The sequence below is a fragment of the Rhipicephalus microplus genome, chromosome 3 (assembly GCF_043290135.1).
Source record: "Rhipicephalus microplus isolate Deutch F79 chromosome 3, USDA_Rmic, whole genome shotgun sequence".
NCBI classification, from domain to species: domain Eukaryota; kingdom Metazoa; phylum Arthropoda; class Arachnida; order Ixodida; family Ixodidae; genus Rhipicephalus; species Rhipicephalus microplus.
Genome location: NC_134702.1, coordinates 228,776,727 through 229,759,582, shown reverse-complemented (window position 1 = coordinate 229,759,582; position 982,856 = coordinate 228,776,727). Strand labels below are relative to the sequence as shown.

Here is a 982,856-nt window from a genome sequence, read left to right as displayed (position 1 = left end):
AGGCGTGTGTACGGGCCAAATTGAACACATCCAAAACTGTGTCAAACATCCTCCCATGCAGTAAATGTTCCTTGGTGAACTTGTCTTCCGGTTTGAACAAATGTGAAAAAGAAAATAGTCATAACCATTGGGAAGGCCTTGAAAAACCACACTGCTAAATAATGACATAAAGTCTGTGATAAACCAGACATTCCACAACATTCCACATAAAAAAAAAAAAAAAAACTAGGAGGAGGGTTTTGCAAGCAGTGTGTATCTATGCTGGCTTAGAGAGGAATTAATAAAATTAAGTTCTACGGTTTCATGTCGCAAAACTAAAATATATTTATGAGATGCACTGCTTCAAGTGAAAGACTAATTTCTCCGAGTGCATGGCACTAGCACATTAGTACATATCGCATCCACTATAATGTGACTGCTGTGATTCGGAATCAATCCCATCATCTCTTGCAGAACTGCACGCAGTGGCGGATCCAAACGGGGATGGTACGGGCGATCCCCATCCCCACCCCCAAAGCCTTTCAGTGCCCGCTCCCCTTCTCTTCAGTGCTTGCCGTCCACCTGCTATCACCAATTGGGACAAATGAGTATGATTGCTTTCAGCACACAATAATAGTAATTATGCTATGATAGAGTTTTTGTGCTAACAAAAAAAACAAAAAAGTAATGACCATGCCTCTCTCTCCGGTGTTACTTTAAGCGACCCCCCCTCCGCCTCAAATGAGTGACTGGATCCACCCCTGACTGCACAGCGCCATTTCTCTCTACCTTAGGGGCAGAATAGAGATGCAGACTTTTTTTTTTTTTAATGCACTACTTCAAATTTAAATAAAGACAGTCGCATTTAAATAAAGACACTGATGATTTTAAAAACTACATGTGTAGACCGAAAAAAGCATTTAAATGCGACCAATGGTATAGCGTCTTGTACGAACAAACAGTATTGCTCATATACTCTACAGTAGAATTGCTGAATAACGTCACTGCCTTAAACAATGGTTTAAAAAGAAACCTAGCTCTTCGTAGTGTATGGGAGATGTGACATATTAATCTGTTTTGGCATCTAGCATCAAACACGATGCTAAGTCGCAGTGAAATATGACAAAGACTGGCAATATTAATATGACTTCTGGGTTCAAATGTCATTGATGATATGCACAGGCATAAAGAACAGGATAAAATGGTGCAACTATATGTACATGCAACAAAGTGGAACCTCAATACTAATTGTTTAAATTCAATTAGTTCTACGACTATGGAGATCACCAGCAATGCTTTTACTGAAAGATATGTTACCCCCTTTATGAGATGCAATAAAATAACACACTGGAATTATACAACTTTACTGTTTACTAAGTTGAGGCATTTGTTATTAGATCAATTGTGATGTGTTTGACCATCTGTGCAAACGTATGGCAATTGAAACAGCAACTGCTCAATCAGAGCAAAAATGTTGTATTCATTACAGTGATGTTCAGGATGTTATGATGCCATCCTGACATGCTGAATAAAATCCGAATAACTTGTGAGAATCTTGACTTCAGAAGTATTTGAATTGCTAGACATTTAACGTTCAGGTACTAACAGTTTGTTAACGGATAGGAAAGAAGCTAAATAAAGAGTAAAAATAACATTGTATAACATTGTATAACTTAGTATAACATTGTTCCGAGGCCAGCAAAAGAGCTTAAGACCTAGAAAAACAGTTCACTTACCTTGGTGTTAGCGAAGGGTGTTGAAACTATACTGCCAAAGACTAGCAAAAACTTTTTTAATCACAATCAAGAGAAGCCATGCCTTGGTTTTTCTGCTAAGAAAGCATTTTCTTTTTGGCTACCAAGGCCTCCTCAGGGGGTGTTATAGCATCTAAAGATTACAAGTACTCTTACCTCTTCAACTAATTTTAACCAGACAAACTTCCTAGTTGAAATATGTGGCTGCAAGAGGTAAATCGAATTCTTTTATTGTGCTCTTAATGGTCAGTAATGTAGGTCCCTTCTCTTCTGCTGTGCATGAGCCTGCAAGTACAAAAACTTATGCAAGTGTTAAAGATCTGTACATTGTGACAGACTCCCAATATTGCTGTGATCAGGCGCTTTCAGTTTTTTTTAACTGCAAATAACTTGCTTGAAGGGCTGCAGCTACAGTTTTGTAACTATTGACCACATATTTTATTTATTTATTTATTTATTTATTTATTTATTCATACTGCAATCCCTATTACAGAGATTTTAGCAGGGTGGTTACAGATATATTTTTCACAATGTTGGCACTCAAGATTGCATAAACCAAACAAACAAACAAAAAAAATAGAACAGCATGATGTAAACAATCAGGTCAAATTTGCTGCAAACAACTCTAAGGACGGCTCCATCACTTGGTTATTAGTTAATCCATTCCACTGAGTTACTGTACGAGGAAAAAAGGAATATTTGAAGCAGTTATTTCGGGACCGGAAAGGGGTTATTGTAAGTTGATGCCTTTGGCGGGTGGCGTACCCAGAAGAAAAGGAAATGATGTTGGAAACATCAAGCTTATAATGCCCTTTAATTATTTGGTAAAGAAATTGTAGTCGTATTAAACGATTTCTTTCGGTAACTGAAGGCTCATTGGCACGATGTAGGAGTTCAGTTATAGAGGTGCGTCCAAAGCTATTAAATATAAAGCGGACTGCCTTCTTCTGTACGTTTTCCAATTTAGTTATGTTAGCTTTAGTGAAGGGGTCCCAAACAATCACTCCATATTCTAACACTGGGCGAATGATAGTCCTGTACGCTAGAGTACGCACCGTGGAATTAGAATGTTTTAGAGCTCTTCGAAGGAAGAATAGTTTTCGGTTAGCGTTTGTAACTACGGAGTCAATATGTTTAGTCCAGCTAAGGTCATTGGTAATCCAAATGCCAAGATACTTAATGTTAGTTACCTCAGAAAGGGTGAAACTTGCGGTGGAATAATTAAATAGTAAGGGTTTTTTCTTGTGAGTTATTCGCATAAATACTGTTTTATCGAAGTTAATTGACATCTGCCATAAATCACGCCACTTCACAATGTTATAAAAGGCACTATTCAGAATGATTTGATCGGTTACATTGGATATTTCAGAATATATGACACAGTCATCTGCATACAACTTGATTTTTACAGGAACTTCATTCACAATATCATTGATAAAAATTAAAAACAAAAGGGGTCCAAGAACCGTACCCTGTGGGACGCCAGAGTCAACGGTTGCCTCTTCTGAACAGCATTCGTTAAAAACAACAAATTGTTTACGGTTTATAAGGTAGTCTGCTATCCATTTTATTAGGCGCGGATTTTTAAGTGTTTTCTCTAATTTAAAAAGTAATTTCTTGTGTGAGACTTTGTCAAACGCTTTTGAAAAGTCCATAAAAATGGCGTCAGTTTGTGTCCAATTGTTAATTGAAGTTGCGAAATCGTGAATTGTCTCGACAAGTTGCGTACAGGTTGAATAGCCTTTTCTGAATCAGTGCTGGTGTTTCGTTAAGATATTATGCTTACTAAGAAACTTAGAGATATGCGTATGTATTATGTGTTCTATAAGTTTACAGGTAGTAGACGTTAATGAAATAGGACGATAATTTGAGATAAGTTGCTTTTTACCCGACCTATAAAGAGGCTTGACTCTGGCGGCCCTCCAATCATCTGGTACTCGACCTTCGTGTAGCGATTTTGAAAATAAAACATACAGATATTTGGCGATCCACCCGGCATAACGCTTTAAATATGCGTTTGGAATGCTATCCGGTCTGGGTGTCTTTTTAACATTGAGTTTAAGTAGCATATTTAGAATGCCATGCTCACTGATAACAACGTCAGGTATAGGTGGATAATCTGCATCGAATGAGGGAAGAACATTATTGTCAATGGTGAAAACCGATTTAAATTGTTGATTAAAGGCATTCGAAATAACCTTGCTATCATGCACATCAACGCCATCAATTACAAAAACATTACATTCAGTAGATGTAGGCTTAATGCTCCGCCAAAATCTCTCAGGACACGTTTTAATGAAGTTTGGTAATGATTCACCATAATACAGCTGTTTGTCAATATGGATTTGGTGTTTTAGTTTAGTTGCAATTTCTGAAATCTCTTCGTTTATACCAGCGATATTCCCAAGACTACGACGCTTTTTTAATTATTTTAGCTTCCTTTTGAGATGCAACGTGTCCCGAGAAATCCAGGGGTTCCTTTCTTTCTTCTTTTTAACAACACATGGAACGAAGCGATCAATACATTCATTCACCAAATCTTTAAATGAGTCCCAGTGGCCTTGCACATCAGCAGTACTGTTTAAAAACGAGTCGAAGTTGAGGGAGAGGAGATCTATAATTGATGTATCGTCAGCTCGCAAAAAATTTCGAAAACATGACGTTTTTTGTTTCCGTGTCATAAAGCCATTTGCCAGGGTCAATAGTACAGCACTGTGGTCACAAATACCAGGAACCACTTCACAGGTGGCCGAAGACTTAATACATCCACTAACAAAAAAGAGATCTAGTACTGACTTCGAACTTCCCTGCACCCTAGTGAAATCGTGAACAACTTGTAACAAATCAAAAGTAAAAGCAACGTCGAGCATTGCTTCTCCTATGATATCGTTATGCTTAGTAGTTGAAAGAGAGGTCCAATCTATATCTGGTAGGTTGAAATCTCCTAATAAAATTATCCGAGCTCCTGACTTTGCATGAGTGCACAGATATTTTTTTAATTCATTGATGACTTCAATGGACGAGGTCGGGGGTCTGTATATGGAAGCTACAATATATTGAATATTATTGTGGTACATTTTGCAGAATAAGCCTTCCACTTGTAGAATATCTGGCATCCTAATTACTTTGACACATTTCTTAAATACAACTGCAATGCCTCCTCCCTTACTTTCGCGATCTTTTCTTAGCATACTATAACCAGGTGGAATTATTTCACTATCGAATATTGTACTATGCAACCATGTTTCTGTAAGTGTTATTAAGTCTGGATCATGAGTAAGAAGCAATAATTCTAATTCAGTTGCTTTGTTTACCACACTTCGGCAATTTACATTTAGGATTCTTAATGGCTCAGATACAGGATCCCGACGTCAGTTTCCCTTCTTCTTTTGAAGTTTAAAGCGCGATTTTTCGGTTTCATTTCAACCATACAGGGTGTCATCAATGCTCAATTTGTCGTATATTAGCTTAACCTTTGCGCCATTTCTCTTTTCTTCAGCCGCGCTCTTCCACAAATTTCTTCGTACTTCCCGTACCCTGTTAGAGAAGTCCTCAGAAATAGACATCGTAGTTCCCTTTAGCTTAAATGCATTCGTTAATACAGAAGTCTTTTCCCGATAATCTAGAAATTTTATGATTACTGGACGTGGCTTATTTCCAACCTTACGGCCAAGCCTATGGCATCGTTCAATGGCGGATGTCGTTACCTCAAGGTTTTTCTGAAAACATTCTGTTATTCATTCAGTAGTTCCTCGTTAGATTCTCTAGCAGGTTCTTCTATTTCATATATAATTAAGTTATTTCTGCGGGATCTGTTTTCGAGATCGTCAACTTTCGATACAAGCATACAAATCTGTTCATCTCGTTGTGACATAGCAATCTCGATACCTTGTACTTTACTTGTCAGGGTAGCTAAAGCAGATAACTGTGCTTCAACCCCTTCTATGCGCTGGGTTAAATCAGAAATTTATTTCTCGATTCCAAGTTGAGAGCACTTTATGGCGTCAAGCGAGGCAGTAATTTGTGCCTGACCATTTAACAGTTCTGACAACATCTGCTCTGTAGGACCTGGGTTTGCCTCTACATCCCCGCATCTCAACAGATCTAGCGGCACAGAACAAATAGCAGAAATTACACCCCTTAAACGAAGTGGGCAGGGCAGCAGCACCAGAAATGGGTCATCACTACGAAAACACTGAATGCATGAATAATTACAAACCTGCAGCACGAAGCGAAAAGGGAAAAAACGCCCTGATTTTAGACAAATACTATAACGCTGTGCCATAATCAGCAGGCATGGAGTATCATTTGGGTGCTATTTAAAAACTAACAGGCCAGCTGTCGTCAATCGTCTGAGCATGTTTTTACAACCAAAAGTTTACATAGGCAATCGATGCAACAATAGAATTTAAAATGCATTAAATATGCCAAGCAGTGGTTTTTGAGTTGCAGTTGAAAATTGCAATATGGTAGTGCATGGCCAAAGTATCAAGGCCACTCCACTGCCCTGGTCCTTTTATTAATGTATGAGATGTGATCTTTTATTAAATATATTGCATTATTAAGTGGGAAAAGGCAAGAAGACCATAACTGATATTTCTTGCCCAAAATAAATTGCTGCTAGATCATGAAAAGAAGATGAGCAAAATACGCAGCACTTTACTGCACTGTAGAATGTACCATAATGTTCACATTATTGCGTGCCATAAACATATCAAACTACACCTTCACATACAACCAACACCTATACATAGCCTTCATAGACTACGAGAAGGCGTTTGACTCAGTCAAGACATCAGCAGTAATGCAGGCACCACGGAATCAGGGCATCCAAAAATAAGAAATTCAATCTCTAAGAAATAGTTATAATGGTGCGAGCAGTCATTTTTTTTTTTAAGGAACTTGCGCCTCTGGACACATGCTTGTTGTTTTGCATTAAAGGTGATTATTGCGCATGTTTTGTCATATATAATGACTTTTTGCACACCATAGGATCACGAAGTATCCGTTCATTTGTTTTCGTGTTGCTCACTTGCCCATAAAATTATTTATTTACATTTTGGTTGCAAAGATACTATTCCAGGCTCGATATAGCAAATGGCCATAGTAATGTGCTTCATGTGCTATAAATGAAACATGCTCGCAGTTCTATGGCTTTTTTTTTACGCCTCTAAATATCCTTTTAAATGAGGTGTCGTCCCTCACACGCTCAAACAATGTTTTTAAATGTATACAAAGTCATGCGCACTCAGCCTACAGTTGTGCAAGATAGCCTTTAAGGCTATGAGTCAGAGTACAACACAACCTATCGGCACTACAGGCTTGCAAGTCTAACATAACAGATATGCCATACCACGCTACTCGTTGCTTGAAAAGCGACTTCAATCTTTTTACGTCCCACAATACCATTATTTGAGTGGTTGTTTTGTTGTATGGGCTTTTTATGCACTCACCTGTTTTAATCAATTTGACAGACAGTTAGCGATGCATATTATTAAATAGAAATATACTATATTGACATATTTCATCACGCAAAGTATGTGTGCATATGTAGACATCATACGTATATTGACATATGACAGCATGTGAACATATGTGTGAGGGATCCTTAAGTGGTCTTGGTAAGTGTACGCACTCGAAAATACTAAATCGAGCTGATCCTGCAAAATATTATTGCGTGTTTCAAAGAATAACCGCACGCTGTGCTCGTATTCCATCTCTCAATGTTCCTCATTTTCGCCCATGTTCACGTCTCACTTTGTTCTCTGAAATTGGTGAAATATCATCTATCTATTCAAAAAAAAAAAAAAATTGAAGAACGCAGTCATTGAACAAACGGCAGCAAAAACGTCACAGAATTGTACGTGTTTTTTCCCCGATTACACTGCACAGCAGGCACCTTGAAGCAGCACAGGGATAGGCCTCGAACTGGAAGTAGCGTAGCAGATGACGCGCCGTTTTGCTATCCACATAATACAAACATCCCGAATCGGCGTGGTCATGCACAAGTGTTACGTGTTTCATGCAGATGTTATTTATCAATGAGATCGTGGTCTCCCACGCACTGCAATGACAATACCGTTGTCACCTGGGTTCTTTTCTGCTATGTTGTCACCTTTTAAATCGCAGCTACACTGACGGCTGCACCGTATTTGGTCATGATTAGTTTGGACCATGTAGCGGTGACTAATACCAGTGTCACTCGAGTACTTTTGATCACGATCAACAAGTCTGTCGCTGCTGCCTAATCCGGATCGAGTTCGGCACTGACGCCCTGATTGCGATCAAAAGTGTCCGTGTGACGCCGGTATGATTACACGCGCGAATGCTTAAAAACTGTTCAGTTCTGTGCGCTCTTGTGGCCTCTACCTCTTTGGCTGGTGATTGCGCCAGTAGATGACCATGCAAGAAAAGCAGTATACTGCATATACAAAGTTATTGTATCGAAATTACGCAGCAAAGGTGCATAATACTGGGTAAGTTAAGAATAATGAGACGTCCGCAATGAAACACATGTACATGTTTGGTCTTGGTAAATCAAGTATCACTAAGAAAATTGAAGGACTCTTCATTCTTGTAGAAGTACAATGTCATTTTGAGTCTTAGAAGTTGTAGAGTTTTCTGTTTGTGTGTTTTTTTAAGCAAAAGTACGTGATGTGTACTTTACTATCAGATTAGAACATTTGTCCATGCTTAGCAGTCACTGCGTATTCCAAGCTTTTGATGGACGTTGGTGTGTGCGCACAATATTAAGTAAGATCAAGCTACATTTCTCTGCTTCTGTATATTATAAATAATTTTACTTCTTGGGGTAGGCACTCTTATAAGGCAATACTTCTCATACAGAACAAAATTTCTGCAAATTTTTCAACATTTTGTTCAGCCTTGAAAAAAAAGTGCATCTGTCAGAACATTGGCTCCTGCACCCACCCGCTGTTTACACATTTTTTGTGGCACCCCACGCGCGGTTTTTATTTATAATTATTATTAAAACTGTATCTACCAAAACCTGGTCTTACGAAGTTCCTAATATAACAAACTAAACAATTTTCATTCACCAACAAATATCCATAGGTATTAATGTTGGCGCCAATCCAAGTTAGGAAACTAATTTGGCACCAAACATGATTTAGAGAAGTTTTTGCTTAAGTGATTTGCTGAAAAGGCAGTGATTTTCTTCTAATGTTGACCACAACAGATTGGAACAGGTGCTCTGACACTACCACAGTAAAACATTTATCTGTTTAGTTGCAGCCCTAGCTTTACTTTTATGGAGCTGCATGTCATACCCATGCACAGAAGAACAATAGATGCAGCCTTTGGTAGTGCTCTTACGTTCCTGATGGTGTGAGAGTTACTTTTGATATTTACTTTTCTCATTTCATGCTTTGTGCGACAAAAGGCACTGATCACTCCTGGCTTCTTTCTAGCTTGGTCTGCTTGCACAATCACTGCATTCATTGTCCTTGTTATTGCATATCTGTATCTTGTCATAGACTCATGTGTGCCTGGCCTGCATCACCCAGACATAGAGTCCCTCGTCTATGTCAAGTTTGCCCTTACGGATATTTAAGACATGCAGGTCAGGCTAGAAGTACTCTTTGCTGGGCTACTCAGTCTATGTTCATGTACACGCTACAAAGTTATGGCTGCCTTGCGTGATGAAATAATGAGGGAATGGTCGAGGAATGGGCAAACTTTCTACCGTTTAGTCATCATAACCTGCATCGATTTTATAGGCACAGACAGGTGCAGTAAGGTAGGCACACACTGAGTGCATACTACCTAAACACAATCTGTGAACTAGCGTTCTACCTGCAAGAGAGACAATAAAGTATCACTGGCACAAATATTTTTTATCCATGGCGTAGAGATAGAAAAATGTTCATTTCAAAAGAATGCCCCCCCCCCTCCAAAAAAAAAATAATAATGGCTACGCCCCTACTGGTACATAATGAACCTCATGATTGTATATGGAATGCCTCCACCGATTCTCGAGCAGTGGTGGCCCTGCTTCTGCCGATAACCTGAGCCTTATCCAGGCACGGCTCGCACTTACGAGAATTGCAATGCATTGGAAAATGTGCCCCATCTTTATCTTTTAACAAAAGTACACGTTTCTGCTTCTGCTCATTCACGTACATTCCGCCCTGGGCCAGCATTTGTCATTTGCGGCAGGATGGCGTAAATTCATAAACGACGCTGTTGGCACATTTTGTGTACGCCTTAGCATGCTTCTTGCTGTACCCACCTGTGTTGCTTTCATCAGATAGATTACTACTATGTTTACAGGGAAAAGCTGAGACGGCTTTTACGGTGCAGAAAAAACAATCGGCATACCATGGCTGTTTGTGATTGCATTTAGGTTGTGTGCAACTCTGTGCATATGTAGTACGACCTTGAGTCTCAATGCTTTCCGTTCTTGCTCTACCCCAGTACCATGTTGGTTTCCCTAGATATTCTGGAAGAGTGGCTCAGCTACAGTGATAAGGAGCACGTGAGGGAACAGATGACAGACAACTAATTCACTTGGTTTTGAAAAGCATTCTGCATAACATGTGAGCATGATCTTCGCGTGCACAGACTCTAGGCATTGTTTAGTTATGGCCATTTTCACAGTCTTGGATTACGCCAACTCGTATGGAAGCAATTCTTTTGCACACCTCGGCAAATGAAGCCAACAGGCATGACAACTCTGCAAGATAATGTGCTAAACTTAAAAGTGAAGAGCCACAAGTTGGCAACTCATGTGTAAACATCAATCCTTTTCCCAGTCTGCCAAAGCTTGCTTAAACACTGTTAGCAATGGTCTTCGACAATAACCGGGAACAAGTACACAATCGAAGGATTCGGGTGAAGAAAGTAGGTGACGCACGAGAAATTATCAGTTTAAAACGGTTCTTTCATGACAACCAAGTTTAGCTGCTTTATTAAAAACTGATTAATCAGATTTTGCCAGATACCTTATTCACTCACAGTCGTCCTGAATGAAACATCCAGCTTATGCATCTTGGCCGTAAAGAACACAGAAAAGGTGTTTTTGCTAGCTGAAATAGACTGTTCTAGTTTTGCAAGTTCCAAGTCATTATTTCGAGCCACTAACTTGCTTCTTAAAACTCTTGTTTTGCTGGCTTTTAACTTGAAATTCTTGTAGACTGCCTGTCCTGCCTTGAAGTTGTATGAAGCTACATCCATTGCAATGAACCCACTGCTTTCATCCACTTGAAGAATGACGCAACGCCTGCCGTAGGCCCCTTCTGACATAAAAATAGGTTTTCGCCGTGTTCTGGCTAGAGCTTCCACACCCTCTTGTAAGCAACAGTCTCCAACTGATACATCGGCTTTTCCAGCAACTCATCGGTTCAATGCCAATAATTAATGAGCCAGCAAAGGAGGTTCGTGGCTAAATTTTGGGCCATTGCCGAGTACACAATGTATATTTTCTGCAATGTGAACATTTCCCAGCTCAGTGAGGCCTTCTTGGGTTGTGCGAGCGGGCTTCTTGGGTATGAAACAATATTCTTGGTAACATTTCAGCACGCACACAGTGGACGGGAAAACGAAAGGCTAGGAGACCAACAAGCGCGAACTCACAACTGAGGTTATTGAAAGAAATACACGAAATATATATCTCAGGAAAGCTCAAGAGCACATGTTCAGTGCAAATGAAAAGCAAAAGAAAGAACGATAACATACCATGGTACTAACTTTTCACGTAAGTGGTATCTACGACATGCAGCAGAATGCGGAAGTCAAGTATGGCTTAAAAAGTTCCTTGTTAGTTAAAAAGTATTCCTTGTTAGTTAGTAACATAGTACAATGGATGGGCTGTTTACGCATTTATCAGCACACCTTCTGAAATAAAACATTTCTACTAATTTCTGAGTTAGCTTGTCTTTGTGATTAAACAAAATGATCATGTCACACCAAACAGGATAACGTCAGCAGCAGCTGCAATGCTCGGCTACGAGGGAGTGAATGCTATTTTTCAATGACTTCAAATGTTTATTGAAGCGAATGTTAATGCTACAGCCAATTTGACATATATATATATATATATATATATATATATATATATATATATATATATATATATATATATATATAGCCTCTTGAAGCTTGAAACGGGCAAGTTGTCGTCTTAGGCGGCTGTTTGGAGCACGCGATAAGCCAGTGAGCCGATCGATGATTGTGCGGCAGTAGGTATCGGCATGTTGGAGCGAGGCGAGATCTGTGGACGAAAGAAGGTCCGCCGAGGCAACTAACTGTTTCGAAGCAGCAGCCGTCTGTTTGGTCACTATATATATATATATATATATATATATATATATATATATATATATATATATATATATATATATATATATATATATATATATATATACATGACCACAAGTTAGGGGCAATAAATAAATTACCCCTATCCTGCACACCACAAATTTTCCACATTTTTTTTGCAAGCCAAACACATTTTGTCAAATTTTTTGTCCACCTTGCGACAAATGCGTTGAACCTAATTAGGTGCACTAAAAGCAATGTCTACACCAAAATGATTGGCTGTATGCTTGAGCTTGTGTTAAAACTGAAGAATGTAAGGTAAAACAGCTAAGCGTTTTTGTTGTGTGTCTTTTCTTGCAGACTCGTGCTCTGGACCACTCTATAAAATCTTAACTTTTTCGATGGCTCTGCTCACAAAATTTTCTGGGTATGCAGCCATTTTTAGACGAATTATTTGACATAAAAATGCTAAATTCATGGTGTGAATGCATGACATCGACAAGGCACTCCTTAGACCAGACACAGCGATTCCATTTTTTACAATTTCGGAATGGCCTGAGCTAGAGTTGAGCTAAAATGTTACTAAGAATGTATTCAAACCAACTCGCCCAGCTTTCCATTTTATTACATGAAACAACGAGCGCCACTCGGCTTCAAGTTCTGCTTTGCCTCAGTGATGTGGGCTGCTGAACGCTTGGAATCGTGAAGCTTCTTCAGTGCCAGCCACTCCAGGTCCAAACTAAACTGCACAAAGCAGGTAAAAAAAAAAAGCATGCCTGCTGCCACAGTTTATGATTTCACATAGATGCTTAACATGACCAAATGAAGGTGTGACTTTCTCAAAAAGGGCACTCACTTCTTGTGGAACATGGCCTTTCGGGGAAGTTGTGCCTTCATTCGGTCGTGTTATCGAGTATGTCAAATCTGAACTGTGGTGGCGGGTGCACTTATTTTTTTACCTTCTTCATGTTCTGTGCTTTAGTTAGGACCTGGAGTGGATGACACTGAAGGAGTGTCACAATGCCAAGAGTATCATACCTGACTAGGCACGATAACAAGTACCTAGTCTGGCATGTGCTGCCATTCGAAACATGTCATCTTTTTCGAATCAACATACTGAAAGCACCCTGAGGGAGCATGCATCTTCAGTGAAACAGGCGCACCTTGCAACATGGTCAAACTTATACAAAGCAGGTCAGCATGTCTATTAGGTTATGCGTTCTCCTGTGCAAACCATGTCGGAGCCTGAAACTGTCGCAAGGTACCGCTATACACAGTCATGGACTTGCCTCTACATCGTTCTGCTAAATGGTCCAGATATGTTTTTATGTTGCTTGAAATCTGTCAAAAAGCTGTTGGTAGTACAACTATAATACGTAAAACTGTAGCACTTGTGATGCGAGTTGATTAACCTTTCTGTATTGAAACCAACATGCGATGTGAAATAGCTTGATAATGCATACTCTTCTCGTATATCAGCCTTTATGACCAATGCTATAAAAAGGCTTGCCCCAGTTACTTCCTATTTGCCCAACCCTGTGCAAGTTTATTTCATCTTATGCATGCAATTTTTTTCAGTTCATCATCTGATGAACTCATCTCTGCCTCTTTCATCTCTGTCTCTCTCAGCTATTTTTCCCGTGCTTTGGTAGGCAATGAATTTTTCTAACTGGTTATTTTTCTCTTCCTCACACTGCTTGAGATGCCAAGGTCCACCTTTTTCTTTTTCTATATGTCAGGTGGAATGTAATCTAGACCTTTTTATTCTGTAATCAAATCTGTTTTTTAGCATCTCTATGTTATGCCAACCATTTTCTGTTTCATCATATTTTACATAGTTCTTAACTTGTTCTGGACATTTTTTTTGCTATTATTCATGTTTCCACACCATGTGTTAGTTCTGGCAGCATACAATAGTTGACCACTTTCTACTCTAGGGACAAATGGAAATTGCCTGTCATAGTATAAGAATGTCTGCCGTTATTGCTCCAGCCCATCCGTATTCTTTGCTGAATTTCCTTTTCATAAGTAGTATGTCCTGTGAATATCTGACTTAAATATACATATTGTAAGGATTCTAGTGTTCTGTTGCCAGTTGCAAACTGTCGCTTTCTTCTTTGGTCTCCAAACATTTTATCTTTGTCGTTTACTTATAACTTAAAGACGTTTTCAGTTTAGACCCTAAGTGTTTGTAGTTCGTTGGCAGCACTGTTGAAAAGCAGGATGTCATGTGCAAAGTGTAAGTACCAAGATATTTGCTGTCAATCTTTATCCTTGTTTCTTATCAACATGGTGGCTCAAATACTTCTGCTAAGCATGCTGTAAATATTGCTCAGACTTGCCAGACTTGTCTCCTTGCCAGATCCACTTCACGAATCAAATTCTTCTGCTCTGTTGTGAACTCTGAGTAGATGTTGGCTAGTGTATTCATGCATTCATTATGCACTAGCTGCTCTAAGACTCCTGGTATCTCTACCGAATCGAAGGCCTTTTTATAGCCTCTGCAAGCCAAGTAAATGGATAAGTTCTGTTTTGCAGATTTTTCGGTTTTGCAGTGCATGGCTATGATCCACAGTGGGGCATCTGTTGATCTGTGAATAATTTTTTAAATCTTTCATGTCTCCTTTTTTGTGTTTTTGTGTGGTATTCATATTTTTGCAACTCGCTAGCACATTTTACTCGCCAGTACATGAGGTATTGTGCACAAAGTGTCACAAGCTTGCTAAACACGAGATCTTCTTCATCGTTAATCAAGTCACGAATTTCACTGGATGGTTTTTCGTGTGTCAAGTTTTGTAGGGCTCTATTTTATTCCCCTTTTCCTTTCGTTCCCTCAGGGTAGTATACCTAGCCGTATTCATTTCTGGTTAGGCTTCTCATTACCATTCTCTTTTTTTCTAACTTTATTGCTATTTACTCATAGTACTTGAGTGTTTTGTTGAACGCTGGCTACTTTGGCTGCTAGATGGCTTATTTGTGAGCTGTAGAGCTCAAATATAGCAGAGTCTTCTGCGACCTTTACTGTGTTGATGAAACTGCTGATAATATTACCCTACTTTTAAAGTGTGCATTCGTCAGCAGTTTCGTGTTGTCCTGCTTCATCCTTTCTGTCAATTCTTTATTTATTTCTTTGGTGCCATAATTCCTTACGTCGCCAATTTTTTTTTTTTTGGTAATCAGCTATTTTAGCTCAGCGAATTCAGTTTTATATGTCGAGTGGGTTGCTTTTGTGGGTTGTCGTTTCCTTTGTAGGTTTTTTTTTTGTGATTTGGGAGAGTTTGCATACCTCTTGCCTTGCGTTTCAGGAATCAGCGTAGTTATTGTTTTGTCCATTTCCGCTGTGTCATAATTTATCTCTTGTTCCAAGGTCTTGCGTACGAGTGTTCCAAGGCAACACTGAGCGTTCGCATGACTGTGACTTTGCTCCATTTTGAGGGGAGCCTTGCAAGTCCTCTGCAAATTCAACGAAAAATGGCATTTTTGGGTATAGTGAGGTTCCGCATTCCATTTTGGCGGGCTTGCTGATGACAATGATTATAGAATGCAAGCGCATGAAGTGGTGAGTTTCGTCTAACATTTAAAATGAAAAGTTAAAGATGAAAAAACATTAAACACTAATTGACGGTCATCGCTGCTGTAGCTAGTGTAGTAGCTGCGGTGAATATTGCTCGCAACAACCTTGCCTTACGTTAGCTTGTTGGCATTGCGTTCCTGTTCCCCGAGTGAAAAAGTAAAGAAAAGTGTCATGGCGGCTTCTGCTTCTGTCGTTGAACCAGCGCGAAGTTTGAGGTACGTATTTATTTGCCGCAAGCACCCTTCCTCGAGATAAATCTACTCTTCAGTGACTGCAGTGAGGAAGACAAATGTTCACAGCTTGATAGTGCATCTTGTATCATCGACAGGTAAGCTGTCAATCTCTAACTAATCTCCAGATGAACGCACTTTTGCACCATAAATATCTTGGCAGTGATTGTAAAACAGTTCCATGTTAAATGTACCACAATTCGAAAACGTTCTCGCTGCGCAAGTTGCTCGGCTTGTACACCAGCCTGGTGAGATTATTGTAGAGGCTAATACAGGTCTTCATTATAAAAGCAGTACTTTTATTGTTTACCGTACTTTCAGTGCGGCGCTAAAATGCCGTACACGTTGTTGTGTTTCTCTTGTGGCGCTACGTGTACTCATGATGTCCAGTTATTACACGTCTAATTTAAACACGTTGCTGGTTATAAGATCACGTGTCACTCTTCTACTGTGGCCGATCTGCAGCGGAAGCATCTCAACCAGGTAAAATCGGCTGCACTGGTGCTGAGTTACAGACGAGTGAACTGCTCAGTGCCGCATAACAAATTAGCGTGAGATACGTCAAATTTGGCCTACTTTTCAAATTGTTGTACTATTTGAATTAATTAACCACTGAGAAAAATTGCAGATAAGCGTCTGAGGGGGACGGGATTTTTCTCACTTTCACCCAGAAATGAACTCTCCATTGTTTGCCTGCAGTCATGCCTCCGGCGCTTGGCATGCTGGTAATAAAATGAAGAGACGCTTTTACTAAATATCCTAATTTCCGTGCTATAATGTACACATAACGATCTTTTTGTTTTTTTCATAATTTCGATTTTAATATAGTATGTAGACCAAGCAAGAGGGCAGAAAATAAAACAATGAAGAGAGATCGTTGCTTCATTAACTCAGTTCAAGTGATTGTTCTATACTTTTAGTGCACATAATAAACCAAGCTCAGTGTGCACATTGAAGATATACAAAAATGTAGACAAAAATGAGCTATTAAAAACAATTACACAAAGCAATAGCATCTTTATTATTATTTTTTAATCAGAAGTTTCGTGTTATGAAACCAAAAAAGACAGAAGTTGAGGCGAAGATGTAAGCTTGAAGAGATGCAAAATTTTTGAACGCTGGTTGTCGCTACAGCCACCGTCTCAACATGCGGACTTCTTGAAGGCTGCAACAACCAACCTTATGTGAAGTGTGTAGGGCAGATTTATCAAGACGAAAGGAACACATGTACACTGATGCCAATGATCAAAAAATGACCCCAAAACATTTCACATATGCTCGAAGTCAGCCCTTGCATACCTTAGTGCGTTTTGTATAAACGATGGAGATGAGGCCACATCGAAAACAGGGGCAGATGAAAAGAAGGAGCTGACATGCTGAATTGGGCTAGTCAAAAGCCCATGAAACAGAAAGGAGGGAGGGGGGGATCGCGTTGAAGGGGAGGAAACGTGTTGCTGAATTATCCTTGCCCCGAAGAAGCACCACTTGACAGTGGGGATAATTAGTGTTAGAAATCCCTAGAAGAATGGCTTGATTTTTACTGGTCTTCGTTGTGTATGTGCCATATCAAATTGATCCGAAAGCCCCCATTGAAGCATTTATGCTTGTTGGCTGGAATGTGTTAAACATGTGAATAAGATGTGGCAATATTTTTTTTGCCAAAAGGCCGACTAGAGTATGTAAGGTTTAAGATAATCTAAGACATGTCCTGTCAATATAAAATGCTGCGCCATCACTTTCATTAATTCATTTGCCGTGTCTGCTTGATGCCCATTTAGTCAAACAATAACGAGCTGTCCTGTTTATGACAATATGTACATTTGATCATGTTGATAATGTTTGAACTAGTGCAGTTAAAACTAGATTTTGTATGATGTACATAATCACTTCTGGTGCTTTTAACTTTAATATAATCTTGAAGGAGCTTGCAGGTCTTGCATCTTAGATGAGAACTAGGTATTTAAAAAATGAGGGTTTACTTTTGCATGCACTAACATTGCTTCCTATTGCAATGATGCATGACCTTTGGCACTTTAGAGAAACGTATTTCTAAGGTGCTCATTGCTTGTTAATGTTAGATTATGCTTACGAAGAATATTTATATTTGGAAGTGCATTTTGGTATTTGATTTTAAAAGCTAGCAGCTGGTTAGGCTGTGCGATGGGGCATCTTCAGGTAGTGCTTATTATCTAATTTTAAAGCTTCATTGTAGACATCGTTCAGAGCGTTGTATGACTTGTTTCTCTTAACAAATGTCTCCTTTGACTTTGAGTTGCTTAACTGGTGAGCATAGCCATCGTTTTCGCTACAGACCCATCCAAAACGCTGCGCCTGTCCGACAAATGTTTTCTGTTTACAGTGTCATAAGTGATGGCTTGTGTAATCTACGTACTGTTGGCTATTCCTTTGCTTTATGTAGAGTATAACCTTGGGTTTCAATGTTTCAATAGATACCGTCATATCTAGGAAGTAATTTCGCTGAAAGTATGGTGCACGGTAAATTTACTGCTAAGGTGAACCTTGTTGCCAATGAATGCATTTAGTGCACTTATGTCATGTTCACATGTCTGCCATGGTGGTGTAGCAGTTAGGTGCACAGGTGCTGAAATGAAGGTGGCAGGTTTGATCCTGGTCGCTGCGATCACAATTTGATGGAGGTGAAATCCTAGATACTCGTGCACTGTGCGATGCCAGGACACCAGATGATCAAAATTTCTGGAGCCCTTCGCTTCTCAGCCCATATAATCACATTGTGGTTTTACGACGTTCAACACCGAATATTGTTATTGCAATATCATCATCATCATCATCAGCCTGACTACGTCCACTGCAGGACAAAGGCCTCTCCCATGTTCCGCCAGTTAACTCGGTCCTGTGCTTGCTGCTGCCAATTTATACCCGCAAACTTCTTAATCTCATCTGCCCACCTAACCTTCTGTCTCCCCCTAACCCGCTTCCCTTCTCTGGGAATCCAGTCAGTTACCCTTAATGACCAGCGGTTATCCTGTCTACGCGCTACATGCCCTGCCCATGTCCATTTCTTCATCTTGATTTCAGCTATGATATCCTTAACCCCCGTTTGTTCCCTAATCCACTCTGCTCTCTTCTTGTCTCTTAAGGTTACACCTACCATTTTTCTTTCCATTGCTCGCTGCGTCGTCCTCAATTTAAGCTGAACCCTCTTTGTAAGTCTCCAGGTTTCTGCTCCGTAGCTAAGTACCGGCAAGATACAGCTGTTATATACCTTCATCTTGAGGGATAGTGGCAATCTACCTGTCATAATTTGAGAGTGCTTGCCGAATGTGCTCCACCCCATTCTTATTCTTCTAGTTACTTCAATCTCGTGGTTCAGCTCTGCGGTTATTACCTGCCCTAAGTAGACATAGTCTTTTACAACTTCAAGTGCACTATTACCTATCTCGAAGCGCTGCTCCTTGCCGAGGTTGTTGTACATTACTTTCGTTTTCTGCAGATTAATTTTAAGACCCACCTTTCTGCTCTCCTTGTCTAACTCCGTAATCATGAGTTGCAATTCGTCCCCCGAGTTACTCAGCAATGCAATGTCATCGGTGAAGCGCAGGTTACTAAGGTATTCTCCATTGACTCTTATCCCTAACTGCTCCCATTCTAGGCTTCTGAAAACCTCCTGTAAGCACGCGGTAAATAGCATTGGCGAAATTGTGTCCCCCTGCCTTACACCCTTCTTGATTGGTATTCTTGCATTTCCGATGGAGGCGGAAATGTTGTAGGCCCGTGTGCTCAGATTTGGGTGCACGTTAAAGAACCCCAGGTGGTCTAAATTTCCGGAGCCCTCCACTACGGCGTCTCTCATAATCATATAGTGGTTTTGGGACGTTAAACCCCACATATCAATCGATTGGTATTCTGTTGCTTTCTTTATGAAGCACTATGGTAGCAGTTGATCCCCTGTAGATTTATTGCAATATGTTTATATATAATAAATATGTCATCTGTGTAGCAGATATAGGTGGAAAGTGTTACTGGAGACTATTTCAAAAGCTCTCAATTCTAATGAACCCATAAAAATGTTGGAGCCAAAGAGGTTCCCATACTTGTGCCAAAATTATGTTGGATGAATACAATTTAAAATAATAAAGTTTGAGGGCTAATTTTAGTAACGAGAGACAAGCTTCAGGATTATATGTTTACTTGCTATGAGTGACTTTACAGCTTCAATTCCTTCAATGATAGGTGTATTGTAAGAGAACGTTCAAGAACCCCAAGACTCCTTCATTATCTCGAGTATGTACCCAACAATACAAACTAGAGTGGTGATGATGAGTATGCACAGATGAGAAGATGGAACACACAAATAATGCTCACAATATTCACAAACAAGAAGCAGTCATTTAATGTTCCTAGGATGGCCTGATTAGAGAGTGTCTGTGTTTTATTAGTAACTGAACCTATTATTCAAAAGAAATAATGTAAATCTTGAGCAAAAAATGGAAGGGTAAGTGATATGTTGGATAAACAGTGATTTGAGGAGTTGTTCTGATAACGGCTCAGTAGGCTTATTGTTGTTGGATAGCAGACGTCTGCAAGGTATTTGTGTATTGAGTAATTCACCTATGTAAACATCATAAATATTCAAGAATATAGAAGCACCCTGCTTGCTTGTTCTTAGGCATCAAGAAGTGGTATTCGGAAGGTGTGATTGATTCCTTGTCTAGAAACTCTTTCATCACCTATTCCAACCAAGTAACCAATGCGGCCAAGTGTTTTGCTTCCGAGGCAACCAACAATGCTAAAGCACCTCTCTGTGGCGTCGACATAAATCCAACGCTTCCTGACGAAAACAAGTGAAGGCTGCATAACCTGTTGCTAGAGTTCCACGCCTGCTTTGCACGTTTGTCGAAAATCCGTCAGACATCGATTACATTTCAGATCTCCTGTAATGTAAAAAGGGGCACTTGCTCAGTATGTTACAGAGCTTACTCTGGATCGAATGGAGGCACTAGCAATTGCTGTTTTCATAGCATCGCCAAGGCTGCACACGAGACCCGATGAATTTGATTGTCCCTTCAACCAAGAAACGCCTGCCACCCATTCAGCTGCTCCACCTGCGAGTGTTCTCTTTGCAAAATCACTTTACTGCAATGCACATTACAGAAATAAAAAGCACACCTGTTTTCATATTTCTATCTTTCAAAAAATTTTGCATGTGTCTCTGTAGCCCGAACAAAGTGGAAACACATCACGGTTTCTTACGAGAGCTTTTGCTTTGGGTTGCTGTGTCAGACTGATGCATTGAAGTTCATGCAGGCACAGCTTACTCGCCTCCACCGCTATTTAGGAGTGGAAAGATAGGCTGCTGGTTGAACTGTACAGAAATAAAGGTGGAGGTGGGGTATTTTGCCATGTTTGTTACAGGTAGGGGTACTTGGGTGCCAGGGGCCTCAAAGGAGGAAGGGTGACAATGGTGTAAATGAATCTGCACTCCATGCAAGAGCACAACGAGCTAAGTCATGAGCATAATTGAAAAGGTGCACGAATCAAGCATTTTAAAAACTGCTATTAAAACATTGTTTTGGCTTCATCATCTAATATCTGGTTATTTTTGTTATTCCTTTATTTTTCCTGCATCATAAAGGTATACTGCCATGGCTAGAATTTAGACTTAAACCTCAAGTGGAGCATTTTATTGGTACTTCCTGCGCATATGTCTACAGCTGCCTATTTTACTGCAATCTTGAATAGCATATTTAGTAAAAGTGCTTAGTGGCATTAACGTTTAATTGCTCCCTCATTTGCATTTATGATTCACCTTTTTTTGGATCTTCACTTGCCTCTAATTGCACAGAACTGATATTGATCCTTGAAGTGAATTGTAAATCTCAAGCAACTTTTTCAAGGAATGCAAACTTTGCGTTCTTCTGCCAGTAACTTCCATTAAACATTTCTATTTGTTTTGAACATTTATTTCTCTTACAGTATAGCTGCATCACTGCTGCACATAAGTTTGCATAATGAAGATGAAGGAATTGTGTGGTTGATTTACAAGGTGCGCAAATATGGGCCAACTTCAACCCATAACAAACTGTTTCGAACATCCTCCCATGCAGTTTAAATTACTTGGCTGCAAATGTTCGCTGGTATACCTGTTTTCTGGATTTTATAAATTTGAAAAAAAGGGGGGGGGGGGGACAGAGCAATTGGGAAGGGCCTGAAAAACAGCACTGTTAAATGCTAGAAAATCTATAAAATCGGTGATGTTAAATCATAAAATCTGCAATGTGATGGGAAATTCCATAAAACCAGTGATGAACCAGACATCCACACGAGCAAGACTTGGAGCAGGGTTTTGCTAGCACTGTGCATCTATGCAAGCATTGAGTACCTATGCTGGTTTAGAGGAGAATTAAAGTCAAGTTCTATGATTTCGTGGTGCAAAACTATAACCTGATAATGAGATGCACAGTAGCAAGTGAATTGGAAAATTTTGACTTCAAATTAAATTACAAATTATTTGACTATTTATTTATGCATTTTTCTTACTCTTCTTTTTTTCCCTACCTCTTTCTTTTCTATCATTCCCCTTTCCTCTCCAAAGTGTAGGGTGGCCAACTGAGCCAAAGCTTGGTTACCTCCCCAGTCTTTCCTCTCCATTTCTCCTCTTCTATTGAAGTGCATAGCCATAGTACATATTGCACCTACTACAATATGACTGCTGTGATTGGGAATCAATCCCGTGATCTCGTGCAGAACTGCACTGTTTCATTTCCCTCTGCCCCTGTGGCAAAATGGAGGTGCAGACTTTTTTTTTATGTCCTGCATTATATTTAAACAAAAACATTTGCATTGACTTTCATGGTTTTTAACACTGCACAGATGTAGACCAAAAAGGCATCTAAATGTGACCGATGGTATAGTGTCCTGTTTAAACAACCAGTATTGATCATATGCTTTAGAGCAGAAAACTGATTCATGCTACTGTCTTCAGCAATGGTTGAAAAAGAAACCTCCTTGTGGTGAATGGGAGGTGTGACCTGTTGAACTGTTTTGGCACCTAGCATAGAACACAATGCAAGTAGGAGTGAAATATGAGGACAGGCACTGTTAATACTTCTGAGTTGTTCGAATGTCACTTATTAAATGCACAGGCATAAGGTGCAGGAAAAATATGGTGCTGTTATATGTACACACCACAAACTAGAACCTTCATACTAATCACTTCAATTAAATGTGTTCTATCACTATGGAGGTCACCAGCAATGGTTTTACTGAATTATGTTGTCGCCTTCATGAAATGCAATTATTTAGGTAAACAAATGTTGTGTACCAAGGTAAGGCTTTTGTCATTATATCATTTGTAATGTGCTTGATAATCTATCCAAATGTGTGGTAATAGAAACAGCAACTGTTCAGCCAGACGACAAATATTCCATTCATTACAGTGAAGTTATATGTTATGACACCATTCTGACACGCCAAAGTAATTCTGAACAAGTTGCGACTTTCTTGATTTCGAAAGTATTTGAATTTACAGACATATAATAATCAGGTATTACTATTAACAGTTTATTATGAACGGATAGAAAAGAAGCTATATGAAGTGTAAAAACAGCACTTAGATTAACACTGGCCAAGGTCAGCAAAAATGTTCGAGACCTAGAAAAACAGTTGACTTTCTTGTGTGTTGGAGAAGGCTATTTGAACTTTACTGCCAAAGACTAGCAAAGCGCTTTTTTTAAATCACAATCAAGAGAAGCCTTGCCTTGGTTTTTCTGCTAAGGAAGCATTTTGTTTTTGGTCATCAAGGCCCTCTCGGGGGATGTTAAAGCATCTAAAGATTACAAGTACTTGTACCTCATCAACTAACTCTAACCAGACAAACTTCCATTTTGTTGGAGGTGCACATAATTTCAAGTTGCAATGCATGGCTGCAGCGAGAGGTACGTCAAATTTTTTTATTATGCTCTTGATGGTTAGCAACATAGTTCCCTAGTACTCTGCTGTGCATGGGCCTGCAAGTACAAGAGATATGCACAGGATGACACTCCCAATAATGCTGTGATCAGGCACTCCCAGAATTGAATAACTGCAAATACCTTGCTTGGAGCACCTCAGCCATAGACAGCATATTTTGGACAAATACTATTAGATCTGCTTTAATCAGTAGGCATAGAATACCATTCGGGTGATTATAAAAACTAATGGACCAGCTGTTGTCGATCATCTGAACATGTTTTCACTAAGAAATGCTTACAAAGACAAATGTTGCAATAATAGAATTGATTATGGGCTAAATATGCCAAGCAATGGTCTTTCATGCACTGGAAAATTGCAATACGGTAGTGCAACATCAAAGTGTGAAGGCCCTCCACTGCCCCGGTCCTGTCATTAATGTATGTGATCTCTTATTAAATAATTTGCATTTTCAAGTGGGAGAAAGCAAAAAGACTAACTGAAATTTCTCGCCCCAAATAAATTACTATTAGATCATGAAAAAAGATGCACCGACTGAAATATGCCGCGCAGTGCACCGTGGAAAGTGTCACGTTATTCACAACATTGGTATGGCATGAACATATCAAACTACACTTTGAGAGTAGGCCGAGCTTTAGATCTAGGTTTTAAGCTAAAATGAGCATGCCAAAGTTGCATTGAAGGCAAAGCACTCGCTTCTTACACAGATTGAAATTTACGGGTAACCATTTGACACATCAGTCATACAACATACGTATAATGCCGTGGCCGACTGTGGCTCATAACAATTGAAGCCCAGCAGCCACATTTGCCAACAGCATGAGGAATAAGCTTGTTTGCAAGACGGAACATGAACAGGTACTCCTTGCAAATATCTCATCATTTTAGAGACTTGCCTAGGTATGATGCACCTTTACTTCATAATTTTGACACAGTGACTTTGTATATGTAGTAGACTGCTTTACTTGCACTGTCATGAACTGATGCAACCAGCAGCCAATGAGCTAGAGGCCACAAATGTGTACAGAACTGAACGGCTCGAGTTGATATAAGCATTCACGTGTGAACTCCGACAGGATATCGCAGTCACAGTTTTTTTTCCCTCTATGCTACTTGGACTAAATGTGCCAGTAGTGGAAACAATACAATATTTATACCATGTCACACAGGCACTTGTGATCGCGATCAGGGCGTCTGAGTCATACTCGATCTGGATTAGGCTGTACAGCGCTGTGCAGCAGGGACGAAGTTGTTGCTCGCGATGTCGAGTGAAATCGGTATTACTCACTGCTACACGGTCCAAACTAATCCGGATCAAGTAGGATGCAGCCGCCAGTCCAATTGCGAACTAATCGCAATGACTGAGGCTATACGCACGACGTCGTGTGGCTCATCCGGAAGTGGCTATACGCACGACGCGACTGTTGTGCCGCCCCGTGGGGAGTTTGCAAAACAAAATGAATTTTTTTTTTGCCCTGTTTTTTTTTTTTCGGCGCTGAATGTTTGTCGCCCATTGTTATTATTGTTATTTTTTTGCATGCGTGATTGCGGCTGTCAGAACAGGGACGCGAGTTCGGCATCGTCCACGAAGTTCGGGCCAACGTTCGGGCAGTGCTTTCGAGCCCTTCGATACGTGATTATGGCCGTCACGAGTGCGACCTCCTCCATATGAAGTTCGGGCAGTGCTCCCAAGTCCTTCGCAGCGGCGGTTGCAGTGGTGGTTTCAGTACCAGATCTAGGTGTGACGCACACCTTGTTGCATTTTAGCGAGTGTTTTACGGGGAAACAATGCACGTTTCGTCTTTGTTTTCGACATCGAAGTGGAGTGACTTCAATCCAAAATACAGTTTCTCTTGTACTCAGGTCTGTACCTTTCTTGAACGATCGACTGAGGCATGCGCAGGAGGCCGAGATTGATGTTCGCCTCCAGACGAACGCGCGGAACGCAAATTTCCTGACACATGGCTCTGCAAAAGTCAATGAGGCACCTTACGAACGATTTTTTCTTGCTAGGGGAGAAAATTAGTGCTGGGGTAATTCTCGAAGTTGGGATTAGTGGAGGGGGTTTCTCCAATGAGAACTGGCTCCCTTCATGTGGGACCCTGAACGCGCTTATGCCAACACACTGTCCTACAAGTGCCAAATTAATACCTGCTGTTTGGAGCTACGTTTGCCCAGCATCAACGTTGCACAAATCTCTACAGTGGGCTCGACTGACACTGAAAGCGTTCTTAATGAATGCAACTATTACCATCAGTACTTATTAAGACTTCCTATTTTCAACGGCGGCCACCAGCTTGACAAAAAGAAAGACGTTGGGGCATACAAGGTTACGTATGCATTCAGATTTTATTGGGACTCATGAGTAAGTTGAAGCTGATTTTACTTGAACTTCCACATTTGCATTGTCTTTTCCATCACGCGGTGCCTGAACACTTGGGGCAAAACCAGTGCCGGCCGAGATCTTCTTGTACTCCTGCGCAAGACCTGCCAAGAAAAAATTTGCTGTAAGCATGACTCAACACATTTGTAAAATCACATGCTTACCAGTGGTACCACTCTAGGCATTGGTCAAAGCAGATCATGTTCAATGCACCATCATACTTGTCCTTGCAATGCCCGCAATACCACAGGCTCCCTTGCTTCTTAGTTGCAACTGTAATTGTCAAGATAGGTGGTGCACAAAATGGTCATTTAAAGCAACAGTTTTAAACGAAAAAAATCTTACTCGCTGATGTTAGTGCAAGCCAGGCATCTGGTGTGAAGTACTTCTTCAGCTTTGGTAATGGTGCTTTGCAGTCAAGTACGCAGCTTGGCAAACGTTCAGGTCGAACCTCTACATGACTTTCCTGCACCTGAAAGTTTCCATCAAGGGCACGACCTGCCACGTCCTCACCAGCAATGGAAGTCAGAATCACTGTAGCGGGCAGAAAAGGAAACATTTATAACTGCCACCAACAGCTATGAGTAGCCTTTCAACAGTTGAAACGTAGAGGTGGAGTTATACTGCCTATTTGACACAATTGTTTTGTTCTGAATCAGTACGACGAAAAATTCATTGCCGAAGAGAGATTTACCAAACGTCCATAGCTGTTTACATATGTGACCATGCATGTTTATGCTATAAAGTTGAAAACTTTAACTAGGATAGCCCATTGGGAAAGTACTGAAACTGTCTCGTGGCATAAGATCTGCACTGCACAAGTAAATGTTATAAAGCTTACAATAGAGTTGTATTATATTCAGCACATGAAATTTTTGAAGCATATGTGAAATTGGAGTGCAGTACACAAAACCTACAGCAATCTAATTCTGTCATAAACCCGCTCGAGTATTATGAGTACTATGATGAATGTTTTTCATTTACTTGCTAGCTGCCTCTGAAAGTTAAGTTCTACTGTTCTAGCAATCAATAATTTTGCTTACATTTTTCTTGTTCTTTTGAAGAGAGCTCCAAGAAAGGCATGGGCTGGCCACCTTTTCTGAGTTTCTTCAGCTTTCGCTGCCGAAGCCTTTTGGTTGGCCGTGCTCTGGTTTTAACCATCGGAAGCTTGATAGGGACGTCATTCTCTTCTACATCCTGCTTCCTCTTATTCTGTGTATGATTAATCAGCGAACCATTCTCTGGGACGTTGTCATGTTGTTCGCTGCTGCACTGATCATGGTCACCGCAGTTGGCTTCAGTAGTGCGTTCTTCGGAGCAGCCTGCTTCTCCCGCATCGTCCCCTTTCAGCCAAACTGCGTTTATGTCTTCAAGCTGCCTGAGGCGTGCCTGAAAGAACTCTGGGCGGCAGTCTGCGGGTGTGTCGGCCAGAGCTTTAAGGGTCTGCATTGCAAAGTTGTACCGCTGATTCCGGTTCATCTTTTTGAAAGAGGGCCCAGACATAGAAACAATTTCGACATTCTCTTGACAGTGGCTTTCTTCCGAATTCACATCTTCACATGGCCCAACAAAGCTCATTTGGTAGTTCTTAAACCAACGCTTGTGGATTGCTTCGTCTAGATCAGGTTTTGTTGACAACTTCACACACACTGCCAAGAAATGCCTGCACAGCAGCCCCATCTTTGAAAATGTTGTACAGCTGCAAGACTGGCTGTCCAGGCAAACCTGATGGCAAGCATCGCCTACTCCAGATGCGACTTCATATTTATCTTCGACTGTTTTTCTGATTGCACGATTGCTTTCCTCCATCTTCATTAGCTGCTTGCTCACTAAACAGCATGCATATGGAGTCAAAACTTTTTCGCACTGCCTCTCGATGTCGTGTGAGGTGTTGTACGAGTAGGAGTTGCAGGTCTTGAGTAGTGTTGCAGCATGGCATGTGTTTTGTCTGCTCATGCCAGCTAACTTCAAAAGATTGGCCAGTGCTTCATGAAGCTTGCTGAAAGACTTGAGCACTTTCTTGATTAGATTGTTGTGCGACTCCACACGATTTGTTGTGTTGTCACCAAACGTGAATTCCCTGTCACAAATATGGCAGACCCACATCTCCGTTATGCTGCCCCAGTTTTCATCGAAGTATGCAACTGCCTCTTTGCTGGCGTAACGGTGAAAGTCTGCTTTCACTTCCTCAAATTTTTCCATGGTGGGAGCATGCAGCATTTCTTTGAAAGTGCAAATCATCTTTTGTTTCTCTTCGAGTGACCTTCCCAAACGGCCAGCTGCCACGCCAAATGCCTTGACCACATGGAACTGGCAAAGCTGTACAGAAGGGGCACTTGTGAATGTGTTGCGGATGGCATTTATCGCTGTGAAATCCTTGTCCACAACTACTACCTGAGTCTCTTGGCTACTGGGGCTCTCCTTAACAAATGTTTACAAAAGTTTGGACAAAACATGGTACTGCTCTGAGGCCACGAAGGCATAGCCAACCACTTGGCTAGCGCCACACCCATCTTGGACAAGAAAAACAAAAAGGGGCATCTTCAGCTTATTTGTCCGATACGTCGCATCGAGCAGAAGCACTTCAGGGAAGGACTCAAACGCACGCTGCATGTGCGCTGTTTGCACGAGTAAGATCTGTAGCTGTTTGGCCTCATCGGTGATGGCAATCACCTTCGCCTTGTGATTGTTTCGGCAGTTATCTATCTCCCGCATTAGCAGCTCAGCTTCATCAGACCCTTCCAGACTCCGCTTCAAATTGCACAAGTCTTTCGATAGGACGGTTTTGCCCGCGGAAGAGAGCATATTTCAAGAAAATTATGTAGTTAACATTTGTTACACCATAAGGAAACTGATTGAGGAGTCCTAATGTGATAAATTAGAATGTATAAGCTAATGCAGTATGTTAAAAGCCATTTAACTCTTGTAGGAACTGATATAAGTGCTCTCCTTGTCGGAACTGATATATCCAACTTTAAGCTTACAGCTGGAGCTGTTGTAGCAGAAGTAAGGCGTGGGTGAGGCGAAGTCACGAGTGGCGTGCATTTTTGTCGAGGGCAGCGGCTCCTCAGCTCGCAAAACGTGGTAAAAATGTCTGTCACCGGAGCGGGAACATTTGAACTGATTCTGAAAGTGCATGCAGTGCCTGTGCTAACTACTGGGGCGGGTATAGGTGCACGAGAAACGACTACAGCATGTCGAGATTGGCAATATAAAACATCAATCCCTGGTGGCATCGATCGAAATTGAATAAGCGTGATAACGAATGCTAACCGGCAAATGCATAAGCTTATATATCTTAGCTAGCTGTTGCGCCCCAAAATGCTAACATCACCTTGTTATTTTTGACTTCACAACAAATCAGCGAAACCTTGAGCAAAAAAAAAAAAAGAAGAACGAATGTTGCCATAGAGTTGAATGTTGCCAAACCGTGCAGTATAAGTTGGCTTTGCCGCATGCATCCTAGCAGGGACTCGGTGAATAATCGAAAGTTTAATCATGAATATCAAATTTCGCAAAATCTATTGACACATATTTAAGGTCTATTTACCGGTCGTCTCGTGAAGTTTGCTCGCAACCACGCTTGGGGGCACGTTCATCTCCATTAGCGGTAGCACATATTCCTGCTCCTCGCTGGTGAGTCGCCGAGTCTCTGGGTAGAAGCTGAAGATCTGGCTGCTGACTTCATGGTTATGATTAAGGTCAGCCTTCGTGATTTCAAGCGTTTGGCTTGCGCGTCGTGCTGCGACTACAATAGTGGCTGGGCATTCCTGTTTCATTGTCCTGCACACAATATGCATTTAGGCACCAATCGATAAAACTGCACAAATAGATGCTGTCATTATTTGCTTACCTTTGACGAGGTCAGATGCCGGTGCCGGAACATCTCTTGACGCCACCATGCTTGCAGATGCAAGTCGCGTTAGCGTACTTAAGTTTAGAGTCGAGCCTCTCTAAGCCAACACTGAGACGCGCGTTCACGACTTCAACTTTCTTGGTCGCCTTGGTGACGAAGAGAACGTTGTTGTTGATTTGAAAATCGCTTAGCGCTTTGCGAAATTCTTCGCCTACTTCAATCGCCATGACATGAAACGCAAGGCGCTCACAGGCGCACCAAGATCTCTTCAATTTCTCTCTGCTAGTGCGCTGAGCGAAACGGGAGCGTCGACGCGGCCGGCTAGGGAAGAAGCGCCGCAAAACACGCTGGCGAGCGGCGTTTGGTTCGCCGGCTGTTCGCCAGTTTCGCGCCGTCGGGAAAGAAAAAAAAAGCTTCACAAACTTGTCACGGGGTGGCACAACAGTCGCGTCGTGCGTATAGTCACTTCCGGATGAGCCACACGACGTCGTGCGTATAGCCTCAGTCAATCGCAATCGGCCCTTATCGTACTTAACGGTGACCACATGCAGCAAGTACCCGTGTGACAGCGATATGTAAAGCACGTCAGTGCGTACCATCTCATTCAGAACTAACGTCTGCACAAATCAGCCAACACTTGGGTGTCATCATGCACTGCAATCATACAAACGCTGCAAACCGCCGCACAATACGCACACACAACCATCACTCGTGTATAATCACATCGACGCAGCTTGTTGGTCATTCAACACTACCGCTTGAACGAAACAGCTAGCGCTCACGCACAAACACGTTTGCAGAGAATAATATCGCAATCATGCAAACCGCCGCACATTAAAATAGAGCAAGCGCTGACTGCACCACACACAACTAACAAAGCAGTCGGCGCAAAGATGGTCGATGTCCATGGATGTCCGCGCACCGCTAGGGACCATTGCGACTAGGGATGCTCGCGCATTTAGGTGCCTAGGTCGCGCGCGGTCTCAAGAAAAAGCACCTAGCGCTCAGGTGCTCGTATTAGTTCGCGCCGCGACTCGCCGTGGCTTTGAAGTCATCGGCTAGAGTTGGGAGCGATTGCGAAGGCGCCCCCGGCGATGGTAACGTAAGTATTCCCAATACTTTGTTGCGGGTTGGAATAGGTTTTTTGTAGTTTGAGAAGAATGCAAAAATTAAGTGCAAGGAATAAACAAGGTTTTATAGTTCAGTTACCGCAGTGCGGTTGCCCAGGCGGAAACGCCAGAAACGACATAAATGGATTGTTTGATAGGATCGTGTCAAAAGTAGATTACGACATGCGAGATTGTTAGTAACTTCACCGACATAATGTGAAAATTTTTGTTTACTGCATTAGAACTAATACACTTGTTACAATGGGAAGTGATCCTTTTATATTCGGCACCTTGGGCACGAATTCGCACAACAACACGCCATACTAACACGGGCTGAGCCATAACGCTGATAGTGGTCACTCACGGGCACGCTCAATAAAACACGGTTCAACATACCCGCCGCATACACCAGCGTCTCCGTTCGTGTTGAACTCACCGAAGACAAGATAAACGACAGCCATGAACCACACTCGTACGGTTCACAACGTCCTCTTCTTTCTCGAAGCAGCTAAGACACGTTTAGCAAGTGTACCACGGTGCGTCATGGACGTACCTAAAGCGCCGCCACGGTAGAACTCTTGGCACTTGCGACGTCAACGCCTTTCGCTGTCATCAGGGTAAGCTTAAGGTGCGAAACTTCGGGGTGCAATGCCCGCACCACAGCCCTCATTACACGAGGAATTCGCACAAGCGCTCAGCGTTCGAACGCCTTTTTGTGCAGCCGGTGGTCGCCGGGTTCTCTGCCTGTTGGGCAGCCGCCTGCCGCGTTTGCCGCCTTCCAACGTCACAACTAATTCGCTCGTATTTTCATCAGTGCGCCCAAAAGCTGGGCGGTGCGACGCCGTAGAGATAGGCTGGTTGTAAAGACTGGGAAGAGAAGGCAGCGTTTGTATCCCGTGAGTCGCTTCGTTGGTGTGAACGCCGTTGACTTTGATGAAACCGTTCGACTGCGGGTTTTCATGCATGGTCTTATGCAGTGACAGCGCGAGTAGAATGGCGAACTGTTGACCACACACGACACATAGGTGCCTCTTCTTCGGACATTCCACGGCAAGGTGAGGTGCCATACCTGCGGTAAATGCGTCTGCGCACTCCTGGCACTGGAAGGTGTCCGGGCGCAGCAGCTCGGCGTTAGCGCAGGAATGAGAAGGTGTCTGCGAAGTTTCTCGAGAGAAATGCATGGCGTGCCCTTGAAGAAGGTTGTGTACTCCTGCAACACCGGTGGTAGCTTGATCGGTTTTCGTTGTAAAGCAGAATGCTCGATGACACAGGTCCCTTTCTCGCCTCGTCAACGATGGTAAAGCTGTGTGTCAGTATATCAGCCAGGGCGAAAGGCCGGTGATTCTGGTCGAGGCGAATCCCGGAAGCAGAGAAACACAGATGTTCTCGGGGCACTGGAATGCCGTCTTCGTTCGTACGCCTCACCACCGCTCTCCAAAAGCAAAACTGGCGAATGTAGCTTCAACACCCGCTGACAGTTTGGGTGCCAAATCGAAACCGAATCTCATCAGTGTTCCTTGTCAAGTACCGGTCGATAACCTTTTGAAAATTCTGACTATGAGGTTCGATGCTCAGCACACAAAACTTATCTGCTAGTACTGTCGGTTTTGAGGATTGAAGCGACGCTTCTTTCTGTACGTAGTTTACAAGGCAGTCGTTTAGAGGAGGAGGTGGAAAGGAAAGTGAAATCAGAGAGAAGAAAGGGTCTTCTCGACCAATAACAACGAGCGCCAGATAGAGGATATCATTTCCCGGTAGAATGGTTTGTAGAACGTAGTCATGCTTGGGTGACTTAACTCAGTGATTTCCTAAGAAATCTTTTTCACTGAAAACTCTCCTTTACAGAGCGCTTTTGCTGCTCTAATTTACAGGGAAAGATGGGCTAGTTGGTTTTGCTGCATACTGAAGCTTTAGCGCGCACACACGAGGACAGACGTGTGTCCCTTTCGTCTGTGTCGCCGTGTGTGTGCGCTAAAGCTTCAGTATGAGCTCTCAGTTGTTCAGCCCTTCACATTCCGGCGAACGCGCATGACCGCCACGAACGCTTTTCAAAAGTTGCTGTTGGAATGTCGCGCTGTGTGGTAAGGATGGAAATGGCGGAGACAACATAATAGCGATGTTGTCTTTCAATGGGGGGCACATTGTACATATGTCGTTATCCTCCAGCACAAATAGGAGGTGCTTCAAACTGTAAATACGTGCATTTCAGATAATTTCTCAAATCTTGACGCCGCTTCCGCACAAAGCTTCGTCGTCGGCCCAAGCCTTCGTGGAATTACTTGGTCGGGAGAAAAGCTGCCGTGACCTTTGTCACTGACACGCCATTTCCAGTGCGGTGGGACCCAAGCAGAGCGTGGTCTTGTCGCTGTTTCGCACCCTAGTTGAAGCTTGTGTAACTTGACGAACTTGTGAGGGTCAGTAATAGAGGAGTGCGCCGAGGGGTCGGCGAGCCGCCGCCGACAGTTTTTGCTACGCCACCGCCAACCAATCAGCGCGCCGCCGCCGCCAAAGTGTTTTGTGGGCGCGCTATTTAAATATAAGTTTTTTTTTGAGCTTGCCTACGTTTATTTTGCACTTTCTGTCACCAGTCGGACCTTAATTCTGTCCACTTCGCAAATGCGTCAATATTGGTTCACCTGACATTTCAAGTTAAATAAGTGGACTATAAAAAAAATCTTTGTTGGCTGCTCCTGATAATGTTGGATTATATTTAAACGTGAATATTAAGATGCTTTTCAGTTGACTATATTTCAGCGAACTCCGTTCAGTGACAGCACCAACGGTGGTGTTTGGCGATGACTGTCGACATATTCTAGCTGACGAGAATATGTAATATGTGAGGTGGGCTTTAAACAATGATCAAGGGTGTGGAATGTCGGTACTGGAATATTCATAATTGTGACTGTGCAAGCGAGTCGAAGAAGAAAGGCAGTTAAAATGTGAAGGGTGGGGGCCAGAACTACGGACGGGCAAGGTAGAAGCGCTATGTGTATTGGAGATATTGTTATAACTGAGGAAGGGCTAGCTGTTTAGGGCATATTTACGAAAAAAAAATCTGCTAAGAAACTGGACCACATGCATGGCTTTTACTGAACAAAGAAAGGTAAAATGAAAATTATACGAATTGCTCTATCAAACAGAAACAATGCCCACTGTATCGGCAGGTTGAGCAAGATCAACAATATTGAACGAAATGGTGATCATAAATTAAGTTTGTGTAAACTGTGGAGTAACCCACAGAAGACGAATGCGGACAAAACACTGAAGCGCGGGCTTGTACTTTCAACGTGCTTTGTCCTGCACACCATGCGGTGCTCCACGCCACGCTATGAAATCAAGTAATCTGCGTTTCCTTCACCAGTTTTTGTCTCGGACTAAATTCAACTAACTATAGATGTCGATTTGTCATAACCTTGCTTAAAGAACGAAACCACATACGTAGCTTGCTCGGCGAATTAGTTTATAATATTTTTGGAAGAGCAAACTAAGGAGTTCAACCTGACAGGGCATCAAGCGAAATGTTTATGGCGGAAAGTCCACAAACCCATGTACCAGAAGCGTATTCATGAAAAATAGACTAAGGCGTTCCACAGCTGCACACCTAACACTACAAAGGCAAGAAGCGTGTCAAAATGGTGCAGTTCAGTAAACGTGTCAAATGGTATCGACTTCAATACTTATCTCGAATTCAACATGTCACGCCCCACCTGGAACAAGCACAACAAAACAATCCTAATGCCTTTCACGAGAACAAACGCTCACCGTCTATCCTTTTTCCCGAGAACGATAGCAGAATGAAAGTTTGCCACGTGACATTACTAACTTAACTAATCAAAATGCTTTTTCAACGGCTATTCCAAAATGTGTATGATTGGAAGTGCTGGTATTGTTGCCCTGTTCTATTGAACTAACGTATTTCACGCGTTATCTTGCTTCCATGCCATTAACGCACACTGCTTTTTTTGTCAATAGTCAATGTGCGTAGTGCTCTTTGTGTGTTTCGCATTAGACTAGCATTGCCGGTTTTATTGTATATTCACGTAGCCATTTGTAACGAGAATTACTGCTGATTTATGAATCGTGGGCCGTGTTACTGATTGCGCGCGCTTGTGTGTCGTGACAATCTGTGACTCGTTGCGTGTAAACTTTGTGTTCAAACTCTGCACTGTACCACTCCTGCCTTGGCTGCCAAAGGGTGGCTGACAGTACTGAATAAATAAATAAATAAATAAATAAATAAATAAATAAATAAATAAATAAATAAATAAATAAATAAATAAATAAAACAGCACACTTCCATGATCAACGCCACGTACATCCGCTATCTAGCAATGTGAATCCCTCATCTAGCTGTAAGAACAACTGAAGGATCACTTATGCATGCGTTGCACATTGGCCTTTTTTGGTTTTTTTAAGTTCTCAAAATCTTCACGTTCAATCTATTTCTTCTTTTGCCGATGACACTGATATATTGGGGACGCAGAGACTAGCGAAGAGGTCAGTTTTGTGCCTGAAGAATGTTCACACCAGGCCTCGACCGGTGTGTTCTCTGTAGACACGGCCGCATGACAGAGGAATTTCTTTCTAAGTATTGAATGTCATTGGCAAAGAAAAAAAATTAAGATTGAACGTGAAACTCGTGAAGCCTTCGTAATAATTACAGAGCAAAGTGTCATGCGTGATTGATCCCCCAGCTTTCCTCACAGATAAACTTGGTGTTGATATTTTGGTGTTTCATCGATATCGGCTGCTTCATACCACCATCTTGAGTCAATTGTTGAAAAAAAAATGTACGGTCAACTGTGCAACTGTGGTTTAGATAGCATTTTAAAGCATGTGCTTCTGGTTAATTTTCGTAGGTGCTTTCTTTATTAACATTTAGTTTTAAGTCCAGCACTTGTCTTTTTTGGTTCCTATGCTGCATTCATGCTTTTCATTGATTTCTTCTTGCGTAGATCGTTAAATATCATCCATATCATCGCCATGTGGGCATAGCAACCACCGTTTCACCCTTCCTCATTCTCCCATATTTCACCATCGTGAACGCACACAAAAGGTCTTCATCAACGCGTGACGTGAACGAGAGATGTGTTCCCATTATAAGCCGTCAAACTCAGAAGATGACGTAGGGCGAGCCCAGTCGGCCAGAGCTACGCTGACGTCGGAGATCGCGAGGGCACAACCGGTCAGCACGGAAAACAGCGAGTGAGTCCCACTGAAAAAAAAAAAACAAATTCCTTCAAACTGTAATGCTGTCGAAGATTTTTGTGACCCCCTGAAAAATTGAGGAGCTTGTAAACATTTTGCCCGCACGCCTGCAGTTCAGGACTCCGTATCGACACCGCATAGCAGCGCCGTTTTTTTATTTAGTATTTTTTTCTTACTCAAACTCCTTTTCATTCACAGTCGGCTTCGACACGCAGTAGCGATTTCGGCGGTTCCTCCCCTGCCATTGTGTTCGCCCAGTCTGTTCTGTGAAAAGCTTCACGACAGGGTCTTTTCCAAGGCTCAAGTTACTCATTCATGAGCTTTTGCGTTCTTTGTACGCTCCCAGAAATGCAGACAGGCTACAAAACGCAGCAACGAGCTCTAATCTCCGGGTGTAGGGCCGCAGCACAGATATCTGTATTATTTCAGAGGTGAGCATTCGGCAGAAGCCTCTACCTGGTTGGGATAACAGAAAAATAAAGAAAACAGAAAACTCCCGTCACTATTTATACTCAGAAACCCGATGTTTTAAAGCCTGATCGGCTTTTCTCTTGAGGGATGAGAAAGCCCGAGATGTTTGCCACTACTCCTTGCAAGCCCTGGGGGAGGGCAGTGTCCCCAGTGGTGCGGTTGTTGTCTCCCACTATCTGCTGACTGTGCCAGGATTCAAAGGGGGGGGGGGGGGCACGGGCAAAGGTTTCTTTCCGTTTAGAAGATCACTGCGGTGTCGGCACTGGTATGGTGGCCAACCCGCTTACAATGTTCTGCCTGTGGGCTCGGTCCATTGTTCATTTGACCGAAGTCATTCCTGTGGTGCCACATTTTTTCAAGCTGTAGGCTGTAGGACCACTTGATGTCTCCTGCAGTGACACACTTCCAAGACTTACGACTTGGTTTGCCCTGCCGTCGGCCCCTATCCGCTTTCTCTCCATCAGCCACGACCACCAGATTCTTTCAAACCTTCTCTTTCTACCTACTTCGAATCTTCTTTCTCCAATCCCCCCCCTCCCCCCCAACGCGCTGAGCTGTGCTCCCGCAAGGGCTTTTTTTAGTTCTGGGTATCCAAGCGGCTTACATACCCAGGACGTTGGGGTGGCGGTATTGCGCCTGCGCGAAACCCCAAACAGATGCGTCGCAAGATCGCTGGGGCGATGGGGCCATCCGTCCGCGCGGCCATAAACAACGCTGCCACCACTGGCCTTCTAGCGGAGATAAGCTGCCCTGGCGCATCGTGTTACCCGTGGCGTCACCCACCTTCACGGTGAACAAAGCCGAGACTGCCCAGAGCCACCACCTTGACTTTTAAGTTTTAAGCACAATTATTATAGTGGCTAGCCACTATACAAATATCATGGCACAAAGGCGCCAAATCTCGAACAGCGTGAATCGGCCGCCTTGTAAGGTCCACATTTGCAGGAACTCTTGGTATCCGCACTGCGGATACTCGAGCCGTCTTAAAGTAAGCCAAAGTGCGAGGACCAATAGCGATTACATTGTTTCAGCCAGATTACCAAAGCTAGAATGACCTGGAACATAGGAACCAAAAATATGCCAGCCCCCAACCAGCTGAATAGGTGGCGCCATCTAGCGCGGCCACAGTGAACCAGGCAATCACAACATTGTTATTGCAGAAACATCGTGACTTGTACGTCTGGTGCGAAAAACCACACAGCGGCGTTATTACAAATGAGTTACCTTTTTAATCATTTTCACCCCAGAAACATTACGCGTAATCCAACATGTTCATGACTGTGGTTGCACGAAGTGTCACAAGATGTCGACATTATTGTTACAATAGCCTTGTATTTTTCATTTTTTGCGTATACCAGGATAAAAAAAAAGTCTTGTGATTTTGCCGCAATGGTGATTCTAAGTAAGTTAAATGCAGTTTAAATGAAGTTAGCATCACCATTTATGGTTCGCGAAAACGTGAAGGCATACGTTTAAGTACGTACGTAAACGTTTAGGTATGACGAGCTCAAAACGTTGGAAGAAGCGCGTTCCAGTAAGACGGTAAACGCAAACTGGTATCCGGTAACACGTTGACGTAAAGAAGTATATGTACAAGCTTAAACTTACACAGAGGTGCACGTTACTATGGTGCACTAGAATATTATAGTACGCTATATTCTTAGCATGTATTCTTAGTCTATATTTAGTACCCCATATTTTAGTACACAATATCGTTACACCGTTCTTCTGTTGTCGCGCTTGTCGGGCTTGCTTGGCATTGGCGGTACCGGCTTCAGTCGCAACTGCAGCACATACGAAAAAAAAGTTTTTCTTTAGTGTTGAAAGCTTGTCAAAATAATTAAAATGATCTAGTGAAAGTAATTCACTTCATTTCACTATGTACGTTAAATTTAACACTTTAAATCGTAAAACTTACTAAAATATACTTACGTGACCCAGCATTGAAACTCTCTATTCATTCAAATTTTTTCATGGAAGTTCTTGGTTTAGTTGGCGCACGCGATCCTGCACACGACGCCTTGCGCTTTCCTCGCAGGTCTTTGGACCAGCGCATGAAACTGCCGATGGTGGTGGAAAGCTTGTGGGAACGACGACTCCTGCCTTTCTAACTTCTCTGCCGCCCACGATGCAAGGGATCGACAGATGGCGTTGTTGCGGCGCGGTGGTGTCACATTTTTCCCGTTTCTCTTACGGAGGCCCATTTATTTACGTCCATTCCCACTTTCATCTGTAGATTACGCCCATCCCCCCCCCCCCTTCTCCCCCATCCCCAACACACTGTGATAGGAGATAAGACTGGTGCGTGTCATAAATAGCCCCTATTTTTTGGACTCTATATATGAACAAAAGGCACTTACGCAAAAAATGTCGCTTTTTTGGCAACGCACGGCTGGAAAGCTCGTTTGCTCGAGCGTGCGATGTTAATAAACCTATCCCTGTTTGTAAACAGTGTGACGTCACTGCGGGCACCCCGCCCACCATACCCTCTCTCGGAGCAGATGCTGATTGGCAAGAAAGTTCCGCCAGCAGCATCTTTCTGCATAGCAGAGTTGCGTGTCCGCATTCCTTCGACAGAAATTTCTACCTTGCTATGTCCCAAGTCACAGCCTTTAAAAGAAAGGGGTCGCGGAAGGGTCACTGCTCCTAGTGTGCAAATCATTCGTCGCAGATGGATGTATGGACGGAGAAACTTTATTTGGAGTACTGAGAGACGCGACTAGCACGCAGTAGGCTGCACCCACGCAAATGGCAGCCATAAAAAAAATGATCTTGTTCGAAAGCGAACGTTTTGAATGTACATGGTGACTGGCACTTGGAGAAATATTTGCATGGCATGAATGTAAACTTATTTTATTTCCATCGTGGCATGTGCACTGCAGTTTTAAACGAGGTACATCATTGGCGGCAGCATGGTTTTGAGCTGCTGAGCGCGACGTCATGGATAAGATTCTCGCTAATTGCGCAAAACTCTGATTGAAGATGAATAAAAAAAGAGAAACACTTCTTGCCGTGTGTAAGGCTTAGGTTAACACATCCTCGTGAAAATTAAAGTGAAATTATGCCGCTGCGTTTCCCCATAACCCAGTGTAATGTAAACCCCGTCAACTAAATAATGTACAACACTTGCAACAATATTATCTGGCACAGTTACCTTGCTGCATTTGACCCGTATAACGTGTTGTCGTACCTATATTGCTTCTTTAGGCCTGATACACGAACTTCTATTGCTGATTGTCTCTTAATAAGGATGGAGCTGTAAAAGTGCAAAATAGATAAGAAACGAAAATCTCCGCTGTTTCCATTAGCACGTACCAGGTATCCAATAATACCAATAATAATAATAAAATAATAATAATACTTTATTCTGGCATGTGTACACGACAGTTACATGCCGTGATGAAGCCGTGGTGAAGCGTATAGCCGTGGTGAAGCGTATATGCACATTCGGCAATGCTGCAACACACTTATACCTAGCTCATGCGTAGTCGTATACATCACCCGGAGATCATGCACTTTTATTTTTCTGCACGCCGCGCATACGTTGAGATGTACCCACTCGCAGATAATCGCGTCAAATGCATTTTTACCTTGACTAAAATGTAAGAACGTAAAGTTCCATCGACAACCGGTTACTGCAACCGGCCCGAAACGAATACCAGTGTTTTCGCAAACAGGACACTTCGCGTTATTCACACCGCACACACCACGCACAATAGTCCCAGTTTCACCGTCCGTAATGGTGAACCAATATTTTCGATGCCTTTCCACACTACACGCCACAGCCAACACTGCAAAATTTCGAGGATGATGCCGCTGTTCCTCGCACAGGCCGCCACGTGTGTTCACTTCTCCGTGATAAACAGCCAGCCAGCGTGGCAAATATTTCATCACGCACTTTACCACATACCTAGATGTTCTCTGACACATACCGCACCTAATGTTGCCACTGTGAGATGAAGATTACGCAAAAAAAAAAAACTTGGCCCAAACACCGAGCGACTGCACCCCACTCAACCAGCGGCGGGGTTGTTTTGCCAACCACCACCGTGCACGTGCACCAGTGACGTCACTCTGTGACTTACCCCCGTAGAGGTCTATTGTTGAAGTATTGGTTCCACAGAGCGCCCAGTGAGGCGAGACCTAGAGGGATGTAAAGGAATCCTGGGTTTTCGTGCAAAGCGAAGTGGCTAGGAGGGCGTGCGAAACCGCGTGCACGTGAATCACCACGTCGACAAGTCTTTTCAACGAAGGTTTTGTGGGCGCTCCTGTGATCTCCTCTCTGACGCTGCAAATATGCGTGACCCGTTCTAAAAACGCCGCTGATGCTCGAACACCAGCCCGTACAAGTCTGCCTCCGTTTCGTTGAAATGGTTCGTCGGAAGCAGCCTACACAAAACTCGTGACGCGGAGGGTGGTTGTTTGTTTACCCGAATGACGAAGGCATAATTAGTATGCCGTTGGGTGACGCGTGATTCAAAATTAATTTTGAATACTTTCTGGGGGACAATGTTTGTTTACATTTCGTAGATGATGCGTGTATCTATACAAATCTATTTGACGGGTTATCTCGCTTTCAAAATTTTGTTTCAGTGCTGCTTTTAAGAGAAAGAAAGGGGAGTATGGGTTGGTTTGTTGATAAAGAGGGGTCTCACAACCAAACGAGACTCAAGCGCCACTCTCCACCCCACCCCCCCACCCGCACTTCCTTGCGTCTTACAAGAATGGAGTCTTTGAAAATGGAAACAAATTAAAAAGCGCATGTAGTCCTATATTCATTTCGCTCTTTTTGTATTCGTTGCGTTGTAGCACTTGCATCATAGGCCGCTGAGCAGTGTCTCCTCATGGTAGACGAATTAGCGCCTTTCTCGTGTGTTTCATGAATATGCCATTGTGACCTACATAAATTCCCCACCTGTCCATTACAAAAAAAAAAAAAGCAGTACATTACACACAAAGAATGCGAACTCCACTTGCCCCTATTTATCCGTTGAAAAGAGGCTCCATCATTGTTCATTTATTTATTAGTAGCCTCAAAGCCGGAAGGCATTACAGAGGCAAGTGGTACATTTGATAATAAATAAAAGATTAACAGTTACTTGCAAGCAAAAACAATATAAAGTGTAAGTTAATTAAGAAAATTACCTGGCACATATAACAGCATCGCTGCGAGAGTAAAAAGAAAAAAAATGAAGTTTTTGTGATACAGTGTTAGCTATGTGAACAAACGGGGCGCACTGAAAGAACATATTCAATATGTATGCTTAAAAACGAAACATTTACGGAACGTTTGCCAGTTCTCTTGCATCTTCAAGCTGTTCTCTCAGGCAATACTGTTAAAAGTGGTGAGTTTCAGCTTAATAAGCAGAAAAAACACAGTAAAGTAGCTTTTTTTTAAAATTGTAGTTTCGGTTTTCACGTCACCGGCACCGCCGCCGCCGATGAAAAGTAGCCGTGCGCCGCCGCCGATCATTCTGCCCGGCGTGCGCTGACGACGACGCCGCCGTCGGTCGAAACCGCCTCGGCACACACATCTAGTCAGTAACGTACCGCGGAGTTTGGAGGCGGAGGGGAAGGGTAGGTTGCAGGTATGGGGGTTGGTGGTGGTAGCGTGCGGTTAGAAGAAGGCAACCCGGTAGAGAGCATGGTGGTTTCTACATAGAGGTGTGCGCGGAGGAGATTTCGACCGGCGGCGGCGTGGGGGTCGCCCGGAGTCAGCGGCGGCGAAACCGAAACTAAAACTTCAAAAGGCTGTTCTGGCACAGGTTACTGAATTAGTTGGAATTCAGAGATGTTCATTACAATAGCACAGAGGACACTACACAGATGTGCCAAAACCACGATGAATGCAAAGCGTTTTGTAAAATTGTTTTGATTTCGCTTTCATAAACAATGACGCACATTTCAATCTATGTCCATGTTCTACCACGAATGTGCAGCACTTCGCTTGTTTTTTTTTTAATTTAGGATGCCGCAGTTTGTTGCTGTTGTTCGCTAAGTCATACTTCATGAAGCCTTCTTTCATTGAACAATGAGCAAGCACCGACGTACGTAACTCAGTTAGGTATACGTTCGCTAGTTCCGAATCAGATCTTACTTTTACAATATATGCTGCACGAAAAAAGAAGCGCCTCTGCTACAAACTTTCTTGTTGCGATTGCATGAAATAGCTTTTTTGAGTATCTGTCGTTCCTTGAATGTAACTTTCTTTCAAACGAATCAAAATACCTACTTTTCATAATGTGAGAATGTTTTATCCAGCGGAAGAAAACAAATCTGCGCATATTTAGTGAACTAGTCATCAGCACAGTGTTCAATAAATGAAGTGTAGACATTTATTTGCACCACCCGCCTCGCCTGTGTTGACAGGCGAGGCGGGTGGAGCAAAAGAGGCACTTGACCCTCTCAAGCCACGCCAGCACTTGCTACTCGCTCTAGCGACACCAACATGACCCCCCCCCCTCTCTCTCAGCCGTGATGCAAGTTGAAAGAAGGGTTTGTGTTTCCCCTCAAGATAAAACACAAAATCCTGTCGACGGTCATTTGTGCAGATGAGAGCGAATGCAATATTTGCTCAGATGCACAGTTATTTCTCAAAAAAAATATTTTTTCATGATGCACAACGTAATTCAACTTCGCTGCAACTTTCTGTGTCAGTCATACCAGATTTATTTTACGTGTAAGTGAGAAAACAAGGACACCATGTTCTGGATAATGTAGAATATTTATTTCGGAACCAAAGAAACCTGGAAAACAGGCATCAAACGAGCAAACAAACCAACTGGGCCGAAAACAATGTTTGTATAAAAATGTCGCTCATAGGCAAGATTTGCAGTGACTGTAGTTATCATGAATAAACAAAAGTTTATCTACAGTTAGCGGGTGCAAATTGGCTTTTCGAGATCGAAGGACAAGACCAGCCACAGAAAAGACTCACTTGGGGTGCTCGTGGCCGGGATGCACAGCATTTTCTTAGCCAGGCACGAGAGCCACGGCAGCTCGTTCTGAGTGTCTTTCCAAAACTTCAGCACGTTGATTACTTGGGCGCAAGGCTTACTTAACAGTGCGTGACATTCTGAGTTGATCTCATTTGTCCAATGCTGTGGCGTATTGGAATGACGCCGGGCTAAGGACGTCAAAGCGTCACTGTTAGGGCACATGCCACGTTCAGTTGTCCTTATGACATCGCATCCTTTGATATGGCGATGCACCTGCTTCGCTAGAAATTAAAGTTTTAATGTGTTCTTCTGTGCTAGGTACTCTGCAACGGCATGTAGGTTTTGGAATCTGGGATCAAGAAGTGATGCCGTGACCATAGCATCGGTAAGGGGAAACCTGTGTTCAAACCTCTGCAACATCTCTCTCTTCATTTCTTGCTCGTCGCTACTTCCTGATGTGTCTTTCAATGAAGTGAGAAGCTCGCTTCTAATGACTATGAGCAAATTAAACGTGCTGGATTTTCGCTGCGAAAACAGCTCCACTGCGCACTTAAATTGGCTCAGAAATTTTACAACTTCTTCAATAAGACACCAGTCTTCAATGTCCGGGAATGGGTGCCCTAGCCTAGCCAGCAACCTTCTAAGCGCAGCCTTATTGGCTTGGAGGCACTCGAACATCGCCAATATGCTATGCCACCTGGTAGGCGTATCAAGCTTCATGGTGACTGCTCTTCCCCGTGCCACTGGAGCGGCATTGTACGAGTGTTCGCTGCTCCTTCGGCTAGCATAGCCTTCGTCAAGTACTGGATCGTTTTCGTCGTGTTCGAGCGTTTCCGCAGTGCTTACAAACGATTGTACCGTGGCATTCAGTTCAGAGTCCGCAATCTCTTGAAGCTCCGAAGCTCGATAATGCACACTCTTCACAATTTCACGACAGTTGATTAACAAGCTGTGAAGTTCTGGGATGCTTCCGAATCCGTCCTTGATGACCAAATTATGCAAGGCATGCTCTATACATAAGTGCTGTTCTGTGCGAGTGAGAGCCGCTGCGCGCCTCATGTTGGAACCAGCGTCAGTAGCTGCGTACACTTCTTTTTCTTCCATACCAAACTGTTCTATGCACCTTTGAAATTCATTCATTATTGCAGTGCCTGTGTGCCTTTCATTCATATGCCTGGTGCTCAGAGTCAACGATACAAGCTCGAAGTTCTCTGAAATAAAAACAGCAACCACAAGTATTAAAAACCTGGTGAAAATAACCTAAATGAGGGTTATCGCAAGAAATATTTTGTTGTCATTTAATCATTCATGGTTCACACCTCTCTCCACAACCAAGTTAGGCACATTTTTTGTGTTCAGTACGTCCAGTATAAATTCTAAATCTCATGCTTGTTTCAAGGCATGGTATGGGCGGAACACAAACACTCAGGCACCAGCTTTCCACTCGTGACGATGCGGCACTACGAAATCTTCAATCGTATATAGAGCAAATTTTTTGCTTTGTTATAGCGCTGAGGTGTACAGCCACATGCGAGTAAATGTTTACACTCTTCGTATTTTATCCTCTCATGCCGCCACGGGTCAGTTTCGTAATAATTAAAATGGAATTGGGTCGTACAAGCCAAAGTAAATGAAACATCAAGGAAAGGTCTTTGTCATGTTGCATTGAAATAGACTGTAGAAGATTAAGTTAAAGAACTAGGAGCTTACTGGAATATTAAAGGATTCGTAACCACAAGAGATAAACGGAAAGATAAAATGGCCATGATCAACGAAACATGGGCAACGTGTTATTCCACGTGAAATGTAACGACCTGGTCATGGCCTGGTCACGACCGGGATGTTAATATACCACGCACAAAAACTGAAGGAAGCATTCAATACTGACAAGGCATTCTTCGACGAAAAAAAATATATATATCAAGGCTGTTCTTGTGAGTTCATATGCAGATGCATTGAATAAGCTGGGACGCGATACCAAAAGCGCTTACAAGAAAAGCGAAGAAAAGTACGACCCATACAGCTTTTACAAACGAAACTACTTTTCTGCACGGCAATATTGTCCTTCATGAACACCTCTCGCACATATGTGTTGATACACGTGCTCATATATATTGCAGCATAAGCAAAAAACTTACGGTTAACAAGGTGACAAGTGAATGTGATGTAGGCTCGCCGCCTGTAGCTGCCGGTCCACAGGTCGTACGTGACGGCACAGAACCTCGGCCCCTGAACCACCGTCTTCTTCACCTGCCCGTGCATTGACCGGTACACGTCATCCAGCGCTGACCTCGACAAGGTGGTCCGGTCAGGAAGCTCTTGGAGCTCCTTTATCACCCCATATTTCATGAAGAATTCCTATAGAGGAGAAATCACTCTTTGTTCACACCTATCACGACATTAAGGAAAACGAAATGCAGCCACGGCGCTATTGTCTATACACCCACCTGTAATCCTTCACCGTTGACCAAGTTAAAAGGCAGCAGGTCTCTGGCAATCAAAAGAACCAGGTCCCTGGCGAGCAAATTCTTCCTAGACGATGATGTCGTGTTACGCCTCGGAACCACTTGGAAGTAATTTTTTACTGTCACCCTAGATGCACCCTTGCTGTCATCCTGCAGTTTGTGTTCATCCACCAAGTGTCTCTGCATGTTCGACGTGCTCACTGTTGACGCGTCGGTCGCGTTTTATCTTGCATCTGCAGCAGAAACAGAAGAATAATGAACTCTCACTATGAAATTATCAAAGGGCTAAGCCCAAACATTTTAGCAAAATAAATAACCAAAGACGCTTAACTCACGATTCGAATGGCTTTGAGTCGTCGTCATTTGATGATTTTGTCAAGCACTTCTCACAATATTAGTTGGTTCCGATTTTCTTCTGCTTTCCTCTGGTGATATACGTCAGGTGCCCGAAATGTTGCCAGACATAGCTAGTCTTCACTTTCGAGTGTAACGGCATTATGCGGAAATTACCAACCGGCATCTTAAACATACTGGGGTCGGCAATTTCCATCTCGTCATTAGCTCCATCTCCTGGGACGGGTGCGGTTTCAGACATATCGGCGTTATTATCCACACAGGCAGTGCTCTCGAGACTGCAGAAATCGCGATTACTCCCACGCTGCGAGTTCACTGTTCTTGCTGTGCCATACTGCGTTTTTAAAGCCTAAGGCCATCGACTGAGAGAGAGAGAGAAAGCTTGTTGAGCCGATTATTACTTTCGATGGTGTCCATTGAGTGAAGCGGATGTTCGTTCGTCTTTCCTCAACCAGCTGATCAGCGCGAACTGGGAGTGACAATAGGGTCTTTTAGCAGTAACACCTGTATGGTATTACTGTACCACTCCTCCTTTCTCACTCACTAGACTTTAGTCGCATCCTTTACCAGTCAGTGGCGTTTCCTCCTCAAAGGCGGATGCACACACGCCTGCACCAATGGGTGTATACTCCAGAGTCAATACTGGTCACGCCCGTTGACCACGCCTGCAGAGAACGCTGACTCCCTGACCCCTTTGTGCTCTGTCAGAGGAGGGGGACAGCCCTTGCAAGTCATCATCATCATCAGCCTGACTACGTCCACTGCAGGACAAAGGCCTCTCCCATGTTCCGCCAGTTAACCCGATCCTGTGCTTGCTGCTGCCAATTTATACCCGCAAACTTCTTAATCTCGTCTGCCCACCTAACCTTCTGTCTCCCCCTAACCCGCTTCCCTTCTCTGGGAATCCAGTTAGTTACCCTTAATGACCAGCGGTTATCCTGTCTACGCGCTACATGCCCGGCCCATGTCCATTTCCTCTTTATTTCAACTATGATATCCTTAACCCCCGTTTGTCCCCTAATCCACTCTGCTCTCTTCTTGTCTCTTAAGGTTACACCTACCAATTTTCTTTCCATTTCTCGCTGCGTCGTCCTCAATTTAAGCTGAACCCTCTTTGTAAGTCTCCAGGTTTCTGCTCCGTAGCTAAGTACCGGCAAGATACAGCTGTTATATACCTTCCTCTTGAGGGATAGTGGAAATCTACCTGTCATAATTTCAGAGTGCTTGCCGAATGTACTCCACCCCATTCTTATTTTTCTAGTTACTTCAATCTCGTGGTTAGGCTCTGCGGTTATTACCTGCCCTAAGTAGACATAGTCTTTTACAACTTCAAGTGCACTATTACCTATCTCGAAGCGCTGCTCCTTTCCGAGGTTGTTGTACATTACTTTCGTTTTCTGCAGATTAATTTTAAAACCACCTTTCTGCTCTCCTTGTCTAACTCCGTAAACATGAGTTGCAATTCGTCCCCTGAGTTACTCAGCAATGCAATGTCATCGGCGAAGCGCAGGTTACTAAGGTATTCTCCATTAACTCTTATCCCTAACTGTTCCCATTCTAGGCTTCTGAAAACCTCCTGTAAGCACGCGGTAAATAGCATTGGGGAGATTTTGTCTTCTGCCTTACACCCTTCTTGATTGGTATTCTGTTGCTTTCTTTATGAAGCACTATAGTAGCAGTTGATCCCCTGTAGATTTCTTCCAGAATGTTTATATATACTTCATCTACGCCCTGATTCCGCAGTGTCTGCATGACGGCTGATATTTCTACTGAATCAAACGCCTTCTCGTAACCTATGAAGGCTATGTATAGTGGTTGGTTATACTCTGAGCATTTCTCTATTACCTGATTGATGGTATAAATGTGGTCAATTGTTGAGTAGCCTGTTCGAAATCCTGCTTGTTCCTTTGGTTGATTGAATTCTAATGTTTTCTTTACTCTGTTAGCAATTACCTTTGTAAAGAGCTTGTATACTACAGAGAGCAAGCTGATCGGCCTGTAACTCTTCAAGTCCTTGTCATCTCCTTTCTTATGTATTAAGATGATGTTAGCGTTATTCCAAGACTCTGGTACCCGTCCCGTCAGGAGACACCTCGTAAACAGGGTGGCTAGTTTTTCTAACACAATCTGTCCTCCATCTTTCAGCAGATCTGATGTTACCTGATCTTCACCAGCAGCTTTGCCTCTTTGCATGCTCTCCAAAGCTTTTCTGACTTCTTCTATTATCACTGGTGGGGTGTCATCTGGGTTACTGCTAGTTCTTATAGTATTAAGGTCGTGGATGTCTCGGCTACTGTACAGATCTCTGCAAAACTCCTCCGCTATTTTAACTATCCTATCCATATTGGTAGTTATTTTGCCTTCTTTGTCCCTTAGTGCATACATCCGACTTTTGCCTATCCCAAGTTTCCTCTTCACTGCTTTGACGCTTGACGCTTCCTCCGTTTTTCAGAGCGTGTTCAATTCTCTCCATGTTATACCTTCTTACATCGCATACTTTACGCCTATTAATCAACTTTGAAAGCTCTGCCAGTTCTATTTTGTCTGTTGTACTTGACACTTTCATGCTTTGACGCTTCTTAATTAGGTTCTTCGTTTCTTGGGAAAGCTTGCCAGTGTCCTGTCTAACTACCCTGCCTCCAACTTCCACTGCACACTCCGTAATGATACTCGTTAGATTATCATTCATTGTATCTACGCTAAGGTTGGTTTCCTCACTAAGAGCCGAGTACCTGTTCTGCAGCGACACTCTGAATTCCTGTAGTTTCCCTCTCAGTGATAGCTCATTGATTGGTTTCTTGCGTATCAGTTTCTGTTGTTCCTTCTTCAAGTCTAGGCGAATTGGAGACCGTATCATTCTATGGTCACTGCATCGTACCTTGCCAACCACTTCCACATCCTGCACGATTCCTGGGTGTGCAGTCATTATAAAGTCTATTTCGTTATTATTCTCGCCATTAGGGCTCCTCCATGTCCACTTGTGGTTTTCTCGTTTTTAGTAGAAAGTATTCAAAATCCGCAAATTATTGCGTTCTGCGAATTCTACTAGTAGCTCTCCTCTGGCGTTTCTAGTGCCGATGCCAAAATCTCCTACTGCCTGATCTCCAGCCTGCTTCTTCCCTACCTTTGCATTAAAGTCGCCCATCACTATAGTATACTGTGTTTTTACCTTACTCATTGCCGATTCCACGTCTTCATAGAAGCTTTCAACTGAAGCGTCATCATGGCTGGATGTAGGCGCGTAAGCCTGTACTACCTTCATCTTGTATCTTTTATTCAGTTTGATTACAATACCTACCACCCTTTCATTATAGCTATAGAATTCCTCTATGTTGCCAGCTATGTTTTTGTGAATTAGGAACCCCACTCCCAGTTCTCTTCTGTCTGCCAAGCCCCGATAGCAAAGGACGTGCCCATTCTGTAGCACAGTATAGGCCTCATCTGTCCTCCTAACCTCACTGAGCCCTATTATTATATCCCATTTAACACCCTCTAGCTCCTCGAATAGTACAGCTATACTTCCCTCACTAGATAAGGTTCTAGCGTTAAACGTTGCCAAGTTTAGGTTCCAAAGGCGGCCTGTAGTCCAGAGATTCTTAGCACCCTCTGCTGCGTTGCAGATCTCACCGCCGCCATGTTCAGTTGCTTCGCAGCTGCTGGGAACTGAGGGCCGTGAGTTATTTGACGTATGCATGTGGGAGGTAGTGGCCAGATACTGCACCAGGGTGGCCAATCCTTCTCTGGTGAGGGAGTGCGTTCCCGGCGGTGGTTACCGGTGAGGCCGCACCTCAGGCCTCTTAATGCAGTTCCATCAACACGCGGATTTTTTTTTCCGGTTGGGAACTGCGCGGCACCGGGATTTGAACCACGGACCTCTTGCATGTGAGGCGGATGCTCTAACCACTATGCCATCGCCGCACCCGGATTCATCATCATCATCATCATCATCATCATCATCATCATCATCATCATCATCATCATCATCAGCCTGACTACGTCTACTGCAGGACAAAGGCCTCTCCCATGTTCCGCCAGTTAACCCGGTCCTGTGCTTGCTGCTGCCAATTTATACCCGCAAACTTCTTAATCTCATCTGCCCACCTAATCTTCTGTCTCCCCCTAACCCGCTTCCTTTCTCTGGGAATCCAGTCAGTTACCCTTAATGACCAGCGGTTATCCTGTCTACGCGCTACATGCCCTGCCCATGTCCATTTCTTCTTCTTGATTTCAGCTATGATATCCTTAACCTCCGTTTGTTCCCTAATCCATTCTGCTCTCTTCTTGTCTCTTAAGGTTACACCTACCATTTTTCTTTCCATTGCTCGCTGCGTCGTCCTAAATTTACGAGGTGTCTCCTGACGGGAAGAGTACCAGAGTCTTGGAAGAACGCTAACATCATCTTAATACATAAGAAAGGAGATGACAAGGACTTGAAGAATTACAGGCCGATCAGCTTGCTCTCTGTAGTATACAAGCTATTTACAAAGGTAATTGCTAACAGAGTAAAGAAAACATTAGAATTCAATCAACCAAAGGAACAAGCAGGATTTCGAACAGGCCACTCAACAATTGACCACATTCATACTATCAATCAGGTAATAGAGAGATGCTCAGAGTATAACCAACCACTATACCTAGCATTCATAGATTACGAGAAGGCGTTTGATTCAGTAGAAATATCAGCCGTCATGCAAACACTGCGGAATCAGGGCGTAGATGAAGTATATATAAACATTCTGGAAGAAATCTACAGGGGATCAACTGCTACCATAGTGCTTCATAAAGAAAGCAACAGAATACCAATCAAGAAGGGTGTAAGGCAGGGGGACACAATTTCCCCAATTCTATTTACCGCGTGCTTACAGGAGGTTTTCAGAAGCCTAGAATGCGAACAGTTAGGGATAAGAATCAATGGAGAATACCTTAGTAACCTGCGCTTCGCCGATGACATTGCATTGCTGAGTAACTCAGGGGACGAATTGCAACTCATGATTACGGAGTTAGACAAGGAGAGCAGAAAGGTGGGTCTTAAAATTAATCTGCAGAAAACGAAAGTAATGTACAACAACCTCGGTAAGGAGCAGCGCTTCGAGATAGGTAATAGTGCACTTGAAGTTGTAAAAGACTATGTCTACTTAGGGCAGGTAATAACCGCAGAGCCGAACCACGAGATTGAAGTAACTAGAAGAATAAGAATGGGGTGGAGCACATTCGGCAAGCACTCTCAAATTATGACAGGTAGATTGCCACTATCCCTCAAGTATATAACAGCTGTATCTTGCCGGTACTTAGCTACGGAGCAGAAACCTGGAGACTTACAAAGAGGGTTCAGCTTAAATTGAGGACGATGCAGCGAGCACCCGGATTGTTATGTTCTAAATGTAGGTTTCAGCGGTGTATCAGTCAAGTTTGGGGTTGTTTTTATAAAAATGTTTTAATGAAATGAGATTTCTGCTGATTATCCCGCTAATTAAGGGTCTAGAGAGTACGGAGTTGGGCCTCCGATTAGCCTATGGGGTGCTGTTTATAAGCAGAAAAAATTTAAATTCGTTTGTGAGGTGATGTTACCAAATTAATCTTTTTTAGTGATTAGGATTAATTTTGGTCACGAAATAGTTCCTGTACTATTACTCCTGTCCTGATGAAACCTGAGCGGCGACAGGTCTACAATTAGGGCTTTGCACTGTATGAGTTAGAAGTTTCCCGGTAGGTTATTAGCAAAAATAAAAGCGATCGTAAGGGGGAAAAAAACAAACACGTGGTTCAAGACTTTGATCTGACGGGCGTACCTTTCTCCCGAGCAGTGAGCCACCCTCCTTTTCTGAGCGAGGGAAGACGCGGGCGCCACACGTTTATTAGCGGTTTTTGTTATATTCTTTCTAACTCTGTATCTTCCGGTTACCTTAAGCTATGAAAATTATTTTTACACGGAAAAAACCGTACTGTTGTGTTCTAAAAGAAGATAGCTATTTTTCGGTGGCGTTTGTAGCTTGCAAGTGCGCTCCCTTAAAATTTCTCTTACAAAACGTCACAAATAAGGATGTTTGACTTTTGAATGTTTTTTTTTGTAGCGTGCACCCGCGCTCAATACCCATCAGCTGTGGGAGACAATTATAATCGCAACTGCTACTCTCGGCTGGTTCCGGAAAAGACTCAATAGAAGAATGCAATTACGTGTGCTGGGAACCTATGTTCGTTTGTTAGTTTGATTTCTAGGCATGATATTAATTTCTATACAAACAAAAAAAACCTGCAACATATTAAAACAAAATGGTTGCTATTGCAAGATGTGTGTCCCCCTTCGTGATTTTTTTAGACTTACGCCTCTGCAAGCCACATCTGGTGTCATAAACTTGCAAGTGTCCCCTCTCCTCCCCACGACATCTCCCGATCTCCCCCCCCCCCTTCAATAAAAAGGCACCAATGTAGGCCTCCGTAGGCCTCCATAATTGCCTACTGGCGCGTGGCGGGCCATTTTGGTGGCTATAGGGCCAACAGTACCGATTTCGACATGCCTTATTTGAGGTGCTGAAGGATTAATAAAAGGCCGATCGTCGTAAATTTCTTCGAAGTTCAGTGATAGTTTATTTGTGGATACCATGGATTATTGAACCTCACTTTGTCTATAATGCTCCAATGAAAAAAGAATGGTTTCACCCTGTGACACTGCAGAGTCAGAAGCCATCACATGTGCAGGCATCATTAAGCTTCTACATAACATTGCTAAGGCTCTGTACATTTGTACAAATATTTGTCGTTAAGTGAACATTTTGAGTATAATCCTTGCTTGGGTTAATATGTGTGAAACATGAGTTTGAGATACAAAAATTCTCATTGTGGGTTTCTGCAGCCAAGATACAGTGATTAAAACTGATGATTCCGGAGTTAGGGCAAAGACAACATACGTTATATTTTTTTCGGTTAATGTAACGGCAATGCGTTACCTTATATATATATATATATATATATATATATATATATATATATATATATATATATATATATATATATATATATATATATATATATATATATATATATATTAACAAGTAACGTATTTAGTTGCTTTTTACTGTAACAAATACAACACTAAATAGACCTACTAGAGTGATGTCAGCCCACACCGTCAGTTGTGGTTGCGGTCTATAGGCTGGCTGTAAACATTACTTGGATATATTCCTTTGACCCAGCACGTTATAGTGAAGGGTTGCTCGACCATTGAGGATCTCTACCTTTGAGGAATACACAACAGCTTCTTTATGCATATTATCCCACCGAAGCGTGCACTTTGTTTCGCTAAAATTTACAGCCAACGTGAGTACTGTCGTCACGCCATATGTTTTAGGTAGAAATTTAGCCTACTGAAATTACCCAAAGACGTCGATCCACCTTGCAACGCGTGGTTATACCCGCTGATTGTTCTGTACGAAAATGGCATCCACAGTGAAAGCTGTTGCACCTGCTGAAATTTTATTGCAACATTATTATACTGCAACGCTCGCTTGTATTTTTATGTCACTGTCTTGTTCAAAGGCACTGCCGTAGTGGTTCAGTAGCTAAGGTACTCGGCTGCTGACCTGCAGGTCGCGGGATCAAGTCCCACCTGCGGCTGCTTTATTTTTGATACAGGCGAAAATGCTGTAGGTACATGTGCTGCGATTTGGGTGCATGTTAAAGAACCCCAGGTTGCCGAAATTTCTGGAGTCCTTCACTATACGGCATCTCTCATAATCATGTGGTGGTGTAGGGACGTTAAACACTACATATTAACAATCGCCTTGCGCAAAGCACGCTCGGCTGTCTGCGAAAATTCTAGATTATTTTATAATCTTCATATAAGCTTGAGACACCTACGATATGGATGATGTTCGATGCCACGTGTATAAATGGCGACGTACCTTCGCGCAGATCATATTACCGACGACCAATGCTCTGATTACCGCTATCTGCGTAAAGCGTGAATTTCTAGTACTTTGTACTTTCCTAGGCACATGTTCCCTCAATAAAAAGTGTCGTCTTGGCAACCCAAGTACCATCTTTTTTGCCGTCGCAACCATGTGGCAATACCGTAAGTGAAATGAGAACGGTGAAATGATTGATACAAAACAGTGAGATGGGGCGTAAGTGCACGCCCAAGTTTTGTTTAAGATGCGTATACCACAAGCTATTTTCTTCTATAGAACCAATATGATGCGGATTCGTTGAAATACTGTGAGGTTGAATGTCAAGAAAGGAAGAATATGAACTTATAAAGAGACAGTGGAGACGAAAAGTGATAGGTATCGACGTAAAGTTTGATCGGTCGTTCCCCGCCAAACGTCCAAAACGTTTTGTCGACTATCTCAGGTGTATTCGAAAAAAAAAAGTTGGGCTGATTTACTCTATTACCAGTCTATCGCGAAAATTCTTTCCAGAGAAAAATATTTTTGGTGACCTATATGTGACTGAAATTTCAGCTATAGGCTGGGCCCTATATTGAGTCCTAAGATAAAAGCATATTTACTGAGAGAGTCTATGTATAGGCTCTCTTTATTTTGCCGACCTATGGTTTCGAATATTTAAAACCTCCCACTATGGCGTGCCTTGGTGTCGTATTGACGTTCTGGCTTGTAAAGCCGAAAATTTTGTTTTTCAAATTATAAACTGTTCATATCTTGCCCCCCTCCCCTCCCCGGCACTCGCTCTAGGGTTGATCCTTTGATAAACACCAGTCACATATCTTTAAAAAATGCTTGGATATCAACTATTCATAACTCTCTTTTAAGGATGTGGAAAGGAAATGACGTCACTAAATTACCGCTGAAGTGAAATATTAATTTTTTTAGCACAGTAAACGTGACTAAAAAGCTAATTCAACGCTAAAACAATGTAACCTGAACTAATAATGTCACCACACTTCTAAAACCTCATGCAATGTATATTGCATACCTGCAAGGAGCAGTTATTCGAGCGCTTTTTCCAGTGAAATTTGGCCATGGAGTTAATCCCGTTCATGGCGGTGCTATTCCTAAATTTGACGTTTGAGTATCTAACGAGGCATTAGGAGTTTCTTTCGGTGAAATCTGTGTTTTTTTTGGCGATGTAATTGAGGATTTTATGCATTGTGCTGGCACGAAGTTAATTGTAGATGATGTGTTTATAGAGTACACCGTTCAACGACTGTGGTGAAATAGAAACAGCAGTTTATCTTAATTCATGCTACACAACTCACGTGACCTGCTACCAGAGAACAGAAAAACGCATAACGAAGTACATTACTGACGAACCGGAAGAATTAAATATTTCTCGGTCTTCTCATGTTGTTTCGGTAGTCCAATTTACAAACGTTCGTATTAAACGAGCATGACGGTACGAAGGCATGGAATTGGGTTCTTCAGCATGTTGTGACACATGTGCCACTCCAGGTCACCTTTATTACATGACATCGGAATCCACACTGAGCTTGATCTATGATTACGTATCTAATCAACGGAGAATAAGAGCTAAGATCCGGATTCATTATTAACGTGGCTTCAAAGACGAGAAAACAGCGCGATTCGTGAGCAATAGAGCGCCCGTTCTCTCTCTCTATTTCGTTGAACTGCTTGTGCCCTGAGATGCCACTTCAATTTCTTTTTCAATAAATGTGGCGATCTGGCGCCAAACAAGGCGCTAACAAGAATGAGAGAGACAGGACGGGTGCTTGTGAACGTCGTGTGGAGGCATTAGTTGGCGCTCGAAATTTCCCGATAGCAATGCGCCATCTGGCAGGATTTCAAGTTTTGTTAAAATGTAGCGATGACACAGATCATGGGTTTTTGTCATGCCATTTGCTACCAATTAAACAGTGACTGCGTAATTTAGGTTACCATGAAAATTGTCACGGCCATATTTCAAGAAGGAAGCAGGCAGAAACGCACCGTTCATGCCATATGTGATCCTTCATCACTCGTGGAAATAAATTTATTCAAGCTGTAACGTGATTAAAGAATTCTGTTACTTGTCGACAATCAGAGAGGCTTTTAATTCTCCAGTCTCTTTATGAGATATTGCTGCCATCTTTTTCCAACAGGCCTGCAGTTCTTTTGTACCGACATAGCAACACCCATGTTTTTCAAGATTTTTTTCTTCATTCCCATTCAAAAACGTTTCCATTCATAGTCATTTCTGGAGCGCATAAGAACTGAATTCCTGTCGTTCGTCACCCGTCGCTGCGTTCGTCCAGTATACACTGTAAAAGGCTTGATGGCAATGTCGTTTTCTATGTTCAAGTTCCTCGTACCCGACCTTTCGCGCTCTTTGTGCACTTCAAGGAATTCAGAAAGACTACAATACAACCCAGCGAGCTGTAAACCGTGCCGTCGGTTCTGGTATGCATGGCGCAAAAATGTTGCGAGTGGTCTCGCAGTGTTCTGCCATTGCGCTCCGTTCGCTGTTCTTTGCGCTCAAGTTGGGTCGACACGCGCCGTCGTTGCGGTGCCATTGGTGTCATGTTTCCCGCGTCTTTGCTTATACACAGTGTTCTGCGAATAAATGCCTCTGTGTAGCTGCTGGCGCCGAGGTCACGAATTACATTTTTCCATCCTTCCCCAGCTGTGGTGACAATTGGTGGTTGGATTATCGGTTATTTCTTTATTTATTTTAGTTTTCTCGTTTGGCTAGTTTTCTGTATTCTTGCCCAAGAAAGGTGATCTAGAACATTTTTTTTTTCGTGGGAATGACCATAGGTATGGGCGTATGTGGTTGCAGCTCCACATTTCGAAGTCGTGCGATTCGGACTGCCCTGCCAACGGCCCCTGTACTCTTTCTGCTCTAGCAGCCATGGCCGTCACGTTCTTCCAAATCTTCTCCTCCTACCTACTTCTAAACTTTTTTCTCCTCCCTTCCCCCCCCCCCCCCCCTCCCTTCAAGGCGCTGAGCAGTGCTTTCGCAAGGAAAGATAGTGTCTTTTTCCTTTTCTTCAACCACACATTCATACATTCAGGGGAAGCTTGCGTGCAGTAACTGGTTTGGAAAGCAGCTAAGGTTCGCGGAAACTCACCTCACCCTGAGCTGCCGAGCACAAAACAAAGCTTAGCCGAGAGTCATGAGAAGGCAAGGACATCCACAGCAAGACAAAAAGAGATGATATTTTGCCTAATGAAGTATTGCGAAAGCCACTACGGCAACCCTTTCCTTTACCACCATCCCCACTTCTAGTCCTACATTAAAGTAATGAGAAAAATCCAGCTAAAATATATTAAAAAAACCGACGTTTTGAAGCCGATCTCTCACCCCTGAGGAAGAAGCCGAACCAGGTTCGAAACATCGGGGTTTTTTCCCCAAAGTATATTTTAGTTGGAGTTCTCATTCCTTCAGTTTCTATCCAAAACAGGCAGACTTATGTCGAACGTTCACCTTTGATTCCAGTCGTACGTTATATCCTCGCTGCTCCGACAAACCTCCTCACACTGAAACATTTAGAGAAAGAATGACAGGTGCACGACCATAAACAGCCCCTATTCCTTCTTGGGCGCTTATAGCTCTGGTGTGCGTGTGTGTGCGGGGGGGGGGGGTAGAAAGAGGAGTACTGACGGAAAAAAAAATGTTGAATCTTGTTTTTTCGTCTCAGCAGGTAGCTAATATTCTAGTCATTATTTTCTTTTTGAGAAAGCAGCACACAATACAACACAATCATGCCCACCTAAAAAGACGCAAACACAGGTGCTATATTGCAACTGACGTGTTATTGTCGCAAGACTAAGCTTATGTAGGATAACGCGTACATGTGCACTAACACCAGTGCATAAAATGAAGATAATTTTTCTTGCAGTGTTTTGCAGGAAGACTTGATGAATAATGAACCATGAATGTACCTTACCTGATTCAAAACTCGGGACGGGTAAGAAACCTATTACAGAATGCAACCCTGTCAAGTCATGGTTCTCAGGTTTTCTCCCCCTCAATTTTCACTCGCCCCCATTGCCCCCCTCAAGAGAGAACATAGTCACAACACAATGGCCAAGTTCCCTGCCTTCCTGCCTACCCTTAAGAAACTCACTTATTATGGGTGAACCTTCGGTAAAATAATCTTGACGCTGCCCCTGATTTATTTCCTTGTGTTGTTGCGCTATGCATGAATACCTGAGTAAGAAAATGCTTGCTCTGGGGAGGGTATATTATGCCTATATTTTTAGAGGACTAAAGTTTTTTTTACTTTTGTGAGAAAAAACACGGGATTAAGAAAATCGTAATTTGGGTCCACAATGAGACGCTATTTACACCACGTGGGGCTCCAAGTGAAAATTAACTTTACACCTCAATCTGGAGCAAACAAACAGCTTTATGTGGCAAGTGTTATCACTGGGCTATTTCATGCCATCTCTCCAAACCTTAGCGCTCGACCATTAGAGATTAGCTTTAAAAAACGAAGGATCATCTATTTATAGAGCAAGGGGTTTTCCCGTGAAATGTCTCTTGACATACATTTTTCAGTACCGTAAGACGCATGCGAACTGTTTTAAGCTTGAAGCTTGACTCGTAAAGTGTATTGCCAAAAAATTCGTTCTACATTCTCAATAAAATTTTTACTAACTCACTCCTATATTAAAATAGAGAAAAGTTTGTCCAATTGCACAGGACACTTTTAACTTGAAATAATTTTCACGAACCCTTTCATGGGTGTTTCTTGCTGCCTCAAGGAAGAGAAATATGGCCCATATTGGAGATTTTTTCCATAGACAGATAATAGTGAAAAGAAATAGATTGTAATAAAGAATTGTCGAGTAGTTTTCCTGTAGGCGAAAAATAATTTTAAACGTACGTAATGCAAAATAGTGAGTACAACTGGCGACAAAATTTGCTAAAAATTTTTTTGCTCATAAGTAACATTGACGTGGTCCAAGTAAAAATATACTGAACAGTTCATTTAGTAGTGATTTTCATTGCGTACTGACTGAAAGCTTTTGTTTACGTTTTGCTTTATGTGAGAAAATTATACACTAGTTATCTTCGGCTTATCTAAGTTATCTGTGTGCTTGCACGTGTTCATACCTTGTAACAATGGATCCTAGCATGAAATACAAGCTGTGTGGAAGCGAGGAGCATTTAGAGAACATATTAAGCTTTGTTCAGGCTAATTGCAGTGATTTATTAGGGAGTATTAGCTGTGGTCCCTATCAAAATGTCGAAAATCAAGACGCCGATTTATTAAAAGGTCGAATGTCAAAAAGCTGAAACATTTAAATGCCATAGAATTGAAACACCTAAAACAACGAATGCTGGAAAATCAAAATGCTGAAAAGACGTATCGCCGAAAATCCTTTGAACCGTGCGCGCGAATACCCCCGATTCCGAGGGAAATGGACGTAGATGTGGCGGGTTGTGTTCCCAAAAAGGAAAACCAATACTTTGTTCAGTTGTAGTTATGTTTATGTGTTTGACAAAAGGGTGTATTCTAGGCACTATTGGAGGTGCGAAAAGTGAGGAGACTGCAACTCCAGAGTGGCTGCCGACCTTCCTGTAGAAGGTACTCGCATGGCAATCTCAAAGAAAGTGATCTACGACAGCCACGCAATTTCGGCTTATTGCTACCATGAAGAGGATGCAAGCCAGACTCGAAGACATCGTCAAGGGAGTGACAATTCCGCCGTTTACAGAGCAAGAATCAAGGGTTACGCAAAATCGCTTGATGCTGCTCTGGGCAACCCGAACAATGACGTTTTCGACAACGAATTGCACATAAGCTGTTTGCGATAAGCAAGAAATCACTATGATGTGCGATTGGAGGTGAAAAAGTATATAGTTTGCTGTTTGTATGAAGGCTTAAGATAAATTTAAAGGGACAACTGGAAATGAGGGCGAAAGAGTGGGCTGGCGTAGCCTCTAATTAAGCTAGATACTTCATCTTCCAGTGTAGCTATAGGTGACGTAGACATTTTGATATTTCGGCTTTTGGATGGTGCGGTGTTTTGATTTTTTGACATTTTACACTTTCGGTGTCTTGCATAATCGGCTTTTTGATTTTTCGGTGTTCTAAATTTTGGCATTTCAATAGTTCGTCCTTTTGATTTTCGGCGTTTCTAGCGCCACATTATCGTAGCTTTAGTCATAAAATTACGAACCCTACCCGGGTGTATTTAAACCACGTGCATCTCTCCGCTTACTGGGAAGTGATACCAACCTGTGCGACAAAAGCAAAGAATCCATGAAAAAAAAGTGTTGCATGGCAGAGAAGCCACAGTTATGAACTAACTCAATAGTATTTGAGTGACCATGTTTAATTACCCAGTAATCATGTGTTGGTTTATAATGGCAACTTATGCGTCGCGAAGCATACCTTTTTTATTTTCGTGGATTCCTTGATTGATCGTTGTGCTCTATCTATTTATAAATCTTCGGGTGTAATTAACGAGGTGCTTGACACGTCGGTATCCTTTCACAGTGCCACGAGAGGTCCACGTGGCGCACTCTAAATGTGTTCGGATTCCTCATTGACTAAAACTAATACTTGCACGAAAATAATTGGAATAAGTACTTAGAGAGCTAGATATGCTGTCTAGATGATTCTCGCGTCCGCTCAGCTTGCACCTAATGCTAGGATGCATTGCTTAAAGTATAAACTAACCCCCTTTATGTAAACACATGCGAGGACGGAGATTAGTAGAACGCCAATTCAAAATTATTTTTCTGACTAAAACAAAAAAAAAGTTTTTTTTTGAAAAACTTACAGTCGGTACACAGGGCAGGTTAATGTGCTGTTAGAATATTTCTGTCTGGACACATCTATGTTAAATGTAGAACCTGATGTGACACGTCATTGGCTCAACACCTTTCTGCAGAACACCACAGTCTAGATGGGGATGGTCTGCACGTCCTTCAATTAGCGCTAAGTGGTCTCTTACAATGTACTTTACTTTTCCAAGTGTGTCGGGTGTATAAATATGCAGTCCCCTAGAAAAGTTTTATTGATGGACTCATCGAAGAAGAGATACAAGAAGGTTTTATTTTTGTACCAGCACCGAATATCAGATTGGCACTACTCAGTGAATAGACAGACGCCATGATGAGAAATCGTGCAGGATGTGGAAGTGATTGGCAAGGTACGATGCAGTGACCATAGAATGGTACGGTCTCGAATTCGCCTAGACTTGAAGAAGGAATGACAGAAACTGATACGCAAGAAGCCAATCAATCAGCTAGCACGGAGAGGAAAAGTACAGGAATTCAGAGTGTCGCTGCAGAACAGGTACTCGGCTCTTAGTGAGGAAACCAACCTTAGCGTAGATACAATGAATGATAATCTGACGAGTATCATTACGGAATGTGCAGTGGAAGTTGGAGGCAGGGTAGTTAGACAGGACACTGGCAAGCTTTCCCAGAAAACGAAGAACCTAATTAAGAAGCGTCAAATCATGAAAGTGTCAAGTACAACAGACAAAATAGAACTGGCAGAGCTTTCGAAGTTGATTAATAGACGTAAGGTATCAAATGTAAGAAGGTATAACACGGAGAGAATTGAACAGGCTCTGAAAAACGGAGGAAGTGTCAAAGCATTGAAGAGGAAACTTGGGATAGGCAAAAGTCGGATGTATGCACTAAGGGACAAAGAAGGCAAAATAACTACCAATATGGATAGGATAGTTAAAATAGCGGAGGAGTTTTACAGAGATATGTACAGTAGCCGAGACAACTACGACCTTAATACTATAAGAACTAGCAGTAACCCAGATTACTCCCCACCAGTAATGATAGAAGAAGTCAGAAAAGCTTTGGAGAGCATGCAAAGGGGCAAAGGTGCTGGTGAGGATCAGGTAACATCAGATCTGCTGAAAGATGGAGGACAGATTGTGTTAGAAAAACTAGCCACCCTGTTTACGAGGTGTCTCCTGACGGGAAGAGTACCAGAGTCTTGGAAGAACGCTAACATCATCTTAATACATAAGAAAGGAGATGACAAGGACTTGAAGAATTACAGGCCGATCAGCTTGCTCTCTGTAGTATACAAGCTATTTACAAAGGTAATTGCGAACAGAGTAAAGAAAACATTAGAATTCAATCAACCAAAGGAACAAGCAGGATTTCGAACAGGCTACTCAACAATTGACCACATTCATACTATCAATCAGGTAATAGAGAAATGCTCAGAGTATAACCAACCCTTATACATAGCCTTCATAGATTACGAGAAGGCGTTTGATTCAGTAGAAATATCAGCCGTCATGCAAACACTGCGGAATCAGGGCGTAGATGAAGTATATATAAACATTCTGGAAGAAATCTACAGGGGATCAACTGCTACCATAGTGCTTCATAAAAAAAGCAACAGAATACCAATCAAGAAGGGTGTAAGGCAGGGGGACACAATTTCCCCAATGCTATTTACCGCACGCTTACAGGAGGTTTTCAGAAGCCTAGAATGGGAACAGTTAGGAATAAGAGTCAATGGAGAATACCTTAGTAACCTGCGCTTCACCGATGACATTGCATTGCTGAGTAACTCGGGGGACGAATTGCAACTCATGATTACGGAGTTAGACAAGGAGAGCAGAAAGGTGGGTCTTAAAATTAATTTGCAGAAAACGAAAGTAATATACAACAACCTCGGCAAGGAGCAGCGCTTCGAGATAGGTAGTAGTGTACTTGAAGTTGTAAAAGACTATGTCTACTTAGGGCAGGTAATAACCGCAGAGCCGAACCACGAGATTGAAGTAACTAGAAGAATAAGAATGGGGTGGAGCATATTCGGCAAGCACTCTCAAATTATGACAGGTAGATTGCCACTATCCCTCAAGAGGAAGGTATATAACAGCTGTATCTTGCCGGTACTTAGCTACGGAGCAGAAACCTGGAGACTTACAAAGAGGGTTCAGCTTAAATTGAGGATGACGCAGCGAGCAATGGAAAGAAAAATGGTAGGTGTAACCTTAAGAGACAAGAAGAGAGCAGAGTGGATTAGGGAACAAACGGGGGTTAAGGATATCATAGCTGAAATCAAGAAGAAGAAATGGACATGGGCAGGGCATGTAGCGCGTAGACAGGATAACCGCTGGTCATTAAGGGTAACTGACTGGATTCCCAGAGAAGGGAAGCGGGTTAGGGGGGACAGAAGGTTAGGTGGGCAGATGAGATTAAGAAGTTTGCGGGTATAAATTGGCAGCAGCAAGCACAGGACCGGGTTAACTGGCGGAACATGGGAGAGGCGTTTGTCCTGCAGTGGATGTAGTCAGGCTGCTGCTGCTGCTGCTGATGATGATGATGAGAAATACCAATGGGCGAAGTGGTTTAACCCAACACCCTCAAAACTAGAGGGTTTCGTTTGACTCACTTTCACGTGACTTGTGTTACTATAGGTGCAGCCAACACCTGCCGTACAGGCAAAAGCATAGAGGCTTTTGGGTGCCGTCTTCGCGCTCGCGATGGTCAAGAGTTATATGCAACATCTGTGCACCGGGCCTTAGTACATAGACCGGGGCTTCAGCAAAACTATGTTGCATATTTTAATCAAAATATGCCGGAGGGAAAATGTCTGGTGATCGAATGCTTGGTAGTCTGTAGGAAATCCTGTCACTGCTTTGATATGGCTTATTGTACGTCATTCTATAGAAGCGGCAGCGGGGCTTAACATTCATGAACCATGGACAAGTACAGACAGAAAACATGTACTCCCAAGTGCGAACTTAGTTTGAAAAATGTTAAAGCGATTTCCTTTTTCTTGGCACATCATTCAGGAGTATCAATTTCAGAAGTCATGCACGGCGAATAAATATTTGTAGTATTTTAACGCAAATATATGCGACTAAAAACCGCCTCATACCTCAGCTATATATTGAAAATATACTAGAATTACAAGACTTTCAAAGAAAACAAGCTATCCCATACACTGCACGCCTTTTTTAGTAGATGCACGTTACGTACGTCATTGTGACCACTTCCATTTCCCTCTAGGAGTGAAACTGTGCGTCCTTGTGTGCGTGTGTCTGTAGAAGATGTTAAGATCAGCCTCTCTGGATCGGCGCCACTTGGACGTGGGAGATGATTGCAGCTAAGCCTACCCTGATTTGTTCTGGGTCAACGCTCTCGAGGTGCGCCAAGACGGTCATATTTCAAATTCTTCAACACAAAACGACAGTCATACTTCGAATTCTTTAGGGCTGTTGGCTCCCCTCGTCAAAAACTTTTTGGACACGCCTGACTGACTGACGGCCTAGGAAGAGCTGTTTGAAATCGAGGCTGCTTGATTTGTTTGACGTGCCAGGAGACGCGCTGAACAATTAGCCGAGAGCTTGAGATCCGTCATGAGGTATGTTTCCCACACTCTGTGCTGCTTTCAAGTCTTCCATTCCCAGAGCCCGTAGCCTGCCTAGCGCTGCAGACCCTATTCTGCACGTGCGATGCAACGTTATTGCACTCTGTTGTGACCTACGTTGTGCTTCTTCCTCGCCATGTGACAAACTGAACGTGCACACTCTCCCTTTCCTGGGTTGAAAAAAGGCAGTGTTCTGATTTCTCTCTCTTTCTCCCTCTCTCGTTTCTTTATCCTTATAGGCTGCGCGGTGCTCCCTGCTGGGCTGCAGAAATTAGGCTCCTTCTTCTAACGACTACCCCCCTTCCCCCCTTTGTGGGACGGAGATGAAGACGACAATTTCTTTGGACTGCTCTCGGCACTGCACCCCGCTTCTGACCATAATGCAGAAATTAGGTGTCTTTCTCCTCTTCTAACCACTACCACCCTCAACACTGTCCTGGACTGAATGGACATGCAGTCTGTCAGTTTACAGTAATCTGCAAGGCGGCTTTCCTGTAAGACTTGTTTCGATCCAAAAACTCTCGTTCACAGACTAATTTTCTCCCTCATTGTGCCTTTACTTCTCCGAATTCCAGCGAATGCACGCGAGCACGCGAGTACAACAAAATGTCACCTCTCCAAATTCCAGCGAAGGCAAGCGAGCACAGCAAGATCTCAAAAAAAAGGAATGGCAGAAACAAAATGAGCGAGAAAAGTAGTGTGTGAACGAGTGATTTTGGTTGAAAAACTAACCTTACAGAAAATCTGCTTTGCAGATTATTGCAAACGGTCCATTGTTTTCTCCTGCAGAGAATTTTAGGAAGACCAGAGCTTAAAACGCGAGCACCTAGACGCTCTGAACTAGCTCTCAGAAGCTCCCATCAAGCTTCCGTGATGCTACCATTAACATATAATGTAACGCTACCTTTAGTGTGTAAATAGTGTATATAAACGTTCCTCTTATCAGCCCCGGCTACTATGCACGAAATTTTCTACCCCAGAGTTGGCTAGCTGCTTCAAATATATCACGAGCAAGCAAAAGGGCACGGAGTTGAACAGGCGAGAATGTGCGACATCACATCGCTTTATTACGTGGCACATTCGTTCTCCGCTGCATTCGCCCACTCGTGTCTGCCAATAACGCTCCAGTTTTTATAGCGACGACACACCGTTGATTGCGGTCATGTCATTGAATATCAATTAAACAGCGGTTGCATTATTTATTTGCAAAATACTTCACCATAACGTATGGTGAAGTAATTTATTACTTGGCCACCTGAGGAGCTTTCTAACTTGACTTACTTTTTTATCAAGACCTGAATATAATGTTAAGATTTGTTTGGTTTATTCTGAGCCTTACCTTCGCAACAAAAGTACATCACCACTGTCTGCGACAATTATTCTTCATCTCTCCCAGTGCCAGTAGGTCCGTTCAAGTGACGTGATGAAAACCTGTTTGCTGGACTATGTTATATATATGACATGTTGCCCAAGTGTCTGTCTCCGTATTAATTGACGAATACAGCCGTCTTTTGTAAACTTTCTACTGGCAAGTTTTTATTAAATTTTTTAAAACTGGTGGTCTCAGACAAGCTTATTACGCCTCTGCTCACCACTAGATGGATGTTACGCGTGGCGCCTGGCCCGACGGGAGACAGCGGCGTTCTTTGTTCATCAAACAAGTCACCGAAGGGCTGCCAGCCTGCTGTCCGCCGTGTATTTTCCTTCTTAGCCGGGAAGTGAGGTGGCATTCCGACACCATTAGACATTCGACTAGACGACCACAATGGTTTCTTGGTGTCACAGGTGCAGTGTGGTGGCCACGCCCTAATCAAAGATCTTGGCTTGAGCGAGTGTGAGCGGGACCGTCAGAAATGGTGTGTGTGTCCCGTGATTCAAAAGCGCATTCTGGACCCATTCCCTGATTTAGTCAAAACGCACACTTTATAATGAGCCACCCAGCTCATTCACAAGAAATCTCTCGCCCTGTCTGTACAGAATGTAATAAATCCTCTGTTAAGTTTGCCATCCTATTCCTGAGTGCACATGCGTTTTCTTTTATCTCTCTCTACACCCCCTTTCTTGCCCCTATTTCCTCATCCCCAGTGTGGGGCAGCAAACCGGATGCCAAGATATGGTTAATCCCTAGCCTTGTTTCTTTTTCTCTCTCTTGCCATCTTACTGCCTTGGCATCTTCATCCCGGATATCTGACGACGGGAAAGGCCGAGACCAACAGAGGTTAAAGAATAAGACACATGATGAATATTCGCTGCAGCATGTTCAGACGCTGCACATGAGTGATTATCCTTGAAATTTATTAACTTTAACACCGCGGACAGGTGATGATATACCCTGAGTAGGTTCAAGCATGTATTATGCCTCGACGCTTTTAATCTTCATTAAACTTCTCCCTTTCGATTCCATCCTTCGGGGCTTTGTGTAGTTCTTCATCTAACGTGCAGCATTCGTGCTGCACTGCTAGTACTTAATTTCTTCTGTATATACGCCCTGTTTCGGGCCCAAACATAGGCTGCCATTTTGGACTGATAATGATGCCGTTTTGCATCCGTATGAATATTCGAATAGTGCTACGGGGAACTCGCACGCATCAAAACGCTGGGCCAGTACATTCAACGTCGTATAACCATAATTATCGCTAATTACAGCATAGAAAACCAGCAAAAATTGATTTTAAGCCTAAGATGGCAGCGTCTATGCTTTACTGTAATTGTTACACTTAATTTTTGTCAATTGTCCAATATGTCATTTCATGCAGTAGCAGCCGAACTTGTGCCGCGGTTCATAGTGGTATTCTCGGTCTCTGAAGCTGAATGAAGATAACTAAGTAGCCTGGTTTTTGCTGGCTACATAAAATGTGAGACGAAGCCATTAATCAAGATGTAAAAGAAAAGACAAATCTGTGAAAAGTCAGTACTGGCGCATAAATGGCGCGCCGATGAAAAACGTCGTCGTCGTCGGCGGCGCGCCGATCAGTTCGCGTCGGCGGCGGCGCGCCGACCAGTCGGCGCACACCTCTATTTCTACAGCCATAGAGTGCCTAGATGCCCGCTCCGCGCATCGAGGCACGATTGCTCGGCGTTTCCACTTCCGCGATGGATGGGGGAAGAAAAAAAAAAAGACTAGAAGTGGCGAGGAGGGAATTGGGAAGAGAGAGCGGAACTTCGTCTTTTCAGTCTCCTCACGCACGTAGCAACGACGATAATTATAGCGCGAGAACAAAACGACGACACAGAGACAAGGAGGACACGAGTGTCCTTCGGTAGGGTGGAGTTTCCTTCACCCTACCGGCCATGAGGATTGCTGCTGCGTTGCGCTTTCGGCCTTACACGCCTTCCTTGAAGATCTGAACCAAATCGCGCGGCATTTTTTTGAAGCCGCTTGCCACGATTAACCAGCGCTTTTGCTCTTCAAGAGTCAATACTTTTTTTTTCGCTGTTTTTCTCCATCCTACCGTCCACGAGGATTGCTGCCGCGTTGCGCTTTCGGCCTTACGTGCCTTCCTTGAAGATTTGAGCCTAATCGCGCGGCTTTCTTAAAAAAAAAAAGCCGCTCGCCACGATGAACCAGCACTTTTGCTCTTCAACAATCAATACCTTTTTCTGTCGCTGTTTTCTTCTTTTGTTGTTCATTTTTTATCCAACCACTTTCTTTACTCTCTCACTGTTTCCTTTATCCCCATTACTCGCGAGTGTTTCGGTACACCATAGGGTACACTTACCAAAAGACAGCTGTCATGCACTCCTCCCCCATTTCCTTACGTTTTCCTTCCGGCATTCTTGTTTTTTTCTTTTTCTCTAATGAATAAAAAACAATCACTAACGAGTAAGTGTTGTTTGCTAGAGCACAAGGGCGTTCACAGAACTTTCTGCAGCGAGCGTCTATTTGTCATACAGAATCTTACCTAGGAAGATACTCTCTGGGGATTTGTCGGTCTAGGGATTTTCGATGGTGGCGTCGTTACGTCGCAGCAGAGCTTTTTCAACCATTGTTTCGCCGGCCGGTGAGGTGTTTTTTCCTCTGGCCTGATTCTCAAGCAAGCGCCTTGATCGAGCGAGTTTGATCGTTTGGCCGTGATTTGGCTCTGCGAGTCGTGCAGTTTTGAGAGAACAACACTGGTGTAATTGTAATGACCCCAAATGCGTGCTTTTCCGCAGCGCACAAACATGGCGGTGAAGCCGAATGTGTAAAAGCCAGTGTTTTTACCGCATGCTTTTTCGCAGCGCACGTGCATAGCAGTGAAGCCAAAAATTTTCATACATTGCATTGTTTGTCTTATTTGCAGGCATAGAGATGAGCGTTCCAAGTTCAAATCAGTACGTATTCTCCTTTACGTTTATCCAACGACTTAAACTTTGAATTATGTGGACGCATTGGTCATGGACTTGCCACCAAAATCCTAAGCTCTCATATTATGGAAGATAATTTCACCAAACCTGCCTTCTACACTCTGCTCTACCAGGGAATGAACATGTTGGCTGTTACTCATGCTAATACATACTGGGTGACAGAAAGGCAAAGGGATGAATTTGTAAGCAACTATTCAGTCGAGCTGACATCCCCTAAACCCAGAGACAGATCATGCATTGTGGCACCACTGCAGACTAACACATACCCAAATTAGGACAAATTCAAAGCTACATTCCTCAGTATACTGAGACGAGCACCCCTGGAGAGTAGTGGTGCTAACACTGACACATATTATGTTCGAGTGTCCTTCAAGTCCATGTGAGGTCAATTCAATACAGGCCAACACAATACCACATCGGTATTAGGAAATACCACATTATTCTCTGAGAAGGCCTTGAAGAGCCTAGTGGTTGACTTGGAGCTGGCCCGGTAAGCTGGTAGTCGGTGAAACCATAAGAGCCCCACCAACCTTCGTTCTGAAAAACACTTCAGCTATATAAATATTCGCTCTATTCTTGCTTCAGCCCAACATGTGCAAGCTTGTTCAGACAACTCGCTTTGCTAACATCTATGGAATCCTCTCCTGGTCCTCTTACGCCGAAGCCTGCAAGAGAAACTAGCAAGCTTTTGCTTATCAAGTTTTGTTTAGTCTCAGCTTGAATCAGATTTTTCAATCTAATCTACTCAGTAAACTGTTATAACTTAAAAAGATCACATCTCATTTGATTTAACTAAACTGCAAGCAAGAATCAAATGGAACAGCTACTCCAATATAGCCTTTCACTATTAAAGTGGCGAGTGGGGCTTATCGGTAGATTATTCTGGTGCACTACAGTGCAGTTTTATGTACTGAAACATGTATTGCGGACAGGATTGTGCTTTTCTAGAGTCTGAGTGGTTTAGCCAGCCGCCATCTTTTGCAAAGGTATGCAGTGTGTGGCACCCAAGTGGTAGCGTACTCAATCATATAGCAAGATGCCAAAATTTGAATGTACCAGAGTTCCGAAAACTCCAATGTTTCACTAGTGCACAATAGTAATTATAATATTATAATTAAGACATGAAACGTACTAGACTGGCCAGTAAGGCTAAGAGCTGGGATAGTTTGTGACTTATCATTATACCATATGGTGAAGTAGCAGACTTTTGACATGGACAAAAGGAACAAGAATGTCGTGCCTTTCTTGTGCCCTTTGTCTATGTCAAAAGTGCACTATTTCACCATATGGCATAATGATTACACTGCTCAGCCTCATTATTGTGCAAAATATTCATGAAAATAATTTCGGATATGATAAGAGGCACACACTTGACTTGAAATGGACATTGAAACTGTGTTTTAAATCTTGTAACAATTTGGGCTACATCATCATTTAATAAGTTGTACCACTAATCAAGCAATATACTGTGTATCAAGGCAGCTCCTTCTTGACACTGCTTTGCCTCTTCAACTTGTCAAACCACCAGCCATTGCTCTGCCACACTGCATGACAAATAAAGTAAGCGATAATAGTGACTACATTCCATTCAGGTAGCCAAGTTTCTTCTGCTGACTTGGCAAATGAGTTTTAATTGGCCTCTTACAAACAAGTGTAAGCAACATTTATGCCTTAATACATGTTAGTTTGATAATAATCAATTTGAATTGAAAATGCTTCACTGCAATGTATAAATAATGCCAGCATCATTAGTTGAGGTACATTTTTGGCATCAGTTATCGCTTCAAAAAACCCGCCAAAATTTTAAAAATTAGCACAAAAGCATGGTGGAGCACCATGTTTCAGTAAAAGCCTCTTAATCCGAATTGAAAGTAAAACTGTTCGAATTAGCGAGCAGGTGCTATAATGAACAGACATCGTGTCACACAGTGCATCGAGAATCCAGAAAGGGCACCTTTGGACTGATTCCCGCTAATTAGGTGATAGTGCATATTTGTGACAGGTCATTTCATAAATAAGGTTCACGCTCTTATAGTGAACAGAATTTATTGATTAGTAAGGGATACGCCACAAACAAGAGACGCATATATGTGATCATTGGCCCTTAGTGCCAAAATATGTGAAGCTATTTGAGTTTCAAAACACAATTACTTACATAAAAGAGCTAATTCAATCAAGATTTATAGTCTTTTTTTCTTAGTTGATTTAGAACAATAGTAATATTCATTCAAAAAATATGGCTTAAGGCAAACATTGCCGGACTATGCCGTTCCACCCATACCGCAGTAGCAGAAGACAAACTACATTTACAACCATAAAATCAAACATGGAAATCAATTATTGCACTCGTTTTATACAGATCAAAGTAACAAGGGATTTAGATGATCATTCTAGGCCGATTTCCGCAAACGTGGATGAAAGCCAAGGGGCTTCCAGTTTGAAGTAACCATTGTTGATAATGTCGTGTTCAAATTATTTGAAGTTTTTCTCCATTGAAATACATTACGCTATGCCGAGACCAGGGCACTAGTTTTAATTAACCCAGTTTCAATGAATGAGCTTTTACTCTACTATGTTCCAGACCAAATTTCAGTGACATAGCATGCTGGGAGAACTAGATGCGGCATCAGGCACAGTCCTCTGCCGAACTTTGTTTACAGATGCCGCCTGGGCATCCTGCTACACAATATTCCTTTAAAAAATTTGGCAGATCCCACGTACATGGGAATCATGCGGAGGGAAGGTGGCCACGTGTTGCAATTATATTATTGAGAGACACATCATGAAATGACGCTAATATATGTGCAAATGTTGCACGCAAAGACATATGTTGAAGAGTTGCAGATGTTCATATAACCAGTTCGAATTTGCGCAACGATGCCAACCGGAACATCCGTTTTAGCAACACCAGAAGCTGATATGAAGCGCTGATACTCGCGAAGATGCTGGCCCTGGACAGTGCTACATAAACAACTTCAGCGCATGGCAGCTATCCACAATTGACGTTAACCCGACGTGACGGCTGTATCAAAGGAGTACATGTGTAATGTTTCAAAATTGGGTAGGCAGCACTGCGACCACTATTGACATGAGATTAGCGTCTATTTGAAAAGTAGTTCCAAGACCTAGCCTAGCTTTGTGGTAAAATACTTCATTGCCACGTAGAATGCTGCGTTTGATTCCAGCCTGGACCCTGACATTTATTCTTTGCATTTGTCGGGTCGACACTACCGATGTCGGGTTGACGCTACCGATGTGAGGTATTTCTTAACACTCGTGCGTAAAAATTGCCCATGTATGTTTTCGTCCTTTCTGGGTGGATACTAAGTGTCAATAACGTGTGGCACATACCCGCATACCAGTGGCACATACCCACCCATGGGTATGTGCCACTGTCTGGCGGGAAGTGTTTGACGACGTAAGCGACGGGATTGTGACATTATTCCTGTCTGGACCAGCACGTCCTTTTCGTCAAACCATCTTAACCTCCCATGCTAATTTTGGTTCATACCCGAGCTAACGGGGGAGTTTCTACTCCCTCCCACGCCTAGCCGTGCGTGGCTTTGCCGGGACCGGGGAAAAGGGGATCCTGGGGGTTGAGCCGACGCTAGGTGATTGGACCTTTAAGGCCCCCCGGCAGAGGCAACACACCCCTTTGGCCCCGGCTTCACGTAGACGGCAACCCTGGGCTGACCCACCCAGGAGAAATCGGCAGTCGCCTTTTCCCATATCTCTCTCCCTACATCTTTGTCTTTATCTCTTACTATTTATCTGTCCTGTCTTCTACTCTCTTCCGTTTACTTCCAAACTTCCTGGCGGCTAGGGTTAACCCTGTGCAAATAGCCTACCTTGGTCTAGGCGCATTGGCTTATAGTGGCGTTGTACGGCTGGCATCTGCAGGTTTCAGCATCCGCAAACTTGTAGCGTCCCCTCGTTGGGCTCCGTGGTGGGTGGCCACCAACGCTGCTGAACAAAAATAAGACAGGCATGCATAGAGCATTCCCACTACTGTCTGATCGTACCGGCTTAAAGCGGGTACGCACCGATGATATAAATTTTTTCAACCAGCCAAAAGAAACATATCCTCACTTTCATGTTATCCACTGTGAAAAAACTGAAAAGCAAGCCAGGACCGTCTCTCCTTTCCTAGTTTCTAGATGTCTTACCGAAACTCTTGGCACAGGATACAAGTTAACCAAAATGGCTAGTGGAGACCTTCTCCTCGAAATCCGTGACAAAGAAAAATTTGAAAAGCTAGACCGTCTTTCAGATTTCGGCGGCATACCAATAACCATAACACCACATAGATCAATGAACACAACTCGCGGAGTGGTATCTGACATGGACTTAATTGACTTGACTGAGACTGAACTTTTGGAGGGGTGGAAGAGCCAAAATGTCACTAATGTACAGAGAATCATCATCAGAAGAGATAATAAGGAAACACCAACAAAAAACGCTTAATACTCACGTTTGCATCCAGTAAACTACCGGAATCTATTCAAACAGGGTACACGAAGACATCTATCAGGCTGTATATACCAAACCCTCGTCGTTGCTTCCAATGCCAGAGGTATGGCCATGGCTTTAAAACCTGTCGTGGTCGCCAGACTTGTGCACAATGTGGAGTCCTAGGCCACGTGTCTGAGAACTGCAAACAACCGCCACACTGTGTAAACTGCGAAGGAAACCATGCCGCATATTCACGCTCCTGCACATACTGGAAAAAAGAAAAAGAAATAATTACGTTGAAGGTGAAGGAGCACATTACATTTAAGGAAGCACGGCGAAGAGTCGCTCCATTCTATGGACCTACATACGCTGATGCGGCGCGTCAGGGGGCACCGCCGCACCAGCCCTCGCCACTCCTTCGGCCCGCGCATACCGAGCCGGTGGTTGTGGCACCTGCCCCCAAGGCGGCTGTAGCCCAGGCTACACCGCCTACTCCCAAACAGAGACCGGAGACTCCAGAGTCCTCCGGTCTCAAGGTCTCACCTCACCAGGCGAGGCCCGAAATTCGAACTAACAGCCCGCACGTGCGGGCATCCAGTGCCTCCGAGGAGGCAATGGATACGTCGGTACCCTTGGTGCCGAAAGAGTGGCGTGGCTCCTTGGAGCGTGCCAAGAAAACAAAAAAGCAGATAACAGGGCCTGGTGACGGCCCTGTTAAGTGAACTCAAACTCCCTGTCTAAACAGCCACTCGCTTTTCGTACACACAGCACTATTTTACATTCACCATGAACACTCAAATTATACAATGGAACGTCAGGGGCCTTCTCAGAAACCTTGACGACATCCACGAACACTCACCAAAAGTGCTGTGTGTACAAGAAACACACCTTAATTCAAAACACACAAATTTTCTTCGTAAATACGTTATTTTCCGAAAGGACCGTGTTGATGCCATGACATCACCCGGAGGTGTTGCCATCATAGTGAATCAAGGAATTGCATGCACACACTTACAACTCCTACCATCCCTTGAGGCAGTGGCTGTTCGAGCAGTTCTTTTTGATAAACTAATCACAATCTGCACTATTTACATTCCTCCTAGCTATCAGCTGCAAAAAAGTGATTTACACTCTCTAATTGATGAACTTCCGGAGCCTTATGTTCTCCTTGGAGACTTTAATGCGCATAGCAGGCTATGGGGTGACTCTCGGTATGACGCGCGAGGTCGACTGATCGAACAGCTCCTTCTCTCGTCGAGCGCGTGTCTCCTAAATCGAAAACAACCAACATATTATAATCTTGCTAATAACACCTACTCCTCCATAGACCTAAGCATAGTATCTCCATCTCTTGTGCCTCTACTCCAGTGGAAAGTCGTCAGTAATCTGTACAGAAGTGACCACTTCCCCGTAGTTTTGAGCACAACTACAGTAACTGAGTGCCCACCACGTGTTTCCAAGTGGCTCATAAATAGAGCCGACTGGGAACAGTTTTATACCATCGCTCGTCTAGGTTGGAATGACATATGTACTTTGAACATTGATGTTGCTGTGAACTACTTCACAGCGTTTTTGATTGATGCTGCAACAAAATGCATCCCACAAACAAATGGACACCCTGGAAAACGGCGTGTGATATGGTGGAACTCAGAATGCCAAAACGCGCGCAAACAGCAAAACAGAGCTTGGAGGCTGCTTCGGAACTCACCGACAGCCGAAAATCTTGACACCTTCAAGAAAATAAAGTCTCAAGGGAGGAGAACGCGTCGGCAGGCCAGAAGAGAATGCTGGCAGAAGTTTTTGTCAGGGATCGATTCATACACACAGGAGGCTAAAGTCTGGAACATGGTCGGTAGGATAGCAGGAAAACAAGTACACGCACTTCCACTCGTAAACACTCAGGGTGATACATTGGAAGATCAGGCAAACTTCCTCGGTGCACACTTCGAACAGGTGTCCAGCTCATCCCACTATACTGACACTTTCCAAAAATACAGAACAAGAATAGAAAAGCAGAAACTCGAACACAAATGCACTAGATATGAGGCATATAACCAAGCTTTCAGTCTAGCTGAGCTGCGAACGTCTCTAAACTCCTGCAGTACTTCTGTCCCAGGTTCTGACCGTGTGGTGTATGAAATGTTAAAAAACCTACCAATCGAAACACGAAAAACCTTACTTTGTTTGTACAATGCTATCTGGTTTTCTGGCAATATCCCTACCTCCTAGAAAGAGGCTATTATTATTCCTATTTTGAAAGAGGGCAAGGACCCTTCTTTACCTTCGAGTTATAGGCCTATTGCACTTACAAGCTGCTTGTGCAAAGTCTTCGAAAAAATGATAAACTGCCGACTTGTACATATCCTTGAAACAAACAATTTGCTCGACCCATTTCAGTGCGGGTTTCAAGAAAGTAGATCCACCACAGACCACCTTGTTCGTTTCGAGGCACAGATTAGGGACGCCTTCGTCCATAAACAATATTTTCTCTCTGTATTCCTCGATATCGAAAAGGCTTATGATACAACATGGCGTTTTGGAATTCTAAGAGACCTGTCCCACCTTGGCGTGCGCGGAAGAATGTTTCACATAATCGAAAATTACCTGTCAAACCGGACATTCCGTGTCCGAGTGGGCACGGTTCTTTCCCAATTATTTGTCCAGGAAACAGGCGTGCCACAAGGTGGTGTACTTAGCTGCACACTTTTTCTCATCAAAATAAATTGCTTGCGCTTGTCCATTCCTCGCAATATGTTTTATTGTACATATGTCGATGACGTCCAGCTTGGCTTTGGATCTTGCAATCTGGCAATGTGTGAGCGGCAGGTTCAGTTAGGTTTAAACAAGGTCTCCAAATGGGCAGATGAAGACGGATTCCGACTGAACCCACAAAAAAGCACGTGTGTCTTGTTCTCCCGAAAGAGATGGCATGCACTCAGAACCCGACATTGAACTGAACGGTCAACGTCTGTCTTTTAATACGGAGCATAAATTCTTAGGATTAATCTTGGACAACAAGTTGACCTTTGTACCGCACATCAAGTATCTAAAAACAATATGTTTAAAAGCCATGAATGTTTTAAAAGTGTTGTCACGTACTAGGTGGGGTAGTGACAGGCAATGTCTCATGAACTTATATAGAAGCCTCATTCGCACCCGCTTAGATTATGGGGCGGTTGTTTATCAGTCTGCGACTCAAAGTGGTTTGAAGATGCTGGACCCCGTGCACCATATAGGCATCCGCCTTTCTACGGGTGCTTTTCGCACCAGCCCCGTAGAAAGCCTTAATGTTGAGTCAAATGAGTGGTCGCTTCATCTGCAGAGAACTTACATATCCTTTGTTTATCTCCTTAAGGTGAAAGCAGACAAGAAGCACCCCTCATACTCCACTATTAATGATTTGTCGAGCTCAATTCTGTTTCAAAACAGGCCTTCGATGAGGCAGCCCTTCTCAGTTTGCCTGAAGAGTCTAGCTGAGGAAACTGGAGTCTCACTTGAACACAGTTTAATGGCTCCTGTAGCATACCCACCACCGTGGCAATGGCAGACTATAGACTGCGATGTGTCTTTTCTAGAAGTTACAAAACATGCGCCTATTGCCCATATCCGAACATACTTCCTGGAACTTCAACACAAATACACACGTCCTGAGTTCTTTACAGATGCCTCCAAGTCTAACTCATCTGTGTCCTTCGCTGCTGTCGGCCCATCTTTTTCGGATGCTGGCCCTCTACATCCAGGCACAAGTATCTTCACAGCGGAAGCTTACGCGATAGTTGTGGCGGCTAAACACATCAAACAATTACAAATACAAAAAGCTGTAATTTATACGGACTCCCTCAGTGTGCTAATGGCTCTGCACACTCTTAAAAAACACAAAAACCCAGTCCTCGTCTCACTTTACTCCATTTTGTGCACACTCTACACATTCAAACAACATGTTGTGGTGTGCTGGGTGCCGGGGCACCGTGAGATTCAGGGCAACGTGAGGGCGGATCGGCTCGCTGCATCCGTCCACAAAAGCACCGCCACTACACCCATATCAATGCCGGCCCTTGATCTTAAGCCGTCTCTCAAACGAAAGCTCAAGGACTACTGGCAGAGCAAGTGGGATAGACACATACAAAACAAACTACACGTTATCAAGCCACACCTTGGCCATTGGCCACCAGTGTCAAAATCGCGTCATACACAGGTAACATTAACGAGACTCAGGATAGGACACACATACACGACACACTCATATCTTTTGTCCGGTAGCGATCCACCATTGTGTGACAGATGTGGTGAAGCACTAACAGTTCTTCACATTTTAATTCAGTGCGAACAATCGGACACTATAAGAGAACAACACTTTCCATTACCCTACCGACAACATATACCTTTGCACCCTGCAATGTTCGTCGGTAGGGAACCGCTTTTTAGTCATAAATCATTGTTAGCGTTTTTAAAAGAAATTCATAGTTTTTATATCATATACCCGGGCATTCCGTAGCACGAGCTCTCCAGAGAGGTTTTCGCTGCGGTGGCTACACAAGAAAGCACTTGCCTCACGGCCCTTGGACGCAAGGGTATGAACGAGTGAGGCACTTGTGCTAATGCCATACATATCCACCATCGTCTTTTATTATCACCAACTTTTGTCATCCATTCACACCACACACACCTTTCACGGCATGGTCATGATTTTATTACTTGTATGTTCTTTCCCGCCTTACCGCGAGGAATTTTATGGCCCTTATGCAGCCGCTGGTCACAATCATTGTCCACATTACTTGTCCCATGAACTGGCGCTCTTTGGCCATCGAATGGCCCTTGCGCCAAAAAACACCATATATCATCGTCATTAAGTTCGATTCACGCCAAGTTAAGGGTGTGACTACGAGAGCACCCAAACCTTAGTGGCTAGATAGATGGATAGATGCGATCAAAGTCGCCAAAGTTCGCTAAGAAATGCTTCGCATTAAAAGAAAACAACTATTTGAATGGCTGTGTATTTCTTGCCATGTTTATATTAAAATACCACAGGCGTAAGCAGCCAGCACCACCTAGAAAACAGCCCAAGAGCACAGCAAGAAAGGTGAATGACGATAGCTTTCGTCGTGGACCCTGCAAATTTGTCTGTCATTGATGCCTGCTATACTCGTAGAACAGGTGAATTGTAACGCTGGCCTTGAGCAGCCACTAAATTCATCGTACTGTTAATGAGTTCACAAGTTGTCCCCGATTCAGGCACTTGTGTTTTGTGTTTACTTTGAAACCATATTTAGATGTGTTTGAGATTACATTCACCAGTAATAATTGGTATAAGATTCCTATGTGTAATAATAAAAGCTCAACATACAATAGTTTAGTGCGATACAGAACGACAACAAAGAAACTAGAAGGACACGAGCGCTTGCATCCTTCTTGTCTCTTTGTCGTCGTTATGTTCCCGTGCTATAACTATTGTCATCTCATACCAACTAGTCCAAACTGCCACACTCAACATTGTCTGAATATCATTAAATAGAAAAACCAAAGCAAATTTTTACATTTTAATTTTTATTGGCATTTCAGGAACAGCATGGCCAGATGACTAAAGAAGTACGTGCCACTTCTAGATGGTTGCAAAAGATGGTTCAAGAATGATTGCGGAATTTAAAAGGAAGATATTGGCATTCTCCTTGCACTATCAGCTGTCCAACATCTGCAAGCTGCAAAGGTGAACACACTGTCATGTAAACAGGGCCATGTGAATGCACTGGTACAAGTTTGTTTGGCTGTGGTAGAGAGCTAGGACAAAAACATTTTAGTTCGCATGCACCAAGAACAGAAATGAAGGCCTAAGATTAGCTACACTAGTTCAAGCATCTTCCTAGGAGCCTGCATGTCAGCACTCAGCCTGTTTTACTCGATCATAATTGCTTATTCCTTTGCTCTATTTTTGTGTGCATTTACCTGCCAGGCAATCATAATCTAAGCAGATTGTAATACTCTGGCGTTCTAGCACTATATAAAAAAGAAGGAATAATTGGGCAGGTAACTAGTGAGGGCAGGGCTCTAGCTTGTGCACGGTTCTCTGTTGAAAAAACAAAAGTGACCTAGCTGGTACCTTGTATGTGTACTTGTATTTGTTGCAAAAGCCTTTGAAAAGGCCATCATTCCAGCTTTCGCTGTGACTGTCTGCTGCGTGTTACACGGAGGTGTCGTGATTTTTTGCTACAGCGGAGCGGAGCTCTTTCAGCGAAAAGTTCTGCAAATTGGATATGTGCGAAGCAGCTCTCATCATAGCTTCGCATAGAGTAAGAGTGGAAAAGGAAAGCGATAGTGAAGAGTGACCTTAGGAGGAGTAGAGGGCATATAGCATAGCATAGTCTATCATAGTATTGGGGGCGAAAAGTCATGGAGTCGCCCCCTAGTGGATGCGCCTCGTTTGTGTACTCGGTAGGACAGCGTCCGCACATTCTTCATAAATTTGCCTATCAGTGCTTCATAAAAACATCACGCGGAAATCCTGATGGTCATTTCTGTGAATAATTTCAGACGAAAGGAGTTGTTACAGTCAAAATATTATTCTTGGATGAAAAAAAAGCAGAAGGTTGTTTACAGGCACTTTCTGTTTACAGAAATTGTACAGAGTGTGCACATTGCGCGTAATTGCTGCTAGAAAATACTATTACCGAACAGGCTTATTTCATAAAATGCCACCAATCCCTGAAAACAACGCTCTTACACTGGTTTGCGTCGATTAATGGATGGCGTGGTGCAGCATAAATAAGCATCTATAACTCTATACACACGTAGCTGTTTTTGCATATCCGATAGGCCTCAGGCCTGCTGTCTTCTCGGCCGCCATGTTGGCCTTCCCAACTATTGCTGTCGTGTGTTGGTCATGACTATCTTGAAGCCAGAGATATACAGTGCGGCGTGGTGACGTGTCCAGACTTGCTCCAGACTTCATGGGTGCAGCGAAACGTAAAAGCAGCAGCCCACGCTCATCCAAGCACCACACACAAGCACCACGTCGTAATTCCTAGATCGTCGAATCCAGGCGGCCGTGGTCGAGCACACAGCAAAAATACGGGGAAAGACTGAGCCAGGAGAGGAAGAGGACGGCTAGTGACCTTGGCAACGCTTTGAGCGCTGCCTGCGATCCCCGGGCGGTTCATGCCTTTAGAGCTTGTTTGGAGACTTAGTGGTTTGCACGCGGCACGATTCCCTCTGTGGTTCCTCCTCAACGGTCTATTCGTTCATCGCGCGCGCCTATTGGGCTCCGTTACTCCTTTTTCGGGTAATTTTGCCATAGAGTGTACAAGTGGAACGAATTCGAGGAAAGGCAAGGGTGAGGAAATTAAAACTTCTTTGATGTGAATCCGACTGGACAGCGGTCAAATCACTCTATATAACCACTCGAAATACCCGAGATCAGCGGAGACCTGCAGTCGCCACCAGACGACCGGTTGCCCAGATCGTGCAGGAACAGGGACTCGAGCTTGCTGACACAGTACCTGACGGCTACTATTTTGGAGTTGGAGTTCAGCTACTTGTAGGGGCTGATCACTACTGAGACATCACAACAGGCCACCACCAGGAGGTGATGTCACTACTAACCCCCTTTAAACTAACATGCCCAGGATGACCAGGCTCCTTTCATAAAGATAGGTCCTCCTATCGAAACGACGGTCAGCCTGTCTGAGGCACTTCCACTGTTCACCCTGATCATCACGCCAGATTTGTTGTGACATAAATGGTTATCTAAAGCAATTGCACTAACCAGTCATTATACTAAAAATGATATTGCATTTAAATCCGTGAGTACTGTACATTGAACTCCACCATCCATAAAACGGGCGAGACACTGATGACGTGAACTCTTAGCCGAAACTTCCACTGTTTGCAGCAAGATTGTCCTATTATTTTCAAGAGGCATGCTTTTGACTTCATGCAGTAATAGATTTTTCTGTACCTTTGCCGGAAAAATGCATGCAGAGTTTGCCTAGTTCAGAAAATTCATGAAAGATTTCGCCGCAATCACTCAACCACTCATTGACCTTCTGAAATAAAACGTGCGTTTTTGATTGGGTTACATTCAAGCTCGTACTTTTCATCATCTCAGTGCTATTTTAATAATATACACCTTTGCAGGCCCGCTGTGAGTCATCTACTTACGCAGAGGTCTAAACTCATGCTTATGTCTACGGATCTGAGCTGTTTTAGCCAAATTCTATCAAGGACACGACCACATTATCACCTACTCTAGCCACCTTAAAATAAGGGTGCAACTATTCAATTTCCGAGTGTAAATGCCCTGCTCTAGTTTTTGCAGTCTACAAGTTGAGCCCATATTTATATGGCATGATTGTATCTGCATTTACGGAGCATCCTTCACTTTGTTTGCTGTTGTTACTAAATGATCCTACGGGCTCGCTAGGCTCTGCAACTTCAATGATATACCCATAGAGTGTCATACAAATTGAGACGCCCTCATCAGGACACAGACTGTCCATCTCTTAGCACAAAAGTGTTGTATGCCCAGGTCTACCAATACTTGAATGACGTATTTCTATCGCAGTGATGGCGGTAAAAAAGTGGACATGATCACATGGCAAAGAAAAAAAAGTTCCACCAGCGAGAATTGATCCCAGGACGCCTAGTTGCACAACAAGAGATGCTGGGCGCGCCATTCATTCCACCACAGTCGCACACTTTGCAGGCTTTACAAATGAGCCTTTTGCATGTATAATTTTCCTCTCACAGTTGCACTTGTTTAGTGGGAAGTTGTCAGCGTGTAAGAGTGGTCAAGTGAAGTAAACGCACCCGTTCAGTGCATTTTCAGCAGGTGAAGTTAATTTTGGCAACGCCGTAACACACCACGTGGTGGCAGCCTTAGCCCAATTGTTGTAAAGCGTTGGCCTCATTCACCGCATCCATTCATATCCAAAGATCTCTGCGACGCACTGTAAAAGCATTCCCCACCCGAAGAAAAAGTTCGGCCGGGCTACAGGAAAGACACAACGCACTTTCAGTTTCCGTCAAGTTCCGCTGGGACGTTCAATAACTCTAACATGCTGTGGGTACGTTACTTTAGCTGAAATTTCGCATTGAATGAGCGACGCTCTTCTCGATGTCACATCACATTCTCTGAATACACTCTCAGCTTTAGCTATTACACTTATCACTCGGGTTTGTTTAATCATTGATCATGGATGTGAGTCGCTGGGAAGGTGTTGTATCACCAAGTGTCAATGTTGGTGCATCTGTGCTGAAGGGCGCTATAGACAGGCGGACAGACACAGAACTTTATTGGGGTTCTGAGAAACACTACCTCAAGAAGGTAGAGCAGTGGGCCGCTCCCACGTCGGAACGGATAGGCCAAGCCTCATCGCCGCCCCGTGGGCCTCTGGACATCCCAGAGTTGATGTGCAAGTACTGAGCTGAGCGCAGAGCTCCATTCCCCTTCGGTCATGTGCTGAGAATCGTGTAATTAGGGGCACAGCCAAAGCATGTGGCTATAGCTGCCAAACAATAACAGACATTCTGCAAGCTATGTTCAATGTACAGTAAACACTCAAGAACTTTTGTCGCGACAGTTCTTACTTTCGTGTTATACCGGTTCCAATGACAGTGGGATAAAGAAATAATTTTTATCCACTTGATGAAAACACCATAAGAAGAAAATGCATTCCCAGAACACCTTCTTGTTAACTTGTATCAATTTCGAACAGATTTGGCATTGTTCATGTGTCCAGGATAGGCACACTTCACCCAGTTTCCTGTGTCCTCTGTTAAATGATAAAGACTTACACAGAATCTGCAAAAAACAGTGATATTGCTATCTGCGAGCCTGTAAAGATCACAGATACAAGTCATAGTGCTGTCACGTGCATAATAAAAAACTGCAAGACTACTTGAGACATTTTCAGAGCTTTGATTCCCTGGTGAAGGGAGTTTGCATAACTCCGCTTAGCATGTTAGCAAATGTTTACTTTATAAAGGTTAAATTGAGTTGACTGTGCTATTACTGTGATTTCATGTTTTCGTGCAAGGCAACATTCGCAGAGTGCATCTGACTAGGTGCCTGGAGTTGCATCGAATTATGTCCGAACACTGCCACTCAGCTCATATTTCTTGTCTTGATAGTGGCTTTGGTTATGGCTCTTTTTATTGCCCCTGCAGAAGCGTATCATCCAAGTGCTCACAGATGTTATGCGATATTTGCAAGAAGTCGGGATCCTGTCTGTTTCCATGTTCTAATGTCAACTACATGATGCTTGCAAATTGCTGTGTGTTACAACGTATTTTCAAATGTGTGTTTACAAATAAAGGAATGTTCAGTACTGTTAAAAGAGAATACAAGTCCAGCACATATTCTTTCACCTAAGCTGATTGTTGACACGGGCATACAGAAGTTCACGTTGAGTGCACTGTTATACTGGTTGCAAGTAACTTTCGAGATGCAGCTAACAAATATACCCTTTATATTTAGGAGTATTTAATAGATTCCCTATTCAGCAACGGGGGTTGGTTGGAATTCTTGTACCCAACCAGCCAATTTTAGCACACTTTAATATTCAGGGTGCTGAAATCCAGTATACTACTCAGAAGGGAAGAAGTCCCTTACTTTGAGAACAACTCAGCTTGGCAGCACCTCACTGTTTCGTTTGCACAGGCGATGCCATACCGTTGGCACAAACTGGCGGTACGCTGTCTACCTGTAGCTTCTGAAAGAGACAAAAAAAAAATTAAAGAAGTTATAGACTGTAGTCAGTATAAGTGCAAAAAAGGACATTTTGGGGGGGGGGCGAATCGGTGCTTACATTATTTCAGTACAGCAGACTGTGGTGCAAAATGCAGTTTACAAAAAGAAAAACGGGGGGGGGGGGGGGTAGGTGCTCCGTTTTTTTAGGAAATGTATTTTGCACAACAGAGTAGTGCGCCTAGGCAATATATGCGCATTTTCGTGGGTGGTAAATATCTGCAGGCAATCTATGGGCATATGAATTCCGACACGGTACGCGTTAAGGCGCCACGAGTAATGCAACTGTACTGCTGAAGCGAATACGCATGCACTTTAGCGAAGTAAAAAAAAAATGAATGAAGAACGTGATAATGTGGGCTGCGCAATCACCTGTATTTCGGGTGCTTCAACCAGTGCCGGCCGATCTTCCATTAAGGCGTAATGGGCCACTGCCAGAACGTTTATATTGAGGCATACATGGGCAAATGCCTCATGGTCGATGATGCATACTCTTTCTCCTAGTAGGCTGTCAATTTTCTGCCCCTAGTGGCAACACACAGATTCGAGAGCCGTGTCCATGGGGTGGCAGTGTCCGCAGTTGCACCTGCGGTAGCAGCGGAACTGCATGAGCATTTGCGCTGCACACCATCAAGTGCAAATGGCCTGCAGTGCTAGGTAGTCGTGTAAAAAAAGAATTTAGCTTTTCCTTTTTAACGTTTGCAGTCGTCTGTGTTAAAATAAACGTGCAGTGACTGTAACTCCTAGCTTCCGCTGATTTCAACAATATTCTAAAGCGTACGTTGTGCTATTGAGCACGATGTCGCCGGAAAAAATGCCGGCCGCAGCAGCTGCGTGTCCTTGGCGGCGACTATATTTATAGCGCAAGAACAGAACGACGACAAAGAAACAAGGAGGACACGAGCATCTACTTCCAACTGTGTCCTTCTTGTCTTTTTGTCTTCGTTTTGTTCTCGCGTTATAACTATCGTCATGTCATACCAACTAGACCAAACTGCCACACTTCTTGGCGGCGAAGTGAGAAATGCCCGTGTGCTTGCCTTGTACAGCCCGTTGTAAGAACTCCAGCTGCTCAATATTGAGCCAGAACCTTTGAATATGGCATGCCTCGTGATTAGAACTGGTTTTCGCTCGTGATTCACGAGAACGTAAGTTATTCAGTGTATTTCTTTTGTACCGAGAACTTCAAGGGCTCCTAGGTGGCAACTGATGAAAAAAAAGCAAACGTGGAAAAGACAAACGTACTTAGGCTAAATGAATTCTATTGTATAGAGTTTGCGCATGAATGTGTCGTGTCTTACCATTCAACGTTTCCTCGTAAATAAGAAGAAAGAAAAGTGGATGAAAAAATGACCAGCCGTGAGCAGGAATAGCACGGCTGGTTATTTTTTCATCCACATTTGTTTCTTCTTATTTACATTTTATTGGTTCTAATAACTTCATATATATATATATATATATATATATATATATATATATATATATATATATATATATATATATATATATATATATATATATATGTAAAGTGCTTCGTTTTCTTTTCGCAACGTGATCAACCTTGTGTGGACAACTGAATGCACCTTGCGAACCGAAAAATTTCTATCGAGCTACCGTAAGGAACAATACCCGGAAATTCTGATTCTGAACTGCCTGTTGAGTTGCTATACACTGGAGTATCTTGCCTTACGCACGAATAATTGTGTGAATAAATGTTTCTTTTCGATAACGCTTATTGCTACTCATCGGCATCGAAAAAAACATGAATGAATAATGTTTATCAGTTGTACGTATATATACAAGGCAGTGTCAGTTATATGCAATAAACGCAACATCATAGTTGTAACTGGACTGGAAGTTGTAACTCATTCTTGTGGTCAGCTGACGATTATGCACAACAGAACCTCATTGTAATTTAATTACTAGAAGTTTCGTTAGTACCGTAAACGAACATGCACAATCAACGAAATGAATAGCTAGGGAATTTTGTGCAGCAACGAGTAGTGCAATTAGTTGGCCAAGAAGTCTGGGCTTTTGGCATGGTCAGTGGCAAAGTACACCCGAAGTTTATTGTAACATGAATTGGAAAATGATGTCGGAAAAGTGCCTCGGTGTGCCTTTGGATCATTACCGCAATGCTACTGAGTATTGGTATGAGGAAAATAAACACATTAGAAATTATACTGATAAGTGGGGTGGCCACAATTTTTCAATGTTCGCCAGAGCGTCCGTGTGCAATGTATTTTTGGTTGCAAAAGAGTTCTATGTATTACATGTGTTAACCATGACGCGTACTTCAGTCCAAAAAATGCACCGAGTATTTGCGTTTTTATATGGGGATCGCAGTGGGAGCGCACGAGCCGGTGCAATCTATTTCATAGGCTAAAATATGGTGATCATTTGTTTTTCAAGCAGTTGGTAAGCAGATTCATGTTTGCTCGAGATCAGACTGATAATTTCTTGAGAACAGTGATCCAAGCAAAACTGCAAACCCCTTACCTGATTTTGTCGTGTCATCCTTTTCTTTCAAAGATTGACCACTCAGTCCTTACTTGCGAGAAGTAGTTACGGCTACACGCCTGCTCAAGGAAAGATTTGCGCACGAATACTTGTCCGGCGTGCCCAAAAAGAAACTGTATCGTGACCTTCTTGATATCTTCTTACCAGTGCACGTCTATCGAGCTCCGTACAGGCTACGTTCTGAGCGTGACGTGTTAAAGCGTGTTAAAAGAATGCCGGTAAGACCCTCTGTCAAAACATTCTCCTTTCAAGTGCATACCGGCACTCTCCCTGTACTGCCATGGCTAAAATCTAAGGGGTTTTTTGCACCGTGGTCCGTCAACTTTCTGATCTGTGGTGAACCGGAAACGATAAATCATATCTTTCTTGATTGCCATGATGCTGTTTTCTTATGGGACGTACAACAACGGACTCTAAAAAAAGGTCTACCTATAAACTCCTTCGGAATTCGTTTTCTTCCGTATGCAGCTGCAGGGGAAGTGCTGAGTGATATGTTAATGTTGCTTTGCATGCATAGTGTGTGGAAGACAGGAATGGATGTTCGACATATCCGTATAGACGCTCATTCAGCGAGAGACTGTTTTGTTGAGAGTATGCTGTATACACGAGACTTGTATGAAGCGCAGCCTGAGCCCCCCGAGCGCGAATATCACCTCAGCGGTGCGTGTTATTGCGTGTTTCCGTCGCGGCAACGCTGTTCACTTCACGTTCGAGGGCACCGCTGTTCCACCCGAACTGTTCCCCTTCAAACAGTGTAGGCTGGTTCGGGTGCGCCTTCCTCGCCCATACAGTGCGCGCGCTGTGGAATCTACGGGCATGCCACGGCGACATGCTCGAGGGGCAAACGCTGCCTGCGCTGCGGCAAGAACCACACCGGAGGCCCATACCCTCTCGAGCACCCAAACTGCCTAAATTGCCGGGGCACTCACACTGCCAACGAGCCGCGCTGTACATCCTGGCAGCTTCAGCGCAAGGCGACGTTCATTCTAGCCTCCTCTAACGGCAAGATCACGCGTTGTTGCGAAGCGCGCCTCCGACGACGTTACGAAGGGCGCCACGAATCTCACCGCTGCAACCACTGTTTACGAAAGACGGTGACGCCAGCACGGTCCCGAAGGCGCCACTGCTCCGATCTCCGCCGACATGGTCACCAGGTGTTTGGTAGCGTAGGTTTCTCAGCTCGCGACTGTTTCTTGATAGACGAGTGGACGAGACGACGGTGAGTTAAACAAGGTTTATGTACAGCATACATACAGAGGCGTTACAAATTCGGCACGGGGCCGACAGCTTAGAGACCCGAAGAGCCGAGCTCTCCTCTCTAACACATAGGTCTGCTTTCAAATGGGTCTGCTACTCGCGACGCGCCGCAGAGTTTCTTTTATATGCACCGGGTGGATTCTTTGAATAACCAAATGTCCAACCAGAAGCGCCGCTGGTCGTGAGGTCAGAATCCTCTAATGGTGTCGCCGCTGGGCCGCGTCATTCTTTCTCATCGAATCTGGAGAGGCTGAGCTGCAGGTGGCTGCACCCAAGGACGAGTGACGTCGCCAGGCATTGCGTCAGACCCGCCAGACAGGAAGGCGCCGGTTGCTTGCTCGACGGGCTCGCTGGCTGAAATGACTCACTGTGCGTGCGCGGCAGAGAGGCACCGCCGCGTGTTGACGTCGTTGAGTTGTTCGCGTCAGGCGGGCTCGCGGGCTGGCCTTGACACAGATTTCCTTTTTTCAGAGACATGGACGTTCGTTGTGGACTCGCAGGCATAACAGCGTCGCGAGGCGCTCCAGCGTGCTCAAGCGTCGGCCCAAACACCGCTGACTGGCGCCCCGGCAACAGCGGCCCCTTGCTCTTTTCGTGATGCCCTTGGGAGCAACCATGCGGTGGTTGCAACACCCACTGCCGCCATGGAGCCATCACCTCTACCAGTCTCCACGGGTGACCAGACGGACGCTGTGATCACGGTACTAAGCACGGGTCTTCGTGCGCTTCTAGCTAGTGTTTTGTGCGACCCGAACACGCGTCGCATGTGCGAAGCGGCCTTGTCCGCACAGCAATCACTCCCCCAACATGGCTAGTGCGTCAAAGAAGCCGCGGTCGCGGATTTCGTAGTGGAACGTGCGTTCGCTCCGCCGCCGTAACTTTGAGTTCGCCCGCTCACTGCCCCAGCGTGACCTCGACGTCCTTGCATTGCAAGAGACGCGAATTCGTGCTGGAGCTCTCAACCTCCCAGGGTATGTGGCGTACCACGGCGCAACGGCCTGTAAGAACAACGCGTGCCTAAGCACGCACAGTTTCGACCCGGCGCGCCCACAGGGCGTGGCAAGGGCCTCTATCTATGTGCGCGCGCGCCTTCCCCAGGTGCTTCTCGACGTTTCGGATATCGTCGGTGCGGGCATCGAGTGCGTTGCAGTGAGGGTGCGTGTTGGCACGACGAACACATGTGTGGTGAGTGGATATGCTCACTCGTCGCGCGAGTGGGACGCCGAGTTTACTGTGTGGCTCGCCAATCACCTCGGGAGGGCTTCCGTCTTGTGCGCGGACTTCAACTCCCATCACACTGCGTGGGGTGCGCGAGTATCAATGCCAGTGGATGGGCCTTGATGGATGCCGCCCTCAGAGCTGGACTTCACATAATCAACGATGGCAGCCACACATTTGTGCGCCCCGGTGCTGAACGCAGTGCACTCGATCTCACCCTCTTGACGGACGAATGCCCCTACTCATGGCGTCGCGCGCCGGACACTGAGGGCTCGGTTCACTATTTGATCCTCTTGGAGCCCTTTTATACCGGCGCTCCGCGCACCAATGTGTACAGTGTTGTGAACTGGCTCCGTTTCCGCGAACTGTGTGATGCAGTGCCAGTCGCAGGCGACTTTCTCCAACACAATGTGCAGTGCGCGAGTGGCGCCACGACGGTGTGTCGAGTGCCGACGGGCACGCCAGTGCCCGGCATTAAGCTCCTCAACCTTCGCGCAGCTCGCCGCCGGGCGCAGCGCAGAGCGGAACGTTCGGACAAGGCAGAAGACTGGACTGTTTACAACCGCATCGACGCGGTTTGTGGATGCCACGCCCACAAACAACGGGATCGTGGCTGGTCCAGCCTCTGCCGCACCTTCGATGACCCCCACTACCAGAGGCGTGCCTGGCGCGTGTTCCGAGCCCTCCTCCACCCCCGTGTGCCCCGGCATCCGGAGCTCTCCATCGTGGTCACGCTCGGAATCAGCACCGTGCAACTCGCCGAACTGCTGGCTGACACTTTCGCGAGTGCGCCCACTACCAGTGCAGTTTCCTGTGCCCGCGCTGCTGCCACATGCACGGCCCGAACTCTTTGCGCCGTTCCGCTTCTTCACCACACCAGCCATCGTAAAAGCGATCGGCGAGCTGTGCACGGCCGACTTCAGCATCCGGGAGCTTCGCGATGTGCTCGACTCACGGGGGCACCGCTCGGCTCCAGGGGGTGATGGCGTCACATATCAGATGCTCCGAAACTTGGATGCCACCCAGCTTCAGAATCTGCTTGATGCTTACAACACCATCTGGCGCACGGGGGCGCTGCCATCCTCGTGGGGAGAAGCCTTAGTGATTCCCGTGCTCAAAGAAGGGGAAGCCGGAGTCCGACCTTTCATCGTACCGACCCGTTTCGCTCACTTTGGCTGCGGGGAAAACGTTCGAAGCTATGGTGCTCCAGCGCCTTCAATGGATCGCTTCTGCTTTTGATTTCGTCGCGGCTGAACAGTCCGGCTTCCGTGCCCATCGAGCGACAGCGGAGTCGATCTCGGACGTCGTTAGCCTTCTTGAGGAAGCCACGCACCGCGGGGAGGCGGGATACCTCATCCTTTTCGACGTCAAGAGTGCTTTTGACTCGCTGCCACACAACACCATCTTCGACGCCTTATGTGAGATGGGTGTGTGCGGGAACATGCTGCGTTACGTCGAGGCTTTCCTCAGTGGCCGGTCTTTTCGTGTGCGCGTCGCCGGTCATCTCAGCGGACCTCGTGTGGTGTCGGCGGGTGGGCCGCAGGCCAGTGTGTTGAGCACCTTTCTCTTCAACGTAGCTCTCGCACGCTTCATCGACCACATCCCGCGAGGCACTGCATATGAGGTGCGTGCTGCTGTTTACGCCGACGACGTGGCGTTCTTCTCCAGTGGCCCCACCCTTCGTGGTCGTCAAGTCCGTAAAGGACTCCAGGCTGCCATCGATGCAGTGGACGGGTTCATCACGGGCATCGGGTGCCAGCTCTCCGCCGCCAAGACAGAGGCCATGCACGTCCATCCGAAGCGCACGGGGCGTTTCGATGTCCCGAAGCTCGTCCTTCGCGGCCACCGGCTGCCGTGGAAGCGCAGAGTGTGGTATACCTTGGTCTTACCATCGACCACCGGCTAAGCTGGAAGCCCACGCTGGCGTCCATTCGCAGCGACTCCCGTAGGATCGGCAGCATGGCCTCCTGCATCCTCGCCAGTGCTCGGAGCTGCTCTCCGGATTTCGCACTGCGGTTTTTCAACGCGATAGCCTCGGCCAGGGTCCTCTATGCGGTACCGCTCGTCGCGCTACGACCCGCGCAATGGGACGCGCTGGACACCCTTCACCACGAAGGAATCCGTGCCCTTCACTGTGGCGTCGTACGCCGCCTGTATGGCCTGCCGCGCTCGTCGCCGATCGGCCCCACCCTGGCGGAGGCTGGCGAAACGTCCCTCTCACTCCGGGCGAGAGGCAGTGCGTTGCGCCACATTCCTCGCATGTACCTTACGCCCGAGGGACGACGCCTGGCTGGACGATTCCTCGATCGTCTCTACTCTGGAATGGGTTAGCGCGCCTTGGAGTACGCTGCGCTCGTGACCGAACCGCCTTACTGCGGCAGGCTCCCGATACCGCCGCACCAGGATCCCAGCCTTGATATCACGACCACAATCCCCGGCATCAGGTCAAAGGGGAACACACTCCAGTCTGCTCTCCACCAGGAGGCTCTCGCGATGATCGAGGAGCGGCTCGCCAGCTGAGTTCTACTCTACACTGACGGCTCGGTCGCAGCGGGTGGGTCGGCAGCAGCCGCTTGTTTTGCCTCATCGCTCGGCCTCGGCGAGAAGTGCCGGCTTCCCATCAGTGCGTCTTCCACTGCTGCTGAACTCGCTGTGATTGATCTCGCAGCAAATCAACTCGCCGCCGACTTCCTTCCGCAGTCGGCAGCAATGGTGTGTGACTCGCGTGCCGCCCTCTTGACCCTTGCGCGTGGACAGCGCGGCGCCCCCGTTGCGCAACGGCTCGCGCGGAAGTTCGCAGTGATTGTGCGGAGTGGGTGTGACATTGTTTTCCAGTGGGTTCCGTCTCATGTGGGGCTACTTGGAAACGAGACAGCGGACGCCCGCGTCAAGGAGGCTCACCACCCAGTCTCAGCGTACATCCGCGCGGGAGATGTTGCGCACCTCCGTATTGCGCGCCATGCGCGCGCTTTACACGCGGACTCACGTGTGGCTACAGGAAACCTCCCACGAACGCTGCCGAAGACCGGCATCAGAAGGCTGCCCGGGCCTTCCTGCTTCGGCTTCGCACCGACTTTTCCCGAACCGCTGGGAGGCGATTTGACTTCACCAACAGCGGAAGCCCTTCGTGTGCCGAATGCCTGGCGGTGGAGACGACCGAGCACATCCTGCTGCAGTACCCCGGCTACACCGAACAACGCCGGCGGCTCTTCGACGCCTACGGTCGTCTGGGACTGCTACATGTGAGCCTCGACCACCTCCGGGTTCCCCAGGCCCACTGCTCGGGGCTCATGCGTGCCTTCGAGGCCCTATTTGAGTTCTTCGGCGACGCCGATCTGATCGTGCGCCTCTAGCGAGGCCCGCATCCACGTGTTGTTGTTCGTTCACGTCTGTGGCCCCGCCAGCCTCCTCCGACGCCGGTCACGTGGTGCTCCCACTCCCCGCCCCGCTCTGGCTTGCCTGACTGCTTTCCCTTTCCCGGTGGCAGCGCGTACCCCGCGCGACACAGTCGAATGCGCCCTTCTTCCTCCTATACTTTTCTCCTCCTTCTTCATCTCCCCCATCCCCGCGTGGAGCAGTGTAGGCGCCTTCGCGTAGAAAGACAATAACAGCTCCGCGCTTTCCTCTTCTCTTTCATTTCAAGAACCTCTACAGCCCCCCAAGTGGTTACCTGTACTCGACCACTTGGCTTCCGTGAAGCCTTTTTTAAACCAAGTGCACTGGCCAAGCTGATGCTGGTGTTTTAATAAGTGTATATATTTTGCGTGTAATCCTTTTGCTTGTGGTTGTTAAAAAGTAATAAAGAAAAAAAACCTCGTAAGCACAGTAGGCAGCGTGTTAGTCTTATAATCAGAAGGTCGTGAGTTCAATCCTCACCTGGCGCAAAGGCGGCGCAGTTTTTTTGTTTGCTTATGATAGTATAATAATGTTGTAAGAGGTGCGCTGTCTGGAGCAGTATTGAATGACTGTTGCTTGGTCTTTTTACTTTTTCAACCTTTCATTTGCGGGAACTAATGATACTGGTTGTGTTTCCCAGTGACACCTGTCTGCCTCAGTAGCGCAGTTTAAAGGAATGCAAGTGAGAGCTACCACAAAAACATTTTTGTTCATGCTACACACGGGCACGCTTCCTGTAAAACAATGGCTAAAATACAAGGGAATATATTTTTGTGTCGTAAACTGCTACATCAGCAAAAAGCCGGAAACAGTTGATCGTAATTTCCTGGATTGCTCGGACTCTGTTTTCCTTTGGTATATTCTGCAAAGGACATTCAAACAGGAGTTCCCATTACTTCAATTCAAAGTCCGGTTTTTACCATTAGAAGATACAGGAGGTGTTCCCTACAACAAGGTGATGCTACTTTGCATGCACAGTGTGTGAAAAACACGAATGGTTTTTGAGAATCTAGATGTAAATATAAGGCCTGCCAGTGAAATTATTAAATGAAGTATTCTGTTCATTAGAGAAGTGCACAAATTCCTTACTGAACCACCAGAGTGGTTACCTGTCTTTAAACAAATGGCTCCGATAAATATTATTATTTTATACAGTCAGCAAGATACACTCACACATTGCACATTTTGATTTTTCGGCTGCAATGATACGATCTGTGCTGTCTAATGTCTGTATCGCTATGAACAGGTTTTAAATAAAGAAAAGCCTCGGTAGCGCAGTAGGCAGCGGGTGAGTCTCATAATCTGGTGCGTGGTTGGCACTCTAAATCGTTCTCGACGTCTTTTCCCCGTTACTGTAAAGCGTCTCTTATATCAGGCTCTTTTCCTAGCCCACTTGAACTACTGCGCTTTTAGTATGGGCAAACACTACGTCAACAAATTTAAATAGGCTAAAAATACTTCAAAAAATAGCAATCAGGGCAATAGAAAACATATCATACTTTGAACACACGGGACAACTCTTTGTTAAACATAAAATTGTTAAAACAAATGACATAAAAATTCAGGTTGTTACAATCCTATATTAGCGCAAACAGAGGGAAACTCGACGCATTCCTGACACTTGCAAATCTTGAACATACACTAACCATTTACTTCCATCGATATAAATCCCCGTGGAAAATTTCGTTATCTCGCACCAATTACGGCACCCAAAGGCTAGGCCACATGCTACCTACTATACTGAACTCATACGAGAAGCAAGACATAAAAATTGACACAATAAACAATATCAATGTGCAAACAATATCCTTCTACACTTGTATTGTTTAAATAGGTCAATCTGTATTGCTTTGCATCATTTATTTTGTACCTTTATATATATATTTTTTCTCTTTATTATTTCTTTTGTGTAACCTCATTGTGTACCTTTCTTATGTACAAAAGCGATGATACATACTCTACGAATGATTGTGCTCATGTGTTTATGGAATATTCCTTTTTGTTTGTATACCTTAGCCTGTCATTTACATTGTCTTCTGTTTGTATTGTTTCTTGCTTTATAATATTTGTTTTTTCAATTTATTGTGTTTCGTTTTTACCCTGTCATTACTGACGTAGGGTGGACGGTGCCTAGTCAAACTGCAACAACTGCAGCTTTTTTGCCGTCTCCCCATTTTTCGCCATTGTATCTGTTTTGGTGAAAATAAAATAAAGTAGAAATAAAAAATAAAATAAATCTGAAGGTCTTGAGTTCAATCCTCACCCGGGCCAATGGCGGTGCAGTTTTTTGTTTGCTTATGAGAGTTTAATTAGTTCGTGAGGGGTGCACTGTCTGGAGCAGTAATGAATGACTGTTGCTCGGTTTTCTTATTTTTTCGACCTTTTTTTGTGGGAACTAATGATAGCGGTTGCGTTTCCCAGTGACCCCTGTCCGCCTCGGTTGCGCAGTAGGCAGCGCGTCAGTCTCATAATCTGAAGGTCGCGAGTTCAATCCTCACCCGGGGCAAAGGTGGTGCAGATTTTTTGGTTTGCTTATGAGAGTTTAATTAGGTCGTGAGGGGTGCGCTGTCTGGAGCAGTAATGAATGTCTGTTGCCGAGTTTTCTTACTTTTTCGACCTTCAACTTGTGGGAACTATTGATACCGGTTGTGTTTCCCAGTGACACCTGTCCGCCTCGATAGCGCAGTAGGCAGCGCGTCAGTCTCATAATCTGAAGATCGTGAGTTCAATCCTCAACCGGGCCAATGACGGTGCAGTTTTTGTGTTTGCTTATGAGAGTTTAATTGGGTCGTGAGGAGGGCGCTGTCTGGAGCAGTAATGAAGGACTGTTGCTCGCTTTTCTTACTTTTTCGACCTTTAATTTGTGGGAACTAATGATCCCGGTTGCGTTTCCCAGTGACACCTGTCCGCCTCGATAGCGCAGTAGGCAGCGCGTCAGTCTCATAATCTGAAGGTCGTGAGTTCAATCCTCACCCGGGCCAATGACGGTGCAGTTTTTCTGTTTGCTTATGAGAGTTTAATTAGGTCGTGAGGGGTGCACTGTCTGGAGCAGTAATGAATGACTCTTGCTCGGTTTTCTTACTTTTTCGATCTTATATTGTGGGAGCTAATGATACCGGTTGCGTTTCCCAGTGACCCCTGTCCGTCTCGGTAGTGTAGTAGGCAGGGCGCCAGTCTTAAATCTGAAGGTCGTGAGTTCAATCTACACCTTGGGCAAAGGCGGTGCAGATTTTTTGTTTGCTTATGAGAGTTTAATTAGGTCGTGAGGGGTGCGCTGTCTGGAGGAGTAATGATTGACTGTTGCTGAGTTTTCTTACTTTTTCGACCTTTAACTTGTGAGAACTATTGATACTGGTTGTGTTTCCCAGTGACACCTGTCCGCCTCGGTAGCGCAGTAGGCAGCGCATCAGTCTCATAATTTGAAGGTCGTGAATTCAATCCTCACCCGGGCCAATGGTGGTGCAGTTTTTTTGTTTGCTTATGAGAGTTTAATTACGTCGTGAAAAGTGCACTGTCTGGAGCAGTAATGAATGACTGTTGCTGAGTTTTCTTACTTTTTCGACCTTTAACTTGTGGGAACTATTGATACCGGTTGTGTTTCCCAGTGACACCTGTCCACCTCGGTAGCGCAGTCATCATTCCACTTCCTGCTTTCGAGCGATACGGTCGCGGAATGTTCGGCTCCGACGGAGCGGTTTGAGCGGCCCGAACGGGCCGCGGTTACAGGGTTTTTGCGCCTAGCGCCGACGATTATCAGGTGATTCTGCCCAATCTGCCTTCCGGACGTATCGTTGCGAACACCGTTTTCATGCATGGTGATCCGAGAGCCCGGCCTTACCGCGTCGAAGATTACCGGGACACTTTGGCCAAGCTTGGTGCGCTCGACGACGTTTTGGCGTTGGGGGCGTATCAAATGAACCACGTATGGGCTGTGACACTGACGAGTTCTGAAGCTGCTCGGAAGTTGCTCTCAGCCGTCGATGTGAAGGTAAAAGATCGCCCATGTTTGCTCATTGGCCCAAATAACCGCGAGGTTCACTTGAAGCTTTACTGGTTGCTGCGTGGCGTGACCAATGAAGACGTGCGTGTTGCCTTGACTCCCTATGGGAAAGTATTCGAAGTGAAGCGGGAGAAGCGGCGAGCACCGGGCATCACTGAAAAGGGCTCAACGACGCGGTCTGTGGGTCTAAAGCTGCACTCCGACGTCAAGGTAGATGACATTCCGCACCAGCTCAAGATTGCCGGAGAGTTGACTCTCGTTGTCGTTCCGGGCCGTGCACCGTTGTGCCTACGGTGCAAGAGTACCGGTCACATACGTCGCGACTGCCGAGTACCCCGCTGCAGTTGTTGTCGCCGCTTCGGCCACGAAGACGACGACTTTGCGAAGACATATGCCAGTGTGACCGGACCAGAGCAGGAAAGTGACGCACTGAAGCACCTCATGGACGAAGCAGACTCGGAAGAAACAGCTGGAGTTAACCCAAACTCTGCAGTGGAAGATGGGTCGTCATGCTGTCAAGAAGAGGGCGTGGGTGAAGCACTAAGTAAGCCTGATGCCGGGCTTCCATACGAAGGCGTAGGAGAAAGCAGTGGAAAGGTGGATGCAAGCAGCACCGGCGACACGTTTCTTGGCTTAGCAGACGAGACCTCCTCCGAGGCGGAACCGATGACTGGGGTCGAAAGCGACAGTAGCACTGTGACGGGGAAGCGTCCTCGTGACGAAAGGAAAAAAAGACAAGGGCACCACTGCTGCCTCGCCGGACGAACCACCCGCCATAACGACTGCCACTCGGCGGCCTCTCATTCGGCCACGGCCAAATATTTCGACGTAGCGCAAGACGGCGGAAACGCCGCCTTCGCCACCTTAAGGACTGTACTGGGACAAGGCGTTCAGCAGGCAATCGCAGTTGTAAGGAAAACGCCATGCCCCTGGGTTTTCCGTAGCCTTACAATGGTGCAAATCAAAAATTCAATCCGTGTGGCCACTTTAAATCTGCGTGGCCTGGCCTCACGGGGAAAACATTGTCAGCTTTATCGACTAGTAAGTGACCTCGACCTTGACATACTGGCAGTCCAAGACACTAAAGTCCATGGCGACGATGAATCTGGGGGCATGGTGCGCCAATTCTTGCCGTGGTATTCTGCTATAGTTAGCCATGCCATAGGGACTTCTTCCGGCTGCGTGTTGTTCGTCAGACAGAGTCTGGGTCTAAAATAGAAGCCTTAACGTCATGTCCGTCTGGTCGGCTCATTGTTTGTGATCTTTTGTTTTCGGGTTTGGAATGGCGCGTAATATGCTTTTACGCACTGACTGTCACTGACGAAAGACGCATATTTTTCGAACAACTAAAGCAGTATACCAAATGTAATAGGCTCCTTATCATTATTGGCGATTTAAACTGCGTCCTTTCAGCCAAAGACAAAACTAGCGAACGACATTACAGGAATGCAAGTACGGCTGTCTTAAGCGATACAGTAAGAGAACATGGTTTGGAGGATGTGGCTGAATGTCTCGTTGGTGGCCGGACTATGCAGTGCACCCACTTTCAGGCAGCCAGCCACGCCCGACTAGATAGGGCGTACGTGAGTGTTGAATTGGTACCGCTTTGCAAGGCATACCGTGTTAACGCCGTTTCATTTAGTGACCACTGCTGCCCCGCCGCGGTGGTCTAGTGGCTAAGGTACTCGGCTGCTGACCCGCAGGTCGCGGGATCGAATCCCGGCTGCGGCGGCTGTATTTCCGATGGAGGCGGAAATGTTGTAGGCTCGTGTACTCAGATTTGGGTGTACGTTAAAGAACCCCAGGTGGTCGAAATTTCCGGAGCCCTCTACTACGGCGTCTCTCATAATCATATGGTGGTTTTGGGACGTTAAACCCCACATATCATAAAATAGTGACCACTGCTTGGTTAGCTTTGTAGTTGCTAGCACTAAAGAAACGAAAAGGGCCTTCGAGTGGCAACTATGGAAATTGAATGCGAATCTGCTGAGTGATGAAAAATTTATGGAGGAAGTAATGACGGAAGTTGAAGAAATGAAAGTTCGCAGTTAAAAGACGTTTATAGAAAAACGGGAGAACTTCAAGCAGGTCGTTATATTGAAGGCTTTGGAGCACTCGAGCGCTATAAGCAAAGAAAAAGGAGCAGAAGAAAAACACATGCACAGAAATTTGGAAAAATTGCTCCTCGAAGAATGTAGAATGCCCGGCATGTTTATTGAAGATATTCGCGCATTGAAATGTAAAATTGCGCGATTTGATGTCGAAAGATACCGCGGAGCTATGGTTCGGGCAAGAGCCGAGTGACTGATAATCGCAGAAGCACCGTCAAAAAGGGCGTTGGGCTCAGAAAAGTGGCATGCGTGACGTAATCAGATAACAGAAATTGAACACTAGGGTGAAGTCAGCGATTTCACAGATGTTGTCGAGCGTGCTTTATTTGAGCACTTCAATGGTTTATTCGCCGCCAGCTCAGTTGATGTCGATCGCTTTAAAAACGATTTTTTTAACGCTGATGCCAAAGCTTGACAATGATACAAAAGAAATATTGGAGGAACCCATTTCGGAAGAGAAAGTTAACAGTGCTATTGAAAGTATGCATCCGGGGAAATCGCCTGGCGCTGATGGTCTGACTTCCGCCTTTTATAAGTGTTTCAAGTTAGAAATAACACCAGTCTTAGCCGACGTTTATAACGAGGCATTCGAGCTGAAAATATTACCCCCGTCCTTTTCATCATCTCACACTGTTCTCATACCAAAATCGGAAGAACCCGTTGCACTGCGCATAGTAACTTCTTACCACCCAATCTGCCTCACTAATGGAGATTACAAGATATTCATGAAAATCTTAGCTAAAAGATTGCAAACAGTCATTACGGAGCTTGTGGGGCCGCATCAGACGTGCGGCAATAAAGGTCGAGCTATCCTCACTAATATACACGCAGCCCGGAGCATCCTCGATTGTTGCGACGCTATTGGTGCGCGAGTGGCAATGCTGCAAATCGACCTCGAGAAGGCTTTCGACAGGGTGCCTCATGAAATTCTGCTGTGCATCCTAGATTATGTGAATTTAGGGAAAATAATCAAAGAGGGGGTTGCCATGGCGTACCGAGACCGCTCAACGCGGTTAATCGTTAACAAGGTGGTGGGGAAGCGCATTCCAGTCAAGCGTTCGGTCCGTCAGGGTTGTTCTCTCTCACCACTATTGTTTTGTTTGTACACAGAGTCCTTTTGTTTGAGTGTCATAGAGAATGACTGTGTCCGTGGGTTTAAGCTGCACGAGGTTGAAGTCCGGCTGTTGGCTTATGCGGACGATATTGCCATTTTTTGCGCGGACTCTGACAGCATAGCAGATGCTGTCGAATTCGATACTAACTTCTGTGCTGCAAGTGGCAGCGCTGTAAACCGGGGAAAATGCCTTGGCTTTTGGCACGGTGACTGGGCAGAAACCCCAGACAGTTTTGCCAGCTTAAGGTTTGTTACGACACCGGTGAAATACTTGGGTGCCCCCCTCGAATGCTACAAAGACAGCGATTCGTACTGGAGGAGCCAAGTGGATAACCTGCGGGAAAGAGTGAACAAGTGGAGTGCCTGGAATTGGTCTATGTTTTCTAAAGCCACAATTTGCAACATATTCTTAGTGAGTAAGATTTGGTATATCTTACAAGTCTTACATTCTTCAAGGGTAAACATCCAAAAATTTCACCGTGTGTTCGCTGTCTTCGTGTGGGAATTGTCTTGGGAATGATCGAGTCGGACCAATTTATTCCTCCGAGTGCGAAATGGAGGGCTGGGCTTGTCGCATTTGTTTTTCAGACAGGTAGTCAATCAATTTTGTTTCTTCAGAAACGTCGACAACCCATTCCTTCGCACTGTCTTTCAACTTCGCCTGGGGCAACACTTGCCTAACATCGTTGTATCAACCTGCAGCGTACCTGGTGGCATTTATGGCTTTCTTCGCGAAGTTGTACTTTCTTGTAGGTTTCTGTCAGTGGGGTTTTCACTTGAATACTTGAGTCAAGTCCGACGTAAAAAGTTGTACAAGGACTATGTGATGTATTTTACCAGTGCCTTCGTATCGGTTCCTTTACATTGTATGCCATGGTCACACTGTACTAAAGCGCGTCAAGGCGATGAAAATACCGCCAGGTGCTAAGAATTTCTTTTTTGAATTACATACCGGTACGCTGACCGTCAAAACCTGGATGGCTGCAAAGGGGTTTTACGTTCCTTGGGGCACGCATTGCATAATATGCAGAAAGGAGGAGACAACTGAGCATGTATTCTTGACTGCTGTGATGCTGTCTTTCTTTGGGACGTGCTCCAGTGCACGATCAAAAAAGATTCCCCCCTTTATGCACATGGCATCCGCTATTTGCAAATACAAAGGGACGACGGTACCCCATATGATATCATAATGCTTATGGCTCTTCATTGCATTTTGAAATCCAGGATGGCAGCCATGCACTTCGATGTAGATGTACGGGCGCCCACCCAGTACTTCAAAGAATATATAAGAAATTTTGTGGATGAACAAAAGTGGCAGGAATTCAACCCAGAGTGGTTGCCGCGCGTCTAATTACTATTGACGATAAAAACATTTTACCAGATGCGTGGCTACATCATTTGAGCCACGGTTTTTACAATGTTTTGGATTGTGTTGTGTAATTATCTGTTAATATGTGTATTGTTTACGTGAGCCGAAGACAGGCAATAAAGAAAAAAAGCCTGGGTATAGCGCAGTACACTGTAATAGCGTGTTGCGCAGTATACGTGCGGATTCAGATCCGCACGTATGCAACTACAGGCAAAAATTTACATAAAAATTGCGCCAGGCCCCCTTTTTTCCTCTTTCTGTTCCCTTGCACGCATAAATACACCCATTTCGTGGGGTGTAGGGGTGTGAGTTATAGACACTATAAAACACCTGTATTTGTGTAATTTGGTTTGCAGTGTAGCGCAGTACACTGTAATAGCGTGTAGCGCAGTACACGTGAGGATTCAGATCCGCACGTATGCAACTACAGGCAAAATTTACATAAAAATTGCGCCAGGCCCCCTTTTTTCCTCTTTCTGTTCCCTTGCACGCCTAGCAACACCCCTGCTGTGCTATATTAGCTTCTTTTAAATAAAACTCTGCCAATCAGCGAAAGCCGGGGGCTCTGTTTTTTTTACCGACAAAGTATTAAGGACGCTTGCTTCTACTTCAAGTCTTAAATTTTGTGTGAGCATACCAACGTGCGATTATCAGTGCATTGTAACGCGACAGTAACAACTGTCAATTACAATGCTGCAATTAGTCAACTACTCTCCATCTTTGTGGCACGGGTACATTGCGCTAGTGTTGTCTAAGATCGTTCGCGTGTATATTATACGACGTGCAAGCGTGCATTTCAAGTAAATATAAAAAGAGCACTAAGTGCCCACAGAGTGGTGCGACCCATTGGAAGAGTTCACCCGTGCTTAGCGTATGTGCGCCAAGCTTGTCCTGCGGCGCAGCATGCGTGCACAGCAGCTGCATCAGAGTAAGCTTAGCCTGTTAATTGCAAACATGCATAATTCCGTGGCAATGCGAATACTACAAACATTCAATTTGAACTGACCCATGTTCATAGATCTAAATATAACTCACTGAATAAATCAATCAGGGACCCGTGTATTGATGCGAAATACTTCAGTGTGAGGAAATATATGGACCCCCATTGTAAAAAATTGGCCCCGTATCTCCATGTTTCTGCAAATGTCGTCAAAAGACGATAGTCTTGCGTGTGGAGAGAGTGAACAGGACATTTATTTGGTGTTCTGCGCAAGAAAGTCGGTGAGTGGTATTTTGTAGGCATTGCGTTTGAGTGCCTCGAGCGTATAGCTAAGGGGAAAAAGAACACCAAATCATGTCGCACGTGAAACATGAGCGCCATCTGGCAGTCTTCCTAGAAAACAAAGCGTGCGGCTTTGATAGGGGTGTGCCCACCCATCTCAGAGGTGATAAGGTGTAGAACGCAAGGCGGCGGGTAGATTCCACCACCTTAGCAAAGCGTTGGAAACACTCCCTGTTCCGTGCAAGCATTGCATGGTCAGCGCAGCGTGATAAGCGCTACGGCCCTTAATATTACTAATGTATGCTTTTTCTAGCAAAAGACGCACATGCAGAATATATAAGTGTTGTTATGGTTCCACAGACATGCGCAATTATGGCTTTTTAATTGACGATTGCACAAGCATGAACGCTCAATCTTGAGCAACACTGGTGGGCGCTGCGGATGAGGATGAAGGCCATTTCAAGTACCAGATGCCGTATAGAGTGGACAAACTGACAAATGTACAGACAGACAGACAGACAGACAGACAGACAGACAGACAGACAGACAGACAGACAGGCAGGCAGGCAGGCAGGCAGGCAGGCAGGCAGGCAGGCAGGCAGGCAGACCAAAATTTTTGCGTTGAAGGTCCCGAAAAAAGACTATCGTCTTTAATAAATCAAGACGTCTGGTACAAAAAACTTAGTGTGATTTCGAATGAGAAAGCGCGCACGATAGCCTGTCGAAAACCGTGTGTAATCGTTTCATGTTATGTTTAAGTGCAACATAATCTCTTTTACTGATGTCTCTGTGAGAATTAGGGAAGAATGGACATAAGCGGCAGCACAATATTTTTAGTAGGAATCCCAAAAAGTTAACCCATGAATTAAGTCATTGAACATGCGAGGAATCTTCTGAATATAATAAATAGGGGGTGGTTTAATAGATATAATACATAGCACGATATATTTTGCCGAATAAATTATGGGAATGAAAACGAATGCTGCAACATCGATCTTTTCACCAGACTTTTGGCCTGCGGTTTGATTGCATTCGCTTAGGTGTGATATGTATTGATGCTCTAAACTATATACATATATGATAGGTGTAACGTTCAAGGAAACACCCTTGGGTGTAATTTGCTAACATATACCTATAATACACCTAAATATGAGAAATGGGCGTACAAAAGGTGGAATTGCAGAACTTACACCCTTGCGGATAAGTTTGGCAGAAATAATAGGTGTAAGATGGGTGATTTTTTCAAAAATGCACCCTTAAGGGTGTGAAATGATTTGCAGTGTAGGCAGCACGTCAGTCTCATAATCTGAAGGTCGTGAGTTCGATCCTCACCCGGGGCGAAGGCGGTGCGGATGTTTTGTTTGCTTATGAGAGTTTAATTAGGTCGTGAGGGGTGCACTGTCTGGAGCAGTAATGAATGACTGTTGCTGAGTTTTCTTAATTTTCGACCTTTAACTTGTGGGAACTATTGATACCGATTGTGTTTCCCAGTGACCCCTGTCCCCCTCGGTAGCGCAGTAGGCAGCGCGTCAGTCTCATAATCTGAAGGTCGTGAGTTCAATTCTCACCCGGGGCAAAGGCAGTGCAGATGTTTTGTTTGCTTAAGAGAGTTTAATTAGGTCGTGAGGCTTGCACTGTCTGGAGCTGTAATGAATGACTGTTGCTCGGTATTCTTACTTTTTCGACCTTTAATTTGTGGGAACTAATGATACCGGTTGCGTTTCCCAGTGACCCCTGTCCGCCTCGGTAGTGCAGTAGGCAGAACGTCAGTCTCATAATCTGAAGGTCGTGAGTTCAATCCTCACCCGGGGCAAAGGTGGTGCAGATTTTTTGTTTGCTTATGAGAGTTTAATTAGGTGGTGAGGGGTGCACTGCCTGGAGCATTAATGAATGACTGATGCTCGGTCTTCTTACTTTTTCGGCCTTTAATTTGAGGGAACTATTGAAGCCGGTTTTGTTTCCCAGTGACACCTGTCCGCCTCGGTAGCGCAGTCAAAATATTCATGCGTGTTTTGGCCAGGCGAATCCAAACAGTGATTACAGAAATAGTCGGACCACATCAGACTTGTGGCATAAAAGGCAAAACAATTATGACGAACATTCATATTGCACGAAATATGTTAGAATGGTGCGATGAGTTTGACTGTAAAGGAGCTATGCTACAAATCGATCTCTAGAAGGCACTTGACCGCGTGAACCATGATGTGCTTTTCAGCATTCTTGACTATGGCAATATAGGGTCTGTGGTGTTGGAGGGGGTCCAAATGGCGTACACGGTATGCACTATGAGAATTGTAATAAACAAACAGCTTAGTGATAATATACAAGTATTATCGAGTGTAAAACAAAGATGCCCTGCATCGGCATGCTTTTTGCTATCTATTTAGAACCTCTATGCCAGAAAGTGATACAAAATGATCAGGTGCGGGGGTTTCATTTGATGTCTGCAGAGGTCAAAATACTTAGTTACGCCGACGATATTGCTGTGTTCTGCGAAGATCGGGAGAGTATTAGAGAAGCGCTAAACGATGTGAAATTCTTCTGTGATTGCACATATAGTAGAGTAAAATGGAGTAAATGTCTTGGAATATGGCACGGAAATTGGCAGAGCACACCATCAATATTTCAAAGCATTACATGGAAGGTTTTACCTGACAAGTACTTAGGGGTACCTCTCCAACACTACAGAGACACAACAGAATATTGGAAACAAGAGACAGAGCAACTAAGGGACAAGACGAAAACGTGGGGTGGGCGCGATTTCTCAATGTTTACGAGGTCAACAGTGAGAAACATATTTCTTATTTCACGACTATGGAATGTTTTACAAGTGCTATTCATGTCACGTGTTGCTGTACAAAAGCTACACAGAGTGATCGCAGTGTTTATCTGGGCGTCCACGTGGGAAAGGACAAGCCGAACAAATCTGTTCCGTTCTGTGAAAAGTGGGGGGCTTGGTCTTGTACAATTGTTCCTGAGACAGATAGTATCTAGGTTTGTTTTTTACGAGATCAAGATGATCGTTTTTTGAGAAAGTTGATACATGTGCGGCTGTTCCATTTTTCGCCTGATTTTATTGTAACCACAGTCAACGGGGTGACAAAAAGACCTAAGGGGTACATGAAAGAAGTGATTGCTGCTTTGGAAATATTGAGAGTGCGATTTTCGATGGAATATCTCTCTGGGGTTTCGCGAAAGAGACTGTACAAGGACCTTGTAGAAACCATGTTGCCAGAGCCTCAGTATAGAACATTGTACCCTAATGGGTCCGGGGACGACGTCTTGAAAAGAGTGAAAAAGATGCCAATTAGACCATCAATGAAGACACTCTTTTTCAAACTTCACAATGGCACACTCCCTACCAATGAAGACATTCTTTTTCAAACTTCACAACGGCACACTCCCTACCAATCCATGGCTTCGAGAAAAAATAATATTCGTCCCGTCAGTTGATTGCATTATCTGCAGAAAACTTGAGACAGTTGACCACATCTTCCTAGACTGTACTGATGCAGTCTTTCTCTGGGACATCCTTCAAAGGACCCTGAAGAAAGAACTGCCAGTTACACAGTATGGCATCCGTTTTTTGCCAGTCATAAATGTAGGCGGTGTGCCCTACGATATGTTCATGGTATTGGTTCTTCACAGTGTGTGGCGAACACAGATGGCAGTGCGAAACGTAGACGTGAATCCGCGGCCCGCTCGAGAGTACTTCATAGAAAGTGTACAGTATTTGATGACTGCATACGAAGCCAAAGATAAGCCAGAGTGGTTGCCATGTTTAGATAAGTTGGTGGGCATAAAGCGTCTGCCTTTTTAACCCCCATGTGCTGGAAGATGTGACAGCACATTTACACGTGACACGGCAGTGTATCCTTATATTGATTCGTACTGGTTGCGAAGCAGGCAATAAAGAAAAAAGCCTCCGTAGCGCTGTAGGCAGCGCGTCAGTCTCATAATCTGAAGGTCGTGAGTTCAATCCTCACCTGGGGCAAAGGTGGTGCAGATTTTTTGTTTGCTTATGAGAGTTTAACTAGGTCATGAGGGGTGCGCTGTCTGGAGCAGTAATGAAAGACTGTTGCTGAGTTTTCCTAATTTTTTGACCTTTAACTTGTGGGAACTATTGATACCGGTTGTGTTTCCCAGTGACACCTGTCCGCCTTGGTAGCGCAGTAGGAAGCGCGTCAGTCTCATAATCTGAATGTCGTGAGTTCAATCCTCACCCGGGGCAAAGGCGGTACGGTTTTTTGTTTGCTCATGCGAGTTTATTTAGGTCGTGAGGGGTGCACTGTCTGGAGCAGTAATGAATGACTGTTCCTGAGTTTTCTTACTTTTTCGATCTTTAACTTGTGGGAACTATTGATACCGGCTGTGTTTCCCAGTGACACCTGTCCGCTTCGGTAGCGCAGTAGGCAGCGCGTCGAAGGTCGTGAGTTCAATTCAAACCCGGGGCAGAGGCGGTGCAGATTTTTTGTTTGCTTATGAGAGTTTATTTAGGTCGTGAGGAGTGCGCTGTCTGGAGCAGTAATGAAGGACTGTAGCTGAGTTTTCTTACTTTTTCGACCTTTAACCCCTGGGAACTATTGATACCGGCTGTGTTTCCCAGTGACACTTGTCCGCCTCGGTAGCGCAGTAGGCAGCGTGTCAGTCTCATAATCTGAAGGTCGTGAGTTCAATCCTCACCTGGGGCAAAGGCGGTGCAGTTTATTTGTTTGCTTATGAGAGTTTAATTAGGTCGGGAGGGGTGCGCTGTCTGGAGCAGTAATGAATGACTGTTGCTCGGTTTTCTCAATTTTTCGACCTTTACTTTGTGGGAACTATTGATACCGGTTGTGTTTCCCAGTGACACCCTTCCGCCTCGGTAGCGCAGTCATCATTCCACTTCCGGCTTTCGAGCGATACGGTCGCGGAATGTTCGGCTCCGACGGAGCGGTTTGAGCGGCCCGAACGGGCCGCGGTAACAGGGTTTTTGCGCCTAGCGCCGACGATTATCAGGTGATTCTGCCCAATATACCTTCCAGACGTATCGCTGCGAACACCGTTTTCATGCATGGTGATCCGAGAGCCTGGCCTTACCGCGTCGAAGATTACCGGGACACTTTGGCCAATCTTGGTGCGCTCGACGACGTTTTGGCGTTGGGGGCGTATCAAGTGAACCACGTATGGGCGTTGACAATGACGAGTTCTGAGGCTGCTCGGAAGCTGCTCTCAGACGTCGATGTGAAGGTAAAAGGCCGCGCCGTGGTGGTCTAGTGGCTAAGGTACTCGGCTGCTGACCCGCAGGTCGCGGGTTCGATTTCCGGCTGCGGCGGCTGCATTTCCGATGGAGGCGGAAATGTTGTAGGCCCGTGTGCTCAGATTTGGGCACACGTTAAAGAACCCCAGGTGGTCGAAATTTCCGGAGCCCTCCACTACGGCGTCTCTCATAATCATATGGTGGTTTTGGGACGTTAAACCTCACAAATCAGTCAATCAAGGTAAAAGATCGCCCATGTTTGCTCATTGACCCGAATAACCGCGAGGTTCGCTTGAAGCTTCACTGGTTGCTGCACGGCGAGACCGATGAAGACGTGCGTGTTGCCTTGACTCCCTATGGGAAAGTATTCGATGTGAAGCGGGAGAAGTGGCGAGCACTGGGCATCACTGAAAAGGGCTCAACGACGCGGTCTGTGGGACTAAAGCTGCACTCCGACGTCAAGGTGGATGACATTCCGCACCAGCTCAAGATTGCCGGAGAGTTGACTCTCGTTGTCGTTCCGGGCCGTGCTCCGTTGTGCCTACGGTGCAAGAGTACCGGTCACATACGTCGCGACTGCCGAGTACCCCGCTGCAGTCGTTGTCGCCGCTTCGGCCACGAAGACGACGACTGTGCGAAGACATATGCCAGTGTGACCGGACCAGCGCAGGAAAGTGACCCACTGGAGCACCTCATGGACGAAGCAGACTCGAAAGAAACAGCAGGAGTTAACCCAAACTCTGCTGTGGAAGATGGGTCGTCATGCTGTCAAGAAGAAGGCGTGGGTGAAGCACTAGGTAAGCCTGACGCCGGGCTTCCATACGAAGGCGTAGGAGAAAGCAGTGAAAAGGTGGATGCAAGCAGCACGGGCGACACGTTTCTTGGCTTAGCAGACGAGACCCCCTCCGAGGCGGAACCGATGACTGGGGTTGAACGTGACAGTAGCACTGTGACGGAGAAGCGTCCTCGTGACGAAAGGAAAAAAGACAAAGGCACCACTGCTGCCTCGCCGGACGAACCAACCGCCATAATGACTGCCGCTCGGCGGCCTCTCATTCGGCCACGGCCAAATATTTCGACGGAGCGCAAGACAGCGGAAACGCCGCCTTCGCCACCTTAAGGACTGTACTGGGACAAGGCGTTCAGCAGGGAATCGCAGTTGTAAGGAAAACGCCATGCCCCTAGGTTTTTCGTAGCCTTACAATGGTGCAAATCAAAAATTCAATCCGTGTGGCCACATTAAATGTGCGTGGCCTTGCCTCACGGAGAAAACAATGTCAGCTTTATCGACAAGGAAGTGACCCCGACCTTGACATACTGGCAGTCCAAGAGACTAAAGTCCATGGCGACGATGAAACTGGGGGCATGGTGCGCCAGTTCTTGCCACGGTATTCTGCTATAGTTAGCCATGCCATAGGGACTTCTTCCGGCTGCGTGTTATTCGTCAGACAGAGTCTGGGTGCTAAAATAGAAGCCTTAACGTCATGTCCGTCTGGTCGGCTCATTGTTTCTGATCTTTTGTTTTCGGGTTTGGAATGGCGCGTAATATGCTTGAACGCACCGACTGTCACTGACGAAAGACGCATATTTTTCGAACAACTAAAGCAGTATACCAAATGTAATAGGCTCCTTATCATTATTGGCGATTTCAACTGCGTCCTTTCAGCCAAAGACAAAACTAGCGAACGACATTACAGGAATGCAAGTACCGCTGTCTTAAGCGATACAGTAAGAGAACATGGTTTGGAGGATGTGGCTGAATGTCTCGGTGGTGGCCGGACTATGCAGTGCACCCACTTTCAGGCAGCCAGCCACGCCCGACTAGATAGGGCGTACGTGAGTGTTGAATTGGTACCGCTTTGCAAGGCATACCGTGTTAACGCCGTTTCATTCAGTGACCACTGCTTGGTTAGCTTTGTAGTAGCTAGCACGAAAGAAACGAAAAGGGCCTTCGAGTTGCAACTATGGAAATTGAATGCGAATCTGCTGAGTGATGAAAAATTTATGGAGGAAGTAATGACGGAAGTTGAAGAAATGAAAGTTCGCAGTTAAAAGACGTTTATAGAAAAATTGGAGAACTTTAAGCAGGTCGTTAAATTGAAGGCTTTGGAGCACTCGAGCGCTATAAGCAAAGAAAAAGAAGCAGAAGAAAAGCACTTGCGCAGGAACCTGGAAAAATTGCCCCTCGAAGATTGTAGAATGCCCGGCATGTTTATTGAAGATATTCGCGCATTGAAATGTAAAATTGAGCGGTTCGATGTCGAAAGACACCGCGGTGCTATGGTTCGGGCAAGAGCCGAGCGACTGATAGTGGAAGAAGCACCATCAAAAAGGGCGTCGGGCTCAGAAAAGTGGCATGCGTGACGTAATCAGATAGCAGAAATTGAACACGAGGGTTAAGTCAGCGATGTCACAGATGTCATCGAGCGTGCTTTTTTTGAGCACTTCAATGGTTTATTCGCCGCCAGCTCAGTTGATGTCTATCGCTTTAAAAAGATTTTTTAACGCTGTTGCCAAAGCTTGACATTTATACAAAAGAAATATTGGAGGAACCCATTTCGGAAAAGAAAGTTAACAGTGCTATTGAAAGTATGCATCCGGGGAAATCGCCTGGCCCTGATGGTCTGACTTCCGCCTTTTATAAGTGTTTCAAGTTAGAAATAACACCAGTCTTAGCCGACGTTTATAGTGAGGCATTCGAGCTGAAAATATTACCCCCGTCTTTATCATCATCTCACACTGTTCTCATACCAAAATCCGAAGACCCCGATGCACTGCGCAGAGTAACTTCTTACCACCCAATCTGCCTCACTAATGAAGATTACAAGATATTCATGAAAATCCTAGCTAAAGGATTGCAAAAAGTCATTACGGAGCTTGTGGGGCCGCATCAGACGTGCGGCATTAAAGGTCAAGCTATCCTCACTAATATACACTAGCCCGGAGCATCCTCGAATGTTGCGACGCTATTGGTGCGCGAAGGGCAATGCTGCAAATCGACCTCGAGAAGGCTTTCGACAGGGTGCCTCGTGAAGTTATGCTGTGCATCCTAGATTATGTGAATTTAGGAAAAATAATCAAAGAGGGGGTTGCCATGGCGCACCGAGGCTGCTCAACGCGGCTAATCGTTAACAAGGTGGTGGGAAAGCGCATCCCAGTCAAGCGTTCGGTCCGTCAGGGTTGTCCTCTCTCACCAGTATTGTTTTGTTTGTACACAGAGTCCTTTGGTTTGAGTGTCATAGAGAATGACTATGTCCGTGGGTTTAAGCTGCACGAGGTTGAAGTCCGGCTGTTGGCTTATGCGGACGATATTGCCATTTTTGGCGCGGACTCTGACAGCATAGCAGATGCTGTCAAATGCGTTACTAACTTCTGTGCTGAAGTGGCAGCGCTGTAAACAGGGGAAAATGCCTTGGCTTTTGGCACGGTGACTGGGCAGAAACCCCAGACAGTTTGGCCAGCATAAGGTTTGTTACGACACCGGTGAAATACTTGGGTGCCCCCCTCGAATGCTACAAAGACAGCGATTCGTACTGGAGGAGCCAAGTGGATAACCTGCGGGAAAGAGTGAACAAGTGGAATGGCTGGAATTGGTCTATGTTTTCTAAAGTCACAATTTGCAACATATTCTTAGTGAGTAAGATTTGGTATATCTTACAAGCCTTACATTCTTCAAGGGTAAACATCCAAAAATTTCACCGTGTGTTCGCTGTCTTCGTGTGGGAATCGTCTAGGGAAAGATCGAGTCGGACCAATTTATTTCTTCGAGTGCGAAATGGAGGACTGGGCTTGTCGCATTTGTTTTTCAGACAGGTAGTCAATCGATTTTGTTTCTTCAGAGACGTCGACAACCCATTCCTTCGCACTGTCTGTCAACTTCGCCTGGGGCAACACTTGCCTAAGATGGTTGTATCAACCTGCAGCGTACCTGGTGGCATTTATGGCTTTCTCCGCGAAGTTGTACTTTCTTGTAGGTTTCTGTCAGTGCGGTTTTCACTTAAATACTTGAGTCAAGTCCGACGTAAAAAGTTGTACGACGACTATGTGGTGTATTTTTACCAGTGCCTTTGTATCGGTCCCTTTACAATGTATGCCATGGCCACACTGTACTAAAGCACGCCAAGGCGATGAAAATACCACCAGGTGCTAAGAATGTCTATTTTAATTTACATACCGGTACAATGACCGTCAAAACCTGGATGGCTGCAAAGGGGTTTTACGTTCCTTGGGGCACGCCTTGCATATTATGCAGAAAGGAGGAGACAATTGAGCATGTATTCCTTGACTGCTGGGATGCTGTCTTTCTTTGGGACGTGCTCCAGTGCACGATCAAAAAAGATTTCCCCCTTGATGCACATGGCATCCGCTATTTGCAAATACATAGTGACGACGGTACCCCATATGGTATGATAATGCTTATGGCTCTTCATAGCATTTGGAAATCTAAGATGGCAGCCATGCACTTCGATGTAGATGTACGGGCGCCCACCCAGTAATTCAAAGAATATATAAGAAATTTTGTGGATGAACAAAAGTTGCAGGAATGCACCCCAGGGTGGTTGGCGCGCGTCGAATTACTATCGACGATAAAAACATTTTAACAGATGCGTGGTCACATCATTTGAGCCACGGTTTTTACAATGTTTTGGATTGTGTTGTGTAATTATCTGTTAATATGTGTATTGTTTACGTGAGCCGAAGACAGGCAATAAAGAAAAAAAAAGCTGGGTAGCGCAGTAGGCAGCGCGTCAGTCAAGGTCGTTAGTTAGATCCTCACCCGGGGCAAAGGCGGTGCAGATGTTTTGTTTGCTTATGAGAGTTTAATTAGGTCGTGAGGGGTGCACGGTCTGGAGCAGTAATGAATGACTGTTGCTCGGTTTTCTTACTTTTTCGACCTTTATGTTTGTGGGAACTGATGATACCGGTTGCGTTTCCCAGTGACCCCCGTCCGCCTCGGTAGTGCAGTAGGCAGTGCGTCAGTCTCATAATCTGAAGGTCGTGAGTTCAATCCTAACCCGGGGCAAAGGTGGTGCAGTTTTTTTGTTTTCTTATGAGAGTTTAATTAGGTCGTGAGGGGTGCGCTGTCTGGAGCAGTAATGAATGACTGTTGCTGAGTTTTCTTACTTTTTCGACCTTTAGGTTGTGGGAACTATTGATACCGGTTGTGTTTCCCAGTGACACCTGTCCGCATCGTTAGCGCAGTAGGTAGCGCGTCAGTCTCATATACTGAAGGTCGTGAGCTCAATCCTCACCCGGGGCAAAGTTGGAGCAGATTTTTTGTTTGCTTATGAGAGTTTAATTAGGTCGTGAGGGGTGCACGGTCTGGAGCAGTAATGAATGACTGTTGCTCGGTTTTCTTACTTTTTCGACCTTTATGTTTGTGGGAACTAATGATACCGGTTGCGTTTCCCAGTGACCCCCGTCCGCCTCGGTAGCGCAGTAGGCAGCGCGTCAGTCAAGGTCGTTAGTTAGATCCTCACCCGGGGCAAACGCGGTGCAGATGTTTTGTTTGCTTATGAGAGTTTAATTAGGTCGTGAGGGGTGCACGGTCTGGAGCAGTAATGAATGACTGTTTCTCGGTTTTCTTACTTTTTCGACCTTTATGTTTGTGGGAACTAATGGTACCGGTTGCGTTTCCCAGTGACCCCCGTCCGCCTCGGTAGTGCAGTAGGCAGCGCGTCAGTCTCATAATCTGAAGGTCGTGAGTTCAATCCTCACCCGGGGCAAAGGCGGTGCAGATGTTTTGTTTGCTTATGAGAGTTTAATTAGGTCGTGAGGGGTGCACGGTCTGGAGCAGTAATGAATGACTGTTGCTCGGTTTTCTTACTTTTTCGACCTTTATGTTTGTGGGAACTAATGATACCGGTTGCGTTTCCCAGTGACCCCCGTCCGCCTCGGTAGCGCAGTAGGCAGCGCGTAAGTCTCATTATCTGAAGGTCGTGAGTTCAGTCCTCACCAGGGGCAAAGGCGGTGCAGTTTATTGTTTGCTTATGAGAGTTTAATTAGGTCGTGAGGGGAGTGCTGTCTGGAGCAGTAATGAATGACTGTTGCTTGGTCTTCTTACTTTTTCGACCTTTATTTTGTGGGAAGTAATGATACCGTTTTCTCCCAGTGACACCTGTCCACCTCGGTAGCGCAGTAGGCAGAGCGTCAGTCTTACAATCTGAAGGTCGTGAGTTCAATCCTAACCCGGGGCAAAGGTGGTGCAGTTTTTTTGTTTGCTTCTGAGAGTTTAATTAGGTCGTGAGGGGTGCGCTGTCTGGAGCAGTAATGAATGACTGTTGCTCGGTTTTCTTTTTCGACCTTTAATTTGTGGGAACTATTGATACCGGTTTTGTTTCCCAGTGACACCTGTCCCCCTCGGTAGCGCAGTAGGCAGCGCGTCAGTCACATAGTCTGAAGGTCGTGAGTTCAATCCTCACCCGTGGCAAAGCTGATGCCATTTTCTTGTTTACTTATGAGAGTTTATTTAGGTCGTGAGGGGTGTGGTGTCTGGAGCAGTAATGAATGACTGTTGCTCGGTTTTCTTACATTTTCGACCTGACACTTCTGGGAACTAATGATACCGGTTGCGTTTCCCGGTGACCCCAATCCGCCTCGGTAGCGCAGTAGGTAGCGCGTCAGTCTCATAACCTGAAGGTCGTGAGTTCAATCCTCACCCGAGGCAAAGGCGGTGCAGTTTTTTTGTTTGCCTATGAGAGTTTAATTAGGTCGTGAGGGGTGCGCTGTCTGGAGCAGTAATGAATGACTGTTGCTCGGTTTTCTTACTTTTTCGATCTTTAATTTTTGGCAGCTAATGATCCTGGTTGCGTTTCCCAGTGACACCTGTCCGCCTCGATAGCACAGTAGGCAGAGCGTCAGTGTCAAAATCTGAAGGTTGCGAGTTCAATCCTCACCCGGGGCAGAAGCGGTGTAGATGTTTTGTTTGCTTATGAGAGTTTAATTAGGTCATGAGGGGTGCACTGTCTGGAGCAGTAATGAATGACTGTTTCTCGGTTTTCTTATTTTTTCCACCCTTAATTTGTGGAAACTATCGATAACGGTTGTGTTTCCCAGTGAAAGCAGTCCGCCTCGGTAGCGCAGTAGGCAGCGCGTCAGTCTCATAATGTGAAGGTCGTGAGTTCAAACCTCACCAGGGGCAAAGGTGGTGCAGTTTTTTGTTTGCTAATGAGAGTTTAATTAGGTCGTGAAGGCTGCGCTGTCTGGAGCAGTAATGAATGACTGTTGCTTGGTTTTCTTATTTTTTCGACCTTCAATTTGTGGGAACTAATGACACCGGTTGCGTCTCCCAGTTACCGCTGGCTGCCTCGGTAGCGCAGTAGGCAGCGCGTCAGTCTCATAATCTGAAGGTCGTGAGTTCAATGCTAACCCGGGACAAAGGCGGTGCAGTTTTTTTGTTTGCTTATGAGAGTTTAATTAGGTCGTGAGGGGTGCGCTGTCTGGAGCAGTATTGAATGACTGTTGCTGAGTTTTCTTACTTTTTCGACCTTTAACTTGTGGGAACTATTGATACCGGTTGTGTTTCCCAGTGACACCTGTCCGCCACGGTAGTGCAGTAGGTAGCGCGTCAGTCTCATATACTGAAGGTCGTGAGTTCAATCCTCACCCGTGGCAAAGGTGGTGCCGTTTTCTTGTTTACTTATGAGAGTTTATTTAGGTCGTGAGGGGTGCGGTGTCTGGAGCAGTAATGAATGACTGTTGCTCGGTTTTCTTACCTTTTCGACCTTACACTTCTGGGAACTAATGATACCGGTTGAGTTTCCCAGTGACACCTGTCCGCCTCGGTAGCGCAGTAGGCAGAGCATCAGTCTTACAATCTGAAGGTCGTGAGTTCAACCCTCACCCGGGGCAAAGTTGGTGCAGTTTCTTTGTTTGCTTCTGAGAGTTTAATTAGGTCGTGAGGGGTGCGCTGTCTGGAGCAGTAATGAATGACTGTTGCTCAGTTTTCTTACTTTTTCGACCTTTATTTGTGGGAACTATTGAAACTGGTTGCGTTTCCCAGTGACACCTGTCCGCCTCGATAGCGCAGTAGGCAGCGCGTCAGTCTGATAATGTGAAGGTCGTGAGTTCAAACCTCACCAGGGGCAAAGGCGGTGTAGTTTTTTTGTTTGCTTATGAGAGTTTAATTAGGTCGTGAGGGGTGCACTGTCGGGAGCAGTAATGAATGACTGTTGCTCGGTTTTCTTACTTTTTCGACCTTTAATTTGTGGGAACTAATGAACCTGGTTGCGTTTCCCAGTGACACCTGTCCGCCTCGATAGCGCAGTAGGCAGCACGTCAGTGTCAAAATCTGAAGGTCGCGAGTTCAATCCTCACCCGGGGCAAAAGCGGTGCAGATGTTTTGTTTGCTTATGAGAGTTTAATTAGGTCATGAGGGGTGCACTGTCTGGAGCAGTAATGAATGACTGTTGCTCGGTTTTCTTATTTTTTCCACCTTTATTTTTTGTGGAAACTATCGATAACGGTTGTGTTTCCCAGTGACCCCGATTCCACTTCCGGTTGCGAAAGCGTGCGGACGTGTGTATCATGGGCTCCGTAGGAGCGGCATCGGCGGCTCAGTTTAGCCGCGGTTCCAGGATTGAAATGCCTCAGGATTATGCTGCTATTTTGCCCCCTCTGCCGACTGGGTATGTGGTTCAGAACACTGTTTTTCTGCATGCGGATGTAAAAGGAAGACCTTATCACGCGGAAGACTTTCGTGAGCCACTTTTTCGACGTGTTCAGCCCACCGAGGTTCTTGCGCTCGGCCCTTATCAAATGAACCACGTGTGGGCAGTGACGTGCCGAAGCACTGAAGGTGTAAAGAAACTTTTAGCTGATCCGCAATTGACTGTGAAAGGCCTCAAATGCATGATAATCGACCGAAGCCACCGCGACGTCCGTCTGAAGCTGCATTGGTTGCTCTACCACGTACGAGAAGAGGACGTACGAAATGCGCTGACCCCCTACGGGACGGTGCTTGACGTAGGAATGGATAAGTGGCGAATTGACGGCTACACCCAGCAGAATACCATGACGAGAACCGTGACGCTACGGCTAAAGGCTAACGTTACGCTGGACGATATACCTCACCAGTTACGAGTTGGAGGAGAGCTCGCACTTATTGTGGCAACCGGAAGAGCGCCGCGGTGTTTGCGCTGCCAGCAGATTGGCCACATTAGGAGGGACTGTCGAGTCCCGCGGTGTGACACTTGCAGGCGTTTTGGACACGCCCCTGGGAACTGCACGAAGACGTATGCAGCTGCTGCACTGAACACCGGGAGCATGGATAAATCCGAGCTCACTATGGACGAGACCGAAGCAGAAGAATCGGTGAAATCGAAAGCGGCTTGTGAAGGAAAAACACCTAGTGCAGCAGGCATGACGCGATTGCAGAAAGAACCGCCAAGGTCAACTGACAGTGGGGGAGTGCAACCTATCGCGGATGCATTGGCGAAATCACAGGTGACTTCTGTGGAAAAAACATTCAGTACAAGAGGCGTGATGGATGTGAAAGAAGCAGAACAAACAAGTGAACCGGCGTGTATGCAAGCGGCCGCAGAATCACTGACGAGCGCAAAGGAGACTGATGTTTTAAACGACGCAACCGCTGCTACAGACGAGAGTGAAACATCTACTCAAACTGTCCAGGAACCTGCCGAGGGTGGTGCCATGGAGTGGCACGACGCCGAGGAACCAGGTGTGGGAGGGAAACGACCACGAGACGCAGCCTCAACAGAACCAAGTGACATGAGCAATCAAGAACCGCCACCGAAAGCAGCTCTCCTTCGGAGGCAACGTCTGGCGGTCAAACATAATATAACAGAAGGGGAAAAGAGGACGGGAAAACTGGCCTCTTGACAACACATTATGTGTCGCCTTCTACCAAGAAAGTGCACCGGACGACTAAATAGGCGGAGTTCGGCTAAGACGGTATGGTGAGCAGCTACTTGTTTAAAAAAAAAATGAGCCTGAAGCTTAAAAGAGCAATGCGTTTTGCCAGCTTAAATGTACGCGGATTATCTTCAAGAAGGCGGCAGTACCAGTTGAGTAGGCTGTTTTCGGAGCATGACTTGGATGTGATTGCTGCGCAGAAAACTAAGATAGCGGCAGAGAAAGATACCAATCATATGACGTTGCCTTTTCGCTCATTGTATAACATCTGTGTATCCTATGCTGATGGCTTATCAGGAGGGTGTGCGCTCTTCATACGACGATCGATAGGCGTTGTGGAAAGGAGTGTAGCAAGCAGCGATAAAGGACGCTTCGTAGTGTGTGATTTTTCTTTCTTGAATTTCGAATGGCGTGTCATATGCGTTTATGCTCCGAACCGAGACAGTGAAAGGAAAGTTTTCTTTGAAGAAATAAGTAACTTACTGGAATGTGACAAATATGTAGTCCTTTTTGGTGATTTTAACTGTGTTTGTAGAAAGGAGGACCGTGCCAAGCCGGCCCAGTCATTTGATAAAAGCGCAGTGTTCTTAAATGAGATGGTTGCAGAAAATGGCCTGGAAGATGTTGGTTTATGTATGTCTAATTGCAGTGTTCAGTTTACGCACTTTCAGGGTCTAAGCCACGCACGTTTAGACAGAGCGTACATATCACTGGACCTTATTATGTGCTGTGATGAATATGTTGTTACACCAGTGTCTTTCAGCGACCACTGTAGGATTAGTTTCACACTTGGCGCTAAAGACAGGACTCCTAAATTTAACTGGCACTTGTGGAAACTAAACAGCCAAATCTTGAAAGATGAATCTTATGGTAAAGATGTAACCGAAGCCCTCACGAAACTTTACGGTAATCAAAAAGATGACTGGGAAACAAAGTGGGAATTTTTCAAACAAGAGGTTAAAATTAATGCAATAGAACAATCTACAAAAAATAAATTCGAGAAGAAACAGGTGGAAAGGAACCTGCGAAGGCAATTACAAGTGTTCTTGCAGGAAGAAACTGTGAAACCCGGCTCCTTTACCAATGAACTAACAGATACTAAAACAAACTGGAGATTTTAGATAAAGAGAAGTATAAAGGCGCTATAATAAGAGCTAGAAGTGAAAAACTTTGTGTAGGTGAGACACCCACAAAACGAGCTTTGGGTGATGAAAAAAAATACGCGCAAAGAAATGAAATCAGAGAAATAGTACGCAATGACATACTGACGAATGAAAAAGATCAGATAATGGAGGCGTTTGTGGACCATTATCGCAATCTGCTCGGAAAACGAGTACCGATGGCCACGGGTTTTTGTGATGTCTTTCTTGATGCGATGCCCAAGCTTGACGACGATACACGAAAAAAATTAGGGGCTCCTATCAGCGTACGGGAAATAAAAAAAGCTATTGATGACCTAAGTACAGGCAAGACGCCCGGCCCTGATGGAATCGGGGCGGAGTTTTATAAAGTTTATAAAGAAGACGTGGCAGTTGCGCTATACGAAGTTATCGTAGAAGCATACAAAAAGAAAAAACTGCCACGCTCTTACACGCAGGCGCATACTGCCTTGATTCCGAAAACAGATGATAGCAGCAAACTTCAATCTGTAACATCATATCGACCTATCAGTCTTTTGAACACTGATTATAAAATATTCATGAAGGTTTTAGCCAGGAGAATTCAGAACATTATTGAAAAGATTGTAGGGACACACCAGACATGCGGCATAAAAGGTCGCAGCATCACCACGAACATACATATAGTAAGAAGTGTACTAGAGATTTGTGACGCCTTTGAAGAACGAATAGCAATCATGCAGATAGATCCACAGAAAGCTTTTGACCGTGTCTCCCATGAAGTATTGTTTAGTGTGTTGAAGCATGTGGGAGTTGGTGACGTAATTTTTGATGGTTTGAAGATGGCATATTCACAGTGTGTAACGCAGTTGATAGTCAATAAGCAGCTCAGTGAAGAAATTGAAATACTAAGTTCTATCAGACAGGGATGCCCGGCCTCAGCATTGTTATTCGCCATCTACCTAGAACCCTTTTGCTTATCAATCATTCAGAACTCAAGTGTGCAAGGCTTTCGGTTACAGAACACGGAGATAAAATTACTCGCATATGCTGACGATGTGGCAGTACTCTGCCAAGATAGACAAAGTATATGTGAAGTCGTTTTAGGCAAATAAATTTTGTGACATGACGGGCAGTGTAATTAACTGGCATAAAACAACTGCCTTTTGGTACGGCAACTGGGATGTGAGGCCTGAGGTATACCTTAACGTAAAATGGGAAAGCAAACCCCTAAAGTACCTCGGTGTACCCTTGGACAGCTATCACGACAACGCGGATTACTGGAAAGGTGAAGCAGAAACCCTCAGGCAAAAAACAAATGCCTGGGGTGGTCGGGATCTGTCTATATTCGCACGTGCAACTGTGTGCAACATGTTTTTGATATCAAAAATCTGGTATGTCATGCAAGTTATCTGTATGTCACGCGTCAATGTACAGAAGTTTCACAAGATTTTTGCTGTGTTTGTGTGCAAATCACCGTGGGAACGTACAAGCCGGTCTAATTTATTCCAGTCCGTTAGTAATGGCGGACTCGGTTTATGTCATTTATTTATTAGACAAGTTGTCTCTCGGTTTATTTTCCTTCGCGATCAAAGAAACAAATTTCTGCAAACAGTGATAAAAGTAAGGCTGTCGTCACGCATCCCAGATTTTGTTGTGTCTACAAACAGTGGTATGTGCCGATATGTGTCTGGTTTTTTGAGAGAAGTTATACAGTCTTTTGAGTTTTTGAAAGTGCGCTTTTCGCTGGAATATCTTGCCACTGTTAAGCGAAAAAATCTGTACAGGGATCTCCGTGATGTCTTGTTACCAACACCTTTGTACAGATCTATGTTCAGTGGAGGACCCGGACAGGATGTTTTGAAAAGGGTCAAAAAGATGAAAGTAAAAGCAGGGGCAAAGACTTTCTTTTTTAAATTGCATTCCGGGACTCTCCCTGTAAAGCAGTGGCTAGCGGACAAGGGAATCGATGTACCATGGACAACCAATTGTTTACTTTGTAAAACACCTGAGACAATAGACCATGTGTTTATTCATTGCTGGGACGCTGTCTTTCATTGGGACATCCTTCAAAGAACATTGAAAAAAGATCTCCCCATTACAAGCCATGGCATTCGTTTTCTCTGTGTGGATGAGGACGACGGCATACCATACGACATGGTTATGTTAATTAGTCTTCACAGCATCTGGCAGACCACTATGGCTTACAGACATCTTGACCAGAACATACGTCCTGTCCGGGAGAACTTCATTGCAAATATGCGGTATATCACTGAGGTGTATAAACAAGAAGAAGAACCTCCCAGCTGGCTAACAATGTTAGAGGAATTGTGCAACCTGAAAAAATTTTAATGTGAGCACTTCGGATCAAATATTGGTCAAAGTGTATTTTATCATTCATGTTTCATTGTGAGCACCTGTACAGAAAAACAGGTAATAAAGAAAAAAAAATTTCCCAGTGACCCCTGTCCGCCTCGGTAGCGCAGTAGGCAGCGCGTCAGTCTCATAATGTGAAGGTCGTGAGTTCAAACCTCACCAGGGGCAAAGGTGGTGCAGTTTTTTGTTTGCTAATGAGAGTTTAATTAGGTCGTGAGGGGTGCGCTGTCTGGAGCAGTAATGAATGACTGTTGCTTGGTTTTCTTATTTTTTCGACCTTCAATTTGTGGGAACTAATGACACCGGTTGCGTCTCCCAGTTACCGCTGTCTGCCTCGGTAGCGCAGTAGGCAGCGCGTCAGTCTCATAATCTGAAGGTCGTGAGTTCAATCCTAACCCGGGGCAAAGGCGGTGCAGTTTTTTTGTTTGCTTATGAGAGTTTAATTAGGTCGTGAGGGGTGCGCTGTCTGGAGCAGTAATGAATGACTGTTGCTCGGTTTTCTTACCTTTTCGACCTTACACTTCTGGGAACTAATGATACCGGTTGCGTTTCCCAGTGACACCTGTCCGCCTCGGTAGCGCAGTAGGCAGCGCGTATGTCTCATAATCTGAAGGTCGTGAGTTCAATCCACAACCGGGGCAAAGGAGGTACAGATTTTTTGTTTGCTTGTGAGAGTTTAATTAGGTCGTTAGGGGTGCGCTGTGTGGAGCAGTAAGGAATGGCTGTTGCTCAATTTTCTTACTTTTTCGACTTATAAATTGTGGGAACTAATGATACCGGTTGCGTTTTCCAGTGACCCCCGTCCGCCTCGGTAGCGCAGTAGGCAGCGCGTCAGTCTACTAATGTGAAGATCGTGAGTTCAAACCTCACCAGGGGCAAAGGTGGTGCAGTTTTTTGTTTGCTAATGAGAGTTTAATTAGGTCGTGAGGGGTGCGCTGTCTGGAGCAGTAATGAATGACTGTTGCTTGGTTTTCTTATTTTTTCGACCTTCAATTTGTGGGAACTAATGACACCGGTTGCGTCTCCCAGTTACCGCTGTCTGCCTCGGTAGCGCAGTAGGCAGCGCGTCAGTCTCATAATCTGAAGGTCGTGAATTCAAACCTCACCAGGGGCAAAGGTGGTGCAGTTTTTTGTTTGCTAATGAGAGTTTAATTAGGTCGTGAGGGGTGCGCTGTCTGGAGCAGTAATGAATGACTGTTGCTTGGTTTTCTTATTTTTTCGACCTTCAATTTGCGGGAACTAATGACACCGGTTGCGTCTCCCAGTTACCGCTGTCTGCCTCGGAAGCGCAGTAGGCAGCGCGTCAGTCTCATAATCTGAAGGTCGTGAGTTCAATCCTAACCCGGGGCAAAGGCGGTGCAGTTTTTTGTTTGCTTATGAAAGTTTAATTAGGTCGTGAATGTGCGCTGTCTGGAGCAGTAATGAATGACTGTTGCTGAGTTTTCTTACTTTTTCGACCTTTGTGTTGTGGGAACTATTGATACCGGTTGTGTTTCCTAGTGACGCCTGTCCGCCTCGGTAGTGCAGTAGGTAGCGCGTCAGTCTCATATACTGAAGGTCGTGAGTTCAATCCTCACCCGTGGCAAAGGTGGTGCCGTTTTCTTGTTTACTTGTGAGAGTTTTTTTAGGTCGTGAGGGGTGCGGTGCCTGGAGCAGTAATGAATGACTGTTGCTCGGTTTTCTTACCTTTTCGACCTTACACTTCTGGAACTAATGATACCGGTTGCGTTTCCAAGTGACACCTGTCCTCCTCGGTAACGCAGTAGGCAGAGCATCAGTCTTACAATCTGAAGGTCGCTAGTTCAACCCTCACCCGGGGCAAAGTTGGTGCAGTTTCTTTGTTTGCTTCTGAGAGTTTAATTAGGTCGTGATGGGCGCGCTGTCTGGAGCAGTAATGAATGACTGTTGCTCAGTTTTCTTAATTTTTCGACCTTTAATTTGTGGGAACTAATGATCCCGGTTGCAATTCCCAGTGACACCTGTCCGCCTAGATAGCACAGTAGGCAGCGCGTCAGTCTCATAATCTGAAGGTCGCTAGTTCAACCCTCACCCGGGGCAAAGTTGGTGCAGTTTCTTTGTTTGCTTCTGAGAGTTTAATCAGGTCGTTAGGGGTGCGCTGTGTGGAGCAGTAATGAATGACTGTTGCTCAGTTTTCTTACTTTTTCGACTTATAATTTGTGGGAACTATTGATACCGGTTGCGTTTCCCAGTGACCCCTGTCCGCCTCGGTAGCGCAGTAGGCAGCGCGTCAGTCTCAAAATGTGAAGGTCGTGAGTTCAATCCTCACCAGGTGCAAAGGTGGTGCAGTTTTTTGTTTGCTAATGAGAGTTTAATTAGGTCGTGAGGGGTGCGCTGTCTGGAGCAGTAATGAATGACTGTTGCTTGGTTTTCTTTTTTTTTCGACCTTCAGTTTGTGGGAACTAATGACACCGGTTGCGTCTCCCAGTTACCGCTGTCTGCCTGGGTAGCGCAGTAGGCAGCGCGTCAGTCTCATAATCTGAAGGTCGTTAGTTCCATCCTAACCCGGGGCAAAGGCGGTGCAGTTTTTTTGTTTGCTTATGAGAGTTTAATTAGGTCGTGAGGGGTGCGCTGTCTGGAGCAGTAATGAATGACTGTTGCTGAGTTTTCTTACTTTTTCGACCTTTAACTTGTGGGAACTATTGATACCGGTTGTGTTTCCCAGTGACACCTGTCCGCCTCGGTAGTGCAGTAGGTAGCACGTCAGTCTCATATACTGAAGGTCGTGAGTTCAATCCTCACCCGTGGCAAAAGTGGTGCCGTTTTCTTGTTAACTTATGAGAGTTTATTTAGGTCGTGAGGGGTGCGGTGTCTGGAGCAGTAATGAATGACTGTTGCTCGGTTTTCTTACCTTTTCGGCCTTACACTTCTGGGAACTAATGATACCGGTTGCGTTTCCCAGTGACACCTGTCCGCCTCGGTAGCACAGTAGGCAGAGCATCAGTCTTACAATCTGAAGGTCGTGAGTTCAACCCTCACACGGGGCAAAGTTGGTGCAGTTTCTTTGTTTGCTTCTGAGAGTTTAATTAGGTCGTGAGGGTTGCGCTGTCTGGAGCAGTAATGAACGGCTGTTGCTCAGTTTTCTTACTTTTTCGATCTTTAATTTGTGGGAACTAATGATCCCGGTTGCGTTTCCCAGTGACACCTGTTCGCCTCGATAACGCAGTAGGCAGCGCGTCAGTCTCATAATCTGAAGGTCGCGAGTTCAATCCTCACCCGGGGCAAAAGCGGTGCAGATGTTTTGTTTGCTTATGAGAATTTAATTAGGTCATGAGGGGTGCACTGTCTGGAGCAGTAATGAATGACTGTTGCTCTGTTTTCTTATTTTTTCCACTATTATTTTTTGTGGAAACTATCGATAACGGTTGTGTTTCCCAGTGACCCCTGTCCGCCTCGGTAGCGCAGTAGGCAGCGCGTCAGTCTCATAATGTGAAGGTCGTGACTTCAAACCTCACCAGGGGCAAAGGTGGTGCAGTTTTTTGTTTGCTAATGAGAGTTTAATTAGGTCGTGAGGGGTGCGCTGTCTGGAGCAGTAATGAATGACTGTTGCTTGGTTTTCTTATTTTTTCGACCTTCAATTTGTGGGAACTAATGACACCGGTTGCGTCTCCCAGTTACCGCTGTCTGCCTCGGTAGCGCAGTAGGCAGCGCGTCAGTCTCATAATCTGAAGGTCGTGAGTTCAATCCTAACCCGGGGCAAAGGCGGTGCAGTTTTTTTGTTTGCTTATGAGAGTTTAATTAGGTCGTGAGGGGTGCGCTGTGTGGAGCAGTAACGAATGACTGTTGCTCGGTTTTCTTACCTTTTCGACCTTACACTTCTGGGAACTAATGATACCGGTTGCGTTTCCCAGTGACACCTGTCCGCCTCGGTAGCGCAGTAGGCAGCGCGTCAGTCTCATATACTGAAGGTCGTGAGTTCAATCTTCACCCGGGGAAGTTGGAGCAGATTTTTTGTTTGCTTATGAGAGTTTCATTGGGTCGTGAGGGTTGCACTGTCTGGAGCAGTAATGATTGACTGTTCTCGGTTTTCTTACTTTTTTGACCTTTAATTTGTGGGAACTAATGATCCCGGTTGCGTTTCCCACTGACAACTGTCCGCCTCGGTAGCGCAGTAGGCAGCGCGTCCGTCTCATAATCTGAAGGTCGTGAGTTCGAACCTCACCCGGGGCAAAGAGGTGCAGTTTTTTGTTTGCTTATGAAAGAATAATTAGGTCATGAGGGGTGCACTGTCTGGAGCAGTAATGAATGACTATTGCTCGGTTTTCTTATTTTTTCCACCTTTATTTGTGGAAACTATCGAAAACGGTTGTGTTTCCCAGTGACCCCTCTCCGCCTCGGTAGCGCAGTGGGCAGCGCGTCAGTCTCATAATGTGAAGGTCGTGAGTTCAAACCTCACCAGGGGCAAAGGTGGTGCAGTTTTTTCTTTGTTAATGAGAGTTTAATTAGGTCGTGAGGTGTGCGCTATCTGGAGCAGTAATGAATGACTCTTGCTTGGTTTTCTTATTTTTTCGACCTTCAATTTGTGGGAACTAATGACACCGGTTGCGTCTCCCAGTTACCGCTGTCTGCCTCGGTAGCGCAGTAGGCAGTGCGTCAGTCTCATATTCTGAAGGTCGTGAGTTAATCCTAACCCGGGGCAAAGGCGGTGCAGGTTTTTTGTTTGCTTATGAGATTTTAAATAAGTCGTGAAGGGTGCGCTGTCTGCAGCAGTAATGAATGACTGTTGCTGAGTTTTCTTACTTTTTCGACCTTTAACTTGTGGGAATATTGATACCGGTTGTGTTTCCCAGTGACACCTGTCCGCCTCAGTAGTGCAGTAGATAGCGCGTCAGTCTCATATACTGAAGGTCGTGAGGTCAATCCTCACCCGTGGCAAGGGTGGTGCCGTTTTCTTGTTTACTTATGAGAGTTTATTGAGGTCGTGAGGGGTGCGGTGTCTGGAGCAGTAATGAATGACTGTTGCTCAATTTTCTTACCTTTTCGACCTTACACTTCTGGGAACTAATGATAGCGGTTGCGTTTCCCAGTGACACCTGTCCGCCTCGGTAGCGCAGTAGGTAGCGCGCAAGTCTCATAACCTGAAGTTCGTGAGTTCAATCCTCACCCGAGGCAAAGGCGGTGCAGTTTTTTTGTTTGCTTATGAGAGTTTAATTAGGTCGTGAGGGGTGCGCTGTCGGGAGCAGTAATGAATGACTGTTGCTCGGTTTTCTTACTTTTTCGACCTTTAATTTGTGGGATATAATGATCCTGGTTGCGTTTTCCAGTGACACCTGTCCGCCTCGATAGCGCAGTAGGCAGCACGCAGTGTCAAAATCTGAAGGTCGCGAGTTCAATCTTCACCCGGGGCAAAAGCGGTGCAGATGTTTTGTTTGCTTATGAGAGTTTATTTAGGTCGTGAGGGGTGCGCTGTCTGGAGCAGTAATGAATGACTGTTGCTTGGTTTTCTTATTTTTTCGACCTTCAATTTGTGGGAACTATTGACACCGGTTGCGTCTCCCAGTTACCGCTGTCTGCCTCGGTAGCGCAGTAGGCAGCGCGTCAGTCTCATAATCTGAAGGTTGTGAGTTCAATCCTAACCCGGGGCAAAGGCGGTGCAGTTTTTTTGTTTGCTCATGAGAGTTTAATTAGGTCGTGAGGGGTGCGCTGTCTGGAGCAGTAATGAATGACTGTTGCTCGGTTTTCTTACCTTTTCGACCTTACACTTCTGGGAACTAATGATACCGGTTGCGTTTCCCAGTGACACCTGTCCGCCTCGGTAGCGCAGTAGGCAGCGCGTCAGTCTCATAATCTGAAGGTCGTGAGTTCAATCCACAACCGGGTCAAAGGAGGTACAGATTTTTTGTTTGCTTGTGAGAGTTTAATTAGGCCGTCAGGGGTGTGCTGTGTGGAGCAGTAATGAATGGCTGTTGCTCAGTTTTCTTACTTTTTCGACTTATAATTTGTGGGAACTAATGATACCGGTTGCGTTTCCAAGTGACCACCGTCTGCCTCGGTAGCGCAGTAGGATGCGCGTCAGTCTCATAATCTGAAGGTCGTGAGTTCAATCCTAACCAGAGGCAAAGGCGGTGCAGTTTTTTGTTTGCTTATGATAGTTTAATTAGGTCGTGGGGGGTGCGCTGTCTGGAGCAGTAATGAATGACTGTTGCTCGGTTTTCTTAGTTTTTCGGCCTTTAATTTGTGGGAACTAATGATCCCGGTTGCGTTTTCCAGTGACACCTGTCCGCCTAGATAGCGCAGTAGGCAGCGTGTCAGTGTCATAATCTGAAGGTCGTGAGTTCAGTCCTCACCCGGGGCAAAGGCGGTGCAGTTTTTTTGTTTGCTTATGATAGTTTAATTAGGTCGTAAGGGGTGCGCTGTGTGGAGCAGTAATGAATGACTGTTGCTCGGTTTTCTTGTTTTTTCGACCTTACACTTCTGGGAAATAATGATACCGGTTGCGTTTCCCAGTGACACCTGTCCGCCTCGGTAGCGCAGTAGGCAGCGCGTCAGTCTCATATACTGAAGGTCGTGAGTTCAATCTTCACCCGGGGAAGTTGGAGCAGATTTTTTGTTTGCTTATGAGAGTTTCATTGGGTCGTGAGGGTTGCACTGTCTGGAGCAGTAATGATTGACTGTTCTCGGTTTTCTTACTTTTTTGACCTTTAATTTGTGGGAACTAATGATCCCGGTTGCGTTTCCCACTGACAACTGTCCGCCTCGGTAGCGCAGTAGGCAGCGCGTCCGTCTCATAATCTGAAGGTCGCTAGTTCAACCCTCACCCGGGGCAAAGTTGGTGCAGTTTCTTTGTTTGCTTCTGAGAGTTTAATCAGGTCGTTAGGGGTGCGCTGTGTGGAGCAGTAATGAATGACTGTTGCTCAGTTTTCTTACTTTTTCGACTTATAATTTGTGGGAACTATTGATACCGGTTGCGTTTCCCAGTGACCCCTGTCCGCCTCGGTAGCGCAGTAGGCAGCGCGTCAGTCTCAAAATGTGAAGGTCGTGAGTTCAATCCTCACCAGGTGCAAAGGTGGTGCAGTTTTTTGTTTGCTAATGAGAGTTTAATTAGGTCGTGAGGGGTGCGCTGTCTGGAGCAGTAATGAATGACTGTTGCTTGGTTTTCTTTTTTTTCGACCTTCAGTTTGTGGGAACTAATGACACCGGTTGCGTCTCCCAGTTACCGCTGTCTGCCTGGGTAGCGCAGTAGGCAGCGCGTCAGTCTCATAATCTGAAGGTTGTGAGTTCAATCCTAACCCGGGGCAAAGGCGGTGCAGTTTTTTTGTTTGCTCATGAGAGTTTAATTAGGTCGTGAGGGGTGCGCTGTCTGGAGCAGTAATGAATGACTGTTGCTCGGTTTTCTTACCTTTTCGACCTTACACTTCTGGGAACTAATGATACCGGTTGCGTTTCCCAGTGACACCTGTCCGCCTCGGTAGCGCAGTAGGCAGCGCGTCAGTCTCATAATCTGAAGGTCGTGAGTTCAATCCACAACCGGGGCAAAGGAGGTACAGATTTTTTGTTTGCTTGTGAGAGTTTAATTAGGCCGTCAGGGGTGCGCTGTGTGGAGCAGTAATGAATGGCTGTTGCTCAGTTTTCTTACTTTTTCGACTTATAATTTGTGGGAACTAATGATACCGGTTGCGTTTCCAAGTGACCCCCGTCTGCCTCGGTAGCGCAGTAGGATGCGCGTCAGTCTCATAATCTGAAGGTCGTGAGTTCAATCCTAACCAGGGGCAAAGGCGGTGCAGTTTTTTTGTTTGCTTATGATAGTTTAATTAGGTCGTGGGGGGTGCGCTGTCTGGAGCAGTAATGAATGACTGTTGCTCGGTTTTCTTAGTTTTTCGGCCTTTAATTTGTGGGAACTAATGATCCCGGTTGCGTTTTCCAGTGACACCTGTCCGCCTAGATAGCGCAGTAGGCAGCGTGTCAGTGTCATAATCTGAAGGTCGTGAGTTCAGTCCTCACCCGGGGCAAAGGCGGTGCAGTTTTTTTGTTTGCTTATGATAGTTTAATTAGGTCGTGAGGGGTGCGCTGTGTGGAGCAGTAATGAATGACTGTTGCTCGGTTTTCTTGTTTTTTCGACCTTGAATTTGTGGGAACTATCGATACAGGTTGTGTTTCCCAGTGACATCTGTCCACCTTGGTAGCGAAGTAGGTAGCGCATCAGTCTCATATACTGAAGGTCGTGAGTTCAATCTTCACCCGGGGAAGTTGGAGCAGATTTTTTGTTTGCTTATGAGAGTTTAATTTGGTCGTGAGGGTTGCGCCGTCTGGAGCAGTAATGATTGACTGTTCTCGGTTTTCTTACTTTTTTGACCTTTAATTTGTGGGAACTAATGATCCCGGTTGCGTTTCCCAGTGACAACTGTCCGCCTCGGTAACGCAGTAGGCAGCGCGTTCGTCTCATAATCTGAAGGTCGTGAGTTCGAACCTCACCCGGGGCAAAGAGGTGCAGTTTTTTGTTTGCTTATGAAAGAATAATTAGGTCATGAGGGGTGCACTGTCTGGAGCAGTAATGAATGACTATTGCTCGGTTTTCTTATTTTTTCCACCTTTATTTGTGGAAACTATCGAAAACGGTTGTGTTTCCCAGTGACCCCTCTCCGCCTCGGTAGCGCAGTGGGCAGCGCGTCAGTCTCATAATGTGAAGGTCGTGAATTCAAACCTCACCAGCGACAAAGGTGGTGCAGTTTTTTGTTTGCTAATGAGAGTTCAATTAGGTCGTGAGGTGTGCGCTGTCTGGAGCAGTAATGAATGACTGTTGCTTGGTTTTCTTATTTTTTCGACCTTCAATTTGTGGGAACTAATGACACCGGTTGCGTCTCCCAGTTACCGCAGTCTGCCTCGGTAGCGCAGTAGGCAGTGCGTCAGTCTCATAATCTGAAGGTCGTGAGTTAATCCTAACCCGGGGCAAAGGCGGTGCAGTTTTTTTGTTTGCTTATGAGAGTTTAAATAAGTCGTGAAGGGTGCGCTGTCTGCAGCAGTAATGAATGACTGTTGCTGAGTTTTCTTACTTTTTCGACCTTTAACTTGTGGGAATATTGATACCGGTTGTGTTTCCCAGTGACACCTGTCCGCCTCGGTAGTGCAGTAGATAGCGCGTCAGTCTAACAGACTGAAGGTCGTGAGGTCAATCCTCACCCGTGGCAAAGGTGGTGCCATTTTCTTGTTTACTTATGAGAGTTTATTTAGGTCGTGAGGGGTGCGGTGTCTGGAGCAGTAATGAATGACTGTTGCTCAATTTTCTTACCTTTTCGACCTTACACTTCTGGGAACTAATGATAGCGGTTGCGTTTCCCAGTGACACCTGTCCACCTCGGTAGCGCAGTAGGTAGCGCGCAAGTCTCATAACCTGAAGGTCGTGAGTTCAATCTTCACCCGAGGCAAAGGCGGTGCAGTTTTTTTGTTTGCTTATGAGAGTTTAATTAGGTCGTGAGGGGTGCGCTGTCGGGAGCAGTAATGAATGACTGTTGCTCGGTTTTCTTACTTTTTCGACCTTTAATTTGTGGGAACTAATGATCCTGGTTGCGTTTCCCAGTGACACCTGTCCGCCTCGATAGTGCAGTAGGCCGCACGTCAGTGTCGAAATCTGAAGGTCGCGAGTTCAATCCTCACCCGGGGCAAAAGCGGTGCAGATGTTTTGTTTGCTAATGAGAGTTTAATTAGGTCGTGAGGGGTGCGCTGTCTGGAGCAGTAATGAATGACTGTTGCTTGGTTTTCTTATATTTCGACCTTCAATTTGTGGGAACTAATGACACCGGTTGCGTCTCCCAGTTACCGCTGTCTGCCTCGGTAGCGCAGTAGGCAGCGCGTCAGTCTCATAATCTGAAGGTCGTGAGTTCAATCCACAACCGGGGCAAAGGAGGTACAGATTTTTTGTTTGCTTGTGAGAGTTTAATTAGGCCGTTAGGGGTGCGCTGTGTGCAGCAGTAATGAATGGCTGTTGCTCAGTTTTCTTACTTTTTCGACTTATAATTTGTGGGAACTAATGATACCGGTTGCGTTTCCCAGTGACCCCCGTCTGCCTCGGTAGCGCAGTAGGCAGCGCGTCAGTCTCATAATCTGAAGGTCGTGAGTTCAATCCTAACCCGGGGCAAAGGCGGTGCAGTTTTTTTTGTTTGCTTAGGATAGTTTAATTAGGTCGTGAGGGGTGCGCTGTCTGGAACAGTAATGAATGACTGTTGCTCGGTTTTCTTAGTTTTTCGGCCTTTAAATTGTGGGAACTAATGATCCCGGTTGCGTTTTCCAGTGACACCTGTCCGCCTAGATAGCGCAGTAGGCAGCGTGTCAGTGTCATAATCTGAAGGTCGTGAGTTCAATCCTCACCCGGGGCAAAGGCGGTGCAGTTTTTTGTGTTTGCTTATGATAGTTTAATTAGGTAGCGAGGGGTGGGCTGTCTGGAGCAGTGATGAATGACTGTTGCTCGGTTTTCTTACTTTTTCGGCCTTTAGTTTGTGGGAACTAATGATCCCGGTTGCGTTTTCTAGTGACACCTGTCCGCCTAGATAGCGCAGTAGGCAGCGCGTCAGTCTCATAATCTGAAGGTCGTGAGTTCAATCCACACCCGGGGCAAAGAAGGTACAGATTTTTTGTTTGCTTGTGAGAGTTTAATTAGGTCGTTAGGGGTGCGCTGTGTGGAGCAGTAATGAATGACTGTTGCTCGGTTTTCTTATTTTTTCGACCTTGAATTTGTGGGAACTATCGATACCGGTTGTGTTTCCCAGTGACATCTGTCCGCCTTGGTAGCGAAGTAGGTAGCGCATCAGTCTCATATTCTGAAGGTCGTGAGTTCAATCTTCACCCGGGGAAGTTGGAGCAGATTTTTTGTTTGCTTATGAGAGTTTAATTGGGTCGTGAGGGTTGCGCCGTCTGGAGCAGTAATGATTGACTGTTCTCGGTTTTCTTACTTTTTTGACCTTTAATTTGTGGGAACTAATGATCCCGGTTGCGTTTCCCATTAAACCCTCTCCGCCTCGGTAGCGCAGTGGGCAGCGCGTCAGTCTCATAATGTGAAGGTCGTGAGTTCAAACCTCACCAGGGGCAAAGGTGGTGCAGTTTTTTGTTTGTAATGAGAGTTTAATAAGGTCGTGAGGTGTGCGCTGTCTAGAGCAGTAATGAATGACTGTTGCTTGGTTTTCTTATTTTTTCGACCTTCAATTTGTGGGAACTAATGACACCGGTTGCGTCTCCCAGTTACCGCTGTCTGCCTTGGTAGCGCAGTAGGCAGTGCGTCAGTCTCATAATCTGAAGGTCGTGAGTTAATCCTAACCCGGGGCAAAGGCGGTGCAGTTTTTTTGTTTGCTTATGAGAGTTTAAATAAGTCGTGAAGGGTGCGCTGTCTGCAGCAGTAATGAATGACTGTTGCTGAGTTTTCTTACTTTTTTGACCTTTAACTTGTGGGAACTATTGATACCGGTTGTGTTTCCCAGTGACACCTGTACGCCTCGGTAGTGCAGTAGATAGCGCGTCAGTCTCATATACTGAAGGTCGTGAGTTCAATCCTCACCCGTGGCAAAGGCGGTGCAGTTTTTTTGTTTGCTTATGAGAGTTTAATTAGGTCGTGAGGGGTGCGCTGTCTGGAGCAGTAATGAATGACTGTTGTTCGGTTTTCTTACCTTTTCGACCTTACACTTCTGGGAACTAATGATACCGGTTGCGTTTCCCAGTGACATCTGTCCGCCTCGGTAGCGCAGTAGGCAGCGCGTCAGTATCATAATCTGAAGGTCGTGAGTTCAATCCACAACCGGAACAAAGGAGGTACAGATTTTTTGTTTGCTTGTGAGAGTTTAATTAGGCCGTTAGGGGTGCGCTGTGTGCAGCAGTAATGAATGGCTGTTGCTCAGTTTTCTTACTTTTTCGACTTATAATTTGTGGGAACTAATGATACCGGTTGCGTTTCCCAGTGACCCCCGTCTGCCTCGGTAGCGCAGTAGGCAGCGCGTCAGTCTCATAATCTGAAGGTCGTGAGTTCAATCCTAAGCCGGGGCAAAGGCGGTGCAGTTTTTTTGTTTGCTTATGATAGTTTAATTAGGTCGGGAGGGGTGCGCTGTCTGGAACAGTAATGAATGACTGTTGCTCGGTTTTCTTACTTTTTCGGTCTTTAAATTGTGGGAACTAATGATCCCGGTTGCGTTTTCCAGTGACACCTGTCCGCCTAGATAGCGCAGTAGGCAGCGTGTCAGTGTCATAATCTGCAGGTCGTGAGTTCAATCCTCATTCGGGGCAAAGGCGGTGCAGTTTTTTTGTTTGCTTATGATAGTTTAATTAGGTCGCGAGGGGTGGGCTGTCTGGAGCAGTAATGAATGGCTGTTGCTCGGTTTTCGTACTTTTTCGGCCTTTAGTTTGTGGGAACTAATGATCCCGGTTGCGTTTTCTAGTGACACCTGTCCGCCTAGATAGCGCAGTAGGCAGCGCGTCAGTCTCATAATCTGAAGGTCGTGAGTTCAATCCACACCCGGGGCAAAGAAGGTACAGATTTTTTGTTTGCTTGTGAGAGTTTAAATAGGTCGTTAGGGGTGGGCTGTCTGGAGCAGTGATGAATGACTGTTGCTCGGTTTTCTTACTTTTTCGGCCTTTAGTTTGTGGGAACTAATGATCCCGGTTGCGTTTTCTAGTGACACCTGTCCGCCTAGATAGCGCAGTAGGCAGCGCGTCAGTCTCATAATCTGAAGGTCGTGAGTTCAATCCACACCCGGGGCAAAGAAGGTACAGATTTTTTGTTTGCTTGTGAGAGTTTAATTAGGTCGTTAGGGGTGCGCTGTGTGGAGCAGTAATGAATGACTGTTGCTCGGTTTTCTTATTTTTTCGACCTTGAATTTGTGGGAACTATCGATACCGGTTGTGTTTCCCAGTGACATCTGTCCGCCTTGGTAGCGAAGTAGGTAGCGCATCAGTCTCATATACTGAAGGTCGTGAGTTCAATCTTCACCCGGGGAAGTTGGAGCAGATTTTTTGTTTGCTTATGAGAGTTTAATTTGGTCGTGAGGGTTGCGCCGTCTGGAGCAGTAATGATTGACTGTTCTCGGTTTTCTTACTTTTTTGACCTTTAATTTGTGGGAACTAATGATCCCGGTTGCGTTTCCCATTGACCCCTCTCCGCCTTGGTAGCGCAGTGGGCAGCGCGTCAGTTTCAAAATGTGAAGGTCGTGAGTTCAAACCTCACCAGGGGCAAAGGTGGTGCAGTTTTTTGTTTGTAATGAGAGTTTAATTAGGTCGTGAGGTGTGCGCTGTCTGGAGCAGTAATGAATGACTGTTGCTTGGTTTTCTTATTTTTTCGACCTTCAATTTGTGGGAACTAATGACACCGGTTGCGTCTCCCAGTTACCGCTGTCTGCCTTGGTAGCGCAGTAGGCAGGGCGTCAGTCTCATAATCTGAAGGTCGTGAGTTAATCCTAACCCGGGGCAAAGGCGGTGCAGTTTTTTTGTTTGCTTATGAGAGTTTAAATAAGTCGTGAAGGGTGCGCTGTCTGCAGCAGTAATGAATGACTGTTGCTGAGTTTTCTTACTTTTTCGACCTTTAACTTGTGGGAACTATTGATACCGGTTGTGTTTCCCAGTGACACCTGTCCGCCTCGGTAGTGCAGTAGATAGCGCGTCAGTCTCATATACTGAAGGTCGTGAGTTCAATCCTCACCCGTGGCAAAGGCGGTGCAGTTTTTTTGTTTGCTTATGAGAGTTTAATTAGGTCGTGAGGGGTGCGCTGTCTGGAGCAGTAATGAATGACTGTTGCTCGGTTTTCTTACCTTTTCGACCTTACACTTCTGGGAACTAATGATACCGGTTGCGTTTCCCAGTGACATCTGTCCGCCTCGGTAGCGCAGTAGGCAGCGCGTCAGTATCATAATCTGAATGTCGTGAGTTCAATCCACAACCGGAACAAAGGAGGTACAGATTTTTTGTTTGCTTGTGAGAGTTTAATTAGGCCGTTAGGGGTGCGCTGTGTGCAGCAGTAATGAATGGCTGTTGCTCAGTTTTCTTACTTTTTCGACTTATAATTTGTGGGAACTAATGATACCGGTTGCGTTTCCCAGTGACCCCCGTCTGCCTCGGTAGCGCAGTAGGCAGCGCGTCAGTCTCATAATCTGAAGGTCGTGAGTTCAATCCTAAGCCGGGGCAAAGGCGGTGCAGTTTTTTGTTTGCTTATGATAGTTTAATTAGGTCGGGAGGGGTGCGCTGTCTGGAACAGTAATGAATGACTGTTGCTCGGTTTTCTAACTTTTTCGGCCTTTAAATTGTGGGAACTAATGATCCCGGTTGCGTTTTCCAGTGACACCTGTCCGCCTAGATAGCGCAGTAGGCAGCGTGTCAGTGTCATAATCTGCAGGTCGTGAGTTCAATCCTCATTCGGGGCAAAGACGGTGCAGTTTTTTTGTTTGCTTATGATAGTTTAATTAGGTCGCGAGGGGTGGGCTGTCTGGAGCAGTAATGAATGACTGTTGCTCGGTTTTCGTACTTTTTCGGCCTTTAGTTTGTGGGAACTAATGATCCCGGTTGCGTTTTCTAGTGACACCTGTCCGCCTAGATAGCGCAGTAGGCAGCGCGTCAGTCTCATAATCTGAAGGTCGTGAGTTCAATCCACACCCGGGGCAAAGAAGGTACAGATTTTTTGTTTGCTTGTGAGAGTTTAAATAGGTCGTTAGGGGTGCGCTGTGTGGAGCAGTAATGAATGACTGTTGCTCGGTTTTCTTATTTTTTCGACCTTGAATTTGTGGGAACTATCGATACCGGTTGTGTTTCCCAGTGACATCTGTCCGCCTTGGTAGCGAAGTAGGTAGCGCGTCAGTCTCATATACTGAAGGTCGTGAGTTCAATCTTCACCCGGGGAAGTTGGAGCAGATTTTTTGTTTGCTTATGAGAGTTTAATTGGGTCGTGAGGGTTGCGCCGTCTGGAGCAGCAATGATTGACTGTTCTCGGTTTTCTTACTTTTTTGACCTTTAATTTGTGGGAACTAATGATCCCGGTTGCGTTTCCCATTGACCCCCCTCCGCCTCGGTAGCGCAGTGGGCAGCGCGTCAGTCTCATAATGTGAAGGTCGTGAGTTCAAACCTCCCAAGGGGCAAAGGTGGTGCAGTTTTTTGTTTGCTAATGAGAGTTTAATTAGGTCGTGAGGTGTGCGCTGTCTGGAGCAGTAATGAATGACTGTTGCTTGGTTTTCTTATTTTTTCGACCTTCAATTTGTGGGAACTAATGACACCGGTTGCGTCTCCCAGTTACCGCTGTCTGCCTCGGTAGCGCAGTAGGCAGTGCGTCAGTCTCTTAATTTGAAGGTCGTGAGTTAATCCTAACCCGGGGCAAAGGCGGTGCAGTTTTTTTGTTTGCTTATGAGAGTTTAAATAAGTCGTGAAGGGTGCGCTGTCTGCAGCAGTAATGAATGACTGTTGCTTGGTTTTCTTACATTTTCGACCTTTAACTTGTGGGAACTATTGATACCGGTTGTGTTTCCCAGTGACACCTGTCCGCCTCGGTAGTGCAGTAGATAGCGCGTCAGTCTCATATACTGAAGGTCGTGAGTTCAATCCTCACCCGTGGCAAAGGTGGTGCCGTTTTCTTGTTTACTTATGAGAGTTTAATTAGGTCGTGAGGGGTGCGCTGTCGGGAGCAGTAATGAATGACTGTTGCTCGGTTTTCTTACTTTTTCGACCTTTAATTTGTGGGAACTAATGATCCTGGTTGCGTTTCCCAGTGACACCTGTCCGCCTCGATAGTGCAGTAGGCCGCACGTCAGTGTCGAAATCTGAAGGTCGCGAGTTCAATCCTCACCCGGGGCAAAAGCGGTGCAGATGTTTTGTTTGCTAATGAGAGTTTAATTAGGTCGTGAGGGGTGCGCTGTCTGGAGCAGTAATGAATGACTGTTGCTTGGTTTTCTTATATTTCGACCTTCAATTTGTGGGAACTAATGACACCGGTTGCGTCTCCCAGTTACCGCTGTCTGCCTCTGTAGCGCAGTAGGCAGCGCGTCAGTCTCATAATCTGAAGGTCGTGAGTTCAATCCACAACCGGGGCAAAGGAGGTACAGATTTTTTGTTTGCTTGTGAGAGTTTAATTAGGCCGTTAGGGGTGCGCTGTGTGCAGCAGTAATGAATGGCTGTTGCTCAGTTTTCTTACTTTTTCGACTTATAATTTGTGGGAACTAATGATACCGCTTGCGTTTCCCAGTGACCCCCGTCTGCCTCGGTAGCGCAGTAGGCAGCGCGTCAGTCTCATAATCTGAAGGTCGTGAGTTCAATCCTAACCCGGGGCAAAGGCGGTGCAGTTTTTTTTGTTTGCTTATGATAGTTTAATTAGGTCGTGAGGGGTGCGCTGTCTGGAACAGTAATGAATGACTGTTGCTCGGTTTTCTTAGTTTTTTGGCCTTTAAATTGTGGGAACTAATGATCCCGGTTGCGTTTTCCAGTGACACCTGTCCGCCTAGATAGCGCAGTAGGCAGCGTGTCAGTGTCATAATCTGAAGGTCGTGAGTTCAATCCTCACCCGGGGCAAAGGCGGTGCAGTTTTTTGTGTTTGCTTATGATAGTTTAATTAGGTAGCGAGGGGTGGGCTGTCTGGAGCAGTGATGAATGACTGTTGCTCGGTTTTCTTACTTTTTCGGCCTTTAGTTTGTGGGAACTAATGATCCCGGTTGCGTTTTCTAGTGACACCTGTCCGCCTAGATAGCGCAGTAGGCAGCGCGTCAGTCTCATAATCTGAAGGTCGTGAGTTCAATCCACACCCGGGGCAAAGAAGGTACAGATTTTTTGTTTGCTTGTGAGAGTTTAATTAGGTCGTTAGGGGTGCGCTGTGTGGAGCAGTAATGAATGACTGTTGCTCGGTTTTCTTATTTTTTCGACCTTGAATTTGTGGGAACTATCGATACCGGTTGTGTTTCCCAGTGACATCTGTCCGCCTTGGTAGCGAAGTAGGTAGCGCATCAGTCTCATATACTGAAGGTCGTGAGTTCAATCTTCACCCGGGGAAGTTGGAGCAGATTTTTTGTTTGCTTATGAGAGTTTAATTTGGTCGTGAGGGTTGCGCCGTCTGGAGCAGTAATGATTGACTGTTCTCGGTTTTCTTACTTTTTTGACCTTTAATTTGTGGGAACTAATGATCCCGGTTGCGTTTCCCATTGACCCCTCTCCGCCTCGGTAGCGCAGTGGGCAGCGCGTCAGTTTCATAATGTGAAGGTCGTGAGTTCAAACCTCACCAGGGGCAAAGGTGGTGCAGTTTTTTGTTTGTAATGAGAGTTTAATTAGGTCGTGAGGTGTGCGCTGTCTGGAGCAGTAATGAATGACTGTTGCTTGGTTTTCTTATTTTTTCGACCTTCAATTTGTGGGAACTAATGACACCGGTTGCGTCTCCCAGTTACCGCTGTCTGCCTTGGTAGCGCAGTAGGCAGGGCGTCAGTCTCATAATCTGAAGGTCGTGAGTTAATCCTAACCCGGGGCAAAGGCGGTGCAGTTTTTTTGTTTGCTTATGAGAGTTTAAATAAGTCGTGAAGGGTGCGCTGTCTGCAGCAGTAATGAATGACTGTTGCTGAGTTTTCTTACTTTTTCGACCTTTAACTTGTGGGAACTATTGATACCGGTTGTGTTTCCCAGTGACACCTGTCCGCCTCGGTAGTGCAGTAGAGAGCGCGTCAGTCTCATATACTGAAGGTCGTGAGTTCAATCCTCACCCGTGGCAAAGGCGGTGCAGTTTTTTTGTTTGCTTATGAGAGTTTAATTAGGTCGTGAGGGGTGCGCTGTCTGGAGCAGTAATGAATGACTGTTGCTCGGTTTTCTTACCTTTTCGACCTTACACTTCTGGGAACTAATGATACCGGTTGCGTTTCCCAGTGACATCTGTCCGCCTCGGTAGCGCAGTAGGCAGCGCGTCAGTATCATAATCTGAAGGTCGTGAGTTCAATCCACAACCGGAACAAAGGAGGTACAGATTTTTTGTTTGCTTGTGAGAGTTTAATTAGGCCGTTAGGGGTGCGCTGTGTGCAGCAGTAATGAATGGCTGTTGCTCAGTTTTCTTACTTTTTTGACTTATAATTTGTGGGAACTAATGATACCGGTTGCGTTTCCCAGTGACCCCCGTCTGCCTCGGTAGCGCAGTAGGCAGCGCGTCAGTCTCATATACTGAAGGTCGTGAGTTCAATCTTCACCCGGGGAAGTTGGAGCAGATTTTTTGTTTGCTTATGAGAGTTTATTTGGGTCGTGAGGGTTGCGCTGTCTGGAGCGCTAATGAATGACTGTTCTCGGTTTTCTTACTTTTTCGACCTTTAATTTGTGGGAACTAATGATCCCGGTTGCGTTTCCCGGCGACACCTGTCCGCCTAGATAGCGCAGTAGGCAGCGTGTCAGTGTCATAATCTGCAGGTCGTGAGTTCAATCCTCATTCGGGGCAAAGGCGGTGCAGTTTTTTTGTTTGCTTATGATAGTTTAATTAGGTCGCGAGGGGTGGGCTGTCTGGAGCAGTAATGAATGACTGTTGCTTGGTTTTCTTACATTTTCGACCTTTAACTTGTGGGAACTATTGATACCGGTTGTGTTTCCCAGTGACACCTGTCCGCCTCGGTAGTGCAGTAGATAGCGCGTCAGTCTCATATACTGAAGGTCGTGAGTTCAATCCTCACCCGTGGCAAAGGTGGTGCCGTTTTCTTGTTTACTTATGAGAGTTTATTTAGGTCGTGAGGGGTGCGGTGTCTGGAGCAGTAATGAATGACTGTTGCTCAATTTTCTTACCTTTTCGACCTTACACTTCTGGGAACTAATGATAGCGGTTGCGTTTCCCAGTGACACCTGTCCACCTCGGTAGCGCAGTAGGTAGCGCGCAAGTCTCGTAACCTGAAGGTGGTGAGTTCAATCCTCACCCGAGGCAAAGGCGGTGCAGTTTTTTTGTTTGCTTATGAGAGTTTAATTAGGTCGTGAGGGGTGCGCTGTCGGGAGCAGTAATGAATGACTGTTGCTCGGTTTTCTTACTTTTTCGACCTTTAATTTGTGGGAACTAATGATCCTGGTTGCGTTTCCCAGTGACACCTGTCCGCCTCGATAGCGCAGTAGGCAGCACGTCAGTGTCAAAATCTGAAGGTCGCGAGTTCAATCCTCACCCGGGGCCAAAGCGGTGCAGATGTTTTGTTTGCTTATGAGAGTTTGATTAGGTCATTAGGGGTGCACTGTCTGGAGCAGTATTGACTGACTGTTGCTCGGTTTTCTTATTTTTTTCACCTTTATTTTTTGTGGAAACTATCGATAACGGTTGTGTTTCCCAGTGACCCCTGTCCGCCTCGGCAGCGCAGTAGGCAGCGCGTCAGTCTCATAATGTGAAAGTCGTGAGTTCAAACCTCACCAGGGGCAAAGGTGGTGCAGTTTTTTGTTTGCTAATGAGAGTTTATTTAGGTCGTGAGGGGTGCGCTCTCTGGAGCAGTAATGAATGACTGTTGCTGAGTTTTCTTACTTTTTCGACCTTTAACTTGTGGGAACTATTGATACCGGTTGTGTTTCCCAGTGACACCTGTCCGCCTCGGTAGTGCAGTAGGTAGCACGTCAGTCTCATATACTGAAGGTCGTGAGTTCAATCCTCACCCGTGGCAAAAGTGGTGCCGTTTTCTTGTTAACTTATGAGAGTTTATTTAGGTCGTGAGGGGTGCGGTGTCTGGAGCAGTAATGAATGACTGTTGCTCGGTTTTCTTACCTTTTCGGCCTTACACTTCTGTGAACTAATGATACCGGTTGCGTTTCCCAGTGACACCTGTCCGCCTCGGTAGCACAGTAGGCAGAGCATCAGTCTGATAATCTGAAGGTCGTGAGTTCAACCCTCACACGGGGCAAAGTTGGTGCAGTTTCTTTGTTTGCTTCTGAGAGTTTAATTAGGTCGTGAGGGGTTCGCTGTCTGGAGCAGTAATGAACGACTGTTGCTCAGTTTTCTTACATTTCGACCTTTAATTTGTGGGAACTAATGATCCCGGTTGCGTTTCCCAGTGACACCTGTCCGCCTCGATAGCGCAGTAGGCAGCGCGTCAGTCTCATAATCTGAAGGTCGCGAGTTCAATCCTCACCCGGGGCAAAAGCGGTGCAGATGTTTTGTTTGCTTATGAGAGTTTAATTAGGTCCTGAGGGGGTGCACTGTCTGGAGCAGTAATGAATGACTGTTGCTCTGTTTTCTTATTTTTTCCACCTTTATTTTTTGTGGAAACAATCGATAACGGTTGTGTTTCCCAGTGACCCCTGTCCGCCTCGGTAGCGCAGTAGGCAGCGCGTCAGTCTCATAATGTGAAGGTCGTGAGTTCAAACCTTACCAGGGGCAAAGGTGGGGCAGTTTTTTGTTTGCTAATGAGAGTTTAATTAGGTCGTGAGGGGTGCGCTTTCGGGAGCAGTAATGAATGACTGTTGCTGAGTTTTCTTACTTTTTCGACCTTTACCTTTTGGGAACTATTGATACCGGTTGTGTTTCCCAGTGACACCCTTCCGCCTCGGTAGTGCAGTAGGTAGCACGTCAGTCTCATATACTGAAGGTCGTGAGTTCAATCCTCACCCGTGGCAAAAGTGGTGCCGTTTTCTTGTTAACTTATGAGAGTTTATTTAGGTCGTGAGGGGTGCGGTGTCTGGAGCAGTAATGAATGACTGTTGCTCGGTTTTCTTACCTTTTCGGCCTTACACTTCTGGGAACTAATGATACCGGTTGCGTTTCCCAGTGACACCTGTCCGCCTCGGTAGCACAGTAGGCAGAGCATCAGTCTTACAATCTGAAGGTCGTGAGTTCAACCCTCACACGGGGCAAAGTTGGTGAAGTTTCTTTGTTTGCTTCTGAGAGTTTAATTAGGTCGTGAGGGGTGCGCTGTCTGGAGCAGTAATGAATGACTGTTGCTCGATTTTCTTACTTTTTCGACCTTTAATTTGTGGGAACTAATGATCCTGGTTGCGTTTTCCAGTGACACCTGTCCGCCTCGATAGCACAGTAGGCAGCACGTCAGTGTCAAAATCTGAAGGTCGCGAGTTCAATCTTCACCCGGAGAAAAGCGGTGCAGATGTTTTGTTTGCTTATGAGAGTTTAATTAGGTCATGAGCGGTGCACTGTCTGGAGCAGTAATGAATGACTGTTGCTCGGTTTTCTTATTTTTTCGACCTTTATTTTTTGTGGAAACTATCGATAATGGTTGTGTTTCCCAGTGACACCTGTCCGCCTCGGTAGCGCAGTAGGCAGCGCGTCAGTCTCATAATGTGAAGGTCGTGAGTTCAAACCTCACGAGGGGCAAAGGTGGTGCAGTTTTTTGTTTGCTAATGAGAGTTTAATTAGGTCGTGAGGGGTGCGCTGTCCGGAGCAGTAATGAATGACTGTTGCTTGGTTTTCTTATTTTTTCGACCTTCAATTTGTGGGAACTATTGACACCGGTTGCGTCTCCCAGTTACCGCTGTCTGCCTCGGTAGCGCAGTAGGCAGCGCGTCAGTCTCATAATCTGAAGGTCGTGAGTTCAATCCTAACCCGGGGCAAAGGCGGTGCAGTTTTTTTGTTTGCTTATGAGAGTTTAATTAGGTCGTGAGGGGTGCGCTGTCTGGAGCAGTAATGAATGACTGTTGCTCGGTTTTCTTACCTTTTCGACCTTACACTTCTGGGAACTAATGATACCGGTTGCGTTTCCCAGTGACACCTGTCCGCCTCGGTAGCGCAGTAGGCAGCGCGTCAGTGTCATAACCTGAAGGTCGTGAGTTCAATCCACAACCGGGGCAAAGGAGGTAAAGATTTTTTGTTTGCTTGTGAGAGTTTAATTAGGCCGTTAGGGGTGCGCTGTGTGGAGCAGTAATGAATGGCTGTTGCTCAGTTTTCTTACTTTTTCGACTTATAATTTGTGGGAACTAATGATACCGGTTGCGTTTCCAAGTGACCCCCGTCTGCCTCGGTAGCGCAGTAGGCAGCGCGTCAGTCTCATAATCTGAAGGTCGTGAGTTCAATCCTAACCCGGGGCAAAGGCGGTGCAGTTTTTTTGTTTGCTTATGATAGTTTAATTAGGTCGTGAGGGGTGCGCTGTCTGGAGCAGTAATGAATGACTGTTGCTCGGTTTTCTTAGTTTTTCGGCCTTTAATTTGTGGGAACTAATGATCCCGGTTGCGTTTTCCAGTGACACCTGTCCGCCTAGATAGCGCAGTAGGCAGCGTGTCAGTGTCATAATCTGAAGGTCGTGAGTTCAGTCCTCACCCGGGGCAAAGGCGGTGCAGTTTTTTTGTTTGCTTATGATAGTTTAATTAGGTCGTGAGGGGTGCGCTGTGTGGAGCAGTAATGAATGGCTGTTGCTTGGTTTTCTTGTTTTTTCGACCTTGAATTTGTGGGAACTATCGATACAGGTTGTGTTTCCCAGTGACATCTGTCCGCCTTGGTAGCGAAGTAGGTAGCGCGGGAGTCTCATATACTGAAGGTCGTGAGTTCAATCTTCACCCGGGGAAGTTGGAGCAGATTTTTTGTTTGCTTATGAGAGTTTCATTGGGTCGTGAGGGTTGCGCTGTCTGGAGCAGTAATGATTGACTGTTCTCGGTTTTCTTACTTTTTTGACCTTTAAATTGTGGGAACTAATGATCCCGGTTGCGTTTCCCAGTGACAACTGTCCGCCTCGGTAGCGCAGTAGGCAGCGCGGCCGTCTCATAATCTGAAGGTCGTGAGTTCGAACCTCACCCGGGGCAAAGAGGTGCAGTTTTTTGTTTGCTTATGAAAAAATAATTAGGTCATGAGGGGTGCACTGTCTGGAGCAGTAATGAATGACTATTGCTCGGTTTTCTTATTTTTTCCACCTTTATTTGTGGAAACTATCGAAAACGGTTGTGTTTCCCAGTGACCCCTCTCCGCCGCGGTAGCGCAGTGGGCAGCGCGTCAGTCTCATAATGTGAAGGTCGTGAGTTCAAACCTCACCAGGGGCAAAGGTGGTGCAGTTTTTTGTTTGCTAATGAGAGTTTAATTAGGTCGTGAGGTGTGCGCTGTCTGGAGCAGTAATGAATGACTGTTGCTTGGTTTTCTTCTTTTTTCGACCTTCAATTTGTGGGAACTAATGACACCGGTTGCGTCTCCCAGTTACCGCAGTCTGCCTCGGTAGCGCAGTAGGCAGTGCGTCAGTTTCATAATCTGAAGGTCGTGAGTTAATCCTAACCCGGGGCAAAGGCGGTGCAGTTTTTTTGTTTGCTTATGAGAGTTTAAATAAGTCGTGAAGGGTGCGCTGTCTGCAGCAGTAATGAATGGCTGTTGCTGAGTTTTCTTACTTTTTCGACCTTTAACTTGTGGGAACTATTGATACCGGTTGTGTTTCCCAGTGACACCTGTCCGCCTCGGTAGTGCAGTAGATAGCGCGTCAGTCTCATATACTGAAGGTCGTGAGGTCAATCCTCACCCGTGGCAAAGGTGGTGCCGTTTTCTTGTTTACTTATGAGAGTTTATTTAGGTCGTGAGGGGTGCGCTGTCTGGAACAGTAATGAATGACTGTTGCTCGGTTTTCTTAGTTTTTCGGCCTTTAAATTGTGGGAACTAATGATCCCGGTTGCGTTTTCCAGTGACACCTGTCCGCCTAGATAGCGCAGTAGGCAGCGTGTCAGTGTCATAATCGGAAGGTCGTGAGTTCAATCCTCACCCGGGGCAAAGGCGGTGCAGTTTTTTTGTTTGCTTATGATAGTTTAATTAGGTCGCGAGGGGTTTGCTGTCTGGAGCAGTAATGAATGACTGTTGCTCGGTTTTCTTACTTTTTCGGCCTTTAGTTTGTGGGAACTAAGGATCCCGGTTGCGTTTTCTAGTGATACCTGTCCGCCTAGATAGCGCAGTAGGCAGCGCGTCAGTCTCATAATCTGAAGGTCGTGAGTTCAATCCACACCCGGGGCAAAGAAGGTACAGATTTTTTGTTTGCTTGTGAGAGTCTAATTAGGTCGTTAGGGGTGCGCTGTGTGGAGCAGTAATGAATGACTGTTGCTCGGTTTTCTTATTTTTTCGACCTTGAATTTGTGGGAACTATCGATACCGGTTGTGTTTCCCAGTGACATCTGTCCGCCTTGGTAGCGCAGTAGGTAGCGCCTCAGTCTCATATACTGAAGGTCGTGAGTTCAATCTTCACCCGGGGAATTGGAGCATATTTTTTGTTTGCTTATGAGAGTTTAATTGGGTCGTGAGGGTTGCGCCGTCTTGAGCAGTAATGATTGACTGTTCTCGGTTTTCTTACTTTTTTGACCTTTAATTTGTGGGAACTAATGATCCTGGTTGCGTTTCCCAGTGACACCTGTCCGCTTCGATAGTGCAGTAGGCAGCACGTCAGTGTCAAAATCTGAAGGTCGCGAGTTCAATCCTCACCCGGGGCAAATTTGGTGCAGATGTTTTGTTTGCTAATGAGAGTTTAATTAGGTCGTGAGGGGTGCGCTGTCTGGAGCAGTAATGAATGACTGTTGCTTGGTTTTCTTATTTTTTCGACCTTCAATTTGTGGGAACTAATGACACCGGTTGCGTCTCCCAGTTACCGCTGTCTGCCTCGGTAGCGCAGTAGGCAGCGCGTCAGTCTGATAATCTGAAGGTCGCGAGTTCAATCCTAACCCAGGGCAAAGGCGGTGCAGTTTTTTTGTTTGCTTATGAGAGAATAATTAGGTCGTGAGGGGTGCGCTGTCTGGAGCAGTAATGAATGACTGTTGCTCGGTTTTCTTAGTTTTTCGGCCTTTAATTTGTGGGAACTAATGATCCCGGTTGCGTTTTCCAGTGACACCTGTCCGCCTAGATAGCGCAGTAGGCAGCGTGTCAGTGTCATAATCTGAAGGTCGTGAGTTCAGTCCTCACCCGGGGCAAAGGCGGTGCAGTTTTTTTGTTTGCTTATGATAGTTTAATTAGGTCGTGAGGGGTGCGCTGTGTGGAGCAGTAATGAATGACTGTTGCTCGGTTTTCTTGTTTTTTCGACCTTGAATTTGTGGGAACTATCGATACAGGTTGTGTTTCCCAGTGACATCTGTCCGCCTTGGTAGCGAAGTAGGTAGCGCGTGAGTCTCATATACTGAAGGTCGTGAGTTCAATCTTCACCCGGGGAAGTTGGAGCAGATTTTTTGTTTGCTTATGAGACTTTCATTGGGTCGTGAGGGTTGCGCTGTCTGGAGCAGTAATGATTGACTGTTCTCGGTTTTCTTACTTTTTTGACCTTTAATTTGTGGGAACTAATGATCCCGGTTGCGTTTCCCAGTGACAACTGTCCGCCTCGGTAGCGCAGTAGGCAGCGCGTCCGTCTCATAATCTGAAGGTCGTGAGTTCGAACCTCACCCGGGGCAAAGAGGTGCAGTTTTTTGTTTGCTTATGAAAGAATAATTAGGTCATGAGGGGTGCACTGTCTGGAGCAGTAATGAATGACTATTGCTCGGTTTTCTTATTTTTTCCACCTTTAATTTGTGGAAACTATCGAAAACGATTGTGTTTCCCATTGACCCCTCTCCGCCTCGGTAGCGCAGTGGGCAGCGCGTCAGTCTCATAATGTGAAGGTCGTGAGTTCAAACCTCACCAGGGGCAAAGGTGGTGCCGTTTTTTGTTTGCTAATGAGAGTTTAATTAGGTCGTGAAGGGTGCGCTGTCTGCAGCAGTAATGAATGACTGTTGCTTGGTTTTCTTACATTTTCGACCTTTAACTTGTGGGAACTATTGATACCGGTTGTGTTTCCCAGTGACACCTGTCCGCCTCGGTAGTGCAGTAGATAGCGCGTCAGTCTCATATACTGAAGGTCGTGAGTTCAATCCTCACCCGTGGCAAAGGTGGTGCCGTTTTCTTGTTTACTTATGAGAGTTTATTTAGGTCGTGAGGGGTGCGGTGTCTGGAGCAGTAATGAATGACTGTTGCTCAATTTTCTTACCTTTTCGACCTTACACTTCTGGGAACTAATGATAGCGGTTGCGTTTCCCAGTGACACCTGTCCACCTCGGTAGCGCAGTAGGTAGCGCGCAAGTCTCATAACCTGAAGGTCGTGAGTTCAATCCTCACCCGAGGCAAAGGCGGTGCAGTGTTTTTGTTTGCTTATGAGAGTTTAATTAGGTCGTGAGGGGTGCGCTGTCGGGAGCAGTAATGAATGACTGTTGCTCGGTTTTCTTACTTTTTCGACCTTTAATTTGTGGGAACTAATGATCCTGGTTGCGTTTCCCAGTGACACCTGTCCGCCTCGATAGCGCAGTAGGCAGCACGTCAGTGTCAAAATCTGAAGGTCGCGAGTTCAATCCTCACCCGGGGCCAAAGCGGTGCAGATGTTTTGTTTGCTTATGAGAGTTTGATTAGGTCATTAGGGGTGCACTGTCTGGAGCAGTATTGAATGACTGTTGCTCGGTTTTCTTATTTTTTTCACCTTTATTTTTTGTGGAAACTATCGATAACGGTTGTGTTTCCCAGTGACCCCTGTCCGCCTCGGCAGCGCAGTAGGCAGCGCGTCAGTCTCATAATGTGAAAGTCGTGAGTTCAAACCTCACCAGGGGCAAAGGTGGTGCAGTTTTTTGTTTGCTAATGAGAGTTTAATTAGGTCGTGAGGGGTGCGCTCTCTGGAGCAGTAATGAATGACTGTTGCTGAGTTTTCTTACTTTTTCGACCTTTAACTTGTGGGAACTATTGATACCGGTTGTGTTTCCCAGTGACACCTGTCCGCCTCGGTAGTGCAGTAGGTAGCACGTCAGTCTCATATACTGAAGGTCGTGAGTTCAATCCTCACCCGTGGCAAAAGTGGTGCCGTTTTCTTGTTAACTTATGAGAGTTTATTTAGGTCGTGAGGGGTGCGGTGTCTGGAGCAGTAATGAATGACTGTTGCTCGGTTTTCTTACCTTTTCGGCCTTACACTTCTGGGAACTAATGATACCGGTTGCGTTTCCCAGTGACACCTGTCCGCCTCGGTAGCACAGTAGGCAGAGCATCAGTCTGATAATCTGAAGGTCGTGAGTTCAACCCTCACACGGGGCAAAGTTGGTGCAGTTTCTTTGTTTGCTTCTGAGAGTTTAATTAGGTCGTGAGGGTTGCGCTGTCTGGAGCAGTAATGAACGACTGTTGCTCAGTTTTCTTACATTTCGACCTTTAATTTGTGGGAACTAATGATCCCGGTTGCGTTTCCCAGTGACACCTGTCCGCCTCGATAGCGCAGTAGGCAGCGCGTCAGTCTCATAATCTGAAGGTCGCGAGTTCAATCCTCACCCGGGGCAAAAGCGGTGCAGATGTTTTGTTTGCTTATGAGAGTTTAATTAGGTCCTGAGGGGGTGCACTGTCTGGAGCAGTAATGAATGACTGTTGCTCTGTTTTCTTATTTTTTCCACCTTTATTTTTTGTGGAAACAATCGATAACGGTTGTGTTTCCCAGTGACCCCTGTCCGCCTCGGTAGCGCAGTAGGCAGCGCGTCAGTCTCATAATGTGAAGGTCGTGAGTTCAAACCTTACCAGGGGCAAAGGTGGGGCAGTTTTTTGTTTGCTAATGAGAGTTTAATTAGGTCGTGAGGGGTGCGCTTTCGGGAGCAGTAATGAATGACTGTTGCTGAGTTTTCTTACTTTTTCGACCTTTAACTTGTGGGAACTATTGATACCGGTTGTGTTTCCCAGTGACACCTGTCCGCCTCGGTAGTGCAGTAGATAGCGCGTCAGTCTCATATACTGAAGGTCGTGAGTTCAATCCTCACCCGTGGCAAAGGTGGTGCCGTTTTCTTGTTTACTTATGAGAGTTTATTTAGGTCGTGAGGGGTGCGGTGTCTGGAGCAGTAATGAATGACTGTTGCTCAATTTTCTTACCTTTTCGACCTTACACTTCTGGGAACTAATGATAGCGGTTGCGTTTCCCAGTGACACCTGTCCACCTCGGTAGCGCAGTAGGTAGCGCGCAAGTCTCATAACCTGAAGGTCGTGAGTTCAATCCTCACCCGAGGCAAAGGCGGTGCAGTGTTTTTGTTTGCTTATGAGAGTTTAATTAGGTCGTGAGGGGTGCGCTGTCGGGAGCAGTAATGAATGACTGTTGCTCGGTTTTCTTACTTTTTCGACCTTTAATTTGTGGGAACTAATGATCCTGGTTGCGTTTCCCAGTGACACCTGTCCGCCTCGATAGCGCAGTAGGCAGCACGTCAGTGTCAAAATCTGAAGGTCGCGAGTTCAATCCTCACCCGGGGCCAAAGCGGTGCAGATGTTTTGTTTGCTTATGAGAGTTTGATTAGGTCATTAGGGGTGCACTGTCTGGAGCAGTATTGAATGACTGTTGCTCGGTTTTCTTATTTTTTCACCTTTATTTTTTGTGGAAACTATCGATAACGGTTGTGTTTCCCAGTGACCCCTGTCCGCCTCGGCAGCGCAGTAGGCAGCGCGTCAGTCTCATAATGTGAAAGTCGTGAGTTCAAACCTCACCAGGGGCAAAGGTGGTGCAGTTTTTTGTTTGCTAATGAGAGTTTAATTAGGTCGTGAGGGGTGCGCTCTCTGGAGCAGTAATGAATGACTGTTGCTGAGTTTTCTTACTTTTTCGACCTTTAACTTGTGGGAACTATTGATACCGGTTGTGTTTCCCAGTGACACCTGTCCGCCTCGGTAGTGCAGTAGGTAGCACGTCAGTCTCATATACTGAAGGTCGTGAGTTCAATCCTCACCCGTGGCAAAAGTGGTGCCGTTTTCTTGTTAACTTATGAGAGTTTATTTAGGTCGTGAGGGGTGCGGTGTCTGGAGCAGTAATGAATTACTGTTGCTCGGTTTTCTTACCTTTTCGGCCTTACACTTCTGGGAACTAATGATACCGGTTGCGTTTCCCAGTGACACCTGTCCGCCTCGGTAGCACAGTAGGCAGAGCATCAGTCTGATAATCTGAAGGTCGTGAGTTCAACCCTCACACGGGGCAAAGTTGGTGCAGTTTCTTTGTTTGCTTCTGAGAGTTTAATTAGGTCGTGAGGGTTGCGCTGTCTGGAGCAGTAATGAACGACTGTTGCTCAGTTTTCTTACATTTCGACCTTTAATTTGTGGGAACTAATGATCCCGGTTGCGTTTCCCAGTGACACCTGTCCGCCTCGATAGCGCAGTAGGCAGCGCGTCAGTCTCATAATCTGAAGGTCGCGAGTTCAATCCTCACCCGGGGCAAAAGCGGTGCAGATGTTTTGTTTGCTTATGAGAGTTTCATTAGGTCCTGAGGGGGTGCACTGTCTGGAGCAGTAATGAATGACTGTTGCTCTGTTTTCTTATTTTTTCCACCTTTATTTTTTGTGGAAACAATCGATAACGGTTGTGTTTCCCAGTGACCCCTGTCCGCCTCGGTAGCGCAGTAGGCAGCGCGTCAGTCTCATAATGTGAAGGTCGTGAGTTCAAACCTTACCAGGGGCAAAGGTGGGGCAGTTTTTTGTTTGCTAATGAGAGTTTAATTAGGTCGTGAGGGGTGCGCTTTCGGGAGCAGTAATGAATGACTGTTGCTGAGTTTTCTTACTTTTTCGACCTTTAACTTGTGGGAACTATTGATACCGGTTGTGTTTCCCAGTGACACCCTTCCGCCTCGGTAGTGCAGTAGGTAGCACGTCAGTCTCATATACTGAAGGTCGTGAGTTCAATCCTCACCCGTGGCAAAAGTGGTGCCGTTTTCTTGTTAACTTATGAGAGTTTATTTAGGTCGTGAGGGGTGCGGTGTCTGGAGCAGTAATGAATGACTGTTGCTCGGTTTTCTTACCTTTTCGGCCTTACACTTCTGGGAACTAATGATACCGGTTGCGTTTCCCAGTGACACCTGTCCGCCTCGGTAGCACAGTAGGCAGAGCATCAGTCTTACAATCTGAAGGTCGTGAGTTCAACCCTCACAGGGGGCAAAGTTGGTGCAGTTTCTTTGTTTGCTTCTGAGAGTTTAATTAGGTCGTGAGGGGTGCGCTGTCTGGAGCAGTAATGAATGACTGTTGCTCGATTTTCTTACTTTTTCGACCTTTAATTTGTGGGAACTAATGATCCTGGTTGCGTTTTCCAGTGACACCTGTCCGCCTCGATAGCACAGTAGGCAGCACGTCAGTGTCAAAATCTGAAGGTCGCGAGTTCAATCTTCACCCGGAGAAAAGCGGTGCAGATGTTTTGTTTGCTTATGAGAGTTTAATTAGGTCATGAGCGGTGCACTGTCTGGAGCAGTAATGAATGACTGTTGCTCGGTTTTCTTATTTTTTCGACCTTTATTTTTTGTGGAAACTATCGATAATGGTTGTGTTTCCCAGTGACACCTGTCCGCCTCGGTAGCGCAGTAGGCAGCGCGTCAGTCTCATAATGTGAAGGTCGTGAGTTCAAACCTCACGAGGGGCAAAGGTGGTGCAGTTTTTTGTTTGCTAATGAGAGTTTAATTAGGTCGTGAGGGGTGCGCTGTCTGGAGCAGTAATGAATGACTGTTGCTTGGTTTTCTTATTTTTTCGACCTTCAATTTGTGGGAACTATTGACACCGGTTGCGTGTCCCAGTTACCGCTGTCTGCCTCGGTAGCGCAGTAGGCAGCGCGTCAGTCTCATAATCTGAGGGTCGTGAGTTCAATCCTAACCCGGGGCAAAGGCGGTGCAGTTTTTTTTGTTTGCTTATGAGAGTTTAATTAGGTCGTGAGGGGTGCGCTGTCTGGAGCAGTAATGAATGACTGTTGCTCGGTTTTCTTACCTTTTCGAACTTACACTTCTGGGAACTAATGATACCGGTTGCGTTTCCCAGTGACACCTGTCCGCCTCGGTAGCGCAGTAGGCAGCGCGTCAGTGTCATAACCTGAAGGTCGTGAGTTCAATCCACAACCGGGGCAAAGGAGGTAAAGATTTTTTGTTTGCTTGTGAGAGTTTAATTAGGCCGTTAGGGGTGCGCTGTGTGGAGCAGTAATGAATGGCTGTTGCTCAGTTTTCTTACTTTTTCGACTTATAATTTGTGGGAACTAATGATACCGGTTGCGTTTCCAAGTGACCCCCGTCTGCCTCGGTAGCGCAGTAGGCAGCGCGTCAGTCTCATAATCTGAAGGTCGTGAGTTCAATCCTAACCCGGGGCAAAGGCGGTGCAGTTTTTTTGTTTGCTTATGATAGTTTAATTAGGTCGTGAGGGGTGCGCTGTGTGGAGCAGTAATGAATGACTGTTGCTTGGTTTTCTTGTTTTTTCGACCTTGAATTTGTGGGAACTATCGATACAGGTTGTGTTTCCCAGTGACATCTGTCCGCCTTGGTAGCGAAGTAGGTAGCGCGGGAGTCTCATATACTGAAGGTCGTGAGTTCAATCTTCACCCGGGGAAGTTGGAGCAGATTTTTTGTTTGCTTATGAGAGTTTCATTGGGTCGTGAGGGTTGCGCTGTCTGGAGCAGTAATAATTGACTGTTCTCGGTTTTCTTACTTTTTTGACCTTTAAATTGTGGGAACTAATGATCCCGGTTGCGTTTCCCAGTGACAACTGTCCGCCTCGGTAGCGCAGTAGGCAGCGCGGCCGTCTCATAATCTGAAGGTCGTGAGTTCGAACCTCACCCGGGGCAAAGAGGTGCAGTTTTTTGTTTGCTTATGAAAAAATAATTAGGTCATGAGGGGTGCACTGTCTGGAGCAGTAATGGATGACTATTGCTCGGTTTTCTTATTTTTTCCACCTTTATTTGTGGAAACTATCGAAAATGGTTGTGTTTCCCAGTGACCCCTCTCCGCCTCGGTAGCGCAGTGGGCAGCGCGTCAGTCTCATAATGTGAAGGTCGTGAGTTCAAACCTCACCAGGGGCAAAGGTGGTGCAGTTTTTTGTTTGCTAATGAGAGTTTAATTAGGTCGTGAGGTGTGCGCTGTCTGGAGCAGTAATGAATGACTGTTGCTTGGTTTTCTTCTTTTTTCGACCTTCAATTTGTGGGAACTAATGACACCGGTTGCGTCTCCCAGTTACCGCAGTCTGCCTCGGTAGCGCAGTAGGCAGTGCGTCAGTTTCATAATCTGAAGGTCGTGAGTTAATCCTAACCCGGGGCAAAGGCGGTGCAGTTTTTTTGTTTGCTTATGAGAGTTTAAATAAGTCGTGAAGGGTGCGCTGTCTGCAGCAGTAATGAATGGCTGTTGCTGAGTTTTCTTACTTTTTCGACCTTTAACTTGTGGGAACTATTGATACCGGTTGTGTTTCCCAGTGACACCTGTCCGCCTCGGTAGTGCAGTAGATAGCGCGTCAGTCTCATATACTGAAGGTCGTGAGGTCAATCCTCACCCGTGGCAAAGGTGGTGCCGTTTTCTTGTTTACTTATGAGAGTTTATTTAGGTCGTGAGGGGTGCGCTGTCTGGAACAGTAATGAATGACTGTTGCTCGGTTTTCTCAGTTTTTCGGCCTTTAAATTGTGGGAACTAATGATCCCGGTTGCGTTTTTCAGTGACACCTGTCCGCCTAGATAGCGCAGTAGGCAGCGTGTCAGTGTCATAATCGGAAGGTCGTGAGTTCAATCCTCACCCGGGGCAAAGGCGGTGCAGTTTTTTTGTTTGCTTATGATAGTTTAATTAGGTCGCGAGGGGTTTGCTGTCTGGAGCAGTAATGAATGACTGTTGCTCGGTTTTCTTACTTTTTCGGCCTTTAGTTTGTGGGAACTAAGGATCCCGGTTGCGTTTTCTAGTGATACCTGTCCGCCTAGATAGCGCAGTAGGCAGCGCGTCAGTCTCATAATCTGAAGGTCGTGAGTTCAATCCACACCCGGGGCAAAGAAGGTACAGATTTTTTGTTTGCTTGTGAGAGTCTAATTAGGTCGTTAGGGGTGCGCTGTGTGGAGCAGTAATGAATGACTGTTGCTCGGTTTTCTTATTTTTTCGACCTTGAATTTGTGGGAACTATCGATACCGGTTGTGTTTCCCAGTGACATCTGTCCGCCTTGGTAGCGCAGTAGGTAGCGCCTCAGTCTCATATACTGAAGGTCGTGAGTTCAATCTTCACCCGGGGAAGTTGGAGCATATTTTTTGTTTGCTTATGAGAGTTTAATTGGGTCGTGAGGGTTGCGCCGTCTTGAGCAGTAATGATTGACTGTTCTCGGTTTTCTTACTTTTTTGACCTTTAATTTGTGGGAACTAATGATCCTGGTTGCGTTTCCCAGTGACACCTGTCCGCCTCGATAGTGCAGTAGGCAGCACGTCAGTGTCAAAATCTGAAGGTCGCGAGTTCAATCCTCACCCGGGGCAAAAGCGGTGCAGATGTTTTGTTTGCTAATGAGAGTTTAATTAGGTCGTGAGGGGTGCGCTGTCTGGAGCAGTAATGAATGACTGTTGCTTGGTTTTCTTATTTTTTCGACCTTCAATTTGTGGGAACTAATGACACCGGTTGCGTCTCCCAGTTACCGCTGTCTGCCTCGGTAGCGCAGTAGGCAGCGCGTCAGTCTGATAATCTGAAGGTCGTGAGTTCAATCCTAACCCAGGGCCAAGGCGGTGCAGTTTTTTTGTTTGCTTATGAGAGAATAATTAGGTCGTGAGGGGTGCGCTGTCTGGAGCAGTAATGAATGACTGTTGCTCGGTTTTCTTAGTTTTTCGGCCTTTAATATGTGGGAACTAATGATCCCGGTTGCGTTTTCCAGTGACACCTGTCCGCCTAGATAGCGCAGTAGGCAGCGTGTCAGTGTCATAATCTGAAGGTCGTGAGTTCAGTCCTCACCCGGGGCAAAGGCGGTGCAGTTTTTTTGTTTGCTTATGATAGTTTAATTAGGTCATGAGGGGTGCGCTGTGTGGAGCAGTAATGAATGACTGTTGCTCGGTTTTCTTGTTTTTTCGACCTTGAATTTGTGGGAACTATCGATACAGGTTGTGTTTCCCAGTGACATCTGTCCGCCTTGGTAGCGAAGTAGGTAGCGCGTGAGTCTCATATACTGAAGGTCGTGAGTTCAATCTTCACCCGGGGAAGTTGGAGCAGATTTTTTGTTTGCTTATGAGACTTTCATTGGGTCGTGAGGGTTGCGCTGTCTGGAGCAGTAATGATTGACTGTTCTCGGTTTTCTTACTTTTTTGACCTTTAATTTGTGGGAACTAATGATCCCGGTTGCGTTTCCCAGTGACAACTGTCCGCCTCGGTAGCGCAGTAGGCATCGCGTCCGTCTCATAATCTGAAGGTCGTGAGTTCGAACCTCACCCGGGGCAAAGAGGTGCAGTTTTTTGTTTGCTTATGAAAGAATAATTAGGTCATGAGGGGTGCACTGTCTGGAGCAGTAATGAATGACTATTGCTCGGTTTTCTTATTTTTTCCACCTTTAATTTGTGGAAACTATCGAAAACGATTGTGTTTCCCATTGACCCCTCTCCGCCTCGGTAGCGCAGTGGGCAGCGCGTCAGTCTCATAATGTGAAGGTCGTGAGTTCAAACCTCACCAGGGGCAAAGGTGGTGCCGTTTTTTGTTTGCTAATGAGAGTTTAATTAGGTCGTGAGGTGTGCGCTGTCTGGAGCAGTAATGAATGACTGTTGCTTGGTTTTCTTATTTTTTCGACCTTCAATTTGTGGGAACTAATGACACCGGTTGCGTCTCCCAGTTACCGCTGTCTGCCTCGGTAGCGCAGTAGGCAGTGCGTCAGTCTCATAATCTGAAGGTCGTGAGTTAATCCTAACCCGGGGCAAAGGCGGTGCAGTTTTTTTGTTTGCTTATAAGAGTTTAAATAAGTCGTGAAGGGTGCGCTGTCTGCAGCAGTAATGAATGACTGTTGCTGAGTTTTCTTACTTTTTCGACCTTTAACTTGTGGGAACTATTGATACCGGTTGTGTTTCCCAGTGACACCTGTCCGCCTCGGTAGTGCAGTAGATAGCGCGTCAGTCTCATATACTGAAGGTCGTGAGGTCAATCCTCACCCGAGGCAAAGGCGGTGCAGTTTTTTTGTTTGCTTATGAGAGTTTAATTAGGTCGTGAGGGGTGCGCTGTCGGGAGCAGTAATGAATGACTGTTGCTCGGTTTTCTTACTTTTTCGACCTTTAATTTGTGGGAACTAATGATCCTGGTTGCGTTTCCCAGTGACACCTGTCCGCCTCGGTAGCGCAGTAGGTATCGCGCAAGTCTCATAACCTGAAGGTCGTGAGTTCAATCCTCACCCGAGGCAAAGGCGGTGCAGTTTTTTTGTTTGCTTATGAGAGTTTAATTAGGTCGTGAGGGGTGCGCTGTCGGGAGCAGTAATGAATGACTGTTGCTCGGTTTTCTTACTTTTTCGACCTTTAATTTGTGGGAACTAATGATCCTGGTTGCGTTTCCCAGTGACACCTGTCCGCCTCGATAGTGCAGTAGGCAGCACGTCAGTGTCAAAATCTGAAGGTCGCGAGTTCAATCCTCACCCGGGGCAAAAGCGGTGCAGATGTTTTGTTTGCTAATGAGAGTTTAATTAGGTCGTGAGGGGTGCGCTGTCTGGAGCAGTAATGAATGACTGTTGCTCGGTTTTCTTACCTTTTCGATCTTACACTTCTGGGAACTAATGATACCGGTTGCGTTTCCCAGTGACACCTGTCCGCCTCGGTAGCGCAGTAGGCAGCGCGTCAGTCTCATAATCTGAAGGTCGTGAGTTCAATCCTAACCTGGGGCAAAGGCGGTGCAGTTTTTTTGTTTGCTTATGATAGATTAATTAGGTCGTGAGGGGTGCGCTGTCTGGAACAGTAATGAATGACTGTTGCTCGGTTTTCTTAGTTTTTCGGCCTTTAAATTGTGGGAACTAATGATCCCGGTTGCGTTTTCCAGTGACACCTGTCCGCCTAGATAGCGCAGTAGGCAGCGTGTCAGTGTCATAATCTGAAGGTCGTGAGTTCAATCCTCACCCGGGGCAAAGGCGGTGCAGTTTTTTTGTTTGCTTATGATAGTTTAATTAGGTCGCGAGGGGTGGGCTGTCTGGAGCAGTAATGAATGACTGTTGGTCGGTTTTCTTACTTTTTCGGCCTTTAGTTTGTGGGAACTAATGATCCCGGTTGCGTTTTCTAGTGACACCTCTCCGCCTAGATAGCGCAGTAGGCAGCGCGTCAGTCTCATAATCTGAAGGTCGTGAGTTCAATCCACACCCGGGGCAAAGAAGGTACAGATTTTTTGTTTGCTTGTGAGAGTTTAATTAGGTCGTTAGGGGTGCGCTGTGTGGAGCAGTAATGAATGACTGTTGCTCGGTTTTCTTATTTTTTCGACCTTGAATTTGTGGGAACTATCGATACCGGTTGTGTTTCCCAGTGACATCTGTCCGCCTTGGTAGCGCAGTAGGTAGCGCGTCAGTCTCATATACTGAAGGTCGTGAGTTCAATCTTCACCCGGGGAAGTTGGAGCAGATTTTTTGTTTGCTTATGAGAGTTTAATTGGGTCGTGAGGGTTGCGCCGTCTGGAGCAGTAATGATTGACTGTTCTCGGTTTTCTTACTTTTTTGACCTTTAATTTGTGGGAATTAATGATCCCGGTTGCGTTTCCCATTGACCCCTCTCCGCCTCGGTAGCGCAGTGGGCAGCGCGTCAGTCTCATAAAGTCTCATAATGTGAAAGTCGTGAGTTCAAACCTCACCAGGGGCAAAGGTGGTGCAGTTTTTTGTTTGCTAATGAGAGTTTAATTAGGTCGTGAGGTGTGCGCTGTCTGGAGCAGTAATGAATGACTGTTGCTTGGTTTTCTTATTTTTTCGACCTTCAATTTGTGGGAACTAATGACACCGGTTGCGTCTACCAGTTACCGCTGTCTGCCTCGGTAGCGCAGTAGGCAGTGCGTCAGTCTCATAATCTGAAGGTCGTGAGTTAATCCTGACCCGGGGCAAAGGCGGTGCAGTTTTTTTGTTTGCTTATGAGAGTTTAAATAAGCCGTGAAGGGTGCGCTGTCTGGAGCAGTAATGAATGACTGTTGCTCAATTTTCTTACCTTTTCGAACTTACACTTCTGGGAACTAATGATACCGGTTGCGTTTCCCAGTGACACCTGTCCGCCTCGGTAGCGCAGTAGGCAGCGCGTCAGTGTCATAACCTGAAGGTCGTGAGTTCAATCCACAACCGGGGCAAAGGAGGTAAAGATTTTTTGTTTGCTTGTGAGAGTTTAATTAGGCCGTTAGGGGTGCGCTGTGTGGAGCAGTAATGAATGGCTGTTGCTCAGTTTTCTTACTTTTTCGACTTATAATTTGTGGGAACTAATGATACCGGTTGCGTTTCCAAGTGACCCCCGTCTGCCTCGGTAGCGCAGTAGGCAGCGCGTCAGTCTCATAATCTGAAGGTCGTGAGTTCAATCCTAACCCGGGGCAAAGGCGGTGCAGTTTTTTTGTTTGCTTATGATAGTTTAATTAGGTCGTGAGGGGTGCGCTGTGTGGAGCAGTAATGAATGACTGTTGCTTGGTTTTCTTGTTTTTTCGACCTTGAATTTGTGGGAACTATCGATACAGGTTGTGTTTCCCAGTGACATCTGTCCGCCTTGGTAGCGAAGTAGGTAGCGCGGGAGTCTCATATACTGAAGGTCGTGAGTTCAATCTTCACCCGGGGAAGTTGGAGCAGATTTTTTGTTTGCTTATGAGAGTTTCATTGGGTCGTGAGGGTTGCGCTGTGTGGAGCAGTAATGAATGACTGTTGCTCGGTTTTCTTATTTTTTCGACCTTGAATTTGTGGGAACTATCGATACCGGTTGCGTTTCCCAGTGACAACTGTCCGCCTCGGTAGCGCAGTAGGCATCGCGTCCGTCTCATAATCTGAAGGTCGTGAGTTCGAACCTCACCCGGGGCAAAGAGGTGCAGTTTTTTGTTTGCTTATGAAAGAATAATTAGGTCATGAGGGGTGCACTGTCTGGAGCAGTAATGAATGACTATTGCTCGGTTTTCTTATTTTTTCCACCTTTAATTTGTGGAAACTATCGAAAACGATTGTGTTTCCCATTGACCCCTCTCCGCCTCGGTAGCGCAGTGGGCAGCGCGTCAGTCTCATAATGTGAAGGTCGTGAGTTCAAACCTCACCAGGGGCAAAGGTGGTGCCGTTTTTTGTTTGCTAATGAGAGTTTAATTAGGTCGTGAGGTGTGCGCTGTCTGGAGCAGTAATGAATGACTGTTGCTTGGTTTTCTTATTTTTTCGACCTTCAATTTGTGGGAACTAATGACACCGGTTGCGTCTCCCAGTTACCGCTGTCTGCCTCGGTAGCGCAGTAGGCAGTGCGTCAGTCTCATAATCTGAAGGTCGTGAGTTAATCCTAACCCGGGGCAAAGGCGGTGCAGTTTTTTTGTTTGCTTATAAGAGTTTAAATAAGTCGTGAAGGGTGCGCTGTCTGCAGCAGTAATGAATGACTGTTGCTGAGTTTTCTTACTTTTTCGACCTTTAACTTGTGGGAACTATTGATACCGGTTGTGTTTCCCAGTGACACCTGTCCGCCTCGGTAGTGCAGTAGATAGCGCGTCAGTCTCATATACTGAAGGTCGTGAGGTCAATCCTCACCCGAGGCAAAGGCGGTGCAGTTTTTTTGTTTGCTTATGAGAGTTTAATTAGGTCGTGAGGGGTGCGCTGTCGGGAGCAGTAATGAATGACTGTTGCTCGGTTTTCTTACTTTTTCGACCTTTAATTTGTGGGAACTAATGATCCTGGTTGCGTTTCCCAGTGACACCTGTCCGCCTCGGTAGCGCAGTAGGTATCGCGCAAGTCTCATAACCTGAAGGTCGTGAGTTCAATCCTCACCCGAGGCAAAGGCGGTGCAGTTTTTTTGTTTGCTTATGAGAGTTTAATTAGGTCGTGAGGGGTGCGCTGTCGGGAGCAGTAATGAATGACTGTTGCTCGGTTTTCTTACTTTTTCGACCTTTAATTTGTGGGAACTAATGATCCTGGTTGCGTTTCCCAGTGACACCTGTCCGCCTCGATAGTGCAGTAGGCAGCACGTCAGTGTCAAAATCTGAAGGTCGCGAGTTCAATCCTCACCCGGGGCAAAAGCGGTGCAGATGTTTTGTTTGCTAATGAGAGTTTAATTAGGTCGTGAGGGGTGCGCTGTCTGGAGCAGTAATGAATGACTGTTGCTCGGTTTTCTTACCTTTTCGATCTTACACTTCTGGGAACTAATGATACCGGTTGCGTTTCCCAGTGACACCTGTCCGCCTCGGTAGCGCAGTAGGCAGCGCGTCAGTCTCATAATCTGAAGGTCGTGAGTTCAATCCTAACCTGGGGCAAAGGCGGTGCAGTTTTTTTGTTTGCTTATGATAGATTAATTAGGTCGTGAGGGGTGCGCTGTCTGGAACAGTAATGAATGACTGTTGCTCGGTTTTCTTAGTTTTTCGGCCTTTAAATTGTGGGAACTAATGATCCCGGTTGCGTTTTCCAGTGACACCTGTCCGCCTAGATAGCGCAGTAGGCAGCGTGTCAGTGTCATAATCTGAAGGTCGTGAGTTCAATCCTCACCCGGGGCAAAGGCGGTGCAGTTTTTTTGTTTGCTTATGATAGTTTAATTAGGTCGCGAGGGGTGGGCTGTCTGGAGCAGTAATGAATGACTGTTGGTCGGTTTTCTTACTTTTTCGGCCTTTAGTTTGTGGGAACTAATGATCCCGGTTGCGTTTTCTAGTGACACCTCTCCGCCTAGATAGCGCAGTAGGCAGCGCGTCAGTCTCATAATCTGAAGGTCGTGAGTTCAATCCACACCCGGGGCAAAGAAGGTACAGATTTTTTGTTTGCTTGTGAGAGTTTAATTAGGTCGTTAGGGGTGCGCTGTGTGGAGCAGTAATGAATGACTGTTGCTCGGTTTTCTTATTTTTTCGACCTTGAATTTGTGGGAACTATCGATACCGGTTGTGTTTCCCAGTGACATCTGTCCGCCTTGGTAGCGCAGTAGGTAGCGCGTCAGTCTCATATACTGAAGGTCGTGAGTTCAATCTTCACCCGGGGAAGTTGGAGCAGATTTTTTGTTTGCTTATGAGAGTTTAATTGGGTCGTGAGGGTTGCGCCGTCTGGAGCAGTAATGATTGACTGTTCTCGGTTTTCTTACTTTTTTGACCTTTAATTTGTGGGAATTAATGATCCCGGTTGCGTTTCCCATTGACCCCTCTCCGCCTCGGTAGCGCAGTGGGCAGCGCGTCAGTCTCATAAAGTCTCATAATGTGAAAGTCGTGAGTTCAAACCTCACCAGGGGCAAAGGTGGTGCAGTTTTTTGTTTGCTAATGAGAGTTTAATTAGGTCGTGAGGTGTGCGCTGTCTGGAGCAGTAATGAATGACTGTTGCTTGGTTTTCTTATTTTTTCGACCTTCAATTTGTGGGAACTAATGACACCGGTTGCGTCTACCAGTTACCGCTGTCTGCCTCGGTAGCGCAGTAGGCAGTGCGTCAGTCTCATAATCTGAAGGTCGTGAGTTAATCCTGACCCGGGGCAAAGGCGGTGCAGTTTTTTTGTTTGCTTATGAGAGTTTAAATAAGCCGTGAAGGGTGCGCTGTCTGGAGCAGTAATGAATGACTGTTGCTCAATTTTCTTACCTTTTCGAACTTACACTTCTGGGAACTAATGATACCGGTTGCGTTTCCCAGTGACACCTGTCCGCCTCGGTAGCGCAGTAGGCAGCGCGTCAGTGTCATAACCTGAAGGTCGTGAGTTCAATCCACAACCGGGGCAAAGGAGGTAAAGATTTTTTGTTTGCTTGTGAGAGTTTAATTAGGCCGTTAGGGGTGCGCTGTGTGGAGCAGTAATGAATGGCTGTTGCTCAGTTTTCTTACTTTTTCGACTTATAATTTGTGGGAACTAATGATACCGGTTGCGTTTCCAAGTGACCCCCGTCTGCCTCGGTAGCGCAGTAGGCAGCGCGTCAGTCTCATAATCTGAAGGTCGTGAGTTCAATCCTAACCCGGGGCAAAGGCGGTGCAGTTTTTTTGTTTGCTTATGATAGTTTAATTAGGTCGTGAGGGGTGCGCTGTGTGGAGCAGTAATGAATGACTGTTGCTTGGTTTTCTTGTTTTTTCGACCTTGAATTTGTGGGAACTATCGATACAGGTTGTGTTTCCCAGTGACATCTGTCCGCCTTGGTAGCGAAGTAGGTAGCGCGGGAGTCTCATATACTGAAGGTCGTGAGTTCAATCTTCACCCGGGGAAGTTGGAGCAGATTTTTTGTTTGCTTATGAGAGTTTCATTGGGTCGTGAGGGTTGCGCTGTCTGGAGCAGTAATGATTGACTGTTCTCGGTTTTCTTACTTTTTTGACCTTTAAATTGTGGGAACTAATGATCCTGGTTGCGTTTCCCAGTGACACCTGTCCGCCTCGATAGTGCAGTAGGCAGCACGTCAGTGTCAAAATCTGAAGGTCGCGAGTTCAATCCTCACCCGGGGCAAAAGCGGTGCAGATGTTTTGTTTGCTAATGAGAGTTTAATTAGGTCGTGAGGGGTGCGCTGTCTGGAGCAGTAATGAATGACTGTTGCTCGGTTTTCTTACCTTTTCGACCTTACACTTCTGGGAACTAATGATACCGGTTGCGTTTCCCAGTGACACCTGTCCGCCTCGGTAGCGCAGTAGGCAGCGCGTCAGTCTCATAATCTGAAGGTCGTGAGTTCAATCCTAACCTGGGGCAAAGGCGGTGCAGTTTTTTTGTTTGCTTATGATAGATTAATTAGGTCGTGAGGGGTGCGCTGTCTGGAACAGTAATGAATGACTGTTGCTCGGTTTTCTTAGTTTTTCGGCCTTTAAATTGTGGGAACTAATGATCCCGGTTGCGTTTTCCAGTGACACCTGTCCGCCTAGATAGCGCAGTAGGCAGCGTGTCAGTGTCATAATCTGAAGGTCGTGAGTTCAATCCTCACCCGGGGCAAAGGCGGTGCAGTTTTTTTGTTTGCTTATGATAGTTTAATTAGGTCGCGAGGGGTGGGCTGTCTGGAGCAGTAATGAATGACTGTTGGTCGGTTTTCTTACTTTTTCGGCCTTTAGTTTGTGGGAACTAATGATCCCGGTTGCGTTTTCTAGTGACACCTCTCCGCCTAGATAGCGCAGTAGGCAGCGCGTCAGTCTCATAATCTGAAGGTCGTGAGTTCAATCCACACCCGGGGCAAAGAAGGTACAGATTTTTTGTTTGCTTGTGAGAGTTTAATTAGGTCGTTAGGGGTGCGCTGTGTGGAGCAGTAATGAATGACTGTTGCTCGGTTTTCTTATTTTTTCGACCTTGAATTTGTGGGAACTATCGATACCGGTTGTGTTTCCCAGTGACATCTGTCCGCCTTGGTAGCGCAGTAGGTAGCGCGTCAGTCTCATATACTGAAGGTCGTGAGTTCAATCTTCACCCGGGGAAGTTGGAGCAGATTTTTTGTTTGCTTATGAGAGTTTAATTGGGTCGTGAGGGTTGCGCCGTCTGGAGCAGTAATGATTGACTGTTCTCGGTTTTCTTACTTTTTTGACCTTTAATTTGTGGGAATTAATGATCCCGGTTGCGTTTCCCATTGACCCCTCTCCGCCTCGGTAGCGCAGTGGGCAGCGCGTCAGTCTCATAAAGTCTCATAATGTGAAAGTCGTGAGTTCAAACCTCACCAGGGGCAAAGGTGGTGCAGTTTTTTGTTTGCTAATGAGAGTTTAATTAGGTCGTGAGGTGTGCGCTGTCTGGAGCAGTAATGAATGACTGTTGCTTGGTTTTCTTATTTTTTCGACCTTCAATTTGTGGGAACTAATGACACCGGTTGCGTCTACCAGTTACCGCTGTCTGCCTCGGTAGCGCAGTAGGCAGTGCGTCAGTCTCATAATCTGAAGGTCGTGAGTTAATCCTGACCCGGGGCAAAGGCGGTGCAGTTTTTTTGTTTGCTTATGAGAGTTTAAATAAGCCGTGAAGGGTGCGCTGTCTGGAGCAGTAATGAATGACTGTTGCTCAATTTTCTTACCTTTTCGAACTTACACTTCTGGGAACTAATGATACCGGTTGCGTTTCCCAGTGACACCTGTCCGCCTCGGTAGCGCAGTAGGCAGCGCGTCAGTGTCATAACCTGAAGGTCGTGAGTTCAATCCACAACCGGGGCAAAGGAGGTAAAGATTTTTTGTTTGCTTGTGAGAGTTTAATTAGGCCGTTAGGGGTGCGCTGTGTGGAGCAGTAATGAATGGCTGTTGCTCAGTTTTCTTACTTTTTCGACTTATAATTTGTGGGAACTAATGATACCGGTTGCGTTTCCAAGTGACCCCCGTCTGCCTCGGTAGCGCAGTAGGCAGCGCGTCAGTCTCATAATCTGAAGGTCGTGAGTTCAATCCTAACCCGGGGCAAAGGCGGTGCAGTTTTTTTGTTTGCTTATGATAGTTTAATTAGGTCGTGAGGGGTGCGCTGTGTGGAGCAGTAATGAATGACTGTTGCTTGGTTTTCTTGTTTTTTCGACCTTGAATTTGTGGGAACTATCGATACAGGTTGTGTTTCCCAGTGACATCTGTCCGCCTTGGTAGCGAAGTAGGTAGCGCGGGAGTCTCATATACTGAAGGTCGTGAGTTCAATCTTCACCCGGGGAAGTTGGAGCAGATTTTTTGTTTGCTTATGAGAGTTTCATTGGGTCGTGAGGGTTGCGCTGTCTGGAGCAGTAATGATTGACTGTTCTCGGTTTTCTTACTTTTTTGACCTTTAAATTGTGGGAACTAATCATCCCGGTTGCGTTTCCCAGTGACAACTGTCCGCCTCGGTAGCGCAGTAGGCAGCGCGGCCGTCTCATAATCTGAAGGTCGTGAGTTCGAACCTCACCCGGGGCAAAGAGGTGCAGTTTTTTGTTTGCTTATGAAAAAATAATTAGGTCATGAGGGGTGCACTGTCTGGAGCAGTAATGGATGACTATTGCTCGGTTTTCTTATTTTTTCCACCTTTATTTGTGGAAACTATCGAAAATGGTTGTGTTTCCCAGTGACCCCTCTCCGCCTCGGTAGCGCAGTGGGCAGCGCGTCAGTCTCATAATGTGAAGGTCGTGAGTTCAAACCTCACCAGGGGCAAAGGTGGTGCAGTTTTTTGTTTGCTAATGAGAGTTTAATTAGGTCGTGAGGTGTGCGCTGTCTGGAGCAGTAATGAATGACTGTTGCTTGGTTTTCTTCTTTTTTCGACCTTCAATTTGTGGGAACTAATGACACCGGTTGCGTCTCCCAGTTACCGCAGTCTGCCTCGGTAGCGCAGTAGGCAGTGCGTCAGTTTCATAATCTGAAGGTCGTGAGTTAATCCTAACCCGGGGCAAAGGCGGTGCAGTTTTTTTGTTTGCTTATGAGAGTTTAAATAAGTCGTGAAGGGTGCGCTGTCTGCAGCAGTAATGAATGGCTGTTGCTGAGTTTTCTTACTTTTTCGACCTTTAACTTGTGGGAACTATTGATACCGGTTGTGTTTCCCAGTGACACCTGTCCGCCTCGGTAGTGCAGTAGATAGCGCGTCAGTCTCATATACTGAAGGTCGTGAGGTCAATCCTCACCCGTGGCAAAGGTGGTGCCGTTTTCTTGTTTACTTATGAGAGTTTATTTAGGTCGTGAGGGGTGCGCTGTCTGGAACAGTAATGAATGACTGTTGCTCGGTTTTCTCAGTTTTTCGGCCTTTAAATTGTGGGAACTAATGATCCCGGTTGCGTTTTTCAGTGACACCTGTCCGCCTAGATAGCGCAGTAGGCAGCGTGTCAGTGTCATAATCGGAAGGTCGTGAGTTCAATCCTCACCCGGGGCAAAGGCGGTGCAGTTTTTTTGTTTGCTTATGATAGTTTAATTAGGTCGCGAGGGGTTTGCTGTCTGGAGCAGTAATGAATGACTGTTGCTCGGTTTTCTTACTTTTTCGGCCTTTAGTTTGTGGGAACTAAGGATCCCGGTTGCGTTTTCTAGTGATACCTGTCCGCCTAGATAGCGCAGTAGGCAGCGCGTCAGTCTCATAATCTGAAGGTCGTGAGTTCAATCCACACCCGGGGCAAAGAAGGTACAGATTTTTTGTTTGCTTGTGAGAGTCTAATTAGGTCGTTAGGGGTGCGCTGTGTGGAGCAGTAATGAATGACTGTTGCTCGGTTTTCTTATTTTTTCGACCTTGAATTTGTGGGAACTATCGATACCGGTTGTGTTTCCCAGTGACATCTGTCCGCCTTGGTAGCGCAGTAGGTAGCGCCTCAGTCTCATATACTGAAGGTCGTGAGTTCAATCTTCACCCGGGGAAGTTGGAGCATATTTTTTGTTTGCTTATGAGAGTTTAATTGGGTCGTGAGGGTTGCGCCGTCTTGAGCAGTAATGATTGACTGTTCTCGGTTTTCTTACTTTTTTGACCTTTAATTTGTGTGGAACTAATGATCCTGGTTGCGTTTCCCAGTGACACCTGTCCGCCTCGATAGTGCAGTAGGCAGCACGTCAGTGTCAAAATCTGAAGGTCGCGAGTTCAATCCTCACCCGGGGCAAAAGCGGTGCAGATGTTTTGTTTGCTAATGAGAGTTTAATTAGGTCGTGAGGGGTGCGCTGTCTGGAGCAGTAATGAATGACTGTTGCTTGGTTTTCTTATTTTTTCGACCTTCAATTTGTGGGAACTAATGACACCGGTTGCGTCTCCCAGTTACCGCTGTCTGCCTCGGTAGCGCAGTAGGCAGCGCGTCAGTCTGATAATCTGAAGGTCGTGAGTTCAATCCTAACCCAGGGCCAAGGCGGTGCAGTTTTTTTGTTTGCTTATGAGAGAATAATTAGGTCGTGAGGGGTGCGCTGTCTGGAGCAGTAATGAATGACTGTTGCTCGGTTTTCTTAGTTTTTCGGCCTTTAATTTGTGGGAACTAATGATCCCGGTTGCGTTTTCCAGTGACACCTGTCCGCCTAGATAGCGCAGTAGGCAGCGTGTCAGTGTCATAATCTGAAGGTCGTGAGTTCAGTCCTCACCCGGGGCAAAGGCGGTGCAGTTTTTTTGTTTGCTTATGATAGTTTAATTAGGTCATGAGGGGTGCGCTGTGTGGAGCAGTAATGAATGACTGTTGCTCGGTTTTCTTGTTTTTTCGACCTTGAATTTGTGGGAACTATCGATACAGGTTGTGTTTCCCAGTGACATCTGTCCGCCTTGGTAGCGAAGTAGGTAGCGCGTGAGTCTCATATACTGAAGGTCGTGAGTTCAATCTTCACCCGGGGAAGTTGGAGCAGATTTTTTGTTTGCTTATGAGACTTTCATTGGGTCGTGAGGGTTGCGCTGTCTGGAGCAGTAATGATTGACTGTTCTCGGTTTTCTTACTTTTTTGACCTTTAATTTGTGGGAACTAATGATCCCGGTTGCGTTTCCCAGTGACAACTGTCCGCCTCGGTAGCGCAGTAGGCATCGCGTCCGTCTCATAATCTGAAGGTCGTGAGTTCGAACCTCACCCGGGGCAAAGAGGTGCAGTTTTTTGTTTGCTTATGAAAGAATAATTAGGTCATGAGGGGTGCACTGTCTGGAGCAGTAATGAATGACTATTGCTCGGTTTTCTTATTTTTTCCACCTTTAATTTGTGGAAACTATCGAAAACGATTGTGTTTCCCATTGACCCCTCTCCGCCTCGGTAGCGCAGTGGGCAGCGCGTCAGTCTCATAATGTGAAGGTCGTGAGTTCAAACCTCACCAGGGGCAAAGGTGGTGCCGTTTTTTGTTTGCTAATGAGAGTTTAATTAGGTCGTGAGGTGTGCGCTGTCTGGAGCAGTAATGAATGACTGTTGCTTGGTTTTCTTATTTTTTCGACCTTCAATTTGTGGGAACTAATGACACCGGTTGCGTCTCCCAGTTACCGCTGTCTGCCTCGGTAGCGCAGTAGGCAGTGCGTCAGTCTCATAATCTGAAGGTCGTGAGTTAATCCTAACCCGGGGCAAAGGCGGTGCAGTTTTTTTGTTTGCTTATAAGAGTTTAAATAAGTCGTGAAGGGTGCGCTGTCTGCAGCAGTAATGAATGACTGTTGCTGAGTTTTCTTACTTTTTCGACCTTTAACTTGTGGGAACTATTGATACCGGTTGTGTTTCCCAGTGACACCTGTCCGCCTCGGTAGTGCAGTAGATAGCGCGTCAGTCTCATATACTGAAGGTCGTGAGGTCAATCCTCACCCGAGGCAAAGGCGGTGCAGTTTTTTTGTTTGCTTATGAGAGTTTAATTAGGTCGTGAGGGGTGCGCTGTCGGGAGCAGTAATGAATGACTGTTGCTCGGTTTTCTTACTTTTTCGACCTTTAATTTGTGGGAACTAATGATCCTGGTTGCGTTTCCCAGTGACACCTGTCCGCCTCGGTAGCGCAGTAGGTATCGCGCAAGTCTCATAACCTGAAGGTCGTGAGTTCAATCCTCACCCGAGGCAAAGGCGGTGCAGTTTTTTTGTTTGCTTATGAGAGTTTAATTAGGTCGTGAGGGGTGCGCTGTCGGGAGCAGTAATGAATGACTGTTGCTCGGTTTTCTTACTTTTTCGACCTTTAATTTGTGGGAACTAATGATCCTGGTTGCGTTTCCCAGTGACACCTGTCCGCCTCGATAGTGCAGTAGGCAGCACGTCAGTGTCAAAATCTGAAGGTCGCGAGTTCAATCCTCACCCGGGGCAAAAGCGGTGCAGATGTTTTGTTTGCTAATGAGAGTTTAATTAGGTCGTGAGGGGTGCGCTGTCTGGAGCAGTAATGAATGACTGTTGCTCGGTTTTCTTACCTTTTCGACCTTACACTTCTGGGAACTAATGATACCGGTTGCGTTTCCCAGTGACACCTGTCCGCCTCGGTAGCGCAGTAGGCAGCGCGTCAGTCTCATAATCTGAAGGTCGTGAGTTCAATCCTAACCTGGGGCAAAGGCGGTGCAGTTTTTTTGTTTGCTTATGATAGATTAATTAGGTCGTGAGGGGTGCGCTGTCTGGAACAGTAATGAATGACTGTTGCTCGGTTTTCTTAGTTTTTCGGCCTTTAAATTGTGGGAACTAATGATCCCGGTTGCGTTTTCCAGTGACACCTGTCCGCCTAGATAGCGCAGTAGGCAGCGTGTCAGTGTCATAATCTGAAGGTCGTGAGTTCAATCCTCACCCGGGGCAAAGGCGGTGCAGTTTTTTTGTTTGCTTATGATAGTTTAATTAGGTCGCGAGGGGTGGGCTGTCTGGAGCAGTAATGAATGACTGTTGGTCGGTTTTCTTACTTTTTCGGCCTTTAGTTTGTGGGAACTAATGATCCCGGTTGCGTTTTCTAGTGACACCTCTCCGCCTAGATAGCGCAGTAGGCAGCGCGTCAGTCTCATAATCTGAAGGTCGTGAGTTCAATCCACACCCGGGGCAAAGAAGGTACAGATTTTTTGTTTGCTTGTGAGAGTTTAATTAGGTCGTTAGGGGTGCGCTGTGTGGAGCAGTAATGAATGACTGTTGCTCGGTTTTCTTATTTTTTCGACCTTGAATTTGTGGGAACTATCGATACCGGTTGTGTTTCCCAGTGACATCTGTCCGCCTTGGTAGCGCAGTAGGTAGCGCGTCAGTCTCATATACTGAAGGTCGTGAGTTCAATCTTCACCCGGGGAAGTTGGAGCAGATTTTTTGTTTGCTTATGAGAGTTTAATTGGGTCGTGAGGGTTGCGCCGTCTGGAGCAGTAATGATTGACTGTTCTCGGTTTTCTTACTTTTTTGACCTTTAATTTGTGGGAATTAATGATCCCGGTTGCGTTTCCCATTGACCCCTCTCCGCCTCGGTAGCGCAGTGGGCAGCGCGTCAGTCTCATAAAGTCTCATAATGTGAAAGTCGTGAGTTCAAACCTCACCAGGGGCAAAGGTGGTGCAGTTTTTTGTTTGCTAATGAGAGTTTAATTAGGTCGTGAGGTGTGCGCTGTCTGGAGCAGTAATGAATGACTGTTGCTTGGTTTTCTTATTTTTTCGACCTTCAATTTGTGGGAACTAATGACACCGGTTGCGTCTACCAGTTACCGCTGTCTGCCTCGGTAGCGCAGTAGGCAGTGCGTCAGTCTCATAATCTGAAGGTCGTGAGTTAATCCTGACCCGGGGCAAAGGCGGTGCAGTTTTTTTGTTTGCTTATGAGAGTTTAAATAAGCCGTGAAGGGTGCGCTGTCTGGAGCAGTAATGAATGACTGTTGCTCAATTTTCTTACCTTTTCGACCTTACACTTCTGGGGACTAATGATAGCGGTTGCGTTTCCCAGTGACACCTGTCCACCTCGGTAGCGCAGTAGGTAGCGCGCAAGTCTCATAACCTGAAGGTCGTGAGTTCCATCCTCACCCGAGGCAAAGGCGGTGCAGTTTTTTTGTTTGCTTATGAGAGTTTAATTAGGTCGTGAGGGGTGCGCTGTCGGGAGCAGTAATGAATGACTGTTGCTCGGTTTTCTTACTTTTTCGACCTTTAATTTGTGGGAACTAATGATCCTGGTTGCGTTTCCCAGTGACACCTGTCCGCCTCGATAGCGCAGTAGGCAGCACGTCAGTGTCAAAATCTGAAGGTCGCGAGTTCAATCCTCACCCGGGGCAAAAGCGGTGCAGATGTTTTGTTTGCTTATGAGAGTTTAATTAGGTCATGAGGAGTGCACTGTCTGGAGCAGTATTGAATGACTGTTGCTCGGTTTTCTTACTTTTTTCACCTTTATTTTTTGTGGAAACTATCGATAACGGTTGTTTCCCAGTGACCCCTGTCCGCCTCGGCAGCGCAGTAGGCAGCGCGTCAGTCTCATAATGTGAAGGTCGTGAGTTAAAACCTAACCAGGGGCAAAGGTGGTGCAGTTTTTTGTTTGCTAATGAGAGTTTAATTAGGTCGTGAGGGGTGCGCTGTCTGGAGCAGTAATGAATGACTGTTGCTTGTTTTCTTATTCTTTCGACCTTCAATTTGTGGGAACTAATGACACCGGTTGCGTCTCCCAGTTACCGCTGTCTGCCTCGGTAGCGCAGTAGGCAGCGCGTCAGTCTCATAATCTGAAGGTCGTGAGTTCAATCCTAAGCCGGGGCAAAGGCGGTGCAGTTTTTTTGTTTGCTTATGAGAGTTTAATTAGGTCGTGAGGGGTGCGCTGTCTGGAGCAGTAATGAATGACTGTTGCTGAGTTTTCTTACTTTTTTGACCTTTAACTAGTGGGAACTATTGATACCGGTTGTGTTTCCCAGTGACACCTGTCCGCCTCGGTAGTGCAGTAGGTAGCGCGTCAGTCTCATATACTGAAGGTCGTGAGTTCAATCCTCACCCGTGGCAAAGGTGGCGCCGTTTTCTTGTTTACTTATGAGAGTTTATTTAGGTCGTGAGGGGTGCGGTGTCTGGAGCAGTATTGAATGACTGTTGCTCGGTTTTCTTACCTTTTCGAACTTACACTTCTGGGAACTAATGATACCGGTTGCGTTTCCCAGTGACACCTGTGCGCCTCGGTAGCGCAGTAGGCAGAGCATCAGTCTTACAATCTGAAGGTCGTGAGTTCAACCCTCACCCGGGGCAAAGTTGGTGCAGTTTCTTTGTTTGCTTCTGAGAGTTTAATTTGGTCGTGAGGGGTGCGCTGTCTGGAGCAGTATTGAATGACTGTTGCTCAGTTTTCTTACTTTTTCGACCTTTAATTTGTGGGGACTAATGATTCCAGTTGCGTTTCCCAGTGACACCTGTCTGCCTCGATAGCGCAGTAGGCAGAGCATCAGTCTTACAATCTGAAGGTCGTGAGTTCAACCCTCACCCGGGGCAAAGTTGGTGCAGTTTCTTTGTTTGCTTCTGAGAGTTTAATTAGGTCGTGAGGGGTGAGCTGTGTGGAGCAGTAATGAATGGCTGTTGCTCAGTTTTCTTACTTTTTCGACTTATAATTTGTAGGAACTAATGATACCGGTTGCGTTTCCCAGTGACCCCCGTCTGCCTCGGTAGCGCAGTAGGCCGTGCGTCAGTCTCATAATCTGAAGGTCGTGAGTTCAATCCTAACCCGGGGCGAAGGCGGTGCAGTTTTTTTGTTTGCTTTGATAGTTTAATTAGGTCGTAAGGGGTGCGCTGTCTGGAGCAGTAATGAATGACTGTTGCTTGGTTTTCTTATTTTTTCTCCCTTCAATTTGTGGGAACTAATGACACCGGTTGCGTCTCCCAGTTACCGCTGTCTGCCTCGGTAGCGCAGTAGGCAGCGCGTCAGTCTCATAATCTGAAGGTCGTTAGTTCAATCCTAACCCCGGGGCAAAGGCGGTGCAGTTTTTTGTTTGCTTATGAGAGTTTAATTAGGTCGTGAGGGGTGCGCTGTCTGAAGCAGTAATGAACGACTATTGCTCAGTTTTCTTACTTTTTCGACCTTTTTTTGTGGGAACTAATGATCCCGGTTGCGTTTGCCAGTGACACCTGTCCGCCTCGATAGCGCAGTAGGCAGCGCGTCAGTCTCATAATCTGAAGGTCGTGAGTTCAATCCACAACCGGGGCAAAGGAGGTACAGCTTTTTTGTTTGCTTGTGAGAGTTTAATTAGGTCGTTAGGGGTGAGCTGTGTGGAGCAGTAATGAATGGCTGTTGCTCAGTTTTCTTACTTTTTCGACTTATAATTTGTAGGAAGTAATGATACCGGTTGCGTTTCCCAGTGAACCCCCGTCTGCCTCGGTAGCGCAGTAGGCAGTGCGTCAGTCTCATAATCTGAAGGTCGTGAGTTCAATCCTAACCCGGGGCGAAGGCGGTGCAGTTTTTTTGTTTGCTTTGATAGTTTAATTAGGTCGTGAGGGGTGCGCTGTCTGGAGCAGTAATGAATGACTGTTGCTTGGTTTTCTTCCTTTTTCGACCTTTCATTTGCGGGAACTAATGATCCCGGTTGCGTTTCCCAGTGACACCTTTCCGCCTCGATAGCGCAGTAGGCAGCGCGTCAGTCTCATAATCTGAAGGTCGCGAGTTCAATACACAACCGGGGCAAAGGAGGTACAGATTTTTTGTTTGCTTGTGAGAGTTTAATTAGGTCGTTAGGGGTGCGCTGTGTGGAGCAGTAATGAATGACTGTTGCTCGGTTTTCTTATTTTTTCGACCTTTTTTTTGGGAACTATCGATACCGGTTGTGTTTCCTAGTGACATCTGTCCGCCTCGGTAGCGCAGTAGGTAGCGCGTCAGTCTCATATACTGGAGGTCGTTAGTTCAATCTTCACCCGGGGCAAAGTTGACGCAGATTTTTTGTTTGCTTAGGAGAGTTTATTTGGGTCGTGAGGGTTGCGCTGTCTGGAGCAGTAATGAATGACTGTTCTCGGTTTTCTTACTTTTTCGACCTTTAATTTGTGGGAACTAATGATCCCGGTTGCGTTTCCCGGCGACAACTGTCCGCCTCGGTAGCGCAGTAGGCAGCGCGTCAGTCTCATAATCTGAAGGTCGTGAGTTCGAACCTCACCCGGGGCAAAGCGGTGCTGTTTTTTGTTTGCTTATGAGAAAATAATTAGGTCGTGAGGGGTGCGCTGTCTGGAGCAGTAATGAATGACTGTTGCTTGGTTTTCTTACTTTTTCGACCTTTCATTTGCGGGAACTAATGATACCGGTTGCGTTTCCCAGTGACACCTGTACGCGTCGGTAGCGCAGTAGGCAGTACGTCAGTCTCATAATCTGAAGGTCGTGAGTTCAGTCCTCACCAGGGGCAAAGGTGGTGCAGTTTTTTTGTTTGCTTCTGAGAGTTTAATTAGGTCGTGAGAATTGCGCTGTCTGGAGCAGTAATGAATGACTGTTGCTCGGTTTTCTTTTTCGAAATTTAATTTTTGGGAACTAATGATACCGGTTGTGTTTCCCAGTGACACCTGTCCGCCTCGGTAGCGCAGTAGGCAGCACGTCAGTCTCATAATCTGAAGGTCGTGAGTTCAATCCTCACCCGTGGCAAAGGTGGTGCCGTTTTCTTGTTTACTTATGATAGTTTATTTAGTCGTGAGGGGTGCGGTGTCTGGAGCAGTAATGAATGACTGTTGCTCGGTTTTCTTACCTTTTCCACCTTACACATCTGAGAACTAATGATACCTGTTGCGTTTCGAATTGACACCTGTCCGCCTCGGTAGCGCAGTAGGCCGCACGTCAGTCTCATAATTTGAAGGTCGTGAGTTCAATCCTCACCCGTGGCAAAGGTGGTGCCGTTTTCTTGTTTACTTATGAGAGTTTAATTAGGTCGTGAGGGGTGCGCTGTCTGGAGCAGTAATGAATGACTGTTGCTTGGTTTTCTTATTTTTTCGACCTTCAATTTGTGGGAACTAATGACACCGGTTGCGTCTCCCAGTTACCGCTGTCTGCCTCGATAGTGCAGTAGGCAGCACGTCAGTGTCAAAATCTGAAGGTCGCGAGTTCAATCCTCACCCGGGGCAAAAGCGGTGCAGATGTTTTGTTTGCTAATGAGAGTTTAATTAGGTCGTGAGGGGTGCGCTGTCTGGAGCAGTAATGAATGACTGTTGCTCGGTTTTCTTACCTTTTCGACCTTACACTTCTGGGAACTAATGATACCGGTTGCGTTTCCCAGTGACACCTGTCCGCCTCGGTAGCGCAGTAGGCAGCGCGTCAGTCTCATAATCTGAAGGTCGTGAGTTCAATCCTAAGCCGGGGCAAAGGCGGTGCAGTTTTTTTGTTTGCTTATGAGAGTTTAATTAGGTCGTGAGGGGTGCGCTGTCTGGAGCAGTAATGAATGACTGTTGCTGAGTTTTCTTACTTTTTTGACCTTTAACTAGTGGGAACTATTGATACCGGTTGTGTTTCCCAGTGACACCTGTCCGCCTCGGTAGTGCAGTAGGTAGCGCGTCAGTCTCATATACTGAAGGTCGTGAGTTCAATCCTCACCCGTGGCAAAGGTGGCGCCGTTTTCTTGTTTACTTATGAGAGTTTATTTAGGTCGTGAGGGGTGCGGTGTCTGGAGCAGTATTGAATGACTGTTGCTCGGTTTTCTTACCTTTTCGAACTTACACTTCTGGGAACTAATGATACCGGTTGCGTTTCCCAGTGACACCTGTGCGCCTCGGTAGCGCAGTAGGCAGAGCATCAGTCTTACAATCTGAAGGTCGTGAGTTCAACCCTCACCCGGGGCAAAGTTGGTGCAGTTTCTTTGTTTGCTTCTGAGAGTTTAATTTGGTCGTGAGGGGTGCGCTGTCTGGAGCAGTATTGAATGACTGTTGCTCAGTTTTCTTACTTTTTCGACCTTTAATTTGTGGGGACTAATGATTCCAGTTGCGTTTCCCAGTGACACCTGTCTGCCTCGATAGCGCAGTAGGCAGAGCATCAGTCTTACAATCTGAAGGTCGTGAGTTCAACCCTCACCCGGGGCAAAGTTGGTGCAGTTTCTTTGTTTGCTTCTGAGAGTTTAATTAGGTCGTGAGGGGTGAGCTGTGTGGAGCAGTAATGAATGGCTGTTGCTCAGTTTTCTTACTTTTTCGACTTATAATTTGTAGGAACTAATGATACCGGTTGCGTTTCCCAGTGACCCCCGTCTGCCTCGGTAGCGCAGTAGGCCGTGCGTCAGTCTCATAATCTGAAGGTCGTGAGTTCAATCCTAACCCGGGGCGAAGGCGGTGCAGTTTTTTTGTTTGCTTTGATAGTTTAATTAGGTCGTAAGGGGTGCGCTGTCTGGAGCAGTAATGAATGACTGTTGCTTGGTTTTCTTATTTTTTCTCCCTTCAATTTGTGGGAACTAATGACACCGGTTGCGTCTCCCAGTTACCGCTGTCTGCCTCGGTAGCGCAGTAGGCAGCGCGTCAGTCTCATAATCTGAAGGTCGTTAGTTCAATCCTAACCCCGGGGCAAAGGCGGTGCAGTTTTTTGTTTGCTTATGAGAGTTTAATTAGGTCGTGAGGGGTGCGCTGTCTGAAGCAGTAATGAACGACTATTGCTCAGTTTTCTTACTTTTTCGACCTTTTTTTGTGGGAACTAATGATCCCGGTTGCGTTTGCCAGTGACACCTGTCCGCCTCGATAGCGCAGTAGGCAGCGCGTCAGTCTCATAATCTGAAGGTCGTGAGTTCAATCCACAACCGGGGCAAAGGAGGTACAGCTTTTTTGTTTGCTTGTGAGAGTTTAATTAGGTCGTTAGGGGTGAGCTGTGTGGAGCAGTAATGAATGGCTGTTGCTCAGTTTTCTTACTTTTTCGACTTATAATTTGTAGGAAGTAATGATACCGGTTGCGTTTCCCAGTGAACCCCCGTCTGCCTCGGTAGCGCAGTAGGCAGTGCGTCAGTCTCATAATCTGAAGGTCGTGAGTTCAATCCTAACCCGGGGCGAAGGCGGTGCAGTTTTTTTGTTTGCTTTGATAGTTTAATTAGGTCGTGAGGGGTGCGCTGTCTGGAGCAGTAATGAATGACTGTTGCTTGGTTTTCTTCCTTTTTCGACCTTTCATTTGCGGGAACTAATGATCCCGGTTGCGTTTCCCAGTGACACCTTTCCGCCTCGATAGCGCAGTAGGCAGCGCGTCAGTCTCATAATCTGAAGGTCGCGAGTTCAATACACAACCGGGGCAAAGGAGGTACAGATTTTTTGTTTGCTTGTGAGAGTTTAATTAGGTCGTTAGGGGTGCGCTGTGTGGAGCAGTAATGAATGACTGTTGCTCGGTTTTCTTATTTTTTCGACCTTTTTTTTGGGAACTATCGATACCGGTTGTGTTTCCTAGTGACATCTGTCCGCCTCGGTAGCGCAGTAGGTAGCGCGTCAGTCTCATATACTGGAGGTCGTTAGTTCAATCTTCACCCGGGGCAAAGTTGACGCAGATTTTTTGTTTGCTTAGGAGAGTTTATTTGGGTCGTGAGGGTTGCGCTGTCTGGAGCGCTAATGAATGACTGTTCTCGGTTTTCTTACTTTTTCGACCTTTAATTTGTGGGAACTAATGATCCCGGTTGCGTTTCCCGGCGACAACTGTCCGCCTCGGTAGCGCAGTAGGCAGCGCGTCAGTCTCATAATCTGAAGGTCGTGAGTTCGAACCTCACCCGGGGCAAAGCGGTGCTGTTTTTTGTTTGCTTATGAGAAAATAATTAGGTCGTGAGGGGTGCGCTGTCTGGAGCAGTAATGAATGACTGTTGCTTGGTTTTCTTACTTTTTCGACCTTTCATTTGCGGGAACTAATGATACCGGTTGCGTTTCCCAGTGACACCTGTACGCGTCGGTAGCGCAGTAGGCAGTACGTCAGTCTCATAATCTGAAGGTCGTGAGTTCAGTCCTCACCAGGGGCAAAGGTGGTGCAGTTTTTTTGTTTGCTTCTGAGAGTTTAATTAGGTCGTGAGAATTGCGCTGTCTGGAGCAGTAATGAATGACTGTTGCTCGGTTTTCTTTTTCGAAATTTAATTTTTGGGAACTAATGATACCGGTTGTGTTTCCCAGTGACACCTGTCCGCCTCGGTAGCGCAGTAGGCAGCACGTCAGTCTCATAATCTGAAGGTCGTGAGTTCAATCCTCACCCGTGGCAAAGGTGGTGCCGTTTTCTTGTTTACTTATGATAGTTTATTTAGTCGTGAGGGGTGCGGTGTCTGGAGCAGTAATGAATGACTGTTGCTCGGTTTTCTTACCTTTTCCACCTTACACATCTGAGAACTAATGATACCTGTTGCGTTTCGAATTGACACCTGTCCGCCTCGGTAGCGCAGTAGGCCGCACGTCAGTCTCATAATTTGAAGGTCGTGAGTTCAATCCTCACCCGTGGCAAAGGTGGTGCCGTTTTCTTGTTTACTTATGAGAGTTTAATTAGGTCGTGAGGGGTGCGCTGTCTGGAGCAGTAATGAATGACTGTTGCTTGGTTTTCTTATTTTTTCGACCTTCAATTTGTGGGAACTAATGACACCGGTTGCGTCTCCCAGTTACCGCTGTCTGCCTCGATAGTGCAGTAGGCAGCACGTCAGTGTCAAAATCTGAAGGTCGCGAGTTCAATCCTCACCCGGGGCAAAAGCGGTGCAGATGTTTTGTTTGCTAATGAGAGTTTAATTAGGTCGTGAGGGGTGCGCTGTCTGGAGCAGTAATGAATGACTGTTGCTCGGTTTTCTTACCTTTTCGACCTTACACTTCTGGGAACTAATGATACCGGTTGCGTTTCCCAGTGACACCTGTCCGCCTCGGTAGCGCAGTAGGCAGCGCGTCAGTCTCATAATCTGAAGGTCGTGAGTTCAATCCTAAGCCGGGGCAAAGGCGGTGCAGTTTTTTTGTTTGCTTATGAGAGTTTAATTAGGTCGTGAGGGGTGCGCTGTCTGGAGCAGTAATGAATGACTGTTGCTGAGTTTTCTTACTTTTTTGACCTTTAACTAGTGGGAACTATTGATACCGGTTGTGTTTCCCAGTGACACCTGTCCGCCTCGGTAGTGCAGTAGGTAGCGCGTCAGTCTCATATACTGAAGGTCGTGAGTTCAATCCTCACCCGTGGCAAAGGTGGCGCCGTTTTCTTGTTTACTTATGAGAGTTTATTTAGGTCGTGAGGGGTGCGGTGTCTGGAGCAGTATTGAATGACTGTTGCTCGGTTTTCTTACCTTTTCGAACTTACACTTCTGGGAACTAATGATACCGGTTGCGTTTCCCAGTGACACCTGTGCGCCTCGGTAGCGCAGTAGGCAGAGCATCAGTCTTACAATCTGAAGGTCGTGAGTTCAACCCTCACCCGGGGCAAAGTTGGTGCAGTTTCTTTGTTTGCTTCTGAGAGTTTAATTTGGTCGTGAGGGGTGCGCTGTCTGGAGCAGTATTGAATGACTGTTGCTCAGTTTTCTTACTTTTTCGACCTTTAATTTGTGGGGACTAATGATTCCAGTTGCGTTTCCCAGTGACACCTGTCTGCCTCGATAGCGCAGTAGGCAGAGCATCAGTCTTACAATCTGAAGGTCGTGAGTTCAACCCTCACCCGGGGCAAAGTTGGTGCAGTTTCTTTGTTTGCTTCTGAGAGTTTAATTAGGTCGTGAGGGGTGAGCTGTGTGGAGCAGTAATGAATGGCTGTTGCTCAGTTTTCTTACTTTTTCGACTTATAATTTGTAGGAACTAATGATACCGGTTGCGTTTCCCAGTGACCCCCGTCTGCCTCGGTAGCGCAGTAGGCCGTGCGTCAGTCTCATAATCTGAAGGTCGTGAGTTCAATCCTAACCCGGGGCGAAGGCGGTGCAGTTTTTTTGTTTGCTTTGATAGTTTAATTAGGTCGTAAGGGGTGCGCTGTCTGGAGCAGTAATGAATGACTGTTGCTTGGTTTTCTTATTTTTTCTCCCTTCAATTTGTGGGAACTAATGACACCGGTTGCGTCTCCCAGTTACCGCTGTCTGCCTCGGTAGCGCTGTAGGCAGCGCGTCAGTCTCATAATCTGAAGGTCGTTAGTTCAATCCTAACCCCGGGGCAAAGGCGGTGCAGTTTTTTGTTTGCTTATGAGAGTTTAATTAGGTCGTGAGGGGTGCGCTGTCTGAAGCAGTAATGAACGACTATTGCTCAGTTTTCTTACTTTTTCGACCTTTTTTTGTGGGAACTAATGATCCCGGTTGCGTTTGCCAGTGACACCTGTCCGCCTCGATAGCGCAGTAGGCAGCGCGTCAGTCTCATAATCTGAAGGTCGTGAGTTCAATCCACAACCGGGGCAAAGGAGGTACAGCTTTTTTGTTTGCTTGTGAGAGTTTAATTAGGTCGTTAGGGGTGAGCTGTGTGGAGCAGTATTGAATGGCTGTTGCTCAGTTTTCTTACTTTTTCGACTTATAATTTGTAGGAACTAATGATACCGGTTGCGTTTCCCAGTGACCCCCCGTCTGCCTCGGTAGCGCAGTAGGCAGTGCGTCAGTCTCATAATCTGAAGGTCGTGAGTTCAATCCTAACCCGGGGCGAAGGCGGTGCAGTTTTTTTGTTTGCTTTGATAGTTTAATTAGGTCGTGAGGGGTGCGCTGTCTGGAGCAGTAATGAATGACTGTTGCTTGGTTTTCTTCCTTTTTCGACCTTTCATTTGCGGGAACTAATGATCCCGGTTGCGTTTCCCAGTGACACCTTTCCGCCTCGATAGCGCAGTAGGCAGCGCGTCAGTCTCATAATCTGAAGGTCGCGAGTTCAATACACAACCGGGGCAAAGGAGGTACAGATTTTTTGTTTGCTTGTGAGAGTTTAATTAGGTCGTTAGGGGTGCGCTGTGTGGAGCAGTAATGAATGACTGTTGCTCGGTTTTCTTATTTTTTCGACCTTTTTTTTGGGAACTATCGATACCGGTTGTGTTTCCTAGTGACATCTGTCCGCCTCGGTAGCGCAGTAGGTAGCGCGTCAGTCTCATATACTGGAGGTCGTTAGTTCAATCTTCACCCGGGGCAAAGTTGACGCAGATTTTTTGTTTGCTTAGGAGAGTTTATTTGGGTCGTGAGGGTTGCGCTGTCTGGAGCAGTAATGAATGACTGTTCTCGGTTTTCTTACTTTTTCGACCTTTAATTTGTGGGAACTAATGATCCCGGTTGCGTTTCCCGGCGACAACTGTCCGCCTCGGTAGCGCAGTAGGCAGCGCGTCAGTCTCATAATCTGAAGGTCGTGAGTTCGAACCTCACCCGGGGCAAAGCGGTGCAGTTTTTTGTTTGCTTATGAGAAAATAATTAGGTCGTGAGGGGTGCGCTGTCTGGAGCAGTAATGAATGACTGTTGCTTGGTTTTCTTACTTTTTCGACCTTTCATTTGCGGGAACTAATGATACCGGTTGCGTTTCCCAGTGACACCTGTACGCCTCGGTAGCGCAGTAGGCAGTACGTCAGTCTCATAATCTGAAGGTCGTGAGTTCAGTCCTCACCAGGGGCAAAGGTGGTGCAGTTTTTTTGTTTGCTTCTGAGAGTTTAATTAGGTCGTGAGAATTGCGCTGTCTGGAGCAGTAATGAATGACTGTTGCTCGGTTTTCTTTTTCGAAATTTAATTTGTGGGAACTAATGATACCGGTTGTGTTTCCCAGTGACACCTGTCCGCCTCGGTAGCGCAGTAGGCAGCACGTCAGTCTCATAATCTGAAGGTCGTGAGTTCAATCCTCACCCGTGGCAAAGGTGGTGCCGTTTTCTTGTTTACTTATGATAGTTTATTTAGTCGTGAGGGGTGCGGTGTCTGGAGCAGTAATGAATGACTGTTGCTCGGTTTTCTTACCTTTTCCACCTTACACATCTGAGAACTAATGATACCTGTTGCGTTTCGAATTGACACCTGTCCGCCTCGGTAGCGCAGTAGGCCGCACGTCAGTCTCATAATTTGAAGGTCGTGAGTTCAATCCTCACCCGTGGCAAAGGTGGTGCCGTTTTCTTGTTTACTTATGAGAGTTTAATTAGGTCGTGAGGGGTGCGCTGTCTGGAGCAGTAATGAATGACTGTTGCTTGGTTTTCTTATTTTTTCGACCTTCAATTTGTGGGAACTAATGACACCGGTTGCGTCTCCCAGTTACCGCTGTCTGCCTCGATAGTGCAGTAGGCAGCACGTCAGTGTCAAAATCTGAAGGTCGCGAGTTCAATCCTCACCCGGGGCAAAAGCGGTGCAGATGTTTTGTTTGCTAATGAGAGTTTAATTAGGTCGTGAGGGGTGCGCTGTCTGGAGCAGTAATGAATGACTGTTGCTCGGTTTTCTTACCTTTTCGACCTTACACTTCTGGGAACTAATGATACCGGTTGCGTTTCCCAGTGACACCTGTCCGCCTCGGTAGCGCAGTAGGCAGCGCGTCAGTCTCATAATCTGAAGGTCGTGAGTTCAATCCTAACCTAGGGCAAAGGCGGTGCAGTTTTTTTGTTTGCTTATGATAGATTAATTAGGTCGTGAGGGGTGCGCTGTCTGGAACAGTAATGAATGACTGTTGCTCGGTTTTCTTAGTTTTTCGGCCTTTAAATTGTGGGAACTAATGATCCCGGTTGCGTTTTCCAGTGACACCTGTCCGCCTAGATACCGCAGTAGGCAGCGTGTCAGTGTCATAATCTGAAGGTCGTGAGTTCAATCCTCACCCGGGGCAAAGGCGGTGCAGTTTTTTGTTTGCTTATGATAGTTTAATTAGGTCGCGAGGGGTGGGCTGTCTGGAGCAGTAATGAATGGCTGTTGCTCGGTTTTCTTACTTTTTCGGCCTTTAGTTTGTGGGAACTAATGATCCCGGTTGCGTTTTCTAGTGACACCTGTCCGCCTAGATAGCGCAGTAGGCAGCGCGTCAGTCTCATAATCTGAAGGTCGTGAGTTCAATCCACACCCGGGGCAAAGAAGGTACAGATTTTTTGTTTGCTTGTGAGAGTTTAATTAGGTCCTTAGGGGTGCGCTGTGTGGAGCAGTAATGAATGACTGTTGCTCGGTTTTCTTATTTTTTCGACCTTGAATTTGTGGGAACTATCGATACCGGTTGTGTTTCCCAGTGACATCTGTCCGCCTTGGTAGCGCAGTAGGTAGCGCGTCAGTCTCATATACTGAAGGTCGTGAGTTCAATCTTCACCCGGGGAAGTTGGAGCAGATTTTTTGTTTGCTTATGAGAGTTTAATTGGGTCGTGAGGGTTGCGCCGTCTGGAGCAGTAATGATTGACTGTTCTCGGTTTTCTTACTTTTTTGACCTTTAATTTGTGGGAACTAATGATCCCGGTTGCGTTTCCCATTGACCCCTCTCCGCCTCGGTAGCGCAGTGGGCAGCGCGTCAGTCTCATAAAGTCTCATAATGTGAAAGTCGTGAGTTCAAACCTCACCAGGGGCAAAGGTGGTGCAGTTTTTTGTTTGCTAATGAGAGTTTAATTAGGTCGTGAGGTGTGCGCTGTCTGGAGCAGTAATGAATGACTGTTGCTTGGTTTTCTTATTTTTTCGACCTTCAATTTGTGGGAACTAATGACACCGGTTGCGTCTCCCAGTTACCGCTGTCTACCTCGGTAACGCAGTAGGCAGTGCGTCAGTCTCATAATCTGAAGGTCGTGAGTTAATCCTAACCCGGGGCAAAGGCGGTGCAGTTTTTTTGTTTGCTTATGAGAGTTTAAATAAGCCGTGAAGGGTGCGCTGTCTGGAGCAGTAATGAATGACTGTTGCTCAATTTTCTTACCTTTTCGACCTTACACTTCTGGGAACTAATGATAGCGGTTGCGTTTCCCAGTGACACCTGTCCACCTCGGTAGCGCAGTAGGTAGCGCGCAAGTCTCATAACCTGAAGGTCGTGAGTTCAATCCTCACCCGAGGCAAAGGCGGTGCAGTTTTTTTGTTTGCTTATGAGAGTTTAATTAGGTCGTGAGGGGTGCGCTGTCGGGAGCAGTAATGAATGACTGTTGCTCGGTTTTCTTACTTTTTCGACCTTTAATTTGTGGGAACTAATGATCCTGGTTGCGTTTCCCAGTGACACCTGTCCGCCTCGATAGCGCAGAAGCAAGCACGTCAGTGTCAAAATCTGAAGGTCGCGAGTTCAATCCTCACCCGGGGCAAAAGCGGTGCAGATGTTTTGTTTGCTTATGAGAGTTTAATTAGGTCATGAGGGGTGCACTGTCTGGAGCAGTATTGAATGACTGTTGCTCGGTTTTCTTACTTTTTTCACCTTTATTTTTTGTGGAAACTATCGATAACGGTTGTTTCCCAGTGACCCCTGTCCGCCTCGGCAGCGCAGTAGGCAGCGCGTCAGTCTCATAATGTGAAGGTCGTGAGTTCAAACCTCACCAGGGGCAAAGGTGGTGCAGTTTTTTGTTTGCTAATGAGAGTTTAATTAGGTCGTGAGGGGTGCGCTGTCTGGAGCAGTAATGAATGACTGTTGCTTGTTTTCTTATTTTTTCGACCTTCAATTTGTGGGAACTAATGATACCGGTTGCGTCTCCCAGTTACCGCTGTCTGCCTCGGTAGCGCAGTAGGCAGCGCGTCAGTCTCATAATCTGAAGGTCGTGAGTTCAATCCTAACCCGGGGCAAAGGCGGTGCAGTTTTTTTGTTTGCTTATGAGAGTTTAATTAGGTCGTGAGGGGTGCGCTGTCTGGAGCAGTAATGAATGACTGTTGCTGAGTTTTCTTACTTTTTTGACCTTTAACTAGTGGGAACTATTGATACCGGTTGTGTTTCCCAGTGACACCTGTCCGCCTCGGTAGTGCAGTAGGTAGCGCGTCAGTCTCATATACTGAAGGTCGTGAGTTCAATCCTCACCCGTGGCAAAGGTGGTGCCGTTTTCTTGTTTACTTATGAGAGTTTATTTAGGTCGTGAGGGGTGCGGTGTCTGGAGCAGTAATGAATGACTGTTGCTCGGTTTTCTTACCTTTTCGACCTTACACTTCTGGGAACTAATGATACCGGTTGCGTTTCCCAGTGACACCTGTGCGCCTCGGTAGCGCAGTAGGCAGAGCATCAGTCTTACAATCTGAAGGTCGTGAGTTCAACCCTCACCCGGGGCAAAGTTGGTGCAGTTTCTTTGTTTGCTTCTGAGAGTTTAATTTGGTCGTGAGGGGTGCGCTGTTTGGAGCAGTATTGAATGACTGTTGCTCAGTTTTCTTACTTTTTCGACCTTTAATTTGTGGGGACTAATGATTCCGGTTGCGTTTCCCAGTGACACCTGTCTGCCTCGATAGCGCAGTAGGCAGAGCATCAGTCTTACAATCTGAAGGTCGTGAGTTCAAACCTCACCCGGGGCAAAGTTGGTGCAGTTTCTTTGTTTGCTTCTGAGAGTTTAATTAGGTCGTGAGGGGTAAGCTGTGTGGAGCAGTAATGAATGGCTGTTGCTCAGTTTTCTTACTTTTTCGACTTATAATTTGTAGGAACTAATGATACCGGTTGCGTTTCCCAGTGACCCCCGTGTGCCTCGGTAGCGCAGTAGGCCGTGCGTCAGTCTCATAATCTGAAGGTCGTGAGTTCAATCCCAACCCGGGGCGAAGGCGGTGCAGTTTTTTTGTTTGCTTTGATAGTTTAATTAGGTCGTGAGGGGTGCGCTGTCTGGAGCAGTAATGAATGACTGTTGCTTGGTTTTCTTATTTTTTCTCCCTTCAATTTGTGGGAACTAATGACACCGGTTGCGTCTCCCAGTTACCGCTGTCTGCCTCGGTAGCGCAGTAGGCAGTGCGTCAGTCTCATAATCTGAAGGTCGTTAGTTCAATCCTAACCCCGGGGCAAAGGCGGTGCAGTTTTTTGTTTGCTTATGAGAGTTTAATTAGGTCGTGAGGGGTGCGCTGTCTGAAGCAGTAATGAACGACTGTTGCTCAGTTTTCTTACTTTTTCGACCTTTTTTTGTGGGAACTAATGATCCCGAATGCGTTTGCCAGTGACACCTGTCCGCCTCGATAGCGCAGTAGGCAGCGCGTCAGTCTCATAATCTGAAGGTCGTGAGTTCAATCCACAACCGGGGCAAAGGAGGTACAGCTTTTTTGTTTGCTTGTGAGAGTTTAATTAGGTCGTTAGGGGTGAGCTGTGTGGAGCAGTAATGAATGGCTGTTGCTCAGTTTTCTTACTTTTTCGACTTATAATTTGTAGGAACTAATGATACCGGTTGCGTTTCCCAGTGACCCCCCGTCTGCCTCGGTAGCGCAGTAGGCAGTGCGTCAGTCTCATAATCTGAAGGTCGTGAGTTCAATCCTAACCCGGGGCGAAGGCGGTGCAGTTTTTTTGTTTGCTTTGATAGTTTAATTAGGTCGTGAGGGGTGCGCTGTCTGGAGCAGTAATGAATGACTGTTGCTTGGTTTTCTTCCTTTTTCGACCGTTATTTGCGGGAACTAATGATCCCGGTTGCGTTTCCCAGTGACACCTTTCCGCCTCGATAGCGCAGTAGGCAGCGCGTCAGTCTCATAATCTGAAGGTCGCGAGTTCAATACACAACCGGGGCAAAGGAGGTACAGATTTTTTGTTTGCTTGTGAGAGTTTAATTAGGTCGTTAGGGGTGCGCTGTGTGGAGCAGTAATGAATGACTGTTGCTCGGTTTTCTTATTTTTTCGACCTTTTTTTGGGAACTATCGATACCGGTTGTGTTTCCTAGTGACATCTGTCCGCCTCGGTAGCGCAGTAGGTAGCGCGTCAGTCTCATATACTGGAGGTCGTTAGTTCAATCTTCACCCGGGGCAAAGTTGACGCAGACTTTTTGTTTCCTTAGGAGAGTTTATTTGGGTCGTGAGGGTTGCGCTGTCTGGGGCAGTAATGAATGACTGTTCTCGGTTTTCTTACTTTTTCGACCTTTAATTTGTGGGAACTAATGATCCCGGTTGCGTTTCCCGGCGACAACTGTCCGCCTCGGTAGCGCAGTAGGCAGCGCGTCAGTCTCATAATCTGAAGGTCGTGAGTTCGAACCTCACCCGGGGCAAATCGATGCAGTTTTTTGTTTGCTTATGAGAGAATAATTAGGTCGTGAGGGGTGCGCTGTCTGGAGCAGTAATGAATGACTGTTGCTTGGTTTTCTTACTTTTTCGACCTTTCATTTGCGGGAACTAATGATACCGGTTGCGTTTCCCAGTGACACCTGTACGCCTCGGTAGCGCAGTAGGCAGTACGTCAGTCTCATAATCTGAAGGTCGTGAGTTCAGTCCTCACCAGGGGCAAAGGTAGTGCAGTTTTTTCTGTGCCTTTGAGAGTTTAATTAGGTCGTGAGGGGTGCGCTGTCTGGAGCAGCAATGAATGACTGTTGCTTGGTTTTCTTACATTTTCGACCTTTATTTTGTGGCAATTAATGATACCGTTTTTTTCCCAGTGACACCTGTCCGCGTCGGTAGCGCGGTAGGCAGAGCGTCAGCCTTAAAATCTGAAGGTCGTGAGTTCAATCCTCACCCGGGGCAAAGGTGGTGCAGTTTTTTTGTTTGCTTCTGAGAGTTTAATTAGGTCGTGAGAATTGCGCTGTCTGGAGCAGTAATGAATGACTGTTGCTCGGTTTTCTTTTTCGAAATTTAATTTGTGGGAACTAATGATACCGGTTGTGTTTCCCAGTGACACCTGTCCGCTTTGGTAGCGCAGTAGGCAGCACGTCAGTCTCATAATCTGAAGGTCGTGAGTTCAATCCTCACCCGTGGCAAAGGTGGTGCCGTTTTCTTGTTTACTTATGATAGTTTATTTAGTCGTGAGGGGTGCGGTGTCTGGAGCAGTAATGAATGACTGTTGCTCGGTTTTCTTACCTTTTCCACCTTACACATCTGAGAACTAATGATACCTGTTGCGTTTCGAATTGACACCTGTCCGCCTCGGTAGCGCAGTAGGCCACACGTCAGTCTCATAATTTGAAGGTCGTGAGTTCAATCCTCACCCGTGGCAAAGGTGGTGCCGTTTTCTTGTTTACTTATGAGAGTTTAATTAGGTCGTGAGGGGTGCGCTGTCTGGAGCAGTAATGAATGACTGTTGCTTGGTTTTCTTATTTTTTCGACCTTCAATTTGTGGGAAAGAATGACACCGGTTGCGTCTCCCAGTTACCGCTGTCTGCCTCGGTAGCGCAGTAGGCAGCGCGTCAGTCTCATAATCTGAAGGTCGTTAGTTCAATCCTAACCCCGTGGCAAAGGCGGTGCAGTTTTTTTGTTTGCTTATGAGAGTTTAATTAGGTCGTGAGGGGTGCGCTGTCTGGAGCAGTAATGAATGACTGTTGCTCGGTTTTCTTACTTTTTCGACCTTACACTTCTGGGAACTAATGATAGCGGTTGCGTTTCCCAGTGACACCTGTCCGCCTCGGTAGCGCAGTAGGTAGCGCGTCAGTCTCATAACCTGAAGGTCGTGAGTTCAATCCTCACCCGAGGCAAAGGTGGTGCAGTTTTTTTGTTTGCTTATGAGAGTTTAATTAGGTCGTGAGGGGTGCGCTGTCTGGAGCAGTAATGAATGACTGTTGCTGAGTTTTCTTACTTTTTCGACCTTTAACTTGTGGGAACTATTGATACCGGTTGTGTTTCCCAGTGACACCTGTACGCCTCGGTAGTGCAGTAGGTAGCGCGTCAGTCTCATATACTGAAGGTCGTGAGTTCAATCCTCACCCGTGGCAAAGGTGGTGCCGTTTTCTTGTTTACTTATGAGAGTTTATTTAGGTCGTGAGGGGTGCGGTGTCTGGAGCAGTAATGAATGACTGTTGCTCGGTTTTCTTACTTTTTCGACCTTACACTTCTGGGAACTAATGATACTGGTTGCGTTTCCCAGTGACACCTGTCCGCCTCGATAGCGCAGTAGGCAGCGCGTCAGTGTCAAAATCTGAAGGTCGCGAGTTCAATCCTCACCCGGGGCAAAAGCGGTGCAGATGTTTTGATTGCTTATGAGAGTTTAATTAGGTCATGAGGGGTGCACTGTCTGGAGCAGTAATAAATGACTGTTGCTCGGTTTTCCTATTTTTTCCACCTTTAATTTGTGGAAACTATCGATAACGGTTGTGTTTTCCAGGGACCCCTGTCCGCCTCGGTAGCGCAGTAGGCAGCGCGTCAGTCTCATAATCTGAAGGTCGTTAGTTCAATCCTAACCCGGGGCAAAGGCGATGCAGTTTTTTTGTTTGCTTGTGAGAGTTTAATTAGGTCGTGAGGGGTGCGCTGTCTGGAGCAGTAATGAATGACTGTTGCTGAGTTTTCTTACTTTTTCGACCTTTAACTTGTGGAAACTATTGATACCGGTTGTGTTTCCCAGTGACACCTGTCCGCCTCGGTAGTGCAGTAGGTAGCACGTCAGTCTCATGATCTGAAGGTCGTGAGTTCAATCCCCACCCGGGCCAATGGTGTTGCAGTTTTTTGTTTGCTTATGAGAGTTTATTTAGGTCGTGAGGGGTGCACTGTCTGGAGCAGTATTGAATGACTGTTGCTCGGTTTTCTTACCTTTTCGACCTTACACTTCTGGGAACTAATGATACCGGTTGCGTTTCCCAGTGACACCTGTCCACCTCGGTAGCACAGTAGGCAGAGCATCAGTCTTACAATCTGAAGGTCGTGAGTTCAACCCTCACCCGGGGCAAAGTTGGTGCAGTTTCTTTGTTTGCTTCTGAGAGTTTAATTAGGTCGTGAGGGGTGCGCTGTCTGGAGCAGTAATGAACGACTGTTGCTCAGTTTTCTTACTTTTTCGACCTTTTTTTGTGGGAACTAATGATCCCGGTAGCGTTTCCCAGTGACACCTGTCCACCTCAATAGCGCAGTAGGCAGCGCGTCAGTCTCATAATCTGAAGGTCGTGAGTTCAATCCACAACCGGTGCAAAGGAGGTACAGATTTTTTGTTTGCTTGTGAGAGTTTAATTAGGTCGTTAGGGGTGAGCTGTGTGGAGCAGTAATGAATGGCTGTTGCTCAGTTTTCTTACTTTTTCGACTTATAATTTGTAGGAACTAATGATACCGGTTGCGTTTCCCAGTGACCCCCGTCTGCCTCGGTAGCGCAGTAGGCAGCGCGTCAGTCTCATAATCTGAAGGTCGTGAGTTCAATCCTAACCCGGGGCGAAGGCGGTGCAGTTTTTTTGTTTGCTTTGATAGTTCAATTAGGTCGTGAGGGGTGCGCTGTCTGGAGCAGTAATGAATGACTGGTGCTTGGTTTTCTTCCCTTTTCGACCTTTCATTTGCGGGAACTAATGATCCCGGTTGCGTTTCCCAGTGACACCTGTCCGCCTCAATAGCGCAGTAGGCAGCGCGTAAGTCTCATAATCTGAAGGTCACTAGTTCAATCCACAACCGGGGCAAAGGAGGTACAGATTTTTTGTTTGCTTGTGAGAGTTTAATTAGGTCGTTAGGGGTGCGCTGTGTGGAGCAGTAATGAATGACTGTTCCTCGGTTTTCTTATTTTTTCGACCTTTAATTTGTGGGAACTATCGATACCGGTTGTGTTCCCAGTGACATCTGTCCACCTCGGTAGCGCAGTAGGTAGCGCGTCAGTCTCATATACTGAAGGTCGTGAGTTCAATCTTCACCCGGGGCAAAGTTGGAGCAGATTTTTTGTTTGCTTAGGAGAGTTTAATTGGGTCGCGAGGGGTGCGCTGTCTGGAGCAGTAATGAATGACTGTTGCTCGGTTTTCTTAGTTTTTCGGCCTTTAATTTGTGGGAACTAATGATCCCGGTTGCGTTTTCCAGTGACACCTGTCCGCCTAGATAGCGCAGTAGGCAGGGTGTCAGTGTCATAATCTGAAGGTCGTGAGTTCAGTCCTCACCCGGGGCAAAGGCGGTGCAGTTTTTTTGTTTGCTTATGATAGTTTAATTAGGTCGTGAGGGGTGCGCTGTGTGGAGCAGTAATGAATGACTGTTGCTTGGTTTTCTTGTTTTTTCGACCTTGAACTTGTGGGAACTATCGATACAGGTTGTGTTTCCCAGTGGCATCTGTCCGCCTTGGTAGCGAAGTAGGTAGCGCGTGAGTCTCATATACTGAAGGTCGTGAGTTCAATCTTCACCCGGGGAAGTTGGAGAAGATTTTTTGTTTGCTTATGAGAGTTTCATTGGGTCGTGAGGGTTGCGCTGTCTGGAGCAGTAATGATTGACTGTTCTCGGTTTTCTTACTTTTTTGACCTTTAATTTGTGGGAACTAATCATCCCGGTTGCGTTTCCCAGTGACAACTGTCCGCCTCGGTAGCGCAGTAGGCAGCGCGGCCGTCTCATAATCTGAAGGTCGTGAGTTCGAACCTCACCCGGGGCAAAGAGGTGCAGTTTTTTGTTTGCTTATGAAAGAATAATAAGGTAATGAGGGGTGCACTGTCTGGAGCAGTAATGAATGACTATTGCTCGGTTTTCTTATTTTTTCCACCTTTAATTTGTGGAAACTATCGAAAACGGTTGTGTTTCCCAGTGACCCCTCTCCGCCTCGGTAGCGCAGTGGGCAGCGCGTCAGTCTCATAATTTGAAGGTCGTGAGTTCAAGCCTCACCAGGGGCAAAGGTGGTGCAGTTTTTTGTTTGCTAATGAGAGTTTAATTAGGTCGTGAGGTGTGCGCTGTCTGGAGCAGTAATGAATGACTGTTGCTTGGTTTTCTTATTTTTTCGACCTTCAATTTGTGGGAACTAATGACACCGGTTGCGTCTCCCAGTTACCGCTGTCTGCCTCGGTAGCGCAGTAGGCAGTGCGTCAGTCTCATAATCTGAAGGTCGTGAGTTAATCCTAACCCGGGGCAAAGGCGGTGCAGTTTTTTTGTTTGCTTATGAGAGTTTAAATAAGTCGTGAAGGGTGCGCTGTCTGCAGCAGTAATGAATGACTGTTGCTGAGTTTTCTTACTTTTCCGACCTTTAACTTGTGGGAACTATTGATACCGGTTGTGTTTCCCAGTGACACCTGTCCGCCTCGGTAGTGCAGTAGATAACGCGTCAGTCTCATATACTGAAGGTCGTGAGGTCAATCCTCACCCATGGCAAAGGTGGTGCCGTTTTCTTGTTTACTTATGAGAGTTTATTTAGGTCGTGAGGGGTGCGCTGTCTGGAACAGTAATGAATGACTGTTGCTCGGTTTTCTTAGTTTTTCGGCCTTTAAATTGTGGGAACTAATGATCCCGGTTGCGTTTTCCAGTGACACCTGTCCGCCTAGATAGCGCAGTAGGCAGCGTGTCAGTGTCATAATCGGAAGGTCGTGAGTTCAATCCTCACCCGGGGCAAAGGCGGTGCAGTTTTTTTGTTTGCTTATGATAGTTTAATTAGGTCGCGAGGGGTTTGCTGTCTGGAGCAGTAATGAATGACTGTTGCTCGGTTTTCTTACTTTTTCGGCCTTTAGTTTGTGGGAACTAAGGATCCCGGTTGCGTTTTCTAGTGACACCTGTCCGCCTAGATAGCGCATTAGGCAGCGCGTCAGTCTCATAATCTGAAGGTCGTGAGTTCAATCCACACCCGGGGCAAAGAAGGTACAAATTTTTTGTTTGCTTGTGAGAGTCTAATTAGGTCGTTAGGGGTGCGCTGTGTGGAGCAGTAATGAATGACTGTTGCTCGGTTTTCTTATTTTTTCGACCTTGAATTTGTGGGAACTATCGATACCGGTTGTGTTTCCCAGTGACATCTGTCCGCCTTGGTAGCGCAGTAGGTAGCGCCTCAGTCTCATATACTGAAGGTCGTGAGTTCAATCTTCACCCGGGGAAGTTGGAGCATATTTTTTGTTTGCTTATGAGAGTTTAATTGGGTCGTGAGGGTTGCGCCGTCTTGAGCAGTAATGATTGACTGTTCTCGGTTTTCTTACTTTTTTGACCTTTAATTTGTGGGAACTAATGATCCTGGTTGCGTTTCCCAGTGACACCTGTCCGCCTCGATAGTGCAGTAGGCAGCACGTCAGTGTCAAAATCTGAAGGTCGCGAGTTCAATCCTCACCCGGGGCAAAAGCGGTGCAGATGTTTTGTTTGCTAATGAGAGTTTAATTAGGTCGTGAGGGGTGCGCTGCCTGGAGCAGTAATGAATGACTGTTGCTTGGTTTTCTTATTTTTTCGACCTTCAATTTGTGGGAACTAATGACACAGGTTGCGTCTCCCAGTTACCGCTGTCTGCCTCGGTAGCGCAGTAGGCAGCGCGTCAGTCTCATAATCTGAAGGTCGTGAGTTCAATCCTAACCCAGGGCAAAGGCGGTGCAGTTTTTTTGTTTGCTTATGAGAGTTTAATTAGGTCGTGAGGGGTGCGCTGTCTGGAGCAGTAATGAATGACTGTTGCTCGGTTTTCTTACCTTTTCGACCTTACACTTCTGGGAACTAATGATACCGGTTGCGTTTCCCAGTGACACCTGTCCGCCTCGGTAGCGCAGTAGGCAGCGCGTCAGTCTCATAATCTGAAGGTCGTGAGTTAAATCCTAACCTGGGGCAAAGGAGGTACAGATTTTTTGTTTGCTTGTGAGAGTTTAATTAGGCCGTTAGGGGTGCGCTGTGTGGAGCAGTAATGAATGGCTGTTGCTCAGTTTTCCTACTTTTTCGACTTATAATTTGTGGGAACTAATGATACCGGTTGCGTTTCCAAGTGACCCCCGTCTGCCTCGGTAGCGCAGTAGGCAGCGCGTCAGTCTCATAATCTGAAGGTCGTGAGTTCAATCCTAACCCGGGGCAAAGGCGGTGCAGTTTTTTTGTTTGCTTATGATAGTTTAATTACGTCGTGAGGGGTGCGCTGTCTGGAGCAGTAATGAATGACTGTTGCTCGGTTTTCTTAGTTTTTCGGCCTTTAATTTGTGGGAACTAATGATCCCGGTTGCGTTTTCCAGTGACACCTGTCCGCCTAGATAGCGCAGTAGGCAGCGTGTCAGTGTCATAATCTGAAGGTCCTGAGTTCAGTCCTCACCCGGGGCAAAGGCGGTGCAGTTTTTTTGTTTGCTTATGATAGTTTAATTAGGTCGTGAGGGGTGCGCTGTGTGGAGCAGTAATGAATGACTGTTGCTCGGTGTTCTTGTTTTTTCGACCTTGAATTTGTGGGAACTATCGATACAGGTTGTGTTTCCCAGTGACATCTGTCCGCCTTGGTAGCGAAGTAGGTAGCGCGTGAGTCTCATATACTGAAGGTCTTGAGTTCAATCTTCACCCGGGGAAGTTGGAGCAGATTTTTTGTTTGCTTATGAGAGTTTCATTGGGTCGTGAGGGTTGCGCTGTCTGGTGCAGTAATGATTGACTGTTCTCGGTTTTCTTACTTTTTTGACCTTTAATTTGTGGGAACTAATGATCCCGGTTGCGTTTCCCAGTGACAACTGTCCGCCTCGGTAGCGCGGTAGGCAGCGCGTCCGTCTCATAATCTGAAGGTCGTGAGTTCGAACCTCACCCGGTGCAAAGAGGTGCAGTTTTTTGTTTGCTTATGAAAGAATAATTAGGTCATGAGGGGTGCACTGTCTGGAGCAGTAATGAATGACTATTGCTCGGTTTTCTTATTTTTTCCACCTTTAATTTGTGGAAACTATCGAAAACGGTTGTGTTTCCCATTGACCCCTCTCCGCCTCGGTAGCGCAGTGGGCAGCGCGTCAGTCTCATAATGTGAAGGTCGTGAGTTCAAACCTCACCAGGGGCAAAGGTGGTGCAGTTTTTTGTTTGCTAATGAGAGTTTAATTAGGTCGTGAGGTGTGCGCTGTCTGGAGCAGTAATGAATGACTGTTGCTTGGTTTTCTTATTTTTTCGACCTTCAATTTGTGGGAACTAATGACACCGGTTGCGTCTCCCAGTTACCGCTGTCTGCCTCGGTAGCGCAGTAGGCAGTGCGTCAGTCTCATAATCTGAAGGTCGTGAGTTAATCCTAACCCGGGGCAAAGGCGGTGCAGTTTTTTTGTTTGCTTATGAGAGTTTAAATAAGCCGTGAAGGGTGCGCTGTCTGCAGCAGTAATGAATGACTGTTGCTGAGTTTTCTTACTTTTTCGACCTTTAACTTGTGGGAACTATTGATACCGGTTGTGTTTCCCAGTGACACCTGTCCGCCTCGGTAGTGCAGTAGATAGCGCGTCAGTCTCATATACTGAAGGTCGTGAGTTCAATCCTCACCCGTGGCAAAGGTGGTGCCGTTTTCTTGTTTACTTATGAGAGTTTATTTAGGTCGTGAGGGGTGCGGTGTCTGGAGCAGTAATGAATGACTGTTGCTCAATTTTCTTACCTTTTCGACCTTACACTTCTGGGAACTAATGATAGCGGTTGCGTTTCCCAGTGACACCTGTCCACCTCGGTAACGCAGTAGGTAGCGCGCAAGTCTCATCACCTGAAGGTCGTGAGTTCAATCCTCACCCGAGGCAAAGGCGGTGCAGTTTTTTTGTTTGCTTATGAGAGTTTAATTAGGTCGTGAGGGGTGCGCTGTCGGGAGCTGTAATGAATGACTGTTGCTCGGTTTTCTTACTTTTTCGACCTTTAATTTGTGGGAACTAATGATCCTGGTTGCGTTTCCCAGTGACACCTGTCCGCCTCGATAGCGCAGTAGGCAGCACGTCAGTGTCAAAATCTGAAGGTCGCGAGTTCAATCCTCACCCGGGGCAAAAGCGGTGCAGATGTTTTGTTTGCTTATGAGAGTTTAATTAGGTCATGAGGGGTGCACTGTCTGGAGCAGTATTGAATGACTGTTGCTCGGTTTTCTTACTTTTTTCACCTTTATTTTTTGTGGAAACTATCGATAACGGTTGTTTCCCAGTGACCCCTGTCCGCCTCGGCAGCGCAGTAGGCAGCGCGTCAGTCTCATAATGTGAAGGTCGTGAGTTCAAACCTCACCAGGGGCAAAGGTGGTGCAGTTTTTTGTTTGCTAATGAGAGTTTAATTAGGTCGTGAGGGGTGCGCTGTCTGGAACAGTAATGAATGACTGTTGCTTGTTTTCTTATTTTTTCGACCTTCAATTTGTGGGAACTAATGACACCGGTTGCGTCTCCAAGTTACCGCTGTCTGCCTCGGTAGCGCAGTAGGCAGCGCGTCAGTCTCATAATCTGAAGGTCGTGAGTTCAATCCTAACCCGGGGCAAAGGCGGTGCAGTTTTTTTGTTTGCTTATGAGAGTTTAATTAGGTCGTGAGGGGTGCGCTGTCTGGAGCAGTAATGAATGACTGTTGCTGAGTTTTCTTACTTTTTTGACCTTTAACTAGTGGGAACTATTGATACCGGTTGTGTTTCCCAGTGACACCTGTCCGCCTCGGTAGTGCAGTAGGTAGCGCGTCAGTCTCATATACTGAAGGTCGTGAGTTCAATCCTCACCCGTGGCAAAGGTGGTGCCGTTTTCTTGTTTACTTATGAGAGTTTATTTAGGTCGTGAGGGGTGCGGTGTCTGGAGCAGTAATGAATGACTGTTGCTCGGTTTTCTTACCTTTTCGACCTTACACTTCTGGGAACTAATGATACCGGTTGCGTTTCCCAGTGACACCTGTCCGCCTCGGTGGCGCAGTAGGCAGAGCATCAGTCTTACAATCTGAAGGTCGTGAGTTCAACCCTTACCCGGGGCAAAGTTGGTGCAGTTTCTTTGTTTGCTTCTGAGAGTTTAATTTGGTCGTGAGGGGTGCGCTGTCTGGAGCAGTATTGAATGACTGTTGCTCAGTTTTCTTACTTTTTCGACCTTTTTTTGTGGGGACTAATGATTCCGGTTGCGTTTCCCAGTGACACCTGTCTGCCTCGATAGCGCAGTAGGCAGAGCATCAGTCTTACAATCTGAAGGTCGTGAGTTCAACCCTCACCCGGGGCAAAGTTGGTGCAGTTTCTTTGTTTGCTTCTGAGAGTTTAATTAGGTCGTGAGGGGTGAGCTGTGTGGAGCAGTAGTGAATGGCTGTTGCTCAGTTTTCTTACTTTTTCGACTTATAATTTGTAGGAACTAATGATACCGGTTGCGTTTCCCAGTGACCCCCGTCTGCCTCGGTAGCGCAGTAGGCCGTGCGTCAGTCTCATAATCTGAAGGTCGTGAGTTCAATCCTAACCCGGGGCGAAGGCGGTGCAGTTTTTTGTTTGCTTTGATAGTTTAATTAGGTCGTGAGGGGTGCGCTGTCTGGAGCAGTAATGAATGACTGTTGCTTGGTTTTCTTATTTTTTCTCCCTTCAATTTGTGGGAACTAATGACACCGGTTGCGTCTCCCAGTTACTGCTGTCTGCCTCGGTATCGCAGTAGGCAGCGCGTCAGTCTCATAATCTGAAGGTCGTGAGTTCAATCCTAACCAGGGGCAAAGGCGGTGCAGTTTTTTTGTTTGCTTATGATAGTTAAATTAGGTCGTGGGGGGTGCGCTGTCTGGAGCAGTAATGAATGACTGTTGCTCGGTTTTCTTAGTTTTTCGGCCTTTAATTTGTGGGAACTAATGATCCCGGTTGCGTTTTCCAGTGACACCTGTCCGCCTAGATAGCGCAGTAGGCAGCGTGTCAGTGTCATAATCTGAAGGTCGTGAGTTCAGTCCTCACCCGGGGCAAAGGCGGTGCAGTTTTTTTGTTTGCTTATGATAGTTTAATTAGGTCGTGAGGGGTGCGCTGTGTGGAGCAGTAATGAATGACTGTTGCTCGGTTTTCTTGTTTTTTCGACCTTACACTTCTGGGAAATAATGATACCGGTTGCGTTTCCCAGTGACACCTGTCCGCCTCGGTAGCGCAGTAGGCAGCGCGTCAGTCTCATATACTGAAGGTCGTGAGTTCAATCTTCACCCGGGGAAGTTGGAGCAGATTTTTTGTTTGCTTATGAGAGTTTCATTGGGTCGTGAGGGTTGCACTGTCTGGAGCAGTAATGATTGACTGTTCTCGGTTTTCTTACTTTTTTGACCTTTAATTTGTGGGAACTAATGATCCCGGTTGCGTTTCCCACTGACAACTGTCCGCCTCGGTAGCGCAGTAGGCAGCGCGTCCGTCTCATAATCTGAAGGTCGCTAGTTCAACCCTCACCCGGGGCAAAGTTGGTGCAGTTTCTTTGTTTGCTTCTGAGAGTTTAATCAGGTCGTTAGGGGTGCGCTGTGTGGAGCAGTAATGAATGACTGTTGCTCAGTTTTCTTACTTTTTCGACTTATAATTTGTGGGAACTATTGATACCGGTTGCGTTTCCCAGTGACCCCTGTCCGCCTCGGTAGCGCAGTAGGCAGCGCGTCAGTCTCAAAATGTGAAGGTCGTGAGTTCAATCCTCACCAGGTGCAAAGGTGGTGCAGTTTTTTGTTTGCTAATGAGAGTTTAATTAGGTCGTGAGGGGTGCGCTGTCTGGAGCAGTAATGAATGACTGTTGCTTGGTTTTCTTTTTTTTTCGACCTTCAGTTTGTGGGAACTAATGACACCGGTTGCGTCTCCCAGTTACCGCTGTCTGCCTCGGTAGCGCAGTAGGCAGTGCGTCAGTCTCATAATCTGAAGGTCGTGAGTTAATCCTAACCCGGGGCAAAGGCGGTGCAGTTTTTTTGTTTGCTTATAAGAGTTTAAATAAGTCGTGAAGGGTGCGCTGTCTGCAGCAGTAATGAATGACTGTTGCTGAGTTTTCTTACTTTTTCGACCTTTAACTTGTGGGAACTATTGATACCGGTTGTGTTTCCCAGTGACACCTGTCCGCCTCGGTAGTGCAGTAGATAGCGCGTCAGTCTCATATACTGAAGGTCGTGAGGTCAATCCTCACCCGAGGCAAAGGCGGTGCAGTTTTTTTGTTTGCTTATGAGAGTTTAATTAGGTCGTGAGGGGTGCGCTGTCGGGAGCAGTAATGAATGACTGTTGCTCGGTTTTCTTACTTTTTCGACCTTTAATTTGTGGGAACTAATGATCCTGGTTGCGTTTCCCAGTGACACCTGTCCGCCTCGGTAGCGCAGTAGGTATCGCGCAAGTCTCATAACCTGAAGGTCGTGAGTTCAATCCTCACCCGAGGCAAAGGCGGTGCAGTTTTTTTGTTTGCTTATGAGAGTTTAATTAGGTCGTGAGGGGTGCGCTGTCGGGAGCAGTAATGAATGACTGTTGCTCGGTTTTCTTACTTTTTCGACCTTTAATTTGTGGGAACTAATGATCCTGGTTGCGTTTCCCAGTGACACCTGTCCGCCTCGATAGTGCAGTAGGCAGCACGTCAGTGTCAAAATCTGAAGGTCGCGAGTTCAATCCTCACCCGGGGCAAAAGCGGTGCAGATGTTTTGTTTGCTAATGAGAGTTTAATTAGGTCGTGAGGGGTGCGCTGTCTGGAGCAGTAATGAATGACTGTTGCTCGGTTTTCTTACCTTTTCGACCTTACACTTCTGGAAACTAATGATACCGGTTGCGTTTCCCAGTGACACCTGTCCGCCTCGGTAGCGCAGTAGGCAGCGCGTCAGTCTCATAATCTGAAGGTCGTGAGTTCAATCCTAACCTGGGGCAAAGGCGGTGCAGTTTTTTTGTTTGCTTATGATAGATTAATTAGGTCGTGAGGGGTGCGCTGTCTGGAACAGTAATGAATGACTGTTGCTCGGTTTTCTTAGTTTTTCGGCCTTTAAATTGTGGGAACTAATGATCCCGGTTGCGTTTTCCAGTGACACCTGTCCGCCTAGATAGCGCAGTAGGCAGCGTGTCAGTGTCATAATCTGAAGGTCGTGAGTTCAATCCTCACCCGGGGCAAAGGCGGTGCAGTTTTTTTGTTTGCTTATGATAGTTTAATTAGGTCGCGAGGGGTGGGCTGTCTGGAGCAGTAATGAATGACTGTTGGTCGGTTTTCTTACTTTTTCGGCCTTTAGTTTGTGGGAACTAATGATCCCGGTTGCGTTTTCTAGTGACACCTCTCCGCCTAGATAGCGCAGTAGGCAGCGCGTCAGTCTCATAATCTGAAGGTCGTGAGTTCAATCCACACCCGGGGCAAAGAAGGTACAGATTTTTTGTTTGCTTGTGAGAGTTTAATTAGGTCGTTAGGGGTGCGCTGTGTGGAGCAGTAATGAATGACTGTTGCTCGGTTTTCTTATTTTTTCGACCTTGAATTTGTGGGAACTATCGATACCGGTTGTGTTTCCCAGTGACATCTGTCCGCCTTGATAGCGCAGTAGGTAGCGCGTCAGTCTCATATACTGAAGGTCGTGAGTTCAATCTTCACCCGGGGAAGTTGGAGCAGATTTTTTGTTTGCTTATGAGAGTTTAATTGGGTCGTGAGGGTTGCGCCGTCTGGAGCAGTAATGATTGACTGTTCTCGGTTTTCTTACTTTTTTGACCTTTAATTTGTGGGAACTAATGATCCCGGTTGCGTTTCCCATTGACCCCTCTCCGCCTCGGTAGCGCAGTGGGCAGCGCGTCAGTCTCATAAAGTCTCATAATGTGAAAGTCGTGAGTTCGAACCTCACCAGGGGCAAAGGTGGTGCAGTTTTTTGTTTGCTAATGAGAGTTTAATTAGGTCGTGAGGTGTGCGCTGTCTGGAGCAGTAATGAATGAATGTTGCTTGGTTTTCTTATTTTTTCGACCTTCAATTTGTGGGAACTAATGACACCGGTTGCGTCTCTCAGTTACCGCTGTCTGCCTCGGTAGCGCAGTAGGCAGTGCGTCAGTCTCATAATCTGAAGGTCGTGAGTTAATCCTGACCCGGGGCAAAGGCGGTGCAGTTTTTTTGTTTGCTTATGAGAGTTTAAATAAGCCGTGAAGGGTGCGCTGTCTGGAGCAGTAATGAATGACTGTTGCTCAATTTTCTTACCTTTTCGACCTTACACTTCTGGGGACTAATGATAGCGGTTGCGTTTCCCAGTGACACCTGTCCACCTCGGTAGCGCAGTAGGTAGCGCGCAAGTCTCATAACCTGAAGGTCGTGAGTTCAATCCTCACCCGAGGCAAAGGCGGTGCAGTTTTTTTGTTTGCTTATGAGAGTTTAATTAGGTCGTGAGGGGTGCGCTGTCGGGAGCAGTAATGAATGACTGTTGCTCGGTTTTCTTACCTTTTCGACCTTACACTTCTGGGAACTAATGATACCGGTTGCGTTTCCCAGTGACACCTGTGCGCCTCGGTAGCGCAGTAGGCAGAGCATCAGTCTTACAATCTGAAGGTCGTGAGTTCAACCCTCACCCGGGGCAAAGTTGGTGCAGTTTCTTTGTTTGCTTCTGAGAGTTTAATTTGGTCGTGAGGGGTGCGCTGTCTGGAGCAGTATTGAATGACTGTTGCTCAGATTTCTTACTTTTTCGACCTTTAATTTGTGGGGACTAATGATTCCGGTTGCGTTTCCCAGTGACACCTGTCTGCCTCGATAGCGCAGTAGGCAGAGCATCAGTCTTACAATCTGAAGGTCGTGAGTTCAACCCTCACCCGGGGCAAAGTTGGTGTAGTTTCTTTGTTTGCTTCTGAGAGTTTAATTAGGTCGTGAGGGGTAAGCTGTGTGGAGCAGTAATGAATGGCTGTTGCTCAGTTTTCTTACTTTTTCGACTTATAATTTGTAGGAACTAATGATACCGGTTGCGTTTCCCAGTGACCCCCGTCTGCCTCGGTAGCGCAGTAGGCCGTGCGTCAGTCTCATAATCTGAAGGTCGTGAGTTCAATCCTAACCCGGGGCGAAGGCGGTGCAGTTTTTTTGTTTGCTTTGATAGTTTAATTAGGTCGTGAGGGGTGCGCTGTCTGGAGCAGTAATGAATGACTGTTGCTTGGTTTTCTTATTTTTTCTCCCTTCAATTTGTGGGAACTAATGACACCGGTTGCGTCTCCCAGTTACCGTTGTCTGCCTCGGTAGCGCAGTAGGCAGCGCGTCAGTCTCATAATCTGAAGGTCGTTAGTTCAATCCTAACCCCGGGGCAAAGGCGGTGCAGTTTTTTGTTTGCTTATGAGAGTTTAATTAGGTCGTGAGGGGTGCGCTGTCTGAAGCAGTAATGAACGACTGTTGCTCAGTTTTCTTACTTTTTCGACCTTTTTTTGTGGGAACTAATGATCCCGGTTGCGTTTGCCAGTGACACCTGTCCGCCTCGATAGCGCAGTAGGCAGCGCGTCAGTCTCATAATCTGAAGGTCGTGAGTTCAATCCACAACCGGGGCAAAGGAGGTACAGCTTTTTTGTTTGCTTGTGAGAGTTTAATTAGGTCGTTAGGGGTGAGCTGTGTGGAGCAGTAATGAATGGCTGTTGCTCAGTTTTCTTACTTTTTCGACTTATAATTTGTAGGAACTAATGATACCGGTTGCGTTTCCCAGTGACCCCCCGTCTGCCTCGGTAGCGCAGTAGGCAGTGCGTCAGTCTCATAATCTGATAGTCGTGAGTTCAATCCTAACCCGGGGCGAAGGCGGTGCAGTTTTTTTGTTTGCTTTGATAGTTTAATTAGGTCGTGAGGGGTGCGCTGTCTGGAGCAGTAATGAATGACTGTTGCTTGGTTTTCTTCCTTTTTCGACCGTTATTTGCGGGAACTAATGATCCCGGTTGCGTTTCCCAGTGACACCTTTCCGCCTCGATAGCGCAGTAGGCAGCGCGTCAGTCTCATAATCTGAAGGTCGCGAGTTCAATACACAACCGGGGCAAAGGTGGTGCCGTTTTCTTGTTTACTTATGATAGTTTATTTAGTCGTGAGGGGTGCGGTGTCTGGAGCAGTAATGAATGACTGTTGCTCGGTTTTCTTACCTTTTCCACCTTACACATCTGAGAACTAATGATACCTGTTGCGTTTCGAATTGACACCTGTCCGCCTCGGTAGCGCAGTAGGCCGCACGTCAGTCTCATAATTTGAAGGTCGTGAGTTCAATCCTCACCCGTGGCAAAGGTGGTGCCGTTTTCTTGTTTACTTATGAGAGTTTAATTAGGTCGTGAGGGGTGCGCTGTCTGGAGCAGTAATGAATGACTGTTGCTTGGTTTTCTTATTTTTTCGACCTTCAATTTGTGGGAACTAATGACACCGGTTGCGTCTCCCAGTTACCGCTGTCTGCCTCGGTAGCGCAGTAGGCAGCGCGTCAGTCTCATAATCTGAAGGTCGTTAGTTCAATCCTAACCCCGTGGCAAAGGCGGTGCAGTTTTTTTGTTTGCTTATGAGAGTTTAATTAGGTCGTGAGGGGTGCGCTGTCTGGAGCAGTAATGAATGACTGTTGCTCGGTTTTCTTACTTTTTCGACCTTACACTTCTGGGAACTAATGATAGCGGTTGCGTTTCCCAGTGACACCTGTCCGCCTCGGTAGCGCAGTAGGTAGCGCGTCAGTCTCATAACCTGAAGGTCGTGAGTTCAATCCTCACCCGAGGCAAAGGTGGTGCAGTTTTTTTGTTTGCTTATGAGAGTTTAATTAGGTCGTGAGGGGTGCGCTGTCTGGAGCAGTAATGAATGACTGTTGCTGAGTTTTCTTACTTTTTCGACCTTTAACTTGTGGGAACTATTGATACCGGTTGTGTTTCCCAGTGACACCTGTACGCCTCGGTAGTGCAGTAGGTAGCGCGTCAGTCTCATATACTGAAGGTCGTGAGTTCAATCCTCACCCGTGGCAAAGGTGGTGCCGTTTTCTTGTTTACTTATGAGAGTTTATTTAGGTCGTGAGGGGTGCGGTGTCTGGAGCAGTAATGAATGACTGTTGCTCGGTTTTCTTACTTTTTCGACCTCACACTTCTGGGAACTAATGATACTGGTTGTGTTTCCCAGTGACACCTGTCCGCCTCGATAGCGCAGTAGGCAGCGCGTCAGTGTCAAAATCTGAAGGTCGCGAGTTCAATCCTCACCCGGGGCAAAAGCGGTGCAGTTGTTTTGATTGCTTATGAGAGTTTAATTAGGTCATGAGGAGTGCACTGTCTGGAGCAATAATAAATGACTGTTGCTCGGTTTTCTTATTTTTTCCACCTTTAATTTGTGGAAACTATCGATAACGGTTGTGTTTTCCAGGGACCCCTGTCCGCCTCGGTAGCGCAGTAGGCAGCGCGTCAGTCTCATAATCTGAAGGTCGTTAGTTCAATCCTAACCCGGGGCAAAGGCGGTGCAGTTTTTTTGTTTGCTTGTGAGAGTTTAATTAGGTCGTGAGGGGTGCGCTGTCTGGAGCAGTAATGAATGACTGTTGCTGAGTTTTCTTACTTTTTCGACCTTTAACTTGTGGAAACTATTGATACCGGTTGTGTTTCCCAGTGACACCTGTCCGCCTCGGTAGTGCAGTAGGTAGCACGTCAGTCTCATGATCTGAAGGTCGTGAGTTCAATCCCCACCCGGGCCAATGGTGGTGCAGTTTTTTGTTTGCTTATGAGAGTTTATTTAGGTCGTGAGGGGTGCACTGTCTGGAGCAGTATTGAATGACTGTTGCTCGGTTTTCTTACCTTTTCGACCTTACACTTCTGGGAACTAATGATACCGGTTGCGTTTCCCAGTGACACCTGTCCGCCTCGGTAGCACAGTAGGCAGAGCATCAGTCTTACAATCTGAAGGTCGTGAGTTCAACCCTCACCCGGGGCAAAGTTGGTGCAGTTTCTTTGTTTGCTTCTGAGAGTTTAATTAGGTCGTGAGGGGTGCGCTGTCTGGAGCAGTAATGAACGACTGTTGCTCAGTTTTCTTACTTTTTCGACCTTTTTTTGTGGGAACTAATGATCCCGGTTGCGTTTCCCAGTGACACCTGTCCACCTCAATAGCGCAGTAGGCAGCGCGTCAGTCTCATATTCTGAAGGTCGTGAGTTCAATCCACAACCGGTGCAAAGGAGGTACAGATTTTTTGTTTGCTTGTGAGAGTTTAATTAGGTCGTTAGGGGTGAGCTGTGTGGAGCAGTAATGAATGGCTGTTGCTCAGTTTTCTTACTTTTTCGACTTATAATTTGTAGGAACTAATGATACCGGTTGCGTTTCCCAGTGACCCCCGTCTGCCTCGGTAGCGCAGTAGGCAGCGCGTCAGTCTCATAATCTGAAGGTCGTGAGTTCAATCCTAACCCGGGGCGAAGGCGGTGCAGTTTTTTTGTTTGCTTTGATAGTTCAATTAGGTCGTGAGGGGTGCGCTGTCTGGAGCAGTAATGAATCACTGGTGCTTGGTTTTCTTCCCTTTTCGACCTTTCATTTGCGGGAACTAATGATCCCGGTTGCGTTTCCCAGTGACACCTGTCCGCCTCAATAGCGCAGTAGGCAGCGCGTAAGTCTCATAATCTGAAGGTCACTAGTTTAATCCACAACCGGGGCAAAGGAGGTACAGATTTTTTGTTTGCTTGTGAGAGTTTAATTAGGTCGTTAGGGGTGCGCTGTGTGGAGCAGTAATGAATGACTGTTCCTCGGTTTTCTTATTTTTTCGACCTTTAATTTGTGGGAACTATCGACACCGGTTGTGTTCCCAGTGACATCTGTCCACCTCGGTAGCGCAGTAGGTAGCGCGTCAGTCTCATATACTGAAGGTCGTGAGTTCAATCTTCACCCGGGGCAAAGTTGGAGAAGATTTTTTGTTTGCTTATGAGAGTTTCATTGGGTCGTGAGGGTTGCGCTGTCTGGAGCAGTAATGATTGACTGTTCTCGGTTTTCTTACTTTTTTGACCTTTAATTTGTGGGAACTAATGATCCCGGTTGCGTTTCCCAGTGACAACTGTCCGCCTCGGTAGCGCAGTAGGCAGCGCGGCCGTCTCATAATCTGAAGGTCGTGAGTTCGAACCTCACCCGGGGCAAAGAGGTGCAGTTTTTTGTTTGCTTATGAAAGAATAATAAGGTAATGAGGGGTGCACTGTCTGGAGCAGTAATGAATGACTATTGCTCGGTTTTCTTATTTTTTCCACCTTTAATTTGTGGAAACTATCGAAAATGGTTGTGTTTCCCAGTGACCCCTCTCCGCCTCGGTAGCGCAGTGGGCAGCGCGTCAGTCTCATAATTTGAAGGTCGTGAGTTCAAGCCTCACCAGGGGCAAAGGTGGTGCAGTTTCTTGTTTGCTAATGAGAGTTTAATTAGGTCGTGAGGTGTGCGCTGTCTGGAGCAGTAATGAATGACTGTTGCTTGGTTTTCTTATTTTTTCGACCTTCAATTTGTGGGAACTAATGACACCGGTTGCGTCTCCCAGTTACCGCTGTCTGCCCCGGTAGCGCAGTAGGCAGTGCGTCAGTCTCATAATCTGAAGGTCGTGAGTTAATCCTAACCCGGGGCAAAGGCGGTGCAGTTTTTTTGTTTGCTTATGAGAGTTTAAATAAGTCGTGAAGGGTGCGCTGTCTGCAGCAGTAATGAATGACTGTTGCTGAGTTTTCTTACTTTTCCGACCTTTAACTTGTGGGAACTATTGATACCGGTTGTGTTTCCCAGTGACACCTGTCCGCCTCGGTAGTGCAGTAGATAACGCGTCAGTCTCATATACTGAAGGTCGTGAGGTCAATCCTCACCCGTGGCAAAGGTGGTGCCGTTTTCTTGTTTACTTATGAGAGTTTATTTAGGTCGTGAGGGGTGCGCTGTCTGGAACAGTAATGAATGACTGTTGCTCGGTTTTCTTAGTTTTTCGGCCTTTAAATTGTGGGAACTAATGATCCCGGTTGCGTTTTCCAGTGACACCTGTCCGCTTAGATAGCGCAGTAGGCAGCGTGTCAGTGTCATAATCGGAAGGTCGTGAGTTCAATCCTCACCCGGGGCAAAGGCGGTGCAGTTTTTTTGTTTGCTTATGATAGTTTAATTAGGTCGCGAGGGGTTTGCTGTCTGGAGCAGTAATGAATGACTGTTGCTCGGTTTTCTTACTTTTTCGGCCTTTAGTTTGTGGGAACTAAGGATCCCGGTTGCGTTTTCTAGTGACACCTGTCCGCCTAGATAGCGCAGTAGGCAGCGCGTCAGTCTCATAATCTGAAGGTCGTGAGTTCAATCCACACCCGGGGCAAAGAAGGTACAGATTTTTTGTTTGCTTGTGAGAGTCTAATTAGGTCGTTAGGGGTGCGCTGTGTGGAGCAGTAATGAATGACTGTTGCTCGGTTTTCTTATTTTTTCGACCTTGAATTTGTGGGAACTATCGATACCGGTTGTGTTTCCCAGTGACATCTGTCCGCCTTGGTAGCGCAGTAGGTAGCGCCTCAGTCTCATATACTGAAGGTCGTGAGTTCAATCTTCACCCGGGGAAGTTGGAGCATATTTTTTGTTTGCTTATGAGAGTTTAATTGGGTCGTGAGGGTTGCGCCGTCTTGAGCAGTAATGATTGACTGTTCTCGGTTTTCTTACTTTTTTGACCTTTAATTTGTGGGAACTAATGATCCTGGTTGCGTTTCCCAGTGACACCTGTCCGCCTCGATAGTGCAGTAGGCAGCACGTCAGTGTCAAAATCTGAAGGTCGCGAGTTCAATCCTCACCCGGGGCAAAAGCGGTGCAGATGTTTTGTTTGCTAATGAGAGTTTAATTAGGTCGTGAGGGGTGCGCTGTCTGGAGCAGTAATGATTGACTGTTCTCGGTTTTCTTACTTTTTTGACCTTTAATTTGTGGGAACTAATGATCCCGGTTGCGTTTCCCAGTGACAACTGTCCGCCTCGGTAGCGCAGTAGGCAGCGCGGCCGTCTCATAATCTGAAGGTCGTGAGTTCGAACCTCACCCGGGGCAAAGAGGTGCAGTTTTTTGTTTGCTTATGAAAGAATAATAAGGTAATGAGGGGTGCACTGTCTGGAGCAGTAATGAATGACTATTGCTCGGTTTTCTTATTTTTTCCACCTTTAATTTGTGGAAACTATCGAAAATGGTTGTGTTTCCCAGTGACCCCTCTCCGCCTCGGTAGCGCAGTGGGCAGCGCGTCAGTCTCATAATTTGATGGTCGTGAGTTCAAGCCTCACCAGGGGCAAAGGTGGTGCAGTTTCTTGTTTGCTAATGAGAGTTTAATTAGGTCGTGAGGTGTGCGCTGTCTGGAGCAGTAATGAATGACTGTTGCTTGGTTTTCTTATTTTTTCGACCTTCAATTTGTGGGAACTAATGACACCGGTTGCGTCTCCCAGTTACCGCTGTCTGCCCCGGTAGCGCAGTAGGCAGTGCGTCAGTCTCATAATCTGAAGGTCGTGAGTTAATCCTAACCCGGGGCAAAGGCGGTGCAGTTTTTTTGTTTGCTTATGAGAGTTTAAATAAGTCGTGAAGGGTGCGCTGTCTGCAGCAGAAATGAATGACTGTTGCTGAGTTTTCTTACTTTTCCGACCTTTAACTTGTGGGAACTATTGATACCGGTTGTGTTTCCCAGTGACACCTGTCCGCCTCGGTAGTGCAGTAGATAACGCGTCAGTCTCATATACTGAAGGTCGTGAGGTCAATCCTCACCCGTGGCAAAGGTGGTGCCGTTTTCTTGTTTACTTATGAGAGTTTATTTAGGTCGTGAGGGGTGCGCTGTCTGGAACAGTAATGAATGACTGTTGCTCGGTTTTCTTAGTTTTTCGGCCTTTAAATTGTGGGAACTAATGATCCCGGTTGCGTTTTCCAGTGACACCTGTCCGCCTAGATAGCGCAGTAGGCAGCGTGTCAGTGTCATAATCGGAAGGTCGTGAGTTCAATCCTCACCCGGGGCAAAGGCGGTGCAGTTTTTTTGTTTGCTTATGATAGTTTAATTAGGTCGCGAGGGGTTTGCTGTCTGGAGCAGTAATGAATGACTGTTGCTCGGTTTTCTTACTTTTTCGGCCTTTAGTTTGTGGGAACTAAGGATCCCGGTTGCGTTTTCTAGTGACACCTGTCCGCCTAGATAGCGCAGTAGGCAGCGCGTCAGTCTCATAATCTGAAGGTCGTGAGTTCAATCCACACCCGGGGCAAAGAAGGTACAGATTTTTTGTTTGCTTGTGAGAGTCTAATTAGGTCGTTAGGGGTGCGCTGTGTGGAGCAGTAATGAATGACTGTTGCTCGGTTTTCTTATTTTTTCGACCTTGAATTTGTGGGAACTATCGATACCGGTTGTGTTTCCCAGTGACATCTGTCCGCCTTGGTAGCGCAGTAGGTAGCGCCTCAGTCTCATATACTGAAGGTCGTGAGTTCAATCTTCACCCGGGGAAGTTGGAGCATATTTTTTGTTTGCTTATGAGAGTTTAATTGGGTCGTGAGGGTTGCGCCGTCTTGAGCAGTAATGATTGACTGTTCTCGGTTTTCTTACTTTTTTGACCTTTAATTTGTGGGAACTAATGATCCTGGTTGCGTTTCCCAGTGACACCTGTCCGCCTCGATAGTGCAGTAGGCAGCACGTCAGTGTCAAAATCTGAAGGTCGCGAGTTCAATCCTCACCCGGGGCAAAAGCGGTGCAGATGTTTTGTTTGCTAATGAGAGTTTAATTAGGTCGTGAGGGGTGCGCTGCCTGGAGCAGTAATGAATGACTGTTGCTTGGTTTTCTTATTTTTTCGACCTTCAATTTGTGGGAACTAATGACACCGGTTGCGTCTCCCAGTTACCGCTATCTGCCTCGGTAGCGCAGTAGGCAGCGCGTCAGTCTCATAATCTGAAGGTCGTGAGTTCAATCCTAACCCAGGGCAAAGGCGGTGCAGTTTTTTTGTTTGCTTATGAGAGTTTAATTAGGTCGTGAGGGGTGCGCTGTCTGGAGCAGTAATGAATGACTGTTGCTCGGTTTTCTTACCTTTTCGACCTTACACTTCTGGGAACTAATGATACCGGTTGCGTTTCCCAGTGACACCTGTCCGCCTCGGTAGCGCAGTAGGCAGCGCGTCAGTCTCATAATCTGAAGGTCGTGAGTTAAATCCTAACCTGGGGCAAAGGAGGTACAGATTTTTTGTTTGCTTGTGAGAGTTTAATTAGGCCGTTAGGGGTGCGCTGTGTGGAGCAGTAATGAATGGCTGTTGCTCAGTTTTCCTACTTTTTCGACTTATAATTTGTGGGAACTAATGATACCGGTTGCGTTTCCTAGTGACCCCCGTCTGCCTCGGTAGCGCAGTAGGCAGCGCGTCAGTCTCATAATCTGAAGGTCGTGAGTTCAATCCTAACCCGCGGCAAAGGCGGTGCAGTTTTTTTGTTTGCTTATGATAGTTTAATTAGGTCGTGAGGGGTGCGCTGTCTGGAGCCGTAATGAATGACTGTTGCTCGGTTTTCTTAGTTTTTCGGCCTTTAATTTGTGGGAACTAATGATCCCGGTTGCGTTTTCCAGTGACACCTGTCCGCCTAGATAGCGCAGTAGGCAGCGTGTCAGTGTCATAATCTGAAGGTCCTGAGTTCAGTCCTCACCCGGGGCAAAGGCGGTGCAGTTTTTTTGTTTGCTTATGATAGTTTAATTAGGTCGTGAGGTGTGCGCTGTGTGGAGCAGTAATGAATGACTGTTGCTCGGTGTTCTTGTTTTTTCGACCTTGAATTTGTGGGAACTATCGATACAGGTTGTGTTTCCCAGTGACATCTGACCGCCTTGGTAGCGAAGTAGGTAGCGCGTGAGTCTCATATACTGAAGGTCGTGAGTTCAATCTTCACCCGGGGAAGTTGGAGCAGATTTTTTGTTTGCTTATGAGAGTTTCATTGGGTCGTGAGGGTTGCGCTGTCTGGAGCAGTAATGATTGACTGTTCTCGGTTTTCTTACTTTTTTGACCTTTAATTTGTGGGAACTAATGATCCCGGTTGCGTTTCCCAGTGACAACTGTCCGCCTCGGTAGCGCGGTAGGCAGCGCGTCCGTCTCATAATCTGAAGGTCGTGAGTTCGAACCTCACCCGGTGCAAAGAGGTGCAGTTTTTTGTTTGCTTATGAAAGAATAATTAGGTCATGAGGGGTGCACTGTCTGGAGCAGTAATGAATGACTATTGCTCGGTTTTCTTATTTTTTCCACCTTTAATTTGTGGAAACTATCGAAAACGGTTGTGTTTCCCATTGACCCCTCTCCGCCTCGGTAGCGCAGTGGGCAGCGCGTCAGTCTCATAATGTGAAGGTCGTGAGTTCAAACCTCACCAGGGGCAAAGGTGGTGCCGTTTTTTGTTTGCTAATGAGAGTTTAATTAGGTCGTGAGGTGTGCGCTGTCTGGAGCAGTAATGAATGACTGTTGCTTGGTTTTCTTATTTTTTCGACCTTCAATTTGTGGGAACTAATGACACCGGTTGCGTCTCCCAGTTACCGCTGTCTGCCTCGGTAGCGCAGTAGGCAGTGCGTCAGTCTCATAATCTGAAGGTCGTGAGTTAATCCTAACCCGGGGCAAAGGCGGTGCAGTTTTTTTGTTTGCTTATAAGAGTTTAAATAAGTCGTGAAGGGTGCGCTGTCTGCAGCAGTAATGAATGACTGTTGCTGAGTTTTCTTACTTTTTCGACCTTTAACTTGTGGGAACTATTGATACCGGTTGTGTTTCCCAGTGACACCTGTCCGCCTCGGTAGTGCAGTAGATAGCGCGTCAGTCTCATATACTGAAGGTCGTGAGGTCAATCCTCACCCGAGGCAAAGGCGGTGCAGTTTTTTTGTTTGCTTATGAGAGTTTAATTAGGTCGTGAGGGGTGCGCTGTCGGGAGCAGTAATGAATGACTGTTGCTTGGTTTTCTTACTTTTTCGACCTTTAATTTGTGGGAACTAATGATCCTGGTTGCGTTTCCCAGTGACACCTGTCCGCCTCGGTAGCGCAGTAGGTATCGCGCAAGTCTCATAACCTGAAGGTCGTGAGTTCAATCCTCACCCGAGGCAAAGGCGGTGCAGTTTTTTTGTTTGCTTATGAGAGTTTAATTAGGTCGTGAGGGGTGCGCTGTCGGGAGCAGTAATGAATGACTGTTGCTCGGTTTTCTTAATTTTTCGACCTTTAATTTGTGGGAACTAATGATCCTGGTTGCGTTTCCCAGTGACACCTGTCCGCCTCGATAGTGCAGTAGGCAGCACGTCAGTGTCAAAATCTGAAGGTCGCGAGTTCAATCCTCACCCGGGGCAAAAGCGGTGCAGATGTTTTGTTTGCTAATGAGAGTTTAATTAGGTCGTGAGGGGTGCGCTGTCTGGAGCAGTAATGAATGACTGTTGCTCGGTTTTCTTACCTTTTCGACCTTACACTTCTGGGAACTAATGATACCGGTTGCGTTTCCCAGTGACACCTGTCCGCCTCGGTAGCGCAGTAGGCAGCGCATCAGTCTCATAATCTGAAGGTCGTGAGTTCAATCCTAACCTGGGGCAAAGGCGGTGCAGTTTTTTTGTTTGCTTATGATAGATTAATTAGGTCGTGAGGGGTGCGCTGTCTGGAACAGTAATGAATGACTGTTGCTCGGTTTTCTTAGTTTTTCGGCCTTTAAATTGTGGGAACTAATGATCCCGGTTGCGTTTTTCAGTGACACCTGTCCGCCTAGATAGCGCAGTAGGCAGCGTGTCAGTGTCATAATCTGAAGGTCGTGAGTTCAATCCTCACCCGGGGCAAAGGCGGTGCAGTTTTTTTGTTTGCTTATGATAGTTTAATTAGGTCGCGAGGGGTGGGCTGTCTGGAGCAGTAATGAATGACTGTTGCTCGGTTTTCCTTCTTTTTCGGCCTTTAGTTTGTGGGAACTAATGATCCCGGTTGCGTTTTCTAGTGACACCTGTCCGCCTAGATAGCGCAGTAGGCAGCGCGTCAGTCTCATAATCTGAAGGTCGTGAGTTCAATCCACACCCGGGGCAAAGAAGGTACAGATTTTTTGTTTGCTTGTGAGAGTTTAATTAGGTCGTTAGGGGTGCGCTGTGTGGAGCAGTAATGAATGACTGTTGCTCGGTTTTCTTATTTTTTCGACCTTGAATTTGTGGGAACTATCGATACCGGTTGTGTTTCCCAGTGACATCTGTCCACCTTGGTAGCGCAGTAGGTAGCGCGTCAGTCTCATATACTGAAGGTCGTGAGTTCAATCTTCACCCGGGGAAGTTGGAGCAGATTTTTTGTTTGCTTATGAGAGTTTAATTGGGTCGTGAGGGTTGCGCCGTCTGGAGCAGTAATGATTGACTGTTCTCGGTTTTCTTACTTTTTTGACCTTTAATTTGTGGGAACTAATGATCCCGGTTGCGTTTCCCATTGACCCCTCTCCGCCTCGGTAGCGCAGTGGGCAGCGCGTCAGTCTCATAAAGTCTCATAATGTGAAAGTCGTGAGTTCAAACCTCACCAGGGGCAAAGGTGGTGCAGTTTTTTGTTTGCTAATGAGAGTTTAATTAGGTCGTGAGGGGTGCGCTGTCTGGAACAGTAATGAATGACTGTTGCTTGTTTTCTTATTTTTTCGACCTTCAATTTGTGGGAACTAATGACACCGGTTGCGTCTCCCAGTTACCGCTGTCTGCCTCGGTAGCGCAGTAGGCAGCGCGTCAGTCTCATAATCTGAAGGTCGTGAGTTCAATCCTAACCCGGGGCAAAGGCGGTGCAGTTTTTTTGTTTGCTTATGAGAGTTTAATTAGGTCGTGAGGGGTGCGCTGTCTGGAGCAGTAATGAATGTCTGTTGCTGAGTTTTCTTACTTTTTTGACCTTTAACTAGTGGGAACTATTGATACCGGTTGGGTTTCCCAGTGACACCTGTCCGCCTCGATAGTGCAGTAGGTAGCGCGTCAGTCTCATATACTGAAGGTCGTGAGTTCAATCCTCACCCGTGGCAAAGGTGGTGCCGTTTTCTTGTTTACTTATGAGAGTTTATTTAGGTCGTGAGGGGTGCGGTGTCTTGAGCAGTAATGAATGACTGTTGCTCGGTTTTCTTACCTTTTCGAACTTACACTTCTGGGAACTAATGATACCGGTTGCGTTTCCCAGTGACACCTGTCCGCCTCGGTGGCGCAGTAGGCAGAGCATCAGTCTTACAATCTGAAGGTCGTGAGTTCAACCCTTACCCGGGGCAAAGTTGGTGCAGTTTCTTTGTTTGCTTCTGAGAGTTTAATTTGGTCGTGAGGGGTGCGCTGTCTGGAGCAGTATTGAATGACTGTTGCTCAGTTTTCTTACTTTTTCGACCTTTTTTTGTGGGGACTAATGATTCCGGTTGAGTTTCCCAGTGACACCTGTCTGCTTCGATAGCGCAGTAGGCAGAGCATCAGTCTTACAATCTGAAGGTCGTGAGTTCAACCCTCACCCGGGGCAAAGTTGGTGCAGTTTCTTTGTTTGCTTCTGAGAGTTTAATTAGGTCGTTAGGGGTGCGCTGTGTGGAGCAGTAATGAATGACTGTTGCTCGGTTTTCTTATTTTTTCGACCTTGAATTTGTGGGAACTATCGATACCGGTTGTGTTTCCCAGTGACATCTGTCCGCCTTGGTAGCGCAGTAGGTAGCGCCTCAGTCTCATATACTGAAGGTCGTGAGTTCAATCTTCACCCGGGGAAGTTGGAGCATATTTTTTGTTTGCTTATGAGAGTTTAATTGGGTCGTGAGGGTTGCGCCGTCTTGAGCAGTAATGATTGACTGTTCTCGGTTTTCTTACTTTTTTGACCTTTAATTTGTGGGAACTAATGATCCTGGTTGCGTTTCCCAGTGACACCTGTCCGCCTCGATAGTGCAGTAGGCAGCACGTCAGTGTCAAAATCTGAAGGTCGCGAGTTCAATCCTCACCCGGGGCAAAAGCGGTGCAGATGTTTTGTTTGCTAATGAGAGTTTAATTAGGTCGTGAGGGGTGCGCTGTCTGGAGCAGTAATGATTGACTGTTCTCGGTTTTCTTACTTTTTTGACCTTTAATTTGTGGGAACTAATGATCCCGGTTGCGTTTCCCAGTGACAACTGTCCGCCTCGGTAGCGCAGTAGGCAGCGCGGCCGTCTCATAATCTGAAGGTCGTGAGTTCGAACCTCACCCGGGGCAAAGAGGTGCAGTTTTTTGTTTGCTTATGAAAGAATAATAAGGTAATGAGGGGTGCACTGTCTGGAGCAGTAATGAATGACTATTGCTCGGTTTTCTTATTTTTTCCACCTTTAATTTGTGGAAACTATCGAAAATGGTTGTGTTTCCCAGTGACCCCTCTCCGCCTCGGTAGCGCAGTGGGCAGCGCGTCAGTCTCATAATTTGAAGGTCGTGAGTTCAAGCCTCACCAGGGGCAAAGGTGGTGCAGTTTCTTGTTTGCTAATGAGAGTTTAATTAGGTCGTGAGGTGTGCGCTGTCTGGAGCAGTAATGAATGACTGTTGCTTGGTTTTCTTATTTTTTCGACCTTCAATTTGTGGGAACTAATGACACCGGTTGCGTCTCCCAGTTACCGCTGTCTGCCCCGGTAGCGCAGTAGGCAGTGCGTCAGTCTCATAATCTGAAGGTCGTGAGTTAATCCTAACCCGGGGCAAAGGCGGTGCAGTTTTTTTGTTTGCTTATGAGAGTTTAAATAAGTCGTGAAGGGTGCGCTGTCTGCAGCAGAAATGAATGACTGTTGCTGAGTTTTCTTACTTTTCCGACCTTTAACTTGTGGGAACTATTGATACCGGTTGTGTTTCCCAGTGACACCTGTCCGCCTCGGTAGTGCAGTAGATAACGCGTCAGTCTCATATACTGAAGGTCGTGAGGTCAATCCTCACCCGTGGCAAAGGTGGTGCCGTTTTCTTGTTTACTTATGAGAGTTTATTTAGGTCGTGAGGGGTGCGCTGTCTGGAACAGTAATGAATGACTGTTGCTCGGTTTTCTTAGTTTTTCGGCCTTTAAATTGTGGGAACTAATGATCCCGGTTGCGTTTTCCAGTGACACCTGTCCGCCTAGATAGCGCAGTAGGCAGCGTGTCAGTGTCATAATCGGAAGGTCGTGAGTTCAATCCTCACCCGGGGCAAAGGCGGTGCAGTTTTTTTGTTTGCTTATGATAGTTTAATTAGGTCGCGAGGGGTTTGCTGTCTGGAGCAGTAATGAATGACTGTTGCTCGGTTTTCTTACTTTTTCGGCCTTTAGTTTGTGGGAACTAAGGATCCCGGTTGCGTTTTCTAGTGACACCTGTCCGCCTAGATAGCGCAGTAGGCAGCGCGTCAGTCTCATAATCTGAAGGTCGTGAGTTCAATCCACACCCGGGGCAAAGAAGGTACAGATTTTTTGTTTGCTTGTGAGAGTCTAATTAGGTCGTTAGGGGTGCGCTGTGTGGAGCAGTAATGAATGACTGTTGCTCGGTTTTCTTATTTTTTCGACCTTGAATTTGTGGGAACTATCGATACCGGTTGTGTTTCCCAGTGACATCTGTCCGCCTTGGTAGCGCAGTAGGTAGCGCCTCAGTCTCATATACTGAAGGTCGTGAGTTCAATCTTCACCCGGGGAAGTTGGAGCATATTTTTTGTTTGCTTATGAGAGTTTAATTGGGTCGTGAGGGTTGCGCCGTCTTGAGCAGTAATGATTGACTGTTCTCGGTTTTCTTACTTTTTTGACCTTTAATTTGTGGGAACTAATGATCCTGGTTGCGTTTCCCAGTGACACCTGTCCGCCTCGATAGTGCAGTAGGCAGCACGTCAGTGTCAAAATCTGAAGGTCGCGAGTTCAATCCTCACCCGGGGCAAAAGCGGTGCAGATGTTTTGTTTGCTAATGAGAGTTTAATTAGGTCGTGAGGGGTGCGCTGCCTGGAGCAGTAATGAATGACTGTTGCTTGGTTTTCTTATTTTTTCGACCTTCAATTTGTGGGAACTAATGACACCGGTTGCGTCTCCCAGTTACCGCTATCTGCCTCGGTAGCGCAGTAGGCAGCGCGTCAGTCTCATAATCTGAAGGTCGTGAGTTCAATCCTAACCCAGGGCAAAGGCGGTGCAGTTTTTTTGTTTGCTTATGAGAGTTTAATTAGGTCGTGAGGGGTGCGCTGTCTGGAGCAGTAATGAATGACTGTTGCTCGGTTTTCTTACCTTTTCGACCTTACACTTCTGGGAACTAATGATACCGGTTGCGTTTCCCAGTGACACCTGTCCGCCTCGGTAGCGCAGTAGGCAGCGCGTCAGTCTCATAATCTGAAGGTCGTGAGTTAAATCCTAACCTGGGGCAAAGGAGGTACAGATTTTTTGTTTGCTTGTGAGAGTTTAATTAGGCCGTTAGGGGTGCGCTGTGTGGAGCAGTAATGAATGGCTGTTGCTCAGTTTTCCTACTTTTTCGACTTATAATTTGTGGGAACTAATGATACCGGTTGCGTTTCCTAGTGACCCCCGTCTGCCTCGGTAGCGCAGTAGGCAGCGCGTCAGTCTCATAATCTGAAGGTCGTGAGTTCAATCCTAACCCGCGGCAAAGGCGGTGCAGTTTTTTTGTTTGCTTATGATAGTTTAATTAGGTCGTGAGGGGTGCGCTGTCTGGAGCCGTAATGAATGACTGTTGCTCGGTTTTCTTAGTTTTTCGGCCTTTAATTTGTGGGAACTAATGATCCCGGTTGCGTTTTCCAGTGACACCTGTCCGCCTAGATAGCGCAGTAGGCAGCGTGTCAGTGTCATAATCTGAAGGTCCTGAGTTCAGTCCTCACCCGGGGCAAAGGCGGTGCAGTTTTTTTGTTTGCTTATGATAGTTTAATTAGGTCGTGAGGTGTGCGCTGTGTGGAGCAGTAATGAATGACTGTTGCTCGGTGTTCTTGTTTTTTCGACCTTGAATTTGTGGGAACTATCGATACAGGTTGTGTTTCCCAGTGACATCTGACCGCCTTGGTAGCGAAGTAGGTAGCGCGTGAGTCTCATATACTGAAGGTCGTGAGTTCAATCTTCACCCGGGGAAGTTGGAGCAGATTTTTTGTTTGCTTATGAGAGTTTCATTGGGTCGTGAGGGTTGCGCTGTCTGGAGCAGTAATGATTGACTGTTCTCGGTTTTCTTACTTTTTTGACCTTTAATTTGTGGGAACTAATGATCCCGGTTGCGTTTCCCAGTGACAACTGTCCGCCTCGGTAGCGCGGTAGGCAGCGCGTCCGTCTCATAATCTGAAGGTCGTGAGTTCGAACCTCACCCGGTGCAAAGAGGTGCAGTTTTTTGTTTGCTTATGAAAGAATAATTAGGTCATGAGGGGTGCACTGTCTGGAGCAGTAATGAATGACTATTGCTCGGTTTTCTTATTTTTTCCACCTTTAATTTGTGGAAACTATCGAAAACGGTTGTGTTTCCCATTGACCCCTCTCCGCCTCGGTAGCGCAGTGGGCAGCGCGTCAGTCTCATAATGTGAAGGTCGTGAGTTCAAACCTCACCAGGGGCAAAGGTGGTGCCGTTTTTTGTTTGCTAATGAGAGTTTAATTAGGTCGTGAGGTGTGCGCTGTCTGGAGCAGTAATGAATGACTGTTGCTTGGTTTTCTTATTTTTTCGACCTTCAATTTGTGGGAACTAATGACACCGGTTGCGTCTCCCAGTTACCGCTGTCTGCCTCGGTAGCGCAGTAGGCAGTGCGTCAGTCTCATAATCTGAAGGTCGTGAGTTAATCCTAACCCGGGGCAAAGGCGGTGCAGTTTTTTTGTTTGCTTATAAGAGTTTAAATAAGTCGTGAAGGGTGCGCTGTCTGCAGCAGTAATGAATGACTGTTGCTGAGTTTTCTTACTTTTTCGACCTTTAACTTGTGGGAACTATTGATACCGGTTGTGTTTCCCAGTGACACCTGTCCGCCTCGGTAGTGCAGTAGATAGCGCGTCAGTCTCATATACTGAAGGTCGTGAGGTCAATCCTCACCCGAGGCAAAGGCGGTGCAGTTTTTTTGTTTGCTTATGAGAGTTTAATTAGGTCGTGAGGGGTGCGCTGTCGGGAGCAGTAATGAATGACTGTTGCTTGGTTTTCTTACTTTTTCGACCTTTAATTTGTGGGAACTAATGATCCTGGTTGCGTTTCCCAGTGACACCTGTCCGCCTCGGTAGCGCAGTAGGTATCGCGCAAGTCTCATAACCTGAAGGTCGTGAGTTCAATCCTCACCCGAGGCAAAGGCGGTGCAGTTTTTTTGTTTGCTTATGAGAGTTTAATTAGGTCGTGAGGGGTGCGCTGTCGGGAGCAGTAATGAATGACTGTTGCTCGGTTTTCTTAATTTTTCGACCTTTAATTTGTGGGAACTAATGATCCTGGTTGCGTTTCCCAGTGACACCTGTCCGCCTCGATAGTGCAGTAGGCAGCACGTCAGTGTCAAAATCTGAAGGTCGCGAGTTCAATCCTCACCCGGGGCAAAAGCGGTGCAGATGTTTTGTTTGCTAATGAGAGTTTAATTAGGTCGTGAGGGGTGCGCTGTCTGGAGCAGTAATGAATGACTGTTGCTCGGTTTTCTTACCTTTTCGACCTTACACTTCTGGGAACTAATGATACCGGTTGCGTTTCCCAGTGACACCTGTCCGCCTCGGTAGCGCAGTAGGCAGCGCATCAGTCTCATAATCTGAAGGTCGTGAGTTCAATCCTAACCTGGGGCAAAGGCGGTGCAGTTTTTTTGTTTGCTTATGATAGATTAATTAGGTCGTGAGGGGTGCGCTGTCTGGAACAGTAATGAATGACTGTTGCTCGGTTTTCTTAGTTTTTCGGCCTTTAAATTGTGGGAACTAATGATCCCGGTTGCGTTTTTCAGTGACACCTGTCCGCCTAGATAGCGCAGTAGGCAGCGTGTCAGTGTCATAATCTGAAGGTCGTGAGTTCAATCCTCACCCGGGGCAAAGGCGGTGCAGTTTTTTTGTTTGCTTATGATAGTTTAATTAGGTCGCGAGGGGTGGGCTGTCTGGAGCAGTAATGAATGACTGTTGCTCGGTTTTCCTTCTTTTTCGGCCTTTAGTTTGTGGGAACTAATGATCCCGGTTGCGTTTTCTAGTGACACCTGTCCGCCTAGATAGCGCAGTAGGCAGCGCGTCAGTCTCATAATCTGAAGGTCGTGAGTTCAATCCACACCCGGGGCAAAGAAGGTACAGATTTTTTGTTTGCTTGTGAGAGTTTAATTAGGTCGTTAGGGGTGCGCTGTGTGGAGCAGTAATGAATGACTGTTGCTCGGTTTTCTTATTTTTTCGACCTTGAATTTGTGGGAACTATCGATACCGGTTGTGTTTCCCAGTGACATCTGTCCACCTTGGTAGCGCAGTAGGTAGCGCGTCAGTCTCATATACTGAAGGTCGTGAGTTCAATCTTCACCCGGGGAAGTTGGAGCAGATTTTTTGTTTGCTTATGAGAGTTTAATTGGGTCGTGAGGGTTGCGCCGTCTGGAGCAGTAATGATTGACTGTTCTCGGTTTTCTTACTTTTTTGACCTTTAATTTGTGGGAACTAATGATCCCGGTTGCGTTTCCCATTGACCCCTCTCCGCCTCGGTAGCGCAGTGGGCAGCGCGTCAGTCTCATAAAGTCTCATAATGTGAAAGTCGTGAGTTCAAACCTCACCAGGGGCAAAGGTGGTGCAGTTTTTTGTTTGCTAATGAGAGTTTAATTAGGTCGTGAGGGGTGCGCTGTCTGGAACAGTAATGAATGACTGTTGCTTGTTTTCTTATTTTTTCGACCTTCAATTTGTGGGAACTAATGACACCGGTTGCGTCTCCCAGTTACCGCTGTCTGCCTCGGTAGCGCAGTAGGCAGCGCGTCAGTCTCATAATCTGAAGGTCGTGAGTTCAATCCTAACCCGGGGCAAAGGCGGTGCAGTTTTTTTGTTTGCTTATGAGAGTTTAATTAGGTCGTGAGGGGTGCGCTGTCTGGAGCAGTAATGAATGTCTGTTGCTGAGTTTTCTTACTTTTTTGACCTTTAACTAGTGGGAACTATTGATACCGGTTGGGTTTCCCAGTGACACCTGTCCGCCTCGATAGTGCAGTAGGTAGCGCGTCAGTCTCATATACTGAAGGTCGTGAGTTCAATCCTCACCCGTGGCAAAGGTGGTGCCGTTTTCTTGTTTACTTATGAGAGTTTATTTAGGTCGTGAGGGGTGCGGTGTCTTGAGCAGTAATGAATGACTGTTGCTCGGTTTTCTTACCTTTTCGAACTTACACTTCTGGGAACTAATGATACCGGTTGCGTTTCCCAGTGACACCTGTCCGCCTCGGTGGCGCAGTAGGCAGAGCATCAGTCTTACAATCTGAAGGTCGTGAGTTCAACCCTTACCCGGGGCAAAGTTGGTGCAGTTTCTTTGTTTGCTTCTGAGAGTTTAATTTGGTCGTGAGGGGTGCGCTGTCTGGAGCAGTATTGAATGACTGTTGCTCAGTTTTCTTACTTTTTCGACCTTTTTTTGTGGGGACTAATGATTCCGGTTGAGTTTCCCAGTGACACCTGTCTGCTTCGATAGCGCAGTAGGCAGAGCATCAGTCTTACAATCTGAAGGTCGTGAGTTCAACCCTCACCCGGGGCAAAGTTGGTGCAGTTTCTTTGTTTGCTTCTGAGAGTTTAATTAGGTCGTGAGGGGTGAGCTGTGTGGAGCAGTAGTGATTGGCTGTTGCTCAGTTTTCTTACTTTTTCGACTTATAATTTGTAGGAACTAATGATACCGGTTGCGTTTCCCAGTGACCCCCGTCTGCCTCGGTAGCGCAGTAGGCCGTGCGTCAGTCTCATAATCTGAAGGTCGTGAGTTCAATCCTAACCCGGGGCGAAGGCGGTGCAGTTTTTTGTTTGCTTTGATAGTTTAATTAGGTCGTGAGGGGTGCGCTGTCTGGAGCAGTAATAAATGACTGTTGCTTGGTTTTCTTATTTTTTCTCCCTTCAATTTGTGGGAACTAATGACACCGGTTGCGTCTCCCAGTTACTGCTGTCTGCCTCGGTAGCGCAGTAGGCAGCGCGTCAGTCTCATAATCTGAAGGTCGTTAGTTCAATCCTAACCCCGAGGCAAAGGCGGTGCAGTTTTTTGTTTGCTTATGAGAGTTTAATTAGGTCGTGAGGGGTGCGCTGTCTGGAGCAGTAATGAACGACTGTTGCTCAGTTTTCTTACTTTTTCGACCTTTTTTTGTGGGAACTAATGATCCCGGTTGCGTTTGCCAGTGACACCTGTCCGCCTCGATAGCGCAGTAGGCAGCGCGTCAGTCTCATAATCTGAAGGTCGTGAGTTCAATCCACAACCGGGACAAAGGAGGTACAGCTTTTTTGTTTGCTTGTGAGAGTTTAATTAGGTCGTTAGGGGTGAGCTGTGTGGAGCAGTAATGAATGGCTGTTGCTCAGTTTTCTTACTTTTTCGACTTATAATTTGTAGGAACTAATGATACCGGTTGCGTTTCCCAGTGACCCCCCGTCTGCCTCGGTAGCGCAGTAGGCAGTGCGTCAGTCTCATAATCTGAAGGTCGTGAGTTCAATCCTAACCCGGGGCGAAGGCGGTGCAGTTTTTTTGTTTGCTTTGATAGTTTAATTAGGTCGTGAGGGGTGCGCTGTCTGGAGCAGTAATGAATGACTGTTGCTTGGTTTTCTTCCTTTTTCGACCTTTCATTTGCGGGAACTAATGATCCCGGTTGCGTTTCCCAGTGACACCTGTCCGCCTCGATAGCGCAGTAGGCAGCGCGTCAGTCTCATAATCTGAAGGTCGCGAGTTCAATACACAACCGGGGCAAAGGAGGTACAGATTTTTTGTTTGCTTGTGAGAGTTTAATTAGGTCGTTAGGGGTACGCTGTGTGGAGCAGTAATGAATGACTGTTGCTCGGTTTTATTATTTTTTCGACCTTTTTTTTGGGAACTATCGATACCGGTTGTGTTTCCTAGTGACATCTGTCCGCCTCGGTAGCGCAGTAGGTAGCGCGTCAGTCTCATATACTGGAGGTCGTTAGTTCAATCTTCACCCGGGGCAAAGTTGGAGCAGAATTTTTGTTTGCTTAGGAGAGTTTATTTGGGTCGTGAGGGTTGCGCTGTCTGGAGCAGTAATGAATGACTGTTCTCGGTTTTCTTACTTTTTCGACCTTTAATTTGTGGGAACTAATGATCCCGGTTGCGTTTCCCGGCGACAACTGTCCGCCTCGGTAGCGCAGTAGGCAGCGCGTCAGTCTCATAATCTGAAGGTCGTGAGTTCGAACCTCACCCGGGGCAAAGCGGTGCAGTTTTTTGTTTGCTTATGAGAGAATAATTAGGTCGTGAGGGGTGCGCTGTCTGGAGCAGTAATGAATGACTGTTGCTTGGTTTTCTTACTTTTTCGACCTTTCATTTGCGGGAACTAATGATACCGGTTGCGTTTCCCAGTGACACCTGTACGCCTCGGTAGCGCAGTAGGCAGTACGTCAGTCTCATAATCTGAAGGTCGTGAGTTCAGTCCTCACCAGGGGCAAAGGTAGTGCAGTTTTTTCTGTGCCTTTGAGAGTTTAATTAGGTCGTGAGGGGTGCGCTGTCTGGAGCAGCAATGAATGACTGTTGCTTGGTTTTCTTACATTTTCGACCTTTATTTTGTGGGAATTAATGATACCGTTTTTTTCCCAGTGACACCTGTCCGCGTCGGTAGCGCGGTAGGCAGAGCGTCAGCCTTAAAATCTGAAGGTCATGAGTTCAATCCTCACCCGGGGCAAAGGTGGTGCAGTTTTTTTGTTTGCTTCTGAGAGTTTAATTAGGTCGTGAGAAGTGCGCTGTCTGGAGCAGTAATGAATGACTGTTGCTCGGTTTTCTTTTTCGAAATTTAATTTGTGGGAACTAATGATACCGGTTGTGTTTCCCAGTGACACCTGTCCGCCTCGGTAGCGCAGTAGGCAGCACGTCAGTCTCATAATCTGAAGGTCGTGAGTTCAATCCTCACCCGTGGCAAAGGTGGTGCCGTTTTCTTGTTTACTTATGATAGTTTATTTAGTCGTGAGGGGTGCGGTGTCTGGAGCAGTAATGAATGACTGTTGCTCGGTTTTCTTACCTTTTCCACCTTACACATCTGAGAACTAATGATACCTGTTGCGTTTCGAATTGACACCTGTCCGCCTCGTAGCGCAGTAGGCCGCACGTCAGTCTCATAATTTGAAGGTCGTGAGTTCAATCCTCACCCGTGGCAAAGGTGGTGCCGTTTTCTTGTTTACTTATGAGAGTTTAATTAGGTCGTGAGGGGTGCGCTGTCGGGAGCAGTAATGAATGACTGTTGCTCGGTTTTCTTACTTTTTCGACCTTCAATTTGTGGGAACTATTGATACCGGTTGTGTTTCCCAGTTACACCTGTCCGCCTCGGTAGCGCAGTAGGCAGCGCGTCAGTCTCATAATCTGAAGGTCGTTAGTTCAATCCTAACCCCGTGGCAAAGGCGGTGCAGTTTTTTTGTTTGCTTATGAGAGTTTAATTAGGTCGTGAGGGGTGCGCTGTCTGGAGCAGTAATGAATGACTGTTGCTGAGTTTTCTTACTTTTTCAACCTTTAACTGGTGGGAACTATTGATACCGGTTGTGTTTCCCAGTTACACCTGTCCGCTTCGGTAGTGCAGAAGGTAGCGCGTCAGTCTCATATACTGAAGGTCGTGAGTTCAATCCTCACCCGTGGCAAAGGTGGTGCCGTTTTCTTGTTCACTTATGAGAGTTTATTTAGGTCGTGAGGGGTGCGGTGTCTGGAGCAGTAATGAATTACTGTTGCTCAATTTTCTTACCTTTTCGACCTTACACTTCTGGGAACTAATGATAGCGGTTGCGTTTCCCAGTGACACCTGTCCGCCTCGGTAGCGCAGTTGGTAGCGCGTCAGTCTCATAACCTGAAGGTCGTGAGTTCAATCCTCACCCGAGGCAAAGGTGGTGCAGTTTTTTTTTGCTTATGAGAGTTTAATTAGGTCGTGAGGGGTGCGCTGTCGGGAGCAGTAATGAATGACTGTTGCTCGGTTTTCTTACTTTTTCGACCTTCAATTTGTGGGAACTATTGATACCGGTTGTGTTTCCCAGTTACACCTGTCCGCCTCGGTAGTGCAGTAGGTAGCGCGTCAGTCTCATATACTGAAGGTCGTGAGTTCAATCCTCACCCGTGGCAAAGGTGGGGCCGTTTTCTTGTTTACTTATGAGAGTTTATTTAGGTCGTGAGGGGTGTGGTGTCTGGAGCAGTAATGAATTACTGTTGCTCAATTTTCTTACCTTTTCGACCTTACACTTCTGGGAAATAATGATACCTGTTGCGTTTCGAATTGACACCTGTCCGCCTCGGTAGCGCAGTAGGCCGCACGTCAGTCTCATAATTTGAAGGTCGTGAGTTCCATCCTCACCCGTGGCAAAGGTGGTGCCATTTTCTTGTTTACTTATGAGAGTTTAATTAGGTCGTGAGGGGTGCGCTGTCTGGAGCAGTAATGAATGACTGTTGCTTGGTTTTCTTATTTTTCCGACCTTCAATTTGTGGGAACTAATGACACCGGTTGCGTCTCCCAGTTACCGCTGTCTGCCTCGGTAGCGCAGTAGGCAGCGCGTCAGTCTCATAATCTGAAGGTCGTTAGTTCAATCCTAACCCCGTGGCAAAGGCGGTGCAGTTTTTTTGTTTTCTTATGAGAGTTTATTTAGGTCGTGAGGGGTGCGGTGTCTGGAGCAGTAATGAATTACTGTTGCTCAATTTTCTTACCTTTTCGACCTTACACTTCTGGAAACTAATGATAGCGGTTGCGTTTCCCAGTGACACCTGTCCGCCTCGGTAGCGCAGTAGGTAGCGCGTCAGTCTCATAACCTGAAGGTCGTGAGTTCAATCCTCACCCGAGGCAAAGGTGGTGCAGTTTTTTTGTTTGCTTATGAGAGTTTAATTAGGTCGTGAGGGGTGCGCTGTCTGGAGCAGTAATGAATGACTGTTGCTGAGTTTTCTTACTTTTTCGACCTTTAACTTGTGGGAACTATTGATACCGGTTGTGTTTCCCAGTGACACCTGTACGCCTCGGTAGTGCAGTAGGTAGCGCGTCAGTCTCATATACTGAAGGTCGTGAGTTCAATCCTCACCCATGGCAAAGGTGGTGCCGTTTTCTTGTTTACTTATGAGAGTTTATTTAGGTCGTGAGGGGTGCGGTGTCTGGAGCAGTAATGAATGACTGTTGCTCGGTTTTCTTACTTTTTCGACCTTACACTTCTGGGAACTATTGATACTGGTTGCGTTTCCCAGTGACACCTGTCCGCCTCGATAGCGCAGTAGGCAGCGCGTCAGTGTCAAAATCTGAAGGTCGCGAGTTCAATCCTCACCCGGGGCAAAAGCGGTGCAGATGTTTTGATTGCTTATGAGAGTTTAATTAGGTCATGAGGGGTGCACTGTCTGGAGCAGTAATAAATGACTGTTGCTCGGTTTTCCTATTTTTTCCACCTTTAATTTGTGGAAACTATCGATAACGGTTGTGTTTTCCAGGGACCCCTGTCCGCCTCGGTAGCGCAGTAGGCAACGCGCGTCAGTCTTATAATGTGAAGGTCGTGAGTTCAAACCTCACCAGGGGCAAAGGTGGTGCAGTTTTTTGTTTGCCAATGAGAGTTTAATTAGGTCGTGAGGGGTGCGCTGTCTGGAGCAAATATGAATGACTGCTGCTTGGTTTTCTTATATTTTCGACCTTCAATTTGTGGGAACTAATGACACCGGTTGCGTCTCCCAGTTACCGCTGTCTGCCTCGGTAGCGCAGTACGCAGCGCGTCAGTCTCACAATCTGAAGGTCGTGAGTTCAATCCTAACTCGGGGCAAAGGCGGTGCAGTTTTTTTGTTTGCTTATGAGAGTTTAATTAGGTCGTGAGGGGTGCGCTGTCTGGAGCAGTAATGAGTGACTGTTGCTTGGTTTTCTTATTTTTTCGACCTTCACTTGTGGGAACTAATGACACCGGTTGCGTCTCTAGTTACCGCTGACTGCCTCGGTAGCGCAGTAGGCAGCGCGTCAGTCTCATAATCTGAAGGTCGTTAGTTCAATCCTAACCCGGGGCAAAGGCGGTGCAGTTTTTTTGTTTGCTTGTGAGAGTTTAATTAGGTCGTGAGGGGTGCGCTGTCTGGAGCAGTAATGAATGACTGTTGCTGAGTTTTCTTACTTTTTCGACCTTTAACTTGTGGAAACTATTGATACCGGTTGTGTTTCCCAGTGACACCTGTCCGCCTCGGTAGTGCAGTAGGTAGCACGTCAGTCTCATGATCTGAAGGTCGTGAGTTCAATCCCCACCCGGGCCAATGGTGGTGCAGTTTTTTGTTTGCTTATGAGAGTTTATTTAGGTCGTGAGGGGTGCACTGTCTGGAGCAGTATTGAATGACTGTTGCTCGGTTTTCTTACCTTTTCGACCTTACACTTCTGGGAACTAATGATACCGGTTGCGTTTCCCTGTGACACCTGTCCGCCTCGGTAGCACAGTAGGCAGAGCATCAGTCTTACAATCTGAAGGTCGTGAGTTCAACCCTCACCCGGGGCAAAGTTGGTGCAGTTTCTTTGTTTGCTTCTGAGAGTTTAATTAGGTCGTGAGGGGTGCGCTGTCTGGAGCAGTAATGAACGACTGTTGCTCAGTTTTCTTACTTTTTCGACATTTTTTTTGTGGGAACTAATGATCCCGGTTGCGTTTCCCAGTGACACCTGTCCACCTCAATAGCGCAGTAGGCAGCGCGTCAGTCTCATAATCTGAAGGTCGTGAGTTCAATCCACAACCGGTGCAAAGGAGGTACAGATTTTTTGTTTGCTTGTGAGAGTTTAATTAGGTCGTTAGGGGTGAGCTGTGTGGAGCAGTAATGAATGGCTGTTGCTCAGTATTCTTACATTTTCGACTTATAATTTGTAGGAACTAATGATACCGGTTGCGTTTCCCAGTGACCCCCGTCGCCTCGGTAGCGCAGTAGGCAGCGCGTCAGTCTCATAATCTGAAGGTCGTGAGTTCAATCCTAACCCGGGGCGAAGGCGGTGCAGTTTTTTTGTTTGCTTTGATAGTTTAATTAGGTCGTGAGGGGTGCGCTGTCTGGAGCAGTAATGAATGACTGGTGCTTGGTTTTCTTCCCTTTTCGACCTTTCATTTGCGGGAACTAATGATCCCGGTTGCGTTTCCCAGTGACACCTGTCCGCCTCAATAGTGCAGTAGGCAGCGCGTAAGTCTCATAATCTGAAGGTCACGAGTTCAATCCACAACCGGGGCAAAGGTGGTACAGATTTTTTGTTTGCTTGTGAGAGTTTAATTAGGTCGTTAGGGGTGCGCTGTGTGGAGCAGTAATGAATGACTGTTCCTCGGTTTTCTTATTTTTTCGACCTTTAATTTGTGGGAACTATCGATACCGGTTGTGTTCCCAGTGACATCTGTCCACATCGGTAGCGCAGTAGGTAGCGCGTCAGTCTCATATACTGAAGGTCGTGAGTTCAATCTTCACCCGGGGCAAAGTTGGAGCAGATTTTTTGTTTGCTTAGGAGAGTTTAATTGGGTCGCGAGGGTTGCGCTGTCTGGAGCAGTAATGAATGACTGTTCTCGGTTTTCTTACTTTTTCGACCTTTAATTTGTGGGAACTAATGATCCCGGTTGCGTTTCCCAGTGGCAACTGTCCGCCTCGGTAGCGTCGTAGGCAGCGCGTCAGTCTCATAATCTGAAGGTCGTGAGTTCGAACCTCACCCGGGGCAAAGCGGTGCAGTTTTTTGTTTGCTTATGAGAGAATAATTAGGTCGTGAGGGGTGCGCTGTCTGGAGCAGTAATGAATGACTGTTGCTTGGTTTTCTTACTTTTTCGACCTTTCATCTGCGGGAACTAATGATACCGATTGCGTTTCCCAGTGACACCTGTACGCCTCGGTAGCGCAGTAGGCAGTACGTAAGTCTCATAATCTGAAGGTCGTGAGTTCAGTCCTCACCAGGGGCAAAGGTAGTGCAGTTTATTGTTTGCTTTTGAGAGTTTAATTAGGTCGTGAGGGGTGTGCTGTCTGGAGCAGTAATGAATGACTGTGGCTTGGTTTTCTTACATTTTCGACCTTTATTTTGTGGGAATTATTGATACCGGTTGTGTTCCCAGTGACATCTGTCCGCCTCGGTAGCGCAGTAGGTAGCGCGTCAGTCTCATATAATGAAGGTCGTGAGTTCAATCTTCACCCGGGGCAAAGTTGGAGCAGATTTTTTGTTTGCTTAGGAGAGTTTAATTGGGTCGTGAGGGTTGCGCTGTCTGGAGCAGTAATGAATGACTGTTTTCGGTTTTCTTACTTTTTCGACCTTTAATTTGTGGGAACTAATGATCCCGGTTGCGTTTCCCAGTGACACCTGTCTGCGTCGGTGAGCGGTAGGCAGAGCGTCAGCCTTAAAATCTGAAGGTCGTGAGTTCAATCCTCACCCGGGGCAAAGGTGGTGCAGTTTTTTTGTTTGCTTCTGAGAGTTTAATTTGGTCGTGAGAAGTGCGCTGTCTGGAGCAGTAATGAATGACTGTTGCTCGGTTTTCTTTTTAGAACTTTAACTTGTGGGAACTAATGATACCGGTTGTGTTTCCCAGTGACACCTGTCCGCCTCGGTAGCGCAGTAGGCAGCACGTAAGTCTCATAATCTGAAGGTCGTGAGTTCAATCCTCACCCGTGGCAAAGGTGGTGCCGTTTTCTTGTTTACTTATGATAGTTTATTTAGTCGTGAAGGGTGCGGTGTCTGGAGCAGTAATGAATGACTGTTGCTCGGTTTTCTTACCTTTTCCACCTTACACATCTGAGAACTAATGATACCTGTTGCGTTTCGAATTGACACCTGTCCGCCTCGGTAGCGCAGTAGGCAGCGCGTCAGTCTCATAATTTGAAGGTCGTGAGTTCAATCCTCACCCGTGGCAAAGGTGGTGCCGTTTTCTTGTTTACTTATGAGAGTTTATTTAGGTCGTGAGGGGTGCGGTGTCTGGAGCAGTAATGAATGACTGTTGCTCGGTTTTCTTACTTTTTCGACCTTACACTTCTGGGAACTAATGATACTGGTTGCGTTTCCCAGTGACACCTGTCCGCCTCGATAGCGCAGTAGGCAGCACGTCAGTGTCAAAATCTGAAGGTCGCGAGTTCAATCCTCACCCGGGGCAAAAGCGGTGCAGATGTTTTGATTGCTTATGAGAGTTTAATTAGGTCATGAGGGGTGCACTGTCTGGAGCAGTAATAAATGACTGTTGCTCGGTTTTCTTATTTTTTCCACCTTTAATTTGTGGAAACTATCGATAACGGTTGTGTTTTCCAGGGACCCCTGTCCGCCTCGGTAGCGCAGTAGGCAACGCGCGTCAGTCTCATAATGTGAAGGTCGTGAGTTCAAACCTCACCAGGGGCAAAGGTGGTGCAGTTTTTTGTTTGCCAATGAGAGTTTAATTAGGTCGTGAGGGGTGCGCTGTCTGGAGCAAATATGAATGACTGTTGCTTGGTTTTCTTATATTTTCGACCTTCAATTTGTGGGAACTAATGACACCGGTTGCGTCTTCCAGTTACCGCTGTCTGCCTCGGTAGCGCAGTACGCAGCGCGTCAGTCTCATAATCTGAAGGTCGTGAGTTCAATCCTAACTCGGGGCAAAGGCGGTGCAGTTTTTTTGTTTGCTTATGAGAGTTTAATTAGGTCGTGAGGGGTGCGCTGTCTGGAGCAGTAATGAGTGACTGTTGCTTGGTTTTCTTATTTTTTCGACCTTCACTTTGTGGGAACTAATGACACCGGTTGCGTCTCTAGTTACCGCTGTCTGCCTCGGTAGCGTCGTAGGCAGCGCGTCAGTCTCATAATCTGAAGGTCGTGAGTTCGAACCTCACCCGGGGCAAAGCGGTGCAGTTTTTTGTTTGCTTATGAGAGAATAATTAGGTCGTGAGGGGTGCGCTGTCTGGTGCAGTAATGAATGACTGTTGCTTGGTTTTCTTACTTTTTCGACCTTTCATCTGCGGGAACTAATGATACCGATTGCGTTTCCCAGTGACACCTGTACGCCTCGGTAGCGCAGTAGGCAGTACGTAGGTCTCATAATCTGAAGGTCGTGAGTTCAGTCCTCACCAGGGGCAAAGGTAGTGCAGTTTTTTGTTTGCTTTTGAGAGTTTAATTAGGTCGTGAGGGGTGCGCTGTCTGGAGCAGTAATGAATGACTGTTGCTTGGTTTTCTTACATTTTCGACCTTTATTTTGTGGGAATTAATGATACCGGTTGTGTTCCCAGTGACATCTGTCCGCCTCGGTAGCGCAGTAGGTAGCGCGTCAGTCTCATATACTGAAGGTCGTGAGTTCAATCTTCACCCGGGGCAAAGTTGGAGCAGATTTTTTGTTTGCTTAGGAGAGTTTAATTGGGTCGTGAGGGTTGCGCTGTCTGGAGCAGTAATGAATGACTGTTTTCGGTTTTCTTACTTTTTCGACCTTTAATTTGTGGGAACTAATGATCCCGGTTGCGTTTCCCAGTGACACCTGTCTGCGTCGGTAGCGCGGTAGGCAGAGCGTCAGCCTTAAAATCTGAAGGTCGTGAGTTCAATCCTCACCCGGGGCAAAGGTGGTGCAGTTTTTTTGTTTGCTTCTGAGAGTTTAATTTGGTCGTGAGAAGTGCGCTGTCTGGAGCAGTAATGAATGACTGTTGCTCGGTTTTCTTTTTCGAACTTCAACTTGTGGGAACTAATGATACCGGTTGTGTTTCCCAGTGACACCTGTCCGCCTCGGTAGCGCAGTAGGCAGCTCGTAAGTCTCATAATCTGAAGGTCGTGAGTTCAATCCTCACCCGTGGCAAAGGTGGTGCCGTTTTCTTGTTTACTTATGATAGTTTATTTAGTCGTGAAGGGTGCGGTGTCTGGAGCAGTAATGAATGACTGTTGCTCGGTTTTCTTACCTTTTCCACCTTACACATCTGAGAACTAATGATACCTGTTGCGTTTCGAATTGACACCTGTCCGCCTCGGTAGCGCAGTAGGCAGCGCGTCAGTCTCATAATTTGAAGGTCGTGAGTTCAATCCTCACCCGTGGCAAAGGTGGTGCCGTTTTCTTGTTTACTTATGAGAGTTTATTTAGGTCGTGAGGGGTGCGGTGTCTGGAGCAGTAATGAATGACTGTTGCTCGGTTTTCTTACCTTTTCGACCTTACACTTCTGGGAACTAATGATACCGGTTGCGTTTCCCAGTGACACCTGTCCGCCTCGGTAGCGCAGTAGGCAGAGAATCAGTCTTACAATCTGAAGGTTGTGAGTTCAACCCTCACCCGGGGCAAAGCTGGTGCAGTTTCTTTGTTTGCTTCTGAGAGTTTAATTAGGTCGTGAGGGGTGCGCTGTCTGGAGCAGTAATGAATGACTGTGTCTCAGTTTTCTTACTTTTTTGACCTTTAATTTGTGGGAACTAATGATCCCGGTTGTGTTTCCCAGTGACACCTGTCCGCCTCGGTAGTGCAGTAGGTAGCGCGTCAGTCTCATATACTGAAGGTCGTGAGTTCAATCCTCACCCGAGGCAAAGGTGGTGCAGTTTTTTTGTTTGCTTATGAGAGCTTAGGTAGGTCGTGAGGGGTGCGCTGTCGGGAGCAGTAATGAATGACTGTTGCTCGGTTTTCTTACTTTTTCGACCTTCAATTTGTGGGAAATAATGATCCTGGTTGCGTTTCCCAGTGACACCTGTCCGCCTCGATAGCGCAGTAGGCAGCACGTCAGTGTCAAAATCTGAAGGTCGCGAGTTCAATCCTCACCCGGGGCAAAAGCGGTGCAGATGTTTTGTTTGCTTATGAGAGTTTAATTAGGTCTTGAGGGGTGCACTGTCTGGAGCAGTAATGAATGACTTTTGCTCAGTTTTATTATTTTTTCCACCTTTATTTCTTGTGGAAACTATCGATAACGGTTGTGTTTCCCAGTGACCCCTGTCCGCCTCGGCAGCGCAGTAGGCAGCGCGTCAGTCTCATAATGTGAAGGTCGTGAGTTCAAACCTCACCAGGGGCAAAGGTGGTGCAGTTTTTTTGTTTGCTTATGAGAGTTTAATTAGGTCGTGAGGGGTGCGCTGTCTGGAGCAGTAATGAATGACTGTTGCTGAGTTTTCTTACTTTTTCGACCTTTAACTTGTGCGAACTATTGATACCGGTTGTGTTTCCCAGTGACACCTGTACGCCTCGGTAGTGCAGTAGGTAGCGCGTCAGTCTCATATACTGAAAGTCGTGAGTTCAGTCCTCACCCGTGGCAAAGGTGGTGCCGTTTTCTTGTTTACTTATGAGAGTTTATTTAGGTCGTGAGGGGTGCGGTGTCTGGAGCAGTAATGAATGACTGTTGCTCAGTTTTCTTACCTTTTCGACCTTACACTTATGGGAACTAATGATACCGGTTGCGTTTCCCAGTGACACCTGTCCGCCTCGATAGCGCAGTAGGCAGCGCGTCAGTGTCAAAATCTGAAGGTCGCGAGTTCAATCCTAACCCGGGGCAAAAGCGGTGCAGATGTTTTGTTTGCTTATGAAAGTTTAATTAGGTCATGAGGGGTGCACTGTCTGGAGCAGTAATGAATGACTGTTGCTCGGTTTTCTTATTTTTTCCACCTTTAATTTGTGGACACTATTGATAACGGTTGTGTTTTCCAGGGACCCCTGTCCGCCTCGGTAGCGCAGTAGGCAACGCGCGTCAGTCTCATAATGTGAAGGTCGTGAGTTCAAACCTCACCAGGGGCAAAGGTGGTGCAGTTTTTTGTTTGCTAATGAGAGTTTAATTAGGTCGTGAGGGGTGCGCTGTCTGGAGCAGTAATGAATGACTGTTGCTTGGTTTTCTCATTTTTTCGACCTTCAATTTGTGGAACTAATGACACCGGTTGCATCTCTCAGTTACCGCTGTCTGCCTCGGTAGCGCAGTAGGCAGCGCGTCAGTCTCATAATCTGAAGGTCGTGTGTTCAATACTAACCCGGGGCAAAGGCGGTGCAGTTTTTTTGTTTGCTTATGAGAGTTTAATTAGGTCGTGAGGGGTGCGATGTCTGGAGCAGTAATGAGTGACTGTTGCTTGGTTTTCTTATTTTTTCGACCTTCAATTTGTGGGAACTAATGACACCGGTTGCGTCTTCCAGTTACCGCTGTCTGCCTCGGTAGCGCAAGAGGTAGCGCGTCAGTCTCATATACTGAAGGTCGTGAGTTCGAACCTCACCCGGTGAAAAGCGGTGCAGTTTTTGTTTGCTTATGAGAGAATAATTAGGTCGTGAGGGGTGCGCTGTCTGGAGCAGTAATGAATGACTGTTGCTTGGTTTTCTTACTTTTTCGACCTTTCATTTGCGGGAACTAATGATACCGGTTGCGTTTCCCAGTGACACCTGTACGCCTCGGTAGCGCAGTAGGCAGTACGTCAGTCTCATAATCTGAAGGTCGTGAGTTCAGTCCTCACCAGGGGCAAAGGTAGTGCAGTTTTTTGTTTGCTTTTGAGAGTTTAATTAGGTCGTGAGGGGTGCGCTGTTTGTAGCAGTAATGAATGACTGTTGCTTGGTTTTCTTACATTTTCGACCTTTATTTTGTGGGAAATAATGATACCGTTTTTTTCCCAGTGACACCTGTCTGCGTCGGTAGCGCGGTAGGCAGAGCGTCAGCCTTAAAATCTGAAGGTCGTGAGTCTAATCCTCACCCGGGGCAAAGGTGGTGCAGTTTTTTTGTTTGCTTCTGAGAGTTTAATTAGGTCGTGAGAAGTTCGCTGTCTGGAGCAGTAATGAATGACTGTTGCTCGGTTTTCTTTTTTGAACTTTAACTTGTGGGAACTAATGATACCGGTTGTGTTTCCCAGCGACACCTGTCCGCCTCGGTAGCGCAGTAGGCAGCACGTCAGTCTCATAATCTGAAGGTCGTGAGTTCAATCCTCACCCGTGGCAAAGGTGGTGCCGTTTTCTTGTTTACTTATGATAGTTTATTTAGTCGTGAGGGGTGCGGTGTCTGGAGCAGTAATGAATGACTGTTGCTCGGTTTTCTTACCTTTTCCACCTTACACATCTGAGAACTAATGATACCTGTTGCGTTTCGAATTGACACCTGTCCGCCTCGGTAGCGCAGTGGGCAGCGCGTCAGTCTCATAATTTGAAGGTCGTGAGTCCAATCCTCACCCGTGGCAAAGGTGGTGCCGTTTTCTTGTTTACTTATGAGAGTTTATTTAGGTCGTGAGGGGTGCGGTGTCTGGAGCAGTAATGAATGACTGTTGCTCGGTTTTCTTACCTTTTCGACCTTACACTTCTGGGAACTAATGATACCGGTTGCGTTTCCCAGTGACACCTGTCCACCTCGGTAGCGCAGTAGGCAGAGCATCAGTCTTACAATCTGAAGGTTGTGAGTTCAACCCTCACCTGGGGCAAAGTTGGTGCAGTTTCTTTGTTTGCTTCTGAGAGTTTAATTAGGTCGTGAGGGGTGCGTTGTCTGGAGCAGTAATTAATGACTGTGTCTCAGTTTTCTTACTTTTTTGACCTTCAATTTGTGGGAACTATTGATACCGGTTGTGTTTCCCAGTGACACCTGTCCGCCTCGGTAGTGCAGTAGGTAGCGCGTCAGTCTCATATACTGAAGGTCGTGAGTTCAATCCTCAACCGTGGCAAAGGTGGTGCCGTTTTCTTGTTTACTTATGAGAGTTTATTTAGGTCGTGAGGGGTGCGGTGTCTGGAGCAGTAATGAATGACTGTTGCTCAATTTTCTTACCTTTTCGACCTTACACTTCTGGGAACTAATGATAGCGGTTGCGTTTCCCAGTGGCACCTGTCCGCCTCGGTAGCGCAGTAGGTAGCGCGTTAGTCTCATAACCTGAAGATCGTGAGTTCAATCCTCACCCGAGGCAAAGGTGGTGCAGTTTTTTTGTTTGCTTATGAGAGTTTAGGTAGGTCGTGAGGGGTGCGCTGTCTGGAGCAGTAATGAATGACTGTTGCTTGGTTTTCTTATTTTTTCGACCTTCAATTTGTGGGAACTAATGACACCGGTTGCGTCTCCCAGTTACCGCTGTCTGCCTCGGTAGCGCAGTAGGCAGCGCGTCAGTCTCATAATCTGAAGGTCTTGAGTTCAATCCTAACCCGGGGCAAAGGCGGTGCAGTTTTTTTGTTTGCTTATGAGAGTTTAATTAGGTCGTGAGGGGTGCGCTGTCTGGAGCAGTAATGAATGACTGTTGCTGAGTTTTCTTACTTTTTCAACCTTTAACTTTTGGGAACTATTGATACCGGTTGTGTTTCCCAGTGACACCTGTACGCCTCGGTAGTGCAGTAGGTAGCGCGTCAGTCTCATATACTGAAAGTCGTAGGTTCAATCCTCACCCGTGGCAAAGGTGGTGCCGTTTTCTTGTTTACTTATGAGAGTTTATTTAGGTCGTGAGGGGTGCGGTGCCTGGAGCAGTAATGAATGACTGTTGCTCGGTTTTCTTACCTTTTCGACCTTACACTTCTGGGAACTAATGATACCGGTTGCGTTTCCCAGTGACACCTGTCCGCCTCGTTAGCGCAGTAGGCAGCGCGTCAGTGTAAAAATCTGAAGGTCGCAAGTTCAATCCTCACCCGGGGCAAAAGCGGTGCAGATGTTTTGTTTGCTTATGAAAAATTAATTAGGTCATGAGGGGTGCACTGTCTGGAGCAGTAATGAATGACTGTTGCTCGGTTTTCTTATTTTTTCCACCTTTAATTTGTGGAAACTATTGATAACGGTTGTGTTTTCCAGGGTCCCCTGTCCGCCTCGGTAGCGCAGTAGGCAACGCGCGTCAGTCTCACAATGTGAAGGTCGTGAGTTCAAACCTCACCAGGGGCAAAGGTGGTGCAGTTTTTTGTTTGCTAATGAGAGTTTAATTAGGTCGTGAGGGGTGCGCTGTCTGGAGCAGTAATGAATGACTGTTGCTTGGTTTTCTTATTTTTTCGACCTTCAATTTGTGGGAACTAATGACACCGGTTGCGTCTCCCAGTTACCGCTGTCTGCCTCGGTAGCGCTGTAGGCAGCGCGTCAGTCTCATAATCTGAAGGTCGTGAGTTCAATCCTAACCCGGGGCAAAGGCGGTGCAGTTTTTTTGTTTGCTTATGAGAGTTTAATTAGGTCGTGAGGGGTGCGCTGTATGGAGCAGTAATGAGTGACTGTTGCTTAGTTTTCTTATTTTTTCGACCTTCAATTTGTGGGAACTAATGACACCGGTTGCGTCTCCCAGTTACCGCTGTCTGCCTCGGTAGCGCAGTAGGCAGCGCGTCAGTCTCATAATCTGAAGGTCGTTAGTTCAATCCTAACCCGGGGCAAAGGCGGTGCAGTTTTTTTGTTTGCTTGTGAGAGTTTAATTAGGTCGTGTGGGGTGCGCTGTCTGGAGCAGTAATGAATGACTGTTGCTGAGTTTTCTTACTTTTTCGACCTTTACCTTGTGGGAACTATTGATACCGGTTGTGTTTCCCGGTGACACCTGTCCGCCTCGGTAGTGCAGTAGGTAGCACGTCAGTCTCATATACTGAAGGTCGTGAGTTCAATCCTCACCCGTGGCAAAGGTGGTGCCGTTTTCTTGTTTACTTATGAGAGTTTATTTAGGTCGTGAGGGGTGCGGTGTCTGGAGCAGTAATGAATGACTGTTCCTCGGTTTTCTTACCTTTTCGACCTTACACTTCTGGGAACTAATGATACCGGTTGCGTTTCCCAGTGACACCTTTCCGCCTCGGTAGCATAGTAGGCAGAGCATCAGTCTTACAATCTGAAGGACGTGAGTTCAACCCTCACCCGGGGCAAAGTTGGTGCAGTTTCTTTGTTTGCTTCTGAGAGTTTAATTAGGTGGTGAGGGGTGCGCTGTCTGGAGCAGTAATGAACGACTGTTGCTCAGTTTTCTTACTTTTTCGACCTTTTTTTTTGTGGGAACTAATGATCCCGGTTGCGTTTCCCAGTGACACCTGTCCGCCTCGATAGCGCAGTAGGCAGCGCGTCAGTCTCATAATCTGAAGGTCGTGAGTTCAATCCACAACCGGTGCAAAGGAGGTACAGATTTTTTGTTTGCTTGTGAGAGTTTAATTAGGTCGTTAGGGGTGAGCTGTGTGGAGCAGTAATGAATGGCTGTTGCTCAGTTTTCTTACTTTTTCGACTTATAATTTGTAGGAACTAATGACACCGGTTGCGTCTCCCAGTGACACCTGTCCACCTCGATAGCGCAGTAGGCAGCGCGTCAGTCTCATAATCTGAAGGTCGTGAGTTCAATCCACAACCGGGGCAAAGGAGGCACAGATTTTTTGTTTGCTTGTGAGAGTTTAGTTAGGTCGTTAGGGGTGCGCTGTGTGGAGCAGTAATGAATGGCTGTTGCTCAGTTTTCTTACTTTTTCGACTTATAATTTGTTGGAACTAATGATCCCGGTTGCGATTCCCAGTGACACCTGTCCGCCTCGATAGCGCAGTAGGCAGCGCGTCTGTCTCATAATCTGAAGGTCGCGAGTTCAATCCACAACCGGGGCAAAGGAGGTACAGATTTTTTGTTTGCTTGTGAGAGTTTAATTAGGTCGTTAGGGGTGCGCTTTGTGGAGCAGTAATGAATGACTGTTGCTCGGTTTTCTTATTCTTTCGACCTGTTATTTGTGGGAACTATCGATACCGGTTGTGTTTCCCAGTGACATCTGTCCGCCTCGGTAGCGCAGTAGGTAGCGCGTCAGTCTCATATACTGAAGGTCGTCAGTTCAATCTTCACCCGGGGCAAAGTTGGAGCAGATTTTTTGTTTGCTTATGAGACTTTACTTGGGTCGTGAGGGTGTCGCTGTCTGGAGCAGTAATGAATGAATGTTCTCGGTTTTCTTCCTTTTTCGACCTTTCATTTGCGGGAAACAATGATACCGGTTGCGTTTCCTAGTGACACCTGTACGCCTCGATAGCGCAGTAGGCAGTACGTCAGTCTCTTAATCTTAAGGTCGTGAGTTCAGTCCTCACCAGGGGCAAAGGTAGTGCAGTTTTTTGTTTGCTTTTGAGAGTTTAATTAGGTCGTGAGGGGTGCGCTGTCTGGAGCAGTAATGAATGACTGTTGCTTGGTTTTCTTACTTTTTCGACCTTTATTTTCTGGGAACTAATGATACCGTTTTTTTCCCAGTGACACCTGTCCGCGTCGGTAACGCGGTAGCGGTAGGCCGAACGTCAGCCTTAAAATCTGAAGGTCGTGAGTTGAATCCTCACCCGGGGCAAAGGTGGTGCAGTTTTTTTGTTTGCTTTTGAAAGTTTAATTAGGTCGTGAGAAGTGCGCTGTCTGGAGCAGTTGTGAATGACTGTTGCTCGGTTTTCTTTTTCGAACTTTAATTTGTGGGAACTAATGATACCGGTTGTGTTTCCCAGTGACACCTGTCCGCCTCGGTAGCGCAGTAGGCAGCACGTCAGTCTCATAATCTGAAGGTCGTGAGTTCAATCCTCACCCGTGGCAAAGGTGGTGCCGTTTTCTTGTTTACTTATGATAGTTTATTTAGTCGTGAGGGGTGCGGTGTATGGAGCAGTAATGAATGACTGTTGCTCGGTTTTCTTACCTTTTCCACCTTACACTTCTGGGAACTAATGATACCGGTTGCGTTTCCCAGTGACCCCAATCCGCCTCGGTAGCGCAGTAGGTAGCGCGTCAGTCTCATAATCTGAAGGTCGTGAGTTGAATCCTCACCCGGGGCAAAGGCGGTGCAGTTTTTTTGTTTGCTTGTGAGAGTTTAATTAGTTCTTGAGGGGTGCGCTGTCTGGAGCAGTAATGAATGACTGTTGCTCGGTTTTCTTACTTTTTCGACCTTTAATTGGTGGGAACTAATGATCCTGGTTGCGTTTCCCAGTGACACCTGTCCGCCTCGATAGCGCAGTAGGCAGCGCATCAGTGTCATAATCTGTAGGTCGCGAGTTCAATCCTCACCCGGGGCAAAGGCGGTGCAGGTGTTTTGTTTGCTTATGAGAGTTTAATTAGGTCATGAGGGGTGCACTGTCTGGAGCAGTAATGAATGACTCTTGCTCGGTTTTCTTACTTTTTCGACCTTTAGTTTGTGGGAACTAAAAATCCCGGTTGCGTTTCCCAGTAACACCTGTACGCCTCGGTAGCGCAGTAGGCAGTACGTCAGTCTCATAATCTGAAGGTCGTGAGTTCAATCCACAACCGGGGCAAAGGAGGTACAGATTTTTTGTTTGCTTGTGAGAGTTTAGTTAGGTCGTTAGGGGTGCGCTGTGTTGAGCAGTAATGAATGGCTGTTGCTCAGTTTTCTTACTTTTACGACTTATAGTTTGTGGGAACTAATGATCCCGGTTGCGTTTCCCAGTGACACCTGTCCGCCTCGATAGCGCAGTAGGCAGCGCATCAGTGTCATAATCTGAAGGTCGCGAGTTCAATCCTCACCCGGGGCAAAGGCGGTGCAGATGTTTTGTTTGCTTATGAGAGTTTATATAGGTCATGAGGAGTGCACTGTCTGGAGCAGTAATGAATGACTGTTGCTCGGTTTTTTCATTTTTTCCACCTTTAATTTGTGGAAACTATCGATAACTGTTGTGTTTCCCAGTGACCCCTGTCCGCCTCGGTAGCGCAGTAGGCTGCGCGTCAGTCTTATAATGTGAAGGTCGTGAGTTCAATCCTCACCAGGGCCAAAGGTGCTGCAGTTTTTTGTTTGCTAAAGAGAGTTTAATTAGGTCGTGAGGGGTGCGCTGTCTGGAGCAGTAATGAATGACTGTTGCTCGGTTTTCTTACCTTTTCGACCTTACACTTCTGGGAACTAATGATACCGGTTGCGTTTCCCAGTGACACCTGTCCGCCTCGTTAGCGCAGTAGGCAGCGCGTCAGTGTAAAAATCTGAAGGTCGCAAGTTCAATCCTCACCCGGGGCAAAAGCGGTGCAGATGTTTAGTTTGCTTATGAAAGTTTAATTAGGTCATGAGGGGTGCACTGTCTGGAGCAGTAATGAATGACTGTTGCTCGGTTTTCTTATTTTTTCCACCTTTAATTTGTGGAAACTATTTATAACGGTTGTGTTTTCCAGGGTCCCCTGTCCGCCTCGGTAGCGCAGTAGGCAACGCGCGTCAGTCTCATAATGTGAAGGTCGTGAGTTCAAACCTCACCAGGGGCAAAGGTGGTGCAGTTTTTTGTTTGCTAATGAGAGTTTAATTAGGTCGTGAGGAGTGCGCTGTCTGGAGCAGTAATGAATGACTGTTGCTTGGTTTTCTTATTTTTTCGACCTTCAATTTGTGGGAACTAATGACACCGGTTGCGTCTCCCAGTTACCGCTGTCTGCCTCGGTAGCGCTGTAGGCAGCGCGTCAGTCTCATAATCTGAAGGTCGTGAGTTCAATCCTAACCCGGGGCAAAGGCGGTGCAGTTTTTTTGTTTGCTTATGAGAGTTTAATTAGGTCGTGAGGGGTGCGCTGTCTGGAGCAGTAATGAGTGACTGTTGCTTGGTTTTCTTATTTTTTCGACCTTCAATTTGTGGGAACTAATGACACCGGTTGCGTCTCCCAGTTACCGCTGTCCGCCTCGATAGCGCAGTAGATAGCGCGTCAGTCTCATAATCTGAAGGTCGTGAGTTCAATCCTCACCCGTGGCAAAGGTGGTGCCGTTTTCTTGTTTACTTATGAGAGTTTATTTAGGTCGTGAGGGGTGCGCTGTCTGGAGCAGTAATAAATGACTGTTGCTCGGTTTTCTTACTTTTTCGACCTTTAATTTGTGGGAACTAATGATCCTGGTTGCGTTTCCCGGTGACACCTGTCCGACTCGATAGCGCAGTAAGCAGCGCGTCAGTCTCATAATCTGAAAGTCGCGAGTTCAATCCACAACCGGGGCAAAGGCGGTGCAGATGTTTTGTTTGCTTATGAGAGTTTAATTAGGTCATGAGGAGTGCACTGTCTGGAGCAGTAATGAATGACTGTTGCTCGGTTTTCTCATTTTTTCCACCTTTAATTTGTGGAAACTATCGATAATGGTTGTGTTTCCCAGTGACCCCTGTCCGCCTCGGTAGCGCAGTAGGCAGCGCGTCAGTCTCATAATGTGAAGGTCGTGAGTTCAATCCTCACCCGGGGCAACGGTGGTGCAGTTTTTTTGTTTGCTTTTGAAAGTTTAATTAGGTCGTGAGAAGCGCGCTGTCTGGAGCAGTTGTGAATGACTGTTGCTCGGTTTTCTTTTTCGAACTTTAATTTGTGGGAACTAATGATACCAGTTGTGTTTCTCAGTGACACCTGTCCGCCTCGGTAGCGCAGTAGGCAGCACGTCAGTCTCATATACTGAAGGTCGTGAGTTCAATCCTCACCCGTGGCAAAGGTGGTGCCGTTTTCTTGTTTACTTATGAGAGTTTATTTAGGTCGTGAGGGGTGCGGTGTCTGGAGCAGTAATGAATGACTGTTGCTCGGTTTTCTTACCTTTTCGACCTTACACTTCTGGGAACTAATGATACCGGTTGCGTTTCCCAGTGACACCTTTCCGCCTCGGTAGCACAGTAGGCAGAGCATCAGTCTTACAATCTCAAGGACGTGAGTTCAACCCTCACCCGGGGCAAAGTTGGTGCAGTTTCTTTGTTTGCTTCTGAGAGTTTAATTAGGTGGTGAGGGGTGCGTTGTCTGGAGCAGTAATTAATGACTGTGTCTCAGTTTTCTTACTTTTTTGACCTTCAATTTGTGGGAACTATTGATACCGGTTGTGTTTCCCAGTGACACCGGTCCGCCTCGGTAGTGCAGTAGGTAGCGCGTCAGTCTCATATACTGAAGGTCGTGAGTTCAATCCTCAACCGTGGCAAAGGTGGTGCCGTTTTCTTGTTTACTTATGAGAGTTTATTTAGGTCGTGAGGGGTGCGGTGTCTGGAGCAGTAATGAATGACTGTTGCTCAATTTTTTTACCTTTTCGACCTTACACTTCTGGGAACTAATGATAGCGGTTGCGTTTCCCAGTGGCACCTGTCCGCCTCGGTAGCGCAGTAGGTAGCGCGTTAGTCTCATAACCTGAAGATCGTGAGTTCAATCCTCACCCGAGGCAAAGGTGGTGCAGTTTTTTTGTTTGCTTATGAGAGTTTAGGTAGGTCGTGAGGGGTGCGCTGTCTGGAGCAGTAATGAATGACTGTTGCTTGGTTTTCTTATTTTTTCGACCTTCAATTTGTGGGAACTAATGACACCGGTTGCGTCTCCCAGTTACCGCTGTCTGCCTCGGTAGCGCAGTAGGCAGCGCGTCAGTCTCATAATCTGAAGGTCGTGAGTTCAATCCTAACCCGGGGCAAAGGCGGTGCAGTTTTTTTGTTTGCTTATGAGAGTTTAATTAGGTCGTGAGGGGTGCGCTGTCTGGAGCAGTAATGAATGACTGTTGCTGAGTTTTCTTACTTTTTCAACCTTTAACTTTTGGGAACTATTGATACCGGTTGCGTTTCCCAGTGACACCTGTCCACCTCAATAGCGCAGTAGGCAGCGCGTCAGTCTCATAATCTGAAGGTCGTGAGTTCAATCCACAACCGGTGCAAAGGAGGTACAGATTTTTTGTTTGCTTGTGAGAGTTTAATTAGGTCGTTAGGGGTGAGCTGTGTGGAGCAGTAATGAATGGCTGTTGCTCAGTTTTCTTACTTTTTCGACTTATAATTTGTAGGAACTAATGATACCGGTTGCGTTTCCCAGTGACCCCCGTCTGCCTCGGTAGCGCAGTAGGCAGCGCGTCAGTCTCATAATCTGAAGGTCGTGAGTTCAATCCTAACCCGGGGCGAAGGCGGTGCAGTTTTTTTGTTTGCTTTGATAGTTTAATTAGGTCGTGAGGGGTGCGCTGTCTGGAGCAGTAATGAATGACTGGTGCTTGGTTTTCTTCCCTTTTCGACCTTTCATTTGCGGGAACTAATGATCGCGGTTGCGTTTCCCAGTGACACCTGTCCGCCTCAATAGCGCAGTAGGCAGCGCGTAAGTCTCATAATCTGAAGGTCACGAGTTCAATCCACAACCGGGGCAAAGGAGGTACAGATTTTTTGTTTGCTTGTGAGAGTTTAATTAGGTCGTTAGGGGTGCGCTGTGTGGAGCAGTAATGAATGACTGTTCCTCGGTTTTCTTATTTTTTCGACCTTTAATTTGTGGGAACTATCGATACCGGTTGTGTTCCCAGTGACATCTGTCCACCTCGGTAGCGCAGTAGGTAGCGCGTCAGTCTCATATACTGAAGGTCGTGAGTTCAATCTTCACCCGGGGCAAAGTTGGAGCAGATTTTTTGTTTGCTTAGGAGAGTTTAATTGGGTCGCAAGGGTTGCGCTGTCTGGAGCAGTAATGAATGACTGTTCTCGGTTTTCTTACTTTTTCGACCTTTAATTTGTGGGAACTAATGATCCCGGTTGCGTTTCCCAGTGACAACTGTCCGCCTCGGTAGCGTCGTAGGCAGCGCGTCAGTCTCATAATCTGAAGGTCGTGAGTTCGAACCTCACCCGGGGCAAAGCGGTGCAGTTTTTTGTTTGCTTATGAGAGAATAATTAGGTCGTGAGGGGTGCGCTGTCTGGTGCAGTAATGAATGACTGTTGCTTGGTTTTCTTACTTTTTCGACCTTTCATCTGCGGGAACTAATGATACCGATTGCGTTTCCCAGTGACACCTGTACGCCTCGGTAGCGCAGTAGGCAGTACGTAGGTCTCATAATCTGAAGGTCGTGAGTTCAGTCCTCACCAGGGGCAAAGGTAGTGCAGTTTTTTGTTTGCTTTTGAGAGTTTAATTAGGTCGTGAGGGGTGCGCTGTCTGGAGCAGTAATGAATGACTGTTGCTTGGTTTTCTTACATTTTCGACCTTTATTTTGTGGGAATTAATGATACCGGTTGTGTTCCCAGTGACATCTGTCCGCCTCGGTAGCGCAGTAGGTAGCGCGTCAGTCTCATATACTGAAGGTCGTGAGTTCAATCTTCACCCGGGGCAAAGTTGGAGCAGATTTTTTGTTTGCTTAGGAGAGTTTAATTGGGTCGTGAGGGTTGCGCTGTCTGGAGCAGTAATGAATGACTGTTTTCGGTTTTCTTACTTTTTCGACCTTTAATTTGTGGGAACTAATGATCCCGGTTGCATTTCCCAGTGACACCTGTCTGCGTCGGTAGCGCGGTAGGCAGAGCGTCAGCCTTAAAATCTGAAGGTCGTGAGTTCAATCCTCACCCGGGGCAAAGGTGGTGCAGTTTTTTTGTTTGCTTCTGAGAGTTTAATTTGGTCGTGAGAAGTGCGCTGTCTGGAGCAGTAATGAATGACTGTTGCTCGGTTTTCTTTTTCGAACTTCAACTTGTGGGAACTAATGATACCGGTTGTGTTTCCCAGTGACACCTGTCCGCCTCGGTAGCGCAGTAGGCAGCTCGTAAGTCTCATAATCTGAAGGTCGTGAGTTCAATCCTCACCCGTGGCAAAGGTGGTGCCGTTTTCTTGTTTACTTATGATAGTTTATTTAGTCGTGAAGGGTGCGGTGTCTGGAGCAGTAATGAATGACTGTTGCTCGGTTTTCTTACCTTTTCCACCTTACACATCTGAGAACTAATGATACCTGTTGCGTTTCGAATTGACACCTGTCCGCCTCGGTAGCCCAGTAGGCAGCGCGTCAGTCTCATAATTTGAAGGTCGTGAGTTCAATCCTCACCCGTGGCAAAGGTGGTGCCGTTTTCTTGTTTACTTATGAGAGTTTATTTAGGTCGTGAGGGGTGCGGTGTCTGGAGCAGTAATGAATGACTGTTGCTCGGTTTTCTTACCTTTTCGACCTTACACTTCTGGGAACTAATGATACCGGTTGCGTTTCCCAGTGACACCTGTCCGCCTCGGTAGCGCAGTAGGCAGAGAATCAGTCTTACAATCTGAAGGTTGTGAGTTCAACCCTCACCCGGGGCAAAGCTGGTGCAGTTTCTTTGTTTGCTTCTGAGAGTTTAATTAGGTCGTGAGGGGTGCGCTGTCTGGAGCAGTAATGAATGACTTTTGCTCAGTTTTATTATTTTTTCCACCTTTATTTCTTGTGGAAACTATCGATAACGGTTGTGTTTCCCAGTGACCCCTGTCCGCCTCGGCAGCGCAGTAGGCAGCGCGTCAGTCTCATAATGTGAAGGTCGGGAGTTCAAACCTCACCAGGGGCAAAGGTGGTGCAGTTTTTTTGTTTGCTTATGAGAGTTTAATTAGGTCGTGAGGGGTGCGCTGTCTGGAGCAGTAATGAATGACTGTTGCTGAGTTTTCTTACTTTTTCGACCTTTAACTTGTGGGAACTATTGATACCGGTTGTGTTTCCCAGTGACACCTGTACGCCTCGGTAGTGCAGTAGGTAGCGCGTCAGTCTCATATACTGAAAGTCGTGAGTTCAGTCCTCACCCGTGGCAAAGGTGGTGCCGTTTTCTTGTTTACTTATGAGAGTTTATTTAGGTCGTGAGGGGTGCGGTGTCTGGAGCAGTAATGAATGACTGTTGCTCAGTTTTCTTACCTTTTCGACCTTACACTTCTGGGAACTAATGATACCGGTTGCGTTTCCCAGTGACACCTGTCCGCCTCGATAGCGCAGTAGGCAGCGCGTCAGTGTCAAAATCTGAAGGTCGCGAGTTCAATCCTAACCCGGGGCAAAAGCGGTGCAGATGTTTTGTTTGCTTATGAAAGTTTAATTAGGTCATGAGGGGTGCACTGTCTGGAGCAGTAATGAATGACTGTTGCTCGGTTTTCTTATTTTTTCCACCTTTAATTTGTGGACACTATTGATAACGGTTGTGTTTTCCAGGGACCCCTGTCCGCCTCGGTAGCGCAGTAGGCAACGCGCGTCAGTCTCATAATGTGAAGGTCGTGAGTTCAAACCTCACCAGGGGCAAAGGTGGTGCAGTTTTTTGTTTGCTAATGAGAGTTTAATTAGGTCGTGAGGGGTGCGCTGTCTGGAGCAGTAATGAATGACTGTTGCTTGGTTTTCTCATTTTTTCGACCTTCAATTTGTGGAACTAATGACACCGGTTGCATCTCTCAGTTACCGCTGTCTGCCTCGGTAGCGCAGTAGGCAGCGCGTCAGTCTCATAATCTGAAGGTCGTGTGTTCAATACTAACCCGGGGCAAAGGCGGTGCAGTTTTTTTGTTTGCTTATGAGAGTTTAATTAGGTCGTGAGGGGTGCGATGTCTGGAGCAGTAATGAGTGACTGTTGCTTGGTTTTCTTATTTTTTCGACCTTCAATTTGTGGGAACTAATGACACCGGTTGCGTCTTCCAGTTACCGCTGTCTGCCTCGGTAGCGCAGGAGGTAGCGCGTCAGTCTCATATACTGAAGGTCGTGAGTTCGAACCTCACCCGGTGAAAAGCGGTGCAGTTTTTGTTTGCTTATGAGAGAATAATTAGGTCGTGAGGGGTGCGCTGTCTGGAGCAGTAATGAATGACTGTTGCTTGGTTTTCTTACTTTTTCGACCTTTCATTTGCGGGAACTAATGATACCGGTTGCGTTTCCCAGTGACACCTGTACGCCTCGGTAGCGCAGTAGGCAGTACGTCAGTCTCATAATCTGAAGGTCGTGAGTTCAGTCCTCACCAGGGGCAAAGGTAGTGCAGTTTTTCGTTTGCTTTTGAGAGTTTAATTAGGTCGTGAGGGGTGCGCTGTTTGTAGCAGTAATGAATGACTGTTGCTTGGTTTTCTTACATTTTCGACCTTTATTTTGTGGGAAATAATGATACCGTTTTTTTCCCAGTGACACCTGTCTGCGTCGGTAGCGCGGTAGGCAGAGCGTCAGCCTTGAAATCTGAAGGTCGTGAGTCTAATCCTCACCCGGGGCAAAGGTGGTGCAGTTTTTTTGTTTGCTTCTGAGAGTTTAATTAGGTCGTGAGAAGTTCGCTGTCTGGAGCAGTAATGAATGACTGTTGCTCGGTTTTCTTTTTTGAACTTTAACTTGTGGGAACTAATGATACCGGTTGTGTTTCCCAGCGACACCTGTCCGCCTCGGTAGCGCAGTAGGCAGCACGTCAGTCTCATAATCTGAAGGTCGTGAGTTCAATCCTCACCCGTGGCAAAGGTGGTGCCGTTTTCTTGTTTACTTATGATAGTTTATTTAGTCGTGAGGGGTGCGGTGTCTGGAGCAGTAATGAATGACTGTTGCTCGGTTTTCTTACCTTTTCCACCTTACACATCTGAGAACTAATGATACCTGTTGCGTTTCGAATTGACACCTGTCCGCCTCGGTAGCGCAGTGGGCAGCGCGTCAGTCTCATAATTTGAAGGTCGTGAGTCCAATCCTCACCCGTGGCAAAGGTGGTGCCGTTTTCTTGTTTACTTATGAGAGTGTATTTAGGTCGTGAGGGGTGCGGTGTCTGGAGCAGTAATGAATGACTGTTGCTCGGTTTTCTTACCTTTTCGACCTTACACTTCTGGGATCTAATGATACCGGTTGCGTTTCCCAGTGACACCTGTCCACCTCGGTAGCGCAGTAGGCAGAGCATCAGTCTTACAATCTGAAGGTTGTGAGTTCAACCCTCACCTGGGGCAAAGTTGGTGCAGTTTCTTTGTTTGCTTCTGAGAGTTTAATTAGGTCGTGAGGGGTGCGTTGTCTGGAGCAGTAATTAATGACTGTGTCTCAGTTTTCTTACTTTTTTGACCTTCAATTTGTGGGAACTATTGATACCGGTTGTGTTTCCCAGTGACACCTGTCCGCCTCGGTAGTGCAGTAGGTAGCGCGTCAGTCTCATATAGTGAAGGTCGTGAGTTCAATCCTCAACCGTGGCAAAGGTGGTGCCGTTTTCTTGTTTACTTATGAGAGTTTATTTAGGTCGTGAGGGGTGCGGTGTCTGGAGCAGTAATGAATGACTGTTGCTCAATTTTCTTACCTTTTCGACCTTACACTTCTGGGAACTAATGATAGCGGTTGCGTTTCCCAGTGGCACCTGTCCGCCTCGGTAGCGCAGTAGGTAGCGCGTTAGTCTCATAACCTGAAGATCGTGAGTTCAATCCTCACCCGAGGCAAAGGTGGTGCAGTTTTTTTGTTTGCTTATGAGAGTTTAGGTAGGTCGTGAGGGGTGCGCTGTCTGGAGCAGTAATGAATGACTGTTGCTTGGTTTTCTTATTTTTTCGACCTTCAATTTGTGGGAACTAATGACACCGGTTGCGTCTCCCAGTTACCGCTGTCTGCCTCGGTAGCGCAGTAGGCAGCGCGTCAGTCTCATAATCTGAAGGTCTTGAGTTCAATCCTAACCCGGGGCAAAGGCGGTGCAGTTTTTTTGTTTGCTTATGAGAGTTTAATTAGGTCGTGAGGGGTGCGCTGTCTGGAGCAGTAATGAATGACTGTTGCTGAGTTTTCTTACTTTTTCAACCTTTAACTTTTGGGAACTATTGATACCGGTTGTGTTTCCCAGTGACACCTGTACGCCTCGGTAGTGCAGTAGGTAGCGCGTCAGTCTCATATACTGAAAGTCGTAGGTTCAATCCTCACCCGTGGCAAAGGTGGTGCCGTTTTCTTGTTTACTTATGAGAGTTTATTTAGGTCGTGAGGGGTGCGGTGCCTGGAGCAGTAATGAATGACTGTTGCTCGGTTTTCTTACCTTTTCGACCTTACACTTCTGGGAACTAATGATACCGGTTGCGTTTCCCAGTGACACCTGTCCGCCTCGTTAGCGCAGTAGGCAGCGCGTCAGTGTAAAAATCTGAAGGTCGCAAGTTCAATCCTCACCCGGGGCAAAAGCGGTGCAGATGTTTTGTTTGCTTATGAAAAATTAATTAGGTCATGAGGGGTGCACTGTCTGGAGCAGTAATGAATGACTGTTGCTCGGTTTTCTTATTTTTTCCACCTTTAATTTGTGGAAACTATTGATAACGGTTGTGTTTTCCAGGGTCCCCTGTCCGCCTCGGTAGCGCAGTAGGCAACGCGCGTCAGTCTCACAATGTGAAGGTCGTGAGTTCAAACCTCACCAGGGGCAAAGGTGGTGCAGTTTTTTGTTTGCTAATGAGAGTTTAATTAGGTCGTGAGGGGTGCGCTGTCTGGAGCAGTAATGAATGACAGTTGCTTGGTTTTCTTATTTTTTCGACCTTCAATTTGTGGGAACTAATGACACCGGTTGCGTCTCCCAGTTACCGCTGTCTGCCTCGGTAGCGCTGTAGGCAGCGCGTCAGTCTCATAATCTGAAGGTCGTGAGTTCAATCCTAACCCGGGGCAAAGGCGGTGCAGTTTTTTTGTTTGCTTATGAGAGTTTAATTAGGTCGTGAGGGGTGCGCTGTATGGAGCAGTAATGAGTGACTGTTGCTTAGTTTTCTTATTTTTTCGACCTTCAAATTGTGGGAACTAATGACACCGGTTGCGTCTCCCAGTTACCGCTGTCTGCCTCGGTAGCGCAGTAGGCAGCGCGTCAGTCTCATAATCTGAAGGTCGTTAGTTCAATCCTAACCCGGGGCAAAGGCGGTGCAGTTTTTTTGTTTGCTTGTGAGAGTTTAATTAGGTCGTGTGGGGTGCGCTGTCTGGAGCAGTAATGAATGACTGTTGCTGAGTTTTCTTACTTTTTCGACCTTTACCTTGTGGGAACTATTGATACCGGTTGTGTTTCCCGGTGACACCTGTCCGCCTCGGTAGTGCAGTAGGTAGCACGTCAGTCTCATATACTGAAGGTCGTGAGTTCAATCCTCACCCGTGGCAAAGGTGGTGCCGTTTTCTTGTTTACTTATGAGAGTTTATTTAGGTCGTGAGGGGTGCGGTGTCTGGAGCAGTAATGAATGACTGTTCCTCGGTTTTCTTACCTTTTCGACCTTACACTTCTGGGAACTAATGATACCGGTTGCGTTTCCCAGTGACACCTTTCCGCCTCGGTAGCATAGTAGGCAGAGCATCAGTCTTACAATCTGAAGGACGTGAGTTCAACCCTCACCCGGGGCAAAGTTGGTGCAGTTTCTTTGTTTGCTTCTGAGAGTTTAATTAGGTGGTGAGGGGTGCGCTGTCTGGAGCAGTAATGAACGACTGTTGCTCAGTTTTCTTACTTTTTCGACCTTTTTTTTTGTGGGAACTAATGATCCCGGTTGCGTTTCCCAGTGACACCTGTCCGCCTCGATAGCGCAGTAGGCAGCGCGTCAGTCTCATAATCTGAAGGTCGTGAGTTCAATCCACAACCGGTGCAAAGGAGGTACAGATTTTTTGTTTGCTTGTGAGAGTTTAATTAGGTCGTTAGGGGTGAGCTGTGTGGAGCAGTAATGAATGGCTGTTGCTCAGTTTTCTTACTTTTTCGACTTATAATTTGTAGGAACTAATGACACCGGTTGCGTCTCCCAGTGACACCTGTCCACCTCGATAGCGCAGTAGGCAGCGCGTCAGTCTCATAATCTGAAGGTCGTGAGTTCAATCCACAACCGGGGCAAAGGAGGCACAGATTTTTTGTTTGCTTGTGAGAGTTTAGTTAGGTCGTTAGGGGTGCGCTGTGTGGAGCAGTAATGAATGGCTGTTGCTCAGTTTTCTTACTTTTTCGACTTATAATTTGTTGGAACTAATGATCCCGGTTGCGATTCCCAGTGACACCTGTCCGCCTCGATAGCGCAGTAGGCAGCGCGTCTGTCTCATAATCTGAAGGTCGCGAGTTCAATCCACAACCGGGGCAAAGGAGGTACAGATTTTTTGTTTGCTTGTGAGAGTTTAATTAGGTCGTTAGGGGTGCGCTTTGTGGAGCAGTAATGAATGACTGTTGCTCGGTTTTCTTATTCTTTCGACCTGTTATTTGTGGGAACTATCGATACCGGTTGTGTTTCCCAGTGACATCTGTCCGCCTCGGTAGCGCAGTAGGTAGCGCGTCAGTCTCATATACTGAAGGTCGTCAGTTCAATCTTCACCCGGGGCAAAGTTGGAGCAGATTTTTTGTTTGCTTATGAGACTTTAATTGGGTCGTGAGGGTGTCGCTGTCTGGAGCAGTAATGAATGAATGTTCTCGGTTTTCTTCCTTTTTCGACCTTTCATTTGCGGGAAACAATGATACCGGTTGCGTTTCCTAGTGACACCTGTACGCCTCGATAGCGCAGTAGGCAGTACGTCAGTCTCTTAATCTTAAGGTCGTGAGTTCAGTCCTCACCAGGGGCAAAGGTAGTGCAGTTTTTTGTTTGCTTTTGAGAGTTTAATTAGGTCGTGAGGGGTGCGCTGTCTGGAGCAGTAATGAATGACTGTTGCTTGGTTTTCTTACTTTTTCGACCTTTATTTTCTGGGAACTAATGATACCGTTTTTTTCCCAGTGACACCTGTCCGCGTCGGTAACGCGGTAGCGGTAGGCCGAACGTCAGCCTTAAAATCTGAAGGTCGTGAGTTGAATCCTCACCCGGGGCAAAGGTGGTGCAGTTTTTTGTTTGCTTTTGAAAGTTTAATTAGGTCGTGAGAAGTGCGCTGTCTGGAGCAGTTGTGAATGACTGTTGCTCGGTTTTCTTTTTCGAACTTTAATTTGTGGGAACTAATGATACCGGTTGTGTTTCCCAGTGACACCTGTCCGCCTCGGTAGCGCAGTAGGCAGCACGTCAGTCTCATAATCTGAAGGTCGTGAGTTCAATCCTCACCCGTGGCAAAGGTGGTGCCGTTTTCTTGTTTACTTATGATAGTTTATTTAGTCGTGAGGGGTGCGGTGTATGGAGCAGTAATGAATGACTGTTGCTCGGTTTTCTTACCTTTTCCACCTTACACTTCTGGGAACTAATGATACCGGTTGCGTTTCCCAGTGACCCCAATCCGCCTCGGTAGCGCAGTAGGTAGCGCGTCAGTCTCATAATCTGAAGGTCGTGAGTTGAATCCTCACCCGGGGCAAAGGCGGTGCAGTTTTTTTGTTTGCTTGTGAGAGTTTAATTAGTTCTTGAGGGGTGCGCTGTCTGGAGCAGTAATGAATGACTGTTGCTCGGTTTTCTTACTTTTTCGACCTTTAATTGGTGGGAACTAATGATCCTGGTTGCGTTTCCCAGTGACACCTGTCCGCCTCGATAGCGCAGTAGGCAGCGCATCAGTGTCATAATCTGTAGGTCGCGAGTTCAATCCTCACCCGGGGCAAAGGCGGTGCAGGTGTTTTGTTTGCTTATGAGAGTTTAATTAGGTCATGAGGGGTGCACTGTCTGGAGCAGTAATGAATGACTCTTGCTCGGTTTTCTTACTTTTTCGACCTTTAGTTTGTGGGAACTAAAAATCCCGGTTGCGTTTCCCAGTAACACCTGTACGCCTCGGTAGCGCAGTAGGCAGTACGTCAGTCTCATAATCTGAAGGTCGTGAGTTCAATCCACAACCGGGGCAAAGGAGGTACAGATTTTTTGTTTGCTTGTGAGAGTTTAGTTAGGTCGTTAGGGGTGCGCTGTGTTGAGCAGTAATGAATGGCTGTTGCTCAGTTTTCTTACTTTTACGACTTATAGTTTGTGGGAACTAATGATCCCGGTTGCGTTTCCCAGTGACACCTGTCCGCCTCGATAGCGCAGTAGGCAGCGCATCAGTGTCATAATCTGAAGGTCGCGAGTTCAATCCTCACCCGGGGCAAAGGCGGTGCAGATGTTTTGTTTGCTTATGAGAGTTTATATAGGTCATGAGGAGTGCACTGTCTGGAGCAGTAATGAATGACTGTTGCTCGGTTTTTTCATTTTTTCCACCTTTAATTTGTGGAAACTATCGATAACTGTTGTGTTTCCCAGTGACCCCTGTCCGCCTCGGTAGCGCAGTAGGCTGCGCGTCAGTCTTATAATGTGAAGGTCGTGAGTTCAATCCTCACCAGGGCCAAAGGTGCTGCAGTTTTTTGTTTGCTAAAGAGAGTTTAATTAGGTCGTGAGGGGTGCGCTGTCTGGAGCAGTAATGAATGACTGTTGCTCGGTTTTCTTACCTTTTCGACCTTACACTTCTGGGAACTAATGATACCGGTTGCGTTTCCCAGTGACACCTGTCCGCCTCGTTAGCGCAGTAGGCAGCGCGTCAGTGTAAAAATCTGAAGGTCGCAAGTTCAATCCTCACCCGGGGCAAAAGCGGTGCAGATGTTTAGTTTGCTTATGAAAGTTTAATTAGGTCATGAGGGGTGCACTGTCTGGAGCAGTAATGAATGACTGTTGCTCGGTTTTCTTATTTTTTCCACCTTTAATTTGTGGAAACTATTTATAACGGTTGTGTTTTCCAGGGTCCCCTGTCCGCCTCGGTAGCGCAGTAGGCAACGCGCGTCAGTCTCATAATGTGAAGGTCGTGAGTTCAAACCTCACCAGGGGCAAAGGTGGTGCAGTTTTTTGTTTGCTAATGAGAGTTTAATTAGGTCGTGAGGAGTGCGCTGTCTGGAGCAGTAATGAATGACTGTTGCTTGGTTTTCTTATTTTTTCGACCTTCAATTTGTGGGAACTAATGACACCGGTTGCGTCTCCCAGTTACCGCCGTCTGCCTCGGTAGCGCTGTAGGCAGCGCGTCAGTCTCATAATCTGAAGGTCGTGAGTTCAATCCTAACCCGGGGCAAAGGCGGTGCAGTTTTTTTGTTTGCTTATGAGAGTTTAATTAGGTCGTGAGGGGTGCGCTGTCTGGAGCAGTAATGAGTGACTGTTGCTTGGTTTTCTTATTTTTTCGACCTTCAATTTGTGGGAACTAATGACACCGGTTGCGTCTCCCAGTTACCGCTGTCCGCCTCGATAGCGCAGTAGATAGCGCGTCAGTCTCATAATCTGAAGGTCGTGAGTTCAATCCTCACCCGTGGCAAAGGTGGTGCCGTTTTCTTGTTTACTTATGAGAGTTTATTTAGGTCGTGAGGGGTGCGCTGTCTGGAGCAGTAATAAATGACTGTTGCTCGGTTTTCTTACTTTTTCGACCTTTAATTTGTGGGAACTAATGATCCTGGTTGCGTTTCCCGGTGACACCTGTCCGACTCGATAGCGCAGTAAGCAGCGCGTCAGTCTCATAATCTGAAAGTCGCGAGTTCAATCCACAACCGGGGCAAAGGCGGTGCAGATGTTTTGTTTGCTTATGAGAGTTTAATTAGGTCATGAGGAGTGCACTGTCTGGAGCAGTAATGAATGACTGTTGCTCGGTTTTCTCATTTTTTCCACCTTTAATTTGTGGAAACTATCGATAATGGTTGTGTTTCCCAGTGACCCCTGTCCGCCTCGGTAGCGCAGTAGGCAGCGCGTCAGTCTCATAATGTGAAGGTCGTGAGTTCAATCCTCACCCGGGGCAACGGTGGTGCAGTTTTTTTGTTTGCTTTTGAAAGTTTAATTAGGTCGTGAGAAGCGCGCTGTCTGGAGCAGTTGTGAATGACTGTTGCTCGGTTTTCTTTTTCGAACTTTAATTTGTGGGAACTAATGATACCGGTTGTGTTTCTCAGTGACACCTGTCCGCCTCGGTAGCGCAGTAGGCAGCACGTCAGTCTCATATACTGAAGGTCGTGAGTTCAATCCTCACCCGTGGCAAAGGTGGTGCCGTTTTCTTGTTTACTTATGAGAGTTTATTTAGGTCGTGAGGGGTGCGGTGTCTGGAGCAGTAATGAATGACTGTTGCTCGGTTTTCTTACCTTTTCGACCTTACACTTCTGGGAACTAATGATACCGGTTGCGTTTCCCAGTGACACCTTTCCGCCTCGGTAGCACAGTAGGCAGAGCATCAGTCTTACAATCTCAAGGACGTGAGTTCAACCCTCACCCGGGGCAAAGTTGGTGCAGTTTCTTTGTTTGCTTCTGAGAGTTTAATTAGGTGGTGAGGGGTGCGTTGTCTGGAGCAGTAATTAATGACTGTGTCTCAGTTTTCTTACTTTTTTGACCTTCAATTTGTGGGAACTATTGATACCGGTTGTGTTTCCCAGTGACACCTGTCCGCCTCGGTAGTGCAGTAGGTAGCGCGTCAGTCTCATATACTGAAGGTCGTGAGTTCAATCCTCAACCGTGGCAAAGGTGGTGCCGTTTTCTTGTTTACTTATGAGAGTTTATTTAGGTCGTGAGGGGTGCGGTGTCTGGAGCAGTAATGAATGACTGTTGCTCAATTTTTTTACCTTTTCGACCTTACACTTCTGGGAACTAATGATAGCGGTTGCGTTTCCCAGTGGCACCTGTCCGCCTCGGTAGCGCAGTAGGTAGCGCGTTAGTCTCATAACCTGAAGATCGTGAGTTCAATCCTCACCCGAGGCAAAGGTGGTGCAGTTTTTTTGTTTGCTTATGAGAGTTTAGGTAGGTCGTGAGGGGTGCGCTGTCTGGAGCAGTAATGAATGACTGTTGCTTGGTTTTCTTATTTTTTCGACCTTCAATTTGTGGGAACTAATGACACCGGTTGCGTCTCCCAGTTACCGCTGTCTGCCTCGGTAGCGCAGTAGGCAGCGCGTCAGTCTCATAATCTGAAGGTCGTGAGTTCAATCCTAACCCGGGGCAAAGGCGGTGCAGTTTTTTTGTTTGCTTATGAGAGTTTAATTAGGTCGTGAGGGGTGCGCTGTCTGGAGCAGTAATGAATGACTGTTGCTGAGTTTTCTTACTTTTTCAACCTTTAACTTTTGGGAACTATTGATACCGGTTGTGTTTCCCAGTGACACCTGTACGCCTCGGTAGTGCAGTAGGTAGCGCGTCAGTCTCATATACTGAAAGTCGTAGGTTCAATCCTCACCCGTGGCAAAGGTGGTGCCGTTTTCTTGTTTACTTATGAGAGTTTATTTAGGTCGTGAGGGGTGCGGTGCCTGGAGCAGTAATGAATGACTGTTGCTCGGTTTTCTTACCTTTTCGACCTTACACTTCTGGGAACTAATGATACCGGTTGCGTTTCCCAGTGACACCTGTCCGCCTCGTTAGCGCAGTAGGCAGCGCGTCAGTGTAAAAATCTGAAGGTCGCAAGTTCAATCCTCACCCGGGGCAAAAGCGGTGCAGATGTTTAGTTTGCTTATGAAAGTTTAATTAGGTCACGAGGGGTGCACTGTCTGGAGCAGTAATGAATGACTGTTGCTCGGTTTTCTTATTTTTTCCACCTTTAATATGTGGAAACTATTTATAACGGTTGTGTTTTCCAGGGTCCCCTGTCCGCCTCGGTAGCGCAGTAGGCAACGCGCGTCAGTCTCATAATGTAAAGGTCGTGAGTTCAAACCTCACCAGGGGCAAAGGTGGTGCAGTTTTTTGTTTGCTAATGAGAGTTTAATTAGGTCGTGAGGAGTGCGCTGTCTGGAGCAGTAATGAATGACTGTTGCTTGGTTTTCTTATTTTTTCGACCTTCAATTTGTGGGAACTAATGACACCGGTTGCGTCTCCCAGTTACCGCTGTCTGCCTCGGTAGCGCTGTAGGCAGCGCGTCAGTCTCATAATCTGAAGGTCGTGAGTTCAATCCTAACCCGGGGCAAAGGCGGTGCAGTTTTTTTGTTTGCTTATGAGAGTTTAATTAGGTCGTGAGGGGTGCGCTGTCTGGAGCAGTAATGAGTGACTGTTGCTTGGTTTTCTTATTTTTTCGACCTTCAATTTGTGGGAACTAATGACACCGGTTGCGTCTCCCAGTTACCGCTGTCCGCCTCGATAGCGCAGTAGATAGCGCGTCAGTCTCATAATCTGAAGGTCGTGAGTTCAATCCTCACCCGTGGCAAAGGTGGTGCCGTTTTCTTGTTTACTTATGAGAGTTTATTTAGGTCGTGAGGGGTGCGCTGTCTGGAGCAGTAATAAATGACTGTTGCTCGGTTTTCTTACTTTTTCGACCTTTAATTTGTGGGAACTAATGATCCTGGTTGCGTTTCCCGGTGACACCTGTCCGACTCGATAGCGCAGTAAGCAGCGCGTCAGTCTCATAATCTGAAAGTCGCGAGTTCAATCCACAACCGGGGCAAAGGCGGTGCAGATGTTTTGTTTGCTTATGAGAGTTTAATTAGGTCATGAGGAGTGCACTGTCTGGAGCAGTAATGAATGACTGTTGCTCGGTTTTCTCATTTTTTCCACCTTTAATTTGTGGAAACTATCGATAATGGTTGTGTTTCCCAGTGACCCCTGTCCGCCTCGGTAGCGCAGTAGGCAGCGCGTCAGTCTCATAATGTGAAGGTCGTGAGTTCAATCCTCACCCGGGGCAACGGTGGTGCAGTTTTTTTGTTTGCTTTTGAAAGTTTAATTAGGTCGTGAGAAGCGCGCTGTCTGGAGCAGTTGTGAATGACTGTTGCTCGGTTTTCTTTTTCGAACTTTAATTTGTGGGAACTAATGATACCGGTTGTGTTTCTCAGTGACACCTGTCCGCCTCGGTAGCGCAGTAGGCAGCACGTCAGTCTCATATACTGAAGGTCGTGAGTTCAATCCTCACCCGTGGCAAAGGTGGTGCCGTTTTCTTGTTTACTTATGAGAGTTTATTTAGGTCGTGAGGGGTGCGGTGTCTGGAGCAGTAATGAATGACTGTTGCTCGGTTTTCTTACCTTTTCGACCTTACACTTCTGGGAACTAATGATACCGGTTGCGTTTCCCAGTGACACCTTTCCGCCTCGGTAGCACAGTAGGCAGAGCATCAGTCTTACAATCTCAAGGACGTGAGTTCAACCCTCACCCGGGGCAAAGTTGGTGCAGTTTCTTTGTTTGCTTCTGAGAGTTTAATTAGGTGGTGAGGGGTGCGTTGTCTGGAGCAGTAATTAATGACTGTGTCTCAGTTTTCTTACTTTTTTGACCTTCAATTTGTGGGAACTATTGATACCGGTTGTGTTTCCCAGTGACACCTGTCCGCCTCGGTAGTGCAGTAGGTAGCGCGTCAGTCTCATATACTGAAGGTCGTGAGTTCAATCCTCAACCGTGGCAAAGGTGGTGCCGTTTTCTTGTTTACTTATGAGAGTTTATTTAGGTCGTGAGGGGTGCGGTGTCTGGAGCAGTAATGAATGACTGTTGCTCAATTTTTTTACCTTTTCGACCTTACACTTCTGGGAACTAATGATAGCGGTTGCGTTTCCCAGTGGCACCTGTCCGCCTCGGTAGCGCAGTAGGTAGCGCGTTAGTCTCATAACCTGAAGATCGTGAGTTCAATCCTCACCCGAGGCAAAGGTGGTGCAGTTTTTTTGTTTGCTTATGAGAGTTTAGGTAGGTCGTGAGGGGTGCGCTGTCTGGAGCAGTAATGAATGACTGTTGCTTGGTTTTCTTATTTTTTCGACCTTCAATTTGTGGGAACTAATGACACCGGTTGCGTCTCCCAGTTACCGCTGTCTGCCTCGGTAGCGCAGTAGGCAGCGCGTCAGTCTCATAATCTGAAGGTCGTGAGTTCAATCCTAACCCGGGGCAAAGGCGGTGCAGTTTTTTTGTTTGCTTATGAGAGTTTAATTAGGTCGTGAGGGGTGCGCTGTCTGGAGCAGTAATGAATGACTGTTGCTGAGTTTTCTTACTTTTTCAACCTTTAACTTTTGGGAACTATTGATACCGGTTGTGTTTCCCAGTGACACCTGTACGCCTCGGTAGTGCAGTAGGTAGCGCGTCAGTCTCATATACTGAAAGTCGTAGGTTCAATCCTCACCCGTGGCAAAGGTGGTGCCGTTTTCTTGTTTACTTATGAGAGTTTATTTAGGTCGTGAGGGGTGCGGTGCCTGGAGCAGTAATGAATGACTGTTGCTCGGTTTTCTTACCTTTTCGACCTTACACTTCTGGGAACTAATGATACCGGTTGCGTTTCCCAGTGACACCTGTCCGCCTCGTTAGCGCAGTAGGCAGCGCGTAAGTGTAAAAATCTGAAGGTCGCAAGTTCAATCCTCACCCGGGGCAAAAGCGGTGCAGATGTTTTGTTTGCTTATGAAAGTTTAATTAGGTCATGAGGGGTGCACTGTCTGGAGCAGTAATGAATGACTGTTGCTCGGTTTTCTTATTTTTTCCACCTTTAATTTGTGGAAACTATTGATAACGGTTGTGTTTTCCAGGGTCCCCTGTCCGCCTCGGTAGCGCAGTAGGTGACATGTCGCCTTAGAAGACGACATTAACGAAGTGCGCGCGGGGCACTGGCGCTGTGGCACGAGCGCGAGCCTGGCGTCGAACGCTGGCCAGGAGTGACTCCAACGCCTGGGCTACGCTTTTGAACTTGTTCACGTTTCCTGTCCTTTAATAAATCGTCTACAGTCACAAGCGGCTGTACAGACGTAACAGTTGGCGACGAGGATGGCTGTACAGACGTAACAGTTGGCGACGAGGAAGACTGGATCGACTCATCGGCACTCCACCGACGTCAAGGAAATAACATGGCGACGCCCGACTTCGGTCGGCTACCCGAATTCAGCGGCAGCCCCAGCTCCTGGAGATCCTGGTATGGGAGGCTACAGTTCTTCTTCGAGGCTAACGAGATTACGGACGCATCGAAGAAACGTGCTCATCTGCTAACGCTGTGCGGGGAACAGACTTATGACATCGTCTGCGCCCTCGTTCAACCCAAGCAGCCCAACCAAGTGAGCTACGAGGACATAGTCAAGATGCTCAAGGCTCACTTCGATCCACAACCGTCTGAGGTCTTCTGCAGGGCACGATTCCAGCGACGTGACCAAAAGCACGACGAAACGGTCAGTGATTACGTCACGGCGCTCAAGAAGCTAGCAGCAGATTGCAATTTCGGGACAAGCGCAGACACTGCAGCGAATCCGACAATGCTGCCTATGGACGTCATGCTGCGTGATCGTTTCGTTTGCGGTCTTCGGAACGAGCAGGTCCAGCAACGGCTCTTCGCAGAAAAGGACTTGACGTTCAAGAAAGCTTTCGACCTTGCACTGCGAGCTGAAAACGCCATCGAAGACCAGAAACGCGTGAAAACCGAATTTAAAGAGTTTCACGAATCCTGCATAAGCACATGCAAGATAGACAACCAAGGTCACTCTAGTGCCTCTGCCCAAAAGAAGAAACAACGCTGTTGGCGTTGTAACGCGCTACATAATCCGGACACTTGCAAGTTCCAGACAGCCTCCTGCAACTACTGCAAGAAACGCGGACACATTGAAAAAGCCTGTCTGAAAAAGCGGAAAGAAGCAAAAACGAGCAACAGCATCGAATATCCCCAACAAGGAACTTCGACAGCTGCCTCAGCACCAGTGTCGACTCAGCAGGACTCATCAGACGTGGCCCTTTACGAGCTCAACACCGTAACCAACGCGTTCAGCACACAGAAGGTCATGACTCGGCTACGCGTACATGGCAAGTTCTTGGATTTTGAAGTCGACTCGGGTGCAGCCTGCACACTCATCAGTGAGGTCACGTTCAAAGCTACGTGGACAGATGATCGACCACGGCTTCAGACCGACAACATGCTCCTACGCACATGGTCAGGACAGTCTCTTCGAGTTCTCGGATGTGCAACGGTGATTGTTACGCACGGAAACAAAACCATGACACTACCACTTGTTGTCATCAAGGGAGCAGGTTGTAACCTCCTTGGACGAAACTGGTTTCCTCACCTGGGTATACAGATCACGGGCATCAATGATGTATCCGGCGATGAACTTGTTTCGAAGCTTCTCGACAAGTACCAATCTGTATTCGACGAGGACATATCAGGACACATCGGTCCAGCGGTACAACTAGACCTCGTGGAAGGAGCGAAACCAAAGTTCCTAAAAGCACGGCCGGTTCCTTTCGCGCTCCGGTCAGCTGTAGAAGCAGAATTGGATCGACTGCAAAGTCAAGGCATAATCGAGCCAGCACAGCATTCGGATTGGGCAACGCCTCTCGTACTGGTTCGAAAGAAGAATGGCTCGTTGCGAATATGCGGCGACTACCGTTGCACAGTGAACCAGGTATCAAAGAAGGCAGACTACCCACTTCCCTCAACTGATGAAGTGCTCAGCCACTTGAGGGGAGGCAAGGTCTTCAGCACCCTGGATTTAGCACAAGCGTACCAGCAACTTCACGTGACGCCAGAGACAGCAGAGATATTGACCCTGAACACGCTGAAGGGACTATACAGGGTCAAGAGATTGCCTTTCGGAATTTCTGCAGCCCCAGCCATTTTTCAACGTTTTATGGAGACAATGCTGTCAGGCATCACAGGCGTGTGCGCATACCTAGATGACGTGATCATCAGTGGGAAAGACGCCACGGAACACGCCGAGAGACTGGAAGAAGTGCTGAAGAGGCTACGAAACTACAATCTGCGCCTCGGAAAAAACAAGTGCTGCTTTGCGGTGCGACAAGTTTTCTTTCTGGGACACCGAATCGACGAGACAGGCGTCCACACAAACGAAGAGAAAGTTCGAGCCATAACGGACGCTCCAGCACCAAACTGCAAACAAGCGCTTCAATCATTTCTCGGAATGCTGGCTTTCTACGACAGATTCTTGAAGAACAGGGCAACAGTTGCCAGCTGCCTATACCAGCTTCTTCAGAAGGACGCCACGTGGAGATGGGAGACAAAGCATCAAGAAGCCTTTGACAAGCTTAAGGCATTGCTGCTCAGTCAGACCGTACTGGCACACTACGACGAACAGAAGGAGCTTCTTGTCTCTTGTGATGCTTCACCATATGGCATAGGAGCTGTTCTGTCTCAACGTGATGACCAGAATAGAGAGGCGCCAATCGCTTTTGCATCTCGGACGCTAGGGCCGGCAGAACGCAAATATGCTCAATTGGACAGAGAAGGCCTTGCTGTGGTGTTTGCAGCCCACAAGTTCCACAAGTATATTGCGGGAAGAAAGGTGACTTTCGTCACTGACCACCAACCACTGCTCGGCATACTGGGTCCACAAAAGCCAACGGCTCAAGTCCTTTCTCCACGGATGACCAGATGGTGCATCAAGTTATCGGCGTATGACTACAGCATAATCTACAGGCGTGGCAAGAACCATCAAAACGCGGATGCGTTGAGCCGTTTGCCATTACAAGAACGTCTCGATGAACCCTGGCCTCCAGGTGACGTACTATTGTTCGAAGCGTTATCGAGACCTCCGTTGACTGCTGCCGAGATAGCACGCCTGACACAACAAGACAGCATCATGCAGAGGTTGTACAAGGCAGTGCAGGATGGTACAGTGGAGAAACTCACTGGAGATGAGTTTGCTCCTTACCGACGACGAGCGACCGCACTAGCACTACAGCGCGAGTGCATCACACTTGGATCCCGAGTGATCATACCGAGCTCAGCACGATCCCGTGTTCTGGCACTTCTGCATGCGGGTCACAGAGGCATGGTAGCCATGAAGAAGTGCGCAAGGAGCTACGTATGGTGGCCCGGAATGGACAAGGTGATCGAGGAAACGGTGCGACAGTGCCGTGAATGCCAAGCAACGCAAAAGAGCCCACCCAAAGCTCCTATTCCTACGTGGGACCGTCCCCAGACAGCATGGAACACGGTGCACGTTGACTTCGCGGGGCCACTACTCGGACGCACCTACTTAGTTGTTGTGGACGCATACACAAAGTGGGTGGAAGTCCGGCACGTGACACAAGCAACATCCGCGGCTGTAATCGACGTGCTCCGAAGCCTCTTTGCAACGTTCGGCATTCCCCGAAAGGTCATCTCCGACAACGGAAAAGCATTCATCTCCAACGAGATCAAGCAGTTCTATGCGTCGAACGGCATACAGGCTGCAACCTCACCAGCATATCATCCGGCAACAAACGGTCAGGCAGAACGCTATGTGGCGGAGCTGAAAAGAGCGCTGTTGAAAGATGCAGACAAGTCCATACAGTGCCGACTTGCAAGATTTCTGTATCGGCAGCACACGACAATACACACTACCACAGGTATGACACCGGCGAGAGCGATGTTCGGACGAGAATTGCTCTGCCCTCTCGATCTTCTTAAGCGGGAGACGGATAAGCGAAGTCCTGAGAGCCAGGAGGCATTGCAAAAATCACGCCGCTTCGCTATAGGGGATAGAGTGCTTATCCGGCAGTTTTTGAAAAAGCCAGATTGGATTGAAGGCGAAATACTGCGCCGCGTCGGACCACGATCCTGGCTTGTAAAAAGCGACCAAGGAAAGGTTCGGCGTCACCTCAATCACATGAGGAAAACGAGTCAGACCAGACAAACAACCCAATCGCGGACAGATTGGAGCGCAGCTGACGATCTCTTGGACGCAACGCCAGAAGAGACGCCATCGAGCTCAGCTGCTCAACCGCCTGAATCGCCCGAGATGCAAGATCACACTTCCTCGCAACCGTCGACGTCACAGGCAGTGGCCACTCGGCAACTGCGACCACCAGAGGTTAGGCGACCTCCAGACCGCTATGGAGACTTCGTCTAAGGGAGGAAGAGTGACATGTCGCCTTAGAAGACGACATTAACGAAGTGCGCGCGGGGCACTGGCGCTGTGGCACGAGCGCGAGCCTGGCGTCGAACGCTGGCCAGGAGTGACTCCAACGCCTGGGCTACGCTTTTGAACTTGTTCACGTTTCCTGTCCTTTAATAAATCGTCTACAGTCACAAGCGGCTGTACAGACGTAACAGTAGGCAACGCGCGTCAGTCTCATAATGTGAAGGTCGTGAGTTCAAACCTCACCAGGGGCAAAGGTGGTGCAGTTTTTTGTTTGCTAATGAGAGTTTAATTAGGTCGTGAGGGGTGCGCTGTCTGGAGCAGTAATGAATGACTGTTGCTTGGTTTTCTTATTTTTTCGACCTTCAATTTGTGGGAACTAATGACACCGGTTGCGTCTCCCAGTTACCGCTGTCTGCCTCGGTAGCGCTGTAGGCAGCACGTCAGTCTCATAATCTGAAGGTCGTGAGTTCAATCCTCACCCGTGGCAAAGGTGGTGCCGTTTTCTTGTTTACTTATGATAGTTTATTTAGTCGTGAGGGGTGCGGTGTCTGGAGCAGTAATGAATGACTGTTGCTCGGTTTTCTTACCTTTTCCACCTTACACATCTGAGAACTAATGATACCTGTTGCGTTTCGAATTGACACCTGTCCGCCTCGGTAGCGCAGTGGGCAGCGCGTCAGTCTCATAATTTGAAGGTCGTGAGTTCAATCCTCACCCGTGGCAAAGGTGGTGCCGTTTTCTTGTTTACTTATGAGAGTTTATTTAGGTCGTGAGGGGTGCGGTGTCTGGAGCAGTAATGAATGACTGTTGCTCGGTTTTCTTACCTTTTCGACCTTACATTTCTGGGAACTAATGATACCGGTTGCGTTTCCCAGTGACACCTGTCCACCTCGGTAGCGCAGTAGGCAGAGCATCAGTCTTACAATCTGAAGGTTGTGAGTTCAACCCTCACCCGGGGCAAAGTTGGTGCAGTTTCTTTGTTTGCTTCTGAGAGTTTAATTAGGTGGTGAGGGGTGCGTTGTCTGGAGCAGTAATTAATGACTGTGTCTCAGTTTTCTTACTTTTTTGACCTTCAATTTGTGGGAACTATTGATACCGGTTGTGTTTCCCAGTGACACCTGTCCGCCTCGGTAGTGCAGTAGGTAGCGCGTCAGTCTCATATACTGAAGGTCGTGAGTTCAATCCTCAACCGTGGCAAAGGTGGTGCCGTTTTCTTGTTTACTTATGAGAGTTTATTTAGGTCGTGAGGGGTGCGGTGTCTGGAGCAGTAATGAATGACTGTTGCTCAATTTTCTTACCTTTTCGACCTTACACTTCTGGGAACTAATGATAGCGGTTGCGTTTCCCAGTGGCACCTGTCCGCCTCGGTAGCGCAGTAGGTAGCGCGTTAGTCTCATAACCTGAAGATCGTGAGTTCAATCCTCACCCGAGGCAAAGGTGGTGCAGTTTTTTTGTTTGCTTATGAGAGTTTAGGTAGGTCGTGAGGGGTGCGCTGTCTGGAGCAGTAATGAATGACTGTTGCTTGGTTTTCTTATTTTTTCGACCTTCAATTTGTGGGAACTAATGACACCGGTTGCGTCTCCCAGTTACCGCTGTCTGCCTCGGTAGCGCAGTAGGCAGCGCGTCAGTCTCATAATCTGAAGGTCGTGAGTTCAATCCTAACCCGGGGCAAAGGCGGTGCAGTTTTTTTGTTTGCTTATGAGAGTTTATTTAGGTCGTGAGGGGTGCGCTGTCTGGAGCAGTAATTAATGACTGTTGCTGAGTTTTCTTACTTTTTCAACCTTTAACTTTTGGGAACTATTGATACCGGTTGTGTTTCCCAGTGACACCTGTACGCCTCGGTAGTGCAGTAGGTAGCGCGTCAGTCTCATATACTGAAAGTCGTAGGTTCAATCCTCACCCGTGGCAAAGGTGGTGCCGTTTTCTTGTTTACTTATGAGAGTTTATTTAGGTCGTGAGGGGTGCGGTGCCTGGAGCAGTAATGAATGACTGTTGCTCGGTTTTCTTACCTTTTCGACCTTACACTTCTGGGAACTAATGATACCGGTTGCGTTTCCCAGTGACACCTGTCCGCCTCGTTAGCGCAGTAGGCAGCGCGTCAGTGTAAAAATCTGAAGGTCGCAAGTTCAATCCTCACCCGGGGCAAAAGCGGTGCAGATGTTTTGTTTGCTTATGAAAGTTTAATTAGGTCATGAGGGGTGCACTGTCTGGAGCAGTAATGAATGACTGTTGCTCGGTTTTCTTATTTTTTCCACCTTTAATTTGTGGAAACTATTGATAACGGTTGTGTTTTCCAGGGTCCCCTGTCCGCCTCGGTAGCGCAGTAGGCAACGCGCGTCAGTCTCATAATGTGAAGGTCGTGAGTTCAAACCTCACCAGGGGCAAAGGTGGTGCAGTTTTTTGTTTGCTAATGAGAGTTTAATTAGGTCGTGTGGGGTGCGCTGTCTGGAGCAGTAATGAATGACTGTTGCTTGGTTTTCTTATTTTTTCGACCTTCAATTTGTGGGAACTAATGACACCGGTTGCGTCTCCCAGTTACCGCTGTCTGCCTCGGTAGCGCTGTAGGCAGCGCGTCAGTCTCATAATCTGAAGGTCGTGAGTTCAATCCTAACCCGGGGCAAAGGCGGTGCAGTTTTTTTGTTTGCTTATGAGAGTTTAATTAGGTCGTGAGGGGTGCGCTGTCTGGAGCAGTAATGAGTGACTGTTGCTTAGTTTTCTTATTTTTTCGACCTTCAATTTGTGGGAACTAATGACACCGGTTGCGTCTCCCAGTTACCGCTGTCTGCCTCGGTAGCGCAGTAGGCAGCGCGTCAGTCTCATAATCTGAAGGTCGTTAGTTCAATCCTAACCCGGGGCAAAGGCGGTGCAGTTTTTTTGTTTGCTTGTGAGAGTTTAATTAGGTCGTGTGGGGTGCGCTGTCTGGAGCAGTAATGAATGACTGTTGCTGAGTTTTCTTACTTTTTCGACCTTTAACTTGTGGGAACTATTGATAACGGTTGTGTTTCCCGGTGACACCTGTCCGCATCGGTAGTGCAGTAGGTAGCACGTCAGTCTCATATACTGAAGGTCGTGAGTTCAATCCTCGCCCGTGGCAAAGGTGGTGCCGTTTTCTTGTTTACTTATGAGAGTTTATTTAGGTCGTGAGGGGTGCGGTGTCTGGAGCAGTAATGAATGACTGTTGCTCGGTTTTCTTACCTTTTCGACCTTACACTTCTGGGAACTAATGATACCGGTTGCGTTTCCCAGTGACACCTTTCCGCCTCGGTAGCATAGTAGGCAGAGCATCAGTCTTACAATCTGAAGGACGTGAGTTCAACCCTCACCCGGGGCAAAGTTGGTGCAGTTTCTTTGTTTGCTTCTGAGAGTTTAATTAGGTGGTGAGGGGTGCGCTGTCTGGAGCAGTAATGAACGACTGTTGCTCAGTTTTCTTAATTTTCGACCTTTTTTTTTGTGGGAACTAATGATCCCGGTTGCGTTTCCCAGTGACACCTGTCCGCCTCGATAGCGCAGTAGGCAGCGCGTCAGTCTCATAATCTGAAGGTCGTGAGTTCAATCCACAACCGGTGCAAAGGAGGTACAGATTTTTTGTTTGCTTGTGAGAGTTTAATTAGGTCGTTAGGGGTGAGCTGTGTGGAGCAGTAATGAATGGCTGTTGCTCAGTTTTCTTACTTTTTCGACTTATAATTTGTAGGAACTAATGACACCGGTTGCGTCTCCCAGTGACACCTGTCCACCTCGATAGCGCAGTAGGCAGCGCGTCAGTCTCATAATCTGAAGGTCGTGAGTTCAATCCACAACCGGGGCAAAGGAAGCACAGATTTTTTGTTTGCTTGTGAGAGTTTAGTTAGGTCGTTAGGGGTGCGCTGTGTGGAGCAGTAATGAATGGATGTTGCTCAGTTTTCTTACTTTTTCGACTTATAATTTGTGGGAACTAATGATCCCGGTTGCGTTTCCCAGTGACACCTGTCCGCCTCGATAGCGCAGTAGGCAGCGCGTCTGTCTCATAATCTGAAGGTCGCGAGTTCAATCCACAACCGGGGCAAAGGAGGTACAGATTTTTTGTTTGCTTGTGAGAGTTTAATTAGGTCGTTAGGGGTGCGCTTTGTGGAGCAGTAATGAATGACTGTTGCTCGGTTTTCTTATTTTTTCGACCTGTTATTTGTGGGAACTATCGATACCGGTTGTGTTTCCCAGTGACATCTGTCCGCCTCGGTAGCGCAGTAGGTAGCGCGTCAGTCTCATATACTGAAGGTCGTCAGTTCAATCTTCACCCGGGGCAAAGTTGGAGCAGATTTTTTGTTTGCTTATGAGAGTTTAATTAGGTCGTGAGGGGTGCGCTGTCTGGAGCAGTAATTAATGACTGTTGCTGAGTTTTCTTACTTTTTCAACCTTTAACTTTTGGGAACTATTGATACCGGTTGTGTTTCCCAGTGACACCTGTACGCCTCGGTAGTGCAGTAGGTAGCGCGTCAGTCTCATATACTGAAAGTCGTAGGTTCAATCCTCACCCGTGGCAAAGGTGGTGCCGTTTTCTTGTTTACTTATGAGAGTTTATTTAGGTCGTGAGGGGTGCGGTGCCTGGAGCAGTAATGAATGACTGTTGCTCGGTTTTCTTACCTTTTCGACCTTACACTTCTGGGAACTAATGATACCGGTTGCGTTTCCCAGTGACACCTGTCCGCCTCGTTAGCGCAGTAGGCAGCGCGTCAGTGTAAAAATCTGAAGGTCGCAAGTTCAATCCTCACCCGGGGCAAAAGCGGTGCAGATGTTTTGTTTGCTTATGAAAGTTTAATTAGGTCATGAGGGGTGCACTGTCTGGAGCAGTAATGAATGACTGTTGCTCGGTTTTCTTATTTTTTCCACCTTTAATTTGTGGAAACTATTGATAACGGTTGTGTTTTCCAGGGTCCCCTGTCCGCCTCGGTAGCGCAGTAGGCAACGCGCGTCAGTCTCATAATGTGAAGGTCGTGAGTTCAAACCTCACCAGGGGCAAAGGTGGTGCAGTTTGTTGTTTGCTAATGAGAGTTTAATTAGGTCGTGAGGGGTGCGCTGTCTGGAGCAGTAATGAATGACTGTTGCTTGGTTTTCTTATTTTTTCGACCTTCATTTTGTGGGAACTAATGACACCGGTTGCGTCTCCCAGTTACCGCTGTCTGCCTCGGTAGCGCTGTAGGCAGCGCGTCAGTCTCATAATCTGAAGGTCGTGAGTTCAATCCTAACCCGGGGCAAAGGCGGTGCAGTTTTTTTGTTTGCTTATGAGAGTTTAATTAGGTCGTGAGGGGTGCGCTGTCTGGAGCAGTAATGAGTGACTGTTGCTTAGTTTTCTTATTTTTTCGACCTTCAATTTGTGGGATCTAATGACACCGGTTGCGTCTCCCAGTTACCGCTGTCTGCCTCGGTAGCGCAGTAGGCAGCGCGTCAGTCTCATAATCTGAAGGTCGTTAGTTCAATCCTAACCCGGGGCAAAGGCGGTGCAGTTTTTTTGTTTGCTTGTGAGAGTTTAATTAGGTCGTGTGGGGTGCGCTGTCTGGAGCAGTAATGAATGACTGTTGCTGAGTTTTCTTACTTTTTCGACCTTTAACTTGTGGGAACTATTGATACCGGTTGTGTTTCCCGGTGACACCTGTCCGCCTCGGTAGTGCAGTAGGTAGCACGTCAGTCTCATATACTGAAGGTCGTGAGTTCAATCCTCACCCGTGGCAAAGGTGGTGCCGTTTTCTTGTTTACTTATGAGAGTTTATTTAGGTCGTGAGGGGTGCGGTGTCTGGAGCAGTAATGAATGACTGTTGCTCGGTTTTCTTACCTTTTCGACCTTACACTTCTGGGAACTAATGATACCGGTTGCGTTTCCCAGTGACACCTTTCCGCCTCGGTAGCATAGTAGGCAGAGCATCAGTCTTACAATCTGAAGGACGTGAGTTCAACCCTCACCCGGGGCAAAGTTGGTGCAGTTTCTTTGTTTGCTTCTGAGAGTTTAATTAGGTGGTGAGGAGTGCGCTGTCTGGAGCAGTAATGAACGACTGTTGCTCAGTTTTCTTACTTTTTCGACCTTTTTTTTTGTGGGAACTAATGATCCCGGTTGCGTTTCCCAGTGAAACCTGTCCGCCTCGATAGCGCAGTAGGCAGCGCGTCAGTCTCATAATCTGAAGGTCGTGAGTTCAATCCACAACCGGTGCAAAGGAGGTACAGATTTTTTGTTTGCTTGTGAGAGTTTAATTAGGTCGTTAGGGGTGAGCTGTGTGGAGCAGTAATGAATGGCTGTTGCTCAGTTTTCTTACTTTTTCGACTTATAATTTGTAGGAACTAATGACACCGGTTGCGTCTCCCAGTGACACCTGTCCACCTCGATAGCGCAGTAGGCAGCGCGTCAGTCTCATAATCTGAAGGTCGTGAGTTCAATCCACAACCGGGGCAAAGGAGGCACAGATTTTTTGTTTGCTTGTGAGAGTTTAGTTAGGTCGTTAGGGGTGCGCTGTGTGGAGCAGTAATGAATGGCTGTTGCTCAGTTTTCTTACTTTTTCGACTTATAATTTGTGGGAACTAATGATCCCGGTTGCGTTTCCCAGTGACACCTGTCCGCCTCGATAGCGCAGTAGGCAGCGCGTCTGTCTCATAATCTGAAGGTCGCGAGTTCAATCCACAACCGGGGCAAAGGAGGTACAGATTTTTTGTTTGCTTGTGAGAGTTTAATTAGGTCGTTAGGAGTGCGCTTTGTGGAGCAGTAATGAATGACTGTTGCTCGGTTTTCTTATTTTTTCGACCTGTTATTTGTGGGAACTATCGATACCGGTTGTGTTTCCCAGTGACATCTGTCCGCCTCGGTAGCGCAGTAGGTAGCGCGTCAGGCTCATATACTGAAGGTCGTCAGTTCAATCTTCACCCGGGGCAAAGTTGGAGCAGATTTTTTGTTTGCTTATGAGAGTTTAATTGGGTCGTGAGGGTGTCGCTGTCTGGAGCAGTAATGAATGAATGTTCTCGGTTTTCTTCCTTTTTCGACCTTTCATTTGCGGGAAACAATGATACTGGTTGCGTTTCCTAGTGACACCTGTACGCCTCGGTAGCGCAGTAGGCAGTACGTCAGTCTCTTAATCTTAAGGTCGTGAGTTCAGTCCTCACCAGGGGCAAAGGTAGTGCAGTTTTTTGTTTGCTTTTGAGAGTTTAATTAGGTCGTGAGGGGTGCGCTGTCTGGAGCAGTAATGAATGACTGTTGCTTGGTTTTCTTACTTTTTCGACCTTTATTTTCTGGGAACTAATGATACCGTTTTTTTCCCAGTGACACCTGTCCGCGTCGGTAACGCGGTAGCGGTAGGCCGAACGTCAGCCTTAAAATCTGAAGGTCGTGAGTTGAATCCTCACCCGGGGCAAAGGTGGTGCAGTTTTTTTGTTTGCTTTTGAAAGTTTAATTAGGTCGTGAGAAGTGCGCTGTCTGGAGCAGTTGTGAATGACTGTTGCTCGGTTTTCTTTTTCGAACTTTAATTTGTGGGAACTAATGATACCGGTTGTGTTTCCCAGTGACACCTGTCCGCCTCGGTAGCGCAGTAGGCAGCACGTCAGTCTCATAATCTGAAGGTCGTGAGTTCAATCCTCACCCGTGGCAAAGGTGGTGCCGTTTTCTTGTTTACTTATGATAGTTTATTTAGTCGTGAGGGGTGCGGTGTATGGAGCAGTAATGAATGACTGTTGCTCGGTTTTCTTACCTTTTCCACCTTACACATCTGAGAACTAATAATACCTGTTGCGTTTCGAAGTGACACCTGTCCGCCTCGGTAGCGCAGTAGGCAGCGCGTCAGTCTCATAATCTGAAGGTCGTGAGTTCAATCCTCACCCGTGGCAAAGGTGGTGCCGTTTTCTTGTTTACTTATGAGAGTTTATTTAGGTCGTGAGGGGTGCAGTGTCTGGAGCAGTAATGAATAACTGTTGCTCGGTTTTCTTACCTTTTCGACCTTACACTTCTGGAAACTAATGATACCGGTTGCGTTTCCCAGTGACCCCAATCCGCCTCGGTAGCGCAGTAGGTAGCGCGTCAGTCTCATAATCTGAAGGTCGTGAGTTGAATCCTCACCCGGGGCAAAAGCGGTGCAGTTTTTTTGTTTGCTTGTGAGAGTTTAATTAGGTCGTGAGGGGTGCGCTGTCTGGAGCAGTAATGAATGACTGTTGCTCGGTTTTCTTACTTTTTCTACCTTCAATTTGTGGGAACTAATGATCCTGGTTGCGTTTCCCAGTGACACCTGTCCGACTCGATAGCGCAGTAGGCAGCGCGTCAGTGTCATAATCTGAAGGTCGCGAGTTCAATCCTCACCCGGGGCAAAGGCGGTGCAGATGTTTTGTTTGCTTATGAGAGTTTATATAGGTCATGAGGAGTGCACTGTCTGGAGCAGTAATGAATGACTGTTGCTCGGTTTTCTCATTTTTTCCACCTTTAATTTGTGGAAACTATCGATAACTGTTGTGTTTCCCAGTGACCCCTGTCCGCCTCGGTAGCACAGTAGGCTGCGCGTCAGTCTTATAATGTGAAGGTCGTGAGTTCAGTCCTCACCAGGGCCAAAGGTGCTGCAGTTTTTTGTTTGCTAAAGAGAGTTTAATTAGGTCGTGAGGGGTGCGCTGTCTGGAGCAGTAATGAATGACTGTTGCTCGGTTTTCTTACCTTTTCGACCTTACACTTCTGGGAACTAATGATACTGGTTGCGTTTCCCAGTGACACCTGTCCGCCTCGTTAGCGCAGTAGGCAGCGCGTCAGTGTAAAAATCTGAAGGTCGCAAGTTCAATCCTCACCCGGGGCAAAAGCGGTGCAGATGTTTAGTTTGCTTATGAAAGTTTAATTAGGTCATGAGGGGTGCACTGTCTGGAGCAGTAATGAATGACTGTTGCTCGGTTTTCTTATTTTTTCCACCTTTAATTTGTGGAAACTATTGATAACGGTTGTGTTTTCCAGGGTCCCCTGTCCGCCTCGGTAGCGCAGTAGGCAACGCGCGTCAGTCTCATAATGTGAAGGTCGTGAGTTCAAACCTCACCAGGGGCAAAGGTGGTGCAGTTTTTTGTTTGCTAATGAGAGTTTAATTAGGTCGTGAGGGGTGCGCTGTCTGGAGCAGTAATGAATGACTGTTGCTTGGTTTTCTTATTTTTTCGACCTTCAATTTGTGGGAACTAATGACACCGGTTGCGTCTCCCAGTTACCGCTGTCTGCCTCGGTAGCGCTGTAGGCAGCGCGTCAGTCTCATAATCTGAAGGTCGTGAGTTCAATCCTAACCCGGGGCAAAGGCGGTGCAGTTTTTTTGTTTGCTTATGAGAGTTTAATTAGGTCGTGAGGGGTGCGCTGTCTGGAGCAGTAATGAGTGACTGTTGCTTGGTTTTCTTATTTTTTCGACCTTCAATTTGTTGGAACTAATGACACCGGTTGCGTCTCCCAGTTACCGCTGTCTGCCTCGGTAGCGCAGTAGGCAGCGCGTCAGTCTCATAATCTGAAGGTCGTTAGTTCAATCCTAACCCGGGGCAAAGGCGGTGCAGTTTTTTTGTTTGCTTGTGAGAGTTTAATTAGGTCGTGTGGGGTGCGCTGTCTGGAGCAGTAATGAATGACTGTTGCTAAGTTTTCTTACTTTTTCGACCTTTAACTTGTGGGAACTATTGATACCGGTTGTGTTTCCCGGTGACACCTGTCCGCCTCGGTAGTGCAGTAGGTAGCACGTCAGTCTCATATACTGAAGGTCGTGAGTTCAATCCTCACCCGTTGCAAAGGTGGTGCCGTTTTCTTGTTTACTTATGAGAGTTTATTTAGGTCGTGAGGGGTGCGGTGTCTGGAGCAGTAATGAATGACTGTTGCTCGGTTTTCTTACCTTTTCGACCTTACACTTCTGGGAACTAATGATACCGGTTGCGTTTCCCAGTGACACCTTTCCGCCTCGGTAGCACAGTAGGCAGAGCATCAGTCTTACAATCTGAAGGACGTGAGTTCAACCCTCACCCGGGGCAAAGTTGGTGCAGTTTCTTTGTTTGCTTCTGAGAGTTTAATTAGGTGGTGAGGGGTGCGCTGTCTGGAGCAGTAATGAACGACTGTTGCTCAGTTTTCTTACTTTTTCGACCTTTTTTTTGTGGGAACTAATGATCCCGGTTGCGTTTCCCAGTGACACCTGTCCGCCTCGATAGCGCAGTAGGCAGCGCGTCAGTCTCATAATCTGAAGGTCGTGAGTTCAATCCACAACCGGTGCAAAGGAGGTACAGATTTTTTGTTTGCTTGTGAGAGTTTAATTAGGTCGTTAGTGGTGAGCTGTGTGGAGCAGTAATGAATGGCTGTTGCTCAGTTTTCTTACTTTTTCAACTTATAATTTGTAGGAACTAATGACACCGGTTGCGTCTCCCAGTGACACCTGTCCACCTCGATAGCGCAGTAGGCAGCGCGTCAGTCTCATAATCTGAAGGTCGTGAGTTCAATCTACAACCGGGGCAAAGGAGGCACAGATTTTTTGTTTGCTTGTGAGAGTTTTGTTAGGTCGTTAGGGGTGCGCTGTGTGGAGCAGTAATGAATGGCTGTTGCTCAGTTTTCTTACTTTTTCGACTTATAATTTGTGGGAACTAATGATCCCGGTTGCGTTTCCCAGTGACACCTGTCCGCCTCGATAGCGCAGTAGGCAGCGCGTCTGTCTCATAATCTGAAGGTCGCGAGTTCAATCCACAACCGGGGCAAAGGAGGTACAGATTTTTTGTTTGCTTGTGAGAGCTTAATTAGGTCGTTAGGGGTGCGCTTTGTGGAGCAGTAATGAATGACTGTTGCTCGGTTTTCTTATTTTTTCGACCTGTTATTTGTGGGAACTATCGATACCGGTTGTGTTTCCCAGTGACATCTGTCCGCCTCGGTAGCGCAGTAGGTAGCGCGTCAGTCTCATATACTGAAGGTCGTCAGTTCAATCTTCACCCGGGGCAAAGTTGGAGCAGATTTTTTGTTTGCTTATGAGAGTTTAATTGGGTCGTGAGGGTTGCGCTGTTTGGAGCAGTAATGAATGAATGTTCTCGGTTTTCTTACTTTTTCGACCTTTATTTTTTTGTGGGAACTAATGATCCCGGTTGCGTTTCCCCGTGACAACTGTCCGCCTCGGTAGCGCAGTAGGCAGCGCGTCAGTCTCATAATCTGAAGGTCGTGAGTTCAATCCTAACCCGGGGCAAAGCGGTGCAGTTTTTTGTTTGCTTATGAGAGAATAATTAGGTCGTGAGGGGTGCGCTGTCTGGAGCAGTAATGAATGACTGTTGCTTGGTTTTCTTCCTTTTTCGACCTTTCATTTGCGGGAAACAATGATACCGGTTGCGTTTGCTAGTGACACCTGTACGCCTCGGTAGCGCAGTAGGCAGTACGTCAGTCTCTTAATCTTAAGGTCGTGAGTTCAGTCCTCACCAGGGGCAAAGGTAGTGCAGTTTTTTGTTTGCTTTTGAGAGTTTAATTAGGTCGTGAGGGGTGCGCTGTCTGGAGCAGTAATGAATGACTGTTGCTTGGTTTTCTTACTTTATCGACCTTTATTTTCTGGGAACTAATGATACCGTTTTTTTCCCAGTGACACCTGTCCGCGTCGGTAACGCGGTAGGCCGAGCGTCAGCCTTAAAATCTGAAGGTCGTGAGTTGAATCCTCACCCGGGGCAAAGGTGGTGCAGTTTTTTCGTTTGCTTTTGAAAGTTTAATTAGGTCGTGAGAAGTGCGCTGTCTGGAGCAGTAATGAATGACTGTGTCTCGGTTTTCTTATTTTTTCGACCTTTAATTTGTGGCAACCTAATGATACCGGTTGTGTTTCCCAGTGACACCTGTCCGCCTCGGTAGCGCAGTAGGCAGCACGTCAGGCTCATAATCTGAAGGTCGTGAGTTCAATCCTCACCAGTGGCAAAGGTGGTGCCGTTTTCTTGTTTACTTATGAAAGTTTTTTTAGGTCGTGAGGGGTGCAGTGTCTGGAGCAGTAATGAATGACTGTTACTCGGTTTTCTTACCTTTTCGACCTTACACTTCTGGGAACTAATGATACCGGTTGCGTTTCCCAGTGACCCCCAATCCGCCTCGCTAGCGCAGTAGGTAGCGCGTCAGTCTCATAATCTGAAGGTCGTGAGTTCAATCCTCACCCGGGGCAAAGGCGGTGCAGTTTTTTGTTTGCTTGTGAGAGTTTAATTAGGTCGTGAGGGGTGCGCTGTCTGGAGCAGTAATGAATGACTGTTGCTCGGTTTTCTTACTTTTTCGACCTTTAGTTTGTGGGAACTAATGATCCTGGTTGCGTTTCCCAGTGACACCTGTCCGGCTCGATAGCGCAGTAGGCAGCGCGTCAGTGTCAAAATCTGAAGGTCGCGAGTTCAATCCTCACCCGGGGCAAAGGCGGTGCAGATGTTTTGTTTGCTTATGAGAGTTTAATTAGGTCATGAGGAGTGCACTGTCTGGAGCAGTATTGAATGACTGTGGCTCGGTTTTATCATTTTTTCCACATTTATATTGTGAAAACTATCGATAACGGTTGTGTTTCCCAGTGACCCCTGTCCGCCTCTGTAGCGCAGTAGGCAGCGCGTCAGTCTCATAATGTGAAGGTCGTGAGTTCAATCCTCACCAGGGGCAAAGGTGCTGCAGTTTTTTGTTTGCTATTGAGAGTTTATTTAGGTCGTGAGGGGTGCAGTGTCTGGAGCAGTAATGAATGACTCTAGCTCGGTTTTCTTACCTTTTCGACCTTACACTTCTGGGAACTAATGATACCGGTTGCGTTTCCCAGTGACCGCAACCCGCCTCGGTAGCGCAGTAGGTAGCGCATCAGTCTCATAATCTGAAGGTCGTGAGTTCAATCCTCACCCGGGGCAAAGGCGGTGCAGTTTTTTTGTTTGCTTGTGAGAGTTTAATTAGTTCTTGAGGGGCGCGCTGTCTGGAGCAGTAATGAATGACTGTTGCTCGGTTTTCTTACTTTTTCGACCTTTAATTGGTGGGAACTAATGATCCTGGTTGCGTTTCCCAGTGACACCTGTCCGCCTCGATAGCGCAGTAGGCAGCGCATCAGTGTCATAATCTGTAGGTCGCGAGTTCAATCCTCACCCGGGGCAAAGGCGGTGCAGGTGTTTTGTTTGCTTATGAGAGTTTAATTAGGTCATGAGGGGTGCACTGTCTGGAGCAGTAATGAATGACTCTTGCTCGGTTTTCTTACTTTTTCGACCTTTAGTTTGTGGGAACTAAAAATCCCGGTTGCGTTTCCCAGTAACACCTGTACGCCTCGGTAGCGCAGTAGGCAGTACGTCAGTCTGATAATCTGAAGGTCGTGAGTTCAATCCACAACCGGGGCAAAGGAGGTACAGATTTTTTGTTTGCTTGTGAGAGTTTAGTTAGGTCGTTAGGGGTGCGCTGTGTTGAGCAGTAATGAATGGCTGTTGCTCAGTTTTCTTACTTTTACGACTTATAGTTTGTGGGAACTAATGATCCCGGTTGCGTTTCCCAGTGACACCTGTCCGCCTCGATAGCGCAGTAGGCAGCGCATCAGTCTCATAATCTGAAGGTCGCGAGTTTAATCCACAACCGGGGCAAAGGAGGTACTGATTTTTTGTTTGCTTGTGAGAGTTTAATTAGGTCGTTAGGGGTGCGCTGTGTGGAGCAGTAATGAATGACTGTTGCTCGGTTTTCTTATTTTTTCGACCTTTTATTTGTGGGAACTATCGATACCGGTTGTGTTTTCTAGTGTCATCTGTCCGCCTCGGTAGCGCAGTAGGTAGCGCGTCAGTCTTATATACAGAAGGTCGCCAGTTCAATCTTCACCCGGGGCAAAGTTGGAGCCGATTTTTTGTTTGCTTATGAGAGTTTAAATGGGTCGTGAGGGTTGCGCTGTCTGGAGCAGTAATGAATGACTGTTCTCGGTTTTCTTACTTTTTCGACCTTTAATTTGTGGGAACTAATGATCCTGGTTGCGTTTCCCACTGACAACTGTCCGCCTCGGTAGCGCAGTAGGCAGCGCGTCAGTCTCATAATCTGAAGGTCGTGAGTTCGAACCTCACCCGGGGCAAAGGCGGTGCAGTTTTTTTGTTTACTTATGAGAGTTTATTTAGGTCGTGAGGGGTGCGGTGTCTGGAGCAGTAATGAATGACTGTTGCTCGGTTTTCTTACCTTTTCGACCTTACACTTCTGGGAACTAATGATACCGGTTGCGTTTCCCAGTGACACCTTTCCGCCTCGGTAGCACAGTAGGCAGAGCATCAGTCTTACAATCTGAAGGACGTGAGTTCAACCCTCACCCGGGGCAAAGTTGGTGCAGTTTCTTTGTTTGCTTCTGAGAGTTTAATTAGGTGGTGAGGGGTGCGTTGTCTGGAGCAGTAATTAATGACTGTGTCTCAGTTTTCTTACTTTTTTGACCTTCAATTTGTGGGAACTATTGATACCGGTTGTGTTTCCCAGTGACACCTGTCCGCCTCGGTAGTGCAGTAGGTAGCGCGTCAGTCTCATATACTGAAGGTCGTGAGTTCAATCCTCAACCGTGGCAAAGGTGGTGCCGTTTTCTTGTTTACTTATGAGAGTTTATTTAGGTCGTGAGGGGTGCGGTGTCTGGAGCAGTAATGAATGACTGTTGCTCAATTTTCTTACCTTTTCGACCTTACACTTCTGGGAACTAATGATAGCGGTTGCGTTTCCCAGTGGCACCTGTCCGCCTCGGTAGCGCAGTAGGTAGCGCGTTAGTCTCATAACCTGAAGATCGTGAGTTCAATCCTCACCCGAGGCAAAGGTGGTGCAGTTCTTTTGTTTGCTTATGAGAGTTTAGGTAGGTCGTGAGGGGTGCGCTGTCTGGAGCAGTAATGAATGACTGTTGCTTGGTTTTCTTATTTTTTCGACCTTCAATTTGTGGGAACTAATGACACCGGTTGCGTCTCCCAGTTACCGCTGTCTGCCTCGGTAGCGCAGTAGGCAGCGCGTCAGTCTCATAATCTGAAGGTCGTGAGTTCAATCCTAACCCGGGGCAAAGGCGGTGCAGTTTTTTTGTTTGCTTATGAGAGTTTAATTAGGTCGTGAGGGGTGCGCTGTCTGGAGCAGTAATGAATGACTGTTGCTGAGTTTTCTTACTTTTTCAACCTTTAACTTTTGGGAACTATTGATACCGGTTGTGTTTCCCAGTGACACCTGTACGCCTCGGTAGTGCAGTAGGTAGCGCGTCAGTCTCATATACTGAAAGTCGTAGGTTCAATCCTCACCCGTGGCAAAGGTGGTGCCGTTTTCTTGTTTACTTATGAGAGTTTATTTAGGTCGTGAGGGGTGCGGTGCCTGGAGCAGTAATGAATGACTGTTGCTCGGTTTTCTTACCTTTTCGACCTTACACTTCTGGGAACTAATGATACCGGTTGCGTTTCCCAGTGACACCTGTCCGCCTCGTTAGCGCAGTAGGCAGCGCGTCAGTGTAAAAATCTGAAGGTCGCAAGTTCAATCCTCACCCGGGGCAAAAGTGGTGCAGATGTTTTGTTTGCTTATGAAAGTTTAATTAGGTGATGAGGGGTGCACTGTCTGGAGCAGTAATGAATGACTGTTGCTCGGTTTTCTTATTTTTTCCACCTTTAATTTGTGGAAACTATTGATAACGGTTGTGTTTTCCAGGGTCCCCTGTCCGCCTCGGTAGCGCAGTAGGCAACGCGCGTCAGTCTCATAATGTGAAGGTCGTGAGTTCAAACCTCACCAGGGGCAAAGGTGGTGCAGTTTTTAGTTTGCTAATGAGAGTTTAATTAGGTCGTGAGGGGTGCGCTGTCTGGAGCAGTAATGAATGACTGTTGCTTGGTTTTCTTATTTTTTCGACCTTCAATTTGTGGGAACTAATGACACCGGTTGCGTCTCCCAGTTACCGCTGTCTGCCTCGGTAGCGCTGTAGGCAGCACGTCAGTCTCATAATCTGAAGGTCGTGAGTTCAATCCTCACCCGTGGCAAAGGTGGTGCCGTTTTCTTGTTTACTTATGATAGTTTATTTAGTCGTGAGGGGTGCGGTGTCTGGAGCAGTAATGAATGACTGTTGCTCGGTTTTCTTACCTTTTCCACCTTACACATCTGAGAACTAATGATACCTGTTGCGTTTCGAATTGACACCTGTCCGCCTCGGTAGCGCAGTGGGCAGCGCGTCAGTCTCATAATTTGAAAATCGTGAGTTCAATCCTCACCCGTGGCAAAGGTGGTGCCGTTTTCTTGTTTACTTATGAGAGTTTATTTAGGTCGTGAGGGGTGCGGTGTCTGGAGCAGTAATGAATGACTGTTGCTCGGTTTTCTTACCTTTTCGACCTTACACTTCTGGGAACTAATGATACCGGTTGCGTTTCCCAGTGACACCTGTCCACCTCGGTAGCGCAGTAGGCAGAGCATCAGTCTTACAATCTGAAGGTTGTGAGTTCAACCCTCACCCGGGGCAAAGTTGGTGCAGTTTCTTTGTTTGCTTCTGAGAGTTTAATTAGGTCGTGAGGGGTGCGTTGTCTGGAGCAGTAATTAATGACTGTGTCTCAGTTTTCTTACTTTTTTGACCTTCAATTTGTGGGAACTATTGATACCGGTTGTGTTTCCCAGTGACACCTGTCCGCCTCGGTAGTGCAGTAGGTAGCGCGTCAGTCTCATATACTGAAGGTCGTGAGTTCAATCCTCAACCGTGGCAAAGGTGGTGCCGTTTTCTTGTTTACTTATGAGAGTTTATTTAGGTCGTGAGGGGTGCGGTGTCTGGAGCAGTAATGAATGACTGTTGCTCAATTTTCTTACCTTTTCGACCTTACACTTCTGGGAACTAATGATAGCGGTTGCGTTTCCCAGTGGCACCTGTCCGCCTCGGTAGCGCAGTAGGTAGCGCGTTAGTCTCATAACCTGAAGATCGTGAGTTCAATCCTCACCCGAGGCAAAGGTGGTGCAGTTTTTTTGTTTGCTTATGAGAGTTTAGGTAGGTCGTGAGGGGTGCGCTGTCTGGAGCAGTAATGAATGACTGTTGCTTGGTTTTCTTATTTTTTCGACCTTCAATTTGTGGGAACTAATGACACCGGTTGCGTCTCCCAGTTACCGCTGTCTGCCTCGGTAGCGCAGTAGGCAGCGCGTCAGTCTCATAATCTGAAGGTCGTGAGTTCAATCCTAACCCGGGGCAAAGGCGGTGCAGTTTTTTTGTTTGCTTATGAGAGTTTAATTAGGTCGTGAGGGGTGCGGTGCCTGGAGCAGTAATGAATGACTGTTGCTCGGTTTTTTTACCTTTTCGACCTTACACTTCTGGGAACTAATGATACCGGTTGCGTTTCCCAGTGACACCTGTCCGCCTCGTTAGCGCAGTAGGCAGCGCGTCAGTGTAAAAATCTGAAGGTCGCAAGTTCAATCCTCACCCGGGGCAAAAGCGGTGCAGATGTTTTGTTTGCTTATGAAAGTTTAATTAGGTCATGAGGGGTGCACTGTCTGGAGCAGTAATGAATGACTGTTGCTCGGTTTTCTTATTTTTTCCACCTTTAATTTGTGGAAACTATTGATAACGGTTGTGTTTTCCAGGGTCCCCTGTCCGCCTCGGTAGCGCAGTAGGCAACGCGCGTCAGTCTCATAATGTGAAGGTCGTGAGTTCAAACCTCACCAGGGGCAAAGGTGGTGCAGTTTTTTGTTTGCTAATGAGAGTTTAATTAGGTCGTGAGGGGTGCGCTGTCTGGAGCAGTAATGAATGACTGTTGCTTGGTTTTCTTATTTTTTCGACCTTCAATTTGTGGGAACTAATGACACCGGTTGCGTCTCCCAGTTACCGCTGTCTGCCTCGGTAGCGCTGTAGGCAGCGCGTCAGTCTCATAATCTGAAGGTCGTGAGTTCAATCCTAACCCGGGGCAAAGGCGGTGCAGTTTTTTTGTTTGCTTATGAGAGTTTAATTAGGTCGTGAGGGGTGCGCTGTCTGGAGCAGTAATGAGTGACTGTTGCTTAGTTTTCTTATTTTTTCGACCTTCAATTTGTGGGAACTAATGACACCGGTTGCGTCTCCCAGTTACCGCTGTCTGCCTCGGTAGCGCAGTAGGCAGCGCGTCAGTCTCATAATCTGAAGGTCGTTAGTTCAATCCTAACCCGGGGCAAAGGCGGTGCAGTTTTTTTGTTTGCTTGTGAGAGTTTAATTAGGTCGTGTGGGGTGCGCTGTCTGGAGCAGTAATGAATGACTGTTGCTGAGTTTTCTTACTTTTTCGACCTTTAACTTGTGGGAACTATTGATACCGGTTGTGTTTCCCGGTGACACCTGTCCGCATCGGTAGTGCAGTAGGTAGCACGTCAGTCTCATATACTGAAGGTCGTGAGTTCAATCCTCACCCGTGGCAAAGGTGGTGCCGTTTTCTTGTTTACTTATGGGAGTTTATTTAGGTCGTGAGGGGTGCGGTGTCTGGAGCAGTAATGAATGACTGTTGCTCGGTTTTCTTACCTTTTCGACCTTACACTTCTGGGAACTAATGATACCGGTTGCGTTTCCCAGTGACACCTTTCCGCCTCGGTAGCATAGTAGGCAGAGCATCAGTCTTACAATCTGAAGGACGTGAGTTCAACCCTCACCCGGGGCAAAGTTGGTGCAGTTTCTTTGTTTGCTTCTGAGAGTTTAATTAGGTGGTGAGGGGTGCGCTGTCTGGAGCAGTAATGAACGACTGTTGCTCAGTTTTCTTACTTTTTCGACCTTTTTTTTGTGGGAACTAATGATCCCGGTTGCGTTTCCCAGTGACACCTGTCCGCCTCGATAGCGCAGTAGGCAGCGCGTCAGTCTCATAATCTGAAGGTCGTGAGTTCAATCCACAACCGGTGCAAAGGAGGTACAGATTTTTTGTTTGCTTGTGAGAGTTTAATTAGGTCGTTAGGGGTGAGCTGTGTGGAGCAGTAATGAATGGCTGTTGCTCAGTTTTCTTACTTTTTCGACTTATAATTTGTAGGAACTAATGACACCGGTTGCGTCTCCCAGTGACACCTGTCCACCTCGATAGCGCAGTAGGCAGCGCGTCAGTCTCATAATCTGAAGGTCGTGAGTTCAATCCACAACCGGGGCAAAGGAGGAACAGATTTTTTGTTTGCTTGTGAGAGTTTAGTTAGGTCGTTAGGGGTGCGCTGTGTGGAGCAGTAATGAATGGCTGTTGCTCAGTTTTCTTACTTTTTCGACTTATAATTTGTGGGAACTAATGATCCCGGTTGCGTTTCCCAGTGACACCTGTCCGCCTCGATAGCGCAGTAGGCAGCGCGTCTGTCTCATAATCTGAAGGTCGCGAGTTCAATCCACAACCGGGGCAAAGGAGGTACAGATTTTTTGTTTGCTTGTGAGAGTTTAATTAGGTCGTTAGGGGTGCGCTTTGTGGAGCAGTAATGAATGACTGTTGCTCGGTTTTCTTATTTTTTCGACCTGTTATTTGTGGGAACTATCGATACCGGTTGTGTTTCCCAGTGACATCTGTCCGCCTCGGTAGCGCAGTAGGTAGCGCGTCAGTCTCATATACTGAAGGTCGTCAGTTCAATCTTCACCCGGGGCAAAGTTGGAGCAGATTTTTTGTTTGCTTATGAGAGTTTAATTGGGTCGTGAGGGTGTCGCTGTCTGGAGCAGTAATGAATGAATGTTCTCGGTTTTCTTCCTTTTTCGACCTTTCATTTGCGGGAAACAATGATACCGGTTGCGTTTCCTAGTGACACCTGTACGCCTCGGTAGCGCAGTAGGCAGTACGTCAGTCTCTTAATCTTAAGGTCGTGAGTTCAGTCCTCACCAGGGGAAAAGGTAGTGCAGTTTTTTGTTTGCTTTTGAGAGTTTAATTAGGTCGTGAGGGGTGCGCTGTCTGGAGCAGTAATGAATGACTGTTGCTTGGTTTTCTTACTTTTTCGACCTTTATTTTCTGGGAACTAATAATACCGTTTTTTTCCCAGTGACACCTGTCCGCGTCGGTAACGCGGTAGCGGTAGGCCGAACGTCAGCCTTAAAATCTGAAGGTCGTGAGTTGAATCCTCACCCGGGGCAAAGGTGGTGCAGTTTTTTTGTTTGCTTTTGAAAGTTTAATTAGGTCGTGAGAAGTGCGCTGTCTGGCGCAGTTGTGAATGACTGTTGCTCGGTTTTCTTTTTCGAACTTTAATTTGTGGGAACTAATGATACCGGTTGTGTTTCCCAGTGACACCTGTCCGCTTCGGTAGCGCAGTAGGCAGCACGTCAGTCTCATAATCTGAAGGTCGTGAGTTCAATCCTCACCCGTGGCAAAGGTGGTGCCGTTTTCTTGTTTACTTATGATAGTTTATTTAGTCGTGAGGGGTGCGGTGTATGGAGCAGTAATGAATGACTGTTGCTCGGTTTTCTTACCTTTTCCACCTTACACATCTGAGAACTAATAATACCTGTTGCGTTTCGAAGTGACACCTGTCCGCCTCGGTAGCGCAGTAGGCAGCGCGTCAGTCTCATAATCTGAAGGTCGTGAGTTCAATCCTCACCCGTGGCAAAGGTGGTGCCGTTTTCTTGTTTACTTATGAGAGTTTATTTAGGTCGTGAGGGGTGCAGTGTCTGGAGCAGTAATGAATAACTGTTGCTCGGTTTTCTTACCTTTTTGACCTTACACTTCTGGGAACTAATGATACCGGTTGCGTTTCCCAGTGACCCCAATCCGCCTCGGTAGCGCAGTAGGTAGCGCGTCAGTCTCATAATCTGAAGGTCGTGAGTTGAATCCTCACCCGGGGCAAAGGCGGTGCAGTTTTTTTGTTTGCTTGTGAGAGTTTAATTAGGTCGTGAGGGGTGCGCTGTCTGGAGCAGTAATGAATGACTGTTGCTCGGTTTTCTTACTTTTTCTACCTTCAATTTGTGGGAACTAATGATCCTGGTTGCGTTTCCCAGTGACACCTGTCCGACTCGATAGCGCAGTAGGCAGCGCGTCAGTGTCATAATCTGAAGGTCGCGAGTTCAATCCTCACCCGGGGCAAAGGCGGTGCAGATGTTTTGTTTGCTTATGAGAGTTTATATAGGTCGTGAGGAGTGCACTGTCTGGAGCAGTAATGAATGACTGTTGCTCGGTTTTCTCATTTTTTCCACCTTTAATTTGTGGAAACTATCGATAACTGTTGTGTTTCCCAGTGACCCCTGTCCGCCTCGGTAGCGCAGTAGGCTGCGCGTCAGTCTTATAATGTGAAGGTCGTGAGTTCAATCCTCACCAGGGCCAAAGGTGCTGCAGTTTTTTGTTTGCTAATGAGAGTTTAATTAGGTCGTGAGGGGTGCGCTGTCTGGAGCAGTAATGAATGACTGTTGCTCGGTTTTCTTACCTTTTCGACCTTACACTTCTGGGAACTAATGATACCGGTTGCGTTTCCCAGTGACACCTGTCCGCCTCGTTAGCGCAGTAGGCAGCGCGTCAGTGTAAAAATCTGAAGGTCGCAAGTTCAATCCTCACCCGGGGCAAAAGCGGTGCAGATGTTTAGTTTGCTTATGAAAGTTTAATTAGGTCATGAGGGGTGCACTGTCTGGAGCAGTAATGAATGACTGTTGCTCGGTTTTCTTATTTTTTCCACCTTTAATTTGTGGAAACTATTGATAACGGTTGTGTTTTCCAGGGTCCCCTGTCCGCCTCGGTAGCGCACTAGGCAACGCGCGTCAGTCTCATAATGTGAAGGTCGTGAGTTCAAACCTCACCAGGGGCAAAGGTGGTGCAGTTTTTTGTTTGCTAATGAGAGTTTAATTAGGTCGTGAGGGGTGCGCTGTCTGGAGCAGTAATGAATGACTGTTGCTTGGTTTTCTTATTTTTTCGACCTTCAATTTGTGGGAACTAATGACACCGGTTGCGTCTCCCAGTTACCGCTGTCTGCCTCGGTAGCGCTGTAGGCAGCGCGTCAGTCTCATAATCTGAAGGTCGTGAGTTCAATCCTAACCCGGGGCAAAGGCGGTGCAGTTTTTTTGTTTGCTTATGAGAGTTTAATTAGGTCGTGAGGGGTGCGCTGTCTGGAGCAGTAATGAGTGACTGTTGCTTGGTTTTCTTATTTTTTCGACCTTCAATTTGTGGGAACTAATGACACCGGTTGCGTCTCCCAGTTACCGCTGTCTGCCTCGGTAGCGCAGTAGGCAGCGCGTCAGTCTCATAATCTGAAGGTCGTTAGTTCAATCCTAACCCGGGGCAAAGGCGGTGGAGTTTTTTTGTTTGCTTGTGAGAGTTTAATTAGGTCGTGTGGGGTGCGCTGTCTGGAGCAGTAATGAATGACTGTTGCTAAGTTTTCTTACTTTTTCGACCTTTAACTTGTGGGAACTATTGATACCGGTTGTGTTTCCCGGTGACACCTGTCCGCCTCGGTAGTGCAGTAGGTAGCACGTCAGTCTCATATACTGAAGGTCGTGAGTTCAATCCTCACCCGTGGCAAAGGTGGTGCCGTTTTCTTGTTTACTTATGAGAGTTTATTTAGGTCGTGAGGGGTGCGGTGTCTGGAGCAGTAATGAATGACTGTTGCTCGGTTTTCTTACCTTTTCGACCTTACACTTCTGGGAACTAATGATACCGGTTGCGTTTCCCAGTGACACCTTTCCGCCTCGGTAGCACAGTAGGCAGAGCATCAGTCTTACAATCTGAAGGACGTGAGTTCAACCCTCACCCGGGGCAAAGTTGGTGCAGTTTCTTTGTTTGCTTCTGAGAGTTTAATTAGGTGGTGAGGGGTGCGCTGTCTGGAGCAGTAATGAACGACTGTTGCTCAGTTTTCTTACTTTTTCGACCTTTTTTTTTGTGGGAACTAATGATCCCGGTTGCGTTTCCCAGTGACACCTGTCCGCCTCGATAGCGCAGTAGGCAGCGCGTCAGTCTCATAATCTGAAGGTCGTGAGTTCAATCCACAACCGGTGCAAAGGAGGTACAGATTTTTTGTTTGCTTGTGAGAGTTTAATTAGGTCGTTAGTGGTGAGCTGTGTGGAGCAGTAATGAATGGCTGTTGCTCAGTTTTCTTACTTTTTCGACTTATAATTTGTAGGAACTAATGACACCGGTTGCGTCTCCCAGTGACACCTGTCCACCTCGATAGCGCAGTAGGCAGCGCGTCAGTCTCATAATCTGAAGGTCGTGAGTTCAATCTACAACCGGGGCAAAGGAGGCACAGATTTTTTGTTTGCTTGTGAGAGTTTTGTTAGGTCGTTAGGGGTGCGCTGTGTGGAGCAGTAATGAATGGCTGTTGCTCAGTTTTCTTACTTTTTCGACTTATAATTTGTGGGAACTAATGATCCCGGTTGCGTTTCCCAGTGACACCTGTCCGCCTCGATAGCGCAGTAGGCAGCGCGTCTGTCTCATAATCTGAAGGTCGCGAGTTCAATCCACAACCGGGGCAAAGGAGGTACAAATTTTTTGTTTGCTTGTGAGAGCTTAATTAGGTCGTTAGGAGTGCGCTTTGTGGAGCAGTAATGAATGACTGTTGCTCGGTTTTCTTATTTTTTCGACTTATAATTTGTTGGAACTAATGATCCCGGTTGCGTTTCCCAGTGACACCTGTCCGCCTCGGTAGTGCAGTAGGTAGCGCGTCAGTCTCATATACTGAAGGTCGTGAGTTCAATCCTCAACCGTGGCAAAGGTGGTGCCGTTTTCTTGTTTACTTATGAGAGTTTATTTAGGTCGTGAGGGGTGCGGTGTCTGGAGCAGTAATGAATGACTGTTGCTCAATTTTCTTACCTTTTCGACCTTACACTTCTGGGAACTAATGATAGCGGTTGCGTTTCCCAGTGGCACCTGTCCGCCTCGGTAGCGCAGTAGGTAGCGCGTTAGTCTCATAACCTGAAGATCGTGAGTTCAATCCTCACCCGAGGCAAAGGTGGTGCAGTTTTTTTGTTTGCTTATGAGAGTTTAGGTAGGTCGTGAGGGGTGCGCTGTCTGGAGCAGTAATGAATGACTGTTGCTTGGTTTTCTTATTTTTTCGACCTTCAATTTGTGGGAACTAATGACACCGGTTGCGTCTCCCAGTTACCGCTGTCTGCCTCGGTAGCGCAGCAGGCAGCGCGTCAGTCTCATAATCTGAAGGTCGTGAGTTCAATCCTAACCCGGGGCAAAGGCGGTGCAGTTTTTTTGTTTGCTTATGAGAGTTTAATTAGGTCGTGAGGGGTGCGCTGTCTGGAGCAGTAATGAATGACTGTTGCTGAGTTTTCTTACTTTTTCAACCTTTAACTTTTGGGAACTATTGATACCGGTTGTGTTTCCCAGTGACACCTGTACGCCTCGGTAGTGCAGTAGGTAGCGCGTCAGTCTCACATACTGAAAGTCGTAGGTTCAATCCTCACCCGTGGCAAAGGTGGTGCCGTTTTCTTGTTTACTTATGAGAGTTTATTTAGGTCGTGAGGGGTGCGGTGCCTGGAGCAGTAATGAATGACTGTTGCTCGGTTTTCTTACCTTTTCGACCTTACACTTCTGGGAACTAATGATACCGGTTGCGTTTCCCAGTGACACCTGTCCGCCTCGTTAGCGCAGTAGGCAGCGCGTCAGTGTAAAAATCTGAAGGTCGCAAGTTCAATCCTCACCCGGGGCAAAAGCGGTGCAGATGTTTTGTTTGCTTATGAAAGTTTAATTAGGTCATGAGGGGTGCACTGTCTGGAGCAGTAATGAATGACTGTTGCTCGGTTTTCTTATTTTTTCCACCTTTAATTTGTGGAAACTATTGATAACGGTTGTGTTTTCCAGGGTCCCCTGTCCGCCTCGGTAGCGCAGTAGGCAACGCGCGTCAGTCTCATAATGTGAAGGTCGTGAGTTCAAACCTCACCAGGGGCAAAGGTGGTGCAGTTTTTTGTTTGCTAATGAGAGTTTAATTAGGTCGTGAGGGGTGCGCTGTCTGGAGCAGTAATGAATGACTGTTGCTTGGTTTTCTTATTTTTTCGACCTTCAATTTGTGGGAACTAATGACACCGGTTGCGTCTCCCAGTTACCGCTGTCTGCCTCGGTAGCGCTGTAGGCAGCACGTCAGTCTCATAATCTGAAGGTCGTGAGTTCAATCCTCACCCGTGGCAAAGGTGGTGCCGTTTTCTTGTTTACTTATGATAGTTTATTTAGTCGTGAGGGGTGCGGTGTCTCGAGCAGTAATGAATGACTGTTGCTCGGTTTTCTTACCTTTTCCACCTTACACATCTGAGAACTAATGATACCTGTTGCGTTTCGAATTGACACCTGTCCGCCTCGGTAGCGCAGTGGGCAGCGCGTCAGTCTCATAATTTGAAGGTCGTGAGTTCAATCCTCACCCGTGGCAAAGGTGGTGCCGTTTTCTTGTTTACTTATGAGAGTTTATTTAGGTCGTGAGGGGTGCGGTGTCTGGAGCAGTAATGAATGACTGTTGCTCGGTTTTCTTACCTTTTCGACCTTACACTTCTGGGAACTAATGATACCGGTTGCGTTTCCCAGTGACACCTGTCCACCTCGGTAGCGCAGTAGGCAGAGCATCAGTCTTACAATCTGAAGGTTGTGAGTTCAACCCTCACCCGGGGCAAAGTTGGTGCAGTTTCTTTGTTTGCTTCTGAGAGTTTAATTAGGTCGTGAGGGGTGCGTTGTCTGGAGCAGTAATTAATGACTGTGTCTCAGTTTTCTTACTTTTTTGACCTTCAATTTGTGGGAACTATTGATACCGGTTGTGTTTCCCAGTGACACCTGTCCGCCTCGGTAGTGCAGTAGGTAGCGCGTCAGTCTCATATACTGAAGGTCGTGAGTTCAATCCTCAACCGTGGCAAAGGTGGTGCCGTTTTCTTGTTTACTTATGAGAGTTTATTTAGGTCGTGAGGGGTGCGGTGTCTGGAGCAGTAATGAATGACTGTTGCTCAATTTTCTTACCTTTTCGACCTTACACTTCTGGGAACTAATGATAGCGGTTGCGTTTCCCAGTGGCACCTGTCCGCCTCGGTAGCGCAGTAGGTAGCGCGTTAGTCTCATAACCTGAAGATCGTGAGTTCAATCCTCACCCGAGGCAAAGGTGGTGCAGTTTTTTTGTTTGCTTATGAGAGTTTAGGTAGGTCGTGAGGGGTGCGCTGTCTGGAGCAGTAATGAATGACTGTTGCTGAGTTTTCTTACTTTTTCAACCTTTAACTTTTGGGAACTATTGATACCGGTTGTGTTTCCCAGTGACACCTGTACGCCTCGGTAGTGCAGTAGGTAGCGCGTCAGTCTCATATACTGAAAGTCGTAGGTTCAATCCTCACCCGTGGCAAAGGTGGTGCCGTTTTCTTGTTTACTTATGAGAGTTTATTTAGGTCGTGAGGGGTGCGGTGCCTGGAGCAGTAATGAATGACTGTTGCTCGGTTTTTTTACCTTTTCGACCTTACACTTCTGGGAACTAATGATACCGGTTGCGTTTCCCAGTGACACCTGTCCGCCTCGTTAGCGCAGTAGGCAGCGCGTCAGTGTAAAAATCTGAAGGTCGCAAGTTCAATCCTCACCCGGGGCAAAAGCGGTGCAGATGTTTTGTTTGCTTATGAAAGTTTAATTAGGTCATGAGGGGTGCACTGTCTGGAGCAGTAATGAATGACTGTTGCTCGGTTTTCTTATTTTTTCCACCTTTAATTTGTGGAAACTATTGATAACGGTTGTGTTTTCCAGGGTCCCTGTCCGCCTCGGTAGCGCAGTAGGCAACGCGCGTCAGTCTCATAATGTGAAGGTCGTGAGTTCAAACCTCACCAGGGGCAAAGGTGGTGCAGTTTTTTGTTTGCTAATGAGAGTTTAATTAGGTCGTGAGGGGTGCGCTGTCTGGAGCAGTAATGAATGACTGTTGCTTGGTTTTCTTATTTTTTCGACCTTCAATTTGTGGGAACTAATGACACCGGTTGCGTCTCCCAGTTACCGCTGTCTGCCTCGGTAGCGCTGTAGGCAGCGCGTCAGTCTCATAATCTGAAGGTCGTGAGTTCAATCCTAACCCGGGGCAAAGGCGGTGCAGTTTTTTTGTTTGCTTATGAGAGTTTAATTAGGTCGTGAGGGGTGCGCTGTCTGGAGCAGTAATGAGTGACTGTTGCTTAGTTTTCTTATTTTTTCGACCTTCAATTTGTGGGAACTAATGACACCGGTTGCGTCTCCCAGTTACCGCTGTCTGCCTCGGTAGCGCAGTAGGCAGCGCGTCAGTCTCATAATCTGAAGGTCGTTAGTTCAATCCTAACCCGGGGCAAAGGCGGTGCAGTTTTTTTGTTTGCTTGTGAGAGTTTAATTAGGTCGTGTGGGGTGCGCTGTCTGGAGCAGTAATGAATGACTGTTGCTGAGTTTTCTTACTTTTTCGACCTTTAACTTGTGGGAACTATTGATACCGGTTGTGTTTCCCGGTGACACCTGTCCGCCTCGGTAGTGCAGTAGGTAGCACGTCAGTCTCATATACTGAAGGTCGTGAGTTCAATCCTCACCCGTGGCAAAGGTGGTGCCGTTTTCTTGTTTACTTATGAGAGTTTATTTAGGTCGTGAGGGGTGCGGTGTCTGGAGCAGTAATGAATGACTGTTGCTCGGTTTTCTTACCTTTTCGACCTTACACTTCTGGGAACTAATGATACCGGTTGCGTTTCCCAGTGACACCTTTCCGCCTCGGTAGCATAGTAGGCAGAGCATCAGTCTTACAATCTGAAGGACGTGAGTTCAATCCTAACCCGGGGCAAAGGCGGTGCAGTTTTTTTGTTTGCTTATGAGAGTTTAATTAGGTGGTGAGGGGTGCGCTGTCTGGAGCAGTATTGAACGACTGTTGCTCAGTTTTCTTACTTTTTCGACCTTTTTTTTGTGGGAACTAATGATCCCGGTTGCGTTTCCCAGTGACACCTGTCCGCCTCGATAGCGCAGTAGGCAGCACGTCAGTCTCATGATCTGAAGGTCGTGAGTTCAATCCTCACCCGTGGCAAAGGTGGTGCCGTTTTCTTGTTTACTTATGATAGTTTATTTAGTCGTGAGGAGTGCACTGTCTGGAGCAGTAATGAATGACTGTTGCTCGGTTTTCTCATTTTTTCCACGTTTAATTTGTGGAAACTATCGATAACGGTTGTGTTTCCCAATGACCCCTGTCCGCCTCGGTAGCGCAGTAGGCAGCGCGTCAGTCTTATAATGTGAAGGTCGTGAGTTCAATCCTCACCAGGGCCAAAGGTGCTGCAGTTTTTTGTTTGCTAAAGAGAGTTTAATTAGGTCGTGAGGGGTGCGCTGTCTGGAGCAGTAATGAATGACTGTTGCTCGGTTTTCTTATTTTTTCGACCTTTAATTTGTGGGAACTATCGATACCGGTTGTGTTTCCCAGTGAAATCTGTCCGTCTCGGTAGCGCCGTAGGTAGCGCGTCAGTCTCATAACCTGAAGGTCGTGAGTTTAATCTTCACCCGGGGCAAAGTTGGAGCAGATGTTTTTTTGCTTATGAGAGTTTAATTGGGTCGTGAGGGTTGCGCTGTCTGGAGCAGTAATGAATGACTGTTCTCGGTTTTCTTACTTTTTCGACCTTTAATTTGTGGGAACTAAAAATCCCGGTTGCGTTTCCCAGTGACACCTGTACGCCTCGGTAGCGCAGTAGGCAGTACGTCAGTCTCATAATCTGAAGGTCATGAGTTCAATCCACAACCGGGGCAAAGGAGGTACTGATTTTTTGTTTGCTTGTGAGAGTTTAGTTAGGTCGTTAGGGGTGCGCTGTGTTGAGCAGTAATGAATGGCTGTTGCTCAGTTTTCTTACTTTTACGACTTATAATTTGTGGGAACTAATGATCCCGGTTGCGTTTCCCAGTGACACCTGTCCGCCTCGATAGCGCAGTAGGCAGCGCATCAGTCTCATAATCTGAAGGTCGCGAGTTTAATCCACAACCGGGGCAAAGGAGGAACTGATTTTTTGTTTGCTTGTGAGAGTTTAATTAGGTCGTAAGGGGTGCGCTGTGTGGAGGAGTAATGAATGACTGTTGCTCGATTTTCTTATTTTTTCGACCTTTTATTTGTGGGAACTATCGATACCGGTTGTGTTTTCCAGTGACATCTGTCCGCCTCGGTAGCGCAGTAGGTAGCGCGCCAGTCTCATATACTGAAGGTCGTCAGTTCAATCTTCACCCGGGGCAAAGTTGGAGCCGATTTTTTGATTGCTAATGAGAGTTTAATTGGGTCGTGAGGGTTGCGCTGTCTGGAGCAATAATGAATCACTGTTCTCGGTTTTCTTACTTTTTCGACCTTTAATTTGTGGGAACTAATGATCCCGGTTGCGTTTCCCAGTGACAACTGTCCGCCTCGGTAGCGCAGTAGGCAGCGCGTCAGTCTCATAATCTGAAGGTCGTGAGTTCGAACCTCACCCGGGGCAAAGGCGGTGCAGTTTTTTTGTTTGCTTGTGAGAGTTTAATTAGGTCGTGAGGGGTGCGCTGTCTGGAGCAGTAATGAATGACTGTTGCTCGGTTTTCTTACTTTTTCGACCTTTAATTTGTGGGAACTAATGATCCTGGTTGCGTTTCCCAGTGACACCTGTCCGACTCGATAGCGCAGTAGGCAGCGCGTCAGTGTCATAATCTGAAGGTCGCGAGTTCAATCCTCAACCCGGGCAAAGGCGGTGCAGATGTTTTGTTTGCTTATGAGAGTTTAATTAGGTCATGAGGAGTGCACTGTCTGGAGCAGTATTGAATGACTGTTGCTCGGTTTTCTCATTTTTTCCACCTTTAATTTGTGGAAACTATCGATAACGGTTGTGTTTCCCAGTGACGCCTGTCCGCCTCGGTAGCGCAGTAGGCAGCGCGTCAGTCTCATAATGTGAAGGTCGTGAGTTCAATCCTCACCAGGGGCAAAGGTGCTGCAGTTTTTTGTTTGCTAATGAGAGTTTAATTAGGTCGTGAGGGTTGCGCTGTCTGGAGCAGTAATGAATGACTGTTGCTCGGTTTTCTTATTTTTTCGACCTTTAATTTGTGGGAACTATCGATACCGGTTGTGTTTCCCAGTGACATCTGTCCGCCTCGGTAGCGCCGTAGGTAGCGCGTCAGTCTCATAACCTGAAGGTCGTGAGTTCAATCCTCAGCCAGGGCAAAGGCGGTGCAGTTTTTTGTTTGCTTATGAGAAAATAATTAGGTCGTGAGGGGTGTGCTGTCTGGAGCAGTAATGAATGACTGTTGCTTGGTTTTCTTCCTTTTTCGACCTTTAATTTGCGGGAACTAATGATACCGGTTGCGTTTCCCAGTGACACCTGTACGCCTCGGTAGCGCAGTAGGCAGTACGTCAGTCTCATAATCTGAAGGTCGTGAGTTCAGTCCTCACCAGGGGCAAAGGTAGTGCAGTTTTTTCTTTGCTTTTGAGAGTTTAATTAGGTCGTGAGGGGTGCGCTGTCTGGAGCAGTAATGAATGACTGTTGCTTGGTTTTCTTAATTTTCGACCTTTATTTTGTGGAAACTAATGATACCGTTTTTTTCCCAGTGACACCTGTCCGCGTCGGTAGCGCGGTAGGCAGAGCGTCAGCCTTAAAATCTGAAGGTCGTGAGTTCAATCCTCACCCGGGGCAAAGGTGGTGCAGTTTTTTTGTTTGCTTCTGAGAGTTTAATTAGGTCGTGAGAAGTGCGCTGTCTGGAGCAGTAATGAATGACTGTTGCTCGGTTTTCTTATTTTTTCGACCTTTTTTTTGTGGCAACCTAATGATACCGGTTGTGTTTCCCAGTGACACCTGTCCGCCTCGGTAGCGCAGTAGGCAGCACGTCAGGCTCATAATCTGAAGGTCGTGAGTTCAATCCTCACCAGTGGCAAAGGTGGTGCCGTTTTCTTGTTTACTTATGAAAGTTTTTTTAGGTCGTGAGGGGTGCAGTGTCTGGAGCAGTAATGAATGACTGTTACTCGGTTTTCTTACCTTTTCGACCTTACACTTCTGGGAACTAATGATACCGGTTGCGTTTCCCAGTGACCCCCAATCCGCCTCGCTAGCGCAGTAGGTAGCGCGTCAGTCTCATAATCTGAAGGTCGTGAGTTCAATCCTCACCCGGGGCAAAGGCGGTGCAGTTTTTTGTTTGCTTGTGAGAGTTTAATTAGGTCGTGAGGGGTGCGCTGTCTGGAGCAGTAATGAATGACTGTTGCTCGGTTTTCTTACTTTTTCGACCTTTAATTTGTGGGAACTAATGATCCTGGTTGCGTTTCCCAGTGACACCTGTCCGGCTCGATAGCGCAGTAGGCAGCGCGTCAGTGTCAAAATCTGAAGGTCGCGAGTTCAATCCTCACCCGGGGCAAAGGCGGTGCAGATGTTTTGTTTGCTTATGAGAGTTTAATTAGGTCATGAGGAGTGCACTGTCTGGAGCAGTATTGAATGACTGTGGCTCGGTTTTATCATTTTTTCCACATTTATATTGTGAAAACTATCGATAACGGTTGTGTTTCCCAGTGACCCCTGTCCGCCTCTGTAGCGCAGTAGGCAGCGCGTCAGTCTCATAATGTGAAGGTCGTGAGTTCAATCCTCACCAGGGGCAAAGGTGCTGCAGTTTTTTGTTTGCTATTGAGAGATTAATTAGGTCGTGAGGGGTGCGCTGTCTGGAGCAGTAATGAATGACTGTTGCTCGGTTTTCTTATTTTTTCGACCTTTAATTTGTGGGAACTATCGATACCGGTTGTGTTTCCCAGGGACATCTGTCCGCCTCGGTAGCGCCGTAGGTAGCGCGTCAGTCGCATAACCTAAAGGTCGTGAGTTCAATCCTCACCCGGGGCAAAGGCGGTGCAGTTTTTTTGTTTGCTTATGAGAGTTTAATTAGGTCGTGAGGGGTGCGCTGTCTGGAGCAGTAATGAATGACTGTTGCTCGGTTTTCTTACTTTTTCGACCTTTAATTTGTGGGAACTAATGATCCTGGTTGCGTTTCCCAGTGACACCTGTCCCCCTCGAGAGCGCAGTAGGCAGCGCGTCAGTGTCATAATCTGAAGGTCGTGAGTCCAATCCTCACCCGCGGCAAAGGTGGTGCCGTTTTCTTGTTTACTTATGATAGTTTATTTAATCGTGAGGGGTGCGGTGTCTGGAGCAGTAATGAATGACTGTTGCTCAGTTTTCTTACCTTTTCCACCTTACACATCTGAGAACTAATGATACCTTTGCGTTTCGAAGTGACACCTGTCCGCCTCAGGAGCGCAGTAGGCAGCGCGTCAGTCTCATAATCTGAAGGTCGTGAGTTCAATCCTCACCCGTGGCAAAGGTGGTGCCGTTTTCTTGTTTACTTATGAGAGTTTATTTAGGTCGTGAGGGGTGCAGTGTCTGGAGCAGTAATGAATGACTCTAGCTCGGTTTTTTTACCTTTTCGACCTTACACTTCTGGGAACTAATGATACCGGTTGCGTTTCCCAGTGACCGCAACCCGCCTCGGTAGCGCAGTAGGTAGCGCATCAGTCTCATAATCTGAAGGTCGTGAGTTCAATCCTCACCCGGGGCAAAGGCGGTGCAGTTTTTTTGTTTGCTTGTGAGAGTTTAATTAGTTCTTGAGGGGTGCGCTGTCTGGAGCAGTAATGAATGACTGTTGCTCGGTTTTCTTACTTTTCGACCTTTAATTGGTGGGAACTAATGATCCTGGTTGCGTTTCCCAGTGACACCTGTCCGCCTCGATAGCGCAGTAGGCAGCGCATCAGTGTCATAATCTGTAGGTCGCGAGTTCAATCCTCACCCGGGGCAAAGGCGGTGCAGGTGTTTTGTTTGCTTATGAGAGTTTAATTAGGTCATGAGGGGTGCACTGTCTGGAGCAGTAATGAATGACTCTTGCTCGGTTTTCTTACTTTTTCGACCTTTAGTTTGTGGGAACTAAAAATCCCGGTTGCGTTTCCCAGTAACACCTGTACGCCTCGGTAGCGCAGTAGGCAGTACGTCAGTCTCATAATCTGAAGGTCGTGAGTTCAATCCACAACCGGGGCAAAGGAGGTACAGATTTTTTGTTTGCTTGTGAGAGTTTAGTTAGGTCGTTAGGGGTGCGCTGTGTTGAGCAGTAATGAATGGCTGTTGCTCAGTTTTCTTACTTTTACGACTTATAGTTTGTGGGAACTAATGATCCCGGTTGCGTTTCCCAGTGACACCTGTCCGCCTCGATAGCGCAGTAGGCAGCGCATCAGTCTCATAATCTGAAGGTCGCGAGTTTAATCCACAACCGGGGCAAAGGAGGTACTGATTTTTTGTTTGCTTGTGAGAGTTTAATTAGGTCGTTAGGGGTGCGCTGTGTGGAGCAGTAATGAATGACTGTTGCTCGGTTTTCTTATTTTTTCGACCTTTTATTTGTGGGAACTATCGATACCGGTTGTGTTTTCCAGTGTCATCTGTCCGCCTCGGTAGCGCAGTAGGTAGCGCGTCAGTCTGATATACAGAAGGTCGCCAGTTCAATCTTCACCCGGGGCAAAGTTGGAGCCGATTCTTTGTTTGCTTATGAGAGTTTAAATGGGTCGTGAGGGTTGCGCTGTCTGGAGCAGTAATGAATGACTGTTCTCGGTTTTCTTACTTTTTCGACCTTTAATTTGTGGGAACTAATGATCCTGGTTGCGTTTCCCACTGACAACTGTCCGCCTCGGTAGCGCAGTAGGCAGCGCGTCAGTCTCATAATCTGAAGGTCGTGAGTTCGAACCTCACCCGGGGCAAAGGCGGTGCAGTTTTTTTGTTTGCTTGTGAGAGTTTAATTAGGTCGTTAGGGGTGCGCTGTCTGGAGCAGTAATGAATGACTGTTGCTCGGTTTTCTTACTTTTTCGACCTTTAATTTGTGGGAACTAATGATCCTGGTTGCGTTTCCCAGTGACACCTGTCCGACTCGATAGCGCAGTAGGCAGCGCGTCAGTGTCATAATCTGAAGGTCGCGAGTTCAATCCTCACCCGGGGCAAAGGCGGTGCAGATGTTTTGTTTGCTTATGAGAGTTTAATTAGGTCATGAGGAGTGCACTGTCTGGAGCAGTATTGAATGTCTGTTGCTCGGTTTTCTCATTTTTTCCACCTTTAATTTGTGGAAACTATCGATAACGGTTGTGTTTCCCAGTGACGTCTGTCCGCATCGGTAGCGCAGTAGGCAGCGCGTCAGTCTCATAATGTGAAGGTCGTGAGTTCAATCCTCACCAGGGGCAAAGGTGCTGCAGTTTTTTGTTTGCTAATGAGAGTTTAATTAGGTCGTGAGGGTTGCGCTGTCTGGAGCAGTAATGAATGACTGTTGCTCGGTTTTCTTATTTTTTCGACCTTTAATTTGTGGGAACTATCGATACCGGTTGTGTTCCCCAGTGACATCTGTCCGCCTCGGTAGCGCCGTAGGTAGCGCGTCAGTCTCATAACCTGAAGGTCGTGAGTTCAATCCTCACCCGGGGCAAAGGCGGTGCAGTGTTTGTTTGCTTATGAGAGAATAATTAGGTCGTGAGGGGTGCGCTGTCTGGAGCAGTAATGAATGACTGTTGCTTGGTTTTCTTCCTTTTTCCACCTTTAATTTGCGGGAACTAATGATACCGGTTGCGTTTCCCAGTGACACCTGTACGCCTCGGTAGCGCAGTAGGCAGCACGTCAGTCTCATAATCTGAAGGTCGTGAGTTCACTCCTCACCAGGGGCAAAGGTAGTGCAGTTTTTTCTTTGCTTTTGAGAGTTTAATTAGGTCGTGACGGGTGCGCTGTCTGGAGCAGTAATGAATGACTGTTGCTTGGTTTTCTTACTTTTCGACCTTTATTTTGTGGGAACTAATGATACCATTTTTTTCCTAGTGACACCTGTCCACGTCGGTAGCGCGGTAGGCAGAGCGTCAGTCTCATAATCTGAAGGTCGTGAGTTCAATCCTCACCCGTGGCAAAGGTGGTGCCGTTTTCTTGTTTACTTATGAGAGTTTATTTAGGTCGTGAGGGGTGCAGTGTCTGGAGCAGTAATGAATGACTGTTGCTCGGTTTTCTTACCTTTTTGACCTTACACTTCTGGGAACTAATGATACCGGTTGCGTTTCCCAGTGACCCCCAATCCGCCTCGGTAGCGCAGTAGGTAGCGCGTCAGTCTCATAATCTGAAGGTCGTGAGTTCAATCCTCACCCGGGGCAAAGGTGGTGCAGTTTTTTTGTTTGCTTCTGAGAGTTTAATTAGGTCGTGAGAAGTGCGCTGTCTGGAGCAGTAATGAATGACTGTTGCTCGGTTTTCTTATTTTTTCGACCTTTTATTTGTGAGAACCAAATGATACCGGTTGTGTTTCCCAGTGACACCTGTCCGCCTCAGTAGCGCAGTAGGCAGCACGTCAGGCTCATAATCTGAAGGTCGTGAGTTCAATCCTCACCAGTGGCAAAGGTGGTGCCGTTTTCTTGTTTACTTATGAAAGTTTTTTTAGGTCGTGAGGGGTGCAGTGTCTGGAGCAGTAATGATTGTTACTCGGTTTTCTTACCTTTTCGACCTTACACTTCTGGGAACTAATGATACCGGTTGCGTTTCCCAGTGACCCCCAATCCGCCTCGGTAGCGCAGTAGATAGCGCGTCAGTCTCATAATCTGAAGGTCGTGAGTTCAATCTTCACCCGGGGCAAAGGCGGTGCAGTTTTTTGTTTGCTTGTGAGAGTTTAATTAGGTCGTGAGGGGTGCGCTGTCTGGAGCAGTAATGAATGACTGTTGCTCGGTTTTCTTACTTTTTCGACCTTTAATTTGTGGGAACTAATGATCCTGGTTGCGTTTCCCAGTGACACCTGTCCGGCTCGATAGCGCAGTAGGCAGCGCGTCAGTGTCAAAATCTGAAGGTCGCGAGTTCAATCCTCACCCGGGGCAAAGGCGGTGCAGATGTTTTGTTTGCTTATGAGAGTTTAATTAGGTCATGAGGAGTGCACTGTCTGGAGCAGTATTGAATGACTGTGGCTCGGTTTTATCATTTTTTCCACATTTATATTGTGAAAACTATCGATAACGGTTGTGTTTCCCAGTGACCCCTGTCCGCCTCTGTAGCGCAGTAGGCAGCGCATCAGTCTCATAATGTGAAGGTCGTGAGTTCAATCCTCACCAGGGGCAAAGGTGCTGCAGTTTTTTGTTTGCTATTGAGAGATTAATTAGGTCGTGAGGGGTGCGCTGTCTGGAGCAGTAATGAATGACTGTTGCTCGGTTTTCTTATTTTTTCGACCTTTAATTTGTGGGAACTATCGATACCGGTTGTGTTTCCCAGGGACATCTGTCCGCCTCGGTAGCGCCGTAGGTAGCGCGTCAGTCGCATAACCTGAAGGTCGTGAGTTCAATCCTCACCCGGGGCAAAGGCGGTGCAGTTTTTTTGTTTGCTTATGAGAGTTTAATTAGGTCGTGAGGGGTGCGCTGTCTGGAGCAGTAATGAATGACTGTTGCTCGGTTTTCTTACTTTTTCGACCTTTAATTTGTGGGAACTAATGATCCTGGTTGCGTTTCCCAGTGACACCTGTCCCCCTCGAGAGCGCAGTAGGCAGCGCGTCAGTGTCATAATCTGAAGGTCGTGAGTCCAATCCTCACCCGCGCCAAAGGTGGTGCCGTTTTCTTGTTTACTTATGATAGTTTATTTAATCGTGAGTGGTGCGGTGTCTGGAGCAGTAATGAATGACTGTTGCTCAGTTTTCTTACCTTTTCCACCTTACACATCTGAGAACTAATGATACCTTTGCGTTTCGAAGTGACACCTGTCCGCCTCAGGAGCGCAGTAGGCAGCGCGTCAGTCTCATAATCTAAAGGTCGTGAGTTCAATCCTCACCCGTGGCAAAGGTGGTGCCGTTTTCTTGTTTACTTATGAGAGTTTATTTAGGTCGTGAGGGGTGCAGTGTCTGGAGCAGTAATGAATGACTCTAGCTCGGTTTTCTTACCTTTTCGACCTTACACTTCTGGGAACTAATGATACCGGTTGCGTTTCCCAGTGACCGCAACCCGCCTCGGTAGCGCAGTAGGTAGCGCGTCAGTCTCATAATCTGAAGGTCGTGAGTTCAATCCTCACCCGGGACAAAGGCGGTGCAGTTTTTTTGTTTGCTTGTGAGAGTTTAATTAGTTCTTGAGGGGTGCGCTGTCTGGAGCAGTAATGAATGACTGTTGCTCGGTTTTCTTACTTTTTCGACCTTTAATTGGTGGGAACTAATGATCCTGGTTGCGTTTCCCAGTGACACCTGTCCGCCTCGATAGCGCAGTAGGCAGCGCATCAGTGTCATAATCTGTAGGTCGCGAGTTCAATCCTCACCCGGGGCAAAGGCGGTGCAGGTGTTTTGTTTGCTTATGAGAGTTTAATTAGGTCATGAGGGGTGCACTGTCTGGAGCAGTAATGAATGACTCTTGCTCGGTTTTCTTATTTTTTCGACCTTTATTTGTGGGAACTATCGATACCGGTTGTGTTTTCCAGTGACATCTGTCCACCTCGGTAGCGCAGTAGGTAGCGCGTCAGTCTCATATACTGAAGGTCGTGAGTTCAATCTTCACCCGGGGCAAAGTTGGAGCAGATGTTTTTTTGCTTATGAGAGTTTATTTGGGTCGTGAGGGTTGCACTGTCTGGAGCAGTAATGAATGACTGTTCTCGGTTTTCTTACTTTTTCGACCTTTAGTTTGTGGGAACTAAAAATCCCGGTTGCGTTTCCCAGTAACACCTGTACGCCTCGGTAGCGCAGTAGGCAGTACGTCAGTCTCATAATCTGAAGGTCGTGAGTTCAATCCACAACCGGGGCAAAGGAGGTACAGATTTTTTGTTTGCTTGTGAGAGTTTAGTTAGGTCGTTAGGGGTGCGCTGTGTTGAGCAGTAATGAATGGCTGTTGCTCAGTTTTCTTACTTTTACGACTTATAGTTTGTGGGAACTAATGATCCCGGTTGCGTTTCCCAGTGACACCTGTCCGCCTCGATAGCGCAGTAGGCAGCGCATCAGTCTCATATTCTGAAGGTCGCGAGTTTAATCCACAACCGGGGCAAAGGAGGTACTGATTTTTTGTTTGCTTGTGAGAGTTTAATTAGGTCGTTAGGGGTGCGCTGTGTGGAGCAGTAATGAACGACTGTTGCTCGGTTTTCTTATTTCTTCGACCTTTTATTTGTGGGAACTATCGATACCGGTTGTGTTTTCCAGTGTCATCTGTCCGCCTCGGTAGCGCAGTAGGTAGCGCGTCAGTCTTATATACAGAAGGTCGCCAGTTCAATCTTCACCCGGGGCAAAGTTGGAGCCGATTTTTTGTTTGCTTATGAGAGTTTAAATGGGTCGTGAGGGTTGCGCTGTCTGGAGCAGTAATGAATGACTGTTCTCGGTTTTCTTACTTTTTCGACCTTTAATTTGTGGGAACTAATGATCCTGGTTGCGTTTCCCACTGACAACTGTCCGCCTCGGTAGCGCAGTAGGCAGCGCGTCAGTCTCATAATCTGAAGGTCGTGAGTTCGAACCTCACCCGGGGCAAAGGCGGTGCAGTTTTTTTGTTTGCTTGTGAGAGTTTAATTAGGTCGTGAGGGGTGCGCTGTCTGGAGCAGTAATGAATGACTGTTGCTCGGTTTTCTTACTTTTTCGACCTTTAATTTGTGGGAACTAATGATCCTGGTTGCGTTTCCCAGTGACACCTGTCCGACTCGATAGCGCAGTAGGCAGCGCGTCAGTGTCATAATCTGAAGGTCGCGAGTTCAATCCTCACCCGGGGCAAAGGCGGTGCACATGTTTTGTTTGCTTATGAGAGTTTAATTAGGTCATGAGGAGTGCACTGTCTCGAGCAGTATTGAATGTCTGTTGCTCGGTTTTCTCATTTTTTCCACCTTTAATTTGTGGAAACTATCGATAACGGTTGTGTTTCCCAGTGACGTCTGTCCGCATCGGTAGCGCAGTAGGGAGCGCGTCAGTCTCATAATGTGAAGGTCGTGAGTTCAATCCTCACCAGGGGCAAAGGTGCTGCAGTTTTTTGTTTGCTAATGAGAGTTTAATTAGGTCGTGAGGGTTGCGCTGTCTGGAGCAGTAATGAATGACTGTTGCTCGGTTTTCTTATTTTTTCGACCTTTAATTTGTGGGAACTATCGATACCGGTTGTGTTCCCCAGTGACATCTGTCCGCCTCGGTAGCGCCGTAGGTAGCGCGTCAGTCTCATAACCTGAAGGTCGTGAGTTCAATCCTCACCCGGGGCAAAGGCGGTGCAGTGTTTGTTTGCTTATGAGAGAATAATTAGGTCGTGAGGGGTGCGCTGTCTGGAGCAGTAATGAATGACTGTTGCTTGGTTTTCTTCCTTTTTCCACCTTTAATTTGCGGGAACTAATGATACCGGTTGCGTTTCCCAGTGACACCTGTACGCCTCGGTAGCGCAGTAGGCAGCACGTCAGTCTCATAATCTGAAGGTCGTGAGTTCAGTCCTCACCAGGGGCAAAGGTAGTGCAGTTTTTTCTTTGCTTTTGAGAGTTTAATTAGGTCGTGACGGGTGCGCTGTCTGGAGCAGTAATGAATGACTGTTGCTTGGTTTTCTTACTTTTCGACCTTTATTTAGTGGGAACTAATGATACCATTTTTTTCCCAGTGACACCTGTCCACGTCGGTAGCGCGGTAGGCAGAGCGTCAGTCTCATAATCTGAAGGTCGTGAGTTCAATCCTCACCCGTGGCAAAGGTGGTGCCGTTTTCTTGTTTACTTATGAGAGTTTATTTAGGTCGTGAGGGGTGCAGTGTCTGGAGCAGTAATGAATGACTGTTGCTCGGTTTTCTTACCTTTTCGACCTTACACTTCTGGGAACTAATGATACCGGTTGCGTTTCCCAGTGACCCCCAATCCGCCTCGGTAGCGCAGTAGGTAGCGCGTCAGTCTCATAATCTGAAGGTCGTGAGTTCAATCCTCACCCGGGGCAAAGGCGGTGCAGTTTTTTGTTTGCTTGTGAGAGTTTAATTAGGTCGTGAGGGGTGCGCTGTCTGGAGCAGTAATGAATGACTGTTGCTCGGTTTTCTTACTTTTTCGACCTTTAATTTGCGGGAACTAATGAATTTGTTGCGTTTCCCAGTGACACCTGTCCGACTCGATAGCGCAGTAGGCAGCGCGTCAGTGTCAAAATCTGAAGGACGCGAGTTCAATCCTCACCCGGGGCAAAGGCGGTGCAGATGTTTTGTTTGCTTATGAGAGTTTAATTAGGTCATGAGGAGTGCACTGTCTGGAGCAGTATTGAATGACTGTTGCTCGGTTTTATCATTTTTTCCACATTTATATTGTGAAAACTATCGATAACGGTTGTGTTTCCCAGTGACCCCTGTCCGCTTCGGTAGCGCCGTAGGTAGCGCGTCAGTCTCATAACCTGAAGGTCGTGAGTTCAATCCTCACCCGGGGCAAAGGTGCTGCAGTTTTTTGTTTGCTAATGAGAGTTTAATTAGGTCGTGAGGGTTGCGCTGTCTGGAGCAGTAATGAATGACTGTTGCTCGGTTTTCTTATTTTTTCGACCTTTTATTTGTGGGAACTATCGATACCGGTTGTGTTTCCCAGTGACATCTGTCCGCCTCGGTAGCGCAGTAGGTAGCGCGTCAGTCTCATATACTGAAGGTCGTCAGTTCAATCTTCACCCGGGGCAAAGTTGGAGCAGATTTTTGTTTGCTTATGAGAGTTTAATTGGGTCGTGAGGGTTGCGCTGTCTGGAGCAGTAATGAATGAATGTTCTCGGTTTTCTTACTTTTTCGACCTTTATTTTTTTGTGGGAACTAATGATCCTGGTTGCGTTTCCCAGTGACAACTGTCCGCCTCGGTAGCGCAGTAGGCAGCGCGTCAGTCTCATAATCTGAAGGTCGTGAGTTCGAACCTCACCCGGGGCAAAGCGGTGCAGTTTTTTGTTTGCTTATGAGAGAATAATTAGGTCGTAAGGGGTGCGCTGTCTGGAGCAGTAATGAATGACTGTTGCTTGGTTTTCTTCCTTTTTCGACCTTTCATTTGCGGGAAATAATGATACCGGTTGCGTTTCCCAGTGACACCTGTACGCCTCGGTAGCGCAGTAGGCAGTACGTCAGTCTCATAATCTGAAGGTCGTGAGTTCAGTCCTCACCAGGGGCAAAGGTAGTGCAGTTTTTTGTTTGCTTTTGGGAGTTTAATTAGGTCGTGAGGGGTGCGCTGTCTGGAGCAGTAATGAATGACTGTTGCTTGGTTTTCTTACTTTTTCGACCTTTATTTTCTGGGAACCAATGATACCGTTTTTTTCCCAGTGACACCTGTCCGCGTTGGTAGCGCGGTAGGCAGAGCGTCAGCCTTAAAATTTGAAAGTCGTGAGTTCTATCCTCACCCGGGGAAAAGGTGTTGCAGTTTTTTTGTTTGCTTTTGAGAGTTTAATGAGGTCGTGAGAAGTGCGCTGTCTGGAGCAGTAATGAATGACTGTTGCTCGGTTTTCTTTTTAGAACTTGAGTTTGTGGGAACTAATGATACCGGTTGTGTTTCCCAGTGACACCTGTCCGCCTCGGTAGCGCAGTAGGCAGCACGTCAGTCACATAATCTGAAGGTCGTGAGTTCAATCTTCACCCGTGGCAAAGGTGGTGCCGTTTTCTTGTTTACTTATGATAGTTTATTTAGTAGTGAGGGGTGCGGTGTATGGAGCAGTAATAAATGACTGTTGCTCGGTTTTCTTACTTTTTCGACCTTTAATTTGTGGGAACTAATGATCCTGGTTGCGTTTCCCAGTGACACCTGTCCGACTCGATAGCGCAGTAGGCAGCGCGTCAGTCTCATAATGTGAAGGTCGTGAGTTCAATTCTCACCAGGGGCAAAGGTGCTGCAGTTTTTTGTTTGCTAATGAGAGTTTAATTAGGTCGTGAGGGGTGCGCTGTCTGGAGCAGTAATGAATGACTGTTGCTCGGTTTTCTTATTTTTTCGACCTTTAATTTGTGGGAACTATCGATACCGGTTGTGTTTCCCAGTGACATCTTTCCGCCTCGGTAGCGCCCTAGGTAGCGCGTCAGTCTCATAACCTGAAGGTCGTGAAATCAATCCTCACCCGGGGCAAAGGCGGTGCAGTTTTTTTGTTTGCTTATGAGAGTTTATTAGGTCGTGAGGGGTGCGCTGTCTGGAGCAGTAATGAATGACTGTTGCTCGGTTTTCTTACTTTTTCGACCTTTAATTTGTGGGAACTAATGATCCTGATTGCGTTTCCCAGTGACACCTATCCCCCTCGAGAGCGCAGTAGGCAGCGCGTCAGTGTCATAATCTGAAGGTCGCGAGTTCAATCCTCACCCGGGGCAAAGGCGGTGCTGATGTTTTGTTTGCTTATGAGAGTTTAATTAGGTCATGAGGGGGTCACTGTCTGGAGCAGTAATGAATGACTGTTGCTCGGTTTTCTTTTTTTTTCACCTTTAATTTGTGGAAACAATCGATAACGGTTGTGTTTCCCAGTGACCCCTGTCCGCCTCGGTAGCGCAGTAGGCAGCGCGTACGTCTCATAACCTGAAGGTCATGAGTTCAATCCTCCCCAGGGGCAAAGGTGGTGCAGTTTTTTGTTTCCTAATGAGAGTTTAATTAGGTCGTGAGGGGTGCGCTGTCTGGAGCAGTAATGAATGACTGTTGCTTGGTTTTCTTATTTTTTCGACCTTCAATTTGTGGGAACTAATGACACCGGTTGCGTCTCCCAGTTACCGCTGCCTGCCTCGGTAGCGCAGTAGGCAGCGCGTCAGTCTCATAATCTGAAGGTCGTGAGTTCAATCCTCACCCGTGGCAAAGGTGGTGCCGTTTTCTTGTTTACTTATGATAGTTTATTTAGTCGTGAGGGGTGCGGTTTCTGGAGCAGTAATGAATGACTGTTGCTCGGTTTTCTTACCTTTTCCACCTTACACATCTGAGAACTAATGATACCTTTGCGTTTAGAAGTGACACCTGTCCGCCTCGGTAGCGCAGTAGGCAGCGCGTCAGTCTCATAATCTGATGGTCGTGAGTTCAATACTCACCCGTGGCAAAGGTGGTGCCGTTTTCTTGTTTACTTATGAGAGTTTATTTAGGTCGTGAGGGGTGCAGTGTCTGGAGCAGTAATTAATGACTCTTGCTCGGTTTTCTTACTTTTTCGACCTTACACTTCTGGGAACTAATGATACCGGTTGCGTTTCCCAGTGACCCCAATCCGCCTCGGTAGCGCAGTAGGTAGCGCGTCAGTCTCATAATCTGAAGGTCGTGAGGTCAATCCTCACCCGGGGCAAAGGCAGTGCAGTTTTTTTGTTTGCTTGTGAGAGTTTAATTAGGTCGTTAGGGGTGCGCTGTCTGGAGCAGTAATGAATGACTGTTGCTCGGTTTTCTTACTTTTCCGACCTTTAATTTGTGGGAACTAATGATCCTGGTTGCGTTTCCCAGTGACACCTGTCCGCCTCGATAGCGCAGTAGGCAGCGCGTCAGCGTCATAATCTGAATGTCGCGAGTTCAATCCTCACCCGGGGAAAAGGCGGTGCAGATGTTTTGTTTGCCTTTGAGAGTTTAATTAGGTCATGAGGGGCGCACTGTCTGGAGCAGTAATGAATGACTGTTGCTCGGTTTCTTTATTTTTTCCACCTTTAATTTGTGGAAACTATCGATAACGGTTGTGTTTCCCAGTGACCCCTGTCCGCCTCGGTAGCGCAGTAGGCAGCGCGTCAGTCTGATAATGTGAAGGTCATGAGTTCAATCCTCACCAGGGGCAAAGGTGCTGCAGTTTTTTGTTTGCTAATGAGAGTTTAATTAGGTCGTGAGGGGTGCGCTGTGTTGAGCAGTAATGAATGACTGTTGCTCGGTTTTCTTATTTTTTCGACCTTTAATTGTGGGAACTATCGATACCGGTTGTGTTTTCCAGTGACATCTGTCCGCCTCGGTAGCGCAGTAGGTAGCGCGTCAATCTCATATACTGAAGGTCGTGAGTTCAATCCTCACCCGGGGCTAAGGTGCTGCAGTTTTTTGTTTGCTAATGAGAGTTTAATTAGGTCGTGAGGGTTGCGCTGTCTGGAGCAGTAATGAATGACTGTTGCTCGGTTTTCTTATTTTTTCGACCTTTTTTTTGTGGGAACTATCGATACCGGTTGTGTTCCCCAGTGACATCTGTCCGCCTCGGTAGCGCCGTAGGTAGCGCGTCAGTCTCATAACCTGAAGGTCGTGAGTTCAATCCTCACCCGGGGCAAAGGCGGTGCAGTGTTTGTTTGCTTATGAGAGAATAATTAGGTCGTGAGGGGTGCGCTGTCTGGAGCAGTAATGAATGACTGTTGCTTGGTTTTCTTCCTTTTTCCACCTTTAATTTGCGGGAACTAATGATACCGGTTGCGTTTCCCAGTGACACCTGTACGCCTCGGTAGCGCAGTAGGCAGCACGTCAGTGTCATAATCTGAAGGTCGTGAGTTCAATCCTCACCCGTGGCAAAGGTGGTGCCGTTTTCTTGTTTACTTAAGATAGTTTATTTAATCGTGAGGGGTGCGGTGTCTGGAGCAGTAATGAATGACTGTTGCTCGGTTTTCTTACCTTTTCCACCTTACACATCTGAGAACTAATGATACCTTTGCGTTTCGAAGTGACACCTGTCCGACTCGATAGCGCAGTAGGCAGCGCGTCAGTGTCAAAATCTGAAGGACGCGAGTTCAATCCTCACCCGGGGCAAAGGCGGTGCAGATGTTTTGTTTGCTTATGAGAGTTTAATTAGGTCATGAGGAGTGCACTGTCTGGAGCAGTATTGAATGACTGTTGCTCGGTTTTATCATCTTTTCCACATTTATATTGTGAAAACTATCGATAACGGTTGTGTTTCCCAGTGACCCCTTTCCGCCTCGGTAGCGCAGTAGGCAGCGCGTCAGTCTCATAATGTGAAGGTCGTGAGTTCAATCCTCACCAGGAGCGAAGGTGCTGCAGTTTTTTGTTTCCTAATGAGAGATTAATTAGGTCGTGAGGGGTGCGCTGTCTGGAGCAGTAATGAATGACTGTTGCTCGGTTTTCTTATTTTTTCGACCTTTAATTTGTGGGAACTATCGATACCGGTTGTGTTTCCCAGGGACATCTGTCCGCTTCGGTAGCGCCGTAGGTAGCGCGTCAGTCTCATAACCTGAAGGTCGTGAGTTCAATCCTCACCCGGGGCAAAGGTGCTGCAGTTTTTTGTTTGCTAATGAGAGTTTAATTAGGTCGTGAGGGTTGCGCTGTCTGGAGCAGTAATGAATGACTGTTGCTCGGTTTTCTTATTTTTTCGACCTTTAATTTGTGGGAACTATCGATACCGGTTGTGTTCCCCAGTGACATCTGTCCGCCTCGGTAGCGCCGTAGGTAGCGCGTCAGTCTCATAACCTGGAGGTCGTGAGTTCAATCCTCACCCGGGGCAAAGGCGGTGCAGTGTTTGTTTGCTTATGAGAGAATAATTAGGTCGTGAGGGGTGCGCTGTCTGGAGCAGTAATGAATGACTGTTGCTTGGTTTTCTTCCTTTTTCCACCTTTAATTTGCGGGAACTAATGATACCGGTTGCGTTTCCCAGTGACACCTGTACGCCTCGGTAGCGCAGTAGGCAGCACGTCAGTCTCATAATCTGAAGGTCGTGAGTTCAGTCCTCACCAGGGGCAAAGGTAGTGCAGTTTTTTCTTTGCTTTTGAGAGTTTAATTAGGTCGTGACGGGTGCGCTGTCTGGAGCAGTAATGAATGACTGTTGCTTGGTTTTCTTACTTTTCGACCTTTATTTTGTGGGAACTAATGATACCATTTTTTTCCCAGTGACACCTGTCCACGTCGGTAGCGCGGTAGGCAGAGCGTCAGTCTCATAATCTGAAGGTCGTGAGTTCAATCCTCACCCGTGGCAAAGGTGGTGCCGTTTTCTTGTTTACTTATGAGAGTTTATTTAGGTCGTGAGGGGTGCAGTGTCTGGAGCAGTAATGAATGACTGTTGCTCGGTTTTCTTATTTTTTCGACCTTTTATTTGTGGGAACTATCGATACCGGTTGTGTTTTCCAGTGTCATCTGTCCGCCTCGGTAGCGCAGTAGGTAGCGCGTCAGTCTGATATACAGAAGGTCGCCAGTTCAATCTTCACCCGGGGCAAAGTTGGAGCCGATTCTTTGTTTGCTTATGAGAGTTTAAATGGGTCGTGAGGGTTGCGCTGTCTGGAGCAGTAATGAATGACTGTTCTCGGTTTTCTTACTTTTTCGACCTTTAATTTGTGGGAACTAATGATCCTGGTTGCGTTTCCCACTGACAACTGTCCGCCTCGGTAGCGCAGTAGGCAGCGCGTCAGTCTCATAATCTGAAGGTCGTGAGTTCGAACCTCACCCGGGGCAAAGGCGGTGCAGTTTTTTTGTTTGCTTGTGAGAGTTTAATTAGGTCGTTAGGGGTGCGCTGTCTGGAGCAGTAATGAATGACTGTTGCTCGGTTTTCTTACTTTTTCGACCTTTAATTTGTGGGAACTAATGATCCTGGTTGCGTTTCCCAGTGACACCTGTCCGACTCGATAGCGCAGTAGGCAGCGCGTCAGTGTCATAATCTGAAGGTCGCGAGTTCAATCCTCACCCGGGGCAAAGGCGGTGCAGATGTTTTGTTTGCTTATGAGAGTTTAATTAGGTCATGAGGAGTGCACTGTCTGGAGCAGTATTGAATGTCTGTTGCTCGGTTTTCTCATTTTTTCCACCTTTAATTTGTGGAAACTATCGATAACGGTTGTGTTTCCCAGTGACGTCTGTCCGCATCGGTAGCGCAGTAGGCAGCGCGTCAGTCTCATAATGTGAAGGTCGTGAGTTCAATCCTCACCAGGGGCAAAGGTGCTGCAGTTTTTTGTTTGCTAATGAGAGTTTAATTAGGTCGTGAGGGTTGCGCTGTCTGGAGCAGTAATGAATGACTGTTGCTCGGTTTTCTTATTTTTTCGACCTTTAATTTGTGGGAACTATCGATACCGGTTGTGTTCCCCAGTGACATCTGTCCGCCTCGGTAGCGCCGTAGGTAGCGCGTCAGTCTCATAACCTGAAGGTCGTGAGTTCAATCCTCACCCGGGGCAAAGGCGGTGCAGTGTTTGTTTGCTTATGAGAGAATAATTTGGTCGTGAGGGGTGCGCTGTCTGGAGCAGTAATGAATGACTGTTGCTTGGTTTTCTTCCTTTTTCCACCTTTAATTTGCGGGAACTAATGATACCGGTTGCGTTTCCCAGTGACACCTGTACGCCTCGGTAGCGCAGTAGGCAGCACGTCAGTCTCATAATCTGAAGGTCGTGAGTTCACTCCTCACCAGGGGCAAAGGTAGTGCAGTTTTTTCTTTGCTTTTGAGAGTTTAATTAGGTCGTGACGGGTGCGCTGTCTGGAGCAGTAATGAATGACTGTTGCTTGGTTTTCTTACTTTTCGACCTTTATTTTGTGGGAACTAATGATACCATTTTTTTCCTAGTGACACCTGTCCACGTCGGTAGCGCGGTAGGCAGAGCGTCAGTCTCATAATCTGAAGGTCGTGAGTTCAATCCTCACCCGTGGCAAAGGTGGTGCCGTTTTCTTGTTTACTTATGAGAGTTTATTTAGGTCGTGAGGGGTGCAGTGTCTGGAGCAGTAATGAATGACTGTTGCTCGGTTTTCTTACCTTTTTGACCTTACACTTCTGGGAACTAATGATACCGGTTGCGTTTCCCAGTGACCCCCAATCCGCCTCGGTAGCGCAGTAGGTAGCGCGTCAGTCTCATAATCTGAAGGTCGTGAGTTCAATCCTCACCCGGGGCAAAGGTGGTGCAGTTTTTTTGTTTGCTTCTGAGAGTTTAATTAGGTCGTGAGAAGTGCGCTGTCTGGAGCAGTAATGAATGACTGTTGCTCGGTTTTCTTATTTTTTCGACCTTTTATTTGTGAGAACCAAATGATACCGGTTGTGTTTCCCAGTGACACCTGTCCGCCTCAGTAGCGCAGTAGGCAGCACGTCAGGCTCATAATCTGAAGGTCGTGAGTTCAATCCTCACCAGTGGCAAAGGTGGTGCCGTTTTCTTGTTTACTTATGAAAGTTTTTTTAGGTCGTGAGGGGTGCAGTGTCTGGAGCAGTAATGATTGTTACTCGGTTTTCTTACCTTTTCGACCTTACACTTCTGGGAACTAATGATACCGGTTGCGTTTCCCAGTGACCCCCAATCCGCCTCGGTAGCGCAGTAGATAGCGCGTCAGTCTCATAATCTGAAGGTCGTGAGTTCAATCTTCACCCGGGGCAAAGGCGGTGCAGTTTTTTGTTTGCTTGTGAGAGTTTAATTAGGTCGTGAGGGGTGCGCTGTCTGGAGCAGTAATGAATGACTGTTGCTCGGTTTTCTTACTTTTTCGACCTTTAATTTGTGGGAACTAATGATCCTGGTTGCGTTTCCCAGTGACACCTGTCCGGCTCGATAGCGCAGTAGGCAGCGCGTCAGTGTCAAAATCTGAAGGTCGCGAGTTCAATCCTCACCCGGGGCAAAGGCGGTGCAGATGTTTTGTTTGCTTATGAGAGTTTAATTAGGTCATGAGGAGTGCACTGTCTGGAGCAGTATTGAATGACTGTGGCTCGGTTTTATCATTTTTTCCACATTTATATTGTGAAAACTATCGATAACGGTTGTGTTTCCCAGTGACCCCTGTCCGCCTCTGTAGCGCAGTAGGCAGCGCATCAGTCTCATAATGTGAAGGTCGTGAGTTCAATCCTCACCAGGGGCAAAGGTGCTGCAGTTTTTTGTTTGCTATTGAGAGATTAATTAGGTCGTGAGGGGTGCGCTGTCTGGAGCAGTAATGAATGACTGTTGCTCGGTTTTCTTATTTTTTCGACCTTTAATTTGTGGGAACTATCGATACCGGTTGTGTTTCCCAGGGACATCTGTCCGCCTCGGTAGCGCCGTAGGTAGCGCGTCAGTCGCATAACCTGAAGGTCGTGAGTTCAATCCTCACCCGGGGCAAAGGCGGTGCAGTTTTTTTGTTTGCTTATGAGAGTTTAATTAGGTCGTGAGGGGTGCGCTGTCTGGAGCAGTAATGAATGACTGTTGCTCGGTTTTCTTACTTTTTCGACCTTTAATTTGTGGGAACTAATGATCCTGGTTGCGTTTCCCAGTGACACCTGTCCCCCTCGAGAGCGCAGTAGGCAGCGCGTCAGTGTCATAATCTGAAGGTCGTGAGTCCAATCCTCACCCGCGCCAAAGGTGGTGCCGTTTTCTTGTTTACTTATGATAGTTTATTTAATCGTGAGTGGTGCGGTGTCTGGAGCAGTAATGAATGACTGTTGCTCAGTTTTCTTACCTTTTCCACCTTACACATCTGAGAACTAATGATACCTTTGCGTTTCGAAGTGACACCTGTCCGCCTCAGGAGCGCAGTAGGCAGCGCGTCAGTCTCATAATCAAAAGGTCGTGAGTTCAATCCTCACCCGTGGCAAAGGTGGTGCCGTTTTCTTGTTTACTTATGAGAGTTTATTTAGGTCGTGAGGGGTGCAGTGTCTGGAGCAGTAATGAATGACTCTAGCTCGGTTTTCTTACCTTTTCGACCTTACACTTCTGGGAACTAATGATACCGGTTGCGTTTCCCAGTGACCGCAACCCGCCTCGGTAGCGCAGTAGGTAGCGCGTCAGTCTCATAATCTGAAGGTCGTGAGTTCAATCCTCACCCGGGACAAAGGCGGTGCAGTTTTTTTGTTTGCTTGTGAGAGTTTAATTAGTTCTTGAGGGGTGCGCTGTCTGGAGCAGTAATGAATGACTGTTGCTCGGTTTTCTTACTTTTTCGACCTTTAATTGGTGGGAACTAATGATCCTGGTTGCGTTTCCCAGTGACACCTGTCCGCCTCGATAGCGCAGTAGGCAGCGCATCAGTGTCATAATCTGTAGGTCGCGAGTTCAATCCTCACCCGGGGCAAAGGCGGTGCAGGTGTTTTGTTTGCTTATGAGAGTTTAATTAGGTCATGAGGGGTGCACTGTCTGGAGCAGTAATGAATGACTCTTGCTCGGTTTTCTTATTTTTTCGACCTTTATTTGTGGGAACTATCGATACCGGTTGTGTTTTCCAGTGACATCTGTCCACCTCGGTAGCGCAGTAGGTAGCGCGTCAGTCTCATATACTGAAGGTCGTGAGTTCAATCTTCACCCGGGGCAAAGTTGGAGCAGATGTTTTTTTGCTTATGAGAGTTTATTTGGGTCGTGAGGGTTGCACTGTCTGGAGCAGTAATGAATGACTGTTCTCGGTTTTCTTACTTTTTCGACCTTTAGTTTGTGGGAACTAAAAATCCCGGTTGCGTTTCCCAGTAACACCTGTACGCCTCGGTAGCGCAGTAGGCAGTACGTCAGTCTCATAATCTGAAGGTCGTGAGTTCAATCCACAACCGGGGCAAAGGAGGTACAGATTTTTTGTTTGCTTGTGAGAGTTTAGTTAGGTCGTTAGGGGTGCGCTGTGTTGAGCAGTAATGAATGGCTGTTGCTCAGTTTTCTTACTTTTACGACTTATAGTTTGTGGGAACTAATGATCCCGGTTGCGTTTCCCAGTGACACCTGTCCGCCTCGATAGCGCAGTAGGCAGCGCATCAGTCTCATATTCTGAAGGTCGCGAGTTTAATCCACAACCGGGGCAAAGGAGGTACTGATTTTTTGTTTGCTTGTGAGAGTTTAATTAGGTCGTTAGGGGTGCGCTGTGTGGAGCAGTAATGAACGACTGTTGCTCGGTTTTCTTATTTCTTCGACCTTTTATTTGTGGGAACTATCGATACCGGTTGTGTTTTCCAGTGTCATCTGTCCGCCTCGGTAGCGCAGTAGGTAGCGCGTCAGTCTTATATACAGAAGGTCGCCAGTTCAATCTTCACCCGGGGCAAAGTTGGAGCCGATTTTTTGTTTGCTTATGAGAGTTTAAATGGGTCGTGAGGGTTGCGCTGTCTGGAGCAGTAATGAATGACTGTTCTCGGTTTTCTTACTTTTTCGACCTTTAATTTGTGGGAACTAATGATCCTGGTTGCGTTTCCCACTGACAACTGTCCGCCTCGGTAGCGCAGTAGGCAGCGCGTCAGTCTCATAATCTGAAGGTCGTGAGTTCGAACCTCACCCGGGGCAAAGGCGGTGCAGTTTTTTTGTTTGCTTGTGAGAGTTTAATTAGGTCGTGAGGGGTGCGCTGTCTGGAGCAGTAATGAATGACTGTTGCTCGGTTTTCTTACTTTTTCGACCTTTAATTTGTGGGAACTAATGATCCTGGTTGCGTTTCCCAGTGACACCTGTCCGACTCGATAGCGCAGTAGGCAGCGCGTCAGTGTCATAATCTGAAGGTCGCGAGTTCAATCCTCACCCGGGGCAAAGGCGGTGCACATGTTTTGTTTGCTTATGAGAGTTTAATTAGGTCATGAGGAGTGCACTGTCTCGAGCAGTATTGAATGTCTGTTGCTCGGTTTTCTCATTTTTTCCACCTTTAATTTGTGGAAACTATCGATAACGGTTGTGTTTCCCAGTGACGTCTGTCCGCATCGGTAGCGCAGTAGGGAGCGCGTCAGTCTCATAATGTGAAGGTCGTGAGTTCAATCCTCACCAGGGGCAAAGGTGCTGCAGTTTTTTGTTTGCTAATGAGAGTTTAATTAGGTCGTGAGGGTTGCGCTGTCTGGAGCAGTAATGAATGACTGTTGCTCGGTTTTCTTATTTTTTCGACCTTTAATTTGTGGGAACTATCGATACCGGTTGTGTTCCCCAGTGACATCTGTCCGCCTCGGTAGCGCCGTAGGTAGCGCGTCAGTCTCATAACCTGAAGGTCGTGAGTTCAATCCTCACCCGGGGCAAAGGCGGTGCAGTGTTTGTTTGCTTATGAGAGAATAATTAGGTCGTGAGGGGTGCGCTGTCTGGAGCAGTAATGAATGACTGTTGCTTGGTTTTCTTCCTTTTTCCACCTTTAATTTGCGGGAACTAATGATACCGGTTGCGTTTCCCAGTGACACCTGTACGCCTCGGTAGCGCAGTAGGCAGCACGTCAGTCTCATAATCTGAAGGTCGTGAGTTCAGTCCTCACCAGGGGCAAAGGTAGTGCAGTTTTTTCTTTGCTTTTGAGAGTTTAATTAGGTCGTGACGGGTGCGCTGTCTGGAGCAGTAATGAATGACTGTTGCTTGGTTTTCTTACTTTTCGACCTTTATTTAGTGGGAACTAATGATACCATTTTTTTCCCAGTGACACCTGTCCACGTCGGTAGCGCGGTAGGCAGAGCGTCAGTCTCATAATCTGAAGGTCGTGAGTTCAATCCTCACCCGTGGCAAAGGTGGTGCCGTTTTCTTGTTTACTTATGAGAGTTTATTTAGGTCGTGAGGGGTGCAGTGTCTGGAGCAGTAATGAATGACTGTTGCTCGGTTTTCTTACCTTTTCGACCTTACACTTCTGGGAACTAATGATACCGGTTGCGTTTCCCAGTGACCCCCAATCCGCCTCGGTAGCGCAGTAGGTAGCGCGTCAGTCTCATAATCTGAAGGTCGTGAGTTCAATCCTCACCCGGGGCAAAGGCGGTGCAGTTTTTTGTTTGCTTGTGAGAGTTTAATTAGGTCGTGAGGGGTGCGCTGTCTGGAGCAGTAATGAATGACTGTTGCTCGGTTTTCTTACTTTTTCGACCTTTAATTTGCGGGAACTAATGAATTTGTTGCGTTTCCCAGTGACACCTGTCCGACTCGATAGCGCAGTAGGCAGCGCGTCAGTGTCAAAATCTGAAGGACGCGAGTTCAATCCTCACCCGGGGCAAAGGCGGTGCAGATGTTTTGTTTGCTTATGAGAGTTTAATTAGGTCATGAGGAGTGCACTGTCTGGAGCAGTATTGAATGACTGTTGCTCGGTTTTATCATTTTTTCCACATTTATATTGTGAAAACTATCGATAACGGTTGTGTTTCCCAGTGACCCCTGTCCGCTTCGGTAGCGCCGTAGGTAGCGCGTCAGTCTCATAACCTGAAGGTCGTGAGTTCAATCCTCACCCGGGGCAAAGGTGCTGCAGTTTTTTGTTTGCTAATGAGAGTTTAATTAGGTCGTGAGGGTTGCGCTGTCTGGAGCAGTAATGAATGACTGTTGCTCGGTTTTCTTATTTTTTCGACCTTTTATTTGTGGGAACTATCGATACCGGTTGTGTTTCCCAGTGACATCTGTCCGCCTCGGTAGCGCAGTAGGTAGCGCGTCAGTCTCATATACTGAAGGTCGTCAGTTCAATCTTCACCCGGGGCAAAGTTGGAGCAGATTTTTGTTTGCTTATGAGAGTTTAATTGGGTCGTGAGGGTTGCGCTGTCTGGAGCAGTAATGAATGAATGTTCTCGGTTTTCTTACTTTTTCGACCTTTATTTTTTTGTGGGAACTAATGATCCTGGTTGCGTTTCCCAGTGACAACTGTCCGCCTCGGTAGCGCAGTAGGCAGCGCGTCAGTCTCATAATCTGAAGGTCGTGAGTTCGAACCTCACCCGGGGCAAAGCGGTGCAGTTTTTTGTTTGCTTATGAGAGAATAATTAGGTCGTAAGGGGTGCGCTGTCTGGAGCAGTAATGAATGACTGTTGCTTGGTTTTCTTCCTTTTTCGACCTTTCATTTGCGGGAAATAATGATACCGGTTGCGTTTCCCAGTGACACCTGTACGCCTCGGTAGCGCAGTAGGCAGTACGTCAGTCTCATAATCTGAAGGTCGTGAGTTCAGTCCTCACCAGGGGCAAAGGTAGTGCAGTTTTTTGTTTGCTTTTGGGAGTTTAATTAGGTCGTGAGGGGTGCGCTGTCTGGAGCAGTAATGAATGACTGTTGCTTGGTTTTCTTACTTTTTCGACCTTTATTTTCTGGGAACCAATGATACCGTTTTTTTCCCAGTGACACCTGTCCGCGTTGGTAGCGCGGTAGGCAGAGCGTCAGCCTTAAAATTTGAAAGTCGTGAGTTCTATCCTCACCCGGGGAAAAGGTGTTGCAGTTTTTTTGTTTGCTTTTGAGAGTTTAATGAGGTCGTGAGAAGTGCGCTGTCTGGAGCAGTAATGAATGACTGTTGCTCGGTTTTCTTTTTAGAACTTTAGTTTGTGGGAACTAATGATACCGGTTGTGTTTCCCAGTGACACCTGTCCGCCTCGGTAGCGCAGTAGGCAGCACGTCAGTCACATAATCTGAAGGTCGTGAGTTCAATCTTCACCCGTGGCAAAGGTGGTGCCGTTTTCTTGTTTACTTATGATAGTTTATTTAGTAGTGAGGGGTGCGGTGTATGGAGCAGTAATAAATGACTGTTGCTCGGTTTTCTTACTTTTTCGACCTTTAATTTGTGGGAACTAATGATCCTGGTTGCGTTTCCCAGTGACACCTGTCCGACTCGATAGCGCAGTAGGCAGCGCGTCAGTCTCATAATGTGAAGGTCGTGAGTTCAATTCTCACCAGGGGCAAAGGTGCTGCAGTTTTTTGTTTGCTAATGAGAGTTTAATTAGGTCGTGAGGGGTGCGCTGTCTGGAGCAGTAATGAATGACTGTTGCTCGGTTTTCTTATTTTTTCGACCTTTAATTTGTGGGAACTATCGATACCGGTTGTGTTTCCCAGTGACATCTTTCCGCCTCGGTAGCGCCCTAGGTAGCGCGTCAGTCTCATAACCTGAAGGTCGTGAAATCAATCCTCACCCGGGGCAAAGGCGGTGCAGTTTTTTTGTTTGCTTATGAGAGTTTATTAGGTCGTGAGGGGTGCGCTGTCTGGAGCAGTAATGAATGACTGTTGCTCGGTTTTCTTACTTTTTCGACCTTTAATTTGTGGGAACTAATGATCCTGATTGCGTTTCCCAGTGACACCTATCCCCCTCGAGAGCGCAGTAGGCAGCGCGTCAGTGTCATAATCTGAAGGTCGCGAGTTCAATCCTCACCCGGGGCAAAGGCGGTGCTGATGTTTTGTTTGCTTATGAGAGTTTAATTAGGTCATGAGGGGGTCACTGTCTGGAGCAGTAATGAATGACTGTTGCTCGGTTTTCTTTTTTTTTCACCTTTAATTTGTGGAAACAATCGATAACGGTTGTGTTTCCCAGTGACCCCTGTCCGCCTCGGTAGCGCAGTAGGCAGCGCGTACGTCTCATAACCTGAAGGTCATGAGTTCAATCCTCCCCAGGGGCAAAGGTGGTGCAGTTTTTTGTTTCCTAATGAGAGTTTAATTAGGTCGTGAGGGGTGCGCTGTCTGGAGCAGTAATGAATGACTGTTGCTTGGTTTTCTTATTTTTTCGACCTTCAATTTGTGGGAACTAATGACACCGGTTGCGTCTCCCAGTTACCGCTGCCTGCCTCGGTAGCGCAGTAGGCAGCGCGTCAGTCTCATAATCTGAAGGTCGTGAGTTCAATCCTCACCCGTGGCAAAGGTGGTGCCGTTTTCTTGTTTACTTATGATAGTTTATTTAGTCGTGAGGGGTGCGGTTTCTGGAGCAGTAATGAATGACTGTTGCTCGGTTTTCTTACCTTTTCCACCTTACACATCTGAGAACTAATGATACCTTTGCGTTTAGAAGTGACACCTGTCCGCCTCGGTAGCGCAGTAGGCAGCGCGTCAGTCTCATAATCTGATGGTCGTGAGTTCAATACTCACCCGTGGCAAAGGTGGTGCCGTTTTCTTGTTTACTTATGAGAGTTTATTTAGGTCGTGAGGGGTGCAGTGTCTGGAGCAGTAATTAATGACTCTTGCTCGGTTTTCTTACTTTTTCGACCTTACACTTCTGGGAACTAATGATACCGGTTGCGTTTCCCAGTGACCCCAATCCGCCTCGGTAGCGCAGTAGGTAGCGCGTCAGTCTCATAATCTGAAGGTCGTGAGGTCAATCCTCACCCGGGGCAAAGGCAGTGCAGTTTTTTTGTTTGCTTGTGAGAGTTTAATTAGGTCGTTAGGGGTGCGCTGTCTGGAGCAGTAATGAATGACTGTTGCTCGGTTTTCTTACTTTTCCGACCTTTAATTTGTGGGAACTAATGATCCTGGTTGCGTTTCCCAGTGACACCTGTCCGCCTCGATAGCGCAGTAGGCAGCGCGTCAGCGTCATAATCTGAATGTCGCGAGTTCAATCCTCACCCGGGGAAAAGGCGGTGCAGATGTTTTGTTTGCCTTTGAGAGTTTAATTAGGTCATGAGGGGCGCACTGTCTGGAGCAGTAATGAATGACTGTTGCTCGGTTTCTTTATTTTTTCCACCTTTAATTTGTGGAAACTATCGATAACGGTTGTGTTTCCCAGTGACCCCTGTCCGCCTCGGTAGCGCAGTAGGCAGCGCGTCAGTCTGATAATGTGAAGGTCATGAGTTCAATCCTCACCAGGGGCAAAGGTGCTGCAGTTTTTTGTTTGCTAATGAGAGTTTAATTAGGTCGTGAGGGGTGCGCTGTGTTGAGCAGTAATGAATGACTGTTGCTCGGTTTTCTTATTTTTTCGACCTTTAATTGTGGGAACTATCGATACCGGTTGTGTTTTCCAGTGACATCTGTCCGCCTCGGTAGCGCAGTAGGTAGCGCGTCAATCTCATATACTGAAGGTCGTGAGTTCAATCCTCACCCGGGGCTAAGGTGCTGCAGTTTTTTGTTTGCTAATGAGAGTTTAATTAGGTCGTGAGGGTTGCGCTGTCTGGAGCAGTAATGAATGACTGTTGCTCGGTTTTCTTATTTTTTCGACCTTTTTTTTGTGGGAACTATCGATACCGGTTGTGTTCCCCAGTGACATCTGTCCGCCTCGGTAGCGCCGTAGGTAGCGCGTCAGTCTCATAACCTGAAGGTCGTGAGTTCAATCCTCACCCGGGGCAAAGGCGGTGCAGTGTTTGTTTGCTTATGAGAGAATAATTAGGTCGTGAGGGGTGCGCTGTCTGGAGCAGTAATGAATGACTGTTGCTTGGTTTTCTTCCTTTTTCCACCTTTAATTTGCGGGAACTAATGATACCGGTTGCGTTTCCCAGTGACACCTGTACGCCTCGGTAGCGCAGTAGGCAGCACGTCAGTGTCATAATCTGAAGGTCGTGAGTTCAATCCTCACCCGTGGCAAAGGTGGTGCCGTTTTCTTGTTTACTTAAGATAGTTTATTTAATCGTGAGGGGTGCGGTGTCTGGAGCAGTAATGAATGACTGTTGCTCGGTTTTCTTACCTTTTCCACCTTACACATCTGAGAACTAATGATACCTTTGCGTTTCGAAGTGACACCTGTCCGACTCGATAGCGCAGTAGGCAGCGCGTCAGTGTCAAAATCTGAAGGACGCGAGTTCAATCCTCACCCGGGGCAAAGGCGGTGCAGATGTTTTGTTTGCTTATGAGAGTTTAATTAGGTCATGAGGAGTGCACTGTCTGGAGCAGTATTGAATGACTGTTGCTCGGTTTTATCATCTTTTCCACATTTATATTGTGAAAACTATCGATAACGGTTGTGTTTCCCAGTGACCCCTTTCCGCCTCGGTAGCGCAGTAGGCAGCGCGTCAGTCTCATAATGTGAAGGTCGTGAGTTCAATCCTCACCAGGAGCGAAGGTGCTGCAGTTTTTTGTTTCCTAATGAGAGATTAATTAGGTCGTGAGGGGTGCGCTGTCTGGAGCAGTAATGAATGACTGTTGCTCGGTTTTCTTATTTTTTCGACCTTTAATTTGTGGGAACTATCGATACCGGTTGTGTTTCCCAGGGACATCTGTCCGCTTCGGTAGCGCCGTAGGTAGCGCGTCAGTCTCATAACCTGAAGGTCGTGAGTTCAATCCTCACCCGGGGCAAAGGTGCTGCAGTTTTTTGTTTGCTAATGAGAGTTTAATTAGGTCGTGAGGGTTGCGCTGTCTGGAGCAGTAATGAATGACTGTTGCTCGGTTTTCTTATTTTTTCGACCTTTAATTTGTGGGAACTATCGATACCGGTTGTGTTCCCCAGTGACATCTGTCCGCCTCGGTAGCGCCGTAGGTAGCGCGTCAGTCTCATAACCTGGAGGTCGTGAGTTCAATCCTCACCCGGGGCAAAGGCGGTGCAGTGTTTGTTTGCTTATGAGAGAATAATTAGGTCGTGAGGGGTGCGCTGTCTGGAGCAGTAATGAATGACTGTTGCTTGGTTTTCTTCCTTTTTCCACCTTTAATTTGCGGGAACTAATGATACCGGTTGCGTTTCCCAGTGACACCTGTACGCCTCGGTAGCGCAGTAGGCAGCACGTCAGTCTCATAATCTGAAGGTCGTGAGTTCAGTCCTCACCAGGGGCAAAGGTAGTGCAGTTTTTTCTTTGCTTTTGAGAGTTTAATTAGGTCGTGACGGGTGCGCTGTCTGGAGCAGTAATGAATGACTGTTGCTTGGTTTTCTTACTTTTCGACCTTTATTTTGTGGGAACTAATGATACCATTTTTTTCCCAGTGACACCTGTCCACGTCGGTAGCGCGGTAGGCAGAGCGTCAGTCTCATAATCTGAAGGTCGTGAGTTCAATCCTCACCCGTGGCAAAGGTGGTGCCGTTTTCTTGTTTACTTATGAGAGTTTATTTAGGTCGTGAGGGGTGCAGTGTCTGGAGCAGTAATGAATGACTGTTGCTCGGTTTTCTTACCTTTTCGACCTTACACTTCTGGGAACTAATGATACCGGTTGCGTTTCCCAGTGACCCCCAATCCGCCTCGGTAGCGCAGTAGGTAGCGCGTCAGTCTCATAATCTGAAGGTCGTGAGTTCAATCCTCACCCGGGGCAAAGGCGGTGCAGTTTTTTGTTTGCTTGTGAGAGTTTAATTAGGTCGTGAGGAGTGCGCTGTCTGGAGCAGTAATGAATGACTGTTGCTCGGTTTTCTTACTTTTTCGACCTTTAATTTGCGGGAACTAATGAATTTGTTGCGTTTCCCAGTGACACCTGTCCGACTCGATAGCGCAGTAGGCAGCGCGTCAGTGTCAAAATCTGAAGGACGCGAGTTCAATCCTCACCCGGGGCAAAGGCGGTGCAGATGTTTTGTTTGCTTATGAGAGTTTAATTAGGTCATGAGGAGTGCACTGTCTGGAGCAGTATTGAATGACTGTTGCTCGGTTTTATCATCTTTTCCACATTTATATTGTGAAAACTATCGATAACGGTTGTGTTTCCCAGTGACCCCTGTCCGCCTCGGTAGCGCAGTAGGCAGCGCGTCAGTCTCATAATGTGAAGGTCGTGAGTTCAATCCTCACCAGGAGCAAAGGTGCTGCAGTTTTTTGTTTCCTAATGAGAGATTAATTAGGTCGTGAGGGGTGCGCTGTATGGAGCAGTAATGAATGACTGTTGCTCGGTTTTCTTATTTTTTCGACCTTTAATTTGTGGGAACTATCGATACCGGTTGTGTTTCCCAGGGACATCTGTCCGCTTCGGTAGCGCCGTAGGTAGCGCGTCAGTCTCATAACCTGAAGGTCGTGAGTTCAATCCTCACCCGGGGCAAAGTCGGTGCAGTTTTTTTGTTTGCTGATGAGAGTTTAATTAGGTCGTGAGGGGTGCGCTGTCTGGAGCAGTAATGAATGACTGTTGCTCGGTTTTCTCACTTTTTCAACCTTTAATTTGTGGGAACTAATGATCGTGGTTGCGTTTCCCAGTGACACCTGTCCCCCTCGAGAGCGCAGTAGGCAGCGCGTCAGTGTCATAATCTGAAGGTCGTGAGTTCAATCCTCACCCGTGGCAAAGGTGGTGCCGTTTTCTTGTTTACTTAAGATAGTTTATTTAATCGTGAGGGGTGCGGTGTCTGGAGCAGTAATGAATGACTGTTGCTCGGTTCTCGTACCTTTTCCACCTTACACATCTGAGAACTAATGATACCTTTGCGTTTCGAAGTGACACCTGTCCGCCTCGGTAGCGCAGTCGGCAGCGCGTCAGTCTCATATTCTGAAGGTCGTGAGTTCAATCCTCACCCGTGGCAAAGGTGGTGCCGTTTTCTTGTTTACTTATGAGAGTTTAATTAGGTCGTAAGGGGTGCGCTGTCTGGAGCAGTAATGAATGACTGTTGCTTAGTTTTGTTATTTTTTTGACCTCCAATTTGTGGGAACTAATGACACCGGTTGCGTCTCCCAGTGACACCTGTCCGCCTTGATAGCGCAGTAGGCAGCGCGTCTGTCTCATAATCTGAAGGTCGTGAGTTCAATCCACAACCGGGGCAAAGGAGGTACAGATTTTTTGTTTGCTTGTGAGAGTTTAATTAGTTCGTTAGGGGTGCGCTGTGTGGAGCAGTAATGAATGACTGTTGCTCGGTTTTCTTATTTTTTCGACCTTTTATTTGTGGGAACTATCGATACCGGTTGTGTTTCCCAGTGACATCTGTCCGCCTCGGTAGCGCAGTAGGTAGCGCGTCAGTCTCATATACTGAAGATCGTCAGTTCAATCTTCACCCTGGGCAAAGTTGGAGCAGATTTTTGTTTGCTTATGAGAGTTTAATTGGGTCGTGAGGGTTGCGCTGTCTGGAGCAGTAATGAATGAATGTTCTCGGTTTTCTTACTTTTTCGACCTTTATTTTTTTGTGGGAACTAATGATCCTGGTTGCGTTTCCCAGTGACAACTGTCCGCCTCGGTAGCGCAGTAGGCAGCGCGTCAGTCTCATAATCTGAAGGTCGTGAGTTCGAACCTCACCCGGGGCAAAGCGGTGCAGTTTTTTGTTTGCTTATGAGAGAATAATTAGGTCGTAAGGGGTGCGCTGTCTGGAGCAGTAATGAATGACTGTTGCTTGGTTTTCTTCCTTTTTCGACCTTTCATTTGCGGGAAATAATGATACCGGTTGCGTTTCCCAGTGACACCTGTACGCCTCGGTAGCGCAGTAGGCAGTACGTCAGTCTCATAATCTGAAGGTCGTGAGTTCAGTCCTCACCAGGGGCAAAGGTAGTGCAGTTTTTTTGTTTGCTTTTGGGAGTTTAATTAGGTCGTGAGGGGTGCGCTGCCTGGAGCAGTAATGAATGACTGTTGCTTGGTTTTCTTACTTTTTCGACCTTTATTTTCTGGGAACCAATGATACCGTTTTTTTCCCAGTGACACCTGTCCGCGTTGGTAGCGCGGTAGGCAGAGCGTCAGCCTTAAAATTTGAAAGTCGTGAGTTCTATCCTTACCCGGGGAAAAGGTGTTGCAGTTTTTTTGTTTGCTTTTGAGAGTTTAATGAGGTCGTGAGAAGTGCGCTGTCTGGAGCAGTAATGAATGACTGTTGCTCGATTTTCTTTTTAGAACTTTAGTTTGTGGGAACTAATGATACCGGTTGTGTTTCCCAGTGACACCTGTCCGCCTCGGTAGCGCAGTAGGCAGCACGTCAGTCACATAATCTGAAGGTCGTGAGTTCAATCTTCACCCGTGGCAAAGGTGGTGCCGTTTTCTTGTTTACTTATGATAGTTTATTTAGTCGTGAGGGGTGCGGTGTATGGAGCAGTAATAAATGACTGTTGCTCGGTTTTCTTACCTTTTCCACCTTACACATCTGAGAACTAATGATACCTGTTGCGTTTCGAAGTGACACCTGTCCGCCTCGATAGCGCAGTAGGCAGCGCGTCAGTCTCATAATCTGAAGGTCGTGAGTTCAATCCTCACCCGTGGCAAAGGTGGTGCCGTTTTCTTGTTTACTTATGAGAGTTTATTTAGGTCGTGAGGGGTGCGCTGTCTGGAGCAGTAATAAATGACTGTTGCTCGGTTTTCTTACTTTTTCGACCTTTAATTTGTGGGAACTAATGATCCTGGTTGCGTTTCCCAGTGACACCTGTCAGACTCGATAGCGCAGTAAGCAGCGCGTCAGTCTCATAATCTGAAAGTCGCGAGTTCAATCCACAACCGGGGCAAAGGCGGTGCAGATGTTTTGTTTGCTTATGAGAGTTTAATTAGGTCATGAGGAGTGCACTGTCTGGAGCAGTAAAGAATGACTGTTGCTCGGTTTTCTCATTTTTTCCACCTTTAATTTGTGGAAACTATCGATAATGGTTGTGTTTCCCAGTGACCCCCTGTCCGCCTCGGTAGCGCAGTAGGCAGCGCGTCAGTCTCATAATGTGAAGGTCGTGAGTTCAATCCTCACCAGGGGCAAAGGTGCTGCAGTTTTTTGTTTGCTAATGAGAGTTTGATTAGGTCGTGAGGGGTGCGCTGTCTGGAGCAGTAATGAATGACTGTTGCTCGGTTTTCTTATTTTTTCGACCTTTAATTTGTGGGAACTATCGATACCGGTTGTGTTTCCCAGTGACATCTTTCCGCCTCGGTAGCGCCCTAGGTAGCGCGTCAGTCTCATAACCTGAAGGTCGTGAAATCAATCCTCACCCGGGGCAAAGGCGGTGCAGTTTTTTTGTTTGCTTATGAGAGTTTATTAGGTCGTGAGGGGTGCGCTGTCTGGAGCAGTAATGAATGACTGTTGCTCGGTTTTCTTACTTTTTCGACCTTTAATTTGTGGGAACTAATGATCCTGATTGCGTTTCCCAGTGACACCTATCCCCCTCGAGAGCGCAGTAGGCAGCGCGTCAGTGTCATAATCTGAAGGTCGCGAGTTCAATCCTCACCCGGGGCAAAGGCGGTGCTGATGTTTTGTTTGCTTATGAGAGTTTAATTAGGTCATGAGGGGGTCACTGTCTGGAGCAGTAATGAATGACTGTTGCTCGGTTTTCTTTTTTTTTCACCTTTAATTTGTGGAAACTATCGATAACGGTTGTGTTTCCCAGTGACCCCTGTCCGCCTCGGTAGCGCAGTAGGCAGCGCGTACGTCTCATAACCTGAAGGTCATGAGTTCAATCCTCCCCAGGGGCAAAGGTGGTGCAGTTTTTTGTTTCCTAATGAGAGTTTAATTAGGTCGTGAGGGGTGCGCTGTCTGGAGCAGTAATGAATGACTGTTGCTTGGTTTTCTTATTTTTTCGACCTTCAATTTGTGGGAACTAATGACACCGGTTGCGTCTCCCAGTTACCGCTGCCTGCCTCGGTAGCGCAGTAGGCAGCGCGTCAGTCTCATAATCTGAAGGTCGTGAGTTCAATCCTCACCCGTGGCAAAGGTGGTGCCGTTTTCTTGTTTACTTATGATAGTTTATTTAGTCGTGAGGGGTGCGGTTTCTGGAGCAGTAATGAATGACTGTTGCTCGGTTTTCTTACCTTTTCCACCTTACACATCTGAGAACTAATGATACCTTTGCGTTTAGAAGTGACACCTGTCCGCCTCGGTAGCGCAGTAGGCAGCGCGTCAGTCTCATAATCTGATGGTCGTGAGTTCAATACTCACCCGTGGCAAAGGTGGTGCCGTTTTCTTGTTTACTTATGAGAGTTTATTTAGGTCGTGAGGGGTGCAGTGTCTGGAGCAGTAATTAATGACTCTTGCTCGGTTTTCTTACTTTTTCGACCTTACACTTCTGGGAACTAATGATACCGGTTGCGTTTCCCAGTGACCCCAATCCGCCTCGGTAGCGCAGTAGGTAGCGCGTCAGTCTCATAATCTGAAGGTCGTGAGGTCAATCCTCACCCGGGGCAAAGGCAGTGCAGTTTTTTTGTTTGCTTGTGAGAGTTTAATTAGGTCGTTAGGGGTGCGCTGTCTGGAGCAGTAATGAATGACTGTTGCTCGGTTTTCTTACTTTTCCGACCTTTAATTTGTGGGAACTAATGATCCTGGTTGCGTTTCCAAGTGACACCTGTCCGCCTCGATAGCGCAGTAGGCAGCGCGTCAGCGTCATAATCTGAATGTCGCGAGTTCAATCCTCACCCGGGGAAAAGGCGGTGCAGATGTTTTGTTTGCCTTTGAGAGTTTAATTAGGTCATGAGGGGCGCACTGTCTGGAGCAGTAATGAATGACTGTTGCTCGGTTTCTTTATTTTTTCCACCTTTAATTTGTGGAAACTATCGATAACGGTTGTGTTTCCCAGTGACCCCTGTCCGCCTCGGTAGCGCAGTAGGCAGCGCGTCAGTCTGATAATGTGAAGGTCATGAGTTCAATCCTCACCAGGGGCAAAGGTGCTGCAGTTTTTTGTTTGCTAATGAGAGTTTAATTAGGTCGTGAGGGGTGCGCTGTGTTGAGCAGTAATGAATGACTGTTGCTCGGTTTTCTTATTTTTTCGACCTTTAATTGTGGGAACTATCGATACCGGTTGTGTTTTCCAGTGACATCTGTCCGCCTCGGTAGCGCAGTAGGTAGCGCGTCAATCTCATATACTGAAGGTCGTGAGTTCAATCTTCACCCGGGGCAAAGTTGGAGCAGATGGTTTTTTGCTTACGAGAGTTTAGTTGGGTCGTGAGGGTTGCGCTGTCTGGAGCAGTAATGAATGACTGTTCTCGGTTTTCTTACTTTTTCGACCTTTAATTTGTGGGAACTAAAAATCCCGGTTGCATTTCCCAGTGACACCTGTACGCCTCGGTAGCGCAGTAGGCAGTACATCAGTCTCATAATCTGAAGGTCGTGAGTTGAATCCTCACCCGGGGCAAAGGCGGTGCAGTTTTTTTGTTTGCTTGTGAGAGTTTAATTAAGTCGTGAGGGGTGCGCTGTCTGGAGCAGTAATGAATGACTGTTGCTCGGTTTTCTTACTTTTTCGACCTTTAATTTCTGGGAACTAATGATTCTGGTTGCGTTTCCCAGTGACACCTGTCCGACTCGATAGCGCAGTAGGCAGCGCGTCAGTGTCATAATCTGAAGGTCGCGAGTTCAATCCTCACCCGGGGCAAAGGCGGTGCAGATGTTTTGTTTGCTTATGAGAGTTTAATTAGGTCATGAGGAGTGCACTGTCTGGAGCAGTAATGAAGGACTGTTGCTCAGTTTTCCCATTTTTCCACCTTTAATTTGTGGAAACTATCGATAACGGTTGTGTTTCCCAATGACCCCTGTCCGTCTCGGTAGCGCAGTAGGCAGCGCGTCAGTCTCATAATGTGAAGGTCGTGAGTTCAATCCTCACCAGGGGCAAAGGTGCTGCAGTTTTTTGTTTGCTAATGAGAGTTTAATTTGGTCGTGAGGGGTGCGCTGTCTGGAGCAGTAATGAATGACTGTTGCTCGGTTCTCTTATTTTTTTGACCTTTTTTTGTGGGAACTATCGATACCGGTTGTGTTTCCCAGTGACATCTGTCCGCCTCGGTAGCGCCGTAGGTAGCGCGTCAGTCTCGTCTCATAACCTGAAGGTCGTGAAATCAATCCTCACCCGGGGCAAACGCGGTGCAGTTTTTTTGTTTGCTTATGAGAGTTTAATTAGGTCGTGAGGGGTGCGCTGTCTGGAGCAGTAATGAATGACTGTTGCTCGGTTTTCTTACTTTTTCGACCTTTAATTGGTGGGAACTAATGATCCTGGTTGCGTTTCCCAGTGACACCTATCCCCCTCGAGAGCGCAGTAGGCAGCGCGTCAGTGTCATAATCTGAAGGTCGCGAGTTCAATCCTCACCCGGGGCAAAGGCGGTGCAGATGTTTTGTTTGCTTATGAGAGTTTAATTAGGTCGTGAGGGGTGCGCTCTCTGGAGCAGTAATGAATGACTGTTGCTTGGTTTTCTTATTTTTTCGACCTTCAATTTGTGGGAACTAATGACACCGGTTGCATCTCCCAGTTACCGCTGCCTGCCTCGCTAGCGCAGTAGGCAGCGCGTCAGTCTCATAATCTGAAGGTCGTTAGTTCAATCCTCACCTGTGGCAAAGGTGGTGCCGTTTTCTTGTTTACTTATGATAGTTTATTTAGTCGTGAGGGGTGCGGTTTCTGGAGCAGTAATGAATGACTGTTGCTCGGTTTTCTTACCTTTTCCACCTTACACATCTGAGAACTAATGATACCTTTGCGTTTCGAAGTGACACCTGTCCGCCTCGGTAGCGCAGTAGGCAGCGCGTCAGTCTCATAATCTGAAGGTCGTGAGTTCAATCCTCACCCGTGGCAAAGGTGGTGCCGTTTTCTTGTTTACTTATGAGAGTTTATTTAGGTCGTGAGGGGTGCAGTGTCTGGAGCAGTAATGAATGACTCTTGCTCGGTTTTCTTACCTTTTCGACCTTACACTTCTGGGAACTAATGATACCGGTTGCGTTTCCCAGTGACCCAATTCCTCCTCGGTAGCGCAGTAGGTAGCGCGTCAGTATCATAATCTGAAGTTCGTGAGTTCAATCCTCACCCGGGGCAAAGGCGGTGCAGTTTTTTTGTTTGCTTGTGAGAGTTTAATTAGGTCGTGAGGGGTGCGCTGTCTGGAGAAGTAATGAATGACTGTTGCTCGGTTTTCTTACTTTTTGGACCTTTAATTTGTGGGAACTAATGATCCTGGTTGCGTCTCCCAGTGACACCTGTCCGCCTCGATAGCGCAGTAGGCAGCGCGTCAGCGTCATAATCTGAAGGTCGCGAGTTCAATCCTCACCCGGGGCAAAGGCGGTGCAGATGTTTTGTTTCCTTATGAGAGTTTAATTAGGTCATGAGGGGCGCACTGTCTGGAGCAGTAATGAATGACTGTTGCTTGGTTTCTTTATTTTTTCGACCTTTATTTGTGGGAACTATCGATACCGGTTGTGTTTTCCAGTGACATCTGTCCGCCTCGGTAGCGCAGTAGGTAGCGTGTCCGTCTCATATACTGAAGGTCGTGACTTCAATCTTCACCCGGGGCAAAGTTGGAGCAGATGTTTTTTTGCCTATTAGAGTTTAATTGGGTCGTGAGGGTTGCGCTGTCTGGAGCAGTAATGAATGACTGTTCTCGGTTTTCTTACTTTTTCGACCTTTAATTTGTTGGAACTAAAAATCCCGGTTGCGTTTCCCAGTGACACCTGTACGCCTCGGTAGCGCAGTAGGCAGTACGTCAGTCTCATAAACTGAAGGTCGTCAGTTCAATCCACAACCGGGGCAAAGGAGGGACAGATTTTTTGTTTGCTTGTGAGAGTTTAATTAGGTCGTGAGGGGTGCGCTGTTTGGAGCAGTAATGAATGACTGTTGCTCGGTTTTCTTATTTTTTCGACCTTTAATTTGTGGGAACTATCGATATCGGTTGTGTTTCCCAGTGACATCTGTCCGCCTCGGTAGCGCCGTAGGTAGCGCGTCAGTCTCATAACCTGAAGGTCGTGAGTTCAATCCTCACCCGGGGCAAAGGCGGTGCAGTTTTTTGTTTGCTTATGAGAGAATAATTAGGGTGTGAGGGGTGCGCTGTCTGGAGCAGTAATGAATGACTGTTGCTTGGTTTTCTTCCTGTTTCGACCTTTCATTTGCGGGAACTAATGATACCGGTTACATTTCCCAGTGACACCTGTACGCCTCGGTAGCGCAGTAGGCAGTACGTCAGTCTCATAATCTGAAGGTCGTGAGTTGAGTCCTGACCAGGGGCAAAGGTGGTGCCGTTTTCTTGTTTACTTATGATAGTTTATTTAGTCCTGAGGGGTGCGGTGTATGGAGCAGTAATGAATGACTGTTGCTTGGTTTTCTTACCTTTTCCACCTTACACATCTGAGAACTAATGATACCTGTTGCGTTTCGAAGTGACACCTGTCCGCCTCGGCAGCACAGTAGGCAGCGCGTCAGTCTCATATTCCGAAGGTCGTGAGTTCAATCCTCACCCGTGGCAAAGGTGGTGCCATTTTCTTGTTTACTTATGAGAGTTTATTTAGGTCGTGAGGGGTGCAGTGTCTGGAGCAGTAATGAATGACTGTTGCTCGGTTTTCTTACCTTTTCGACCTTACACTTCGGGGAACTAATGATACCGGTTGCGTTTCCCTGTGACCCCAATCCGCCTCGGTAGCGCAGTAGGTAGCGCGTCAGTCTCATAATTTGAAGGTCGTGAGTTCAATCCTCACCCGGGGCAAAGGCGGTGCAGTTTTTTTGTTTGCTTGTGAGAGTATAATTAGGTCGTGAGGGGTGCGCTGTCTGGAGCAGTAATGAATGACTGTTGCTTGGTTTTCTTACTTTTTCGACCTTTAATTTGTGGGAACTAATGATCCTGGTTGCGTTTCCCAGTGACACCTGTCCGACCCGATAGCGCAGTAGGCAGCGCGTCAGTGTCATAATCTGAAGGTCGCGAGTTCAATCCTCACCCGGGGCAAAGGCGGTGCAGATGTTTTGTTTGCTTATGAGAGTTTAATTAGGTCATGAGGAGTGCACTGTCTGGAGCAGTATTGAATGACTGTTGCTCGGTTTTCTCATTTTTTTCCACCTTTATATTGTGGAAACTATCGATAACGGTTGTGTTTCCCAGTGACCTCTGTCCGCCTCGGTAGCGCAGTAGGAAGCGCGTCAGTCTCATAATGTGAAGGTCGTGAGTTCAATCCTCACCAGGGGCAAAGCTGCTGCAGTGTTTTGTTTGCTAATGAGAGATTAATTAGGTCGTGAGGGGTGCGCTGTCTGGAGCAGTAATGAATGACTGTTGCTCGGTTTTCTTATTTTTTCGACCTTTAATTTGTGGGAACTATCGATACCGGTTGTGTTTCCCAGTGACATCTGTCCGCCTCGGTAGCGCCGTAGGTAGTGCGTCAGTCTCATAACCTGAAGGTCGTGAGTTCAATCCTCACCCGGGGAAAGGCGGTGCAGTTTTTTGGTTTGCTTCTGAGAGTTTAATTAGGTCGTGAGAAGTGCGCTGTCTGGAGCAGTAATAAAGGACTGTTGCTCGGTTTTCTTACTTTTTCGACCTTTAATTTGTGGGAACTAATGATCCTGGTTGCGTTTCCCAGTGACACCTGTCCCCCTCGAGAGCGCAGTAGGCAACGCGTCAGTGTCATAATCTGAAGGTCGTGAGTGCAATCCTCACCTGTGGCAAAGGTGGTGCCGTTTTCTTGTTTACTTATGATAGTTTATTTATTCGTGAGGGGTGCGGTGTCTGGAGCAGTAATGAATGACTGTTGCTCGGTTTTCTTACCTTTTCCACCTTACACATCTGAGAACTAATGATACCTTTGCGTTTTGAAGTGACACCTGTCCGCCTCAGTAGCGCAGTAGGCAGCGCGTCAGTCTCATAATCTGAAGGTCGTGAGTTCAATCCTCACCCGTGGCAAAGGTGGTGCCGTTTTCTTGTTCACTTATGAGAGTTTATTTAGGTCGTGAGATGCGCAGTGTCTGGAGCAGTAATGAATGACTCTTGTTCGGTTTTCTTACCTTTTCGACCTTACACTTCTGGGAACTAATGATACCGGTTGCGTTTCCCAGTGACCCCAATCCGCCTCGGTAGCGCAGTAGGTAGCGCGTCAGTCTCATAATCTGAAGGTCGTGAGTTCAATCCTCACCCGGGGCAAAGGCGGTGCAGTTTTTTTGTTTGCTTGTGAGAGTTTAATTAGGTCGTGAAGGGTGCGCTGTCTGGAGCAGTAATGAATGACTGTTGCTCGGTTTTCTTACTTTTTCGACCTTTAATTGGTGGGAACTAATGATCCTGGTTGCGTTTCCCAGTGACACCTGTCCGCCTCGATAGCGCAGTAGGCAGCGCGTCAGTGTCATAATCTGCAGGTCGCGAGTTCAATCCTCACCCGGGGCAAAGCCAGTGCAGATGTTTTGTTTGCTTATGAGAGTTTAATTAGGTCATGAGGGGTGCACTGTCTGGAGCAGTAATGAATGACTCTTGCTCGGTTTTCTTATTTTTTCCACCTTCAATTTGTGGAAACTATCGATAACGGTTGTGTTTCCCAGTGACCCCTGTCCGCCTCGGTGGCGCAGTAGGCAGCGCGTCAGTCTCATATTCCGAAGGTCGTGAGTTCAATCCTCACCCGTGGCAAAGGTGGTGCCATTTTCTTGTTTACTTATGAGAGTTTATTTAGGTCGTGAGGGGTGCAGTGTCTGGAGCAGTAATGAATGACTGTTGCTCGGTTTTCTTACCTTTTCGACCTTACACTTCGGGGAACTAATGATACCGGTTGCGTTTCCCTGTGACCCCAATCCGCCTCGGTAGCGCAGTAGGTAGCGCGTCAGTCTCATAATTTGAAGGTCGTGAGTTCAATCCTCACCCGGGGCAAAGGCGGTGCAGTTTTTTTGTTTGCTTGTGAGAGTATAATTAGGTCGTGAGGGGTGCGCTGTCTGGAGCAGTAATGAATGACTGTTGCTTGGTTTTCTTACTTTTTCGACCTTTAATTTGTGGGAACTAATGATCCTGGTTGCGTTTCCCAGTGACACCTGTCCGACCCGATAGCGCAGTAGGCAGCGCGTCAGTGTCATAATCTGAAGGTCGCGAGTTCAATCCTCACCCGGGGCAAAGGCGGTGCAGATGTTTTGTTTGCTTATGAGAAATTAATTAGGTCGTGAGAAGTGCGCTGCCTGGAGCAGTAATGAATGACTGTTGCTCGGTTTTCTTTTTCGAACTTTAATTTGTGGGAACAAATGATACCGGTTGTGTTTCCCAGTGACACCTGTCCGCCTCGGTAGCGCAGTAGGCAGCACGTCAGTCTCATAATCTGAAGGTCGTGAGTTCAGTTCTCACCCGTGGCAAAGGTGGTGCCGTTTTCTTGTTTACTTATGATAGTTTATTTAGTCGTGAGGGGTGCGGTGTCTGGAGCAGTAATGAATGACTGTTGCTCGGTTTTCTTACCTTTTCCACCTTACACATCTGAGAACTAATGATACCTGTTGCGTTTCGAAGTGACACCTGTCCGCCTCGGTAGCGCAGTAGGCAGTGCGTCAGTCTCATAATCTGAAGGTCGTGAGTTCAATCCTCACCCGTGGCAAAGGTGGTGCCGTTTTCTTGTTTACTTATGAGAGTTTATTTAGGTCGTGAGGGGTGCAGTGTCTGGAACAGTAATGAATGACTGTTGCTCGGTTTTCTTACCTTTTCAACCTTACACTTCTGGGAACTAATGATACCGGTTGTGTTTCCCAGTGACACCTGTCCGCCTCGGTAGCGCAGTAGGCAGCACGTCAATCTCATAATCTGAAGGTCGTGAGTTCAATCCTCACCCGGGGCAAAGGCGGTGAAGATGTTTTGTTTGCTTATGAGAGGTTACTTAGGTCATGAGGGGTGCACTGTCTGGAGGAGTAATGAATGACTGTTGCTCGGTTTTCTTATTTTTTCCACCTTTAATTTGTGGAAACTATCGATAACGGTTCTGTTTCCCAGTGACCCCTGTCCGCCTCGGTAGCGCAGTAGGCAGCGCGTCAGTCTCATATTGTGAAGGTCGTGAGTTCAATCCTCACCAGGGGCAAAGGTGGTGCAGTTTTTTTGTTTGCTAATGAGAGTTTAATTAGGTCGTGAGGGGTGCGCTGTCTGGAGCAGTAATGAATGACTGTGGCTCGGTTTTCTTACTTTTTCGACCTTTAATTTGTGGGAACTAATGATCCCGGTTGCGTTTCCCAGTGACACCTGTACGCCTCGGTAGCGCAGTAGGCAGTACGTTAGTCTCATAATCTGAAGGTCGTGAGTTCAGTCCTCACCCGGGGCAAAGGTGGTGCAGTTTTTTTTTGTTTGCTTCTGAGAGTTTATTTAGGTCGTGAGAAGTGCGCTGTCTGGAGCAGTAATGAATGACTGTTGCTCGGTTTTCTTTTTGGACCTTTATTTGTGGGAACTAATGATACCGGTTGTGTTTCCCAGTGACACCTGTCCGCCTCGATAGCGCAGTAGGCAGCGCGTCAGTGTCATAATCTGAAGGTCGCGAGTTCAATCCTCACCTGGGGCAAAGGCGGTGCAGATGTTTTGTTTGCTTATGAGAGTTTAATTAGGTCATGAGGGGTGCACTGTCTGGAGCAGTAATGAATGACTGTTGCTCGGTTTTCTTATTTTTTCCACCTTTAATTTGTGGAAACTATTGATAACGGTTGTGTTTCCCAGTGACCCCTGTCCGCCTCGGTAGTGCAGTAGGCAGCGCGTCAGTCTCATATACTGACGGTCGTGAGTTCAATCTTCACCCGGGGCAAAGTTGGAGCAGATTTTTTGTTTGCTTATGAGAGTTTAATTGGGTCGTGAGGGTTGCGCTGTCTGGAGCAGTAATGAATGACTGTTGTTGGTTTTCTTCCTTTTTCGACCTTTAATTTGTGGGAACTAATGATCCCGGTTGCGTTTCCCAGTGACACCTGTACGCCTCGGTAGCGCAGGAGGTAGCGCGTCAGTCTCATATACTGAAGGTCGTGAGTTCAATCCTCACCCGGGGCAAAGGGTGCAGTTTTTTTGGTTGCTTGTGAGAGTTTAATTAGGTCGTGAGGGGTGCGCTGTCTGGAGCAGTAATGAATGAATGTTGGTAAGTTTTCTTACTTTTTCGACCTTTAATTTGTGGGAACTAATGATCCCGGTTGCATTTCCTAGTGACACCTGTCCGCCTAGGTAGCGCAGTAGGCAGCGCGTCAGTCTCATATTCTGAAGGTCGTGAGTTCAGTCCACACCCGGGGCAAAGGAGGTACAGATTTTTAGTTTGCTTGTGAGAGTTTAATTAGGTCGTTAGGGGTACGCTGTGTGGAGCAGTAATGAATGACTGTTGCTCGGTTTTCTCATTTTTTCGACCTTTAATTTGTGGGAACTATCGATACCAGTTGTGTTTCCCAGTGACATCTGTCCGCCTCGGAAGTGCAGTAGGTAGCGCGTCAGTCTCATATACTGAAGGTCGTGAGTTCAATCTTCACCCGGGGCAAAGTTTGAGCAGATTTTTGTTTGCTTATGAGAGTTTAATTGGGTCATGAGGGTTGCGCTGTCTGGAGCAGTAATGAATGACTGTTCTCGGTTTTCTTACTTTTTTGACCTTTATTTGTGGGAACTAATGATCCCAGTTGCGTTTCCCAGTGACAACTGTCCGCCTCGGTAGCGCAGTAGGCAGCGCGTCAGTCTCATAATCTGAAGGTCGTGAGTTCGAACATCACCCGGGGCAAGGCGGTGCAGTTTTTTTGTTTGCTTATGAAAGAATAATTAGGTCGTGAGGGGTGCGCTGTCTGGAGCAGTAATGAATGACTGATGTTTGGTTTTCTTCCTTTTTCGACCTTTCATTTGCGGGAACTAATGATACCGGTTGCGTTTCCCAGTGACACCTGTACGCCTTGGTAGCGCAGTAGGCAGTACGTCAGTCTCATAATCTGAAGGTCGTGAGTTCAGTCCTCACCAGGGGCAAAGGTGGTGCAGTTTTTTGTTTGCTTTTGAGAGTTTAATTAGGTCGTGAGGGGTGCGCTGTCTGGAGCAGTAATGAATGACTGTTGCTTGGTTTTCTTACTTTTTCGACCTTTATTTTGTGGGAACTCTTGATACCGGTTGTGGTTCCCAGTAACACCTGTCCGCCTCGGTAGCACAGTAGGCAGCGCGTCAGTCTCATAATCTGAAGGTCGTGAGTTCAATCCTTACCCGGGGCAAAGGCGGTGCAGTTTATTCGTTTGCTTATGAGAGTTTAATTAGGTCGGGAGGGGTGCACTGTCTGGAGCAGTAATGAATGACTGTTGCTGAGTTTTCTCACTTTTTCGACATTTAATTTGTGGGAACAATTCATACCGGTTGTGTTTGCCAGTGACACCTGTCCGCTTCGGTAGCGCAGTCATCATTCCACTTCCGGCTTTCTAGCGATACGGTCGTGGAATGTTGGGCTCCGACGGAGCGGTTTCAGCGGCCCGAACGGGCCGCGGTATCAGGGTTTTTGTGCCTAGCGCCGACGATTATCAGGTGATTCTGCCCAATCTGCTTTCCGGACGTATCGCTGCGTACACCGTTTTCATGCATGGTGATCCGAGAGCTCGGCCTTACCGCGTCGAAGTTTACCGGGACACTTTGGCCGAACTTGGATCGCTCGACGACGTTTTGGCGTCGGGGGCGTATAAAATGAACCACGTATGGGCTGTGACACTGACGAGTGCTCAAGCTGTTTGGAAGTTGCTCTCAGCCGTCGATGTGAAGGTAAAAGATCGCCCATGTTTGCTCATAGACCCAAATAACCGCGAGGTTCGCTTGAAGCTTCACTGGTTGCTGCATGGCGTGAAAGATGAAGACGTGCGTGTTGCCTTGACTCCCTATGGGAAAGTATTCGAAGTGAAGCGGGAGAAGTTGCGAGCACCGGGCATCACTGAAAAGGGCTCAACAACGCGGTCTGTGAGACTAAAGCTGCACTCCGACGTCAAGGTGGATGAAATTCCGCGCCAGCTCCAGATTGCCGGAGAGTTGACTCTCGTTGTCGTTTCGGGCCGTGCACCGTTGTGCCTACGGTGCAAGAGTACCGGTCACATACGTCGTGACTGCCGAGTACCCCGCTGCAGTCGTTGTCGCCGCTTCGGCCACGAAGTCGACGACTGCGCGAAGACATATGCCAGTGGGACCGGACCAGAGCAGAAAAGTGACGCACTGGAGCACCTCATGGACGAAGCAGACTCGGAAAAAACAGCAGGAGTTAACCCAAACTCTGCTGTGGAATATGGGTCGTCATGCTGTCAAGAAGAGGGCGTGGGTGAAGCACAAGGTAAGCCTGACGCCGGGCTTCCATACAAAGGCGTAGGAGAAAGCAGTGAAAAGGTGGATGCAAGTAGCACCGGCGACACAATTTTTGGCTTAGCCAACGAGACCCCCTCCGAGGCGGAACCGATGATTGGGGTGGAAAGCGACAGTGGCACTGTGACGAGGAAGCGTCCTCGTGACGAAGGGAAATAAAGACAAGGGCACCACTGCTGCCTCGCCGGACGAACCACCCGCCATAACGACTCCCGCTTGGCGGCCTCTCATTCGGCCACGGCGAAATATTTTGACGGAGCACAAGACAGCGGAAACGCCGCCTTCGCCACCTCAAGGACTGTACTGGGACAAGGCGTTCAGCAGGGAATTGCAGTTGTGAGGTAAACGCCATGCCCCTGGGTTTTTCGTAGCCTGACAATAGTGCAAATCGAAAATTCAATCCGTCTGGCCACTTTAAATGTGCGTAGCCTGGCCTCATGGAGAAAACAATGTTAGCTTTATCGACTAGTAAGTGGCCTCGTCCTTGACATACTGGCAGTCCAAGAGACTAAAGTCCATGGCGACGATGAAACTGGGGGCATGGTGCGCCAAATCTTGCCGTAGTATTCTGCTATAGTTAGCCATGCCGTAGGGACTTCTTCCGGCTGCGTGTTGTTCCTCAGACAGAGTCTGGGTCTAAAATAAAAGCCTTAACGTCATGTCCGTCTGGTCGGCTCATTGTTTGTGATCTTTTGTTTTCGGGTTTGGAATGGCGCGTAATATGCTTGTACGCACCGACTGTCACTGACGAAAGACGCATATTTTTCGAACAACTAAAGCAGTATACCAAATGTAATAGGCTCCTTACCATTATTGGCGATTTCAACTGCGTCCTGTCAGCCAAAGACAAAACTAGCGAACGACATTACAGGGATGCAAGTACCGCTGTCTTAAGCGATACAGTAAGAGAACATGGTTTGGAGGATGTGGCTGAATATCTCGGTGGTGGCCGGACTATGCAGTACACCCACTTTCAGGCAGCCAGCCACGCCCGACTGATAGGGCGTACGTGAGTGTTGAATTGGTGCCGCTTTGCAAGGCATACCGTGTTAACGCTTTTTCATTTAGTGCCCACTGCTTGGTTAGCTTTGTAGTAGCTAGCACGAAAGAAACGAAAAGGGCCTTCGAGTGGCAACTATGGAAATTTAATGCGAATCTGCTGAGTGATGAAAATTTATGAAGGAAGTAATGACGGAAGTGTAGGAAATGAAAGTTCGCAGTTAAAAGACGTTTATTGCCCTGCCGCGGTGGTCTAGTGGCTAAGGTACTCGGCTGCTGACCCGCCGGTCGCGGGTTCGATCCCCGGCTGTGGCGGCTGCATTTCCGATGGAGGCGGAAATGTTGTAGGCCCGTGTGCTCAGATTTGGGTGCACGTTAACGAACCCCAAGTGGTCAAAATTTCCGGAGCCCTCCACTACGGCGTCTCTCATAATCAAATGGTGGTTCTGATACGTTAAACCCCACAAATCAATCAATCAAATCAAAGACGTTTAGAGAAAAATGGGAGAACTTCAAGCAGGTCGTTAAATTGAAGGCTTTGGAGCACTCGAGCGCTATAAGCAGAGAAAAAGAAGCAGAAGAAAAGCACATGCGCAGAAACCTAGAAAAATTGCTCCTCGAAGAATGTAGAATGCCCGGCATGTTTATTGAAGATATTCGCGCATTGAAATGTAAAATTGAGCGGTTTGATGTCGAAAGATTCCGCGGTGCTATGGTTCGGGCAAGAGCCGAGCGACTGATAATGGCAGAAGCACCGTCAAAAAGGGCGTTGGGCTCAGAAAAGTGGCATGCGTGACGTAATCAGATAACAGAAATTGAACACTAGGGTGAAGTCAGCGATGTCACAGATGTTATCGAGCGTGCTTTCTTTGAGCACTTCAATGGTTTATTCGCCGCCAGCTCAGTCGATGTCGATCGCTTTAAAAAAGATTTTTTAACGCTGATGCCAAAGCTTGACAATAATACAAAAGAAATATTGGAGGAACCCATTTCGGAAGAGAAAGTTAACAGTGCTATTGAAAGTATGCATCCGGGGAAATCGCCTGGCCCTGATGGTCTGACTTCCGCCTTTTGTAAGTGTTTCAAGTTAGAAATAACACCAGTCTTAGCCAACGTTTATAATGAGGCATTCGAGCTGAAAATATTACCCCCGTCCTTTTCATCATCTCACACTATTCTCATACCAAAATCGGAAGACCCCGTTGCACTGCGCAGAGTAACCTCTTACCGCCCAAGCTGCCTCACTAATGGAGATTACAACGTATTCATGAATATCCTAGCTCAAAGATTGCAAACAGTCATTACGGAGCTCGTGGGGCTGCATCAGACGTGCGGTATTAAAGGTCGAGCTATCCTCACTAATATACACGCCGCTCGGGGCATCCTCGATTGTTGCCACGCTATTGGTGCGCGAGTGGCAATGCTGCGAATCGACCTCGAGAAGGCTTTCGATAGGGTGCCTCATGAAATTCGGCTGTGCATCCTAGATTATGTGAATTTAGAGAAAATAATCAAAGAGGGGGTTGCCATGGCATACCGAGACTGCTCAACGCGGCTAATCGTTAACAAGGTGGTGGGGAGCGCATCCCAGTCAAGCGTTCGGTCCGTCAGGGTTGTCCTCTCTCACCCCTATTGTTTTGTTTGTACACAGAGTCCTTTTGTTTGAGTGTCATAGAGAATGACTGTGTCCGTAGGTTTAAGCTGCACGAGGTTGAAGTCCGGCTGTTGGTTTATGCGGACGATATTGCCATTTTTTGCTCGGACTCTGGCAGCATAGCAGATGCTGTCAAATGCGTTACTAACTTCTGTGCTGCAAGTGGCAGCGCTGTAAACTGGGGAAAATGCCTTGGCTTGTGGCACGGTGACTGGGCAGAAACCCCAGACAGTTTTGCCTGCATAAGGTTTGTTACGACACAGGTGAAATACTTGGGTGCCCCCCTCGAATGCTACAAAGACAGCGATTCGTACTGGAGGAGCCAAGCGAATAACCTGCGGGAAAGATTAAACAAGTGGAATAGCTAGAATTGGTCTATGTTTTCGAAAGCCACAATTTGCAACATATTCTTAGTGAGTAAGATTAGGTATATCTTACAAGTCTTACATTCTTCAAGGGTAAACATCCAAAAATTTCACCGTGTGTTCGCTGTCTTTGTGTGGGAATCATCTAGGGAAAGATCGAGTCGGATCAATTTATTCCTTCGAGTGCGAAATAGAGGACTTGGCTTGTCGCATTTGTTTTTCCGATAGGTAGACAATCGATTTTGTTTCTTCAGAGACGTCGACAACCCATTCCTTCACACTGTCTGTCAACTTCGCCTGGGGCAACACTTGCCTAACGTGGTTGTATCAACCTGAAGCGTACCTGGTGGCATTTATGGCTTTCTCCGCGAAGTTGTACTTTCTTGTAGGTTTCTGTCAGTGTGGTATTCACTTGAATACTTGAGTCAAGTCCGACGTAAAAAGTTGTACAAGGACTATTTGATGTATATTTACCAGTGCCTTCGTATCGGTTCCTTTACACTGTATGCCATGGCCACACTGTACTAAAGCGCGTCAAGGCGATGAAAATACCGCCAGGTGCTAAGAATTTCTTTTTTAAATTACATACCGGTACGCTGACCGTCAAAACCGGGATGGCTGCAAAGGGGTTTTACGTTCCTAGGGGCACGCATTGCATAATATGCAGAAAGGAGGAGACAATTGAGCATGTATTCCTTGACTGCTGGGATGCTGTCTTTCTTTGGGACGTGCTCCAGTGCACGATCAAAAAAAATTTCCCTCTTCATGCACATGGCATCCGCTATTTGCAAATACAAAGTGACGACGGTACCCCTTATGATATGATAATGCTTATGGCTCTTCATAGCATTTGGAAATCTAGGATGGCAGCCATGCACTTCGATATAGATGTACGGGTGCCCACCCAGTAATTCAAAGAATATATAAGAAATTTTGTGAATGAACAAAAGTTGCAGGAATTCACCCCAGAGTGGTTGCCGCGCGTCGAATTACTATCGACAATAAAAACATTTTAACAGATGCATGGTCACATCATTTGAGCCACGGTTTTTACAATGTTTTAGATTGTTTTGTGTAATTATCTGTTAATATGGGTATTGTTTACGTGAGCCGAAGACAGGCAATAAAGAAAAAAAAGCCTGGGTAGCGCAGTAGGCAGCGCGTCAGTCTCATAATCTGAAGGTCGTGAGTTCGATTCCCACCCGGGGTGAAGGCGGTGCAGATGTTTTGTTTGCTTATCAGAGTTTAATTAGGTCGTGAGGGGTGCGCTGTCTGGAGCAGTAATGAATGACGGTTGCTCAGTTTTCTTACTTTTTCGACCTTTAATTTGTGGGAACTAATGATACCGGTTGCACTTCCCAGTGACCCCTGTCCGCCTCGGTAGTGCAGTAGGCAGCGCGTCAGTCTCATAATCTGAAGGTCGTGAGTTCAATCCTCACCCGGGGCAAAGGCGGTGCAGTTTTTTTTTTGTTTGCCTATGAGAGTTAAATTAGGCCGTGAGCGGTGCGCTGTCTGGAGCATTATTAAATGACTGATGCACGGTCTTCTTACTTTTTCGACCTTTAATTTGTGGGAACTATTGATACCAGTTTTGTTTCCCAGTGACACCTGTCCGCCTCGGTAGCGCAGTCAAAATATTCATGGGTGTTTTGGCCAGGCGAATCCAAACAGTGATTACAGAAATTGTCGGACCACATCAGACTTGTGGCATAAAAGGCAGAACAATTATGACGAACATTCGCATTGCACGAAATATGTTAGAATGCTGCGATTAGTTTGACTGGAAAGGAGCTATGCTACAAATCGATCTCGAGAAGGCATTTGACCGCATGAACCATGATGTACTTTTCAGCATTCTTGACTATGTCAATATAGGGTCTGTGGTGTTGGAAGGGGTCCGAATGGCGTACACGGGATGCTCTATGAGAATTGTAATAAACAAACAGCTTAGTGATAATATACAAGTCTTATCGAGTGTAAAACAAGGATGCCCTGCATCGGCGCGGCTTTTTGCTATCTATTTAGAACCTCTATGCCAGAAATCGATACAGAATGATCAGGTGCGGGGGTTATATTTGATGTCTGCAGAGGTCAAAATACTTAGTTACGCCGACTATATTGCGGTGTTCTGCGAAGATCGGGAGAGTATTAGAGAAGACCTAAACGATGTGAAATTCTTCTGTGATTGCACTGATAGTAGAGTAAAATGGAGTAAACGTCTTGGAATATGGCACGGAAATTGGCAGAGCACACCATCGATATTTCAAAGCATTACATGGAAGGTTATACCTTACAAGTACTTAGGGGTAGCTCTACAACACTACAGAGACACAACAGAAAATTGGAAACAAGAGACAGAGCAACTAAGAGACAAGACAAAACCGTGGGGTGGGCGCGATTTCTCAATGTTTACGAGGTCAACAGTGAGCAACATATTTCTTATTTCACGAGTATGGTATGTTTTACAAGTGCTATTCATGTCACGTGTTGCTGTACAAAAGCTACACAGAGTGATCGCAGTGTTTATCTTGGCGTCCACGTGGGAAAGGACAAGCCGAACAAATCTGTTCCGTTCTGTGAAAAGTGGGGGGCTTGGTCTTGTACACTTGTTCCCGAGACAGATAGTATCTAGGTTTGTTTTCTTACGAGATCAAGATGATCGTTTTTTGAGAACGTTGATACATGTGCGGCTGTCCCATTTTCGCCTGATTTTATTGTAACCACAGCCAATGGGGTGACAAAAAGACCTAAGGGGTACATGAAAGAAGTGATTGCTGCTTTGGAAAGATTGAGAGCGCGATTTTCGATGGAGTATCTCTCTGGGGTTTCGCGAAGGAGACTGTACAAAGACCTTGTAGAAACCATGTTGCCAGAGCCTCTGTATAGAACATTGTACTCTAATGGGCCCGAGGTTGACGTCTTGAAAAGAGTGAAGAAGATGCCAATAAGACCATCAATGAAGACATTCTTTTTAAACTTCACAGTGGCACACTCCCTACAAACACATGGCTCCGAGAAAAAGCAATATTCGTCCCGTCGGTTGATTGCATTATCTGCAGAAAACTTGAGACAGTTGACCACATCTTCCTAGACTGTACTGATGCAGTCTTTCTCTGGGACACCCTTCAAAGGACCTTGAAGAAAGAACTGCCAGTTACACAGTATGGCATCCGTTTTTTGCCAGTCATAAATGTAGGCGGTGTGCCCTATGATATGTTCGTGGTATTGGTTCTTCACAGTGGGTGGCGAACACGGATGGCAGTGCGAAACGTAGACGTGAATCCCCGGCCCACTCGAGAGTACTTCATAGAAAGTGTACAGTATTTGATGACTGGATACGAGGCACAAGATAAGCCAAAGTGGTTGCCATGTTTAGATAAGTTGGTGGGCATAAAGCGTCTGCCTTTTTAACCCCCATGTGCTGGAAGATGGTACAGCACATTTAAACGTGACACTGCACTGTATCCTTATATTGATTTGTACTAGTTGCGAAGCAGGCAATAAAGAAAAAAAGCCTTGGTAGCGCAGTAGGCAGCGGGTAAGTCTCATAATCTGAAGGTCGTGAGTTCAATCCTCACCTGGGCCAATGGCGGTGCAGTTTTTTTGTTTGCTTGTGAGAGTTTAATTAGGTCGTGAGGGGTGCACTGTCTAGAGCAGTAATGAATGACTGTTGCTCAGTTTTCTTATTTTTTCGACCTTTAATTTGTGGGAACTAATGATACCGGTTGTGTTTCCCTGTGACACCTGTCCGCCTCGGTAGCGCAGTGGGCGTCGCGTCGGTCTCATAATCTGAAGGTCGTGAGTTCAATCCTCACCCGGGCCAATGGCGGTGCAGTTTTTTTGTTTGCCTATGAGAGTTTAATTAGGTCGTGAGGGATGCACTGTCTAGAGAGGTAATGAATGACTGTTGCTCGGTTTTCTTATTTTTTCGAACTTTATTTTTTGTGGGAACTAATGATACCGGTTGCGTTTCCCAGTGACCTCTGTCCGCCTCGGTAACGCAGTAGGCAGCGCGTCAGTCTCATAATCTGAAGGTCGTGAGTTCAATCCTCACCCGGGGCAAAGGCGGTACAGTTTTTTGTTTGCTTATGAGTGTTTAATTGGGTAGTGAGGGGTGCGCTGTCTGGAGCAGTAATGAATGACTGTTACTGAGTTTTCCTATTTTTTCGACCTTTAACTTGTGGGAACTATTGATACCGGTTGTATTTCCCTGTGACACCTGTCCGCCTCGGTAGTGCAGAAAGCAGCGCGTCAGTTTCATAATCTGAAGGTCGTGAGTTCAATCCTCACCTGGGCCAATGGCGGTGCAGTTTTTTTGTTTGCTTATGAGAGTTTAATTAGGTCGTGAGGGGTGCACTGTCTAGAGCAGTAATGAATGACTGTTGCTCAGTTTTCTTATTTTTTCGACCTTTAATTTGTGGGAACTAATGATACCGGTTGTGTTTCCCTGTGACACCTGTCCGCCTAGGTAGCGCAGTAGGCGTCGCGTCAGTCTCATAATCTGAAGGTCGTGAGTTCAATCCTCACCCGGGCCAATGGCGGTGCAGTTTTTTTGTTTGCCTATGAGAGTTTAATTAGGTCGTGAGGGGTGCACTGTCTAGAGAGGTAATGAATGACTGTTGCTCGGTTTTCTTATTTTTTCGACCTTTATTTTTTGTGGGAACTAATGATACCGGTTGCGTTTCCCAGTGACCTCTGTCCGCCTCGGTAACGCAGTAGGCAGCGCGTCAGTCTCATAATCTGAAGGTCGTGAGTTCAATCCTCACCCGGGGCAAAGGCGGTACAGTTTTTTGTTTGCTTATGAGTGTTTAATTGGGTAGTGAGGGGTGCGCTGTCTGGAGCAGTAATGAATGACTGTTACTGAGTTTTCCTATTTTTTCGACCTTTAACTTGTGAAAACTATTGATACCGGTTGTATTTCCCTGTGACACCTGTCCGCCTCGGTAGCGCAGAAAGCAGCGCGTCAGTTTCTTAATCTGAAGGTCGTGAGTTCAATCCTCACCTTGGCCAATGGCGGTGCAGTTTTTTGTTTTCTTATGAGAGTTTAATTAGGTCGTGAGGGGTGCACTGTCTAGAGCAGTAATGAATGACTGTTGCTCGGTTTTCTTATTTTTTCGACCTTTAATTTGTGGGAACTAATGATACCGGTTGCGTTTCCCAGTGACCCCTGTCCGCCTCTGTAGCGCAGTAGGCAGCACGTCAGTCTCATAATCTGAAGGTCGTGAGTTCAATCCACACCCGGGGCAAAGGTGGTGCAGATTTTTTGTTTGCTTATGAGAGTTTAATTAGGTCGTGAGGGGTGCGCTGTCTGGAGCAGTAATGAATGACTGTTGCGGAGTTTTCTTACTTTTTTGACTTTTAACTTGTGGGAACTATTGATACCGATTGTGTTTCCCAGTGACACCTGTTCGCCTCGCTAGTGCAGTAGGCGGCGCGTCAGTCTCATAATCTAAAGGTCGTGAGTTCAATCCTCACCCGGGGCAAAGGTGGTGCAGATTTTTTGTTTGCCTATGAGAGTTTAATTAGGTAGTGAGGGGTGCACTGTCTAGAGCAGTAACGAATGACTGTTGCTCGGTTTTCTTACTTTTTTGACCTTTAACTTGTGGGAACTAATGATCCTGGTTGCGTTTCCCAGTGACACCTGTCCGACTCGATAGCGCAGTAGGCAGCGCGTCAGTGTCATAATCTGAAGGTCGCGAGTTCAATCCTCAACCCGGGCAAAGGCGGTGCAGATGTTTTGTTTGCTTATGAGAGTTTAATTAGGTCATGAGGAGTGCACTGTCTGGAGCAGTATTGAATGACTGTTGCTCGGTTTTCTCATTTTTTCCACCTTTAATTTGTGGAAACTATCGATAACGGTTGTGTTTCCCAGTGACGCCTGTCCGCCTCGGTAGCGCAGTAGGCAGCGCGTCAGTCTCATAATGTGAAGGTCGTGAGTTCAATCCACACCCGGGGCAAAGGCGGTGCAGATGTTTTGTTTGCCTATGAGAGTTTAATTAGGTCGTGAGGGGTGCGCATTCTGGAGCAGTAATGACTGACTGTTGCTGAGTTTTCTCAATTTTTCAACCGTTAACTTGTGGGAACTATTGATACCGGTTGTATTTCTCAGTGACCCCTGTCTGCCTCGGTAGCGAAGTAGGCAGCGCGTCAGTCTCGTAATCTGAAGGTCGTGAGTTCAATCCACACCCGGGGCAAAGGCGGTTCAGATTTTTTGTTTGCTTATGAGAGTTTAATTAGGTCGTGAGGGGTGCGCTGTCTGGAGCAGTAATGAATGACTGTTGCGGAGTTTTCTTAATTTTTGGACGTTTAACTTGTGGAAACTATTGACATCGGTTGTTTGCCAGTGACCCCTGTCCGCCTCGGTAGCGCTGTAGGCAGCGCGTCAGTCTCATAATCTCAAGGTCGTGAGTTGCATCTTCACCCGGGGCAAAGGCGGTGCAGTTTTTTTGTTTGCTTATGAGTGTTTAACTAGGTCGTGAGGGGTGCGCTGTCTGGAGCAGTAATGAATGACGGTTGCTGAGTTTTCTTACTTTTTCGACCTTTAACTTGTGGGAACCATTGATACCGGTTGTATTTCTCAGTGACCCCTGTCTGCCTCGGTAGCGAAGTAGGCAGCGCGTCAGTCTCGTAATCTGAAGGTCGTGAGTTCAATCCACACCCGGGGCAAAGGCGGTTCAGATTTTTTGTTTGCTTATGAGAGTTTAATTAGGTCGTGAGGGGTGCGCTGTCTGGAGCAGTAATGAATGACTGTTGCGGAGTTTTCTTAATTTTTGGACGTTTAACTTGTGGAAACTATTGATATCGGTTGTTTTCCAGTGACCCCTGTCCACCTCGGTAGCGCTGTAGGCAGCGCGTCAGTCTCATAATCTGAAGGTCGTGAGTTCAATCCACACCCGGTGCAAAGGCGGTACAGTTTTTTGTTTGCTTATGAGAGTTTAATTAGGTCGTGAGGGGTGCGCTGTCTGGAGCAGTAATAAATGACTGTTGCTCTGTTTTCTTACTTTTTCGACCTTTAGCTTGTGGGAACTAATGATCCCGGTTGCGTTTCCCAGTGACACCTGTCCGCTTCGGTAGCGCAGTAGGCAGCACGTCAGTCCCATAATCTGAAGGTTGTGAGTTGAATCCTCACCCCGGGCAAAGGCTGTGTAGATGTTTTGTTTGCTTATGAGAGTATAATTAGGTCGTGAGGGGTATAGTGTCTGGAGCAGTAATGAATGACTGTTGCTGAGTTTCCATACTTTTTCGACATTTTTTTTGTGAGAACTATTATACCGGTTAGTTTTCCAGTGACGCCTGTCCGCCTCGGTAGCACAGTAGGCAGCGCGTCAGTCTCATAATCTGAAGGTCGTGAGTTCAATCTTCACCCGGGGCAATGGCGGTGGAGTTTTTTTGTTTGCTTATGAGAGTTTAATTAGGTGGTGAGGGGTGAACTGTCTGGAGCATTATTGAATGACTGATGCACGGTCTTCTTACTTTTTCGACCTTTAATTTGTGGGAACTATTGATACCAGTTTTGTTTCCCAGTGACACCTGTCCGCCTCGGTAGCGCAGTCAAAATATTCATGGGTGTTTTGGCCAGGCGAATCCAAACAGTGATTACAAAAATTGTCGGATCACATCAGACTTGTGGCATAAAAGGCAGAACAATTATGACGAACATTCATATTGCACGAAATATGTTAGAATGCTGCGATGAGTTTGACTGCAAAGGAGCTATGCTACAAATCGATCTCGAGAAGGCATTTGACCGCATGAACCATGATGTACTTTTCAGCATTCTTGACTATGTCAATATAGGGTCTGTGGTGTTGGAAGGGGTCCGAATGGCGTACACGGGATGCTCTACGAGAATTGTAATAAACAAACAGCTTAGTCATAATATAAGGTCTTATCGAGTGTAAAACAAGGATGCCCTGCATCGGCACGGCTTTTTGCTATCTATTTAAAAACCTCTATGCCAGAAATCGATACAGAATGATCAGGTGCGGGGGTTATATTTGATGTCTGCAGAGGTCAAAATACTTAGTTACGCCGACTATAGTGCTGTGTTCTGCGAAGATCGGGAGAGTATTAGAGAAGCACTAAACGATGTGAAATTCTTCTGTGATTGCACTGATAGTAGAGTAAAATGGAGTAAATGTCTTGGAATATGGCACGGAAATTGGCAGAGCACATCATCGATATTTGAAAGCATTACATGGAAGGTTATACCTTAAAAGTACTTAGGGGTAGTTTTCCAACACTACAGAGACACAACAGAAAATTGGAAACAAGAGACAGAGCAACTAAGAGACAAGACAAAAACGTGGGGTGGGCGCGATTTCTCAATGTTTACGAGGTCAACAGTGAGCAACATATTTCTTATTTCACGAGTATGGTATGTTTTACAAGTGCTATTCATGTCACGTGTTGCTGTACAAAAGCTACACAGAGTGATCGCAGTGTTTATCTTGGCGTCCACGTGGGAAAGGACAAGCCGAACAAATCTGTTCCGTTCTGTGAAAAGTGGGGGGCTTGGTCTTGTACACTTGTTCCCGAGACAGATAGTATCTAGGTTTGTTTTCTTACGAGATCAAGATGATCGTTTTTTGAGAACGTTGATACATGTGCGGCTGTCCCATTTTCGCCTGATTTTATTGTAACCTCAGCCAATGGGGTGACAAAAAGACCTAAGGGGTACATGAAAGAAGTGATTGCTGCTTTGGAAAGATTGAGAGCGTGATTTTTGATGGAGTATCTCTCTGGGGTTTCGCGAAGGAGACTGTACAAAGACCTTGTAGAAACCATGTTGCCAGAGCCTCTGTATAGAACATTGTACTCTAATGGGCCCGAGGTTGACGTCTTGAAAAGAGTGAAGAAGATGCCAATAAGACCATCAATGAAGACATTCTTTTTCAAACTTCACAGTGGCACACTCCCTACAAACACATGGCTCCGAGAAAAAGGAATATTCGTCCCGTCGGTTGATTGCATTATCTGCAGAAAACTTGAGACAGTTGACCACATCTTCCTAGACTGTACTGATGCAGTCTTTCTCTGGGACACCCTTCAAAGGACCTTGAAGAAAGAACTGCCAGTTACACAGTATGGCATCAGTTTTTTGCCAGTCATAAATGTAGGCGGTGTGCCCTATGATATGTTCGTGGTATTGGTTCTTCACAGTGGGTGGCGAACACGGATGGCAGTGCGAAACGTAGACGTGAATCCCCGGCCCACTCGAGAGTACTTCATAGAAAGTGTACAGTATTTGATGACTGGATACGAGGCACAAGATAAGCCAAAGTGGTTGCCATGTTTAGATAAGTTGGTGGGCATAAAGCGTCTGCCTTTTTAACCCCCATGTGCTGGAAGATGGTACAGCACATTTAAACGTGACACTGCACTGTATCCTTATATTGATTTGTACTAGTTGCGAAGCAGGCAATAAAGAGAAAAAGCCTTGGTAGCGCAGTAGGCAGCGCGTAAGTCTCATAATCTGAAGGTCGTGAGTTCAATCCTCACCTGGGCCAATGGCGGTGCAGTTTTTTTTGTTTGCTTATGAGAGTTTAATTAGGTCGTGAGGGGTGCACTGTCTAGAGCAGTAATGAATGACTGTTGCTCAGTTTTCTTATTTTTTCGACCTTTAATTTGTGGGAACTAATGATACCGGTTGTGTTTCCTTGTGACACCTGTCCGCCTCGGTAGCGCAGTAGGCGTCGCGTCAGTCTCATAATCTGAAGGTCGTGAGTTCAATCCTCACCCGGGCCAATGGCGGTGCAGTTTTTTTGTTTGCCTATGAGAGTTTAATTAGGTCGTGAGGGGTGCACTGTCTAGAGAGATAATGAATGACTGTTGCTCGGTTTTCTTATTTTTTCGACCTTTATTTTTTGTGGGAACTAATGATATCGGTTGCGTTTCCCAGTGACCTCTGTCCGCCTCGGTAACGCAGTAGGCAGCGCGTCAGTCTCATAATCTGAAGGTCGTGAGTTCAATCAACACCCGGGGCAAAGGCGGTGCAGATTTTTTGTTTGCTTATGAGAGTTCAATAAGGTCGTGAGGGGTGCGCTGCCTGGAGCAGTAATGAATGACTGTTGCTGAGTTTTCTTAATTTTTCGACCGTTAATTTGTGGGAACTATTGATACTAGTTATGTTTCCCAGTGACCCCTGTCCGCCTCGGTAGCGCAGTAGGCAGCGCGTCAGTCTCATATTCTGAAGGTCGTGAGTTCAATCCACACCCGGGGCAAAGGCGGTGCAGATTTTTGTTTGCTTATGAGCGTTTAATTAGGTCGTGAGGGGTGCACTGTCTGGAGCAGTAACGAATGACTGTTGCTCGGTTTTTTTACTTTTCTGACCTTTAACTTGTGGGAACTATTGATACCGATTGTGTTTCCCAGTGACACCTGCCCGCCTCGGTAGCGCAGTAGGCGTCGCGTCAGTCTCATAATCTGAAGGTCGTGAGTTCAATCCTCACCCGGGACAATGGCGGTGCAGTTTTTTTGTTTGCCTATAAGAGTTTATTAGGTCGTGAGGGGTGCACTGTCTGGAGCAGTAATAAATGACTGTTGCTTGGTTTTCTTATTTTTTCGACCTTTTTTTGTGGGAACTAATGATACCGCTTGCGTTTCCCAGTGACCCCTGTCCGCCTCGGTAACGCAGTAGGCAGCGCGTCAGTCTCATAATCTGAAGGTCGTGAGGTCAATCCTCACCCGGTGCAAAGGCAGTACAGATTTTTTGTTTGCTTATGAGAGTTTAATTAGGTCGTGAGGGGTGCACTGTCTGGAGCAGCAATGAATGACTCTGGCTCGGTTTTCTTTCTTTTTCGACCTTTAATTTGTGGGAACTAATGATACCAGTCGCATTTCCCAGTTACCCCAGTCCGCCTCGGTAGCGCAGTAGGCAGCGCGTCAGTCTCATAATCTGAAGGTCGTGAGTTCAATCCACACCCGGGGCACAGTCGGTGCAGATTTTTTGTTTGCTTATGAGAGTTCAATCAGGTCGTGAGGGGTGCGCTGTCTGGAGCAGTAATGAATGACTGTTGCTGAGTTTTCTTAATTTTTCGATCGTGAATTTGTGGGAACTATTGATACTGGTTATGTTTCCCAGTGACCCCTGTCCGCCTCGGTAGCGCAGTAGGCAGCGCGTCAGTCTCATATTCTGAAGGTCGTGAGTTCAATCCACACCCGGGGCGAAGACGGTGCAGATTTTTTGTTTGCTTTTGAGAGTTTAATTAGGTCGTTAGGGGTGCGCTGTCTGGAGCAGTAATGAATGACTGTTGCGGAGTTTTCTTACTTTTTCGACCTTTAACTTGTGGGAACTATTGATACCGATTGTGTTTCCCAGTGACACCTGTTCGCCTCGCTAGCGCAGTAGGCGGTGCCTCAGTCTCATAATCTGAAGGTCGTGAGTTCAATTTTCACCCGGGGCAAAGGTGGTGCAGATTTTTTGTTTGCTTATGAGAGTTTAATTAGGTAGTGAGGGGTGCACTGTCTAGAGCAGTAACGAATGACTGTTGCTCGGTTTTCTTACTTTTTGACCTTTAACTTGTGGGAACTATTGATACCGATTGTGTTTCCCAGTGACACCTGTCCACCTCGGTAGCACAGTAGACGGCGCTTTAGTCTCATAATCTGAAAGTCATGAGTTCAATCCTTACCCGGGGCAAAGGTGGTGCAGTTTGTTTGTTTGCTTATGAGTTTAACTAGGTCGGGAGGGGTGCACTGTCTGGAGCAGTAATGAATGACTGTTGCTCGGTTTTTTTTATTTTTTCGACCTTTCACTTGTGGGAACTATTGATACCGATTGTGCTTGCTAGTGACAAATGTGCGCCTTGGTAGTGCAGTAGGGAGCGCGTCAGTCTCATAAACTCAAGGTCGTGAGTTCAATCCTCACCCGAGGAAAGGCGGTGCATATTTTTTGTTTGCTTATGAGAGTTTAATTAGGTCGTGAGGGGTGCACTGTCTGGAGCAGTAACGAATGACTGTTGCTCGGTTTTTTTACTTTTCTGACCTTTAACTTGTGGGAACTATTGATACCGATTGTGTTTCCCACTGACACCTGCCCGCCTCGGCAGCGCAGTAGGCGGCGCGTCAGTCTCATAATCTGAAGGTCGTGAGGTCAATCCTCACCCGGGGCAAAGGCAGTGCAGATTTTTTGTTTGCTTATGAGAGTTTAATTAGGTCGTGAGGGGTGCACTGTCTGGAGCAGTAATGAATGACTGTTGCTGAAATTTCTTAATTTTTCGACCGTTAACTTGTGGGAACTATTGATACCGGTTATGTTTCCCAGTGACCCCTGTCCGCCTCGGTAGCGCAGTAGGCAGCGCGTCAGTCACATAATCTGAAGGTCGTGAGTTCAATCCACACCCGGGGCAAAGGCGGTGCAGATTTTTTGTTTGCTTATGAGAGTTTAATTAGGTTGTGAGGAGTGCGCTGTTTGGAGCAGTAATGAATGACTGTTCCTGAGTTTTCTTACTTTTCGACCTTTACTTGTGGGAACGATTGATACCGATTGCGTGTCCCAGTGACATCTGTCCGCCTCGATAACGTAGTAGGTAGCGCGTCAGTCTCAGAATCTGAAGGTCATGAGTTCAATCAACACCCGGGGCAAAGGCGGTGCAGATTTTTTGTTTGCTTATGAGAGTTTAATTAGGTCGCGAGGGGTGCGCTTTCTGGAGCAGTAATGAATGACTGTTGCTGAGTTTTCTTAATTTTTCGACCGTTAACTTGTGGGAACTATTGATACCGGTTATGTTTCCGAGTGACCCCTGTCCGCCTCGGTAGCGCAGTAGGCAGCGCGTCAGTCACATAATCTGAAGGTCGTGAGTTCAATCCACACCCGGGGCAAAGGCGGTGCAGATTTTTTGTTTGCTTATAAGAGTTTAATTAGGTTGTGAGGAGTGCGCTGTTTGGAGCAGTAATGAATGACTGTTGCTGAGTTTTCTTAATTTTTCGACCGTTAATTTGTGGGAACTATTGATACTGGTTATGTTTCCTAGTGACCCCTGTCCGCCTCGGTAGCGCAGTAGGCAGCGCGTCAGTCTCATATTCTGAAGGTCGTGAGTTCAATCCACACCCGGGGCGAAGGCGGTGCAGATTTTTTGTTTGCTTATGAGATTTTAATTAGGTCGTGAGGGGTGCACTGTCTGGAGCAGTAACGAATGACTGTTGCTCGGTTTTTTTACTTTTCTGACCTTTAACTTGTGGGAACTATTGATACCGATTGTGTTTCCCAGTGACACCTGCCCGCCTCGGCAGCGCAGTAGGCGGCGCGTCAGTCTCATAATCTGAAGGTCGTGAGGTCAATCCTCACCCGGGGCAAAGGCAGTGCAGATTTTTTGTTTGCTTATGAGAGTTTAATTAGGTCGTGAGGGGTGCACTGTCTGGAGCAGTAATGAATGACTGTGGCTCTGTTTTCTTTCTTTTTCGACCTTTAATTTGTGGGAACTAATGATACCGGTCGCATTTCGCAGTTACCCCAGTCCGCCTCGGTAGCGCAGTGGGCAGCGCGTCAATCTCAAAATCTGAAGGTCATGAGTTCAATCCTCACCCGGGGCAAAGGTGGTCAGATTTTTGTTTGCTTATGAGAGTTTAATTAGGTCGTTAGGGGTGCGCTGTCTGGAGCAGTAATGAATGACTGTTGCGGAGTTTTCTTACTTTTTCGACCTTTAACTTGTGGGAACTATTGATACCGATTGTGTTTCCTAGTGACACCTGTTCGCCTCGCTAGCGCAGTAGGCGGCGCGTCAGTCTCATAATCTGAAGGTCGCGAGTTCAATCCTCACCCGGGGCAAAGGTGGTGCAGATTTTTTGTTTGCTTATGAGAGTTTAATTAGGTAGTGAGGGGTGCACTGTCTAGAGCAAAAACGAATGACTGTTGCTCGGTTTTCTTACTTTTTTGACCTTTAACTTGTGGGAACTATTGATACCGATTGTGTTTCCCAGTGACACCTGTCCACATGGGTAGCACAGTAGACGGCGCTTCAGTCTCATAATCTGAAAGTCATGAGTTCAATCCTTACCCGAGGCAAAGGCGGTGCAAATTTTTTGTTTGCTTATGAGAGTTTAATTAGGTCGTGAGGGGTGCACGGTCTGGAGAAGAAATGAATGACTGTTGCTGAGGTTTCTTACTTTTTCGACCTTTAACTTGTGGGAGCTATTGATACCGGTTGTGTTTTCTGTGACCCTGTCCGCCTCGGTAGCGCAGTAGGCAGCGCGTCAGTCTCATAATCTGAAGGTCGTGAGTTCAATCCACACCCGGGGCAAAGGCGGCGCAGATTTTTTGTTTGCTTATGAGAGTTTAATTAGGTCGTGAGGGGTGCGCTTTCTGGTGCAGTAATGAATGACTGTTGCTGAGTTTTCTTAATTTTTCGACCGTTAACTTGTGGGAACTATTGATACCGGTTATGTTTCCCAGTGACCCCTGTCCGCCTCGGTAGAGCAGTAGGCAGCGCGTCAGTCACATAATTTGAAGGTCGTGAGTTCAATCCACACCCGGGGCAAAGGCGGTGCAGATTTTTTGTTTGCTTATGAGAGTTTAATTAGGTTGTGAGGAGTGCGCTGTTTGGAGCAGTAATGAATGACTGTTGCTGAGTTTTCTTACTTTTTCGACCTTTACTTGTGGGAACGATTGATGCCGATTGCGTGTCCCAGTGACACCTGTCCGCCTCGATAACGCAGTAGGCAGCACGTCAGTCTCATAATCTGAAGGTCGTGAGTTCAATCCACACCCGGGGCAAAGGCGGTGCAGATTTTTTGTTTGCTTATGAGAGTTTAATTAGGTCGTGAGGGGTGCGCTTTCTGGAGCAGTAATGAATGACTGTTGCTGAGTTTTCTTAATTTTTCGACCGTTAACTTGTGGGAACTATTGATACCGGTTATGTTTCCCAGTGACCCCTGTCCGCCTTGGTAGCGCAGTAGGCAGCGCGTCAGTCACATAATCTGAAGGTCGTGAGTTCAATCCACACCCGGGGCAAAGGCGGTGCAGATTTTTTGTTTGCTTATGAGAGTTTAATTAGGTTGTGAGGAGTGCGCTGTTTGGAGCAGTAATGAATGACTGTTGCTGAGTTTTCTTACGTTTTCGTCCTTTACTTGTGGGAACGATTGATACCGATTGTGTTTCCCATTGACCCCTGTCCACCTCGGTAGCGCAGTAGGCAGCGCGTCAGTCTCATATTCTGAAGGTCGTGAGTTCAATACACACCCGGGGCAAAGGCGGTGCAGATTTTTTGTTTGCTTATGAGAGTTTAATTAGGTCGTGAGGGGTGCACTGTCTAGAGCAGTAACGAATGACTGTTGCTCGGTTTTTTTACTTTTCTGACCTTTAACTTGTGGGAAATATTGATACCGATTGTGTTTCCCAGTGACACCTGCCCGCCTCGGCAGCGCAGTAGGCGGCGCGTCAGTCTCATAATCTGAAGGTCGTGAGTTCAATGCTCACCCGGGCCAATGGCGGTGCAGTTTTTTTGTTTGCTTATGAGAGTTTAATTGGGTCGTGAGGGGTGCACCGTCTGGAGCAGTAATGAATGACTGTGGCTCGGTTTTCTTTCTTTTTCGACCTTTAATTTGTGGGAATTAATGATACCGGTTGCATTTCGCAGTTACCCCAGTCCTCCTCGGTAGCGCAGTGGGCAGTGCGTCAGTCTCAAAATCTGAAGGTCGTGAGTTAAATCCTCACCCGGGGCAAAGGCGCTGCAGTTTATTTGTTTGCTTATGAGAGTTTAACTAATTCGGGAGGGGTGCACTGTCTGGAGCAGTAAAGAATGACTGTTGCTCGGTTTTCTTATTTTTTCGACCTTTCACTTGTGGGAACTATTGATACCGATTGTGTTTGCTAGTGACAACTGTCCGCCTCGGTAGCGCAGTAGGCAGCGCGTCAGTCTCATAATCTGAAGGTCGTGAGTTCAATCCTCACCCGGGGCAAAAGCCGTGCAGATTTTTTGTTTTCTTATGAGAGTTTAATTGGGTCGTGAGGGGTGATCTGTCTGGAGCAATAATAAATGACTGTTGCTCGGTTTTCTTACTTTTTCGACCTTTGATTTGTGGGAACTAATGATCCTGGTTTCGTGTCCCAGTGACACCTGTCCGCCTCGATAGCGCTGTAGGCAGCGCATCAGTCTCATAATCTGAAGGTAGTGAGTTCAATCCTCACCCGGGGCAAAAGCGGTGCAGATTTTTTGTTTTCTTATGAGAGTTTAATTGGGTCGTGAGGGGTGATCTGTCTGGAGCAATAATGAATGACTGTTGCTCGGTTTTCTTACTTTTTCGACCTTTGGTTTGTGGGAACTAATGATCCTGGTTTCGTGTCCCAGTGACACCAGTCCGCCTCGATAGCGCAGTAGGCAGCGCATCAGTCTCATTATCTGAAGGTCGTGAGTTCAATCCTCACTCGGGGCAAAGGCGGTGCATATTTTTTGTTTGCTTATGAGAATTTAATTAGGTCGTGAGGGGTGCACGGTCTGGAGAAGATATGAATGACTGTTGCTGAAGTTTCTTACTTTTTCGACCTTTAACTTGTGGGAGCTATTGTTACCAGTTGTGTTTCCCAGTGACCCCTGTCTGCCTCGGTAGCGCAGTAGGCAGCGCGTCAGTCTTATAATCTGAAGGTCGTGAGTTCAATCCACACCCGGGGCAAAGGCGGTTCAGATTTTTTGTTTGCTTATGAGAGTTTAATTAGGTTGTGAGGGGTGCGCTGTCTGGAGCAGTAATGAATGACTGTTGCTGAGTTTTTTTACTTTTTCGACCTTTACTTGTGGGAACGATTGATACCGATTGTGTTTCCCATTGACCCCGGTCTGCCTCGGTAGCGCAGTAGGCAGCGCGTCAGTCTCATATTCTGAAGGTCGTGACATCAATCCACACCCGGGGCAAAGGCGGTGCAGATTTTTTGTTTGCTTATGAGAGTTTAATTATGTCGTGAGGGGTGCACTGTCTGGAGTAGTAACAAATGACTGTTGCTCGGTTTTTTTACTTTTCTGACCTTTAACCCCTGGGAACTATTGATACCGATTGCGTTTCCCAGTGACACCTGTCCGCCTCGGTGGCGCAGTAGGCAGAGCATCAGTCTTACAATCTGAAGGTCGTGAGTTCAACCCTCACCCGGGGCAAAGTTGGTGCAGTTTCTTTGTTTGCTTCTGAGAGTTTAATTAGGTCGTGAGGGGTGCGCTGTCTGGAGCAGTAATGAATGACTGTTGCTAAGTTTTCTTACTTTTTCGACCTTTAATTTGTGGGAACTAATGATCCCGGTTGCGTTTCCCAGTGACACCTGGCCGCCTCGGTAGCGCAGTAGGCAGAGCATCAGTCTTACAATCTGAAGGTCGTGAGTTCAACCCTCACCCGGGGCAAAGTTGGTGCAGTTTATTTGTTTGCTTCTGAGAGTTTAATTAGGTCGTGAGGGGTGCGCTGTCTGGAGCAATAATGAATGACTGTTGCTAAGTTTTCTTACTTTTTCGACCTTTAATTTGTGGGAACTAATGATCCCGGTTGCGTTTCCCAGTGACACCTGTCCGCCTCGATAGCGCAGTAGGCAGCGCGTCAGTCTCACAATCTGAAGGTCGTGAGTTCAATACACACCCGCGGCAAAGGAGGTAAAGATTTTTTGTTTGCTTGTAAGAGTTTAATTAGGTCATTAGGGGTGCGCTGTGTGGAGCAGTAATGAATGACTGTTGCTCGGTTTTCTTTCTTTTTCGACCTTTAATTTGTGGGAACTAATGATACCAGTCGCATTCCGCAGTTACCCCAGTCCGCCTCGGTAGCGCAGTGGGCAGCGCGTCAATCTCAAAATGTGAAGGTCGTGAGTTCAATCCTCACCCAGGGCAAAGGTGGTCAGATTTTTGTTTGCTTATGAGAGTTTAATTAGGTCGTGAGGGGTGCGCTGTCTGGAGCAGTAATGAATGACTGTTCCTGAGTTTTCTTACTTTTCGACCTTTACTTGTGGGAACGATTGATACCGATTGCGTGTCCCAGTGACACCTGTCCGCCTCGATAACGTAGTAGGTAGCGCGTCAGTCTCATAATCTGAAGGTCATGAGTTCAATCAACACCCGGGGCAAAGGCGGTGCAGATTTTTTGTTTGCTTATGAGAGTTTAATTAGGTCGCGAGGGGTGCGCTTTCTGGAGCAGTAATGAATGATGTTGCTGAGTTTTCTTAATTTTTCGACCGTTAACTTGTGAGAACTATTGATACCGGTTATGTTTCCGAGTGACCCCTGTCCGCCTCGGTAGCGCAGTAGGCAGCGCGTCAGTCACATAATCTGAAGGTCGTGAGTTCAATCCACACCCGGGGCAAAGGCGGTGCAGATTTTTTGTTTGCTTATAAGAGTTTAATTAGGTTGTGAGGAGTGCGCTGTTTGGAGCAGTAATGAATGACTGTTGCTGAGTTTTCTTAATTTTTCGACCGTTAATTTGTGGGAACTATTGATACTGGTTATGTTTCCTAGTGACCCCTGTCCGCCTCGGTAGCGCAGTAGGAAGCGCGTCAGTCTCATATTCTGAAGGTCGTGAGTTCAATCCACACCCGGGGCGAAGGCGGTGCAGATTTTTTGTTTGCTTATGAGATTTTAATTAGGTCGTGAGGGGTGCACTGTCTGGAGCAGTAACGAATGACTGTTGCTCGGTTTTTTTACTTTTCTGACCTTTAACTTGTGGGAACTATTGATACCGATTGTGTTTCCCAGTGACACCTGCCCGCCTCGGCAGCGCAGTAGGCGGCGCGTCAGTCTCATAATCTGAAGGTCATGAGGTCAATCCTCACCCGGGGCAAAGGCAGTGCAGATTTTTTGTTTGCTTATGAGAGTTTAATTAGGTCGTGAGGGGTGCACTGTCTGGAGCAGTAATGAATGACTGTGGCTCTGTTTTCTTTCTTTTTCGACCTTTAATTTGTGGGAACTAATGATACCGGTCGCATTTCGCAGTTACCCCGGTCCGCCTCGGTAGCGCAGTGGGCAGCGCGTCAATCTCAAAATCTGAAGGTCGTGAGTTCAATCCTCACCCGGGGCAAAGGTGGTCAGATTTTTGTTTGCTTATGAGAGTTTAATTAGGTCGTTAGGGGTGCGCTGTCTGGAGCAGTAATGAATGACTGTTGCGGAGTTTTCTTACTTTTTCGACCTTTAACTTGTGGGAACTATTGATACCGATTGTGTTTCCTAGTGACACCTGTTCGCCTCGCTAGCGCAGTAGGCGGCGCGTCAGTCTCATAATCTGAAGGTCGCGAGTTCAATCCTCACCCGGGGCAAAGGTGGTGCAGATTTTTTGTTTGCTTATGAGAGTTTAATTAGGTAGTGAGGGGTGCACTGTCTAGAGCAAAAACGAATGACTGTTGCTCGGTTTTCTTACTTTTTTGACCTTTAACTTGTGGGAACTATTGATACCGATTGTGTTTCCCAGTGACACCTGTCCACATGGGTAGCACAGTAGACGGCGCTTCAGTCTCATAATCTGAAAGTCATGAGTTCAATCCTTACCCGAGGCAAAGGCGGTGCAAATTTTTTGTTTGCTTATGAGAGTTTAATTAGGTCGTGAGGGGTGCACGGTCTGGAGAAGAAATGAATGACTGTTGCTGAGGTTTCTTACTTTTTCGACCTTTAACTTGTGGGAGCTATTGATACCGGTTGTGTTTTCTGTGACCCCTGTCCGCCTCTGTAGCGCAGTAGGCAGCGCGTCAGTCTCATAATCTGAAGGTCGTGAGTTCAATCCACACCCGGGGCAAAGGCGGCGCAGATTTTTTGTTTGCTTATGAGAGTTTAATTAGGTCGTGAGGGGTGCGCTTTCTGGAGCAGTAATGAATGACTGTTGCTGAGTTTTCTTAATTTTTCGACCGTTAACTTGTGGGAACTATTGATACCGGTTATGTTTCCCAGTGACCCCTGTCCGCCTCGGTAGAGCAGTAGGCAGCGCGTCAGTCACATAATTTGAAGGTCGTGAGTTCAATCCACACCCGGGGCAAAGGCGGTGCAGATTTTTGTTTGCTTATGAGAGTTTAATTAGGTTGTGAGGAGTGCGCTGTTTGGAGCAGTAATGAATGACTGTTGCTGAGTTTTCTTACTTTTTCGACCTTTACTTGTGGGAACGATTGATACCGATTGCGTGTCCCAGTGACACCTGTCCGCCTCGATAACGCAGTAGGCAGCACGTCAGTCTCATAATCTGAAGGTCGTGAGTTCAATCCACACCCGGGGCAAAGGCGGTGCAGATTTTTTGTTTGCTTATGAGAGTTTAATTAGGTCGTGAGGGGGTGCGCTTTCTGGAGCAGTAATGAATGACTGTTGCTGAGTTTTCTTAATTTTTCGACCGTTAACTTGTGGGAACTATTGATACCGGTTATGTTTCCCAGTGACCCCTGTCCGCCTTGGTAGCGCAGTAGGCAGCGCGTCAGTCACATAATCTGAAGGTCGTGAGTTCAATCCACACCCGGGGCAAAGGCGGTGCAGATTTTTTGTTTGCTTATGAGAGTTTAATTAGGTTGTGAGGAGTGCGCTGTTTGGAGCAGTAATGAATGACTGTTGCTGAGTTTTCTTACGTTTTCGTCCTTTACTTGTGGGAACGATTGATACCGATTGTGTTTCCCATTGACCCCTGTCCACCTCGGTAGCGCAGTAGGCAGCGCGTCAGTCTCATATTCTGAAGGTCGTGAGTTCAATACACACCCGGGGCAAAGGCGGTGCAGATTTTTTGTTTGCTTATGAGAGTTTAATTAGGTCGTGAGGGGTGCACTGTCTAGAGCAGTAACGAATGACTGTTGCTCGGTTTTTTTACTTTTCTGACCTTTAACTTGTGGGAAATATTGATACCGATTGTGTTTCCCAGTGACACCTGCCCGCCTCGGCAGCGCAGTAGGCGGCGCGTCAGTCTCATAATCTGAAGGTCGTGAGTTCAATGCTCACCCGGGCCAATGGCGGTGCAGTTTTTTTGTTTGCTTATGAGAGTTTAATTGGGTCGTGAGGGGTGCACCGTCTGGAGCAGTAATGAATGACTGTGGCTCGGTTTTCTTTCTTTTTCGACCTTTAATTTGTGGGAATTATTGATGCCGGTTGCATTTCGCAGTTACCCCAGTCCTCCTCGGTAGCGCAGTGGGCAGTGCGTCAGTCTCAAAATCTGAAGGTCGTGAGTTAAATCCTCACCCGGGGCAAAGGCGCTGCAGTTTATTTGTTTGCTTATGAGAGTTTAACTAATTCGGGAGGGGTGCACTGTCTGGAGCAGTAAAGAATGACTGTTGCTCGGTTTTCTTATTTTTTCGACCTTTCACTTTTGGGAACTATTGATACCGATTGTGTTTGCTAGTGACAACTGTCCGCCTCGGTAGCGCAGTAGGCAGCGCGTCAGTCTCATAATCTGAAGGTCGTGAGTTCAATCCTCACCCGGGGCAAAAGCCGTGCAGATTTTTTGTTTTCTTATGAGAGTTTAATTGGGTCGTGAGGGGTGATCTGTCTGGAGCAATAATAAATGACTGTTGCTCGGTTTTCTTACTTTTTCGACCTTTGATTTGTGGGAACTAATGATCCTGGTTTCGTGTCCCAGTGACACCTGTCCGCCTCGATAGCGCAGTAGGCAGCGCATCAGTCTCATAGTCTGAAGGTAGTGAGTTCAATCCTCACCCGGGGCAAAAGCGGTGCAGATTTTTTGTTTTCTTATGAGAGTTTAATTGGGTCGTGAGGGGTGATCTGTCTGGAGCAATAATGAATGACTGTTGCTCGGTTTTCTTACTTTTTCGACCTTTGGTTTGTGGGAACTAATGATCCTGGTTTCGTGTCCCAGTGACACCAGTCCGCCTCGATAGCGCAGTAGGCAGCGCATCAGTCTCATAATCTGAAGGTAGTGAGTTCAATCCTCACTCGGGGCAAAGGCGGTGCATATTTTTTGTTTGCTTATGAGAATTTAATTAGGTCGTGAGGGGTGCACGGTCTGGAGAAGATATGAATGACTGTTGCTGAAGTTTCTTACTTTTTCGACCTTTAACTTGTGGGAGCTATTGTTACCAGTTGTGTTTCCCAGTGACCCCTGTCTGCCTCGGTAGCGCAGTAGGCAGCGCGTCAGTCTTATAATCTGAAGGTCGTGAGTTCAATCCACACCCGGGGCAAAGGCGGTTCAGATTTTTTGTTTGCTTATGAGAGTTTAATTAGGTTGTGAGGGGTGCGCTGTCTGGAGCAGTAATGAATGACTGTTGCTGAGTTTTTTTACTTTTTCGACCTTTACTTGTGGGAACGATTGATACCGATTGTGTTTCCCATTGACCCCGGTCTGCCTCGGTAGCGCAGTAGGCAGCGCGTCAGTCTCATATTCTGAAGGTCGTGACATCAATCCACACCCGGGGCAAAGGCGGTGCAGATTTTTTGTTTGCTTATGAGAGTTTAATTATGTCGTGAGGGGTGCACTGTCTGGAGTAGTAACGAATGACTGTTGCTCGGTTTTTTTACTTTTCTGACCTTTAACCCCTGGGAACTATTGATACCGATTGCGTTTCCCAGTGACACCTGTCCGCCTCGGTGGCGCAGTAGGCAGAGCATCAGTCTTACAATCTGAAGGTCGTGAGTTCAACCCTCACCCGGGGCAAAGTTGGTGCAGTTTCTTTGTTTGCTTCTGAGAGTTTAATTAGGTCGTGAGGAGTGCGCTGTCTGGAGCAGTAATGAATGACTGTTGCTAAGTTTTCTTACTTTTTCGACCTTTAATTTGTGGGAACTAATGATCCCGGTTGCGTTTCCCAGTGACACCTGGCCGCCTCGGTAGCGCAGTAGGCAGAGCATCAGTCTTACAATCTGAAGGTCGTGAGTTCAACCCTCACCCGGGGCAAAGTTGGTGCAGTTTATTTGTTTGCTTCTGAGAGTTTAATTAGGTCGTGAGGGGTGCGCTGTCTGGAGCATTAATGAATGACTGTTGCTAAGTTTTCTTACTTTTTCGACCTTTAATTTGTGGGAACTAATGATCCCGGTTGCGTTTCCCAGTGACACCTGTCCGCCTCGATAGCGCAGTAGGCAGCGCGTCAGTCTCACAATCTGAAGGTCGTGAGTTCAATACACACCCGCGGCAAAGGAGGTAAAGATTTTTTGTTTGCTTGTAAGAGTTTAATTAGGTCATTAGGGGTGCGCTGTGTGGAGCAGTAATGAATGACTGTTGCTCGGTTTTCTTTCTTTTTCGACCTTTAATTTGTGGGAACTAATGATACCAGTCGCATTCCGCAGTTACCCCAGTCCGCCTCGGTAGCGCAGTGGGCAGCGCGTCAATCTCAAAATGTGAAGGTCGTGAGTTCAATCCTCACCCAGGGCAAAGGTGGTCAGATTTTTGTTTGCTTATGAGAGTTTAATTAGGTCGTGAGGGGTGCGCTGTCTGGAGCAGTAATGAATGACTGTTGCGGAGTTTTCTTACTTTTTTGACTTTTAACTTGTGGGAACTATTGATACCGATTGTGTTTCCCAGTGACACCTGTTCGCCTCGCTAGCGCAGTAGGCGGCGCGTCAGTCTCATATTCTAAAGGTCGTGAGTTCAATCCTCACCCGGGGCAAAGGTGGTGCAGATTTTTTGTTTGCTTATGGGAGTTTAATTAGGTAGTGAGGGGTGCACTGTCTACAGCAGTAACGAATGACTGTTGCTCGGTTTTTCTTACTTTTTTGACCTTTAACTTGTGGGAACTATTGATACCGATTGTGTTTCCCAGTGACACCTGTCCACCTCGGTAGCACAGTAGGCGGCGCTTCAGTCTCATAATCTGAAGGTCACGAGTTCAATCCTTACCCGGGGCAAAGGCGGTGCAGTTTGTTTGTTTGCTTATGAGTTTAACTAGGTCGGGAGGGGTGCACTATCTGGAGCAGTAATGAATGACTGTTGCTCAGTTTTCTTATTTTTTCGACCTTTCACTTGTGGGAACTATTGATACCGATTGTGCTTGCTAGTGACAAATGTGCGCCTCGGTAGTGCAGTAGGGAGCGCGTCAGTCTCATAATCTCAAGGTCGTGAGTTGCATCTTCACCCGGGGCAAAGGCGGTGCAGTTTTTTGTTTGCTTATGAGTGTTTAACTAGGTCGTGAGGGGTGCGCTGTCTGGAGCAGTAATGAATGACGGTTGCTGAGTTTTCTTACTTTTTCGACCTTTAACTTGTGGGAACCATTGATACCGGTTGTATTTCTCAGTGACCCCTGTCTGCCTCGGTAGCGAAGTAGGCAGCGCGTCAGTCTCGTAATCTGAAGGTCGTGAGTTCAATCCACACCCGGGGCAAAGGCGGTTCAGATTTTTTGTTTGCTTATGAGAGTTTAATTAGGTCGTGAGGGGTGCGCTGTCTGGAGCAGTAATGAATGACTGTTGCGTAGTTTTCTTAATTTTCGGACGTTTAACTTGTGGAAACTATTGATATCGGTTGTTTTCAAGTGACCCCTGTCCGCCTCGGTAGCGCTGTAGGCAGCGCGTCAGTCTCGTAATCTGAAGGTCGTGAGTTCAATCCACTTCCGGGGCAAAGGAGGTTCAGATTTTTTGTTTGCTTATGAGAGTTTAATTAGGTCGTGAGGGGTGCGCTGTCTGGAGCAGTAATGAATGACTGTTGCGTAGTTTTCTTAATTTTTGTACGTTTAACTTGTGGAAACTATTGATATCGGTTGTTTTCCAGTGACCCCTGTCCGCCTCGGTAGCGCTGTAGGCAGCGCGTCAGTCTCATAATCTGAAGGTCGTGAGTTCAATCCACACCCGGTGCAAAGGCGGTACAGTTTTTTGTTTGCTTATGAGAGTTTAATTAGGTCGTGAGGGGTGCGCTGTCTGGAGCAGTAATAAATGACTGTTGCTCTGTTTTCTTACTTTTTCGACCTTTAGCTTGTGGGAACTAATGATCCCGGTTGCGTTTCCCAGTGACACCTGTCCGCTTCGGTAGCGCAGTAGGCAGCACGTCAGTCCCATAATCTGAAGGTTGTGAGTTGAATCCTCACCCGGGGCAAAGGCTGTGCAGATGTTTTGTTTGCTTATGAGAGTATAATTAGGTCGTGAGGGGTATAGTGTCTGGAGCAGTAATGAATGACTGTTGCTGAGTTTCCATACTTTTTCGACATTTTTTTGTGGGAACTATTATACCGGTTGTGTTTTCCAGTGACGCCTGTCCGCCTCGGTAGCACAGTAGGCAGCGCCTCAGTCTCATAATCTGAAGGTCGTGAGTACAATCTTCACCCGGGGCAATGGCGGTGGAGTTTTTTTGTTTGCTTATGAGAGTTTAATTAGGTGGTGAGGGGTGAACTGTCTGGAGCATTATTGAATGACTGATGCACGGTCTTCTTACTTTTTCGACCTTTAATTTGTGGGAACTATTGATACCAGTTTTGTTTCCCAGTGACACCTGTCCGCCTCGGTAGCGCAGTCAAAATATTCATGGGTGTTTTGGCCAGGCGAATCCAAACAGTGATTACAGAAATTGTCGGATCACATCAGACTTGTGGCATAAAAGGCAGAACAATTATGACGAACATTCATATTGCACGAAATATGTTAGAATGCTGCGATGAGTTTGACTGCAAAGGAGCTATGCTACAAATCGATCTCGAGAAGGCATTTGACCGCATGAACCATGATGTACTTTTCAGCATTCTTGACTATGTCAATATAGGGTCTGTGGTGTTGGAAGGGGTCCGAATGGCGTACACGGGATGCTCTACGAGAATTGTAATAAACAAACAGCTTAGTGATAATATAAGGTCTTATCGAGTGTAAAACAAGGATGCCCTGCATCGGCACGGCTTTTTGCTATCTATTTAGAACCTCTATGCCAGAAATCGATACAGAATGATCAGGTGCGGGGGTTATATTTGATGTCTGCAGAGGTCAAAATACTTAGTTACGCCGACTATAATGTTGTGTTCTGCGAAGATCGGGAGAGTATTAGAGAAGCACTAAATGATGTGAAATTCTTCTGTGATTGCACTGATAGTAGAGTAATATGGAGTAAATGTCTTGGAATATGGCACGGAAATTGGCAGAGCACATCATCGATATTTAAAAGCATTACATGGAAGGTTATACCTTAAAAGTACTTAGGGGTAGTTTTCCAACACTACAGAGACACAACAGAAAATTGGAAACAAGAGACAGAGCAACTAAGAGACAAGACAAAAACGTGGGGTGGGCGCGATTTCTCAATGTTTACGAGGTCAACAGTGAGCAACATATTTCTGATTTCACGAGTATGGTATGTTTTACAAGTGCTATTCATGTCACGTGTTGCTGTACAAAAGCTACACAGAGTGATCGCAGTGTTTATCTTGGCGTCCACGTGGGAAAGGACAAGCCGAAGAAATCTGTTCCGTTCTGTGAAAAGTGGGGGGCTTGGTCTTGTACACTTGTTCCCGAGACAGATAGTATCTAGGTTTGTTTTCTTACGAGATCAAGATGATCGTTTTTTGAGAACGTTGATACATGTGCGGCTGTCCCATTTTCGCCTGATTTTATTGTAACCACAGCCAATGGGGTGACAAAAAGACCTAAGGGGTACATGAAAGAAGTGATTGCTGCTTTGGAAAGATTGAGAGCACGATTTTTGATGGAGTATCTCTCTGGGGTTTCGCGAAGGAGACTGTACAAAGACCTTGTAGAAACCATGTTGCCAGAGCCTCTGTATAGAACATTGTACACTAATGGGCCCGAGGTTGACGTCTTGAAAAGAGTGAAGAAGATGGCAATGAGACCATCAATGAAGACATTCTTTTTAAACTTCACAGTGGCACTCTCCCTACAAACACATGGCTCCGTGAAAAAGGAATATTCGTCCCGTCGGTTGATTGCATTATCTGCAGAAAACTTGAGACAGTTGACCACATCTTCCTAGACTGTACTGATGCAGTCTTTCTCTGGGACACCCTTCAAAGGACCTTGAAGAAAGAACTGCCAGTTACACAGTATGGCATCCGTTTTTTGCCAGTCATAAATGTAGGCGGTGTGCCCTATGATATGTTCGTGGTATTGGTTCTTCACAGTGGGTGGCGAACACGGATGGCAGTGCGAAACGTAGACGTGAATCCCCGGCCCACTCGAGAGTACTTCATAGAAAGTGTACAGTATTTGATGACTGGATACGAGGCACAAGATAAGCCAAAGTGGTTGCCATGTTTAGATAAGTTGGTGGGCATAAAGCGTCTGCCTTTTTAACCCCCATGTGCTGGAAGATGGTACAGCACATTTAAACGTGACACTGCACTGTATCCTTATATTGATTTGTACTAGTTGCGAAGCAGGCAATAAAGAAAAAAAGCCTTGGTAGCGCAGTAGGCAGCGCGTAAGTCTCATAATCTGAAGGTCGTGAGTTCAATCCTCACCTGGGCCAATGGCGGTGCAGTTTTTTTGTTTGCTTATGAGAGTTTAATTAGGTCGTGAGGGGTGCACTGTCTAGAGCAGTAATGAATGGCTGTTGCTCAGTTTTCTTATTTTTTCGACCTTTAATTTGTGGGAACTAATGATACCGGTTGTGTTTCCCTGTGACACCTGTCCGCCTCGGTAGCGCAGTAGGCGTCGCGTCAGTCTCATAATCTGAAGGTCGTGAGTTCAATCTTCACCCGGGCCAATGGCGGTGCAGTTTTTTTGTTTGCCTATGAGAGTTTAATTAGGTTGTGAGGAGTGCGCTGTTTGGAGCAGTAATGAATGACTGTTCCTGAGTTTTCTTACTTTTTCGACCTTTACTTGTGGGAACGATTGATACCGATTGCGTGTCCCAGTGACACCTGTCCGCCTCGATAACGTAGTAGGCAGCGCGTCAGTCTCATAATCTGAAGGTCGTGAGTTCAATCAACACCCGGGGCAAAGGCGGTGCAGATTTTTTGTTTGCTGATGAGAGTTTAATTAGGTCGCGAGGGGTGCGCTTTCTGGAGCAGTAATGAATGACTGTTGCTGAGTTTTCTTAATTTTTCGACCGTTAATTTGTGGGAACTATTGATACTAGTTATGTTTCCCAGTGACCCCTGTCCGCCTCGGTAGCGCAGTAGGCAGCGCGTCAGTCTCATATTCTGAAGGTCGTGAGTTCAATCCACACCCGGGGCAAAGGCGGTGCAGATTTTTTGTTTGCTTATGAGAGTTTAATTAGGTCGTGAGGGGTGCACTGTCTGGAGCAGTAACGAATGACTGTTGCTCGGTTTTTTTACTTTTCTGACCTTTACTTGTGGGAACGATTGATACCGATTGTGTTTCCCATTGACCCCGGTCTGCCTCGGTAGCGCAGTAGGCAGCGCGTCAGTCTCATATTCTGAAGGTCGTGACATCAATCCACACCCGGGGCAAAGGCGGTGCAGATTTTTTGTTTGCTTATGAGAGTTTAATTATGTCGTGAGGGGTGCACTGTCTGGAGTAGTAACGAATGACTGTTGCTCGGTTTTTTTACTTTTCTGACCTTTAACCCCTGGGAACTATTGATACCGATTGCGTTTCCAAGTGACACCTGTCCGCCTCGGTGGCGCAGTAGGCAGAGCATCAGTCTTACAATCTGAAGGTCGTGAGTTCAACCCTCACCCGGGGCAAAGTTGGTGCAGTTTCTTTGTTTGCTTCTGAGAGTTTAATTAGGTCGTGAGGAGTGCGCTGTCTGGAGCAGTAATGAATGACTGTTGCTAAGTTTTCTTACTTTTTCGACCTTTAATTTGTGGGAACTAATGATCCCGGTTGCGTTTCCCAGTGACACCTGGCCGCCTCGGTAGCGCAGTAGGCAGAGCATCAGTCTTACAATCTGAAGGTCGTGAGTTCAACCCTCACCCGGGGCAAAGTTGGTGCAGTTTATTTGTTTGCTTCTGAGAGTTTAATTAGGTCGTGAGGGGTGCGCTGTCTGGAGCATTAATGAATGACTGTTGCTAAGTTTTCTTACTTTTTCGACCTTTAATTTGTGGGAACTAATGATCCCGGTTGCGTTTCCCAGTGACACCTGTCCGCCTCGATAGCGCAGTAGGCAGCGCGTCAGTCTCACAATCTGAAGGTCGTGAGTTCAATACACACCCGCGGCAAAGGAGGTAAAGATTTTTTGTTTGCTTGTAAGAGTTTAATTAGGTCATTAGGGGTGCGCTGTGTGGAGCAGTAATGAATGACTGTTGCTCGGTTTTCTTTCTTTTTCGACCTTTAATTTGTGGGAACTAATGATACCAGTCGCATTCCGCAGTTACCCCAGTCCGCCTCGGTAGCGCAGTGGGCAGCGCGTCAATCTCAAAATGTGAAGGTCGTGAGTTCAATCCTCACCCAGGGCAAAGGTGGTCAGATTTTTGTTTGCTTATGAGAGTTTAATTAGGTCGTGAGGGGTGCGCTGTCTGGAGCAGTAATGAATGACTGTTGCGGAGTTTTCTTACTTTTTTGACTTTTAACTTGTGGGAACTATTGATACCGATTGTGTTTCCCAGTGACACCTGTTCGCCTCGCTAGCGCAGTAGGCGGCGCGTCAGTCTCATATTCTAAAGGTCGTGAGTTCAATCCTCACCCGGGGCAAAGGTGGTGCAGATTTTTTGTTTGCTTATGGGAGTTTAATTAGGTAGTGAGGGGTGCACTGTCTACAGCAGTAACGAATGACTGTTGCTCGGTTTTTCTTACTTTTTTGACCTTTAACTTGTGGGAACTATTGATACCGATTGTGTTTCCCAGTGACACCTGTCCACCTCGGTAGCACAGTAGGCGGCGCTTCAGTCTCATAATCTGAAGGTCACGAGTTCAATCCTTACCCGGGGCAAAGGCGGTGCAGTTTGTTTGTTTGCTTATGAGTTTAACTAGGTCGGGAGGGGTGCACTATCTGGAGCAGTAATGAATGACTGTTGCTCAGTTTTCTTATTTTTTCGACCTTTCACTTGTGGGAACTATTGATACCGATTGTGCTTGCTAGTGACAAATGTGCGCCTCGGTAGTGCAGTAGGGAGCGCGTCAGTCTCATAATCTCAAGGTCGTGAGTTGCATCTTCACCCGGGGCAAAGGCGGTGCAGTTTTTTGTTTGCTTATGAGTGTTTAACTAGGTCGTGAGGGGTGCGCTGTCTGGAGCAGTAATGAATGACGGTTGCTGAGTTTTCTTACTTTTTCGACCTTTAACTTGTGGGAACCATTGATACCGGTTGTATTTCTCAGTGACCCCTGTCTGCCTCGGTAGCGAAGTAGGCAGCGCGTCAGTCTCGTAATCTGAAGGTCGTGAGTTCAATCCACACCCGGGGCAAAGGCGGTTCAGATTTTTTGTTTGCTTATGAGAGTTTAATTAGGTCGTGAGGGGTGCGCTGTCTGGAGCAGTAATGAATGACTGTTGCGTAGTTTTCTTAATTTTCGGACGTTTAACTTGTGGAAACTATTGATATCGGTTGTTTTCAAGTGACCCCTGTCCGCCTCGGTAGCGCTGTAGGCAGCGCGTCAGTCTCGTAATCTGAAGGTCGTGAGTTCAATCCACTTCCGGGGCAAAGGAGGTTCAGATTTTTTGTTTGCTTATGAGAGTTTAATTAGGTCGTGAGGGGTGCGCTGTCTGGAGCAGTAATGAATGACTGTTGCGTAGTTTTCTTAATTTTTGTACGTTTAACTTGTGGAAACTATTGATATCGGTTGTTTTCCAGTGACCCCTGTCCGCCTCGGTAGCGCTGTAGGCAGCGCGTCAGTCTCATAATCTGAAGGTCGTGAGTTCAATCCACACCCGGTGCAAAGGCGGTACAGTTTTTTGTTTGCTTATGAGAGTTTAATTAGGTCGTGAGGGGTGCGCTGTCTGGAGCAGTAATAAATGACTGTTGCTCTGTTTTCTTACTTTTTCGACCTTTAGCTTGTGGGAACTAATGATCCCGGTTGCGTTTCCCAGTGACACCTGTCCGCTTCGGTAGCGCAGTAGGCAGCACGTCAGTCCCATAATCTGAAGGTTGTGAGTTGAATCCTCACCCGGGGCAAAGGCTGTGCAGATGTTTTGTTTGCTTATGAGAGTATAATTAGGTCGTGAGGGGTATAGTGTCTGGAGCAGTAATGAATGACTGTTGCTGAGTTTCCATACTTTTTCGACATTTTTTGTGGGAACTATTATACCGGTTGTGTTTTCCAGTGACGCCTGTCCGCCTCGGTAGCACAGTAGGCAGCGCCTCAGTCTCATAATCTGAAGGTCGTGAGTTCAATCTTCACCCGGGGCAATGGCGGTGGAGTTTTTTTGTTTGCTTATGAGAGTTTAATTAGGTGGTGAGGGGTGAACTGTCTGGAGCATTATTGAATGACTGATGCACGGTCTTCTTACTTTTTCGACCTTTAATTTGTGGGAACTATTGATACCAGTTTTGTTTCCCAGTGACACCTGTCCGCCTCGGTAGCGCAGTCAAAATATTCATGGGTGTTTTGGCCAGGCGAATCCAAACAGTGATTACAGAAATTGTCGGATCACATCAGACTTGTGGCATAAAAGGCAGAACAATTATGACGAACATTCATATTGCACGAAATATGTTAGAATGCTGCGATGAGTTTGACTGCAAAGGAGCTATGCTACAAATCGATCTCGAGAAGGCATTTGACCGCATGAACCATGATGTACTTTTCAGCATTCTTGACTATGTCAATATAGGGTCTGTGGTGTTGGAAGGGGTCCGAATGGCGTACACGGGATGCTCTACGAGAATTGTAATAAACAAACAGCTTAGTGATAATATAAGGTCTTATCGAGTGTAAAACAAGGATGCCCTGCATCGGCACGGCTTTTTGCTATCTATTTAGAACCTCTATGCCAGAAATCGATACAGAATGATCAGGTGCGGGGGTTATATTTGATGTCTGCAGAGGTCAAAATACTTAGTTACGCCGACTATAATGTTGTGTTCTGCGAAGATCGGGAGAGTATTAGAGAAGCACTAAATGATGTGAAATTCTTCTGTGATTGCACTGATAGTAGAGTAATATGGAGTAAATGTCTTGGAATATGGCACGGAAATTGGCAGAGCACATCATCGATATTTAAAAGCATTACATGGAAGGTTATACCTTAAAAGTACTTAGGGGTAGTTTTCCAACACTACAGAGACACAACAGAAAATTGGAAACAAGAGACAGAGCAACTAAGAGACAAGACAAAAACGTGGGGTGGGCGCGATTTCTCAATGTTTACGAGGTCAACAGTGAGCAACATATTTCTGATTTCACGAGTATGGTATGTTTTACAAGTGCTATTCATGTCACGTGTTGCTGTGCAAAAGCTACACAGAGTGATCGCAGTGTTTATCTTGGCGTCCACGTGGGAAAGGACAAGCCGAAGAAATCTGTTCCGTTCTGTGAAAAGTGGGGGGCTTGGTCTTGTACACTTGTTCCCGAGACAGATAGTATCTAGGTTTGTTTTCTTACGAGATCAAGATGATCGTTTTTTGAGAACGTTGATACATGTGCGGCTGTCCCATTTTCGCCTGATTTTATTGTAACCACAGCCAATGGGGTGACAAAAAGACCTAAGGGGTACATGAAAGAAGTGATTGCTGCTTTGGAAAGATTGAGAGCACGATTTTTGATGGAGTATCTCTCTGGGGTTTCGCGAAGGAGACTGTACAAAGACCTTGTAGAAACCATGTTGCCAGAGCCTCTGTATAGAACATTGTACACTAATGGGCCCGAGGTTGACGTCTTGAAAAGAGTGAAGAAGATGGCAATGAGACCATCAATGAAGACATTCTTTTTAAACTTCACAGTGGCACTCTCCCTACAAACACATGGCTCCGTGAAAAAGGAATATTCGTCCCGTCGGTTGATTGCATTATCTGCAGAAAACTTGAGACAGTTGACCACATCTTCCTAGACTGTACTGATGCAGTCTTTCTCTGGGACACCCTTCAAAGGACCTTGAAGAAAGAACTGCCAGTTACACAGTATGGCATCCGTTTTTTGCCAGTCATAAATGTAGGCGGTGTGCCCTATGATATGTTCGTGGTATTGGTTCTTCACAGTGGGTGGCGAACACGGATGGCAGTGCGAAACGTAGACGTGAATCCCCGGCCAACTCGAGAGTACTTCATAGAAAGTGTACAGTATTTGATGACTGGATACGAGGCACAAGATAAGCCAAAGTGGTTGCCATGTTTAGATAAGTTGGTGGGCATAAAGCGTCTGCCTTTTTAACCCCCATGTGCTGGAAGATGGTACAGCACATTTAAACGTGACACTGCACTGTATCCTTATATTGATTTGTACTAGTTGCGAAGCAGGCAATAAAGAAAAAAAGCCTTGGTAGCGCAGTAGGCAGCGCGTAAGTCTCATAATCTGAAGGTCGTGAGTTCAATCCTCACCTGGGCCAATGGCGGTGCAGTTTTTTTGTTTGCTTATGAGAGTTTAATTAGGTCGTGAGGGGTGCACTGTCTAGAGCAGTAATGAATGGCTGTTGCTCAGTTTTCTTATTTTTTCGACCTTTAATTTGTGGGAACTAATGATACCGGTTGTGTTTCCCTGTGACACCTGTCCGCCTCGGTAGCGCAGTAGGCGTCGCGTCAGTCTCATAATCTGAAGGTCGTGAGTTCAATCTTCACCCGGGCCAATGGCGGTGCAGTTTTTTTGTTTGCCTATGAGAGTTTAATTAGGTTGTGAGGAGTGCGCTGTTTGGAGCAGTAATGAATGACTGTTCCTGAGTTTTCTTACTTTTTCGACCTTTACTTGTGGGAACGATTGATACCGATTGCGTGTCCCAGTGACACCTGTCCGCCTCGATAACGTAGTAGGCAGCGCGTCAGTCTCATAATCTGAAGGTCGTGAGTTCAATCAACACCCGGGGCAAAGGCGGTGCAGATTTTTTGTTTGCTGATGTGAGTTTAATTAGGTCGCGAGGGGTGCGCTTTCTGGAGCAGTAATGAATGACTGTTGCTGAGTTTTCTTAATTTTTCGACCGTTAATTTGTGGGAACTATTGATACTAGTTATGTTTCCCAGTGACCCCTTTCCGCCTCGGTAGCGCAGTAGGCAGCGCGTCAGTCTCATATTCTGAAGGTCGTGAGTTCAATCCACACCCGGGGCAAAGGCGGTGCAGATTTTTTGTTTGCTTATGAGAGTTTAATTAGGTCGTGAGGGGTGCACTGTCTGGAGCAGTAACGAATGACTGTTGCTCGGTTTTTTTACTTTTCTGACCTTTATTTTCTGGGAACTATTGATACCGATTGTGTTTCCCAGTGACACCTGCCCGCCTCGGTAGCGCAGTAGGCGTCGCGTCAGTCTCATAATCTGAAGGTCGTGAGTTCAATCCTCACCCGGGACAATGGCGGTGCAGTTTTTTTGTTTGCTTATAAGAGTTTATTAGGTCGTGAGGGGTGCACTGTCTGGAGCAGTAATAAATGACTGTTGCTCGGTTTTCTTATATTTTCGACCTTTAATTTGTGGGAACTAATGATACCGCTTGCGTTTCTTAGTGACCCCTGTCCGCCTCGGTAACGCAGTAGGCAGCGCGTCAGTCTCATAATCTGAAGGTCGTGAGGTCAATCCTCACCCGGTGCAAAGGCAGTGCAGATTTTTTGTTTGCTTATGAGAGTTTAATTAGGTCGTGAGGGGTGCACTGTCTGGAGCAGCAATGAATGACTCTGGCTCAGTTTTCTTTCTTTTTCGACCTTTAATTTGTGGGAACTAATGATACCAGTCGCATTTCCCAGTTACCCCAGTCCGCCTCGGTAGCGCAGTAGGCAGCGCGTCAGTCTCATAATCTGAAGGTCGTGAGTTCAATCCACACCCGGGGCACAGTCGGTGCAGATTTTTTGTTTGCTTATGAGAGTTCAATTAGGTCGTGAGGGGTGCGCTGTCTGGAGCAGTAATGAATGACTGTTGCTGAGTTTTCTTAATTTTTCGATCGTTTATTTGTGGGAACTATTGATACTGGTTATGTTTCCCAGTGACCCCTGTCTGCCTCGGTAGCGCAGTAGGCAGCGCGTCAGTCTCATATTCTGAAGGTCGTGAGTTCAATCCACACCCGGGGCGAAGGCGGTGCAGATTTTTTGTTTGCTTTTGAGAGTTTAATTAGGTCGTTAGGGGTGCGCTGTCTGGAGCAGTAATGAATGACTGTTGCGGAGTTTTCTTACTTTTTCGACCTTTAACTTGTGGGAACTATTGATACCGATTGTGTTTCCCAGTGACACCTGTTCGCCTCGCTAGCGCAGTAGGCGGCGCCTCAGTCTCATAATCTGAAGGTCGTGAGTTCAATTCTCACCCGGGGCAAAGGTGGTGCAGATTTTTTGTTTGCTTATGAGAGTTTAATTAGGTAGTGAGGGGTGCACTGTCTAGAGCAGTAACGAATGACTGTTGCTCGGTTTTCTTACTTTTTGACCTTTAACTTGTGGGAACTATTGATACCGATTGTGTTTCCCAGTGACACCTGTCCACCTCGGTAGCACAGTAGACGGCGCTTTAGTCTCATAATCTGAAAGTCATGAGTTCAATCCTTACCCGGGGCAAAGGTGGTGCAGTTTGTTTGTTTGCTTATGAGTTTAACTAGGTCGGGAGGGGTGCACTGTCTGGAGCAGTAATGAATGACTGTTGCTCGGTTTTTTTATTTTTTCGACCTTTCACTTGTGGGAACTATTGATACCGATTGTGCTTGCTAGTGACAAATGTGCGCCTCGGTAGTGCAGTAGGGAGCGCGTCAGTCTCATAATCTGAAGGTCGTGAGTTCAATCCTCACCCGGGGAAATGCGGTGCATATTTTTTGTTTGCTTATGAGAGTTTAATTAGGTCGTGAGGGGTGCGCTTTCTGGAGCAGTAATGAATGACTGTTGCTGAAATTTCTTAATTTTTCAACCGTTCACTTGTGGGAACTATTGATACCGGTTATGTTTCCCAGTGACCCCTGTCCGCCTCGGTAGCGCAGTAGGCAGCGCGTCAGTCTTATAATCTGAAGGTCGTGAGTTCAATCCACACCCGGGGCAAAGGCGGTTCAGATTTTTTGTTTGCTTATGAGAGTTTAATTAGGTTGTGAGGGGTGCGCTGTCTGGAGCAGTAATGAATGACTGTTGCTGAGTTTTGTTACTTTTTCGACCTTTACTTGTGGGAACGATTGATACCGATTGTGTTTCCCATTGACCCCGGTCTGCCTCGGTAGCGCAGTAGGCAGCGCGTCAGTCGCATATTCTGAAGGTCGTGACATCAATCCACACCCGGGGCAAAGGCGGTGCAGATTTTTTGTTTGCTTATGAGAGTTTAATTATGTCGTGAGGGGTGCACTGTCTGGAGTAGTAACGAATGACTGTTGCTCGGTTTTTTTACTTTTCTGACCTTTAACCCCTGGGAACTATTGATACCGATTGCGTTTCCCAGTGACACCTGTCCGCCTCGGTGGCGCAGTAGGCAGAGCATCAGTCTTACAATCTGAAGGTCGTGAGTTCAACCCTCACCCGGGGCAAAGTTGGTGCAGTTTCTTTGTTTGCTTCTGAGAGTTTAAATAGGTCGTGAGGGGTGCGCTGTCTGGAGCAGTAATGAATGACTGTTGCTAAGTTTTCTTACTTTTTCGACCTTTAATTTGTGGGAACTAATGATCCCGGTTGCGTTTCCCAGTGACACCTGGCCGCCTCGGTAGCGCAGTAGGCAGAGCATCAGTCTTACAATCTGAAGGTCGTGAGTTGAACCCTCACCCGGGGCAATGTTGGTGCAGTTTATTTGTTTGCTTCTGAGAGTTTAATTAGGTCGTGAGGGGTGCGCTGTCTGGAGCATTAATGAATGACTGTTGCTAAGTTTTCTTACTTTTTCGACCTTTAATTTGTGGGAACTAATGATCCCGGTTGCGTTTCCCAGTGACACCTGTCCGCCTCGATAGCGCAGTAGGCAGCGCGTCAGTCTCACAATCTGAAGGTCGTGAGTTCAATACACACCCGCGGCAAAGGAGGTAAAGATTTTTTGTTTGCTTGTAAGAGTTTAATTAGGTCATTAGGGGTGCGCTGTGTGGAGCAGTAATGAATGACTGTTGCTCGGTTTTCTTTCTTTTTCGACCTTTAATTTGTGGGAACTAATGATACCAGTCGCATTCCGCAGTTACCCCAGTCCGCCTCGGTAGCGCAGTGGGCAGCGCGTCAATCTCAAAATGTGAAGGTCGTGAGTTCAATCCTAACCCAGGGCAAAGGTGGTCAGATTTTTGTTTGCTTATGAGAGTTTAATTAGGTCGTGAGGGGTGCGCTGTCTGGAGCAGTAATGAATGACTGTTGCGGAGTTTTCTTACTTTTTTGACTTTTAACTTGTGGGAACTATTGATACCGATTCTGTTTCCCAGTGACACCTGTCCACTTCGGTAGCACAGTAGGCGGCGCTTCAGTCTCATAATCTGAAGGTCACGAGTTCAATCCTTACCCGGGGCAAAGGCGGTGTAGTTTGTTTGTTTGCTTATGAGTTTAACTAGGTCGGGAGGGGTGCACTATCTGGAGCAGTAATGAATGACTGTTGCTCAGTTTTCTTATTTTTTCGACCTTTCACTTGTGGGAACTATTGATACCGATTGTGCTTGCTAGTGACAAATGTGCGCCTCGGTAGTGCAGTAGGCAGCGCGTCACTCTCATAATCTGAAGGTCGTGAGTTCAATCCACACCTGGGGCAAAGGCGGTGCAAATTTTTTGTTTGCTTATGAGAGTTTAATTAGGTCGTGAGGGGTGCGCATTCTGGAGCAGTAATGACTGACTGTTGCTGAGTTTTCTCAATTTTTCAACCGTTAACTTGTGGGAACTATTGATACCGGTTGTGTTTGCCAGTGACCCCTGTCCGCCTCGGTAGCGCTGTAGGCAGCGCGTCAGTCTCATAATCTCAAGGTCGTGAGTTGCATCTTCACCCGGGGCAAAGGCGGTGCAGTTTTTTTGTTTGCTTATGAGTGTTTAACTAGGTCGTGAGGGGTGCGCTGTCTGGAGCAGTAATGAATGACGGTTGCTGAGTTTTCTTACTTTTTCGACCTTTAACTTGTGGGAACCATTGATACCGGTTGTATTTCTCAGTGACCCCTGTCTGCCTCGGTAGCGAAGTAGGCAGCGCGTCAGTCTCGTAATCTGAAGGTCGTGAGTTCAATCCACACCCGGGGCAAAGGCGGTTCAGATTTTTTGTTTGCTTATGAGAGTTTAATTAGGTCGTGAGGGGTGCGCTGTCTGGAGCAGTAATGAATGACTGTTGCGTAGTTTTCTTAATTTTTGGACGTTTAACTTGTGGAAACTATTGATATCGGTTTTTTTCCAGTGACCCCTGTCCGCCTCGGTAGCGCTGTAGGCAGTGCGTCAGTCTCGTAATCTGAAGGTCGTGAGTTCAATCCACTCCCGGGGCAAAGGCGGTTCAGATTTTTTGTTTGCTTATGAGAGTTTAATTAGGTCGTGAGGGGTGCGCTGTCTGGAGCAGTAATGAATGACTGTTGCGTAGTTTTCTTAATTTTTGTACGTTTAACTTGTGGAAACTATTGATATCGGTTGTTTTCCAGTGACCCCTGTCCGCCTCGGTAGCGCTGTAGGCAGCGCGTCAGTCTCATAATCTGAAGGTCGTGAGTTCAATCCACACCCGGTGCAAAGGCGGTACAGTTTTTTGTTTGCTTATGAGAGTTTAATTAGGTCGTGAGGGGTGCGCTGTCTGGAGCAGTAATAAATGACTGTTGCTCTGTTTTCTTACTTTTTCGACCTTTAGCTTGTGGGAACTAATGATCCCGGTTGCGTTTCCCAGTGACACCTGTCCGCTTCGGTAGCGCAGTAGGCAGCACGTCAGTCCCATAATCTGAAGGTTGTGAGTTGAATCCTCACCCGGGGCAAAGGCTGTGCAGATGTTTTGTTTGCTTTTGAGAGTATAATTAGGTCGTGAGGGGTATAGTGTCTGGAGCAGTAATGAATGACTGTTGCTGAGTTTCCATACTTTTTCGACATTTTTTTGTGGGAACTATTATACCGGCTGTGTTTTCCAGTGACGCCTGTCCGCCTCGGTAGCGCAGTAGGCAGCGCGTCAGTCTTATAATCTGAAGGTCGTGAGTTCAATCCACACCCGGGGCAAAGGCGGTTCAGATTTTTTGTTTGCTTATGAGAGTTTAATTAGGTTGTGAGGGGTGCGCTGTCTGGAGCAGTAATGAATGACTGTTGCTGAGTTTTGTTACTTTTTCGACCTTTACTTGTGGGAACGATTGATACCGATTGTGTTTCCCATTGACCCCGGTCTGCCTCGGTAGCGCAGTAGGCAGCGCGTCAGTCGCATATTCTGAAGGTCGTGACATCAATCCACACCCGGGGCAAAGGCGGTGCAGATTTTTTGTTTGCTTATGAGAGTTTAATTATGTCGTGAGGGGTGCACTGTCTGGAGTAGTAACGAATGACTGTTGCTCGGTTTTTTTACTTTTCTGACCTTTAACCCCTGGGAACTATTGATACCGATTGCGTTTCCCAGTGACACCTGTCCGCCTCGGTGGCGCAGTAGGCAGAGCATCAGTCTTACAATCTGAAGGTCGTGAGTTCAACCCTCACCCGGGGCAAAGTTGGTGCAGTTTCTTTGTTTGCTTCTGAGAGTTTAATTAGGTCGTGAGGGGTGCGCTGTCTGGAGCAGTAATGAATGACTGTTGCTAAGTTTTCTTACTTTTTCGACCTTTAATTTGTGGGAACTAATGATCCCGGTTGCGTTTCCCAGTGACACCTGGCCGCCTCGGTAGCGCAGTAGGCAGAGCATCAGTCTTACAATCTGAAGGTCGAGAGTTCAACCCTCACCCGGGGCAATGTTGGTGCAGTTTATTTGTTTGCTTCTGAGAGTTTAATTAGGTCGTGAGGGGTGCGCTGTCTGGAGCATTAATGAATGACTGTTGCTAAGTTTTCTTACTTTTTCGACCTTTAATTTGTGGGAACTAATGATCCTGTTTGCGTTTCCCAGTGACACCTGTCCGCCTCGATAGCGCAGTAGGCAGCGCGTCAGTCTCACAATCTGAAGGTCGTGAGTTCAATACACACCCGCGGCAAAGGAGGTAAAGATTTTTTGTTTGCTTGTAAGAGTTTCATTAGGTCATTAGGGGTGCGCTGTGTGGAGCAGTAATGAATGACTGTTGCTCGGTTTTCTTTCTTTTTCGACCTTTAATTTGTGGGAACTAATGATACCAGTCGCATTCCGCAGTTACCCCAGTCCGCCTCGGTAGCGCAGTGGGCAGCGCGTCAATCTCAAAATGTGAAGGTCGTGAGTTCAATCCTCACCCAGGGCAAAGGTGGTCAGATTTTTGTTTGCTTATGAGAGTTTAATTAGGTCGTGAGGGGTGCGCTGTCTGGAGCAGTAATGAATGACTGTGGCGGAGTTTTCTTACTTTTTTGACTTTTAACTTGTGGGAACTATTGATACCGATTCTGTTTCCCAGTGACACCTGTCCACTTCGGTAGCACAGTAGGCGGCGCTTCAGTCTCATAATCTGAAGGTCACGAGTTCAATCCTTACCCGGGGCAAAGGCGGTGCAGTTTGTTTGTTTGCTTATGAGTTTAACTAGGTCGGGAGGGGTGCACTATCTGGAGCAGTAATGAATGACTGTTGCTCAGTTTTCTTATTTTTTCGACCTTTCACTTGTGGGAACTATTGATACCGATTGTGCTTGCTAGTGACAAATGTGCGCCTCGGTAGTGCAGTAGGCAGCGCGTCAGTCTCATAATCTGAAGGTCGTGAGTTCAATCCACACCCGGGGCAAAGGCGGTGCAGATTTTTTGTTTGCTTATGAGAGTTTAATTAGGTCGTGAGGGGTGCGCATTCTGGAGCAGTAATGACTGACTGTTGCTGAGTTTTCTCAATTTTTCAACCGTTAACTTGTGGGAACTATTGATACCGGTTGTGTTTGCCAGTGACCCCTGTCCGCCTCGGTAGCGCTGTAGGCAGCGCGTCAGTCTCATAATCTCAAGGTCGTGAGTTGCATCTTCACCCGGGGCAAAGGCGGTGCAGTTTTTTTGTTTGCTTATGAGTGTTTAACTAGGTCGTGAGGGGTGCGCTGTCTGGAGCAGTAATGAATGACGGTTGCTGAGTTTTCTTACTTTTTCGACCTTTAACTTGTGGGAACCATTGATACCGGTTGTATTTCTCAGTGACCCCTGTCTGCCTCGGTAGCGAAGTAGGCAGCGCGTCAGTCTCGTAATCTGAAGGTCGTGAGTTCAATCCACACCCGGGGCAAAGGCGGTTCAGATTTTTTGTTTGCTTATGAGAGTTTAATTAGGTCGTGAGGGGCGCGCTGTCTGGAGCAGTAATGAATGACTGTTGCGTAGTTTTCTTAATTTTTGGACGTTTAACTTGTGGAAACTATTGATATCGGTTGTTTTCCAGTGACCCCTGTCCGCCTCGGTAGCGCTGTAGGCAGCGCGTCAGTCTCGTAATCTGAAGGTCGTGAGTTCAATCCACTCCCGGGGCAAAGGCGGTTCAGATTTTTTGTTTGCTTATGAGAGTTTAATTAGGTCGTGAGGGGTGCGCTGTCTGGAGCAGTAATGAATGACTGTTGCGCAGTTTTCCTAATTTTTGTACGTTTAACTTGTGGAAACTATTGATATCGGTTGTTTTCCAGTGACCCCTGTCCGCCTCGGTAGCGCTGTAGGCAGCGCGTCAGTCTCATAATCTGAAGGTCGTGAGTTCAATCCACACCCGGTGCAAAGGCGGTACAGTTTTTTGTTTGCTTATGAGAGTTTAATTAGGTCGTGAGGGGTGCGCTGTCTGGAGCAGTAATAAATGACTGTTGCTCTGTTTTCTTACTTTTTCGACCTTTAGCTTGTGGGAACTAATGATCCCGGTTGCGTTTCCCAGTGACACCTGTCCGCTTCGGTAGCGCAGTAGGCAGCACGTCAGTCCCATAATCTGAAGGTTGTGAGTTGAATCCTCACCCGGGGCAAAGGCTGTGCAGATGTTTTGTTTGCTTATGAGAGTATAATTAGGTCGTGAGGGGTATAGTGTCTGGAGCAGTAATGAATGACTGTTGCTGAGTTTCCATACTTTTTCGACATTTTTTTGTGGGAACTATTATACCGGTTGTGTTTTCCAGTGACGCCTGTCCGCCTCGGTAGCACAGTAGGCAGCGCGTCAGTCTCATAATCTGAAGGTCGTGAGTTCAATCTTCACCCGGGGCAATGGCGGTGGAGTTTTTTTGTTTGCTTATGAGAGTTTAATTAGGTGGTGAGGGGTGAACTGTCTGGAGCATTATTGAATGACTGATGCACGGTCTTCTTACTTTTTCGACCTTTAATTTGTGGGAACTATTGATACCAGTTTTGTTTCCCAGTGACACCTGTCCGCCTCGGTAGCGCAGTCAAAATATTCATGGGTGTTTTGGCCAGGCGAATCCAAACAGTGATTACAGAAATTGTCGGATCACATCAGACTTGTGGCATAAAAGGCAGAACAATTATGACGAACATTCATATTGCACGAAATATGTTAGAATGCTGCGATGAGTTTGACTGCAAAGGAGCTATGCTACAAATCGATCTCGAGAAGGCATTTGACCGCATGAACCATGATGTACTTTTCAGCATTCTTGACTATGTCAATATAGGGTCTGTGGTGTTGGAAGGGGTCCGAATGGCGTACACGGGATGCTCTACGAGAATTGTAATAAACAAACAGCTTAGTGATAATATAAGGTCTTATCGAGTGTAAAACAAGGATGCCCTGCATCGGCACGGCTTTTTGCTATCTATTTAGAACCTCTATGCCAGAAATCGATACAGAATGATCAGGTGCGGGGGTTATATTTGATGTCTGCAGAGGTCAAAATACTTAGTTACGCCGACTATATTGCTGTGTTCTGCGAAGATCGGGAGAGTATTAGAGAAGCACTAAACTATGTGAAATTCTTCTGTGATTGCACTGATAGTAGAGTAAAATGGAGTAAATGTCTTGGAATATGGCACGGAAATTGGCAGAGCACATCATCGATATTTCAAAGCATTACATGGAAGGTTATACCTTAAAAGTACTTAGGGGTAGTTTTCCAACACTACAGAGACACAACAGAAAATTGGAAACAAGAGACAGAGCAACTAAGAGACAAGACAAAAACGTGGGGTGGGCGCGATTTCTCAATGTTTACGAGGTCAACAGTGAGCAACATATTTCTTATTTCACGAGTATGGTATGTTTTACAAGTGCTATTCATGTCACGTGTTGCTGTACAAAAGCTACACAGAGTGATCGCAGTGTTTATCTTGGCGTCCACGTGGGAAAGGACAAGCCGAACAAATCTGTTCCGTTCTGTGAAAAGTGGGGGGCTTGGTCTTGTACACTTGTTCCTGAGACAGATAGTATCTAGGTTTGTTTTCTTACGAGATCAAGATGATCGTTTTTTGAGAACGTTGATACATGTGCGGCTGTCCCATTTTCGCCTGATTTTATTGTAACCACAGCCAATGGGGTGACAAAAAGACCTAAGGGGTACATGAAAGAAGTGATTGCTGCTTTGGAAAGATTGAGAGCACGATTTTTGATGGAGTATCTCTCTGGGGTTTCGCGAAGGAGACTGTACAAAGACCTTGTAGAAACCATGTTGCCAGAGCCTCTGTATAGAACATTGTACTCTAATGGGCCTGAGGTTGACGTCTTGAAAAGAGTGAAGAAGATGGCAATGAGACCATCAATGAAGACATTCTTTTTAAACTTCACAGTGGCACTCTCCCTACAAACACATGGCTCCGTGAAAAAGGAATATTCGTCCCGTCGGTTGATTGCATTATCTGCAGAAAACTTGAGACAGTTGACCACATCTTCCTAGACTGTACTGATGCAGTCTTTCTCTGGGACACCCTTCAAAGGACCTTGAAGAAAGAACTGCCAGTTACACAGTATGGCATCCGTTTTTTGCCAGTCATAAATGTAGGCGGTGTGCCCTATGATATGTTCGTGGTATTGGTTCTTCACAGTGGGTGGCGAACACGGATGGCAGTGTGAAACGTAGACGTGAATCCCCGGCCCACTCGAGAGTACTTCATAGAAAGTGTACAGTATTTGATGACTGGATACGAGGCACAAGATAAGCCAAAGTGGTTGCCATGTTTAGATAAGTTGGTGGGCATAAAGCCTCTGCCTTTTTAACCCCCATGTGCTGGAAGATGGTACAGCACATTTAAACGTGACACTGCACTGTATCCTTATATTGATTTGTACTAGTTGCGAAGCAGGCAATAAAGAAAAAAAGCCTTGGTAGCGCAGTAGGCAGCGCGTAAGTCTCATAATCTGAAGGTCGTGAGTTCAATCCTCACCTGGGCCAATGGCGGTGCAGTTTTTTTGTTTGCTTATGAGAGTTTAATTAGGTCGTGAGGGGTGCACTGTCTAGAGCAGTAATGAATGACTGTTGCTCAGTTTTCTTATTTTTTCGACCTTTAATTTGTGGGAACTAATGATACCGGTTGTGTTTCCCTGTGACACCTGTCCGCCTCGGTAGCGCAGTAGGCGTCGCGTCAGTCCCATAATCTGAAGGTCGTGAGTTCAATCCTCACCCGGGCCAATGGCGGTGCAGTTTTTTTGTTTGCCTATGAGAGTTTAATTAGGTCGTGAGGGGTGCACTGTCTGGAGCAGTAATAAATGACTGTTGCTCGGTTTTCTTATTTTTTCGACCTTTAATTTGTGGGAACTAATGATACCGCTTGCGTTTCCCAGTGACCCCTGTCCGCCTCGGTAACGCAGTAGGCAGCGCGTCAGTCTCATAATCTGAAGCTCGTGAGGTCAATCCTCACCCGGTGCAAAGGCAGTGCAGATTTTTTGTTTGCTTATGAGAGTTTAATTAGGTCGTGAGGGGTGCACTGTCTGGAGCAGCAATGAATGACTCTGGCTCGGTTTTCTTTCTTTTTCGACCTTTAATTTGTGGGAACTAATGATACCAGTCGCATTTCCCAGTTACCCCAGTCCGCCTCGGTAGCGCAGTAGGCAGCGCGTCAGTCTCATAATCTGAAGGTCGTGAGTTCAATCCACACCCGGGGCACAGTCGGTGCAGATTTTTTGTTTGCTTATGAGAGTTCAATTAGGTCGTGAGGGGTGCGCTGTCTGGAGCAGTAATGAATGACTGTTGCTGAGTTTTCTTAATTTTTCGATCGTTAATTTGTGGGAACTATTGATACTGGTTATGTTTCCCAGTGACCCCTGTCTGCCTCGGTAGCGCAGTAGGCAGCGCGTCAGTCTCATATTCTGAAGGTCGTGAGTTCAATCCACACCCGGGGCGAAGGCGGTGCAGATTTTTTGTTTGCTTTTGAGAGTTTAATTAGGTCGTTAGGGGTGCGCTGTCTGGAGCAGTAATGAATGACTGTTGCGGAGTTTTCTTACTTTTTCGACCTTTAACTTGTGGGAACTATTGATACCGATTGTGTTTCCCAGTGACACCTGTTCGCCTCGCTAGCGCAGTAGGCGGCGCCTCAGTCTCATAATGTGAAGGTCGTGAATTCAATTCTCACCCGGGGCAAAGGTGGTGCAGATTTTTTGTTTGCTTATGAGAGTTTAATTAGGTAGTGAGGGGTGCACTGTCTAGAGCAGTAACGAATGACTGTTGCTCGGTTTTCTTACTTTTTGACCTTTAACTTGTGGGAACTATTGATACCGATTGTGTTTCCCAGTGACACCTGTCCACCTCGGTAGCACAGTAGACGGCGCTTTAGTCTCATAATCTGAAAGTCATGAGTTCAATCCTTACCCGGGGCAAAGGTGGTGCAGTTTGTTTGTTTGCTTATGAGTTTAACTAGGTCGGGAGGGGTGCACTGTCTGGAGCAGTAATGAATGACTGTTGCTCGGTTTTTTTATTTTTTCGACCTTTCACTTGTGGGAACTATTGATACCGATTGTGCTTGCTAGTGACAAATGTGCGCCTCGGTAGTGCAGTAGGGAGCGCGTCAGTCTCATAATCTGAAGGTCGTGAGTTCAATCCTCACCCGGGGAAAGGCGGTGCATATTTTTTGTTTGCTTATGAGAGTTTAATTAAGTTGTGAGGAGTGCGCTGTTTGGAGCAGTAATGAATGACTGTTCCTGAGTTTTCTTACTTTTTCGACCTTTACTTGTGGGAACGATTGATACCGATTGCGTGTCCCAGTGACACCTGTCCGCCTCGATAACGTAGTAGGCAGCGCGTCAGTCTCATAATCTGAAGGTCATGAGTTCAATCAACACCCGGGGCAAAGGCGGTGCAGATTTTTTGTTTGCTTATGAGAGTTTAATTAGGTCGCGAGGGGTGCGCTTTCTGGAGCAGTAATGAATGACTGTTGCTGAGTTTTCTTAATTTTTTGACCGTTAACTTGTGGGAACTATTGATACCGGTTATGTTTCCTAGTGACCCCTGTCCGCCTCGGTAGCGCAGTAGGCAGCGCGTCAGTCTCATATTCTGAAGGTCGTGAGTTCAATCCACACCCGGGGCGAAGGCGGTGCAGATTTTTTGTTTGCTTATGAGAGTTTAATTAGGTCGTGAGGGGTGCACTGTCTGGAGCAGTAACGAATGACTGTTGCTCGGTTTTTTTACTTTTCTGACCTTTAACTTGTGGGAACTATTGATACCGATTGTGTTTCCCAGTGACACCTGCCCGCCTCGGCAGCGCAGTAGGCAGCGCGTCAGTCTCATAATCTGAAGGTCGCGAGTTCAATCCTCACCCGGGGCAAAGGTGGTGCAGATTTTTTGTTTGCTTATGAGAGTTTAATTAGGTAGTGAGGGGTGCACTGTCTAGAGCAAAAACGAATGACTGTTGCTCGGTTTTCTTACTTTTTTGACCTTTAACTTGTGGGAACTATTGATACCGATTGTGTTTCCCAGTGACACCTGTCCACATGGGTAGCACAGTAGACGGCGCTTCAGTCTCATAATCTGAAAGTCATGAGTTCAATCCTTACCCGGGGCAAAGGCGGTGCAAATTTTTTGTTTGCTTATGAGAGTTTAATTAGGTCGTGAGGGGTGCACGGTCTGGAGAAGAAATGAATGACTGTTGCTGAGGTTTCTTACTTTTTCGACCTTTAACTTGTGGGAGCTATTGATACCGGTTGTGTTTTCTGTGACCCCTGTCCGCCTCGGTAGCGCAGTAGGCAGTGCGTCAGTCTCATAATCTGAAGGTCGTGAGTTCAATCCATACACGGGGCAAAGGCGGTGCAGATTTTTTGTTTGCTTATGAGAGTTTAATTAGGTCGTGAGGGGTGCGCTTTCTGGAGCAGTAATGAATGACTGTTGCTGAGTTTTCTTAATTTTTCGACCGTTAACTTGTGGGAACTATTGATACCGGTAAGTTTCCCAGTGACCCCTGTCCGCCTCGGTAGAGCAGTAGGCAGCGCGTCAGTCACATAATTTGAAGGTCGTGAGTTCAATCCACACCCGGGGCAAAGGCGGTGCAGATTTTTTGTTTGCTTATGAGAGTTTAATTAGGTTGTGAGGAGTGCGCTGTTTGGAGCAGTAATGAATGACTGTTGCTGAGTTTTCTTACTTTTTCGACCTTTACTTGTGGGAACGATTGATACCGATTGCGTGTCCCAGTGACACCTGTCCGCCTCGATAACGCAGTAGGCAGCACGTCAGTCTCATAATCTGAAGGTCGTGAGTTCAATCCACACCCGGGGCAAAGGCGGTGCAGATTTTTTGTTTGCTTATGAGAGTTTAATTAGGTCGTGAGGGGTGCGCTTTCTGGAGCAGTAATGAATGACTGTTGCTGAGTTTTCCTAATTTTTCGACCGTTAACTTGTGGGAACTATTGATACCGGTTATGTTTCCCAGTGACCCCTGTCCGCCTTGGTAGCGCAGTAGGCAGCGCGTCAGTCACATAATCTGAAGGTCGTGAGTTCAATCCACACCCGGGGCAAAGGCGGTGCAGATTTTTTGTTTGCTTATGAGAGTTTAATTAGGTTGTGAGGAGTGCGCTGTTTGGAGCAGTAATGAATGACTGTTGCTGAGTTTTCTTACTTTTTCGACCTTTACTTGTGGGAACGATTGATACCGATTGTGTTTCCCATTGACCCCTGTCCACCTCGGTAGCGCAGTAGGCAGCGCGTCAGTCTCATATTCTGAAGGTCGTGAGTTCAATCCACACCCGGGGCAAAGGCGGTGCGGATTTTTTGTTTGCTTATGAGAGTTTAATTAGGTCGTGAGGGGTGCACTGTCTAGAGCAGTAACGAATGACTGTTGCTCAGTTTTTTTACTTTTCTGACCTTTAACTTGTGGGAAATATTGATACCGATTGTGTTTCCCAGTGACACCTGCCCGCCTCGGCAGCGCAGTAGGCGGCGCGTCAGTCTCATTATCTGAAGGTCGTGAGTTCAATGCTCACCCGGGCCAATGGCGGTGCAGTTTTTTTGTTTGCTTATGAGAGTTTAATTGGGTCGTGAGGGGTGCACCGTCTGGAGCAGTAATGAATGACTGTGGCTCGGTTTTCTTTCTTTTTCGACCTTTAATTTGTGGGAAATAATGATACCGGTTGCATTTCGCAGTTACCCCAGTCCTCCTCGGTAGCGCAGTGGGCAGTGCGTCAGTCTCAAAATCTGAAGGTCGTGAGTTAAATCCTCACCCGGGGCAAAGGCGCTGCAGTTTATTTGTTTGCTTATGAGAGTTTAACTAATTCGGGAGGGGTGCACTGTCTGGAGCAGTAATGAATGACTGTTGCTCGGTTTTCTTATTTTTTCGACCTTTCACTTGTGGGAACTATTGATACCGATTGTGTTTGCTAGTGACAACTGTCCGCATCGGTAGCGCAGTAGGCAGCGCGTCAGTCTCATAATCTGAAGGTCGTGAGTTCAATCCTCACCCGGGGCAAAAGCGGTGCAGATTTTTTGTTTTCTTATGAGAGTTTAATTGGGTCGTGAGGGGTGATCTGTCTGGAGCAATAACAAATGACTGTTGCTCAGTTTTCTTACTTTTTCGACCTTTGATTTGTGGGAACTAATGATCCTGGTTGCGTGTTCAGTGACACCTGTCCGCCTCGATAGCGCAGTAGGCAGCGCATCAGTCTCATAATTCGAAGGTCGTGAATTCAATTCTAACCCGGGGCAAAGGCAGTGCAGATGTTTTGTTTGCTTATGAGAGTTTAATTAGGTCGCGAGGGGTGCGCTTTCTGGAGCAGTAATGAATGACTGTTGCTGAGTTTTCTTAATTTTTTGACCGTTAACTTGTGGGAACTATTGATACCGGTTATGTTTCCGAGTGACCCCTGTCCGCCTCGGAAGCGCAGTAGGCAGCGCGTCAGTCACATAATCTGAAGGTCGTGAGTTCAATCCACACCCGTGGCAAAGGCGGTGCAGATTTTTTGTTTGCTTATAAGAGTTTAATTAGGTTGTGAGGAGTGCGCTGTTTGGAGCAGTAATGAATGACTGTTGCTGAGTTTTCTTAATTTTTCGACCGTTAATTTGTGGGAAATATTGATACTGGTTATGTTTCCTAGTGACCCCTGTCCGCCTCGGTAGCGCAGTAGGCAGCGCGTCAGTCTCATATTCTGAAGGTCGTGAGTTCAATCCACACCCGGGGCGAAGGCGGTGCAGATTTTTTGTTTGCTTATGAGAGTTTAATTAGGTCGTGAGGGGTGCACTGTCTGGAGCAGTAACGAATGACTGTTGCTCGGTTTTTTTACTTTTCTGACCTTTAACTTGTGGGAACTATTGATACCGATTGTGTTTCCCAGTGACACCTGCCCGCCTCGGCAGCGCAGTAGGCGGCGCGTCAGTCTCATAATCTGAAGGTCGCGAGTTCAATCCTCACCCGGGGCAAAGGTGGTGCAGATTTTTTGTTTGCTTATGAGAGTTTAAATAGGTAGTGAGGGGTGCACTGTCTAGAGCAAAAACGAATGACTGTTGCTCGGTTTTCTTACTTTTTTGACCTTTAACTTGTGGGAACTATTGATACCGATTGTGTTTCCCAGTGACACCTGTCCACATGGGTAGAACAGTAGACGGCACTTCAGTCTCATAATCTGAAAGTCATGAGTTCAATCCTTACCCGGGGCAAAGGCGGTGCAAATTTTTTGTTTGCTTATGAGAGTTTAATTAGGTCGTGAGGGGTGCACGGTCTGGAGAAGAAATGAATGACTGTTGCTGAGGTTTCTTACTTTTTCGACCTTTAACTTGTGGGAGCTATTGATACCGGTTGTGTTTTCTGTGACCCTGTCCGCCTCGGTAGCGCAGTAGGCAGCGCGTCAGTCTCATAATCTGAAGGTCGTGAGTTCAATCCACACCCGGGGCAAAGGCGGTGCAGATTTTTTGTTTGCTTATGAGAGTTTAATTAGGTCGTGAGGGGTGCGCTTTCTGGAGCAGTAATGAATGACTGTTGCTGAGTTTTCTTAATTTTTCGACCGTTAACTTGTGGGAACTATTGATACCGGTTATGTTTCCCAGTGACCCCTGTCCGCCTCGGTAGAGCAGTAGGCAGCGCGTCAGTCACATAATTTGAAGGTCGTGAGTTCAATCCACACCCGGGGCAAAGGCGGTGCAGATTTTTTGTTTGCTTATGAGAGTTTAATTAGGTTGTGAGGAGTGCGCTGTTTGGAGCAGTAATGAATGACTGTTGCTGAGTTTTCTTACTTTTTCGACCTTTACTTGTGGGAACGATTGATACCGATTGCGTGTCCCAGTGACACCTGTCCGCCTCGATAACGCAGTAGGCAACACGTCAGTCTCATAATATGAAGGTCGTGAGTTCAATCCACACCCGGGGCAAAGGCGGTGCAGATTTTTTGTTTGCTTATGAGAGTTTAATTAGGTCGTGAGGGGTGCGCTTTCTGGAGCAGTAGTGAATGACTGTTGCTGAGTTTTCTTAATTTTTCGACCGTTAACTTGTGGGAACTATTGATACCGGTTGTGTTTCCCAGTGACCCCTGTCTGCTTTGGTAGCGCAGTAGGCAGCGCGTCAGTCACATAATCTGAAGGTCGTGAGTTCAATCCACACCCGGGGCAAAGGCGGTGCAGATTTTTTGTTTGCTTATGAGAGTTTAATTAGGTTGTGAGGAGTGCGCTGTTTGGAGCAGTAATGAATGACTGTTGCTTAGTTTTCTTACTTTTTCGACCTTTACTTGTGGGAACGATTGATACCGATTGTGTTTCCCATTGACCCCTGTCCACCTCGGTAGCGCAGTAGGCAGCGCGTCAGTCTCATATTCTGAAGGTCGTGAGTTCAATCCACACCCGGGGCAAAGGCGGTGCAGACTTTTTGTTTGCTTATGAGAGTTTAATTAGGTCGTGAGGGGTGCACTGTCTAGAGCAGTAACGAATGACTGTTGCTCAGTTTTTTTACTTTTCTGACCTTTAACTTGTGGGAAATATTGATACCGATTGTGTTTCCCAGTGACACCTGCCCGCCTCGGCAGCGCAGTAGGCGGCGCGTCAGTCTCATAATCTGAAGGTCGTGAGTTCAATGCTCACCCGGGCCAATGGCGGTGCAGTTTTTTTGTTTGCTTATGAGAGTTTAATTGGGTCGTGAGGGGTGCACCGTCTGGAGCAGTAATGAATGACTGTGGCTCGGTTTTCTTTCTTTTTCGACCTTTAATTTGTGGGAATTAATGATACCGGTTGCATTTCGCAGTTACCCCAGTCCTCCTCGGTAGCGCAGTGGGCAGTGCGTCAGTCTCAAAATCTGAAGGTCGTGAGTTAAATCCTCACCCGGGGCAAAGGCGCTGCAGTTTATTTGTTTGCTTATGAGAGTTTAACTAATTCGGGAGGGGTGCACTGTCTGGAGCAGTAATGAATGACTGTTGCTCGGTTTTCTTATTTTTTCGACCTTTCACTTGTGGGAACTATTGATACCGATTGTGTTTGCTAGTGACAACTGTCCGCATTGGTAGTGCAGTACGCAGCGCGTCAGTCTCATAATCTGAAGGTCGTGAGTTCAATCCTCACCCGGGGCAAAAGCGGTGCAGATTTTTTGTTTTCTTATGAGAGTTTAATTGGGTCAGGAGGGGTGATCTGTCTGGAGCAATAATAAATGACTGTTGCTCGGTTTTCTTACTTTTTCGACCTTTGATTTGTGGGAACTAATGATCCTGGTTGCGTGTCCCAGTGACACCTGTCCGCCTCGATAGCGCAGTAGGCAGCGCATCAGTCTCATAATTCGAAGGTCGTGAATTCAATTCTAACCCGGGGCAAAGGCAGTGCAGATGTTTTGTTTGCTTATGAGAGTTTAATTAGGTCGTGAGGGGTGCACTGTCTGGAGCAGTAATGAATGACTGTTGCTCGGTTTTCTTACTTTTTTGACCTTTAGTTTGTGGGAACTAATGATCGTGGTTGCGTTTCCCAGTGACCCCTGTCCGCCTCGGTAGTGTAGTAGGCAGCGCGTCAGTCTCATAATCTGAAGGTCGTGAGTGCGATCCTCACCCGGGGCAAAGGCGGTGCAGATGTTTTGTTTGCTTATGAGAGTTTAATTAGGTCGTGAGAGCTGCGCTGTCTGGAGCAGTAATGAGTGACTGTTGCTCAGTTTTCTTAATTTTTCGACCTTTAATTTGTGGGAACTATTGATACCGGTTGTGTTTCCCAGTGACGCCTGTCTGCCTCGGTAGCGCAGTAGGCAGCGGATCAGTCTCATAATATGTAGGTCGTGAGTTCAATCCACAGCCGGGGCAAATGCGGTGCAGATTTTTTGTTTGCTTATGAGAGTTTAATTAGGTCGTGAGGGGTGCGCTGTCTGGAGCAGTAATGAATGACTGTTGCGGAGTTTTCTTACTTTTTCGACCTTTAACTTGTGGGAACTAATGGTACCGGTTGTGTTTCCTAGTGACACCTGTTCGCCTCGCTAGCGCAGTAGGCGGCGCTTCAGTCTCATAATCTGAAGGTCGTGAGTTCAATCCTTACCCGGGGCAAAGGCGCTGCAGTTTATTTGTTTGCTTATGAGAGTTTAACTAAGTCGGGAGGGGTGCACTGTCTGGAGCAGTAATGAATGACTGTTGCTCGGTTTTCTTATTTTTTCGACCTTTCACTTGTGGGAACTATTGATACCGATTGTGTTTGCTAGTGACAACTGTCCGCCTCGGTAGCGCAGTAGGCAGCGCGTCAGTCTCATAATCTGAAGGTAGTGAGTTCAATCCTCACCCGGGGCAAAAGCGGTGCAGATTTTTTGTTTTCTTATGAGAGTTTAATTGGGTCGTGAGGGGTGATCTGTCTGGAGCAATAATGAATGACTGTTGCTCGGTTTTCTTACTTTTTCGACCTTTGATTTGTGGGAACTAATGATCCTGGTTGCGTATCCCAGTGACACTAGTCCGCCTCGTTAGCGCAGTAGGCAGCGCATCAGTCTCATAATCTGAAGGTCGTGAGTTCAATCCTCACTCGGGGCAAAGGCGGTGCATATTTTTTGTTTGCTTATGAGAATTTAATTAGGTCGTGAGGGGTGCACGGTCTGGAGAAGATATGAATGACTGTTGCTGAAGTTTCTTACTTTTTCGACCTTTAACTTGTGGGAACTATTGATACCGGTTGCGTGTCCCAGTGACACCTGTCCGCCTCGATAGCGCAGTAGGCAGCGCATCAGTCTCAAAATCTGAAGGTCGTGAGTTAAATCCTCACCCGGGGCAAAGGCGCTGCAGTTTATTTGTTTGCTTATGAGAGTTTAACTAATTCGGGAGGGGTGCACTGTCTGGAGCAGTAATGAATGACTGTTGCTCGGTTTTCTTATTTTTTCGACCTTTCACTTGTGGGAACTATTGATACCGATTGTGTTTGCTAGTGACAACTGTCCGCCTCTGTAGCGCAGTAGGCAGCGCGTCAGTCTCATAATCTGAAGGTCGTGAGTTCAATCCTCACCCGGGGCAAAAGCGGTGCAGATTTTTTGTTTTCTTATGAGAGTTTAATTGGGTCGTGAGGGGTGATCTGTCTGGAGCAATAATAAATGACTGCTGCTCGGTTTTCTTACTTTTTCGACCTTTGATTTGTGGGAACTAATGATCCTGGTTGCGTGTCCCAGTGACACCTGTCCGCCTCGATAGCGCAGTAGGCAGCGCATCAGTCTCATAATTCGAAGGTCGTGAATTCAATTCTAACCCGGGGCAAAGGCAGTGCAGATGTTTTGTTTGCTTATGAGAGTTTAATTAGGTCGTGAGGGGATCACTGTCTGGAGCAGTAATGAATGACTGTTGCTCAGTTTTCTTACTTTTTCGACCTTTTTTTTGTGGGAACTAATGATACCGGTTGCGTTTTCCAGTGACCCCTCTCCGCCTCGGTAGTGCAGTAGGCAGCGCGTCAGTCTCATAATCTGAAGGTCGTGACTTCAATCCTCACCCGGGGCAAAGGTGGTGCAGATTTTTTGTTTGCTTATGAGAGTTTAATTGGGTCGTGAGAGCTGCGCTGTCTGGAGCAATAATGAATGACTGTTGCTGAGTTTTCTTAATTTTTCGACCTTTAACTTGTGGGAACTATTGATACCGGTTGTGTTTCCCAGTGACGCCTGTCTGCCTCGGTAGCGCAGTAGGCAGCGGATCAGTCTCATAATATGTAGGTCGTGAGTTCAATCCACAGCCGGGGCAAATGCGGTGCAGATTTTTTGTTTGCTTATGAGAGTTTAATTAGGTCGTGAGGGGTGCGCTGTCTGGAGCAGTAATGAATGACTGTTGCGGAGTTTTCTTACTTTTTCCGACCTTTAACTTGTGGGAACTAATGATACCGGTTGTGTTTCCTAGTGACACCTGTTCGCCTCGCTAGCGCAGTAGGCGGCGCTTCAGTCTCATAATCTGAAGGTCGTGAGTTCAATCCTTACCCGGGGCAAAGGCGCTGCAGTTTATTTGTTTGCTTATGAGAGTTTAACTAAGTCGGGAGGGGTGCACTGTCTGGAGCAGTAATGAATGACTGTTGCTCGGTTTTCTTATTTTTTCGACCTTTCACTTGTGGGAACTATTGATACCGATTGTGTTTGCTAGTGACAACTGTCCGCCTCGGTAGCGCAGTAGGCAGCGCGTCAGTCTCATAATCTGAAGGTAGTGAGTTCAATCCTCACCCGGGGCAAAAGCGGTGCAGATTTTTTGTTTTCTTATGAGAGTTTAATTGGGTCGTGAGGGGTGATCTGTCTGGAGCAATAATGAATGACTGTTGCTCGGTTTTCTTACTTTTTCGACCTTTGATTTGTGGGAACTAATGATCCTGGTTGCGTATCCCAGTGACACCAGTCCGCCTCGATAGCGCAGTAGGCAGCGCATCAGTCTCATAATCTGAAGGTCGTGAGTTCAATCCTCACTCGGGGCAAAGGCGGTGCATATTTTTTGTTTGCTTATGAGAATTTAATTAGGTCGTGAGGGGTGCACGGTCTGGAGAAGTTATGAATGACTGTTGCTGAGTTTTCTTAATTTTTCGACCGTTAACTTGTGGGAACTATTGATACCGGTTATGTTTCCCAGTGACCCCTGTCCGCCTCGGTAGCGCAGTAGGCAGCGCGTCAGTCTTATAATCTGAAGGTCGTGAGTTCAATCCACACCCGGGGCAAAGGTGGTTCAGATTTTTTGTTTGCTTATGAGAGTTTAATTAGGTTGTGAGGGGTGCGCTGTCTGGAGCAGTAATGAAAGACTGTTGCTGAGTTTTGTTACTTTTTCGACCTTTACTTGTGGGAACGATTGATACAAATTGTGTTTCCCATTGACCCCGGTCTGCCTCGGTAGCGCAGTAGGCAGCGCGTCAGTCTCATGTTCTGAAGGTCGTGACATCAATCCACACCCGGGGCAAAGGCGGTGCAGATTTTTTGTTTGCTTATGAGAGTTTAATTATGTCGTGAGGGGTGCACTGTCTGGAGTAGTAACGAATGACTGTTGCTCGGTTTTTTTACTTTTCTGACCTTTAACCCCTGGGAACTATTGATACCGATTGCGTTTCCCAGTGACACCTGTCCGCCTCGGTGGCGCAGTAGGCAGAGCATCAGTCTTACAATCTGAAGGTCGTGAGTTCAACCCTCACCCGGGGCAAAGTTGGTGCAGTTTCTTTGTTTGCTTCTGAGAGTTTAATTAGGTCGTGAGGGGTGCGCTGTCTGGAGCAGTAGTGAATGACTGTTGCTAAGTTTTCTTACTTTTTCGACCTTTAATTTGTGGGAACTAATGATCCCGGTTGCGTTTCCCAGTGACACCTGGCCGCCTCGGTAGCGCAGTAGGCAGAGCATCAGTCTTACAATCTGAAGGTCGTGAGTTCAACCCTCACCCGGGGCAAAGTTGGTGCAGTTTATTTGTTTGCTTCTGAGAGATTAATTAGGTCGTGAGGGGTGCGCTGTCTGGAGCAATAATGAATGACTGTTGCTAAGTTTTCTTACTTTTTCGACCTTTAATTTGTGGGAACTAATGATCCCGGTTGCGTTTCCCAGTGACACCTGTCCGCCTCGATAGCGCAGTAGGCAGCGCGTCAGTCTCACAATCTGAAGGTCGTGAGTTCAATACACACCCGCGGCAAAGGAGGTAAAGATTTTTTGTTTGCTTGTGAGAGTTTAATTAGGTCATTAGGGGTGCGCTGTGTGGAGCAGTAATGAATGACTGTTGCTCGGTTTTCTTACTTTTTCGACCTTTAATTTGTGGGAACTAATGATCCCAGTTGCGTTTCCCAGTGACACCTGGCCGCCTCGGTAGCGCAGTACGCAGCGCATCAGTCTCATAATCTGAAGGTCGTGAGTTCAATCCTCACTCGGGGCAAAGGCGGTGCATATTTTTTGTTTGCTTATGAGAATTTAATTAGGTCGTGAGGGGTGCACGGTCTGGAGAAGTTATGAATGACTGTTGCTCGGTTTTCTTACTTTTTCGGCCTTTAATTTGTGGGAACTAATGATCCCGGTTGCGTTTTCCAGTGACACTTGTCCGCCTAGATAGCGCAGTAGACAGCGTGTCAGTGTAATAATCTGAAGGTCGTGAGTGCAATCTTCACCCGGGGCAAAGGCGGTGCAGTTTTTTTGTTTGGTTATGATAGTTTAATTAGGTCGTGAGGGGTGCGCTTTCTGAAGCAGTAATGAATGGCTGTTGCTCGGTTTTCTTACTTTTTCGGCCTTTAATTAGTGGGAACTAATGATCCCGGTTGCGTTTCTCAGTGACATCTGGCCACCTCGGTAGCGCAGTAGGTAGCGCATAAGTCTCATATACTGAAGGTCGTGAGTTCAATCTTCACCCGGGGCAAAGTTGGAGCAGATTTTTTGTTTGCTTATGAGAGTTTAATTTGGTCGTGAGGGTTGCGCTGTCTGGAGCAGTAATGAATGACTGTTCTCGGTTTTCTTACTTTTTCGACCTTTATTTGTGGGAACTAATGATCCCGGTTGCGTTTCCCAGTGACAAAAGTCCACCTCGGTAGCGCAGTAGGCAGCGCGTCAGTCTCATAATCTGAAGGTCGTGAGTTCGAACATCACCCGGGGCAAAAAGGTGCAGTTTTTTTGTTTGCTTATGAGAGAATAATTAGGTCGTGAGGGGTGCGCTGTCTGGAGCAGTAATGAGTGACTGTTGCTTGGTTTTCTTCCTTTTTCGACCTTTCATTTGCGGGAACTAATGATACCGGTTGCGTTTCCCAGTGACACCTGTACGCCTAGGTAGCGCAGTAGGCAGTACGTCAGTCTCATAATCTGAAGGTCGTGAGTTCAGTCCTCACCAGGGGCAAAGGTGGTGCAGTTTATTGTTTGCTTTTGAGAGTTTAATTAGGTCGTGAGGGGTGCGCTGTCTGGAGCAGTAGTGAATGACTGTTGCTTGGTTTTCTTACTTTTTCGACCTTTATTTTGTGGGAACTAATGATACCGTTTTTTTCCCAGTGACACCTGTCCGCCTCGGTAGCGCGGTAGGCAGAGCGTCAGCCTTAAAATCTGAAGGTCGTGAGTTCAATCCTCACCCGGGGCAAAGGTGGTGCAGTTTTTTTTTTGCTTCTGAGAGTTTAATTAGGTCCTGAGAAGTGCGCTGTCTGGAGCAGTAATGAATGACTGTTTCTCGGTTTTCTTTTTTGAACTTTAATTTGTGGGAACTAATGATACCGGTTGTGTTTCCCAGTGACACCTGTCCGCCTCGGTAGCGCAGTAGGCAGCACGTCAGTCTCATAATCTGAAGGTCGTGAGTTCAATCCTCACCCGTGGCAAAGGTGGTGCCGTTTTCTTGTTTACTTATGATAGTTTATTTAGTCGTGAGGGGTGCGGTGTCTGGAGCAGTAACGAATGACTGTTGCTCGGTTTTCTTACCTTTTCGACCTTACACTTCTGGGAACTAATGATACCGGTTGCGTTTCCCAGTGACACCTGTCCGCTTCGGTAGCGCAGTAGGCAGAGCATCAGTCTTACAATCTGAAGGTCGTGAGTTCAATCCTCACTCGGGGCAAAGGCGGTGCATATTTTTTGTTTGCTTATGAGAATTTAATTAGGTCGTGAGGGGTGCACGGTCTGGAGAAGTTATGAATGACTGTTGCTGAGTTTTCTTAATTTTTCGACCGTTAACTTGTGGGAACTATTGATACCGGTTATGTTTCCCAGTGACCCCTGTCCGCCTCGGTAGCGCAGTAGGCAGCGCGTCAGTCTTATAATCTGAAGGTCGTGAGTTCAATCCACACCCGGGGCAAAGGTGGTTCAGATTTTTTGTTTGCTTATGAGAGTTTAATTAGGTTGTGAGGGGTGCGCTGTCTGGAGCAGTAATGAATGACTGTTGCTGAGTTTTGTTACTTTTTCGACCTTTACTTGTGGGAACGATTGATACAAATTGTGTTTCCCATTGACCCCGGTCTGCCTCGGTAGCGCAGTAGGCAGCGCGTCAGTCTCATGTTCTGAAGGTCGTGACATCAATCCACACCCGGGGCAAAGGCGGTGCAGATTTTTTGTTTGCTTATGAGAGTTTAATTATGTCGTGAGGGGTGCACTGTCTGGAGTAGTAACGAATGACTGTTGCTCGGTTTTTTTACTTTTCTGACCTTTACCCCTGGGAACTATTGATACCGATTGCGTTTCCCAGTGACACCTGTCCGCCTCGGTGGCGCAGTAGGCAGAGCATCAGTCTTACAATCTGAAGGTCGTGAGTTCAACCCTCACCCGGGGCAAAGTTGGTGCAGTTTCTTTGTTTGCTTCTGAGAGTTTAATTAGGTCGTGAGGGGTGCGCTGTCTGGAGCAGTAATGAATGACTGTTGCTAAGTTTTCTTACTTTTTCGACCTTTAATTTGTGGGAACTAATGATCCCGGTTGCGTTTCCCAGTGACACCTGGCCGCCTCGGTAGCGCAGTAGGCAGAGCATCAGTCTTACAATCTGAAGGTCGTGAGTTCAACCCTCACCCGGGGCAAAGTTGGTGCAGTTTATTTGTTTGCTTCTGAGAGATTAATTAGGTCGTGAGGGGTGCGCTGTCTGGAGCAATAATGAATGACTGTTGCTAAGTTTTCTTACTTTTTCGACCTTTAATTTGTGGGAACTAATGATCCCGGTTGCGTTTCCCAGTGACACCTGTCCGCCTCGATAGCGCAGTAGGCAGCGCGTCAGTCTCACAATCTGAAGGTCGTGAGTTCAATACAGACCCGCGGCAAAGGAGGTAAAGATTTTTTGTTTGCTTGTGAGAGTTTAATTAGGTCATTAGGGGTGCGCTGTGTGGAGCAGTAATGAATGACTGTTGCTCGGTTTTCTTACTTTTTCGACTTATAATTTGTGGGAACTAATGATACCAATTGCGTTTCCCAGTGACCCCCGTCTGCCTCGGTAGCGCAGTAGGCAGCGCGTCAGTCTCATAATCTGAAGGTCGTGAGTTCAATCCTAACCCGGGGCAAAGGCGGGGCAGTTTTTTTGTTTGCTTATGATAGTTTAATTAGGTCGTGAGGAGTGCGCTGTCTGGAGCAGTAATGAAAGACTGTTGCTCGGTTTTCTTACTTTTTCGGCCTTTAATTTGTGGGAACTAATGATCCCGGTTGCGTTTTCCAGTGACACTTGTCCGCCTAGATAGCGCAGTAGACAGCGTGTCAGTGTAATAATCTGAAGGTCGTGAGTGCAATCTTCACCCGGGGCAAAGGCGGTGCAGTTTTTTTGTTTGGTTATGATAGTTTAATTAGGTCGTGAGGGGTGCGCTTTCTGAAGCAGTAATGAATGGCTGTTGCTCGGTTTTCTTACTTTTTCGGCCTTTAATTAGTGGGAACTAATGATCCCGGTTGCGTTTCTCAGTGACATCTGGCCACCTCGGTAGCGCAGTAGGTAGCGCGTAAGTCTCATATACTGAAGGTCGTGAGTTCAATCTTCACCCGGGGCAAAGTTGGAGCAGATTTTTTGTTTGCTTATGAGAGTTTAATTTGGTCGTGAGGGTTGCGCTGTCTGGAGCAGTAATGAATGACTGTTCTCGGTTTTCTTACTTTTTCGACCTTTATTTGTGGGAACTAATGATCCCGGTTGCGTTTCCCAGTGACAAAAGTCCACCTCGGTAGCGCAGTAGGCAGCGCGTCAGTCTCATAATCTGAAGGTCGTGAGTTCGAACATCACCCGGGGCAAAGCGGTGCAGTTTTTTTGTTTGCTTATGAGAGAATAATTAGGTCGTGAGGGGTGCGCTGTCTGGAGCAGTAATGAGTGACTGTTGCTTGGTTTTCTTCCTTTTTCGACCTTTCATTTGCGGGAACTAATGATACCGGTTGCGTTTCCCAGTGACACCTGTACGCCTAGGTAGCGCAGTAGGCAGTACGTCAGTCTCATAATCTGAAGGTCGTGAGTTCAGTCCTCACCAGGGGCAAAGGTGGTGCAGTTTATTGTTTGCTTTTGAGAGTTTAATTAGGTCGTGAGGGGTGCGCTGTCTGGAGCAGTAGTGAATGACTGTTGCTTGGTTTTCTTACTTTTTCGACCTTTATTTTGTGGGAACTAATGATACCGTTTTTTTCCCAGTGACACCTGTCCGCCTCGGTAGCGCGGTAGGCAGAGCGTCAGCCTTAAAATCTGAAGGTCGTGAGTTCAATCCTCACCCGGGGCAAAGGTGGTGCAGTTTTTTTGTTTGCTTCTGAGAGTTTAATTAGGTCCTGAGAAGTGCGCTGTCTGGAGCAGTAATGAATGACTGTTTCTCGGTTTTCTTTTTTGAACTTTAATTTGTGGGAACTAATGATACCGGTTGTGTTTCCCAGTGACACCTGTCCGCCTCGGTAGCGCAGTAGGCAGCACGTCAGTCTCATAATCTGAAGGTCGTGAGTTCAATCCTCACCCGTGGCAAAGGTGGTGCCGTTTTCTTGTTTACTTATGATAGTTTATTTTGTCGTGAGGGGTGCGGTGTCTGGAGCAGTAACGAATGACTGTTGCTCGGTTTTCTTACCTTTTCGACCTTACACTTCTGGGAACTAATGATACCGGTTGCGTTTCCCAGTGACACCTGTCCGCTTCGGTAGCGCAGTAGGCAGAGCATCAGTCTTACAATCTGAAGGTCGTGAGTTCAACCCTCACCCGGGGCAAAGTTGGTGCAGTTTCTTTGTTTGCTGGAGAGTTTAATTAGGTCGTGAGGGGTGCACGGTCTGGAGATGTAATGAATGACTGTTGCTGAGGTTTCTTACTTTTTTGACCTTTAATTTGTGGGAGCTATTGATACCGGTTGTGTTTCCCAGTGACCCCTGTCCGCCTCGGTAGCGCAGTAGGCAACGCGTCAGTCTCATAATCTGAAGGTCGTGAGTTCAATCCACACCCGGGGCAAAGGCGGTGCAGATTTTCTGTTTGCTTATGAGAGTTTAATTAGGTCGTGAGGGGTGCGCTGTCTCGAGCAGTAATGAATGACTGTTGCTGAGTTTTCTTAATTTTTCGACCGTTAACTTGTGGGAACTATTGATACCGGTTATGTTTCCCAGTGACCCCTGTCCGCCTCGGTAGCGTAGTAGGCAGCGCGTCAGTCTCATAATCTGAAGGTCGTGAGTTCAATCCACACCCGGGGCAAAGGCGGTGCAGATTTTTTGTTTGCTTATGAGAGTTTAATTAGGTCGTGAGGGGTGCGCTGTCTGGAGCAGTAATGAATGACTGTTGCTGAGTTTTCTTAATTTTTCGACCGTTAACTTGTGGGAATTATTGATACCGGTTATGTTTCCCAGTGACCCCTGTCCGCCTCGGTAGCCCAGTAGGCAGCGCGTCAGTCTCATAATCTGAAGGCCGTGAGTTCAATCCACACCCGGGGCAAAGGCGGTGCAGATTTTTTGTTTGCTTATGAGAGTTTAATTAGGTTGTGAGGGGTGCGCTGTCTGGAGCAGTAATGAATGACTGTTGCTGAGTTTTGTTACTTTTTCGAACTTTACTTGTGGGAACGATTGATACCGATTGTGTTTCCCATTGACCCCTGTCTGCCTCGGTAGCGCAGTAGGCAGCGCGTCAGTCTCATATTCTGAAGGTCGTGAGTTCAATCCACACCCGGGGCAAAGGCGGTGCAGATTTTTTGTTTGCTTATGAGAGTTTAATTATGTCGTGAGGGGTGCACTGTCTGGAGTAGTAACGAATGACTGTTGCTCGGTTTTTTTTTACTTTTCTGGGAACTATTGATACCGATTGCGTTTCCCAGTGACACCTGTCCGCCTCGGTGGCGCAGTAGACAGAGCGGCAGAGCATCAGTCTTACAATCTGAAGGTCGTGAGTTCAACCCTCACCCGGGGCAAAGTTGGTGCAGTTTCTTTGTTTGCTTCTAAGAGTTTAATTAGGTCGTGAGGGGTGCGCTGTCTGGAGCAGTAATGAATGACTGTTGCTAAGTTTTCTTACTTTTTCGACCTTTAATTTGTGGGAACTAATGATCCCGGTTGCGTTTCCCAGTGACACCTGTCCGCCTCGATAGCGCAGTAGGCAGCGCGTCAGTCTCATAATCTGAAGGTCGTGAGTTCAATACACACCCGGGGCAAAGGAGGTAAAGATTTTTTGTTTGCTTGTGAGAGTTTAATTAGGTCGTTAGGGGTGCGCTGTGTGGAGCAGTAATGAATGACTGTTGCTCGGTTTTCTTACTTTTTCGACTTATAATTTGTGGGAACTAATGATACCGGTTGCGTTTCCCAGTGACCCCCGTCTGCCTCGGTAGCGCAGTAGGCAGCGCGTCAGTCTCATAATCTGATGGTCGTGAGTTCAATCCTAACTCGGGGCAAAGGTGGTGCAGATTTTTTGTTTGCTTATGATAGTTTAATTAGGTCGTGAGGAGTGCGCTGTCTGGAGCAGTAATGAATTACTGTTCTCGGTTTTCTTACTTTTTCGACCTTTATTTGTGGGAACTAATGATCCCGGTTGCGTTTCCCAGTGACAACTGTCCGCCTCGGTAGCGCAGTAGGCAGCGCGTCAGTCTCATAATCTGAAGGTCGTGAGTTCGAACATCACCCGGGGCAAAGCGGTGCAGTTTTTTTGTTTGCTTATGAGAGAATAATTAGGTCGTGAGGGGTGCGCTGTCTGGAGCAGTAATGAATGACTGTTGCTTGGTTTTCTTCCTTTTTTGACCTTTCATTTGCGGGAACTAATGATACCGGTTGCGTTTCCCAGTGACACCTGTACGCCTAGGTAGCGCAGTAGGCAGTACGTCAGTCTCATAATCTGAAGGTCGTGAGTTCAGTCCTCACCAGGGGCAAAGGTGGTGCAGTTAATTGTTTGCTTTTGAGTTTAATTAGGTCGTGAGGGGTGCGCTGTCTGGAGCAGTAATGAATGACTGTTGCTTGGTTTTCTCACTTTTTCGACCTTTATTTTGTGGGAACTAATGATACCGTTTTTTTCCCAGTGACACCTGTCCGCCTCGGTAGCGCGGTAGGCAGAGCGTCAGCCTTAAAATCTGAAGGTTGTGAGTTCAATCTTCACCCGGGACAAAGATGGTGCAGTTTTTTTGTTTGCTTCTGAGAGTTTAATTAGGTCGTGAGAAGTGCGCTGTCTGGGGCAGGAATGAATGACTGTTTCTCGGTTTTCTTTTTTAAACTTTAATTTGTGGGAACTAATGATACCGGTTGTGTTTCCCAGTGACACCTGTCCGCCTCGGTAGCGCAGTAGGCAGCACGTCAGTCTCATAATCTGAAGGTCAATAGTTCAATCCTCACCCGTGGCAAAGGTCGTGCCGTTTTCTTGTTTACTTATGATAGTTTATTTAGTCGTGAGGGGTGCGGTGTCTGGAGGAGTAATGAATGACTGTTGCTGAGTTTTCTTAATTTTTCGACCGTTAATTTGTGGGAACTATTGATACTGGTTATGTGTCCTAGTGACCCCTGTCCGCCTCGGTAGCGCAGTAGGCAGCGCGTCAGTCTCATATTCTGAAGGTCGTGAGTTCAATCCACACCCGGGGCGGGGGCGGTGCAGATTTTTTGTTTGCTTATGAGAGTTTAAATAGGTCGTGAGGGGTGCACTGTCTGGAGCAGTAACGAATGACTGTTGCTCGGTTTTTTTACTTTTCTGACCTTTAACTTGTGGGAACTATTGATACCGATTGTGTTTCCCAGTGACACCTGCCCGCCTCGGTAGCGCAGTAGGCGGCGCGTCAGTCTCATAATCTGAAGGTCGTGAGGTCAATCCTCACCCGGGGCAAAGGCAGTGCAGATTTTTTGTTTGCTTATGAGAGTTTAATTAGGTCGTGAGGGGTGCACTGTCTGGAGCAGTAATGAATGACTGTTGCTGAGGTTTCTTACTTTTTTGACCTTTAATTTGTGGGAGCTATTGATACCGGTTGTGTTTCCCAGTGACCCCTGTCCGCCTCGGTAGCGCAGTAGGCAGCGCGTCAGTCTCATAATCTGAAGGTCGTGAGTTCAATCCACACCCGGGGCAAAGTTGGTGCAGTTTCTTTGTTTGCTTCTGAGAGTTTAATTAGGTCGTGAGGGGTGCGCTGTCTGGAGCAGTAATGAATGACTGTTGCTAAGTTTTCTTACTTTTTCGACCTTTAATTTGTGGGAACTAATGATCCCGGTTGCGTTTCCCAGTGACACCTGGCCGCCTCGGTAGCGCAGTAGGCAGAGCAGCAGTCTTACAATCTGAAGGTCGTGAGTTCAACCCTCACCCGGGGCAAAGTTGGTGCAGTTTATTTGTTTGCTTCTGAGAGATTAATTAGGTCGTGAGGGGTGCGCTGTCTGGAGCAATAATGAATGACTGTTGCTAAGTTTTCTTACTTTTTCGACCTTTAATTTGTGGGAACTAATGATCCCGGTTGCGTTTCCCAGTGACACCTGTCCGCCTCGATAGCGCAGTAGGCAGCGCGTCAGTCTCACAATCTGAAGGTCGTGAGTTCAATACAGACCCGCGGCAAAGGAGGTAAAGATTTTTTGTTTGCTTGTGAGAGTTTAATTAGGTCATTAGGGGTGCGCTGTGTGGAGCAGTAATGAATGACTGTTGCTCGGTTTTCTTACTTTTTCGACTTATAATTTGTGGGAACTAATGATACCAATTGCGTTTCCCAGTGACCCCCGTCTGCCTCGGTAGCGCAGTAGGCAGCGCGTCAGTCTCATAATCTGAAGGTCGTGAGTTCAATCCTAACCCGGGGCAAAGGCGGGGCAGTTTTTTTGTTTGCTTATGATAGTTTAATTAGGTCGTGAGGAGTGCGCTGTCTGGAGCAGTAATGAAAGACTGTTGCTCGGTTTTCTTACTTTTTCGGCCTTTAATTTGTGGGAACTAATGATCCCGGTTGCGTTTTCCAGTGACACTTGTCCGCCTAGATAGCGCAGTAGACAGCGTGTCAGTGTAATAATCTGAAGGTCGTGAGTGCAATCTTCACCCGGGGCAAAGGCGGTGCAGTTTTTTTGTTTGGTTATGATAGTTTAATTAGGTCGTGAGGGGTGCGCTTTCTGAAGCAGTAATGAATGGCTGTTGCTCGGTTTTCTTACTTTTTCGGCCTTTAATTAGTGGGAACTAATGATCCCGGTTGCGTTTCTCAGTGACATCTGGCCACCTCGGTAGCGCAGTAGGTAGCGCGTAAGTCTCATATACTGAAGGTCGTGAGTTCAATCTTCACCCGGGGCAAAGTTGGAGCAGATTTTTTGTTTGCTTATGAGAGTTTAATTTGGTCGTGAGGGTTGCGCTGTCTGGAGCAGTAATGAATGACTGTTCTCGGTTTTCTTACTTTTTCGACCTTTATTTGTGGGAACTAATGATCCCGGTTGCGTTTCCCAGTGACAAAAGTCCACCTCGGTAGCGCAGTAGGCAGCGCGTCAGTCTCATAATCTGAAGGTCGTGAGTTCGAACATCACCCGGGGCAAAGCGGTGCAGTTTTTTTGTTTGCTTATGAGAGAATAATTAGGTCGTGAGGGGTGCGCTGTCTGGAGCAGTAATGAGTGACTGTTGCTTGGTTTTCTTCCTTTTTCGACCTTTCATTTGCGGGAACTAATGATACCGGTTGCGTTTCCCAGTGACACCTGTACGCCTAGGTAGCGCAGTAGGCAGTACGTCAGTCTCATAATCTGAAGGTCGTGAGTTCAGTCCTCACCAGGGGCAAAGGTGGTGCAGTTTATTGTTTGCTTTTGAGAGTTTAATTAGGTCGTGAGGGGTGCGCTGTCTGGAGCAGTAGTGAATGACTGTTGCTTGGTTTTCTTACTTTTTCGACCTTTATTTTGTGGGAACTAATGATACCGTTTTTTTCCCAGTGACACCTGTCCGCCTCGGTAGCGCGGTAGGCAGAGCGTCAGCCTTAAAATCTGAAGGTCGTGAGTTCAATCCTCACCCGGGGCAAAGGTGGTGCAGTTTTTTTGTTTGCTTCTGAGAGTTTAATTAGGTCCTGAGAAGTGCGCTGTCTGGAGCAGTAATGAATGACTGTTTCTCGGTTTTCTTTTTTGAACTTTAATTTGTGGGAACTAATGATACCGGTTGTGTTTCCCAGTGACACCTGTCCGCCTCGGTAGCGCAGTAGGCAGCACGTCAGTCTCATAATCTGAAGGTCGTGAGTTCAATCCTCACCCGTGGCAAAGGTGGTGCCGTTTTCTTGTTTACTTATGATAGTTTATTTTGTCGTGAGGGGTGCGGTGTCTGGAGCAGTAACGAATGACTGTTGCTCGGTTTTCTTACCTTTTCGACCTTACACTTCTGGGAACTAATGATACCGGTTGCGTTTCCCAGTGACACCTGTCCGCTTCGGTAGCGCAGTAGGCAGAGCATCAGTCTTACAATCTGAAGGTCGTGAGTTCAACCCTCACCCGGGGCAAAGTTGGTGCAGTTTCTTTGTTTGCTGGAGAGTTTAATTAGGTCGTGAGGGGTGCACGGTCTGGAGATGTAATGAATGACTGTTGCTGAGGTTTCTTACTTTTTTGACCTTTAATTTGTGGGAGCTATTGATACCGGTTGTGTTTCCCAGTGACCCCTGTCCGCCTCGGTAGCGCAGTAGGCAACGCGTCAGTCTCATAATCTGAAGGTCGTGAGTTCAATCCACACCCGGGGCAAAGGCGGTGCAGATTTTCTGTTTGCTTATGAGAGTTTAATTAGGTCGTGAGGGGTGCGCTGTCTCGAGCAGTAATGAATGACTGTTGCTGAGTTTTCTTAATTTTTCGACCGTTAACTTGTGGGAACTATTGATACCGGTTATGTTTCCCAGTGACCCCTGTCCGCCTCGGTAGCGTAGTAGGCAGCGCGTCAGTCTCATAATCTGAAGGTCGTGAGTTCAATCCACACCCGGGGCAAAGGCGGTGCAGATTTTTTGTTTGCTTATGAGAGTTTAATTAGGTCGTGAGGGGTGCGCTGTCTGGAGCAGTAATGAATGACTGTTGCTGAGTTTTCTTAATTTTTCGACCGTTAACTTGTGGGAATTATTGATACCGGTTATGTTTCCCAGTGACCCCTGTCCGCCTCGGTAGCCCAGTAGGCAGCGCGTCAGTCTCATAATCTGAAGGCCGTGAGTTCAATCCACACCCGGGGCAAAGGCGGTGCAGATTTTTTGTTTGCTTATGAGAGTTTAATTAGGTTGTGAGGGGTGCGCTGTCTGGAGCAGTAATGAATGACTGTTGCTGAGTTTTGTTACTTTTTCGAACTTTACTTGTGGGAACGATTGATACCGATTGTGTTTCCCATTGACCCCTGTCTGCCTCGGTAGCGCAGTAGGCAGCGCGTCAGTCTCATATTCTGAAGGTCGTGAGTTCAATCCACACCCGGGGCAAAGGCGGTGCAGATTTTTTGTTTGCTTATGAGAGTTTAATTATGTCGTGAGGGGTGCACTGTCTGGAGTAGTAACGAATGACTGTTGCTCGGTTTTTTTTTACTTTTCTGGGAACTATTGATACCGATTGCGTTTCCCAGTGACACCTGTCCGCCTCGGTGGCGCAGTAGACAGAGCGGCAGAGCATCAGTCTTACAATCTGAAGGTCGTGAGTTCAACCCTCACCCGGGGCAAAGTTGGTGCAGTTTCTTTGTTTGCTTCTAAGAGTTTAATTAGGTCGTGAGGGGTGCGCTGTCTGGAGCAGTAATGAATGACTGTTGCTAAGTTTTCTTACTTTTTCGACCTTTAATTTGTGGGAACTAATGATCCCGGTTGCGTTTCCCAGTGACACCTGTCCGCCTCGATAGCGCAGTAGGCAGCGCGTCAGTCTCATAATCTGAAGGTCGTGAGTTCAATACACACCCGGGGCAAAGGAGGTAAAGATTTTTTGTTTGCTTGTGAGAGTTTAATTAGGTCGTTAGGGGTGCGCTGTGTGGAGCAGTAATGAATGACTGTTGCTCGGTTTTCTTACTTTTTCGACTTATAATTTGTGGGAACTAATGATACCGGTTGCGTTTCCCAGTGACCCCCGTCTGCCTCGGTAGCGCAGTAGGCAGCGCGTCAGTCTCATAATCTGATGGTCGTGAGTTCAATCCTAACTCGGGGCAAAGGTGGTGCAGATTTTTTGTTTGCTTATGATAGTTTAATTAGGTCGTGAGGAGTGCGCTGTCTGGAGCAGTAATGAATTACTGTTCTCAGTTTTCTTACTTTTTCGACCTTTATTTGTGGGAACTAATGATCCCGGTTGCGTTTCCCAGTGACAACTGTCCGCCTCGGTAGCGCAGTAGGCAGCGCGTCAGTCTCATAATCTGAAGGTCGTGAGTTCGAACATCACCCGGGGCAAAGCGGTGCAGTTTTTTTGTTTGCTTATGAGAGAATAATTAGGTCGTGAGGGGTGCGCTGTCTGGAGCAGTAATGAATGACTGTTGCTTGGTTTTCTTCCTTTTTTGACCTTTCATTTGCGGGAACTAATGATACCGGTTGCGTTTCCCAGTGACACCTGTACGCCTAGGTAGCGCAGTAGGCAGTACGTCAGTCTCATAATCTGAAGGTCGTGAGTTCAGTCCTCACCAGGGGCAAAGGTGGTGCAGTTAATTGTTTGCTTTTGAGTTTAATTAGGTCGTGAGGGGTGCGCTGTCTGGAGCAGTAATGAATGACTGTTGCTTGGTTTTCTCACTTTTTCGACCTTTATTTTGTGGGAACTAATGATACCGTTTTTTTCCCAGTGACACCTGTCCGCCTCGGTAGCGCGGTAGGCAGAGCGTCAGCCTTAAAATCTGAAGGTTGTGAGTTCAATCTTCACCCGGGACAAAGATGGTGCAGTTTTTTTGTTTGCTTCTGAGAGTTTAATTAGGTCGTGAGAAGTGCGCTGTCTGGGGCAGGAATGAATGACTGTTTCTCGGTTTTCTTTTTTAAACTTTAATTTGTGGGAACTAATGATACCGGTTGTGTTTCCCAGTGACACCTGTCCGCCTCGGTAGCGCAGTAGGCAGCACGTCAGTCTCATAATCTGAAGGTCAATAGTTCAATCCTCACCCGTGGCAAAGGTCGTGCCGTTTTCTTGTTTACTTATGATAGTTTATTTAGTCGTGAGGGGTGCGGTGTCTGGAGGAGTAATGAATGACTGTTGCTGAGTTTTCTTAATTTTTCGACCGTTAATTTGTGGGAACTATTGATACTGGTTATGTGTCCTAGTGACCCCTGTCCGCCTCGGTAGCGCAGTAGGCAGCGCGTCAGTCTCATATTCTGAAGGTCGTGAGTTCAATCCACACCCGGGGCGGGGGCGGTGCAGATTTTTTGTTTGCTTATGAGAGTTTAAATAGGTCGTGAGGGGTGCACTGTCTGGAGCAGTAACGAATGACTGTTGCTCGGTTTTTTTACTTTTCTGACCTTTAACTTGTGGGAACTATTGATACCGATTGTGTTTCCCAGTGACACCTGCCCGCCTCGGTAGCGCAGTAGGCGGCGCGTCAGTCTCATAATCTGAAGGTCGTGAGGTCAATCCTCACCCGGGGCAAAGGCAGTGCAGATTTTTTGTTTGCTTATGAGAGTTTAATTAGGTCGTGAGGGGTGCACTGTCTGGAGCAGTAATGAATGACTGTGGCTCTGTTTTCTTTCTTTTTCGACCTTTAATTTGTGGGAACTAATGATACCGGTCGCATTTCACAGTTACCCCAGTCCGCCTCGGTAGCGCAGTGGGCAGCGCGTCAATCTCAAAATCTGAAGGTCGTGAGTTCAATCCTCACCCGGGGCAAAGGTGGTCAGATTTTTGTTTGCCTATGAGAGTTTAATTAGGTCGTTAGGGGTGCGCTGTCTGGAGCAGTAATGAATGACTGTTGCGGAGTTTTCTTACTTTTTCGACCTTTAACTTGTGGGAACTATTGATACCGTTTGTGTTTCCCAGTGACACCTGTTCGCCTCGCTAGCGCAGTAGGCGGCGCGTCAGTCTCATAATCTGAAGGTCGCGAGTTCAATTCTCACCCGGGGCAAAGGTGGTGCAGATTTTTTGTTTGCTTATGAGAGTTTAATTAGGTAGTGAGGGGTGCACTGTCTAGAGCAAAAACGAATGACTGTTGCTCGGTTTTCTTACTTTTTTGACCTTTAACTTGTGGGAACTATTGATACCGATTGTGTTTACCAGTGACACCTGTCCACACGGGTAGCACAGAAGACGGCGCTTCAGTCTCATAATCTGAAAGTCATGAGTTCAATCCTTACCCGGGGCAAAGGTGGTGCAGTTTGTTTGTTTGCTTATGAGTTTAACTAGGTCGGGAGGGGTGCACTGTCTGGAGCAGTAATGAATGACTGCTGCTCGGTTTTCTTATTTTTTCGACCTTTCACTTGTGGGATCTATTGATACCGATTGTGCTTGCTAGTGACAAATGTGCGCATCGGTAGTGCAGTAGGGAGCGCGTCAGTCTCATAATCTGAAGGTCGTGAGTTCAATCCTCACCCGGGGAAAAGGCGGTGCAAATTTTTTGTTTGCTTATGAGAGTTTAATTAGGTCGTGAGGGGTGCACGGTCATGAGAAGAAATGAATGACTGTTGCTGAGGTTTCTTACTTTATCGACGTTTAACTTGTGGGAGCTATTGATACCGGTTGTGTTTTCTGTGACCCCTGTCCGCCTCGGTAGCGCAGTAGGCAGCGCGTCAGTCTCATTATCTGAAGGTCGTGAGTTCAATCCACACCCGGGGCAAAGGCGGTGCAGATTTTTTGTTTGCTTATGAGAGTTTAATGAGGTTGTGAGGAGTGCGCTGTTTGGAGCAGTAATGAATGACTGTTGCTGAGTTTTCTTACTTTTTCGACCTTTACTTGTGGGAACGATTGATACCGATTGTGTTTCCCATTGACCCCTGTCCACCTCGGTAGCGCAGTAGGCAGCGCGTCAGTCTCATATTCTGAAGGTCGTGAGTTCAATCCACACCCGGGGCAAAGGCGGTGCAGATTTTTTGTTTGCTTATGAGAGTTTAATTAGGTCGTGAGGGGTGCACTGTCTAGAGCAGTAACGAATGACTGTTGCTCGGTTTTTTTACTTTTCTGACCTTTAACTTGTGGGAAACATTGATACCGATTGTGTTTCCCAGTCACACCTGCCCGCCTCGGCAGCGCAGTAGGCGGCGCGTCAGTCTCATAATCTGAAGGTCGTGAGTTCAATGCTCACCCGGGCCAATGGCGGTGCAGTTTTTTTGTTTGCTTATGAGAGTTTAATTGGGTCGTGAGGGGTGCACCGTCTGGAGCAGTAATGAATGACTGTGGCTCGGTTTTCTTTCTTTTTCGACCTTTAATTTGTGGGAATTAATGATACCGGTTGCATTTCGCAGTTACCCCAGTCCTCCTCGGTAGCGCAGTGGGCAGTGCGTCAGTCTCAAAATATGAAGGTCGTGAGTTAAATCCTCACCCGGGGCAATGGTGGTCAGATTTTTGTTTGCTTATGAGAGTTTAATTAGGTCGTGAGGGGTGCGCTGTCTGGAACAGTAATGAATGACTGTTGCGGAGTTTTCTTACTTTTTTGACCTTTAACTTGTGGGAACTATTGATACCGGTTGCGTTTCCCAGTGACACCTGTCCGCTTCGGTAGCGCAGTAGGCAGAGCATCAGTCTTACAATCTGAAGGTCGTGAGTTCAACCCTCACCCGGGGCAAAGTTGGTGCAGTTTCTTTGTTTGCTGGAGAGTTTAATTAGGTCGTGAGGGGTGCACGGTCTGGAGATGTAATGAATGACTGTTGCTGAGGTTTCTTACTTTTTTGACCTTTAATTTGTGGGAGCTATTGATACCGGTTGTGTTTCCCAGTGACCCCTGTCCGCCTCGGTAGCGCAGTAGGCAGCGCGTCAGTCTCATAATCTGAAGGTCGTGAGTTCAATCCACACCCGGGGCAAAGGCGGTGCAGATTTTCTGTTTGCTTATGAGAGTTTAATTAGGTCGTGAGGGGTGCGCTGTCTCGAGCAGTAATGAATGACTGTTGCTGAGTTTTCTTAATTTTTCGACCGTTAACTTGTGGGAACTATTGATACCGGTTATGTTTCCCAGTGACCCCTGTCCGCCTCGATAGCGCAGTAGGCAGCGCATCAGTCTCATAATTCGAAGGTCATGAATTCAATTCTAACCCAGGGCAAAGGCAGTGCAGATGTTTTGTTTGCTTATGAGAGTTTAATTAGGTCGTGAGGGGTGCACTGTCCGGAGCAGTAATGAATGACTGTTGCTCGGTTTTCTTACTTTTTTGACCTTTAGTTTGTTGGAACTAATGATCGTGGTTGCGTTTCCCAGTGACCCCTGTTTGCCTCGGTAGCGTAGTAGACAGCGCGTCAGTCTCATAATCTGAAGGTCGTGAGTGCGATCCTCACCCGGGGCAAAGGCGGTGCAGATGTTTTGTTTGCTTATGAGAGTTTAATTAGGTAGTGAGGGGATCACTGTCTGGAGCAGTATTGAATGACTGTTGCTCAGTTTTCTTACTTTTTCGACCTTTAATTTGTGGGAACTAATGATACCGGTTGCGTTTTCCAGTGACCCCTCTCCGCCTCGGTAGTGCAGTAGGCAGCGCGTCAGTCTCATAATCTGAAGGTCGTGACTTCAATCCTCACCCGGGGCAAAGGTGGTGCAGATTTTTTGTTTGCTTATGAGAGTTTAATTGGGTCGTGCGAGCTGCGCTGTCTGGAGCAATAATGAATGACTGTTGCTGAGTTTTCTTAATTTTTCGACCTTTAACTTGTGGGAACTATTGATACCGGTTGTGTTTCCCAGTGACGCCTGTCTGCCTCGGTAGCGCAGTAGGCAGCGGGTCAGTCTCATAATATGTAGGTCGTGAGTTCAATCCACAGCCGGGGCAAATGCGGTGCAGATTTTTTGTTTGCTTATGAGAGTTTAATTAGGTCGTGAGGGGTGCGCTGTCTGGAGCAGTAATGAATGACTGTTGCGGAGTTTTCTTACTTTTTCGACCTTTCACTTGTGGGAACTATTGATACCGGTTGTGTTTCCTAGTGACACCTGTTCGCCTCGCTAGCGCAGCTGGTGGCGCTTCAGTCTCATAATCTGAAGGTCGTGAGTTCAATCCTTACCCGGGGCAAAGGCGCTGCAGTTTATTTGTTTGATTATGAGAGTTTAACTAAGCCGGGAGGGGTGCACTGTCTGGAGCAGTAATGAATGACTGTTGCTCGGTTTTCTTATTTTTTCGACCTTTCACTTGTGGGAACTATTGATACCGATTGTGTTTGCTAGTGACAACTGTCCGCCTCGGTAGCGCAGTAGGCAGCGCGTCAGTCTCATAATCTGAAGGTAGTGAGTTCAATCCTCACCCGGGGCAAAAGCGGTGCAGATTTTTTGTTTTCCTATGAGAGTTTAATTGGGTCGTGAGGGGTGATCTGTCTGGAGCAATAATGAATGACTGTTGCTCGGTTTTCTTACTTTTTCGACCTTTGATTTGTGGGAACTAATGATCCTGGTTGCGTGTCCCAGTGATACCAGTCCGCATCGATAGCGCAGTAGGCAGCGCATCAGTCTCATAATCTGAAGGTCGTGAGTTCAATCCTCACTCGGGGCAAAGGCGGTGCATATTTTTTGTTTGCTTATGAGAATTTAATTAGTTGTGAGGGGTGCGCTGTCTGGAGCAGTAATGAATGACTGTTGCTGAGTTTTGTTACTTTTTCGACCTTTACTTGTGGGAACGATTGATACCGATTGTGTTTCCCATTGACCCCGGTCTGCCTCGGTAGCGCAGTAGGCAGCGCGTCAGTCTCATATTCTGAAGGTCGTGACATCAATCCACACCCTAGGCAAAGGCGGTGCAGATTTTTTGTTTGCTTATGAGAGTTTAATTATGTCGTGAGGGGTGCGGTGTCTGGAGCAGTAATGAATGACTGTTGCTCGGTTTTCTTACCTTTTCGACCTTACACTTCTGGGAACTAATGATACCGGTTGCGTTTCCCAGTGACACCTGTCCGCTTCGGTAGCGCAGTAGGCAGAGCATCAGTCTTACAATCTGAAGGTCGTGAGTTCAACCCTCACCCGGGGCAAAGTTGGTGCAGTTTCTTTGTTTGCTGGAGAGTTTAATTAGGTCGTGAGGGGTGCACGGTCTGGAGATGTAATGAATGACTGTTGCTGAGGTTTCTTACTTTTTTGACCTTTAATTTGTGGGAGCTATTGATACCGGTTGTGTTTCCCAGTGACCCCTGTCCGCCTCGGTAGCGCAGTAGGCAACGCGTCAGTCTCATAATCGGAAGGTCGTGAGTTCAATCCACACCCGGGGCAAAGGCGGTGCAGATTTTCTGTTTGCTTATGAGAGTTTAATTAGGTCGTGAGGGGTGCGCTGTCTGGAGCAGTAATGAATGATTGTTGCTGAGTTTTCTTAATTTTTCGACCGTTAACTTGTGGGAACTATTGATACCGGTTATGTTTCCCAGTGACCCCTGTCCGCCTCGGTAGCGTAGTAGGCAGCGCGTCAGTCTCATAATCATAAGGTCGTGAGTTCAATCCACACCCGGGGCAAAGGCGGTGCAGATTTTTTGTTTGCTTATGAGAGTTTAATTAGGTCGTGAGGGGTGCGCTGTCTGGAGCAGTAATGAATGACTGTTGCTGAGTTTTCTTAATTTTTCGACCGTTAACTTGTGGGAATTATTGATACCGGTTATGTTTCCCAGTGACCCCTGTCCGCCTCGGTAGCCCAGTAGGCAGCGCGTCAGTCTCATAATCTGAAGGTCGTGAGTTCAATTCACACCCGGGGCAAAGGCGGTGCAGATTTTTTGTTTGCTTATGAGAGTTTAATTAGGTTGTGAGGGGTGCGCTGTCTGGAGCAGTAATGAATGACTGTTGCTGAGTTTTGTTACTTTTTCGACCTTTACTTGTGGGAACGATTGATACAGATTGTGTTTCCCATTGACCCCTGTCTGCCTCGGTAGCGCAGTAGGCAGCGCGTCAGTCTCATATTCTGAAGGTCGTGAGTTCAATCCACACCCGGGGCAAAGGCGGTGCAGATTTTTTGTTTGCTTATGAGAGTTTAATTATGTCGTGAGGGGTGCACTGTCTGGAGTAGTAACGAATGACTGTTGCTCGGTTTTTTTACTTTTCTGACCTTTAACCCCTGGGAACTATTGATACCGATTGCGTTTCCCAGTGACACCTGTCCGCCTCGGTGGCGCAGTAGACAGAGCGGCAGAGCATCAGTCTTACAATCTGAAGGTCGTGAGTTCAACCCTCACCCGGGGCAAAGTTGGTGCAGTTTCTTTGTTTGCTTCTAAGAGTTTAATTAGGTCGTGAGGGGTGCGCTGTCTGGAGCAGTAATGAATGACTGTTGCTAAGTTTTCTTACTTTTTCGACCTTTAATTTGTTGGAACTAATGATCCCGGTTGCGTTTCCCAGTGACACCTGTCCGCCTCGATAGCGCAGTAGGCAGCGCGTCAGTCTCATAATCTGAAGGTTGTGAGTGCAATACACACCCGGGGCAAAGGAGGTAAAGATTTTTTGTTTGCTTGTGAGAGTTTAATTAGGTCGTTAGGGGTGCGCTGTGTGGAGCAGTAATGAATGACTGTTGCTCGGTTTTCTTACTTTTTCGACTTATATTTTGTGGGAACTAATGATACCGGTTGCGTTTCCCAGTGACCCCCGTCTGCCTCGGTAGCGCAGTAGGCAGCGCGTCAGTCTCATAATCTGATGGTCGTGAGTTCAATCCTAACTCGGGGCAAAGGTGGTGCAGTTTTTTTGTTTGCTTATGATAGTTTAATTAGGTCGTGAGGGGATCACTGTCTGGAGCAGTATTGAATGACTGTTGCTCAGTTTTCTTACTTTTTCGACCTTTAATTTGTGGGAACAAATGATACCGGTTGCGTTTTCCAGTGACCCCTCTCCGCCTCGGTAGTGCAGTAGGCAGCGCGTCAGTCTCATAATCTGAAGGTCGTGACTTCAATCCTCACCCGGGGCAAAGGTGGTGCAGATTTTTTGTTTGCTTATGAGAGTTTAATTGGGTCGTGCGAGCTGCGCTGTCTGGAGCAATAATGAATGACATTTGCTGAGTTTCATTAATTTTTCGACCTTTAACTTGTGGGAACTATTGATACCGGTTGTGTTTCCCAGTGACGCCTGTCTGCCTCGGTAGCGCAGTAGGCAGCGGGTCAGTCTCATAATATGTAGGTCGTGAGTTCAATCCACAGCCGGGGCAAATGCGGTGCAGATTTTTTGTTTGCTTATGAGAGTTTAATTAGGTCGTGAGGGGTGCGCTGTCTGGAGCAGTAATGAATGACTGTTGCGGAGTTTTCTTACTTTTTCGACCTTTCACTTGTGGGAACTATTGATACCGGTTGTGTTTCCTAGTGACACCTGTTCGCCTCGCTAGCGCAGCTGGTGGCGCTTCAGTCTCATAATCTGAAGGTCGTGAGTTCAATCCACAGCCGGGGCAAATGCGGTGCAGATTTTTTGTTTGCTTATGAGAGTTTAATTAGGTCGTGAGGGGTGCGCTGTCTGGAGCAGTAATGAATGACTGTTGCTCGGTTTTCTTACTTTTTCGACTTATATTTTGTGGGAACTAATGATACCGGTTGCGTTTCCCAGTGACCCCCGTCTGCCTCGGTAGCGCAGTAGGCAGCGCGTCAGTCTCATAATCTGATGGTCGTGAGTTCAATCCTAACTCGGGGCAAAGGTGGTGCAGTTTTTTTGTTTGCTTATGATAGTTTAATTAGGTCGTGAGGAGTGCGCTGTCTGGAGCAGTAATGAATTACTGTTCTCGGTTTTCTTACTTTTTCGACCTTTATTTGTGGGAACTAATGATCCCGGTTGCGTTTCCCAGTGACAACTGTCCGCCTCGGTAGCGCAGTAGGCAGCGTGTCAGTCTCATAATCTGAAGGTCGTGAGTTCGAACATCACCCGGGGCAAAGCGGTGCAGTTTTTTTGTTTGCTTATGAGAGTTTAATTGGGTCGTGCGAGCTGCGCTGTCTGGAGCAATAATGAATGACTGTTGCTGAGTTTTCTTAATTTTTCGACGTTTAACTTGTGGGAACTATTGATACCGGTTGTGTTTCCCAGTGACGCCTGTCTGCCTCGGTAGCGCAGTAGGCAGCGGGTCAGTCTCATAATATGTAGGTCGTGAGTTCAATCCACAGCCGGGGCAAATGCGGTGCAGATTTTTTGTTTGCTTATGAGAGTTTAATTAGGTCGTGAGGGGTGCGCTGTCTGGAGCAGTAATGAATGACTGTTGCGGAGTTTTCTTACTTTTTCGACCTTTCACTTGTGGGAACTATTGATACCGGTTGTGTTTCCTAGTGACACCTGTTCGCCTCGCTAGCGCAGCTGGTGGCGCTTCAGTCTCATAATCTGAAGGTCGTGAGTTCAATCCTTACCCGGGGCAAAGGCGCTGCAGTTTATTTGTTTGATTATGAGAGTTTAACTAAGCCGGGAGGGGTGCACTGTCTGGAGCAGTAATGAATGACTGTTGCTCGGTTTTCTTATTTTTTCGACCTTTCACTTGTGGGAACTATTGATACCGATTGTGTTTGCTAGTGACAACTGTCCGCCTCGGTAGCGCAGTAGGCAGCGCGTCAGTCTCATAATCTGAAGGTAGTGAGTTCAATCCTCACCCGGGGCAAAAGCGGTGCAGATTTTTTGTTTTCCTATGAGAGTTTAATTGGGTCGTGAGGGGTGATCTGTCTGGAGCAATAATGAATGACTGTTGCTCGGTTTTCTTACTTTTTCGACCTTTGATTTGTGGGAACTAATGATCCTGGTTGCGTGTCCCAGTGATACCAGTCCGCATCGATAGCGCAGTAGGCAGCGCATCAGTCTCATAATCTGAAGGTCGTGAGTTCAATCCTCACTCGGGGCAAAGGCGGTGCATATTTTTTGTTTGCTTATGAGAATTTAATTAGGTTGTGAGGGGTGCGCTGTCTGGAGCAGTAATGAATGACTGTTGCTGAGTTTTGTTACTTTTTCGACCTTTACTTGTGGGAACGATTGATACCGATTGTGTTTCCCATTGACCCCGGTCTGCCTCGGTAGCGCAGTAGGCAGCGCGTCAGTCTCATATTCTGAAGGTCGTGACATCAATCCACACCCGGGGCAAAGGCGGTGCAGATTTTTTGTTTGCTTATGAGAGTTTAATTATGTCGTGAGGGGTGCGGTGTCTGGAGCAGTAATGAATGACTGTTGCTCGGTTTTCTTACCTTTTCGACCTTACACTTCTAGGAACTAATGATACCGGTTGCGTTTCCCAGTGACACCTGTCCGCTTCGGTAGCGCAGTAGGCAGAGCATCAGTCTTACAATCTGAAGGTCGTGAGTTCAACCCTCACCCGGGGCAAAGTTGGTGCAGTTTCTTTGTTTGCTGGAGAGTTTAATTAGGTCGTGAGGGGTGCACGGTCTGGAGATGTAATGAATGACTGTTGCTGAGGTTTCTTACTTTTTTGACCTTTAATTTGTGGGAGCTATTGATACCGGTTGTGTTTCCCAGTGACCCCTGTCCGCCTCGGTAGCGCAGTAGGCAACGCGTCAATCTCATAATCGGAAGGTCGTGAGTTCAATCCACACCCGGGGCAAAGGCGGTGCAGATTTTCTGTTTGCTTATGAGAGTTTAATTAGGTCGTGAGGGGTGCGCTGTCTGGAGCAGTAATGAATGATTGTTGCTGAGTTTTCTTAATTTTTCGACCGTTAACTTGTGGGAATTATTGATACCGGTTATGTTTCCCAGTGACCCCTGTCCGCCTCGGTAGCGTAGTAGGCAGCGCGTCAGTCTCATAATCTGAAGGTCGTGAGTTCAATCCACACCCGGGGCAAAGGCGGTGCAGATTTTTGTTTGCTTATGAGAGTTTAATTAGGTCGTGAGGGGTGCGCTGTCTGGAGCAGTAATGAATGACTGTTGCTGAGTTTCCTAATTTTTCGACCGTTAACTTGTGGGAATTATTGATACCGGTTATGTTTCCCAGTGACCCCTGTCCGCCTCGGTAGCCCAGTAGGCAGCGCGTCAGTCTCATAATCTGAAGGTCGTGAGTTCAATTCACACCCGGGGCAAAGGCGGTGCAGATTTTTTGTTTGCTTATGAGAGTTTAATTAGGTTGTGAGGGGTGCGCTGTCTGGAGCAGTAATGAATGACTGTTGCTGAGTTTTGTTACTTTTTCGACCTTTACTTGTGGGAACGATTGATACCGATTGTGTTTCCCATTGACCCCTGTCTGCCTCGGTAGCGCAGTAGGCAGCGCGTCAGTCTCATATTCTGAAGGTCGTGAGTTCAATCCACACCCGGGGCAAAGGCGGTGCAGATTTTTTGTTTGCTTATGAGAGTTTAATTATGTCGTGAGGGGTGCACTGTCTGGAGTAGTAACGAATGACTGTTGCTCGGTTTTTTTACTTTTCTTACCTTTAACCCCTGGGAACTATTGATACCGATTGCGTTTCCCAGTGACACCTGTCCGCCTCGGTGGCGCAGTAGACAGAGCGGCAGAGCATCAGTCTTACAATCTGAAGGTCGTGAGTTCAACCCTCACCCGGGGCAAAGTTGGTGCAGTTTCTTTGTTTGCTTCTAAGAGTTTAATTAGGTCGTGAGGGGTGCGCTGTCTGGAGCAGTAATGAATGACTGTTGCTAAGTTTTCTTACTTTTTCGACCTTTAATTTGTTGGAACTAATGATCCCGGTTGCGTTTCCCAGTGACACCTGTCCGCCTCGATAGCGCAGTAGGCAGCGCGTCAGTCTCATAATCTGAAGGTTGTGAGTTCAATACACACCCGGGGCAAAGGAGGTAAAGATTTTTTGTTTGCTTGTGAGAGTTTAATTAGGTCGTTAGGGGTGCGCTGTGTGGAGCAGTAATGAATGACTGTTGCTCGGTTTTCTTACTTTTTCGACTTATAATTTGTGGGAACTAATGATACCGGTTGCGTTTCCCAGTGACCCCCGTCTGCCTCGGTAGCGCAGTAGGCAGCGCGTCAGTCTCATAATCTGATGGTCGTGAGTTCAATCCTAACTCGGGGCAAAGGTGGTGCAGTTTTTTTGTTAGCTTATGATAGTTTAATTAGGTCGTGAGGAGTGCGCTGTCTGGAGCAGTAATGAATTACTGTTCTCGGTTTTCTTACTTTTTCGACCTTTATTTTTGGGAACTAATGATCCCGGTTGCGTTTCCCAGTGACAACTGTCCGCCTCGGTAGCGCAGTAGGCAGCGCGTCAGTCTCATAATCTGAAGGTCGTGAGTTCGAACATCACCCGGGGCAAAGCGGTGCAGTTTTTTTGTTTGCTTATGAGAGAATAATTAGGTCGTGAGGGGTGCGCTGTCTGGAGCAGTAATGAATGACTGTTGCTTGGTTTTCTTCCTTTTTCGACCTTTCATTTGCGGGAACTAATGATACCGGTTGCGTTTCCCAGTGACACCTGTACGCCTAGGTAGCGCAGTAGGCAGTACGTCAGTCTCATAATCTGAAGGTCGTGAGTTCAGTCCTCACCAGGGGCAAAGGTGGTGCAGTTTATTGTTTGCTTTTGAGTTTAATTAGGTCGTGAGGGGTGCGCTGTCTGGAGCAGTAATGAATGACTGTTGCTTGGTTTTCTTACTTTTTCGACCTTTATTTTGTGGGAACTAATGATACCGTTTTTTTCCCAGTGACACCTGTCCGCCTCGGTAGCGCGGTAGGCAGAGCGTCAGCCTTAGAATCTGAAGGTTGTGAGTTCAATCTTCACCCGGGACAAAGATGGTGCAGTTTTTTTGTTTGCTTCTGAGAGTTTAATTAGGTCGTGAGAAGTGCGCTGTCTGGAGCAGTAATGAATGACTGTTTCTCGGTTTTCTTTTTTAAACTTTAATTTGTGGGAACTATTGATACCGGTTGTGTTTCCCAGTGACACCTGTCCGCCTCGGTAGCGCAGTAGGCAGCACGTCAGTCTCATAATCTGAAGGTCAATAGTTCAATCCTCACCCGTGGCAAAGGTGGTGCCGTTTTCTTGTTTACTTATGATAGTTTATTTAGTCGGGAGGGGTGCGGTGTCTGGAGGAGTAATGAATGACTGTTGCTGAGTTTTCTTAATTTTTCGACCATTAATTTGTGGGAACTATTGATACTGGTTATGTGTCCTAGTGACCCCTGTCCGCCTCGGTAGCGCAGTAGGCAGCGCGTCAGTCTCATATTCTGAAGGTCGTGAGTTCAATCCACACCCGGGGCGAGGGCGGTGCAGATTTTTTGTTTGCTTATGAGAGTTTAATTAGGTCGTGAGGGGTGCACTGTCTGGAGCAGTAACGAATGACTGTTGCTCGGTTTTTTTACTTTTCTGACCTTTAACTTGTGGGAACTATTGATACCGATTATGTTTCCCAGTGACACCTGCCCGCCTCGGTAGCGCAGTAGGCGGCGCGTCAGTCTCATAATCTGAAGGTCGTGAGGTCAATCCTCACCCGGGGCAAAGGCAGTGCAGATTTTTTGTTTGCTTATGAGAGTTTAATTAGGTCGTGAGGGGTGCACTGTCTGGAGCAGTAATGAATGACTGTGGCTCTGTTTTCTTTCTTTTTCGACCTTTAATTTGTGGGAACTAATGATACCGGTCGCATTTCGCAGTTACCCCAGTCCGCCTCGGTAGCGCAGTGGGCAGCGCGTCAATCTCAAAATCTGAAGGTCGTGAGTTCAATCCTCACCCGGGGCAAAGGTGGTCAGATTTTTGTTTGCCTATGAGAGTTTAATTAGGTCGTTAGGGGTGCGCTGTCTGGAGCAGTAATGAATGACTGTTGCGGAGTTTTCTTACTTTTTCGACCTTTAACTTGTGGGAACTATTGATACCGTTTGTGTTTCCCAGTGACACCTGTTCGCCTCGCTAGCGCAGTAGGCGGCGCGTCAGTCTCATAATCTGAAGGTCGCGAGTTCAATCCTCACCCGGGGCAAAGGTGGTGCAGATTTTTTGTTTGCTTATGAGAGTTTAATTAGGTAGTGAGGGGTGCACTGTCTAGAGCAAAATTGAATGACTGTTGCTCGGTTTTCTTACTTTTTTGACCTTTAACTTGTGGGAACTATTGATACCGATTGTGTTTCCCAGTGACACCTGTCCACACGGGTAGCACAGTAGACGGCGCTTCAGTCTCATAATCTGAAAGTCATGAGTTCAATCCTTACCCGGGGCAAAGGTGGTGCAGTTTGTTTGTTTGCTTATGAGTTTAACTAGGTCGGGAGGGGTGCACTGTCTGGAGCAGTAATGAATGACTGTTGCTCGGTTTTCTTATTTTTTCGACCTTTCACTTGTGGGATCTATTGATACCGATTGTGCTTGCTAGTGACAAATGTGCGCCTCGGTAGTGCAGTAGGGAGCGCGTCAGTCTCATAATCTGAAGGTCGTGAGTTCAATCCTCACCCGGGGAAAAGGCGGTGCAAATTTTTTGTTTGCTTATGAGAGTTTAATTAGGTCGTGAGGGGTGCACGGTCATGAGAAGAAATGAATGACTGTTGCTGAGGTTTCTTACTTTATCGACCTTTAACTTGTGGGAGCTATTGATACCGGTTGTGTTTTCTGTGACCCCTGTCCGCCTCGGTAGCGCAGTAGGCAGCGCGTCAGTCTCATTATCTGAAGGTCGTGAGTTCAATCCACACCCGGGGCAAAGGCGGTGCAGATTTTTTGTTTGCTTATGAGAGTTTAATTAGGTTGTGAGGAGTGCGCTGTTTGGAGCAGTAATGAATGACTGTTGCTGAGTTTTCTTACTTTTTCGACCTTTACTTGTGGGAACGATTGATACCGATTGTGTTTCCCATTGACCCCTGTCCACCTCGGTAGCGCAGTAGGCAGCGCGTCAGTCTCATATTCTGAAGGTCGTGAGTTCAATCCACACCCGGGGCAAAGGCGGTGCAGATTTTTTGTTTGCTTATGAGAGTTTAATTAGGTCGTGAGGGGTGCACTGTCTAGAGCAGTAACGAATGACTGTTGCTCGGTTTTTTTACTTTTCTGACCTTTAACTTGTGGGAAATATTGATACCGATTGTGTTTCCCAGTGACACCTGCCCGCCTCGGCAGCGCAGTAGGCAGCGCGTCAGTCTCATAATCTGAAGGTCGTGAGTTCAATGCTCACCCGGGCCAATGGCGGTGCAGTTTTTTTGTTTGCTTATGAGAGTTTAATTGGGTCGTGAGGGGTGCACCGTCTGGAGCAGTAATGAATGACTGTGGCTCGGTTTTCTTTCTTTTTCGACCTTTAATTTGTGGGAATTAATGATACCGGTTGCATTTCGCAGTTACCCCAGTCCTCCTCGGTAGCGCAGTGGGCAGTGCGTCAGTCTCAAAATCTGAAGGTCGTGAGTTAAATCCTCACCCGGGGCAATGGTGGTCAGATTTTTGTATGAGAGTTTAATTAGGTCGTGAGGGGTGCGCTGTCTGGAACAGTAATGAATGACTGTTGCGGAGTTTTCTTACTTTTTCGACCTTTAACTTGTGGGAACTATTGATACCGATTGTGTTTCCCAGTGACACCTGTTCGCCTCGCTAGCGCAGTAGGCGGCGCTTCAGTCTCATAATCTGAAGGTCGTGAGTTCAATCCTTACCCGGGGCAAAGGCGCTGCAGTTTATTTGTTTGCTTATGAGAGTTTAACTAATTCGGGAGGGGTGCACTGTCTGGAGCAGTAATGAATGACTGTTGCTCGGTTTTCTTATTTTTTCGACCTTTCACTTGTGGGAACTATTGATACCGATTGTGTTTGCTAGTGACAACTGTCCGCCTCGGTAGCGCAGTAGGCAGCGCGTCAGTCTCATAATCTGAAGGTCGTGAGTTCAATCCTCACCCGGGGCAAAAGCGGTGCAGATTTTTTGTTTTCTTATGAGAGTTTAATTGGGTCGTGAGGGGTGATCTGTCTGGAGCAATAATGAATGACTGTTGCTCGGTTTTCCTACTTTTTCGACCTTTGATTTGTGGGAACTAATGATCCTGGTGGCGTGTCCCAGTGACACCTGTCCGCCTCGATAGTGCAGTAGGCAGCGCATCAGTCTCATAATTCGAAGGTCATGAATTCAATTTATACCCGGGGCAAAGGCAGTGCAGATGTTTTGTTTGCTTATGAGAGTTTAATTAGGTCGTGAGGTGTGCACTGTCTGGAGCAGTAATGAATGACTGTTGCTCGGTTTTCTTACTTTTTTGACCTTTAGTTTGTGGGAACTAATGATCGTGGTTGCGTTTCCCAGTGACCCCTGTCCGCCTCGGTAGCGTAGTAGGCAGCGCGTCAGTCTCATAATCTGAAGGTCGTGAGTGCGATCCTCACCCGGGGCAAAGGCGGTGCAGATGTTTTGTTTGCTTATGAGAGTTTAATTAGGTCGTGAGGGGATCACTGTCTGGAGCAGTAATGAATGACTGTTGCTCAGTTTTCTTACTTTTTCGACCTTTAATTTGTGGGAACTAATGATACCGGTTGCGTTTTCCAGTGACCCCTCTCCGCCTCGGTAGTGCAGTAGGCAGCGCGTCAGTCTCATAATCTGAAGGTCGTGACTTCAATCCTCACCCGGGGCAAAGGTGGTGCAGATTTTTTGTTTGCTTATGAGAGTTTAATTGGGTCGTGAGAGCTGCGCTGTCTGGAGCAATAATGAATGACTGTTGCTGAGTTTTCTTAATTTTTCAACCTTTAACTTGTGGGAACTATTGATACCGGTTGTGTTTCCCAGTGACGCCTGTCTGCCTCGGTAGCGCAGTAGGCAGCGGGTCAGTCTCATAATATGTAGGTCGTGAGTTCAATCCACAGCCGGGGCAAATGCGGTGCAGATTTTTTGTTTGCTTATGAGAGTTTAATTAGGTCGTGAGGGGTGCGCTGTCTGGAGCAGTAATGAATGACTGTTGCGGAGTTTTCTTACTTTTTCGACCTTTAACTTGTGGGATCTATTGATACCGGTTGTGTTTCCTAGTGACACCTGTACGCCTCGCTGGCGCAGTAGGCGGCGCTTCAGTCTCATAATCTGAAGGTCGTGAGTTCAATCCTTACCCGGGGCAAAGGCGCTGCAGTTTATTTGTTTGATTATGAGAGTTTAACTAAGTCGGGAGGGGTGCACTGTCTGGAGCAGTAATGAATGACTGTTGCTCGGTTTTCTTATTTTTTCGACCTTTCACTTGTGGGAACTATTGATACCGATTGTGTTTGCTAGTGACAACTGTCCGCCTCGGTAGCGCAGTAGGCAGCGCGTCAGTCTCATAATCTGAAGGTAGTGAGTTCAATCCTCACCCGGGGCAAAAGCGGTGCAGATTTTTTGTTTTCTTATGAGAGTTTAATTAGGTCGTGAGGGGTGCACTGTCTAGAGCAGTAACGAATGACTGTTGCTCGGTTTTTTTACTTTTCTGACCTTTAACTTGTGGGAAATATTGATACCGATTGTGTTTCCCAGTGACACCTGCCCGCCTCGGCAGCGCAGTAGGCGGCGCGTCAGTCTCATAATCTGAAGGTCGTGAGTTCAATGCTCACCCGGGCCAATGGCGGTGCAGTTTTTTTGTTTGCTTATGAGAGTTTAATTGGGTCGTGAGGGGTGCACCGTCTGGAGCAGTAATGAATGACTGTGGCTCGGTTTTCTTTCTTTTTCGACCTTTAATTTGTGGGAATTAATGATACCGGTTGCATTTCGCAGTTACCCCAGTCCTCCTCGGTAGCGCAGTGGGCAGTGCGTCAGTCTCAAAATCTGAAGGTCGTGAGTTAAATCCTCACCCGGGGCAATGGTGGTCAGATTTTTGTATGAGAGTTTAATTAGGTCGTGAGGGGTGCGCTGTCTGGAACAGTAATGAATGACTGTTGCGGAGTTTTCTTACTTTTTCGACCTTTAACTTGTGGGAACTATTGATACCGATTGTGTTTCCCAGTGACACCTGTTCGCCTCGCTAGCGCAGTAGGCGGCGCTTCAGTCTCATAATCTGAAGGTCGTGAGTTCAATCCTTACCCGGGGCAAAGGCGCTGCAGTTTATTTGTTTGCTTATGAGAGTTTAACTAATTCGGGAGGGGTGCACTGTCTGGAGCAGTAATGAATGACTGTTGCTCGGTTTTCTTATTTTTTCGACCTTTCACTTGTGGGAACTATTGATACCGATTGTGTTTGCTAGTGACAACTGTCCGCCTCGGTAGCGCAGTAGGCAGCGCGTCAGTCTCATAATCTGAAGGTCGTGAGTTCAATCCTCACCCGGGGCAAAAGCGGTGCAGATTTTTTGTTTTCTTATGAGAGTTTAATTGGGTCGTGAGGGGTGATCTGTCTGGAGCAATAATGAATGACTGTTGCTCGGTTTTCCTACTTTTTCGACCTTTGATTTGTGGGAACTAATGATCCTGGTGGCGTGTCCCAGTGACACCTGTCCGCCTCGATAGTGCAGTAGGCAGCGCATCAGTCTCATAATTCGAAGGTCATGAATTCAATTTATACCCGGGGCAAAGGCAGTGCAGATGTTTTGTTTGCTTATGAGAGTTTAATTAGGTCGTGAGGTGTGCACTGTCTGGAGCAGTAATGAATGACTGTTGCTCGGTTTTCTTACTTTTTTGACCTTTAGTTTGTGGGAACTAATGATCGTGGTTGCGTTTCCCAGTGACCCCTGTCCGCCTCGGTAGCGTAGTAGGCAGCGCGTCAGTCTCATAATCTGAAGGTCGTGAGTGCGATCCTCACCCGGGGCAAAGGCGGTGCAGATGTTTTGTTTGCTTATGAGAGTTTAATTAGGTCGTGAGGGGATCACTGTCTGGAGCAGTAATGAATGACTTTTGCTCAGTTTTCTTACTTTTTCGACCTTTAATTTGTGGGAACTAATGATACCGGTTGCGTTTTCCAGTGACCCCTCTCCGCCTCGGTAGTGCAGTAGGCAGCGCGTCAGTCTCATAATCTGAAGGTCGTGACTTCAATCCTCACCCGGGGCAAAGGTGGTGCAGATTTTTTGTTTGCTTATGAGAGTTTAATTGGGTCGTGAGAGCTGCGCTGTCTGGAGCAATAATGAATGACTGTTGCTGAGTTTTCTTAATTTTTCAACCTTTAACTTGTGGGAACTATTGATACCGGTTGTGTTTCCCAGTGACGCCTGTCTGCCTCGGTAGCGCAGTAGGCAGCGGGTCAGTCTCATAATATGTAGGTCGTGAGTTCAATCCACAGCCGGGGCAAATGCGGTGCAGATTTTTTGTTTGCTTATGAGAGTTTAATTAGGTCGTGAGGGGTGCGCTGTCTGGAGCAGTAATGAATGACTGTTGCGGAGTTTTCTTACTTTTTCGACCTTTAACTTGTGGGATCTATTGATACCGGTTGTGTTTCCTAGTGACACCTGTTCGCCTCGCTGGCGCAGTAGGCGGCGCTTCAGTCTCATAATCTGAAGGTCGTGAGTTCAATCCTTACCCGGGGCAAAGGCGCTGCAGTTTATTTGTTTGATTATGAGAGTTTAACTAAGTCGGGAGGGGTGCACTGTCTGGAGCAGTAATGAATGACTGTTGCTCGGTTTTCTTATTTTTTCGACCTTTCACTTGTGGGAACTATTGATACCGATTGTGTTTGCTAGTGACAACTGTCCGCCTCGGTAGCGCAGTAGGCAGCGCGTCAGTCTCATAATCTGAAGGTAGTGAGTTCAATCCTCACCCGGGGCAAAAGCGGTGCAGATTTTTTGTTTTCTTATGAGAGTTTAATTGGGTCGTGAGGGGTGATCTGTCTGGAGCAATAATGAATGACTGTTGCTCGGTTTTCTTACTTTTTCGACCTTTGATTTGTGGGAACTAATGATCCTGGTTGCGTGTCCCAGTGACACCAGTCCGCCTCGATAGCGCAGTAGGCAGCGCATCAGTCTCATAATCTGAAGGTCGTGAGTTCAATCCTCACTCGGGGCAAAGGCGGTGCATATTTTTTGTTTGCTTATGAGAGTTTAATTAGGTCGTGAGGGGTGCGCTGTCTGAAGCAGTAATGAATGACTGTTGCTGAGTTTTCTTAATTTTTCGACCGTTAACTTGTGGGAACTATTGATACCGGTTATGTTTCCCAGTGACCCCTGTCCGCCTCGGTAGCGCAGTAGGCAGCGCGTCATTCTTATAATCTGAAGGTCGTGAGTTCAATCCACACCTGGGGCAAAGGCGGTTCAGATTTTTTGTTTGCTTATGAGAGTTTAATTATGTCGTGAGGGGTGCACTGTCTGGAGTAGTAACGAATGACTGTTGCTCGGTTTTTTTACTTTTCTGACCTTTAACCCCTGGGAACTATTGATACCGATTGCGTTTCCCAGTGACACCTGTCCGCCTCGGTGGCGCAGTAGGCAGAGCATCAGTCTTACAATCTGAAGGTCGTGAGTTCAACCCTCACCCGGGGCAAAGTTGGTGCAGTTTCTTTGTTTGCTTCTAAGAGTTTAATTAGGTCGTGAGGGGTGCGCTGTCTGGAGCAGTAATGAATGACTGTTGCTAAGTTTTCTTACTTTTTTAACCTTCAATTTGTGGGAACTAATGATCCCGGTTGCGTTTCCCAGTGACACCTGTCCGCCTCGGTAGCGCAGTAGGCAGAGCATCAGTCTTACAATCTGAAGGTCGTGAGTTCAACCCTCAACCGGGGCAAAGTTGGTGCAGTTTCTTTATTTGCTTCTGAGAGTTTAATTAGGTCGTGAGGGGTGCGCTGTCTGGAGCATTAATGAATGACTGTTGCTAAGTTTTCTTACTTTTTCGACCTTTAATTTGTGGGAACTAATGATCCCGGTTGCGTTTCCCAGTGACACCTGTCCGCCTCGATAGCGCAGTAGGCAGCGCGTCAGTCTCACAATCTGAAGGTCGTGAGTTCAATACACACCCGCGTTAAAGGAGGTAAAGATTTTTTGTTTGCTTGTGAGAGTTTAATTAGGTCGTGAGGAGTGCGCTGTCTGGAGCAGTAATGAAAGACTGTTGCTCGGTTTTCTTACTTTTTCGGCCTTTAATTTGTGGGAACTAATGATCCCGGTTGCGTTTTCCAGTGACACTTGTCCGCCTAGATAGCGCAGTAGACAGCGTGTCAGTGTAATAATCTGAAGGTCGTGAGTTCAATCCTCACCCGGGGCAAAGGCGGTGCAGTTTTTTGTTTGGTTATGATAGTTCAATTAGGTCGTGAGGGGTGCGCTTTCTGAAGCAGTAATGTATGGCTGTTGCTCGGTTTTCTTACTTTTTCGGCCTTTAATTAGTGGGAACTAATGATCCCGGTTGCGTTTCTCAGTGACATCTGTCCGCCTCGGTAGCGCAGTAGGTAGCGCGTAAGTCTCATATACTGAAGGTCGTGAGTTCAATCTTCACCCGGGGCAAAGTTGGAGCAGATTTTTTTGTTTGCTTATGAGAGTTTAATTTGGTCGTGAGGGTTGCGCTGTCTGGAGCAGTAATGAATGACTGTTCTCGGTTTTCTTACTTTTTCGACCTTTATTTGTGGGAACTAATGATCCTGGTTGCGTTTCCCAGTGACAAATGTCCGCCTCGGTAGCGCAGTAGGCAGTACGTCAGTCTCATAATCTGAAGGTCGTGAGTTCAGTCCTCACCAGGGGCAAAGGTGGTGCAGTTTATTGTTTGCTTTTGAGAGTTTAATTAGGTCCTGAGAAGTGCGCTGTCTGGAGCAGTAATGAATGACTGTTTCTCGGTTTTCTTTTTTGAACTTTAATTTGTGGGAACTAATGATACCGGTTGTGTTTCCCAGTGACACCTGTCCGCCTCGGTAGCGCAGTAAGCAGCACGTCAGTCTCATAATCTGAAGGTCGTGAGTTCAATCCTCACCCGTGGCAAAGGTGGTGCCGTTTTCTTGTTTACTTATGATAGTTTATTTAGTCGTGAGGGGTGCGGTGTCTGGAGCAGTAATGAATGACTGTTGCTCGGTTTTCTTACCTTTTCGACCTTACACTTCTGGGAACTAATGATACCGGTTGCGTTTCCCAGTGACACCTGTCCGCTTCGGTAGCGCAGTAGGCAGAGCATCAGTCTTACAATCCGAAGGTCGTGAGTTCAATCCTTACCCGTGGCAAAGGCGCTGCAGTTTATTTGTTTGATTATGAGAGTTTAACTAAGTCGGGAGGGGTGCACTGTCCGGAGCAGTAATGAATGACTGTTGCTCGGTTTTCTTATTTTTTCGACCTTTCACTTGTGGGAACTATTGATACCGATTGTGTTTGCTAGTGACAACTGTCCGCCTCGGTAGCGCAGTAGGCCGCGCGTCAGTCTCATAATCTGAAGGTAGTGAGTTCAATCCTCACCCGGGGCAAAAGCGGTGCAGATTTTTTGTTTTCTTATGAGAGTTTAATTGGGTCGTGAGGGGTGATCTGTCTGGAGCAATAATGAATGACTGTTGCTCGGTTTTCTTACTTTTTCGACCTTTGATTTGTGGGAACTAATGATCCTGGTTGCGTGTCCCAGTGACACCAGTCCGCCTCGATAGCGCAGTAGGCAGCGCATCAGTCTCATAATCTGAAGGTCGTGAGTTCAATCCTCACTCGGGGCAAAGGCGGTGCATATTTTTTGTTTGCTTATGAGAATTTAATTAGGTCGTGAGGGGTGCACGGTCTGGAGAAGCAATGAATGACTGTTGCTGAAGTTTCTTAATTTTTCGACCGTTAACTTGTGGGAACTATTGATACCGGTTATGTTTCCCAGTGACCCCTGTCCGCCTCGGTAGCGCAGTAGGCAGCGCGTCAGTCTCATAATCTGAAGGTCGTGAGTTCAATCCACACCCGGGGCAAAGGCGGTGCAGATTTTTTGTTTGCTTATGAGAGTTTAATTAGGTCGTGAGGGGTGCGCTGTCTGGAGCAGTAATGAATGACTGTTGCTGAGTTTTCTTAATTTTTCGACCGTTAACTTGTGGGAACTATTGATACCGGTTATGTTTCCCAGTGACCCCTGTCCGCCTCGGTAGCGCAGTAGGCAGCGCGTCATTCTTATAATCTGAAGGTCGTGAGTTCAATCCACACCCGGGGCAAAGGCGGTTCAGATTTTTTGTTTGCTTATGAGAGTTTAATTATGTCGTGAGGGGTGCACTGTCTGGAGTAGTAACGAATGACTGTTGCTCGGTTTTTTTACTTTTCTGACCTTTAACCCCTGGGAACTATTGATACCGATTGCGTTTCCCAGTGACACCTGTCCGCCTCGGTGGCGCAGTAGGCAGAGCATCAGTCTTACAATCTGAAGGTCGTGAGTTCAACCCTCACCCGGGGCAAAGTTGGTGCAGTTTCTTTGTTTGCTTCTAAGAGTTTAATTAGGTCGTGAGGGGTGCGCTGTCTGGAGCAGTAATGAATGACTGTTGCTAAGTTTTCTTACTTTTTTAACCTTCAATTTGTGGGAACTAATGATCCCGGTTGCGTTTCCCAGTGACACCTGTCCGCCTCGGTAGCGCAGTAGGCAGAGCATCAGTCTTACAATCTGAAGGTCGTGAGTTCAACCCTCAACCGGGGCAAAGTTGGTGCAGTTTCTTTGTTTGCTTCTGAGAGTTTAATTAGGTCGTGAGGGGTGCGCTGTCTGGAGCATTAATGAATGACTGTTGCTAAGTTTTCTTACTTTTTCGACCTTTAATTTGTGGGAACTAATGATCCCGGTTGCGTTTCCCAGTGACACCTGTCCGCCTCGATAGCGCAGTAGGCAGCGCGTCAGTCTCACAATCTGAAGGTCGTGAGTTCAATACACACCCGCGTTAAAGCAGGTAAAGATTTTTTGTTTGCTTGTGAGAGTTTAATTAGGTCGTGAGGAGTGCGCTGTCTGGAGCAGTAATGAAAGACTGTTGCTCGGTTTTCTTACTTTTTCGGCCTTTAATTTGTGGGAACTAATGATCCCGGTTGCGTTTTCCAGTGACACTTGTCCGCCTAGATAGCGCAGTAGACAGCGTGTCAGTGTAATAATCTGAAGGTCGTGAGTTCAATCCTCACCCGGGGCAAAGGCGGTGCAGTTTTTTTGTTTGGTTATGATAGTTCAATTAGGTCGTGAGGGGTGCGCTTTCTGAAGCAGTAATGTATGGCTGTTGCTCGGTTTTCTTACTTTTTCGGCCTTTAATTAGTGGGAACTAATGATCCCGGTTGCGTTTCTCAGTGACATCTGGCCGCCTCGGTAGCGCAGTAGGTAGCGCGTAAGTCTCATATACTGAAGGTCGTGAGTTCAATCTTCACCCGGGGCAAAGTTGGAGCAGATTTTTTTGTTTGCTTATGAGAGTTTAATTTGGTCGTGAGGGTTGCGCTGTCTGGAGCAGTAATGAATGACTGTTCTCGGTTTTCTTACTTTTTCGACCTTTATTTGTGCGAACTAATGATCCTGGTTGCGTTTCCCAGTGACAAATGTCCGCCTCGGTAGCGCAGTAGGCAGTACGTCAGTCTCATAATCTGAAGGTCGTGAGTTCAGTCCTCACCAGGGGCAAAGGTGGTCAGTTTATTGTTTGCTTTTGAGAGTTTAATTAGGTCCTGAGAAGTGCGCTGTCTGGAGCAGTAATGAATGACTGTTTCTCGGTTTTCTTTTTTGAACTTTAATTTGTGGGAACTAATGATACCGGTTGTGTTTCCCAGTGACACCTGTCCGCCTCGGTAGCGCAGTAAGCAGCACGTCAGTCTCATAATCTGAAGGTCGTGAGTTCAATCCTCACCCGTGGCAAAGGTGGTGCCGTTTTCTTGTTTACTTATGATAGTTTATTTAGTCGTGAGGGGTGCGGTGTCTGGAGCAGTAATGAATGACTGTTGCTCGGTTTTCTTACCTTTTCGACCTTACACTTCTGGGAACTAATGATACCGGTTGCGTTTCCCAGTGACACCTGTCCGCTTCGGTAGCGCAGTAGGCAGAGCATCAGTCTTACAATCTGAAGGTCGTGAGTTCAACCCTCACCCGGGGCAAAGTTGGTGCAGTTTCTTTGTTTGCTGGAGAGTTTAATTAGGTCGTGAGGGGTGCACGGTCTGGAGATGTAATGAATGACTGTTGCTGAGGTTTCTTACTTTTTTGACCTTTAATTTGTGGGAGCTATTGATACCGGTTGTGTTTCCCAGTGACCCCTGTCCGCCTCGGTAGCGCAGTAGGCAGCGCGTCAGTCTCATAATCTGAAGGTCGTGAGTTCAATCCACACCCGGGGCAAAGGCGGTGCAGATTTTCTGTTTGCTTATGAGAGTTTAATTAGGTCGTGAGGGGTGCGCTGTCTGGAGCAGTAATGAATGACTGTTGCTGAGTTTTCTTAATTTTTCGACCGTTAACTTGTGGGAACTATTGATACCGGTTATGTTTCCCAGTGACACCTGTCCGCCTTGGTAGCGTAGTAGGCAGCGCGTCAGTCTCATAATCTGAAGGTCGTGAGTTCAATCCACACCCGGGGCAAAGGCGGTGCAGATTTTTTGTTTGCTTATGAGAGTTTAATTAGGTCGTGAGGGGTGCGCTGTCTGGAGCAGTAATGAATGACTGTTGCTGAGTTTTCTTAATTTTTCGACCGTTAACTTGTGGGAATTATTGATACCGGTTATGTTTCCCAGTGACCCCTGTCCGCCTCGGTAGCCCAGTAGGCAGCACGTCAGTCTCATAATCTGAAGGTCGTGAACTCAATACACACCCGGGGCAAAGGCGGTGCAGATTTTTTGTTTGCTTATGAGAGTTTAATTAGGTTGTGAGGGGTGCGCTGTCTGGAGTAGTAACGAATGACTGTTGCTCGGTTTTTTTACTTTTCTGACCTTACACCCCTGGGAACTATTGATACCGATTGCGTTTCCCAGTGACACCTGTCCGCTTCGGTGGCGCAGTAGGCAGAGCGGCAGAGCATCAGTCTTACAATCTGAAGGTCGTGAGTTCAACCCTCACCCGGGGCAAAGTTGGTGCAGTTTCTTTGTTTGCTTCTGAGAGTTTAATCAGGTCGTGAGGGGTGCGCTGTCTGGAGCAGTAATGAATGACTGTTGCTAAGTTTTCTTACTTTTTCGACCTTTAATTTGTGGGAACTAATGATCCCGGTTGCGTTTCCCAGTGACACCTGTCCGCCTCGATAGCGCAGTAGGCAGCGCGTCAGTCTCATAATCTGAAGGTCGTGAGTTCAATACACACCCGGGGCAAAGGAGGTAAAGATTTTTTGTTTGCTTGTGAGAGTTTAATTAGGTCGTTAGGGGTGCGCTGTGTGGAGCAGTAATGAATGACTGTTGCTCGGTTTTCTTACTTTTTCGACTTATAATTTGTGGGAACTAATGATACCGGTTGCGTTTCCCAGTGACCCCCGTCGGCCTCGGTAGCGCAGTAGGCAGCGCGTCAGTCTCATAATCTGAAGGTCGTGAGTTCAATCCTAACCCGGGGCAAAGGTGGTGCAGTTTTTTTGTTTGCTTATGATAGTTTAATTAGGTCGTGAGGAGTGCGCTGTCTGGAGCAGTAATGAATGACTGTAGCTTGGTTTTCTTCCTTTTTCGACCTTTCATTTGCGGGAACTAATGATACCGGTTGCGTTTCCCAGTGACACCTGTACGCCTAGGTAGCGCAGTAGGCAGTACGTCAGTCTCATAATCTGAAGGTCGTGAGTTCAGTCCTCACCAGGGGCAAAGGTGGTGCAGTTTATTGTTTGCTTTTGAGAGTTTAATTAGGTCGTGAGGGGTGCGCTGTCTGGAGCAGTAATGAATGACTGTTGCTTGGTTTTCTTACTTTTTCGACCTTTATTTTGTGGGAACTAATGATACCGTTTTTTTCCCAGTGACACCTGTCCGCCTCGGTAGAGCGGTAGGCAGAGCGTCAGCGTTAAAATCTGAAGGTCGTGAGTTCAATCCTCACCCGGGGCAAAGGTGGTGCAGTTTTTTTGTTTGCTTCTGAGAGATTAATTAGGTCCTGAGAAGTGCGCTGTCTGGAGCAGTAATGAATGACTGTTTCTCGGTTTTCTTTTTTGAACTTTAATTTGTGGGAACTAATGATACCGGTTGTGTTTCCCAGTGACACCGGTCCGCCTCGGTAGCGCAGTAAGCAGCACGTCAGTCTCATAATCTGAAGGTCGTGAGTTCAATCTTCACCCGTGGCAAAGGTGGTGCCGTTTTCTTGTTTACTTATGATAGTTTATTTAGTCGTGAGGGGTGCGGTGTCTGGAGCAGTAATGAATGACTGTTGCTCGGTTTTCTTACCTTTTCGACCTTACACTTCTGGGAACTAATGATACCGGTTGCGTTTCCCAGTGACACCTGTCCGCTTCGGTAGCGCAGTAGGCAGAGCATCAGTCTTACAATCTGAAGGTCGTGAGTTCAACCCTCACCCGGGGCAAAGTTGTTGCAGTTTCTTTGTTTGCTGGAGAGTTTAATTAGGTCGTGAGGGGTGCACGGTCTGGGGATGTAATGAATGACTGTTGCTGAGGTTTCTTACTTTTTGACCTTTATTTGTGGGAGCTATTGATACCGGTTGTGTTTCCCAGTGACCCCTGTCCGCCTCGGTAGCGCAGTAGGCAGCGCGTCAGTCTCATAATCTGAAGGTCGTGAGTTCAATCCACACCCGGGGCAAAGGCGGTGCAGATTTTCTGTTTGCTTATGAGAGTTTAATTAGGTCGTGAGGGGTGCGCTGTCTGGAGCAGTAATGAATGACTGTTGCTGAGTTTTCTTAATTTTTCGACCGTTAACTTGTGGGAACTATTGATACCGGTTATGTTTCCCAGTGACCCCTGTCCGCCTCGGTAGCGTAGTAGGCAGCGCGTCAGTCTCATAATCTGAAGGTCGTGAGTTCAATCCACACCCGGGGCAAAGGCGGTGCAGATTTTTTGTTTGCTTATGAGAGTTTAATTAGGTCGTGAGGGGTGCGCTGTCTGGAGCAGTAATGAATGACTGTTGCTGAGTTTTCTTAATTTTTCGACCGTTAACTTGTGGGAATTATTGATACCGGTTATGTTTCCCAGTGACCCCTGTCCGCCTCGGTAGCCCAGTAGGCAGCACGTCAGTCTCATAATCTGAAGGTCGTGAACTCAATCCACACCCGGGGCAAAGGCGGTGCAGATTTTTTGTTTGCTTATGAGAGTTTAATTAGGTTGTGAGGGGTGCGCTGTCTGGAGCAGTAATGAATGACTGTTGCTGAGTTTTGTTACTTTTTCGACCTTTACTTGTGGGAACGATTGATACCGATTGTGTTTCCCATTGACCGCAGTCTGCCTCGGTAGCGAAGTAGGCAGCGCGTCAGTCTCATTCTGAAGGTCGTGAGTTCAATCCACACCCGGGGCAAAGGCGGTGCAGATTTTTTGTTTGCTTATGAGAGTTTATTTATGTCGTGAGGGGTGCACTGTCTGGAGAAGTAACGAATGGCTGTTGCTCGGTTTTTTTACTTTTCTGACATTTAACCCCTGGGAACTATTGATACCGATTGCGTTTCCCAGTGACACCTGTCCGCCTCGGTGGCGCAGTAGGCAGAGCATCAGTCTTACAATCTGAAGGTCGTGAGTTCAACCCTCACCCGGGGCAAAGTTGGTGCAGTTTCTTTGTTTGCTTCTGAGAGTTTAATTAGCTCGTGAGGGGTGCGCTGTCTGGAGCAGTAATGAATGACGGTTGCTAAGTTTTCTTACTTTTTCGACCTTTAATTTGTGGGAACTAATGATCCCGGTTGCGTTTCTCAGTGACACCTGTCCGCCTCGATAGCGCAGAAGGCAGCGCGTCAGTCTCATAATCTGAAGGTCGTGAGTTCAATACACACCCGGGGCAAAGGAGGTAAACATTTTTTGTTTGCTTGTGAGAGTTTAATTAGGTCGTTAGGGGTGCGCTTTGTGGAGCAGTAATGAATGACTGTTGCTCGGTTTTCTTACTTTTTCGACTTATAATTTGTGGGAACGATTGATACCGATTGTGTTTCCCATTGACCCCTGTCTGCCTCGGTAGCGCAGTAGGCAGCGCGTCAGTCTCATATTCTGAAGTCGTGAGTTCAATCCACACCCGGGGCAAAGGCGGTGCAGATTTTTTGTTTGCTTATGAGAGTTTAATTATGTCGTGAGGGGTGCACTGTCTGGAGTAGTAACGAATGACTGTTGCTCGGTTTTTTACTTTTCTGACCTTTAACCCCTGGGAACTATTGATACCGATTGCGTTTCCCAGTGACACCTGTCCGCCTCGGTGGCGCAGTAGGCAGAGCGGCAGAGCATCAGTCTTACAATCTGAAGGTCGTAAGTTCAACCCTCACCCGGGGCAAAGTTGGTGCAGTTTCTTTGTTTGCTTCTGAGAGTTTAATTAGGTCGTGAGGGGTGCGCTGTCTGGAGCAGTAATGAATGACTGTTGCTAAGTTTTCTTACTTTTTCGACCTTTAATTTGTGGGAACTAATGATCCCGGTTGCGTTTCCCAGTGACACCTGTCCGCCTCGATAGTGCAGTAGGCAGCGCGTCAGTCTCATAATCTGAAGGTCGTGAGTTCAATACACACCCGGGGCAAAGGAGGTAAAGATTTTTTGTTTGCTTGTGAGAGTTTAATTAGGTCGTTAGGGGTGCGCTGTGTGGAGCAGTAATGAATGACTGTTGCTCGGTTTTCTTACTTTTTCGACTTATAATTTGTGGGAACTAATGATACCGGTTGCGTTTCCCAGTGACCCCCGTCTGCCTCGGTAGCGCAGTAGGCAGCGCGTCAGTCTCATAATCTGAAGGTCGTGAGTTCAATCCTAACCCGGGGCAAAGGTGGTGCAGTTTTTTTGTTTGCTTATGATAGTTTAATTAGGTCGTGAGGAGTGCGCTGTCTGGAGCAGTAATGAATTACTGTTCTCGGTTTTCTTACTTTTTCGACCTTTATTTGTGGGAACTAATGATCCCGGTTGCGTTTCCCAGTGACAACTGTCCGCCTCGGTAGCGCAGTAGGCAGCGCGTCAGTCTCATAATTTGAAGGTCGTGAGTTCGAACATCACCCGGGGCAAAGCGGTGCAGTTTTTTTGTTTGCTTATGAAAGAATAATTAGGTCGTGAGGGGTGCGCTGTCTGGAGCAGTAATGAATGACTGTTGCTTGGTTTTCTTCCCTTTTCGACCTTTCATTTGCGGGAACTAATGATACCGGTTGCGTTTCCCAGTGACACCTGTACGCCTAGGTAGCGCAGTAGGCAGTACGTCAGTCTCATAATCTGAAGGTCGTGAGTTCAGTCCTCACCAGGGGCAAAGGTGGTGCAGTTTATTGTTTGCTTTTGAGTTTAATTAGGTCGTGAGGGGTGCGCTGTCTGGAGCAGTAATGAATGACTGTTGCTTGGGTTTCTTACTTTTTCGACCTTTATTTTGTGGGAACTAATGATACCGTTTTTTTCCCAGTGACACCTGTCCGCCTCGGTAGCGCGGTAGGCAGAGCGTCAGCCTTAAAATCTGAAGGTTGTGAGTTCAATCCTCACCCGGGACAAAGATGGTGCAGTTTTTTTGTTTGCTTCTGAGAGTTTAATTAGGTCGTGAGAAGTGCGCTGTCTGGAGCAGTAATGAATGACTGTTTCTCGGTTTTCTTTTTTGAACTTTAATTTGTGGGAACTAATGATACCGGTTGTGTTTCCCAGTGACACCTGTCCGCCTCGGTAGCGCAGTAGGCAGCACGTCAGTCTCATAATCTGAAGGTCATGAATTCAATCCTCACCCGTGGCAAAGGTGGTGCCGTTTTCTTGTTTACTTAAGATAGTTTATTTAGTCGTGAGGGGTGCGGTGTCTGGAGGAGTAATGAATGACTGTTGCTCGGTTTTCTTACCGTTTCGACCTTACACTTCTGGGAACTAATGATACCGGTTGCGTTTCCCAGTGACACCTGTCCGCTTCGGTAGCGCAGTAGGCAGAGCATCAGTCTTACAATCTGAAGGTCGTGAGTTCAACCCTCACCCGGGGCAAAGTTGGTGCAGTTTCTTTGTTTGCTGATGAGAGTTTAATTAGGTCGTGAGGGGTGCACGGTCTTGAAAAGTAATGAATGACTGTTGCTGAGGTTTCTTACTTTTTTGACCTTTAACTTGTGGGTGCTATTGATACCGGTTGTGTTTCCCAGTGACCCCTGTCCGCCTCGGTAGCGCAGTAGGCAGCGCGTCAGTCTCATAATCTGAAGGTCGTGAGTTCAATCCACACCCGGGGCAAAGGCGGTGCATATTTTCCGTTTGCTTATGAGAGTTTAATTAGGTCGTGAGGGGTGCGCTGTCTCGAGCAGTAATGAATGACTGTTGCTGAGTTTTCTTAATTTTTCGACCGTTAACTTGTGGGAACTATTGATGCCGGTTATGTTTCCCAGTGACCCCTGTCTTCCTCGGTAGCGTAGTAGGCAGCGCGTCAGTCTCATAATCTGAAGGTCGTGAGTTCAATCCACACCCGGGGCAAAGGCGGTGCAGATTTTTTGTTTGCTTATGAGAGTTTAATTAGGTTGTGAGGGGTGCGCTGTCTGGAGCAGTAATGAATGACTGTTGCTGAGTTTTGTTACTTTTTCGACCTTTACTTGTGGGAACAATTGATACCGATTGTGTTTCCCATTGACCGCAGTCTGCCTCGGTAGCGAAGTAGGCAGCGCGTCAGTCTCATATTCTGAAGGTCGTGAGTTCAATCCACACCCGGGGCAAAGGCGGTGCAGATTTTTTGTTTGCTTATGAGAGTTTATTTATGTCGTGAGGGGTGCACTGTCTGGAGTAGTAACGAATGGCTGTTGCTCGGTTTTTTTACTTTTCTGACATTTAACCCCTGGGAACTATTGATACCGATTGCGTTTCCTAGTGACACCTGTCCGCCTCGGTGGCGCAGTAGGCAGAGCATCAGTCTTACAATCTGAAGGTCGTGAGTTCAACCCTCACCCGGGGAAAGTTGGTGCAGTTTCTTTGTTTGCTTCTGAGAGTTTAATTAGGTCGTGAGGGGTGCGCTGTCTGGAGCAGTAATGAATGACTGTTGCTAAGTTTTCTTACTTTTTCGACCTTTAATTTGTGGGAACTAATGATCCCGGTTGCGTTTCTCAGTGACACCTGTCCGCCTCGATAGCGCAGAAGGCAGCGCGTCAGTCTCATAATCTGAAGGTCGTGAGTTCAATACACACCCGGGGCAAAGGAGGTAAAGATTTTTTGTTTGCCTGTGAGAGTTTAATTAGGTCGTTAGGGGTGCGCTTTGTGGAGCAGTAATGAATGACTGTTGCTCGGTTTTCTTACTTTTTCGACTTATAATTTGTGGGAACTAATGATACCGGTTGCGTTTCCCAGTGACCCCCGTCTGCCTCGGTAGCACAGTAGGCAGCGCGTCAGTCTCATAATCTGAAGGTCGTGAGTTCAATCCTAACCCGGGTCAAAGGTGGTGCAGTTTTTTTGTTTGCTTCTGATAGTTTAAATAGGTCGTGAGGAGTGCGCTGTCTGGACCAGTAATGAATGACTGTTCTTGGTTTTGTTACTTTTTCGACCTTTATTTGTGGGAACTAATGATCCCGGTTGCGTTTCCCAGTGACAACTGTCCGCCTCGGTAGCGCAGTAGGCAGCGCGTCAGTCTCATAATCTGAAGGTCCTGAGTTCGAACATCACCCGTGGCAAAGCGGTGCAGTTTTTTTGTTTGCTTATGAGAGAATAATTAGGTCGTGAGGGGTGCGCTGTCTGGAGCAGTAATGAATGACTGTTGCTTGGTTTTCTTCCTTTTTCGACCTTTCATTTGCGGGAACTAATGATACCGGTTGTGTTTCCCAGTGACACCTGTACGCCTAGGTAGCGCAATAGGCAGTACGTCAGTCTCATAATCTGAAGGTCGTGAGTTCAGTCCTCACCAGGGGCAAAGGTGGTGCAGTTTATTGTTTGCTTTTAGAGTTTAATTAGGTCGTGAGGGGTGCGCTGTCTGGAGCAGTAATGAATGACTGTTGCTTGGTTTTCTTACTTTTTCGACCTTTATTTTGTGGGAACTAATGATACCGTTTTTTCCCAGTGACACCTGTCCGCCTCGGTAGCGCGGTAGGCAGAGCGTCAGCCTTAAAATCTGAAGGTCGTGAGTTCAATCCTCACACGGGACAAAGATGGTGCAGTTTTTTTGTTTGCTTCTGAGAGTTTAATTAGGTCGTGAGAAGTGCGCTGTCTGGAGCAGTAATGAATGACTGTTGCTAAATTTTCTTACTTTTTCGACCTTTAATTTGTGGGAACTAATGATCCCGGTTGCGTTTCTCAGTGACACCTGTCCGCCTCGATAGCGCAGAAGGCAGCGCGTCAGTCTCATAATCTGAAGGTCGTGAGTTCAATACAAACCCGGGGCAAAGGAGGTAAAGATTTTTTGTTTGCTTGTGAGAGTTTAATTAGGTCGTTAGGGGTGCGCTTTGTGGAGCAGTAATGAATGACTGTTGGTCGGTTTTCTTACTTTTTCGACTTATAATTTGTGGGAACTAATGATACCGGTTGCGTTTCCCAGTGACCCCCGTCTGCCTCGGTAGCACAGTAGGCAGCGCGTCAGTCTCATAATCTGAAGGTCGTGAGTTCAATCCTAACCCGGGTCAAAGGTGGTGCAGTTTTTTTGTTTGCTTCTGATAGTTTAAATAGGTCGTGAGGAGTGCGCTGTCTGGAGCAGTAATGAATGACTGTTCTTGGTTTTCTTACTTTTTCGACCTTTATTTGTGGGAACTAATGATCCCGGTTGCGTTTCCCAGTGACAACTGTCCGCCTCGGTAGCGCAGTAGGCAGCGCGTCAGTCTCATAATCTGAAGGTCCTGAGTTCGAACATCACCCGTGGCAAAGCGGTGCAGTTTTTTGTTTGCTTATGAGAGAATAATTAGGTCGTGAGGGGTGCGCTGTCTGGAGCAGTAATGAATGACTGTTGCTTGGTTTTCTTCCTTTTTCGACCTTTCATTTGCGGGAACTAATGATACCGGTTGCGTTTCCCAGTGACACCTGTACGCCTAGGTAGCGCAATAGGCAGTACGTCAGTCTCATAATCTGAAGGTCGTGAGTTCAGTCCTCACCAGGGGCAAAGGTGGTGCAGTTTATTGTTTGCTTTTGAGAGTTTAATTAGGTCGTGAGGGGTGCGCTGTCTGGAGCAGTAATGAATGACTGTTGCTTGGTTTTCTTACTTTTTCGACCTTTATTTTGTGGGAACTAATGATACCGTTTTTTCCCAGTGACACCTGTCCGCCTCAGTAGCGCGGTAGGCAGAGCGTCAGCCTTAAAATCTGAAGGTCGTGAGTTCAATCCTCACACGGGACAAAGATGGTGCAGTTTTTTTGTTTGCTTCTGAGAGTTTAATTAGGTCGTGAGAAGTGCGCTGTCTGGAGCAGTAATGAATGACTGTTTCTCGGTTTTCTTTTTTGAACTTTGATTTGTGGGAACTAATGATACCGGTTGTGTTTCCCAGTGACACCTGTCCGCCTCGGTAGCGCAGTAGGCAGCACGTCAGTCTCATAATCTGAAGGTCGTGAGTTCAATCCTCACCCGTGGCAAAGGTGGTGCCGTTTTCTTGTTTACTTATGATAGTTTATTTAGTCGTGAGGGGTGCGGTGTCTGGAGGAGTAATGAATGACTGTTGCTCGGTTTTCTTACATTTCGACCTTACACTTCTGGGAACTAATGATACCGGTTGCGTTTCCCAGTGACACCTGTCCGCTTTGGTAGCGCAGTAGGCCGAGCATCAGTCTTACAATCTGAAGGTCGTGAGTTCAACCCTCACCCAGGGCAAAGTGGGTGCAGTTTCTTTGTTTGCTGGAGAGTTTAATTTGGTCGTGAGGGGTGCACGGTCTGGAGAAGTAATGAATGACTGTTGCTGAGGTTTCTTACTTTTTTGACCTTTAACTTGTGGGAGCTATTGATACCGGTTGTGTTTCCCAGTGACCCCTGTCCGCCTCGGTAGCGCAGTAGGCAGCGCGTCAGTCTCATAATCTGAAGGTCGTGAGTTCAATCCACACCCGGGGCAAAGGCGGTGCAGATTTTCTGTTTGCTTATGAGAGTTTAATTAGGTCGTGAGGGGTGCGCTGTCTGGACCAGTAATTAATGACTGTTGCAGAGTTTTCTTAATTTTTCGCCCGTAACTTGTGGGAACAATTGATACCGGTTATGTTTTCCAGTGACCCCTGTGCGCCTCGGTAGCGCAGTAGGCAGCACGTCAGTCTCATAATCTGAAGGTCGTGAGTTCAGTCCACACCCGGAGAGAAGGCGGTGCAGATTTTTTGGTTGCTTATGAGAGTTTAAATAGGTTTTGAGGGGTGCGCTGTCTGGAGCAGTAATGAATCACTGTTGCTCGGTTTTTTTACTTTTCTGACCTTTAACCCCTGGGAACTATTGATACCGATTGTGTTTCCCAGTGACACCTGCCCGCCTCGGTAGCGTAGTAGGCGGCACGTCAGTCTCATAATCTGAAGGTCGTGAGTTCAATCCTCACCCGGGCCAATGGCGGTGCAGTTTTTTGTTTGCTTATGAGAGTTTAATTAGGTCGTGAAGGGTGACTGTCTGGAGCAGTAATGAATGACTGTTGCTCGGTTTTCTTATTTTTTCGACCTTTAATTTGTGGGAACTAATGATACCGGTTGCGTTTCCTAGTGACCCCTGTCCGCCTCGGTAGCGCAGTAGGCAGCGCGTCAGTCTCATAATCTAAAGGTCGTGAGTTCAATCCTCACCCGGGTCAAAGCGGTGCAGATTTTTTGTTTTCTTATGAGAGTTTAATTAGGTCGTTAGGGGTGCACGGTCTGGAGAAATAATGAATGACTGTTGCTGAGGTTTCTTACTTTTTCGACCTTTAACTTTTGGGAGCTATTGATACTGGTTGTGTTTCCCAGTGACCCCTGTCCGCCTCGGTAGCGCAGTAGGCAGCGCGTAAGTCTCATAATCGGAAGGTCGTGAGTTCAATCCACACCCGGGGCAAAGGCGGTGCAGATTTACTGTTTGCTTCTGAGAGTTTAATTAGGTCGTGAGGGGTGCGCTGTCTGGAGCAGTAATGGATGACTGTTGCTGAGTTTTCTTAATTTTTCGACCGTTAACTTGTGGGAACTATTGATACCGGTCATGTTTCCCAGTGACCCCTGTCCGCCTCGGTAGCGCAGTAGGCAGCGCGTCAGTCTCATAATGTGAAGATAGTGAGTTCAATCCACACCCGGGGCAAAGGCGGTGCAGATGTTTTGTTTGCTTATGAGAGTTTATTAGGTTATGAGGGGTGCGCTGTCTGGAGCAGTAATGAATGACTGTTGCTGAGTTTTCTTACTTTTTCGACCTTTATTTTGTGGGAACAAATGATACCGTTTTTTTCCCAGTTACACCTGTCCGCCTCGGTAGTGCGGTAGGCAGAGCGTCAGCCTTAAAATCTGAAGGTCGTGAGTTCAATCCTCACCCGGGGCAAAGGTGGTGCAGTTTTTTTGTTTGCTTCTGAGAGTTTAATTAGGTCGTGAAAAGTGCGCTGTCTGGAGCAGTAATGAATGACTGTTGCTCGGTTTTCTTTTTCGAACTTTTTTTGTGGGAACTAATGATACCAGTTGTGTTTCCCAGTGACACCTGTCCGCCTCGGTAGCGCAGTAGGCAGCACGTCAGTCTCATAATCTGAAGGTCGTGAGTTCAATCCTCACCCGTGGCAAAGGTGGTGCCGTTTTTTTGTTTACTTATGATAGTTTATTTAGTCGTGAGGGGTGCGGTGTCTGGAGCAGTAATGAATGACTGTTGGTCGGTTTTCTTACTTTTTCGACTTATAATTTGTGGGAACTAATGATACCGGTTGCGTTTCCCAGTGACCCCTGCCCGCCTCGGTTGCGCAGTAGGCAGCGCGTCAGTCTCATAATCTGAAGGTCGTGAGTTCAATCCTCACCCGGGGCAAAGGCGGTGCAGAATTTTTGTTTGCTTATGAGAGTTTAATTATGTCGTGAGGGGTGCACTGTCTGGAGTAGTAACGAATGACTGTTGCTCGGTTTTTTTACTTTTCTGACCTTTAACCCCTGGGAACTATTGATACCAATTGCGTTTCCCAGTGACACCTGTCCGCCTCGGTGGCACAGTAGGCAGAGCATCAGTCTTACAATCTGAAGGTCGTGAGTTCAACCCTCACCCGGGGCAAAGTTGGTGCAGTTTCTTTGTTTGCTTCTGAGAGTTTAATTAGGTCGTGAGGGGTGCGCTGTCTGGAGCAGTAATGAATGACTGTTGCTAAGTTTTCTTACTTTTTCGACCTTTAATTTGTGGGAAATAATGATCCCGGTTGCGTTTCCCAGTGACACCTGTCTGCCTCGGTAGCGCAGTAGGCAGAGCATCAGTCTTACAATCTGAAGGTCGTGAGTTCAACCCTCACCCGGGGCAAAGTTGGTGCAGTTTCTTTGTTTGCTTCTGAGAGTTTAATTAGGTCGTTAGGGGTGCACGGTCTGGAGAAGTAATGAATGACTGTTGCTGAGGTTTCTTACTTTTTTGACCTTTAACTTGTGGGAGCTATTGATACCGGTTGTGTTTCCCAGTGACCCCTGTCCGCCTCGGTAGCGCAGTAGGCAGCGCGTCAGTCTCATAATCTGAAGGTCGTGAGTTCAATCCACACCCGGGGCAAAGGCGGTGCAGATTTTCCGTTTGCTCATGAGAGTTTAATTAGGTCGTGAGGGGTGCGCTGTCTGGAGCAGTAATGAATGACTGTTGCTGAGTTTTCTTAATTTTTCGACCGTTAACCTGTGGGAACTATTGATACCGGTTATGTTTCCCAGTGACCCCTGTCCGCCTCGGTAGCGTAGTAGGCAGCGCGTCAGTCTCATAATCTGAAGGTCGTGAGTTCAATCCACACCCGGGGCAAAGGCGGTGCAGATTTTTTGTTTGCTTATGAGAGTTTAATTAGGGCGTGAGGGGAGCGCTGTCTGGAGCAGTAATGAATGACTGTTGCTGAGTTTTCTTAATTTTTCGACCGTTAACTTGTGGGAACTATTGATACCGGTTATGTTTCCCAGTGACCCCTGTCCGCCTCGGTAGCGCAGTAGGCAGCGCGTCAGTCTCATAATCTGAAGGTCGTGAGTTCAATCCACACCCGGGGCAAAGACGGTGCAGATTTTTTGTTTACTTATGAGAGTTTAATTAGGTTGTGAGGGGTGCGCTGTCTGGAGCAGTAATGAATGACTGTTGCTTAGTTTTGTTACTTTTTCGACCTTTACTTGTGGGAACGATTGATACCGATTGTGTTTCCCATTGACCCCTGTCTGCCTCGGTAGCGCAGTAGGCAGCGCGTCAGTCTGATATTCTGAAGGTCGTGAGTTCAATCCACACCCAGGGCAAAGGCGGTGCAGATTTTTTGTTTGCTTATGAGAGTTTAATTATGTCGTGAGGGGTGCGCTGTCTGTAGTAGTAACGAGTGACTGTTGCTCGGTTTTTTTACCTTTCTGACCTTTAACCCCTGGGAACTATTGATACCGATTGCGTTTCCCAGTAACACCTGTCCGCCTTGGTAGCGCTGTAGGCAGCGCGTCAGTCTCATAATCTGAAGGTCGTGAGTTCAATCCACACCCGGTGCAAAGGCGGTACAGTTTTTTGGTTGCTTATGAGAGTTTAAATAGGTTTTGAGGGGTGCGCTGTCTGGAGCAGTAATGAATGACTGTTGCTCGGTTTTTTTACTTTTCTGACCTTTAACCCCTGGGAACTATTGATACCGATTGTGTTTCCCAGTGACACCTGCCCGCCTCGGTAGCGTAGTAGGCGGCACGTCAGTCTCATAATCTGAAGGTCGTGAGTTCAATCCTCACCCGGGCCAATGGCGGTGCAGTTTTTTGTTTGCTTATGAGAGTTTAATTAGGTCGTGAAGGGTGACTGTCTGGAGCAGTAATGAATGACTGTTGCTCGGTTTTCTTATTTTTTCGACCTTTAATTTGTGGGAACTAATGATACCGGTTGCGTTTCCTAGTGACCCCTGTCCGCCTCGGTAGCGCAGTAGGCAGCGCGTCAGTCTCATAATCTAAAGGTCGTGAGTTCAATCCTCACCCGGGTCAAAGCGGTGCAGATTTTTTGTTTTCTTATGAGAGTTTAATTAGGTCGTTAGGGGTGCACGGTCTGGAGAAGTAATGAATGACTGTTGCTGAGGTTTCTTACTTTTTCGACCTTTAACTTTTGGGAGCTATTGATACTGGTTGTGTTTCCCAGTGACCCCTGTCCGCCTCGGTAGCGCAGTAGGCAGCGCGTAAGTCTCATAATCGGAAGGTCGTGAGTTCAATCCACACCCGGGGCAAAGGCGGTGCAGATTTACTGTTTGCTTCTGAGAGTTTAATTAGGTCGTGAGGGGTGCGCTGTCTGGAGCAGTAATGGATGACTGTTGCTGAGTTTTCTTAATTTTTCGACCGTTAACTTGTGGGAACTATTGATACCGGTCATGTTTCCCAGTGACCCCTGTCCGCCTCGGTAGCGCAGTAGGCAGCGCGTCAGTCTCATAATGTGAAGATAGTGAGTTCAATCCACACCCGGGGCAAAGGCGGTGCAGATGTTTTGTTTGCTTATGAGAGTTTATTAGGTTATGAGGGGTGCGCTGTCTGGAGCAGTAATGAATGACTGTTGCTGAGTTTTCTTACTTTTTCGACCTTTATTTTGTGGGAACAAATGATACCGTTTTTTTCCCAGTTACACCTGTCCGCCTCGGTAGTGCGGTAGGCAGAGCGTCAGCCTTAAAATCTGAAGGTCGTGAGTTCAATCCTCACCCGGGGCAAAGGTGGTGCAGTTTTTTTGTTTGCTTCTGAGAGTTTAATTAGGTCGTGAAAAGTGCGCTGTCTGGAGCAGTAATGAATGACTGTTGCTCGGTTTTCTTTTTCGAACTTTTTTTGTGGGAACTAATGATACCAGTTGTGTTTCCCAGTGACACCTGTCCGCCTCGGTAGCGCAGTAGGCAGCACGTCAGTCTCATAATCTGAAGGTCGTGAGTTCAATCCTCACCCGTGGCAAAGGTGGTGCCGTTTTTTTGTTTACTTATGATAGTTTATTTAGTCGTGAGGGGTGCGGTGTCTGGAGCAGTAATGAATGACTGTTGGTCGGTTTTCTTACTTTTTCGACTTATAATTTGTGGGAACTAATGATACCGGTTGCGTTTCCCAGTGACCCCTGCCCGCCTCGGTTGCGCAGTAGGCAGCGCGTCAGTCTCATAATCTGAAGGTCGTGAGTTCAATCCTCACCCGGGGCAAAGGCGGTGCAGAATTTTTGTTTGCTTATGAGAGTTTAATTATGTCGTGAGGGGTGCACTGTCTGGAGTAGTAACGAATGACTGTTGCTCGGTTTTTTTACTTTTCTGACCTTTAACCCCTGGGAACTATTGATACCAATTGCGTTTCCCAGTGACACCTGTCCGCCTCGGTGGCACAGTAGGCAGAGCATCAGTCTTACAATCTGAAGGTCGTGAGTTCAACCCTCACCCGGGGCAAAGTTGGTGCAGTTTCTTTGTTTGCTTCTGAGAGTTTAATTAGGTCGTGAGGGGTGCGCTGTCTGGAGCAGTAATGAATGACTGTTGCTAAGTTTTCTTACTTTTTCGACCTTTAATTTGTGGGAAATAATGATCCCGGTTGCGTTTCCCAGTGACACCTGTCTGCCTCGGTAGCGCAGTAGGCAGAGCATGAGTCTTACAATCTGAAGGTCGTGAGTTCAACCCTCACCCGGGGCAAAGTTGGTGCAGTTTCTTTGTTTGCTTCTGAGAGTTTAATTAGGTCGTGAGGGGTGCGGTGTCTGGAGCAGTAATGAATGACTGTTGCTCGGTTTTCTTACTTTTTCGACCTTACACTTCTGGGATCTAATGATACCGGTTGCGTTTCCCGGTGACACCTGTCCGCTTCGGTAGCGCAGTAGGCAGAGCATCAGTCTTACAATCTGAAGGTCGTGAGTTCAACCCTCACCCGGGGCAAAGTTGGTGCAGTTTCTTTGTTTGCTGATGAGAGTTTAATTAGGTCATTAGGGGTGCACGGTCTGGAGAAGTAATGAATGACTGTTGCTGAGGTTTCTTACTTTTTTGACCTTTAACTTGTGGGAGCTATTGATACCGGTTGTGTTTCCCAGTGACCCCTGTCCGCCTCGGTAGCGCAGTAGGCAGCGCGTCAGTCTCATAATCTGAAGGTCGTGAGTTCAATCCACACCCGGGGCAAAGGCGGTGCAGATTTTCCGTTTGCTTATGAGAGTTTAATTAGGTCGTGAGGGGTGCGCTGTCTGGAGCAGTAATGAATGACTGTTGCTGAGTTTTCTTAATTTTTCGACCGTTAACCTGTGGGAACTATTGATACCGGTTATGTTTCCCAGTGACCCCTGTCCGCCTCGGTAGCGTAGTAGGCAGCGCGTCAGTCTCATAATCTGAAGGTCGTGAGTTCAATCCACACCCGGGGCAAAGGCGGTGCAGATTTTTTGTTTGCTTATGAGAGTTTAATTAGGTTGTGAGGGGTGCGCTGTCTGGAGCAGTAATGAATGACTGTTGCTTAGTTTTGTTACTTTTTCGACCTTTACTTGTGGGAACGATTGATACCGATTGTGTTTCCCATTGACCCCTGTCTGCCTCGGTAGCGCAGTAGGCAGCGCGTCAGTCTGATATTCTGAAGGTCGTGAGTTCAATCCACACCCAGGGCAAAGGCGGTGTAGATTTTTTGTTTGCTTATGAGAGTTTAATTATGTCGTGAGGGGTGCGCTGTCTGTAGTAGTAACGAGTGACTGTTGCTCGGTTTTTTTACCTTTCTGACCTTTAACCCCTGGGAACTATTGATACCGATTGCGTTTCCCAGTAACACCTGTCCGCCTTGGTAGCGCTGTAGGCAGCGCGTCAGTCTCATAATCTGAAGGTCGTGAGTTCAATCCACACCCGGTGCAAAGGCGGTACAGTTTTTTGGTTGCTTATGAGAGTTTAAATAGGTTTTGAGGGGTGCGCTGTCTGGAGCAGTAATGAATGACTGTTGCTCGGTTTTTTTACTTTTCTGACCTTTAACCCCTGGGAACTATTGATACCGATTGTGTTTCCCAGTGACACCTGCCCGCCTCGGTAGCGTAGTAGGCGGCACGTCAGTCTCATAATCTGAAGGTCGTGAGTTCAATCCTCACCCGGGCCAATGGCGGTGCAGTTTTTTGTTTGCTTATGAGAGTTTAATTAGGTCGTGAAGGGTGACTGTCTGGAGCAGTAATGAATGACTGTTGCTCGGTTTTCTTATTTTTTCGACCTTTAATTTGTGGGAACTAATGATACCGGTTGCGTTTCCTAGTGACCCCTGTCCGCCTCGGTAGCGCAGTAGGCAGCGCGTCAGTCTCATAATCTAAAGGTCGTGAGTTCAATCCTCACCCGGGTGAAAGCGGTGCAGATTTTTTGTTTTCTTATGAGAGTTTAATTAGGTCGTTAGGGGTGCACGGTCTGGAGAAGTAATGAATGACTGTTGCTGAGGTTTCTTACTTTTTCGACCTTTAACTTTTGGGAGCTATTGATACTGGTTGTGTTTCCCAGTGACCCCTGTCCGCCTCGGTAGCGCAGTAGGCAGCGCGTAAGTCTCATAATCGGAAGGTCGTGAGTTCAATCCACACCCGGGGCAAAGGCGGTGCAGATTTACTGTTTGCTTCTGAGAGTTTAATTAGGTCGTGAGGGGTGCGCTGTCTGGAGCAGTAATGGATGACTGTTGCTGAGTTTTCTTAATTTTTCGACCGTTAACTTGTGGGAACTATTGATACCGGTCATGTTTCCCAGTGACCCCTGTCCGCCTCGGTAGCGCAGTAGGCAGCGCGTCAGTCTCATAATGTGAAGATAGTGAGTTCAATCCACACCCGGGGCAAAGGCGGTGCAGATGTTTTGTTTGCTTATGAGAGTTTATTAGGTTATGAGGGGTGCGCTGTCTGGAGCAGTAATGAATGACTGTTGCTGAGTTTTCTTACTTTTTCGACCTTTATTTTGTGGGAACAAATGATACCGTTTTTTTCCCAGTTACACCTGTCCGCCTCGGTAGTGCGGTAGGCAGAGCGTCAGCCTTAAAATCTGAAGGTCGTGAGTTCAATCCTCACCCGGGGCAAAGGTGGTGCAGTTTTTTTGTTTGCTTCTGAGAGTTTAATTAGGTCGTGAAAAGTGCGCTGTCTGGAGCAGTAATGAATGACTGTTGCTCGGTTTTCTTTTTCGAACTTTTTTTGTGGGAACTAATGATACCAGTTGTGTTTCCCAGTGACACCTGTCCGCCTCGGTAGCGCAGTAGGCAGCACGTCAGTCTCATAATCTGAAGGTCGTGAGTTCAATCCTCACCCGTGGCAAAGGTGGTGCCGTTTTTTTGTTTACCTATGATAGTTTATTTAGTCGTGAGGGGTGCGGTGTCTGGAGCAGTAATGAATGACTGTTGCTCGGTTTTCTTACCTTTTCGACCTAACACTTCTGGGAACTAATGATACTGGTTGCGTTTCCCAGTGACACCTGTCCGCCTCGGTAGCGCAGTAGGCAGAGCATCAGTCTTACAATCTGAAGGTCGTGAGTTCAACCCTCACCCGGGGCAAAGTTGGTGCAGTTTATTTGTTTGCTTATGAGAGTTTAATTAGGTCGTGAGGGGTGCACTGTCTAGAGCAGTAATGAATGACTGTTGCTCGGTTTTCTTATTTTTTCGACCTTTAATTTGTGGGAACTAATGATACCGGTTTCGTTTCCCAGTGACCCCTGCCCGCCTCGGTTGCGCAGTAGGCAGCGGTCAGTCTCATAATCTGAAGGTCGTGAGTTCAATCCTCACCCGGGGCAAAGGCGGTGCAGAATTTTTGTTTGCTTATGAGAGTTTAATTATGTCGTGAGGGGTGCACTGTCTGGAGTAGTAACGAATGACTGTTGCTCGGTTTTTTTACTTTTCTGACCTTTAACCCCTGGGAACTATTGATACCGATTGCGTTTCCCAGTGACACCTGTCCGCCTCGGTGGCACAGTAGGCAGAGCATCAGTCTTACAATCTGAAGGTCGTGAGTTCAACCCTCACCCGGGGCAAAGTTGGTGCAGTTTCTTTGTTTGCTTCTGAGAGTTTAATTAGGTCGTGAGGGGTGCGCTGTCTGGAGCAGTAATGAATGACTGTTGCTAAGTTTTCTTACTTTTTCGACCTTTAATTTGTGGGAAATAATGATCCCGGTTGCGTTTCCCAGTGACACCTGTCTGCCTCGGTAGCGCAGTAGGCAGAGCATCAGTCTTACAATCTGAAGGTCGTGAGTTCAACCCTCACCCGGGGCAAAGTTGGTGCAGTTTCTTTGTTTGCTTCTGAGAGTTTAATTAGGTCGTGAGGGGTGCGGTGTCTGGAGCAGTAATGAATGACTGTTGCTCGGTTTTCTTACTTTTTCGACCTTACACTTCTGGGATCTAATGATACCGGTTGCGTTTCCCGGTGACACCTGTCCGCTTCGGTAGCGCAGTAGGCAGAGCATCAGTCTTACAATCTGAAGGTCGTGAGTTCAACCCTCACCCGGGGCAAAGTTGGTGCAGTTTCTTTGTTTGCTGATGAGAGTTTAATTAGGTCGTTAGGGGTGCACGGTCTGGAGAAGTAATGAATGACTGTTGCTGAGGTTTCTTACTTTTTTGACTTTTAACTTGTGGGAGCTATTGATACCGGTTGTGTTTCCCAGTGACCCCTGTCCGCCTCGGTAGCGCAGTAGGCAGCGCGTCAGTCTCATAATCTGAAGGTCGTGAGTTCAATCCACACCCGGGGCAAAGGCGGTGCAGATTTTCCGTTTGCTTATGAGAGTTTAATTAGGTCGTGAGGGGTGCGCTGTCTGGAGCAGTAATGAATGACTGTTGCTGAGTTTTCTTAATTTTTCGACCGTTAACCTGTGGGAACTATTGATACCGGTTATGTTTCCCAGTGACCCCTGTCCGCCTCGGTAGCGTAGTAGGCAGCGCGTCAGTCTCATAATCTGAAGGTCGTGAGTTCAATCCACACCCGGGGCAAAGGCGGTGCAGATTTTTTGTTTGCTTATGAGAGTTTAATTAGGGCGTGAGGGGAGCGCTGTCTGGAGCAGTAATGAATGACTGTTGCTGAGTTTTCTTAATTTTTCGACCGTTAACTTGTGGGAACTATTGATACCGGTTATGTTTCCCAGTGACCCCTGTCCGCCTCGGTAGCGCAGTAGGCAGCGCGTCAGTCTCATAATCTGAAGGTCGTGAGTTCAATTCACACCCGGGGCAAAGACGGTGCAGATTTTTTGTTTACTTATGAGAGTTTAATTAGGTTGTGAGGGGTGCGCTGTCTGGAGCAGTAATGAATGACTGTTGCTTAGTTTTGTTACTTTTTAGACCTTTACTTGTGGGAACGATTGATACCGATTGTGTTTCCCATTGACCCCTGTCTGCCTCGGTAGCGCAGTAGGCAGCGCGTCAGTCTGATATTCTGAAGGTCGTGAGTTCAATCCACACCCGGGGCAAAGGCGGTGCAGATTTTTTGTTTGCTTATGAGAGTTTAATTATGTCGTGAGGGGTGCGCTGTCTGTAGTAGTAACGAATGACTGTTGCTCGGTTTTTTTACCTTTCTGACCTTTAACCCCTGGGAACTATTGATACCGATTGCGTTTCCCAGTAACACCTGTCCGCCTCGGTGGCGCAGTAGGCAGAGCATCAGTCTTACAATCTGAAGGTCGTGAGTTCAACCCTCACCCGGGGCAAAGTTGGTGCAGTTTCTTTGTTTGCTTCTGAGAGTTTAATTAGGTCGTGAGGGGTGCGCTGTCTGGAGCAGTAATGAATGACTGTTGCTAAGTTTTCTTACTTTTTCGACCTTTAATTTGTGGGAACTAATGATCCCGGTTGCGTTTCCCAGTGACACCCGTCCGCCTCGATAGCGCAGTAGGCAGCGCGTCAGTCTCATAATCTGAGGGTCGTGAGTTCAATACACACCCGGGGCAAAGGAGGTAAAGATTTTTTGTTTGCTTGTGAGAGTTTAATTAGGTCGTTAGGGGTGCGCTGTGTGGAGCAGTAATGAATGACTGTTGCTCGGTTTTCTAAATTTTTCGACTTATAATTTGTGGGAACTAATGATACCGGTTGCGTTTCCCAGTGACCCCCGTCTGCCTCGGTAGTGCAGTAGGCAGCGCGTCAGTCTCATAATCTGAAGGTCGTGAGTTCAATCCACACCCGGGGCAGAGGCGGTGCAGATTTCTTGTTTGCTTAAGAGAGTTTAATTAGGTCGTGAGGGGTGCGCTGTCTGGAGCAGTAATGAATGACTGTTGCTGAGTTTTCTTAATTTTTCGCCCGTAACTTGTGGGAACTATTGATACCGGTTATGTTTCCCAGTGACCCCTGTACGCCTCGGTAGCGCAGTAGGCAGCGCGTCAGTCTCATAATCTGAAGGTCGTGGGTTCAATCCACACCCGGAGCAAAGGCGGTGCAGATTTTTTGTTTGCTTATGAGAGTTTAATTAGGTTTTGAGGGGTGCGCTGTCTGGAGCAGTAACGAATGACTGTTGCTGAGTTTTCTTACTTTTTCGACTTATAATTTGTGGGAACTAATGATACCGGTTGCGTTTGCCAGTGACCCCCGTCTGCCTCGGTAGCGCAGTAGGCAGCGCGTCCGTCTCATAATCTGAAGGTCGTGAGTTCAATCCTAACCCGGGGCAAAGGCGGTGCAGTTTTTTTGTTGGCTTATGATAGTTTAATTAGGTCGTGAGGGGTGCGCTGTGCGGAGCAGTAATGAATGACTGTTGCTCAGTTTTCTTACTTTTTCGGCCTTTAATTTGTGGGAACTAATGATCCCGGTTGCGTTTTCCAGTGACACCTGTCTGCCTAGATACCGTAGAAGGCAGCGTGTCAGTGTCATAATCTGAAGGTCGTGAGTTCAATCCTCACCCGGGGCAAAGGCGGTGCAGTTTTTTGTTTGCTTATGATAGTTTAATTAGTCGTCAGGGGTGCGGTGTCTGGAGCAGTAATGAATGACTGTTGCTCGGTTTTCTTACCTTTTCGACCTTACACTTCTGGGAACTAATGATACCGGTTGCGTTTCCCAGTGACACCTGTCCGCCTCGGTAGCGCAGTAGGCAGAGCATCAGTCTTACATTCTGAAGGTCGTGAGTTCAACCCTCACCCGGGGCAAAGTTGGGGCAGTTTCTTTGTTTGCTGATGAGAGTTTAATTAGGTCGTGAGGGGTGCACGGTCTGGAGAAGTAATGAATGACTGTTGCTGAGGTTTCTTACTTTTTCGACCTTTAACTTGTGGGAGCTATTGATACCGGTTGTGTTTCCCAGTGACCCCTGTCCGCCTCGGTAGCGCAGTAGGCAGCGCGTCAGTCTCATAATCTGAAGGTCGTGAGTTCAATCCACACCCGGGGCAAAGGCGGTGCAGATTTTCTGTTTGCTTATGAGAGTTTAATTAGGTCGTGAGGGGTGCGCTGTCTGGAGCAGTAATGAATGACTTTTGCTGAGTTTTCTTAATTTTTCGACCGTTAACTTGTGGGAACTATTGATACCGGTTATGTTTCCCAGTGACCCCTGTCCGCCTCGGTAGCGCAGTAGGCAGCGCGTCAGTCTCATAATCTGAAGGTCGTGAGTTCAATACACACCCGGGGCAGAGGCGGTGCAGATTTCTTGTTTGCTTATGAGAGTTTAATTAGGTCGTGAGGGGTGCGCTGTCTGGAGCAGTAATGAATGACTGTTGCTTGGTTTTCTTACTTTTTCGACTTATAATTTGTGGGAAGTAATGATACCGGTTGCGTTTCCCAGTGACCCCCGTCTGCCTCGGTAGCGCAGTAGGCAGCGCGTCAGTCTCATAATCTGAAGGTCGTGAGTTCAGTCCTAACCCGGGGCAAAGGCGGTGCAGTTTTTTGTTTGCTTATGATAGTTTAATTAGGTCGTCAGGAGTGCGCTGTCTGGAGCAGTAATGAATGACTGTTGCTCGGTTTTCTTACTTTTTCGGCCTTTAATTAGTGGGAACTAATGATCCCGGTTGCGTTTCTCAGTGACATCTGTCCGCCTCGGTAGCACAGTAGGTAGCGCGTCAGTCTCATATACTGAAGGTCGTGAGTTCAATCTTCACCCGGGGCAAAGTTGGAGCAGATTTTTTGTTTGCTTATGAGAGTTTAGTTGGGTCGTGAGGGTTGCGCTGTCTGGAGCAGTAATGAATGACTGTTCTCGGTTTTCTTACTTTTTCGACATTTATTTGTGGGAACTAATGATCCCAGTTTCGTTTCCCAGTGACAACTGTCCGCCTCGGTAGCGCAGTAGGCAGCGCGTCAGTCTCATAATCTGAAGGTCGTGAGTTCGAACATCACCCGGGGAAAAGCGGTGCAGTTTTTTTGTTTGCTTATGAGAGAATAATTAGGTCGTGAGGGGTGCGCTGTCTTGAGCAGTAATGAATGACTGTTGCTTGGTTTTGTTCCTTTTTTGACCTTTCATTTGCGGGAACTAATGATACCGATTGCGTTTCCCAGTGACACCTGTACGCCTCGGTAGCGCAGTAGGCAGTACGTAAGTCTCATAATCTGAAGGTTGTGAGTTCAATCCTCACCAGGGGCAAAGGTGGTGCAGTTTTTTGTTTGCTTTTGAGAGTTGAATTAGGTCGTGAGGAGTGCGCTGTCTGGAGCAGTAATGAATGACTGTTGCTTGGTTTTCTTACTTTTTCGACCTTTATTTTGTGGGAACTAATGATACCGTTTTTTTCCCAGCGACACCTGTCCGCCTCAGTAGCGCGGTAGGCAGAGCGTCAGCCTTAAAATCTGAAGATCTTGAGTTCAATCCTCATCCGGGGCAAAGGTGGTGCAGTTTTTTTGTTTGCTTCTGAGAGTTTAATTAGGTTGTGAGAAGTGCGCTGTCTGGAGCAGTAATGAATGACTGTTGCTCGGTTTTCTTTTTTGAACTTTAATTTGTGGGAACTAATGATACCGGTTGTGTTTCCCAGTGACACCTGTCCGCCTCGGTCGCGCAGTAGGCAGCACGTCAGTCTCATAATCTGAAGGTCGTGAGTTCAATCCTCACCCGTGGCAAAGGTGGTGCCGTTTTCTTGTTTACTTATGATAGTTTATTTAGTCGTGAGGGGTGCGGTGTCTGGAGCAGTAATGAATGACTGTTGCTTGGTTTTCTTACCTTTTCGACCTTACACTTCTGGCAACTAATGATACCAGTTGCGTTTCCCAGTGACACCTGTCCGCCTCGGTAGCGCAGTAGGCAGAGCATCAGTCTTACCATCTGAAGGTCGTGAGTTCAACCCTCACCCGTGGCAAAGTTGGTGCAGTTTCTTTGTTTGCTGATGAGAGTTTAATTAGGTCGTGAGGGGTGCACGGTCTGGAGAACTAATGAATGACTGTTGCTGAGGTTTCTTACTTTTTCGACCTATAATTTGTGGGAGCTATTGATACCGGTTGTGTTTCCCAGTGACTTCTGTCCGCCTCGGTAGCGCAGTAGGCGGCGAGTCTTTCTCATAATCTGAAGGTCGTGAGTTCAATCCTCACCCGGGGCAAAGGTGGTGCAGATTTTCTGTTTGCTTAGAGAGTTTAATTAGGTCGTGAGGGGTGCGCTGTCTGGAGCAGTAATGAATGACTTTTGCTGAGTTTTCTTAATTTTTCGACCGTTAATTGTGGGAACTATTGATACCGGTTATGTTTCCCAGTGACTCCTGTCCGCCTCGGTAGCGCAGTAGGCAGCGCGTCAGTCTCATAATCTGAAGGTCGTGAGTTCAATCCACACCCGGGGCAAAGGCGGTGCAGATTTTTTGTTTGCTTATGAGAGTTTAATTAGGTCGTGAGGGGTGCGCTGTCTGGAGCAGTAATGAATGACTGTTGCTGAGTTTTCTTAATTTTTCACCCGTAACTTGTGGGAACTATTGATAACGGTCATGTTTCGCAGTGACCCCTGGCCGCCTCGGTAGCGCAGTAGGCAGCGCGTCAGTCCCATAATCTGAAGGTCGTGAGTTCAATCCACACCCGGAGCAAAGGCGGTGCAGATTTTTTGTTTGCTTATGAGAGTTTGAATAGGTTTTGAGGGATGCGCTCTATGGAGCAGTAATGAATGACTGTTGCTGAGTTTTCTTACTTTTTCGACCTTTACTTGTGGGAACGATTGATACCGATTGTGTATCCCATTGACCCCTGTCTGCCTCGGTAGCGCAGTAGGCAGCGCGTCAGTCTCATAATCTGAAGGTCGTGAGTTCAATCCACACTCGGGGCAAAGGCGGTGCAGATTTTTTGTTTGCTTATGAGAGTTTAATTAGGTCGTGAGGGGTGCACTGTCTGGAGCAGTAACGAATGACTGTTGCTCGGTTTTTTTACTTTTCTGACCTTTAACCCCTGGGAACTATTGATACCGATTGTGTTTCCCAGTGACACCTGCCCGCCTCGGTAGCGTAGTAGGCGGCACGTCAGTCTCATAATCTGAAGGTCGTGAGTTCAATCCTCACCCGGGCCAATGACGGTGCAGTTTTTTGTTTGCTTATGCGAGTTTAATTAGGTCGTGAAGGGTGCACTGTCTGGAGCAGTAATGAATGACTGTTGCTCGGTTTTCTTATTTTTTGACCTTTAATTTGTGGGAACTAATCATACCGGTTGCGTTTCCCAGTGACTTCTGTCCGCCTCGGTAGCGCAGTAGGCGGCGAGTCTTTCTCATAATCTGAAGGTCGTGAGTTCAATCCTCACCCGGGGCACAGGTGGTGCAGATTTTTTGTTTGCTTATGAGAGTTTAATTAGGTCGTGAGGGGTGCACGGTCTGGAGAAGTAACGAATGTCTGTTGCTGAGGTTTCTTACTTTTTTCGACCTTGTGGGTGCTATTGATACCGGTTGTGTTTCCCAGTGACCCCTGTCCGCCTCGGTAGCGCAGTAGGCAGCGCGTCAGTCTCATAATCTGAAGGTCGTGAGTTCAATCCAAACCCGGGGCAAAGGCGGTGCAGATTTTCTGTTTGCTTCTGAGAGTTTATTTAGGTCGTGAGGGGTGATCTGTCTGGAGCAGTAATAAATGACTGTTGCTGAGTTTTATTACTTTTTCGACATTTATTTTGTGGGAACTAATGATACCATTTTTTCCCAGTTATACCTGTCTGCCTCGGTAGCGCGGTAGGCAGAGCGTCAGCCTTAAAATCTGAAGGTCGTGAGTTCAATCCTCACCCGGGGCAAAGGTGGTGCAGTTTTTTGTTTGCTTCTGAGAGTTTAATTAGGTCGTGAGAAGTGCGCTGTCTGGAGCAGTAATGAATGACTATTGCTCGGTTTTCTTTTTCGAACTTTAATTTGTGGGAACTAATGATACCGGTTGTGTTTCCCAGTGACACCTGTCCACCTCGGTAGCGCAGTAGGCAGCACGTCAGTCTCGTAATCTGAAGGTCGCAAGTTCAATCCTCACCCGTGGCAAAGGTGGTGCCGTTTTCTTGTTTACTTATGATAGTTTATTTAGTCGTGAGGGGTGCGCTGTCTGCAGCAATAATGAATGACTGCTGCTGAGTTTTCTTAATTTTTCGACCGTTACCTTGTGGGAACTATTGATACCGGTTATGTTTCCCAGTGACCCCTGCCCGCCTCGGTAGCGCAGTAGGCAGCGCGTACGTCTCATAATCTGAAGGTCGTGAGTTCAATCCACACCCGGGGCAAAGGCGGTGCAGATCTTTTGTTTGCTTATGAGAGTTTAATTAGGTTGTGAGGGGTGCGCTGTCTGGAGCAGTAATGAATGACTGTTGCTTGGTTTTCTTCTGTTTTCGACCTTTCATTTGCGGGAACTAATGATACCGGTTGCCTTTCCCAGTGACAACTGTACGCCTCGGTAGCGCAGTAGGCAGTACATCAGTCTCATAATCTGAAGGTCATGAGTTCAATCCAAACCCGGGGCAAAGGCGGTGCAGATTTTTTGTTTGCTTATGAGAGTTTAATTAGGTCGTGAGGGGTGCATGGTCTGGAGAATAAGTGAATGTCTGTTGCTGAGGTTTCTCACTTTTTTGACCTTTATTTTGTGGGAACTAATGATACCGTTTTTTTCCCAGTGACACCTGTCCGCCTCGGTAGCGCGGTAAGCAGAGCGTCAGCCTTAAAATCTGAAGGTTGTGAGTTCAATCCTCACCCGTGGCAAAGGTGGTGCAGTTTTTTTGTTTGCTTCTGAGAGTTTGATTAGGTCGTGAGGGGTGAGCTGTCTGGAGCAGTTATGAATGACTGTTGCTCAGTTTTCTTTTTCGAACTTTAATTTGTGGGAACTAATGATACCGGTTGTGTTTCCCAGTGACACCTGTCCGCCTCGGTAGCGCAGTAGGCAGCACGTCAGTCTCATAATCTGAAGGTCGTGAGTTCAATCCTCACCCGTGGCAAAGGTGGTGCCGTTTTCTTGTTTACTTATGATAGTTTATTTAGTCGTGAGGGGTGCGGTGTCTGGAGCAGTAATGAATGACTGTTGCTCGGTTTTCTTACCTTTTCGACCTTACACTTCTGGGAACTAATGATACCGGTTGCGTTTCCCAGTGACACCTGTCCGCCTCGGTAGCGCAGTAGGCAGAGCATCAGTCTTACAATCTGAAGGTCGTGAGTTCAACCCTCACCCAGGGCAAAGTTGGTGCAGTTTCTTTGTTTGCTTCTGAGAGTTTAATTAGGTCGTGAGGGGTGCGCTGTCTGGAGCAGTAATGAATGACTGTTGCTAAGTTTTACTTTTTCGACCTTTTTTTTGTGGGAACTAATGATCCCGGTTGCGTTTTCCAGTGACACCTGTCCGCCTCGATAGCGCAGTAGGCAGCGCGTCAGTCTCATAATCTGAAGGTGGTGAGTTCAATACACACCCGGGGCAAAGAAGGTAAAGATTTTTTGTTTGCTTGTGAGAGTTTAATTAGGTCGTTAAGGGTGCGCTGTGTGGAGCAGTAATGAATGACTGTTGCTCGGTTTTCTTACTTTTTCGACTTATAATTTGTGGGAACAAATGATACCGGTTGCGTTTCCCAGTGACCCCCGTCTGCCTCGGTAGCGCAGTAGGCAGCGCGTCAGTCTCATAATCTGAAGGTCGTGAGTTCAATCCTAACCCGGGGCAAAGGCGGTGCAGTTTTTTTGTTTGCTTATGATAGTTTAATTAGGTCGTCTGGAGTGCGCTGTCTGGAGCAGTAATGAATGACTGTTGCTCGGTTTTCTTACTTTTTCGGCCTTTAATTTGTGGGAACTAATGATCCCGGTTGCGTTTTCCAGTGACACCTGTCCGCCTTGATAGCGCAGTAGACTGCGTGTCAGTGTGATAATCTGAAGGTCGTGAGTTCAATCCTCACCCGGGGATAAGGCGGTCCAGATTTTTTGTTTGGTTATGATAGTTTAGTTAGGTCGTGAGGGGTGCGCTTTCTGGAGCAGTAATGAATGGCTGTTGCTCGGTTTTCTTACTTTTTCGGCCTTTAATTAGTGAGAACTAATGATCCCAGTTGCGTTTCTCAGTGACATCTGTCCGCCTCGGTAGCACAGTAGGTAGCGCGACAGTCTCATATACTGAAGGTCGTGAGTTAATCTTCACCCGGGGCAAAGTTGGAACAGATTTTTTGTTTGCTTATGAGAGTTTAATTGGGTCGTGAGGGTTGCGCTGTCTGGAGCAGTAATGAATGACTGTTCTCGGTTTTCTTACTTTTTCGACATTTATTTGTGGGAACTAATGATCCCGGTTGCGTTTCCCAGTGACAACTGTCCGCCTCGGTAGCGCAGTAGGCAGCGCGTCAGTCTCATATACTGAAGGTCGTGAGTTCAATCTTCACCCGGGGCAAAGTTGGAGCAGATTTTTTGTTTGCTTATGAGAGTTTAATTAGGTCGTGAGGGGTGCGCTGTCTTGAGCAGTAATGAATGACTGTTGCTTGGTTTTCTTCCTTTTTCGACCTTTCATTTGCGGGAACTAATGATACCGGTTGCGTTTCCCAGTGACACCTGTACGCCTTGGTAGCGCAGTAGGCAGTACGTCAGTCTCATAATCTGAAGGTTGTGAGTTCAGTCCTCACCAGGGGCAAAGGTGGTGCAGTTTTTTGTTTGCTTTTGAGAGTTGAATTAGGTCGTGAGGGGTGCGCTGTCTGGAGCATTAATGAATGACTGTTGCTTGGTTTTCTTACTTTTTCGACCTTTATTTTGTGGGAACTAATGATACCGTTTTTTTCCCAGTGGCACCTGTCCGCCTCAGTAGTGCGGTAGACAGAGCATCAGCCTTAAAATCTGAAGGTCGTGAGTTCAATCCTCACCCGGGACAAAGGTGGTGCAGTTTTTTTGTTTGCTTCTAGAGTTTAATTAGGTCGTGAGAAGTGCGCTGTCTGGAGCAGTAATGAATGACTGTTGCTCGGTTTTCTTTTTTGAACTTTAATTTGTGGGAACTAATGATACCGGTTGTGTTTCCCAGTGACACCTGTCCGCCTCAGTAGCGCAGTAGGCAGCACGTCAGTCTCATAATCTGAAGGTCGTGAGTTCAATCCTCACCCGTGGCAAAGGTGGTGCCGTTTTCTTGTTTACTTATGATAGTTTATTTAGTCGTGAGGGGTGCGGTGTCTGGAGCAGTAATGAATGACTGTTGCTCGGTTTTCTTACCTTTTCGACCTTACACTTCTGGGAACTAATGATACCGGTTGCGTTTCCCAGTGACACCTGTCCGCCTCGGTAGCGCAGTAGGCAGAGCATCAGTCTTACAATCTGAAGGTCGTGAGTTCAACCCTCACCCGGGGCAAAGTTGGTGCAGTTTCTCTGTTTGCTGATGAGAGTTTATTTAGGTCGTGAGGGGTGCACGGTCTGGAGAAGTAATGAATGACTGTTGCTGAGGTTTCTTACTTTTTCGACCTTTAACTTGTGGGAGCTATTGATACCGGTTGTGTTTCCCAGTGACCCCTGTCCGCCTCGGTAGCGCAGTAGGCAGCGCGTCAGTCTCATAATCTGAAGGTCGTGAGTTCAATCCACACCCGGGGCAAAGGCGGTGCAGATTTTCTGTTTGCTTATGAGAGTTTAATTAGGTCGTGAGGGGTGCGCTGTCTGGAGCAGTAATGAATGACTTTTGCTGAGTTTTCTTAATTTTTCGACCGTTAACTTGTGGGAACTATTGATACCGTTTATGTTTCCCAGTGACCCCTGTCCGCCTCGGTAGTGCAGTAAGCAGCGCGTCAGTCTCATAATCTGAAGGTCGTGAGTTCAATCCTCACCCGGGGCAAAGGCGGTGCAGATTTTTTGTTTGCTTATGAGAGTTTAATTAGGTCGTGAGGGGTGCACGGTCTGGAGAATAAATGAATGTCTGTTGCTGAGGTTTCTTACTTTTTTGACCTTTATTTTGTGGGAACTAATGATACCGTTTTTTTCCCAGTGACACCTGTCCGCCTCGGAAGCGCGGTAGGCAGAGCGTCAGCCTTAAAATCTGAAGGTTGTGAGTTCAATCCTCACCCGTGGCAAAGGTGGTGCAGTTTTTTTGTTTGCTTCTGAGAGTTTGATTAGGTCGTGAGGGGTGAGCTGTCTGGAGCAGTAATGAATGACTGTTGCTCGGTTTTCTTTTTCGAACTTTAATTTGTGGGAACTAATGATACCGGTTGTGTTTCCCAGTGACACCTGTCCGCCTCGGTAGCGCAGTAGGCAGCACGTCAGTCTCATAATCTGAAAGTCGTGAGTTCAATCCTCACCCGTGGCAAAGGTGGTGCCGTTTTCTTGTTTACTTATGATAGTTTATTTAGTCGTGAGGGGTGCGGTGTCTGGAGCAGTAATGAATGACTGTTGCTCGGTTTTCTTACCTTTTCGACCTTACACTTCTGGGAACTAATGATACCGGTTGCGTTTCCCAGTGACACCTGTCCGCCTCGGTAGTGCAGTAGGCAGAGCATCAGTCTTACAATCTGAAGGTCGTGAGTTCAGCCCTCACCCGGGGCAAAGTTGGTGCAGTTTCTTTGTTTGCTTCTGAGAGTTTAATTAGGTCGTGAGGGGTGCGCTGTCTGGAGCAGTAATGAATGACTGTTGCTAAGTTTTTTTACTTTTTCGACCTTTAATTTGTGGGAACTAATGATCCCGGTTGCGTTTCCCAGTGACACCTGTCCGCCTCGATAGCGCAGTAGGCAGCGCGTCAGTCTCATAATCTGAAGGTCGTGAGTTCAATCCACACCCGGGGCAAAGGAGGTACAGATTTTTTGTTTGCTTGTGAGTGTTTACTTAGGTCGTTAGGGGTGCGCTGTGTGGAGCAGTAATGATCGACTGTTGCTCGGTTTTCTTACTTTTTCGACTTATAATTTGTGGGAACTAATGATACCGGTTGCGTTTCCCAGTGACCCCCGTCTGCCTCGGTAGCGCAGTAGGCAGCGCGTCAGCCTCATAATCTGAAGGTCGTGAGTTCAATCCTAACCCGGGGCAAAGGCGGTGCAGTTTTTTTGTTGGCTTATGATAGTTTAATTAGGTCGTGAGGGGTGCGCTGTCCGGAGCATTAATGAATGACTGTTGCTCGGTTTTCTTACTTTTTCGGCCTTTAATTTGTGGGAACTAATAATCCCGGTTGCGTTTTCCAGTGACACCTGTCCGCCTCGATAGCGTAGTAGGCAGCGTGTCAGTGTCATAATCTGAAGGTCGTGAGTTAGTCCTCACCCGGGGCAAAGGCTGTGCAGTTTTTTGTTTGCTTATGATAGTTTAATTAGTCGTGAGGGGTGCGGTGTCTGGAGCAGTAATGAATGACTGTTGCTCGGTTTTCTTACCTTTTCGACCTTACACTTCTGGGAACTAATGATACCGGTTGCGTTTCCCAGTGACACCTTTCCGCCTGGGTAGCGCAGTAGGCAGAGCATCAGTCTTACAATCTGAAGGTCGTGAGTTCAGCCCTCACCCGGGACAAAGTTGGTGCAGTTTCTTTGTTTGCTTCTGAGAGTTTAATTAGGTCGTGAGGGGTGCGCTGTCTTGAGCAGTAATGAATGACTGTTGCTAAGTTTTCTTACTTTTTCGACCTTTAATTTGTGGGAACTAATGATCCCGGTTGCGTTTCCCAGTGACACCTGTCCGCCTCGGTAGCGCAGTAGGCAGAGCATCAGTCTTACAATCTAAAGGTCGTGAGTTCAACCCTCACCCGGGGCAAAGTTGGTGCAGTTTCTTTGTTTGCTTCTGAGAGTTTAATTAGGTCGTGAGGGGTGCGCTGTCTGGAGCAGTAATGAATGACTGTTGCTAAGTTTTCTTACTTTTTCGACCTTTAATTTGTGGGAACTAATGATCCCGGTTGCGTTTCCCAGTGACACCTGTCCGCCTCGATAGCGCAGTAGGCAGCGCGTCAGTCTCATAATCTGAAGGTCGTGAGTTGAATACACACCCGGGGCAAAGGAGGTAAAGATTTTTTGTTTGCTTGTGAGAGTTTAATTAGGTCGTTAGGGGTGCGCTGTGTGGAGCAGTAATGAATGACTGTTGCTCGGTTTTCTTACTTTTTCGACTTATAATTTGTGGGAACTAATGATACCGGTTACGTTTCCCAGTGACCCCCGTCTGCCTCGGTAGCGCAGTAGGCAGCGCGTCAGTCTCATAATCTGAAGGTCGTGAGTTCAATCCTAACCCGGGGCAAAGGCGGCGCAGTTTTTTTGTTTGCTTATGGTAGTTTAAATAGGTCGTCAGGAGTGCGCTGTCTGGAGCAGTAATGAATGACTGTTGCTCGGTTTTCTTACTTTTTCGGCCTTTAATTTGTGGGAACTAATGATCCCGGTTGCATTTTCCAGTGACACCTGTCCGCCTAGATAGCGCAGAAGACAGCGTGTCAGTGTGATAATCTGAAGGTCGTGAATTCAATCCTCACCCGGGGCTAAGGCGGTGCAGATTTTTTGTTTGGTTATGATAGTTTAATTAGGTCGTGAGGGGTGCGCTTTCTGGAGCAGTAATGAATGGCTGTTGCTCGGTTTTCTTACATTTTCGGCCTTTAATTAGTGGGAACTAATGATCCCAGTTGCGTTTCTCAGTGACATCTGTGCGCCTCGGTAGCACAGTAGGGAGCGCGACAGTCTCATATACTGAAGGTCGTGAGTTCAATCTTCACCCGGGGCAAAGTTGGAGCAGATTTTTTGCTTGCTTATGAAAGTTTAATTGGGTCGTGAGGGTTGCGCTGTCTGGAGCAGTAATGAATGACTGTTCTCGGTTTTCTTACTTTTTCGACATTTATTTGTGGGAACTAATGATCCCGGTTGCGTTTCCCAGTGACAACTGTCCGCCTCGGTAGCGCAGTAGGCAGCGCGTCAGTCTCATATACTGAAGGTCGTGAGTTCAATCTTCACCCGGGGCAAAGTTGGAGCAGATTTTTTGTTTGCTTATGAGAGTTTAATTAGGTCGTGAGGGGTGCGCTGTCTTGAGCAGTAATGAATGACTGTTGCTTGGTTTTCTTCATTTTTCGACCTTTCATTTGCGGGAACTAATGATACCGGTTGCGTTTCCCAGTGACACCTGTACGCCTCGGTAGCGCAGTAGGCAGTACGTCAGTCTCATAATCTGAAGGTTGTGAGTTCAGTCCTCACCAGGGGCAAAGGTGGTGCAGTTTTTTGTTTGCTTTTGAGAGTTGAATTAGGTCGTGAGGGGTGCGCTGTCTGGAGCAGTAATGAATGACTGTTGCTTGGTTTTCTTACTTTTTCGACCTATATTTTGTGGGAACTAATGATACCGTTTTTTTCCCAGTGACACCTGTTCGCCTCAGTAGCGCGGTAGACAGAGCATCAGCCTTAAAATCTGAAGGTCGTGAGTTCAATCCTCACCCGGGGCAAAGGTGGTGCAGTTTTTTTGTTTGCTTCTAGAGTTTAATTAGGTCGTGAGAAGTGTGCTGTCTGGAGCAGTAATGAATGACTGTTGCTCGGTTTTCTTTTTTGAACTTTAATTTGTGGGAACTAATGATACCGGTTGTGTTTCCCAGTGACACCTGTCCGCCTCGGTAGCGCAGTAGGCAGCACGTCAGTCTCATAATCTGAAGGTCGTGAGTTCAATCCTCACCCGTGGCAAAGGTGGTGCAGTTTTCTTGTTTACTTATGATAGTTTATTTAGTCGTGAGGGGTGCGGTGTCTGGAGCAGTAATGAATGACTGTTGCTCGGTTTTCTTACCTTTTCGACCTTACACTTCTGGGAACTAATGATACCGGTTGCGTTTCCCAGTGACACCTGTCCGCCTCGGTAGCGCAGTAGGCAGAGCATCAGTCTTACAATCTGAAGGTCGTGAGTTCAACCCTCACCCGGGGCAAAGTTGGTGCAGTTTCTTTGTTTGCTGATGAGAGTTTAATTAGGTCGTGAGGGGTGCACTGTCTGGAGAAGTAATGAATGACTGTTGCTGAGGTTTCTTACTTTTTCGACCTTTAGCTTGTGGCAGCTATTGATACCGGTTGTGTTTCCCAGTGACCCCTGTCCGCCTCGGTAGCGCAGTAGGCAGCGCGTCAGTCTCATAATCTGAAGGTCGTGAGTTCAATCCACACCCGGGTCAAAGGCGGTGCAGATTTTCTGTTTGCTTATGAGAGTTTAATTAGGTCGTGAGGGGTGCGCTGTCTGGAGCAGTAATGAATGACTTTTGCTGAGTTTTCTTAATTTTTCGACCGTTAACTTGTGGGAACTATTGATACCGGTTATGTTTCCCAGTGACCCCTGTCCGCCTCGGTAGCGCAGTAGGCAGCGCGTCAGTCTCATAATCTGAAGGTCGTGAGTTCAATCCACACCCGGGGCAAAGGCGGTGCAGATTTTTTGTTTGCTTATGAGAGTTTAATTAGGTCGTGAGGGTTGCGCTGTCTGGAGCAGTAATGAATGACTGTTGCTGAGTTTTCTTAATTTTTCGCCCGTAACTTGTGGGAACTATTGATACCGGTTATGTTTCCCAGTGACCCCTGTCCGCCTCGGTAGCGCAGTAGGCAGCGCGTCAGTCTTATAATCTGAAGGTCGTGAGTTCAATCCACACCCGGAGCAAAGGCGGTGCAGATTTTTTGTTTGCTTATGAGAGTTTAAATAGGTTTTGAGGGGTGCGCTGTCTGGAGCAGTAATGAATGACTGTTGCTGAGTTTTCTTACTTTTTCGACCTTTACTTGTGGGAACGATTGATACCGATTGTGTTTCCCATTGACTCCTGTCTGCCTCGGTAGCGCAGTAGGCAGCGCGTCAGTCTCATATTCTGAAGGCCGTGAGTTCAGTCCACACTCGGGGCAAAGGCGGTGCAGATTTTTTGTTTGCTTATGAGAGTTTAATTAGGTCGTGAGGGGTGCACTGTCTGGAGCAGTAACGAATGACTGTTGCTCAGTTTTTTTACTTTTCTGACATTTAACCCCTGGGAACAATTGATACCGATTATGTTTCCCAGTGACACCTGCCCGCCTCGGTAGCGTAGTAGGCGGCACGTCAGTCTCATAATCTGAAGGTCGTGAGTTCAATCCTCACCCGGGCCAATGGCGGTGCAGTTTTTTGTTTGCTTATGAGAGTTTGATTAGGTCGTGAAGGGTGCACTGTCTGGAGCAGTAATGAATGACTGTTGCTCAGTTTTCTTAGTTTTTCGACCTTTTTTTGTGGGAACTAATGATACCGGTTGCGTTTCCCAGTGACTTCTGTCCGCCTCGGTAGCGCAGTAGGCAGCGCGTCAGTCTCATAATCTGAAGGTCGTGAGTTTAATCCTCACCCGGGGCAAAGGCGGTGCAGATTTTTCTTTTGCTTATGAGAGTTTAATTAGGTCGTGAGGGGTGCACGGTCTGGAGTAGTAATGAATGTCTGTTGCTGAGGTTTCTTACTTTTTCGACCTTGTGGGAGGTATTGATACCGGTTGTGTTTCCCAGTGACCCCTGTCCGCCTCGGTAGCGTAGTAGGCAGCGCGTCAGTCTCATAATCTGAAGGTCGTGAGTTCAATCCACACCCGGGGCAAAGGCGGTGCAGATGTTTTGTTTGCTTATGAGAGTTTAATTAGGTTGTGAGGGGTGCGCTGTCTGGAGCAGTAATAAATGACTGTTGCTGAGTTTTCTTACTTTTTTGACCTTTATTTTGTGGGAACTAATGATACCGTTTTATTCCCAGTTACACCTGCCCGCCTCGGTCGCGCAGTAGGCAGTACATTAGTCTCATAATCTGAAGGTCGTGAGTTCAGTCCTCACCAGGGGCAAAGGTGGTGCAGTTTCTTGTTTGCTTTTGAGAGTTTAATTAGGTCGTGAGGGGTGCGCTGTCTGGAGCAGTAATGAATGACTGTTGCTTGGTTTTCTTACTTTTTCGACCTTTATTTTGTGGGAACTAATGATACCGTTTTTTTCCCAGTGACACCTGTCCGCCTCGGTAGCGCGGTAGGCAGAGTGTCAGCCTTAACATCTGAAGGTTGTGAGTTCAATCCTCACCCGTGGCAAAGGTGGTGCAGTTTTTTTGTTTGCTTCTGAGAGTTTAATTAGGTCGTGAGAAGTGCGCTGTCTGGAGCAGTAATGAATGACTGTTGCTCGGTTTTCTTTTTCGAACTTTAATTTGTGGGAACTAATGATACCGGTTGTGTTTCCCAGTGACACCTGTCCACCTCGGTAGCGCAGTAGGCAGCACGTCAGTCTCATAATCTGAAGGTCGTGAGTTGAATCCTCACCCGTGGCAAAGGTGGTGCCGTTTTCTTATTTACTTATGATAGTTTATTTAGTCGTGAGGGGTGCGGTGTCTGGAGCAGTAATGAATGACTGTTGCTCGGTTTTCTTACCTTTTCGACCTTACACTTCTGGGAACTAATGATACCGGTTGCGTTTCCCAGTGACACCTGTCCGCCTCGGTAGCGCAGTAGGCCGAGCATCAGTCTTACAATCTGAAGGTCGTGAGTTCAACCCTCACCCGGGGCAAAGTTGGTGCAGTTTCTTTGTTTGCTGATGAGAGTTTAATTAGGTCGTGAGGGGTGCACGATCTGGAGAAGTAATGAATGACTGTTGCTGAGGTTTCTTACTTTTTCGACCTTTAGCTTGTGGCAGCTATTGATACCGGTTGTGTTTCCCAGTGACGCCTGTCCGCCTCGGTAGCGCAGTAGGCAGCGCGTCAGTCTCATAATCTGAAGGTCGTGAGTTCAATCCACACCCGGGTCAAAGGCGGTGCAGATTTTCTGTTTGCTTATGAGAGTTTAATTAGGTCGTGAGGGGTGCGCTGTCTGGAGCAGTAATGAATGACTTTTGCTGAGTTTTCTTAATTTTTCGACCGCTAACTTGTGGGAACTATTGATACCGGTTATGTTTCCCAGTGACCCCTGTCCGCCTCGGTAGCGCAGTAGGCAGCGCGTCAGTCTCATAATCTGAAGGTCGTGAGTTCAATCCACACCCGGAGCAAAGGCGGTGCAGATTTTTTGTTTGCTTATGAGAGTTTAAATAGGTTTTGAGGGGTGCGCTGTCTGGAGCAGTAATGAATGACTGTTGCTGAGTTTTCTTACTTTTTCGACCTTTACTTGTGGGAACGATTGATACCTATTGTGTTTCCCATTGACTCCTGTCTGCCTCGGTAGCGCAGTAGGCAGCGCGTTAGTCTCATATTCTGAAGGTCGTGAGTTCAATCCACACTCGGGGCAAAGGCGGTGCAGATTTTTTGTTTGCTTATAAGAGTTTAATTAGGTCGTGATGGGTGCACTGTCTGGAGCAGTAACGAATGACTGTTGCTCAGTTTTTTTACTTTTCTGACCTTTAACCCCTGGGAACAATTGATACCGATTATGTTTCCCAGTGACACCTGCCCGCCTCGGTAGCGTAGTAGGCGGCACGTCAGTCTCATAATCTGAAGGTCGTGAGTTCAATCCTCACCCGGGCCAATGGCGGTGCAGTTTTTTGTTTGCTTATGAGAGTTTGATTAGGTCGTGAAGGGTGCACTGTCTGGAGCAGTAATGAATGACTTGCTCAGTTTTCTTAGTTTTTCGACCTTTTTTTGTGGGAACTAATGATACCGGTTGCGTTTCCCAGTGACTTCTGTCCGCCTCGGTAGCGCAGTAGGCAGCGCGTCAGTCTCATAATCTGAAGGTCGTGAGTTTAATCCTCACCCGGGGCAAAGGCGGTGCAGATTTTTTGTTTGCTTATGAGAGTTTAATTAGGTCGTGAGGGGTGCACGGTCTGGAGTAGTAATGAATGTCTGTTGCTGAGGTTTCTTACTTTTTAGACCTTGTGGGAGGTATTGATACCGGTTGTGTTTCCCAGTGACCCCTGTCCGCCTCGGTAGCGTAGTAGGCAGCGCGTCAGTCTCATAATCTGAAGGTCGTGAGTTCAATCCACACCCGGGGCAAAGGCGGTGCAGATGTTTTGTTTGCTTATGAGAGTTTAATTAGGTTGTGAGGGGTGCGCTGTCTGGAGCAGTAATAAATGACTGTTGCTGAGTTTTCTTACTTTTTTGACCTTTATTTTGTGGGAACTAATGATACCGTTTTATTCCCAGTTACACCTGCCCGCCTCGGTAGCGCAGTAGGCAGTACATTAGTCTCATAATCTGAAGGTCGTGAGTTCAGTCCTCACCAGGGGCAAAGGTGGTGCAGTTTCTTGTTTGCTTTTGAGAGTTTAATTAGGTCGTGAGGGGTGCGCTGTCTGGAGCAGGAATGAATGACTGTTGCTTGGTTTTCTTACTTTTTCAACCTTTATTTTGTGGGAACTAATGATACCGTTTTTTTCCCAGTGACACCTGTCCGCCTCGGTAGCGCAGTAGGCAGAGCGTCAGCCTTAACATCTGAAGGTTGTGAGTTCAATCCTCACCCGTGGCAAAGGTGGTGCAGTTTTTTTGTTTGCTTCTGAGAGTTTAATTAGGTCGTGAGAAGTGCGCTGTCTGGAGCAGTATAGAATGACTGTTGCTCGGTTTTCTTTTTCGAACTTTAATTTGTGGGAACTAATGATACCGGTTGTGTTTCCCAGTGACACCTGTCCGCCTCGGTAGCGCAGTAGGCAGCGCGTCAGTCTCATAATCTGAAGGTCGTGAGTTCAATCCACACCCGGGGCAAAGGAGGTACAGATTTTTTTGTTTGCTTGTGAGTGTTTAATTAGGTCGTTAGGGGTGCGCTGTGTGGAGCAGTAATGATCGACTGTTGCTCGGTTTTCTTACTTTTTCGACTTATAATTTGTGGGAACTAATGATACCGGTTGCGTTTCCCAGTGACCCCCGTCTGCCTCGGTAGCGCAGTAGGCAGCGCGGCAGCCTCATAATCTGAAGGTCGTGAGTTCAATCCTAACCCGGGGCAAAGGCGGTGCAGTTTTTTTGTTTGCTTATGATAGTTTAATTAGGTCGTGAGGGGTGCGCTGTCCGGAGCAGTAATGAATGACTGTTGCTCGGTTTTCTTACTTTTTCGGCCTTTAATTTGTGGGAACTAATAATCCCGGTTGCGTTTTCCAGTGACACCTGTCCGCCTCGATAGCGTAGTAGGCAGCGTGTCAGTGTCATAATCTGAAGGTCGTGAGTTAGTCCTCACCCGGGGCAAAGGCTGTGCAGTTTTTTGTTTGCTTATGATAGTTTAATTAGTCGTGAGGGGTGCGGTGTCTGGAGCAGTAATGAATGACTGTTGCTCGGTTTTCTTACCTTTTCGACCTTACACTTCTGGGAACTAATGATACCGGTTGCGTTTCCCAGTGACACCTTTCCGCCTCGGTAGCGCAGTAGGCAGAGCATCAGTCTTACAATCTGAAGGTCGTGAGTTCAGCCCTCACCCGGGACAAAGTTGGTGCAGTTTCTTTGTTTGCTTCTGAGAGTTTAATTAGGTCGTGAGGGGTGCGCTGTCTTGAGCAGTAATGAATGACTGTTGCTAAGTTTTCTTACTTTTTCGACCTTTAATTTGTGGGAACAAATGATCCCGGTTGCGTTTCCCAGTGACACCTGTCCGCCTCGGTAGCGCAGTAGGCAGAGCATCAGTCTTACAATCTAAAGGTCGTGAGTTCAACCCTCACCCGGGGCAAAGTTGGTGCAGTTTCTTTGTTTGCTTCTGAGAGTTTAATTAGGTCGTGAGGGGTGCGCTGTGTGGAGCAGTAATGAATGACTGTTGCTCGGTTTTCTTACTTTTTCGACTTATAATTTGTGGGAACTAATGATACCGGTTACGTTTCCCAGTGACCCCCGTCTGCCTCGGTAGCGCAGTAGGCAGCGCGTCAGTCTCATAATCTGAAGGTCGTGAGTTCAATCCTAACCCGGGGCAAAGGCGGCGCAGTTTTTTTGTTTGCTTATGGTAGTTTAAATAGGTCGTCAGGAGTGCGCTGTCTGGAGCAGTAATGAATGACTGTTGCTCGGTTTTCTTACTTTTTCGGCCTTTAATTTGTGGGAACTAATGATCCCGGTTGCATTTTCCAGTGACACCTGTCCGCCTAGATAGCGCAGAAGACAGCGTGTCAGTGTGATAATCTGAAGGTCGTGAATTCAATCCTCACCCGGGGCTAAGGCGGTGCAGATTTTTTGTTTGGTTATGATAGTTTAATTAGGTCGTGAGGGGTGCGCTTTCTGGAGCAGTAATGAATGGCTGTTGCTCGGTTTTCTTACTTTTTCGGCCTTTAATTAGTGGGAACTAATGATCCCAGTTGCGTTTCTCAGTGACATCTGTGCGCCTCGGTAGCACAGTAGGGAGCGCGACAGTCTCATATACTGAAGGTCGTGAGTTCAATCTTCACCCGGGGCAAAGTTGGAGCAGATTTTTTGCTTGCTTATGAAAGTTTAATTGGGTCGTGAGGGTTGCGCTGTCTGGAGCAGTAATGAATGACTGTTCTCGGTTTTCTTACTTTTTCGACATTTATTTGTGGGAACTAATGATCCCGGTTGCGTTTCCCAGTGACAACTGTCCGCCTCGGTAGCGCAGTAGGCAGCGCGTCAGTCTCATATACTGAAGGTCGTGAGTTCAATCTTCACCCGGGGCAAAGTTGGAGCAGATTTTTTGTTTGCTTATGAGAGTTTAATTAGGTCGTGAGGGGTGCGCTGTCTTGAGCAGTAATGAATGACTGTTGCTTGGTTTTCTTCATTTTTCGACCTTTCATTTGCGGGAACTAATGATAGCGGTTGCGTTTCCCAGTGACACCTGTACGCCTCGGTAGCGCAGTAGGCAGTACGTCAGTCTCATAATCTGAAGGTTGTGAGTTCAGTCCTCACCAGGGGCAAAGGTGGTGCAGTTTTTTGTTTGCTTTTGAGAGTTGAATTAGGTCGTGAGGGGTGCGCTGTCTGGAGCAGTAATGAATGACTGTTGCTTGGTTTTCTTACTTTTTCGACCTTTATTTTGTGGGAACTAATGATACCGTTTTTTTCCCAGTGACACCTGTTCGCCTCAGTAGCGCGGTAGACAGAGCATCAGCCTTAAAATCTGAAGGTCGTGAGTTCAATCCTCACCCGGGGCAAAGGTGGTGCAGTTTTTTTGTTTGCTTCTAGAGTTTAATTAGGTCGTGAGAAGTGTGCTGTCTGGAGCAGTAATGAATGACTGTTGCTCGGTTTTCTTTTTTGAACTTTAATTTGTGGGAACTAATGATACCGGTTGTGTTTCCCAGTGACACCTGTCCGCCTCGGTAGCGCAGTAGGCAGCACGTCAGTCTCATAATCTGAAGGTCGTGAGTTCAATCCTCACCCGTGGCAAAGGTGGTGCAGTTTTCTTGTTTACTTATGATAGTTTATTTAGTCGTGAGGGGTGCGGTGTCTGGAGCAGTAATGAATGACTGTTGCTCGGTTTTCTTACCTTTTCGACCTTACACTTCTGGGAACTAATGATACCGGTTGCGTTTCCCAGTGACACCTGTCCGCCTCGGTAGCGCAGTAGGCAGAGCATCAGTCTTACAATCTGAAGGTCGTGAGTTCAACCCTCACCCGGGGCAAAGTTGGTGCAGTATCTTTGTTTGCTGATGAGAGTTTAATTAGGTCGTGAGGGGTGCACGGTCTGGAGAAGTAATGAATGACTGTTGCTGAGGTTTCTTACTTTTTCGACCTTTAGCTTGTGGCAGCTATTGATACCGGTTGTGTTTCCCAGTGACCCCTGTCCGCCTCGGTAGCGCAGTAGGCAGCGCGTCAGTCTCATAATCTGAAGGTCGTGAGTTCAATCCACACCCGGGTCAAAGGCGGTGCAGATTTTCTGTTTGCTTATGAGAGTTCAATTAGGTCGTGAGGGGTGCGCTGTCTGGAGCAGTAATGAATGACTTTTGCTGAGTTTTCTTAATTTTTCGACCGTTAACTTGTGGGAACTATTGATACCGGTTATGTTTCCCAGTGACCCCTGTCCGCCTCGGTAGCGCAGTAGGCAGCGCGTCAGTCTCATAATCTGAAGGTCGTGAGTTCAATCCACACCCGGGGCAAAGGCGGTGCAGATTTTTTGTTTGCTTATGAGAGTTTAATTAGGTCGTGAGGGTTGCGCTGTCTGGAGCAGTAATGAATGACTGTTGCTGAGTTTTCTTAATTTTTCGCCCGTAACTTGTGGGAACTATTGATACCGGTTATGTTTCCCAGTGACCCCTGTCCGCCTCGGTAGCGCAGTAGGCAGCGCGTCAGTCTTATAATCTGAAGGTCGTGAGTTCAATCCACACCCGGAGCAAAGGCGGTGCAGATTTTTTGTTTGCTTATGAGAGTTTAAATAGGTTTTGAGGGGTGCGCTGTCTGGAGCAGTAATGAATGACTGTTGCTGAGTTTTCTTACTTTTTCGACCTTTACTTGTGGGAACGATTGATACCGATTGTGTTTCCCATTGACTCCTGTCTGCCTCGGTAGCGCAGTAGGCAGCGCGTCAGTCTCATATTCTGAAGGCCGTGAGTTCAATCCACACTCGGGGCAAAGGCGGTGCAGATTTTTTGTTTGCTTATGAGAGTTTAATTAGGTCGTGAGGGGTGCACTGTCTGGAGCAGTAACGAATGACTGTTGCTCAGTTTTTTTACTTTTCTGACATTTAACCCCTGGGAACAATTGATACCGATTATGTTTCCCAGTGACACCTGCCCGCCTCGGTAGCGTAGTAGGCGGCACGTCAGTCTCATAATCTGAAGGTCGTGAGTTCAATCCTCACCCGGGCCAATGGCGGTGCAGTTTTTTGTTTGCTTATGAGAGTTTGATTAGGTCGTGAAGGGTGCACTGTCTGGAGCAGTAATGAATGACTGTTGCTCAGTTTTCTTAGTTTTTCGACCTTTTTTTGTGGGAACTAATGATACCGGTTGCGTTTCCCAGTGACTTCTGTCCGCCTCGGTAGCGCAGTAGGCAGCGCGTCAGTCTCATAATCTGAAGGTCGTGAGTTTAATCCTAACCCGGGGCAAAGGCGGTGCAGATTTTTCTTTTGCTTATGAGAGTTTAATTAGGTCGTGAGGGGTGCACGGTCTGGAGTAGTAATGAATGTCTGTTGCTGAGGTTTCTTACTTTTTCGACCTTGTGGGAGGTATTGATACCGGTTGTGTTTCCCAGTGACCCCTGTCCGCCTCGGTAGCGTAGTAGGCAGCGCGTCAGTCTCATAATCTGAAGGTCGTGAGTTCAATCCACACCCGGGGCAAAGGCGGTGCAGATGTTTTGTTTGCTTATGAGAGTTTAATTAGGTTGTGAGGGGTGCGCTGTCTGGAGCAGTAATAAATGACTGTTGCTGAGTTTTCTTACTTTTTTGACCTTTATTTTGTGGGAACTAATGATACCGTTTTATTCCCAGTTACACCTGCCCGCCTCGGTAGCGCAGTAGGCAGTACATTAGTCTCATAATCTGAAGGTCGTGAGTTCAGTCCTCACCAGGGGCAAAGGTGGTGCAGTTTCTTGTTTGCTTTTGAGAGTTTAATTAGGTCGTGAGGGGTGCGCTGTCTGGAGCAGTAATGAATGACTGTTGCTTGGTTTTCTTACTTTTTCGACCTTTATTTTGTGGGAACTAATGATACCGTTTTTTTCCCAGTGACACCTGTCCGCCTCGGTAGCGCGGTAGGCAGAGCGTCAGCCTTAACATCTGAAGGTTGTGAGTTCAATCCTCACCCGTGGCAAAGGTGGTGCAGTTTTTTTGTTTGCTTCTGAGAGTTTAATTAGGTCGTGAGAAGTGCGCTGTCTGGAGCAGTATAGAATGACTGTTGCTCGGTTTTCTTTTTCGAACTTTAATTTGTGGGAACTAATGATACCGGTTGTGTTTCCCAGTGACACCTGTCCGCCTCGGTAGCGCAGTAGGCAGCACGTCAGTCTCATAATCTGAAGGTCGTGAGTTCAATCCTCACCCGTGGCAAAGGTGGTGCCGTTTTCTTGTTTACTTATGATAGTTTATTTAGTCGTGAGGGGTGCGGTGTCTGGAGCAGTAATGAATGACTGTTGCTCGGTTTTCTTACCTTTTCGACCTTACACTTCTGGGAACTAATGATACCGGTTGCGTTTCCCAGTGACACCTGTCCGCCTCGGTAGCGCAGTAGGCAGAGCATCAGTCTGCCACGTTCCATTTCCCAAGTTTTTGTTATCGTTTCAAAACACCACATGATTCTCAGCGCAAACCGCGCCTGCAGTTTTCTAGAAGGTTCCGGACTGTAGTAGATCATTTCGATAAGATCACGCCCACTGTGCGAACGGTACAGATTGTTCTGGAAGCTACGGCACCGCCAGCGATAACGCTAGAACATTCGACGGCAAGAGTATAAAATGCCGACGCGCTTCGCCGCTTGTGAGTTGTTGATCGAAGGCCGACGCTCCGTTCGCGCTATCAGTCCGAGACTGCTATCTGTGCGAGACTGCTGTTGTAATTGGACTTTCTGTTTACCGTGCACAGGTTCGCCCAAATAAACAGTTAAATCCCAACACGAAGTCTCCTGTCTTCGGCCACGTCACGACCCCGTGACATCTGGTGGAGGTGCTGCTTCGTTCATGTACCGCACGCCCCCGTCAAGCCGTGAACCCAGCCCACGTCGCGGAGAAGACACCGACGCCAACCAGGAGCAGCGAACAAGCCGCCGACAGCAAGGGCTACCACCGGAGTACGGGATTCTAGAAGAAAAGGCGCGGAAGACCAAGGCCATGACCGCGACTGCAGCGACAATGACAACCGCCGCATCCCTGCCCACGATGGTCATGCATCAACCCAGGGAACCACCAATTTTCCATGGGTCATCGTTCGAAGACCCGGAGTCCTGGCTAGAAACATACGACCATGTGGCCGCCCTCAACCACTGGGACAACGAAGAAAAGCTCCGGCGTGTGTACTTCTACCTGGAAGACACCGCAAGGACCTGGCTAGACAATCGTGAGTCCACGCTCCGAACGTGGGATGTCTTCTGCGGCGCATTTCTGCAAACGTTCGCGAGCGTCGCTCGCAAAGAAAGGGCCGCTGCTCAACTAGAGACCCGGGTTCAGCTACCGAATGAGAAGGATGTAATTTTCACAGAGGAGATGACCCGCCTATTTCGTCACGCTGACCCAGACATGCCTGAGGAGAAGAAAGTTCGTTTCCTCATGCGAGGGGTCAAGCAGGAGCTCTTCGCGGGACTAATGAGGAATTCACCGAACACTGTCCAAGAATTTGTATCCGAGGCGACCACCATCGAAAAAACCCTTGTCATGCGCACCAGACAGTATAATCGTCGCCTGACTCCAGAATGCGCTGCTGCTCAAACCAGTGACTCCGAAAACCTGCGTGAAACGATCCGAGCGATCGTGCGGGAAGAGCTGCGCAAACTGTTGCCTTCGGCGCAACCTCAAGTGGATTCGATCGCCGACATTGTGCGAGAAGAAGTTCGGCAATCACTTCGAATTCCCCATACACCGCTGCCGGAGCCAGAAAACATGAGCTACGCCGCTGTAGTGCGCCACAACGCTCCTCCCCGTCCACGCCAAAACGCCGCCCCGTCGCACTTCCGTCGCCAGACACCACCGCCGCCACCACCCCCACCGACGACCTACCGTTCACCAGCGGGCCAGCGCAGTGCGCCGAGGAAAACCGACGTTTGGCGCACCCCTGACCACCGCCCACTGTGCTACCACTGCGGCGAGGCCGGGCACACTTACCGCCGTTGCCAGTACCGACAGATGGGACTGTGTGGCTTCGCCGTCGATGCGCCACGTCCGCAGCCAGGAGAACGGCCACGTGACATCGCCGACTACCTGTCAGGAACTCAGTGGACACCACGAAGCCCTTCGCGTTCGCCGTCGCCCAGCCGCCGCACGTCACCGCACCACCGACAGTACTCTGGCCTAACGCGGGGCCGGTCTCCTAGCCCGTATCCGGGAAACTAAGGGCAGCAACCGGTGGAGGTGCGGTTGCTGTGTGACGAACTACCGAAGATCCTCCGACGACGACGACGCCGCGATGGAGCTTTCCCAACACAACGCCAACCAGGCAAAGCCCTGATGGCGAAAGCTCACTTACCGAAGGTGGCCTGACGACGCAACATGGAAGCAGCGGAACAAGCCGACGCAGCCATGACCCGACGCCACGCCCTAACTGTAATGCGAGACGGCGAACTAGCGACCTCGACGTTCTTATCGACGGCCACAGTGTGACCGCTCTCGTCGATACTGGAGCCGACTATTCTGTCATCAGTGGGTCGTTCGCCGCGAAGTTAAAGAAAGTTAGGACAGCTTGGAAAGGCCCTGAAATCCGCACAGCCGGAGGTCATCTCGTAACGCCTGCAGGAATCTGCACAGCGAGAGTCACCATTAACGGCCGTATTTATCCTACAGACTTCATAGTTCTACAGCGTTGCTCGAGAGATGTCATCCTTGGCATGGACTTCTTATGCCTCCATGGCGCTGTCATCAACTTAAAAACAAAGTCGATAACGTTATCCACAGAAGAAGCACTACCGCCGCGCACGCCGTCTGGACACCATGCCTTGAATGTGCTGCAAGAACAAGTCACCATTCCGCCTCGCTCAAGCGTCATTATTTCAGTCGGCGCTCCTGAATCACCTAATTTCAATGGCGTCGTTGAAAGCAGTCAGTATCTGTTGGTGACCCGAAATATTTGCGTCGCAAGAGGAATTGCTGAGCTGCGGGGAGGCAAAGCAACGGTTATGCTCACGAATTTCAGCAATGAGTACAAACATGTGAACAAAGGAACAACGGTCGCATACATCGAAGAAATTGCCGAAGCCACCAGAGCTTTCGCCCTCGCCGATTCTGCGGAACCTGCTCAGAGGAACCAAACACCTCCCATAGCTTTCGACGTCAATCCCAGACTTCCGAACGATAGGCAAGAACAGCTCAAGGCTCTGCTCCTGCAATACGAAGATTGCTTTTCGTCGTCATCGAAAATTCGGCAGACCCCAATCACGAAACATCGCATCATAACTGAAGAAAATTCCAGACCACTCCGTCAGAGTCCGTACAGGGTTTCGACGCGAGAACGTGAGGCCATGAAGAGACAAGTTGATGAAATGCTGCGGGATGACATTATCCAGCCGTCCAAGAGCCCATGGGCATCCCCCGTGGTGTTAGTGAAGAAAAAAGATGGGACCCTACGTTTCTGCGTCGATTATCGCCGCCTGAACAAAATTACAAGAAAGGACGTGTATCCTCTCCCACGAATAGACGACGCACTTGATCGGCTCCATAACGCCAAGTACTTTTCGTCAATGGACCTCAAGACTGGCTATTGGCAAATCGAAGTCGACGAAAGAGACCGAGAGAAGACGGCGTTTATAACACCGCGCGGCCTCTTCGAGTTTAAGGTGATGCCCTTCGGCCTTTGCTCGGCGCCTGCAACTTTTCAACGCGTTATGGATACAGTACTGGCAGGATTGAAGTGGCAGACTTGCCTTGTGTACTTGGACGACGTCGTCGTGTTTTCCTCGAGTTTCGACGAGCATCTTCGGCGCCTTGAAGCTGTACTTCAAGCCATCAAGACTTCCGGACTCACATTGAAGCCAGAAAAGTGCAGATTTGCGTATGAGGAGCTCTTGTTTCTGGGGCACGTTATCAGCAAGTCTGGAGTTCGTCCCGATCCACGGAAAACAGACGCCATCGCCGACTTCCCGCCGCCCACTGACAAGAAAGCCGTACGCCGATTTCTGGGCCTTTGCGCCTATTATAGGCGGTTCGTGAAAAACTTCGCCCGCATCGCCGATCCTCTCACTAACCTTACCAAGGCCGACGTGGAGTTCAAGTGGGAAACGCCACAGGAACACGCTTTCCAGGAGCTTAAACACCGCCTCCAGACGCCTCCGTTACTTGCCCATTTCGACGAATTCGCCGAGACAGAAATACATACTGACGCAAGCAGCGTAGGTCTTGGCGCCGTTCTTGTGCAGAGGGCTGACGGACTTGAAAGGGTTATTAGTTACGCCAGCCGATCGCTATCCAAAGCAGAAGCAAATTATTCCACAACAGAAAAGGAGTGCCTCGCCATCATCTGGGCTACGTCGAAATTTCGCCCCTACCTCTACGGCAGGCCCTTCAAAGTTGTGAGCGACCACCACGCCTTGTGTTGGCTAGCCACCTTGAAGGACCCTTCAGGTCGCCTCGCACGATGGAGCCTGAGACTTCAAGAATATGACATTACTGTCATTTACAAGTCCGGCAAAAAACACTCCGACGCCGACTGTCTCTCTCGTGCGCCTGTCGACCAACCGTTACCCGACGACCCAGATGACGACTACTTCTTGGGAACGATCACTACCAACGACTTCGCTGAACGACAGCGGGCCGACCCGGAACTTAAGGCTTTAATAGAATACCTCGAACGCAGGACCACCGAAGTCCCGAAGGTATTCAAGCGCGCACTTGCGTCGTTTTTTCTACGAAACGGTCTTCTACAAAAGAAAAACTTTTCACCGTTTCGGGCTAAGTACCTCCTTGTGGTGCCTTCAGCTCTGCGACCAGAACTCCTGCAGGCCCTGCACGACGACCCGACGGCAGGGCACCTCGGTGTTTCTCGCACGCTCGTGAGGATACAAGAAAGGTACTACTGGCCACGTCTTACTACCGACGTCACTCGTTATGTGAGGACATGCCGGGACTGTCAGCGACGCAAGACACCGCCGACAAGGCCAGCTGGACTTCTGCAGCCAATTGATCCACCTTGCCGACCTTTCCAGCAGATTGGTATGAACCTACTGGGGCCGTTCCCGACGTCGGCTTTCGGAAACAAGTGGATCGTGGTAGCTACCGACTACCTCACCCGCTACGCCGAGACAAAAGCCCTGCCAAAAGGCAGTGCATCCGAGGTAGCTAAGTTCTTCGTCGAAAATATCGTCCTACGTCACGGCGCCCCAGAGGTTCTTATCACCGACAGAGGAACCGCATTCACTGCCGACTTAACTCAAGCGATCTTGGCATACAGCCAAACAAACCACCGCCGGACGACAGCGTACCACCCACAGACCAACGGCCTCACCGAGCGGCTTAACAAGACGATCGCCGACATGCTGTCAATGTACGTCGATGTCGAACACATGACGTGGGACGCCATTCTTCCGTATGTGACCTTCGCATACAACACGGCGGTGCAGGAGACGACGCAGATATCTCCATACAAATTGGTCTACGGAAGGAGCCCGACAACGACGCTCGATGCCATGTTACCCAACGTCACCGACGAAGAAAACCTCGATGTGAGCGAGTACCTTCATCGCGCCGAAGAAGCCCGACAACTTGCGCGGCTCCGTATCAAGAATCAACAGACGACCGACAGCCACCGTTACAACCTTCGACGACGCTTCGTGGAATACCAGCCCGGTGAACGTGTTTGGGTGTGGACGCCGATACGCCGACGTGGACTAAGTTAAAAGCTTCTGCGACGGTACTTCGGACCGTACAGGGTGGTTCGACGTCTCGGCTCACTTGAATACGAGGTTGTCCCCGACGGCATCACGAACTCTCAACGACACCGATCGCGACCTGAAGTCGTACATGTCGCGCGCCTCAAGCCGTTTCATGCGCGTTAACAAACTGAACCAGTGTTTTTTTGTAATATTGTTGTATCGGAATTTATTCATTGTACTTTCTGGCATTATTATTGTACTTTCATATTTAGTTAAAGCATCGGGACGATGCCTTTTTTTCAGAGGGGGGCAATGCCACGTTCCATTTCCCAAGTTTTTGTTATCGTTTCAAAACACCACATGATTCTCAGCGCAAACCGCGCCTGCAGTTTTCTAGAAGGTTCCGGACTGTAGTAGATCATTTCGATAATATCACGCCCTCTGTGCGAACGGTACAGATTGTTCTGGAAGCTATGGCACCGCCAGCGATAACGCTAGAACATTCGACGGCAAGAGTATAAAATGCCGACGCGCTTCGCCGCTTGTGAGTTGTTGATCGAAGGCCGACGCTCCGTTCGCGCTATCAGTCCGAGACTGCTATCTGTGCGAGACTGCTGTTGTAATTGGACTTTCCGTTTACCGGGCACAGGTTCGCCCAAATAAACAGTTAAATCCCAACACGAAGTCTCCTGTCTTCGGCCACGTCACGACCCCGTGACAAGTCTTACAATCTGAAGGTCGTGAGTTCAGCCCTCACCCGGGGCAAAGTTGGTGCAGTTTCTTTGTTTGCTTCTGAGAGTTTAATTAGGTCGTGAGGGGTGCGCTGTCTGGAGCAGTATAGAATGACTGTTGCTAAGTTTTTTTACTTTTTCGACCTTTAATTTGTGGGAACTAATGATCCCGGTTGCGTTTACCAGTGACACCTGTCCGCCTCGATAGCGCAGTAGGCAGCACGTCAGTCTCATAATCTGAAGGTCGTTAGTTCAATCCACACCCAGGGCGAAGGAGGTACAGATTTTTTGTTTGCTTGTGAGAGTTTAATTAGGTCGTTAGGGGTGCGCTGTGTGGAGCAGTAATGAATGACTGTTGCTCGGTTTTCTTACTTTTTCGACTTATAATTTGTGGGAACTAATGATACCGGTTGCGTTTCCAAGTGACACCTGTCCGCCTCGGTAGCGCAGTAGGCAGAGATGCAGTCTTACAATCAGAAGGTCGTGAGTTCAACCCTGCCCGGGGCAAAGTTGGTGCAGTTTCTTTGTTTGCTTCTGAGAGTTTAATTAGGTCGTGAGGGGTGCGCTGTCTGGAGCAGTAATGAATGACTGTTGCTAAGTTTTCTTACTTTTTCGACCTTTAATTTGTGGGAACTAATGATCCCGGTTGCGTTTCCCAGTGACACCTGTCCGCCTCGATAGCGCAGTAGGCAGCGCGTCAGTCTCATAATCTGAAGGTCGTGAGTTCAATCCTAACCCGGGGCAAAGGCGGTGCAGTTTTTTTGTTTGCTTATGATAGTTTAATTAGGTCGTCAGGAGTGCGCTGTCTGGAGCAGTAATGAATGACTGTTGCTCGGTTTTCTTAATTTTCGGCCTTTAATTTGTGGGAACTAATGATCCAGGTTGCGTTTTCCAGTGACACCTGTCCGCCTAGATAGCGCAGTAGACAGCGTGTCAGTGTGATAATCTGAAGGTCGTGAGTTCAATCCTCACCCGGGGCAAAGGTGGAGCAGATTTTTTGTTTGCTTGTGAGAGTTTAATTGGGTCGTGAGGGTTGCGCTGTCTGGAGCAGTAATGAATGACTGTTCTCGGTTTTCTTACTTTTTCGACATTTATTTGTGGGAACTAATGATCCCGGTTGCGTTTCCCAGTGACAACTGTCCGCCTCGGTAGCGCAGTAGGCAGCGCGTCAGTCTCATAATCTGAAGGTCGTGAGTTCGAACATCACCCGGGGCAAAGCGGTGCAGTTTTTTTGTTTGCTTATGAGAGAATAATTAGGTCGTGAGGGGTGCGCTGTCTGGAGCAGTAATGAATGACTGTTGCTTGGTTTTATTACTTTTTCGACCTTTATTTTGTGGGAACTAATGATACCGTTTTTTCCCAGTGACACCTGTCCGCCTAAGTAGCGCGGTAGGCAGAGCGTCAGCCTTAAAATCTGAAGGTCGTGAGTTCAATCCTCACCCGGGGCAAAGGTGGTGCAGTTTTTTTGTTTGCTTCTGAGAGTTTAATTAGGTCGTGAGAAGTGCGCTGTCTGGAGCAGTAATGAATGACTGTTGCTCGTTTTTTTTTTAACTTTTTTTTGTGGGAACTGATGATACCGGTTGTGTTTCCCAGTGACAGCTGTCCGCCTCGGTAGCGCAGTAGGCAGCACGTCAGTCTCATAATCTGATGGTCGTGAGTTCAATCCTCACCCGTGGCAAAGGTGGTGCCGTTTTCTTGTTTACTTATGATAGTTTATTTAGTCGTGAGGGGTGCGGTGTCTGGAGCAGTAATGAATGACTGTTGCTCGGTTTTCTTACCTTTTCGACCTTACACTTCTGGGAACTAATGATACCGGTTGCGTTTCCCAGTGACACCTGTCCGCCTCGATAGCGCAGTAGGCAGCGCGTCAGTCTCATAATCTGAAGGTCGTGAGTTCAACCCACACCCGGGGCAAAGGAGGTACAGATTTTTTGTTTGCTTGTGAGAGTTTAATTAGGTCGTTAGGGGTGCGCTGTGTGGAGCAGTAATGAATGACTGTTGCTCGGTTTTCTTTCTTTTTCGACTTATAATTTGTGGGAACTAAAGATACCGGTTGCGTTTCCCAGTGACCCCCGTCTGCCTCGGTAGCGCAGTAGGCAGCGCGTCAGTCTCATAATCTGAAGGTCGTGAGTTCAATCCTAACCCGGGGCAAAGGCGGTGCAGTTTTTTTGTTTGCTTATGATAGTTTAATTAGGTCGTGAGGGGTGCGCTGTCCGGAGCAGTAATGAATGACTGTTGCTCGGTTTTCTTACTTTTTCGGCCTTTAATTTGTGGGAACTAATGATCCCGGTTGCGTTTTCCAGTGACACCTGTCCGCCTAGATAGCGCAGTAGGCAGCGTGTCAGTGTCATAATCTGAAGGGCGTGAGTTCAATCCTCACCCGGGGCAAAGGCGGTGCAGTTTTTTTGTTTGGTTATGATAGTTTAATTAGGTCGTGAGGGGTGTGCTTTCTGGAGCAGTAATGAATGGCTGTTGCTCGGTTTTCTTACTTTTTCGGCCTTTAATTAGTGGGAACTAATTATCCCGGTTGCGTTTCCCAGTGACACCTGTCCGCCTAGAAAGCGCAGTAGGCAGCGCGTCAGTCTCATAATCTGAAGGTCGTGAGTTCAATCCACACCCGGGGCAAAGAAGATACAGATTTTTTGTTTCCTTGTGAGAGTTTATTAGGTCGTTAGGGGTACGCTGTGTGGAGCAGTAATGAATGATTGTTGCTCGGTTTTCTTATTTTTTCGACTTATAATTTGTGGGAACTAATGATACCGGATGCGTTTCCCAGTGACCCCCGCCTGCCTCGGTAGCGCAGTAGGCAGCGCGTCAGTCTCATATACTGAAGGTCGTGAATTCAATCTTCACCCGGGGCAAAGTTGGAGCAGATTTTCCCAGTGACACCTGTCCGCCTCGGTAGCGCAGTAGGCAGAGCATCAGTCTTACAATCTGAAGGTCGTGAGTTCAACCCTCACCCGGGGCGAAGTTGGTGCAGATTTTTTGTTTGCTTATGAGAGTTTAAATAGGTTTTGAGGGGTGCGCTGTCTGGAGCAGTAATGAATGACTGTTGCTGAGTTTTCTTACTTTTTCGACCTTTACTTGTGGAAACGATTGATACCGATTGTGTTTCCCATTGACCCCTGTCTGCCTCGGTAGCGCAGTAGGCAGCGCGTCAGTCTCATATTCTGAAGGTCGTGAGTTCAATCCACACTCGGAGCAAAGGCGGTGCAGATTTTTTGTTTGCTTATGAGAGTTTCATTAGGTCGTGAGGGGTGCACTGTCTGGAGCAGTAACGAATGACTGTTGCTCGGTTTTTTTACTTTTCTGACCTTTAACCCCTGGGAACTATTGATACCGATTGTGTTTCCCAGTGACACCTGCCCGCCTCGGTAGCGTAGTAGGCGGCACGTAAGTCTCATAATCTGAAGGTCGTGAGTTCAATCCTCACCCGGGCCAATGGCGGTGCAGTTTTTTGTTTGCCTATGAGAGTTTAATTAGGTCGTGAGGGGTGCGCTGTCTGGAGCAGTAATGAATGACTGTTGCTGAGTTTTCTTATTTTTTCGACCTTTAATTTGTGGGAACTAATGATACCGGTTGCGTTTCCCAGTGACCCCTGTCCGCCTCGGTAGCGCAGTAGGCAGCGCGTCAGTCTCATAATCTAAAGGTCGTGAGTTCAATCCTCACCCGGGGCAAAGGCGGTGCATATTTCTTGTTTGCTTATGAGAGTTTAATTAGGTCGTGAGGGATGCACGGTCTGGAGAAGTAATGAATGTCTGTTGCTGAGGTTTCTTACTTTTTCGACCTTCAACTTGTGGGAGCTATTGATACCGGTTGTGTTTCCCAGTGACCCCTGTCCGCCTCGGTAGCGCAGTAGGCAGCGCGTAAGTCTCATAATCTGAAGGTCGTGAGTTCAATCCACACCCGGGGCAAAGGCGGTGCAGATTTTCTGTTTGCTTCTGAGAGTTTAATTAGGTCGTGAGGGGTGAGCTGTCTGGAGCAGTAATGAATGACTGTTGCTGAGTTTTCTTAATTTTTCGACCGTTAACTTGTGGGAACTATTGATACCGGTTATGTTTCCCAGTGACCCCTGTCCGCCTCGGTAGCGCAGTAGGCAGCGCGTCAGTCTCATAATCTGAAGGTCGTGAGTTCAATCCACACCCGGGGCAAAGGCGGTGCAGATGTTTTGTTTGCTTATGAGAGTTTAATTAGGTTGTGAGGGGTGCGCTGTCTGGAGCAGTAATGAATGACTGTTGCTGAGTTTTCTTACTTTTTCGACCTTTATTTTATGGGAACTAGTGATACCGTTTTTTTCCCAGTTACACCTGTGCGCCTCGGTATCGCGGTAGGCAGAGCGTCAGCCTTAAATTCTGAAGGTCGTGAGTTCAATCCTCACCCGGGGCATAGGTGGTGCAGTTTTTTTGTTTGCTTCTGAGAGTTTAATTAGGTCGTGAGAAGTGCGCTGTCTGGAGCAGTAATGAATGACTGTTGCTCGGTTTTCTTTTTCGAACTTTAATTTGTGGGAACTAATGATACCGGTTGTGTTTCCCAGTGACACCTGTCCGCCTCGGTAGCGCAGTAGGCAGCACGTCAGTCTCATAATCTGAAGGTCGTGAGTTCAATCCTAACCCGTGGCAAAGGTGGTGCCGTTTTCTTGTTTACTTCTGATAGTTTCTTTAGTCGTGAGGGGTGCGCTGTCTGCAGCAGTAATGAATGACTGTTGCTGAGTTTTTTTAATTTTTCGACCGTTACCTTGTGGGAACTATTGATACCGGTTAAGTTTCCCGGTGACCCCTGTCCGCCTCGGTAGCGCAGTAGGCAGCGCGTCAGTCTCATAATCTGAAGGTCGTAAGTTCAATCCACACCCGGGGCAAAGGCGGTGCAGATTTTTTGTTCGCTTATGAGAGTTTAATTAGGTTGTGAGGGGTGCGCTGTCTGGAGCAGTAATGAATGGCTGTTGCTTGGTTTTCTTCCTTTTTCGACCTTTCATTTGCGGGAACTAATGATACCGGTTGCGTTTCCCAGTGACACCTGTACGCCTCGGTAGCGCAGTAGGCAGTGCATCAGTCTCATAATCTGAAGGTCGTGAGTTCAGTCCTCACCAGGGGCAAAGGTGGTGCAGTTTTTTTTTGCTTTTGAGAGTTTATTAGGTCGTGAGGGGTGCGCTGTCTGGAGCAGTAATGAATGACTGTTGCTTGGTTTTCTTACTTTTTCGACCTTTATTTTGTGGGAACTAATGATACCGTTTTTTTCCCAGTGACACCTGTCCGCCTCGGTAGCGCGGTAGGCAGAGCGTCAGCCTTAAAATCTGAAGGTCGCGAGTTCAATCCTCACCCGTGGCAAAGGTGGTGCAGTTTTCTTGTTTGCTTCTGAGAGTTTAATTAAGTCGTGAGAAGTGCGCTGTCTGGAGCAGTAATGAATGAGTGTTGCTCGGTTTTCTTTTTCGAACTTTAATTTGTGGGAACTAACGATACCGGTTGTGTTTCCCAGTGACACCTGTCCGCCTCAGTAGCGCAGTAGGCAGCACGTCAGTCTCATAATCTGAAGGTCGTGAGTTCAATCCTCACCCGTGGCAAAGGTGGTGCCGTTTTCTTGTTTACTTATGATAGTTTATTTAGTCGTGAGGGGTGCGGTGTTTGGAGCAGTAATGAATGACTGTTGCTCGGTTTTCTTACCTTTTTGACCTTACACTTCCGGGAAGTAATGATACCGGTTGCGTTTCCCAGTGACACCTGTCCGCCTCGGTAGCGCAGTAGGCAGAGCATCAGTCTTACAATCTGAAGGTCGTGATTTCAGCCCTCACCCGGGGCAAAATTGGTGCAGTTTCTTTGTTTGCTTCTGAGAGTTTAATTAGGTCGTTAGGGGTGCGCTGTGTGGAGCAGTAATGAATGACTGTTGCTCGGTTTTCTTACTTTTTCGACTTATAATTTGTGGGAACTAATGATACCGGTTGCGTTTCCCAGTGACCCCCGTCTGCCTCGGTAGCGCAGTAGGCAGCGCGTCAGTCTCATAATCTGAAGGTCGTGAGTTCAATCCTAACCCGGGGCAAAGGCGGTGCAGTTTTTTTGTTTGCTTATGATAGTTTAATTAGGTCGTGAGGGGTGCGCTGTCCGGAGAAGTAAGGAATGACTGTTGCTCGGTTTTCTTACTTTTTCGGCCTTTAATTTGTGGGAACTATTGATCCCGGTTGCGTTTTCCAGTGACACCTGTCCGCCTAGATAGCGCAGTAGGCAGCGTGTCAGTGTCATAATCTGAAGGTCGTGAGTTCAATCCTCACCCGGGGCAAAGGCGGTGCAGTTTTTTTGTTTGGTTATGATAGTTTAATTAGGTCGTGAGGGGTGTGCTTTCTGAAGCAGTAATGAATGGCTGTTGCTCGGTTTTCTTACTTTTTCGGCCTTTAATTAGTGGGAACTAATGATCCCGGTTGCGTTTCCCAGTGACACCTGTCCGCCTAGATAGCGCAGTAGTCAGCGCGTCAGTCTCATAATCTGAAGGTCGTGAGCAATCCACACCCGGGGCAAAGAAGATACAGATTTTTTGTTTCCTTGTGAGAGTTTAATTAGGTCGTTAGGGGTACGCTGTGTGGAGCAGTAATGAATGACTGTTGCTCGGTTTTCTTATTTTTTCGACCTTTAATTTGTGGGAACTATCGATATCTGTTTTGTTTCCCAGTGACATCTGTCCGCCTCGGTAGCGCAGTAGGTAGCGCGTCAGTCTCATAATCGGAAGGTCGTGAGTTTAATCCTCACCCGGGCCACTGGCGGTGCAGTTTTTTGTTTGCTTATGAGAGTTTATTTAGGTCGTGAGGGGTGCACTGTCTGGAGCAGTAATGAATGACTGTTGCTCGGTTTTCTTACCTTTTCGACCTTACACTTCTGGGAACTAATGATACCGGTTGCGTTTCCCAGTGACACCTGTCCGCCTCGGTAGCGCAGTAGGCAGAGCATCAGTCTTACAATCTGAAGGTCGTGAGTTCAACCCTCACCCGGGGCAAAGTTGGTGCCGTTTCTTTGTTTGCTTCTGAGAGTTTAATTAGGCCGTGAGGGGTGCGCTGTCAGTAGCAGTAATGAATGACTGTTACTAAGTTTTCTTACTTTTTCGACCTTTAATTTGTGGGAACTAATGATCCCGGTTGCGTTTCCCAGTGACACCTGTCCGCCTCGATAGCGCAGTATGCAGCGCGTCAGTCTCATAATCTGAAGGTCGTGAGTTCAATCCACACCCGGGGCAAAGGAGGTACAGATTTTTTGTTTGCTTGTGAGTGTTTAATTAGGTCGTTAGGGGTGCGCTGTGTGGAGCAGTAATGAATGACTGTTGCTCGGTTTTCTTACTTTTTCGACTTATAATTTGTGGGAACTAATGATACCGGTTGCGTTTCCCAGTGACCCCCGCCTGCCTCGGTAGCGCAGTAGGCAGCGCGTCAGTCTCATAATCTGAAGGTCGTGAGTTCAATCCTAACCCGGGGCAAAGGCTGTTCAGTTTTTTTGTTTTTGCTTATGATAGTTTAATTAGGTCGTGAGGGCTGCGCTGTCTGGAGCAGTAATGAATGACTGTTGCTCGGTTTTCTTACTTTTTCGGCCTTTCATTTGTGGGAACTAATGATCCCGGTTGCGTTTTCCAGTGACAGCTGTCCGCCTAGATAGCGCAGTAGGCAGCGTGTCAGTGTCATAATATGAAGGTCGTGAGTTCAGTCCTCACCCGGGGCAAAGGCGGTGCTGTTTTTTGTTTGCTTATAAGAGTTTATTTAGGTCGTGAGGGGTGCACTGTCTGGAGCAGTAATGAATGACTGTTGCTTGCTTTTCTTATTTTTTCGACCTTTAATTTGTGGGAACTAATGATACCGGTTGCGTTTCCCAGTGACCCCGGTCCGCCTCGGTCGCGCAGTAGGCAGCGCGTCAGTCTCATAATCTGAAGGTCGTGAGTTCAATCCTCACCCGGGGCAAATGCGGTGCAGTTTTTTTGTTTGCTTATGAGAGTTTAATTAGGTCGTGAGGGGTGCACTGTCTGGAGCAGTAATGAATGAGTTGTGCTTGGTTTTCTTACTTTTTCGATCTTTAACTTGTGGGAACTCTTGATACCGGTTGTGTTTCCCAGTGACACTTGTCCGCCTCGGTAGCACAGTAGGCAAGGCGTCAGTCTCATTATCTGAAGGCCGTGAGTTTGATCCTCACCCGGGGTGAAGGCAATGCAGATGTTTTGTTTGCTTATCAGAGTTTAATTAGGTCGTGAGGGGTGCGCTGTCTGGAGCAGTAATGAATGACGGTTGCTGAGTTTTCTTACTTTTTCGACCCTTAACTTGTGGGAACTATTGATACCGGTTGTGTTTCCCAGTGACCCCTGTCCGCCTCGGTAGCGCAGTAGGCAGCGCGTCAGTCTCATAGTCTGAAGGTCGTGAGTTCAATCCACACCCGGGGCAAAGGCGGTGCAGATTTTTTGTTTGCTTATGAGAATTTACTTAGGTCGTGAGGTGTGCGCATTCTGGAGCAGTAATGACTGACTGTTGCTGAGTTTTCTCAATTTTTCGACCGTTAACTTGTGGGAACTATTGACACCGGTTGTGTTTCCCAGTGACCCCTGTCCGCCTCGGTAGCGCTGTAGGCAGCGCGTCAGTCTCATAATCTGAAGGTCGTGAGTTGCATCTTCACCCGGGGCAAAGGCGGTGCAGTTTTTTTGTTTGCTTATGAGTGTTTAATTAGGTCGTGAGGGGTGCGCTGTCTGGAGCAGTAATGAATGACGGTTGCTGAGTTTTCTTACTTTTTCGACCTTTAACTTGTGGGAACCATTGATACCGGTTGTGTTTCTCAGTGACCCCTGCCTGCCTCGGTAGCGAAGTAGGCAGCGCGTCAGTCTCGTAATCTGAAGGTCGTGAATTCAATCCACACCCGGGGCAAAGGCGGTGCAGATTTTTTGTTTGCTTTTGAGAGTTTAATTAGGACGTGAGGGGTGCGCTGTCTGGAGCAATAATTAATGAGTGTTGCTGAGTTTTCTTAATTTTTCGACGTTTAACTTGTGGGAACTATTGATATCGGTTGTTTCCCAGTGACCCCTGTCCGCCTCGGTAGCGCTGTAGGCAGCGCGTCAGTCTCATAATCTGAAGGTCGTGAGTTAAATCCACACCCGGTGCAAAGGCGGTGCAGTTTTTTTGTTTGCTTATGAGAGTGTAATTAGGTGGTGAGGGGTGAACTGTCTGGAGCATTAATGAATGACTGATGCACGGTCTTCTTACTTTTTCAACCTTTATTTTGTGGGAACTATTGATACCAGTTTTGTTTCCCAGTGACACCTTTCCGCCTCGGTAGCGCAGTCAAAATATTCATGGGTCTTTTGGCCAGGCGAATCTAAACAGTGATTACAGAAATTGTCGGACAACATCAGACTTGTGGCATAAAAGGCAGAACAATTATGACGAACATTCATATTGCACGAAATATGTTAGAATGCTGCGATGAGTTTGACTTGAAAGGAGCTATGCTACAAATCGATCTCGAGAAGGCATTTGACCGCATGAACCATGATGTACTTTTGAGCATTCTTGACTATGTCAATATAGGGTCTGTGGTGTTGGAAGGGGTCCGAATGGCGTACACGGGATGCTCTACGAGAATTGTAATAAACAAACAGCTTAGTGATAATATACAAGTATTATCGAGTGTAAACAAGGATGCCCTGCATCGGCGCGGCTTTTTGCTATCTATTTAGAACCTCTATGCCAGAAATCGATACAGAATGATCAGGTGCGGGGGTTATATTTCATGTCTGCAGAGGTAAAAATACTTAGTTACGCCGACTATATTGCTGTGTTCTGCGAAGATCGGGAGAGTATTAGAGAAGCACTAAACGATGTGAAATTCTTCTGTGATTGCACTGATAGTAGAGTAAAATGGAGTAAATGCCTTGGAATATGGCACGGAAGTTGGCAGAGCACACCATCGATATTTCAAAGCATTACATTGAAGGTTATACCTTACAAGTACTTAGGGGTAGCTCTTCAACACTACAGAGACACAACAGAAAATTGGAAACAAGAGACAGAGCAACTAAGAGACAAGACAAAAACGTGGGGTGGGCGCGATTTCTCAATGTTGACGAGGTCAACAGTGAGCAACATATTTCTTATTTCACGAGTATGGTATGTTTTATAAGTGCTATTCATGTCACGTGTTGCTGTACAAAAGCTACACAGAGTGATCGCAGTGTTTATCTGGGCGTCCACGTGGGAAAGGACAAGCCGAACAAATCTGTTCCGTTCTGTGAAAAGTGGGGGGCTTGGTCTTGTACACTTGTTCCTGAGACAGATAGTATCTAGGTTTGTTTTCTTACGAGGTCAAGATGATCGTTTTTTGAGAACGTTGATACATGTGCGGCTGTCCCATTTTCGCCTGATTTTATTGTAACCACAGTCAATGGGGTGACAAAGAGACCTAAGGGGTACATGAAAGAAGTGATTGCTGCTTTGAAAAAATTCAGAGCGCGATTTTCGATGGAGTATCTCTCTGGGGTTTCGCGAAGGAGACTGTACAAAGACCTTGTAGAAACCATGTTGCCAGAACCTCTGTATAGAACATTGTACCCTAATGGGCCCGAGGTTGACGTCTTGAAGAGAGTGAAGAAGATGCCAATAAGACCATCAATGAAGACATTCTTTTTCAAACTTCACAGCGGCACACTCCCTACAAACTCATGGCTCCGAGAAAAAGGAATATTCGTCCCGTCGGTTGATTGCATTATCTGCAGAAAACTTGAGACAGTTGACCACATCTTCCTAGACTGTACTGATGCAGTCTTTCTCTGGGACACCCTTCAAAGGACCCTGAAGAAAGAACTGCCAGTTACACAGTATGACATCCGTTTTTTGCCAGTCATAAATGTAGGCGGTGTGCCCTATGATATGTTCGTGGTATTGGTTCTTCACAGTGGGTGGCGAACACGGATGGCAGTGCGAAACGTAGACGTGAATCCCCGGCCCGCTCGAGAGTACTTCATAGAAAGTGTACAGTATTTGATGACTGGATACGAGGCACAAGATAAGCCAGAGTGGTTGCCATGTTTAGATAAGTTGGTGGGCATAAAGCGTCTGCCTTTTTAACCCCCATGTGTTGGAAGATGTGACAGCACTTTTACACGTGACACTGCACTGTATCCTTATGTTGATTTGTACTAGTTGCGAAGCAGGCAATAAAGAAAAAAAAGCCTCGGTAGCGCAGTAGGCAGCGCGTCAGTCTCATAATCTGAAGGTCGTGAGTTAAATCCTCACCCGGGGCAAAGGCGGTACAGTTTTTTGTTTGCTTATGAGTGTTTAATTGGGTTGTGAGGGGTGCGCTGTCTGGAGCAGTAATGAATGACTGTTACTGAGTTTTCTTATTTTTTCGACCTTTAATTTGTGGGAACTAATGATACCGGTTGTATTTCCCTGTGACACCTGTCCGCCTCGGTAGCGCAGTAGGCAGTGCGTCAGTCTCATAATCTGAAGATCGTGAGTTCAATCCTCACCCGGGCCAATGGCGGTGCAGTTTTTTTTGTTTGCTAATGAGAGTTTAATCAGGTCGTGAGGGGTGCACTGTCTAGAGAGGTAATGAATGACTGTTGCCCGGTTTTCTTATTTTTTCGACTTTTAAATTGTGGGAACTAATGATACCGGTTGCGTTTTTCAGTGACCACTCTCCGCCTCGGTAGCGCAGTAGGCAGCGCGCCTGTCTCATAATCTGAAGGTCGTGAGTTCACTCCACACCCGGGGCAAAGGCGGTGCAGATTTTTTGTTTGCTTATGAGAGTTTAATTGGGTCGTGAGGGGTGCGCTGTCTGGAGCAGTGATGAATGACTGTTGCTGAGTTTCCTTACTTTTTCGACATTTAATTTGTGGGAACTATTGATACCGGTTGTGTTTTCCCGTGACGCCTGTCCGCCTCGGTAGCGCAGTAGGCAGCGCGTCAGTCTCATAATCTGAAGGTCGTGAGTTCAATCTTCACCCGGGGCAAAGGCGGTGCAGTTTTTTTGTTTGCTTATGAGAGTTTAATTAGGTGGTGAGGGGTGAACTGTCTGGAGCATTAATGAATGACTGATGCACAGTCTTCTTACTTTTTCGACCTTTAATTTGTGGGAACTATTGATACTGATTGTGTTTCCCAGTGACACCTGTCCACGTCGGTAGCACAGTAGGCGGCGCTTCAGTCTCATAATCTGAAGGTCATGAGTTCAATCCTTACCCGGGGCAAAGGCGGTGTAGTTTGTTTGTCTGCTTATGAGAGTTTAACTAGGTCGGGAGGGGTGTACTGTCTGGAGCAGTAATGAATGACTGTTGCTCGGTTTTCTTATTTTTTCGACCTTTAATTTGTGGGAACTAATGATACCGGTCGCATTTCGCTGTTACCCCAGTCCGCCTCGGTAGCGCAGCGGGCAGCGCGTCAATCTCAAAATCTGAAGGTCGTGAGTTCAATCCTCACCCGGGGCAAAGGTGGTCAGATTTTTGTTTGCTTATGAGAGTTTAATTAGGTCGTGAGGGGTGCGCTGTCTGGAGCAGTAATGAGCGACTGTTGCGGAGTTTTCTTACTTTTTCGACCTTTAACTTGTGGGAACTATTGATACCGATTGTGTTTCCCAGTGACACCTGTTCGCCTCGCCTGCGCAGTAGGCGGCACGTCAGTCTCATAATCTGAAGGTCGTGAGTTCAATCCTCGACCGGGGCAAAGGTTGTGCAGATTTTTTGTTTGCTTATGAGAGTTTAATTAGGTAGTGAGGGGTGCACTGTCTAGAGCAGTAATGAATGACTGTTGCTGAGTTTTCTTACTTTTTCGACCTTTACTTGTGGGAACGATTGATACCGATTGTGTTTCCCATTGACCCCTGTCCACCTCGGTAGCGCAGTAGGCAGCGCGTCGGTCTCATATTCTGAAGGTCGTGAGTTCAATCCACACCCGGGGCAAAGGCGGTGCAGATTTTTTGTTTGCTTATGAGAGTTTAATTAGGTCGTGAGGGGTGCACTGTCTAGAGCAGTAACGAATGACTGTTGCTCGGTTTTTTTACTTTTCTGACCTTTAACTTCTGGGAACTATTGATACCGATTGTGTTTCCCAGTGACACCTGCCCGCCTCGGCAGCGCAGTAGGCGGCGCGTCAGTCTCATAATCTGAAGGTCGTGAGTTCAATCCTCACCCGGGCCAATGGCGGTGCAGTTTTTTTGTTTGCTTATGAGAGTCTAATTAGGTCGTGAGGGGTGCACTGTCTGGAGCAGTAATGAATGACTGTGGCTCGGTTTTCTTTCTTTTTCGACCTTTAATTTGTGGGAACTAATGATACCGGTTGCATTTCGCAGTTACCCCAGTCCGCCTCGGTAGCGCAGTGGGCAGCGCGACAGTCTTATAATCTGAAGGTCGTGAGTTCAATCCTCACCCGGGGCAAAAGCTGTGCAGATTTTTTGTTTTCTTATGAGAGTTTAATTGGGTCGTGAGGGGTGCGCTGTCTGGAGCAGTAATGAATGACTGTTGCTCGGTTTTCTTACTTTTTCGACCTTTAATTTGTGGGAACTAATGATCCCAGTTGCGTGTCCCTGTGACCCCTGTCCGCCTCAGTAGCGCAGTAGGCAGCGCGTCAGTCTCATATTCTGAAGGTCGTGAGTTCAATCCACACCCGTGGCAAAGGCGGTGCAGATTTTTTGTTTGCTTATGAGAGTTTAATCAGGTCGTGAGGGGTGCGCTTTCTGGAGCAGTAATGAATGACTGTTGCTGAGTTTTCTTAATTTTTCGACCGTTAACTTGTGGGAACTAATGATACCGGTTATGTTTCCCAGTGACCCCTGCCGCCTCGGTAGCGCAGTAGGCAACGCGTCAGTCTTATAATCTGAAGGTCGTTAGTTCAATCCACACCCGGGGCAAAGGCGGTGCAGATTTTTTGTTTGCTTATGAGAGTTTAATTAGGTTGTGAGGAGTGCGCTGTCTGGAGCAGTATTGAATGACTGTTGCTGAGTTTTCTTACTTTTTCGACCTTTACTTGTGGGAACGATTGATACCGATTGTGTGTCCCATTGACCCCTGTCCACCTCGGTAGCGCAGTAGGCAGCGCGTCAGTCTCATATTCTGAAGGTCGTGAGTTCAATCCACACCCGGGGCAAAGGCGGTGCAGATTTTTTGTTTGCTTATGAGAGTTTAATTAGGTCGTGAGGGGTGCACTGTCTAGAGCAGTAACGAATGACTGTTGCTCGGTTTTTTTACTTTTCTGACCTTTAACTTGTGGGAACTATAGATACCGATTGTGTTTCCCAGTGACACCTGCCGGCCTCGGCAGCGCAGTAGGCGGCGCGTCAGTCTCCTAATCTGAAAGTCTTGAGTTCAATCCTCACCCGAGCCAATGGCGGTGCAGTTTTTTTGTTTGCTTTTGAGAGTTAAATTAGGTCGTGAGGGGTGCACTGTCTGGAGCAGTAATGAATGACTGTGGCTCGGTTTTCTTTCTTTTTCGACCTTTAATTTGTGGGAACTAATGATACCGGTTGCATTTCGCAGTTACCCCGTCCGCCTCGGTAGCGCAGTGGGCAGCGCCTCAGTCTCAAAATCTGAAGGTCGTGAGTTAAATCCTCACCCGGGGCAAAGGTGGTCAGATTTTTGTTTCCTTATGAGAGTTTAATTGGGTCGGGAGGGGTGCGCTTTCTGGAGCAGTAATGAATGACTGTCTCTCGGTTTTCTTATTTTTTCGACCTTTAATTTGTGGGAACTAATGATACCGCTTGCGTTTCCCAGTGACCCCTGTCCGCCTCGGTAGCGCAGTAGGCTGCGCGTCAGTCTCATAATCTGAAGGTCGTGAGTTCAATCCTCACCCGGGCCAATGGCGGTGCAGTTTTTTGTTTGCTTATGAGAGTTTAATTAGGTCGTGAGGGGTGCACTATCTGGAGCAGTAATGAATGACTGTTGCTTGGTTTTCTTATTTTTTCGACCTTTATATTTGTGGGAACTAATGATACCGCTTGCATTTCCCAGTGACCCCTGTCCGCCTCGGTAGCGCAATAGGCAGCGCGTCAGTCTCATAATCTGAAGGTCGTGAGTTCAATCCTCACCCGGGGCAAAGGCAGTGCAAATTTTTTGTTTGCTTATGAGAGTTTAATTAGGTCATGAGGGTGCACTGTCTGGAGCAGTAATGAATGACTGTGGCTCGGTTTTCTTTCTTTTTCGACCTTTAATTTGTGGGAACTAATGATACCGGTCGCATTTCGCAGTTACCCCAGTCCGCCTCGGTAGCGCAGTGGGCAGCACGTCAAGCTCAAAATCTGAAGACCGTGAGTACAATCCTCACCTAAGGAAAAAGTGGTCAGATTTTTGTTTGCTTATGAGAGTTTAATTAGGTCGTGAGGGGTGCGCTGTCTGGAGCAGTAATAAGTGACTGTTGCGGAATTTTCTTACTTTTTCGTCCTTTAATTTGTGGGAACTAATGATACCGGTTGCATTTCGCAGTGACCCCAGTCCGCCTCGGCAGCGCAGTGGGCAGTGCGTCAGTCTCATAATCAGAAGGTCGTGAGTTCTATCCTCACCCTGGCAAAGGCGGTGAATATTTTTTGCTTGCTTATGAGAGTTTATTAGGTCGTGAGGGGTGCACGGTCTGGAGAAGTAATGAATGACTGTTGCTGAGGTTTCTTACTTTTTCGATCTTTAACTTGTGGGAGCTATTGATACCGGTTGTGTTTCCCAGTGACCCCTGTCCGCCTCGGTAGCGCAGTAGGCAGCGCGTCAGTCTCATCATGTGAAGGTCGTGAGTTCAATCCACACCCGGGGCAACGGCGGTGCAGATTTTTTGTTTGCTTATGAGAGTTTAATTAGGTCGTGAGGGGTGCACTGTCTTGAGCAGAAACGAATGACTGTTGCTCGGTTTTTTTACTTTTCTGACCTTTAACTTCTGGGAACTATTGATACCGATTGTGTTTCCCAGTGACACCTGCCCGCCTCGGCAGCGCAGTAGGCGGCGCGTCAGTCTCATAATCTGAAGGTCGTGAGTTCAATCCTCACCCGGGCCAATGGCGGTGCAGTTTTTTTGTTTGCTTATGAGAGTCTAATTAGGTCGTGAGGGGTGCACTGTCTGGAGCAGTAACGAATGACTGTTGCTCGGTTTTTTTACTTTTCTGACCTTTAACTTCTGGGAACTATTGATACCGATTGTGTTTCCCAGTGACACCTGCCCGCCTCGGCAGCGCAGTAGGCGGCGCGTCAGTCTCATAATCTGAAGGTCGTGAGTTCAATCCTCACCCGGGCCAATGGCGGTGCAGTTTTTTTGTTTGCTTATGAGAGTCTAATTAGGTCGTGAGGGGTGCACTGTCTGGAGCAGTAATGAATGACTGTGGCTCGGTTTTCTTTCTTTTTCGACCTTTAATTTGTGGGAACTAATGATACCGGTTGCATTTCGCAGTTACCCCAGTCCGCCTCGGTAGCGCAGTGGGCAGCGCGACAGTCTTATAATCTGAAGGTCGTGAGTTCAATCCTCACCCGGGGCAAAAGCTGTGCAGATTTTTTGTTTTCTTATGAGAGTTTAATTGGGTCGTGAGGGGTGCGCTGTCTGGAGCAGTAATGAATGACTGTTGCTCGGTTTTCTTACTTTTTCGACCTTTAATTTGTGGGAACTAATGATCCCAGTTGCGTGTCCCTGTGACCCCTGTCCGCCTCGGTAGCGCAGTAGGCAGCACGTCAGTCTCATATTCTGAAGGTCGTGAGTTCAATCCACACCCGGGGCAAAGGCGGTGCAGATTTTTTGTTTGCTTATGAGAGTTTAATCAGGTCGTGAGGGGTACGCTGTGTGGAGCAGTAATGAATGACTGTTGCTCGGTTTTCTTATTTTTTCGACCTTTAATTTGTGGGAACTATCGATATCGGTTGTGTTTCCCAGTGACATCTGTCCGCCAAGGTAGCGCAGTAGGTAGCGCGTCAGTCTCATATACTGAAGGTCGTGAGTTCAATCTTCACCCGGGGCAAAGTTGGAGCAGATTTTTTGTTTGCTTATGAGAGTTTAATTGGGTCGTGAGGGTTGCGCTGTCTGGAGCAGTAATGAATGACTGTTCTTGGTTTTCTTACTTTTTCGACCTTTATTTGTGGGAACTAATGATCCTGGTTGCGTTTCTCAGTGACAACTGTCCGCCTCGGTAGCGCAGTAGGCTGCGCGTCAGTCTCATAATCTGAAGGTCGTGAGTTCAATCCTAACCCGGGGCAAAGGCGGTGCAGTTTTTTGTTTGCTTATGAGAGTTTATTTAGGGCGTGAGGGGTGCACTGTCTGGAGCAGAAATGAATGACTGTTGCTGAGTTTTCTTACTTTTTCGACCTTTAACTTGTGGGAACTATTGATACCGGTTTTGTTTCCCAGTGACACCTGTCCACCTCGGTAGTGCAGTAGGCAGCACGTCAGTCTCATAATCGGAAGGTTGTGAGTTTAATCCTCACCCGGGCCACTGGCGGTGCAGTTTTTTGTTTGATTATGAGAGTTTATTTAGGTCGTGAGGGGTGCACTGTCTGGAGCAGTAATGAATGACTGTTGCTCGGTTTTCTTACCTTTTCGACCTTACACTTTTGGGAACTAATGATACCGGTTGCGTTTCCCAGTGACACCTGTCCGCCTCGGTAGCGCAGTAGGCAGAGCATCAGTCTTACAATCTGAAGGTCGTGAGTTCAACCCTCACCCGGGGCAAAGTTGGTGCCGTTTCTTTGTTTGCTTCTGAGAGTTTAATTAGGCCGTGAGGGGTGCGCTGTCTGTAGCAGTAATGAATGACTGTTACTAAGTTTTCTTACTTTTTCGACCTTTAATTTGTGGGAACTAATGATCCCGGTTGCGTTTCCCAGTGACACCTGTCCGCCTCGATAGCGCAGTATGCAGCGCGTCAGTTTCATAATCTGAAGGTCGTGAGTTCAATCCACACCCGGGGCAAAGGAGGTACAGATTTTTTGTTTGCTTGTGAGTGTTTAATTAGGTCGTTAGGGGTGCGCTGTGTGGAGCAGTAATCAATGACTGTTGCTCGGTTTTCTTACTTTTTCGACTTATAATTTGTGGGAACTAATGATACCGGTTGCGTTTCCCAGTGGCCCCCGCCTGCCTCGGTAGCGCAGTAGGCAGCGCGTCAGTCTCATAATCTGAAGGTCGTTAGTTCAATCCTAACCCGGGGCAAAGGCGGTTCAGATTTTTTGTTTGCTTATGAGTGTTTAATTAGGTTGTGAGGAGTGCGCTGTTTGGAGCAGTAATGAATGACTGTTGCTGAGTTTTCTTACTTTTTCGACCTTTACTTGTGGGAACGATTGATACCGATTGTGTTTCCCATTGACCCCTGTCCACCTCGGTAGCGCAGTAGGCAGCGCGTCAGTCTCATATTCTGAAGGTCGTGAGTTCAATCCACACCCGGGGCAAAAGCAGTGCAGATTTTTTGTTTGCTTATGAGAGTTTAATTAGGTCGTGAGGGGTGCACTGTCTAGAGCAGTAACGAATGACTGTTGCTCGGTTTTCTTACTTTTTCGACCTTTCATTTGTGGGAACTAATGATCCCGGTTGGGTTTCCCAGTGACACCTGTCCGCCTAGATAGCGCAGTAGGCAGTGCGTCAGTCTCATAATCTGAAGGTCGTGAGTTCAATCCACACCCGGGGCAAAGAAGATACAGATTTTTTGTTTCCTTGTGAGAGTTTAATTAGGTCGTTAGGGGTACGCTGTGTGGAGCAGTAACGAATGACTGTTGCTCGGTTTTTTTACTTTTCTGACCTTTAACTTGTGGGAACTATTGATACCGATTGTGTTTCCCAGAGACACCTGCCCGCCTCGGCAGCGCAGTAGGCGGCGCGTCAGTCCCATAATCTGAAGGTCGTGAGTTTATTCCACACCCGGGGCAAAGGCGGTGCAGATTTTTTGTTTGCTTATGAGTGTTTAATTAGGTCGTGAGGGGTGCGCTTTCTGGAGCAGTAATGAATGACTGTTGCTGAGTTTTCTTAATTTTTCGACCGTTAATTTGTGGGAACGATTGATACTGATTGTGTTTCCCATTGACACCTGTCCACCTCGGTAGCGCAGTAGGCAGCGCGTCAGTCTCATATTCTGAAGGTCGTGAGTTCAATCCACACCCGGGGCAAAGGCGGTGCAGATTTTTTGTTTGCTTATGAGAGTTTAATTAGGTCGTGAGGGGTGCACTGTCTAGAGCAGTAACGAATAACTGTTGCTCGGTTTTCTTACTTTTTCGACCTTTCATTTGTGGGAACTAATGATCCCAGTTGCGTGTCCCTGTGACCCCTGTCCGCCTCGGTAGCGCAGTAGGCAGCACGTCAGTCTCATATTCTGAAGGTCGTGAGTTCAATCCACACCCGGGGCAAAGGCGGTGCAGATTTTTTGTTTGCTTATGAGAGTTTAATCAGGTCGTGAGGGGTACGCTGTGTGGAGCAGTAACGAATGACTGTTGCTCGGTTTTCTTATTTTTTCGAACTTTAATTTGTGGGAACTATCGATATCGGTTGTGTTTCCCAGTGACATCTGTCCGCCAAGGTAGCGCAGTAGGTAGCGCGTCAGTCTCATATACTGAAGGTCGTGAGTTCAATCTTCACCCGGGGCAAAGTTGGAGCAGATTTTTTGTTTGCTTATGAGAGTTTAATTGGGTCGTGAGGGTTGCGCTGTCTGGAGCAGTAATGAATGACTGTTCTTGGTTTTCTTACTTTTTCGACCTTTATTTGTGGGAACTAATGATCCTGGTTGCGTTTCTCAGTGACAACTGTCCGCCTCGGTAGCGCAGTAGGCTGCGCGTCAGTCTCATAATCTGAAGGTCGTGAGTTCAATTCTAACCCGGGGCAAAGGCGGTGCAGTTTTTTGTTTGCTTATGAGAGTTTATTTAGGGCGTGAGGGGTGCACTGTCTGGAGCAGAAATGAATGACTGTTGCTGAGTTTTCTTACTTTTTCGACCTTTAACTTGTGGGAACTATTGATACCGGTTTTGTTTCCCAGTGACACCTGTCCACCGCGGTAGTGCAGTAGGCAGCACGTCAGTCTCATAATCGGAAGGTCGTGAGTTTAATCCTCACCCGGGCCACTGGCGGTGCAGTTTTTTGTTTGATTATGAGAGTTTATTTAGGTCGTGAGGGGTGCACTGTCTGGAGCAGTAATGAATGACTGTTGCTCGGTTTTCTTACCTTTTCGACCTTACACTTTTGGGAACTAATGATACCGGTTGCGTTTCCCAGTGACACCTGTCCGCCTCGGTAGCGCAGTAGGCAGAGCATCAGTCTTACAATCTGAAGGTCGTGAGTTCAACCCTCACCCGGGGCAAAGTTGGTGCCGTTTCTTTGTTTGCTTCTGAGAGTTTAATTAGGCCGTGAGGGGTGCGCTGTCTGTAGCAGTAATGAATGACTGTTACTAAGTTTTCTTACTTTTTCGACCTTTAATTTGTGGGAACTAATGATCCCGGTTGCGTTTCCCAGTGACACCTGTCCGCCTCGATAGCGCAGTATGCAGCGCGTCAGTCTCATAATCTGAAGGTCGTGAGTTCAATCCACACCCGGGGCAAAGGAGGTACAGATTTTTTGTTTGCTTGTGAGTGTTTAATTAGGTCGTTAGGGGTGCGCTGTGTGGAGCAGTAATCAATGACTGTTGCTCGGTTTTCTTACTTTTTCGACTTATAATTTGTGGGAACTAATGATACCGGTTGCGTTTCCCAGTGGCCCCCGCCTGCCTCGGTAGCGCAGTAGGCAGCGCGTCAGTCTCATAATCTGAAGGTCGTTAGTTCAATCCTAACCCGGGGCAAAGGCGGTTCAGATTTTTTGTTTGCTTATGAGTGTTTAATTAGGTTGTGAGGAGTGCGCTGTTTGGAGCAGTAATGAATGACTGTTGCTGAGTTTTCTTACTTTTTCGACCTTTACTTGTGGGAACGATTGATACCGATTGTGTTTCCCATTGACCCCTGTCCACCTCGGTAGCGCAGTAGGCAGCGCGTCAGTCTCATATTCTGAAGGTCGTGAGTTCAATCCACACCCGGGGCAAAAGCGGTGCAGATTTTTTGTTTGCTTATGAGAGTTTAATTAGGTCGTGAGGGGTGCACTGTCTAGAGCAGTAACGAATGACTGTTTCTCGGTTTTCTTACTTTTTCGACCTTTCATTTGTGGGAACTAATGATCCCGGTTGGGTTTCCCAGTGACACCTGTCCGCCTAGATAGCCCAGTAGGCAGTGCGTCAGTCTCATAATCTGAAGGTCGTGAGTTCAATCCACACCCGGGGCAAAGAAGATACAGATTTTTTGTTTCCTTGTGAGAGTTTAATTAGGTCGTTAGGGGTACGCTGTGTGGAGCAGTAATGAATGACTGTTGCTCGGTTTTCTTATTTTTTCGACCTTTAATTTGTGGGAACTATCGATATCGGTTGTGTTTCCCAGTGACATCTGTCCGCCTCGGTAGCGCAGTAGGTAGCGCGTCAGTCTCATATACTGAAGGTCGTGAGTTCAATCTTCACCCGGGGCAAAGTTGGAGCAGATTTTTTGTTTGCTTATGAGAGTTTAATTGGGTCGTGAGGGTTGCGCTGTCTGGAGCAGTAATGAATGACTGTTCTTGGTTTTCTTACTTTTTCGACCTTTATTTGTGGGAACTAATGATCCCGGTTGCGTTTCTCAGTGACAACTGTCCGCCTCGGTAGCGCAGTAGGCAGCGCGTCAGTCTCATAATCTGAAGGTCGTGAGTTCAATCCTAACCCGGGGCAAAGGCGGTGCAGTTTTTTGTTTGCTTATGAGAGTTTATTTAGGTCGTGAGGGGTGCACTGTCTGGAGCAGAAATGAATGACTGTTGCTGAGTTTTCTTACTTTTTCGACGTTTAACTTGTGGGAACTATTGATACCGGTTTTGTTTCCCAGTGACAGCTGTCCGCCTCGGTAGTGCAGTAGGCAGCACGTCAGTCTCATAATCGGAAGGTCGTGAGTTTAATCCTCACCCGGGCCACTGGCGGTGCAGTTTTTTGTTTGCTTATGAGAGTTTATTTAGGTCGTGAGGGGTGCACTGTCTGGAGCAGTAATGAATGACTGTTGCTCGGTTTACTTACCTTTTCGACCTTACACTTCTGGGAACTAATGATACCGGTTGCGTTTCTCAGTGACACCTGTCCGCCTCGGTAGCGCAGTAGGCAGAGCATCAGTCTTACAATCTGAAGGTCGTGAGTTCAACCCTCACCCGGGGCAAAGTTGGTGCCGTTTCTTTGTTTGCTTCTGAAAGTTTAATTAGGCCGTGAGACGTGCGCTGTCTGTAGCAGTAATGAATGACTGTTACTAAGTTTTCTTACTTTTTCGACCTTTAATTTGTGGGAACTAATGATCCCGGTTGCGTTTCCCAGTGACACCTGTCCGCCTCGATAGCGCAGTATGCAGCGCGTCAGTCTCATAATCTGAAGGTCGTGAGTTCAATCCACACCCGGGGCAAAGGAGGTACAGATTTTTTGTTTGCTTGTGAGTGTTTAATTAGGTCGTTAGGGGTGCGCTGTGTGGAGCAGTAATGAATGACTGTTGCTCGGTTTTCTTACTTTTTCGACTTATAATTTGTGGGAACTAATGATACCAGTTGCGTTTCCCAGTGACCCCCGCCTGCCTCGGTAGCGCAGTAGGCAGCGTGTCAGTGTCATAATATGAAGGTCGTGAGTTCAATCCTCACCCGGGGCAAAGGCGGTGCTGTTTTTTGTTTGCTTATAAGAGTATATTTAGGTCGTGAGGGGTGCACTGTCTGGAGCAGTAATGAATGACTGTTGCTTGCTTTTCTTATTTTTTCGACCTTTAATTTGTGGGAACTAATGATACCGGTTGCGTTTCCCAGTGACCCCGGTCCGCCTCGGTAGCGCAGTAGGCAGCGCGTCAGTCTCATAATCTGAAGGTCGTGAGTTCAATCCTCACCCGGGGCAAATGCGGTGCAGTTTTTTTTGTTTGCTTATGAGAGTTTAATTAGATCGTGAGGGGTGCACTGTCTGGAGCAGTAATGAATGAGTTGTGCTTGGTTTTCTTACTTTTTCGATCTTTAACTTGTGGGAACTCTTGATACCGGTTGTGTTTCCCAGTGACACTTGTCCGCCTCGGTAGCACAGCAGGCAAGGCGTCAGTCTCATTATCTGAAGGCCGTGAGTTTGATCCTCACCCGGGGTGAAGGCAATGCAGATGTTTTGTTTGCTTATCAGAGTTTAATTAGGTCGTGAGGGGTGCGCTGTCTGGAGCAGTAATGAATGACGGTTGCTGAGTTTTCTTACTTTTTCGACCTTTAACTTGTGGGAACTATTGATACCGGTTGTGTTTCCCAGTGACCCCTGTCCGCCTCGGTAGCGCAGTAGGCAGCGCGTCAGTCTCATAGTCTGAAGGTCGTGAGTTCAATCCACACCCGGGGCAAAGGCGGTGCAGTTTTTTTGTTTGCTTATGAGTGTTTAATTAGGTCGTGAGGGGTGCGCTGTCTGGAGCAGTAATGAATGACGGTTGCTGAGTTTTCTTACTTTTTCGACCTTTAACTTGTGGGAACCATTGATACCGGTTGTGTTTCTCAGTGACCCCTGCCTGCCTCGGTAGCGAAGTAGGCAGTGCGTCAGTCTCGTAATCTGGAGGTCGTGAATTCAATCCACACCCGGGGCAAAGGCGGTGCAGATTTTTTGTTTGCTTATGAGAGTTTAATTAGGACGTGAGGGGTGCGCTGTCTGGAGCAATAATTAATGAGTGTTGCTGAGTTTTCTTAATTTTTCGACGTTTAACTTGTGGGAACTATTGATATCGGTTGTTTCCCAGTGACCCCTGTCCGCGTCGGTAGCGCTGTGGGCAGCGCGTCAGTCTCATAATCTGAAGGTCGTGAGTTAAATCCACACCCGGTGCAAAGGCGGTGCAGTTTTTTTTGTTTGCTTATGAGAGTGTATTAGGTGGTGAGGGGTGAAATGTCTGGAGCATTAATGAATGACTGATGCACGGTCTTCTTACTTTTTCGACCTTTATTTTGTGGGAACTATTGATACCAGTTTTGTTTCCCAGTGACACCTGTCCGCCTCGGTAGCGCAGTCAAAATATTCATGGGTCTTTTGGCCAGGCGAATCTAAACAGTGATTACAGAAATTGTCGGACCACATCAGACTTGTGGCATAAAAGGCAGAACAATTATGACGAACATTCATATTGCACGAAATATGTTAGAATGCTGCGATGAGTTTGACTGGAAAGGAGCTATGCTACAAATCGATCTCGAGAAGGCATTTGACCGCATGAACCATGATGTACTTTTGAGCATTCTTGACTATGTCAATATAGGGTCTGTGGTGTTGGAAGGGGTCCGAATGGCGTACACGGGATGCTCTACGAGAATTGTAATAAACAAACAGCTTAGTGATAATATACAAGTCTTATCGAGTGTAAACAAGGATGCCCTGCATCGGCGCGGCTTTTTGCTATCTATTTAGAACCTCTATGCCAGAAATCGATACAGAATGATAAGGTGCGGGGGTTATATTTCATGTCTGCAGAGGTCAAAATACTTAGTTACGCCGACTATATTGCTGTGTTCTGCAAAGATCGGGAGAGTATTAGAGAAGCACTAAACGATGTGAAATTCTTCTGTGATTGCACTGATAGTAGAGTAAAATGGAGTAAATGTCTTGGAATATGGCACGGAAATTGGCAGAGCACACCATCGATATTTCAAAGCATTACATGGAAGGTTATACCTTACAAGTACTTAGGGGTAGCTCTTCAACACTACAGAGACACAACAGAAAATTGGAAACAAGAGACAGAGCAACTAAGAGACAAGACAAAAACGTGGGGTGGGCGCGATTTCTCAATGTTGACGAGGTCAACAGTGAGCAACATATTTCTTATTTCACGAGTATGGTATGTTTTACAAGTGCTATTCATGTCACGTGTTGCTGTACAAAAGCTACACAGAGTGATCGCAGTGTTTATCTGGGCGTCCACGTGGGAAAGGACAAGCCGAACAAATCTGTTCCGTCTGTGAAAAGTGGGGGGGTTGGTCTTGTACACTTGTTCCTGAGACAGATAGTATCTAGGTTTGTTTTCTTACGAGATCAAGATGATCGTTTTTTGAGAACGTTGATACATGTGCGGCTGTCCCATTTTCGACTGATTTAATTGTAACCACAGTCAATGGGGTGACAAAAAGACCTAAGGGGTACATGAAAGAAGTGATTGCTGCTTTGGAAAAATTCAGAGCGCGATTTTCGATGGAGTATCTCTCTGGGGTTTCGCGAAGGAGACTGTACAAAGACCTTGTAGAAACCATGTTGCCAGAACCTCTGTATAGAACATTGTACCCTAATGGGCCCGAGGTTGACGTCTTGAAAAGAGTGAAGAAGATGCCAATAAGACCATCAATGAAGACATTCTTTTTCAAACTTCACAGCGGCACACTCCCTACAAACTCATGGCTCCGAGAAAAAGGAATATTCGTCCCGTCGGTTGATTGCATTATCTGCAGAAAACTTGAGACAGTTGACCACATCTTCCTAGACTGTACTGATGCAGTCTTTCTCTGGGACACCCTTCAAATGACCCTGAAGAAAGAACTGCCAGTTACACAGTATGACATCCGTTTTTCGCCAGTCATAAATGTAGGCGGTGTGCCCTATGATATGTTCGTGGTATTGGTTCTTCACAGTGGGTGGCGAACACGAATGGCAGTGCGAAACGTAGACGTGAATCCCCGGCCCGCTCGAGAGTACTTCATAGAAAGTGTACAGTATTTGATGACTGGATACGAGGCACAAGATAAGCCAGAGTGGTTGCAATGTTTAGATAAGTTGGTGGGCATAAAGCGTCTGCCTTTTTAACCCCCATGTGTTCGAAGATGTGACAGCACTTTTACACGTGACACTGCACTGTATCCTTATGTTGATTTGTACTAGTTGCGAAGCAGGCAATAAAGAAAAAAAAGCCTCGGTAGCGCAGTAGGCAGCGCGTCAGTCTCATAATCTGAAGGTCGTGAGTTAAATCCTCACCCGGGGCAAAGGCGGTACAGTTTTTTGTTTGCTTATGAGTGTTTAATTGGGTTGTGAGGGGTGCGCTGTATGGAGCAGTAATGAATGACGGTTACTGAGTTTTCTTATTTTTTCGACCTTTAATTTGTGGGAACTAATGATACCGGTTGTATTTCCCTGTGACACCTGTCCGCCTCGGTAGCGCAGTAGGCAGTGCGTCAGTCTCATAATCTGAAGGTCGTGAGTTCAATCCTCACCCGGGCCAATGGCGGTGCAGTTTTTTTTGTTTGCTTATGAGAGTTTAATCAGGTCGTGAGAGTGCACTGTCTAGAGAGGTAATGAATGACTGTTGCCCGGTTTTCTTAATTTTTCGACTTTTAAATTGTGGGAACTAATGATACCGGTTGCGTTTCCCAGTGACCACTGTCCGCCTCGGTAGCGCAGTAGGCAGCGCGCCTGTCTCGTAATCTGAAGGTCGTGAGTTCACTCCACACCCGGGGCAAAGGCGGTGCAGATTTTTTGTTTGCTTATGAGAGTTTAATTGGGTCGTGAGGGGTGCGCTGTCTGGAGCAGTGATGAATGACTGTTGCTGAGTTTCCTTACTTTTTCGACATTTAATTTGTGGGAACTATTGATACCGGTTGTGTTTTCCCGTGACGCCTGTCCGCCTCGGTAGCGCAGTAGGCAGCGCGTCAGTCTCATAATCTGAAGGTCGTGAGTTCAATCTTCACCCGGGGCAAAGGCGGTGCAGTTTTTTTGTTTGCTTATGAGAGTTTAATTAGGTGGTGAGGGGTGAACTGTCTGGAGCATTAATGAATGACTGATGCACAGTCTTCTTACTTTTTCGACCTTTAATTTGTGGGAACTATTGATACTGATTGTGTTTCCCAGTGACACCTGTCCACCTCGGTAGCACAGTAGGCGGCGCTTCAGTCTCATAATCTGAAGGTCATGAGTTCAATCCTTACCCGGGGCAAAGGCGGTGTAGTTTGTTTGTCTGCTTATGAGAGTTTAACTAGGTCGGGAGGGGTGTACTGTCTGGAGCAGTAATGAATGACTGTTGCTCAGTTTTCTTATTTTTTCGACCTTTAATTTGTGGGAACTAATGATACCGGTCGCATTTCGCTGTTACCCCAGTCCGCCTCGGTAGCGCAGTGGGCAGCGCGTCAATCTCAAAATCTAAAGGTCGTGAGTTCAATCCTCACCCGGGGCAAAGGTGGTCAGATTTTTGTTTGCTTATGAGAGTTTAATTAGGTCGTGAGGGGTGCGCTGTCTGGAGCAGTAATGAGTGACTGTTGCGGAGTTTTCTTACTTTTTCGACCTTTAACTTGTGGGAACTATTGATACCGATTGTGTTTCCCAGTGACACCTGTTTGCCTCGCCTGCGCAGTAGGCGGCACGTCAGTCTCATAATCTGAAGGTCGTGAGTTCAATCCTCGACCGGGGCAAAGGTTGTGCAGATTTTTTGTTTGCTTATGAGAGTTTAATTAGGTAGTGAGGGGTGCACTGTCTAGAGCAGTAATGAATGACTGTTGCTGAGTTTTCTTACTTTTTCGACCTTTACTTGTGGGAACGATTGATACCGATTGTGTTTCCCATTGACCCCTGTCCACCTCGGTAGCGCAGTAGGCAGCGCGTCGGTGTCATATTCTGAAGGTCGTGAGTTCAATCCACACCCGGGGCAAAGGCGGTGCAGATTTTTTGTTTGCTTATGAGAGTTTAATTAGGTCGTGAGGGGTGCACTGTCTAGAGCAGTAACGAATGACTGCTGCTCGGTTTTTTTACTTTTCTGACCTTTAACTTCTGGGAACTATTGATACCGATTGTGTTTCCCAGTGACACCTGCCGGCCTCGGCAGCGCAGTAGGCGGCGCGTCAGTCTCATAATCTGAAGGTCGTGAGTTCAATCCTCACCCGGGGCAAAGGTTGTCAGATTTTTGTTTGCTTATGAGAGTTTAATTAGGTCGTGAGGGGTGCGCTGTCTGGAGCAGTAATGAATGACTGTTGCGGAGTTTTCTTACTTTTTCGACCTTTAACTTGTGGGAACTATTGATACCGATTGTGTTTCTCAGTGACACCTGTTCGCCTCACTAGCGCAGTAGGCGGCGCTTCAGTCTCATAATCTGAAGGTCGCTAGTTATATCCTTACCCGGGGCAAAGGCGGTGCAGTTTATTTGTTTGCTTATGAGAGTTTAACTAGGTCGGGAGGGGTGCACTGTCTGGAGCAGTAATGAATGACTGTTGCTCGGTTTTCTTATTTTTTCGACCTTTCACTTGTGGTAACTATTGATACCGATTGTGTTTGCTAGTGACAACTGTCCGCCTCGGTAGCGCAGTAGGCAGCGCGTCAGTCTCATAATCTGAAGGTCGTGAGTTCAATCCTCACCCGGGGCAAAAGTGGGGCAGATTTTTTGTTTTGTTATGAGAGTTTAATTGGGTCGTGAGGGGTGCGCTGTCTGGAGCAGTAACGAATGACTGTTGCTCGGTTTTTTTACTTTTCTGACCTTTAACTTCTGGGAACTATTGATACCGATTGTGTTTCCCAGTGACACCTGCCCGCCTCGGCAGCTCAGTAGGCGGCGCGTCAGTCTCATAATCTGAAGGTGGTGAGTTCAATCCTCACCCGGGCCAATGGCGGTGCAGTTTTTTTGTTTGCTTATGAGAGTCTAATTAGGTCGTGAGGGGTGCACTGTCTGGAGCAGTAATGAATGACTGTGGCTCGGTTTTCTTTCTTTTTCGACCTTTAATTTGTGGGAACTAATGATACCGGTTGCATTTCGCAGTTACCCCAGTCCCCCTCGGTAGCGCAGTGGGCAGCGCGTCAGTCTCAAAATCTGAAGGTCGTGAGTTAACTCCTCACCCGGGGCAAAGGTGGTCAGATTTTTGTTTGCTTATGAGAGTTTAATTAGGTCGTGAGGGTTGCGCTGTCTGGAGCAGTAATGAATGACTGTTGCGGAGTTTTCTTACTTTTTCGACCTTCAACTTGTGGGAACTATTGATACCGATTGTGTTTCCCAGTGACACCTGTTCGCCTCGCTAGCACAATAGGCGGCGCTTCAGTCTCATAATCTGAAGGTCGTGAGTTCAATCCTTACCCGGGGCAAAGGCGGTGCAGTTTATTTGTTTGCTTATGAGAGTTTAACTAGGTCGGGAGGGGTGCACTGTCTGGAGCAGTAATGAATGACTGTTGCTCGGTTTTTTTATTTTTTCGACCTTTCACTTGTGGGAACTATTTATACCGATTGTGTTTGCTAGTGACAAATGTCCGCCTCGGTAGCCCAGCAGGCAGCGCGTCAGTCTCATAATCTGAAGGTCGAGAGTTCAATCCTCACCCGGGGCAAAAGCTGTGCAGATTTTTTGTTTTCTTATGAGAGTTTAATTGGGTCGTGAGGGGTGCGCTGTCTGGAGCAGTAATGAATGACTGTTGCTCGGTTTGCTTACTTTTTCGACCTTTAATTTGTGGGAACTAATGATCCCAGTTGCGTGTCGCTGTGACCCCTGTCCGCCTCAGTAGCGCAGTAGGCAGCGCGTCAGTCTCATATTCTGAAGGTCGTGAGTTCAATCCACACCCGGGGCAAAGGCGGTGCAGATTTTTTGTTTGCTTATGAGAGTTTAATCAGGTCGTGAGGAGTGCGCTTTCTGGAGCAGTAATGAATGACTGTTGCTGAGTTTTCTTAATTTTTCGACCGTTAACTTGTGGGAACTAATGATACCGGTTATGTTTCCCAGTGACCCCTGTCCGCCTCGGTAGCGCAGTAGGCAGCGCGTCAGTCTTATAATCTGAAGGTCGTGAGTTCAATCCACACCCGGGGCAAAGGCGGTGCAGATTTTTTGTTTGCTTATGAGAGTTCAATTAGGTTGGGAGGAGTGCGCTGTCTGGAGCAGTATTGAATGACTGTTGGTGAGTTTTCTTACTTTTTCGACCTTTACTTGTGGGAACGATTGATACCGATTGTGTTTCCCAGTGACACCTGCCGGCCTCGGCAGCGCAGTAGGTGGCGCGTCAGTCTCCTAATCTGAAGGTCTTGAGTTCAATCCTCACCCGGGCCAATGGCGGTGCAGTTTTTTTGTTTGCTTATGAGAGTTAAATTAGGTCGTGAGGGGTGCACTGTCTGGAGCAGTAATGAATGACTGTGGCTCGGTTTTCTTTCTTTTTCGACCTTTAATTTGTGGAAACTAATGATACCGGTTGCATTTCGCAGTTACACCAGTCGGCCTCGGTAGCGCAGTGGGCAGTGCCTCAGTCTCAAAATCTGAAGGTCGTGAGTTAAATCCTCACCCGGGGCAAAGGTGGTCAGATTTTTGTTTGCTTATGAGAATTTAATTAGGTCGTGAGGGGTGCGCTGTCTGGAGCAGTAATGAATGACTGTTGCGAAGTTTTCTTACTTTTTCGACCTTTAACTTGTGGGAACTATTGATACCGATTGTGTTTTCCAGTGACACCTGTTCGCCTCGCTGGCGCAGTAGGCGGCGCTTCAGTCTCACAATCTGAAGGTCGTGAGTTCAATCCTTACCCGGGGCAAAGGCGGTGCAGTTTATTTGTTTGCTTATGAGAGCTTAACTAGGTCGGGAGGGGTGCACTGTCTGGAGCAGTAATGAATGACTGTTGCTCGGTTTTCTTATTTTTTCGACCTTTAACTTGTGGGAACTATTGATACCGGTTGTATTTCCCTGTGACACCTGTCCACCTCGGTAGCGCAGAAGGCAGCGCGTCAGTCTCATAATCTGAAGGTCGTGAATTCAATCCTCACCCGGGCCAATGGCGGTGCAGTTTTTTGTTTGCTTATGAGAGTTTAATTAGGTCGTGAGGGGTGCACTATCTGGAGCAGTAATGAATGACTGTTGCTCGGTTTTATTTTTTCGACCTTTATATTTGTGGGAACTAATGATACCACTTGCATTTCCCAGTGACCCCTGTCCGCCTCGGTAGCGCAATAGGCAGCGCGTCAGTCTCATAATCTGAAGGTCGTGAGTTCAATCCTCACCCGGGGCAAAGGCAGTGCAGATTTTTTGTTTGCTTATGAGAGTTTAATTAGGTCATGAGAGTGCACTGTCTGGAGCAGTAATGAATGACTGTGGCTCGGTTTTCTTTCTTTTTCGACCTTTAATTTGTGGGAACTAATGATACCGGTCGCATTTCGCAGTTACCCCAGTCCGCCTCGGTAGCGCAGTGGGCAGCACGTCAATCTCAAAATCTGAAGACCGTGAGTACAATCCTCACCTGGGGCAAAGGTGGTCAGATTTTTGTTTGCTGATGAGAGTTTAATTAGGTCGGGAGGGGTGCGCTGTCTGGAGCAGTAATAAGTGACTGTTGCGGAGTTTTCTTACTTTTTCGTCCTTTAATTTGTGGGAACTAATGATACCGGTTGCATTTCGCTGTGACCCCAGTCCGCCTCGGCAGCGCAGTGGGCAGTGCGTCAGTCTCATATTCTGAAGGTCGTGAGTTCAATTCTCACCCGGGGCAAAGGTGGTGTGGATTTGTTGTTTGCTTTTGTGTGTTTATTTGGGTCGTGAGGGGTGCGCTGTCTGGAGCAGTAATGAATGACTGTGGCTGAGGTTTCTTATTTTTTCGAACTTTAACTTGTGGGAACTATTGATACCGGTTGTATTTCCCTGTGACACCTGTCCACCTCGGTAGCGCAGAAGGCAGCGCGTCAGTCTCATAATCTGAAGGTCGTGAATTCAATCCTCACCCGGGCCAATGGCGGTGCAGTTTTTTGTTTGCTTATGAGAGTTTAATTAGGTCGTGAGGGGTGCACTGTCTAGAGCAGTAATGAATGACTGTTGCTCGGTTTTCTTATTTTTTTGACCTTTATTTGTGGGAACTAATAATACCGGTTGCGTTTCCCAGTGACTCCTGCCCGCCTTGGTAGCGCAGTAGGCAGCGCGTCAGTCTCATAATCTGAAGGTCGTGAGTTCAATCCTCACCCGGGGCAAAGGCGGTGAATATTTTTTGCTTGCTTATGTGAGTTTATTAGGTCGTGAGGGGTGCACGGTCTGGAGAAGTAATGAATGACTGTTGCTGAGGTTTCTTACTTTTTCGACCTTTAACTTCTGGGAGCTATTGATACCGGTTGTGTTTCCCAGTGACCCCTGTCCGCCTCGGTAGCGCAGTAGGCAGCGCGTCAGTCTCATCATCTGAAGGTCGTGAGTTCAATCCACACCCGGGGCAACGGCGGTGCAGATTTTTTGTTTGCTTATGAGAGTTTAATTAGGTCGTGAGGGGTGCACTGTCTTGAGCAGTAACGAATGACTGTTGCTCGGTTTTTTTACTTTTCTGACCTTTAACTTGTGGGAACTATTGATACCGATTGTGTTTCCCAGTGACACCTGCCCGCCTCGGCAGTGCAGTAGGCGGCGCGTCAGTCTCATAATCTGAAGGTCGTGAGTTCAATCCTCACCCGGGCCAATGGCGGTGAAGTTTTTTTTGTTTGCTTATGAGAGTTTAATTAGGTCGTGAAGGGTGCACTGTCTGGAGCAGTAATGAATGACTGTTGCTCGGTTTTCTTATTTTTTCGACCTTTCACTTGTGGGAACTATTGATACCGATTGTGTTTGCTAGTGACAACTGTCCGCCTCGGTAGCGCAGTAGGCAGCGCGTCAGTCTCATAATCTGAAGGTCGTGAGTTCAATCCTCACCCGGGGCAAAAGCGGGGCAGAGTTTTTGTTTTGTTATGAGAGTTTAATTGGGTCGTGAGGGGTGCGCTTTCTGGAGCAGTAATGAATGACTGTGGCTGAGTTTTCTTAATTTTTCGACCGTTAACTTGTGGGAACTATTGATACCGGTTATGTTTCCCAGTGACCCCTGTCCGCCTCGGTAGCGCAGTAGGCAGCGCGTCAGTCTCATAATCTGAAGGTCGTGAGTTCAATACACACCCAGGGCAAAGGCGGTGCAGATTTTTTGTTTGCTTATGAGAGTTTAATTAGGTTGTGAGGAGTGCACTGTCTGGAGCAGTAATGAATGACTGTTGCTGAGTTTTCTTACTTTTTCGACCTTTACTTGTGGGAACGATTGATACCGATTGTGTTTCCCATTGACCCCTGTCCACCTCGGTAGCGCAGTAGGCAGCGCGTCAGTCTCATATTCTGAAGGTCGTGAGTTCAATCCACACCCGGGGCAAAGGCGGTGCAGATTTTTTGTTTGCTTATGAGAGTTTAATTAGGTCGTGAGGGGTGCACTGTCTAGAGCAGTAACGAATGACTGTTGCTCGGTTTTCTTACTTTTTTGACCTTTCATTTGTGGGAACTAATGATCCCAGTTGCGTGTCCCTGTGACCCCTGTCCGCCTCGGTAGCGCAGTAGGCAGCGCGTCAGTCTCATATTCTGAAGGTCGTGAGTTCAATACACACCCGGGGCAAAGGCGGTGCAGATTTTTTGTTTGCTTATGAGAGTTTAATTAGGTCGTGAGGGGTGCACTGTCTAGAGCAGTAACGAATGACTGTTGCTCGGTTTTTTTACTTTTTTGACCTTTACTTGTGGGAACGATTGATACCGATTGTGTTTCCCATTGACCCCTGTCCACCTCGGTAGCGCAGTAGGCAGCGCGTCAGTCTCATATTCTGAAGGTCGTGAGTTCAATACACACCCGGGGCAAAGGCGGTGCAGATTTTTGTTTGCTTATGAGAGTATAATTAGGTCGTGAGGGGTGCACTGTCTAGAGCAGTAACGAATGACTGTTGCTCGGTTTTTTTACTTTTCTGACCTTTAACTTGTGGGAACTATTGATACCGATTGTGTTTCCCAGTGACACCTGCCGGCCTCAGCAGCGCAGTAGGCGGCGCGTCAGTCTCCTAATCTGAAGGTCTTGAGTTCAATCCTCACCCGGGCCAAATGCGGTGCAGTTTTTTTGTTTGCTTATGAGAGTTTAATTAGGTCGTGAGGGGTGCGCTGTCTGGAGCAGTAATGAATGACTGTGGCTCGGTTTTCTTTCTTTTTCGACCTTTAATTTGTGGGAACTAATGATACCGGGTTGCATTTCGCAGTTACCCCAGTCCGCCTCGGTAGCGCAGTGGGCAGCGCCTCAGTCTCAAAATCTGAAGGTCGTGAGTTAAATCCTCACCCGGGGCAAATGTGGTGAGATTTTTGTTTGCTTAAGAGAATTTAATTAGGTCGTGAGGGGTGCACTGTCTGGAGCAGTAATGAATGACTGTTGCTCGGTTTTCTTATTTTTTCGACCTTTCACTTGTGGGAACTATTGATACCGATTGTGTTTGCTAGTGACAACTGTCCGCCTCGGTAGCGCAGTAGGCAGGGCGTCAGTCTCATAATCTGAAGGTCGTGAATTCAATCCTCACCCGGGGCAAAAGCGGTGCAGATTTTTTGCTTCCTTATGAGAGTTTAATTGGGTCGTGAGGGGTGCGCTGTCTGGAGCAGTAATGAATGACTGTTGCTCGGTTTTCTTATTTTTTCGACCTTTAATTTGTGGGAACTAATGATACCGGTTGCGTTTCCCAGTGACCCCTGTCCGCCTCGGTAGCGCAGAAGGCAGCGCGTCAGTCTCATTATCTGAAGGTCGTGAGTTCAATCCTCACCCGGGGCAAAGGCAGTGCAGATTTTTTGTTTGCTTATGAGAGTTTAATTAGGTCATGAGGGTGCACTGTCTGGAGCAGTAATGAATGACTGTGGCTCGGTTTTCATTCTTTTTCGACCTTTAATTTGTGGGAACTAATGATACCGGTCGCATTTCGCAGTTACCCCAGTCCGCCTCGGTAGCGCAGTGGGCAGCGCGTCAATCTCAAAATATGAAGACCGTGAGTTCAATCCTCACCTGGGGCAAGGGTGCTCAGATTTTTGTTTGCTTATGAGAGTTTAATTAGGTCGTGAGGGGTGCGCTGTCTGGAGCAGTAATGAGTGACTGTTGCGGAGTTTTCTTACTTTTTCGTCCTTTAATTTGTGGGAACTAATGATCGTGGTTGCGTTTCCCAGTGACCCCTGTCCGCCTCGGTAGCGCAGTAGGCAGCGCGTCAGTCTCATAGTCTGAAGGTCGTGAGTTCGATCCTCACCCGGGGCAAAAGCGGTGCAGATGTTTTGTTTGCTTATGAGAGTTTAATTAGGTCGTGAGGGGTGCACTGTCTGGAGCAGTAATGAATGACTGTGGCTCGGTTTTCTTTTTTTTTCGACCTTTAATTTGTGGGAACTAATGATACCGGTTGCATTTCGCAGTTACCCCAGTCCGCCTCGGTAGCGCAGTGGGCAGCGCGTCAGTCTCAAAATCTGAAGGTCGTGAGTTAACTCCTCACCCGGGGCAAAGGTGGTCAGATTTTTGTTTGCTTATGAGAGTTTAATTAGGTCGTGAGGGGTGCGCTGTCTGGAGCAGTAATGAATGACTGTTGCGGAGTTTTCTTACTTTTTCGACCTTCAACTTGTGGGAACTATTGATACCGATTGTGTTTCCCAGTGACACCTGTTCGCCTCGCTAGCACAGTAGGCGGCGCTTCAGTCTCATAATCTGAAGGTCGTGAGTTCAATCCTTACCCGGGGCAAAGGCGGTGCAGTTTATTTGTTTGCTTATGAGAGTTTAACTAGGTCGGGAGGGGTGCACTGTCTGGAGCAGTAATGAATGACTGTTGCTCGGTTTTTTTTATTTTTTCGACCTTTCACTTGTGGGAACTATTTATACCGATTGTGTTTGCTAGTGACAAATGTCCGCCTCGGTGGCCCAGTAGGCAGCGCGTCAGTCTCATAATCTGAAGGTCGTGAGTTCAATCCTCACCCGGGGCAAAAGCTGTGCAGATTTTTTGTTTTCTTATGAGAGTTTAATTGGGTCGTGAGGGGTGCGCTGTCTGGAGCAGTAATGAATGACTGTTGCTCGGTTTTCTTACTTTTTCGACCTTTAATTTGTGGGAACTATTGATCCCAGTTGCGTGTCGCTGTGACCCCTGTCCGCCTCAGTAGCGCAGTAGGCAGCGCGTCAGTCTCATATTCTGAAGGTCGTGAGTTCAATCCACACCCGGGGCAAAGGCGGTGCAGATTTTTTGTTTGCTTATGAGAGTTTAATCAGGTCGTGAGGGGTGCGCTTTCTGGAGCAGTAATGAATGACTGTTGCTGAGTTTTCTTAATTTTTCGACCGTTAACTTGTGGGAACTAATGATACCGGTTATGTTTCCCAGTGACCCCTGTCCGCCTCGGTAGCGCAGTAGGCAGCGCGTCAGTCTTATAATCTGAAGGTCGTGAGTTCAATCCACACCCGGGGCAAAGGCGGTGGAGATTTTTTGTTTGCTTATGAGAGTTTAATTAGGTTGTGAGGAGTGCGCTGTCTGGAGCAGTATTGAATGACTGTTGCTGAGTTTTCTTACTTTTTCGACCTTTACTTGTGGGAACGATTGATACCGATTGTGTTTCCCATTGACCCCTGTCCACCTCGGTAGCGCAGTAGGCAGCGCGTCAGTCTCATATTCTGAAGGTCTTGAGTTCAATCCTCACCCGGGCCAATGGCGGTGCAGTTTTTTGTTTGCTTATGAGAGTTTAATTAGGTCGTGAGGGGTGCACTGTCTAGAGCAGTAATGAATGACTGTTGCTCGGTTTTCTTATTTTTTCGACCTTTAATTTGTGGGAACTAATAATACCGGTTGCGTTTCCCAGTGACTCCTGCCCGCCTTGGTAGCGCAGTAGGCAGCGCGTCAGTCTCATAATCTGAAGGTCGTGAGTTCAATCCTCACCCGGGGCAAAGGCGGTGAATATTTTTTGCTTGCTTATGAGAGTTTATTAGGTCGTGAGGGGTGCACGGTCTGGAGCAGTAATGAATGACTGTTGCGGAGTTTTCTTACTTTTTCGACCTTCAACTTGTGGGAACTATTGATACCGATTGTGTTTCCCAGTGACACCTGTTCGCCTCGCTAGCACAGTAGGCGGCGCTTCAGTCTCATAATCTGAAGGTCGTGAGTTCAATCCTTACCCGGGGCAAAGGCGGTGCAGTTTATTTGTTTGCTTATGAGAGTTTAATTAGGTCGGGAGGGGTGCACTGTCTGGAGCAGTAATGAATGACTGTTGCTCGGTTTTTTTATTTTTTCGACCTTTCACTTGTGGGAACTATTTATACCGATTGTGTTTGCTAGTGACAAATGTCCGCCTCGGTGGCCCAGTAGGCAGCGCGTCAGTCTCATAATCTGAAGGTCGTGAGTTCAATCCTCACCCGGGGCAAAGGCAGTGAATATTTTTTGCTTGCTTATGAGAGTTTATTAGGTCGTGAGGGGTGCACGGTCTGGAGAAGTAATGAATGACTGTTGCTGAGGTTTCTTACTTTTTCGACCTTTAACTTGTGGGAGCTATTGATACCGGTTGTGTTTCCCAGTGACCCCTGTCCGCCTCGGTAGCGCAGTAGGCAGCGCGTCAGTCTCATCATCTGAAGGTCGTGAGTTCAATCCACACCCGGGGCAACGGCGGTGCAGATTTTTTGTTTGCTTATGAGAGTTTAATTAGGTCGTGAGGGGTGCACTGTCTTGAGCAGTAACGAATGACTGTTGCTCGGTTTTTTTACTTTTCTGACCTTTAACTTGTGGGAACTATTGATACCGATTGTGTTTCCCAGTGACACCTGCCCGCCTCGGCAGTGCAGTAGGCGGCGCGTCAGTCTCATAATCTGAAGGTCGTGAGTTCAATCCTCACCCAGACCAATGGCGGTGCAGTTTTTTTTGTTTGCTTATGAGAGTTTAATTAGGTCGTGAAGGGTGCACTGTCTGGAGTAGTAATGAATGACTGTGGCTCGGTTTTCTTTCTTTTTCGACCTTTAATTTGTGGGAACTAATGATACCGGTTGCATTTCGCTGTTACCCCAGTCCGCCTCGGTAGCGCAGTTGGCAGCTCGTCAGTCTCAAAATCTGAAGGTCGTGAGTTAAATCCTCACCCGGGGCAAAGGTGGTCAGATTTTTGTTTGCTTATGAGAGTTTAATTAGGTCGTGAGGGGTGCGCTGTCTGGAGCAGTAATGAATGACTGTTGCGGAGTTTTCTTACTTTTTCGACCTTTAACTTGTGGGAACTATTGATACCGATTGTGTTTCCCAGTGACACCTGTTCGCCTCGCTAGCGCAGTAGGCGGCGCTTCAGTCTCATAATCTGAAGGTCGCTAGTTATATCCTTACCCGGGGCAAAAGCGGTGCAGATTTTTTGCTTCCTTATGAGAGTTTAATTGGGTCGTGAGGGGTGCGCTGTCTGGAGCAGTAATGAATGACTGTTGCTCGGTTTTCTTATTTTTTCGACCTTTAATTTGTAGGAACTAATGATACCGGTTGCGTTTCCCAGTGACCCCTGTCCGCCTCGGTAGCGCAGAAGGCAGCGCGTCAGTCTCATTATCTGAAGGTCGTGAGTTCAATCCTCACCCGGGCCAATGGCGGTGCCGTTTTTTTGTTTGCTTATGAGAGTTTAATTAGGTCGTGAGGGGTGCACTTTTTGGAGCAGTAATGAATGACTGTTGCTCGGTTTTCTTATTTTTTCGACCTTTATATTTGTGGGAACTAATGATACCGCTTGCATTTCCCAGTGACCCCTGTCCGCCTCGGTAGCGCAATAGGCAGCGCGTCAGTCTCATGAACTGAAGGTCGTGAGTTCAATCCTCACCCGGGGCAAAGGCAGTGCAGATTTTTTGTTTGCTTATTAGAGTTTAATTAGGTCATGAGGGTGCACTGTCTGGAGCAGTAATGAATGACTGTGGCTCGGTTTTCATTCTTTTTCGACCTTTAATTTGTGGGAACTAATGATACCGGTCGCATTTCGCAGTTACCCCAGTCCGCCTCGGTAGCGCAGTGGGCAGCACGTCAATCTCAAAATCTGAAGACCGTGAGTACAATCCTCACCTAGGGCAAAGGTGGTCAGATTTTTGTTTGCTGATGAGAGTTTAATTAGGTCGTGAGGGGTGCGCTGTCCGGAGCAGTAATGAATGACTGTTGCTCGGTTTTTTTACTTTTCTGACCTTTAACTTGTGGGAACTATTGATACCGATTGTGTTTCCCAGTGACACCTGTCCGCCTCGGTAGCGCAGTAGGCAGCGCGTCAGTCTCATCATCTGAAGGTCGTGAGTTCAATCCACACCCGGGGCAACGGCGGTGCAGATTTTTTGTTTGCTTATGAGAGTTTAATTAGGTCGTGAGGGGTGCACTGTCTTGAGCAGTAACGAATGACTGTTGCTCGGTTTTTTTACTTTTCTGACCTTTAACTTGTGGGAACTATTGATACCGATTGTGTTTCCCAGTGACACCTGCCCGCCTCGGCAGTGCAGTAGGCGGCGCGTCAGTCTCATAATCTGAAGGTCGTGAGTTCAATCCTCACCCAGACCAATGGCGGTGCAGTTTTTTTTGTTTGCTTATGAGAGTTTAATTAGGTCGTGAAGGGTGCACTGTCTGGAGTAGTAATGAATGACTGTGGCTCGGTTTTCTTTCTTTTTCGACCTTTAATTTGTGGGAACTAATGATACCGGTTGCATTTCGCTGTTACCCCAGTCCGCCTCGGTAGCGCAGTTGGCAGCTCGTTAGTCTCAAAATCTGAAGGTCGTGAGTTAAATCCTCACCCGGGGCAAAGGTGGTCAGATTTTTGTTTGCTTATGAGAGTTTAATTAGGTCGTGAGGGGTGCGCTGTCTGGAGCAGTAATGAATGACTGTTGCGGAGTTTTCTTACTTTTTCGACCTTTAACTTGTGGGAACTATTGATACCGATTGTGTTTTCCAGTGACACCTGTTCGCCTCGCTAGCGCAGTAGGCGGCGCTTCAGTCTCATAATCTGAAGGTCGCTAGTTATATCCTTACCCGGGGCAAAAGCGGTGCAGATTTTTTGCTTCCTTATGAGAGTTTAATTGGGTCGTGAGGGGTGCGCTGTCTGGAGCAGTAATGAATGACTGTTGCTCGGTTTTCTTATTTTTTCGACCTTTAATTTGTAGGAACTAATGATACCGGTTGCGTTTCCCAGTGACCCCTGTCCGCCTCGGTAGCGCAGAAGGCAGCGCGTCAGTCTCATTATCTGAAGGTCGTGAGTTCAATCCTCACCCGGGCCAATGGCGGTGCCGTTTTTTTGTTTGCTTATGAGAGTTTAATTAGGTCGTGAGGGGTGCACTTTTTGGAGCAGTAATGAATGACTGTTGCTCGGTTTTCTTATTTTTTCGACCTTTATATTTGTGGGAACTAATGATACCGCTTGCATTTCCCAGTGACCCCTGTCCGCCTCGGTAGCGCAATAGGCAGCGCGTCAGTCTCATGAACTGAAGGTCGTGAGTTCAATCCTCACCCGGGGCAAAGGCAGTGCAGATTTTTTGTTTGCTTATTAGAGTTTAATTAGGTCATGAGGGTGCACTGTCTGGAGCAGTAATGAATGACTGTGGCTCGGTTTTCATTCTTTTTCGACCTTTAATTTGTGGGAACTAATGATACCGGTCGCATTTCGCAGTTACCCCAGTCCGCCTCGGTAGCGCAGTGGGCAGCACGTCAATCTCAAAATCTGAAGACCGTGAGTACAATCCTCACCTAGGGCAAAGGTGGTCAGATTTTTGTTTGCTGATGAGAGTTTAATTAGGTCGTGAGGGGTGCGCTGTCTGGAGCAGTAATGAATGACTGTTGCTCGGTTTTTTTACTTTTCTGACCTTTAACTTGTGGGAACTATTGATACCGATTGTGTTTCCCAGTGACACCTGTCCGCCTCGGTAGCGCAGTAGGCAGCGCGTCAGTCTCATCATCTGAAGGTCGTGAGTTCAATCCACACCCGGGGCAACGGCGGTGCAGATTTTTTGTTTGCTTATGAGAGTTTAATTAGGTCGTGAGGGGTGCACTGTCTTGAGCAGTAACGAATGACTGTTGCTCGGTTTTTTTACTTTTCTGACCTTTAACTTGTGGGAACTATTGATACCGATTGTGTTTCCCAGTGACACCTGCTCGCCTCGGCAGTGCAGTAGGCGGCGCGTCAGTCTCATAATCTGAAGGTCGTGAGTTCAATCCTCACCCGGGCCAATGGCGGTGCAGTCTTTTTGTTTGCTTATGAGAGTTTAATTAGGTCGTGAGGGGTGCACTGTCTGGAGCAGTAATGAATGACTGTGGCTCGGTTTTCTTTCTTTTTCGACCTTTAATTTGTGGGAACTAATGATACCGGTTGCATTTCGCTGTTACCCCAGTCCGCCTCGGTAGCGCAGTTGGCAGCGCGTCAGTCTCAAAATCTGAAGGTCGTGAGTTAAATCCTCACCCGGGGCAAAGGTGGTCAGATTTTTGTTTGCTTATGAGAGCTTAATTAGGTCGTGAGGGGTGCGCTGTCTGGAGCAGTAATGAATGACTGTTGCGGAGTTTTCTTACTTTTTCTACCTTTAACTTGTGGGAACTATTGATACCGATTGTGTTTCCCAGTGACACCTGTTCGCCTCGCTAGCGCAGTAGGCGGCGCTTCAGTCTCATAATCTGAAGGTCGCTAGTTATATCCTTACCCGGGGCAAAGGCGGTGCAGTTTATTTGTTTGCTTATGAGAGTTTAACTAGGTCGGGAGGGGTGCACTGTCTGGAGCAGTAATGAATGACTGTTGCTCGGTTTTCTTATTTTTTCGACCTTTCACTTGTGGGAACTATTGATACCGATTGTGTTTGCTAGTGACAACTGTCCGCCTCGGTAGCGCAGTAGGCAGCGCGTCAGTCTCATAATCTGAAGGTCGTGAGTTCAATCCTCACCCGGGGCAAAAGCGGGGCAGATTTTTTGTTTTGTTATGAGAGTTTAATTGGGTCGTGAGGGGTGCGCTGTCTGGAGCAGTAATGAATGACTGTTTCTCGGTTTTCTTACTTTTTCGTCCTTTAATTTGTGGGAACTAATGATCCCGCTTGCGTGTCCCTGTGACCCCTTTCCGCCTCGGTAGCGCAGTAGGCAGCGCGTCAGTCTCATAATCTGAAGGTCGTGAGTTTATTCCACACCCGGGGCAAAGGCGGTGCAGATTGTTTGTTTGCTTATGAGTGTTTAATTAGGTCGTGAGGGGTGCGCTTCCTGGAGCAGTAATGAATGACTGTTGCTGAGGTTTCTTAATTTTTCGACCGTTAACTTGTGGGAACTATTGATACCGGTTATGTTTCCCAGTGACCCCTGTCCGCCTCGGTAGCGCAGTAGGCAGCGCGTCAGTCTCATAATCTGAAGGTCGTGAGTTCAATCCACACCCAGGGCAAAGGCGGTGCAGATTTTTTGTTTGCTTATGAGAGTTTAATTAGGTTGTGTGGAGTGCGCTGTCTGGAGCAGTAATGAATGACTGTTGCTGAGTTTTCTTACTTTTTCGACCTTTACTTGTGGGAACGATTGATACCGATTGTGTTTCCCATTGACCCCTGTCCACCTCGGTAGCGCAGTAGGCAGCGCGTCAGTCTCATATTCTGAAGGTCGTGAGTTCAATCCACACCCGGGGCAAAGGCGGTGCAGTTTATTTGTTTGCTTATGAGAGTTTAACTAGGTCGGGAGGGGTGCACTGTCTGGAGCAGTAATGAATGACTGTTGCTTGGTTTTCTTATTTTTTCGACCTTTAACTTGTGGGAACTATTGATACCGGTTGTATTTCCCTGTGACACCTGTCCACCTCGGTAGCGCAGAAGGCAGCGCGTCAGTCTCATAATCTGAAGGTCGTGGATTCAATCCTCACCCGGGCCAATGGCGGTGCAGTTTTTTGTTTGCTTATGAGAGTTTAATTAGGTCGTGAGGGGTGCACTATCTGGAGCAGTAATGAATGACTGTTGCTCGGTTTTATTTTTTCGACCTTTATATTTGTGGGAAATAATGATACCGCTTGCATTTCCCAGTGACCCCTGTCCGCCTCGGTAGCGCAATAGGCAGCGCGTCAGTCTCATAATCTGAAGGTCGTGAGTTCAATCCTCTCCCGGGGCAAAGGCAGTGCAGATTTTTTGTTTGCTTATGCGAGTTTAATTAGGTCATGAGGGTGCACTGTCTGGAGCAGTAATGAATGACTGTGGCTCGGTTTTCTTTCTTTTTCGACCTTTAATTTGTGGGAACTAATGATACCAGTCGCATTTCGCAGTTACCCCAGTCCGCCTCGGTAGCGCAGTGGGCAGCACGTCAATCTCAAAATCTGAAGACCGTGAGTACAATCCTCACCTGGGGCAAAGGTGGTCAGATTTTTGTTTGCTGATGAGAGTTTAATTAGGTCGTGAGGGGTGCCCTGTCTGGAGCAGTAATAAGTGACTGTTGCGGAGTTTTCTTACTTTTTCGTCCTTTAATTTGTGGGAACTAATGATACCGGTTGCATTTCGCAGTGACCCCAGTCCGCCTCGGCAGCGCAGTGGGCAGTGCGTCAGTCTCATATTCTGAAGGTCGTGAGTTCAATTCTCACCCGGGGCAAAGGTGGTGCGGATTTGTTGTTTGCTTTTGTGTGTTTATTTGGGTCGTGAGGGGTGCGCTGTCTGGAGCAGTAATGAATGACTGTGGCTGAGGTTTCTTATTTTTTCGACCTTTAACTTGTGGGAACTATTGATACCGGTTGTATTTCCCTGTGACACCTGTCCACCTCGGTAGCGCAGAAGGCAGCGCGTCAGTCTCATAATCTGAAGGTCGTGAATTCAATCCTCACCCGGGCCAATGGCGGTGCAGTTTTTTGTTTGCTTATGAGAGTTTAATTAGGTCGTGAGCGGTGCACTGTCTAGAGCAGTAATGAATGACTGTTGCTCGGTTTTCTTATTTTTTCGACCTTTAATTTGTGGGAACTAATAATACCGGTTGCGTTTCCCAGTGACTCCTGCCCGCCTTGGTAGCGCAGTAGGCAGCGCGTCAGTCTCATAATCTGAAGGTCGTGAGTTCAATCCTCACCCGGGGCAAAGGCAGTGAATATTTTTTGCTTGCTTATGAGAGTTTATTAGGTCGTGAGGGGTGCACGGTGTGGAGAAGTAATGAATGACTGTTGCTGAGGTTTCTTACTTTTTCGACCTTTAACTTGTGGGAGCTATTGATACCGGTTGTGTTTCCCAGTGACCCCTGTCCGCCTCGGTAGCGCAGTAGGCAGCGCGTCAGTCTCATCATCTGAAGGTCGTGAGTTCATTCCACACCCGGGGCAACGGCGGTGCAGATTTTTTGTTTGCTTATGAGAGTTTAATTAGGTCGTGAGGGGTGCACTGTCTTGAGCAGTAACGAATGACTGTTGCTCGGTTTTTTTACTTTTCTGACCTTTAACTTGTGGGAACTATTGATACCGATTGTGTTTCACAGTGACACCTGCCCGCCTCGGCAGTGCAGTAGGCGGCGCGTCAGTCTCATAATCTGAAGGTCGTGAGTTCAATCCTCACCCGGGCCAATGGCGGTGCAGTTTTTTTGTTTGCTTATGAAAGTTTAATTAGGTCGTGAGGGGTGCACTGTCTGGAGCAGTAATGAATGACTGTGGCTCGGTTTTCTTTCTTTTTCGACCTTTAATTTGTGGGAACTAATGATACCGGTTGCATTTCGCTGTTACCCCAGTCCGCCTCGGTAGCGCAGTTGGCAGCGCGTCAGTCTCAAAATCTGAAGGTCGTGAGTTAAATCCTCACCCGGGGCAAAGGTGGTCAGATTTTTGTTTGCTTATGAGAGTTTAATTAGGTCGTGAGGGGTGCGCTGTCTGGAGCAGTAATGAATGACTGTTGCGGAGTTTTCTTACTTTTTCGACCTTTAACTTGTGGAAACTATTGATACCGATTGTGTTTCCCAGTGACACCTGTTCGCCTCGCTAGCGCAGTAGGCGGCGCTTCAGTCTCATAATCTGAAGGTCGCTAGTTATATCCTTACCCGGGGCAAAGGCGGTGCAGTTTATTTGTTTGCTTATGAGAGTTTAACTAGGTCGGGAGGGGTGCACTGTCTGGAGCAGTAATGAATGACTGTTGCTCGGTTTTCTTATTTTTTCGACCTTTCACTTGTGGGAACTATTGATACCGATTGTGTTTGCTAGTGACAACTGTCCGCCTCGGTAGCGCAGTAGGCAGCGCGTCAGTCTCATAATCTGAAGGTCGTGAGTTCAATCCTCACCCGGGGCAAAAGCGGGGCAGATTTTTTGTTTTGTTATGAGAGTTTAATTGGGTCGTGAGGGGTGCGCTGTCTGGAGCAGTAATGAATGACTGTTTCTCGGTTTTCTTACTTTTTCGTCCTTTAATTTGTGGGAACTAATGATCCCGCTTGCGTGTCCCTGTGACCCCTTTCCGCCTCGGTAGCGCAGTAGGCAGCGCGTCAGTCTCATAATCTGAAGGTCGTGAGTTTATTCCACACCCGGGGCAAAGGCGGTGCAGATTTTTTGTATGCTTATGAGTGTTTAATTAGGTCGTGAGGGGTGCGCTTCCTGGAGCAGTAATGAATGACTGTTGCTGAGTTTTCTTAATTTTTCGACCGTTAACTTGTGGGAACTATTGATACCGGTTATGTTTCCCAGTGACCTCTGTCCGCCTCGGTAGCGCAGTAGGCAGCGCGTCAGTCTCATAATCTGAAGGTCGTGAGTTCAATCCACACCCAGGGCAAAGGCGGTGCAGATTTTTTGTTTGCTTATGAGAGTTTAATTAGGTTGTGTGGAGTGCGCTGTCTGGAGCAGTAATGAATGACTGTTGCTGAGTTTTCTTACTTTTTCGACCTTTACTTGTGGGAACGATTGATACCGATTGTGTTTCCCATTGACCCCTGTCCACCTCGGTAGCGCAGTAGGCAGCGCGTCAGTCTCATATTCTGAAGGTCGTGAGTTCAATCCACACCCGGGGCAAAGGCGGTGCAGATTTTTTGTTTGCTTATGAGAGATTAATTAGGTCGTGAGGGGTGCACTGTCTAGAGCAGTAACGAATGACTGTTGCTCGGTTTTCTTACTTTTTCGACCTTTCATTTGTGGGAACTAATGATCCCAGTTGCGTGTCCCTGTGACCCCTGTCCGCCTCGGTAGCGCTGTCGGCAGCGCGTCAGTCTTATAATCTGAAGGTCGTGAGTTCAATCCACACCCGGGGCAAAGGCGGTGCAGATTTTTTGTTTGCTTATGAGAGTTTAATTAGGTTGTGAGGAGTGCGCTGTCTGGAGCAGTAATGAATGACTGTTGCTGAGTTTTCTTACTTTTTTGACCTTTACTTGTGGGAACGATTGATACCGATTGTGTTTCCCATTGACCCCTGTCCACCTCGGTAGCGCAGTAGGCAGCGCGTCAGTCTCATATTCTGAAGGTCGTGAGTTCAATACACACCCGGGGCAAAGGCGGTGCAGATTTTTTGTTTGCTTATGAGAGTTTAATCAGGTCGTGAGGGGTGCACTGTCTAGAGCAGTAACGAATGACTGTTGCTCGGTTTTTTTACTTTTCTGACCTTTAACTTGTGGGAACTATTGATACCGATTGTGTTTCCCAGTGACACCTGCCGGCCTCAGCAGCGCAGTAGGCGGCGCGTCAGTCTCCTAATCTGAAGGTCTTGAGTTCAATCCTCACCCGGGCCAATGGCGGTGCAGTTTTTTTGTTTGCTTATGAGAGTTTAATTAGGTTGTGAGGAGGGCGCTGTCTGGAGCAGTAATGAATGACTGTTGCTGAGTTTTCTTACTTTTTCGACCTTTACTTGTGGGAACGATTGATACCGATTGTGTTTCCCATTGACCCCTCTCCACCTCGGTAGCGCAGTAGGCAGCGCGTCAGTCTCATATTCTGAAGGTCGTAAGTTCAATCCACACCCGGGGCAAAGGCGGTGCAGATTTTTTGTTTGCTTATGAGAGTTTAATTAGGTCGTGAGGGGTGCACTGTCTAGAGCAGTAACGAATGACTGTTGCTCGGTTTTTTTACTTTTCTGACCTTTAACTTGTGGGAACTATTGATACCGATTGTGTTTCCCAGTGACAACTGCCGGCCTCGGCAGTGCAGTAGGCGGCGCGTCAGTCTCCTAATCTGAAGGTCTTGAGTTCAATCCTCACCCGGGCCAATGGCGGTGCAGTTTTTTTGTTTGCTTATGAGAGTTTAATTAGGTCGTGAGGGGTGCGCTGTATGGAGCAGTAATGAATGACTGGGGCTCGGTTTTCTTTCTTTTTCGACCTTTAATTTGTGGGAACTAATGATACCGGTTGCATTTCGCAGTTACCCCAGTCCGCCTCGGTAGCGCAGTGGGCAGCGCCTCAGTCTCAAAATCTGAAGGTCGTGAGTTAAATCCTCACCCGGGGCAAAGGTGGTCAGATTTTTGTTTGCTTATGAGAATTTAATTAGGTCGTGAGGGGTGCACTGTCTGGAGCAGTAATGAATGACTGTTGCTCGGTTTTCTTATTTTTTCGACCTTTCACTTGTGGGAACTATTGATACCGATTGTGTTTGCTAGTGACAACTGTCCGCCTCGGTAGCGCAGTAGGCAGGGCGTCAGTCTCATAATCTGAAGGTCGTGAATTCAATCCTCACCCGGGGCAAAAGCGGTGCGGATTTTTTGTTTCCTTATGAGAGTTTAATTGGGTCGTGAGGGGTGCGCTGTCTGGAGCAGTAATGAATGACTGTTGCTCGGTTTTCTTATTTTTTCGACCTTTAATTTGTGGGAACTAATGATACCGGTTGCGTTTCCCAGTGACCCCTGTCCGCCTCGGTAGCGCAGAAGGCAGCGCGTCAGTCTCATAATCTGAAGGTCGTGAATTCAATCCTCACCCGGGCCAATGGCGGTGCAGTTTTTTTGTTTGCTTATGAGAGTTTAATTAGGTCGTGAGGGGTGCGCTTTTTGGAGCAGTAATGAATGACTGTTGCTCGGTTTTCTTATTTTTTCGACCTTTATATTTGTGGGAACTAATGATACCGCTTGCATTTCCCAGTGACCCCTGTCCGCCTCGGTAGCGCAATAGGCAGCGCGTCAGTCTCATGAACTGAAGGTCGTGAGTTCAATCCTCACCCGGGCCAAAGGCAGTTCAGATTTTTTGTTTGCTTATGAGAGTTTAATTAGGTCATGAGGGTGCACTGTCTGGAGCAGTAATGAATGACTGTGGCTCGGTTTTCATTCTTTTTCGACCTTTAATTTGTGGGAACTAATGATACCGGTGGCATTTCGCAGTTACCCCAGTCCGCCTCGGTAGCGCAGTGGGCAGCGCGTCAATCTCAAAATCTGAAGACCGTGAGTTCAATCCTCACCTGGGCAAAGGTGGTCAGATTTTTGTTTGCTTATGAGAGTTTAATTAGGTCGTGAGGGGTGCGCTGTCTGGAGCAGTAATGAGTGACTGTTGCGGAGTTTTCTTACTTTTTCGTCCTTTAATTTGTGGGAACTAATGATCGTGGTTGCGTTTCCCAGTGACCCCAGTCCGCCTCGGCAGCGCAGTGGGCAGTGCGTCAGTCTCATATTCTGAAGGTCGTGAGTTCAATTCTCACCCGGGGCAAAGGTGGTGCGGATTTGTTGTTTGCTTTTGTGTGTTTATTTGGGTCGTGAGGGGTGCGCTGTCTGGAGCAGTAATGAATGACTGTGGCTGAGGTTTCTTATTTTTTCGACCTTTAACTTGTGGGAACTATTGATACCGGTTGTATTTCCCTGTGACACCTGTCCACCTCGGTAGCGCAGAAGGCAGCGCGTCAGTCTCATAATCTGAAGGTCGTGAATTCAATCCTCACCCGGGCCAATGGCGGTGCAGTTTTTTGTTTGCTTATGAGAGTTTAATTAGGTCGTGAGCGGTGCACTGTCTAGAGCAGTAATGAATGACTGTTGCTCGGTTTTCTTATTTTTTCGACCTTTAATTTGTGGGAACTAATAATACCGGTTGCGTTTCCCAGTGACTCCTGCCCGCCTTGGTAGCGCAGTAGGCAGCGCGTCAGTCTCATAATCTGAAGGTCGTGAGTTCAATCCTCACCCGGGGCAAAGGCAGTGAATATTTTTTGCTTGCTTATGAGAGTTTATTAGGTCGTGAGGGGTGCACGGTGTGGAGAAGTAATGAATGACTGTTGCTGAGGTTTCTTACTTTTTCGACCTTTAACTTGTGGGAGCTATTGATACCGGTTGTGTTTCCCAGTGACCCCTGTCCGCCTCGGTAGCGCAGTAGGCAGCGCGTCAGTCTCATCATCTGAAGGTCGTGAGTTCATTCCACACCCGGGGCAACGGCGGTGCAGATTTTTTGTTTGCTTATGAGAGTTTAATTAGGTCGTGAGGGGTGCACTGTCTTGAGCAGTAACGAATGACTGTTGCTCGGTTTTTTTACTTTTCTGACCTTTAACTTGTGGGAACTATTGATACCGATTGTGTTTCACAGTGACACCTGCCCGCCTCGGCAGTGCAGTAGGCGGCGCGTCAGTCTCATAATCTGAAGGTCGTGAGTTCAATCCTCACCCGGGCCAATGGCGGTGCAGTTTTTTTGTTTGCTTATGAAAGTTTAATTAGGTCGTGAGGGGTGCACTGTCTGGAGCAGTAATGAATGACTGTGGCTCGGTTTTCTTTCTTTTTCGACCTTTAATTTGTGGGAAATAATGATACCGGTTGCATTTCGCTGTTACCCCAGTCCGCCTCGGTAGCGCAGTTGGCAGCGCGTCAGTCTCAAAATCTGAAGGTCGTGAGTTAAATCCTCACCCGGGGAAAAGGTGGTCAGATTTTTGTTTGCTTATGAGAGTTTAATTAGGTCGTGAGGGGTGCGCTGTCTGGAGCAGTAATGAATGACTGTTGCGGAGTTTTCTTAATTTTTCGACCTTTAACTTGTGGAAACTATTGATACCGATTGTGTTTCCCAGTGACACCTGTTCGCCTCGCTAGCGCAGTAGGCGGCGCTTCAGTCTCATAATCTGAAGGTCGCTAGTTATATCCTTACCCGGGGCAAAGGCGGTGCAGTTTATTTGTTTGCTTATGAGAGTTTAACTAGGTCGGGAGGGGTGCACTGTCTGGAGCAGTAATGAATGACTGTTGCTCGGTTTTCTTATTTTTTCGACCTTTCACTTGTGGGAACTATTGATACCGATTGTGTTTGCTAGTGACAACTGTCCGCCTCGGTAGCGCAGTAGGCAGCGCGTCAGTCTCATAATCTGAAGGTCGTGAGTTCAATCCTCACCCGGGGCAAAAGCGGGGCAGATTTTTTGTTTTGTTATGAGAGTTTAATTGGGTCGTGAGGGGTGCGCTGTCTGGAGCAGTAATGAATGACTGTTTCTCGGTTTTCTTACTTTTTCGTCCTTTAATTTGTGGGAACTAATGATCCCGCTTGCGTGTCCCTGTGACCCCTTTCCGCCTCGGTAGCGCAGTAGGCAGCGCGTCAGTCTCATAATCTGAAGGTCGTGAGTTTATTCCACACCCGGGGCAAAGGCGGTGCAGATTTTTTGTATGCTTATGAGTGTTTAATTAGGTCGTGAGGGGTGCGCTTCCTGGAGCAGTAATGAATGACTGTTGCTGAGTTTTCTTAATTTTTCGACCGTTAACTTGTGGGAACTATTGATACCGGTTATGTTTCCCAGTGACCTCTGTCCGCCTCGGTAGCGCAGTAGGCAGCGCGTCAGTCTCATAATCTGAAGGTCGTGAGTTCAATCCACACCCAGGGCAAAGGCGGTGCAGATCTTTTGTTTGCTTATGAGAGTTTAATTAGGTTGTGTGGAGTGCGCTGTCTGGAGCAGTAATGAATGACTGTTGCTGAGTTTTCTTACTTTTTCGACCTTTACTTGTGGGAACGATTGATACCGATTGTGTTTCCCATTGACCCCTGTCCACCTCGGTAGCGCAGTAGGCAGCGCGTCAGTCTCATATTCTGAAGGTCGTGAGTTCAATCCACACCCGGGGCAAAGGCGGTGCAGATTTTTTGTTTGCTTATGAGAGATTAATTAGGTCGTGAGGGGTGCACTGTCTAGAGCAGTAACGAATGACTGTTGCTCGGTTTTCTTACTTTTTCGACCTTTCATTTGTGGGAACTAATGATCCCAGTTGCGTGTCCCTGTGACCCCTGTCCGCCTCGGTAGCGCTGTCGGCAGCGCGTCAGTCTTATAATCTGAAGGTCGTGAATTCAATCCACACCCGGGGCAAAGGCGGTGCAGATTTTTTGTTTGCTTATGAGAGTTTAATTAGGTTGTGAGGAGTGCGCTGTCTGGAGCAGTAATGAATGACTGTTGCTGAGTTTTCTTACTTTTTTGACCTTTACTTGTGGGAACGATTGATACCGATTGTGTTTCCCATTGACCCCTGTCCACCTCGGTAGCGCAGTAGGCAGCGCGTCAGTCTCATATTCTGAAGGTCGTGAGTTCAATACACACCCGGGGCAAAGGCGGTGCAGATTTTTTGTTTGCTTATGAGAGTTTAATCAGGTCGTGAGGGGTGCACTGTCTAGAGCAGTAACGAATGACTGTTGCTCGGTTTTTTTACTTTTCTGACCTTTAACTTGTGGGAACTATTGATACCGATTGTGTTTCCCAGTGACACCTGCCGGCCTCAGCAGCGCAGTAGGCGGCGCGTCAGTCTCCTAATCTGAAGGTCTTGAGTTCAATCCTCACCCGGGCCAATGGCGGTGCAGTTTTTTTGTTTGCTTATGAGAGTTTAATTAGGTTGTGAGGAGGGCGCTGTCTGGAGCAGTAATGAATGACTGTTGCTGAGTTTTCTTACTTTTTCGACCTTTACTTGTGGGAACGATTGATACCGATTGTGTTTCCCATTGACCCCTCTCCACCTCGGTAGCGCAGTAGGCAGCGCGTCAGTCTCATATTCTGAAGGTCGTAAGTTCAATCCACACCCGGGGCAAAGGCGGTGCAGATTTTTTGTTTGCTTATGAGAGTTTAATTAGGTCGTGAGGGGTGCACTGTCTAGAGCAGTAACGAATGACTGTTGCTCGGTTTTTTTACTTTTCTGACCTTTAACTTGTGGGAACTATTGATACCGATTGTGTTTCCCAGTGACAACTGCCGGCCTCGGCAGTGCAGTAGGCGGCGCGTCAGTCTCCTAATCTGAAGGTCTTGAGTTCAATCCTCACCCGGGCCAATGGCGGTGCAGTTTTTTTGTTTGCTTATGAGAGTTTAATTAGGTCGTGAGGGGTGCGCTGTATGGAGCAGTAATGAATGACTGGGGCTCGGTTTTCTTTCTTTTTCGACCTTTAATTTGTGGGAACTAATGATACCGGTTGCATTTCGCAGTTACCCCAGTCCGCCTCGGTAGCGCAGTGGGCAGCGCCTCAGTCTCAAAATCTGAAGGTCGTGAGTTAAATCCTCACCCGGGGCAAAGGTGGTCAGATTTTTGTTTGCTTATGAGAATTTAATTAGGTCGTGAGGGGTGCACTGTCTGGAGCAGTAATGAATGACTGTTGCTCGGTTTTCTTATTTTTTCGACCTTTCACTTGTGGGAACTATTGATACCGATTGTGTTTGCTAGTGACAACTGTCCGCCTCGGTAGCGCAGTAGGCAGGGCGTCAGTCTCATAATCTGAAGGTCGTGAATTCAATCCTCACCCGGGGCAAAAGCGGTGCGGATTTTTTGTTTCCTTATGAGAGTTTAATTGGGTCGTGAGGGGTGCGCTGTCTGGAGCAGTAATGAATGACTGTTGCTCGGTTTTCTTATTTTTTCGACCTTTAATTTGTGGGAACTAATGATACCGGTTGCGTTTCCCAGTGACCCCTGTCCGCCTCGGTAGCGCAGAAGGCAGCGCGTCAGTCTCATAATCTGAAGGTCGTGAATTCAATCCTCACCCGGGCCAATGGCGGTGCAGTTTTTTTGTTTGCTTATGAGAGTTTAATTAGGTCGTGAGGGGTGCGCTTTTTGGAGCAGTAATGAATGACTGTTGCTCGGTTTTCTTATTTTTTCGACCTTTATATTTGTGGGAACTAATGATACCGCTTGCATTTCCCAGTGACCCCTGTCCGCCTCGGTAGCGCAATAGGCAGCGCGTCAGTCTCATGAACTGAAGGTCGTGAGTTCAATCCTCACCCGGGCCAAAGGCAGTTCAGATTTTTTGTTTGCTTATGAGAGTTTAATTAGGTCATGAGGGTGCACTGTCTGGAGAAGTAATGAATGACTGTGGCTCGGTTTTCATTCTTTTTCGACCTTTAATTTGTGGGAACTAATGATACCGGTGGCATTTCGCAGTTACCCCAGTCCGCCTCGGTAGCGCAGTGGGCAGCGCGTCAATCTCAAAATCTGAAGACCGTGAGTTCAATCCTCACCTGGGCAAAGGTGGTCAGATTTTTGTTTGCTTATGAGAGTTTAATTAGGTCGTGAGGGGTGCGCTGTCTGGAGCAGTAATGAGTGACTGTTGCGGAGTTTTCTTACTTTTTCGTCCTTTAATTTGTGGGAACTAATGATCGTGGTTGCGTTTCCCAGTGACCCCTGTCCGCCTCGGTAGCGCAGTAGGCAGCGCGTCAGTCTCATAATCTGAAGGTCGTGAGTTCGATCCTCACCCGGGGCAAAGGCGGTGCTGAAGTTTTGTTTGCTTATGAGAGTTTAATTAGGTCGTGAGGGGATCACTGTCTGGAGCAGTAATGAATGACTGTTGCTCAGTTTTCTTACTTTTTTGACCTTTAATTTGTGGGAACTAATGATACCGGTTGCGTTTCCCAGTGACCCCTGTCCGCCTCGGTAGCGCAGTAGGCAGCGCGTCAGTCTCATATTCTGAAGGTCGTAAGTTCAATCCACACCCGGGGCAAAGGCGGTGCAGATTTTTTGTTTGCTTATGAGAGTTTAATTAGGTCGTGAGGGGTGCACTGTCTAGAGCAGTAACGAATGACTATTGCTCGGTTTTTTTACTTTTCTGACCTTTAACTTGTGGGAACTATTGATACCGATTGTGTTTCCCAGTGACAACTGCCGGCCTCGGCAGTGCAGTAGGCGGCGCGTCAGTCTCCTAATCTGAAGGTCTTGAGTTCAATCCTCACCCGGGCCAATGGCGGTGCAGTTTTTTTGTTATCTTATGAGAGTTTAATTAGGTCGTGAGGGGTGCGCTGTATGGAGCAGTAATGAATGACTGTTGCTCGGTTTTCTTATTTTTTCGACCTTTAATTTGTGGGAACTAATGATACCGGTTGCGTTTCCCAGTGACCCCTGTCCGCCTCGGTAGCGCAGAAGGCAGCGCGTCAGTCTCATAATCTGAAGGTCGTGAATTCAATCCTCACCCGGGCCAATGGCGGTGCAGTTTTTTTGTTTGCTTATGAGAGTTTAATTAGGTCGTGAGGGGTGCACTTTTTGGAGCAGTAATGAATGACTGTTGCTCGGTTTTCTTATTTTTTCGACCTTTATATTTGTGGGAACTAATGATACCGCTTGCATTTCCCAGTGACCCCTGTCCGCCTCGGTAGCGCAATAGGCAGCGCGTCAGTCTCATGAACTGAAGGTCGTGAGTTCAATCCTCCCCCGGGCCAAAGGCAGTTCAGATTTTTTGTTTGCTTATGAGAGTTTAATTAGGTCATGAGGGTGCACTGTCTGGAGCAGTAATGAATGACTGTGGCTCGGTTTTCATTCTTTTTCGACCTTTAATTTGTGGGAACTAATGATACCGGTGGCATTTCGCAGTTACCCCAGTCCGCCTCGGTAGCGCAGTGGGCAGCGCGTCAATCTCAAAATCTGAAGACCGTGAGTTCAATCCTCACCTGGGCAAAGGTGGTCAGATTTTTGTTTGCTTATGAGAGGTTTATTAGGTCGTGAGGGGTGCGCTGTCTGGAGCAGTAATGAGTGACTGTTGCGGAGTTTTCTTACTTTTTCGTCCTTTAATTTGTGGGAACTAATGATCGTGGTTGCGTTTCCCAGTGACCCCTGTCCGCCTCGGTAGCGCAGTAGGCAGCGCGTCAGTCTCATAATCTGAAGGTCGTGAGTTCGATCCTCACCCGGGGCAAAGGCGGTGCAGAAGTTTTGTTTGCTTATGAGAGTTTAATTAGGTCGTGAGGGGATCACTGTCTGGAGCAGTAATGAATGACTGTTGCTCAGTTTTCTTACTTTTTTGACCTTTAATTTGTGGGAACTAATGATACCGGTTGCGTTTCCCAGTGACCCCTGTCCGCCTCGGTAGCGCAGTAGGCAGCGCGTCAGTCTCATAATGTGAAGGTCGTGGGTTCAATCCACACCCGGGGCAAAAGCGGTGCAGATTTTTTGTTTTCTTATGAGAGATTAATTGGGTCGTGAGGGGTGCGCTGTCTGGAGCAGTAATGAATGACTGTTTCTCGGTTTTCTTACTTTTTCGACCTTTAATTTGTGTGAACTAATGATCCCGGTTGCGTGTCCCTGTGACCCCTTTCCGCCTCGGTAGCGCAGTGCGCTGCGCGTCAGTCTCATAATCTGAAGGTCGTGAGTTTATTCCACACCCGGGGCAAAGGCGGTGCTGATTTTTTGTTTGCTTATGAGTGTTTAATTAGGTCGTGAGGGTTGCGCTTTCTGGAGCAGTAATGAATGACTTTTGCTGAGTTTTCTTAATTTTTCAACCGTTAACTTGTGGGAACTACTGATACCGGTTATGTTTCCCAGTGACCCCTGTCCGCCTCGGTAGCGCAGTAGGCAGCGCGTCAGTCTCAAAATCTGAAGGTCGTGAGTTAAATCCTCACCCGGGGCAAAGGTGGTCAGATTTTTGTTTGCTTATGAGAGTTTAATTAGGTCGTGAGGGGTGCGCTGTCTGGAGCAGTAATGAATGACTGTTGCGGAGTTTTCTTACTTTTTCGACCTTTACTTGTGGGAACTATTGATACCGATTGTGTTTCCCAGTGACACCTGTTCGCCTCGCTAGCGCAGTAGGCGGCGCTTCAGTCTCATAATCTGAAGGTCGTGAGTTCAATCCTTACCCGGGGCAAAGGTGGTGCAGTTTATTTGTTTGCTTATGAGAGTTTAACTAGGTCGGGAGGGGTGCACTGTCTGGAGCAGTAATGAATGACTGTTGCTCGGTTTTCTTATTTTTTCGACCTTTCACTTGTAGGAACTATTGATACCGATTGTGTTTGCTAGTGACAACTGTCCGCCTCGGTATCGCAGCAGGCAGTGCGTCAGTCTCATAATCTGAAGGTCGTTAGTTCAATCCTCACCTGGGGCAAAAGCGGTGCAGATTTTTTGTTTTCTTATGAGAGTTTAATTGGGTCGTGAGGGGTGCGCTGTCTGGAGCAGTAATGAATGACTGTTTCTCGGTTTTCTTACTTTTTCGACCTTTATTTGTGGGAACTAATGATCCCGGTTGCGTGTCCCTGTGACCCCTTTCCGCCTCGGTAGCGCAATAGGCAGCGCGTCAGTCTCATAATCTGAAGGTCGTGAGTTTATTCCACACCCGGGGCAAAGGCGGTGCAGATTTGTTGTTTGCTTATGAGTGTTTAATTAGGTCGTGGGGGGTGCGCTTTCTGGAGCAGTAATGAATGACTGTTGCTGAGTTTTCTTAATTTTTCGACCGTTAACTTGTGGGAACTCTTGATACCTGTTATGTTTCCCAGTGACCCCTGTCCGCATCGGTAGCGCAGTAGGCAGCGCGACAGTCTCATAATCTGAAGGTCGTGAGTTCAATCCTCACCCGGGGCAAAAGCGGTGCAGATTTTTTGTTTTCTTATGAGAGTTTAATTGGGTCGTGAGGGGTGCGCTGTCTGGAGCAGTAATGAATGACTGTTTCTCGGTTTTCTTACTTTTTCGACCTTTAATTTGTGCGAACTAATGATCCCGGTTGCGTGTCCCTGTGACCCCTGGCCGCCTCGGTAGCGCAGTAGGCAGCGCGTCAGTCTCATAATCTGAAGGTCGTGAGTTTATTCCACACCCGGGGCAAAGGCGGTGCAGATTTTTTGTTTGCTTATGAGTGTTTAATTAGGTCGTGAGGGTTGCGCTTTCTGGAGCAGTAATGAATGACTTTTGCTGAGTTTTCTTAATTTTTCAACCGTTAACTTGTGGGAACTACTGATACCGGTTATGTTTCCCAGTGACCCCTGTCCGCCTCGGTAGCGCAGTAGGCAGCGCGTCAGTCTCAAAATCTGAAGGTCGTGAGTACAATCCTCACCTGGGGCAAAGGTGGTCAGATTTTTGTTTGCTGATGAGAGTTTAATTAGGTCGTGAGGGGTGCGCTGTCTGGAGCAGTAATAAGTGACTGTTGCGGAGTTTTCTTACTTTTTCGTCCTTTAATTTGTGGGAACTAATGATACCGGTTGCATTTCGCAGTGACCCCAGTCCGCCTCGGCAGCGCAGTGGGCAGTGCATCAGTCTCATATTCTGAAGGTCGTGAGTTCAATTCTCACCCGGTGCAAAGGTGGTGCGGATTTGTTGTTTGCTTTTGTGTGTTTATTTGGGTCGTGAGGGGTGCGCTGTCTGGAGCAGTAATGAATGACTGTGGCTGAGGTTTCTTATTTTTTCGACCTTTAACTTGTGGGAACTATTGATACCGGTTGTATTTCCCTGTGACACCTGTCCACCTCGGTAGCGCAGAAGGCAGCGCGTCAGTCTCATAATCTGAAGGTCGTGAATTCAATCCTCACCCGGGCCAATGGCGGCGCAGTTTTTTGTTTGCTTATGGGAGTTTAATTAGGTCGTGAGCGGTGCACTGTCTAGAGCAGTAATGAATGACTGTTGCTCGGTTTTCTTATTTTTTCGACCTTTAATTTGTGGGAACTAATAATACCGGTTGCGTTTCCCAGTGACTCCTGCCCGCCTTGGTAGCGCAGTAGGCAGCGCGTCAGTCTCATAATCTGAAGGTCGTGAGTTCAATCCTCACCCGGGGCAAAGGCAGTGAATATTTTTTGCTTGCTTATGAGAGTTTATTAGGTCGTGAGGGGTGCACGGTGTGGAGAAGTAATGCATGACTGTTGCTGAGGTTTCTTACTTTTTCGACCTTTAACTTGTGGGAGCTATTGATACCGGTTGTGTTTCCCAGTGACCCCTGTCCGCCTCGGTAGCGCAGTAGGCAGCGCGTCAGTCTCATCATCTGAAGGTCGTGAGTTCATTCCACACCCGGGGCAACGGCGGTGCAGATTTTTTGTTTGCTTATGAGAGTTTAATTAGGTCGTGAGGGGTGCACTGTCTTGAGCAGTAACGAATGACTGTTGCTCGGTTTTTTTACTTTTCTGACCTTTAACTTGTGGGAACTATTGATACCGATTGTGTTTCCCAGTGACACCTGCCCGCCTCGGCAGTGCAGTAGGCGGCGCGTCAGTCTCATAATCTGAAGGTCGTGAGTTCAATCCTCACCCGGGCCAATGGCGGTGCAGTTTTTTTGTTTGCTTATGAAAGTTTAATTAGGTCGTGAGGGGTGCACTGTCTGGAGCAGTAATGAATGACTGTGGCTCGGTTTTCTTTCTTTTTCGACCTTTAATTTGTGGGAACTAATGATACCGGTTGCATTTCGCTGTTACCCCAGTCCGCCTCGGTAGCGCAGTTGGCAGCGCGTCAGTCTCAAAATCTGAAGGTCGTGAGTTAAATCCTCACCCGGGGCAAAGGTGGTCAGATTTTTGTTTGCTTATGAGAGTTTAATTAGGTCGTGAGGGGTGCGCTGTCTGGAGCAGTAATGAATGACTGTTGCGAAGTTTTCTTACTTTTTCGACCTTTAACTTGTGGAAACTATTGATACCGATTGTGTTTCCCAGTGACACCTGTTCGCCTCGCTAGCGCAGTAGGCGGCGCTTCAGTCTCATAATCTGAAGGTCGCTAGTTATATCCTTACCCGGGGCAAAGGCGGTGCAGTTTATTTGTTTGCTTATGAGAGTTTAACTAGGTCGGGAGGGGTGCACTGTCTGGAGCAGTAATGAATGACTGTTGCTCGGTTTTCTTATTTTTTCGACCTTTCACTTGTGGGAACTATTGATACCGATTGTGTTTGCTAGTGACAACTGTCCGCCTCGGTAGCGCAGTAGGCAGCGCGTCAGTCTCATAATCTGAAGGTCGTGAGTTCAATCCTCACCCGGGGCAAAAGCGGGGCAGATTTTTTGTTTTGTTATGAGAGTTTAATTGGGTCGTGAGGGGTGCGCTGTCTGGAGCAGTAATGAATGACTGTTTCTCGGTTTTCTTACTTTTTCGTCCTTTAATTTGTGGGAACTAATGATCCCGCTTGCGTGTCCCTGTGACCCCTTTCCGCCTCGGTAGCGCAGTAGGCAGCGCGTCAGTCTCATAATCTGAAGGTCGTGAGTTTATTCCACACCCGGGGCAAAGGCGGTGCAGATTTTTTGTATGCTTATGAGTGTTTAATTAGGTCGTGAGGGGTGCACTGTCTGGAGCAGTAATGAATGACTTTTGCTGAGTTTTCTTAATTTTTCAACCGTTAACTTGTGGGAACTACTGATACCGGTTATGTTTCCCAGTGACCCCTGTCCGCCTCGGTAGCGCAGTAGGCAGCGCGTCAGTCTCAAAATCTGAAGGTCGTGAGTTAAATCCACACCCGGGGCAAAGGTGGTCAGATTTTTGTTTGCTTATCAGAGTTTAATTAGGTCGTGAGGGGTGCGCTGTCTGGAGCAGTAATGAATGACTGTTGCGGAGTTTTCTTACTTTTTCGACCTTTAACTTGTGGGAAATATTGATACCGATTGTTTTTCCCAGTGACACCTGTTCGCCTCGCTTGCGCAGTAGGCGGCGCTTCAGTCTCATAATCTGAAGGTCGTGAGTTGAATCCCTACCCGGGGCAAAGGCGGTGCAGTTTATTTGTTTGCTTATGAGAGTTTAACTAGGTCGGGAGGAGTGCACTGTCTGGAGCAGTAATGAATGACTGTTGCCCGGTTTTCTTACTTTTTCGACCGTTCACTTGTGGGAACTATTGATACCGATTGTGTTTCCCAGTGACACCTGTTCGCCTCGCTAGCGCAGTAGGCGGCGCTTCAGTCTCATAATCTGAAGGTCGCTAGTTATATCCTTACCCGGGGCAAAGGCGGTGCAGTTTATTTGTTTGCTTATGAGAGTTTAACTAGGTCGGGAGGGGTGCGCTGTCTGGAGCAGTAATGAATGACTGTTTCTCGATTTTCTTACTTTTTCGACCTTTAATTTGTGTGAACTTATGATCCCGGTTGCGTGTCCCTGTGACCCCTTTCCGCCTCGGTAGCGCAGTGCGCTGCGCGTCAGTCTCATAATCTGAAGGTCGTGAGTTTATTCCACACCCGGGGCAAAGGCGGTGCTGATTTTTTGTTTGCTTATGAGTGTTTAATTAGGTCGTGAGGGTTGCGCTTTCTGGAGCAGTAATGAATGACTTTTGCTGAGTTTTCTTAATTTTTCAACCATTAACTTGTGGGAACTACTGATACCGGTTATGTTTCCCAGTGACCCCTGTCCGCCTCGGTAGCGCAGTAGGCAGCGCGTCAGTCTCAAAATCTGAAGGTCGTGAGTTAAATCCTCACCCGGGGCAAAGGTGGTCAGATTTTTGTTTGCTTATGAGAGTTTAATTAGGTCGTGAGGGGTGCGCTGTCTGGAGCAGTAATGAATGACTGTTGCGGAGTTTTCTTACTTTTTCGACCTTTACTTGTGGGAACTATTGATACCGATTGTGTTTCCCAGTGACACCTGTTCGCCTCGCTAGCGCAGTAGGCGGCGCTTCAGTCTCATAATCTGAAGGTCGTGAGTTCAATCCTTACCCGGGGCAAAGGTGGTGCAGTTTATTTGTTTGCTTATGAGAGTTTAACTAGGTCGGGAGGGGTGCACTGTCTGGAGCAGTAATGAATGACTGTTGCTCGGTTTTCTTATTTTTTCGACCTTTCACTTGTAGGAACTATTGATACCGATTGTGTTTGCTAGTGACAACTGTCCGCCTCGGTATCGCAGTAGGCAGTGCGTCAGTCTCATAATCTGAAGGTCGTTAGTTCAATCCTCACCTGGGGCAAAAGCGGTGCAGATTTTTTGTTTTCTTATGAGAGTTTAATTGGGTCGTGAGGGGTGCGCTGTCTGGAGCAGTAATGAATGACTGTTTCTCGGTTTTCTTACTTTTTCGACCTTTAATTTGTGGGAACTAATGATCCCGGTTGCGTGTCCCTGTGACCCCTTTCCGCCTCGGTAGCGCAATAGGCAGCGCGTCAGTCTCATAATCTGAAGGTCGTGAGTTTATTCCACACCCGGGGCAAAGGCGGTGCAGATTTTTTGTTTGCTTATGAGTGTTTAATTAGGTCGTGAGGGGTGCGCTTTCTGGAGCAGTAATGAATGACTGTTGCTGAGTTTTCTTAATTTTTCGACCGTTAACTTGTGGGAACTCTTGATACCGGTTATGTTTCCCAGTGACCCCTGTCCGCATCGGTAGCGCAGTAGGCAGCGCGAGAGTCTCATAATCTGAAGGTCGTGAGTTCAATCCTCACCCGGGGCAAAAGCGATGCAGATTTTTTGTTTTCTTATGAGAGTTTAATTGGGTCGTGAGGGGTGCGCTGTCTGGAGCAGTAATGAATGACTGTTTCTCGGTTTTCTTACTTTTTCGACCTTTAATTTGTGGGAACTAATGATCCCGGTTGCGTGTCCCTGTGACCCCTTGCCGCCTCGGTAGCGCAGTAGGCAGCGCGTCAGTCTCATAATCTGAAGGTCGTGAGTTTATTCCACACCCGGGGCAAAGGCGGTGAAGATTTTTTGTTTGGTTATGAGTGTTTAATTAGGTCGTGAGGGTTGCGCTTTCTGGAGCAGTAATGAATGACTTTTGCTGAGTTTTCTTACTTTTTCGACCTTTAACTTGTGGGAACTATTGATACCGATTGTGTTTCCCAGTGACACCTGTTCGCCTCGCTTGCGCAGTAGGCGGCGCTTCAGTCTCATAATCTGAAGGTCGTGAGTTCAATCCTTACCCGGGGCAAAGGCGGTGCAGTTTATTTGTTTGCTTATGAGAGTTTAACTAGGTCGGGAGGGGTGCACTGTCTGGAGCAGTAATGAATGACTGTTGCGGAGTTTTCTTACTTTTTCGACCTTTAACTTGTGGGAACTATTGATACCGATTTTGTTTCCCAGTGACACCTGTTCGCCTCGCTAGCGCAGTAGGCGGCGCTTCAGTCTCATAATCTGAAGGTCGTGAGTTCAATCCTTACCCGGGGCAAAGGTGGTGCAGTTTATTTGTTTGCTTATGAGAGTTTAACTAGGTCGGGAGGGGTGCACTGTCTGGAGCAGTAATGAATGACTGTTGCTCGGTTTTCTTATTTTTTCGACCTTTCACTTGTAGGAACTATTGATACCGATTGTGTTTGCTAGTGACAACTGTCCGCCTCGGTAGCGCAGTAGGCAGCGCGTCAGTCTCATAATCTGAAGTTCGTTAGTTCAATCCTCACCCGGGGCAAAAGCGGTGCAGATTTTTTGTTTTCTTATGAGAGTTTAATTGGGTCGTGAGGGGTGCGCTGTCTGGAGCAGTAATGAATGACTGTTTCTCGGTTTTCTTACTTTTTCGACCTTTAATTTGTGGGAACTAATGATCCTGGTTGCGTGTCCCTGTGACCCCTTTCTGCCTCGGTAGCGCAGTAGGCAGCGCGTCAGTCTCATAATCTGAAGGTCGTGAGTTTATTCCACACCCGGGGCAAAGGCGGTGCAGATTTTTTGTTTGCTTATGAGTGTTTAATTAGGTCGTGAGGGGTGCGCTTTCTGGAGCAGTAACGAATGACTGTTGCTGAGTTTTCTTAATTTTTCGACCGTTAACTTGTGGGAACTATTGATACCGGTTATGTTTCCCAGTGACCCCTGTCCGCCTCGGTAGCGCAGTAGGCAGCGCGTCAGGCTCAAAATCTGAAGGTCGTGAGTTAAATCCTCACCCGGGGCAAAGGTGGTCAGATTTTTGTTTGCTTATGAGAGTTTAATTAGGTCGTGAGGGGTGCGCTGTCTGGAGCAGTAACGAATGACTGTCGCTCGGTTTTTTTACTTTTCTGACCTTTAACTTGTGGGAACTATTGATACCGGTTATGTTTCCCAGTGACCCCTGTCCGCCTCGGTAGCGCAGTAGGCAGCGCGTCAGTCTCAAAATCTGAAGGTCGTGAGTTAAATCCTCACCCGGGGCAAAGGTGGTCAGATTTTTGTTTGCTTATCAGAGTTTAATTAGGTCGTGAGGGGTGCGCTGTCTGGAGCAGTAATGAATGACTGTTGCGGAGTTTTCTTACTTTTTCGACCTTTAACTTGTGGGAAATATTGATACCGATTGTGTTTCCCAGTGACACCTGTTCGCCTCGCTTGCGCAGTAGGCGGCGCTTCAGTCTCATAATCTGAAGGTCGTGAGTTGAATCCCTACCCGGGGCAAAGGCGGTGCAGTTTATTTGTTTGCTTATGAGAGTTTAACTAGGTCGGGAGGAGTGCACTGTCTGGAGCAGTAATGAATGACTGTTGCCCGGTTTTCTTACTTTTTCGACCGTTCACTTGTGGGAACTATTGATACCGATTGTGTTTCCCAGTGACACCTGTTCGCCTCGCTAGCGCAGTAGGCGGCGCTTCAGTCTCATAATCTGAAGGTCGCTAGTTATATCCTTACCCTGGGCAAAGGCGGTGCAGTTTATTTGTTTGCTTATGAGAGTTTAACTAGGTCGGGAGGGGTGCGCTGTCTGGAGCAGTAATGAATGACTGTTTCTCGATTTTCTTACTTTTTCGACCTTTAATTTGTGTGAACTAATGATCCCGGTTGCGTGTCCCTGTGACCCCTTTCCGCCTCGGTAGCGCAGTGCGCTGCGCGTCAGTCTCATAATCTGAAGGTCGTGAGTTTATTCCACACCCGGGGCAAAGGCGGTGCTGATTTTTTGTTTGCTTATGAGTGTTTAATTAGGTCGTGAGGGTTGCGCTTTCTGGAGCAGTAATGAATGACTTTTGCTGAGTTTTCTTAATTTTTCAACCATTAACTTGTGGGAACTACTGATACCGGTTATGTTTCCCAGTGACCCCTGTCCGCCTCGGTAGCGCAGTAGGCAGCGCGTCAGTCTCAAAATCTGAAGGTCGTGAGTTAAATCCTCACCCGGGGCAAAGGTGGTCAGATTTTTGTTTGCTTATGAGAGTTTAATTAGGTCGTGAGGGGTGCGCTGTCTGGAGCAGTAATGAATGACTGTTGCGGAGTTTTCTTACTTTTTCGACCTTTACTTGTGGGAACTATTGATACCGATTGTGTTTCCCAGTGACACCTGTTCGCCTCGCTAGCGCAGTAGGCGGCGCTTCAGTCTCATAATCTGAAGGTCGTGAGTTCAATCCTTACCCGGGGCAAAGGTGGTGCAGTTTATTTGTTTGCTTATGAGAGTTTAACTAGGTCGGGAGGGGTGCACTGTCTGGAGCAGTAATGAATGACTGTTGCTCGGTTTTCTTATTTTTTCGACCTTTCACTTGTAGGAACTATTGATACCGATTGTGTTTGCTAGTGACAACTGTCCGCCTCGGTATCGCAGTAGGCAGTGCGTCAGTCTCATAATCTGAAGGTCGTTAGTTCAATCCTCACCTGGGGCAAAAGCGGTGCAGATTTTTTGTTTTCTTATGAGAGTTTAATTGGGTCGTGAGGGGTGCGCTGTCTGGAGCAGTAATGAATGACTGTTTCTCGGTTTTCTTACTTTTTCGACCTTTAATTTGTGGGAACTAATGATCCCGGTTGCGTGTCCCTGTGACCCCTTTCCGCCTCGGTAGCGCAATAGGCAGCGCGTCAGTCTCATAATCTGAAGGTCGTGAGTTTATTCCACACCCGGGGCAAAGGCGGTGCAGATTTTTTGTTTGCTTATGAGTGTTTAATTAGGTCGTGAGGGGTGCGCTTTCTGGAGCAGTAATGAATGACTGTTGCTGAGTTTTCTTAATTTTTCGACCGTTAACTTGTGGGAACTCTTGATACCGGTTATGTTTCCCAGTGACCCCTGTCCGCATCGGTAGCGCAGTAGGCAGCGCGACAGTCTCATAATCTGAAGGTCGTGAGTTCAATCCTCACCCGGGGCAAAAGCGATGCAGATTTTTTGTTTTCTTATGAGAGTTTAATTGGGTCGTGAGGGGTGCGCTGTCTGGAGCAGTAATGAATGACTGTTTCTCGGTTTTCTTACTTTTTCGACCTTTAATTTGTGGGAACTAATGATCCCGGTTGCGTGTCCCTGTGACCCCTTGCCGCCTCGGTAGCGCAGTAGGCAGCGCGTCAGTCTCATAATCTGAAGGTCGTGAGTTTATTCCACACCCGGGGCAAAGGCGGTGAAGATTTTTTGTTTGCTTATGAGTGTTTAATTAGGTCGTGAGGGTTGCGCTTTCTGGAGCAGTAATGAATGACTTTTGCTGAGTTTTCTTACTTTTTCGACCTTTAACTTGTGGGAACTATTGATACCGATTGTGTTTCCCAGTGACACCTGTTCGCCTCGCTTGCGCAGTAGGCGGCGCTTCAGTCTCATAATCTGAAGGTCGTGAGTTCAATCCTTACCCGGGGCAAAGGCGGTGCAGTTTATTTGTTTGCTTATGAGAGTTTAACTAGGTCGGGAGGGGTGCACTGTCTGGAGCAGTAATGAATGACTGTTGCGGAGTTTTCCTACTTTTTCGACCTTTAACTTGTGGGAACTATTGATACCGATTTTGTTTCCCAGTGACACCTGTTCGCCTCGCTAGCGCAGTAGGCGGCGCTTCAGTCTCATAATCTGAAGGTCGTGAGTTCAATCCTTACCCGGGGCAAAGGTGGTGCAGTTTATTTGTTTGCTTATGAGAGTTTAACTAGGTCGGGAGGGGTGCACTGTCTGGAGCAGTAATGAATGACTGTTGCTCAGTTTTCTTATTTTTTCGACCTTTCACTTGTAGGAACTATTGATACCGATTGTGTTTGCTAGTGACAACTGTCCGCCTCGGTAGCGCAGTAGGCAGCGCGTCAGTCTCATAATCTGAAGTTCGTTAGTTCAATCCTCACCCGGGGCAAAAGCGGTGCAGATTTTTTGTTTTCTTATGAGAGTTTAATTGGGTCGTGAGGGGTGCGCTGTCTGGAGCAGTAATGAATGACTGTTTCTCGGTTTTCTTACTTTTTCGACCTTTAATTTGTGGGAACTAATGATCCTGGTTGCGTGTCCCTGTGACCCCTTTCTGCCTCGGTAGCGCAGTAGGCAGCGCGTCAGTCTCATAATCTGAAGGTCGTGAGTTTATTCCACACCCGGGGCAAAGGCGGTGCAGATTTTTTGTTTGCTTATGAGTGTTTCATAAGGTCGTGAGGGGTGCGCTTTCTGGAGCAGTAACGAATGACTGTTGCTGAGTTTTCTTAATTTTTCGACCGTTAACTTGTGGGAACTATTGATACCGGTTATGTTTCCCAGTGACCCCTGTCCGCCTCGGTAGCGCAGTAGGCAGCGCGTCAGGCTCAAAATCTGAAGGTCGTGAGTTAAATCCTCACCCGGGGCAAAGGTGGTCAGATTTTTGTTTGCTTATGAGAGTTTAATTAGGTCGTGAGGGGTGCGCTGTCTGGAGCAGTAACGAATGACTGTCGCTCGGTTTTTTTACTTTTCTGACCTTTAACTTGTGGGAACTATTGATACCGATTGTGTTTCCCAGTGACACCTGTTCGCCTCGCTAGCGCAGTAGGCGGCGCGTCAGTCTCATAATCTGAAGGTCGTGAGTTCAATCCTCACCCGGGCCAATGGCGGTGCAGTTTTTTTGTTTGCTTATGAGAGTTTATATAGGTCGTGAGGGGTGCACTGTCTGGAGCAGTAATGAATGGCTGTTGCTCGGTTTTCTTATTTTTTCGACCTTTCACTTGTGGGAACTATTGATACCGATTGTGTTTGCTAGTGACAACTGTCCGCCTCAGTAGCGCAGTAGGCAGCGCGTCAGTCTCATATTCTGAAGGTCGTGAGATCAATCCTCACCCGGGGCAAAAGCGGTGCAGGTTTTTTGTTTTCTTATGAGAGTTTTATTGGGTCGTGAGGGGTGCGCTGGTAGGAGCAGTAATGAATGACTGTTTCTCGGTTTTCTTACTTTTTCGACCTTTAATTTGTGGGAACTAATGATCCCGGTTGCGTGTCCCTGTGACCCCTTTCCGCCTCGGTAGCGCAGTAGGCAGCGCGTCAGTCTCATAATCTGAAGGTCGTGAGTTTATTCCACACCCGGGGCAAAGGCGGTTCAGATTTTTTGTTTGCTTATGAGTGTTTAATCAGGTCGTGAGGGGTGCGCTTTCTGGAGCAGTAATGAATGACTGTTGCTGAGTTTTCTTAATTTTTCGACCGTTAACTTGTGGGAACTATTGATACCGATTGTGTTTCCCAGTGACACCTGTTCGCCTCGCTTGCGCAGTAGGCAGCGCGTCAGTCTCATAATCTGAAGGTCGTGAGTTCAATCCACACCCGGGGCAAAGGCGGTGCAGATTTTTTGTTTGCTAATGAGAGTTTAATTAGGTTGTGAGGAGTGCGCTGTCTGGAGCAGTAATGAATGACTGTTGCTGAGTTTTCTTACTTTTTCGACCTTTACTTGTGGGAACGATTGATACCGATTGTGTTTCCCATTGACCCCTGTCCGCCTCGGTAGCGCAGTAGGCAGCGCGTCAGTCTCATATTCTGAAGGTCGTGAGTTCAATCCACACCCGGGGCAAAGGCGGTGCAGATTTTTTGTTTGCTTATGAGAGTTTAATTAGGTCGTGAGGGGTGCACTGTCTAGAGCGGTAATGAATGACTGTTGCTCGGTTTTTTTACTTTTCTGACCTTTAACTTGTAGGAACTATTGATACCGATTGTGTTTCCCAGTGACACCTGCCCGCCTCGGCAGCGCAGTAGGCGGCGCGTCAGTCTCATAATCTGAAGGTCGTGAGTTCAATCCTCACCCGGGCCAATGGCGGTGCAGTTTTTTTGTTTGCTTATGAGAGTTTAATTAGGTCGTGAGGGGTGCATTGTCTGGAGCAGTTATGAATGACTGTGGCTCGGTTTTCTTACTTTTTCGACCTTTAATTTGTTGGAACTAATGATCCCGGTTGCGTGTCCCAGTGACACCTGTCCGCCTCGATAGCGCAGTAGGCAGCGCATCAGTCTCATAATTTGAAGGTCATGAATTCAATTCTATCCCGGGGCAAAGGCAGTGCAGATGTTTTGTTTGCTTATGAGAGTTTAATTAGGTCGTGAGGGGTGCACTGTCTGGAGCAGAAATGAATGACTGTTGCTCGGTTTTCTTATTTTTTTGACCTTTAGTTTGTGGGAACTAATGATCGTGGTTGCGTTTCCCAGTGCCCCTTTCCGCCTCGGTAGCGCAGTAGGCAGCGCGTCAGTCTCATAATCTGAAGGTCGTGAGTTCGATCCTCACCCGGGGCAAAGGCGGTGCAGATGTTTTGTTTGCTTATGAGAGTTTATTTAGGTCGTGAGGGGATCACTGTCTGGAGCAGTAATGAATGACTGTTGCTCAGTTTTCTTACTTTTTCGACCTTTAATTTGTGGGAACAAATGATACCTGTTGCGTTTCCCAGTGACCCCTCTCCGCCTTGGTAGTGCAGTAGGCAGCGCGTCAGTCTCATAATCTGAAGGTCGTGAGTTTAATCCTCACCCGGGGCAAAGGCGGTGAATATTTTTTGCTTGCTTATAAGAGTTTATTTAGGTAGTTAGGGGTGCACGGTCTGGAGAAGTAATGAATGACTGTTGCTGAGGTTTCTTACTTTTTCGATCTTTAATTTGTGGGAGCTATTGACACCGGTTGTGTTTCCCAGTGACCCCTGTCCGCCTCGGTAGCGCAGTAGGCAGCGCGTCAGTCTCATACTCTGAAGGTCGTGAGTTCAATCCACACCCGGGGCAAAGGCGGTGCAGATTTTTTGTTTGCTTATGAGAGTTCAATTAGGTCGTGAGGGGTGCACTGTGTCTTGAGCAGTAACGAATGACTGTTGCTCGGTTTTTTTACTTTTCTGACCTTTAACTTGTGGGAACTATTGATACCGATTGTGTTTCCCAGTGACACCTGCCCGCCTCGGCAGCGCAGTAGGCGGCGCGTCAGTTTCATAATCTGAAGGTCGTGAATTCAATCCTCACCCGGGCCAATGGCGGTGCAGGTTTTTTGTTTGATTATGAGAGTTTATTTAGGTCGTGAGGGGTGCAATGTCTGGAGCAGTAATGAATGACTGTGGCTCGTTTTTTTTCTTTTTCGACCTTTATTTTGTGGGAACTAATGATACCGGTTGCATTTCGCTGTTACCCCAGTCCGCCTCGGTAGCGCAGTTGGCAGCGCGTCAGTCTCAAAATCTGAAGGTCGTGAGTTAAATCTTCACCCGGGGCAAAGATGGTCAGATTTTTGTTTGCTTATGAGAGTTTAATTAGGTCGTGAGGGGTGCGCTGTCTGGAGCAGTAATGAATGACTGTTGCGGAGTTTTCTTACTTTTTCGACCTTTAACTTGTGGGAACTATTGATACCGATTGTGTTTCCCAGTGACACCTGTTCGCCTCGCTTGCGCAGTAGGCGGCGCTTCAGTCTCATAATCTGAAGGTCGTGAGTTCAATCCTTACCCGGGGCAAAGGCGGTGCAGTTTATTTGTTTGCTTATGAGAGTTTAACTAGGTCGGGAGGGGTGCACTGTCTGGAGCAGTAATGAATGACTGTTGCTCGGTTTTCTTATTTTTTCGACCTTTCACTTGTGGGAACTATTGATACCGATTGTGTTTGCTAGTGACAAGTGTCCGCCTCGGTAGCGCAGTAGGCAGCGCGTCAGTCTCATAATCTGAAGGTCGTGAGTTCAATCCTCACCCGGGGCAAAAGCGGTGCAGATTTTTTGTTTACTTATGAGAGTTTAATTGGGTCGTGAGGGGTGCGCTGTCTGGAGCAGTAATGAATGACTGTTTCTCGGTTTTCTTACTTTTTCGACCTTTAATTTGTGGCAACTAATGATCCCGGTTGCGTGTTCCTGTGACCCCTTTCCGCCTCGGTAGCACAGTAGGCAGCGCGTCAGTCTCATAATCTGAAGGTCGTGAGTTTATTCCACACCCGGGGCAAAGGCGGTGCAGATTTTTGTTTGCTTATGAGTGTTTAATTAGGTCGTGAGGGTTGCGCTTTCTGGAGCAGTAATGAATGACTGTTGCTGAGTTTTCTTAATTTTTCGACCGTTAACTTGTGGGAACTATTGATACCGGTTATGTTTCCCAGTGACCCCTGTCCGCCTCGGTAGCGCAGTAGGCAGCGCGTCAGTCTCAAAATCTGAAGGTCGTGAGTTAAATCCTCACCCGGGGCAAAGGTGGTCAGATTTTTTTTGCTTATGAGAGTTTAATTAGGTCATGAGGGGTGCGCTGTCTGGAGCAGTAATGAATGACTGTTGCGGAGTTTTCTTACTTTTTCGACCTTTAACTTGTGGGAACTATTGATACCGATTGTGTTTCCCAGTGACACCTGTTCGCCTTGCTAGCGCAGTAGGCGGCGCTTCAGTCTCATAATCTGAAGGTCGTGAGTTCAATTCTTACCCGGGGCAAAGGCGGTGCAGTATATTTGTTTGCTTATGAGAGTTTAACTAGGTCGGGAGGGGTGCGCTGTCTCTACCAGTAATGAATGACTGTTGCTGAGTTTTCTTACTTTTTCGACCTTTACTTGTGGGAACGATTGATACCGATTGTGTTTCCCATTGACCCCTGTCCACCTCGGTAGCGCAGTAGGCAGCGCGTCAGGCTCATATTCTGAAGGTCGTGAGTTCAGTCCACACCCGGGGCAAAAGCGGTGCAGATTTTTTGTTTGCTGATGAGAGTTTAATTAGGTCGTGAGGGGTGCACTGTCTAGAGCAGTAACGAATGACTGTGGCTCGGTTTTCTTACTTTTTCGGCCTTTAATTTGTTGGAACTAATGATCCCGGTTGCGTGACCCAGTGACACCTGTCCGCCTCGATAGCGCAGTAGGCAGCGCATCAGTCTCATAATTTGAAGGTCGTGAGTTCAATCCACACCCGGAGCAAAGGCGGTGCAGATTTTTTGTTTGCTTATGAGAGTTTAATTAGGTCGTGAGGGGTGCACTGTCTTGAGCAGTAACGAATGACTGTTGCTCGGTTTTTTTACTTTTCTGACCTTTAACTTGTGGGAACTATTGATACCGATTGTGTTTCCCAATGACACCTGCCCGCCTCGGCAGCGCAGTAGGCGGCACGTCAGTCTCATTATCTGAAGGTCGTGAGTTCAATCCTCACCCGGGCCAATGGCGGTGCAGTTTCTTTGTTTGATTCTGAGAGTTTAATTAGGTCATGAGGGGTGCACTGTCTGGAGCAGTAATGAATGACTGTGGCTCGGTTTTTTTTCTTTTTCGACCTTTTTTTGTGGGAACTAATGATACCGGTTGCATTTCGCTGTTACCCCAGTCCGCCTCGGTAGCGTAGTTGGCAGCGCGTCAGTCTCAAAATCTGAAGGTCGTGAGTTAAATCCTCACCCGGGGCAAAGGCGGTGCAGATGTTTTGTTTGCTTATGAGAGTTTATTTAGGTCGTGAGGGGATCACTGTCTGGAGCAGTAATGAATGACTGTTGCGGAGTTTTCTTACTTTTTCGACCTTTAACTTGTGGGAACTATTGATACCGATTGTGTTTCCCAGTGACACCTGTTCGCCTCGCTTGCGCAGTAGGCGGCGCTTCAGTCTCATAATCTGAAGGTCGTGAGTTCAATCCTTACCCGGGGCAAAGGCGGTGCAGTTTATTTGTTTGCTTATGAGAGTTTAACTAGGTCGGGAGGGGTGCACTGTCTGGAGCAGTAATGAATGACTGTTGCGTAGTTTTCTTACTTTTTCAACCTTTAACTTGTGGGAACTATTGATACCGATTGTGTTTCCCAGTGACACCTGTTCGCCTCGCTTGCGCAGTAGGCGGCGCTTCAGTCTCATAATCTGAAGGTCGTGAGTTCAATCCTTACCCGGGGCAAAGGCGGTGCAGTTTATTTGTTTGTTTATGAGAGTTTAACTAGGTCGGGAGGGGTGCACTGTCTGGAGCAGTAATGAATGACTGTTGCTCGGTTTTCTTATTTTTTCGACCTTTCACTTGTGGGAACTATTGATACCGATTGTGTTTGCTAGTGACAACTGCCCGCCTCGGTAGCGCAGAAGGCAGCGCGTCAGTCTCATAATCTGAAGGTCGTGAGTTTATTCCACACCCGGGGCAAAGGCGGTGCAGATTTTTTGTTTGCTTATGAGTGTTTAATTAGGTCGTGAGGGGTGCGCTTTCTGGAGCAGTAACGAATGACTGTTGCTGAGTTTTCTTAATTTTTCGACCGTTAACTTGTGGGAACTATTGATACCGGTTATGTTTCCCAGTGACCCCTGTCCGCCTCGGTAGCGCAGTAGGCAGCGCGTCAGGCTCAAAATCTGAAGTTCGTGAGTTAAATCTTCACCCGGGGCAAAGGTGGTAAGATTTTTGTTTGCTTATGAGAGTTTAATTAGGTCGTGAGGGGTGCGCTGTCTGGAGCAGTAACGAATGACTGTCGCTCGGTTTTTTTACTTTTCTGACCTTTAACTTGTGGGAACTATTGATACCGATTGTGTTTACCAGTGACACCGGCCCGCCTCGGCAGCGCAGTAGGCGGCGCGTCAGTCTCATAATCTGAAGGTCGTGAGTTCAATCCTCACCCGGGCCAATGGCGGTGCAGTTTTTTTGTTTGCTTATGAGAGTTTATATAGGTCGTGAGGGGTGCACTGTCTGGAGCAGTAATGAATGGCTGTTGCTCGGTTTTCTTATTTTTTCGACCTTTCACTTGTGGGAACTATTGATACCGATTGTGTTTGCTAGTGACAACTGTCCGCCTCGGTAGCGCAGTAGGCAGCGCGTCAGTCTCATATTCTGAAGGTCGTGAGATCAATCCTCACCCGGGGCAAAAGCGGTGCAGATTTTTTGTTTTCTTATGAGAGTTTTATTGGGTCGTGAGGGGTGCGCTGGTTGGAGCAGTAATGAATGACTGTTTCTCGGTTTTCTTACTTTTTCGACCTTTAATTTGTGGGAACTAATGATCCCGGTTGCGTGTCCCTGTGACCCCTTTCCGCCTCGGTAGCGCAGTAGGCAGCGCGTCAGTCTCATAATCTGAAGGTCGTGAGTTTATTCCACACCCGGGGCAAAGGCGGTGCAGATTTTTTGTTTGCTTATGAGTGTTTAATCAGGTCGTGAGGGGTGCGCTTTCTGGAGCAGTAATGAATGACTGTTGCTGAGTTTTCTTAATTTTTCGACCGTTAACTTGTGGGAACTATTGATACCGGTTATGTTTCCCAGTGACCCCTGTCCGCCTCGGTAGCGCAGTAGGCAGCGCGTCAGTCTCATAATCTGAAGGTCGTGAGTTCAATCCACACCCAGGGCAAAGGCGGTGCAGATTTTTTGTTTGCTAATGAGAGTTTAATTAGGTCGTGAGGGGTGCGCTGTCTGGAGCAGTAATGAATGACTGTTGCGGAGTTTTCTTACTTTTTCGACCTTTAACTTGTGGGAACTATTGATACCGATTGTGTTTCCCAGTGACACCTGTTCGCCTCGCTTGCGCAGTAGGCGGCGCTTCAGTCTCATAATCTGAAGGTCGTGAGTTCAATCCTTACCCGGGGCAAAGGCGGTGCAGTTTATTTGTTTGCTTATGAGAGTTTAACTAGGTCGGGAGGGGTGCACTGTCTGGAGCAGTAATGAATGACTGTTGCTCGGTTTTCTTATTTTTTCGACCTTTCACTTGTGGGAACTATTGATACCGATTGTGTTTGCTAGTGACAAGTGTCCGCCTCGGTAGCGCAGTAGGCAGCGCGTCAGTCTCATAATCTGAAGGTCGTGAGTCCAATCCTCACCCGGGGCAAAAGCGGTGCAGATTTTTTGTTTACTTATGAGAGTTTGATTGGGTCGTGAGGGGTGCGCTGTCTGGAGCAGTAATGAATGACTGTTTCTCGGTTTTCTTACTTTTTCGACCTTTAATTTGTGGGAACTAATGATCCCAGTTGCGTGTCCCTGTGACCCCTTTCCGCCTCGGTAGCACAGTAGGCAGCGCGTCAGTCTCATATTCTGAAGGTCGTGAGTTTATTCCACACCCGGGGCAAAGGCGGTGCAGATTTTTGTTTGCTTATGAGTGTTTAATTAGGTCGTGAGGGTTGCGCTTTCTGGAGCAGTAATGAATGACTGTTGCTGAGTTTTCTTAATTTTTCGACCGTTAACTTGTGGGAACTATTGATACCGGTTATGTTTCCCAGTGACCCCTGTCCGCCTCGGTAGCGCAGTAGGCAGCGCGTCAATCTCAAAATCTGAAGGTCGTGAGTTAAATCCTCACCCGGGGCAAAGGTGGTCAGATTTTTTTTGCTTATGAGAGTTTAATTAGGTCATGAGGGGTGCGCTGTCTGAAGCAGTAATGAATGACTGTTGCTCGGTTTTCTTATTTTTTCGACCTTTCACTTGTGGGAACTATTCATACCGATTGTGTTTGCAAGTGACAACTGTCCGCCTCGGTAGCGCAGTAGGCAGCGCGTCAGTCTCATAATCTGAAGGTCGTGAGTTCAATCCTCACCCGGGGCAAAAGCGGTGCAGATTTTTTGTTTTCTTATGAGAGTTTTATTGGGTCGTGAGGGGTGCGCTGTCTGGAGCATTAATGAATGACTGTTTCTCGGTTTTCTTACTTTTTCGACCTTTAATTTGTGGGAACTAATGATCCCGGTTGCGTGTCCCTGTGACCCCTTTCCGCCTCGGTAGCGCAGTAGGCAGCGCGTCAGTCTCATAATCTGAAGGTCGTGAGTTTATTCCACACCCGGGGCAAAGGCGGTGCAGATTTTTTGTTTGCTTATGAGTGTTTAATCAGGTTGTGAGGGGTGCGCTTTCTGGAGCAGTAATGAATGACTGTTGCTGAGTTTTCTTAATTTTTCGACCGTTAACTTGTGGGAACTATTGATACCCGTTATGTTTCCCAGTGACCCTTGTCCGCCTCGGTAGCGCACTAGGCAGCGCGTCAGTCTCATAATCTGAAGGTCGTGAGTTCACTCCACACCCAGGGCAAAGGCGGTGCAGATTTTTTGTTTGCTTATGAGAGTTTAATTAGGTTGTGAGGAGTGCGCTATCTCTAGCAGTAATGAATGACTGTTGCTGAGTTTTCTTACTTTTTCGACCTTTACTTGTGGGAACGATTGATACCGATTGTGTTTCCCATTGACCCCTGTCCACCTCGGTAGTGCAGTAGGCAGCGCGTCAGGCTCATATTCTGAAGGTCGTGAGTTCAATCCACACCCGGGGCAAAGGCGGTGCAGATTTTTTGTTTGCTGATGAGAGTTTAATTAGGTCGTGAGGGGTGCACTGTCTAGAGCAGTAACGAATGACTGTGGCTCGGTTTTCTTACTTTTTCGGCCTTTAATTTGTTGGAACTAATGATCCCGGTTGCGTGTCCCAGTGACACCTGTCCGCCTCGATAGCGCAGTAGGCAGCGCATCAGTCTCATAACTTGAAGGTCGTGAGTTCAATCCACACCCGGAGCAAAGGCGGTGCAGATTTTTTGTTTGCTTATGAGAGTTTAATTAGGTCGTGAGGGGCGCACTGTCTTGAGCAGTAACGAATGACTGTTGCTCGGTTTTTTTACTTTTCTGACCTTTAACTTGTGGGAACTATTGATACCGATTGTGTTTCCCAATGACACCTGCCCGCCTCGGCAGCGCAGTAGGCGGTGCGTCAGTCTCATTATCTGAAGGTCGTGAGTTCAATCCTCACCCGGGCCAATGGCGGTGCAGTTTCTTTGTTTGATTCTGAGAGTTTAATTAGGTCGTGAGGGGTGCACTGTCTGGAGCAGTAATGAATGACTGTGGCTCGGTTTTTTTTCTTTTTTGACCTTTAATTTGTGGGAACTAATGATACCGGTTGCATTTCGCTGTTACCCCAGTCCGCCTCGGTAGCGCAGTTGGCAGCGCGTCAGTCTCAAAATCTGAAGGTCGTGAGTTAAATCCTCACCCGGGGCAAAGGTGGTCAGATTTTTTTTGCTTATGAGAGTTTAATTAGGTCATGAGGGGTGCGCTGTCTGGAGCAGTAATGAATGACTGTTGCGGAGTTTTCTTACTTTTTCGACCTTTAACTTGTGGGAACTATTGATACCGATTGTGTTTCCCAGTGACACCTGTTCGCCTTGCTAGCGCAGTAGGCGGCGCTTCAGTCTCATAATCTGAAGGTCGTGAGTTCAATTCTTACCCGGGGCAAAGGCGGTGCAGTATATTTGTTTGCTTATGAGAGTTTAATTGGGTCGTGAGGGGTGCGCTGTCTGGAGCAGTAATGAATGACTGTTTCTCGGTTTTCTTACTTTTTCGACCTTTAATTTGTGGGAACTAATGATCCTGGTTGCGTGTCCCTGTGACCCCTTTCTGCCTCGGTAGCGCAGTAGGCAGCGCGTCAGTCTCATAATCTGAAGGTCGTGAGTTTATTCCACACCCGGGGCAAAGGCGGTGCAGATTTTTTGTTTGCTTATGAGTGTTTCATAAGGTCGTGAGGGGTGCGCTTTCTGGAGCAGTAACGAATGACTGTTGCTGAGTTTTCTTAATTTTTCGACCGTTAACTTGTGGGAACTATTGATACCGGTTATGTTTCCCAGTGACCCCTGTCCGCCTCGGTAGCGCAGTAGGCAGCGCGTCAGGCTCAAAATCTGAAGGTCGTGAGTTAAATCCTCACCCGGGGCAAAGGTGGTCAGATTTTTGTTTGCTTATGAGAGTTTAATTAGGTCGTGAGGGGTGCGCTGTCTGGAGCAGTAACGAATGACTGTCGCTCGGTTTTTTTACTTTTCTGACCTTTAACTTGTGGGAACTATTGATACCGATTGTGTTTCCCAGTGACACCTGTTCGCCTCGCTAGCGCAGTAGGCGGCGCGTCAGTCTCATAATCTGAAGGTCGTGAGTTCAATCCTCACCCGGGCCAATGGCGGTGCAGTTTTTTTGTTTGCTTATGAGAGTTTATATAGGTCGTGAGGGGTGCACTGTCTGGAGCAGTAATGAATGGCTGTTGCTCGGTTTTCTTATTTTTTCGACCTTTCACTTGTGGGAACTATTGATACCGATTGTGTTTGCTAGTGACAACTGTCCGCCTCAGTAGCGCAGTAGGCAGCGCGTCAGTCTCATATTCTGAAGGTCGTGAGATCAATCCTCACCCGGGGCAAAAGCGGTGCAGGTTTTTTGTTTTCTTATGAGAGTTTTATTGGGTCGTGAGGGGTGCGCTGGTAGGAGCAGTAATGAATGACTGTTTCTCGGTTTTCTTACTTTTTCGACCTTTAATTTGTGGGAACTAATGATCCCGGTTGCGTGTCCCTGTGACCCCTTTCCGCCTCGGTAGCGCAGTAGGCAGCGCGTCAGTCTCATAATCTGAAGGTCGTGAGTTTATTCCACACCCGGGGCAAAGGCGGTTCAGATTTTTTGTTTGCTTATGAGTGTTTAATCAGGTCGTGAGGGGTGCGCTTTCTGGAGCAGTAATGAATGACTGTTGCTGAGTTTTCTTAATTTTTCGACCGTTAACTTGTGGGAACTATTGATACCGATTGTGTTTCCCAGTGACACCTGTTCGCCTCGCTTGCGCAGTAGGCAGCGCGTCAGTCTCATAATCTGAAGGTCGTGAGTTCAATCCACACCCGGGGCAAAGGCGGTGCAGATTTTTTGTTTGCTAATGAGAGTTTAATTAGGTTGTGAGGAGTGCGCTGTCTGGAGCAGTAATGAATGACTGTTGCTGAGTTTTCTTACTTTTTCGACCTTTACTTGTGGGAACGATTGATACCGATTGTGTTTCCCATTGACCCCTGTCCGCCTCGGTAGCGCAGTAGGCAGCGCGTCAGTCTCATATTCTGAAGGTCGTGAGTTCAATCCACACCCGGGGCAAAGGCGGTGCAGATTTTTTGTTTGCTTATGAGAGTTTAATTAGGTCGTGAGGGGTGCACTGTCTAGAGCGGTAATGAATGACTGTTGCTCGGTTTTTTTACTTTTCTGACCTTTAACTTGTAGGAACTATTGATACCGATTGTGTTTCCCAGTGACACCTGCCCGCCTCGGCAGCGCAGTAGGCGGCGCGTCAGTCTCATAATCTGAAGGTCGTGAGTTCAATCCTCACCCGGGCCAATGGCGGTGCAGTTTTTTTGTTTGCTTATGAGAGTTTAATTAGGTCGTGAGGGGTGCATTGTCTGGAGCAGTTATGAATGACTGTGGCTCGGTTTTCTTACTTTTTCGACCTTTAATTTGTTGGAACTAATGATCCCGGTTGCGTGTCCCAGTGACACCTGTCCGCCTCGATAGCGCAGTAGGCAGCGCATCAGTCTCATAATTTGAAGGTCATGAATTCAATTCTATCCCGGGGCAAAGGCAGTGCAGATGTTTTGTTTGCTTATGAGAGTTTAATTAGGTCGTGAGGGGTGCACTGTCTGGAGCAGAAATGAATGACTGTTGCTCGGTTTTCTTATTTTTTTGACCTTTAGTTTGTGGGAACTAATGATCGTGGTTGCGTTTCCCAGTGCCCCTTTCCGCCTCGGTAGCGCAGTAGGCAGCGCGTCAGTCTCATAATCTGAAGGTCGTGAGTTCGATCCTCACCCGGGGCAAAGGCGGTGCAGATGTTTTGTTTGCTTATGAGAGTTTATTTAGGTCGTGAGGGGATCACTGTCTGGAGCAGTAATGAATGACTGTTGCTCAGTTTTCTTACTTTTTCGACCTTTAATTTGTGGGAACAAATGATACCTGTTGCGTTTCCCAGTGACCCCTCTCCGCCTTGGTAGTGCAGTAGGCAGCGCGTCAGTCTCATAATCTGAAGGTCGTGAGTTTAATCCTCACCCGGGGCAAAGGCGGTGAATATTTTTTGCTTGCTTATAAGAGTTTAATTAGGTAGTTAGGGGTGCACGGTCTGGAGAAGTAATGAATGACTGTTGCTGAGGTTTCTTACTTTTTCGATCTTTAATTTGTGGGAGCTATTGACACCGGTTGTGTTTCCCAGTGACCCCTGTCCGCCTCGGTAGCGCAGTAGGCAGCGCGTCAGTCTCATACTCTGAAGGTCGTGAGTTCAATCCACACCCGGGGCAAAGGCGGTGCAGATTTTTTGTTTGCTTATGAGAGTTCAATTAGGTCGTGAGGGGTGCACTGTGTCTTGAGCAGTAACGAATGACTGTTGCTCGGTTTTTTTACTTTTCTGACCTTTAACTTGTGGGAACTATTGATACCGATTGTGTTTCCCAGTGACACCTGCCCGCCTCGGCAGCGCAGTAGGCGGCGCGTCAGTTTCATAATCTGAAGGTCGTGAATTCAATCCTCACCCGGGCCAATGGCGGTGCAGGTTTTTTGTTTGATTATGAGAGTTTATTTAGGTCGTGAGGGGTGCAATGTCTGGAGCAGTAATGAATGACTGTGGCTCGTTTTTTTTCTTTTTCGACCTTTATTTTGTGGGAACTAATGATACCGGTTGCATTTCGCTGTTACCCCAGTCCGCCTCGGTAGCGCAGTTGGCAGCGCGTCAGTCTCAAAATCTGAAGGTCGTGAGTTAAATCTTCACCCGGGGCAAAGATGGTCAGATTTTTGTTTGCTTATGAGAGTTTAATTAGGTCGTGAGGGGTGCGCTGTCTGGAGCAGTAATGAATGACTGTTGCGGAGTTTTCTTACTTTTTCGACCTTTAACTTGTGGGAACTATTGATACCGATTGTGTTTCCCAGTGACACCTGTTCGCCTCGCTTGCGCAGTAGGCGGCGCTTCAGTCTCATAATCTGAAGGTCGTGAGTTCAATCCTTACCCGGGGCAAAGGCGGTGCAGTTTATTTGTTTGCTTATGAGAGTTTAACTAGGTCGGGAGGGGTGCACTGTCTGGAGCAGTAATGAATGACTGTTGCTCGGTTTTCTTATTTTTTCGACCTTTCACTTGTGGGAACTATTGATACCGATTGTGTTTGCTAGTGACAAGTGTCCGCCTCGGTAGCGCAGTAGGCAGCGCGTCAGTCTCATAATCTGAAGGTCGTGAGTTCAATCCTCACCCGGGGCAAAAGCGGTGCAGATTTTTTGTTTACTTATGAGAGTTTAATTGGGTCGTGAGGGGTGCGCTGTCTGGAGCAGTAATGAATGACTGTTTCTCGGTTTTCTTACTTTTTCGACCTTTAATTTGTGGCAACTAATGATCCCGGTTGCGTGTTCCTGTGACCCCTTTCCGCCTCGGTAGCACAGTAGGCAGCGCGTCAGTCTCATAATCTGAAGGTCGTGAGTTTATTCCACACCCGGGGCAAAGGCGGTGCAGATTTTTGTTTGCTTATGAGTGTTTAATTAGGTCGTGAGGGTTGCGCTTTCTGGAGCAGTAATGAATGACTGTTGCTGAGTTTTCTTAATTTTTCGACCGTTAACTTGTGGGAACTATTGATACCGGTTATGTTTCCCAGTGACCCCTGTCCGCCTCGGTAGCGCAGTAGGCAGCGCGTCAGTCTCAAAATCTGAAGGTCGTGAGTTAAATCCTCACCCGGGGCAAAGGTGGTCAGATTTTTTTTGCTTATGAGAGTTTAATTAGGTCATGAGGGGTGCGCTGTCTGGAGCAGTAATGAATGACTGTTGCGGAGTTTTCTTACTTTTTCGACCTTTAACTTGTGGGAACTATTGATACCGATTGTGTTTCCCAGTGACACCTGTTCGCCTTGCTAGCGCAGTAGGCGGCGCTTCAGTCTCATAATCTGAAGGTCGTGAGTTCAATTCTTACCCGGGGCAAAGGCGGTGCAGTATATTTGTTTGCTTATGAGAGTTTAACTAGGTCGGGAGGGGTGCGCTGTCTCTACCAGTAATGAATGACTGTTGCTGAGTTTTCTTACTTTTTCGACCTTTACTTGTGGGAACGATTGATACCGATTGTGTTTCCCATTGACCCCTGTCCACCTCGGTAGCGCAGTAGGCAGCGCGTCAGGCTCATATTCTGAAGGTCGTGAGTTCAGTCCACACCCGGGGCAAAAGCGGTGCAGATTTTTTGTTTGCTGATGAGAGTTTAATTAGGTCGTGAGGGGTGCACTGTCTAGAGCAGTAACGAATGACTGTGGCTCGGTTTTCTTACTTTTTCGGCCTTTAATTTGTTGGAACTAATGATCCCGGTTGCGTGACCCAGTGACACCTGTCCGCCTCGATAGCGCAGTAGGCAGCGCATCAGTCTCATAATTTGAAGGTCGTGAGTTCAATCCACACCCGGAGCAAAGGCGGTGCAGATTTTTTGTTTGCTTATGAGAGTTTAATTAGGTCGTGAGGGGTGCACTGTCTTGAGCAGTAACGAATGACTGTTGCTCGGTTTTTTTACTTTTCTGACCTTTAACTTGTGGGAACTATTGATACCGATTGTGTTTCCCAATGACACCTGCCCGCCTCGGCAGCGCAGTAGGCGGCACGTCAGTCTCATTATCTGAAGGTCGTGAGTTCAATCCTCACCCGGGCCAATGGCGGTGCAGTTTCTTTGTTTGATTCTGAGAGTTTAATTAGGTCATGAGGGGTGCACTGTCTGGAGCAGTAATGAATGACTGTGGCTCGGTTTTTTTTCTTTTTCGACCTTTTTTTGTGGGAACTAATGATACCGGTTGCATTTCGCTGTTACCCCAGTCCGCCTCGGTAGCGTAGTTGGCAGCGCGTCAGTCTCAAAATCTGAAGGTCGTGAGTTAAATCCTCACCCGGGGCAAAGGCGGTGCAGATGTTTTGTTTGCTTATGAGAGTTTATTTAGGTCGTGAGGGGATCACTGTCTGGAGCAGTAATGAATGACTGTTGCGGAGTTTTCTTACTTTTTCGACCTTTAACTTGTGGGAACTATTGATACCGATTGTGTTTCCCAGTGACACCTGTTCGCCTCGCTTGCGCAGTAGGCGGCGCTTCAGTCTCATAATCTGAAGGTCGTGAGTTCAATCCTTACCCGGGGCAAAGGCGGTGCAGTTTATTTGTTTGCTTATGAGAGTTTAACTAGGTCGGGAGGGGTGCACTGTCTGGAGCAGTAATGAATGACTGTTGCGTAGTTTTCTTACTTTTTCAACCTTTAACTTGTGGGAACTATTGATACCGATTGTGTTTCCCAGTGACACCTGTTCGCCTCGCTTGCGCAGTAGGCGGCGCTTCAGTCTCATAATCTGAAGGTCGTGAGTTCAATCCTTACCCGGGGCAAAGGCGGTGCAGTTTATTTGTTTGTTTATGAGAGTTTAACTAGGTCGGGAGGGGTGCACTGTCTGGAGCAGTAATGAATGACTGTTGCTCGGTTTTCTTATTTTTTCGACCTTTCACTTGTGGGAACTATTGATACCGATTGTGTTTGCTAGTGACAACTGCCCGCCTCGGTAGCGCAGAAGGCAGCGCGTCAGTCTCATAATCTGAAGGTCGTGAGTTTATTCCACACCCGGGGCAAAGGCGGTGCAGATTTTTTGTTTGCTTATGAGTGTTTAATTAGGTCGTGAGGGGTGCGCTTTCTGGAGCAGTAACGAATGACTGTTGCTGAGTTTTCTTAATTTTTCGACCGTTAACTTGTGGGAACTATTGATACCGGTTATGTTTCCCAGTGACCCCTGTCCGCCTCGGTAGCGCAGTAGGCAGCGCGTCAGGCTCAAAATCTGAAGTTCGTGAGTTAAATCTTCACCCGGGGCAAAGGTGGTAAGATTTTTGTTTGCTTATGAGAGTTTAATTAGGTCGTGAGGGGTGCGCTGTCTGGAGCAGTAACGAATGACTGTCGCTCGGTTTTTTTACTTTTCTGACCTTTAACTTGTGGGAACTATTGATACCGATTGTGTTTACCAGTGACACCGGCCCGCCTCGGCAGCGCAGTAGGCGGCGCGTCAGTCTCATAATCTGAAGGTCGTGAGTTCAATCCTCACCCGGGCCAATGGCGGTGCAGTTTTTTTGTTTGCTTATGAGAGTTTATATAGGTCGTGAGGGGTGCACTGTCTGGAGCAGTAATGAATGGCTGTTGCTCGGTTTTCTTATTTTTTCGACCTTTCACTTGTGGGAACTATTGATACCGATTGTGTTTGCTAGTGACAACTGTCCGCCTCGGTAGCGCAGTAGGCAGCGCGTCAGTCTCATATTCTGAAGGTCGTGAGATCAATCCTCACCCGGGGCAAAAGCGGTGCAGATTTTTTGTTTTCTTATGAGAGTTTTATTGGGTCGTGAGGGGTGCGCTGGTTGGAGCAGTAATGAATGACTGTTTCTCGGTTTTCTTACTTTTTCGACCTTTAATTTGTGGGAACTAATGATCCCGGTTGCGTGTCCCTGTGACCCCTTTCCGCCTCGGTAGCGCAGTAGGCAGCGCGTCAGTCTCATAATCTGAAGGTCGTGAGTTTATTCCACACCCGGGGCAAAGGCGGTGCAGATTTTTTGTTTGCTTATGAGTGTTTAATCAGGTCGTGAGGGGTGCGCTTTCTGGAGCAGTAATGAATGACTGTTGCTGAGTTTTCTTAATTTTTCGACCGTTAACTTGTGGGAACTATTGATACCGGTTATGTTTCCCAGTGACCCCTGTCCGCCTCGGTAGCGCAGTAGGCAGCGCGTCAGTCTCATAATCTGAAGGTCGTGAGTTCAATCCACACCCAGGGCAAAGGCGGTGCAGATTTTTTGTTTGCTAATGAGAGTTTAATTAGGTCGTGAGGGGTGCGCTGTCTGGAGCAGTAATGAATGACTGTTGCGGAGTTTTCTTACTTTTTCGACCTTTAACTTGTGGGAACTATTGATACCGATTGTGTTTCCCAGTGACACCTGTTCGCCTCGCTTGCGCAGTAGGCGGCGCTTCAGTCTCATAATCTGAAGGTCGTGAGTTCAATCCTTACCCGGGGCAAAGGCGGTGCAGTTTATTTGTTTGCTTATGAGAGTTTAACTAGGTCGGGAGGGGTGCACTGTCTGGAGCAGTAATGAATGACTGTTGCTCGGTTTTCTTATTTTTTCGACCTTTCACTTGTGGGAACTATTGATACCGATTGTGTTTGCTAGTGACAAGTGTCCGCCTCGGTAGCGCAGTAGGCAGCGCGTCAGTCTCATAATCTGAAGGTCGTGAGTCCAATCCTCACCCGGGGCAAAAGCGGTGCAGATTTTTTGTTTACTTATGAGAGTTTGATTGGGTCGTGAGGGGTGCGCTGTCTGGAGCAGTAATGAATGACTGTTTCTCGGTTTTCTTACTTTTTCGACCTTTAATTTGTGGGAACTAATGATCCCAGTTGCGTGTCCCTGTGACCCCTTTCCGCCTCGGTAGCACAGTAGGCAGCGCGTCAGTCTCATATTCTGAAGGTCGTGAGTTTATTCCACACCCGGGGCAAAGGCGGTGCAGATTTTTGTTTGCTTATGAGTGTTTAATTAGGTCGTGAGGGTTGCGCTTTCTGGAGCAGTAATGAATGACTGTTGCTGAGTTTTCTTAATTTTTCGACCGTTAACTTGTGGGAACTATTGATACCGGTTATGTTTCCCAGTGACCCCTGTCCGCCTCGGTAGCGCAGTAGGCAGCGCGTCAATCTCAAAATCTGAAGGTCGTGAGTTAAATCCTCACCCGGGGCAAAGGTGGTCAGATTTTTTTTGCTTATGAGAGTTTAATTAGGTCATGAGGGGTGCGCTGTCTGAAGCAGTAATGAATGACTGTTGCTCGGTTTTCTTATTTTTTCGACCTTTCACTTGTGGGAACTATTCATACCGATTGTGTTTGCAAGTGACAACTGTCCGCCTCGGTAGCGCAGTAGGCAGCGCGTCAGTCTCATAATCTGAAGGTCGTGAGTTCAATCCTCACCCGGGGCAAAAGCGGTGCAGATTTTTTGTTTTCTTATGAGAGTTTTATTGGGTCGTGAGGGGTGCGCTGTCTGGAGCATTAATGAATGACTGTTTCTCGGTTTTCTTACTTTTTCGACCTTTAATTTGTGGGAACTAATGATCCCGGTTGCGTGTCCCTGTGACCCCTTTCCGCCTCGGTAGCGCAGTAGGCAGCGCGTCAGTCTCATAATCTGAAGGTCGTGAGTTTATTCCACACCCGGGGCAAAGGCGGTGCAGATTTTTTGTTTGCTTATGAGTGTTTAATCAGGTTGTGAGGGGTGCGCTTTCTGGAGCAGTAATGAATGACTGTTGCTGAGTTTTCTTAATTTTTCGACCGTTAACTTGTGGGAACTATTGATACCCGTTATGTTTCCCAGTGACCCTTGTCCGCCTCGGTAGCGCACTAGGCAGCGCGTCAGTCTCATAATCTGAAGGTCGTGAGTTCACTCCACACCCAGGGCAAAGGCGGTGCAGATTTTTTGTTTGCTTATGAGAGTTTAATTAGGTTGTGAGGAGTGCGCTATCTCTAGCAGTAATGAATGACTGTTGCTGAGTTTTCTTACTTTTTCGACCTTTACTTGTGGGAACGATTGATACCGATTGTGTTTCCCATTGACCCCTGTCCACCTCGGTAGTGCAGTAGGCAGCGCGTCAGGCTCATATTCTGAAGGTCGTGAGTTCAATCCACACCCGGGGCAAAGGCGGTGCAGATTTTTTGTTTGCTGATGAGAGTTTAATTAGGTCGTGAGGGGTGCACTGTCTAGAGCAGTAACGAATGACTGTGGCTCGGTTTTCTTACTTTTTCGGCCTTTAATTTGTTGGAACTAATGATCCCGGTTGCGTGTCCCAGTGACACCTGTCCGCCTCGATAGCGCAGTAGGCAGCGCATCAGTCTCATAACTTGAAGGTCGTGAGTTCAATCCACACCCGGAGCAAAGGCGGTGCAGATTTTTTGTTTGCTTATGAGAGTTTAATTAGGTCGTGAGGGGCGCACTGTCTTGAGCAGTAACGAATGACTGTTGCTCGGTTTTTTTACTTTTCTGACCTTTAACTTGTGGGAACTATTGATACCGATTGTGTTTCCCAATGACACCTGCCCGCCTCGGCAGCGCAGTAGGCGGTGCGTCAGTCTCATTATCTGAAGGTCGTGAGTTCAATCCTCACCCGGGCCAATGGCGGTGCAGTTTCTTTGTTTGATTCTGAGAGTTTAATTAGGTCGTGAGGGGTGCACTGTCTGGAGCAGTAATGAATGACTGTGGCTCGGTTTTTTTTCTTTTTTGACCTTTAATTTGTGGGAACTAATGATACCGGTTGCATTTCGCTGTTACCCCAGTCCGCCTCGGTAGCGCAGTTGGCAGCGCGTCAGTCTCAAAATCTGAAGGTCGTGAGTTAAATCCTCACCCGGGGCAAAGGTGGTCAGATTTTTTTTGCTTATGAGAGTTTAATTAGGTCATGAGGGGTGCGCTGTCTGGAGCAGTAATGAATGACTGTTGCGGAGTTTTCTTACTTTTTCGACCTTTAACTTGTGGGAACTATTGATACCGATTGTGTTTCCCAGTGACACCTGTTCGCCTTGCTAGCGCAGTAGGCGGCGCTTCAGTCTCATAATCTGAAGGTCGTGAGTTCAATTCTTACCCGGGGCAAAGGCGGTGCAGTATATTTGTTTGCTTATGAGAGTTTTATTGGGTCGTGAGGGGTGCGCTGTCTGGAGCATTAATGAATGACTGTTTCTCGGTTTTCTTACTTTTTCGACCTTTAATTTGTGGGAACTAATGATCCCGGTTGCGTGTCCCTGTCACCCATTTCCGCCTCGGTAGCGCAGTAGGCAGCGCGTCAGTCTCATAATCTGAAGGTCGTGAGTTTATTCCACACCCGGGGCAAAGGCGGTGCAGATTTTTTGTTTGCATATGAGTGTTTAATCAGGTCGTGAGGGGTGCGCTTTCTGGAGCAGTAATGAATGACTGGTGCTGAGTTTTCTTAATTTTTCGACCGTTAACTTGTGGGAACTATTGATACCCGTTATGTTTCCCAGTGACCCTTGTCCGCCTCGGTAGCGCACTAGGCAGCGCGTCAGTCTCATAATCTGAAGGTCGTGAGTTCAATCCACACCCAGGGCAAAGGCGGTGCAGATTTTTTGTTTGCTTATGAGAGTTTAATTAGGTTGTGAGGAGTGCGCTATCTCTAGCAGTAATGAATGACTGTTGCTGAGTTTTCTTACTTTTTCGACCTTTACTTGTGGGAACGATTGATACCGATTGTGTTTCCCATTGACCCCTGTCCACCTCGGTAGTGCAGTAGGCAGCGCGTCAGGCTCATATTCTGAAGGTCGTGAGTTCAATCCACACCCGGGCCAATGGCGGTGCAGTTTCTTTGTTTGATTCTGAGAGTTTAATTAGGTCGTGAGGGGTGCACTGTCTGGAGCAGTAATGAATGACTGTGGCTCGGTTTTTTTTCTTTTTCGACCTTTAATTTGTGGGAACTAATGATACCGGTTGCATTTCGCTGTTACCCCAGTCCGCCTCGGTAGCGCAGTTGGCAGCGCGTCAGTCTCAAAATCTGAAGGTCGTGAGTTAAATCCTCACCCGGGGCAAAGGTGGTCAGATTTTTGTTTGCTTATGAGAGTTTAATTAGGTCGTGAGGGGTGCGCTGTCTGGAGCAGTAATGAATGACTGTTGCGTAGTTTTCTTACTTTTTCAACCTTTAACTTGTGGGAAATATTGATACCGATTGTGTTTCCCAGTGACACCTGTTCGCCTCGCTTGCGCAGTAGGCGGCGCTTCAGTCTCATAATCTGAAGGTCGTGAGTTCAATCCTTACCCGGGGCAAAGGCGGTGCAGTTTATTTGTTTGTTTATGAGAGTTTAACTAGGTCGGGAGGGGTGCACTGTCTGGAGCAGTAATGAATGACTGTTGCTCGGTTTTCTTATTTTTTCGACCTTTCACTTGTGGGAACTATTGATACCGATTGTGTTTGCTAGTGACAACAGCCCGCCTCGGTAGCGCAGTAGGCAGCGCGTCAGTCTCATAATCTGAAGGTCGTGAGTTCAATCCTCACCCGGGGCAAAAGCGGTGCAGAATTTTTGTTTTCTTATGAGAGTTTAATTGGGTCGTGAGGGGTGCGCTGTCTGGAGCAGTAATGAATGACTGTTTCTCGGTTTTCTTACTTTTTCGACCTTTAATTTGTGGGAACTAATGATCCCGGTTGCGTGTCCCTGTGACCCCTTTCCGCCTCGGTAGCGCAGTAGGCAGCGCGTCAGTCTCATAATCTGAAGGTCGTGAGTTTATTCCACGCCCGGGGCAAAGGCGGTGCAGAATTTTCGTTTGCTCATGAGTGTTTAATTAGGTCGTGAGAGTTGCGCTTTCTGCTGCAGTAATGAATGACTGTTGCTGAGTTTTCTTAATTTTTCGACCGTTAACTTGTGGGAACTATTGATACCGGTTATGTTTCCCAGTGACCCCTGTCCGCCTCGGTAGCGCAGTAGGCAGCGCGTCAGTCTCAAAATCTGAAGGTCGTGAGTTAAATCTTCACCCGAGGCAAAGGTGGTCAGATTTTTGTTTGCTTATGAGAGTTTAATTAGGTCGTGAGGGGTGCGCTGTCTGAAGCAGTAAGGAATGACTGCTGCGGAGTTTTCTTACTTTTTCGACCTTTAACTTGTGGGAACTATTGATACCGATTGTGTTTCCCAGTGACACCTGTTCGCCTCGCTAGCGCAGTAGGCGGCGCTTCAGTCTCATAATCTGAAGGTCGTGAGTTCAATCCTTACCCGGGGCAAAGGTGGTGCAGTTTATTTGTTTGCTTATGAGAGTTTAACTAGGTCGGGAGGGGTGCACTGTGTTGAGCAGTAATGAATGACTGTTGCTCGGTTTTCTTATTTTTTCGACCTTTCACTTGTGGAAACTATTCATACCGATTGTGTTTGCTAGTGACAACTGTCCGCCTCGGTAACGCAGTAGGCAGCGCGTCAGTCTCATAATCTGAAGGTCGTTAGTTCAATCCTCACCCGGGGCAAAAGCGGTGCAGAGTTTTTATTTTCTTATGAGAGTTTAATTGGGTCGTGAGGGGTGCGCTGTCTGGAGCAGTAATGAATGACTGTTTCTCGGTTTTCTTACTTTTTCGACCTTTAATTTGTGGGAACTAATGATCCCGGTTGCGTGTCCCTGTGACCCCTTTCCGCCTCGGTAGCGCGATAGGCAGCGCGTCAGTCTCGTAATCTGAAGGTCGTGAGTTTATTCCACACCCGGGGCAAAGGCGGTGCAGATTTTTTGTTTGCTTATGAGTGTTTAATTAGGTCGTGAGGGGTGCGCTTTCTGGAGCAGTAATGAATGACTGTTGCTGAGTTTTCTTAATTTTTCGACCATTAACTTATGGGAACTATTGATACCGGTTATGTTTCCCAGTGACCCCTGTCCGCCTCGGTAGTGCAGTAGGCAGCGCGTCAGTCTCAAAATCTGAAGGTCGTGAGTTAAATCCTCACCCGGGGCAAAGGTGGTCAGATTTTTGTTTGCTTATGAGAGTTTAATTAGGTCGTGAGGGTGCGCTGTCTGGAGCAGTAATGAATGAGTGTTGCGGAGTTTTTTTACTTTTTCGACCTTTAACTTGTGGGAACTATTGATACCGATTGTGTTTCCCAGTGACACCTGTCCGCCTCGCTAGCGCAGTAGGCGGCGCTTCAGTCTCAAATTCTGAAGGTCGTGAGTTCAATCCTTACCCAGGGCAAAGGCGGTGCAGTTTATTTGTTTGCTTATGAGAGTTTAACGAGGTCGGGAGGGGTGCACTGTCTGGAGCAGTAATGAATGACTGTTGCTCGGTTTTCTTATTTTTTCGACGTTTCACTTGTAGGAACTATTGATACCGATTGTGTTTGCTAGTGACAACTGTCCGCCTCGGTAGCGCAGTAGGCAGCGCGTCAGTCTCATAATCTGAAGGTCGTGAGTTCAATCCTCACCCGGGGCAAAAGCGGTGCAGATTTTTTGTTTGCTTATGAGAGTTTAACGAGGTCGGGAGGGGTGCACTGTCTGGAGCAGTAATGAATGACTGTTTCTCGGTTTTCTTACTTTTTCGACCTTTAATTTGTGGGAACTAATAATCCCGGTTGGGTGTCCCTGTGACCCCTTTCAGCCTCGGTAGCGCGATAGGCAGCGCGTCAGTCTCGTAATTTGAAGGTCGTGAGTTTATTCCACACCCGGGGCAAAGGCGGTGCAGATTTTTTGTTTGCTTATGAGTGTTTAATTAGGTCGTGAGGGGTGCGCTTTCTGGAGCAGTAATGAATGACTGTTGCTGAGTTTTCTTAATTTTTCGACCATTAACTTATGGGAACTATTGATACCGGTTATGTTTCCCAGTGACCCCTGTCCGCCTCGGTAGTGCAGTAGGCAGCGCGTCAGTCTCAAAATCTGCAGGTCGTGAGTTAAATCCTCACCCGGGGCAAAGGTGGTCAGATTTTTGTTTGCTTATGAGAGTTTAATTAGGTCGTGAGGGGTGCGCTGTCTGGAGCAGTAATGAATGAGTGTTGCGGAGTTTTTTTTTACTTTTTCGACCTTTAACTTGTGGGAACTATTGATACCGATTGTGTTTCCCAGTGACACCTGTCCGCCTCGCTAGCGCAGTAGGCGGCGCTTCAGTCTCATAATCTGAAGGTCGTGAGTTCAATCCTTACCCAGGGCAAAGGCGGTGCAGTTTATTTGTTTGCTTATGAGAGTTTAACGAGGTCGGGAGGGGTGCACTGTCTGGAGCAGTAATGAATGACTGTTGCTCGGTTTTCTTATTTTTTCGACCTTTCACTTGTGGGAACTATTGATACCGATTGTGTTTGCTAGTGACAACTGTCCGCCTCGGTAGCGCAGTAGGCAGCGCGTCAGTCTCATAATCTGAAGGTCGTGAGTTCAATCCTCACCCGGGGCAAAAGCGGTGCAGATTTTTTGTTTTCTTATCAGAGTTTAATTGGGTCGTGAGGGGTGGGCTGTCTGGAGCAGTAATGAATGACTGTTTCTCGGTTTTCTTACTTTTTCGACCTTTAATTTGTGGGAACTAATGATCCCGGTTGCGTGTCCCTGTGACCCCTTTCCGCCTCGGTAGTGCAGTAGACAGCGCGTCAGTCTCATAATCTGAAGGTCGTGAGTTTATTCCACACCCGGGGCAAAGGCGGTGCAGATTTTTTGTTTGCTTATGAGTGTTTAATTAGGTCGTGAGGGTTGCGCTTTCTGGAGCAGTAATGAATGACTGTTGCTGAGTTTTCTTAATTTTTCGACCGTTAACTTGTGGGAACTATTGATACCGGTTATGTTTCCCAGTGACCCCTGTCCACCTCGGTAACGCAGTAGGCAGCGCGTCAGTCTCGAAATCTGAAGGTCGTGAGTTAAATCCTCACCCGGGGCAAAGGTGGTCAGATTTTTGTTTGCTTATGAGAGTTTAATTAGGTCGTGAGGGGTGCGCTGTCTGGAGCAGTAATGAATGACTGTTTCTCGGTTTCCTTACTTTTTCGACCTTTAATTTGTGGGAACTAATGATCCCGGTTGCGTGTCCCTGTGACCCCTTTCCGCCTCGGTAGCGCAGTAGGCAGCGCGTCAGTCTCATAATCTGAAGGTCGTGAGTTTATTCCACACCCGGGGCAAAGGCGGTGCAGATTTTTTGTTTGCTTATGAGTGTTTAATTAGGTCGTGAGGGGTGCGCTTTCTGGAGCAGTAATAAATGACTGTTGCTGAGTTTTTTTAATTTTTCGACCGTTAACTTATGGGAACTATTGATACCGGTTATGTTTCCCAGTGACCCCTGTCCGCCTCGGTAGTGCAGTAGGCAGCGCGTCAGTCTCAAAATCTGAAGGTCGTGAGTTAAATCCTCACCCGGGGCAAAGGTGGTCAGATTTTTGTTTTCTTATGAGAGTTTAATTAGGTCGTGAGGGGTGCGCTGTCTGGAGCAGTAATGAATGACTGTTGCGGAGTTTTTTTACTTTTTCGACCTTTAACTTGTGGGAACTATTGATACCGATTGTGTTTCCCAGTGACACCTGTTCGCCTCGCTAGCGCAGTAGGCGGCGCTTCAGTCTCATAATCTGAAGGTCGTGAGTTCAATCCTTACCCGGGGCAAAGGCGGTGCCGTTTATTTGTTTGCTTATGAGAGTTTACCTAGGTCGGGAGGGGTGCACTGTCTGGAGCAGTAATGAATGACTGTGGCTCGGTTTTCTTACTTTTTCGACCTTTAATTTCTTGGAACTAATGATCCCGGTTGCGTGTCCCAGTGACACCTGTCCGCCTGGATAGCGCAGTAGGCAGTGCATCAGTCTCATAATTTGAAGGTCATGAATTCAATTCTATCCCGGGGCAAAGGCAGTGCAGATGTTTTGTTTGCTTATGAGAGTTTAATTAGGTCGTGAGGGGTGCACTGTCTGGAGCAGTAATGAATGACTGTTGCTCGGTTTTCTTATTTTTTTGACCTTTAGTTTGTGGGAACTAATGATCTTGGTTGCGTTTCCCAGTGACCCCTGTCCGCCTCGGTAGCGCAGTAGGCAGCGCGTCAGTCTCATAATCTGAAGGTGATGAGTTTAATCCTCACCCGAGGCAAAGGTGGTCAGATTTTTGTTTGCTTATGAGAGTTTAATTAGGTCGTGAGGGGTGCGCTGTCTGAAGCAGTAATGAATGACTGTTGCGGAGTTTTCTTACTTTTTCGACCTTTAACTTGTGGGAACTATTGATACCGATTGTGTTTCCCAGTGACACCTGTTCGCCTCGCTAGCGCAGTAGGCGGCGCTTCAGTCTCATAATCTGAAGGTCGTGAGTTCAATCCTTACCCGGGGCAAAGGTGGTGCAGTTTATTTGTTTGCTTATGAGAGTTTAACTAGGTCGGGAGGGGTGCACTGTCTGGAGCAGTAATGAATGACTGTTGCTCGGTTTTCTTATTTTTTCGACCTTTCACTTGTGGAAACTATTCATACCGATTGTGTTTGCTAGTGACAACTGTCCGCCTCGGTAACGCAGTAGGCAGCGCGTCAGTCTCATAATCTGAAGGTCGTTAGTTCAATCCTCACCCGGGGCAAAAGCGGTGCAGAGTTTTTATTTTCTTATGAGAGTTTAATTGGGTCGTGAGGGGTGCGCTGTCTGGAGCAGTAATGAATGACTGTTTCTCGGTTTTCTTACTTTTTCGACCTTTAATTTGTGGGAACTAATGATCCCGGTTGCGTGTCCCTGTGACCCCTTTCCGCCTCGGTAGCGCGATAGGCAGCGCGTCAGTCTCGTAATCTGAAGGTCGTGAGTTTATTCCACACCCGGGGCAAAGGCGGTGCAGATTTTTTGTTTGCTTATGAGTGTTTAATTAGGTCGTGAGGGGTGCGCTTTCTGGAGCAGTAATGAATGACTGTTGCTGAGTTTTCTTAATTTTTCGACCATTAACTTATGGGAACTATTGATACCGGTTATGTTTCCCAGTGACCCCTGTCCGCCTCGGTAGTGCAGTAGGCAGCGCGTCAGTCTCAAAATCTGAAGGTCGTGAGTTAAATCCTCACCCGGGGCAAAGGTGGTCAGATTTTACTTTGCTTATGAGAGTTTTATTAGGTCGTGAGGGGTGCGCTGTCTGGAGCAGTAATGAATGAGTGTTGCGGAGTTTTTTTACTTTTTCGACCTTTAACTTGTGGGAACTATTGATACCGATTGTGTTTCCCAGTGACACCTGTCCGCCTCGCTAGCGCAGCAGGCGGCGCTTCAGTCTCATAATCTGAAGGTCGTGAGTTCAATCCTTACCCAGGGCAAAGGCGGTGCAGTTTATTTGTTTGCTTATGAGAGTTTAACGAGGTCGGGAGGGGTGCACTGTCTGGAGCAGTAATGAATGACTGTTGCTCGGTTTTCTTATTTTTTCGACCTTTCACTTGTGGGAACTATTGATACCGATTGTGTTTGCTAGTGACAACTGTCCGCCTCGGTAGCGCAGTAGGCAGCGCGTCAGTCTCATAATCTGAAGGTCGTGAGTTCAATCCTCACCCGGGGCAAAAGCGGTGCAGATTTTTTGTTTTCTTATGAGAGTTTAATTGGGTCGTGAGGGGTGCGCTGTCTGGAGCAGTAATGAATGACTGTTTCTCGGTTTTCTTACTTTTTCGACCTTTAATTTGTGGGAACTAATGATCCCGGTTGCGTGTCCCTGTGACCCCTTTCCGCCTCGGTAGCGCGACAGGCAGCGCGTCAGTCTCGTAATTTGAAGGTCGTGAGTTTATTCCACACCCGGGGCAAAGGCGGTGCAGATTTTTTGTTTGCTTATGAGTGTTTAATTAGGTCGTGAGGGGTGCGCTTTCTGGAGCAGTAATGAATGACTGTTGCTGAGTTTTCTTAATTTTTCGACCATTAACTTATGGGAACTATTGATACCGGTTATGTTTCCCAGTGACCCCTGTCCGCCTCGGTAGTGCAGTAGGCAGCGCGTCAGTCTCAAAATCTGAAGGTCGTGAGTTAAATCCTCACCCGGGGCAAAGGTGGTCAGATTTTTGTTTGCTTATGAGAGTTTAATTAGGTCGTGAGGGGTGCGCTGTCTGGAGCAGTAATGAATGAGTGTTGCGGAGTTTTTTTTTACTTTTTCGACCTTTAACTTGTGGGAACTATTGATACCGATTGTGTTTCCCAGTGACACCTGTCCGCCTCGCGAGCGCAGTAGGCGGCGCTTCAGTCTCATAATCTGAAGGTCGTGAGTTCAATCCTTACCCAGGGCAAAGGCGGTGCAGCTTATTTGTTTGCTTATGAGAGTTTAACGAGGTCGGGAGGGGTGCACTGTCTGGAGCAGTAATGAATGACTGTTGCTCGGTTTTCTTATTTTTTCGACCTTTCACTTGTGGGAACTATTGATACCGATTGTGTTTGCTAGTGACAACTGTCCGCCTCGGTAGCGCAGTAGGCAGCGCGTCAGTCTCATAATCTGAAGGTCGTGAGTTCAATCCTCACCCGGGGCAAAAGCGGTGCAGATTTTTTGTTTTCTTATGAGAGTTTAATTAGGTCGTGAGGGGTGCGCTGTCTGGAGCAGTAATGAATGACTGTTTCTCAGTTTTCTTACTTTTTCGACCTTTAATTTGTGGGAACTAATGATCCCGGTTGCGTGTCCCTGTGACCCCTTTCCGCCTCGGTAGTGCAGTAGACAGCGCGTCAGTCTCATAATCTGAAGGTCGTGAGTTTATTCCACACCCGGGGCAAAGGCGGTGCAGATTTTTTGTTTGCTTGTGAGTGTTTAATTAGGTCGTGAGGGTTGCGCTTTCTTGAGCAGTAATGAATGACTGTTGCTGAGTTTTCTTAATTTTTCGACCGTTGACTTGTGGGAACTATTGATACCGGTTATGTTTCCCAGTGACCCCTGTCCACCTCGGTAACGCAGTAGGCAGCGCGTCAGTCTCGAAATCTGAAGGTCGTGAGTTAAATCCTCACCCGGGGCAAAGGTGGTCAGATTTTTGTTTGCTTATGAGAGTTTAATTAGGTCGTGAGGGGTGCGCTGTCTGGAGCAGTAATGAATGACTGTTTCTCGGTTTTCTTACTTTTTCGACCTTTAATTTGTGGGAACTAATGATCCCGGTTGCGTGTCCCTGTGACCCCTTTCCGCCTCGGTAGCGCAGTAGGCAGCGCGTCAGTCTCATAATCTGAAGGTCGTGAGTTTATTCCACACCCGGGGCAAAGGCGGTTCAGATTTTTTGTTTGCTTATGAGTGTTTAATTAGGTCGTGAGGGGTGCGCTTTCTGGAGCAGTAATAAATGACTGTTGCTGAGTTTTTTTAATTTTTCGACCGTTAACTTATGGGAACTATTGATACCGGTTATGTTTCCCAGTGACCCCTGTCCGCCTCGGTAGTGCAGTAGGCAGCGCGTCAGTCTCAAAATCTGAAGGTCGTGAGTTAAATCCTCACCCGGGGCAAAGGTGGTCAGATTTTTGTTTTCTTATGAGAGTTTAATTAGGTCGTGAGGGGTGCGCTGTCTGGAGCAGTAATGAATGACTGTTGCGGAGTTTTTTTACTTTTTCGACCTTTAACTTGTGGGAACTATTGATACCGATTGTGTTTCCCAGTGACACCTGTTCGCCTCGCTAGCGCAGTAGGCGGCGCTTCAGTCTCATAATCTGAAGGTCGTGAGTTCAATCCTTACCCGGGGCAAAGGCGGTGCCGTTTATTTGTTTGCTTATGAGAGTTTACCTAGGTCGGGAGGGGTGCACTGTCTGGAGCAGTAATGAATGACTGTGGCTCGGTTTTCTTACTTTTTCGACCTTTAATTTCTTGGAACTAATGATCCCGGTTGCGTGTCCCAGTTACACCTGTCCGCCTGGATAGCGCAGTAGGCAGCGCATCAGTCTCATAATTTGAAGGTCATGAAGTCAATTCTATCCCGGGGCAAAGGCAGTGCAGATGTTTTGTTTGCTTATGAGAGTTTAATTAGGTCGTGAGGGGTGCACTGTCTGGAGCAGTAATGAATGACTGTTGCTCGGTTTTCTTATTTTTTTGACCTTTAGTTTGTGGGAACTAATGATCGTGGTTGCGTTTCCCAGTGACCCCTGTCCGCCTCGGTAGCGCAGTAGGCAGCGCGTCAGTCTCATAATCTGAAGGTGATGAGTTTAATCCTCACCCGGGGCAAAGGCGGTGAATATTTTTTGCTTGCTTATAAGAGTTTAATTAGGTCGTTAGGGGTGCACGGTCTGGAGAAGTAATGAATGACTGTTGCTCGGTTTTTTTACTTTTCTGACCTTTAACTTGTGGGAACTATTGATACCGATTGTGTTTCCCAGTGACACCTGCCCGCCTCAGTAGCGCAGTAGGCAGCGCGTCAGTCTCATAATCTGAAGGTCGTGAGTTTATTCCACACCCGGGGCAAAGGCGGTGCAGATTTTTTGTTTGCTTGTGAGTGTTTAATTAGGTCGTGAGGGGTGCGCTTTCTGGAGCAGTAATGAATGACTGTTGCTGAGTTTTCTTAAATTTTCGACCGTTAACTTGTGGGAACTATTGATACCGGTTATGTTTCCCAGTGACCCCTGTCCGCCTCGGTAGCGCAGTAGGCAGCGCGTCAGTCTCAAATTCTGAAGGTCGTGAGTTAAATCCTCACCCGGGGCAAAGGTGGTCAGATTTTTGTTTGCTTATGAGAGTTTAATTAGGTCGTGAGGGGTGCGCTGTCTGGAGCAGTAATGAATGACTGATGCGGAGTTTTCTTACTTTTTCGACCTTTAACTTGTGGGAACTATTGATACCGATTGTGTTTCCCAGTGACACCTGTTCGCCTCGTTAGCGCAGTAGGCGGCGCTTCAGTCTCATAATCTGAAGGTCGTGAGTTCAATCCTTACCCGGGGCAAAGGCGGTGCCGTTTATTTGTTTGCTTATGAGAGTTTTCCTAGGTCGGGAGGGGTGCACTGTCTGGAGCAGTAATGAATGACTGTTGCTCGGTTTTCTTATTTTTTCGACCTTTCACTTGTGGGAACTATTGATACCGATTGTGTTTGCTAGTGACAACTGTCCGCCTCGGTAGCGCAGTAGGCAGCGCGTCAGTCTCATAATCTGAAGGTCGTGAGTTCAATCCTCACCCGGGGCGAAAGCGGTGCATATTTTTTGTTGGCTGATGAGAGTTTAATTAGGTTGTGAGGAGTGCGCTGTGTTGAGCAGTAATGAATGACTGTTGCTGAGTTTTACTTACTTTTTCGACCTTTACTTGTGGGAACGATTGATACCGATTGTGTTTCCCATTGACCCCTGTTCACCTCGGTATCGCAGTAGGCAGCGCGTCAGTCTCATATTCTGAAGGTCGTGAGTTCAATCCACACCCGGGGCAAAGGCGGTGCAGATTTTTTGTTTGCTTATGAGAGTTTAATTAGGTCGTGAGGGGTGCACTGTCTAGAGCAGTAACGAATGACTGTTGCTCGGTTTTTTTACTTTTCTGACCTTTAACTTGTGGGAACTATTGATACCGATTGTGTTTCCCAGTGACACCTGCCCGCCTCGGCAGCGCAGTAGGCGGCGCGTCAGTCTCATAATCTGAAGGTCGTGAGTTCGATCCTGACCCGGGGCAAAGGCAGCGCAGATGTTTTGTTTGCTTATGAGAGTTTAATTAGGTTGTGAGGGGATCACTGTCTGGAGCAGTAATGAATGACTGTTGCTCAGTTTTCTTACTTTTTCGACCTTTAATTTGTGGGAACTAATGATACCGGTTGCGTTTCTCAGTGACCCCTCTCCGCCTTGGTAGTGTAGTAGGCAGCGCGTCAGTCTCATAATCTGAAGGTCGTGAGTTTAATCCTCACCCGGGGCAAAGGCGGTGAATATTTTTTGCTTGCTTATAAGAGTTTAATTAGGTCGTTAGGGGTGCACGGTCTGGAGAAGTAATGAATGACTGTGGCTGAGGTTTCTTACTTTTTCGACCTTTAACTTGTGGGAGCTATTGATACCGGTTGTGTTTCACAGTGACCCCTGTCCGCCTCGGTAGCGCAGTAGGCAGCGCGTCAGTCTCATACTCTGAAGGTCGTGAGTTCAATCCACACCCGGGGCAAAGGTGTGCAGATTTTTTGTTTGCTTATGAGAGTTTAATTAGGTCGTGAGGGGTGCACTGTCTTGAGCAGTAACGAATGACTGTTGCTCGGTTTTTTTACTTTTCTGACCTTTAACTTGTGGGAACTATTGATACCGATTGTGTTTCCCAGTGACACCTGCCCGCCTCGGCAGCGCAGTTGGCAGCGCGTCAGTCTCAAAATCTGAAGGTCGTGAGTTAAATCCTCACCCGGGGCAAAGGTGGTCAGATTTTTGTTTGCTTATGAGAGTTTAATTAGGTCGTGAGGGGTGCGCTGTCTGGAGCAGTAATGAATGACTGTTGCGGAGTTTTCTTACTTTTTCGACCTTTAACTTGTGGGAACTATTGATACCGACTGTGTTTCCCAGTGACACCTGTTCGCCTCGCTTGCGCAGTAGGCGGCGCTTCAGTCTCATAATCTGAAGGTCGTGAGTTCAATCCTTACCCGGGGCAAAGGCGGTGCAGTTTATTTGTTTGTTTATGAGAGTTTAACTAGGTCGGGAGGGGTGCACTGTCTGGAGCAGTAATGAATGACTGTTGCTCGGTTTTCTTATTTTTTCGACCTTTCACTTGTGGGAACTATTGATACCGATTGTGTTTGCTAGTGACAACTGCCCGCCTCGGTAGCGCAGTAGGCAGCGCGTCAGTCTCATAATCTGAAGGTCGTGAGTTCAATCCTCACACGGGGCAAAAGCGGTGCAGAATTTTTGTTTTCTTATGAGAGTTTAATTGGGTCGTGAGGGGTGCGCTGTCTGGAGCAGTAATGAATGACTGTTTCTCGGTTTTCTTACTGTTTCGACCTTTAATTTGTGGGAACTAATGATCCCGGTTGCGCGTCCCTGTGACCCCTTTCCGCCTCGGTAGCGCAGTAGGCAGCGCGTCAGTCTCATAATCTGAAGGTCGTGAGTTTATTCCACGCCCGGGGCAAAGGCGGTGCAGAATTTTCGTTTGCTCATGAGTGTTTAATTAGGTCGTGAGAGTTGCGCTTTCTGCTGCAGTAATGAATGACTGTTGCTGAGTTTTCTTAATTTTTCGACCGTTAACTTGTGGGAACTATTGATACCGGTTATGTTTCCCAGTGACCCCTGTCCGCCTCGGTAGCGCAGTAGGCAGCGAGTCAGTCTCAAAATCTGAAGGTCGTGAGTTAAATCCTCACCCGAGGCAAAGGTGGTCAGATTTTTGTTTGCTTATGAGAGTTTAATTAGGTCGTGAGGAGTGCGCTGTCTGGAGCAGTAATGAATGACTGTTGCGGAGTTTTTTTACTTTTTCGACCTTTAACTTGTGGGAACTATTGATACCGATTGTGTTTCCCAGTGACACCTGTCCGCCTCGCTAGCGCAGTAGGCGGCGCTTCAGTCTCATAATCTGAAGGTCGTGAGTTCAATCCTTACCCAGGGCAAAGGCGGTGCAGTTTATTTGTTTGCTTATGAGAGTTTAACGAGGTCGGGAGGGGTGCACTGTCTGGAGCAGTAATGAATGACTGTTGCTCGGTTTTCTTATTTTTTCGACCTTTCACTTGTGGGAACAATTGATACCGATTGTGTTTGCTAGTGACAACTGTCCGCCTCGGTAGCGCAGTAGGCAGCGCGTCAGTCTCATAATCTGAAGGTCGTGAGTTCAATCCTCACCCGGGGCAAAAGCGGTGCAGATTTTTTGTTTTCTTATGAGAGTTTAATTGGGTCGTTAGGGGTGCGCTGTCTGGAGCAGTAATGAATGACTGTTTCTCGGTTTTCTTACTTTTTCGACCTTTAATTTGTTGGAACTAATGAGTCCGGTTGCGTGTCCCTGTGACCCCTTTCCGCCTCGGTAGCGCGATAGGCAGCGCGTCAGTCTCGTAATTTGAAGGTCGTGAGTTTATTCCACACCCGGGGCAAAGGCGGTGCAGATTTTTTGTTTGCTTATGAGTGTTTAATTAGGTCGTGAGGGGTGCGCTTTCTGGAGCAGTAATGAATGACTGTTGCTGAGTTTTCTTAATTTTTCGACCATTAACTTATGGGAACTATTGATACCGGTTATGTTTCCCAGTGACCCCTGTCCGCCTCGGTAGTGCAGTAGGCAGCGCGTCAGTCTCAAAATCTGAGGGTCGTGAGTTAAATCCTCACCCGGGGCAAAGGTGGTCAGATTTTTGTTTGCTTATGAGAGTTTAATTAGGTCGTGAGGGGTGCGCTGTCTGGAGCAGTAATGAATGAGTGTTGCGGAGTTTTTTTTTACTTTTTCGACCTTTAACTTGTGGGAACTATTGATACCGATTGTGTTTCCCAGTGACACCTGTCCGCCTCGCTAGCGCAGTAGGCGGCGCTTCAGTCTCATAATCTGAAGGTCGTGAGTTCAATCCTTACCCAGGGCAAAGGCGGTGCAGTTTATTTGTTTGCTTATGAGACTTTAACGAGGTCGGGAGGGGTGCACTGTCTGGAGCAGTAATGAATGACTGTTGCTCGGTTTTCTTATTTTTTCGACCTTTCACTTGTGGGAACTATTGATACCGATTGTGTTTGCTAGTGACAACTGTCCGCCTCGGTAGCGCAGTAGGCAGCGCGTCAGTCTCATAATCTGAAGGTCGTGAGTTCAATCCTCACCCGGGGCAAAAGCGGTGCAGATTTTTTGTTTTCTTATGAGAGTTTAATTGGGTCGTGAGGGGTGCGCTGTCTGGAGCAGTAATGAATGACTGTTTCTCGGTTTTCTTACTTTTTCGACCTTTAATTTGTGGGAACTAATGATCCCGGTTGCGTGTCCTTGTGACCCCTTTCCGCCTCGGTAGCGCAGTAGACAGCGCGTCAGTCTCATAATCTGAAGGTCGTGAGTTTATTCCACACCCGGGGCAAAGGCGGTGCAGATTTTTTGTTTGCTTATGAGTGTTTAATTAGGTCGTGAGGGTTGCGCTTTCTGGAGCAGTAATGAATGACTGTTGCTGAGTTTTCTTAATTTTTCGACCGTTAACTTGTGGGAACTATTGATACCGGTTATGTTTCCCAGTGACCCCTGTCCACCTCGGTAACGCAGTAGGCAGCGCGTCAGTCTCGAAATCTGAAGGTCGTGAGTTAAATCCTCACCCGGGGCAAAGGTGGTCAGATTTTTGTTTGCTTATGAGAGTTTAATTAGGTCGTGAGGGGTGCGCTGTCTGGAGCAGTAATGAATGACTGTTTCTCGGTTTTCTTACTTTTTCGACCTTTAATTTGTGGGAACTAATGATCCCGGTTGCGTGTCCCTGTGACCCCTTTCCGCCTCGGTAGCGCAGTAGGCAGCGCGTCAGTCTCATAATCTGAAGGTCGTGAGTTTATTCAACACCCGGGGCAAAGGCGGTGCAGATTTTTTGTTTGCTTATGAGTGTTTAATTAGGTCGTGAGGGGTGCGCTTTCTGGAGCAGTAATAAATGACTGTTGCTGAGTTTTTTTAATTTTTCGACCGTTAACTTATGGGAACTATTGATACCGGTTATGTTTCCCAGTGAACCCTGTCCGCCTCAGTAGTGCAGTAGGCAGCGCGTCAGTCTCAAAATCTGAAGGTCGTGAGTTAAATCCTCACCCGGGGCAAAGGTGGTCAGATTTTTGTTTTCTTATGAGAGTTTAATTAGGTCGTGAGGGGTGCGCTGTCTGGAGCAGTAATGAATGACTGTTGCGGAGTTTTTTTACTTTTTCGACCTTTAACTTGTGGGAACTATTGATACCGATTGTGTTTCCCAGTGACACCTGTTCGCCTCGCTAGCGCAGTAGGCGGCGCTTCAGTCTCATAATCTGAAGGTCGTGAGTTCAATCCTTACCCGGGGCAAAGGCGGTGCCGTTTATTTGTTTGCTTATGAGAGTTTACCTAGGTCGGGAGGGGTGCACTGTCTGGAGCAGTAATGAATGACTGTGGCTCGGTTTTCTTACTTTTTCTTCCTTTAATTTCTTGGAACTAATGATCCCGGTTGCGTGTCCCAGTGACACCTGTCCGCCTGGATAGCGCAGTAGGCAGCGCATCAGTCTCATAATTGGAAGGTCATGAATTCAATTCTATCCCGGGGCAAAGGCAGTGCAGATGTTTTGTTTGCTTATGAGAGTTTAATTAGGTCGTGAGGGGTGTACTGTCTGGAGCAGTAATGAATGACTGTTGCTCGGTTTTTAATTTTTTTGACCTTTAGTTTGTGGGAACCAATGATCGTCGTTGCGTTTCCCAGTGACCCCTGTCCGCCTCGGTAGCGCAGTAGGCAGCGCGTCAGTCTCATAATCTGAAGGTGATGAGTTTAATCCTCACCCGGGGCAAAGGCGGTGAATATTTTTTGCTTGCTTATAAGAGTTTAATTAGGTCGTTAGGGGTGCACGGTCTGGAGAAGTAATGAATGACTGTTGCTCGGTTTTTTTACTTTTCTGACCTTTAACTTGTGGGAACTATTGATACCGTTTGTGTTTCCCAGTGACACCTGCCCGCCTCAGTAGCGCAGTAGGCAGCGCGTCAGTCTCATAATCTGAAGGTCGTGAGTTTATTCCACACCCGGGGCAAAGGCGGTGCAGATTTTTTGTTTGCTTGTGAGTGTTTAATTAGGTCGTGAGGGGTGCACTGTCTTGAGCAGTAACGAATGACTGTTGCTCGGTTTTTTTACTTTTCTGACCTTTAACTTGTGGGAACTATTGATACCGATTGTGTTTCCCAGTGACACCTGCCCGCCTCGGCAGCGCAGTTGGCAGCGCGTCAGTCTCAAAATCTGAAGGTCGTGAGTTAAATCCTCTCCCGGGGCAAAGGTGGTCAGATTTTTGTTTGCTTATGAGAGTTTAATTAGGTCGTGAGGGGTGCGCTGTCTGGAGCAGTAATGAATGACTGTTGCGGAGTTTTCTTACTTTTTCGACCTTTAACTTGTGGGAACTATTGATACCGACTGTGTTTCCCAGTGACACCTGTTCGCCTCGCTTGCGCAGTAGGCGGCGCTTCAGTCTCATAATCTGAAGGTCGTGAGTTCAATCCTTACCCGGGGCAAAGGCGGTGCAGTTTATTTGTTTGTTTATGAGAGTTTAACTAGGTCGGGAGGGGTGCACTGTCTGGAGCAGTAATGAATGACTGTTGCTCGGTTTTCTTATTTTTTCGACCTTTCACTTGTGGGAACTATTGATACCGATTGTGTTTGCTAGTGACAACTGCCCGCCTCGGTAGCGCAGTAGGCAGCGCGTCAGTCTCATAATCTGAAGGTCGTGAGTTCAATCCTCACACGGGGCAAAAGCGGTGCAGAATTTTTGTTTTCTTATGAGAGTTTAATTGGGTCGTGAGGGGTGCGCTGTCTGGAGCAGCAATGAATGACTGTTTCTCGGTTTTCTTACTGTTTCGACCTTTAATTTGTGGGAACTAATGATCCCGGTTGCGCGTCCCTGTGACCCCTTTCCGCCTCGGTAGCGCAGTAGGCAGCGCGTCAGTCTCATAATCTGAAGGTCGTGAGTTTATTCCACGCCCGGGGCAAAGGCGGTGCAGAATTTTCGTTTGCTCATGAGTGTTTAATTAGGTCGTGAGAGTTGCGCTTTCTGCTGCAGTAATGAATGACTGTTGCTGAGTTTTCTTAATTTTTCGACCGTTAACTTGTGGGAACTATTGATACCGGTTATGTTTCCCAGTGACCCCTGTCCGCCTCGGTAGCGCAGTAGGCAGCGAGTCAGTCTCAAAATCTGAAGGTCGTGAGTTAAATCCTCACCCGAGGCAAAGGTGGTCAGATTTTTGTTTGCTTATGAGAGTTTAATTAGGTCGTGAGGAGTGCGCTGTCTGAAGCAGTAATGAATGACTGTTGCGGAGTTTTCTTACTTTTTCGACCTTTAACTTGTGGGAACTATTGATACCGATTGTGTTTCGCAGTGACACCTGTTCGCCTCGCTAGCGCAGTAGGCGGCGCTTCAGTCTCATAATCTGAAGGTCGTGAGTTCAATCCTTACCCGGGGCAAAGGTGGTGCAGTTTATTTGTTTGCTTATGAGAGTTTAACTAGGTCGGGAGGGGTGCACTGTCTGGAGCAGTAATGAATGACTGTTGCTCGGTTTTCTTATTTTTTCGACCTTTCACTTGTGGAAACTATTCATACCGATTGTGTTTGCTAGTGACAACTGTCCGCCTCGGTAACGCAGTAGGCAGCGCGTCAGTCACATAATCTGAAGGTCGTTAGTTCAATCCTCACCCGGGGCAAAAGCGGTGCAGAGTTTTTATTTTCTTATGAGAGTTTAATTGGGTCGTGAGGGGTGCGCTGTCTGGAGCAGTAATGAATGACTGTTTCTCGGTTTTCTTACTTTTTCGACCTTTAATTTGTGGGAACTAATGATCCCGGTTGCGTGTCCCTGTGACCCCTTTCCGCCTCGGTAGCGCGATAGGCAGCGCGTCAGTCTCGTAATCTGAAGGTCGTGAGTTTATTCCACACCCGGGGCAAAGGCGGTGCAGATTTTTTGTTTGCTTATGAGTGTTTAATTAGGTCGTGAGGGGTGCGCTTTCTGGAGCAGTAATGAATGACTGTTGCTGAGTTTTCTTAATTTTTCGACCATTAACTTATGGGAACTATTGATACCGGTTATGTTTCCCAGTGACCCCTGTCCGCCTCGGTAGTGCAGTAGCCAGCGCGTCAGTCTCAAAATCTGAAGGTCGTGAGTTAAATCCTCACCCGGGGCAAAGGTGGTCAGATTTTTGTTTGCTTATGAGAGTTTAATTAGGTCGTGAGGGGTGCGCTGTCTGGAGCAGTAATGAATGAGTGTTGCGGAGTTTTTTTACTTTTTCGACCTTTAACTTGTGGGAACTATTGATACCGATTGTGTTTCCCAGTGACACCTGTCCGCCTCGCTAGCGCAGTAGGCGGCGCTTCAGTCTCATAATCTGAAGGTCGTGAGTTCAATCCTTACCCAGGGCAAAGGCGGTGCAGTTTATTTGTTTGCTTATGAGAGTTTAACGAGGTCGGGAGGGGTGCACTGTCTGGAGCAGTAATGAATGACTGTTGCTCGGTTTTCTTATTTTTTCGACCTTTCACTTGTGGGAACAATTGATACCGATTGTGTTTGCTAGTGACAACTGTCCGCCTCGGTAGCGCAGTAGGCAGCGCGTCAGTCTCATAATCTGAAGGTCGTGAGTTCAATCCTCACCCGGGGCAAAAGCGGTGCAGATTTTTTGTTTTCTTATGAGAGTTTAATTGGGTCGTTAGGGGTGCGCTGTCTGGAGCAGTAATGAATGACTGTTTCTCGGTTTTCTTACTTTTTCGACCTTTAATTTGTTGGAACTAATGAGTCCGGTTGCGTGTCCCTGTGACCCCTTTCCGCCTCGGTAGCGCGATAGGCAGCGCGTCAGTCTCGTAATTTGAAGGTCGTGAGTTTATTCCACACCCGGGGCAAAGGCGGTGCAGATTTTTTGTTTGCTTATGAGTGTTTAATTAGGTCGTGAGGGGTGCGCTTTCTGGAGCAGTAATGAATGACTGTTGCTGAGTTTTCTTAATTTTTCGACCATTAACTTATGGGAACTATTGATACCGGTTATGTTTCCCAGTGACCCCTGTCCGCCTCGGTAGTGCAGTAGGCAGCGCGTCAGTCTCAAAATCTGAAGGTCGTGAGTTAAATCCTCACCCGGGGCAAAGGTGGTCAGATTTTTGTTTGCTTATGAGAGTTTAATTAGGTCGTGAGGGGTGCGCTGTCTGGAGCAGTAATGAATGAGTGTTGCGGAGTTTTTTTTTACTTTTTCGACCTTTAACTTGTGGGAACTATTGATACCGATTGTGTTTCCCAGTGACACCTGTCCGCCTCGCTAGCGCAGTAGGCGGCGCTTCAGTCTCATAATCTGAAGGTCGTGAGTTCAATCCTTACCCAGGGCAAAGGCGGTGCAGTTTATTTGTTTGCTTATGAGACTTTAACGAGGTCGGGAGGGGTGCACTGTCTGGAGCAGTAATGAATGACTGTTGCTCGGTTTTCTTATTTTTTCGACCTTTCACTTGTGGGAACTATTGATACCGATTGTGTTTGCTAGTGACAACTGTCCGCCTCGGTAGCGCAGTAGGCAGCGCGTCAGTCTCATAATCTGAAGGTCGTGAGTTCAATCCTCACCCGGGGCAAAAGCGGTGCAGATTTTTTGTTTTCTTATGAGAGTTTAATTGGGTCGTGAGGGGTGCGCTGTCTGGAGCAGTAATGAATGACTGTTTCTCGGTTTTCTTACTTTTTCGACCTTTAATTTGTGGGAACTAATGATCCCGGTTGCGTGTCCTTGTGACCCCTTTCCGCCTCGGTAGCGCAGTAGACAGCGCGTCAGTCTCATAATCTGAAGGTCGTGAGTTTATTCCACACCCGGGGCAAAGGCGGTGCAGATTTTTTGTTTGCTTATGAGTGTTTAATTAGGTCGTGAGGGTTGCGCTTTCTGGAGCAGTAATGAATGACTGTTGCTGAGTTTTCTTAATTTTTCGACCGTTAACTTGTGGGAACTATTGATACCGGTTATGTTTCCCAGTGACCCCTGTCCACCTCGGTAACGCAGTAGGCAGCGCGTCAGTCTCGAAATCTGAAGGTCGTGAGTTAAATCCTCACCCGGGGCAAAGGTGGTCAGATTTTTGTTTGCTTATGAGAGTTTAATTAGGTCGTGAGGGGTGCGCTGTCTGGAGCAGTAATGAATGACTGTTTCTCGGTTTTCTTACTTTTTCGACCTTTAATTTGTGGGAACTAATGATCCCGGTTGCGTGTCCCTGTGACCCCTTTCCGCCTCGGTAGCGCAGTAGGCAGCGCGTCAGTCTCATAATCTGAAGGTCGTGAGTTTATTCAACACCCGGGGCAAAGGCGGTGCAGATTTTTTGTTTGCTTATGAGTGTTTAATTAGGTCGTGAGGGGTGCGCTTTCTGGAGCAGTAATAAATGACTGTTGCTGAGTTTTTTTAATTTTTCGACCGTTAACTTATGGGAAATATTGATACCGGTTATGTTTCCCAGTGACCCCTGTCCGCCTCAGTAGTGCAGTAGGCAGCGCGTCAGTCTCAAAATCTGAAGGTCGTGAGTTAAATCCTCACCCGGGGCAAAGGTGGTCAGATTTTTGTTTTCTTATGAGAGTTTAATTAGGTCGTGAGGGGTGCGCTGTCTGGAGCAGTAATGAATGACTGTTGCGGAGTTTTTTTACTTTTTCGACCTTTAACTTGTGGGAACTATTGATACCGATTGTGTTTCCCAGTGACACCTGATCGCCTCGCTAGCGCAGTAGGCGGCGCTTCAGTCTCATAATCTGAAGGTCGTGAGTTCAATCCTTACCCGGGGCAAAGGCGGTGCCGTTTATTTGTTTGCTTATGAGAGTTTACCTAGGTCGGGAGGGGTGCACTGTCTGGAGCAGTAATGAATGACTGTGGCTCGGTTTTCTTACTTTTTCGACCTTTAATTTCTTGGAACTAATGATCCCGGTTGCGTGTCCCAGTGACACCTGTCCGCCTGGATAGCGCAGTAGGCAGCGCATCAGTCTCATAATTGGAAGGTCATGAATTCAATTCTATCCCGGGGCAAAGGCAGTGCAGATGTTTTGTTTGCTTATGAGAGTTTAATTAGGTCGTGAGGGGTGTACTGTCTGGAGCAGTAATGAATGACTGTTGCTCGGTTTTTAATTTTTTTGACCTTTAGTTTGTGGGAACCAATGATCGTCGTTGCGTTTCCCAGTGACCCCTGTCCGCCTCGGTAGCGCAGTAGGCAGCGCGTCAGTCTCATAATCTGAAGGTGATGAGTTTAATCCTCACCCGGGGCAAAGGCGGTGAATATTTTTTGCTTGCTTATAAGAGTTTAATTAGGTCGTTAGGGGTGCACGGTCTGGAGAAGTAATGAATGACTGTTGCTCGGTTTTTTTACTTTTCTGACCTTTAACTTGTGGGAACTATTGATACCGTTTGTGTTTCCCAGTGACACCTGCCCGCCTCAGTAGCGCAGTAGGCAGCGCGTCAGTCTCATAATCTGAAGGTCGTGAGTTTATTCCACACCCGGGGCAAAGGCGGTGCAGATTTTTTGTTTGCTTGTGAGTGTTTAATTAGGTCGTGAGGGGTGCACTGTCTTGAGCAGTAACGAATGACTGTTGCTCGGTTTTTTTACTTTTCTGACCTTTAACTTGTGGGAACTATTGATACCGATTGTGTTTCCCAGTGACACCTGCCCGCCTCGGCAGCGCAGTTGGCAGCGCGTCAGTCTCAAAATCTGAAGGTCGTGAGTTAAATCCTCACCCGGGGCAAAGGTGGTCAGATTTTTGTTTTCTTATGAGAGTTTAATTGGGTCGTGAGGGGTGCGCTGTCTGGAGCAGTAATGAATGACTGTTTCTCGGTTTTCTTACTGTTTCGACCTTTAATTTGTGGGAACTAATGATCCCGGTTGCGCGTCCCTGTGACCCCTTTCCGCCTCGGTAGCGCAGTAGGCAGCGCATCAGTCTCATAATCTGAAGGTCGTGAGTTTATTCCACGCCCGGGGCAAAGGCGGTGCAGAATTTTCGTTTGCTCATGAGTGTTTAATTAGGTCGTGAGAGTTGCGCTTTCTGCTGCAGTAATGAATGACTGTTGCTGAGTTTTCTTAATTTTTCGACCGTTAACTTGTGGGAACTATTGATACCGGTTATGTTTCCCAGTGACCCCTGTCCGCCTCGGTAGCGCAGTAGGCAGCGCGTCAGTCTCAAAATCTGAAGGTCGTGAGTTAAATCCTCACCCGAGGCAAAGGTGGTCAGATTTTTGTTTGCTTATGAGAGTTTAATTAGGTCGTGAGGAGTGCGCTGTCTGAAGCAGTAATGAATGACTGTTGCGGAGTTTTCTTACTTTTTCGACCTTTAACTTGTGGGAACTATTGATACCGATTGTGTTTCGCAGTGACACCTGTTCGCCTCGCTAGCGCAGTAGGCGGCGCTTCAGTCTCATAATCTGAAGGTCGTGAGTTCAATCCTTACCCGGGGCAAAGGTGGTGCAGTTTATTTGTTTGCTTATGAGAGTTTAACTAGGTCGGGAGGGGTGCACTGTCTGGAGCAGTAATGAATGACTGTTGCTCGGTTTTCTTATTTTTTCGACCTTTCACTTGTGGAAACTATTCATACCGATTGTGTTTGCTAGTGACAACTGTCCGCCTCGGTAACGCAGTAGGCAGCGCGTCAGTCTCATAATCTGAAGGTCGTTAGTTCAATCCTCACCCGGGGCAAAAGCGGTGCAGAGTTTTTATTTTCTTATGAGAGTTTAATTGGGTCGTGAGGGGTGCGCTGTCTGGAGCAGTAATGAATGACTGTTTCTCGGTTTTCTTACTTTTTCGACCTTTAATTTGTGGGAACTAATGATCCCGGTTGCGTGTCCCTGTGACCCCTTTCCGCCTCGGTAGCGCGATAGGCAGCGCGTCAGTCTCGTAATCTGAAGGTCGTGAGTTTATTCCACACCCGGGGCAAAGGCGGTGCAGATTTTTTGTTTGCTTATGAGTGTTTAATTAGGTCGTGAGGGGTGCGCTTTCTGGAGCAGTAATGAATGACTGTTGCTGAGTTTTCTTAATTTTTCGACCATTAACTTATGGGAACTATTGATACCGGTTATGTTTCCCAGTGACCCCTGTCCGCCTCGGTAGTGCAGTAGCCAGCGCGTCAGTCTCAAAATCTGAAGGTCGTGAGTTAAATCCTCACCCGGGGCAAAGGTGGTCAGATTTTTGTTTGCTTATGAGAGTTTAACTAGGTCGTGAGGGGTGCGCTGTCTGGAGCAGTAATGAATGAGTGTTGCGGAGTTTTTTTACTTTTTCGACCTTTAACTTGTGGGAACTATTGATACCGATTGTGTTTCCCAGTGACACCTGTCCGCCTCGCTAGCGCAGTAGGCGGCGCTTCAGTCTCATAATCTGAAGGTCGTGAGTTCAATCCTTACCCAGGGCAAAGGCGGTGCAGTTTATTTGTTTGCTTATGAGAGTTTAACGAGGTCGGGAGGGGTGCACTGTCTGGAGCAGTAATGAATGACTGTTGCTCGGTTTTCTTATTTTTTCGACCTTTCACTTGTGGGAACAATTGATACCGATTGTGTTTGCTAGTGACAACTGTCCGCCTCGGTAGCGCAGTAGGCAGCGCGTCAGTCTCATAATCTGAAGGTCGTGAGTTCAATCCTCACCCGGGGCAAAAGCGGTGCAGATTTTTTGTTTTCTTATGAGAGTTTAATTGGGTCGTTAGGGGTGCGCTGTCTGGAGCAGTAATGAATGACTGTTTCTCGGTTTTCTTACTTTTTCGACCTTTAATTTGTTGGAACTAATGAGTCCGGTTGCGTGTCCCTGTGACCCCTTTCCGCCTCGGTAGCGCGATAGGCAGCGCGTCAGTCTCGTAATTTGAAGGTCGTGAGTTTATTCCACACCCGGGGCAAAGGCGGTGCAGATTTTTTGTTTGCTTATGAGTGTTTAATTAGGTCGTGAGGGGTGCGCTTTCTGGAGCAGTAATGAATGACTGTTGCTGAGTTTTCTTAATTTTTCGACCATTAACTTATGGGAACTATTGATACCGGTTATGTTTCCCAGTGACCCCTGTCCGCCTCGGTAGTGCAGTAGGCAGCGCGTCAGTCTCAAAATCTGAAGGTCGTGAGTTAAATCCTCACCCGGGGCAAAGGTGGTCAGATTTTTGTTTGCTTATGAGAGTTTAATTAGGTCGTGAGGGGTGCGCTGTCTGGAGCAGTAATGAATGAGTGTTGCGGAGTTTTTTTTTACTTTTTCGACCTTTAACTTGTGGGAACTATTGATACCGATTGTGTTTCCCAGTGACACCTGTCCGCCTCGCTAGCGCAGTAGGCGGCGCTTCAGTCTCATAATCTGAAGGTCGTGAGTTCAATCCTTACCCAGGGCAAAGGCGGTGCAGTTTATTTGTTTGCTTATGAGACTTTAACGAGGTCGGGAGGGGTGCACTGTCTGGAGCAGTAATGAATGACTGTTGCTCGGTTTTCTTATTTTTTCGACCTTTCACTTGTGGGAACTATTGATACCGATTGTGTTTGCTAGTGACAACTGTCCGCCTCGGTAGCGCAGTAGGCAGCGCGTCAGTCTCATAATCTGAAGGTCGTGAGTTCAATCCTCACCCGGGGCAAAAGCGGTGCAGATTTTTTGTTTTCTTATGAGAGTTTAATTGGGTCGTGAGGGGTGCGCTGTCTGGAGCAGTAATGAGTGACTGTTTCTCGGTTTTCTTACTTTTTCGACCTTTAATTTGTGGGAACTAATGATCCCGGTTGCGTGTCCTTGTGACCCCTATCCGCCTCGGTAGCGCAGTAGACAGCGCGTCAGTCTCATAATCTGAAGGTCGTGAGTTTATTCCACACCCGGGGCAAAGGCGGTGCAGATTTTTTGTTTGCTTATGAGTGTTTAATTAGGTCGTGAGGGTTGCGCTTTCTGGAGCAGTAATGAATGACTGTTGCTGAGTTTTCTTAATTTTTCGACCATTAACTTATGGGAACTATTGATACCGGTTATGTTTCCCAGTGACCCCTGTCCGCCTCGGTAGTGCAGTAGGCAGCGCGTCAGTCTCAAAATCTGAAGGTCGTGAGTTAAATCCTCACCCGGGGCAAAGGTGGTCAGATTTTTGTTTGCTTATGAGAGTTTAATTAGGTCGTGAGGGGTGCGCTGTCTGGAGCAGTAATGAATGAGTGTTGCGGAGTTTTTTTTTACTTTTTCGACCTTTAACTTGTGGGAACTAATGATCCCGGTTGCGTGTCCCTGTGACCCCTTTCCGCCTCGGTAGCGCAGTAGGCAGCGCGTCAGTCTCATAATCTGAAGGTCGTGAGTTTATTCCACATTCGGGGCAAAGGCGGTGCAGATTTTTTGTTTGCTTATGAGTGTTTAATTAGGTCGTGAGGGGTGCGCTTTCTGGAGCAGTAATAAATGACTGTTGCTGAGTTTTTTTAATTTTTCGACCGTTAACTTATGGGAACTATTGATACCGGTTATGTTTCCCAGTGACCCCTGTCCGCCTCAGTAGTGCAGTAGGCAGCGCGTCAGTCTCATAATCTGAAGGTCGTGAGTTCAATCCTCACCCGGGGCAAAAGCGGTGCAGATTTTTTGTTTTCTTATGAGAGTTTAATTGGGTCGTGAGGGGTGCGCTGTCTGGAGCAGTAATGAGTGACTGTTTCTCGGTTTTCTTACTTTTTCGACCTTTAATTTGTGGGAACTAATGATCCCGGTTGCGTGTCCTTGTGACCCCTTTCCGCCTCGGTAGCGCAGTAGACAGCGCGTCAGTCTCATAATCTGAAGGTCGTGAGTTTATTCCACACCCGGGGCAAAGGCGGTGCCGTTTATTTGTTTGCTTATGAGAGTTTACCTAGGCCGGGAGGGGTGCACTGTCTGGAGCAGTAATGAATGACTGTGGCTCGGTTTTCTTACTTTTTCGACCTTTAATTTCTTGGAACTAATGATCCCGGTTGCGTGTCCCAGTGACACCTGTCCGCCTGGATAGCGCAGTAGGCAGCGCATCAGTCTCATAATTTGAAGGTCATGAATTCAATTCTATCCCGGGGCAAAGGCAGTGCAGATGTTTTGTTTGCTTATGAGAGTTTAATTAGGTCGTGAGGGGTGTACTGTCTGGAGCAGTAATGAATGACTGTTGCTCGGTTTTCTTATTTTTTTGACCTTTAGTTTGTGGGAACTAATGATCGTGGTTGCGTTTCCCAGTGACCCCTGTCCGCCTCGGTAGCGCAGTAGGCAGCGCGTCAGTCTCATAATCTGAAGGTGATGAGTTTAATCCTCACCCGGGGCAAAGGCGGTGAATATTTTTTGCTTGCTTATAAGAGTTTAATTAGGTCGTTAGGGGTGCACGGTCTGGAGAAGTAATGAATGACTGTTGCTCGGTTTTTTTACTTTTCTGACCTTTAACTTGTGGGAACTATTGATACCGTTTGTGTTTCCCAGTGACACCTGCCCGCCTCGGTAGCGCAGTAGGCAGCGCGTCAGTCTCATAATCTGAAGGTCGTGAGTTTATTCCACACCCGGGGCAAAGGCGGTGCAGATTTTTTGTTTGCTTGTGAGTGTTTAATTAGGTCGTGAGGGGTGCGCTTTCTGGAGCAGTAATGAATGACTGTTGCTGAGTTTTCTTAATTTTTCGACCGTTAACTTCTGGGAACTATTGATACCGGTTATGTTTCCCAGTGACCCCTGTCCGCCTCGGTAGCGCAGTAGGCAGCGCGTCAGTCTCAAATTCTGAAGGTCGTGAGTTAAATCCTCACCCGGGGCAAAGGTGGTCAGATTTTTGTTTGCTTATGAGAGTTTAATTAGGTCGTGAGGGGTGCGCTGTCTGGAGCAGTAATGAATGACTGATGCGGAGTTTTCTTACTTTTTCGACCTTTAACTTGTGGGAACTATTGATACCGATTGTGTTTCCCAGTGACACCTGTTCGCCTCGTTAGCGCAGTAGGCGGCGCTTCAGTCTCATAATCTGAAGGTCGTGAGTTCAATCCTTACCCGGGGCAAAGGCGGTGCCGTTTATTTGTTTGCTTATGAGAGTTTTCCTAGGTCGGGAGGGGTGCACTGTCTGGAGCAGTAATGAATGACTGTTGCTCGGTTTTCTTATTTTTTCGACCTTTCACTTGTGGGAACTATTGATACCGATTGTGTTTGCTAGTGACAACTGTCCGCCTCGGTAGCGCAGTAGGCAGCGCGTCAGTCTCATAATCTGAAGGTCGTGAGTTCAATCCTCACCCGGGGCAAAAGCGGTGCATATTTTTTGTTGGCTTATGAGAGTTTAATTAGGTTGTGAGGAGTGCGCTGTGTTGAGCAGTAATGAATGACTGTTGCTGAGTTTTCTTACTTTTTCGACCTTTACTTGTGGGAACGATTGATACCGATTGTGTTTCCCATTGACCCCTGTTCACCTCGGTATCGCAGTAGGCAGCGCGTCAGTCTCATATTCTGAAGGTCGTGAGTTCAATCCACACCCGGGGCAAAGGCGGTGCAGATTTTTTGTTTGCTTATGAGAGTTTAATTAGGTCGTGAGGGGTGCACTGTCTAGAGCAGTAACGAATGACTGTTGCTCGGTTTTTTTACTTTTCTGACCTTTAACTTGTGGGAACTATTGATACCGATTGTGTTTCCCATTGACACCTGCCCGCCTCTGCAGCGCAGTAGGCGGCTTGTCAGTCTCATAATCTGAAGGTCGTGAGTTCGATCCTGACCCGGGGCAAAGGCAGTGCAGATGTTTTGTTTGCTTATGAGAGTTTAATTAGGTTGTGAGGGGATCATTGTCTGGAGCAGTAATGAATGACTGTTGCTCAGTTTTCTTACTTTTTCGACCTTTAATTTGTGGGAACTAATGATACCGGTTGCGTTTCCCATTGACCCCTCTCCGCCTTGGTAGTGTAGTAGGCAGCGCGTCAGTCTCATAATCTGAAGGTCGTGAGTTTAATCCTCACCCGGGGCAAAGGCGGTGAATATTTTTTGCTTGCTTATAAGAGTTTAATTAGGTCGTTAGGGGTGCACGGTCTGGAGAAGTAATGAATGACTGTTGCTGTGGTTTCTTACTTTTTCGACCTTTAACTTGTGGGAGCTATTGATACCGGTTGTGTTTCACAGTGACCCCTGTCCGCCTCGGTAGCGCAGTAGGCAGCGCGTCAGTCTCATACTCTGAAGGTCGTGAGTTCAATCCACACCCGGGGCAAAGGCGGTGCAGATTTTTTGTTTGCTTATGAGAGTTTAATTAGGTCGTGAGGGGTGCACTGTCTAGAGCAGTAACGAATGACTGTTGCTCGGTTTTTTTACTTTTCTGACCTTTAACTTGTGGGAACTATTGATACCGATTGTGTTTCCCATTGACACCTGCCCGCCTCTGCAGCGCAGTAGGCGGCTTGTCAGTCTCATAATCTGAAGGTCGTGAGTTCGATCCTGACCCGGGGCAAAGGCAGTGCAGATGTTTTGTTTGCTTATGAGAGTTTAATTAGGTTGTGAGGGGATCATTGTCTGGAGCAGTAATGAATGACTGTTGCTCAGTTTTCTTACTTTTTCGACCTTTAATTTGTGGGAACTAATGATACCGGTTGCGTTTCCCAGTGACCCCTCTCCGCCTTGGTAGTGTAGTAGGCAGCGCGTCAGTCTCATAATCTGAAGGTCGTGAGTTTAATCCTCACCCGGGGCAAAGGCGGTGAATATTTTTTGCTTGCTTATAAGAGTTTAATTAGGTCGTTAGGGGTGCACGGTCTGGAGAAGTAATGAATGACTGTTGCTGTGGTTTCTTACTTTTTCGACCTTTAACTTGTGGGAGCTATTGATACCGGTTGTGTTTCACAGTGACCCCTGTCCGCCTCGGTAGCGCAGTAGGCAGCGCGTCAGTCTCATACTCTGAAGGTCGTGAGTTCAATCCACACCCGGGGCAAAGGCGGTGCAGATTTTTTGTTTGCTTATGAGAGTTTAATTAGGTCGTGAGGGGTGCACTGTCTTGAGCAGTAACGAATGACTGTTGCTCGGTTTTTTTACTTTTCTGACCTTTAACTTGTGGGAACTATTGATACCGATTGTGTTTCCCAGTGACACCTGCCCGCCTCGGCAGCGCAGTTGGCAGCGCGTCAGTCTCAAAATCTGAAGGTCGTGAGCTAAATCCTCACCCGGGGCAAAGGTGGTCAGATTTTTGTTTGCTTATGAGAGTTTAATTAGGTCGTGAGGGGTGCGCTGTCTGGAGCAGTAATGAATGACTGTTGCGGAGTTTTCTTACTTTTTCGACCTTTAACTTGTGGGAACTATTGATACCGATTGTGTTTCCCAGTGACACCTGTTCGCCTCGCTTGCGCAGTAGGCGGCGCTTCAGTCTCATAGTCTGAAGGTCGTGAGTTCAATCCTTACCCGGGGCAAAGGCGGTGCAGTTTATTTGTTTGCTTATGAGAGTTTAACTAGGTCGGGAGGGGTGCACTGTCTGGAGCAGTAATGAATGACTGTTGCTCGGTTTTCTTATTTTTTCGACCTTTCACTTGTGGGAACTATTGATACCGATTGTGTTTGCTAGTGACAACTGTCCGCCTCGGTAGCGCAGTAGGCAGCGCGTCAGTCTCATAATCTGAAGGTCGTGAGTTCAATCCTCACCCGGGGCAAAAGCGGTGCAGATTTTTTGTTTTCTTATGAGAGTTTAATTGGGTCGTGAGGGGTGCGCTGTCTGGAGCAGTAATGAATGACTGTTTCTCGGTTTTCTTACTTTTTCGACCTTTAGTTTGTGGGAACTAATGATCCCGGTTGCGTGTCCCTGTGACCCCTTTCCGCCTCGGTAGCGCAGTAGGCAGCGCGTCAGTCTCATAATCTGAAGGTCGTGAGTTTATTCCACGCCCGGGGCAAAGGCGGTGCAGATTTTTTGTTTGCTTATGAGTGTTTAATTAGGTCGTGAGAGTTGCGCTTTCTGGAGCAGTAATGAATGACTGTTGCTGAGTTTTCTTAATTTTTCGACCGTTAACTTGTGGGAACTATTGATACCGGTTATGTTTCCCAGTGACCCCTGTCCGCCTCGGTAGCGCAGTAGGCAGCGCGTCAGTCTCAAAATCTGAAGGTCGTGAGTTAAATCCTCACCCGGGGCAAAGGTGGTCAGATTTTTGTTTGCTTATGAGAGTTTAATTAGGTCGTGAGGGGTGCGCTGTCTGGAGCAGTAATGAATGACTGTTGCGGAGTTTTCTTACTTTTTCGACCTTTAACTTGTGGGAACTATTGATACCGATTGTGTTTCCCAGTGACACCGTCTCGCCTCGCTAGCGCAGTAGGCGGCGCTTCAGTCTCATAATCTGAAGGTCGTGAGTTCAATCCTTACCCGGGGCAAAGGTGGTGCAGTTTATTTGTTTGCTTATGAGAGTTTAACTAGGTCGGGAGGGGTGCACTGTCTGGAGCAGTAATGAATGACTGTTGCTCGGTTTTCTTATTTTTTCGACCTTTCACTTGTGGGAACTATTCATACCGATTGTGTTTGCTTGTGACAACTGTCCTCCTCGGTAGCGCAGTAGGCAGCGCGTCAGTCTCATAATCTGAAGGTCGTTAGTTCAATCCTCACCCGGGGCAAAAGCGGTGCGGAGTTTTTATTTTCTTATGAGAGTTTAATTGGGTCGTGAGGGGTGCACTGTCTGGAGCAGTAATGAATGACTGTTTCTCGGTTTTCTTACTTTTTCGACCTTTAGTTTGTGGGAACTAATGATCCCGGTTGCGTGTCCCTGTGACCCCTTTCCGCCTCGGTAGCGCAGTAGGCAGCGCGTCAGTCTCATAATCTGAAGGTCGTGAGTTTATTCCACGCCCGGGGCAAAGGCGGTGCAGATTTTTTGTTTGCTTATGAGTGTTTAATTAGGTCGTGAGAGTTGCGCTTTCTGGAGCAGTAATGAATGACTGTTGCTGAGTTTTCTTAATTTTTCGACCGTTAACTTGTGGGAACTATTGATACCGGTTATGTTTCCCAGTGACCCCTGTCCGCCTTGGTATTGCAGTAGGCAGCGCGTCAGTGTCATAATCTGAAGGTCGTGAGTTTAATCCTCACCCGGGGCAAAGGCGGTGAATATTTTTTGCTTGCTTATGAGAGTTTAATTAGGTCGTGAGGGGTGCACTTTCTTGAGCAGTAACGAATGACTGTTGCTCGGTTTTTTTACTTTTCTGACCTTTAACTTGTGGGAACTATTGATACCGATTGTGTTTCCCAGTGACACCTGCCCGCCTCGGCAGCGCCGTAGGCGGCGCGTCAGTCTCATAATCTGAAGGTCGTGAGTTCAATCCTCACCCGGGGCAAAGGCGGTGCAGTTTTTTGTTTGAATATGAGAGTTTAATTAGGTCGGGAGGGGTGCACTGTCTGGAGCAGTAATGAATGACTGTTGCTCGGTTTTCTTATTTTTTCGACCTTTCACTTGTGGGAACTATTGATACCGATTGTGTTTGCTAGTGACAACTGTCCGCCTCGGTAGCGCAGTAGGCAGCGCGTCAGTCTCATAATCTGAAGGTCGTGAGTTCAATCCTCACCCGGGGCAAAAGCGGTGCAGATTTTTTGTTTTCTTATGAGAGTTTAATTGGGTCGTGAGGGGTGCGCTGTCTGGAGCAGTAATGAATGAGTGTTTCTCGGTTTTCTTACTTTTTCGACCTTTAATTTGTGGGAACTAATGATCCCGGTTGCGTGTCCCTGTGACCCCTTTCCGCCTCGGTAGCGCAGTAGGCAGCGCGTCAGTCTCATAATCTGAAGGTCGTGAGTTTATTCCACGCCCGGGGCAAAGGCGGTGCAGATTTTTTGTTTGCTTATGAGTGTTTAATTAGGTCGTGAGAGTTGCGCTTTCTGGAGCAGTAATGAATGACTGTTGCTGAGTTTTCTTAATTTTTCGACCGTTAACTTGTGGGAACTATTGATACCGGTTATGTTTCCCAGTGACCCCTGTCCGCCTCGGTAGCGCAGTAGGCAGCGCGTCAGTCTCAATATCTGAAGGTGGTGAGTTAAATCCTCACCCGGGGCAAAGGTGGTCAGATTTTTGTTTGCTTATGAGAGTTTAATTAGGTCGTGAGGGGTGCGCTGTCTGGAGCAGTAATGAATGACTGTTGCGGAGTTTTCTTACTTTTTCGGCCTTTAACTTGTGGGAACTATTGATACCGATTGTGTTTCCCAGTGACACCTGCTCGCCTCGCTAGCGCAGTAGGCGGCGCTTCAGTCTCATAATCTGAAGGTCGTGAGTTCAATCCTTACCCGGGGCAAAGGTGGTGCAGTTTATTTGTTTGCTTATGAGAGTTTAACTAGGTCGGGAGGGGTGCACTGTCTGGAGCAGTAATGAATGACTGTTGCTCGGTTTTCTCATTTTTTCGACCTTTCACTTGTGGGAACTATTCATACCGATTGTGTTTGCTAGTGACAACTGTCCGCCTCGGTAGCGCAGTAGGCAGCGCGTCAGTCTCAAAATCTGAAGGTCGTGAGTTAAATCCTCACCCGGGGCAAAGGTGGTCAGAGTTTTGTTTGCTTATGAGAGTTTAATCAGGTCGTGAGGGGTGCGCTGTCTGGAGCAGTAATGAATGACTGTTGCGGAGTTTTTTTTTACTTTTTCGACCTTTAACTTGTGGGAACTATTGATACCGATTGTGTTTCCCAGTGACACCTGTTCGCCTAGCTAGCGCAGTAGGCGGCGCTTCAGTCTCATAATCTGAAGGTCGTGAGTTCAATCCTTACCCGGGGCAAAGGCGGTGCCGTTTATTTGTTTGCTTATGAGAGTTTACCTAGGTCGGGAGGGGTGCACTGTCTGGAGCAGTAATGAATGACTGTGGCTCGGTTTTCTTACTTTTTCGACCTTTAATTTGTTGGAACTAATGATCCCGGTTGCGTGTCCCAGTGACACCTGTCCGCCTCGATAGCGCAGTAGGCAGCGCATCAGTCTCATAATTTGAAGGTCATGAATTCAATTCTATCCCGGGGCAAAGGCAGTGCAGATGTTTTGTTTGCTTATGAGAGTTTAATTAGGTCGTGAGGGGTGCACTGTCTGGAGCAGTAATGAATGACTGTTGCTCGGTTTTCTTATTTTTTTGACCTTTAGTTTGTGGGAACTAATGATCGTGGTTGCGTTTCCCAGTGCCCCCTGTCCGCCTCAATAGCGCAGTAGGCAGCGCGTCAGTCTCATAATCTGAAGGTCATGAGTTCGATCCTCACCCGGGGCAAAGGCGGTGCAGATGTTTTGTTTGCTTATGAGAGTTTAATTAGGTCGTGAGGGGATCACTGTCTGGAGCAGTAATGAATGACTGTTGCTCAGTTTTCTTACTTTTTCGACCTTTAATATGTGGGAACTAATGATACCGGTTGCGTTTCCCAGTGACCCCTCTCCGCCTTGGTAGTGCAGTAGGCAGCGCGTCAGTGTCATAATCTGAAGGTCGTGAGTTTAATCCTCACCCGGGGCAAAGGCGGTGAATATTTTTTGCTTGCTTATAAGAGTTTAATGAGGTCGTTAGGGGTGCACGGTCTGGAGAAGTAATGAATGACTGTTGCTGAGGTTTCTTACTTTTTCGACCTTTAATTTGTGGGAACTAATGATCCCGGTTGCGTGTCCCTGTGACCCCTTTCCGCCTCGGTAGCGCAGTAGGCAGCGCGTCAGTCTCATAATCTGAAGGTCGTGAGTTTATTCCACACCCGGGGCAAAGGCGGTGCAGATTTTTTGTTTGCTTATGAGTGTTTAATTAGGTCGTGAGGGGTGCACTTTCTTGAGCAGTAACGAATGACTGTTGCTCGGTTTTTTTACTTTTCTGACCTTTAACTTGTGGGAACTATTGATACCGATTGTGTTTCCCAGTGACACCTGCCCGCCTCAGCAGCGCAGTAGGCGGCGCGTCAGTCTCATAATCTGAAGGTCGTGAGTTCAATCCTCACCCGGGCCAATGGCGGTGCAGTTTTTTTGTTTGAATATGAGAGTTTAATTTGGTCGGGAGGGGTGCACTGTCTGGAGCAGTAATGAATGACTGTTGCTCGGTTTTCTTATTTTTTCGACCTTTCACTTGTGGGAACTATTGATACCGATTGTGTTTGCTAGTGACAACTGTCCGCCTCGGTAGCGCAGTAGGCAGCGCGTCAGTCTCATAATCTGAAGGTCGTGAGTTCAATCCTCACCCGGGGCAAAAGCGGTGCAGATTTTTTGTTTTCTTATGAGAGTTTAATTGGGTCGTGAGGGGTGCGCTGTCTGGAGCAGTAATGAATGAGTGTTTCTCGGTTTTCTTACTTTTTCGACCTTTAATTTGTGGGAACTAATGATCCCGGTTGCGTGTCCCTGTGACCCCTTTCCGCCTCGGTAGCGCAGTAGGCAGCGCGTCAGTCTCATAATCTGAAGGTCGTGAGTTTATTCCACACTCAGGGCAAAGGCGGTGCAGATTTTTTGTTTGCTTATGAGTGTTTAATTAGGTCGTGAGGGTTGCGCTTTCTGGAGCAGTAATGAATGACTGTTGCTGAGTTTTCTTAATTTTTCGACCGTTAACTTGTGGGAACTATTGATACCGGTTTTGTTTCCCAGTGACCCCTGTCCGCCTCGGTAACGCAGTAGGCAGCGCGTCAGTCTCGAAATCTGAAGGTCGTGAGTTAAATCCTCACCCGGGGCAAAGGTGGTCAGATTTTTGTTTGCTTATGAGAGTTTAATTAGGTCGTGAGGGGTGCGCTGTCTGGAGCAGTAATGAATGACTGTTTCTCGGTTTTCTTACTTTTTCGACCTTTAATATGTGGGAACTAATGATCCCGGTTGCGTGTCCCTGTGACCCCTTTCCGCCTCGGTAGCGCAGTAGGCAGCGCGTCAGTCTCATAATCTGAAGGTCGTGAGTTTATTCCACACCCGGGGCAAAGGCGATGCAGATTTTTTGTTTGCTTATGAGTGTTTAATTAGGTCGTTAGGGATGCACGATCTGGAGAAGTAATGAATGACTGTGGCTCGGTTTTTTTTCTTTTTCGACCTTTAATTTGTGGGAACTAATGATACCGGTTGCATTTCGCTGTTACCCAGTCCGCCACGGTAGCGCAGTTGGCAGCGCGTCAGTCTCAAAATCTGAAGGTCGTGAGTTAAATCCTCACCCGGGGCAAAGGTGGTCAGATTTTTGTTTGCTTATGAGAGTTTAATTAGGTCGTGAGGGGTGCGCTGTCTGGAGCAGTAATGAATGACTGTTGCGGAGTTTTCTTACTTTTTCGACCTTTAACTTGTGGGAACTATTGATACCGATTGTGTTTCCCAGTGACACCTGTTCGCCTCGCTTGCGCAGTAGGCGGCGCTTCAGTCTTATAATCTGAAGGTCGTGAGTTCAATCCTTACCCGGGGCAAAGGCGGTGCAGTTTATTTGTTTGCTTATGAGAGTTTAACTAGGTCGGGAGGGGTGCACTGTCTCGAGCAGTAATGAATGACTGTTGCTTGGTTTTCTTATTTTTTCGACCTTTCACTTGTGGGAACTATTGATACCGATTGTGTTTGCTAGTGACAACTGTCCGCCTCGGTAGCGCAGTAGGCAGCGCGTCAGTCTCATAATCTGAAGGTCGTGAGTTCAATCCTCACCCGGGGCAAAAGTGGTGCAGATTTTTTTGTTTTCTTATGAGAGTTTAATTGGGTCGTGAAGGGTGCACTGTCTGGAGCAGTAATTAATGACTGTGGCTCGGTTTTTTTTCTTTTTCGACCTTTAATTTGTGGGAACTAATGATACCGGTTGCATTTCGCTGTTACCCCAGTCCGCCTCGGTAGCGCAGTTGGCAGCGCGTCAGTCTCAAAATCTGAAGGTCTTGAGTTAAATCCTCTCCCGGGGCAAAGGTGGTCAGATTTTTGTTGGCTTATGAGAGTTTAATTAGGTCGTGAGGGGTGCGCTGTCTGGAGCAGTAATGAATGACTGTTGCGGAGTTTTCTTACTTTTTCGACCTTTAACTTGTGGGAACTATTGATACCGATTGTGTTTCCCAGTGACACCTGTTCGCCTCGCTTGCGCAGTAGGCGGCGCTTCAGTCTCATAATCTGAAGGTCGTGAGTTCAATCCTTACCCGGGGCAAAGGCGGTGCAGTTTATTTGTTTGCTTATGAGAGTTTAACTAGGTCGGGAGGGGTGCACTGTCTGGAGCAGTAATGAATGACTGTTGCTCGGTTTTCTTATTTTTTCGACCTTTCACTTGTGGGAACTATTGATACCGATTGTGTTTGCTAGTGACAACTGTCCGCCTCGGTAGCGCAGTAGGCAGCGCGTCAGTCTCATAATCTGAAGGTCGTGAGTTCAATCCTCACCCGGGGCAAAAGCGGTGCAGATTTTTTGTTTTCTTATGAGAGTTTAATTGGGTCGTGAGGGGTGCGCTGTCTGGAGCAGTAATGAATGACTGTTTCTCGGTTTTCTTACTTTTTCGACCTTTAATTTGTGGGAACTAATATTCCCGGTTGCGTGTCCCTGTGACCCCTTTCCGCCTCGGTAGCGCAGTAGGCAGCGCGTCAGTCTCATAATCTGAAGGTCGTGAGTTTATTCCACACCCGGGGCAAAGGCGGTGCAGATTTTTTGTTTGCTTATGAGTGTTTAATTAGGTCGTGAGGGTTGCGCTTTCTGGAGCAGTAATGAATGACTGTTGCTGAGTTTTCTTAATTTTTCGACCGTTAACTTGTGGGAACTATTGATACCGGTTATGTTTCCCAGTGACCCCTGTCCGCCTCGGTAACGCAGTAGGCAGCGCGTCAGTCTCTAAATCTGAAGGTCGTGAGTTCAATCCTCACCCGGGGCAAAGGTGGTCAGATTTTTGTTTGCTTATGAGAGTTTAATTAGGTCGTGAGGGGTGCGCTGTCTGGAGCAGTAATGAATGACTGTTTCTCGGTTTTCTTACTTTTTCGACCTTTAATTTGTGGGAACTAATGATCCCGGTTGCGTGTCCCTGTGACCCCTTTCCGCCTCGGTAGCGCAGTAGGCAGCGCGTCAGTCTATAATCTGAAGGTCGTGAGTTTATTGCACACCCGGGGCAAAGACGGTGCAGATTTTTTGTTTGCTTATGAGTGTTTAATTAGGTCGTGAGGGGTGCGCTTTCTGGAGCAGTAATGAATGACTGTTGCTGAGTTTTCTTAATTTTTTGACCGTTAACTTATGGGAACTATTGATACCGGTTATGTTTCCCAGTGACCCCTGTCCGCCTCGGTAGTGCAGTAGGCAGCGCGTCAGTCTCAAAATCTTAAGGTCGTGAGTTAAATCCTCACCCGGGGCAAAGGTGGTCAGATTTTTGTTTGCTTATGAGAGTTTAATTAGGTCGTGAGGGGTGCGCTGTCTGGAGCAGTAATGAATGACTGTTGCGGAGTTTTTTTACTTTTTCGACCTTTAACTTGTGGGAACTATTGATACCGATTGTGTTTCCCAGTGACACTTGTTCGCCTCGCTAGCGCAGTAGGCGGCGCTTCAGTCTCATAATCTGAAGGTCATGAGTTCAATCCTTACCCGGGGCAAAGGCGGTGCCGTTTATTTGTTTGCTTATGAGAGTTTACCTAGGTCGGGAGGGGTGCACTGTCTGGAGCAGTAATGAATGACTGTGGCTCGGTTTTCTTACTTTTTCGACCTTTAATTTGTTGGAACTAATGATCCCGGTTGCGTGTCCCAGTGACACCTGTCCGCCTGTATAGCGCAGTAGGCAGCGCATCAGTCTCATAATTTGAAGGTCATGAATTCAATTCTATCCCGGGGCAAAGGCAGTGCAGATGTTTTGTTTGCTTATGAGAGTTTAATTAGGTCGTGAGGGGTGCACTGTCTGGAGCAGTAATGAATGACTGTTGCTCGGTTTTCTCATTTTTTGACCTTTAGTTTGTGGGAACTAATGATCGTGGTTGCGTTTCCCAGTGACCCCTGTCCGCCTCGGTAGCGCAGTAGGCAGCGCGTCAGTCTCATAATCTGAAGGTCATGAGTTCGATCCTCACCCGGGGCAAAGGCGGTGCAGATGTTTTGTTTGCTTATGAGAGTTTAATTAGGTCGTGAGGGGATCACTGTCTGGAGCAGTAATGAATGACTGTTGCTCAGTTTTCTTACTTTTTCGACCTTTAATTTGTGGGAACTAATGATACCGGTTGCGTTTCCCAGTGACCCCTCTCCGCCTTGGTAGTGCAGTAGGCAGCGCGTCAGTCTCATAATCTGAAGGTCGTGAGTTTAATCCTTACCCGGGGCAAAGGCGGTGAATATTTTTTGCTTGCTTATAAGAGTTTAATTAGGTCGTTAAGGGTGCACGGTCTGGAGAAGTAATGAATGACTGTTGCTGAGGTTTCTTACTTTTCCAACCTTTAAATTGTGGGAGCTATTGATACCGGTTGTGTTTCCCAGTGACCCCTGTCCGCCTCGGTAGCGCAGTAGGCAGCGCGTCAGTCTCATACTCTGAAGGTCGTGAGTTCAATCCACACCCGGGGCAAAGGCGGTGCAGATTTTTTGTTTGCTTATGAGAGTTTAATTAGGTCGTGAGGGGTGCACTTTCTTGAGCAGTAACGAATGACTGTTGCTCGGTTTTTTTACTTTTCTGACCTTTAACTTGTGGGAACTATTGATACCGATTGTGTTTCCCAGTGACACCTGCCCGCCTCGGCAGCGCAGTAGGCGGCGCGTAAGTCTCATAATCTGAAGGTCGTGAGTTCAATCCTCACCCGGGCCAATGGTGGTGCAGTTTTTTTGTTTGAATATGAGAGGTTAATTAGGTCGTGAGGGGTGCACTGTCTGGAGCAGTAATGAATGACTGTTGCTGAGTTTTCTTAATTTTTCGACCGTTAACTTGTGGGAACTATTGATACATGTTATGTTTTCCAGTGACCCCTGTCCGCCTCGGTAACGCAGTAGGCAGCGCGTCAGTCTCGAAATCTGAAGGTCGTGAGTTAAATCCTCACCCGGGGCAAAGGTGGTCAGATTTTTGTTTGCTTATGAGAGTTTAATTAGGTCGTGAGGGGTGCGCTGTCTGGAGCAGTAATGAATGACTGTTGCGGAGTTTTCTTACTTTTTCGACCTTTAACTTGTGGGAACTATTGATACCGATTGTGTTTCCCAGTGACACCTGTTCGCCTCGCTAGCGCAGTAGGCGGCGCTTCAGTCTCATAATCTGAAGATCGTGAGTTCAATCCTTACCCGGGGCAAAGACGGTGCAGTTTATTTGTTTGCTTATGAGAGTTTAACTAGGTCGGGAGGGGTGCACTGTCTGGAGCAGTAATGAATGACTGTTGCTCGGTTTTCTTATTTTTTCGACCTTTCACTTGTGGGAACTATTGATACCGATTGTGTTTGCTAGTGACAACTGTCTGCCTCGGTAGCGTAGTAGGCAGCGCGTCAGTCTCATAATCTGAAGGTCGTTAGTTCAATCCTCACCCGGGGCAAAAGCGGTGCAGATTTTTTGTTTTCTTATGAGAGTTTAATTGGGTCGTGAGGGGTGCGCTGTCTGGAGCAGTAATGAATGACTGTTTCTCGGTTTTCTTACTTTTTCGACCTTTAAATTGTGGGAACTAATGATCCCGGTTGCGTGTCCCTGTGACCCCTTTCCGCCTCGGTAGCGCAGTAGGCAGCGCGTCAGTCTCATAATCTGAAGGTCGTGAGTTTATTCCACACCCGGGGCAAAGGCGGTGCAGATTTTTTGTTTGCTTGTGAGTGTTTAATTAGGTCGTGAGGGGTGCGCTTTCTGGAGCAGTAATGAATGACTGTTGCTGAGTTTTCTTAATTTTTCGACCGTTAACTTGTGGGAACTATTGATACCTGTTATGTTTCCCAGTGACCCCTGTCCGCCTCGGTAGCGCAGTAGGCAGCGCGTCAGTCTCAAATTCTGAAGGTCGTGAGTTAAATCCTCACCCGGGGCAAAGGTGGTCAGATTTTTGTTTGCTTATGAGAGTTTAATTAGGTCGTGAGGGGTGCGCTGTCTGGAGAAGTAATGAATGACTGATGCGGAGTTTTCTTACTTTTTCGACCTTTAACTTGTGGGAACTATTGATACCAATTGTGTTTCCCAGTGACACCTGTTCGCCTCGCTAGCGCAGTAGGCGGCGCTTCAGTCTCATAATCTGAAGGTCGTGAGTTCAATCCTTACCCGGGGCAAAGGCGGTGCCGTTTATTTGTTTGCTTATGAGAGTTTTCCTAGGTCGGGAGGGGTGCACTGTCTGGAGCAGTAATGAATGACTGTTGCTCGGTTTTCTTATTTTTTCGACCTTTCACTTGTGGGAACTATTGATACCGATTGTGTTTGCTAGGGACAACTGTCCGCCTCGGTAGCGCAGTAGGCAGCACGTCAGTCTCATAATCTGAAGGTCGTGACTTCAATCCTCACCCGGGGCAAAAGCGGTGCATATTTTTTGTTGGCTTATGAGAGTTTAATTAGGTTGTGAGGAGTGCGCTGTCTGGAGCAGTAATGAATGACTGTTGCTGAGTTTTCTTACTTTTTCGACCTTTACTTGTGGGAACGATTGATACCCATTGTGTTTCCCATTGACCCCTGTTCACCTCGGTAGCGCAGTAGGCAGCGCGTCAGTCTCATATTCGGAAGGTCGTGAGTTCAATCCACACCCGGGGCAAAGGCGGTGCAGATTTTTTGTTTGCTTATGAGAGTTTAATTAGGTCGTGAGGGGTGCACTGTCTAGAGCAGTAACGGATGACTGTTGCTCGGTTTTTTTACTTTTCTGACCTTTAACTTGTGGGAACTATTGATACCGATTGTGTTTCCCAGTGACACCTGCCCGCCTCGGCAGCGCAGTAGGCGGCGCGTCAGTCTCATAATCTGAATTTCGTGAGTTCGATCCTCACCCGGGGCAAAGGCGGTGCAGATGTTTTGTTTGCTTATGAGAGTTTAATTAGGTCGTGAGGGGATCACTGTCTGGAGCAGTAATGAATGACTGTTGCTCAGTTTTCTTACTTTTTCGACCTTTAATTTGTGGGAACTAATGATACCGGTTGCGTTTCCCAGTGACCCCTCTCCGCCTTGGTAGTGCAGTAGGCAGCGCGTCAGTCTCATAATCTGAAGGTCGTGAGTTTAATCCTCACCCGGGGCAAAGGCGGTGAATATTTTTTGCTTGCTTATAAGAGTTTAATTAGGTCGTTAGGGGTGCACGGTCTGGAGAAGTAATGAATGACTGTTGCTGAGGTTTCTTACTTTTTCGACCTTTAACTTGTGGGAGCTATTGATACCGGTTGTGTTTCCCAGTGACCCCTGTCCGCCTCGGTAGCGCAGTAGGCAGCGCGTTAGTCTCATACTCTGAAGGTCGTGAGTTCAATCCACACCCGGGGCAAAGGCGGTGCAGATTTTTTGTTTGCTTATGAGAGTTTAATTAGGTCGTGAGGGGTGCACTGTCTTGAGCAGTAACGAATGACTGTTGCTCGGTTTTTTTACTTTCCGACCTTTAACTTGTGGGAACTACTGATACCGATTGTGTTTCCCAGTGACACCTGCCCGCCTCGGCAGCGCAGTAGGCGGCGCGTCAGTCTCATAATCTGAAGGTCGTGAGTTCAATCCTCACCCGGGCCAATGGCGGTGCAGTTTTTTTGTTTGATTATGAGAGTTTAATTAGGTCGTGAGGGGTGCACTGTCTGGAGCAGTAATGAATGACTGTGGCTCGGTTTTTTTTCTTTTTCGACCTTTAATTTGTGGGAACTAATGATACCGGTTGCATTTCGCTGTTACCCCAGTCCGCCTCGGTAGCGCAGTTGGCAGCGCGTCAGTCTCATAATCTGAAGGTCGTGAGTTTATTCCACACCCGGGGCAAAGGCGGTGAAGATTTTTTGTTTGCTTGTGAGTGTTTAATTAGGTTGTGAGGGGTGCGCTTTCTGGAGCAGTAATGAATGACTGTTGCTGAGTTTTCTTAATTTTTCGACCGTTAACTTGTGGGAACTATTGATACCGGTTATGTTTCCCAGTGACCCCTGTCCGCCTCGGTAGCGCAGTAGGCAGCGCGTCAGTCTCAAATTCTGAAGGTCGTGAGTTAAATCCTCACCCGGGGCAAAGGTGGTCAGATTTTTGTTTGCTTATGAGAGTTTAATTAGGTCGTGAGGGGTGCGCTGTTTGGAGCAGTAATGAATGACTGATGCGGAGTTTTCTTACTTTTTCGACCTTTAACTTGTGGGAACTATTGATACCGATTGTGTTTCCCAGTGACACCTGTTCGCCTCGCTAGCGCAGTAGGCGACGCTTCAGTCTCATAATCTGAAGTTCGTGAGTTCAATCCTTACCCGGGGCAAAGGCGGTGCCGTTTATTTGTTTGCTTATGAGAGTTTTCCTAGGTCGGGAGGGGTGCACTGTCTGGAGCAGTAATGAATGACTGTTGCTCGGTTTTCTTATTTTTTCGACCTTTCACTTGTGGGAACTATTGATACCGATTGTGTTTGCTAGTGACAACTGTCCGCCTCGGTAGCGCAGTAGGCAGCGCGTCAGTCTCATAATCTGAAGGTCGTGACTTCAATCCTCACCCGGGGCAAAAGCTGTGCATATTTTTTGTTGGCTTATGAGAGTTTAATTAGGTTGTGAGGAGTGCGCTGTCTGGAGCAGTAATGAATGACTGTTGCTGAGTTTTCTTACTTTTTCGACCTTTACTTGTGGGAACGATTGATACCGATTGTGTTTCCCATTGACCCCTGTTCACCTCGGTAGCGCAGTAGGCAGCGCGTCAGTCTCATATTCTGAAGGTCGTGAGTTCAATCCACACCCGGGGCAAAGGCGGTGCAGATTTTTTGTTTGCTTATGAGAGTTTAATTAGGTCGTGAGGGGTGCACTGTCTAGAGCAGTAACGAATGACTGTTGCTCGGTTTTTTTACTTTTCTGACCTTTAACTTGTGGGAACTATTGATACCGATTGTGTTTCCCAGTGACACCTGCCCGCCTCGGCAGCGCAGTAGGCGGCGCGTCAGTCTCATAATCTGAAGGTCGTGAGTTCGATCCTCACTCGGGGCAAAGGCGGTGCAGATGTTTTGTTTGCTTATGAGAGTTTAATTATGTCGTGAGGGGATCACTGTCTGGAGCAGTAATGAATGACTGTTGCTCGGTTTTCTTACTTTTTCGACCTTTAATTTGTGGGAACTAATGATACCGGTTGCGTTTCCCAGTGACCCCTCTCCGCCTTGGTAGTGCAGTAGGCAGCGCGTCAGTCTCATAATCTGAAGGTCGTGAGTTTAATCCTCACCCGGGGCAAAGGCGGTGAATATTTTTTGCTTGCTTATAAGAGTTTAATTAGGTCGTTAGGGGTGCACGGTCTGGAGAAGTAATGAATGACTGTTGCTGAGGTTTCTTACTTTTTCGACCTTTAACTTGTGGGAGCTATTGATACCGGTTGTGTTTCCCAGTGACCCCTGTCCGCCTCGGTAGCGCAGTAGGCAGCGCGTTAGTCTCATACTCTGAAGGTCGTGAGTTCAATCCACACCCGGGGCAAAGGCGGTGCAGATTTTTTGTTTGCTTATGAGAGTTTAATTAGGTCGTGAGGGGTGCACTGTCTTGAGCAGTAACGAATGACTGTTGCTCGGTTTTTTTACTTTTCTGACCTTTAACTTGTGGGAACTTTTGATACCGATTGTGTTTCCCAGTGACACCTGCCCGCCTCGGCAGCGCAGTAGGCGGCGCGTCAGTCTCATAATCTGAAGGTCGTGAGTTCAATCCTCACCCGGGCCAATGGCGGTGCAGTTTTTTTGTTTGATTATGAGAGTTTAATTAGGTCGTGAGGGGTGCACTGTCTGGAGCAGTAATGAATGACTGTGGCTCGGTTTTTTTTCTTTTTCGACCTTTAATTTGTGGGAACTAATGATACCGGTTGCATTTCGCTGTTACCCCAGTCCGCCTCAGTAGCGCAGTTGGCAGCGCGTCAGTCTCAAAATCTGAAGGTCCTGAGTTAAATCCTCACCCGGGGCAAAGGTGGTCAGATTTTTGTTTGCTTATGAGAGTTTAATTAGGTCGTGAGGGGTGCGCTGTCTGGAGCAGTAATGAATGATTGTTGCGGAGTTTTCTTACTTTTTCGACCTTTAACTTGTGGGAACTATTGATACCGATTGTGTTTCCCAGTGACACCTGTTCGCCTCGCTTGCGCAGTAGGCGGCGCTTCAGTCTCATTATCTGAAGGTCGTGAGTTCAATCCTTACCCGGGGCAAAGGCGGTGCAGTTTATTTGTTTGCTTATGTGAGTTTAACTAGGTCGGGAGGGGTGCACTGTCTGGAGCAGTAATGAATGACTGTTGCTCGGTTTTCTTATTTTTTCGACCTTTCACTTGAGGGAACTATTGATACCGATTGTGTTTGCTAGTGACAACTGTCCGCCTCGGTAGCGCAGTAGGCAGCGCGTCAGTCTCATAATCTGAAGGTCGTGTGTTCAATCCTCACCCGGGGCAAAAGCGGTGCAGATTTTTTGTTTTCTTATGAGAGTTTAATTGGGTCGTGAGGGGTGCGCTGTCTGGAGCAGTAATGAATGACTGTTTCTCGGTTTTCTTACTTTTTCGACCTTTAATTTGTGGGAACTAATGATCCCGGTTGCGTGTCCCTGTGACCCCTTTCCGCCTCGGTAGCGCAGTAGGCATTGCGTCAGTCTCATAATCTGAAGGTCGTGAGTTTATTCCACACCCGGGGCAAAGGCGGTGCAGATTTTTTGTTTGCTTATGAGTGTTTAATTAGGTCGTGAGGGTTGCGCTTTCTGGAGCAGCAATGAATGACTGTTGCTGAGTTTTCTTAATTTTTCGACCGTTAACTTGTGGGAACTATTGATACCGGTTATGTTTCCCAGTGACCCCTGTCCGCCTCGGTAGCGCAGTAGGCAGCGCATCAGTCTCAAAATCTGAAGGTCGTGAGTTAAATCCTCACCCGGGGCAAAGGTGGTCAGATTTTTGTTTGCTTATGAGAGTTTAATTAGGTCGTGAGGGGTGCGCTGTCTGGAGCAGTAATGAATGACTGTTGCGGAGTTTTCTTACTTTTTCGACCTTTAACTTGTGGGAACTATTGATACCGATTGTGTTTCCCAGTGACACCTGTTCGCCTCGCTAGCGCAGTAGGCGGCGCTTCAGTCTCATAATCTGAAGGTCGTGAGTTCAATCCTTACCCGGGACAAAGGAGGTGCAGTTTATTTGTTTGCTTATGAGAGTTTAACTAGGTCGGGAGGGGTGCACTGTCTGGAGCAGTAATGAATGACTGTTGCTCGGTTTTCTTATTTTTTCGACCTTTCACTTGTGGGAACTATTGATACCGATTGTGTTTGCTAGTGACAACTGTCCGCCTCGGTAGCGCAGTAGGCAGCGCGTAAATCTCCTAATCTGAAGGTCGTTAGTTCAATCCTCACCCGGGGCAAAAGCGGTGCAGATTTTTTGTTTTCTTATGAGAGTTTAATTGGGTCGTGAGGGGTGCGCTGTCTGGAGCAGTAATGAATGACTGTTTCTCGGTTTTCTTATTTTTTCGACCTTTAATTTGTGGGAACTAATGATCCCGGTTGCGTGTCCCTGTGACCCCTTTCCGCCTCGGTAGCGCAGTAGGCAGCGCGTCAGTCTCATAATCTGAAGGTCGTGAGTTCAATCCTTACCCGGGACAAAGGAGGTGCAGTTTATTTGTTTGCTTATAAGAGTTTAATTAGGTCGTTAGGGGTGCACGGTCTGGAGAAGTAATGAATGACTGTTGCTGAGGTTTCTTACTTTTTCGACCTTTAACTTGTGGGAGCTATTGATACCGGTTGTGTTTCCCAGTGACCCCTGTCCGCCTCGGTAGCGCAGTAGGCAGCGCGTTAGTCTCATACTCTGAAGGTCGTGAGTTCAATCCACACCCGGGGCAAAGGCGGTGCAGATTTTTTGTTTGCTTATGAGAGTTTAATTAGGTTGTGAGGGGTGCACTGTCTTGAGCAGTAACGAATGACTGTTGCTCGGTTTTTTTACTTTTCTGACCTTTAACTTGTGGGAACTATTGATACCGATTGTGTTTCCCAGTGACACCTGCCCGCCTCGGCAGCGCAGTAGGCGGCGCGTCAGTCTCATAATCTGGAGGTCGTGAGTTCAATCCTCACCCGGGCCAATGGCGGTGCAGTTTTTTTGTTTGATTATGAGAGTTTAATTAGGTCGTGAGGGGTGCACTGTCTGGAGCAGTAATGAATGACTGTGGCTCGGTTTTTTTTCTTTTTCGACCTTTAATTTGTGGGAACTAATGATACCGGTTGCATTTCGCTGTTACCCCAGTCCGCCTCGGTAGCGCAGTTGGCAGCGCGTCAGTCTCAAAATCTGAAGGTCCTGAGTTAAATCCTCACCCGGGGCAAAGGCGGTGCAGATGTTTTGTTTGCTTATGAGAGTTTAATTAGGTCGTGAGGGGATCACTGTCTGGAGCAGTAATGAATGACTGTTGCTCAGTTTTCTTACTTTTTCGACCTTTAATTTGTGGGAACTAATGATACCGGTTGCGTTTCCCAGTGACCCCTGTCCGCCTCGATAGCGCAGTAGGCAACGCATCAGTCTGATAATTTGAAGGTCATGAATTCAATTCTATCATGGGGCAAAGGCAGTGCAGATGTTTTGTTTGCTTATGAGAGTTTAATTAGGTCGTGAGGGCTGCACTGTCTGGAGCAGTAATGAATGACTGTTGCTCGGTTTTCTTATTTTTTTGACCTTTAGTTTGTGGGAACTAATGATCGTGGTTGCGTTTCCCAGTGACTCCTGTCCGCCTCGGTAGCGCAGTAGGCAGCCGTCAGTCTCATAATCTGAAGGTCGTGAGTTCGATCCTAACCCGGGGCAAAGGCGGTGTAGATGTTTTGTTTGCTTATAAGAGTTTAATTAGGTCGTGAGGGGATCACTGTCTGGAGCAGTAATGAATGACTGTTGCTCAGTTTTCTTACTTTTTCGACCTTTAATTTGTGGGAACTAATGATACCGGTTGCGTTTCCCAGTGACCCCTGTCCGCCTTGGCAGTGCAGTAGGCAGCGCGTCAGTCTCATAATCTGAAGGTCGTGAGTTTAATCCTCACCCGGGGCAAAGGCGGTGAATATTTTTTGCTTGCTTATAAGAGTTTAATTAGGTCGTTAGGGGTCTCGGTCTGGAGAAGTAATGAATGACTGTTGCTGAGGTTTCTTACTTTTTCGACCTTTAACTTGTGGGAGCTATTGATACCGGTTGTGTTTCCCAGTGACCCCTGTCCGCCTCGGTAGCGCAGTAGGCAGCGCGTCAGTCTCATACCCTGAAGGTCGTGAGTTCAATCCACACCCGCGGCAAAGGCGGTGCAGATTTTTTGTTTGCTTATGAGAGTTTAATTAGGTCGTGAGGGGTGCACTGTCTTGAGCAGTAACGAATGACTGTTGCTCGGTTTTTTTACTTTTCTGACCTTTAACTTGTGGGAACTATTGATACCGATTGTGTTTCCCAGTGACACCTGCCCGCCTCGGCAGCGCAGTAGGCGGCGCGTCAGTCTCATAATCTGAAGGTCGTGAGTTCAATCCTCACCCGGGCCAATGGCGGTGCAGTTTTTTTGTTTGATTATGAGAGTTTAATAAGGTCGTGAGGGGTGCACTGTCTGGAGCAGTAATGAATGACTGTGGCTCGTTTTTTTTTCTTTTTCGACCTTCAATTTGTGGAAACTAATAATACTGGTTGCATTTCGCTGTTACCCCAGTCCGCCTCGGTAGCGCAGTTGGCAGCGCGTCAGTCTCAAAATCTGAAGGTCGTGAGTTAAATCCTCACCCGGGGCAAAGGTGGTCAGATTTTTGTTTGCTTATGAGAGTTTAATTAGGTCGTGAGGGGTGCGCTGTCTGGAGCAGTAATGAATGACTGTTGCTGAGTTTTCTTACTTTTGCGACCTTTAACTTGTGGGAACTATTGATACCGATTGTGTTTCCCAGTGACACCTGTTCGCCTCGCTTGCGCAGTAGGCGGCGCTTCAGTCTCATAATCTGAAAGTCGTGAGTTCAATCCTTACCCGGGGCAAAGGCGGTGCAGTTTATTTGTTTGCTTATGAGAGTTTAACTAGGTCGGGAGGGGTGCACTGTCTGGAGCAGTAATGAATGACTGTTGCTCGGTTTTCTTATTTTTTCGACCTTTCACTTGTGGGAACTATTGATACCGATTGTGTTTGCTAGTGACAACTGTCCGCCTCGGTAGCGCAGTAGGCAGCGCGTCAGTCTCATAATCTGAAGGTCGTGAGTTTATTCCACACCCGGGGCAAAGGCGGTGCAGATTTTTTGTTTTCTTATGAGTGTTTAATTAGGTCGTGAGGGTTGCGCTTTCTGGAGCAGTAATGAATGACTGTTGCTGAGGTTTCTTAATTTTTCGACCGTTAACTTATGGGAACTATTGATACCGGTTATGTTTCCCAGTGACCCCTGTCCGCCTCGGTAGCGCAGTAGGCAGCGCGTCAGTCTCAAAATCTGAAGGTCGTGAGTTAAATCCTCACCCGGGGCAAAGGTGGTCAGATTTTTGTTTGCTTATGAGGGTTTAATTAGGTCGTGAGGGGTGCGCTGTCTGGAGCAGTAATGAATGACTGTTGCGGAGTTTTCTTACTTTTTCGACCTTTAACTTGTGGGAACTATTGATACCGATTGTGTTTCCCAGTGACACCTGTTCGCCTCGCTAGCGCAGTAGGCGGCGCTTCAGTCTCATAATCTGAAGGTCGTGAGTTCAATCCTTACCCGGGGCAATGGCTATGCCGTTTATTTGTTTGCTTATGAGAGTTTACCTAGGTCGGGCGGGGTGCACTGTCTGGAGCAGTAATGAATGACTGTGGCTCGGTTTTCTTACTTTTTCGCCATTTAGTTTGTTGGAACTAATGATCCCGGTTGCGTGTCCCAGTGACACCTGTCCGCCTCGATAGCGCAGTAGGCAACGCATCAGTCTGATACCTTGAAGGTCATGAATTCAATTCTATCATGGGGCAAAGGCAGTGCAGATGTTTTGTTTGCTTATGAGAGTTTAATTAGGTCGTGAGGGCTGCACTGTCTGGAGCAGTAATGAATGACTGTTGCTCGGTTTTCTTGTTTTTTTGACCTTTAGTTTGTGGGAACTAATGATCGTGGTTGCGTTTCCCAGTGACTCCTGTCCGCCTCGGTAGCGCAGTAGGCAGCTCGTCAGTCTCATAATCTGAAGGTCGTGAGTTCGATCCTCACCCGGGGCAAAGGCGGTGCAGATGTTTTGTTTGCTTATGAGAGTTTAATTAGGTCGTGAGGGGATCACTGTCTGGAGCAGTAATGAATGACTGTTGCTCAGTTTTCTTACTTTTTCGACCTTTAATTTGTGGGAACTAATGATACCGGTTGCGTTTCCCAGTGACCCCTGTCCGCCTTGGTAGCGCAGTAGGCAGCGCGTCAGTCTCATAATCTGAAGGTCGTGAGTTTAATCCTCACCCGGGGCAAAGGCGGTAAATATTTTTTGCTTGCTTATAAGAGTTTAATTAGGTCGTTAGGGGTGCTCGGTCTGGAGAAGTAATGAATGACTGTTGCTGAGGTTTCTTACTTTTTCGACCTTTAACTTGTGGGAGCTATTGATACCGGTTGTGTTCCCCGTGACCCCTGTCCGCCTCGGTAGCGCAGTAGGCAGCGCGTCAGTCTCATACCCTGAAGGTCGTGAGTTCAATCCACACCCGGGGCAAAGGCGGTGCAGTTTTTTTGTTTGATTATGAGAGTTTAATAAGGTCGTGAGGGGTGCACTGTCTGGAGCAGTAATGAATGACTGTGGCTCGGTTTTTTTTCTTTTTCGACCTTCAATTTGTGAAAACTAATGATACTGGTTGCATTTCGCTGTTACCCCAGTCCGCCTCGGTAGCGCAGTTGGCAGCGCATCAGTCTCAAAATCTGAAGGTCGTGAGTTAAATCCTCACCCGGGGCAAAGGTGGTCAGATTTTTGTTTGCTTATGAGAGTTTAATTAGGTCGTGAGGGGTGCGCTGTCTGGAGCAGTAATGAATGACTGTTGCTGAGTTTTCTTACTTTTTCGACCTTTAACTTGTGGGAACTATAGATACCGATTGTGTTTCCCAGTGACACCTGTTCCCCTCGCTTGCGCAGTAGGCGGCGCTTCAGTCTCATAATATGAAGGTCGTGAGTTCAATCCTTACCCGAGGCAAAGGCGGTGCCGTTTATTTGTTTGCTTATGAGAGTTTAACTAGGTCGGGAGGGGTGCACTGCCTGGAGCTGTAATGAATGACTGTTGCTCGGTTTTCTTATTTTTTCGACCTTTCACTTGTGGGAACTATTGATACCGATTGTGTTTGCTAGTGACAACTGTCCGCCTCGGTAGCGCAGTAGGCAGCGCGTCAGTCTCATAATCTGAAGGTCGTGAGTTCAATCCTCACCCGGGGCAAAAGCGGTGCAGATTTTTTGTTTTCTTATGAGAGTTTAATTGGGTCGTGAGGGGTGCGCTGTCTGGAGCAGTAATGAATGACTGTTTCTCGGTTTTCTTACTTTTTCGACCTTTAATTTGTGGGAACTAATGATCCCGGTTGCGTGTCCCTGTGACCCCTTTCCGCCTCGGTAGCGCAGTAGGCAGCGCGTCAGTCTCATAATCTGAAGGTCGTGAGTTTATTCCACACCCGGGGCAAAGGCGGTGCAGATTTTTTGTTTGCTTATGAGTGTTTAATTAGGTCGTGAGGGTTGCGCTTTCTGGAGCAGTAATGAATGACTGTTGCTGAGTTTTCTTAATTTTTCGACCGTTAACTTGTGGAAACTATTGATACCGGTTATGTTTCCCAGTGACCCCTGTCCGCCTCGGTAGCGCAGTAGGCAGCACCTCAGTCTCAAAATCTGAAGGTCGTGAGTTAAATCCTCACCCGGGGCAAAGGTGGTCAGATTTTTGTTTGCTTATGAGAGTTTAATTAGGTCGTGAGGGGTGCGCTGTCTGGAGCAGTAATGAATGACTGTTGCGGAGTTTTCTTACTTTTTCGACCTTTAACTTGTGGGAACTATTGATACCGATTGTGTTTCCCAGTGACACCTGTTCGCCTCGCTAGCGCAGTAGGCGGCGCTTCAGTCTCATAATCTGAAGGTCGTGAGTTCAATCCTTACCCGGGACAAAGGAGGTGCAGTTTATTTGTTTGCCTATGAGAGTTTAACTAGGTCGGGAGGGGTGCACTGTCTGGAGCAGTAATGAATGACTGTTGCTCGGTTTTCTTATTTTTTCGACCTTTCACTTTTGGGAACTATTGATACCGATTGTGTTTGCTAGTGACAACTGTCCGCCTCGGTAGCGCAGTAGGCAGCGCGTCAGTCTCATAATCTGAAGGTCGTTAGTTCAATCCTCACCCGGGGCAAAAGCGGTGCAGATTTTTTGTTTTCTTATGAGAGTTTAATTGGGTCGTGAGGGGTGCGCTGTATGGAGCAGTAATGAATGACTGTTTCTCGGTTTTCTTACTTTTTCGACCTTTAATTTGTGGGAACTAATGATCCCGGTTGCGTGTCCCTGTGACCCCTTTCCGCCTCGGTAGCGCAGTAGGCAGCGCGTCAGTCTCATAATCTGAAGGTCGTGAGTTTATTCCACACCCGGGGCAAAGGCGGTGCAGATTTTTTGTTTGCTTATGAGTGTTTAATTAAGTCGTGAGGGGTGCGCTTTCTGGAGCAGTAATGAATGACTGTTGCTGAGTTTTCTTAATTTTTCGACCGTTAACCTATGGGAACTATTGATACCGTTTATGTTTCCCAGTGACCCCTGTCCGCCTCGGTAGCGCAGTAGGCAGCGCGTCAGTCTCAAAATCTGAAGGTCGTTAGTTAAATCCTCACCCGGGGCAAAGGTTGTCAGATTTTTGTTTGCTTATGAGGGTTTAATTAGGTCGTGAGGGGTGCGCTGTCTGGAGCAGTAATGAATGACTGTTGCGGGGTTTTCTTACTTTTTCGACCTTTAACTTATGGGAACTATTGATACCGATTGTGTTTCCCAGTGACACCTGTTCGCCTCGCTAGCGCAGTAGGCGGCGCTTCAGTCTCATAATCTGAAGGTCGTGAGTTAAATCCTTACCCGGGGCAAAGGCGGTGCCGTTTATTTGTTTGCTTATGAGAGTTTACCTAGGTCGGGCGGGGTGCACTGTCTGGAGCAGTAATGAATGACTGTGGCTCGGTTTTCTTACTTTTTCGCCATTTAGTTTGTTGGAACTAATGATCCCGGTTGCGTGTCCCAGTGACACCTGTCCGCCTCGATAGCGCAGTAGGCAACGCATCAGTCTGATAATTTGAAGGTCATGAATTCAATTCTATCATGGGGCAAAGGCAGTGCAGATGTTTTGTTTGCTTATGAGAGTTTAATTAGGTCGTGAGGGCTGCACTGTCTGGAGCAGTAATGAATGACTGTTGCTCGGTTTTCTTATTTTTTTGACCTTTAGTTTGTGGGAACTAATGATCGTGGTTGCGTTTCCCAGTGACTCCTGTCCGCCTCGGTAGCGCAGTAGGCAGCTCGTCAGTCTCATAATCTGAAGGTCGTGAGTTCGACCCTCACCCGGGGCAAAGGCGGTGCAGATGTTTTGTTTGCTTATGAGAGTTTAATTAGGTCGTGAGGGGATCACTGTCTGGAGCAGTAATGAATGACTGTTGCTCAGTTTTCTTACTTTTTCGACCTTTAATTTGTGGGAACTAATGATACCGGTTGCGTTTCCCAGTGACCCCTGTCCGCCTTGGTAGCGCAGTAGGCAGCGCGTCAGTCTCATAATCTGAAGGTCGTGAGTTGAATCCTCACCCGGGGCAAAGGCGGTAAATATTTTTTGCTTGCTTATAAGAGTTTAATTAGGTCGTTAGGGGTGCTCGGTCTGGTGAAGTAATGAATGACTGTTAGTGAGGTTTCTTACTTTTTCGACCTTTAACTTGTGGGAGCTATTGATACCGGTTGTGTTTCCCAGTGACCCCTGTCCGCCTCGGTAGCGCAGTAGGCAGCGCGTCAGTCTCATACCCTGAAGGTCGTGAGTTCAATCCACACCCGGGACAAAGGCGGTGCAGATTTTTTGTTTGCTTATGAGAGTTTAATTAGGTCGTGAGGGGTGCACTGTCTTGAGCAGTAACGAATGACTGTTGCTCGGTTTTTTTACTTTTCTGACCTTTAACTTGTGGGAACTATTGATACCGATTGTGTTTCCCAGTGACACCTGCCCGCCTCGGCAGCGCAGTAGGCGGCGCGTCAGTCTCATAATCTGAAGGTCGTGAGTTCAATCCTCACCCGGGCCAATGGCGGTGCAGTTTTTTTGTTTGATTATGAGAGTTTAATAGGGTCGTGAGGGGTGCACTGTCTGGAGCAGTAATGAATGACTGTGGCTCGGTTTTTTTTCTTTTTCGACCTTCAATTTGTGGAAACTAATGATACCGGTTGCATTTCGCTGTTACCCCAGTCCGCCTCGGTAGCGCAGTTGGCAGCGCGTCAGTCTCAAAATCTGAAAGTCGTGAGTTAAATCCTCACCCGGGGCAAAGGTGGTCAGATTTTTGTTTGCTTATGAGAGTTTAATTAGGTCGTGAGGGGTGCGTTGTCTGGAGCAGTAATGAATGACTGTTGCTGAGTTTTCTTACTTTTTCGACCTTTAACTTGTGGGAACTATTGATACCGATTGTGTTTGCTAGTGACAACTGTCCGCCTCGGTAGCGCAGTAGGCAGCGCGTCAGTCTCATAATCTGAAGGTCATGAGTTCAATCCTCACCCGGGGCAAAAGCGGTGCGGATTTTTTGTTTTCTTATGCGAGTTTAATTGGGTCGTGAGGGGTGCGCTGTCTGGAGCAGTAATGAATGACTGTTTCTCGGTTTTCTTACTTTTACGACCTTTAATTTGTGGGAACTAATGATCCCGGTTGCGTGTCCCTGTGACCCCTTTCCGCCTCGGTAGCGCAGTAGGCAGCGCGTCAGTCTCATAATCTGAAGGTCGTGAGTTTATTCCACACCCGGGGCAAAGGCGGTGCAGATTTTTTGTTTGCTTATGAGTGTTTAATTAGGTCGTGAGGGTTGCGCTTTCTGGAACAGTAATGAATGACTGTTGCTGAGTTTTCTTAATTTTTCGACCGTTAACTTGTGGGAACTATTGATACCGGTTATGTTTCCCAGTGACCCCTGTCCGCCCCGGTAGCGCAGTAGGAAGCGCGTCAGTCTGAAAATCTGAAGGTCGTGAGTTAAATCATCACCCGGGGCAAAGGTGGTCAGATTTTTGTTTGCTTATGAGAGTTTAATTAGGTAGTAAGGGGTGCGCTGTCTGGAGCAGTAATGAATGACTGTTGCGGAGTTTTCTTACTTTTTCGACCTTTAACTTGTAGGAACTATTGATACCGATTGTGTTTCCCAGTGACACCTGTTGGCCTCGCTAGTGCAGTAGGCGGCGCTTCAGTCTCATAATCTGAAGGTCGTGAGTTCAATCCTTACCCGGGGCAAAGGCGGTGCAGTTTATTTGTTTGCTTATGAGAGTTTAACTAGGTCGGGAGGGGTGCACTGTCTGGAGCAGTAATGAATGACTGTTGCTCGGTTTTCTTATTTTTTCGACCTTTCACTTGTGGGAACTATTGATACCGATTGTGTTTGCTAGTGACAACTGTCCGCCTCGGTAGCGCAGTAGTTAGCGCGTCAGTCTCATAATCTGAAGGTCGTTAGTTCAATCCTCACCCGGGGCAAAAGCGGTGCAGATTTTTTGTTTTCTTATGAGAGTTTAATTGGGTCGTGAGGGGTGCGCTGTCTGGAGCAGTAATGAATGACTGTTTCTCGGTTTTCTTACTTTTTCGACCTTTAATTTGTGGGAACTAATGATCCCGGTTGCGTGTCCCTGTGACCCCTTTCCGCCTCGGTAGCGCAGTAGGCAGCGCGTCGGTCTCATAATCTGAAGGTCGTGAGTTTATTCCACACCCGGGGCAAAGGCGGTGCAGATTTTTTGTTTGCTGATGAGTGTTTAATTAGGTCGTGAGGGGTGCGCTTTCTGGAGCAGTAATGAATGACTTTTGCTGAGTTTTCTTAATTTTTCGACCATTAACTTATGGGAACTATTGATACCGGTTATGTTTCCCAGTGACCCCTGTCCGCCTCGGTAGCGCAGTAGGCAGCGCGTCAGTCTCAAAATCTGAAGGTCGTGAGTTAAATCCTCACCCGGGGCAAAGGTGGTCAGATTTTTGTTTGCTTATGAGAGTTTAATTAGGTCGTGAGGGGTGCACTGTCTGGAGCAGTAATGAATGACTGTTGCGGAGTTTTCTTACTTTTTCGACCTTTAACTTGTGGGAACTATTTATACCGATTGTGTTTCCCAGTGACACCTGTTCGCCTCGCTAGCGCAGTAGGCGGCGCTTCAGTCTCATAATCTAGAGGTCATGAGTTCAATCCTTACCCGGGGCAAAGGCGGTGCCGTTTATTTGTTTGCTTATGAGAGTTTATCTAGGTCGGGAGGGGTGCACTGTCTGGAGCAGTAATGAATGACTGTGGCTCGGTTTTCTTACTTTTTCGGCCTTTAATTTGTTGGAACTAATGATTCCGGTTGCGTGTCCCAGTGACACCTGTCCGCCTCGATAGCGCAGTAGGCAGCGCATCAGTCTCATAATTTGAAGGTGATGAATTCAATTCTATCCCGGGGCAAAGGCAGTGCAGATGTTTTGTTTGCTTATGAGAGTTTAATTAGGTCGTGAGGGGGGCACTGTCTGGAGCAGTAATGAATGACTGTTGCTCGGTTTTCTTATTTTTTTGACCTTTAGTTTGTGGGAACTAATGATCGTGGTTGCGTTTCCCAGTGACCCCTGTCCGCCTCGGTAGCGCAGTAGGCAGCGCGCCAGTCTCATAATCTGAAGGTCGTGAGTTCGATCCTCACCCGGGGCAAAGGCGGTGCAGATGTTTTGTTTGCTTATGAGAGTTTAATTAGGTCGTGAGGGGATCACTGTCTAGAGCAGTAATGAATGACTGTTGCTCAGTTTTCTTACTTTTTCGACCTTTAATTTGTGGGAACTAATGATACCGGTTGCGTTTCCCAGTGACCCCTCTCCGCCTTGGTAGTGCAGTAGGCAGCGCGTCAGTCTCATAATCTGAAGGTCGTGAGTTTAATCCTCACCCGGGGCAAAGGCGGTGAATATTTTTTGCTTGCTTATAAGAGTTTAATTAGGTCGTTAGGGGTGCACGGTCTGGAGAAGTAATGAATGACTGTTGCTGAGGTTTTCTTACTTTTTCGACCTTTAATTTGTTGGAACTAATGATCCCGGTTGCGTGTCCCAGTGACACCTGTCCGCCTCGATAGCGCAGTAGGCAGCGCATCAGTCTCATAATTTGAAGGTTATGAATTCAATTCTAACCCGGGGCAAAGGCAGTGCAGATGTTTTGTTTGCTTATGAGAGTTTAATTAGGTCATGAGGGGTGCACTGTCTGGAGCAGTAATGAATGACTGTTGCTCGGTTTTCTTATTTTTTTGACCTTTAGTTTGTGGGAACTAATGATCGTGGTTGCGTTTCCCAGTCACCCCTGTCCGCCTCGGTAGCGAATTAGGCAGCGCGTCAGTTTCATAATCTGAAGGTCGTGAGTTCGATCCTCACCCGGGGCAAAGGCGGTGCAGATGTTTTGTTTGCTTATGAGAGTTTAATTAGGTCGTGAGGGGTGCACTGTCTGGAGCAGTAATGAATGACTGTGGCTCGGTTTTCTTTCTTTTTCGACCTTTAATTTGTGGGAACTAATGATACCGGTTGCATTTCGCTGTTACCCCAGTCCGCCTCGGTAGCGCAGTTGGCAGCGCGTCTGCCTCAAAATCTGAAGGTCGTGAGTTAAATGCTCACCCGGGGCAAAGGTGGTCAGATTTTTGTTTGCTTATGAGAGTTTAATTAGTTTGTGAGGGGTGCGCTGACTGGAGCAGTAATGAATGATTGTTGCGGAGTTTTCTTACTTTTTCGACCTTTAACTTGTGGGAACTATTGATACCGATTGTGTTTCCCAGTGACACCTGTTCGCCTCGCTAGCGCAGTAGGCGGCGCTTCAGTCTCATAATCTGAAGGTCGTGAGTTCAATCCTTACCCGGGGCAAAGGCGGTGCAGTTTATTTGTTTGCTTATGAGAGTTTAACTAGGTCGGGAGGGGTGCACTGTCTGGAGCAGTAATGAATGACTGTTGCTCGGTTTTCTTATTTTTTCGACCTTTCACTTGTGGGAACTATTGATACCGATTGTGTTTGCTAGTGACAACTGTCCGCCTCGGTAGCGCAGTAGGCAGCGCGTCAGTCTCATAATCTGAAGGTCATGAGTTCAATCCTCACCCGGGGCAAAAGCGGTTCAGATTTTTTGTTTTCTTATGAGAGTTTAATTGGGTCGTGAGGGGTGCGCTGTCTGGAGTAGTAATGAATGACTGTTTCTCTGTTTTCTTACTTTTTCGACCTTTAATTTGTGGGAAGTAATGATCCCGGTTGCGTGTCCCAGTGACCCCTTTCCGCCTCGGTAGCGCAGTAGGCAGCGCGTCAGTCTCATAATCTGAAGGTCGTGAGTTTATTCCACATCCGGGGCAAAGGCCGTGCAGATTTTTTGTTTGCTTATGAGTGTTTAATTAGGTCGTGAGGGGTGCGCTTTCTGGAGCAGTAATGAATGACTGTTGCTGAGTTTTCTTAATTTTTCGACCGTTAACTTGTGGGAACTATAGATGCCGGTTATGTTTCCCAGTGACCCCTGTCCGCCTCGGTAGCGCAGTAGGCAGCGCGTCAGTCTCATAATCTGAAGGTCGTGAGTTCAATCCACACCCGGAGCAAAGGCGGTGCAGATTTTTTGTTTGCTTATGAGAGTTTAATTAGGTTGTGAGGAGTGCGCTGTCTGGAGCAGTAATGAGTGACTGTTGCTGAGTTTTCTTACTTTTTCGACCTTTACTTGTGGGAACGATTAATACCGATTGTGTTTCCCATTGACCCCTGTCCACCTCGGTAGCGCAGTAGGCAGCGTGTCATTCTCATATTCTGAAGGTCGTGAGTTCAATCCACACCCGGGGCAAAGGCGGTGCAGACTTTTTGTTTGCTTATGAGAGTTTAATTAGGTCGTGAGGGGTGTACTGTCTAGAGCAATAACGAATGACTGTTGCTCGGTTTTTTTACTTTTCTGACCTTTAACTTGTGGGAACTATTGATACCGGTTATGTTTCCCAGTGACCCCTGTCCGCCTCGGTAGCGCAGTAGGCAGCGCGTCAGTCTGAAAATCTGAAGGTCGTGAGTTAAATCCTCACCCGGGGCAAAGGTGGTCAGATTTTTGTTTGCTTATGAGAGTTTAATTAGGTCGTGAGGGGTGCGCTGTCTGGAGCAGTAATGAATGACTGTCGTGGAGTTTTCTTACTTTTTCGACCTTTAACTTGTGGGAACTATTGATACCGATTGTGTTTCCCAGTGACACCTGTTCGCCTTGCTAGCGCAGTAGGCGGCGCTTTAGTCTCATAATCTGAAGGTCGTGAGTTCAATCCTTACCCGGGGCAAAGGCGGTGCAGTTTATTTGTTTGCTTATGAGAGTTTACCTAGGTCGGGAGGGGTGCACTGTCTGGAGCAGTAATGAATGACTGTTGCTCGGTTTTCTTATTTTTTCGACCTTTCACTTGTGGGAACTATTGATACCGATTGTGTTTGCTAGTGACAACTGTCCGCCTCGGTAGCGCAATAGGCAGCGCGTCAGTCTCATAATCTGAAGGTCATGAGTTCAATCCTCACACGGGGCAAAAGCGGTGCAGATTTTTTGTTGGCTTATGAGAGTTTAATTAGGTCGTGAGGGGTGCACTGTCTAGAGCAGTAACGAATGACTGTTGCTCGGTTTTTTTACTTTTCTGACCTTTAACTTGTGGGAACTATTGATACCGATTGTGTTTCCCAGTGACACCTGCCCGCCTCGGCAGCGCAGTAGGCGGCGCGTCAGTCTCATAATCTGAAGGTCGTGAGTTTAATCCTGACCCGGGCCAATGGCGGTGCAGTTTTTTTGTTTGCTTATGAGAGTTTAATTAGGTCTTGAGGGGTGCACTGTCTGAAGCAGTAATGAATGACTGTGGCTCGGTTTTCTTACTTTTTCGACCTTTAATTTGTTGGAACTAATGATCCCGGTTGCGTGTCCCAGTGACACCTGTCCGCCTCGATAGCGCAGTAGGCAGCGCATCAGTCTCATAATTTGAAGGTTATGAATTCAATTCTAACCCGGGGCAAAGGCAGTGCAGATGTTTTGTTTGCTTATGAGAGTTTAATTAGGTCGTGACGGGTGCACTGTCTGGAGCAGTAATGAATGACTGTTGCTCGGTTTTCTTATTTTTTTGACCTTTAGTTTGGGGGAACTAATGATCGTGGTTGCGTTTCCCAGTGACCCCTGTCCGCCTCGGTAGCGCAGTAGGCAGCGCGTCAGTCTCATAATCTGAAGGTCGTGAGTTCGATCCTCACTCGGGGCAAAGGCGGTGCAGATGTTTTGTTTGCTTATGAGAGTTTAATTAGGTCGTGAGGGGTGCACGGTCTGGAGAAGTAATGAATGACTGTTGCTGAGGTTTCTTACTTTTTCGACCTTTAACTTGTGGGAGCTATTGATACCGGTTGTGTTTCCCAGTGACCCTGTCCGCCTCGGTAGCGCAGTAGGCAGCGCGTCAGTTTCATAATCTGAAGGTCGTGAGTTCGATCCTCACCCGGGGCAAGGGCGGTGCAGATGTTTTGTTTGCTTATGAGAGTTTAAATAGGTCGTGAGGGGATCACTGTCTGGAGCAGTAATGAATGACTGTTGCTCAGTTTTCTTACTTTTTCGACCTTTAATTTGTGGGAACTAATGATACCGGTTGCGTTTCGCAGTGACCCCTCTCCGCCTTGGTAGTGCAGTAGGCAGCGCGTCCGTCTCATAATCTGAAGGTCGTGAGTTCAATCCTCACCCGGGGCAAAGGCGGTGAATATTTTTTGCTTGCTTATGAGAGTTTAATTAGGTCGTGAGGGGTGCACGGTCTGGAGAAGTAATGAATGACTGTTGCTGAGGTTTCTTACTTTTTCGACCTTTAACTTGTGGGAGCTATTGATACCGGTTGTGTTTCCCAGTGACCCCTGTCCGCCTCGGTATCGCAGTAGGCAGCGCGTCAGTCTCATAATCTGAAGGTCGTGAGTTCAGTCCACACCCGGGGCAAAGGCGGTGCAGATTTTTTGTTTGCTTATGAGAGTTTAATTAGGTCGTGAGGGGTGCACTGTCTTGAGCAGTAACGAATGACTGTTGCTCAGTTTTTTCTTTTCTGTCCTTTAACTTGTGGGAACTATTGATGCCGATTGTGTTTCCCAGTGACACCGGCCCGCCTCGGCAGCGCAATAGGCGGCGCGTCAGTCTCATAATCTGAAGGTCGTGAGTTCAATCCTCACCCGGGCCAATGGCGGTGCAGTTTTTTGTTTGCTTATGAGAGTTTAATTAGGTCGTGAGAAGTGCACTGTCTGGAGCAGTAATGAATGACTGTGGCTCGGTTTTCTTTCTTTTTCGACCTTTAATTTGTGGGAACTAATGATACCGGTTGCATTTCGCTGTTACCCCAGTCCGCCTCGGTAGCGCAGTTCGCAGCGCGTCAGCCTCAAAATCTGAAGGTTGTGAGTTAAATGCTCACCCGGGGCAAAGGTGGTCAGATTTTTGTTTGCTTATGAGAGTTTAATTAGTTTGTGAGGGGTGCGCTGTCTGGAGCAGTAATGAATGACTGTTGCGGAGTTTTCTTACTTTTTCGACCTTTAACTTGTGGGAACGATTGATACCGATTGTGTTTCCCAGTGACACCTGTTCGCCTCGCTAGCGCAGTAGGCGGCGCTTCAGTCTCATAATCTGAAGGTCGTGAGTTCAATCCTTACCCGGGGCAAAGGCGGTGCAGTTTATTTGTTTGCTTATGAGAGTTTAACTAGGTCGGGAGGGGTGCACTGTCTGGAGCAGTAATGAATGACTGTTGCTCGGTTTTCTTATTTTTTCGACCTTTCACTTGTGGGAACTATTCATACCGAATGTGTTTGCTAGTGACAACTGTCCGCCTCGGTAGCGCAGTAGGCAGCTCGTCAGTCTCATAATCTGAAGGTCATGAGTTCAATCCTCACCCGGGGCAAAAGCGGTTCAGAGTTTTTGTTTTCTTATGAGAGTTTAATTGGGTCGTGAGGGGTGCGCTGTCTGGAGTAGTAACGAATGACTGTTTCTCGGTTTTCTGACTTTTTCGACCTTTAATTTGTGGGAACTAATGATCCCGGTTGCGTGTCCCTGTGACCCCTTTCCGCCTCGGTAGCACAGTAGGCAGCGCGTCAGTCTCATAATCTGAAGGTCGTGAGTTTATTCCACACCCGGGGCAAAGGCCGTGCAGATTTTTTGTTTGCTTATGAGTGTTTAATTAGGTCGTGAGGGGTGCGCTTTCTGGAGCAGTAATCAATGACTGTTGCTGAGTTTTCTTAATTTTTCGACCGTTAACTTGTGGGAACTATTGATGCCGGTTATGTTTCCCAGTGACCCCTGTCAGCCTCGGTAGCGCAGTAGGCAGCGCGTCAGTCTCATAATCTGAAGGTCGTGAGTTCAATCCACACCCGGAGCAAAGGCGGTGCAGATTTTTTGTTTGCTTATGAGAGTTTAATTAGGTTGTGAGGAGTGCGCTGTCTGGAGCAGTAATGAATGACTGTTGCTGAGTTTTCTTACTTTTTCGACCTTTACTTGTGGGAACGATTGATACCGATTGTGTTTCCCATTGACCCCTGTTCACCTCGGTAGCGCAGTAGGCAGCGTGTCAGTCTCATATTCTGAAGGTCGTGAGTTCAATCCACACCCGGGGCAAAGGCGGTGCAGATTTTTGTTTGCTTATGAGAGTTTAATTAGGTCGTGAGGGGTGTACTGTCTAGAGCAATAACGAATGACTGTGTGAGGGATATGGTTCAGGCAATCACGGCAACTTAAATAATCGTTGTCGAGACTGACGAAGACATTTGCAACTTGAGTTATAAGGCTTTAATGCCACGAGAAAAAGAAAAAAACGATAAAGAAGCTTGGCGTGTTACATGGCAACAGCGAAGAACTGCCTTAAGTACGAGCACGACACACGTTCTCGAAAGACAAGGTCTGACGCTTAGCGTAGTCCCCCACTGCACTACACAAGGTTTGAAACACTTCACCGTGTGACGTCGAAGGCAGATGAGTCGATGCGTTGCGTTGCGTCTTACGCCGACATCAGCGATGCCTCAGGCATGGTCGGAGCGGAGCGTGAGGCAGAGTCGATGTGTGGCAAGCACGTCCCGGACAGCCAGTTGTAGGCCCAGGTCTGGAAAACGCCCGGATCCGAGTACAACGGACCGGCGCCGGCTGCTGGATCACACGGTAGAAGGAAGCCAGGCTCGTGCGGACCACAGGCACAGGTAGGCTTCGGGACCACGACCCGACGAGCGCTTCAGCCTGCCACTCTTTCGTTCCGATCCTTCTTCTCCAACGCCCCGTCGTCGTCTTCCTCTTCTCTCTCCCCATGGCTTGGCTTGACTTTGACGACACGATTCCGCCTTTTCCTTGTCTCATCGTCATCTTCGTCGGCGTACGGCACAGCACAAACTTACACACATCGCGCACCAGATGAACCTACCGCGCATATCATGACAAAAGTCCCCCCTTTCAAAAGTTTTCTTTTCTTTAAAAAAAAACTGTCCAAAGTGCGCGGGAGACAAGACTTACGACAAACAATTGTACAGAACTGTTGCACCAAGTGAATAGTCTGTATGTGAGAGTCCCTAGGCATATGGTACATTATTACATTAATGTGGTATAGCTAGCACCTACACCTGTAGCCTGCTCATATAATCAGCACCTACGTTCTCTTAGCCCTTGATATGCTCAACGCGAAAGGTGTACTCTTGTAATGCGAGACTCCAGCGCAAGATCCGGCTGTTCAAATGCTTGGCTTGAGAGAGATATCGCAGCGGTTGATGGTCAGTCTGAACGACGAAGGAGGTTTCATAAAGGAAGATATGAAATTTCGCGATCGCCCAAACTAACGCTAAACACTCCCTTTCAATTGCAGAATATCTCTCTTCCCGGGGCATAAGTTGGCGGCTGGCATATGACACCGGGTGAAGAAGACCCTCGTGTTCCTGCATAAGCACAGCGCCTATACACCTATCAGATGCATCTGTACGTAATACAAAGGGTTTCTTTATGTCAACAGCCTTGACTACTGGCGTAGATGCTAGAGCTTGTTTGAGGGTTTCAAATGCCTCTTCTCTTTCGGTATTCCACGCTAACTTGTTCTTTTCCATCTTTCTTGTCATTTCAGTCAGTGGTTTCGCTTTCTGGGCATAGTGAGGTATGAGGTCTCGGTAATATCCCACCAAGCCGAGAAAAGAGCGAAGTTGCTTCTTCGTTTCCGGTCTTGGGGCTTTAGCGATCTTCGCTATCGTGCTTTCTACTGGGCGGATTGTACCATCGCCGAAGTGATGCCCAAGGAAGATGACAGAAGTCATTCCGATCTCATATTTTTGAGGTTTGATCCGTAGGCCTGCTTCTCGGATCCTCTGAAACAACTGTTTCAATGTCACTAGATGCTCCTCCCACGTAGCTGTGGCAATTAGAACATCGTCTATGTAATGCACTGTGTTTGGAATGCCGTGCAGTAATGTCCTCATCAATCGTGTGAATATGGCCGAGGCTGTCTTAATCCCAAAAGGCATATAGAGAAAATGGTAGTGTCCAGATTGCGTTGAAAAAGCTGTTTTCGGACGAGAACTTTCCTCTAAGGGTACTTGCCAATAGCCCTTTGTAAGATCTAACTTTGAGAAAACCGACTTCGTGCCGACTTCAGCAAACATAATGTCAGTTCTGGGTATGGGTTCAGAATCGGACACCAGGACCTCATTAATGTGACGGAAGTCAATGCACGCGCGAAAGCTGTTGTCCGGTTTCTTAACCAGGACCAAGAGTGAGTTATACGGCGAATGGGATCGTTTAATAACTCCCAACTTCAGCATATCTTGAACCTCCTTCTCTACTATTTCCTTCATTGCAAACGGCAACGGATACTGTGACGTGCTGATTGGTTTTGTTGTAGTAAGCTCTAGCCGGCACTCTAGGAGGTTCGTCTTCCCAGGAACTTCGGAAAATATGTCTCGGAATTCCTCCAAGAGATTGCACATATCATCGCGTTGTGCTTCGTCTAAATTACTTCCGAGTGTGACCGACTCAATACCTTTCCCTTCATTTACTTTAAATGTAGGGAGGGGTGAATCCGACTCTCCTTCTTCGACTACAACGAACGATGAAGCTTGACTAGTGACTTCTGGTTGACGTTCTTCGTAGCGCTTGAGCATGTTTATGTGAAACATTTTCGTGGTGTGCCCAAGGTCCAACCAATAGCCGTGGTCATTCTTTTTTCCTGTAACCGGAAATGGCCCCTTCCAGTGCATAAGAAGCCTGTTTTCCCTGGTTGGGAGCAATATAAGAGCCCGGTCACCAACTTTGAGCTGTCGGGTTTTGGAGGTTCGGTCATAATACTTCTTTTGCGAGTGTTGAGCTCGGGAGAGATTCTCTTGAGCCAGCTTCAAGGTGCGTTCAAGACGTTCTCTCAGATCAAGCACGTATCCGTAAGTAGTCTTGATATCTTCCTCTAGGTCTTCCCCTGTCCAGAGTTCCTTCAATATATGCAGGGGTCCTCGGACGTGCCGGCCGTAGATCAGTTCAAACGGCGAGAAGCCCATACTGGCCTGAGGTACTTCTCGATAGGCGAATAACAGAGGCGCAAGAAATCGGTCCCATGACTTCGGCTTCTCTTGGCACAACCTGCGCAACATCTGTTTCAAAGTGCCGTTGAACCTTTCGACCAAGCCATTGCATATCGGGTGGTAAGGCGTCGAGCTCAAATGTCGAATAGCAAGCAGAGCATTCACCTCTTCCATCAGGCCTGACGTGAAGCAAGATGCTTGATCACAGAGGATCTCCCGTGGAAATCCTATTCGAGAGAACATCTCCAGTAGTCCATCTGCCACTGTTGCCGAATCAACTGCGGGCAAAGCCACCGCGTCCGAGTACCGAGTGGTGAAATCCACAAGGGTAAGAATGTACCGATTACCCTTCTTTGAAAACGGCGTCAGAGGTCCAATGATATCAACGGCCACACGTTCGAATGGCGTGTCAATCAAAGGCATTCGTCCAAGAGGCGCCTTGCCTACTTTGCCCTTGGGATATGTCGTTTGGCATGCGTCGCATGATTTTACGAATCTTCGTACCTCCTCCTGTACACCGGGCCAATAAAACGACTCCAAAACTCGGTCCTTCGTCTTCTTGATACCCTGGTGACCAGATATCGGTGATTCATGTGCCAAGTGCAACACATGGACACGCAACGCCTTTGGAACCACCGCTTGTTGAACTGATTTACCCGGAGTCAAGTGGTAAACGCGGTACAAGATTCCTTTCTCGAACATAAATGAGTGGTATGTGGCTCCTTTACCGCGGATGAGGGTGTCGACTTTCGCCCTACAAACATCCAGCGACCGGTCTTCCTCTTGTTTTTGGCGAAATTACTCCTGTGTCACCTCTAAGTTTCCAAATTTAGCAGTCGTGAGCTTCCGGCGATGTCCTTTGCTTGAAACACCAACCATGACTGTGCTCTTCGTCCCGCATCCATCCTTGGATTTCTCTTCAGAATTCAATGCCTGATTAGTTTCCGACTTCAGGCTCGCTGACTCCTTCCACGTTGAGTCGGGGTCATTAGCGTCACGGGCGCCGGGAACATTTCCTACGATGACATCGTAAAGTGGCGACGTCATGCATTTGACTATCGCATTTCCGGTGAAATAGGGCGATAGAATCCGTACTTCTGCTTCCGGTACCTCGATGCAACTACCATCGGCCAATAAAATAGTGGCGGTAGTACCCGTCAGCGCATCATCGGGAACGAGGGAACGTCGCACGACCAGGGTGTTGCTTCCAGTATCCCTCAAGACTGATACAATATGTCCAAACACTTCTCCCTGTAACACCGGCAAGTTTCGTGTAGCTGTTGCGGTGCGCGTTCGGAGTGCACTAGCAACATATTCATCTTGAGATGAATCATCGGCACATCGGGGCGTCTCGGACTTCTGGTCAGTAGACACGATGCAAGATGTCACTTTCTTTGACCCGCCGTTGCTTGGGCATGCTCTTGCATCGTGGCCGGGCTTCCGACAGTGCCCACAGAAGACTCGTTGGGGTTTCGTGCGGCAATCAGATGCTCTGTGGCCGGGTCGATCACAGACGAAACATCTAAGAGGAGGCTGGGTATAAGTAAATCCTTCTTGCTCCTTGGGAATGTTGTTTGCAGACTTGGTACGAAATACCAACAAGTTTGTTTGCCGCTGGGCTTCCAAGAAGGTATCAGCTGCTTCTGCCATTTCTTTTACCGTCCTGCATTTCTTCTCCCTTAGAAAAAGTGCCAGGCGATCGTGGCAGTTATTCAGAAACTGCTCAGCTACAATGAGGTTGCGCACGGATGCAAAGTCCTCGTCCGTTTCCGACATTTCCAGCCATCTATCGAAGTAACTCTGTAATCTTGTGGCGTACTGTTTACCAGTTTCGCCGTCTTCAGGCTTGCTTTGCCGAAACTTTTCGCGATAGCCTTCGGCTGTGAAACGAAACCTCTGGAGCAAGGCCACTTTCGTACTCTGGTAATCCATTGAGTCTTCTGGCGACAGACGACCGAAGACTTTCAATGCTTCCCCACTGAGGCATAAACTAAGCGCTGTCGCCCACTTCTCCTCAGGCCACTCTTGACCAACTGCTACGCGTTCGAACCTCTTGAGATACGCATCGAGATCGTCACGCCCCTCGTCAAACACTGGGATCAGGTTGTGAGGATTGATCAAGCACGGGCGGCTTTGACTCCTCTCAGGTTCGCGGTCCCGCGCTGTTGGCTCTCGGCTACCTTCAACCTCAGCTAGTCGAATTCGCAGTTGAAGAGTTCTCTCTTCTATCTCCAAACGTTCCTTCGCCGCCTGCCTTTCCGCGGAACGCTCTTCACGCGCTTGCACAGATTCCTCATGAGCCCGCTCTAACCGCGCGTCTACCCACGTCTTTAGCTCGGCTCCTTGAAGCCCCATGCGTTCCGCTAGCGTTATAAGCTCTTGCTCACTCATCTTCCCTATAGATTTCAACCCAGTGCAAACGGCTTCGTCCTGTCGCGCGGACGCCAATTGTGAGGGATATGGTTCGGGCAATCACGGCAACCTAAATAATCGTTGTCGAGACTGACGAAGACATTTGCAACTTGAGTTATAAGGCTTTAATGCCACGAAAAAAAGAAAAAACGATAAAGAAGCTTGGCGTGTTACATAGCAACAGCGAAAACTGCCTTAAGTACGAGGACGACACACGTTCTCGAAAGACAAGGTCTGACGCTTAGCGTAGTCCCCCACTGCACTACACAAGGTTTGAAACACTTCACCGTGTGACGTCGAAGGCAGATGAGTCGATGCGTTGCGTTGCGTCTTACGCCGACATCAGCGATGCCTCAGGCATGGTCGGAGCGGAGCGTGAGGCAGAGTCGATGTGTGGCAAGCACGTCCCGGACAGCCAGTAGTAGGCCCAGGTCTGGAAAACGCCCGGATCCGAGTACAACGGACTGGCGCCGGCTGCTGGATCACACGGTAGAAGGGAGCCAGGCTCGTGCGGACCACAGGCACAGGTAGGCTTCGGGACCACGACCCGACGAGCGCTTCAGCCTGCCACTCTTTCGTTCCGATCCTTCTTCTCCAACGCCCCGTCGTCGTCTTCCTCTTCTCTCTCCCCATGGCTTGGCTTGACTTTGACGACACGATTCCGCCTTTTCCTTGTCTCATCGTCATCTTCGTCGGCGTACGGCACAGCACAAACTCACACACATCGCGCACCAGATGAACCTACCGCGCATATCATGACAGACTGTTGCTCGGTTTTTTTACTTTTCGGACCTTTAACTTGTGGGAACTATTGATACCGGTTATGTTTCCCAGTGACCCCTGTCCGCCTCGGTAGCGCAGTAGGCAGCGCGTCAGTCTGAAAATCTGAAGGTCGTGAGTTAAATCCTCACCCGGGGCAAAGGCGGTGCAGATGTTTTGTTTGCTTATGAGAGTTTAATTAGGTCGTGAGGGGATCACTGTCTGGAGCAGTAATGAATGACTGTTGCTCAGTTTTCTTACTTTTTCGACCTTTAATTTGTGGGAACTAATGATACCGGTTGCGTTTCCCAGTGACCCCTCTCCGCCTTGGTAGTGCAGTAGGCAGCGCGTCAGTTTCATAATCGGAAGGTCGTGAGTTCAATCCTCAACCGGGGCAAAGGCGGTGAATATTTTTTGCTTGCTTATGAGAGTTTAATTAGGTCGTGAGGGGTGCACGGTCTGGAGAAGTAATGAATGACTGTTGCTGAGGTTTCTTACTTTTTCGACCTTTAACTTGTGGGAGCTATTGATACCGGTTGTGTTTCCCAGTGACCCCTGTCCGTCTCGGTAGCGCAGTAGGCAGCGCGTCAGTCTCATAATTTGAAGGTCGTGAGTTAAATCCTCACCCGGGGCAAAGGTGGTCAGATTTTTGTTTGCTTATGAGAGTTTAATTAGTTTGTGAGGGGTGCGCTGTCTGGAGCAGTAATGAATGACTGTTGCGGAGTTTTCTTACTTTTTCGACCTTTACCTTGTGGGAACTATTGATACCGATTGTGTTTCCCAGTGACACCTGTTCGCCTCGCTAGCGCAGCAGGCGGCGCTTCAGTGTCATAACCTGAAGGTCGTGAGTTCAATCCTTACCCGGGGCAAAGGCGGTGCAGTTTATTTGTTTGCTTATGAGAGTTTAACTAGGTCGGGAGGGGTGCACTGTCTGGAGCAGTAATGAATGACTGTTGCTCGGTTTTCTTATTTTTTCGACCTTTCACTTGTGGGAACTATTGATACCGATTGTGTTTGCCAGTGACAACTGTCCGCCTCGGTAGCGCAGTAGGCAGTGCGTCAGTCTCATAATCTGAAGGTCGTGAGTTCAATCCTCACCCGGGGCAAAAGCGGTGCAGACTTTTTGTTTTCCTATGAGAGTTTAATTAGGTCGTGAGGGGTGCACTGTCTGGAGCAGTAATGAATGACTGTGGCTCGGTTTTCTTACTTTTGCGACCTTTAACTTGTTGGAACTAATGATCCCGGTTGCGTGTCCCAGTGACACCTGTCCGCCTCGATAGCGCAGTAGGTGCGCATCAGTCTCATAATTTGAAGGTCATGAATTCAATTCTAACCCGGGGCAAAGGCAGTGCAGATGTTTTGTTTGCCTATGAGAGTTTAATTAGGTCTTGAGGGGTGCACTGTCTGGAGCAGTAATGAATGACTGTTGCTCGGTTTTCTTATTTTTTTGACCTTTAGTTTGTGGGAACTAATGATCGTGGTTGCGTTTCCCAGTGACCTCTGTCCGCCTCGGTAGCGCAGTAGGAAGCGCGTCAGTCTCATAATCTGAAGGTCGTGTGTTCGATCCTCACCCGGGGCAAAGGCGGTGCAGATGTTTTGTTTGCTTATGAGAGTTTAATTATGTCGTGAGGGGATCACTGTCTGGAGCACTAATGAATGACTGTTGCTCAGTTTTCTTACTTTTTCGACCTTTAATTTGTGGGAACTAATGATACCGGTTGCGTTTCCCAGTGACCCCTCTCCGCCTCGGTAGCGCAGTAGGCAGCGCGTCAGTCTCATAATCTGAAGGTCGTGAGTTCAATCCTCACCCGGGGCAAAAGCGGTGCAGACTTTTTGTTTTCTTATGAGAGTTTAATTGGGTCGTGAGGGGGGCGCTGTCTGGAGCAGTAATGAATGACTGTTTCTCGGTTTTCTTACTTTTTCGACCTTTAATTTGTGGGAACTAATGATCACGGTTGCGTGTCCCTGTGACCCCTTTCCGCCTCGGTAGCGCAGTAGGCAGCGCGTCAGTCTCATAATCTGAAGGTCGTGAGTTTATTCCACGCCCGGGGCAAAGGCCGTGCAGATTTTTTGTTTGCTTATGAGTGTTTAATTAGGTCGTGAGGGGGCGCTTTCTGTAGCAGTAATGAATGACTGTTGCTGAGTTTTCTTAATTTTTCGACCGTTAACTTGTGAGAACTATTGATACCGGTTATGTTTCCCTGTGACCCCTGTCCGCCTCGGTAGCGCATTAGGCAGCGCGTCAGTCTCATAATCTGAAGGTCGTGAGTTCAATCCACACCCGGAGCAAAGGCGGTGCAGATTTTTTGTTTGCTTATGAGAGTTTAATTAGGTTGTGAGGAGTGCGCTGTCTGGAGCAGTAATGAATGACTGTTGCTGAGTTTTCTTACTTTTTCGACCTTTACTTGTGGGAACGATTGATACCGATTGTGTTTCTTATTGACCCTTGTCCACCTCGGTAGCGCAGTAGGCAGCGTGTCAGTCTCATATTCTGACGGTCGTGATTTCAATCCACACCCGGGGCAAAGGCGGTGCAGATTTTTTGTTTGCTTATGAGAGTTTAATTAGGTCGTGAGGGGTGCACTGTCTAGAGCAATAACGAATGACTGTTGCTTGGTTTTTTTACTTTTCTGACCTTTAACTTGTGGGAACTATTGATACCGATTGTGTTTCCCAGTGACACCTGCCCGCCTCGGCAGCGCAGTAGGCGGCGCGTCAGTCTCATAATCTGAAGGTCATGAGTTCAATCCTCACCCGGGCCAATGGCGGTGCAGTTTTTTTGTTTGCTTATGAGAGTTTAATTAGGTCGTGAGGGGTGCACTGTCTGGAGCAGTAATGAATGACTGTGGCTCGGTTTTCTTACTTTTTCGACCTTTAACTTGTTGGAACTAATGATCCCGGTTGCGTGTCCCAGTGACACCTGTCCGCCTCGATTGCGCAGTAGGTGCGCATCAGTCTCATAATTTGAAGGTCATGAATTCAATTCTAACCCGGGGCAAAGGCAGTGCAGATGTTTTGTTTGCTTATGAGAGTTTAATTAGGTCGTGAGGGGTGCACTGTCTGGAGCAGTAATGAATGACTGTTGCTCGGTTTTCTTATTTTTTTGACCTTTAGTTTGTGGGAACTAATGATCGTGGTTGCGTTTCCCAGTGACCCCTGTCCGCCTCGGTAGCGCAGTAGGCAGCGCGTCAGTCTCTAATCTGAAGGTCGTGAGTTCAATCCTCACCCGGGACAAAAGCGGTGCAGATTTTTTGTTGGCTTATGAGAGTTTAATTAGGTCGTGAGGGGTGCACTGTCTAGAGCAGTAACGAATGACTGTTGCTCGGTTTTTTTACTTTTCTGACCTTTAACTTGTGGGAACTATTGATACCGATTGTGTTTCCCAGTGACACCTGCCCGCCTCGGCAGCGCAGTAGGCGGCGCGTCAGTCTCATAATCTGAAGGTCGTGAGTTCAATCCTCACCCGGGCCAATGGCGGTGCAGGTTTTTTGTTTGCTTATGAGAGTTTAATTAGGTCTTGAGGGGTGCACTGTCTGAAGCAGTAATGAATGACTGTGGCTCGGTTTTGTTACTTTTTCGACCTTTAATTTGTTGGAACTAATGATCCCGGTTGCGTGTCCCAGTGACACCTGTCCGCCTCGATAGCGCAGTAGGCAGCGCGTCAGTCTCATAATCTGAAGGTCGTGAGTTCGATCCTCACTCGGGGCAAAGGCGGTGCAGATGTTTTGTTTGCTTATGAGAGTTTAATTAGGTCGTGAGGGGATCACTGTCTGGAGCAGTAATGAATGACTGTTGCTCAGTTTTCTTACTTTTTCGACCTTTAATTTGTGGGAACTAATGATACCGGTTGCGTTTCCCAGTGACCCCTCTCCGCCTTGGTAGTGCAGTAGGCAGCGCGTCAGTTTCATAATCTGAAGGTCGTGAGTTCAATCCTCAACCGGGGCAAAGGCGGTGAATATTTTTTGCTTGCTTATGAGAGTTTAATTAGGTCGTGAGGGGTGCACGGTCTGGAGAAGTAATGAATGACTGTTGCTGAGGTTTCTTACTTTTTCGACCTTTAACTTGTGGGAGCTATTGATACCGGTTGTGTTTCCCAGTGACCCCTGTCCGTCTCGGTAGCGCAGTAGGCAGCGCGTCAGTCTCATAATTTGAAGGTCGTGAGTTAAATCCTCACCCGGGGCAAAGGTGGTCAGATTTTTGTTTGCTTATGAGTGTTTAATTAGTTTGTGAGGGGTGCGCTGTCTGGAGCAGTAATGAATGACTGTTGCGGAGTTTTCTTACTTTTTCGACCTTTACCTTGTGGGAACTATTGATACCGATTGTGTTTCCCAGTGACACCTGTTCGCCTCGCTAGCGCAGTAGGCGGCGCTTCAGTGTCATAACCTGAAGGTCGTGAGTTCAATCCTTACCCGGGGCAAAGGCGGTGCAGTTTATTTGTTTGCTTATGAGAGTTTAACTAGGTCGGGAGGGGTGCACTGTCTGGAGCAGTAATGAATGACTGTTGCTCGGTTTTCTTATTTTTTCGACCTTTCACTTGTGGGAACTATTGATACCGATTGTGTTTGCCAGTGACAACTGTCCGCCTCGGTAGCGCAGTAGGCAGTGCGTCAGTCTCATAATCTGAAGGTCGTGAGTTCAATCCTCACCCGGGGCAAAAGCGGTGCAGACTTTTTGTTTTCCTATGAGAGTTTAATTAGGTCGTGAGGGGTGCACTGTCTGGAGCAGTAATGAATGACTGTGGCTCGGTTTTCTTACTTTTGCGACCTTTAACTTGTTGGAACTAATGATCCCGGTTGCGTGTCCCAGTGACACCTGTCCGCCTCGATAGCGCAGTAGGTGCGCATCAGTCTCATAATTTGAAGGTCATGAATTCAATTCTAACCCAGGGCAAAGGCAGTGCAGATGTTTTGTTTGCTTATGAGAGTTTAATTAGGTCTTGAGGGGTGCACTGTCTGGAGCAGTAATGAATGACTGTTGCTCGGTTTTCTTATTTTTTTGACCTTTAGTTTGTGGGAACTAATGATCGTGGTTGCGTTTCCCAGTGACCTCTGTCCGCCTCGGTAGCGCAGTAGGCAGCGCGTCAGTCTCATAATCTGAAGGTCGTGAGTTCGATCCTCACCCGGGGCAAAGGCGGTGCAGATGTTTTGTTTGCTTATGAGAGTTTAATTATGTCGTGAGGGGATCACTGTCTGGAGCACTAATGAATGACTGTTGCTCAGTTTTCTTACTTTTTCGACCTTTAATTTGTGGGAACTAATGATACCGGTTGCGTTTCCCAGTGACCCCTCTCCGCCTCGGTAGCGCAGTAGGCAGCGCGTCAGTCTCATAATCTGAAGGTCGTGAGTTCAATCCTCACCCGGGGCAAAAGCGGTGCAGACTTTTTGTTTTCTTATGAGAGTTTAATTGGGTCGTGAGGGGGGCGCTGTCTGGAGCAGTAATGAATGACTGTTTCTCGGTTTTCTTACTTTTTCGACCTTTAATTTGTGGGAACTAATGATCACGGTTGCGTGTCCCTGTGACCCCTTTCCGCCTCGGTAGCGCAGTAGGCAGCGCGTCAGTCTCATAATCTGAAGGTCGTGAGTTTATTCCACGCCCGGGGCAAAGGCCGTGCAGATTTTTTGTTTGCTTATGAGTGTTTAATTAGGTCGTGAGGGGTGCGCTTTCTGTAGCAGTAATGAATGACTGTTGCTGAGTTTTCTTAATTTTTTGACCGTTAACTTGTGGGAACTATTGATACCGGTTATGTTTCCCTGTGACCCCTGTCCGCCTCGGTAGCGCAGTAGGCAGCGCGTCAGTCTCATAATCTGAAGGTCGTGAGTTCAATCCACACCCGGAGCAAAGGCGGTGCAGATTTTTTGTTTGCTTATGAGAGTTTAATTAGGTTGTGAGGAGTGCGCTGTCTGGAGCAGTAATGAATGACTGTTGCTGAGTTTTCTTACTTTTTCGACCTTTACTTGTGGGAACGATTGATACCGATTGTGTTTCCCATTGACCCTTGTCCACCTCGGTAGCGCAGTAGGCAGCGTGTCAGTCTCATATTCTGACGGTCGTGATTTCAATCCACACCCGGGGCAAAGGCGGTGCAGATTTCTTGTTTGCTTATGAGATTTTAATTAGGTCGTGAGGGGTGCACTGTCTAGAGCAATAACGAATGACTGTTGCTTGGTTTTTTTACTTTTCTGACCTTTAACTTGTGGGAACTATTGATACCGATTGTGTTTCCCAGTGACACCTGCCCGCCTCGGCAGCGCAGTAGGCGGCGCGTCAGTCTCATAATCTGAAGGTCATGAGTTCAATCCTCACCCGGGCCAATGGCGGTGCAGTTTTTTTGTTTGCTTATGAGAGTTTAATTAGGTCGTGAGGGGTGCACTGTCTGGAGCAGTAATGAATGACTGTGGCTCGGTTTTCTTACTTTTTCGACCTTTAACTTGTTGGAACTAATGATCCCGGTTGCGTGTCCCAGTGACACCTGTCCGCCTCGATTGCGCAGTAGGTGCGCATCAGTCTCATAATTTGAAGGTCATGAATTCAATTCTAACCCGGGGCAAAGGCAGTGCAGATGTTTTGTTTGCTTATGAGAGTTTAATTAGGTCGTGAGGGGTGCACTGTCTGGAGCAGTAATGAATGACTGTTGCTCGGTTTTCTTATTTTTTTGACCTTTAGTTTGTGGGAACTAATGATCGTGGTTGCGTTTCCCAGTGACCCCTGTCCGCCTCGGTAGCGCAGTAGGCAGCGCGTCAGTCTCTAATCTGAAGGTCGTGAGTTCAATCCTCACCCGGGACAAAAGCGGTGCAGATTTTTTGTTGGCTTATGAGAGTTTAATTAGGTCGTGAGGGGTGCACTGTCTAGAGCAGTAACGAATGACTGTTGCTCGGTTTTTTTACTTTTCTGACCTTTAACTTGTGGGAACTATTGATACCGATTGTGTTTCCCAGTGACACCTGCCCGCCTCGGCAGCGCAGTAGGCGGCGCGTCAGTCTCATAATCTGAAGGTCGTGAGTTCAATCCTCACCCGGGCCAATGGCGGTGCAGGTTTTTTGTTTGCTTATGAGAGTTTAATTAGGTCTTGAGGGGTGCACTGTCTGAAGCAGTAATGAATGACTGTGGCTCGGTTTTGTTACTTTTTCGACCTTTAATTTGTTGGAACTAATGATCCCGGTTGCGTGTCCCAGTGACACCTGTCCGCCTCGATAGCGCAGTAGGCAGCGCGTCAGTCTCATAATCTGAAGGTCGTGAGTTCGATCCTCACTCGGGGCAAAGGCGGTGCAGATGTTTTGTTTGCTTATGAGAGTTTAATTAGGTCGTGAGGGGATCACTGTCTGGAGCAGTAATGAATGACTGTTGCTCAGTTTTCTTACTTTTTCGACCTTTAATTTGTGGGAACTAATGATACCGGTTGCGTTTCCCAGTGACCCCTCTCCGCCTTGGTAGTGCAGTAGGCAGCGCGTCAGTTTCATAATCTGAAGGTCGTGAGTTCAATCCTCAACCGGGGCAAAGGCGGTGAATATTTTTTGCTTGCTTATGAGAGTTTAATTAGGTCGTGAGGGGTGCACGGTCTGGAGAAGTAATGAATGACTGTTGCTGAGGTTTCTTACTTTTTCGACCTTTAACTTGTGGGAGCTATTGATACCGGTTGTGTTTCCCAGTGACCCCTGTCCGTCTCGGTAGCGCAGTAGGCAGCGCGTCAGTCTCATAATTTGAAGGTCGTGAGTTAAATCCTCACCCGGGGCAAAGGTGGTCAGATTTTTGTTTGCTTATGAGTGTTTAATTAGTTTGTGAGGGGTGCGCTGTCTGGAGCAGTAATGAATGACTGTTGCGGAGTTTTCTTACTTTTTCGACCTTTACCTTGTGGGAACTATTGATACCGATTGTGTTTCCCAGTGACACCTGTTCGCCTCGCTAGCGCAGTAGGCGGCGCTTCAGTGTCATAACCTGAAGGTCGTGAGTTCAATCCTTACCCGGGGCAAAGGCGGTGCAGTTTATTTGTTTGCTTATGAGAGTTTAACTAGGTCGGGAGGGGTGCACTGTCTGGAGCAGTAATGAATGACTGTTGCTCGGTTTTCTTATTTTTTCGACCTTTCACTTGTGGGAACTATTGATACCGATTGTGTTTGCCAGTGACAACTGTCCGCCTCGGTAGCGCAGTAGGCAGTGCGTCAGTCTCATAATCTGAAGGTCGTGAGTTCAATCCTCACCCGGGGCAAAAGCGGTGCAGACTTTTTGTTTTCCTATGAGAGTTTAATTAGGTCGTGAGGGGTGCACTGTCTGGAGCAGTAATGAATGACTGTGGCTCGGTTTTCTTACTTTTGCGACCTTTAACTTGTTGGAACTAATGATCCCGGTTGCGTGTCCCAGTGACACCTGTCCGCCTCGATAGCGCAGTAGGTGCGCATCAGTCTCATAATTTGAAGGTCATGAATTCAATTCTAACCCAGGGCAAAGGCAGTGCAGATGTTTTGTTTGCTTATGAGAGTTTAATTAGGTCTTGAGGGGTGCACTGTCTGGAGCAGTAATGAATGACTGTTGCTCGGTTTTCTTATTTTTTTGACCTTTAGTTTGTGGGAACGAATGATCGTGGTTGCGTTTCCCAGTGACCTCTGTCCGCCTCGGTAGCGCAGTAGGCAGCGCGTCAGTCTCATAATCTGAAGGTCGTGAGTTCGATCCTCACCCGGGGCAAAGGCGGTGCAGATGTTTTGTTTGCTTATGAGAGTTTAATTATGTCGTGAGGGGATCACTGTCTGGAGCACTAATGAATGACTGTTGCTCAGTTTTCTTACTTTTTCGACCTTTAATTTGTGGGAACTAATGATACCGGTTGCGTTTCCCAGTGACCCCCTCTCCGCCTCGGTAGCGCAGTAGGCAGCGCGTCAGTCTCATAATCTGAAGGTCGTGAGTTCAATCCTCACCCGGGGCAAAAGCGGTGCAGACTTTTTGTTTTCTTATGAGAGTTTAATTGGGTCGTGAGGGGGGCGCTGTCTGGAGCAGTAATGAATGACTGTTTCTCGGTTTTCTTACTTTTTCGACCTTTAATTTGTGGGAACTAATGATCACGGTTGCGTGTCCCTGTGACCCCTTTCCGCCTCGGTAGCGCAGTAGGCAGCGCGTCAGTCTCATAATCTGAAGGTCGTGAGTTTATTCCACGCCCGGGGCAAAGGCCGTGCAGATTTTTTGTTTGCTTATGAGTGTTTAATTAGGTCGTGAGGGGTGCGCTTTCTGTAGCAGTAATGAATGACTGTTGCTGAGTTTTCTTAATTTTTTGACCGTTAACTTGTGGGAACTATTGATACCGGTTATGTTTCCCTGTGACCCCTGTCCGCCTCGGTAGCGCAGTAGGCAGCGCGTCAGTCTCATAATCTGAAGGTCGTGAGTTCAATCCACACCCGGAGCAAAGGCGGTGCAGATTTTTTGTTTGCTTATGAGAGTTTAATTAGGTTGTGAGGAGTGCGCTGTCTGGAGCAGTAATGAATGACTGTTGCTGAGTTTTCTTACTTTTTCGACCTTTACTTGTGGGAACGATTGATACCGATTGTGTTTCCCATTGACCCTTGTCCACCTCGGTAGCGCAGTAGGCAGCGTGTCAGTCTCATATTCTGACGGTCGTGATTTCAATCCACACCCGGGGCAAAGGCGGTGCAGATTTCTTGTTTGCTTATGAGATTTTAATTAGGTCGTGAGGGGTGCACTGTCTAGAGCAATAACGAATGACTGTTGCTTGGTTTTTTTACTTTTCTGACCTTTAACTTGTGGGAACTATTGATACCGATTGTGTTTCCCAGTGACACCTGCCCGCCTCGGCAGCGCAGTAGGCGGCGCGTCAGTCTCATAATCTGAAGGTCATGAGTTCAATCCTCACCCGGGCCAATGGCGGTGCAGTTTTTTTGTTTGCTTATGAGAGTTTAATTAGGTCGTGAGGGGTGCACTGTCTGGAGCAGTAATGAATGACTGTGGCTCGGTTTTCTTACTTTTTCGACCTTTAACTTGTTGGAACTAATGATCCCGGTTGCGTGTCCCAGTGACACCTGTCCGCCTCGATAGCGCAGTAGGTGCGCATCAGTCTCATAATTTGAAGGTCATGAATTCAATTCTAACCCGGGGCAAAGGCAGTGCAGATGTTTTGTTTGCTTATGAGAGTTTAATTAGTTCGTGAGGGGTGCACTGTCTGGAGCAGTAATGAATGACTGTTGCTCGGTTTTCTTATTTTTTTGACCTTTAGTTTGTGGGAACTAATGATCGTGGTTGCGTTTCCCAGTGACCCCTGTCCGCCTCGGTAGCGCAGTAGGCAGCGCGTCAGTCTCACAATCTGAAGGTCGTGAGTTCGATCCTCACCCGGGGCAAAGGCTGTGCAGATGTTTTGTTTGCTTATGAGAGTTTAATTAGGTCGTGAGGGGATCACTGTCTGGAGCAGTAATGAATGACTGTTGCTCATTTTTCTTACTTTTTCGACCTTTGATTTGTGGGAACTAATGATACCGGTTGCGTTTCCCAGTGACCCCTCTCCGCCTTGGTAGTGCAGTAGGCAGCGCGTCAGTCTCATAATCTGAAGGTCGTGACTTCAATCCTCACCCGGGGCAAAGGTGGTGCAGCTTTTTTGTTTGCTTATGAGAGTTTAATTGGGTCGTGAGAGCTGCGCTGTCTGGAGCAATAATGAATGACTGTTGCTGAGTTTTCTTAATTTTTCGACCTTTAACTTGTGGGAACTATTGATACCGGTTGTGTTTCCCAGTGACGCCTGTCTGCCTCGGTAGCGCAGTAGGCAGCGGGTCAGTCTCATAATATGTAGGTCGTGAATTCAATCCACACCCGGGGCAAATGTGGTGCAGAATTTTTGGTTGCCTTTGAGAGTTTAATTAGGTCGTGAGGGGTGCACTGTCTAGAGCAATAACGAATGACTGTTGCTCGTTTTTTTTTACTTTTCTGACCTTTAACTTGTGGGAACTATTGATGCCGGTTATGTTTCCCAGTGACCCCTGTCCGCCTCGGTAGCGCAGTTGGCAGCGCGTCAGTCTCAAAATCTGAAGGTCGTGAGTTAAATCCTCACCCGGGGCAAAGGTGGTCAGATTTTTGTTTGCTTATGAGAGTTTAATTAGTTTGTGAGGGGTGCGCTGTCTGGAGCAGTAATGAATGACTGTTGCGGAGTTTTCTTACTTTTTCGACCTTTAACTTGTGGGAACTATTGATACCGATTGTGTTTCCCAGTGACACCTGTTCGCCTCGCTAGCGCAGTAGGCGGCGCTTCAGTCTCATAATCTGAAGGTCGTGAGTTCAATCCTTACCCGGGGCAAAGGCGGTGCAGTTTATTTGTTTGCTTATGAGAGTTTAACTAGGTCGGGAGGGGTGCACTGTCTGGAGCAGTAATGAATGACTGTTGCTCGGTTTTCTTATTTTTTCGACCTTTCACTTGTGGGAACTATCGATACCGATTGTGTTTCCCAGTGACGCCTGTCTGCCTCGGTAGCGCAGTAGGCAGCGGGTCAGTCTCATAATATGTAGGTCGTGAGTTCAATCCACACCCGGGGCAAATGCGGTGCAAATTTTTTGTTTGCCTTTGAGAGTTTAATTAGGTCGTGAGGGGTGCACTGTCTGGAGCAGTAATGAATGACTGTTGCTCGGTTTTCTTACTTTTTCGACCTTTAGCTTGTGGTAAGCAATGATCCCGGTTGCGTTTCTCAGTTACCCCTGTCCGCATCGGTAGCGCAGTAGGCAGCGCGTCAGTCTCATTATCTGAAGGTCGTGAGTTACATCCACACCCGGGCCTAAAACGGTGCAGATTATTTGTTTGCTTATGAGAGTTTAATTAGGTCGTGAGGGGTGCACTGCCTGGAGCAGTAATGAATGACTGTTGCTCGGTTTTCTTACTTTTTCGACCTTTAGCTTGTGGGAACTAATGATCCCGGTTGCGTTTCCCACTGACCTCTGTCCGCCTCGGTAGCGCAGTAGGTGCGCATCAGTCTCAAAATTTGAAGGTCATGAATTCAATTTTAACCCGGGGCAAAAGCAGTGCAGATGTTTTGTTTGCTTATGAGAGTTTAACTAGGTCTTGAGGGGTGCACTGTCTGGAGCAGTAATGAATGACTGTTGCTCGGTTTTCTTATTTTTTTGACCTTTAGTTTGTGGGAACTAATGATCGTGGTTGCGTTTCCCAGTGACCTCTGTCCGCCTCGGTAGCGCAGTAGGCAGCGCGTAAGTCTCATAATCTGAAGGTCGTGAGTTCGATCCTCACCCGGGGCAAAGGCGGTGCAGATGTTTTGTTTGCTTATGAGAGTTTAATTAGGTCGTGAGGGGATCACTGTCTGGAGCAGTAATGAATGACTGTTGCTCGGTTTTCTTATTTTTTCGACCTTTATTTGTGGGAACTAATGATACCAGTTGCGTTTCCTAGTGACCCCTGCCCGCCTCGGTAGCGCAGTAGGCAGCGCGCCAGTCTCATAATCTGAAGGTCGTGAGTTCAATCCTCACCCGGGGCAAAGGCGGTGCATTTTTTTTGTTTGCTTATGAGAGTTTAATTAGGTCGTGAGGGGTGCACGGTCTGGAGAAGTAATGAATGACTGTTGCTGAGGTTTCTTACTTTTTCGACCTTTAACTTGTGGGACCTATTGATACCGGTTGTGTTTCCCAGTGACTCCTGTCTGCCTCGGTAACGCAGTAGGCAGCGCGTCAGTCTCATAATCTGAAGGTCGTGAGTTCAATCCACACCCGGGTCAAAGGCGGTGCAGATTTTTTGTTTCCTTATGAGAGTTTAATTAGGTCGTGAGGGGTGCGCTGTCTGGAGCAGTAATGAATGACTGTTGCTGAGTTTTCCGAATTTTTTGACCGTTAACTTGTGGGAACTATTGATACTGGTTATGTTTCCCAGTGACACCTGCCCGCCTCGGCAGCGAAGTATGCGGCGCGTCAGTCTCATAATCTGAAGGTCATGAGTTCAATCCTCACCCGGGCCAATGGCGGTGCAGTTTTTTTGTTTGCTCATGAGAGTTTAATTAGGTCGTGAGGGGTGCACTGTCTGGAGCAGTAATGAATGACTGTTGCTCGGTTTTCTTATTTTTCGACCTTTCACTTGTGGAAACTATTGATACCGATTGTGTTTGCCAGTGACAACTGTCCGCCTCGGTAGCGCAGTAGGCAGTGCGTCAGTCTCAACATCTGAAGGTCGTGAGTTCAATCCTCACCCAGGGCAAAAGCGGTGCAGACTTTTTGTTTTCCTATGAGAGTTTAATTGGGTCGTCAGGGGTGCGCAGTCTGGAGCAGTAATGAATGACTGTTTCTCGGTTTTCTTACTTTTTCGACCTTTAATTTGTGGGAACTAATGATCCCGGTTGCGGGTCCCTGTGACCCCTTTCCGCCTCGGTAGCGCAGTAGGGAGCGCGTCAGTCTCATAATCTGAAGGTCGTGAGTTTATTCCATACCCGGGGCAAAGGCCGTGCAGATTTTTTGTTTGCTTATGAGAGTTTAATTACGTTGTGAGGAGTGCGCTGTCTGGAGCAGTAATGAATGACTGTTGCTGAGTTTTCTTACTTTTTCGACCTTTACTTGTGGGAACGATTGATACCGATTGATTGTGTTTCCCATTGACCCCTGTCCACCTCGGTAGCGCAGTAGGCAGCGTGTCAGTCTCATATTCTGAAGGTCGTGAGTTCAATCCACACCCGGGGCAAAGGCGGTGCAGATTTTTTGTTTGCTTATGAGAGTTTAATTAGGTCGCGAGGGGTGCACTGTCTAGAGCAATAACGAATGACTGTTGCTCGGTTTTTTTACTTTTCTGACCTTTAGCTTGTGGGAACTATTGATACCGAATGTGTTTCCCAGTGACACCTGTTCGCCTCGCTAGCGCAGTATGCGGCGCGTCAGTCTCATAATCTGAAGGTCGTGAGTTCAATCCACACCCGGGGCAAAGGCGGTGCAGATTTTTTGTTTCCTTATGAGAGTTTCATTAGGTCTTGAGGGGTGCGCTGTCTGGAGCAGTAATGAATGACTGTTGCTGAGTTTTCCAAATTTTTCGACCGTTAACATGTGGGAACTATTGATACAGGTTATGTTTCCCAGTGACACCTGCCCGCCTCGCTAGCGCAGTAAGCGGCGCATCAGTCTCATATTCTGAAGGTCGTGAGTTCAATCCACACCCGGGGCAAAGGCGGTGCAGATTTTTTGTGTGCTTATGAGAGTTTGATTAGGTCGTGAGGGGTGCGCTGTCTGGAGCAGTAATGAATGACTGTTGCTGAGTTTTCCTAATGTTTCGACCGTTAACTTGTGGGAACTATTGATACCAGTTATGTTTGCCAGTGACCCCTGTCCGCCTCGGTAGCGCAGTAGGCAGCGCGTCAGTCTCAAAATCTGAAGGTCGTGAGTTAAATCCTCACCCGGGGCAAAGGTGGTCAGATTTTTGTTTGCTTATGAGAGTTTAATGAGGTCGTGAGGGGTGCGCTGTCTGGAGCAGTAATGAATGACTGTTGCGAAGTTTTCTTACTTTTTCGACCTTTAACTTGTGGAAACTATTGATACCGATTGTGTTTCCCAGTGACACCTGTTCGCCTCGCTAGCGCAGTAGGCGGCGCTTCAGTCTCATAATCTGAAGGTCGTGAGTTCAATCCTTACTCGGGGCAAAGGCGGTGCAGATTTTTTGTTTGCTTATGAGAGTTTAATTGGGTCGTGAGAGCTGCGCTGTCTGGAGCATTATTGAATGACTGTTGCTGAGTTTTCTTAATTTATTGACCTTTAACTTGTGGGAACTATTGATACCAGTTGTGTTTCCCAGTGACGCCTGTCTGCCTCGGTAGCGCAGTAGGCAGCGGGTCAGTCTCATAATATGTAGGTCGTGAGTTCAATCCACACCCGGGGCAAATGGGTGCAGATTTTTTGTTTGCTTATGAGAGTTTAATTAGGTCGTGAGGGGTGCACTGTCTGGAGCAGTAATGAATGACTGTTGCTCTGTTTTCTTACTTTTTCGACCTTTAGCTTGTGGGAACTAATGATACCAGTTGCGTTTCCTAGTGACCCCTGCCCGCCTCGGTAGCGCAGTAGGCAGCGCGCCAGTCTCATAATCTGAAGGTCGTGAGTTCAATCCTCACCCGGGGCAAAGGCGGTGCATTTTTTTTGTTTGCTTATGAGAGTTTAATTAGGTCGTGAGGGGTGCACGGTCTGGAGAAGTAATGAATGACTGTTGCGGAGGTTTCTTACTTTTTCGACCTTTAACTTGTGGGACCTATTGATACCGGTTGTGTTTCCCAGTGACTCCTGTCTGCCTCGGTAACGCAGTAGGCAGCGCGTCAGTCTCATAATCTGAAGGTCGTGAGTTCAATCCACACCCGGGTCAAAGGCGGTGCAGATTTTTTGTTTCCTTATGAGAGTTTAATTAGGTCGTGAGGGGTGCGCTGTCTGGAGCAGTAATGAATGACTGTTGCTGAGTTTTCCGAATTTTTCGACCGTTAACTTGTGGGAACTATTGATACTGGTTATGTTTCCCAGTGACACCTGCCCGCCTCGGCAGCGAAGTATGCGGCGCGTCAGTCTCATAATCTGAAGGTCATGAGTTCAATCCTCACCCGGGCCAATGGCGGTGCAGTTTTTTTGTTTGCTCATGAGAGTTTAATTAGGTCGTGAGGGGTGCACTGTCTGGAGCAGTAATGAATGACTGTTGCTCGGTTTTCTTATTTTTCGACCTTTCACTTGTGGAAACTATTGATACCGATTGTGTTTGCCAGTGACAACTGTCCGCCTCGGTAGCGCAGTAGGCAGTGCGTCAGTCTCATAATCTGAAGGTCGTGAGTTCAATCCTCACCCAGGGCAAAAGCGGTGCAGACTTTTTGTTTTCCTATGAGAGTTTAATTGGGTCGTCAGGGGTGCGCAGTCTGGAGCAGTAATGAATGACTGTTTCTCGGTTTTCTTACTTTTTCGACCTTTAATTTGTGGGAACTAATGATCCCGGTTGCGGGTCCCTGTGACCCCTTTCCGCCTCGGTAGCGCAGTAGGGAGCGCGTCAGTCTCATAATCTGAAGGTCGTGAGTTTATTCCATACCCGGGGCAAAGGCCGTGCAGATTTTTTGTTTGCTTATGAGAGTTTAATTACGTTGTGAGGAGTGCGCTGTCTGGAGCAGTAATGAATGACTGTTGCTGAGTTTTCTTACTTTTTCGACCTTTACTTGTGGGAACGATTGATACCGATTGATTGTGTTTCCCATTGACCCCTGTCCACCTCGGTAGCGCAGTAGGCAGCGTGTCAGTCTCATATTCTGAAGGTCGTGAGTTCAATCCACACCCGGGGCAAAGGCGGTGCAGATTTTTTGTTTGCTTATGAGAGTTTAATTAGGTCGCGAGGGGTGCACTGTCTAGAGCAATAACGAATGACTGTTGCTCGGTTTTTTTACTTTTCTGACCTTTAGCTTGTGGGAACTATTGATACCGAATGTGTTTCCCAGTGACACCTGTTCGCCTCGCTAGCGCAGTATGCGGCGCGTCAGTCTCATAATCTGAAGGTCGTGAGTTCAATCCACACCCGGGGCAAAGGCGGTGCAGATTTTTTGTTTCCTTATGAGAGTTTAATTAGGTCTTGAGGGGTGCGCTGCCTGGAGCAGTAATGAATGACTGTTGCTGAGTTTTCCGAATTTTTCGACCGTTAACATGTGGGAACTATTGATACAGGTTATGTTTCCCAGTGACACCTGCCCGCCTCGCTAGCGCAGTAAGCGGCGCATCAGTCTCATATTCTGAAGGTCGTGAGTTCAATCCACACCCGGGGCAAAGGCGGTGCAGATTTTTTGTGTGCTTATGAGAGTTTGATTAGGTCGTGAGGGGTGCGCTGTCTGGAGCAGTAATGAATGACTGTTGCTGAGTTTTCCTAATGTTTCGACCGTTAACTTGTGGGAACTATTGATACCAGTTATGTTTGCCAGTGACCCCTGTCCGCCTCGGTAGCGCAGTAGGCAGCGCGTCAGTCTCAAAATCTGAAGGTCGTGAGTTAAATCCTCACCCGGGGCAAAGGTGGTCAGATTTTTGTTTGCTTATGAGAGTTTAATGAGGTCGTGAGGGGTGCGCTGTCTGGAGCAGTAATGAATGACTGTTGCGAAGTTTTCTTACTTTTTCGACCTTTAACTTGTGGAAACTATTGATACCGATTGTGTTTCCCAGTGACACCTGTTCGCCTCGCTAGCGCAGTAGGCGGCGCTTCAGTCTCATAATCTGAAGGTCGTGAGTTCAATCCTTACTCGGGGCAAAGGCGGTGCAGATTTTTTGTTTGCTTATGAGAGTTTAATTGGGTCGTGAGAGCTGCGCTGTCTGGAGCATTATTGAATGACTGTTGCTGAGTTTTCTTAATTTATTGACCTTTAACTTGTGGGAACTATTGATACCAGTTGTGTTTCCCAGTGACGCCTGTCTGCCTCGGTAGCGCAGTAGGCAGCGGGTCAGTCTCATAATATGTAGGTCGTGAGTTCAATCCACACCCGGGGCAAATGGGTGCAGATTTTTTGTTTGCTTATGAGAGTTTAATTAGGTCGTGAGGGGTGCACTGTCTGGAGCAGTAATGAATGACTGTTGCTCTGTTTTCTTACTTTTTCGACCTTTAGCTTGTGGGAACTAATGATCCCGGTTGCGTTTCCCAGTTACCCCTGTCCGCATCGGTAGCGCAGTAGGCAGCGCGTCAGTCTCATAATCTGAAGGTCGTGAGTTACATCCACACCCGGGGCTAAAACGGTGCAGATTATTTGTTTGCTTAAGAGAGTTTAATTAGGTCGTGAGGGGTGCTTTGCCTGGAGCAGTAATGAATGACTGTTGCTCGGTTTTCTTACTTTTTCGACCTTTAGCTTGTGGGAACTAATGATCCCGGTTGCGTTTCCCACTGACCTCTGTCCGCCTCGGTAGCGCAGTAGGCAGCGCGTCAGTCTCATAATCTGAAGGTCGTGAGTTCAATCCACACCCGGGGCAAAGGCGGTGCAGATTCTTGGTTTGCTTATCAGAGTTTAATTAGGTCGTGAGGGGAGCACTGTCTGGAGCAGTAATGAATGACTGTTCTGAGTTTTCTTATTTTTTCGACCTTTAACTTGTGGGAACTATTGATACCGGTTGTATTTCCCTGTGACACCTGTCCGCCTCGGTAGCGCAGAAGGCAGCGCGTCAGTTTGATAATCTGAAGGTCGTGAGTTCAATCCTCACCTGGGCCAATGGCGGTGCAGTTTTTTGTTTGCTTATGAGAGTTTAATTAGGTCGTGAGGGGTGCACTGTCTAGAGCAATAACGAATGACTGTTGCTCGGTTTTTTTACTTTTCTGACCTTTAACTTGTGGGAACTATTGATACCGATTGTGTTTCCCAGTGACACCTGCCCGCCTCGGCAGCGCAGTATGCGGCGCGTCAGTCTCATAATCTGTAGGTCATGAGTTCAATCCTCACCCGGGCCAATGGCGGTGCAGTTTTTTTGTTTGCTCATGAGAGTTTAATTAGGTCGTGAGGGGTGCACTGTCTGGAGCAGTAACGAATGACTGTTGCTCGGTTTTTTTTACTTTTCTGACCTTTAACTTGTGGGAACTATTGATACCGATTGTGTTTCCCAGTGACACCTGTTCGCCTCGCTAGCGCAGTATGCGGCGCGTCAGTCTCATAATCTGAAGGTCGTGAGTTCAATCCTTACCCGGGGAAAAGGCGGTGCAGTTTATTTGTTTGCTTATGAGAGTTTAACTAGGTCGGGAGGGGTGGACTGTCTGGAGCAGTAATGAATGACTGTTGCTCGGTTTTCTTATTTTTTCGACCTTTCACTTGTGGAAACTATTGATACCGATTGTGTTTGCCAGTGACAGCTGTCCGCCTCGGTAGCGCAGTAGGCAGTGCGTAAGTCTCATAATCTGAAGGTCGTGAGTTCAATCCTCACCCAGGGCAAAAGCGGTGCAGACTTTTTGTTTTCCTATGAGAGTTTAATTGGGTCGTGAGGGGTGCGCAGTCTGGAGCAGTAATGAATGACTGTTTCTCGGTTTTCTTACTTTTTCGACCTTTAATTTGTGGGAACTAATGATCCCGGTTGCGTGTCCCTGTGACCCCTTTCCGCCTCGGTAGCGCAGTAGGCAGCGCGTCAGTCTCATAATCTGAAGGTCGTGAGTTTATTCCACACCCGGGGCAAAGGCCGTGCAGATTTTTTGTTTGCTTATGAGTGTTTAATTAGGTCGTGAGGGGTGCGCTTTCTGGAGCAGTAATGAATGACTGTTGCTGAGTTTTCTTAATTTTTCGACCGTTAACTTGTGGGAACTATTGATACCGGTTATGTTTCCCAGTGACCCCTGTCCGCCTCGGTAGCGCAGTAGGCAGCGCTTCAGTCTCATAATCTGAAGGTCGTGAGTTCAATCCACACCCGGAGCAAAGGCGGTGCAGATTTTTTGTTTGCTTATGAGAGTTTAATTACGTTGTGAGGAGTGCGCTGTCTGGAGCAGTAATGAATGACTGTTGCTGAGTTTTCTTACTTTTTCGACCTTTACTTGTGGGAACGATTGATACCGATTGATTGTGTTTCCCATTGACCCCTGTCCACCTCGGTAGCGCAGTAGGCAGCGTGTCAGTCTCATATTCTGAAGGTCGTGAGTTCAATCCACACCCGGGGCAAAGGCGGTGCAGATTTTTTGTTTGCTTATGAGAGTTTAATTAGGTCGTGAGGGGTGCAATGTCTAGAGCAATAACGAATGACTGTTGCTCGGTTTTTTTACTTTTCTGACCTTTAGCTTGTGGGAACTATTGATACCGAATGTGTTTCCCAGTGACACCTGTTCGCCTCGCTAGCGCAGTATGCGGCGCGTCAGTCTCATAATCTGAAGGTCGTGAGTTCAATCCACACCCGGGGCAAAGGCGGTGCAGATTTTTTGTTTCCTTATGAGAGTTTAATTAGGTCTTGAGGGGTGCGCTGTCTGGAGCAGTAATGAATGACTGTTGCTGAGTTTTCCGAATTTTTCGACCGTTAACATGTGGGAACTATTGATACAGGTTATGTTTCCCAGTGACACCTGCCCGCCTCGCTAGCGCAGTAAGCGGCGCATCAGTCTCATATTCTGAAGGTCGTGAGTTCAATCCACACCCGGGGCAAAGGCGGTGCAGATTTTTTGTGTGCTTATGAGAGTTTGATTAGGTCGTGAGGGGTGCGCTGTCTGGAGCATTATTGAATGACTGTTGCTGAGTTTTCTTAATTTATTGACCTTTAACTTGTGGGAACTACTGATACCAGTTGTGTTTCCCAGTGACGCCTGTCTGCCTCGGTAGCGCAGTAGGCAGCGGGTCAGTCTCATAATATGTAGGTCGTGAGTTCAATCCACACCCGGGGCAAATGGGTGCAGATTTTTTGTTTGCTTATGAGAGTTTAATTAGGTCGTGAGGGGTGCACTGTCTGGAGCAGTAATGAATGACTGTTGCTCTGTTTTCTTACTTTTTCGACCTTTAGCTTGTGGGAACTAATGATCCCGGTTGCGTTTCCCAGTTACACCTGTCCGCATCGGTAGCGCAGTAGGCAGCGCGTCAGTCTCATAATCTGAAGGTCGTGAGTTACATCCACACCCGGGGCTAAAACGGTGCAGATTATTTGTTTGCTTATGAGAGTTTAATTAGGTCGTGAGGGGTGCTTTGCCTGGAGCAGTAATGAATGACTGTTGCTCGGTTTTCTTACTTTTTCGACCTTTAGCTTGTGGGAACTAATGATCCCGGTTGCGTTTCCCACTGACCTCTGTCCGCCTCGGTAGCGCAGTAGGCAGCGCGTCAGTCTCATAATCTGAAGGTCGTGAGTTCAATCCACACCCGGGGCAAAGGCGGTGCAGATTCTTGGTTTGCTTATCAGAGTTTAATTAGGTCGTGAGGGGAGCACTGTCTGGAGCAGTAATGAATGACTGTTCTGAGTTTTCTTATTTTTTCGACCTTTAACTTGTGGGAACTATTGATACCGGTTGTATTTCCCTGTGACACCTGTCCGCCTCGGTAGCGCAGAAGGCAGCGCGTCAGTTTCATAATCTGAAGGTCGTGAGTTCAATCCTCACCTGGGCCAATGGCGGTGCAGTTTTTTGTTTGCTTATGAGAGTTTAATTAGGTCGTGAGGGGTGCACTGTCTAGAGCAATAACGAATGACTGTTGCTCGGTTTTTTTACTTTTCTGACCTTTAACTTGTGGGAACTATTGATACCGATTGTGTTTCCCAGTGACACCTGCCCGCCTCGGCAGCGCAGTATGCGGCGCGTCAATCTCATAATCTGAAGGTCATGAGTTCAATCCTCACCCGGGTCAATGGCGGTGCAGTTTTTTTGTTTGCTTATGAGAGTTTAATTAGGTCGTGAGGGGTGCACTGTCTGGAGCAGTAATGAATGACTGTGGCTCGGTTTTCTTACTTTTGCGACCTTTAACTTGTTGGAACTAATGATCCCGGTTGCGTGTCCCAGTGACACCTGTCCGCCTCGATAGCGCAGTAGGTGCGCATCAGTCTCATAATTTGAAGGTCATGAATTCAATTCTATCCCGGGGCAAAGGCAGTGCAGATGTTTTGTTTGCTTATGAGGGTTTAACTAGGTCGGGAGGGGTGCACTGTCTGGAGCAGTAATGAATGACTGTGGCTCGGTTTTCTTACTTTTTCGACATTTAATTTGTTGGAACTAATGATCCCGGTTGCGTGTCCCAGTGACACCTGTCCGCCTCGATAGCGCAGTAGGCAGCGCATCAGTCTCATAATTTGAAGGTCATGAATTCAATTCTATCCCGGGGCAAAGGCAGTGCAGATGTTTTGTTTGCTTATGAGAGTTTAATTAGGTCGTGAGGGGATCACTGTCTGGAGCAGTAATGAATGACTGTTGCTCGGTTTTCTTATTTTTTCGACCTTTATTTGTGGGAACTAATGATACCAGTTGCGTTTCCTAGTGACCCCTGCCCGCCTCGGTAGCGCAGTAGGCAGCGCGCCAGTCTCATAATCTGAAGGTCGTGAGTTCAATCCTCACCCGGGGCAAAGGCGGTGCATTTTTTTGTTTGCTTATGAGAGTTTAATTAGGTCGTGAGGGGTGCACGGTCTGGTGAAGTAATGAATGACTGTTGCTGAGGTTTCTTACTTTTTCGACCTTTAACTTGTGGGACCTATTGATACCGGTTGTGTTTCCCAGTGACCCCTGTCCGCCTCGGTAACGCAGTAGGCAGCGCGTCAGTCTCATAATCTGAAGGTCGTGAGTTCAATCCACACCCGGGTCAAAGGCGGTGCAGATTTTTTGTTTCCTTATGAGAGTTTAATTAGGTCGTGAGGGGTGCGCTGTCTGGAGCAGTAATGAATGACTGTCGTGGAGTTTTCTTACTTTTTCGACCTTTAACTTGTGGGAACTATTGATACCGATTGTGTTTCCCAGTGACACCTGTTCGCCTCGCTAGCGCAGTAGGCGGCGCTTCAGTCTCATAATCTGAAGGTCGTAAGTTCAATCCTTACCCGGGGCAAAGGCGGTGCAGTTTATTTGTTTGCTTATGAGAGTTTACCTAGGTCGGGAGGGGTGCACTGTCTGGAGCAGTAATGAATGACTGTTGCTCGGTTTTCTTATTTTTTCGATCTTTCACTTGTGGGAACTATTGATACCGATTGTGTTTGCTAGTGACAACTGTCCGCCTCGGTAGCGCAATAGGCAGCGCGTCAGTCTCATAATCTGAAGGTCGTGAGTTCAATCCTCACCCGGGACAAAAGCGGTGCAGATTTTTTGTTGGCTTATGAGAGTTTAATTAGGTCTTGAGGGGTGCACTGTCTGAAGCAGTAATGAATGACTGTGGCTCGGTTTTGTTACTTTTTCGACCTTTAATTTGTTGGAACTAATGATCCCGGTTGCGTGTCCCAGTGACACCTGTCCGCCTCGATAGCGCAGTAGGCAGCGCGTCAGTATCATAATCTGAAGGTCGTGAGTTCGATCCTCACTCGGGGCAAAGGCGGTGCAGATGTTTTGTTTGCTTATGAGAGTTTAATTAGGTCGTGAGGGGATCACTGTCTGGAGCAGTAATGAATGACTGTTGCTCAGTTTTCTTACTTTTTCGACCTTTAATTTGTGGGAACTAATGATACCGGTTGCGTTTCCCAGTGACCCCTCTCCGCCTTGGTAGTGCAGTAGGCAGCGCGTCAGTTTCATAATCTGAAGGTCGTGAGTTCAATCCTCAACCGGGGCAAAGGCGGTGAATATTTTTTGCTTGCTTATGAGAGTTTAATTAGGTCGTGAGGGGTGCACGGTCTGGAGAAGTAATGAATGACTGTTGCTGAGGTTTCTTACTTTTTCGACCTTTAACTTGTGGGAGCTATTGATACCGGTTGTGTTTCCCAGTGACCCCTGTCCGTCTCGGTAGCGCAGTAGGCAGCGCGTCAGTCTCATAATTTGAAGGTCGTGAGTTAAATCCTCACCCGGGGCAAAGGTGGTCAGATTTTTGTTTGCTTATGAGAGTTTAATTAGTTTGTGAGGGGTGCGCTGTCTGGAGCAGTAATGAATGACTGTTGCGGAGTTTTCTTACTTTTTCGACCTTTACCTTGTGGGAACTATTGATACCGATTGTGTTTCCCAGTGACACCTGTTCGCCTCGCTAGCGCAGTAGGCGGCGCTTCAGTGTCATAACCTGAAGGTCGTGAGTTCAATCCTTACCCGGGGCAAAGGCGGTGCAGTTTATTTGTTTCCTTATGAGAGTTTAACTTGGTCGGGAGGGGTGCACTGTCTGGAGCAGTAATGAATGACTGTTGCTCGGTTTTCTTATTTTTTCGACCTTTCACTTGTGGGAACTATTGATACCGATTGTGTTTGCCAGTGACAACTGTCCGCCTCGGTAGCGCAATAGGCAGCGCGTCAGTCTCATAATCTGAATGTCGTGAGTTCAATCCTCACCCGGGGCAAAAGCGGTGCAGACTTTTTGTTTTCTTATGAGAGTTTAATTGGGTCGTGAGGGGGGCGCTGTCTGGAGCAGTAATGAATGACTGTTTCTCGGTTTTCTTACTTTTTCGACCTTTATTTGTGGGAACTAATGATCACGGTTGCGTGTCCCTGTGACCCCTTTCCGCCTCGGTAGCGCAGTAGGCAGCGCGTCAGTCTCATAATCTGAAGGTCGTGAGTTTATTCCACGCCCGGGGCAAAGGCCGTGCAGATTTTTTGTTTGCTTATGAGTGTTTAATTAGGTCGTGAGGGGTGCGCTTTCTGGAGCAGTAATGAATGACTGTTGCTGAGTTTTCTTAATTTTTCGACCGTTAACTTGTGGGAACTATTGATACCGGTTATGTTTCCCAGTGACCCCTGTCCGCCTCGGTAGCGCAGTAGGCAGCGCGTCAGTCTCATAATCTGAAGGTCGTGAGTTCAATCCACACCCGGAGCAAAGGCGGCGCAGATTTTTTGTTTGCTTATGAGAGTTTAATTAGGTTGTGAGGAGTGCGCTGTCTGGAGCAGTAATGAATGACTGTTGCTGAGTTTTCTTACTTTTTCGACCTTTACTTGTGGGAACGATTGATACCGATTGTGTTTCCGATTGACCCCTGTCCACCTCGGTAGCGCAGTAGGCAGCGTGTCAGTCTCATATTCTGACGGTCGTGATTTCAATCCACACCCGGGGCAAAGGCGGTGCAGAATTTTTGTTTGCTTATGAGAGTTTAATTAGGTCGTGAGGGGTGCACTGTCTAGAGCAATAACGAATGACTGTTGCTTGGTTTTTTTACTTTTCTGACCTTTAACTTGTGGGAACTATTGATACCGATTGTGTTTCCCAGTGACACCTGCCCGCCTCGGCAGCGCAGTAGGCGGCGCGTCAGTCTCATAATCTGAAGGTCATGAGTTCAATCCTCCCCCGGGCCAATGGCGGTGCAGTTTTTTTGTTTGCTTATGAGAGTTTAATTAGGTCGTGAGGGGTGCACTGTCTGGAGCAGTAATGAATGACTGTTGCTCGGTTTTTTTATTTTTTTGACCTTTAGTTTGTGGGAACTAATGATCGTGGTTGCGTTTCCCAGTGACCCCTGTCCGCCTCGGTAGCGCAGTAGGCAGCGCGTGTCTCACAATCTGAAGGTCGTGAGTTCGATCCTCACCCGGGGCAAAGGCTGTGCAGATGTTTTGTTTGCTTATGAGAGTTTAATTAGGTCGTGAGGGGATCACTGTCTGGAGCAGTAATGAATGACTGTTGCTCAGTTTTCTTACTTTTTCGACCTTTGATTTGTGGGAACTAATGATACCGGTTGCGTTTCCCAGTGACCCCTCTCCGCCTTGGTAATGCAGTAGGCAGCGCGTCAGTCTCATAATCTGAAGGTCGTGACTTCAATCCTCACCCGGGGCAAAGGTGGTGCAGCTTTTTTGTTTGCTTATGAGAGTTTAATTGGGTCGTGAGAGCTGCGCTGTCTGGAGCAATAATGAATGACTGTTGCTGAGTTTTCTTAATTTTTCGACCTTTAACTTGTGGGAACTATTGATACCGGTTGTGTTTCCCAGTGACGCCTGTCTGCCTCGGTAGCGCAGTAGGCAGCGGGTCAGTCTCACAATATGTAGGTCGTGAATTCAATCCACACCCGGGGCAAATGCGGTGCAGAATTTTTGGTTGCCTTTGAGAGTTTAATTAGGTCGTGAGGGGTGCACTGTCTAGAGCAATAACGAATGACTGTTGCTCGGTTTTTTTTTACTTTTCTGACCTTTAACTTGTGGGAACTATTGATACCGGTTATGTTTCCCAGTGACCCCTGTCCGCCTCGGTAGCGCAGTTGGCAGCGCGTCAGTCTCAAAATCTGAAGGTCGTGAGTTAAATCCTCACCCGGGGCAAAGGTGGTCAGATTTTTGTTTGCTTATGAGAGTTTAATTAGTTTATGAGGGGTGCGCTGTCTGGAGCAGTAATGAATGACTGTTGCGGAGTTTTCTTACTTTTTCGACCTTTAACTTGTGGGAACTATTGATACCGATTGTGTTTCCCAGTGACACCTGTTCGCCTCGCTAGCGCAGTAGGCGGCGCTTCAGTCTCATAATCTGAATGTCGTGAGTTCAATCCTTACCCGGGGCAAAGGCGGTGCAGTTTATTTGTTTGCTTATGAGAGTTTAACTAGGTCGGGAGGGGTGCACTGTCTGGAGCAGTAATGAATGACTGTTGCTCGGTTTTCTTATTTTTTCGACCTTTCACTTGTGGGAACTATTGATACCGATTGTGTTTGCCAGTGACAACTGTCCGCCTCGGTAGCGCAGTAGGCAGTGCGTCAGTCTCATAATCTGAAGGTCGTGAGTTCAATCCTCACCCGGGGCAAAAGCGGTGCAGACTTTTTGTTTTCCTATGAGAGTTTAATTAGGTCGTGAGGGGTGCACTGTCTGGAGCAGTAATGAATGACTGTGGCTCGGTTTTCTTACTTTTGCGACCTTTAACTTGTTGGAACTAATGATCCCGGTTGCGTGTCCCAGTGACACCTGTCCGCCTCGATAGCGCAGTAGGTGCGCATCAGTCTCATAATTTGAAGGTCATGAATTCAATTCTAACCCGGGGCAAAGGCAGTGCAGATGTTTTGTTTGCTTATGAGAGTTTAATTAGGTCTTGAGGGGTGCACTGTCTGGAGCAGTAATGAATGACTGTTGCTCGGTTTTCTTATTTTTTTGACCTTTAGTTTGTGGGAACTAATGATCGTGGTTGCGTTTCCCAGTGACCTCTGTCCGCCTCGGTAGCGCAGTAGGCAGCGCGTCAGTCTCATAATCTGAAGGTCGTGAGTTCGATCCTCATCCGGGGCAAAGGCGGTGCAGATGTTTTGTTTGCTTATGAGAGTTTAATTATGTCGTGAGGGGATCACTGTCTGGAGCACTAATGAATGACTGTTGCTCAGTTTTCTTACTTTTTCGACCTTTAATTTGTGGGAACTAATGATACCGGTTGCGTTTCCCAGTGACCCCTCTCCGCCTTGGTAGTGTAGTAGGCAGCGCGTCAGTCTCATAATCTGAAGGTCGTGACTTCAATCCTCACCCGGGGCAAAGGTGGTGCAGATTTTTTGTTTGCTTATGAGAGTTTAATTGGGTCGTGAGAGCTGCGCTGTCTGGAGCAATAATGAATGACTGTTGCTGAGTTTTCTTAATTTTTCGACCTTTAACTTGCGGGAACTTTCGATACCGGTTGTGTTTCCCAGTGACGCCTGTCTGCCTCGGTAGCGCAGTAGGCAGCGGGTCAGTCTCATAATATGTAGGTCGTGAGTTCAATCCACACCCGGGGCAAATGCGGTGCAGATTTTTTGTTTGCCTTTGAGAGTTTAATTAGGTCGTGAGGGGTGCACTGTCTGGAGCAGTAATGAATGACTGTTGCTCGGTTTTCTTACTTTTTCGACCTTTAGCTTGTGGTAAGTAATGATCCCGGTTGCGTTTCTCAGTTACCCCTGTCCGCATCGGTAGCGCAGTAGGCAGCGCGTCAGTCTCATTATCTGAAGGTCGTGAGTTACATCCACACCCGGGGCTAAAACGGTGCAGATTATTTGTTTGCTTATGAGAGTTTAATTAGGTCGTGAGGGGTGCACTGCCTGGAGCAGTAATGAATGACTGTTGCTCGGTTTTCTTACTTTTTCGACCTTTAGCTTGTGGGAACTAATGATCCCTGTTGCGTTTCCCACTGACCTCTGTCCGCCTCGGTAGCGCAGTAGGCAGCGCGTCAGTCTCATAATCTGAAGGTCGTGAGTTCAATCCACACACGGGGCAAAGGCGGTGCAGATTCTTGGTTTGCTTATCAGAGTTTAATTAGGTCGTGAGGGGAGCACTGTCTGGAGCAGTAATGAATGACTGTTCTGAGTTTTCTTATTTTTTCGACCTTTAACTTGTGGGAACTATTGATACCGGTTGTATTTCCCTGTGACACCTGCCCGCCTCGGCAGCGCAGTATGCGGCGCGTCAGTCTCATAATCTGAAGGTCATGAGTTCAATCCTCACCCGGGCCAACGGCGGTGCAGTTTTTTGTTTGCCTATGAGAGTTTAATTAGGTCGTGAGGGGTGCACTGTCTGGAGCAGTAATGAATGACTGTGGCTCGGTTTTCTTACTTTTGCGACCTTTAACTTGTTGGAACTAATGATCCCGGTTGCGTGTCCCAGTGACACCTGTCCGCCTCGATAGCGCAGTAGGTGCGCATCAGTCTCATAATTTGAAGGTCATGAATTCAATTCTAACCCGGGGCAAAGGCAGTGCAGATGTTTTGTTTGCTTATGAGAGTTTAACTAGGTCTTGAGGGGTGCACTGTCTGGAGCAGTAATGAATGACTGTTGCTCGGTTTTCTTATTTTTTTGACCTTTAGTTTGTGGGAACTAATGATCGTGGTTGCGTTTCCCAGTGACCTCTGTCCGCCTCGGTAGCGCAGTAGGCAGCGCGTAAGTCTCATAATCTGAAGATCGTGAGTTCGATCCTCACCCGGGGCAAAGGCGGTGCAGATGTTTTGTTTGCTTATGAGAGTTTAATTAGGTCGTGAGGGGATCACTGTCTGGAGCAGTAATGAATGACTGTTGCTCGGTTTTCTTATTTTTTCGACCTTTATTTGTGGGAACTAATGATACCAGTTGCGTTTCCTAGTGACCCCTGCCCGCCTCGGTAGCGCAGTAGGCAGCGCGCCAGTCTCATAATCTGAAGGTCGTGAGTTCAATCCTCACCCGGGGCAAAGGCGGTGCATTTTTTTTGTTTGCTTATGAGAGTTTAATTAGGTCGTGAGGGGTGCACGGTCTGGAGAAGTAATGAAAGACTGTTGCTGAGGTTTCTTACTTTTCTGACCTTTAACTTGTGGGAACTATTGATACCGATTGTGTTTCCCAGTGACACCTGTTCGCCTCGCTAGCGCAGTATGCGGCGCGTCAGTCTCATAATCTGAAGGTCGTGAGTTCAATCCTTACCCGGGGCAAAGGCGGTGCAGTTTATTTGTTTGCTTATGAGAGTTTAACTAGGTCGGGAGGGGTGGACTGTCTGGAGCAGTAATGAATGACTGTTGCTCGGTTTTCTTATTTTTCGACCTTTCACTTTTGGAAACTATTGATACCGATTGTGTTTGCCAGTGACAACTCTCCGCCTCGGTAGCGCAGTAGGCAGTGCGTCAGTCTCATAATCTGAAGGTCGTGAGTTCAATCCTCACCCAGGGCAAAAGCGGTGCAGACTTTTTGTTTTCCTATGAGAGTTTAATTGGGTCGTGAGGGGTGCGCAGTCTGGAGCAGTAATGAATGACTGTTTCTCGGTTTTCTTACTTTTTCGACCTTTAATTTGTGGGAACTAATGATCCCGGTTGCGTGTCCCTGTGACCCCTTTCCGCCTCGGTAGCGCAGTAGGCAGCGCGTCAGTCTCATAATCTGAAGGTCGTGAGTTTATTCCACACCCGGGGCAAAGGCCGTGCAGATTTTTTGTTTGCTTATGAGTGTTTAATTAGGTCGTGAGGGGTGCGCTTTCTGGAGCAGTAATGAATGACTGTTGCTGAGTTTTCTTAATTTTTCGACCGTTAACTTGTGGGAACTATTGATACCGGTTATGTTTCCCAGTGACCCCTGTCCGCCTCGGTAGCGCAGTAGGTAGCGCAGTAGGCAGCGCTTCAGTCTCATAATCTGAAGTCGTGAGTTCAATCCACAGCCGGAGCAAAGGCGGTGCAGATTTTTTGTTTGCTTATGAGAGTTTAATTACGTTGTGAGGAGTGCGCTGTCTGGAGCAGTAATGAATGACTGTTGCTGAGTTTTCTTACTTTTTCGACCTTTACTTGTGGGAACGATTGATACCGATTGATTGTGTTTCCCATTGACCCCTGTCCACCTCGGTAGCGCAGTAGGCAGCGTGTCAGTCTCATATTCTGAAGGTCGTGAGTTCAATCCACACCCGGGGCAAAGGCGGTGCAGATTTTTTGTTTGCTTATGAGAGTTTAATTAGGTCGTGAGGGGTGCACTGTCTAGAGCAATAACGAATGACTGTTGCTCGGTTTTTTTACTTTTCTGACCTTTAGCTTGTGGGAACTATTGATACCGAATGTGTTTCCCAGTGACACCTGTTCGCCTCGCTAGCGCAGTATGCGGCGCGTCAGTCTCATAATCTGAAGGTCGTGAGTTCAATCCACACCCGGGGCAAAGGCGGTGCAGATTTTTTGTTTCCTTATGAGAGTTTAATTAGGTCTTGAGGGGTGCGCTGTCTGGAGCAGTAATGAATGACTGTTGCTGAGTTTTCCGAATTTTTCGACCGTTAACATGTGGGAACTATTGATACAGGTTATGTTTCCCAGTGACACCTGCCCGCCTCGCTAGCGCAGTAAGCGGCGCATCAGTCTCATATTCTGAAGGTCGTGAGTTCAATCCACACCCGGGGCAAAGGCGGTGCAGATTTTTTTTGTGCTTATGAGAGTTTGATTAGGTCGTGAGGGGTGCGCTGTCTGGAGCAGTAATGAATGACTGTTGCTGAGTTTTCCTAATGTTTCGACCGTTAACTTGTGGGAACTATTGATACCAGTTATGTTTCCCAGTGACCCCTGTCCGCCTCGGTAGCGCAGTAGGCAGCGCGTCAGTCTCAAAATCTGAAGGTCGTGAGTTAAATCCTCACCCGGGGCAAAGGTGGTCAGATTTTTGTTTGCTTATGAGAGTTTAATGAGGTCGTGAGGGGTGCGCTGTCTGGAGCAGTAATGAATGACTGTTGCGGAGTTTTCTTACTTTTTCGACCTTTAACTTGTGGAAACTATTGATACCGATTGTGTTTCTCAGTGACACCTGTTCGCCTCGCTAGCGCAGTAGGCGGCGCTTCAGTCTCATAATCTGAAGGTCGTGAGTTCAATCCTTACTCGGGGCAAAGGCGGTGCAGATTTTTTGTTTGCTTATGAGAGTTTAATTGGGTCGTGAGAGCTGCGCTGTCTGGAGCATTATTGAATGACTGTTGCTGAGTTTTCTTAATTTATTGACCTTTAACTTGTGGGAACTATTGATACCAGTTGTGTTTCCCAGTGACGCCTGTCTGCCTCGGTAGCGCAGTAGGCAGCGGGTCAGTCTCATAATATGTAGGTCGTGAGTTCAATCCACACCCGGGGCAAATGGGTGCAGATTTTTTGTTTGCTTATGAGAGTTTAATTAGGTCGTGAGGGGTGCACTGTCTGGAGCAGTAATGAATGACTGTTGCTCTGTTTTCTTACTTTTTCGACCTTTAGCTTGTGCTAACTAATGATCCCGGTTGCGTTTCCCAGTTACCCCTGTCCGCATCGGTAGCGCAGTAGGCAGCGCGTCAGTCTCATAATCTGAAGGTCGTGAGTTACATCCACACCCGGGGCTAAAACGGTGCAGATTATTTATTTGCTTATGAGAGTTTAATTAGGTCGTGAGGGGTGCTTTGCCTGGAGCAGTAATGAATGACTGTTGCTCGGTTTTCTTACTTTTTCGACCTTTAGCTTGTGGGAACTAATGATCCCGGTTGCGTTTCCCACTGACCTCTGTCCGCCTCGGTAGCGCAGTAGGCAGCGCGTCAGTCTCATAATCTGAAGGTCGTGAGTTCAATCCACACCCGGGGCAAAGGCGGTGCAGATTCTTGGTTTGCTTATCAGAGTTTAATTAGGTCGTGAGGGGAGCACTGTCTGGAGCAGTAATGAATGACTGTTCTGAGTTTTCTTATTTTTTCGACCTTTAACTTGTGGGAACTATTGATACCGGTTGCATTTCCCTGTGACAGCTGTCCGCCTCGGTAGCGCAGAAGGCAGCGCGTAGGTTTCATAATCTGAAGGTCGTGAGTTCAATCCTCACCTGGGCCAATGGCGGTGCAGTTTTTTGTTTGCTTATGAGAGTTTAATTAGGTCGTGAGGGGTGCACTGTCTAGAGCAATAACGAATGACTGTTGCTCGGTTTTTTTACTTTTCTGACCTTTAACTTGTGGGAACTATTGATACCGATTGTGTTTCCCAGTGACACCTGCCCGCCTCGGCAGCGCAGTATGCGGCGCGTCAGTCTCATAATCTGAAGGTCATGAGTTCAATCCTCACCCGGGCCAATGGCGGTGCAGTTTTTTTGTTTGCTCATGAGAGTTTAATTAGGTCGTGAGGGGTGCACTGTCTGGAGCAGTAACGAATGACTGTTGCTCGGTTTTTTTACTTTTCTGACCTTTAACTTGTGGGAACTATTGATACCGATTGTGTTTCCCAGTGACACCTGTTCGCCTCGCTAGCGCAGTATGCGGCGCGTCAGTCTCATAATCTGAAGGTCGTGAGTTCAATCCTTACCCGGGGCAAAGGCGGTGCAGTTTATTTGTTTGCTTATGAGAGTTTAACTAGGTCGGGAGGGGTGGACTGTCTGGAGCAGTAATGAATGACTGTTGCTCGGTTTTCTTATTTTTTCGAACTTTCACTTGTGGAAACTATTGATACCGATTGTGTTTGCCAGTGACAACTGTCCGCCTCGGTAGCGCAGTAGGCAGTGCGTAAGTCTCATAATCTGAAGGTCGTGAGTTCAATCCTCACCCAGGGCAAAAGCGGTGCAGACTTTTTGTTTTCCTATGAGAGTTTAATTGGGTCGTGAGGGGTGCGCAGTCTGGAGCAGTAATGAATGACTGTTTCTCGGTTTTCTTACTTTTTCGACCTTTAATTTGTGGGAACTAATGATCCCGGTTGCGTGTCCCTGTGACCCCTTTCCGCCTCGGTAGCGCAGTAGGCAGCGCGTCAGTCTCATAATCTGAAGGTCGTGAGTTTATTCCACACCCGGGGCAAAGGCCGTGCAGATTTTTTGTTTTCTTATGAGTGTTTAATTAGGTCGTGAGGGGTGCGCTTTCTGGAGCAGTAATGAATGACTGTTGCTGAGTTTTCTTAATTTTTCGACCGTTAACTTGTGGGAACAATTGATACCGGTTATGTTTCCCAGTGACCCCTGTCCGCCTCGGTAGCGCAGTAGGCAGCGCTTCAGTCTCATAATCTGAAGGTCGTGAGTTCAATCCACACCCGGAGCAAAGGCGGTGCAGATTTTTTGTTTGCTTATGAGAGTTTAATTACGTTGTGAGGAGTGCGCTGTCTGGAGCAGTAATGAATGACTGTTGCTGAGTTTTCTTACTTTTTCGACCTTTACTTGTGAGAACGATTGATACCGATTGATTGTGTTTCCCATTGACCCCTGTCCACCTCAGTAGCGCAGTAGGCAGCGTGTCAGTCTCATATTCTGAAGGTCGTGAGTTCAATCCACACCCGGGGCAAAGGCGGTGCAGATTTTTTGTTTGCTTATGAGAGTATAATTAGGTCGTGAGGGGTGCACTGTCTAGAGCAATAACGAATGACTGTTGCTCGGTTTTTTTACTTTTCTGACCTTTAGCTTGTGGGAACTATTGATACCGAATGTGTTTCCCAGTGACACCTGTTCGCCTCGCTAGCGCAGTATGCGGCGCGTCAGTCTCATAATCTGAAGGTCGTGAGTTCAATCCACACCCGGGGCAAAGGCGGTGCAGATTTTTTGTTTCGTTATGAGAGTTTAATTAGGTCTTGAGGGGTGCGCTGTCTGGAGCAGTAATGAATGACTGTTGCTGAGTTTTTCGAATTTTTCGACCGTTAACATGTGGGAACTATTGATACAGGTTATGTTTCCCAGTGACACCTGCCCGCCTCGCTAGCGCAGTAAGCGGCGCATCAGTCTCATATTCTGAAGGTCGTGAGTTCAATCCACACCCGGGGCAAAGGCGGTGCAGATTTTTTGTGTGCTTATGAGAGTTTGATTAGGTCGTGAGGGGTGCGCTGTCTGGAGCAGTAATGAATGACTGTTGCTGAGTTTTCCTAATGTTTCGACCGTTAACTTGTGGGAACTATTGATACCAGTTATGTTTCCCAGTGACCCCTGTCCGCCTCGGTAGCGCAGTAGGCAGCGCGTCAGTCTCAAAATCTGAAGGTCGTGAGTTCAATCCTCACCCGGGGCAAAGGTGGTCAGATTTTTGTTTGCTTATCAGAGTTTAATTAGGTCGTGAGGGGTGCACTGTCTAGAGCAATAACGAATGACTGTTGCTCGGTTTTTTTACTTTTCTGACCTTTAACTTGTGGGAACTATTGATACCGATTGCGTTTCCCAGTTACCCCTGTCCGCATCGGTAGCGCAGTAGGCAGCGCGTCAGTCTCATAATCTGAAGGTCGTGAGTTACATCCACACCCGGAGCTAAAACGGTGCAGATTATTTGTTTGCTTATGAGAGTTTAATTAGGTCGTGAGGGGTGCTTTGCCTGGAGCAGTAATGAATGACTGTTGCTCGGTTTTCTTACTTTTTCGACCTTTAGCTTGTGGGAACTAATGATCCCGGTTGCGTTTCCCACTGACCTCTGTCCGCCTCGGTAGCGCAGTAGGCAGCGCGTCAGTCTCATAATCTGAAGGTCGTGAGTTCAATCCACACCCGGGGCAAAGGCGGTGCAGATTCTTGGTTTGCTTATGAGAGTTTAATTAGGTCGTGAGGGGTGCACTGTCTAGAGCAATAACGAATGACTGTTGCTCGGTTTTTTTACTTTTCTGACCTTTAACTTGTGGGAACTATTGATACCGATTGTGTTTCCCAGTGACACCTGCCCGCCTCGGCAGCGCAGTATGCGGCGCGTCAGTCTCATAATCTGAAGGTCATGAGTTCAATCCTCACCCGGGTCAATGGCGGTGCAGTTTTTTGTTTGCTTATGAGAGTTTAATTAGGTCGTGAGGGGTGCACTGTCTGGAGCAGTAATGAATGACTGTGGCTCGGTTTTCTTACTTTTGCGACCTTTAACTTGTTGGAAGTAATGATCCCGGTTGCGTGTCCCAGTGACACCTGTCCGCCTCGATAGCGCAGTAGGTGCGCATCAGTCTCATAATTTGAAGGTCATGAATTCAATTCTAACCCGGGGCAAAGGCAGTGCAGATGTTTTGTTTGCTTATGAGGGTTTAACTAGGTTGGGAGGGGTGCACTGTCTGGAGCAGTAATGAATGACTGTGGCTCGGTTTTCTTACTTTTTCGACATTTAATTTGTTGGAACTAATGATCCCGGTTGCGTGTCCCAGTGACACCTGTCCGCCTCGATAGCGCAGTAGGCAGCGCATCAGTATCATAATTTGAAGGTCATGAATTCAATTCTATCCCGGGGCAAAGGCAGTGCAGATGTTTTGTTTGCTTATGAGAGTTTAATTAGGTCGTGAGGGGATCACTGTCTGGAGCAGTAATGAATGACTGTTGCTCGGTTTTCTTATTTTTTCGACCTTTATTTGGGGGAACTAATGATACCAGTTGCGTTTCCTAGTGACCCCTGCCCGCCTCGGTAGCGCAGTAGGCAGCGCGCCAGTCTCATAATCTGAAGGTCGTGAGTTCAATCCTCACCCGGGGCAAAGGCGGTGCATTTTTTTTGTTTGCTTATGAGAGTTTAATTAGGTCGTGAGGGGTGCACGGTCTGGTGAAGTAATGAATGACTGTTGCTGAGGTTTCTTACTTTTTCGACCTTTAACTTGTGGGACCTATTGATACCGGTTGTGTTTCCCAGTGACCCCTGTCCGCCTCGGTAACGCAGTAGGCAGCGCGTAAGTCTCATAATCTGAAGGTCGTGAGTTCAATCCACACCCGGGTCAAAGGCGGTGCAGATTTTTTGTTTCCTTATGAGAGTTTAATTAGGTCGTGAGGGGTGCGCTGTCTGGAGCAGTAATGAATGACTGTTGCTGAGTTTTCCGAATTTTTCGACCGTTAACTTGTGGGAACTATTGATACCGGTTATGTTTCCCAGTGACACCTGCCCGCCTCGCTAGCGCAGTAAGCGGCGCATCAGTCTCATAATCTGAAGGTCGTGAGTTCGATCCTCACCCGGGGCAAAGGCGGTGCAGATGTTTTGTTTGCTTATGAGAGTTTAATTAGGTCGTGAGGGGATCACTGTCTGAAGCAGTAATGAATGACTGTTGCTCGGTTTTCTTATTTTTTCGACCTTTATTTGTGGGAACTAATGATACCAGTTGCGTTTCCTAGTGACCCCTGCCCGCCTCGGTAGCGCAGTAGGCAGCGGGCCAGTCTCATAATCTGAAGGTCGTGAGTTCAATCCTCACCCGGGGCAAAGGCGGTGCATTTTTTTTGTTTGCTTATGAGAGTTTAATTAGGTCGTGAGGGGTGCACTGTCTGGAGCAGTAACGAATGACTGTTGCTCGGTTTTTTTTACTTTTCTGACCTTTAACTTGTGGGAACTATTGATACCGATTGTGTTTCCCAGTGACACCTGTTCGTCTCGCTAGCGCAGTATGCGGCGCGTCAGTCTCATAATCTGAAGGTCGTGAGTTCAATCCACACCCGGGGCAAAGGCGGTGCAGATTTTTTGTTTCCTTATGAGAGTTTAATTAGGTCTTGAGGGGTGCGCTGTCTGGAGCAGTAATGAATGACTGTTGCTGAGTTTTCCGAATTTTTCGACCGTTAACATGTGGGAACTATTGATACAGGTTATGTTTCCCAGTGACACCTGCCCGCCTCGCTAGCGCAGTAAACGGCGCATCAGTCTCATATTCTGAAGGTCGTGAGTTCAATCCACACCCGGGGCAAAGGCGGTGCAGATTTTTTGTGTGCTTATAAGAGAGTTTGATTAGGTCGTGAGGGGTGCGCTGTCTGGAGCAGTAATGAATGACTGTTGCTGAGTTTTCCTAATGTTTCGACCGTTAACTTGTGGGAACTATTGATACCAGTTATGTTTCCCAGTGACCCCTGTCCGCCTCGGTAGCGCAGTAGGCAGAGCGTCAGTCTCAAAATCTGAAGGTCGTGAGTTAAATCCTCACCCGGGGCAAAGGTGGTCAGATTTTTGTTTGCTTATGAGAGTTTAATTAGGTCGTGAGGGGTGCGCTGTCTGGAGCAGTAATGAATGACTGTTGCGGAGTTTTCTTACTTTTTCGACCTTTAACTTGTGGAAACTATTGATACCGATTGTGTTTCTCAGTGACACCTGCCCGCCTCGGCAGCGCAGTATGCGGCGCGTCAGTCTCATAATCTGAAGGTCATGAGTTCAATCCTCACCCGGGTCAATGGCGGTGCAGTTTTTTTGTTTGCTTATGAGAGTTTAATTAGGTCGTGAGGGGTGCACTGTCTGGAGCAGTAATGAATGACAGTGGCTCGGTTTTCTTACTTTTGCGACCTTTAACTTGTTGGAACTAATGATCCCGGTTGCGTGTCCCAGTGACACCTGTCCGCCTCGATAGCGCAGTAGGTGCGCATCAGTCTCATAATTTGAAGGTCATGAATTCAATTCTAACCCGGGGCAAAGGCAGTGCAGATGTTTCGTTTGCTTATGAGGGTTTAACTAGGTCTTGAGGGGTGCACTGTCTGGAGCAGTAATGAATGACTGTTGCTCGGTTTTCTTATTTTTTTGACCTTTAGTTTGTGGGAGCTAATGATCGTGGTTGCGTTTCCCAGTGACCTCTGTCCGCCTCGGTAGCGCAGTAGGCAGCGCGTAAGTGTCATAATCTGAAGGTCGTGAGTTCGATCCTCACCCGGGGCAAAGGCGGTGCAGATGTTTTGTTTGCTTATGAGAGTTTAATTAGGTCGTGAGGGGATCACTGTCTGGAGCAGTAATGAATGACTGTTGCTCGGTTTTCTTATTTTTTCGACCTTTATTTGTGGGAACTAATGATACCAGTTGCGTTTCCCAGTGACACCTGTCCGCCTCGATAGCGCAGTAGGTGCGCATCAGTCTCATAATTTGAAGGCCATGAATTCAATTCTAACCCGGGGCAAAGGCAGTGCAGATGTTTTGTTTGCTTATGAGAGTTTAACTAGGTCTTGAGGGGTGCACTGTCTGGAGCAGTAATGAATGACTGTTGCTCGGTTTTCTTATTTTTTTGACCTTTAGTTTGTGGGAACTAATGATCGTGGTTGCGTTTCCCAGTGACCTCTGTCCGCCTCGGTAGCGCAGTAGGCAGCGCGTAAGTCTCATAATCTGAAGGTCGTGAGTTCGATCCTCACCCGGGGCAAAGGCGGTGCAGATGTTTTGTTTGCTTATGAGAGTTTAATTAGGTCGTGAGGGGATCACTGTCTGAAGCAGTAATGAATGACTGTTGCTCGGTTTTCTTATTTTTTCGACCTTTATTTGTGGTAACTAATGATACCACTTGCGTTTCCTAGTGACCCCTGCCCGCCTCGGTAGCGCAGTAGGCAGCGCGCCAGTCTCATAATCTGAAGGTCGTGAGTTCAATCCTCACCCGGGGCAAAGGCGGTGCATTTTTTTTGTTTGCTTATGAGAGTTTAATTAGGTCGTGAGGGGTGCACTGTCTGGAGCAGTAACGAATGACTGTTGCTCGGTTTTTTTTTACTTTTCTGACCTTTAACTTGTGGGAACTATTGATACCGATTGTGTTTCCCAGTGACACCTGTTCGTCTCGCTAGCGCAGTATGCGGCGCGTCAGTCTCATAATCTGAAGGTCGTGAGTTCAATCCACACCCGGGGCAAAGGCGGTGCAGATTTTTTGTTTCCTTATGAGAGTTTAATTAGGTCTTGAGGGGTGCGCTGTCTGGAGCAGTAATGAATGACTGTTGCTGAGTTTTCCGAATTTTTCGACCGTTAACATGTGGGAACTATTGATACAGGTTATGTTTCCCAGTGACACCTGCCCGCCTCGCTAGCGCAGTAAACGGCGCATCAGTCTCATATTCTGAAGGTCGTGAGTTCAATCCACACCCGGGGCAAAGGCGGTGCAGATTTTTTGTGTGCTTATGAGAGTTTGATTAGGTCGTGAGGGGTGCGCTGTCTGGAGCAGTAATGAATGACTGTTGCTGAGTTTTCCTAATGTTTCGACCGTTAACTTGTGGGAACTATTGATACCAGTTATGTTTCCCAGTGACCCCTGTCCGCCTCGGTAGCGCAGTAGGCAGAGCGTCAGTCTCAAAATCTGAAGGTCGTGAGTTAAATCCTCACCCGGGGCAAAGGTGGTCAGATTTTTGTTTGCTTATGAGAGTTTAATTAGGTCGTGAGGGGTGCGCTGTCTGGAGCAGTAATGAATGACTGTTGCGGAGTTTTCTTACTTTTTCGACCTTTAACTTGTGGAAACTATTGATACCGATTGTGTTTCCCAGTGACACCTGTTCGCATCGCTAGCGCAGTAGGCGGCGCTTCAGTCTCATAATCTGAAGGTCGTGAGTTCAATCCTTACTCGGGGCAAAGGCGGTGCAGATTTTTTGTTTGCTTATGAGAGTTTAATTGGGTCGTGAGAGCTGCGCTGTCTGGAGCATTATTGAATGACTGTTGCTGAGTTTTCTTAATTTATTGACCTTTAACTTGTGGGAACTATTGATACCAGTTGTGTTTCCCAGTGACGCCTGTCTGCCTCGGTAGCGCAGTAGGCAGCGGGTCAGTCTCATAATATGTAGGTCATGAGTTCAATCCACACCCGGGGCAAATGGGTGCAGATTTTTTGTTTGCTTATGAGAGTTTAATTAGGTCGTGAGGGGTGCACTGTCTGGAGCAGTAATGAATGACTGTTGCTCTGTTTTCTTACTTTTTCGACCTTTAGCTTGTGGGAACTAATGATCCCGGTTGCGTTTCCCAGTTACCCCTGTCCGCATCGGTAGCGCAGTAGGCAGCGCGTCAGTCTCATAATCTGAAGGTCGTGAGTTCAATCCTTACTCGGGGCGAAGGCGGTGCAGTTTATTTGTTTGCTTATGAGAGTTTAACTTGGTCGGGAGGAGTGCACTGTCTGGAGCATTAATGAATGACTGTTGCTCGGCTTTCTTATTTTTTCGACCTTTCACTTGTGAGAACTATTGATACCGATTGTGTTTGCTAGTGACAACTGTCCGCCTCGGTAGCGCAGTAGGCAGCGCGTCAGTCTCATAATCTGAAGGTCGTGAGTTCAATCCTCACCCGGGGCAAAAGCGGTGCAGATTTTTTGTTTGCTTATGAGAGTTTAATTAGGTCGTGAGGGGTGCTTTGCCTGGAGCAGTAATGAATGACTGTTGCTCGGTTTTCTTACTTTTTCGACCTTTAGCTTGTGGGAACTAATGATCCCGGTTGCGTTTCCCACTGACCTCTGTCCGCCTCGGTAGCGCAGTAGGCAGCGCGTCAGTCTCATAATCTGAAGGTCGTGAGTTCAATCCACACCCGGGGCAAAGGCGGTGCAGATTCTTGGTTTGCTTATCAGAGTTTAATTAGGTCGTGAGGGGAGCACTGTCTGGAGCAGTAATGAATGACTGTTCTGAGTTTTCTTATTTTTTCGACCTTTAACTTGTGGGAACTATTGATACCGGTTGTATTTCCCTGTGACACCTGTCCGCCTCGGTAGCGCAGAAGGCAGCGCGTCAGTTTCATAATCTGAAGGTCGTGAGTTCAATCCTCACCTGGGCCAATGGCGGTGAAGTTTTTTGTTTGCTTATGAGAGTTTAATTAGGTCGTGAGGGGTGCACTGTCTGGAGCAGTAATGAATGACAGTGGCTCGGTTTTCTTACTTTTGCGACCTTTAACTTGTTGGAACTAATGATCCCGGTTGCGTGTCCCAGTGACACCTGTCCGCCTCGATAGCGCAGTAGGTGCGCATCAGTCTCATAATTTTAAGGTCATGAATTCAATTCTAACCCGGGGCAAAGGCAGTGCAGATGTTTTGTTTGCTTATGAGGGTTTAACTAGGTCTTGAGGGGTGCACTGTCTGGAGCAGTAATGAATGACTGTTGCTCGGTTTTCTTATTTTTTTGACCTTTAGTTTGTGGGAACTAATGATCGTGGTTGCGTTTCCCAGTGACCTCTGTCCGCCTCGGTAGCGCAGTAGGCAGCGCGTAAGTCTCATAATCTGAAGGTCGTGAGTTCGATCCTCACCCGGGGCAAAGGCGGTGCAGATGTTTTGTTTGCTTATGAGAGTTTAATTAGGTCGTGAGGGGATCACTGTCTGGAGCAGTAATGAATGACTGTTGCTCGGTTTTCTTATTTTTTCGACCTTTATTTGTGGGAACTAATGATACCAGTTGCGTTTCCCAGTGACACCTGTCCGCCTCGATAGCGCAGTAGGTGCGCATCAGTCTCATAATTTGAAGGCCATGAATTCAATTCTAACCCGGGGCAAAGGCAGTGCAGATGTTTTGTTTGCTTATGAGAGTTTAACTAGGTCTTGAGGGGTGCACTGTCTGGAGCAGTAATGAATGACTGTTGCTCGGTTTTCTTATTTTTTTGACCTTTAGTTTGTGGGAACTAATGATCGTGGTTGCGTTTCCCAGTGACCTCTGTCCGCCTCGGTAGCGCAGTAGGCAGCGCGTAAGTCTCATAATCTGAAGGTCGTGAGTTCGATCCTCACCCGGGGCAAAGGCGGTGCAGATGTTTTGTTTGCTTATGAGAGTTTAATTAGGTCGTGAGGGGATCACTGTCTGAAGCAGTAATGAATGACTGTTGCTCGGTTTTCTTATTTTTTCGACCTTTATTTGTGGGAACTAATGATACCAGTTGCGTTTCCTAGTGACCCCTGCCCGCCTCGGTAGCGCAGTAGGCAGCGCGCCAGTCTCATAATCTGAAGGTCGTGAGTTCAATCCTCACCCGGGGCAAAGGCGGTGCATTTTTTTTGTTTGCTTATGAGAGTTTACTTAGGTCGTGAGGGGTGCACTGTCTGGAGCAGTAACGAATGACTGTTGCTCGGTTTTTTTTTACTTTTCTGACCTTTAACTTGTGGGAACTATTGATACCGATTGTGTTTCCCAGTGACACCTGTTCGTCTCGCTAGCGCAGTATGCGGCGCGTCAGTCTCATAATCTGAAGGTCGTGAGTTCAATCCACACCCGGGGCAAAGGCGGTGCAGATTTTTTGTTTCCTTATGAGAGTTTAATTAGGTCTTGAGGGGTGCGCTGTCTGGAGCAGTAATGAATGACTGTTGCTGAGTTTTCCGAATTTTTCGACCGTTAACATGTGGGAACTATTGATACAGGTTATGTTTCCCAGTGACACCTGCCCGCCTCGCTAGCGCAGTAAACGGCGCATCAGTCTCATATTCTGAAGGTCGTGAGTTCAATCCACACCCGGGGCAAAGGCGGTGCAGATTTTTTGTGTGCTTATGAGAGTTTGATTAGGTCGTGAGGGGTGCGCTGTCTGGAGCAGTAATGAATGACTGTTGCTGAGTTTTCCTAATGTTTCGACCGTTAACTTGTGGGAACTATTGATACCAGTTATGTTTCCCAGTGACCCCTGTCCGCCTCGGTAGCGCAGTAGGCAGAGCGTCAGTCTCAAAATCTGAAGGTCGTGAGTTAAATCCTCACCCGGGGCAAAGGTGGTCAGATTTTTGTTTGCTTATGAGAGTTTAATTAGGTCGTGAGGGGTGCGCTGTCTGGAGCAGTAATGAATGACTGTTGCGGAGTTTTCTTACTTTTTCGACCTTTAACTTGTGGAAACTATTGATACCGATTGTGTTTCCCAGTGACACCTGTTCGCATCGCTAGCGCAGTAGGCGGCGCTTCAGTCTCATAATCTGAAGGTCGTGAGTTCAATCCTTACTCGGGGCAAAGGCGGTGCAGATTTTTTGTTTGCTTATGAGAGTTTAATTGGGTCGTGAGAGCTGCGCTGTCTGGAGCATTATTGAATGACTGTTGCTGAGTTTTCTTAATTTATTGACCTTTAACTTGTGGGAACTATTGATACCAGTTGTGTTTCACAGTGACGCCTGTCTGCCTCGGTAGCGCAGTAGGCAGCGGGTCAGTCTCATAATATGTAGGTCATGAGTTCAATCCACACCCGGGGCAAATGGGTGCAGATTTTTTGTTTGCTTATGAGAGTTTAATTAGGTCGTGAGGGGTGCACTGTCTGGAGCAGTAATGAATGACTGTTGCTCTGTTTTCTTACTTTTTCCACCTTTAGCTTGTGGGAACTAATGATCCCGGTTGCGTTTCCCAGTTACCCCTGTCCGCATCGGTAGCGCAGTAGGCAGCGCGTCAGTCTCATAATCTGAAGGTCGTGAGTTCAATCCTTACTCGGGGCGAAGGCGGTGCAGTTTATTTGTTTGCTTATGAGAGTTTAACATGGTCGGGAGGAGTGCACTGTCTGGAGCATTAATGAATGACTGTTGCTCGGTTTTCTTATTTTTTCGACCTTTCACTTGTGAGAACTATTGATACCGATTGTGTTTGCTAGTGACAACTGTCCGCCTCGGTAGCGCAGTAGGCAGCGCGTCAGTCTCATAATCTGAAGGTCGTGAGTTCAATCCTCACCCGGGGCAAAAGCGGTGCAGATTTTTTGTTTGCTTATGAGAGTTTAATTAGGTCGTGAGGGGTGCTTTGCCTGGAGCAGTAATGAATGACTGTTGCTCGGTTTTCTTACTTTTTCGACCTTTAGCTTGTGGGAACTAATGATCCCGGTTGCGTTTCCCACTGACCTCTGTCCGCCTCGGTAGCGCAGTAGGCAGCGCGTCAGTCTCATAATCTGAAGGTCGTGAGTTCAATCCACACCCGGGGCAAAGGCGGTGCAGATTCTTGGTTTGCTTATCAGAGTTTAATTAGGTCGTGAGGGGAGCACTGTCTGGAGCAGTAATGAATGACTGTTCTGAGTTTTCTTATTTTTTCGACCTTTAACTTGTGGGAACTATTGATACCGGTTGTATTTCCCTGTGACACCTGTCCGCCTCGGTAGCGCAGAAGGCAGCGCGTCAGTTTCATAATCTGAAGGTCGTGAGTTCAATCCTCACCTGGGCCAATGGCGGTGAAGTTTTTTGTTTGCTTATGAGAGTTTAATTAGGTCGTGAGGGGTGCACTGTCTAGAGCAATAACGAATGACTGTTGCTCGGTTTTTTACTTTTCTGACCTTTAACTTGTGGGAACTATTCATACCGATTGTGTTTCCCAGTGACACCTGCCCGCCTCGGCAGCGCAGTATGCGGCGCGTCAGTCTCATAATCTGAAGGTCATGAGTTCAATCCTCACCCGGGTCAATGGCGGTGCAGTTTTTTTGTTTGCTTATGAGAGTTTAATTAGGTCGTGAGGGGTGCACTGTCTGGAGCAGTAATGAATGACTGTGGCTCGGTTTTCTTACTTTTGCGACCTTTAACTTGTTGGAACTAATGATCCCGGTTGCGTGTCCCAGTGACACCTGTCCGCCTCGATAGCGCAGTAGGTGCGCATCAGTCTCATAATTTGAAGGTCATGAATTCAATTCTAACCCGGGGCAAAGGCAGTGCAGATGTTTTGTTTGCTTATGAGGGTTTAACTAGGTCTTGAGGGGTGCACTGTCTGGAGCAGTAATGAATGACTGTTGCTCGGTTTTCTTATTTTTTGACCTTAAGTTTGTGGGAACTAATGATCGTGGTTGCGTTTCCCAGTGACCTCTGTCCGCCTCGGTAGCGCAGTAGGCAGCGCGTAAGTCTCATAATCTGAAGGTCGTGAGTTCGATCCTCACCCGGGGCAAAGGCGGTGCAGATGTTTTGTTTGCTTATGAGAGTTTAATTAGGTCGTGAGGGGATCACTGTCTGGAGCAGTAATGAATGACTGTTGCTCGGTTTTCTTATTTTTTCGACCTTTATTTGTGGGAACTAATGATACCAGTTGCGTTTCCCAGTGACACCTGTCCGCCTCGATAGCGCAGTAGGTGCGCATCAGTCTCATAATTTGAAGGCCATGAATTCAATTCTAACCCGGGGCAAAGGCAGTGCAGATGTTTTGTTTGCTTATGAGAGTTTAACTAGGTCTTGAGGGGTGCACTGTCTGGAGCAGTAATGAATGACTGTTGCTCGGTTTTCTTATTTTTTTGACCTTTAGTTTGTGGGAACTAATGATCGTGGTTGCGTTTCCCAGTGACCTCTGTCCGCCTCGGTAGCGCAGTAGGCAGCGCGTAAGTCTCATAATCTGAAGGTCGTGAGTTCGATCCTCACCTGGGGCAAAGGCGGTGCAGATGTTTTGTTTGCTTATGAGAGTTTAATTAGGTCGTGAGGGGATCACTGTCTGAAGCAGTAATGAATGACTGTTGCTCGGTTTTCTTATTTTTTCGACCTTTATTTGTGGGAACTAATGATACCAGTTGCGTTTCCTAGTGACCCCTGCCCGCCTCGGTAGCGCAATAGGCAGCGGGCCAGTCTCATAATCTGAAGGTCGTGAGTTCAATCCTCACCCGGGGCAAAGGCGGTGCATTTTTTTTGTTTGCTTATGAGAGTTTAATTAGGTCGTGAGGGGTGCACTGTCTGGAGCAGTAACGAATGACTGTTGCTCGGTTTTTTTTACTTTTCTGACCTTTAACTTGTGGGAACTATTGATACCGATTGTGTTTCCCAGTGACACCTGTTCCTCTCGCTAGCGCAGTATGCGGCGCGTCAGTCTCATAATCTGAAGGTCGTGAGTTCAATCCACACCCGGGGCAAAGGCGGTGCAGATTTTTTGTTTCCTTATGAGAGTTTAATTAGGTCTTGAGGGGTGCGCTGTCTGGAGCAGTAATGAATGACTGTTGCTGAGTTTTCCGAATTTTTCGACCGTTAACATGTGGGAACTATTGATACAGGTTATGTTTCCCAGTGACACCTGCCCGCCTCGCTAGCGCAGAAAACGGCGCATCAGTCTCATATTCTGAAGGTCGTGAGTTCAATCCACACCAGGGGCAAAGGCGGTGCAGATTTTTTGTGTGCTTATGAGAGTTTGATTAGGTCGTGAGGGGTGCGCTGTCTGGAGCAGTAATGAATGACTGTTGCTGAGTTTTCCTAATGTTTCGACCGTTAACTTGTGGGAACTATTGATACCAGTTATGTTTCCCAGTGACCCCTGTCCGCCTCGGTAGCGCAGTAGGCAGAGCGTCAGTCTCAAAATCTGAAGGTCGTGAGTTAAATCCTCACCCGGGGCAAAGGTGGTCAGATTTTTGTTTGCTTATGAGAGTTTAATTAGGTCGTGAGGGGTGCGCTGTCTGGAGCAGTAATGAATGACTGTTGCGGAGTTTTCTTACTTTTTCGACCTTTAACTTGTGGAAACTATTGATACCGATTGTGTTTCCCAGTGACACCTGCCCGCCTCGGCAGCGCAGTATGCGGCGCGTCAGTCTCATAATCTGAAGGTCATGAGTTCAATCCTCACCCGGGTCAATGGCGGTGCAGTTTTTTTGTTTGCTTATGAGAGTTTAATTAGGTCGTGAGGGGTGCACTGTCTGGAGCAGTAATGAATGACAGTGGCTCGGTTTTCTTACTTTTGCGACCTTTAACTTGTTGGAACTAATGATCCCGGTTGCGTGTCCCAGTGACACCTGTCCGCCTCGATAGCGCAGTAGGTGCGCATCAGTCTCATAATTTGAAGGTCATGAATTCAATTCTAACCCGGGGCAAAGGCAGTGCAGATGTTTTGTTTGCTTATGAGGGTTTAACTAGGTCTTGAGGGGTGCACTGTCTGGAGCAGTAATGAATGACTGTTGCTCGGTTTTCTTATTTTTTTGACCTTTAGTTTGTGGGAACTAATAATCGTGGTTGCGTTTCCCAGTGACCTCTGTCCGCCTCGGTAGCGCAGTAGGCAGCGCGTAAGTCTCATAATCTGAAGGTCGTGAGTTCGATCCTCACCCGGGGCAAAGGCGGTGCAGATGTTTTGTTTGCTTATGAGAGTTTAATTAGGTCGTGAGGGGATCACTGTCTGGAGCAGTAATGAATGACTGTTGCTCGGTTTTCTTATTTTTTCGACCTTTATTTGTGGGAACTAATGATACCAGTTGCGTTTCCCAGTGACACCTGTCCGCCTCGATAGCGCAGTAGGTGCGCATCAGTCTCATAATTTGAAGGCCATGAATTCAATTCTAACCCGGGGCAAAGGCAGTGCAGATGTTTTGTTTGCTTATGAGAGTTTAACTAGGTCTTGAGGGGTGCACTGTCTGGAGCAGTAATGAATGACTGTTGCTCGGTTTTCTTATTTTTTTGACCTTTAGTTTGTGGGAACTAATGATCGTGGTTGCGTTTCCCAGTGACCTCTGTCCGCCTCGGTAGAGCAGTAGGCAGCGCGTCAGTCTCATAATCTGAAGGTCGTGAGTTCAATCCTCACCCGGGGCAAAGGCGGTGCACATTTTTTGTTTGCTTATGAGAGTTTAATTAGGTTGTGAGGGGTGCGCTGTCTGGAGCAGTAATGAATGACTGTTGCTGAGTTTTCTTACTTTTTCGACCTTTACTTGTTGGAACTAATGATCCCGGTTGCGTGTCCCAGTGACACCTGTCCGCCTCGATAGCGCAGTAGGTGCGCATCAGTCTCATAATTTGAAGGTCATGAATTCAATTCTAACCCGGGGCAAAGGCAGTGCAGATGTTTTGTTTGCTTATGAGGGTTTAACTAGGTCTTGAGGGGTGCACTGTCTGGAGCAGTAATGAATGACTGCTGCTCGGTTTTCTTATTTTTTTGACCTTTAGTTTGTGGGAACTAATGATCGTGGTTGCGTTTCCCAGTGACCTCTGTCCGCCTCGGTAGCGCAGTAGGCAGCGCGTAAGTCTCATAATCTGAAGGTCGTGAGTTCGATCCTCACCCGGGGCAAAGGCGGTGCAGATGTTTTGTTTGCTTATGAGAGTTTAATTAGGTCGTGAGGGGATCACTGTCTGGAGCAGTAATGAATGACTGTTGCTCGGTTTTCTTATTTTTTCGACCTTTATTTGTGGGAACTAATGATACCAGTTGCGTTTCCCAGTGAAACCTGTCCGCCTCGATAGCGCAGTAGGTGCGCATCAGTCTCATAATTTGAAGGCCATGAATTCAATTCTAACCCGGGGCAAAGGCAGTGCAGATGTTTTGTTTGCTTATGAGAGTTTAACTAGGTCTTGAGGGGTGCACTGTCTGGAGCAGTAATGAATGACTGTTGCTCGGTTTTCTTATTTTTTTGACCTTTAGTTTGTGGGAACTAATGATCGTGGTTGCGTTTCCCAGTGACCTCTGTCCGCCTCGGTAGCGCAGTAGGCAGCGCGTAAGTCTCATAATCTGAAGGTCGCGAGTTCGATCCTCACCCGGGGCAAAGGCGGTGCAGATGTTTTGTTTGCTTATGAGAGTTTAATTAGGTCGTGAGGGGATCACTGTCTGAAGCAGTAATGAATGACTGTTGCTCGGTTTTCTTATTTTTTCGACCTTTATTTGTGGGAACTAATGATACCAGTTGCGTTTCCTAGTGACCCCTGCCCGCCTCGGTAGCGCAGTAGGCAGCGGGCCAGTCTCATAATCTGAACGTCGTGAGTTCAATCCTCACCCGAGACAAAGGCGGTGCATTTTTTTTGTTTGCTTATGAGAGTTTAATTAGGTCGTGAGGGGTGCACTGTCTGGAGCAGTAACGAATGACTGTTGCTCGGTTTTTTTTACTTTTCTGACCTTTAACTTGTGAGAACTATTGATACCGATTGTGTTTCCCAGTGACACCTGTTCGTCTCGCTAGCGCAGTATGCGGCGCGTCAGTCTCATAATCTGAAGGTCGTGAGTTCAATCCACACCCGGGGCAAAGGCGGTGCAGATTTTTTGTTTCCTTATGAGAGTTTAATTAGGTCTTGAGGGGTGCGCTGTCTGGAGCAGTAATGAATGATTGTTGCTGAGTTTTCCGAATTTTTCGACCGTTAACATGTGGGAACTATTGATACAGGTTATGTTTCCCAGTGACACCTGCCCGCCTCGCTAGCGCAGTAAACGGCGCATCAGTCTCATATTCTGAAGGTCGTGAGTTCAATCCACACCCGGGGCAAAGGCGGTGCAGATTTTTTGTGTGCTTATGAGAGTTTGATTAGGTCGTGAGGGGTGCGCTGTCTGGAGCAGTAATGAATGACTGTTGCTGAGTTTTCCTAATGTTTCGACCATTAACTTGTGGGAACTATTGATACCAGTTATGTTTCCCAGTGACCCCTGTCCGCCTCGGTAGCGCAGTAGGCAGAGCGTCAGTCTCAAAATCTGAAGGTCGTGAGTTCAATCCTCACCTGGGCCAATGGCGGTGCAGTTTTTTGTTTGCTTATGAGAGTTTAATTAGGTCGTGAGGGGTGCACTGTCTAGAGCAATAACGAATGACTGTTGCTCGGTTTTTTTACTTTTCTGACCTTTAACTTGTGGGAACTATTGATACCGATTGTGTTTCCCAGTGACACCTGCCCGCCTCGGCAGCGCAGTATGCGGCGCGTCAGTCTCATAATCTGAAGGTCATGAGTTCAATCCTCACCCGGGCCAATGGCGGTGCAGTTTTTTTGTTTGCTTATGAGAGTTTAATTAGGTCGTGAGGGGTGCACTGTCTGGAGCAGTAATAAATGACTGTGGCTCGGTTTTCTTACTTTTGCGACCTTTAACTTGTTGGAACTAATGATCCCGGTTGCGTGTCCCAGTGACACCTGTCCGCCTCGATAGCGCAGTAGGTGCGCATCAGTCTCATAATTTGAAGGTCATGAATTCAATTCTAACCCGGGGCAAAGGCAGTGCAGATGTTTTGTTTGCTTATGAGAGTATAACTAGGTCTTGAGGGGTGCACTGTCTGGAGCAGTAATGAATGACTGTTGCTCGGTTTTCTTATTTTTTTGACCTTTAGTTTGTGGGAACTAATGATCGTGGTTGCGTTTCCCAGTGACCTCTGTCCGCCTCGGTAGCGCAGTAGGCAGCGCGTAAGTCTCATAATCTGAAGGTCGTGAGTTCGATCCTCACCCGGGGCAAAGGCGGTGCAGATGTTTTGTTTGCTTATGAGAGTTTAATTAGGTCGTGAGGGGATCACTGTCTGGAGCAGTAATGAATGACTGTTGCTCGGTTTTCTTATTTTTTCGACCTTTATTTGTGGGAACTAATGATACCAGTTGCGTTTCCTAGTGACCCCTGCCCGCCTCGGTAGCGCAGTAGGCAGCGCGCCAGTCTAATAATCTGAAGGTCGTGAGTTCAATCCACACCCGGGGCAAAGGCGGTGCAGATTTTTTGTGTGCTTATGAGAGTTTGATTAGGTCGTGAGGGGTGCGCTGTCTGGAGCAGTAATGAATGACTGTTGCGGAGTTTTCTTACTTTTTCGACCTTTAACTTGTGGAAACTATTGATACCGATTGTGTTTCCCAGTGACACCTGTTCGCCTCGCTAGCGCAGTAGGCGGCGCTTCAGTCTCATAATCTGAAGGTCGTGAGTTCAATCCACACACGGGGCAAAGGCGGTGCAGATTTTTTGTTTGCTTATGAGAGTTTAATTAGGTCGTGAGGGGTGCGCTGTCTGGAGCAGTAATGAATGACTGTTGCTGAGTTTTCCGAATTTTTCGACCGTTAACATGTGCGAACTATTGAAACAGGTTATGTTTCCCCGTGACACCTGCCCGCCTCGGTAGCGCAGTAGGCAGCGCGTCAGTCTCAAAATCTGAAGGTCGTGAGTTAAATCCTCACCCGGGGCAAAGGTGGTCAGATTTTTGTTTGCTTATGAGAGTTTAATTAGGTCGTGAGGGGTGCGCTGTCTGGAGCAGTAATGAATGACTGTTGCGGAGTTTTCTTACTTTTTCGACCTTTAACTTGTGGAAACTATTGATACCGATTGTGTTTCCCAGTGACACCTGTTCGCCTCGCTAGCGCAGTAGGCGGCGCTTCAGTCTCATAATCTGAAGGTCGTGAGTTCAATCCTTACTCGGGGCAAAGGCGGTGCAGTTTATTTGTTTGCTTATGATAGTTTAACTTGGTCGGGAGGAGTGAACTGTCTGGAGCATTAATGAATGACTGTTGCTCGGTTTTCTTATATTTTCGACCTTTCACTTGTGAGAACTATTGATACCGATTGCGTTTGCTAGTGACAACTGTCCGCCTCGGTAGCGCAGTAGGCAGCGCGTCAGTCTCATAATCTGAAGGTCGTGAGTTCAATCCTCACCCGGGGCAAAAGCGGTGCAGATTTTTTGTTTTCCTATGAGAGTTTAATTGGGTCATGAGGGGTGCGCTGTCTGGAGCAGTAATGAATGACTGTTGCTCGGTTTTCTTACTTTTTTTACCTTTAACTTGTGGGAATTAATGATCCCGGTAGCGTGTCCCAGTGACACCTGTCCGCCTCGATAACGCAGTAGGCAGCGCATCAGTCTCATAATTTGAAGGTCATGAATTCAATCCTAACCCGGGGCAAAGGCAGTGCAGATGTTTTGTTTGCTTATGAAAGTTTAATTAGGTCGTGAGGGGTGCACTGTCTGGAGCAGTAATGAATGACTGTTGCTCGGTTTTCTTACTTTTTTGACCTTTAGTTTGTGGAAACTAATGATACCGGTTGCGTTTCCCAGTGACCCCTCTCCGCCTCGGTAGTGCAGTAGGCAGCGCGTCAGTCTCATAATCTGAAGGTCGTGACTTCAATCTTCACCCGGGGCAAAGGTGGTGCAGATTTTTTGTTTGCTTATGAGAGTTTATTTGGGTCGTGATAGCTGCGCTGTCTGGAGCATTATTGAATGACTGTTGCTGAGTTTTCTTAATTTATTGACCTTTAACTTGTGGGAACTATTGATACCAGTTGTGTTTCCCAGTGACGCCTGTCTGCCTTGGTAGCGCAGTAGGCAGCGGGTCAGTCTCATAATATGTAGGTCGTGAGTTCAATCCACACCCGGGGCAAATGGGTGCAGATTTTTTTGTTTGCTTATGAGAGTTTAATTAGGTCGTGAGGGGTGCACTGTCTGGAGCAGTAATGAATGACTGTTGCTCTGTTTTCTTACTTTTTCGACCTTTAGCTTGTGGGAACTAATGATCCCGGTTGCGTTTCCCAGTTACCCCTGTCCGCATCGGTAGCGCAGTAGGCAGCGCGTCAGTCTCATAATCTGAAGGTCGTGAGTTCAATCCACACACGGGGCAAAGGCGGTGCAGATTTTTTGTTTGCTTATGAGAGTTTAATTAGGTCGTGAGGGGTGCACTGCCTGGAGCAGTAATGAATGACTGTTGCTCGGTTTTCTTACTTTTTCGACCTTTAGCTTGTGGGAACTACTGATCCCGGTTGCGTTTCCCACTGACCTCTGTCCGTCTCGGTAGCGCAGTAGGCAGCGCGTCAGTCTCATAATCTGAAGGTCGTGAGTTCAATCCACACCCGGGGCAAAAGCGATGCAGATTTTTTGTTTGCTTATGAGAGTTTAATTAGGTCGTGAGGGGTGGGCTGTCTGGAGCAGTAATGAATGACTGTTGCTGAGCTTTCTTAATTTTTCGACCGTTAACTTGTGGGAACTATTAATACCGGTTATGTTTCCCACTGACCTCTGTCCGCCCCGGTAACGCAGTAAGCGGCGTGTCAGTCTCATATTCTGAAGGTCGTGAGTTCAATCCACACGCGGGGCAAAGACGGTGCAGATTTTTTTTTGCTTATGAGAGTTTAATGAGGTAGTGAGGGGTGCACTGTCTGGAGCAGTAATGAATGACTGTTGCTCGGTTTTCTTACTTTTTCGACCTTTAGCTTGTGGTAACTAATGATCCCGGTTGCGTTTCTCAGTTACCCCCGTCTGCATCGGTAGCGCAGTAGGCAGCGCGTCAGTCTCATAATCTGAAGGTCGTGAGTTACATCCACACCCGGGGCTAAAACGGTGCAGATTTGTTGTTTGCTTATGAGAGTTTAATTAGGTCGTGAGGGGTGCACTGCCTGGAGCAGTAATGAATGACTGTTGCTCGGTTTTCTTACTTTTTCGACCTTTAGCTTGTGGGAACTAATGATCCCAGTTGCGTTTCCCACTGACCTCTGTCCGCCTCGGTAGCGCAGTAGGCAGCGCGTCAGTCTCATAATCTGAAGGTCGTGATTTCAATCCACACCCGGGGCAAAGGCGGTTCAGATTTTTGGTTTGCTTATCAGAGTTTATTTAGGTCGTGAGGGGAGCACTGTCTGGAGCAGTAATGAATGACTGTTCTGAGTTTTCTTACTATTTCGACCTTTAACTTGTGGGAACTATTGATACCGGTTGTATTTCCCTGTGACACCTGTCCGCCTCGGTAGCGCAGAAGGCAGCGCGTCAGTTTCATAATCTGAAGGTCGTGAGTTCAATCCTCACCTGGGCCAATGGCGGTGCAGTTTTTTGTTTGCTTATGAGAGTTTAATTAGGTCGTGAGGGGTGCACTGTCTAGAGAAGTAATGAATGACTGTTGCTCGGTTTTCTTATTTTTTCGACCTTTAATTTGTGGGAACTAATGATACCAGTTGCGTTTCCTAGTGACCCCTGCCCGCCTCGGTAGCGCAGTAGGCAGCGCGCCAGTCTCATAATCTGAAGGTCGTGAGTTCAATCCTCACCCGGGGCAAAGGCGGTGCATATTTTTTGTTTGCTTATGAGAGTTTAATTAGGTCGTGAGGGGTGCACGGTCTGGAGAAGTAATGAATGACTGTTGCTGAGGTTTTTTACTTTTTCGAACTTTAACTTGTGGGAGCTATTGATACCGGTTGTGTTTCCCAGTGACCCCTGTCCGCCTCGGTAGCGCAGCAGGCAGCGCGTCAGTCTCATAATCTGAAGGTCGTGAGTTCAATCCACACCCGGGGCAAAGGCGGTGCAGATTTTTTGTTTCCTTATGAGAGTTTAATTAGGTCGTTAGGGGTGCGCTGTCTGGAGCAGTAATGAATGACTGTTGCTGAGTTTTCCGAATTTTTCGACCGTTAACTTGTGGGAACTATTGATACCGGTTATGTCTCCAGTGACACCTGCCTGCCTCGCTAGCGCAGTAAGCGGCGCATCAGTCTCATATTCTGAAGGTCGTGAGTTCAATCCACACCCGGGGCAAAGGCGGTGCAGATTTTTTGTTTGCTTATGAGAGTTTAATTAGGTCGTGAGGGGTGCACTGTCTGGAGCAGTAACGAATGGCTGTTGCTCGGTTTTTTTACTTTTCTGACCTTTAACTTGTGGGAACTATTGATCACGATTGTGTTTCCCAGTGACACCTGTTCGCCTCGCTAGCGCAGTAGGCGGCGCGTCAGTCTCATAATCTGAAGGTCGTGAGTTCAATCCACATTCGGGGCAAAGGCGGTGCAGATTTTTTATTTCCTTATGAGAGTTTCATTAGGTCGTGAGGGGTGCGCTGTCTGGAGCAGTAATGAATGACTGTTGCTGAGTTTTCCGAATTTTTCGACCGTTAACTTGTGGGAACTCTTGATACCGGTTATGTTTCCCAGTGACACCTGCCCGCCTCGCTAGCGCAGTAAGCGGCGCATCAGTCTCATATTCTGAAGGTCGTGAGTTCAATCCACACCCGGGGCAAAGGCGGTGCAGATTTTTTGTTTGCTTATGAGAGTTTAATTAGGTCGTGAGGGGTGCACTGTCTGGAGCAGTAACGAATGACTGTTGCTCAGTTTTTTTACTTTTCTGACCTTTAACTTATGGGAACTACTGATACCGATTGTGTTTCCCAGTGACACCTGTCCGCCTCGCTAGCGCAGTAGGCGGCGCGTCAGTCTCATTATCTGAAGGTCGTGAGTTCAATCCTTACCCGGGGCAAAGGCGGTGCAGTTTATTTGTTTGCTTATGAGAGTTTAACTAGGTCGGGAGGGGTGCACTGTCTAGAGCAGTAATGAATGACTGTTGCTGAGTTTTCCTAATTTTTCGACCGTTAACTTGTGGGAACTATTGATACCGGTTATGTTTCCCAGTGACCCCTGTCCGCCTCGGTAGCGCAGTAGGCAGCGCGTCAGTCTCATAATCTGAAGGTCGTGAGTTCAATCCACACCCGGGGCAAAGGCGGTGCAGATTTTTTGTTTGCTTATGAGAGTTTTATTAGGTTGTAAGGATTGCGCTGTCTTGAGCAGTAATGAATGACTGTTGCTGAGTTTTCTTACTTTTTCGACCTTTACTTGTGGGAACGATTGATACCGAAGTGTTTCCCATTGACCCCTGTCCACCTCGGTAGCGCAGTAGGCAGCGCGTCAGTCTCATATTCTGAAGGTCGTGAGTTCAATCCAAACCCCGGGGCAAAGGCGGTGCAGATTTTTTGTTTGCTTATGAGAGTGTAATTAGGTCGTGAGGGGTGCACTGTCTGGAGAAGTAACGAATGGCTGTTGCTCGGTTTTTTTACTTTTCTGACCTTTAACTTCTGGGAACTATTGATACCGATTATGTTTCCCAGTGACACCTGCCCGCCTCGGTAGCGCAGTAGGCGGCGCGTCAGTCTCATAATCTGAAGGTCGTGAGTTCAATCCTCACCTGGGCAAATGGCGGTGCAGTTTTTCTGTTTGCTTATGAGAGTTTAATTAGGTCGTGAGGGGAGCACTGTCTGGAGCAGTAATGAATGACTGTGGCTCGGTTTTCTTTCTTTTTCAACCTTTATTTTTTGTGTGAACTAATGATACCGGTTGCATTTCGCAGTTACCCCAGTCCGCCTCGGTAGCGCAGTGGGCAGCGCGTCAGTCTCAAAATCTGAAGGTCGTGAGTTAAATCCTCACCCGGGGCAAAGGTGGTCAGATTTTTGTTTGCTTATGAGAGTTTAATTAGGTCGTGAGGGGTGCGCTGTCTGGAGCAGTAATGAATGACTGTTGCGGAGTTTTCTTACTTTTTCTACCTTTAACTTGTGGAAACTATTGATACCGATTGTGTTTCCCAGTGACACCTGTTCGCCTCGCTAGCGCAGTAGGCGGCGCTTCAGTCTCATAATCTGAAGGTCGTGAGTTCAATCTCTACTCGGGGCAAAGGCGGTGCAGTTTATTTGTTTGCTTAAGAGAGTTTAACTTGGTCGGGAGGAGTGCACTGTCTGGAGCATTAATGAATGACTGTTGCTCGGTTTTCTTATTTTTTCGACCTTTCACTTGTGAGAACTATTGGTACTGATTGTGTTTGCTAGTGACAACTGTCTGCCTCGGTAGCGCAGTAGGCAGCGCGTCAGTCTCATAATCTGAAGGTCGTGAGTTCAATCCTCACCCGGGGCAAAAGCGGTGCAGATTTTTTGTTTTCTTATGGGAGTTTAATTGCGTCGTGAGGGGTGCGCTGTCTGGAGCAGTAATGAATGACTGTTGCTCGGTTTTCTTACTTTTTCGACCTTTAATTTGTGGGAACTAATGATCCCGGTTGCGCGTCCCAGTGACACCTGTCCGCCTCGATAACGCAGTAGGCAGCGCATCAGTCTCATAATTTGAAGGTCATGAATTCAATCCGAACCCGGGGCAAAGGCAGTGCAGATGTTTTGTTTGCTTATGAGAGTTTAATTAGGTCGTGAGGGGTGCACTGTCTGGAGCAGTAATGAATGACTGTTGCTCGGTTTTCTTACTTTTTTGACCTTTAGTTTGTGGGAACTAATGATCATGGTAGCGTTTCCCAGTGACCCCTGTCGGCCTCGGTATCGCAGTAGGCAGCGCGTCAATCTCATAATCTGAAGGTCGTGAGTTCGATCCTCACCTGGGCCAATGGCGGTGCAGTTTTTTGTTTGCTTATGAGAGTTTAATTAGGTCGTGAGGGGTGCACTGTCTAGAGAAGTAATGAATGACTGTTGCTCGGTTTTCTTATTTTTTCGACCTTTAATTTGTGGGAACTAATGATACCAGTTGCGTTTCCTAGTGACCCCTGCCCGCCTCGGTAGCGCAGTAGGCAGCGCGCCAGTCTCATAATCTGAAGGTCGTGAGTTCAATCCTCACCCGGGGCAAAGGCGGTGCATATTTTTTGTTTGCTTATGAGAGTTTAATTAGGTCGTGAGGGGTGCACGGTCTGGAGAAGTAATGAAAGACTGTTGCTGAGGTTTTTTACTTTTTCGACCTTTAACTTGTGGGAGCTATTGATACCGGTTGTGTTTCCCAGTGACCCCTGTCCGCCTCGGTAGTGCAGCAGGCAGCGCGTCAGTCCCATATTCTGAAGGTCGTGAGTTCAATCCACACCCGGGGCAAAGGCGGTGCAGATTTTTTGTTTCCTTATGAGAGTTTAATTAGGTCGTTAGGGGTGCGCTGTCTGGAGCAGTAATGAGTGACTGTTGCTGAGTTTTCCGAATTTTTCGACCGTTAACTTGTGGGAACTATTGATACCGGTTATGTCTCCAGTGACACCTGCCTGCCTCGCTAGCGCAGTAAGCGGCGCATCAGTCTCATATTCTGAAGGTCGTGAGTTCAATCCACACCCGGGGCAAAGGCGGTGCAGATTTTTTGTTTGCTTATGAGAGTTTAATTAGGTCGTGAGGGGTGCACTGTCTGGAGCAGTAACGAATGACTGTTGCTCGGTTTTTTTACTTTTCTGACCTTTAACTTGTGGGAACTATTGATCACGATTGTGTTTCCCAGTGACACCTGTTCGCCTCGCTAGCGCAGTAGGCGGCGCGTCAGTCTCATAATCTGAAGGTCGTGAGTTCAATCCACATTCGGGGCAAAGGCGGTGCAGATTTTTTATTTCCTTATGAGAGTTTCATTAGGTCGTGAGGGGTGCGCTGTCTGGAGCAGTAATGAATGACTGTTGCTGAGTTTTCCGAATTTTTCGACCGTTAACTTGTGGGAACTCTTGATACCGGTTATGTTTCCCAGTGACACCTGCCCGCCTCGCTAGCGCAGTAAGCGGCGCATCAGTCTCATATTCTGAAGGTCGTGAGTTCAATCCACACCCGGGGCAAAGGCGGTGCAGATTTTTTGTTTGCTTATGAGAGTTTAATTAGATCGTGAGGGGTGCACTGTCTGGAGCAGTAACGAATGACTGTTGCTCGGTTTTTTTACTTTTCTGACCTTTAACTTATGGGAACTACTGATACCGATTGTGTTTCCCAGTGACACCTGTCCGCCTCGCTAGCGCAGTAGGCGGCGCGTCAGTCTCATTATCTGAAGGTCGTGAGTTCAATCCTTACCCGGGGCAAAGGCGGTGCAGTTTATTTGTTTGCTTATGAGAGTTTAACTAGGTCGGGAGGGGTGCACTGTCTAGAGCAGTAATGAATGACTGTTGCTCGGTTTTCTTATTTTTTCGACATTTCACTTGTGGGAAGTATTGATACCGATTGTGTTTGCTAGTGACAACTGTGCGCCTCGGTAGCGCAGTAGGCAGCGCGTCAGTCTCATAATCTGAAGGTCGTGAGTTCAATCCTCACCCGGGGCAAAGGCGGTGCAGATTTTTTGTTTGCTTATGAGAGTTTGATTAGGTCGTGAGGGGTGCGCTGTCTAGAGCAGTAATGAATGACTGTTGCTGATTTTTCCTAATTTTTCGACCGTTAACTTGTGGGAACTATTGATACCGGTTATGTTTCCCAGTGACCCCTGTCCGCCTCGGTAGCGCAGTAGGCAGCGCGTCAGTCTCATAATCTGAAGGTCGTGAGTTCAATCCACACCCGGGGCAAAGGCGGTGCAGATTTTTTGTTTGCTTATGAGAGTTTAATTAGGTCGTGAGGGGTGCGCTGTCTGGAGCAGTAATGAATGACTGTTGCTGAGTTTTCTTAATTTTTCGACCGTTAACTTGTGGGAACTATTAATACCGGTTGTATTTCCCTGTGACACCTGTCCGCCTCGGTAGCGCAGAAGGCAGCGCGTCAGTTTCATAATCTCAAGGTCGTGAGTTCAATCCTCACCTGGGCCAATGGCGGTGCAGTTTTTTGTTTGCTTATGAGAGTTTAATTAGGTCGTGAGGGGTGCACTGTCTAGAGAAGTAATGAATGACTGTTGCTCGGTTTTCTTATTTTTTCGACCTTTAATTTGTGGGAACTAATGATACCAGTTGCGTTTCCTAGTGACCCCTGCCCGCCTCGGTAGCGCAGTAGGCAGCGCGCCAGTCTCATAATCTGAAGGTCGTGAGTTCAATCCTCACCCGGGGCAAAGGCGGTGCATATTTTTTGTTTGCTTATGAGAGTTTAATTAGGTCGTGAGGGGTGCACGGTCTGGAGAAGTAATGCAAGACTGATGCTGAGGTTTCTTACTTTTTCGACCTTTAACTTCTGGGAACTATTGATACCGATTGTGTTTCCCAGTGACACCTGCCCGCCTCGGTAGCGCAGTAGGTGGCGCGTCAGTCTCATAATCTGAAGGTCGTGAGTTCAATCCTCACCTGGGCCAATGGCGGTGCAGTTTTTCTGTTTGCTTATGAGAGTTTAATTAGGTCGTGAGGGGAGCACTGTCTGGAGCAGTAATTAATGACTGTGGCTCGGTTTTCTTTCTTTTTCAACCTTTATTTTTTGTGTGAACTAATGATACCGGTTGCATTTCGCAGTTACCCCAGTCCGCCTCGGTAGCGCAGTGGGCAGCGCGTCAGTCTCAAAATCTGAAGGTCGTGAGTTAAATCCTCACCCGGGGCAAAGGTGGTCAGATTTTTGTTTGCTTATGAGAGTTTAATTAGGTCGTGAGGGGTGCGCTGTCTGGAGCAGTAATGAATGACTGTTGCGGAGTTTTCTTACTTTTTCTACCTTTAACTTGTGGAAACTATTGATACCGATTGTGTTTCCCAGTGACACCTGTTCGCCTCGCTAGCGCAGTAGGCGGCGCTTCAGTCTCATAATCTGAAGGTCGTGAGTTCAATCCCTACTCGGGGCAAAGGCGGTGCAGTTTATTTGTTTGCTTATGAGAGTTTAACTTGGTCGGGAGGAGTGCACTGTCTGGAGCATTAATGAATGACTGTTGCTCGGTTTTCTTATTTTTTCGACCTTTCACTTGTGAGAACTATTGGTACTGATTGTGTTTGCTAGTGACAACTGTCTGCCTCGGTAGCGCAGTAGGCAGCGCGTCAGTCTCATAATCTGAAGGTCGTGAGTTCAATCCTCAACCGGGGCAAAAGCGGTGCAGATTTTTTGTTTTCTTATGAGAGTTTAATTGCGTCGTGAGGTGTGCGCTGTCTGGAGCAGTAATGAATGACTGTTGCTCGGTTTTCTTACTTTTTCGACCTTTAATTTGTGGGAACTGATGATCCCGGTTGCGTGTCCCAGTGACACCTGTCCGCCTCGATAGCGCAGTAGGCAGCGCATCAGTCTCATAATTTGAAGGTCATGAATTCAATCCGAACCCGGGGCAAAGGCAGTGCAGATGTTTTGTTTGCTTATGAGAGTTTAATTAGGTCGTGAGGGGTGCACTGTCTGGAGCAGTAATGAATGACTGTTGCTCGGTTTTCTTACTTTTTTGACCTTTAGTTTGTGGGAACTAATGATCGTGGTTGCGTTTCCCAGTGACCCCTGTCGGCCTCGGTATCGCAGTAGGCAGCGCGTCAGTCTCATAATCTGAAGGTCGTGAGTTCGATCCTCACCCGGGGCAAAGGCGGTGCAGATGTTTTGTTTGCTTAAGAGAGTTTAATTAGGTCGTGAGGTGATCACTGTCTGGAGCAGTAATGAATGACTGTTGCTCAGTTTTCTTACTTTTTCGACCTTTAATTTGTGGGAACTAATGATACCGGTTGCGTTTCCCAGTGACCCCTCTCCGCCTCGGTAGTGCAGTAGGCAGCGCGTCAGTCTCACAATCTGAAGGTCGTGACTTCAATCTTCACCCGGGGCAAAGGTGGTGCAGATTTTTTGTTTGCTTATGAGAGTTTAATTGGGTCGTGAGAGCTGCGCTGTCTGGAGCAGTAATGAATGACTGTGGCTCGGTTTTCTTTCTTTTTCAACCTTTATTTTTTGTGTGAACTAATGATACCGGTTGCATTTCGCAGTTACCCCAGTCCGCCTCGGTAGCGCAGTGGGCAGTGCGTCAGTCTCAAAATCTGAAGGTCGTGAGTTAAATCCTCACCCGGGGCAAAGGTGGTCAGATTTTTGTTTGCTTATGAGAGTTTAATTAGGTCGTGAGGGGTGCGCTGTCTGGAGCAGTAATGAATGACTGTTGCGGAGTTTTCTTACTTTTTCTACCTTTAACTTGTGGAAACTATTGATACCGATTGTGTTTCCCAGTGACACCTGTTCGCCTCGCTAGCGCAGTAGGCGGCGCTTCAGTCTCATAATCTGAAGGTCGTGAGTTCAATCCCTACTCGGGGCAAAGGCGGTGCAGTTTATTTGTTTGCTTATGAGAGTTTAACTTGGTCGGGAGGAGTGCACTGTCTGGAGCATTAATGAATGACTGTTGCTCGGTTTTCTTATTTTTTCGACCTTTCACTTGTGAGAACTATTGGTACTGATTGTGTTTGCTAGTGACAACTGTCTGCCTCGGTAGCGCAGTAGGCAGCGCGTCAGTCTCATAATCTGAAGGTCGTGAGTTCAATCCTCACCCGGGGCAAAAGCGGTGCAGATTTTTTGTTTTCTTATGAGAGTTTAATTGCGTCGTGAGGGGTGCGCTGTCTGGAGCAGTAATGAATGACTGTTGCTCGGTTTTCTTACTTTTTCGACCTTTAATTTGTGGGAACTAATGATCCCGGTTGCGTGTCCCAGTGACACCTGTCCGCCTCGATAGCGCAGTAGGCAGCGCATCAGTCTCATAATTTGAAGGTCATGAATTCAATCCGAACCCGGGGCAAAGGCAGTGCAGATGTTTTGTTTGCTTATGAGAGTTTAATTAGGTCGTGAGGGGTGCACTGTCTGGAGCAGTAATGAATGAGTGTTGCTCGGTTTTCTTACTTTTTTGACCTTTAGTTTGTGGGAACTAATGATCGTGGTTGCGTTTCCCAGTGACCCCTGTCGGCCTCGGTATCGCAGTAGGCAGCGCGTCAGTCTCATAATCTGAAGGTCGTGAGTTCGATCCTCACCCGGGGCAAAGGCGGTGCAGATGTTTTGTTTGCTTATGAGAGTTTAATTAGGTCGTGAGGTGATCACTGTCTGGATCAGTAATGAATGACTGTTGCTCAGTTTTCTTACTTTTTCGACCTTTAATTTGTGGGAACTAATGATACCGGTTGCGTTTCCCAGTGACCCCTCTCCGCCTCGGTAGTGCAGTAGGCAGCGCGTCAGTCTCATAATCTGAAGGTCGTGACTTCAATCTTCACCCGGGGCAAAGGTGGTGCAGATTTTTTGTTTCCTTATGAGAGTTTAATTGGGTCGTGTGAGCTGCGCTGTCTGGAGCATTAATGAATAACTGTTGCTCTGTTTTCTTACTTTTTCGACCTTTAGCTTGTGGGAACTAATGATCCCGGTTGCGTTTCCCAGTTACCCCTGTCCGCATCGGTAGCGCAGTAGGCAGCGCGTCAGTCTCATAATCTGAAGGTCGTGAGTTCAATCCACACCCGGGGCAAAGGCGGTGCAGATTTTTTGTTTGCTTATGAGAGTTTAATTAGGTCGTGAGGGGTGCGCTGTCTGGAGCAGTAATGAATGACTGTTGCTGAGTTTTCTTAATTTTTCAACCGTTAACTTGTGGGAACTATTAATACCGGTTATGTTTCCCACTGACCTCTGTCCGCCTCGGTAGCGCAGTAAGCGGCGTGTCAGTCTCATATTCTGAAGGTCGTGAGTTCAATCCACACCCGGGGCAAAGGCGGTGCAGATTTTTTGTTTGCTTATGAGAGTTTAATTAGGTAGTGAGGGGTGCACTGTCTGGAGCAGTAATGAATGACTGTTGCTCGGTTTTTTTACTTTTTCGACCTTTAGCTTGTGGTAACTAATGATCCCGGTTGCGTTTCTCAGTTACCCCTGTCCGCATCGGTAGCGCAGTAGGCAGCGCGTCAGTTCATAATCTGAAGGTCGTGAGTTACATCCACACCCGGGGCTAAAACGGTGCAGATTTTTCGTTTGCTTATGAGAGTTTAATTAGGTCGTGAGGGGTGCACTGCCTGGAGCTGTAATGAATGACTGTTGCTCGGTTTTCTTATTTTTTCGACCTTTAACTTGTGGGAACTATTGATACCGGTTGTATTTCCCTGTGACACCTGCCCGCCTCGCTAGCGCAGTAAGCGGCGCATCAGTCTCTTATTCTGAAGGTCGTGAGTTCAATCCACACCCGGGGCAAAGGCGGTGCAGATTTTTTGTTTGCTTATGAGAGTTTAATTAGGTCGTGAGGGGTGCACTGTCTGGAGCAGTAACGAATGACTGTTGCTCGGTTTTTTTATTTTTTCGACCTTTAATTTGTGGGAACTAATGATACCAGTTGCGGTTCCTAGTGACCCCTGCCCGTCTCGGTAGCGCAGTAGGCAGCGCGCCAGTCTCATAATCTGAAGGTCGTGAGTTCAATCCTCACCCGGGGCAAAGGCGGTGCATATTTTTGTTTGCTTATGAGAGTTTAATTAGGTCGTGAGGGGTGCACGGTCTGGAGAAGTAATGAATGACTGTTGCTGAGGTTTCTTACTTTTTCGACCTTTAACTTGTGGGAGCTATTGATACCGGTTGTGTTTCCCAGTGACCCCTGTCCGCCTAGGTAGCGCAGTAGGCAGCGCGTCAGTCTCATAATCTGAAGGTCGTGAGTTCAATCCACACCCGGGGCAAAGGCGGTGCCGATTTTTTGTTTCCTTATGAGAGTTTAATTAGGTCGTGAGGGGAGCGCTGTCTGGAGCAGTAATGAATGACTGTTGCTGAGTTTTCCGAATTTTTCGACCGTTAACTTGTGGGAACTATTGATACCGGTGATGTTTCCCAGCCACACCTGCCCGCCTCGCTAGTGCAGTAAGCGGCGCATCAGTCTCATATCTGAAGGTCGTGAGTTCAATCCACACCCGGGGCAAAGGCGGTGCAGATTTTTTGTTTGCTTATGAGAGTTTAATTAGGTTGTGAGGGGTGCACTGTCTGGAGCAGTAATGAATGACTGTTGCTCGGTTTTTTTACTTTTCTGACCTTTAACTTGTGGGAACTTTTGATACCGATTGTGTTTACCAGTGACACCTCATCGCCTCGCTAGCGCAGTAGGCGGCGCGTCAGTCTCATAATCTGAAGGTCGTGAGTTCAATACACACCCGGGGCAAAGGCGGTGCAGATTTTTTTGTTTCCTTATGAGAGTTTAATTAGGTCGTGAGGGGTGCGCTGTCTGGAGCAGTAATGAATGACTGTTGCTGAGTTTTCCGAATTTTTCGACCGTTAACTTGTGGGAACTATTGATACCGGTTATGTTTCCCAGTGACACCTGCCCGCCTCGCTAGCGCAGTAAGCGGCGCATCAGTCTCTTATTCTGAAGGTCGTGAGTTCAATCCACACCCGGGGCAAAGGCGGTGCAGATTTTTTGTTTGCTTATGAGAGTTTAACTAGGTCGGGAGGGGTGCACTGTCTGGAGCAGTAATGAATGACTGTTGCTCGGTTTTCTTATTTTTTGGACCTTTCACTTGTGGGAACTATTGATACCGATTGTGTTTGCTAGTGACAACTGTGCGCCTCGGTAGCGCAGTAGGCAGCGCGTCAGTCTCACAATCTGAAGGTCGTGAGTTCAATCCTCACCCGGGGCAAACGCGGTTCAGATTTTTTGTTTGCTTATAAGAGTTTGATTAGGTCGTGAGGGGTGCGCTGTCTGGAGCAGTAATGAATGACTGTTGCTGAGTTTTCCTAATTTTTTGACCGTTAACTTGTGGGAACTATTGATACCGGTTATGTTTCCCAGTGACTCCTGTCCGCCTCGGTAGCGCAGTAGGCAGCGCGTCAGTCTCACAATCTGAAGGTCGTGAGTTCAATCCACACCCGGGGCAAAGGCGGTGCAGATTTTTTGTTTGCTTATGAGAGTTTTATTAGGTTGTAAGGATTGCGCTGTCTTGAGCAGTAATGAATGACTGTTGCTGAGTTTTCTTACTTTTTCGACCTTTACTTGTGGGAACGATTGATACCGATTGTGTTTCCCATTAACCCCTGTCCACCTCGGTAGCGCAGTAGGCAGCGCGTCTGTCTCATATTCTGAAGGTCGTGAGTTCAATCCACACCCGGGGCAAAGGCGGTGCAGATTTTTTGTTTGCTTATGAGAGTTTAATTAGGTCGTGAGGGGTGCACTGTCTGGAGAAGTAACGAATGGCTGTTGCTCGGTTTTTTTACTTTTCTGACCTTTAACTTCTGGGAACTATTGATACCGATTGTGTTTCCCAGTGACACCTGCCCGCCTCGGTAGCGCAGTAGGCGGCGCGCAGTCTCATAATCTGAAGGTCGTGAGTTCAATCCTCATCTGGGCCAATGGCGGTGCAGTTTTTTTGTTTGCTTAAGAGAGTTTAATTAGGTCGTGAGGGGTGCACTGTCTGGAGCAGTAATGAATGACTGTGGCTCGGTTTTCTTTCTTTTTCAACCTTTATTTTTTGTGTGAACTAATGATACCGGTTGCATTTCGCAGTTACCCCAGTCCGCCTAGGTAGCGCAGTGGGCAGCGCTTCAGTCTCAAAATCTGAAGGTCGTGAGTTAAATCCTCATCCGGGGCAAAGGTGGTCAGATTTTTGTTTGCTTATGAGAGTTTAATTAGGTCGTGAGGGGTGCGCTGTCTGGAGCAGTAATGAATGACTGTTGCGGAGTTTTCTTACTTTTTCGACCTTTAACTTGTGGAAACTATTGATATCGATTGTGTTTCCCAGTGACACCTGTTCGCCTCGCTAGCGCAGTAGGCGGCGCTTCAGTCTCATAATCTGAAGGTCGTGAGTTCAATCCTTACTCGGGGCAAAGGCGGTGCAGTTTATTTGTTTGCTTATGAAAGTTTAACTTGGTCGGGAGGAGTGCACTGTCTGGAGCATTAATGAATGACTGTTGCTCGGTTTTCTTATTTTTTCGACCTTTCACTTTTGAGAACTATTGATACCGATTGTGTTTGCTAGTGACAACTGTCCGCCTCGGTAGCGCAGTAAGCGGCGTGTCAGTCTCATATTCTGAAGGTCGTGAGTTCAATCCACACCCGGGGCAAAGGCGGTGCAGATTTTTTGTTTGCTTATGAGAGTTTAATTAGGTACTGAGGGGTGCACTGTCTGAACAGTAACGAATGACTGTTGCTCGGTTTTTTTTACTTTTCTGACCTTTAACTTGTGGGAACTATTGATACCGATTGTGTTTCCCAGTGACACCTGTCCACCTCGGTAGCACAGTAGGCAGCGCTTCAGTCTCATAATCTGAAGGTCGTGAGGTCAATCCTTACCCGGGGCAAAGGCGGTGCAGTTTATTTGTTTGCTTATGAGAGTTTAACTAGGTCGGGAGGGGTGCACTGTCTGGAGCAGTAATGAATGACTGTTGCTCGATTTTCTTATTTTTTCGACCTTTCACTTGTGGGAACTATTGATACCGATTGTGTTTGCTAGTGACAACTGTGCGCCTCGGTAGCGCAGTAGGCAGCGCGTCAGTCTCATAATCTGAAGGTCGTGAGTTCAATCCTCACCCGGGGCAAAGGCGGAGCATATTTTTTGTTTGCTTATGAGAGTTTTATTAGGTCGTGAGGTGATCACTGTCTGGAGCAGTAATGAATGATTGTTGCTCAGTTTTCTTACTTTTTCGACCTTTAATTTGTGGGAACTAATGATACCGGTTGCGTTTCCCAGTGACCCCTCTCCGCCTCGGTAGTGCAGTAGGCAGCGCGTCAGTCTCATAATCTAAAGGTCGTGACTTCAATCCTCAACCGGGGCAAAGGTGGTGCAGATTTTTTGTTTGCCTATGAGAGATAATTGGGTCGCGAACGCTGCGCTGTCTGGAGCATTAATGAATGACTGTTGCTGAGTTTTCCAAATTTATTGACCTTTAACTTGTGGGAACTATTGATACCAGTTGTGTTTCCCAGTGACGCCTGTCTGCCTCGGTAGCGCAGTAGGCAGCGGGTCAGTCTCATAATATGTAGGTCGTGAATTCAATCCACACCCGGGGCAAATGGGTGCAGATTTTTTGTTTGCTTATGAGAGTTTAATTAGGTCGTGAGGGGTGCACTGTCTGGAGCAGCAATGAATGACTGTTGCTCTGTTTTCTTACTTTTTCGACCTTTAGCTTGTGGGAACTAATGATGCCGGTTGCGTTTCCCAGTTACCCCTTTTCGCATCAATAGCGCAGTAGGCAGCGCGTCAGTCTCATAATCTGAAGGTCGTGAGTTCAATCCACACACGGGGCAAAGGCGGTGCAGATTTTTTGTTTGCTTATGAGAGTTTAATTAGGTCGTGAGGGGTGCACTGCCTGGAGCAGTAATGAATGACTGTTGCTCGGTTTTCTTACTTTTTCGACCTTTAGCTTGTGGGAACTAATGATCCCGGTTGCGTTTCCCACTGACCTCTGTCCGCCTCGGTAGCGCAGTAAGCGGCGTGTCAGTCTCATATTCTGAAGGTCGTGAGTTCAATCCACACCCGGGGCAAAGGCGTTGCAGATTTTTTGTTTGCTTATGCGAGTTTAATTAGGTCGGGAGGGGTGCACTGTCTCGAGCAGTAACGAACGACTGTTGCTCGTTTTTTTACTTTTCTGACCTTTAACTTGTGGGAACTATTGATACCGATTGTGTTTCCCAGTGACACCTGTTCGCCTCGCTAGCGCAGTAGGCGGCGCGTCAGTCCCATAATCTGAAGGTCGTGAGTTCAATCCTCACCCAGGGCAAAGGTGGTGCAGGTTTTTTGTTTGCTTAAGAGAGTTTAATTAGGTAGTGAGGGGTGCACTGTCTGAACAGTAACGAATGACTGTTGCTCGGTTTTCTTACTTCTTTGACCTTTAAATTGTGAGAACTATTGATACCGATTGTGTTTCCCAGTGACACCTGTCCACCTCGGTAGCACAGTAGGCGGCGCTTCAGTCTCATAATCTGAAGGTCGTGAGTTCAATCCTTACCCGGGGCAAAGGCGGTGCAGTTTATTTGTTTGCTTATGAGAGTTTAACTAGGTCGGGAGGGGTGCACTGTCTGGAGAAGTAACGAATGGCTGTTGCTCGGTTTTTTTACTTTTCTGACGTTTAACTTCTGGGAACTATTGATACCGATTGTGTTTCCCAGTGACACCTGCCCGCCTCGGTAGCGCAGTAGGCGGCGCGCAGTCTCATAATCTGAAGGTCGTGAGTTCAATCCTCATCTGGGCCAATGGCGGTGCAGTTTTTTTGTTTGCTTAAGAGAGTTTAATTAGGTCATGAGGGGTGCACTGTCTGGAGCAGTAATGAATGACTGTGGCTCGGTTTTCTTTCTTTTTCAACCTTTATTTTTTGTGTGAACTAATGATACCGGTTGCATTTCGCAGTTACCCCAGTCCGCCTAGGTAGCGCAGTGGGCAGCGCTTCAGTCTCAAAATCTGAAGGTCGTGAGTTAAATCCTCATCCGGGGCAAAGGTGGTCAGATTTTTGTTTGCTTATGAGAGTTTAATTAGGTCGTGAGGGGTGCGCTGTCTGGAGCAGTAATGAATGACTGTTGCGGAGTTTTCTTACTTTTTCGACCTTTAACTTGTGGAAACTATTGATACCGATTGTGTTTCCCAGTGACACCTGTTCGCCTCGCTAGCGCAGTAGGCGGCGCTTCAGTCTCATAATCTGAAGGTCGTGAGTTCAATCCTTACTCGGGGCAAAGGCGGTGCAGTTTATTTGTTTGCTTATGAGAGTTTAACTTGGTCGGGAGGAGTGCACTGTCTGGAGCATTAATGAATGACTGTTGCTCGGTTTTCTTATTTTTTCGACCTTTCACTTTTGAGAACTATTGATACCGATTGTGTTTGCTAGTGACAACTGTCCGCCTCGGTAGCGCAGTAAGCGGCGTGTCAGTCTCATATTCTGAAGGTCGTGAGTTCAATCCACACCCGGGGCAAAGGCGGTGCAGATTTTTTGTTTGCTTATGAGAGTTTAATTAGGTACTGAGGGGTGCACTGTCTGAACAGTAACGAATGACTGTTGCTCGGTTTTTTGTACTTTTCTGACCTTTAACTTGTGGGAACTATTGATACCGATTGTGTTTCCCAGTGACACCTGTCCACCTCGGTAGCACAGTAGGCAGCGCTTCAGTCTCATAATCTGAAGGTCGTGAGGTCAATCCTTACCCGGGGCAAAGGCGGTGCAGTTTATTTGTTTGCTTATGAGAGTTTAACTAGGTCGGGAGGGGTGCACTGTCTGGAGCAGTAATGAATGACTGTTGCTCGATTTCTTATTTTTTCGACCTTTCACTTGTGGGAACTATTGATACCGATTGTGTTTGCTAGTGACAACTGTGCGCCTCGGTAGCGCAGTAGGCAGCGCGTCAGTCTCATAATCTGAAGGTCGTGAGTTCAATCCTCACCCGGGGCAAAGGCGGAGCATATTTTTTGTTTGCTTATGAGAGTTTTATTAGGTCGTGAGGTGATCACTGTCTGGAGCAGTAATGAATGATTGTTGCTCAGTTTTCTTACTTTTTCAACCTTTAATTTGTGGGAACTAATGATACCGGTTGCGTTTCCCAGTGACCCCTCTCCGCCTCGGTAGTGCAGTAGGCAGCGCGTCAGTCTCATAATCTAAAGGTCGTGACTTCAATCCTCAACCGGGGCAAAGGTGGTGCAGATTTTTTGTTTGCCTATGAGAGATAATTGGGTCGCGAACGCTGCGCTGTCTGGAGCATTAATGAATGACTGTTGCTGAGTTTTCCAAATTTATTGACCTTTAACTTGTGGGAACTATTGATACCAGTTGTGTTTCCCAGTGACGCCTGTCTGCCTCGGTAGCGCAGTAGGCAGCGGGTCAGTCTCATAATATGTAGGTCGTGAATTCAATCCACACCCGGGGCAAATGGGTGCAGATTTTTTGTTTGCTTATGAGAGTTTAATTAGGTCGTGAGGGGTGCACTGTCTGGAGCAGCAATGAATGACTGTTGCTCTGTTTTCTTACTTTTTCGACCTTTAGCTTGTGGGAACTAATGATGCCGGTTGCGTTTCCCAGTTACCCCTTTTCGCATCAATAGCGCAGTAGGCAGCGCGTCAGTCTCATAATCTGAAGGTCGTGAGTTCAATCCACACACGGGGCAAAGGCGGTGCAGATTTTTTGTTTGCTTATGAGAGTTTAATTAGGTCGTGAGGTGTGCACTGCCTGGAGCAGTAATGAATGACTGTTGCTCGGTTTTCTTACTTTTTCGACCTTTAGCTTGTGGGAACTAATGATCCCGGTTGCGTTTCCCACTGACCTCTGTCCGCCTGGGTAGCGCAGTAAGCGGCGGGTCAGTCTCATATTCTGAAGGTCGTGAGTTCAATCCACACCCGGGGCAAAGGCGGTGCAGATTTTTTGTTTGCTTATGAGAGTTTAATTAGGTCGTGAGGGGTGCGCTGTCTGTAGCAGTAATGAATGACTGGTGCTGAGTTTTCTTAATTTTTCGACCGTTAACTTGTGGGAACTATTAATACCGGTTATGTTTCCCACTGACCTCTGTCCGCCTCGGTAGCGCAGTAAGCGGCGTGTCAGTCTCATATTCTGAAGGTCGTGAGTTCAATCCACACCCGGGGCAAAGGCGGTGCAGATTTTTTGTTTGCTTATGCGAGTTTAATTAGGTCGGGAGGAGTGCACTGTCTGGAGCATTAATGAATGACTGTTGCTCGGTTTTCTTATTTTTTCGACCTTTCACTTTTGAGAACTATTGATACCGATTGTGTTTGCTAGTGACAACTGTCCGCCTCGGTAGCGCAGTAAGCGGCGTGTCAGTCTCATATTCTGAAGGTCGTGAGTTCAATCCACACCCGGGGCAAAGGCGGTGCAGATTTTTTGTTTGCTTATGAAAGTTTAATTAGGTACTGAGGGGTGCACTGTCTGAACAGTAACGAATGACTGTTGCTCGGTTTTTTTTACTTTTCTGACCTTTAACTTGTGGGAACTATTGATACCGATTGTGTTTCCCAGTGACACCTGTCCACCTCGGTAGCACAGTAGGTGGCGCTTCAGTCTCATAATCTGAAGGTAGTGAGTTCAATCCTTACCCGGGGTAAAGGCGGTGCAGTTTATTTGTTTGCTTATGAGAGTTTAACTAGGTCGGGAGGGGTGCACTGTCTGGAGCAGTAATGAATGACTGTTGCTCGGTTTTCTTATTTTTTCGACCTTTCACTTGTGGGAACTATTGATACCGATTGTGTTTGCTAGTGACAACTGTCCGCCGCGGTAGCGCAGTAGGCAGCGCGTCAGTCTCATAATCTGAAGGTCGTGAGTTCAATCCTCAACCGGGGCAAAAGCGGTGCAGATTTTTTGTTTTCTTAAGAGAGTTTAATTGGGTCGTGAGGGGTGCGCTGTCTGGAGCAGTAATGAATGACTGTTGCTCGGTTTTCTTACATTTTCGACCTTTAATTTGTGGGAACTAATGATCCCGGTTGCGTGTCCCAGTGGCACCTGTCCGCCTCGATAACGCAGTAGGCAGCGCATCAGTCTCATAATTTGAAGGTCATGAATTCAATCCTAACCCGGGGCAAAGGCAGTGCAGATGTTTTGTTTGCTTATGAGAGTTTAATTAGGTCGTGAGGGGTGCACTGTCTGGAGCAGTAATGAATGACTGTTGCTCGGTTTTTTTACTTTTTTGACCTTTAGTTTGTGGGAACTAATGATCGTGGTTGCGTTTCCCAGTGACCCCTGTCGGCCTCGGTATCGCAGTAGGCAGCTCGTCAGTCTCATAATCTGAAGGTCATGAGTTCGATCCTCACCCGGGGCAAAGGCGGTGCAGATGTTTTATTTGCTTATGAGAGTTTAATTAGGTCGTGAGGTGATCACTGTCTGGAGCAGTAATGAATGACTGTTGCTCAGTTTTCTTACTTTTTCGACCTTTAATTTGTGGGAACTAATGATACCGGTTGCGCTTCCCAGTGACCCCTCTCCGCCTCGGTAGTGCAGTAGGCAGCGCGTCAGTCTCATAATCTGAAGTTCGTGACTTCAAACTTCACCCGGGGCAAAGGTGGTGCAGAATTTTTGTTTGCTTATGAGAGTTTAATTGGGTCGTGAGAGCTGCGCTGTCTGGAGCATTAATGAATGACTGTTGCTGAGTTTTCTTAATTTATTGACCTTTAACTTGTGGGAACTATTGATACCAGTTGTGTTTCCCAGTGACGCCTGTCTGCCTCGGTAGCGCAGTAGGCAGCGGGTCAGTCTCACAATATGTAGGTCGTGAGTTCAATCCACACCCGGGGCCAATGGGTGCAGATTTTTTGTTTGCTTATGAGAGTTTAATTAGGTCGTGAGGGGTGCACTGTCTGGAGCAGTAATGAATGACTGTTGCTCTGTTTTCTTACTTTTTCGACCTTTAGCTTGTGGGAACTAATGATCCCGGTTGCGTTTCCCAGTTACCCCTGTCCGCATCGGTAGCGCAGTAGGCAGCGCGTCAGTCTCATAATCTGAAGGTCGTGAGTTCAATCCACACACGGGGCAAAGGCGGTGCAGATTTTTTGTTTCCTTATGAGAGTTTAATTAGGGCGTGAGGGGTGCACTGCCTGGAGCAGTAATGAATGACTGTTGCTCGGTTTTCTTACTTTTTCGACCTTTAGCTTGTGGGAACTAATGATCCCGGTTGCATTTCCCACTGACCTCTGTTCGCCTCGGTAGCGCAGTAGGCAGCGCGTCAGTCTCATAATCTGAAAGTCGTGAGTTCAATCCACACCCGTGGCAAAGGCGGTGCAGATTTTTTGTTTGCTTATGAGAGTTTAATTAGGTCGTGAGGGGTGCGCTGTCTGGAGCAGTAATGAATGACTGTTGCTCGTTTTTTTTTACTTTTCTGACCTTTAACTTGTGGGAACTATTGATACCGATTGTGTTTCCCAGTGACACCTGTTCGCCTCGCTAGCGCAGTAGGCGGCGCGTCAGTCTCATAATCTGAAGGTCGTGAGTTCAATCCTCACCCGGGGCAAAGGTGGTGCAGGTTTTTTTGTTTGCTTATGAGAGTTTAATTGGGTAGTCAGGGGTGCACTGTCTGAACAGTAACGAATGACTGTTGCTCGGTTTTCTTACTTCTTTGACCTTTAAATTGTGAGAACTATTGATACCGATTGTGTTTCCCAGTGACACCTGTCCACCTCGGTAGCACAGTAGGCAGCGCTTCAGTCTCATAATCTGAAGGTCGTGAGTTCAATCCTTACCCGGGGCAAAGGCGGTGCAGTTTATTTGTTTGCTTATGAGAGTTTAACTAGGTCGGGAGGGGTGCACTGTCTGGAGCAGTAATGAATGACTGTTGCTCGGTTTTCTTATTTTTTCGACCTTTCACTTGTGGGAACTATTGATACCGATTGTGTTTGCTAGTGACAACTGTGCGCCTCGGTGGCGCAGTAGGCAGCGCGTCAGTCTCATAATCTGAAGGTCGTGAGTTCAATCCTCACCCGGGGCAAAGGCGGAGCATATTTTTTGTTTGCTTATGAGAGTTTAATTAGGTCGTGAGGTGATCACTGTCTGGAGCAGTAATGAATGACTGTTGCTCAGTTTTGTTACTTTTTCGACCTTTAATTTGTGGGAACTAATGATACCGGTTGCGTTTCCCAGTGACCCCTCTCCGCCTCGGTAGTGCAGTAGGCAGCGCGTCAGTCTCATAATCTAAAGGTCGTGACTTCAATCCTCACCCGGGGCAAAGGTGGTGCAGATTTTTTGTTTGCCTATGAGAGTTTAATTGGGTCGTGAACGCTGCGCTGTCTGGAGCATTAATGAATGACTGTTGCTGAGTTTTCCAAATTTATTGACCTTTAACTTGTGGGAACTATTGATACCAGTTGTGTTTCCCAGTGACGCCTGTCTGCCTCGGTAGCGCAGTAGGCAGCGGGTCAGTCTCATAATATGTAGGTCGTGAGTTCAATCCACACCCGGGGCAAATGGGTGCAGATTTTTTGTTTGCTTATGAGAGTTTAATTAGGTCGTGAGGGGTGCACTGTCTGGAGCAGTAATGAATGACTGTTGCTCTGTTTTCTTACTTTTTCGACCTTTAGCTTCTGGGAACTAATGATGCCGGTTGCGTTTCCCAGTTACCCCTTTCCGCATCAATAGCGCAGTAGGCAGCGTGTCAGTCTCATATTCTGAAGGTCGTGAGTTCAATCCACACCCGGGGCAAAGGCGGTGCAGATTTTTTGTTTGCTTATGCGAGTTTAATTAGGTCGTGAGGGGTGCACTGTCTGGAGCAGTAACGAACGACTGTTGCTCGTTTTTTTACTTTTCTGACCTTTAACTTGTGGGAACTACTGATACCGATTGTGTTTCCCAGTGACACCTGTTCGCCTCGCTAGCGCAGTAGGCGGCGCGTCAGTCCCATAATCTGAAGGTCGTGAGTTCAATCCTCACCTGGGGCAAAGGTGGTGCAGGTTTTTCGTTTGCTTAAGAGAGTTTAATTAGGTAGTGAGGGGTGCACTGTCTGAACAGTAACGAATGACTGTTGCTCGGTTTTCTTACTTCTTTGACCTTTAAATTGTGAGAACTATTGATACCGATTGTGTTTCCCAGTGACACCTGTCCACCTCGGTAGCACAGTAGGCGGCGCTTCAGTCTCATAATCTGAAGGTCGTGAGTTCAATCCTTACCCGGGGCAAAGGCGGTGCAGTTTATTTGTTTGCTTATGAGAGTTTAACTAGGTCGGGAGGGGTGCACTGTCTGGAGCAGTAATAAATGACTGTTGCTCGGTTTTCTTACTTTTTCGACCTTTAATTTGTGGGAACTAATGATACCGGTTGCGTTTCCCAGTGACCCCTCTCCGCCTCGGTAGTGCAGTAGGCAGCACGTCAGTCTTATAATCTGAAGGTCGTGAGTTCAATCCTTACCCGGGGCAAAGGCGGTGCAGTTTATTTGTTTGCTTATGAGAGTTTAACTAGGTCGGGAGGGGTGCACTGTCTGGAGCAGTAATAAATGACTGTTGCTCGGTTTTCTTATTTTTTTTACCTTTCACTTGTGGGAACTATTCATACAGATTGTGTTTGCTAGTGACAAATGTGCGCCTCGGTAGCGCAGTAGGCAGCGCGTCAGTCTCATAATCTGAAGGTCGTGAGTTCAATCCTCACCCGGGGCAAAGGCGGAGCATATTTTTTGTTTGCTTATGAGAGTTTAAGTAGGTGGTGAGGAGTGCGCTGTCTCGAGCAGTAATGAATGACTGTTGCTGAGTTTTCTTAATTTTCGACCTTTACTTCTGGGAACGATTGATACCGATTGTGTTTCCCATTGACCCCTGTCCACCTCGGTAGCGCAGTACGCAGCGCGTCAGTCTCATATTCTGAAGGTCGTGAGTTCAATCCACACCCGGGGAAAAAGCGGTGCAGATTTTTTGTTTGCCTATGAGAGTTTAATTGGGTCGTGAAAGCTGCGCTGTCTGGAGCATTAATGAATGACTGTTGCTGAGTTTTCTTAATTTATTGACCTTTAACTTGTGGGAACTATTGATACCAGTTGTGTTTCCCAGTGACGCCTGTCTGCCTCGGTAGCGCAGTAGGCAGCGGGTCAGTCTCATAATATGTAGGTCGTGAGTTCAATCCACACCCGGGGCAAATGGGTGCAGATTTTTTGTTTGCTTATGAGAGTTTAATTAGGTCGTGAGGGGTGCACTGTCTGGAGCAGTAATGAATGACTGTTGCTCTGTTTTCTTACTTTTTCGACCTTTAGCTTGTGGGAACTAATGATGCCGGTTGCGTTTCCCAGTTACCCCTGTCCGCATCAGTAGCGCAGTAGGCAGCGCGTCAGTCTCATAATCTGAAGGTCGTGAGTTCAATCCACACACGGGGAAAAGGCGGTGCAGATTTTTTGTTTGCTTATGAGAGTTTAATTAGGTCGTGAGGGGTGCACTGCCTGGAGCAGTAACGAATGACTGTTGCTCGGTTTTCTTACTTTTCGACCTTTAGCTTGTGGGAACTAATGATCCCGGTTGCGTTTCCCAGTGTCCTCTGTCCGCATCGGTAGCGCAGTAGGCAGCGCGTCAGTCTCATAATCTGAAGGTCGTGAGTTCAATCCACACCCGGGGCAAAGGCGGTGCAGATTTTTTGTTTGCTTATGGGAGTTTAATTAGGTCGTGAGGGGTGCGCTGTCTGTAGCAGTAATGAATGACTGGTGCTGAGTTTTCTTAATTTTTCGACCGTTAACTTGTGGGAACTATTAATAACGGTTATGTTTCCCACTGACCTCTGTCCGCCTCGGTAGCGCAGTAAGCGGCGTGTCAGTCTCATAATCTGAAGGTCGTGAGTTCAATCCTTACCCGGGGCAAAGGCGGTGCAGTTTATTTGTTTGCTTATGAGAGTTTAAATAGGTCGGGAGGGGTGCACTGTCTGGAGCAGTAATAAATGACTGTTGCTCGGTTTTCTTATTTTTTCGACCTTTCACTTGTGGGAACTATTGATACCGATTGTGTTTGCTAGTGACAACTGTGCGCCTCGGTAGCGCAGTAGGCAGCGCGTCAGTCTCATAATCTGAGGGTCGTGAGTTCAATCCTCACCCGGGGCAAAGGCGGAGCATATTTTTTGTTTGCTTATGAGAGTTTAAGTAGGTTGTGGGGAGTGCGCTGTCTGGAGCAGTAATGAATGACTGTTGCTGAGTTTTCTTCTTTTCGACCTTTACTTGTGGGAACGATTGATACCGATTGTGTTTCCCATTGACCCCTCTCCACCTCGGTAGCGCAGTACGCAGCGCGTCAGTCTCATATTGTGAAGGTCGTGAGTTCAATCCACACCCGGGGAAAAAGCGGTGCAGATTTTTTGTTTGCTTATGAGAGTTTATTTAGGTCGTGAGGGTGCACTGTCTGGAGAAGTAACGAATGGCTGTTGCTCGGTTTTTTTACTTTTCTGACCTTTAACTTGTGGGAACGATTGATACCGATTCTGTTTCCCAGTGACACCTGCCCGCCTCGGTAGCGCAGTAGGCGGCGCGTCAGTCTCATAATCTGAAGGTCGTGAGTTCAATCCTCACCCGGGCCAATGGCGGTGCAGTTTTTTTTGTTTGCTTATGAGAGTTTAATTATGTCGTGAGGGGTGCACTGTCTGGAGCAGTAATGAATGACTGTGGCTCGGTTTTCTTTCTTTTGCGACCTTTAATTTGTGTGAACTATGGATACCGGTTGCATTTCGCAGTTACCCCAGTCCGCCTCGGTAGCGCAGTGGGCAGCGCGTCAGTCTCAAAATCTGAAAGTCGTGAGTTAAATCCTCCTCCGGGGCAAAGGTGGTCAGATTTTTGTTTGCTTATGAGAGTTTATTTAGGTCGTGAGGGGTGCGCTGTCTGGAGCAGTAATGAATGACTGTTGCTCTGTTTTCTTACTTTTTCGACCTTTAATTTGTGGGAACTAATGATACCGGTTGCGTTTCCCAGTGACCCCTCTCCGCCTCGGTAGTGCATTAGGCAGCGGGTCAGTCTCATAATATGTAGGTCGTGAGTTCAATCCACACCCGGGGCAAATGCGGTGCAGATTTTTTGTTTGCATATGAGAGTTTATATAGGTCGTGAGGGGTGCACTGTCTGGAGCAGTAATGAATGACTGTTGCTCGTTTTTCTTACTTTTTCGACCTTTAGCTTGTGGGAACTTATGATCCCGGTTGCGTTTCCCAGTTACCCTTGTCCGCATCGGTAGCGCAGTAGACAGCGCGTCAGTCTCATAATCTGAAGGTCGTGAGTTAAATCCACACCCGGGGCAAAGGCAGTGCAGATTTTTTGTTTGCTTATGAAAGTTTAATTAGGTCGTGAGGGGCGCACTGTCTGGAGCAGTAATGAATGATTGTTGCTGAGTTTTCTTAATTTTTTGACCTTTAACTTGTGGGAACTATTGATCCCGGTTGCGTGTCCCAGTGACACCTGTCCGCCTCAAATAACGCAGTAGGCAGCGCATCAGTCTCATAATTTGAACGTTATGAATTCCATCCTAACCCGGGGCAAAGGCAGTGCAGATGCTTTGATTGCTTATGAGAGTTTAATTAGGTCGTGAGGGATGCACTGATTGGAGCAGTAATGAATGACTGTTTCTCAGTTTTTTTATTTTTCCGACCTTTAACTCGTGGGAACAATTGATACCGATTATGTTTCCCAGTGACACCTGTCCACCTCGGTAGCACAGTAGGCAGCGCGTCAGTCTCAGAATCTGAAGGTCGTGAGTTCAATCCACACCTGGGGCAAAGGCGGGGCAGATTTTTCGTTTGCTTATGAGAGTTTAATTAGGTCGTGAGGGGTGCACTGTCTGGAGCAGTAATGAATGACTGTTGCTGAGTTTTCTTACTTTTTCGACCTTTAATTTGTGGGAACTAATGATCCCGGTTGCGTGTCCCAGTTTTCGCTGTCCGCATCGGTAGCGCAGTAGGCAGCGCGTCAGTCTCATAATCTGAAGGTCGTGAGTTCAATCCACACCCGGGGCAAAGGCGGTGCAGATTTTTTGTTTGCTTATGAGAGTTTAATTAGGTCGTGAGGGGTGCACTGCCTGGAGCAGTAATGAATTACTGTTGCTGAGTTTTCTTAATTTTTCGACCTTTAACTTGTGGGAACTATTGATACCGGTTGTGTTTCCCAGTGACGTCTGTCTGCCTCGGTAGCGCAGTAGGCAGCGAGTCAGTCTCATAATATGTAGGTCGTGAGTTCAATCCACACCCGGGGCAAAGGCGGTGCAGATTTTTTGTTTGCTTATGAGAGTTTAATTAGGTCGTGAGGGGTTCGCTGTCTGTAGCAGTAATGAATGACTGGTGCTGAGTTTTCTTAATTTTTCGACCGTTAACTTGTGGGAACTATTAATAACGGTTATGTTTCCCACTGACCTCTGTCCGCCTCGGTAGCGCAGTAAGCGGCGTGTCAGTCTTATATTCTGAAGGTCGTGAGTTCAATCCACACCCGGGGCAAAGGCGGTGCAGATTTTTTGTTTGCTTATGCGAGTTTAATTAGGTCGTGAGGGGTGCACTGTCTGGAGCAGTAACGAATGACTGTTGCTCGGTTTTCTTACTTCTTTGACCTTTAAATTGTGAGAACTATTGATACCGATTGTGTTTCCCAGTGACACCTGTGCACCTCGGTAGCACACTAGGCGGCGCTTCAGTCTCATAATCTGAAGGTCGTGAGTTCAATCCTTACCCGGGGCAAAGGCGGTGCAGTTTATTTGTTTGCTTATGAGAGTTTAACTAGGTCGGGAGGGGTGCACTGTCTGGAGCAGTAATAAATGACTGTTGCTCGGTTTTCTTATTTTTTCGACCTTTCACTTGTGGGAACTATTAATACCGATTGTGTTTGCTAGTGACAACTGTGCGCCTCGGTAGCGCAGTAGGCAGCGCGTCAGTCTCATAATCTGAAGGTCATGAGTTCAATCCTCACCCGGGGCAAAGGCGGAGCATATTTTTTGTTTGCTTATGAGAGTTTAAGTAGGTTGTGAGGAGTGCGCTGTCTGGAGCAGTGATGAATGACTGTTGCTGAGTTTTCTTAATTTTCGACCTTTACTTGTGGGAACGATTGATACCGATTGTGTTTCCCATTGACCCCTCTCCACCTCGGTAGCGCAGTACGCAGCGCGTCAGTCTCATATTCTGAAGGTCGTGAGTTCAATCCACACCCGGGGAAAAAGCGGTGCAGATTTTTTGTTTGCTTATGAGAGTTTAATTAGGTCGTGAGGGTGCACTGTCTGGAGAAGTAACGAATGGCTGTTGCTCGGTTTTTTTACTTTTCTGACCTTTAACTTGTGGGAACGATTGATACCGATTCTGTTTCCCAGTGACACCTGCCCGCCTCGGTAGCGCAGTAGGCGGCGCGACAGTCTCATAATCTGAAGGTCGTGAGTTCAATCCTCACCCGGGCCAATGGCGGTGCAGTTTTTTTTGTTTGCTTATGAGAGTTTAATTATGTCGTGAGGGGTGCACTGTCTGGAGCAGTAATGAATGACTGTGGCTCGGTTTTCTTTCTTTTTCGACCTTTTTTTTGTGTGAACTATGGAAACCGGTTGCATTTCGCAGTTACCTCAGTCCGCCTCGGTAGCGCAGTGGGCAGCGCGTCAGTCTCAAAATCTGAAAGTCGTTAGTTAAATCCTCCTCCGGGGCAAAGGTGGTCAGATTTTTGTTTGCTTATGAGAGTTTATTTAGGTCGTGAGGGGTGCGCTGTCTGGAGCAGTAATGAATGACTGTTGCTCTGTTTTCTTACTTTTTCGACCTTTTATTTGTGGGAACTAATGATACCGGTTGCGTTTCCCAGTGACCCCTCTCCGCCTCGGTAGTGCATTAGGCAGCGGGTCAGTCTCATAATATGTAGGTCGTGAGTTCAATCCACACCCGGGGCAAATGCGGTGCAGATTTTTTGTTTGCATATGAGAGTTTATATAGGTCGTGAGGGGTGCACTGTCTGGAGCAGTAATGAATGACTGTTGCTCGTTTTTCTTACTTTTTCGACCTTTAGCTTGTGGGAACTTATGATCCCGGTTGCGTTTCCCAGTTACCCTTGTCCGCATCGGTAGCGCAGTAGACAGCGCGTCAGTCTCATAATCTGAAGGTCGTGAGCTCAATCCACACCCGGGGCAAAGGCGGTGCAGATTTTTTGTTTGCTTATGAGAATTTAATTAGGTCGTGAGGGGCGCACTGTCTGGAGCAGTAATGAATGACTGTTGCTGAGTTTTCTTAATTTTTCGACCTTTAACTTGTGGGAACTATTGATCCCGGTTGCGTGTCCCAGTGACACCTGTCCGCCTCAAATAACGCAGTAGGCAGCGCATCAGTCTCATAATTTGAACGTCATGAATTCCATCCTAACCCGGGGCAAAGGCAGTGCAGATGTTTTGTTTGCTTATGAGAGTTTAATTAGGTCGTGAGGGGTGCACTGATTGGAGCAGTAATGAATGATTGTTTGTCAGTTTTTTTATTTTTCCGACCTTTAACTCGTGGGAACTATTGATACCGATTATGTTTCCCAGTGACACCTGTCCACCTCGGTAGCACAGTAGGCAGCGCGTCAGTCTCAGAATCTGAAGGTCGTGAGTTCAATCCACACCTGGGGCAAAGGCGGGGCAGATTTTTCGTTTGCTTATGAGAGTTTAATTAGGTCGTGAGGGGTGCACTGTCTGGAGCAGTAATGAATGACTGTTGCTGAGTTTTCTTACTTTTTCGACCTTTAATTTGTGGGAACTAATGATCCCAGTTGCGTGTCCCAGTTTTCCCTGTCCGCATCGGTAGCGCAGTAGGCAGCGCGTCAGTCTCATAATCTGAAGGTCGTGAGTTCAATCCACACCCGGGGCAAAGGCGGTGCAGATTTTTTGTTTGCTTATGAGAGTTTAATTAGGTCGTGAGGGGTGCACTGCCTGGAGCAGTAATGAATTACTGTTGCTGAGTTTTCTTAATTTTTCGACCTTTAACTTGTGGGAACTATTGATACCGGTTGTGTTTCCCAGTGACGCCTGTCTGCCTCGGTAGCGCAGTAGGCAGCGGTTCAGTCTCATAATATGTAGGTCGTGAGTTCAATCCGCACCCGGGGCAAAGGCGGTGCAGATTTTTTGTTTGCTTATGAGAGTTCAATTAGGTCGTAAGGGGTGCACTGTCTGGAGCAGTAATGAATGACTGTTGCTCGGTTTTCTTACTTTTTCCATCTTTAGCTTGTGGGAACTAATGATCCCGGTTGCGTTTCCCAGTTACCCCTGTCCGCATCGGTAGCGCAGTAGGCAGCGCGTCAGTCTCATAATCTGAAGGTCGTGAGTTCAATCCACACCCGGGCGAAAGGCAGTGCAGATTTTTTGTTTGCTTATGAGAGTTTAATTAGGTCGTGAGGGGTGCACTATCTGGAGCAGTAATGAATTACTGTTGCTCGGTTTTCTTAATTTTTCGACCTTTAGCTTGTGGGAACTAATGATCCCGGTTGCGTTTCCCAGTGTCCTCTGTCCGCCTCGGTAGAGCAGTAGGCAGCGCGTCAGTCTCATAATCTGAAGGTCGTGAGTTCAATCCACACCCGGGGCAAAGGCGGTGCAGATTTTTTGTTTGCTTATGAGAGTTTAATTAGGTCGTGAGGGGTGCACTGTCTGGAGAAGTAACGAATGACTGTTGCTCGGTTTTTTTACTTTTCTGACCTTTAACTTGTGGGAACTATTGATACCGATTGTGTTTCCCAGTGACACCTGCCCGCCTCGGTAGCGAAGTAGGCGGCGCGTCAGTCTCATAATCTAAAGGTCGTGAGTTCAATCCTCACCCGGGCCAATGGCGGTGCATATTTTTTGTTTGCTTATGAGAGTTTAATTAGGTTGTGAGGAGTTCGCTGTCTGGAGCAGTAATGAATGACTGTTGCTGAGTTTTCTTAATTTTCGACCTTTACTTGTGGGAACGATTGATACCGATTGTGTTTCCCATTGACCCCTGTCCACCTCGGTAGCGCAGTACGCAGCGCGTCAGTCTCATATTCTGAAGGTCGTGAGTTAAATCCTCCCCCGGGGCAAAGGTGGTCAGATTTTTGTTTGCTTATGAGAGTTTAATTAGGTCGTGAGGGGTGCGCAGTCTGGAGCAGTAATGAATGACTGTTGCGGAGTTTTCTTACTTTTTCGACCTTTACCTTGTGGAGACTATTGATACCGATTGTGTTTCCTAGTGACAACTGTTCGCCTCGCTAGCGCAGTAGGCGGCGCTTCAGTCTCATAATCTGAAGGTCGTGAGTTCAATCCTTACCCGGGGCAAAGGCGGTGCAGTTTGTTTGCTTATGAGAGTTTAACTAGGTCGGGAGGGGTGCACTGTCTGGAACAGAAATGAATGACTGTTGCTCGGTTTTCTTATTTTTTCGACCTTTCACTTGTGGAAACTATTGATACGGATTGTGTTTGCTAGTGACAACTGTCCGCTTCGGTAGCGCAGTAGGCAGCGCGTCAGTCTCATAATCTGAAGCTCGTGAGTTCGATCCTCACCCGGGGCAAAAGCGGTGCAGATATTTTGTTTTCTTATGAGAGTTTAATTGGGTCATGAGGGGTGCGCTGTCTGGAGCAGTAATGAATGACTGTTGCTCGGTTTTCTTACTTTTTCGACCTTTAATTTGTGGGAACTAATGATCCCGGTTGCGTGTCCCAGTGACACCTGTCCGCCTCGATAACGCAGTAGGCAGCGCATCAGTCTCATAATTTGAAGGTCATGAATTCCATCCTAACCCGGGGCAAAGGCAGTGCAGATGTTTTGTTTGCTTATGATAGTTTAATTAGGTCGTGAGGTGATCACTGTCTGGAGCAGTAATGAATGACTGTTGCTCAGTTTTCTTACTTTTTCGACCTTTAATTTGTGGGAACTAATGATACCGTTTGCGTTTCCCAGTGACCCCTCTCCGCCTCGGTAGTGCAGTAGGCAGCGCGTCAGTCTCATAATCTGAAGGTTGTGACTTCAATCCTAACCCGGGGCAAAGGTGGTGCAGATTTTTTGTTTGCTTATGAGAGTTTAATTGGGTCGTGAGAGCTGCGCTGTCTGGAGCATTAATGAATGATTGTTGCTGAGTTTTCTTAATTTTTCGACGTTTAACCTGTGGGAACTATTGATACTGGTTGTGTTTCCCAGTGACGCCTGTCTGCCTCGGTAGCGCAGTAGGCAGCGGGTCAGTCTCATAATATGTAGGTCGTGAGTTCAATCCACACCCGGGGCAAAGGCGGTGCAGATTTTTTGTTTGCTTATGAAAGTTTAATTAGGTCTTGAGGGGTGCACTGTCTGGAGCAGTAATGAATGACTGTTGCTGAGTTTTCTTAATTTTTCGGCCTTTAACTTGTGGGAACAATTGATACCGGTTGTGTTTCCCACTGACCTCTGTCCGCCTCGGTAGCGCAGTAGGCAGCACGTCAGTCTCATAATCTGAAGGTCGTGAGTTCAATCCACACCCGGGGCAAAGGCGGTGCAGATTTTTTGTTTGCTTATGAGAGTTTAATTAGGCCGTGAGGGGTGCACTGTCTGGAGCAGTAATGAATGACTGTTGCTCGGTTTTCTTACTTTTTCCATCTTTAGCTTGTGGGAACTAATGATCCCGGTTGAGTTTCCCAATTAGCCCTGTCCGCATCGGTAGCACAGTAGGCGGCGCGTCAGTCTCATAATCTGAAGGTCGTGAGTTCAATCCACACCTGGGGCAAGGGCGGTGCAGATTTTTTGTTTGCTTATGAGAGTGTAATTAGGTCGTGAGGGGTGCACTGCCTGGAGCAGTAATGAATGACTGTTGCTCGGTTTTCGTACTTTTTCGACCTTTAGCTTGTGGGAACTGATGATCCCGGTTGCGTTTCCCAGTGACCTCTATCCGCCTCGGTAGCGCAGTAGGCAGCGCGTCAGTCTCATAATCTGAAGGTCGTGAGTTCAATCCACAACCGGCGCAAAGGCGGTGCAGATTTTTTGTTTGCTTATGAGAGTTTAATTAGGTCGTGAGGGGTGCACTGTCTGGAGCAGTAATGAATGACTGTCTCTCTGTTTTCTTACTTTTTCGACCTTTAATTTGTGGGAACTAATGATACCGGTTGCGTTTCCCAGTGACCCCTCTCCGCCTCGGTAGTGCATTAGGCAGCGGTTCAGTCTCATAATATGTAGGTCGTGAGTTCAATCCACACCCGGGGCAAATGCGGTGCAGATTTTTTGTTTGCTTATGAGAGTTTATATAGGTCGTGAGGGGTGCACTGCCTGGAGCAGTAATGAATGACTGTTGCTCGGTTTTCTTACTTTTTCGACCTTTAGCTTGTGGGAACTTATGGTCCCGGTTGCGTTTCCCAGTGACCCTTGTCCGCATCGGTAGCGCAGTAGACAGCGCGTCAGTCTCATAATCTGAAGGTCGTGAGTTCAATCCACACCCGGGGCAAAGGCGGTGCAGATTTTTTGTTTCCTTATGAGAGTTTAATTAAGTCGTGAGGGGCGCACTGTCTGGAGCAGTAATGAATGACTGTTGCTGAGTTTTCTTAATTTTCCGACCTTTAACTTGTGGGAACTATTGATACCGGTTGTGTTTCCCAGTGACCCCTGTCCGCCTCGGTAGCGCTGTAGGCAGCACGTCAGTCTCATAATCTGAAGGTCGTGAGTTCAATCCACACCCGGGGCAAAGGCGGTGCAGATTTTTTGTTTGCTTATGAGAGTTTAATTAGGTCGTGAGGGGTGCACTGTCTGGAGCAGTAATGAATGACTGTTGCTCGGTTTTCTTACTTTTTCCATCTTTAGCTTGTGGGAACTAATGATCCCGGTTGCGTTTCCCAGTTACCCCTGTCCGCATCGGTAGCGCAGTAGGCAGCGCGTCAGTCTTACAATCTTAAGGTCGTGAGTTCAATCCACACCCGGGGCAAAGGCGGTGCAGATTTTTTGTTTGCTTATGAGAGTTTAATTAGGTCGTGAGGGGTGCACTGCCTAGAGCAGTAATGAATGACTGTTGCTCGGATTTCTTACTTTTTCGAACTTTAGCTTGTGGAACTAATGATCCCGGTTGCGTTTCCCAGTGACCCCTGTCCGCCTCGATAGCGCAGTAGGCAGGGCGTCAGCCTCATAATCTGAAGGTCGTGAGTTCAATCCACACCCGGGGCAAAGGCGTTGCAGATTTTTTGTTTGCTTATGAGAGTTTAATTAGGTCGTGAGGGGTGCACTGGCTGGAGCAGTAATGAATGACTGTTGCTGAGTTTTCTTAATTTTTCGACTTTTACCTTGTGTGGGAACTATTGTTACCGATTGTGTTTCCCATTGACCCCTGTCCACTTCGGTAGCGCAGTACGCAGCGCGTCAGTCTCATATTCTGAAGGTCGTGAGTTAAATCCTCCCCCGGGGCAAAGGTGGTCAGATTTTGGTTTGCTTATGAGAGTTTAATTAGGTCGTGAGGGGTGCGCTGTCTGGAGCAGTAATGAATGACTGTTGCGGAGTTTTCTTACTTTTTCGACCTTTAACTTGTGGAAACTATTGATACGGATTGTGTTTGCTAGTGACAACTGTCCGCTTCGGTAGCGCAGTAGGCAGCGCGTCAGTCTCATAATCTGAAGCTCGTGAGTTCGATCCTCACCCGGGGCAAAAGCGGTGCAGATTTGTTGTTTTCTTATGAGAGTTTAATTAGGTCGTGAGGGGTGCGCTGTCTGGAGTAGTAATGAATGACTGTTGGTCGGTTTTCTTACTTTTTCGACCTTTTTTTGTGGGAACTAATGATCCCGGTTGCGTGTCCCAGTGACACCTGTCCGCCTCGATAACGCAGTAGGCAGCGCATCAGTCTCATAATTTGAAGGTCATGAATTCCATCCTAACCCGGGGCAAAGGCAGTGCAGATGTTTTGTTTGCTTATGAGAGTTTAATTAGGTCGTGAGGGGTGCACTGTCTGAAGCAGTAATGAATGACTGTTGCTCTGTTTTCTTACTTTTTTGACTTTTGTTTGTGGGAACTAATGATTGTGGTTGCGTTTCCCAGTGACCCCTGTCCGCCTCGGTAGCGCAGTAGGCAGTGCGTCAGTCTCATAATCTGAAGGTCGTGAGTTCGATCCTCACCCGGGGCAAAGGCGGTGCAGATGTTTTGTTTGCTTATGATAGTTTAATTAGGTCGTGAGGTGATCACTGTCTGGAGCAGTAATGAATGACTGTTGCTCAGTTTTCTTACTTTTTCGACCTTTAATTTGTGGGAACAAATGATACCGTTTGCGTTTCCCAGTGACCCCTCTCCGCCTCGGTAGTGCAGTAGGCAGCGCGTCAGTCTCATATTATGTAGGTCGTGAGTTCAATCCACACCCGGGGCAAATGCGGTGCAGATTTTTTGTTTGCTTATGAGAGTTTATATAGGTCGTGAGGGGTGCACTGTTTGGAGCAGTAATGAATGACTGTTGCTCGGTTTTCTTTCTTTTTCGACCTTTAGCTTGTGGGAACTTATGATCCCGGTTGCGTTTCCCAGTTACCCTTGTCCGCATCGGTAGCGCAGTAGACAGCGCGTCAGTCTCATAATCTGAAGGTCGTGAGTTCAATCCACACCCGGGGCAAAGGCGGTGCAGATTTTTTGTTTGCTTATGAGAGTTTAATTAGGTCGTGAGGGGCGCACTGTCTGGAGCAGTAAGGAATGACTGTTGCTGAGTTTTCTTAATTTTTCGACCTTTAACTTGTGGGAACTATTGATACCGGTTGTGTTTCCCAGTGACCCCTGTCCGCCTCGGTAGCGCAGTAGGCAGCACGTCAGTCTCATAATCTGAAGGTCGTGAGTTCAATCCACACCCGCGGCAAAGGCGGTGCAGATTTTTTGTTTGCTTATGAGAGTTTAATTAGGTCGTGAGGGGTGCACTGTCTGGAGCAGTAATGAATGACTGTTGCTCGGTTTTCTTACTTTTTCCATCTTTAGCTTGTGGGAACTAATGATCCCGGTTGCGTTTCCCAGTTACCCCTGTCCGCATCGGTAGCGCAGTAGGCAGCGCGTCAGTCTCACAATCTTAAGGTCGTGAGTTCAATCCACACCCGGGGCAAAGGCGGTGCAGATTTTTCGTTTGCTTATGAGAGTTTAATTAGGTCGTGAGGGGTGCACTGCCTAGAGCAGTAATGAATGACTGTTGCTCGGATTTCTTACTTTTTCGACCTTTAGCTTGTGGAACTAATGATCCCGGTTGCGTTTCCCAGTGACCCCTGTCCGCCTCGGTAGCGCAGTAGGCAGCGCGTCAGCCTCATAATCTGAAGGTCGTGAGTTCAATCCACACCCGGGGCTAAGGCGTTGCAGATTTTTTGTTTGCTTATGAGAGTTTAATTAGGTCGTGAGGGGTGCACTGGCTGGAGCAGTAATGAATGACTGTTGCTGAGTTTTCTTAATTTTTCGACTTTTACCTTGTGTGGGAACTATTGATACCGATTGTGTTTCCCATTGACCCCTGTCCACCTCGGTAGCGCAGTACGCAGCGCGTCAGTCTCATATTCTGAAGGTCGTGAGTTAAATCCTCCCCCGGGGCAAAGGTGGTCAGATTTTTGTTTGCTTATGAGAGTTTAATTAGGTCGTGAGGGGTGCGCTGTCTTGAGCAGTAATGAATGACTGTTGCGGAGTTTTCTTACTTTTTCGACCTTTAACTTGTGGAAACTATTGATACCGATTGTGTTTCCCAGTGACACCTGTTCGCCTCGCTAGCGCAGTAGGCGGCGCTTCAGTCTCATAATCTGAAGGTCGTGAGTTCAATCCTTACCCGGGGCAAAGGCGGTGCAGTTTATTTGTTTGCTTATGAGAGTTTAACTAGGTCGGGAGGGGTGCACTGTCTGGAACAGAAATGAATGACTGTTGCTCAGTTTTCTTATTTTTTCGACCTTTCACTTGTGGAAACTATTGATACGGATTGTGTTTGCTAGTGACAACTGTCCGCTTCGGTAGCGCAGTAGGCAGCGCGTCAGTCTCATAATCTGAAGCTCGTGAGTTCGATCCTCACCCGGGGCAAAAGCGGTGCAGATTTTTTGTTTTCTTATGAGAGTTTAATTGGGTCGTGAGGGGTGCGCTGTCTGGAGCAGTAATGAATGACTGTTGGTCGGTTTTCTTACTTTTTCGACCTTTAATTTGTGGGAACTAATGATCCCGGTTGCGTGTCCCAGTGACACCTGTCCGCCTCGATAACGCAGTAGGCAGCGCATCAGTCTCATAATTTGAAGGTCATGAATTCTATCCTAACCCGGGGCAAAGGCAGTGCAGATGTTTTGTTTGCTTATGAGAGTTTAATTAGGTCGTGAGGGGTGCACTGTCTGAAGCAGTAATGAATGACTGTTGCTCTGTTTTCTTAATTTTTTGACCTTTAGTTTGTGGGAACTAATGATTGTGGTTGCGTTTCCCAGTGACCGCTGTCCGCCTCGGTAGCGCAGTAGGCAGTGCGTCAGTCTCATAATCTGAAGGTCGTGAGTTCGATCCTCACCCGGGGCAAAGGCGGTGCAGATGTTTTGTTTGCTTATGATAGTTTAATTAGGTCGTGAGGTGATCACTGTCTGGAGCAGTAATGAATGACTGTTGCTCAGTTTTCTTAGTTTTTCGACCTTTAATTTGTGGGAACTAATGATACCGTTTGCGTTTCCCAGTGACCCCTCTCCGCCTCGGTAGTGCAGTAGGCAGCGCGTCAGTCTCATAATCTGAAGGTTGTGACTTCAATCCTCACCCGGGGCAAAGGTGGTGCAGATTTTTTGTTTGCTTATGAGAGTTTAATTGGGTCGTGAGAGCTGCGCTGTCTGGAGCATTAATGAATGATTGTTGCTGAGTTTTCTTAATTTTTCGACGTTTAACCTGTGGGAACTATTGATACTGGTTGTGTTTCCCAGTGACACCTGTCCGCCTCGGTAGCGCAGGAGACACAGCGTCAGTCTCATAATCTGAAGGTCGTGAGTTCAATCCTTACCCGGGGCAAAGGCGGTGCAGTTTATTTGTTTGCTTATGAGAGTTTAACTAGGTCGGGAGGGGTGCACTGTCTGGAACAGTAATGAATGACTGTTGCTCGGTTTTCTTATTTTTTCGACCTTTCACTTGTGGGAACTATTGATACGGATTGTGTTTGCTAGTGGCAACTGTCCGCTTCGGTAGCGCAGTAGGTAGCGCGTCAGTCTCATAATCTGAAGCTCGTGAGTTCGATCCTCACCCGGGGCAAAAGAGGTGCAGATTTTTTGTTTTCTTTTGAGAGTTTAATTGGGTCGTGAGGGGTGCACTGTCTGGAGCAGTAATGAATGACTGTTGCTGAGTTTTCTTATTTTTCGGCCTTTAACTTGTGGGAACAATTGATACCGGTTGTGTTTCCCACTGACCTCTGTCCGCCTCGGTAGCGCAGTAGGCAGCACGTAGTCTCATAATCTGAAGGTCGTGAGTTCAATCCACACACGGGGCAAAGCCGGTGCAGATTTTTTGTTTGCTTATGAGAGTTTAATTAGGCCGTGAGGGGTGCACTGTCTGGAGCAGTAATGAATGACTGTTGCTCGGTTTTCTTACTTTTTCTATCTTTAGCTTGTGGGAACTAATGATCCCGGTTGAGTTTCCCAGTTACCCCTGTCCGCTTCGGTAGCGCCGTAGGCAGCGCGTCAGTCTCATAATCTGAAGGTCGTGAGTTCAATCCACACCCGGGGCAAAGGCGGTGCAGATTTTTTGTTTGCTTATGAGAGTTTAATTAGGTCGTGAGGGGTGCACTGCCTGGAGCAGTAATGAATGACTGTTGCTCGGTTTTCGTACTTTTTTGACCTTTAGCTTGTGGGAACTAATGATCCCGGTTGCGTTTCCCAGTGACCTCTGTCCGCCTCGGTAGCGCAGTAGGCAGCGCGTCAGTCTCATAATCTGAAGGTCGTGAGTTCAATCCACACCCGGGGCAAAGGCGGTGCAGATTTTTTGTTTGCTTATGAGAGTTTAATTAGGTCGTGAGGGGTGCACTGTCTGAAGCAGTAATGAATGACTGTTGCTGAGTTTTCTTAATTTTTCGACCTTCACCTTGTGGGAACTATTGATACCGGTTGTGTTTCCCAGTGACCCCTGTCCGCCTCGGTAGCGCAGTAGGCAGCACGTTAGTCTCATAATCTGAAGGTCGTGAGTTCAATCCACACCCGGGGCAAAGGCGGTGCAGATTTTTTGTTTGCTTATGAGAATTTAATTACGTCGTGAGGGGTGCGCTGTCTGGAGCAGTAATGAATGACTGTTGCTGAGTTTTCTTACTTTTTGGGCCTTTAACTTGTGGGAACTATTGATACCGGTTCTGTTTCCCAGTGACACCTCTCCGCCTCGGTAGCGCAGTAGGCAGCGCGTCAGTCTCATAATCTGAAGGTCATGAGTTCGATCCTCACCCGGGGCAAAGGCGGTGCAGATGTTTTGTTTGCTTATGAGAGATTAATTAGGTCGTGAGGTGATCACTGTCTGGAGCAGTAATGAATGACTGTTGCTCAGTTTTCTTACTTTTTCGACCTTTAATTTGTGGGAACTAATGATACCGTTTGCGTTTTCCAGTGACCCCTGTCCGCATCGGTAGCGCAGTGGGCAGCGCGTCAGTCTCATTATCTTAAGGTCGTTAGTTCAATCCACACCCGGGGCAAAGGCGGTGCAGATTTTTTGTTTGCTTATGAGAGTTTAATTAGGTCGTGAGGGGTGCACTGCCCAGAGCAGTAATGAATGACTGTTGCTCGGATTTCTTACTTTTTCGACCTTTAGCTTGTGGAAATAATGATCCCGGTTGCATTTCCCAGTGACCTCTGTCCGCCTCGGTAGCGCAGTAGGCAGCGCGTCAGCCTCATAATCTGAAGGTCGTGAGTTCAATCCACACCCGGGGCAAAGGCGTTGCAGATTTTTTGTTTGCTTATGAGAGTTTAATTAGGTCGTGAGGGGTGCACTGGCTGGAGCAGTAATGAATGACTTTTGCTGAGTTTTCTTAATTTTTCGACTTTTACCTTGTGTGGGAACTATTGATACCGATTGTGTTTCCCATTGACCCCTGTCCACCTCGGTAGCGCAGTACGCAGCGCGTCAGTCTCATATTCTGAAGGTCGTGAGTTAAATCCTCCCCCGGGGCAAAGGTGGTCAGATTTTTGTTTGCTTATGAGAGTTTAATTAGGTCGTGAGGGGTGCGCTGTCTGGAGCATTAATGAATGACTGTTGCAGAGTTTTCTTACTTTTTCGACCTTTAACTTGTGGAAACTATTGATACTGATTGTGTTTCCCAGTGACACCTGTTCGCCTCGCTAGCGCAGTAGGCGGCGCTTCAGTCTCATAATCTGAAGGTCGTGAGTTCAATCCTTACCCGGGGCAAAGGCGGTGCAATTTGTTTGCTTATGAGAGTTTAACTAGGTCGGGAGGGGTGCACTGTCTTGAACAGAAATGAATGACTGTTGCTCGGTTTTTTTATTTTTTCGACCTTTCACTTGTGGAAACTATTGATACGGATTGTGTTTGCTAGTGACAACTGTCCGCTTCGGTAGCGCAGTAGGCAGCGCGTCAGTCTCATAATCTGAAGCTCGTGAGTTCGATCCTCACCCGAGGCAAAAGCGGTGCAGATTTTTTGTTTTCTTATGAGAGTTTAATTGGGTCGTGAGGGGTGCGCTGTCTGGAGCAGTAATGAATGACTGTTGGTCGGTTTTCTTACTTTTTGGACCTTTAATTTGTGGGAACTAATGATCCCGGTTGCGTGTCCCAGTGACACCTGTGCGCCTCGATAACGCAGTAGGCAGCGCATCAGTCTCATAATTTGAAGGTCATGAATTCCATCCTAACCCGGGGCAAAGGCAGTGCAGATGTTTTGTTTGCTTATGAGAGTTTAATTAGGTCGTGAGGGGTGCACTGTCTGAAGCAGTAATGAATGACTGTTGCTCTGTTTTCTTACTTTTTTGACCTTTAACTTGTGAGAACAATTGATACCGGTTGTGTTTCCCACTGACCTCTGTCCGCCTCGGTAGCGCAGTAGGCAGCACGTCAGTCTCATAATCTGAAGGTCGTGAGTTCAATCCACACCCGGGGCAAAGGCGATGCAGATTTTTTGTTTGCTTATGAGAGTTTAATTAGGTCGTGAGGGGTGCGCTGTCTGGAGCAGTAATGAATTACTGTTGCTGAGTTTTCTTACATTTACGACCTTTAACTTGAGGGAACTATTGATACCGATTGTGTTTCCCATTGACCCCTGTCCACCTCGGTAGCGCAGTACGCAGCGCGTCAGTCTCATATTCTGAAGGTCGTGAGTTAAATCCTCCCCCGGGCCAAAGGTGGTCAGATTTTTGTTTGCTTATGAGAGTTTAATTAGGTCGTGAGGGGTGCGCTGTCTGGAGCCGTATTGAATGACTGTTGCGGAGTTTTCTTACTTTTTCGACCTTTAACTTGTGGAAACTATTGATACCGATTGTGTTTCCCAGTGACACCTGTTCGCCTCGCTAGCGCAGTAGGCGGCGCTTCAGTCTCATAATCTGAAGGTCGTGAGTTCAATCCTTACCCGGGGCAAAGGCGGTGCAGTTTATTTGTTTGCTTATGATTGTTTAACTAGGTCGGGAGGGGTGCACTGTCTGGAACAGTAATGAATGACTGTTGCTCGGTTTTTTTATTTTTTCGACCTTTCACTTGTGGGAACTATTGATACAGATTGTGTTTGCTAGTGGCAACTGTCCGCTTCGGTAGCGCAGTAGGTAGCGCGTCAGTCTCATAATCTGAAGCTCGTGAGTTCGATCCTCACCCGGGGCAAAAGAGGTGCAGATTTTTTGTTTTCTTTTGAGAGTTTAATTGGGTCGTGAGGGGTGCACTGTCTGGAGCAGTAATGAATGACTGTTGCTGAGTTTTCTTAATTTTTCGGCCTTTAACTTGTGGGAACAATTGATACCGGTTGTGTTTCCCACTGACCTCTGTCCGCCTCGGTAGCGCAGTAGGCAGCACGTCAGTCTCATAATCTGAAGGTCGTGAGTTCAATCCACACACGGGGCAAAGCCGGTGCAGATTTTTTGTTTGCTTATGAGAGTTTAATTAGGCCGTGAGGGGTGCACTGTCTGGAGCAGTAATGAATGACTGTTGCTCGGTTTTCTTACTTTTTCCATCTTTACCTTGTGGGAACTAATGATCCCGGTTGAGTTTCCCAGTTACCCCTGTCCGCTTCGGTAGCGCAGTAGGCAGCGCGTCAGTCTCATAATCTGAAGGTCGTGAGTTCAATCCACACCCGGGGCAAAGGCGGTGCAGATTTTTCGTTTGCTTATGAGAGTTTAATTAGGTCGTGAGGGGTGCACTGCCTGGAGCAGTAATGAATGACTGTTGCTCGGTTTTCGTACTTTTTTGACCTTTAGCTTGTGGGAACTAATGATCCCGGTTGCGTTTCCCAGTGACCTCTGTCCGCCTCGGTAGCGCAGTAGGCAGCGCGTCAGTCTCATAATCTGAAGGTCGTGAGTTCAATCCACACCCGGGGCAAAGGCGGTGCAGATTTTTTGTTTGCTTATGAGAGTTTAATTAGGTCGTGAGGGGTGCACTGTCTGAAGCAGTAATGAATGACTGTTGCTGAGTTTTCTTAATTTTTCGACCTTCACCTTGTGGGAACTATTGATACCGGTTGTGTTTCCCAGTGACCCCTGTCCGCCTCGGTAGCGCAGTAGGCAGCACGTCAGTCTCATAATCTGAAGGTCGTGAGTTCAATCCACACCCGGGGCAAAGGCGGTGCAGATTTTTTGTTTGCTTATGAGAATTTAATTACGTCGTGAGGGGTGCGCTGTCTGGAGCAGTAATGAATGACTGTTGCTGAGTTTTCTTACTTTTTGGGCCTTTAACTTGTGGGAACTATTGATACCGGTTCTGTTTCCCAGTGACACCTCTCCGCCTCGGTAGCGCAGTAGGCAGCGCGTCAGTCTCATAATCTGAAGGTCATGAGTTCGATCCTCACCCGGGGCAAAGGCGGTGCAGATGTTTTGTTTGCTTATGAGAGTTTAATTAGGTCGTGAGGTGATCACTGTCTGGAGCAGTAATGAATGACTGTTGCTCAGTTTTCTTACTTTTTCGACCTTTAATTTGTGGGAACTAATGATACCGTTTGCGTTTTCCAGTGACCCCTGTCCGCATCGGTAGCGCAGTGGGCAGCGCGTCAGTCTCATTATCTTAAGGTCGTTAGTTCAATCCACACCCGGGGCAAAGGCGGTGCAGATTTTTTGTTTGCTTATGAGAGTTTAATTAGGTCGTGAGGGGTGCACTGCCCAGAGCAGTAATGAATGACTGTTGCTCGGATTTCTTACTTTTTCGACCTTTAGCTTGTGGAAATAATGATCCCGGTTGCATTTCCCAGTGACCTCTGTCCGCCTCGGTAGCGCAGTAGGCAGCGCGTCAGCCTCATAATCTGAAGGTCGTGAGTTCAATCCACACCCGGGGCAAAGGCGTTGCAGATTTTTTGTTTGCTTATGAGAGTTTAATTAGGTCGTGAGGGGTGCACTGGCTGGAGCAGTAATGAATGACTTTTGCTGAGTTTTCTTAATTTTTCGACTTTTACCTTGTGTGGGAACTATTGATACCGATTGTGTTTCCCATTGACCCCTGTCCACCTCGGTAGCGCAGTACGCAGCGCGTCAGTCTCATATTCTGAAGGTCGTGAGTTAAATCCTCCCCCGGGGCAAAGGTGGTCAGATTTTTGTTTGCTTATGAGAGTTTAATTAGGTCGTGAGGGGTGCGCTGTCTGGAGCATTAATGAATGACTGTTGCAGAGTTTTCTTACTTTTTCGACCTTTAACTTGTGGAAACTATTGATACTGATTGTGTTTCCCAGTGACACCTGTTCGCCTCGCTAGCGCAGTAGGCGGCGCTTCAGTCTCATAATCTGAAGGTCGTGAGTTCAATCCTTACCCGGGGCAAAGGCGGTGCAGTTTGTTTGCTTATGAGAGTTTAACTAGGTCGGGAGGGGTGCACTGTCTTGAACAGAAATGAATGACTGTTGCTCGGTTTTTTTATTTTTTCGACCTTTCACTTGTGGAAACTATTGATACGGATTGTGTTTGCTAGTGACAACTGTCCGCTTCGGTAGCGCAGTAGGCAGCGCGTCAGTCTCATAATCTGAAGCTCGTGAGTTCGATCCTCACCCGAGGCAAAAGCGGTGCAGATTTTTTGTTTTCTTATGAGAGTTTAATTGGGTCGTGAGGGGTGCGCTGTCTGGAGCAGTAATGAATGACTGTTGGTCGGTTTTCTTACTTTTTGGACCTTTAATTTGTGGGAACTAATGATCCCGGTTGCGTGTCCCAGTGACACCTGTGCGCCTCGATAACGCAGTAGGCAGCGCATCAGTCTCATAATTTGAAGGTCATGAATTCCATCCTAACCCGGGGCAAAGGCAGTGCAGATGTTTTGTTTGCTTATGAGAGTTTAATTAGGTCGTGAGGGGTGCACTGTCTGAAGCAGTAATGAATGACTGTTGCTCTGTTTTCTTACTTTTTTGACCTTTAACTTGTGAGAACAATTGATACCGGTTGTGTTTCCCACTGACCTCTGTCCGCCTCGGTAGCGCAGTAGGCAGCACGTCAGTCTCATAATCTGAAGGTCGTGAGTTCAATCCACACCCGGGGCAAAGGCGATGCAGATTTTTTGTTTGCTTATGAGAGTTTAATTAGGTCGTGAGGGGTGCGCTGTCTGGAGCAGTAATGAATTACTGTTGCTGAGTTTTCTTACATTTACGACCTTTAACTTGAGGGAACTATTGATACCGATTGTGTTTCCCATTGACCCCTGTCCACCTCGGTAGCGCAGTACGCAGCGCGTCAGTCTCATATTCTGAAGGTCGTGAGTTAAATCCTCCCCCGGGCCAAAGGTGGTCAGATTTTTGTTTGCTTATGAGAGTTTAATTAGGTCGTGAGGGGTGCGCTGTCTGGAGCAGTATTGAATGACTGTTGCGGAGTTTTCTTACTTTTTCGACCTTTAACTTGTGGAAACTATTGATACCGATTGTGTTTCCCAGTGACACCTGTTCGCCTCGCTAGCGCAGTAGGCGGCGCTTCAGTCTCATAATCTGAAGGTCGTGAGTTCAATCCTTACCCGGGGCAAAGGCGGTGCAGTTTATTTGTTTGCTTATGATTGTTTAACTAGGTCGGGAGGGGTGCACTGTCTGGAACAGTAATGAATGACTGTTGCTCGGTTTTTTTATTTTTTCGACCTTTCACTTGTGGGAACTATTGATACGGATTGTGTTTGCTAGTGGCAACTGTCCGCTTCGGTAGCGCAGTAGGTAGCGCGTCAGTCTCATAATCTGAAGCTCGTGAGTTCGATCCTCACCCGGGGCAAAAGAGGTGCAGATTTTTTGTTTTCTTTTGAGAGTTTAATTGGGTCGTGAGGGGTGCACTGTCTGGAGCAGTAATGAATGACTGTTGCTGAGTTTTCTTAATTTTTCGGCCTTTAACTTGTGGGAACAATTGATACCGGTTGTGTTTCCCACTGACCTCTGTCCGCCTCGGTAGCGCAGTAGGCAGCACGTCAGTCTCATAATCTGAAGGTCGTGAGTTCAATCCACACACGGGGCAAAGCCGGTGCAGATTTTTTGTTTGCTTATGAGAGTTTAATTAGGCCGTGAGGGGTGCACTGTCTGGAGCAGTAATGAATGACTGTTGCTCGGTTTTCTTACTTTTTCCATCTTTACCTTGTGGGAACTAATGATCCCGGTTGAGTTTCCCAGTTACCCCTGTCCGCTTCGGTAGCGCAGTAGGCAGCGCGTCAGTCTCATAATCTGAAGGTCGTGAGTTCAATCCACACCCGGGGCAAAGGCGGTGCAGATTTTCTGTTTGCTTATGAGAGTTTAATTAGGTCGTGAGGGGTGCACTGCCTGGAGCAGTAATGAATGACTGTTGCTCGGTTTTCGTACTTTTTTGACCTTTAGCTTGTGGGAACGAATGATCCCGGTTGCGTTTCCCAGTGACCTCTGTCCGCCTCGGTAGCGCAGTAGGCAGCGCGTCAGTCTCATAATCTGAAGGTCGTGAGTTCAATCCACACCCGGGGCAAAGGCGGTGCAGATTTTTTGTTTGCTTATGAGAGTTTAATTAGGTCGTGAGGGGTGCACTGTCTGAAGCAGTAATGAATGACTGTTGCTGAGTTTTCTTAATTTTTCGACCTTCACCTTGTGGGAACTATTGATACCGGTTGTGTTTCCCAGTGACCCCTGTCCGCCTCGGTAGCGCAGTAGGCAGCACGTCAGTCTCATAATCTGAAGGTCGTGAGTTCAATCCACACCCGGGGCAAAGGCGGTGCAGATTTTTTGTTTGCTTATGAGAATTTAATTACGTCGTGAGGGGTGCGCTGTCTGGAGCAGTAATGAATGACTGTTGCTGAGTTTTCTTACTTTTTGGGCCTTTAACTTGTGGGAACTATTGATACCGGTTCTGTTTCCCAGTGACACCTCTCCGCCTCGGTAGCGCAGTAGGCAGCGCGTCAGTCTCATAATCTGAAGGTCATGAGTTCGATCCTCACCCGGGGCAAAGGCGGTGCAGATGTTTTGTTTGCTTATGAGAGTTTAATTAGGTCGTGAGGTGATCACTGTCTGGAGCAGTAATGAATGACTGTTGCTCAGTTTTCTTACTTTTTCGACCTTTAATTTGTGGGAACTAATGATACCGTTTGCGTTTTCCAGTGACCCCTGTCCGCATCGGTAGCGCAGTAGGCAGCCCGTCAGTCTCATTATCTTAAGGTCGTTAGTTCAATCCACACCCGGGGCAAAGGCGGTGCAGATTTTTTGTTTGCTTATGAGAGTTTAATTAGGTCGTGAGGGGTGCACTGCCTAGAGCAGTAATGAATGACTGTTGCTCGGATTTCTTACTTTTTGACCTTTAGCTTGTGGAAATAATGATCCCGGTTGCATTTCCCAGTGACCTCTGTCCGCCTCGGTAGCGCAGTAGGCAGCGCGTCAGCCTCATATTCTGAAGGTCGTGAGTTCAATCCACACCCGGGGCAAAGGCGTTGCAGATTTTTTGTTTGCTTATGAGAGTTTAATTAGGTCGTGAGGGGTGCACTGGCTGGAGCAGTAATGAATGACTGTTGTTGAGTTTTCTTAATTTTTCGACTTTTACCTTGTGTGGGAACTATTGATACCGATTGTGTTTCCCATTGACCCCTGTCCACCTCGGTAGCGCAGTACGCAGCGCGTCAGTCTCATATTCTGAAGGTCGTGAGTTAAATCCTCCCCCGGGGCAAAGGTGGTCAGATTTTTGTTTGCTTATGAGAGTTTAATTAGGTCGTGAGGGGTGCGCTGTCTGGAGCATTAATGAATGACTGTTGCAGAGTTTTCTTACTTTTTCGACCTTTAACTTGTGGAAACTATTGATACCGATTGTGTTTCCCAGTGACACCTGTTCGCCTCGCTAGCGCAGTAGGCGGCGCTTCAGTCTCATAATCTGAAGGTCGTGAGTTCAATCCTTACCCGGGGCAAAGGCGGTGCAGTTTGTTTGCTTATGAGAGTTTAACTAGGTCGGGAGGGGTGCACTGTCTTGAACAGAAATGAATGACTGTTGCTCGGTTTTCTTATTTTTTCGACCTTTCACTTGTGGAAACTATTGATACGGATTGTGTTTCCTAGTGACACCTGTCCGCCTCGGTAGCGCAGTAGGCAGCGCGTCAGTCTCATGATCTGAAGGTCGTGAGTTCAATCCTTACCCGGGCACAGACGGTGCAGTTTTTTTGTTTGCTTATGAGTGTTTAACTAGGCCGGGAGGGGTGCACTCTCCGGAGCAGTAATGAATGACTGTTTTTCGGTTTTCTTATTTTTTCGACCTTTAACTCGTGGGAACTATGGATACCGATTATGTTTCCCAGTGACACCTGTCCGCCTCGGTAGCACAGTAGGCAGCGCGTCAGTCTCAAAATCTGAAGGTCGTGAGTTCAATCCAAATCCGGGGCAAAGGCGGTGCAGATTTTTTGTTTTCTTATGAGAGTTTAATTGGGTCGTGAGGGGTGCGCTGTCTGGAGCAGTAATGAATGACTGTTGCTCAGTTTTCTTACTTTTTCGACCTTTAATTTGTGGGAACTAATGATCCCGGTTGCGTGTCCCAGTGACACCTGTGCGCCTCGATAACGCAGTAGGCAGCGCATCAGTCTCATAATTTGAAGGTCATGAATTCCATCCTAACCCGGGGCAAAGGCAGTGCAGATGTTTTGTTTGCTTATGAGAGTTTAATTAGGCCGTGAGGGGTGCACTGTCTGGAGCAGTAATGAATGACTGTTGCTCGGTTTTCTTACTTTTTCCATCTTTAGCTTGTGGGAACAAATGATCCCAGTTGAGTTTCCCAGTTAGCCCTGTCCGCATCGGTAGCGCAGTAGGCAGCGCGTCAGTCTCATAATCTGAAGGTCGTGAGTTCAATCCACACCCGGGGCAAACGCGGTGCAGATTTTTTGTTTGCTTCTGAGAGTTTAATTATGTCGTGAGGGGTGCACTGTCTGGAGCAGTAATGAATGACTGTTGCTCAGTTTTCTTACTTTTTCCATCTTTAGCTTGTGGGAACTAATGATCCCGGTTGCGTTTCGCATTGACCTCTATCCGCCTCGGTAGCGCAGCAGGCAGCACGTCAGTCTCATAATCTGAAGGTCGTGAGTTCAATCCACACCCGGGGCAAAGGCGGTGCAGATTTTTTGTTTGCTTATGAGAATTTAATTACGTCGTGAGGGGTGCGCTGTCTGGAGCAGTAATGAATGACTGTTGCTGAGTTTTCTTACTTTTTGGGCCTTTAAATTGTGGGAACTATTGATACCGGTTCTGTTTCCCAGTGACACCTCTCCGCCTCGGTAGCGCAGTAGGCAGCGCGTCAGTCTCATATTCTGAAGGTCATGAGTTCGATCCTCACCCGGGGCAAAGGGGGTGCAGATGTTTTGTTGGCTTATGAGAGTTTAATTAGGTCGTGAGGTGATCACTGTCTGGAGCAGTAATGAATGACTGTTGCTCAGTTTTCTTACTTTTTCGACCTTTAATTTGTGGGAACTAATGATACCGTTTGCGTTTCCCAGTGACCCCTGTCCGCATCGGTAGCGCAGTAGGCAGCGCGTCAGTCTCATTATCTTAAGGTCGTTAGTTCAATCCACACCCGGGGCAAAGGCGGTGCAGATTTTTTGTTTGCTTATGAGAGTTTAATTAGGTCGTGAGGGGTGCACTGCCTAGAGCAGTAATGAATGACTGTTGCTCGGATTTCTTACTTTTTCGACCTTTAGCTTGTGGAAATAATGATCCCGGTTGCGTTTCCCAGTGACCTCTGTCCGCCTCGGTAGCGCAGTAGGCAGCGCGTCAGCCTCATATTCTGAAGGTCGTGAGTTCAATCCACACCCGGGGCAAAGGCGATGCAGATTTTTTGTTTGCTTATGAGAGTTTAATTAGGTCGTGAGGGGTGCACTGGCTGGAGCAGTAATGAATGACTGTTGCTGAGTTTTCTTAATTTTTCGACTTTTACCTTGTGTGGGAACTATTGATACCGATTGTGTTTCCCATTGACCCCTGTCCACCTCGGTAGCGCAGTACGCAGCGGGTCAGTCTCATAATATGTAGGTCGTGAGTTCAATCCACACCCGGGGCAAATGCGGTGCAGATTTTTTGTTTGCTTATGAGAGTTTATATAGGTCGTGAGGGGTGCACTGTCTGGAGCAGTAATGAATGACTGTTGCTCGGTTTTCTTACTTTTTCGACCTTCAGCTTGTGGGAACCTATGATCCCGGTTGCGTTTCCCAGTTACCCTTGTCCGCATCGGTAGCGCAGTAGACAGCGCGTCAGTCTCATAATCTGAAGGTCGTGAGTTCAATCCACACCCGGGGCAAAGGCGGTGCAGATTTTTTGTTTGCTTATGAGAGTTTAATTAGGTCGTGAGGGGCGCACTGTCTGGAGCAGTAATGAATGACTGTTGCTGAGTTTTCTGAATTTTTCGACCTTTAACTTGTGGGAACTATTGATACCGGTTGTGTTTCCCAGTGATCCCTGTCCGCCTCGGTAGCGCAGTAGGTAGCACGTCAGTCTCATAATCTGAAGGTCGTGAGTTCAATCCACACCCGGGGCAAAGGCGGTGCAGATTTTTGGTTTGCTTCTGAGAGTTTAATTATGTCGTTAGGGGTGCACTGTCTGGAGCAGTAATGAATGACTGTTGCTCAGTTTTCTTACTTTTTCCATCTTTAGCTTGTGGGAACTAATGATCCCGGTTGCGTTTCCCAGTTACCCCTGTCCGCATCGGTAGCGCAGTAGGCAGCGCGTCAGTCTCATAATCTTAAGGTCGTGAGTTCAATCCACACCCGGGGCAAAGGCGGTGTAGATTTTTTGTTTGCTTATGAGAGTTTAATTAGGTCGTGAGGGGTGCACTGCCTAGAGCAGTAATGAATGACTGTTGCTCGGATTTCTTACTTTTTCGACCTTTAGCTTATGGAACTAATGATCCCGGTTGCGTTTCCCAGTGACCTCTGTCCGCCTCGGTAGCGCAGTAGGCATAGCGTCAGCCTCATAATCTGAAGGTCGTGAGTTCAATCCACACCCGGGGCAAAGGCGGTGCAGATTTTTTGTTTCTTATGAGAGTTTAATTAGGTCGTGAGGGGTGCACTGGCTGGAGAAGTAATGAACGACTGTTGCTGAGTTTTCTTAATTTTTCGACTTTTACCTTGTGTGGGAACTATTGATGCCGGTTGTGTTTCCTAGTGACCCCTGTCCGCCTCGGTAGCGCAGTAGGCAGCACGTCAGTCTCATAATATGAAGGTCGTGAGTTCAATCCTTACCCGGGCCATAGGCGGTGCAGATTTTTTGTTTGCTTATGAGAGTTTAATTAGGTCGTGAAGGGTGCACTGTCTGGAGCAGTAACGAATGACTGTTGCTCGGTTTTTTTACTTTTTGGACCTTTCGCTTAAGGGAACTATTGATACCGATTGTGTTTCCTAGTGACACCTGTCCGCCTCGGTAGCGCAGTAGGCAGCGCGTCAGTCTCATGATCTGAAGGTCGTGAGCTCAATCCTTACCCGGGCACAGACGGTGCAGTTTTTTTGTTTGCTTATGAGTGTTTAACTAGGCCTGGAGGGGTGCACTCTCCGGAGCAGTAATGAATGACTGTTTTTCGGTTTTCTTATTTTTTCGACCTTTAACTCGTGGGAACTATGGATACCGATTATGTTTCCCAGTGACACCTGTCCGCCTCGGTAGCACAGTAGGCAGCGCGTCAGTCTCAAAATCTGAAGGTCGTGAGTTCAATCCAAATCCGGGGCAAAGGCGGTGCAGATTTTTTGTTTTCTTATGAGAGTTTAATTGGGTCGTGAGGGGTGCGCTGTCTGGAGCAGTAATGAATGACTGTTGGTCGGTTTTCTTACTTTTTCGACCTTTAATTTGTGGGAACTAATGATCCCGGTTGCGTGTCCCAGTGACACCTGTGCGCCTCGATAACGCAGTAGGCAGCGCATCAGTCTCATAATTTGAAGGTCATGAATTCCATCCTAACCCGGGGCAAAGGCAGTGCAGATGTTTTGTTTGCTTATGAGAGTTTAATTAGGTCGTGAGGGGTGCACTGTCTGAAGCAGTAATGAATGACTGTTGCTCTGTTTTCTTACTTTTTTGACCTTTAACTTGTGAGAACAATTGATACCGGTTGTGTTTCCCACTGACCTCTGTCCGCCTCGGTAGCGCAGTAGGCAGCACGTCAGTCTCATAATCTGAAGGTCGTGAGTTCAATCCACACCCGGGGCAAAGGCGGTGCAGATTTTTTGTTTGCTTATGAGAGTTTAATTAGGCCGTGAGGGGTGCACTGTCTGGAGCAGTAATGAATGACTGTTGCTCGGTTTTCTTACTTTTTCCATCTTTAGCTTGTGGGAACAAATGATCCCAGTTGAGTTTCCCAGTTAGCCCTGTCCGCATCGGTAGCGCAGTAGGCAGCGCGTCAGTCTCATAATCTGAAGGTCGTGAGTTCAATCCACACCCGGGGCAAACGCGGTGCAGATTTTTTGTTTGCTTATGAGAGTTTAATTAGGTCGTGAGGGGTGCACTGCCTGGAGCAGTAATGAATGACTGTTGCTCGGTTTTCGTACTTTTTCGACCTTTAGCTTGTGGGAACTAATGATCCCGGTTGCGTTTCGCATTGACCTCTATCCGCCTCGGTAGCGCAGCAGGCAGCACGTCAGTCTCATAATCTGAAGGTCGTGAGTTCAATCCACACCCGGGGCAAAGGCAGTGTAGATTTTTTGTTTGCTTATGAGAGTTTAATTAGGTCGTGAGGGGTGCACTGTCTGAAGCAGTAATGAATGACTGTTGCTCTGTTTTCTTACTTTTTTGACCTTTAACTTGTGAGAACAATTGATACCGGTTGTGTTTCCCACTGACCTCTGTCCGCCTCGGTAGCGCAGTAGGCAGCACGTCAGTCTCATAATCTGAAGGTCGTGAGTTCAATCCACACCCGGGGCAAAGGCGGTGCAGATTTTTTGTTTGCTTATGAGAGTTTAATTAGGCCGTGAGGGGTGCACTGTCTGGAGCAGTAATGAATGACTGTTGCTCGGTTTTCTTACTTTTTCCATCTTTAGCTTGTGGGAACAAATGATCCCAGTTGAGTTTCCCAGTTAGCCCTGTCCGCATCGGTAGCGCAGTAGGCAGCGCGTCAGTCTCATAATCTGAAGGTCGTGAGTTCAATCCACACCCGGGGCAAACGCGGTGCAGATTTTTTGTTTGCTTATGAGAGTTTAATTAGGTCGTGAGGGGTGCACTGCCTGGAGCAGTAATGAATGACTGTTGCTCGGTTTTCGTACTTTTTCGACCTTTAGCTTGTGGGAACTAATGATCCCGGTTGCGTTTCGCATTGACCTCTATCCGCCTCGGTAGCGCAGCAGGCAGCACGTCAGTCTCATAATCTGAAGGTCGTGAGTTCAATCCACACCCGGGGCAAAGGCAGTGTAGATTTTTTGTTTGCTTATGAGAATTTAATTACGTCGTGAGGGGTGCGCTGTCTGGAGCAGTAATGAATGACTGTTGCTGAGTTTTCTTACTTTTTGGGCCTTTAAATTGTGGGAACTATTGATACCGGTTCTGTTTCCCAGTGACACCTCTCCGCCTCGGTAGCGCAGTAGGCAGCGCGTCAGTCTCATAATCTGAAGGTCATGAGTTCGATCCTCACCCGGGGCAAAGGGGGTGCAGATGTTTTGTTTGCTTATGAGAGTTTAATTAGGTCGTGAGGTGATCACTGTCTGGAGCAGTAATGAATGACTGTTGCTCAGTTTTCTTACTTTTTCGACCTTTAATTTGTGGGAACTAATGATACCGTTTGCGTTTCCCAGTGACCCCTGTCCGCATCGGTAGCGCAGTAGGCAGCGCGTCAGTCTCATTATCTTAAGGTCGTTAGTTCAATCCACACCCGGGGCAAAGGCGGTGCAGATTTTTTGTTTGCTTATGAGAGTTTAATTAGGTCGTGAGGGGTGCACTGCCTTGAGCAGTAATGAATGACTGTTGCTCGGATTTCTTACTTTTTCGACCTTTAGCTTGTGGAAATAATGATCCCGGTTGCGTTTCCCAGTGACCTCTGTCCGCCTCGGTAGCGCAGTAGGCAGCGCGTCAGCCTCATATTCTGAAGGTCGTGAGTTCAATCCACACCCGGGGCAAAGGCGTTGCAGATTTTTTGTTTGCTTATGAGAGTTTAATTAGGTCGTGAGGGGTGCACTGGCTGGAGCAGTAATGAATGACTGTTGCTGAGTTTTCTTAATTTTTCGACTTTTACCTTGTGTGGGAACTATTGATACCGATTGTGTTTCCCATTGACCCCTGTCCACCTCGATAGCGCAGTACGCAGCGCGTCAGTCTCATATTCTGAAGGTCGTGAGTTAAATCCTCCCCCGGGGCAAAGGTGGTCAGATTTTTGTTTGCTTATGAGAGTTTAATTAGGTCGTGAGGGGTGCGCTGTCTGGAGCATTAATGAATGACTGTTGCGGAGTTTTCTTACTTTTTCGACCTTTAACTTGTGGAAACTATTGATACCGATTGTGTTTCCCAGTGACACCTGTTCGCCTCGCTAGCGCAGTAGGCGGCGCTTCAGTCTCATAATCTGAAGGTCGTGAGTTCAATCCTTACCCGGGGCAAAGGCGGTGCAGTTTGTTTGCTTATGAGAGTTTAACTAGGTCGGGAGGGGTGCACTGTCTTGAACAGAAATGAATGACTGTTGCTCGGTTTTCTTATTTTTTCGACCTTTCACTTGTGGAAACTATTGATACGGATTGTGTTTGCTAGTGACAACTGTCCGCTTCGGTAGCGCAGTAGGCAGCGCGTCAGTCTCATAATCTTAAGCTCGTGAGTTCGATACTCACCCGGGGCAAAAGCGGTGCAGATTTTTTGTTTTCTTATGAGAGTTTAATTGGGTCGTGAGGGGTGCGCTCTCTGGAGCAGTAATGAATGACTGTTGGTCGGTTTTCTTACTTTTTCGACCTTTAATTTGTGGGAACTAATGATCCCGGTTGCGTGTCCCAGTGACACCTGTGCGCCTCGATAACGCAGTAGGCAGCGCATCAGTCTCATAATTTGAAGGTCATGAATTCCATCCTAACCCGGGGCAAAGGCAGTGCAGATGTTTTGTTTGCTTATGAGAGTTTAATTAGGTCGTGAGGGGTGCACTGTCTGAAGCAGTAATGAATGACTGTTGCTCTGTTTTCTTACTTTTTTGACCTTTAACTTGTGAGAACAATTGATACCGGTTGTGTTTCCCACTGACCTCTGTCCGCCTCGGTAGCGCAGTAGGCAGCACGTCAGTCTCATAATCTGAAGGTCGTGAGTTCAATCCACACCCGGGGAAAAGGCGGTGCAGATTTTTTGTTTGCTTATGAGAGTTTAATTAGGCCGTGAGGGGTGCACTGTCTGGAGCAGTAATGAATGACTGTTGCTCGGTTTTCTTACTTTTTCCATCTTTAGCTTGTGGGAACAAATGATCCCAGTTGAGTTTCCCAGTTAGCCCTGTCCGCATCGGTAGCGCAGTAGGCAGCGCGTCAGTCTCATAATCTGAAGGTCGTGAGTTCAATCCACACCCGGGGCAAAGGCGGTGCAGATTTTTTGTTTGCTTATGAGAGTTTGATTAGGTCGTGAGGGGCGCACTGTCTGGAGCAGTAATGAATGACTGTTGCTGAGTTTTCTGAATTTTTCGACCTTTAACTTGTGGAAACTATTGATACCGGTTGTGTTTCCCAGTGATCCCTGTCCGCCTCGGTAGCGCAGTAGGTAGCACGTCAGTCTCATAATCTGAAGGTCGTGAGTTCAATCCACACCCGGGGCAAAGGCGGTGCAGATTTTTTGTTTGCTTCTGAGAGTTTAATTATGTCGTGAGGGGTGCACTGTCTGGAGCAGTAATGAATGACTGTTGCTCAGTTTTCTTACTTTTTCCATCTTTAGCTTGTGGGAACTAATGATCCCGGTTGCGTTTCCCAGTTACCCCTGTCCGCATCGGTAGCGCAGTAGGCAGCGCGTCAGTCTCATAATCTTAAGGTCGTGAGTTCAATCCACACCCGGGGCAAAGGCGGTGCAGATTTTTTGTTTGCTTATGAGAGTTTAATTAGGTCGTGAGGGGTGCACTGCCTAGAGCAGTAATGAATGACTGTTGCTCGGATTTCTTACTTTTTCGACCTTTAGCTTATGGAACTAATGATCCCGGTTGCGTTTCCCAGTGACCTCTGTCCGCCTCGGTAGCGCAGTAGGCATAGCGTCAGCCTCATAATCTGAAGGTCGTGAGTTCAATCCACACCCGGGGCAAAGGCGGTGCAGTATTTTTGTTTGCTTATGAGAGTTTAATTAGGTCGTGAGGGGTGCACTGGCTGGAGAAGTAATGAACGACTGTTGCTGAGTTTTCTTAATTTTTCGACTTTTACCTTGTGTGGGAACTATTGATGCCGGTTGTGTTTCCTAGTGACCCCTGTCCGCCTCGGTAGCGCAGTAGGCAGCACGTCAGTCTCATAATATGAAGGTCGTGAGTTCAATCCTTACTTGGGCCATAGGCGGTGCAGATTTTTTGTTTGCTTATGAGAGTTTAATTAGGTCGTGAAGGGTGCACTGTCTGGAGCAGTAACGAATGACTGTTGCTCGGTTTTTTTACTTTTTGGACCTTTCGCTTAAGGGAACTATTGATACCGATTGTGTTTCCTAGTGACACCTGTCCGCCTCGGTAGCGCAGTAGGCAGCGCGTCAGTCTCATGATCTGAAGGTCGTGAGTTCAATCCTTACCCGGGCACAGACGGTGCAGTTTTTTTGTTTGCTTATGAGTGTTTAACTAGGCCGGTAGGGGTGCACTCTCCGGAGCAGTAATGAATGACTGTTTTTCGGTTTTCTTATTTTTTCGACCTTTAACTCGTGGGAACTATGGATACCGATTATGTTTCCCAGTGACACCTGTCCGCCTCGGTAGCACAGTAGGCAGCGCGTCAGTCTCAAAATCTGAAGGTCGTGAGTTCAATCCAAATCCGGGGCAAAGGCGGTGCAGATTTTTCGTTTGCTTATGAAAGTTTAATCAGGTCGTGAGGGGTGCACTGTCTGAGCAGTAATGAATTACTGTTGCTGAGTTTTCTTACATTTACGACCTTTAACTTGAGGGAACTATTGATACTGATTGTGTTTCCCATTGACCCCTGTCCACCTCAGTAGCGCAGTACGCAGCGCGTCAGTCTCATATTCTGAAGTTCGTGAGTTAAATCCTCCCCCGGGGCAAAGGTGGTCAGATTTTTGTTTGCTTATGAGAGTTTAATTAGGTCGTGAGGGGTGCGCTGTCTGGAGCTGTATTGAATGACTGTTGCGGAGTTTTCTTACTTTTTCGACCTTTAACTTGTGGAAACTATTGATACCAATTGTGTTTCCCAGTGACACCTGTTCGCCTCGCTAGCGCAGTAGGCGGCGCTTCAGTCTCATAATCTGAAGGTCGTGAGTTCAATCCTTACCCGGGGCAAAGGCGGTGCAGTTTATTTGTTTGCTTATGAGAGTTTAACTAGGTCGGGAGGGGTGCACTGTCTGGAACAGTAATGAATGACTGTTGCTCGGTTTTCTTATTTTTTCGACCTTTCACTTGTGGGAACTATTGATACGGATTGTGTTTGCTAGTGACAACTGTCCGCTTCGGTAGCGCAGTAGGCAGCGCGTCAGTCTCATAATCTGAAGCTCGTGAGTTCGATCCTCACCCGGGGCAAAAGAGGTGCAGATTTTTTGTTTTCTTTTGAGAGTTTAATTGGGTCGTGAGGGGTGCGCTGTCTGGAGCAGTAATGAATGACTGTTGGTCGGTTTTCTTACTTTTTCGACCTTTATTTGTGGGAACTAATGATCCCGGTTGCGTGTCCCAGTGACACCTGTCCGCCTCGATAACGCAGTAGGCAGCGCATCAGTCTCATAATTTGAAGGTCATGAATTCGTTCCTAACCCGGGGCAAAGGCAGTGCAGATGTTTTGTTTGCTTATGAGAGTTTAATTAGGTCGTGAGGGGTGCACTGTCTGGAGCAGTAATGAATGACTGTTGCTCGGTTTTCTTACTTTTTCCATCTTTAGCTTGTGGGAACTAATGATCCCGGTTGAGTTTCCCAGTTAACCCTGTCCGCTTCGGTAGCGCAGTAGGCAGCGCGTCAGTCTCATAATCTGAAGGTCGTGAGTTCAATCCACACCCGGGGCAAAGGCGGTGCAGATTTTTTGTTTGCTTATGAGAGTTTAATTAGGTCGTGAGGGGTGCACTGCCTGGAGCAGTAATGAATGACTGTTGCTCGGTTTTCGTACTTTTTCGACCTTTAGCTTGTGGGAACTAATGATCCCGGTTGCGTTTCCCAGTGACCTCTGTCCGCCTCGGTAGCGCAGTAGGCAGCGCGTCAGTCTCATAATCTGAAGGTCGTGAGTTCAATCCACACCCGGGGCAAAGGCGGTGCAGATTTTTTGTTTGCTTATGAGAGTTTAATTAGGTCGTGAGGGGTGCACTGTCTGAAGCAGTAATGAATGACTGTTGCTGAGTTTTCTTAATTTTTCGATCTTCACCTTGTGGGAACTATTGATACCGGTTGTGTTTCCCAGTGACCCCTGTCCGCCTCGGTAGCGCAGTAGGCAGCGCGTCAGTCTCATAATCTGAAGGTCGTGAGTTCGATCCTCACCCGGGGCAAAGGCGGTGCAGATGTTTTGTTTGCTTATGAAAGTTTAATTAGGTCGTGAGGTGATCACTGTCTGGAGCAGTAATGAATGACTGTTGCTCAGTTTTCTTACTTTTTCGACCTTTAATTTGTGGGAACTAATGATACCGGTTGCGTTTCCCAGTGACCCCTCTCCGCCTCGGTAGTGCATTAGGCAGCGGGTCAGTCTCATAATATGTAGGTCGTGAGTTCAATCCACACCCGGGGCAAATGCGGTGCAGATTTTTTGTTTGCTTATGAGAGTTTATATAGGTCGTGAGGGGTGCACTGTCTGGGGCAGTAATGAATGACTGTTGCTCGGTTTTCTTACTTTTTCGACCTTTAGCTTGTGGGAACTTATGATCCCGGTTGCGTTTCCCAGTTACCCTTGTCCGCATCGGTAGCGCAGTAGACAGCGCGTCAGTCTCATAATCTGAAGGTCGTGAGTTCAATCCACACCCGGAGCAAAGGCGGTGCAGATTTTTTGTTTGCTTATGAGAGTTTAATTAGGTCGTGAGGGGCGCACTGTCTGGAGCAGTAATGAATGACTGTTGCTCGGTTTTCTTACTTTTTCCATCTTTAGCTTGAAGGAACTAATGATCCCGGTTGCGTTTCCCAGTTACCCCTGTCCGCATCGGTAGCGCAGTAGGCAGCGCGTCAGTCTCACAATCTTAAGGTCGTGAGTTCAATCCACACCCGGGGCAAAGGCGGTGCAGATTTTTTGTTTGCTTATGAGGGTTTAATTAGGTCGTGAGGGGTGCACTGCCTAGAGCAGTAATGAATGACTGTTGCTCGGATTTCTTACTTTTTCGACCTTTAGCTTGTGGAACTAATGATCCCGGTTGCGTTTCCCAGTGACCCATGTCCGCCTCGGTAGCGCAGTAGGCAGCGCGTCTGCCTCATAATCTGAAGGTCGTGAGTTCAATCCACACCCGGGGCCAAGGCGGTGCAGATTTTTTGTTTGCTTATGAGAGTTTAATTAGGTCGTGAGGGGTGCACTGGCTGGAGAAGTAATGAATGACTGTTGCTGAGTTTTCTTAATTTTTCGACTTTTACCTTGTGTGGGAACTATTGATACCGGTTGTGTTTCCCAGTGACCCCTGTCCGCCTCGGTAGCGCAGTAGGCAGCACGTCAGTCTCATAATCTGAAGGTCGTGAGTTCAATCCTTACCCGGGCCAAAGGCGGTGCAGATTTTTTGTTTGCTTATGAGAGTTTGATTAGGTCGTGAAGGGTGCACTGTCTGGAGCAGTAACGAATGACTGTTGCTCGGTTTTCTTACTTTTTGGACCTTTCTCTTAAGGGAACTATTGATACCGATTGTGTTTCCTAGTGACACCTGTCCGCCTCGGTAGCGCAGTAGGCAGCGCGTCAGTCTCATGATCTGAAGGTCCTGAGTTCAATCCTTACCCGGGCACAGACGGTGCAGTTTATTTGTTTGCTTATGAGTGTTTAACTAGGCCGGGAGGGGTGCACTGTCCGGAGCAGTAATGAATGACTGCTTTTCGGTTTTCTTATTTTTTCGACCTTTAACTCGTGGGAACTATGGATACCGATTATGTTTCCCAGTGACACCTGTCCGCCTCGGTAGCACAGTAGGCAGCGCGTCAGTCTCAAAATCTGAAGGTCGTGAGTTCAATCCAAATCCGGGGCAAAGGCGGTGCAGATTTTTCGTTTGCTTATGAAAGTTTAATTAGGTCGTGAGGGGTGCACTGTCTGGAGCAGTAATGAATGACGGTTGCTGAGTTTTCTTACTTTTTTGACCTTTAATTCGTGGGAACTATTGATACCGATTGTGTTTCCCAGTGACACCTGTCCGCCTCGGTAGCGCAGCAGACACAGCGTCAGTCTCATAATCTGAAGGTCGTGAGTTCAATCCACACCCGGGGCAAAGGCGATGCAGATTTTTTGTTTGCTTATGAGAGTTTAATTAGGTCGTGAGGGGTGCGCTGTCTGGAGCAGTAATGAATTACTGTTGCTGAGTTTTCTTACATTTACGACCTTTAACTTGAGGGAACTATTGATACCGATTGTGTTTCCCATCGACCCCTGTCCACCTCGGTAGCACAGTACGCAGCGCGTCAGTCTCATATTCTGAAGGTCGTGAGTTCAATCCACACCCGGGGCAAAGGCGGTTCAGTTTATTTGTTTGCTTATGAGAGTTTAACTAGGTCGAGAGGGGTGCACTGTCTGGAACAGTAATGAATGACTGTTGCTCGGTTTTCTTATTTTTTCGACCTTTCACTTGTGGGAACTATTGATACGGATTGTGTTTGCTAGTGACAACTGTCCGCTTCGGTAGCGCAGTAGGCAGCGCGTCAGTCTCATAATCTGAAGCTCGTGAGTTCGATCCTCACCCGGGGCAAAAGAGGTGCAGATTTTTTGTTTTCTTTTGAGAGTTTAATTGGGTCGTGAGGGGTGCGCTGTCTGGAGCAGTAATGAATGACTGTTGGTCGGTTTTCTTACTTTTTCGACCTTTAATTTGTGGGAACTAATGATCCCGGTTGCGTGTCCCAGTGACACCTGTCCGCCTCGATAACGCAGTAGGCAGCGCATCAGTCTCATAATTTGAAGGTCATGAATTCCATCCTAACCCGGGGCAAAGGCAGTGCAGATGTTTTGTTTGCTCATGAGAGTTTAACTAGGTCGTGAGGTGATCACTGTCTGGAGCAGTAATGAATGACTGTTGCTCAGTTTTCTTACTTTTTCGACCTTTAATTTGTGGGAACTAATGATACCGTTTGCGTTTCCCAGTGACCCCTCTCCGCCTCGGTAGTGCAGTAGGCAGCGCGTCAGTCTCATAATCTGAAGGTTGTGACTTCAATCCTCACCCGGGGCAAAGGTGGTGCAGATTTTTTGTTTGCTTATGAGAGTTTAATTGGGTCGTGAGAGCGGCGCTGTCTGGAGCATTAATGAATGATTGTTGCTGAGTTTTCTTAATTTTTCGACCTTTACCCTGTGGGAACTATTGATACCGGTTGTGTTTCCCAGTGACGCCTGTCTGCCTCGGTAGCGCAGTAGGCAGCGGGTCAGTCTCATAATATGTAGGTCGTGAGTTCAATCCACACCCGGGGCAAAGGCGGTGCAGATTTTTTGTTTGCTTATGAGAGTTTAATTAGGTCTTGAGAAGTGCACTGTCTGGAGCAGTAATGAATGACTGTTGCTGAGTTTTCTTAATTTTTCGGCCTTTAACTTGTGGGAACAATTGATACCGGTTGTGTTTCCCACTGACCTCTGTCCGCCTCGGTAGCGCAGTAGGCAGCACGTCAGTCTCATAATCTGAAGGTCGTGAGTTCAATCCACACCCGGGGCAAAGGCGGTGCAGATTTTTTGTTTGCTTATGAGAGTTTAATTAGGCCGTGAGGGGTGCACTGTCTGGAGCAGTAATGAATGACTGTTGCTCGGTTTTCTTACTTTTTCCATCTTTAGCTTGTGGGAACTAATGATCCCGGTTGAGTTTCCCAGTTACCCCTGTCCGCTTCGGTAGCGCAGTAGGCAGCGCGTCAGTCTCATAATCTGAAGGTCGTGAGTTCAATCCACACCCGGGGCAAAGGCGGTGCAGATTTTTTGTTTGCTTATGAGAGTTTAATTAGGTCGTGAGGGGTGCACTGCCTGGAGCAGTAATGAATGACTGTTGCTCGGTTTTCGTACTTTTTCGACCTTTAGCTTGTGGGAACTAATGATCCCGGTTGCGTTTCCCAGTGACCTCTGTCCGCCTCGGTAGCGCAGTAGGCAGCGCGTCAGTCTCATAATCTGAAGGTCGTGAGTTCAATCCACACCCGGGGCAAAGGCGGTGCAGATTTTTTGTTTGCTTATGAGAGTTTAATTAGGTCGTGAGGGGTGCACTGTCTGAAGCAGTAATGAATGACTGTTGCTGAGTTTTTTTAATTTTTCGCCCTTCACCTTGCGGGAACTATTGATACCGGTTGTGTTTCCCAGTGACCCCTGTCCGCCTCGGTAGCGCAGTAGGCAGCACGTCAGTCTCATAATCTGAAGGTCGTGAGTTCAATCCACACCCGGGGCAAAGGCGGTGCAGATTTTTTGTTTGCTTATGAGAGTTTAATTACGTCGTGAGGAGTGCGCTATCTGGAGCAGTAATGAATGACTGTTGCTGAGTTTTCTTACTTTTTGGGCCTTTAACTTGTGGGAACTATTGATACCGGTTCTGTTTCCCAGTGACACCTCTCCGCCTCGGTAGCGCAATAGGCAGCACGTCATTCTCGTAATCGGAAGGTCGTGAGTTCAATCCTTACCCGGGCCAAAGGCGGTGCAGATTTTTTGTTTGCTTATGAGAGTTTAATTAGGTCGTGAAGGGTGCACTGTCTGGAGCAGTAACGAATGACTGTTGCTCGGTTTTCTTGCTTTTTTGACCTTTAACTTAAGGGAACTATTGATACCGATTGTGTTTCCCAGTGACACCTGTCCGCCTCGGTATCGCAGTACACAGCGCGTCAGTCTCATATTCTGAAGGTCATGAGTTAAATCCTCCCCCGGGGCAAAGGTGGTCAGATTTTTGTTTGCTTATGAGAGTTTAATTAGGTCGCGAGGGGTGCGCTGTCTGGAGCAGTAATGATTGACTGTTGCGGAGTTTTCTTACTTTTTCGACCTTTAACTTGTGGAAACTATTGATACCGATTGTGTTTCCCAGTGACACCTGTTCGCCTCGCTAGCGCAATAGGCGGCGCTTCAGTCTCATAATCTGAAGGTCGTGAGTTCAATCCTTACACGGGGCAAAGGCGGTGCAGTTTATTTGTTTGCTTATGAGAGTTTAACTAGGTCGGGAGGGGTGCACTGTCTGGAGCAGTAATGAATGACTGTTGCTCGGTTTTCTTATTTTTTCGACCTTTCACTTGTGGGAACTAATGATCCCGGTTGCGTTTCCCAGTGACCTCTGTTCGCCTTGGTAGCGCAGTAGGCAGCGCGTCAGCCTCATAATCTGAAGGTCGTGAGTTCAATCCACACCCGGGGCAAAGGCGGTGCAGATTTTTTGTTTGCTTATGAGAGTTTAATTAGGTCGTGAGGGGTGCACTGGCTGGAGCAATAATGAATGACTGTTGCTGAGTTTTCTTAATTTTTCGACTTTTACCTTGTGTAGGAACTATTGATACCGGTTGTGTTTCCCAGTGACCCCTGTTCGCCTCGGTAGCGCAGTAGGCAGCACGTCAGTCTCATAATCTGAAGGTCGTGAGTTTAATAGTTACCCGGGCCAAAGGCGGTGCAGATTTTTTGTTTGCTTATGAGAGTTTAATTAGGTCGTGAAGGGTGCACTGTCTGGAGCAGTAATGAATGACTGTTTTTCGGTTTTCTTATTTTTTCGACCTTTAACTCGTGGGAACTATTGATACCGATTATGTTTCCCAGTGACACCTGTCCGCCTCGGTAGCACAGTAGGCAGCGCGTCAGTCTCAAAATCTGAAGGTCGTGAGTTCAATCCAACTCCGGGGCAAAGGCGGTGCAGATTTTTCGTTTGCTTATGAAAGTTTAATTAGGTCGTGAGGGGTGCACTGTCTGGAGCAGTAATGAATGACGGTTGCTGAGTTTTCTTACTTTTTTGACCTTTAATTTGTGGGAACTATTGATACCGATTGTGTTTCCCAGTGACACCTGTCCGCCTCGGTAGCGCAGCAGACACAGCGTCAATCTCATAATCTGAAGGTCGTGAGTTCAATCCACACCCGGGGCAAAGGCGATGCAGATTTTGTGTTTGCTTATGAGAGTTTAATTAGGTCGTGAGGGGTGCGCTGTCTGGAGCAGTAATGAATTACTGTTGCTGAGTTTTCTTACATTTACGACCTTTAACTTGAGGGAACTATTGATACCGATTGTGTTTCCCATTGACCCCTGTCCACCTCGGTAGCGCAGTACGCAGCGCGTCAGTCTCATAATCTGAAGGTCGTGAGTTCAATCCACACCCGGGGCAAAGGCGGTGCAGATTTTTTGTTTGCTTATGAGAGTTTAATTAGGTCGTGAGGGGCGCACTGTCTGGAGAAGTAATGAATGACTGTTGCTGAGTTTTCCTAATTTTTCGACCTTTAACTTGTGGGAACTATTGATACCGGTCGTGTTTCCCAGTGACCCCTGTCCGCCTCGGTAGCGCAGTAGGCAGCACGTCAGTCTCATAATCTGAAGGTCGTGAGTTCAATCCACACCCGGGGCAAAGGCGGTGCATATTTTTTGTTTGCTTATGAGAGTTTAATTAGGTCGTGAGGGGTGCACTGTCTGGAGCAGTAATAAATGACTGTTGCTCGGTTTTCTTACTTTTTCCATCTTTAGCTTGTGGGAACTAATGATCCCGGTTGCGTTTCCCAGTTACCCCTGTCCGCATCGGTAGCGCAGTAGGCAGCGCGTCAGTCTCATAATCTTAAGGTCGTGAGTTCAATCCTTACCCGGGCACAGACGGTGCAGTTTATTTCTTTGCTTATGAGTGTTTAACTAGGCCGGGAGGGGTGCACTGTCTGGAGCAGTAATGAATGAATGTTTTTCGGTTTTCTTATTTTTTCGACCTTTAACTCGTGGGAACTATTGATACCGATTATGTTTCCCAGTGATACCTGTCCGCCTCGGTAGCACAGTAGGCAGCGCGTCAGTCTCAAAATCTGAAGGTCGTGAGTTCAATCGAAATCCGGGGCAAAGGCGGTGCAGATTTTTCGTTTGCTTATGAAAGTTTAATTAGGTCGTGAGGGGTGCACTGTCAGGAGCAGTAATGAATGACGGTTGCTGAGTTTTCTTACTTTTTTGACCTTTAATTTGTGGGAACTATTGATACCGATTGTGTTTCCCAGTGACACCTGTCCGCCTCGGTAGCGCAGCAGACACAGCGTCAGTCTCATAATCTGAAGGTCGTAAGTTCAATCCACACCCGGGGCAAAGGCGATGCATATTTTTTGTTTGCTTATGAGAGTTTAATTAGGTCGTGAGGGGTGCGCTGTCTGGAGCAGTAACGAATTACTGTTGCTGAGTTTTCTTACATTTACGACCTTTAACTTGAGGGAACTATTGATACCAATTGTGTTTCCCATTGACCCCTGTCCACCTCGGTAGCGCAGTACGCAGCGCGTCAGTCTCATATTCTGAAGGTCGTGAGTTAAATCCTCCCCCGGGGCAAAGGTGGTCAGATTTTTGTTTGCTTATGAGAGTTTAATTAGGTCGTGAGGGGTGCGCTGTCTGGAGCAGTAATGAATGACTGTTGCGGAGTTTTCTTACTTTTTCGACCTTTAACTTGTGGAAACTATTGATACCGATAGTGTTTCCCAGTGACACCTGTTCGCCTCGCTAGCGCAGTAGGCGGCGCTTCAGTCTCATAATCTGAAGGTCGTGAGTTCAATCCTTACCCGGGGGAAAGGCGGTGCAGTTTATTTGTTTGCTTATGAGCGTTTAACTAGGTCGGGAGGGGTGCACTGTCTGGAACAGTAACGAATGACTGTTGCTCGGTTTTCTTATTTTTTCGACCTTTAACCTGTGGGAACTATTGATACCGGTTGTGTTTCCCAGTGACGCCTGTCTGCCTCGGTAGCGCAGTAGGCAGCGGGTCAGTCTCATAATATGTAGGTCGTGAGTTCAGTCCACACCCGGGGCAAAGGCGGTGCAGATTTTTTGTTTGCTTATGAGAGTTTAATTAGGTCTTGAGGGGTGCACTGTCTGGAGCAGTAATGAATGACTGTTGCTGAGTTTTCTTAATTTTTCGGCCTTTAACTTGTGGGAACTAATGATCCCGGTTGCGTGTCCCAGTGACACCTGTCCGCCTCGATAACGCAGTAGGCAGCGCATCAGTCTCATAATTTGAATGTCATGAATTCCATCCTAACCCGGGGCAAAGGCAGTGCAGATGTTTTGTTTGCTTATGAGAGTTTAATTAGGTCGTGAGGGGTGCACTGTCTGGAGCAGTAATGAATGACTGTTGCTCGGTTTTCTTACTTTTTTGACCTTTAGTTTGTGGGAACAAATGATCGTGGTTGCGTTTCCCAGTGACCCCTGTCCGCCTCGGTAGCGCAGTAGGCAGCGCGTCAGTCTCATAATCTGAAGGTCGTGAGTTCGATCCTCACCAGGGGCAAAGGCGGTGCAGATGTTTTGTTTGCTTATGAGAGTTTAATTAGGTCGTGAGGTGATCACTGTCTGGAGCAGTAATGAATGACTGTTGCTCAGTTTTCTTACTTTTTCTACCTTTAATTTGTGGGAACTAATGATACCGTTTGCGTTTCCCAGTGACCCCTCTCCGCCTCGGTAGTGCAGTAGGCAGCGCGTCACTCTCATAATCTGAAGGTTGTGACTTCAATCCTCACCCGGGGCAAAGGTGGTGCAGATTTTTTGTTCGCTTATGAGAGTTTATTTGGGTCGTGAGAGCTGCGCTGTCTGGAGCATTAATGAATGATTGTTGCTGAGTTTTCTTAATTTTTCGACCTTTAACCTGTGGGAACTATTGATACCGGTTGTGTTTCCCAGTGACGCCTGCCTGCCTCGGTAGCGCAGTAGGCAGCGGGTCAGTCTCATAATATGTAGGTCGTGAGTTCAGTCCACACCCGGGGCAAAGGCGGTGCAGATTTTTTGTTTGCTTATGAGAGTTTAATTAGGTCTTGAGGGGTGCACTGTCTGGAGCAGTAATGAATGACTGTTGCTGAGTTTTCTTAATTTTTCGGTCTTTAACTTGTGGGAACAATTGATACCGGTTGTGTTTTCCACTGACCTCTGTCCGCCTCGGTAGCGCAGTAGGCAGCACGTCAGTCTCATAATCTGAAGGTCGTGAGTTCAATGCAACCCGGGGCAAAGGCGGTGCAGATTTTTTGTTTGCTTATGAGAGTTTAATTAGGCCTTGAGGGGTGCACTGTCTGGAGCAGTAATGAATGACTGTTGCTCGGTTTTCTTACTTTTTCCATCTTTAGCTTGTGGGAACTAATGATCCCAGTTGAGTTTCCCAGTTACCCCTGTCCGCATCGGTAGTGCAGTAGGCAGCGCGTCAGTCTCATAATGTGAAGGTCGTGAGTTCAATCCACACCCGGGGCAAAGGCGGTGCAGATTTTTTGTTTGCTTATGAGAGTTTAATTAGGTCGTGAGGGGTGCACTGCCTGGAGCAGTAACGAATGACTGTTGCTCGGTTTTCGTACTTTTTCGACCTTTAGCTTGTGAGAACTAATGATCCCGGTTGCGTTTCCCAGTGACCTCTGTCCGCCTCGGTAGCGCAGTAGGCAGCGCGTCAGTCTCATAATCTGAAGGTCGTGAGTTCAATCCACACCCGGGGCAAAGGCGGTGCAGATTTTGTGTTTGCTTATGAGAGTTTAATTAGGTCGTGAGGGGTGCACTGTCTGGAGCAGTAATGAATGACTGTTGCTGAGTTTTCTTAATTTTTCGACCTTTACCTTGTGGGAACTATTGATACCGGTTTTGTTTCACAGTGACCCCTGTCCGCCTCGGTAGCGCAGTAGGCAGCACGTCAGTCTCATAATCTGAAGGTCGTGAGTTCAATCCACACCCGGGGCAAAGGCGGTGCAGATTTTTTGTTTGCTTATGAGAGTTTAATTACGTCGTGAGGGGTGCGCTGTCTGGAGCAGTAATGAATGACTGTTGCTGAGTTTTCTTACTTTTTGGGCCTTTAACTTGTGGGAACTATTGATACCGGTTCTGTTTCCCAGTGACACCTCTCCGCCTCGGTAGCGCAATAGGCAGCACGTCATTCTCGTAATCGGAAGGTCGTGAGTTCAATCCTTACCCGGGCCAAAGGCGGTGCAGATTTTTTGTTTGCTTATGAGAGTTTAATTAGGTCGTGAAGGGTGCACTGTCTGGAGCAGTAACGAATGACTGTTGCTCGGTTTTCTTACTTTTTTGACCTTTCCTTTAAGGGAACTATTGATACCGATTGTGTTTCCCAGTGACACCTGTCCGCCTCGGTAGCACAGTAGGCAGCGCGTCAGTCTCAGAATCTGAAGGTCGTGAGTTCAATCCACACCCGGGGCAAAGGCGGTGCAGATTTTTCGTTTGCTTATGAAAGTTTAATTAGGTCGTGAGGGGTGCACTGTCTGGAGCAGTAATGAATGACTGTCGCCGAGTTTTCTTACTTTTTCGACCTTTTTTTTGTGGGAACTATTGATACCGATTGTGTTTCCCAGTGACACCTGTCCGCTTCGGTAGCGCAGTAGGCAGCGCGTCAGTCTCATAATCTGAAGCTCGTGAGTTCAATCCTCACCCGGGGCAAAAGCGGTGCAGATTTTTTGTTTTCTTATGAGAGTTTAATTGGGTCGTGAGGGGTGCGCTGTCTGGAGCAGTAATGAATGACTGTTGCTCGGTTTTCTTACTTTTTCGACATTTAACTTGTGGGAACTAATGATCCCGGTTGCGTGTCCCAGTTTTCCCTGTCCGCATCGGTAGCGCAGTAGGCAGCGCGTCAGTCTCATAATCTGAAGGTCGTGAGTTCAATCCACACCCGGGGCAAAGGCGGTGCAGATTTTTTGTTTGCTTATGAGAGTTTAATTAGGTCGTGAGGGGTGCACTGCCTGGAGCAGTAATGAATTACTGTTGCTCGGTTTTCTTAATTTTTCGACCTTTAGCTTGTGGGAACTAATGATCCCGGTTGCGTTTCCCAGTGACCTCTGTCCGCCTCGGTAGCGCAGTAGGCAGCGCGTCAGTCTCATAATCTAAGGTCGTGAGTTCAATCCACACCCGGGGCAAAGTCGGTGCAGATTTTTTGTTTCTTATGAGAGTTTAGTTAGGTCGTGAGGGGTGCACTGTCTGGAGAAGTAACGAATGACTGTTGCTCGGTTTTTTTACTTTTCTGACCTTTAACTTGTGGGAACTATTGATACCGATTGTGTTTCCCAGTGACACCTGCGCGCCTCGGTAGCGCAGTAGGCGGCGCGTCAGTCTCATAATCTGAAGGTCGTGAGTTGAATCCTCACCCGGGATAATGGCGGTGCATATTTTTTGTTTCCTTATGAGAGTTTAATTAGGTTGTGAGGAGTGCGCTGTCTGGAGCAGTAATGAATGACTGTTGCTGAGTTTTCTTAATTTTCGACCTTTACTTGTGGGAACGATTGATACCGATTGTGTTTCCCATTGACCCCTGTCCACCTCGGTAGCGCAGTACGCAGCGCGTCAGTCTCATATTCTGAAGGTCATGAGTTAAATCCTCCCCCGGTGCAAAGGTGGTCAGATTTTTGTTTGCTTATGAGAGTTTAATTAGGTCGTGAGGGGTGCGCTGTCTGGAGCAGTAATGAATGACTGTTGCGGAGTTTTCTTACTTTTTCGACCTTTAACTTGTGGAAACTATTGATACCGATTGTGTTTCCCAGTGACACCTGTTCGCCTCGCTAGCGCAGTAGGCGGCGCTTCAGTCTCATAATCTGAAGGTCGTGAGTTCAATCGTTACCCGGGGCAAAGGCGGTGCAGTTTATTTGTTTGCTTATGAGAGTTTAACTAGGTCGGGAGGGGTGCACTGTTAGGAGCAGTAATGAATGACTGTTGCTCGGTTCTCTTATTTTTTCGACCTTTCACTTGTGGGAACCATTGATACCGATTGTGTTTGCTAGTGACAACTGTCCGCTTCGGTAGCGCAGTAGGCAGTGCGTCAGTCTCATAATCTGAAGCTCGAGAGTTCAATCCTCACCCGGGGCAAAAGCGGTGCAGATTTTTTGTTGTCTTATGAGAGTTTATTGGGTCGTGAGGGTTGCGCTGTCTGGAGCAGTAATGAATGACTGTTGCTCGGTTTTCTTACTTTTTCGACCTTTAATTTGTGGGAACTAATGATCCCGGTTGCGTGTCCCAGTGACACCTGTCCGCCTCGATAACGCAGTAGGCAGCGCATCAGTCTCATAATTTGAATGTCATGAATTCCATCCTAACACGGGGCAAAGGCAGTGCAGATGTTTTGTTTGCTTATGAGAGTTTAATTAGGTCGTAAGGGGTGCACTGTCTGGAGCAGTAATGAATGACTGTTGCTCGGTTTTCTTACTTTTTTGACCTTTAGTTTGGGGGAACTAATGATCGTGGTTGCGTTTCCCAGTGACCCCTGTCCGCCTCGGTAGCGCAGTAGGCAGCGCGTCAGGCTCATAATCTGAAGGTCGTGAGTTCGATCCTCACCCGGGGCAAAGGCGGTGCAGATGTTTTGTTTGCCTATTAGAGTTTAATTAGGTCGTGAGGTGATCACTGTCTGGAGCAGTAATGAATGACTGTTGCTCTGTTTTCTTACTTTTTCGACCTTTAATTTGTGGGAACTAATGATACCGGTTGCGTTTCCTAGTGACCCCTCTCCGCCTCGGTAGTGCATTAGGCAGCGGGTCAGTCTCATAATATGTAGGTCGTGAGTTCAATCCACACCCGGGGTAAATGCGGTGCAGATTTTTTGTTTGCTTATGAGAGTTTAATTAGGTCGTGAGGGGTGCACTGTCTGGAGCAGTAATGAATGACTGTTGCTCGGTTTTCTTACTTTTTCGACCTTTAGCTTGTGGGAACTTATGATCCCGGTTGCGTTTCCCAGTTACCCCTGGCCGCATCGGTAGCGCAGTAGACAGCGCGTCAGTCTCATAATCTGAAAGTCATGAGTTCAATCCACACCCGGGGCAAAGGCGGTGCAGATTTTTTGTTTGCTTATGAGACTTTAATTTGGTCGTGAGGGGTACACTGCCTGGAGCAGTAATGAATGACTGTTGCTCGGTTTTCTCACTTTTCGACCTTTAGCTTGTGGGAACTAATGATCCCGGTTGCGTTTCCCACTGACTTTTGTCCGCCTCGGTAGCGCAGTAGGCAGCGCGTCAGCCTTATAATCTTAAGGTCGTGAGTTCAATCGACACCCGGGGCAAAGGCGGTGCAGATTTTTTGTTTGCTTATGAGAGTTTAATTAGATCGTGAGGGGTGCACTGGCTGGAGCAGTATTGAATGACTGTTGCTGAGTTTTCCTAATTTTTCGACCTTTACCTTGTGGGAACTATTGATACCAGTTGTGTTTCCCAGTGACCCCCGTCCGCCTCGGTAGCGCAGTAGGCAGCACGTCAGTCTCATAATCTGAAGGTCATGAGTTCAATCCACACCCGGGGCAAAGGCAGTGCAGATTTTTTGTTTGCTTATGAGAGTTTAATTAGGTCGTGAGGGGTGCACTGTCTGGAGCAGTAATGAATGACTGTTGCTCGGTTTTCTTACTTTTTCCATCTTTAGCTTGTGGGAACTAATGATCCCGGTTGCGTTTCCCAGTTACCCCTGTCCGCATCGGTAGCGCAGTAGGCAGCGCGGCAGTCTCATAATCTTAAGGTCGTGAGTTCAATCCACACCCGCGGCAAAGGCGGTGCAGATTTTTTGTTTGCTTATGAGAGTTTAATTAGGTCGTGAGGGGTGCACAGCCTGGAGCAGTAATGAATGACTGTTGCTCGGATTTCTTACTTTTTCGACCTTAAGCTTGTGGAACTAATGATCCCGGTTGCGTTTCCCAGTGACCTCTGTCCGCCTCGGTAGCGCAGTAGGCAGCGCGTCAGCCTCATAATCTTAAGGTCGTGAGTTCAATCCACACCCGGGGCAAAGGCGGTGCAGATTTTTTGTTTGCTTATGAGAGTTTAATTAGATCGTGAGGGGTGCACTGGCTGGAGCAGTAATGAATGACTGTTGCTGAGTTTTCTTAATTTTTCGACCTTTACCTTGTGGGAACTATTGATACCGGTTGTGTTTCCCAGTGACCCCTGTCCGCCTCGGTAGCGCAGTAGGCAGCACGAAAGTCTCATAATCTGAAGGTCGTGAGTTCAATCCACACCCGGGGCAAAGGCGGTGCAGACTTTTTGTTTGCTTATGAGAGTTTAATTACGTCGTGAGGGGTGCGCTGTCTGGAGCAGTAATGAATGACTGTTGCTCAGTTTTCTTACTTTTTCGACCTTTAATTTGTGGGAACTAATGATACCGTTTGCGTTTCCCAGTGACCCCTCTCCGCCTCGGTAGTGCAGTAGGCAGCGCGTCAGTCTCATAATCTGAAGGTTGTGACTTCAATCCTCACCCGGGGCAAAGGTGGTGCAGATTTTTTGTTTGCTTATGAGAGTTTAATTGGGTCGTGAGAGCGGCGCTGTCTGGAGCATTAATGAATGATTGTTGCTGAGGTTTCTTAATTTTTCGACCTTTACCCTGTGGGAACTATTGATACCGGTTGTGTTTCCCAGTGACGCCTGTCTGCCTCGGTAGCGCAGTAGGCAGCGGGTCAGTCTCATAATATGTAGGTCGTGAGTTCAATACTTGGCAGTGGTGACTACGCTGCTAGACACTCTACTGAATTTCGCTGCTTGTTTCACTACAGATAGCCGTTTGAACCGGAGCTGCATACCGACGGAAGAAGCGATCTTCAACACGTGCAATCGCCGTGGTCAGCGAAAGCACTGAACGATCTTCCTAGGACTGGCTGCCACCAGGAGGCGTGTGGCCTATCATCAGCACTCGGCAATCACTCGGCATCTTGTGATACCACCTTGCTATAAAAGCAGACTACCGGCCACCCGTTCTTTCACTTGGCAGTGGTGACTACGCTGCTAGACACTCTACTGAATTTCGCTGCTTGTTTCACTACAGATAGCCGTTTGAACCGGAGCTGCATACCGACGGAAGAAGCGATCTTCAACACGTGCAATCGCCGTGGTCAGCGAAAGCACTGAACGATCTTCCTAGGACTGGCTGCCACCAGGAGGCGTGTGGCCTATCATCAGCACTCGGCAATCACTCGGCATCTTGTGATACCACCTTGCTATAAAAGCAGACTACCGGCCACCCGTTCTTTCACTTGGCAGTGGTGACTACGCTGCTAGACACTCTACTGAATTTCGCTGCTTGTTTCACTACAGGTTAGTGCAGTTTTGTACAGTTACATTTATATGGTGTCGTCACCACTGCCAAGTTTTCAATTTTTTGATTTTGTGATTTTTCGCCTGTTTTGCGCGCTTGTTACTGAATATTAGGCTTATTGATATGGCTAAGGAACTAGCGAAGCTCAAAGAAGAAATGAGGACTGAATTGCTTAAAGAAATTAGGCAGGAATTCAAGTTTTTCAAAGAATCACTGGAGCGTGATCTCAGGAATGAGATACGGGATGTGCGCACTGAGCAACGCCAGATGAGCCAGAGCATTGACTTCTCGCTTGAATCGGTCGAAGAACTGAAACAGAACCTTGCTTCTGAAATTTCAAAGAATACTAGTCTGGCGAAGGAAAATGATGAACTACGCACAAAATGTGCAGCATTGGAAAAAAAAGCATCAGAACTTGAAAGGAGGCTAACGAATTCGGAGCAATACTCGCGAAATACGAACCTCGAAATCCAGGGTGTCGTCAAGAAAGAAAATGAGGACCTTTCTACTATTCTGTCTGAAATAGGCAAGGCAATTCATGAGCCTATCAGTTCATCTGACGTCGAGTGTTGTCACCGTGTTCCAACTCGCAACCCAGAGAAAACAAACATCATTGTACAGTTTAAATCCAGAGCTAAACGCGACGCTGCTCTGAAAAAAGCAAAGAAAACAAGGATCACAAACAGAGACTTGGGGTTAGAATCCACTTGTCCCGTTTACGTGAACGAGCATCTTTGCCCATCACTAAAGAGGCTGCTTGGTATGGCAGTGAAAAGGAAATATGAGCACAAATGGAAATCTGTATGGAGCAGCAACGGAAAAATCTATGCAAGGGAAAATGATGGTGGTGATGTTGTGCAGATCTCGGAAGAACGTGATCTTGCTAAGATTACTTCAATTATTTCTGGTACCACACAAACCACTTCCTAAGAACCACCATGGAATATCACGATTTCATCTTACCGCATCAATTACACTTTCAGAAAAATTCCAGTACTTCCGTGCTGCACTTGAATGCTCGATCAGCAGCCAATAAACAAGAAAATATTAGCAACTTGTTAAATCTGTTCTGTTTTAAGTTCGATATCATCATGCTAACAGAAACATGGTATCAGGACAGCAATTCTCGGCTGTACCTAGATGGCTATGCTGATTACGTTTTAAATCGAATTGATAAACGTGGAGGTGGCGTTGCAATTTATATTGCATCAGGACAAAAATATGAACTCTTAGCAGATTTTTGTAAAACAACTTGCGACTATGAAATGTCAACACTTCAACATTTGTCTGACATAATTTCGGTGGTGTATCGCCCGCCTAATGGAAATGTTTTCAAATTTATGAGTTTCTTTGATAATTTACTGGAATATGTTGCTGCTAACGAATTTAGACTTGTATGCGGGGGAGACACTAACATAAATTTTCTTGTAAACAGTGCTGTCTCAGTAGATTTTACACATAGACTTAGTTCTGGTGGCTTTGTCAACCTAATTAACACCCCAACTCGTGTAACACTGTCTTCGTCTACATGTCTTGACATTCTGATTACGAATATTGACACTGTAGTAGAGCATACTGGAACAGTGACATCAGACGTCAGTGATCATTGCCCTGTATTTATGACGTATTGTGCGAATGCTAAAAAAACTTTTTCTAAATCAAATGTGTTCGCAATACAAGATTTAAGCGAGAAAAACATGGATCTTTTTAAGCATGATATTTCCAAATATGACTGGTCTTTCTTATATGAAATAAGTGATGTAAATGTCGCGTATTCGAAGTTTCTTTCTGCGTTCCTGCAAATTTACAATCTACATTTTCCTTTCAAGAAATTGAGACAGACTAGAAAGATAAGAAAACCCTGGATTACGCAAGAACTTTTTAAAATGATAAAACACAAAGATAAATTGTACCATAGTTTTCTTGCTACACGTTCGCCTGAGGTGCTGATAATGTTTAAAAAGTATCGAAACAAACTGAATGCGCAACTCAGGCGTGCCAGGATTGCTTATCATGAGCGTATGTTTACAGACGCCACGGGTAAACATCCTGATATCTTGTGGAACATAATAAATAAGGTTCTTGGTCGCGAGAAACATTCTGCCGCGCCGGAGAAGTTAATCCACAATAAAACCGAAATCTCTGGTTTAGCACTTGCTAATCACTTTAATGAGTACTTTGCAAGCATAAGCGCGGTACAACAGCCACAACAAGCTCCACCAAATACATCATCGTTTCTTTCCACTCCTAATAGCTTATTTTTAAATCCCACTAATGAATATGAAGTATTTACCACATTTAAGAATCTTAAGAATAGTAAAGCTCTCGATATAGATGACATACAGATAAAGCCTGTGAAGTATGTATTAGAATACATTGCTCCAGCTTTAACACACATCTTTAATTTGGCTTTACAGTATGGAATTTTCCCAGAAAAAATGAAAATGAGTAGGGTAACTGTTATTTTTAAAGGAGGTGACAGAAATGATACGTCAAATTATCGACCAATTTCAATAATTCCAGTATTTTCCAAAGGCTTAGAAAAGATTATTTTTTCGCGTGTTTCAAGTTTTTTTGACAGACACAGTGTTCTATCTGATGCCCAGTTCGGCTTCCGTAAAGGCAGGTCAACGGAAACCGCTTTGCTCACACTCAAGGAATATGTACTGAAAAATATTGAGAGAAATCTTTTCACCTTGGCGCTCTTCATTGATTTTAGTAAAGCCTTCGATTGCATAAATCACAAAATTCTACTGTGGAAATTATCACAGAATGGCCTAAGAGGTATTCCATTAACATTATTCGAGTCTTATTTAACTGATCGCAAACAATCTGTTTGCATAAGAGACGAAAAATCATGTTTTCTTCCCATAATAAACGGTGTACCACAGGGTAGTGTATTAGGTCCGCTGCTCTTTAATGTCTATGTTAATGACATTACTAATATTACCACCTCTGTTCAATTTATCATATACGCGGATGACACTACACTTCTTGTTTCTGGTCCGGATTCACAGAAATTAATAAGACAATGCAACGATCTACTGGTTAAGTTATCTCAATGGTCGATTGCTAACTGCCTTAAAATAAATCCTACAAAAACTAAAGTAATGTTATTTCGCGCTAAAAACAAATCTCTGACTTGCCAACAAACGTTATTATTTGCTGGTAAAGAACTTCAAATTGTTGATGAACATAAATTACTAGGCGTTACTTTTTCTTCGCATCTTACTTGGGATAAACACGTAGAAAATATCTGTAAAAAACTGTCAGCTATAACAGGTGCTTTATCTAGATGTAGGTATCTTCTTCCACCGAAAGCAAAACTTAACATTTATTATGCTCTATTCTTTTCTCATTTAAGTTATTGTAGCTTAGTCTGGGGGACTACTGGGAAAACAAACATTATGAAATTATTTTTACTGCAAAAAAGGATGATTCGGCACATTGACAATATGGGCTTCTTAGAGACAACACGGCCAGCTTTCCTAAATCATAGAATCATTAAAATAGAACATCTTTACACTTTTCGCCTACTTTATTCCTTCTATTTCTCTAAAAAATATCTTCATAATTTTCTTGCGTCGACTGCATCGTTGACACCTAGAATCACTTCCGCCAATACTAGAAACAGTGACATGTGGTATGTTCCTAGATTTCGCAATAATTATAGGCTACAATCATTAGAGCACAACTTGCCACATATTTTAAATAAATACAAAGACGTCAAGTGCTTCTCAGCCAAGGAACTCAGGACTCTCTTTGTTAACATGTGATGACTTAACGTATTACTATTATTGTTTTCTATGTTTCACTTGTCAGAGCAAATTGTGTATGATTTCCTGTCTTCTTCTGCATTGAATTTTTGTTTTCATTGTTTTTCAATAATTTCAGATATTGTTGTGTACATTTGCCACATATGCCTTGTAACGGACCATCGACCCCGTCAAGCTGTTTGACAACAGCTTTTAGTCGATGGTATCCGCCAGAATCTTTGTATTTCTGGAAATAAATCTATCTATTCTATTCTATTCTTAATCCACACCCGGGGCAAAGGCGGTGCAGATTTTTTGTTTGCTTATGAGAGTTTAATTAGGTCTTGAGAAGTGCACTGTCTGGAGCAGTAATGAATGACTGTTGCTGAGTTTTCTTAATTTTTCGGCCTTTAACTTGTGGGAACAATTGATACCGGTTGTGTTTCCAACTGACCTCTGTCCGCCTCGGTAGCGCAGTAGGCAGCACGTCAGTCTCATAATCTGAAGGTCGTGAGTTCAATCCACACCCGGGGCAAAGGCGGTGCAGATTTTTTGTTTGCTTATGAGAGTTTAATTAGGCCGTGAGGGGTGCACTGTCTGGAGCAGTAATGAATGACTGTTGCTCGGTTTTCTTACTTTTTCCATCTTTAGCTTGTTGGAACTAATGATCCCGGTTGAGTTTCCCAGTTACCCCTGTCCGCTTCGGTAGCGCAGTAGGCAGCGCGTCAGTCTCATAATCTGAAGGTCGTGAGTTCAATCCACACCCGGGGCAAAGGCGGTGCAGATTTTTTGTTTGCTTATGAGAGTTTAATTAGGTCGTGAGGGGTCCACTGCCTGGAGCAGTAATGAATGACTGTTGCTCGGTTTTCGTACTTTTTCGACCTTTAGCTTGTGGGAACTAATGATCCCGGTTGCGTTTCCCAGTGACCTCTGTCCGCCTCGGTAGCGCAGTAGGCAGCGCGTCAGTCTCGTAATCTGAAGGTCGTGAGTTCAATCCACACCCGGGGCAAAGGCGGTGCAGATTTTTTGTTTGCTTATGAGAGTTTGATTAGGTCGTGAGGGGTGCACTGTCTGAAGCAGTAATGAATGACTGTTGCTGAGTTTTCTTAATTTTTCGACCTTCACCTTGCGGGAACTATTGATACCGGTTGTGTTTCCCAGTGACCCCTGTCCGCCTCGGTAGCGCAGTAGGCAGCACGTCAGTCTCATAATCTGAAGGTCGTGAGTTCAATCCACACCCGGGGCAAAGGCGGTGCAGATTTTTTGTTTGCTTATGAGAGTTTAATTACGTCGTGAGGAGTGCGCTATCTGGAGCAGTAATGAATGACTGTTGCTGAGTTTTCTTACTTTTTGGGCCTTTAACTTGTGGGAACTATTGATACCGGTTCTGTTTCCCAGTGACACCTCTCCGTCTCGGTAGCGCAATAGGCAGCACGTCATTCTCGTAATCGGAAGGTCGTGAGTTCAATCCTTACCCGGGCCAAAGGCGGTGCAGATTTTTTGTTTGCTTATGAGAGTTTAATTAGGTCGTGAAGGGTGCACTGTCTGGAGCAGTAACGAATGACTGTTGCTCGGTTTTCTTACTTTTTTGACCTTTAACTTAAGGGAACTATTGATACCGATTGTGTTTCCCAGTGACACCTGTCCGCCTCGGTAGCACAGTAGGCAGCGCGTCAGTCTCAGAATCTGAAGGTCGTGAGTTCAATCCACACCCGGGGCAAAGGCGGTGCAGATTTTTCGTTTGCTTATGAAAGTTTAATTACGTCGTGAGGGGTGCACTGTCTGGAGCAGTAATGAATGACTGTTGCCGAGTTTTCTTTCTTTTTCGACCTTTTTTTGTGGAAACAATTGATACCGATTGTGTTTCCCAGTGACACCTGTTCGCCTCGCTAGCGCAGTAGGCGGCGCTTCAGTCTCATAATCTGAAGGTCGTGAGTTCAATCCTTACCCGGTGCAAAGGCGGTGCAGTTTATTTGTTTGCTTATGAGAGTTTAACTAGGTCGGGAGGGGTGCACTGTCTGGAGCAGTAATGAATGACTGTTGCTCGGTTTTCTTATTTTTTCGACCTTTCACTTGTGGGAACTAATGATCCCGGTTGCGTTTCCCAGTGACCTCTGTCCGCCTTGGTAGCGCAGTAGGCAGCGCGTCAGCCTCATAATCTGAAGGTCGTGAGTTCAATCCACACCCGGGGCAAAGGCGGTGCAGATTTTTTGTTTGCTTATGAGAGTTTAATTAGGTCGTGAGGGGTGCACTGGCTGGAGCAATAATGAATGACTGTTGCTGAGTTTTCTTAATTTTTCGACTTTTACCTTGTGTAGGAACTATTGATACCGGTTGTGTTTCCCAGTGACCCCTGTTCGCCTCGGTAGCGCAGTAGGCAGCACGTCAGTCTCATAATCTGAAGGTCGTGAGTTTAATAGTTACCCGGGCCAAAGGCGGTGCAGATTTTTTGTTTGCTTATGAGAGTTTAATTAGGTCGTGAAGGGTGCACTGTCTGGAGCAGTAACGAATGACTGTTGCTCGGTTTTCTTATTTTTTGGACCTTTCTCTTAAGGGAACTATTGATACCGATTGCGTTTCCCAGTTACCCCTGTCCGCATCGGTAGCGCAGTAGGCAGCGCGTCAGTCTCATAATCTTAAGGTCGTGAGTTCAATCCTTACCCGGGCACAGACGGTGCAGTTTATTTGTTTGCTTATGAGTGTTTAACTAGGCCGGGAGGGGTGCACTGTCTGGAGCAGTAATGAATGAATGTTTTTCGGTTTTCTTATTTTTTCGACCTTTAACTCGTGGGAACTATTGATACCGATTATGTTTCCCAGTGACACCTGTCCGCCTCGGTAGCACAGTAGGCAGCGCGTCAGTCTCAAAATCTGAAGGTCGTGAGTTCAATCGAAATCCGGGGCAAAGGCGGTGCAGATTTTTCGGTTGCTTATGAAAGTTTAATTAGGTCGTGAGGGGTGCACTGTCTGGAGCAGTAATGAATGACGGTTGCTGAGTTTTCTTACTTTTTTGACCTTTAATTTGTGGGAACTATTGATACCGATTGTGTTTCCCAGTGACACCTGTCCGCCTCGGTAGCGCAGCAGACACAGCGTCAGTCTCATAATCTGAAGGTCGTGAGTTCAATCCACACCCGGGGCAAAGGCGATGCATATTTTTTGTTTGCTTATGAGAGTTTAATTAGGTCGTGAGGGGTGCGCTGTCTGGAGCAGTAATGAATTACTGTTGCTGAGTTTTCTCACATTTACGACCTTTAACTTGAGGGAACTATTGATACCGATTGTGTTTCCCATTGACCCCTGTCCACCTCGGTAGCGCAGTACGCAGCGCGTCAGTTTCATATTCTGAAGGTCGTGAGTTAAATCCTCCCCCGGGGCAAAGGTGGTCAGATTTTTGTTTGCTTATGAGAGTGTAATTAGGTCGTGAGGGGTGCGCTGTCTGGAGCAGTAATGAATGACTGTTGCGGAGTTTTCTTACTTTTTCGACCTTTAACTTGTGGAAACTATTGATACCGATAGTGTTTCCCAGTGACACCTGTTCGCCTCGCTAGCGCAGTAGGCGGCGCTTCAGTCTCATAATCTGAAGGTCGTGAGTTCAATTCTTACCCGGGGGAAAGGCGGTGCAGTTTATTTGTTTGCTTATGAGCGTTTAACTAGGTCGGGAGGGGTGCACTGTCTGGAACAGTAACGAATGACTGTTGCTCGGTTTTCTTATTTTTTCGACCTTTCACTTGTGGGAACTATTGATACGAATTGTGTTTGCTAGTGACAACTGTCCGCTTCGGTAGCGCAGTAGGCAGCGCGTCAGTCTCATAATATGAAGCTCGTGAGTTCGATCCTCACCCGGGGCAAAAGAGGTGCAGATTTTTTGTTTTCTTATGAGAGTTTAATTGGGTCGTGAGGGGTGCGCTGTCTGGAGCAGTAATGAATGACTGTTGGTCGGTTTTCAACTTTTTCGACCTTTAATTTGTGGGAACTAATGATCCCGGTTGCGTGTCCCAGTGACACCTGTCCGCCTCGTAACGCAGTAGGCAGCGCATCAGTCTCATAATTTGAAGGTCATGAATTCCATCCTAATCCGGGGCAAAGGCAGTGCAGATGTTTTGTTTGCTTATGAGAGTTTAATTAGGTCGTGAGGGGTGCACTGTCTGGAGCAGTAATGAATGACTGTTGCTCGGTTTTCTTACTTTTTTGACCTTTAGTTTGTGGGAACAAATGATCGTGGTTGCGTTTCCCAGTGACCCCTGTCCGCCTCGGTAGCGCAGTAGGCAGCGCGTCAGTCTCATAATCTGAAGGTCGTGAGTTCGATCCTCACCAGGGGCAAAGGCGGTGCAGATGTTTTGTTTGCTTATGAGAGTTTAATTAGGTCGTGAGGTGATCACTGTCTGGAGCAGTAATGAATGACTGTTGCTCAGTTTTCTTACTTTTTCGACCTTTAATTTGTGGGAACTAATGATACCGTTTGCGTTTCCCAGTGACCCCTCTCCGCCTCGGTAGTGCAGTAGGCAGCGCGTCACTCTCATAATCTGAAGGTTGTGACTTCAATCCTCACCCGGGGCAAAGGTGGTGCAGATTTTTTGTTCGCTTATGAGAGTTTATTTGGGTCGTGAGAGCTGCGCTGTCTGTAGCAGTAATGAATGACTGTTGCTGTGTTTTCTTAATTTTTCGACCTTTACCTTGTGGGAACTATTGATACCGGTTGTGTTTCCCAGTGACGCCTGTCTGCCTCGGTAGCGCAGTAGGCAGCGGGTCAGTCTCATAATATGTAGGTCGTGAGTTCAGTCCACACCCGGGGCAAAGGCGGTGCAGATTTTTTGTTTGCTTATGAGAGTTTAATTAGGTCTTGAGGGGTGCACTGTCTGGAGCAGTAATGAATGACTGTTGCTGAGTTTTCTTAATTTTTCGGCCTTTAACTTGTGGGAACAATTGATACCGGTTGTGTTTCCCACTGACCTCTGTCCGCCTCGGTAGCGCAGTAGGCAGCACGTCAGTCTCATAATCTGAAGGTCGTGAGTTCAATCCAACCCGGGGCAAAGGCGGTGCAGATTTTTTGTTTGCTTATGAGAGTTTAATTAGGCCGTGAGGGGTGCACTGTCTGGAGCAGTAATGAATGACTGTTGCTCGGTTTTCTTACTTTTTCCATCTTTAGCTTGTGGGAACTAATGATCCCGGTTGAGTTTCCCAGTTACCCCTGTCCGCATCGGTAGCGCAGTAGGCAGCGCGTCAGTCTCATAATGTGAAGGTCGTGAGTTCAATCCACACCAGGGGCAAAGGCGGTGCAGATTTTTTGTTTGCTTATGAGAGTTTAATTAGGTCGTGAGGGGTGCACTGCCTGGAGCAGTAACGAATGACTGTTGCTCGGTTTTCGTACTTTTTCGACCTTTAGCTTGTGAGAACTAATGATCCCGGTTGCGTTTCCCAGTGACCTCTGTCCGCCTCGGTAGCGCAGTAGGCAGCGCGTCAGTCTCATAATCTGAAGGTCGTGAGTTCAATCCACACCCGGGGCAAAGGCGGTGCATATTTTTTGTTTGCTTATGAGAGTTTAATTAGGTCGTGAGGGGTGCACTGTCTGGAGCAGTAATGAATGACTGTTGCTGAGTTTTCTTAATTTTTCGACCTTTACCTTGTGGGAACTATTGATACCGGTTGTGTTTCACAGTGACCCCTGTCCGCCTCGGTAGCGCAGTAGGCAGCACGTCAGTCTCATAATCTGAAGGTCGTGAGTTCAATCCACACCCGGGGCAAAGGCGGTGCAGATTTTTTGTTTGCTTATGAGAGTTTAATTACGTCGTGAGGGGTGCGCTGTCTGGAGCAGTAATGAATGACTGTTGCTGAGTTTTCTTACTTTTTGGGCCTTTAACTTGTGGGAACTATTGATACCGGTTCTGTTTCCCAGTGACACCTCTCCGCCTCGGTAGCGCAATAGGCAGCACGTCATTCTCCTAATCGGAAGGTCGTGAGTTCAATCCTTACCCGGGCCAAAGGCGGTGCAGATTTTTTGTTTGCTTATGAGAGTTTAATTAGGTCGTGAAGGGTGCACTGTCTGGAGCAGTAACGAATGACTGTTGCTCGGTTTTCTTACTTTTTTGACCTTTAACTTAAGGGAACTATTGATACCGATTGTGTTTCCCAGTGACACCTGTCCGCCTCGGTAGCACAGTAGGCAGCGCGTCAGTCTCAGAATCTGAAGGTCGTGAGTTCAATCCACACCCGGGGCAAAGGCGGTGCAGATTTTTCGTTTGCTTATGAAAGTTCAATTAGGTCGTGAGGGGTGCACTGTCTGGAGCAGTAATGAATGACTGTTGCCGAGTTTTCTTACTTTTTCGACCTTTTTTTTGTGGGAACTATTGATACCGATTGTGTTTCCCAGTGACACTTGTCCGCTTCGGTAGCGCAGTAGGCAGCGCGTCAGTCTCATAATCTGAAGCTCGTGAGTTCAATCCTCACCCGGGGCAAAAGCGGTGCAGATTTTTCTTTTCTTATGAGAGTTTAATTGGGTCGTGAGGGGTGCGCTGTCTGGAGCAGTAATGAATGACTGTTGCTCGGTTTTCTTACTTTTTCGACATTTAACTTGTGGGAACTAATGATCCCGGTTGCGTGTCCCAGTTTTCCCTGTCCGCATCGGTAGCGCAGTAGGCAGCGCGTCAGTCTCATAATCTGAAGGTCGTGAGTTCAATCCACACCCGGGGCAAAGGCGGTGCAGATTTTTTGTTTGCTTATGAGAGTTTAATTAGGTCGTGAGGGGTGCACTGCCTGGAGCAGTAACGAATGACTGTTGCTCGGTTTTCGTACTTTTTCGACCTTTAGCTTGTGAGAACTAATGATCCCGGTTGCGTTTCCCAGTGACCTCTGTCCGCCTCGGTAGCGCAGTAGGCAGCGCGTCAGTCTCATAATCTGAAGGTCGTGAGTTCAATCCACACCCGGGGCAAAGTCGGTGCAGATTTTTTGTTTCTTATGAGAGTTTAGTTAGGTCGTGAGGGGTGCACTGTCTGGAGAAGTAACGAATGACTGTTGCTCGGTTTTTTTACTTTTCTGACCTTTAACTTGTGGGAACTATTGATACCGATTGTGTTTCCCAGTGACACCTGCCCGCCTCGGTAGCGCAGTAGGCGGCGCGTCAGTCTCATAATCTGAAGGTCGTGAGTTGAATCCTCACCCGGGCCAATGGCGGTGCATATTTTTTGTTTCCTTATGAAAGTGTATTTAGGTTGTGAGGAGTGCGCTGTCTGGAGCAGTAATGAATGACTGTTGCTGAGTTTTCTTAATTTTCGACCTTTACTTGTGGGAACGATTGATACCGATTGTGTTTCCCATTGACCCCTGTCCACCTCGGTAGCGCAGTACGCAGCGCGTCAGTCTCATATTCTGAAGGTAATGAGTTAAATCCTCCCCCGGGGCAAAGGTGGTCAGATTTTTGTTTGCTTATGAGAGTTTAATTAGGTCGTGAGGGGTGCGCTGTCTGGAGCAGTAATGAATGACTGTTGCGGAGTTTTCTTACTTTTTCGACCTTTAACTTGTGGAAACTATTGATACCGATTGTGTTTCCCAGTGACACCTGTTCGCCTCGCTAGCGCAGTAGGCGGCGCTTCAGTCTCATAATCTGAAGGTCGTGAGTTCAATCGTTACCCGGGGCAAAGGCGGTGCAGTTTATTTGTTTGCTTATGAGAGTTTAACTAGGTCGGGAGGGGTGCACTGTTAGGAGCAGTAATGAATGACTGTTGCTCGGTTTTCTTACTTTTTTGACCTTTAGTTTGGGGGAACTAATGATCGTGGTTGCGTTTCCCAGTGACCCCTGTCCGCCTCGGTAGCGCAGTAGGCAGCGCGTCAGGCTCATAATCTGAAGGTCGTGAGTTCGATCCTCACCCGGGGCAAAGGCGGTGCAGATGTTTTGTTTGCCTATTAGAGTTTAATTAGGTCGTGAGGTGATCACTGTCTGGAGCAGTAATGAATGACTGTTGCTCTGTTTTCTTACTTTTTCGACCTTTAATTTGTGGGAACTAATGATACCGGTTGCGTTTCCTAGTGACCCCTCTCCGCCTCGGTAGTGCATTAGGCAGCGGGTCAGTCTCATAATATGTAGGTCGTGAGTTCAATCCACACCCGGGGTAAATGCGGTGCAGATTTTTTGTTTGCTTATGAGAGTTTAATTAGGTCGTGAGGGGTGCACAGTCTGGAGCAGTAATGAATGACTGTTGCTCGGTTTTCTTACTTTTTCGACCTTTAGCTTGTGGGAACTTATGATCCCGGTTGCGTTTCCCAGTTACCCCTGGCCGCATCGGTAGCGCAGTAGACAGCGCGTCAGTCTCATAATCTGAAGGTCATGAGTTCAATCCACACCCGGGGCAAAGGCGGTGCAGATTTTTTGTTTGCTTATGAGACTTTAATTTGGTCGTGAGGGGTACACTGCCTGGAGCAGTAATGAATGACTGTTGCTCGGTTTTCTTACTTTTCGACCTTTAGCTTGTGGGAACTAATGATCCCGGTTGCGTTTTCCACTGACTTCTGTCCGCCTCGGTAGCGCAGTAGGCAGCGCGTCAGCCTTATAATCTTAAGGTCGTGAGTTCAATCCACAGCCGGGGCAAAGGCGGTGCAGATTTTTTGTTTGCTTGTGAGAGTTTAATTAGATCGTGAGGGGTGCACTGGCTGGAGCAGTAATGAATGACTGTTGCTGAGTTTTCTTAATTTTTCGACCTTTACCTTGTGGGAACTATTGATACCGGTTGTGTTTCCCAGTGACCCCTGCCCGCCTCGGTAGCGCAGTAGGCAGCACGTCAGTCTCATAATCTGAAGGTCGTGAGTTCAATCCACACCCGGGGCAAAGGCGGTGCAGACTTTTTGTTTGCTTATGAGAGTTTAATTACGTCGTGAGGGGTGCGCTGTCTGGAGCAGTAATGAATGACTGTTGCTGAGTTCTCTTATTTTTTCGACCTTTCACTTGTGGGAACCATTGATACCGATTGTGTTTGCTAGTGACAACTGTCCGCTTCGGTAGCGCAGTAGGCAGCGCGTCAGTCTCATAATCTGAAGCTAACGAGATTTCAATCCTCACACGGGGCAAAAGCTGTGAAGATTTTTTGTTGTCTTATGAGAGTTTTTGGGTCGTGAGGGGTGCGCTGTCTGGAGCAGTAATGAATGACTGTTGCTCGGTTTTCTTACTTTTTCGACCTTTAATTTGTGGGAACTAATGATCCCGGTTGCGTGTCCCAGTGACACCTGTCCGCCTCGATAACGCAGTAGGCAGCGCGTCAGGCTCATAATCTGAAGGTCGTGAGTTCAATCCACACCCGGGACAAAGGCGGTGCAGACTTTTTGTTTGCTTATGAGAGTTTAATTAGGTCGTGAGGGGTCTGCTGTCTCGAGCAGTAATGAATGACTGTTGCGGAGTTTTCTTACTTTTTCGACCTTTAACTTGTGGAAACTATTGATACCGATTGTGTTTACCAGTGACACCTGTTCGCCTCGCTAGCGCAGTAGGCGGCGCTTCAGTATCATAATCTGAAGGTCGTGAGTTCAATCCTTACCCGGGGCAAAGGCGGTGCAGTTTATTTGTTTGCTTATGAGAGTTTAACTAGGTCGGGAGGGGTGCACTGTCTGGAGGAGTAATGAATGACTTTTGCTCGGTTTTCTTATTTTTTCGACCTTTCACTTGTGGGAACTATTGATACCGATTGTGTTTGCTAGTGACAACTGTCCGCTTCGGTAGCGCAGTAGGCAGCGCGTCAGTCTCATAATCTGAAGCTCGTGAGTTCGATCTTCACCCGGGGCAAAAGCGGTGCAGATTTTTTGTTTTCTTATGAGAGTTTAATTGGGTCGTGAGGGGTGCACTGTCTGGAGCAGTAATGAATGACTGTTGCTCGGTTTTCTTACTTTTTTGACCTTTAGTTTGTGGGAACTAATGATCGTGGTTGCGTTTCCCAGTGACCCCTGTCCGCCTCGGTAGCGCAGTAGGCAGCGCGTCAGGCTCATAATCTGAAGGTCGTGAGTTCAATCCTCACCCTGGGCAAAGGCGGTGCAGATGTTTTGTTTGCTTATGAGAGTTTAATTAGGTCGTGAGGTGATCACTGTCTGGAGCAGTAATGAATGACTGTTGCTCTGTTTTCTTACTTTTTCGACCTTTAATTTGTGGGAACTAATGATACCGGTTGCGTTTCCTAGTGACCCCTCTCCGCCTCGGTAGTGCATTAGGCAGCGGGTCAGTCTCATAATATGTAGGTCGTGAGTTCAATCCATACCCGGGGCAAATGCGGTGCAGATTTTTTGTTTGCTTATGAGAGTTTAATTAGGTCGTGAGGGGTGCACTGTCTGGAGCAGTAATGAATGACTGTTTCTCGATTTTCTTACTTTTTCGACCTTTAGCTTGTGGGAACTTATGATCCCGGTTGCGTTTCCCAGTTACCCCTGGCCGCATCGGTAGCGCAGTAGACAGCGCGTCAGTCTCATATTCTGAAGATCATGAGTTCAATCCACACCCGGGGCAAAGGCGGTGCAGATTTTTTGTTTGCTTATGAGAGTTTAATTTGGTCGTGAGGGGTGCACTGCCTGGAGCAGTAATGAATGACTGTTGCTCGGTTTTCTTACTTTTCGACCTTTAGCTTGTGGGAACTAATGATTCCGGTTGCGTTTCCCACTGACCTCTGTCCGCCTCGGTAGCGCAGTAGGCAGCGCGTCAGTCTCATAATCTGAAGGTCGTGAGTTCAATCCACACCCGGGGCAAAGGCGGTGCAGATTTTTTGTTTGCTTATGAGAGTTCAATTAGGTCGTGAGGGGTGCACTGTCTGGAGCAGTAATGAATGACTGTTGCTGAGTTTTCTTAATTTTTCGAGCTTTAACTTGTGGGAACTATTGATACCGGTTGTGCTTCCCAGTGACCCCTGTCCGCCTCGGTAGCGCAGTAGGCAGCACGTCAGTCTCATAATCTGAAGGTCGTGAGTTCAATCCACACCCGGGGCAAAGGCGGTGCAGATTTTTTGTTTGCTTATGAGAGTTTAATTAGGTCGTGAGGGGTGCACTGTCTGGAGCAGTAATGAATGACTGTTGCTCGGTTTTCTTACTTTTTCCATCTTTAGCTTGTGGGAACTAATGATCCCGGTTGCGTTTCCCAGTTACCCCTGTCCGCATCGGTAGCGCAGTAGGCAGCGCGTCAGTCTCATAATCTTAAGGTCGTGAGTTCAATCCACACCCGGGGCAAAGGCGGTGCAGATTTTTTGTTTGCTTATGAGAGTTTAATTAGGTCTTGAGGGGTGCACTGCCAGGAGCAGTAATGAATGACTGTTGCTCGGATTTCTTACTTTTTCGACCTTTACCTTGTGGGAACTATTGATACCGGTTGTGTTTCCCAGTGACCCCTGTCCGCCTCGGTAGCGCAGTAGGCAGCACGTCAGTCTCATAATCTGAAGGTCGTGAGTTCAATCCACACCCGGGGCAAAGGCGGTGCAGATTTTTTGTTTGCTTATGAGAGTTTAATTACGTCGTGAGGGGTGCGCTGTCTGGAGCAGTAATGAATGACTGTTGCTGAGTTTTCTTACTTTTTGGACCTTTAACTTGTGGGAACTATTGATACCGGTTGTGTTTCCCAGTGACACCTCTCCGCCTCGGTAGCGCAATAGGCAGCACGTCATTCTCGTAATCGGAAGGTCGTGAGTTCAATCCTTACCCGGGCCAAAGGCGGTGCAGATTTTTTGTTTGCTTATGAGAGTTTAATTAGGTCGTGAAGGGTGCACTGTCTGGATCAGTAACAAATGACTGTTGCTCGGTTTTCTTACTTTTTGGACCTTTCTCTTAAGGGAACTATTGATACCGATTGTGTTTCCTAGTGACACCTGTCCGCCTCGGTAGCGCAGTAGGCAGCGTGTCAGTCTCATGATCTGAAGGTCGTGAGTTCAATCCTTACCCGGGGCACAGACGGTGCAGTTTATTTGTTTGCTTATGATTGTTTAACTATGCCGGGAGGGGTGCACTGTCTGGAGCAGTTATGAATGACTGTTTCTCGGTTTTCTTAATTTTTCGACCTTTAACTGACCTTTAACTCGTGGGAAATATTGATACCGATTATGTTTCCTAGTGACACCTGTCCGCCTCGGTAGCACAGTAGGCAGCGCGTCAGTCTCAAAATCTGAAGGTCGTGAGTTCAATCCACATCCGGGGCAAAGGCGGTGCAGATTTTTCGTTTGCTTATGAAAGTTTATTTAGGTCGTGAGGGGTGCACTGTCTGGAGCAGTAATGAATGACGGTTGCTGAGTTTTCTTACTTTTTTGACCTTTAGTTTGTGGGAACTATTGATACCGATTGTGTTTCCCAGTGACACCTGTCCGCCTCGGTAGCGCAGCAGACACAGCGTCAGTCTCATAATCTGAAGGTCGTGAGTTCAATCCACACCCGGGGCAAAGGCGATGCAGATTTTTTGTTTGCTTATGAGAGTTTAATTAGGTCGTGAGGGGTGCGCTGTCTGGAGCAGTAATGAATTACTGTTGCTGAGTTTTCTTACATTTACGACCTTTAACTTGAGGGAACTATTGATACCGATTGTGTTTCCTATTGACCCCTGTCCACCTCGGTAGCGCAGTACGCAGCGCGTCAGTCTCATATTCTGAAGGTCGTAAGTTAAATCCTCCCCCAGGGCAAAGGTGGTCAGATTTTTGTTTGCTTATGAGAGTTTAATTAGGTCGTGAGGGGTCCGCTGTCTCGAGCAGTAATGAATGACTGTTGCGGAGTTTTCTTACTTTTTCGACATTAACTTGTGGAAACTATTGATACCGATTGTGTTTACCAGTGACACCTGTTCGCCTCGCTAGCGCAGTAGGCGGCGCTTCAGTATCATAATCTGAAGGTCGTGAGTTCAATCCTTACCCGGGGCAAAGGCGGTGCAGTTTATTTGTTTGCTTATGAGAGTTTAACTAGGTCGGGAGGGGTGCACTGTCTGGAGGAGTAATGAATGACTTTTGCTCGGTTTTCTTATTTTTTCGACCTTTCACTTGTGGGAACTATTGATACCGATTGTGTTTGCTAGTGACAACTGTCCGCTTCGGTAGCGCAGTAGGCAGCGCGTCAGTCTCATAATCTGAAGCTCGTGAGTTCGATCTTCACCCGGAGCAAAAGCGGTGCAGATTTTTTGTTTTCTTATGAGAGTTTAATTGGGTCGTGAGGGGTGCACTGTCTGGAGCAGTAATGAATGACTGTTGCTCGGTTTTCTTACTTTTTTGACCTTTAGTTTGTGGGAACTAATGATCGTGGTTGCGTTTCCCAGTGACCCCTGTCCGCCTCGGTAGCGCAGTAGGCAGCGCGTCAGGCTCATAATCTGAAGGTCGTGAGTTCGATCCTCACCCTGGGCAAAGGCGGTGCAGATGTTTTGTTTGCTTATGAGAGTTTAATTAGGTCGTGAGGTGATCACTGTCTGGAGCAGTAATGAATGACTGTTGCTCTGTTTTCTTACTTTTTCGACCTTTAATTTGTGGGAACTAATGATACCGGTTGCGTTTCCTAGTGACCCCTCTCCGCCTCGATAGTGCATTAGGCAGCGGGTCAGTCTCATAATATGTAGGTCGTGAGTTCAATCCATACCCGGGGCAAATGCGGTGCAGATTTTTTGTTTGCTTATGAGAGTTTAATTAGGTCGTGAGGGGTGCACTGTCTGGAGCAGTAATGAATGACTGTTGCTCGATTTTCTTACTTTTTCGACCTTTAGCTTGTGGCAACTTATGATCCCGGTTGCGTTTCCCAGTTACCCCTGGCCGCATTGGTAGCGCAGTAGACAGCGCGTCAGTCTCATAATCTGAAGATCATGAGTTCAATCCACACCCGGGGCAAAGGCGGTGCAGATTTGTTGTTTGCTTATGAGAGTTTAATTTGGTCGTGAGGGGTGCACTGCCTGGAGCAGTAATGAATGACTGTTGCTCGGTTTTCTTACTTTTCGACCTTTAGCTTGTGGGAACTAATGATCCCGGTTGCGTTTCCCACTGACCTCTGTCCGCCTCGGTAGCGCAGTAGGCAGCGCGTCAGTCTCATAATCTGAAGGTCGTGAGTTCAATCCACACCCGGGGCAAAGGCGGTGCAGATTTTTTGTTTGCTTATGAGAGTTCAATTAGGTCGTGAGGGGTGCACTGTCTGGAGCAGTAATGAATGACTGTTGCTGAGTTTTCTTAATTTTTCGACCTTTAACTTGTGGGAACTATTGATACCGGTTGTGCTTCCCAGTGACCCCTGTCCGCCTCGGTAGCGCAGTAGGCAGCACGTCAGTCTCATAATCTGAAGGTCGTGAGTTCAATCCACACCCGGGACAAAGGCGGTGCAGACTTTTTGTTTGCTTATGAGAGTTTAATTACGTCGTGAGGGGTGCGCTGTCTGGAGCAGTAATGAATGACTGTTGCTGAGTTTTCTTACTTTTTGGACCTTTAACTTGTGGGAACTATTGATACCGGTTGTGTTTTCCAGTGACACCTCTCCGCCTCGGTAGCGCAATAGGCAGCACGTCATTCTCGTAATCGGAAGGTCGTGAGTTCAATCCTTACCCGGGCCAAAGGCGGTGCAGATTTTTTGTTTGCTTATGAGAGTTTAATTAGGTCGTGAAGGGTGCACTGTCTGGAGCAGTAACAAATGACTGTTGCTCGGTTTTCTTACTTTTTGGACCTTTCTCTTAAGGGAACTATTGATACCGATTGTGTTTCCTAGTGACACCTGTCCGCCTCGGTAGCGCAGTAGGCAGCGTGTCAGTCTCATGATCTGAAGGTCGTGAGTTCAATCCTTACCCGGGGCACAGACGGTGCAGTTTATTTGTTTGCTTATGATTGTTTAACTATGCCGGGAGGGGTGCACTGTCTGGAGCAGTTATGAATGACTGTTTCTCGGTTTTCTTAATTTTTCGACCTTTAACTGACCTTTAACTCGTGGGAAATATTGATACCGATTATGTTTCCTAGTGACACCTGTCCGCCTCGGTAGCACAGTAGGCAGCGCGTCAGTCTCAAAATCTGAAGGTCGTGAGTTCAATCCACATCCGGGGCAAAGGCGGTGCAGACTTTTCGTTTGCTTATGAAAGTTTAATTAGGTCGTGAGGGGTGCACTGTCTGGAGCAGTAATAAATGACGGTTGCTGAGTTTTCTTACTTTTCTGACATTTAATTTGTGGGAACTATCGATACCGATTGTGTTTCCTAGTGACACCTGTCCGCCTCGGAAGCGCAGCAGACACAGCGTCAGTTTCATAATCTGAAGGTCGTGAGTTCAATCCACACCCGGGGCAAAGGCGATGCAGATTTTTTGTTTGCTTATGAGAGTTTAATTAGGTCGTGAGGGGTGCGCTGTCTGGAGCAGTAATGAATTACTGTTGCTGAGTTTTCTTACATTTACGACATTTAACTTGAGGGAACTATTGATACCGATTGTGTTTCCCATTGACCCCTGTCCACCTCGGTAGCGCAGTACGCAGCGCGTCAGTCTCATATTCTGAAGGTCGTGAGTTAAATCCTCCCCCGGGGCAAAGGTGGTCAGATTTTTGTTTGCTTATGAGAGTTTAATTAGGTCGTGAGGGTTGCGCTGTCTGGAGCAGTAATGAATGACTGTTGCTCGGTTTTCTTACTTTTTCGACCTTTAATTTGTGGGAACTAATGATCCTGGTTGCGTGTCCCAGTGACACCTGTCCACCTCGATAACGCAGTAGGCAGCGCATCAGTCTCATAATTTGAAGGTCCTGAATTCCATCCTAACCCGGGGCAAAGGCAGTGCATATGTTTTGTTTGCTTATGAGAGTTTAATTAGGTCGTGAGGGGTGCACTGTCTGGAGCAGTAATGAATGACTGTTGCTCGGATTTCTTACTTTTTTTACCTTTAGTTTGTGGGAACTAATGATCGTGGTTGCGTTTCCCAGTGACCCCTGTCCGCCTCGGTAGCGCAGTAGGCAGCGCATCAGTCTCATAATCTGAAGGTCGTGAGTTCGATCCTCACCAGGGGCAAAGGCGGTGCAGATGTTTTGTTTGCTTATGAGAGTTTAATTAGGTCGTGAGGTGATCACTGTCTGGAGCAGTAATGAATGACTGTTGCTCAGTTTTCTTACTTTTTCGACCTTTAATTTGTGGGAACTAATGATACCGTTTGCGTTTCCCAGTGACCCCTCTCCGCCTCGGTAGTGCAGTAGGCAGCGCGTCACTCTCATAATCTGAAGGTTGTGACTTCAATCTTCACCCGGGGCAAAAGTGGTGCAGATTTTTTGTTTGCTTATGAGAGTTTAATTGGGTCGTGAGAGCTGCGCTGTCTGGAGCAATAATGAATGATTGTTGCTGAGTTTTCTTAATTTTTCGACCTTTAACCTGTGGGAACTATTGATACCGGTTGTGTTTCTCAGTGACGCCTGTCTGCCTCGGTAGCGCAGTAGGCAGCGGGTCAGTCTCATAATATGTAGGTCGTGAGTTACATCCACACCCGGGGCAAATGCGGTGCAGATTTTTTGTTTGCTTATGAGAGTTTAATTAGGTCGTGAGGGGTGCACTGTCTGGAGCAGTAATCAAATGACTGTTGCTCGGTTTTCTTACTTTTTCGACCTTTAGCTTGTGGGAACTAATGATCCCGGTTGCGTTTCCCAGTTACCCCTGTCCGCATCGGTAGCGCAGTAGGCAGCGCGTCAGTCTCATAATCTGAAGGTCGTGAGTTCAATCCACACCCGGGGCAAAGGCGGTGCATATATTTTGTTTGCTTATGAGAGTTTAATTAGGTCGTGAGGGGTGCACTGTCTGGAGCAGTAATGAATGACTGTTGCTGAGTTTTCTTAATTTTTCGGCCTTTAACTTGTGGGAGCTATTGATACCGGTTGTGTTTCCCACTGACCTCTGTCCGCCTCGGTAGCGCAGTAGGCAACACGTCAGTCTCATAATCTGAAGGTCGTGAGTTCAATCCACACCCGGGGCAAAGGCGGTGCAGATTTTTTGTTTGCTTATGAGAGTTTAATTAGGCCGTGAGGGGTGCACTGTCTGGAGCAGTAATGAATGACTGTTGCTCGGTTTTCTTACTTTTTCCATCTTTAGCTTGTGGGAACTAATGATCCCGGTTGCGTTTCCCAGTTACCCCTGTCCGCATCGGTAGCGCAGTAGGCAGCGCGTCAGTCTCATAATCTGAAGGTCGTGAGGTCAATCCACACCCGGGCCAAAGGCGGTGCAGATTTTTTGTGTGCTTGTGAGAGTTTAATTAGGTCGTGAGGGGTGCACTGCCTGGAGCAGTAATGAATGACTGTTGCTCGGTTTTCGTACTTTTTCGACCTTTAGCTTGTGGGAACTAATGATCCCGGTTGCGTTTCCCAGTGACCTCTGTCCGCCTCGGTAGCGCAGTAGGCAGCGCGTCAGTCTCATAATATGAAGGTCGTGAGTTCAATCCACACCCGGGGCAAAGGCGGTGCAGATTTTTTGTTTGCTTATGAGAGTTTAATTAGGTCGTGAGGGGTGCACTGTCTGGAGCAGTAATGAACGACTGTTGCTGAGTTTTCTTAATATTTCCACCTTTACCTTGTGGGAACTATTGATACCGGTTGTGTTTCCCAGTGACCCCTGTCCGCCTCGGTAGCGCAGTAGGCAGCACGTCAGTCTCATAATCTGAAGGTCGTGAGTTCAATCCACACCCGGGGCAAAGGCGGTGCAGATTTTTTGTTTGCTTATGAGAGTTTAATTACGTCGTGAGGGGTGCGCTGTCTGGAGCAGTATTGAATGACTGTTGCTGAGTTTTCTTACTTTTTGGGCCTTTAACTTGTGGGAACTATTGATACCGGTTCTGTTTCCCAGTGACACCTCTCCGCCTCGGTAGCGCAATAGGCAGCACGTCATTCTCGTAATCGGAAGGTCGTGAGTTCAATCCTTACCAGGGCCAAAGGCGGTGCAGATTTTTTGTTTGCTTATGAGAGTTTAATTAGGTCGTGAAGGGTGCACTGTCTGGAGCAGTAACGAATGACTGTTGCTCGGTTTTCTTACTTTTATGACCTTTAACTTAAGGGAACTATTGATACCGATTGTGTTTCCCAGTGACACCTGTCCGCCTCGGTAGCACAGTAGGCAGCGCGTCAGTCTCAGAATCTGAAGGTCGTGAGTTCAATCCACACCCGGGGCAAAGGTGGTGCAGATTTTTCGTTTGCTTATGAAAGTTTAATTAGGTCGTGAGGGGTGCACTGTCTGGAGCAGTAATGAATGACTGTTGCTGAGTTTTCTTACTTTTTCGACCTTTACCTTGAGGGAACTATTGATACTGGTTGTGTTTCCCAGTGACCCCTGTCCGCCTCGGTAGCGCAATAGGCAGCACGTCATTCTCGCAATCGGAAGGTCGTGAGTTCAATCCTTACCCGGGCCAAAGGCGGTGCAGATTTTTTGTTTGCTTATGAGAGTTTAATTAGGTCGTGAAGGGTGCACTGTCTGGAGCAGTAACAAATGACTGTTGCTCGGTTTTCTTACTTTTTGGACCTTTCTCTTAAGGGAACTATTGATACCGATTGTGTTTCCTAGTGACACCTGTCCGCCTCGGTAGCGCAGTAGGCAGCGTGTCAGTCTCATGATCTGAAGGTCGTGAGTTCAATCCTTACCCGGGGCACAGACGGTGCAGTTTATTTGTTTGCTTATGATTGTTTAACTAGGCCGGGAGGGGTGCACTGTCTGGAGCAGTAATGAATGACTGTTTCTCGGTTTTCTTAATTTTTCGACCTTTAACTGACCTTTAACTCGTGGGAACTATTGATACCGATTATGTTTCCCAGTGACACCTGTCCGCCTCGGTAGCAGAGTAGGCAACGCGTCAGTCTCAAAATCTGAAGGTCGTGAGTTCAATCCACATCCGGGGCAAAGGCGGTGCAGATTTTTCGTTTGCTTATGAAAGTTTAATTAGGTCATAAGGGGTGCACTGTCTGGAGCAGTAATGAATGACGGTTGCTGAGTTTTCTTTCTTTTTTGACCTTTAATTTGTGGGAACTATTGATACCGATTGTGCTTCCCAGCGACACCTGTCCGCCTCGGTAGCGCAGCAGACACAGCGTCAGTCTCATAATCTGAAGGTCGTGAGTTCAATCCACACCCGGGGCAAAGGCGATGCAGATTTTTTGTTTGCTTATGAGAGTTTAATTAGGTCGTGAGGGGTGCGCTGTCTAGAGCAGTAATGAATTACTGTTGCTGAGTTTTCTTACATTTACGACCTTTAACTTGAGGGAACTATTGATACCGACTGTGTTTCCCATTGACCCCTGTCCACCTCGGTAGCGCAGTACGCAGCGCGTCAGTCTCATATTCTGAAGGTCGTTAGTTAAATCCTCCCCCGGGGCAAAGGTGGTCAGATTTTTGTTTGCTTATGAGAGTTTAATTAGGTCGTGAGGGGTGCGCTGTCTGGAGCAGTAATGAATGACTGTTGCTGAGTTTTCCTACTTTTTCGACCTTTTTTTTGTGAGAACTATTGATACCGATTGTGTTTCCCAGTGACACCTCTCCACCTCCGTAGCGCAATAGGCAGCACGTCATTCTCGTAATCGGAAGGTCGTGAGTTCAATCCTTACCCGGGCCATAGGCGGTGCAGATTTTTTGTTTGCTTATGAGAGTTCCATTAGGTCGTGAAGGCTGCACTGTCTGGAGCAGTAACGAATGACTGTTGCTCGGTTTTCTTACTTTTTTGACCTTTAACTTAAGGGAACTATTGATACCGATTGTGTTTCCCAGTGACACTTGTCCGCCTCGGTAGCACAGTAGGCAACGCGTCAGTCTCAGAATCTGAAGGTTGTGAGTTCAATCCACACCAGGGGCAAAGGTGGTGCAGGTTTTTCGTTTGCTTATGAAAGTTTAATTAGGTCGTGAGGGGTGCACTGTCTGGAGCAGTAATGAATGACTGTTGCTGAGTTTTCTTACTTTTTCGACCTTTTTTTGTGGGAACTATTGATACAGATTGTGTTTCCCAGTGACACCTGTCCGCTTCGGTAGCGCAGTAGGCAGCGCGTCAGTCTCATAATCTGAAGCTCGTGAGTTCAATCCTCACCCGGGGAAAAAGCGGTGCAGATTTTTTGTTTGCTTATGAGAGTTTAATTGGGTCGTGAGAGCTGCGCTGTCTGGAGCAATAATGAATGATTGTTGCTGAGTTTTCTTAATTTTTCGACCTTTAACCTGTGGGAACTATTGATACCGGTTGTGTTTCTCAGTGACGCCTGTCTGCCTCGGTAGCGCAGTAGGCAGCGGGTCAGTCTCATAATATGTAGGTCGTGAGTTACATCCACACCCGGGGCAAATGCGGTGCAGATTTTTTGTTTGCTTAAGAGAGTTTAATTAGGTCGTGAGGGGTGCACTGTCTGGAGCAGTAATCAAATGACTGTTGCTCGGTTTTCGTACTTTTTTGACCTTTAGCTTGTGGGAACTAATGATCCCGGTTGCGTTTCCCAGTTACCCCTGTCCGCATCGGTAGCGCAGTAGGCAGCGCGTCAGTCTCATAATCTGAAGGTCGTGAGTTCAATCCACACCCGGGGCAAAGGCGGTGCATATATTTTGTTTGCTTATGAGAGTTTAATTAGGTCGTGAAGGGTGCACTGTCTGGAGCAGTAACAAATGACTGTTGCTCGGTTTTCTTACTTTTTGGACCTTTGTCTTAAGGGAACTATTGATACCGATTGTGTTTCCTAGTGACACCTGTCCGCCTCGGTAGCGCAGTAGGCAGCGTGTCAGTCTCATGATCTGAAGGTCGTGAGTTCAATCCACATCCGGGGCAAAGGCGGTGCAGACTTTTCGTTTGCTTATGAAAGTTTAATTAGGTCGTGAGGGGTGCACTGTCTGGAGCAGTAATGAATGACGGTTGCTGAGTTTTCTTACTTTTCTGACCTTTAATTTGTGGGAACTATCGATATCGATTGTGTTTCCTAGTGACACCTGTCCGCCTCGGTAGCGCAGCAGACACAGCGTCAGTCTCATAATCTGAAGGTCGTGAGTTCAATCCACACCCGGGGCAAAGGCGATGCAGATTTTTTGTTTGCTTATGAGAGTTTAATTAGGTCGTGAGGGGTGCGCTGTCTGGAGCAGTAATGAATTACTGTTGCTGAGTTTTCTTACATTTACGACATTTAACTTGAGGGAACTATTGATACCGATTGTGTTTCCCATTGACCCCTGTCCTCCTCGGTAGCGCAGTACGCAGCGCGTCAGTCTCATATTCTGAAGGTCGTGAGTTAAATCCTCCCCCGGGGCAAAGGTGGTCAGATTTTTGTTTGCTTATGAGAGTTTAATTAGGTCGTGAGGGTTGCACTGTCTGGAGCAGTAATGAATGACTGTTGCTCGGTTTTCTTACTTTTTCGACCTTTAATTTGTGGGAACTAATGATCCTGGTTGCGTGTCCCAGTGACACCTGTCCGCCTCGATAACGCAGTAGGCAGCGCATCAGTCTCATAATTTGAAGGTCATGAATTCCATCCTAACCCGGGGCAAAGGCAGTGCATATGTTTTGTTTGCTTATGAGAGTTTAATTAGGTCGTGAGGGGTGCACTGTCTGGAGCAGTAATGAATGACTGTTGCTCGGTTTTCTTACTTTTTTTACCTTTAGTTTGTGGGAACTAATGATCGTGGTTGCGTTTCCCAGTGACCCCTGTCCGCCTCGGTAGCGCAGTAGGCAGCGCATCAGTCTCATAATCTGAAGGTCGTGAGTTCGATCCTCACCAGGGGCAAAGGCGGTGCAGATGTTTTGTTTGCTTATGAGAGTTTAATTAGGTCGTGAGGTGATCACTGTCTGGAGCAGTAATGAATGACTGTTGCTCAGTTTTCTTACTTTTTCGACCTTTAATTTGTGGGAACTAATGATACCGTTTGCGTTTCCCAGTGACCCCTCTCCGCCTCGGTAGTGCAGTAGGCAGCGCGTCACTCTCATAATCTGAAGGTTGTGACTTCAATCCTCACCCGGGGCAAAAGTGGTGCAGATTTTTTGTTTGCTTATGAGAGTTTAATTGGGTCGTGAGAGCTGCGCTGTCTGGAGCAATAATGAATGATTGTTGCTGAGTTTTCTTAATTTTTCGACCTTTAACCTGTGGGAACTATTGATACCGGTTGTGTTTCTCAGTGACGCCTGTCTGCCTCGGTAGCGCAGTAGGCAGCGGGTCAGTCTCATAATATGTAGGTCGTGAGTTACATCCACACCCGGGGCAAATGCGGTGCAGATTTTTTGTTTGCTTATGAGAGTTTAATTAGGTCGTGAGGGGTGCACTGTCTGGAGCAGTAATCAAATGACTGTTGCTCGGTTTTCTTACTTTTTCGACCTTTAGCTTGTGGGAACTAATGATCCCGGTTGCGTTTCCCAGTTACCCGGGTACTGTCCGCATCGGTAGCGCAGTAGGCAGCGCGTCAGTCTCATAATCTGAAGGTCGTGAGTTCAATCCACACCCGGGGCAAAGGCGGTGCATATATTTTGTTTGCTTATGAGAGTTTAATTAGGTCGTGAGGGGTGCACTGTCTGGAGCAGTAATGAATGACTGTTGCTGAGTTTTCTTAATTTTTCGGCCTTTAACTTGTGGGAGCTATTGATACCGGTTGTGTTTCCCACTGACCTCTGTCCGCCTCGGTAGCGCAGTAGGCAACACGTCAGTCTCATAATCTGAAGGTCGTGAGTTCAATCCACACCCGGGGCAAAGGCGGTGCAGATTTTTTGTTTGCTTATGAGAGTTTAATTAGGCCGTGAGGGGTGCACTGTCTGGAGCAGTAATGAATGACTGTTTCTCGGTTTTCTTACTTTTTCCATCTTTAGCTTGTGGGAACTAATGATCCCGGTTGCGTTTCCCAGTTACCCCTGTCCGCATCGGTAGCGCAGTAGGCAGCGCGTCAGTCTCATAATCTGAAGGTCGTGAGGTCAATCCACACCCGGGCCAAAGGCGGTGCAGATTTTTTGTTTGCTTATGAGAGTTTAATTAGGTCGTGAGGGGTGCACTGCCTGGAGCAGTAATGAATGACTGTTGCTCGGTTTTCGTACTTTTTCGACTTTTAGCTTGTGGGAACTAATGATCCCGGTTGCGTTTCCCAGTGACCTCTGTCCGCCTCGGTAGCGCAGTAGGCAGCGCGTCAGTCTCATAATATGAAGGCCGTGAGTTCAATCCACACCCGGGTCAAAGGCGGTGCAGATTTTTTGTTTGCTTATGAGAGTTTAATTAGGTCGTGAGGGGTGCACTGTCTGGAGCAGTAATGAACGACTGTTGCTGAGTTTTCTTAATATTTCCACCTTTACCTTGTGGGAACTATTGATACCGGTTGTGTTTCCCAGTGACCCCTGTCCGCCTCGGTAGCGCAGTAGGCAGCACGTCAGTCTCATAATCTGAAGGTCGTGAGTTCAATCCACACCCGGGGCAAAGGCGGTGCAGATTTTTTGTTTGCTTATGAGAGTTTAATTACGTCGTGAGGGGTGCACTGTCTGGAGCAGTAATGAATGACTGTTGCTGAGTTTTCTTACTTTTTGGACATTTAACTTGTGGGAACTATTGATACCGGTTCTGTTTCCCAGTGACACCTCTCCGCCTCGGTAGCGCAATAGGCAGCACGTCATTCTCGCAATCGGAAGGTCGTGAGTTCAATCCTTACCCGGGCCAAAGGCGGTGCAGATTTTTTGTTTGCTTATGAGAGTTTAATTAGGTCGTGAAGGGTGCACTGTCTGGAGCAGTAAGAAATGACTGTTGCTCGGTTTTCTTACTTTTTGGACCTTTCTCTTAAGGGAACTATTGATACCGATTGTGTTTCCTAGTGACACCTGTCCGCCTCGGTAGCGCAGTAGGCAGCGTGTCAGTCTCATGATCTGAAGGTCGTGAGTTCAATCCTTACCCGGGGCACAGACGGTGCAGTTTATTTGTTTGCTTATGATTGTTTAACTAGGCCGGGAGGGGTGCACTGTCTGGAGCAGTAATGAATGACTGTTTCTTGGTTTTCTTAATTTTTCGACCTTTAACTGACCTTTAACTGGTGGGAACTATTGATACCGATTATGTTTCCCAGTGACACCTGTCCACCTCGGTAGCACAGTAGGCAGCGCGTCAGTCTCAAAATCTGAAGGTCGTGAGTTCAATCCACATCCGGGGCAAAGGCGGTGCAGATTTTTCGTTTGCTTATGAAAGTTTAATTAGGTCATAGGGGTGCACTGTCTGGAGCAGTAATGAATGACTGTTGCTGAGTTTTCTTACTTTTTGGACATTTAACTTGTGGGAACTATTGATACCGGTTCTGTTTCCCAGTGACACCTCTCCGCCTCGGTAGCGCAATAGGCAGCACGTCATTCTCGCAATCGGAAGGTCGTGAGTTCAATCCTTACCCGGGCCAAAGGCGGTGCAGATTTTTTGTTTGCTTATGAGAGTTTAATTAGGTCGTGAAGGGTGCACTGTCTGGAGCAGTAACAAATGACTGTTGCTCGGTTTTCTTACTTTTTGGACCTTTCTCTTAAGGGAACTATTGATACCGATTGTGTTTCCTAGTGACACCTGTCCGCCTCGGTAGCGCAGTAGGCAGCGTGTCAGTCTCATGATCTGAAGGTCGTGAGTTCAATCCTTACCCGGGGCACAGACGGTGCAGTTTATTTGTTTGCTTGTGATTGTTTAACTAGGCCGGGAGGGGTGCACTGTCTGGAGCAGTAATGAATGACTGTTTCTCGGTTTTCTTAATTTTTCGACCTTTAACTGACCTTTAACTCGTGGGAACTATTGATACCGATTATGTTTCCCAGTGACACCTGTCCGCCTCGGTAGCACAGTAGGCAGCACGTCAGTCTCAAAATCTGAAGGTCGTGAGTTCAATCCACATCCGGGGCAAAGGCGGTGCAGATTTTTCGTTTGCTTATGAAAGTTTAATTAGGTCATAAGGGGTGCACTGTCTGGAGCAGTAATGAATGACGGTTGCTGAGTTTTCTTTCCTTTTTGACCTTTAATTTGTGGGAACTATTGATACCGATTGTGCTTCCCAGCGACACCTGTCCGCCTCGGTAGCGCAGCAGACACAGCGTCAGTCTCATAATCTGAAGGTCGTGAGTTCAATCCACACCCGGGGCAAAGGCGATGCAGATTTTTTGTTTGCTTATGAGAGTTTAATTAGGTCGTGAGGGGTGCGCTGTCTGGAGCAGTAATGAATTACTGTTGCTGAGTTTTCTTACATTTACGACCTTTAACTTGAGGGAACATTTGATACCGATTGTGTTTCCCATTGACCCCTGTCCACCTCGGTAGCGCAGTACGCAGCGCGTCAGTCTCATATTCTGAAGGTCGTTAGTTAAATCCTCCCCCGGGGCAAAGGTGGTCAGATTTTTGTTTGCTTATGAGAGTTTAATTAGGTCGTGAGGGGTGCGCTGTCTGGAGCAGTAATGAATGACTGTTGCTGAGTTTTCTTACTTTTTCGACCTTTTTTTTGTGAGAACTATTGATACCGATTGTGTTTCCCAGTGACACCTCTCCGCCTCCGTAGCGCAATAGGCAGCACGTCATTCTCGTAATCGGAAGGTCGTGAGTTCAATCCTTACCCGGGCCATAGGCGGTGCAGATTTTTTGTTTGCTTATGAGAGTTTCATTAGGTCGTGAAGGGTGCACTGTCTGGAGCAGTAACGAATGACTGTTGCTCGGTTTTCTTACTTTTTTGACCTTTAACTTAAGGGAACTATTGATACCGATTGTGTTTCCCAGTGACACCTGTCCGCCTCGGTAGCACAGTAGGCAACGCGTCAGTCTCAGAATCTGAAGGTTGTGAGTTCAATCCACACCAGGGGCAAAGGTGGTGCAGGTTTTTCGTTTGCTTATGAAAGTTTAATTAGGTCGTGAGGGGTGCACTGTCTGGAGCAGTAATGAATGACTGTTGCTGAGTTTTCTTACTTTTTCGACCTTTTTTTTGTGGGAACTATTGATACCGATTGTGTTTCCCAGTGACACCTGTCCGCTTCGGTAGCGCAGTAGGCAGCGCGTCAGTCTCATAATCTGAAGCTCGTGAGTTCAATCCTCACCCGGGGAAAAAGCGGTGCAGATTTTTTGTTTCCTTATGAGAGTTTAATTGGGTCGTGAGAGCTGCGCTGTCAGGAGCAATAATGAATGATTGTTGCTGAGTTTTCTTAATTTTTCGACCTTTAACCTGTGGGAACTATTGATACCGGTTGTGTTTCTCAGTGACGCCTGTCTGCCTCGGTAGCGCAGTAGGCAGCGGGTCAGTCTCATAATATGTAGGTCGTGAGTTACATCCACACCCGGGGCAAATGCGGTGCAGATTTTTTGTTTGCTTAAGAGAGTTTAATTAGGTCGTGAGGGGTGCACTGTCTGGAGCAGTAATCAAATGACTGTTGCTCGGTTTTCGTACTTTTTCGACCTTTAGCTTGTGGGAACTAATGATCCCGGTTGCGTTTCCCAGTTACCCCTGTCCGCATCGGTAGCGCAGTAGGCAGCGCGTCAGTCTCATAATCTGAAGGTCGTGAGTTCAATCCACACCCGGGGCATAGGCGGTGCATATATTTTGTTTGCTTATGAGAGTTTAATTAGGTCGTGAAGGGTGCACTGTCTGGAGCAGTAACAAATGACTGTTGCTCGGTTTTCTTACTTTTTGGACCTTTGTCTTAAGGGAACTATTGATACCGATTGCGTTTCCTAGTGACACCTGTCCGCCTCGGTAGCGCAGTAGGCAGCGTGTCAGTCTCATGATCTGAAGGTCGTGAGTTCAATCCTTACCCGGGGCGCAGACGGTGCAGTTTATTTGTTTGCTTATGATTGTTTAACTAGGCCGGGAGGGGTGCACTGTCTGGAGCAGTTATGAATGACTGTTTCTCGGTTTTCTTAATTTTTCGACCTTTAACTGACCTTTAACTCGTGGGAACTATTGATACCGATCATGTTTCCTAGTGACACCTGTCCGCCTCGGTAGCACAGTAGGCAGCGCGTCAGTCTCAAAATCTGAAGGTCGTGAGTTCAATCCACATCCGGGGCAAAGGCGGTGCAGACTTTTCGTTTGCTTATGAAAGTTTAATTAGGTCGTGAGGGGTGCACTGTCTGGAGCAGTAATGAATGACGGTTGCTGAGTTTTCTTACTTTTCTGACCTTTAATTTGTGGGAACTATCGATATCGATTGTGTTTCCTAGTGACACCTGTCCGCCTCGGTAGCGCAGCAGACACAGCGTCAGTCTCATAATCTGAAGGTCGTGAGTTCAATCCACACCCGGGGCAAAGGCGATGCAGATTTTTTGTTTGCTTATGAGAGTTTAATTAGGTCGTGAGGGGTGCGCTGTCTGGAGCAGTAATGAATTACTGTTGCTGAGTTTTCTTACATTTACGACATTTAACTTGAGGGAACTATTGATACCGATTGTGTTTCCCATTGACCCCTGTCCTCCTCGGTAGCGCAGTACGCAGCGCGTCAGTCTCATATTCTGAAGGTCGTGAGTTAAATCCTCCCCCGGGGCAAAGTTGGTCAGATTTTTGTTTGCTTATGAGAGTTTAATTAGGTCGTGAGGGTTGCACTGTCTGGAGCAGTAATGAATGACTGTTGCTCGGTTTTCTTACTTTTTTTACCTTTAGTTTGTGGGAACTAATGATCGTGGTTGCGTTTCCCAGTGACCCCTGTCCGCCTCGGTAGCGCAGTAGGCAGCGCATCAGTCTCATAATCTGAAGGTCGTGAGTTCGATCCTCACCAGGGGCAAAGGCGGTGCAGATGTTTTGTTTGCTTATGAGAGTTTAATTAGGTCGTGAGGTGATCACTGTCTGGAGCAGTAATGAATGACTGTTGCTCAGTTTTCTTACTTTTTCGACCTTTAATTTGTGGGAACTAATGATACCGTTTGCGTTTCCCAGTGACCCCTCTCCGCCTCGGTAGTGCAGTAGGCAGCGCGTCACTCTCATAATCTGAAGGTTGTGACTTCAATCCTCACCCGGGGCAAAAGTGGTGCAGATTTTTTGTTTGCTTATGAGAGTTTAATTGGGTCGTGAGAGCTGCGCTGTCTGGAGCAATAATGAATGATTGTTGCTGAGTTTTCTTAATTTTTCGACCTTTAACCTGTGGGAACTATTGATACCGGTTGTGTTTCTCAGTGACGCCTGTCTGCCTCGGTAGCGCAGTAGGCAGCGGGTCAGTCTCATAATATGTAGGTCGTGAGTTACATCCACACCCGGGGCAAATGCGGTGCAGATTTTTTGTTTGCTTATGAGAGTTTAATTAGGTCGTGAGGGGTGCACTGTCTGGAGCAGTAATCAAATGACTGTTGCTCGGTTTTCTTACTTTTTCGACCTTTAGCTTGTGGGAACTAATGATCCCGGTTGCGTTTCCCAGTTACCCCTGTCCGCATCGGTAGCGCAGTAGGCAGCGCGTCAGTCTCATAATCTGAAGGTCGTGAGTTCAATCCACACCCGGGGCAAAGGCGGTGCATATATTTTGTTTGCTTATGAGAGTTTAATTAGGTCGTGAGGGGTGCACTGTCTGGAGCATTAATGAATGACTGTTGCTGAGTTTTCTTAATTTTTCGGCCTTTAACTTGTGGGAGCTATTGATACCGGTTGTGTTTCCCACTGACCTCTGTCCGCCTCGGTAGCGCAGTAGGCAACACGTCAGTCTCATAATCTGAAGGTCGTGAGTTCAATCCACACCCGGGGCAAAGGCGGTGCAGATTTTTTGTTTGCTTATGAGAGTTTAATTAGGCCGTGAGGGGTGCACTGTCTGGAGCAGTAATGAATGACTGTTGCTCGGTTTTCTTACTTTTTCCATCTTTAGCTTGTGGGAACTAATGATCCCGGTTGCGTTTCCCAGTTACCCCTGTCCGCATCGGTAGCGCAGTAGGCAGCGCGTCAGTCTCATAATCTGAAGGTCGTGAGGTCAATCCACACCCGGGCCAAAGGCGGTGCAGATTTTTTGTTTGCTTATGAGAGTTTAATTAGGTCGTGAGGGGTGCACTGCCTGGAGCAGTAATGAATGACTGTTGCTCGGTTTTCGTACTTTTTCGACTTTTAGCTTGTGGGAACTAATGATCCCGGTTGCGTTTCCCAGTGACCTCTGTCCGCCTCGGTAGCGCAGTAGGCAGCGCGTCAGTCTCATAATATGAAGGCCGTGAGTTCAATCCACACCCGGGCCAAAGGCGGTGCAGATTTTTTGTTTGCTTATGAGAGTTTAATTAGGTCGTGAGGGGTGCACTGTCTGGAGCAGTAATGAACGACTGTTGCTGAGTTTTCTTAATATTTCCATCTTTACCTTGTGGGAACTATTGATACCGGTTGTGTTTCCCAGTGACCCCTGTCCGCCTCGGTAGCGCAGTAGGCAGCACGTCAGTCTCATAATCTGAAGGTCGTGAGTTCAATCCACACCCGGGGCAAAGGCGGTGCAGATTTTTTGTTTGCTTATGAGAGTTTAATTACGTCGTGAGGGGTGCACTGTCTGGAGCAGTAATGAATGACTGTTGCTGAGTTTTCTTACTTTTTGGACATTTAACTTGTGGGAACTATTGATACCGGTTCTGTTTCCCAGTGACACCTCTCCGCCTCGGTAGCGCAATAGGCAGCACGTCATTCTCGATATCGGAAGGTCGTGAGTTCAATCCTTACCCGGGCCAAAGGCGGTGCAGATTTTTTGTTTGCTTATGAGAGTTTAATTAGGTCGTGAAGGGTGCACTGTCTGGAGCAGTAACAAATGACTGTTGCTCGGTTTTCTTACTTTTTGGACCTTTCTCTTAAGGGAACTATTGATACCGATTGTGTTTCCTAGTGACACCTGTCCGCCTCGGTAGCGCAGTAGGCAGCGTGTCAGTCTCATGATCTGAAGGTCGTGAGTTCAATCCTTACCCGGGGCACAGACGGTGCAGTTTATTTGTTTGCTTATGATTGTTTAACTAGGCCGGGAGGGGTGCACTGTCTGGAGCAGTAATGAATGACTGTTTCTCGGTTTTCTTAATTTTTCGACCTTTAACTGACCTTTACTCGTGGGAACTATTGATACCGATTATGTTTCCCAGTGACACCTGTCCGCCTCGGTAGCACAGTAGGCAGCGCGTCAGTCTCAAAATCTGAAGGTCGTGAGTTCAATCCACATCCGGGGCAAAGGCGGTGCAGATTTTTCGTTTGCTTATGAAAGTTTAATTAGGTCATAAGGGGTGCACTGTCTGGAGCAGTAATGAATGACGGTTGCTGAGTTTTCTTTCTTTTTTGACCTTTAATTTGTGGGAACTATTGATACCGATTGTGTTTCCCAGCGACACCTGTCCGCCTCGGTAGCGCAGCAGACACAGCGTCAGTCTCATAATCTGAAGGTCGTGAGTTCAATCCACACCCGGGGCAAAGGCGATGCAGATTTTTTGTTTGCTTATGAGAGTTTAATTAGGTCGTGAGGGGTGCGCTGTCTGGAGCAGTAATGAATTACTGTTGCTGAGTTTTCTTACATTTACGACATTTAACTTGAGGGAACTATTGATACCGATTGTGTTTCCCATTGACCCCTGTCCTCCTCGGTAGCGCAGTACGCAGCGCGTCAGTCTCATATTCTGAAGGTCGTGAGTTAAATCCTCCCCCGGGGCAAAGGTGGTCAGATTTTTGTTTGCTTATGAGAGTTTAATTAGGTCGTGAGGGTTGCACTGTCTGGAGCAGTAATGAATGACTGTTGCTCGGTTTTCTTACTTTTTCGACCTTTAATTTGTGGGAACTAATGATCCTGGTTGCGTGTCCCAGTGACACCTGTCCGCCTCGATAACGCAGTAGGCAGCGCATCAGTCTCATAATTTGAAGGTCATGAATTCCATCCTAACCCGGGGCAAAGGCAGTGCATATGTTTTGTTTGCTTATGAGAGTTTAATTAGGTCGTGAGGGGTGCACTGTCTGGAGCAGTAATGAATGACTGTTGCTCGGTTTTCTTACTTTTTTTACCTTTAGTTTGTGGGAACTAATGATCGTGGTTGCGTTTCCCAGTGACCCCTGTCCGCCTCGGTAGCGCAGTAGGCAGCGCATCAGTCTCATAATCTGAAGGTCGTGAGTTCGATCCTCACCAGGGGCAAAGGCGGTGCAGATGTTTTGTTTGCTTATGAGAGTTTAATTAGGTCGTGAGGCGATCACTGTCTGGAGCAGTAATGAATGACTGTTGCTCAGTTTTCTTACTTTTTCGACCTTTAATTTGTGGGAACTAATGATACCGTTTGCGTTTCCCAGTGACCCCTCTCCGCCTCGGTAGTGCAGTAGGCAGCGCGTCACTCTCATAATCTGAAGGTTGTGACTTCAATCCTCACCCGGGGCAAAAGTGGTGCAGATTTTTTGTTTGCTTATGAGAGTTTAATTGGGTCGTGAGAGCTGCGCTGTCTGGAGCAATAATGAATGATTGTTGCTGAGTTTTCTTAATTTTTCGACCTTTAACCTGTGGGAACTATTGATACCGGTTGTGTTTCTCAGTGACGCCTGTCTGCCTCGGTAGCGCAGTAGGCAGCGGGTCAGTCTCATAATATGTAGGTCGTGAGTTACATCCACACCCGGGGCAAATGCGGTGCAGATTTTTTGTTTGCTTATGAGAGTTTAATTAGGTCGTGAGGGGTGCACTGTCTGGAGCAGTAATCAAATGACTGTTGCTCGGTTTTCTTACTTTTTCGACCTTTAGCTTGTGGGAACTAATGATCCCGGTTGCGTTTCCCAGTTACCCCTGTCCGCATCGGTAGCGCAGTAGGCAGCGCGTCAGTCTCATAATCTGAAGGTCGTGAGTTCAATCCACACCCGGGGCAAAGGCGGTGCATATATTTTGTTTGCTTATGAGAGTTTAATTAGGTCGTGAGGGGTGCACTGTCTGGAGCAGTAATGAATGACTGTTGCTGAGTTTTCTTAATTTTTCGGCCTTTAACTTGTGGGAGCTATTGATACCGGTTGTGTTTCCCACTGACCTCTGTCCGCCTCGGTAGCGCAGTAGGCAACACGTCAGTCTCATAATCTGAAGGTCGTGAGTTCAATCCACACCCGGGGCAAAGGCGGTGCAGATTTTTTGTTTGCTTATGAGAGTTTAATTAGGCCGTGAGGGGTGCACTGTCTGGAGCAGTAATGAATGACTGTTGCTCGGTTTTCTTACTTTTTCCATCTTTAGCTTGTGGGAACTAATGATCCCGGTTGCGTTTCCCAGTTACCCCTGTCCGCATCGGTAGCGCAGTAGGCAGCGCGTCAGTCTCATAATCTGAAGGTCGTGAGGTCAATCCACACCCGGGCCAAAGGCGGTGCAGATTTTTTGTTTGCTTATGAGAGTTTAATTAGGTCGTGAGGGGTGCACTGCCTGGAGCAGTAATGAATGACTGTTGCTCGGTTTTCGTACTTTTTCGACTTTTAGCTTGTGGGAACTAATGATCCCGGTTGCGTTTCCCAGTGACCTCTGTCCGCCTCGGTAGCGCAGTAGGCAGCGCGTCAGTCTCATAATATGAAGGTCGTGAGTTCAATCCACACCCGGGGCAAAGGCGGTGCAGATTTTTTGTTTGCTTATGAGAGTTTATTTAGGTCGTGAGGGGTGCGCTGTCTGGAGCAGTAACGAATGACTGTAGTTCGGTTTTCTTACTTTTTTGACCTTTAACTTGTGGGAACTATTGATACCGATTGTGTTTCCCAGTGACACCTGTCCGCCTCGGTAGCGCAGTAGGCAGCGCGTCAGTCTCATGATCCGGAGGTCGTGAGTTCAATCCTTACCCGGGGCACAGGCGGTGCAGTTTATTTGTTTGCTTATGAGTGTTTAACTAGGCCGGGAGGGGTGCACAGTCTGGAGCAGTAATGAATGACTGTTTCTCAGTTTTCTTATTTTTTCGACCTTTAACTCGTGGGAACTATTGATACCGATTATGTTTCCCAGTGACACCTGTCCGCCTCGGTAGCACAGTAGGCAGCGCGTCAGTCTCAGAGTCTGAAGGTCGTGAGTTCAATCCACACCCGGGGCAAAGGCGGTGCAGATTTTTCGTTTGCTTATGAGAGTTTAATTACGTCGTGAGGGGTGCGCTGTCTGGAGCAGTAATGAATGACTGTTGCCGAGTTTTCTTACTTTTACGACCTTTAACTTGAGGGAACTATTGATACCGATTGTGTTTCCCAGTGATCCCTGTCCGCCTCGGTAGCGCAGGAGGCAGCGCGTCAGTCTCATATTCTGTAGGTCGTGAGTTCAATCTTCACCCGGGGCAAAGGCGGAGCAGATTTTTTGTTTGCTTATGAAAGTTTAATTAGGTCGTGAAGGGTGCACTGTCTGGAGCAGTAACGAACGACTGTTGCTCGGTTTTCTTACTTTTTTGACCTTTAACTTGTGGGAACTATTGATACCGATTGTGTTTCCCAGTGACACCTGTCCGCCTCGGTAGCGCCGTAGGCAGCGCGTCAGTCTCATGATCTCAAGGTCGTGAGTTCAATCATTACCCTGGGCACAGGCGGTGCAGTTTATTTGTTTGCTTATGAGTGTTTAACTAGGCCGGGAGGGGTGCACTGTCTGGAGCAGTAATGAATGACTGTTTCTCGGTTTTCTTATTTTTTCGACCTTTAACTCGTGGGAACTATTGATACCGATTATGTTTCTCAGTGACACGTGTCCGCCTCGGTAGCGCAGTTGGCAGCGCGTCAGTCTCATAATCTGAAGGTCGTGAGTTCAATCCTCACCCGGGGCAAAGGCGGTGCAGTTTATTTGTTTGCATTTGAGAGTTTGATATGTGGGGTTTAACGTCCAAAAACCACTATATGATTATGAGAGACGCCGTAGTGGATGACTCCGGAAATCTAGACCACCTGGGGTTCTTTAACGTGCACCCAAATCTGATGCTTATGAGAGTTTAATTAGGTCGGGAGGGGTGCGCTGTCTGGAGCTATAAAGAATGACTGATGCTCGGTCTTCTTACTTTTTCGACCTTTATTTTTGTGGGAACTATTGATACCGGTTTTGTTTGCCAATGACACCTGTCCGCCTCGGTAGCGCAGTCAAAATATTCATGGGTGTTTTGGCCAGGTGAATCCAAACAGTGATTACAGAAATGATCGAACCACATCACACTTGTGGCATAAAATGCAGAACATTTATGACGAACATTCATTTTGCATGAAATATGTTAGAATGCTGCGATGAGTTTGACTGTAAAGGAGCTATGCTACAAATCGATCACGGGAAGCCATTTGACCGCGTGAACGATGATGTACTTTTCAGCATTCTTGTCTATATCAATATAGGGTCTGTGGTGTTGGAAGAGGTCCGAATGGCGTACACGGGATGCACTATGAGAATTGTAATAAACAAACAGCTCAGTGATAATATACATGTCTTATCGAGTGTAAAACAAGGATGCTGTGCAGCGGCACTGCTTTTTGCTATCTATTTAGAACCTCTATGCCAGAAAGCGATACAGAATGATCAGGTGCGGGGGTTTTATTTGATGTCTGCAGAGGTCAAAATACTTAGTTACGCCGATGATATTGCTGTGTTCTGCGAAGATCGGTAGAGTATTAGAGAAGCACAAAACGATGTGAAATTCTTCTGTGATTGCACTGATAGTAGAGTAAACTGGAGTAAATGTCTTGGAATATGGCACGGAAATCGGCAGAGCACACCATCAATATTTCAAAGCATTACATGAAAGGTTATATTTACAAGTACTTAGGGGTAGCTCTCCAACACTACAGAGACACAACAGAATATTGGAAACAAGAGACAGAGCAACTAAGAGACAAGACAAAAACGTGGGGCGGGCGCGATTTCTTAATATTTACGAGGTCAACACTGAGCAACATATTTCTTATTTCACGAGTATGGTATGTTTTACAAGTGCTATTCATGTCACGTGTTGCTGTACAAAAGCTACACAGAGTGATCGCAGTGTTTATCTGGGCGTCCACGTGGGAAAGGACAAGTCGAACAAATCTGTTCCGTTCTGTGAAAAGTGGGGGGCTTGGTCTTGTACAATTGTTCCTGAGACAGATAGTATCTAGGTTTGTTTTTTACGAGATCAAGATGATCGTTTTTTTGAGAACGTTGATACATGTGCGGCTGTCCCATTTTTCGCCTGATTTTATTGTAACCACAGTCAATGGGGTGACAAAAAGACTTAAGGGGTACATGAAAGAAGTGATTGCTGCTTTGGAAATATTGAGAGCGCGATTTTCGATACAGTATTTCTCTGTGGTTTGGCGAAAGAGACTGTACAAGGACCTTGTAGAAACCATGTTGCCAGAGCCTCTGTATAGAACATTGTACCCTAATGGGCCCGGGGATGACGTCTTGAAAAGAGTGAAGAAGATGCCAATTAGACCACCAATGAAGACATTCTTTTTCAAACTTCACAGCGGCACACTCCCTACCAATCCATGGCTCCGAGAAAAAGGAATATTCGTCCCGTCGGTTGATTGCATTATCTGCAGAAAACTCGAGATAGTGTAGCACATCTTCCTAGACTGTACTGATGCAGTCTTTCTCTGGGACATCCTTCAAAGGACCCTGAAGAAAGAACTGCCAGTTACACAGTATGGCATCCGTTTTTTGATAGTCATAAATGTAGGTGGTGCGCCCTACGATATGTTCTTGGTATTGGTTCTTCACAGTGTGTGGCGAACACGGATGGCAGTGCGAAACGCAGACGTGAATCCCCGGCCCGCTCGAGAGTAATTCATAGAAAGTGTACAGTATTTGATGACTGCATACGAGGCACAAGATAAGCCAGAGTGGTTGCCATGTTTAGATAAGTTGGTGGGCATAAAGCTTCTGCCTTTTTAACCCCCATGTGCTGGAAGATGTGACAGCACTTTTACACGTGACACTGCACTGTATCCTTATATTGATTTGTACTGGTTGCGAAGCAGGCAGTAAAGAAGAAAAAGCTTCGGTAGCGCAGTAGGCAGCGCGTCAGTCTCATAATCTGAAGGTCGTGAGTTCAATCCTCACCCGGGGCAAAGGCGGTACAGTTTTTTGTTTGCTTATGAGTGTTTAATTAGGTCGTGAGGGGTGCACTGTCTTGAGCATTAATGAATGACTGTGTCTGAGTTTTCTTACTTTTTCGACCTTTAACTTGTCAGAATTATTGATACCGGTTGTGTGCCCCGCCGCAGTGTTCTAGTGGCTAAGGTACTCGGCTGCTGACCCGCAGGGCGCGGGTTCAAATTCCGGCTGCGGCGGCTGCATTTTCGATGGAGGCGGAAATGTTGTAGGCCCGTGTGCTCAGATTTGGGCGCACGTTAAAGAACCCCAGGTGGTCTAAATTTCCGGAGCCCTCCACTACGGCGTCTCTCATAATCATATGGTGGTTTTGGGACGTTAAACCCCACGAATCAATCAATCAATTGATACCGGTTGTGTTTCACAGTGACCCCTGTCGGCCTCGGTAGCGCAGTAGGCAGCGCGTCAGTCTCATAATCTGAAGGTCGTGAGTTAAATCCTCACCAGGGGCAAATGCGGCCTAATGTTTTTGCTTATGATAGTTCAATTACGTGGCTTACGTTTTCGAACTTTGCTTTGTAAGAAATAACGATAACAGTTTTGTTTTACTGTGACTCGTGTCCGCCTAGGTACAATGTGTGCATTTGTCATGCTGTTGGGCGGTCAGGAGGCTTCGTCGTTTTTATACGAAGTAGTAGCGCGGTTGTTGAAAATGTGTCTACCTGCGATAGCGGTCGGCTGGTTGTGTGCGATTTCATTTTTTCTGCAATCCCTTGGCGCGCTTTGTGTGTTTATGCACCAAACAGATCGCTCGAAATGGAAAATTTTTTCAGAGTGGTTAAATGTTCTTGAAAACAGAGAGAAATGTTGTGTTTCTAGGAGATTTTAATTGTGTCTGTAGAGCTGAAGATAAAACAACGAGCATCAGTATGCGCGATAGAAGCGCTGAGCTCTTGAATACAATAGTGAATGAGAGAGAGCTGGAAGATATCGGCTATGTAATGACGCGAGAGGGCGAAGTACGGTATACGCACTTTCAAGGCCATTCGCACCCGAGGTTAGACAGAATATATTTGTCGGGAAAGTTGGTGCCACTATGCTCATCTTACGAAACTCAACATATAGCGATCATTGTCTGGTCAAGGTCAACATTGGCGAAAAACGTAACGTTGTGAAGTTTTAATGGTTTCTATAAAAATTTAATGAAAAACTGCTGGAAGATAAAAAATTTGGCACAAAAATCTAAGAATGCCTTTCAAATGCTCTTCGTTCAGCGACCAATAACTTCATAGCTGTGTGTGAGAATATTAAGTGTGATATAAAGATGGTTGCGATAGAGAGAGCCTGTGTATTACGTATCGGGAAAGTCAACAAGATTGATTGATATGTGGAGTTTAACGTCCCAAAACCACCGTATGATTATGAGAGACGCCGTAGTCGAGGGCTCCAGAAATTTCGACCACCTGGGGTTCTTTAACGTGCAAGTCAACAAGTAAAGCAGTTACGAAGCGAACTGGAATACATTTTGAGCATAGAAAATGAAGTGCCGGGAAAATTTAAAAATGAAATAAAGGAGGTGAAAGCAAAGCTATAATTTATCGCTGGAGAAAAGTACCGCGTAGCAATGATAAGAGCTCGCACTGAAGGGCTGTGGATGGGCGAAACGCCCACTAAGCGAGTGCTCTGCCTTGAAAAAAAGAAACATGCAGAACAGAGATAACTGAAATTCGATACCGCACTCACATTACCCAGGACCGCGAAAAGATAAGCCACGCATTTGTTGAGTTTTATACGAAACTTTTCAGCAATGCGATTAATAATCCCAAACGATACAAAGAGGACTTTCTGGCCCTTACGCCGAGATCTGAAGACTGTGAGTGGGAGCTACCAGAAGTAGAAATCACTGTGGCAAAAATGGAAGCAGCTATACATAACCTGAATAACGGCAAATCACCAGGGCCGGATGGGCTGGGTGCTATCATATACAAATGCTTCCAGACAGAAATTGTATTGGCTTTACATCGAGTTATCAAAGAATGCTACGAGAAGAAGCAAACACCTCATTCTTTTGGGACAGCACACGCAGTAGTAATCCCCAAAACTGATGACCCCGCAGAGCTACTTTCAGTGGAATCCTACCGACCTATCAGTTTGAGCAACACCGACTATAAAATATACATGAAGGTTCTAGCAAGACGGCTTTAAAGCGTTGTCACATCTCTTGTCGGCCCGCATCAGACATGTGGTATTAAGGGCAGAACCATACTCCCAAACATACACGTAGGCAGAAGTATTTTAGAATGCTGTGACGCAAAGCATGACCACGTGGCCATGATTCAGCTAGATTTGCATAAAGCGTTCGATAAAGTTGTACATGAAGTTTTGTTTTTATTGCTGGACCATGTGAATGTAAGAACTGTCTTTACCGAAGGTGTTAGAATGGTGTATCACGACTCTACGACGAATTTGTTAATCAACAAAGAATTAAGTGCTCCAATCCTTGTTCACTCGAGCGTGAAGCAAGGTTGTGCTTTGTCACCACTCCTTTTTGCGCTTTACTTGGGGTCATTTTGTTTGCGAATACTTGCAACACCAAGTATAAAGGTGTATACGTTTCTCAGCAGTGAAATGAAAATTTTGGCTTATGCTGACGAGGTTGCAGTGTTTTGAAGTGACCAAGAAGGTGTGCAAGAAATTGTACGAATAGCTAGGGAATTTTGTGCAGCAACGGGTAGTGCAATTAGTTGGCCAAAAAGTTTGGGCTTTTGGCATGGTCAGTGGCAAAGTACACCTGAAGTTTATTGTAACATGAATTGGAAAAAGATGTCGGAAAAGTACCTTGGCGTGCCTTCGGATCATTACCGTAGTGCTACTGAGTATTGGACGGAGGAAAATAAACGCATTAGAAGTTGTACGGACAAGTGGGCTGGCCCCAATTTTTCAATGTTCGCCAGAGCATCCGTATGCAATGTATTTTTAATTGGAAAAGTGTTCTATGCATTGCGAGTGTTAACCTCGACCCGTACTTCACTCCAAAAATGCACCACGTATTCGCGACCTTTATAAGAAAATCGCAGTGGGAGCGCACGAGCCGGTGCAATTTATTTCATAGGATAAAATATGGTGGTCTGGGACTTTGCTTTTGTTTTTCAAGCAGTTGGTGAGCATATTTAGGTTTTTTCGAGATGAGACTGATAATTTATTGAGAGCAGTGATTCAAGCAAGACTGCAGAACCCCTCACCTGATTTTGTCGTGTTATCCTAATTTTTCGAAGATGGGCCACTCAGTCCTTATTTGCGAGAAGTAGTTACGGCTACACGCCTGCTCGAGGAACGATTTTCATTCGAATACTTGTCCGCCGTGCGTAAAAAAGAAACTGTATCGTGACATTCTTGATGTCTTCGTACCAGTGCCTGTCTATTGAGCTCCGTATCACTCTAAGGCAAAATTGCCTAAAAAGGAGTAACGGAGCCCAATAGGCGCGTGCGATGAACGGATACACCGTTGAGGAGCAACCACAGAGGGAAGTGTGCGGCGCGAAACCACTTAGTCTCCGCTGGGATGAACCGCCCGGGCATTGCAGGCAGCGCGAAAAGCGTTGCCAAGGTGACCAGCCCTCCTTCTCCACAGAACACATGTCCTTCTCCTCCTCTGTCGGCTTAGTCTTTCCCCGTACTTTGCCGGCGGCAGTCGCGTCGCGCTAGTAGTGCTCGACCACGGCCGCCTGGATTCGACGATCTACGAGTTACGACGTGGTGCTTGTGTGTACGCCTGGATGAGAGTGGGCTGCTGATTTAGCGTTCCGCTGCACCCATGAAGTCTGGAGCAAGCCTCGACAGGTCACCACGCCGCGCTGTATATCTCTGGCTTCAAGATAGTCACGACCAACACACGACAGCAACAGTTGGGAAGGTCAATATGGCGGCCGAGAAGAACAGGCCTATCGGATATATACTTCAGTCCTACTCGGGGCAGAAAACAGCGCTGGATTCCAAGGCAAGTAGGTTATCATTCTTTTTTCTACTCTACTTGTCGCCTGTGCAATACGGATCGCGCTTGCCGGCAACGGGCTCAGTCGTGTTGTATATCGCACGCACGAAAGGCATCGCGAACGTCAGCTTCGGCGTCTTCAGTTCGCCTGTGCCTTGCAACGGCCTGGAAATTGGCCGCCATTGCCGCCGGCCTCCCGTACGCTCGCTCATCGAGTGCTCGCCTGTCTTCGCCGCCGCGATGAGCTTCGTGTGGGCGATATGGGCTGAGACCTCGTCGCTGTGTTGGGAGTTGTCGAAAACGCGTGTCGAGTTCTCGTAAAGAGTTTGGTTGTAGTGTGTCGCGCGCTGTAAGTGCACCAGCATGGGCTTGCGGGGCTTTCGCTAGCGTCGAAACTCACTGAAAATTGGTCGCCATTGCAGTTGGCTTTCCCGCCGGTCGGTTGCAAGCAGCTCGAAGTCATTCGCTGGCCGCGGCGGCGGACTCGCGTTTGCGCGCTGCACCCACTCGAGTTTGTGGAAAAGGGCCGCATTACCGTCGATTTCTTCGGCGCTAGCTCCAAACCAGCTCGGCGCTGTTTGTGGCGGCGGCCAAGCGTACACTCACTCTCCTGTTTGAAGTTCACTGGCGGCAGACACTCCGCGTGCAGTGCTGTGTTTGGTTACGCGTTCGCTTGCTCAAGCTGAACGACGTCACTCGCTTAGGACTCGCCGACTTGTTAATGGCACCGTGGTTCGCGGAGTTGTGACGGCGGCCGCCGCCCTTAAGCTTTCGCGCTACGGGAATCGAAATGAGTCTTTGACGATGTGTGACATCATGGTGAAATTATTAGCATGTCATATCTCACATATGTTTCCATTTCACATTGCACGTATTTCTCATATGCATTTGTATTCATCCTCTGTCACGTGTGACTCACTATTTTTCATACTTATTGTGCAGCCGTGGGCCCACATCGTGCTGAGGCCTGGCAGAAAATAAACAAAAAACAATGTTTGAACTAGGGACAAAAAGTTCATCCGATTGGAGTATTTGAGTGGATCAACCGTTTGTCTGGTAAGGCGCAACTGCGGGGACTAACGGTTGCACGGTAAGGTGTAAATGTGGGAATTAACAGTTGCTCTATAAGGTCAAATGTGAGGACTAATTGTTAGCCCTTCGGGGTGAACTGTGGGACGAACGGTTATTCACTGAGGTGTAAATGTGTGAACTAAATGTTAGTCCCTTGAGGGGGCTAACTGTTAGACCCGGTGCCGTTAGTCCTTAAATGAATTAATGGTTGTGGCAGCCACATTAGTCCCCAAAAGGACGAACCACACACCCTTTTGACACCCTTTTGCTTTAGAGTGTATAAGCTAGGTTCTGAGCGTGACGTGTTAAAGCGTGTTAAGAGCATGCCGGTCAGACCCGCTGTCAAAACATTCTTTTTTGAAGTGCACACCAGCACTCTCCCTGTGCTGCCGTGACTAAAAAGTAAAGGGCTTTATGTACCGTGGTCCGTCAACTGTCTTATCTGCGGCAAACCAGAAACGATAAATCATATCTTTCTTGATTGCCATGATGCTGTTTTCTTGTGGGACGTACTAGAAGGGACTCTAAAAAAAGATCCACCTATAAGCACTTTCGGAATCTGTTTTCTTCCGTGTGCAGCTGCAGGGGAAGTGCCGAGTGACATGTTAATGCTGCTTTGCATGCATAGTGTGTACAAGACAAGAATAGATGTTTGAGATAATCGTATAGACGCTCATTCAGCAAGAGGCTAATTTGTTGAGAGTATGCTGTATATACGAGACTTGTTTAAAGCGCAGCCGGAACCCCCCCAGTGGTTACCTGTATTCGACCAATTGACTTCTGCGAAGCCTTTTTAAACCACGTGCAGTGGCCAAGCTGATGCTGGTGTTTTAATGAGTGTATATATTTTGTGTGTAATCCTTTTGCTTGTGAATATTAAAAAGCAATGAATAAAAACAAAACTGTGAATAAAAAGCCTCGGTAGCGCAGTAGGCAGTGCGTCAGTCTAATAATCTGAAGGTCGTGAGTTCGATCCTCACCCGGGGCAAAGGCGGCGTCGTTATTTCTTTGCTTATGACAATTTAAATACGTGAAGGGGTGCGCTGTCTTGAGCAGCAACGGATAGCTGTTGCTCGGTAATCTTACGTTTTCGACCTTTGCTTCATAAGAAATAATGATAGCAGTTGTGTTTTAGTGTGACTCTTGTCCACCTCGGTAGCGCAGTAGGCAGCGCGTCAGTCTTATAATCTGAAGGTCGTGAGTTCGATCCTCAGCCGGGGCAAAGTCGCGCAGTCCTTTTTTGTTTCCCTAAGATAGTTTATTCACGTGAAAAGGCGTGCGCTGTCTGGAGCCGTAATAAATGCCTGTTCCTCGGTAATTTTACTTTTAAATGCAGAACATTTCTCAGTAAACTTCGGCGACTTGGAGCGTATCTATCTATCTATCTATCTATCTATCTATCTATCTATCTATCTCTCTATCTATCTATCTCTCTATCTATCTATCTATCTATCTATCTATCTATCTATCTATCTATCTATCTATCTATCTATCTATTTCTCTATCTCTCTATCTATCTATCTCTCTATCTAGCCGCCTACGACTTTTAGCTCTCCTGGCCCGTTTCGATAATGATATCGATACCAAGATTGGTATGACATGACTATGACGATCATAAATGACTAGTCATAACATGAGAATCATGACACGTATGTCGTAAATATCATCATTTACATTGTATGGTTTTGCTGCTCTTGCGGTGGTTTCGTTCACATGACTTGTTGCAAAACTGCTATCGTATGACACAATTGCATGGCAAACACAAGCGATAGACCCTAACATGAAAGTAATGACATGCGTGTCATTTAACAACATGATTACATGCCACGCTCATGATGCGCTGGTGGCCGTTTCACTAGGGTTACATATACCAAATTCGCTAATATGGTACGTGAATGAAAGACGTAAGTGTGCGACTGGTGCAAACATGATAATCGTGAGATGCATGTCATGTAACAACATGACTACATGCTACCCTCACGATGCGCTAGTGGCCGTTTCGCGAGCTTCGCATGTACTAAGTTAGGTATTACGTATCGCGAATGGACGACATAGGTAAATGACACTTCCAAACATGATAATCACGACTTTCATGTCGAGTAACAACATGACTACAGGCCACACTCATGATGCGCTCGCGGCCGTTTCACTAGCATCACATATGCCAAATTTGACCTTACGTGATGTCAACGTATGACGAAGGACTTGCAAATGCATAAATTTCGAGGCTCACGCACTATCAGAAAGATAGTCTGGGGAGGTTAGATAGCATATATGTGTCATTTTCCAATTATATCACACACTAGCGTTTATGGGGTAACAACTATGTCATTTAGTGACCACAGTCTGGTCTTGGTTTTGATAGGTCCAAAAAAAAAACACTCAAGGTTTATTTGGTTCCTGTGAAAATTTAGCGATAAACTTTTGCAGGATGGAGTACTTGTAAAGAAAGTTATTATTGTTATAAGAGATTATGACGAAAGGTACAAAACTAGCTGTTTCGAAGCGTGAGAATACTTAAGGAGCTAATCAAATCAGATGCCATCAAAGATCCTGTGTACTAAAACAGGCAGAAAAAGAAAAGAAAGGAAGCTACAAGCTGAGCTAGATTTTCTCCTGAGCAAAGTAAGAAGTAATCCTGGAAGCTCCATTTTAGAAGCACAAAAAAAAGGCTGAAATCGAACGATTGGACGTTGAAAAGTATAAGGGTACAATTATAGACCCACGCTCAGAAAAACTTTGGTACGGTGAAGAACCAACGAAGTGGTCAATATCTGATGAAAAGGGCTATGCTGCAAGGAGTGAGATAAAAGCCATAATGTACCAGAATGACGTAAGCCGTGAAAAAGACAAGATTCTCGGTGCTTTTGAAAACGATTATGAGAGAATGCTGGGGCAGAAGATGTCATTTTCAGAAGGTTTTGATGACGTATTTCTTCAGAAAATGCCTAAGCTCGATGATAGCGCGTGAGAAAGCATAGGGGCCCTTATACCCTTCGCGGAAATAGAGAAAAAGACGTCGAAAACTTGAGGAATGGTAAATCACCAGCACCAGATGGTTTCGGTGCAACCTTTTATGAAGTGTCTAGGAAAAGCTAGCGAGGATCTTGTATCATGTAATAACAGAGGCGTATGGTAAGCAAGTATTACCTATGTCCTTTCGGCAAAGCCTTACAGTATTAACCTCGAAATTGAGTAATCCTAAAAAGCTGTAATCAGTTGAACATTACCGACCCATTAGCTTGATAGCTTGATTAACACAGACTATAAGGTTTATGTGAAAGTATTGGCAAGGAGGCTGCAAAATGGAGTACTATAGCTGGTAGGTCCCCACCAAACGTGTGGGATAAAGGGGAGGTACATAACCACAAATATTCATGTTGCAAGGATGATCTTCAAGTGCTGCGATGCCTTATCGGAAAAAAAGATGCAATGATACAACTAGACTTAGAGAAGGTTTTCGATAAGATATTGCATGAAATTCTCCTCAGGGTCATGAAACACGCCAATGTGAATTCTTTCTAATAAAAAGGGTAAAGATGTGCTACCGTGAAGCGTTAGCGCGAATTGTAGTCATTAAAATGCTTACTTAAAACATCAACATCAGCTCCTGTGTATAACAAGGATGTGCTCTTTCCCCTTTACTGTTTGTATTATTTTTAGAACCGTTTTGCTTAAGTTTGATGTATAATAGTATTGTGAAAGGATTTAAAGTGGACGCGAGTGAAATAAAATCACTTGCCTACGCAGATGACATCGTAATATTTTGCGAAGTCAAGCGAAGTGTAGGCAACGCGGTGAAAGTGACTGCAAAGTTTTGTAGCACGACTGCCAGTGCTGTAAACTGGAACAAATGGCTGGGTTTGCGGTATGGAAGCTGGGAAAATACTCCACTACATTTCAAAAACATGACGCGTGTCTCGACACCAACGAAGTACCTTGGCGTACCTTTACAACATTGCGATGATCCAAACGAATATGGGCACAGAACATTGATGACGCGAAGGAGAAAGCAGCCAAATTTGGAGGTCGCAACTTGTCTATATTCGCACGAGCTACAGTCTGTAATCTTTTTCTTGTTGTTGCGAAGTTATGAGTTTTTATGTACATATAGAACGAGTATACAGAAATTACACAGAGTTTTCGCAGTGTACATATAGGGCTCAACTTGAGGACCAACGAGCCACACTAATTTATTTCAGCCACTGAAGGCAGGTGACCTCGTCTTAGCACACTTAATTTTAAAACAGGTAGTGTGACGATTTTTATTTTTGCGGGAACAAAAAGCAACTTCCTGCAAACAGTGGTTCAACTAAGGTCAAGCGTTGCTCTCACAGAGTTTGTTGTTTCATCACAATACAGGAAAGGATCACGAATAACAGGATTCCTATGCGAAGTGGTATGGCCTTTTCAGTTTTTGCTTGCGCGTTTCTTATTGGAGTATTTCGGCAGTGTCACTAGGAAAAAACTGTATAAAGATGCTATAGATGTCACTTCACCCATTCTGATATACAGGTTCATATACGGTAAAACTCCTGGTACGAATGTATTGAAAAAGGTGAAGAGAATGCCAATTCTTGCGTCATGTAAACAGTTTTTCTTTCAGCTACACAGTGCGACTTTGCCTGTGAAGCCTTGGCTAAAAGAGAAAGAAATTTCTGTGCCGTGGACAACCAATTGTCTTAGATGCAGAAAGCCTCAGACGATCGAATATATGTTCTTGGATTGTTCTGATGCGCTATTTTTGTGGGACGTGCTGATGATGATATATGGGGTTTAACGTCCCAAAACCACATATGATTATGAGAGATGCCGTAGTGGAGGGCTCCGGAAATTTCGACCACCTGGGGTTCTTTAACGTGCACCCAAATCTGAGCACACGGGCCTACAACATTGTGGGACGTGCTAAAACGTACCGTGAAAAAAGAGTTACGAGTATTGCCATATAGCCTACGCTTTCTGCCAGCCATCAGTGATGATGTTGTGCCGTGTGATACATTCATGGTGATGATGCTACACAGCATTTGGAAGACTAGAATAGCAGTGCGCGATGAAGACATCTGTATATTGTCACCGAGATAGTACTTCAATGAGAGCATTGTTTATAGCCGTGAAAGCCTTGAACACATGACGGACAAACCAGAGCGGCAAGAACTGTCTGGAAGATTGATAATCCATCAAATTTTTTTAAGGTCAAGCATTGACCAAAGCGTTATTATAGTTTGTTTTGTTATTCATTCCTTTCCTTGATTCCGTATCGCAACTAGGTAATATAGGAAAAAAATGAGGGTGGCTCAGTGGTAGAATACTGGGCTGGCACTCAGCAGACCCGAGTTCGAGCACCACTGTGTCATTGGCGCTAGTCTTTTTTTTTTCTAATTTCGCGTAATGTGGTTACGGACACTGGCGGCGGTGGCAGAAAACTGCGGGTGACCCAAGTTGGGATCTCATAACAGTTTCGTTGTAAAATTTATTTCAAGAATCGTTGTCACTGGCTAGTCAAGCGATGCTGTAGGGCAACATGAGCACATCTAAGCTATTGGGCAGAGCGGCATCGCGAAGTAGAGAGATGGCCGTGGGAGACGATGAGACCGTAGCGTTCAATCAACGCTTGCTTGAACACACGGTGGCGACTGCCAGCAAGCGTCGTCGAGGATCCTTGATACCGTTCCGAACGAGAAGCTTCTGAGTGAGAAGTTTAAGGCTTCAAACGGCTTCCAGCTCCAAACGTGTAACCGCTGTAGGAGCAGACGATACCAGTCTAGATAGATTTGTGGGGTTTAACGTCCCAAAACCACTATTTGATTATGAGAGACGCCGTAGTGGAGGTCTCCAGAAATTTTGACCACCCGGGGTCCTTTAACGTGCACCCAAATCTGAGTACAGGGGCCTACAACATTTCCGCCTCCACCGGAAATGCAGCCGCCACAGCCGGGATTTGATCCCGTGACCTGCGGGTCAGCAGCCGAGTACCTTAGCCACTAGACCACCGTGGCGGGGCCAGACGACACCAGTCTAACCTCGAAAATCTTTTCAGCCAAGAGTTCGCATTGTAACACACGTAAACCTTGAGGACATTACGTAACCTTGTGCCTCGAGAGTGCCATTGTACCGCGCGTATCTTCGAGGGAAGTTGTGAACGCCGTACTAGAACATAATGCTTCTACACAAATGGAAGTCAAGCTAATCAGTGTCATCTTCAAATTCCATCGGCACATTGTGTGTGATGTGTTCTTGTGTTAGTGCAATCAATGGGTGCGCGTCTTCTCTGCTGCTCATGTGGTGTGATTGATTGTGAGCCTTGCGACTGTGATATTGCTGACTTCATCGACGGGGAGATGATGGGGTGTAGTAGCGCCATCCATTGTGTGCACGCGCAGTGATTGTGTGTTTTAATGTGGTAGATTCGTCACCAGTTGTCGTGATGTAATGGTACACGCGGTAGCATGTGGCCAATCAAGTGCGCACGCTTATCTCTTATGTGTGTCCGAATAAACGACCACTAGGACGGTCGATTCTTCGCTTGGGCATCGGCGAATACGGGACTGACTGCTTCGCGGGCCGTGCCGGTGTTTGTCGCGTCTCGCTCCAGTTGCCGGGTGCGCGTCATCTGCTATCACCCGTAGATATGTTGTTGTTGTTGTTGTTTCCCTGTGCAAATGGCTCGTACCCAAAGAAGGGGATGGGCCAATTATAAGGTGAATTTGCCCTAAACTTTCAGCATTGCGTCATTCCTGCAATTTTTTTGTAACTTAATTTTGATTTGAAATACCGATATCAAGTTTGCAGAAAAAAAAAGAAAATAGTGAGACAGCAATTTAGCAAGAAAATCGTTTAGTCGCAGTGATGTACTACAACAGACCATTTGGGCGTTCGTTAGGAGCTTATCTTCTTGGTTATTTTTGGAGACGAAATTCGTCACGACATCACGTAGTTATCTCAAAGAATCGCGCATATATTCGCTACTTTGAAAAAATTTTGTGTCTTCTTGGAATCCATCAGTACTGTACGGTTGCTTTCCTGCTGAAGAGCTTCTTATGAGGATAAAATAATAAAATATTTTTGCACCATTGCAACACCTTCTATATTTACATTCAATTCATCAATTTAAAGTGAAGTACTCTTTAAGTACATGAATAGTAACTATTCAAGAAACACAGGAATTCTATTCATTTATTTGCAACAACCAAGTTGGACAGGAATCACCTTCACTGAAGATGATAATGATGGCCTAAATGCATGACTCACACCCACTCTGGAGGTTTGACCAAAAATGATTGTTTGATTGATTGATTTGTGGCGTTTAACGTCCCAAAACCACTATATGATTATGAGAGACGCCGTAGTGGAGGGCTTCGGAAATTTCGACCACCTGGGGTTCTTTAAACAAAGAAATGAGAAGTTAGACAAATACTATCACAAATTACTTGTACATATAATGAATCATGAAATAGTTACAAGTGAAAAAGTTCATTATTTGAGAGATTTGCAATCAAAACCTTCTTGACTCATATAAGAATCTTTCTACAGCAGAACAGACGAACATCATCGCCAACATTTGGTCCCTATGGATGTCGGCTGTGTTCAATTATATATATGAGACAAAAATTACCTTGTTGGTTGCCCCGCCGTGGTGGTCTAGTGGCTAAGGTACTCGGCTGCTGACCCGCAGGGCGCGGGTTCGAATCCCGGCTGCGGCGGCTGCATTTCCGATGGAGGCGGAAATGTTGTAGGCCCGTGTGCTCAGATTTCGGTGCACGTTAAAGAACCCCAGGTGGTCGAAATTTCCGGAGTCCTCCACTACGGCGTCTCTCATAATCATATAGTGGTTTTGGGACGTTACACCCCACATATCAATCAATCAATTACCTTGTTGGTAAATATTTTTTTTCATAGAACTCGCTTTCAATTGACTACTATCTCCTGTCATAAATTTAATTCTACACTCAGACCCCATCCTCATAGAACGTTTTCATTTATCAGACGTTTTTTATTTTTTGTGCACATTTTCAACTTTCCTTAACTTCACTACTTAACATACCTGTCCGCGTTTCTTGGCCAGTTCGCCTTTGTGGGTAAGCGCCATCATGAAGACAACATCATCATCATCAGCAGCAACAGTAAATTGAAGTGTGGTATGTGGGATTGGCATTTCTTACGTCGAGCCTCGTATCACTTCAAGCCAGTCACTTGGGTACGGCCCACAGTGCTGTTCTGTCCACGATACATAAATTCATTCAGGCAACCGGAAAGATACGTTGCTAGTGGTACTGTCTGATGAATACAACTCTCCGTCACCTCTTTTTATGCCTTTCTGTCTGGCTTTTTAAATTCCTTTGCTCATTTCACTTTTTCATGCACTTACGTCTTATTGTTTTCTGACTTCTCTATCTGTCTCTCTTTTTCTTTTTTAGGTAGCATTTTATTTCGATATTTTTGTTAAAATACAGTGTGGCCATCCCCTTTGTGGGTATGAGCCAGGATTGTTAAGGTGACAAAACAAAAAAGCAAAGAAGTGTTCTTAGTGACTACAAGTGACCATGTACGGCAACCGATTCCCACCTACTGGGCAGCCTGGCTCCTTCCAGCAGCAGGGTGTAGCTGCAGGGCAGCAGGCACCCACAGGAGCACCAGCACAGTTTGCACCCGGGTACGGTGCGCTGCCTGTGGGTGCACAACAGCTTCCTGGCGCTGGTCTTCAAGGACGCCCCTTAGGAGGTTCACAGACGTTCCTTGCACCTCAACAACAGCAACCGCAGCAGTTCCAACAACAGCAGTTACATCAGCAACAACCCTTTCAACCACAGCAGCAGTTCCAGCAGCCACAGCCACAACTGTTCCAGCCGCAGCAGCAGCAGCAGCCGCAGCGTTTTCAACCACAGCAACCAGTTGCACCATCGTACCAGATTGCCCCTGGATCGACCTATCCAGGTGCACCTCAACCTGTTGGTTTTCCGGGACCTCAAGGAGGTAAGAGTTGTTGAATAAGCGAAATGCCACTCGTAACACCAACGCTAACAGTAGCGTTACGATAACCTTTTTCCCAGGAGGAAAGTAATGGTGTGAAGTTGCTATACTTGCCACTTAACTCTTTAAATTAATACATAGGGTCTTCTAAATTAATGATGTGCTACAATATCCTTGACATTAGAAACTCTTACAGATTGAAGATTTGCATTCGGATGTTTAAAGAAGTTTCTAGCAACTTTGAGACATTTTCAAACCGGTACCTTATACGAGACACAGGGTATAGTTTACGCCGCACATCAATAGTAATGAAGAAGGCCAGGACAAACTATGATATTGTCACGTGCTACAAAAGGTCTTCAACTAGGAAGAACTGAGCCGGCAGGGAGACGCACCGAAAACTGGCAAGATGGCTGCTTCAATAATAAACAACTGGCCAGAGCACGCGCTGCCCCAGAACATCGTCTTTCATTCTCGCGGGCAGCCATCGCTTGCGCTCGCCGTAACTAGCGGCCAAGTGGCATTATTCCCCCTCTGAGAAAAAAAAGGCATCACTCTGATGCTCGGAAAGTACAAAGGCAAAGTCGGGGCGAACCAACAAAAATACGCACATACACAAAAACAGCGATATGGTTCATGCGCAGTCGCACTACCGCGTGAAGTACGGCTTCAGGCGCACCACGTGGATTATCTCTGAGGAGTGCCTTTGCCGTCGTGGTGAGAAGGCGCCGTCAGGAACTACCTCGTAGTTCACATCGCTCACGCGTCGCAAGATTTTGTATGGTCCGAAGTAGCGACTTAGCAGTTTTTCAGACAATCCTTTGCATCGAACTGGAGTCCACACCCAAACTTGATTGCCTGGATGGTATTCAACTTGTCGATGGCGAGCGTTGTAGCGGCATGCGTCTGTACTCTGCTGGTGCGTAATGTGTAGGCGTGCTAACTGGCGTGCTTCTTCGGCGTACTGGGTAAGCTGCACAGCATCAGGAGTGATCAAAACATCGCAATTGTGTGGAAGCATCGCATCCAGCATGGTCTGGACCTCACGTTTATAGACAAGGCGGAAAGGCGTGAATCGAGTAGTTTCCTGGACGGCCGTATTGTACGCGAATGTGACGTATGGTAGCACCTGGTCCCAGGTCTTATGCTGGACATCTACGTACATAGATAACATGTCAGCGATGGTCTTGTTGAGTCGCTCTGTCAAGCCGTTGCTCTGTGGATGATATGCCGTGGTCTTGCGATTGCTCGTGTAGCTGAGCTTGAATACGTCATGAATGAGCTGGGCCGTAAATGCTGTTCCTCTGTCTGTGATTACGCACGACGGGGCGCCATGGCGAAGAACGATCTGGTCCATAAAGAATTGGGCGACGTCGGAAGCAGTAGCGCGTTGTAGTGCTTTTGGTTCGGCGTACTTCGTCAAATAGTCGGTGGCTACTACGATCCACTTGTTGCCGGCAGATGATAGTGGAAAAGGCCCCAGTAAATTCATTCCTATTTGATCAAATGGCGCTCTGCGTGGTTCTATTGGTTGAAGAAGCCCCGCGGGCTTTAGTGGCGGGGATTTCCGGCGTTGACACTCCCGGCAGCTTTTCACGTATCGCTTAACTGATGCAGAAAGCTTAGGCCAGTAGTATGCTTGTCGAACTCGAGTGAGAGTTCGAGAGGAACCTAAGTGACCAGATGTGGGCTCATCGTGGCAGGCAAGAAGAATGTCGTCACGCATGTCTGTTGGCACGACTAGAAGATAGGTTCTCTCATTGCCGTTGGAGTTTTTCTTATACAGGACCCCATCTCGCAGACAGAACGATGACAGACTTCGAGAAATACATCGAGGTATGGACGAGTTGCGTCCTTCAAGGTTTTCGATAACTGCGCGAATTTCATCGTCCGCACGCTGTCGCGTAATCAGATCTGTTGTAGTAAGGGCCCTAAGAAAACCATCGTCATCCTCGGTGTCGTGGCCACAAGCTTCGACAGGTGCACGGGATAATGAATCAGCATCTTCGTGCTTGCGGCCCGATTTGTAAGCGATCGTGAAATCGTATTCCTGCAGACGAAGACTCCATCGTGCCAGTCGCCCACACGGGTCCCGTAGGTTGGCTAACCAGCACAACGAATGATGGTCGGTCACTACCTTGAAGTGGCGTCCGTAAAGGTAAGGCCTAAATTTCATAGTGGCCCATACAACAGCGAGGCACTCTTTCTCTGACGTGGAGTAGTTGACCTCGGCGCGGGAAAGAGTGCGGCTAGCGTACGCTATCACTCGCTCTGTGCCCTCTTGTTGTTGTACGAGGACAGCACCAAGATCCACATTGCTGGCGTCAGTATGAATTTCAGTATCAGCGTCTTGGTCAAAGTGAGCGAGGACTGGTGGTGTCTGCAAACGCTCCTGTAGTTCAGAGAAAGCTGCGTCCTGTTCGTGCGGCTAGCGTACGCTATCACTCGCTCTGTGCCCTCTTGTTGTTGTACGAGGACAGCACCAAGACCCACATTGCTGGCGTCAGTATGAATTTCAGTATCAGCGTCTTGGTCAAAGTGAGCGAGGACTGGTGGTGTCTGCAAACGCTCCTGTAGTTCAGAGAAAGCTGCGTCCTGTTCTTCCTCCCAGACGAATGGAACATCTTCACGAGTGAGTCGAGTGAGTGGTTCAGCAATCCTAGAAAAATTGGCTATAAAGCGGCGGTAGTACGCGCAGAGCCCCAGAAAGCGACGCACTGCCTTCTTATCACGTGGAACAGGAAACGAGGCCACGGCAGTACTTTTGTCAGGGTCTGGTCGAATACCATCCGCACTGACAACATGGCCGAGAAACTTAAGTTCCTTGTAACCAAAATGGCATTTTTCTGGCTTCAGTGTCAGGTTAGCAGAGCGGAGCGCTTCCAGCACAGTCTGCAGACGGTTCAGGTGCTCCTCAAAGATGGAAGAAAGCACGACAACATCATCAAGGTAAACTAAGCACGTGTGCCACTTTAGACCGGTAAGAACAGTGTCCATCATTCTCTGGAATGTCGCAGGTGCAGAACAGAGGCCGAAGGGAAGCACTTTGAATTCATATAGGCCATCCGGTGTAACGAAGGCGGTTTTTTCACGATCTCGTTCATCAACTTCGATCTGCCAGTAGCCACTTTTCAAGTCTATCGATGAAAAATACTTGGCTCGCCGCAGTCTGTCGAGGGAATCGTCGATGGGAGGCAGCGGATAGACGTCTTTTTTTGTCACGCTGTTGAGTTTCCTGTAGTCCACCCAGAAGCGCAGTGATCCATCTTTTTTCTTCACGAGCACGACCGGAGATGACCAGGCACTTTTCGAAAGTTGCATAATGTCATCTTGCAACATCTCTTTGACTTGAGTATTTATAACGTCACGTTCCTTTGCCGAAACGCGGTAAGGGTGTTGTTTTATGGGCGAGGCGTCGGTATACGTAATTATTCGATGTTTGGCGATCGGTGTCTGACGAACCTTCGTGGTGGAGGCGAAGCACTCTTTAAATTGATATAGCAGTTCACGTAGCTCGGTCTGTTGTTGTTCCGAGAGGGTCGAGTTGACATCGACTTTTTTAAGTAGTGAAGTCACGTCGCTTGGTGTCGGTCGAAGCCCGTCGTTGGCTAATGTAGATGCGAAGCATTCAGAAACGTCTGCGATAGGGTAGGCGAAAGCGATGGCGGTGTCACGAAACAGGTGCCGGTACTCGTTACTAAAATTAGTCACAAGTAGGGCAGAATGTCCGTCATAAAGCGTGACGAGGCTGCGTGCAGCGCAGATACCTAGCGCGAACAAAAGCGTCAAGTTGCCTTCGGCGACAACCTCACCATCTCGTAACTTGTCAGACACCACATCAACTAGGACGCTTGAACGCGGAGGCAACGTGATGCTGTCGGCAGAAATGCGAAGCGTGCTGTCACGGATGTCGTCAGGTATGTCGGAGGATGCAGCTGTCGAAAACGTCACGGTGCGCTCTCGAAGATCGATAATAGCGCCGTGCTCCCGCAAAAAGTCAACTCCGAGGATTAGATCTCGGGAACAGTCACGAAGTACGAGGCAGCTGGCGAGAAATGTACGTCCCCGAATGCTCACTCTGATAGTGCACATGCCGATTGGGGTGACTACGTGCCCGCCGGCAGTACGAATTTGTGCTTCGTACCAAGGCGTTACAACTTTCTTTACGTGCGCTGCTAGTTTCCCGCTTATGATCGAGTAGTCCGCACCTGTGTCCAATAACGCACTAACGTCGTGGTGACCGTCGACTACCACATGTATATCCAGAGAAAATCTGCTTCTGGCTTTCGTCGCTGTCGTCGGGGAATCGCTCCGTGTCCGTGCTTGCGTCGGTGGGAGGCCTTGCTTGCGTCGAGTGTCAGCGGCCTCGCTCCCGAAGGTCGCTGTCATTAGTTTTCCCGCCTAGGGCTTGGCGAGCGCACCGGCGCTGCTCCTGGGAGGCTCCGAAAATTTGGAGAAGATCGCCTTGGGGATGGGGACCATGACTGCCGCCGCAGTGGCATGCGCTGCTGTGAGAGGTAATCTTGAATAGCTCTCGGTCTTTCGCCAAATCTCGGCCGTGGTGCGTCGACGGCAAAACTCTGTAGTCCGAGGCGACGGTAGGGACATTGCCGGTACACATGTCCAGCTTCACCGCAGTGGTAACACAGTGGCCGTCTGTCTGGTGTGCGCCATACGTCGGATTTTCTGGGAAGTGGCTGCCGATTTTCTAAGTGCTGAATTGGCTGCAGCGAAGGAAGTGCATCCTGATGCATAGAATTAACGAAGCGCGGTGAAGCAGGAATATATCGGCTTACCGCTTCTGCGTATGATGCACGATGTGGCTCCGCCGGGACAGGTGGGACATAGCTGGAAGGTGGAACTTGGAGAGCTTGTCGTACTTCGTTTCTGACGAGGCTGCAAATAGACCCTGCAGTAGGTTGGGACTGGCACTGAATCTTTTGTAGTTCGTCGCGCACCACCGATCGAATGAGATCGCAAAGAGACTCGATGTTGATGTTGCCTGCCGCACCTCCGATCTGACCTATTGACAAAGTGGCACTCACTTGCCGGTCGTACACAGTGGAGCGCTGCTGCAGCACTTGCTTCATGGTTGTGGCTTCGGTCAAAAATTCCGCCACGGTCTTTGGGGGACAGCGAACGAGGCCAGCGAAAAGCTGCTCCTTCACTCCTCGCATTAAATGATGGACCCTCTTTTCTTCGGCCATGTCGGGGTCAGCTTGACGAAAGAGGCTCGTCATGTCCTCGACGTACATCATGACGCTTTCATTTGGCATTTGGAGGCGCCACTGAATCTCTCGCTCGGCTCGTTCGCGGCGATCGGGATTGGCCCAACTTGCCAGCAGGTATCGACGAAAGACGCTCCACGAGGGAAAAGGCTCACGGTTTTCGTACCAAGTACGAGCGCCGTCCTCCAAGCTGAAATACACGTTCCTCATTTTGTCGAAGTTGGTCCAACCATTGTAATCCGAAACCCGTTCGAACTGGGCCAGCCAGTCTTCGACATCCTCCAAGACGGAACCCTGGAACACCTTCGGCACACGTGGCTTCCACAGCGTATGATGCGTGGTCGCACCGCCTTCCTGTGCGTTGGAGGCTGCAGCGCCTTCCATAGCGTTCGGGGGTGTGACAGACGTCATCTCAGGAAGAGGTCCACGCTCCGGAGGTAGTCCTCGGAGTCTTCGGCTTGAGCGGTGGACAGGTGTTGTCACTGCAGGTACAGGGATACCTGGAGGCGTTTGGAACATCGGCTGGGAGTTACCCAGGAGCTCCACCAGTTGTCACGTGCTACAAAAGGTCTTCAACTAGGAAGAACTGAGCCGGCAGGGAGACGCACCGAAAACTGGCAAGAAGGCTGCTTCAATAATAAACAACTGGCCAGAGCACGCGCTGCCCCAGAACATCGTCTTCCATTCTCGCGGGCAGCCATCGCTTGCGCTCGCCGTAACTAGCGGCCAAGTGGCAATATGCAAACCATTGAGTATGAAACTGTCTTTATGTATTATGTATCCTAATGTGGCTAAAATAGCCAGAAGTTGTAAAACAATTCATGAATTTAAACAGTCGATAATGAACATGTTTCTTGCTTCGGAATTCGATGTGCTGTGTAAGTGTTAATATCTTTGGTTACTGCATTAGCATTGGTACTAAGTGTTCTGTAAGTAGGCATTTTTGGTCACTGCATTGTTATGTTCTTGTTTCTTAGTGATTATGTTCTTGCTGTTACTTTTAATTACTGTCATTACGTTCTTATTGTAATTAGCGATCATGTTCTGATTGTACTAGTGATTATGTTCATGTTGACTTATTATGTTCTAGTGAAATTGCAACTTTCGAATCCGATGTCTCTGCTGCCCCAGCGAGGTACGGCCTAGTCAGGGGGTTTAAGTCCTCCTTTTGCCATACCTCGCGGCCACACCCTGTATGTGTTATGCCCAAACAAAAAAATACAAGCAGGCTGATACAAGCAGACTTTACGTTTAACAGAACTCGCGTTAGTATGCGTGCATGCACGTATGCACATACAAAGTTCAAAACAATAGGGGACGGCCTTTGAACATCCTCTCACCTCCCTCTGGCTACACCACTGAATAGGTGACCAGTAAAAGAGCGAGGGATTGTGGGATGCTACCGTCTGCTACCAGCTTCCGGTTCGAGAATAGTAGACGGCAAACCGCTTCGCCGCAAGCCTCACATTATTAAAGATTCTTGCGTTCGGTCGCCCGTTTATATTTGTCCTGATAAACCATGATCAGTTGTTCAGCCATCATGTCCCACAGTTCCCTGCGATTGCCCATTTTACCGGTCATCTATTATAGTAACCACCTTGACCTACGAAAGTGAGTAGGTGTGGCATAAGCGACGATTGGAGTAAAAGAGTGCTTTCTTCTGCTTTTTTGAGAACATATAAAGCAAACAAAGTCCAGCCAGTTTTACGAATTGTAAAGCGCCGAACAGCAAAGCTGTCACCCCTATGCTCCCGTGCCCTGGGTGGCTGCTGCTGCTGCTGCTGCTGCTACTACTACTACTACTACTACTACTATTACTACTACAACTACTACTACAACAACAACAACAACAACAACTACTACTACTACTACAAGTACTTCTACTACTACTACTACTACTACGTGCTAGAATATACTGGATAGTGGGTTCAGAGAGCGATCGCAAGCGCCACTTGTCACGTTGACTGCACAAGATGGCGCCAGCAAAGCATGGGCTGTATGAAACTGGTGGAGCACGCTGCAATGCAACATGGATTAATTGCTCGATATTTCGGTACCTGTCCTCTCAATAGTAGCTTCTCTCACCTTAATTTACTGGCTCATTTGGTATAACTGAATGGCGCATTGGCTTGAAAAATTGCCCCGCACACAACAACGCGTCATAAGAATAACACTGTGTATTCACAATGCTCACAGACTGTCGCGCCACCTAGCGGAATTCAGGAGAGTCCTCTCAAAGATGATCAGTAGGTAGACGCTCCCAAAGCTGCCTTGTTCGACGGTGCTAGCCACAGTGTTAATGCGCTAGCAAGAAACGAACACAAACCGCTTTGTATGCTTCGTGCATCAGTGAATAGACGGGACTGTCCGCAACCCGATGAATCTGATTCATTATTGCGAGACGCGGCATTTTCGTGAATATACGTGGCAACTCGCGCTTTCAATTATGGCCCATAGAGTGAACATACCAGCTTCGCGAGAATTTTCGCAGCCACTTTGGATAGTCAAATGTTAATGTCTGACCATTTCGGTTAAAACTCGCCTTTTTTTTACGTGCGTATAGCATTCGTCAGTGCTTTTGTAGTGCATGAATCCAACAAAATTCATTGCACTCGGAAAGTAGCGCAGGCTCGCGATTTGCACTTCCAAACCTTGGTCTATGCAGCACCACTTGTTTTTTTTTACGTTTGTTGATAGATGGCCGCACATAGCTAGCGATTCCTTTCTTGCCAGGGTCGGAGCGACATGATCTCCGCACCCTCACATATACGTGGTGAGTGACGCCGTGTGGGTGTTGTGCGTTGTGAATGGTCGACGCGTTGTTAATGCTATCGAAAACGCTCGACGGAGAGAATACCTCAGATTACCTTTAGCAGTGATGTCCAACGAAACCGTCTTGACGTGGAAAATTTTGCACTGAACGTAAATGGTTGTCAACGCGCTGAGAGTGAGAGCCACGATGCACGATCAGCTGCTAGGTCACGAGTAGAGTGTTGCACTTTACGTACCGTCATGCATTAATGTTTTTTCACGCTCGTAAATCACTTTGATTGCCTTTATAGTACTATATCCTTCAACGAGATCAAAATAAAAGCATACTGTTTTTGTGCATTGAATGTATCCCAATCACAGTGAATATTACAAAGCGCCACATGCCGTCAGCACGCTCGATCTCGACCAGCGAAGCGAAATGGTTAGAGCAATGAAATAGGCAGTTACGGCTACAGCACACACTAACTTCTCCTGCACTTCCCTGGTGCTGTCCGAATGACGCTGTTGTTTGACAAATTTTCGCAATTTTGACGTTGCGAAAAGCGTACACGTGTATTCGTTTCGATAGTATTGTTTCGATCGCGCTGATGAAACCTGCAACGTTCAAGTGCAGGGAATCGCGCACTGTTAGAGTCTGGTCTTGGCTGTGACAGAAGAGGAACATTATGGGAAGGTAAATGTTTGTGTTCCATTGAAGAAGCAGCTACATGGTGCTTACAGCACAAGTAACGACGGCGCAATATGTTTGCAAACCATTGTTACGTTGAAAGTTCGTTCCTGTGCAGCTGTGACGGCGCGCTATTCCCTAGTGGCCTTCTACTGCGGCAAATTCTTCGGACAGGCTTGTCACAAATAATCTCGAAGTGCCGTTCAGTTCATACGTGAATTCTGGTTCACGCATTGTTCTGTAGTACGCACAGGATTACGCAAAGCATTGTTGATACACGGTCGATCAGCTGACACCAGCATCCATTGTACTGCTGCGAGAAATGAGGTAGCGAACATTCAGCAGTTCCTATTGGTTAGTAAAGTACTTTGGTTCGATATACATTAATTTGACGATCAATAGTTCGTCCGGTGAAAGTGGCATGGGGAGTACGTCAGCGTGTCTTATCTTTTCCTATGCGAGTTCACAGGTTGATCATCCTTCCGCAGCCATCTTGGATTGCACGGTGCGCCACCTATAGGCCGTGGGAATTGCGAATACGCTTCGATCGCGATGCTTATGTGCCGAAAATTTTTCTCAACTGTAACACGTGTTCTAATGCGTGCGGGAATGATCATTACCTTACGCTGCATATGCTACTGAGGTTTTAGGGTGGTCAACAGAGATCAGGCGATTTTTTTTCGAAATGATGAAATAGGAGAGGTGGTGCTATTGTGGTGCCACCGGCTGTGCCTTTCCTCTTAGTAGACAAGATATGCCGTAAGATAAACAATAAGGGCACAAAATGCGAGACTATACAACATACTATGTAAAAGTACGCAATAGCTAAACGTCACAGGTCAGCTCACATACTGCTAATAGGTTCATATGTTCCACATACAAGGTCAGTTCACATGCCACGAGAGTTCAGATACGCCTTTTAGGTTCATGTGTATACTGTTTCAACTCGCAAGGTCAGTTCACACTAAGTCACATATGAAAAACTCTATTTAAATATTACCCAATATCCTTATCACTAAGGCGACATCGCGTACGGTACGATAATATTATCAATAATTAATCGATTGTTAAAAAAGCTTCTTGAAGGTAACAAGTGCTCTTTTTTTGAAGACCTGTAGTTGGCCATAGACTTAGTAATTTTGTCACTGTGAAAGCCCTCTTAACTTAAAGATGCAAACTAGCTCGTAATGCCTTTTTTATGTCTAACACTTGGGGCACTCCAGAAGCAGGTGACGCACATATTCGTCAGGTTGTCCGCAGGAACACTCTGTACTAGGCGCACGTTTTATCTTGTGTGGGAAGTGTCGCGTAAATGCTGTACCAATTCTTAAGCGGTGGACGAATGTTTCAAATCTATTTTCTCTTACCTCTGATGAATTGCTTAGTTTTATGCAAGGGTCGAACCTTTTTTTTGTCGAACCATTTGTTTTTGGTGACGCCACCGGTTATCTGTCTGAAGGAGTAGACGCATTTCAGCGCGTGAAATTGGAAAGGAAATGATCTCTCGTTAGTGTAGGCCCTATTTTCCGCGGCGTCCGCTGCGGTGCAATCTTTCAATGTTGCCCAGATTGGTCTTGCAGCATCACCACATACAAAATATTGAAGAGATGCTGTGGAACTCCTACTTCTGATTTACATCGTATCATTTCGAACATCTTAATGACAACCTGCATTCCAAGAACGTGCTCTGTGCCTGTGAAAAGAACAAAGAAGTGTCGCAAACGCATAATGAATCTCGTGCTTTTATCCGAAAAGCTTCTAACAGTTCGAGCAGTGGTGTCTTGTTTTTCCTAGAATAAGAATTTTACTCAGGTACGGCTAATACTTGTGTCAATTTCTGTGGGCCGGCAAATGTGCTCCATCTTTACCTTTCGATGAGAGCTCGTGTTCACACGCACGCAGTAGGGTTTTCAAAACTAATCGGTTTAACTTTGCTGGTTTTTCTTACATGTGCCTTAACACCATCGCCAAGTCGCGCCTCCAAAAGTTCTTATGTGAGCACCACATGTAAAAGGGTTGAGCAAGAGCCGAGTTCGGTGAGAGATGAGGTCTTACCGTATATGCACCAGGTTTCACACAACCTCAAGAAGGTTGAAAACAGGCACAGCATGCCTGTTTCTGACAATAAGCACGCAAACTCATACACAAAATGTGGCACCGGTGTTGTCGACGAATTTCCGCTATCCTGCGGCAAGACCTACGTCCTCTGGACGAGAAGGTGCGTGATTGAGCTTGCGCGGGAACACGTGCTGTTACTAAAAGGTATGATGGGGCACATTTTCCGGCTCACTGAAATTCAAACAATTGGGGGCCATATCGAAATAACATTCATATTCCGAGGAAAATCAGAGGCATCACTGCTCTAGAACTGTTGGAAATTTTCCCATAAAAGCACTCAATTGATTATAAATTAGTGACACCTCATTGTTCCTTTCGCAGACAGAGAGCACGTTCTTGGATCGCGGCTATTTATTAAGGTGTTATCCGATCGATGAGGGCCTTTGCAAATGTCTATGCCTTAGTAAAGGTAAACTGGTGTGCGCAAATAACGACGAGGAAACACATAAGACCAGATAGGGACATGATAGGGACATTGTTTATGCATGAAGGTGACATTGCTTTATGCATCCGTTGTGAAATCTTTAATTGTGCTAGTGCTCTGCAACGTTACCATTGTAGCACGCAATATCCAGCCGTTTATCAATAAAAACATTCTTGCTAGTTGCACGCTGTGAAATTCATCTGACTGCTGCTGCCGCCGCTGCTGCTGCCGCTGCTGCCGCTGCCGCCGCCGCCGCCGCTGCCGCCGCCGCTGCTGCTGCTGCTGCTGCTGCTGCTGCTGCTGCTGCTGCTGCTGCTACGACGACGACGACGACGACGCGCTGGGCAGACCTATATATTTTTTCAGTGCCTGGGCTAGCGCTTTTTGGTGCGCTTCCCACCACTGCACGCCGCTACCGCGTGGAAGCACCGTGCGAGTGACGTTGGCGAAGGCAGCAGCCGGTATGCCGAAGATGAAACCTTTTATTTGGCCAAACTCGCAGCCGGTAAAGGGAAATTCAGATAACAGCTATACCCACTGGCACTGATAGGGGCGATCAGAGCGTCGGCCGTTTATAAACTGACAAGCAGTGACGCGCGTCGGCATGTACACATGCGGCAGCGAACATTCGAGCTATATTACTGGTGGTCGCGTTTGTTCGAGAATAAATTCAGCTCCTCGCGTTTGCGTGGTCAAGTATAACAGACCATCTTAAAATAACCTGGAATGATTTCAAACATTCTGGCATGGTTTGTGGCAGGCATTTTCTTTACGTGCAATAGGCCGCCTACATAAAACATAAAAAGGGGGTGTGGCATTGCCTCCCTTTGAAAAGGCATCGTCACGATGATTTCACAGAACATGGGAAAACAAAGAAAGCAAGGAAGTGAAATAAGCAATATACAGAGGCAAAAATTAAAACTATAAAGCAAAAAATACAGTCCTCAGATTATTTAACGAGCATAAAACGGCTTGAAGTGTATGACATGCATGAATTCGGGGCTTCAGACTAGGCAGGGTGTAGTTTAGAGTTCGCAATGCCGCCTGGGACAATATCGTAGTCTAGAGTGCCTAGACGTCGAAACACCCTGTATGACCCTACGCTTCACACAAGAAAGTTTTTACAAAGTCAACATCGAAGGCAATTGTGAGACAGCTGTTAACGAGCACAATAGCATAATAGCTCAAAAACTCACGTTGCCCAATCGTCAAACACCACTGCATCGAGACAGCAGCTTCGAAAATATAGCTTTGGCATCCGTAAAGCACAGCTTCTCGTTGCTTAGTGTGTCACGTTCAGCGTCATCAATAGTGAGGGCACGCTGGCCATGCGGTAGCGAAAGCAGTCGGCAGTCACAGCAGAGCGCGTTCAGCGTTGAAATATTACACCAGTAAATAGCACATAAAAATAAGTAAGCTACTGAAGGTACGCACGAAACCGCCACGTAAATCTGAGCAATCTCTCGTTGACCTGGCAATGCGCCGAACCAAAGAACACGCCGAACTAAACACAAGCTCTGATTGCTAATTGCCTGGATACGCTTCGCCTTTTCCATTTATAGCACCCGACGAAACATTGAGACGATCAATCATTTAGTCATGTGTTAGATATACCGTAAAGTAAGTTTAAAATTAAATTTGACGTGTATAAAATTGCGACTATTTGGAGAAAAAGTTATATTGAGTTTTTAGTTTTGGTTCCTTGTCCCCTCCTCACCTTTAGTCGTGCTTCAATCGTTGGTGGACGCTGATGTCTTTGGCAATATATTTCCGAAACTTATCGTTCCAAGTTTCACGAATTATTTAATTTGATCATGGAAGCAGTGTGAAACTAGGCTAGATGGCTCCGATCTCTAGGAAACTACGTTAGGTGCAGAAAGCTTTGGGAGAGTGGCGGGGTAAGATTAATACATGACGTGGCAAAAAAAGAAGATCGCGTACGCCTTCCATCATCTTAAGTGAGTGCGCCAAAAAAAAACAACGCAAAGTTGTAACACGCGAGCCCGAGTTTCTTAATTAAGCGGGAAATTAGTAGGACAAAACGACTGTGCCGTGGCGTCGGAGACGAGGCATGCGAAAGATGAAGTGATGGCGTCACCGTATGATGCCGTTATGATGTCCTGGATGTGAAAAATTGTGAGGTAATCATGAAGTCACAAGCTCTTGCGTGATGTAATGTTACGTAACATCACAGGATGCAGTTGTGGCGCCCTCCTTTGGGCGACGCAGAACAGTGCGGGGCGTGAAGAGATCAAATGAAGACGCGGCTTGGCAGTGGTGCGTAAAGCCACGGCTCGCGTTGCCTGTTCCCTTATACATCAACTGAGACGAAAAAGGTCATGGGAGGTAGTGAGAGTGAGGCGAGTATCAAAATTAAGACTAACGAAAGGTACAAGAAGAAGGTGGCACAGGCCTACGCGCCTACATCGAGCCATGATGATCATTTGGTCCAACGCTTCTATGAAGACGTAGAGTCGGCAATTAATAAAGGAAAGATCCAGTACACTATATTCATTGGCGACCTTAATGCCTATGTAGGCAAGAAACTGGCCGGAGACCATGCAGGGGGAGCATATGGCATCGACTCTAGAGATGGCAGAGGGGAGTTCTTAGTAGAGTTCACAGAACGTAATTTGAATACCTTTCTCAGAAAACAGGCTAGCCGTAAGTGGACGTGACAAAGTTCTAAAGGCGAAACGAAAATTGAAATACACTTCATTCTGTGTGCACACGCAGGAATTACGACGTAGAAGTAGTTGGCAAGATCTGATGCAGTGACCAAGGAGTGGTAATAAATCATATTCACACACATTTAAAAAAAAGCGAAAGCATAAACCGATACGCAAGAGGCCAATTATTGAACTACCGGTTAGAAGAAAAGAACAAGAATTCAGAGTTTGGCTTCACAATAGATTCCGGGCTCTAAACGAGGTAACCGACGATAGCATTGACGCAATAAATGGTAATCTTACTAGTATGAAAGACTGTGCAATGGAAGTCAGTGGTACATTCACTATACAGCACACTGACAAACTACCTCAGGTCACGAATATTCTCATTAAGAGAAGACGAATTTTAAGAGCCCTAACTGCAACCGACAATATATGGCTAGAGGAGCTTTCAAAGTTAATCAATAGGCGCAAAGTAGCCGACATCAGTAGGTATACCAGTGAGAAAACTTAGCAGGCTGCAAAAAGCGGCGGAAGCCTAAAACCAGCGAAGGCAAACTTGTGCGTAGGCGAAACTTGTATGTACGCATTAAGGGACAAGAGCAATGTCATAACCAATATAGATAGCATAGTTTCGGTGGTGGAGGAGTTTTACAGGGACCTGTAGCAAGCCCAAACACACAGGATGATATCGTAAGGAGCAATAAAGAACCAAAGGAATTAGTTATTCTACCAGTAACGACAAACATTTAAGGAAATCCTTAGAGGGAAGGCAGAGACGCAAAGCTGCTGATGAAGACAATGTCACAACGAACCTGCTTCGTTGAACCTGCAACGAACTCTTTCTATTTTATGATGCTTATCTACATAACTTTGAAAATTGAACCCTGCAGGAAAACTGGGATCTGTTTGTTAACAAAATCTACGAACTCACTCGCACCTTTGTTCCCTTAAAGTCTATACCTGTGAGCTCTTGCTCACCCTGGTACAATACATTCTTAAAGCGACTTTTAACAAAAAGAAACGTTTGTTTCGTGCTGCGAAACTCCAGAGTACGGAGGAACGCTGGCGCACCTACAAGAGTGCTGCGCGAGTTTACTCGTAAGCAGTTTCGAATGCTAAGGCTAACTTTCTATCTAGCACTCTGCCATCAATGCTTGTCAGCAACACTAGAAAGTTTTGGAAAACTATTACAAATACCAACGACAGTGAAATCGTACTTGTTGAGTCGGACGGCCTTCCCGTGTCTTCCGAGATGTGTGCTGCACGTATGAACGAAAATTTTGTCCGGAACTTTTCAGTATCGTCCACTTCTGCTACCGTCTCTTTACCAGCGCGCAACTATCGAATAACGTCTGTTATAGTGACTGAGGCCCATGGAATTGTAAAACTAATTGAATCACTCAGAGTGTCCTCTGCTTGTGGTGTTGACAATAAAAGCGCAAGAATCCTTAAAGAAACTAAGCATGCCTCATCTGTGTTCCTGTGTAAAATATTCCAACAGTCTTTGACTAAAGGTATGGTGCCACGAGTTTGGAAAGAGGCAAAGGTGGTTCCGCTACACAAGTCAGGAAACAAGCATTCTGTTACTAATTACCGACCTATTTCACTTACTTCTATACCATGCAAACTTTTGGAGCACATAATCTTCTCGAACTTTGTCACCTTTCTCGAATCAAATTCGTTCTTTAGCACGTCACAGCATGAATTCAGGAAGTCATTCTAATGTGAAACGCAGTTGCTTCGTTTTACCCATTCGTTACATATCATTTTAGATCAGAGTTCACTGGTCGACTGTATTTTTTTAGACTTTTCGAAGGCTTTTGACAAGATTAATCATCACGTACTACTATATAATCTTAGGACCCTTAATATTGACGGCGGCATTCTTGCTTGGATCGTGTTTTTCTTAAATAATGGCTCACAATTCGTTGTTACTAACAAGTCCAGCTTACCCTCTTCTCCCGTTACTTCTGGTGTGCCCCAGGGTTCTGTGTTGGGCCTTTTACTATTCGTTATTTATATTAACGATTTACCCGATGTTCTAACTTCTTCGATTCACCTTTTCGCCAACGACTGCATTGTTTACCAGAAATTTCATCTAAATCTGACGCTAGTTCTTTGCAAAGTGACTATAATAATATTGCCAGCTGGTGTAGAACTTGGCACATGGACCTCAACACTAACAACTGTAAAGTTTCACGTATCTCACGAACTACCGGACCCCCTGCTAACTACATCTTACATGACGTTGATCTAGAGTCTGTAACTTCGTATAAATGCTTGTGGATTCATATAACATCTGACTTGAACTGGAAACGTCAAATTAACTATGTTATTAACATTAGAAACCGTATGCTAGGGTACCTACGACGCAACTTTAGCCGTGCCCCTTAAGCCGTGAAACTAACAATGTATAAAACACTAGTTCGTCCAAAACTCGAATATGCATGCTTCATTTGGGACCCTTTTCAACTGAATTTAGCTCACTCGCTTGAAATGGTACAGAATAACGCAGCACGCTTCATTCTATCTAACTACCATCGCACTAGCAGTGTTACGTCAATGAAACACAGCCTTTCACTACAGTCACTTGAATCACGTCGCAAAGCATCTCGTCTCATACTTTTTCACAACATATTCAATCATCCACTTTTAAAAGCTCAGTTCATTACCACTCCATCCTATTACTCAGCTCATTTAGATAATCAACATAAGGTGCACGTCATTACCTGCCGCACTAACACTTTCTATCTTTCCTTCGTCCCACGCACATCCAACGACTGGAACCACCTTCCCTCGGACATGATTTCCATGTCAAATCTTGACTTGTTTTCTTCTACAATACAGGAGTACTTACGTGATGACGCGTGAAGTGTATATTATACATATATATTATTGTACTCTGTCTCCCCCATGTTTATGATGATACACATACATTCAGTGTATTGCCTAACATCGAATTTTCATGTCTTATAATCTTTATTATTTTGATGTTACCATTTTTGCTATTGTTTATAGTTTTTATAGTTTATTATTTTTTGTACCCCACTCCCCTCTGTAAAGCTATGTGCAATTGAGGGTAAAATAAATGGAATGAAATAAAATGAAAGGTGGCGGAATAATTGTGCCAGAAATACTGGCCACATTACACATAAAGTGTCTCTAGACAGGAAGTGTAGCTGAATCTTGGAATAACGCCAACATAATTTTATTCCATAAGAAAGAGAAGGGAAAGAGTTTAAAAATGACAGGTAGATCAGGTCACTGTTCGTTATCTACACACTATATACCAATAATGACCCAGAGGAACCTATTTTCATTAGCTGATACTCTATTAGCTATTGTATTGAGCATTATTTATTGGCTAATAGAATTAAGGTGATATTAGACTTCATCATTCAAAGGGCCAAGCAGGATTTCGTACAGGCTACTCCATAATACATTGTATTCATACTTTCGTTCAGGTAACATATGAATGCGCGGAATAAAACCTACCTCTATATATAGCTTTCCTAGATTACGAGGAGGCGTTTGCCTCAGCCGAGACATGACCAGTAATGCAGGAACTATGGAAGCAGAGCATCGACTAACCCTACGTAAACATACTTGGAGAAATATACAGTGGATCGACAGCAACCATAGTTCTCAATAAGAAAAGCGACAGAAACCCAATAAAGAAAAATGTGAGGCACGTAGATACGATCTTTCCAATGCAATTCGCCACGTGTTTACAGGAGGCCTTCAGGCTCCTAGATTGAGAAGATTTAGGGATAAGAGATAGGAAAAGTATCTTTGTAACCTGCGATTCGCCGATGACGTTGACTTGCGGAGTAACTCAGGTGACGAATTACAGCTCATGATTACTGAACTGGATGCGAAAAGTAGAAGAGTAGGTCTCAAAATTGATAAGCACAAAAATAAAGTATTATGCAACTGTCTGGGCAGAAAACACGACTTAGCAATAAGCGGATAGAGAGTGGAAGTTGTACAAAAGTATGTCTAATTACGACAGGTAGTAACTGCAGAGCCAAACCGTGAGAGTGAGATAAGCAGAGGAACAAGGATGAAGTGAATGACATTTGGGAAGCATTCTCAAAGCACAAATGGTTATCTGCCACTAACCCTCACAAGGAAGGTATATAACAGCTGCATCTTGCTGGTACTTACCTACGAAGCGGAAACCCCGAGCCTTACAAAGAGGGTTCAGCTTAAATTGAGGACGACGCAGCGAGCGAGGGAAAGGAAAATAATAGGTGTAACCTTAGGGCCCAAGAAGACAGCAGAGTGGGTCACGTGACAAACTGGGGTTAAGGATATATCATACTTGAAACCAAGAAGAAGAAATGGACATGGGTTGGGAACGTAGCACGTAGACAGGATAACCGCTGGTCATTTCGCGACTCCAACTAAGCGCTCCCCACCTAGCGGCCGCACCTGGAAAGGGCACTGACATAATCAATCTTGAAAGAAAATATGTTACCACAATGCGCGCATAGAGAAGCGGCCGCATAGTTGTCCTATTTTTGCTATGCCGCACTCGCGAGTCTGAAAGAGAAGAACGCGATGTGCAAGGAACATTGCAGTGTGCCTCAACGCGTGGCATCGAGGTAGAAAGTTGGCAACGTATAGTTCTATTACTCCCGAAGGATGCAGATGACGCGTGGAAAACAGCGCAAATCAGAAACTTACGCCTTAGAAAGATATTGATTGATTTGTGGGGTTTAACGTCTCAAAACCACCATATCATTATGAGAGACGCCGTAGTGGAGGGCTCCAGAAATTTCGACCACCTGGGGTTCTTTAACGTGCACCCAAGTCTGAGTACACGGACCTACAACATTTCCGCCTCCATCGGAAATGCAGCCGCCACAGACGGAATTCAATCCCGCGACCTGCGGGTCAGCAGCCGAGTACCTTAGCCACTAGACCACCGTGGGGAGGGGGGGGGGGTGCCTTAGAAAGGTAGTGACGGACACTTTGGTAGTTTTATCTACTCGATTCCGCTGCGATGAGTTATTTATTTTTGGCGAGTACAGAATTATTTAGCGTGTGTCCATTCATATCAATAACCAGGCTTGCTTAGTCACAGAGTTTAGGTACATTTATATAAGCAAGCGCGTCATGAAATCGGATGCATTACGCCTGTGAGTGTACTGTCCACATGTGTTTGTTTTCTGTGCAAGTCGTAATGCTACCCAGTTTCTAACTAAGTTGCTTTATTACATACACCCGAACATATTTTTTTCGTTTAAGTGCATATACAAGCACACAAGCGCGCGCACGAGGGTCACGCGGGCGTAGCGTGCATACATTTTTTTCCGTATCTCCTTTGTATATTTCCTACTGCCTTCTCCTTTATATCTCACCTACTGCCAAGGCAAGCAAGCGAATGTTCAAAATCACACGACCTTATTCATTAGAAACTTGATAACATGGATCGCAAACGAAAAGAAAGAAGCCCTCCTATTGATTTTATATGTGAGGTTTAACGTCCCAAAACCACCATATCATTATGAGAGACGCCGTAGTGGAGGGCTCCGGAAATTTCGACCACCTGGGGTTCTTAAACGTGCACCCAAATCTGAGCACACGGGCCTAGAACACTTCAGCCTAAGAAGCCCTCCTATTACAATCGAAACTGTGATTTGGATTAGATGAAGATACACTGGCCCAGGCATAGTTCTGTTCTGTAATGAAGTAAACGACATGCATATTCAGCTTTTGACGGGACAATTGAACTCAATGGGATACAATCGGCAGCCGAGTCACAGCGTACTATAGTTAGCTCGAAAGATTTTGAGGCCTTGCTTGTAGCAGTGTTGACGGAGCGCAAAAGCGTTAGCACCTTTCGGAGAGGCCTGTTACACATAAGCAGTTGTCTTCTTCAACCTCGTGCTTGCTATGCAGGTTCTTAAACCCGAAGTAAATGTGATGCGGTTGACTGAAGAGGCTCGATGTTTGCGCGCACAACGCCACTTTTTTTCAGCGTTTGGCGAGTGAAACCCTTTATGCCGAAAAAAACTTATGAAGCAGCGCAATCCAACTTCGCAATCAAATAACTTTAGCAATGTGCGAAGCGAAAGTGCCGCGTTCAACCTTTTAGACGCAACCGTCTTTGTTTTTTTTCGACCAGTGTTGCCAGCGCACAGAGTGTTCTCTGGTGTAGCGAATAAAGGGCAACTGACTGGATTCCCAGAGAAGGCAAACGCACGAAGGAGAGGCAGAAACTCGGGTGGAACGATGAGATCAAGGATTCGCAACTATAACATGGTAGCAGAAAGCACAAGACCGGGTTGATTCGCGGATCATGGGAGAGGCCTTTGCCCTGGAGAGAAGTAGTGAGGCTGATGATGATGAGAAAAAAAGAAGGTTGCTTTCGCTTTCGGTTTGTCTATGGTGAATGAACAATTTCTTTGCCGACCTTCAAACAAATTATGGCGAGCTTAGCTGAGTAGTAGTAGTTTACTGCGAAAATGCGATTACCATAAGGCTTGCACTTCGTTTGTGCAGTGCCGCAAGCTTATCCCACCGCACAACCGGGAGCTCTGCCACCACGAGTTCCGTACGTGGCTCCACCACAGGCGCCGTACGCAGCGCCCGCACCGCAGCCCGCACCGGGAGTTCAGCCACTGGCTCATCTGCAATATCAGCCTGGGCCACCAGTCTTCGCCCCAGTTCAGCCTCAAGCTGTTCCGCAAGTTGCTGGAGCCCCGCGACAACCCTTGCCAGCGAATCTGTTGGCTGGAGTAGATCCTGGTGCGGAAAGTTTTCGCTTATTCCCACCATTCTGCACGCTAGATCTATCTATCTATCTATCTATCTATCTATCTATCTATCTATCTATCTATCTATCTATCTATCTATCTATCTATCTATCTATCTATCTATCTATCTATCTATCTATCTATCTATCTATCTATCTATCTATCTATCTATCTATATATCTATCTATTTATCTATCTATCTATCTATCTATCTATCTATCGATCTATCTATCTATCTATACATATAATGAATGTATATCATGATACATTCAGTATCTATCTATCTATCTATTTATCTATACATATAATGAATGTATATCCTTATACATTCATTATCTATCTATCTATCTATCTATCTATCTATCTATCTATACATATAATGAATGTATATCATTATACATTATCTATCTATCTATCTATCTATCTATCTCATAACTGCGACCCTGTAGTGCTATAGGAAAGACTAATCTCCTATTGGTGTTGGTAGCCACACAGGAGACGTAGGCAGGTTTGCAGCCAGTTGTATCACCGAAGCTGCAGTTGTCATCACACCCAAAGAATTAAGCGTTTTATTTATTCATCACACTCACCATTATTTTCAGCCAGTTCGACTAATAATGCAGCTTTCTGCTTACCATTTCAACATATTGCGTAGTAGCGCAACTTCGATAGGGGCATAGAGGACAAGAAAACACGACACTCGCCCCTCTCGCAAATAATTTTATTTCAGAAGCAGCACTTCATATTGTTACGGGGTTGGTGACTTCTGTACAAAATGCATTTACAGAGGAAAGCTCACAGGCTAAAGTAACAATGGCTGATTGGCGCACTCGCGCGCCTGTCAGCTGCTTGTGTCCTTCTTCTTTCTTTTTTTCACCTCCGTAACAGGACTCCCGGACCTTGTCGTACTTCTTCGGTCCCGGCGCGAGTCCGGGAAAGTACGACTGAAGTAGGGATTCAAGCGCGAAGCTTGGGCAATGTCAACAAGTGACGGACTTGGTGACATATGGAAGTGCTATGGTACTATTTCCTAGTTGACATCACCAACTTGACCTAAGACTAGGTAGGGTCCTGCGTATCATGACAAACGTTTTTTCAGAGAGACCTACACGGCGACACGGTGACCACAGGAGCACGTCGTCCTCTGGGGCAAACGTTATATTACAATGGCGGTGGTCGTAGCGGGCTTTTCTCATATCCTGTGACCTGGTGAGACGGGACCAGGTGACTTGACGAGCCATGTGAGCCCGATCAGTGGCTTCACGAGCGTACTCGGAAGCAGATGGCTTGAGAGACAAAGTGGTTTCAAATGGCAATATGGGGTCGCGACCATACAAAAGATAAAAAGGTGAGAATCCCATGGTGTCATGTCGAGAGGAATTATATGCGAAAGTCACATAGGCCAACGTGGTGTCCCAGTCACGATGATCATCAGAGGCGTACATTGAAAGCATCTCCGTGAGCGTGTGGTTGAGACGTTCAGTCAGGCCATTATTTTGTTGGTGGTAGGCGGTAGATAGCTGATGCGCTGTGGCACACGATCGAAGGAGGTCGTCGACAACTTTGGACAAGAAAGAGCAGCCGTAGTCCGTAAGCAGTTGTCGGGGTGCACCGTTGTGTAAGATGACGTAATGAAGAAGAAAATCCGCGACGTCAGTCACGCTACTGGTTGGCATGGCCTTTGATATCGCGTAACGGGTCGCATTGTTTCAGTGAGTCATTTTTCTTACATTCAAAGATTAAACCGGATCATCGCACTTTTCCGCGTGTGGATCATGCTTACAAAATGCAACCCATGTTTGCCCGTACTAACTTCCTTCGTGACTCAACATTATTTCTTGCGATTAATCATTGGAATAAACTATCAAGTGATGTTGTAACTGTGCGTGATCACGACGCGTTGGTTAGCAGATTAATGGAGATTTGGAATGTAGAACCATAATGTTTTGTGGCTTTCTTTCGTTTGGTCTGGTGCCGATATTACGTAAGTTATCGCACACCTCGTTTCATGCCATACTGAGTGCTACATTGCATTACTATGTCTTCTTTATTGCGAAATTTGTTTCTGCATTTATCTTTCTATTATTTTTTTCGTGTTCTGTGTAAATATTTCTGTTTTGCACATAACCGTGCTGTATTTTAACTACCCCGAAGCAATGCCCATATGGGCCTTTAGGGTATATAAATAAAATTAAAAACATAAAAATTTGTGGCGATTGTGATTCATTTATTTCCCAGTGTCGTCGTCGGAAAAGGGCCAAGAAGGTCGAGTCCCACGCGATGAAATGGTTCAGAGGCGACTTTAATTGGGTGGAGATATCCAGCTGGCAGCAAAGAAGGTCTTTTCAGGCGCTGGCAGAGGTCACAAGTGGCGACATATCGACGCACGCTGCGGTACAGTCCTGGCCAGAAGAACCGACATCGCACGCAGTCGTATGTGCGGGAAACACCGAGGTGTCCGCCGTTGGAGCGTCGTAAATTTGTTCAAGTATGGCAGGCTGTAGATGACGAGGAATGACAAGCAGAAGCTCAAGGCCTTCAGTGCTGACGTTGCGGCGGTAGAGGATGCCGTCATGCAGCACGAACATACGGCATTCAGCGTCATGGCTGTCAGACTGGATGGCGTCGATGATAGTGTGCACTGACTCATCCCGTCGTTGTTCAGTGCGCATATCGCTGATGTTAGTAAACGCCATTACGCTGCTCTCCAGGTCAGGCGCAACGGAATCAGGAGAATCCACCGGACGACGAAAAAGACATTCTACGTCTTTGTGCAAACGGCCAGACTTCCAGATGGCGGTAAACGAAAATTCTTGGAGCCTCAGAGCCCAGCAGCCCAGACGTCCAGTCTGGTCCTCCAAAGAAGTCGGCAAGCAGAGGGCATGGTGGTCCGTAACGACGGAGAACATGCGACCATATAAATATGGCCGGAACTTGGTGACGGCCCAAACTAAAGCTAAGCACTCTCTCTCGGCAATGGAAGAATTCCTTTCAGGTGGAGAAAGCAGGTGACTGGCGTAAGCTATCACGCACTGCTGCCTGCCGTGGTGCCGCTGAGCGAGAACTGCACCGATGTCGTGGCCACTGGCGTCGGTGCGAACTTCTGTGGCAGCAGAAGGATCAAAGTGGGCTAGTATGGGAGGCGCAGTTAAGTAGCCGATGAGAGCAGTGAACGCTTGAGCCTGCTGAGGGCCCCATAAGGATGTGGTATCCTTGTTCAGCAAATGTGTGAGTGGCCTGGCAACGTCGGCGAAGTTTACAATACGACGAAAGTACAAACATAAGCCGATGAAGCTTTGGACGTCGGATGTAGAACGGGGCACCGGAAAGCTACGGATGGCGCGGATCTTTTTGGGATCTGGTTGGATGCCATTGACGTTTACAAGATAGCCCAGAATGGCAATCTGAAGGTGGCCTAATTGACATTTCTTGGAATTGAGTTGTAGTCGTGTTAATGTGAAGACTACGAGAATTGCAGCAAGACGGGTCAGGTGGCTATCGAAAGTAGATGAAAAGACTATTATATCGTGTAGGTAACAGAGATAAGTAGACCACTTATAACCACGCAGGAGAGTGTCCACCATTCGTTCCAATGAGGCAGGGGTGTTACATAGTCCAAAAGACATGACCTTAAATTGGTATAAACCATCCGGTGTAATGAAGACCGTCTTCTCGCGGTCCATCTCATCGACAGAAATATGCCAGTAGCCTGACCAAAGCTCAATAGACGAAAAGTATGTAGCACCATGCAAGAAGTCCAACGCGTCATCGATGCGTGGTAGCGAGTATACGTCTTTTCACGTGTTCTTGTTGAGGTGGCGATAGTAGACACAGAGGCGCCAGGTACAGTTCTTTATCTTCACCAGGACGACAGGGGAGGCCCAAGGACTACTTGATGGTTCTATGACACCTTTGTTGAGCGTTATGTCAACTTCCACTTAGATAACTCTGCGCTCAGCGGGGGACACACGATAGGGGCGTCGACGAATAGGACTGGCGTCACCAGTGTTTATACGGTGCTGAACGATGGATGTTCGCCCTTGAGGTCGGTCATCGAAATAAATAATGTCGGTATAACGCGAGAAGGCGATAGATGTCGTTGGCTTGCGTAGGATTGAGGGCGGGTGCAATCATGTTCGAGGAACTGTTTAGCAGAGAACAGGTGCTATTAGCTACAGGAGATTGAAGTAAATCAATCTCGGTGGTGAGTGCCGCTATTTCGAATTCGTAAGCATTAGATACGCTGGTCAAGAACATGCCACGAGGAAGCACTTGAGGGCACAAGCTGAAATTTAGAAGTGGTAGAGAGTTACAGCTGTCAGTGACAGTCAAAAGCGTAAGGGGAATGGCGATGTTGCGGCTCAAAAGAACGTCAGCGAGAGGAAGACATATTGATCATCAGGAACCTGTGGCTGTGCGGTCAAAACGACGTAGGTGGCTGCCTGAGGGGACAGTTGCACATCTTCAAGAGAGCACAGGCGTTTGTTTTGCTTTCTGTGCTCCTGCAAATTAGGTTTTTTCCGGCCGTGAAAATCTATTTACAGTGTTGAGAACAACATCAGCTGTGATGCCTGACAGCAGAGAGTGGCGTGGCGGTACTGAACGCTGACGTTTCACCGTCATCGTGGCGGACGGAACCAGTCAGGATGTGCCAGCGTGGCAAGGACCACCTTTACCACAGCGTGGCTTCGGAACCGACGAGCACGTGAGTCAACCTGGTTCTACCATGGTTTCTTACATCAGGGCACCAACACTCGTTTTGGAGGCGATGAGGAAACCTGAGGACATGTCAAACGAAGGAAGCTCTGCGAAAAAGGTGAGAGTGGAAGAGCATACGGACAACAGGCAGGAGGGGACATCGATCTACTCCTTTACTGATGAAGATATTGAATCTGATGAGGAAGCAGATCCTTTCACTCAAGTGGCATATAAAAAGAGTAGATTTGAGGGAATTCCAGTGGTGTTCCGACCAATAGAGGAAACGAGAACCTTCTGGAAAGTAAACCCTAACGTTGTAACCTCGGAAATTGTTGCACTTGCTAAAGAGAAAGTGCGTTCTTTCCGAGTGAACAAAGATGGAAGTTTCTCAGTCACCGTGAGCTCTCTTGCATCAGCTAAAAGCTTGTTGTCTTGTGCGCAGGTGGCTGGCTTGCTGGTGAAGCCATTCATTCCGGAGTCTTACACGCGAAACGTAGGCAAAATCAGACATGTGCCTCTAGAGTACACAGAAGAACAACTTACAGAATATTTAAGAGAGACAGGAATGATGTCGGCTAGACGCCAGACTCGTTACATACGACAAGAAGATGGCACTGTAGCATCGCACCCACTGAGAAGTGTGATTTTAGAATTCAGATATGACAGACCTCTTCCAGAGAAAGTATTCCTTGGATTTACAAGCCATCCAGTTGAGGAATATCTGGGCCTAGCAAGACGCTGCTATAATTGTCAGAGGTTCGGACACTTGGCAAAAAATTGCCGAGGAACAAGGCGCTGCAAGATATGCGCCGAAGACCACCATCACAAGGACTGCAAATCGATAACACTACCTAAGTGTGCCAATTGCAAAGGGTACCCACGCTGCGTCGTTCTCCGGATGCCCACAGAACAAGGCGGCTTCTGTTCAATATCAACATGACATCATCTACGGTCACACGCAACAGCATGACGCGCCTGAGCCTAACATGAACACCATGAACCCAGCGCGGCCTCCTCGACCGCAAGCACCTAAACGCCAGGACCATGTAATGACGTACGCGCAAGCTGCAAGAGGACAACGAAAGCAAGGGAAAAGTTCGGGGACATCAACAAGCCAGCAGCACGCTCGACAAGAGTCTCAGGAGGGACCTCAAGGGAAAAGTAACCACGTGGTTAACATCCGAGAAAGCACTAGCACATCACGTCCAGTAAGTGTAACGCAACCAGAAAACTCCTCTGTGTCGATAGCTGATATTGTCATACCAATGTTATTCTCGGCTTTAAAAGCCATACTAGCCGCGATCCCACTGGCTAACAACCTTCCTGAGGTCAAAGCCATCTTGTCGATGGAACAGGTAGTGTTACAATTTGCCACAACAGTCACTGCGCAGGCAAAACATGAATAATTGTTATCAAAATGTCGCGATCTTCCAATGGAATGCGAATAATATTCGCCTCCAGTGTGCAGGCTTCAGAAAATTTGTGGCTCAGAGCTCCTTTCCAGTGTAATGTCATGACCGCATGACCGCAGAGGCCGGGGTAGACATCACTTTTCGGTTATCGAACTACGTTGTGTATATGTCCTCTAGATCTACAGGACCGAGCAGAGCGATGATATCTGTGAGAAAAGATCTGCTATCAGTACAGTTGAATGTTACATCATCAGATTATCCAGAATATGTAGCATGTGAGGTTAGATTTGGTCAAGTAAATATAACAGTAGTCAGCGTTTATCTCCAGCCTTCCACAAATATCTCGCTTTCTGCATTGACAGCACTTTTCCGGATGTACACGAAAGCTGTGATATATTGCGGAGATTTCATTGCTCACAATGTCATGTGGGCAAGTGCGTACTGCGATCGTCGCGGAAAGGACCTACAAAAAGCAATTCAGGATAGTTGATTATGCTTGTTAAATGACGGTTCAGTGACGTTCCTACGGGGTTTCAATTACTCGATTTGCCTAGACCTCACGCTCTGCTCACATGGTATTGCATCTGGGGCGTCATGGCGAACAGACATTGAAACAAGGGGTAGTGATCATTTACCTATCCTAATACAGCATCCAAAACTACGCTTTACTAAATATAGGCCCTCAGCAAGGATAACTGGCAAGCATTTTGTTATCACATATCACATCAAGCTGATACTGTTACTGACACTGACAGCTTAGTCTCACTCATAGAAAACAAATTAAATCAGTGTTCCAAGTTCGTTAAAATTCCTGAAGGTTACGTTGGAGTAGACGCTGAACACGAAAGACTTAGGGCCATTCGCCGCAGAGCTGAAAGAAAATACAGACGCACGGGTCTACTTGAAGATTACCGCGACTGTCAAAGAACGCATGACCGCATGAGACGACAACTGGATAGACTAGGCAAAAAGCGCTGGCGGGATTTCTGCACTTCGTTAACGCCATTTACACCCGAGTCAAAATTATGGAATGTTGTACGCTCTTTAAGTGGGACAGTAACACATCAAGAACCATTTAGAGCCTTAGCTTTAGTGAAGAATGTACCGGAAACAACCGTTGCGGACGAATTTTGCTAGTATATTACACGACCTAGTGCAGCCGGGCACACGCCTGAGTACATTAAGTCTGTTGGGGATATTAAAGCACTGATTACTTTTTCTCTCAATACACATCATGATGACCTAGATCCTCCGTTTTCACTGCAAGAATTAAATAATGCTCTTGCAGTGTGCCGACAGAGGACAGCAGCTGGTCCTGATGGAATAACATATGCAGCATTAAAAAACCTGGGTCCTGTGGCCACATATACTTTGTTGAAGATATTTAATAATGCATGGACAACAGAGTACCTTCCACCCTCCTGAAAAGTTGCAAGAGTGGTCCGAATTCTCAAACCAGGAAAAACGCCTTTATCCATAGATTCTTTCCGTCCTGTGAGCCTGACTAGCTGTCTTTGTAAACTTATGGAAAAGATGATAAACGCTAGACTTCAGTGGTGGGTGGAGTGTACGAACGTGCTTCCAGAAAATATGGCAGTCTTTCGTAAACGCCGCTGCACCATGGATGCCATTCTAGACATTGTAACTTATGTAGACCATGAGAGGAGCTGTGGAAGGATCGTCGTTGCAGTATTTTTATATATAAAGCGAGCATTTGACACAACCAGCCACGCTCGTGTACTACACGGTTTAATCCAGTTGGGTATAGTAGGCACGACACTAAGATGGATTGCCGAATTTCTAAGAGACAGGAAAATCTTCATTGACACGGCTGACGGTAAAAGTAAAGAGCATGAAGTTAGTCAAGGAGTCCCACAGGGTAGCGTACTAAGCCCATTTTTATTTAATTAGGTTATGGCTGAAATATCCCATGTCTTACCTACTAGTTTGAAATATTCCATATATGCAGATGATCTGTGCATTTGGGCTTCAGACACGAGCATTCAAGCAGTTCAGCAAAAACTTCAGGATGGGCTGACAATAATCAATGGCTTTTTTAAGAGCAGAGGCATGATTCTTTCCCATGAGAAAACATCTGTACTCCCGTTCACAAGAAAATGCCTTAAGAAATTCAAACTTCAGATAGACTCTCAGCGCTTACAGTTTGTGCGGCAGCACAAATTTTTAGGGGTTATTTTAGACAGACGTCTGTCTTGGGCACCACAGATAAAATCATTAGAGGACAAAGTCAACTCCCTAATCAATGTACTACGGCGACTGACTGGAGTCAGATGGGGTAGTTCATGTTCTTTTTTATTGCGTGTAAATTCAGCAATAATTCGAAAAAGAATAGCTTACTCTGCCCCGGTTTTACATGGGATATCACGTAACTTAGAGGAGAGGATTCAAAGAGTGTTGTCCAGAAGCCTTCGTATATGTCTTCGTGTACCACGAGCGTCTGCCAGTGCTTTAGCAATTGCGGAGTCTCATCAACCGACTTTCCATGCTATTAGATTTACGGAAACTTGCCGGCATTATCTTCGGTTGGCAACTCAACATGGTAATCATCCCCTATACCGAGCTATTCAAGAGAGATCAGCTGCAAGAATGTATAAAAATATACTAGAATTCAAGAGTTTACTGCCTACGCACGAATACTGGCCTCCATGTGCATCCCACCCACCATGGTGACTCTCTATTCAAGATATAACTTCGATTCCGGGAATAAATTGTAAGAACGATCTGCCCATAATCGTAATAAAGCAATTAACTTTAACACACCTTCATACTAACTACGAAGAATATATTCGCGTGTACACCGACGGATCATGTCTGAATCAAAGGTCTACGTCGGCATTCTTCGTACCTGCATACCAAGCGAGAAAAGCTTTTAAACTCAGCCATTTCACAACATCCACAGCGGCAGAACTCTATGCAATACTCTGTGCTTTACGCTTTATATGTTTACAGCCAGGTCCACTTCGATGGGTAGTTATCAGTGACTCACAGTCCTCATTAGTTTCTTTAAAAGGAATCAGCTTGGGAAACAAAGCTAGTGAGCTCGCATATGAAATACAGAGGACGTACGCTGTAGCAAAAGATTTAAACCATACTATAACGTGCCAGTGGGTGCCAAGCCACTGTGGAATCACAGGAAACGACATAGCTGATCACATTGCACGTGCAGCACATGAAGAAAATAATATATCATTGCTACCTCTATCGATGAGCGATGTACGTTGGGTTATAAATAAGATGAGCTGTCAACTGTCTAAGGAAACCTGGTTCGAAAATGGTGCGCAGAACTCTCTGTTGTATAACATTGATCCCGGTATAGAATTGAATATTCCGTTAAAGGTTAGCCGATCGGTAGATATAGTCATCCATAGGCTTCAACTTGGTACAGCCTACACGAAGGCTTTCCTGTATAGAATTAGGAGAGCTGGCAGTCCCACCTGCTCATGTGGAGAAGCTCAAGAAGACGTGGAGCATATTCTTCTGCCTTGTAAAACTCATGACGTACTTTGAAAGAACCTTTTTCAAAAACTCAATTCTTTGGATAAGCGACGTCCATTAATTGCGAAAATCTTGGGTCCATGGCCAAAAGGAAAGCTACAAGCCACTGCAGCACGTGCAGTCGTTCACTTTCTGGACGAAACAGAAATAGCTCAAAAGTACCTAACAAAAAACAAATGTTAACCGCGGTATGTTTCAAAACAGTATTTTCCTGCTTCACTACGATATTTTTGGGAAAACTTTTCTGAAAACATGTCAGTATTTAAGCGACAAGATCACCTTACACGTTTTATTGAACTTTCACGTTTTTGTGTGAACACTTAAATTGGCGTGATTACTTGTGTGGATTTCTTTTGTTTTGTTTTTTACAAACTCAGTGTGGTGCGCACACGGTTCTACGCAGTGTGGACTCATTGCTGTGTGGTGTGGACACTCAGTGTGGAAAAACGTGAACTCATTGTGTAAGTGTTGTGCTATGTACATATGTATAGCCTTGTATTTGCTACTGAATGTGCGATGTCGACTTTTGTGCAAGAGAAGAATAGTGGCCGGCGCCACGCATTGGCACCAACCTCTCTTTACATACATTTAATAAAAAAAAGCACAGGCGTCGCGGTTCAGTGTGGGGTTCAGCGACTATCTGAGGCAGCTCTAGCTGAAGGACGCCGGTATTAAACTCGATAAGAGCAGAATGATTTGACAAGAAGTGCAGACCTAATATAACGTCATAAGGACAGTGGTCAATCACGGCTAAATGAATGAAGTAGTGTGACCCTTTATATTTAAGCGGGCAGTGCACAGACCGAAAACCATCGGCGTGCTGCCATCGGCCACACGGAGCATTTGTGCAGCCGCTGGTGTCAGAACTTTCTTTAAACGTTTGCGTAGGCTTGAACTCACGACAGAAATGCTTGCGCCGGTGTCTACAAGTTCCTGTACATGGAGGTACGCCGTCTACTTCAACGTCTATTACATTTCCTCTGGTGACAACGAAGAGAGGATTTGCTGCGGAAGTCGTCAATGCAGCACCACCTCCGGGGGCTGCATTTTTCAGTTTTCCGGGATGATGTGGCCGGAAGCCACGGGGGACGAGAAGCGCCGTGGCTGCGGTGAACGGCACGCTGGGCGACGTATTTGCGGCGAACGAGACTGGTGCCCACGTGAAGCCGAGCGGCTGTACCAAGTGTTCCGAGAATGGTCAACGGCATTGCACTTTTGGGCAGGTGAAAACGTGCGGGCGGTACCGTCGAAACGAGCCATATTGGTCGTTGCACGAGGTGCCGATGACCGTGTGTTGCGGCAGTAACGAGCAATATTTCCAACGCGGTGGTCGTTGAAACATACAGGGCGGTCATCTGCAGTTCGCCACTCAGCCGGGTTGCGAGTGCGTGTAGAAAACCGTCGGGCAGAGGAGGGCATCACGAAAGGGCGTTCGCTGACTCTGGGCGCGGTGACAAGGCACACGGAATGCACTACGATGTTTTCAAGCTCCTGGCGCACGATGGCTTGAACAAGAGGAACAGTAACAAGAGTGGTATCGGTACTGCGCGAATAGAACGCTGAGGGTGCCATTGCTTTCAGTTCGCGACGAACAATGCGTGTCAGCCCCCCGGCGGTGACGGACGTTGTGTTGCGGACTGGTCCTCGCAAGTTGATGTTGCAGCGGTGTTTGGAAGTCGGGTGAACTGACGACACTCTTTGATGATCGGGTCCACGGTGGAACAACCCTTGTACATCAGCAGATTAAACGCGTCGTCGACAATCTTTTTCAGGACATGCCCGATTTTGTCACCTTCTGTCATGTCGCTTTCGGCCTTTCGGCAGAGGGCCAGTACGTCTTGAATATTTGCGATGTATGAATCCGCGGGGCATGGGCACGGAAGGGCAATTCTTTTTTGGCGGCGATCTTACGACTGGCGGTTTTGCCACGCACCTCTCACATCTTTTATTGGCATTGGTCCCAGCTTGTGAGTTCTTCTTCGTTGATTTCATACCTCACCTTGGCCGTGCCTCTTAAGTAAAACAGCACATTAGCCAAATGAAGTGTGGGATCCCATCTGCTCGGCACACTAACTCGTTCGAACATGGCCAACCAATTGTCAACGTCGACGCCATCTGTCCCGCAGAGTGCACCGGGATACTTAAGTGGCGTGAAAACGTATAGTTGCGACGCCACGTTCGTCGGAGGCATTGACGCGGACGGCTCAGCATTGGCCATGGCTGGAAAACCCATGCCACGTCCGCTGCGGAGCTCCGTTGCCTGATAGTTACCCAGCACCTCTTGCCAATATGTTACGAGGTTGGTGACTTCTGTACAAAATGCATTACAGGCCAAAAACCACAGGCAAGAGTAACAGTGGCTGATTGGCACACTCGCGCGCCTGTGAGATGCTGTTGTTGTTGTTGTTGTTGCCCCTTCGCACTGGCACATACCCACTATGGGGGATTGGCCATGAAATCTAGAAGTATCCTATATGAGATATATTAAAAGGTTTATCCTTAATGAAAAAACTAATGATGTAATAGAAAATAATAATTAACTAAAAAGGAATATTAAACTAAACAAATAATTGAAGATTGAATCAAGAAGAGAAAAGGTGAGGTAATACTACAGTGGAAGACAGAAATTTTGAGTAGACCAGACAATCGAGCTTATCTCACCCGGTCACAATCAAATGAATATGCAAATTTCATTCAAAATTAGACAAGTGTCTTCAGAAATATATTTAAGCAGGCATTATTATGACATGCGCTTTGATTCTCGAATGAAATTGCATACAGCATCGAATACGCTCCTGTGGCAATGTCCCAAGCTAAAGGCACCGAAACTTAGAACATTATCTGCAGTTAAATTTAAACCTACTGCTTGAAACGGAACAATTAAAAGTCTTTTCCTAATTAATGAATAGTTTTTACATGTTATAAAGTAATGCTCTATTGTTTCCGTTTCTTCACAGAATGGACACAGGGGGGATATCGCCAGACCAGCTCTGTGCAAGTAAAAGTTTAATGGAGGGACACGACATCGAAATTTGGTTAAAATAACTTCTAACTTTTTAGATTGACTCCACTGAGGTTTCCAGGGGTATGTTAGGTGCTGATAGTCCGTATATTTAGTAATATTTTCCATAATATCCGTATAAATAGCCCATTTTCTATATCTGATCGACACTATGTGTTCCGATTCTGGTAGTACCGAGATCACAGGGCCATCAAGTGTGACTCGAGATAGTGAATCGGCTATTTCATTCAACCGTATGCCACAGTGTCCCGGGACCCAGACTAACTTCAGGAACTTCACATGAGGTGGAACTAATGTTTGTAATGTCGCTAGAGCTCTTGATTGTTCTGAAGCTGTGAGAGTAGTACACAGCGAAAGAGAATCAGTAATTATCATTGCACTCTCTTCGTTTGAAGGAAGTTTTCGTAGCGCTAAAATAATAGCCAGGAGCTCAGCTTCGAAAACCGGAGTGAAGTCTGGTAGTCTTACCGAGAATGACCAACCGAGGTAATCTGAGACGATTCCTACTGCTGCCTTTTCTTTATTCACAGAAGCGTCTGTGGCTATTATGTTCTTTATTTCCGCATGAGCTATGTAGTCTTCTAACCTGTCATTTAAGTAACTCGAAGATTGAAACTTAGATAGTGGGGGAAAAATTTCATCACATTCTATCGTAATATTGTGATTTAATGCTTTGGTTCCAATTACCGATCTGATATCCACCTTTATGCTTTCAAGTTTCTTTTGTACAAAAATAATCTGGGGAGTACGAAAGCGTGGCCAGTGAGCGAGGAAGAAGGCGTCGGGGTCACTAATAAAGGCATATGCAGACCGTCTCGCTGATAAGCCGTAAAATTTCAAGTATGTTTGTACTGTTAAGATACGGAATCGGCAAAGAATAGTTGGTATGCGAGCTTCCTGATATAGTACATTAATAGCGACATACCTGGGGAGTCGCAAACACAACCGTAACGCTTCTCGCTCTAATAGAACTAACGGTTTAATTTTGTACGTAGGGCCACCCGAAAATAATATACACCCAAATTCGAGTATTGGGCGCATGTACATTTTATATATCATTAATAAGGTGTGTCTACGTAACCCATATTTTCTGTTGCTCAACCTTCGCAATAAGCCTGAAGCTCGTTGTGCCTTTGCCACGTTATAGTCTATGTGAGGGCTCCAGTTAAGTTTCTCGTTATAAATAATGCCCAAATATTTGATAGACTCTACTTGTGGAATCGGTTCCCGATTATAAAGGACTGAAATTTGAATAGAATCTGCTATAGGGAACACCAGGAGCGCACTTTTACTGATGTTTAGAGACAATGAAATTGAATGCAGCCAAATTTCAAGAGAATACATGTACTTTTGCAATTTTTGATGCAAAGAATAAATGTCACTGTCTGCAACGAAAAATGCAATGTCGTCTGCATAAATGTAGACAGTGATATCTCGTTCAATGGGAATTGAGCTCATCAACACATTGAATAACAGCGGAGATAGGACCGCCCCTTGAGGTACTCCACGTTGCTGTTTGAATTTAGATGAGTGACATCCATCCTTTGCACAATAAAATTCTCTCGATTTTAGAAACTCTGCTACCCAATCAACAATATATCGCGGAAAGTCACATTCGTGTAAAGAATTCAATAAAATTGAGTGCTCAACGCTATCATAAGCTTTAGCTATGTCTAGTGTTACTAGTACCGCGTATTGTCGTCTTTTTCGGGCAAGCTGTATTCGGCTCTCTAAGTCGGCATGAGCACACCAAATTGAGCATTCGCTACGAAAACCTATTTGAAATGGTTTCAATATTAGCTTGTCAGCCATCCAAACTTTTATTCTATTATTGAGAACTCTCTCTATAATTTTGATCAGGTGAGATGTTAGAGAGATTGGTCTGATGTTGTCAATGTTAAAACCTGACCCTTGTTTTTTTAATATGGGAATCACTCTAGCTATTTTCCAGTCATGTGGTATCCAGGCATTGCTTAAGGAATAGTTTATAAGGTTGAGGACGTCGCCGGGTGATATCTGGAATAAAATTTTAATCATAGGAACTGTTATACCGTCAGGACCAGGAGCCGAAGAGGGTAAGTTTCTAATTACGCTTGACATTTCGGACAATGTCACTTTTTCGTAGTCAGTCTTTATAGAGGACTTTTGCCAGTTGATTGTCAAAGTCGACGAAAATCTGTTAGCTAAACCTCTTCCGATTGCCTCTAACGAATTAGTCATTTCTTCCGTCGATAACCTGTCATAATCAGAGTTAGCTAGAGACGGCAGAATTTTGCGCGATCTCATATATCGGAATAACGCTTTCTTATTTCTAGGTTTGGAAAGAAAGTCGAAATGTTTTTTGTCATAGTCCTCTTTAGCTTTAGCCACGGTGCGCTTAAATGTAGCAGCAATAAACTTGTAATCTGCCCAATTTTTGGGGGACTGATTATGAATTAGCTGCTTCCAAGCCGCTTGTCGTCGTCTATGATCACGAGAGCACTCAGAATTCCACCACTGACTACAAGGCTTTCTCGTATCAGACTCAATAGAAAATTCTGCTTTTTTGAACGTTCTTTTAATTACCGCACTTAATTTCATGGCTTTATTTTCATCGTTGTCTTCAGTGGGGGTAGTCAAAGCAACTTCTAGGTCATTTTTAAATTTGGAATAATTGATAAAGGTTCGAGCTTGGGAGTAAGATGGAATAATGGGACAAGAAATTTCAAACAGTACTGGTAAGTGGTCACTGTTGGTGGCGCAGTCTAGAGTAGTCCAAGATACGCTAGAAATACCCGAGCTTATAAAACTCAAATCTAAGGCAGAGCGGGATCGGTCTCGGATAAATGTGGGAGTTCTAGCGTTGAGGCATGATAAATTATGGTCTATAGACCAGTCCCACAAGCGTTGTCCACATTGATCAGTCCTAAAACCCCAACTAGTGTGGTGAGAATTAAAATCTCCAACCATAATTTTTTCTGTGCACCACGAACTAACAGCCATGTCTAAACATCGCGTGTCTTGTACACCCAGAGGAAAGTAAAGATTTACCAGAGAGAAGGGAGAGCATCCAGGCAAGGTGATGTCTAAAGCGAAAATTTCACATTCGGGGGATATACTTTTGTACGAAGTTTTGATCTTTGAACTAATTTTATTATTGACAAAGAACGCTAAACCTCCACCTTTGGATGGGCGATCCAGGCGAAAAGACCGGAAATTAGGTAGGTAAAACGAATTATGTGCTGACAGCCACGTTTCTTGCAGTGCAATAATGTCTGGATTGAATTTACAAGATAAATACAATAAATCTGTACTAGCTGAATGAATAGATCGGCAGTTCCAATGAAGAATTTTGATAGAACCTATCATTTTGACAGAATTGTTTCGGCAACTACCTTATCTAAAATGCTGTCTTTAAGAAAATCGCTCTTCGATAGGTTCTCCTTCTGGTATTTTTTGTTTTTTGAATGTTTTGAAGAGCCAGTATTTTTGGAGACAGGGGATCGAGTGCGCTTTAGGGATTTGATGTCCATGTCCATATCATCATAATCCTGATCATCCTCTAGTATGTCTTCACCTATCCTCTGGTTGTCTGTACAAGAGGGCCCTGCAGCCTGTACCCCTGAAGGAGATGGCTCTGCGTCTGCTTCACTTGGGGGGAGAGTTACGTTGTCTTGGGAAGTATCCTTCATATCTCTTGGTGTCCCATATATTTGCGTCAACTGAGTGGCTACAATATGAGATAAGGAGTCACAAAGGGTGGTGGCCAGGCGATCTATAGCTTTCTCCATCGCTTTTTCAATCATGTCTGCAATGGACACTGAAAGAGAAGCTTCTAAAGTTGCATTATGTCGGGCTGCAACACCAGCATATCCCTGGGTTCTTGCCTGAATTTCAGCGATGGCGTCTTTTCGTGAACAGCGTCTGCGATCAACAATTTCCATAATTTGAGTCTCCCGCGCTTTGGCTGAGCAATTAGCGTTATCTGCGCAGTGCTGCTCATGACAAAGACAACACTTTTCTTCAGTACAATTGCATTCATTTGCAGTATGTGCCTCACCACATTTTCGGCATCTGGGAGCTGACCTACATCCTTTTAAAGTGTGTCCATAGCGCCAACATTTCTGACACTGGAGGGGACGAGGTGACAGTTGTTCGACTCTGAATATTAAAGGCCACGCCTTGATTTCAGTGGGGCGAATCGACCCGGCAAATGTGACAATTACAGACTCAGTAGGGATCTTTGTCTGTTCTACAACTCGTGAGCATCTATAAACTGCAATAGCACCTGCCTCAGAGAACATCTCTAGGACCTCAGCTGGAGTCATGTTGATGTCTACGCCTCGGACAATACCTCTGACGCATGCTAGGCGAGGAGGAATGAAGGCGCTCACCGGATTGGTAGCGAACATCGAGCATTTAAGTAAGTCTTTGACACAGAGCTGGTCAGGAGAAAAGCAGACAATGCCTCCCTTGCCAAACTGCCGGACCTCTGTGATGGTGTGATAGTGAGTTGTCGCTGCTTTGAGTTCCGACTGGATCACTTTAGGGTTTTTCATCTTAATGACTCCGTCGTTGCTTGGGACTAGGGCCACAGGAACGGAAGCGACGCCATTGCGTAGGAACTGGTCCACTGGTAGCTCCTGCGGTGAAAGAGAAGCAGACCAGAGATAAGTCCCTGGTCCAGGCGAAGAAAGCGGCATCTGTCTGGATTGACTAGCCAGAAGGGTACTAGCTAATCAATGCTAAGGCTTTAGATACGCCTATCCAAGAAGAAATTCAGTAGAGGCTACTCAGATTTCAGCCAAACCCCCAGAGCAAGCAAGCGTGCGAGTGCGGATGGAACGACACACGTCGAGACGAGCTCGGACTGACTCGGACTGAGATGCTTGTGTCCTTCCTCTTCCTTTTTTCATCTCTGTAACAGTATATAGCCCAAATCCCTAGCTACACAGAAAAGAACTACGAACATAGAATCATTGCAAAAAAACTTTTTCAAGTGATAGTATTCTCAGAAAATAAGCTTAGACACCTTTAGGTGATATTTAAGAGAATTGGCGTAAATTTACACCTTCCAAAAACAGAATTTTCAACAAAAAAAAAGAAAAGAAGACACATGTACACACGAACATCAAGTGGTTGCATAAGTAAGTTATGCTTAGACACTCTAGGATGAAACAAGAAATAACAGTGCTGGGTATTATCAGACAAAAACATTCTGGCGGGAATTTACACATGCCTGAATCAGAATTTGAAACATTATGAAATACAATGCGACACATGTAAACAATAAGTTCAATTAAAGACCTTCAAGGAAGCTGGCTTCTCGGTTACTTAGCGACACTGATGACTGACTAGTGCAGCCATCTTTTCTTTTATTAATGTGGAAGGCTTCGACCATTTCTCTGGTTAGTAGGTTCGCATGATGGAAAGCTACAGTTGTATCACCGAACAGTGGCGAGCAGCCTCACTGAGAACACTGCGCCTTTATGTGAGAATGAATGTCGACTACCAATGATTGCTTATGTTTAAAATATTGGATGTTTAAGCAACGACCCGACTGGCCGATGTATATCTTGCCACATGATAGCGGCTAGCCATACGCGACCACTAGGGTGTATTTAACAATCTTTGTAGTGTGATTTATCGTACACTACTGGCATTAGTTTTTGCTGCTATGTAAACTTTGCGTGCTAGTTTGAAACATATCTTATTAAGCCTGTTTGGTGCCGAAAAAACAACTTCTAGGTCATATCGATTACCTAAGTTTTTTAGTTTTTGGGTGAATTGTGCTCATAAGAAACTGACACTACCTTCTTTCTATTTTCGTCATTTGTCACTGCTTACCATTTATTTTCGCATACTAGATTAAATGATCATGCTAGAATATCCCAGCGTGCATGGGAAACAATAGCTACCTGTTCCAGCGATAAGAAATACCATATTATATTATTTACTCTCTCCCTCTCTCTCTCTCTCTCTCTCTCTCTCTCTCTATATATATATATATATATATATATATATATATATATATATATATATATTTATGTAGCGCCTCAATGCGCCGCTCGTCAAGGAAGATGAAGTTGGCATTTGGGCCGCGCGGCGGGTGCAGCGTGATAATAAAAAAAATCAGTTCGTAAACTGAACGCTGTCAGGGCTGGATCTTTCCCATGTTAGCTCCGACAGTTAATGGTGACCCGATAAAGAACACACAGCCCCGATCATCCTGCATTGATTCTGCCGGCTCTGCCACCAATCCTATCGGTCCTGACGCCCAAGAAGACGCCAGACCTAGCGGTGCTGCAGTCGCTGCGATTCAACATGTCAACCTGCCACCATTTTGGCCCAACAGCCCCAGCACATGGTTTCTGCAGGTCGAGGCGCACTTCGGTCTACGGCAAATCACCAGCCAACAGACCAGGCACTGGCATCTGGTATCCTGCTTACCTCCGGACGTAGCCGACGACTTAGCTGATATTTTAGTGTCGCCGCACCCGAGCCATCCCTACGACACGTTGAAGGCAGCTATCATTTCCCGCAAGTCTGAGTCCGAACACAGCAGACTCCAACAGCTCATCACGGCTACAGAGCTCGGTGACCGTCGCCCATCACAGCTCCTGCGACGCATGCGCCAGCTCCTTGGCGGCCCCTCCGCCCCTCAAGAGGAGAAGCTGTTACGTGAGTTGTTCCTCCAGTGCTTACCGCAGAGCATGGTCCCGGTCCTCGTAGCTGCAGGAGATGTCCCAGTAGACACACTCGCTGAAATGGCTGACTGAGTGGCGGACTACTCGCGGGCACATAGCCTCAACGCCGTTACCACACCGCCACCGGCCACCGCTGCAGACCCGGCGCTCGCGAGCATCGAGAACCGTTTTGACGCCCTTGTCAGGCACCTCGATAACTTTGTACCTGCGCATCGTCGACCGTCATCCAGGTTCCAGATACACAGTCGCTCCTCGACGCCCCCACGTTCTCCGGAACTTCGGCCACCCGACGCGCCGTGGGAAGTTTCATCCTCAACCTTGTGCTGGTACCACCACCGATTCGGTGCCTCGGCTCGCAAGTGCACTCACCCGTGCTCCTGGTCAGGAAATGCGACGACCGGCCACTGACGGCGGCAAGTAGTACTGGTCGAAAGTCACGCCGCCTTTTCTTTGTTTCTGATAAGATCACTGGCGCTTGCTTCCTAGTCGACACAGGAGCCCAGGTTAGCGTCATCCCCGCCTCGTGTGCAGATCGCTGTCGCAACGAACAGACCTGCCCACTCCAAGCGATCAACAATTCCGCCATTCGAACATACGGCCAACGCTCTCTTACACTTGACCTTAGACTACGCCGTACGTTCCGCTGAATTTTCATCCTCGCTGACTTCTGGCGAGCTGTTCTTGGAGTTGACTTCCTCAGTTTTTTCAACCTTGCTGTGGACATGCATGCTCATCGCCTCATTGATCTCAGCACCCGCCTCTCCATCAACGGTGTACTCTGTACTTCCTCGCCAACGGGACTGCGAGCTCTCACACCTGCTTCGCCGTGTGCAAAAAATACTCGACGACTTTCCCAGCATCACGAAGCCGCACACCAGAGAGTCACCGGTGAAGCATTCCATCACTCACCACATTGTGACCACTGGACCTCCCGTTTTTACACGACCCCGTCGACTATCTGGAGAACGCCTCGCCATCGCCCGCCGTGAGTTTGAGCACATGCTTGAACTCGGCATTGTGCGGCCTTCCTCCAGCAACTAGCCGTCGCCACTCCACATGGTGACGAAGAAAGATCCTGGCGACTGGAGACCACGTGGGGATTACTGCGCTCTCAATGCCCACATCTTACCAGACCGCTATCCACTTCCTCACATACAGGATTTCACATCAAATTTGGCTGGGTGCCCAATCTTCTCTAAGATTGACTTAGTGAAGGCTTACCATCAGATTCCTGGAAAACCCGCCGACATACCGAAGACGGCCATCACCACCCCATTCGGTCTGTTTGAATATGTGAGGATGCCTTTTGGATTGCGCAACTCTGCACAGACCTTTCAGCGCACTATCAACGAGGTCGCGCGAGGTCTTGATTTCGTATTTGTCTACCTTGATGACCTCCTTGTAGCAAGCTCATCCAGCGATGAGCATGAAGCCCACCTGCGCACCCTGTTCCACCGCCTGGATGATTACGGCCTCGTAATTAATCCCAATAAGTGCCTCTTCAGCATCGCTACAATAGAGTTCCTAGGCCACCTTGTCACTCCAAAGGGTATCCAACCACTCGCCAGCAAAGTGAAGAGTATTCAAGACTTTCCACCCCCGACTTCACTGAAGAGACTCCGAGAATTTCTGGGCCTACTGAACTTCCATCGCCGCTTTCTTCCAAAGTGCGCCACATTCCTAAAGCCCTTGACCGACCTATTGGCTAAAAAGAAAGACCCGGCTGCACCACTGGAGTGGCCCAAGGACGTTGCATCTGCTTTCGGCACTGCCAAGAAGGCTCTGGCAGATGCTACCGTGCTCATACATCCTGTTCCTGATGCCCCAATTCGTCTCATCACCGATGCATCAAGCGTGGCAGTTGGCGCCGTTCTCGAGCAGCACGTATCCGGTTGGCAGCCCTTTGGGTTTTCTCGCAAAAACTGAAGCCACCAGAGACAAAATACAGTACATTTGCCCGAGAACTCCTCTCGGTATACCTCGCCATCAAACATTTTCGTCATTTATTGGAGGGCCGGGACTTTTACGTCGTTACAGACCACAAGTCCCTGACGTTTGCCTTCCATCGCAATCACAGCAATTATACTGCACAGGAGATATGTCAACTATGCTTTATTTCCGAGTTCACTGTGGATTTCAGACACGTACATGGGCCGGAAAATGCTGCTGCTGATGCACTATCCCGCATCGATGCTTTGTCGACCCAGCCACCACTAGACATGGAAGAGCTAGCAGCTGCACAAAGCAACAATCCTGAGCTGCATCGCCTTCGCTCTTCATCCACGTCTCTATCGTTCACGGAGTGCTCGCTTCCATTTTCTACCTCATTATTAACGTGCGAAACGTCTACGGGTGTCCCTCGGCCCTTCGTGCCTTCAGCTTTTCGTGGTGCAATTTTTGATCAATTGCACAGCATGAGCCATCCTGGTATTCGTGCGACCCAGAAGCTAGTCACATCTCGTTTCCTTTGGCCAAGCATCAGTGCTGATGTCCGACGCTGGGAGCGAACCTGCCTTGAGTGCCAGCGCGTTAAAGTTCACCGTCACACTGTCACGGCAACATCCCCGTTTCGGCCTCCAGACGCAAGGTTTTCTCACGTTCATCTCGACATCGTCGGTCCTCTTCCGTCATCGCAAGGAGCCTGTTACCTGCTGACATGTGTGGATCGCTTCACCATATGGCGTTTCTCATTTCCGACATTACAGCACCAACAGTTGCCAAGAGTTTCACAAACGGCTGCGTGTCGCGCTTCGGATGCCCTTCTGTCGTCACCACTGATCGCGGTCGTCAGTTTCAATTGGCCCTTTTCACCGCACTTGCCAATATCCTGGGCATTCAACACATCCACACAACTGCCTACCATCCTTCCGCCAATGGCATGTTCGAACGGCTTCATCGACAACTGAAAGCTGCCCTCACTGCTCACCAGCCAAGGGTACGTTGGCTCGACCACCTCCCCTTCGTACTTCTGGGCATCCGATCAGCATTGAAAGTGGATCTCGGCTGCTCATCAGCCGAAATAGTCTATGGCGTTTCCCTGCGTCTTCCAAGAGAATTCTTCAAGCCATCATCGCCACCTTCCACTCACAATGCCTCCACGTACATTCGAGAGCTTCGCACCACGTTTCGGGACCTTGCTCCTGTGATTCCTGCCGACCGACACCCCCAGTATGTCTTCGTCAGTCAGGATCTGCATGACTGCAGCCACGTCTTCGTTCGGCGTGACCAAATACGGCCACCACTAACACCAGCCTTTGATGGCCCATTCCGCGTACTCCATCGTACACCTAAGACGTTCACGCTGGACATCAATGGCCGGGAATACGTCGTGGCTGCTGATCGACTGACACCTGCGTATATCGCCGCTCTCGCGGCGGCGGGGTTTCAATCTAAAGTCTGGATGCCAGCATCCAAGCATGTCCACTGGGCGACTCCTTTGGTGATTCCTACGGCTCTCGCTCTACGGGGGGGGGGGGGGGAGCCCTGTAGCGCCTCAATGCGCCGCTCGTCAAGGAAGAAGAAGTTGGCATTTGGGCCGCGCTGCGGGTGCAGCGCGATAATAAAAAAATAATTAGTTCGAAAACTGAACGCTGTCAGGGCTGGATCTTTCCCGTGTTAGCCCCGACACACACACACACACACACACACACACACACACATATATATATATATATATATATATATATATATAAAAATATATATATATTTAAATTTTTATATATATGTATATATATATATATATATATATATATATATATATATATATATATATATATATATATATATATATATATATATATATATATATATATATATATATATATATATTGTAAGATGGCGTCGAGAACACTCGAGACTCTCCTTTTATTGACTCGAGTATGTGCCCCACAACCTAAACTTGACTGGTGATGATGAGTATTTACAGATGAAAAGATGGGACGCATAAATAATGCTCACACTTATTTTCCCCGCGCACTTGAGCGGCCGGCCCGGCCGAGACTTAGGCAGGAAAGGTACGGCGCAGAAAGGGTTTAAGACGTGAAACGTGGACAATCTCGGAGGCACGGTAACGACGGTCCGAGGAACCCTCGACGGGAGTGACAAGGTAATTGACCGGAGATGTTCTTTCACAAACAACGTAAGGTCCTAGAAAGCGAGACTGAAACTTTTCACACAATCCGGGTGTGCGAACAGGCGTCCAAAGTAGTACTTCATCTCCAGGACGGAAGGTGACGTCTCGACGAAAGCTGTCATAGCGTTGCTTGCGGTCTTCTTGACTGGCCTCCGTGTTGAGTTGAGCACGTTGCCGTGCCTCAGCAAGCCTTGAGACGAAATGTTCTGTCGTAGTCGTCGACGTTTTTGTCATTGCATTGAAGAAAGAGGCGTCAATGGTGAATGTCGGCGCACGACCATAGACGAGGAAGAAAGGTGAATACCCGGTGGTTCGTTGAACAGCGGTGTTGTGTGCGAATGTTACGAATGGCAAGATTTTGTCCCAATTATCGTGGTTCGGTCCGATGTACATGGATATCATGTCGATTAGAGTCCGGTGGAATCGCTCTGTCAGCCCATTTGTCTGCGGGTGGTAAGCGGATGTGGTCTTATGAAGTGTGCCACAAGTTTTTAGAATTTCGTCAAGAATTGTCGACATGGAGGCCTTGCCCCGGTCACTCAACAACGTGCGAGGTGCGCCATGACGCAACACAATGGCTTCTAAAAAGAAGGCGGCAACGTCTGAGGCGGAGCTAGTGCGTAGAGGAGCGGTCTCCGCGTATCGTGTGAGGTGGTCGACGGCTGTGACGATCCAGCGGTGGCCCGCTGGCGTTACGGGAAGTGGCCCGACGAGGTCTATTCCGACAACGGCAAAAGGTGTGTCGGGACATGGAATAGGTTGTAATAAGCCAGCAGGAGCTGAAGTTGGTCGTTTCCGGCGTTGACAAAGTGCGCAAGAAGCGACATAATTAGCCACAAAAGTAGAAAGACCAGGCCAGAAGAAACGGCTCCTAACGCGGTTGTAGGTCTTTTGAAATCCCAAGTGTCCAGCTGATGGGTCGTCGTGCAATGCTTCGAGAACTTGTTTTCGCAGCGAACGGGGAAGTACTGGCACCCACCGATGCCCATCCGCATTGTAAGTATAGTGTTGCAGGACATTGTTCTCTAGCTTGAACAGCCGTAGCTGACGACGTAGTCTGGCATTAGGGGGAGAAGGCGAGCCATTCAAGTATCCGATGATGCGGTTACAGTAGGGGTTGTCACGTTGGTACGCGGCAAACTGGGCGCTGTTGTTTAAAGGTAGCAACCCAGCAACTGCCAGGGGTGATAACGTGAGTGAACAGGAAGCCACTTGATCACCTGAGGGGCATTCGGGATGCGTGGTTGGAGATGAAAGTGGCAGAGGGCAGCGAGAGAGAGCGTCAGCATCCTGATGCTGTTTGCCGGACCTGTACACAACGTCAAAAGTGTACTCTTGCAAACGCAGTATCCAGCGACCGAGGCGCCCAGACAAATTCTTCAGCGAGGACAACCAGCATAGGGCATGGTGGTCGGTAACCACAGTAAAGTGGCGTCCATACAGATAAGGTCGAAATTTCTGGATGGCCCAAACGACAGCGAGACATTCCTGCTCTGTTATCGAGTAGTTTTGCTCTGCAGGTGTTAGTGCGCGGCTGGCATACGCAACTACTCTCTCACGTGAAGTGTCGTCGCGCTGGAGGAGGACAGCACCGATTCCGTGGCCGCTGGCATCTGTGTGCAGGAAAGTGGGTGCACTCTCATCGAAGTGACGGAGGACGGGGTCTGATGTCAAAGCACGCTTAAGGGCTTGGAAAGCACACTCGCACTCGTCAGTCCACGTGAAATCCGTCCCTGACGTCAGAAGCTTGTGTAACGGCCCCGCAATGGCAGCAAAGTGACGGATGAAGCGGCGGAAGTAAGACGCCAGGCCTACGAAACTTCGCAATTGTTTTTGATTGCGCGGACGTGGAAAACTAATTACGGCAGCAACCTTGTCGGGGTCGGGTCGAACGCCGTATTTGCTGACAAGGTGACCCAATACTTTGATGCTTGTGCTGGCGAAGTGGCACTTTTTTTGTATTCAGCTGTAGGCCAGCGTTCGAAATGCACGTTAGAACTTCGTCCAAACGCTTAAGGTGCTGAGAAAAAGTAGAAGAATAAATGACGATGTCGTCTAAATAACATAAACAGGTTTTCCATTTGAGACCACGTAAGACAGTATCTATCATGCGCTCAAATGTTGCTGGAGCGTTGCATAAGCCAAAGGGCATGACGTTAAATTCGTAAAGCCCGTCAGGCGTCGCAAACGCTGTTTTCTCCTTGTCTGCTTCGCGCATAGGTATTTGCCAATACCCGCATCGGAGGTCGAGGCTGGAGAAATATTCTGCGCCTTGTAGGGAGTCCAGGGCATCATCTATGCGTGGCAACGGATATACGTCTTTTTTCGTGATCTTATTGAGCGCTCTGTAATCAACACAAAAGCGGACAGAGCCATCCTTTTTCCGGACCAACACCACAGGAGACGACCAGGAGCTGGATGAAGGTCGAATAATATCCCGTTTGAGCATGTCGGCGACGTTTGTCTCGATGATTTGCCGTTCAGCCGAAGAGAGACGGTATGGGCGGCGGCGTACAATGGAGCTGCCTTCGGTTTCGATGCTGTGCTCTGCAACGGAGGTGCGGCCCAGAACTTTGCAATGTACATCAAACGAAAGGCTGTGCTTTTGGAGAAGGTCTAAGAGGTCTCTCTTTTGCTCGGCAGTGAGGTGAGGACTTATGGTGTCATTTAAGGTAACAGTGGTAGCCTTGATATCAGTAGTAGCAGACAAAGGCGGTGATTCTGCGTGAAGGGGAATCAGTGAAAAGGACTCACTGTCAGCGAAGCAGCTCACAGCAGTGCCCTGGGGCAGCATCACTGGCGAAGAAGTTGGATTCAAGGCGGTGACCAATGCTTTACCGTCGTTAAACCGCACAAGGCCGGGTGCTATGGTAAGCCCCGCAGGTTTCGAGCGAACTGATGGAGCTATGAACACGTCACCATTAACTATAGTATCCGAAGCGATCGTTAGAAGTTGTTCATCTCCTGGCGAAATGAAACAATCAGTAGCAGCAATGAAACGGAAGCTGTATGGATCGACATCCGATGAACTCTCAGTGGCTGACATTCGAATGACTCGCTGACGACACGATATGAAAGCTGATGCCGAAGAAAGGAAGTCCCATCCTAAAATTACTGTGTGAGTGCACAAAGGAAGTACAAGAAACTGAATGTGGTGAATGATGCCATCTATGAAAACACGGACTGTGCAAACACTTGAAGGCTGAATAGGGACTCCATCTGCGCAACGAAGGGGAGGACCATCGTAGGGCGTCCTAACTTTTTTCAATCGGGCACAAAAGTCTGCACGAATTACGGAATGTGATGCGCCTGTGTCCACCAGTGCCTCTGTCTGTATACCTTCAACATACACCAATAAAACATTTGATGGGCGGTCCGGAGGAGTTTGACGCAGTTCGAAAGATGCAGCTTTCCCTCCCGAAGCTGCACTGTTCAGTTTTCCAGTTGGCGGTCGGGAATTGAAGTAGAAGGTCGGAGAGGAGAAGAAGAACGCCGCATCGGTGAAGGTGAGCGACGACGTGAGAACCGGGAACTGCCAACTGGGTGAAAGTTCTGCGGAGACGGCGACCGACGTGTGCTGTTCGGATACAGCCGACGATGGGGGGGGTCCAGTCGCGTAGAAGTCGTCCCGTTCAAGGTTATCGTAGCCTCGTCGTTCGTCTTGCTGACGGCGTCGGCAAAACCTTGAAATATGACCACGGATGCCGCAATAGAAGCAAGTCGGCCGCGAACTGCGCCAGGCGTTGTAAGGCTGGGAAGATGGTCGCGGTGCGAGTGAGTTGAGCGAACCATGTACTTCGGGCGCTGGTAGCTGCATTGGGCTTTGCTGGGGTGCAGGCGTCCTAGCAGCAACCTGAGCATACGTTGGCATGGCCACAGGATATGAGCTCGGGACAGGTGTGACAGTCATCGAGGCCAGGTTCTGGTGGGGCGTAGGTGTCGTTGCAGCAACGTGAGCATAACTGGGCATGGAATGTGAACTCGGAGCTGGTGTACTAGTCATCAAGGCCAGTTCCTCCCTCACGACATCGCGCAAACTAGTGGCGGGTGGCGTCGTTCGGATATCGAGGTGGCGAGGTGAAGCCTGTGCGTGAAGTTCCTCGCGGATGATAGAGCGGATCAGTGCACGCAGCTCTGTTGTATCTTGACTGGAGCTCAGATCAGACATATCAGGTTGTACCCGAGTGGTCTGAAGCTCCTCAAGGCGCTGACAGGTAGCGACAACATCGGCTACGGTTTGCGGATTTTGCACCACAAGCGCATTAAAAGCGACAGTCGCAATTCCTTTTAGTAGGTGGCGCACACGGTCGTTTTCCGCCATATTGTTGTCGATGCGGCGGCAAAGGGCGAGAACATCTTCGATGTAAGAAGTGTAAGACTCGCCAGGGCGTTGAACACGTGCGCCAAGCCTCTTTTTGGCGATATCCGAGCGCACTGACGGGTTGGCGAAAATCTGGCGGAGCTGACGTGTAAAGGCGGGCCATGTCGGAAAATCTGTGGCGTGGTTGAAAAACCACGTTTTTGCGACGCCGCTCAGGTAGAATGCAACGTGGGTGAGTTTTGCAGGCTCATCCCAGTTGTTGATAACACTCACGCGGTCATACTCCTCCAGCCAGTCTTCAACGTCTTCACCCGGAAGCCCTGCGAACAGCGGAGGATCCTTTTGAGGGCTGGTGACCAGGTGAGAAGGGTTTCTTGCCGGTGGGAGTGGTGGCGAAGCTGGCACGCTGGACTGGGCGGCTTGCGACATTACCGGACCCAGGTCGTTTAAGCGGCGGCCTGAACGGAGCTCCAGGGATGTGTTCTAGAAGACGCTGGGGTGTCCGAAAACGCGAGAGGACGCAGGAACCGGGCAGCACTCTCCACCACTTGTAAGATGGCGTCGAGAACACTCGAGACTCTCCTTTTATTGACTCGAGTATGTGCCCCACAACCTAAACTTGACTGGTGATGATGAGTATTTACAGATGAAAAGATGGGACGCATAAATAATGCTCACAATATATATATATATATATATATATATATATATACAAGGAGAGCAGAAAGGTGGGTCTTGCAGAAAACGAAAGTAATGTACAACAACCTCGGCAAGGAGCAGCGCTTCGAGATAGGTAATAGTGCACTTGAAGTTGTAAAAGACTATGTATACTTAGGGCAGGTAATAACCACAGAGCCGAACCACGAGATTGAAGTAACTAGACGAATAAGAATGGGGTGGAGCACATTCGGCAAGCACTCTCAAACTATGACAGGTAGATTGCCACTATCCCTCAAGAGGAAGGTATAAAACAGCTGTATCTTGCCGGTACTTAGCTACGGAGCAGAAACCTGGAGACTTACAAAGAGGGTTCAGCTTAAATTGAGGACGACGCAGCGAGCAATGGAAAGAAAAATGGTAGGTGTTACCTTAAGAGACAAGAAGAGAGCAGAGTGGATTAGGGAACAAACGGGGGTTAAGGATATCATAGCTGAAATCAAGAAGAAATAGACAGGGGCAGGGCATGTAGCGCGTAGACAGGATAACCGCTGGTCATTAAGGGTAACTCACTGGGTTCCCAGAGAAGGGAAGTGGGTTAGGGGGAGACAGAAGGTTAGGTGGGCAGATGAGATTAAGAAGTTTGCGGGTATAAATTGGCAGCAGCAAGCACAGGACCGGGTTAACTGGCGGAACATGGGAGAGGCCTTTGTCCTGCAGTGGATACATATATATATATATATATATATATATATATATTGTAACATGGCGTCCAGTACCCTCAAGACTCTTTATTGTCCCGAGTTTGTGCCCCAAAACCTAAGCTGGATTGGTGATGATGATTATGTACAAATGAAGAAATGGAACGAGTAATAATGCTCACACTTATTTTTCCCGCGCACTTGAGCGGCCGGCCCGTCCGAGACTTAAGCGGGAAAGGTAGAGCGAACAAAGGGTTCAAGACGTGAAGCGTGGACTATCTCGGAGGCACGGTAACGACGGTCCGAGGAACTCTCGAAGGAAGTGACAAGGTAATCGACCAGAGATCTTCTTTCACTAACAAGGTAAGGTCCGAAAAAGCATGACTGAAACTTTTCACACAATTCGGGGGTACGAACAGGCGTCCACAGTAGTACTTCATCTCCAGGACGGAAGGTGACATCTCGACGAAAGCTGTCATATTGTTGCTTGCGGTCTAGTTGACTGGCCTCCGTGTTGAGTTGAGCACGTTGCCGTGCGTCAGCGAGCCTGGAGACGAAATTTTCTGGCGCAGTCATGGACGTTTTTGTCGTTACATTGAAGAAAGAGGCGTCAATAGTGAATGTCGGCGCACGACCATAGACGAGGAAGAAAGGTGAATACCCGGTGGTTCGTTGAACAGCGGTGTTGTGTGCACACGTTACGAACGGCAAGATTTTGTCCCAGTTATCGTGGTTCGGTCCGATGTACATGGATATCATGACGATTAGAGTCTGGTGGAATCGCTCTGTCAGGCCATTTGTCTGCGGATGGTAAGCGGATGTGGTCTTATCAACTGTACCACAAGCTTTTAGAATTTCGTCAAGAATTGTCGACATGAAGGCCTTTCCCTGGTCACTCAACAACGTGCGAGGTGCACCATGACGCAACACAATGGCTTCTAAAAAGAAGGCAGCAACGTCTGAGGCGAAGCTAGTGCGTAGAGGAGTGGTCTTCGCGTATCGTGTGAGGTGGTCGACGGCTGTGACGATCCAGCGGTGGCCCGCTGGCGTTACGGGAAGTGGCCCGACGAGGTCTATTCCGACAACGACAAAAGGTGTATCAGGACATGGAATGGGTTGTAATAATCCAGCAGGAGCAGAAGTTGGTCGTTTCCGGCGTTGACACAGTGCACAAGAAGCGACATAATTAGCCACAAAGGTAGAAAGACCAGGCCAGAAGAAACGGCTCCTAACGCGGTTGTAGGTCTTTTGAAATCCCAAGTGTCCAGCTGATGGATCGTCGTGGAGTGCTTCGAGAACTTGTTTTCGCAGTGAACGGGGAAGTACTGGCACCCACCGATGCCCATCCGCATTGTAAGTATAGCGCTGCAGGACATTGTTGTCTAGCTTGAACTGCCGTAGCTGACGACGTAGTCTGGCATTAGGTGGAGAAGGCGAGTCATTCAAGTACCCGATGATGCGGTTACAGTATGGGTCGTCACGTTGGCACGCGGCAAACTGAGCGCTGCTGTTTAAAGATAGTGGCCCAGCAACTGCCAGGGGTGATAACGTGAGTGCAGAGGAAGCCGCTTGATCACCTGAGGGGCATCGAGGATGCGTGGTTGTAGATGAAAGTGGCAAAGGGAAGCCAGAGAGAGCGTCGGCATCCTAATGCTGTTTGCCAGACCTGTACACAACGTCAAAAGTGTACTCTTGCAAACGGAGTATCCAGCGACCGAGTCAGTCGCCCAGACAAATTCTTCAGCGAGGACAACCAGCATAGGGCATGGTGGTCGGTAATGACAGTGAAGCGGCGTCCATACAGATAAGGTCGAAACTTCTGGATGGCCCAAACAACAGCAAGACATTCCTGCTCTGTTATCAAGTAGTTCTGCTCTGCAGGTGTTAGTGCGCGGCTGGCATACGCAACTACTCGCTCACGTGAAGTGTCGTCACGCTGGAGAATGACGGCACCGATTCCGTGGCCGCTAGCATCTGTGTGAAGGAAAGTGGGTGCGCTCTCATCGAAGTGATGGGGGACGGGGTCTGATGTCAAAGCACGTTTAAGGGCTTGGAAAGCACACTCGCACTTGTCAGTCCAAATGAAAGCCGTTCCTGACGTCAGAAGATTGTGTAACGGCCCCGCGATGGCAGCAAAGTGACTGATAAAGCGGCGGAAGTAAGACGCCAGGCCCACGAAACATCGCAATTGTTTTTGATTGCCCGGACGTAGAAAATTAATTACGGCAGCAACCTTGTCGGGGTCGGGTCAAACGCCATCTTTGCTGACAAGGTGTTCCAATACTTTGATGCTCCTGCTGGCGAAGTGGCACTTCTTTGTATTGAGCTGAAGCCCAGCGTTCGAAATGCACGTAAAAACTTCGTCCAAACGCTTAAGGTGCTGAGGAAAAGTAGAAGAATAAATTACGATGTCGTCCAAATAGCATAAGCAGGTTTTCCACTTTAGACCACGTAAGACAGTATCTATCATGCGCTCGAATGTTGCTGGAGCGTTGCATGAGCCAAAAGGCATGACGTTGAACTCTTAAAGCCCATCAGGTGTTGCAAACGCTGTTTTCTCCTTGTCTGCTTCGCGCATAGGTATTTGCCAATACCCGGATCGAAGGTCAAGGCTGGAGAAATATTCTGCGCCTTGTAAGGAGTCCAGGGCATCATATATGCGTGGCAACGGATATACATCTTTTTTCGTTATCTTATTTAGCGCTCTGTAATCAACACAAAAGCGGACAGAGGAGCCATCCGTTTTCCGGACCAACACCACAGGAGACGATCAAGAGCTGAATGAAGGTCGAATAATGTCCCGTTTGAGCATGTTGGCGATGTTTTCCTCAATCATTTGCCATTCCGCAGAAGACAGACGGTATGGGCGGCGGCGCACAATGGAGCTGCCTTCGGTTTCGATGCTGCGCTCTGCAAAAGATGTGCGGCCCAAAACTTTGGAATGTACGTCGAACGAAAAGCTGTGCTTTTGGAGAAAGTCTAAGAGGTCTCTCTTTTGCTCAGCACTGAGGTGAGGACTTATGGTAGCATATATATATATACATGAAATATGTATATGCTACTATATATATTATATATATATGATACTATATATATGTACTATATATACTATATGATACTGTATATATGATACTATATATATGCAAGGGAGTTTAATAGCGACGCCAGGTAGTAGGCAGGCAGCTGGTACGGACAGAAATGCTCGAGCAGTCCAGCGTCTACAGCTCGTGCACACACTCGCGCTTCGCACTCCGAGAGAGATGGTCCCACTAGTCAGTGCCTTGCGAATTCCCCACTACAATACCCCAGCGACGAAGACGAGCCATCCTGTGACTCAAGGTGACGGGAGAACAGGAGGGTCGTAGCAGGGCTTGAGGCGACTGACGTGGACCGTCTCACGACCAAGGCGGCGCTTGTCCGTGGATGGCTTGAGCGGTTCAATCACATAGGTGACAGAAGAAGGGTGCTGTATGACGCGGTAAGGGCCCGTATACTTCTGTGCAAACTTGGGAGTCAGTCCAGGAGAGTGGAAAGGCAGTCGGAGCCACACGAGAGAACCGACGGGGAATGTGTCCTGAACAAGATCACGGTCATGGCGATCTTTTTGGAGGGCTTGATTATCGGCTGTGAAGGACCGTGCAAGCTGACGACACTCTTCGGCATGTTCTGCCATTTCAGAAACTGGGCTGAACTCGGAGGCATCACGATTGTATGGCAGAATTGTGTCGAGTGTGCAGCATGGGTCATGACCTGATAAAAGAAAAAATTGAGAAAAGCCCGTTGTTGATTGAATCGCCGTATTGTAGGCATACGTCACGAAAGGAAGGACAACGTCCCAATTGGAGTGGTCCGAATCAATATACATAGCGAGCATGTCTCCGAGGGTTCTATTGAAACGTTCCGTTAGGCCGTTCGTCTGAGGGTGGTAGGCTGTTGATCTGCGGTGTACCGTGCGGCATGAATGTAAGAGCTGCTGCAGAACTTCGGACAAGAATACACGGCCCCTGTCACTCAGGAGCTCCCGTGGTGCACCATGACGAAGAACAAACCGATGCAAGATGAAGGTTGCAACGTCACGAGCACCAGCCGAAGGTAGCACTGCCGTTTCGGCGTACCTTGTCAGATGGTCGGCAGCCACAATCACCCATCGATTACCACCAACAGAGCACGGTAGCGGGCCGTATAGGTCAATCCCAACACGGTCAAATGGGCGTGCAGGACATGGTAAAGGCTGCAGTTGACCGGGTGAATGAGGGAATGTCTTGCGCTGCTGACACAGGGAACATGAGCGAATGTGTTTGCGTACAAACGTGTACATATTCCGCCAGTAGTAACGTTGGCGGATCCGTTCATACGTCTTTAGCGCACCGGCGTGTGCGTGTTGCGGCTCAGCATGAAAATATTCACCGATATCAGAGCGCATATGGCTGGGTATGACTAGCAGCCATTTACGACCCGCCACTTGATAGTTGCGACGGTATAACATGCCATCCCGTATGGCGAAATGCGTTGCTTGGCGGCGAAGAGCACGCGGGTAACTGGAAGTTGATGTGTCAGAAAGCATATTTAAGAGCGAGACAATCCAAGGGTCTTTCCACTGTTCGGATGACATGTATGTGACGCTGACGGAGTAGAGAGGAAGGTCAAGGGCTGATATTTCCGATTCATCAGATTTCACGGGTGATCGTGAAAGCGCATCTGCGTCAGAGTGCTTTCGCCCCGATCGGTAGACGACGCGTATGTCGAATTCCTGGAGGCGTAGTGCCCAACGTACGAGGCGACCAGAAGGATCTTTCAGTGAAGCCAACCAACACAGTGCGTGATGGTCTGTTACCACGTCAAACGTTTGGCCGTACAAATAGGGGCGAAACTTGTTTAACGCCCACACAAGTGCCAGGCACTCTTTTTCAGTAACAGAATAGTTGGCTTCTGCCTTAGTGAGGGCGCGGCTGGCATAGGCGACCACATACTCCGTAAAACCTGGTTTGCGTTGCGCGAGTACTGCACCAAGGCCGACGCCACTTGCATCCGTGTGTACTTCGGTCGGCGCAGTAGGGTCATAATGACGCAGTACGGGTGGTGAGGTAAAAAGTTGGCACAGTGTTGTGAAGGATTTGTTACAGGCTTCTGTCCAATTCGAAAGATCTGCAGGGCCAGCAAGGAGTTTGGTGAGTGGAGTGATGATGGAGGCAAAGTTCCGGACAAAACGACGAAAATAGGAGCACAGGCCCACAAAGTACTCCTCAGTACTCAGGCCCACACCTCAACAACTCCCCCCCCCCCCCTTAGCTTAAATGAAAACCAGAGGACAATCCTTGAGATAATTGTCGCTGTCACGTTCCACTGTTTTTCCCAACCGCCTCCTTAGTTGCTTCTTGAAGCATGGGGAGGTGGGCCATGGCGGTAAAATGTGATAAGCGCTTAAAGATTGAAAATGAAAAATAAAATAACAAAATATATAAAGAGAAAAACAAACAAGAGTCACGTATGTCAGAGCTTCGCACAAAAGAAGAAACGTGTAGGATAGGCAAACGCCCAGAAGCTACGATGTCCGATCTGTGGATCTAGAATGTTTACAAAATAAAAGGTTGTTTTTGAAATTTTCGCCCCTGGGGTCGATTATGTCATGGTTTCATAGAGGGAGCAGCGGTTTGGGGATCCTTCGAGAGTTGCCCACCAAAATTCTTGGAAGGAGCATGCCTATGATGCACGCTGCTTCCTAGTATAGTGAGTGCAATTTACCCTATTAACCAATGCACTGTTAATATTCTAATCGACCGAATTGGTCACCATATACAACTTGCTGAGCTTTCTTCATGTGCTCCTTCAATTATATTTGTCTTGGACATTCTGTAAGCGTATTCCGCTGTCATTTCGTGGGGTCTACCTGTTATTCGCATTACGAACATTGAGCATTCTAGTGCATACAATTTCTCGTCGCCTCATCTTCTCGCTGCTGCAGATTTTCTGTCTCCAGCTCAAGACCGTATTCTCACAATTACATAGAGTAATGGAATTGATGGTTAAGCAGTGGTTGTCTGGAATCAGCGTTACATTTTGCGAGGAATCGCCATCGCCTGTTTTTTAGTTCAGTTTTTACGTGGCCATGCCAGTCTCACCACACACAACACGACAAAATAGTCACAACTACTACGAAAGGGGTCCACTGTTGCCAGCCTTATTGACCCAGCAACGGTATGTGTCCTCAGTGTACAGTCTCCAACGTCAGTATTGGCAGATCCTGATGCACTACTCTGATAAAGCGAAGACAGCGTTTGCTACTGCTGATGAGCTCTTTGATTTCGATGTGATGCTTTTTGGGCTCTGCAATGCCCTCGCCACATTTGAGCGAATGATTGATACGGTACTGCGGGGCCTAAAATGAAAGACCTGTGCTTGTTAACTAGATGACATCGCCATTTTTTCATCCAGCTTCTTGCAACAACTAGCACGTCTAGACGAAGTACTCACATCTTGTGCCAAAGCCGGTCTCCAGCTGAATGCTAAGAAGTGTTGGTCTGTGAGCCACAGCATCAAAGTGTTAAGCCACGTTGCTAAGCTACTCTTTAAGCCAGATGTTAAGCAAAACTGTTGAGCCACTTTCCTAAGCCCATCATCGATAAAAATCTTTCGTAGCTTCCTCGGCTTAGCATCATACTTCCACCGGTTTGTCCGTCATTTCGCCACTATTGCGGCTCTTCTTCACAAACTTCTGACCACAAGTACATAATTTATTTAAACAGATGACGTTAAAGCTGCATTCTAAAACCTTCAGTGATTTCGCCACTATCCCGGCTCCTTTTCACAAACTCCTGACTACAAGTGCATCGTTTAATTAAACAGATGACTGTGAAGCTGCTTTCCAAAATCTTCCGTAATTTCGCCACTATCGCGGCTCATTTTCACAAACTCCTGACCACAAGTGGATTGTTTATTTGTACAGATGACTGTGACGCTGCTTTCCGAAAATTTCCGTGATTTTGTAGCTATCGCGGCTCCTCTTCACGAACACCTGACCACAAGTGCATCACTTATTTAGAGAAATGACTGTGAAGCTTCTTTCCACAACCTTCCGTGATTTTGCCACTATGGTAGCTTCTCTTCACAAACTCAGGACCACAATTGAATCATTTATTTGGACAGATGACTGTAAAGCTGCTTTAAAGAAATTTCCGTAATTTCGCTGCTATCGCGGCTCCCTTTCGGAAACTCCTCACCACAAGCGAATCATTCATTTAAACAGATGATGGTAAAGCTGCTTTCCAGACCCTGAAGCGATGCCTCCCGTCAAGACCAGTTCTTTGCAATTTTGATCCCACAGCCTCAAGTGTATTACACACTGATGCAAGTAGGCATAGAATTGGCACTCTGCTGCTGCAGACTTCGCAAGAGCAGGTCATGGATTACGCGAGCCGTACTCGCTCTTCAGCGTAACGGAATGGCAGCATCACTGAACAAGAATGTTTGGCTATTGTGTGGTTCGTGCAAAACTTCACCCAGTCATGACGGACCATCATGCGCTATGTTGGTTGTCCTCTTTAAGGAATATGTCAGGATGCCTCGACCGTTGGGTTCTTCTACTACAGGTGTGTGACTATAGTGTCACATACCGGTCGGGTTGAAAACGTCAATATGCCGACGCTTAAACGTGCTGTCCGCTGTAGTGAAATAACGATGACGCATCTACCTGCTGCACGGCACCTCCTGGCCAATACACCACGCAGATGACCTGTCTTAGTCCTATCGAGTTCGCTGCACCGGATGACCTCTCTCAGTCTGATGACTTCACCCCACTCAAGCGTGCATACATATAGTTGCGTACAATCATTGATCGGCTAACCGACTTGTCTCATGCTCCCAACAGCCGCTTATGACGACAACTCACGAGTTTAAAACTTCCCGTTGTGGCGCTACTTCGGAAAATTTACCATCCTCTCGGTAGCAGACGTATCCCGGTCATAACTTGACCACTTTTACTCTCTTTCATGACGGCCCAGTGGCTGGCCACTTGGGTTTTCGTAATGCCTACGATCACATTTTTACTTGTTGCTTTTGGCCTGGCTTCTTTACAAGTGTTTCCAAGTATGTTGCTTTCTGTTCATCATGTCAGCACCAAACACATTCAACATCTCTTCCCGCTGGCCGTCTATAACCTCTCCCGTGCCTATCCGCTCCCTTCGAGTTGGTCGGCATAGACTTATGCGGGCGCCTTGCGCTTACGCTAGCCGGTCACCGCTGGATTGTTACTGCCATGCACCATCTTACTCGCAACGCTGAGACGGCAGCTCTTCCTTCTGGCACTGCCTCCGAAGTGACCGACTTTGTTCTACGTGCCATTATCTTGCGCCACTGCACCCCTCGTGTCTTCCTAATTGACCATGGCAAAACATTTCTTTCTCATGTTTTTGCTGAAGTCGTACAGGTATCTGACACCATTCATGAAACCACCTCGGCATATCATCCGCAAACAAATGTCCCCACTCAGCGTTTTGTACAACTTTGTCAGACGTGATCTCTATGTGTGTCCAGCCCGATCGCAATAACTGGGAGACAATACTACCTTTCGTCACGTTTTCCTATAACACTGCCATTCAACGCACTATGAGTTATAGCCCGTTTCTCCTTGTGTTTGGCCGTGCCCCATCTTTTTTTCTAGACACTGACTTGTTGTCCACGCCCTCTGTCACATATGCGTCCCCTCTGGAAGAGTTAGCTGTCCCTGCTAACCACTGCCGCGCAATCACCCGCGCCAACACCTCTACCATTCAGGCCCAGCGAAAAGTTAGTGGCGATGCGACACGTCAAGTTGTGTCATTCTACCCAGGCGATGAGGTGCTCCTCAGGACACCTGTTCGCACATTTGGCTTCTGTGAGAAATTCGTTCAGATATACCTGGGTCTTTACACCGTGCTTGAACAAACATCAGCCGTGAATTATCGCGTCGCTCCTGTTAGTTCGGCTTCTGATCGCCATCATCGCGAAACTAAGATCACCCATGTGTCTCCCTAGAAGCCCTATATCTGACGCTCGTACCCTTAGTAAACGGACCTTTTGGTGACCACTTTCGTGAAGAGGGCAAATAGTGTGAACGCTGTCTGTGTAGTTCATAATGTTCACTTGCGCATACAAAGTATCGTGATCATCATAATTGTAGTCTGCTGTGTCAGAAAATACAGCGGTCGTTCTGTCGTACCTAATGTCGTCTCACAATATATATATATATATATATATATATATATATATATATATAGATAAGTGTGTGTGTGTGTGTGTGTATAATTTTTTTTGGCGAAATGCATACAAAACAGAAGTGTGGACCATGGCCGCATCGCATACTTCTGAATGCTCTTTATTGAAGCAAGTGGTTTACTAAGAGACTCCGCGATAATATGAATATTCACTTGTTTTCGAAAAGAAAATGAAAAAAAAACACCACAAGAAACTCCTAAACCAGTGTTTGTTAAAACTCTGCCTTCATCAATCGGCGAGCAGTATATTTGATTATGAGAGACTAAATAAGTCGATAGGGAATCTTATCGTTTCATGCCGAAAATGCACTGCAGCATGCCAATACGACATCACAAACTGGATGCGTTCTGTTTCCCATTAGAGTGATTGTGGTCGAATAAGTGTACTGCAATAATAAAAAAAATGGCCGGGGAAATAATTTGCCGGGCTTCATTCGGGCTTCTCGTAGGAGTGGGCGCACACTTTTGCATAGCTCACGCAAATAACTAGTTTGAACAATCGGACATACCCGCAATTCCTCCCTTACCATTCCCCGTGGAGACGTCTATGGAGACGTCTTCTAGGAGAAAATCCTATGGAGACGTCTTCATGCCCACGCATACCCTTCTCCTCAGCTGTTGCTCCACTCGTGTGGCACTTTTCTTAAACGTTCTTTGTGCTACGACTTTCACGCTACCCTTTCTCATATCATTGTCGACTGTCCTGCTGATCCCTCCATCAGGACATCCTGCAATCTCCAGCTGGGAAGACTGAGAGGTTCTGATCTCGTCTGAGGACCTAGGGCTGCAGCTTGCTGCGGTGCCTCGGGCTGCCGGTATCGTAGCGGCAAGAGGCATAACCCAGTAGAAGTGCCGTCAGATTGCACGGTGGTTCAAGGACATGGGGAGGGGGATTGCAAACACCGTTGTCAACAAAGTTTTGCTCTCTTCTTACCCTGAGATTTTATTTAATATTGTAGATTACGCAAGTGTTCAGAATAATATGTCCAAGTGCTAATGGAGGCAACCCTCATCATGCTCTTTTGTCTGTTCTGCGCAGCGCGCCTAACGGTGGACAACATCTTGCAAGTCCTCTCGGAAAGAGGTAACGGTGCAACAGCACTACGTCCACTTCTGACCTTCCTTAGCGGGAGACGCGAAACGACGCTGTTTTATAAAACGACATAAGCGTAAGAACTAGCGTTTCGATTTCTTCATGTGTTGAGTGCATGTTCCTACCTGTAAGTGAAGGCGCGAAATTTCAGAAGGCCACCCAGAAAACAAGATGAAGGCTTGCTAAAACGTTTCAATAAAGAAGCGCCAACTCCTTGCCTCGCTCATGGAGAGTGGTGCCTGTGTAGCGTGTCGCCGACTGTTTACGGATGATTGGTTTCTGCAGCAGTAATAATATCAGTGAAAGCCATCCCGAATGCAAACAATACACAGGCTGAAATTTGAATGATATTGCCCACACCTAATTATACTGAAATGTCGCTAAAGGAACGTCTCTCTACATTATTGAATATGAATTGACAATGGCACTAATAAGCCTGATTTACTGTGTGGTAAATGAAAGGCACGAACACAAGAACATCTTGCCCCCATTGATGAGTCATTACGAGCGTACTAATTGCGTCACTCGCGTGAAGAAATTGGCACCTTGTTAGATGAGCCTGAAGAACAGCAGCTCATTTTAACGGCTAGTATTGGGAAGCGTACAGGACGAGGCAAGTTTATGCCGGTCGAATATACAGAAAAATAAGCCCTCTCCCAGCCCGACCGCTTTTCGCAGCACGGTGAGTTTTCTTGCGTTGGATATTTATTGAAACGGGGATCTGCGGCCTAATAAGTTGGGTTGTAGTGTATTAGTGAATACAAGCTTTAACTTGACAAAATGTACAGGTGGAGGAACCTTAGTCAGGCAGAGGTAATCTGCCTTTAGTCCCTTCAACCTAGACAATCATTGTTTTTGTCTGAATAAACAGTAAATGAATGAATGAACTTGAAGGCGGAAAGCCCCCGATCACCTCACTACTAAATCAAGTTAATTAAGTGTTGTGGCGTACATGAACGATGCTATGCCATATAGAAACGCACTGCACAGGCATTGACTGGCGGCGCATCATCGAAGACCCGAACTACGCGCCCAAGATATTGTCCGGCCCATCGGATGATGAGAGTGAGGAGGACGAGGAGAGCGAGGAAGATGGTGAGTGGCCTTTCTCGAGAATCAGCACTGCAGCTCGCTATCAGTCGCATTACAGCCGTGCATCTTTGTTACAACTTGTAAAAGTATATTGCGTCGAGTTCACTCACAACGGTACCATTTGTAACAATATGTTCGCTACAACAACGAACACCGATTGCACCCTAAACATTTCTATGCTTCCTCTGGTAAAACGAATCGCTTATTACGACGCTCCGAGTGCACCGATATTTGATATAGTGATTGAATCCGGCTGCAGAACCCACCGAAAATGGCTCCCCGCGACGACCACGTCATTCAACGGATGATGCTGAGAGCGACGGCTCCGACGACGTGGTTGGGCAACCTACTCAGAAATTGTCAACGCGAGAAGCCTAAATAACAATGCAGTCTCTTCGCGACGCTGTTTTCGCGAAAAAGCTCCCGCTCAGCAACTTGGAGCACCTGAATGCCCTTGAGAAAGATGTGGGTTAGACTAACGTGGAGGAGTCAAAGCTTACAGACATTGACTTTTCCGCAAAAAAATAGTAGTCTAGCAGCATCCTACATCCGTGCAAGCAAAGTGTTTTGCAATCTTCTGTATTCTTTCTCAACTTGCTTATAACAAATGTCGGTAACGATGGGATTTAATTGGTGCTGGAATGTCATTATAAGTGGACTGCACTTATACGTAGTTTGAATCCAAGCTGCGCGTGATCAGTTCGTGGAGATTTCTTTGTGTACGTTGACCGCTAACCGTATCGCAAATCGATGCGAAAAGCACCTATCTTAACGGAAAACGCGCATCCAAGATAGATTAGCCTAGTTTGTCCAAATGTTTGTTTAGAAAAGCAAAGTTGCATATTAGCAAAAGTGCCTCTATATACTTGGTGATATTGACGTTCTCCTAATATGTTGACATTTTTAGACATTAGAAATCAGTCACTGCACACAGCGTTCACTTCAAGAGGCAAGAACACAGTGATGTGTGGCTGTCGTACGTTTCTCATCGGTGATGCCAACCGAAGTGTTCATGTAACAGACACTTCAACAGTCTTTTTAGCAGAGCAACGCACCAATCGAGCGTTGAAACAACGTGATACATTTTGAGGCACTTGTCCCCTAATCTTAATAATGTGGAATGTTGTCACAGTTTCTCTTTCCAAGCGTGTCCTCAAAGTATCCATCGTGTAGCCTGAAGACCTTTTGTAAACGCAGTTTTTTCTTGCATCTCTTCGCACTTGCCGTACCTCTGCAACGTTTAATACATGTTCCACTCACGTAGCCTAATGAACTCTAAATATGTTGGCGCAGTTTTTTGTTTTCAAGAGCCTAGTGTACTGAAGTGACAGTGTGATTACTAAAGAGGTCCTGCAACATTTGTCTAACATGCTCAGAAAATGCTGCTTATCGGTAGTCGATTCTGCTGTGAGCTTGTGCGCAGAACAATACAGCGCAGAAAGTGCCAGCGATTTTGCAATTAGACATAAAATTTAGCTAAAAATGATTTGTTTCTCGCTCGACAAACGATGCCACAAACGCCAAATGACCGCACCACAAAAGCAATGTCCACGGTCATTGACTGAGTTGAAGATGGTGGGCTACATAGTCCGGTTAAGTTGGGGCATCTTAATAATATCCAACGATGCAACCGGAAGCGTGCAAGAGGTAATTAAGGAGCCCAAAGCGGGATATACAGACCAGGCTGGCGAAGTTTTGTGCTAGAATTGCGTACTCCAGAAACACGGTGCAATAAAGAACACAGAACAAGCAGTGGGTACGACAAGCACCTACTTTAATCTGAGGCTTCATTCACACATACTGAGCGTATAGAATTGTTCACTTGCCGATAACAAGAAACAAGAGGAGCTTAATGAACAGAAGTCGTCTGTGCCAAGCAATCAAGCTCTTCTGTTTGTCTTGTCGCAGTGGCGATAGAAAACTGCTGTAAGGGGATAGAGTAAGCAAAATATTAAAAAAATATTTTTTGTATTTTTACGTTATTTGAAATCTCCAGTGTTTTTAAATCAAAATTTGTCATTTGTTTGTTTTATTGTAAGTTTTTTCTGTAAAAATGACCAAATTCAAACTTTTCATATTTCAAAACCTGCGATACCCCTATTCTTACGTAGCAGGAGATTCCTTGCAGTTCAAGCATCACAGCCGTAGGGAGAGCTTACAGTTTGAAAGCCAGAGCACATTTTGCAGATTCTGAAAAGAATGAGCCTAAAATTGCGAAACTGAAATGAAGTAGAGGCCCCAAGCTTTCTGTCGAAAAATTTATATCAGGCTGGGGTCGTCTTAAAGGTGTCATTATTGACAAAGACGTTTCGGCAAGACGTTTCGAAACTAGAAGAAAGGAAAGATATTGGTGATGAGTGTCTGGCTAGTGCCCATAGAACGGGCCTGTCGATTTGCTGTTATTTCGTTTAACTTTTTAGAGAATGTACACTTTTACCTTAAATGCGATTACCTCAAAGCATGCTTTTTTGTACTTGAGTTTCTTTATCTTAGCAACCAGAGTATCTAGAATAATAGGTTTTGGCCAGTAATAAGATAGCAATATAGCCAATATGCCTAAACAGATTATTGTATGAGGAAGTGTCGCTTTTAGCACATCTAATATCTATTACAGAGTGATAATTAGGTACCTGAAATGAAAAAAAATCTAAAAAATGAGTATTACAATAATCAGCGCTAAATCTGCTCTAGTGAAAACAGGGATGACTTATTATCATAATGGTAGTAAAATGATAACTGTAACTTTTATGGTTATGAAGAAAAAGGTACAAAATTTCGCCTGAAATACATGGTGGGTAAAGGGTTTACCTGTTCCCTTAAGGGGCCCTGAAACACTTTTTCAAGTTACTATAGAATGAAATCCCTAGAAGAGCTTATTGCCTCGCAAATTAAATGGCGTGAAAATCTTAAAAAATCTGTCCAGTGCGAGTGGAGTTGCAAAGATTCGTCGTATGCTGCGATTGCATTCTTTGTTCTCTCGTCCCGACGAAAGCGCTGGAAGCTAAGCAGGGAGGGATCGCAGGCGCACAGAAAAACGTCACGCATGCTTTGTGACCTTGATCACGTTTTCTTTTTCTTTCTTCGAATGCGCGGTTTTCTCAGTGTTATCGTGCGCGCACGCATGGACAAGTCGCGGCCTCCCGCGGAAATCTCTGTAACGACCAAGCGTGTTCTGTTCAAATCGGCCAATGGCTGATAGATGTGCTTACTACGAGTGGTTTTTTGGCTTATTCCGTGATTTGTTGAAAGAAAAAAAAAGCAATTTTCGGCTGACTTTGATAATTTATTGTGAATTTGAGGCGGCGTGCTGCAGTATTATATTTGGCTCGTGTGTTGCTGGTAGCCTCTACTACCAGTCGACAGCGCTTTCTGACCATGCTAAAAAAGTGTTGCAGGTCCTCTTTGAGAAAAACAAGGCACTGTCACTCTGCATCCTTTCTGTAGCAATGGGCAGCGTTTTGTACATCTATGGTGGTATTGCAATTTTATTGTTGTCGCGTGCAAGGAGTCACGCGCAACGTTTAAGCGCTGGCCTCGCAAGTGTTCAATGAAAATAAAGAACTGCGGCCTTTATGCAGCCACCCCCTCCCCGCTTCCCTTCGTAGCTTGCGGCACGCTGGCTAGGACAAAAACATTCCTCAAGTTTGCGCTTTCCGCAGACCTTACCCCTCTGTAACTGAAAGCTTTGATTTCGTGCTTTCATCACGACGACAAAACACTATCGTGCAATACATCTCACTCCTTTCTATCTTCTTTTCTTCCTATATTCTTTACTTACTATTTTGCATCGCCAAAGGCAATGAGCCGTGCCCCCATGAAGGGAGGCAGAAAATACCGCCTTTGTTCTACCTTCCTCTTTTCACCAAACCACTCGCTCTCTTTGGGCGTGTTCCAAAATGTTTGTGTGGCAGACGATTTGTGAGGCAATAGACTGGCATCAGTGAGGCTATTTCATGATTACTTGGTAAGTTATTGCACAGCCCATTTAAAGCTAAAATCCTTCTTTGACTTTTCATTATATTTTTGATAGTGCCTACTACAACTCTACGAAAGTCGAAGCCTAATGCGTCCCACGTATTTTTTCTTGAATATATCCGTCAGCCACACATCAAAGAAGGCCCATGTGGATCGTTTTTCGTGCGCGGAATTGTTGGTCATGGTGTAGCGGTCAACTATTCAATAAAATAGTCGATTTTGTTGAAGATGGCAGAGGAAAGCGGATCATGCAGAAGAAAGAGCTACGCCAAGTCTGAATATTTTCTTTCAATCAGGCGGCAATGTCAAATGAGAGTTGCGTCTGCCTTTGAAACACGTATGCATGTAGTTCAAACTAGGCTATAATACATTTAAGCGAGAGCCAGCTTTACAAGATTAAGTTCACATTGCCGTGTTTCGTGCATTGTCTCTGTGTGCCTATTCTGTTCGCAATTTGACAGGAAGCAAAGAAACACGTGCACCTGTTGTTGGACGCATATTTGCTAATGTGACATTTTGTTCCGTTTTGTTTTTCTTTTCAGAAAGCGGAAGCGAAGAGGAGGGAGGTGCGTACAATTAACCACAGATGCCTTCATTTCCCGTCTTTTTTCTGTACAAAACTGTCAGTAACCGCAAATAACCCACAAATTTAATATACTTATTCGTTGACCAACTTGGATGGTAACGAGCAATCGTTGAATTTTAGGTATGGCATGTGCATATTCCGCGACCAAAACATTCCTTGAGTATAAGCATGCCAAACACTTTAAGCCAGTTCACGCTGTTAGCCAGTATACACTACGTTCGCTATGTCCTGGGTACTTTTCGTTTTCATGCTATCTAAAATAATGTAAGTCAGGGCAACATGCATTCGCTTAGTCGTGCGAATAACCTGTGAGGCATGCCTCAATCTAGCTTTTTTGTTATTTTTGGAGGGAACAGTTACTTCACAATCAAAGCATGGACTGCAGCCCCAGCAGTTATCTTAAAGTATGCTTCATCAGCTTCAGGTGACACCGTATTCATGTATGGTGTGAAACTCACAGAATCGTCCTTTGTGACCAGTGAGCAGCCCTAATATATTAACAACGAAGATTGCAGCAAATAGTTCCTTCGGACTATCATAATCTTAACGAGTGTGTGCTACTGTGCGGCCTACTAGAAGACCATTCTCGTTATAAACGGGTCGTGCCACGGAATTTGGGTAGATCCCTTCACTTGCCAACGATTCACTAAACATGAAGAAGGCCCTACAAGAAATGGTTGTGAAGTGACCCCGGCGTTTTGAAGACCCCGAGTACATACAATGAGAGAGTACTCGGTAAATGGAAAAGCAGTGGCAGCTACGAAATCATCTGTAAATGATTGAAGGCTAGAGATATGAAATATTTGTAGATGACGTGCCCGTAGACCTATGAGAGCTGTGAGAGGTGCGGAATATTAGTGTCACGCGAGTTTCTGTGTCGAGAGTTTAGACAAACAGATTGTGCTTTTCACTGTCTATGGTTTAGCTCGAACACTATACGAAAAGAATAAACGTAAAATGAACTCTCATCACATAGCTAGAGCCTAGCAGCAACCCAGAAGGAACCTATAGGGCTCGCATCACCAAGATAAAACCTAGAAAGAATTTAGAAGCTACCGGGTAGGTCTTCGAAGCTGTGCAGTCTCGCTTTTTCAGTATTTACGCGGCTTGGTGCAGGCTTCACCAAATTTTAGTGAAACAAAAGTTCACTTTTTCTCAGGGAGAACCGTAGTATTCAATTCTACGGTTTCTTTCAGTGTCTCTAAGTACTTGTCAGGCGATGACAGAGAAGAGCACAGTGATCTTGTAATTGAGCCTGATGCTGTCTTGAAATGAAGGGTAGCGTTCATAGGCACGCATAGGGGGTACACCCCCTAGTCGCTCACCAAGTTTATTAACAAAGAAGACTGAAAAAAGTGTGACATACGTTGCCTTATAAAAGGGGGTAGGGGTGCTGCGATGAACATTCCCCTCACTACCCCCCTGATAGGAAACTTCGCGCACGTCTATGGTAGCATAAGAAAAGCTTTTGCCGCGGTGAGTGGTTTCGAATGCGGAATAAGTACATTATCTCTGGTAGAAGGGCATGTTATTTATTCAGATACTAGTTGCGTAAAAAATAAGCATTTGCGGAATTTCGGTGCAGCGATGTTGAATACTGGAAATTCTGCGAGACTATCAATCGCATAGTTTGTGTGTGTGTGTGTGTGCATGCGCGCGTGAGTGTGTGTGTGTTTGGGGGGGAGGGGCGCAAAACAGCACCTAAGCAAGCGAAGCTTGCATTCGCTGGGGGCCGGAATGATCTTGGCCTAGGCACCACACAACTGAGGTGTTTCTGTGCCATCTTGTGTCAAAAGGCATGCCATGCAGTCGGGCGTTTTACCGTTTCTATTTTGAATCAATGGCGTCATAAATAATGACGTTTCGTCGTTTTAACCTAAAGAAGCCGTATTTTTTTGAGGTTTGGGCGCTTTCGCTCACACTCAAAACATTTCTTTTTGCTTAGTAGGTATTCCATGACTTTTTTTCTGTGCAAGCTTTTGTTGCTGCGTCGCTTCAAGTAAATAGCGTTATTTAAGCAGCAAAAAAGAACATAGGTCATTATCTCCGGGAAGTTAAGACATAAAGACTAGAAACAAAATAACATACTGCGGAGGCCCGTATGAAATACGGTGACAGAGTCGTGGAGTTCATTCAAGGAAGTTATAGCTTTTATGGTAAAGGAAAGCTTAAGAACTGAATATATATCTATGCTTCACAACGGCTAGATGATGCCGCTTGTTCAGAGTGAAGAATATCCGGCATTTTGGGAAGCAACCATGAACTTGGTTCAATCGGTTGCTGGTATAGCTCATAAGGAGGCCACCTACTTAAATCACAAATGTGAACAAATCTAATTGTTCGACCTTTCATATAAACTCATTACTCAACACGAAATAAAATCTATTCTTCAGCACAGTACCTGATCATGCTGAGAGTGATGTCTAAATATAATTCAAATCGGTGAAAGCTATGAGCCACGTCCGATGAATCGTCAGTTTATTTTTTGGTTTCTTTTTTAGACATGCGTTACACTATTGCTCTCGCTTGGAGAGGGCTAGCGAAATGTTCGGGAAAACTGCTAAATGCACGAACACTGGTAGGGCACGTGTTCGAGCAGATTACGAGAGTACTAACACGCGTTTAAGGCACTTCGAAAGGGTCACTTTTCGTTTTTCCACACAGGAACCAACGCTTTTCGCACACAGGAACCAGACAAGACGTATAAAGTATTTTACCTTGATCTTGAAGTTTCCATCGCCCAGCATCTGCAAGCCAGCCGCGCCGGAATAAACATTATCGTAAAGACTCAACACAGTATAATGCCGTTCATGGAGCTTGCTGAAGTTTCCGTCTTGCATACAGCCTAAATCGCCTAAGTCGCATTCAGAGTATTTTCACTCTTCTTTTACGCGAGCCACGCAGCGGTCCTCAAATGACAGAGCTGGTGCTAGTATTTTACGAGTTACAGTCTTGCCGTGACCTCAGATTTGTCCGAACACGTCGCTGCGAAGTCACCTACTCGATACTGAAAATGAAGGTGCTTTTTCAAGTTGGTGTTATGAAGAATAAATGCAATGCATTTCCAAACAGACACTGTGTGTAAGGTTTTGGACAGCTGAGAGCTTAGTTGAAGCCACATGCCAAAAATATGGAAATTGTGGGTCAATAAATTTTAAGTGGATTAGCAGAATTGTTAACGAGGTACATCATGATCCAGTTACAATAAAGCTTGTGCAAATTATTTGTTCTTGCTGTAAATATAGTCTCTGAGGCCACGCGGTAGAGAGTCATTCTGACCTAGATATGTACTCAAGTGGTATCATGCGGTATTTTTCTTAGAAATTGGTCATATAACGTTTATAATTTGCTCAGTATGTGCCATTACTGTGAAATTATAAGCATTAAACTGAAAACGGCCTCCTCCTCTTTGCTTGTGACTTGGTGTTGGGTGCATCACTAGACACCTTATTAATTTCCAACTAATATACGAATTCTAGAGAAGATACAATACTGAAGTGATCAAAAAATCACAGCATAACCACGGAGCAAATGATGGGGCAAAGCGTCTGTCTGTCTGTCTGTTTGTCTGTCGATCCGTCCGCTAACTATACGAAAACCACTAAAGCCATCTACTGATGATATTTTCAAGCGCATATGCACACAACGCCTTCTAGTGAGCAATTATAAACTAGAGGTGGTTACATACTACTACTACTGCTACAGAGAAGGGAACGACCCACACCATTATAAGCTTTGGCCCTAAAATATCGTTATAGCCACTGTCGTTTTGAGAGCATCACCAGATTGCTACTCAGGAGAGATAGCCTAGTACAGCAGCTCCAGTGACTCACCGCGTTCCAAGGACCTTTCTTCTCCTGATGGATCAATCTTCAAGTTCTTAGTGCTGTCTTTTTTAGCACCGTCGCTTGAAATCCGATAGAACGTTCATTGTTGTTTTGAACATTTTCGTTTTGAACCGCTTCGTTTTGATCACTTAAAACGGAGTAATTTACATGCGTTTTTGGTCCTTGCACATTATACTTGCGCATAAATTTATGTCAAATATAGATCTGTAACCACAGGCCAAGTAATTTCCAATGGTACTTGACTGCACCCAAGCTGTTCAAATATGTTATATGCGTTCTCTTTATAAAAATTGAGACAAACTGCCTCTTAGTTTGATGCAGTCATTGAGCACAAAAAGCGCGAACGAACATTTACCATAGGACGAAGTGACGTTGAAAATTGCAATAAAGACAACTGAATCTTTCGCCAAACCGAAGTGTTTTAGTTACCATGCCAATGGTGGCTACACTGCTGCATTTTGGTGTTAGCACATCGTGCTCGTCCAAGAGAATTGCAGCTCACTTAGACTGACTCCAAAAATGTATTTTGCCCAGATTGCTCACTAAGAAATTGACTGACCACACTGTTTCTCATTTGAACTCACTGACACTATACAAGACGTCTTGACCTGAGTCTTTCATGAGTCTGCTGGCGCAACGTTAGCTTTTGTGATCATTGTGTCAGTGCTGTTGAACGGAAATGTTTCAGATTTATGCTCTGCCATACGCCTTTTGGAGCTTGCACCTTCAAATACTAGTGAGAATGGTTTTTTTAGAAAGCGTCAATAATGAGGGAATCAAAGCTTCGGGTTAAATAGATTACGGGGTAAGTAATAACACCCCGGCCTAACTCGGCCTTCTCGCCAATAAATATTGAGACGGCGCAAGAACGCTACTGCTTTGAAATATGCTTGTATAGACTTGAGTTACGAACGTAAGGCGATGTAAGTCTGAAGGTGACGCCGAAGAGAATACATGGCCACTGGTTGGCTGTAAACCGTGGATCAAACTCAAACTCATTAAAGAAGTATATTTTGCGCCTTAGGATCACTGTCTCATCGATATTTCTCTCTACCCTACTCGGTCAAATCGAAAATCACGAAAATATTACTCAACCAGGCTCACTCAGAATCGTACTCACTGCCCGATCTGAGTCTTACAATGTTGACTTTTAAGTAGGCTAGTCGACCTATAGTAAACATTGATGCATTTCTGTCGGCATTTAGGTCTAAGCGTGGTAATAAAGCAGAATTTATTTACGTTTAGCATAGTTCACTCGGAAATGAAATACGCCGCCCTTATTTGGAAACCAAACCAGCAATATCTTATTCATGAACTTGAGGCCATTAAAAACAAAGCAGCTTGCTCTATCACATGAAAATGTTCTCGGCTATGAAGCATAACAGCTAATAAAACGTCGTTGAAGTTACCTACTCCAGAAATACGTAGGCTTATCGCATTGCTGTCTCATTTCCACAAGCTTTATTTCAGTGAGTCATCTTTTTTACATTCACAGATTGAACCAGCTCATTGCATTTTTACACGCGTGAATCATGCTTACAAAATACAACCCCTGTTTGCCCGCACTTTCTTCGTGACTCACGATTGTTTCTTGCGATTTACAATTGAAATAAAATACCAAGTGATGTTGTAACTGTGCGTGATCACGACACGTTTGTTAGCAGGTCAATGGACATGTGGAATGTAGAACCGTAACTTTTTGTGGCTCTTTTTCGTTTAGTCGCCAATATTACATCAGTTATCCAAGACCTCGTTTCATGCCATACTGAGTGCTACATTGCATTACTATCTCTTCTTTGGCGCGAAATTTGTTTCTGCATTTACCTTTTTATTATTTTTTTCGTGTTCTGTGTAAATATTTCTGTTTTGCACATAACCCTGTTGTATTGTAATGTAATGCTCAAATGGGCTTGCAGGGTATATGAATAAAAAAATAAGGAAACAATGAAAGGTGACTTTATGTAGTGTTTTCGTCTCTGAGTGGTCCTCGGGAAACCAATGTTCAACTGCAGAAATAGAAATGGGAGTAACGAAAACAGCGCTTCATGAACTTAAGAATTTAGAAAATGAATAACAGAATTGAGGATAAACAAGTGCATTAATAACGACGTTTTTACTTCCTAAAGATGGCAAGCTTTAAGTACGGCTTATTTATCTCCATTCAATTACAGCTTCCAAAGAGGCAGAGTTGACCGGCGCAGGTGAAGGGACTACGACAAGTGCCCCGGAAACACCGAGTCAGTATGAACTTTTTTTTCTTGTTGTTGCTTTATCCGCTATGGACCTATTTTATGTGTGTAAACAGTAGTAGGCACCATCCGCACGATGAGGCACTTGTAGGGACGTCGTGGCGCCGGTTCCGCCCAGCCAGCGCTTCCTTCATTTTTTCAGTGCCCGGGCAAATGGGCGTATTCCAATGGGAAGCGGCCGTCAGTGCTAGTGCGACATTTCACCGCCAGGCACCGCAACTCGATTAGAGATACCTCCACGCCGTCTCTCGGGCAAATGAATGCCACGGCGGCATTTGAAGCTGCTATACGGCTTGGTTTTCGATTGTATTTGCATTGTTTAAGGTGTAATAGAAACACGGCAACGAGACTCGTGAAACACTTGTTGTTCTGGACACCCAGCTCAATTCAAAGGCATGCGTCATTCGCGAGTACTTGATCTAGGCGCTCACTCGTCGTCTGCTAGGCCGATACCAGATAGCTGATGCCAGTAATCCGCGGAAGATTGTTTAGTCACCGTGGCGTTTGCTTGACTGAGAGTTTTTTTTTTTTTTTTTTTTGACTAACCGTTGAAAGTTGATTTTTGAGAGAAACCTTTGCCAGGAGCAAAAAATAAAAGCTTGGGTGCCTAATGTTACCCGATGCTTGCTACTCTCTAAAGGTGTAGCACATTACGCGCAAGCCTGGAGTTCATGCACTAAATAGCAGAAAATGGCACTAGACAGCTTCCAGGGATACAGGTCATCATCCGTTGTCTTCGCGAAGCATTACATGTGCCACCGAGAAAAATCAAGTGACAGAAATTTATTTAGAAATACTGTCAACCCTCTATTGAGGGTCATTACAGGAAAGGTACGGCACACTGTACAAACAAATTGGGGATATAACTATACATCTCCCAATGATAAACCAGGTATACATATATACAAATCCGTGAAAACTCCGCACTTCAAACGAAAAACACACACCCTGATTCGCAATGCAACAAATAACAATCGCAATAATATTTACAATAAATCACTTAAATGTAAATCAAGTAAATGCACAAATTCATTATTATCACCCACATTTACTATGTTACTCGGTAACCCATTCCAATCTTCAATGACATCGGGGAAAAAAGTATGACGGTACGCCTCTGTTCGTGCTAAATAAGGGTGCAGTACTCGTGTGTGGTTTGTCCTCTCGCTTCGTTTCCCCGGTGGTTCTATGTAGTCATTTCTGTTAATTTGAAACTCACCTTCTAATAATTGAAAAAGAAACTTTATTCTATTTTTGCGTCTGCGCTTGTGGAGCGTCTCCAGATCACATAGTTGTAGCATTTCTGTGACTGAGTCGTTCTGCTAATATCTCGAGCATATAAAGCGAGCTGCAAGCCGTCGTATGCGTTCAAGTTTACTTACAAGCACTTTTTGGTGGGGGCTCCAGACAATACTGGCATATTCCAGTATCGGCCGTATGAAAGTTTTAAAAGCAAGAAGTTGTACGTCCATAATAGCACCCTGCAGTTTTTTTCCTAATATGTACAATTTTTGTGACGCCCTAGAGCAAACATAATCAATATGTGTGTGCCACTTTAGGTTAAGCGTTATTGAGAGACCTAGGTACTTAAATGCCTTAACTGTCAACAAGGTGTGATTCCTGATACAGTATTCAAACGAAATTATCGTTTTTTTCCTAGAAATGTGGGTGACGGTAGATTTCGAATAATTGATTTCCATTCCCGAAGCCTCACACCATGAGTGTAATTCCTTTAGACATTCGGCAATGTTCAATTGGTCCTTCCTACCAGTCACTCGCGCGTAAATTAAACAATCATCAGCAAACAGTTTGAGCTTAACATGTGATTTTGCTATACCTGCGATATCATTGACATATATCAGAAACAATAGGGGCCCAAGAACCGAGCCTTGTGGAACCCCAGAAAAAACTTCTAATGAGCTAGACATAGAGTTATCAATTTTCACGAATTGCTTACTGTCATTTAGGTAGGCTTTAATCCAATTAAGTAAAAGTTGACTTAGTCTAGCGCAGTGAAGCTTATACAGTAATCTGTCATGAGGTACCTTATCGAAGGCCTTAGCGAAATCTATGCAGATGACATCCATTTGTTCATTCATATCTAAAGCTGTCGGAAAGTCATGAATAGTTTCGTTAAGCTGTATTGTAGTTAAAACTTTAATCCTAAAGCCATGCTGATAAGGATAAAAGTAGTTTTTATTTTCTAGGAATGTGATAACATGCTTGACAATGACATGTTCCAATATTTTGCAGCAGATTGATGTGAGTGATACGGGACGGTAATAATTGGCGGACAACCGATCACCACTCTAAAACACAAGGACAACTACAGGTGTGCGCCAGTCCGATGACACTGAACTAGTACAAATAGATTTTTGAAAAATAACTTCTAAGTAGTAAGATATCCACTCCGCATAACGCTGCAAAGAAGGGGTGGGTATTTAATCAGGCCCGCATGCTTTTTTGGAATGAAGAGACAATAGACTATTCAATACTCCTTCTCGACTGATAGTAATCTCACCCATCGGCTCAGATAAGTGGCTTATTACATCCTCTGTTTCAGTGACACATCTGCGTCTTGTAAAAACTGACTAAAAAAATGTCAAGACTATCTGCAATATCAACATTCTTCGTCATGATTTCATTTCCACGTTTCAGCTGGTCAATTTTATCGAGCCGATTGAACGTATAAAACCAGCACTTGCGAGGTGAATGTTCAATAAAAGAACTCCACTTTTGTCCAAAAAAGCGCGCTTAGATACCAACAAGTATTTCTTCAATTCTTTTCGTACACGTGCTATATCCTGGAAGTGATGGTTTCTTTTCCTCCGCAGCCTTTTTAATTTTCGCTTTTTGTGAATAATATCTCGTGTTATCCACAGATTGCGCTTCTTAGTCTGTTTTACTCTACTAGGAACGAATTTGTCGATGCAATATTTAATAATATCTTTAAAACGTTGCCACAAATCATCAACTGTTTGGCGTTCGGATGCGTGCTCAAAATGACCAGATGAATACCCCAGCATGTCAAGAATTGAAGTGTCATCCGCGTTTCTGCAATCTTTTACTTGCACGGTCTTATAGGTTCTAGCTCGTGAAACACTCAGTGGAATAGTAACAGAGACCAATCTATGATCAGAAATTCCCTCATTAACACAGATATTATATTTGCACAATTTGTTTGAAAGCAACACCAGGTCCTACACTGAACGAGACGAAGATGTCATTCGTGTATATTCGCGCACTATTTGGGTTAAGTTAAAGAGGAACTATGGCAGGTGATTCCAACTTCTGGGAGATTGAACAATGATATCATCGGGAAATAAACAAGAAAAGCTTCATATGCGGCGTAATTTCTGCTATCATTGCCTATGTTTTGAACAGGCGCTGTTAAAGTCTGAAGTCTAATGCCGAGTCTCAACTTGAGCGAAGGTGACATGCATGAAAAATGTGGCCTGTGGTCAGTTGCTTGAGCTTGTCTAGGTATTCGTGGACGTAATGTTGTAGCCTCATTATCCAGCTGCTCAGCTTTGTTTATTTTTCCTCCCCTCTCGCCTCTTAATTAGGTAGCGAGAAGAGTGGAGCCGAATGCCTGTGTGGTGCCCATGGGCTCCCATTCAGTTTCGGGGCGTAATGTTAGCGTTGCACACGGCAATGATCGCGGTGGAGCGTTGTTACTGATAGACTCATTTGTTGACTGTTCGGATGCAGCGCAATGCCGTTTAGTGATATCAATTACCATGTTGCCAAACGTGACGCGTAGTCTTAAGCCCCCACTACTTATAATCTGTAAAGTTCTCGGGTTGTAAATGACGGCCACATATTAGACAGTAGTACGAAGATTTATTAGGAGACCAATTGTGCTGCCTGATTACTACAAGCACGCTCTCCCCGAACACCAGCGGAAGCTGAAATTTCACGCAGCTACAGCCATAGGGTACATTAAGGCAATAGATTTATATGCCTCATCAAAAGCGAAAATTGATCGCCGGTGGCGCCCGCGTCTTCTCGCATCAACGGCGTGAACATGGGTGATGCGAGAAATCATGATTACGTAAACACATCATGGTATGACGTCATAAATCATAAATATTTATGACGTATTGGGAGGTCACATAGCCTGACGGCATCATACAACATCTTCGCTTAGTTGAAATGGGCCAATCATGAGAACAGTGCATAACCAGCAGAGGGGCAGAAAGCTAGCTTTGTCTCCAATCTTTTAGACTTTAAGAAAACCATGTTGTGTGCAGAAACATCTCGGAGGGAAGTAGAAAACATTCAGTGCAGTGAATCGGAATAAAACGAGGATAGTCTTTGTCTTTCAGTCGTTTCAGATGAATCCATAGAGAGACCGGCAAGCCTTTTTTTTTTGTAACTAATGAAGAATGGAAAAAAAGAATCTGATTTTTTTTCCGTCAGATGTGCAGAATGGTAGACAGCAGTAATGTATACTGAGGCATGCACATAATGAGGTTGCAACAGCTTCAAAGGAAAAATAAAACGCGAATGCTCCAAAACTCGAACGCATATATCGAACAAGTAGCACGGACCGACAGAGCCAGGTGAAAACAGCGCGCCGCTACGTTCGTCTTACTTTTCATCCTCCCTGCATCCGTGAAAGGCGAGAAGAACGACTGCAAATTAACTCGGACTAAAACACGAATTCGCGAGCTCTTTAATACGCGTGGCCGTTAACACCAGCATCCCTTGGATGGATAGATGGATAGATGTATCCGGTTGTGCCCTTAAAATCAGGTGTTGGCTCACGCCTGTAGTCTCCTCGCGCAGCACCATCATGTGGCAGCGGCAGGCGGAGGCAGAGTGCGTGCTCGACGGCCTGAAGAGAGCGTTCGCCCGGTCACTGAAAAAAAAAATAAAAATAAAAAAAGGACGTGCTGACCCAGCCCAAGACTCGGAACCACACTCTATGGTTACGTAACTGGAACATGCTCCCCAACTGTAAGGTGGCTACCCACCCCACCGACAGGCTCCCCGACGCGGTGTTCTCCGAGGCAGCTTCGCAGCTGCCGTGCCAGTTGTCTCCTGATAATAGATGGTGGGGCGAGCATTGGGTTGAGCGGAGCCTGTGCTCCGCGACGTCACCACGAGCGCCTGAACATATCAGCGGCGCCTGCCTTTGCTTAGAGACATAGCGTAGGTATATATATATATATATATATATATATATATATATATATATATATATATATATATATATATATATATTATATATATTATATTATATATTATATATATTATATTATATATTATATATATATATAATATATATATATTATGAGCTGCCCGCTCATAATAAGTTCACGTGCTACGTGACGCCAAACATGCGCATAAGAGTGTTTTCACACTCGTTGTTTGGCTTATAGATGGCGCTGACTGTCGCTCCTACTTCTAAATTCACAGATAAACCCAAAAAAGTGGATGGAGGGAGTGCCGCTGTAATAGCTCAGTGGTTAGAGCATCGAACGCGTAATTCGAAGGTCGTAGGTTCGATTCCTGCTTACAGTTGGTAATTTTTTCATCCACTTTTCTTTCTTCTTATTTACATTCCATTAATGTTAATAACTTCCCCTGTACATTCCTTGGCATTACTGTCTGTTATATCTCATATATATATATATTGCCCCAATCCCAATAGCGCTCACCTGACATGAGACGCATGAGTCGAAGTTGACCAGCTGGGACGTTTGCAAACTGAAGCTTGTAGAGTTATTCAGCAGGCCATTTGGGCGACAGCAGGCAGCGAGGAAAGACCTAGAATGTCGCGTGCAGACATCGACAGAATCATATGTATCTTACATACAGGACGTATGGGGCCTCTGTCGAAAGGTGGACGAGAACATGAGCGAAACTGACAAAATCGCTCATATATTAAAGGGAATTGCAGATGACGCCTTCAATCTGTTGATCGTTAATAATTGCTCCACCGTCGACGCGGTTGTGAAAGAATGTCAGCGCTTCGAGCACGCCAAGAACCGTCGCATAACCCACCAGTTTGCGCGTCTGCCTAATACTGCAGCCACTTCGACCTGCGAAGACAGCCCCAAGTTCACGCAAGCTACATCGTCCGAAAACGTCACCCGAATCGTTCGCCGCGAACTCGAAGAATGGCTCCGGCAGCCATCGCCTCCGACGGTCCTCAAGACAACGCATCTACGGTCTCCCTCATTCAAGCCGTCGTTCGCCAAGAAATAGCCAATCTCGGCATCACACCTGTTTGCGCTGTTCGTACTACCGAGACCTCGGCTTCTGCTAACCAGATTCCGGTGTACCCTTCACGCTACACTTCCCGCTACCGGAACCCTGCTGAATGGAGAACGTCGGATGATAGACCGATGTGCTTTCACTGCTCTCGCGCCGGCCACATTGCACGCTACTATCGCAACCGTTGGACATCTAATTCATCTTAGAACACTAGGACATGGCGCCGCTTTGAAGGCAATTCTCGCCGCTTTTCTACTCCGTACGATCCACAGCCTGCTCCTAGTAACGTTCAGGGCCGAAGGTTCGGCCGGTCACCATCACCCCAAGGCCGCCGATCTCTCTCGCCGATGAATTCTCGATCCAGGTCCCCTGCACGACCTGGGCCCTCAACCTCGGGAAACTAGACCATGCAGCTCCCGGAGGTGACGCTGCATTAACGACCGGTTCTGCAAATCCTCTGTTGACGATTCCTACACGCCGCAATATTTTGGACCTCTTGGTGGATGACGTTACCGTTACAGCCCTCATAGACACTGGCGCACAAATTTCAGCCATGAGCGCTGCTCTCTGTATTAAACTGCGAAAAGTGATCACGCCTTCTATTAAGTGTGCAGTAATGCTTGCCGATGGGAGCACATCTACCGTTCTCGGCATGTGCACCTCGCGCGTGTGTATTGCTGGGCGCCAGACCATCGTATTGTTCACCGTGCTTGAGCAGTGCCCACATGACGTGATTCTTGGCCTCGACTTTCTCTTTGCGCACTCCTCCCTGATCGACTGCTCGACGGGTCTTCTTCAGTTGGAACTGTCTTTTGACGCCGCTGTTGCCCGTGATGCTCAAAGTCGCCTTTGTGCCACGGAGTTCCTGCATCTTCCGCCGCAAGCCGCGACTTACGTGCAGCTCGTGTGTGATCCGCCTGTGCGCGATGGTGAATATGTCGTTTCACCTATTACCGACGTTGTGCTAAAGCACTCCATTGCTGTCCCGCACACCATGGTGAGAGTACGCCACAACCAGGCCCATCTATTTCTTTTGAACTTTGGTGTCTCCTCGCACGTGCTGACTGCTGGTATTAAACCAGGCGTCATGTCGTCGTTGCAAGAGTGTGATATTTCTGAACTGTCGGCTCAGCAACCTACTCCGCACGTCAACTTGCTCACTGCGCCCAACCTGTCAAGCATTGACATTGCCAAAATGATAGCGCCAGATCTTTCGCCCTCCGAAGCACAAGGCCTCCACCATCTGTTGACATCCTATGCGGACATATTTGATCTTGACAACCGCCCTTTACGCCAGACATCAGTTGTGACCCATCACATCAACGCAAGCGATGCCAACCCTATTCATCGCCGCCCTTACCGCGTCTCCGCTGCCGAACGCTCTGTCATCCAGAAAGAGGTCGAGAAAATGCTCGCCAAAGGCGTCGTCGAACACTCATCTAGTCCGTGTGCATCCCCGGTCGTGCTTGTCAAGAAAAAGGACAACACATACATGGCGGTTTTGCGTCGACTATAGACATCTCAACAAGGTCACTAAGAAGGACGTTTACCCCTTACCAAGAATAGATGACGCCCTTGACTGTCTTCATGGCGCAAAGTTTTTCTCGTCCATTCACCTTCGATCTGGTTATCGACAGATCGCTGTTGACCCACGGGACCGAGAAAAAACAGCATTTGGAACCCCGGATGGGTTATACTAATTTAAAGTATTGCCGTTTGGGCTTTGTAATGCGCCGGCCACCTTTGAGCGCATGATGGATTCCCTTCTGCGCGGCTTCAAATGGTCCACTTGCTTATGCTACCTAGATGTTATAATTGTTTTTTCACCAACGTTCGCAAGCAATCTTGAGCGACTGTCAAGTATTCTCCAAGTATTCCGCAACGCTGGTCTCCAGCTGAACTCCTCCAAATGCCGTTTCGGCCGTCGCGAAATAACTGTACTTGGTCACCTCGTTAACGCATCTGGGGTACAGCCGCATCCGGACAAAATTCGCGCAGTGACTCGATTTCCCGTGCCCTCTTCTCCTAAGGATGTCCGGAGCTTCCTTCGTTTGTGCTCCTATTTTCGCTGCTTCATCCGGAATTTCACCGGTATTGCGCGGCCTCTCACCGAGCTTCTTAAAAAAGATGTCCCATTTACTTGGATTTCGCCTCAAATTGCTGCATTTTCGGCGCTCATTGCAGCCCTCACGACTACGCCAATATTAGCCCACTTCCATCAGACTGCCCCGACAGAAGTTTGTACGGACGCGAGTGGCCACGGAATTGGTGCTGTTTTAGCTCAGCGTCAGTATGGACGTGACTGTGTCATCGCCTACGCCAGCCGCCTTTTATCCCCTGCCGAGAGGAACTATTCCATCACTGAAAGAGAGTGTCTTGCTCTTGTTTGGGCTGTCGATAAATTTCGCCCGTACCTCTTCGGCCGCAGTTCACTGTTGTAACTGATCATCATGCACTCTGCTGGCTTTCCTCGCTCAAGGATCCCGCGGGACGTCTTGGTCGTTGGTCTCTCCGCCTCCAAGAATACACCTTCCCGGTCGTGTATAAATCTGGTCACCTCCATCAAGACGCCGACTGCCTGGCACGGTATCCAGTGGGTCCATCAGGCGCCACAGAGAGAGCTACGGAGGCTTGCTTCTTATCAATATCACACTTTCTTGATATCGCTTCTGAGCAACGCCGCGAACCGGATTTACTTCCCACCATAGAAAGCCTGAGTTCCGTTACTTCATCCACTTCTCTGAACTTCTATTTTCTTCATGAAGGTGTTCTCTACCGCCACAACATGCGCCCTAATGGTCCTGACCGCCTTCTCGTCGTGCCTTCCCATTTGCGTGTAGATGTTCTCCGACAGCTTCACGATGAACCTGCCGCTGGTCACCTGGGAGTCACCCGCACTTATGATCGCGTCCGGCGCCGTTTTTTCTGGCCACGCCTATATCGCTCTGTGCAAAAGTATGTCGCCAGCTGCGACCTTTGTCAACGTCGAAAACGACCAACATCGCTTCTAGCTGGCCTTCTTAACCCTATTGAGCTCCCTGCTCAACCATTCGACCGCGTAGGGCTCGACCTTCTCGGGCCATTTCCCACTTCCACATCCGGGAACAAATGGGTTGCCGTGGCGACCGACAACGCGACACGTTATGCGATCACCCGCGCTCTTCCAACCAGCTGCGCTACCGATGTCGCCGACTTTCTCCTGCATGACATCATATTGCATCACGGCGCTCCTCGACAGCTCGTTACTGACCAAGGCCGATACTTTTTATGTCGCGTCGTCCAGGATATCGTACGTTCCTGTTCCACGAACCACAAGTTCACAACGGCATACCATTCACAAACTAATGGACTTACAGAGCGCCTGAACCGCACTATCACGGACATGTTGTCAATGTATGTTTCTCCAGACCAACGTGACTGGGACGCAACGTTACCCTACGTCACCTTCGCTTACAACTCCTCCAGACATGACACCACAGGCTATTCCCCGTTCTACCTTCTTTATGGACGGGAACCCTCTCTACCTCTTGATACACTCCTTCCCACTAGTTCAAGCTCCCCTGTCACATACGTCCGCGATGCCATAGAGCGAGCCGACGCAGCACGACAGATTGCCCGAGAACGACTCATACTTTCTCAAGCCTCTCAGAAAGATCGATACGATCGTCACCACCGCGAAGTTTCGTATGCACCAGGTTCTCTCGTACTCTTGTGGGCCCCATGTCGTCACATCGGCCTTTCAGAAAAACTTTTATTTCGTTATGACGGACCATACAAAGTCCTATGCAAGATCACCAACCTCACATACGAGATACAGCGAGTCGTCGACGAAGCGCACTCAACCACCACCCACTGTTGTGCACGTGGTAAGACTGAAGCCTTATGTGTCACCCAACACTCCCCTTTCGTGACAAGCGCCGGGTCGGCGCTCTAACGCCGTGGGGTAGTGCCACAAGGCAGTAGTGGGATTGGGGCATAAAGCGCTAGAGGGTCCCTGCCTGAAAGAAAGACTACGAAGTGGATAGAGACTGGTGCCAGCCTGCCAGTGTGTCAGGCATTGCCATCGCCTGTAATCATCGTAAATATCTGCAAATATACGTTTCCTTGTGAGATTATATATATATGTATATATATATATATATATATATACATATATATATATATATATATATATATATATATATATATATATATATACCTGTCTGTTAGATCTCATTAATATTGTGTTTTAAAAAACGAGCTTTCAGATATAAACCTCTTTCCTTTATTTATTAACGAGGGTCTCGTACTGGCAGACTTGGTGTCATTAGGTTGTATTCGAGGGACTATTGGTCAGCTGCCCACTCGTATTAGGTTCACGTGCTACGTGACGCCACACAAGCTTATAAAATGGTGTTTCGCACTCGCCGCTTGGCTACAGGTGACTCTGACTGACACAACCACGCTTAAATTCACATATAAACCAAAAGAAGTGGGTCGGGGAAGGCCGCTGTGACAGCTCATTTGTTAGAGCATCGAACGCGTTATTCGAAGGTCATAGGTTCAATTCCTGCTCACGGCTGGTTATTTTTTCACCCACTTTTCTTTCTTCCTATTTACATTACATTTGTTGTAATAACTTCCCCTATACATTCCTTGGCATTATTGTCTGTTAGATCTTGATAATGGCGCTTATTTATAGACCTATTTCCTTTACACACACACAATATATATAGATATATATATATATATATATATATATATATATATATATATATATATATATATATATATATATATATATATACCGTTCAATGTCAACTTTCATGTACAGTGTCATCATCAAGCGGTCCAGGTGTCGTATAGTACTTATCGAAATGTATGGCCTGCCTAAAGAAACACTAAAGACAAAAACGATTTCAGTCAGAGCGAAAGCTCAGTGTATGACAACGTCTCAAACGGCAATATTATCAACAGCAGTGCTTTACTTAGCAAGAAATTAGGCTAAATGTACTACACGATCGGCCTCATCAGTGGGCTATTCATTCTGGGAATGATCCCGATGACGTGACAGCGACCGAATACAATTAATCGGTAGTAATCAAACCAGCTGCAATAAAAAAAACTACCGCGCATCAAGAGGCGTAAAAAATTCTGTTTGGCGGTTTATGTTTGATTTATACAAAAAAAAGAACCACCGGTACTTACATTGAGAAATGACGCGAGTGGTATAAAAGTTCTATTTTCACCATGTTAAACTGCACAGGTGGTACCATCGAACGGGGCTTAGTTGAACCAAGCACTCCCACCATCTCGGAGGTTATGACAGAAAATTCTTCAACGAATGTTGTGTCTGCTGAGGCTGAGTGGCTACCGCTATTTTCCCACTGCTGCTTCTGGTGACGGCGGCCGCGCTGTAAAGCCGGGCAACGTTTTGCCCGCCAAGAGGGATGTGAGACAATCGACTGTCAGGCGGGAAATTAGAAGTGCGCTAGCGTGATGCGGACCACTAAAATGATGTTTATTTAAAAAAAATCGCTTCTTAAGCACAATTTAAAAACCGCTATTTCAGCAATCAAAGTCGTCTGAATATTTGCCTTCAGTGTCCTATTAAGCGAGTGACCCGTGTTTACTCGAAAATGGGTAGAGAACAAACATAAGCTGACACGTATGATTGTGCTCAGCGGGAAATACGAAAGTTCAGTGACCGTGATTCTAGCCTTGTTTTTTCAGAAACGGCAAAGTGGGAATGTTACATAAGTCGATTTCTCAAAGAATTACTCAACCAATCATTCCAAATAGTTAATCAATCGGCCGATCAATACATTGACTGATGATTCAATCACTTTCATTTACCACCTCCTGAAGAAGAGGGCATGCGAAGAAAAGCTTTTCCGAGCTTGACTGAGCTGACCAGCAGATTATGGTTCAGGAAGTAGTGACGGCATACGAAAAATGGCGTAAATAAATAATAGTGAGAGAGCATATACATTATTCTTGCAAATGATCACCAAAGTAACACGAAAGATACAAGCATTTCACTGAGAGAAAAAATGAAGAGACAAAAAAAAAACACTACACCAAGAATAAATTTGTAATACTGACATTTCAGATATCAGCTCACGAGGAAAGCATGTTGCGCAGGCATCTTTATTAAAGGTGCCATGAGGCGATAAGCTGCAACAAAATGCATTTTTCAGCGCACAAAGAAATCTAGAAGTTCTATTGCCACTGTGCATATTAGAAAAATAAACCATAAAATATCTATTCATTGCAAAATGAGCTCTAGCAGTCACCGGCAATAGACCCTACTCATTGCAGGCGACCGCAAATTTACAGTAGTGTGTGTGCAGTCATGCGCTTCTTATAAGGGCCGCCATCGTCTTCTACCAAAGTTTCAGCCTTGGCAAATTGATCAATTTTGAATTCCAACCTGAAGACAATCGAAATAGCTCTATTATACGCGCAGCTGGCCATAAAAAATGGCAGCATGTCCACGGAATGAATGATGGAGAGTGGGGCGAAACATCCGTCCGTCCATTCGTTCTTGCTCCCGTCCGTCCATTCGTTCTTGCTTCTGTCCGTCCATGCGTACGTCTGTGTGACAGTCCGTGCGTCCATTCGCCCGTCCGTGCGTGCGTCTGTTCGTGCGTCCACACGTCCATCTATGCGTCCGTCCCTGCGTTCGTCCATTCATCCACCCCTGCATCCACCCCTGCGTCCATCCGTTCGTGGAGCCATCCGTGCATTCGTCCATGTATCTGTCTGTGCGTCCGTTCGTCCATGTATTCAACACTCCAAGTACCACCATCTCGCATCTTTTTATTGTATATTGCTCATTTAAAAGCACCGCCGTCCAGCGGACATTCCAGGGGCTAAAGGAGAGGTTGCACACGCACACTTTCTTACGGCTTGTGCTTCGTGTCTACTTCCCACCTTTAATCACCTCGAGTTCATAGTACATACTAGTTTACTGTATTCATGGGGCTGCGGCAGAACGCTTGCTAAACATTTCTAAAACCAAGGAGGTTACGCCCAGTGAGTATAACGTAGCAACCCCTTCTTCTCAGATAGTGGTCAATGTACATGCCAATGGCAGCTAATGGGGAATGAGAGACAGGAGAATTCGGCTTTTAGGTAACGCGCACGCTGTGAACTTTTTTATTGTTCAACAACGCACAGGAGAAGTCTCCCACCGGCACCTCCTTGGAGTTCAAAACGTAAGACCGGTTACACACTACGACTACGACTACTAAGAGGGACGAATGGGGACCACTTTAACGAGCTTCGCCCCTAAATGTACAGTTTTAAGCAGCATCAGCAAATTCTTAGCAGCGATTAGCTGAAGAGAAGTGCACTTGTTCAAACCTTCGCTGTAGTGAAATACCCTGTTAGGAATTTTTCGCACCTCAAGCCTGCACGTTTTTTTTTAAAACTACCATATTCCTCAACTTCTACAAAAATGTGCGATAAACTTTCGATTGATATTTCTTGTTTTAGATTATGAATGCGTGCTCTTCTTGTTGTTCGCAGTAAGTGACAAAGAATTGGCCGAAGGTAAGAAGATTGTATTGAAGGCATACATGCTGTGTCACAGCAAGTACTTCTTTTGTGTTTGCTTTATTTACGGTATTTAGATATAATGCGGTGCTGTTCTGACCTTGCATATATGTGTGTTCGAGGGAATAGTGTATGTTGCCGATCAATTCAACTAAAGTAAAAGTTTCTTCTGGTCGGAGTGAATATAGCGTAGCCCAGTTAAATACGTTAAATGAGTCCTTGTAGGGAAGAGCCTTGGGTGACGCTTGTGTGTTCATCGAGTGTTATTCCTTTGTGTTTAGTGCTAAAGTGATCGATCCCTAGACATATATATGGGCACGCCAATGTAGCGGAGATATGTAGTAGACGTAACGGTTAAAACGAGACGTAGATACTTAACCCAAGGTATTAAAAGGGAAATTATAGACCATTTCCTCAAAGGAAACCATGATGCGAAGCCGTGGAGGTGCGAACGCCGTTCCCTCGGCTGAAAATGGAGTTGACGCAGGCGCTTGAAGAAGAGTTTGAAGCATGGTGTAAGAATTTTACACCGTGGTTTGAAGCAAACCATGGTGTAGCCTTTACTGGAGTAAACGTTTCTTTGAAACGCAGACATGGGAGACGGGTTGGATTTCATGTAAGTTTTATTGCAGACAAACTAGCCGAATTGGTGTTTCCAATTGACGTGTGGTTGAGCGTTGCAGGCGGTGGAAAGGGTCCAGCGATAGAGAAGTGTGTAGCCAGCGGGTGGAGGGGAAAAATCACCTAGGTGTGTTGGTGGGAGCCGGCAGCTGCTGCAGATGAGGGAGAGTGACGCCATTGCGCAGCTGCGACTTGGCCTACTTGGTTTCGTTTCAACAACTGCGGTGCATTGGCGCGGAGACACGGATGGACAGCGTTACACAGGCTAGTCAAATAGCTGCTTCGCATTCAAACAAAACATGCAGTGTGCCGGCATGCACAGTGTTATGAGGCTGCAGCTCCGTGCTAAATTACTGGCGGTAATTTGCCATGGCTACCTGCTTTTGATGCTGCTCATTACATGAGTAATATTTAGCAGACGTAAATAACAGCACCAACGATGAGCTTGCTGCTGCTTTGGCGCACCTCTTTGTAACAACATGTAAACACATACATGGAGAATCATTCGAGGCAAATAATTCGAGGGGCTCAATTTTCAGTAACGCACACTCAATGCAATCAGTACACTATACTTGCGTGAAAGTGCACAGGGAACATTAGAGGACAATAATAATTTTTCTTTATTGTAGTTTAATAATGTAAACATAAACTGAAGGCAATTGAAGTAGAAGAACAATTACCCTTTACGTAGGTCGGATCTAAACCCGGAACCTTCAAATTACTCGTCTAATGCTCTGTCAATAAAACTGGGACGAACAGCTCTCTATCGGCCATATTGTAGTGCGTTTATGTGTGTTTAATTCTCACGAATGGTGGCCAGTGCCACTTCCAGCTAAAGAGGAGAGTGTGAAATGTTTCTTTTTTAAAGGAGATGAAGGGCAGTTGAACGTCTGTCCACCCTCCCATCAATAAAATGCATCCTGGATACGCAATCTTCCGCAAAACGTTAGCCACGTAAAGAAAAAAAAAGTGTGAACCCTAAAAGAGCATTGATTACAACTGCATCAACAAGATCTCACTACAACAAACACAATACTAGCTTATGCCATTCTATTTTGCAATGGGTGAAAACCAATCACAGCAGCTTAGTGCTTTTCACGCCTTGCATAAACAAAACCGTTGCTATTTGGCTAAGTTACCACCAAATATGTTTCCCCACGGTGACATCTTTTCTCAATATAATAGATCTAGACTAACGACTGGATACCTTCATGGACGTTCCTCGAAACGGGCTTAGCATGTCATACCTGCGCTTTCAAAATATAAACGGTTTATTCATATACCCCGGCACCAAAGCACGAATTTTCGATTCGAGAATTCAACGGTCGGTATACCCAGCAAAAATTTAAACGTTACTTATCTTCTGTTTTGTGCATCCGCAGCAAGATTCAGGACAACAACACCCCTGCAGATGCAAGTTTTCGCTATGCTTTTGAATTGAACTTCTAATCTATCGGGTCGGCAAGAGCTGCTACGTGCTTAACCGTGTACATGGAGACTATTTTGCAACAGAAAGTCGGGATATAGCTTTTTCGAAAACTTCGCGCCTCTGAAATATTTGGAAGAAGGGACACATCTGTGCACGCGTGGCAATGCTTTTGTGCCATAGGGTGAAAACCTGTAGTAAAGTAGCAGAGTGGGCCAGTTGAAACACACTCATCCCGATCAGTGCACCAAAAGTAAAAAAAAACAACAGAAAGTGCATGACCAGTGCTGTGTAACAACTGAAATTTTAATGGAAGAAACCTGTCATATCAATGAAAACGTGAAGGCATAAAGAAAACTTGACACCCCCCACCAAGCAAGTAGTCAAGTTTGCTGCAGATAAGAAATCTCAGCATCTGTGAGAGCGGTTGAAGGTTGGCTCACGCACCTGTCTCCAGCTTTCGAGATTTCGCATGCTCCAGCAAATTCACACGCGTGTGCTGGTCTCTATGGCTCATCAACACAGTGGTATTGTCCAACTCAGCAGACCGGCCACACTGCCGGCTTAGGAGGCCAAGGTGTGTGGATGGAGTACCTTTCAGAGAGCTAGCATGTACTCTTAGACGGACGTTCAAGCAATGTCTCGTCTATCCAATGTACCTGTGCCTGCATGACAATGTAGTGGACGTCACACGCACCGTCCGTGAAAGGCCTAGAGTGCTTTATAGATTGCTACGTTTATGTCATTTTTGTGTGCTGATTGTGAAGATGAAAAGCTGTGTTGCATCGAGGGGGGGGGGAAGAAGGGAGGAGTGTTGTGGTGGCTTCTAGGGGAGGGCATCAAGTGTCCCTTTTTCATCGCCTTACTAAGCCACATGTGTACATCTGTAGATATCCAGACTCTGTGCGTCATGAAAATGGAATGCCATGTAAAATCATAAATGGCAAGCTGTAGAAATATTTTCTTTGTATATGCGCATGAATTAAATTGTTGGTGGTTTGATTATTGTTTCCTTAGCACTGGAAGGAGGTAAGTATTCTATATGAAGTCAAGTGTCCCCCTGTTGCCACTGCGAGGATCTTGAGTTCAAATAACCAACATTGATTGACTTCGGGGTCTTCAGTCAACAATATTTTCTCTTCTAATTTCGCCAGTAGCAGCTCACGTTTAGTCGAGAATATTTTAGAGAATGTGTACCGTGCCTTTCTGGTACGTAATATAGGTGTGAGAATCTCTGATGAACGAATATTTGCAGAATTTGTATGCATGATTAGGCAGAACAGAAACAAATTATTCAAGTTCCTGCAAGTTTTTTCACCATTGGTCGTGATTGCTGAAAACTATCTGACTGCTGCATCACTTGCACATCGCGCAGCAGCAGTATACCTTAAAAATTTTCGAATAAGTTGTAGTTTGAACATAGACAGCGACCTAATGAATTGCAAAAAAAGTTCGTTAGCCTGAAACTGGGCCCGCATCAAAAAAAATGAAAGACGTCTAGCTGCCGATCGTTATAGTGCTCTCTACTAAAAAAATCTGACGAGAATGGATTTCTTTTGCGTTTAGTAGATACTTAGCAGGCTCATATAACGTTCAGAAAACGTATCGGCACGCATATTTGAAGTCTATTGCTGAAGATATCTTTTGTTTAACACCCCGATGCAAACTGCTAAGACCTTGAACTATCAATTTGCATATCGGGAGTTGAATGATTACTAATGAAAGAAAAAGGTACAGGTCATCTTTTAAGCAACAAGACAGTTTGCTTGGCCTGTTTTGAAGAAATTGCGCAATGTTGCTCATGCTTCTCAATAGTGTTGCTTGAATTTGATGCGAGCACATTGCGCAGTACATCCACTGGATAACGCAATACTTATTTTTGTTGTGGTTTGAGTTTTGTTCTTAGCGTAGTATATATCTTGCAGAATTATTCAAAGCCGTGGTTAGAGGTCTTTTTGGATGAATTGAGCATCCGCTTCAAACACGACTTTGGAGACGCTATGCCTTTGCTGTCCCAGAAAAAGCAACAACAGGTTTTTTTTTGTTAAGATACAAGACTAACATATGTCATTGTCACTACCACAATTCCACATCATAGCCCAATGGACTACATTGTAAAACTTTCCCTTCATATATGTGCTCTTTGTTTTCAAATTTCAATTAGCCCTGCAAAGAGCTTTCCGCAATGCTGCGAATATAAACAGGCATGAGCAGGGTTCCCCATAAGCGGGGTGGGGGGTGAATGTTCACCGAAGTGCCCGCTCAGATCTACCAAGTGAATGTGTGGAATTCGTAGGCACATTAGACGCCTTCTTCCCTTTTAGACAAACACAAAAAACGGCCACCCCATCACTGCCCTCATTCTCCCGTATACTATATTGAAGTTGTACAGCCTACGTGGTAGTGCCGGATATTTATACACGTGACTGTAGTCAACTCTTCCTTGCCTTGGTTGAGGACCTCCCACACTTGGTGCTCACATTGCCACATTCCCGTCTAGTAACATCCAAAAATATTAACCAAGGAACCGCCGAAACGCCGCGTCTGCCAGAAAGCGCAACAGCGTTGCGCGTGTTCCACAAATACTGAGCAAGAACTCAAAGGAAAAATTCTTGCCTCACTTGCTCTTTTTTGAAATGGTTGTTTATGTTTTTTTTTGCTTTCTGGGTTCTGCCAGGGGAATGGTAAGCATTCCAGATTTGTTATTGTTATTTTTTAAATCTCAGAGTGACTAACTACTTCGCTCTTGGCGACCATGCGTAATTAAGGTTTCCGAAAAATGAGCCGTAATGGCGCACAGAAACCTTTGATGTGACAGTGGCAGCACATCGTTTACAAGTAGGCATCTACAGTACAGGGGAAGGGCTGACGCTGTTACCATTGCGAAAATGTCGGATGCGCTGGTGATAGACTTTGCGAGCCCATCAGATGAATTAGAGTTTTTGGTGCATCTCTTATCAGTGAATGACTGTTTGACAGCATTGAAAGAAAATGCCTCCCGCCACACAGGGATCCTGGTGATGCTGTGCTGTCCCGCAACTGCAACAGTCTCATCAACACATTCTGCAGCCTGCTGTTTTTTCCGGCCTTCGTGGTCACTGCCGTATTTCTCCTGCTCGAACGAACAAGTGAGTTTGCAACTGAACAAAAAAAATCAGAAAAGAGGGATCCTACTGAAATGATGTCCACTATATCGAAACGTGAGTTTAACCACCCATCAGTATGGTTGCTCATGGTGCGGGGTATGGTGGCACGGGGGGTGGGCTGTTGGATGCTGGCGTATGCTAGATGAGGATGAATGACGAAACGGCTTTTCCGCACCTGAACCAGAGTGACTATCTCTCACACAGAAATACAAGTGCAGAAGGCAATGTAGAAAGCATTTGTATCGAAAAAAGGAAGAGAGCCACATAAAACATAACAAAACTAGAAAAATTCCGATGGCACATATTTGAAACGACAATATCGCAGGACGTGACGTTGCGAAAATAGCGTCTGCCATAGACAGAGCAGCCAACGTCTCCCAAAGCAGCATAGTTATTTAGGCTTTGCTGACTGTCCCAGCAGCTCAGAAGTAGACAAAGAGTTAACGAGGGTGCCTCTTAAATTTTAATGTTATGAAGTTACGATCACAAGGAGCTGGTTTTCATCTATTGTTATGTAAGGTTTAACGTTCCAAAACCACGATATAATATAAAAGACGCCGAAGTGGAGGAATCCAAGATATTCGGCCACATGGGGTTCTTTAACGTGCCCCCAAGTTTGAGCACGCAGGCGTACAGAATTTTCGCCTCCTTCCGAAGTGCAGCCGCCGCAGCCGGAATTCGAACCCGCAACCTGCGGGTCTGCAGCTGAGTGCCTTTTAGCCACTAGACCACTGCGGTGGGGATATAGGCGGCTGGTAAGAGGTATAGTTGCTGCTCTGCTAAAGATGAAAAGTGGCCTTTGTTGACTTCATGGCGGAACCAGTTTGCAGCAGTTATGCAGAAGTGGACAGAAATACAGAAAATTTTGCTTGTGCCTCGACAGCAGTCAATTAGCATAACTTATCAGTTGCAATCTTTGCCGCAGTGTGATACGCAACCAACGGAATGTCGTTTGCGGCACGCCATGATAGCTTTGATCCTACTAGCAAAATAGACTTGTGACGGTCGTACTGCAGATGAGCACTTTGCGTGAAAACTGTGAACAATGCGCTGTGCGGCAGTGGAAAATGGAAAGGTCAGGGTATAAGAAGGCCCCTTTCAGGCCAAGCACTGCAGTCGACAATAGATGGTGCACCGCTGGTCCGTAAACTATTGTGGTTAACTGTATTTAAGCCAAAAAGCAGTGGAAATTGCCTCTTGATCATGAGTTCTTAAAGATTTACTAAGGCCACAGTTGATTCATGTTGTAAGCATTAAGATGTGCCGATCAACTCTGCGCTTTTATAAACTATGCACACATGTGCGCCACCAGGTTTTCTGACCGTTTGCTTGTTAAGATCTGCATCAAAATTGGTATGGCATAACATGAGGGTTTTCGGCAGATTAATTTTAAGACTCACTTTTCTGCTCTCCTTGTCTAACTCCGTAATCATGAGTTGCAATTCGTCCCCTGAGTTACTCAGCAATGCAATGTCATCGGCAAAGCGCAGGTTTCTAAGGTACTCTCCATTAACTCTTATCTCTAACTTTTCCCATTTTAGGCCTCTGAAAACCTACTGTAAGCACGCGGTAAATAGCATTGGGGAGATTGTGTCCCCCTGCCTTACACCCTTCTTAATTGGTATTTTGTTGTTTTCTTTATGAAACACTATGGTAGCAGTTGATCCCCTGTAGATTTCTTCCAGGATGTTTATATATACTTCATCGACACCCTGATTCTGCAGTGTCTGCATGACGGCTGATATTTCTACTGAATTAAACGCCTTCTCGTAATCTATGAAGTCTATGTATAAATGTTGGTTATATTCTGAGCGTTTCTCTATTACCTGATTGATAGTATGAATGTAATCGATTGTTGAGTAGCCTGTTCGAAATCCTGCTTGTTCCTTTGGTTTATTGAATTCTAAAGAAAACATTAGAATCTGCAGAAAATCTGCAGAAAACGAAAGTAATGTACAACAACCTCGGAAAAGAGCAGCGCTTCGAGATAAGTAATAGTGCACTTCAAGTTGTAAAAGACTATGTCTACTTAGGGCAGGTAATAACCGCGGAGCCAAATCACGAAATTGAAGTAACTAGAAGAAAAAGAATGTGGTGGAGCACATTTCGCAAGCACTCTCAAATTATTACGGGTAGATTGCCACTATCCCTCAAGAGGAAGGTATATAACAGGTATCTTGCCAGTACTTAGCTATGGAGCAGAAACCTGGAGACTTGCAAAGAGGGTTCAGCCTAAATAGAGGACGACGCAGCGAGCAATGAAAAGGAAAATGGTAGGTGTAACCTTAAAAGATAAGAGAGAGCAGAGTGGATTAAGGAGCAAATAGGGGTTAAGGATATCATGGCTAAAATCAAGAAGAGGAAATGAACATGGGCCGGGCATGTAGCGCGTAGACAGGATAACCGCTTGTCATGAAGGGTAACTGACTGGATTCCCAGAGAAGACAAGCGGGTTAAGGGGGAGACATAAGGTTAGGTGGGCAGATGAGATTAAGAAGTTTGCGGGTATAAATTGGCAGCAGCAAGAACAGGACCGGGTTAACTGGCGGAACATGGGAGAGGCCTTTGTCCTGCAGTGGACGTAGTCAGGCTGATGAGGATGAAAATGACGGTATTACGAAAATAAACAGCTGGTCATAACATGAAAATCCTAAAGTTCATGTAATGAACCGCGCATAATTTCTCGCCACTGTCTTGGCACTCTCGCAGCCGTTTCGGTAACATCATACATATCACAGTTCGCATGCCGTGACAAGATTGCATGATGAACGTAATTAACCCACCTTAACGCAAAAATCGTGTCACGCATGCCATGTACAACATGAGTTTTAAGACGTGGTCTTGGGTTCATCACGGTTGATTGATATGTGGGGTTTCACGTCCCAAAACCACCATTTGATTATGAGAGACGCCGTAGTGGAGGGCTCCGGAAATTTCGACCACCGGGGGTTCTTTAACGTGCACCCAAATTTGAGAGTTCATCATGGCCGTTTAGTTCGGTACCGCGTAACAAAAATACTATGATGATATATGTGCTTGTGACTAATGTAAATGACAGGGAGTAGCAGGAAATGATTTGGTGCATGCCATGTACGGCATTATCAACTTACTAACTACCACACTCGCGACTTACTAATGGCTGCTTCGCTACCTCGATATACACCAAGATTCATATTGGATGACATGACTTTATGGTAAACGCAAATAACAGGTGTAAACAAAAAGATTACAACATGCATGCCATGCGTAATACGCGATCTAAACGTTCCTCTCATGGTGTGGTCACGGCCTGTTGGCTATCTGCATATACTCCAATAATTGAACTGTGTCACGTGACTGTACGACGAACGTAAAAGACAGGCGGTTACATGGAAATAATGACATGCAAGGCGTCTGCTGCATGAATTACATTACAGGCTCGTGGTATTCTTCGCCGCCGTTTCGCTAGCTTGCGAAATGCCATGGTTGGAATAACGGGACGCTATACAGTGACGACTATAACTGTGAGGTGGAAGAAAGAAACGTCACATTTTCTTCTTACAACTTGGTATAGTTTACGTTCGTCATTCAGTAGCGTCCCGGCATACCAATTTTGGCTTATATCATGATATAGCGAACGGGCCGAAAGTGAACAGTAAGCACGGCATGTAAATTATGGCTTATAACACGCGTGTTTTGCTTTCCTGTTACAATGTGTCATCTATGTTCGTCATACATCCACGTCATGCATCACCAATGTAGGTTTGTGTCGAGATAGCGAACCGGCTGCGAGCCCATAAACATTGCGGCATGTAAATAACATCAACACTGGCACGCATGTCACGATTTTCACAGTAGCACTTGTCATTTGTGTTCATCATACCATCACCGCACGCATTACCGAGTTGGTGAATATCAAGCAAGCCGACCAGCCGTGAAGACGCTATCAGCGTGGCAAGTAACTAATGCTGTATATGAAATTTATTCACCTCGTTGTTTTCATGTTTTCATGTTTCATTTATGTTGGTCATACAGTCGCCTCACAGAGTACCAATTTTGGTGAAAATCAAGAAGGCCCACCAGTCGTGAGGGCTGCATGTAAACTATGCTGTATGTACATAAAATGCATGTCATGATTTTCATGCAACCACCTGTCATTCAAATTCGTCATACGGATATATCTCGTCGTAGAAAATTTTGGCATATATTTATTTATCTAAAAAGCCACGCGCGTGCCGAGACACTAGCGAGAGGCCCGAGTTGGGCCATTTATGCGGTTAAGCCCGTCGAGAGCTCGCGCCGGCAAGAGAAAACAAAGATGGTACTTCCTCCGTTCCAGTGACTTTAGCGCTGGTGATATCAAAGCGCTCCTTGTCGGTGCTCATTTGCGTCACGACGTAGTATTTTACTTGATCGCTCCAAGACGGTGATATCACCTCACCAGCCAAAATCACACGGAGATGGAGACGCTGTGAGATTTTCAAAGTGGCCACGGTTGTAAAGCGTCGCGCAGAAGCGTCGCCAGCGTAGTGTGTAGGACACCCGGTTCCTACTGTTGGAAACCGATAGATTGTAGGGTCGACTCTGAGCACCTTTAAATTAACGAAAATTATTCTAACGGTATTTCTTGGTCATATGGTCGATGTGTATTTTCATCATCACCACTGGCCTGATGTAGATGACGCTGTCCCAACAGACATCAGGAGGCCGCTCAAAAACTTGCTCTGTTCTGACCTGTTATTTCCCGGTTTCCCGTTGAGAGAAAACCGACAGGATAAAAACGGCTTAGTTTTCTGGAGCAGTTGCGTTTCCTTACACCAGTGTTGCCACGATAGCGTTAAAGAGATCATTTTGGAGGAATTCCTGTGATGGAAGCCACGTCGGCGTGGGCATCGTTAGTTGTGAGCGAAAAATCGAGAAAGGCGCAAATAAAATAAATAACAAGAGTTTTTGGCCGCGAGGTGCGATCGAGTCCTGGGACTTAGCGTGGCAAGCACGTGTTCGACGTCACAGCCACGCGTCTGCTTTGAACTACAAATAACATAGCATTGTTTGCTAGGAAATACAGCAGAAGGAACGTTCATGTTGTAGAAGCACTGGCGTCCTGTATGCAGGCTTCACATTGCAACATGTAATATAGCAATAATATTGCGTGGTAGAAATGTACATTACCATCGGGCGTCAGAACATGTGACTATCATAATGACTTTGTCATTTAAAGCTGGCTACCACGTTACTGCACGTATTCACTTGAGACAACGTAGTGGGCGCATCGCACGATCGATAACAATTCACACGCATAATTGCTCGTGCCTTAAAGCATACTGCCTAGTACAGAAAATGCAGGCATGTGCGAATGAATGGATGCAAAACTTTATTAGAGGTCACCTGAGGTGCACGACTCAACGCGCAGCGGGCCGCTCCCACGTTGAGACAGTCAGGTAAAGCCCGACCACCGCATCGTGGGCCCTCTGGATAGCCCACAGTAGATCACCGACATTGGGGCTCGTGATAGAGAAATCTTTACTTTATCGGCCGCATTGTAGTAATTCGAAATGAAAACTTCTTGAGCCACATCACAGAGGTATGCCCTAAGTGGTTCAACTACGCCCTAAAGCACGATATTGCTATCGCGCTCATTTTCTAAAGGCGAAGCTTAAAGATACCCTAACGTTTTTTTCATTCAGTTATATTAGATGAGACGCAAAACACTTAGCTGCTATCCTAAATTCCTATAGCCTTTAAATTTGCTGCTATGGCATTCATCGCTTCACCATTGCGGCGACACTATGGTTTCATAGGTAAACAAAATTGCTTTGTGCAAGCATTCAGAAAGCTTCAGTTACGTGTTCAGGTCATGAAAATGAAGTCTCCAAAAATTTACACCATCAGTTGCACAGGAAAAAAACGTCCGTCAGCGGGACTCAAACCCACGACCTGTCGGTCCACGACAGCTTATGCCGGGCATGCCATGCGCCCTCGTTGGTGGGCGAGAACCGTAGCAAACTCACATCTTACATCGCACACTTTCTTCTCGCAGTGATTAGTCAGCGGGGCTGTGTCTCCGTTTAGGGGCGAGGGGCGGTAAAGTGGTATAGTGCATCAACACCATGGACTGCGCGATTGGCTGCTGCACCGCATGGTTACTTTACGACCATCCCTATCAGTGAGTTTCCAAGAAAGCAACAGCTTTGTCAAAGCCTAAACACATCATGATTAGGCAACGTGAGTTCAATCATCGGCCACACTGAAGGCATTCATTCATACCAAGAAATAGATCTGTGACGCAGGCCTCTCTCACCTGGATGTAACAGCAGATACCTCGCTAAAGCTTGCCTCTAGAAAACTCGCGGCCGGCCAACGAGGGAGACCCGACGCGCTTTGCATTCTCCTGCAGTGCATCCGTGAAGTTCAATAACTCTAATACGTTGCGAAATAGTGATCTTAGCTTAAGTTCTGCGTTCAGATAGCGACACTTTTATGGGTGTCACCACTTTTTCTGATGGTGCTCATAGTGCTAACTACTACAGCTATACCACATGGGTTAGATCATGGATCATAGGCCTTAGTCGTCAGGATTGAGACGCACAACCAAGCGTCAACATAGGTGGAACCACTTTAAACGCTGATATAGCTGCTAAACACCAATTTTTTGGTAAAGATATGTTTTTCTAAGAGTGTCGCGCACTATTATATTATTGTACCGTAAACATGTAACTACTTTGGTAAGGACACGGTTTACGTTCGTATTATGCCAATTTCTGTGACGGAGAGCTCAACAGCGTTTTTATAGTAGTTTGGTAAACCCCCAGCTAACCTGTGATTAATTGCGAGATTTCTTTGAAAAGAATTATGCGTGCACTTGCAGTTGCCGAACTTCATGTTTCGTGTGCCCCAGCGACAAGGACGGACCAATGAAGCCTAAATTATGCTTCGCTGCCATACGGCCCTATGGCCGATTCTCCGCGATAAACGTAGCACCGGCACCGAAGTCAGGTTGTTAGAGGTGGGCTCATACGTTGTTGTGATGGGCACTACTGTAACCATCGGGCCACCGCCACATTCGCGAAGAGCGAGACGAAGTCAAGGATTCCCAGGGCTATTGAAGGTTTAGCACCGGTCGTGGGTTATCGGCACGTTTTGGCTTTTATTGTGCTATCGAAGGGCAATATACAGGAAGCGTTTAGGTTTCACTTCAATAGCTGGCCACAGTCACGAAATTATTCGGTCCTACAAGTACTGGGACAGTGAAGATAGCTCTAACGGGGTAGCGGGCGGGGACATGACGTCTGGTTTCGAATTGTATACTAATATTTGCCACCAGTACGACTGAAAGTAGATTCGAAGGCTGATTCTGGCATAACGAGTTTTCGTTCTATGGGGATATTTCAAATCATAGTGAGCGCATGGGGTACTTTATGAAAAAAAGAAATATTGAGACCTGTATTGTCTCGATAGCTGGCAAAAACAAACCATCAATATTTACAATAGGCGAGGATGTATTGCGAGTGTCATTTTGGCACAAGCCACAAAATTTTATATGAAGATGGGGAGCGTGCGTTTGAGACCCCTGATCTATACCAACTTATCGAATGAAGCTCAGTGCTCTTTTCTAGAGCCGTTGTAATGGAAATACAACCTCAAAAAAGTAAAAGCTTGTGGTAGTTCCTTAATAATTTATTTAATGGCAGGAGGGAGAAAAGTAGCAACGTTATGAAATAGCACTTTTCGAGGCAAATGACTTCACAGCTAGTTTGCATTTTTTTCTTCTCTGCAGGAGACCCAAAGCTCATCGGACTGCGAGGTGAGACGAACCACAAGTAAATAAATAAATAGATAAATAAATAAATCACTAAATAGGTTAATTCGTACAGCAAGGTCATGGCGTGAGGCAGGTACGAAACTGGCAGTGAACTATATGTCCGGTGCGCCTTACACTTCTGAGTGAGCACTTTACTGGAATGAAAATTTGCAGCCTTGGCGTGGGCGTAGCCAAAAGAGGGAGGTGGATGGTGAGGGGGTTCAAACACCTTTGAAGTATTTGGATTTTTCTTTCGTATATATACATGCAGACATACAAGTGAACGCACGCACACAAAAATATTATATAAGTGCTCTTTTAAAAGAGCTGTTCAAAACACTATGGCTGCTGACGGAATGTTATACTACTGGCGAGAGCCTCAGTGTAACAAAATATTGTCCTTTTACTATAGTTGGCAAGTTCTGACTTGCCACAATTAAGACTATTTTTGTTGACATTCCCTAACTCACTCTTGAAGATCATTAGGTCATTAGGTTTTGTTTGGAGAATGAAATAATTGCCGAAGGCGAGTTAACATGTATGACCTAAGCACCCTTAATGTTTACCCTCATGTAACGTGCAGGATAGAAATATCATTACAATACCCCTGAAAAAAAAACGAAACAAAGACCACTCTAACACCATTCAGTACACCTGTCAGGAAGCTGACTTCTAGACGCAAATTAGCAAAAATTTGAAGACAGAAAAACTCACCGCGTATCTGCGCTCTCTGTTGCAAATGTCTTCAAAAGACGATAGCCATCTGTCTGGAGACGCTGCGTAAGATATGGACACCATCTGGTTGTAATGACGGAAAATAAAGTTCGTACAGAACTTTGGAACACTGGCAGGCGGCAAAAACGAATCGTCGCCGACCGTTTGTTTTTTTGTGCTAGCGTCGCATCTTCAGCACAGCGTAACACTCGGATCTTTATTATCGCGTATTTATGCATTTTCTAGTACAGGAACGCACCACGTAATGCTTACGTATTGATGTTGTCACTCAGACATGTGCAACGTTGGACAAAGGTGGCTGGGTTTTGAAGACTTGCGTAAGGTTTTGCCGAGTTGCTGAATCGCGTGACACACAGACAGACCACAAATTTTTAGTTCGTTCACATATCCGAAGAAAGACTGGTCTTTGAAAGTGTGGTACATACTCGTCATCATGGCTTATGGCAGTGCTGTCTGCGATGCTACCGTGTTTAACCACACACACACACACACACACACACACACATACACACACACACACACACACACACACGCACACGCACACACGCACACACACACATATATATATATATATATATATATATATATATATATATATATATATATATATTTATATATATATTTATATATGAGGGAAGGCCGCTGTGATAGCTCAGTGGTTAGAGCTTTGAACGCGTTATCCGAAAGTTGTAGGCTCGATTCCTGCTCACGGCTAGTTATTTTTTCACCCACTTTTCTTTCTTCGTATTTACATTCCATTGGTTATAATAACTTCCCCTATACATTCCTTGGCATTACTGTCTTTTAGATCTCATTAATATTGTGTCAAAGCACGGAAAAACGAGCCCTTAGGTATACGCTTCTTTCCCTTATTCATTAATGAAGGTCTCGTACTGGCACACTTGGTGTCATTAGGTTGTATACGAGAGACTATTGATCAGCTGCCCGCTCGTCATAAGATCACGTGCTACGTGACGCCACATATGCGCATAAATGAGTGTTTTCACACTCGTCGCTTGGCTTATAGATGGCGCTGACTGACACTCCTATTTCTAAATTCACATATAAACAAAAAAAGTGGGGTGAGGGAAGGCCGCTGTGATAGCTCAGTGGTTAGAGCATCGAAGGTCGTAGGTTCGATTCCTGCTCACGGCTGGTTATTTTTTGACCCACTTTTCTTTCTTCTTGTTTACATTCCACTGGTTCTAATAACTTCCCCTATACATTCCTTGGCATTACTGCCTGTTACATCTCATTATTATTGTGTCAAAACACGAAAAAACGAACCCTTAGGTATACACTTGTTTCCCTTATAAATATATATATATATATATATATATATATATATATATATATATATATATATATATATATATATATATATATCGTGTGTTTGTGTTTTAATGATCAAACGAAATTTTTACGAAATCCTGCCGCCTAGAGAACACGGAAATAATCTTGTCTGCATTCCAGACCAATGTCCAGTGTACTTGCCCTCGAGGTAATGTTGGTATCCCACCATGCAAGCGTAGTTAAGGTAGTTTAGCCTATATACGTTTGTCTCAGCACGTGCTTTTTTATTTCGCTTTCAGCCTACGAAGAACTAAATCATCACGGATTAGCTGACTGGGGCAACATATCGGACTTTCTACCGATCTCCAACCATGCTTCTCCTTTGCGTGGCGAAATTGTCGGCGTGGGAGACGTCTTGTGGAATGTCAGAGACGTCAATATCACGGAGGAGGAACCAGAAATACCGGTGAAATGTACGTGCAATGGCCGTACCAATTACGCAAGCTGAATGAAGTTGTGACCATGATAACTGCAAGTACTATAAAAGAAAAAAATAAGGAAAAAGTGGTATGTAGAACGCGATGTCCTCGTGATTTTACATGTTTTTACAAAGTGCCCCCTGTTGTGCGGGCGCCGCTATTTTCATATCTCTAGTCGATTGTATGATCATCACATATAGATTCACCATAACATCTGTCAGACGGCGCCCGCTTGAGGACAAAGACCTATCCCATGTTGACACAAATATCCTCGTCCTGTTCTTTATGCGGGTAGAGATTCTTTAATCTGATCTGCCCAATCAATATTCTTGCTCCTCTTCAAGGGCTTTTACTTTATTGTAATCCATTTTGACCCACCGCGGTGGTCTAGTAAATACGGTGTGGTAGGTGGCAGGATCGAATACTGGCTGCCTAAATGCAGGCGAAAATTATTGAAGAGAGTAGGTGTGGGTATGCGTACATGTTAAAAATCTGCGGTTGGTCGAAACTTTCTCAGCCCTTCACTACGGCATCTCTGGATATCATATCGTAAGTTGGGAACGTTAACACCCGGCCATTATTGTTATTACTAATATTAATATTATAATTATAATATTATCTTAGTAGTAATATTCTTGTTAGCTACAGTATCCAATTTAACCGATCTGCAAGATTTCTTTTCAAAAGAAGTGACCACGTGGGCTTTTATCATTACTTCTCAGCCGTTGATTGGTCACAGGTTACTGACAAACCAAGTGTTCATGAACAAGTTGAGCAGTTTACGGAGCTTGTGTTAAGTAGCTTGCGTAAGTTTATTTCGCAATGTAAACCTGAACGTCGCAAATATGCCCCCTCGCTCTCCTTTGAACTTACAAGTACTCTGAAGCTAAAAGATCGCTAAAACTGTTGCTTAGGCAAGTTGGTTCGTGATTATTTAGACTGATATATCAGCGTAATTTTTTTTGCGCTGATAAGTTAGTATAAATAAAGATTGCACACAAAAGAAAGCTAAATGTTCTCAAGTAAGTAAGTGGAAGGAAGAAGTAACTTTCCTCTCTCTAAACACCTTTACACGCGGGACTACAGTTCCTGTACTGCAATATTAAAAAAAGGCTTCTGACGGGCCAGCTGAGTTTTAGATGTATACGCACAAACGGTTGAGCAAAAGTGAGGAGTTCGTCAGGCTACTTGACTCGGGTGGTGTAGAAGTGAATGCCGTTGTTGACTTTGTTGATAAATACTTTTCATCTTTTTACAAGGCCTCGGACTCTAGGACTCAAATAGGAAAACAGCCTAAAACAGTTAGCACACCTAGTAGTCTGTAGCTGGACGAAAACCTGCATTAGGCGCTTAAAAACCATCGTTATCATGGGGTTCAGATGGCATACCTTCCACTGTACTGAAAGCTTATGGTGATATATTTAGCCCAGTATGGACTGCAGTACCTAATATCTCTCTTAACACTTCCACATTTCCCAGCATGTGGAAAACTGCGCGTGTTCTTCTAGTACGTAAGTCGGACTCAAAAACTGGTGTTTCTGATTATTGCCTGATTTCTCTACTGCGTGCCACATTGAACATCTTTGAGCTGGCTCTGCACAGTATATTGTATGTTAGCGTGAAAAATCAACTGATTCCTAATCAACACGAGTTTTTACCTGGCCGCTTAACTACCACAAATGCTTCTGGTGTCATTACACTTATCATTCACCTTTTTCTAAGAGAGGGCACGTTGAAGTAGTGTACTGTCACCTGAGCAAAGCTTTTCACACAGTCTGTTTCCGAAGATTTGGTTGAACTTGCAAGCTTTAATGTTCATTCGTGTGTTGTGAATCTATTCCGCAGCTGTTTACTTAGTAAATCATGTTATATTGCCGTAAATCGCCAAACGTCTTTCTTGTACAAAGTTACTTTTTGGGTCTCTCAAGGGTCGGTATTAGGCGCGCTGTTATGTTGATTTGCGTTATTGACATTTATCTTGCAATTCTTATTCTTCTTTTTTTGTATACCGATGACATCAAGGTATTTAGGAAATTAATTCAGTTAACGACTGTAAACTGCTGCGGTCAAATTTGTGTTATTTCTCTGAATTGCGCAAAAAAATTGCCTTTTTCGGAGTATTTCAAAGACCAAGTTTATGAGCATTGAAGCAGACTTCCGTGGACCCGTTCGAGAAGGAAGAAGAGGATTGAATTAGGAGATGAAATCAGTGGTTTTGGAATAGGAATGAATGGTGGATGACACCCATCTTTTTTAAGTTATGCAACTGTGCTATTTATTTGGTTCAAAACCACTACAATTTGGCGCAGCCAAAGGCGGACATGTGGGTCAAGTTCTTCATTCACTAGACCTCGTCACAGCCGGTCGTCTTCATGGGTTTTCAACTTCAAAGTGAGCCAGCAACTGAACTTCCTCGTGATGTTGGTTCAGCAGTCTTGACCGACAATGTGGTGATGCAAGCTGCTGTGGGCCGCCAGGAGCTTCTTCAGATACAATTTGTGAAGGTGGAGCTGAGTCTGGAGGCACTGGAAGACCTTGTACTGCACCCGATGTGATGTCCGTGACTATCGCAAGAGACGTCTACAGACGTGAGCCAGTTTATAAAAATTGTCGAAGAGCAGCAGCGACAGACGATGCAGCGCAACCAAATGATGAAAATTCTCTTTGATACAGTGAACAGCGCTCCTGTTATTCCAAATATTATGGTACCGGATAGTATCATAGAAAACACGCAAAGCCCTAAGCAGTGGTTATTTTTGTATGAATGTGTATCACGAAACAATAACTGGCTGTCTGATGAAGAAAAAATTCAAAACATGCGTCGTTATTTCGATAGAACAGCAAAAAAGTGGTATGACTTGCGGCTTCTTGACAACACATCACTATGTTGGAGGCAATGAAAAGCGAATTTCCTTGATGCATTCGAAGTCAGTGGTACGCAAGGATGGGACGATGCACTAGCTTACCAGTATGCGTCTGGCAAAACGCCGTCTGCTATATGTCACGGAGCCTAACCTGTCTTCCCAGACAGTGCTAGACCTATTTATGCAGAGGATATGTGGGGGATTCGAAGAGAAGTCACATTGACAGCTCCAAGGAGCCTGGAAGACATTCTTCGATGCCCGAAAATTATGCTGCTAACGGTAACAAAGAAAAAAATGAGGATCAATATTTGATATAAAACCTCATTTCAATAGCCATGACATGTTCAACATGAACATGACCAACGCGTACTTATCTACAAATCAGCATGCTCATATATGTATGGACAGCCTTAGCAAATGGATGAGTTCCGACAGAGACATATTTAATAGATCCTACAGCACTGCGCATGAGCCAACTTGCTAGCATTTCTCACTTAACCTAACGAGAGTGACCAAAACCAACTTAACAATGGCCATGAGAAAGTGTGGTGCTTGCTACCATCCAGCCTCCTCCATATACCCATGAAAGTCGATGGCATCGAAATGAATGCTTTTGTGAATTGCGGAGCTTCTGTGTCCATCATTAACAGATATAGACTCAGCATCAGTCGTTTGCACACTGGCAAAGGAATTCGAGAGGAAAAATACGATGGCTTGGTCAGCTTGCATAACGAGCGGTCCTTCGTCGACATTAAATTTCAAGGTCACTCTGTCACCAGCACTGTATTGGCAATGCCAGACGGGACGTGCGACTTTCTATCTCACCCGGACATGGAGAAGCTCAAGATTACCCTTTACTGAGATGACAAAGAGCTCGGGGACGATAAGTCTCCAAAGAAGACGAAGGGTCCGCCAGCTCTAACATTGCGAGTCGTGCATTGCGAAGACGGCATCAAAGCGATGTACCCTGAGCTCGTCTGCATTGGGAGCCACCCTCCTGAAGTGAAGTCGCATCAAGTGCCATTTAAAATCACTGATAAAACCATGGTGCGAAGAGCTCGATAAAATAAGTCAAGAAAAAAGAAGACGGCTTAAAAAAGAGGTGCAGGCAATGTTGGATGCAATTATAATTCGGCCCTCAGTATCACCTTTTGCTTCACCTATCACTATCTCTCTGAAGGAAGGTGGGACATTCCGTCTTTCTATGAACTATAGGGCACTCAACAAACAAATGGAGCTGATACCATTTTCCATGCCTAAGATAGACACAACAGGTGGATGCCGATGGAGGTCTCGTATCGACCTATGTAAGCGTTTTCGGCAAGTTCCTTTGACCAAGGACACAAAAAAGTATACGGCTTTTATTACACCATTTGACTTGTACGAATACAATCCCCTGTCATTTGGATGAAAGAGTTCTTCAGTATGATTCTAAGATATAATAAATGATACACTGAAGTTATACCTCGGGGCCTTTCGCAATGTCTTCTTGACAATATACTCATATTCTCGAAGACTGAAGAGGAACATTCTCATGTTCTTAGTGCTCTTAGTCAAGCTCAGCTGAAGGCGAACTCAAGAATAGCGCATTTTCTGAAGATAAAGTGGTGTTTCTAGGTAGGGTCTTTAACAGGACTAAACATGCAGAAAGCAGGATTCTGTCGACAGGATTTATAACATGGTGAAAACATACGATTTCCATTCTCTGCGAATATTTCTTGGTCTAACTGGTCATTTCAGGCCTTTCATAAAGAATTATGTGGTGAGGATAAGATGTCTAACTTGTTTGATGCAAAAATACGTTCCTTTCCTTAGCCCGGAGTGCGAAAGAGCTTGCAGTGAACTAGTGAAACAGATATCACCAGATGCCATTTTCGGTATATCGGACTTCTCCATGCCATTTGTGCCCAATACCGACGCATCGCACTCTGCGCAACGGGTGCAGTTCTGTATAAGAAGCCGCCACAACTACGGGATCATGAGAAGCACCACGTAGTCGATACTACAGCTGAACATTGAAGCCTGCCGAATGTAATTAAACTACTACCCAAAAAGAAGCATAGGCTGTATTAAAAGCTGTCCAGTATTTTTGTATGTACCTGGAGGGTACAAAATACACCCTATTTACGGATCATCAAGCTGTGACTCTTCTCCTAAATATGGCACAACGAAAGGGACGAATTGCCAGATGGGTCAACTACCTACAACGGTTTTATTTCGAGAGATCGCATGGTCCCAGTCCACTTCTAACAGATGCTGATGCTGTCTAGATGCTGTCTAAACTACTTGTTCGCGACAGAAGTGATGACCCTCAAAAATTAAATTTCGTCTAACTATGAGAAGGCACAGAGGAAATGAAGTTTGCTCAAGGGAAATATCATGTCCCATCCACAATGGTTCCTAAAATACTTCGTCTGTACCATGACAGCCCCTAGTCTGGAGGGAATCATGGTTTCGGCCGAACCTACCACAAGCTCTTAAAAAGGTTCACTTTGCCAAACATGAAAGAGGACGTGAGAAAGTACATTCGCACGTGCCACATATGTCAAATGAACAAGGTGAAGTTTAAGCAGTCAACTGATGTAATTATAACACCGTAATACTCCAACATCAAATTCGAAATCGTTCACTTGGATTTCACTGAACTGAAAAAGAAGGGTGACGGTAACAAGAAAACACAAGCATTCCTGCTTGGCATAAACGAATGCACAAGAATGGTCATCACGAAGGCAGGAAGAGAAGATACCAACACTGTTATTCCTTTCCTCGAAGCCGAATGCTGCAGGTGCACGAACACCATAGTCTCTGACAATGGCCCTGCTTGTCGATGTGCTAAACTGGCTAAGGATACGAGACCATGGCATTACTATTGTAGTGGAGCATACGCATTAATGCATATGCGCCTTCAAAAGAGAACGAAAAACCCCATGCTCTCATTGCGCGAGAACCTGTGCCACCTTTGCCAGACTTGCCATACGCCCATTTTCTGTCGCGACCTCGTTGCGACTTCTCTGTTTGAATAAACATCATCGCATTTGGTCGAGGCTGCTGAGATCCCTAAGCAGACCTGGAGCTCCGCTTTCGCAAGTTGCCCGAAAGACCACCGTACAACATGACTGACGCAGTCGCCAACCAGCCCGTCCCACCACAGCCAGCACCATCGGCTGCCCCGTCGACCTGCCCCGGTGCTACCCGTCAGCGGGACCCACCAATCTTTAGCGACAGTGGTGAGCAAGATGTCGAAGACAGGCTTTTTCGTACGAACGCGTAAAAGCCAGCCACAAGTGTAACGACGACTCTAAGCTCGCCTATGTTATCTCTTACTTGGCTGACGTCGCTAAGCTATCTATGGTTTACCAACCGTGAAAGCGCCACCGCCAACTGGTCCACCTTTAAGAACCCCGTGACCGAAGCGTTCGGCCGACCAGAGGTCCGCAAACTTCGCGCTGACCAGCGTCTACGCCACCAAGCCCAGCAACCTGGCGAGACGTTTACTAGTTATATTGAGGATGTGCTCGACCTCTGCAGGCGTGTCAACCCATCTATGCCTGAAGAAGAGAAAATTCGACAGATTTTCAAGGGCATCGAGGATGGCGCATTCCAGATGTTGCTGGTGAAAAGCCCTACCACGGTGGCAGTCCTCGTAAGCCTGTGCCAGAGCTTCGATGAGTTACGTCGTCAGCGTTCCATCGCCCGGATGAGTGTCCCATCATCAGATTTGATCTCGGCCGTCGCACTCGGAAATGGCAACGTTCGCCAAGGAACTCTGTCGAACCAAATTAATGACTTCATCAGGGAGGAAGTCGCCCGACAGCTCTCCCTGCTGCCGCATAGCGACGCACCCACCACAAGCCTGCCTTCGACACTGCAGCAGGCCATACGCACTGAAATTTGCGATGCCCTACCTACAGTTCCGGCTCCTTACCCATGCACTTCGGTACCATCTGAGCTCTCAACTGCCGGCTACATACCACCTGCGCCACCTTCACTTCTCAGCTACGCAGCTGTGGTCGCGCGGCCCCCACCGCATCCAGTCACCTTATCGGCTCCACCTCCTCCGGTCTCGCCTCCTGTTTACAGGTCCCACCTCGCTTTTTTCCGTCCATCTAATGAGTGGCGCACCCAAGACAATTGTCCTATCTGCTTCGCGTGTGGCATCGCTGGCCACATTGCACGCTTCTGCTACCGCCATCCCACACCAGCGCACGCATACTTCGGAACTCCTACCTACGCGCCGCCGCAGACCACCATGTCTGCATATGAACAGAGGCACTCCGACTCGGATCGCCGCCCATCAACTGCTCGTTTCCCATCCCCTCGTCGCCGATCGCCATCGCCTATGCGTCGTCGACCACCTCCTGAGGAGGGAAACTAATCAGTGCAGTTCAGGAGGCAAGAACTGCAACTTGTGCTAAATTCTCAAGACCTCCATTTTCGTCGCAAAATGTTGTTGATCTTGATGTTGAGGGAGTCGCCACATTAGCTTGAATCAATACCGGGGCCACCGTTTCTGTGATGAACGCGAAAAATTGTCGGGAACTGAAGAAAGTGACCACATCTCTCTGTGGAATGGTGTTGTCCACGACTAGCGCGCAACGCATTTATCCCTCGGCTGTGTGTACGGCGCGCGTCGTCATCCAAGACGTTTTGTACGTCGTGCAGTTTTTTGTTCTACCATTTTGCTCTCATGACCTTATTCTGGGTTGGGATTGCTTATCAAGTCATGAAGCTATCATCGATTGCTCCCGTGCCGAAGTGTCCCTTGTGCCCACATGTTAGTTTCCACCACCCGACCGTTCTGCTTCGCTCTGAAAACTTATCGCTGACGACGACATCACCTTGCCTCCGGATGCTTCAGTTCCTATTAGCCTTTCATGTGTGACGAAACCTGACGCCATAGTGGTGTTTTTGCCATCTTCGGTTTTTACTGAACGCAAGGGCATCGTTCTCCCATTTGCCGTTCTTGCAACTGCAATTGACCGTAATGCTGGTTACCAACTACTGCAACTACCTAATTGGCTTACTTCGTGGTGAAACAATAGGATATGTACAACCTGTCAACCATATCGATGATATTATTGTTCCCGACGAAACGCGATGTCACATTGCCGCAATCACTCATGCGTCTGAGCCATCAAGTTCGTCAGCCTTCGACAATGCTATTGACGCAGACCTTCCCCCCTCGCATCGCCGCCAACTTGTTGCTCTCCTTAACAAGTTTCGCTCTTTCGACTTTCAAGAACCTGCTTTGGGCCGCACTACGACTATCACTCATACTATTGACTCCGACTCACATTCACCTCTGCGACAGTGTCCTTACCGCGTTTCCGCCGAAAAGCGCCACGCCATTACGGAGCAAGTAGATGACGTGCTTAAACGTGGAGTCATACAGCCTTCTCAAAGCACTTGGTCATAAACTGTGGTTCCGGTAAAGAAAAAGAGAAGGCACCATTCTATTTTGCGTAGACTATTGCCACTTAAACAAGATCACGAAGAAATATGTCTACCCGCTACCACGAATAGACGATGCTCTTGAGTGTTTACAAGGCACTGAGTACTTTACGTCCTTGGATCTGCGTTCTGGGTATTGGCACGTGCCAATGGCGGAATGTGATCGCCCTAAAACAGCTTTTGTAACGCCGGATGGCCTATATGAGTTCGAAGTCGTGTCATTTGGGCTCTGCAACGCGCCTGCCACATTTAAGCATGATCGATGCCATCTTGCGTACCCACAAGTGGAAAACTTGCTTGTGTTACCTAGAAGACACCGTAGTCTTTTCATCTGATTTTCCGACACACCTTGTTCGTCTCCACGAGATTCTGACGCGTCTAACTTCTGCAAGCCTACAACTTAACACCAAGAAGTGCCACTTCGCAGCGCGAAAACTAACCATCTTGGGACATGTCATCACAAGAAAAAGGGTTCTTCCGGATCCCGAAAAGCCCCGCCGCGGTGGTCTAGTGGCTAAGGTACTCGGATGCTGACCCGCAGGTCGTGGGCTCGCATCCCAGCTGCGGCGGCTGCATTTCCGATGGAGGCGGAAATGTTGTAGGCCCGTGTTCTCAGATTTGGGTGCACGTTAAAGAACCCCAGGTGGTCGAAATTTCCGGAGCCCTCCACTACGCCGTCTCTCATAATCATATGGTGGTTTTGGGACGTTAAACCCTACATACTGTTACGGGGAACATTTATTCACCGAGAACTGATCTTGCTAACGGCTTAGAGAGCGCACAGTCATGCAGGCCAACGGGAGAAGCTCGAGAGTCCAACCCACAACAACCACGTTGTCGTCTTCTTCATTTGGGTGCCAATTCAGCTATGTCGGGGCGACAGTTCCATACACGTATCATCACCCTGGCCCGTAAGGCACCGTCTCAAGGCCAGTTAAATGAGCGAGTCGGTGTTGTAGGGCTTGAGACGAGAAACGTGGACTACTTCCGTTCTGGGTCCAGCAGCTGATGAGTTTGTGGTAGCGGCAATCTCGTAGGTCACAGGTGTGACCTGAAGAATGACTCGGTAGGGCCCAGCGTATCGCTATAGTAGTTTCTCGCAGAGGCCAACACGTCGAGATGGGAGCCACAGGAGAACAAGAGACCCCGCAGAAAAAATGGCATCTCTATGTCGACGGTCATAAAGGGACTTCTGTGTTGTCTGCGACGACGATAACCGAGTGCGCGCTACCGCGCGTGCCGTGAGGGCCCGGGTGATCGCATCGTGAGCGTACGAAGTGGAGGATGGGTGGTCTGATGAAAGCAGTGTGTCGAAGGGCAGTAAGAGATGACGTCCAAAGAGTAGATAAAAAGGGGAGCAGCCCACTGTTTCATGACGCGACGAGTTATAGGCGAAGGTTACAAACGGAAGAGCTATGTTCCAATAAGTGTGGTCGGTAGATACGTAAATGGCAAGCATGTCTTTCAATGTGCAGTTTAGGCGCTCCGTAAGGCCGTTTGTCTGAGGGTGATAGGATGTGGTGAAGTTGTGACGGATAGCACAAGATCGGAGTAGATCACCAACCACACGTGATAGAAAGTAGCGACCACGGTCTGTGAGCAGGTGAGACGGAGCGCCATGCTGGAGAATAATGTCGTACAGCAGGAAGTCGGCAACGTCGGTTGCGCAGCTGGTTGGTAGCGCCCAAGTGATTGCATACCAAGTGGCATAGTCTGCGGTCGCTGCAATTCATTTATTTCCAGTTGTAGAAGTAGGACAGGGACCTAGCAAGTCTAACCCCTCTCGATAAAATGGCTTGGCTGGAATTTCATTAGGTTGAAGAAGACTGGCAGGGGGAGTCGTAGGCTTCTTTCGGCGCTAGCAGAGGTCACATGATGCGACGTAACGGCGAACAGAGCGGTATAGGCCTTTCCAGAATACTCGTCGTCGAATGCGGTCGTAAGTTCTGGAGACTCCTAGATGTCCAGAAGTTGGAGCGTCGTGGAATTGTCGCAGAACATCCTTTGGCAGGTGATGTGGTACGACGAGTAAAATTTCCACGCCGTCGGGGTGTAAGTTGCGGCGATACAAAACGTTGTCTTGAAGTAGGTATCTCCTAAGAGAAGGGTGAGCACAACGCGATTGAAGGTGGTCAATGATGGTGAGCAGTGACGGATCTCGGCGCTGTTCGTTGGCCACGTTCAGAAAGTCACTGATGGCTAAAACGCAGGCATCGGATTCCAAATCAGTGGAGCTAGGTAGATCAACGGGCTGCCGGGATAAGCAGTCAGCATCGCTGTGCAGCTTTCCAGATTTGTAAACAACCGAGAACGTGTGCTCCTGTAATTGAAGTGCCCATCGGCCGAGTCTTCCTGTAGGGTCAATACTTTTTTGCAGACTAGTTGGTTCATACTTGAAAAATTGAATTGCTGCACAAACTTGAAGAAAAAAACAAGGGAGACAGGAAAGAGCGCAGACTACCAACTGTTTATTGTCATTTTCTGAAGCCAATATATACGCATGCTATGCTGCGCTTTCGCGATGCGCACAAAACCGAAGACGTCGGCTTTGTTTGCGGCGTCTTTGGTTTGTAGACTCCACGGGTCGTAGCCGAGTGCGACTTGAAGGAGTGAAATCGGAGCACAAAGGCAATTCGAGCCGTAAGATACCAGTAGAACAGTCGATGAGGGCGGAGTGGGCGGTTAAAAAGTCAATTCCAAGGATGACGTCGTGTGGGCAAGCATCGTGGACTGCGAAGAGAACGGAAGTGTGGTGGCCAGCTACAGTAACGCGGGCAGTGCACATATATAGCACCGATGTTCGACTTCCGTTGGCGATTCGAACAGTAGAGAACATAGCTGGTGTGAGAACTTTTTTCAGGTGAAATCGAAGTGTAGAACTCAAAACAGATACTTGGGCACCAGTGTCAATTAGAGCGCTAACGGCGTGGCCATCAACGAACACGCAAAGTAAATTGCATCTTGAATTTGTAGCCGGTTGAGGGTTTTCGTTCCAAGACGTCAACGCAGCGCCACCTCCAGGAGCTGCACTCGTCAGTTTCCCGGAGAATGGCCAGAATAAGCCGTTGACGGAGAGCGGCGGCGTTGAGGGGAGCGTGACGGCCGACCCTGAGGTGACGGCGAGTGGCTAGATCAGTTTCTTTGGGCGACGACGTCAGCGTAGGACGGTTCGGAGCGTGGAGATGAACGGCGAGCTGAAGGGTCCTGAATATGGCCATCCGGAAAACCGGGTTGCGAATAGTGTCCACGGTCCTGACGGCGGTCGGCATTAGGAAAGCTTGGCCGGAAATACCACCTGTTGCGGCAATGGCGGGAGATGTGCCCAACTCGAGAGCAAGAAAAGCAGATGGGTCGATCATCGTGCGTGCGCTACCCCGATGTATTTCGGTAGGGTGGTGGAAACCGAGGAGTCGCAGCTGCCGCAGCGACAAGTGGAGCAGAGTGGTGGTCAGCGTTGTGGACGGGAGTGCTCATGGGCTGTGGCATAAGTCTGGCGGGCTGGGGAACCTAAACGCCCAAGTTAGCAAACTTCTGACGTACGACGGCTTGAATAATTGAGACTGTTGCCCAGTTGTCTTGCGCAGGGGGCTGATAGGAAGCGGGGGCCATAGCTTCCAGCTCCTGGTGAACAATCCTTGCGATATTGGCAGGAGGCGCAAGTGAACGGGGCGCTACAGAATCCTCGCAAGACGAAGTCGCAGCAGTGTTTGGTAGTCTCGTGATGTGGCGAGTTATTCGCCTGCTTTTAGCTTGTTCAAATCGTCGGCATTCAGACATGATGGAGTCGACAGTGGCGCAGTTCTTGCACATTAGCATGTTGAAAGCATCATCAGCAATGCCTTTCAACACGTTGCTGATCTTGTCCGCCTCGAACATGTTTTTGTCAGTCTTCCGACACAGTGCCAATACGTCTTGAATGTACGTGACGTACGACTCCGTCGATGATTGAACACGCGACGCGAGTTCCTGCCTGGCTGCCATCTGACGAGCAACTGACCGACCGAATAAATCGCGAAGCTTTTGCTTGCATGTGTCCCAGGTGGTTAGTTCTTCTTCATGCGTCTCATACCAGGCGCGTGGCGTACCCCGTAGGTAGAATAGAGTATTTGCCAGCATTAGCGTTTCGTCTCACCTGTAGTGCTTGCTGACGTGCTCGAATAACGCTCCATACACGTATCAATATCAATCAATCAATCAATCCGGATCCCGATAAGCTTCGAGCTGTCGCTGACTTACCATTGCCGACATCACTAAAAGCCCTAAGAAGTTTCGTCGGCCTCTGCTCCTACTTTTGTCGCTTCGTGCGCAACTTCGCGTCCATCACCGCACCTCTGACGATTCTGCTTTCCAACAGCAAAGGTATATCTGCATGGTCACCTGCATTTGACGGCGCATTTCGCCAGCTGCGCCGCCTGCTGACCTAACCACCTATTTTTCGTCACCACGGCCCCACTGCTGCCACACAAATTCACACCGATGAAAGTGTCATCGGTCTTGGTGCAGTTTTGGCACAACGAAAAGGCACCCAAGCCGAATACGTATTCGCCTATGCAAGTGGTGGTCTCAAGAAGACTGAATTGAATTACTCCGTGACAGAGAAGGAGTGTTTGGCCATAATCTGGGCGTTGACGAAGTTTCGCCCGTACTTTTACGGCCGTCCTTTCAACGTGGTCACACACCATCATGCTCTATGTTGGCTGTCCACCTTGAAAGACCCGTCTGGACGCCTGGGGCGTTGAGCACTTCGATTGCAGGAATACGACCGACATCTATGTCGTATATAGTTCTGGTCGCAAGCATGCGGATGCCGATGCACTTTCGCGATCGCAATTAACCTCAAAAGTGGCTTCTCTGTCACCCCTTTTTACCACCTCGTCACCAATCGACACCACTGGCATGCTTTTGGAGAAGCGTAAATACCCATACCTTGCATTGTTACTCAAATACCTTACAGATACGTCGGCTGTCCCTTCCGCGAGAGCGCTACGCCGGCAAGCAGCTCACTTTTGCATGCGAGACAACAATTTGTACCGCCGCAATTGCATGCCTGGTGGTCGGAAGTGGCTCCTTGCTGTCCCAACTCATATGCGCTCTGACATCTGCATGAGTTCCCATGCAGATCCCCAAAGTGCTCACGCAGGTGTCCTGAAAACCTACGAAAGGCTTGACCAACAATATTACTGGCGAGGAATGTATCGCTTTGTGCAGAAATACGTTCAGTCTTGCACCACTTGCCAACAGAACAAGACACCTTCGCGGCACCTTACTAGCATGTTACAGTAGCTTCCGTGCCCGGTCCGCCCATTCGACCGCGTGGGTATCGACCTCTATGGCTCCCTGCCATATAGTGGCTCTGGAAACCGGTGGATTATTGTCGGCGTCGATCATCTGACACGCTACGTTGAGACTGCAGCTCTACCGGCAGCGACCGCCCACGAAGTTGCACTCTTCATTCTGCGCAGCTTCATTCTCCGCCACGGTGCTCCACGGGAATTACTCAGTGATAGGGGTCGAGTGTTCCTGTCGGAGGCCATCCAAGCTATTCTCGCTGAATGCAAAATCATCTACCGTAAATCTATCACATACCATCCACAGACGAATAGTCTCACTGAACGGTTCAACCGCACACTTGGCGACATGCTGAGGATGTACACCTCCTCCGATCACACTAACTGGGACGCTGTATTACCATTTGTCACCTTCGCTTACAACACCGCAACGCAAGCGACTGCTGGTTTTTCCCCGTTCTATCTGTTGTACGGCCGCGAACCTTCCCACCCACTCGACACTATACTCCCGTACCGCCCTGATGCATCTGAGTGCTCTCCGCTTTCGGAAGTCACCAGATGCGCTGAAGACTGCCGTCAGTTGGCCCGGTCTCTAACAAGCGAGGCTTAAGGTCTACAAAAGACCCAACATGACGACGTTCATTACATAGCTCCTACGTTTTGTACTGGCTGTCTTATGTGGCTTTGGGTGCCCCCGCACGTTCCTGGCCTTTCTTCTAAGCTTCGGGCCCGGTACCATGGTCCATATCGTGTCATTGACGGGACCTCACCGGTGAATTACATCATCGAGCCCCTAAAACAATCGCCGGATTTGCGCCGTCGAGGACGCCAGACCGTGCACGTCGACCGTCTCCAGCCCTATTACGACCCTATCATTGTGCTTACACCCTGAGTCGCCAGGATGGCTACTCTTCACCCCGGGGGTATTGTAGTGGAGCATATGCACTAACGCGTACCAGCCTTCCAAAGAGAACGAAAAACCCCGTGCTCTGATTGCGCGAGAACCTGTGCCGCCTTTTCCAGACTTGCCGTACGCCCATTGTCCATCGCGACCTCGTTGCGACTTCTCTGCTCGAGTAAACATCATCGCAGTATAAATTTTTGCTCACCATACCACCCTGCAGCAGCTGGTCTGACTGAACGTGCCATTCGACACCTTAAACAGTACCTTAAAATGTACCCCACGTTTCCAGGCGGCTGTAAATGTTGCCTCGAGGCTGCCACCAAACATAAAACCACTCGTACACCAGTGGCTTAGGATGTAATTCTTTGTTTGCTGCCTCAGGAGTGGTCCCTGATTTCCCTGCTTTCCCTGCTTACCGCGAGCTTGGCCTACTTGAAAAGCCCGTTCTAAAGGAAGCCAGGAAGAGCAAGAGACAGGCATAGTTCTACAGACGTCGCATGAAGGAGAACTTTGACAAGAGATACAACAGCAACATACCAGTTATACAAGTTGAAGACTTAGTCCTGATCTGAAAAGGAATTGGCGCTGCGAATGATCAGTTTCATGTACCATTCTTTGTGGTTAAAACGGTATTTTTAAACGGCGTGCTCAAGACCATGTGGTACATAGGATCATCAGGAAAGGCTGGGTGTGCTTCAATTGGTAATGCGTTGAAATACTATATACATTAGAAGTTGTAAGCTAAACATTTCTGGGAGGGTGAAGCAGACTGCCATGGACACGTTCGAGAAGGAACAAGAAGATTGAAGTAGGAGAAGGAAGTAGTGCTTTTGGAATATGAATAAATGGTTGACGACACCCGTCTTTCTTAAGTAATGCAACTGTGCTATTTCTTTAGTCAAGGACCATTACAAGTATATATCGCAAAATATCGCTTGTGTCTTTTCAATGCTCTGTCAATGCCGTGTCGTTATGGAAGGTTTATGAATTCAGTGATGTTGTTCTTTTTGATAGTATGCTTAATTTTCTGCTCACACTAAAGGTGCTGCCCCGCGAGGCCTTTGGTTTTCCGGCTGTGTTTCTATAATCTATCGACAATTCATCTCTCCTACAGCCTTCTAGTAATTGTAGACTGCAATACGTCTTCATCAACTTGAGTATGCATTTGTGATCTAAAATGGCATCGCTAAAACTTGCAGTGAAGCCTTTGAGCAAGTTCAGAAACAATTATCAGAATTTATGACCATTGTTTCGCTAGAAATGACTGTGGATATCGTTATAACACTGCCGTATTATTAATAAAGCCATCACTTCACTGCCGACGAAATCGCGCAAATGTTTTTGCAAACTACTTCACGGTGTGACATCCTGCCCTTTGCTTCTCAGTTGTGTAAACTTTTGGATTCCCCGTAATTAAATAGGAGGAAATCAACCATTTCATGTACCTGCCAACTTCTTTCAAAACCCTGCTACTCACAGAATACACTCTATATATAGTTAACTTTGATGGTCTTGATATTTTTCACAGATCACTTTTATTGTTTTTATCTCAGCTTTGCACTAACATATAGTTTTTCACAGTCTACAGATTCTTCCCTTTTCCTTTTTTCAAGAAGCTTTCCACATGATTATATTCACCTATATTTTTTACTGCCTATCGATGATTCTCTTCTAGTCTTTTCTTCTTCCCATTTTGCACTGATTTATTCTTGTGTATTCGTTTTGGCTGTTTGCATTTTATTTTTTGTAGACTGTATTTTTATTGTTTTTTATTTATTTTTGAATGTAGACATCTGGCAAAAGTCTGTCTGGTTGGGTATAGAACAGGGAGATGATTTAGAGAATTTTTGAAGAAACCCGATGTTTCTACGTGCGCCTGCAAATATTCCTTTTCGTTGAACGGATTCTGCATCTTACTTATACAGATTCCTTGTTCGACGAAGTCGTCTACAAGCCACTACACCTGTTCGCTCCTGAAGATCTTGAACTACCGCCACATAAGAGCGAATTGGGACCCTGACCTCTAAGGCCATCAACCACGGTGACGTCTTGGTTTCCCCTTCATCCACTCGCGTCGCTAGAGGCATATCCCTTGCGTCAGGTCTGGTACACATTCATCATGGCTCAGCGCTCGTGATTGCTATGAATGTAACATCGGAGAAAGTTCTCTTGCCAAAGGGCATTGCGGTAGCCTGTGTTGTGGATGCTGATCCAGTCAGCGTCATGCCACTTAAACCTGCCTCTACTAATGACCTTTCTACGAGTAAGCCTGGTTCTTCCTTTTCCCTTCACAGCACTTATCAATGACGACTTGACAACTATGCAGGCGCACCAGTTGTTTGCTTTGTTAACGTAACACGCCAATTTTTTTGACACCTGTTCCTCGACGTTGGGCTGAACTACCACTGCAGCGCACCGCATTCAGACCGAGGGAACATCCATTGTCGCCGCCCGTACCGCGTGTCTTTTGCTGAGTGAAAAATCATTGAGGAAAACGTCGCTAACATGCTCTACCGATAAATCATTCGTCCATCAGCTAGGCCTTGGTCATCCCCTGTTGTTTTGGTACGGAAGAAAGATGGCTCCGTGCGCTTTGGCGTCGATTACCGGGCACTTAACGAGATCACACGCAAGGACGTATACCCCATGCGACGCATTGACGACGCCCTTGATTCACTGCAAGGCACCGAATACTTTTCAAGCATTGATTTGCGTTCATGATATTGGCGAATTTCCATGCACGACGACTATGCTGGTCTCGCAGCTCGCATTTGACGGGTCAAAGCGTTCGCTATCCAGCCAGGTAACGGTCGAACACTTGTGAACATTTAAACAAAAGTAACTTTAATTAACAGGAATCGGGGTCACATTTTAACAAACATTCACAAGCACTCAGTAAGTCCCCCGTAAAAAAGCGGTGCTGTTGCTCGGGCTGGTAGGGTGAGTCTGCCGGCCGCTTGGCATTTCTTCTTCCGTCGACGACCGGTGTTTTCACTCTCTCCGTGAGCCGACAGAGAAGATGACAAATGACGCTCTGAAGGTCGTTTGCGGTGCCCATTTAAAGTGGCCATAACAAAGGAAAAAGGATTTTCAAAACGTAGAAGTAGCCCCTATTAGGGGCTTAAGCGTCCCCCCGACTTCGTTTGGCGGCACTTGAAAGGCAAACACGGCTCCTGGCCGCTCTCTTCGAGAGGGGACGGCACACTCCCCGTCTGGTGTCTGCTTGTTATACGCCACAGTTTGTTGATGGCGAAAACAAGGGCACCACTTCCGATATCGGTTGGCAGAGTTTCCTTATTGCGCCATTCCTTGCAATCTTCACCTCCACCCTGCGCACCATTCCGTCCGCACTGGGCAGGCTTTGGGTGACAACGCCGATGGGCCAATCGCTGCGATTTGCTTCTTCGTCCCTGATGAGCACGACGTCGCCTTCTTTTATATCCTTTTTCCTCACTTGCCAGTTTTGACGTTCCTGCAGAGTAGCGAGATACGTTGAACGCCAGCGTTTCCAGAATTGGTTAGCCATGTTCTGGACTAGATGCCAGTGTCGCTTGTACAGATTAGTTGTATCTATTTCTCCAGTTGTTGAGGATGAGCATCCTTTCTTGTGTGTCAGTAATGTCGCCGGAGTGAGGATGGTGAGATCTTCTGGGTCCGAGGAAATCGTAGTTATAGGTCTGGCATTCATGATGGCTGTGACTTCTGCCAGGAAGGTGGCAAGAATGTCGTGAGTAAGCCGTTGATGGCGTGATTGCATAAGCATGGAATCAAGAATACGGCGTGCTATACCGATCATCCTCTCCCATGCGCCGCCCATGTGGGACGCGTGCGGTGGATTGAATATCCACTTACAGCCGGTGTTCGCTAGGAACCTGCCAAATTGTGAGCTATTGAAGCTCTCAGCGCCAATTCCAAGTTCTCTGCATGCACCGACAAAATTCGTCCCGCAGTCGGAGCGTACAAGCTTCACAGGTCCTCTTACTGACATGAACCTTCGAAAAGCATTTGTGAAGCTCGACGTGTCCATTGATTCGATAAGTTCAATGTGCACTGCGCGAATGCTTAAGCACGTGAACATTACTGCCCAGCGCTTGCTGTTGGCAATACCACCTCTCGTTCGGCGGGAGGTGATCAACCAAGGGCCAAAAACATCGATTCCCACGTTTGTAAAAGGGGGCTCCGTGCTGATTCGGTCGGCCGGAAGATCAGCCATCTTCTGATCGTGAAGGCGTCCTCGTAGCTTCTTGCACGAAATAGAGGCCTCCAACTCAGAGAAGATGCACCTTTTGCCTCCGACAATCCAATATCCAGCAGCTCTCACAGCTCCCTCCATGATGTGTCGACCTTGATGTTGCACACCGCCATGGTGGTGGCGCACCAGGAGTTTCGCGTCATAGTGTCGGCCAGGTATTATTAAAGGGTTTTTTCTCTTCATCTGGAAGGTCACCTTTGTTCAAGCGGCAACTTACATGGATTAGCCCCTGGGCATCCAAAAATGGATTAAGCTTTTGAAGCGAGCTTGTCTTATGAACTTGCTCTCCTTTCTGGATACAACGCAGCTCTTCTGAGAATACGTCCTGCTGCACAGAGTGAATAATGATGACCTTGGCTCGATAGGGCAGATCCACGAGATCCATTTCTTCTGGTGGCGAACTCTTGGCGCGACGGGCAACCCGGATGATGCCAGCAACAGCTCGTGTGAGTGAGCTCCAGCTTGAAAACTTGCTGAATCGTTCAGCTCCTAGTTGCTGTCGCTGGTTGGTTTTCGTCATGAAGGTGCGAACCTCAGGGCGTACCTCTTCGTCTTCATTAGGGTCTATAAGCTTGAAACATAATGATGATGCTTCCCCTTGAGGTTGAGAGAGAAAGTCGGGTCCTGAAAACCAGTTCGTCTTCTCGAGCTGCGCTGCTGGAATTGGTCTGGTGGCGTGGTCTGCTGGATTTTCTTCCGTACACACGTACTTCCACTGACCCGGTCGTGTGCTGGCACGTATGCGCTGAACTCTGTTAGCTACGTACACATAGAATCTTCGCGTTTCATTGTGTATGTATCCCAGAACTACCTTGCTGTCTGTGTAAAATGTGACAGAACTCGGCGGGAAGTCTAACTCCCGTAGTAGGGTATCGGCCATTTCTGCAGCAAGGACCGCTGCACACAACTCCAGCCTTGGGATTGTGTGATCAGGTTTCAGCGCGAGCTTCGCCTTTTCCATGACAAATCCGACATGTTTGTTTCCCTGCTTGTCGATTACCCGTAGGTACGCTACCGCGGCGATGGCACTCGTGGACGCATCTGAGAACACGTGAGTTTCTCTAGTGGCGGCTTCAGAAGTGGAGTGCGGTACATAAGTTCTCCGCACACGTAGACAATGAAGTGCTTGTAGAGAATTCTTCCATTCATCCCAACTTTATTTTTTTGCATCCGAAAGTGGCGTGTCCCAGTCATAACCTTCCGTCACGAGGTCACGTAGCAAGTGCTTTCCCTGAACCGTTACAGGTACCACGAACCCCAGCGGGTCAAACAGACTGTTGACGGTCGACAGCACCCCTCGCCGTGTATAGGGCTGGTCTTGAAGAGGAGCTCTGAAGACGAAGGTGTCGTTGTCTACATCCCAAAGTAGACCGAGGCTTCTCTGCATATTTGATGCGTCTTTGTTCAAGTCAAGACTTTTCAGTCCCTGCGCACGGTCTTGCGAAGAAAATGCATTCAGCACATTCTGCCTATTCGAGGCAATCTTGTGCAGCCTTATGTTGGCTGTCGAAGGCATTTTTCGCGTTCTCTGCAACAGACTGATGGCGTCTTCCTCATACGAAAGAAAGAAAATGCATTCAGCACATTCTGCCTATTCGAGGCAATCTTGTGCAGCCTTATGTTGGCTGTGGAAGGCATTTTTTGCGTTCTCTGCAACAGACTGATGGCGTCTTCCTCACACGAAAGAGACTAGAGTGCGTCATCGACGTAGAAGTCTCACTCAACGGACTTCCTGGCATCTTCACCGAATTGTTGAGCAGCCTCTTGAGCAGTTCGCCGAAGCCCATATGTTGCCACCGCGGGTGAGGGACTGTTGCCGAAAACGTGCACCTTCATTCGGCCCTCCATGATTTCTCGGGAGATGTCATTGTCCTTAAACCAGAGGAACCTTAGGTAGTTCTGATGATCTTCACGAACGACGAAATTGTAAAAGATCTGCTCAATGTCGGCAGTTATCACCACTGAATCCTGCCGAAAGCGTGTCAGTATTCCCACAAGATTGTTTGTCAGGTCGGGTCCGGTGAGAAGGACACCATTCAGAGACACTCCTTCGTGCTGAGCGCTGGAGTCAAACCCCACGCGGATTCGATCGGGTTTTTGAGGATGGTGAATGCCGAATATGGGGAGGTACCAGCCCTCTTCGTCGATGTTAAGTGGTGGAGCTTCCTCTGCATGACCCCTGACGAACAGTTCTTTCATGAAGTGCACGAAGCGCTCTTTTGTCTCAGGGTTTTTTCGCAACGTGCGTCGCAGTGAGTACAGGCGAGATAGAGCCTGTTTTCGGTTATTCGGAAGCCGTCTTCTTGGTGAGCGGAATGGTAGAGGGGCAACCCAGTTGCTCGACCTGTCTGTATAATTCCCTATCCATGATATTGAAGAAGGCTCTATCTTCTATAGACAGGGAACGCTCGTTGTCTTCTCACGTTGTCTCGAACAGGTTAGGTGCCAAGGTGTCATCTGATGCTGTTATTGATGAGAAATCATTCTTGACTAGATGCCTATTCGCAGTGTAGAGCCCCGCCGTGGTGGTCTAGTGGCTAAGGTACTCGGCTGCTGACCCGCAGGTCGCGGGTTCGATTCCCGGCTGCGGCGGCTGCATTTCCGATGGAGGCGGAAATGTTGTAGGCCCGTGTGCTCAGATTTGGGCGCACGTTAAAGAACCCCAGGTGGTCGAAATTTCCGGAGCCCTCCACTACGGCGTCTCTCATAATCATATGGTGGTTTTGGGACGTTAAACCCCACAAATCAATCATCAATCAGCAGTGTAGAGAACCGGCGCTTCCATCACCATGAAATGTTTTGTATAAGGGGTAAAAAGGGATGGTCTTCCGTTGCCCAGAATGTGTGTTTTTAACACATTTATGGTGCCTGTTTAACGCGTACGACCCAGGCAGACGTTTCCAACAATGACCCATCCGACATCGAGCCTCTGTGCATAAGGAGCGTCAAGCGGCCCGTTAATGGTCTGGCGAACTTTGTGGACTCTGAGAACGTCTCGACCGAGGAGGAGCAGTATTCTTGCCTCTTCGAGAGGTGGAATGTGAGCGGCAATGGCCTTAAAGTGCGGGAAGTTCCGTGCTGCGTCTGGCGTTGGAATTTCTTCCCTGTTGTCCGGAATCTCATCGCACTCAAGAAGACGTGGAAGGGAGAGCTTGACATTGCCCGATACGCTCCGCACAAAGAAGCCGTTTGCGATCCTGCCAACAACCTCAGTACTGTCGGAACAAGTGCGTAATGTGTACTGGGTAGGTGTGCCCTCCACGCTGAACTCGTCGAGAAGTTCTGGCTGAACCAACGAACGATTACCCTGTTCATCGAGTATCGCGTGTGGTCTTAATATCTTGTCAGGCTGAGATTGATGAGTCACATCCACGAGGCAGATTTTAGTGCACGATCTGTCGTTGTCATTCACGTTTGCCACCTCGGTACGCGTAGATGTGACTGTTTCATCCAAATTCTGAGCAGAGCTGTTATCGCGTTCAATAGGCTTTGGCGACTCTCAGCACGTAGTTGATGGGTGAAGCGCTGTCGCATGATTACCGCTGCTGCATATGTAGCATTTTACGACCGCCTTGCATTGCCGCTGCGTGTGATTTGAGGATATACAACATCGTAGACATATTCCGTGCGCTTTAAGAAAGATCATCCGCTCTTCCAGTGTTTTTTCACAGAAAACGCGACACCGTGCAAGAGGATGAGGCTTCTTGTGATGCGGGCACCATTTTTCGAAGCTGTTCGATTAAAGTAGCTGCTTTGGAGTGGTTTCCTGAACCTGCTCGAAGGCGTGATGTACGTTTGTTTTCCTTGCTGACACAGGTGACTTGTGCAGCGGGGTCTTGGTGGTCGTATCTTCTTTTCGCTGTGTGATGGAAGGCGAGACATATTGTGGTTGCAGGATGAAGCTGGGATCGTTCCTCATGCTTGCCTGGTCTTGAACGAACTTTGAAAAAAACCGCAAAGGGTGGGAACGCAGTGTTGTTCTGTTTTTTGTATTTAGTCCCCACTGACATCCAATTTTCTTGAAGTCCAGATGGTAACTTGGAAACAATTTTGTTTACTCCTCTTGCGCTATCCAAATAGTTAAGACCGGCGAGGTAGGGATCAGATTTGGCAGCTTCGAGTTCCGGCAGGAGGTCTCCGAGCTCTTGCAATTTGGCATTATCCCGGTACGATATTCTTGGGAACTCCTCCAACTTCCTCAGCAGCGCATCCTCAATTGCCTCAGGACGTCCGAAGGTGTCGTCGAGCTGTTTCTACACGATGTTCAAGCCCTTCGAGAAGTCATCCACATGAACAGATTTCAACCTTCGGACTTGATGCGATGACTCAGGACCAAGCCATTTGATTAGAAGGTCGAGCTCTTTCTGCGCAGAAAGGTCTACATCTCTGATGACGCCTTTGAAAGATGACTTCCAAGCTCGAAAGTTCTCAGGTCGATCATCAAACTTCGTAAGTCCTGTAGAGACAAGATCCTTGCGGCACAGGAATTGAAGGACGCCGGCAAGCTCTGTGCTGGAACTGTTAGGTGCTGGCGTGTACGCAGGCGGCTGATGATAGTCACGCAAGTCCGTGAGGAGGTTGGCTACTTCAGCATGCTCCAAGCTCTGGCTTCTCGGATGAACAACAGGCGCCCGAAGAGACGCAAGCTCGGCATCACGTGTGACGGCTTGCTCAGTGATGTAGCTCGAAACCCGTAGTGTCCGGTCTAAAGGTGGGTGTGGGCGCGCACACTCCCCGCCATCCTGTTCCACAGCTGCCTCGAGTGCACTTGCCTGCGCGTCTGCAGCAGCTGCCTGTTTTTCATGTTGTAATACCACAAGCTCGGCCTCAATTCTTGCCTTTTTTAAGCGCATTGCGGCCTCTTTACGACCAAACTGAGCTCTTGCTTTGACGGCCTCTGCTTGCGCGCGGGCCTGCACAACAGCCAGGCTAATCGTGGAGGAGCCCGATCGTCGTGATCGCGAGGAAGCTCTCGAGTGAGCCGAAAGAGAGAACTGCGATGCTGTTTCATGCGCCTTGTCGCGTTCTTGTGGCGTAGCCTCTCGTAACTTTTCGCTCACGATCGCCTCACGGTCTTCATCGATTGCCTGTTGGAGCTGTAATTCGTGCCTGGCCTCAGGCGTCTTCGCCTTCTCGAGAAAGGCTGAGTATCTTGCGGTAGCATGCTCGTAGCACTCGTAACTTGCACGAAGCTGCGTTTTGGCGCCAGTAAACTGTTCTCCCTTAGCGCGTGACACCGCCTGAAGAGTGCTCTCCACGTTTTTCCAAACAGAATCTAGTTTGCGGCAGTGCTCTTCGCGGCTCGTTTGGTACATTTCTTTAGCCCTCGTCGATAGGGTTGTTTTTCTTTGCGGCCGAAAGTTTGATGCTGAAGCTTCATCTTGTGGTGTGACATTTGGACACTCATGCGTCAGCTCGTCCTGGTCGATTCTTGCTTGCACGTTTTGTCTCGGAGCGAACGTATGTGAAACAATGGTGCTAAGCTGCGCGTTGAGCGTCAAAAGATGAAATGAGCCCACCTTGTTGCTGCCCTTCTGCTGTCAGCTGCTCAACTCCTTGGTGATGATATCCTTGCAATGGGCGTGTGTCTGGGTTCAACCGGGGGGCTTGCCGTGGCGACGTATCCCATTGCCGGCGGACGTTGAGTTGGCGGCCGATGGCAGTTGAAGCGCTTTTTTACTATGCTGGTCTCGCAGCTCGCATTACGGGTCAAAGCGTCCGCTATCCAGCCAGTTAACGGTCGAACACTTGTGAACATTTAAACAAAAGTAACTTTAATTAACAGGAATTGGGGTCACATTTTAACAAACATTCACAAACACTCAGGAAGTCCCCCGTAAAAAAGCGGTGCTGTTGCTCGGGCTGGTAGGGTGAGTCTGCCGGCCGCTTGGCATTTCTTCTTCCGTCGACGACCGGTGTTTTCACTCTCTCAGTGAGCCGACAGAGAAGATGACAAATGACGCTCTGAAGGTCGTTTGCGGCGCCTGTTTAAAGTGGCCATAACAAAGGAAAAGGGATTTTCAAAACGTAGAAGTAGCTCCTATTAGGGGCTTAAGCGTCCCCCCGACTTCCTTTGGCGGCACTTGAAAGGCAAACACGGCTCCTGGCCGCTCTCTTCGAGAGGGGACGGCACAACGACGGTAAAGAAAAAACGAAATTTGCAACCCCCGATGTCTTATACGAAGTTAACGTGATATTTTTCGAACTCTGCAAATGCGCCCACGAAGTTTGAACACATGATCGACACCGTCCTTCATGGTCTGAAATGAAAGACGTGTCTCTGCTGCCTTGATGACATTATCATCTTTTCAACAACGTTTTCTCAGCACCTGAGGCGCTTGGGTGACGTCCAAACATGCCTCGCCAGCGCATGTCTGCAGCTCAACACCAAGAAATGTCGTTTCGCCACCAAATACATCAAGGTTCTCGGTCATATCGTGATCAAGGAAGGAATTCGCCCTGACCCCGAAAAGATTGCTGCCGTCCTTTATTTCACATGCCCCACAAGGCCTAAGAATTTGCGAAGTTTTCTTGGCTTCGCATCCTATTTTCGTCGTTTCATACGAATTTTCGCTTCAATAGTTGCACCCCTTCAGAGTTGAGGACTGAAGCCACAGCATGAACGGAGTGAGACAAGCTGTGCTACTTCTCCGATTACCTTGAAGATGAGGCTTTCGGATGGTTTCTCACCAAGGTTTTTGACACTGACGCGTCTTGGGAGAGCTTATCTGAACACATGAAGGCACACTTTACGAGCGGCGTCACGGATCCTCTCCGCCAATTCATTCATTGCCCGTTGAGACCAGGCCAGAGCTTGAAGGAATACTATACGAAAAAATGTCATTCGGATGTCTCGTCGACCTAAGTGACGGGCACCTTATATGAGGGCTCATTTACGGCCTTCCTGCGCATATGCAAATGGCGCTTGCTGGGCTTACCCCGTCTACACCAGCAGCATGGCTTACAGGTTCACTTCGCGTAGAGTGAACCATGCAGAGAGTGAAGTTACATCGACTTCCACCAGCTCGGAATACACAGATTAACGTAACAAGTGACAGCACTAGTCAGCGTCCATGTAATACCCCGGTACGAACATCCGTGCGTGAGTGCAAACACTGCGCGATGGATGACTTACCCTGACAGATGCACTGGCATAATGAATGCCCACGACGCGCAAGCATTTCCGCCCTCTCCACCAACCTGGGAAACGAGGAGGGCGACCCAGAGTTCTTGTAATTCAGTTTGATGCCCTCATTAACGGGTACCCTGTCAGCGCTATTCTTGATACCGGAGCTACGATTACTGTATCAGCAAAGCAGTGCTGAAGGCACTTCACCTGCAAATAATGAGGAATTCATGCATCTCAGTTCAACAAGTCACATCATCTACCAAAACTTTGGGTCGCGTTAATCTAAAGTTACAGATAGGAAAAGTGACAAGAGAAATTCAGGCTCATGTTCTACAAGGCATGAAGAGCAACTTACTTCTTGGCTTGGATAGTGCCCGCCTCTTTAACTTGTCGCTGGACCTTGACACCATGACTCTATGCCAAGAAACTGACATCCTCAATTCTCGTAAACAAATCCATACCACGGCTACTATGGGCGTGTCTTTGCAAGGTGTTGAAGTTGCTATGTACAACATCTAAATATAACTTAACAGATTGCATTGAAGCAGCTTATCCACAAGTACGACGGCATTTCTTCCAAGTCACAGAGAGACATTGGTTGCATCAATAGCAAAATAAATCGCATTCATCTCACCAACAAAGTGCCCATTCGCAGAGTTCCTTATCGATGCTCAAAAACCGGCAGCGTTAAAATGGACAGACAGATCAACGACCTTCTCAAGCAAGGTGTCATACGATTATCTACCTCCCCATACGCTGCGCCGGCACTTTTAGCAGAGAAAAAGGGGAAGGACGCACGCACTTTTGCATCAACTACCGCAAACTAAACAAATTGACGGTGTCTGATAATCAGCCCATCCCTCGCATTGATGACGTTCTCGGTTCTCTGGGAAAATATACGTACTTCTCGACGTTAGACATCACGTCAGGTAACTGGCACCTGAATATTCATCCTGATGACATTCTCAAAATGGCGTTTGTGACACGTACCGGTCACTACGAGTGACTCGTCATGTCTTTTGGTCTTTGGAATGCTCCGGCCATCTTCGAACAGGCTGTCAAATTCATATTGACAAAACACTGCTTGCAGAACGTCACGAATTGCTTCGATGACATTGTTGGCTACTCTGATACGTTTCCAGACCAACTGAGACATCTAGAGGGCGTTTTAAAACCTTTCAAAAGCGAAGTCGTCATGCTGAAATTAATGAAATGTCAGTTCGCTCGAACCTCCATTGAGTACCTGGGACAAAAGGTTTCACATTGCACCGTCACTCCAAAGCAAAACAACGTGGGCGCATTCCTACGGTTTCTGACACCATCACGCCCTAAAGAGTTGCAGCGTTTTCTCAGCGCTGTCATTGTTTATCGTCAATACATCGACCACTTCAGTCTAATCACTCACCGACTGACACGCGTGCTCAGCAAGGACGTCACTAGGAACTGGGATTCGGAGTGTGAACTGGCTTTCATTCAGCTGAAGAAATGCGTGACAGAAGAGCCAATCCTTAACATCCACGATGCCGCTAAGCCTTGTGTGCTATACTGCGATGCATCCAACAGAGGTATGGGCACCGTCTTGAAGCAGGCTGATGATGAAGGTAAAGAAAATACAATCGCATGCTATTCACGGAAGTTACCAAAACACGAAATTATTCACGCCATCACAGAACTTGAATGCTTAGCAATTATTGACGACATTGATAAATGGCAATGCTATCTACACGCGAAAGCTTTCACTGTGATCACAGATAACGCAGCGTAGCAATGGCTTAAAAGCACCAAGAATCCCCGAGGCCGACTTTTCCCGTAATCCTTGAAACTATCCATGTAAGACGTAAACATCAAACACCAAAAGGGAATTGACAACAGTGAAACTCATGCACTATCTCGAAGCCCGATAGTTGAACTCCTATCTGCTGAGCAACTGCGACAGCATCACAATGACAAATCACCCGGAAAGCATACCATTGAGAACGGACTAAGTATAGTGACACGCAGAAGAATACGAAAAGTCTATGTGCCTTTTGCCCTCCGGTCTTCTCTTCTCCAAAAAGATCATGACGCTTTCGGTCTTATCGGGGTAAAGAAGACGTGGCGGCTTTTCTCTCCTCAGTACTATTGGCCCGACATCATCACCGACGTGAGCGAGTACATGCGGTACTGCGATACTTGCCAGCGCTGCAAGAATCCGAAGACCAATTGCTTTGGTTCCTTGGAGTCATTGCCACCAGCAAAACAACAATTTGTTCTTCTGGCCATGGACACTATTGGAGGTTTTGGCAACTACAGCTTATCAGAAAGATTCATTCACTTAGCCGTTGATCATGCCATCCATTATGTCTGGGGTTTCGCACACAATAATGAGACTTGCGACGCGTCCACCTCTTGCCTGAAGAGTATTTTCGCAGCTGGAAAGCGTTGTAAGTTCTTTTCCGACCACGGCACAGGATTCACTGCCGGCAAATTTAGGCAGTTACTCAAGCACAACAATATTCATTAGATTTTAACAAGCTCACAACGTGCGCAGTGTAATGGCCTAAACGAGCGCACTAATCAGACGATCGTTACTCGCATCCGATGCAAGATCAACGAGGAACCCAGAAAACCGTGGCCGCGTCTCCTCTCTGACGTTGTCGACGAGTGCAATAGAACACCTCATGAAGTCACTGGCTACCCACCCTGCTTTCTTATGTATGGCGCACCATCGTATCCCTATCTCCTTTCAGGCGTTGCCGAAAATCTGCAGGAATCTCGTACAAACTGAGTCCACATTTCAGTGGGATATCACGAGAAAAACAAGGTCATATATGACAAGAAGTTACTACCAATAGAGCTTCAAGTGGGAGACTTTGTTCTATATAAAACACCCTGGCACCCGAACCGCGGACAACTCAGCGCAATCAGGGAAGGACCTTATAGGATCATACGCAAGATTTCAGCAGGTAACCACGAAATCAACCGCAGTGTGGCTCCACTCGGTCGCCAGACTGATATATATATATATATATATATATATATATATATATATATATATATATATATATATATATATATGAATAAAAAGAAGACACACGTCGAAAAACAGAAAGGTTTCTTTACGTTTCGGCCGTGGGACCTGCCTTCGTCAGAAGGCCGGTCCCACGGCCGGTGTTACTTACCGGCGTCCAAGAATTTATTCCCTGCAATTATATATATATATATATATATATTTATATATAGTGGTAAAGCCTTTGGACAATGGGTCGTTCTCTCCAGCGCTTTCTAGTGGGTCGCCCTTTTCATAAGAAGAAGAGCAGCTCGTGCAGAGAGTCGGTCCCCGCATTGACTGTCGCTGTCGTGAATCATCGCGGAGTGTCCGTCAATAAACCTCTTACCAATTTGGTGGAGAGTGCTGCGCCCTTCAAACACCTTCGGTCCGCATTCGATACCCTTGGAGCTTCGATCCCGCACCGTGGTTTCAACCATGCACCAAGACGCCGCCCAGCAAACGCTTCCTCCTACGCCGACGCCATGTCCTAGTGTCCCCCGCATCCGCGACCCTCCTGTCTTCACCGGCACGGATGGCACCGAAGTCGAGGACTGGCTGGCCGTGTACGAACAAGTGAGCGCCCCCAACCATTAGGACCAGGCAGCTAAACTCGGCAACCTGTTTTTATACCTCGCGGGTGTGGCCGGCACGTGGTCCAACAACCACGCATCTGATTTCCCGACTTGGTCCGCTTTTACAACCGCTGTCGTTGACGTGTTCGGCCGTCCGGCCGTTCGTAAGCTGTAAGCCGAACAGCGTTTACGTGAACGGGCCCAGCAGACCGGTGAGTCCTTCACAAGTTACATCGAGGACATTCTTGACTTGTGCAAGAAAATGGACCTGAACATGTCAGAGGCTGACAAAATCAGGCATGTTCTAAAAGGCATCGCCGACGATGCATTCACCATGCTCCTGGCAAAGAACCCCTGCACTGTGGCAGAAGTCATTACGTTATGCCAAAGTTACGACGAGCTGCAGCGGCAGTGCTTGATGACCCATCAACCGCCACCACGTGACGCTGATCTCTCGGCCTGGTTAGCAGTTCCTGACCAGGCAACCTTGCTCGCCGAAATCAAGTCGTTTGTGCGTGAGGAAGTTGCCCGCCAGGTATCTTTACTGGCTTTTGCTTCCCCACAACATGCTAAGCAGTCATCAAGTACACTTCTATCTCCGCTCCGCCGAGCCATTCAGCAGGATATCGCTGAGGTTGTTCCTGAATAACACCAGCCGCCTCCTGTATCTGCGCCACTCAGCTACGCCCAAGTTGTCGTCAGGCCGCCCCCACCGATTTCTGTCACTGTTCCCCTTAGTTACACCGAAACCGTCGCGAGGCCCCAGGCCTTCGGAGAAAGTGTCTCGCCTACGTGCGCCGGCGTCACCCACGTGCCCCGAGTGCCGCCTATCGTGCACTCATATCAGCAGTTGGCTCGCCCATCGCGTTCTGCGACATGGATGGGACCCGCGAACCGATGGAGCACTGCTGACAATCGCCCCATCTGCTTTGCTCGTGGTTGCGTCGGTCATGTACACGCTATCGCAATTGTGTGCAGCAACAGCAGGTCGCCTCCGACTTTCCGAGCTAATCAAGCCGCTTTTATGACCAACCCCCACCTATGTCACCGTCATCCCGCCCGTTCCGTCTACCCGCCGTTCACCATCTCCACGACGTCGCTCACTGTCGCCGACCCTGCCACGTCCACTTGAGGGCGACCAGGAGAACAAGTCGTCGCAGTTCACGAGGCAAGGGCTGCGACGCTGTCCTGTCGAACTGCGGAAACCCTTGGGAAAGCCGGTCGAACGTGATAGACGTGCTTGTGGATGTCATTCGTGCATCTGCGCTTGTAGATACTGGAGCCGCCGTATCCGTCATGGACGCAAAACTTAGCCAATTACTGCGCAAAGTGACCACGCCACTTTCCGGGCTCTCCCTCCGTACAGCCAGGGCCCAAATCATTCACCCTACAGTGATGTGCACAGCCTGCCTTATGATTCAGGACGTGATGTATGCGGTCGAATTCATCACAATTCCTTCATGCTCTCACGACTTCAACCTAGGATGGGATTTTCTTTCCCGCCACGACGCCGTCATTCATTGCGCACCAGAAGAAATAGAACTCACACAATTCTCATCTTTGACGTCGGCCGACAGTCCATCTGCTGCAAGCAAGTTACTCGTCAGAGACGACACTCAAGTGCCTGCAAACTCGTCCGCGGCGGTGTCGCTCTACTGCGCAAGCCTTTCTGACACCACTGCACTCCTCTCGCCATCTCATCGTGTTTTCATGAGAAAATGCTTGCTGGTTCCTTTCGTGACCGTGCAACTAACTCACAGCGGCACCACTATTTTTGTTGTGAACTCATCCCCGTACAACGTTACGTTGGTGCGAAGAGAATATCTCGGCAGCATGGAATCCATCGAAGACGCGCATGTTATAGATCAACCCGATGACATGCACTGCTCAATTTCGTGTACCCTTAGTGCTGTTTCGAGATCTGCTTCATCATCCGATGATGTATTCGGTCCCTCCATTCCCGACAACCTTACGCCGGGCCAGCGTTCCCAGCTTATGGGCCTGCTGGAAGAATTCCGCTCTTCTTTCGATGTCGCTCAACCTTTTCTCGGCCACATATCCACCGTTACGCATCGCATCGACACAGGCGCACAGCCACCGCTGCGGCAACGTCCATATTCCGTATCTCCCACAGAACGCCGTGTAATCAACGAGAAAGTCGACGACATGCTTCGCCGCGATGTTATTCGCCCCTCTAGCAGCCCATGGGCATCTCCTGTCGTTCTCGTCATGAAGAAGGACGGTTCTGTGCGGTTCTGTGTGGTCTACCGACGCCTCAACAAAATCACTCATAAGGACGTGTACCCACCACCGCGGGTAGAAGACGCGATTGACATCCTGCAAGCAGCAGTATTCTTTTCATCCCTCAATTGCACTCAGGGTACTGGCAAGTGCCTATGGCTGAGGACGCTCGACGGAAGACCGCTTTTGTCACCCCGACGACTTGTACGAATTCAACATCATGCCGTTTGGGCTGTGCGATGCGCCCACCACCTTTGAGCGCATGATGGATACTGTTCTGCGTGATCTGAAATGGCACACGTGCCTGTGCTACCTCGATGACGTCGTCGTTTTCGCTCCGGACTTCTCGACGCATCTTCAACGCCTTCGGCATGTTTTACCGCGTCTTAGTGACGCCAGTCTGCAACTGAACCCAAAGAAGTGCCGATTTTCAGCTCGGCAGCTGACAACACTCGACTACGTCGTGTCCAAGGACGGAATTCTCCCTGATCCAGCCAAGCTTCGGACCAGGACCAAGTTCCCCAAACCGACATCCGTCAAGGAACTGCGCAGTTTCGTAGGACTGTGTTCCTACTTTCAGCGCTTCATTAGAAACTTCGCGACTATCATATCGCCGCTGACGAAGCTCCTCGGAAGTAACGGGCCTCTCCATTCGTGGTCATTACAGTGCGACGACGCTTTCACAACACTTCGTCGTTTGTTGACGTCGCTTTCTATATTCCGCCACTACGACCCTACGGCCCCTACAGAGGTACACACGGATGCCAGTGGTCTTGGCCTCGGCACTGTCCTTGCGCAGCGCAAACCAGGGTTCCCCGAATATGTCGTGGCGTATGCAAGCCGTACGCTTACTAAAGCCGAGTCACCGAGATTACACAGTCACCGAGAAAAAATATTTGGCTATCGTCTGGGCCCTTACGAAGTTCCGACCTTATTTGTGTGGTCGCCCATTTGATGTCGTCACTGACCATCACGCAGAATGCTGGTTGTCGTGATTGAAAGATCCCTCAGGCCGTCTCGCCCGGTGGGCACTTCGCCTGCAAGACTACGACATCCGCGTGCTGTACCGAAATGGAAGGCAACATGCTGACGCCGACGCCCTGTCGCGCTCTCCCTTGCCTGACGACAATGCCAACAACTCAGCGTCTCACCTTGACATTTCTTCGATTAGCATTCATACCATTGCTACTGAGCAGCGCAAAGATCAATGGATTGCCTCACTGATACACTTGCTGACTGATACACCCACTCCATCCACTCGCGCGAGGCGTTGTCAAGCCCACTATTTCGCCCTTCGCGACGACCTCCTCCACAGGCGCAATTACAACGGTGACGGCCGCCAGTGGCTACTAGTCATATCTCGCAGTCTGCGCTCTGACATATGCAGATTTTTTCATTCTGATACGCAATGTGCGCACTCCAGGGTATCGAAGACTTACCACCGCATTCGCCAACGGTACTTTGGCGAGGCATGTACCGCTACGTGCAGAAATTCGTTCGCTCCTGCATGGATTGTCAGTGGCGACAGGTGGCTTCAGCGCACCTGTCGCCGGTAGGTCTGCAACCTCTACCTTGCCCTGCCAGGCCCTTTGGGCGCGTTGGCGTAGATTCGTATGGGCCACTTCCACTAACGTCGGCTGGTAACCGCTGGGCCATTGTCGCTGTGGACCACCTCACGCGATACGCCGAAACGACTGCTCTCCCGCGGCTACAGCGAGCGATGTGGCCTTCTTTCTGCTCCAATGATTCATTTTGAGACACGGTCCACCCGAGGAACTGCTCAGTAACCAAGGCCGTGTCTTCCTGTCTGAAGTCGTTGAAGCCATTCTCAAAGAATGCAATGTTGTTCACCGCAAAACTGCTGCTTACCACCCGCAGACGAATGGCCTCACCGAACGCTTCCACCGTACGCTCGGCGACATGCTCTCAAAGTACGTCGCCGCCTATCACACAAATTGGGATTCCATTCTAGCCTTCGTCACCTACGCATATAATACCGCCCCTCAGAGCACTACTGACTTTTCACCTTTCTTTTAAATATATGGAAGGCACCCGTCACACACCATCGACACGATACTTCCGTACAGGCCAGATCCATCTGAGTGGGCACCTATTTCTGCTACAGCCAAGCTTGCTGAAGAGTGTCGAGAGCTTGCAAAGACCTTCAGTGCGCATGATCAAGAGTGGCAAAAAAGCATTCGCGCTGACGCCAGCACTACTGCGCCCACGTTCCTCCCTGGAGCGCTCGTCCGACTCTCGATCCCTACCACTGCAACTGGCCTATCTTCAAAACTATTGCCCAAATACGAATGCCCCTACCGTGTCGTCAAATGGACTTCCCTAGTCTACTACTTGATTGAACCCATCGAACCATCTTTGGGCATGCGCCGTCGAGGACGCGACATCGTTAACGTGGAGCGCCTCAATGCCTACCATGACTCACCTGCTCATCGTACCCAGCTGTTAGGTCGCCAGGCGGCCCCCTTTTCGTACCCGGGGTAGTTGTGGTAAAACCTTTGAACACTGGGTCGTCCTCTCCAGCGCTTTCTAGTGGGTCGCCCTTTTGATAAGAAAAAGAGCAGCTCGTGCAGAGAGTCGGTCCCCACATTAACTGTCAGTGTCGTGAATGATCGCGGAGTGTCCGCCAACAAACCTATACACAATATATATATATATATATATATATATATATATATATATATATATATATATATATATATATATATATATATATATATATATATATATATATATATATATATATATATATATACTTATACGCCAGGAACTCGAAAGGCTCGTTGTTTCATGCGTGCTGCCCCGGTACCTCAACCTACACCTGCAACGATCGAACGAACGATTCGTGCACCGCTTCAACCGGGACGCTCGTCAATTCAACGAGACAGTCAAGGCCTACTGCCGAAGACCAAGCAAGGTGTCATACATTGACTACAAATTCGAGCAGTTGCCACCAAGACGCTTTCTTGCTGCGGATGGGCTTCATCCAAGTTTTATGGGTGTCGCTTTGATTGCCGAAACCCTCAAGAAAGCACTCGGTCGTGGAGATCTTGAAGCTACAACGGGGTGGTCGACTCAACCAGCAGCTCCCGTGAATATACGTTCAACACAACAAGACACCTACGAGAAGACTTATGCATATCAACATACACCAGGAGCCCCACACCCACCCAACACCACAGATGAGTTCCCGACGATCAACGAAACTTTGACTCCCGCGAGCCTCAAGCACCCCCTCACCATCATCAACAACGCACCACTACTAGGGGGGAAGTCTGCAGAACAGCCAACACGCGTCCCTCCATTGCAGATGTCGAGACCAAAAGCACTACACGACAGCACCACTAAACCACTCCTCAAAGGGAAGCCTGCCGAACTACGGAACCGCGTCCCCCTATTACGGACCCCGGAACTGCCAACGAACACGTTCGCCGGGAGCCCAACGCCGAAATTCTCCCCACAATGACGAAGGCCTGCCGGACATAACTACAACCTGCGCACCTCATCAGTGCCATCCCCGCACCCAAAAGAAGATTGACTTCTGAAATGTAAGTCCAGCTCATCACTTCCCAGTTGCAGTGCCACTTTCCTTAAAGTACGAAAACTTGCTGACAAATGAATTAGACATGAAATGCATAAATCAACATTGCAAGTGTACCTTCGTGCTAGAATAGCCGCCAAGGGTATGACACTCTCCCTCACACCAGCCGCTACAAATCTAGATAAACATGACCAAATAACATGGAAAAACGTCCTCCTTGAGGCATCTCTTAAATTAACAGAAATTGCTCTTAATCATAGTGACAAGCAGGTAAAGAAACTGGTCGCTATGACAAACACCTTTCTCCACCACAACACTTTATCGAACGAAGAAATCACGCGATTAACAGAATTTGAGCGGAATAAATACCAAGCCATCAGGACCACAAAAATTCATAAACTCGAAAGAGACCATGTGCCCAAACCCGCGTTCCCTGATACAGTGCCTTATAATTACAACACCACCACCCAGGAAAACACTAATGGTACAAACGAGCACCCATCTAGGAACACACCGTGTGACACTGTGGTTGTAAACTTATCGGACACGAGCTTGTCACCTGACGAAGTAAAACTGCTATCTAAGGGACTAAGCTTCTGCCCGACCACAAAATTTTTCGATGAATTCCACTTACTCCGAGACCTCGACAACTTCGCTCGAAGCTTAAGGTTGCGCGAATATTTCTTGGATAGGCCTTCTAACCACGAAACAATTCACCGTCGTAAATCAAATGATTGGACACCGAACAGCAATCGAGACAAGTGCTTGGACCTTTATATCACCGCAGTACAGAAAGATATAGTACACGAATACCACAGACAGAAAGGAAACCGAGAAAACTTGACCAAATCTGAAAAAATAAGTATGAAAAATTTGGCATCTAGGACAGACATAACAATAAAACCCGCTGACAAAGGAGGAGCAATTGTAGTCCTTAATACAACCAACTACCTACAAGAAGCATACCGCCAACTAGACGACTCAAGATTTTACGAACGCCTCCCAGGTGATCCGACAGACGAATACAAACGTATTTATTTATTTATTTATTAGAATACCCTCAGGGCCCGTAGGGCATTACAGAGGGGGTGGGTACAACATATATAACACACAAGAAAAAAAGAGAAAATAAAGAAACAAGTATCAGATGCGCAAATCAAGAAGGCAACATAAGTCAACTAAAAATGTATAAGAATTCAAGCACATACAAGACAAAGATAGATAATGAAAACTGCGTATAGTTACAAGCATTGCTGAGAAATTGCAGTCTTGAATAACAAAGGGTCTGTTATTGATACAACGGAAGAGGGAAGGTGGTTCCAATCGGCGGCTGTTTTCGGTAAGAAGGCTGCTGAAAAAAATTTGGTGCGGCAAAACGGAATGGCAACCTTATGCTGATGATCAATGCGCGATGAGTGGTATGACGGTTGTGAAATGAGGTCTCGCTTCATTGATGGATTGTGAAAAAATATCTTATGAAAAAAATGCAGTCGCGCCAGTTTCCTCCGGACAGTTAAATTGGGTAGGTCAAGGTTAGATTTCATTTCTGATATGCTAGCAGTACGGGAATAATTAGAACAAATGAACCGAACTGAGCGGTTCTGAACAGATTCTAACGCGTTAATTAAATTTTGCTGCACGGGATCCCATATAGCGGACGCGTGCTCAAGCTTTGGGCGAATTAGTGATCGGTATAATAGAATTTTGAGGGACAGCGGAGCGCGAGAAAAGTTGCGGCGTAAGTATCCTAGCGTTCGGTTAGCGTTATTACAGATGTAGGTAATATGCGTGTGCCAAGATAGATTGTTGGTAATGTAAACGCCGAGGTACTTATATGAAGAGACATGCTGGAGGGGAACGGCGTTAATTCTGTAGGTACAGGGGGGAGAAATAGATCGCCGGGTTATTGACATGCATTTAGATTTGTTAGAGTTGAGAGTCATAAGCCATTTATTGCACCAGGTTGAGACAGTGTCAAGGTCTGACTGTAGAAATTGGTTATCATATTCAATGTTTATTCCGCGGTAAATTACACAATCATCTGCAAATAACCTTATAGCGGAATTAATGCTGTCTGGGAGATCATTAATATATATATAAGAAAGAGTAAAGGGCCTAATACGGAACCTTGGGGTACGCCGGATGTTACTTTAGAAAGAGGTGAGTTATAGCCATTAGTTGTTACAAACTGAGTGCGATTAGTCAGAAAGCATTCAATCTATTTAAGAATGTTCGGGTCAGTGTTTAAGGCACTAATTTTCAGGAGGAGTAATTGGTGAGGTACTTTATCAAAAGCTTTTTGAAAGTCAAGCAAAATGCAATGCACAAGTGAGCCGCGATCTAAAGCCGATTCTATGTCATTAGTACAATAAAGAAGTTGGGTTTCACATGAGTAACTTTTTCGGAATCCGTGCTGGTAGGGAGTAAAAAAAGAATTTGATTCTAGGAATGACACAAGGTTGGAGTAAATTATATGTTCTAACATTTTACAAGGAACACTGGTTAGGGAAATTGGTCTGTAATTGAGAGGAGACTGTGTGTTACCAGATTTGTGCAGAGGGACCACCTTCCCCACCTTCCAGTCAAGCGGCAAAGTGGAGGTCTGAATAGATTGCGAAAAGATTAAGGACAAGTAAATTGATGAATACAATGCAGTGTTTTTTAGAAACTTTGAGTTGATTTCATCTACGCCACAAGAAGAGGATAACTTAAGCTTGTGAATTAAATTTTGCACTCCAACGGCATCAACGGTAACAGGATACATGGGTAAAAAATCACGACTAGGCATTTGCGGCAACGCAGAAGCAGAACAACTTGAAAAAGAAGTAACAAAAAAATCATTTAATGCAATGCAACACTCTTCACAGCGAACTGGCTGCCCGTCTCAGTTCGTAAGCGAAATGTTTTTCTTTTCCCTAGGTTTAACAGTTTTCCAAAACTTAGAAGGGTTGGTTACAAGAATTGAAGGAAGGGTATCATTAAGAAAAACGCGCTTGGCTTCCTTGGTAGCTGCTCTGTATTCGGAAAGGACAGATTTGTACACGTGCCAGCGGGCTAACGAATTAGTCTGCTTTGCCTGACGGAACAACCGTTTCTTTTTATTCCGCAATTTTTTTAAGTCAGTTGAGAACCAAGGGGGGCGTTGGCGACCCTTGATAACGTATGTGGGAATGTATCGCGTGATTAAAGATTCAACTTTCATTTTGAACAAGTTCCAGTTTTGTTGAACGCTGCGATCAAAGACGCCATTAGCAAAGCTCTCAAAATTCGATTCGAGTTCACTGTTGATTGAGTCATAATCGCCGCGTGAGTAGTCTCTTATTGTTTTCCAATTGTTTGACCAACGCCTTAAAGAACCTGTTAGATTGAAGTGCACGAAACAATGGTCACTTATGCCTGGGATATATGAAATAGAATGGACAAGGTCAGGTACAGTGGTGAGAATCAGATCAAGAACATTTGATGAATTGGGGCCCATTCTTGTTGGTTGCGTTACGAGTTGGGTAAGGTTAAAGTCTTCGCACAGTTCCACGAAATGTAAACTGTCGGCTGAAAGTGAGCTTAATGAACAGGAAGGAAGTGACCAGTTTATTTTCGGGTAGTTAAAATCGCCTAGAATAAAAACAGGTGTATGCGGGTGCCTTTTGACAATATTATTCAAAGCATCATGCAGTTGCTCGCAAAACTCTGGCGTCGCACTCGGAGGGCGTTAACAGCCACAAAATATGACATTTTGATAGTTGACATGGAGGGAAACACAGACAAATTCTAAAGGTGATGCTATTACTATATGGCTAGAAACTATATAATCAGCTACGGCTATAAGTACACCACCTCCTGGCGATTCTTCTCTATCACATCTGTAAATGGTATAATTATTTTCACAATCGAACAGCTCTACACTTGCAATGTTAGGGGTAAGCCAGGTTTCCGTTAACACTACAACATCGGCGGCGCAGTCGTCAAAAATTGAAGATAATGCATCCCGTTTGTTAAGAACACTTCGTACGTTAGAATATAAAACTGAGTAGTTACGATAAGTAGCCGAGGGGTGAACTTTGTTAGGATAAGAGCGTATCTTCGTCGGCATGCGTAGCGGAGGACGAAGCTTCTGATGAGTTCTGCGCATTTGTATGCAGCTCACAAACGCTGTCGGTCACCGGAGAGTACACAAAGCACTTTTTGTTGATGTAAAGCTTATTGTACTTGACGGTATACTTCTCGCCACTCGCCCTGCCGAATTCAAAAAGCTTCTTGCGCACGCTTCTTGTTGCGCGGCAGAAATCCTCGCTGATTGACACATGAGACTCGCGAAAACTACTTTTAGACTGCAGTATGCTTTCTCGGAACTTAAAAGAAGCAAATTTTACGATCACTGGTCGAGATTTGCCAACTACGAATCTGCCTAGCCTGTGCGCGCGAGATATGCGGTCGTCGCTACTTCCCAAGTTTAGCTTCAGAGTTTCATTAAGGATTTGGCAAACTTTTTCTTCTGATTGCGCCCACGTTTCCGAATCGCAATCTTCTATTCCATAAAAAATCAAGTTTTCTCGGCGAGAACGATCTTCAAGTTCGTCAAGGCGCTTGTTACCTCCGGTACCCGTTGACGATTTGGCTCGCTGTCTGAGACCCAGACACATTCCTCAACTGCGCATAATCGGTTGTCTAATTCTGCCACTTTTTGTTCAAGAGACACTTGCGCTTCTCTAACTTCGTTAATGGATTCCATAAGTTCTTCGTGTTTTGCGTCTATCTTAGAGTGCAGCCCCTTAATCAACGAGATTAACTCGTTGTATTGCTTCCCCATATCTTCTTTTGGCGGGCCCGGGTTTTCCTCAACATCGCCGGACATAGCCAGAAGCCTAACGACATGAACGCACTCACAAATGGACATAAGCAAAACTTGTGGGCATGGAAGCATCAGCATGGAAGTATCGTATCAACAGAACTAAAGAAACTGTTGGACGCAGAAAAGATAACCAACACTGACCACAAACTGATGCAAGCAGCATACCCTCGTCCAGGTCGCTTCTACATCCTCCCAAAAATTCATAAACCCGGTAACCCAGGTCGACCAATCATATCAGGCATCGGTACAATAACTGAACCCATATCAGGGTACGTGGACAAACTAATAAGCCACATTCCATGCACCCTCGCGTCGTACATAAAAGACACCACACATTTTCTTCGAGACATTGCGGGTATCTGTGTGCCGAAAAACTCGTACTTGGTTACTCTTGATGTCTCTTCATTGTATACAAATATTCCTCACGATGACGGCATAGCTGCATTACAAAACATGTACACAAACCACAGACAATCTAACACCCCAGATTTCTCTGCCATTGCAACATTGACGAGGATGGTCCTCGAATTAAATTCATTCGAGTTTAACCAAGAGTATTTTCGACAAATCAGCGGGACCGCTATGGGCACCAAAATGGCACCTAATTATGCCAACATATTTATGGGAAAGCTAGAATCTGAATTTCTTGCACAAAGTTCCTTGAAACCAATGTTATACAGAAGATACATAGACGACATCTTTCTTATTTGGACCCACAGCGAAGACGAACTTATCAGCTTTATAGACACTTACAATGCTGTACACCCGAACATACACTTCACACACACATACTCGCAAGTTACCGTAAATTTTCTTGATGTTACCATAACGATAGAAGAAGAGAAGCTCTCTACAACCTTATATCGCAAACCAACGGATTGACAACAATACCTTCATTACCAAAGCGATCACCCACGCCACTGTAAAAACAGTATTCCATACAGCCAGGCTCACCGGTTTAAGCGAATCTGCTCTAGAGACGCTGACTTTGACACGAGCTCACAGAGGCTAAAACATATGCTCGAGCAACAAAAATACCCCCCACATGTAATTAATGACGCTGTTCAAAAAGCGACAAAACTAAAGCGTGCAGACTTACTTATGAAGCGACCACCACGAGAAGACCCACAACGAACAAACCTCTGCTTGACTTACAGCACAAACTTCCCCAATGCAAACAAAATCCTTAAACGACATTACAACATTCTGGAACAAAGTGAACGTCTGAAACGCGCATTCCCATCCGCTCCAGGCGTCATTTACCGACGACCACGTAACCTCAAAGACACCCTTGTCCACTCCCAAATGAACAGATCACCCCCCAATAATTCATGCCGCCCTTGCTTAAAGCCACGATGTCTTGTATGTAAGGCGATGCGAGAAACAGACAAAGCAACCAGCACGCAATCCAAGTTTTCGATTAACATACAAGGAAACCTAACATGCGATTCCTCTAATGTGGTGTACCTACTCGAATGCATAGTGTGTGGTATGCAGTACATCGGACAAACAGAAACACCATTTAGGATTCGCTTCAATAATCACAGAGCCCATGCGAAATCAGCCCCAAGTCTACCTCTATCAAAACATCTCAATCTTCCCGACCATGCAATCGACAAACTATCAGTAACGCTCTTAGAGACGGGATTTAAATCAAATCGAGAACGTGAACAACGAGAGTCATACCTTATCCACCGATTTAACACCCTCGATAGAGGAATAAATGAGAATCCTGGTACACTTGCAGCAATAAAGCATTAGAAAACAATAACGGCAACAATGAAAACAGTAACTGAGTTCACGGCACTGCAGCTGCGAAGGGCACTGGACAACCAAAAACAATTCCAAGTGTAACTACTCTTCCTAAGTGCAACTGTCGTCTGTTTTCTGTTTTATTTAACTACCCAATCAATTGTGCCATGCACGACATGCCCAACAGCAACCATGTGCACAGCCGGGAGGCCCCCACGACACGCGTAATTTAGAAGCGGGCCAGCAATTCGCATTGCACGCGCTTGCACAGCCTACCTCAGTACGGGGCACCCCTATTTTTACGACGAAATGTTGACAGGGCGCGGAGTAGTTAAAGGCTTAGAACTTCCTAAAATGCCCGCTGACCCGCCTCTGCCACAATACGCGGCCCCCGTCCTTCTACGACGAATTGTTTACGGGACCCCGAGTAGTTAAAGGCTTAGGACTTCCTGAAAAGCTCTTTTTTGCCCCACACCGAACCGCCAGTGCCAGGAGGGGCCGTCTGATCGGGAGGAATGCGCTAATGAACGGAAACATACACAGACCACTGACATCAGAAAGGTGAAGGGGAGAGGGGGGAGAGAGGTGAGGGGGGAAGTGGAAGGAAAAGTGGAAGGGGGGCACCCGAGAGGCGTCCACCGTATATTATTTTTCTCTTTTTTCTTTTTTTTCTTTTCTTTTTTTTCTTTCCTTTTCTTTTCTTTTTTTCTTTCCTTTTTTCCCTCTTTCTTTGCCCTCTGATTTGAGATTGTATAAAGCTGAGCACCGACAAACTGTATCTTTATTCCTGATGAAGGCCAGACTCTAGGCCGAAACGTCGAAATAAACCACGTTGTGACCGCTCACGGAGGATCTACTAGACTATATGCAACGCTACGGCCACTCAACCACCATGCCTGCCTATATATATATATATATATTGATAGGTGTATGGAACTGTCGCCCAGACACCGCGGAATTGGCACCCAAATGAAGAAGACGACAACGTGGTTGTTGTGGGTTGGACTCTCGAGCTTCTCCCGTTGGCCTGCATGACTGTGCGCTCTTTAAGCCATTAGCAAGACCAGGTCTCGGTAAAAAAATCTTCCCCGTATCATCTTTTGGTGGAGGTGCGGGGTCTTCACACAACCCGGCTCTGGAACTCCGCAGTGGACGCCAGCTTTGTCCAGCCGCGATGCCTGAAACTGGCACTCAGGCCTCGCCATCCGTGCCGGCTCCATCACCTGTGATTTCCCCCAATCTTCTCAACCCTGGCACGTTTTCCGGGACGGACAGCACGGATGTCGAAGAATGGCTCGCATTATTCGAGCGCGTCAGCAAGCACTACATGTGGGACAAAACGCTTATGCTGGCGAATATTCTATTCTACCGACGGGGTACGGCACGCGCCTGGTATGAGACGCATGAAGAAGAATTAACCAGCTGGGACACATGCAAGCAAAAGCTTCGCGGTTTGTTCGGTCGGTCAGTTGCTCGTCAGATGGCAGCCAGGCAGGAACTCGCGTCGCGTGTTCAATCATCGACGGAGTCGTACGTCACGTACATCCAAGACGTACTTGCACTGTGCCGGAAGACTGACAAAAACATGTCCGAGCCGGACAAGATCAGCAACGTGTTGAAAGGCATTGCTGATGATGCTTTCAACATACTAATGTGCAAGAACTGCACCACTGTCGACTCCATCATACCTGAATGCCGGCGATTTGAGCAAACTAAAAGCAGGCGAATCACCCCCCACATCGCGAGACTACCAAACACTGCTGCGACTTCGTCTTGCGAGGATTCTGTAGCGCCCCGTTCACTTGCGCCTCCTGCCAATATCGCAAGGATTGTTCGCCAGGAGCTGGAAGCCATGGCAACCGCTTCCTATCAGCAGCCTGCGCAAGACAACTGGGCAACAGTCTCAATTATTCAAGCCGTCGTACGTCAGAAGTTTGCTAACCTGGGCGTCCAGGTTCCCCAGCCCGCCAGACTTATGGCGCAGCCCATGAGCCCTCCCGTTCACAACGCTGACCACCACTCTGCTCCACTTGTCGCTGCGGCAGCTTCGACTCCTCGGTTTCCACCACCCTACTGAAGTCCATCTGAGTGGCGCACGCACTATGATCGACCCATCTGCTTTTCTTGCTCTTAAGTTGGGCACATCTCCCGCCATTGCCGCAACAGGGGGTATTTCCGGCCAAGCTTTCGTAATGTCGATCGCCGTCAGGACCGTCGACACTATTCGCAACGCGGTTTTCCGGATGAACATATTCTGGACCCTTCAGCTCACCGTTCATTTCCATGCTCCGAACTGTTCTACGCTTACGTCGTCGCCCAAAGAAACTGGTCTAGTTGCTCGCCGTCACCTCAGGGTCGGCCGTCACGCTCCCCTCAACGCTGCCGATCTCCGTCACCGGCTTATCCTGGCCATTCCCCGGGAAACTGACGAGTGCAGCTCCTGGAGGTGGCGCTGCGTTGACGACTCGGAACGAAAACTCTCAACCGGCTACAAATTCAAGACGCAATTTGCTTCGGGTGTTCGTTGATGGCCACGCCGTTTCTGCTGTAATTGACACTGGTGCCCAAGTATCTGTTATAAGTTCTACACTTCAATTTCGCCTGAAAAAGGTTCTCACACCAGCTATGTTCTCTACTGTTTGAATCGGGAACGGAAGTCGAACATCGGTGCTTGGTATGTGCACTGCCCGCGTTACTGTAGCTGGCCACCACACTTACGTTTTCTTCGCAGTCCACGATGCTTGCCCACACGACGTCATCCTTGGAATTGACTTTTTAACCGCCCACTCCGCCCTCATTGATCGTTCTACCGGTATCGTACGGCTCGAATTGCCTTTGTGCTCCGATTTCACTTCTTCAAGTCGCACTCGGCTACGATCCGTGGAGTCTCTACGGCTACCGCCCCAGGCTGCTATGTACATTCCTCTGTCACCCTTCCCGTCCGTTCCTGATGGAGACTATCTGGTGGCCTCCTCATACCAATGGGTGATACGCACCACATCGCACTACCACATACTATTGTGGTTCTTGCTAACAACACGGTGCTACTTCCAGTGCTGAACTTCTCTACGTCGACCCAAGTGCTTCCCCAAGGCATCACTTTAGCCCATCTTTCCAGCCTAGATGAATGTTCGATTTGTTCTTTTACACCTGACACTAAGACCATGGTGAAACCTGTCATCACGTCGAAAAATAAGGCGTTCCTCGAGAAAATGATATCCAGCGACCTCTTACCTTCCCAAGTTGCGGCGCTCTGGGGTGCTCTATTTTCTTACCTGGATATCTTTGACGTCGACGACCGTCTCCTGGGCCGCACAAGTGCCATAACCCACCACATCGACACCGGCGACGCCAGTCCACTCCACAAACGCCCTTATCGCGTGTCACATGCTGAGCGCCAGGTAATAAAGACGGAGGTCGAGAAAATGATGAGTAAAGACGTCATTGAGCCTTCATCGAGTCCTTGGGCCTCCCCTGTTGTCTTAGTTAAAAAGAAGGACAACACCTGGCGCTTTTGCGTCGACTATCGCCACCTGAATAGGATCACCAAGAAGGACATTTATCCTTTACCCCGAATCGATGATGCGCTCGACTGCCACCACGGCGCCAACTATTTCTCGTCCCTTGACAGATACGGGCAAATTTCTGTCGACGACCGCTACCGCGAGAAGATAGCATTCATCACACCCGACGGCCTTTGCCAATTCAAGGTCATGCCTTTTGGGTTGTGCAATGCCCCGGCTACTTTTGAACGTATGATGGACTCTCTTCTGCGCGGTTTCAATTGGTCGACCTGCCTTTGCTATCTGAATGATGTAATAGTTTTCTCGCCCTCCTTCGAAAGCCACCTGTCTCGTCTCTCGGCAATTCTTGACGTTTTTCGTTGCGCTGGTCTCCAACTGAATTCGTCGAAATGCTCATTTGGCCGTCGGCAGATTAAACTACTCGGCCACCTTGTTGACGCCACTGGTGTTCAACCCGACCCTGACAAAGTCCATGCAGTCCGAGAATTCCCGGTTCCGCGTTACACACAAGAAGTTCGCAGATTTATTGGGCTCTGCTCATACTTCCGCCGCTTTGTCTTCAACTTCGCGGATATTGCTAGGCCCCTCACGGATCTCCTGAAAAATAATGTGGCCTTTTCTTGGGAAAGGGACCAAGAACATTCCTTCGCGTCGCTAATTACCGCCCTCACATCGCCGCCTGTGTTGGTTCATTTTGATCCAGCGGCTCGAACAGGGCTTCGCACCGATGCAAGTGGCCATGGCATTGGTGCTATATTCGCTCAGATACAGAATGGCACCAACCGTATGATAGCCTACGCTAGCCGCCTTTTGTCGCAAGCGGAATAAATTTATTCCATCACTGAGCGGGAATGCTTAGCCCTCGTTTGGGCTATTGCGAAATTCCGTCCATACTTTTACGGACGTCCGTTCGCAGTCATCACGGACCATCATGCGCTTTGCTAGCTGTCGACGCTTAAGGACCCTACAGGAAGACTCGGCCGATGGGCACTTCGTTTACAGGAGTACACGTTCTCGGTTGTTTACAAATGTGGAAAGCTGCACAGCGATGCTGACTGCTTATCCCGGCACCCCGTTGATCCACCTAGCTCCACTGATTTGGAATCCGATGCCTGCGTTTTAGCCATCACTGACTTTCTGAACGTGGCTGACGAACAGCGCCGAGATCCATCGCTGCTCACCATCATTGAACGCCTTCAATCGCGTTATGCTGACCCTTCTCTTAGCAGATACCTGCTTCAAGACAACGTTTTGTACCGCCGCAACTTACACTCCGACGGCGCGGAACTTTTACTCGTCGTATTGCATCACCTGCGAAAGGATGTTCTGCGACAATTCCACGACGCTCCAACTTCTGGACATCTAGGAGTCTCCAGAACTTACGACCGCATTCGACGACGAGTATTCTGGAAGGGCCTATACCGCTCTGTTCGCCGTTACGTCGCATCTTGTGATCTCTGCCAGCGCCGAAAGAAGCCTAGACTCCCCCTGCCGGTCTTCTTCAACTTATTGAAGTTCCAGCCGAGCCATTTTATCGGGTGGTGTTGGACTTGCTAGGTCCTTTTCCTACTTCTAAAACTGGAAATAAATGGATTGCAGTGGCCACAAACTATATATATGCCACTCGGTATGCAATCAATCGAGCGCTACCAACCAGCTGCGCAACCGACGTTGCCGACTTCCTGCTGTACGACATTATTCTCCAGCATGGCGCTCCGTCTCACCTGCTCACAGACCGTGGTCGCTACTTTCTATCTCGTGTGGTTGATGATCTACTCCGATCTTGTGCTACCCGTCACAGCTTCACCACAACTTACCACCCTCAGACTAACGGCCTTACGGAGCGCCTAAACCGCACATTGACGGACATGCTTTCCATGTACGTATCTACCGACCACACTGATTGGGACATAGCTCTTCCGTTCGTAACCTTCGCCTATAACTCGTGGCGTCATGAAACAGCGGGCTACTCCCTTTTCTATCTACTCTTCGGACGTCATCCCTTACTGCCCTTCGACACACTGCTTTCATCAGCCCACCCATCCTCCACCTCGTACGCTCAGGATGCAATCACCCGTGCCCTCACGGCACGCGCGGCAGCGCGTGCTCGGTGATCGTCGTCGCAGACAGCACAGAAGTCTCTTTATGACCATCGACATAGTAATGCCGTTTTTTCTGCGGGGTCTCTTGTTCTCCTGTGGCTCCCATCTCGACGTGTTGGCCTCTGCGAGAAACTACTATCGCGATACGCTGGGCCCTACCGAGTCATTAGTCAGGTCACACCTGTGACTTACGAGATTGCCGCTACCACAAACTCATCAGCTGCTGAACACAGAACGCAAGTAGTCCACGTTTCTCGTCTCAAGCCCTACAACACCGACTCGCTCATTTAACTGGCCTTGAGACGGTGCCTTACGGGCCAGGGTGATGATACGTGTATGGAACTGTCGCCCCGACATAGCTGAATTGGCACCCAAATGAAGAAGACGACAACGTGGTTGTTGTGGGTTGGACTCTCGAGCTTCTCCCGTTGGCCTGCATGACTGTGCGCTCTTTAAGCCGTTAGCAAGACCAGCTCTCTGTGAATAAATCTTCCCCGTAACAATATATATATATATATATATATATATATATATATATATATATATATATATATATATATATATATATATATATATATATATATATATATATATATATATATATATATATATATATATATATATATATATATATATATATATATATATATATATATATATATGACGCTATGATGAATGGCAGACGTGGCCTGGTTCATACCCCATCTTTATTCTATTGTGACTTCTTCCTTCTCTACTTCTCTTAACCATCCCTGCCTTTTTACGTCACAGGATTCCCCCTCCCCCCGAAAGATGGCACCAGTTACAAACTACAACAAATTGTAGAAGAGAATAAACAAAACAATGGCCAAGTTCACAATTTCACATCCCGACGGAGTTTCACAATGTCACTGAATCTTCAAGGCTGAGGGAGCAGTCCGGTGATTTCTATGACGACCCTGGTGGACGAGCTTGAGTGTTGCGTCCTGGATGGCATAAGCACACCCTGAAAATCTGAACTGATGATGACATCGGTTGAGTTTTTGTGAAGAACGGACAAGGTTGAGAGTGCCTGTAGCATTTGAAGTTCGGATGTCGTCGGGGTTGTATTTTTCGTCGTGAATGATGCCATCCCAGTGCTTCTTGCTTTCGTGCTTTTTGACAGACAGTGACGAAGTGCCTGAGTGCTTGCGGTGTGCAAGCAGTGCTTCCGTGTCTTTGTCGGCGTTTTCTGTGGTGGTGCAGTCGGTGTAATAGCTGAGGCAGGGAGTGTCTCTGGTGACTTTTCTTTGTGCGAAAGTGTCTGACGTCTTGAATTCGTCTTTGTTTTCGAGATCTTATTTTCCGATGTTCTTTTATTGGTGAGTGCGCTTCCGTTGAATTTTGCGTTCGTCGGTGCCCTCGTTGCAGTTTTTCTCGTTGTAGCATGGGTTTATGAACTTGGCTTTGCTTGCTTTGCTGAGGCTGCTCAAGAGATGGCTTTAGTGGCGGCCCTTCTGGAATCGGGCATTCATTTCCTTCGAGGTTTGACGCTTCCTGTAGACAGCTGATGCATGGTGAGCTGGTGTCTTGCTTATCGGGCTTAGTTGGTAATGTGCCACCATTATGCTCTTCAAAGACTTCGGTAAGGTGTTCCAGTATGGACGCTTCGGATAGACAGCTGCGTGCGAGGTTTGGTGTATGTATTACTTCTGCATTTTTTCGGTTCTTGGAGCTGTAAGCACTGTATGGGGACACCACAGGTGACGTGGCATTACTAGGTTTTAACTGCAGATTTTGGCAAGTCTGTGGTGCCGCAGAAACGACACGAAGCTCTTCAGGGGCTCCTTCACAGTTCACTGCGAGTGGTTCTTGCGCCTGGTAGCTTGCGACGTTCGATGCGTCTGAGCCTTCTGCTTTGCTTCGACTGTCCAGTGTGTGTACACCACACGGTGATGCATGAACCCGTGCGGAAGGAGCATGGCTCAACTGGGTATTTTCTTGGTGTGTCAACTCGTCTATCGTGAACATGATGTCCTTATGAGGCAAACGGTGAGCGTCAGGAACGCTTGAAGAGCCGCGTGATGGAAACCCAGGTGGTGGACCACGTATGCCAGACGAAGAGTGAACGGCATCAGGTGGTTGGGCAACGTCTCGGGTCATATGCTGAAGCGATGACTTCGCAAATGCCGACTTTCGTGCAGAAGGGAAGCGCGCTCGATGGCAGTGTTTTTCGCAAAATACGCGTTGTCGTCTGCCACTGAACTCGCGTGCCACTTCGTCTTTTGTCAGAGGTCTAATCTTGTGCGTTCGAATGGTTGAAGACTGCCTGTAAAATTGACGACTGAGTGCAGTTGTCTGAGGATGGTGGGTTACAAGCAAGTCTTCGTCGTAGTCGTCATCGTATTTTTTAAACCAAACGATCATTTCTTGTTTTATCTTTTGCCAAGACTCATCGTTGTCGAATATGTGGGTGAGGTAAAATTTAAATGCCTCACCGGTGACGTAGTCACTGAAGTTCGTAACCATTTCTCGTTCCGACCAAGATGCAGCGGTAGCGTGGAACTCGAACAGGTCGAACCAGTCCTGTACAGGTCCATCGTCCGCTGCTCCGGTGTACTTGAGAATGGGAAGGTTGGTCGATGATTCTGTCATGCTGCTGGTCGCTGTGTGCGGCTAGGAGATGATTCCGTAGTCGATGTATGATCAGGCCGTCTTGTGTAGAACTGCGTCGATGATGAGACATTGATGATGTGACTGGGAGGTCTTCATCCTGTCGACTTGTGTGACGCTATGATGAATGGCAGACGTGGCCTGGTTCATACCCCAACTTTATTCTATTGTGACTTCTTCCTTCTCTACTTCTCTTAACCATCCCTGCCTTTTTACGCCACACACACACACACACACACACATATATATATATATATATATATATATATATATATATATATATATATATATATATATATATATATATATATATATATATATATGCTCAGTTTGTGTGTGTCTGTGTGTGTGGCGAGAGACAGGAGAGCGCTGCACAGGCTCGTTATTGATGACTTCTTTGCTCCTTGTATGAGCGAATGCAGCGTCTCCCGGTGTCGTGAAGGCCGACTTGCCCATTTCTGTCATTTTTGGTAGCTTTTCGTAATTTTGATAAACACCTGAGTAATAGGAGACGTGTACGCCAAGCAACGCGTTTAAATATTTGTGCATATAGCTTTGTGTCGAGCACAGTGCGCTCTTGATTAGTAAAGGTAAATGTGCGCAGGAGTCAATATTTTTTGAACCATTGAAGTCGAATCTTGTTTTGAATGTATGCAAACGATTTATGCAGTGCACTGGATGACTGTTGCTGAGGGTCACCATCCGCGGTCATCGGTGGCTGTTAGTTTCGATGGCCGAGATCTTTACTACGCTGGCCGCGCCGACCGAGGAGATGCCTGGACGCCATGTTTAGTGCACCAGAAATCCAGGTGTGCTCTGACAATGAGAACACGCTTTCGCGTTTGTGAGATTGGAATGGGTGGACTAGTGTTTGTCCTTTGCGGTATTCTTTCTCAATAGACGCCTTCCTTGGCTTATAAGGAACGTTTTAACAGATAAATGAAATTCACACTACAAGCCAATGTTCGAACGACGAAACGACGGAGAGGACAGAAATAAAAGCCTAGGAACATTAGTTCAATACTATGACAGTGAAAGTGTAGAGTATAAACAGAGGGACGAACCCGTTTCGGCGAGGGCTGAGTTGCTACACATATGTGTACCATACCTAAGGTTATTCTAGTGTCAAGAATTTATATCAAAAAGACATATAAAGAAAAAGATGCAGAAAAAAAACACGGAACGGCCACAGGAAAACAAATTCGAAGAAGAGGAAAAAAGTAGTGCGCGCGGGGACGCCAGATTGAAGGAGCGCGTGCGAACAAAAAAGGTACCACAGGGCGACGGAGAAGGCGGCGGATGGTCGAGGTGGCCTAGGTATTGTCCCAGTGATCCAACTCTTCGGTAGCCACCTGAGTCACCAATGTTGCCACGTTACGGGGATTTTTCGCCCGACTCAGTTTGCTCTAGCCAACGGGGCTGCCACACGAATGGGGAAATGCTGTGGCGCAATAACATGACCTTCAGGGCACACACGCACAGACATAAATATTTACGCACACAGAAATGGAGCTAACCATAAACAGTTGCCCTGAACAAAATACTTAAAAAGGATTAGCATGGCCAAATATCTCGTTGGTGTCTATTCGCTCACGGCGTCATTCGGTCCTGGCGTCCGCGATGGTGCAAAACAGTGCTCCTCAAATAAGGTAACGTATCTAGACATGGTTTTCATCCGGTGCTGGAACTCATAGTGCCGGCAGGAACTCCGGGCACCTTCCAGGCCGCTCTGGCCCGTGCAACGTTCACCCGACAGACGAATGGCCGCAAGCCCAGGCTCGTGCAAAGTCGGCAGCGTGACGCAGACCTCTCCCTGCTGCTCACTACGCCGCCCGCCAGCTGTACGACCAGAGCCACGAAGATGGTAGGCCGCCGAGGTAAAACCTCGGGCGGCTTTCGACTTGTTGCAGTACTGGGTCAAGACCCAGGCCACCTCGACCATCCGCCAACTTCTATATCGTCCTGCCAACTCTTTTTTTTCGCACGCCCTCCTCTAATCTGGCATCCCCATGCGTACTGCTTCTTTTTACTTGTCTTTGGATTTGTTTTCCTGCGTTCATTCCGTGTTTTTCTTTTCTTTTGTTGTCTTTATATGTGATTTTTCACGTCATCCATGACGTCTACTAGGATTGAAGCAACACAGCATGGCAGGAACAAGAATGAATACGGTGTTTATTGTCACGCTCTTTTATTGGCGAAATACGTGATAGCAGTGCTATTGGCATAAGGCAGGCAGTGCACAGAGTGCATGCCCGATTCATCCTCTGCGGGGAAAGGCATGAGATTGAAAGCACAGGTTATTTATTTAAAGGTCACAGAGTAACGATGCCGCCGCAGTGGCTCAGAGGTGCGACCCGATCTTCTTTGGAGCAGTGCTTGCCAGGTAGGAGATGGACCATTGTGTGGTGAAGCTGGTACTAAAACACCTTCAGTGGACGCCCCTCGAGGGTGTGGTGTAGTTTGGTACCGTGTAACATCAACGGAGCTACTTGATTCTGGGTCCCCACAGTGAGCGGACATAGTCTCGGAGGCATCACAATCATGACCGTCCACATATGCTATCCACTGTTCAAGAGTATGAAGAAGATGTCATCTTTTACGTCTAAACACCCGACCATCTTCCGTTTTCACATCATAAAATCTTGGAGACGTTCTCCCCAACACAATACTTTTCTAAAATCATGTTGAGTCCCTAAGCCATACGATCAACCCTCTACCCAAGCGTGACACTGAGGGCTTTCCCCTGTCGCTCTGATGATTCTTCTCGGGTGACGCTGACAGTGTGCCGCCAAAGTCTGGTGTACTTAAACTGAGACGCCTACCTGGAAGGAGATACCCGGGTGATTGGCCATCCACAAGAGACGTAGAATGGTAGGCCAACAAGCCTAGCCAGAAGTCATCGCGCGAATCTTCACTTTTATAGGGGACGTGTTTCAGGATCGGTACACCTTCCTCAATCAGACCATTCAATTGCGGGAAGTGCAGACTTGATAAGACATGAGCGAAGTCATATTTTCTTGTGAATTCTGTGATTCGTAACTTGAAAACTGCGGCAAGTTTTTCAAGCATACATCCAGAAGGACGCCATACCTAGCAAACATTGCGGTCAGTTCGGCAATTGTTGTTTTAGAAGTGGTGTCCTGAAGCTTCTGGACTTCAGGGAACTTTGAAACGCGTTGAACGCGACGACGTATGAACTTCCTAGCACGGGAATGCCGGAACCGAGGTAGTTCGGAGAAGAGCAGGGCAACGCTGAAGTGCATGCGCCGACGATTCAGGTACGTGCCGATGACCGTGGCCGATGAAATAAGGCATGTTTTCTACGGACGCGTGGACCGGGATCCACAGCCAAGCTGTCAGGCCTACGTCTGACACGAGACCTCGTGGCTGCGGTAGCTTCCTGCCGACTGCAAGGATTGTCGAAGTTTGTGGGCAATCGCAGCAATCCGGTCCAACTATTGGCCAGGCACTCGGGACAAACCACAATAGTGACGCTGGTGAACAGCCTTCTAGTTCTCGTCCGAACGAACAGCCCCCTTGTCGACCGCCTAGATCCACGCGCCCGTTACTCTCCCACGTGTCCTCAAGTCGCATCCTACTGTCGTCTTCGCGCCCGTTTTGTGACCGCGCTTGTGCCTGACGACTTCGAGCACTATCTCCATGTCGACTTTGTCACTACACCATTAACCACACTCGTGCACTTCTCCGATTCCACTCGTGCACTTCTCCCATCAGAGCCTTACGCAGTACAATGGCTTGGTCTCACCGATTGCATTTTGTGCAGCGGTACTGCTTGTTGCCAATTTGGACGTTTCTGCTTTTAGGGACGAAGCTCCTTAGTGCGTGGGTGTGTCGCTCCTATGTATGTATGTATGCATGCATGTATGTATGTATGCATGTATGCATGTATGCATGTATGCATGTATATATGTATGTATGTGGGGTATAACGTCCCAAAACCACAATATGATTATGAGAGATGCCGTAGTGGAGGGCTCCGGAAATTTCGACCACCTGGGTTTCTTCAACGTGCACCCAAATCTGAGCACACGGGCCTACAACATTTCCGCCTTCATCGGAAATGCAGCCGCCGCAGCCGGTATACGAGCCCGCGACCTGCGTGTGAGCAGCCGAGCACCTTAGCCACTAGACCACCGTAACTGGGGCGATGTATGTATGTATGTGTGCGTGTGTGTGTGTGTGTGTGCGTGTGCGTGTGCGTGGCGTGTGCGTGTGCGTGTGCGTGTGTGTGAAGTTTGAAGTTTGAAGTTTGAAGTTTATTCATCATCATAGTTTTAAAGATACATCACTTATCCAGTGGTTGAATGGAAAGGGGTGGTGAAAAGGAAACTGAATGCCTGACAATGCACCGATCCCCGCCCAGACCACAATAATGCAAAACACTCAGCATGTGTGTCTAGAGCATAAATACATAGATTCAATACAGTGAAATATACAAAGTGCAGACGTAGAGCGTGGAAAAGATAAGAAAGAATTACACATCTATAAATGCACTCTTTACACATAAAAGCCCTTTAAAATCCTATAAAAACAAAAACGAAGTTGTGAACAGTTGTGAGGAAGTGAAAAATTTACAGTGCGTTTCAGCAAAGCTACACGAGTTGCACTTCATTAACACACAAAAAAGACATATCACGTTTGAAGCATGAGTAGATAAGCGTGTATCTTTTTTTTTTGAAAATTGCTGGGGATGGACTTTCATTCACTATGGTGGTGGCCATGGTATTTGAGTTTAAAAACGAAGGAATAAGGTGCGCTAGCTTTTGTCTACCGTAGTTGGTCCGAGTCCTCTCACTGTAATAGGTGGTTCTTCTAAAGTTATACATTGGTAGTTTCCGGGAGTAAGCATCATGAAATTTAACTGCATTTGATTTGATTTGATCGTAAATGACTGTCGCTAGCTTTTTATGGAAGATATTTTCAAATGTTAGGATTCCATGCTTAAGGAAAAGAGGAGCAGAAGGCGTTCGACGCGGAACATTCTTGATTATACGTAGCATTCTTTTTTTGCAGTCGGTGAATCCCAATTTTATTTGTTTTTGTTGTCGAGCCCCAGATTACCAGGCAGTATTGTATGCGGGAATAAACTAAAGCGAATTAAAGTTGCTTTGTCACCCAAAGGGGTAGAAAGCGCCTAATTTTTCCAATCACACCAATTGACCGTGATACCTGGGTACGTAGTTTATCTATGTAACTAGACCAGTTCAACGTTTCGTGAGAAATGACGCCTAAGAACTTTTGAGTCTGAACTCACCCAATCGAAGCTCCTCTGAATGACAGCTGCGTATTACGGAGAATGGAATGGTTTCGAGGGTGAAAAATAATGTACTTTGTTTTCTTGATATTTAGTTCTAACTGATTTATATTCAACCATAGAGACAAATTGTTAAGCCAAAGGTTAGCTTGTTTTTCTATACTAGAGATATCCTGACCGGAAAAAAATACATTAGTGTCGTCTGCGTATAATATAATATCTGCTGTTAGAGGTACGTTTACGATATTGTTTATATATAATAGAAATAGAAGTGGCTCAAGTATGGAGCCCTGTGGGACGCCATAATTTATCTTGCCCATTTCAGACTTTGAGTGTTTCATATCAGTATATTGGAACCGGTTACTAAGGTAACTTCTTATTAATTTAAGAGACGAGCCCCTTATTCCGTATTCGGTAGTCTTTTGTAGAAGAATTTCATGCTTAATAGAATCAAACGCTTTCTTAAAGTCAAGAAATATTCCGATTGTGAGGCGTTTTTGTTCAAAATTATCGATTATTTTATCTTTAATAGATAGTAGGGCTTTTTCAGTAAACTTATTCTTCTGAAATCCATACAGATGTTCTGTAATTACTTTTTTTGAGCTACAGAAATTTGCAAATCGTACATATATCACACGTTCTATGATTTTGGAAAATATTGGCAAAACAGAAATGGGCCTGTAATTACCCATGTCATTCTCATCACCACCTTTGTAGATAACAGACACTTTAGCTACTTTTAGTTTGTCCGGGAACGTTCCAGTGTTCAAGATAAGATTACAGATATGGGAAAAAGGTGCGCTAATATTTTCTAAAACTGCTTTCAAGGGTTCAGCCTTTAAACCGTCAAAGCCAGCAGCAGAATTGTTGTTTAAATTCTTTATCAGCAAGGCTACTTCCGATTCATCTGTGGGAGTTAGGAAAATGGATTCCGGGATGCATGCTGTAATATACGATTTATAAGGCTGGACGGCACCAACTGAAGTATCCGAAGCTCCTGATCTCAAGAAATGGTCGTTGAACATATGGGCAAGTTGAGTACCGGAATAAGATCTGCCCTCTATTTGAACCTCAGAAATGGTCTTCTTATTTTTGTGTTGCAAAAGATCGTTGATAGTGTTCCAAATAGCTTTTTGATCATTGAGTATATTCGCAAACTTATTTTCGTAGTAGTTTATTCGGGCCTTTTTAATATCAGACGCTAATTTATTTCTGACCTGCTTAAACTCCATCAAGTACTTTAGGCGTTTAGATTTTATGAATTCAGTGAATAACTTATCTCTTGCTTTCATCCTTTTTAGAAGTGCAGCATCAATCCATGGTTTTCTTGCCTTCTTGGGTTTTTTGTACGCCACGAAAGGAAAGGCTAGATCGTAAAGCTCTGTTATCTTTGTTATAAATATGTCATAGGCGCTCACTGGGTCAGCGTTATTGTAAACACCATTCCAGCACTCTCGTGCGATAACGTTTTGGAAAACCTTGATATTTTCTTGGTTAATTTTTCGATAATGCGTAGGATTTACTGGACTTCGTTGTTTTATTGCCCAGGTAAAAAATGCAAAAATTACGAAGGTGATCGCTGACTCCGGCTGTCAAAACCCCTGCGCATACCTCATTTTTACAGTTCGTGAAGCATAAATCTAATGCAGTTTCAGTTAATTGTGTAATACTGGTGGCTACATAAATTGTATTTTCATAACCAAAAGAAAGCATTTGGTCAAGAAAGTTTTGCTTGTTGCAACTTGAGGACAGCATATCCATGTTAAAATCTCCGGTAATATTTGCCCGTGCGCCACTTTTTTCACAGTACTCAAGCATTTCATATATGAAATCTTGGAAATTAGTCATAGCGCCTGAAGGGGGCCTATATAGAGCAGCTACTAAAAGGCTTTGACATTTTATCATGACAGATTCAAAATGCGTCGATATTACAGTGTATTCTTTGACAATATTGTATTTCACGCTCTCGTGAGCATAAATTGACACACCACCCCCGCGTTTATTTTCCCTACAGATTGATGCACAACTGTAGTTCGTAAACTGTATGTTATCACGGTTATCAATAGACCACGTTTCGGTGAAAGCTAAGAAGTCAAACCGGTGATTCAAGTTGTTCAGAAGGAAATCAACAGATTCTTTTTTATTTTGAAGGCTTTGTGCATTAAGATGAATCAGTGATAACTGTTTTTTGTGCAGTGAAGCAACTTTTTGGAAGGCCTCGGCGTCATAGTAGTTGGTTGCCATGTTTGCAAATAAAAAGTATTCATCTCTTGTGGTCAGCTATCTTTCACTTCATCGTATTTTTTCAAGGTCTTGCGCAGTTGCGGTTCTAATCAACCTATCATTTGGGCTTCGGCGCACGAAAAGTTTGCCGTTCTTGTGCCATGCAAAAATGTAATTGTTTTCAAGTGCTTTAGTTTTCATTTGCCAGAAGAGGTTCTTGTTGTATGCCGTTAGGTTTCACGGAAGAATATAGCTGACTTTGCTTTCTTCAGTTCCCCTTTCTTTTCAAGCCATTTTTCTTTCGTTTCGCGAGATGCAAATCGAACTATCACAGTATTGGGCTTGTCTCGAGTTCTTTCGTTTCTTGACGGTACTCTGTGGGCGGCTTCGATGTCAGACTCAGAAAGTTGTGGAAGCTTTAGATCAGTTGCCAGTTGGTTGAGCTTCGCCAATAGGTTTTCGTTTTCGTGATAAGTTAACCCATTCACTTCGAGGTTGAGACGCCTGCTGTACTGGTCTAACTCGTTCAACTCCTGCTAAAGTTTTTCCACATCTTTTTGTTTATCTTGTGCTTCAAGCCTCATAACCCGCTTTCTGAGATCTGACATTTCTGCCGATTGTTTTGCCATCTGTGCAAGAACATCGTACTTACTGGACATAACTTCCATCGATTCTTCAATTTTATCGACAGTTATTTTTATTTCCAACAAGGCCTCGACCTTTACTTTGATGCCCAGTAGTTCAGTAAGCTTGTGATGAATTTCCGCCAGCTCTGAGGCAAACTTCCTTTCCACTGCTCCGTTCTGCACTTCCGCGGTCTGTGCAACACTCGTCGGCGCTTTGCATGCTACGCATGTCCAAGATTTTTTTGGCAGCCGCAGATTTCTTTTTGTAGGCGTTGTCAGTAACCGCCGAACATGAGCCAATATGATAACTACATTTGCATTCTGAACACAGGAGCCATGACTCAGATTCATGAATCTTGCCTTCGCATGAAGGACATATGTCACTCATTATACCTAGCACACATACACTTCAAAGTTCGCTCACAAAGTGCACCCAGCAGCAGCAGGAAGTGGAACAGAACATAAAAGGCCTTCAAGAGGCCATGAGAACAGACTAACCTGCAATGTTCGAAAAACGTGTTTAGCCGCTCAGTCGCCGATCTGACAGCTCCGCTGCTGCTGCTGAGTGCGTGTGCGGCAGTCCAAAGGGGGCGATGTCCTTTTGTAGGCCATCACGATGGGTGTACCACACGTGATGATCCACGTGGTCTCCGCTTGATCTAATCGCTCCCTTGTCCGTTCCAACGTTCGTCGTGGCAAGCGCTGGTTTAAGGCCACGGTTCCTGCAATGTTCGAAAAACGTGTTTAGCCGCTCAGTCGCCGATCTGACAGCTCCGCTGCTGCTGCTGAGTGCGTGTGCGGCAGTCCAAAGGGGACAATGTCCTTTTGTAGGCCATCACGATGGGTGTACCACACGTGATGATCCACGTGGTCTCCGCTTGATCTAATCGCTCCCTTGTCCGTTCCAACGTTCGTCGTGGCAAGCGCTGGTTTAAGGCCACGGTTCCTGCAATGTTCGAAAAACGTGTTTAGCCGCTCAGTCGCCGATCTGACAGCTCCGCTGCTGCTGCTGAGTGCGTGTATGTATGTATGTATGTATGTATGTATGTATGTATGTATGTATGTATGTATGTATGTATGTATGTATGTATGTATGTATGTATGTATGTATGTATGTATGTATGTATGTATGTATGTATGTATGTATGTATGTATGTATGTATGTATGTATGTATGTATGTATGTATGTATGTATGTATGTATGTATGTATGTATGTATGTATGTATGTATGTATGTATGTATGTATGTATGTATGTATGTATGTATGTATGTATGTATGTATGTATGTATGTATGTATGTATGTATGTATGTATGTATGTATGTATGTATGTATGTATGTATGTATGTATGTATGTATGTATGTATGTAGCCACCGATGGCACATACCCACTCTAGAGCTAATAAATGCTACAGGTGATAGGAGATGGGACATAGTGGTACTTGCAGTGTTTACTAGATATACGCACGGATGGACGGACAGACAGACTAGCAGACAGATAGAAGGACGCGTGGACGTACAGACGGATGGAGGCACGAACAGACGGACAGACGCAAGGACGAACTCATGGACGGACGCACGGACGGACAAACGGACGCATGAAACGACGCACGGATGGTCACGTGGACGGACAGAAGCATGGACGAACTGACGGACGCTTCACCCCACTCATCATTCACTCTGTGGATACGCTGTGATTTTTTTTGGTAGTGGCGCACGCCCCCCAATACAGTCGACATGACTGTCCGTTGTTCTCCAAACTTCTATTCGTTGCTCCACAGACTCGGCAACTCTGCAAAATTGCGCTTTCCCTAACGTCAGCGTTGCTTCGTCAAGCATTTTTTCATGCAACTATGAGTTACTCGGGCCAAACACTATTTGATCCCGGATTATTGAATCATGATGCTCTGCGAAATCGGACTGTGCAGCCTGCGCAGCCTGATTTTTAAGGGGTCGAAAAAATTTATCGAATGGTTCCCCGTCCTCGAGCGAAGCAGACAACACCCATGTGCTTTGTTGCTTACCCCAGAGCAACAAGGTTTGAACTTTGCAAGGACTGTGTTGTAGTCTTCCCAGCCTTCTTTGTCTCAAACTTGAAAGTGTTGAACACGTCGACCGCTTCTTCACCACCTACGTCAAGAAGGGCGTCGTTGTTGCAGCTTCACTTTGCTCTTTCGTTGCAGTCGCCCCAAGGAACAGGCCGAACTTTTGTTTGAACCGTTTCCATTGGTCGGAGAGGTTGCCGGTCAGCTACAAGCGCGGCGGTGCCTTGAGTAGCTCCATCGACGGGGCTCTGCCGGGACCAAGCTTTGACCCGAAGTTACCACTTCTGGCAGCATGTGACGTAGCTATGCTTAGTCGAGTAAGAATTGAGGACACAGAGGATGGCAGGAACAACAATGACAACCGCTGGTCTATTGTCACGCCCACGTATTGGTGAAATACGTGATAGCATTGATATCGTGATAAGGCAGGCAACGCAGAGAGTGCATGCGCAATACATAAGTCTCTCTTTGAATATACATGGTCACTCAATTTCGCAGTATCTCGCCTCTCAATGCTTTAAAGCGAGTGTTGTGATCTCCAGAGAATATTCAACGAATATCTTTAATGAATTTACCTATGCGGCACATGACCTGCCTAGTAAAGTCAGGTGATGCCAACCATATCGACAGCGGAAGACGATGAGCGTCAGCGACGACAGGAGCCCTCTGGACGGCCTGGCGTCAATACGTAAGGTCAGCGTGGCGCAGTTACTTATCCTAGCTGGCCGCATTTTGTAGAGTGGATTGATGTATGGATGGATGAAAGAACTTTATTAGTGCCCAATAGGTCACGCTAGTGTCCTAGCCTGAAGCGGGTGCTGCTGCAACTTTTGGACTGAGGGACCTAGTAGCCAGTTGCTCTTCCCGATGCAACCCGGGCATGGTCACATCCGCTTGATTTCGTTACCGCAGCCGGTGTTCCTCGTAGCTCTGCAAGACTCGGCACGGAAACGAGGTATCCAGGGCATCCAGACTCGGATGCATGTTCGTGCTCGTACGTGCGTGCTTTTCAGAGGTTCCGCAGGCCCATTAGACTGCCCAGAATTGTCCCATTAATGTAGAACTCTGTAAATCTGCGTCCTAATGTTTTCCGGTATTTTCCTTGTCGCTGCGTAACACGGAGCAATCCCATGTTATTTGAGCGCAGCCAGAGCAACACGACTGCTCACAATCATGGTTGACCCAATCGAAGGTTCTCGGAAGGGCGTGTCAGCAAAACTTTGCAAGTGAATAAATGATCAGGCGTTGTTTAACTTGAAGTTCGGAGGACGCGAAATCCCCAAACTCAGCCTATAGTTAGACGTAATTTGTTAAATGTTTTTAAAGGGTCCTTAATAAGACGGTCGTCGGAATGAGTGGTTCCGTAAGTCCCACCACAGTTCGTAAGCTATCGCGCCAGGGTATGAGCCCACTCTTCTGGATTTTATCCTGAAATACCTTCGACGTGGGAAATGAACCGCGATACCTGGTGACCACTGATTTGCTTTAGATTCGAAGCAGCTTACGAATGAGGCCTGTCCTCTGTTGCACCATAGCTGCCGCTGTCGATGGTGATGATGCTGATGACAATGAAGAACAAGCGTGTTCTTGACCCAACATGCTCTTTTGTCATCACGGCACAGCTCTTTCAAGGTACCCACTATACGCCATGATGATGACGGTGACGCTCATGACGATAAAACACCAGCGCGTTAGAGACCACACATTCTCTTTCTGTCATCACGGCATACACATGCAAGGTGCCCAATATACGCCATAACGATGGCGATAACTCTGATGACAATAATGATGATGAACAACGGCTGCCTTGTGCAGTTCAGAACATCTCGATACATTTTGTATGACAGGAAACAGCAAAGAACCACCAGAGAAACGAGCCCAGACCTCGTTTTTGCCCACATCAGGCTGCATTCGGTAACACAAAGCAGTAATAATGAAGGCATAATGAAAATGAGAGCTTAACACAGCATACCAGTTATGACCCGTAAACATTGTATAAAACTGTGCTCCGTTTTATCACCAATTTACATGCCTGAACGGTCTATGTATTGGGTGATTTACGGCAACACCAAACGACCCCACTGATTTGCCCATCTATGATCATTCCCATAGAGGATGTACCAAGTTTTTGGTTTATTTTTCCTTGCAGGGATTGGTGAATGATGCAAGAACCTTCGCCTGATCTGAAAACACTGCATGAGATTTAGACCACCATGCGTGAATCAGAGTAGAAAGTGACGGCACGTGGAACCGTGTAAAGGGCAATGACCATGGAAACCTATTTCGCCACATGTCGATGTTTCGCGAGCACGAATGCTACATTAATTATAGTGTTCCTCGCACACCAACAACTATTATAGCAAACCTTCCTTTTCCCACGTATTGGACTGCGTCGACAGAAACATAAGCTGTATGTGGGTCGACTATCTTGAGAATAGCCTTTGCACGTGCGACTGTGCGACCCTTGTTATGGACAGGTTGAATGTGTCTCGCAATCGGCTCCACCATTATTCTTTTCATTGCTTCTCTTGAGAGTGGATGCACATACATATTGCAGTCACTATAAGGATTCCATGCCTTCCTCATTAATAATTTTATTTGCTGGCCTAGATGACGATAGCCCACAGAGTTGTATATCAAAGTGAACCTGAATAATTTATTCGAAAGTGCCGAGTAATCCAAGCTCTAAAAACCTGTCAGTGCTGGTAAATGGCGGAAGGCTAAGCAACCTTTTCATACCAGTTCTGATGGTTGCGTCAAGAATGTTCTTTCCGCCTTACTCAGCCTGACGTAGGAGGTTGAGTGATTAAGTGAATTGTGAAAAAGGTGCATGTGCGGGACTCTAAGCAGATTATCTTTGAGTCTTCCTCTATTTTAGTCGCCCGTCGAAATTTCGGGACTTCTCACGAACGCTAAAAACTGTAACTCCGAAGCGCTGTAACAAACTTGGCGCGCAGGTGAACCACTTATGCAGAAAGAGCCACAAGTATTGTAGTCACGAGTTTCGATCAATGCAGGCCATCCTGCGTGGCCAGCCTGAGTTCAGGCCTGGTGCAGAGCAGCTACTTCCAGTATCTGCTGGAGAATGAAGGCTTGCTTCTGTCTTGGACACCCGCCGGACATCATGGCACCATTCCAGACAACGCTGTCAGGGCAGACCCAGATGCTTCCGGCGACGTTATTGTCTTCGCAAGACAACTCAAATACGAGGATGAAGGGTATACGACGCGCCAACGCTTCTTTTTCTACGCGTTGCACTCTTTTATGCGCTTTGTTAACGTAGCATGATTAAGCGAACAAATTTGCATTTTTATGGCAGAAAAGGTGTATTAACTAAACCGGACTTCAAGAATACTTCTGGAAAAGTGAGAAATATTCAACAGGAAAAATTTGAGATAAAATAAATGAGATTGACAAAATATAATGCCAGATTCGGACTATATATTCGAATGTACAACTTGCACACATTTACCGAGTTTATTACTTGTGATGCATTACTATTGTAACAATTGTCATTTTCATTTCAAATATATAAAATTATATGCACCTCTGGTTGATCGACACGTGTACTCACGGCATGTGAAGTGCACAAAAAAAGATTTAGGACGAATTGAACGAGCCATACTTAAACACTGCAGTGAACTGCGTTACGAGTAGTGAATGATATGCATTATGATCAGAAGTGCTAGTTAAGGAGAGAACCAAGCACATTGATTGTGTAGTTTAGCATCTAAACTAAACCCTTTATATGTATTGAGCTTCTCTGATTACGGCTTCAGCTGCAACAAGCATTCCAATGTAATATAAGAGGTCAGCTGCTGAGTGTATTTGTGAAGGTGTTCCTGGACCTGCCTAAATATTTATTGAACGCCATGGCGTCAAGAAGCACATGCTACAGAAAATTCGATGTCCTCAGCGTCGTTGAGGGGAAAATTACGATCAGTGGAAATGATAAAAATCAGGCCACCCGTTAGAATTCAATCGAGGCAATCTTCGCTGTGGTCAATTATTCCACCACAGAGCCAGCACATTAATCTGCTTCGACAAAGCACTCTAAACAGGTGTAATATCGGGTAAAGACACATGCGATCAGACCTGATGTTGCATGACAGAACCACACAATCGCCCCAGGCATCACATCATACGAACTGCGCAAAGTCGGTATTTTAGGGCTGGCATAATTCATTATGCCAGCTTTAAATTGGGCCGAGCAATAATTAATTATGGACATCATCACTCACAGTGATGATGTCCATAATTAGTGCACAGCCACGTATTGCCATAGAAGCGTGTAGTCGACACTTCGCTACTGGGCAACATGGTGCATTATGGCGCAGTGTGCATTTCCGGTGGGCGCCTTTGGAGAAAGTATTGATTGATTGATTGATTGATTGATTGATATGTGGGGTTTAACGTCCCAAAACCACCATATGATTATGAGAAATGCCGTAGTGGAGGGCTCCGGAAATTTCGACCACCTGGCTTTCTTTAACGTGCACCCAAATCTGAGCACACGGGCCTATAACATTTCCGCCTCCATCGGAAATGCAGCCGTTGCAGCCGGGATTCGAACCCGTGACCTGCGGGTCAGCAGCCGAGTACCTTAGCCACTAGACCACCGCGGCGGGGCTTGGAGAAAGTATAACGGCTAATGTCAGGCGAACAGAAATTCCTGACGGAATGGTTGAGACCTTCACCGGTGACTGAAACATGGAAGACGAATAAGGAGTCGATGCGAGTCGAGCCTGAAAATTATTTCTCGTTCCACTCGTAAAAGCAAAGCTCAAGCACCTTTCAACATTTTCCCTCGCTAACCATTTTGCTGCCTTCACTCTTTGCTGCTTCAAGGCAGTCGTTGCTTCATAACTTGAAAACACTAAAAAAATTTCCAAATATCTTCACTTTTTCACTGGGGAAGAGGCAGTTTTTTCGGGGAAGCAAAAAAGTCAAAATGCTACATCTGTTAACTGGTAATGAGAAATCATAAGTAGGGTATATTGCTGAAGTGCACGTTTTAATGTAGGAGCTTTTTCGTCACGCAGCTGTCTGCTACCCAATAGTTCACTGGCCGAAACGTTCGTTTTAACGAGATTCCCTTTTTAGTGAACTTTAGAGGCGAAGGTCCAAAAGCCATGGGTAGTTCCTCTGAGCCTGCCATGGTACGTGATCACCTAGTTCGATGGCTCTTTCAGCAGGTGCATATGAACAGACGAATGAACGGATGGATGCACAGATGGATGGACAGACAGACAGAGACAGACAAACGGATGGACCAACCGACCGACCGACCGACCGACCGACAGACAGACAGACAGACAGACAGACAGACAGACAGACAGACAGACAGACAGACAGACAGACAGACAGACAGACAGACAGACGATTTAGTGTTTACCGATAAAACCCTCCAAAGCTTTGCCTCACTCATCATCATTCACTCTCGGATATGCTGTGATTTTTTTTCCTCGTCATTAAAGCTCCCAGATTCCCCTGAAGTTATGATCTTCTGAATTCTGTTTAATAGTAAATATTTCCGCACTATCAGCATCCACCAGCATTGATGCATTTATGTCTGTCGCGTCACTGCGAACATAAAGTCTGTTTACCTAAAGCAACTTTTTTCAACACACAAAGCGCGCACAACATTGTTTAGCAAGCGCGATAAAGCTTTGCAGATTTACGTGATTATAATTTAAGTGCCTAGCAGTTTTGATATACCTTTATTTTTTGAGTTCAAAAACCACCTTTATTTCAATCCAGTGATTGCACGCACAAGACATGAGATAAAAGTTGCTTTAAAATGGTTTGCTGCTTGGCCGTAATTAGTGTTTCGATGGTAATGAGGTCCCACGTGACTCGAAAGCGTATCGCTGCAAGAAGTTATGATCATGTTTAGCAGGATAATCATGTGCTGCCATTATCATTCCACGTAGCCGAAACAAGAGAGGTAGATAATCATCATCAACTTAGTAATGCACGTTTAAAAAAACACCCTAAAATATAATGTTTCTTCAGCTCAGGTTCTGGTCTAGCATTGCTTCGCAGTTTGAACTGTGGTTCACTGACATGTGTGAACAGAGGTCCCTAAATAATAAAAGAAATAGGGATCATGCCTCCGAAGAGAACCCTGCTGAGATGCAAAGCAGCAGTGGTGCGCAAGGCATTGATCCGGTTTAAACGGGCGTTGATGTGGGTGCTAGGACAATGGTTTGAAGCGAAACTCGGTGTAGCGTTTACTCAAGTAAATGTTTGTTTGAAACGCAAGACTAGGTAGGTGTGTTGGGTTTTGTGTAAGCTTCATCACATGTAAACGAGCCGGAAAAGTGTTTCCCCTCGACGTGCGGTCGAGAGTTGCTGGCAGTGGAGAGGATGAAGTGAGAGAGAGGTGTGTTGCGAGTGGGTGGAGGAGCCGGGCGGTGCGTGCGCTACGGCGAGCGTGTTACGGGTGAAGGAGAAAGTGACGTAAACGCGCACTTGCGAGAGAAGCGTGTATGAGAAGGGTGACGTCAACGCACAGCTGTGGCCTGACCTGCTTGGCACCATTCCTACACCTGTGACGAGGAGAATGCGTTGCGACGCGTTCATACAGGTGCGCGTACGTATAGCGTTACAACGTGAGTCAAAAAGCTGCTTCGCATCTAAAATATACGTGTGCGCATGCTATCAGGCTAACACACGATGCCATCGGAGAAACCACGATTGGCTAGGAACAAGCCCAAAAGTAAGGAAAGAGTTCAGGCTACCAGGCCTGAAAGATGGCATGTGGCTTTGCTGGCCAGCCAGATTCTTATCAGCCCTCGCTATAAAACGTAGACATCCCGGAACGACCGGCAACCGACAAGTCGGTTGTGTTCCTTTTCTCAGTACTAGGGCATATTCCTCCGCTGTGACCGATAGAACTCAAACGACCATTAAAAAAGGTAGTGAAGCAATACGACTCACGGTTCATATTAGCCGCGTTGTAAAAGACAGCCGAGGTGTAGCGGCCCGTTAACTAGGAGTGTTCGCAATGCGTACAAGGAAATATAAACATTTCTCATACGTATGCCTTGACCTGTACGATCTTTTGAATTCTTGTTTGCTGAGCTGAAAGCTCAATCACTAGATGTTAGCCAGTTGGTTTCTCCTAATAGTCACTCTGAATACATCGGAGAGCAGCTTCTGCTAGCCGAGAAGGACATTCATCTGGTGGTTTATAATATTCATAGCTAGCAACATGAAGCCCGCCTGTATCACAGCCTGCCATCGGGTGGCCTACTGTCTTCTGCGCGAAGGATGCTCACCGGTCCAGATGGCATAGCGCGGACGCCATCGCCTTACCTCGAGGTGCTGACGAAGCGCCTTGATGCCTTCCCGAACGAGCGGTGGCTGCCTGCTGTGCTGCCCGTCAACCTACCTCATTACCCAGCCAGGATACAGAGCGACGATGCAGTTTATTGGCGCGTCGGCCGCACAGTACACAGGTTCGTGTTATGGTCACCAGCAGAAGTGGACGTGTAGCGCACATCTTACTTGATTGAAGTGTTTGAGCGGCCGACTATGGCATATGTTAGTACTACCTACCAGTATAGGTGCTGGGTTCAAATCTTCTTTTTTCTATCGAAAAAAAAATCGTAATACCAGAATTGTACCAGTGGCAAGGTCACATGCCGCCTTAATATAATATTGTTGTGCATGCAGCACGTATATAGTTGTAAGTACACCCACCAACAAACTCATAATCACACGAGTATTTATATATGATCATGCTTCTTGCACTGTATCCAAAGGTTGCAAAACTCACTTTATACAGGTGTGATATAAGACTGCACCATGAGTACAACTTCATACAGAATAAACTGAGAACACAAAAGGTACAAACGAGCTCACAGCCAGAAAACCAAGAACCCAGCTTCAACTGCTTTAAATCTCATGTGCTGAAGTCTGTGCTTGGTAAGTGGGGTGAAACCTGTGAGATATGACAGTCATGACATTGGTTTTGCGATCCGAGCATTTTTTCATAAGCACAAAAAATATCAAAGAAGGTTCACTGCCCATTTAAGGTTATACATAATTACTTATTCAATTACCCACAAATCGCAGTGGTCCTTTTTAACCTGTGATTTATAGTACTGACGGCTGCTTGCAAAGTTTGTACCTTGACTGACGTGGAAGGAAGGTTGTCTTTTTTTTTATTTGAACACTAGGCTTGCTTCCTAAAATAGCCTATGCCCACTGATGCCTCTACCTCATTCGGTCAGATACATTGTGCATTGTTAATTCATGTCTCTTTCTGCGAGTGAATCTAAATTCGAGCTTATGCTTTGGTCAAGTAACCAAATCAATTTGGGCGAATCCAACAGAGATTTATGCTACGAAAAAGTTTGATACATTAGCTGTTGTTATTGAAATGTCATGCAGTAATTGTGACGGCAATTAAAATGCTTCAAGCGAACTAAACGCCACTCAATCCGCACGTGGGTTCTGAACCCACGATCTTCAAATCACGCATCTGGCGCTCTACACATTTAGCAATCACGGAAGGTGCTTTACTGTCCAGTTCCGAAGGGAGGTGGTTTGGGCACGTTGGTTATTCATAGTTCTTAAAAATAGAGCGCACTAAAGTGAGATCAGGACAAGCGCTTAGGATCAGGACAAGAGCAGGAAAGCGCTTGTCCTGATCTCTTCCTGCCCCGTGTTTTCTGCGGTCTCTTTTATGGTGAGCTAGCCCGTTCGTTGGTATCTATACGCGTCTAAGAATTACGTGCTACAGGACGCCCTGTGGCAAAAAGAGAGTGCTCTCCACTCGCCGCCTTCAATACGAGTTGCACTAGGTAACGCTACACGGTATCACAACCTTATTAAAAGCCAGTAGACATTGAATAACAAGAACACAGAAAGTTGAGGACCACACAACGTGCAATGAAACAATACTGGGGAATCCTTAAAGCGGTGGTGCCCCCGAATTTTAGCATGCGTGTTCTTTGCTGTAAGCGTGTCCTTCAGCTCCAGGAAGCATGATTCACACACCAAGATTCGTGTATTTTTGCTTAATAACTGAATATCGCTCTAGTAATGTGGACCATTTCCGGTTTCGGTTTTGTGGTGCCGAATCAGGGAGTGACGTCGATGCATAGGTGGCTTGGTCACGTGAGCACACAAGTCTGTGAGGCACATTGTGTTGAGTTTCGTCTGCCCTCATACACACGTG

General features: G+C 46.9%; 4 protein-coding genes, 2 long non-coding RNA genes and 786 other non-coding genes across 792 annotated transcripts; 789 read left to right on the top strand and 3 right to left on the bottom strand.

Moving 5' to 3' along the window:
• Positions 1-11,844: 11,844 nt before the first annotated feature.
• On the bottom strand, positions 11,845-29,984 carry LOC142804159 (uncharacterized). The gene is made up of 3 exons (XR_012894479.1): positions 29,699-29,984; positions 15,298-15,464; positions 11,845-11,964 (listed from the first exon to the last, which is right to left on the bottom strand). It is a non-coding gene; the product is annotated as an uncharacterized LOC142804159 (long non-coding RNA).
• Positions 23,733-29,705, bottom strand: LOC142804158 (uncharacterized). Its single transcript, XM_075890774.1, has 4 exons — positions 27,192-29,705; positions 26,494-26,682; positions 26,313-26,421; positions 23,733-26,252 (listed from the first exon to the last, which is right to left on the bottom strand). Exons 1-4 carry the CDS (start codon positions 28,387-28,389, stop codon positions 26,183-26,185), a joined length of 1,566 nt encoding a protein of 521 aa, XP_075746889.1. The 5' UTR covers positions 28,390-29,705; the 3' UTR covers positions 23,733-26,182.
• A 49,186-nt stretch (positions 29,985-79,170) lies between the features above and the next one.
• On the bottom strand, positions 79,171-84,903 carry LOC142803519 (uncharacterized). The gene is made up of 3 exons (XR_012894150.1): positions 84,724-84,903; positions 84,217-84,316; positions 79,171-79,309 (listed from the first exon to the last, which is right to left on the bottom strand). It is a non-coding gene; the product is annotated as an uncharacterized LOC142803519 (long non-coding RNA).
• An 11,647-nt stretch (positions 84,904-96,550) lies between these two features.
• Positions 96,551-117,047, top strand: LOC142803156 (uncharacterized). The gene is made up of 3 exons (XM_075888254.1): positions 96,551-96,730; positions 108,036-108,468; positions 116,992-117,047. Exons 1-3 carry the CDS (start codon positions 96,551-96,553, stop codon positions 117,045-117,047), a joined length of 669 nt encoding a protein of 222 aa, XP_075744369.1.
• TRNAM-CAU (transfer RNA methionine (anticodon CAU)) lies at positions 104,062-104,134 on the top strand. The gene has a single exon. It is a non-coding gene; the product is annotated as a tRNA-Met (tRNA).
• Positions 104,299-104,371, top strand: TRNAM-CAU (transfer RNA methionine (anticodon CAU)). The gene has a single exon. It is a non-coding gene; the product is annotated as a tRNA-Met (tRNA).
• Positions 106,717-106,789, top strand: TRNAM-CAU (transfer RNA methionine (anticodon CAU)). Its single transcript has one exon. It is a non-coding gene; the product is annotated as a tRNA-Met (tRNA).
• TRNAM-CAU (transfer RNA methionine (anticodon CAU)) lies at positions 107,177-107,249 on the top strand. Its single transcript has one exon. It is a non-coding gene; the product is annotated as a tRNA-Met (tRNA).
• Positions 113,448-113,520, top strand: TRNAM-CAU (transfer RNA methionine (anticodon CAU)). Its single transcript has one exon. It is a non-coding gene; the product is annotated as a tRNA-Met (tRNA).
• Positions 114,389-114,461, top strand: TRNAM-CAU (transfer RNA methionine (anticodon CAU)). Its single transcript has one exon. It is a non-coding gene; the product is annotated as a tRNA-Met (tRNA).
• Positions 115,336-115,408, top strand: TRNAM-CAU (transfer RNA methionine (anticodon CAU)). The gene has a single exon. It is a non-coding gene; the product is annotated as a tRNA-Met (tRNA).
• TRNAV-UAC (transfer RNA methionine (anticodon CAU)) lies at positions 115,573-115,645 on the top strand. Its single transcript has one exon. It is a non-coding gene; the product is annotated as a tRNA-Val (tRNA).
• Positions 117,048-118,425: 1,378 nt separating the features above from the next.
• On the top strand, positions 118,426-121,247 carry LOC142804157 (uncharacterized). Its single transcript, XM_075890773.1, has one exon. The coding sequence runs from the start codon at positions 119,911-119,913 to the stop codon at positions 121,135-121,137; it is 1,227 nt and encodes a 408-aa protein (XP_075746888.1). The 5' UTR covers positions 118,426-119,910; the 3' UTR covers positions 121,138-121,247.
• A 245-nt stretch (positions 121,248-121,492) lies between these two features.
• TRNAM-CAU (transfer RNA methionine (anticodon CAU)) lies at positions 121,493-121,565 on the top strand. The gene has a single exon. It is a non-coding gene; the product is annotated as a tRNA-Met (tRNA).
• Positions 121,566-121,966: 401 nt separating this feature from the next.
• On the top strand, positions 121,967-122,039 carry TRNAS-ACU (transfer RNA serine (anticodon ACU)). Its single transcript has one exon. It is a non-coding gene; the product is annotated as a tRNA-Ser (tRNA).
• Positions 122,040-122,673: 634 nt separating this feature from the next.
• TRNAM-CAU (transfer RNA methionine (anticodon CAU)) lies at positions 122,674-122,746 on the top strand. Its single transcript has one exon. It is a non-coding gene; the product is annotated as a tRNA-Met (tRNA).
• Positions 122,747-123,856: 1,110 nt separating this feature from the next.
• Positions 123,857-123,929, top strand: TRNAM-CAU (transfer RNA methionine (anticodon CAU)). The gene has a single exon. It is a non-coding gene; the product is annotated as a tRNA-Met (tRNA).
• Positions 123,930-124,093: 164 nt separating this feature from the next.
• Positions 124,094-124,166, top strand: TRNAV-UAC (transfer RNA valine (anticodon UAC)). Its single transcript has one exon. It is a non-coding gene; the product is annotated as a tRNA-Val (tRNA).
• A 639-nt stretch (positions 124,167-124,805) lies between these two features.
• Positions 124,806-124,878, top strand: TRNAM-CAU (transfer RNA methionine (anticodon CAU)). Its single transcript has one exon. It is a non-coding gene; the product is annotated as a tRNA-Met (tRNA).
• A 398-nt stretch (positions 124,879-125,276) lies between these two features.
• TRNAM-CAU (transfer RNA methionine (anticodon CAU)) lies at positions 125,277-125,349 on the top strand. The gene has a single exon. It is a non-coding gene; the product is annotated as a tRNA-Met (tRNA).
• A 1,342-nt stretch (positions 125,350-126,691) lies between these two features.
• TRNAM-CAU (transfer RNA methionine (anticodon CAU)) lies at positions 126,692-126,764 on the top strand. The gene has a single exon. It is a non-coding gene; the product is annotated as a tRNA-Met (tRNA).
• A 4,414-nt stretch (positions 126,765-131,178) lies between these two features.
• Positions 131,179-131,251, top strand: TRNAM-CAU (transfer RNA methionine (anticodon CAU)). Its single transcript has one exon. It is a non-coding gene; the product is annotated as a tRNA-Met (tRNA).
• Positions 131,252-134,252: 3,001 nt separating this feature from the next.
• Positions 134,253-134,325, top strand: TRNAL-CAA (transfer RNA leucine (anticodon CAA)). Its single transcript has one exon. It is a non-coding gene; the product is annotated as a tRNA-Leu (tRNA).
• A 2,998-nt stretch (positions 134,326-137,323) lies between these two features.
• On the top strand, positions 137,324-137,396 carry TRNAM-CAU (transfer RNA methionine (anticodon CAU)). Its single transcript has one exon. It is a non-coding gene; the product is annotated as a tRNA-Met (tRNA).
• Positions 137,397-140,635: 3,239 nt separating this feature from the next.
• Positions 140,636-140,708, top strand: TRNAM-CAU (transfer RNA methionine (anticodon CAU)). Its single transcript has one exon. It is a non-coding gene; the product is annotated as a tRNA-Met (tRNA).
• A 164-nt stretch (positions 140,709-140,872) lies between these two features.
• On the top strand, positions 140,873-140,945 carry TRNAI-GAU (transfer RNA isoleucine (anticodon GAU)). Its single transcript has one exon. It is a non-coding gene; the product is annotated as a tRNA-Ile (tRNA).
• A 639-nt stretch (positions 140,946-141,584) lies between these two features.
• Positions 141,585-141,657, top strand: TRNAM-CAU (transfer RNA methionine (anticodon CAU)). The gene has a single exon. It is a non-coding gene; the product is annotated as a tRNA-Met (tRNA).
• Positions 141,658-141,821: 164 nt separating this feature from the next.
• Positions 141,822-141,894, top strand: TRNAV-UAC (transfer RNA valine (anticodon UAC)). Its single transcript has one exon. It is a non-coding gene; the product is annotated as a tRNA-Val (tRNA).
• Positions 141,895-142,532: 638 nt separating this feature from the next.
• On the top strand, positions 142,533-142,605 carry TRNAM-CAU (transfer RNA methionine (anticodon CAU)). Its single transcript has one exon. It is a non-coding gene; the product is annotated as a tRNA-Met (tRNA).
• A 401-nt stretch (positions 142,606-143,006) lies between these two features.
• TRNAM-CAU (transfer RNA methionine (anticodon CAU)) lies at positions 143,007-143,079 on the top strand. Its single transcript has one exon. It is a non-coding gene; the product is annotated as a tRNA-Met (tRNA).
• Positions 143,080-146,309: 3,230 nt separating this feature from the next.
• Positions 146,310-146,382, top strand: TRNAM-CAU (transfer RNA methionine (anticodon CAU)). The gene has a single exon. It is a non-coding gene; the product is annotated as a tRNA-Met (tRNA).
• A 1,347-nt stretch (positions 146,383-147,729) lies between these two features.
• TRNAM-CAU (transfer RNA methionine (anticodon CAU)) lies at positions 147,730-147,802 on the top strand. The gene has a single exon. It is a non-coding gene; the product is annotated as a tRNA-Met (tRNA).
• A 164-nt stretch (positions 147,803-147,966) lies between these two features.
• Positions 147,967-148,039, top strand: TRNAI-GAU (transfer RNA isoleucine (anticodon GAU)). Its single transcript has one exon. It is a non-coding gene; the product is annotated as a tRNA-Ile (tRNA).
• A 1,587-nt stretch (positions 148,040-149,626) lies between these two features.
• On the top strand, positions 149,627-149,699 carry TRNAM-CAU (transfer RNA methionine (anticodon CAU)). Its single transcript has one exon. It is a non-coding gene; the product is annotated as a tRNA-Met (tRNA).
• Positions 149,700-149,863: 164 nt separating this feature from the next.
• On the top strand, positions 149,864-149,936 carry TRNAI-GAU (transfer RNA isoleucine (anticodon GAU)). The gene has a single exon. It is a non-coding gene; the product is annotated as a tRNA-Ile (tRNA).
• A 639-nt stretch (positions 149,937-150,575) lies between these two features.
• On the top strand, positions 150,576-150,648 carry TRNAM-CAU (transfer RNA methionine (anticodon CAU)). The gene has a single exon. It is a non-coding gene; the product is annotated as a tRNA-Met (tRNA).
• An 875-nt stretch (positions 150,649-151,523) lies between these two features.
• TRNAM-CAU (transfer RNA methionine (anticodon CAU)) lies at positions 151,524-151,596 on the top strand. The gene has a single exon. It is a non-coding gene; the product is annotated as a tRNA-Met (tRNA).
• Positions 151,597-151,998: 402 nt separating this feature from the next.
• On the top strand, positions 151,999-152,071 carry TRNAM-CAU (transfer RNA methionine (anticodon CAU)). Its single transcript has one exon. It is a non-coding gene; the product is annotated as a tRNA-Met (tRNA).
• A 2,049-nt stretch (positions 152,072-154,120) lies between these two features.
• TRNAL-CAA (transfer RNA leucine (anticodon CAA)) lies at positions 154,121-154,193 on the top strand. The gene has a single exon. It is a non-coding gene; the product is annotated as a tRNA-Leu (tRNA).
• A 164-nt stretch (positions 154,194-154,357) lies between these two features.
• Positions 154,358-154,430, top strand: TRNAI-GAU (transfer RNA isoleucine (anticodon GAU)). Its single transcript has one exon. It is a non-coding gene; the product is annotated as a tRNA-Ile (tRNA).
• A 1,816-nt stretch (positions 154,431-156,246) lies between these two features.
• Positions 156,247-156,319, top strand: TRNAL-CAA (transfer RNA leucine (anticodon CAA)). The gene has a single exon. It is a non-coding gene; the product is annotated as a tRNA-Leu (tRNA).
• A 164-nt stretch (positions 156,320-156,483) lies between these two features.
• TRNAM-CAU (transfer RNA methionine (anticodon CAU)) lies at positions 156,484-156,556 on the top strand. The gene has a single exon. It is a non-coding gene; the product is annotated as a tRNA-Met (tRNA).
• A 1,591-nt stretch (positions 156,557-158,147) lies between these two features.
• On the top strand, positions 158,148-158,220 carry TRNAM-CAU (transfer RNA methionine (anticodon CAU)). The gene has a single exon. It is a non-coding gene; the product is annotated as a tRNA-Met (tRNA).
• Positions 158,221-159,800: 1,580 nt separating this feature from the next.
• TRNAL-CAA (transfer RNA leucine (anticodon CAA)) lies at positions 159,801-159,873 on the top strand. The gene has a single exon. It is a non-coding gene; the product is annotated as a tRNA-Leu (tRNA).
• A 164-nt stretch (positions 159,874-160,037) lies between these two features.
• On the top strand, positions 160,038-160,110 carry TRNAM-CAU (transfer RNA methionine (anticodon CAU)). The gene has a single exon. It is a non-coding gene; the product is annotated as a tRNA-Met (tRNA).
• Positions 160,111-161,701: 1,591 nt separating this feature from the next.
• On the top strand, positions 161,702-161,774 carry TRNAM-CAU (transfer RNA methionine (anticodon CAU)). The gene has a single exon. It is a non-coding gene; the product is annotated as a tRNA-Met (tRNA).
• A 398-nt stretch (positions 161,775-162,172) lies between these two features.
• On the top strand, positions 162,173-162,245 carry TRNAL-CAA (transfer RNA leucine (anticodon CAA)). The gene has a single exon. It is a non-coding gene; the product is annotated as a tRNA-Leu (tRNA).
• Positions 162,246-162,409: 164 nt separating this feature from the next.
• Positions 162,410-162,482, top strand: TRNAM-CAU (transfer RNA methionine (anticodon CAU)). Its single transcript has one exon. It is a non-coding gene; the product is annotated as a tRNA-Met (tRNA).
• Positions 162,483-164,073: 1,591 nt separating this feature from the next.
• TRNAM-CAU (transfer RNA methionine (anticodon CAU)) lies at positions 164,074-164,146 on the top strand. The gene has a single exon. It is a non-coding gene; the product is annotated as a tRNA-Met (tRNA).
• A 2,050-nt stretch (positions 164,147-166,196) lies between these two features.
• On the top strand, positions 166,197-166,269 carry TRNAL-CAA (transfer RNA leucine (anticodon CAA)). The gene has a single exon. It is a non-coding gene; the product is annotated as a tRNA-Leu (tRNA).
• Positions 166,270-166,433: 164 nt separating this feature from the next.
• Positions 166,434-166,506, top strand: TRNAI-GAU (transfer RNA isoleucine (anticodon GAU)). Its single transcript has one exon. It is a non-coding gene; the product is annotated as a tRNA-Ile (tRNA).
• Positions 166,507-168,322: 1,816 nt separating this feature from the next.
• On the top strand, positions 168,323-168,395 carry TRNAL-CAA (transfer RNA leucine (anticodon CAA)). The gene has a single exon. It is a non-coding gene; the product is annotated as a tRNA-Leu (tRNA).
• Positions 168,396-168,559: 164 nt separating this feature from the next.
• On the top strand, positions 168,560-168,632 carry TRNAM-CAU (transfer RNA methionine (anticodon CAU)). The gene has a single exon. It is a non-coding gene; the product is annotated as a tRNA-Met (tRNA).
• Positions 168,633-170,932: 2,300 nt separating this feature from the next.
• TRNAM-CAU (transfer RNA methionine (anticodon CAU)) lies at positions 170,933-171,005 on the top strand. Its single transcript has one exon. It is a non-coding gene; the product is annotated as a tRNA-Met (tRNA).
• A 164-nt stretch (positions 171,006-171,169) lies between these two features.
• On the top strand, positions 171,170-171,242 carry TRNAV-UAC (transfer RNA valine (anticodon UAC)). The gene has a single exon. It is a non-coding gene; the product is annotated as a tRNA-Val (tRNA).
• Positions 171,243-171,406: 164 nt separating this feature from the next.
• TRNAV-UAC (transfer RNA valine (anticodon UAC)) lies at positions 171,407-171,479 on the top strand. The gene has a single exon. It is a non-coding gene; the product is annotated as a tRNA-Val (tRNA).
• A 400-nt stretch (positions 171,480-171,879) lies between these two features.
• Positions 171,880-171,953, top strand: TRNAM-CAU (transfer RNA methionine (anticodon CAU)). Its single transcript has one exon. It is a non-coding gene; the product is annotated as a tRNA-Met (tRNA).
• A 1,107-nt stretch (positions 171,954-173,060) lies between these two features.
• Positions 173,061-173,133, top strand: TRNAM-CAU (transfer RNA methionine (anticodon CAU)). The gene has a single exon. It is a non-coding gene; the product is annotated as a tRNA-Met (tRNA).
• Positions 173,134-174,001: 868 nt separating this feature from the next.
• TRNAL-CAA (transfer RNA leucine (anticodon CAA)) lies at positions 174,002-174,074 on the top strand. The gene has a single exon. It is a non-coding gene; the product is annotated as a tRNA-Leu (tRNA).
• Positions 174,075-174,475: 401 nt separating this feature from the next.
• Positions 174,476-174,548, top strand: TRNAM-CAU (transfer RNA methionine (anticodon CAU)). The gene has a single exon. It is a non-coding gene; the product is annotated as a tRNA-Met (tRNA).
• Positions 174,549-174,712: 164 nt separating this feature from the next.
• Positions 174,713-174,785, top strand: TRNAV-UAC (transfer RNA valine (anticodon UAC)). The gene has a single exon. It is a non-coding gene; the product is annotated as a tRNA-Val (tRNA).
• A 164-nt stretch (positions 174,786-174,949) lies between these two features.
• Positions 174,950-175,022, top strand: TRNAV-UAC (transfer RNA valine (anticodon UAC)). Its single transcript has one exon. It is a non-coding gene; the product is annotated as a tRNA-Val (tRNA).
• Positions 175,023-175,422: 400 nt separating this feature from the next.
• On the top strand, positions 175,423-175,496 carry TRNAM-CAU (transfer RNA methionine (anticodon CAU)). The gene has a single exon. It is a non-coding gene; the product is annotated as a tRNA-Met (tRNA).
• A 1,107-nt stretch (positions 175,497-176,603) lies between these two features.
• TRNAM-CAU (transfer RNA methionine (anticodon CAU)) lies at positions 176,604-176,676 on the top strand. The gene has a single exon. It is a non-coding gene; the product is annotated as a tRNA-Met (tRNA).
• Positions 176,677-177,544: 868 nt separating this feature from the next.
• On the top strand, positions 177,545-177,617 carry TRNAL-CAA (transfer RNA leucine (anticodon CAA)). The gene has a single exon. It is a non-coding gene; the product is annotated as a tRNA-Leu (tRNA).
• A 401-nt stretch (positions 177,618-178,018) lies between these two features.
• Positions 178,019-178,091, top strand: TRNAM-CAU (transfer RNA methionine (anticodon CAU)). Its single transcript has one exon. It is a non-coding gene; the product is annotated as a tRNA-Met (tRNA).
• Positions 178,092-178,255: 164 nt separating this feature from the next.
• Positions 178,256-178,328, top strand: TRNAV-UAC (transfer RNA valine (anticodon UAC)). Its single transcript has one exon. It is a non-coding gene; the product is annotated as a tRNA-Val (tRNA).
• Positions 178,329-178,492: 164 nt separating this feature from the next.
• On the top strand, positions 178,493-178,565 carry TRNAV-UAC (transfer RNA valine (anticodon UAC)). Its single transcript has one exon. It is a non-coding gene; the product is annotated as a tRNA-Val (tRNA).
• Positions 178,566-180,146: 1,581 nt separating this feature from the next.
• Positions 180,147-180,219, top strand: TRNAM-CAU (transfer RNA methionine (anticodon CAU)). The gene has a single exon. It is a non-coding gene; the product is annotated as a tRNA-Met (tRNA).
• An 868-nt stretch (positions 180,220-181,087) lies between these two features.
• On the top strand, positions 181,088-181,160 carry TRNAL-CAA (transfer RNA leucine (anticodon CAA)). Its single transcript has one exon. It is a non-coding gene; the product is annotated as a tRNA-Leu (tRNA).
• Positions 181,161-183,459: 2,299 nt separating this feature from the next.
• Positions 183,460-183,532, top strand: TRNAM-CAU (transfer RNA methionine (anticodon CAU)). Its single transcript has one exon. It is a non-coding gene; the product is annotated as a tRNA-Met (tRNA).
• A 164-nt stretch (positions 183,533-183,696) lies between these two features.
• Positions 183,697-183,769, top strand: TRNAM-CAU (transfer RNA methionine (anticodon CAU)). The gene has a single exon. It is a non-coding gene; the product is annotated as a tRNA-Met (tRNA).
• Positions 183,770-183,933: 164 nt separating this feature from the next.
• Positions 183,934-184,006, top strand: TRNAV-UAC (transfer RNA valine (anticodon UAC)). Its single transcript has one exon. It is a non-coding gene; the product is annotated as a tRNA-Val (tRNA).
• A 164-nt stretch (positions 184,007-184,170) lies between these two features.
• TRNAV-UAC (transfer RNA valine (anticodon UAC)) lies at positions 184,171-184,243 on the top strand. Its single transcript has one exon. It is a non-coding gene; the product is annotated as a tRNA-Val (tRNA).
• A 1,579-nt stretch (positions 184,244-185,822) lies between these two features.
• TRNAM-CAU (transfer RNA methionine (anticodon CAU)) lies at positions 185,823-185,895 on the top strand. Its single transcript has one exon. It is a non-coding gene; the product is annotated as a tRNA-Met (tRNA).
• A 1,340-nt stretch (positions 185,896-187,235) lies between these two features.
• Positions 187,236-187,308, top strand: TRNAM-CAU (transfer RNA methionine (anticodon CAU)). The gene has a single exon. It is a non-coding gene; the product is annotated as a tRNA-Met (tRNA).
• A 164-nt stretch (positions 187,309-187,472) lies between these two features.
• On the top strand, positions 187,473-187,545 carry TRNAM-CAU (transfer RNA methionine (anticodon CAU)). The gene has a single exon. It is a non-coding gene; the product is annotated as a tRNA-Met (tRNA).
• Positions 187,546-187,709: 164 nt separating this feature from the next.
• Positions 187,710-187,782, top strand: TRNAL-CAA (transfer RNA leucine (anticodon CAA)). Its single transcript has one exon. It is a non-coding gene; the product is annotated as a tRNA-Leu (tRNA).
• Positions 187,783-187,946: 164 nt separating this feature from the next.
• On the top strand, positions 187,947-188,019 carry TRNAM-CAU (transfer RNA methionine (anticodon CAU)). The gene has a single exon. It is a non-coding gene; the product is annotated as a tRNA-Met (tRNA).
• A 164-nt stretch (positions 188,020-188,183) lies between these two features.
• TRNAM-CAU (transfer RNA methionine (anticodon CAU)) lies at positions 188,184-188,256 on the top strand. The gene has a single exon. It is a non-coding gene; the product is annotated as a tRNA-Met (tRNA).
• A 163-nt stretch (positions 188,257-188,419) lies between these two features.
• Positions 188,420-188,492, top strand: TRNAV-UAC (transfer RNA valine (anticodon UAC)). Its single transcript has one exon. It is a non-coding gene; the product is annotated as a tRNA-Val (tRNA).
• A 400-nt stretch (positions 188,493-188,892) lies between these two features.
• On the top strand, positions 188,893-188,965 carry TRNAM-CAU (transfer RNA methionine (anticodon CAU)). The gene has a single exon. It is a non-coding gene; the product is annotated as a tRNA-Met (tRNA).
• Positions 188,966-189,364: 399 nt separating this feature from the next.
• TRNAM-CAU (transfer RNA methionine (anticodon CAU)) lies at positions 189,365-189,437 on the top strand. The gene has a single exon. It is a non-coding gene; the product is annotated as a tRNA-Met (tRNA).
• Positions 189,438-190,307: 870 nt separating this feature from the next.
• On the top strand, positions 190,308-190,380 carry TRNAM-CAU (transfer RNA methionine (anticodon CAU)). Its single transcript has one exon. It is a non-coding gene; the product is annotated as a tRNA-Met (tRNA).
• Positions 190,381-191,724: 1,344 nt separating this feature from the next.
• TRNAL-CAA (transfer RNA leucine (anticodon CAA)) lies at positions 191,725-191,797 on the top strand. Its single transcript has one exon. It is a non-coding gene; the product is annotated as a tRNA-Leu (tRNA).
• Positions 191,798-192,435: 638 nt separating this feature from the next.
• On the top strand, positions 192,436-192,508 carry TRNAM-CAU (transfer RNA methionine (anticodon CAU)). The gene has a single exon. It is a non-coding gene; the product is annotated as a tRNA-Met (tRNA).
• Positions 192,509-194,796: 2,288 nt separating this feature from the next.
• Positions 194,797-194,869, top strand: TRNAM-CAU (transfer RNA methionine (anticodon CAU)). Its single transcript has one exon. It is a non-coding gene; the product is annotated as a tRNA-Met (tRNA).
• Positions 194,870-195,033: 164 nt separating this feature from the next.
• On the top strand, positions 195,034-195,106 carry TRNAM-CAU (transfer RNA methionine (anticodon CAU)). Its single transcript has one exon. It is a non-coding gene; the product is annotated as a tRNA-Met (tRNA).
• Positions 195,107-195,270: 164 nt separating this feature from the next.
• Positions 195,271-195,343, top strand: TRNAV-UAC (transfer RNA valine (anticodon UAC)). Its single transcript has one exon. It is a non-coding gene; the product is annotated as a tRNA-Val (tRNA).
• A 163-nt stretch (positions 195,344-195,506) lies between these two features.
• On the top strand, positions 195,507-195,579 carry TRNAV-UAC (transfer RNA valine (anticodon UAC)). The gene has a single exon. It is a non-coding gene; the product is annotated as a tRNA-Val (tRNA).
• Positions 195,580-197,869: 2,290 nt separating this feature from the next.
• TRNAL-CAA (transfer RNA leucine (anticodon CAA)) lies at positions 197,870-197,942 on the top strand. The gene has a single exon. It is a non-coding gene; the product is annotated as a tRNA-Leu (tRNA).
• A 164-nt stretch (positions 197,943-198,106) lies between these two features.
• On the top strand, positions 198,107-198,179 carry TRNAM-CAU (transfer RNA methionine (anticodon CAU)). Its single transcript has one exon. It is a non-coding gene; the product is annotated as a tRNA-Met (tRNA).
• A 1,591-nt stretch (positions 198,180-199,770) lies between these two features.
• TRNAV-UAC (transfer RNA valine (anticodon UAC)) lies at positions 199,771-199,843 on the top strand. Its single transcript has one exon. It is a non-coding gene; the product is annotated as a tRNA-Val (tRNA).
• Positions 199,844-200,007: 164 nt separating this feature from the next.
• TRNAV-UAC (transfer RNA valine (anticodon UAC)) lies at positions 200,008-200,080 on the top strand. Its single transcript has one exon. It is a non-coding gene; the product is annotated as a tRNA-Val (tRNA).
• A 400-nt stretch (positions 200,081-200,480) lies between these two features.
• TRNAM-CAU (transfer RNA methionine (anticodon CAU)) lies at positions 200,481-200,554 on the top strand. Its single transcript has one exon. It is a non-coding gene; the product is annotated as a tRNA-Met (tRNA).
• Positions 200,555-201,900: 1,346 nt separating this feature from the next.
• On the top strand, positions 201,901-201,973 carry TRNAM-CAU (transfer RNA methionine (anticodon CAU)). Its single transcript has one exon. It is a non-coding gene; the product is annotated as a tRNA-Met (tRNA).
• Positions 201,974-202,137: 164 nt separating this feature from the next.
• TRNAM-CAU (transfer RNA methionine (anticodon CAU)) lies at positions 202,138-202,210 on the top strand. Its single transcript has one exon. It is a non-coding gene; the product is annotated as a tRNA-Met (tRNA).
• Positions 202,211-202,374: 164 nt separating this feature from the next.
• TRNAL-CAA (transfer RNA leucine (anticodon CAA)) lies at positions 202,375-202,447 on the top strand. Its single transcript has one exon. It is a non-coding gene; the product is annotated as a tRNA-Leu (tRNA).
• A 164-nt stretch (positions 202,448-202,611) lies between these two features.
• TRNAM-CAU (transfer RNA methionine (anticodon CAU)) lies at positions 202,612-202,684 on the top strand. The gene has a single exon. It is a non-coding gene; the product is annotated as a tRNA-Met (tRNA).
• A 164-nt stretch (positions 202,685-202,848) lies between these two features.
• Positions 202,849-202,921, top strand: TRNAM-CAU (transfer RNA methionine (anticodon CAU)). Its single transcript has one exon. It is a non-coding gene; the product is annotated as a tRNA-Met (tRNA).
• A 163-nt stretch (positions 202,922-203,084) lies between these two features.
• TRNAV-UAC (transfer RNA valine (anticodon UAC)) lies at positions 203,085-203,157 on the top strand. Its single transcript has one exon. It is a non-coding gene; the product is annotated as a tRNA-Val (tRNA).
• Positions 203,158-203,557: 400 nt separating this feature from the next.
• Positions 203,558-203,630, top strand: TRNAM-CAU (transfer RNA methionine (anticodon CAU)). Its single transcript has one exon. It is a non-coding gene; the product is annotated as a tRNA-Met (tRNA).
• A 399-nt stretch (positions 203,631-204,029) lies between these two features.
• TRNAM-CAU (transfer RNA methionine (anticodon CAU)) lies at positions 204,030-204,102 on the top strand. Its single transcript has one exon. It is a non-coding gene; the product is annotated as a tRNA-Met (tRNA).
• Positions 204,103-204,500: 398 nt separating this feature from the next.
• On the top strand, positions 204,501-204,573 carry TRNAM-CAU (transfer RNA methionine (anticodon CAU)). Its single transcript has one exon. It is a non-coding gene; the product is annotated as a tRNA-Met (tRNA).
• A 1,344-nt stretch (positions 204,574-205,917) lies between these two features.
• TRNAL-CAA (transfer RNA leucine (anticodon CAA)) lies at positions 205,918-205,990 on the top strand. The gene has a single exon. It is a non-coding gene; the product is annotated as a tRNA-Leu (tRNA).
• A 398-nt stretch (positions 205,991-206,388) lies between these two features.
• On the top strand, positions 206,389-206,461 carry TRNAM-CAU (transfer RNA methionine (anticodon CAU)). Its single transcript has one exon. It is a non-coding gene; the product is annotated as a tRNA-Met (tRNA).
• A 1,344-nt stretch (positions 206,462-207,805) lies between these two features.
• Positions 207,806-207,878, top strand: TRNAL-CAA (transfer RNA leucine (anticodon CAA)). The gene has a single exon. It is a non-coding gene; the product is annotated as a tRNA-Leu (tRNA).
• Positions 207,879-210,405: 2,527 nt separating this feature from the next.
• Positions 210,406-210,478, top strand: TRNAL-CAA (transfer RNA leucine (anticodon CAA)). Its single transcript has one exon. It is a non-coding gene; the product is annotated as a tRNA-Leu (tRNA).
• Positions 210,479-210,642: 164 nt separating this feature from the next.
• TRNAM-CAU (transfer RNA methionine (anticodon CAU)) lies at positions 210,643-210,715 on the top strand. Its single transcript has one exon. It is a non-coding gene; the product is annotated as a tRNA-Met (tRNA).
• Positions 210,716-211,832: 1,117 nt separating this feature from the next.
• On the top strand, positions 211,833-211,905 carry TRNAM-CAU (transfer RNA methionine (anticodon CAU)). Its single transcript has one exon. It is a non-coding gene; the product is annotated as a tRNA-Met (tRNA).
• Positions 211,906-212,306: 401 nt separating this feature from the next.
• Positions 212,307-212,379, top strand: TRNAV-UAC (transfer RNA valine (anticodon UAC)). The gene has a single exon. It is a non-coding gene; the product is annotated as a tRNA-Val (tRNA).
• A 634-nt stretch (positions 212,380-213,013) lies between these two features.
• On the top strand, positions 213,014-213,086 carry TRNAL-CAA (transfer RNA leucine (anticodon CAA)). Its single transcript has one exon. It is a non-coding gene; the product is annotated as a tRNA-Leu (tRNA).
• Positions 213,087-213,484: 398 nt separating this feature from the next.
• Positions 213,485-213,557, top strand: TRNAM-CAU (transfer RNA methionine (anticodon CAU)). The gene has a single exon. It is a non-coding gene; the product is annotated as a tRNA-Met (tRNA).
• Positions 213,558-214,901: 1,344 nt separating this feature from the next.
• TRNAL-CAA (transfer RNA leucine (anticodon CAA)) lies at positions 214,902-214,974 on the top strand. The gene has a single exon. It is a non-coding gene; the product is annotated as a tRNA-Leu (tRNA).
• Positions 214,975-217,501: 2,527 nt separating this feature from the next.
• Positions 217,502-217,574, top strand: TRNAL-CAA (transfer RNA leucine (anticodon CAA)). The gene has a single exon. It is a non-coding gene; the product is annotated as a tRNA-Leu (tRNA).
• Positions 217,575-217,738: 164 nt separating this feature from the next.
• TRNAM-CAU (transfer RNA methionine (anticodon CAU)) lies at positions 217,739-217,811 on the top strand. The gene has a single exon. It is a non-coding gene; the product is annotated as a tRNA-Met (tRNA).
• A 1,117-nt stretch (positions 217,812-218,928) lies between these two features.
• TRNAM-CAU (transfer RNA methionine (anticodon CAU)) lies at positions 218,929-219,001 on the top strand. The gene has a single exon. It is a non-coding gene; the product is annotated as a tRNA-Met (tRNA).
• A 401-nt stretch (positions 219,002-219,402) lies between these two features.
• Positions 219,403-219,475, top strand: TRNAV-UAC (transfer RNA valine (anticodon UAC)). Its single transcript has one exon. It is a non-coding gene; the product is annotated as a tRNA-Val (tRNA).
• Positions 219,476-220,110: 635 nt separating this feature from the next.
• On the top strand, positions 220,111-220,184 carry TRNAM-CAU (transfer RNA methionine (anticodon CAU)). Its single transcript has one exon. It is a non-coding gene; the product is annotated as a tRNA-Met (tRNA).
• A 1,107-nt stretch (positions 220,185-221,291) lies between these two features.
• On the top strand, positions 221,292-221,364 carry TRNAM-CAU (transfer RNA methionine (anticodon CAU)). Its single transcript has one exon. It is a non-coding gene; the product is annotated as a tRNA-Met (tRNA).
• A 1,576-nt stretch (positions 221,365-222,940) lies between these two features.
• On the top strand, positions 222,941-223,013 carry TRNAM-CAU (transfer RNA methionine (anticodon CAU)). Its single transcript has one exon. It is a non-coding gene; the product is annotated as a tRNA-Met (tRNA).
• A 162-nt stretch (positions 223,014-223,175) lies between these two features.
• Positions 223,176-223,248, top strand: TRNAM-CAU (transfer RNA methionine (anticodon CAU)). Its single transcript has one exon. It is a non-coding gene; the product is annotated as a tRNA-Met (tRNA).
• A 639-nt stretch (positions 223,249-223,887) lies between these two features.
• TRNAM-CAU (transfer RNA methionine (anticodon CAU)) lies at positions 223,888-223,960 on the top strand. The gene has a single exon. It is a non-coding gene; the product is annotated as a tRNA-Met (tRNA).
• A 401-nt stretch (positions 223,961-224,361) lies between these two features.
• Positions 224,362-224,434, top strand: TRNAL-CAA (transfer RNA leucine (anticodon CAA)). The gene has a single exon. It is a non-coding gene; the product is annotated as a tRNA-Leu (tRNA).
• Positions 224,435-224,836: 402 nt separating this feature from the next.
• On the top strand, positions 224,837-224,909 carry TRNAV-CAC (transfer RNA valine (anticodon CAC)). The gene has a single exon. It is a non-coding gene; the product is annotated as a tRNA-Val (tRNA).
• A 162-nt stretch (positions 224,910-225,071) lies between these two features.
• TRNAM-CAU (transfer RNA methionine (anticodon CAU)) lies at positions 225,072-225,144 on the top strand. The gene has a single exon. It is a non-coding gene; the product is annotated as a tRNA-Met (tRNA).
• Positions 225,145-225,308: 164 nt separating this feature from the next.
• On the top strand, positions 225,309-225,381 carry TRNAM-CAU (transfer RNA methionine (anticodon CAU)). Its single transcript has one exon. It is a non-coding gene; the product is annotated as a tRNA-Met (tRNA).
• A 163-nt stretch (positions 225,382-225,544) lies between these two features.
• TRNAV-UAC (transfer RNA valine (anticodon UAC)) lies at positions 225,545-225,617 on the top strand. Its single transcript has one exon. It is a non-coding gene; the product is annotated as a tRNA-Val (tRNA).
• Positions 225,618-226,017: 400 nt separating this feature from the next.
• Positions 226,018-226,090, top strand: TRNAM-CAU (transfer RNA methionine (anticodon CAU)). Its single transcript has one exon. It is a non-coding gene; the product is annotated as a tRNA-Met (tRNA).
• A 635-nt stretch (positions 226,091-226,725) lies between these two features.
• TRNAM-CAU (transfer RNA methionine (anticodon CAU)) lies at positions 226,726-226,798 on the top strand. Its single transcript has one exon. It is a non-coding gene; the product is annotated as a tRNA-Met (tRNA).
• Positions 226,799-227,899: 1,101 nt separating this feature from the next.
• Positions 227,900-227,972, top strand: TRNAM-CAU (transfer RNA methionine (anticodon CAU)). Its single transcript has one exon. It is a non-coding gene; the product is annotated as a tRNA-Met (tRNA).
• An 875-nt stretch (positions 227,973-228,847) lies between these two features.
• Positions 228,848-228,920, top strand: TRNAM-CAU (transfer RNA methionine (anticodon CAU)). The gene has a single exon. It is a non-coding gene; the product is annotated as a tRNA-Met (tRNA).
• Positions 228,921-229,317: 397 nt separating this feature from the next.
• TRNAM-CAU (transfer RNA methionine (anticodon CAU)) lies at positions 229,318-229,390 on the top strand. The gene has a single exon. It is a non-coding gene; the product is annotated as a tRNA-Met (tRNA).
• A 632-nt stretch (positions 229,391-230,022) lies between these two features.
• On the top strand, positions 230,023-230,095 carry TRNAM-CAU (transfer RNA methionine (anticodon CAU)). Its single transcript has one exon. It is a non-coding gene; the product is annotated as a tRNA-Met (tRNA).
• Positions 230,096-230,496: 401 nt separating this feature from the next.
• On the top strand, positions 230,497-230,569 carry TRNAM-CAU (transfer RNA methionine (anticodon CAU)). Its single transcript has one exon. It is a non-coding gene; the product is annotated as a tRNA-Met (tRNA).
• Positions 230,570-233,331: 2,762 nt separating this feature from the next.
• On the top strand, positions 233,332-233,404 carry TRNAV-UAC (transfer RNA valine (anticodon UAC)). The gene has a single exon. It is a non-coding gene; the product is annotated as a tRNA-Val (tRNA).
• A 401-nt stretch (positions 233,405-233,805) lies between these two features.
• Positions 233,806-233,878, top strand: TRNAM-CAU (transfer RNA methionine (anticodon CAU)). Its single transcript has one exon. It is a non-coding gene; the product is annotated as a tRNA-Met (tRNA).
• Positions 233,879-235,228: 1,350 nt separating this feature from the next.
• Positions 235,229-235,301, top strand: TRNAM-CAU (transfer RNA methionine (anticodon CAU)). The gene has a single exon. It is a non-coding gene; the product is annotated as a tRNA-Met (tRNA).
• Positions 235,302-235,465: 164 nt separating this feature from the next.
• Positions 235,466-235,538, top strand: TRNAM-CAU (transfer RNA methionine (anticodon CAU)). The gene has a single exon. It is a non-coding gene; the product is annotated as a tRNA-Met (tRNA).
• Positions 235,539-235,702: 164 nt separating this feature from the next.
• Positions 235,703-235,775, top strand: TRNAV-UAC (transfer RNA valine (anticodon UAC)). The gene has a single exon. It is a non-coding gene; the product is annotated as a tRNA-Val (tRNA).
• A 1,821-nt stretch (positions 235,776-237,596) lies between these two features.
• TRNAM-CAU (transfer RNA methionine (anticodon CAU)) lies at positions 237,597-237,669 on the top strand. The gene has a single exon. It is a non-coding gene; the product is annotated as a tRNA-Met (tRNA).
• Positions 237,670-239,966: 2,297 nt separating this feature from the next.
• On the top strand, positions 239,967-240,039 carry TRNAM-CAU (transfer RNA methionine (anticodon CAU)). Its single transcript has one exon. It is a non-coding gene; the product is annotated as a tRNA-Met (tRNA).
• A 397-nt stretch (positions 240,040-240,436) lies between these two features.
• TRNAV-UAC (transfer RNA valine (anticodon UAC)) lies at positions 240,437-240,509 on the top strand. The gene has a single exon. It is a non-coding gene; the product is annotated as a tRNA-Val (tRNA).
• Positions 240,510-240,910: 401 nt separating this feature from the next.
• Positions 240,911-240,983, top strand: TRNAM-CAU (transfer RNA methionine (anticodon CAU)). Its single transcript has one exon. It is a non-coding gene; the product is annotated as a tRNA-Met (tRNA).
• Positions 240,984-241,147: 164 nt separating this feature from the next.
• On the top strand, positions 241,148-241,220 carry TRNAM-CAU (transfer RNA methionine (anticodon CAU)). The gene has a single exon. It is a non-coding gene; the product is annotated as a tRNA-Met (tRNA).
• A 401-nt stretch (positions 241,221-241,621) lies between these two features.
• Positions 241,622-241,694, top strand: TRNAM-CAU (transfer RNA methionine (anticodon CAU)). The gene has a single exon. It is a non-coding gene; the product is annotated as a tRNA-Met (tRNA).
• A 399-nt stretch (positions 241,695-242,093) lies between these two features.
• On the top strand, positions 242,094-242,166 carry TRNAM-CAU (transfer RNA methionine (anticodon CAU)). The gene has a single exon. It is a non-coding gene; the product is annotated as a tRNA-Met (tRNA).
• Positions 242,167-242,329: 163 nt separating this feature from the next.
• TRNAM-CAU (transfer RNA methionine (anticodon CAU)) lies at positions 242,330-242,402 on the top strand. The gene has a single exon. It is a non-coding gene; the product is annotated as a tRNA-Met (tRNA).
• A 397-nt stretch (positions 242,403-242,799) lies between these two features.
• TRNAM-CAU (transfer RNA methionine (anticodon CAU)) lies at positions 242,800-242,872 on the top strand. Its single transcript has one exon. It is a non-coding gene; the product is annotated as a tRNA-Met (tRNA).
• A 3,467-nt stretch (positions 242,873-246,339) lies between these two features.
• Positions 246,340-246,412, top strand: TRNAV-UAC (transfer RNA valine (anticodon UAC)). Its single transcript has one exon. It is a non-coding gene; the product is annotated as a tRNA-Val (tRNA).
• A 401-nt stretch (positions 246,413-246,813) lies between these two features.
• Positions 246,814-246,886, top strand: TRNAM-CAU (transfer RNA methionine (anticodon CAU)). The gene has a single exon. It is a non-coding gene; the product is annotated as a tRNA-Met (tRNA).
• Positions 246,887-248,236: 1,350 nt separating this feature from the next.
• TRNAM-CAU (transfer RNA methionine (anticodon CAU)) lies at positions 248,237-248,309 on the top strand. Its single transcript has one exon. It is a non-coding gene; the product is annotated as a tRNA-Met (tRNA).
• A 164-nt stretch (positions 248,310-248,473) lies between these two features.
• Positions 248,474-248,546, top strand: TRNAM-CAU (transfer RNA methionine (anticodon CAU)). The gene has a single exon. It is a non-coding gene; the product is annotated as a tRNA-Met (tRNA).
• Positions 248,547-248,710: 164 nt separating this feature from the next.
• TRNAV-UAC (transfer RNA valine (anticodon UAC)) lies at positions 248,711-248,783 on the top strand. Its single transcript has one exon. It is a non-coding gene; the product is annotated as a tRNA-Val (tRNA).
• Positions 248,784-250,603: 1,820 nt separating this feature from the next.
• On the top strand, positions 250,604-250,676 carry TRNAM-CAU (transfer RNA methionine (anticodon CAU)). Its single transcript has one exon. It is a non-coding gene; the product is annotated as a tRNA-Met (tRNA).
• A 2,297-nt stretch (positions 250,677-252,973) lies between these two features.
• Positions 252,974-253,046, top strand: TRNAM-CAU (transfer RNA methionine (anticodon CAU)). The gene has a single exon. It is a non-coding gene; the product is annotated as a tRNA-Met (tRNA).
• A 397-nt stretch (positions 253,047-253,443) lies between these two features.
• Positions 253,444-253,516, top strand: TRNAV-UAC (transfer RNA valine (anticodon UAC)). The gene has a single exon. It is a non-coding gene; the product is annotated as a tRNA-Val (tRNA).
• Positions 253,517-253,917: 401 nt separating this feature from the next.
• TRNAM-CAU (transfer RNA methionine (anticodon CAU)) lies at positions 253,918-253,990 on the top strand. The gene has a single exon. It is a non-coding gene; the product is annotated as a tRNA-Met (tRNA).
• Positions 253,991-254,154: 164 nt separating this feature from the next.
• On the top strand, positions 254,155-254,227 carry TRNAM-CAU (transfer RNA methionine (anticodon CAU)). The gene has a single exon. It is a non-coding gene; the product is annotated as a tRNA-Met (tRNA).
• Positions 254,228-255,814: 1,587 nt separating this feature from the next.
• Positions 255,815-255,887, top strand: TRNAM-CAU (transfer RNA methionine (anticodon CAU)). The gene has a single exon. It is a non-coding gene; the product is annotated as a tRNA-Met (tRNA).
• A 397-nt stretch (positions 255,888-256,284) lies between these two features.
• Positions 256,285-256,357, top strand: TRNAV-UAC (transfer RNA valine (anticodon UAC)). Its single transcript has one exon. It is a non-coding gene; the product is annotated as a tRNA-Val (tRNA).
• A 401-nt stretch (positions 256,358-256,758) lies between these two features.
• Positions 256,759-256,831, top strand: TRNAM-CAU (transfer RNA methionine (anticodon CAU)). The gene has a single exon. It is a non-coding gene; the product is annotated as a tRNA-Met (tRNA).
• A 164-nt stretch (positions 256,832-256,995) lies between these two features.
• Positions 256,996-257,068, top strand: TRNAM-CAU (transfer RNA methionine (anticodon CAU)). The gene has a single exon. It is a non-coding gene; the product is annotated as a tRNA-Met (tRNA).
• A 5,590-nt stretch (positions 257,069-262,658) lies between these two features.
• On the top strand, positions 262,659-262,731 carry TRNAM-CAU (transfer RNA methionine (anticodon CAU)). The gene has a single exon. It is a non-coding gene; the product is annotated as a tRNA-Met (tRNA).
• Positions 262,732-262,895: 164 nt separating this feature from the next.
• TRNAV-UAC (transfer RNA valine (anticodon UAC)) lies at positions 262,896-262,968 on the top strand. The gene has a single exon. It is a non-coding gene; the product is annotated as a tRNA-Val (tRNA).
• A 401-nt stretch (positions 262,969-263,369) lies between these two features.
• Positions 263,370-263,442, top strand: TRNAM-CAU (transfer RNA methionine (anticodon CAU)). Its single transcript has one exon. It is a non-coding gene; the product is annotated as a tRNA-Met (tRNA).
• Positions 263,443-263,606: 164 nt separating this feature from the next.
• On the top strand, positions 263,607-263,679 carry TRNAM-CAU (transfer RNA methionine (anticodon CAU)). Its single transcript has one exon. It is a non-coding gene; the product is annotated as a tRNA-Met (tRNA).
• A 1,113-nt stretch (positions 263,680-264,792) lies between these two features.
• Positions 264,793-264,865, top strand: TRNAM-CAU (transfer RNA methionine (anticodon CAU)). Its single transcript has one exon. It is a non-coding gene; the product is annotated as a tRNA-Met (tRNA).
• A 401-nt stretch (positions 264,866-265,266) lies between these two features.
• On the top strand, positions 265,267-265,339 carry TRNAV-UAC (transfer RNA valine (anticodon UAC)). The gene has a single exon. It is a non-coding gene; the product is annotated as a tRNA-Val (tRNA).
• A 2,061-nt stretch (positions 265,340-267,400) lies between these two features.
• On the top strand, positions 267,401-267,473 carry TRNAM-CAU (transfer RNA methionine (anticodon CAU)). Its single transcript has one exon. It is a non-coding gene; the product is annotated as a tRNA-Met (tRNA).
• A 164-nt stretch (positions 267,474-267,637) lies between these two features.
• On the top strand, positions 267,638-267,710 carry TRNAM-CAU (transfer RNA methionine (anticodon CAU)). Its single transcript has one exon. It is a non-coding gene; the product is annotated as a tRNA-Met (tRNA).
• A 164-nt stretch (positions 267,711-267,874) lies between these two features.
• Positions 267,875-267,947, top strand: TRNAV-UAC (transfer RNA valine (anticodon UAC)). The gene has a single exon. It is a non-coding gene; the product is annotated as a tRNA-Val (tRNA).
• A 1,821-nt stretch (positions 267,948-269,768) lies between these two features.
• Positions 269,769-269,841, top strand: TRNAM-CAU (transfer RNA methionine (anticodon CAU)). The gene has a single exon. It is a non-coding gene; the product is annotated as a tRNA-Met (tRNA).
• A 164-nt stretch (positions 269,842-270,005) lies between these two features.
• Positions 270,006-270,078, top strand: TRNAM-CAU (transfer RNA methionine (anticodon CAU)). The gene has a single exon. It is a non-coding gene; the product is annotated as a tRNA-Met (tRNA).
• A 1,349-nt stretch (positions 270,079-271,427) lies between these two features.
• Positions 271,428-271,500, top strand: TRNAM-CAU (transfer RNA methionine (anticodon CAU)). The gene has a single exon. It is a non-coding gene; the product is annotated as a tRNA-Met (tRNA).
• A 401-nt stretch (positions 271,501-271,901) lies between these two features.
• Positions 271,902-271,974, top strand: TRNAV-UAC (transfer RNA valine (anticodon UAC)). Its single transcript has one exon. It is a non-coding gene; the product is annotated as a tRNA-Val (tRNA).
• Positions 271,975-273,088: 1,114 nt separating this feature from the next.
• TRNAM-CAU (transfer RNA methionine (anticodon CAU)) lies at positions 273,089-273,161 on the top strand. The gene has a single exon. It is a non-coding gene; the product is annotated as a tRNA-Met (tRNA).
• Positions 273,162-274,033: 872 nt separating this feature from the next.
• On the top strand, positions 274,034-274,106 carry TRNAM-CAU (transfer RNA methionine (anticodon CAU)). Its single transcript has one exon. It is a non-coding gene; the product is annotated as a tRNA-Met (tRNA).
• Positions 274,107-274,506: 400 nt separating this feature from the next.
• On the top strand, positions 274,507-274,579 carry TRNAM-CAU (transfer RNA methionine (anticodon CAU)). Its single transcript has one exon. It is a non-coding gene; the product is annotated as a tRNA-Met (tRNA).
• A 163-nt stretch (positions 274,580-274,742) lies between these two features.
• Positions 274,743-274,815, top strand: TRNAM-CAU (transfer RNA methionine (anticodon CAU)). The gene has a single exon. It is a non-coding gene; the product is annotated as a tRNA-Met (tRNA).
• Positions 274,816-275,926: 1,111 nt separating this feature from the next.
• On the top strand, positions 275,927-275,999 carry TRNAM-CAU (transfer RNA methionine (anticodon CAU)). Its single transcript has one exon. It is a non-coding gene; the product is annotated as a tRNA-Met (tRNA).
• A 164-nt stretch (positions 276,000-276,163) lies between these two features.
• Positions 276,164-276,236, top strand: TRNAV-UAC (transfer RNA valine (anticodon UAC)). Its single transcript has one exon. It is a non-coding gene; the product is annotated as a tRNA-Val (tRNA).
• Positions 276,237-276,637: 401 nt separating this feature from the next.
• On the top strand, positions 276,638-276,710 carry TRNAM-CAU (transfer RNA methionine (anticodon CAU)). The gene has a single exon. It is a non-coding gene; the product is annotated as a tRNA-Met (tRNA).
• Positions 276,711-276,874: 164 nt separating this feature from the next.
• On the top strand, positions 276,875-276,947 carry TRNAM-CAU (transfer RNA methionine (anticodon CAU)). The gene has a single exon. It is a non-coding gene; the product is annotated as a tRNA-Met (tRNA).
• A 1,349-nt stretch (positions 276,948-278,296) lies between these two features.
• TRNAV-UAC (transfer RNA valine (anticodon UAC)) lies at positions 278,297-278,369 on the top strand. The gene has a single exon. It is a non-coding gene; the product is annotated as a tRNA-Val (tRNA).
• Positions 278,370-278,770: 401 nt separating this feature from the next.
• Positions 278,771-278,843, top strand: TRNAM-CAU (transfer RNA methionine (anticodon CAU)). The gene has a single exon. It is a non-coding gene; the product is annotated as a tRNA-Met (tRNA).
• A 164-nt stretch (positions 278,844-279,007) lies between these two features.
• TRNAM-CAU (transfer RNA methionine (anticodon CAU)) lies at positions 279,008-279,080 on the top strand. Its single transcript has one exon. It is a non-coding gene; the product is annotated as a tRNA-Met (tRNA).
• An 876-nt stretch (positions 279,081-279,956) lies between these two features.
• On the top strand, positions 279,957-280,029 carry TRNAM-CAU (transfer RNA methionine (anticodon CAU)). Its single transcript has one exon. It is a non-coding gene; the product is annotated as a tRNA-Met (tRNA).
• Positions 280,030-280,193: 164 nt separating this feature from the next.
• TRNAM-CAU (transfer RNA methionine (anticodon CAU)) lies at positions 280,194-280,266 on the top strand. The gene has a single exon. It is a non-coding gene; the product is annotated as a tRNA-Met (tRNA).
• A 164-nt stretch (positions 280,267-280,430) lies between these two features.
• TRNAV-UAC (transfer RNA valine (anticodon UAC)) lies at positions 280,431-280,503 on the top strand. The gene has a single exon. It is a non-coding gene; the product is annotated as a tRNA-Val (tRNA).
• Positions 280,504-282,323: 1,820 nt separating this feature from the next.
• On the top strand, positions 282,324-282,396 carry TRNAM-CAU (transfer RNA methionine (anticodon CAU)). The gene has a single exon. It is a non-coding gene; the product is annotated as a tRNA-Met (tRNA).
• Positions 282,397-282,560: 164 nt separating this feature from the next.
• On the top strand, positions 282,561-282,633 carry TRNAM-CAU (transfer RNA methionine (anticodon CAU)). The gene has a single exon. It is a non-coding gene; the product is annotated as a tRNA-Met (tRNA).
• A 1,349-nt stretch (positions 282,634-283,982) lies between these two features.
• TRNAM-CAU (transfer RNA methionine (anticodon CAU)) lies at positions 283,983-284,055 on the top strand. The gene has a single exon. It is a non-coding gene; the product is annotated as a tRNA-Met (tRNA).
• A 164-nt stretch (positions 284,056-284,219) lies between these two features.
• On the top strand, positions 284,220-284,292 carry TRNAM-CAU (transfer RNA methionine (anticodon CAU)). Its single transcript has one exon. It is a non-coding gene; the product is annotated as a tRNA-Met (tRNA).
• Positions 284,293-284,456: 164 nt separating this feature from the next.
• Positions 284,457-284,529, top strand: TRNAV-UAC (transfer RNA valine (anticodon UAC)). The gene has a single exon. It is a non-coding gene; the product is annotated as a tRNA-Val (tRNA).
• Positions 284,530-285,642: 1,113 nt separating this feature from the next.
• TRNAM-CAU (transfer RNA methionine (anticodon CAU)) lies at positions 285,643-285,715 on the top strand. Its single transcript has one exon. It is a non-coding gene; the product is annotated as a tRNA-Met (tRNA).
• A 164-nt stretch (positions 285,716-285,879) lies between these two features.
• TRNAM-CAU (transfer RNA methionine (anticodon CAU)) lies at positions 285,880-285,952 on the top strand. Its single transcript has one exon. It is a non-coding gene; the product is annotated as a tRNA-Met (tRNA).
• Positions 285,953-287,064: 1,112 nt separating this feature from the next.
• Positions 287,065-287,137, top strand: TRNAM-CAU (transfer RNA methionine (anticodon CAU)). The gene has a single exon. It is a non-coding gene; the product is annotated as a tRNA-Met (tRNA).
• A 164-nt stretch (positions 287,138-287,301) lies between these two features.
• Positions 287,302-287,374, top strand: TRNAV-UAC (transfer RNA valine (anticodon UAC)). Its single transcript has one exon. It is a non-coding gene; the product is annotated as a tRNA-Val (tRNA).
• Positions 287,375-287,775: 401 nt separating this feature from the next.
• Positions 287,776-287,848, top strand: TRNAM-CAU (transfer RNA methionine (anticodon CAU)). Its single transcript has one exon. It is a non-coding gene; the product is annotated as a tRNA-Met (tRNA).
• A 1,112-nt stretch (positions 287,849-288,960) lies between these two features.
• On the top strand, positions 288,961-289,033 carry TRNAM-CAU (transfer RNA methionine (anticodon CAU)). Its single transcript has one exon. It is a non-coding gene; the product is annotated as a tRNA-Met (tRNA).
• Positions 289,034-289,197: 164 nt separating this feature from the next.
• On the top strand, positions 289,198-289,270 carry TRNAM-CAU (transfer RNA methionine (anticodon CAU)). Its single transcript has one exon. It is a non-coding gene; the product is annotated as a tRNA-Met (tRNA).
• Positions 289,271-289,434: 164 nt separating this feature from the next.
• TRNAV-UAC (transfer RNA valine (anticodon UAC)) lies at positions 289,435-289,507 on the top strand. The gene has a single exon. It is a non-coding gene; the product is annotated as a tRNA-Val (tRNA).
• A 1,581-nt stretch (positions 289,508-291,088) lies between these two features.
• On the top strand, positions 291,089-291,161 carry TRNAM-CAU (transfer RNA methionine (anticodon CAU)). Its single transcript has one exon. It is a non-coding gene; the product is annotated as a tRNA-Met (tRNA).
• Positions 291,162-292,743: 1,582 nt separating this feature from the next.
• TRNAM-CAU (transfer RNA methionine (anticodon CAU)) lies at positions 292,744-292,816 on the top strand. The gene has a single exon. It is a non-coding gene; the product is annotated as a tRNA-Met (tRNA).
• Positions 292,817-293,216: 400 nt separating this feature from the next.
• Positions 293,217-293,289, top strand: TRNAM-CAU (transfer RNA methionine (anticodon CAU)). The gene has a single exon. It is a non-coding gene; the product is annotated as a tRNA-Met (tRNA).
• An 872-nt stretch (positions 293,290-294,161) lies between these two features.
• Positions 294,162-294,234, top strand: TRNAM-CAU (transfer RNA methionine (anticodon CAU)). The gene has a single exon. It is a non-coding gene; the product is annotated as a tRNA-Met (tRNA).
• Positions 294,235-295,344: 1,110 nt separating this feature from the next.
• On the top strand, positions 295,345-295,417 carry TRNAM-CAU (transfer RNA methionine (anticodon CAU)). Its single transcript has one exon. It is a non-coding gene; the product is annotated as a tRNA-Met (tRNA).
• A 637-nt stretch (positions 295,418-296,054) lies between these two features.
• On the top strand, positions 296,055-296,127 carry TRNAM-CAU (transfer RNA methionine (anticodon CAU)). Its single transcript has one exon. It is a non-coding gene; the product is annotated as a tRNA-Met (tRNA).
• Positions 296,128-296,760: 633 nt separating this feature from the next.
• TRNAM-CAU (transfer RNA methionine (anticodon CAU)) lies at positions 296,761-296,833 on the top strand. Its single transcript has one exon. It is a non-coding gene; the product is annotated as a tRNA-Met (tRNA).
• Positions 296,834-297,232: 399 nt separating this feature from the next.
• Positions 297,233-297,305, top strand: TRNAM-CAU (transfer RNA methionine (anticodon CAU)). Its single transcript has one exon. It is a non-coding gene; the product is annotated as a tRNA-Met (tRNA).
• Positions 297,306-297,705: 400 nt separating this feature from the next.
• On the top strand, positions 297,706-297,778 carry TRNAM-CAU (transfer RNA methionine (anticodon CAU)). Its single transcript has one exon. It is a non-coding gene; the product is annotated as a tRNA-Met (tRNA).
• An 872-nt stretch (positions 297,779-298,650) lies between these two features.
• TRNAM-CAU (transfer RNA methionine (anticodon CAU)) lies at positions 298,651-298,723 on the top strand. The gene has a single exon. It is a non-coding gene; the product is annotated as a tRNA-Met (tRNA).
• Positions 298,724-299,123: 400 nt separating this feature from the next.
• On the top strand, positions 299,124-299,196 carry TRNAM-CAU (transfer RNA methionine (anticodon CAU)). Its single transcript has one exon. It is a non-coding gene; the product is annotated as a tRNA-Met (tRNA).
• Positions 299,197-300,068: 872 nt separating this feature from the next.
• TRNAM-CAU (transfer RNA methionine (anticodon CAU)) lies at positions 300,069-300,141 on the top strand. The gene has a single exon. It is a non-coding gene; the product is annotated as a tRNA-Met (tRNA).
• A 637-nt stretch (positions 300,142-300,778) lies between these two features.
• On the top strand, positions 300,779-300,851 carry TRNAM-CAU (transfer RNA methionine (anticodon CAU)). Its single transcript has one exon. It is a non-coding gene; the product is annotated as a tRNA-Met (tRNA).
• Positions 300,852-301,484: 633 nt separating this feature from the next.
• TRNAM-CAU (transfer RNA methionine (anticodon CAU)) lies at positions 301,485-301,557 on the top strand. The gene has a single exon. It is a non-coding gene; the product is annotated as a tRNA-Met (tRNA).
• Positions 301,558-302,430: 873 nt separating this feature from the next.
• On the top strand, positions 302,431-302,503 carry TRNAM-CAU (transfer RNA methionine (anticodon CAU)). Its single transcript has one exon. It is a non-coding gene; the product is annotated as a tRNA-Met (tRNA).
• Positions 302,504-304,312: 1,809 nt separating this feature from the next.
• Positions 304,313-304,385, top strand: TRNAM-CAU (transfer RNA methionine (anticodon CAU)). The gene has a single exon. It is a non-coding gene; the product is annotated as a tRNA-Met (tRNA).
• A 162-nt stretch (positions 304,386-304,547) lies between these two features.
• On the top strand, positions 304,548-304,620 carry TRNAM-CAU (transfer RNA methionine (anticodon CAU)). The gene has a single exon. It is a non-coding gene; the product is annotated as a tRNA-Met (tRNA).
• Positions 304,621-304,784: 164 nt separating this feature from the next.
• Positions 304,785-304,857, top strand: TRNAM-CAU (transfer RNA methionine (anticodon CAU)). The gene has a single exon. It is a non-coding gene; the product is annotated as a tRNA-Met (tRNA).
• Positions 304,858-305,493: 636 nt separating this feature from the next.
• TRNAM-CAU (transfer RNA methionine (anticodon CAU)) lies at positions 305,494-305,566 on the top strand. Its single transcript has one exon. It is a non-coding gene; the product is annotated as a tRNA-Met (tRNA).
• A 163-nt stretch (positions 305,567-305,729) lies between these two features.
• Positions 305,730-305,802, top strand: TRNAM-CAU (transfer RNA methionine (anticodon CAU)). Its single transcript has one exon. It is a non-coding gene; the product is annotated as a tRNA-Met (tRNA).
• Positions 305,803-307,849: 2,047 nt separating this feature from the next.
• Positions 307,850-307,922, top strand: TRNAM-CAU (transfer RNA methionine (anticodon CAU)). The gene has a single exon. It is a non-coding gene; the product is annotated as a tRNA-Met (tRNA).
• Positions 307,923-308,559: 637 nt separating this feature from the next.
• TRNAM-CAU (transfer RNA methionine (anticodon CAU)) lies at positions 308,560-308,632 on the top strand. The gene has a single exon. It is a non-coding gene; the product is annotated as a tRNA-Met (tRNA).
• Positions 308,633-309,265: 633 nt separating this feature from the next.
• TRNAM-CAU (transfer RNA methionine (anticodon CAU)) lies at positions 309,266-309,338 on the top strand. Its single transcript has one exon. It is a non-coding gene; the product is annotated as a tRNA-Met (tRNA).
• A 399-nt stretch (positions 309,339-309,737) lies between these two features.
• Positions 309,738-309,810, top strand: TRNAM-CAU (transfer RNA methionine (anticodon CAU)). The gene has a single exon. It is a non-coding gene; the product is annotated as a tRNA-Met (tRNA).
• Positions 309,811-310,210: 400 nt separating this feature from the next.
• On the top strand, positions 310,211-310,283 carry TRNAM-CAU (transfer RNA methionine (anticodon CAU)). The gene has a single exon. It is a non-coding gene; the product is annotated as a tRNA-Met (tRNA).
• An 872-nt stretch (positions 310,284-311,155) lies between these two features.
• On the top strand, positions 311,156-311,228 carry TRNAM-CAU (transfer RNA methionine (anticodon CAU)). The gene has a single exon. It is a non-coding gene; the product is annotated as a tRNA-Met (tRNA).
• A 400-nt stretch (positions 311,229-311,628) lies between these two features.
• Positions 311,629-311,701, top strand: TRNAM-CAU (transfer RNA methionine (anticodon CAU)). The gene has a single exon. It is a non-coding gene; the product is annotated as a tRNA-Met (tRNA).
• Positions 311,702-312,573: 872 nt separating this feature from the next.
• On the top strand, positions 312,574-312,646 carry TRNAM-CAU (transfer RNA methionine (anticodon CAU)). Its single transcript has one exon. It is a non-coding gene; the product is annotated as a tRNA-Met (tRNA).
• Positions 312,647-313,283: 637 nt separating this feature from the next.
• On the top strand, positions 313,284-313,356 carry TRNAM-CAU (transfer RNA methionine (anticodon CAU)). The gene has a single exon. It is a non-coding gene; the product is annotated as a tRNA-Met (tRNA).
• A 633-nt stretch (positions 313,357-313,989) lies between these two features.
• On the top strand, positions 313,990-314,062 carry TRNAM-CAU (transfer RNA methionine (anticodon CAU)). The gene has a single exon. It is a non-coding gene; the product is annotated as a tRNA-Met (tRNA).
• An 873-nt stretch (positions 314,063-314,935) lies between these two features.
• Positions 314,936-315,008, top strand: TRNAM-CAU (transfer RNA methionine (anticodon CAU)). The gene has a single exon. It is a non-coding gene; the product is annotated as a tRNA-Met (tRNA).
• A 1,809-nt stretch (positions 315,009-316,817) lies between these two features.
• Positions 316,818-316,890, top strand: TRNAM-CAU (transfer RNA methionine (anticodon CAU)). Its single transcript has one exon. It is a non-coding gene; the product is annotated as a tRNA-Met (tRNA).
• A 162-nt stretch (positions 316,891-317,052) lies between these two features.
• On the top strand, positions 317,053-317,125 carry TRNAM-CAU (transfer RNA methionine (anticodon CAU)). Its single transcript has one exon. It is a non-coding gene; the product is annotated as a tRNA-Met (tRNA).
• Positions 317,126-317,289: 164 nt separating this feature from the next.
• TRNAM-CAU (transfer RNA methionine (anticodon CAU)) lies at positions 317,290-317,362 on the top strand. Its single transcript has one exon. It is a non-coding gene; the product is annotated as a tRNA-Met (tRNA).
• A 636-nt stretch (positions 317,363-317,998) lies between these two features.
• On the top strand, positions 317,999-318,071 carry TRNAM-CAU (transfer RNA methionine (anticodon CAU)). The gene has a single exon. It is a non-coding gene; the product is annotated as a tRNA-Met (tRNA).
• A 163-nt stretch (positions 318,072-318,234) lies between these two features.
• Positions 318,235-318,307, top strand: TRNAM-CAU (transfer RNA methionine (anticodon CAU)). The gene has a single exon. It is a non-coding gene; the product is annotated as a tRNA-Met (tRNA).
• Positions 318,308-320,119: 1,812 nt separating this feature from the next.
• TRNAM-CAU (transfer RNA methionine (anticodon CAU)) lies at positions 320,120-320,192 on the top strand. Its single transcript has one exon. It is a non-coding gene; the product is annotated as a tRNA-Met (tRNA).
• A 1,107-nt stretch (positions 320,193-321,299) lies between these two features.
• Positions 321,300-321,372, top strand: TRNAM-CAU (transfer RNA methionine (anticodon CAU)). Its single transcript has one exon. It is a non-coding gene; the product is annotated as a tRNA-Met (tRNA).
• Positions 321,373-322,011: 639 nt separating this feature from the next.
• Positions 322,012-322,084, top strand: TRNAM-CAU (transfer RNA methionine (anticodon CAU)). Its single transcript has one exon. It is a non-coding gene; the product is annotated as a tRNA-Met (tRNA).
• An 866-nt stretch (positions 322,085-322,950) lies between these two features.
• TRNAM-CAU (transfer RNA methionine (anticodon CAU)) lies at positions 322,951-323,023 on the top strand. Its single transcript has one exon. It is a non-coding gene; the product is annotated as a tRNA-Met (tRNA).
• A 1,346-nt stretch (positions 323,024-324,369) lies between these two features.
• On the top strand, positions 324,370-324,442 carry TRNAM-CAU (transfer RNA methionine (anticodon CAU)). The gene has a single exon. It is a non-coding gene; the product is annotated as a tRNA-Met (tRNA).
• A 162-nt stretch (positions 324,443-324,604) lies between these two features.
• On the top strand, positions 324,605-324,677 carry TRNAM-CAU (transfer RNA methionine (anticodon CAU)). The gene has a single exon. It is a non-coding gene; the product is annotated as a tRNA-Met (tRNA).
• A 164-nt stretch (positions 324,678-324,841) lies between these two features.
• TRNAM-CAU (transfer RNA methionine (anticodon CAU)) lies at positions 324,842-324,914 on the top strand. The gene has a single exon. It is a non-coding gene; the product is annotated as a tRNA-Met (tRNA).
• A 636-nt stretch (positions 324,915-325,550) lies between these two features.
• Positions 325,551-325,623, top strand: TRNAM-CAU (transfer RNA methionine (anticodon CAU)). The gene has a single exon. It is a non-coding gene; the product is annotated as a tRNA-Met (tRNA).
• Positions 325,624-327,207: 1,584 nt separating this feature from the next.
• On the top strand, positions 327,208-327,280 carry TRNAM-CAU (transfer RNA methionine (anticodon CAU)). Its single transcript has one exon. It is a non-coding gene; the product is annotated as a tRNA-Met (tRNA).
• A 1,109-nt stretch (positions 327,281-328,389) lies between these two features.
• On the top strand, positions 328,390-328,462 carry TRNAM-CAU (transfer RNA methionine (anticodon CAU)). Its single transcript has one exon. It is a non-coding gene; the product is annotated as a tRNA-Met (tRNA).
• A 636-nt stretch (positions 328,463-329,098) lies between these two features.
• Positions 329,099-329,171, top strand: TRNAM-CAU (transfer RNA methionine (anticodon CAU)). The gene has a single exon. It is a non-coding gene; the product is annotated as a tRNA-Met (tRNA).
• A 1,346-nt stretch (positions 329,172-330,517) lies between these two features.
• On the top strand, positions 330,518-330,590 carry TRNAM-CAU (transfer RNA methionine (anticodon CAU)). Its single transcript has one exon. It is a non-coding gene; the product is annotated as a tRNA-Met (tRNA).
• A 638-nt stretch (positions 330,591-331,228) lies between these two features.
• TRNAM-CAU (transfer RNA methionine (anticodon CAU)) lies at positions 331,229-331,301 on the top strand. Its single transcript has one exon. It is a non-coding gene; the product is annotated as a tRNA-Met (tRNA).
• Positions 331,302-331,934: 633 nt separating this feature from the next.
• TRNAM-CAU (transfer RNA methionine (anticodon CAU)) lies at positions 331,935-332,007 on the top strand. Its single transcript has one exon. It is a non-coding gene; the product is annotated as a tRNA-Met (tRNA).
• A 1,345-nt stretch (positions 332,008-333,352) lies between these two features.
• Positions 333,353-333,425, top strand: TRNAM-CAU (transfer RNA methionine (anticodon CAU)). Its single transcript has one exon. It is a non-coding gene; the product is annotated as a tRNA-Met (tRNA).
• Positions 333,426-334,058: 633 nt separating this feature from the next.
• TRNAM-CAU (transfer RNA methionine (anticodon CAU)) lies at positions 334,059-334,131 on the top strand. Its single transcript has one exon. It is a non-coding gene; the product is annotated as a tRNA-Met (tRNA).
• A 399-nt stretch (positions 334,132-334,530) lies between these two features.
• Positions 334,531-334,603, top strand: TRNAM-CAU (transfer RNA methionine (anticodon CAU)). Its single transcript has one exon. It is a non-coding gene; the product is annotated as a tRNA-Met (tRNA).
• Positions 334,604-340,115: 5,512 nt separating this feature from the next.
• Positions 340,116-340,188, top strand: TRNAM-CAU (transfer RNA methionine (anticodon CAU)). Its single transcript has one exon. It is a non-coding gene; the product is annotated as a tRNA-Met (tRNA).
• Positions 340,189-342,730: 2,542 nt separating this feature from the next.
• On the top strand, positions 342,731-342,803 carry TRNAM-CAU (transfer RNA methionine (anticodon CAU)). Its single transcript has one exon. It is a non-coding gene; the product is annotated as a tRNA-Met (tRNA).
• Positions 342,804-343,442: 639 nt separating this feature from the next.
• TRNAM-CAU (transfer RNA methionine (anticodon CAU)) lies at positions 343,443-343,515 on the top strand. The gene has a single exon. It is a non-coding gene; the product is annotated as a tRNA-Met (tRNA).
• A 2,525-nt stretch (positions 343,516-346,040) lies between these two features.
• TRNAM-CAU (transfer RNA methionine (anticodon CAU)) lies at positions 346,041-346,113 on the top strand. Its single transcript has one exon. It is a non-coding gene; the product is annotated as a tRNA-Met (tRNA).
• Positions 346,114-348,891: 2,778 nt separating this feature from the next.
• On the top strand, positions 348,892-348,964 carry TRNAM-CAU (transfer RNA methionine (anticodon CAU)). The gene has a single exon. It is a non-coding gene; the product is annotated as a tRNA-Met (tRNA).
• Positions 348,965-349,599: 635 nt separating this feature from the next.
• On the top strand, positions 349,600-349,672 carry TRNAM-CAU (transfer RNA methionine (anticodon CAU)). The gene has a single exon. It is a non-coding gene; the product is annotated as a tRNA-Met (tRNA).
• Positions 349,673-352,201: 2,529 nt separating this feature from the next.
• On the top strand, positions 352,202-352,274 carry TRNAL-CAA (transfer RNA leucine (anticodon CAA)). The gene has a single exon. It is a non-coding gene; the product is annotated as a tRNA-Leu (tRNA).
• A 634-nt stretch (positions 352,275-352,908) lies between these two features.
• On the top strand, positions 352,909-352,981 carry TRNAM-CAU (transfer RNA methionine (anticodon CAU)). Its single transcript has one exon. It is a non-coding gene; the product is annotated as a tRNA-Met (tRNA).
• Positions 352,982-354,328: 1,347 nt separating this feature from the next.
• TRNAL-CAA (transfer RNA leucine (anticodon CAA)) lies at positions 354,329-354,401 on the top strand. Its single transcript has one exon. It is a non-coding gene; the product is annotated as a tRNA-Leu (tRNA).
• A 164-nt stretch (positions 354,402-354,565) lies between these two features.
• On the top strand, positions 354,566-354,638 carry TRNAM-CAU (transfer RNA methionine (anticodon CAU)). The gene has a single exon. It is a non-coding gene; the product is annotated as a tRNA-Met (tRNA).
• A 401-nt stretch (positions 354,639-355,039) lies between these two features.
• TRNAM-CAU (transfer RNA methionine (anticodon CAU)) lies at positions 355,040-355,112 on the top strand. The gene has a single exon. It is a non-coding gene; the product is annotated as a tRNA-Met (tRNA).
• Positions 355,113-355,276: 164 nt separating this feature from the next.
• Positions 355,277-355,349, top strand: TRNAI-UAU (transfer RNA isoleucine (anticodon UAU)). Its single transcript has one exon. It is a non-coding gene; the product is annotated as a tRNA-Ile (tRNA).
• Positions 355,350-355,749: 400 nt separating this feature from the next.
• Positions 355,750-355,822, top strand: TRNAV-UAC (transfer RNA valine (anticodon UAC)). The gene has a single exon. It is a non-coding gene; the product is annotated as a tRNA-Val (tRNA).
• Positions 355,823-355,986: 164 nt separating this feature from the next.
• On the top strand, positions 355,987-356,059 carry TRNAV-UAC (transfer RNA valine (anticodon UAC)). Its single transcript has one exon. It is a non-coding gene; the product is annotated as a tRNA-Val (tRNA).
• Positions 356,060-356,460: 401 nt separating this feature from the next.
• TRNAL-CAA (transfer RNA leucine (anticodon CAA)) lies at positions 356,461-356,533 on the top strand. The gene has a single exon. It is a non-coding gene; the product is annotated as a tRNA-Leu (tRNA).
• A 1,107-nt stretch (positions 356,534-357,640) lies between these two features.
• On the top strand, positions 357,641-357,713 carry TRNAL-CAA (transfer RNA leucine (anticodon CAA)). The gene has a single exon. It is a non-coding gene; the product is annotated as a tRNA-Leu (tRNA).
• A 2,055-nt stretch (positions 357,714-359,768) lies between these two features.
• On the top strand, positions 359,769-359,841 carry TRNAL-CAA (transfer RNA leucine (anticodon CAA)). Its single transcript has one exon. It is a non-coding gene; the product is annotated as a tRNA-Leu (tRNA).
• A 164-nt stretch (positions 359,842-360,005) lies between these two features.
• TRNAM-CAU (transfer RNA methionine (anticodon CAU)) lies at positions 360,006-360,078 on the top strand. The gene has a single exon. It is a non-coding gene; the product is annotated as a tRNA-Met (tRNA).
• A 401-nt stretch (positions 360,079-360,479) lies between these two features.
• TRNAM-CAU (transfer RNA methionine (anticodon CAU)) lies at positions 360,480-360,552 on the top strand. The gene has a single exon. It is a non-coding gene; the product is annotated as a tRNA-Met (tRNA).
• A 164-nt stretch (positions 360,553-360,716) lies between these two features.
• TRNAI-UAU (transfer RNA isoleucine (anticodon UAU)) lies at positions 360,717-360,789 on the top strand. The gene has a single exon. It is a non-coding gene; the product is annotated as a tRNA-Ile (tRNA).
• Positions 360,790-361,189: 400 nt separating this feature from the next.
• Positions 361,190-361,262, top strand: TRNAV-UAC (transfer RNA valine (anticodon UAC)). Its single transcript has one exon. It is a non-coding gene; the product is annotated as a tRNA-Val (tRNA).
• Positions 361,263-361,426: 164 nt separating this feature from the next.
• On the top strand, positions 361,427-361,499 carry TRNAV-UAC (transfer RNA valine (anticodon UAC)). Its single transcript has one exon. It is a non-coding gene; the product is annotated as a tRNA-Val (tRNA).
• A 401-nt stretch (positions 361,500-361,900) lies between these two features.
• Positions 361,901-361,973, top strand: TRNAL-CAA (transfer RNA leucine (anticodon CAA)). The gene has a single exon. It is a non-coding gene; the product is annotated as a tRNA-Leu (tRNA).
• A 4,657-nt stretch (positions 361,974-366,630) lies between these two features.
• Positions 366,631-366,703, top strand: TRNAM-CAU (transfer RNA methionine (anticodon CAU)). Its single transcript has one exon. It is a non-coding gene; the product is annotated as a tRNA-Met (tRNA).
• Positions 366,704-367,103: 400 nt separating this feature from the next.
• Positions 367,104-367,176, top strand: TRNAV-UAC (transfer RNA valine (anticodon UAC)). The gene has a single exon. It is a non-coding gene; the product is annotated as a tRNA-Val (tRNA).
• Positions 367,177-367,340: 164 nt separating this feature from the next.
• On the top strand, positions 367,341-367,413 carry TRNAV-UAC (transfer RNA valine (anticodon UAC)). The gene has a single exon. It is a non-coding gene; the product is annotated as a tRNA-Val (tRNA).
• Positions 367,414-367,814: 401 nt separating this feature from the next.
• On the top strand, positions 367,815-367,887 carry TRNAL-CAA (transfer RNA leucine (anticodon CAA)). The gene has a single exon. It is a non-coding gene; the product is annotated as a tRNA-Leu (tRNA).
• Positions 367,888-372,543: 4,656 nt separating this feature from the next.
• Positions 372,544-372,616, top strand: TRNAM-CAU (transfer RNA methionine (anticodon CAU)). Its single transcript has one exon. It is a non-coding gene; the product is annotated as a tRNA-Met (tRNA).
• A 637-nt stretch (positions 372,617-373,253) lies between these two features.
• TRNAM-CAU (transfer RNA methionine (anticodon CAU)) lies at positions 373,254-373,326 on the top strand. Its single transcript has one exon. It is a non-coding gene; the product is annotated as a tRNA-Met (tRNA).
• A 1,108-nt stretch (positions 373,327-374,434) lies between these two features.
• Positions 374,435-374,507, top strand: TRNAI-UAU (transfer RNA isoleucine (anticodon UAU)). The gene has a single exon. It is a non-coding gene; the product is annotated as a tRNA-Ile (tRNA).
• Positions 374,508-374,907: 400 nt separating this feature from the next.
• Positions 374,908-374,980, top strand: TRNAV-UAC (transfer RNA valine (anticodon UAC)). Its single transcript has one exon. It is a non-coding gene; the product is annotated as a tRNA-Val (tRNA).
• A 164-nt stretch (positions 374,981-375,144) lies between these two features.
• Positions 375,145-375,217, top strand: TRNAV-UAC (transfer RNA valine (anticodon UAC)). The gene has a single exon. It is a non-coding gene; the product is annotated as a tRNA-Val (tRNA).
• Positions 375,218-377,503: 2,286 nt separating this feature from the next.
• TRNAI-UAU (transfer RNA isoleucine (anticodon UAU)) lies at positions 377,504-377,576 on the top strand. The gene has a single exon. It is a non-coding gene; the product is annotated as a tRNA-Ile (tRNA).
• Positions 377,577-377,976: 400 nt separating this feature from the next.
• TRNAV-UAC (transfer RNA valine (anticodon UAC)) lies at positions 377,977-378,049 on the top strand. The gene has a single exon. It is a non-coding gene; the product is annotated as a tRNA-Val (tRNA).
• A 638-nt stretch (positions 378,050-378,687) lies between these two features.
• On the top strand, positions 378,688-378,760 carry TRNAL-CAA (transfer RNA leucine (anticodon CAA)). The gene has a single exon. It is a non-coding gene; the product is annotated as a tRNA-Leu (tRNA).
• A 1,812-nt stretch (positions 378,761-380,572) lies between these two features.
• On the top strand, positions 380,573-380,645 carry TRNAM-CAU (transfer RNA methionine (anticodon CAU)). Its single transcript has one exon. It is a non-coding gene; the product is annotated as a tRNA-Met (tRNA).
• A 2,773-nt stretch (positions 380,646-383,418) lies between these two features.
• Positions 383,419-383,491, top strand: TRNAM-CAU (transfer RNA methionine (anticodon CAU)). Its single transcript has one exon. It is a non-coding gene; the product is annotated as a tRNA-Met (tRNA).
• A 3,473-nt stretch (positions 383,492-386,964) lies between these two features.
• Positions 386,965-387,037, top strand: TRNAL-CAA (transfer RNA leucine (anticodon CAA)). The gene has a single exon. It is a non-coding gene; the product is annotated as a tRNA-Leu (tRNA).
• Positions 387,038-387,201: 164 nt separating this feature from the next.
• TRNAM-CAU (transfer RNA methionine (anticodon CAU)) lies at positions 387,202-387,274 on the top strand. The gene has a single exon. It is a non-coding gene; the product is annotated as a tRNA-Met (tRNA).
• A 1,346-nt stretch (positions 387,275-388,620) lies between these two features.
• Positions 388,621-388,693, top strand: TRNAM-CAU (transfer RNA methionine (anticodon CAU)). The gene has a single exon. It is a non-coding gene; the product is annotated as a tRNA-Met (tRNA).
• A 1,347-nt stretch (positions 388,694-390,040) lies between these two features.
• Positions 390,041-390,113, top strand: TRNAL-CAA (transfer RNA leucine (anticodon CAA)). Its single transcript has one exon. It is a non-coding gene; the product is annotated as a tRNA-Leu (tRNA).
• A 1,349-nt stretch (positions 390,114-391,462) lies between these two features.
• Positions 391,463-391,535, top strand: TRNAM-CAU (transfer RNA methionine (anticodon CAU)). Its single transcript has one exon. It is a non-coding gene; the product is annotated as a tRNA-Met (tRNA).
• A 164-nt stretch (positions 391,536-391,699) lies between these two features.
• Positions 391,700-391,772, top strand: TRNAM-CAU (transfer RNA methionine (anticodon CAU)). The gene has a single exon. It is a non-coding gene; the product is annotated as a tRNA-Met (tRNA).
• A 164-nt stretch (positions 391,773-391,936) lies between these two features.
• TRNAL-CAA (transfer RNA leucine (anticodon CAA)) lies at positions 391,937-392,009 on the top strand. The gene has a single exon. It is a non-coding gene; the product is annotated as a tRNA-Leu (tRNA).
• Positions 392,010-392,173: 164 nt separating this feature from the next.
• TRNAM-CAU (transfer RNA methionine (anticodon CAU)) lies at positions 392,174-392,246 on the top strand. Its single transcript has one exon. It is a non-coding gene; the product is annotated as a tRNA-Met (tRNA).
• A 1,113-nt stretch (positions 392,247-393,359) lies between these two features.
• TRNAM-CAU (transfer RNA methionine (anticodon CAU)) lies at positions 393,360-393,432 on the top strand. The gene has a single exon. It is a non-coding gene; the product is annotated as a tRNA-Met (tRNA).
• Positions 393,433-393,596: 164 nt separating this feature from the next.
• TRNAM-CAU (transfer RNA methionine (anticodon CAU)) lies at positions 393,597-393,669 on the top strand. The gene has a single exon. It is a non-coding gene; the product is annotated as a tRNA-Met (tRNA).
• A 164-nt stretch (positions 393,670-393,833) lies between these two features.
• Positions 393,834-393,906, top strand: TRNAI-UAU (transfer RNA isoleucine (anticodon UAU)). Its single transcript has one exon. It is a non-coding gene; the product is annotated as a tRNA-Ile (tRNA).
• A 400-nt stretch (positions 393,907-394,306) lies between these two features.
• On the top strand, positions 394,307-394,379 carry TRNAV-UAC (transfer RNA valine (anticodon UAC)). Its single transcript has one exon. It is a non-coding gene; the product is annotated as a tRNA-Val (tRNA).
• Positions 394,380-394,543: 164 nt separating this feature from the next.
• On the top strand, positions 394,544-394,616 carry TRNAV-UAC (transfer RNA valine (anticodon UAC)). The gene has a single exon. It is a non-coding gene; the product is annotated as a tRNA-Val (tRNA).
• Positions 394,617-395,017: 401 nt separating this feature from the next.
• Positions 395,018-395,090, top strand: TRNAM-CAU (transfer RNA methionine (anticodon CAU)). The gene has a single exon. It is a non-coding gene; the product is annotated as a tRNA-Met (tRNA).
• A 1,106-nt stretch (positions 395,091-396,196) lies between these two features.
• On the top strand, positions 396,197-396,269 carry TRNAL-UAA (transfer RNA leucine (anticodon UAA)). The gene has a single exon. It is a non-coding gene; the product is annotated as a tRNA-Leu (tRNA).
• A 395-nt stretch (positions 396,270-396,664) lies between these two features.
• On the top strand, positions 396,665-396,737 carry TRNAV-UAC (transfer RNA valine (anticodon UAC)). The gene has a single exon. It is a non-coding gene; the product is annotated as a tRNA-Val (tRNA).
• A 164-nt stretch (positions 396,738-396,901) lies between these two features.
• On the top strand, positions 396,902-396,974 carry TRNAI-UAU (transfer RNA isoleucine (anticodon UAU)). The gene has a single exon. It is a non-coding gene; the product is annotated as a tRNA-Ile (tRNA).
• A 399-nt stretch (positions 396,975-397,373) lies between these two features.
• On the top strand, positions 397,374-397,446 carry TRNAV-UAC (transfer RNA valine (anticodon UAC)). Its single transcript has one exon. It is a non-coding gene; the product is annotated as a tRNA-Val (tRNA).
• A 164-nt stretch (positions 397,447-397,610) lies between these two features.
• Positions 397,611-397,683, top strand: TRNAV-UAC (transfer RNA valine (anticodon UAC)). Its single transcript has one exon. It is a non-coding gene; the product is annotated as a tRNA-Val (tRNA).
• Positions 397,684-398,084: 401 nt separating this feature from the next.
• TRNAM-CAU (transfer RNA methionine (anticodon CAU)) lies at positions 398,085-398,157 on the top strand. The gene has a single exon. It is a non-coding gene; the product is annotated as a tRNA-Met (tRNA).
• A 1,106-nt stretch (positions 398,158-399,263) lies between these two features.
• On the top strand, positions 399,264-399,336 carry TRNAL-UAA (transfer RNA leucine (anticodon UAA)). The gene has a single exon. It is a non-coding gene; the product is annotated as a tRNA-Leu (tRNA).
• Positions 399,337-399,732: 396 nt separating this feature from the next.
• Positions 399,733-399,805, top strand: TRNAV-UAC (transfer RNA valine (anticodon UAC)). Its single transcript has one exon. It is a non-coding gene; the product is annotated as a tRNA-Val (tRNA).
• A 399-nt stretch (positions 399,806-400,204) lies between these two features.
• TRNAM-CAU (transfer RNA methionine (anticodon CAU)) lies at positions 400,205-400,277 on the top strand. Its single transcript has one exon. It is a non-coding gene; the product is annotated as a tRNA-Met (tRNA).
• A 400-nt stretch (positions 400,278-400,677) lies between these two features.
• On the top strand, positions 400,678-400,750 carry TRNAM-CAU (transfer RNA methionine (anticodon CAU)). The gene has a single exon. It is a non-coding gene; the product is annotated as a tRNA-Met (tRNA).
• A 152-nt stretch (positions 400,751-400,902) lies between these two features.
• TRNAV-UAC (transfer RNA valine (anticodon UAC)) lies at positions 400,903-400,983 on the top strand. Its single transcript has one exon. It is a non-coding gene; the product is annotated as a tRNA-Val (tRNA).
• A 636-nt stretch (positions 400,984-401,619) lies between these two features.
• TRNAM-CAU (transfer RNA methionine (anticodon CAU)) lies at positions 401,620-401,692 on the top strand. Its single transcript has one exon. It is a non-coding gene; the product is annotated as a tRNA-Met (tRNA).
• A 1,338-nt stretch (positions 401,693-403,030) lies between these two features.
• Positions 403,031-403,103, top strand: TRNAM-CAU (transfer RNA methionine (anticodon CAU)). The gene has a single exon. It is a non-coding gene; the product is annotated as a tRNA-Met (tRNA).
• Positions 403,104-403,267: 164 nt separating this feature from the next.
• Positions 403,268-403,340, top strand: TRNAV-UAC (transfer RNA valine (anticodon UAC)). Its single transcript has one exon. It is a non-coding gene; the product is annotated as a tRNA-Val (tRNA).
• A 401-nt stretch (positions 403,341-403,741) lies between these two features.
• TRNAM-CAU (transfer RNA methionine (anticodon CAU)) lies at positions 403,742-403,814 on the top strand. Its single transcript has one exon. It is a non-coding gene; the product is annotated as a tRNA-Met (tRNA).
• A 1,106-nt stretch (positions 403,815-404,920) lies between these two features.
• TRNAL-UAA (transfer RNA leucine (anticodon UAA)) lies at positions 404,921-404,993 on the top strand. Its single transcript has one exon. It is a non-coding gene; the product is annotated as a tRNA-Leu (tRNA).
• Positions 404,994-405,389: 396 nt separating this feature from the next.
• On the top strand, positions 405,390-405,462 carry TRNAV-UAC (transfer RNA valine (anticodon UAC)). The gene has a single exon. It is a non-coding gene; the product is annotated as a tRNA-Val (tRNA).
• A 399-nt stretch (positions 405,463-405,861) lies between these two features.
• Positions 405,862-405,934, top strand: TRNAM-CAU (transfer RNA methionine (anticodon CAU)). The gene has a single exon. It is a non-coding gene; the product is annotated as a tRNA-Met (tRNA).
• A 400-nt stretch (positions 405,935-406,334) lies between these two features.
• TRNAM-CAU (transfer RNA methionine (anticodon CAU)) lies at positions 406,335-406,407 on the top strand. The gene has a single exon. It is a non-coding gene; the product is annotated as a tRNA-Met (tRNA).
• Positions 406,408-406,559: 152 nt separating this feature from the next.
• Positions 406,560-406,640, top strand: TRNAV-UAC (transfer RNA valine (anticodon UAC)). Its single transcript has one exon. It is a non-coding gene; the product is annotated as a tRNA-Val (tRNA).
• Positions 406,641-407,276: 636 nt separating this feature from the next.
• On the top strand, positions 407,277-407,349 carry TRNAM-CAU (transfer RNA methionine (anticodon CAU)). The gene has a single exon. It is a non-coding gene; the product is annotated as a tRNA-Met (tRNA).
• Positions 407,350-408,687: 1,338 nt separating this feature from the next.
• Positions 408,688-408,760, top strand: TRNAL-CAA (transfer RNA leucine (anticodon CAA)). The gene has a single exon. It is a non-coding gene; the product is annotated as a tRNA-Leu (tRNA).
• Positions 408,761-410,575: 1,815 nt separating this feature from the next.
• Positions 410,576-410,648, top strand: TRNAV-UAC (transfer RNA valine (anticodon UAC)). The gene has a single exon. It is a non-coding gene; the product is annotated as a tRNA-Val (tRNA).
• Positions 410,649-410,810: 162 nt separating this feature from the next.
• On the top strand, positions 410,811-410,883 carry TRNAM-CAU (transfer RNA methionine (anticodon CAU)). The gene has a single exon. It is a non-coding gene; the product is annotated as a tRNA-Met (tRNA).
• A 401-nt stretch (positions 410,884-411,284) lies between these two features.
• On the top strand, positions 411,285-411,357 carry TRNAM-CAU (transfer RNA methionine (anticodon CAU)). Its single transcript has one exon. It is a non-coding gene; the product is annotated as a tRNA-Met (tRNA).
• Positions 411,358-412,232: 875 nt separating this feature from the next.
• TRNAM-CAU (transfer RNA methionine (anticodon CAU)) lies at positions 412,233-412,305 on the top strand. Its single transcript has one exon. It is a non-coding gene; the product is annotated as a tRNA-Met (tRNA).
• A 164-nt stretch (positions 412,306-412,469) lies between these two features.
• TRNAM-CAU (transfer RNA methionine (anticodon CAU)) lies at positions 412,470-412,542 on the top strand. The gene has a single exon. It is a non-coding gene; the product is annotated as a tRNA-Met (tRNA).
• Positions 412,543-412,941: 399 nt separating this feature from the next.
• Positions 412,942-413,014, top strand: TRNAV-UAC (transfer RNA valine (anticodon UAC)). Its single transcript has one exon. It is a non-coding gene; the product is annotated as a tRNA-Val (tRNA).
• An 872-nt stretch (positions 413,015-413,886) lies between these two features.
• On the top strand, positions 413,887-413,959 carry TRNAM-CAU (transfer RNA methionine (anticodon CAU)). Its single transcript has one exon. It is a non-coding gene; the product is annotated as a tRNA-Met (tRNA).
• Positions 413,960-414,123: 164 nt separating this feature from the next.
• TRNAV-UAC (transfer RNA valine (anticodon UAC)) lies at positions 414,124-414,204 on the top strand. The gene has a single exon. It is a non-coding gene; the product is annotated as a tRNA-Val (tRNA).
• Positions 414,205-415,788: 1,584 nt separating this feature from the next.
• TRNAM-CAU (transfer RNA methionine (anticodon CAU)) lies at positions 415,789-415,861 on the top strand. Its single transcript has one exon. It is a non-coding gene; the product is annotated as a tRNA-Met (tRNA).
• Positions 415,862-416,498: 637 nt separating this feature from the next.
• On the top strand, positions 416,499-416,571 carry TRNAM-CAU (transfer RNA methionine (anticodon CAU)). Its single transcript has one exon. It is a non-coding gene; the product is annotated as a tRNA-Met (tRNA).
• A 164-nt stretch (positions 416,572-416,735) lies between these two features.
• Positions 416,736-416,808, top strand: TRNAM-CAU (transfer RNA methionine (anticodon CAU)). The gene has a single exon. It is a non-coding gene; the product is annotated as a tRNA-Met (tRNA).
• A 400-nt stretch (positions 416,809-417,208) lies between these two features.
• TRNAV-UAC (transfer RNA valine (anticodon UAC)) lies at positions 417,209-417,281 on the top strand. Its single transcript has one exon. It is a non-coding gene; the product is annotated as a tRNA-Val (tRNA).
• Positions 417,282-417,680: 399 nt separating this feature from the next.
• Positions 417,681-417,753, top strand: TRNAM-CAU (transfer RNA methionine (anticodon CAU)). Its single transcript has one exon. It is a non-coding gene; the product is annotated as a tRNA-Met (tRNA).
• Positions 417,754-418,151: 398 nt separating this feature from the next.
• Positions 418,152-418,224, top strand: TRNAM-CAU (transfer RNA methionine (anticodon CAU)). Its single transcript has one exon. It is a non-coding gene; the product is annotated as a tRNA-Met (tRNA).
• A 164-nt stretch (positions 418,225-418,388) lies between these two features.
• Positions 418,389-418,469, top strand: TRNAV-UAC (transfer RNA valine (anticodon UAC)). The gene has a single exon. It is a non-coding gene; the product is annotated as a tRNA-Val (tRNA).
• A 636-nt stretch (positions 418,470-419,105) lies between these two features.
• On the top strand, positions 419,106-419,178 carry TRNAM-CAU (transfer RNA methionine (anticodon CAU)). Its single transcript has one exon. It is a non-coding gene; the product is annotated as a tRNA-Met (tRNA).
• A 1,338-nt stretch (positions 419,179-420,516) lies between these two features.
• TRNAL-CAA (transfer RNA leucine (anticodon CAA)) lies at positions 420,517-420,589 on the top strand. Its single transcript has one exon. It is a non-coding gene; the product is annotated as a tRNA-Leu (tRNA).
• A 1,580-nt stretch (positions 420,590-422,169) lies between these two features.
• Positions 422,170-422,242, top strand: TRNAL-CAA (transfer RNA leucine (anticodon CAA)). Its single transcript has one exon. It is a non-coding gene; the product is annotated as a tRNA-Leu (tRNA).
• A 393-nt stretch (positions 422,243-422,635) lies between these two features.
• TRNAM-CAU (transfer RNA methionine (anticodon CAU)) lies at positions 422,636-422,708 on the top strand. Its single transcript has one exon. It is a non-coding gene; the product is annotated as a tRNA-Met (tRNA).
• Positions 422,709-423,109: 401 nt separating this feature from the next.
• On the top strand, positions 423,110-423,182 carry TRNAM-CAU (transfer RNA methionine (anticodon CAU)). The gene has a single exon. It is a non-coding gene; the product is annotated as a tRNA-Met (tRNA).
• An 875-nt stretch (positions 423,183-424,057) lies between these two features.
• TRNAM-CAU (transfer RNA methionine (anticodon CAU)) lies at positions 424,058-424,130 on the top strand. The gene has a single exon. It is a non-coding gene; the product is annotated as a tRNA-Met (tRNA).
• A 401-nt stretch (positions 424,131-424,531) lies between these two features.
• TRNAL-CAA (transfer RNA leucine (anticodon CAA)) lies at positions 424,532-424,604 on the top strand. The gene has a single exon. It is a non-coding gene; the product is annotated as a tRNA-Leu (tRNA).
• A 393-nt stretch (positions 424,605-424,997) lies between these two features.
• TRNAM-CAU (transfer RNA methionine (anticodon CAU)) lies at positions 424,998-425,070 on the top strand. Its single transcript has one exon. It is a non-coding gene; the product is annotated as a tRNA-Met (tRNA).
• A 401-nt stretch (positions 425,071-425,471) lies between these two features.
• On the top strand, positions 425,472-425,544 carry TRNAM-CAU (transfer RNA methionine (anticodon CAU)). The gene has a single exon. It is a non-coding gene; the product is annotated as a tRNA-Met (tRNA).
• An 875-nt stretch (positions 425,545-426,419) lies between these two features.
• TRNAM-CAU (transfer RNA methionine (anticodon CAU)) lies at positions 426,420-426,492 on the top strand. The gene has a single exon. It is a non-coding gene; the product is annotated as a tRNA-Met (tRNA).
• Positions 426,493-426,656: 164 nt separating this feature from the next.
• On the top strand, positions 426,657-426,729 carry TRNAM-CAU (transfer RNA methionine (anticodon CAU)). Its single transcript has one exon. It is a non-coding gene; the product is annotated as a tRNA-Met (tRNA).
• A 164-nt stretch (positions 426,730-426,893) lies between these two features.
• Positions 426,894-426,966, top strand: TRNAI-UAU (transfer RNA isoleucine (anticodon UAU)). Its single transcript has one exon. It is a non-coding gene; the product is annotated as a tRNA-Ile (tRNA).
• A 164-nt stretch (positions 426,967-427,130) lies between these two features.
• Positions 427,131-427,203, top strand: TRNAV-UAC (transfer RNA valine (anticodon UAC)). Its single transcript has one exon. It is a non-coding gene; the product is annotated as a tRNA-Val (tRNA).
• Positions 427,204-427,367: 164 nt separating this feature from the next.
• Positions 427,368-427,440, top strand: TRNAV-UAC (transfer RNA valine (anticodon UAC)). The gene has a single exon. It is a non-coding gene; the product is annotated as a tRNA-Val (tRNA).
• A 1,578-nt stretch (positions 427,441-429,018) lies between these two features.
• On the top strand, positions 429,019-429,091 carry TRNAM-CAU (transfer RNA methionine (anticodon CAU)). The gene has a single exon. It is a non-coding gene; the product is annotated as a tRNA-Met (tRNA).
• A 164-nt stretch (positions 429,092-429,255) lies between these two features.
• TRNAM-CAU (transfer RNA methionine (anticodon CAU)) lies at positions 429,256-429,328 on the top strand. Its single transcript has one exon. It is a non-coding gene; the product is annotated as a tRNA-Met (tRNA).
• Positions 429,329-429,492: 164 nt separating this feature from the next.
• Positions 429,493-429,565, top strand: TRNAM-CAU (transfer RNA methionine (anticodon CAU)). Its single transcript has one exon. It is a non-coding gene; the product is annotated as a tRNA-Met (tRNA).
• A 164-nt stretch (positions 429,566-429,729) lies between these two features.
• On the top strand, positions 429,730-429,802 carry TRNAI-UAU (transfer RNA isoleucine (anticodon UAU)). The gene has a single exon. It is a non-coding gene; the product is annotated as a tRNA-Ile (tRNA).
• A 164-nt stretch (positions 429,803-429,966) lies between these two features.
• On the top strand, positions 429,967-430,039 carry TRNAV-UAC (transfer RNA valine (anticodon UAC)). The gene has a single exon. It is a non-coding gene; the product is annotated as a tRNA-Val (tRNA).
• A 164-nt stretch (positions 430,040-430,203) lies between these two features.
• On the top strand, positions 430,204-430,276 carry TRNAV-UAC (transfer RNA valine (anticodon UAC)). The gene has a single exon. It is a non-coding gene; the product is annotated as a tRNA-Val (tRNA).
• A 1,341-nt stretch (positions 430,277-431,617) lies between these two features.
• On the top strand, positions 431,618-431,690 carry TRNAV-UAC (transfer RNA valine (anticodon UAC)). Its single transcript has one exon. It is a non-coding gene; the product is annotated as a tRNA-Val (tRNA).
• Positions 431,691-431,852: 162 nt separating this feature from the next.
• TRNAM-CAU (transfer RNA methionine (anticodon CAU)) lies at positions 431,853-431,925 on the top strand. The gene has a single exon. It is a non-coding gene; the product is annotated as a tRNA-Met (tRNA).
• A 638-nt stretch (positions 431,926-432,563) lies between these two features.
• Positions 432,564-432,644, top strand: TRNAV-UAC (transfer RNA valine (anticodon UAC)). The gene has a single exon. It is a non-coding gene; the product is annotated as a tRNA-Val (tRNA).
• A 401-nt stretch (positions 432,645-433,045) lies between these two features.
• On the top strand, positions 433,046-433,118 carry TRNAM-CAU (transfer RNA methionine (anticodon CAU)). Its single transcript has one exon. It is a non-coding gene; the product is annotated as a tRNA-Met (tRNA).
• An 867-nt stretch (positions 433,119-433,985) lies between these two features.
• TRNAV-UAC (transfer RNA valine (anticodon UAC)) lies at positions 433,986-434,058 on the top strand. The gene has a single exon. It is a non-coding gene; the product is annotated as a tRNA-Val (tRNA).
• A 160-nt stretch (positions 434,059-434,218) lies between these two features.
• On the top strand, positions 434,219-434,291 carry TRNAM-CAU (transfer RNA methionine (anticodon CAU)). Its single transcript has one exon. It is a non-coding gene; the product is annotated as a tRNA-Met (tRNA).
• Positions 434,292-434,455: 164 nt separating this feature from the next.
• Positions 434,456-434,528, top strand: TRNAM-CAU (transfer RNA methionine (anticodon CAU)). Its single transcript has one exon. It is a non-coding gene; the product is annotated as a tRNA-Met (tRNA).
• A 635-nt stretch (positions 434,529-435,163) lies between these two features.
• TRNAV-UAC (transfer RNA valine (anticodon UAC)) lies at positions 435,164-435,236 on the top strand. The gene has a single exon. It is a non-coding gene; the product is annotated as a tRNA-Val (tRNA).
• Positions 435,237-436,354: 1,118 nt separating this feature from the next.
• TRNAM-CAU (transfer RNA methionine (anticodon CAU)) lies at positions 436,355-436,427 on the top strand. The gene has a single exon. It is a non-coding gene; the product is annotated as a tRNA-Met (tRNA).
• A 162-nt stretch (positions 436,428-436,589) lies between these two features.
• Positions 436,590-436,662, top strand: TRNAM-CAU (transfer RNA methionine (anticodon CAU)). Its single transcript has one exon. It is a non-coding gene; the product is annotated as a tRNA-Met (tRNA).
• Positions 436,663-437,526: 864 nt separating this feature from the next.
• On the top strand, positions 437,527-437,599 carry TRNAV-UAC (transfer RNA valine (anticodon UAC)). The gene has a single exon. It is a non-coding gene; the product is annotated as a tRNA-Val (tRNA).
• Positions 437,600-437,763: 164 nt separating this feature from the next.
• On the top strand, positions 437,764-437,836 carry TRNAM-CAU (transfer RNA methionine (anticodon CAU)). The gene has a single exon. It is a non-coding gene; the product is annotated as a tRNA-Met (tRNA).
• A 637-nt stretch (positions 437,837-438,473) lies between these two features.
• Positions 438,474-438,546, top strand: TRNAV-UAC (transfer RNA valine (anticodon UAC)). Its single transcript has one exon. It is a non-coding gene; the product is annotated as a tRNA-Val (tRNA).
• A 2,983-nt stretch (positions 438,547-441,529) lies between these two features.
• Positions 441,530-441,602, top strand: TRNAM-CAU (transfer RNA methionine (anticodon CAU)). Its single transcript has one exon. It is a non-coding gene; the product is annotated as a tRNA-Met (tRNA).
• Positions 441,603-443,412: 1,810 nt separating this feature from the next.
• TRNAM-CAU (transfer RNA methionine (anticodon CAU)) lies at positions 443,413-443,485 on the top strand. Its single transcript has one exon. It is a non-coding gene; the product is annotated as a tRNA-Met (tRNA).
• Positions 443,486-443,649: 164 nt separating this feature from the next.
• TRNAV-UAC (transfer RNA valine (anticodon UAC)) lies at positions 443,650-443,722 on the top strand. The gene has a single exon. It is a non-coding gene; the product is annotated as a tRNA-Val (tRNA).
• Positions 443,723-443,886: 164 nt separating this feature from the next.
• On the top strand, positions 443,887-443,959 carry TRNAV-UAC (transfer RNA valine (anticodon UAC)). Its single transcript has one exon. It is a non-coding gene; the product is annotated as a tRNA-Val (tRNA).
• A 164-nt stretch (positions 443,960-444,123) lies between these two features.
• Positions 444,124-444,196, top strand: TRNAM-CAU (transfer RNA methionine (anticodon CAU)). The gene has a single exon. It is a non-coding gene; the product is annotated as a tRNA-Met (tRNA).
• A 164-nt stretch (positions 444,197-444,360) lies between these two features.
• TRNAM-CAU (transfer RNA methionine (anticodon CAU)) lies at positions 444,361-444,433 on the top strand. The gene has a single exon. It is a non-coding gene; the product is annotated as a tRNA-Met (tRNA).
• A 164-nt stretch (positions 444,434-444,597) lies between these two features.
• On the top strand, positions 444,598-444,670 carry TRNAM-CAU (transfer RNA methionine (anticodon CAU)). The gene has a single exon. It is a non-coding gene; the product is annotated as a tRNA-Met (tRNA).
• A 163-nt stretch (positions 444,671-444,833) lies between these two features.
• Positions 444,834-444,906, top strand: TRNAI-GAU (transfer RNA isoleucine (anticodon GAU)). Its single transcript has one exon. It is a non-coding gene; the product is annotated as a tRNA-Ile (tRNA).
• Positions 444,907-446,716: 1,810 nt separating this feature from the next.
• TRNAM-CAU (transfer RNA methionine (anticodon CAU)) lies at positions 446,717-446,789 on the top strand. The gene has a single exon. It is a non-coding gene; the product is annotated as a tRNA-Met (tRNA).
• A 164-nt stretch (positions 446,790-446,953) lies between these two features.
• Positions 446,954-447,026, top strand: TRNAV-UAC (transfer RNA valine (anticodon UAC)). The gene has a single exon. It is a non-coding gene; the product is annotated as a tRNA-Val (tRNA).
• A 401-nt stretch (positions 447,027-447,427) lies between these two features.
• TRNAV-UAC (transfer RNA valine (anticodon UAC)) lies at positions 447,428-447,500 on the top strand. Its single transcript has one exon. It is a non-coding gene; the product is annotated as a tRNA-Val (tRNA).
• Positions 447,501-447,664: 164 nt separating this feature from the next.
• TRNAM-CAU (transfer RNA methionine (anticodon CAU)) lies at positions 447,665-447,737 on the top strand. Its single transcript has one exon. It is a non-coding gene; the product is annotated as a tRNA-Met (tRNA).
• Positions 447,738-447,901: 164 nt separating this feature from the next.
• On the top strand, positions 447,902-447,974 carry TRNAM-CAU (transfer RNA methionine (anticodon CAU)). Its single transcript has one exon. It is a non-coding gene; the product is annotated as a tRNA-Met (tRNA).
• Positions 447,975-448,137: 163 nt separating this feature from the next.
• TRNAI-GAU (transfer RNA isoleucine (anticodon GAU)) lies at positions 448,138-448,210 on the top strand. Its single transcript has one exon. It is a non-coding gene; the product is annotated as a tRNA-Ile (tRNA).
• Positions 448,211-450,020: 1,810 nt separating this feature from the next.
• TRNAV-UAC (transfer RNA valine (anticodon UAC)) lies at positions 450,021-450,093 on the top strand. Its single transcript has one exon. It is a non-coding gene; the product is annotated as a tRNA-Val (tRNA).
• A 400-nt stretch (positions 450,094-450,493) lies between these two features.
• Positions 450,494-450,566, top strand: TRNAV-UAC (transfer RNA valine (anticodon UAC)). Its single transcript has one exon. It is a non-coding gene; the product is annotated as a tRNA-Val (tRNA).
• Positions 450,567-450,730: 164 nt separating this feature from the next.
• TRNAV-UAC (transfer RNA valine (anticodon UAC)) lies at positions 450,731-450,803 on the top strand. The gene has a single exon. It is a non-coding gene; the product is annotated as a tRNA-Val (tRNA).
• A 164-nt stretch (positions 450,804-450,967) lies between these two features.
• TRNAV-UAC (transfer RNA valine (anticodon UAC)) lies at positions 450,968-451,040 on the top strand. The gene has a single exon. It is a non-coding gene; the product is annotated as a tRNA-Val (tRNA).
• Positions 451,041-451,204: 164 nt separating this feature from the next.
• TRNAM-CAU (transfer RNA methionine (anticodon CAU)) lies at positions 451,205-451,277 on the top strand. Its single transcript has one exon. It is a non-coding gene; the product is annotated as a tRNA-Met (tRNA).
• A 164-nt stretch (positions 451,278-451,441) lies between these two features.
• TRNAM-CAU (transfer RNA methionine (anticodon CAU)) lies at positions 451,442-451,514 on the top strand. Its single transcript has one exon. It is a non-coding gene; the product is annotated as a tRNA-Met (tRNA).
• A 164-nt stretch (positions 451,515-451,678) lies between these two features.
• Positions 451,679-451,751, top strand: TRNAM-CAU (transfer RNA methionine (anticodon CAU)). Its single transcript has one exon. It is a non-coding gene; the product is annotated as a tRNA-Met (tRNA).
• A 163-nt stretch (positions 451,752-451,914) lies between these two features.
• Positions 451,915-451,987, top strand: TRNAI-GAU (transfer RNA isoleucine (anticodon GAU)). Its single transcript has one exon. It is a non-coding gene; the product is annotated as a tRNA-Ile (tRNA).
• Positions 451,988-452,151: 164 nt separating this feature from the next.
• TRNAV-UAC (transfer RNA valine (anticodon UAC)) lies at positions 452,152-452,224 on the top strand. The gene has a single exon. It is a non-coding gene; the product is annotated as a tRNA-Val (tRNA).
• A 637-nt stretch (positions 452,225-452,861) lies between these two features.
• On the top strand, positions 452,862-452,934 carry TRNAM-CAU (transfer RNA methionine (anticodon CAU)). The gene has a single exon. It is a non-coding gene; the product is annotated as a tRNA-Met (tRNA).
• A 636-nt stretch (positions 452,935-453,570) lies between these two features.
• Positions 453,571-453,643, top strand: TRNAV-UAC (transfer RNA valine (anticodon UAC)). The gene has a single exon. It is a non-coding gene; the product is annotated as a tRNA-Val (tRNA).
• A 164-nt stretch (positions 453,644-453,807) lies between these two features.
• TRNAM-CAU (transfer RNA methionine (anticodon CAU)) lies at positions 453,808-453,880 on the top strand. Its single transcript has one exon. It is a non-coding gene; the product is annotated as a tRNA-Met (tRNA).
• A 637-nt stretch (positions 453,881-454,517) lies between these two features.
• On the top strand, positions 454,518-454,590 carry TRNAM-CAU (transfer RNA methionine (anticodon CAU)). The gene has a single exon. It is a non-coding gene; the product is annotated as a tRNA-Met (tRNA).
• Positions 454,591-456,163: 1,573 nt separating this feature from the next.
• Positions 456,164-456,236, top strand: TRNAM-CAU (transfer RNA methionine (anticodon CAU)). The gene has a single exon. It is a non-coding gene; the product is annotated as a tRNA-Met (tRNA).
• Positions 456,237-457,573: 1,337 nt separating this feature from the next.
• On the top strand, positions 457,574-457,646 carry TRNAL-UAA (transfer RNA leucine (anticodon UAA)). The gene has a single exon. It is a non-coding gene; the product is annotated as a tRNA-Leu (tRNA).
• Positions 457,647-458,982: 1,336 nt separating this feature from the next.
• TRNAV-UAC (transfer RNA valine (anticodon UAC)) lies at positions 458,983-459,055 on the top strand. The gene has a single exon. It is a non-coding gene; the product is annotated as a tRNA-Val (tRNA).
• Positions 459,056-459,453: 398 nt separating this feature from the next.
• TRNAM-CAU (transfer RNA methionine (anticodon CAU)) lies at positions 459,454-459,526 on the top strand. Its single transcript has one exon. It is a non-coding gene; the product is annotated as a tRNA-Met (tRNA).
• Positions 459,527-460,161: 635 nt separating this feature from the next.
• On the top strand, positions 460,162-460,234 carry TRNAM-CAU (transfer RNA methionine (anticodon CAU)). Its single transcript has one exon. It is a non-coding gene; the product is annotated as a tRNA-Met (tRNA).
• Positions 460,235-461,100: 866 nt separating this feature from the next.
• On the top strand, positions 461,101-461,173 carry TRNAV-UAC (transfer RNA valine (anticodon UAC)). The gene has a single exon. It is a non-coding gene; the product is annotated as a tRNA-Val (tRNA).
• Positions 461,174-461,337: 164 nt separating this feature from the next.
• TRNAM-CAU (transfer RNA methionine (anticodon CAU)) lies at positions 461,338-461,410 on the top strand. Its single transcript has one exon. It is a non-coding gene; the product is annotated as a tRNA-Met (tRNA).
• Positions 461,411-461,574: 164 nt separating this feature from the next.
• On the top strand, positions 461,575-461,647 carry TRNAM-CAU (transfer RNA methionine (anticodon CAU)). The gene has a single exon. It is a non-coding gene; the product is annotated as a tRNA-Met (tRNA).
• Positions 461,648-463,460: 1,813 nt separating this feature from the next.
• On the top strand, positions 463,461-463,533 carry TRNAV-UAC (transfer RNA valine (anticodon UAC)). Its single transcript has one exon. It is a non-coding gene; the product is annotated as a tRNA-Val (tRNA).
• Positions 463,534-463,934: 401 nt separating this feature from the next.
• On the top strand, positions 463,935-464,007 carry TRNAM-CAU (transfer RNA methionine (anticodon CAU)). The gene has a single exon. It is a non-coding gene; the product is annotated as a tRNA-Met (tRNA).
• A 636-nt stretch (positions 464,008-464,643) lies between these two features.
• Positions 464,644-464,716, top strand: TRNAM-CAU (transfer RNA methionine (anticodon CAU)). The gene has a single exon. It is a non-coding gene; the product is annotated as a tRNA-Met (tRNA).
• An 866-nt stretch (positions 464,717-465,582) lies between these two features.
• TRNAV-UAC (transfer RNA valine (anticodon UAC)) lies at positions 465,583-465,655 on the top strand. Its single transcript has one exon. It is a non-coding gene; the product is annotated as a tRNA-Val (tRNA).
• A 401-nt stretch (positions 465,656-466,056) lies between these two features.
• TRNAM-CAU (transfer RNA methionine (anticodon CAU)) lies at positions 466,057-466,129 on the top strand. Its single transcript has one exon. It is a non-coding gene; the product is annotated as a tRNA-Met (tRNA).
• Positions 466,130-466,292: 163 nt separating this feature from the next.
• TRNAI-UAU (transfer RNA isoleucine (anticodon UAU)) lies at positions 466,293-466,365 on the top strand. The gene has a single exon. It is a non-coding gene; the product is annotated as a tRNA-Ile (tRNA).
• A 635-nt stretch (positions 466,366-467,000) lies between these two features.
• On the top strand, positions 467,001-467,073 carry TRNAM-CAU (transfer RNA methionine (anticodon CAU)). The gene has a single exon. It is a non-coding gene; the product is annotated as a tRNA-Met (tRNA).
• A 158-nt stretch (positions 467,074-467,231) lies between these two features.
• On the top strand, positions 467,232-467,304 carry TRNAM-CAU (transfer RNA methionine (anticodon CAU)). Its single transcript has one exon. It is a non-coding gene; the product is annotated as a tRNA-Met (tRNA).
• An 865-nt stretch (positions 467,305-468,169) lies between these two features.
• TRNAV-UAC (transfer RNA valine (anticodon UAC)) lies at positions 468,170-468,242 on the top strand. Its single transcript has one exon. It is a non-coding gene; the product is annotated as a tRNA-Val (tRNA).
• Positions 468,243-469,349: 1,107 nt separating this feature from the next.
• On the top strand, positions 469,350-469,422 carry TRNAM-CAU (transfer RNA methionine (anticodon CAU)). The gene has a single exon. It is a non-coding gene; the product is annotated as a tRNA-Met (tRNA).
• A 158-nt stretch (positions 469,423-469,580) lies between these two features.
• On the top strand, positions 469,581-469,653 carry TRNAM-CAU (transfer RNA methionine (anticodon CAU)). Its single transcript has one exon. It is a non-coding gene; the product is annotated as a tRNA-Met (tRNA).
• A 629-nt stretch (positions 469,654-470,282) lies between these two features.
• On the top strand, positions 470,283-470,355 carry TRNAM-CAU (transfer RNA methionine (anticodon CAU)). Its single transcript has one exon. It is a non-coding gene; the product is annotated as a tRNA-Met (tRNA).
• Positions 470,356-471,228: 873 nt separating this feature from the next.
• On the top strand, positions 471,229-471,301 carry TRNAV-UAC (transfer RNA valine (anticodon UAC)). The gene has a single exon. It is a non-coding gene; the product is annotated as a tRNA-Val (tRNA).
• A 164-nt stretch (positions 471,302-471,465) lies between these two features.
• TRNAM-CAU (transfer RNA methionine (anticodon CAU)) lies at positions 471,466-471,538 on the top strand. The gene has a single exon. It is a non-coding gene; the product is annotated as a tRNA-Met (tRNA).
• A 636-nt stretch (positions 471,539-472,174) lies between these two features.
• Positions 472,175-472,247, top strand: TRNAM-CAU (transfer RNA methionine (anticodon CAU)). Its single transcript has one exon. It is a non-coding gene; the product is annotated as a tRNA-Met (tRNA).
• An 866-nt stretch (positions 472,248-473,113) lies between these two features.
• Positions 473,114-473,186, top strand: TRNAV-UAC (transfer RNA valine (anticodon UAC)). The gene has a single exon. It is a non-coding gene; the product is annotated as a tRNA-Val (tRNA).
• Positions 473,187-473,587: 401 nt separating this feature from the next.
• On the top strand, positions 473,588-473,660 carry TRNAM-CAU (transfer RNA methionine (anticodon CAU)). Its single transcript has one exon. It is a non-coding gene; the product is annotated as a tRNA-Met (tRNA).
• Positions 473,661-473,823: 163 nt separating this feature from the next.
• Positions 473,824-473,896, top strand: TRNAI-UAU (transfer RNA isoleucine (anticodon UAU)). Its single transcript has one exon. It is a non-coding gene; the product is annotated as a tRNA-Ile (tRNA).
• An 866-nt stretch (positions 473,897-474,762) lies between these two features.
• On the top strand, positions 474,763-474,835 carry TRNAM-CAU (transfer RNA methionine (anticodon CAU)). Its single transcript has one exon. It is a non-coding gene; the product is annotated as a tRNA-Met (tRNA).
• Positions 474,836-482,868: 8,033 nt separating this feature from the next.
• TRNAM-CAU (transfer RNA methionine (anticodon CAU)) lies at positions 482,869-482,941 on the top strand. Its single transcript has one exon. It is a non-coding gene; the product is annotated as a tRNA-Met (tRNA).
• Positions 482,942-483,804: 863 nt separating this feature from the next.
• TRNAM-CAU (transfer RNA methionine (anticodon CAU)) lies at positions 483,805-483,877 on the top strand. The gene has a single exon. It is a non-coding gene; the product is annotated as a tRNA-Met (tRNA).
• Positions 483,878-484,514: 637 nt separating this feature from the next.
• On the top strand, positions 484,515-484,587 carry TRNAM-CAU (transfer RNA methionine (anticodon CAU)). The gene has a single exon. It is a non-coding gene; the product is annotated as a tRNA-Met (tRNA).
• Positions 484,588-484,621: 34 nt separating this feature from the next.
• TRNAV-UAC (transfer RNA valine (anticodon UAC)) lies at positions 484,622-484,694 on the top strand. The gene has a single exon. It is a non-coding gene; the product is annotated as a tRNA-Val (tRNA).
• Positions 484,695-485,330: 636 nt separating this feature from the next.
• Positions 485,331-485,403, top strand: TRNAM-CAU (transfer RNA methionine (anticodon CAU)). The gene has a single exon. It is a non-coding gene; the product is annotated as a tRNA-Met (tRNA).
• A 401-nt stretch (positions 485,404-485,804) lies between these two features.
• Positions 485,805-485,877, top strand: TRNAM-CAU (transfer RNA methionine (anticodon CAU)). Its single transcript has one exon. It is a non-coding gene; the product is annotated as a tRNA-Met (tRNA).
• Positions 485,878-487,683: 1,806 nt separating this feature from the next.
• Positions 487,684-487,756, top strand: TRNAM-CAU (transfer RNA methionine (anticodon CAU)). The gene has a single exon. It is a non-coding gene; the product is annotated as a tRNA-Met (tRNA).
• Positions 487,757-488,628: 872 nt separating this feature from the next.
• On the top strand, positions 488,629-488,701 carry TRNAV-UAC (transfer RNA valine (anticodon UAC)). The gene has a single exon. It is a non-coding gene; the product is annotated as a tRNA-Val (tRNA).
• A 401-nt stretch (positions 488,702-489,102) lies between these two features.
• On the top strand, positions 489,103-489,175 carry TRNAM-CAU (transfer RNA methionine (anticodon CAU)). The gene has a single exon. It is a non-coding gene; the product is annotated as a tRNA-Met (tRNA).
• Positions 489,176-489,577: 402 nt separating this feature from the next.
• Positions 489,578-489,650, top strand: TRNAM-CAU (transfer RNA methionine (anticodon CAU)). Its single transcript has one exon. It is a non-coding gene; the product is annotated as a tRNA-Met (tRNA).
• Positions 489,651-492,897: 3,247 nt separating this feature from the next.
• Positions 492,898-492,970, top strand: TRNAM-CAU (transfer RNA methionine (anticodon CAU)). Its single transcript has one exon. It is a non-coding gene; the product is annotated as a tRNA-Met (tRNA).
• A 638-nt stretch (positions 492,971-493,608) lies between these two features.
• On the top strand, positions 493,609-493,681 carry TRNAM-CAU (transfer RNA methionine (anticodon CAU)). The gene has a single exon. It is a non-coding gene; the product is annotated as a tRNA-Met (tRNA).
• A 401-nt stretch (positions 493,682-494,082) lies between these two features.
• Positions 494,083-494,155, top strand: TRNAL-CAA (transfer RNA leucine (anticodon CAA)). The gene has a single exon. It is a non-coding gene; the product is annotated as a tRNA-Leu (tRNA).
• Positions 494,156-495,027: 872 nt separating this feature from the next.
• On the top strand, positions 495,028-495,100 carry TRNAI-UAU (transfer RNA isoleucine (anticodon UAU)). The gene has a single exon. It is a non-coding gene; the product is annotated as a tRNA-Ile (tRNA).
• Positions 495,101-496,209: 1,109 nt separating this feature from the next.
• TRNAL-CAA (transfer RNA leucine (anticodon CAA)) lies at positions 496,210-496,282 on the top strand. Its single transcript has one exon. It is a non-coding gene; the product is annotated as a tRNA-Leu (tRNA).
• Positions 496,283-496,681: 399 nt separating this feature from the next.
• On the top strand, positions 496,682-496,754 carry TRNAM-CAU (transfer RNA methionine (anticodon CAU)). Its single transcript has one exon. It is a non-coding gene; the product is annotated as a tRNA-Met (tRNA).
• Positions 496,755-498,098: 1,344 nt separating this feature from the next.
• Positions 498,099-498,171, top strand: TRNAI-UAU (transfer RNA isoleucine (anticodon UAU)). The gene has a single exon. It is a non-coding gene; the product is annotated as a tRNA-Ile (tRNA).
• A 1,108-nt stretch (positions 498,172-499,279) lies between these two features.
• TRNAV-UAC (transfer RNA valine (anticodon UAC)) lies at positions 499,280-499,352 on the top strand. Its single transcript has one exon. It is a non-coding gene; the product is annotated as a tRNA-Val (tRNA).
• A 401-nt stretch (positions 499,353-499,753) lies between these two features.
• On the top strand, positions 499,754-499,826 carry TRNAM-CAU (transfer RNA methionine (anticodon CAU)). Its single transcript has one exon. It is a non-coding gene; the product is annotated as a tRNA-Met (tRNA).
• Positions 499,827-501,881: 2,055 nt separating this feature from the next.
• Positions 501,882-501,954, top strand: TRNAV-UAC (transfer RNA valine (anticodon UAC)). Its single transcript has one exon. It is a non-coding gene; the product is annotated as a tRNA-Val (tRNA).
• A 401-nt stretch (positions 501,955-502,355) lies between these two features.
• Positions 502,356-502,428, top strand: TRNAM-CAU (transfer RNA methionine (anticodon CAU)). Its single transcript has one exon. It is a non-coding gene; the product is annotated as a tRNA-Met (tRNA).
• Positions 502,429-503,065: 637 nt separating this feature from the next.
• TRNAM-CAU (transfer RNA methionine (anticodon CAU)) lies at positions 503,066-503,138 on the top strand. The gene has a single exon. It is a non-coding gene; the product is annotated as a tRNA-Met (tRNA).
• A 162-nt stretch (positions 503,139-503,300) lies between these two features.
• TRNAM-CAU (transfer RNA methionine (anticodon CAU)) lies at positions 503,301-503,373 on the top strand. Its single transcript has one exon. It is a non-coding gene; the product is annotated as a tRNA-Met (tRNA).
• Positions 503,374-503,772: 399 nt separating this feature from the next.
• TRNAV-UAC (transfer RNA valine (anticodon UAC)) lies at positions 503,773-503,845 on the top strand. The gene has a single exon. It is a non-coding gene; the product is annotated as a tRNA-Val (tRNA).
• A 637-nt stretch (positions 503,846-504,482) lies between these two features.
• TRNAM-CAU (transfer RNA methionine (anticodon CAU)) lies at positions 504,483-504,555 on the top strand. The gene has a single exon. It is a non-coding gene; the product is annotated as a tRNA-Met (tRNA).
• A 3,010-nt stretch (positions 504,556-507,565) lies between these two features.
• On the top strand, positions 507,566-507,638 carry TRNAM-CAU (transfer RNA methionine (anticodon CAU)). Its single transcript has one exon. It is a non-coding gene; the product is annotated as a tRNA-Met (tRNA).
• Positions 507,639-508,275: 637 nt separating this feature from the next.
• On the top strand, positions 508,276-508,348 carry TRNAM-CAU (transfer RNA methionine (anticodon CAU)). The gene has a single exon. It is a non-coding gene; the product is annotated as a tRNA-Met (tRNA).
• A 401-nt stretch (positions 508,349-508,749) lies between these two features.
• On the top strand, positions 508,750-508,822 carry TRNAL-CAA (transfer RNA leucine (anticodon CAA)). Its single transcript has one exon. It is a non-coding gene; the product is annotated as a tRNA-Leu (tRNA).
• A 1,107-nt stretch (positions 508,823-509,929) lies between these two features.
• On the top strand, positions 509,930-510,002 carry TRNAM-CAU (transfer RNA methionine (anticodon CAU)). Its single transcript has one exon. It is a non-coding gene; the product is annotated as a tRNA-Met (tRNA).
• A 401-nt stretch (positions 510,003-510,403) lies between these two features.
• TRNAL-CAA (transfer RNA leucine (anticodon CAA)) lies at positions 510,404-510,476 on the top strand. The gene has a single exon. It is a non-coding gene; the product is annotated as a tRNA-Leu (tRNA).
• Positions 510,477-511,349: 873 nt separating this feature from the next.
• TRNAI-UAU (transfer RNA isoleucine (anticodon UAU)) lies at positions 511,350-511,422 on the top strand. Its single transcript has one exon. It is a non-coding gene; the product is annotated as a tRNA-Ile (tRNA).
• A 400-nt stretch (positions 511,423-511,822) lies between these two features.
• On the top strand, positions 511,823-511,895 carry TRNAL-CAA (transfer RNA leucine (anticodon CAA)). Its single transcript has one exon. It is a non-coding gene; the product is annotated as a tRNA-Leu (tRNA).
• Positions 511,896-512,528: 633 nt separating this feature from the next.
• TRNAM-CAU (transfer RNA methionine (anticodon CAU)) lies at positions 512,529-512,601 on the top strand. Its single transcript has one exon. It is a non-coding gene; the product is annotated as a tRNA-Met (tRNA).
• A 163-nt stretch (positions 512,602-512,764) lies between these two features.
• Positions 512,765-512,837, top strand: TRNAL-CAA (transfer RNA leucine (anticodon CAA)). Its single transcript has one exon. It is a non-coding gene; the product is annotated as a tRNA-Leu (tRNA).
• Positions 512,838-512,999: 162 nt separating this feature from the next.
• Positions 513,000-513,072, top strand: TRNAM-CAU (transfer RNA methionine (anticodon CAU)). The gene has a single exon. It is a non-coding gene; the product is annotated as a tRNA-Met (tRNA).
• A 399-nt stretch (positions 513,073-513,471) lies between these two features.
• On the top strand, positions 513,472-513,544 carry TRNAM-CAU (transfer RNA methionine (anticodon CAU)). The gene has a single exon. It is a non-coding gene; the product is annotated as a tRNA-Met (tRNA).
• A 638-nt stretch (positions 513,545-514,182) lies between these two features.
• TRNAM-CAU (transfer RNA methionine (anticodon CAU)) lies at positions 514,183-514,255 on the top strand. The gene has a single exon. It is a non-coding gene; the product is annotated as a tRNA-Met (tRNA).
• Positions 514,256-515,602: 1,347 nt separating this feature from the next.
• TRNAL-CAA (transfer RNA leucine (anticodon CAA)) lies at positions 515,603-515,675 on the top strand. The gene has a single exon. It is a non-coding gene; the product is annotated as a tRNA-Leu (tRNA).
• Positions 515,676-516,074: 399 nt separating this feature from the next.
• Positions 516,075-516,147, top strand: TRNAM-CAU (transfer RNA methionine (anticodon CAU)). Its single transcript has one exon. It is a non-coding gene; the product is annotated as a tRNA-Met (tRNA).
• A 163-nt stretch (positions 516,148-516,310) lies between these two features.
• TRNAL-CAA (transfer RNA leucine (anticodon CAA)) lies at positions 516,311-516,383 on the top strand. Its single transcript has one exon. It is a non-coding gene; the product is annotated as a tRNA-Leu (tRNA).
• A 162-nt stretch (positions 516,384-516,545) lies between these two features.
• TRNAM-CAU (transfer RNA methionine (anticodon CAU)) lies at positions 516,546-516,618 on the top strand. The gene has a single exon. It is a non-coding gene; the product is annotated as a tRNA-Met (tRNA).
• A 164-nt stretch (positions 516,619-516,782) lies between these two features.
• TRNAL-CAA (transfer RNA leucine (anticodon CAA)) lies at positions 516,783-516,855 on the top strand. The gene has a single exon. It is a non-coding gene; the product is annotated as a tRNA-Leu (tRNA).
• A 400-nt stretch (positions 516,856-517,255) lies between these two features.
• TRNAM-CAU (transfer RNA methionine (anticodon CAU)) lies at positions 517,256-517,328 on the top strand. The gene has a single exon. It is a non-coding gene; the product is annotated as a tRNA-Met (tRNA).
• Positions 517,329-517,729: 401 nt separating this feature from the next.
• On the top strand, positions 517,730-517,802 carry TRNAI-UAU (transfer RNA isoleucine (anticodon UAU)). Its single transcript has one exon. It is a non-coding gene; the product is annotated as a tRNA-Ile (tRNA).
• Positions 517,803-518,201: 399 nt separating this feature from the next.
• On the top strand, positions 518,202-518,274 carry TRNAM-CAU (transfer RNA methionine (anticodon CAU)). The gene has a single exon. It is a non-coding gene; the product is annotated as a tRNA-Met (tRNA).
• A 400-nt stretch (positions 518,275-518,674) lies between these two features.
• TRNAM-CAU (transfer RNA methionine (anticodon CAU)) lies at positions 518,675-518,747 on the top strand. The gene has a single exon. It is a non-coding gene; the product is annotated as a tRNA-Met (tRNA).
• A 638-nt stretch (positions 518,748-519,385) lies between these two features.
• On the top strand, positions 519,386-519,458 carry TRNAL-CAA (transfer RNA leucine (anticodon CAA)). The gene has a single exon. It is a non-coding gene; the product is annotated as a tRNA-Leu (tRNA).
• Positions 519,459-520,095: 637 nt separating this feature from the next.
• Positions 520,096-520,168, top strand: TRNAM-CAU (transfer RNA methionine (anticodon CAU)). Its single transcript has one exon. It is a non-coding gene; the product is annotated as a tRNA-Met (tRNA).
• Positions 520,169-521,041: 873 nt separating this feature from the next.
• Positions 521,042-521,114, top strand: TRNAL-CAA (transfer RNA leucine (anticodon CAA)). Its single transcript has one exon. It is a non-coding gene; the product is annotated as a tRNA-Leu (tRNA).
• A 637-nt stretch (positions 521,115-521,751) lies between these two features.
• TRNAM-CAU (transfer RNA methionine (anticodon CAU)) lies at positions 521,752-521,824 on the top strand. Its single transcript has one exon. It is a non-coding gene; the product is annotated as a tRNA-Met (tRNA).
• An 872-nt stretch (positions 521,825-522,696) lies between these two features.
• On the top strand, positions 522,697-522,769 carry TRNAL-CAA (transfer RNA leucine (anticodon CAA)). Its single transcript has one exon. It is a non-coding gene; the product is annotated as a tRNA-Leu (tRNA).
• Positions 522,770-523,168: 399 nt separating this feature from the next.
• TRNAM-CAU (transfer RNA methionine (anticodon CAU)) lies at positions 523,169-523,241 on the top strand. Its single transcript has one exon. It is a non-coding gene; the product is annotated as a tRNA-Met (tRNA).
• A 1,108-nt stretch (positions 523,242-524,349) lies between these two features.
• On the top strand, positions 524,350-524,422 carry TRNAM-CAU (transfer RNA methionine (anticodon CAU)). The gene has a single exon. It is a non-coding gene; the product is annotated as a tRNA-Met (tRNA).
• Positions 524,423-524,585: 163 nt separating this feature from the next.
• TRNAL-CAA (transfer RNA leucine (anticodon CAA)) lies at positions 524,586-524,658 on the top strand. Its single transcript has one exon. It is a non-coding gene; the product is annotated as a tRNA-Leu (tRNA).
• A 162-nt stretch (positions 524,659-524,820) lies between these two features.
• Positions 524,821-524,893, top strand: TRNAM-CAU (transfer RNA methionine (anticodon CAU)). The gene has a single exon. It is a non-coding gene; the product is annotated as a tRNA-Met (tRNA).
• Positions 524,894-525,293: 400 nt separating this feature from the next.
• TRNAM-CAU (transfer RNA methionine (anticodon CAU)) lies at positions 525,294-525,366 on the top strand. The gene has a single exon. It is a non-coding gene; the product is annotated as a tRNA-Met (tRNA).
• A 637-nt stretch (positions 525,367-526,003) lies between these two features.
• On the top strand, positions 526,004-526,076 carry TRNAL-CAA (transfer RNA leucine (anticodon CAA)). Its single transcript has one exon. It is a non-coding gene; the product is annotated as a tRNA-Leu (tRNA).
• Positions 526,077-526,475: 399 nt separating this feature from the next.
• On the top strand, positions 526,476-526,548 carry TRNAM-CAU (transfer RNA methionine (anticodon CAU)). Its single transcript has one exon. It is a non-coding gene; the product is annotated as a tRNA-Met (tRNA).
• Positions 526,549-527,422: 874 nt separating this feature from the next.
• TRNAI-UAU (transfer RNA isoleucine (anticodon UAU)) lies at positions 527,423-527,495 on the top strand. Its single transcript has one exon. It is a non-coding gene; the product is annotated as a tRNA-Ile (tRNA).
• Positions 527,496-528,605: 1,110 nt separating this feature from the next.
• Positions 528,606-528,678, top strand: TRNAL-CAA (transfer RNA leucine (anticodon CAA)). Its single transcript has one exon. It is a non-coding gene; the product is annotated as a tRNA-Leu (tRNA).
• A 637-nt stretch (positions 528,679-529,315) lies between these two features.
• TRNAM-CAU (transfer RNA methionine (anticodon CAU)) lies at positions 529,316-529,388 on the top strand. Its single transcript has one exon. It is a non-coding gene; the product is annotated as a tRNA-Met (tRNA).
• Positions 529,389-529,551: 163 nt separating this feature from the next.
• On the top strand, positions 529,552-529,623 carry TRNAL-CAA (transfer RNA leucine (anticodon CAA)). Its single transcript has one exon. It is a non-coding gene; the product is annotated as a tRNA-Leu (tRNA).
• Positions 529,624-529,785: 162 nt separating this feature from the next.
• TRNAM-CAU (transfer RNA methionine (anticodon CAU)) lies at positions 529,786-529,858 on the top strand. Its single transcript has one exon. It is a non-coding gene; the product is annotated as a tRNA-Met (tRNA).
• Positions 529,859-530,258: 400 nt separating this feature from the next.
• On the top strand, positions 530,259-530,331 carry TRNAM-CAU (transfer RNA methionine (anticodon CAU)). Its single transcript has one exon. It is a non-coding gene; the product is annotated as a tRNA-Met (tRNA).
• A 637-nt stretch (positions 530,332-530,968) lies between these two features.
• TRNAL-CAA (transfer RNA leucine (anticodon CAA)) lies at positions 530,969-531,041 on the top strand. The gene has a single exon. It is a non-coding gene; the product is annotated as a tRNA-Leu (tRNA).
• A 399-nt stretch (positions 531,042-531,440) lies between these two features.
• On the top strand, positions 531,441-531,513 carry TRNAM-CAU (transfer RNA methionine (anticodon CAU)). Its single transcript has one exon. It is a non-coding gene; the product is annotated as a tRNA-Met (tRNA).
• Positions 531,514-533,570: 2,057 nt separating this feature from the next.
• TRNAL-CAA (transfer RNA leucine (anticodon CAA)) lies at positions 533,571-533,643 on the top strand. The gene has a single exon. It is a non-coding gene; the product is annotated as a tRNA-Leu (tRNA).
• Positions 533,644-534,280: 637 nt separating this feature from the next.
• TRNAM-CAU (transfer RNA methionine (anticodon CAU)) lies at positions 534,281-534,353 on the top strand. The gene has a single exon. It is a non-coding gene; the product is annotated as a tRNA-Met (tRNA).
• A 163-nt stretch (positions 534,354-534,516) lies between these two features.
• On the top strand, positions 534,517-534,588 carry TRNAL-CAA (transfer RNA leucine (anticodon CAA)). Its single transcript has one exon. It is a non-coding gene; the product is annotated as a tRNA-Leu (tRNA).
• Positions 534,589-534,750: 162 nt separating this feature from the next.
• TRNAM-CAU (transfer RNA methionine (anticodon CAU)) lies at positions 534,751-534,823 on the top strand. The gene has a single exon. It is a non-coding gene; the product is annotated as a tRNA-Met (tRNA).
• Positions 534,824-535,935: 1,112 nt separating this feature from the next.
• Positions 535,936-536,007, top strand: TRNAL-CAA (transfer RNA leucine (anticodon CAA)). Its single transcript has one exon. It is a non-coding gene; the product is annotated as a tRNA-Leu (tRNA).
• A 162-nt stretch (positions 536,008-536,169) lies between these two features.
• On the top strand, positions 536,170-536,242 carry TRNAM-CAU (transfer RNA methionine (anticodon CAU)). Its single transcript has one exon. It is a non-coding gene; the product is annotated as a tRNA-Met (tRNA).
• Positions 536,243-536,880: 638 nt separating this feature from the next.
• TRNAL-CAA (transfer RNA leucine (anticodon CAA)) lies at positions 536,881-536,953 on the top strand. The gene has a single exon. It is a non-coding gene; the product is annotated as a tRNA-Leu (tRNA).
• A 1,345-nt stretch (positions 536,954-538,298) lies between these two features.
• TRNAL-CAA (transfer RNA leucine (anticodon CAA)) lies at positions 538,299-538,371 on the top strand. The gene has a single exon. It is a non-coding gene; the product is annotated as a tRNA-Leu (tRNA).
• Positions 538,372-539,006: 635 nt separating this feature from the next.
• On the top strand, positions 539,007-539,079 carry TRNAM-CAU (transfer RNA methionine (anticodon CAU)). The gene has a single exon. It is a non-coding gene; the product is annotated as a tRNA-Met (tRNA).
• Positions 539,080-539,716: 637 nt separating this feature from the next.
• Positions 539,717-539,789, top strand: TRNAL-CAA (transfer RNA leucine (anticodon CAA)). Its single transcript has one exon. It is a non-coding gene; the product is annotated as a tRNA-Leu (tRNA).
• A 399-nt stretch (positions 539,790-540,188) lies between these two features.
• On the top strand, positions 540,189-540,261 carry TRNAM-CAU (transfer RNA methionine (anticodon CAU)). The gene has a single exon. It is a non-coding gene; the product is annotated as a tRNA-Met (tRNA).
• Positions 540,262-540,662: 401 nt separating this feature from the next.
• On the top strand, positions 540,663-540,735 carry TRNAL-CAA (transfer RNA leucine (anticodon CAA)). The gene has a single exon. It is a non-coding gene; the product is annotated as a tRNA-Leu (tRNA).
• Positions 540,736-541,608: 873 nt separating this feature from the next.
• TRNAL-CAA (transfer RNA leucine (anticodon CAA)) lies at positions 541,609-541,681 on the top strand. Its single transcript has one exon. It is a non-coding gene; the product is annotated as a tRNA-Leu (tRNA).
• Positions 541,682-543,975: 2,294 nt separating this feature from the next.
• Positions 543,976-544,048, top strand: TRNAL-CAA (transfer RNA leucine (anticodon CAA)). The gene has a single exon. It is a non-coding gene; the product is annotated as a tRNA-Leu (tRNA).
• Positions 544,049-544,210: 162 nt separating this feature from the next.
• On the top strand, positions 544,211-544,283 carry TRNAL-CAA (transfer RNA leucine (anticodon CAA)). Its single transcript has one exon. It is a non-coding gene; the product is annotated as a tRNA-Leu (tRNA).
• An 873-nt stretch (positions 544,284-545,156) lies between these two features.
• Positions 545,157-545,229, top strand: TRNAL-CAA (transfer RNA leucine (anticodon CAA)). Its single transcript has one exon. It is a non-coding gene; the product is annotated as a tRNA-Leu (tRNA).
• A 2,294-nt stretch (positions 545,230-547,523) lies between these two features.
• TRNAL-CAA (transfer RNA leucine (anticodon CAA)) lies at positions 547,524-547,596 on the top strand. The gene has a single exon. It is a non-coding gene; the product is annotated as a tRNA-Leu (tRNA).
• Positions 547,597-548,705: 1,109 nt separating this feature from the next.
• On the top strand, positions 548,706-548,778 carry TRNAM-CAU (transfer RNA methionine (anticodon CAU)). Its single transcript has one exon. It is a non-coding gene; the product is annotated as a tRNA-Met (tRNA).
• A 637-nt stretch (positions 548,779-549,415) lies between these two features.
• On the top strand, positions 549,416-549,488 carry TRNAM-CAU (transfer RNA methionine (anticodon CAU)). Its single transcript has one exon. It is a non-coding gene; the product is annotated as a tRNA-Met (tRNA).
• A 401-nt stretch (positions 549,489-549,889) lies between these two features.
• On the top strand, positions 549,890-549,962 carry TRNAM-CAU (transfer RNA methionine (anticodon CAU)). The gene has a single exon. It is a non-coding gene; the product is annotated as a tRNA-Met (tRNA).
• A 402-nt stretch (positions 549,963-550,364) lies between these two features.
• Positions 550,365-550,437, top strand: TRNAL-CAA (transfer RNA leucine (anticodon CAA)). Its single transcript has one exon. It is a non-coding gene; the product is annotated as a tRNA-Leu (tRNA).
• Positions 550,438-550,836: 399 nt separating this feature from the next.
• Positions 550,837-550,909, top strand: TRNAM-CAU (transfer RNA methionine (anticodon CAU)). The gene has a single exon. It is a non-coding gene; the product is annotated as a tRNA-Met (tRNA).
• A 400-nt stretch (positions 550,910-551,309) lies between these two features.
• Positions 551,310-551,382, top strand: TRNAL-CAA (transfer RNA leucine (anticodon CAA)). The gene has a single exon. It is a non-coding gene; the product is annotated as a tRNA-Leu (tRNA).
• Positions 551,383-552,489: 1,107 nt separating this feature from the next.
• Positions 552,490-552,562, top strand: TRNAL-CAA (transfer RNA leucine (anticodon CAA)). Its single transcript has one exon. It is a non-coding gene; the product is annotated as a tRNA-Leu (tRNA).
• Positions 552,563-553,437: 875 nt separating this feature from the next.
• TRNAL-CAA (transfer RNA leucine (anticodon CAA)) lies at positions 553,438-553,510 on the top strand. The gene has a single exon. It is a non-coding gene; the product is annotated as a tRNA-Leu (tRNA).
• Positions 553,511-553,909: 399 nt separating this feature from the next.
• On the top strand, positions 553,910-553,982 carry TRNAM-CAU (transfer RNA methionine (anticodon CAU)). The gene has a single exon. It is a non-coding gene; the product is annotated as a tRNA-Met (tRNA).
• An 875-nt stretch (positions 553,983-554,857) lies between these two features.
• Positions 554,858-554,930, top strand: TRNAM-CAU (transfer RNA methionine (anticodon CAU)). The gene has a single exon. It is a non-coding gene; the product is annotated as a tRNA-Met (tRNA).
• A 400-nt stretch (positions 554,931-555,330) lies between these two features.
• TRNAL-CAA (transfer RNA leucine (anticodon CAA)) lies at positions 555,331-555,403 on the top strand. The gene has a single exon. It is a non-coding gene; the product is annotated as a tRNA-Leu (tRNA).
• Positions 555,404-555,564: 161 nt separating this feature from the next.
• TRNAM-CAU (transfer RNA methionine (anticodon CAU)) lies at positions 555,565-555,637 on the top strand. Its single transcript has one exon. It is a non-coding gene; the product is annotated as a tRNA-Met (tRNA).
• A 1,348-nt stretch (positions 555,638-556,985) lies between these two features.
• On the top strand, positions 556,986-557,058 carry TRNAL-CAA (transfer RNA leucine (anticodon CAA)). Its single transcript has one exon. It is a non-coding gene; the product is annotated as a tRNA-Leu (tRNA).
• Positions 557,059-557,693: 635 nt separating this feature from the next.
• TRNAL-CAA (transfer RNA leucine (anticodon CAA)) lies at positions 557,694-557,766 on the top strand. The gene has a single exon. It is a non-coding gene; the product is annotated as a tRNA-Leu (tRNA).
• A 1,109-nt stretch (positions 557,767-558,875) lies between these two features.
• TRNAM-CAU (transfer RNA methionine (anticodon CAU)) lies at positions 558,876-558,948 on the top strand. The gene has a single exon. It is a non-coding gene; the product is annotated as a tRNA-Met (tRNA).
• A 637-nt stretch (positions 558,949-559,585) lies between these two features.
• Positions 559,586-559,658, top strand: TRNAM-CAU (transfer RNA methionine (anticodon CAU)). Its single transcript has one exon. It is a non-coding gene; the product is annotated as a tRNA-Met (tRNA).
• A 401-nt stretch (positions 559,659-560,059) lies between these two features.
• TRNAM-CAU (transfer RNA methionine (anticodon CAU)) lies at positions 560,060-560,132 on the top strand. The gene has a single exon. It is a non-coding gene; the product is annotated as a tRNA-Met (tRNA).
• A 402-nt stretch (positions 560,133-560,534) lies between these two features.
• On the top strand, positions 560,535-560,607 carry TRNAL-CAA (transfer RNA leucine (anticodon CAA)). Its single transcript has one exon. It is a non-coding gene; the product is annotated as a tRNA-Leu (tRNA).
• A 399-nt stretch (positions 560,608-561,006) lies between these two features.
• Positions 561,007-561,079, top strand: TRNAM-CAU (transfer RNA methionine (anticodon CAU)). The gene has a single exon. It is a non-coding gene; the product is annotated as a tRNA-Met (tRNA).
• Positions 561,080-561,479: 400 nt separating this feature from the next.
• On the top strand, positions 561,480-561,552 carry TRNAL-CAA (transfer RNA leucine (anticodon CAA)). Its single transcript has one exon. It is a non-coding gene; the product is annotated as a tRNA-Leu (tRNA).
• A 1,107-nt stretch (positions 561,553-562,659) lies between these two features.
• On the top strand, positions 562,660-562,732 carry TRNAL-CAA (transfer RNA leucine (anticodon CAA)). Its single transcript has one exon. It is a non-coding gene; the product is annotated as a tRNA-Leu (tRNA).
• Positions 562,733-563,607: 875 nt separating this feature from the next.
• On the top strand, positions 563,608-563,680 carry TRNAL-CAA (transfer RNA leucine (anticodon CAA)). The gene has a single exon. It is a non-coding gene; the product is annotated as a tRNA-Leu (tRNA).
• Positions 563,681-564,079: 399 nt separating this feature from the next.
• TRNAM-CAU (transfer RNA methionine (anticodon CAU)) lies at positions 564,080-564,152 on the top strand. The gene has a single exon. It is a non-coding gene; the product is annotated as a tRNA-Met (tRNA).
• Positions 564,153-565,027: 875 nt separating this feature from the next.
• TRNAM-CAU (transfer RNA methionine (anticodon CAU)) lies at positions 565,028-565,100 on the top strand. The gene has a single exon. It is a non-coding gene; the product is annotated as a tRNA-Met (tRNA).
• Positions 565,101-565,500: 400 nt separating this feature from the next.
• TRNAL-CAA (transfer RNA leucine (anticodon CAA)) lies at positions 565,501-565,573 on the top strand. The gene has a single exon. It is a non-coding gene; the product is annotated as a tRNA-Leu (tRNA).
• A 161-nt stretch (positions 565,574-565,734) lies between these two features.
• On the top strand, positions 565,735-565,807 carry TRNAM-CAU (transfer RNA methionine (anticodon CAU)). Its single transcript has one exon. It is a non-coding gene; the product is annotated as a tRNA-Met (tRNA).
• Positions 565,808-567,155: 1,348 nt separating this feature from the next.
• On the top strand, positions 567,156-567,228 carry TRNAL-CAA (transfer RNA leucine (anticodon CAA)). The gene has a single exon. It is a non-coding gene; the product is annotated as a tRNA-Leu (tRNA).
• Positions 567,229-568,336: 1,108 nt separating this feature from the next.
• Positions 568,337-568,409, top strand: TRNAL-CAA (transfer RNA leucine (anticodon CAA)). The gene has a single exon. It is a non-coding gene; the product is annotated as a tRNA-Leu (tRNA).
• A 399-nt stretch (positions 568,410-568,808) lies between these two features.
• Positions 568,809-568,881, top strand: TRNAM-CAU (transfer RNA methionine (anticodon CAU)). The gene has a single exon. It is a non-coding gene; the product is annotated as a tRNA-Met (tRNA).
• A 401-nt stretch (positions 568,882-569,282) lies between these two features.
• On the top strand, positions 569,283-569,355 carry TRNAL-CAA (transfer RNA leucine (anticodon CAA)). Its single transcript has one exon. It is a non-coding gene; the product is annotated as a tRNA-Leu (tRNA).
• Positions 569,356-570,228: 873 nt separating this feature from the next.
• TRNAL-CAA (transfer RNA leucine (anticodon CAA)) lies at positions 570,229-570,301 on the top strand. The gene has a single exon. It is a non-coding gene; the product is annotated as a tRNA-Leu (tRNA).
• A 398-nt stretch (positions 570,302-570,699) lies between these two features.
• Positions 570,700-570,772, top strand: TRNAM-CAU (transfer RNA methionine (anticodon CAU)). Its single transcript has one exon. It is a non-coding gene; the product is annotated as a tRNA-Met (tRNA).
• A 401-nt stretch (positions 570,773-571,173) lies between these two features.
• TRNAL-CAA (transfer RNA leucine (anticodon CAA)) lies at positions 571,174-571,246 on the top strand. Its single transcript has one exon. It is a non-coding gene; the product is annotated as a tRNA-Leu (tRNA).
• Positions 571,247-571,647: 401 nt separating this feature from the next.
• Positions 571,648-571,720, top strand: TRNAM-CAU (transfer RNA methionine (anticodon CAU)). Its single transcript has one exon. It is a non-coding gene; the product is annotated as a tRNA-Met (tRNA).
• A 401-nt stretch (positions 571,721-572,121) lies between these two features.
• TRNAS-CGA (transfer RNA serine (anticodon CGA)) lies at positions 572,122-572,194 on the top strand. The gene has a single exon. It is a non-coding gene; the product is annotated as a tRNA-Ser (tRNA).
• A 399-nt stretch (positions 572,195-572,593) lies between these two features.
• TRNAL-CAA (transfer RNA leucine (anticodon CAA)) lies at positions 572,594-572,666 on the top strand. Its single transcript has one exon. It is a non-coding gene; the product is annotated as a tRNA-Leu (tRNA).
• A 1,582-nt stretch (positions 572,667-574,248) lies between these two features.
• Positions 574,249-574,321, top strand: TRNAL-CAA (transfer RNA leucine (anticodon CAA)). The gene has a single exon. It is a non-coding gene; the product is annotated as a tRNA-Leu (tRNA).
• Positions 574,322-574,720: 399 nt separating this feature from the next.
• TRNAM-CAU (transfer RNA methionine (anticodon CAU)) lies at positions 574,721-574,793 on the top strand. Its single transcript has one exon. It is a non-coding gene; the product is annotated as a tRNA-Met (tRNA).
• A 401-nt stretch (positions 574,794-575,194) lies between these two features.
• On the top strand, positions 575,195-575,267 carry TRNAL-CAA (transfer RNA leucine (anticodon CAA)). Its single transcript has one exon. It is a non-coding gene; the product is annotated as a tRNA-Leu (tRNA).
• A 401-nt stretch (positions 575,268-575,668) lies between these two features.
• TRNAM-CAU (transfer RNA methionine (anticodon CAU)) lies at positions 575,669-575,741 on the top strand. The gene has a single exon. It is a non-coding gene; the product is annotated as a tRNA-Met (tRNA).
• A 401-nt stretch (positions 575,742-576,142) lies between these two features.
• Positions 576,143-576,215, top strand: TRNAS-CGA (transfer RNA serine (anticodon CGA)). The gene has a single exon. It is a non-coding gene; the product is annotated as a tRNA-Ser (tRNA).
• A 399-nt stretch (positions 576,216-576,614) lies between these two features.
• On the top strand, positions 576,615-576,687 carry TRNAL-CAA (transfer RNA leucine (anticodon CAA)). The gene has a single exon. It is a non-coding gene; the product is annotated as a tRNA-Leu (tRNA).
• Positions 576,688-577,797: 1,110 nt separating this feature from the next.
• On the top strand, positions 577,798-577,870 carry TRNAL-CAA (transfer RNA leucine (anticodon CAA)). The gene has a single exon. It is a non-coding gene; the product is annotated as a tRNA-Leu (tRNA).
• Positions 577,871-578,269: 399 nt separating this feature from the next.
• Positions 578,270-578,342, top strand: TRNAM-CAU (transfer RNA methionine (anticodon CAU)). Its single transcript has one exon. It is a non-coding gene; the product is annotated as a tRNA-Met (tRNA).
• Positions 578,343-579,217: 875 nt separating this feature from the next.
• TRNAM-CAU (transfer RNA methionine (anticodon CAU)) lies at positions 579,218-579,290 on the top strand. Its single transcript has one exon. It is a non-coding gene; the product is annotated as a tRNA-Met (tRNA).
• Positions 579,291-579,453: 163 nt separating this feature from the next.
• TRNAL-CAA (transfer RNA leucine (anticodon CAA)) lies at positions 579,454-579,526 on the top strand. Its single transcript has one exon. It is a non-coding gene; the product is annotated as a tRNA-Leu (tRNA).
• A 399-nt stretch (positions 579,527-579,925) lies between these two features.
• Positions 579,926-579,998, top strand: TRNAM-CAU (transfer RNA methionine (anticodon CAU)). Its single transcript has one exon. It is a non-coding gene; the product is annotated as a tRNA-Met (tRNA).
• A 401-nt stretch (positions 579,999-580,399) lies between these two features.
• TRNAL-CAA (transfer RNA leucine (anticodon CAA)) lies at positions 580,400-580,472 on the top strand. Its single transcript has one exon. It is a non-coding gene; the product is annotated as a tRNA-Leu (tRNA).
• Positions 580,473-580,871: 399 nt separating this feature from the next.
• Positions 580,872-580,944, top strand: TRNAM-CAU (transfer RNA methionine (anticodon CAU)). Its single transcript has one exon. It is a non-coding gene; the product is annotated as a tRNA-Met (tRNA).
• Positions 580,945-581,345: 401 nt separating this feature from the next.
• TRNAL-CAA (transfer RNA leucine (anticodon CAA)) lies at positions 581,346-581,418 on the top strand. Its single transcript has one exon. It is a non-coding gene; the product is annotated as a tRNA-Leu (tRNA).
• A 401-nt stretch (positions 581,419-581,819) lies between these two features.
• On the top strand, positions 581,820-581,892 carry TRNAM-CAU (transfer RNA methionine (anticodon CAU)). Its single transcript has one exon. It is a non-coding gene; the product is annotated as a tRNA-Met (tRNA).
• Positions 581,893-582,293: 401 nt separating this feature from the next.
• On the top strand, positions 582,294-582,366 carry TRNAS-CGA (transfer RNA serine (anticodon CGA)). Its single transcript has one exon. It is a non-coding gene; the product is annotated as a tRNA-Ser (tRNA).
• A 399-nt stretch (positions 582,367-582,765) lies between these two features.
• Positions 582,766-582,838, top strand: TRNAL-CAA (transfer RNA leucine (anticodon CAA)). Its single transcript has one exon. It is a non-coding gene; the product is annotated as a tRNA-Leu (tRNA).
• Positions 582,839-583,947: 1,109 nt separating this feature from the next.
• Positions 583,948-584,020, top strand: TRNAL-CAA (transfer RNA leucine (anticodon CAA)). Its single transcript has one exon. It is a non-coding gene; the product is annotated as a tRNA-Leu (tRNA).
• Positions 584,021-584,419: 399 nt separating this feature from the next.
• TRNAM-CAU (transfer RNA methionine (anticodon CAU)) lies at positions 584,420-584,492 on the top strand. The gene has a single exon. It is a non-coding gene; the product is annotated as a tRNA-Met (tRNA).
• Positions 584,493-584,893: 401 nt separating this feature from the next.
• Positions 584,894-584,966, top strand: TRNAL-CAA (transfer RNA leucine (anticodon CAA)). Its single transcript has one exon. It is a non-coding gene; the product is annotated as a tRNA-Leu (tRNA).
• An 873-nt stretch (positions 584,967-585,839) lies between these two features.
• On the top strand, positions 585,840-585,912 carry TRNAL-CAA (transfer RNA leucine (anticodon CAA)). The gene has a single exon. It is a non-coding gene; the product is annotated as a tRNA-Leu (tRNA).
• A 399-nt stretch (positions 585,913-586,311) lies between these two features.
• Positions 586,312-586,384, top strand: TRNAM-CAU (transfer RNA methionine (anticodon CAU)). Its single transcript has one exon. It is a non-coding gene; the product is annotated as a tRNA-Met (tRNA).
• A 401-nt stretch (positions 586,385-586,785) lies between these two features.
• Positions 586,786-586,858, top strand: TRNAL-CAA (transfer RNA leucine (anticodon CAA)). Its single transcript has one exon. It is a non-coding gene; the product is annotated as a tRNA-Leu (tRNA).
• Positions 586,859-587,259: 401 nt separating this feature from the next.
• TRNAM-CAU (transfer RNA methionine (anticodon CAU)) lies at positions 587,260-587,332 on the top strand. The gene has a single exon. It is a non-coding gene; the product is annotated as a tRNA-Met (tRNA).
• A 401-nt stretch (positions 587,333-587,733) lies between these two features.
• TRNAS-CGA (transfer RNA serine (anticodon CGA)) lies at positions 587,734-587,806 on the top strand. The gene has a single exon. It is a non-coding gene; the product is annotated as a tRNA-Ser (tRNA).
• A 399-nt stretch (positions 587,807-588,205) lies between these two features.
• On the top strand, positions 588,206-588,278 carry TRNAL-CAA (transfer RNA leucine (anticodon CAA)). The gene has a single exon. It is a non-coding gene; the product is annotated as a tRNA-Leu (tRNA).
• A 1,109-nt stretch (positions 588,279-589,387) lies between these two features.
• Positions 589,388-589,460, top strand: TRNAL-CAA (transfer RNA leucine (anticodon CAA)). The gene has a single exon. It is a non-coding gene; the product is annotated as a tRNA-Leu (tRNA).
• Positions 589,461-589,859: 399 nt separating this feature from the next.
• On the top strand, positions 589,860-589,932 carry TRNAL-CAA (transfer RNA leucine (anticodon CAA)). Its single transcript has one exon. It is a non-coding gene; the product is annotated as a tRNA-Leu (tRNA).
• An 873-nt stretch (positions 589,933-590,805) lies between these two features.
• On the top strand, positions 590,806-590,878 carry TRNAL-CAA (transfer RNA leucine (anticodon CAA)). The gene has a single exon. It is a non-coding gene; the product is annotated as a tRNA-Leu (tRNA).
• Positions 590,879-591,277: 399 nt separating this feature from the next.
• Positions 591,278-591,350, top strand: TRNAM-CAU (transfer RNA methionine (anticodon CAU)). Its single transcript has one exon. It is a non-coding gene; the product is annotated as a tRNA-Met (tRNA).
• A 401-nt stretch (positions 591,351-591,751) lies between these two features.
• On the top strand, positions 591,752-591,824 carry TRNAL-CAA (transfer RNA leucine (anticodon CAA)). The gene has a single exon. It is a non-coding gene; the product is annotated as a tRNA-Leu (tRNA).
• Positions 591,825-592,225: 401 nt separating this feature from the next.
• Positions 592,226-592,298, top strand: TRNAM-CAU (transfer RNA methionine (anticodon CAU)). The gene has a single exon. It is a non-coding gene; the product is annotated as a tRNA-Met (tRNA).
• Positions 592,299-592,699: 401 nt separating this feature from the next.
• Positions 592,700-592,772, top strand: TRNAL-CAA (transfer RNA leucine (anticodon CAA)). Its single transcript has one exon. It is a non-coding gene; the product is annotated as a tRNA-Leu (tRNA).
• Positions 592,773-594,358: 1,586 nt separating this feature from the next.
• Positions 594,359-594,431, top strand: TRNAL-CAA (transfer RNA leucine (anticodon CAA)). Its single transcript has one exon. It is a non-coding gene; the product is annotated as a tRNA-Leu (tRNA).
• Positions 594,432-594,830: 399 nt separating this feature from the next.
• Positions 594,831-594,903, top strand: TRNAM-CAU (transfer RNA methionine (anticodon CAU)). Its single transcript has one exon. It is a non-coding gene; the product is annotated as a tRNA-Met (tRNA).
• Positions 594,904-595,777: 874 nt separating this feature from the next.
• TRNAM-CAU (transfer RNA methionine (anticodon CAU)) lies at positions 595,778-595,850 on the top strand. The gene has a single exon. It is a non-coding gene; the product is annotated as a tRNA-Met (tRNA).
• A 638-nt stretch (positions 595,851-596,488) lies between these two features.
• On the top strand, positions 596,489-596,561 carry TRNAM-CAU (transfer RNA methionine (anticodon CAU)). The gene has a single exon. It is a non-coding gene; the product is annotated as a tRNA-Met (tRNA).
• A 164-nt stretch (positions 596,562-596,725) lies between these two features.
• Positions 596,726-596,798, top strand: TRNAL-CAA (transfer RNA leucine (anticodon CAA)). Its single transcript has one exon. It is a non-coding gene; the product is annotated as a tRNA-Leu (tRNA).
• A 399-nt stretch (positions 596,799-597,197) lies between these two features.
• Positions 597,198-597,270, top strand: TRNAM-CAU (transfer RNA methionine (anticodon CAU)). The gene has a single exon. It is a non-coding gene; the product is annotated as a tRNA-Met (tRNA).
• Positions 597,271-597,671: 401 nt separating this feature from the next.
• Positions 597,672-597,744, top strand: TRNAL-CAA (transfer RNA leucine (anticodon CAA)). Its single transcript has one exon. It is a non-coding gene; the product is annotated as a tRNA-Leu (tRNA).
• Positions 597,745-599,090: 1,346 nt separating this feature from the next.
• Positions 599,091-599,163, top strand: TRNAM-CAU (transfer RNA methionine (anticodon CAU)). Its single transcript has one exon. It is a non-coding gene; the product is annotated as a tRNA-Met (tRNA).
• A 401-nt stretch (positions 599,164-599,564) lies between these two features.
• TRNAL-CAA (transfer RNA leucine (anticodon CAA)) lies at positions 599,565-599,637 on the top strand. The gene has a single exon. It is a non-coding gene; the product is annotated as a tRNA-Leu (tRNA).
• A 399-nt stretch (positions 599,638-600,036) lies between these two features.
• Positions 600,037-600,109, top strand: TRNAL-CAA (transfer RNA leucine (anticodon CAA)). The gene has a single exon. It is a non-coding gene; the product is annotated as a tRNA-Leu (tRNA).
• Positions 600,110-601,695: 1,586 nt separating this feature from the next.
• TRNAM-CAU (transfer RNA methionine (anticodon CAU)) lies at positions 601,696-601,768 on the top strand. The gene has a single exon. It is a non-coding gene; the product is annotated as a tRNA-Met (tRNA).
• Positions 601,769-602,169: 401 nt separating this feature from the next.
• On the top strand, positions 602,170-602,242 carry TRNAS-CGA (transfer RNA serine (anticodon CGA)). Its single transcript has one exon. It is a non-coding gene; the product is annotated as a tRNA-Ser (tRNA).
• Positions 602,243-602,640: 398 nt separating this feature from the next.
• TRNAL-CAA (transfer RNA leucine (anticodon CAA)) lies at positions 602,641-602,713 on the top strand. Its single transcript has one exon. It is a non-coding gene; the product is annotated as a tRNA-Leu (tRNA).
• Positions 602,714-603,112: 399 nt separating this feature from the next.
• Positions 603,113-603,185, top strand: TRNAM-CAU (transfer RNA methionine (anticodon CAU)). The gene has a single exon. It is a non-coding gene; the product is annotated as a tRNA-Met (tRNA).
• Positions 603,186-603,350: 165 nt separating this feature from the next.
• TRNAL-CAA (transfer RNA leucine (anticodon CAA)) lies at positions 603,351-603,423 on the top strand. Its single transcript has one exon. It is a non-coding gene; the product is annotated as a tRNA-Leu (tRNA).
• A 399-nt stretch (positions 603,424-603,822) lies between these two features.
• TRNAM-CAU (transfer RNA methionine (anticodon CAU)) lies at positions 603,823-603,895 on the top strand. Its single transcript has one exon. It is a non-coding gene; the product is annotated as a tRNA-Met (tRNA).
• An 872-nt stretch (positions 603,896-604,767) lies between these two features.
• On the top strand, positions 604,768-604,840 carry TRNAL-CAA (transfer RNA leucine (anticodon CAA)). The gene has a single exon. It is a non-coding gene; the product is annotated as a tRNA-Leu (tRNA).
• Positions 604,841-605,475: 635 nt separating this feature from the next.
• On the top strand, positions 605,476-605,548 carry TRNAM-CAU (transfer RNA methionine (anticodon CAU)). The gene has a single exon. It is a non-coding gene; the product is annotated as a tRNA-Met (tRNA).
• A 401-nt stretch (positions 605,549-605,949) lies between these two features.
• On the top strand, positions 605,950-606,022 carry TRNAM-CAU (transfer RNA methionine (anticodon CAU)). Its single transcript has one exon. It is a non-coding gene; the product is annotated as a tRNA-Met (tRNA).
• A 401-nt stretch (positions 606,023-606,423) lies between these two features.
• TRNAS-CGA (transfer RNA serine (anticodon CGA)) lies at positions 606,424-606,496 on the top strand. The gene has a single exon. It is a non-coding gene; the product is annotated as a tRNA-Ser (tRNA).
• A 399-nt stretch (positions 606,497-606,895) lies between these two features.
• On the top strand, positions 606,896-606,968 carry TRNAM-CAU (transfer RNA methionine (anticodon CAU)). The gene has a single exon. It is a non-coding gene; the product is annotated as a tRNA-Met (tRNA).
• Positions 606,969-607,369: 401 nt separating this feature from the next.
• TRNAL-CAA (transfer RNA leucine (anticodon CAA)) lies at positions 607,370-607,442 on the top strand. Its single transcript has one exon. It is a non-coding gene; the product is annotated as a tRNA-Leu (tRNA).
• Positions 607,443-609,498: 2,056 nt separating this feature from the next.
• Positions 609,499-609,571, top strand: TRNAL-CAA (transfer RNA leucine (anticodon CAA)). The gene has a single exon. It is a non-coding gene; the product is annotated as a tRNA-Leu (tRNA).
• Positions 609,572-609,970: 399 nt separating this feature from the next.
• Positions 609,971-610,043, top strand: TRNAM-CAU (transfer RNA methionine (anticodon CAU)). Its single transcript has one exon. It is a non-coding gene; the product is annotated as a tRNA-Met (tRNA).
• A 1,348-nt stretch (positions 610,044-611,391) lies between these two features.
• On the top strand, positions 611,392-611,464 carry TRNAL-CAA (transfer RNA leucine (anticodon CAA)). Its single transcript has one exon. It is a non-coding gene; the product is annotated as a tRNA-Leu (tRNA).
• Positions 611,465-611,863: 399 nt separating this feature from the next.
• Positions 611,864-611,936, top strand: TRNAM-CAU (transfer RNA methionine (anticodon CAU)). The gene has a single exon. It is a non-coding gene; the product is annotated as a tRNA-Met (tRNA).
• Positions 611,937-612,337: 401 nt separating this feature from the next.
• On the top strand, positions 612,338-612,410 carry TRNAL-CAA (transfer RNA leucine (anticodon CAA)). The gene has a single exon. It is a non-coding gene; the product is annotated as a tRNA-Leu (tRNA).
• Positions 612,411-613,046: 636 nt separating this feature from the next.
• Positions 613,047-613,119, top strand: TRNAM-CAU (transfer RNA methionine (anticodon CAU)). The gene has a single exon. It is a non-coding gene; the product is annotated as a tRNA-Met (tRNA).
• Positions 613,120-613,757: 638 nt separating this feature from the next.
• TRNAL-CAA (transfer RNA leucine (anticodon CAA)) lies at positions 613,758-613,830 on the top strand. Its single transcript has one exon. It is a non-coding gene; the product is annotated as a tRNA-Leu (tRNA).
• A 1,347-nt stretch (positions 613,831-615,177) lies between these two features.
• TRNAL-CAA (transfer RNA leucine (anticodon CAA)) lies at positions 615,178-615,250 on the top strand. The gene has a single exon. It is a non-coding gene; the product is annotated as a tRNA-Leu (tRNA).
• Positions 615,251-615,886: 636 nt separating this feature from the next.
• TRNAL-CAA (transfer RNA leucine (anticodon CAA)) lies at positions 615,887-615,959 on the top strand. The gene has a single exon. It is a non-coding gene; the product is annotated as a tRNA-Leu (tRNA).
• Positions 615,960-616,595: 636 nt separating this feature from the next.
• Positions 616,596-616,668, top strand: TRNAM-CAU (transfer RNA methionine (anticodon CAU)). The gene has a single exon. It is a non-coding gene; the product is annotated as a tRNA-Met (tRNA).
• A 164-nt stretch (positions 616,669-616,832) lies between these two features.
• Positions 616,833-616,905, top strand: TRNAM-CAU (transfer RNA methionine (anticodon CAU)). The gene has a single exon. It is a non-coding gene; the product is annotated as a tRNA-Met (tRNA).
• Positions 616,906-617,305: 400 nt separating this feature from the next.
• On the top strand, positions 617,306-617,378 carry TRNAL-CAA (transfer RNA leucine (anticodon CAA)). The gene has a single exon. It is a non-coding gene; the product is annotated as a tRNA-Leu (tRNA).
• Positions 617,379-617,777: 399 nt separating this feature from the next.
• TRNAM-CAU (transfer RNA methionine (anticodon CAU)) lies at positions 617,778-617,850 on the top strand. Its single transcript has one exon. It is a non-coding gene; the product is annotated as a tRNA-Met (tRNA).
• A 401-nt stretch (positions 617,851-618,251) lies between these two features.
• On the top strand, positions 618,252-618,324 carry TRNAL-CAA (transfer RNA leucine (anticodon CAA)). Its single transcript has one exon. It is a non-coding gene; the product is annotated as a tRNA-Leu (tRNA).
• A 399-nt stretch (positions 618,325-618,723) lies between these two features.
• On the top strand, positions 618,724-618,796 carry TRNAM-CAU (transfer RNA methionine (anticodon CAU)). Its single transcript has one exon. It is a non-coding gene; the product is annotated as a tRNA-Met (tRNA).
• Positions 618,797-619,197: 401 nt separating this feature from the next.
• TRNAL-CAA (transfer RNA leucine (anticodon CAA)) lies at positions 619,198-619,270 on the top strand. The gene has a single exon. It is a non-coding gene; the product is annotated as a tRNA-Leu (tRNA).
• Positions 619,271-619,906: 636 nt separating this feature from the next.
• Positions 619,907-619,979, top strand: TRNAM-CAU (transfer RNA methionine (anticodon CAU)). Its single transcript has one exon. It is a non-coding gene; the product is annotated as a tRNA-Met (tRNA).
• A 164-nt stretch (positions 619,980-620,143) lies between these two features.
• Positions 620,144-620,216, top strand: TRNAM-CAU (transfer RNA methionine (anticodon CAU)). The gene has a single exon. It is a non-coding gene; the product is annotated as a tRNA-Met (tRNA).
• A 638-nt stretch (positions 620,217-620,854) lies between these two features.
• Positions 620,855-620,927, top strand: TRNAL-CAA (transfer RNA leucine (anticodon CAA)). The gene has a single exon. It is a non-coding gene; the product is annotated as a tRNA-Leu (tRNA).
• A 162-nt stretch (positions 620,928-621,089) lies between these two features.
• TRNAM-CAU (transfer RNA methionine (anticodon CAU)) lies at positions 621,090-621,162 on the top strand. The gene has a single exon. It is a non-coding gene; the product is annotated as a tRNA-Met (tRNA).
• Positions 621,163-621,563: 401 nt separating this feature from the next.
• On the top strand, positions 621,564-621,636 carry TRNAF-GAA (transfer RNA phenylalanine (anticodon GAA)). The gene has a single exon. It is a non-coding gene; the product is annotated as a tRNA-Phe (tRNA).
• Positions 621,637-622,035: 399 nt separating this feature from the next.
• TRNAM-CAU (transfer RNA methionine (anticodon CAU)) lies at positions 622,036-622,108 on the top strand. Its single transcript has one exon. It is a non-coding gene; the product is annotated as a tRNA-Met (tRNA).
• Positions 622,109-622,509: 401 nt separating this feature from the next.
• Positions 622,510-622,582, top strand: TRNAL-CAA (transfer RNA leucine (anticodon CAA)). Its single transcript has one exon. It is a non-coding gene; the product is annotated as a tRNA-Leu (tRNA).
• Positions 622,583-623,218: 636 nt separating this feature from the next.
• TRNAM-CAU (transfer RNA methionine (anticodon CAU)) lies at positions 623,219-623,291 on the top strand. Its single transcript has one exon. It is a non-coding gene; the product is annotated as a tRNA-Met (tRNA).
• Positions 623,292-624,167: 876 nt separating this feature from the next.
• TRNAL-CAA (transfer RNA leucine (anticodon CAA)) lies at positions 624,168-624,240 on the top strand. The gene has a single exon. It is a non-coding gene; the product is annotated as a tRNA-Leu (tRNA).
• Positions 624,241-624,639: 399 nt separating this feature from the next.
• On the top strand, positions 624,640-624,712 carry TRNAM-CAU (transfer RNA methionine (anticodon CAU)). The gene has a single exon. It is a non-coding gene; the product is annotated as a tRNA-Met (tRNA).
• An 874-nt stretch (positions 624,713-625,586) lies between these two features.
• Positions 625,587-625,659, top strand: TRNAF-GAA (transfer RNA phenylalanine (anticodon GAA)). The gene has a single exon. It is a non-coding gene; the product is annotated as a tRNA-Phe (tRNA).
• Positions 625,660-626,769: 1,110 nt separating this feature from the next.
• On the top strand, positions 626,770-626,842 carry TRNAM-CAU (transfer RNA methionine (anticodon CAU)). Its single transcript has one exon. It is a non-coding gene; the product is annotated as a tRNA-Met (tRNA).
• A 163-nt stretch (positions 626,843-627,005) lies between these two features.
• TRNAM-CAU (transfer RNA methionine (anticodon CAU)) lies at positions 627,006-627,078 on the top strand. Its single transcript has one exon. It is a non-coding gene; the product is annotated as a tRNA-Met (tRNA).
• Positions 627,079-627,950: 872 nt separating this feature from the next.
• TRNAL-CAA (transfer RNA leucine (anticodon CAA)) lies at positions 627,951-628,023 on the top strand. Its single transcript has one exon. It is a non-coding gene; the product is annotated as a tRNA-Leu (tRNA).
• A 7,361-nt stretch (positions 628,024-635,384) lies between these two features.
• On the top strand, positions 635,385-635,457 carry TRNAF-GAA (transfer RNA phenylalanine (anticodon GAA)). Its single transcript has one exon. It is a non-coding gene; the product is annotated as a tRNA-Phe (tRNA).
• An 873-nt stretch (positions 635,458-636,330) lies between these two features.
• On the top strand, positions 636,331-636,403 carry TRNAM-CAU (transfer RNA methionine (anticodon CAU)). Its single transcript has one exon. It is a non-coding gene; the product is annotated as a tRNA-Met (tRNA).
• Positions 636,404-636,803: 400 nt separating this feature from the next.
• On the top strand, positions 636,804-636,876 carry TRNAM-CAU (transfer RNA methionine (anticodon CAU)). The gene has a single exon. It is a non-coding gene; the product is annotated as a tRNA-Met (tRNA).
• A 164-nt stretch (positions 636,877-637,040) lies between these two features.
• Positions 637,041-637,113, top strand: TRNAM-CAU (transfer RNA methionine (anticodon CAU)). The gene has a single exon. It is a non-coding gene; the product is annotated as a tRNA-Met (tRNA).
• A 1,819-nt stretch (positions 637,114-638,932) lies between these two features.
• TRNAM-CAU (transfer RNA methionine (anticodon CAU)) lies at positions 638,933-639,005 on the top strand. The gene has a single exon. It is a non-coding gene; the product is annotated as a tRNA-Met (tRNA).
• An 873-nt stretch (positions 639,006-639,878) lies between these two features.
• On the top strand, positions 639,879-639,951 carry TRNAM-CAU (transfer RNA methionine (anticodon CAU)). The gene has a single exon. It is a non-coding gene; the product is annotated as a tRNA-Met (tRNA).
• A 400-nt stretch (positions 639,952-640,351) lies between these two features.
• On the top strand, positions 640,352-640,424 carry TRNAM-CAU (transfer RNA methionine (anticodon CAU)). Its single transcript has one exon. It is a non-coding gene; the product is annotated as a tRNA-Met (tRNA).
• Positions 640,425-640,588: 164 nt separating this feature from the next.
• TRNAM-CAU (transfer RNA methionine (anticodon CAU)) lies at positions 640,589-640,661 on the top strand. The gene has a single exon. It is a non-coding gene; the product is annotated as a tRNA-Met (tRNA).
• A 1,820-nt stretch (positions 640,662-642,481) lies between these two features.
• On the top strand, positions 642,482-642,554 carry TRNAM-CAU (transfer RNA methionine (anticodon CAU)). The gene has a single exon. It is a non-coding gene; the product is annotated as a tRNA-Met (tRNA).
• An 873-nt stretch (positions 642,555-643,427) lies between these two features.
• Positions 643,428-643,500, top strand: TRNAM-CAU (transfer RNA methionine (anticodon CAU)). Its single transcript has one exon. It is a non-coding gene; the product is annotated as a tRNA-Met (tRNA).
• Positions 643,501-643,900: 400 nt separating this feature from the next.
• Positions 643,901-643,973, top strand: TRNAM-CAU (transfer RNA methionine (anticodon CAU)). The gene has a single exon. It is a non-coding gene; the product is annotated as a tRNA-Met (tRNA).
• Positions 643,974-644,138: 165 nt separating this feature from the next.
• On the top strand, positions 644,139-644,211 carry TRNAM-CAU (transfer RNA methionine (anticodon CAU)). The gene has a single exon. It is a non-coding gene; the product is annotated as a tRNA-Met (tRNA).
• A 1,347-nt stretch (positions 644,212-645,558) lies between these two features.
• Positions 645,559-645,631, top strand: TRNAV-CAC (transfer RNA valine (anticodon CAC)). Its single transcript has one exon. It is a non-coding gene; the product is annotated as a tRNA-Val (tRNA).
• Positions 645,632-646,270: 639 nt separating this feature from the next.
• On the top strand, positions 646,271-646,343 carry TRNAL-CAA (transfer RNA leucine (anticodon CAA)). Its single transcript has one exon. It is a non-coding gene; the product is annotated as a tRNA-Leu (tRNA).
• Positions 646,344-647,452: 1,109 nt separating this feature from the next.
• TRNAM-CAU (transfer RNA methionine (anticodon CAU)) lies at positions 647,453-647,525 on the top strand. The gene has a single exon. It is a non-coding gene; the product is annotated as a tRNA-Met (tRNA).
• A 163-nt stretch (positions 647,526-647,688) lies between these two features.
• On the top strand, positions 647,689-647,761 carry TRNAM-CAU (transfer RNA methionine (anticodon CAU)). The gene has a single exon. It is a non-coding gene; the product is annotated as a tRNA-Met (tRNA).
• A 637-nt stretch (positions 647,762-648,398) lies between these two features.
• TRNAL-CAA (transfer RNA leucine (anticodon CAA)) lies at positions 648,399-648,471 on the top strand. The gene has a single exon. It is a non-coding gene; the product is annotated as a tRNA-Leu (tRNA).
• A 1,115-nt stretch (positions 648,472-649,586) lies between these two features.
• Positions 649,587-649,659, top strand: TRNAL-CAA (transfer RNA leucine (anticodon CAA)). Its single transcript has one exon. It is a non-coding gene; the product is annotated as a tRNA-Leu (tRNA).
• Positions 649,660-650,294: 635 nt separating this feature from the next.
• TRNAM-CAU (transfer RNA methionine (anticodon CAU)) lies at positions 650,295-650,367 on the top strand. Its single transcript has one exon. It is a non-coding gene; the product is annotated as a tRNA-Met (tRNA).
• Positions 650,368-652,192: 1,825 nt separating this feature from the next.
• TRNAL-CAA (transfer RNA leucine (anticodon CAA)) lies at positions 652,193-652,265 on the top strand. The gene has a single exon. It is a non-coding gene; the product is annotated as a tRNA-Leu (tRNA).
• Positions 652,266-653,137: 872 nt separating this feature from the next.
• On the top strand, positions 653,138-653,210 carry TRNAM-CAU (transfer RNA methionine (anticodon CAU)). Its single transcript has one exon. It is a non-coding gene; the product is annotated as a tRNA-Met (tRNA).
• A 163-nt stretch (positions 653,211-653,373) lies between these two features.
• TRNAI-GAU (transfer RNA isoleucine (anticodon GAU)) lies at positions 653,374-653,446 on the top strand. Its single transcript has one exon. It is a non-coding gene; the product is annotated as a tRNA-Ile (tRNA).
• Positions 653,447-655,982: 2,536 nt separating this feature from the next.
• TRNAM-CAU (transfer RNA methionine (anticodon CAU)) lies at positions 655,983-656,055 on the top strand. Its single transcript has one exon. It is a non-coding gene; the product is annotated as a tRNA-Met (tRNA).
• A 1,108-nt stretch (positions 656,056-657,163) lies between these two features.
• TRNAM-CAU (transfer RNA methionine (anticodon CAU)) lies at positions 657,164-657,236 on the top strand. Its single transcript has one exon. It is a non-coding gene; the product is annotated as a tRNA-Met (tRNA).
• A 637-nt stretch (positions 657,237-657,873) lies between these two features.
• Positions 657,874-657,946, top strand: TRNAM-CAU (transfer RNA methionine (anticodon CAU)). Its single transcript has one exon. It is a non-coding gene; the product is annotated as a tRNA-Met (tRNA).
• A 164-nt stretch (positions 657,947-658,110) lies between these two features.
• Positions 658,111-658,183, top strand: TRNAM-CAU (transfer RNA methionine (anticodon CAU)). The gene has a single exon. It is a non-coding gene; the product is annotated as a tRNA-Met (tRNA).
• Positions 658,184-659,056: 873 nt separating this feature from the next.
• TRNAM-CAU (transfer RNA methionine (anticodon CAU)) lies at positions 659,057-659,129 on the top strand. Its single transcript has one exon. It is a non-coding gene; the product is annotated as a tRNA-Met (tRNA).
• Positions 659,130-660,950: 1,821 nt separating this feature from the next.
• On the top strand, positions 660,951-661,023 carry TRNAL-CAA (transfer RNA leucine (anticodon CAA)). Its single transcript has one exon. It is a non-coding gene; the product is annotated as a tRNA-Leu (tRNA).
• A 399-nt stretch (positions 661,024-661,422) lies between these two features.
• TRNAM-CAU (transfer RNA methionine (anticodon CAU)) lies at positions 661,423-661,495 on the top strand. Its single transcript has one exon. It is a non-coding gene; the product is annotated as a tRNA-Met (tRNA).
• Positions 661,496-661,895: 400 nt separating this feature from the next.
• Positions 661,896-661,968, top strand: TRNAM-CAU (transfer RNA methionine (anticodon CAU)). The gene has a single exon. It is a non-coding gene; the product is annotated as a tRNA-Met (tRNA).
• Positions 661,969-663,551: 1,583 nt separating this feature from the next.
• TRNAM-CAU (transfer RNA methionine (anticodon CAU)) lies at positions 663,552-663,624 on the top strand. The gene has a single exon. It is a non-coding gene; the product is annotated as a tRNA-Met (tRNA).
• A 163-nt stretch (positions 663,625-663,787) lies between these two features.
• On the top strand, positions 663,788-663,860 carry TRNAM-CAU (transfer RNA methionine (anticodon CAU)). Its single transcript has one exon. It is a non-coding gene; the product is annotated as a tRNA-Met (tRNA).
• A 1,836-nt stretch (positions 663,861-665,696) lies between these two features.
• Positions 665,697-665,769, top strand: TRNAL-CAA (transfer RNA leucine (anticodon CAA)). Its single transcript has one exon. It is a non-coding gene; the product is annotated as a tRNA-Leu (tRNA).
• Positions 665,770-666,641: 872 nt separating this feature from the next.
• TRNAM-CAU (transfer RNA methionine (anticodon CAU)) lies at positions 666,642-666,714 on the top strand. The gene has a single exon. It is a non-coding gene; the product is annotated as a tRNA-Met (tRNA).
• Positions 666,715-669,012: 2,298 nt separating this feature from the next.
• Positions 669,013-669,085, top strand: TRNAL-CAA (transfer RNA leucine (anticodon CAA)). Its single transcript has one exon. It is a non-coding gene; the product is annotated as a tRNA-Leu (tRNA).
• Positions 669,086-669,484: 399 nt separating this feature from the next.
• On the top strand, positions 669,485-669,557 carry TRNAM-CAU (transfer RNA methionine (anticodon CAU)). Its single transcript has one exon. It is a non-coding gene; the product is annotated as a tRNA-Met (tRNA).
• Positions 669,558-670,429: 872 nt separating this feature from the next.
• Positions 670,430-670,502, top strand: TRNAM-CAU (transfer RNA methionine (anticodon CAU)). The gene has a single exon. It is a non-coding gene; the product is annotated as a tRNA-Met (tRNA).
• Positions 670,503-671,853: 1,351 nt separating this feature from the next.
• Positions 671,854-671,926, top strand: TRNAL-CAA (transfer RNA leucine (anticodon CAA)). The gene has a single exon. It is a non-coding gene; the product is annotated as a tRNA-Leu (tRNA).
• A 1,107-nt stretch (positions 671,927-673,033) lies between these two features.
• Positions 673,034-673,106, top strand: TRNAM-CAU (transfer RNA methionine (anticodon CAU)). The gene has a single exon. It is a non-coding gene; the product is annotated as a tRNA-Met (tRNA).
• A 163-nt stretch (positions 673,107-673,269) lies between these two features.
• TRNAM-CAU (transfer RNA methionine (anticodon CAU)) lies at positions 673,270-673,342 on the top strand. Its single transcript has one exon. It is a non-coding gene; the product is annotated as a tRNA-Met (tRNA).
• A 640-nt stretch (positions 673,343-673,982) lies between these two features.
• On the top strand, positions 673,983-674,055 carry TRNAL-CAA (transfer RNA leucine (anticodon CAA)). The gene has a single exon. It is a non-coding gene; the product is annotated as a tRNA-Leu (tRNA).
• An 872-nt stretch (positions 674,056-674,927) lies between these two features.
• Positions 674,928-675,000, top strand: TRNAM-CAU (transfer RNA methionine (anticodon CAU)). Its single transcript has one exon. It is a non-coding gene; the product is annotated as a tRNA-Met (tRNA).
• A 164-nt stretch (positions 675,001-675,164) lies between these two features.
• TRNAM-CAU (transfer RNA methionine (anticodon CAU)) lies at positions 675,165-675,237 on the top strand. The gene has a single exon. It is a non-coding gene; the product is annotated as a tRNA-Met (tRNA).
• A 635-nt stretch (positions 675,238-675,872) lies between these two features.
• Positions 675,873-675,945, top strand: TRNAM-CAU (transfer RNA methionine (anticodon CAU)). Its single transcript has one exon. It is a non-coding gene; the product is annotated as a tRNA-Met (tRNA).
• Positions 675,946-676,344: 399 nt separating this feature from the next.
• TRNAM-CAU (transfer RNA methionine (anticodon CAU)) lies at positions 676,345-676,417 on the top strand. The gene has a single exon. It is a non-coding gene; the product is annotated as a tRNA-Met (tRNA).
• Positions 676,418-676,580: 163 nt separating this feature from the next.
• On the top strand, positions 676,581-676,653 carry TRNAM-CAU (transfer RNA methionine (anticodon CAU)). The gene has a single exon. It is a non-coding gene; the product is annotated as a tRNA-Met (tRNA).
• Positions 676,654-677,293: 640 nt separating this feature from the next.
• Positions 677,294-677,366, top strand: TRNAL-CAA (transfer RNA leucine (anticodon CAA)). The gene has a single exon. It is a non-coding gene; the product is annotated as a tRNA-Leu (tRNA).
• An 872-nt stretch (positions 677,367-678,238) lies between these two features.
• Positions 678,239-678,311, top strand: TRNAM-CAU (transfer RNA methionine (anticodon CAU)). Its single transcript has one exon. It is a non-coding gene; the product is annotated as a tRNA-Met (tRNA).
• A 164-nt stretch (positions 678,312-678,475) lies between these two features.
• Positions 678,476-678,548, top strand: TRNAM-CAU (transfer RNA methionine (anticodon CAU)). The gene has a single exon. It is a non-coding gene; the product is annotated as a tRNA-Met (tRNA).
• Positions 678,549-679,418: 870 nt separating this feature from the next.
• TRNAM-CAU (transfer RNA methionine (anticodon CAU)) lies at positions 679,419-679,491 on the top strand. The gene has a single exon. It is a non-coding gene; the product is annotated as a tRNA-Met (tRNA).
• A 399-nt stretch (positions 679,492-679,890) lies between these two features.
• On the top strand, positions 679,891-679,963 carry TRNAM-CAU (transfer RNA methionine (anticodon CAU)). Its single transcript has one exon. It is a non-coding gene; the product is annotated as a tRNA-Met (tRNA).
• Positions 679,964-680,838: 875 nt separating this feature from the next.
• On the top strand, positions 680,839-680,911 carry TRNAL-CAA (transfer RNA leucine (anticodon CAA)). The gene has a single exon. It is a non-coding gene; the product is annotated as a tRNA-Leu (tRNA).
• Positions 680,912-681,546: 635 nt separating this feature from the next.
• On the top strand, positions 681,547-681,619 carry TRNAM-CAU (transfer RNA methionine (anticodon CAU)). The gene has a single exon. It is a non-coding gene; the product is annotated as a tRNA-Met (tRNA).
• Positions 681,620-682,018: 399 nt separating this feature from the next.
• On the top strand, positions 682,019-682,091 carry TRNAM-CAU (transfer RNA methionine (anticodon CAU)). The gene has a single exon. It is a non-coding gene; the product is annotated as a tRNA-Met (tRNA).
• Positions 682,092-682,490: 399 nt separating this feature from the next.
• Positions 682,491-682,563, top strand: TRNAM-CAU (transfer RNA methionine (anticodon CAU)). The gene has a single exon. It is a non-coding gene; the product is annotated as a tRNA-Met (tRNA).
• A 1,347-nt stretch (positions 682,564-683,910) lies between these two features.
• Positions 683,911-683,983, top strand: TRNAL-CAA (transfer RNA leucine (anticodon CAA)). The gene has a single exon. It is a non-coding gene; the product is annotated as a tRNA-Leu (tRNA).
• Positions 683,984-684,619: 636 nt separating this feature from the next.
• On the top strand, positions 684,620-684,692 carry TRNAM-CAU (transfer RNA methionine (anticodon CAU)). Its single transcript has one exon. It is a non-coding gene; the product is annotated as a tRNA-Met (tRNA).
• Positions 684,693-684,855: 163 nt separating this feature from the next.
• Positions 684,856-684,928, top strand: TRNAI-AAU (transfer RNA isoleucine (anticodon AAU)). The gene has a single exon. It is a non-coding gene; the product is annotated as a tRNA-Ile (tRNA).
• Positions 684,929-685,329: 401 nt separating this feature from the next.
• On the top strand, positions 685,330-685,402 carry TRNAL-CAA (transfer RNA leucine (anticodon CAA)). Its single transcript has one exon. It is a non-coding gene; the product is annotated as a tRNA-Leu (tRNA).
• A 399-nt stretch (positions 685,403-685,801) lies between these two features.
• On the top strand, positions 685,802-685,874 carry TRNAM-CAU (transfer RNA methionine (anticodon CAU)). The gene has a single exon. It is a non-coding gene; the product is annotated as a tRNA-Met (tRNA).
• A 2,294-nt stretch (positions 685,875-688,168) lies between these two features.
• On the top strand, positions 688,169-688,241 carry TRNAM-CAU (transfer RNA methionine (anticodon CAU)). Its single transcript has one exon. It is a non-coding gene; the product is annotated as a tRNA-Met (tRNA).
• A 164-nt stretch (positions 688,242-688,405) lies between these two features.
• Positions 688,406-688,478, top strand: TRNAM-CAU (transfer RNA methionine (anticodon CAU)). The gene has a single exon. It is a non-coding gene; the product is annotated as a tRNA-Met (tRNA).
• A 1,111-nt stretch (positions 688,479-689,589) lies between these two features.
• TRNAM-CAU (transfer RNA methionine (anticodon CAU)) lies at positions 689,590-689,662 on the top strand. Its single transcript has one exon. It is a non-coding gene; the product is annotated as a tRNA-Met (tRNA).
• A 639-nt stretch (positions 689,663-690,301) lies between these two features.
• TRNAL-CAA (transfer RNA leucine (anticodon CAA)) lies at positions 690,302-690,374 on the top strand. The gene has a single exon. It is a non-coding gene; the product is annotated as a tRNA-Leu (tRNA).
• A 399-nt stretch (positions 690,375-690,773) lies between these two features.
• TRNAM-CAU (transfer RNA methionine (anticodon CAU)) lies at positions 690,774-690,846 on the top strand. Its single transcript has one exon. It is a non-coding gene; the product is annotated as a tRNA-Met (tRNA).
• Positions 690,847-691,483: 637 nt separating this feature from the next.
• On the top strand, positions 691,484-691,556 carry TRNAM-CAU (transfer RNA methionine (anticodon CAU)). Its single transcript has one exon. It is a non-coding gene; the product is annotated as a tRNA-Met (tRNA).
• Positions 691,557-692,904: 1,348 nt separating this feature from the next.
• Positions 692,905-692,977, top strand: TRNAM-CAU (transfer RNA methionine (anticodon CAU)). Its single transcript has one exon. It is a non-coding gene; the product is annotated as a tRNA-Met (tRNA).
• A 164-nt stretch (positions 692,978-693,141) lies between these two features.
• Positions 693,142-693,214, top strand: TRNAM-CAU (transfer RNA methionine (anticodon CAU)). The gene has a single exon. It is a non-coding gene; the product is annotated as a tRNA-Met (tRNA).
• A 400-nt stretch (positions 693,215-693,614) lies between these two features.
• On the top strand, positions 693,615-693,687 carry TRNAM-CAU (transfer RNA methionine (anticodon CAU)). The gene has a single exon. It is a non-coding gene; the product is annotated as a tRNA-Met (tRNA).
• Positions 693,688-694,090: 403 nt separating this feature from the next.
• TRNAL-CAA (transfer RNA leucine (anticodon CAA)) lies at positions 694,091-694,163 on the top strand. Its single transcript has one exon. It is a non-coding gene; the product is annotated as a tRNA-Leu (tRNA).
• Positions 694,164-694,562: 399 nt separating this feature from the next.
• On the top strand, positions 694,563-694,635 carry TRNAM-CAU (transfer RNA methionine (anticodon CAU)). The gene has a single exon. It is a non-coding gene; the product is annotated as a tRNA-Met (tRNA).
• Positions 694,636-695,036: 401 nt separating this feature from the next.
• TRNAM-CAU (transfer RNA methionine (anticodon CAU)) lies at positions 695,037-695,109 on the top strand. Its single transcript has one exon. It is a non-coding gene; the product is annotated as a tRNA-Met (tRNA).
• A 164-nt stretch (positions 695,110-695,273) lies between these two features.
• Positions 695,274-695,346, top strand: TRNAV-CAC (transfer RNA valine (anticodon CAC)). Its single transcript has one exon. It is a non-coding gene; the product is annotated as a tRNA-Val (tRNA).
• Positions 695,347-695,512: 166 nt separating this feature from the next.
• TRNAL-CAA (transfer RNA leucine (anticodon CAA)) lies at positions 695,513-695,585 on the top strand. Its single transcript has one exon. It is a non-coding gene; the product is annotated as a tRNA-Leu (tRNA).
• A 399-nt stretch (positions 695,586-695,984) lies between these two features.
• On the top strand, positions 695,985-696,057 carry TRNAM-CAU (transfer RNA methionine (anticodon CAU)). The gene has a single exon. It is a non-coding gene; the product is annotated as a tRNA-Met (tRNA).
• Positions 696,058-696,458: 401 nt separating this feature from the next.
• TRNAM-CAU (transfer RNA methionine (anticodon CAU)) lies at positions 696,459-696,531 on the top strand. The gene has a single exon. It is a non-coding gene; the product is annotated as a tRNA-Met (tRNA).
• A 1,348-nt stretch (positions 696,532-697,879) lies between these two features.
• TRNAM-CAU (transfer RNA methionine (anticodon CAU)) lies at positions 697,880-697,952 on the top strand. The gene has a single exon. It is a non-coding gene; the product is annotated as a tRNA-Met (tRNA).
• Positions 697,953-699,063: 1,111 nt separating this feature from the next.
• TRNAV-CAC (transfer RNA valine (anticodon CAC)) lies at positions 699,064-699,136 on the top strand. The gene has a single exon. It is a non-coding gene; the product is annotated as a tRNA-Val (tRNA).
• Positions 699,137-699,300: 164 nt separating this feature from the next.
• TRNAV-CAC (transfer RNA valine (anticodon CAC)) lies at positions 699,301-699,373 on the top strand. The gene has a single exon. It is a non-coding gene; the product is annotated as a tRNA-Val (tRNA).
• Positions 699,374-700,011: 638 nt separating this feature from the next.
• Positions 700,012-700,084, top strand: TRNAL-CAA (transfer RNA leucine (anticodon CAA)). Its single transcript has one exon. It is a non-coding gene; the product is annotated as a tRNA-Leu (tRNA).
• An 873-nt stretch (positions 700,085-700,957) lies between these two features.
• On the top strand, positions 700,958-701,030 carry TRNAM-CAU (transfer RNA methionine (anticodon CAU)). Its single transcript has one exon. It is a non-coding gene; the product is annotated as a tRNA-Met (tRNA).
• Positions 701,031-702,850: 1,820 nt separating this feature from the next.
• Positions 702,851-702,923, top strand: TRNAL-CAA (transfer RNA leucine (anticodon CAA)). Its single transcript has one exon. It is a non-coding gene; the product is annotated as a tRNA-Leu (tRNA).
• An 872-nt stretch (positions 702,924-703,795) lies between these two features.
• TRNAM-CAU (transfer RNA methionine (anticodon CAU)) lies at positions 703,796-703,868 on the top strand. Its single transcript has one exon. It is a non-coding gene; the product is annotated as a tRNA-Met (tRNA).
• A 3,954-nt stretch (positions 703,869-707,822) lies between these two features.
• TRNAM-CAU (transfer RNA methionine (anticodon CAU)) lies at positions 707,823-707,895 on the top strand. The gene has a single exon. It is a non-coding gene; the product is annotated as a tRNA-Met (tRNA).
• Positions 707,896-709,241: 1,346 nt separating this feature from the next.
• Positions 709,242-709,314, top strand: TRNAI-UAU (transfer RNA isoleucine (anticodon UAU)). The gene has a single exon. It is a non-coding gene; the product is annotated as a tRNA-Ile (tRNA).
• Positions 709,315-709,478: 164 nt separating this feature from the next.
• Positions 709,479-709,551, top strand: TRNAM-CAU (transfer RNA methionine (anticodon CAU)). Its single transcript has one exon. It is a non-coding gene; the product is annotated as a tRNA-Met (tRNA).
• Positions 709,552-710,896: 1,345 nt separating this feature from the next.
• Positions 710,897-710,969, top strand: TRNAM-CAU (transfer RNA methionine (anticodon CAU)). Its single transcript has one exon. It is a non-coding gene; the product is annotated as a tRNA-Met (tRNA).
• A 635-nt stretch (positions 710,970-711,604) lies between these two features.
• TRNAL-CAA (transfer RNA leucine (anticodon CAA)) lies at positions 711,605-711,677 on the top strand. Its single transcript has one exon. It is a non-coding gene; the product is annotated as a tRNA-Leu (tRNA).
• An 874-nt stretch (positions 711,678-712,551) lies between these two features.
• On the top strand, positions 712,552-712,624 carry TRNAL-CAG (transfer RNA leucine (anticodon CAG)). Its single transcript has one exon. It is a non-coding gene; the product is annotated as a tRNA-Leu (tRNA).
• Positions 712,625-713,736: 1,112 nt separating this feature from the next.
• Positions 713,737-713,809, top strand: TRNAM-CAU (transfer RNA methionine (anticodon CAU)). Its single transcript has one exon. It is a non-coding gene; the product is annotated as a tRNA-Met (tRNA).
• Positions 713,810-715,392: 1,583 nt separating this feature from the next.
• TRNAL-CAG (transfer RNA leucine (anticodon CAG)) lies at positions 715,393-715,465 on the top strand. The gene has a single exon. It is a non-coding gene; the product is annotated as a tRNA-Leu (tRNA).
• Positions 715,466-717,280: 1,815 nt separating this feature from the next.
• TRNAM-CAU (transfer RNA methionine (anticodon CAU)) lies at positions 717,281-717,353 on the top strand. Its single transcript has one exon. It is a non-coding gene; the product is annotated as a tRNA-Met (tRNA).
• Positions 717,354-719,650: 2,297 nt separating this feature from the next.
• Positions 719,651-719,723, top strand: TRNAV-UAC (transfer RNA valine (anticodon UAC)). The gene has a single exon. It is a non-coding gene; the product is annotated as a tRNA-Val (tRNA).
• A 637-nt stretch (positions 719,724-720,360) lies between these two features.
• Positions 720,361-720,433, top strand: TRNAM-CAU (transfer RNA methionine (anticodon CAU)). The gene has a single exon. It is a non-coding gene; the product is annotated as a tRNA-Met (tRNA).
• A 399-nt stretch (positions 720,434-720,832) lies between these two features.
• TRNAM-CAU (transfer RNA methionine (anticodon CAU)) lies at positions 720,833-720,905 on the top strand. Its single transcript has one exon. It is a non-coding gene; the product is annotated as a tRNA-Met (tRNA).
• An 875-nt stretch (positions 720,906-721,780) lies between these two features.
• TRNAV-CAC (transfer RNA valine (anticodon CAC)) lies at positions 721,781-721,853 on the top strand. The gene has a single exon. It is a non-coding gene; the product is annotated as a tRNA-Val (tRNA).
• An 874-nt stretch (positions 721,854-722,727) lies between these two features.
• Positions 722,728-722,800, top strand: TRNAM-CAU (transfer RNA methionine (anticodon CAU)). Its single transcript has one exon. It is a non-coding gene; the product is annotated as a tRNA-Met (tRNA).
• Positions 722,801-723,201: 401 nt separating this feature from the next.
• TRNAM-CAU (transfer RNA methionine (anticodon CAU)) lies at positions 723,202-723,274 on the top strand. The gene has a single exon. It is a non-coding gene; the product is annotated as a tRNA-Met (tRNA).
• Positions 723,275-723,912: 638 nt separating this feature from the next.
• Positions 723,913-723,985, top strand: TRNAM-CAU (transfer RNA methionine (anticodon CAU)). The gene has a single exon. It is a non-coding gene; the product is annotated as a tRNA-Met (tRNA).
• A 636-nt stretch (positions 723,986-724,621) lies between these two features.
• On the top strand, positions 724,622-724,694 carry TRNAM-CAU (transfer RNA methionine (anticodon CAU)). Its single transcript has one exon. It is a non-coding gene; the product is annotated as a tRNA-Met (tRNA).
• Positions 724,695-725,095: 401 nt separating this feature from the next.
• On the top strand, positions 725,096-725,168 carry TRNAM-CAU (transfer RNA methionine (anticodon CAU)). Its single transcript has one exon. It is a non-coding gene; the product is annotated as a tRNA-Met (tRNA).
• Positions 725,169-726,275: 1,107 nt separating this feature from the next.
• Positions 726,276-726,348, top strand: TRNAM-CAU (transfer RNA methionine (anticodon CAU)). The gene has a single exon. It is a non-coding gene; the product is annotated as a tRNA-Met (tRNA).
• Positions 726,349-727,458: 1,110 nt separating this feature from the next.
• On the top strand, positions 727,459-727,531 carry TRNAM-CAU (transfer RNA methionine (anticodon CAU)). Its single transcript has one exon. It is a non-coding gene; the product is annotated as a tRNA-Met (tRNA).
• Positions 727,532-728,169: 638 nt separating this feature from the next.
• TRNAM-CAU (transfer RNA methionine (anticodon CAU)) lies at positions 728,170-728,242 on the top strand. Its single transcript has one exon. It is a non-coding gene; the product is annotated as a tRNA-Met (tRNA).
• Positions 728,243-728,643: 401 nt separating this feature from the next.
• Positions 728,644-728,716, top strand: TRNAM-CAU (transfer RNA methionine (anticodon CAU)). Its single transcript has one exon. It is a non-coding gene; the product is annotated as a tRNA-Met (tRNA).
• Positions 728,717-729,823: 1,107 nt separating this feature from the next.
• Positions 729,824-729,896, top strand: TRNAM-CAU (transfer RNA methionine (anticodon CAU)). Its single transcript has one exon. It is a non-coding gene; the product is annotated as a tRNA-Met (tRNA).
• A 1,110-nt stretch (positions 729,897-731,006) lies between these two features.
• Positions 731,007-731,079, top strand: TRNAM-CAU (transfer RNA methionine (anticodon CAU)). Its single transcript has one exon. It is a non-coding gene; the product is annotated as a tRNA-Met (tRNA).
• A 638-nt stretch (positions 731,080-731,717) lies between these two features.
• TRNAM-CAU (transfer RNA methionine (anticodon CAU)) lies at positions 731,718-731,790 on the top strand. The gene has a single exon. It is a non-coding gene; the product is annotated as a tRNA-Met (tRNA).
• Positions 731,791-732,191: 401 nt separating this feature from the next.
• On the top strand, positions 732,192-732,264 carry TRNAM-CAU (transfer RNA methionine (anticodon CAU)). Its single transcript has one exon. It is a non-coding gene; the product is annotated as a tRNA-Met (tRNA).
• Positions 732,265-734,554: 2,290 nt separating this feature from the next.
• On the top strand, positions 734,555-734,627 carry TRNAM-CAU (transfer RNA methionine (anticodon CAU)). Its single transcript has one exon. It is a non-coding gene; the product is annotated as a tRNA-Met (tRNA).
• Positions 734,628-738,820: 4,193 nt separating this feature from the next.
• Positions 738,821-738,893, top strand: TRNAM-CAU (transfer RNA methionine (anticodon CAU)). Its single transcript has one exon. It is a non-coding gene; the product is annotated as a tRNA-Met (tRNA).
• A 3,948-nt stretch (positions 738,894-742,841) lies between these two features.
• On the top strand, positions 742,842-742,914 carry TRNAM-CAU (transfer RNA methionine (anticodon CAU)). The gene has a single exon. It is a non-coding gene; the product is annotated as a tRNA-Met (tRNA).
• A 637-nt stretch (positions 742,915-743,551) lies between these two features.
• On the top strand, positions 743,552-743,624 carry TRNAM-CAU (transfer RNA methionine (anticodon CAU)). The gene has a single exon. It is a non-coding gene; the product is annotated as a tRNA-Met (tRNA).
• A 164-nt stretch (positions 743,625-743,788) lies between these two features.
• Positions 743,789-743,861, top strand: TRNAM-CAU (transfer RNA methionine (anticodon CAU)). Its single transcript has one exon. It is a non-coding gene; the product is annotated as a tRNA-Met (tRNA).
• Positions 743,862-744,499: 638 nt separating this feature from the next.
• Positions 744,500-744,572, top strand: TRNAV-CAC (transfer RNA valine (anticodon CAC)). The gene has a single exon. It is a non-coding gene; the product is annotated as a tRNA-Val (tRNA).
• Positions 744,573-746,158: 1,586 nt separating this feature from the next.
• TRNAM-CAU (transfer RNA methionine (anticodon CAU)) lies at positions 746,159-746,231 on the top strand. Its single transcript has one exon. It is a non-coding gene; the product is annotated as a tRNA-Met (tRNA).
• A 1,349-nt stretch (positions 746,232-747,580) lies between these two features.
• Positions 747,581-747,653, top strand: TRNAM-CAU (transfer RNA methionine (anticodon CAU)). Its single transcript has one exon. It is a non-coding gene; the product is annotated as a tRNA-Met (tRNA).
• Positions 747,654-751,843: 4,190 nt separating this feature from the next.
• Positions 751,844-751,916, top strand: TRNAM-CAU (transfer RNA methionine (anticodon CAU)). Its single transcript has one exon. It is a non-coding gene; the product is annotated as a tRNA-Met (tRNA).
• Positions 751,917-753,027: 1,111 nt separating this feature from the next.
• TRNAM-CAU (transfer RNA methionine (anticodon CAU)) lies at positions 753,028-753,100 on the top strand. Its single transcript has one exon. It is a non-coding gene; the product is annotated as a tRNA-Met (tRNA).
• Positions 753,101-753,738: 638 nt separating this feature from the next.
• Positions 753,739-753,811, top strand: TRNAL-CAG (transfer RNA leucine (anticodon CAG)). The gene has a single exon. It is a non-coding gene; the product is annotated as a tRNA-Leu (tRNA).
• Positions 753,812-753,975: 164 nt separating this feature from the next.
• Positions 753,976-754,048, top strand: TRNAM-CAU (transfer RNA methionine (anticodon CAU)). The gene has a single exon. It is a non-coding gene; the product is annotated as a tRNA-Met (tRNA).
• Positions 754,049-755,864: 1,816 nt separating this feature from the next.
• TRNAM-CAU (transfer RNA methionine (anticodon CAU)) lies at positions 755,865-755,937 on the top strand. The gene has a single exon. It is a non-coding gene; the product is annotated as a tRNA-Met (tRNA).
• An 8,121-nt stretch (positions 755,938-764,058) lies between these two features.
• TRNAL-CAG (transfer RNA leucine (anticodon CAG)) lies at positions 764,059-764,131 on the top strand. The gene has a single exon. It is a non-coding gene; the product is annotated as a tRNA-Leu (tRNA).
• Positions 764,132-766,661: 2,530 nt separating this feature from the next.
• Positions 766,662-766,734, top strand: TRNAM-CAU (transfer RNA methionine (anticodon CAU)). The gene has a single exon. It is a non-coding gene; the product is annotated as a tRNA-Met (tRNA).
• Positions 766,735-767,845: 1,111 nt separating this feature from the next.
• On the top strand, positions 767,846-767,918 carry TRNAM-CAU (transfer RNA methionine (anticodon CAU)). The gene has a single exon. It is a non-coding gene; the product is annotated as a tRNA-Met (tRNA).
• A 638-nt stretch (positions 767,919-768,556) lies between these two features.
• TRNAL-CAG (transfer RNA leucine (anticodon CAG)) lies at positions 768,557-768,629 on the top strand. The gene has a single exon. It is a non-coding gene; the product is annotated as a tRNA-Leu (tRNA).
• Positions 768,630-768,793: 164 nt separating this feature from the next.
• On the top strand, positions 768,794-768,866 carry TRNAM-CAU (transfer RNA methionine (anticodon CAU)). The gene has a single exon. It is a non-coding gene; the product is annotated as a tRNA-Met (tRNA).
• Positions 768,867-769,266: 400 nt separating this feature from the next.
• TRNAM-CAU (transfer RNA methionine (anticodon CAU)) lies at positions 769,267-769,339 on the top strand. Its single transcript has one exon. It is a non-coding gene; the product is annotated as a tRNA-Met (tRNA).
• An 870-nt stretch (positions 769,340-770,209) lies between these two features.
• On the top strand, positions 770,210-770,282 carry TRNAM-CAU (transfer RNA methionine (anticodon CAU)). Its single transcript has one exon. It is a non-coding gene; the product is annotated as a tRNA-Met (tRNA).
• Positions 770,283-772,341: 2,059 nt separating this feature from the next.
• Positions 772,342-772,414, top strand: TRNAM-CAU (transfer RNA methionine (anticodon CAU)). Its single transcript has one exon. It is a non-coding gene; the product is annotated as a tRNA-Met (tRNA).
• Positions 772,415-773,051: 637 nt separating this feature from the next.
• On the top strand, positions 773,052-773,124 carry TRNAM-CAU (transfer RNA methionine (anticodon CAU)). Its single transcript has one exon. It is a non-coding gene; the product is annotated as a tRNA-Met (tRNA).
• Positions 773,125-774,236: 1,112 nt separating this feature from the next.
• Positions 774,237-774,309, top strand: TRNAM-CAU (transfer RNA methionine (anticodon CAU)). The gene has a single exon. It is a non-coding gene; the product is annotated as a tRNA-Met (tRNA).
• Positions 774,310-774,484: 175 nt separating this feature from the next.
• On the top strand, positions 774,485-774,557 carry TRNAL-CAA (transfer RNA leucine (anticodon CAA)). Its single transcript has one exon. It is a non-coding gene; the product is annotated as a tRNA-Leu (tRNA).
• A 1,109-nt stretch (positions 774,558-775,666) lies between these two features.
• Positions 775,667-775,739, top strand: TRNAM-CAU (transfer RNA methionine (anticodon CAU)). Its single transcript has one exon. It is a non-coding gene; the product is annotated as a tRNA-Met (tRNA).
• Positions 775,740-776,376: 637 nt separating this feature from the next.
• Positions 776,377-776,449, top strand: TRNAM-CAU (transfer RNA methionine (anticodon CAU)). Its single transcript has one exon. It is a non-coding gene; the product is annotated as a tRNA-Met (tRNA).
• Positions 776,450-777,087: 638 nt separating this feature from the next.
• Positions 777,088-777,160, top strand: TRNAM-CAU (transfer RNA methionine (anticodon CAU)). Its single transcript has one exon. It is a non-coding gene; the product is annotated as a tRNA-Met (tRNA).
• A 175-nt stretch (positions 777,161-777,335) lies between these two features.
• Positions 777,336-777,408, top strand: TRNAL-CAA (transfer RNA leucine (anticodon CAA)). The gene has a single exon. It is a non-coding gene; the product is annotated as a tRNA-Leu (tRNA).
• Positions 777,409-778,281: 873 nt separating this feature from the next.
• On the top strand, positions 778,282-778,354 carry TRNAM-CAU (transfer RNA methionine (anticodon CAU)). The gene has a single exon. It is a non-coding gene; the product is annotated as a tRNA-Met (tRNA).
• A 2,061-nt stretch (positions 778,355-780,415) lies between these two features.
• TRNAL-CAG (transfer RNA leucine (anticodon CAG)) lies at positions 780,416-780,488 on the top strand. The gene has a single exon. It is a non-coding gene; the product is annotated as a tRNA-Leu (tRNA).
• Positions 780,489-780,889: 401 nt separating this feature from the next.
• Positions 780,890-780,962, top strand: TRNAM-CAU (transfer RNA methionine (anticodon CAU)). Its single transcript has one exon. It is a non-coding gene; the product is annotated as a tRNA-Met (tRNA).
• Positions 780,963-781,137: 175 nt separating this feature from the next.
• Positions 781,138-781,210, top strand: TRNAL-CAA (transfer RNA leucine (anticodon CAA)). The gene has a single exon. It is a non-coding gene; the product is annotated as a tRNA-Leu (tRNA).
• Positions 781,211-783,977: 2,767 nt separating this feature from the next.
• TRNAM-CAU (transfer RNA methionine (anticodon CAU)) lies at positions 783,978-784,050 on the top strand. Its single transcript has one exon. It is a non-coding gene; the product is annotated as a tRNA-Met (tRNA).
• A 2,066-nt stretch (positions 784,051-786,116) lies between these two features.
• On the top strand, positions 786,117-786,189 carry TRNAM-CAU (transfer RNA methionine (anticodon CAU)). Its single transcript has one exon. It is a non-coding gene; the product is annotated as a tRNA-Met (tRNA).
• Positions 786,190-786,837: 648 nt separating this feature from the next.
• Positions 786,838-786,910, top strand: TRNAM-CAU (transfer RNA methionine (anticodon CAU)). The gene has a single exon. It is a non-coding gene; the product is annotated as a tRNA-Met (tRNA).
• A 2,070-nt stretch (positions 786,911-788,980) lies between these two features.
• On the top strand, positions 788,981-789,053 carry TRNAM-CAU (transfer RNA methionine (anticodon CAU)). Its single transcript has one exon. It is a non-coding gene; the product is annotated as a tRNA-Met (tRNA).
• Positions 789,054-789,228: 175 nt separating this feature from the next.
• Positions 789,229-789,301, top strand: TRNAL-CAA (transfer RNA leucine (anticodon CAA)). The gene has a single exon. It is a non-coding gene; the product is annotated as a tRNA-Leu (tRNA).
• A 636-nt stretch (positions 789,302-789,937) lies between these two features.
• Positions 789,938-790,010, top strand: TRNAM-CAU (transfer RNA methionine (anticodon CAU)). The gene has a single exon. It is a non-coding gene; the product is annotated as a tRNA-Met (tRNA).
• Positions 790,011-792,071: 2,061 nt separating this feature from the next.
• Positions 792,072-792,144, top strand: TRNAM-CAU (transfer RNA methionine (anticodon CAU)). The gene has a single exon. It is a non-coding gene; the product is annotated as a tRNA-Met (tRNA).
• A 174-nt stretch (positions 792,145-792,318) lies between these two features.
• Positions 792,319-792,391, top strand: TRNAL-CAA (transfer RNA leucine (anticodon CAA)). The gene has a single exon. It is a non-coding gene; the product is annotated as a tRNA-Leu (tRNA).
• Positions 792,392-793,264: 873 nt separating this feature from the next.
• TRNAM-CAU (transfer RNA methionine (anticodon CAU)) lies at positions 793,265-793,337 on the top strand. The gene has a single exon. It is a non-coding gene; the product is annotated as a tRNA-Met (tRNA).
• A 1,824-nt stretch (positions 793,338-795,161) lies between these two features.
• TRNAL-CAG (transfer RNA leucine (anticodon CAG)) lies at positions 795,162-795,234 on the top strand. Its single transcript has one exon. It is a non-coding gene; the product is annotated as a tRNA-Leu (tRNA).
• Positions 795,235-795,872: 638 nt separating this feature from the next.
• On the top strand, positions 795,873-795,945 carry TRNAM-CAU (transfer RNA methionine (anticodon CAU)). The gene has a single exon. It is a non-coding gene; the product is annotated as a tRNA-Met (tRNA).
• A 2,193-nt stretch (positions 795,946-798,138) lies between these two features.
• TRNAM-CAU (transfer RNA methionine (anticodon CAU)) lies at positions 798,139-798,211 on the top strand. The gene has a single exon. It is a non-coding gene; the product is annotated as a tRNA-Met (tRNA).
• Positions 798,212-804,171: 5,960 nt separating this feature from the next.
• On the top strand, positions 804,172-804,244 carry TRNAI-AAU (transfer RNA isoleucine (anticodon AAU)). Its single transcript has one exon. It is a non-coding gene; the product is annotated as a tRNA-Ile (tRNA).
• A 161-nt stretch (positions 804,245-804,405) lies between these two features.
• Positions 804,406-804,478, top strand: TRNAI-UAU (transfer RNA isoleucine (anticodon UAU)). Its single transcript has one exon. It is a non-coding gene; the product is annotated as a tRNA-Ile (tRNA).
• A 7,318-nt stretch (positions 804,479-811,796) lies between these two features.
• On the top strand, positions 811,797-981,166 carry LOC142803154 (uncharacterized). The gene is made up of 13 exons (XM_075888253.1): positions 811,797-812,226; positions 832,615-832,860; positions 872,301-872,345; positions 873,345-873,449; positions 877,964-877,987; positions 884,027-884,092; positions 902,593-902,599; positions 902,925-903,043; positions 910,818-910,844; positions 913,169-913,342; positions 964,168-964,306; positions 976,684-976,884; positions 980,905-981,166. Exons 1-13 carry the CDS (start codon positions 811,797-811,799, stop codon positions 981,164-981,166), a joined length of 1,845 nt encoding a protein of 614 aa, XP_075744368.1.
• On the top strand, positions 889,561-889,633 carry TRNAT-CGU (transfer RNA threonine (anticodon CGU)). The gene has a single exon. It is a non-coding gene; the product is annotated as a tRNA-Thr (tRNA).
• Positions 981,167-982,856: the final 1,690 nt, after the last annotated feature.

Coding starts and splice junctions, on each gene's coding strand:
- LOC142804158 (XM_075890774.1), bottom strand. CDS start 28,389: ATGATTTGCACTTTCAAAGAAATGCTGCATGCTCCCACCATGGAAAAA. Junction 26,683..27,191: donor TTCAAAAGAACAAGAAAAAT/GTAAGCAAAATT, acceptor TGCCCGCTACAG/TGATTCTGACTTCCATTGCT. Junction 26,253..26,312: donor TGCCTAGAGTGGTACCACTG/GTAAGCATGTGA, acceptor TTTTCTTGGCAG/GTCTTGCGCAGGAGTACAAG.
- LOC142803156 (XM_075888254.1), top strand. CDS start 96,551: ATGCATGGTGATCCGAGAGCCCGGCCTTACCGCGTCGAAGATTACCGG. Junction 96,731..108,035: donor TCTCAGCCGTCGATGTGAAG/GTAAAAGATCGC, acceptor CAGTCAATCAAG/GTAAAAGATCGCCCATGTTT. Junction 108,469..116,991: donor GACCGGACCAGCGCAGGAAA/GTGACCCACTGG, acceptor TGACACTTGCAG/GCGTTTTGGACACGCCCCTG.
- LOC142804157 (XM_075890773.1), top strand. CDS start 119,911: ATGACGGGCAGTGTAATTAACTGGCATAAAACAACTGCCTTTTGGTAC.
- LOC142803154 (XM_075888253.1), top strand. CDS start 811,797: ATGTACGGCAACCGATTCCCACCTACTGGGCAGCCTGGCTCCTTCCAG. Junction 910,845..913,168: donor AAAGCTCATCGGACTGCGAG/GTGAGACGAACC, acceptor TTTCGCTTTCAG/CCTACGAAGAACTAAATCAT. Junction 964,307..976,683: donor TTAGTGCACCAGAAATCCAG/GTGTGCTCTGAC, acceptor CGATCAATGCAG/GCCATCCTGCGTGGCCAGCC.